The sequence below is a fragment of the Mustelus asterias genome, chromosome 1, assembly GCF_964213995.1.
Source record: "Mustelus asterias chromosome 1, sMusAst1.hap1.1, whole genome shotgun sequence".
Lineage (NCBI taxonomy): Eukaryota > Metazoa > Chordata > Chondrichthyes > Carcharhiniformes > Triakidae > Mustelus > Mustelus asterias.
This window is the reverse complement of record NC_135801.1, coordinates 35,979,507-37,132,939: the sequence shown is the minus strand read 5'-3', so window position 1 is coordinate 37,132,939 and position 1,153,433 is coordinate 35,979,507. Positions and strand designations below refer to the sequence as shown.

Sequence of the window (1,153,433 nt, the reverse complement as noted above, 5' to 3'; positions counted from 1 at the left end):
TGCCCTTCATAGGGCGCTGCCTTCTCGAACCACTGCAGTCCCTGAGGTGTAGGTACACCCACAGTGTTGTTAGAGGGGGATTTCCAGGATTTTTACCCAGTGGCAGTGAAGGAATGGCGATATATTTCCAAGTCAAGATTGTGAGTGTCTTGGAGGGCAGCCTTCAGATGGTGGTGTTCCCAGGTATCTGCCCCCTTGTCCTTCTACATGGTAGTGGTTGTGGGTTTGGAAGATGCTGCCTGAGGAAGCTTGCTGAGTTCCTGCAGTGCATCTTGTATATGGTACAATGCTGCCACTGTTCATTGTAGTGGAAGGATTGAATTTTTGTCAAAGGGGTAACATTCAAGTGGGCTGCATTGTCCTTGAATGTGTGGAGCTTCTTGTGTTGTTGGAGCTGCACTCATTCAACCACAGCATTTGTATTTTTTTGATTCGTGCAGGGGATGTCAGTGTCACTGGCTTGGTCAGCATTTATTGTTCATCCCTAATTGCCCTTGAGTGGTATGTTAAGCCATTTCAAAGAGCATTAAAAAGTCAACCACATTCCATGTGTCTGGAGTCACATGTAGGCCAGACCAGGTTTGAATCAAGACTGTGAAGAGCTGAAGTGCTGAGTGACCCTGGCGGGACTCAAACTGTCAGTGGGCAGGTTATTGCTGAGTCAATGCCACTTGGGTAGCACTGTCGATAACACCTTTCATTACTTTACTGATAGTCGAGAGAGAGCAGACTGATGGAGCAGTAATTGGCTGAGTTGGATTTATTCTGTTTCTTGTGTACAGGACAAACCTGGGCAATTTTCCATATTGCTGAGTAAATCCCTGTATAGTAAGCTGCACTGGATCAGCTTGGTGAGGGGCGTGGCAAGTCATTGGTGCAAAGATGCCATGTGCAAAAACTGTGGAAGAAAGGGCCACTGAGCATGCATGTTGGAAAAAAGAAGCAAGCTTTGGGCAAAAGTAGCTAAATGCAAGAGCCGAACAAAGCAACCGGCAAATAGAACAAATGGAAAAGTGTCTACATAATACAAAAAGAACAAGAGGAAAGCCTTGATTCACGGAGGACGAATTGTCATTGAATGTGCTATCCATTGCTGATGCTACAAATTGATACTGGACCACTCCACTGCTGGATGGACAGCTGGTAAAAATGGATGTGGATGCTGGGTGTGGTGACACAAGTGCAATTAATATTTTTTTTCGTGCCTAAGAGGAATGTTTAAAATTTCAGGTTTATTCTGCCAGCAACTGGTGTGACTAGAAAACATTTAGCTCAAGGATGTGAAAGCAAATTAATAACTCCATTTTCAGTTAGGAATTTGTTACTTAGATAGAGCTAATGTATTTTTGTTTTTACAAGAAGTTTTCCTGGGATTTCTGATTAAAGTTGATTGACAAGGTCATGTGATAAACTGGGTCTGTAGCAGAGTGAAAGGAGCTTTTGCAGTTCTAGCTGGGAGTGTGCTGAAGACGGGTATGCAAGCTGCTCTAAAACTAATTTTCTCTCTGAAAGCTTCAAGACTATTAACACAATTTATAGCATGTACATTTATGGTTGCTGGTATTTAAAGTGGCCTTCAAGTCTCTAAGAGAAATGTTGCTAATTTGGGACTGAAACAGTCATAAGCTAGAAAGTAAAATTGCTTCCTTTCAATTTTAAATATTGTTGAACCGTTAATGGTTAAGCTGCTTCATTTGTTAGAATTATACTTAAACTGTTATTTAATAAAGTTTGGTTTACTATAAAAGATCCCTAATTTGTCAGTGGAATTATTCCTGGAAGGAAGTATCCTTTCCTCACATTTATGCCAAAATAGAAAAACTGTTGGTGTTTAATCTGGCTTCCTAATGTAATTTGGGATTCTGGTCCTGCATCCTAACATAGGGTAGCAGTCTCGCTGGTGCCAGAGACTACATAGAAAAGTCCCAACATATTCCTCTGAGACCTTGAAAATTGTGTTGAAGACTTACACTGGTGAATTGGTTCCATTGAAGGGCCACATTGACGTAGCTATACAACTAAATGGACAGATGGCCGATTTGTCCTTGCACATAGACAACTATCTGGCATTTATGGGTCAAACATGGTTAGAAAAGATTCGACTAAATTGGACCAAAGCGAACTGGATGACTGATGCAGAATCAGGCCTTGCCAAAATCCTAAAGAAACAAAGTAGCAGCTGCTGAGAAAGCTCTAAAAGCAATTGTGGCCAAAGCTCAGGCTAGCAGTGCTGGGACCAAGATGACAAAGACTCATCATACTGTAACAATTGTGTCAGGATTGAGAAAAGATGAAGAGTTTATAAAGGATGCATATGAATACTTTGACAAAAATGAAGGTCAAAAGAATGCTGTAAATATGGCGAGGATTACTGGAATGCATTTATGTGCTCCCTTTGTAAATTTCGAACCCCAAAGGAACAAGAACTTGAGGCGCACCTCTAAACTCCTTACCACAAGAAAGCTCTTGAGTTCATTACAAAGAACATTCCCTTTGACAAAAGAGCTGTTGATTTCCTTCATGCATCAGTGGTCAACAAGAATAAAAAGATTGCTGCTTGTAAACAATTGCAACTATAGGAGCAAAAGCAGCCAGCACAGAAACTCACAAAAGATATTTTGATAGGAGTTGCCCCAGACCACCAAATGAAAAGAATTGAAGCTGTTAAGGGTGTAGTTAGCAATAATAATTCTTTCCTATTTCACTCTGTACAGCAACATTTGAAATCCAATGAACATATGAACAGCAAGATGAATTCCTGTGACCAGGTCAGAAGGCAAAGTCTCCTTACAGCCAGCAGCATGCTCAACAACCAACTGATATGTTCTTAAAGGGTGAGGAACCTTTTAAAAATCCTCAGGAACAGCAGCTTCAACTGGATAGTTTAGAAGTTGCATTCCAGAAACAAATCCAAAAGCGCAAGAGTGAATGACAAGAAAAATATAACCGGGCAGTAGAAAAGAAGAGACTAACCTCTCTGACATGAAAGCTCTGAAACTGCAGATTCAACAGTTGCAGTTGAGCAGTAACAAGTGTGCTGCAGTTACGACCTGGATCTTCCTGAAAATCTGACTAACAGAATCAATTGGGGAAAGCAGCATCTCAATTGCAGATCAAACACTGAGTCAACCTCGGTTAAAACAATCTTTGATGTTCACATTAAGCCAAAGACACCAGAGACTACATTAAGTGCCATGAAGCAGATGCCTGAGGTTCGCCGAAAACCATTCAGAGAATGAAGACCTCCAAATTGTCTGGCTTATTGACTCTTGTTGTTAATTAATTGTTCATGTTATACTTGTTTAATGTGCTGGGAATGTTTGACTTAAAGGGTGAGGAAATGTTGCCTATTTATAGCCATCGTAATGATTTCTTACCAGCAACATTCAAGCTGAACAGAGCACTTTAAGGTAGTGCATGCATGACACCATCGACCACTGGAGTGGGCAACTGTGCAGAGTTAGATTGTAGCTGTAGTGAATGCATTGCCTTAATAACGGTCTTAGGTTGTTGAACCTCCTAGCCTCAATCCTGCAAACACCACATAATTGTCCAACACCATTCATGACTGCATATGGCAGGACTGCAGAGCTTGGATCTGATCCATTGATTGTGGAATTTTGTTGTCTACTTGCTGCTTATGCTGTTTGCACGCAAATAGTCCTGTATTGTAGTTTTACCAGGTTGACACCTCATTTTTGTGTGCCTGATGTTGCTCCTGGTATAATCTCCTGCACTCTTCACTGAACCAGGGTTGATCCCTTGGCTTGGTGGTAATGGTAGAGTGGGGGATATGCTGGTTCATGAGGTTACAGATCGTGGTTGAGTACACATGGTGACAGTGGTTAGCACTGCTGCCTCACAGCGCCAGGGACCCAGGTTTGATTCCCGGCTTGGGTCACTGGCTGTGTGAAGTCTGCACCTTCTCCCCATGTCTGCATGGGTTTCCTCCAGATGCTCCAGTTTCCTCCCACATGTCTGAAAGACGTGCTGGTTAGTTACATTAGCCATGCTAAATTCTCCTTCAGTGTACCCGAACAGGTGTCAGAGTGTGGCAACTAGGGGATTTTCATAGTAACTTCATTGCAGTGTAAACCTTCTTGTGACACCTAATAAACAAACTAAACTAAACCCCTGCTGCTATGATGGCCCGCAGCACCTTGTGGATGCCGATTCTTTAGTTGCTGGATCTCATTTTGCGTGGTGATAGTGTTACACCACACCATGGAGGGTATCCTCAATATGAAGACGGGATTTTTGTCTCCACAAAGACTGTGCAGTAGTCACTCCTACCAATACTGTTATGGACAGATGCATCTGTGGCAGGCAGATGGGTGAGGATGAGGTCAGGTCAAGTATGTTTTCCCCTCTTGTTAGTTTCTTCATCACCTGCTGTAGTCTTAGTCTAGTAGTTATATCCTTTTGATCCGACCAACTTGGTCTGTGGTGGTACTACTGAGCCAGTCTTGATGGAAGTTGAAGTCCCCCACCTAGAGTACACTCTGCACTCTTGCCATCCTCAGTGCTTCCAAGTGGAGGGGTACTGATTCATCAGCTGAGTGGAACAATATGTGGTAATCGGCAGGAGGTATCCTTACTCATGTTTGATCTGGTGCCATGAGACTTCATGGGGTCCAGAGTCAATGTTGAGGACTCCCAGGGCAACTTCATTTCAACTGTATATCACTATGCCCCAGATGTTAGTAAGGAGAACTTTGCACGGCTGCCAGGGCTGGGTTTGCCATTATCATTTCCGATGCCAGGTCGATATTGGGTGGTCATCCGGTTTCAATCTTTTTTGTTTTCTTTGTGGTAGTTGGATACAACTGAGTAGCTGCTATGCCATTTAAGAGTCAACTGCATGTAGGTCAGACCAGGTAAGGGTGACAGATTTCCTTCCCTTAAGGGATAAGTGAACTGTATGGGTTTTCACGGCAATTGACAATCGTTTCATGGTCATCATTACACTTTTAAGTCCGGTTGTTTCACTGAATTCAAATTCCACCATCTGCCTTCCTGGATTCAAACCCGGGTCAAGAGAATTGTCCGGCAACAATACCACTGCGCCGCCATCTCCCCATTCATGGAATATGAATAGTGATGTATAGAGGTTTTTTATTTACTGAATTTCATGTCCCAGTGAAGGCCCATTCCGTGTCATTACCATTGAAAATGACAATCAGCGATAAGCTCATTTAAAAGAAAGCAGTTGGAAATAGAACCACTAGATGGCAGTCTATTTCTATTTACAACAAGAACAAGTAGCCTCAGTATTGTGTGTTAACATTAATGACCATGTCATGTTAGACTTTGTTTTGCTCTCTCCACAGGTGGTTGCAGACCTGCTGAGTTTTTACTTCAGATCTTCTGCATCCACAGTATTTTGCTTTTATTATGGACTAATGTTATTTAATTTACAAGTAATGCAGTGCTGTTAGATAAATGGACAAATGTATAGATATGTCATTTCAAAGTAATGTGTTGTGAAATGGAACTGCATGGTATTTTGTTTTTATCAAAGCAAACAATCTGCTCAGGGAAAGGATGATTTCCTGAAATTGTACATGAATTGCAGATTTTGCACCAGGTCAGCAGAAAAATATGGTCTGTAGTTTAAAGAGTAACATCAATTATGGATAAATAGTCTTAATGGATTATTATTGACAGGTACATTTCTTTTTCGATATGGAATTGCTGTCAAATGAACTGTGCACATGTAGCTGGTGAACAAGGTCAAATTCACAGTCCACAAAACTTTTTGAACACAAAACATTTTGGTTACTTTTGAAATCTCTCAGATATATATTTTGCGTAGCATGTACAAGTCTTATTTTATTCAGCAGTTTTATTCAGTTTGGGATCTATTTGTTATCTGTCCAAATGTCAGCTGCTTGTGCACTCCATGTTGCACATGATTATACTGCTACATCTATGCAGTAGTTCTCATGGATTAAATTTTCAGTTAATTGCCAAGGAAACTGCATGAATTAGAATTCTGTATGTTACTACCAGGTATGGTCTGACATCTGTTGTCCCAGATGAAGTGGAGAGTGGCCAATCTGTGAAGCTGATTTTAATTGAGACAGTGGGACTAACCGAGGAATATTAGCATGCTTGACTCTTAACTCAGTAAATAAAAGTAAACTAATCCAATTATCAATAAAAAAGCTATGAAATGACGGGAAAAAAAATCTAAATGCCTGTTTAACTTCCACCGCATTTCTCATGTCTGAGATGACAGCATAGAAAGTCATATACAAATTTGCAGTGACACAAAAACAAGTGGCATTCTAAGTAGTGTGAATTGAAACATAAGTTTACAAAGAGATATTGATAGATTAAGGGAATGGGCAAAAGTGTGGTAAATAGATTTCAGTGTAGGCAAATGTGAGGTCATTTTTTTTGACAGTATTTTTTTAATAGTGAGAAGCTAGAAATAGTAGTAGTTCAAAGAAACTTGGGGATTCACTCCATGTGATATCAAGAAACGGCTGTAGGCACTGGATACTGCAAAGGCAATATTCTAGCAATAGTACTGAAGACATGCGCTTCTGCACTCGCTGTGCCCTTCGTCAAACTGATCTAGTACAGCTTCAACTCTGGCATTTACCCAAAAATGTGGAAAATTGCCCAGGTATGTCCTGTCCATAAAAAGCAGGACATCTGATCCAACCAATTACATCCTCCTCAACCTACTCTTGATCATCAGGAAAATGATGGAAGGTGTTGTTGACAGCAAGTGGCACTTACAGCAATAACCCAGTCACTGATGTTTTGGTTGAGTCCGCCAGGAACATTCAACTCCTGACTCTAATAAAGTCTTGGTCCAAACATAGACAACAGAACTGAATTCAAGAGGTGAGGCGAGAGTGACCGCCATTAACAAGACAGCAGTTGATTATTAATGTATCAAGAAACCCTGATAAAATTGAAATCAATTGGAATTGGGGGGAAAACACACCATTGGCTGGAGTCATACCTTAACGGAGAGGAAAATGATTGCAGCTACTGGAGGTCAATCATCTCAGTTAAAGGACATCACTCAGGAGTTCGTCAGGGTAGTTTGTAGACCCAACCTTTTTCAGCTGCTTCATTAATAACCTTCCCTTCAACATAAGGTCAGAAGTGAGGATGTTTGCTGATGAGTTCACAATGCTCAGTAACATTCACAACTCTTCAGATATTGTAGTAGTTTCTGCCAGTCTGCAACAAGACCTGAACAGCAATTAGGATTGAGCTGATAAGCGACAAGTAACATTCATGCCACTCAAGTGCCAAGCAATGATCATCTCCAATAAAAGAGAATCTTATCATCTCCCCATCACATTCATGCTGAATCTCCCACTGTCAACATCCTGGGGGTTACTATTGACCAGAAACTGAACAACAATAGCAATACAATACTCTAGCTTAATGAACAGGACAAAGGCTGGTGAGTAACTCCCCACCTAACTGCCTAAAGCCTGTTAACCATCCACAAGGCACAAATCAGGAAGTGATGGAATACTGTGCACTTGCCTGGATGATTGCAGCTCTAACCATACGCCAGAAGCTCAATGCCATTCAGGACAAAGTAGTCCACTTGATTAGCACCCCATCCACCAATTTAAACATTCACTTCTTCCACCACTGGCACACAATGACACCAGCGTGTACCATATGCAAGATGTACTGCAGCAATTCACAAATGCTCCTTCAACAGCACCTTCCAAACATGTGACCTCTACCACCTAGAACAGGCTTGTCTAACCTTTTCACTCGGGGAGGGGAGCCACAGCTGCATATTTTTCTCACTTGAGGGGCTGATAAATATGTTTTTAAAAGATAAGGTTTGGCACAACAATAAACTGAATTTTAAAGAAAGTTTGAGGCTTTAAGGAAAGAAACAATTGTTGAACAAATGTAAATCAATGTCATAGCAATAAACTGTTGAGTTAAAAAAGAGTAAACAGAAAAAATGACCAGAATGTTGGAGGGTCAGTGTATGTGGTAGGAGTGTGTAGGTGCATGCATTGTAGGTGTTGGTGTGCAATGGCAGAGTGAATGACAAAACTGAGACTTGGTATATGGCAGACTTGCATTCATCCCCACCCACTCACACCCATCACTCAGTCACTCACCTCCTACACACATGCACACATGCATTCACTCACCCAGACCTGTACTCATTCACTCACGCACACCCACTTAGTCACTCCCACATACACTGTCACTCGCTCTCTTATAATATTCAGTCATTCACTCCCAAGCATCCACCAGTCAGTCACTCACTCCCACATACGCACTCAGTCACCCACACACACATCCACTTAGCCATTTGCTCCCACATACCTATTCAGCCACTCAGTCGCACACTCTTCTCCACACAGTCACTCACTTACCCCCACACTCACTCACCCCACATACCCAGTCAGTCAGTCACTTACTCATTCCCACATACTTACTCAGTCACTCATTCTCTCCCACATACCTACTCAATCACTTCCTCTCATACACACACACACATACACAGTCATCACTCACTCACTCTCTCACACACATGCGCACACACACACACACATACAGTCATCACTCACTCATTCACTTCCACATGACTACCACCCGGTGGCTCTGACATCCATCATTATGAAGTGCTTCGAAAGGCACCCTCTTTGGGCCTGTTTTGATTTGGCCTGCCAAGACCTCATCCTTTCCACCCATACCTTGGACAACCCTGACCAAGAAAGACATGGGCAGAAACCTGGCAACACCACTACCTGTAAGTTCCCCTCCATGCTACATATCTTGACATGAAACTGTATTGCTGTTCCTTCACTGTCTCTGAAAGAAATGCCATTTAGGTGCATTGGTCATGCTAAATTCTCCCTCCAGTGTACCTGAATAGGCGCCGGAGTGTGGCGACTAGGGGATTGTCACAGTAGCTTGCAGTGTTAATGTAAGCCTACTTGTGATACTAATTAGTAAACTTTTAAAAAACTGAATCAAAATCCTGGAAGTTCTTTCTTAACAGCACTGTGGGCTTACCTACACCAGACGGACTGCAGTGGTTCAAGAAGCACTTCTCTAAAGGAAAATTAGGAATGAGCAACAAATGCGTGGCTTGTAACATCCCATGAAAGAATTTTTAAAAATCATGTACTTAGGTCACTAAAATGTCATGAACGGGCACAGAAAATAATCAGAGAAGCTAATGGAATGCTAACCTTCATTTCTAGAGTTCTGGAAAATAAACGGGTAAAAGTCATTCTTAAGCTCTACAAAAGCCCTCCAATACTGAGTATTTGTGGGCAACAACCCTTTGGAAGGATAAATTGGCCTTGGAGGAACTGCAGTATAGACCCACTAGAATACTATATGTTCTCCAATGGTGAAATTATGAGATGAGACTACACAAATTGGCAATTAATTCCCTGACTTCAGAAGGTTAAAGGGTGATTTGATTTAAGATATTCAAAATATTAAGGGAAATCGAGAAGGTGGATACGAAGAAACTATTTCTACTGGTTGGGAGTTTCGGACAAGAGAGCATTCTCTAAAACTTGTAGCCGTGCTCTCCAAACTATTTTCCAATGTGACCCCATTTTACCCTTTGAAAATTAACATGACATCAGATGTCAAATATAGTTGCTTGATGTATTTATTTACCATTAAGGAGCAGAAGCTGCTGCCAGATTGGAATAGAGCAGTAAATGTATTATTTATCAGAATGACAGTGGCTTAGTAGTTAAATTCATTGTTGAATGTGCTATTCACTATTGACTAGCAAGATCCAGGATTGTACTGTTGTGCTGTCTTGGTTTCAGTGTTTAAGGAGTATTGAAGCAATCTCGCTGTGAGATTGAGAACAGCAGAAGCAGTGTAATTTTAGAGGCACATAGAGCACGTATCAGAAAAGCCATCATGGAGTGAGGACTTACTAATTCATATAAAATGGACACGAGGGCAAAAGCAGCCAACCCATTAACCAAGCACTTCAACCACCTACCTTGTCTAAAAAAAGTAACTATTTGGATATATAATCACATACTACTATCTAACCTTAAGCCTCTTTCAGAGCAGATTTGATCTCTTTCACACCCGAGCTATGACTGTAACACTACATTCTGCCCTCTCTCCTTTCCTCCTCTATGTACGGTATGTTTTGTCTGTTTAGCGCACAAGAAACCATGCTTTTCACTGCATACTAATAAATGTGACAAATCAAATCAAAGACTTATTCCTTTTTGAAGAAATTAACCAAGAGAACATGGATTATTTCTGATGGATGTGTATTTGCACAATAGGGATAATATTCTTTAAGTTATATTCTTCTAGCCTCAGTTTGATATTCTTTACTGGAAATTATATAATACTTTGTTGATGCATTGGAGTTGTGGGTGTAAGATGCAGCAAATCCATCATGTGGATGAACTCCATAGGATACACGGACATTATATTAAACCTGATACAACATAGCCAATTTCAAGTGGAGCAACGGACATTTTAAAGACAGTATTATTTTAAAAGGTTACATTCAAGCAAAATGGCTGCAAACCAGACATCGGAATATACAACACCACCAGACCGTTCAAGGAGTGAACAAAGGGGGCCATGAGTCATGGTGAAGCTATCTGACAAGAGGGATGTTGATAGCACTGACCAACTACAGGAGAAACAATGGAAATGGTAACGAGTTTTACCCCAGCTATATAAAATAATGCCTCCACTAATGGGAAAACATTTAGCAATTCCAGGAAGCTACCTTGGGACACTTAGTAGCCCATCAGATACCTCCTAAAACAAGTTGGGCTGTTTGTCATTGAAATTGATCAAATCAGTTTCATCCTGTAGGCACTTTTCACCCCATTGTTTTGAAACTGACCGATGGGAGGAGTCAGCCAATTTAATTAAGGAACTGCCTTTTAAAATAATATTGAACTCTAGCCAAGAGGACACACAAGGAGGAGAGGTTTTGACCTTTCAGCAGTTAACTCGGAAAGGAGTTCTGTGAAGTTCAGGGCAGGAGAGTTTGTAAAGTCGGGGAAGAGTGAATTCAGGTGTCCAGCCAGACAACTACTTTGTGGCAGAGGAAAGAACAAGGAAGATCCAGCAGCAAGGACCTTTTGTTTTTAAAACGATCTGAGGAGTGGTCAGTATATTCTCTCAGCCTTCAGAAATTCCCCAATTAGGTAAAGGTTGAGGAGGGGTCTAGGATTCTTCTCGTTTTTGTGTTAATCATGTAATTTACGTTGTGTTGTTAGAGTTTCCTTTCAATAGCATAGTATTGTAGTGTGTGTTTTATTGACTGAGTTTGGTTGGGGTTATTCTTGAATAAATTATTTTAAAATTAACTTTGACTAGTCTCTCTCTCTCTCATCATCCATCTTGGTGAGTCACTAAAAAGCCAGAACATAATTCTGGGGTACAGAACCGTAAAGGGGCTGGGCACTTCGAAACTGCTCACTCAAAGGGGTCTACTGGTCAGGAAAAAACAGTGGTTTCCTCTCCCTCTCTTGTGAAGCTGTCCCAGTGTAGTACTTCATAGAAACCATAGAATCCTACAGTGCAGAAAGAGGCCATTTGGCCCATCGAGTCTGCACCGACCACAATCCCACCCAGGCCCTATCCACATATCCCTACATATTTACCCACTAACCCCTCTAACCTATGCATCCCGGAACACTAGGGCAATTTAGAATGGCCAATCAACCTAGCCTGCACATCTTTGGACTGTGGGAGGAAACTGGAGCACCCGGAGGAAACCCACGCAGACACAGGGAGAATGTGCAAACTCCACACAGACAGCGACCCGAGCGGGATTCGAACCCAGGCCCCTGGAGCTGTGAAGCAGCAGTGCTAACCACTGTGCTACCGGGCTGCCCGGTTGGGTTGTATTTTACTACCTACAAGAAAGATCGACACACGGTCGTAGGTGGCAGCAAGGGTAACTCATGTGGCATAAGGGTGAGCTCACTGGTCAGGAATAAACAGTGAATCTTTCTCTCTCTTGCGAAGCTGTCCTAGCGTGACACTTCCGGGGTGTGAGTTGAACATCGGCTGGAGAGAGAAACCCACAGTTATCAATGGCACCCGAGACCAGCCTGTGTGGAGAGTAAAAGGACCTTTACATAGGGAAAGGAAATCCTGTCAAAATAGGAAGCTTTCTTGGGAAATGAATGGCATTCTGTAATCTAAACATGGACCAGTAGTGTTGTTGGAATGGGTGCTGAGGAAACTGGAGGCTCTTGGGTTTCAATGCAGCTCATGTGACATCCAGTGCTGAAAAGGGCACTCGTATGGGTCTGCCATATGTACACTGGAAGCATCCAAATTGACCAGATGGGGCTAGTTCAGCTGCAAGAAGGACTACCCCCACCAATGCTATTTAAAGGGCCAGTCTCGATCCTGCGACTGGATCCTGAACTTCCTAACCCACAGACCATAATCAGTAAGGATAGGCAACAACACATCCTCCACGATCATCCTCAACACCGGTGCCTGACAAGGCTGTGTTCTCAGCCCCTTACTATACTCCTTATACACCTATGACTGTGGGCAAATTCCCCTACAATTCAACTTTAAAGTTTGCTGATGACACCACCAAAGTGGGTCGGATCTCAAACAATGACGAGACAGAGTACAGGAATTAAATAGAGAATCTGGTGAACTGGTGTGGCAACAATAATCTCTCCCTCAATGTCAACAAAACGAAGGAGATTGTCATCGACTTCAGGAAGCGTAAAAGAGAACATGCCCCTGTCTACATCAATGGGGACGAAGTAGAAAGAGTCAAGAGCTTCAAGTTTTTAGGTGTCCGGATCATCAACCACCTGTCCTGTTCCCCCAATGCCAACACTATGGTTAAGAAAGCCCACCAGCGCCTCTACTTTCTCAGAAGACTAAGGAAATTTGGCATGTCAGCTACGACTCTCACCAACTTTTACAGATGCACCAAAGAAAGCTTTCTTTCTGGTTATATCACAGCTTGGTATGTCTCCTGCTTTGCCCAAGACCGCAAGGAACTACAAAAGGTCATGAATGTAGCCCAATCCATCATGCAAACCAGCCTCCCATCCATTGACTGTCAACACTGCCCGCTGCCTCGGCAAAGCATAATTAAGGACCCCATGCACCCCAGACATTCTCTCTTCCACCTTCTGTCGGGAAAAAGATACGAAAGTCTGAGGTCACGTATCAACCGACTCAAGAACAGCTTCTTCCCTGCTGCTGTCAGACTTTTGAATGGACTTACCTTGCATTAAGTTGATCTTTCTCTACACCCTCGTTATGACTGTAACACTACATTCCGTACTCTCTAGTTTCCTTCTCTAAGAACGGTATGCTTTGTACAGCACAAAAGAAACAATATTTTTCACTGTATGTTAATACAAGTGACAATAATAAATCAAATCAAATCAGTCATTCAGCTTGCAGGTAAGGCAGCTTTGACTAACGTTTGCTATAGTACTAATTATAGGCCGGTCACTCTGACTTGTGGTGGGAAAATGTTTCGGATCAATTTTGAGACACAGAATTGTCAACTTAGAAAGGAACAGATTAATCAGGGATAGTCAGCATGGTTTTGTTAGGAGAAAATTACTGCAGGCAAATTTTTTGAGGAAGTAACTCAGAGGATTGATAAGGGTAGTGTACTAGCTGTTGTCTACTTGGATTTTAGTAAGACATATGACAAGGTCCCATATGGCAAACTGGTCAGAAAAGTGAAAGCCTGTGGGACATTTGGGAATGCGGCGAGTTGGAACCATAATTAGCTCAGCGATAGGAAACAGTGGGTAATGGTAGATGGATTTTTTGTGAATGGAAAGTGTTTTCCAGTGGCGATCCACCGGGCTCAGTGTTGGGCCCCTTGCTGTTGGCGATATTTATTAATGATTTAGAGTTAAATATGGGAGGCATGATTGGAAAATTTGTAGATGACTCAAAAATTGGCCATGGAGTTGTTTGTGAAGAGGATATCAGTGGTTTGGTTGAGTGGGTGAAAAAGTGGCAAATGAAATTTAATTCAAAGAAGTGTGAGATAATGCATTTGGGGAGGGCAAACAAAGAACTGGGATACAGATTAAACAGGAGATATTGAAGGGAGTAATGGAAGTGATAGACCTTGGAGTGCGTGTCCACAGGCTCCTGAATATGGCAGGAGGTGGTAAAGAAAGCATATGGAATTCTTTCCTTTATTGATGAGAATTTGAATATAAAATTAAGGATGAAATGCTGGAACTGTATAAAACACTGATTAGGCCACAGCTGGAATTTTGTGTATAGTTCTGGTCGCCACATTAAAGGACAGAATTGCTCCGGATAGAGTGCAGAGAAGATTTACAAGAATGTGTCTAGGGCACGATTGGATAGGCTAGGTTTGTTTTCCTTGGGACAGAGGCTGAGGGATGATTTAACTGATGTGTACAAGATTACGAGGGACCTAGGTAGAGTACATAGGAAATACCTGTTTCTCCCAGCAGAGAGGTCAATTTACAGGAAGCACAGATTTAAGGTGATTGATAGAAGGATTGGAGGGGACATGAGGAAAAAAGTCTTCACCCAATGACTGGTGGGTGCCTGGAATTACTGCCTAGTTTGATGGAGGCAGAAATGCTCAATTCATTTAAAAGGTACCTGGATCAGCACCTGAAGTGCTGTATCCTGCAAGGCTATGGAACAGGTATTGAAAAATGGGAAAGAATGGGTCTACTTTTTTTATTTTTCAGCCACTGCAGACATGATGGGCTGAATTGCCTCTTTCTGTAATTCTGTGGTTTTATTGCAAAGTCTCTAGAAATATTATGGAATGCTTTTGGAGATGTGGTGAGTTCCTGGATTTGGCAGGAAGTGTTGCTGCCTGCTCACCGAGGGCAGAGGATTTGTTGACTATCCATACAAAGATTGCAATATGTATTGGAGGTTCTCTTCCAGGCCACACACCATCCTAACATGGAAAAAGATCACTATTCCTTCACTGTAACTGGCTCAATTTATCACCTCAGCATGGGCAGCAGCAGTCTTGGCTGTCTGGCTGACCAATTAAAACAAAGGTACTGCCAGAGTGGCATTGGCGGAGAATGGATGTTGTCATCATGAGAGAAGGTTTGTCTTCCACGGTGCCACTGTCACTGCCCCAAAGTGATACCTCAGCAGTCCAACTAATCTTTAAAAGAGCAGATTGCTGCATTGCCCTCAGAGTCTGCATGCCCCTTTCGGCACTGAAACTCACAGCTATAATGGCAGCAATCTGGGCCTGCATGGCAGCAAGGATACACCTCATGACATCCTTTTGCAGCACTGCAACATTAGGTGGCGTTTTCTTGTGCTGCAATGGAATCTGAAACTTTGACGTTGCATCAAACCTTGTTTCGAATGCTCGTAGCATTCGAAACAAGGTAAATGAGTTGCCAGCACAAATCATTGCAAACGAGTATGATTTGGTGGCCATTGCAGAGACATGGTTGCAGGATGGTCACGACTGGGAGTTGAATATCCAGGGGTATCAAACTGTTCGGAGGGACCGACAGGAAGGTAAGGGAGGTGGTGTAGCTCAGATATTTAAGGATGATATCAGGGCGGTAGTGAGAGATGATATAGGTTCTATGGAAAAAAACGTTGAATCCATTTGGGTGGAAATTAGAAATAGGAGAAAAAGTCACTCATAGGCGTAGAGTATAGGCCACCAAATAATGACATCATGGTGGAGCGAGAAATAAACAAAGAAATAACTGATGAATGTAAAAATGATACAGCAATTATTATGGGGGATTTTAATCTACACATCAATTGGTCAAACCAGGTCCGTCAAGGCAGCCTTGAGGAGGAGTTCATAGAATGTATCCGCGATAGCTTCCTTGAACAGTATGTAATGGAACCGACAAGCAAGCAAGCTATCCTAGATCTGGTCCTGTGTAATGAGATGGGAATAATTAATGATCTTGCAGTTAGGAATCCTCTTGGAAGAAGCGATCACAGTATGGTTGAATTTAAAATACAGATGGAGCATGAGAAGGTAAAATCCAATACCAGTGTCTTGTGCTTAAACAAAGTAGACTATAAAGGGATGAGAAAGGAGTTGGCTAAGGTAGACTGGGAGCAAAACCTTTATGGTGGGACAATTGAGGAACAGTGGAGGACTTTCAAAGTGATCTTTCACAGTGCTCAGCAAAAGTATATACCAGTGATAAGGAAGGACTGTAGAAAAAGAGATAATCAGCCATGGATATCTAAGGAAATAAAGGAGGGTATCAAATTGAAAGAAAATGCATACAAAGTGGCAAAGATTAGTGGGAACCTAGAGGATTGGGAAATCTTTAAAGGTCAGCAGAAAGCCACGAAAAAAGCTATAAAGAAAGGTAAGATGGATTATGAGAGTAAACCAGCTCAGAATATAAAAACAGATAGCAAAAGTTTCTACAAATATATAAAACGAAAAAGAGTGGCGAAAGTAAGCATTGGTCCTTTAGAGGACGAGAAGGGGGATATAATAACTGGAAATGCAAAAATGGCTGAGGCATTGAACAGGTATTTTGTGTTGGTCTTCACAGTGGAAGACACAAATAACATGCCAAAAATTGATGACAGGAAGGCTATGGCAGGTGAGGAGCTAGAAACTATCATTATCACGAAAGAGGTAGTGTTTGGGCAAGTTAATGGGGCTAAAGGTAGACAAGTCTCCTGGTCCTGATGGAATGCATCCCAGGGTACTAAAAGAGATGGCGGGAGAAATAGCAAATGCACCAAAATCCGCTGGACTCTGGGGTGGTTCCCACAGATTGAAAAACAGCAAATGTGACTCCACTGTTTAAAAAAGGAGGTAGACAAAAGGCTTATAGGCCGGTTAGCTTAACTTCTGTAGTTGGGAAAATGCTTGAATCTATCATCAAGGAAGAAATAGCGAGACATCTGGATATAAATTGTCCCATTGGTAAGATGCAGCATGGGTTCATGGAGGGCAGGTCATGTTTGACTAATTTGGTGGAATTCTGTGAGAATATTACATGTGCAGTGGACAATGGGGAACCTGTGGATGTGGTGTATCTGGATTTCCAGAAGGCATTTGACAAGGTGCCGCACCAAAGACTGCTACATAAGATAAAGGTGCACAGTGTTACGGGTAATGTATTAGCATGGATGGAGGATTGGTTAACTAACAGAAAGCAAAGAGTGGGGGTGAATGGGTATTTTTCTGGTTGGCGATCAGTGACTAGTGGTGTGCCTCAGGGATCAGTGTTGAGACCGCAGTTTTTTACGATTTACATAGATGATTTGGAGTTGGGGACCAAGTGTAGTGTGTCAAAATTCGCAGATGACGCTAAGATGGGTGGAAGAGCAAAGTGTGCAGAGGACGCTGGAAGTCTGCAAAGGGATATAGATAATCTAAGTGGGTGGGCGAGGGTCTGGCAGATGGAGTATAATGTTGGTAAATGTGAGGTCATCCATTTTGGTATGAATAACAGCAAAATGGACTATTATTTAAATGGTAAAAAATTGCAGCATGCTGCTGTGCAGAGGGATCTGGGTGTCCTTGTGCAGGAATCTCAAGGAGTTGGTTTGCAGGTGCAGCAGGTAATTAAGAAGGCAAATGGAATTTTGTCCTTCATTGCTAGAGGAATGGAGTTTAAAAACAGCGAGATTATGTTGCAGCTGTATAAGATGCTGGTGAGGCCACACCTGGAGTACTGTGTACAGTTTTGATCTCCTTACTTGAGAAAGGATATACTGGCACTGGAGGAGGTGCAGAGGAGATTCACTAGGTTGATTCCGGAGTTGAGAGGGTTGGCTTATGAGGAGAGACTGAGTAGACTGGGGCTATACTCATTGGAATTCAGAAGAATGAGGGGAGATCTTACAGAAACATATATGATTACGAAGGGAATAGATAAGATAGAAGCAGGGAAGTTGTTTTGTGGGGGTAGGGCCTGAGTGGGATTGTGGTCGGTGCAGACTCGATGAGCCGAATGGCCTCCTTCTGCACTGTAGGTTTTCTATGGTTTACTCCATAGTACTCCATAGAAACCCGACAGTGCAGAAAGAGGCCATTCGGCCCATCGAGTCTGCACCGACAACAATCCCACCCAGGCCCTATCCCCGTATCCCTACATATTTACCTGCTAATCCCTCTAACCCTCATATTTACCCACTAATCCCTCTAATCTACGCATCCCGGGACACTAAGGGGCAATTTAGCTTGGCCAATCAACCTAACCCGCACATCTTTGGACTGTGGGAGGAAACCGGAGCACCCGGAGGAAACCCACGCAGACACGGGGAGAATGTGCAAACTTCGCACAGACAGTGACCCGAGCTGGGAATTGAACCCAGGTCCCTGGAGCTGTGAAGCAGCAGTGCTAACCACTGTGCTACCGTGCCGCCCGTTTCTATGGTTTCCACTGGCAGGTGAAACTAGAATTAGGGGGCATAGCCTCAAAAGAAGGGGAAGCAGATTTAGAACAAAGAACAAAGAAAATTACAGCACAGGAACAGGCCTTTCAGCCCTCCAAGCCTGCACCGACCATGCTGCCTGACTTAACTAAAACCTCCTACGCTTCCGGGGACCATATCCCCCTAATCCCATTTCATTCATGTACTTGTCAAGACGCCCCTTAAAAGTCACTACCGTATCCGCTTCCACTACCTCCCCCGGCAACAAGTTCCAGGCACCCACCACTCTCTGTGTAAAAAATCTGCCTTGTACATCTCTTTTAAAACTTGCCCCTCGCACCTTAAACCTATGCCCCCGAGTAATTGACTCTTCCACCCTGGGAAAAGCTTCTGACTATCCACTCTGTCCATGCCCCTCATAATCTTGTAGACTTCTATCAGGTCTCCCCTCAACCTCCGTTGCTCCAGTGAGAACAAACCAAGTTTCTCCAACCTCTCCTCATAGCTAATGCCCTCCATACCAGGCAACATCCTGGTAAATCTTTTCTGTACCCTCTCCAAAGCCTCCACATCCTTCTGGTAGTGTGGCGACCAGAATTGAACACTATATTCCAAGTGCGGCCTCACTAAGGTTCTATAAAGCGTCAACATGACTTGCCAATTTTTAAACTCAATACCCCAGCCGATGAAGGCAAGCATGCTGTATGCCTTCTTGACTACCTTCTCCACCTGCATTGCCACTTTCAGTGACCTGTGTACCTGTACACCCAGATCCCTTTGCCTATCAATACTCCTAAGGGTTCTGCCATTTACTGTGTATTTCCTATCTGTATTAGACCTTCCAAAATGCATTACCTCACATTTGTCCGGATTAAACTCCATCTGCCATCTCTCCGCCCAATTCTCCAACTGATCTATATCCTGCTGTATCTTCTGATGGTCCTCATCGCTATCCGCAAATCCACCAACCTTTGTGTCATCCACAAACTTACTAATCAATCCAGTTACATTTTCCTCCAAATCATTTATATATATTACAAACAGCAAAGGTCCCAGCACTGATCCCTGAGGAACACCACTTGTCACAGCCCTCCATTCAGAAACGCACCCTTCCACTGCTACCCTCTGTCTTCTTTGACTGAAGACTGAGTTGAGGAGGAACTTCTTCACACAAAGGGTTGTGAATCTGTGGAATTCCCTGCCCAGTGAAGCAGTTGAGGCTACCTCATTGAATGTTTTTGAGGCAAGGATAGATACATTTTTGAACAGTAAAGGAATTAAAGGTTATAGTGAGCGGGCGGGTAAGTGGAGCTGAGTCCACAAAAAGATCAGCCATGATCTTATTGAATGGCAGAGCAGGCTCTAGGGGCCAGATGGCCTACTCCTGCTCCTAGTTCTTATGTTCTTATGACAGATGGATCTTCAAGTTCAATCATCGAGTTGGCCATCATGCTGGGAAGGATGGGCTCTAAGCTCTTCACAATGCCCTGTTCCAGTTGGAGCCGGAGTCTGCCATGTCGCTTGAAAGTGATTAGCAGCAGTCTGCCAAAGCACCAAATATATCAGTGTGCATGTTTCTCAGCGTTCTTCTGCATCAAAATCCTCAACTGAGTCAGCTACAGTAGAACTCATCTGCAACGTTTCTCTCCAGTGAGTTGGTACACAAACTATCTTTTTCCCCTGAGCCTTTGCAGCCCACTTGTGCCTGGCACCACTCTTCGTCTGTGGACCCTAATTCTGTTCTATTCTTTAAGGTACACATAGTGCTTCTTTTCCTGGGAAATGAATGAGATTCTGCAATTTAAACATGAGCTCGTATAAAGGGCTAACAATTTGGCTCAGTAGTGCTACTGGAACTGAGCTGGTAACTGAGTGTCAGAGCAAGTTACACCACTGGGCCTCCTGCTGAATGCTCAGCCAGCCGGCAAATCAAGCCTTTTTTGGCCCAATGCCACTATAATTTAAATGAGGAGACAAAATGAAATTTGTCAATGCCCCTCAATCCTTGCACCCAAAAAAGCCTAATCAAATTTTTAGCCCAAACCTTTTTCTTTTAAATTAACTGTTAATAAAATACTTTACCTGATAACAATGAAAATCCTAGACTTCACAAATACTTAATATTATTTTCCATCTTGATAGAGACTTTTGAAAGAGGAGAAAGATGAGTAAAAGATTACGCACAAAAAGAACATGTACTTTAGAGATACTTCTCAGGAATTAAAATTTTGAAAAGGTGTAATGAGTGGGTAGAAACCTTTCCATAGTAGATGCATGGAAATTTGCTCATTGGTGAGAGTTTGTGAAAAACAGTTCAGGTAGTGAAGATTTTTACACAGCTAGAAGAATGAAATGGATTCTGCTCTGTGGCCCAAATCTCAGCTCCAACATTAGGCCAATAACACCTGCCATTGGTGAATGCCGCACCGAGATGATTATTGGGTTATGCCACTCATATGATTGGAAGAGAAATTCAACATGAGTGACTCTACCCATTGTTCTTAAAAAAAATCACAATTCTCAATTTTTCAATGTCATGGTTTTCCCAGGTTAGCTGGCAGAAATAAACTGCTTCTCCGTGCAACACAGGTATGTAAGGTGATAAAAGGTATTGACAAACTCGACGTAGAGTGGATGTTTTCTCGTGTGGGGCAATCTAGAACAGGACATCATAGTTTTAGGATAAGGGGTAGCAGGTTTAAAGCAGATAAGGAGAAACTACTTCTGTCAAAGGGTTGTGAATCTGTGGCATTCACTAGCCCAAAGTATGGTGGATGCCAGGAGCTTGGATACATTTAAGGAGGAGATAGACATTTTTAATCATTAATCGATTGAAGGGTTAGGGAGGATGGGCAGTGAAGTGGAGTTGAGGCCAAGACAAGATCAGCCATGATTGTATTGAAGGTGGAGCAGGGTCGAGGAGCTGAATTGCCTACTCCGTTCTAACACTACATCTGGAGTGTTACCAGGACTTTGCAAAGACAAATATCTCATTATGTGCCCATATGAACATTCTCCATACAGTCTTAAGCTAGATAAAGGGCTGCTGGGAGAAATTAGTCATTTTCTTTGATGTTAGCTGATGTCACCAGTTGCTGCAACAATATACAAGGCAGACAAGCGTAACAGTGATGTGCATGGAAAAACCACGAGAGAGTAAAAGCATTGGGTGGAATTCTATCTGGGACTAAGTCCCATGGTGGGGATGGGAATGTTTTCCGCTGTGAAGGCTGACGGGAAGCCATGCTATATCTTCCAGCCCCTACCTCATTAATTGTGCATCTGGGGGTTTAGCACCATATTCCATGGTGGGGTGGGCTTGACTGCGCAATAAGTGGTTTGATTTTTTCTTTCGCAGATCCCTTATTCCCTTTGAAAAATCACAGCTGTCAATCAGGCTTAGAGTCTTTGTAAACATTGTGGTTAGGAACAATGCGGGTGCTTGAGATACTTTCAAGCATGAAGGGAAATGTATAGTTGACAGGGGTTGAGTAGAAATTGATCAAGCTGTGAATGGAAGTCTATTTCAAAGCACTATGAAATTGACAGAGATTGAAGGTTTTCAATGGAATAGAGAGGTTTTGAAGTTTTCAGCTTGCTAGGAAGGCTCAGCGACGTCAAATAACAAATGTGCTAATACATTGGGGCTGAGTGATCAGCTGTGGAGAGGAGAATCCACCCCCCCCCCCCCCCCCCCCCCCACCCCAAACAGTGAGATTCACATCTCCTGTCAGAGGACTTCAAAGGGGTCTCTTCACAGCTGCAGCTTCTGACAGAGAGAAATGAAAATCCCTACTGCAGAATGGCATGCTGCTGTGATTTAAAAGCCTGCCAGGAGATCAGGGGGCGCGGAGATTAAAGTGACCAGGCTACTTCAAATTTCTACAGTTGACAGGCAGGAGTGAAGATGTTAATCACAGAGCTGACTGAAATCAGCATGCCAGGGGTTATCTTCAGGTCTGCCAGGGCTAGAAGGGGCAGTCCAGCCACAAGACACCCATCCCGGCGGAGAGTGGCAAGATCAACCCCTTGCCCCCTGCCTGAGCCCATCCAACCCCAGGACCCTTGAGGGGCCTTTTCTTTGCAGCCTGGCAGTGACAGAGAGCAATGGGCACTGGACTTACCTTCTTAAATCCCACCTGACAGATGCTGCCAGCACCATCGGGAGACACTCAGTTGGTGTGGACACTTATCGAGTCATAGATTCACAGACGTTTACAGTATGGAAACAGGCCCTTCGGCCCCACTTGTCCATGCCACCCTTTTTTTTAGCCACTAAGCTAGTCCCAATTGCCCGCGTTTGGCCCATATCCCTCTATACCCATCTTACCCATGTGACTGTCTAAATGCTTTTTAAAAGACAAAATTGTACCCGCCTCTACTACTACCTCTGGCAGCTTGTTCTAGACACTCACCACCCTCTGTGTGAAAAAATTGCCCCTCTGGACCCTTTTGTATCTCTCCCCTCTCACCTTAAACCTATGCCCTCTAGTTTTAGACTCCCCTACTTTTGGGAAATTATGTTGACTATCTAACTGATCTATGCCCCTCATTTTATAGACCTTTACATGATCACCCCAAAGTCTCCTAGGCTCCAGGGAAAAAAGCCCCAATCCATCCAACCTCCCCTGATAACTCAAACCATCAAGTCCCGGTAGCATCCGAGTAAATCTTAGCCCCGATTCGGGAGAATCGCAGCTTGTATGTTTTTTCTTTCCATTTAATACTATCCTTAACTTCCTTGGTAAGCCATGGTTGATTTATTACCTTCATAGAATTCTTCTTCCTCACTGGGATATATCTTTGTTGTGAGTTATGAACAATTTTCATAAAAATCTGCCATTACTGGTCAACTGCCTTTTTTGCTAAACACCTTTCCTAATTCACTACAGCCAACTTGGTCCTCATTCCTTTGTTTAAGGGTTTGCTTAACCCTTATTTAAGCACAGTTATTTCTGACCTACGTTTCTTGTGCTCAAACTGAATGTTAAATTCTACCATGCTAGGGGATCTTTTGCTCTCAGATTGTTTATTAAACCTGCCTCATTTTGCATTAGCAGATCCAAAATGGCCTGAGCCCTGGTTGGATCCACAACATATTGTTCTCGGAACCTGTCCCAAATGCACTCTATTCTTCCTTAAGGGCCACCTTTGTCAATTTGATTTTTCCAATCCACCTGAACATTAAAGTCCCCCATGATGTGCACTGCCTTTTTTACATGCTCTCATTATCTTCTGATTTATACTCTGTCCTACAGTATGGATACTGTTAGGGCGCCTGTGGACTACTCCCACCAGTGTCTTTTCCCCTTGCTATTTTTTGCTTCCACCCATATGGATTCCACACCATCCAATCCAAGATCATTTCTGGCTATCATACTTCTTCCATCTCATACTAACAAAGCTCCCCCCACCACCCTTTCCTTCCTGCCTGTCCTTACGAAAAGTCACCTCCCCTGGATATTTAGTTTCCAGCTTTGATCTCCTTGTAACCACATCTGTGTAATGGTTAGTACCCATTAACCTCAATTTGTGCCATTAATTTATTTAATTTGTGCCAAATACTATGCACATTTAAGTAAAGAACCATCAATTTTGTTTTTTTTACAGTTTTTCTCTCCTTTGACCCTATTTGCTGCTTTTTAAAATGTTTTTACACTCTGTCCCTTTCTGTCACATTCTGGGTTTCATCACCTAAATAGCAGCCTTGCAATGCTGCCATATCCTTTTGCTTTGTAAGCCAACGTATCCCTTCTCCAGAACCATCCTTCCCTTTTATTTAGTTTAAAGCACTCTCTATTTCCTAGTTAGGTGGTTTGTAAGAACACTGGTCCCAGCAAGGTTCAGGTATAGGCCGTCTCAGCGATACAGCCCCCACTTTCTCCAGTACTGATGCCAATGCCACACGAGCCGAAACCTATTTCTCCCACAACAGTCTTTGAGCCACGTACTCATCTGTTTAATTTTATGTGCCTTATGCCAATTTGCACGCAGCTCAAGTAATAATCCAGAGATTATAACCTTGGAGTTCTGTGGTTAAATTTAGTGCCTAACTCCTCAAACTCTCCATACAGTACTTCTTTCCTCATTCTACCTATGCCATTGGTACTTACATGAACCATGACAACGGGGTCCTCCCCCTCCCACTGCAAGTTACTATCCATCCCGGAGCAGATGTCCAGAACCCTGGCAACAGGCAAGCAACACAGCTATCTGGATTCTGGCTCTTTGCTGCAGAGAATAGTGTCAATCCCTCTCACTATACTGTCCCCTACTGCCACAACATTCTTATGACTCCCCTTACTTGAATGTCACCATGGCCAGTCATTTCATCCACCTTGCAGCCCCCAAAGAAGCTGAGAGAACCTCAAACCTGTTGGACATTTGCAGGGGCTGACAGTAACTTGCCTCGGCTGCAGTTACCACCCCCCACCACCTTCCCTGATGACCTTCCAAACTAGAAGATCCTATCCTAAGGGGTGTGACCGCCTCTTGAAACAATGTGTAGGTAACTCTCTCCCTTCCTGATGTGTAGCACAGCTCAGACTCCAGTTCAATGAATTTTGAAAGAAAGCTCCTCAAGCCGCAAACACTTACTGCAGACAGGAACGCCCACATGCTACAGCCTTGACACATCACCTGTCCTGCCATCCTTAATGTGTTTTAAATAATTACTTCATTAAGTTATTTTCTTACTTATAGTAATTTTTTATATTTTATTTTATAACCACTAAGTTGTGCAGTTTTAAATCCTAGGGCGCTTCTCTTATGTTAATGCTATTCTATTTTGGACTACTTGTATCACCGTATTATCTTAGGCCCTAACTGTCCCTTCTTCCCTACACAGGTTTTTCCACACACTTCCCCTGACACTGAGCACTTACCAGCCAATCAGCTTACCAGTTTCTTGGTTGTCTTCATTTCCTTTATATTCAAGGGAATACAGGCCTTGTTTATGCAACCTGTCCTCATAATTTAGCTATTTCTTTCTTTGTGGTATCATTCTGGTGAATCTGCATTGCACTCTTTCGAGCCAAATACATCCTAACCTGAAACAAAAACAGAAAATGCTGGAAAATCTCAGCAGGTCTGACAGCATCTGTGGAGAGAGAACAGAGTTAACATTTCTAGTCTGGATGACCCTTTATCTGAGCTGACAAATTTGATTTTACATCCTAACCTGGTGTTGTCAGCAATCCTCGATATATGCTTCTCCATTCCTTTAAACAAGTAATTTATAAATATAGTGGAAAGATCAGATTCTTGATGGACACTGCTCATCAAATCCTGCCAATTGGAGTAAATACCAATTGCCCTTACTCCCTGTTAGCTACTCCCCAACCATTTCCTTACCCATGTCAAAAATTGTCTCCAATTCCAGGTGCATGTGTCCTTGCAGTATTCTATGCAACCTGATTGAAGTCCCTCATTCCTTGATGTCTCTGAAACCTATCCTTTTTATTCCATAGAATTATTCAGCATTGGAAGAGGCCATTCAGCCCATTTTGCCTGTGCAGCTTTTTGAAAGAGTTAGCCAATTGGACATACTGCCCTGATCTTTCCCAAAGTCATGCAAAATTTTCCTTTTCAAGTACGTATCATTTTGAAATTCAGCATGGAGTCTTTATTAAAGTTAGCTTTATTTGTCTTTCTAAAAATGCTTTCTGGCCTGCTGAGTATTTCCAGCTTTTCTGTTTTTTATTTTAGAGTCACACCATCTGCAATATTGTTCCTTTGAAGCATTATTGGGCATTGCTCTCATGCCATAATTGCTCATTATTCCAGGATCATCATGAAATCTGAAGATAGCCCCTAATTTCTCTTCTCCATTACCAACCATCTTCTTAACCCCCTTCCATCCTCACCTCCAACAACAAGTGCAAGGATTTTCTTTGTCACTAAGATTGAGACTATTCATTAAGACCATGCTCCACTCTTCATGATCTGCTTGCTCTGCACGTTTCTTACAGATATGAACTATGCATGCTGTGACACTAGTGTACCTTTAAATGTATTCTTTTAAATCATGTTCTCTGCAGATTGTAAGCAGGTTTTTTCATTGTTGCTGAGCTGTCTGCTTAGAAGTCCTTTTATTTAAAAGGTTTAAGTGGGGTTTTGTTTATTTTTTGCTCTGGACTTCATGCGGTGTCCAGAATTTTATGACCTTTTGCATTGTTAGGGGGAGGAATGATTGGCAGATCAAGTGACAGGAGTTCTTTCATTTTCAGTTTTGGGCTGCTGTTTTAGTTTAGGTGTTTGGATATCAGACTGAAGAGCAGTGTTTCTGTGTTTCTCTCTCCCTCTTATTGTAAATTCTGCTGCTGCTGTTGGTCCACAGCACCTCACAGATGCCCAATTTTGAACTGATATATCTGATCTGAATCTATACCATTTAACATGAGGATAGTTTCACAACATACAATGGAGGCTTCCCTCAGTCTGAAAATGGAACTTTGTCACAAGGACTGTGCAGCGTCCACTCCTAGCAATGCTTTAATAAACGGCTAGCTGGAAGCAGGTCTTCTTGCCTTCCTGGAGTGAAAATTCTGCTGTTGGTGGTTTGATAGCTTGTAACTAGAGTCTTTCTTTCTCCCTGGTGTTTTGGGAAGCTGTGCTGACTTTAAGCTTGCCTGTGTGTGTGTCAAGAATGCTGGCGAATCCATGTACACTAATACATGTGACAATAATAAATCAAAACACAGATCTTCATGGATCTCCGCCAGATTTCCCCACGCATCCTGCTAAACATTCAGGATGTTGTCTGTTGGACAACTCCAGAGGTTCATCATCTGCCTCAGACTCAGCATGGTCCTGGTCTCCAGCAGTACTTTCAATGTTGGAGCCCTGGGACTTCTTTGCCAGCTCCTCACATGAGTAGTGATGTGCCCTCACCATTGTACAACACCCATGGAGCTGACTATGTAATCCCCACTGACGTGTTAGTATCTTTGCTGGTGCCTGGTTTTAAGAGAGGGTCCGACTCTGGTGAAGGTGTAATGCCCTCTTAAAAGCTTAATGTGGGGTCCCCGGGCTCACTGGCAGCTCGTGCAGATGGTGCATCTGCAGAAGGAAGACATATCAGTAGATTCAATCTTAATTGTCATTATGCATGCTAGGTGGGCTGATGGGGTAAAGGTGTCATCTGCACTGGAGCTTCAATGGACACTCTTACTGCAACATTGGGGCGGCACGGTAGCACAGTGGTTAGCACTGCTGCTTCACAGCTCCAGGGTCCCGGGTTCGATTCCTGGCTCGGGTCACTGTCTGTGTGGTGTTTGCACATTCTCCTCGTGTCTGCATGGGTTTCCTCCGGGTGCTCCGGTTTCCTCCCACAGTCCAAGGATGTGCGGGTTAGGTTGATTGGCCAGGTTAAAAATTGCCCCTTAGAGTCCTGGGATGCGTAGATTAGAGGGATTAGCGGGTAAATATGTGGGGGTAGGGCCTGGGTGGGATTGTGGTCGGTGCAGACTCGATGGGCCGAATGGCCTCCTTCTGCACTGTAGGGTTTCTATGATTTCTATGATTGCCATTTCAGATGAGAGGACCCCATTATGTTTGCAGTTCCCACCGCACAGTCATCTGCACTCTATACTCTTATCTTCATCTGAGACCCCCGCTTCACCATGACCAGTGAAGCAAGCTGGTCGGTGGCACTCCAATCCAGTGCATTACTCTCATATCTGCTGAGGACAGTAGATTGAGTATGCACCACCCGTTCTTCAGTGCTCTGCCACATTTTAGCCTTCCTTCTCCTGAAAGGGAAAATATAATTTATCATCAGTGTTCCCTCTCCTTGAAAGTCCAGTGTAGCTTGTCCCCTTGTTCCCACAGCCAGTTAGTGGGCCGTGGCACATCTCCAATGCACAGAGGCCAACTGAAAAGACCTAGCAAGCTATTCAATTATATCAAACCGCTAAGAGGGCTAATAATAAACCCAACATCAACCTGGGCATTGTTCCAACAAAGGCACACCCAGCCCAGACAACCCTGCAAGGTCCTTTTCACTAACATCTGACAACATGTTAAGATTGGGTTAGCTGTCTCACAGATGAGTCACTCAACACTTGACATATTTATACTCAGAATCATACAGCCAATGCCCCAGACTCCAATATCATTATCCCTGGATATACCCTATCCTACCAAGGGACACGACCACCAGATATGGCAGCACAGTCATGATGGAGTGGCCCTCGGGGTCCTTAAAGTCTCATGGCATCAGGTCAAACATGAGTAAGAAAACCTCCTGCTGATTCTACTTGCACTCCTCCATCAGCTAATGAATCAGTACTCCTCCTCGTTGGTCCTGTGAAATATTCTATACAGGCACTTCAACCAGTTTATTGCTCAAAACACGTTTACCCAGGTGTCTTACTTTATGAGAGACAAAGGACTGTGTTTCAAACTTCTTTTTATTAAAACACTGGCAAGTTAAAGAAACAACTCTTACACGTTAAATTAAGTTAGCTTTTCCCCAAACTAGGCTGACTGCCTGAAAAACATATAAACTACCTACTTTGGTGAACTTGACCGGGTTTCAATTCACTGAGTTTGCATTGACGGATGAACTGCGGATCTTCTTGGTACAAAGGTGAATCTGGGACATCGTCATAGATCACAGCAGGATGCTTGGGTTTTTGCTGCGGGTTGTCTCCAGATGTCAATTTTTATCCCCCTCTCTGGGCCCTTCTGGAATGTTCACTGGCTTTCCGCCAATGGGGTCACAGGGCTGGGGTCACAGCACCCAATGAAGATGGGCCAAGTCATTCTGTATGCACATATCCCCTTTCAAGATATGGTTAATCCGAGATGCCAGGGAGCCTGGCTGAAACTGGGGGATACACAAACATAATGTATTTTTCTATTGTTCTGGCTGGGTATATCTTGATGGGCTTCGGCTCATAACGACTCTCCCATTGTTTAGGTTGAGTACCTCTGTTCAATGGACAAGACAGGCCTGGGCGGTCCTTGTTGGCTTTTGACCTGTGGTAACCTTGGCCTGTCCGCATTCCATCAGACCTTGCTTCTACAAGCTGTTTATCTGTGTTTGATTTAGAGTGTCCAATTTTATGTTGGGCCTAGTTGCTTAGGACATTGGCCACTTGGTCACACCATTGAATAGCACTTGGAAGAGGCACTGAGGGTAGCAAGGGCACAGAATATACTCTGGTTGGGGAACTTGAATGTCCATCAAAGGCTATGTAGTGCCACCAATGTGTGAGCTGGCCAAACCCTGTCGGACATATCTGTCAGATTGGGCTTGCAGCAGGTGGCGAGAGAACCTACACATGGGAAAATCTGATTGACCTCATCCTCACCAATCTACCTTTTGCAGATGCTTCCATTTATTATAGCATTGCTAGTAGTGGACACTGCGCAGTCCTTGTGACAAAGTTCCATTTTCAGACTGAGGGAAGCCTCCATTGTACGTTGTGAAACTATCCTCATGTCAAATGGTATAGATTCAGATCATACATCAGTTCAAAATTGGGCATTTGTGAGGTGCTGTGGACCAACAGCAGCAGCAGAATTGTATTCCACCACAATTTGTAACATCATGACCTGACATACCAAAGCAAATAGCAGAAGTGTGGAACAGCATTCCAGGAGCAACCAGACATCCCTAAAAATGAGGTACCAATTTTTGCAGCGTGTACGTTTCTGAATGTTTTGAAAAGCAGATTGGACTCCCCCCGGCCCCAGAACAGTGAAAATTATACTTGAGTGGTCTAACAGACTCCTTGCACATTTTATTTATCAATGGTTTGAAGTTTCATTGATGCTCCATTATACGTTTTGTAAAACCAGGGTAGTCTGACATAACATGGAAGGAGTATTCTGGAAGCCTCCAGTGAGAACGGTGCTGGCTCGGACTTATCAGTTATTTCTGATGGGCATTGGAAACTACTTGGCAACGGCACGGAAACCGACACAATTGTATTCGTACAAGTTTTCACTTTAAAAAACGAATTGAAAGCACGTTGTTTTATCAAAATATTTTTTATTTTAAAACGATTTTTTGAGATAGTAACTCAGTGAGCTCTATATTTAAATAAGTAATATTAAATATCGCAAATAAATGAAAAGCATTTTACAGAGAAAATCTGCCTAGATCTCAGATAGCTTATTCCAGAATGCATGCCAAAGCTATATTTTACATTCACTGTGCGGTGACAATAATGCAGCGTCTGCATCGTTAACAGTACCATTCCCAGTTATCCTTGTCCCCTCTTAATGATAAATCCTGATTGACAAAATACATTATTTAATTACGCCTAACAAAGGCTCTTGGAATTCAGCATTCAGGCAATTTCGATTTTGTGCCGTCCATAATGTCCATGGATTAACAAATAGTGATGAGTTAGATAAATAACCTTCATCTAACACCTTCAAATTTTACTAATTTTAGAAATACTGTGCATTGTAGAAAGCATCTAAATGTTATCTGCCGATGCGATCATGCTAAAAATAACGGGAAGTTCAACGACCGACCGCAACAGATCGGGCGGCAGGCAATGCACAAGCTCATCATCCGTGTAGAACCAAATATATGGCTGCAATCTGAAAACTGGCCAAACGATTGATGGTTTGTGGCTGGTCAGTGGGCCTGGGAAGAGCTGCTTGGTGGAAGCAGTGTCAGCCAAAATTCTCCCTTTGGCCAACGGTATGTCTACACTGGGTTCAGTCAAAAAGACATTCCTGGGGCAACCTTCACGGGACCTCCGAGGGGACTGCGAACACCAATAAATTTACTGAAATAGAACGTAACTATCGAAACTCAATTTTGATTTAGGGCGTTTTCATATATTAAAATCAAATTCTACGTAAAATAAACTTGGCATATTATTGTTTCCATTTCATCTCGACACTAACACATGTTTCCGCAAGCACAAGCGATACATTCATCGATTGCTACAAGGTCATCTGGTCCGACTTTAATGAGTTGAGGTCCAAAGTCTTGGTTACCAGCGGAGGACTTGGGCACGGCAATGTTTACATAATTACTTTGACCTTTGTTCACATCACAGTCCATAACACAAATTAGCTTAATACTTTGGCATAGCACAGTCATTGTCACAACAGGCTCAAAAAGGTAAAAGGATGCAAAGATTGTAGGAAACATTACTGCCACCTCCACCTAGTAGTTCATTAGATGCTGAAGGGGATTTTTTTGCATATTTGTTTTTTGCATGGGTTATTATGGTTGAGTTATGGAAAAAATGAGCGCAAGTCTTGATAACGCAAATTGAAGTGAAAAAAGCGTGAGATGTATTCTAATTATAAACTTTGGAAAAATACTAACATAGGGTGACGGGATACTTGTTGAAAAAGCAAGTTGCTTCCGGGCATCTTCAAAGTAACCAGTCATGACCGAGTCACGCCTAACCATCAGAGCATTCGCAACACTTCATCGACAATGTATAATAGAATCGGTTTGTTATTTTATCTATTAAGACCATCATTTGGTTTCAAAGGGTTAATGCGTCATATGTTTACAAAAAGTGGTCGCTGAAATGTAATCCACAAATCATTGCACCCTTCCACTTCAGCCCTTCTCTAGAACAGTTAAATTAAGAACTGGCAACATAGATCATGGTAGATTGACCAAAATAATAAATACATTTTCATAAGCTCCACAGATGTTCTAAAATAAATTTACCGTTGACTAGCCACCTTAATGATTTTTGTTTGCCTGAGCAGTAGTATTTTTTAAAATAAATAAATCTCTTATATTGAGAGACTAGTGTTAGGATTATAATTAACAAGTATCTGATCGTGAGAACTTAAGATGCATAAGTAACGCATATGCATTTGTCACATCCAAAGTTTGAAATGTGAATGGCCTCAAAGTCATATACAGAGTAACATGATCAGAACTCATGATGTCCATTTTGAGGTCATCCTGCCACTCACTTGCAATAAGACTTTCTTGTTGATCAAATAAGCCTGCCAAAAATAACCCAATTCAATTAATGCAGTGCATTAAATTGGTTAGGATCATTTTCACAACAATCATTAAATAGGACATAGAACAGTACCCAGTGAGGCACCAATGTCTTCTAGGCATGACTAAGTCCTGCTTGTGGAACTCTGTTAAACAACCATCTATGATGCACTGTATTAATATTCAAGACATATAATGTCTGAAAAAGTGTACAGATATATGATATCTGCTCCAAACATATTATTTACATGTTGAGTGCAGTCATTCCTTAGATAGAATGCATGGCTGGACAGTAAAAATAATATTTACATGCATGTTTTCAGAAGTACTGTGAGATGAGTTGCTATCTAAATAGCTAATAAATAATAATATATAATATTAATCATTCATGCTCCGGTGAGATTAAAACATTAATTCTTCCATTTGGAATAGGTCACAGTGGCTTAAGATGTCCAGTTCGAAATATGTGTCACTGTAAAAGACAGTCAAAATAAATTATTAGTACAATAAAAATGGCAATTATTAAAACAAATATATTGAAATCAATGTCAACTGATGTGAAAGGCAATATTGGAGCCATGCTTATTCTTCTACTGGACCTTCAAGAATAAATCCTGTTTTAATCTAAGTTGAGAGAAGAACTGTCCTGAATAGAAATAATTAAAACCAATGTTGGGTATGTAGCTAAGAATGTAGGCTTAGTTTTTGTAGCTAATATGCAGTCAGGCAGTAATGTCATTTCATGGTCCACCAGATGAAGTATTTGCACGCAAGCAAGCCAAAATGCCCTCCCATAGTACGCTACATATTTAGGCAGTAATGTTTACATAGTAAAAACATAATGTAAGCAAGAACACTGCTGGAATGAAGTTAAACTATTGATTTAAATTGTAAAAAAAAACTATTTCAGCAACCTTTTGCCTTCCAGGAATCAGCTAAAATCACTTTTTACATATCTGAAATGTTTTAGTCATTTGGGTATGACAAGGTGCCAGACAGCCACAATTATTTATCCTTTGTGTTAGAAAAGGATAGCAAAAGAAACTTTAAACATTTCACAATTAATATTCTGCAATTAAGTGATCAAATATATAATTAGCATAATAAAATGCCATATCATATTGCCAGAAAATACCAGCAAATCAGCAAAGTTCATGAAGTAATTATGCTTTTTTTTCCAGTCACTGAGGACAGGCTGGCAAATTTCCAGGTGATGGTTATAATTTTTTAAAAACTTTCATTTTTGTCTGAACTTAAGAGTGGTGCGCCATGAAACTTTAGCACATTTGCTCTTAATCTTACCTGTTGTTTACTGTTTGAACTTATTTTGTAGAGTTCTGAGCATTTGATCCAGAAATTCTTCATTGCTCATTCTTTGATTTGTATGTGCAATGCAGTTGTCCTGTGGAATAAGCAAAGGGAGTTTGAGGACCTTGTACAAACATATGATGCGTTTAAAACAAAATGATATAACAACTGGCAGACTTTTTAAACATGGCTAAATGGGTACAACTCTATGGCAACATTTAAGTTCCAGACCCACAAATGGGAAGAGGGTCAATGTTAAGAAAATTGTTTCAAAACAATTGTCACATTGGACATCTGGATATTCTAGAAGGAGCTCTAGACCCTTTTGGAATCAGCTCGAGATGCCAACTCAGGAAGCGTTGAAGAAACAGAAATATCTGTGACGGAAATCAGTGTTTCTAAATCAAGCTGCTGAGAAATAGAAGTTCTGTTTGCCCAATGTGGTTTTGTACAATCTTCCCTTTAGGAAAAACTCCACCCACCTAAATCCAGACAGTATGTTTGCTGGATACCAACAGTCAAAACTTGAGATATCCGAAGCTTGGACAGTTAGAATTTACCTAGTTAAAATCATAGCATAACTTATGGACAAAATAAATGACTTTTCTCCTTATCCAACTGGGGGCTATCTCATCTTTTAAGACTTTAACTGAGACGATGATCAGGAACAAATTGGAAAAGTTCTAGTCTCCTCCGAAATTAGCCTACTTTTTAAAAATGAAACTTACGGCTGAAATATTCATCAATGTTGTTTTTTTGATCAGTCTTCTGATGGTGTTTCGAACTTTGCTAACTTGATGTCTTTTCGAGAATTTGCCTAGTTCAGCTACAAAGCAGGAAAGGTCACCCTAAAGGAAATAAAAATATATTTCACACAACAGCTCAATAATTTTCAAGTGGTAAATGCCAGCTGTTTCCTAAAGAAGAAAATTGTGTAATATACCCAAGAAGCTTTACAATTTCTTTATGAAGCCAGAGCATTCAAAACTGATTATATAATTGGATCCCAATTTGCTGAACCAGTGTTCCAGATGGCTGTTTCTGTCACATTCTCAGAAAAAGAACGTGTTAAAATTGAAGATGGCAGGATCCAGACGAGACATGGGCAAGCAAGTTGCTTGGTTGAGGTGTTTGGGGAAAAGATTCGGGATGATTGAGGGAAGAAAACATGATAAGGCTTCAAAGGCATTATTGAAATCTTTCTGTTTTAAGTCAGCATGGAACTATGGAGTTTTATATGCCATGGAGTGTGTTGATGTAAATAAAGTGCAGGCTTATATTGTAACTTACATTTAGGTTCACATGATGCACATAAGGGAGAAATTTGCAATGATGACCTGTACATGATGCCCTCTTGTTGAACTTTATGGTCTTGCAATTTTTTTATATGCTATAAAAATATCTTTACCAATTTCAGATTGTAAATTAACAATTTTATATTCAATATTTATCCACCCTTCATGTTTTCCAATAACTACAAAATTGAAGCTTACATTAGCTAAATCATTGATTTTCTTCCAGCATTTTAGTCATTTGTTCAGTTTACTGAACAGCACAGGAAATTCTGACTAAGTGGTAATTGTATCGGTGAATACAATTACTTAGTTTATCATGTCATTGCTCTCATGTTTTGGCAGCTTATTTACGGTCTTGCAATGTGTTAGAAAGGAAAACTTTTGGCCCCGCTTGATAGGAAGTGGGGAATCCCCTGACACAAAATGTTTCCTGCTTTATTTACATAATACCAGTAATTTTCAGCTATCTAATATGTTTTGTAGAATCTAAACATATCAATAAATTTAGTGTCATGCAGCTATTATAACAGTATCAAATTATAACTCTAGATATAGCTTACATTGGGGTAGAAATTAAACTTTAACACAAAATACTGCCTACCTGAGGCCTGAGCTAAATTCAACTTAAGGCCTCTTTTCAATGCTGCTGGCAAGCTATGGGTGCCAAGCAGATGTCTTGATGCAACTTGTTGGTCTTGGAGGGTAGGTTATGCCACACAATGCCTGGTACAATTGAGGGAAGTATGTATCTGAATTTTGCACTTGGGATCCTACTTGATCCAATTGATCTTGGTTTGCAATTTTACACTTGTTTCAAGCAGGTAGCTGCTTGTCCATTTACAAGCTCACTAGACTATCGCATCAAGTGGGTTGCGAGCATCAAAGCGGGCCCCACACCTAATTTTGGCTGGTCATCCAGGCACAAATTAGGGGGATGGTAAGTGGAATTTCACCCCCATTGTTTTTGGCTTTCTCATGAAGAAGAGTCCCTAACATGGCTTGTGCTACATTTTGATCTCTAAACTGGAGGAATTAATTTGGAGGAAGGATAATCTATTTTTAGTCATTAATAATTTAGTTTTTCACTTCTAATGTTTTTCGATTATCAGTGCACTTTGTGACAGTCTTATGATTGTTTAACTAACCTAGATGGATAGAAGATTGAATTTTAATTCAAAATTGCAAATGGAACATCATTAGGCTACTGTTACCATCTTTCTAACCTTTTAGGCATGAAGTTGGTGTTTGCTGGTAGGTTTGAAACAGGGACATTGCCAGTCAGCAGTGCATTTTATATTGTGTTTGATTTTCTTTAATCTTGACTTCAGTTGGAAAGATGATTTACTTTGTTTATTTGTTCACAGGATGTGGACATTGCTGGCAGAGATAGCATCCATTGCTCATCCCTAATTGCCCTTGAGAAGCATAGTAGCAATTGAATGATTTGGTTAAACCATCTTAGGGAACAGTTAAGAATCAACCACAACAGGTTGATTCCTGGCCTACATCTCTAAAAAAGACATCGGTGAACAAGTTGAGTTTTTCCAAAATCCGTTAGTGACATGGACACCATTACTGGTACTAGCATTTCATCTCAGATTTGCTTAACTGAATTTAAATGATCATTTTGGGATCTGAATGCACTAGATTATTAGTCCATGTTTCTGAATTACTAATCCAATAACATAACCACAATACTATAACCTGATGTGCTGCCATGTAAAACAGGTTATTAATTCACGTGTCAGGTTATTTTGTGTCACTTGCCAAAGACCAATTTCAAATGCTTGGTATGATAAAGAAGGAAGTCATTAAGCCCACACGGCTCTTTGAAAGACCTAATTAATTCCATTCCTTTGCTCTTTTCCCAGAGCACTGCAAATTTGGATCCCCGACAAATATTTATTTAATTCCCTTTGAAAATTAATATTTAGCTTCCCGCTACGCTACCCTTTTAGATAGTGCATTCCAGATCATAACAATTCTCTTTGTAATTTTTCCCCCCTTGTCACCTCTGATTTTTTTGTCAGTTCTTAAATCTGCATCCTCTGGGCACCATCCCTTCTGCCACTAGAAATATTATTTACCTATAAAACCCTTCATGATCTTGAACCAATTTATGAAATCTCCCTTAACATTCTCAGTTCTAAATAGGTCAATTGTAGCTTTTCTTACCTCACCTGAAGTCCTGCATTCCTGATACCACTTTAGTAAATCTTTTCTACACCCTCTATTTTTAGTGTCACCTACTCCTCACACATATAAAACAAAATTGAAAAGGAAACTTTGGTGAGCTGTATGGCCATCTAAGATTGTTATTTTCATTAATTATATTTGTGAGGGAGCAGCGAGGTAACTTAAGGGGAGGTGATGGCCTAGTGGTATTATTGCTAGACTTTTAATCCAGAAACTCAGCTAATGTTCTGGGGACCCAGGTTCAAATCCTGCCACAATGGCTGGTGGAATTTGAATTCAATAAAAAATATCTAGAGTTAAGAATCTATTCATAACCACGAAACCATTGTTGATTGTTGGAAAAACCTATCTGGTTCACTAACTTCCTTTAGGGAAGGAAATCTGCCATCCTTATCTGGCCTGGTCTGGCCTACATGTGACTCCAGAGCCACAGCAATGTGGTTGACTCTCAACTGTCCTCTGAACGAGGGCAATTAGGGATGGGCAATAAATGCTGGCCATCCAGCGACGCCCATGTCCCACGAATGAATAAAAAAATTTGTGTTTGGGCACCTGTGAGTGCTATTCTGTAAATGACCACTGGGAGATGAGAAAGAGCATTAACTTTATCTTCATGCATTTCTTTCTTCCCAGAGTTGAAATTGAGAATTTATCATAAGGAAGCTTACATTGAAACATTGCTTTTAACTTAAAACTCCCAACCGATTCATTGCTCATGCAAAATATAACAATTTATTTCATTTGACTTGCCCTGAAATTTTCAATTTTTACTAGAACTTGTTTAACTCTATTTTATCTTGGTTTATGATACTCAAAAGTTCACATCTGCAAACACTATCCTTCACAGTCTTAACCCTTGAAACTGTAACTGCTTTTGAACATTCCCTTTTAACCTTGATACAATAGATGCCTTTGAAAAAAACTGGAACATTAACACCCATTAATGACTAGGCTAGATTTTTGTCACATTGACTATGGATGGGTAGAATTATAACAGCTGTTGACTGCAGTGTGGGACATCAAACAAAGATCGAATGATTTGCAGTTTATAGATTTTTGATGTATAAATAATTGTTTAACATTGAAATATATTTATAAGTTAATGTTCATTTGGATTAGTTGATTGATGTTGCAACAACCTTACAAGATATGAGGAGTCGATGCAAATGGATGGGTTTTGAGTAAATTAAAATCTCACCTTAAATCAAGAAACCAAAAACAACTTGAGTTTGAATACAGCCTCAAAAAGGCAGCCTATGCCAATGACTTAGTGCAACAAAGTCTAAAGTCAGGCCAAACCAAATTGAAAGGAATTAAAAATAATTTGGGACTAATTGAAATACTGAAGTGACCAGTAAAGAAAGCATTTTCTAATGCTAAGCCACTTCCCAGGGACACATTTAAAGCATGGATGATTTTAGTATTCTGGTATTTGGATTTGATCATTATCTTTCTTATTTCTTTTGTAAGGTTTATTGCTTCAAATTAAGGTTTCAATAACAATTTGAATAGATTCCTCAGTTTTTTTACAGAACATCTTTAATTGAACATCTTTTACTAGTTAATAAGAGCAAATTAAGCTAAAACCTTTAACCTTTCAATTGCAATAATTCACATATTTAATTTTATTGATTGTCAAATGATGCAAGAATTGTTTTTTTTATATGTTTTAAGTACCACCAGATGTGTATATGACCCCATCAGCAAGCATACCGGAAACACTGACTTCCTTCCTGTAATTACATTTGACTGATAAAGCAGAAAACAGCCTAGTTCAAAGAATGAGTCAACTAGTTGTAAGATAAGAAAATTATTTTGGCAAAAAAATGCTTTTTTGTATATTTGTTCATATTCCACATTAGTGACTACCCTGGGAAAAAGTTGTCCATCAAATATTGCCCATCAAATATTGCTCATCAGCCTCTACAGCTTAATATGAATTATCTTAGTCCAAAAGCTTCCACAAGTGTTCACATCTGGATTGAAGTTCATGATTTCCAACTGTTAAGTTATTTGCTTCTCCTCAGAGCCTATTTACGTTTGAATGAATTATTGTGGTTTGGCAGTACAGTGAGGGATTCTGCATTGAATTCTACAACAGACAAGTAAAAGTAAGCAAAGTAACCTCTCAAATCCTGCAAGATTCCAATTTATTCAGTATGAAGTGTAGGAGTCTAGCCGCTATCATACAAAAAAAGTGGTATAGTCCAGCAGGTTAATATTAATGATTAACTGTTTTATGTTGATTTCCCTCCTAATAATTAATTTATTAGTGAAATACAAGCAATTTTGATATTTCATTCATCACTAGATTGCAGTTGTATGTGATATATGGGGGCGAACATTCGAAGGTGCAAGGTTCTGACTCATGCACTTTCAAAATATGGATGTTGATTTTTAGCCTTTCACTTTAAACATTCGAAAGTTCAAAGTTTAGCAGACAGCATCATTTGTTTTTTGACTTCCCATAAATATAATTTATATGTTCATAATTACTATTGCATTCATTTTTGTAATAGTATGGTTATATAGAAATTATGACTAAAAGATAGAAAGTGTGTTGACAAAGCATAATGCAGTTTTCAGCACTACCTAGAAATGCACGCATCACGATTACAGCAATCAAAGAGCAAATGCAATATACGCCTACAATGCAAACTGCAAAGCTTACAATGTTGTGTTAAATTTAAAGATATTTGCCTACCGAATCATTTACTGGAGGGACAGATAACTGAGGAACATCGCCCTGGGAAAATAAGGAGGTAATTCAAACTGTTAAGTCTCATTTCAAATCGAAGTTAAAGACAGTCAAAAAGAAAATTTTAAAGTAATATCTAATCACCTTACCTGGAGTAATTTTTGCAACTGCTTTACATCTTTTATCATCTCTTGAAACTTATTTGGATGACCATGAAGACTGGTACCGAAAGCAACCAGGATGAAACTGTAGAAAATTATCCTGTTCATTGTGGCAATGATGGATCGAAGGTACACGTATATTTGTTGTAAGTGCTTCTAAAGAGAACTTGGTTGAAAAATGAATAATACCTACTACAGGTGGATGGCATATATATATTCTTGTTGGGAAAGGTAAGACCCTCCCATTTAACATGTTGGAAATGTTTTTGAAGCAACTGATGAGTAATCCTTTTCTTTTCCAGTGGCAAGGTGTACGTACGTGCGTGTATGTGTGTGCATTTTTCTGTGTGCGCGTGTGCAAGTAGGGGGTGGGGGATAGGAGGCACAAACAAATTGAAGTTGATCTCCATGTTGGTTAGGGAAACAAGTGAAAGTGGTAAATTCCCATGTCAGTAAAAACCAGTAGAGCAGAATGATAAACCAGAGAATAACATCAGTTGACTCCTATCTGGAAAATGACAACTGTGTTTTCTTTTTGATTTTCCATATCGCATTATCTGTCCCAGTGGACAGCATATAGTCATATCTTAACTAGTGTAATGAGTAATGCTGTATGCATGTCATGTGCAGATTTTTAAACTTCTATTTTATAGCAGTACAGAAACTTCTTTTTAGAGAGAAAGAGAGTGACTTCTAAACAGGTATCATAAAATATTGAAGATTTGAAAAGCAAACAGGAAATGCAATTTTGACAGTTTATTCATGTGGATTCAAAAAATGAAAAACACTTTGTAGCCAGTAAGGGAACATTGTTGGCAAAATGCAAGACACTTTGTGAAATAATTTGTTGTGAGTCATATTGAATTGCAATCTATAATTTAATGCCCAATGAGTCTTGTGAGGTCTCATCTGAATCTGAGACAGAGTGGTGAAGACCACTGATAGAAATGTAACCACTACCTGTCACTTTTATGCACCACTTCTGCCACGGTGCTAAACCCACCAAGATTTGATTGTGTGAAAACAATTAAGGTGTGCACATTTTTCCCTAACCGCTTATTCCAAGTTCTATCCAGAATTATAACATTTATGTTATTGCTGCATTAGTTCTGTATTGCAGGTTCCAATTACTTTTAAACTTGTCATATTGTTTCATCTCGTATTACCTCAGCCTTTATTCCACTATGTTATTTTCTTTCATCGAGGTGGGCCTTATAAATTGTATCTCAACTGCTGTAGCCTGGATTGTCATCAGCAGTTTTCAGACATGATGCAGGCTTTTGAGGTGTGGGATTCCGTCTGGCTATCCTCTTACCCTCAGCAATAAGGTACATAGTACATCAATTACATAGTTCTTTATTTTCAGTTACAACTTTAAACACAACGTTATTATTTTTAACTTATCCCAGTTAAAAATCAGGAGAAAAAAATGAATGTCAAATCACACATGAAACTTTGGGAGATAATTTAGTTTTTAAAAATACATACTTTTGCCTTTTAGTTTCCTCGTTATTATGAAATTGTTATATGTGTTTTATATCCTAATTTATCCTCCTAACTAATAAAACCAAAAGAAAGCTTAAGCTTGGAAAAGTCAATATTTAGGAGAAGATATAAAATGATTTTAAAATCCACAAATTTATCAGAGAAAATAAGTAAAAACTTAAAGCAAAAAACTTTAATCAGTTAAGTACCTGATATATGGAACTATGGCCAGATGCTGTACAACTTAAGCAAGAGTTATAAGAACATAAGTACTAGGAGCAGGAGTAGGCCATCTGGCCCCTCGAGCCTGCTCCGCCATTCAATAAGATCATGACTGATCTTTTTGTGGACTCAGCTCCACTTACCCGCCCGTTCATCTTAATTCCTTTACTGTTCAAAAATGTATCTATCCTTGCCTTAAAAACATTCAATGAGGTAGCCTCAACTGCTTCAGGGAATGCCACAGATTCACAACCCTTTGTGTGAAGAAGTTCCCCCTCAACTCAGTCCTAAATCTGCTTCCCCTTATTTTGAGACTATGCCCCCTAGTTCTAGTTTCACCCGCCAGTGGAAACAACTTCCCTGCTTCTATCTTATCCAATCCCTTCATAATCTTATATGTTTCTATAAGATCTCCCCTCATTCTTCTAAATTCCAATGAGTATACCCCAGTCTACTCAGTCTCTCCTCATAAGCCAACCCTCTCAACTCCGGAATCAACCTTGTGAATCTCCTCTGCATCCCCTCCAGTGTCAGTATATCCTTATCACTGCATTTAAAACTTCTATTTTAAGTGAAAAAAATGTTCAACTCATGAAAGAAGATTAGTTCAAATTAAAATATTTCGAACATGGGAGGAATAGGAGAAATAATTATTGGAGATATAGGTGTAGGAATCTGTTTATCACTAACATATATGGTAAAATCATTTCAGGTGCAGCACACACAGACCCTTTATATATAAGATAAATAAAATAAAATACTATCCATCCTTTGAAACTGTTAAAGGGAAGCATTGGTTTAGTTTCATATCTTTCTTGCATCGGTCTTTAAGCTCATTTGTATGTTGTACTGTGCCATACTGTACTGTGGATTTGGCAGGAAATTTAGGGGGCATTTCTCCCCAAAAAAAGTTCTAAGTGCAGAATTTGTGGGAAAATTGGTGTAAATCACGATTATTTTTTTAGTGGGAGTTCACACTAGAATCTCCCACACTCTGTGCAATGCAGAGGTCACAATTGTGAATATAATTACAAGCTCGGGGGGCAGGGCCTATTCACGCCAGCGTCTGACAGTTCCGGAACTCAGCGCACGCGCAGTGACCCCGAACTGTCAGCCTGCAGTTTGCTGATCAGTTCAATCGCTGGCCAGCTCGGGACCCCCGCAGTGCTGCTCCTCCCGACACCCCCATAGCCTGATCATAGCCCGCACGAGCATTCCTGGGTCAGCCCCGCCCCTCCACCTCCATCCAGGAGTACCCTGATCTCCAGCACCCCCCTGCAGCAGTGACGATCCCCCCCTCACCCCCAGCAGATCCCCCCCCCATAGGAGCAGATCCCCCGGCAGACCACCTCCCCACCCAGTCCACCCCAATTGCTGGCCTCCCTCTAGTCCCGATTGACCCCAATACTGAGTGGCAGCAGTTCCCCCAACCTCACCGATCACCCACTCGGCCCTGCCCCTTTGGCACTGCCCCATACCTGATGGGCAGTGCCAAGGTGCTCCTGGGCATGGGCACTTTGCCCCTTGGGCAGTGCTGGGGACACAAGCTGGCACTTTCAGGGTGCCCATGCCCAGGGGCACCACCACCCCCCGCCGCCTGACCCCCTTCACTCTAGCGGGGTTGTCCCACTAGTTCCCCAAAAGTGGGGAGCTAGTCTGAATTTCACCAGAGTGAACTGTACTGGCGTGATTGGAAATGCTAGCAGGCCCAGAGATTTCAGTCCCGGGCCCAATAATAACATTTAAATAAGATTAAAAATATATTTAAATGACTTACCTGTTGTTCCCGCCGGTTTCCAGTGTAGTCGTGATTGTGCCATATATCCGGTGCTGGGAGATGCGCGGCTAGATAGAACATAGAACATTACAGCGCAGTACAGGCCCTTCGACCCTCGATGTTGCGCCGACCTGTGAAACGAATCTAAAGCCCATCTAACCTACACTATTCCAATATCATCCATATGTTTATCCAATGACCCTTTAAATGCCCTTAATGTTGACAAGTCCACTACTGTTGCAGGCAGGGCATTCCACGCCCTTACTACTCTCTGAGTAAAGAACCTACCTCTGACATCTGTCCTATATCTATTACCCCTCAATTTAAAGCTATGTCCCTCGTGCTAGCCATCACCATCCGAGGAAAAAGGCTCTCACTATCCACCCTATCTAATCCTCTGATCATCTTGTATGCTTCTATTAAGTCACCTCTTAACCTTCTTCTCTCTAACAAAAACAGCCTCAAGTCACTCAGCCTTTCCTCATAAGACCTTCCCACCATACCAGGCAACATCCTGGTAAATCTCCTCTGCACCCTTTCCAATGCTTCCACATCCTTCCTATAATGCGGCGACCAGAACTGTACACAATACTCCAAATGCGGCCGCACCAGAGTTTTGTACAGTTGCAACATGACATCATGGCTCCGAAACTCAATCCCTCTACCAATAAAAGCTCACACACTGTACGCCTTCTTAACAACCCTATCAACCTGGGTGCCAACTTTCAGGGATCTATGCACATGGACACCGAGATCTCACTGTTCATCCACACTACCAAGTATCTTACCATTAGCCCAGTACTCTGTATTCTTGTTACTCCTTCCAAAGTGAATCACCTCACACTTTTCCGCATTAAACTCCATTTGCCACCTCTCAGCCCAGCTCTGCAGCTTATCTATGTCCCTCTGTAACCTGCAACATCCTTCCGCATTGTCCACAACTCCACCGACTTTAGTGTCATCCGCAAATTTACTAACCCATCCTTCTACGCCCTCATCCAGGTCATTTATAAAATGATGGGAGAATCGCCCCCTTAGTCTTTTTTTTGAGTTTACAAGTAATTTAACCTGTTAATTACCTATTTGCGGTTTCCCCCTTTTGCACCTAATGGACAATTAATAATTTTGTGCAAATGCAATTGGGTCAATTTCTGCTGCTTTTGCTATGAGCTTGGACAAAAGTTTTTAAATGAAGCTGATTACACGCTCACCCCTTAGGTGATATAACAAACAAAATACAAATCTTGAAAAATTAGTGTCTGCAAACATATTAGCTATCAGAAATAAAAATAGAAAATCCTAAAAATATACAGCAGGTCAATAAATATCTGAAAAGAGAAAAAGTGTTTAGGATATGCACCCTTCAGCAGAATTGAAGGCTAAAAGCGAAACAAGCTATTTAGTTAGTTTGGAAAAATAGAGAACAAGGGAAGGGGCAGGAAGGGGGATAAATAAATCAACAAATAGAACGTGAGATTACAGGAGATTGGGGGTAGAGTACTAGATTGGATTGAGGATTGGCTGACTGGCAGAAATCAGAGGGTCGGGATAAATGGGTTCTTCTCTAACTGGCAAAATGTAACTAGTGGGGTGCTGCAAGGGTCAGTCATAGAATCCCTACAGTGCAGAAGGAGGCCACTCAGCCTATCAAGTCTGTACCGACCACAATCCCACCCAGGCTCTATTCCCATAACTCCACATATTTACCCTGTTAATCCCCTGACCGTAGGGTCAATTTAACATAGCCAATCAACCAAACCTGCACATGTTTGGACTGGGAGGAAATTGGAGCATCCGGAGGAAACCCACGCAGACATGGGAAGAACGTGCAAACTCCGCACAGACAGTGACCCGAGGCTGGAATTGTACCCAGGTCCCTGGTGCTGTGAGGCAGCAGTGCTAACCATTGTGCCACCGTGCCGCCCTCAGACCTCAACTGTTTACAATCTATATAAATGATCTGCAAGCAGGGACAGAGCGTAACATAGCAAAATTTGCTATACTAAAAATACTAAAATAGGTGGAAAAGCAGGCAGTGAAGAGGATATAAAGATTATAGAGGGATACGGATAGGCTAGGAGGATGGGCCAAAATTTGGCAGATAGAGTTTAATGTGGATAAATGTGAGGTTATCCAAAAAATAAAAAGGCAAATTATTACCTAAATGGAAAGCAGATTCAAAATGCGTGTGGGCAGAGGGATCTAGGGTCTATGTCATGAATCGCAGAAAGTCGGTGTGCAGGTACAGCATGTAATAAAAAAGGCAAATGGGATGTTGACATTTATTGCAAAAGGACTGGAGTGTAAAAGTAGAGAAGCGCTGTTGCAATTGTATAGGGTGTTAGTGAGACTACATCTGGAGTATTGTGTCCAGTTTTGGTCTCCTTAGTTGAGGAAGGATGTGATGTCATTGGAAGCAGTTCAGAGGAGTTCGCCAGATTAATTCTGGGGATGAAGGGGTTGACGTATGAGAAGAGATTTAACAGTTTGGGCTTGCACTCGCTAGAGTTTAGAAGGATGAGTGGAGATCTGATTGAGGTATATACAATTTTAAAAGGGATTGATATAAAAGGGATAGAGTAAATGTAGACCAAATGTTTCCTCTTAGGGGACAATCTAGAATAAGAGGTCACAGGTATAGATTGGGCGCCAGTAGACTTAAAACTTAGATGAGGAGGAACTACTTCTCGTAGAAGGTGATGAATTTGTGGAACTTGCTGCCCCACAGCACAGTGGAGTCTGAATCATCTAATGGTTTCAAGAAGGAGATAGATATATTTCTAATAAAAAAAGGGATAAAGGGATATGGGGAACAGATGGGGAGTTGGATTTGAGACCAGGGAAAGATCAACCATTGAATAGTGGAGCAGGCTCAAAGGGCTGAATTTGCCTTCTCCTGCTCGTAATTCCTATGTTCCTATGATAAACCAATCAGATGTAGGGCATCAATGGATTGAGAATCATAAAGAATTACTAAATTAAATAAAGGTCATCAGTGAGGGAATGTAGAGATATAAAAAGGATACAGCTCTGTACAAATAGTGGGAATGAATTGACACAGGAGAGGTACACGTGAACAAAAATGTGAGAACATTGGACGGAGATTAAAAATAAACAAGTGGTAATACTGCAGATCAGAAATTAAAACAAAAGAGGCAAGCAAAGCATAAGCATTTACAAGAGAGAAAAATAAATATCTTAGCTAAAAGAATGTACCATAGGAAATATGACTTAGGAGCAGGAGTGGGCCACTCCGCCCTTTGAGCCTGGTCAGCCATTCAGTAAGATATGACTGGTCTGGTTGTGGTCTCAATTTCATTCTCCTGTGTGCTGGCACAACCTGTGACTCCCTTGTCTTTCAAAAATCTATCTAACTCAGCCTTGAATAAATTCAATGACCCAGCCTCCACTGCTCTCTGGGAAAGAGAATTCCTCAAACTAACGACCTCTGGAAGAAAAAAATTCTCCTAATTTCTGTCTTAAATCTCCATTATAAATCGTGCCATACAGAACTAATATTTTAAAATTATTTAATGCTAACCACACGAGCAAAATATTTGCATAACAGAGTTCACTAATAGTGCATCAACAAATGGTGAGAAAAACTCTGGAAACTGCAGCAACTTCTCTTTATGGCCAGAATTTTCCGGCTGTTCATGCTGACGGGATCTTCTGGTCTCGCTGGTGGTGCACCCCTACTGTGGGCTTTCCGGCAGCGTGGGGTGCAGTCAATGGGAAATGACACCGGCAAGACTGGAAGATGCTGCTGCCTGCAAATGACATGCCGCCTCTGCTGCAAGACAGGTGCCACGGCGAGGCCAGAAAATTCCCCCTTATATTTAAAATCACCTTAGTTTGTTCTGGCGTTAATACTAAATTAAATGTGTTCTATAGTTCTTTATAACTCATTGGCTCCAGAAGATGATGTCTGTACTCTGTGCAATGGAATGTTTGTGCGATAAATTGTGGCTCTTATTTTAGAGCCACAAGGCAACCTTCAGAATGTTAAATATTAACAACATCGCAATACCATAATTTTTCTTATGCATGGTTCCGTTAAAGAATCAAGTCAGCCAAAAATGCTTTAGTAAATATAGGTCCTCACATGGAAGATGTGATTTGCACTGAGCATTAGAGCATAAGAACATAAGAAATAGGAGCAGGAGTAGGCCATCTAGCCCCTCGAGCCTGCCCCGCCATTCAATAAGATCATGGCTGATCTGAAGTGGATCAGTTCCACTTACCCGCCTGATCCCTATAACCCCTAATTCCCTTACCGATCAGGAATCCATCTATCCGTGATTTAAACATATTCAACAAGGTAGCCTCCACCACTTCAGTGGGCAGAGAATTCCAGAGATTCACCACCCTCTGAGAGAAGAAGTTCCTCCTCAACTCTGTCCTAAACTGACCCCCCTTTATTTTGAGGCTGTGCCCTCTAGTTCTCGTTTCCTTTCTAAGTGGAAAGAATCTCTCCATCTGTACCCTATCCAACCCCTTCATTATCTTATAGGTCTCTATAAGATCCCCCCTCAGCCTTCTAAATTCCAACGAATACAAACCCAATCTGCTCAGTCTCTCCTCATAATCAACACCCCTCATCTCTGGTATCAACCTGGTGAACCTTCTCTGCACTCCCTCCAAGGCCAATATATCCTTCCGCAAATAAGGGGACCAATACTGCACACAGTATTCCAGCTGCGGCCTCACCAATGCCCTGTACAGATGCAGCAAGACAACTCTGCTTTTATATTCTATCCCCCTTGCGATATAGGCCAACATCCCATTTGCCTTCTTGATCACCTGTTGCACCTGCATACTGGGTTTTTGCGTCTCATGCACAAGGACCCCCAGGTCCTTCTGAACAGCAGCATGTTGTAATTTCTTTCCATTTAGATAATAATCCAATTTGCTATTATTTCTTCCAAAGTGAATAACGTCGCATTTGTTAACGTTATGCTCCATCTGCCAGATCCTCGCCCACTCACTCAGCCTGTCCAAATCTCTCTGCAGACCTTCTACGCCCTCCACACGATTCACTTTTCCACTTATCTTTGTGTCGTCTGCAAACTTTGTTACCCTACACTCAGTCCCCTCCTCCAGATCGTCTATATAAATGGTAAATAGTTGAAGCCCCAGTACCGATCCCTGCGGCACGCCACTAGTTACCATCTGCCAACCAGAAAAGCACCCATTTATTCCGACTCTCTGCTTCCTGTCGGATAGCCAATCCCCAATCCACGCTAACACCCTACCTCCAACTCCGTGTGACCCAATCCTCTTCAGCAACCTTTTGTGAGACACCTTATCAAACGCCTTTTGGAAATCCAAAAACACCGCATCCACCGGTTCCCCTCCATCAACCGCACTAGTCACATCTTCATAAAAATCCAACAAGTTCGTCAAGCACGACTTTCCCCTCATGAATCCATGCTACGTCTGCTTAATCGAACCATTCTTATCCAGATGGCCTGCTATTTCTTCTTTAATGATGGATTCCAGCATTTTCCCAACTACAGACGTTAAGCTAACCGGCCTGTAGTTACCCGCCTTTTGTCTATTTCCTTTTTTAAACAGCGGTGTAACATTAGCCGTTTTCCAATCCGCCGGCACTACCCCAGAATCTAACGAATTTTGAAAAATAACCACTAACGCATCCGCTATTACCTCTGACATTTCTTTCAGTACCCTGGGATGCATTCCATCCGGGCCCGGGGACTTGTCCACCTTCAGTCCCCTTAGTCTACCAAGCACTGCCTCCCTGGTAACATTAATTGTATTGAGTACCTCTCCTCCTACCAACCCTCTGTCGTTAATATTCGGTAAACTATTTGTGTCTTCCACCGTGAAGACCGACACAAAAAACTTATTTAAAGTTTCAGCCATTTCCTCATTTCCCACTATTAAATCCCCCCTCTCGTCCTCCAAGGGTCCAACATTCACTCTTGCCACTCTATTCCTTTTTATATATTTGTAAAAGCTTTTACTATCATTTTTTATATTTAGAGCTAGCCTAGCTTCATAACCTATCTTTCCTTTCTTTATCGCTTTCTTAGTCGTTCTTTGTTGTCTCTTAAAGTTTTCCCAATCTTCCGATTCTCCACTATTTTTGGCCACTCTGTACGCATCGGTCTTTAATTTAATACTCTCCTTAATTTCCTTTGTTATCCAGGGCTGGTTATCCCTTTTCTTACAGCCCTTCTTTATCACCAGAATATATTGTTGCTGAGTACTGAAAAAGATCTCCTTAAAAATCCTCCACTGTTCCTCAGCTGTCCTACCTACCAGTCTGCTCTCCCAGTCCACCTTAGCCAATTCAGCCCTCATCCTATCGTACTTCCCTCTGTTCAAACAGAGGACAGTGGTATGGGACCCTACTTTCTCCTCTTCCATTTGTGTCAGAAATTCGACCATATTGTGATCACTTGACCCAAGAGGGTCCTTCAGAAGAACATCCTTAATTCTACCTACCTCGTTACACATTACCAGATCTAAGATAACTCGTTCCCTCGTCGGTTCTGTAACATACTGTTCAAGGTAACTATCCCGACATTATTCATGTCTTAATCATTTTCCCAAAAAAAAGTAATAACAGAGGAAAAATAGTAACATTTTTTATATACATTAATTTCATTGACATTCAGATCAAGTACACAACAATCACATGATCTAAATCAATAATAACATTCATGGTATTTGCAGTGCAAATACCATTGTTCTACACTGTCAAATGTTTATGATCCATACATGATTGATTCATCCTATAAAATGATATTGCATGAGTATAGAAGTAAACCTTATACATTGAACCTATGAGTTATTTCACTGGTCTAGAACTCTCATGGAAATGTCAATTGGTGATATAATTAACTCTATGAAACCCTATGAAACTGTGTAGACTGTCAAGCACTTATTTGTAATGTGAAAACAGATTGATGTATTTGTATCCTACAGTTTAAGTAGAAAGAATAAGAGTAAGTAGTGTACTGTGCTATCTAGTTTTACGAAGAGAAGTACATCATCCAATAGATGAAGAACAAGTATGTGAGATTCATCCCTAGGTGGAGGGGCCTTATCGGAGAATTTTATGTCCTGCAAATGGTCAGAGACATTTATGGGCTGGCTTTTGCTAACCAGGCAGGAAACTCGAGTCGGGAAATTTACTGACTTGGCAGACCAATTTCGATATAAATGCACATTCACTTTTTGCTCTAGGGAGGTGGAGTGAGTTTGAGTTGGGTGTGCCAATGCCAGAGGCATTTTGGAGGTGACCAGGTAGGCAGCGAATGCCGAGGTGAGATGGTTAGAAGGTCCACCTTAGTTCTCTGTGACTTCAACCCAGTTGTGTAAAAGGCTGTTAGGCCCTCTACCCTTCATCGCTCTTAGCCCTTTTCCCCACCCGCTCTCCATGCCCCATAACACACTTCATGCCATCTCATATCTCCCATGCCCTTACATGCTCCCACAACATCTTCCATACCCACTATGTATAGAACCAATGAACTGTATGATAACAATGGCAAGTCTTGAAATGCTCATGAAAAAAATACACCAATTCAGAAAATGAGATTACTTGGTAACTGTATCAACAGTAAAAGATGGCCAGACATCCATTTTTCCAGATGGCCCCACCTGAATGCTTGGTTGTCTCCAAGCTCACTCATGGAATCAGATTGGCAGGGGTCTGTTTACACAGGCTGAAGTGGAGTGTGAGTTTTGATTAACAACTTTATGAGGTTATAATATTTTTTCTTTCTTTGATCTGCTTTTTCAACATCTGTGTGTTTATTTGGATAAGATTAAAAGGTGTGAAGTGGGGTGAAGCTTCTGTTATTGAAACTATGATTGGCAGTGTCTAAATACTTTTGTAGTCACAGTCATTTTTTGCAACGCAGATTTTTGATTGGGTGCTTTTTTCATTAGTATTTGCCATTGTTATATGGTTCCTTGGTTCTCTATATGGTGCATACTGGGTGAGTGACATGCAGAATTCTGTGGGGAAATTAAAGTGGCATGTGGTGCATGCAAGGGATAGGGGTGTAATAGAAGGCACATTGAAGGACATGGAAGGGATATGAGGGGCATGGGTAAGAGCTTTTGAACTTACCATTCTAAAGCTTCCTAAATTCAGACTCTGGCTTACATCTCCTCTGAAGGACAATAGATTACGAGTTCTTGAAAAACTGACTGGATGCCATTAAATTGTGGAAGTGGGTATGAGTATGAGATGCCTACCTTCTCAATGGAACCAACTAGGATGGGAGCAGAGGATGTGGGTCGCTACCTGTGACCTTAACTTGCACCAGTGAACATTGCCAGCACCATGAATGGGCATGGGAATCCCAGAATTGGGTCGCACCCACTATTTTTAAAGGCGTCCAGTGTCGACCCAACCCTGCAAAAATCTGGGTCTATAAATCATCTACTCAAAATCCCATCGGCTAGAATTTCCATCATGCATGCAAATGATAAACAATCACATTTTGACTAATGCTTTAATATTTCTCTCAACATTGTTTCGTATTCGTGGTTCATGATTACCTTTAGTAAATTGTGCAGGATAAACACATTCCAGTACCATATTGACATTTACAATGTTCAAGTAAACCGACAAAAATTAATAAACCTACGGGAGCATTTGTTTATTTCCAAGACAAAGCAAAAAAGCAAAAGTCATGCCAGCAGACAGCTCTGATGATACTATTCTAATAAGTAACAGCTTAGCCATTTATAAAAGATCACCAACATCAATGAGAGGTTTCAGATGTGAATGTGTAATTGACATTTTCAAAAGCTTGGAAAAATTGCAACTGCCAAAGATTATAAATATAGGTAATTTAGCCTGGCAAACGATATCAACTTTTTCTATTACCTGATTAAGCTTTGCATCCCCTGCCACTTGTTAAGCAAAAAAAAGCTAGGTTGTAAGCAACCTTATTTGCCTAGTAGGAAAGAAACAGGTTCACCTATTCATTATGCATTAAGAATCTATACCTTAGTTAGATTTAGTTCAGTGGATTACTGGAACATTTTAATGTTTTCAGATTCAGCGGTGTCTTAGCCCATCAGGTACTGAAATTCTCATTCATACAGTAATCACCTCTAGGCTCGACTATTTCATTGCACTCCTGCTGGTCTCACCATTCTTGAGGTCATCCAAAACTTTTGTTGCCAATGCCTTAACTAGCAGTAAGTCCCATTCCCTATTCCCCTTGCCTCATCCAGTCAAGAAAAGTTTTGATTTTAAAATTCTCATCTTTGTTTTCAAATCCTTCCATGATCTCACCCCTCCCCATCTCTGTAACTTCCTCCAACCCTTCAAACATCCAACATATCTGTGTTCATCCAATTCTGCCTTCTTGTGCATCTCAATTTTTATTGCTCCACCATTGATGGCCATACCTTCAATTGCCTAGGCCCAAGCTCTGGAATACCCACCCTACACCTCTCTTGCTTTCTTACTTTCATATGCTCCTTAAAAGCTACCTCTTTGGTCATCTGATCTAATATCTGTTTATGTGGCTCAGTGTCATACTTTGTTTTATAATACTCTTATTAAGTGACTTAGGATGTTTCAGAGGAGGGAACCATGCTCCTGATTTACATATGCAGATTGGGTCCAAGGATGTCGCCATAGAACCAAAGGAAAGTTGTGGCACAGAAAGAGGCTATTCAACATATTGTACCTGTGCTGGCTGCAAATGAAAAATAAAAATCTAAACTCTCATCCTAATCATATCTTCCAGCAATTTAGGTGCAAATCCAGGTAGTTTTAAAATGAGTGGAGGGTTTCTGCCTTCACCATAAACCAGGCAGTGAATTCCAGACACGCACCATCCTCTGGGTGAAGAGTTTTTCCTTGCATCTGCTCTAATCCTTCTACCAATCATCTTAAACTTGTGCCCCCCTGGTAACTGAGTTCTCCACTATGGAAACAATGTGATTTATAATATCACCCAAAGGCCTGAGTGAACATGGGTCAACGTCATCTCCCCAGTCAGCCTGATCCTTGGCCAAAAGAGGTCCAGAAGGTAAGTTTTAAGTTTATTTTTTATGTTTGCTTATGGGCAAGAATGCCTTCTAAGGCTCACTAAGAAGCTTTGGACCTACCTTGAGACACATCCGGTCCCCCTAATTATGGCAATGTTTCCCTTTTTCTCCAATTGCTACCAGGACTCCCACATGCTTCCAATTACAGTCTGCTCTTCCCCAAACATGGCCAGAGTCTCCATGAACTGCTGGCATTCCATGGTCCCCTAGCTGCAGCCTCCTACACAAAACATCTACAACCAGGCTGTCAATTTTTAATTTAAAATAATTCTGCTGTTAAGATCTTCATGCCTTGATGATCATGACCTTATTGTGATTTCTCCATGTTGCGGTGCTTCCCACAGCCTCACTGACTCTGCATTAATATCAGGGCCAAAGTGTCTAACAAAAAGTAAAAATGCACCATTTTTAAACCAGGCATGCAAATAAAGCATTATGGAAACTACTTGTTGCAAAAAAGGAATATTTGTTGTGAAATTAGAAGTAGACATAAGGGGAGAAGCTGTTCTCTGTAACTAATCATAAACATATTCTTTATGATTTTGTTATAAATAGGTCATGGAGGAAAACCCCTCCAATCAAATCTGACAAATGGAAATGCTGTCAATGAAGGGTATCTTTTGAACACAGAAAATGAAATATCTTAACTACAGCACAGGAATACTACAATAGTATAGACCTGGGTGAAATCCCTCTAAGGTTTCAGAAAAATTCTTTGAAAGCAATCCAGTGAATGTACAATTGTTATCAGGCATACTCTACTGCAGTGATGAGCAACTAGGAAAAGAAACACTTATGAATGAGTGCAATCAATGGAGAGTAAAAGAATGTGTAGGTGGGGGGAAAAGCCTCCCTTTTTTGTCGAGGGTGTCATCTGCAGGAAAAGCTCAAGCATTGTCTCCATGGTTCTGGATTGAACTGACAATACCATTGGTGCTTCTGCCTCATTTGATGAAGTCATTGTCAAAGGAACTAGCTTCAGGTGATTTGATGAGTCATATAAGTATTCTGACTTGCAATGTACAGTGATATAAGTAGGAAAAGCTGGGTTTTTCTCTTATCAGGTGGGTAAATTTGCATTTTGTTCACTGACGTATTGCATGAATGATAAAATGGCCACATCGATCCCTTTACTACGAGTTCCATGTAACTGACCACATCTTTCTATAATCAACCACATCTCATCTCTGCCCACAGACTGAGCATTAATGTCACAAACCACTGCAATCTTCATTCAGCATTCTTAGTGAGCTAGATTAAATTAGAATACAGTAGGATATTAAAAGAAAAACTTTATTTTCAGTTAGCTTTTTTGTTTGTCTTTCTCAGTTTTTTAATCTTCGTAGAATAAAGGTATGTTTTAGATTTCAAAATATGCATGTTTTTCTTTCATGTGATGGCCAACAATAAAGTTGGGGGCGATTCTCCCAGCCTGCTGAGCTGCTTATGTAGCGCAGCGGCCTGGGAGACTCGAGCGGAGGCCATTTTGCTGGCTCCCCGCTAGGCACCACAGCTCCCACGAGTCTCTGACAGCAGGAAGTGCGGATCCATCAGCTCTACGCCAGAAATCGATGCAGAGCTGCATAATTTATGCTAATGGACATTTAAATCTATTTTACATTTGGTTAGCGGGCCCGGGACTAAACTCTCCGGGCCCGCTAGCGTCTCTCCCTCTCCAGCGTGGATTACCATAGCTCCCCACTTGCGGGAGGGCTGGCCCTTGGCCATTGCCAGCCTGGGCCCCCTGGTACTGTCCAAGTGGCAAAGTGCCAATGCCCAGGGGGCACCTTAGCACTGCCCAATGGGCTTCGGGTAGTGCCAAGGGGGCACGGCCAAATGGGACGGGGCCTAATTGGGGCAAGGCGTCAAAGGGGACAGTCGGTGGGGTTGACAGAGGGAGGGAGGCCAGTGATTGGGGCTGGGCATCAGATTGCAGGGGGAGGGGGGGGGTCAGCTTGCTTATGGGGTGGGGTGGGGTGGGGGAGGTCAAAAACATGCCCTGTGGGCCCATAAAATCCAGCCTGATCTCCTCTGGTTTATATGGAGGATTTGAGATAAACATGTACCTGATCTCAATAGAATAATTATGTAATCATGGAATTTCAGGATATCAAGCCATGTTGCAATCATTCTGTATATATTTCATTCGTTACACTGATCCAAAAATAGAATTCCAAGCTGTCAATTTATTCCCCAATCATTAGCACCATATTAAATTGCTCATTTGTGCATATAATTCTGATATACCAATTGATTCTTGTTTGTTGTTGACGTACAAAGTTCCTGATTGAAGCTTTGAACTCTAGTCCATCCACTCATTTTTATCCAAAATTTCAGCTCTAAATTTATTTTGCAAAGTGTACAATTTCACTTCCTCTCAATGAATAATTCTTGAAAGTTAGCTGCTTCCCGGTTACTTTTTTATTGTTTAGACACTTTTATTTAAACAAAGAATTCCAATGTCCTGAATTACTTCACAATGACTACCTTGACAATAGAATTTCAAACAGGTTGAATTTGCTGAGGATTTCTCTTGCTCTGTCACTGTAAATTTTGCGAAGAAACCCATGTGTGCTTAGTGTCAGACTAAATTCTCAGAACAAAAAATACATATATCACATCTAACATGTAGATAAATGTATACATTAAATATATATAAATTATTTATGGATTAATTTTATATGGACAGATATGTATGAATGGTACTTGGATATTTGAAGCATGATATTTAAACCTGCAGAATAAACAAAATTAGGAAGTGGAGCTAACTGAACAGGACTGTTGGCAACTTCAGAAGTTTAATATATTGGAAATACAGATGTCAAATGAAATTTAATGCACTAACATATGGGGGCCCGTTCGCTGCTAGCGCTAGGGATCCTGATGGCCTGCCAACTAGGGCATCAGAGTAAAAACGGGATTGCCGCTGGGTGCCAAAGTGTTTCCAATTTACCCAGCTCGCCCTGCCAGTCCTGGTCAGGTTCCTGACCAGACTGGTCGCCCTTGAAGTCTATCTCTGTCCTCATCATAGCTCACAATACTTCCAAGTTTTGTGTAATCAAATTCTGAAATTGTGCCCTCCGCAACTATGTTTGCTCATCATCAAAGTTAAATTCTTCTGTAGTTGTTGGGCTTACTTCTACACTGTTTTTGGTAAAGGGGCCCCCGGTACTGTCCAAGGGGCAAAGTGCCAATGCCCAGGGGGCACCTTAGTACTCTGGTACCATCCCTGATTTTAAGGAGTAATTTAAGATTATGGCCAGAGTCTCATCAATTCCCATCCCTCCTTCCATCACTATCCTCGGATACAATTGATCCGGTCCTGGTCATTTATCAACCACTAAGCCAGCCTTTCTAATATCTCCTCTTTATCAATTTTAGCCCATCGAATGTGTCAAGTACCTTCTCCTTCATTATGATTTTGGAGGTATCTTCTTCCTTGGTAAAGACAGATGCAAAGTATTCATTTAGTACCTTAACCATGCCCTTTGCCATCATGAATTAATCTCCTTTTTGATTTTGATTTATTATTGTCACATGTATTGGAATGCAGTGAAAAGTATTGTTTCTTGTGCGTTATACAGACAAAACATACCATTTATAGAGTACAGAGGGGAGAAGGAAAGGAGAGGATGCAGAATATAGTGTGACAGGCATAGCTAGGATGTAGAGAAAAATCAATGTTTGTCTTTTTGGGTCCCCTCCCTCTATTTACTATCTTGTACTATTTATAAACCTATAGAAGACCTTTGGATTCCAATTTATGTTAGATGCTAGTCTTTACTCATTCTTTCCTTGCCTCTTATTTCTTTTTTCACTTTCCCTCTGAATTTTCTATGTTCAGCCTGGTTCTCACATCTATTAGCAACCTGACATCAGTCATCTGCTCCATTTTTCTGCCTCATTTTAGTATCTCTTTCACCATTCAGGCTCTGTTTGTCCTACCTTTCCCCTTCATACTTTGACTTTACTCAAACAATCTCCACTTTAAATTGTTTAATGACAACTTTTCCTGCCAATCTTTAATTCCAATTTACCTGGGCCCAATCCGTTCTCACCCCTTGAAATTGCATCTTTACTAATTAAATATGTTTACTCTAGATAGCTCCTTATCCTTTCTATCTCTAATATTTTTGCCTGTTCCTATTTCCATGCCAAGTTAGTTTCTATGCCCTCCCCAACAGCACTATAGCAAATTACCCCAAAAGAAAATTGGTGCCAGCTCTGTTCAGGTTCAACCTGTCTGACTTTATAGGTCATATTTCCTTTATTTGTCTCGATTTCACAGGAATCTAAAGCCTTCTCTCCTGCACCATCTCTTCAGCCATGCATTTATCTGCTTTATCCCTTCTATACTTTATACTGTGGAGCACCAGGAGTAATACTGAGAGTACTACCTTGAAGTTCTGCTTCCTAAGATTTGTGCGCAGGGCCTGCCTCATCCCTCTTCTTATTAATGTTTTTGAGCCCAATATGGATAACTACCTTTGGCTATTTACCCTCTCCCCTTATGCCTTTTCATGGGTTGGCACGGTGGCACAGTGGTTAGCACTGCTGCCTCACAGCACCAGGGACCCGGGTTCAAGTCCCAGCTTGGGTCACTGTCTGTGTGGAGTCTGCATGTTCTCCCTGTGTCTGCATGGGTTTCCTCCAGGTGCTCCGGTTTCCTACCACGCTCGGAAAGACATGCTGGGTAAGTGCATTGGCCATGCAAAATTCCCCCTCAGTGTTCCCAGAACAGGGCCCAAGTATGGCGACTAGGGGATTTTCACAGTAACTTCATTGCAATGTTAATGTAAGCCTACTTGTGACTAATAAATAAACTTTACTTTACTTAGAGTATTCTGCAGCTACTCATTTACATCTTTAACCCTAGCACTAGGGAGGCTACATACCATCCTGAATTCATATCAACAGCAGAAATGTCCATCTGTTCTCCTACCTATGGAATTCCCTATCACTGTTGTTTTTCCAATTTTTCTCTGTCTCCCTGTACAGCTGAACGAGCAGTGGCAGCATGTACTTGGCTCTGGTTGCACTCTCTGTAGAAGTCCCCTGCATTTCTTTGAAGTGCCAAAGAACTTTTACATCTACCCAAGAGGGCAGTCTGGACTTTGGTTGAAGATCAATTTCACTGTCAGTAGGGGAATGGGGTGGGGGATCTTGACTTTGTGTGGCAATGTAACATGGGTGACAGCACTGGACAATCGCTTTTATATTTGGAGAGTCAGTGACTAAATGGTATTGTCGCTGGATGAGTAATCTAGAGACCCAGGGTAATGCTCTTTGGGACTCGGGTTCAAATCCTACCAAGGCAGATGGCTGAATTTAAACTCAATTTCATAACCATGAAACCATTGTCAATTGTGGTAAAAACCTAACCGGTTCACTAATTTCTTTAGGGACGGAAACCTGCCGTCCTCACCTGGTCTGACCTACATATGATTCAAGACCCACAAAAATGTGATTGACTCTTACATGCCCTCTGACATAGCCCAGCAATGATGTGGAGATGCCGGCGTTGGACTGGGGTAAACACAGTAAGAAGTTTAACAACACCAGGTTAAAGTCCAACAGGTTTATTTGGTAGCAAAAGCCACACAAGCTTTCGGAGCTGCAAGCCCCTTCTTCAGGTGAGTGAAGAAAATACACTCACCTGAAGAAGGGGCTTGCAGCTCCGAAAGCTTGTGTGGCTTTTGCTACCAAATAAACCTGTTGGACTTTAACCTGGTGTTGTTAAACTTCTTACTGTGTATAGCCCAGCAAGCCACTCAGTTGTACTTAATCACAATAAAAGGAATGAAACTAGACTGACTACACGGCATTGACCTCAGCACCAGAAATGACAGTGGCAAAACCAGCCCTGTCAACCCCGCAAAGTCCTCCTAACTAACATCCGGGGGCTTGTGACCATCTAGAGAGGCAAGCGTAGCAGATACCTGGGACCACCACCACTTGGAGGTTCTCCTCCAAGTCATTCAGCATCCTGACTTGGAAATATATCGCCATTCCTTCACTGTCGCTGGGTCAAAATCCTGGAATTCCCTCCCTAACAGCTGTGGGTGTATCTACACCTCAGGGATTGCAGTGGTTCAAGAAGGCAACTCATCACCATCTTCTGAAAGACAACTGGGATGGGCAATAAAGGCTGGCCTAGCCAGCGATGCCCACATCCCGTAAATAATTTTTAAAAAATCTTCCAGTTTTTACTTCTAATGACTTCCATCCATAAAATCAAGATCCAAATGAGTGTATTTTCAGTGCATATCAGACTGTGCCCCCAATTGCATCCACTAAGGGACAGAAACTGCTGCCACATATCATGTATGCTTTCCCATTCTGCTGTTAGGACTGTGAATGTCAGTGATAAACTCTGATAATGGACATAGGCATTTTGTCCTGTGGACCTTTCACACCTTTAAACGATAATGCGTTTTAAAATTTTCTAATGACGCATCAAAGGACATTAATCTTCTATTGAAGTGAATGAGGGGGCTCCCCCAGAAACCGAGTGGTAAAGACAGTGTTGGTGTGATACTAAGCAGTGTATTGAATAGGAATAGATGAACATTCTGTTTTGTGTTGAGTTAATCAATCTGATTTTATCTGCTGTAGGAATATCCCAGGAAGCCTTTGACTGAATTATGAAGGAGACGGTTCATTCTAAAGTGTCAGCCCCTGATTGTTCTTCCGCTGATTCTTTGTGTAAAGTAAGAATATGTGGCTTTAAAATAAGATTCCCATCTCCCCAATCTTGATATGGTCTTGGCTAATACATAAGGGGATAGTTACTTTAATGGACTACTGGCACTCTACCATCCCTTATATGGAGCTAGACTAAGCAATAGACAATTCAGGGAAGAAGGGGATTACATTTTTTGTGATTGATAGAAAACATGAGTGTTAAAGAACAATTTATTTTAGGTTAATTAACAATTTTGTAAAAAAAAAGTTTTTGTAAAATAATACTTTATTCATAAAATCTCTGAAAGAAACATTGTTATAACAGGTAAGTTAAATTATCTTCACATTTTTTCCAGAGGTTATGATGCACTCGAAGGAGCTTCAGTTCAGTAATGAGAACATTACATACACTTCAATATTATTGAAAATATATACAAGGCAGCAATCTGGCTCCAACCCGTACAGACAACTGAAACTGTGGTGTGCATTCACATTTCTTGCAAACTTCCCCACTTAAACCTCAGCATATTTAATTTCCTTCATACATTAAATCACACAAGCCTGATTTCCATTACCTAAACCTGTGTATATAAAATCATAGAAATCCTACAGTGCTGAAGGAGGCCACTCAGCCCATCGATTCTGCACATCGCAATACTAGAAGCATTTATAGGAGACTAGCAGAAATTTCATCTTGCAAGGAATTATTTTATGATAAGTGAAAGCTGAACCAATCATAAAATTTGAAGGAAATTAGATAAATACCATGGGCTGGATTTTCCCTGTAGGTTTCTGAACTCTGCCATCAGGCCCTAATGGGGTCAGAAGCCCGCACTATGTGCAAAATACTAACTCATTGTGATTTTCCCCTGAGCAGCCAGTTAATGGCCAGAGGGTGGATGGGCTTTCAAAGCTGAAGGGATCAATCAGATGCCTTCCAGCTTAAAAGCAGCAGCAGGATGCCACAGCAGGTAAGTGAGAGAGACATCTCTCCAAAATCTAATAAAAAATTGCCTATGCTGCCAGGTCATCAATGTGCAGAGGAAGGAAAATGAGATGGGTTGGTAGAGGGCCGGGTATGCTGTTTAAGAAGGGGGAGATGCAGGTGCAGCTAAAGAGAAGGTCAGGGATAGGCTGTAGGATGGGGGAGATTAAATAAAAACAACGCAATGAAACCAAATGCAAAGGGAGTGGTAATGGCCCAGAAGGCTTTAAAGTGAATAATCTGAAGATGAGGTCCTGTCCCTCTCGCTTACTTTGGGCTTCACTGGAACATTTCAGCAAGCCAAGGACAGAAACATGAGCATGAGAGCATAATGTCAAACTGAAATGGTAAACAACGTGGGCTTGAGCTCAGCTAAGATTTGTGTGTGAAAATTTGGTATGGATTTGAAATACCAGCAGTCGTCAACAATTACATCTGTTGAATGATGTGTTAATGATTACAAGGTTGATTCATCTCTCTCATTCCGAGGCATTCTTAGTATAGCCCACCCATAGCTTAATACTGGAAGGAGCAGGAAGATTAGCTTAAAATTGGAAGTTTCTTGCTGTCAATTTCACAACCTTAAGGCATTAGACATTAACACTCTGGGCCAGGATATTTCAAGTTGAAAATGCTTTGCTGTGCAGTCTTAGGCCCTAACCCTTGCAGATCCTCCAGTAAGTGGGGTTCACGAGGAGGTAACGGAATTACTGGTTTAGAGTTCCCAGTCAGTGTACACTGATGATGTCATCAGTTATAGTTTCAGTGAGAATGGCATTTCCCTTGAAATCCATCCACATCCTTATCTGTTTTTCTTGAGTCTCGGGAACAAATCATGCATACTGGATTGACAAAGAATGAAGGCATCATGAGCATTTCCCCTTTTATCTGCATTAATATACATAGTGTTTCTTCAATGGCACTGGACCTCCTACACTCTGGGGTAGTCAGAAATTCTATCTATGGAAGCCATTGGACCTCTCTCCCCTTTCTCCATTGGAAAGTATCATACTTAATAAAGTCTGATGCCTTGTGGGATAGGATAGCAAAACAAAGGTCTTCACACTGTCTTGGATATTGGCATCACCAATATCTGCCTGAAAGGAACCTAATGCACAGAAAGTCAGGGCTGTTGACCGCTTTGTGGCTACTGACAAGGCCTTTCAGGAGTTAGACCATGGTTTCAGATTCTCTTTCAGTATCTAACAGATGTAACCAATTCCGCCTTTGCTAAAACCTATGGTGGAATTTAATAACTGTGACAGTGGGCCCATCAACTAGCTGGAGAATCATTGGCAGCTGCAGACATTTCTGAGAGCCCTGTTGGGATTTAAACCCCATCAGGCAGTCTGCTGGCTGCCATTCAGCTTCCTGACTCCTGCAGGAACAATTTCCTGCTTCCATGAGATGCCAGAAAATAAGAGACTGGCAATTCTCCAGCACCTGCAACTCCACCGAAAGTGGTGGCCGCTGCTAGTACTGCAGTAAATTCTAGAAGGAGGATTGTTACTGGAGTCCAGGAATACAAGTTTGAAGTTTATTTATTATTATCACGAGTAGGCTTACATTAACACTGCAGTGAAGTTACTGTGAAAATCCCCTGGTCGCCACACTCCAGCAGCTGTTGGGGGAGAATTTAGCATTGCCAATGCACTTAACCAGCACGTCTTTTGGACTGTGGGAGGAAACCGGAGTACCTGGAGGAAACCCATGCAGCCACGGGGAGAATGTGCAAACTCCGCACAGACAGTGACCCAAGCCGGGAATCGAACCCGGGTCCCTGGCGCTGTGAGGCAGCAGTGCTAACCACTGTGCCACTGTGCTGCCCAAGTAAGTGGATTGGGGTTGCTGGGACCGGTCTTGGAGGTACGATGAGGTGGGAGGAGAGGGATTGGTGCAAAGAACTTGAATGTCTTCCTGTAGCCTGATGGATATTTCTAAAGGCATCACAAAGTGAAGACACCAGCAAAGCCTGATGATTAAAAGAGCTAACTCTGTATCAGGCTAAGTACTGTGGGAGCAGCAAAGAACAGGATGTTCAGCCATGGAAAGTTGATTGGACAGTGGCTGTTGCTATGCCTTGAACAGACAGTGATTGAACACAGACCCCTGTGTGTTGTGTTCCTGAGAGAATTACGACCCCTGACAGAGATGCGCCTTTTCTGCTTTTGTGACCAAAAAGACAGTGATTGATTAGTGCCTGCCGTGGAAGCATGATCAGTGCCAGCAAGATCTGCATAAGAAGAAGAAACAGGAAACATTGGCAGCAGTAATCCAGGATCAATCACTGTAGAAGAAACAGTAAGACCTCAAGTCTGGGACTCGTAGACATCGGAACAAAGTCCATTGGGAGGGAATCTGATCAGTTTGCCTCGCCACAGGTAGCATCTCTAAGTCCAAGGCCGGAATTTTACCGCCCCACCCACCACGGGAATCGGAGCAGGCGAGGGGTGGACCATCGAAAGGTCCGTTGACTTCAGGCGGGATTTTACGTTTTCAGGACGAGCAAGGCTGTAAAATCCCGCCCCAAGTGTGAGTTTGGATATTTTGTGAAGTGCAATGACCTCATTGCCTGCATCCTTGCCTTCCAGTACCTTACCACCCACATTTCCTTTGAACCCCTCTTCATCGGAGGAGATATGCAGTTCTACCATCTGCTCATCATCCAGGTCCTCCCCACTTTTCATTATCAGGTTGTGTAGAATGCAGCAAGCCATGATGATGTGTGACACCCTTTGGGGAGTATACTGAAGTGCTCCGCCAGATATGTCATGAAACTGGAACCTAATTTTCAGGATGCCAATGGTGTGCTCCTCCAAACTCCAGGTTGTGGCATGAGTCTTATTGTACCTTCTCTCAATAGAAGTCTGAGGCCGTCGTACAAGTGTCATCAGCCATGTCCTTTATGAGCAGCCCTTGTCCCGGAGGAGCCAACCCTGCAGTTTGCATTGTCCCTAGAAGATGCCAGTGATATGAGAACTGCTGAGGATGTATGAGTCATGGATTTTTCTGACGTATCTAGTACAAATTTGTATGATCCATTTGTTATGGTTGCAGACTAGCTGAACATTGAGAGAGTGGAAGCCTTTGCGGTTCACACACTAGACTGCATGTTGCCAGGGAGAATTAAGAGCCATGTGAGTGCAATTAGAACATAGAACATTACAGCGCAGTACAGGCCCTTCGGCCCTCGATGTTGCGCCGACCAGTGCTACCAATCTAAAGCCCCTCTAATCTACACTATTCCAATATCATCCATATGTTTATCCAATAACCACTTGAATGCGCTCAACGTTGACGAGTCCACCACTGCTGCAGGCAGGGCATTCCACGCCCTTACCACTCTCTGAATAAAGGACCTACCTCTAACATCTGTCCTATATCTCTCACCCCTCAGTTTAAAGCTATGTCCCCTCGTGCTAGCCAACACTATCCGAGGAAATTGATAACACCCTGCACCTTTGGGAATCTGGAAATTGCAACAAATCCCAGTAGCCTTGATTCATGACTCACCTGATCTCTGTCAAAGTTGACAAAGCTGTGTGCCCTGGCCAAAATGACATATGTAACCTCCTGGATACATTTGTGTGTAGAGGCTTGCGAGCTTCTTCTCTGATCCCCAGTGGAGCCCTACTATAGAAATTGAGTGTAGCATCACTTTTGCTGCCACTGACAGTGGGTGCCCTGTAGTAAGTGTCATATGTGCATGGCTTGTTCCCTTGACATGTGCAATTATTGGCGACCATGGTTCTCTCTCATCTGCAGGTAGCACATACACTTTCTATAGACCCTGAGGCAATGAAGTGCCTACGAACGATGACTCTCTGGGGTTCATCCTCGGCATGCGGAGGAGGCCCTGTGCCCCTTGGTCTTGAGAGTTCTGCTCCTGCCTTTGCTGAGCCAAGGAGCTCCCTCACATTCTTCTCCTTCCTCTCTCCTGCTTATAAGCAATGACAGTAAGAAGTTTAACAACACCAGGTTAAAGTCCAACAGGTTTATTTGGTAGCAAAAGCCACACAAGCTTTCGGAGCTCTAAGCCCCTTCTTCAGGTGAGTGGGAATTCTGTTCACAAACAGAGCTTATAAAGACACAGACTCAATTTACATGAATAATGGTTGGAATGCGAATACTTACAACTGATCAAGTCTTTAAGAAACAAAACAATGTTTTGTTTTGTTTTGTTTCTTAAAGACTTGATTAGTTGTAAGTATTCGCATTCCAACCATTATTCATGTAAATTGAGTCTGTGTCTTTATAAGCTCTGTTTGTGAACAGAATTCCCACTCACCTGAAGAAGGGGCTTAGAGCTCCGACAGCTTGTGTGGCTTTTGCTACCAAATAAACCTGTTGGACTTTAACCTGGTGTTGTTAAACTTCTTACTGTGTTTACCCCAGTCCAACGCCGGCATCTCCACATTATAAGCAATGAAGCAGACAACAAGGTGACCAGGTTTTAAATTCCTGATGGTCTTTGACTGCATCCTCAGGCACAGGCATTCTCCTAACTTGCACTCCAAGGTTTTGCGGTTTGCTTGCACCATGAGGGTGACTTTTCAATTGCTCCTTTAAATATAATGCAAGGGATTAGGAGTGCACCTCTTTGTCAATGTTCCATGGCTACCTTTCCAAGAGGATCGTCAAGCTTGCCCAGTTCCCCAATGGTTCTGCAGCACTTTGGCACTCATTCGATTTTGAAGTCTGTGTGCAACTTCAAGCGTATCAGTTGAGCTGTATCTAAATGGTTTCAGCTGCGAAAAATTGCTCCTCTTTAATATGTTTTTCCATTTGTCTGAGCGGTTTCTTCACCTCCCCTTCCCCCTCCTCACCCTGTGACATGTTTGCATGCAACCTTCAGTCTGTGTTGCTATGATCCCCCCTTGCATTGTAGCCCTTCTTCCAAGGTTCCTTTCCCTTCTCTCCAGCACTATTGCCCTTTCCCCAAGGTTCCTTCTCTGGCACTGTTGCCCTTGCTATGATATTCCCTTCTCTCCTTTCACTCTGAAACTTTTACCCTTGCTTGAGGTTCCCTTCTCTCTCTTCTCTCCGGCACTGCTGCCCTTGCCTTGGCACCACAAGCCAGCCACGAAGAAGCCACTGTGGAGGCTTGCCTGTGACCTTCCCTGAATCTGTGGAACCACTTCCATGCATCAGGATCCTTGCAAACGCTGTGCTAAATTGTGTGCTCTCATCCCAGAGTTCCCCTTAAATTTCAGGTTGCCAGGTACACGCCTTTCAAAGGCTTTTGTGAATCACGCCGTTCTGACATTACACTGAAATGGGATTTAAATTTGACAGTGTTGGATGATTCCAATGCGTGGCCACAATAATAAGATGCAAAATTTATTAAAATTAAGTTTGTGCCATTTGATGGCAGAAGGTGCAGCTATTATGGGGGAAGGGGACGATCGTGTCCTGGATTTACATGACTGGGAAAGAGGCCCAGAGTCTTTGAAATAACTCGTCCCTTCAACACTCAGTAAGGTACTTCCTCGTACAGAATATAAACCCGGAGTGCCAGTAGCCCTGATACTCCACCTTATGTACACTTACAGGGCTCCCTGATTAGACAAGCCATTACTGCTTTAATCTGAGAGCTTATATTCAAGGAAGTCCACATCGTGGGCCTTGTTAAAATCATTCCAGTCTTTTTGTGAGATATTCAAATCTCGCCACTGAACCCCCCTCACCCTGATCAGATGCGGAAAATCCCGGCCAAAATGCACAGCTTGAGCATCTGGGATGGAAAGAGTGTCCAGATCTACTAAAGAAGGATGGAATCTCAGAAAGTTTGAAATAGCTGAAGGCTTTGGCAGCTCATGGGCAGATGTGCTTTTAAGTGGTGAGGCAAGATATTGGTCAATACATTCAGAATTTGCATCTCATTGGTTCTTTCTAATCACATACTCACAAACAAATCAATCAGGACTCAGACATAGTGATAATGTAGTATCTGGGGACCCATAACATTACTTACCAGAATGAGTGATGAAGATGCAAAATGTATGTATTTTAATTGTAATGAAATCTAATCTCAGTACGTTCCTATTAAAGAAAGCATTTGGATATTAAGATTTATGTAAAACTAAGACCTAAATTTAAAAATAGCTTTGCTAGATATTTTGCATAAATGCTTTATATTCTAGTTTATGCATAGTTCATGGTGTATGAGTATACGATTGTGTAATATAGTGTCCCAAACAAGTAAGAAAATTGCGTTGTATATAACTTTTGAGGTTTCGGTAAACATAAACAAAAGCATATGATTAAGAAAGCAATCATTTCAGAGTCTGTGTTAGTAATGCATTGAATCATCCTCAATATCAGTTTTTCCCACGTAGATGTCACATCACTATCCTTAAGCCTCTTTTTTAGATCTCATTGCTGTAAAATAATACCAGTAATAAGTCATTTCCTTATAATTTTGAGATTGCAACAAAGAAGAGAAATACTAAATGTGAATTCTAGCCAAAGCTTTTGTCCTCTTTTAGGAATCTTATTTTTTGTTACCAGTCAAGAGAGATACTGGGTAGGATTTTCCGGCTGCGTTCTTGCCGAAACCGGAAAATCCAGCCCAAGGTCAATGGACCTTTCCATGGTCCACCCCTCACCTGTTCTGATTCCCGTGGCGGGTGGAATGGGAAAATTTGCCCCTCTGTCTTTCTCAAGAGTCAAATACAAATTTACGGTTGTAGAAAATATGATCTTTCTGAGTTTCACATAAATAGAAAATTGTATACATAGTTAATGAACATTGAAATTGGAATATGTTAAAGAGATATTTGCGCATAGGAAAAGTTGGCATTATCTATAAAAATCCTCCTAGTGGCAATAGCAAAGCCGTCAAAACTAAACTGAAAATCCGTGACGTTATTAAAGAGTAAGCGTCTAGTCATATGGAACCTGAAGTAGGGGGCCCAGCTTAATAGGTATGTGGTTGTACAAAGGTTTGGGTTACTCATTTCCCATCGGTCTTATAACAATATCAAAATCTATTTTAAAGAGAGAAATAAACATACAGCATTTCAGTTCTGGTTACTATGACTACTTCTACAGTAAGCATAATCTATTGCTTCCTCATCAAGACACAAACCATTTAAAACTTGTTTTCTTTTAAAAAATCTTTTTACTTTCATAACTTTGCATAACAGGGCAACAAATAGAACGGTTGGAATCTTGTAGTCTTGCTATTGGTGAACTTGGAGACAGGAAGGGCAATTGCTTAGGTGGGAGAGTGGCGGACCCAAATCCCGCTACCTTCCTGACTCAACCAGAAATAAGTTCTGGGTGGGAGAGCCCGTGGTCAACCTTCCCACTCTAATTGATCCCCATAAATGGCCAATTAGTGACTACCTGAGGGCCTCATCCTACTGCCTTTGGTATTAAACCAGCTGCAAGCAGGATGGTCACCATGCGGTGTTCACAGCAGGTAAACTGTTAGACCAGCTTGTCACCTCAGGGGTAGGTCGGGAGTCCCTCAATCTAAGACATTCAGTGCCTCAACGGACTGGATATCAGGACGAGGGAACCACCTCCTCCTGCTGATGATGCCATCGCACCTCTCTCACTGCGACCCCACCTTGTGAGACCCCCACCCACATTACTTACCTGTGGGCTGGGTCACTCCACGATTCTGGGACTCTAGCACCTGTACTTCCGGCCATGGCCTAGCCCAGTGGTGCTGCTAAGCACAAGACCTGTGATTGGCCAGCGATTGGTAGGCAAGACTTCTGTCCTTGGTGTCTAAATTCTAGGGGAAACCATGCCATTGGCTTTGCCACTGCCTGAATGGTGAGTGGATTAGTGTACCTTCCTGAAAAGAGGCAGCATGGGTCTCTCATCGGCTCTCTAACCGGCAGACGGAATCCCCGATGCCTCAGCAAGGTTCTGCCCAATGTATGAGAAAAAAATTCCCATGCAAAGATAAAGCAAATCTATAGTCAGAATTACGTTATATAAAATATCATTGCGGACTAACCAACAAATTTGGATTCATGAATACAAATTATTTGGATGTATCACCTACTTACGAATAAACTATAAATTAACTTCAAAAAGAACATTAAACTATGGAAAGTGTATTGAATCAATAGACATTAGATAAAAACCCTTGTTAGTGTTCTTTTTCTTCTATTTTATTCTAAAATAATAATTTTAAATTTGTCCCTGCAAAACTGCTTTTTTCTAAATCAATATACAAATATTTGACATATAACATTCTTGGCACTTTATTTTAATGGAGACTTCAACTCATTTAAAATAAGCATGTTAATGATACAATTAAAGCTTTTTAAAATAATGAATATAAAATGTTATGATTGTACGAAATGCTTATCCACTAATATCTTCAAACAGTAACTTTGAGCTTGTCTTTATGGATTTGCTTTCTTTGAAATCTCACTGCTTTACCTAATCTATATTGGGAAGCCTCTGATAACAACATTATAACAGCAATATATTTGATCACATCTTTGTAATACCCAAATCTTAAAGCAAAATTAAACAAATCAAAAGTAACATCAAAGCATTATGTAAACCAGACGAGAAGTACAATGACAAGATACTAACAAGGACATTTTAAGAGAGAAAAGAAGACCTTTAGACAGTATTGAAAGGTGTGGTAAGGAAAACAGTAGTGAGCAAAACAATGAGTCATGTAATTTGCATTCATGGAAGTTCAATGCATGATTTTCAGGGCAGCAACACTTGTTTTGGTGGAGACAGGCATCACTCCACAGCAAGGAAAAAAAATCAGAATAAACTGGGAAAACCAGAGATCTTCCCAAACGTCATCAGGCAGAAACAGAGCAGCAATGTTCCCCGCTCCAAAAATCATGGCACATTGAAGTTACCATGCCTGATTTATCCACTCTCAAATTGTTTGGGACGATCATAATGATTATCTAGGTGTCCACCTATTTTAGGCAGGAGTCTACTTATAATATTCATATTGGAATTTTCATGGATCTGATGTAATCTAGGTGCTAATGGCACGCACCATGTACATTTTGCTGAGTGGTACTCACCACAGAAGGCCCTCACTCATGGTCTGTAAAGGACCATGGCAGATTGCTGAGGAAAGTTAATAAGGTAGGTTTTAAAAACATTCTTGTGGGGCCAGAGGCCACAAAATCTCACAACTGTTATCACCCCCTCTGTGCACCCTCACCAGTATCATCTCCCTCTGCACATAACACATAACTTTTGGCTTGAATCTGTGCAGAGAAAAACAGATTTCCAACTTCCTGCTCTCCCAAAGCGGTAAGATGACTGTGCTCACTGATTCATTGCTCACATATTGAAATGAAATCTAACCCCATTAAAATGACGTTGGTTTCCAAGTGAATATGTTGAACAGGTGGCATAATTGCACCTTCCATCGAACCCCCCCCTCCCTCATCCCCAAATATATTAAAATGAACCGAACATTTCTCAGCACCATATTTACTTTAAAACTTTTTTGTATGGTTCTGAGTTAGTGTTTGCAATATTTGTAGCCAAACATTGAATACATTTTTATTCTGTTTTTAGTGGAGAAATTAACTTTTCAACATAAACAAAGTAATAACTGCATTTAAATAGTGGACAAAAGAGTGATTAACAGGCGTTAGGTGCTCTTTTGTTGATATCACAAATATCAAATTCAAGGCTATCACGTACAGAGATTCTGATCTGTGTTAAATTTATCTTATTGAACTGTGATTACAAATTGCCTCATTGAGGGTTTTGATGTGTGCACTATTTTGTCACATAAACAGTATTTGTGTAAAATTGCAATGCAAAATGTTATGGATATAATGTATAAAACCCATAGAGAATAGCAGAAAGTCTATGAATCAATGAATAAGAAAATATCTTTTCATTGTTATTTAACTTAGAATGCTGTTGATCTGAAAATGATAACAAGAAAGCTGTACAAAATTCAGTAATATTTTGGTATCAGATAGCTCAGGCAGCTTATATAGTTATAAAAGCTGAAAATACTCAGCAGGTCAGGCATTGAAATTTTAATGTTTATTAGTCATAAGTAAAGCTTACATTAACACTGCAATGAAGCCACTGTGAAACTCCCCTAGTCGCCACACTCCAGCGCCTGCTCAGGTCAATGCACCTAACCAGCACGTCTTTCAGATTGTGGGAGGAAACCGGAGTACCCAGAGGAAACCCATGCAGGGGAGAACATGCAAACTCCACACAAACAGTGACCCAAGCTGGGAATTGAACCCAGGTCTCAGAAACATAAAGGGACTTGGGAGTCATTGTTCAAGTTTCTCTTAAAGTTAACGTGCAGTTCTGTCGGCAATTAGGAAGGCAATGCAATGTTAGCGTTTATGTCGAGAGGGCTCGAATGCAAGAGCACGGATGTACTGAGGCTGTATAAGGCTCTGGTCAGACCCCATTTGGAGTATTGTGAGAGCCCCATATCTAAGGAAAGATGTGCTGGCCTTGGAAAGGGTCCAGAAGAGGTTCACAAGAATGATCCCTGGAATGAAGAGCTTGTCGTATGAGGAACGGTTGAGGACTCTGGGTCTGTACTCCTTGGAGTTTAGAAGGATAAGGGGGTATCTTATTGAAACTTACAGGATACTGCGAGGCCTGGATAGAGTGGATGTGGAGAGGATGTTTCCACTAGTAGGAAAAACTAGAACCAGAGGGCACAACTTCGGGCTAAAGGGACGATCCTTTAAAACAGAGATAAGGAGGAATTTCTTCAGCCAGAGAATGGTGAATCTGTAGAACTCTTTGCTGCAGAAGGCTGTGGAGGCCAGGTCATTGAGTGTCTTTAAGACAGAGATAGATAGGTTCTTGATTAATAAGGGGATCGGCGTTGTGGGGAAAAGGCAGGAGAATGGGGATGAGAAAAGTATCAGCCATGATCGAATGGCGGAGCAGACTCGATGGGCTGAGTGGCCTAATTCTGCTCCTATGTCTTATGGTCTTATGGTCTCTGGCGCCGTGAGGCAGCAGTGCTAATCACTGCCCCCGTGCTGCCCACATTGTCCATGGAAACTGGGCAAACAATTTTAAGTAGGTGAGAGGTAGCAATGGCATATTGGTATTGTCACTGGACTAGCAATCCAGAGAACCAGGTCAATTCTCTGAGGATCTGGGTTTGATTCTTATGAAATTTGAGTTCAATAAAAATCTGGAATTAAAAGCCTACGGATGACCATGAAACCATTGTGTCAAAACCCATCTGAGTCATTAATGTCCTTTTGTACTCCAAATGACAATCAAATTTTATTTACAAAAATTGAGCATTACAAAAGTTTGCTTCTTCCAGGTGAAGACAGTAGAAAAAAGCAAAATACTGCGGATGCTAGAACTTGAAACAAAAACAAAAAACGCTGGAAAATCTCAGCAAGCCTGATGGTATCTGTGGGGTGAGAATAGAGGCAATGTTTCGAGTCGAAACGTTGGATCTATTCTCTCTCTGGCGATGCTGTCAGACCTGATGAGATTTTCCAGCATTTTCTATTTATGTTGAAGACAGTAGAAGGCTGTTCAACAAATGCTGATTTCCATTTCACACTGCATTAGAATGCATTCTTGTTCCTTTTGCAAATTAGTCCAGCTCAAAGAAGCTGATGTCTTTAGCCTATTGTCTGAAGCATTGGCGGCACATGTTGATGATGTGGAGATGCCGGCGTTGGACTGGGGTAAACACAGTAAGAAGTTTAACAACACCAGGTTAAAGTCCAACAGGTTTATTTGGTAGCAAAAGCCACACAAGCTTTCGAGGCTCTGAGCCCCTTCTTCAGGTGAGTGGGAATTCTGTTCACAAACAGAACTTATAAGACACAGACTCAATTTACATGAATAATGGTTGGAATGCGAATACTTACAACTAATCCAGTCTTTAAGAAACAAAACAATGGGAGTGGAGAGAGCATCAAGACAGGCTAAAAAGATGTGTATTGTCTCCAGACAAGACAGCCAGTGAAACTCTGCAGGTCCACGCAACTGTGGGAGTTACAAATAGTGTGACATAAATTCTGATTCTAGGATCGCATGATAAAGACTCAGGAGGAAAAAAGCAGAAATATTTATGTGAAATAGTGTGACATAAACCCAATATCCCGGTTGAGGCCGTCCTTGTGTGTGCGGAACCTGGCTATCAGTTTCTGCTCCGCGACTCTGCGCTGTCGTGTGTCGCGAAGGCCGCCTTGGAGAACGCTTACCCGAATATCAGAGGCCGAATGCCCGTGACCGCTGAAGTGCTCCCCAACAGGAAGAGAACAGTCTTGCCTGGTGATTGTCGAGCGGTGTTCATTCATCCGTTGTCGCAGCGTCTGCATAGTTTCCCCAATGTACCATGCCTCGGGACATCCTTTCTTGCAGCGTATCAGGTAGACAACGTTGGCCGAGTTGCAAGAGTATGTACCGTGTACCTGGTGGATGGTGTTCTCACGTGAGATGATGGCATCTGTGTCGATGATCCGGCACGTCTTGCAGAGGTTGCTGTGGCAGGGTTGTGTGGTGTCTTGGTCACTGTTCTCCTGAAGGCTGGGTAGTTTGCTGCGGACAATGGTCTGTTTGAGGTTGTGCGGTTGTTTGAAGGCAAGAAGTGGGGGTGTGGGGATGGCCTTGGCGAGATGTTCGTCTTCATCAATGACATGTTGAAGGCTCCGGAGGAGATGCCGTAGCTTCTCCGCTCACATTGAGGCCATGGGGGTGATTCTCCCAAAAGTGCTGAATTGGTGGGAAAACTATTCTAGATCATGGCTTTTTTTTCAGTGCAGCTTCACAATTGTGAATCTCATTAAAAACCCAGGGGGGTGGGGCCTATTCGCACCAAGTCTGACAGCTCCGGAACTCTATGCATGCGCAGTGGCCCCGATGTGTCAACCTCCCTGTTTGCTGGCCAGTTCGATCGCTGGGCAGCCAGGGACACAGTAAGAAGTTTAACAACACCAGGTTAAAGTCCAACAGGTTTATTTGGTAGCAAATGCCACTAGCTTTCGGAACAGGCTGTCCCTTCGTCAGGTGGAGTGGAGAACACTCCCACAGTGCTGTCTCTCCAACGCCCCCACGGCACGATCGCGGCCCCCACAGCAATTTCCGGGCCAGCCCTGACCCCCCCGTCCCGGAGCATCCCAATGTCCAGCCCACCCCTCTCACCCTGGCAGACCCCCCCTCTTCCCCTCCCAGGAGGCAGCCCCCCCCTATCCCCAGCAGACCACCCCCCCCCCCATGAACCCGCCCCAATCGCTGGCCTCCCTCCAGCCCAGACCGATCCTCTTGCAGAGTGGCAGCGGGATCCCCCACCCCCACCGATCACCCCTAGGCTCTGTCCACAATATGCCCCACCGCTTTGGCACTGGCCCTTGCCCATTGAGCGGTGCCAAGGTGCCCCTGGGCATGGGCCTTTTGCCCCTTGGGCAGTACCAGGGGACACAGGCTGGCACTGCCAGGGTGCCCAAGTCCAGGGGGCACCACCCTCCACCGCCCGACCCCCTGGGGGGCGGGATTGCCCCCCTTCATTCCGGCGTGGTCTCCCGCTAGTTCCCCGAACATGTGGAGCTACTCTAAACTCCGCCGGAATGAAGTACTCCTGGCGGGGTGGGAGATTCTATCGGGACTGGCAAGTTCCCGATAATGACATGCAAAACATATTTAAACTACATTAAAAAAAGATTCAAATGACATACCTCTCTTCCCGTTGGTTTCCAGCGTGGTCTGGACTCCGACTCTTCTCCGGCTCTGGGAGATACGCATGCGTTCCCAGCACATGTGCAAATCCTGGAAAAAGGCTGATGACGCGTTTCTCCCAACCGGAACCGCCAGAAAAATTGCGGGTCACGATGGGAGAATCGGGCCCTATATTTCTGAATCAGGCCATGTTAGTTTGCACACATTTGGCATGAGTGAGAGCCCTGGCCGAATTTCCTGAGGTGAGACCAATACAGCTGCTGATGACCAGTGGCGACCAGACACAGAAAGAGAGAGGCGGGGCCGCACATGCACTCTTCAGGGCAGGAAATCTGCCATCCTTTCCTGATCTGGCCTACATGCGACTCCAGATCCACAGCAATATGGATGATTCTTTTAAAAACATGCCCTCTGAAATGACTGAGCAAACCACTCAGTTGAAGGGCAGTTAGGGATGGGCAACAAATGCTGGCCTAGCCAGAGATGCCCTCATGTGCTGAATGAACAGAAAAGTGGGGGAGAGTGAAAAAAGAACCAAAGGGAGGGATTGTGATGGTTTAGCTGAAACACATATGAAGTACACATTCCAAATGGGTGTTGTGGTTTGCACTGGATTATTTAATTTTTCACATATATTTTCCCACAGGACATGTATGTTATCAATGATATTTTTCGGATGTATGTCAGTAGAAAATCTTAAAAATCCATGTACTTTCTGTGTTGGGTGAGGGTAAAGAGGAAATCAGCAGTTAGATAACAAATTTGTTCATTTTAAAATATCATTATCTCATATATTTTATCATATAGACAATTCCCAGCTATAAGGACAATTTTGAGATTTCAGTTTCCCTCCAGTCTTATTTATTTAGTATTAATATAGTGATTTCTATGACAACCAATGCTGTTTAAGTTTGCAAATTTTTGAACTCAATATTACAATATGTTCAAATATTACAATCAATAAAAAGCTGTTTAAATTAATCAGATGACTTGCCAATGAATATTCCTCTGGTCTAGGAAAGACCATTAATTCACTTGTAATAACCCATATTCCCACCCCAGCAACATTTTTAACATTGTCATAGAAACCCTGGGGTGCAATTGGAAACTACCATAGAGTTTGTTGTATTCTGTCACCAACGGACTACATCCACTTCTGCTATGTTATTAATCCACAGCAGGCATGCATACATGTATTAATGCAAAGATTTAATGACACCAATAAACTTGCAAAGTTGTGTTTGAACATAGCTGTTGTTCATTATTTGTTTGGTATTTTTAAATTTTATTATTAACACGGATGATGCATTTTATTCCATATAGCCACAAAGTCTATTCACTAGCAAGGATTACTTCCTTGCAAGCTGATAATTACAATTGCCAAATCAATGTGCTACTTGGGGTAAACAAAGAATTATCAACCACAGAAATACCTTGCTGCAACAACCTTAAGTTTAATTATTATGGAGAGCAATTAAACATCATATTATGTAACCTAAATGGGCCATTTCAAAACTATCATTGGGAAAATAATTGATTTTGTAGTTATACTTTTGAATTTAACCTTGTGGCCTGCATTTTGTTTTGAGTATTAAGAATGGCAATTGGAATTGAGTTGTTTTGACCCTTACTCAGCCTAACTGAAAGACTGAACAGAAACTAAAAAGTCACACACTATAATAGAATGAAGAAAAAAAAGCTTTCCTAAAATGGTTTGTATCCTATTTTCAAAGTTGGCAATTTGTATATATCAAGCTCATGATTCATGCAAATGGTATTTTAGAATTTTCTGCACGTTGTTGCACAGACTTCCTGTATATTGCGATGGGGTTGTCCTGACTTCCGTATGTAACTCAGACTTTACGTATGGTGATGCAATGGGATTAATAGGTAGGTAGTCTATTTTACAACAAGGGAAATGATATACTGGAGAATTATAGCATAGCCTTGCATTTATTTCTGGTTCCAGTAGTGGATTTCCACGTAAGTGGAAATACATGAAGGCGGCAAAGTACAATGCAAGCTTAGATAACTATATTTATATTTTTAAAGGAAAACAAATGCCAAAGATCTATCGATTATTTCACAGTTAATTTGTGACATGTGGAAAATGAAAAGACAGGGAATATTCATTTTCTTTTAGAACACAAATGCTTTTGGCTTGTTTAAAGCATTCTTATTTTCCCATCCTTTAAATCTGATACTTTCATACGGAAACCTGACAGTAAAACATATTTATAACGTTTCTAAGCACTAAAGCAAATTTAGAACCAGTGAGGCTGGATATGCTCAGAAATCAGTAAAATTAGGACAATTAAAGTGATCTGGTAAGTTAGACTGTAAAGTCCATAATTGACTGTAAGTGATTAGAAAAGAGAGTTTTGTGAGTGGGCGATTGTCTGGAAATGAGAGTTATCATTCTTGTCAACTATAGCATAAAAATGTGACATTGTAGTAATGTTTTTTATTTCATTTCTTTCATTGCCTAAAAGCATGCAACAACTGTGCTCTTTAAAGATAACTGAAATTGTACAAACATTTTGCCATCAGAATTTGGCGAAATGTTGGTTCTGGCGAGAAAAATTGAGTGAATCCTGCCGACGACTCCAGCATAACTTTTGACCAGATCTTGAGCCTCATTGACAAAAGTTTTATGGCCATGAGAATCACGCTGTGTCTACAGCAGCCTCCCTCTGATTCACCTGTCATGGCTCCAATTCATTGTCGGTTCACTGGGGAACTCCATATAAACGGCTCCCCAGTACTTGTTCCACAGCTACTGCAGGGGATGGCAGCCAGGAAGGCCGCACCATGATTCTCAGATGGAGCCCTCACCAGACTTCATGATGGAGTTCAGCAGAAGCAGAATGCACTCTACTCTGCTCCAGGAGAAAGCCTCCCACCAAGGTCACCATGCCTGCCTGGGATGCAGTGGCAGTCCTGGTGATTGCAAGCTTGCTGCAAAAGAGGATAGGATAGCAGTGCCACAAGAAGATGGCCGATCTGCGCTCAGCCAGGGTAAGTGAGCTGCATGCAGTTCTTTTCTGGACCCCCTTGCTACTCCACCTTCATCTCTCACCCAGCCATTTTGGGCTTTGCCAACACCTGTAAGGAGGCCCTCCTCCCCCTTTCCCCCTCCCCCAATCACCTTGTTCCTCCCTACTCTCTGCCACGCTCCTCACACTCCAGCTCCCACTCAAGACCCATGCCTGCCACACCTCATCATCATCGTAAATGTCAACACTGCCGCCTACACTCTCCCTATCTGTCATTGCAGGACAAAATAAGCCACAACAAGCATGAGCAAGTACACTCAGCCAGAGCTCAGAACCCTCATGCCCTTCAAGGAGAGGGCCCACAAGCTGCCAGGGAGGAAGAAGAGCATGCCTGCACTGATGGTGAAGTGGGGGTAGCAGACAAATGTGAGATTCTTCAAGTCATGCTGTCATTCCTCAAGCCTCAAGTAAGTAATCAATGTCCCCTCCTTTATCCCATGTGATGCACTAATGCCATCTCCCTTCTCTTGCAGGCAAAGCAGCTGAGCAGGCCAGACCATCCTCATGAACCCTGGACCCACCGGACCTGAGCAGCTCTGAGGAAGACTTCTCAGACCCCACCATTGAAGATGTGTCAGAGTTGTCACTCGCACCTGGTACCAGCGCAGGTACTCACACCTTGGTGGGATCACTAAATAGACAGGCTTCTGGATTACTCACTAGTAAACACCTCACAGCTGAAGATCCACAGCAGGTGAAGGCAGGGATGTCCCAGAGAACCAACACTTGCAGGGATGCCAGAGGCAAGGATTTTGCTGGGCTCCTGGTTGACGATGTCCCCTGTATCTGGTCATCCCAGAGCTGATGGAACTGCAGAGACACAAGCATCAGGAAGGGATGACAGCATCCATCCTCGGAGATTGCAAGGCCGACTGGAGGAATTCCGTTGCCTTCCATCCGAAGCGATGGTTTCATCACTCTAGTGCAATGAGACCAACCCTGTAAGGGTGGTGTCTACAGTAGAGACCTTGGTGTGCATTCCCTGGCAGGGGATGTCTGCACCATGGTTGACCTCATGACCTCTATGTCTGAGGGCATAAACTCCATGGTGCAGTGCTTCAACTGCATGGTACAGGCACTGGTGGAAATCCATGAATGTCTGCACCAGAAACAGTGGGGCATCTGGTCCTCACTCGTGCTGCCTCTCTATCCTATGGAGGACCACTGAGCCCATTGAGTACCTGATTGGATGAGGATTATTTGTTGCACAGCCCAGGGCCTTCCATCCAGGAGACCCTGCGGGTGTCCAACCGATCTGAGTCTATCCTTCCTGTGAGAGGCACTCCTCCAGCCTCACACACTAGTGAGGACAGCACAGAAACAACCGTGCTGCCTGAAAACAGGCTAGTACCCTCAAGGTCCAGGCCCCTGAGGAGATGCCTGCCAAGGTCATTTCAGACAATAGGGCGTGGAAGTCAACAGGTCTCCTCAACCTCAGCTGCAGATCCTAGGGACACACTTAGATGTAGTGGGAGGGTGAGGAAAATTAAGAAGTGAAAGGCACCTAGTTGACATGGGTGAAAGTAGGCACAAGAGTAGAGAGGCCACCACTGTATATAATAACAAATAATAAATCACTCCATTCATTCAAAAAGTCTCCACCCTCTCATTTCATGCCGCTAAGATCAGCGAACCCACGTGCACACCCAGCTTTTCGTTCCTCTGGGCCGTGAGAATGGCTGTGCTATGTCTCTCCCAACTAAGGAGAGGGTAAAGAAGACCTGATGCAGGCAACCCCACCCGGTCCCCAGCCACCCTTACTGAGACCCCGTTCATGGAAGGTGCAAACCTTCCCATCCATCCATCAGGACTAGAACAATTCAATTTTGCATCCCTTCATCTGAGCGGGAGAGGCCAAGGGTTTGTCGAGGTGCTGATTGCTTGCCCACTTCAGTTGTAAGATGAAAGTGAAAACCTGGCCACATACTTAGAGGGGCCTGCAGTGCCTGAGACTATCATTCCGGCTTTGATAAACCCCATAATGTGCCCATTCATTGGCAGAGCACAAGCAGCGCTCTGTTCGGCAGGAGTCAGACATACCGCTTTGTCCTGACTGAAAGTCATCATCATTCCTCTACAGAGTCAGGCCAATGGCTTTAGCCTCCTACCATTGCAAACATACAACCTAATTGTGAAATAATGCTGACACATTATCATTGGTTTGACCTTACACCCATTGTGGGAGACTGCACCACTTGCTACTTCCACTCATCCCCAGAGCGAGAGGAGGTCAAGGCATCCCTTTCTTGTCGCTCAATCAGATTTTGTCCACCGCCCTGTATTCTTCCTTCTTCTCCTCAGCATCATCAGGCCCGTTGCCCTCCCCAACATCCTCCTCATCCGAGGAGTTCTGGTACTCACCCATCTCCTCTGGGTCTAGGTTGTCTCCCTTCTGCAGTGCTACCTTGTGGAGAGCACAGTAGACCACAATAATGCGAGAGACCCTCAGGGGACTGTATTGTAGGGCAACCCCCGACCGCTCCAGGCACTGGAACCACATCTTCAACAGCCCAATTGCCTGCTTCACCAACGCTCGCGTTGAAGCGTGAGCCTCATTATATAAAGTCTCCGCTGGTGTTTGTAGCCTCCGCACTGATGTCATCAGCCACCTCCTGAATGGGTATCCCTTGTCTGTCATGGGTGCTCCCCGGGAAACTGACATACATCTGCATGATGTGCATTGTGTGGTGACAGACGGGTTGGAGTAGAATCTCTTGTAGTTCCTGAAAGGTGCCATATGGTGCCATGGTATCTTAAGAGCCACGTGGGTGCAGTCTATTAGATCTTGCACATGGGCATCCCTGCCTATGGCGCTAGCATCCTGGCTTGTCTGGTTCCGGTCACAGTTGATAAACATATCAGCCCTGACATAAAGGGCATCTATCACATGATACATTTGTGAGCGCCAGACTTGGAGATGACGCAGATGTCCTCTGCACTATCTTGGAATGAACAGCTAACATAAAAGTTCAGAGCAGCTGTAACTTTAAGGGCCACAGGCATTGGATGTCCTTCAGTTCCATGTGGTGTCAGCTCATGCAGTATATGGCAGACGTGGTCTACTGTTCGCTAGGCCAGATGCAGTCTTCTCTGGCACTGCAGCTCGGACAACTGAAGGTAGGAACATCAACGCCACAAGATTCTTGGACAGTGTTGCCTCCGACGTTGTTTATCCATGTGTGATCCTGCTCCCTAAACAGCTGCATGCCGCTAGTCCTGGCCACGTGCAGCAGCACATCGTTGTCCCTGCTGATGGTCAATCCTGATCAGTAGAAAGGCCAACTCAACAGGTTCTTTGATCCCTATTATTCCTTGGTTCCTTGATTCCTATTATTCCTATTATAACACCATTATTCCAACGAGAGCCATCTCCAAACTTCATGGCCTGGGGCTCAGCTCCTCCCTCTGCAACTGGATCCTAGATTTCCTAACCCACAGACCGCAGTCAGTCAGGATAGGCAACAACACCTCCTCCATGATCATCCTCAACACCGGTGCTCCGCAAAGCTGTGTCCTCAGTGCCTTACTAAACTCTTTATACACCTATGACTGTATGGTCAAATTCCCCTCCAACTCGATTTTCAAGTTTGTTGTTGACACCACCGTTGTCGTGCGATCAGCAAACAATGAGACACAATACAGGGAAGAGATAGAGAATTTGGTGAGCTGGGTGCGACGACAGTAATCTCTCCCTCAATGTCAACAAAATGAAGGAGATAGTCATCGACTTCAGGAAGCATAGTGGAGGGCATGCCCCTGTCTGCATCAATGGGGACAAAGTTGAAATGGTCGAGAGCTTCTGGTTTTTATGTGTCCCGCTCCCTCCATGCGGACACTATAAGAAAACCCACCAACGCCTCTACTTTCTCGGGAGACTATGAAAATTTGCCCGCTACAACTCTCACCAACTTCTACTGATGCATCATAGAAAGTATTCTTTCCGGTTGTACCACAACTTGGTGTGGCTCCTGCTCTGTCCAAGACCGCAAGAAACTACAAAGGGTCATAATGAAGCCCAACCCATCACTCAAACCAGCCTCCCATCCATTGACACTGTCTATACTTCCTGCTGCTTCAGAAAAGCAACTAGCATAATCAAGGACCCCACGCACCACGGACATACTCTCTCCCACCTTCTTCCGTTGGGAAAAAGATACAAAAATTTGAGATCATGTACCAACCGACTCAAAAACAGCTTCTTCCCTGCTGTCATCAGACTTTTAAATGGACCTACTTGCATTAAGTTGATTTTTCTCTACACCCTAGCTATGACTGTAACGCTACATTCTCCATTCTGGCCTTTCTTTCTCTACGTACATTGTGTTTTGTCTGTATAGTACTCAAGAAACATTACTTTTCTGTATATTAATACGTGTGACAATAATAAATCAAATCAAATCAAATTGATTTTCATGAATCATGCACTGAAAGAATGAGAACACCACAGTGAGTGCTGAGATGTCGTCAGAGCCCTGACCCTCATCGCTCCATGCATCTGTGAATTCCACCCAAGTGCTTCCCATTACCTGTGTGAATTTCTGCTCTCCCTTATACCACCACTTTGACTTTACAGCCATATCCCTGCATAGCTTCCTCTGTACTCCAGCAGGATAAACACAGTAAGGAGAGATCTAACAACACCAGGTTAAAGTCCAACAGGTTTATTTGGTAGCAAGCGCCACTGGCTTTCGGAGCGCTGCTCCTTCGCCAGGTGAATGGAAGATCTCCAGCAGGATAAACAGTGTTGAGCCTTCATTGTCTCATGGCATCTGATCCACACAGTCCGCTCCCCCCCACAACTCGCCACCAAAGAACATAAGTCCCAACCATGCATAGCGATAATGCTAAAATGTATCAGAGAGAATGCATGACAACAAGGTCTGCATCCTGACTGGGCACCTCAAGAATGGTGCCAGACATGATATTAAACAAGGGGAGTGTTGTCACCATTCTACCTTGCCTGGAAATTCTTCACAGTGCGAGCTGGGTACTGCTATCTTGAATTGAAAGACGCTTGTACATTTTAGGGCTTGGTGTTCCAAATGATTAACCTTTGTTCCTGGACCATGCAACTAGACCTAGGCCTAGATATTAAACTGGCATGCTGGACCCCTGAAAGAATCGCCAGTTAGTCACTCTGGAAACATTCATCTTGACGAGACAGCTGAATCCTGAGAGATCTGCAATTAGCTTTTGAAGCAATTCCCTAGAGGTCAGCATCAGTCTTCGGGGCTTTCAGTGCTCTGCAGTTAAGCAGTCCTGCATGAGAGCAATAACCGCCCTCTCACTGCTGTACCTGACAGTCAGAGTTCACTCAGAAGTGGATTTAAATTTCCTGACCAGGAAGCTCCTCTGGCCTCAGACCATTGATAGTGCTTTCACCTGCATACAACCTCCCGCAAGTGAGAGGGCCTTTATGCCTTATGAGGCAGGGTAGCCCCCCACACTGCCCTTGCAGCCTGGCCTCTCACAAAGCAGGATCTCATAGTTGCACCCAGTACTTCCCCTTTGTTGTGGACACCTCCCACCGTGTTTGCAGCTCCCAACCAGGAAAGGCACCCCCTCAATTACTGTTTGAGCACAAACCCAGCATGGAGGAACTGGGAAGAGATGGATTGCTTGGCAGCCAGCACATCCCCTTGGAGCAAGAGGTGACCATATTTGAAAAGGTAAGGCCTCTGAGCTACCCACCCACATACCCAACCCCCTCCCCCAGTGGCTATAATGACCCTTGTCACAGCCCCGAACTGAACATCCTTGCGTCCCTGGAATTCTCCCCTGTGCCCCTTGAGTGTTGGACTGCCTGGGAAATAATGGCTGTCTGAGTATTCACCTCCAATATCCCCCTCGGAGGTGACTACGCCAGGTTCACGCTTATGTAGACATGTTGTAAATGACGCCATTGTGACATCATGTCAATGCCACCTGAATATTTGGTGCGGCCTCAATATCTGGCGTGAGTGCTCGCTTAAGACATGCTGTGCATTCACAATAGGTTCCTGTCCTTCCCCGACATGTTCCACATCACTCCACTGGCGAGGTTCATTCAAAATCAGAAAAAACAATCTCGGCAGCAAGAATCACGTTTTTCCGAACTCTCTGCATTTTGAGCCCACATAGCCAGTCCCATGGACAGAGAGAGTGGGGTCAAGATCCCGCCCTATGTTTTTCTAATTTAGCTCCATGGCTGCTAAAAATGTTTGAGGATTGAAAATAAATATTTTGAAAATGGCAAAAAGCATTCGGTAGGGATAGATTCAAGCTTTTAAGAAGTATTGGTCGGTAAGTTACAATGCAGCATCTTCTCCAATCCAATCGATTTATGAGTTTTTCTGCTGGGATTGTGGCTTTATTCATAGCGTTAAACGAAATAAGCTTCATTGATATTTGTGGTACTCAGCATTACAATATTCTGCAGTTTTGACTTAAGCACTAGTCACACTCTGTAGGATTAATACAAAGAATAATGAATACCTTGGAATTATTATAAGCAGTAGTCTGATTAAAAGGAAATCAGAAGATGCACCATGTTGTAGCAGGAAAGCTCACATAATTCATGACCGTAGAATAATGGAGGTTTACAGCACAAGCACATCATTTATATCTATCCTAGCCCCGTACTAGAGCAATTTAAAAATTAACCCACAAGCCTCGCTTTTTCTTCTGATTCAAAGTCTTGTCCATTTCCCCCTAAGTATGCAATAAGATCAATCTCCAATAACTTACAGTGGTAAAACATTCTATGCTCCAACAAGTTTGTCTCAACCTCTCTCCACAATCTCTGAATAACAATATTAAACTGATGATCCCTTGTCACAGAATTCCTTGTTCAGCCTATAAAACTCCATCAAAACTTTCAAGAATTATTACATTTCCCTTTGACTTTCTCTATGGAAATATGTCAAAGTTTATCTTCAAAATGAGAGCTCTCATTCCCAGCTCTGGCTTTAATATACTTTCTATAATGGAGCATTCAGAATTGCAACTATGGCCTGATCGTAGTTTTGCAGAAATTTACCATTACTTCTTTTCTGTTTAATATATATATCCATTTCAGAGAAGAGAATCAGAGAAACCCCACAGTGCAGAAAGAAGCCATCTGGCCCATCGAGTCTGCACCGACCACTATCCCACCCAGGCCCTACCCCCATATCCCTAAACATTTACCTGCTAATCCCTTTAACCTACGCATCTCAGGACACTAAGGTGCAATTTTAGCATGGCCAATCCACCTAACCCACACACCTTTAGACTGTGGGAGGAAACCGGAGCACCCGGAGGAAACCCACGCAGACACGAGGAGAATGTGCAAACTCCACACAGACAGTGACCCAAGCCGGGAATCGAACCCGGGACCCTGGAGCTGTGAAGCAGCAGTGCTAACCACTGTGCTACTGTGCCGCTGCTACCGTGCCGCCCCTTTAGGTTATAAAACCTAAATTGCTTTTTGCGTTTTACAGATTAATTTACTATTGCACACACTTTCCAAAGATATGGATCTCTAGAGCTTTCTCTTTACAACTTTCAGCATATTTCATTGAACATGTGCTTCCATTCTTTATTTTTCTTCATAAAATTCTGAGCTTCCCATTTCTTCACAACAGTAGGTTCCGCTATTAGACTGTCCATTCCACTGACCAGATGTCTTTTCGAGTTCTTGCACACTTTTGTGTATTTAGCAATCATGTATACTTTGATTTATGCTCATGGTATTCAGCCTTTCCAGATATTTAATATTTTTAGAGATAACCTGGCGGGGATTCTCCGGGCTCGCTGTCGCCAGAATCAGGGGAGTTCAGCAGGTACTAACACAGCTCTGTACACTGCATGAACTCTGCAGTGCTCCCTACAATGGACACTCATTACAGGGAAGTTAGGAGGGCGCCTCACTACCTTCTGTCTGACCTGGACGCCATGTCTGGAAGCCACTTTGCACCAAACATCCAGGTGGGTACATGCAGATGCATACTGCAAGGTTTCCTCATTGAGGACCTCACAGCTTTTTGCTTAACGTGCGCGCCAGAACACTGAGCCCAGCCAGCCTCATGCTGCCATCACTGGCTTGTGGTATCAGGGATCCGTATCCAGGGTGTTGGTCATCTGGAGGGAGCAGCTCTGTGCCGCACACCAGCCAGCACGCCTCTGCACTGTCGGTGCAAAAGGTATTGTGTGCATAATGTGAAGGGAGGGTACAGCCATGTGAGATGCCATTGGCGACCATGAGGGGGCACTGTCCATGAGGTGGAGCATAGCACTGGGGATTGTTTTGGGCTGCTAGGGGTTAGCTGCATGGGATGCAGGTACTGGGAGGGGTTGAGGGGCCTAGGATGGATAACTTTATGGACCTCCTCTCACTCTGTCCTTCCCCTCCTCTCCTCGCCAGAACAAGAATGAATATCGGATTAGAGCTATCGTCAACCCAGGCAGGAGGCCACACCAGGCCAATAAGTAGCTGCTGGAACTAGTCAGGATCTGTCCGCAAATTGGCCGAGGGGGAGGGCAGAAGACAGCAGAGGAGGTGACCTCAGCTGTTTAGGATACACATGTCCCTCCATGAGCTCCCAGATGCCATGTGCTGCCAAAGTCCCTGCCTGAGTGCAGAGACAGTACAACACCTGTGCCATGTCTTCACAGACCTGGCACCTGGTGGCATTTAAGGTGATGGCTGCCCTTCTATGCCACCATGTCATTCCAGAGCTCTTGTGGGGACTTTTGTGGCATTTTGCAGTTATCAGCCCACAAGTATATCTGGGAGGTGATGGATGCTCTGTGCGCCTGGGCAGAGCACTACATACTGTGGGCTTTGCTGCCATCGCCGGCATGCCACGGGTTCAGGGTGCAATAGATGGCTCGCACGTCACCCTGAGGATCCCGCGGAATCAGGGATTGCTCTTTATAAACAGGAAGGGATTCCACTCCCTGGACGTGCAGATTGTTTGCGTCCACCTTGCCAATATCCTGGAGATGTGAGCACACTTCCTGGGAAGTGTGCATGAGAGCTACATCGGGAGCACTCGGACATCTCCGGGGTCTTCGAGGACAACCCTGGGCTGCTAGGATGGCTTACAGGAGACAATGGCTAATGCTGAGGTCATGGCTGATGATGCCAGTGTGATGGCCTGAGACCAAGGCAGAGACCCCTATAATGAGGCCCAAGCTGCCACCCAGTGTGTCGCGAGCAGTGCATTGGGCTCCTGAAGATGCGGTTCCTCTGCCTTGACCACTCTGGCAGGGCCGTGCAATACAACCCATAGAGCGTCCCTCGCATTGTATGCTCCACAACCTTGCGCAGCAGCGGGGCAACATTCTGGAGGACGAGGAGGAGGACAGGGCAGATGTCCCTGCAGAGGAGGCAACCTGGAAGGTATGGAGGACGAGGTTGAAGATGCCGGACCAGCGGCGGCAGCAATGGTTTGGCAGGGCTGGGGGACCAGGGAGGGCCTCATCACCGCTAGGTTCAGCCACTAGGAGGTGGCTCCAACCCTCCCTGCCCAAGAGATCTTCAACCTCCCCTCCTGAACCCTCATCCAAGCTCCCCGACAGGGCAGACAGCCCAGCGAGTGACTTGTCCGGGCAGGAAGTTCATGAAGATTCACTGTGAGGCAAGATGTGACGCCATCCGAGTGCTGCAAATTCTGAATCCTGACTGTCCTCTGACTGCACACAGACACCGTGACCTTGCAGTCCAATGCTCTGGGGTGAGGGAGGGGGGATCCTGGAGGGGCTGTTCCTCTTGGTTGGGTGGCTATCACAAGAGGACACAGTTTTAGGGGGTGTGACAAGGGTCTCAGGGGGTTCTGTGGCGACAGTCTGCACCCAGCCACATGGCTTGAAACCCATCCCCCTAATTACAGTGTCCACCTTCACACATGCCCTCTTGGTGACCCTAAAGCGTCTTCACCTTCTGTGGCCTGCCATTACGTCTAAGTGACTCCCCAGGATGCACATCAGAGGGGGAGACGGTCAGCTGTGTTCTGCGCCCTGTGGCCTTGGATGCCCTTGGTGGATGTTCTTTTGAGGGTCGGAAGCAGGGGGAGCAGGGCGGCACGGTAGCACAGTGGTTAGCAAGGGCGGCACGGTAGCGCAGTGGTTAGCACTGCTGCTTCACAGCTCCAGGGTCCCGGGTTCGATTCCCGGCTCGGGTCACTGTCTGTGTGGAGTTTGCACATTCTCCTTGTGTCTGCGTGGGTTTCCTCCGGGTGCTCCGGTTTCCTCCCACAGTCCAAAGATATGCGGGTTAGGTTGATTGGCCAGGTTAAAAATTGCCCCTTAGAATCCTAAAATGGGTAGGTTAGAGGGATTAGTAGGTAAATATGTGGGGGTAGGGCCTGGGTGGGATTGTGGTCGGTGCAGACTCGATGGGCCGAATGGCCTCTTTCTGCACTGTAGGGTTTCTATGATTCTATGAGTCTCTGGCTGACTTTCAGGTGTCATGATGCAACATGGCATCATTGCAATTCCCGCTGCCTGGGAGCTGCACCAATGTCAGGAAGTGGGGATTCGCAAGGGCTGGGATGAACAAAGAACAGTACAGCACAGGAAACAGGCCCTTCGGCCCTCCAAGCCTGTGCCGCTCCTTGGTCCAACTAGACCAATCGTTTGTATCCCTCCATTCCCAGGCTGCTCATGTGACTATCCAGGTAAGTCTTAAACGATGTCAGCGTGTCTGCCTCCACCACCCTACTTGGCAGCACATTCCAGGCCCCCACCACCCTCTGTGTAAAAAACATCCCTCTAATATCTGAGTTATACTTCGCCCCTCTCACCTTGAGCCCGTGACCCCTCGTGATCGTCACTTCTGATCTGGGAAAAAGCTTCCCACCGTTCACCCTATCTCTCCCCTTCATAATCTTGTACACCTCTGTTAGATCTCCCCTCATTCTCCGTCTTTCCAGGGAGAACAACCCCAGTTTACCCAATCTCTCCTCATAGCTAAGACCCTACATACCAGGCAACATCCTGGTAAACCTTCTCTGCACTCTCTCTAACGCCTCCACGATCTTCTGGTAGTGCGGCGACCAGAACTGGATGCAGTACTCCAAATGTGGCCTAACCAGCGTTCTATACAGCTGCAACATCAGACTCCAGCTTTTATACTCTATACCCCGTCCTATAAAGGGAAGCATACCATATGCCTTCTTCACCACCTTCTCCACCTGTGTTGCCATCTTCAAGGATTTATGGACTTGCACACCTAGGTCCCTCTGTGTTTCTATACTCTTGATGGCTCTGCCATTTATTGTATAACTCCTCCCCACATTATTTCTTCCAAAATGCATCACTTCGCATTTATCCAGATTAAATTCCATCTGCCACCTCTTCGCCCAATTTTCCAGCCTATCTATATCCTGCTGTATTGCCTGAAAATGCTCATCGCAATCCGCAAGTCCAGCCATCTTCGTGTCATCCGCAAACTTGCTGATAACACCAGTTACACCTTCTTCCAAATCATTTATATATATCACAAATAGCAGAGGTCCCAGTACAGAGCCCTGCGGAACACCACTGGTCACAGACCTCCAGCCGGAAAAAGACCCTTCGACCGCTACCCTTGTCTCCTATGGCCAAGTCAGTTCTCCACCCATCTAGCCACTTCTTGTATCCCATGAGCCTTAACCTTTTTAACCAACCTGCCATGTGGGACTTTGTCAAATGCCTTACTGAAATCCATATAGACGACATTGACGGCCCTTCCTTCGTCAACCGTTTTTGTCACTTCCTCAAAAAACTCCACCAAATTTGTAAGGCACGACCTCCCTCTTACAAAAGCACGCTGTCTGTCACTAATGAGATTGTTCCGTTCTAAATGCACATACATCCTGTCTCTAAGAATCCTCTCCAACAACTTCCCTACCATGGACGTCAAGCTCACCGGCCTATAATTTCCCGGGTTATCCCTGCTACCCTTCTTAAACAACGGGACCACATTCGTTATCCTCCAATCCTCAAGGACCTCACCTGTGTCCAAAGAAGCAACAAAAATTTCCTTCAGAGGCCCAGCAATTTCATCTCTCGTCTCCCTGAGCAGTCTAGGATAGATGCCATCAGGCCCTGGGGCTTTGTCAGTTTTAATGTTACCTTAAAAAACCTAACACTTCCTCCCTTGTAATGGAGATTTTCTCTAACGGGTCAACACGTCCCTCCGAGACACTCCCGGTTAACACGTCCCTCTCCTTCGTGAATACTGATGCAAAGTATTCATTTAGGATCTCCCCTATTCCCTTGGGTTCTAAGCATAATTCCCCTCCTTTGTCCCTGAGAGGTCCGATTTTCTCCCTGACAACTCTTTTGTTCCTAACGTATGAATAGAATGCCTTAGGATTCTCCTTAATCCTGCCTGCCAAGAACATCTCGTGACCTCTTTTTGCCCTTCTAACTCCCCGTTTGAGTTCTTTCCTACTCTCTCTGTATTCCTCCAGAGCTCCATCTGTTTTCTGTTGCCTGGACTTAACGTACGCCTCCCTTTTAATTTTAATCAGATCCTCAATTTCCCTGGTTATCCACGGCTCTCGAATCCTACCATTCCTACCTTTCCAATCTTTCCGGATGGCTGGGGTCTTCTGGGTGAAAGGCCCCAGTATGGGGTCCAAATCTTCCTCCTCTGTTGGTGTGCCAATGGGCCCGTGTGTCACTCCATTGGATGGCGGAGCAGATGGACTGAGCTTGGCCATGGTCCGCTATGACTCGGCCATGCCTTGGACTCTGCCACTCATGGAGACCATTTCCTGACACAGGCTTTCCACTGCAGACGCCATTCATGCAGTGTTGGCCTGGGTGCCACGCAATGCCGGCACCATCTCCTGCACCTGAAGGCTATGGGACTTTTCCCAACAGCCTTGCTGTTGCTGCAGTTTTGCTGACAGCCCCTCTTGCATTCCCTGGCTCTGCTGCTGCACCTCCAGCAGCTTAGGGAGAATTAATCGCAGTGGCCTGGCACCTGGCTTGGGGCCAGCTGATTCCTTACCTCCGGCAGAAGCTGTGTGCCCGCAGCCTCGGTCATTCCCGACTCCACCCGATGTACATCAACGGCTGTGTTGTGCGCACCAGAGAGTGACCCAGAAGCCTCACCACTAACTTGTCCCACATGATGATAGTCTCTGTGCTGGTGGATTATGTGGTGGAAGGCTGTAGCGACTGACTGGTGCTGGCCTCAGTAGTTTCTTCGGGCCTCCTCTGAGGTTTCCTCCAAGCTGTCGTGGGGCGTCTCGATGGGAGCAGCGGGGGTGGGGGGGGGGGGGGGGGGCGTCGACGCCAGACAGGCCAGGTGCATTGAGGTCGTTTCCTGCAACAAAGGACACAAGGCTCAGTGCAAGGGAGGGGCAAGTGTCTGGGCAGCATGCCACTCACTTGAAATATGTCATTTGAATGAGGGATTGGTGGATGCTGACTTCCAGCTCGCACATCAACCTGGTTGTCACCCATGGTCCTGTCCTACTCCTCTCCAACCAGATCCAGAGCTCTCTCCTCAAAGGGAATGATGATTCTTAGCTCGGGTACCCGATCCCCTTTTTTTCTCCCGCTCCCGACGATTATGGGACATCTCCTGTGGGGACAGATGGAGGGATTGAACGCCTGATGGCTGCAAGGATATGGGGTGTCAGTTGACGTCAATCAGGTGGGGTCTGTCAGGGCTGTGCTGCAGAAGGTATGTGACAGAGGTTGCCAGAGGGGTTGGAGGCAGGAGCTAGGGGGTCAGATGCTGGAAGGCTGTGGGCTATGTGACGTTAGTGTACCTTTAACAAAGGTTTTTTTAAATCATGATCTCTGGAGCTCTCACAGCTTCAGTGTTTCTCATTGCTGCCGAGATGTCCTTTTATTGCTCCTTAAGTGGATTAAATGTGGGCCTCAGGTACTTTCTGAGATTGGTTTTATGACCCCGCATTGTTAGGAGGAAAACTGGTTGGCAGGTCAGGTGATAGGAGCCTTTCCATTTTCAGTTCTGAGCTGCAAGTTAGTTTTTTAGAAGGGACAGCAAGCTGAAAAAAAGTGTTTCCCTCCCTGTTTTATTTGGAAATTCTGCTGGTTAAATGAAAACAAGGTCTTGCCTTCCTGTTGGTCGCTTGACCAGAGTCTACCTCGGGTTCTGGGAAGTTGTTCTGACTTCAACTTGTTCTGGATGTGTCAAGAGGACTACTAGAACTTACAAGACTGAGAGTTTTCAATTTTCCAACCAAAGAACTCAATTCCAGTATAACGTGAGCATTAGACTTTGCTATGTTGAACTTGTTTAAAGAGTTTTGTCTATGGAAGATTTTGGTTTGATTGGAACATCTTAGATATATTTGTTAAGGGTTATACATTATTGTGGTTGTTTTGTTTTTGTTTGTAATTGATAAAAGTTATAGCAAATTTTCTTTCCGTACATATTAACTATATTCTTAATTAAACTTTCTTTGATAAAAGCTCCCTAGTGGGTCATTCGAATTGTACCTGAAGTGAAACATAGCCATGCTCATCCTAGCCAAATTCAAGATGCAAAACTTATGATCCAGGCAGGCTCCATACAACACTTTGGAGTTTCTGACCTGAATTTAACAATTGGGGACTCTCTTGCAGGATTAAAATCTATCTTTCTTGATTGACTTGGGATCATTGAACTCAAAGACAGTGAGTGGTGGGCATATTTGTGTCTTCTTTTCGGATGGTGTATTCAGGTTTAAATAAGGAGTGCCTTGTGGAATAATTGCTCTTTTAGAGGTTCAGAAGTTCCTGGGGGTGGAGGAAATCACGTAAGGTGGTTTACAAAAGGTGACTAAAACAAAGCTTTTGGAATTGGCTAAAACATTGCAGTTGACATTGCCTGACACTGTAAGGAAAAGGGAGATAATTGTGGTGATAGCTCAGCATTTAAAATTGCCAGAAACACAGTTAGAATAATTGGAAATGGCGAGAATTCAATTACCAAATGAAACAGTTTGAACATGAATTAAAGCAGCTTGAATTCAAAACAAAGGAACGAGAGAGAGAGTAGTGAAAGAAAAAGAAAGGATGTCCCTCGCAGAACAAAAAGCCAAAGAAAGGGATGCAATTGCAGCAGAAAAAGCAAAATGATGCAGACCATTGCAACAGAAAAAAGCAAAAGAAAGGGAGGCCATTGCAGCAGAGAAAGCCAAAGAAAGGGAGGAACAAAAAGCACAAGAAATGAAACTGCTTGAATTGCAGGCAAGGGAAAAAGAAAAAGAGAGAGAATTTGAACTTCAGAAACTGGCAATAAAAAGTGAACGTCACTTAAAATTGACGGAGGTAAAGGGAAAAGTACAGGTTGAATATAGTGATAAGGAAGATGAAAAGGAGCAAGAGCTTCATAGTCAAAGGCTTGGTGGGGATTGATTTAAATATGTCCAAGCATTGCCAAGGTTTGATGAGAAGGATGTAGAAGCCTTTTTCATTTCATTTGAGAAAGTGGCTAAACAAATGAAGTGGCCACAGACCATGTGGATATTATTGATTCAAACAAAGTTGGTAGGTAGAGCTAGTAAAGTGTTTGCATCACTAATCAGAGGAAGGTATCTGGGAAGTATGATGAACTGAAAAAATCCATCTTAGGTGCATATAAACTAGTGCCTGAAGCCTAGAGACGAAGGTTTAGAAATTTAAGGAAAGAACGTGATCAAACGTATTTGAATTTGAAAGGATCAAACAGAATAATTTTGGTAAATGGATAAGGGCTTTGAAAATAGACCAGATGTATGAAGCTCTTTGAGAAATGATTATCTTGGAGGATTTTAAAAATTCACTTCCTTATGTAGCGAGAACTCATGTGGAAGAGCAGAGGGTTAAACCTGCAAGGTTAGTAGCAGAAAGGGCAGATTATGAATTAGTTCATAAATCAAAGTTTGGCTTCCAACATCGGTTTCAGCCTGTGAGGGATAGAAACTGGGGAAAAGAGAAATCCTCAGGTGGTAAAGGTAAATGAGATCTTGTGGGGGATAATAAAGACAGTGTATCTCAGGTTAAAAAGACAATACAGGAGGGTGGAAGAGAAATCAAAAGCCTCAGATATTTTACTGTAATAAATTAGGCCATGCAAAGTCGCAGTGTTGGTGGATTAAGAAAAGCACTGGGAAGACTGATGTGGTAAAACAGGATAAGACAGTGGGGTTTATTAAAGTGGTAAAAGAAAGCCCAGTTGAAGCGAAAGAGGTACAAAAGAATGTACAGCTTGGCCAGGAGTTGATTGATAAGCATGTGCCAGGTCTCTATAAAGAATTACCTGTGTGGGTAACATTTACTCATGTGTACCAGGAGGAGTAGGTAAAGAAATTAAAATTTTAAGATATACAGGAGTAAGTCAATCTTTGACAGTAAGAGATGAGGAGTTATGTAGTTTGGAAGGAGTATTTCCAGAAATGGTAGTTAATATGTGGAATTAAGGTGAGCTTGGAGGGTCAAGTGAAGAGTGGTGAAGTGGTAGTAGGAGTAATAGAGAAATTATCTTGTCCAGGAATACAGTTTATCTTGGGTAACGATATAGCTGATCACAGGTGGGAGTGATGCCTTCTGTGGTTGAAAAATCAGTGGAGAATCAAACAACTGAGTTGTTGAAGGACGCGTATCCTGGAATTTTTCCTGATTGTGTAGTAACAAGGTCACAAAGTCACAGGTTAAGACGAGGAGAAATCAAAGAGCGAAGCTAAGAAAGTTGAAGTTCAATTATCAGAAATGATTTTTGAACAGACAGTTGGAAAAGAACAAGAGGTGGAGGATGAGGTAGATTTTTTAGTTTGGAAAAGTTGGCAGAGTTACAACAGCAGAATATAGAAATAAAACAGTTGTATCAGAAAGCATACATGGAAGAGGAATCTGAGTGTATACCAGAATGTTATTACCTTAAAAATGATGTCTCAATGAGAAAATGGAGACCTTTACGTATTCAGGCAGATGAAAAGTGTGCAGTAGTTCATCAAGCGGTATTGCCGGTAGGGTATAGAAAGGAGGTGTTGTGAGTAGTACATGAGATAAGAGGTTATTTGGGAGTAAGGAAAACTCAAGCTAAAATACGGAAACATTTTTATTGGTTTGGACTGCATAAAGATATAGTTAAATTTTGTTGGTCATGTCACATATGTCAAGTCATAGGGAAACCTCAAGCGGTGATAAAACCAGCACACTTAATACCCATTCCAGCATTTGAGGAACCATTTACAAGGGTTTTAATTGATTGCATAGGACCCCTCCCTAAAACAAAAAGTGGGAATCAATATCTATTGACTATAATGTGTCTAGTAGGTTACCAGAGGCCATTCCATTACAAATATTACAGCTAAAAGGATTGTAGAAGAGTTACTTCAATTTTTTACTAGATATGGACTACCCACAAAAATACAGTCAGATCAACGGTTAAATTTTACATCAGTTATTCAAGGAGGTTATGGATAGCTTAGGAATAAAACAATTTAAATCAACTCGGTACCATCCAGAATTGTAGGGAGTGTTAGAGTGGTGGCATCAAACTTTAAAGACCAGTGTGAGGGCTTATTGTCAAGATTATCTGGAGGATTGGAGTAAAAGAATTCCATTTCTACTCTTTGCAATTAGGGATGCACTTAATGAGTCAACCAAATTCAGTCCATTTGAATTGATTTTTGGTCATAAGGTAAGGAGACCACTTAAATTGATTAAGGAGAAATTGATGAGTGAGCATTCTGAGACTACATTATTGTACTATGTGTCAAATTTTAGGGAAAGGTTGAATAGAGCAGGTGAATTGGCTAGACAACATTTAAAAGTGGCACTGCATGTGATGGAACAGGAAGCGGATAAGAAATCAAAAATTTGTTATTTTGCTAGTGCAGATAATGTCTTAGTATTGCTACCAGTGGTAGGTGAACCTTTACAAACAAGGCTTAGTGGGCCTAATCAAGTTGAAAGGAAATTGAGTGAGGTGAATTATTTGATAAGTACGTCAGATAGAATTAAAACTTATAAAGTGTGTCATGTGAATATGCTTAAAAGGTATTTTGATAGGGAAAGAGAGTAGAAGCAGGAGGTTTTAGTGGTTATAGCTCAGAGAGAAGAACCAAATCCAGATGACTCTGAATGTGGCATTCCTCAAATTAAGTTGGGCAACAAGGACGTTATTAAAACTTGGGATAAGTATTGAGTTACTTTCCAGAGGAAAATCGAACTGATCTGAAAGTTATTAATATCACATTTAAAGTATGTGGAAATAAGTTGGGAAGTACTAGAATGGTTATACATGATGCAGATGTGGGAAATGCTGTTCCAGTTAAACAATTTAACCCTCTAAAATTGATACAGGTTCAAAAGGAGATTGGAAGAATGCATGAAAATGACATAATTGAATTGAGTTGCAGCGAGTGGCGCTCACCCATAGTGATAGTACCGAAACTGAACAGTACCCAATGATTGTGAGTGGACTGTAGGAAAGTTAATGCAGTCACAAAATCAAATTATTATCCTATTCCACAGTTGGAGGACTGCATTGAGAAGGTGGGTCAATCAATTCTTATCTCCAAACTGGATTTACTCAAAGGTTACTGGCAGGTACCATTATCCGAAAGGGTGAAGGAGATTTTCGCTTTTTTGACACCATATGGTTTATACAAGTTTAAAGTTATGCCATTTGGAATGAAAAACGCCCCAGCCGCATTTCAACTATTAACCAACAAGGTCATTTCAGGATTACCCAATTGTGTGGTGTACAAAGACGATCTGGTGATTTTTAGTCAGACATAGAACGAACATTTGGAGCATCTAGCGAAATTATTCGATCAACTTCAGGAGGCGGGCTTGGTGGTAAACCTGGCTAAGAGTGAGTCTGGAAAGGTCCAAGTCGCGTTTCTCGGCCATACAATTGAACATGGACAGAATTTCATGATACCCAACATAACTTCAATGTTTCAAATTGAGTAGCCTAACTAATATTGTGGTAGTCAGGGTCAGTATGGCTACCATGAGTTTCAATTGATTTGTTTTGTTTATCTTATTGCCTATTGTGGGAAGAGAGGACTTTTCAATGAGAACTCATTAAAATTCTAACAATACAAAAGCTGGATTACTGTTGAATGAACGTTTATCAATTTTAAGTCAGATATTCCTTCGAACAATATTTAAGTGCTATTAAACTATTGAAAATAATTGTTTCTAATAGTTTGTGGTTGTAGATTAATTTATTATAATGCTATTATCAAAGGTTATAAAATAGTGCAGAATCTGAGGAAGGTATTTACTGTGGGTTGTTCCCAAGCAAGTTTCCTGATTGTACCATTTTGATAATGTTATATTTAATTACAAGAAATCAATCCTTGGAAGATACATATTTATTGAGTCTGGCAAGCAGGGCCTGATAATGACCGCAAGGCCAGCTCCACAGAAATCAGGGCAATTTCTTCAGAAGATGCACAGCATGCACATTCTTTCCATGCACAGCATGGAAAGTAAACACTCCAGCCCCCTCCCCACGGACATGGAGGACCCCTCTCACAAGCATATGGGACACCCCTTATCCACAGCACAAACAACATGGCTCTTTCCCCCCACCCACCCCCCTATCAAAGCACAAGCAATGGGGCTCCCCCTCAACAAACATATCAGGAAGCCACCCCCTCCCCAAAAGACAGTCTGCCCCTTGCAGTGCCCCCGGCACAGATTGGCAGTACCAAGCTATACTTACCTCTGTGTATCTGGGGGAATCCTCTCGACTGATTCACGCCCTTATATTCAGTGATGGGGGGATCATTTGGTTGCAGGCTCACTCATATTATAATATATTAAAATGTATTACAACAAGGTCCTCGCCCTTTGTGGGGGGAACTGCATTACATTACCGGCAAGGGGCATGGGAAATCGGAAAACACAATCTTGCCAGCAAGAATCTCATTTCCTGATTCTTCCGAGATTTTGCGGCTGCCTCACCGTTCACACTGATGGTGAACTCGGGCTCAAAATCACCCATCTAGTCTGTTATCATTGAAACCACCTCAATACAAACTGAACATTTATCTTCACATCAGTTTATCTGTGTGAATGAATTCCATGCATTTTCTCACCTTTGTGTTGATATTAAATTGTGGATGACCCCAAGATGCTAAAATGGTTTGCAGCAGAAGCAAGTGTCAGTGTGTCATGGTGCATGTTAAACTTCACTAATGTTACCTCAAAACTGGCAAGGATTTATTAGAGTCAGATATAATTGTTTTAATATATATTGGAGAATGAAAATACGCATACATTTTATTTTAAACACATGATGAAACAAATATAACTATACTTCATTGCCTTTTTATCATTATTTAATGTAATGTCAATATCACTGACAAGTCCAACATTTTTGTCCATCAATAATTGCCCTTGAGAAGGTGGTGCTGAGATACTTTCTTGAAGCACTGGAGTCAGTTCCTTTTTTTACTTTTCCATAGCAGTTTTGTATAACTCAGTGGTTTCCCATGCCATTTCAGAAAGCAGTTAAGAGTCAACCACATTGCTGTGGGTCTGGAGTCACATGTAGACGAGAGCAGGTGATTTCTTTCCCTTAAAAGCATAATGAACCAGATGGATTTTTACGACAATTGATGGTAGTTTCAGGGTCACCATTACTGAGATTGCTTTCAGTTCCAGATTTAGTAATTAATTGAAATTATTTTTTTCCAAAAATATACTTGATTCATAAAATTTATAAAAGTACATTACCTGGTTGTTCAAAGTTGATATTACATAAAGTTCAAACCAAATCTGTTTCTTCCAATACTGTATGTTACTATATTTACAATTACAGTTAGTATTTGCAAGATGCATTACATGTCAAACATACAGCCAAGGGTTTTTACCCAATTCCAGCTCCTTGGTGTACTATGGCTGAAAGCGCCCTTCCCTCTTTGTGTCTTTGCTGCTTCAAGCTTTAGTGCAAACTTTAGCAAGTATTCCTTGACCTTGGAATGTGCACTGGAAGACCAACAGGTTTTGGGCAGACCAAGGAACATCGGCTGGAGCTGATGTTTATCTCAGTGTTTGACCCTGGGAACATCCCGTAGAGCACAGAGTTCTGCATCACAGAGCTGCTTGGGATGAACCTTGACAAAAAACACTGCATCTTTTTCCAGATCTTCTTTGCAAAGTTATGCTCTCGAAGGAGGTGGACAATGGTCTCTTCCCTACCACAGCCCCCTTGAAAGGAACGTGAGATGGGGCAGTGAGACTCCAGGCATGCAGGAAGGATCTCTTGGGAAAGGCCCCACCATCAGCTAAATTACACCTTGTGCTTGTTTGAAAGTTCTGGTGATGAGGAATTCTGCCAAATACATTTGACAGCCTGCTCAAGGAATCACCCAACAGGAGCACCATCTCCCTTTCCCATGGGGCCTCGAGGCCGTTACGTGTGGACCACAATCTGATGAGCAGCACAATGGTTAGCACTGCTGCTTCACAGCATCAGGGACCTGGGTTCGATTCCTGGCTTGGGTCACTGTCTGTGTGGAGTCTGCCCGTTCTCCCTGTGTCTGCATGGGTTTTCTCTGAGTGCTCCCGTTTCCTCCCACATCCTCCGAAAGATGTGCTGGTTAACTGCATTGGCCATGCTAAATTCTCCCACACTGAAGTGTGATGACTAGGGGATTTTCACAGTAACTTCATTGCAGTGTTAATGTAAGCCTACTTGTGACGAATAAATAAACTTTAACTTTACTTTAAATTTATTTTTTTGCACAAACATTTCCACAGGGGAACAGCACAGCACATTATGGAACAGTTCCTGCAAATGGAGCTCTCCATGGCAATGTGGCAGACCCATCTTTCGCAATAACATGGACTGGTAGAACTTCAGTTTATGGTGGCATTTGGTGTTTGCATTCTGATGGTCTATACACAACTTGATGCAGTTGCACACAAATAACTAATTTAAATTCTAATATCTGCTATGGTGGGATTTGAGCTGGTGTCCCCAGTGACATTACCACTATGCTACAGCCTTCCTTTTTGGTATGTATTTCAAAGATCCATTAATTATATTACATCAAATTATTTATATTAGAATGGCTTAGAATTTATTTCAAAAATAACAGTGAGTTAAAGGCAGCACACAATCCATTACAAATGCCTTAAAAAATCCAAGATTTTGTGGTGAGGCAGAGATAAACCATGAATTGCAATGAGAACAGAAAGTTAAGAATGAGAGCGGGCAAAGGCGATCAGAAGCTCAGGTTCACTTTTGCAGACTGGACAGACATATTCTGAGAAATGGTTACCCAATCTCAGTTTGGTCTTCCCAGTGTAGGAGCCATAGTGAGCAATATGGATGATAAATTGAAAGAAGTGCAAGTAAATCACAATTTCACCTGCAAGGACTTTGTGGGGACTTGGATGGTGAGAGGGTAAGTATAGAAAAGGGCAGGTGTTGTATCTCCTACACTTGCATGGGAAGGTGCCGTGGAAAGGGGCAGGGGTGATTGAGAAGTGGATAAGGATGTCTCAAAGGGAAGCAATGTCCTACATGCACTTCTTTCAATTTAGTACATATCAATTATTTCTCTCTCCACTGATGCTGCCTGACCTGTTGAATATTTCTGACACTTTCTGCTTTTATTTCAGCATCTGCTGTATTTGCTCTTGTATCAGCTTGTATCCTCCTCATCCGAGCAGATCCTGTGTATACGGAGGGCTTGTCCGTAGGGAATGGCTTCTTTAATGTGTTTAGGGTGGAAGCTGGAGAAGTGGAGCATCGTGAGGTTATCCGTGGGCTTGCGGTATAGTGAGGTGCTGAGGTGACCGTCCTTGATGGAGATGCGTGTGTCCAAGAATGCAACCGATTCCGGAGAGTAGTCCATGGTGAGTCTGATGGTGGGATGGAATGATGGGTGGAAGGATGTCCCGAGGCATGGTACATTGGGGAAACCATGCAGACGCTACAACGAATGAATGAACACCGCTCGATAATCACCAGGCAAGACTGTTCTCTTCCTGTTGGGGAGCACTTCAGCAGTCACGGGCATTCGGCCTCTGATCTTCGTGTAAGTGTTCTCCAAGGCGGCCTTCACGACACGCGACAGCGCAGAGTCTCTGAGCAGTAACTGATAGCCAAGTTCCGCACACATGAGGACGGCCTCAACCGGGATCTTGGATTCATGTCACACTATCTGTAACCCCCACAGCTTGCCTGGACTTGCAGAATCTCACTGGCTGTCCTGTCTGGAGACAATACACATCTCTTTAACCTGTGCTTAATGCTCTCTCCACTCACATTGTTTGTACCTTTAAGACTTGATTATCTGTAAAGACTGCATTCCAATCATTATTCTGTAAATTGAATAATCTGTTTGTGAGCAGATCTCCACTCCACCTGACGAAGGGGCAGCGCTCCGAAAGCTAGTGGCATTTGCTACCAAATAAATCTGTTGGACTTTAATCTGGTGTTGTTAAACTTCTTACAGCAGACTGTCTCAAAGTGGAGATAGTGGAGTACCTGTTCTATGTACTGGCACTCACCTTCTGCCGGTGGCCATAAAAGTATCAACTTTTATGTTTCTTTTGCAGCAGCTCACATTCGTTTCTCACACAAGTGCATCCATTAGGTCACGGATGCCTGGACGTCCCGGCAAGTTACTACATCCATGTGTCGTGGGCCAGGCCCAACAGGATGCCTGGGCTGCAGGCTTTGTCGCAATCACCAGAATGCACCATGTGCAGCAGGTTATAGATGGCAGAGAGTGCCCTTTATAAACAGGAATGGGTTCCATTCCCTGAACATGCAGATAGTCTGTGACCACCTGCTGAACATCATGCAGGTGCGTGCATGCCACCCAGAGACCGTGCACGATAACTACATCATGTGGAGCTCAGACATCCCTGGAATTTATGAGGATCATTTCAGGCTGCTGGGATGCTTGTGGGGGCAAGGGGCTACCCACTGAGGTCATGGTTGATGACCCTAGTGCGGAGGCCTGAGACCAAGATGGTAACCTGTTATAATGGGGCCAATGCTGCCACCCTATCCGTCTTTGAGCGGTGTATTGGGCTGCTGAAGATGCGGTTCTGCTGCCTGGACTGTTCTGGCGGTGTCCTCCAGTACAGCCCCCAGAGAGTCTCCCGCATCGTCGTGGTCTGCTGTACACTCCACAACCTGGCGCAACAGTGGGGAGACATCATTGAGGAGGAGGAGGAGGGCCAGGCAGAAGCCTCTGAGGTGGAGGCAGACCAGGAAGATGTGGAGGAGGAAGTCGAGGAGGAGCGGGAGGATGAAGGGCAGGCCGTGGCAAGGATCCGGCAGGGCAGGTCAGTGAGGGAGGCCCTCATCGCTGTCAAGTTCACACACTAGGAGGCGTGGTGTCCTGCAGCTCCTACTCCCACACCTAACCTCCAGCTTCAGGAGGCCTCACCGCTTCTCCACCCCCTCCACCCCTTGTACACACACCCTGCCATGAGTCCCACTGACATCACGCCAGGGCGATGGGCCTGGGTTGGCTGCAGGCAAGAGGGTGATGACGTTTCACTATGCAGCATGCTGTGATGCTGTACTGGAGGAACAGAAGTCTGACTTCTACCTACTCTCTGACTGCACATTGGCACTCAGGTCCATGTCTCCATTGCTTCCAAGTTCTATAACCAGGCTTCCCTAAATTATTAGCCTAGTGTTGGCCTGGGACCCAGGAGGACTGGGGTGGTGGTGGCTACTCGTTATCAGGGTCACACCAGCACCACTGTGTCATGACAGTGTGAGGGGAGCTCAACCATTCAGCTGACACCCTCACAGAAAGGAGATGGAGGAGAAGCTGTCAGTGGTACCCAACCTAGATGTGAAAGATGGCAGTGCATGTTGCAATTAAATAAGAGTCGGTAGACCCGAGGAGGGTGCATAATATAACCTTTAGTACATGAAATGGTGGTTACATCAATGCTCATTATCTTATCATGCCTAACATCACCTGTGCCCACACTGACTTCTTAACCTTCCTAACCCTACCACTATGACAAGGTGTTTCCCCAGGATCCACAGCTGAGGTGGAGGTGGCCTGCTATCTGCCATGCCCTGTTGCTTCAGATGAACATGGCAGGCATCATCTGGAGGTTCGAGACAGGGTGGACCCCAGCCTGCTTTCAGGTGTTATAGTGCCAACCTCCCCTGGGGCTGGAGGTGTATCAGTTACAGGATGGACTGAACACCCCCAGGGTCTCCTTGGTGGAAGGCCCCAGGCTACACATCAGATGATCCTCCTTCCTGTGGGTGCTTAGGGGTCTCAGGGTTCTCTATTGGATAGAGGAACAGCTGGAATGAGATTCAGAAGCCCCGCTGTTCTCTAGGGCTGGGAGCTGTGCCTGTACCATGCATTGTTGCCCTGAACCATGGAATTCATGGTGCCCTCAGCCATGAAGTGTATGCCCTGAAGCATGGAGTGGACATCCGTCACCATGGAGTGCACATCATACATCAAGTCATTCACTGTGGATGCCACGCTTATAGTCTTGGCCTGGTTACGATGGAGTGCCAGCACCATTTCCCTGGACAGAAGGCAATGGGACTCCTCCAGTTGGCCCTGCAGTCTGAGGAGGGATGCTTGAGATCCCTTCCTGATATTTGTCTTTGTAGCTCCAGCAGCTGGGGGCTGACTGAGCCTAGGGTATGTCATCTGACTGGGGCTCTGCAGAGTTCTGTACTCCAGCATTCCTCTGAATCCCGGATCCCTGAGACATTCCTGCTTCCGCCTGCGGTGGATCATCAGAAGTGAGGTGCTCACCAGTGAGTGACCCAGAAGCCTGTGTACTAATGTGGCCCACCGAAGTTTAAGATCTGCGCTGGTGGAGGATGAAGGTGACAGCTGTGATGCCTCTTCCATGCTGAGTTTCGATAGCTCTTTCTCAGAGCTGCTCAATCTGTTCTCTCCAGGAATGAGAGGATGGACCGGGCTGGTTGACTGATTGTCCTGCAAGGGAAGCGAGATGGCACTAGTGCATGGCAAGGGCAGAAGGATAGGAGAGACATAATTTTGTGATTTGTTGTGGGTTCTCACATTTGTCTCTTTCCTCCACCTCACCCTCAGCACAGGGGTGGTCCTGCTCCTCTCCAACCAACTCCAGGGCTCTCTTCTTGTAGGGTGTGAGGACTTTCAGTTCAGGCATCACTCTGACTAGCTGTGCCCGCTCCCACAGATTATGCTCAAGCTTGTCCTGCAATGAGACAGATAGGGAGAGCATAGGCAGGATGTATGTCGGGTCAGATAGCAAGGAAGCTTGGCGTGTGTGGTTGGTGAGTGGGAGGGCAAGTGATGGGATCCCGTGAGTCAGCAGTGAGCGCGCTCCCAGTTGAAGTGCGATGGGTGTGTGGATGGGCAAGTGGCGATAAATGAGAAGGGTGACTTATCCTGGCTCCACAAAGGAGGTCATTCAATTTTTTCTGGCACTCGCTAGCTGTAGGCCTGTGCAGCAAGCTATCACTCAATGGTGCTGCCACCACCTCCCATGCGAGGTTGGTGACCTTGCTAGCTGGCCTTCTGCCTGTTTGTTGGTAGAATCTTACCTCTGCTTGACCCCATCAAGCATATTTGTGAGCCACCCTCTGAGAACCTTGTTTTTTTAATCTGGCAGCCATCTCTCCAATTGGATTTGGAACAAGTGCTGGTGAGTGCTGTGGAGGTGCTTAAATGGTGTGGCCCCATGATTGATGAGTTCAAGTGATGCTGGTTGGGCAGATCAGAGGCTGGCCACCACAGGTGCAACATGAAACTTGTGGTACTTTTTTTTTGAAGTGCCTGAAGATACGTGATTTCTCGCCAACAATGCCAGTAGGGTATGAGCAGCAAACATGGGAGAGGAGCAGCCTGTGATTGGAGGACAAGTCCCTTGCCAAATTGTCAACTTCACTTACCTGTATTACTGGCATTTCATTTTGAAACAATAGTTCTAGGGGCCATATAAAATGTTTTCTGGTCTGCAGGTAGGATAAGCCTGCTCTGGAGTTTAGAAGAATAAGAGGTGATTTCAATAAAATATATACTATTCTTAAAGGGCTTGCTATGGTAGATAAGGAAAGATGTTTCCCTTATTTGAGAGTCTAGAAATAAGGGCCACAGTCTCAGATTAAGGGATTGTCCATTTAGGACTGAGAGGATGATATCTTCACTCAAAGGGTGAATCAGTGGAATTCTCTACACCAGAGAGCAACCATCTAATTTCCTTCTGAAAATACTTATGGTCTCTGCATCCACAAGTGTTTGTGAAAGATTCAAACCACTACTTATGTAATAATGTTTTGGTCTCCTATTTTTGATTATCTTAAATTTGTTCGCTCTCGTTCCCATTTTATCAACTTGTAGACAATCCTATTATAATTCTTCATAATTCACAATCCTATTATAATTCTTCAATGGCGGCACGGTGGCATAGTGGTTAGCACTGCTGCCTCACAGTGCCAGGGACCTGGGTTCGATTCCCAGCTTGGGTCACTGTCTGTGTGGAGTTTGCACATTCTCCCCGCGTTTGCGTGGGTTTCCTCTGGATGCGCAAGTTTCCTCCCACAATCCAAAGATGTGCTGGTTAGGTGGATTGGCCATGCTAAATTGCTGTTTAGTGTCGGGGACTACCTAGCGTAAATGCATGGGGTTATGGGGATAGGGCCTGGGTGGGATTGAGGTCGGTGCAGACTCGATGGGCTGAATGGCCTCCTTCTGCACTGTATAATTCTATTGAACACTTTTATCAAGCCTCTTCACAATACTCTTATCTATAGTGAAAAAGATTTGATTTCTCATTTCCTTTCCTCTGATAATATCCCAGTGAATTAACAATACTTTTATATCTTCTCTCTAATGAGGTGCCCAAGACTTTGCATAATATTCCAACAGCAGCTTAATTAAGTTAATGATATAAGTTCAATATTATCTTCACAAAAAATGCTGGAAATACTCAGAAGGTCATGCAGCATCTGTGGAGACAAACAGAGTTAATTCAGTTTGATGATCCTTCATCAAATCTGATGAAGGATCTTCGACATGAACCATTAAGGCTTAGATTTTCACAATGGCGGAAGTGGGCAAAAATCATAAATCCCACCCTGGCAAGGTAGCACAATAGTTAGCACTGCTGCCTCACAGTGCCACGGACCTGGGTTTGATTCCCGGCTTGGGTCACTGTCTGTGCAGAGTTTGCACATTCTCCTCGTGTCTGCGTGGGTTTCCTCCGGATGCTTCAGTTGCCTCCCACAATCCGAAAGATGTGCTGGTTAGGTGCATTGGCCATGCTAAATTCTCCCTCAGTGTGCCCAAACAGGCGCAGGAGTGTGGTAACTAGGAGATTTTCACAGTAACTTCATTGCAGTGTCATTGTAAGCCTACTTGTAACACTAATAAATAAAATCTTTTTTAAAAACTTGGTTGCTTCCTGGAGGACCTCTGAGTGAGTTAGGAGAGTGCAACTGACAGCATCAACTGCCTCCAACATGAGGTAGATTCGACCCTCGGGTTTGCATTGAATGGATGAATTCTTACTAGGTCAGTGCCCTAGGCTGAGCTTCCCATCTCCACTGCCTTGAACTGCTCCACTCCCGCAATCTCTGATTCCTTCTCTTTGAATTCCATCAGAGACATGAAAAATGGTCGCACCACCCCTTCCCCCCCACCTCACTATCTTTTCACATTCTCTCCGACTGTGATGGAGCATCTCCTAATCAGATAAGAGAACATGTTTGAGAGGAGTTGGACGTTGCATGGATTGGAGCATTGGAATTTAGTTCATCGACCATTTCTCCTATTGTAAGATTGTCTGCTTTTGTGTGCAAATTGGACAGAAGAGTTGTGACACAGGTGCCTCCAGAGCGCTGAGCAAGGGGAAGTCTCGGATAGGTATGTGGTTTGCGGAGGTTGCTGGTTCCCTTTGCACCTACGCCCCTCTCCATGCAGTTTTCCATGTCTGTTGAAGAGTGAAGGAGGCACAGTGATCACATCAGTGTGGATGCACTGAAGTGGGGCTGTGAGGTAAGACATTGCCAGTGGGCCTTAGAGCCTGACATATTGGAGACTTTGTAGTTTATGCGACCATTAATGAGACTTATCCTGGCAGAATGAATAAGGTCATTCATTCTTTTTCAGCACTGTATGGTTAACCTCTGGTGCACCCCCTGGGCACTGATCTCAGCAGCCACCTTGCAGCATTGGTTTCCCTGCTTGGCCTCCTGCACCCATCAGGCTGGTAAAGCACATTACCATGCATCTGCACATGGTCCAGGAGCACATGCAGGGAATTGTCACTGAATTTTGGAGCTGGAGCAGTGGGTGATGTTGCAGACATTTCTTTGTATTTGGTCTGACATTGTCAGTGTCTAGGTGCCTTTTAAATATGAGGCCTAGATATGAAGTGGGATGTGTGCCAACAAGCTGGCACCACCACAGAAGACAGAGTGACCCCTCAGATGCATTATTAATAACATCAGCGCTGGAGGATATGCTGTGTTTTCCCATTGGCCTCCTCAGTGGGAAACACTCCCGTCCCCACCAAGGGAATTAGCCCCGGATGATAGAATTCCGTCCAAAATGTTTTTTTTTGTTTCCCACCTTTCTAATCTTACCATCCTGATTTTCTTAATCATTTTTAATCTTTCTACCTACTGATTTTCTACACAGGTAGAGTATTTTCCCTTGCAAGCTGCTGAGTGTGTTCCACCAGCCATCCCCCAAACTTCATCCTCCATTCCCCCACAACCCACTTCATTTCTGCTATATTCGTTTAAATTTCCCCTGGAACTCTGATTAACCAACTAAAAAGATTGTTGGTCCTAGCTGTCATCAGATATAGGCTATCCCAGTTGTTCAACTCACACCTCACGCATAGGTGATCCCAGTGTGGCAAGAATCCGTTTGCTTCTTTGTCACACCGTGATCAAGATTTCCTACCTGCTTCCCTTTTTCCCCCACTGACTACCCCATTCAGACTTTGATAGATCTGGGGTGTGAAGGAAATTTCTCTGATATGAGCACTGTCTTCTCCTTTTGCCCTCCTCCCCTATTTCCCATTCCACAGAATCAGCAATATGCCAAAAACTCTATAAATCACAACTGAAAACCAAAATTCATAATTTCACCTCACTCTCACACACCTAACACTGCAGCAAGCGTCACATTAATATCTCACAGCTTGCACATTCTGCCAGTTTTTCAAGCACGAAATATACATCAATGAAGGACATTGCACCATACACACTGACACACTTGGGTCTTTCAGGGATTCAAGGGATGTGGGAAGTGGATGGGAAAATGACATTTCAGCCATGATCTATTGAATGGCAGAGTACATTTGAGGGGCCATTTGACCTAGTCCTCTCCTATTTCTTACATTCTTATGTTCCTATCTCCCTCTCTCTTACAGGACAAGGTTGCACACAATTAGAGCAGCAGGACCTACCAGCAGAGGACAGGAGCATTTACATGGTGTCACTCCCATGGACAAGACAATGCTCAGCTTCATTGGAGTGGACATTGCTTGAGGCATTGGCCAATAATAGGGCTGGAACTATATAATGTGAGTGTATCCTCATACCTAATTCTCCTTTTCACATACCACAATTTCTTCTTGTTCATCCATTGGATGTGGGTATCATTGTTAAGGGCAACATTTACTGACCATATCTAAGTGCCAGCAGGTGATAATGATCCCTTTGAAGAAAATCATTATTAGTAGAGAAATGGTTTTAGGGAAATTGATGGGATTTATGGTGGATAAATCTTCAGGACCTGATAATCTTCATCCCAGAGTATTTAAGGAAGTGGCCCTGGAAATAGTAGATCCATTGGAGGTCATTTTCCAAAATTATTTGGACTCTGGACTGATTCCTACAGATTGGAGGGTAGCTAATATAAGCCTGCTATTCAAAAAAGGGAAGTAGAGAGAAAACAGGGAACTATAGACCAGTGAGCCTAAAATCAGTACTGGGGACGTTGCTAGAATCCATCATCAAGGATTTCTTAGCTCAGTACTTGGAAAGCAGCTGTCTAATCAGTCAAAGTCAATATGGATTTACAAAGGGGAAACCATGCTTGATTTGGAAGAGGGAGCTAAATGTATTCCTCCAAATTTGTAGATGATACAAAGTTGGTGGGAGAGTGAGCTGTGAAGAAGATGCAGAGATGCTTCAGCGTGATTTGAACAGGCTGAGTGAGTGGGCATATGCATGGCAGATGAGTATAATGAATATAAACATGAGGTTATCCACTTTGGTAGCAAAAATAGGAAGGCAGATTTTTATTTGAATGGGTGTAAGTGGAGAGAGGTGGATACTCAGCGAGACCTTGGTGTCCTCGTGCGTCAGTTGCTGAAAGTAAGCACACAGGTACAGCAGACAGTAAAGAAGGCAAATGTTATGTTGGCCTTCATAGCGAGAGGATTTGAGTATAGGGATATTTTACTGCAATTGTGCTGGATGTTGGTGAGGTCACTCCTGGAGTATTGTATGCAGTTTTGGTGTCCTTATTTTGCTATAGAGGGAGTGCAGCGAAGGTTTACCAGACTGATTCCTTGGATAGCAGGCCTGTCATATAAGGAGAGACTAGTACAACATACAGCAAACCACAACTGCCACATATTGCCGACTTCTACAGAATGGGCCAGTTAAAGGCAAAATTATTTCAGTAGTCTACTCTATCAAATTTCATGTGGCAACATGACTTTCATTCTCTGAATATGCTCACATGTATGTGGGTTGTGAACCAGGCTCCTGAGCAATGTCATCAAAGGACAAACCTTGTCTCCCAGTAGCTACCCTTTAGTTTGTCATCGTGGCTTAAATCTGGATGACACAGCTGGTTGTCACAGTCTAACTAACTTGCTGAATGAAGTTTTTTGAATATTTAACAGTGAGGATTGATGAAGGCAATGGTGTTGGTGTGGTGTACATGGACTTCCAAAAGGCATTTGATATAGTGCCACACAGCAGACCTGTGAGCAAAGTTACAGCTCATGGAATAAAAGGGCAATAAGAAAATGGAATTGGCTGAGTGACAGGAGCAGAGAATTGTGGTTAATTGTGGATGTTTTTTAGGCTGGAAGAAGGTTTGTAGTGCAGTTCCCAGGTATCAGTTTGGGGCTTTTTCTTTTCCTGATATATATTAATGACTTAGACTTTGGTGTACAGAGCATGATTTCAAACTTTGTGGATGATACAAAACTTGGAAGCATTGTGAACCATGAGGAGGATAGTATGGAAGTTTAAAAGAACATAGACAAATTGATGGAATGATCACACAAGTGGCAAATGAAATTCAATGAGGAGAAATATAAGGTGATATATTTTGATAGGAAGAACATGGAGAGGCACTGTAAAATGAAGGGTACAACTCTAAAGTTGGTGCAGGAGCAGAGCAACCTGAGTATATATGTGCATAAGGCATTGAAAGTGATAAGACAGGTTGAGGTCACAGTTATTAAACTATACAGTATCCTAGGCTTTATTAATAGGGGCATGGTGCACAAGAATGAGGAGGTTATGTTGAACTTGTATTAGACTTTGGTTTGGCCCCAGTTGGAATATTGCATCCAGCTCTGGGTGCTGAACGAAAGCATTGGAGAGAGTGCAGGAAAGATTCATGAGAATGGTTCAAGGAATCAGGAACGTCAGGTATGAGGTCAGATTGGAGAAATTAGGATTGTTTTTCTTGAAGAAAAGAAGGCTGAGAGGAGATTTGATAAAATTATTCAAAATCATGAGATGTCTAATGGAGTAGATAGGGAGAAATTGTTCCCACTCATGAATGGAGAGAGAACAAGAGGGAACAGAATTAAAGTAATTGGCAAAAGAAGGAAAAGCGATATGAGAAAAAACTGCTTCACACAGTGAGTGGTGAAGGTCTGGGATGCACTGCCTGAGAATGTGATGGAGGTAGGTTCAATTGAAGCATTCAAAAGGACTGTTATCTGAGAAGGAAGAATGTGTGCGATTAAGGAGAAAAGGCAGGAGAACGGCACTATTAATTTTGGAAAACTGGTGCAGTCACAATGGGCCATAGGTTTTCTTCTGCACTGTAACAATTCTGTGATTCTATGGGTCTCAGTTCACTTTAGTGTGAATGGGTCTTCATCTCCACAAGGACTGTGGTTGTTCTTCCTATCTTAAGGTTATAAATAACTATGGCCTCCTGAGAACCTTTCTCCCCTGATCCTGCCCCATCTTTCAGCAACTTGACCTGCTCAATGTAATCACTGTTCATTATCTCTGACCCACTGTGGTGCCTTTTTGCTGCTGATATGAGTGACTTACCAAAGTTCAAAGTTGACCTTACTGATTTTCATTTGATAAACGTCCTAAATCTGTCAAAATTGATTTTACAAAACTGTATTTCTTTTCCAGGAAATCACTGAGGTGAAATATCATATCTGTTGTAATATCTTTATGGACAGTAATTAAATATCACTCTCTGTCATTGGCTTTTTTTGAAGGTATGAAGAAAGATGACAGTTGCAGTGAAGGTCATTGTCATTTGGTCACAAAAAAGTGCTGAAACAGTGGAAAAAGTGAAACCGATGAAAATAGACTATTTACCACAGAAACTGCAGTTAACATTTGACAGGGAAAGATTAGGCTACATATTTTTACGTCAAAATTGCTTTATATGCAAAAGCTGATATATGTTGCAGAGGTAGAAAATGTAATTCTAATCGTCAAATAAAATACGATCTATAAAAATATTAAATGCTAATTTGATGTGCATCAAAATGTTGAATTGCTCTTCATAATTCACCTTCTAGTTCAGTTGTCAATGAATGGGGGAGACAAAGCCAGAAGGTGGGTGGGTCAATTTTGTCTTCCATTCGGAATGGCAGTAAATTTGGCAGCGTGATGAACACCCTGCTGCAGTCCAGTCGTGATTGTTGTATGTTGGTTACTCTAGCTTTGGAATGATTACTGAGACATAGATATGTCCAAATAATAACTGGTTCAATGTTTACAACTAAACTATGTACAGCTATCCATGACTAGGTGTTACACTGCTGAAGCCATGAACATTCTCCACTCATCATTACAGGAGATGCTGTTCATGCATTAACCTGTACAAACCCTAATACTACAGTGGGAGAAGAGAATGTGGGTTCTGGGGAGGTGGCCCGTGAGAAGGATTAAGTATGATGATGCCATCATCTTCAATGGGGGTTTCATTCTTACCTCCGGTCACAGCCTCAGGAATGAGTATCTTAATAATGACTACCACCATCTTCCTCCATATGGTTTAGAACTTGCAGGCACACCGGTCTCCCTCCTGTTACCATCTACAGCATCCAGTTGTGTGCCACCGTATCCTGAAAGAGAGAGGGAAGTGTGCCAGTAAGTGTAATTCATTTGGTTTGGGCGGTGTGACTGTCATGGTCATATAGCTGGCAGTGTGTACAAGCTGTCCATCTGGGTATGCTAAGTGCTCGGTATGTGAGGGTGAGGTGAACCATATGAATGTTATTTGTGAGGCATAACTGATAGAGATTATAGGTAGATAAATGCTGGGTGTATGGTGAATCAAAGAGTAGCCGAAGCTACTGGTGCTTTGGATTGGATATGCCATTTGAAGAGGTTTCCACTAACCTTGACTGTAGTAAAAGGATGTTCGGCACAGCAAGGGTTAATATGGGACTGAAGAACAGTACGTTCACAGTATGATGTAGAGACAAACATGACAGTAGACAGGAGACAGAACTATATGGAGAGTCATAGAGGTTTATAGCATGGAAACAGGCCCTTTGGCCCAACTTGTCCATGCCGCCCTTTTTTTTAAACCCTTAAGCTAGTCCCAATTGCCCGCATTTGGCCCATATCTGTCTATAACCAGCTTACCCATGTAACTGTCTAAACGCTGTTTAAAAGACAAAATTGTACCCGTCTCTACTACTACCTCTGGCAGCTTGTTCCAGACACTCCCCACCCTCTGTGTGAAAAAATTGCCCCTCTGGACCCTTTTGTATCTCTCCCCTGTCACCTTAAACCTATGCCCTCTAGTTTTAGACTCCCCTACCTTTGGGAAAAGATATTGACTATCTAGCTGATCTATGCCCCTCATTTTTTAATAGACCTCTATAAGATCACCCCTCAGCCTCCTACACTCCAGAGAAAGAAGTCCCAGTCTATCCAGCCTCTCCTTATAACTCAAACCATCAAGTCCCGGTAGTATCCTAGTAAATCTTTCCTGCCCTCTTTCTAGTTTAATAATATCCTTTCTATAATAGGGTGACCAGAACTGTACACAGTATTCCAAGTGTGGCCTTACCAATGTCTTGTACAACTTCAACAAGATGTCCCAACTCCTATATTCAATGTTCTGACCAATGAAACCAAGCATGCTGAATGCCTTCTTCACCACTCTGAGAGACTAGAGTAAAAGTCAAATTGGAGTTAGCTCCTAGTTTCGGCTATACTTTGTACATGTGTACATAGTTATGGGTTACCAATAAACACTACTGTTCATTCATACAGGCCTCTGAGCCTCATCATGAGACCTACTGAACAAATCCTTACAAAATGGTGGCAGCTCATGAACGAACCCAAACCAAAGAAGCTGGTAAAGGACCCAGAATCTGTAAAACTAAATGAACAGCACCCTGATCTGACTGAAGTGCACCTGAAGATATCGCGGAAGGTCGCCTAAAAAGAAACTTCATTGCAGATGTGGAGGCTGAAAGACAGAAGAGAAATCCACGTGCAGCTGGAAGACTCTACTCAAGCACGTCGAGGTCCATTGAGAGTCCCTGTCGATTGCAAAGTTGGGTGACCTCACAGGGTGAGCAGAAGATTTAGTCCAGAGATGAACTGACCTTTGAAAGCCAGTCAGTTAACCATAAGTGATTAACTAGCCAGTTAGTACTATACAAAGTGGTGACCAAGCTCCATTGAAAAGAAAAGCAACGTTTTAAAAACTCAGACAAAGTTGGGAATTGCCTTTTAATCACCCTAGCATACTCCGGACATGTTCTAAAAGGCCCAGATCTTTGATTTAAAAATTGACTGCAAGAAATCAGTCTCTCTGAGGCCAGGTCCATGATCACTTTGGGAGCCTACCAAAACCTGACAGCAGGGGAAAAAGCATTAAAAAAATTGTTACTGCTGCACCATCCTTAAAAGTGAAATAATATTTAAAGCTGTACTCCCCTGAGCTGAAAAACAACCATGACTAATAAATCAACCCGACTGGACCAATTTGGGCAGTAACAAGGGCCAAACCAGGCACAGAATTGTGGGCTCTGGTGAAAAAGATTTTCAAGATACAGAATAGCTTCAGGATTAGATAAGACAGAGGCTGGACAAATGAATGCACACTGTACTCAGTAAATCTGTTGGCCGATGACATCATTGCAAGGCAAGGAATAAATTAATCTTCAGATAAGTTTGAAGATGTTCTGAAAACATGTTCTGTCAGCATTGATGTTCAATGAGTGCAACAATCTGGAGAACCTGTTGACTCTTTCATAAACAAATTATACAGATTGAAGGCTGTGAATATAGCGATCTTAAGTCAGAGCTCAAATGAGACCAAATAGTAGTGGCTGATGATGCCCTTTCAAACATACCACTGGCAAAAGAAGGTCTGATTCTAGAAAAGGCAATTTAAATAGTCAAGCAGTCTGGAATTCGCCAACAACACCAGTCCAATTTTCATGGTGAGGTTAAGCCATGGTGGAGAGCAACCCCTCATGTCCAGCTCATGAAGCAACAGAGGACGGAGAAACTCCAGGCCAATAAAGACAAAACCCAAAGAGGCTGGGAGACCATGTCAGCCCTGTGAAGCCAAAATAGCTCACAAACAAGAATAATGTCCAGCAATCTCTGCTTCAATTGCAACTGGTTAGGACACTTTCGAAAGCCTTGCAAATCTAAGATGTCAAAAAGTGTGGAGGATCCCAAAACAATCCACAAGATTAAGCTACCACACTAGGAAGAAGTCTAACTGTGCTTGGGTGAGATCAAGGATCAAGGAGCAGACGTAATACCAAGCTGTGATACATCTGGATAGGGTGCCTTTTATGGTGCATCTGTAAAAATTGGTGAGAGTAGTAGTGGACATGCCAAATTTCCTTCTGAGAAAGTAGAGGTGTTGGTGGGCTTTCTTAACTATAGTGTTGGTGTGAAGGGACCAGGACAGAGTGTTTATGATCTGAACATCTAGAAATGTGAAGCTCTCGACCATCTCCACTTCACCACCATTGATGTAGACAGGGGCAAGTCCTCCACAATGTTTCCTGAAGTCGATGACTATCTCCTTCATTTTACTGACATTGAAGTTTTAAAGTTTATTTATTAGTGTCATAAGTAGGTTTACATTAATACTGCAATGAAGTTACTGTGAAAATCCCCTAGTCACCATACTCCGGTGACTGTTCAGGTACACTGTGGGAGAATTTAGCATGGTCAATGCACCTAATCAGCATGTTTTTCGGACTGTGGGAGGAAACCAGAGTACCTGGAAGAACCCCACGCACACACGGGTAGAACATGCAGACTCCGCACAAACAGTGACCCAAGCCAGAATCAAATCCAGGTGCCTGGCGCTGTGAGGGAGCAGTGCTAATCATTGTGCCACCCCAGGGAGAGATGATTGTCATTGCATGATTTCACCAGATTCTCTATCTCTTCCCTGTACTCCGTCTCATCATTGCTTGAGATCTCGCCAACTACAGTGCTGTCATCATCAAACTTGAAACTGGAGTTGGAGTGGAATTTGGCCAAATAATTTGGAGTACAAATAAGTGTATAAGGAGTATAGTGAAGGGCTGAGGACACAGCCTTGTAGGGCACTGGTGTTGAGGACAATCGTGGAGGAGGTGTCATTATCTGTCCTTACTGATTATGGTCTATGGATTAGGAAGTCGAGGATCTATTCGCAGAGGGAGGAGCCGAGCCTTTGTCCACGGAGTATGGAGAGTAGTTTTGTTGGAATAATGGTGTTGAAGGCTCAGCTGTAGTCAATAAATAGGAGTCTGACATAAGTGCCCTTATTATCCAGGTGTTCCAGGGTTGAGTATAGGGCCTGGGAAATGGCATCTGCTGTGGATCTGTTGTGGCAATAGGTGAATTGTCGTGGATCCAGGCAATCTGGGAGACCGGAGTTGATGCGTGCCATGACTAATCTTTCGAAGCCACTTCATAATGATGGGTGTCAGAGCCACCGGGTGAAGTCCACCCAATGCCTTCAGTGGACAACAGCTTGACCAAGGTCTTCAAAAGCTGCTGAAGTTTGATGCTAAGAGCAGCTTCTGACAACTTCCACTAGATGGGAAGTCCAGATTGCTGATTATTTTTATCACCACATTTGGCAGATTTTGTTTTAACCATTTTCCCTTAGCATCTCAGATCTTTCAGTGCATAACGTTAGCTAACTTATGATACCTGGAGGGTGTCATCTGTTTTATGGATTATGGGTAGGATTTTAAGGCCTCACCTGTCTGAAACCGTAAAATTCCACCTGAGGTCAACGGACCTTTCCACGCTCCACTTTCCATGCTCGCTCCGATTCCCGTGGCAGGCGGGACGGTAAAATTCTGGCCAATATTTTGATCCACGGTACAACCGTTGCGGAACACAGGAGGTACCCAGCTGTCATAAAACGCTTGCAGGAAGCAGGGCTGACACTGAACGAGCAAGGTGAGTTCTCTAAACCTCAGTTTGGTTTGTAGGACATATTATGAGCAGCAAAGACATTATGGGAGACCCACATAAAATGAAGGCAATTAGCAAGTTCCCAACCCCATCATGTATTCTAGACCTCCAAAGATTCCTGGATATGGTGAACCAGTTGAGAGAAATTTCTGCCTAAACTGACGCAGATATCAGATCCCCTGTGGCATCTTCTCAATAAGGGTCTGGCGTGGTGCTGGGATGTGCAACAAGAGCAAGCACTTGGTCGCATAAAAGAAATGCTGCTCTCACCCAATATTCTAGCCCACTACAATAGCAGTGGATGCCTCCTCTACAGGTCCATGGCAGTCTTATTCTAGGAGCAACTGGATGGATGCCACCAACCAGCGGGCGGCACAGTAGCACAGTGGTTAGCACTGCTGCTCCACAGCTCCAGGAACCTAGGTTCGATTCCCAGCTTGGGTCACTGTCTGTGTGGAGTTTGCACATTCTCCTCGTGTCTGCGTGGGTTTCCTCTGGGTACTCCGGTTTCCTCCCACAGTCCAAAGATGTGCGGGTTAGGTTGATTGGCCATGCTAAAAATTGCCCCTTAGTGTCCCGGGGATGCGTAGGTTAGAGAGATTAGTGGGTAAATATGTAGGGATATGGGGGTAAGGCCTGGGTGGGATTGTGGTCGGTGCAGACGCGATGGGCCAAATGGCCTCTTTCTGCACTGTAGGGATTCTATGATGTTCTATGATGATAACTAGTGTATTACACACCTAGAGGACAGCGACATAGAGATATGGTATGCTGTTATTGAAAAGGAAGCTCTTGCAGTCACAAGGGCTTGCAAGAAATTCTCTGATTGCATTTTTGGCCTGAAAGTCCCCGTCGAAGTGATCTCAATGTTAGATTAGAAGGAAGCTGCGAAGATGCCCTCCAGAATTCAGAGATTCTACTTGTATCTCATACATATGATACGGTGTATGTTCAAGGGAAACATCAAATAATTGCAGACACACTATCCAGGGACACAGTCAACCTTCTTGCAACTTATCATGTCAACCTGGTTGAAGAGCTCAAGTCATATTTCCAATTGGTAAGAAAACCACTGCCGGCGACCTCAGGGACTTTAGCGAGTATGCCAGGAGCAGTTGCAAGATGAGGAGTCTGTTGGCATCTGGTCTTACTATCAACAAGAGTGGCCACAGCAGAGGTTAGGTGGCAACATCATGAAAATGTGCTTTAAACAACAGAAACATGATGATAGATGATTGGGTAGCATAAAACGAGAGGTTGGTCATTCCAATCTCTCTTTGGCCGGAGATTCTCCAACTAATCCACCAAGGCCACCTGGGCATTACAAAGTGCAGAGTGCAGGCTCAGTCTGCAGTGTGTTGGTCATGAATATCAGTTGCAATTGAAAACATGATCTCGAACTGTCAGGTATGCACACTGCACAAAACTGTCCAGAGGGAGATCCTTATCCCCACAAAATTCCCTACCAGGCCGTGGGAACAGTTGGAACATAGAACAGTACAGCACGGGAACAGGCCCTTCGGCCCATGATGTTGTGCCGAACATAATGCCATAAAATGGATTTCTTTAACGACAGGTCCTTCCTCATCATCGTTGATTACTTTTCCTGATGGATCGAAGTGAAGCAGTTACACATGATGACCACAAAATGTCCTTGAAGGAAGTGTTTGTGAGTCATTGCATCTTGGACCAGGTGGCATCTGATAATGACACATAATTTGCAAATGACTTTAACTCAATTTACCATCAATTAAGGCTTTCAACACCGTTCCAGTTCCCCAAGGTATCCACAATCTAACAGTGAGACAGAAAGAGGTGTCCATACCAAAAAACCCCTTTTGAGAAAAAAGACTTTCCAACGATGCTCTTAACATATAGATTCACCCTGCTTCCATGTGAATTGGTCCCATCAGAGCTCCTGATAAGCAGAAAACTTCACATCCAACTCCCAATGCTGCCAAAGAAATTAAGCCCAGGGTTGGCAGTCAAGAACTACAGGAAGGTTCCAGACCAAGAACAACCTTTCAGACAGAGACAGGCTTCTGCCGACAATAGGAGGTACTGCATTGGAAATCTGTTCCAGTTACACAAAGGTGACAAGGTGTCGATCAGGGATCAGCGATGTTGAAAGAGAGGGTGTCATTGTCTATCAAACAATGATCAAACAAAGTCATACATGATACAAACCCCAGAAGGCATGATTAGGCAGAAAAGGAGAAGTCTCCTCCCCATCCATCAGGGTGATCCTCCTACTATACATTAAAGTGAATCAGAAGGAGACAACCAAGTGCCAGAAACACAGAATACTACAATTTCAACTCCAAGCCAACACAACTTGCCCAAAGCAACTAAGCCTACCACTCCTCCAGATGTGACCAGAACAAGATCTGGAAGAATTGTCAAGCGTCCAGACCATCTGAATTTATAAAGTCAGGGTGGAGGAGTGGGAGAAGAGGTAGCATGTAAAGAAAGCTTGTATTTTAAATATGTTGGATAAAGTCTTGTGGGGAGGTGTGGTAGAAGGATGTTCAGCATTGTAAGGGTTAATGTGGGACTGGAGAACAGTACCACCCACGATATGATGTAGAAAATGCATGACAGTAGACAGGACTTAGAGCTGTATGGAGAGACTCAAGTAGGAGTGAGCACCTAGTTTGGATAGTACTTTGTACATATGTATATAGTTATGTGTGCCCAATAAACACTACTGTTCAACCTTACAGGCCTCTGAACCTCTTTGTAAGACCTACTGAAGAAACCCGAACAACATTGACCACTAATGTGAGGTTATTGAATTTCTTTTGGTATATCCAAGTCCTTGGGGATTGACTCCTGGCATTGACTGTCATGACAATCTTTTCCGACTGCCTTCTGAATGCGTGCCTGGAGGGCCTCCTCCCATCCCTTCCTTATGGGGCATCACCTTTGCACACCTCCACCAAAGCTTCCAGTGGAGCCCTCAAAATCCTTGAAGCATACTGTCTCCCATGTTGAACCACTTCATCAATGCTTTCCAGATCAGTCACTTCTGAATGACTGCCAACTCCTGTTGCAGTCCTAATATATTTCCCCTATAGCTGACTAGTTTTCTGCAGTGCAGGCTAAATAAGTGTTGCTTGCACAATGTTGGTCTCTGTGATTTTTCCAGTCAGTCAGCAGTGTGGTTAGCCTTGCCTGGAAATAAGCAAGACACAGAAGTTGATGCACTGCCTGCATTGCAATCTACAGGCGCAGATTAATTACTATCACAAATAGAAACAGAAAATGCTGGAAAACCTCAGCAGTTCTGGCAGCATCTTCGAATTAACATTTTACAGAGATGAAGAGAGGTAGAAATGTGATGTTTTTTTACTGTTGAAGACAGGTAGATCAAGTGGAGCAAAATAGAAGGTCAGGGATAGGTGGGAGCTCAGGAGAGATTTGACAAAGATGTCAGGGACACAAGACAAAAGGAGCCTAATGGTAGTTAGTATTAAAGACTAAAGTAGATGTGTTAATAGCAGAACAAGTATCAGTGCGGTGAAAGCAACACATTTGAACAAGTTACAGGTGGCACAGTGGGGGAGGGGCTTAAGGATAAAATAAGATATAAAAAAGATTGAAATGGAGTTGAATGTTCATAGTTTGAAATTGTTGAACTTAATGTTAAATCCAGGAGGCTGTAAAGGGAATAACTGAAAAATGTGATGCTGTTTATCCAGATTGCTTGGGGCTTCACTGGAACATTGCCACAAGACAAGGATGGAAATGTGGGCATGAGAGCAGGATTGCTATCATGCCCCCCTCGCCTGTTTTCAGGTAATATCAAACTTATCCACTATTACTTGTTTCTCTGTATCAGGGAAATACATGGACTGATGTATGTGTTAATGTTGCTTCTCAGGGATTTATTATTATGACAAAGTATATAAATTAGTAGATATAATCTCTGTTGTTAACGTTAGCCAGCCCCTTAGTGACATCAGAAAGTTTATCCCACATTATATCAAAGATGCTGTAAATGTAAACATCACACAAACAAAATCTGGCAGCAGTTCCTAACTCTATGAACACTAAAGTGATTGCTAGTTGCATAATTAAGGAGAATATCTGCTGTATGTTCTTTTACCTTCTGAATCCCTGATGTTGGTAATGGTCACACCTTAAGCTTGGAATGATGAGAGCTCTTTATATTTAATACTTTCCATGCCCTCCTGTACCTGTGTGAACTGGTTCTGTTGCACATCCCATGACTCTAGTGCAGCTGTGAGAAGTGGTCCCTGGAACACTTACACACACTTCTTAGCTAATTAGTTCCTAGTACTTTACAGTTATCTACAGGTAATACAACAATATATAACAATATATTTTAGTTATATCCCTTTTTCAGAAAATAAGGGTAAAAATGTTGCCCGTATTTAGGTCACTTTGCTGAAAAGATTCAATAATTTTATTTCTTAATAAGCAAACCAAAACCATTTTGCAAAGAGTGGGGATAGGCAATAGATCTCCTACATTGGTTGACCTAGCAAAGTGATGAGTATTTTCCCACATAGCTTCTGGGTGCACAAATGCTGAAAACGACATTCGCAATGCTGACCACTGCCTTGCATTCCCACTGGGTTCTCTTGGAGTCTTGAGACTCTCAAGAGAGGAAACAATCTCTTAATTCACTTTGTCCAGCAAAACCTCCATAGACCCATTGGAGAAACAAGCTCCTCTTTCACTTCTCGACATTCTGCAGGAGTTTTCCTGGGGATCTTCCTTGCAGCCACCTTTGCTTTGGCAAAACTTTTGTTCACACAACTATCTATATTTTCCACTGAAGTTACAGTGGTCAATTAAGAGATCGACCTCATGGAAATCCCCAGCAATTGTTTTTGGGTAAAAGCTACTGACTTTCAACTTGAAAAAATTAACAGTCATGTCATTTCAAATTGCTGCAGAACGATAAATTATGGATGGGATTAATTCACTACAATTCAGGCAAGTAGATTCACACACAGCTTCACATGTGGCAAGTTTTCGCCCAACTGGAAATTCTACACTCCAGAATGTAAACAATCCTTTCAGTAACATATCTACTTATACATTCTGCAACAAGCTTTGTTGGATTATGCCATCTCACCCACTACATGTAAATTTTAGACTGAAATACAATTCAGCAGAATCTGCTGGATCTCATTTAGTAAAGCGATGATTTAATAAAGCATAATATGTTGTTAATATCGCAGAATTGAATCAATTATTTGAGAACAGAATGACCTTTTTAGCTTTCAGATCGGAATGTTATTCCACTTCCAATTCCAGAAATGAAATTTGGTGAAATTAAGGCTGAGGTAAACCTAATTCAGTTTACTGTTCCCACCCCTACCAATTACTTTGTCACCGCAAAAAAGAATTTGGGCAGATGTTATGGGTTATTCAGTATATTCTACAATTTGTGAAGTTGCATTTTAACAAAATTGTCATAAACATTTGTCATCGCCAGCCTGCATCCCATTGTCAAATTCTGGTCAAGGATTGCCATATTTTACTGATAAATTTGACTAATACATTTTGATATAAGGTGACTGCACAATGTCAGTTAGTTGGTAATTCGACATGCATTGTTGCTCCCAGGCAGCAAGAAACTAACAAAATGCAAGAGGGGAAAGAGAGGCAACAGGCAGTGTTTTCCTCTCCCATGTTCAGGTTTTAATTTTTTCCTAAATTACTATTAATAAGAATTGGTTGTGAAAGGAGAAATCCTGGGGTGGTTTAAGAAATAGTTAAAAGCTATGAATGAAGGGCTATATTTGTTGCTAAGTGTATTTGTTCAAAGTTTCCTCTTATCTCTGTCTAGCATGGTCTTATGAAGCAGAGCTTTCTTTAATCTATTCAAAGGACATGCCACTAGCAAGGTCAACATTTATTGCTCATGACTGCCCTTGAGAAGGTGGTGCTGGACTGACTTCTTGAACCTCTTCTGTCCTTTGGTGAAGGTACTCCCTCAGAGCTGATAGAGAGTTCCAGCATTTTGACCCAGCTGTGATGAAGGAAAGGCAATACATTTTCTCGTCAGGATGGTTTGTGACTTGGATGGGAACTTGGAGTTGGTGGAGTGCTACTGGTGAAGAGAATTCATGTTTAAGATGGCTGGGGTGCCAAACAAGCACACTGTTTTGTCCTGGATGGTATTGAGCTTCTTGAGTGCCAATGGAGCTGTAGTCATTCAGGCAAGTGAAGAGGAGCGTATTTAATCACCCATGACTTGTAGCTTATAGATGGTGTAAATGCTTGAGGAACTCAGGAAGTGAGTCATCCACTGCAGAATACCTTTGATAAGTCTCTGATCTGTTGTTGTAGCCACAGTAACTATGGCTGCTTCAATCATGTTTCTGGTCATTGATGAGGATTCAACAATGATATTGCTATTGAATATCAAGGTAAGGTAGTTAAACTCTGTCCCTTGTTAGAAATGGTCATTGCACAGCACGTGTGGCACAAATGTCACTTGCCATTTAAAGCCCAAGCCTGAATGTTAGCCAAGTTTTGCTGCATGCGAACACAGATGACACATTTACCTGAAGAATTCTGCATGGAACTGAACAATGTGTACTCAGCAGCGAACATCCCCATTTATTACCTTATGGTGGAAGGAAGGCCATTTATAAAGTAGCTGAAGATGGTTGAGTCCATGACACTGCCCTGAGGAACTCCTGCAGTGATATCCTGGGGCTGATTGACCTTCAGTAACCACAACTACTATTGTGTTTGGTATGACTCTAGCCTGTGGAAAATTTTTCCTCTAGCCCCATTGACATTGATTTTGCTAGGACTCTTTGATGTCACATGCATCCATATGCTGCCTTGATGTCACTTAAGAAATAGGAGCCCCTTAAGCCTGCTTTGATATTTAATAAGACCATGGCTGATCTTCAATCTCAACTCCATTTTCCCATCTAATCCCTCTGTTCCTTAATTGCCTTAGAATCCAAGAATCTATTGATCTCATCCTTTAATATGCTCAATGACTAAGCAGTCACAGTCCTCTGGGATAGAGAATTGTAAAAGTTCACAATTGTCTGAGTGCAGAAATGTTTCCACACCTCAGTTCTAAATGGCTGATCCTTTATTCTGAGACAATGCACCCGAGTTGTAGACTCTGCAGCCAGGGGAAACAGCCTCTTAGCTTAGATGCTATCTTAGAATTTTATTTGTTTCACCTCATATTTTTCTGAAGTCTGTAGAGTATAAACCCATTCTATTCAATTTCTCCTCGTAGAACAACCCTTATGTTCCAAACATTAATGTAACCTTCATTGCACCCTCTCTAAAACAAGCATATCCTTCCTTAGGTTCAGAGACCAAAACTGTACACAGTACTCCAGGTGTAGTCTCACCACAGCCATGTACAACTTTAGCAATAATTCCTTACTGTTGTACATTAACCCCTTTGCAAGAAAACATATGTCTTCCTCATTGTTTGCTGTACCTGCATGTTAATTTCCTGTGTTTCATGAACAAGGACATTAGGTTTCCTCTGAACACAAGCATTTAATAATTTCTCTACCCCAAATAAAAACCTCATGTTTCCCCAAATTATTTTCCATTTTGCATCCACTTGCTCACTCGCTTAATTGATCTAAAAAAAATTAGTAATGGCCTGAAAATGTCCCATTGATTCCTTCTCTGTTTTTTGTCCCTTATCAATGTTTCATATGACATCTTATTGAATACCTTCTGAAAGTTCAAATATACTACATCCACTAGTTTTAGAACATAGAACATAGAACAGTACAGCACAGAACAGGCCCTTCGGCCCACGATGTTGTGCCGAGCTTTATCTGAAACCAAGATCAAGCTATCCCACTCCCTATCATCCTGGTGTGCTCCATGTGCCTATCCAATAACCGCTTAAATGTTCCTAAAGTGTCTGACTCCACTATCACTGCAGGCAGTCCATTCCACACCCCAACCACGCTCTGCGTAAAGAACCCACCTCTGATATCCTTCCTATATCTCCCACCACGAACCCTATAGTTATGCCCCCTTGTAATAGCTCCATCCACCCGAGGTTTTACTTTATCTATCTTGCTAGCTCATCATCAAAAACTCTAATATATTTTTAAAACATTTCCTTTTCACTAAAATCATTTAGAGTTTCATTGCCTAATTAAATTATGGATGGAATTTTATGAAAAAAATTCTAAGTGCCAAACGAGCATGAAAATGGGAAGCACTCCAATTTTTTGGAGTGAACTTAGATTTGCAATCGTACAGCACTTAAGTAAAAAAAAGTGCTAGGATGCAATTCTTGCCTGTAGGAAGGCATGGAGACTCAGCTTGCCAGTGAAGCTGGTTGCTGAGTTCTAGGGGTGCCATTGTGCAGACTCTCTGATCTCCCAGTCTCCTGGGAGATCTCGTGCTGCGCCCTCCCAAAAATATTGAGACCCACCCCCGATTGCTCCCCATGCTGATCTCCCCACCCTACCCCCTGGACATCGACACCCCCCACCCCCCTGGACATCACCATCCCCCCACATCCCCCCCTCCCCCCCACCACAGACATTGCTTTCCCCCCCGATCGCTGCCCCGGACATTGCCACTCCCCCACCCCCTGATTGCTGCCCCGGACATTGACCCCCACCACTCTGAATGCAGCCCTTTATGGAGCGAAGCTGATTTCACTAGCAAATCAGCGCCAGTAAGATCGCAAAAGTCAAAATTCCGGGCGCGAACTTGATTTTTCGCCTTGCCCTATCTTACTGGCTCGCCATGCGGATTGACTGGCAGGTCGAGATGGTAAGATTGCGGCCTATGATTTTCTAATTGCCCTCCTACTATTTTCTTAATAATGGCTTGCAGCATTTTCTGGTGACTAATGTCAGGCTAACTTCCTGTTTCCTCATATGACTGTGAGTATGGCAATGTTGCTCGCATGTAATGTGAATCAGCTGTTCCAAATATGGCATTAGTTCCTAGTTTTTAGTGAGGAGGACATTGCAGAGTCGGCTAGGTTCACACACCTCTGCTCTCATCCATTCACCTCCCTTTCAGAATCACAATAATATTCCCCTTCTTCTCACCTACCAGTCCACCAGCCTCCCTATTCAATGTATCATCTCTCTCATTTCTCCCACCTCCAGCGTGCTATGTGCATTGCCAACAAAAAGGACCCACCAATGGATAGCATTAAACTCTGTAACCAAATACTTCAACAGTTTGACACACAACCATATCTGGGGGTTCATCTTAAAAACAATTTTCAATGAGGATTCTACATTCAGTGGATAACACCAAAGCAAACAGGGTTCTTGGATTTCTGATGAGGAATCTTCAGTACTTCCCGTTGGCCCAAGTGTCAGGCAGCCAAAGCGCTCTGGGAGTCTGTGGCTACAGTTGTAAGTGCCCATGCACTGGCATGTAGGACCGGCAACCAGTGCTGCAAGGAAATGAATGACCTTCTTCCGGCAGGACGGGTGAGTGTGCATCCCATTCTGAAAGCAGTCCCATGTGTCGTGTCTGCAATGTGAAACCATCCCCAGACACCCCATGGCCCTCTACCAAATGACCCCCCTGCACATGCCTCCAACCTCTGTGGCACCCCCAATCACTACCCCAGAGTGATGAGGCACTGCCCCAATACAGCCCACCTGAGTACCCCAACCCCCAACACACTTACATCCCATGGCCTTCCATACATCATTCTTTTAATCCCACTTTATGTCCCCACAGGAGAAGACTGCACATAATACGAGGGAGAATACTGTAAGCGCCTGCTTACTGACCTTGAGCAACGCGCCATGGAGCTGGCAGGGGAAGCTGAGGAGAGAATGGCCACCAACAGCCAGGGTCGGTATCCGGCATGCAAGTGAGCATTAGCTGAATCCTATTCCCAAGGACTTCTAGAAGTAAGTGCCATGCTGCATGGGCATTTGTCTCTCCCTCCCACTAATGTGTGTGGTTTCTTACAGAAGATGACCCAGGTTCTTCTGAGGTCACCATCCCCCTACTCCTCCTGCTGAGAAGCCCCAAGATACCTCAGATGACAGTTCAGAGGAAGGCCCTGAGGAATCCTCTGACGATAGCACCAGTGATTCGGCACAGGCATCTACCATACATTCCACCAGCACAGAGACTTTCACCATGGTGGAACATGTTAGTGGTGAGGCTTCTGGGTCACTTACTGGTGCACACTTCACAGCCATTGATGCACATTGAATGGAGGCGGGAATGTCTGAGGGCTCGGGCACGCGGAAATCTGCCCGAGGTAAGGATTCAGCTGGCCCAGAGCCAGGTGCCAGGCCTCTGGGATCAGTCATCCCAAAGCTGGTGGAGATGCATCAGCAGACCTGGATAATGGTGGAGGATAATGTTGTGACAGCAAGGCTGTTTTGAGGAGTCCAAGTGAGAGCTGTTGCAGGAGATGGTGCCGGCACAGCATGGTGCATAAGCTGGCATTCTGGAGGCACATCGGTTCACGGCCACGGGTGTCGGAGGCAATGGCTGGGGCTCTCGCAGGCAGTCTGGAGACTCAGCAGGCTCTTAGCTCGGGCTTATGGGGCTAATGCTGAAGGGCTTCAGAGCTAGGCTTGCTCACAGAACGCTGTAGCAGAGGAGCTCCAGAGCATGGCCCAGTCTCAGAGGGCCAAGCACCGAGGGATCACAGTCTATGAGGCAGACACATCTGGACCACCAGGATTGGCAGAGCCAGGTGACGCCGAAGCTTGTGGAGCTCAGTCCAGCTGCCCTGGCGTCCCATGGATTGGTCCCAGGGCCTATGGGCACCCCGAGAGAGGAGAAAGCCCATGCTGGAGTCTTCTACCCAAGAGACTCCAAATGTCCCCAGACCTTCTGAATCATCCCTTCCTCACACCGGGGCATCTCAGGGGCAGCTGGTTGAAAAGGGTGGCACGGATACATCAGTGTCATCCACAAGTTGGCTGAGGCCCTCCAGGTTTTGGGCTCCCCAGTGGACACCCGCCAAGGGCATCACAGGCCACAGAGTGCAGATCACAGCTGAGCACCTCCACCTCCGATGTGTATCTTGGGGGATTACCTATACATGGCCAGAGGCCACGTAAGATAAGGAAGTTGTAGGGTCACCAAGACAGCAGGGTGCAGGTCAGCACTAGTTAATCTTTTTGATCAACCAAATAAATTGATCAAATGAACTGAGGGACAAATTAACAGGGGCAGCCCCCAAAAAGAAGAGAACCACCTGAAACAAAAAAAACAAAGCAGAAAGGAAACTTATTAACATCAAACTAAAATATGATTAAAGGGGTCAATAATACACCCCAATCCCTGCGGTGCCCAATGGGCATGGAAGGCCTCGAAGGCCGCATGCTCCCTGTAAGGGACACCCGGCCACAAACGTAGCTGCGGTAGAGGGGCAGACAGTCGGGCCAGACAACTCTCTTGGTTGCCCACTATCTGGACTTGTTTATGGCAGATTTGGCCAGGCCTAAGAGCAGGTTCACAAGGAGGTCCTCTGCCCCTCTCCGCACTAGGTGTCTGTAGATCAGGAGGGTGGGACTGAAGTGCAAACAAAACATCAATAAGGAGTTTTTATGGTAACTAAAAAGGGTGTACAACCTATAACATTCAACATAGACATGGCCCACGGACTCCGCGAGATCGCAAAAAGAGCAGGTTTCTTGGGAGCACATGAACTGATACAACATACGGTTGTATGGAACTGCTGGATGAACCACCCTACATCCCAGATCCCCGAGATAGTGGAGGAGGATCCTCTTCAATGGGGATCTCCATCACCGGACGGCAACAAAGCCCACCAAGGTGCATCTGGGTGATGGGCAAGGGATCAGCAGTGGAAGGTCTGCACCAGCAGCCCATACAGGAAGCCCCTTCGTGCAGTGGCAAAGTGCACGGAGGGCATTTCCGTGAGGTAGCTCAAACTGTAGGGTGCCTGGCCCAGAACGGGAGGTCTAGGCTTGGGGCCATGTGAAATTCCTTCCAAGCAGCGGTACGCTCAGATGGGATCCCATTGCACAGTTGCGCCTCCTCGAGATGTGTGACGTCGGGACCTAGCACGATTGTTCTAAGGTCGTGGATGGCATTGGCCGCGAGCTGAACGTCCACGACCGCGCGCTCGGCTAGCTCGTGCAGTGTCATCCAGCACACTCCTCCAGCACACCTCGACCCTGGTCACCCTGGCAGCCACAGCTTTCCTCTTCGCCAGCCACCTGAAATTTTATTGGTGCAGAAGTGGATTTCTGAGCAGCAGCTCCGAATGACAGCCACTATTCCAGACGGAGAGAGCTGCAGCGCGAGAAGACCGTGTCCTAGACTTTGAGTAGGCCCTGGTAAAAGATGGGCAACGCCTGCAGGGAATTCTGAAGACTCCCCCAAGTTTATGTACAGGAGCTGCACGTCATAATTCAGGCCATGCACGTGGAAGAAATATGACGCCAGAGCTTACCATCGAGGAGGGGCTCAATGTAAAGGTATCACTGTAGGGTCTGAAGATGGAGGGTCAACACCTATATGTCATAGAATCCCTACAGTACAGAAGGAGGCCATACGGCTCATTGAGTCTGTACCGACCACAATCCCACCCAGGCCCTATTCCCGCAACTCCACATAAGAATATAAGAAATAGGAGCAGGAGTAGGCCATCTGGCCCTTCGAGCCTGCCCCGCCATTCAACAAGATCATGGCTGATCTGAAGCGAATCAGTTCCACTTACCCGCCTGCTCCCCATATCCCCTAATTCCCTTATCGATCAGAAAACTATCTACCCGTGATTTAAACATATTCAACGAGGAAGCCTCCACCACTTCAATGGGCAGAGAATTCCAGAGATTCACTACCCTCTGAGAGAAGAAGTTCCCCCTCAACTCTGTTCTGAATCGGCCCCCCCTTATTTTGAGGCTGTGCCCTCTAGTTCTGGTTTCCCTTCTAAGTGGAAAGAATCTCTCCATCTCTACCCTATCCAGCCCCTTCATTATCTTATATGTCTCTATAAGATCACCCCTCATCCTTCTAAACTCCAACGAGTACAGACCCAATCTGTTTAATCTCTCCTCATAAGCTACACCCCTCATCTCCGGTATCAACCTGGTGAACCTTCTCTGCACTCCCTCCAAGGCCAATATATCCTTTCGCAAATAAGGGGACCAAAACTGCACACAGTACTCCAGTTGCGGCCTCACCAGTGCCTTGTACAGTTGCAGCAAGACCTCCCTGCTTTTATATTCTATCCCCCTCGCGATAAAGGCCAACATTCCATTCGCCTTCTTGATCACCTGCTGCACCTGCAGACTGAGTTTTTGCGATTCGTGCACAAGGACCCCAGGCCCCTCTGCACAGTCGCACGATGTAATTTTTCTCCATTTAAATAATATTCCAATTTACTATTATTTCTTCCAAAGTGGATAACCTCACATTTGCTAACGTTATATTCCATCTGCCAGATCCTCGCCCACTCGCTCAGCCTATCCAAATCTCTCTGCAGACTTTCCGCGTCCTCCACGCAATTCGCTTTCCCACTCACCTTCGTGTCATCAGCAAACTTGAATACCCTAGATTCAGTCCCCTCCTCCAGATCATCTATGTAAATGGTAAACAATTGAGGCCCCAGCACCGATCCCTGTGGCACGCCACTGGTCACCAACTGCCAACCATTTATCCCAACTCTCTGCTTCCTGTTAGATAGCCAATCCCCAATCCGCGCCAACACCTTACCCCTAACTCCGTGTACCCCAATCTTCTGCAGCAACCTTTTGTGAGGCACCTTATCGAACGCCTTCTGGAAATCTAAAAACACCACATCCACCGGTTCCCCTCTGTCAACCGCACTAGTGACATCTTCATAAAAGTCCAGTAGATTAGTCAAACACGACTTTCTCTTCATGAATCCATGCTGCGTCTGCTTGATCGAACCATTCTTATTCAGGTGCTCTGTTATTTCCTCTTTAATAATGGACTCTAGCATCTTCCCAACTACGGACGTTAAGCTAACCGGCCTGTAGTTACCCGCCTTTTGTCTACTTCCTTTTTTAAACAGCGGCATAACAGTAGCTGTTTTCCAGTCAGCCGGCACTACCCCAGAGTCCAGCGAATTTTGATAAATTACTACTAACGCATCTGCTATTACCTCAGCCATTTCTTTCAGTACCCTGGGATGCATTCCATCCGGGCCCGGGGACTTGTCTATCTTCAGTCCTATTAGTCTACCAAGCACCACCTCCTTAGTAACAGTAATTGTATTAAGGACCTCCCCTCCCACCAACTCTCGATCTCTAATATTCGGCAAACTATTTGTGTCTTCCAGCATGAAGACCGACACAAAGAACTTATTTAAAGTCTCAGCCATTTCCTCGTTTTCCACTATTAAATCCCCCCTCTCATCTTCCAAGGGTCCAACATTCACTCTAGCCACTCTATTCCTTTTTATATACTTGTAAAAACTTTTACTATCGTTTTTTATATTTTGAGCTAGTTTAGTTTCATAATCTATCTTTCCTTTCTTAATCGTTTTCTTAGTCGTTCTTTGATTTTCTTTAAAGCTTTCCCAATCCACTAATTCTCCACTATTTTTGGCCACTCTGTACGCATCTGATTTTATTTTAATACTCTCCTTTATTTCCTTCGTTATCCACGTCCGGTTATCCTTTTTCTTACAGTCCTTCTTTATCACCGGAATATATTTTTGCTGAGTACTTAAAAAAATCTCCTTAAAAATCCTCCACTGTTCCTCAGCTGTCCTACCTACCAGTCTGCTCGCCCAGTCTACATTAGCCAATTCCACCCTCATCCTATCGTACTCCCCTCTGTTCAAGCAGAGGACACTGGTTTGGGACCCTACTTTCTCACCCTCCATCTGTATCAGAAATTCCACCATATTATGATCACTCATCCCAAGAGGATCCTTCACAAGAAGATCCTTAATCCTACCTGTCTCATTGCACAGAACCAGATCCAAGATAGCTCGCTCTCTCGTAGGTTCTGTAACATACTGTTCAATGAAACAATCCCGACAGCATTCCAAGAACTCTTCCTCAAGCCCTCCACGTCCAATTTGAGTCGACCAATCAATATGTAGGTTAAAATCCCCCATGATTATTGCCGTTCCACTTTTGCACGCATCCATTATTTGCTTGTTTATAGCCCTCCCCACCTCTAAGTTACTATTTGGGGGCCTATAGACCACGCTTACCAGTGTCTTTCTCCCTCTACTATTCCTTATCTCCACCCACAACGATTCCACACTTTGCTCCTTAGAGCCTATGTCGTCTCTCACTACCGTCCTGATATTATCCTTTATTAACAAAGCTACCCCACCTCCTTTTTCTACCTGTCTATCCTTCCTAAATGCCTGATAACCCTGTATATTCAGTTCCCAGTCCCGGTCACCCTGCAACCACGTTTCTGTGATGGACACTAGATCATATTCATTTGTATGGATTTGTGCCATCAACTCATTTACTTTGTTTCGAATGCTTCGTGCATTCAGGCAAAGTGTCTTTATGCCAGCCTTTATCTGGACCCGGTTTGTTGAAGCGCTACTAACATCTTCCAAGCCCTCTCCTCCTTTAGCTAGTTGTTTATTCACTATACTCCTGTCATTAGAGTAGACACCTCTCAATCCTATGGTCTGACCTCTCCCCTTCTCTGTTCCCAGTCCACCTGCCCTCTTGCACTGTCTATAACCCTTCTCTGTTTGCGAACTACCTTCCTCACTCTCAGTCACGTCGCTTTGATCCCCTCCCCCCAACCTATCTAGTTCAAACTCTCCCCATATTTACCCTGCTAATCCCCCTGACACTAGGGTCAGTTTACCATGGCCAATCAACCTAACCCACACATCTTTGCACTGTGGGAGGAAACCGGAGCACCCAGAGGAAACCCACGTGGACACAGGGAGAATGTGCAAACTCCACACAGACAGTGATCCGAGGCTGGAATTGGACCTGGGTCCTTGGCGCTGTGAAGCAGCAGTGCTAACCACTGTGCCACCGTGCTACCCTTGGGCGCAAAAGCACACCGGCGCCTGACCGCTGTCCCTAAGGGGGAGTTTCAGAACTTCAGCAGCGACCTACTGCAGTCTTTTGTCCCAGAAGAACTATACAAGGGTTCTCTGGATGTTTGTGACAATGTCAGGAGGAGGGGTCAAAGTGACCAGCCGATACCACAGCATGGAGACAATCAGCTGGTTTATGATGAGAACTCGCACCCTGTAAGACAGCATTTGGAGCAGTGGATGTTCAGCTCGCGGCAAATGCCATCCACAACCTTAGAACAGTCGTGCTAGGTCCCGACATCACACATCTCGAGGAGGCGCAACTGTGCAGTGGGATCCCATCTGAGCGTACCGCTGCTTGCACGGAATTTCACATTGTCCCCAAGCCTAGACCTCCCGTTCTGGGCCAGGCGCCCGACAGTTTGTACACATTAAAATCACTATGAAATGTTTATTGCACCCCACAGCTGTGATTAATTTGTCTCTGATTCTCTCCCCCACGTACCCCAACCCCATGCATCGAGGCGCAGAGCGAGATGATTGGCGATATTTGCCCCCAGGCCAAAACTAATCAACTGCCTGCCCTGATTTCCTCAGTATCCACCGGGTCCTGTGTCAAACACCACCCCCCTGGCATCTGCTCCTCTCCAAACCCCGGCCCATCAGCCGCACACTTGTGCCCACAATCCTTACTCAAATATGGGCCCAGGCGCCACTGTGTAGTCGGAAAACAGGTAGGAGTCAGAGAATTGTGTGGCACTAGGGCAGCATCCCAGTGTGCCTCATAGTGAGTCGTCAGCACCCTTATGCCTTGACCAAAGACTCGCAAGGATGACCAACCCAGACCTGTTTTGATGCGACTCGGACCCATGGGGGGGGTAAATGGGGGAGGAGAAGGGTAATGGGGGGGTTGAGGGGGCTGGTTAGGATGGGGGCGGTTGCGGCTGTAACGTTTCCCGAGGTGTGGTGGGAGGGTGGTGGTAGCACCCGCCGCACTGCACCACAGCAACTAAGTAAACCTGGCTGTGATATGTTCCTCCCTTGCCGTCCTGCCCTGCCGGACCCTCACCATCCTCGCCTATCCTCCATCTTCCGGCTCCTCATCGGCCTCCTCCTACACATCCTGTGGGTGGCGCTCCTCCTCCTCCTCCCCCTTTTCCTCCATGTGGTCTCCCCTCTGCTGTGCCAGGTTGTGGAGCATATAGCACACAATGATGATGCGGGTGACCCACATGGAGTTGCATTGGGGGGCACCCCCAGAACTGTCGAGGCACCGGAACCGCACCTTCAGCAACCCGTTTCACCGCTTCACGATGGACTGGGTGGCAGCATGTGCCTCATTAAAATGAGTGTCCTCCGTGGTCTCAGGCCTCCCCACTGGCGTCATCATGCGTGACCTTACCATGTATCCCTTGTCCCCCACGAGCCATCCTGGTAGCCCAGGCTGATCCTCAGAGCCCAGGAATGTCCAAACTCCTCAGGGTGTAACTGTCGTTCATGCTCCCTGGGTTCCATGCACACTCTTGCATAATGATTAGCCTGTGGTCGCAGACCACCTGCACATTGAGGGAGTGGAAGCCCTTCTTGTTGATAAAGCACTGTCCCTCACCTTGCGGGGACCGCAGGGTGATGTGCGCCCATCTACAGCCCCCATGGGGCATGCCAGCTACGGCGACGAAGCCTGCAGCCTGGACTTTCTGTTGGGTCTGGGCAACGTCAAGCTGGATGTACTGACCTGCCCGGGTGTACGGGGCATTCAGGACCTGGCGGATACACTTGTGCACGGATGCCTGAGAAATGCCACGTGTCCCCATTGGATGCCTGGAGCGATCCCGTGGCCTAAACGTTCAGGGTCGCCGTTACCTTTACTTCCACTGGGAGCGGGTGTTCTCTCCTGCCCTGAGGTGTCAGGTCTGTGACGACCTGACACAGTGCCACACCATCTCCGCTTAGGCAAAGCCGACACCGGCACATGGCTTCGGACATGCCCTCAAAAGACCTTCTTGTCCTGTACATCCTGGCTCTCCGCTTCCTCCTTCCCATGCCCCCCCCCCCCCCCCTCAGCGGGAGAATGCACTGCCATTTCCTGACCGGCAGTCCCCTGCCCTCAAGCGTGGCGCCCTCCCGCCCCTCCCCTCTAAAAACCCCAGCACTTAATCAACTCCCCTACCCTACCCCACAACCAAGACAATGGAACATGCCTGTGTCTGGAACAGTATCCCCAGCACTCCGTCAACTTTCCCACCTCATCCCATGGCCAGGAGAATGGAACAACCCTGTGCCTGGGAACAGCAACCCCAGCACTTAATCCTATGGTCTGAAAGGCGTGCTGGTTATGTGCATTGGCCATGCTACAATTCTCCCTCAGTGTACCCGAACAGGTGCCAGAGTGTGGTGACTAGGGGATTTTCACAGTAACTGCATTACAGTGTTAATGCAAGTCTACTTGTGACATTAAAAAATAAACTTAAACTTAATCAAATTCCCCACCCCACGCAGCAACTTTGTAGTGCCTGCCTCCACCCCACTACCACCCATCCTCCCGCACTCCGGGGGCTGTTGCTCCATTCCATTTACCTCCTTGCTTCTCTTCAGTACTGCCATGCCAGGTCCCGACTTTTATGGAGCAGCAGTAAATGTTGCTGGCGTAACATCATGCCGGAGCGGGGCGAAACGCAAGCGAGGAGGAAAATTGCCACACAGAATTCACTAATGATATTGTAAAGGCTTGAAAATCTTTTAAATTAATGTCGCGCCCATTTTTGCAAAACATAACCTGGGAAACACATGGAGGGCTGGCCACCTGGCGCGAAACCTGTTTTGTGCCTCCTGCTTATATTTCCCGGCCCGCTGCGCTACCCGAGCAGTGCAGCAGGCAGGGAAAATCGTGCCCCATTTGTTTCCAAGACACTATCAGCAATCTTCCCACAATGGAACAAGCTGCTGAAGGAAATAGTTACAGACCCACCACTTGTAATCTTCAAGACACATTTTTAGGTTATTTCCATTTTAAAAGCTGTCATTATCAAGACTAACATTTCAGCAAGTCATGCCTGCTTTAGCTGGTGCTACCCATGTAACTGGAATTTTGATTTTAGTTTTGTGCTTAATGATCATCCTTTTCACTACTTGCACTACTAAGTGCTCTGCCTCACAAGTTTGCTTCAGGCAAAACTATGGAATTAGATGGTACTTGTGTTTAGTTTAATTCTTTGCTGTGGTTATGCTACAAATTCTTTACTCACTAATTACTGACAAGAATGTTAATGAACTTCTGATTACTCATTTAAAGCGCGAGATATAACTCAGATTTTAGACTGATAATGTAGGTTTATTTAATTCGAAAATATTTTTTTAAAAGGTGGAATTGTTAACTTCTAGTGGGTGTGAGGAAAAGATGTCTGTTAGTGAACCAGTAAATGTTACCAAGCATACCATCATGGCTCTTAGATAATCTAATTGTATGCTGAGTAATTTAGTCCAATCATTACTCAAATTTAAAAATCCAAAAGTCTTCGATAGACATTAGAGTAGTAAAAGGGAAGTAAATGAAATAGGTCGATTAGGAATCAAAAAGAAGATACATGGAGGCAGAGGACATTGCTGAGTTACTAAGTAATTACTTTGCATCTGTCTTTTCCAGAGGGGGCAGCTGAGATACTGGATGGCCAGAAAGGGCGTGAAGTTGATTAACAAGAGTTAAAAGGTCATCTTCTGGCCTCCCAGAATCTTACCCCTCACCGGTGTCATTTCACACCAGCAAGAATCACTACTGGTCTCCACCAGTGGAGTCCAGGCGCTAGGACCACACTGGGGGGGGGAGGGGAGGGGGGGGGGGGAAATCAGAGTTCATTGAAGCCCCAGGGGAGGGGGCATGGCTGGGCAGTGTCCACCTGGCACCCTGGCAGTGCCTGGTTAGGCACAAGTGTGCTGGGGCAGTGCCAGGGGATGTGGCCTAAGTGGGGGTGGGGCTATGGCGGGGGGTGGTACACACAATGATGGGGGAGCTTATGTGGGGAGAGCTGTGTAAGGAGGGTGGTTGGGCAAGGTTGGTGGCTCTGTGGTGGAGCTATGTAAGAGAGGACTCTGCAAACGGGGGGTGGGGGGGGGGGGGGGGTGCGTGCAGGGGTGGTCATCGGAGGCGAGGTGTGCCGAGGGGGAGTTTGGTAGGAGTATGGTCTGGGGGGGGCATAGTGGGTCCACCAGGGAACTCATCAGGAGGGTCCCGATGCCAGTGACCCATGTTGAATTGGGGGGAGAACATGCCGCCGATGATGAGGAGGGTCCGATATCAGTGGGGCGGTGGTGAGACGAGGTCTCCTGGTTCACTAGGATATATGACGCCATGCGCACTGGCGCCTGAGTGCACTGTAGCCAGCTTCACCAGTGTCCTTAAGGCTCCAACCCCCACTGGCGCAAATCTCCCAGCTGTCAGAAAAACTGACCGAGTGTGGAAAGGTTGCAGTGCCGAACTCACCCAAAAAACCGGTGAGGAACACTCCCATTTTCAAACTTTTATGACACTTAGGGTGTGATTTTATGAAAAAAGTTCTAAGGGATGATCTTACTGAACCAGCATGATGAGTCGGTAAGATCAGGTGAGAGGTGAAACATTAGGTTCGCGCCCGGTTTTTCATCTCTTGTGATGTTACGATGGCCTCCCAGAATGGCCTCCCTGGCGAGACCATCATGTCTGATTTGCACCCAGAAAGTGACAGATCTCCCAGTGCATTGTGTGCAATGGTGAACCTAGAGCTCAGCAGCTGGCTTCCTGGCATAAATAGTCTCCACCCACTCCCTGTGCTGGCAAAAATCTCACTCGGGCTCTTCTTTTTCTATGTGCCGTACGATTGCGCCTGGGAGCTCGACCAAAAAATGGGTGCAATTCTCTCCCGTTTTCTTACTCCTTTAGCTGAACAAGTAAGAAAACAGGAGGGTTTCAGACCTGTTTTTTGGACAAGTTTGAAAATTTAATCTTATGACACCCCTTCACTCTTTTGGACATAAGTGTGATTCTAACCAGTGTGGGCGGGAGGGTGCTGAGCTGAAGCCCGCAGGTGAAGCTGGCTGCAGACTGCTTGGGGTGCCATTACTCAGGTTCTATGATCTCCCAGTGAACAGAGAGAACTCCTGCCACCCCCCCCCAACCCCCCACGGACACCAAACCCCCACCCCATCATTAGCGGCAGTGTAACCCCACCCACCATGCCCATGGCAACACAGCCCACCATCATTGGAATTACGGGACCCTACTGATGGATCCCCCACCGCGATCCCTCTGTGGCCCAACTCTTACCTGTGCTGGTCTCCCTGTCCTGCCGATCGATCCCTGTGGTGGTCTTCCTCCCTGCCGATTGCTTCCTGTGCCAGTATCACTCCCCCTGCCACTCAGCCTCCTACATATCTCCCCCAACCCTGCCGATCATCCGTCCCTTGCACACCCTCCCCCACCGCTCACCACCCCCCTGCCTCCCCCTGCATACCCCGCCTGCCAATCAACTTGAGCTCCCTCCTGCATAGCCCACCCCCTCCCCCCAGAGTTCCCCTCTTGCAGAGCTCCCTCCTCCCCGCAGAGCTCCCCGCTTGGCTCTCCCCCAATTTACAACCACCCCCCCACCCCACGCAGAGTTCCCTCCCCCAGTGCGGAGGTCTTCCCTTGCCTCCCCCACCCATCAGAACCCCACACCCACCCAGGTCCCACCCCCTTGGCACTGTCCTGGCAGAGGTATGGTGCAACAGGTTTATTTGGTAGCAAATACCATGGTATTTGCTAGCTACCAAATAAACCTGTTGGACTTTAACCTGGTGTTGTGAGACTTCTTACTGTGCTTACCCCAGTCCAACGCCGGCATCTCCACATCAGAGGTATGGTGCCCAGTGGGGTGGCATGGTGGCACAGTGGTTAGCACTGCTGCTTCACAGCACCAGAGATCTGGTTTCGATTCCCATCTTGGGTCATTGTTTGGATTCTGCACGTTCTCCCTGTGCCTGCTTGAGTTTCTTCCGGGTGCTCCGGTTTCCTGCCACAGTCCGAAAGATGTGCTGGTTAGATGCACTGGCCATGCTAAATTCTCCCTCAGCATATCTGAACAGGTGCCGAAGTGTGGCGACTAGGGGATTTTCACGGTAACTTCATTGTAGTGTTAATGTAAGCCTACTTGTGACACTGATAAATAAACAGGATGCCTGATGGGCAGTACTATGTTGGAAGTACCAGGGTGCCAATTGTGCACTGCCAGGCTGACACTGACCCATGGGCAATGCCCAGCCATGCCCCCAACAATCTGGGGGCTTCAATGGCCTCCCTGGCGAGACCATCATGTCTGGTCTCCACTGATGGAGGCCAGCTGTGATTCTCGCCAATGTGAGGACCGACCAACGAGCAGTTAAGTACAAGTGAGTACAATGCTGTCTGGAACTCACTAATGACATCAAAGCTTGTATGCCATGGCGTTTCAAGTGCTCATCTAAATGCTTCTTAAATGCAATGAATTCCAGATTCCCACCACCATCTGGGTGAATAAGTTTTTCCTCAAATCCACTCTAAATCCATTACCTGAAACTTATGCCCCTTGGTTATTGACCCCTCAACTAGGGGAAATATTTCATGCTATCTACCCTATCTATATGGAGTTTAATTTAGACAATGCGAGGTAATGCATGTTGGTAGATTGAACCAGGGCAGGATTTACTCAGTTAATGGTAGGGCGTTGGGGAGAGTTACAGAACAAAGAGATCTAGGGGTACATGTTCATAGCTCCTTGAAAGTGGAGTCACAGGTGGACAGAGTGTGAAGAAGGCATTCGGAATGCTTGGTTTCATCGGTCAGAACATTGAATACAGGAGTTGGGACGTCTTGTTGAAGTTGTACAAGACATTGGTAAGGCCACACTTGGAATACTGTGTGCAATTCTGGTCACCCTATTATAGAAAGGATATTATTAAATTAGAAAGAGTGCAGAAAAGATTTACTAGGATGCTACTGGGACTTGATGGATTGAGTTACAAGGAGAGGCTGAATAGACTGGGACTTTTTTCTCTGGAGCGTAGGAGGCTGAGGGGTGATCTTATAGAGGTCTATAAAATAATGAGGGGCATAGACAAGGTAGATAGTCAATATCTTTTCCCAAAGGTAGGGGAGCCTAAAACTAGAGGGCATAGGTTTAAGGTGAGAGGGGAGAGATACAAAAGTGTCCAGAGGGGCAATTTTTTCATACAGAGGGTGGTGAGTGTCTGGAACAAGCTGCCAGAGGTAGTAGAGGCAGGTACAATTTTATCTTTTAAAAAGCACTTAGATAATTACATGGGTACGATGGGTATAGAGGGATATGGGCCAAATGCGGGCAATTGGAATTAGCTTAGGGGTTTTTAAAAAAAAATAAGGGCGGCATGGACAATTTGGGCCGAAGGGCCTGTTTCCATGCTGTAAACTTCTAGGACTCTATATTCCTCATAATTTAGTACACCTCAGTCAGGTTTCCTCTCAGCCTTCTCTGCTGCAAGGCGAACAACCTAGTCTAACCAGCCTCTCTTCATAGCTGAAACTCTCCAGCCCAGGCAACATCCTGATGAACCTCCTCTGCACTCTTTCTAGTGCAATTACATCCTACTTGTAGAGTGATGACCAGGACTGCACACTATACTCTAGCTGTGGCCTAACAATCATTTTATACAGCTCCATCATAACCTCCCTGCTACTTAAATTTGATAAGTCATGAGAACTAGATGGGATGCATCCAAGGTTTCTAGGGGAAATAACGGTGAAAATTGCAAAGGTACTGCCCATAACCTTTCAATCCTCCTTAAATATGGGGGTAGATCTAGAGGACAGAAGAATTGCAAATGTTACACCCTTGTTCAAAAAGGGTGTAAGGAGAAACCCAGGAACTACAGGCCAGGTGGTTCACGCCCGGTTTTTCGCCTCCTCTGATCTTACCGACCCTGTTCTGGCAGGGTGGGGGGAACGACACAGGCAGTGATCAGTGGGGTAGAGAGGAAGACTGGCACAGGAAGCAATTGGTGGCCTGGGAGGAGTTGGATGATCGGCCATATAATGCGTGGCAGAGCAGTCTCAAAGGCCCAATGGCCTACTCCTACTCTATGTTTCTAAATAGGACAGGAAAGAAGTCCCCACAATAACCACTCATTTCAGGAAAGGTTTTTGTCATCTGTCTTTGTTTCTATTTGTCAATCTCCTTAAATCTGTCTGGTCTTGACCCTTCTGCCAATGGTAACAGTTTATTTCTATCTACTCTGTCTCATGATTTTTAACATCAGGATCAAATCTCTTCTCAATCTCCTCTTCTCTAAATAGAAAAACCACAACTTCTCCTGTTCATTCATGTAACTGAAGTTCCTGATTGCTTGAACTATTCTTGTAAACCATTTCTTGCCCCTCTTTCAAACATTCACAAGCTTCCTAAAGTGTAGTACTCAGAATTGGACATAAAACTCGTTTTTATAAAGGCTCATCCTAATTCTCTTGTTTTTGTACGTTATGCTTCTTTTTATAAAACCCAAGATACCATATGCCTTTTTAACTGCTCTCTCAACCTGTCCTTCCACCTTCAATGACTTATGCTCATATACCCTAAGTCTCTTTGTTCCTGCATTCCCTTTAAAATTGTACACTTTAATTTGTATTACCTTTCTACCAAAATGTATCACTTCACACTTTTCTACATTGAATTTCATCTTGGCTGTCGATTCCACCATTCCGACGTATGGCCTCTCGAGGTCTAACACTATCTGCCTCACTATTTACTGTACTTCCTAATTTTGTGTCATCCACAAATTTTCAGATTTACTCTATACACTCAAGTCCAAGGGATGATTTTACGTTAGGGTCAGACTCCCTGCTGCCCAGTGTAAAAGTTTACAGCCATGAGGCTGCTAATTGGCTTGAGTCAGGCCGTCTGCCCTCATCTGGAAGTCCCACCACTGACAGCTGTTGGCCAATCAAATGGCCAGAAAACTTGTCCCAGTAACGCCACCGGGAGCAGAGTCCTCTGCAGAAGAACAGCTATGGAGCCTGGCTCAAGACAAGTCCAGGGTCTCACCATGGCCAGGCTGGCGGGCTATGGCAATGGAGGTGGGGGCCTCGGTGGACAGTGCAGGGAGGAGGAGAAACACGGAGGGGCAATGTCTTGGGAGGGGCCTCCCATGGACATAATTGGTCCAAAAAGGAGATATATTCCCCCACCCTGCCCAACGACAAGACTCAACATTTGCTACCAGCACCCTCCAGCACTCTGTGTAAAGTCCCAAAGGCAGTGGCAGGAGACACTTAAGTGGCCATTAGTTGGCCATTTAAGGGTCTCAACTGGCTAATGGGCAAACGCATTTTACAGCTTCCCCTTTCCCCACTTGCCATCCTGCCTCCAGGTTGGGGTGGGGGCGAACGCATAGAATTTCCAGCTTAAGTCATTAATACATATCATGCACCATAGTGCCAAGTTTTCACGGCCTTACCGTGTAGTCTTGATTCACCACACCCTTTCAGTTATAGAGGTTTACAGCATGGAAACAGGCCCTCTGGCCCAATTTGTCCATGCTGCCCAGTGTTACCATTAAGCTAGTCCCAATTGCCCGTGTTTGGCCCACATCTCTCCATGCCAATCTTACCCATGTAACTGTCTAAATGCTTTTTAAAAGACAAAATTGTACCTGCCTGGACTACGAACTCTGGCAGCTTGTTCCAGACACTCACCACCATAGACATAGACATAGAACAGTACAGCACAGAACAGGCCCTTCGGCCCACGATGTTGTGCCGAGCTTTGTCTGAAACCCAGATCAAGCTATTTCCTCCCTATCATCCCGAAGTACTCCATGTGCCTATCCAATAGCTTCTTAAATGTTCCTAAAGTTTCTGACTCCACTATCCCTGCAGGCAGTCCATTCCACACCCCAACCACTCTCTGAGTAAAGAACCTACCTCGGACATCCTTCCTATATCTCCCACCATGAACCCTATAGTTATGCCCCCTAGTTACCGCTCCAGTCACCCGAGGAAATAGTCTTTGAACGTTCACTCTATCTATCCCCCTCATCATCTTATAAACCTCTATCAAGTCTCCTTTCAACCTCCTCCGCTCCAAAGAGAAAAGCCCAAGTTCCCTCAACCTTTCCTCATAAGACCTACCCTCCAAACCAGGCAGCATCCTGGTAAATCTCCTTTGCACTCTTTCCAGTGTCTCCACATCCTTCTTGTAGTGAGGTGACCAGAACTGCACACAATATTCCAAATGTGGTCTCACCAAGGTCCTGTACAGTTGCAGCATAACCCCACGGCTCTTAAACTCAAACCCCCTGTTAATGAACGCCAACACACTATAGGCCTTCTTCACGGCTCTATCAGAGATCTCTATTCAGAGATCTATGGATATGAACCTCAAGATCTCTCTGTTCCTCCACATTCTTCAGAACCCTACCTTTGACCCTGTAATCCACATTTAAATTAGTCCTACCAAAATGAATCACCTCACATTTATCAGGGTTAAACTCCATTTGCCATTTTTCAGCCCAGCTTTGCATCCTATCTATGTCTCTTTGCAGCCTACAACAGCCCTCCACCTCATCCATTACTCCACCAATCTTGGTGTCATCAGCAAATTTACTGATCCACCCTTCAGCCCCCTCCTCCAAGTCATTAATAAAAATTACAAAGAGCAGAGGACCAAGCACTGATCCCTTTGGCACTCCGCTGGTAACCGGTTTCCAGTCCGAAAATTTTCCATCCACCACCACCCTCTGTCTTCTGTTAGATAGCCAGTTACCTATCCAATCGGCCAAACTTCCCTCTATCCCACACATCCTTACTTTCTTCATAAGCCGACCGTGGGGGACTTTATCAAACGCCTTCCTAAAATCCATGTATATGACATCAACTGCACTACCTTCATCTACACACTTAGTTACCTCCTCAAAAAATTCTATCAAATTTGTGAGGCAAGACTTGCCCTTCACAAATCCGTGCTGACTATCCCGGATTAAGCTGCATCTTTCTAAATGGTCGTTAATCCTATCCCTAAGGACCTTTTCCATCAACTTTCCGACCACCGAAGTAAGACTAACCGGCCTATAATTACCAGGGTCATTTCTATTCGCTTTCTTAAACAGAGGAACCACATTCGCCACTCTCCAGTCCTCTGGCACCACCCCCGTGGACAGTGAGGACGCAAAGATCAATGCCAAAGGCTCTGCTATCTCATCCCTTGCCTCCCAAAGAATCCTAGGATATATTTCATCAGGCCCAGGGGACTTATCAACTTTCAGTTTATTCAAAATTGCTAGTACATCTTCCCTCCGAACATCTACTTCCTCCAGCCTATCAGCCTGTGACACCATCTCTTCCTCAAAAACATGGCCCCTCTCCTTGGTGAACACCGAAGAAAAGTATTCATTCATCACCTCTCCTATCTCTTCTGACTCCATGCACAAATTCCCACTACTGTCCTTGACCGGCCCCAGCCTCACCCTGGTCATTCTTTTATTCCTCACATAAGAGTAAAAAGCCTTGGGGTTTTCCTTGATCCGACCCACCAAGGACTTCTCATGCCCCCTCCTAGCTCTCCTAAGCCCCTTTTTCAGCTCATTTCTTGCTAACTTGTAACCCTCCATCGTGCCAACTGAACCTTGTTTTTTCAACCTAACATACGCTTCCTTCTTCCTCTTGACAAGACATTCCACCTCTTTTGTGAACCATGGTTCCCTCACTCGGCCATTTCCTTTCTGCCTGGCAGGGACATACCTATCAAGGACACGCAGTATTTGTTCCTTGAAAAAGTTCCACTAATCATTAGTGCCTTTGCCTGACAATTTTTGTTCCCATCCTATGCTTCCTGATTCCCGCCTGACTGCATCATAATTACCTCTCCCCTAATTGTAAACTATGCCCTGCCGTATGGCCCTCTCCCTCTCCATTGCAATAACAAAAGACACCGAATTGTGGTCACTATCTCCAAAGTGCTCTCCCACAACCAAATCCAACACTTGGCCCGGCTCATTTCCCATTACCAAATCCAATGTGGCCCCACCTCTTGTCGGCTTATCCACATATTGCGTCAGGAACCCCTCCTGCACACACTGCATCTGTGTGAAAAAGTTGCCCCTCTGAACCCTTTTGTATCTCTCACCTTAAACCCATGCCCTCTAGTTTTAGACTCCTCTACCGTGGGAAAAGATGTTGACTATCTAAAGTTGTCCTTTCAATATCCTCACAGGGGGAGGCGCTGACCGTAGCTGCAGAGATTGTGATGTCTGATTCTTTGAATTACTTGTATTGATCTTTGCTGGTCTTCTCCATGTAAATATGTGAAGTGATCATTCTGTACTGTGCTGAATCCTGGGAATCTGGTGCATATCGTACTGAATATAAAGTTGAAAATTCTTAATAAAAACATTATTTTAAAAAATGGTTTCCAGTGGCTTTAGGGTCAATAACCAGAAGGCACAGATATAAGGTGATTGGCAAAAGAACGAGTGGTGACATGAGGAACTCCTTTTTTACACAATGGGCGGAATTTTACCGGCATGTCCGCCTGAATTTCGTACGATCCCGCCCGAGGCCAACGGAGAATGCCGTTCTCCAAACTTCGCCCACCCCTGGAATCGGGCGGGCATGCCAGTAAAATTCCAGCCAACTTGCAAAATCTTCCCATCCCGTCCGCCACGCAGATTATGGTAGGTGGGACACGGACCATGCAAAGGTCTGTTGACCTCAGGCGAGATTTTCCGATTTTGGGGCGAGCGTGACCGGAAAATCCTGCCCAACAAGTAGTTAGGATTTTGAATGCACTGCCTGATACATATGTTGGATATAGATTCAATGGTAGTTTTCAAAAGAGAATTGGATAAATATTTGAATGACAAACAATTGCAGGATTGTGGGCAAAGAGGAGTGGAACTAACTGGATTGCTCTTTGAAAGAGCAGATGTAGACTCAAACAGGTGTCTGGAAAACAAAGGTATGCCACAGTATGAAAGTCCTTTGTGTTTACTGCTAATGGCATCCAGCAATGGTATCAGACAATGGCCGCGATCTTTCCAAATAAATTCAAAGGGCGCAATCTTACGAAAAAATTTCGAAGTGCCAAACAAGCGAGAAAATGGGAGTCATTCATGCCAGTTTTTTTGGCAAGCCACAGACCGCAATTTTTCGACACTTGCAATGAAAGAGCAGCCAGGCGATTCTCGCCGGAATGGACATTGAATTTGATGATCAGGCATGACATAATGAATAGTGGAGTAGGCTCGAAGGGCCAAATGGCCTACTCCTGCTTCTAGTTTCTATGATCCTCTGAGTGCATGATGAGCTCAAAGTATCTGCAGTTGTACGGCATTAACAAGAGAGAGTGATGCGCTACTCAAACACGAGGTCTGAAGCTCGGTAAATGAAAGGCTTTTATTTACTGTAATGAAGCAGCCAGTAATTATATACACTATCCCAGACTGAAGGGGTCCCGGCCAGAGCAGGGACTCTTATACCTTTCCCAGGAGGCGGAGCCCGACTGGGATGTGCCACAACACTACAGTACAAAGGTGTAACAACCCCACCCTAACCCCAACAGCAACAATAGCACAACCCAACAGTAACATATGTACATCCTTGTAGTACTGGCCAGCCCCTGGCTCAGTACTATCCAGTGGGAACCAACGATGGTTCACCACAGAGAGCTGTATATAAGCGCTAACAATGGACACACAGGCAGCCACGTCAGGAAGATGGCACACAGAAGAAGTGCTCCAAGATTCACCTGGGCCATCTGCTGGATGCTGTAGTGGAAGGGCGGGCAATATACCTCCCCCCCCAGATGGGTAACAATTCAGGAGTTGGATCGACAATGCGGCCTGGGAGGCAGTGGCTGCTGCTGTCAGTGCCCATGCATTGGCAATGGAGGGCCAGTGACCAGTGCAGGAAGAAGATGAATGATCTCCTTTGGACAGCAAGGATGGGTGTCCATCCCGACATGTCATCAGTCCCATCTGTCAAGCCTAAAATGTCGATCCACCCTCTGACACCCTGTGGCCTTCTGGCCCAAGACCCCCTCCAACTCCTCTGCCAACCCCCATCACAACCCCTGCCTGCCGAAGCCCAGCATCGACAAACCCCACCCAACCGTCAAAGCCCCATGCCCTTCCATCCAACAGGCTTTAAAGCCCTCCCCTCTCTCCGCAAGATAACAGGACCCATAACTGCTGGGAGTGGGAGAAAAGTGGAGGTGGGTCCCTGAGCTGTGTCCCCTCACTGCTTTTGAGGAGCTTGCACTGGAACTGGTGGGGGAAGTTGAGGAATGAACTGTGAATGACAGCCAGGTCAGAATGTGACCAAAAAGTAAGCATCGCAAAACCTTTATTCATATGACATATCTCAAGTAAGTGATATGCTGCTCAGCCCCTCCTTTGCACTAAACCTTGTGTCCTTTCTTGCAGGAAATGACCCTGATACACATGGCTCGTCTGGAGTCGTCGCCCCCAGCCATTGCTGTTCCCACCAAGATGCCCCGCGACAGCTCAGAGGAAACCTCGGAAGAAGGCTGCACAGAATCCTCCGAAACCAGGACAATTAATTGGACATAGGGATCCACCACAAAATCCATCAATGCAGATATGGTCACCACGGTGGGACATTATCACCTGCTGGTGCGCATGACACAGCCGTAGATGCACTTCGGTTGGAGGCAGGAACATCCAAGGCTGCAGACAGAAGGAGGTCTGCCAGAGGCAAGGAATCAGCTGGCCCCAAGCCAAGTGCCAGGCTGCTGGGATTCATCCCGAAATTACTGGAGGTGCACCAGCAGAGCTGGGGAATGGTGGAGGAGCTGTCAGCAACACTGCAGCAACTGCAAGGCTGTTTGGAGGCATCCAACAGACATTTGTAGCAGGAGATGGTGCCGGCATTGCATGGAGCCCAGGCCATCACAGCAAGGGTTGTGTCCGCAGTGAAAGCCTGGGGTAGGAAATCGTCCCCATGGGTGACAGGGTCCAGGACATCCTGGAGACACAGCGGGCCACTGGGAAGACATGGTGGGCCATGGCCAAAGGTGTCACTGACCTTCTGGAGACACAGTGGGCCATGGCCGTGGGTCTCGGAGCATTCTGGAGATACAACTGACCATGGCTGTGGGCCTCGAGAGCTTGGCTCAGTCTCAGAGGGCTAACGCTAAGGGGCTCTAGACCTTTGCCCAGTCTCAGAGGGCTATCGCAGTGGGCTTGCACACAGTGGGGCGTATGCAGTTGGGCCTCCAGGACTGGCAGAGTCAGGTGACGCCAAGGCCTCTGACGCTCACTCCAGCGGCCCTGCCATTCCATGGAGCCTCCCTGGATCCAATGGGAACCCCTAGGGAAGAGGAAGGGTGGAACCTCTGCTGAGCCTTCTAGCCAGGAGACCCTAGACGTCCCCAGACCTTCCAAATCCCCCCTTCCTGCTACCAGAGCATTTCACGGGCAGCGGGATGAACAGGATGACATGGCAACATCAATGTCATTGGAGAGTAGCCGGGGCCGTCCAGGTCTCGGCCCCCCAGGGGACCCCGCCAAGGACATCACAGGCCATAGAACACGGAAAACAGCTGACCGCCTCCACTTCTGATGTGCATCCTTGGGGGACACCTAGATGTAGCAGTAGTGCCTCATAAGATTAAGAAGTTGTAGGGTTACCAAGAGGGCACAGGTGAAATTTATTTATGAGTGTCACAAGTAGGCATAAATTAACACTGCAATGAAGTTATTGTGAAAATCCCTTAGTCGGCACACCCTGGCGGCTTTCGTGTACATTGAGGGAGAATTTAGCATGGCCAATGCACCTAACCAGCACGTTTTTTGGACTGTTGGAGGAAACCCACGCAGACAGCTGAGAACGTGCAGATTCCGCACAGACAGTGACTCAAGCCGGGAATGGAACCTGAGTTCAGAATCATGCACACATGTTTTATTGCACTGTTAAATGTCACCACTTAGTGTTATTGCACAGTAAATGTCATTGCACCCCACAGCTGTGACTAATCTGTCTGTGATTCTCCCCCCAAAGGGATGACTGTACCTGGACTGTTCACATAGAGGTGCAGAGTTTCATGATGCACAATAGAGGTCCTTCGGCCCACTGAGCATGTGCTCCCCAGTTCCCATTACCAGTGCCAGATCCCTGCCTGCCATGGAACTCCAAGCGCATTCCAAGCACTCCCAGCAGTCAGGGCCCTTTCAGCCCACAGTGACAGACAGCCTGCCCTGGCATCCCCAGGATCCACTGGACCTTGAATCGATCCCTCCCCCCCAACCCCCAGGGCATTGCACCATACACTTGTACCCCCAACCTTCACTCAGACAAGTGCCAGTGTGCAGTCGGAGAACAGGATTTGATTTGATTTATTATTGTCACATAAGAACATAAGAAATAGGAGCAGGAGTAGGCCATCTAGCCCCTCGAGCCTGCCCCGCCATTCAATAAGATCATGGCTGATCTGAAGTGGATCAGTTCCACTTACCCGCCTGATCCCCATAACCCCTGATTCCCTTACCGATCAGGAATCCATCTATCCGTGATTTAAACAGAGATTCACCACCCTCAGAGAATTTCAGAGATTCACCACCCCTCTGAGAGAAGAAGTTCCTCCTCAACTCTGTCCTAAACTGACCCCCGCTTTATTTTGTGCCTGTGCCCTCTAGATCTAGCTTCCTTTCTAAGTGGAAAGAATCTCTCCACCTCTACCCTATCCAGCCCCTTCATTATCTTATAGGTCTCTATAAGATCCCCCCTCAGCCTTCTAAATTCCAACAAGTACAAACCCAATCTGCTCAGTCTCTCCTCATAATCAACACCCCTCATCTCTGGTATCAACCTGGTGAACCTTCTCTGCACTCCCTCCAAGGCCAATATATCCTTCCGCAAATAAGGGGACCAATACTGCACACAGTATTCCAGCTGCGGCCTCACCAATGCCCTGTACAGATGCAGCAAGACATCTCTGCTTTTATATTCTATCCCCCTTGCGATATAGGCCAACATCCCATTTGCCTTCTTGATCACCTGTTGCACCTGCAGACTGGGTTTTTGCGTCTCATGCACAAGGACCCCCAGGTCCCTTTGCACAGCAGCATGTTGTAATTTTTTTCCATTTAGATAATAATCCAATTTGCTATTATTTCCTCCAAAGTGAATAACCTCACATTTGTCAACGTTATACTCCATCTGCCAGATCCTCGCCCACTCACTCAGCCTGTCCAAATCCCTCTGCAGACCTTCTACGCCCTCCACACGATTCACTTTTCCACTTATCTTTGTGTCGTCTGCAAACTTTGTTACCCTACACTCAGTCCCCTCCTCCAGATCGTCTATATAAATGGTAAATAGTTGAGGCCCCAGTACCGATCCCGGCGGCATGCCACATGTATTAGTACACAGTGAAAAATATTGTTTCTTGCGAGCTATACAAACGAAGCATACCGTACATAGGGAAGGAAAGGAGAGAGTGCAGAATATAGCATTACAGTCATAGCTAGGGTGTAAAGAAAGATCAACTTAATGCAAGGTAGGCTCATTCAAAAGTCTAATGGCAGCAGGGAAGAAGCTGTTCTTGAGTCAGTTGATCACGTCCTCAGACTTTGGATCTTTTTCCCAATGGAAGAAGGTGGAAGAGAGTTTGTCCGGGGTGCGTGGGGTCCTTGATTATGCTGGCTGCTTTTCCGAAGGCAGCAGGAAGTGTCAATGGCTGGGAGGCTGGTTTGAGTGATGGACTGGGCTTCGTTCATGACCCTTTGTAATTTCTTGCGGTCTTGGACGGAGCAAGAGCCATACTAAGCTGAGATACAACCAGAAAGAATGCTTTCTACAGTGCATCTATAGAAGTTTTTTGATTTGATTTGATTTATTATTGTCACATGTAGTGTTACAGTCATAGCTAGGGTGTAGAGAAAGATTAACTTAATGCAAGATAAATCCATTCAAAAGTCTGACAGCAGCAGGGAAGAAGCTGTTCTTGAGTCAGTTGGTACGTAACCTGACTTTTGTATCTTTTTCCCAACGGAGGAAGGTAGAAAAGAGAATGTCCGGGGTGCGTGGGGTCCTTAATTATGCTGGCTGCTTTGCCGAGACAGCAGGAAGTGTAGACAAAGTCAATGGATGGGAGGCTGGTTTGTGTGATGGATTGGGCTACATTCACAACATTTTGTAGTTCCTTGCCGTCTTGGGCAGAGCAAGAGCCATACCAAGCTGTGATACAACCAGAAAGAATGCTTTTTATGGTGCATGGCATAAAAGTTGGTGAATGCTGCAGCGGACATGCCAAATTTCCTTAGCCTCCTGAGAAAGTAGAGGCATTGGTGGGCTTTCCTAACTATAGTGTCTGCATGGAGGACCAGGACAGGTTGTTGGAGATCTGGACACCTAAAAACATGAAGCTCTTGACCATTTCTACTTCATCCCCATTGATGAAGATAGTGGCATGCCCTCCACTGTGCTTTCTGAAGTTGATGACTATCTCTTTTGTTTTGTTGACATTGAGGGAGAGATTATTGTCGTCACACCAGTTCACCAGATTCTCTGTCTCTTTCTTGTACCCTGTCTTGTCATTGTTTAAGATCCGACCCACAACGGTGGTGTCATCAGCAAACTTGAAAATCGAGTTGGAGCGGAATTTGACCATACAGTCAGACCATAAGGAGTACAGTAAGGGGCTGAGAACACAGCCTTGCGGAGCACCAGTGTTGAAGATGATCATAGAGGGGGTGTTGTTGCCTATCCTTACTGCCTGTGGTCTGTAGGTTAGGAAGTCTAGAATCCAGTTGCAGAGGGAGGAGCCGAGCCCCAGGTCACGAAGTTTGGAGATGAGTCTCGTAGGAATAATGGTGTTAAAAGCTGAGCTGTAGTCTATGAATAGGTGTCTGACATAGGTATCCTTGTTATCTAGGTGCTCCAGGGTTGAGTGCAGGTTCAGGGAGATGCGTCTGCTGTGGACCTGTTGCAGCGATAGGGGAATTGAACGCCTCAGACCTGGACTTCAGCGGGCAGTGGATATCCCTGTTCATACATGGTCATCGGTTGGGAAACACGCGGATTTGCTTCTTTGGCATACAGTCTTGTACACACTTACTAATGAAGTCAGTTACTGTGGCGGTGTACTCATTCAGCCTGGTCGCAGAGGTTTTAAATATTGACCGGTCTACTGACTCTAAGCTGTCCTGTAGATCATTTGATTCCTCAGACCAACATTGCACGACTTTCTTTGATGGGTTCTCTTGTTTCAGGAGTCAGACTTGTGTGGCACCAGTGCAGCATCACAGTGTGCCACATAGCGAGTCTTCATCACCCAGTTGCCTGGATCAATAACTCGCTAACACGGCAAACACAGACCCATCACTCTGGTGTGGTCAGCTGGACCATGGGGGGTGTTGTGGACAAGGGAGGAGGAAGGGGAAGGGGAATGTGGAGGGGAGTTGATGGGTTACGGCTCCCAGGAAGTCGTGGGTAGTTGGGGGTCGCAGCTGTTAGACTGCACACCAGCTATTAGGTGAACCTTGCTGCAATGAGGGCTCCCTTACCACTCTGCCCTGCCGGACCCTCGCCAAGAGCTGCCTGTCCTCCATCCTCCAGCTTCTCCTTGGTCTCTTCCTCCACATCCTTCTGGGCCCGCTCCTCCTCCAGGATGTCTCCCCTCTGTGACCCCAGGTTGTGGAACACACAACAGACCACAATGATGCGGAAGGCTTTCAGTGAGCTGTACTGGAGGGCCCCATCAGAGTGGTCCAGGCAGTGGAACCATATCGTCTGGAGCTCTATGCACTGCTCAATGATGGACTGGGTAGCAACATCGGCCTCATTATACTGGTCTCTGCATCAGTGTCTGGCCTCTGCACTGGCGTCATCAGCCAAGCCCTTAATTGGTACCTCTTGTCTCCCACAAGCTGTCCCAGCAGCCTGGGTTGGTCCTTGAAATGGCCAGGGATTTCCCTACTCCGGAGAATGTAGCTGTCATGAATGCTCCCTGGATGACATGCACACTTGTGCATGATGCTTATCTTGTGGTCACAGACTGCCTGCATGTTCAAGGTGTGGAACCCCTTTCTGTTGATGAAGCATACACCCTAACAATGTGGGGACTGCAGGGCAATGTGCTTACCATCTACAGCCCCTGCACATGGGGCATTGCAGCGAAGCCTGCACCCTGGGCTTCCTGTTAGGCCTGGTCCACCTCAAAGTGCAATTGAGTAATTGCTAGTTTGGGTCAACAGGGCATCTGTGACCTCGCGGGTGCACTTGTGCATGGAGAGTTGAGAGATGTCGCAATTGTCTCTGCTGGAGGCCTGGAAGGACCCGGTGGCATAGAGGTTTATGGCCGCTGTGACCTTCATTGCCACCAGGAGCAGGTGTATCCTTTTGCGAGGACCTGACACAGGTGCCACAATGTCTCCTTACTTATACGGAGCCTGCGGCAGCACATGGCCTCCATCAGTCCATCAGAGGATTCCGCCCCCCCCCTCCCCCACCCTCCCGGGAAGATGCGCAGTCATGTCCAACCAGCAGACCCTGTCCTCCTTCTGTGGCCTCTGGCCCAGTGGCCTTGTCGTGATCAGACATCTTCTTCTTCTTCCTCCTCCTCCCAATGATCACCGTTGCTGCTAATCTGAAATCCATACTTGTGGGGGATGGGGGGAGGGGGGTGGTGGGTGGAAGGTGACAGAGAGAGAGAAACAGTTAGTAAGATTATCCATGTCGGGCCCCCCCACTCCCTCCCAGCAACCAGTGTTGCCATGAATCCGGACAACCCAACACCAGTGCCATGCGTCACCTCAATAGGTTGCCTATGGTTGACACAGTCTCGCCATGGCAGGCACAGAAAGCATACGAGTGGCTCTGCAGCCAGCAGTCCCCATTTGGAACCGTTGAAGCATAGACATGGGCGCACCCACCTGGATGTATGGCGTAGTGGCTTCCAGGTATGGCTCGCAGTTCAGCCAAAAGGTAGAGAAGCACCCTCGTGATTATCGCAGGATGAGTTCCCATCAAAAGAGCGCTGCAAAGTATATGCAGTGTGAGGAGCCATGTTAACGCCTGCTGAGCTCCCTTGATTGTGGCAACAGCAGCCAGACCTGCTACTTGTCACTGTTAAAGGGGTCTAGGATGGAATGTAAACAATCAGCCACAGAGCCTGTCCAGCAGTCTGATGGCAGGATAACCGGAGTGATATTCGTGGGGTGGTAGTCGACCTCATGTGAAACCCCTCAGGGGTCAGTCATCAGCCAAGGGGAATGTGTGTAATACCAGCCCCAAGCCAGCATCGACCCCCAAGCTGAGATACTGTGGCTACCAGAGCAATCTGTCCTGGGGAATGGGAAGCCAAGAAGAAGTCAGTGATTTGAAACCAAGGATGTAAGGTAATTTAAACTTATGAGGTTTTAAATGTGACAAGGTTTAAAACAAGTCAAAACTCTGTTGATCTCTGAGAACTTTTGGCTTTCTTTTATTCATTTACAAGTTGTAAGCGTTGCTGGCTGGGGCAGCATTTATTGCCTATCCCTATTAGCCCTTTCGAAGGTGGTGGTGAGCTGCCTAATTGAACCGCTGCAGATTCTAAGGTGTCAGTACACCCACAGTGCTATTAGAGAGGGAGTTCCAGGATTTTGACCCAGTGACAGTGAAGCAATGGTCAGAAGTGGGGATATTTGCCGATGATTGCACAATGTTAAGCACCATTCATGACTCCTCAGATACTGAAACAGTCCATGTTCAAATGCAACAAGATCTGGACAATATCCAGGATTGGGCTGACAAGTGGCAAGTAACATTTACACCACACAAATGCCAGACGATGACCATCACCAATAAGAGGCACTCTAATCACCGCCCTTGATTCAGTGGTGTTACCATCACTGAATCCCCCACTGTCGACATCCTTGGGGTTACCATTGACCAGAAACTCAACTGGACTCACCACATAAACACTGTAGTTACAAGAACAGATCAGAGGCTAGGAATACTGCAGCGAGTAACTCATCTCCTGACTTCCCAAAGCCTGTCCACCATCTACAAGGCACAAGTCAGGAGTGTGATGGAATACTCCCCACTTGCCTGGATGGGTGCAGTTCCAACAACACTCAAGAAACTTGACACCATCTAGGACAAAGAAGCCCGTTTAATTGGCACCACATCCACAGACATCTACTCCCTCCACCACCGACGCCGAGTAGCAGCAGTGTGTACTATTTACAAGATGCACTGCAGCAATTCACCAAGGATCCTTAGACAGCACCTTCCAAACCCACGACCACTTCCATCTAGAAAGACAAGGGCAGCAGATACATGGGAACGTCACCACCTGCAAGTTCCCCTTCAAGCCACTCACCATCCTGACTTGGAAATATATCACCGTTCCTTCACAGTCGCTGGGTCAAAATCCTGGAATTCCCTCCCTAACGGCATTGTGGGTCAACCCACAGTCAACCCATGGACTGCAGTGATTCAAGAAAACACCTAACCACCACCTTCTCAAGGGCAACTAGGGATGGGCAATAAAAGCTGGCCAGCCAGTGACACCCATGTCCCAGGAATGAATAAAAGAAAATATTTTTCCAAGTAGGATGGTGATAATAGAGTGGAACCTCCAGGTGGTAGTGTTCCCAGATATCTGAGGCTTGTTCGCCTCAATATTAAATTACTGTGTGGTTGTGGCAAGTGGGACCTAGAGGGAATCCCATAATTTCAATTTCTAGCTCTCAGCTGCCTAAAAACCTGTCAATGAGGAAGAATAAAATTCTGGTCCATGTTGAATTTTCCATAGACCAACTATTTCTCTAATTTCCAGCTCAGATGGAGAATAAGGAAGGAAGGAAGAGGATTTTGTTAAAATCTGCAATAGCATACAACCTGCTATAGGGCAGCACGGTAGCACAGTGGTTAGCACTGCTGCTTCACAGCTCCAGGGACCTGGGTTCGATTCCCAGCTTGGGTCACTGTCTGTGTGGAGTTTGCACATTCTCCTTGTGTCTGTGTGGGTGTGCTCCGGTTTCCTCCCACAGTCCAAAGATGTGCGGATTAGGTCAATTGGCCATGCTAAAATTGCCCCTTAATGTCCTGAGATGCGTAGGTTAGAGGGATTAGCGGGTAAATGTGTAGGGATATGGGGGTAGGGCCTGGGTGGGATTGTGGTCGGTACAGACTCGATGGGCGCAGTGGCCTCTTTCTGCACTGTACGGTTTCTATGATTCTATGAACAACAACACCTGTCCTAGTCCCCCCATGCCGACACTATAGTTAAGAAAGCCCACCAACGCCTTTACTTTCTCAGAAGACTAAGGAAATTTGGCATGTCAGCTACGACTCTCACCAACTTTTACAGATGCACCATAGAAAGCATTCTTTCTCTGGTTGTATCACAGCTTGGTATGGCTCCTGCTCTGCCCAAGACCGCAAGGAACTACAAAAGGTCATGAATGTAGCCCAATCCATCACGCAAACCAGCCTCCCATCCATTGACTCTGTTTACACTTCCCACTGCCTCGGCAAAGCAGCCAGCATAATTAAGGACCTCACACACCACGGACATTCTCTCTTCCACCTTCTTCTGTCGGGAAAAAGATACAAAAGTCTGAGGTCACGTACCAACTGACTCAAGAACAGCTTCTTCCCTGCTGCTGTCAGACTTTTGAATGGGCTTACCTTGTATTAAGTTGATCTTTCTCTACACCCTAGCTATGACTGTAACACTACATTCTGCACTCTCTTGTTTCCTTCTCTATGAACAGTATGTTTTGTCTGTATAGCATGCAAGAAACAATACTTTTCACTGTATGTTAATACATGTGACAATAGTAAATCAAATCAAATCAAATCAACATCTTCTTGAACTTCCTCTTCTGTCAACTGTGGTGGTGGGTTTGGAGAAATTGGCCATCAGCTCTCTAAGACAGGACTTCCTCCGAAGTGAGGCAGGAGTCCAATGGGAGTGGAGAGAGCATCAAGACAGGCTAAAAAGATGTGTATTGTCTCCAGACAAGACAGCCAGTGAAACTCTGCAGGTCCACGCAACTGTGGGAGTTACAAATAGTGTGACATGAACCCAATATCCCGGTTGAGGCCATCCGCGTGTGTGCGGAACTTGGCTATCAGAACTTACCGGAACAGCCGACAGAGAGATCCGCAGTGCATCCGAAGAGGAAAGAGTCGAAATCTGGAGACATTACACATCTTTTTAGCCTGTCTTGATGCTCTCTCCACTCCCATTGTTTTGTTTCTTAAAGACTTGATTAGTTGTAAGTATTCGCATTCCAACCATTATTCATGTAAATTGAGTCTGTGTCTTTATAAGCTCTGTTTGTGAACAGAATTCCCACTCACCTGAAGAAGGGGCTTAGAGCTTCGAAAGCTTGTGTGGCTTTTGCTACCAAATAAACCTGTTGGACTTTAACCTGTGTTGTTAAACTTCTTACTGTGTTTACCCCAGTCCAACGCTGGCATCTCCACATTATTTCATGACTAGACATGCTTACCTGTTAAAACAAGTGCAAAAGTTTCCAATGTTTATTTCCGCCATTGGGCAAGCTTGGTGAAGGTATCAGATAAAAGTCAATTGAGGTGATTAACAGGGGTTCTGGAATTAATTATTAAGATCGTGTTGTATTTTTCACAGACCAACAATTTCTCCATTGTCCAACTCAGGTGCAACACTGATGCACATCCTATTGATGCCGCTATACGTCTTTCCAATGAAAAGTTAGGTAAAGAGAGGTTTTAAGAAATTTTGATTAGCACTTATTTATGATAAGGGAATCTCCTATGCCAAGGTGAATAACAATACCTACAACAATACCTGGCTGGTACCAGGTCACATATAGTTAGTCATCCATCAAAACAACCTAGCACCCACAGGAAACAATGCATAGTCTTGTACATTACAATAAATCAGAAGCCACATAAGTCTGTCATTCTCTTTTTGTCACATCAGGAACATTATGTAACAAAATTTTTATCCGACATTTGATCAGAAATACATAGCAAGCAAAGGTGCTGATATAAACAGTTATTTTCCCCATGGTGAGTGTGTCTATCCAGTGAGTAACTCGGGAATGTACTAGGATGTTGGGTGCTGGACAGCTACAGGGTACACTGAGGGGGGCAGGGCATAAACACGCTGGTGAGCCGGCTGCAGAGAGCTTGGATGCCATTTCATATGGGTGCCCCGATCTCACATTGCACTGGGAGACCACCTCCCTCCACTCATGGATATCGGGAACCTCCCCCTCATCGGCAGCATGTTCCCCCACCCCTCCCTGACATGGGTCACTGACATCAGGGCCCTCCTGATGGATACCCCATCATGACCACCGACATGAGGCGGCACGGTGGCACAGTGGTTAGCACTGCTGCCTTACAGCGCCTGGGACCCGGATTCGAAGTCCAGCTTGGGTCACACCAACTTGGGTCACTGTCTGTGTGGAGTTTGCACATTCTCCCTGTGTCTACGTGGGTTTCCTCTGGGTGCTCCGGTTTCCTCCCACAGTCCAAAGATGTGTGGGTTAGGTGAGTTGGCCATGCTAAATTGCCCCTTGCTGTTTATCTAGGGTAAATGCATGGGGTTAAGGGGATAGGGCCTGGGTGGGATTGTGGTCAGTGCAGACTTGATGAGCCGAATGGCCTCCTTCTGCACTGTAGGATTCTATGATGCCTTCCTTCATGATCCACCCCTGCACAACCCCACATCCACGACCACCCCCACATAGCCCCCACCATCATTGCCCTCACTCAGGCCCCATCCCTATTCTGGTCCCACCCCATTGACACTGCCTCAGCACACTTACAGTGCCCAACTGGCACTGTCAGTGTATCAAGTGGGCACTTCCCGAATGGGCACTGCCTGGCCATGCCACCAACCACCTGGGGGCTCCAATGGCCTCCAATCCCCCTGGTGTGTCATTGCGCATGGCCTCCACTGTGGAGACTAGTACTGGCATGATGTCTTGCTGGAGAGATGGCAAGCATCCAGAGGGGTGGGGGAGAAACATGCATGCCGAACTGGCTAATGATATTAAAAATAGAGTCAATCTCATGCTTTGTGCCCTTTCTGGACATGAAGTGATTTTCAGCATTGGAGCGGGGCCAGGAACATAGCAAATCATTTGGTGCTGGTCGCCAATTGGATTTATAGCGCCATTTGCTTGTTTCCCAGCTCGCTGTGCTGTTTGCCATGCAGAGCAAGGTGGTAAAATCGCACCGAATGTGTCCTGGAGACATCCCAGATCATGCCACTGACACCAGTCAGACCTCATCGGGTGGAATTCTCCTATGTCACACACCTTGTTGTCATTGCCAGTGAGAACAGAGAATTTGGTACTCAGCCAAATCTGCACTGCAGCAGGACTGGAGAATTTAAACTGGGGGCAAGGTTGGAGAATTCTGGCCATCAGCACCAGATGTCCACCCTCAGTAGTGCCCTCATCACCTGTAGTTAACACAGTGCTGACTGTGACGTTGACCACTCCCTGATGTGTAGCCAGGCTTCAGCCAAGGAAATTATACCACTACAAGAAGAAAGGTCATCCTCACGTCAACACTTACCATACCACTGACCCAGAAATAACCTAGGAGTTTCTCAAAATCCTCAATCAGGCTTTGTCAGCCAACAATGCCTAAGGTCAGAGTGCAGTGTCAAAGTGGGATCATCTGCGCAACACCATCCACAACTCTGCATTCACTGTGTATGATTTTTAAAAATTTTTGATTTTGATATGGGAAAAGAGATCAGAGAAAAGCTGACTGGTTTGAGGCTTATTGAACTGAAATGAATCTGGTTATGCAAGCAAGTGGAGAGACCTCATGAACTACAGCATATACCCAACAAACAAAACTTAGATGATTTCAGAGCTGCCAGAATCAAGTCTCAGCAGACTGCTCGGCACTGTGCCAATCAATACTGGTTGAAACTGCAACAGCATACAATCTGTTGCTGGATCCGGAGATGCTAGAGAGGGATGTATGAAGGAATCAAGAAAACAACAGACCCAATAGCAAATAAATCAGACATTTGAAGGCAAAGTCAGGGATGAATATCACTGAACCCAGAAAGCAGATGGAAAAGTAGGTGGAGCACTATCTCGAACTCTACGCAACATAGAATGTTGCCACTAAAGTAGCTTTCAGCACCATTCCAAACTTTCTTTAATGGTGGAGCGTGAAAGCAAGTCGACAAAGTAGAGCTCAACAAAGCCATTCCCCATCTTGGCAGTGGTAACCAGGAAACAATGGCATTCCACCTGAAATCAATAAATGTGCAAAACCTGCACTGCTGCAACACCTTCACAAACCTTTGTGTCTCTGCTGAAAGGAAGGATTTGTGCTACAAGACATGAGTGATGCAAATATAGTCATGTTGTATAAAAAAAGGAGGATAATAGTGACTGCAACAATTAATAAGATATCTTGTTGTTAAGTATTGTGGGGGAGGTCTTTGCTAATGTTGCTCTGACTGGATTGCAAACCGTGGTGTCACACATCTACCCTGAGTTTCAATGAGACTTCAGTGCTGACAGATCGACAGTTTACATGATTTTCTCACTTCAGCATTTGCAGGAGAAATGCTGTGAACTGTGCCCTTTACATTGTCTTCATAGACCTCACCAAGGCCTTCAATCTTGTCAACAAAGATAGGCTCTTTAAACTGATGCAGAAAATAGGCTGCTCACCTGGTCTGAATCTCATTTATTCCACGAGAAAATGCACAGTTCTGTTAGTTACAATGGAGCAAGAATGGATGCTTTCAAGATCAGCAGCAGAGTAACACTGGGCTGCAACTGGCACCTACGCTCATTGGTGTATTTTTCTCTATGCTGCTAATGTGCGCTACAGAAACTCAAACAAAGGTGTCTACCTGCATGCCAGAGTCGATGGCAAGCTGTCAACTTAGCAAGACTGTATGCAGTTTCCAAATCCATGAGTTGCTCTTACTAATGATGCCACACTAGCATCCTATACTGAGGCTCACTTACAGCAGCTTGTGGGTCAGTTTTCGTAGCCCTGCAAGGTCTGTTGGACTGATAGTTAATGTCAGGAAGACCAAAGTTATGGACCTCACTCTGGAGCTCGTTGATGGCTTTATATCCCTTGAATCAACAATTACCAGTAATCTGCTCCTGATGCCAAAACCAGCACAAGGATTGCCAAAGCCATAGCTATTATGTCAAAGCTGAGAGGTCGAACATGAGCCAACAGCAACTGACCAAAAATACAAAGTTCTGTGTGTATCAGACTTTTGTTCTCAGCACCCCCCTTTACAATATCGAGACATGCAAAACTTATGCAAGCCAAGAAGAACAGGTGAACAGTTTCCACCTCTGCCCCTTCAGACGCGAATATCCTGACAGGACAGAGTGCCAAAAATGGAAGTACACCAGTGTGCTAGGATCTCCAGCATGTTTGCTATGAGTCTGTGGTAACTCCAATGGTTGGGACACCTAAGCCAAATGGATGACAGCTGCATCCCTGAAAACATGCTCTATGGGTACTTGCTATTGGCACAAGACCAAATGCCTGCCCCACGATATAAGGATATTTGCAAGCAAGACCTCAAATTAACCAGGATTGAAGTTAATACATGGGAATCCTAGCCATTGACTGGAGTTCTGGGAGACAAGCAGTCAGGAAGGGCATGGAAAAAGCAGAGGACAAAAGAAATAACCTGACGATGGAAAAAAAAACCCTCTGGCAGGTGAAAAAAAATTAGTTGACCTCAAATCACCATCATTCATCTGTGTCAACTGTGGAAAGGACTGCAATTCACAAATTAGCCTCTATAGCCACAACAGACAATGTCCAATAAAGAAGTAATCCACACATGGCACGTGATCTTTCCAAATAAATCAAATGAGCAAGAAAACACGTTATTTGTACCGTTTCTTTTGGCGAGCAATGGACCACCATTTTTTGACACTTGGTGCAATGAAAGACCCGCCAAGCAATTCCCACCGGAATGGACCCTCCTGGCATGTAACTCACCCAAAGTAGGTGCAGCTATACGGTGTTAACAGGGGAGTGCTGCATATAAGCACCAACGATGGACTCACGGGCACCACAAGGAGCTGCACCACCTTTCACGGAGGGGGAGCTGGGCCATTTGCTGGATGCTGTGGAGGAGAGGTGGTTCATATCTTCCCTCCAGATGGGCGATAACCCAGGAGTTAAGCCAGCAATGCGGCCTGGGAGACTGTAGCAGCTGCTGTCAGTGTTCGTGCATTGACACAGAGGATCAGTGACCAGTGCAGGAAGAAGATGAACAACCTTCATCGGGCAGGAAGGGTGAGTGTCCATCCCATCTTCCAAGCCTGGAATGTCCACGTCAATCCACCACTGACACCCCAAAGCCTTCTGGCACCTAACCTCTCCCAGTACCTACCTCCAGCCCCTCTGGCCACACCCCATCACAACTCCTGCCTGCCAAGGCATGATCCTAACATACGCCACTCCACTCCCACCCCAACACCGACCCCCCCCCCCCCCCCCCCCCCCCCCCGCCGCCCCCACCGACAACCCTGGCCCTTCTAGCCATCAAGCTTTCAATTGCCCCTTCTGTCCCCGCAGGATAAGAGGGCCCATAACCAGCGGGAGCGGGAGAGAACCGGAGATGGGGTCCCCGACCTGCGTCTCCTCACTCTCTTTGATGAGTGTGCCGTGGAGCTGCTTTGGGGAGGGCGAGGAAAGAGCAGTGAACGACAGCCAAGTGGGCCTGCGGCATGGAAGTGAGCATCTTCAAAACCTTCATTCATATGACTTATCTCAAGTAAGTGGCAATCTGCCCGATTGCTCCCTTGCTGCTCCCGCTACAATGCTGGCCGACAGCAGCGATGACACCCCAGAGGCAGGCCCCAAGGGATCCTCCGATGCCGGCACAATTCACTCAACACAGGCATCCACCACAGAATCCACCAGCGCAGATACTATCACCACAGTGAGACAATTTACATTGAGGCTTCTGGGTCACTTAATGGTGCGCTAGCACATCCAAGCACGCAGAGGTCTGCCAGAGGCAAGGAATCAGCTGGCCCCAAGCCGGGTGCCAGGCCACTGTGATCCTTCATCCCCAAGCTGCTGGAGATGCATCAACAAGCCAGAGAATACAGGAGGCAGGAACTGAGACCCTATAGGTGGCTGTGCGAGGGTCTCCACTGGGAACCCTTGGAGCACAGACATGGGTGCACCCACCAGGATGTATGATGCAGTGACTTCCAGAAATGCTTTGCAGTTCAGATGGGGGAGAGGCACACTCCTGACTAGCACGGGATGGGTTCCCATCAAGGGCAGCACTGCAGAGCCCATGCAGTGTGAGGAGCCATGTTAACACCTGCGAAGCTCCCTTGACTGGAGCAACAGCTGACAGAGCTTTTGCTTGTTATTGTTTGTGGGGCCTCGGATGGAATGTCCACAAGAAACCACAAAGTCTGTCCAGCAGACAGATGGCAGGGCAACCAGAACGATATTCGTGATATTGGTAGTCGATCTCATAAGAATCTCCTTGAGGGTCAATCAGCAGCCCTGGGGAATGAGTGCAACACGGGCCCCGAGCCAGAGGCGACTCCCGACCTGAGGACTCCCAGACCATATGAGTCCCCCCAAACCCCAGCAGCTATGCAAGTCCCCCACCCCACTCTGCAACATGGCAGCAGCTGAGAACCTCACCCCTCACTCTCTTCATTACTGCTGCGCCTATGACAATCCGTGATTCGTGCCGGCGTGATGTCATGCCGGAGAGATGGGAAAGGTACAGGAGGGGGGAAATAGCTTTGCCAAACTCGCTAATGATGTCGAACTCCATTCAAATGCATGCCAATGTGCTTTGCACCAAGAAAAAGTGGCTGGGATGATACCAAACTGCTTGATACCGGGCGTGAAGCTGATTTTCCAGCTCTCGTCCTATTGTGTAGCGGGGCAGAAAGATCGTGTTGATTATCTCTCGAGACAGACAGATTCCAAAATATATCTTTCAAGCTCTAATTGTTTGGTTCTAAAGCATCCTGAGGTCATGAAAGATCCTGTATAAACACAAACCGTTTTCATCTTGTTCTTTATTTAAAAAATGATATGCTTCATTTTTGATTGCTTACTTGCAATTGGATTGAACTAAAACAATTACTTCTGACCTTGGCTGTCTTCGCTGAGTTCTCAAGTACAATTAATAAACATATACATTTAAATTTATTTTTTAATCATACTAAATCATCTAAGTTAAGGGATTTTGCAGCGTTTTACTGGGTTTATCATTTGGAGTCATGAAAAGGGAATTTAGTTTTAATCCTTAGATACAGTTAATTTTCTGTTTTCATTCCCTTTGCAGTTCAATGGCAAAATTACAATGCACTGTATAAATGAGATTTGAATTTGGGGGAGGAATGTAATGTTCATGTTTTAGTCAGGTTTGATCTAGAACCTCATGCCGTAAGCAATATATAGAAATGTGGGGATGATTCTCCCAAAGCAATTTGAAGGGCCCTATTCTCCCATCACGACTTGCTAATTTTTTGGCGCGTTGAGTTGGGAGATGCGCGCGTCGACCATTTTGCTGGATTCATGCATGCGTTCCCGAAGCATGTGAATCTCCCAACGCTGGAGAGCAGGCACAGTTGAGACTACACTGGAAACCAGCGGGAAGACCAGGTAAGTAATTTTAATCTATTTTTAATGTAATTTAAATGTGATTATTGGAACCGGGACGGAATTCTCCGGGCCCAATAGCATCTCCCACCCGCCAGGAGTATTTCACTCCGGCGGGGTTTAGCTCCCCACATTCGGGGATCTAGTGGGAGACCCCGTTGGAGTGAGGGGGGGCAATCGGGGCCCCGTAGGTGGTCGGGTGGCGGGGGTGATGCCCCATGGGCATGGGCACCCTGGCAGTGCCAGCCTGTGCCCCCAGCACTGCCCAAGGGGTAAAGTGCCCATGCCCAGGGGGCACCTTGGCACGGCCCACTGGGCATCGGGCAGTGCCAAGGCGGTGGGGCCTATTGTGGGCGGGGCTTATGGGTAATCGCTGGGAGTGGGGGACCCGCTGCCACTCTGCATCGGGATCGGTCGGGGCTGGAGGAAGGCCAGCGATGGGGGTGGGCTGGGGGGGTGGTCTGCCTCCCATGGGGGTGGTCTGCTGGGGTGGGGGAGGGGGTCTGTCGGGGTGGGGTGGATGGGGAGTGGATCATCACTCATGGGGGTGGGGTGCTGCAGATAGGGACGCTCCGGGACGGGGTGTCGGGGCAGGCCTGGGAATGGTCGTGGGGGCTGCGATCAGGCCGTGTGGGGTTTGGAGGGGCAGAAGTCTCGGGCTGGCCAGTGATCGAGCTGGCCAGCAAATGGGAGGCTGACAGATCGAGGCCAGTGCGCATGCGCAGAATTCGGAACTGTCAGACTCTGGTGTGAATAGGCCCGGCCCCCCGAGCTTTTAATGACATTCCCGATTGTGACCCCTGCAGTGCGTAGAGTCTGGGAGATTCGAGTATGAACTCCTACTGAAGAAACAATCGTGAATTACACCAGTTTTACTGCGAATTCAGCACTTAGAATTTTTTGGGGGAGAATTGGGCCCTAAATGTTGAATTTGTGGGAAAACTAGAGGAATTCATGATGGTTTCTTCAGTGGGAGATCAGACTAGAATCCCCCCCACTCTATGCGCTACAGAGACCACCAGCGTGAATATCATTAAATTTCAGGGGGTGGGGCCCATTTCCACCTGGGAAGCTGAAACCAGTAGACCTCTGCACATGCACAGTGGCCCCCAACTGTCAACCCCCAGTTTGGGGCCAGCTCAATCGCTGGCCAGCCCGGGACCCCGCAGTGCTCCCCCCCCAACCCATCCAATCTGCTTGATCGCGGCCCCCCCGACCATTCCTGGGCACAGCCCCGATCCCCCCCTCCCCTGTCCTGGACGGTCGCGATCTTCAGCACCCCCCCCCCACCCACCTGCAGCCTACCGGCTGACCACCCCGGACCACGCCGATCTCCAACCCCCACCACCCCGGCTGACCCCCCCAGCCTGCCCCAATCACTGGCCTCCCTCCTGTCCCCATCGATCCCCATGAAGAGTGGTAGCAGGACCCCCCACCCTACTGATCACCCTGCTGGGCCCCACCCCTTAGGCCCTGCTCCCCATAGGCCCTGCCCCCTTTGCACTGCCCCATGGGGAGTGCCAAGGTGCCCCCGGGCGTGGGCACTTTGCCCCTTGGTCAGTGCTGGGGGCACAGGCTGGCACTGCCAGGGTGCCAATGCCCAGAGGGCACCACCCCCTGCTGCCCGACCCTCTGGGGGGCCCCGATTGCCCCCCTTTACTCCAGTGGGGTTGTCCTCATAATTCCTTGAAAGTAGAGACCAACTGTAAACCCCGCTGGAGTGAAATACTCCTGGCAGTGGGGAGAGGCCAGCAGGCCCAGAGAATTCAGTCCTGGGCCCGCTAATCACATTGAAACAGCCTTAAAAATAGATGCAAATAACTTATCTGGTCTTCCCGCCGGTTTCCACGTGGATCTGACGGCACCAGAAATCTGGGGCTAGGAGATTTGCATGTGGCGGGAACACATGCACAAATCTCGCGCATGCCCGGACGAGCGATTCTTCCGGCCCGCTGTGCTAAAAAGATTAACACAGCGGGATGGGAGAATCGCCCCCGTGATGTTTCAAAGATTAGTGTTTTAGTGGAACATGAACCTGAAGTTGAACTTTTCCTCAGCTGTTCACAGAACATTACTGATGGAAGACCACACCTACCCATCCAGCTGAAGGAAGCTGTGTGTGGGTAGGAGGAAACAGGGGGCAGTGTTAAAACACTTTTATATATATTATACATATATGTCAACAAAGACTGCACACAGCATAATGTTGAAAATTTGATAATATATAACCAGGGCAGGATAAAATGTAGATCAGGCTAAATGTATGTAATCTTGTTAATTTACTTGCAATTATATAGCTCAGAAATAGACCACATGGCCTAACAGAACGATGCTGCTATTTATGCCCCAAATGCATCTCGGCCTATCTAACTTCATTTCACCCTATCAAGGTACTGTTTCTCCCTCTTCTACTTAAATGCATCTGCGCTGATCAGATGTTCAACCATTCCATGTGGTAGCGAGTTGAGCATTCTCACCATTTTGAGTCAACAAGGCTGGGATTTTCTGGCCCCACCATAGCATGTCCCCCCACTGCAGATGCAGTGAGCTATTCAATGTCTGGTGACTTCAGCGAAAGTAGAAGATCCAGCTGATGGGAGGAGCCAGAAAACTCCAGCCCAGGTTTCTTCTGAATTTATTAATGACTATCTTACATTTATGATTCCTTGGGCCCAATTCTCCCATCCCGATGGTTTGGGAGATGCACATGTCGGCCATTTTGCGGGATTCGCACGTGTGTTTTCGATGCATCTGCATCTCCCACAGCCGGAGAGCAGTTGGGGCCGCACTGGAAATCTGTTTTTAACCTTATTTAAATGTCATTGTCGCACCCGGCACGGAATTCTCCAGGCCCGATAGCATCTCCCACCCCGCCAGGAGTATTTCACACCAGCGGGGTTTAGAGTAGCTCCCCATATTCAGGGAACTAGCGGGAGACACCATTGGAGTGAAGGGGGGGCAATCGGAGGGTCCCGTAGGTTGTTGGGGGGTGGTGCCCCATGGGCATGGGCACCCTGGCAGTGCCAGCCTGTGCCCCCAGCATTCCCAAGGGTCCAATTACCCATGCCCAGGGAGCACCTTGGCACTGCCCACTGGGCATCGGGCAATGCCAAGGGGGTGGGGCCTATTGTGGGCAGGGCTTAGGGGTAATCGCTGGAAGTGGGGTCCCGCTGCCACTCTGCATGGGGATCGTTCGGGGCTGGAGAAATTCCAGCGATGGGGGCGGGCTGGGGTGGTGGTGGTCTGCCGGGGTGTCTGCCTCCCGGGGGGGTTCTGCCTCCCATGAGGGCGGCAGGGGGAAGTCTGCCAGGGTGGGATGGATGGGGAGTGGATCATCACTTCTGGGGGTGGGGTGCTGCAGATGGGGGGGGCCCCAGGACGAGGTGTCGGGGCATGTCTGGAAATGGTCGTGGGGGCTGCGATCGGGCCGTGAGGGGTTTGGAGGAGCAGCACTGCAGAAGTCCTGGGCTGGCCAGCAAACGGGGGGCTGACAGATCCGGGCCAGCGCGCATGTGCAGAGGCCCAGAACTGTCAGACTCTGGCCTCAATAGCTCCCCCCGCCGCCCCCCCCCCCTCCCCACCACCCCCGAGCTTTTAATGATATTCCCGATTGTGATCTCTGCAGTGCACAAAGTGTGGAAAATTTGAGTTTGCACTCCCACTGAAGAAACGATCGTGAATTACACCAGTTTTCTCACGAATTCAGCACTTACATTTATTTTTTGGGAGAATCGGGCCCTAAGTGTTGAATTTGTGAGAAAACTGGAGGAATTCATATTGGTTTTTCAGTGGGAGTTCAGACTAGAATCTCCCACACTCTGTGCGCTGAAGAGGCCACCAGCGTGAATATCATTAAATTTCAGGGAGTGGAAACTGGCGGGAAGACAGGTAAGTGATTTAAATCTGTTTTTAACCTTATTTAAATGTCATTATCGGGCCTGGCACAGAATTCTCCGGGCCCAATAGCATCTCCCACCCCACCAGGAGTATTTCACTCCGGCGGGGTTTAAAGTAGCTCCCCACATTCGGAGAACTAGTGGGAGACCCCACTGGAGTGAAGGGGGGCAATCAGGGCCCCCCAGGGGGTCAGATGGTGGGGGGGGTGATGCTCCCTGGGCATGGACACCCTGGCAGTGCCAGCCTGTGCCCCCTGGCACTGCCCAAGGGGCAAAATGCCCACTGGACGTGGGCAGTGCCAAGGGGGCAGGGCCTATTGTGGCGGGGCCTAAGGGGCGGTCAGTGGGGATGGGGATTCCCGCTGCCACTCTGCAGATAGGATTGGTTGGGGCTGGAGGGATGCCAGCAATCGGGGCGGGCCGGCGGGGGGGGTGGGTGGTCTTCCGGGGGGGGGCCTTCCTCCCGGGGGGGTGGGTCTGCCTCCCGGGGGAGGGTGGGGGGGGTCGTCACTGCTGGGGGGGGCGGGTGGAGATGGGCTGGAGATTGCGGTGCTCTGTGGCTCAAGAACGGGCGGGGGGGGGCTGCCGAGGCTTGCCCGGGAATGCTTGTGCGGGACGTAGGGGTGTCGCAAGAGGCAGCAGTGCGAGGGTCCCGGGCTGGCCAGCGATTGAACTGATCAGCAAACTGCAATCTGACAGTCTGGGGCCACTGCGCATGCGCAGAATTCCGGAACTGTCAGACTCCGGCGTGAATAGGCCCCGCCCCCCCGAGCTTTTAATGAGATTCATGACTGGGACCTCTGCATTGCACAGAGTGTGGGAGATTCGAGTCTGAACTCCCACTGAAGGAACAATCGTGAATTATGCCATTTTCTCGCCAATTAAGCGCTTAGAATTTTTTGGGGAGAATCAGGTCCTTTGTTTTAGTCATTCCACAAGTGAAAATATATCTCCTTCCATATTTGTCAAACCTTTATAATTGTAAAGATCTCTGTCAGTGCACCTACAAGTTTCTGTTTTCTAGAGCCCCCACTTAATCAGTCTTTTTTGATATGTTAATGATCTAGATCTGGGTGCGCAGTGGATAATTTCAAAGTTTGCAGATAATACAAAACTTGGAAGCATTGTAAACTATAATGTTCTGGTATCATTTTTGCAAATCCTTTTTCCATTTTCTCCAAAGCTTCTATATGCTTTTTGTAATATCGAGAACAGAAATATGCATCAATGTGGTCTAACCAAGGTTCTATATAAGTTTAACATAACTTCTTTGCTTTTGAATTCTACTCCTCCAGAAATGAAACCCAATGCGTTGCATTTATTATGGCTGTTAACCTGCGTTGCTACTTTTAATGATTTGTGAATTTGTATTGCTAGATTTCTTTATGCCTTTACTCAATTTTAGGTTCTTATTCTTCAAGGAGCAGGTGACCTCCTTATTCCTTCTGCCAAAATGTACCACCTCACATTTAATTGCATTGGAATTCATTTGTCATTTACACACTCATTCTGCAAATTTATTAATGTCTTCAGTATTCTGTTGCAATCTTCCTCAATACTAACTATACACTCAGTGCGGTATCATCCAAAAGTTTTTAAAATATACTTCCAATTCCCATGACCAAATCATTTATGTAAATGGGGAACTGATCCATTTGGAATACCATTTTTCACATTTACCCTGAATAACTACCCTTAACACCAACTCTCTGTTTTCTGGCTTGTGGCCAAATTGCTATCCATCTTCTTATCTGTCCGTTGAATCCATGTGCTCTGACCATCGACATGAGTTTATCGAAGATCTTACTGTGCACCAAATCAGGATTGAAGTTACCAGGATTCTCTGGTACATTTGTGAAGCCATCTTCAAAAGGAAGTGCAATGGCTTACCAAATATGAACTAGTTTAATTTAAGGTGTTTTAGGCCTTGTTTCTATTTTGCTATAATGTAAATGCAATAATCTGCTCATGACCATGTTGACAAACTTAGAATCTAGAATTCCTGCAATGATGTTATAACATTCCAATAGGAATGTCAACATTTCACTACAGATTACCAGCCTTCGATTTTATGGTGTAAGAGAGGAAGATTCACACACCCATTTTGATGATGGGCCTAGATTAGGATGCAATGAAAATATTTATTTGCACCAACAGCAACCCTGCACAAAAAATGTTCCAGTCCTTTCCACTGGGTGAATCATCATGGATGGACCATTTAGAGGTCCATTGACCTTGGGCAGGAATTTCCAGTCTTGGGGCAGGCATGACTGGAAAATCTCACCTATTGGCCGCGATTCTCCCATCGTAACCTGCAACTTTTCTGGCGGGTCGGGAGGTGCGTGTGTCGGCCATTTCGCGGATTCCCCGCCAGCTTTTATGACCCGCGCGCATCTCCCAGCCGGAGAAAAATGGCGCTGCCGGGAACCTGCTGAAAACAGGTGGGCCGCTGATTAGTATGAGTTTACATACCTTTACATGCCATTATCGGGATCCACACGGCAATCTCCGCCCACATCTGAGTCTCCCACCTCTTTGGCGTGATGTAACTTTGGCGCGAATCAGAGTTGGTATTTAAAAGTCTCAACCTGGCGTGACAGCCTTGAACTGGCGTGAGTAGATAAGTGCTGCTAGCGGAGCATGGGGTATGTTGCAGGCAGGCCCTGGAGATGCCTGGTGGCCTCCCTCCTGCTGCCTTCAGGTGTTGGCCCATCGACCAGTGATATCTGGGGTGGGGGGGTGAGGGTCAGGGGGGCTTCTATTTCCTCAGAGCTCTCTGGGTGAGGTTCCGTCAGGGAGTCCTGCTCAACCCCCCCCAACCCGGGCAGCGCTTTCGCGCACTGTGGAAAGCAGCTCGAGGGTTCCCGCTTCCCCCTCCCTTTCTTGGGCAGCGCTGTAGCGCACTGTGGGAAGCAACCTCGTGGACTCCCGCTCACCCTCCCCCTCCACGGCACTTTGCAGTGGCATTGTCTTGCCGCAGAGTGTGGTCAGGGACTCGACTAAATGCTGGTATTCCGGGGTGGAGGAGGAGTGTACCATGTGTTGACTGAGGCCTAACCAGATGAAGCAGCTGCTGCTCTAGGCCGGGGTGCAGAGGTTCAGACATGGGCTGCATGGTATCTGCTGTCACTGGGCACACATCTGGTGCTGATTTGCCCTGCCCTGTGACATGGACCAGCAACACATGCCTGTAACAGATGATTCAGTTGCACACATAGCACTGGCTCAAGGGTGCGCATTGCCCACGTCTGCACACCGACCTGCATAATCTGTGCCAGCATTTGTCATGATGGGAATCTCACACAACCCTAATCGGGCCACGCATGGCACCATGGATTATGTGGTGTTGCCAGCTCCCACAAGTGGGGGTCCTGGCCCAAGTGAGTGATTGGGGTGGTGCTGGGTCCATGCAGCCAATGAGTTTAATCCGTCATTCTATGCTCTTTCCAAACCCCACTGTGCAGATGGATCTCAGTTTGCTCGATCTGGAGCTGGCCATGTTGGTGGCAGCAGGGGCGGAGGAGGAGGAGGAGGCGATGGCTCAGGAGGTGGAGGGTGTGGAGAGACCACCGCAAGAACAGCCACCACCAGACCCTCAGGAAGGAGGGCAGGGGGCTGCCGCTGAGGGCCAGAAGGTGGATAGGCAGCCTCCTGAGAGGTTGCATAGAAGGCGGAGGGTGCCGAGGGCAAGGAGGTACAGGCCCCTCAATTCCTTTGAGGCCGGCTGCGCCTGTCCAAGACCACTGTGCGACACATTTGTGAAGTGCTATCACCCCTGGCACCTGAAGGGAGGGGCGGTCACCCGCTCCCTGTGGACGTGAAGGTGACGTCCGCTCTCAATTTCTATGCCTCCAGATCATTCCAGACTCTCATAGAAATCATAGAAACCCTACAGTGCAGAAGGAGGCCATTCGGCCCATCGAGTCTGCACCGACCACAATCCCAGCCAGGTCCTACCCCCACATATTTTACCCACTAATCCCTCTAACCTACCCATCCCAGGACTCTAAGGGGCAATTTTTTTAACCTGGCCAATCAACCTAACCCGCACATCTTTGGACTGTGGGAGGAAATCGGAGCACCCGGAGGTGGCGACCTAGCTGGGATCTCCCAGGCCTCCATGTGTGCAGCAGGTCACAGATGCCCTGTATGCCCGGGCAGAGCAGTTCATTAATTTCGAAGTGGGCCGCGCACAGCAGGAGGCCCAGGCTCTTGGCTTCACATCCCTCGCTGGGATTCTGAATGTGCAGGGCACAGAGGATGGCACACACTTCGTCTTGCGGGCCCCCCATGCAGGGCCGCAGCAATTTTTGAACAGGAAGTGGTTCCACTCCCTGAAGGTCCAAATTGTCTACGACCATCAAATGAAGATCATGCAGGTCGATGCACGCCACTCAGGGAGTGTCCATGACAACTTTGTGATCTGGCAGTCAGACATCCCTGGGCTCTTTGAAGATCAGCCCAGGCTCTGGGATGGCTACTGGGTGACAAGGGTTACCGCTAAGGTCATGGCTGATGACGCCTGTGCGGAGGCCCGAGACTGAGGCGGAGACCCGCTACAACGAGGCCCATGCAGCCACCCGGTCCATCGTTGAGCGGTGCATCGGCCTGCTGAAGATGCAGTTCCGCTGCTTGGACCACTCTGGGGGGCCCATCCTGAGCCCCTCAGCAGTAGCCCTCTGAGCCTTGGCTAAGTTGTCGAGGTCACAGCCACAGCCTGCTGTGTTTCCAGAATGCCAGCGAGAGTCCCAGCCATGGCCAGCAGTGTCTCCCACATGCTCCCGACACCCATGGCCATCGAACTCTGTGCCTCCTGGATGCCAGAAACTCACTCGCCCGTGGCCCGTAGTATCTCCAGGATGGCCTGGACCCTGAGCCAGACTTTCCACTGCGGTCACCTTGCAGTGTTGGCCTGGGTCTCATGCTGCAATGGCACCTTCTTTTGCAACAGCACTCTGTTTGACTCCCCTAAACAGCCTTGCAGTCGCAGCATGGTTGCTGACAGCCCTTCCACAACTCCCCAGGCTTCCTGATGCTTCTCCACCAGCCTTGGGAGGAACAAACCCAGAGGCCCAGCAGCTGGCTTGTGGACAGCTGAATCCTGGCCCCCGGCAGACCTCCCTATGCCTGAGCCCTCAGATGTGCCCGCCTCCACCTGATGTGCATCAGCGGCTGTGATGTGCTCACCAGAAGCCTCAACACTAAAGGTACCCACAGTGGTACTCGTCTCTGTGTTGGTGGGTTGTGTGGTACATTCCGGTGACGTTTAGTGGTGCTGCCCTCAGAGGATTCATCAGTGCTTCCCTCCGAGGTGACCTCCAGGGGTTCGTGTGCAGTTTGCTCCAGAGCAGCGGGGGCGGCAGCAACACCCGCAGGGCTAGGTTCCTCTGGGTCCAGAGCTGTAAAAAATAACACACATTAGGGGAGGGAGGCAAAATATTCCATGCAGCATCGCATTTACTTGGATGATGATCTAGGTTGAGGGTGCGCTTCTGCTCATTTGCATGCTGGATGCCGACCTGGCTGTCGGTGACCATTCGGGATGGCCCATCACCCCCTGCCAGCTCCAGGGCACGCTCCTCTATGTGAGTCAGCTGCCGCAGGTAAGGCACACCACCACCAGTCTATGTCATTTCCCGTGCGTTGTGGATGTTCTTTTCCTGTGGCAACATAAGGTGGATAGAAAGCATTAACATATTGCAGTGCATGGTGCGCAATGCGTGCCTGTGTCTCGGGCGTTGTGCTGACAGTTTTGGGGAAAGCCGTCACCACTGAAGGGTGCTCATTGAGGGGTGAGGGGAAGGGGTTAGGTTCTGTTCCTGGGGGGTCATTTATTGCATGCCCTTCAGGTGTCTAAGCAGGGTTGGAGATCCATGCCAGGCATGTGCGGGGTTCCAAGTGGGATGCTCACTCACCCTTGCTGCTCACTGAAGGTCATACATTTTTTTGCGACACTGCCTGCCAGAGCGCAGTGTCGGGCTCCTGGCATTCACCGCTTCTGCCACCTCCTCACACAATGCCATGGCAGATGCACCCGTTGGGCTAAGGCCCTGGCCGGGGAACAGACAATCACGCCTCTCTTCCATGGTATCTAGCAGATGCTCCTGGTTTGTCTGAAATTCTGGGAGCAGGTTTCCGCGCAGCCATCTTTGTGGCATGACTGGCTGTGTGTCCATTCCTGCAGTTTATACAGCTCTGGCTTATTAGGGGAGTGCAGGTGCAGTGAGTGTGGCCAGTCAAGGGCCCGTTGGCAACAAATACTTGTGAGAGATTTTGAAAGCTGCATTCAGTTGAGTGTCAGTCATCCCTCGGGGTGCTGATTGGCTGCCATTCAATAGGCTGCTGTGTTCGGGGGCGGGGGTGCAATACTCAGGGTTCCTAATTGATTAGCTGCTGTGTCCAAGGGGGATGCAATACTCCCATTCAAGAGAGGGAATGATCACAAGCTGGGGTTGTGCATGTCAGCACAACACTAGTTCTCTGCAGGGCAGTATGTTCAAGGGATGGAGAGATTGGGTACCCGCATTATCCAGATCCATGGAGGCATGAGGTGAGTAGGCAGCCATGTTTGGGGGGGCGGCGATGAGGCCAGCGATGTGTGTGGGGGGGGTGGGTTATGGGGGCCAGCAATGAGCAGTGATGTCTGTGTGTGGGGGTTGTGGGGCCAGCAATGAGGCCAGCGATGGCTGTGGGGGTTTGAGGACAGTGATCTGGATGCTGGGAGGTCTTTTCAACAATCTCCCAGTGATGTGCGCATGCGCGGGTTCCCACACATCCCGTCGATTTCAGGTGCGAATAGGCCCCATCCCCCGGGTTTTTAATGATATTCACGATTGTGACCTTTGCAGTGCACGGGGTGCGGAGATTCGGGTGAGAAGCTGAACTGACAAAACAGTCGGGATCTAGAACTGTTTTCCCGCTGATTTAGTGCTTTTGGGAGAATCGCGGCATTATTTCTATTCAATAATCACCTAATGCCCTCTTGAATGCCTCGATTGAACCTGCCACCACTATACTTCCAGGCAATGCATTCCGGACTCAAAGCACTTACTTTGTGAAAAATATTTTTCTCACATCGCATTTCCTCTTTTGAAAATCACTTTAAATATGTGTCCTCTCGTTCTCGATCCTTTTCTGAATGGAACAATTTTTCCCTATCTACTCTGTCCAGCCCCCTTGTGATTTTGAACACTTCTACCAAATCTCCTTTTAGTCTTCTTCTCCGCAAAGAGAACAATCCAACTTCTCCAATCTATCTTCATATCTGAAGTTTCTCATCCCTAGAACCATTCTTGAAAACTTCTCCAATGCGCTCTCTCCAATGCGTTCACATCTTTCTTAAAATATTCCACTCAGAACTATACACAGTACTCCAGCAGAGGTCCAACTAATGTCCTATGCATATTCAGCATAATCTCCTTGCTTTTGTACTCTGTGCCATGACTAATAAAGCCTAGGATACTGCATGCTTTATTAAGTGTTGTTTCCACCTATCCTGCCACCTTTAATGACTTATGCACATATGCACCCAGGTCCCTCTGCTCCTGCACCCCCTTTAGTGTTGTACCCCTTATTTTATGTTGTTTCTCTATGTTCTTCCTACCAAAATAAATCACCTCACACTTCTCCATATTGAACTTCATCAGGCATCAATCTACCCATTCTACCAACTTTCCTATACCCTTTTAAAGTTCTACACTGTCCTCCTCACAGTTTAGAATGCTTCCAAGTTTTGTATTATCTGTAAACTTTGAAATTAACCCCTGCACACTAAGATTTAGATCATTAACATATATATATATATCAGAAAATGCAAAGGTTCCAATACCGACCTGTGGAGAACTCCACCAAAAACCTTCCTCCAGCCTGAAAATAACCACTAACCATTATTCGATGTTTCCTATTACTCAGTCATTTTTGTAGCAACATTCCTACTGTCCCTTTTAATGCATGATCTATAACTTTTCTTACAAGTCTGTGGTGTGGCACTGTATCAAATGCCTTCTGGAATTCCATGTACACCACCTCAACAACATTACCTTCATCAACCCTCTCTGTCACTGCTTCAGAAAACTCCAGCAAGTTGGTTAAACATGATATTCCTTAAAAAAATCAATTTCTCTTCCTAATCAACCTATGTTTTTCCATGTGATTATTAATTCTATTGGAAATAATTATTTCTAAAAGCCTCTCCACTGCTGAAGCTAAGCTGACTGATCTGTAATTTCTGAGCTTATCCTCACCACCCTTTTTGAACAAGGACGTAATGTATGCAGTTCTCTAGTTCCCTGGTGCTTGCCCTAAGTTTAGGCAAGACTGGAAGATTATGGCCAATGCACCTGCAATTTCCACTCCACTTCCTTCAATATCCTTGGATGCATCTCATCTGATCCCAGTGCTTTGTCAACTTTAAGTATCCTGTGCCTCCTCCTTATCAGTTTTGAACTCTTCTAGTGACAGAGTTTCCTCCTCTGTTGTCATGGCCTGGGTAACATCTGATTCTTTGGTTAAAGACAAAAGCAAATAATTCATTTAACACCTCAGCCATGCTCCATGCCTCCATATGTAATTCCCCTTTTTGGTCCTTAATCAGCCCTACTCCTCATTTTACCACCCTCACTCAAGTGCATTAATTCAATTATATTGATAAATTGTGGGGTCTTGCCAAGACGCCTCATATCTCTAGATTGTTAGATGCACATCCTGTCAAACAGATGTTGACAATTTAGGAACTATGATTACTTTCACTGCCTCTCACTTCCCAAACAGCAAAAGACAATATTACGAGGCTTACAAGGAAAACTGGGGGAGAAAATGTGGTCAAATGTTTCCTTTTGAAATTATGAACTTAAATATCTATTTATTAGATGATACGTTTAAGTGAGAACTCCAAAGATATTTATGGTGTTGGATGGAGCATTTATCTAAAAACCACACTAGAGAACTGAAAATCCGATGCAATGTCCTTTAAGGTTGACTTAAAAAGTTTAGCTCTTTGTAAACCAGAAAATAAAGTTAGCTCTTGTTGATTGTAACTTTCATCTTATTCATTCAGTCATTTCTGCAGTTCTTTAGTCAAAAGCTGATTTGCATTGGGTGGTCATTTCTGGTAATAAGTACACCTACACAATCTAACAGAGGAATTGAAAACTCCATACCTGATGACTTTCAGTGGCTACATCTTAACTTGATGAGTCAGACATTATGCAGTGAAGGACGTTTTTATTACTCAATGAACTACAACTGATTCTTATCTGAAGCCTCTTTGAAACCTGAAAGTTTGCAGTTAAAAGCATTTACAAAAATGCAGTTTTTTTATTTATAGGAAATAGTTCCTCTTCGGTTCAACTGACAAGTTTTTTTTAGTTTTGTTCCATTTAAGTATGTTTTGTGTGGTTTGTTTTTCCATGTGTATAAAACAAGAATTCAGCAGAATTTCAAATTCTGAAGAAGTGTTTTTTGTTAGGGTTTTTTGTTTGTTAAATCAGCAGTAGTTACAGCAACACTAACTTGCCCAGTGATTTCAGATCACTTTTGATTATTCACTGTCCAATAAGGCCACTTAGCAGCTGGTACTGGATAGAATACAAAAATTAGATTCAAACTACTTGTAAAACTTGGAATTAAATTTGAGAACATGCATCATGAATTTCTTTGGGGGGTTGTCTCAATCAACCGCAGCAACTTTGGCGATAGACATTTAGAACCTCATTAATGCATCCATTTGCAAAGTCCTTTTTCTTTTCGAGGGCAGAAATCAATGTTAGCGGAATGTAAGTTACATGGCAATTTGCTTTGTCCATCACAAGCACACAGCTTCCATGATACTGAGACTTCGATGTATACTGTCACTCGAAATAGTGTCCTTGAAGATTAGCAGAGCCCTTTGTGCATTTTGCACTTGGGTGCTTGAGGAGGTGCCTTGTTGCATTTTTCCTGACACTGAGACAATGATAGGGAAATATTATGAAGGTTAAGGAGATAAATGAAGCTTGGTATGTAAAGTGGATTGACAGTATGGATTTACCTAGATTTACTTTGCTTCTATCCATAGTGAGATAATCAAATCTCACTCTCAGCAACCTCATTCCAAAGATCCTGAGCCATCCTATTATGGAATTACTGCTTCTAATTTGCCCTGCATTGATAATGAGAGTCCTAGCAGGAAAGTTCAGCAGGAGGTGGACCCAACCCGAAATGTAGGAAAACACTCTCTGAAATACAAGTGAATGGAAAACCATGGACAGAATGAATTGGGTGGAAAATATATGTAATGTCGTCTTCTACAGCGCCCTGCAACCATTCTGCACCCTTTTTTGAACTATATAACCAAAATAAATGACAATCATTCTGGCCAAATATCTAGACATGCTATTTACTGTTTTAAATTATTTTTCCAATGCCTATACATTTTAAAGTGATGAGTTAGCTATCATGTAAAGCTTTTTTTCTAAATCTCTCTTTATCAATTCAAAGCTGAGATCAGGGTATCTGCTAAACAGAGTGGCAATGGGAATTTGATGAGACTGTGAATTTGATGTGCTAAGTGTTTGTAATAATCTCACCAAACCCAGTCTTCCATCACCATGGGCGGCACGGTAGCACAGTGGTTAGCACTGCTGCTTCACAGCTCCAGGGACCTGGGTTCGATTCCTGGCTTGGGTCACTGTTTGTGTGGAGTTTGCACATTCTCCCCGTGTCTGCGTGGGTTTCCTCCGGGTGCTCTGGTTTCCTCCCACAGTCCAAAGATGTGCGGGTTAGGTTGATTGACATGCTAAATTGCCTCTTAGTGTCCCGGGATGCGTAGGTTAGAGGGATTAGCGGGTAAATATGTAGGGATATGGGGATAGGGCCTGGGTGGGATCGTGGTCGGTGCAGACTTGATGGGCCGAATGGCCTCTTTCTGCACTGTAGGGTTTCTATGATTCTATGATAACCCTTTATTCAGAAAAGAGCTTCATCCAAGGCTTTAGCGCACAAGTCCAAGTTCCGCCCTACAGAATAACGGTCTGGGTTGAAGCAGCGGGTTTTAAGCCACCACTGTTTGTTTCCCATTGGGTGAGCCCCTGCTCACTCAATTGGGGAGTTCATACTCCACAAAGCCCACAGACAGATCTGTTGACAATTCCCCATCTCCTTTGTGGCCACCGTAACAGTCCTATAAGCCAAGGGGCAACAGTAACTATTTAAATAACCAGTAATCAATTAGATTTAGAGGGATAAAATTTTAAAAAGTAAGCGCAGAATTTTACCTTGCAGTCCCACTCCGGCATAAAATTTGGGGGTGAATTTGCCCCTGCTCCAGTGGGTTGCCTCTTGGCCTTTGAACTCATGCTCCATGGGGCATTAATTGGCTCAGGGTGAGAATTCTGCTCCCATCTGGGGAGAACATCCACTGCTGGTCCCAGCACCACTATCGGGAGTGGTGGCCACTGCTGGAATTACACCCAGTCCCCAACACTGGAGCTGGATGGGGAGGTAAATCGGGGGTGAGTTGGTTTCAACATGACCGGTTAGCAGGCTGTGATGAGTAGGGTTGGAGGGGTGTTTGGGAGTGTGATTGGGCAGTGGTAATGCCGGTCTGGAGAGGAGAAGCCGAGCAAGGGGGTGGGAAACAAGACTCTGTGGGAAGGCTCCACCACCATGCCCTTACCCACTACCAGCCCGAGCAGTGAGATTGCCAGACTTCCCACTCTGTGCTGGCTCCTGCTTGACCTTGGAAAAGTTTTTCAGCAAGTGGAAAGAAGTCTTTAGATGTCCATTAATTGTTCTATGGGCAATCCCCTGCACATCCCATTTGTTGCTTGTAAAATTGTATCAGGTGAAGCGCAGGCTGATAGATGATGGGAACGTGCCCATGATATTACACCCCATTTTATATTCTCTGCATGCCTTCAAACCTGCCTCAGGGGAGTGTAAAACCTTGCGCTAAGTAGAGGATACCAACACTAAAGGGATTCATGTTATAGAACATAGAACATTACAGCGCAGTACAGGCCCTTCGGCCCTCGATGTTGCGCCGACCAGTTAAACCAATCTAAAGCCCATCTAACCTACACTATTCCAATATCATCCATATGTTTATCCAATGACCATTTAAATGCCCTTAAAGTTGGCAAGTCCACTACTGCTATATTACATAAGAACATATGTTCTTATGAACATATGTTCATAAGAAATAAAAATCTGATTTGCATGAATAATAAAAGGGAATATTCATATTGATAGTTTATTAATTTATATATTTATACGCAGTCTTCCAAGACAACAGGATTTCCCAAAGCACCAACCAGAGTGGACAGGTGTGATTTCAACCACCAAAATTCAATGTTGAAAGGGAGACTGGCATGGGTCAGAATGGGTCCATTCTGTAATTGTTAGAACAAAGGGAACATGGACTTATGGTCTCACCATTGGAAGGCTGCCCAACCTTTTTCTCATAGGCATCCTTGGAGGTAATGCTGATGGCTGCTTGGGTTCCCAAAGAAATATTCTCCCAGCAGACAGGAGGAAGAGGCCTGCTTCTGAGACCAAGCAGCCTGGCTGGAAGTCATTTAGGAGGAGACAGCAAGAATGTGTCATGAATACAGTGTCAAAAAGAGATTCAATGAATGTATCAGGGCTGGAAAGATAAATGACATCATAAACTGAAATGTCAAACCCATCACCTTGTTTTGCCAACTTTCTCCTCAAGGCACTCCTCAGGCCAACACATCTTGCAGTTTACTCATTCCTTTCCCTCTATGCACCTTCCTACACTCAATCTAAACAGCAATCTAAACTTGTACTGACACTCAATTTAGTGCCATTGCACACCCATCCCTCACAGTCACCCTGCAGAAATGTTGCCCTTCCATCCTTTCAAAACATTCCATTTCCAATGCACATATGTCTCTGTTTTCTCTCCTTGCAGAGGAGGCTATAGATCTCTTGGGAGAGGCAGACAAGCAAAAGTGCTTTCCAGTAATCACCCTGCTGTCGTGGAGGAGGAGGTGATGGAGGGTAATGACATGGCAAGTAGAGATGAAACATAAGTTGTCTTCCAGGTATCTGAAGCTGATTTTACGCTCCTCCATTGGCGAGTTTGAAGGTGGCAAGGGTACACCAAGCAGCTGCCTCCCTCTGTGTACCATTCCCTCTGAACTTGTTTGAAATTTTACTGGGGAGACACTAGGCACTGCGTCTGCCCATGTGTCTATCAATTAAAGGTCACCTAAGGGCCTCCCCACATTTTACCTGTGATGGGGGGAGGCCCACAACAAGCAGGAACTTGCTGCGCAGGCAGGTGTTGGGCAGGAGAATGGATCCACCTTTGCAGGTGTCCTAAGCCCATTAGAGGTATCTCCCATGAGGTTACCACCCCTCTGCCCTGCCCTCCAGCGTCCTTGACCCTCCTCACTGAGACCTCTGGCCCTGGACTTATCTGGTCATTCTCAGTGTGCTGGGACTGCCTGAATTTCCAGCAGTGGCTGGCACTCCTGGCTGGTATTGCTGGGACTAAAAAGCTTCCAACCATCTGATTGGCTGCCAGCTATAAGGCAGGACTTCCTTCTGAGATTAGCAAAGAACACTGTTCCTAGCTGCAGGGCAACCATCAGGATCGTAGGCAGGCTAGCCCAACTTTTTAACCAGGTGGAGATAGAACTGCAGCGCCCTGTAAAACCCAGTCTCTGGTAGATATCACACAGCCAAAACTAATGACTTCAACGAGGCACATGAAGTTGACCTCTTGGAGTATGAACTCCCTGATTGAGGTCTTCATTGCCTGCGCCAAAAAGATTGGTCTTCATTGCCTGCCCATACAGGGAGCCTCATCTGTGTATAAAAATGGGAGTGTCATGTCTTCTGGCACTCCTGATTCTGACTGTGTACCAGGAGCACTCGAGGAGTGAAATAGAGTTTGCAAATGAGGGAATCTGGTGAAGGGACACTGGCTTCTGAGGAGTTATTTCAGTGGCAACGAGGAAAAAGAAAGACCCTAAGGAACTAGTTCACTAACAGCCGGTTTGGCATTGGGGGTAAGCCATTATTAGGCTCTGGGAAACTGGACTCTTTTGACCTGGTTGTGGAGGACTGGGCCCAATATGTGGAACGTATGTGTTACTTTTTTAGGGCTAATGACATTGTGGCAGATGAAAAGTAACGGGTCATTCCTCTGATTGCTTGTGAACTGTCAGCATTTGCTAATATTCGCAGCTTAACCTTTCCGGAGGCACCAGGTACCAAAAGCTCCCAGGAATTGACGGACTTAGTGAGGGAATATTATGACCCTAAACCACCTCATATCCTGAGAAGGTACCGGTTTTATTCAACAATCCAGGAGACAGGGGAGTCTATAACAGGTTTCTTAACAAGATTGAGGCGACTGGTGGAAGCTTATGAATTTGGGTTGATGTTTAATGAGATGCTAAGAGACCATTTGGGATGCGGGATAAATAGTGTAAGAATCCAAAAAGGCCTGTTGGCGAAAGCCTAATTGGACTGCCAACAGGCGCTAAGCAAGCCTTACCATTGGAAAAGGCGGCATGTGGGGCACATGAGTTGCTGGGAATCCTGATGGAAATGAACACCCATGCCAGTTCGACTGTGTTTCGGGACCACCACTTGAGTGCAGGCAATTACGTAACCTCCCTCAGGAAGCATCTGAATACAAGTAAACCCAGGTCTGCCCACAGGACAGTTCCAAAACAAAGCCAAGCTTTGACCAGACAGTCAACAGTCCCTTCAGAATCCTGCCAGGCAAGGCATTGTAACTATTGCCGGGTGGAGTCAGAGCAAAGTAAATTTTTAGGACCTAGATTTAGAAAAACAAAGGCCAGTGTCCAGGAGAGTGCACATCTGATGGGGAACAATTAAACTTCATAGCAACGTCCAATTCGGAACCAATTAAGATAACCGTAAGATTAAACAGACATCCAGTATTAATGGAGGTTGAAGACGGGAACAGGTTAATGAACTTTGTAATACTTAGAGATTTGTAAAAAGCATTGTAGAACTTGTTTTTGTATCTGTAGAACTTGTTTTCATGTATCCAAAAACAGATAAGAGAAGCAGCTGTCCCTGCTGTTGTACACAAGCTTATGATTTTCCCAGCTAGCTGTGTTCAGGAATGTGGCTAACCCAGCTAGTATCTATTTTGTGTTCTTTTATATTATGGACTTCTGTTTAACACGGTGGAGCTTACATGCATGCCTTCTGTGATCATGTAATAATAGATTCATATATATTTATTATATACCATTTATCCTTACCGATATAAATTGCTATATAGGCCCCTGTACTTCAGTTAGCTTGTTTGTGCAAACTTATAATCTTGTATGCTGGATAAACAAACCACAGATGTCCGCCACATAGAGGCGACAGAACAGACAGTCGCAGCTTTGAGATGGCTACAATTACACGGACTACACGAAGGACGGAACTGCCGAGGCAGCAATAATCGTGAGAAAATGCGGACATGACCAGGGGTGAAAATATATGTATAAATATCTGCTCTTAACTTGTATTCGGGAAGAACCACTTTACGAATCGGTCTTCTCCCACAAGTTTGTGAAAATAAACCACTGTACTTTGACTCACGACTAGTCTCAGAGATATTATTTACCTACAACAAATTGGTTCCAAAACCCGGGATCTGTTTACGGGTCCGGTCGAATGGCCACGACCGGGACACCGGAATAGAATACCGAACTTAATAGGGTGGGTCAAACTACAGTAGGTGATCATCTGTGATGAGAGAGTGTGAGAGTGAAAGACGTCTGAAACTGAGCACATACGGACAAAGAGGCAATTGACTCTAACACGCAGCCTTAGACCAGTTAAGAGAGGAAATCCCCCACGCAATGGTCAGGACCATGAAGTGGGTGTAGAGTCTGGAAAAAGGTTGCCTGAGGTGTGACGTTCAGACGTGAGTGAGAAGGAGACTGTCTGGGGGGAATTTTGAGTCTAAGTGCTGGATCTGGGCGTCAAATAGATCCGCGCCTGGAATCCTCTTTCCAGCGCGCCCATACGCGTTTTGCCAGTTCGATTCACGCTGTGGGTGGGGCTTAGCACTGGCGGACCGTTCGGAGCTCTGAACTGCGCATGCGGAGTTCGAAAAAAATCTGACAGCGCGCCCGGGCGCAAAAAAAAGAGCGGAGAGCTGCTCTCTGACATTCATCCTCTGGTCGGAGGGGGGGCGGGGGGGGGGGGGGGGGTTAGTGTGACGTCTCATCCTCTGGGGAGGGAGGTGGGAGGGGAGGGGGTGTGACCGATCATCCCCTGGGGGTGGGAAGGGAGGGGGTGTGACGTCTCATCCTCTGGTCAGGTGTGTTCTGCTGCCTGTCTGCAGCCGATCCCTCCTGGCACCATCACTGGTACACTACCAGCCACAGATTACTCTTCCCTGCAGGTGCGAGAGAGCGGGAGAGATGGCTGTGGCTGGTAGTGTACCAGTGATGGTGCCAGGAGGGATCGGCCGCAGACAGGCAGCGGAACACCCCCGCCCCGCCCCCGACCAGAGGATGAGACATCACACCCCCTCCCCTCCCACCCATCCCCCCAGAGGATGAGACGTCAAACCCCCTCCCCTCCCACCCACCCCCCCCCCCCCCAGAGGATGAGACGTCACACCCCCTCTCCTCCTCCCACCCCCCTCCTGCCCCAACCAGAGGATGACCTGGGTCAGAGAGCCGTTGCAGTCTCTGACCCCACTTTCGGAAGCTGCAGCGGCGACTTCAGACTTTTATTCCGCAGGTTAGTAACAGCACGGACGCGGATCGGGCCAGAAGACGGTAAAGTGGGATTTGGCGGTAGAGTTGGGCGCGCGATTCATTAAGTCGATTTAAATGCATGTAAGTGCATTTAAATCAACGGGCCGCCCGATTCCGGCGCGCGCCGGACCCGCGCCCGAATTGGGTGTCAGTAAAGCTGTGATCTGCTCGGATTCAGGTGCAGATCGCAGTATAGGCCTGACGTCCAACTTTACCGTGATTTCACGCCCGAAAACGGGCGCGAAGTTTTGGTAAAACCAAGCCCTCTGAGTGATCGCTGGAGTAGAAGGAAAAGCCTTCATGTTAAAGCCGGCTTAATAGTATAAGCGGTGGTACGGAGGGATCTGATCACCCTTGACAGGTATCACCGGACTCTGATAAGAGCGACCTAGGAGGGGGAGAGCGAGAAGGGAGAATAGAAGACTCCAGGTGGTGAGTATAAATTTATCGATGTTATGGTGGGACAAGGACAGTGGGGACCCCCGGGATCCCTGATAAACGAATATATGACTAAGAGGGACAAATTCATTAAACAGATGAGCAAAGGGGGGTGGGACTCATCCCATCTGCTAGACCAAGAACGGAAATGGTTGGAAAAGGAAAAGAAAGACAGAACTAAGAAAATTGGCGTTCTCTTAGTTCACCAATTGGCCGGATTAACTGAACAGGTCTCAGTCTCGGGTAAGAAATGGGCTGATGACAAAGCAAAAATTAAAATGTTGGAAGCACGCAATAGAGAATTAGAAAAGAGAAACCAACTTTTAGAGGACCCCGGCTGGGGATCCTTGCCTCCCTATGGGCCGGCCGTACAACCCATGGCACCAGTGGGAGACTTCGACCCCGATGAGGAAGAGGTCCATGATCTCGCTCCCATAACTCGGGGCAGGATGTTACGACATCCCGATGCAAACCCTTTACCCCAGGAGAAAGACAACAGGTTTTGGCATCCCTGGAAAGGCTCCAGCCCCGGAGTGGCAATAGCAAATTTTGGGCAGAACTGGACATCATTTGGGTTGGACACCAATTACATTTGCGGGATATACACCAGTCGGTACGAGCCATTTGCCCACAGGACAAGTGGAGACTAATGGGTGACGGGACAGACCAGGCTGACGCCGCCAACTGTGCCCGGTTTAATTACTGAGACGGAAGGTGGACGTTCACGACAGAAACAAACGCCGAGATCGATGGAACCATTTAATCGGTTTAAGGCGGAAGTCCAGCGAGTATTGGGCAACGCACCAACCAACTGGGCCAGAATTACCAATACTGAACAACAAGGGGGGAAGGAGCCTCCGAATTCGGGGAGCGACTCTTCAATGTATATCAAGAATGTTCGGGAATGCCAGAACAGCTAGAGCCTTTCTACAAGCATTTAAGGATGGGCTGTCACCAGCTCACCAAAAAATCCTTAAACTGGGAGTCCTCAGTATTCGGGATTACGATGAATTGGTAGGATGGGCATCTGGAATTAGAGACGGACCAGACGAATACCCACGAATAAAACAGGAAAATGTTAGTGCGAACAGTGGAGGAGCTAAACCAAAGGGTGCGTGCTATAATTGTGGGAAACTGGGACACTTTGCCAGAGGCTGTAGGGCTCCGAAGACGGGTAGAAGGAAGGCCCCTACCTGCCAGTTTTGCAATAAGGATGGCCACACCGAGGCCACCTGTTGGAGCAAACACGGCAGACCAAGTCAACTCCTCCCCCCTCCCCTCGCCGAGGAGGGAGGGAACTGATGTGAGGCAGCCCCTGCAAGCCTGGCTGAAAGGAGTGTAGAATCTACGTGTCTGCACTAGGAGGGGGCAGACAATGTGAAATGCTGGTGGACACCAATCTACCCTTGCCCATCACTAATAAAATGATCTATGTAAGAGGAATTAACGGACAGAAGACCCCTGCTACTTAAGCGAAACCATCCTGGTAGAAATTAATAACCTGTATATACCTATGCGATTTTATGTATGTAAAAATAATGAAGGAACTATTGTGGGAAATGACCTGATGAAGGAGTACGAAGTCTTAATAGATTGCGGGAAGGGCGAATTGATTTGGCCCCGCCCCGATGGGAGAAAGGACAGAATAGGAACATAGGAAACTATCTAGGAACCGTCCATGCAGCATCTGCAACAGGACGTGACTGGCAGTTAGAAGGTAATGGATTTGGCGCCATCTGCGCCTCTGTCCCCGGGGTATGGGCGGAAACAAAACTAGATACTGGATTAGTCAAAATTGACCCCATAATAGTGGAAGGACCAGAACATAAACCACATCGACAATACCCGATTAAGCCCGAAGCCAAAAAAGCAGTCGAGGAAATTGTGACGGGATTGGTAAAAAGGGGGATCCTATGGGAAACCACTAGTACCACCAACTCCCCCCCCCTTGGCCGGTGCCTAAACCAGATGGGAGCTATAGATTAACCATTGATGATTCAGCTTTAAATAAAGTGACCCCCAAGCTACACCCCATCGTGGCTAGCCCCTCCACTATTTTAAATGGGTTGTCACCATCCCATGGAATCTTTACGGTATTAGATATCGCCAACGGATTTTGGTCCAAACCCCTGGACCCTAATTCACAAGATAAATTTGCATTTACTGTGGGCGATAAACAGTACACATGGACTAGGCTCCCGCAAGGCTTCCACAACAGCCCGGCTATATTTCACCGGGTAATGAGTAAGATATTAGAACAAGTAGAAGTCCCAAAAGGCAGCACAATTCTGCAGTATGTAGACGACATCTTAATAGCCTCCGAAACTAGAGCAGAACATCAGATGGCACTATACTCAGTCTTGAAGCACTTAGAAGAACAGGGACTAAAAGCAAGCCCCAGGAAGGCCCAAATAGGGAAAGCGCAAGTGTTATATTTGGGACACCTGATATCCCAGGGAACCAAAGAAATGCCAGTGAACAGGAAAACAGCTGTACAGCAAATGCCAAGACTAGTAACCGTCCGAAGGGTAAGTAAGGTTTTGGGATTGTTTAAATACAGCCGCAACTTTATACCTGAATTCGCCAGACTAGCCGAACCAATACAAAGGCTAGTAAAAGGGGGGAAACCCACTCTATAAGTTATAGAGTGGGGATCAGAACAGGAAGGGGCATATAGTAAACTAAAAGCAGAACTAATGACAGCTCTGGGACTTGGACTGCCCGACGCTAGTAAAGATTTTCACATCTATTGTAATAATGAAGGGGGGTTTTACTCGGCAGTAGTCACACAGGTCCATGGGGATAAGCAGCAACCCGTGGGTTATTATTCCACAGCAGAAGGCCCCGCAGTAACCGGGTTACCCAGATGTATAGCCGCACTGGATTGCGCGGCATGAGCAGTAAAGGTCAGCGGGCCCATCGTAATGACGGGGAATATTGTCTTGCGCACCAAACATACCTTGGTTTAAATGCTGAACACAGGAAAATTACGGTCTGTCTCAAATATGAGAAGGGCGAAGTGGGAGGCAGTGCTTCTCCCACCCATTAAGTCCATCACCATTGTACGAGACATGGGAACGAACCCCGCAGAAGGAATGTTAGGTGAAGGGAACCCACACACGGAAATATGTAGATGGGTCACCACGAACAGGTGACAATACCGGGCAATGTCCTGTCCCATTCCTTTCCACCACCATTCCTTCCCCATACTGATTGTTCAAGCAGGAAGGATAGAGGGAGGCATGTCAGCCTAAGTGGCGGAACCAGTAGCCTTAACTCAGGCTTTTACCGAGGTGGCGGGGAAAAGGATCAACATTCACACCGATAGTAGATATGCGTTCGGAATTGTGCATGACTATATGACCATTTGGGGGAGAAGGGGATTTGTCACAACGGGAGGCACTCCAATTAAACATGGCCAGATAATAGCAACCTTACTGGAAGCCAGCGAGCTCCCATCGGAAGCCGCGGTATTGAAGGTAAAGGCGCACCAAAAGGAACCAGACAAGCAAAGTCCTGAGTGGCATATCTTTAAGGGAAACCAGGCAGCCGACAAAGCGGCACGATCTGCCTTGGAAACAAGGGAAGTGCAGGCCTTGCCGGCCACCTCAGCTAAAGTTGAACCCCCGATAGACATCTCACAGCTACATGCTGATACCCCTGAAGAAGAACGTGCGAGGTGGAAACCTGATGGAGGGGGGGTATGGAGATTAAATGATAAAGTTCTAGCACCAGAATGTATCCAGCATACTCTGATGCGGTTACATCATGGGCTGTCGCATGTGGGAAGGGATGCCATGATGGCCAGTATGGGGAAGGAATGGTGGTGGAAAGGAATGGGACAGGACATTGCCCGGTATTGTCACTGGTGCATAATCTGTGCACAGCATAACCCCGAAAGACCCGTAAAAATCAAGATGGGGCACCAGCCTCGCCCTAAGGGTCCCTGGGAACATCTACAAATCGACTTTACAGGGCCTCTTCCACAATCACATGGGAGAACCTACTGCTTGGTAATAATTGACCAATTCACCAGATGGGTAGAAGCATTCCCGACGAAAAACTGTTCTGCCACTACAGTGGCAAGAATACTAGCTGAGGAAGTTATCCCAAGATGGGGGTGCCTTTGCAAATAGACTCCGATCAAGGCACACACTTTACAGGGAAGGTAGTAAAAACCATATGTCAACTGATTGGGATAAAACAGAAATTTCACATACCCTACCACCCTCAAAGCTCGGGAATGGTGGAACGTACGAATAGGACACTTAAGACCTCCCTGGCAAAGGCCATGAAGGAATCGGGGAAGAGATGGACAGAAGTATTACCCGCCATATTAATGAAACTCAGAGCCACCACAAATCGGACCACTGGGCTGACACCATATGAGCTAATGACCAGAAGGGCTATGCAACTGCCCGAGTCCATCATTACCGGAGGGGCAGATGTAGGCCCATTACGGGACAGGATTAGACGATATGTATTAGAATTAAGCTCCCAATTGAAAGATATGTAGAAAACAGTACGGGACAAACAAATAGCAGTAGATGAGCACAATGAACTAGAACAGACCCCGCAGGTACCCCCGGCGGGCAGCAAGGTTGTGGTAAAAACATTACCCGGAAAACCTGGGTTCGCCCCCAAATGGAATGGCCCCTATGAGGTTATCATCAGTGGAGACACCTGTGCCTGCATAGATATGCAAGGTAGGGGTGTCTGGAAACATTGGACTCAGTTGAAAGAATACACTGGCACCAATTGGAAAACATGTAATATGCTCAATTCACAGATACGTGAGACGGCTGACCTCCAAGCAAGCTGAATGGATTTGCGGGAAGTTGCGCACGGGCGATATAGCCTTGGAACCATTGTATAACGGTCACACGGATTATTCGTAAGTGATAGGATGCTTCTCATGCTGTTTTTCACGACCCTGGCCCTGTTAGCCATAGTGGGAAAGTATAGATGGAACTTTGAGGATTTAGGGATGAAGCACCGTGAACATCTCTGTAACGATGACTCTGCCTATTGTATGAACACCTTTGCGTATATATCTTACCTGTATGCATCACAATCAAATCTGACCAAGTGTTGGGTCTGTTCACACATTCCCACGCACGGAGGAAAGGGAGGAATTCCTTTATTCCCTACCCCTTTATCAGCTCCGGAAATGATAGAATGGATTTTAAATCAGAATGGAACCCAAGAAGGGACAAGGAAACTGACATTCAAAACCCCATCGGGTACCACCATGCAGGGTACATTTAATATCAGCAACAGTGATGTTGTTTTAGGGCTCGGGGGCGGAGGGTGCATTTTATCGACCTTTAAGAAACATTACCAACCCAGCTACGACAGATCAGATTACCCACCCCACTTCGTTGTGAAAAATCAACAAAGGGGATCTATCTGCCTGACAAGAAATGGAACCATACCTGTTGGCCGTAGCTACTGTATACAGCAGATTAATGTCACTAATGACGCTTGGGCCATGGTACAGGTCACAATCCAGTGCCCCATAGCCACTGTCCCGGTTAGCCTCTCCTCCGCTTATGTAAGTAGGATGACTAGCACATAGTGGTACCTATTTTGTCTGTGGAAACAATGCCGACCTGTGGCTTCCCTGGAATTGGGCAGGATCGTGTTATTTGGCATATGTGGTGCCCTATATTCCCCATTACACTGACTTACGGGACCACCCCGAGATACACCTGCTTAGGGCTAAGCAAGCCATTAGTGAGACAGAACGGTTCTTCATGATAGCCTATCCACTTTATGGGATGGCTAAGGCAGCACAGGAACTTATGTGGATGGCCTCGACCCTAGAGAAAATTGCAAATGAGACTAAAGACGAGTTCGAGGAGGTGAGCACGGCCGTCTCTGAAGTATCAGCAGAGGTCGTAGCTATTTGGACTGTGGCGTTACAGAACCGATTGGCACTCGATTATGTGCTAGCCTCCCAAGGAGGAACATGCGCTGTAGTTGGTTCCGAATGCTGTCCGTATATTCCAGATGCTTCGGAGAATATAACTCGCTTGGCAGATCATATTAAACACGTGGCGAAAACAACACAGGATGGGGGGAACTAATATCACAATTATAGCCCCCTGGGCTGGCTGGGGCAATGGTTCAGGTCGTGAGGTTCATACCTGATGCATGGATTGATTGTATTAATTGTAATTGTAATTGCTTGCTGTGTTTGTATGGCATTATTGAACGCCTGTTGTAAAACGGTAACAGCGCGGATTATGCCGGGTGCAAGGGTACAGGCAGAGGGGGAAGACCTCCTGACAAAGGAGCTGGGCCCATATGCTGATAACATTTGGTTCTGAATTGGTCATGGGACCATGCTTGGACCTGGCCCCGGCCAAAAGGGGGGAATGAAAACGGGAACGGGCTAATGAACTTTGTAATACTTAGAGATTTGTAAAAAGCATTGTAGAATTGTTTTTGTGTCTGTAGAACTTGTTTTCATGTATCCAAAAACAGATAAGAGAAGCAGCTGTCCCTGCTGTTGCACACAAGCTTATGATTTTCCCAGCTAGCTGTGTTCAGGAATGTGACTAACCCAGCTAGTATCTATTTTGTGTTCTTTCATATTATGTACTTCTGTTTAACACGGTGGAGCTTACATGCATGCCTTCTGTGATCGTATAACAATAGATTCATATATATTTATTATATACTATTTATCCTTACCGATATAAATTGCTATCTCGGCCCCTGTACTTCAGTTAACTTGTTTGTACAAACTTATAATCTTGTATGCTGGATAAACAAACCACAGATGTCCGCCACATAGAGGCGACAGAACAGCCAGTCGCAGCCTTGAGATGGCTACGATTACACGGACTACGTGGAGGACGGAACCGCCGAGGCAGCAATAATCGTGAGAAAATGCGGACGTGACCAGGGGCGAAAATATATGTATAAATATCTGCTCTTAACTTGTATTCGGGGAGAAGTCTAGAGAACTGCTTTAGGGATCGGACTTCTCCCACAAGCTTGTGAAAATAAACCACTGTACTTTGACTCACGACTAGTCTCAGAGGTATTATTTACCTACAACAGAGGTCAATACAGGCGTGGCCATATCGATGGTGAGAGAATCATTGTCCAGTAAAATTTGCACTGGACTCCAACCCTTAACTTTAATCAAGACTTCAGCAAGACTGAGGACTTATACAGAAGAATCTCTGAGAGTTCTGTGTACAACCGTCGTTCCTGTCTCTTACGAAAAGCAACTGGTTTGATTATCATTAGTGGTAGTGGAGGGCTCGGGCCTGAGCCTAATGGGGCTAAACTGATTGAGAGAAATCCACCTGGGTTAGGTAAACATCTTCCAGTTAGAAAATGGTCGCTTGAGTGAAGTCTTGCTGGAAGTTTTCCAAGAAGGGCTAGGAATCATTAAAAAAGCCAAAGCGACATTACATGTTGATCAGGACACAGTCCCATGATTTTGCAAGGCCCACCTGGTACCGTTTGCTTTAAGGGGAAAATTGGAAACAGAAATTAGAAGACTAGAACGAGAAGGTATCATTAAACCTGTCCAGTTTGTGGAATGGGCAGCACTGCTGTTCCTATTTTGCAGCCAGATGGTTCAGTCCATCTTTGCAGGGACTTTAAACAACCAATAAACTGCTATTAACAGCTGGACAAATACCCAATTCCCCAGATCGAGGATTTATATGCAAAGTTGTCAGGGGGACTCATATTCTCAAAATTAGATATGAGTCATGCTAATTTGCAGTTGCAGCTGGATGAGGATTCGCAGAAATATTCCACAATCAATACTCTAAAGAACCTCTAACAATACACAATGTCACCTTTTGGGGTATCGTCAGCCTGCTTGATTTTCCAGAAAACAATGGAGAACAAGGTTTACCTCAGGTTGCTAATTACTTGGATGGTGTTCTCATTACAGGTAAAACAAAGGCAGAACACCTACAGAACCTGGAGGAAGTCCTTAGTCATTTTTCAAGAGCTGGCGTGTGCTTAAGGAGGGAGAAATGTGTCTTCTGGGTACATCAAATGACCTATCTGGGTTACAAAGTGGACAAGTCAGGTTTACATAAGAACATAAGAACATAAGAAATAGGAGCAGGAGTAGGCCATCTAGCCCCTCGAGCCTGCCCCGCCATTCAATAAGATCATGGCTGATCTGAAGTGGATCAGTTCCACTTACCCGCCTGATCCCTATAACCCCTAATTCCCTTTCCGATCAGGAATGCATCTATCCGTGATTTAAACATATTCAACGGGGTAGCCTCCACCACTTCAGTGGGCAGAGAATTCCAGAGATTCACCACCCTCTGAGAGAAGAAGTTCCTCCTCAACTCTGTCCTAAACTGACCCCCCTTTATTTTGAGGCTGTGCCCTCTAGTTCTAGTTTCCTTTAGAAGTGGAAAGAATCTCTCCACCTCTACCCTATCCAGCCCCTTCATTATCTTATAGGTCTCTATAAGATCCCCCCTCAGCCTTTTAAATTCCAATGAATACAAACCCAATCTGCTCCTTTAGAGGACTGGGTGCGAACGATTAAAGATGCCCCAGCTCCCACCTCCATCCAGGAGTTTTGGTCATTTTTTTGGACTGGTGATGTACTACGGAAAATTTATACTAAACTAGGCCTCCACCTTGGTTGTGCTACATCAACGGCTAAAAAAGGATCAAGCTTGGGAATGGTCCACTCATCAAGACCTTCAAGAAAATAAAGCAACAACTGTCATCGTCGAATGTCTTGGCACATTAGGATCCCAAAAAGGAGTTAGTGCTAACCTGCGATGCAGCATCGGGACAGTGTTAGCACATAGATGGCTAAAATGGAGTGGAATGCCCAATAGCATATCAGTCCAGGATCTTGGCTATAGCAGAAAGAAAGTATGCACATATTGAAAAGGAAGGGTTGGCGGCAGTATTTGGATGAACACACGTAAGGTGCATTCGGCGAACACAACAAAAATAGTAGAGAAACTTCACACCTCATTTGCGACGCATAGGATTCCGGAGGTGCTAGTCTCTGACAATGGGCCAGTTTTCGACAGCCACAATTTCACTCGGTTCATGAAGTCGAATGGGATTTGACATATCAGGATGGCACCATACCATTCATTGTCAAATAGCTTCGCAGAGAAAGGGGTCCAGACTTTAAAAGCTGGATTAAAAAATAGCCAGCAGCATCAATGGACACCAAGGTCTCCCATGGGTTATTTGACTATAGGACAACCCCCCCAATGCCACTATGGGAATAACAACTGCAGAATTTCTCATGTGCAAATGACTCCACACCAGATTAATTTTGCTATTCTCAAACCTGGGGGTGGGAAGATGGAGAAGATAAAAGAAGCTCAACACAACAGCCATGACAATAGTAGTTAGGAGAGACAATTGAAGGCTGGTGAAAATGTTTGGGTAAAGAATTATGCAAATGGTCGCGTCTGGTTACCTCGAATGGTTGAGTCTAGGACAGGATCTGTATTCTTCAGAATACGCATGGGTGGGGGTTTGCTGTCAGTGGGACCAGAAGATCCCACTGGCGGGAAGACCCAGAAAATCTCACCCATTAACTAAATATAAGTTGTTGAAGTTGCAGGTGGCAGCAATGGCATGTTGAGAAAACCTAAGGGAGGGATTTTCTGGCCCTTCTCACTGGTGGGATCGTCCAATCCCACCAAAGTCGATCCCCTGCGGCATGTTCCTGACAGCAGTATGGGCGAGACACACAAAAAGCTGTAGATATTGATGGGACTGGAAGATCCAGCCAGCAGCCAACAATGAGCTGCCTCCTCAAAACGTACCACAGAGGGAAGGGGGGAAGGTGCAAATTCCAACCCTGAGCCTCTCGAGACACTGGTGGGCAGTCCTGATAGCTGATCCTGTGCCTGTATACGTTGTGCTGGAGTCATTATCTCATGTGAATTGGATCTCTGTAATATGCCCTCTGTCTATGGAGCTGTTAACTAGCTGAACAAAAGGCAGCAGCAACTTTGCCTATTACTGCTGGCGATGGTGGTGGTGTTGCTGCTGTTGCTCCACTTGTTCCTCATCACAGGTACAAGGTAGAGCTGCATAAGCTGCTACAGTTAGCAAAGGGATAATAAGCAGAAAGTAGTTGTCGCTTTTCAGACTGGCATTAAGAGCACTGCTCTTTTTGATAAATATTGAGCATACTGAGCATAATTCCAAAGTGTGTAGATGATAGAAAACTCAGAAAAATAGTAAACAATGAGGAGGAAACTAACAGACTTCAAGAGGATATTGATAATCGTGTGGGCAGAAGAAATTTAACACAGTGAAGTGTGAATTGATACATTTTGGTACGAAGAATGAGTAAAGGAAATATCAAATAAATGGTACAAAGGGCACGCATGAACAAAAAGACCTGGGATGTGTGCAAAAAATTTATGAAGGTAAGACAGGTTGAAAAGGCTTTTAAAAAACATATAGGGCGCAATCTTACTACCTCGCCTCGCCTGGTGATCAGCATGGTGAGCTGGGTAATAGCATGTGAAGCTAAAAATCCAATTCACGCCTGGGGCGAAATGGTTTGCTATCTTCCAAGCCCTTTCTAATGTTGCAAACTGCTTGTGGGGGTGGGGGGGGGGGGGCAGGGGCGAAGGTTTGTTGTGCCGGTCTGGGAGTCCTCAGATCAGGGTCACCGCTGACTTGGAGCTTGTGTTACACACATTACCATGGCAGCTGAACGACCCTCAAGGAATTGTATATGTGGTTGAGTCCCACTAATGTTGTTCTGGTTTCCCTGACATCCATCTGCAGGACAGGCTCTGTGGTTTATTACAGCCATTCCGTCCCGGGCCCAACTAATAGTTACAAGAACCAGGCCTGGAAGCTGTTGCCCCCCGCCCCCATTGATCCTCCAGAAGGAACTCTTCAGGTGTAGGCAGTAAAATATAACAAAGCTTACTCCAACTTATAAATCAAAGAAAAAGGTTTATTAAAGTCATTACCTCAACACTTGAGGCCTCACACTGGGCCATTCCAAGCAACTTAACAATTTCCAACGGGTTCTTATTTATATTGAGTCAGCGGATCATCACATCATTTTGTCATTGGTTACATAGGCTATTGGGTCAGCTGACCCTTACAGCTTGTTACCATTGGTCATACTACAACGGATCCAATGTTATCATCGGTTACGTTCTAACACCCATAACCCCCAGAGCAAATGTGGATTTCGCATTTGAGCCAGTAGAGCTGACAGTTATACTTTTAGCTGCTGTACCGAAGGAGGGAGACAGCCGCCTGTGGCAAGGCCAGCTCAGGCGAGAGGCCACAGCAGGAGGACCGCGGGGCCACAGGTCAGGGCCAGGATGCAATCACTCATTGGCCTGAGGGGGAGGGGGAACCAAATGATGGCAGAGACATAGACCCTGGTTCTATAGGGCCTGCATTTTCCCTGATAGTCTGCCAGACACCATGTGCCGTTCAGACTTGCAGTGCCTTGATGAAAGCTACCTGTCTGGCCTGCCCAGTCCACTTCAGCCCTGGGGGTCAAGTCGTCCCTGCTCAGCAATGGCTATGAACCCCAATCAGCTGGCTGGCTCAACATCTCACAGCTTTGTTTGCCAATTTGCCTACCCTCGCTGGCGACTCCCACCTCACCTTGCTGCTGGCTGCCTGGCTATAGCCTGCCCAGTCCTCCTCAGCCCTGGAACAAGATCAAGAAACCTGCTGCTGGCTGCATTTTCCCACAAAGTTAAGTAAAGCACAGGATATCTTAACCTTGACTGCTGCGTCTTTCCCTCCTAGTCACTTCAATGTTCAGACCAGTGTTTTCCCACTCTAAGGGGACTGAGCCAATCAGAGTCTGATGTCATTTTGCATTACATGCTGATAGGCTCAAAATTCAGAGCAAAATTTCTCACACATTGGTCAGGGGCCTCTGCCTCGGCATGGTGTGTTTCATTGTAAGTTCACCTCTGTTCTGAACTGTTTTTTCCTTCAGGGGATTAACCGAAATCATTAAGAGGCTGCTAATCACCTTAAAAGTATACTGGTATTGAGGTAGAGAAATAGCCACAACAATGTAAATGGTAGAATAGTACCATATAAAGATACAGGTAAAATCATAAAGCAATAGATTTTGTCAGAGGGTGCTGGTGATGATAGCATGCTTCTTAGAAGAGCAGCTCAAGAGCCATGCAGTGGGAGATGGCAAAAAGGGTCATCACTCCTATTTTGCCTGTTCACAGAAAATGAGGTAGGGCGGAAAATATTCCCAGTTCTCTGAAATGTTGCCAAGGTGAATATCATGACAGCTTGCCAAATATTACATTGTTACCTTACAATATATGCTCAAGGAGTTTCACTGTAAGCTAGATACATTACAGAAGGATTTGTTCACCTAATTGTCAGATGCAATGGCATGACCATGTTGTTGCTATTCATTTTGTAGTTCTGCCTTGTCCCTGATATGTGGCAAACTGTAGCAACACGTTCATGAACAACAGAAGCTACACATCTAAAGAATCATAGGATGTAGAACTTTGCTGCACAGCTGAGTGGTACACATCTTTATCAATATAAAACATGTCCCTTTTCAGTCCACTTCCAAAATTGTATGCAACAATGGTTTAAACTGAATGGGATAAACACAGTTGACATAAGACATTTCATCCTGGATGGAGGAAGAATTGTGTAGATTGTGAACGTGGATCCAATTGTTGTCTTGGCTACTTCCAAACTTGACTTTCATTATTTGTTCTCCAGTTCATTCACTCATTGGTCACAGAACACTTATGCATTGAAATAGTGAACCATTGCTGAATGACACATAATATCTTGGTATGGAAGATGTCTTTCAATTGGTGTCTTACTGATGACATTTAAACATGTATTCTTCTGATCACATAGATCTCCTTGATTAGAAGACTTCAGAGGCAAATTCCCCTTGGTCCCAGCACCTTACATCACTTTGCAACATTCCTACATTGGCAAGCACTGATGTGTGGCCAAACGGGCCACCTAAAATGGTGATTTACAAAGCACATTGGGATAATTGGACAAGCACTGAAACAGCAAACTGCAGCTTAAAAGACAGCGATAAACAGGCTGCAACTCAGACGACTGAATAAACAGGAAATAGGCCATCCCAAAGACAATGGACACTTTCTGGTCAAACATATTTGTTTACCGTAACCCCTTATTTGGGAGGGAGGTATGTGACCTATGTGCCTCCAGCACCTACAGGCATGGCCGTTGGGCTTTATTGAGATTGGTGTGGCAGCACCTGATTGGACTCTTATCGATCAGGGTGATCAAGCCCTGATCGATTGATAGACAAGAATCAGGAGACCGCCCTAAAAGGACACAAAACCAAGGAGGGATAAAAGGTGCTGTACAACAGAAGAAGCTCTCTCTCTCCCTCTCTGACCCCACGAACAAGCTACAACAACAGTGACCGTCGCCAGCAACGACCAGTATGAGGAGAGCCACCACACCCGAGAAGGAAGGAAGACCAGAGCCAGAGTGCCAGACCAGACCAAAGGACCAGACTACACAGAGGACGACCGAGACCAGTGCACAGATAAAGGCCAATATCTGCTTGGGTACTTGTCAGTCACGCAAAGTTAAGTCAAGGTCTCATATTGGAATTGAACTTTAGTATTTTCTGTAAGATAACTTATTGTTGGTTGGGTGGGTGATCATTGATTGTGTGTTTTAAATAAATATTGGTTGTACTAACAAGACGTCTACTTGCAGTTCTTTGTCCATCGTACAAGAGTTAAAACAGACTGTGTGGCAGGCACAACAATTGGCGACTCCACCGGGACATCGACAAGAAGTAACTTTGTTGCTCCGATATCGAATCCCGCAGAATGTATATTGAACGATTATTTAAAACTCAACAGGTGTAAACTCCTTGTTGGACAAGTAACTGCTTTCGGGAAATTGTTTATTGTGCATGCATTGTTATTAACAAGGAGGATAGGGTAAACTTCGTAGGTTTGCATTAGAATCCGGAAGGATTAGGACTGGAATATAGCCCAAAGCTGTACCCGCAGTCCGATCTCTACAGCCAGCCTGTAGACATTTGCATTCTAATTAGTATTCTGTAATTTGATTTCTGTGTCTGTGCACTGTTTGAGAGCAGATATCCACTCCATCTGATGAAGGAGCAGTGCTCCGAAAGCTTATGGTACTTGCTACCAAATAAACCTGTTGGACTTTAACCTGGTGTTGTGAGACTTCTTACTGTGCTTACCCCAGTCCAACACCGGCATCTCCACATCTTAAATAAATGTAGACAGAGGAAAGGGGAACATCCGACTGCCTTTGCCGGTCATTTATGGATCCACTTCATGGAAGTATATGGGAATTAGATTGGACTAGATTAAATGAAACTGATTCATCCAAATGGGCTAGGACATTAGTCTCGCACACCACAGAGGAAGGCAAGAAAGCCTGTGCTAATTTTGACCCTGCAGAGACCACACACAATGAAGCATGGGTTCTCAGACGCTTAGCCCGAGTCTGGGGACAGGAAGTTCAGGGAGCCTCAATGTCACGGTCAGAAAGGGAGGCGAGAATGCTTCCGATGAGGGCTAGCCAGGGTCCAGTATGGAGAAACGAGGGTAGAGGGGATCACCAACACCAGAGAGGTACAGCTCCACCTTACATAGCAGCCCCGGGGAGAGATAGAGGGACATTTTAATTGTGGGCAGCCAGGACACTTCACCCGAGATTGTTGGAGACCCCCACCACCACATACACGCTCCCCGAGACCACCAGGACCACCGGCTCCACCAGTTAGGCCAGCTCTAAGAGCTTCACACACTCAAGTGCGCAGCAATCCCGCCACCATGACTGAAACAGGAAAGTTGTTTGTCGGCGGCCTGAACTTCAACACAGAGGAGCAGTCCCTGGAAGAGGTTTTCTCCAAGTACGGGCAGATCTCTGAGGTGAAAGTGATTAAAGACAAAGACACCATGGTGTCCTGCGGTTTCAGCTTCATCACTTTCAAAAACCCAGAGGACGTCAGGGACGCGCTGCAGGCGATGAATGGAAAATCCCTTGATGGGCGCCAGATCCGGGTGGATCATGCCAAGAAAAGGTCTGGAGGCAGTTGCAGGTATGGTCAAGGTGGCTATAGCGGCAGCTACAGTAACAGTGGCCACAGGAGAGGAGTAGGAGGTGGCTATTGGGATAGTGACAGGAAAGGTGGCTATAGCGGCAGAGGCTAGTACAATACGGGAGACCGGGATAGCTATTCGGGTGGGTACAAGGGCCAAGGTGGATACTACTACAGTGGTGGTGGTGGTTACGGAGGCTGCTCATACAGGGACTATGACTGATCAAAGCAAGAGAAGCATTTCTGCTAGATTCAGGATCAATCTCCCACCTTGTACCTAAAATGGCTCCTGGAACCGCAGAAAGCACTATCTGATGAAATTTGTTTTGCCTGTCTTGTTAAAATGCTAGAAAACCATTTTTATCATGATTAATCTTGTTATCCAGTTGTTGATTCAGTTAACTCGTTATGAGGATTGAACATTTCATTTTTTAAAATAGGCTGTGTGGCTTTTAATGAATTTAAATGTCTTCACTTGGAAAATTGGCATGGAACGTCTGCCGTGAGATTGAGACCGCAATCTGAATATTGCCAGCAATGTACCCAGTTACTTTTGAGTCATTTTCCTTGCCACCAAAAAGTAATGAAAGATGTCCCTACATAGCAGCCTTTTCATGTAACTTATTGCAAGACTCTTTGAAAGCAAACTGATGGTCTTTTGTTTTAAAACTAATTTCTTTAAAACTGTATACTGATGTTTAAAAATTAAATGTCATTTGTTGTACTTCCATCAGCTGGCATGGTCCTTTGAACAGAACGTTGCCACTTGGGAGTCAAATCTTTTGCCAGTGGATTATCTGAATATAATGCAGCGTCAGAAAAAAACCGGCGGGGGGGTGCATGGACAGTTTAAATAGATGTACATACATCAAATATTAGACATGATAACAGCAGAAATTACATCGATCTCCTCAGGACAACGATGGACGATGACAAAGATGTAACCTAGGATCTACCTCATCGGACTCATCATCAGGGTAAGCACGCAGGACACTCTGTGGTGAACCATTGTTGGTTACCACCAGGAGTGCTGAGCCATGGTTTGGCCAGTACTATGAGTCTGTAGATATGTTACTGTTGGGGTTAGGGTTGGGCTGTTCTACCTGTTAATATAGTCCTATGGTACACCCCAGTTGGCTCCGCCTCCTGGGAGAGGTATAAAGGTCACTGCTCTACCTGGTGACCCTTTAGTCTGGGATTGTATATTGTATATAGTAGCTCCGTTATTGTTGGCAATAAAAGCCTTTATTTCCCGGGTACATCCTGCCTCCCGTGTGATTTATCGCGCATCACACTCCAAGCAAGATGAACTTTTCATGTCACGGCTATTTGTGGTTTGACATAACGACAAGATGTGGGGTTTGCCCTCAAATCACGGTCCCCTCTAATTCATTAGCAGAATGTTTACAGAGAACCCACCAGATTGCTATTTGCACTAATGGACAATAATGGACAGTTGAAAATCTTAATATCGGAATGTACCCTGGACTCGCGAATACTTATTGTAATGCTTTGTTGTTTGAATGTTGGTTTGTAATTAGCTTATTGCAATAATGGTGTTTAGAATATGTGGTTGTTTGTATTTGTGGAGTGTTGCTGTCTGTAGCTTCTGGAATGTAAATATGTTGTAGGGATGTATTATTACTGTGCATGCCAATACCTGGGCCTTGCTTGACTGTTGAGTGACTGGGGAATTCCTGACAGATACTGGTCCTGAGTTTGTGATCCATCACGCTTCGCGTTCAGGATCAAAAGGTGGACTGTGGCCAAACGGGCCGCCTAAAATGGTGATTTACAAAGCATGCTGGGATAATTGGACAAGCACTGAAACAGTAGACTGCAGCTTAAAAGACAGCGATAAACAGGCTGCAACTCAGATGACTGAATAAATAGGAAATAGGCCATCCCAAAGACAATGGACACTTTCTGGTCAAACATACTTGTTTACCTTAACCCCTTATTTGGGAGGGTGCCTCCAGCACCTACAGGCATGGTCGTTGGGCTTTATTGAGATTGGTGTGGCAGCACTTGATTGGACTCTTATCGATCAGGGTGATCAAGCCCTGATTGATTGATTGACAAGAATCAGGAGACCGCCCAAAAGGACACGAAACCAGGGAGGGATAAAAGGTGCTGTACAACAGAAGAAGCTCTTTCTCTCTCTCTCTGACCCCACGATCGAGCTACAACAACAGTGACCGTCGCCAGCAACAACCAGCACGAGGAGAGCCACCACACTCGAGAAGGAGGAAGACCAGAGCCAGAGTGCCAGATCAGACCAAAAGACCAGACTACGCAGAGGATAACCGAGACCAGTGCACAGATAAAGGCCAATATCTGCTTGGGTACTTGCCAGTCACGCAAAGTTACGTCAAGGTCTCATATTGGACTTGAACTTTAGTATTTTCTGTAAGATAACTTATTGTTGGTTGGGTGGGTGATTATTGATTGTGTGTTTTAAATAAACATTGTTTGTACTAACAAGACGTCTACTCGCAGTTTTTTGTTCATCGTATAAGGGTTAAAACAGACTGCGCAGCAGGCACAACAGGTGCATAGACTTCAAGGGGCTCAGTTCATAAGATGCAGAAGCAAGCATTCAGTGCAGCACAAAACATAAGTGAGAAGGTGAAAGTATTGGTGGAATTAGAGGAACCTCAAACTTCTGGCTGGAGAATCAACCTGAGGTCTCCAGCAATTGTTGAGATGTGGATTGGGCTTTGCTACAAAATAAAATGTAGCAACTCAACATTAGTAGTTCATGCATTCTTTTGGCAGCCTATTCATCCTGAAGGTATCTATGGTAATATTCTAAAGGGTGAAATTGTATAGACAAGCTGCACTATATTCTTTTGACTATAGAATGCTAAAGGGATGATCTAATTTTGGTACTTACGATGATTCAAGGATTTAAGGTAGAGAGAAACTATTTCCCCTGATTGGGGAGTCCAGAGCAAGAGAGGATTATCTAAAAATTCAAGCTAGGTTATTCAGGGGTAATTTAGGTAATATCAGGAAGCACTTCTTCACACAAAGAGTAGTGGAAATCTGGAATTCTCTATCCCAAAAAGCTGTTGCGATGAGGCCAATTGAAAATGTTAAAACTGAAATTGATGTGTTTTTGTTCAGTGAAGGTACTGTATTAAGATATATGAAACCAAACTGGAATTGAGAGATAGATCAATCATGATTTTAATTAAATAGTGGAATAGGTGCTGAATAGCTGACTCTGGTCTTTAAGTTCTTAGTTCACACTCTGCATCTCTGCTGTGCTACATAATGCTAGACTGAGCTATAGACAACCATGGCTACTCTAGGGCCCTCTGCAGTGAAACCAATTCTTCCCTACCTACTTCACTAAGGCAATAAGCTCAATCATAGAATCCTTAATATCTACTATGTCTGGAGCCTGAAATATTGGCCTCCAATCTACAAAAATCTTTCTCTGCATTCACTATGTTGGAGATAATACAAAGCTTCAGCATCCTCACAGCTGCTCAGTAGTTTGCTCCCATATGGATATCTGGCATTGATGAGGGAGTGCACAGGGATGTTGCTGTCATATCTCACAATAAAGCCCAATCCATTTCAACATCCTATTCAAATGTCACATAGCATAAAGGCCCAGGCTGCCAATGCACACACACCCTTACCTTGGTAATTTTATAGCAATCTACTGACCCAACACTGGGAGATAATAGCAGACACTGAAACTAATTGCAATTCACAGTGACTACAAGAGCAGATCAAAGGTTAAGAATACTGCAGCGAATAACTCACCTCCTGACTCCCCAAAGCCTGTCCAACATCTACAAGACACAAGTGAGGAGTGTGATGGAGTACTCCCCACTTGCCTGGATGGCTGCAGTTCCAAAATACTCAAGAAGCTTGACACCATCCAGGACAAAGCAGTCCACTTGATTGGTACCACATCCACAAACATCCACTCCCTCTACCACCAATACTCAGTAGCGGCAGTGTGTACTATCTACAAGATGCACTGCAGCACCTTCCAAACCCATGACGACTTCCATCGAGATGGAAAAGAATAGCAGATACGTGGGAACACCAACACCTGCAAGTTCCCCTTCAATCCACTCATCATCCTGACTTGGAAATATATCACTGTTCCTTCGCAGTTGCTGGGTCAAAATCTTGGAATTCCCTCCCTAATGGCATTCTGGGTCAACCCACAGCACGTGGGCTGCAGCGTTTCATGAAGGCAGCTCACCACCACCTTCTCAACAACTAGGGATGGGCAGTAAATGCTGATGTGGAGATGCCGGCGTTGGACTGGGGTAAACACAGTAAGAAGTTTAACAACACCAGGTTAAAGTCCAACAGGTTTATTTGGTAGCGAAAGCCACACAAGCTTTCGGAGCTCCAAGCCCCTTCTTCAGGTGAGTGGGAATTCTGTTCACAAACAGAGCTTATAAAGACACAGACTCAATTTACATGAATAATGGTTGGAATGTGAATACTTACAACTAATCAAGTCTTTAAGAAACAAAACAACGTGAGTGGAGAGAGCATCAAGACAGGCTAAAAAGATGTGTATTGTCTCCAGACAAGACAGCCAGTGAAACTCAGCCAGCGATGCCCATATCCCACGAATTAATAAAAACAAGGAACAATGGGCAATCTTTAAAGAGATGTCAGAGCTCCTGAGATGACACAAGATATACAGAATAAAAGGAAGCACAAAAAGGGTGTATATGTCAAATGGCAGGTTGATAATACAAATCAGAACCAGCCTGAATGTAGAAAGTTCAGAGAAGGTATGCAAAAGAAAATGAGAGGCAAAGAGATAATATGAGAAGAGAATAGCAGCTAACATAAAAGGGAGGTAGATAAATGTGAAAGCATAGTAAAAGGAGGGATGGCGTAGATTGGGGTTAAAAATGAAATCATACGGTATGGTTAATTACATTTGTGTTTACCAAGGAAAAATAAGCTGCCACAGTCATAGTGAATTAGGAGACGGTTGAGATACCAAATGGTTTAAAATTGATAAAGAGGAGATACTAGATAAAAGGCTGGTTGTACAGTGGAGCCCCATTGTAACGTGACGGTCGGGGTCCATAAAATGTCATCGTGAATGCTATCAGGGTTGCGCTAAACCATTAAACCGGAAATAGCAAAAGAAATCGCGTCATATCCGATTTTGCGCTAAATTGGGGCGTGTTACAACGGGGCTCCACTGTACTTAAATTTAATAAATCACCAGGAGCAGGTGGGGTGGATCTGAGGATGTTGAGGGAAATAAAAGGGTGGAAGCTTGCTTCAGGCCATAATCTTAGATATAGAGATGGTACTAGAGAACTGCAAATGTTACATACTTGTTCACAAAAAAAGGTGTAAGGATAAACTCAGCAACAATAAACCAATCAGTTTAACAGTAGTGGTGGGAAAACTTTTAAAAACAATAAAAATTAAAAGTCACTTGGACAAATGCAGATTAATTAAAGAAAGCTGGCAGAGATCTATTAAAGGCACAGGGAGCAATTCTCCCAGCCCAGTACGCTGCTTGAGTAGCGCAGCAGGCCGGGAGACATCAGCAGGCTATTTCGCGGGCTTCCGGCTGAGCGCCACACCAAATTGAAATCAACTCCGTGCTGGCAGAAATTAATATTTGCATCCACTTAGTGGGCTCGGGACTGAATTCTTCAGGCCCGCTAGCGCCTCCCCCCCCGTCAGGAAGTGGTTCACTCCAGCGGGATTTACTCCTGCTCCCCATTAACGGGAAACAGGTGGCCCGACCCCGCTGGAAGGACGATTGGCCTTTGAAGCCCCCCCATGAAGGTCGGGGGTAAGGAGAGGTGCCCCTTGGGCAGTGCCAGGCTAGCATGTGGCAGCAGATTTTCAGAGTAAATGCTGCAAGGGCACTCTGGGATGCACTGAGTGTCAGAGATTCATTCTGGAAATCATGCTAAAAAAACCAGTGGGATTTACTCCCATTTTCCCGCACATTGGGAACTTAGGATTTTTTTGGGAGAATCCTGGCCAAAATGTTTTAACTAATTCGATTGAGATTGAGGAGGGTTGATAAGGGTACTGCAGTTGATGTGGTGCATAAGAACTTCCAAAATGCATTTTATAAAGTGCCATATAACAAGCGTGCCAGCAAAGTTGAAGCTTACATTCAGGTGGAGGAAGATATGTAGCTGCATTCATAGAGGTTGGTACAGAACCAATGATTTTCTTGACAGATATATGAATGACATATTCTTGGGTGTACAGAGCATAATTTAAACAATTGCTAGTTACTCAAAAATTGAAGCATTGTGAACTATGAAGGGGATAAATTTAAGAGGATGTAGGTAGGCGGGTGGAATGAGTGGACATGTGGCAGATGAAACCTATGCAGAAAAGTGTGCAGTGATACATTTTGGTAGAAAGAACAAGCAGATACAATATAAACCAAAGGGTACAATTTTAAAGGGGTGCAATAACAGAGAGATGTGATGATTTGGAAATGCCAGTGTTGGACTGGGGTGAACAAGATGAGAGGTCACACAACACCAGGTTATAGTCCAACAGATTTATTTGAAATCACAAGCTTTCGGAGCGCTGCTCCATTGTCAGGTGAAGTAGAGCGAAGTGCACAGGCACAGAATATACAGGTCGAGTGATGATAGCCCGACACTAACAGGTAATCAAGAGTGTCAAAGGGTAACTACAGAAAGATGTGAGGTATATGTGCACAAACCATTGATGGTGACAAGGGAATTGCAAAAATAGCTCAAAAGGTATATGGGATCCTGTGCTTTATAAGTAGAGGGACAGAGTATAAATACAAGAAAGTAATGATGCACCTTTGTAAAAACTGGTTTGACCTCAACTAGATCATTGTGTCCAATTTTGGGCACTACATTTCAGAAGACATTAGAGAGGATGTAGTAAAGATTTACAAGGATAGCTTCAGGGTTGAGGGCCCAGGTTGATAGATCAGCTGGCATTGCTCTCTGTAGAGAAGAGAAAGCTGAAAGGAGATTTGATGGAGGTGCATAAAACTGTGCTGGGTTAAGATAGGGTAGATGGGGTGAAAGCAAATAAAAACAAAATACTGCAGATGCTGGAATCTGAAATTGTTTCAGAAATCGTTCTGATTGATTGAAGTATTGAGAATTAGAGGACATAGGTTCAAGGTGATTGGTAAAAGAATCAATGGTGAATTGAGGGTTTTTTAAAATACAGTCAATAGTTGGAATCTACTGCCTGAGAATATGGTGGCAGCAGATTCCACCATGGCTTTCAGATATTAGATAAGCACCTCAAAAGGAAAAATATTGTCGAGCTATGGGAAAAGGGCAGGAGCATGGGTTTGGTTAAATTGCTCTTGGACTTGACAGGTTTAATGGCCTCCTGTGCTGTAACCATTCTATTATTCTAGTAATGCAGCAGTCTTTGTTCCTCCAGTGCCAATGCACATCCAACATTGCAGACTCTGAACGTCACTCTATTCATCTGCAAATTTTCAGATGCTGAATGCCGCAAGAAATGTTCTCATGATCCTTCCACAAACTAACTGGAAATACAGGTGACAAATCGTGAATGCTACTTGTTCTGGTTCCTTTAAAAGACAAAGAGCAGAATTTTGCAGTCCCCTCTGCAGTGATTTTAATGGTGGGTGGTGGGGGAGAGGTGGAGGAGAATGTGATGGTAGCTGAAAAATAATTTTCCTGCTGGTGTAAAATGACAGCAGGATTGTATGCTCCCACCTGCCATGGGAGTGGGGGGGTGGGGTTGGGGAGTGGGGCGGGGGGGGGGGGAGGTCATGATTTCAGCCAAGGGCTGGTGTGAAACTGATTTGTATCCTGTTAATGGGAAGCACTTGAAGGCCTAACTGGAATCGCTCCCCATTAACTGATTGTCTGTGCCATGCCAGCGGGATATCACACTGGTCCAGAACACAGAGGACCAATGGAGGTGTCAGGACATACCTGAAGAAGGCCTTTGGGATGGAAGATTGGGGCTTCCAGCAACTGGACCCTGCAACACCACATACTGCAGTGGATGGGTGGACTATCAACCACATGGATCATCACTGCAGCAGTATCCAGGATCTGGATCTCCTTGTTGCAGCATCTTCCAGAAGCTTTGTCTCCAAGCTACAGGTTGAGGGCTGTGAGAGGTACTGTTGAGCCATTGATAGTCTGTGCTGGGGTGGGAGAGTGAGGGATCAGACTGGGAGGAGAGAATGAAGAGGTGAGTTGGGTATGGAGGCCTAAAGAGAACCGGGACGTTGGGGGTGGCAGGGGAAAGAGATGTTGTGGTGCCGTTGAATGGGTGAGGTGGTATGGACTGGGAGGGTGGGAAGGGTGTGCTGGAGTGCAGGCAGAGGGGGTATTGTGGAGGTGTGAATGGGCATAGGGGTGGGTTATATATTTAACCTGTTGCAGGTTGCTTTAATAGCTGATCACATGATTTGACGGTGATGTCATTAGGGTGTTGCAGGGGCGGCTGTTTTACTTTCAGCTTCTCTGCTGTACAGGCAACAGCTCCTGGAATAAATCTCTTGTTAGTTTGAATCTATGGGGGCGATTTTCCCAAAAAAATTCTGAAGCGCTGAATTCGGGGGGAAAACTGGTGTAAATCACGATTATTCTTTCAGTGGGAGTTCAGACTTGAATCTCCCACACTCTGTGCAATGCAGAGGTCACAATCATGAATCTCATTAAAAGCTTGGGGGCGGGGTCTATTCACGACAGAATCTGACAGCCCCAGAACTCAGCACATGTGCCGTGGCCTAGATCTGTCAGTCTCCCGTTTGCTGGCCAGCTCAATCGCTGGCCAGCCCAGGACCCCCGCAGTGCTGCCCCCCCCCAAATCCCCACAGCCCACACGAGCATTCCCAGGCCAGCCCCAAACCACCTGTCCCGGAGCGCTTCGATCTCCAGCCTGCAGCCCCCCAGCAGTGACGATCCCCCCCCACCCCGGCAGACCCCCCCCCCCATAGGAGGCAGACCGACCCCACCCTGGCAGACCTCCCCGCATCCCGGCAGACCCCACCCAACAGACCCACCCCCAGCCCACCCCAATCACTGGCCTCCCTCCAGTCCCGAGTGACCTTTCACCCCCACCGATCGCCCCTAGGTCTGACTTCTAGGCTAGAATGTGAGACCCTTCCTAAACTAGATCTAGTACCCACCGGAGTTGTGTGTCTCTGCGCTGGTGCAGGGTACAAGTGACTGATGTGAAGCCTAGACAGGTGCAATTTCTTCCTCTGCAATAACTTCATTGCAGTGCTAATGTAACCTTACTTGTGACTAATAAATAAATAAACTTTAAACCTCTGTGAGCTTGTGTGAGTACTAGTTCGGCCTTCTTCTTTAGGCCTTGCCATCTTCCTACTGGAACCTGCAAGTAAGAGAGGAGAAAGTGAGTGACTGCATGAGCTGCCTCCAGCATGGAGGAATGCATGACTATTAGATTTCAATGTGACATGCATGGATTCCCATTGGATGGAGGCCACCGCTGACCTCACCTTCTCTGCACACTCAGCTTTGTTCCATCCCTGCTAGCTGGGTGACCCACTCCTTGAAGTCTGTGAGGTTCTTCAAGTCTGGTCAGCCCCTCCCATGTCCTCTATTTAGGCTTAACCTTTCCTATGGAAAGAGAGAAGATGGGTTTGAGAGCAATTGGGGTTCATGTACCTTTCTCTTGTTTCCACTCCTACAAATAACCCAGTGGATTATGTGCCATGTAATTGATGCACTGCAGCTTGTTCTGGAGCAGCATCATCCAGATCAGTGAAAGGTGGAGGGCACCCCTCTTGACCTACATTTCGTTTAGCAGGACATTCAGAGAGGCATCACTGAATTTGGACTCAGGAGCTTCCTTGGATCGGCAGGCTATCTCCACCCTGAATGTTGGGTAGGTTGATGTCCTGGCACATGTTAAATATAGCATCTGGATATTATGGCAGGGTGTGTGCAATCCAATATTTAATGCTGTTGATGATGTCATACCCTGGAAAGTTTCTGTTAGTTTAATGAGTTCAAACATGTTTGGCAAATGACTGGGATTTTCCAATTTGGTAAAATCCAAACTATCACTGCAAAGCCATGTGTAATGAACCAGCTAAAAAATGAATGATAAAACATAACTGTTATTAATATTCTGAGAGACAAGATCTATAGGTTTCGAGAGGCAAGGACTGATTAGGGACAGTCAGCATGGCTTTATGCGTGGAAAATCATGTCTCACGAATTTGATTGCATTTTGTGAAGGAGTAACCAGGAAGATAGGTGAGGGCAGTGCAGTTGCATACTCTACATGGACTTAAGGTACTGCATGGTAGGTTGTTGCATAAGGTTAAATCTCACGGGATCCAGGTTGAGGTAGCCAATTGGACTCTGGCTTCTATAGGTCAGAGATGTCTGACTTGAACACATCAAATCTGGACTTCAGCAAGTAGTGGATATCCCTGTTCATCCATGGTTTCTGGTTGAGAAACACACGGATTTGCTTCTTTGGCAAGCAGTCTTCTACGCACTTACTAATGAAGTCAGTTACAACAGTAGCGTATTTGTTCAGGTTGGTTGCTGAATTTTTAAATATTGACCAGTCCACTGACTCGAAGCTATCCCATAGGAGATCATCTGATTCCTCAGACCAACATTGCACGACTTTTTGACAGATTCTCCCGTTTCAGTTTTTCCTTGTAAGCTGGGACCAGGAGCACAGCCTTGTGGTCTGATTTGTCAAAGTGTGGGCAGGCGATAAAGCGGTAAACATGTTTGATATTTTTGCAGCAGTGGTCTAGAATGTTTGGGCCTCTGGTGGAACAGGAGACATGTTGGTAGTATCTTGGTAGGGCACTCTTGAGCTTGGCCTGATTGATGTCTGCAGCCACGATGAACAAGGCCTCTGGTTGTTTTGTCTCAAGCTATTTGTGGTGGTCTATATTTCGTCCAATGTGGTCTTCACGTTCGCATGGGGTGGGGTGTAAACTGCTGTCAGAATAATAGAGGTGAACTCCTGTGGAAGGTAGTAGGAACAGCATTTCAGCATTAGGTATTCTAGGTCCGGGGAGCAGAAATTAACCAATGTTGCTACATCTAGGCACTAAGAGATGTTGATTAGAAGGCAGACCCCACCTCCCCTAGCCTTGCCTGAGGCTGCTGTACAATCCATTTAGTGGATTGAGAAACCCTACGGCACAGTCCGGTGAAGCAGGAGTGAGCCATGTCTCCGTGAAACAGAATACTCAGCAGTCTCTCAGTGGTGCGTGATAATGACAAATTTTCACCCATACAGCTACTGGTGGAATTTCTTGACTTTGAATATCACTGCCAATCCTTCTTTTTCAATGTGGGCGTATTTGCATTCCGTGATAGCTAAGGTCCTGGAAGTGTACACAATTGGGCGTTCATCTATATTTGGCCAACTATGTGCCAATACCATCCCGATTCCATACTGGGATGGATCACAGGTCGGTAGTAGTTCTCTCCTGGGATCGTAATGTGCCCGAACTTTCAATAAAGTTGTTTCTTTACTGAAAGTCAAGGATTGATGGGAAGTACATTCCCAAGGCTGATCCTTTTTTTAGGAGTTGGTGTACGGGTGCCAGGATGAAGGCAAAGTTGGGTATAAATTTCCCATAACCTGGGTTATCAAGCCCAGAAATGATCTTAGCTCCTGGATGGACGTGGGAGCCAGTGTGCTTTTGATCACCTGCAACTTGTCTTTCAAAGGGTATAGACCATAGTTGTCTACTCTGAAGCCCAGATAGGTCACTTGGGGAACTTGGAATACCCATTTCTCCCTTCTTAGGCATGTGCCTGCCTTGGAAAATAAGGTGGCCATTCTTTAGCTGAAAAATGTTGAACCAATCTAGGTGGATTTCTCGCAACCAATTTCACCCCATTAGGCTTGGGCCCGAGCCCTTCACTATGATTATTGGTAACTAAGCCAATTGCCATTCATAGGAGACAGGGACATAGGTTGTACCCACAATTCACAAAGGTTCCCCTGTATAGGTTCACAGTCTAGCTGAGATAAAAACTACTTACCTGGGGGGAGCGTCCTCATTGTTCGACCGGAGCAAGGAGGAGAGGAGCGATTGGTGTTTAAAGTAAAAAGGGTAAGGGAATCACTGTATTTACTTACTTTTCCACGGGGTTTCATTTTTCAGAGTGTAAGGGAAAAACGGAAGTAGGTCGGGTGCGGGGTGACCTGGGAAGGGATTGTGTAGTTTTTTTTCAATAAGTGCGCGGGAGGTTTAAAAGCAGGCCGCACTATTCAGCGGGCAGCGTTGTAGTGGGCAGCGGAGTGAGCAGGGAGCAGAGTGAGAGCTGAAGGGCTTTGGCTCAACGGACTTAGGAGGAAACAGGCAGAGGCAGGGTACGTTCTGTTTTTTGTTCGTCCAGTAATTTAAAGAAAGGGGTAATTATGAGTGGGAGGCCAGTTTGTTGCTGTCGGTGTCGGATGTGGGAGTTCATGGAGTCGCCTAGCCTCCTGGAAATCCATATCTGCGCCAGGTGGATCAAACTGCAGCTCCTGAGAGACCACGTTAGTGAACTGGAGCTGCGGCTCGATGACCTTAGTCTAGTCAGGGAAAATGAGAGGTTAATAGAGAGAAGTTACAGGCAGGTCGTCACACCAGGGCCACGGGAGGAAGACACGTGGGTCACGGTTAGGAAGGGTAAAGGTCATGTACCAGAGAGTACCCCGGTAGTTGTCCCCCTTAACAGTAAGGGATGGGTGACAGACAGGAGAGAGGAGGGGAGAGAGCAGTCAGTGATGGGATCCCCTGTGGTTGTCCCCCTCCAGAATAAGTATACCGTTTTGGATACTGTGGGGGGGGGGATGACCCTCCAGGGGTAAGCCACGGTGACCCGGTCACTGGCACAGAGTCGGGCTCTGTGGCTCAGAAGGGAAAGAGGGGGACTATGAGAGCAATAGTAGTCGGGGATGCAACAGTTAGAGGCACAGACAGGCAGTTCTGTGGGCCTGGAGGTCTGGAGTGCATCTGCTTCAATGCAAGGAGCGTCACGGGCAAGACAGACGGGCTTAGAGCCTTAATGCTTGCGCGGAACTTGGATGTGGTTACAGTGACGGAGACTTGGTTAAAAGAAGGACAGGACTGGCAGCTGAATATTCCGGGGTATAAGTGTTTTAGGCGAGACAGAGGAGGGGCTAGGAGAGGTGGGGGAGTAGCAATGCTGGTTAGGGAGCATATTACAGCGGTACAGAGGGTGGACAATTTGGAAGGGTCAGGTAACAAGTCACTGTGGGTGGAGCTCAGAAACAGGAAGGGCGCAGTCACTATGCTGGGGGTAGACTACAGGCCTCCCAACAGCCCATGGGAAGTTGAGGAACGGATATGTAAGGAGATTCTGGACAGGTGCAGAAAAAATAGGGTTGTTGTAGTGAGAGACTTTAATTTCCCTCACATAGACTGGAAATCGCTTAGGGCTGGGGGCCTGGACGGGAAGAATTTATAAAATGCGTACAGGAAGGTTCTTTGGAACAATATGTTGACAGTCCAACTAGAGACGGGGCTATACTGGACCTAGTACTGGGGAATGAGCCCGGTCAGGTCATCAAAGTTTCAGTGCAGGAACATGTGGCAAATAGTGACCACAATTCTGTAAATTTTAGGATAGTAATGGAAAAAGATGAGTGTTGTCCTATGGGTAAGGTGCTGAATTGGGGGAAGGCTAACTACAGCTGGATTAGGCAGGATTTGGTCGCTGTTGATTGGGAGAGGCTGTTCGAGGATAAATCCACATCTGGCATGTGGGAGTCTTTTAAGGAGCAGTTGATAGGACTGCAGGACAGGCATGTGCCTGTAAACAGGATAGGAAAGGTAGGATTCGAGAGCCAGTGGATAACCAGTGAAATTGTGGGTCTAATCAAAAAGAAAAAAGAGGCATACATGAGGTCCAGGCAGCTAAAAACAGATGGAGCACTGGAGGAATACAGAGAAAGTAGAAAAGAACTCAAACAGGGATTAGAAGGGCAAAAAGGGGTCACGAAATGTCCTTGGCAGACAGGATTAAGGAGAATCCTAAGGCATTTTATACATACGTTAGGAACAAGAGGGTTGTTAGGGAAAGAATCGGACCTCTCAGGGACAAAGGAGGGGAATTATGCTTAGAACCAAAGGAAGTAGGTGAGATCCTAAACGAATACTTTGCATCAGTATTCACAAAGGAGAGGGACATGTTGACTGGTAGTGTCTCAGAGAGATGTGTTGACCCGTTAGAAAAAATCTCAATTACAAGGGAGGAAGTGTTAGGTTTTTTAGGAAACATTAAGACAGACAAATCCCCAGGGCCGGATGGCATCTATCCTAGACTCCTCAGGGAGGCAAGAGATGAAATTGCTGGGCCTCTAACAGAAATCTTTGTCTCTTCACTGGACACAGGTGAGGTCCCAGAGGATTGGAGGATAGCAAATGTGGTCCCGTTATTTAAGAAGGGTAGCAAAGATAACCCGGGTAATTATAGGGCGGTGAGCTTGACGTCCATGGTAGGGAAATTGTTGGAGAAGATTCTTAGAGATATGCACATTTAGAATTGAATAATCTCATTAGTGATAGACAGCATGGTTTTGTACAAGGGAGGTCATGCCTCACAAATTTGGTTGAGTTTTTTGAGGAGGTGACAAAAACGATTGACGAGGGAAGGGCTGTGGATGTCGTCTATGGATTTTAGTAAAGCGTTTGACAAGGTCCCTCATAGCAGGCTGGTGCAAAAGGTTAAATCTCACGGGATAAAAGGTGAGCGAACTAGATGGGTGGAGAACTGGCTTAGCCATAGAAGACAGAGGGTAGCAGTGGAGGGGTCTTTTTCCGGTTGGAGGTCTGTGACTAGTGGAGTTCCGCAGGGCTCTGTACTGGGACTTCTGCTGTTTGTGATATATATAAATGATTTGGAGGAAGATGTAGCTGGTGTGATCAGTAAGTTTGCGGACGACACGAAGATTGGTGGAGTTGCGGATAGTGATGAACATTGTCAGAGAATACAGCAGGATATAGATAGGCTGGAACATTGGGCGGAGAAATGGCAGATGGAATTTAATCCAGATAAATGCGAAGTGATGCATTTCGGTAGATCTAATATAAGGGGGAGCTATACAATAAATGGCAGAACCATCAGGAGTACAGACACACAGAGGGACCTGGGTGTACAAGTCCACAGATCCTTAAAGGTGGCAGCACAGGTGGAGAGGGTGGTGAAGAAGGCATATGGCATGCTTGCCTTTATTGGACAGGGCATAGAATATAAAAGTTGGCATATGATGTTGCAGCTGTATAGAACATTGGTTAGGCCACATTTGGAATACTGTGTCCAGTTCTGGTCACCACACTACCAGAAGGACGTGGAGGCTTTGGAGAGAGTACAGAAAAGGTTTACCAGGATGTTGCCTGGTATGGAGGGTCTTAGCTATGAGGAGAGATTGGGTAAACTGGGGATGTTCTCCCTGGAAAGACGGAGGATGAGGGGCGACCTAATGGAGGTGTATAAAATTATGAAGGGCATAGATAGAGTGAACAGTGGGAAGCTTTTCCCCAGGTTGGAGATGACGAACACAAGGGGTCACAGGTTCAAGGTGAGGGGGGCAAAGTTCAACACAGATGTCAGGGGGACGTATTTTACACAGAGAGTGGTGGAGGCCTGGAATGCACTCCCAAGCAAGGTGATTGAGCCGGACACGCTGGGATCGTTTAAGACTTATCTAGATAGCCACATGAACAGACTGGGCATAGAGGGATACAAACGAATGGTCTACTTGGGCACATGAGTGGCGCAGGCTTGGAGGGCCGAAGGGCCTGTTCCTGTGCTGTATTGTTCTTTGTTCCCTTTGTTGAGATCTTGGTTAAATTTAAGGGTTGGAGTCCAGAGTGAAGTGTATGGAACACTGATTCTCCGACCACCGATATGACTGCACCTACATCGACTTCCATTGGTACCAGATGTCCATTTAATCATAGGTTTATCTTGATTGGGACTGATTTGGAGATCGCTCTGCAATTTAACCAAGATAAATAAGATGTAGGTAGGCCTTCCAAGGCGTGAACTCTTCTGGATGCCGGCCTACCGGTTGTTTTTCTAAATTTAGGTCGAGTAGGTCTCCACTTATCGATTAGACTCCCCATATCTGCAACAATTACAATGCACTACTGGGCAGGATTCTGAAGGATCGTATAACTGTTCGAAGTTTGGCTTTGCTTTGGGGTTATGCTGTGAGCAGACCTGGAGTTACGTATGTCTGGATATTTCCTGAATGAGGCTATTTAACCGCCTGTGCTCAAGTAGTGCTCCCTAAACTCAGTCAAACTGGCATGGGTGTCGACTTCCTCTGGGATACTTTGCAACTCATATGTTCCACTTCAGCATTCACCATGATAAGGCCAGACTCTGTTTGAAGTCTAGTTGGGCTTTCGCTAATAGGCAATTTTGAGTAGTTATGTTGTTAATCCCACATACCAGACAGTCTCTATGCATCTTGTTAAGGGTTAAAACAAATTCACATGCTTTCGTCAGGCATCTTAACCTAGTTAGGAAACCAATAACAGATTCCCCTGGCGCAAGGATAGCTGAGTAAAAATGATAACATCTCAGAATCAGAGGTGGCTTGGGGTTAGAATCATAGAAACCCTACAGTACAGAAAGAGGCCATTCGACCCATCGAGTCTGCACCGACCACAATCCCACCCAGGCCCTACTCCCATATCCCTACATATTTAACCGCTAATCCCTCTAACCTACGCATCTCAGGACACTAAGGGCAATTTTTAGCATGGCCAATCAACCTAACCCGCACATCTTTGGCCTGTGGGAGGAAACCGGAGCACCCGGAGGAAACCCATGCAGACACGAACATAAGAAATAGGAGCAGGAGTAGGCCATCTAGCCCCTCGAGCCTGCCCCGCCATTCATTAAGATCATGGCTGATCTGAGGTGGATCAGTTCCACTTACCCGCCTGATCCCCATAACCCCTAATTCCCTTACCGATCAGGAATCCATCTATCCGTGATTTAAACATATTCCACGAGGTAGCCTCCACCACTTCAGTGGGCAGAGAATTCCAGAGATTCACCACCCTCTGAGAGAAGAAGTTCCTCCTCAACTCTGTCCTAAACTGACCCCCCTTATTTTGAGCGTGTGCCCTCTAGTTCTAGTTTCCTTTAGAAGTGGAAAGAATCTCTCCACCTCTACCCTATCCAGCCCCTTCATTATCTTATAGGTCTCTATAAGATCCCCCCTCAGCCTTCTAAATTCCAACGAGTACAAACCCAATCTGCTCAGTCTCTCCTCATAATCAACACTCCTCATCTCTGGTATCAACCTGGTGAACCTTCTCTGCACTCCCTCCAAGGCCAATATATCCTTCCGCAAATAAGGGGACCAATACTGCACACAGTATTCCAGCTGCGGCCTCACCAATGCCCTGTACAGATGCAGCAAGACATCTCTGCTTTTATATTCTATCCCCCTTGCGATATAGGCCAACATCCCATTTGCCTTCTTGATCACCTGTTGCACCTGCAGACTGGGCTTTTGTGTCTCATGCACAAGGACCCCCAGGTCCCTTTGCACAGTAGCATGTTGTAATTTCTTTCCATTTAGATAATAATCCAATTTGCTATTATTTCCTCCAAAGTGAATAACCTTGCATTTGTCAACGTTATACTCCATCTGCCAGATCCTCGCCCACTCACTCAGCCTGTGCAAATCTCTCCGCAGACCTTCTACGCCCTCCACACGATTCACTTTTCTACTTATCTTTGTGTCGTCTGCAAACTTTGTTACCCTACACTCAGTCCCCTCCTCCAGATCGTCTATATAAATGGTAAATAGTTGAGGCCCCAGTACCGATCCCTGAGGCACGCCACTAGTTACCATCTGCCAACCAGAAAAGCACCCATTTATTCCGACTCTCTGCTTCCTGTCGGATAGCCAATCCCCAATCCACGCTAACACCCTACCCCCAACTCCGTGTGACCCAATCTTCTTCAGCAACCTTTTGTGAGGCACCTTATCAACCACCGGTTCCCCTCCGTCAACCGCACTAGTCACATCTTCATAAAAATCCAACAAGTTCGTCAAGCACGACTTTCCCCTCATGAATCCATGCTGCTGCGTCTGCTTAATCGAACCATTCTTATCCAGATGGCCTGCTATTTCTTCTTTAATGATGGATTCCAGCATTTTCCCAACCACAGACGTTAAGCTAACCGGCCCGTAGTTACCCGCCTTTTGTCTATTTCCTTTTTTAAACAGTGGCGTAACATTAGCCGTTTTCCAATCCGCCGGCACTACCCCAGAATCCAACGAATTTTAATAAATAACCACTAACGCATCCGCTATTACCTCCAACATTTCTTTCAGTACCCTGGGATGCATTCCATCCGGGCCCGGGGACTTGTCCACCTTCAGTCCCATTAGTCTACCAAGCACTGCCTCCCTGGTAACATTAATTGTATTGAGTACCTCTCCTCCTACCAACCCTCTATCGTTAATATTCGGTAAACTATTTGTGTCTTCCACTGTGAAGACCGACACAAAAAACTTATTTAAAGTTTCAGCCATTTCCTCATTTCCCACTATTAAAACCCCCCTGTCGTCCTCCAAGGGTCCAACATTCACTCTTGCCACTCTATTCCTTTTTATATATTTGTAAAAGCTTTTACTATCATTTTTTATATTTAGAGCTAGCCTAGCTTCATAACCTACCTTTCCTTTCTTTATCGCTTTCTTAGTCGTTCTTTGTTGTCTCTTAAAGTTTTCCCAATCTTCCGATTCTCCACTATTTTTGGCCACTCTGTACGCATCGGTCTTTAATTTAATACTCTCCTTAATTTCCTTCGTTATCCACTGCTGGTTATCCCTTTTCTTACAGTCCTTCTTTATCACCGGAATATATTGTTGCTGAGTACTTAAAAGGATCTCCTTAAAAATCCTCCACTGTTCCTCAGCTGTCCTACCTACCAGTCTGCTCTCCCAGTCCACCTCAGCCAATTCAGCCCTCATCCTATCGTACTTCCCTCTGTTCAAACAGAGGACAGTGGTATGGGACCCTACTTTCTCCTCTTCCATTTGTATCAGAAATTCGACCATATTGTGATCACTTAACCCAAGAGGGTCCTTCACAAGAACATCCTTAATTCTACCTACCTCGTTACACATTACCAGATCTAAGATAACTCGTTCCCTCATCGGTTCTGTAACATACTGTTCAAGGTAACTATCCCGACAGCATTCTAAGAACTCATCTGCCATCCCACCCCTTCCAACTTGAGTCAGCCAATCAATATGCAGGTTGAAGTCCCCCATGATTATTGCCGTTCCGTTTTTGCACGCATCCATTATTTGCTTGTTTATAGCCCTCCCCACCTCAAAATTATTATTTGGGGGCCTATAGACCACGCCTACTAGTGTCTTTCTCCCCCTACTATTCCTTATCTCTACCCATAATGATTCCATGTTTTGTTCCTTAAAGCCTATGTCATCCCTCACTACCACCCTGATATTATCTTTTATTAACAGAGCTACCCCACCACCTTCCTGTCTATTCTTCCTAAATGCCTGATACCCCTGGATATTCATCTCGCAGTCCTGGTCTCCCTGCAGCCACGTTTCTGTTATGGCCACTAGATCATACCCATTTGTGCTGATTTGCACCATCAACTCATTAACTTTGTTCCGAGAAGAATGTGCAAACTCCACACAGACAGTGACCCAAGCCGGGAATCGAACCCAGGTCCCTGGAGCTGTGAAGCAGCAGTGCTAACCACTGTGCTACTGTGCTGCCCCGGGTTGTGGTATTCTCTAACTAGTTTTCTCCAAAGTCCTGTAACATCATTAACTTAGTTAATGCCATCAAAACTATGACCCTGAAATTCTGAGGGAGCTGAACTTAAAGACTGAAAAATAATTGATTTTGCAGGACCACGCACTTACGTCCTATCCTAAAATTGGTGAAATTTGACAGATCGATTTTGTTGAGGTTCTTTGCTGCAAGCCATAAGTCAGTCACGTCGAATATTAGAAATGTGTGTATGTTTAAGGTTTCAACTTTAGGAACAGATTATGAAGAAACCAGTGGACTATGTTCATACATTGCACCCAGGTTTTATCAGCATATATTACCAATGTGAAATGCTACCAACTAACCTAAAATATTAGGACAGCCTATTAGTCACATAGGCTACAAAATGTCATCATTCAATGCAATTAGAATCATGTTTAAAATAGAATCAAACTTTATTATGCCATAACCACTGTGGGCAATCTCTGTAAATTCAAAATCATTTTAACTGCATGTGCAAAAGCTTAATCGATGAATGTGGAAGTAGCAACTATTATCTATTAACTGCAAAAACAATAGGCATTTGTAACCACCAAAACAAGGTACAACTACACCTGTTTATTAACCACACGTTTTATAAAAACTGCCTACAAATGTAGCAAGACCACAATTGTACTAAATGCTATTTGCAAATATAGTAATGCTACAAAATATTTATTGATTTGTTTTTGTACGTGCATTTTCTCCATTTCATCCTATTGTTCCTGCATCTGTACATTAGTCCACCCACGATGCATTTCTGATATGTTTGCCTCAGGATGCCAATCATAGAAAGGACGAGAGGCTTTTACTGAGCAACCAAAGTGTAAAAATGAGAGTGTTGGGCGGAAGCAGATATTCTGCTGAAGATCACGCGTAATCATTCTGCAGTGTAACATATTTATATAAATTGCTTTTTTTTAATGAGGGGGCAGACATTTCCTCTTCAGATACAAGAGGAAGAATAATACAAAACAGATAACTGCTTTTAAAAGCTCTTAATCTTCCACAGGAAATTTGAAAGTGTTTTTCTGTCCTGTAGCATCTCGAATATATGACAAATATTCAATGTGTTTCAAAATATAATCCGAATTGACTACCAAAATTCACTTTTCTGAAATGAAATAGCTTTAATATGAGATATATATATATTGATGTTATAAATATACAAAGGTGAATATTGTGTTATGAAATGGGATGGAAAATTCAAGAAAAAAATAATCAAAGCAGCTTGAGACACCCTGTTCAGAGCAGTGCTAATATCTACACTGAAAAGGTTAATGGAACTTCAAGATTTCACTTTAGATAGAGTTCATTAGTACATTATCCTAAGATTATGTTCCTCCCAAGAGCTTCATGAAAGTTGTGACCTTTAGTAAACCCTCCAACTGCAGAAACAACTTTTTCAAAACAGAAAGTAAAGTAATCGGATTCAGGATGTGCCAACTATCATAATAAAATATTTCATTATTACACCTTTAATAAAACAGAAGGCACAACAACTAATTTGATCAATGAAGAGTATGATATATTTAAGACTAATATATGTAATATACCTAGTAAAAAAAAAAGAACTTTTTTTGTTCTATGATAGGCGTCTCACTGGTAAAGTCTCATTTATTGCTGATTCCTAGTTGTGCTGAAAAGGTGGCGGGGACCATCTCCTTGGACCACTATGGGTCTTGTGGCGATGGTATGGAATTCCAGGATATTGATCCAGAAGATCCAATGTCAGGATCTAAGTGACTTGGAGGGGATCTTGGAAGTGAAAGTTTTGCTACAATAATGTTACCCTTGTCTCTTCTCAATGGTAGAGAGCACAAGGATGCAAAATACTGTTGAGGTGACAGAATCCTGCAGAGCATTAAGCATTAAGACCTGTCAATATTCTAGAAATTTAGTTGTACCCATTTTTGGGCATGCACAGGGCACAGGATGCAAAATAGGCATTTAACCTAGATAAATGTAGTGCCATGCATATTAGTAGGACCAACATTGAATACACTTATCATGTACTAGGAATAATACTGAAAGTGGCTGAGAGAGAAAAGTATCGAGGTGTTATTGTGCACAGTTCACTAAAGGCTCACGACGAATGCAGAAAAGACTAGCTAGCTAAGTGTTGCATTAATAGATACATTCAGTACAAATTAAACAACACAATTCAGGTATTATACAGGATGTTTATTAGACTGCATTTGGAGTACTGTGCTCAGTTTTCATCCTGTCACTTAATGAGTGATGTTAGTGACCTTAAAAAAGTTTCAGAGGAGAGCTACAGGAATGATTTCTAGCTTGTGAGGTTTTCAAGCCTGCTTCAATGTTTGTACAAATATGTCTGCGTGGCCATTTGTTGTCGGGTGGCATGGGGCTGTTGTAGTGATTGGTTCAACTGAGTGATTTTTCAGGCCATTTCAGAGGGCAGTTGAAAGTCAACCACATGGCTGTGGCTCTGGAGTCACATGTAGGCTAGACCAGGTAAAGACGTCAGATTTCCTTCCCTAAAGGACATTAATGAACCAAATGCATTTTCCTGACAATCAACAATGGTTTCATGGTCATCAGTAGATTCTTAATTCCAGATATTTTTTATTGAATTCAAGTTCCACCATCTGGCGTGGCAGAATTCAAACCCGGGTCCCCAGAACATTAGTTGAGTTCCTGGATTAACAGTCTAGCGATAATACCATTAGGCCATTGCCTCCTCACAATGTCACTATCTGAGATGGTGGCTACAAGTGTGAGAGTGACAGTGTTTCTTCTTCATCACTGCTTTTCTGCTCTTCCAGCTCTTACTCATTGATCATTGAAGGGAAAAAGGTACAAGAGTAGGGTTGTTGTGGCACAAAATCAAGAGGTGCATGCTTACACCATTTGCAACTTGTAAATCAGAAGAGTTTGTGGGATGAGCAGAAGTAGTATATGAGGAGGAAAAACAGGTATGAAGATACCATAATCTCCAACGCCACTGGCCATGACCTCAGTGGTTGCTGTTCCAGTGATGTGGCTACCATCTCCCCGATAGTGGTCAGGACATGCAGCCATGCCTATCTCCCAACAGTTAGCTCCTAGTGGATCGGGCTATTTGTCACATCCTGTGAGCGAGAAAGAAGTGTGTCAGTTAGTGTGGTGCATCTGTTTTGGAGATGTGGTTGTCATTGTTGAACAACTGGGTGAAAGCTGTGAGATGTGGGTGTGAGGCATGGATGTGGGTGTGTTAAGTGTGTGAAAATGAGGTGAACTTTAGATTATGAGTCATGATTAATAGAAATTGTTGGTGGTGAGTGATGGAGTTTTGGTGCATTGAGCAGTGTATAAGACTGGTGGCACAGTTGGTGGAATATGACATTTGAAGGTACATTCACTAATCTTGACCAGTTGTGTGAGTAAGTTTCTGCCGATGCTGCATCCAGGTCCTCAGGCTTGACTCATAGAATTGACAGCCAGAGCTATTTGCTCCACTGTCTTTGGAGAGTTCAATTGGAGGGCTCCTGGCCCCCTGTGGGTAGAACACATTTTCACCAACGAAGTATCCAGTGCAGCATCAGAGAACTTTGGAGCACCTCTTTCCCCATAATGTCATAATTCACTTCTCTTCCCATTCAAACTCCCTTTCATAAACAGTTCCAGCATTGTTCCAATCAGAACATAGCTCTCTTCTAAATGGTGCAGGCTGGTTTTAGGTGGTGCTAATTTTGCACAAAGTTGGGCCCCCTCCTGAGACATGCAGCCACTCAACAGCATCTTGAGTGCTAACAACATACAGCAGCCATGCAAATTAGCAGGTAGCATGAAGTTGGCCTGCAACTTACATCACAAGCAACAGGCACAAACTAATGAAGCATTGCAGGGATTGAAATCGCTGCACCCATTTTCAGGGGCTGTACAATTTAGCCCCAAGATGTTAAACTGCTATTCTGGTTTAATTTAAAGTAAAATGAAAAAAATTAAATATATAGAGCGCAATTTTCCAAAAAAAACAACTGCTTGTTTTTTGGATGAGCTTAGTAAAATGAATTTCCGGCACTCTGTGTATCACAGAGTTTGATGTGGAGATGCCAGTGTTGGACTGGGGTAAACACAGTAAGAAGTCTCACAATACCAGGTTAAAGTCCAACAGGTTTATTTGGTAGCACAAGCCACTAGCTTTCAGAGCGCTGCTCCTTCATCAGGTGAGTGGGATTCACAAACAGGGCATATGAAGACACAAACTCAATTTACGAAATAATGGTTGGAATGCGAGTCTTTACAGGTAATCAAGTCTTAAAGGTAGAGACAATGTGAGTGGAGAGAAGGTTTAGCACCAGTTAAAGAGATGTGTATTGTCTCCAGCCAAGACAGTTAGTGAGATTTTGCAAGCCCAGGCAAGTCGTGGGGGTTACAGATAGAGTAACCCACGATCCCGGGATCTTGGGTTCATGTCACACTATCTGCAACCCCCACGCCCTAGAGGCTGGCATCAGTGTGCTGAGGGGGCCAGTACGCATATACTGATCTCTGGGAGAAGCACTACCCTCACCCCCCGACATCGCTGGCCCGACACCCATCACCCCCCCACCCGATGGTCGGCCTCACGCTTGCTGGCCCCAACCAGTCGGCCTCACGCTTGCTGGCCATAAACCATCCTGTTGATGGCAGGACCTGGCCTCCTAATGACCGGACTTGGCCTCTGATCGCCTCCCGATTCCTGATGCTGAGTTTCCATTCCCTGCCATCCTACCTTCCCCTCAATCCCTGTTGGCTCTGCCCCCATCCCTTCAGGCCCCACCACCTGGACACTGCCTGGTGCCACCGGTCACTCCCCTGCTCCTGATCTCCCGGGTGACCTCAATGGCTTCTGGTCCCACCAGCGAGGCCATCACGTCTGGTCCCCGTTGGTGGGGACCATTTGCGATCCCCACTGGTGTGGACCTCCATCAGTGGGGGCAGAAACCTTAGCGAGTCTGGATGATTGAGTCCTGGGCTCACTAAATACATGGAAATCAGAATTTCTAAATGATTATCAGCTTCGTGCTGTTCCCCAGCCCAAGGTTGATTATGTCCAAAAACTGGATGGGGAAGATCGCGAGCAAATCCCGTTTTCCCTCTCCCCCTACCCCTACCCTCCCCTCGAGCAACGCAGTGGGCTGGGAAAATTGCTCCCACAAGGTCTAGAGCTCAAGGATTTAAAATAACTTTTTCAGAGAGCTGTTGTTTTATGGTTTCTTGAAATACAAGGCTCTTTGGTAGAAGCAGTTGAATCATCTCTTTTCTCATTACACAGTCCAGTTTTTCAACTTGAGAAATTACTAGTAGGCGATGTGAGGCATGCCTTCACAAAGATTAAAGACAGAACAAAGGTATCTATTCTGTGGAGTACTTTGAAACAGTCAAGATGTTAACTATCTTCACACCTTGGTGGACAAAGGTATAACAGTTTGTAACTGTCAGTTTCCTTTTCAATCCATGAAGTTTTCATTAGATCTGTTGCATCCATATACTCATTCATATTATCTCATATTCATGCTCCTTTGATGCTACTTCAGGTTCCTTTGCTCTCTGCTGTTTGCCTAGAAGTAAAGGTGTTTAAATTACAAAATTATGGAACTGAGTGGATAAAATCAGACTGTTTCCTGCCTCCGGAGGATCTAGAATCAGGGGACATAGATATAATATTAAATTCAAGAGATTTAACAACAAATAGCTGAAGAAACTTTAGGGGTGGTTTTAAACCTACCAGTTCAGCCATTGGTAAGTACCCATTGAGGTCTACTGGCTTCCCGCAGATTAGGATTTTAACCAGTCCTTCACAGCAGGTTAGGGATGCATGTCAGAAACTGAAGGGATCATTTGCAGATCAGCCTGCAAAGACATCTTCAAGGTCCAAGTCGTTGTTAACCAGAGACCTGCACAATGAAACCATTGTGGCCAAAAGAGATCCAGAAAAATAAGTGGTTTTATCTTTTATTTAACTATTCCTACCTGTAAGATCTGACATCAATTCAGTGTTTGATAAAAGCTAGCTTTCAGTATTGATTTGACATCAAATGGTGCAATTTGAAAGAGTATTGATTGTGGATCATTGAAACACTCAACAAAAAAGGCATCAAGCTTGTTAAATTTGTAGAAGTGATCATTCATATTCAAAAGTGATCATTAGGCATTATAGGTATTAAGTGTGATCATTAGACTTAAACCATTCAGGATTATGAAAGTGTAGCTTTCTACATGTTGTGATGGAGAAAATAAACAAATCTTACCAATTATTTTTGCAATTTTTTCCAAAGAACTTCCCTCACCTATTCTATTTCAGCTGACATATTACCTCTTTCTCCTGTGCATTCTCCGGTGCCTCTGCTGTGCCGACTCTACCAAGATCACCAACAGACACCAACTCTGGGGGAAAACAAGGTACATTTTGCTGAAGTGGGGAGGGGGGGGGGTAGTGAATTGGGGGAAATTAATAATTAACAGTAAAGTAAATATGGCACCATTGAGACGAAACAGTAGCCTTGAATTAAATTTAAAAATATGATCAAATAAGAAAGCCATTGGAATGTTCTAACCATGTTAGGGGTTTTGGGTTTTAAACAAAAAGAAAAAGACAGGATTTGCACATGTAGATTTAAACCAGCAATAACAAACATATTCTAGGAGCTGCAGAGTAAAAACTGAAAGTAAAACAGCAACCTGTGCAACACCCCAACGACATCACCATCAAATCATGTGATCTGTTCTTAAAGAAAGCATGCAATTACTTAAATATATAACATCCCTCCCCCTTTCCTTCTTTGGTCATGACAACAAATTACTACAATATTATACATAGGATCAATAATACTCTAGACAGTACAATGCATCATTAATCATTATACATAATAAGAACTGCGATCAGTAGGACGTTTATTATCCTTTGGTTGTATATGGCTTTTTGGAATTTGGCTGTCCATGAACCTAGAAGTATGATTTGGAACTTCATTAGACACTTCTTCTCTTGGGACTAATTCTGCATCATTCTCACATGCAATAGTAGCATAGACAATTATCAGGCAACTCAGATTCAACTATGTCTTCCGTAGTCGTGTTCACAACACTAGGGACTAAAGAAGTTGTTACCTCTGGAGATGCTTCTGAGAAATCAATTTGAGATGACAATAGTGGTTAGCACTGCTGCCCCACAGTGCCAAGGACCCAGGTTCAATTCCAGCCTTGGTGACTGTCTGTGTGGAGTTTGTATGTTCTCCCTGTGTCTGCTTGGGTTTCCTCCAGGTGCTCCAGTTTCCTCCCATAGTCCAAAGATGTGTAGGTTAGGTGGATTGGCCGTGCTAAATTGCCCCTTACTGTCCAAAGATTTGTAGGCTGGGAGGATTAGTGGGGTAAATATGTGGGGTTGTGGGGATAGGGCAGGGGATGGTAAGATGCTCTATTGGGGAGTTGATGCAGAGTTGATTGGCCAAATGGCCTCCTTCTGCATTGTACGGATTCTATGATTCTATGAATTGGTCAGCATGGCATCACCAAATTAATTCATCCTCAGTTTGAACCAAGTAAGAAATTAGACCTGCTGTTTAAAGCGCGGATGGATGGATTCCTGATCGGTAAGGGAATTAAGGGTTATGGGGATCAGGCGGGTAAGTCATAGAATCATAGAAACCCTACAGTGCAGAAGGAGGCCATTCGGCCCATCGAGTCTGCACCGACCATAATCCCACCCAGGCCCTACCCCCGCATATTTTACCCGCTAATCCCTCTCACTTACGCATCTTGGGACTCTAAGGGGCAATTTTTAACCTGGCCAATCAACCTAACCCGCACATCTTTGGACTGTGGGAGGAAACCGGAGCACCCGGAGGAAACCCACGCAGACACGAGGAGAATGTGCAAACTCCACACAGACAGTGACCCGAGCCGGGAATCGAACCCGGGACCCTGGAGCTGTGAAGCAGCAGTGCTAACCACTGTGCTACCGTGCCGCCAGTGGTACTGATCCACGTCAGATCAGCCATGATCTTATTGAATGGCGGGGTAGGCTCGAGGGGCTAGATGGCCTACTCCTGCTCCTATTTCTTATGTTCTTATGTTGCTATGTATGGCTGATACACATTTCTCACTCACGGAATAATTATGCGCTAACCCTCATTGTTTTGCTCTCATGTCTCATCTAGCAACTTAAGATCATTGGTGATGCTCCACTATATCTGAAGTTTCTGGAGGTAATAACAAATCAAATGTAGTTCTCAACTTTCTCTTTAAGAGTAGTAATGCAGGTGAACTTTAGGTATTTGCATGAGTATTGTTTCTATAAGATGCCAAAAAGCTATTCATACAATATAATAATAAACCTTGCTCTTTTAAAGCTTTTAAAGAATGTTTCAAGGATTATACAAAATTTTCAGCAAATCCATTGGTTGATAGTTGATAAGGTGCAGATTTTAGATGCTGAATACCATTTGCTTTGAGATACTCCTCAAATTCTTGTAAAGTCAACTCTGAACCATTATCGCTAATAATCTGTTCCGGTTGATCATATCTTGCAAAACTTTCTCCACCTTTTTAATGGTTCGTTCAGTTGCAGTAGATCACATGATAATAGCTTCTGGCCACTTTGAGTGTGCATCAATTATGACTAAGAACATGTAACCCTTAAATAGACCAGCAATCATCATGGCATTTTAGGCCACTCTGAAGGGTATAAAAGAGACAATGGTGGTGTATTTTTTCTTCATGCACGGGATTGACACTGACCCACTTTTCTTTCAATCTGAGCATACAGACCCAGTCACTAAAAATAACTATATGCTAATTCCTTCATCCACACCATACCAGGATATCCTTCATGTAGTTGTTCAAGAACTCTACCAAGCATACAGGAGGAATGATCACCCAGATTCCCCACAATAGACACCAGCTTTGAATGGTCAACTCAAGCTTTCATGATACATACGGATTGAAATCAGAATGTGAACAATGTATTTTGGTTATTGTTCCTTTCAATATCATATCTATCATCTTCCCCATCATGGAATAATTTATGGTATATATCTGAACTTGAGAAGCTGTCACAAGCAAATGATCTACCAATGAAAAATAAAGAATATTAACAAAACTGGGTGGTGGCATCTGCTCAGTAAGTAATGGTAAGCGTGGTAATGCATCATCATTATCAAGGTACTCTGATTGATGATACTTAAAATTTTAAGAGTGTGTCAATAAGATCACTGACCATCTTTGCGATTGGCTAGCAGCTAACAAAGGTAATGCCTTACATGCTCCAATAGGGTCGATGATCAGTCAATAATGTGAAATGACGACCATATAAATAATGATGAAATCTTTGTATGCCAAAAATTATACTCAATACTTCTTTTTCTAGCTGAGCGTATTAGATTTAGCACTAGTCTTCAAGACAAGCAAAGCAAAAGCTATTGGATGTTCTTCTCCTTAAGGCATAATATGTAGAACTACTGCCCCTATTCCATAAGGTGAAGCATCGCAAGCAAGTAATAATGGTAGACTTCTGCAAAGTATCTTTGACATTTTTGTATGCTTTCTCACATTGTTGTCCAGTCCCATGACTGTTTCACATATAGTAAATTATGCAATGACTTCAATAATGTAGCTAAGCTAGGAACAAATATGCCAAAATAATTTACTAATCCTGGAAAACCTCAATTGCATCACATTTGTCAGATGGGGTGGTTCTAAAAGAGTGTCCTTTTTAGGTGCTTTATCTAGGCCTTTGCTATCAATAACATGACTCAAATACTGGACTGATGTCTGGAAAAAGTAACACTTTTCTTTCTTGATATGCAGACCATTTGCTTGAAGACATTCCAATGTTGCTTCTAAATTATTCAAGTGCTCTTGTTCACTGGGTTCTGTAATTAGAGTATCATCCAGGTAACATTGTACGCCAGAGACTTAAAATCTAATCCATTGATCTTTGAAATAGGGCAGGTGCAGATGTTATTCCAAAAGTCAATCTTATATAATGAAAAAGACCTTTATGAGTAACAATGATGCAATGGTTGAAGTTCATCAGTAATATGTTTGTGAAAGATCAACCTTGCTAAGTTTCTGCCCACCCGATAATCCAGCAAACAAGTCTTTAATTAAAGGAAGCCAATATTGATCAGCACACACCACTGGATTTATGATAAAGGCAAAATGAATTTACATACTGCCTACTTCAAATTGGAACCAGTACAGGTAGATTGCTTTAATTATGACACCTCCATTCCCAAAAGCTGGGTCACATGAATTTCTAGCCCATTTTATCGGCATTGGATACATACATTAAAATAATCCAAAAATAAATCTTCCTAATTACTAGGTAGGCGGTTCCTTACATGCGCAGGCCATCAGCACAGAACCATTCACTGATTCTGAAGTAGTGAGTGGGTCAGAAGGGTTTTCACCAACTGAGGAACTGAACATGAATGAGAATGAAGACTTGTGATTGGAAAAGAGGAAGAGTGCCATTCCTTCATAGAAGATAGAGAAAAGACTGCATTTAGCTGAGAAGCCTGTGGACCCAAATTTCAGGGGTGTAGCTTTGGAAAGAGCTATACTTAGGGAATATGGAAGCATTGGAGAGTTTCCATGTACAAATTTGGAATGATAAAAAACAGGGAGGAATTCACACTCTGCATCTATGCAAGGCAACGAAACATTCCCCATCAGTGCTTCAGTGGAATATGGGAAGCAGGTGACCTCCACTCCTGACCCTGCCAAAGTGTTAACATATGTTGAGTTAGGCACTCACGGCACTCTGGACACCTGTCAAAAGGTGGGGTGGTGAGAAAAGTGGTGCCATCAAATTATCCCTTGGAAACCAGTGTCACTGATGAAGATTTTTGTTTGTTTTAACTTAATAAGAGGGGTCCAAAAAACGATAGAGCAGAGTGGACGTTTTAGGAGCCCAGGTCTGAACATAGGTTGAAATTGCAAGTGGGGCCCATGCAATTGTACTGCTCAGCATACATAAGTTGTGAACCCAAGTTGCTTGCAGTAGGGTAGTTGGGGTTGAGGAAATTCCAAGTGTGGGAATTCACTATCCCCAGAGGTCAGATTTATGCTGGACATCTGTTTGTCCCTGGGCTTTGCATGAATTGGCTGCAGACAGGAATCTGAATGGGTATCTAGAACCCGCAAGAAATCAGGGGAGGGGGGGGCGATTTTCCAATCTCACCAAGCCTGGAGCAGCCTGTATCGATCCTGGTCTAATTGCGTGCAGGCCTAAAAATCGGTGTCGTGCTGGTGCTGTCTAGACTTACATGAGAAGAATAAGCACTTCAGCAAGATACTTGAAGGCTATGAGTGCATCTGAAGTGAATTCCTGCAAAAATCGTCACCTTCAAGAGGAGAGGGAAATAATATAGAAATATAAAGTTCCTATTTAAATTCAAATATGAAGCAATCAAATGTTTAACAATTAATAATCAAATCTACAACAATTGCTTTTTTTCAAGAAGAAAAACTGAATCATTTGCTACATGACCACATGTACAGACTCTGCCCAGATGTGGGAAAATGTCAGGTAGTCTGGGCCACCTTCCTGGAGAATGTGACATAGCCCTTGTCACAATCCTCACAACCATCCTGCGTAGGGAAAAATAGAAACAGAAAATGCTGAAAACACTCAACAACATCTCAGGAGACAGAAACAAAAGCCGCGATTCTTCCAAAAGCGCTGAATTGGTGGGAAAACTGTTATAAATCCCGACTGTTTTGTCAGTTCAGCTTCTCACCCGAATCTCCGCACTCTGCGCTGTAGAGGTCCCAGTTGTGAGTATCATTAAAAACTCGGTGGGGGGGAGCTATTCGCGCCGAAGTCTGAAAGCTCCAGAACTCTACACATGTGCAGTGGTCCCGATCTGTCAGACTCCCTGTTTGCTGGCCAGTCCGATCGCTGGCCACCCCAGGACCCCCGCAGTGTTGCCCCTCCAGACCCCCCATGGCCGGATCGCATCCCCCACAACAATTCCCAGGCCAGCCCTGACCCTCCCCCTGTCCCGGGGTGCCCTCCCCCACCCCCCCCCCCCCCAGCAGTGGCGATGCCCCCACCCTCCTCACCCTGGCAAACCCCCCCCCCCCCACTGACTCCCCCCCCCCAGGGTCAGGCCTCCCCGGGAGGCAGGCCCTCCCCAGCAGACCCTTCCCCCCGCTCACCCAGCCCACCCCAATCGCTGTCCCCCCTGCATACCAGACCGATCCTGTCTGCAGAGTGGCAAGGGACCCCCTACCCCCACCGATCACCCCTAGGCCCCACCCACAGTAGGCCCCTCCCCTTTGGCACTGCCTGATGCCCAGTGGGCAGTGCCAATGTGTCCCCTGGGCATGGGCACTTTTCCCCTTGGGTGGTGCCGGGGGGCACAGGCTGGCACTGCCAGGGTGTCCATGCCCAGGGGGCACCACCCTCCCACCGCCCAACCTCCTGGGGGCCCTGATTGACCCCCTTCATTCCGGCAGGATCTCTTGCTAGTTCCCTGAACGTGGGGAGCTGGTCTAAACCCCGCTGGAATGAAGAACTCCTGACGGGGTGGGAGATTCAATCGGGACCCGAAAGTTTCCAATAATCACATTTAAAACATATTTAAAATACATTTTAAAAAGATTCAAATTACTTACCTGCCTTCTCGCCGGTTTCCAGCGTGGTCTGACCGGCGATTGTTCACCGGCTCTGGGAGATGCGCATGCGTTCCCGGAGCATGTGCAAATCCCGGTACAAGGCCGGCGACGCGCATCTCCCTCTGCGACCTGCCAGAAAAGTTGCGGGTCGCGATGGGAGAATCGTGGCCAAAGTTTCATCAGAACACCTGGACGCTCTCCTGGTACCAGCACATCACTTTCCACTATTGCTTCAGGAGCAGCACTTTGGTCTGCTACTGGCTGATTAACCACTTCGCTCCTTGGAAAAACAACACTACTTGGTTGCACAATTGGATCAAGCAGTAACACTATCTCTTGGGACGGCTCTCATCTCCGCAAATGATCTGCATGTTTCTTCAAAAACTTGTCCTGTAATTTCACTTCACAGGACAGTGGCTCCATTGTACTCCATCTGGGCAAGGGTTTGGCAGATGGAGTAGAATGTTGGTAAATGTGAGGTCATCCATTTTGGTAGGAATAACAGCAAAATGGACTATTATTTAAATGGTAAAAAATTGCAGCATGCGGCTGTGCAGAGGGACCTGGGTGTCCTTGTGCAAGAATTACAAGGAGTTGGTTTGCAGGTGCAGCAGGTAATTAAGAAGGCAAATGGAATTTTGTCCTTCATTGCTAGAGGGATGGAGTTTAAAAACAGTGATGTTATGTTGCAGCTGTATAAGGTGCTGGTGAGGCCACACCTGGAGTACTGTGTACAGTTTTGATCTCCTTACTTGAAAAAGGATATACTGGCACTGGAGGGGGTGCAGAGGAGATTCACTGGGTTGATTCTGGAGTTGAGAGGGTTGGCTTATGAGGAGAGACTGAGTAGACTGGGGCTATACTCATTGGAATTCAGAAGGATGAGGGGAGATCTTATAGAAACATATAAGATTATGAAGGGAATAGATAAGATAGAAGCAGGGAAGTTGTTTCTACTGGCAGGTTAAACTAGAACTAGGGGGAATGGCCTCAAAATAAGGGGGAGCAGATTTAGGACTGAGTTGAGGAGGAAAAGGGTTGTGAATCTGTGGAATTCCCTGCCCAGTGAAGCAGTTGAGGCTACCTCATTGAATGTTTTTAAGGCAAGGATAGATAAATTTTTGAACAGTAAAGGAATTAAGGGCTATGGTGAAAGGGTGGGTAAGTGGGGCTGAGTCCACGAAAAGATCAGATCTTATTGAATGGCGGAACAGGCTCGAGGAGCCAGATGGCCTACTCCTGCTCCTAGTTCTTATGTTCTTATACTGGCCAACAATTCCTGGGACCCAAATTGCTCTGCTTCCAAAATTCTTTACAAAAACTGGATCAGCTATCTCAAATGCTCTTTCAACTCTTGATGAATCATGGTTCCTTTTCTGACAGTCTGCCATGTTTCCACCTTCCCTACCAAATTTGGAACCACCAGGCTCAAGCAGGTTCTCAAGCATCGACCCATCAGCAGCTCAGCTGGAGCTAATCCAGTAGTGGTATGCGGGTGGTTCTATAGGCTAACAGGAACCATCCGATCTTTGTTTCTAGTGATCCAGGTGATTGTTTCTTCATACCTGCCTTGAAAGCCTGAACTGCAGGCGCCGCCAATCCAGTTGATGAGGGGTGATATGGTGCAGTTTGGATGTGCTTTATTCCATGAAATGTCATGGACTTCTGGAATTCAGCACTTGTGAATGCCATTCCGTTGTCTGAGACAAGTACTTCTGATACACCATGAGTGGCGAAGCAATGGCGCAGTTTCTCAACTGTGGTATATGAATTTATGGACTTCATTTTGAATAGCTCCATCCATTTTGAATGGGCATTCAGTAACAAAAGAAATATTAAGCCCATGAGTGGGCCAACATGATCAACATGAACTCTAACCCATGGCCCATTCCCAAGGGTGCAAGGGGACAGTAACAGGTAACTTCTGCGGTAGCTGGCACTGATCACATTGCTTTACAATCCTTTCTATATCAGCATCGATGCCAGATCATCAAACATAACTTGCCACTAGCATTTTCATCTTCGACACACCCAGATGGGCACAATGCAATTCTTCCAGCAGTAATTCTCATGGTGGCATGGGATAACCACTCTCGCTCCCTAAAGGAAGACACCATCCTCATAACTAAGCTCATCTTTTATGAGCTGGTAAGACAACATTTCCTCCAAAGCTCCCTCATTCTGCCACCCCTGCAGTATCATATACTTAATCTTTTATAACAATGAGTCTCTATTAGTCCAGTACTTAATTTGTTGCGCTGTCACAGGTAACATGTACAGAAAGTTTAAGGCCATTACAATCTCATGTGGGACTGAAGGGTTGGCATGCTTTTTGTTAATGGAAGGCAGCTTAAGGCATCTGCATTGGCTATGTGAGCCCTGGGCCAATGTTCAAAGGTATATTTGTAGACTGACAAGAACAGTGCCCATCGTTGTGTCCTAGCAGGAGAAATTGGTGGAATCATTTTGCCTTCCTTGAAAAGCCCTAAAAGTAGTTTCTGGTCTATGATGATAGTAAAATGTCTCCCATATATGTATTGATGCTGTAGATAATGGCTAGGCCTTCTTTTTCTACTTGGGACTATCCTCTTCCTGCATCTGATAGGGTTTTCCTGATACAGTGATGCATTTCTTCTTAGAGGTATTGAAATGCACTAATAAGCAAGTTGACTGAAGTGTCTGCTAGAAAAGATTAAAAATCTCTTTTTGTGTGCTTTCCAGTACCATCTGTGGCGCTTCTTTAACAGCACATGCAATGGCGCTAACAATGTTGATAGATTTGAAAGGAACCATCCATAATAGTTGACCATCTCAAGGAAGAATATGTGTTTAAAGTGTTTCTAGGGAACCAGTGCCTCCTTAATCATTCCAACCATTCCTCCATGGGGTTTAACCCCTGAGCGTCCACCGATCTCATTCACTTGGAAGGTGCACCATTCTCTTTTTTGGCACACTTGTGCCTCCTGAAATCTTTTCAAAACTTTGTCCAAATTGGCCAAATGCTCCTCTGCGGTGGATCCTTTATTAAAACATCATCCAAGTAAATGACAACTTTGGGCAAATACTGCAGAAAACTTTCCATAACTCGCTGGAAGATGGCGCAAGCCTACGAGGCCCAAGTAGTAGACATGTATATTGTTTAACCCCTTATGAGTATTTATGATGACGTATGCCCTTGATGCACTGCCCAGTTCTAACTGTTGGTAAGCATAGTTCATATCCAATTTGGTATATTTCAGACCCCAGCCAACTTCGCAAATAGATCATCTATTTGGGGATGGAGTTACCTATCCAGTTTTGCAGCCTGGTTTACCATCAGCTTGTATCCCTGTAGATATGGATGATCTTGTCTGGTTTAACTACAGGCACAATGGGTGCTACCCACTCTGCAAATTGTACAGGCCTGATGATGCCTAAGTTTTCCAGTCATTTTTGCTCTGTCTCTACCTTCTCTAATGCACAGGGCACAGGTCTTGCTCTAAAAAATCTCAGAGTGGCTTTGAGATCCACATGGATTTTTGCTTGCAATCCTTTGATCTTCCCTTCCCTTCTGGAACACATTATGGTATTTTCTGATGACTTTGTGCAGCCCCCGTCTTTTATTTAAAAAGTATCTAGCCAGTTCAACTTGATCTCTTGGAGCCAGTCACGTCCCATTAAACTTGGCCATGGCCGATACCACTATCAACAGCAGCTATGCTGACTGCTATCTATAGCTTACTGGAGTCATGGTTATCCCTACTATTTTGATGTCCTTTCCGGTAAATGTAGCCAGTTTAGTTGTAGTGTTCTTCAACCTCAGCTTCCCACCCTAACTGGTGGACCTCATTTCTCTCCACACTTTGTAGCACTCGGGTGCCCTTCTCAGCGCTTGCCTTTTTAGAAGTTAATTCTAATTTAGCTAACAATTTTCTCTGCATAGCTGCATTGTTTACACTGCATACCAATTTGTCCCATAACATGTCATTCAATACTGACCAAAGATCACAATGCCCCATGATTCATCTTAGTCATGCTACAAAGGCTGTAATGGTCTCCCCTGGGGTATTCCCCATGGAGTTAAATTTGTATCTTCGTAATATTACTGAGGGCTTAGGGTGGTAATGTCCCTTTGCTAGCTCAATGAGCCCAGCAAATGTTTGTATGTCGGAAGCACCTGGGGATGTTAAGCTTTTGATCAAGTTATATGTCTGGGTCCCACATGCAGTCAGAAATTTAATTTTCTTCTCATTCAACCCCTCATTAGCATGGAAAACATATTCCAAAGCATCCACATACTATATTATAGTCTTCTGTAGCAGCATGGAAAGCTTCTAATTTTCTGAAGAGAGGCATGTCTACTTTTTTCTGATCTGCAGACTGGGCTCATTTGGACTTGTTCTGAAACTCTTCCAAATGAAATTTCCTTCAATTTTTTTTTACAATCTGATATGCTGCTTTTTTCCTCATCACCATTACAGTAAATGCAATGATTGGCGACCACCAGGTAGCTAACAAACAACAACGAGCTTATCACTATTTACAACTATTTACAGAACGCTACAGTTGATGTGTTCAATCCCAGCTTGAAGATCAACTGGCTGCAAAAGCCCGCTCTCTGTCCTGAGATCGCCGTGCTTGTTCCCCATTTGATGATCAGATCACATGACCCTGCCAATGCACACCTGTTAAAGGGCTATTACTACATGGGGGAAAGAATAGCCAGCCATTCGGTCTGCATCCCTTGTCCACCCAAGACTTGAATATAACTCAGATATATAACATTGTTCAAACCTCAGGATTCGCCAAAGCTTTCTACAACCAATTCAATACTTCTGTCCTAATTGTTTCAATGTAGGAAAATTGAAGGAAAATTTAGCCAATTTTTGCACAGCAAGGTCCAACAAACAGCAATGAGATTGTAGTCAGACAATCTTTAGGGTCATTTTGGTTGAGAAGTAAATATTGGCAAGGAAATGGGGGCTGGAAATTTGGCCACAAGTACTTGTTTTATAGAGGCTAACCAGTGCACTAAAGCTCTAATATGTTGGGCAGGAAGGGCATCCATATTGCTGATCATACGTGCACCACCTGCCAAATTGGTGAAGGTGGAGTCCGTATTAGGAACATTTAATTTGCAGTGTTCAGCTAATTTCCACAACCTATCCAAGAACTCAGTGACAGGTTCCCCAGGGATTCTCCCAGCCATGTTGAAGTGATAGCCCTGGAGAATTACCGGGAGCTACGGATCATGGTGGGTTTTTTTACCAGGTCTACCAGTTTATTAAACGTTTTTATGTCAGGGGCATCCAGATTGGGCAGATTTCTTAGTACACTGAAAGTTGGGGCCCTGAATGCGTTAGCAATATCACTTTTTTTTTCGTCACTGTGGTGAACCATAGATGGTTACCACTATGGGTACTTGTACATATGTTACTGTTGTCACTGTTGGGGTTAGGGTTGGGGTGTTCTACCTGTTGGTATTGTTCTGTGGTACACTCCGGTTGGCTCCGCCTACTTGTAGGAGTATAAAGGTCACTGCTCTGCTGGGTGACCCTTTAGTCTGGGATTGTGTTGTTATATAGTATGCTCCATTCTTGTTATTAAAAAAAGCCTTTATTTCCCGGGTACGATCCAGCCTCCCGAGTGATTTAATCGCGCATCAATTTTATTAGTAACAATTTTGGTTAAAAAAAAACCATGGAGCAAATGTTAAAACCCGATCGGCTTACCTTAGATCCGCGTGCAGCTGGAGCGTCGAACACTTTCGACCACTGGTTGAAGTGTTTTCAAGACTATATCGATGCCTCAACAGCCATTCAAAACGACGCCGATAGACTGTGGGTCCTCCACGCAAGGGTAAGCGACACTGTATACTCATCAATCCGCGATGCCCAAGACTACAAAGGGGCCATCGAACTACTTAAGAAACTGTACAACAAACCGCCAAACGAGATCCATGCTCGACACCTTCTAGCCACTCGACGGCGGCAGCCCGGTGAAACGACGGGACAGTACCTGCGCGAACTTCAGCAGCTAGCCAGAGCCTGCAATTGCAAGCCAGTGTCGGCGACCCAGTATACTAACGATTTGATCCGAGATGCGTTCGTGGCGGGAATCGGCTCATCCTATATTCGCCTGCGGCTGCTAGAGCAAGGTAACTTAGACCTAGCTAAGACGGTGGAATTGGCTGACATGATGGAAACAGCCTCCAGAAGTCTAGAAACGTACCCCACCGACCACGTGGGAACATCGTGGCAAGTACAGCCACCGACTCAACTCTACCCAGCGGCTCCGAGAAACTGCGCGATCGTGCTTTCAACCTTGGACCTGATGACAGCGGCAGCTCCAGGAAGCCCGCGGTGCTATTTCTGTGGATTGGCGAAACATCCTCGGCAGCGATGTCCGGCCAGAACGGTATTTTGCTCCACGTGTGGGAAGAAAGGGCACTATGCCAAAGTGTGCCGAGCGAAACCATCTTCGAAGCCAAGCAATGCGGCGTGTGATTCTCCAGAATCTGTCTCCTTGTCTCCGGCTTCTTCGAGGTCTTCCACCACGTGCGATTCACGAGCGCTGCCATTCTTAACGACGATGACGCAAGACACGTGCGACCTGCGGGTGCCGCCACTTTTAGCGCCACCGACCACGTGCGATCCATGGGCGCAGCCATTTTGGTCGGCACCGACCGCAGACGACCAGCAGGGGTCATCATCATCAACCATCTCAGCTGCCTGCAGTTGCACTCAAGACTCAACAGTGGCGTCAATCATCCTGGACCAGGCCAAGCCTCACAGACTCGACAAATCCATGATGGGCATAGAGGTAAATGGACGCCTAATACATTGTCTGTTTGACAGCGGGAGCACGGAGAGTTTCATTCATCCTGACACCGTGAAACGGTGCGGTCTCCGAGTACAGACTGTCAGACAGACAATTTCTATGGCGTCGAGGTCCCGATCTGTTACTGTTCTTGGGAGCTGCGTGGTCAACCTAACGGTGCGGGGCACAGTTTATGAGAACTTCAGGCTCCTCGTGTTACCGCACCTTTGTGCTCCGATACTCCTGGGACTAGACTTTATGGTCCACCTGAATAGTGTGACCCTGCAGTACGATGGGCCACTCCCTCCACTTTCAGTGGGAGAACAGCAGCCTCCAAATTGCCCAGCGCGCTCCACATGCAGTCTCTCGACACCCAGAATCACCCCGCCGTCTTTATTTGAAAATCTCGTGCCAGGCTGCAAGCCCATCGCAACTAAGAGCAGGCGTTACAGCGCTGAGGATCGGATCTTTATTCGATCTGAGGTTCAGCGGCTCCTCAGGGAAGGGATCATTCAACCTAGCACTAACCCATGGAGAGCACAAGTCGTGGTGGTTAAAACTGGAGACAAACCCCGGATGGTCATAGACTATAGTCAGACCATTAATAGATACACGCAGCTGGACGCGTATCCTCTCCCGCGCATATCTGACATGGTCAACTAGATTGCGCAGTACCGGGTGTTCTCCACCATTGACTTGAAGTCAGCTTACCACCAGCTCCCCATTCGCCCAGAGGACCGAAAATATACGGCCTTTGAGGCGGATGGTCGTCTCTACCACTTCTTAAGGGTCCCCTTTGGTGTCACGAATGGGGTCTCGGTCTTCCAGCGTGCAATGGACCGAATGGTGGACCAAAACGGGCTACGGGCTACCTTCCCGTACCTGGACAACGTCACTATCTGCGGCCATGACCAGCAGGACCACGATGCCAATCTCCTAAAGCTTTTACGCACTGCGTCTCGCCTGAATCTGACCTATAACAGGGAGAAGTGTGTATTTAGCAAGCGCCGCCTAGCAATTCTCGGATACGTGGTGGAAAACGGGGTCCTTGGCCCTGATCCAGACCGTATGCGTCCCCTCCTTGAACTTCCCCTACCCACTAGTATCAAAGCACTGAGAAGATGCTTAGGCTTCTTTTCGTATTACGCACAGTGGGTTCCCAATTATGCAGACAAAGCCCATCCGCTCATAAAGTCTACCTCTTTTCCCCTGGCAGCAGAGGCTCGCTTAGCCTTTGAAGGGATAAAAGCTGACATCGCAAAAGCCACGATGCATGCTGTCGATGAGTCCATCCCCTTTCAGGTGGAGAGTGATGCATCTGATTTCGCCCTGGCCGCCACACTTAACCAGGCGGGCAGGCCCGTCGCCTTTTTCTCTCGCACCCTCCAAGGCCCTGAAATTCGGCACTCCGCGGTGGAAAAAGAGGCTCAGGCCATTGTGGAGGCCGTTCGGCATTGGCGCCATTACTTGGCGGGAAAACGGTTCACTCTGCTCACGGACCAGCGGTCCGTGGCGTTCATGTTCAACAATACGTTATGGGGTAAGATCAAAAATGATTAAATCTTATATCACCACAACTATGATATTGTGGTGATATAAACAGGGCCTAGCTTTAAGGCTGATAAAATTGGATATCCTAAATTAAAGAATTGGGCATATTGAAATCAAACACAGTCAAACCGCAGGCAGGCCAATTGTACAATACACAAATGTGTCTGGGCCTGACCCATCAACCACCCATCAAAGGTCGTTACACTCTACTTGAGACTTAGCAGGAGATCATGGCACCTCATTGAAATGCACCGGCCTATTGTCAGAAGCCCAGATCGGGCCAGACTTTCTGTCACCAAGAGATCCTGTAGAAACCTTACCGGATAACAAGTTTAACAACATGGAGATGGACACCTGGGGGGCGGACCCTGGTGTCCTGTCAGGCAGACATCAAGAAACCTGGGGGGCGGACCCTGGTGTCCTGTCAGGCAGACATCAAGAAACCCACTGGGTATTGGAACCCCCTCCTGGGACCTCATTGGCCAGAAGCCAGAGAAGTTTCTGGAAAGGCAAGCAGGCTGGGGATAAAGGAACACACTCAGAGGCACAAGGAGCGAAGACTCGACAGGGGAGACAGCCGTGTCCATTCGGAAGACTGACCAGAGAAGGAAGGAAGGAAGAAGCGGCCATCGAGACTCACCTTCGTGACAACAGACCAGAGGGACTCAGAGAATCGGGCCTGCAGTTTAACCAAGCCATCTTTACGGGTAGTATACTTGAATCTGCTGGGGTATCCTCTTGTTTTATGTGGGTAATTTAAGGGTTAATAGTGTTATTATTAATAAACTTGTTGAACCTTTACTTGTGTTTGTCCTTTGTCCACCTTGCAAATAAGGGCACCGGGGTAAAACCTTGGAGTAAGTAAACTGGTTGAAAGTATCTGAGAATTAACAGGAACAACAGTGGCGACCCAGATGGGACTTCGATAAGAAGTAATACGTTGCTCCGAAGTCGAACCTTCAATCCGGTATTCTCCAACACTCCGTCTGAGCCTGAATTAAGAGGGCAGATGCCCCACGTGACGGCCAGTCTTAAGCGAGTGAAGGACTAATACAGATTCAACCAGTAAATTGGGCCATAAACCCGGTGTCTGTAACACAAGATGGACAAACTGTGTAGTTAGAACTAGAACAGTCTAGGGAATTTGGGTAAAATCTACGGGAGGGAATTTAGTACCTTACCTATACTCAAGTGACGAATCCTAAAAGGAAATAATCATGGCCAGTCATGCTGCATGGGAGGACCTCTGGGATTGGGGTTCAAATGTCCAAATCCACCCATGGGTCCGCATTCTGTCACAACTGGCCGTAATAGGAATCCTACTTATGATAGTGTACCTAACCATTCTCACATTTAAGTGCGCCCGATGGAAGACCGCGCGCATACAACAATTGGAAGTGGAGGTAAACACACGAGAGGAAAGGAACCAAATCAATATGATACACATGAGCCAATTCCAGGCTCAATGTGATAAAGCCTGCCAAAGGGCACGGCGTGCTGTCCGTGAGAGAGAGGCTGCGCTGCAACAGGTAGAGGAAGTTAAATGTAAATGCAGCGACCTACAGGCTGCAGTAAAAGTTTTGCACCAAGCAGGAAAAGTAAATACGGCCCGTGCAACAGACCACTCCAAATGCCTGTGCGAGATTGAAGATTTAAAAGCACAACTAGCCATAAAAAGGGGTGTAATGTGTGCATACACGACTGAAACAGGGGATAGTGACCCAGGGGTAGAGTGGGGGGATTTAGAAGAGGATGCCTGCCATTATGCAACAGCTAGCGTCACTGCCGACTGGGGATCCCTACCTCCCTTCCCAGTAGTGGAACGAACGGCACCACCTAATCCGGCCCCCACCTGGGGAAACTCAGTCTCAGCTCCTAGTCCTTGTACCATCCCAAAAAGCCCAGTCACTAATCCGGTTCCTGTACCGATGAATCCGGTCACCACCCAACGACAGGACGGACAGAACCACAATGTGACTTATGTAACTCCATACACCATGACACAGCTTACTGACATAGCTAAAGTGATTGGAATATTTGAACCCTCCGGGGATCCACATGCTCTCTTTGACCAGGTTACCCAATATCGTGTTTTAAACGGTCTAGATGAGGCAGAAGAGGTTAAACTTATTCTGTTATGTTTAAGTCCTGCCATCCGTTCCGCCCTACCCGAACCCCAGAACGTGGCCGGGGGAACCCTACCAGAAATGAAGGTGGCCGTTCTGGCCACCATAGGTTACAATAGGGATGACCCGGTACAAGGCTTAAACAACTGCCAACAAAAGAGAGGGGAGCACCCGACAGCCTATGCTGGCCGACTATGGAACCAATTTGTTGCGGTTTTTGGCCAATTAAATCGAGTCCAATTAAATGCACACCACCGGCCCACATGGATCCGGACCCTGATAGCACACGCCACTGAGGGGAGTCGGAAAGCCTGTGAGAATTTTGATCCTGATGATAATACACACACAGAAGCCTGGGCCATCCGCAAAATGACTCGTGTGTGGGAACGGGAAGTCAGACAAACAGACACCCCCAAGCCCACAAAACACGGAAAGATGAACCCGATCCACACAGACCTGGCCCTGGTTTGGCATAACGAAGGGGGTGGTGGAAACAGGGGACTGGGAAACTCACCCCCATATACCCGTGCCAATCATCGATACAGAAGACCGCAGCCCCGCGCAGAACCCCGATATATTCCCAACCCCAGGTACAGGGAACAAGATAAAACCAATCCCAGATATGCACCCCCACAAGCACAGTGTTATAACTGTGGGCAACCCAACCATTTTGCCCGGGACTGTAGGGCATCACCAAATTTCAGGGGACCAGCAAACCCCGCACACCCATACACTACTGCTGATCGCCGACACAGGGAACCACAAGGCCGCGCAGGACATAGGCCCAACCCCTGACACTGAGAACGATATAGAGCTGAGCCCAGAGGCCCATGCCCACAAGCACAGTGTTATACCTGCGGGCAACCCAACCATTTCGCCCGGAACTGTAGGGCACCACCCAACTACCCCGCATGGCCATCTCAGCGGTTCCCCGACGATGGACCCCGACCCATGCCCCTTGAAGGACCGGCCCGACAAGCATCTATAACCCCCACATTCCTGGCAGACAAGATAACCTACGGCAGGGATCCCCATGAATGCCAGGTTCCGGCAATAAAAGACCCCAAGGGGCCATTTTTGCCAAAACAAAATGGGGGAGGAGCCAGGGGAATCAGCCAAACCCCGGCCCAGGGGACCCCGACGGAAAGGATGGGGAACCCACAAACCTTACCCCCTATGGCGCCCCTGGTACCGGGACTCCCAGAACCGTTTGACCCGGCGCTCACTACCAGAGGTGGTAATGCAGTGGGTACCTGGCAGCCAAAGCCCACCCATATAGGTTCCCTCCACTAAGAAAGAATCAGGACATCACAGTCCAAATTGTAAATAGATTTATCCGTCCACTCCACGCATCACCCAATTGAAAAGGGTTTCTTATCTGCCCACATTATACTGCGTCATAATCTTCCGACACACCACAGTTTGGTTGTGAGATGAAGAATCTATTGTTATACTGTGCCATAGTCCTCCAACAACAAGGACACGTGCCATATACCCAACATTTTATTTTCACGCTCTGCAAACTCCTTACCCCACTACCCTTCGTATGACACGATTGGGCCTTTATTATTCCTTTACTTATTTCTTTGGTTTTATTTTATAAAAAAAGAGGAGTCATACGACATTCTAGTAAAGAAAAGGAAAAGAGAATCAGATATTAATAAGAATTACCAGGTGCTACCTTGATCTTCCCCAGAATGAACTACATACTTCCCTGTTATCTGGGACTCCTCGTCTCAGACCGAACCACAGACACCACATCAACCAAAGACCAGAAGATCAGCCTACGATACTCCGGATATACGTGGTTCACCCCACGCCCGATGGAAGTACACTCGTCAGAGGTCAACCTTTTGGCACCCCTTTAGAAACTTTCTGGAAGGGGACTACAGAACAATATCTAAAGAACGTAAACTCTTGCAGAATAAAAGACTTGATTTAGATGCAGCAAAAGCAAGACTGAAGAAGGCAAAGGTCTCAGAGGCCCGTTCAGCAGCAGAACAGGAAATGCGAATTACACAAAGTGAATTTGATCGCCAGGCAGAGATCACAAGACTTTTGCTTGAAAGAATTAGCAGTACACATGCTCATCACCTTTGTTGCCTGCATGACTATGTTGATGCCCAGTTGACCTACTACGCTCAGTGTAACTATTGCTTTGTTTTGTATATACCCAATTGACGTATTGTTTCTTGTTGTTTTGTAAATTATTTTACTTCATTTTGTACTGTTTATTGCTTTGTTTTGTATATACCCGATTGCTTATTGTTTTTTTAAATTATTTTACTTCATTTAAATTTGTTAGTACTATTGTGGGTTAGGGATGATACTGTCAACTCCAGATTCGGGGTACTTGCTTGTTCAGATGGTTTGGTGAGAATTGTGTGATCCGGTTCGCTGACGCTCATTGGATCAAGAGGAGGGAATGTGGTGATATAAACAGGGCCTAGCTTTAAGGCTGATAAAATTGGATATCCTAAATTAAAGAATTGGGCACATTGAAATCAAACACAGTCAAACCTCAGGCAGGCCAATTGTACAATACACAAAGGTGTCTGGGCCTGACCCATCAACCACCCATCAAAGGTCGTTACACTCTACTTGAGACTTAGCAGGAGATCATGGCACCTCATTGAAATGCACCGGCCTATTGTCAGAAGCCCAGATCGGGCCAGACTTTCTGTCACCAAGAGATCCTGTAGAAACCTTACCGGATAACAAGTTTAACAACATGGAGATGGACACCTGGGGGGCGGACCCTGGTGTCCTGTCAGGCAGACATCAAGAAACCCACTGGGTATTGGAACCCCCTCCTGGGACCTCATTGGCCAGAAGCCAGAGAAGTTTCTGGAAAGGCAAGCAGGCTGGGGATAAAGGAACACACTCAGAGGCACAAGGAGCGAAGACTCGACAGGAGAGACAGCCGTGTCCATTCGGAAGACTGACCAGAGAAGGAAGGAAGGAAGAAGCGGCCATCGAGACTCATCTTCATGACGACAGACCAGAGGGGACTCAGAGAATCGGGCCTGCAGTTTAACCAAGCCATCATTACGGGTAGTATACTTGAATCTGCTGGGGTATCCTCTTGTTTTATGTGGGTAATTTAAGGGTTAATAGTGTTATTTAATAAACTTGTTGAATCTTTACTTGTGTTTGTCCTTTGTCCACCTTGCAAATAAGGGCACCGGGGTAAAACCTTGGAGTAAGTAAACTGGTTGAAAGTATCTGAGAATTAACAGGTACAACAGTTCAACAACACGTTATGGGGTAAGATCAAAAATGATAAAATCTTGAGGTGGAGAATCGAACTCTCCACCTACAACTATGATATCATGTACCGTCCGGGGAAGCTCAATGAGCCCTCAGATGCCCTGTCGCGTGGAACATGTGCCAGTGTGCAGGAGGATCGGTTACAGGCCCTCCACAATGATCTCTGCCATTCGGGGATCACTCGGCTCTTCCATTTCGTAAAGGCCCGGAATCTACCCTACTCAGTAGAGGATGTCAGGTCAATAACCCGAAGCTGTCAGGTATGTGCTGAATGCAAGCCGCACTTCTACCGACCTGACAGGGCACACCTCATTAAGGCCACTCGCCCTTTTGAAAGACTGAGTGTGGGTTTCAAGGGCCCCCTCCCTTCGACAGATCGGAATGTGTACTTTCTCAACGTGATTGACGAGTACTCCCGATTCCCTTTTGCCATTCCCTGTTCAGACATGACCGCTGCCACGGTTATCAAAGCATTGCGGGATCTTTTCACCCTGTTTGGTTACCCCAGCTATATCCACAGTGATAGGGGCTCGTCGTTTATGAGTGACGACTTGAGGCAATACCTACTCTCAAAAGGGATTGCCTCAAGTAGAACTACGAGTTACAACCCCAGGGCAGGTTGAAAGAGAAAATGCTACAGTCTGGAAGGCTGTCTTACTGGCGTTGAGGTCTAAGGGTCTTCCAGTCTCCCGTTGGCAAGAGGTACTTTCTGATGCACTCCATTCAATCCAGTCCCTCCTGTGTACGGCAACCAACGCTACCCCACATGAGCGGATGTTTACCTTCCCTAGGAAGTCTTCCTCTGGGACCTCACTGCCGTCTTGGTTGATGTACTCAGGACCTGTCCTCCTGCGGCGGCATGTTAGGACCCGCAAGTCCGACCCTTTGGTTGAACAGGTCCATCTCCTCCACGCCAACCCTCAATATGCCTATGTGGCATATCCTGACGGGCGAGAGGACACGGTCTCTATTCGAGATCTGGCACCTGCAGGGGACTTGGAAACCCCTGTCGCTCCCGCACCCCTGATTAGGGACCCCTTGACGTTTATCTCCCCTCCTGACACGGCGCGGGCAGTATCGGGACCACCACTTAATCCTCTTACTCCCGTGTACAGCTTGCCTGAGTCCAGGAGATTGTCGCCACCTCGGGGCGTGCTCGAGTCCAGGAGATTGTCGCCACCTCGTGGTCCACCTGTCCGTGAGGAACTGGAGGAGTCACTGGACACCGCCTTGGCGAGAGGGTCATCACGGTCACCAGAACCGGCGCTACCGCCAGTGCTGAGGAGGTCGCAGAGACGGTGCGGCCCTCCGATACGACTGAACTTGTGAATATATGGACAGTTCGTACTTTTTTTTTGCCCCACTGGCCTTTGTTTTAAAGGAGAGGTGAATGTGGTGAACCATAGATGGTTACCACTATGGGTACTTGTAGATATGTTACTGTTGTCACTGTTGGGGTTAGGGTTGGGGTGTTCTACCTGTTGGTATTGTTCTGTGGTACACTCCGGTTGGCTCCGCCTACTTGTAGGAGTATAAAGGTCACTGCTCTGCCGGGTGGCCCTTTAGTCTGGGATTGTATTGTTATGCAGTAAGCTCCATTCTTGTTACTAATAAAAGCCTTTATTTCCCGGGTACGATCCAGCCTCCCGAGTGATTTAATCGCGCATCAGTCACCTTCAATGTTGTTCGTACAGTAGAAATAAAGCATGCGCTCAATATATTGGGCCCAGTCTTTCCCACTGGTGTCCTAAGGCTCGAGTTTCCAGAAAAGAGGCACAATGGCTTTTCCAATCAGAGAAATTCTTGATGTTCAGAAGTTGTCCGGAGGAAAAGATGGAGGAAAGAAAGAATTCACTCTCTGACCAAAGAGTGCTGAATAACCTAATAGAATAAACTAATGAGGAAAAAATTGTTCAGTTATAGATTCTCTAAAATTCAACATTTTCTTCTCTGTGTATCTTGGAAACTGAGATTGTATGACTACTATTGATAAAGACACTAAGAACTGGACACTAAGGTCAAAGTAATTACTGAAGTGAATGAAAGGTGAGAGTCTCAGATTTAAAAAGTTTGTTTCTCTGCTAAATCTAGGAAGTGGAATTAGCTAAGAAGTCAGTTATTGGTAAGGCACTCTAAGTGTCTTTATTAAGGATACTCTGCATTCAGTTATAGATGATGACCTATTTACTTTAAATCTGTTCCACTGTCAACCGACAGATTAAGTGTTGAGCAGAGTATGTATGTGGAGTTCTTATTTGTGTGCCCTTTGGTCCATCGCATCCACGCTGGTTAAAACAACTGCCTAATTATTCTTATGATGTGGAGATGCCGGTGTTGGACTGGGGTAAGCACAGTAAGAAGTCTCACAACACCAGGTTAAAGTCCAACAGGTTTATTTGGTAGCACAAGCCACAAACATTCGGAGCAGTGCTCCGAAAGCTTGTAACTATTCTTATTCCATTTTCCAGCACTTGGTCCATAGCCTTGTATGCCTAGACATCGCAAGCGCACATCTAAGTATGACTTAAATGTTATAAAGTTCTCTGCCTCCAGTTGTGAAGATTCTTATCCACATTAAATGTTTTTCTTGGGTTTAATGGCATGGACATGGTCAAAATGCCTTCAAAAATTGCCCTTGCATCTGTGTTTTCCAGTCACTGGTGATAGCATCATTTTTTTCAATGCTTTGTAAATTTGTGATTGTTACAGTCTTAGATTTTCCCCAACTATCCACTCTAAATTGGACAAGATAACAGAAAATATGGGAAATCAGGTGGCAAGGAGGCCACTACTTTTCATTTTAATTTCCTTAGCCTGACCTAGTCCTAAAATTTGAGCATTGCATTAGGAACAGCCTTATTGGAACTCAGTGAATTCTGAAAACCATTCCATCATTTTTTATTCATTCAGGATGTGAGCATCAGGGACAAGGTCAATATTTATTGCCTATCCATAACTACCCGACTAAGTGGCTCGCTAGGCCATTTCAGAGGGCAGTTAAAACAACCATATTGCTGTGAGTCAGGATTCACATGCCAACTAGACCAGATGACCATCAGATTTCTTTCCCTGAAGGAAACCATAACATTGTCAGCATTATCAAACCTGCTGATCTGCATCCCCACCAACACCATATGCATGCACCCCCTTCCCCCACCTCAACAACAATATGGCTTCCCTTCTCATCTTTCACCTCACCAGCCTCTATATTCAATGCATCATCGTTGTTATTTCCGCTACTTCAAGTACATTGCCATCATCAAACATATCTTGCCTTCCCCTCTCCTTTCAACATTCTGAATGGGCAGTTCCTTCTGCAATGCTTAGGCCCTCTCCTCAATCACCCCCAAAACACCTCCTCCCCTTCCCATAGCACCTCCTATGCAAGCAAAGGAGATGTTACACCTGGCCTTTTTAACTCCTCCCTTCTCATCATGCAAGGTTCCAAACATGTCTTCAAGGTGAAACTGCGATTTAATTCTACTTCATTAAATTTAGTATGCTGTATTCACTGCTCACCATGTGGCCTCCTCTATAGCAAGGAAACCAAACGTAGATTGAATGACTACTCTGCGGAACACCTCTGTTCAGTTTGCCACCAAGTTTCCATTTACCTGCCATTTTAAATCTCCACACCACTCGCACAATGACCTCTCTCCCCCAGCCTCCTACACTATTCCGATGAAAGAACATAAGCTTGAGGAACACCATCTTTTATCAGAACTGGAAAAAGTTTGAAATGTAACAGGTTTAAATCAAGTACAGAGTCAGGGAAAGCAGCAGGAGAGGCCAATTAGACATCTTACAACCTTCCGGACTCAACATTGAGTTCAGCAATTTCAGAATATAGCCATTACTCCCATTTTGTTTGTTTTTGGATGGCAGCTATTGGTAATGATTCTGCATTTTCCCATTAACCTCCTCTAGGCACATCTTTTGTTCTTTACTTGTTCCATTACCGTGCACCATCATCGTTTTTGTCATTTAATTTCTCCTGTCTGCCACACGAACAAACAAATAAACTTTCCCTTTTGTTTTTTTTCTCTCTTGCTGCTTTCCTTGCCTCTGTACTTGCTTTAAACAAGTTCCATTTCTAACTTTTTTCTGTTCTGATGAAAGGCCAACAACCTTGCAACCTATTTTTACGCTGGCATGAAACTTAACATTTGGGCATTCTTCACATTTTCTTGTCCCACCTGCTATGATGTCCACTGCTGTCGGAAAAGGAAAATCCCATCCTACAATTCTTCAAGCAAATGGTCAGAAAACCTGTGCCCTTGTTCCCAAAGACCTCACACCTTGCAACACTAGTCACCATGCTCTGCCAATTGCCATCAAAGTCACTGTAGCTTTGAACTTGATGATGGTAAAGCTCTGAAAGAAGACATCTCATTTGGGAAGGAAGAGAAGGAGAAGGGAGATGTCGTTGAACACACGTGTATCCTTGCTGCAAGACAAAATTACCTAATTCTGCCACTCTCCCAAAGATGACATCCCTCCTCTCCCTCATGGACTCCAGCATTAGATCGAGATTGGCATCAATGAACCAAGGGTCTCTCGTGCCACAGGCATCAAGTCTCTGTGATATCTCACTTCTTTCTGGTGAAGTGCAAACTTTTAGCACAGTCAGCAGATCTCTCCCTCTGGACAACCAACAGCCTCAGTAATGGCTGCCATGGGTAGTCCAAATGAGTCCCCTCACTTCATCTGACTAACTTCTACCCCTACCTCCTCATTCTATAAATGCACAAGAAATGTGTCTCCATATCAATTAATGGATTACCCATATAAAACTTGCCTTTAAACAGTTTCCCCCTGCCAAGGTGAATTTCTGAGCTGATAACGAACCTGGCTCCTGTTTTCCACCTCTGTGGTGAACATTCAACCCACATATTCATAATGAGAAAAATAGTCCTTTCCAAAGCATCAGCACTACTGTTGATGATGTGACAAATGATTCTTAATAAAATGGCTTGTCATTAACTGATGATGTACAAAGGTTTCCTATGTTCTCATTCCATTATCTTTGATTTTTCACGTTTTTATTGCCGTTGTACCACATTAACAATGGAAAAACATTTTTAAAATCTGACCACATCTATACAAGTAGAAACATAGGGCGCAAAAACGTGGTGAAGTCGGGCGTGAGGCAAGTAGCGTGATCCGCGCCCGTCTCCGCGCTGGTTTCGCCTTTACCAAGGCCCGAAAATGGCCACAATCAGGACCACGTCCAAAATGGCCATGACAGCCATTTAATGTATTTGCATGCATTTCACTAGACTCAATGGGCTGCATGCCCAACTTTATTGGCACTTCCCCCTTTACCACCGTGTTCGCCAATCCGGAATCAGCATGAAACAGAAATGCTTCATAAAAGTCCAATTTGGGTGCTCCATCAGTGAGGGTTAGTGAGGAGGTAAGTGCCTAGCATCCGACAGCTCTGTGCTGCTAATAGGGATCCTTTCGTTGCGGCCATTTTGTTTCTCGGTTCGGGCGGGGGGGGGGTCTGTGAGTGTGGGGAGTGGGGGGCTGTTGCTTAGCAGTGTGTCCGACGTCCGATTTGCAGCATGGACCTGGGTCTCAGCACTGACCTCGGGTCTTGTGGATGCTGCTGGGTCCTAATAAACTCAACATTCTTCCAGCTGAAGGATGTGCACAAAACCCTTGCAAATTGCACTGCTGCAGCCTCTGAACTTTTCAATGAGCTGTGATTCTGGGGAGCATGTGGGTGGGGGAATGGGCAGTATTGACAGTGACTGTTGCTGGGCTAGGGGCAAGCAGCGTTCCTTAACCTCTACATGTGTTCCTCTCCATCTCCAACCCCTCCCCCTTCAGAGTGACAAGATGGCGATTGATCTTGCTGTTCTTTTGGTTGCTGCTGGAGCTGAGGAGGAGAAGAAGGAAGAAGAATTGCAGGCACAGGAGGCCCAGGCCTTACTACTTGCAGGAGTAGAGGGAGATGACCACCAGAGATAGGAGGTGGCCGCCATTCGCCCAGAGGGGGTAGGGGCACAGGAGAAGGAGAGAGTGGAGACCCTGACAGTTCCGTGCACGAGTGTCATTTGAACAAATGTCGGACACTGTGTGCCGTCAACGGCTCCGCCTCCGAAAGGAGACAGTGCATCACCTGTGCCACCTTTTGGGGGAGGGGGGGAGGGGGGGTGCACACGCTCTCAGTAGCTGTCAAATTGACGGCCACTCTGAACTTTTATGCAACTGGCTCCAAGCGGAGATGTATATGGCATTTCCCAGTCAGCTGTGCATACTGTGTCAAGTAGGCACAGTAGGCCCCTGCCCCCCTCAGGACCCACTCCCTTGGCACTGCCCTGTGCCCAGTGGACAGTGCCAGGGTGCCCAGTGGGCAGTGCCAGGGAGCCAGACTGACATGGCCAGGATGCCAGGTTGGTAGTGCTATCCTGGCACTGCCCAAAGGCATCCCCTCTTGCCCGCAACCTCTCGGGGGGCCACAATGGCCTCCGGTTCTACCAGCAAAGCTATGATGTCTGGTCCCGATTGGAGGGGGACCCTACATGATCCACACAGGAGAGAACCTCCCCCGGCGAGGCCGCACAAGAAAGTGAGCCCGGACAATACCATGCCGGGCTTGCTAATTCCATTTAAATATTTAAAATCAATTTACATAATTTCTTCAGCCCCATGCCAAAAATGGACGCAAGATTGATTGTGCCGGATATCGGTGCTAATAAGATCACGAGAGACAAGAAATCGGACGTGCTAGTAAGATTGCCCCTTAAGAGTAGTTGCGGGCAGGAAAGTTGGCTTTCCCACTGGGCAGCAGGGGCGGATTTTCATACAGCGGGGGTAATTTTCCCAAAAATAAACTAAGTGTCAATGGGCAGAAAAACAGGAGTTTCTCCCGTTTTTGGGCACACTTAGTCACTTGAATTTCTGGCACTCTGTGCCTCACAGAGTCTGCCAGGGGATTCACGCTGATTAGTGGGGGGGCCAGGGCCTAATCCTGCCTGAGAGGCCGGCATCTACATGTTGAGTGGGCTACTTTGCATGCGCCGATCTCCCAAGAGATCTGCGCATGTGCACTGGCCCTCCATCGCCAGCCTCGCAATTGCTGGCCCCATGATGGCTTCCCCAACCCCTCACCCTTGATCGCTGGCCTCCCCAACTGTTCCGATCACCGGCCCCGGACCCCCCGATCGCCGACCCTGACACCCCACCCCCAATTGGTGGCCCTGATACCCCACAATGGCCACCCCACATCCCGCCCCATGGCCAACCTGAACCCCCCCTCTCCTCATAGCCAGACCCAATTGCCCCCCTCCCTCCCCCACTGATCACTGTGCAGAGTGTACTGCCTTCCCCCCACCCCCACCACCACCAATCGGCCCACCCTGGTCTGGCCCCATCCCTCCAGAAGGTCCCGCCCTCTCTTCAGCCCCCACCCCCCACCTTAGCACTGCCTAGTGCCTGGTGGGAAGTGCCAGGATGCCCAGTGGGCAATGCCAGTGGCTTTGATGGGGATCAACTTTAATCCCTGCTAGTGGGAACCTCCCCCGGCAGAGTTGGAAACATTAGCGAGCCTGGACGATACTGTCCCGGGCTCGCTAATGAGATGGAAATCTCAATTTCCATATTGAAATCAGCTTTGCGCTGTTTCCCGGCGCTAGGCTGATTACGCCATAAAAAAATGGGCCAGGGAAGTCAGACGCGAATCCTGTTGCAGCCCTCCTGGTGATATACTCGAGCAGAGCAGTGGGCCAGGAAAATCGCGTCGATGATTTTCCGCTTTCCAGCTCATAACTTTTATATCAGCGCGGAGCTCATCGAATATCATGGCAGGATGTGTAGAGACTTGTCTGCTGTGTTATTGTCTCATGGGGTTGTAGGTCCAAGTGCAATATTTAAATGGCATCTGTACAGACATTTTCTTGCTGCAGGTCAGGTATGTTGTTATGTTTTGGTTCACAATGGCATCCAAAAGAATCAAGCCCTCCACTCCAAGGTTGAACGAAACCATGACGGTTTCCTCCAGACTATTCAAGAATGGTGGGAGGTCCCCTTTCTGAGGAATGAGAGTAGGAGGTGCACCCACCTCACCACGTCAGTCTGGGAGGAGGTCACCAGGAAGGTCAGTGCCCACGACACTCAAAAAAGGACCGCCATACAGTGCAGGAAGTGAATGAGTGATCTGATGTGCTCCTCGAAGGTGAGTGGACCTTTTCCCCACTCCAAACTCACATTTTCATAAGGCCATCAGGCAGTCTAAGGATTAGAGTCCACAGGGATGTCATATACTACCAGCAGATGGCATATCAGCACTGAATGTCTGCCAGAATGTCAGACATGTAAGCTCTCTATTTAATAGGATCCTACAGTGCAGAAAGAGGCCATTTGGCCCATCGAGTCTGCACCGAATACAATCCCACCCAGGCCCTATCCCCATGACCCCACATATTTACCCTACCTAGTCCCCCTGACATTAAGGGGCAATTTCGCATGGCCAATCCACCTAATCCGCACATCTTTGGATTGTGGGAGGAAACCGGAGTACCCGGAGGAAACCCACGCAGACACGGGGAGAACATACAGACTCTGCACAGATAGTGACCCAAGCCGGGCATGGAGCCTGGGTCCCTGGCGCTGTGAGGCAGCAGTGCTAACCACTGCTCCACCGTGCCACCCTATTTCGTAGAACATTCTGCACAAACGGTATTAATTCCTTCCTGGGGACGGCTTAGCAGACACACAGGTATGCATGCTTATGAAATGCTCTTTCATCCATAATGCTCACAGTCAATCCATCTACTTAATGCAAGACAAGCACACCATAATTTGCAGGAGAGAGAGCAAGCGCTCTCTGGTTGGTTGTAGGGATTCGCATTCTAATCAGGTCTGGTTGGTTGTAGGGATTCGCATTCTAATCAGTATTCTGTAACTTGATTTTGTGTCTCTGTGCCCTGTTTGAGAGCACATTTCCACTCCATCTGACGAAGGAGCAGCGCTCCGAAAGCTAATGGTATTTGCTACCAAATAAACCTGTTGGACTTTAACCTGGTGTTGTTAAAACTCTTACTGTGTTCACCCCAGTCCATCTCCACATCATTTCTTCTGGGTGCCCAGCCTGGGTATAGGTTCTGATAAAAGCACCCAAAATCTCACAGCAGTGCTCTTAAAGATAGGTGAAGTGAAACTCGTCAGATGCACGCCACTTATATAGATTCGGGAAACAAACAGTTCTCCTTATCCACTGGTGGTGGGTGCACTTAATTTGGAGGGGGAAATGTATTCTAGCAAGTCTGTCTTCTAATGAGCATTCATGAGATGGAAATGAATGTAAATATTACAGATATAGCAGGAAATCCTACCCACCTTTAACAAAATCAAAATCAGAAAAACAGAATTTCAAACTAATTTCCTGACAGGAAAGTGACATCTTCTATCATGCCAAATTTAGTGCCCCTATTCGCAACAAATCCCAGGAAGAAAATTCTGCCTTAGGCTACTCCTTGGGACATTAACCATGAAGACAGAAGAATTGTTTAACAAATATTTTAAATAGCTTTTTTAATAGTTCAGTAGCCTTTTTCAATACGAAGTGATGTGAATTAGAAGGACCTGAAAATCAGTTCTCATTTTGGTAAGGCTCTGCTAAGCTCTCCACCCAAACCATGAACCTGGTTTTCCTCTACTTGGATGATAATGGGCTTGGATAGAAACTGGAAAAGGTCATATCGTCCTTCAGATAGTTCTACCATTAACTAGATGATGGCTAATTTGTATATAAAGTCCATCACGTTTCTGTTCATTTCAAAGCAATTGCCTCGCAAAAACTGAAAATCAATTATGTTCTGTGGTCCCTTTCAGACTGCTGGCCGTGCCACTTTGATACCGGAAAACTGAAGGAAACGTGCGCAGCAGACAGTGTGAAGTGTATTTTGTTCCATTCAAGTTGTCTAGAAATTAGCTGCAAGTGTCCCAGTGTCTGCAGTTTGCTCAGCCTGAAAGCAATAGGGTGCTGGAAATAATGCTCACGAATTGGTTCCCCAGTTGCTATTTTATTGCCCAGAAACTCAAACTGGTTTCTCTCCCATAAATGGGGAGAAAGACAGACATGTGTTTTTCTTCTCATTACAACTTGATTTTGTTTTTGTGTGGAGGAAACAGTCAGGGAGTATAGAGAATGGAGCAGAACAGGAAGGATGGTAATGGGGTGTAAACAACTGGCCTCTTGCCATCACCTTATGGTAGAGTGAAAATGAGGAAGAATTGATGGACATGAGATATTTTCTCAAATATCTATACCCTTTACTCATCATGAGGAAGCTATGGATGAGCAGGGATATCCACTGCTTGCTGAAGTCTAGGTCTGAGGCATTCAAGTCAGGCGACCCTGACCTATACAAGAATGCCAAATACAATCTAAGGAGATCCATCCACAGTAGCGGACCAAGCTAGAGTCCTACGCTAGCCACACGGACCCCCACCAACTATGACAAGGTCTGCAGGACATAACAGGCTACAAGATGAAGGCATGTAAAATTGCCAGCTGCAACACACTCCTTCCTGATGAGCTCAATGCATTCTACGCCCGTTTTGAGCAAGAGGTCAGTGAGAGCACACCCTCCATCCCGGAAGCTTCGGACGAACCTGTATCTGAGGTCACCATTACAGATGTCAGAGTAGCTTTTCAAAGGTCAACCCACGGAAAGCGACTGGCCCGGATGGGGTACCTGACAAGTGCTCAGATCCTGTGCGGATCAGCTGGCGAGGGTATTCACAGACATCTTCAACCTCTCTTTACAACAATCTGAGGTCCCTATCTGCTTCAAGAAGACGACCATCATCCCAGTACCAAAGAAAAACCAAACAGCGTGCCTCAATGACTATCATTTGGTGGCTCTGACATCCATCATTATGAAGTGCTTTGAAAGGCTAGTCTTAGCACAAATTAATTCCAGCCTCCTGAACTGCCTGGATCCACTACAGTTTGCTTATCACCACAACAGGTCCCAGCAGATGCCATCTCCCTGGCCCTATACTCAACTCTGGAACACCTAGATAACAAAGACACGTATGTCAGACTCATATTTATTGACTACAGCTCAGCCATCAACACCATTATTCCTACGAAACTCATCTCCAAACTCTGTGGCCTGGGCCTCGGCTCCTCCCTCTGCGACTGGATCCTGAACTTCCTAACCCACAGCCCACAATCAGTAAGGATAGGCAGCAACACCTCCTCCATGATCATCCTCAACACTGGTGCCCCACAAGGCTGTGTTCCTTATATCTATGACTGTGTGGCCAAATTCCCCTCCAACTTGATTTTCAAGTTTGCTGACGACACCACCATAGTGGGTCGGATCTCAAACAATGAAGAGACAGAGCACAGGAATGAGATAAAGAATCTGGTGAACTGGTGTGGCAACAATAATCTCTCCCTCAATGTCAACAAAATGAAGGAGATTGTCATCGATTTCAGGAAGCGTAGTGGAGAGCATGCCCCTGTCTACATCAACGGGGATGAAGTAGAAATGGTCGAGAGCTTCAAGTTTTAAGGTGTCCAGATCGCCAACAACCTGTCCTGGTCCCCCCATGCCGACACTATAGTTAAGAAAGCTCACCAACGCCTCTACTTTCTCAAAAGACTAAGGAAATTTGGCATGTCAGTTACGACTCTCACCAACTTTTACAGATGCATCATAGAAAGCAATGTTTCTGGTTGTATCACAGCTTGGCATGGCTCCTGCTCTGTCCAAGACCGCAAGGAACTACAAAAGGTCATGAATGCAGCCCAATCCACCATGCAAACCAGCCTCCCATCCATTGACTCTGTCTACACTTCCTGCTGCCTCGACAAAGCAGCCAGCAAATTAAGGATCCCATGCAGCCCGGACATTCTCTCTTCCACCTCCTTCCGTCGGGAAAAAGATACAAAAGTCTGAGGTCACATACCAACCGGCTCAAGAATAGCTTCTTCCTGGCTGCTGTCAGACTTTTGAATGGACCTACCTCACATTAAGTTGATCTTTCTCCACACCCTACCTATGACTGTAACTCTACATTCTGCACTGTCTCCTTTCCTTCCCTATGTACGGTATGCTTTGTCTGTATAGCGCGCAAGAAACAATATTTTTCACTGTATACTAATACATGTGGTAATGATAAATCAAATCAAAATGCCATTTCATCAAACACCACCCACTCGAAAGGAAAGGAGGAAAAACCCAGAATCATCTGAAAGGCACAATTGGTGTTGGACACTTTAAATTGTGCAATATTATACTGAAATATTCTGAATCACATGCTGATACATTCAGCTTTTAGTATTCAGAAACATAATTCAGAAAACCTATTTATTTAAAAGAATGCATTAATAATTTAAAGTACCTAAAAAAAGACTTGTATTAATCAAACCCTCACTTTTCAGAAGGTGCATGTGTCTACACTTCATTGCCCTAAACTCTACACACAAAAAAAACTGTACTGAAAGAGTACCTTTAATGGAGTAGAAAGTCTCAAGGTGCTTTGCAGGAGCATGATCAAAAAACAATTGACACCAAGCCACATGGGATCCATTAGGAATGGAATCCAAAAGCTTTGCGAATGTCTTTAGAGAGAGAACAACTGGGACACGAAGCTTTAGGTAGGGAATTCCAGAGCCATCCTTTACCCCATAAACATTGTGACGATCCCCCCTTCCCCCAACACAGGGGTGTCAGGATCTCTCTCCCCACCTGCCCCCACAACCACAGAAGTGCTGGGGGCTCTCCTACCCCCCAAACCACGTAAGTATTGAGGGCTCTCCTCCCAGTGGTCAGTGCCAACCACTGTGGGGCAGTGCCAATTTGTGCCAGGGGGACATTGCCAGAGACAGTGCTAGGGCATTGCCCAGGTATGTCTCTCTCTCTCCCTGGAGGATATACTTACCTTGGCACCCCTGGCCGGTTCCCCTGAACTGAATCTCATTTTTAAATACCTGTTGTAAATGTTGGCAAGGTATGAATATTCAGTTAGTGGGGATCATGTGGCCGGGAAGCCTGTTAACATTTGAAATGTATTAAAATGTACTTAGATGAGGCTCCTGCCCTTGCTGGGTGGTAACCTTGTTATGTCGCTGTCAAGGGGCTGGGAAAATTGGGAAACAAAGTCTTGCCAGCGGGAGTCTCATTTCCAGACTCTCGCAGGATTTTGCACCCACGTCGCCGTTTCAATTCGCAGCAAATGCGGGCACAAAATACCCATGTAAATACATTAAAATCAATAAAACTGATTTTAAAATTTTGCAATTAACAGATTTACTTCAGAATGAGAATGATAATGCTATTGTAGTGGAATGTCAATATTTATTTTTATTTTATTACAGAAAAGCCCATGCACATGATTCCAAACAGCAGTAATGAAGTTCCAAAGCTTTTGTCATCCATCCAGGCTGAGAATCATGCGACAGCTTAAATCACATTAATACTGCCTGTGCCATTATCTTTCCTATGATACCGCTAAGGTTATTGGTGAAGTATTGCTAAATTCCCAACAAATTATGCCACAGCATGAATAATGGTGTCACTCACTTGCACCAGAAACAGATCCAGTGCCAAAGATGTGCTACTTTGCTGGGGGATTTTTAGAGGAAATTCTGCATTTTAAGTAGAGAAGGAGTGAGGAGCAGAAGAGAAGAGCAAGAGAGGCAGTAGAAGAAGAAAATAGTAATACAATGGGGGCAATTTTCCGACCTCACTGCACGTGACTCAAACCATTTGGCACGGGCCTAACAATCAGTTCTGCGTCCTGCACCAAATGATATGCAATTGTGCAGGTCACCTTCTACTAGCGCAAACCCATCATGCCCAGAAATGACGTGAGGCTGATTAGCATGAGATTGACCGGATTTTAATTACAGATTTACTGTGCCATCCTGTTCCGCCCATTGCCTGGGAGATGCATGGATGTCAAGAAGGGGAGATTTGGAAGGCCTGGAGACTGCCAGAGTCTCCTGGGAGGAAGGCCCTGGAATGGACTTCAGCGTTTCTGTCTCCATTGCGCTGTCTGTGGGCCCCTGGGACACCCCACGGGATGGCGGGGCAGCTGGAGTGAACTCCAAAAGCCTCTGCTTCACCTGGTGCTGCCAGTCCTGGAGGCCCAACATTGTCAGCACCTTGGTGTGCAAGCCCTCAGCGAATGCCCTCAGAGTCTGGACCAAGCTCTGGAGCCCCTCTGCAACTGCTCACTGTGTCTCGGCCATGGTCCTCAGCAACTCAGCCATGCCTTGGACCCTCCCACCCATGGCTACCATTTCCTGGCCCCAGACTTTTCACTGCGGTCGCTACCCTTGCACTGTTGGCCTGGGTGCCACGCAATGCTGGCACCATCTTCTGTGCCTGAAGGCTGTGGGACTTCTCCAAGTGGCCTTGTAGTTGCTGAAATGTTGCTGACACCCCCTCCTGCAGTCCTTGGCTCTCTTCTGCATCTCCAGCAGCTTTGTGAGAACTGTTTCCAGTGGTTTGGCATCTAGCTGGGGGCCATCGTCTCCTGGATGATTGAAAGCCTGATTGCTGGGGTTGGGGGGGAGGGGGAAGGTCAAGTGGCGTATGTCGGCACCATGCTCGACAGACAGGGGTTGTGACGGCGGGGGGTATATATTTTGGCACCAGCTCCAATTTTAGTGGTCAATTCCAGACAATTAGGCACCACAGTCTCAACAGCAAGTTTCAGTGTTATAGAGCTTTCAGTGAGCAATCATCTTTAATTGCTTCATTTTGAATTTCACAAAAGATCTGTCTCGTAGAGTGTCTTTAAGGGTCAGGCCAAACAACAACTCTTTGCTAGTTTCTGAAGTTATGGCTACAAATTGTGGAATATTTTTTTCCCATTCTTGGCTTTGTTGATGAAATCTGAATCTCTCTGCTGTGATTAAAGGTTTGGGCGAGAAGTGTTCTTCAAGGGTCTTAGTCAATTCTGTGTAAGTTTTTGTAACAGGTTTGGCAGCATTGACAAGACTTTGTAATAGCGTGAAGGTTTTCTGTACCATTATAATCAGGAAAGTTGCTACTGTAATTTCGCCCTGCTTGAGACAAAATAATATTGAAATCTCTCTTTATATGCACATGATGATTCCGCATTCTCACGAATGGCATAGTGCCATCTTTTCCTCCCATCACATTTACCAGTTCTTAAGTTGCAGTACTTTCTTTAACTTTTCCTCCCCTCTAATTTATTTTCTCTTCCAATTTAATTTGTATTATTTCTTTGTTGTTCCTTTCAAAAAATTTACTTCGTTGGACGGTTGCTTTAAGGAAAAAATTACTTTTTTGCAAACACCAATCTGTTTCAAAACTAGGAGATTTCAGCTTTATTTCTGATTAATTTTGGTTACTATTGCGTTTTTTTCCCCTTTTTAAGCAGTTGCTTTACAAAAGCAAGTTCCTCTCTCACTTTCAGAGTTCGAGGACTCGACACTGCAGCCCGCTATGTGTGAAGGTCCGCAGCTGGAAAAGATCCCGAGCTTCGGTAAGTAAACTTGTTTTTATGCAGCCTACTCCCTTATTTCCTTACTCTGTCCATTTTCTAGGAGCTTTTGAACCTATTGATTGTGTTCTTCGACTAGTATTACGGTCAATACACTGACTGAAAATGATTTTTCCTTTCCCGCCTCCAACTCTCCAAGCGCTTCCTAGGACACAGTTAAGAAAAAAAGTATGGAACGATCCAGAATACTTTTTATCAATTTTAAAATTAATGTACACCCTTAGCCAAGGATAAAAAACCCCATTTCCAATAGCCAGATTTCCCGCACTTTAATCGATGGTGGAATGGCCTCCTGAAATCAATCCTTGATTCAAGATCCAGGTCTGAATTGTTTCTACAGACCATTTTTACTGTAAAACCATTTTCATCTTTTACTGTTGTACACTAATGTGGTCAGCTCACTTTACCAGCAAAGATAAAAGAATGAAAAAGGTTGCCACACAGTTTGTGGAACTTTATTAGATACATGTTGCTTTCTTACCGCCCAGGGGAGAAGAGAAATAAAATGTCCCAAATGCCTCAGATGATGTCACCGTGTAATCATGTGGCACAATACACAGATGTGCATTAGTTTACAATACATTAACACTTCCATACAGGCTAGCTGCTTTTTCATTTGTGTGACCATTTCAACAATCTTGTTCTGGCATGTAATCTCAGTTTCTTTGTCTGAATTGCTGATCCTGCTGTCAATTTTAATGTTTTTACCTTTTCAATTAATTTCTCATTTTCAAGCCTCCTTCTTCAAGCTTTTATTCTCCTGATACAATTCTTCTCTGGACTTGTTCTTATTTTCAGATTGCTTTTTCATGGAGTTCAGCTTATTCTATATTGTCTCATTAAGTTCTCCTTCTTTACTACATTTTGTAAATTTTTTGCAACTTTTTTTGAAGTTACTGTCGGTCATTTCATCTTGTTATTTTAATATCTTCTCTAAAGCTTTAATTCTTTTTGCTGATTCCTATTTATTTTCAATAGTTAGTTCCAAGCTTCTTTTGAACTCTTTAATTCCTGTGTTTCTTCCAAGATGAATTGACCATGTTCTTATTGAACGTATACATTTCACAAATAGAATCCCCACCTCCTCCCCCTATCCCCCAAACCAGATGATCAGGTTTACATCAGGAACTTTGGTAGTAACCAGAGGTGGTTAGAGGGAATAATTTTAAACCAAGGTGATCTGGTATCTTTCAAGAGCAATCAGCTAGTATGACTATAGAATCTCTACAGTGCAGAAGGAGGCCATTCAGCCCATCGAGTCTGCACTGACCACAATCCTACCCCAGGTCCGATTCCTGTAACCGCACATATTTACCCTGCCATTCCCCCTGACCCTAGGGTCAATTTAGCATGGCCAATCAACCTAACCCGCACATCTTTGGAGTGTGGGAGGAAACTAGAGCATCCAGAGGAAACCCACGCAAACATGAGAAGAATGTGAAAACTCCACACAGACCCAAGCCAGGAATTGAACCCAGGTCCCTGGCGCTGTGAGGCAGCAGTGCTAACCGCTGTGTCACTGTGCCGCCCACTAAACCACCGCCCACTCTTGAGTTGTGAGGTTGCGAAATGAAATAATTGTTTGCAGATACCAAGATCATAATTATTTATGGTATGATCTAAGATCAGAAAGGTTTCAGAGTCAGCAACCTTTATTGATATCATGGCAGAAGATAATGCTGCTGTGGATGTTCAAGGCTTGCCTGTTGACTCTGCTGTGGGAATGGAAGAGGAACGTTCATTTACAAATTCTCAGCCTACTTTCTACACTTACGATTCCAGATCCACCAATACAAGATTCATCAATGGTATTATATAGGTCACAATGCAACTGCAAAGCTCCTATAGTTAAGATGTCAGTTTTGTTGTATTGATGGCAGATTGAAATCTAAGAGGGGAGAACGTGTTACAGCATATCATTTTGAATACAGTGTTCTTATAAGCGTTGCTCCTATGTAGTTGTTTCACTGGTGTCTATTGAGGGTTCAGAGCATGTGCGGGTTTTGGAGGGTGTTTTAGTCAGTAGGAGAGTGTTCTGCAAGCAAGACCTGTTTCACTAGTGCCCCTGTTTTACTATTATTAGTCTGGTGATTTACTATTATTGTTAAACTTTGTTTTTTATTTGGCTGAAGATCATCCTTTAAATAACGCATTCAACTACCTTATTTGTGGTCTCAAGTTACCACACATTTTTAATGTCCTTTCAGGATGGATATCTGTCATCCTCCTCTGGTTTGGCCTACATGTGACTCCGAACTCACAGCAATGCGTTTGACTCTTAAATACCCCCTGAAATGGCCAGCAAGCTACTCGGGTCTAGGGAAATTAGGGATGGGCAATAAAGCCAGTGAACCCACAATCCATGAATGAATTTTTAAAACCTACTGGCCACCCTCTTTGGGACTACACTTGTGGATCATTCCAAGACCTACAGGCTTCCCTTTTAACTTCCAGCATTCAGGTCTGGAATGTCCTATTTTGTTACAGTCAGAACACACCAGTCTCCAGGGGTCCTCTTTTCAGGCATGGGAAGGACTTCCCGCACCCTGTTTTCACCTTTTTTGGGTGTAGCCCCCTACCTATCCCATTCTCCCTTCTTATGGTACCAATGGTTTTGGGAATGGTTCTGAAAGGGTCTTTCTGAGTTGCCAGGCCTATGGATTGAGTCAAAGCTATCAATTTACAAATTCTTCCGGGACTGCTGCACCCTGGGCTGTGAGGACTTCCTGTACCTCTCAGAACATTCTGAGGTAAAAGGGTAGGGAGTTTTAAAATCCGTCTAGCAATGTCAGTTCTTGTAAACCATTTTTACGGAGTGGACCCATCAGTCTAACATGATTTGTTTTAGACTTTTCAATTCTAGGTAAGTCTGTATGGGTTTCTTACGATGTGGAGATGCCGGCGTTGAACTGGGGTAAACACAGAAAGAAGCCTAACGACACCAGGTTAAAGTCCAACAGGTTTATTTGGTAGCAAAAGCCACTAGCTTTTGGAACAGGCTGTTCCTTTGTCAGGTGGGTGGGAGTTCTGATCACAAACAGGGCACAAAGACACAAACTCAATTTGTGATTTGTGGCAGGAGTGCTGGTGAGAGATTTATTTATTTATTTAGTGTGTTTTTTGCCTTTATTTTTCGAGTAGTTTTTTCTTTTTTTAATTTTAAACTGAAAACCGGAAGTGGGCTACTAAGGAGTCTGGGAAGGGTTTTTTTTTTAAGTGCGCAAAGTATAAAAGGTAGGCTGCAGTATAAAGCAGGCAGCGTCGGGAGCAGGCAGTGGAGTGAGCAGGAAGCAGAGTGAGAGCTATAAGGGCTTTGACTCACAGGGCTTTGGCGAAAACAGACGGAGGCAAGGAAGGTTGTTTTTTTTCCAAAACTATAAAGGAAATGGCAGGTATGAGTGAGAGGCCAGTTTGCTGCATTCGGTGTGGGATGTGGGAGTTCCTGGAGACGACTTGCCTCCCGGAGGTCCATATCTGTGCCAGATGCATGGAACTGCAACTCCTGAGGGACCGTGTAAGGGAGCTGGAGCTGCGGCTCGATGACCTCAGTTTAGTCAGGGAAAATGAGAAAATAATAGATAGAAGTTATAAGCAGGTAGTCACACCGGGGCCTCAGAAGGAAGACAAGTGGGTCACAGTTAGGAAGGGTAAAAGTCATAAGGGTCATGTACCAGAAAGTACCCCAGTGGCAGTCTCCCATAATAGTAAGGGCTGGGCAACAGATGGGAGAGGGGAAGGGAGTGAGCAGTCAGTGGAGGGATCCCCTGTGGTTGCCCTCCAAAATAGATATATTGTTTTGGATTCCGTGGAGGGGGATGACCCTCCAGGGGTAAGCCACGAGGACCGGATCGCCTGCACAGAGAGAGGCTCAGAGATCCAGAAGGGAAAGAAGGGGATTAGGAGAGAAATAGTGGTGGGGGATGCGATGGTTAGAGGCACGGACAGGCGGTCCTGCGGGCGCGAGCGAGACTCCAGGATAGTAGTCTGCCTCCCTGGTGCCGGGGTACTGGATGTCTCCGAGAGGGTAGGAAGCATATTAAAAAAGGGAAGGTAATCAAACGGATGTAATTGTACACATTGGTGAAAATGACATAGGTAGAAAGAGCAGGGGGGGTCATACGAGAGCAATTCAGGGAGATGGGTGCTAGGCTAAAAAATAAGGCCTCTAGGGTAGCAATCTCTGGACTGCTCCCGGTGCCTAGTGCTAGTGAGGCCAGGAACAGGGAGATTCTACAATTGAACACGTGGCTAAAGGACTGGTGCAAGAGGGAGGGTTTCAAATTCATAGATCATTGGGAAGTCTTCAAGAGAGGATGGCACCTGTACGGAAAGGATGGGTTACACCTAAACTGGAAGGGCACAAATATCCTGGCTGGGAGTTTTGCTAGAATGTTTCGGCAGGGTTTAAACTAGTGTGGCAGGGGGGTGGGGACCAAAACAGTAGGTCAGTAAGTACTGAGGCTGGGGTCGAGCTGGGGTGAACACAGTAAAAGAGTTTTAAGGGGCCAGGGCAAGGCTAGATAAGAAGAAGAGCATTCTGGAGCAGGATGACCTGAGTGGGCCTGGAGGTCTGGAGTGCACCTGCTTCAATGCGAGGAGCGTAACAGGTAAGACAGACGAACTTAGGGCCTTAATGCTTACGCGGAATTTGGATGTGGTTGCGGTGACGGAGACATGGTTAAAAGAAGGACAGGACTGGCAGCTGAATATTCCGGGGTATAAGTGTGTTAGGCGAGGCAGAGGAGGGGCTAAAAAAGGTGGGGGAATAGCGGTGTTAGTTAGGGAGCATATTACAGCGGTGCAGAGGGTGGACAATTTAGAGGGGTCATGTAATGAGTCGCTGTGGGTGGAGCTCAGAAACAGGAAAGGTGCAATCATTACACTGGGGGTATACTACAGACCACCCAACAGCCCACGGGAAGTGGAGGAACGAATATGTCAGGAGATTCTGGATATGTGCAGAAAGAATAGGGTTGTTTTAGTGGGAGACTTCAATTTCCCTGGTATAGGCTGGAAAGTGCTTAGGGCTGGGGGTCTGGACGGGGAGGAATTTGTAAAATGCGTACTGGAAGGTTCTTTGCAACAGTATTTAGATAGCCCAACTAGAGAGGGGGCTATACTGGATCTAGTTCTGGGAAATGAGCCCGGTCAGGTCGTCAAAGTTTCGGTAGGGGAACATGTGGCAAATAGTGACCACAACTCTGTTAACTTTAGGATAGTAATGGACAAGGACGAATGTTGTCCTAAGGGTAGGGTGCTAAATTGGGGGAAGGCTAACTATAGCTGGATTAGGCAGGAATTGTAGGCCGTTGATTGGGAGAGGCTGTTCGGGGGTAAGTCCACGTCTGGCATGTGGGAGTCTTTTAAGGAACAGTTGATAAGGCTGCAGGACAGGCATGTGCCTGTAAAAAGGAAGGATAGGAAAGGTAGGATTCGAGAGCCGTGGATAACCAGGGAAATTGAGGATCTGATCAAAAAGAAAAGAGAGGCATACATTAGGTCCAGGCAACTGAAAACAGATGGAGCTCTGGAGGAATACAGAGAGAGTAGGAAAGAACTCAAACGGGGAGTTAGAAGGGCAAAAAGAGGTCATGAAATGTTCTTGGCAGACAGGATTAAGGAGAATCCTAAGGCATTTTATTCCTATGTTAGGAACAAAAGAGTTGTCAGGGAAAAAGTCCGACCTCTCTGGGACAAAGGAGGGGAATTATGCTTAGAACCCAAGGGAATAGGGGAGACCCTAAATGAATACTTTGCATCGGTATTCACAAAGGAGAGGGACTTGTTGACTGGGAGTGTCTCAGAGGGAGGTGTTGACCCGTTAGAGAGAATCTCCATTACAAGGGAGGAAGTGTTAGGTTGTTTAAGTAACATTAAAACTGACGAATCCCCAGGGCCTGATGGCATCTATCCTAGACTGTTCAGGGAGACAAGAGATGTAATTGCTGGGCCTCTGACGGAAATCTTTGTCTCTTCATTGGACACAGGTGAGGTCCCTGAGGATTGGAGGATAGCGAATGTGGTACCGTTATTTAAGAAGAGTAGCAGGGATAACCTGGGTAATTATAGGCCAGTGAGCTTGACGTCCGTGGTAGGGAAGTTGTTGGAGAGGATTCTTAGAGACAGGATGTATGCGCATTTAGAATGGAACAATCTCATTAGTGACAGACAGCATGGTTTTGTAAGAGGGAGGTCGTGCCTTACAAATTTGGTGGAGTTTTTTGAGGAAGTGACAAAAACGGTTGACAAAGGAAGGGCCGTGGATGTCGTCTATATGGATTTCAGTAAGGCATTTGACAAAGTCCCTCATGGCAGGTTGGTTAAGAAGGTTAAGGCTCATGGGATACAAGGAGAGGTGGCTAGATGGGTAGAAAACTGGCTTGGCCACAGGAGACAGAGGGTAACAGTCGAAGGGTCTTTTTCTGGCTGGAGGTCTGTGACCAGTGGTGTTCCGCAGGGCTCTGTACTGGGACCTCTGCTATTTGTGATATATATAAATGATTTGGAAGAAGGTGTAACTAGTGTTATTAGCAAGTTTGCGGATGACACGAAGATGGCTAGACTTGCAGATAGCGATGAACATTGTCGGACAATACAGCAGGATATAGATAGGCTGGAAAATTGGGCGGAGAAATGGCAGATGGAATTTAATCCAGATAAATGCGAAGTGATGCATTTTGGAAGAACTAATGTCAGGGGGAGTTATACAATAAATGGCAGAGCCATCAAGAGTATAGAAACACAGAGGGACCTAGGTGTGCAAGTCCACAAATCCTTGAAGGTGGCAGCACAGGTGGAGAAGGTGGTGAAGAAGGCATATGGTATGCTTGCCTTTATAGGACGGGGTATAGAGTATAAAAGCTGGAGTCTGATGTTGCAGCTGTATAGATCGCTGGTTAGGCCACATTTGGAGGACTGCGTCCAGTTCTGGTTGCCGCACTACCAGAAGGACATGGAGGCTTTAGAGAGAGTGCAAAGAAGGTTTACCAGGATGTTGCCTGGTATGGAGGGTCTTAGCTATGAGGAGAGATTGGGTAAACTGGGCTTGTTCTCCCTGGAAAGACAGAGAATGAGGGGAGACCTAATAGAGGTGTACAAAATTATGAAGGGTATAGATAGGGTGAACAGTGGGAAGCTTTTTCCCACGTCGGAGGTGATGATCACGAGGGGTCACGGGCTCAAGCTGAGAGGGGCGAGGTATAACTCAGATATCAGAGGGACGTTTTTTACACAGAGAGCGGTGGGGGCCTGGAATGCACTGCCAAGTAGGGTGGTGGAGGCAGACACGCTGGCATCGTTTAAGACTTACCTGGATAGTCACATGAGCAGTCTGGGAATGGAGGGATACAAACGAATGGTCTAGTTGGACCAATGAGCGGCACAGGCTTGGAGGGCCGAAGGGCCTGTTTCCTGTGCTGTACTGTTCTTTGTTCTTTGGTTCAATTTACATGAATAATGATTGGAATGTGAGTCTTTACAGCTAATCAGGCTTTTAAGTCTTGATTAGCTGTAAAGACTCACATTCCAATCATTATTCATGTAAATTGAGTTTGTGTCTTTGTGCCCTGTTTGGGTTTCTTACAAGCATTCCAGAATTGCTGGAGATGCGCCTCTAGAACTAACTCATAAGCATTAAGGATGACAGCCTTTGTACAAAGTAAATGACCTCAGATTTGCCTGCATTGAAGTCCATTTGCCACTGTTCTGCCCATTCATTTAACCCATTCCATCTGTACTGCTTGAAATGCTGCCTTAATGTGTGTCCTTGGCAGAATTATTTATGTGCTTTCTATCCCATCATGAGCAAGGCACACTGTTTTAAAGCTAATTAAAAACATTGCAGATCCTGGAAATCTAAAATAAAACAGAAAATGCTGGAAACAGTCAACAGGTCAGGCAACATCTGTGGAGAGAGAAACAAAATTAATGCTTCAGGTCAAAGGTCTTTCAGCAGAACTGGGAAAAGTTTGAACAAGGAGTGGGTTAGGCTCAATGTAAGCTTGAGGAACTGCATCTCATCTTTTGATTCGGCTTTTTCAACTTTCCACACTCAACACTGAGTTCAGCAATTTCCGGCCATAACTCCATTTTGTTTTATTTCCTTTTATCTTTTTTATTCTCTTATTTTTGTCTTTAGACAGCAGCAAACCTGCTCTTGGTGCATCTTTTGTTTCTTTCTGTTTCAGCTTTAGTCGTGCTGACATCACAGACTAAACTCCGTATTCCACCAACATTTATATGGATAGGGCCAGCTAAACCAGGCAAGACCTTCAGTTCTCTGCCCATAGTGCATGGGCAGGTCTTGCAAGAAAGCAAGTCCCAAATCCATTGCAGACAGAATGGGGATTGAATCCCATGCTGTTGGCACCGATATGATCCACACCAGCCATCCAGCCAACTGACTCCCCAAGGAGCCTGAGTTGCTGTAACAATATGCATTTTATATGCATGCAATCCAAAGCTATGAATAGTGATGGTACAGACTCCAATTTTTTTTCCATCATATGGTTGACTAAGAATCTCTGCTTCTTACTGTCTGCCACTGGTATATGTTGGAAGAATTTGTAAATTGATACTAAAACTGTTTGGCTTCATTACAAAGATATCTTCCTCGACCATCAAGTTTTGCACTGAGACTTGAACTTGAAGATTGAGGCCGGAATCTTACCACTGTTCACGCCGGCGGAATTTTCCCATCCCGCTGCAGTGAATGGTGATTTGGCTGGCCACCAAATTCTCCAACCTCGCTGCAGCGGAACTGTGGCGTGAACAGCAGGTAAGATCGCGCCCTCTGGTTCAGAGACAGGGACACTGCCACTGCCCCACAAGATCTCTGCTCAAAACCTATTACATCTCCAACTTTTCCAATCTCTGATGAAAAGTCCTTGACCTGAAATGGTAACTCTGCTTCCCTCTCCAAAGATACTGTCTGACCAACTGAATGTTTCCAGCAGTTCCTATTTTTATTACTGTTTTAAATGTCAGTGTTGAGACCATTGCTCTTCTCAAAATGTAGGAGATGAACAAATTATAAGATTGGGCAGACAAATATGATATGAAATATATTATGATAAATGAAGAACAAAATATTTTGGGGAAGAAACAGGGAAAACTTTAAAATGAGTTGTGCAGCAGAGACCTAGGCGTTCAGATACAAATATTTAAAATACTAGATTAATTTCTATTAATGCAGTGGACCATCAAGGCATGCAATGCCCTACCAAAATGACAGAGTATGCAGAATCCATTATAGCTTTTTAAAATGTTGAAATATTTGCAAGAGATAAAAATGAAAGGGTTACAAGAAAAAAAGGAAGGGAAATGCAACAAATGAGTATCTCTTTCTGAGAGAGCACTAAACCTCAATGAATCACTTCTTTCTGTGCTGTAAAATTCTATGAATCATACAGACATGCAGAAAGAACTACAGTAGACAAATAAGTATGAAAGTAGCAGAGCCACTGCCATTTTGACTAAATGTCAAGCGAAAGGTTTTACTGGTTGATCCAGCTTAATTCCGCTACATTCAGGTATGAGTGGAGCTGGGAGACCTACTTTCACCCACAGAAACTAATGACCATATTAATAACTAGAAAATAGTCAGCTGATCTGTGACAGATAATTGTTGCTGTTCCACTGTTTTTTTAAGTAACACTAAAGTTATAAGAGCATCTGTCAAAATGTTATTAATAAGAACTCAATAAAAATATAGAATAATAAAATCACTTGAGAATAAAGAAATTCATGAAGAAAGATTATTAATGCATTGCATAATTGCAGGTTAATTAGAATGTGTTTAAAAATGATTCCCAATGCCCAGACTTTTCTATCTACGCGTGTGGCAAGCTTTCCTTGCATAGAATGTGATGCTGTACCCCACCGGCAAAAGAAATATGCTTATAAATGATCGGTCCATCACTAACATATTAATAGAGACCTCTAGTGTTGTTGTGCAACATAGCAGTTTATGTGTCATCTTCCTTATTCCATTTGAAAACCTAAATATTTCAATGCTTCTAATGCAGCCACACCTTTAATGATATTTCTGCTACCTTTACCAAGATGAACAAATTGAATAAAAAGTCTGCAGCTTTGTTTTTAGAAATCTTGAGGCTAAATTTTCCCATCTGTGGCAAAGGAATAATTCAAATTGCACATATCACAAATTGGCCTCTGACTGAATTACGTCATTCTTATCAATTACTATTAACTGATTTGTTAACTATACAAGATATTGCTATTGGGTGAAGGCATTGGCAGTAAGCTTACCATAAGTGTGAATTATGTAAAGTATTTTTCTTAAAGTCTTATTTGCTATCAGTGCCACAGAGGAAAGTTAATAGCTTGTATTCCAAATGCAGTTTCATGAATCATACTACAATTTTGCTTTGATTTAAAGTAGAGTAAATTTATCATAAAATGTTGGAATGGTTTGGCTTGCATAAAAGAAGCAAATGACGCTAGTATCCGTACCTAACTTTGTCAAAGTATTTTCAGACCACAGGGGTAGCGAAGCGATGAAAGAAGCAATGACTCTAAATATTGATAAGTCTGGACCACCCAAATCTCTCAGATGAAGAAGGGACCAGGGAGCTGGAGTTATCAAGAAGGAACAGGATTACAAATAGCAATGAAAGTAATTAATTATTTCGTCATTTGACATTGGCCGGAACAAATGTTTTAAAAAGTTGAGTACAAATACTAATTCCATCTGGATTTGTCTATACAAGATGTACATCAAACCTCTTCACCCTAGAATGATTAATTTACTTTTACTTTGAACCAGAAAAACTGTGGTTGGTAGATAAGTATAATTCATAGATGAATGTAGCTGTTTATAGTTAAATGTAGTTTGTGGAGGCAGGTTGTTTGGTTCTCCCTCCCAATGAAATGAGAATAATAAAAGTAAATTCAATATACTGGTATAGCCAGTTATTTTGACTCTCAGCTCAGAAAAGAAAATGGAGAAAACAAGAGCACAAGTCAACAGAGCTGTACTCACATAGCCTAAAGTGGTTTAAAAATGCATTTAGTAGATGCTTCAAAGAATGTCGTCTGGCCAGCCTCTCAGGGAGTGAAGGCTTAAACTGCTGGATGGGGTACCAACCAGTGGGCTGCTTTATCCTGGATGTGTCAAGCTTCTTGAGTGTTTGTGGAGTGAATTGATCCAGGTAAGTGGAAGTTATTCTATCACACAATACCCATATGGCTTGCAAATGGTAAAAATACTTTGGGGAGTTAGGATGCTACAGGATACCCAACTTGCCTTGCTCTTGCAACCACAGTATTTATGTGCCTGATCATGTTAAATGTCTGGTCGATGATAACTCCCAGGATTATGGGGGGATTCAATGATTGTGATATCACTGATGGTTGAAAATTTTAGACCCTCTCTTGTTGGATATATTGCATGGCCCTTGTGTGGCATGAAAGTTACTTGCCACTTTTCAACCCAAAGCCCATTTGCTGAATTGACTTTCTACCTTTTGGAAGTTAACATAGAAACTAGAAGCAGGAGTAGGCCATTTGGCCCTTCGAGCCTGTTCCGCCATTCATTTTAATCATGGCTGATCAACGAATTTAATATCCTGATCCCCCTTCCCATGCCCCTCCGCTCCCCCATATCCCTTAATCCTTTTAGCCTCAAGAGCTATATCTAATTTCTTCTTGCTTTGTCTGTATGCTTTGTCTGTATAGCGGCACAAGAAACAATACTTTTCACTGTTTACTAATACATGTGACAATAATAAATCAAATCAAAGTTTTGGCTTCAACTATGTTCTGTGGTAGTGCATTCCACAGATTCACCACTCTTTGGGTGAAGAAGTTTCTCCTCACCTCCATTCTAAAAGGTTTACCCCTTATCCACAAACTATGATCCCTAGTTCTGGACTCCCCCACCATTGGGATCATTCTTTCTGAATCTACCCTGTCTAACCCTGTTAGAATTTTATAATTTCTATGAGATCCCATCTCACTCTTCTAAACGCAAATGTATGCAATCCTAACCAACATCTCTCCTCATCTCTCCTCATATGACAGACCTGCCATCCCAGAAATCAGCCTGGTAAACCTTCACTGTACTCCCTCTATAGCAAGGATATCCTTCCTCAGATAAGGACACCAAAACTGCAATACTCCAGGTGTCGCTTCACCAATGCCCTATACAACTGCAACAAAACATCCCTATCCTTATACTGAAATCTTCTCGCTATAAAAGCCAACATACCATTTGCCTCCCATCCATTGACTCTGTCTACACTTCCCACTGCCTCGGCAAAGCAGCCAGCATAATTAAGGACCCCACGCATCCCAGACATTCTCTCTTCCACCTTCCTTTGGGAAAAAGATACAAAAGTCTGAGGTCACATACCGACCGACTCAAGAACAGCTTCTTCTCTGCTGCTGTCAGACTTTTGAATGGACTTACCTTGCATTAAGTTGATCCTTCTCTAAACCTTAGTTATGACTGTAACACTACATTCTGCACTCTCTTGTTTCCTTCTCTATGAACGATTTGTTTTTCTGTACAGCGCGCAAGAAACAATACTTTTCACTGTATATTAATACATGTGACAATAATAAATCAAATCAAATCAAAACCAAAAATTACTGCCTGCTATACCTACATGCCTACTTTCAGCAACAAGGACTCCAAGTATCTGCCTCTCTCAATTTACAGCCATTCAAGTAATAATCTGTCTTCCTATTATTGCTACTAAAGTGGATACCCTCACATTTATCCACATTATACTGCCCACACACTCAGCCTGTTCGAATCACGCTGAAGCATCTTTGCATCCTCCTCACAGCTCACCCTCCCACCCAACTTTGTATCATCTGCAAATTTGGAGATAATACATTCAGTTCCCTCTTCCAAATCATTATATACTGTGGAGGTTAGTTCCACACTTTGGAGGTTTATTCTATCACATCAGGAGATGTGCTGAACTTTTTTGCCTCTGCATTCTACCAGGGCTTCTCCACTACGTCTTCCAGCTGGCAGTTTATCTCTGCAGCTGACTGACAGCTTGCTTGTCAAGGCCAGCAATTATGTCAATTGACCTAAAATTAGAATGAGTGAGTATTCAGGTTTGTGGCTTTGGCTGGCTTTGCATTGTGTCATTGACCGCACTCATATGGTAAATCACCCAAGATGTTCAATAGCCACAGGGGCCACCACTCTGTTTAAGGGGATCTTCATGCAGCTATAAGGGGATCTTGCACACCTGAATAAAGATCTTTTTGTGGTTCCACAGCAATTACTGTGGAACCACAAAAAGATCTTTATGCAGGTGTGCAAGATCCCCTTATAGCTGCGTGATGCTTTTGCCCTGCTGTAATCCAAGCTCCCTGATGTCCCTTATTGCCAAGCAACCGCCCCTCGGACTTGTAAACAGATCCAAGGGGTGGTTGCTTGGCAACAAGGGATACCCACTTCAGACATAGCTCATGACACCTGTCAGGAACCCAATCAATGAATCCCAAAAATACTATGAATGTCATATCACCAGATCTATAAGTGATCAGGCCTCTGTCATGTTGAAGATATGATTCAGATCTGTTGGCACCTTTCAGTAGGCCCCAGACAAGGTCTCCAGGTGGTTCGGCACTAAGCTGTGCTCTGCATAACACTTTGCTGTGCTCTGAAAAACACTGTGCCACAGCAAGGCTTGCACCCCCTGCAGAAGAAGATGAAGAGCTCAGGTCCTCCTTGTACAATTCAGAGGGGGAGGATAACAAGGGGAGGCGGAAGAGGATGATGAGGACAGTGTATCACCAGCTACTTATACTGCTGCCTGGCATTTCTTTATTAATGCAAGGTTCACTCAGGTTTCACCAGTGTACCCATATCAGAAGGAAATGTGACAGATGCTCATTCTATAACCCCAGTGGTACTGACACAAAGCAATTGTGCAAAACCAACTGACCTTCACTTAAACATCCCTCTATTGCTCCAAAATAATTCATGTCTTCCCATTTGTCAAGCCAGTTAAAAGACCACTAGCCACTCTGCACCCAAGAATGGACAAGACAGGAAAATGGCGAAATGTGGGCCAAGTAAACAACAAAAACTTAAAACACCATTTTCAAGAGACCCATTTACATTCCATGGTGTGATTACTGCAATCCTCCCAGTCGACATCCTTGGAGTTTTGGAGCCCACAAAGGCCCTATTAAAGATTCCTCCATCACTGCAGGGGCAGGTTTGGCCATCAGGGTGCAAGACAACATGGGGGCGATTCTCCCCCAAAAATTCTAAGTGCTGAATTGGCGGGTAAAATGGTGTAAATTCATGATTGTTCTTTCAGTGGGAGTTCAGTTTCGAATCTCCCACACTCTGTGCTATGTAGACGTCACAATCATTAATATCAGTAAAAGCTTGGGGGAGGTGGGGCCTATTCACGCCCGAGTCTGACAGTTGCACTGTGGCCCCGAACTGTCAGCCTCCCGATCACTGGTCAGCTCAATTGGTGGCCAGCCTGGGACTTCCCCCACAGTACTGCCCCTCGCAACACCCCCACGGCCTGATTGCAGCCTGCACAAACATTCCACAACCAGCCCGACCTCACCCCCCCATCCTGGAGCACCACAATCTCTAGCCACCACCACCCCCCCCCCCCCCCCCCCCCCCCGCCCCTCAACAGTGACCATCCTCCCCCCTAACCCCTCCCCGCCCCACCAGCAGATCCCTCCCACGGGCGGCAGACCACCCCCCACGGGAGGAGACCCCCCCACAGGAGGCAGATCTCCGTGCCCGGGAGGCAGACACCGCCCCCCCCCCCCCCAGGAGGCAGACATCCCCTGGCAGACCACCCCCCAGCCCACCCCGATTGCTGGCCTCTCTCCAGCCTCATCAATGCCAATGCAGTGGCAGCAGGACCCCCACCCCCACTGATCGTCCCTAGGCCCTGCCCACAATGATCCACTGCAGTTTGCCTACAGCCACAACAAGTGCACAGCAGATGTCATTTCCCTGGCCCTGCACTCAACCCTGGAACACCATTGGTAAGACGCGGCATGGGTTCATGAAGGGCAGGTCATGTTTGACTAATTTAGTGGAATTCTTTGGGAACATTATATGCGCAGTGGACAATGAGGAACCTGTGGATGTGGTGTATCTGGATTTCCAGAAGGCATTTGACAAGGTGCCGCACCAAAGACTGCTACATAGGATAAAGGTGCACAGTGTTACGGGTAATGTATTAGCATGGATAGAGGATTGGTTAACTAACAGAAAGCAAAGAGTGTGAGTAAATGGGTGTTTTTCTGGTTGGTGATCAGTGACTAGTGGTGTGCCTCAGGGATCAGTGTTGTTTACGGTTTACATAAATGATTTGGAGTTGGGGACCAAGTGTAGTGTGTCAAAATTCGCAGATGACACTAAGGTGGGTGGAAGAGCAAAGTGTGCAGAGGACACTGAAAGTCTGCAAAGGGATACAGATAATCTAAGTGAGTGGGTGAGGGTCTGGCAGATGGAGTACAATGTTGGTAAATGTGAGGTCATCCATTTTGGTAGGAATAACAGCAAAATGGACTATTATTTAAATGGTAATAAAAAATTGCAGCATGCTGCTGTGCAGAGGGACCTGGGTGCCCTTGTGCAGGAATCTCAAGGAGTTGGTTTGCAGGTGCAGCAGGTAATTAAGAAGGCAAATGGAATTTTGTCCTTCATTGCTAGAGGGATGGAGTTTAAAAACAGCGAGTTTTGGTCTCCTTACTTGAGAAAGGATATACTGGCACTGGATTGGGTGCAGAGGAGATTCACTAGGTTGATTCCGGAGTTGAGAGGGTTGGCTTATGAGGAGAGACTGAGTAGACTGGGGCTATACTCATTGGAATTCAGAAGAATGAGGGGAGATCTTATAGAAACATATGAGATTATGAAGGGAATAGATAAGATAGAAGCAGGGAAGTTGTTTCTACTGGCTGGTGAAACTAGAACTCTGGGGCATAGCCTCAAAATAAGGGGAAGCAGATTTAGGACTGAGTTGAGGAGGAACTTCTTCACACAAAGGGTTGTGAATCTGTGGAATTCCCTGCCCAGTGAAGCAGTTGAGGCTACCTCATTGAATGTTTTTAAGGCAAGGATAGATACATTTTTGAACAGTAAAGGAATTAAGGGTTATGGTGAGCGGGCGGGTAAGTGGAGCTGAGTCCACAAAAAGATCAGCCATGATCTTATTGAATGGCGGAGCAGGCTCGAGGAGCCAGATGGCCTACTCCTGCTCCTAGTTCTTATGTTCTTATAACAAGGACACCTATGTCAGACTCCTATTTATTGACTACAGCTCAGCCTTCAACACTATTATTCCCACGAAACACGTCTCCAAACTCCGTGGCCTGGGTCTCGGCACCTCCCTCTGCGACTGGATCCTGAACTTCCTAACTCACAGACCACAATCAGTATGGATAGGCAACATGATCATCCTCAACACAGGTGCCCTACAAGGCTGTGTTCTCAGCCTCCTACTATACTCCTTATACCTATGACTGTGTGGTCAAATTTCCCTCCAATTCGATTTTCAAGTTTGCTGGCGACACCACTGTAGTAGTGGGTCAGATCCCAAACAATGATGAGGCAGAATACAGGAATGAGATAGAGAATCTGGTGAACTGGTGCGGCAACAATAATCTCTCCCTCAATGCCAAAATGAAGGAGATTGTCATCGACTTCAGGAAATGTAAAGGAGAACATGCCCCTGTCTACATCAACGGGGATGAAGTAGAAAGGGTCAAGAGCTTCAGGTTTTAAGGTGTCCAGATCACCAACAACCTGTCCTGGTCCCCCCATGCTGACACCATAATTAAGAAATGCCACCAACGCCCCTACCTTCTCAGAAGACTAAGGAAATTTGGCATGTCAGCTTTGATTCTCACCAACTTTTACCATAGAAAGCATTCTTTCTGGCTGTATCACAGCTTGGTATGGCTCCTGCTCTGCCCAAGATCGCAAGGAACTGCAAAAGGTCGTGAATGTAACCCAATCCATCACGTAAACCAGCCTCCCACTCATTGACTCTGTTTAAACTTCTGCTGCCTCGGCAAAGCAGCCAGCATAATTAAGGACCCCACGCACCCCGGACATTCTCTCTTCCACCTTCTTCCTTCAGGAAAAAGATACAAAAGTCTGAGGTGACGCACCAACTGACTCAAGAACAGCTTCTTCCCTGCTGCTGTCAGACTTTTGAATGGACTTACCTTGCATTAAGTTGGTCTTTCTTTACACCCTAGATATAACTGTAACACTACATTCTGCACTCTCTCGTTTCCTTCTGTATGAACGGTATGATTTGTCTGTATAGCGCGCAAGAAACAATACTTTTCACTGTATATTAATATATGTGACAATAATAAATCAAATCAATTCAACTAGCCCCCAGGCCCCTCCCCCTTGGCACTGCCCCAGGTCCTGCCCCCTTGACACTGCCCAATGCCCTGTGAGTAGTGCCAAGGGCACAGGCTGGCATTGCTAAGGTGCCCATGCTTGTGGCACCACACCCCCACCACCTGACCCCTCCGGGGGGCCCCGATTAGCCCCCCCCTTCACTCCAGCAGGGTCTCCCGCTAGTTCTCTGAAAGTGGAGAGTTACTCTAAACCCCGCTGGAGTGAAATATTCCTGGCGGGGTGGGAGATGCTATCGGGCCCGGAGAATTCAGTCCCAGGCCTGATAACATTTAAATAACATTAAAAATAGATTAAAATTACTTACCTGTCTTCCCGCCGGTTTCCAGCGTGGTCTCGACCGTGCCTGCTCTCCGGCTGTGGGAGATGTGCAGGCATCGGGAACGCATGTGCGAATCCCACGAAATGGCCAACACTTGCATCTCCCAACCTGATGCGCCAAAAAACTAGCGCGTCACGATGGAAGAATTGGGCCCCATGTCTTTTTAAGCAGTTTTCTGGGATCAAGAATGGCTTGCTTCCACACTGGTTCGATGGGTTCTGAGATGGCTGATAAATCCAATGGCTGATCTTCAGACACTGCCACATGTGGGGCAAGTGGTGCTTGAAAGTTGAGGAGAAGATGAGGTGTTTGGAGGTTTGTGCACTCTGTGACTCAAATGCACCTCTGCAGGTCCATGTCTTTCAATGTGTTCCAGGATTCCGATGGGGATGTTTGACCTCTTTGGGGATGCTTTGAAGACATCCCTAAAGTGTTTTCTTGGTCGTCCTGGAAGTCTCCCCTGTAAGCTATAGACTAAAATGGGGAAATGAGTCTGAAGCAGAAGCATTTTGAATGGAGTCCCCACTTCCATCCCCTTTTTGCTATCCTCCCTCATGTAGCCCAGCCGTACTTCAATGCTTCCTCTGACTTGGAAAACTGCTTGGTTCAGATTGGTGTAGCTATAGGCAATAGTCAATCTATTTATTGTGATAGACAGATTGGCTTCCTGAGAATGCCTGGCATGGGTCAAAATACACTTGATTAGAGCATCTGGTATTCCATTCTACGCTTGGAAAACAGATAATCTCATTGGTTTGAAATACCAAATACCAAATAACTCTTGGTTAAGAGATTACTCCATTCTCTCTGCAATAATGATAAGTCTATTTGGAAGGCCTGTCACTGTCTTACACACGGTAGCGGCACGGTAGCACAGTGGTTAGCACTGCTGCTTCACAGCTCCAGGGTCCCGTGTTCGATTCCCGGCTCGGGTCACTGTCTGTGTGGAGTTTGCACATTCTCCTCGTGTCTGCGTGGGTTTCCTCCGGGTGCTCCGGTTTCCTCCCACAGTCCAAAGATGTGCGGGTTAGGTTGATTGGCCAGGTTAAAAATTGCCCCTTAGAGTCCTGGGATGCGTAGGTTAGAGGGATTAGCGGGTAAAATATGTGGGGATAGGGCCTGGGTGGGATTGTGGTCGGTGCAGACTCGATGGGCCGAATGGCCTCCTTCTGCACTGTAGGGTTTCTATGGTTTCTATGATGATGATTATCTACTACTGCTCAATGGCCCTATTTTCTATTGACAGCCTGAGCTCACATCACTCAGTAGATTTGAAGAGCAGGAGGTAGGATTGGCCGGTGAGGACCAGGACCATACTTGCGCCAAGGGTGAGATTGATGTCTTACAAACAAGTGAGGACCCATTATCAGTTCCTCATAAATTGTTGAGTGCTTTGTAATGTTGGTCATTATTCAGCCAATGACTCAATATCTCTTCTCTTTTTAATAGGCACCAGCAGAAAGAGGAAGAGGGCCACCGGCAGCCAGCCTATCAGCACCAGCCCCAGACTGGCTCAGATGAGGAGTCTGAGGACCCACAACATGTTGAGCTATCATAGCATTCATGGCACCCTAGACCAGCACAGAGATACACACCTCTGTGGGACTACGTTTTACAGCAGGCTCGGGGTCACCATCTGGTGAACACAGCACAGACTTTGGTCCACAGCAGGCAGAGGCAAGACATCTAAGATCACTGGTGCTCAGAGGACTGCTGGAGGCTGAGCTTCTGGTGAGTCCAAGTCAGATGACAAGCCTGTGGACTCAGTTCTTACAGAGATGTTGGAGTTGAAAGATAGACATGGACATATGAAGCAGTGTCACCAGATTAGAATGGAGGATAGAGGAGTCTGTCCATGTTCAGTCTCATGTCATAGTGCCGACATACCAATGCACTGAGGTTAACATTGGTAGAATGGCAACTGCCATGGAGGATTTTATGCCTGATCTGACCCAGGACCATCACTCTAAGCATAAGTTGGATCCATTAATCAGTAGGCAAGAGTGGGTTGGGCACTTCGACTTCACTCCAGGTGCTCCTTCTACACAGGGAGTCGGGAAGGACCCTCGGGGACCCATGGGGATGAGAAGGAGTGTCAGCTGGACACCCCAGGACCACCCATCCAGGTGACTCTGAGAGTATCCAGCCACTCCCAACTCCCTCTGCCTGTGACCCCCATCAGCTTCAGCTCCACAGGACAAGAGGGTGCACCTAACCCACTGTAGGAGACCCGCTGTAGGTCTCGGCTCCTCAGAGGATGACTGACATTCCCGACAACAGGGTGTAACACTCCACAGGATGTCTCTACTGTGGATGTTGGGCACAGATGTATTGGTAGGGTAAGAAAATAAATACTAAGCACAAAGGTGGCAAGGGTATTCACAATTTGTATATAATTTGCAGATATGTAAATAGAATTTGTTACTGTCAACATCTCATCTAGTATATGTCTCTTCTATCTGATGATATACTCCGTGATCAGTCAAGATGCCCCCCTGTAACAGATATACAATCGTGTGCCTCAGTATATCATGTTTCACACCATCTCATTACAGTGCCTGACTGTTCTCTGCATAGTCATGACATAAATAAAGCCTTTGGTTCTAAGAATTGGTTGTTGGGCAATGCATCTCTGAGACCTGCTCCAGAGGTTTATATGATATTGTCTCATGAGTTTAGAAGTTGCAGGCTGACTTTGTCTCCTGGAGCTTCTACACTGAGGAGTGCTTAATGTGGATGTTAGAGGATTGAATTGCAATAAGCATAGCACTCATTCACAATTGGTGCATCTTTCATTACCTTCATGTAATGTCCATCAGCTATGAGGGTGGTTGTCCATGTGTACATCTAAACATCACCCCAGTAGTAGTGTTCACTTTTCCACCTGCATGATGCAGAGTGATGGACATCATTGACACATGTTGAGCCTTTCGATTTCCGCTAGAGGGCTGAAACTATGCAAGATTGGAGTTGTGTGTAAAGGCCACAGATGTTGAACTTCAATACGGGAGGATGCTGCGCTGAGCTAGAAGGTCTGGCTAGTGTCTCTTGACATTAACCCTGTGCCAGTTCTGGGATGGTCAATCAACATGGTTATGTGCTTGTTATAATGGCACAAGTGTGACTGGTTTCTGTGTGGATATGTCAGACTGGTGGATTGAAAATATGGAGGACTCAAATAGGATCATGTACATGTTTAAGGGTTTGTCAGCTAAATTATCAAGGTCTTAAGGGTCCCCCGCTGATGTCTCTTCATCAGGGCAATGCTCTTCACTTTACCCTGCCTGAAGGTGACAGGCCCTTCTTCTCCTCCTCCTCCTCCTCAGTTGCTTGATTGCCAGCAGCAACATTGGCAGCTCCATCCATTATGCACTTGCGCCTGTCTCTGTGGAAACACTGAACATGAATACCCATACGACTGCAATGATTACCTTCCAGCAAAAAACTACGGAGTCATTAAGAAGCCCATTGGTTGCATTCAGCCTACCATTCCATAGCTACATCAACCCTTGAAGTGATATCACTGCCTTAAGCATCACTGGTACAGACCCCAACCCACCCCCAATCCCCACAAATTCCACAGGCATGACAGGGTTTTCACACAGGAGCTTGGATCTGAATGAGTTATGCCAGGCTAGCAGCCTTGATCAGGGCACTGTCAGACTGAATCCTTTGGATCACACAGCAGCCTCAACTTTCACTGGTTATGCTGGTATTTGGGTAGGGGGTGGGGGCTGTGGGGTGGGCGTGCAAATCCTGAACCCGGCAGCTGCGAGGTCTAGAGGTATTAGGAACATTTGGCACATGTATTTTGGCCATTGCCCCTTTGGTTCCTTCTGACCCTTGCTATTTCTTCAGAGAGCGTCAAAGCATATTTGGAAACCAATCCAAAACTGGCCCCAATCAGGGATAGGCTCTCGCAAGAAAGCACAACATGAGTTAAGGTGCCACTATTGACATTTGACTGACCCTAACATTTTGTAGTTGTGCCTTCTTCTCCAATTGGTAAACAAATTAGTAGGTATCCCTTCAATTGGCCCAAAACTGCAGTAGTTGATTGCTCTCACAAGCCCTTAGTGTCCTCTCTTGGCAATTCTTTACAATCTTTGTTTCTCAACTGCTTCATTGAATCAGCTTGAAAAATTGCAGTGCTGATGTTTTATTATGAGACCAGCTTCCTTGTGACTGTTGAAGTCCCTCCTGTCAGGCTAGAAGAGCAACTTGTACAGGATCCAATCACTCTCCTTCCTCCCTCTTTAATCCTTGATCCCTTTTTAAAATTAATCCATGGGATGTGGGCATCGCTGGTTAGGCCAACATTTATTGTCCCCTCCCATTTGCCGTCGCAGAGTTGGTGATGAACTGCCTTCTTGAACTGCTGCAGACCTTTTGGTATAGGTACACCCACAGTGGTGTTAGGGAGGGAGTTCCAAGATTTATACTTAGCAACACAGAAGGAATGGTGATATATTTCGAAGTCAGGATGGTGAGTCTCTTGGAGGGGAACTCCCAATGGTGGTGTTCCCATGCATCTGCTGCCCTTGTCCTTCTAGATGATAGTGGTTGTGGGTTTGGAAGGTGCTGAGGAGACTTTGGGTGTTTCTGCAGAGCATCTTGTAGATGGTACACACTGCTGCCACTGTGCATCAGTAGCGGAGGGAGGGAATGTGGATGGGGTGTCAATCAAGCAGGCTGCTTTGTCCTGGATGGTGTCAAGAGTGTTGTTGAAGCTGCACTTATCCAGGCAAGTGGAGAGTATTCCATCACACTCCTGATTTATAGATGGTGGATGGGATTTGGGGAGTCAGGAGGTGAGTTCCTTGCCATAGGATTGCAAGCCTCTGACCTGCTCTGGTAGCCACAGTATTTATATGTCTCAACCAGTTCACTTTCTTATCAGTGTTAACCCCAGGATATTGATATTGTCATTTATATCCCTGTCCTCCCCCTCGAATCCTTTGATGTTGATGTCCTGATGTCCTAAGTAGACCTGACCTTTCCTCACCTTGAGGCCCATCGCTCTGTGACTTACTGAGATCCCACTTCCTCTTTGAGATCATTAAATTACATTCCCCTTCCACTATATTACTTGTTCCCCATGTACAGCGGTGCGTCTCCTGACTGTGACTGTGCCACATGCAGCCCAGTATTAAGCCACTAATTCCCAAGGACAATGTGTGTGAGGGACTGACCACACCCCGCACACCATGTTGGGTGTGATTGATACAGGACTGACCGGTTCTCCCTAAGCACAGCCCGCTAGATTGTAGCGCAAATCCCTGAAGCGTTTATGCTTTCTGGCCTCAACTAATGCCCCCATCTCCCCCAACTCATATGCCTCTGTCCTCTCTTCCTCAGCCATTCACTCCTGTCTCCTGTCATGTATCTGTGCACCCTTTCCCCCAGGTTTCATTGCCACACCCTTCCACCCCCATGCCCCCACAACCCCTCCCAACAAGCAATTACCTTCCAACCCCCTCCCCTTCTATGTGTCTTGTATCATCACCCTCCACAGTTAAGCTTTTGCCTTCCACTCACCCATCCCCTCTTCAAGCTGGTCTCAGATGAGCTACCGTGGCAACCACAATTCAGGAAGAGATAGGCAAACCCTATGCACACACATCTCAAGGTCGCAAGTGAAGTGTAGTTTACCAGGTTCACCACATTTATATGCAGTCGTGATTCAGGCCAATATAATTAGCCACTGGTGTTGTCATTTGATCTAGAGTAGGGGCATGATTCCAACAAGCTGATTTTTAATGAATGTTCATGAGATTCAAATGCATACGAATGAGATTCCTGGTGGCAGGGAACCTACTCCACCATGAAAATCAGGAACAGAAAATTTCAAACTATTTTTATGGTGGGAAACTGGCTTTTGGCCACTCTCCACATTTTCCAGTCCCCCCAGTCATGACGCGTGTCACTGGAGGGACCAGAAAATCCTGCCTAGTGTTTGGAGTCATGAGCTCCTCCACTTGTGAGGCCACACACTGCATAAGCACCAAGGCCCAAGCAGTGTCCAGCCCTGGCCCTGCCTTGCTTGTCTCTTGTTATCTCTGTCCAAGCCATTGGCCACTTCACTGTGTCTCAAAGTCCAACCCCAACCATGAATTTAGCAACGATGTCACTGCTGATGAACTGCTTTCTATCTGAGCCCAACCCTGTCACTCTTGCTCTGTAGAATGACTCAGGCTCGAACATGAACCACTTCAAGACCCTGAAACTGTGCTCCTACTGCTGCCTGGCCAAGGTCCATGAGCTGGAGTAGCTGAGATGGACTAATGGATTGGCATGTACATAGAATAGTAACATTTTTACAAAGTACTTTAAAAATGCAGATTTTCATATCATGTATTAGATGTTGAACTATAATACTTGAACAGTAATAATTATATACTGAATGTAATGATGTTGCCTCATTGCTTTTTTGGGGCTGCGTGAATTTTTATGCATTAAAAAGGGAGAATAGTTTGGGAAACACTGAGCTGGATCGATAAAAAATTTACTGAACCTTTGGGGAAAAGCTGCAGTTATTGAGTGGCATGTCAGGACCATAAATTATGACATTAACAGGACCCATATAACATGAATTACCAGCACTGAATCACTGTGGCAGGGTTAATTTGCACTGATGGCACAATCCAGCAATTTCATGACATGCAATGGGTGAGATTTTCCAGCCATGCATGCCCCAAGACCGGAAATTCCTGCCCGAGACCAACGGACTATTAATATGGCCCATCAAATTTTCTGTCCTGCCTGCTGCAATTCCCGTGGCAGGCAGGACAGGAAAATTCCATCTAATTGTTTCAATTGGGAGACACATGGTGAGGTTGAAACTACTTAATTTTGTTGAGTAAGTAGTCTCACGACACCAGGTTAAAGTCCCAACAGGTTTATTTGGTAGCACGAACTTTTGGAGCACCGCTCCTTCATCAGGTGAGTGCAGGATTTGTTTCACAAACAGGGCATATATAGACACAAACTCAATTACAAGATAATGGTTGGAATGTGAGTCTTAACAGGTAATCAAGTCTTTACAGGTGCAGACAATGTGAGTGGAGAGAGGGTTAAGCACAGGTTAAAGAGATGTGAATTGTCTCAAGCCAAGCCGTGGTCTCGCCTCTTGTCTCATCTCTCTCCATTTACATTGTCTGCACTGTAATGGCTTGATTACCTGTTAAGACTCGCATTCTAACCATTATCTTGTAATTGAGTTTGTGTCTATATATGCCCAGTTTGTGAAACAAATCCTGCACTCACCTGATGAAGGAGTGGCGCTCTGAAAGCTCGTGCTACCAAATAAACCTGTTGGACTTTAACCTGGTGTTGTGAGACTACTCACTGTGCCTACCCCAGTCCAACGTCGGCAACTCCACACAATGGTTTTGTTGAGCCCTACAGGGAAACAACGCAAATCATCCAGCAATTTGTGGAGAATCAGAACTCCTGGCATATCTTTTCTCCATGCCAAATTACTGAATTCTTAAAAAATGAGTAATGGTGAGTGTCATGAGTTCATCATTATTTTCACAGCAACTTCTGGGTTACTAAATTTTTAAAAGGCTTTATGTCTTCACAACAGACTATTATAAAAGTGCTTTAAAATGTATTAGAATATAATATAATGGGAAGGTAAATTACAAGCCACGAAATAGGATTCACATAAGGCTTGAAGTGGGCAATAACCAGAACTCACTTGTCGAGATTATATAATTTATTCCACAGCTGATCAGGTTGATTTTCCCACATTATGAATCGTAATGGCAGTACACTCTCTATATTTAAAACTCAGCTTCAGTATAGATTAGTGGTCAAAGCCACACTGTAGAAAGCGCTATTTTAACAGTGGGTTTCTCAACCTAAAAGCAATTCTGCCCAGGTTTCCTAGAACTGGGGCAATCAGCTGGGCAAATTTTATTTTCTCTGATGCAACTTCTTTTGCGAAACCTCCATATCTACACTTCTTAATAAGACAAAGCATTTCAACTCAAAAAAAACCTGACCACAAAAAATCCCCCAACCACCCACACACAAAAAAAACTCACTAAGAAGCTGTGAACAGACCTGTGGCAGATACTTTTTTTGTTTTGTGTCATAGCAGCAATAAAATGCTTAAATTGTATTAGTCTGCAAATGTCACCATTCTTTTCTGTATTACAAAACAATCAAATGATACATATTTTGGTTAATAATTTTAGATTGCCATTTTAAAGTCCTGAACAGATTCCTCATGTTGGCTATCAGTCCAATAGAGATTATGATTTGAAATCCCAAGATACAAAATTTTTCCCCACCTTTACAAAGTAAAGGAAAATTCCATCCAAGCTGTTAATGAGATTTGTCATTGTTTCATAGACAGTTCTTTTTTCTCATTTATCTGAAGACACTGACTCAAGGTTGGGTAGATTCCCAGGGGTTCTGGCAACTCCCCATACCTCATCCAAGCCAACTTTTTGTTAGTGTCCAAGTTTAAACAAATGTCATTGACGAACTTCAGCACTGGGGAAGGAGAAATAACACAATCAATCTAGTCTTATCTGAACCTCATATCTACATACACATGTATATTCCATTATTAGTCAGTGGATCACAAACAGAAGGAGGAAACTTGGGCAATTTTTCTCTCCATAACTTAGAGTTGCTCAGGCTTCGATTGAGATCAGCTAGCTTAGAGACTGAATCTGGTCTGAATGACTCAGCATCAACCAACCGTTCTCTGAATAATCAATAATGTATTTCTAATTTAAAGAAGAAAACAAATAACATGCTAGTGGTTACTATAGCGGACTACAATGCACCCAAGATCATTTCTGCTGAACTGGATGGTACCATGAGTTAGGACATTGGGCAGGATTTTACGGCCGTGCTCACCTCAAAACTGGAAAATCCTGCTCGAGGTCAATGGACTTTTGCATGGTCTCCCCCTGCACCCCCCCCCACCCCCCCGCTACGCTTCCCATGGCGAGTGGGATGGGAAAACTCCCCCCATTATCTTTTCACCCTTGTCGTCTCACTTTGAAACCTATATAAAACGTAATTGAAGTCCTATTGGGTATGAGCTCCCTGCACAAAATGGAGTATGATATGTGGAATGTATTTATTACTCAGAGTCCTTCCTCAAGCTCTTTTTCTCATACATTGATAAATGTATTGGTGCCATTTCCTGCTCTCATCCTGAGCAGGAAAATTTAATCAACTCTGCTTTCAATTACCATCACTTCCTTATCGTCACATGGCCCATCTCTGATTCCTTCCTTGACTTTTCTGTCTCCATTTCTGGGGATAGACTGCCGACCAATATTCACTATAAGCCCACTGATTCAGACAGCTACCTGAACTAAAATCCTCACATCTCACTTACTCTGGCACAATTGTTCTAACAATGCAATGCTTCATACCAGTGCTTCTCCTCAACCAAAGATTTTCCCAAATGTGGTTGAGTGGGATCTTGACCATGTTCATTCCATTTCCCACACTTCTGATTTCACCCCACCTCCTCCCTCTCAGAACAATGATAGGGTTTTCCAGTCCTCACTTTCCAACTGGCCAACCTCCATATTCAACAGCCTCCGCCATTCTCACTACCTCCAGTATGATGTCACTGCCAAACATATCTTCCCCTTCCCTCTTTCAGCATTCCAAAGGGACACCATGGTCCCCAACTTTATCATTCCCAAAACCCACTTCCTTTCCCACAAAATGCAGGAGATACAACACTTGCTCTTTTACCTCTTCCATTCTCACCATCCAAGTCCTTCCAGGTTCAATAATGATTCACTTGTATTTCTTTCAATTTGGTATACTATATTCACTTCTCACAATCCAATCCAATGGGGCGGCGCCGTGGCACAGTGGTTAGCACTCATAGCATCAGGGACCCAGGTTTGATTCCTGGCATGGGTCATTGTTGATGCGGAGTTTGCATGTTCTCCCTGTGTGTGCGTGGGTTTCCTCCCACAGTCTGAAAGACGTGCAGGTTAGGTGCATTGGCTATGCTGAATTCTCCCTCAGTGTACCTGAACAGGTGCCGGAGTTTGGTGACCAGGGGGTTTTCACAGTAACTTCATTGCAGTGTTAATGTAATCATATTTGTGACACAAATAAATAAACTTTAAAAATCTCTATACAAAGTTCTGTGGAATATCCCCATTCAATCTGCAAGCATGACCCTAAGCCTCGGGTTGCTTGTCATTTCAATTCTTTGCTTCACTCCCACTTTGAGTTTTCTCTCCTCTGTCTGTACTGTTTCAAGCTCATTAACAGCACTTCATTTTTCATCTAGGCAATTTAAAGTCTTCAGAATCAACATAGAATTCAAAAATTTCAGATCATAACCACTGGGTCTTTTTTGGTACAGCCTTTGTTGTGAATCTATTTTCCCATTTGCAACTCCTCTCGACACATCAGGGACAATTATCTTTTAATTTTTGCCCCCTTTCACTTTCAACTATCATCCCTTTTGTCATTCAATCTCTCCTATCTTCCATCCGATCACAGACCTTCCAATCTGTTCTTTCCTCTTGTCCCCACCTTTCCCTGCCTTGCTTAAAAGATGTTACATCTCAAAGCACCCAAAGTTCTGATGGAGAATCAGTGACCTGAAACGTTTGGCAGACTTTTTCATTCCAGGACTAAGTCCCGTGGTGAGGGTGGAAACCTTGAATGCTTCCTGCCACACAAGTTGGTGAGAATTTGCATCTTATCACACAATGCCAGTCTCGTTATTTATACTGTTGGGGAGTTCCCGACATTATTTGCGGCAGGGTGGGTTGGATGGCCCGCCCAAGTTTTTTTAATAATTCATTCAAGGGATGTGGGCTTCAGTGACGGCCAGCATTTATTGCCCATCCCTAATTGCCCTTGAAAAGATGGTGGTAAGCTGCCTTTTTGAACCACTGCAGTCCATGTGGTGTAGATACACCTAGAGTGCTGTTAGGGAAGGAGTTTCAGGATTTTGACCCAGTGATAGTGGTGGAATGGTGATATATTTCCATTTCAGGATGGTAAGTGAGTGACTTGGAGGGGAATTTCCAGGTGGTGGTGTTCTCATGAGTCTGCTGCCTTTGTCCTTCTAGATGGTAGTGATTGTGGGTTTGGAAGATGCTGCCTAAAGAGTGAGTTCTTACAGTATATCTTGTAGATGGTAGACATTGTTGCCACTGTTCGTCAATGATGGAGGGAGTGAATGTTTGTGGATGGGGTGCCAATCAAGCAGGTTGCTTTGTCCTGGATGATGTCTTCAGTGTTATTGGAGCTGCACTCATCCAGGAAAGGGGAGAATATTCCATCACACTCCTGACTTGAGCTCAATGCAGTGGAAGCCAGGAGGGGCATCCTTTACCCAGAGGATGGAAGGAGGAGGCCAAGCTGTCAAACCAATCCTGCAAGGGAACAAGTCTTCAGGAAGGTCAGTGTCCAGGGATTCCACAAGAAGACTGACGCCAATGCTGACAACAGATGAATGAACTCATCTGCTCCACCATGATATGTGAACCCTCAACTGCTTACTCACCTCGCTGAATGGTACAGGGAGTAGGGCCGCAGTGGCAACAGGCACCATCCTTGCGGCCTATGTATAAAAGAGCTACTCAATGTGATAAGATGATGCCTCATACTCCCACTGCAGTCCATCTAGTCTGTAGATGGAGAAACTGCTGTGGGTTCCTGACATTCCACTCAGGCAGCTCAGATGATTGGGGGGTAGATTAGGTGTTGAGGGCACTGACAAGCATCGCTAATAACATACCTCTGGAGTCTCATCCTTCTCCCTGCATGGGCTCACCACTCTGGAGGGTGCTGCCCCAACAATCACATTCCACTCAATCCAATGAGTCCACAACCCAGAAGAAAGAAGCCCTCCTGTGCCTCACCAATCACCCCAAAATCCATGGGTGGAATTTTCCCTCCCATGACTAAGTTCCTTGGTGGGGGTGAAGATGGGGAATATTTCTTGCCACAGACGTCACCGGCACAACCCCAATCTCATTAATTATGCAATGGGGAGGTTCTCCTGACATTTTGCACAGGGTCATCACTGGGTGCCATATTTAAAAGGTGACCAAACAGCAACTTATCCACCATATGGATTGAGGAAATGGCCAGAGAATGACACGGAGCTCAGTTACCCAAGTTCAGCGATACCCCCCTGGGCATCCTCCTTAACTAAGTGGAGGCTAGGAGGGCCAACGTCTTTTCAGTGGATGGGAGGAGAAGGCCAAGTAAGGATATGAAGCCTGCTCGGGTGCAAATCTCATAGAAAGATATAAAATAGGGATATAGGCCATTCGGCCCTTCAAACCTGCCCTGCCATTCATTATGATCATCCAACTCAGTAACCTGTTCCCATTTTTCCCCCTTATCCTTTGATCTCTTTAGCCTCAAAAGCTATATCTAACTCCTTCTTGAAAATATGCAAGCTGGAATTTCATGAAAAAAAATTCTAAGTGCTGAATGAGTGAGAAAACAGGAGAGTTTCAGACTCATTTTTTGGGTGAATTTAAAAAAGCAATCTCATGGCACTTAGTCAAAAACAAATGTCAGGATGCGATTCTCAGCTGTTGGGGGGGATGGGGGGGGTGGAGTCTAATCTCACCAGTAAAGCCAGCTGCTGAGCCCTAGGGGTGCCATTGTGCAGGTGCCCCAATCTCACAGTGTACTGGGAGATTGCCTATCAAACCCCCCACGGACATTGGGACCCGCCGCTGATCATTCCTTGTGCCAGTTTCCCCCACCAACGATTTCTAACGCTGCAATGTTCTCTCCACCACCCCGATCACCACCCCCACCAATCAACACCCCCCTTGCAGAGTTCCCGCTTCCCTCTCCACCTTTCCTATGGAGCTTCCACCTACCTCCCCCATCATGGTCCCACCCCCCTCACGCCCCACCCCTTGGCATTACCAGGATGCCCAGTGGATACTGCCAGTGTGCCTGTTGGGCAGTGCCAGGCTGGCACTGTCCAAGGGGGATTGCCCAGCCCTGTCCCCAACAGCCTGGGGGGCTTCAGTGGCCTCCGGTCCCACCAGTGAGGCCATCATGACTGGTCCTGTTGGCGGGACCATACGTGATCCTCACTGGTGAGGACTTCGGCTGATGAGGAGGTAAGTTCAAGTGAGCCTGGACGATAGCGTCTGAGACTCACTAATGACATGCAAAGCATGCCATGAATATTGAAATCAGCTTGAAGCTCAAAAAGGGTGAAATCACGAGAAGCAAAAATCTAGGTGCGATCTTGATTTTTCATCTCTCGCCCAATCTTACTGGCTTGCCTCACTGATCGACCGGCAGGGTGAGCCGGTAAGATCGCGGCCACAATGTTTTGGCCTCAACTGCTTCCTGTGGTAGAGAATTCCACAGGCTCACCACTCTCTGGGTGAGATTCTCTTCATCTCAGTCCTAAATGGTTTAGCCTGTATCCTTAGACTGTGACCCCTGGTCTCGCCATCAGGAACATCCTTCCTGTTAGAATCTTATAGGTTTCTGTCAGATACCACCTCATTCTTCTCAAATCTGGTGAATATAATCCTAAACAACTCAATCTTTCCCCATTGTCAGTCCCGCCATCTCAGGAATCAAGTTGGTAAACCTTTGTTGCACTCCCTCTAAAGCAAGAACATTCTTCTTCAGATAAGGAGACCAAAACTGCACACACTATTTCAGGTGTGGTCTCACTAAGGCCCTGTATGACTGCAGCAACAGTAAGAAGTCTCACAACACCAGGTTAAAGTCCAACAGGTTTATTTGGTAACAAATACCATAAGCTTACCACAGCTTGCCCCCTGGACTTGCAGAAATCTAAGTGGATGATAAGGTCATCGCTCCTAACCCCACTGCAGCCCATCCACTCTGCAGGTGAAGAGGCCACTCTGGGTTCCTCACTAGTGAGATTCTGCAAGTCCAGGGGGCAAGCTGTGGTAAGCTTATGGTATTTGCTACCAAATAAACCTGTTGGACTTTAACCTGGTGTTGTGAGACTTCTTACTGTGTTCACCCCAGTCCAACGCTGGCATCTCCACATCATGACTGCAGCAACACCAGGTTAAAATCCAACAGGTTTATTTGGCAGCACAAGCTTTCGGAGCTTGTGCTGCCAACGCCGGCATCTCCACATCATGACTGCAGCAAGACAGCCCTGATCCTGTACTTGAATCCTCTTGCTATAAAGGCCAACATAACATTTGCCTCCTTCACTGCCTGCTGCACCTGCATGCTTACTTTCAGCAACACCTAGTCTCATTGCATATTCCCCTCTCCAGGGCAATCTGTGCCCAGGGCCTCCAGCAGAGGACTACTCTGTAATGTTGAAAAAGCATGAATGAATGACCTCATTCACACTGCCAAAGTAAATGAAGCCTCAGCTGTTCACACTCACGTCAGTGGACATGGACCTCAGCGGCAGAGTGATAAGGTCATCGCTCCTAACCCCACTGCAGCCCATCCACTCTGCAGGTGAAGAGGCCACTCTGGGTTCCTCACCCTTCCACATAGAGAGCTCACATGCTGTCTGGAAGTCGTTGGGAAGGTGGGGCTCAGGCATTGAGGGCATCAGCAAGCACTGCAAATAACACGCCTCTCTGTGCTTGATCCTTCTGCACGTGCTCACTTCTTTGGAGGGTACTGGCCATAACGATTCTGGACAACCTGCAGGGCATCAATCACATGCCACACAATCCAGTGGCTATTTGAAAGACTGGAAATATGAGAAAGATACATGAAACCCAATTGCTCTCAACCCCATCTTCTCTTTTCTGCGCAGGAAAAGTTGAGGTACAAAAGGAGAGAGAAAAGACAGGTGGCAGCCAACCTGACCTCGAGAACCTCATCGACTTTGAGGAGCAGGCAGCAGTCCAGCTGGCTGGAGAAGAACCAAACCAAGCCTGCAGAGATGGAGAGGTAGGCGGGTGACCCTCCATCAGTAAAGATCCATATACATCAAAAGAAACACAAGGGCAATGTGTTCTTCTACATTGGAAGCAGTTCATGCAGTCACTTACTTACCTCACCTCTCTCACTTACAGGTGCCAGTAATAAGAGACAAAGGGAAATAGGGGAGACCCAGTCCAGCAGTTCATCCAGTCCACAAAAGACGAAGAATATTGAGGGAGAAAAGGCACCTGTAGAGGCATTACAGCAGTCACCAGCATCCTACCATTGCAGAGACACACACGTGCTCTCTGATGAAGAGATGCCAACATGTGCACAGATCAAGGAGCCCACGGGGAGGGTGGCGGACACCATGGTGAAAACGGTCCAGCAGAACACCCAGTTTATGCCAGAGATGGGCACAAACCTGCACTTGATCACTGTAGCTATGAGTGAGCTCCTGCTGTGGCTACATGATAGGAAAGAGCGTCTCAACCTCTTCAGGTGCCAATTTCTCTCAGTCAGCAGGGGTCCTCAGACCCAAAAGGGAGAAACAGTTGGACACAGCTCCACTTACAACTTTTTGAGGAAGTCTGGCCCTTTGAACAAAGAACAGTACAGCACAGGAAACAGACCCTTCGGCCCTCCAAGCCTGTGCCGCTCGTTGGTCCAACTAGACCATTCGTTTGTATCCCTCCATTCCCAGACTGAAAGAATCCTTGGAATCCACCTTGTCTCTGACCCCTTCAGCTTTGTCCTGACTTCAAAGGAAGCAGTTGCCTCACTGCAGGGCAGCCAAAGTAAGCCAGGACCCTCAGGTCTCCAGAGGATGGTTGCCAAGGTCAGCCAAGACATCAGGGCAAACTGATCAGCAGGCTGCCTCCACCCCCGCCGCAGATGTCAGGGGTGTACCTAGAAGTGGTAGGGAATGCAAGATTAAAATGTTTTGATTTTGCATGTGGTTGCATGGGTGTATGATTGTTAATGTTATGACACTTTTGTAAATGTAAGTTTGGTGTGTTTATTTGCAATTCAGTCCTTAAGCCTCTGCCCCCACCCCCCCAGAATTCTGTATGTGCAGGGAGGTTCTTGTGAGCCATGTGCAAAAAGCCTCCCACACACAAGAGCCTTCACATGCTCATCTGTTCCAATTCCCTAGCATTGTATGCACAACATGCTGGAGTTCCCCTTCAGTTGTCCAATTGAATGGCGGCACAGTGGTTAGCACTGTTGCCTCACAGTGCTGGGGACCTAGGTTCAATTCCCAGCTTGGGTCACTGTCTGTGTGGAGTTTGCATGTTCTCCCTGTGTCTGCGTGGGTTTCCTCCCACAGTCCAAAGATGTGTAGGTTAGGTGAATTGACCATGCTAAATTGTCCCTCAGTGTACCTGAACAGGCGCCAGATTTTCACAATAACTTCATTGCGGTGCTAATGTAAGACTACTTGTGACTAATAAACTCTTACTTTACTCTTTTTAAAATGACCTGCACATTTGCCCACCAGCAATGACCCAGTTCCTGCAACATTTCCAGTTAGTTATGAGCAGCCATGGTTGTTTGTAAACTTCAGCCAAATACCTTTGCATCTCCTTCAGTGACCACTATCCCTCCCACCCACATAACCATTTATCCACTCAGATGTAACATTTGGCTTTCCAAGTGTCCCTACAACCCACTCCCATCACCGTCCATCCTGTGCAGGCGAATATCGATGTCTCTTACCTTCCCGAGGAGCCCACTGCTGTGACAGTAACGTGCACCTACACATTCTGCTGACCCCTAAGAATCCAATTTCCCTTCCATGTCTCTTCAGCACCCCTTCACCTGTCATCACTAAACCCTCACCCTCCCTGCTCCCACTATCCCCTTTAGCCTTTACCCTCCCTACCACCAATTTCGAGTATGCCTCCAAGGTGCATCAATTGACAGCACAGATTCCTCCCTCTGAACCCTTTTCCGTCTATGCCTGTTCACACCTACACAACTGTTCCCCCCAACCTACTCTCCAATGTAGCCTCTCCCACCCTCTCACTTCATATCCTCACCCATTCCACAACCCCTGCAGCATCTCTCATGCCCCTACAACCTCCCCCTTCCCTGGACCACCACACCCACCCCTTCATTCCTCTCCTCCCCATCTAATGTCACCCCCAACCCAGACCATCAGTACCTCTGCAGCCACCCACCTTCTGCAGTGAAAATATGCACACAGTTGATGCTCCACCCTCCCACTGCTGCACGTGATGTTCCAAGGCCTGTGGCTACTGGAGGCCTCCATTCCAATTTCTACTGGCTGCCCCAGGCCTTCTTCGGGTAAGTGCCAACATGTTTATACCAAGATGGTCCAGATGTGCTCTGGACTGCTGTGAAATTCCACTGGCAGTGCAAATGATTGGGTTAAGGATGCGGGGGGGGGGGTTAGAATTCCAGTCAGACACCTTTTCCATTCCATTAACAAGGTACCAAATGGATTCATGCTAGATTGTAGTGGGAATGGCGGCCTACCATGATGGGCAGGAGCTAATGTTCTGCTGTCATTTTACACCAGCAGGAAAAAGATATTTCAACTCCCAGCGCAGTATGCCCTCCCCCATTAAAGCTGCCATAGGGGAGGTGAAAATTTCACCCATTAACTCAGTTTTCTCTCTCTACTGATGCTGCCACACCTGCTGTGTATTTCCAGCATTTTCTGTAGTACTAAAGCTGAAATTTAGTTGTATTAGCAAGGAAAAACGAAGGGGACTTTATTATATCTGATCCTTTTGTATTTGAGCAAGGAAGTCATGGTATAGAGATACTGGATACCTGAAATGGAATACTTTCCTATTTTTCAGCACTAACATCCCACAACTTAAATCTGGACACAATTTGAATTTCATCGCATCTCAGTGACGGAAAATACATAAAACATATTTAACTTTGCTCAAAACTACATTGCACAAAATAAAACCAATAATTCTTTTGAAGCTTTTTTAATACAATAGCACAGGCTAATAAAATGACATGTTCAGAGTGTCAAGTCATAATTTGTCATATGTGCCATCAAAACTGGGTGGCTATTTTTTCCCCCAAAAATGAACACCTCTAAAATGTATTAATTTTCAAAATTCAAAAGTTAAAATAAAGATACATTTGTAAAAAAGCGATTACATATCTTACTTCAACTGAAAGTTCACCATTGCCCAGTGATTCCACCAGACCCCAAATAAAATATTAAACGTAGGACCTGTCCATTTATAAAAGAAAAATTAGACTAACCCACAGACAAAATGCAATAAAGATTAAAAGAGCAAGCTTGAGTGATTTGAACGGTACCGCTGGTTAGCTCACTTCAAATATTCACAAACATCTCAAATTAATATTTGACACAAGAGTACCACATAGTTTGTCAGAAGGTAACATACTTGTTTTGCACTTTTTAAAAATACAGTACTTGTTGACCATGTACTGCAATAAGTCTTAAATATGACACCTTTAGTGGAACCACACTTTTGTGGCACTTGAAAGCACATGCTCTATAAAGAGAAAGTGGTATATAATGATTGGGAATGTTACTGTAAAGTCACTGTTAACTGCTACTTCGAAATACTATAGTAAAACTGAATTATACAACACCACCTGCAGCAGCATGGCTCAAGATTCAGCAGATATATAATTTACAAAGTTTTTCACAAAAATGAGCTACCTATTAATAGATGTGAAAGGGAAGGTTGCTTGAATTTTGTATTTTCTGGCTTTATTTTAAACAAATTATATTGCATTCAAATTAACCAAAACCAAACAGATTTTCTTCATTCTTTATTAATTAAATAAAAAACAAGACACAACTAGTACTGCTTTGGAACTGTAGGACAATATTAAATTAATAGAGGCTTGTTTTTTTCATGATCCGCAAAAATTCTTGTTCATTTATCTCACCATCACCATCACGGTCAGCTTCATCAATCATTTCCTGTTTATAAATAGAAAATCAACACATGACTTGAAGTGGCATTTATTCCTATGAGCATAAAACTGTAAACCTATTTGAAAAATATATTTTAAAAAACCTTTCCCCAGAACAGTATACACCTATACTAGCAGATTGCCAGTGGCTTTGCTTACAGTGAACGTGAGGAGGGTAACCCTCTGTGGAGCCCTCTTGGCACTGACTTCTTGTCCAGCCTTTACCCTCAACCTCAGGGTCTACAAATACCTCCGTGGCCCGGCGTGGTCATCACGACTGGCTTTCACTTTTGAAAACCAGTCATGGTTTGCACCACCGCGCAACAAACCATTTAATAATATTAAAATTACGTTAATGTATTGAAATCATCACATCACCATTTCTCAGTTTGAGATCCCACTGGTGCAAATTCCATTTTTGTCTGCTCACAAGATTTAGCAAGTATTATGCTAATGGGGCCGTTAGATCGTGACCATAGTCTCAAGTCAGGATGGTGTGAGACATGGAGGGGAACTTGCAGATGATGGTGTTCTCATATTTTAGCTGGTTGAGGTTGTGGGTTTGGAAACTGGTGTAGAATTAGCCTTGGTGAGTTGCCACAGTAATCTTGTGGAGGGTTCACACTGCTGCCACTGTATTTCGGTTGATGGATGGGGTTTCGATCAAGTGAGCTGCTCTGTTCTGGATGATGTTGAGCGTCTTGAGCATTGTTGGAGCCGCATACTTCCAAGCAAATGGAGAAAATGCTATTGTCCTTTTATTGATGGTAGACAAGCTTCTGGAGTCAGGAATTGGGTTACTCATCTCAGAATTCCCAGTCTCTGGCCTGCTCTTAAGAACATAAGAACATGGAGCAGGAGTAGGCCATCTAGCCCCTCGAGCCTGTTCCGCCATTCAATAAGATCATGGCTGATCTTTTTGTGGACTCAGCTCCACTTATTCGCCTGCTCACCATAACCCTTAATTCCTTTACTGTTCAAAAATGTATCTATCCTTGCTTTAAAAACATTCAATGAGGTAGCCTCAACTGCTTCACTGGGCAGGGAATTCCACAGATTCACAACCCTTTGTGTGAAGAAGTTCCTCCTCAACTCAGTCCTAAATCTGCTTCCCCTTATTTTGAGGCTATGCCCCCTAGTTCTAGTTTCACCCGCCAGTGGAAACAACGTCCCTGCTTCTAATCTATTCCCTTCACAATCTTTTGTAACTACAATATTTATACAGCTGATCTAGTTCAGTTTCTGGTCAATGGTAAGCCCCAGAATGTTCATAGTGAGGGATTCAGCAATAGTAATGTCAAGGGGAGATGAACATTGTGTAATCACCAGAGAACATCCCCATTTTTGAAGGGATGGTCATTGCTGAAATAACTGAAGATGGCAGAACTTGTGCAGCCAATTTTTGGAGCTAAAATTGTTGGCCTCCTTCAGTAACGACCATATTTGTGATAGATAAAAGATAATTTCCCCTGATTCCCATTTACGTCAGTTTCACTTAGACTCCTTATTGCTACACACAGTCAAATGCTGCCTTTATGACAAGGGCAATCACTCTCACCTCTCCTCTTGAGTTCAGATCTTTTGTCTATGATTGGACCTTGTAATGAGGTCAGGAACCAAGTGGTCTGGGCAGAATCCAAACTGAGCAGTTGTTGTTATGCAAGTGCTGCTTGATAGCACCTTCTATCACTTTGCTGATGATCGAGGGGAGGCTAATGGGGCAGTAATTATCCTGTTGGATTAGTGCTGCTTTTTGTGGACAGGATAATAACTGGGAAATTTTCCACATTGTCAGGTACGTGCCAGTGGTGTATCAGTGAATTATTGTTGTGAGGAGAATCTGAGCGTTAGTATTAGTTATCAGTGAATTTTAGTGCGTTACTGCTGGATTAAGACCATAAGACATGGGAACGGAATTAGGCCACTCAGCCCATCGAGTCTGCTCCACCATTCAATCATGGCTGATATTTTTCTCATCCACATAACCCCTAATCCGCTTATCAATCAAGAACCTATCTCTGTCTTAAAAACACTCAATGAGCTGGCCTCCTGGATTAAGTGTTCTACTGCCTCTGGTTCCCCCCTTGGGAATCTCTCTCAACTTTTAGTTTATTCTTTTCCTGCCTATTCAGTTTCCTTTAACTGTCTGCTTTGGGATGGCCTCCTAGTTCTTGGACTTTAACTGGCACAAAATAATGAACAAAAATACTCCATTACTGAACCTGATCATTAGAAGATAAACAATCACATTTTCAGATATCATATGATTAGATCTCAAGGAATACCTCCAAACAGAATTAGCAACACTTATCAGGTGAAGCATATCTGTCCTATACATATTACTCCTGTCACAGAACTAGTCCCAATGTCCAGAAATTTGAGTTTTTCCTTGCACCATTTCTCCAGCCATGTATTTATTCCTTACTTTACTATTCCTGTACTGAATAATACATGAAACTGGGAGTAACCCTCAGATTATTAGCCTCAAGGTCCTCCTCTTAATTTTATCCCCTAATTCCTCCTTCCTAATAGCTTCATTATGAATGAATTTCTTGCTGTTTTCCCTTCTCTCGAAAATAATTTGTACTGGTTTCATTACATTCCTTACACTGTAACCTTGAGATTAACACATAATATTGGACTCTGCACTGTGGTTAAATAATAACCTGCCAATGCTCCTCATTATGAAATCCTCAATTGCTAACATTTTTGCATTTCATACCTGCTCCCTCCCTCAACAACCACTCAACAGTGTCATGGTATTGTTCATGGTCGCTTTCTTTCATGTTATCACCAGCATAATTATTCAGGATTCTCTATTTGCATGTCAGTTCAACATTCTCAAGAAATTTCTATATTACCCCCAGTTTCCACCCTTGCTTATTTTCAACAGCTCACTCAGACTACCTCTGTATATACATAATCCCAGGAACTCTTCAGCCTCACAGACAAGGTCCTATAAACACAAACACTAGGCTGCAAGGGGAAAACGACTTGAGGCTGGTTTGTGAAATTTTTGAAGGTGACAGGACAGGTTATCAATTTGTTTGTAGCAAACAAAGCAGATAGGATTCTGGGCTTTATAAAGAGAGCAAAAATGTACAAAAAGAGAGGAAAATGTACAAAAAGACAGGAAAACATTAGTTTGGTCCCAGCTGCAGGACTGTGTGCAAATCTGGTCCCCAAACTCTAGGAAGGATGTGACTACTTTGGAGAGGGTAGGGAAATGATTTAGTAAAATTGTTATATGGATAAGGGACTGCAATTAGATGGAAAGAAGCTGGAGTTGTTCTCCAGAAGAATAAAACAAATTATCTAAATAGTGCGAAATTACAGAGCTCTGAGGTACAGAGGGATGTGGGTATCCTGGTGCTTGAATGACAAAAGGCTAGTATACAGATAGAGCAAGTAATTAGGTAACCAATGGAATATTGTTGTTTATTATGAGGAAAATTGATTACGAAAGTAGGGAGGTTATGCTTCAGTTGTGCAGGACATTGTTGAGACCACATCTGGAGTATTGGTCTCCATATTTAAGGAAAGATGCAAATGCGTTATAAACAATTCAGAGAAGGTTTACTCGGAATACCAGGAATGGGAAAGTTGTCTTATGAGGAAAGGTTGGAGAGATTATGTTTGTATCCACCAGAGTTTATAAAAGTAAGAGGCAACTTGATTGAAACCTTTAAGATCCTGAGGGGTACTGACAAGGTGAATGTGAAGAGAATGTTTCTTCTTGTTGGAAAATCTAGAACTAGGGATCACTGTTTAACAACGCATTTAAGACAGAGGTGAGGAAAAATTCTCTCTCTGAAGGTTGTAAATTTCTGGAACTCTGTTCTGCAAAATGCAGTGGAAGCAGAATCTTGGAATATTTTTAACGCAGAGCCAGATAGATTCTTGATTAACAAGGGGGTGAAAAATTATTGGGCGTGGGAAGGAATGCAGGGTTGAGGTTACAATCAGATCAGTCATGATCTTATTGAATGACAGAGCAGGCTCAAGTGGCCAAATGGCCACCTTCTGCTCCTAATTTGTGTGTTCCTTAGTACAGAGAAGGCCAAGAAGAGATCTTTTAAAGATGTTTAAAATCTTGAAAGATTTACATACAGTAAACAAAATGAAAGGGTTTCTAATGGCTAAAGTGTCAATAATTGGAGATCAGAAATTTAAGGTAATTGGCAAAAAAAACAGAAGCTACGTAAGGAAAAGCTTCAATTATTAAGAGTCGTTAGGATTTGGAACGCACTGTCTGATAGGGTGGTGGACACAGATTCAACAGTAGTCTTCAAAAAGGAATTGGATAAATATATGAAGGAAAATAAAAGTTGCAAAGATATGGGAAAAAAGCGGGATTGGGATTAACTGGACTGCTCTTCAAAACAGCCAGCACAGACTGGATGGGCGAAATGGCCTTCCTCTATGCTGCGCTATTTTTTTTACGAAGACAATGATTTTGAAAAAGTGAATACAAAATACAAAGCTAAAATGGAATCATGGTGCAGTACATTGGTGCACTGTGAATAAAATGACAGGATGTGGGTTACTAACCACAATTCCCCAAAGAGTGAACTTTAGCTTACCATTAGCTAACTAAAACAAATAACGATTGCGGAACAGGTAAGCAGCAGAGTGGGGGGAGGGGAAGGATGAGGGGGGGAATTAAAGAAAGTAAATGCCGCCACCTATTAATGACTAATGCAATTACAGGAGCTGTAGTGTACAGGAGGTGCTCACATGAGAAAAAAGTCACCCCAGAGAACTCATTGCTTATCTGCTGCAACGTAATATTCATAATAAAACTGATTTAAAAACAATTGAGTGCGAGAGAAGGAACCGCAAGAACAAGCACTAAAAGAGAAAGAGTGTGAGTTTAGGATAAAAACGAGAAACAAATGGAAAGAACACGTAGTAAAAGGAAAGAGGTAAAAAAAAAAAAGGGAAGAGACATAGCAAGAGCAATCAAAGAATATCATTGGGAAAACAATGGTAAGAAAATGAATGCTGCTAGATAAACAAGGCAAGGGTGAAAGAAAGAGAGGCAAGGCAAAAAATGCAACAAAATAATGAGGGGGATAAAGAGGGGAAAGAAAAGGAGAAAAGAAAATTAATAGGAGAAAGAAACAATGGAGAGAAAGAGTGAGCAAAGGGAAAGAGAGTGACAAGAAAGAAAGTAGTGAAAAATAAGAATAAACCAAGAGTGAAGGAACGGAATTGTAAAAAGCATGCTACAGTGAGAAAAACCAAGGGAGAAGCTATGCACGAGGAAGAAACAAAACAAAAGCAGAGACTGAAAAGAGAGAAAGGGAGAATAGAGAAGTGAGGCGAGCTTGTTAGAAAGTGGAAGAAATTATGAGAAAATTGAGCAAAAAGAGAAACATGTCATATTTAGATTCATGGATGTGCTATATCTATATTCACTCAGGTTCTAGTGGTTCCTCCAGCCAAATACAATTGGTAGACATAAGCCAGCATGCTCCGTTTCTGTATTACAACTTTCTTATCCAGAGAAAAACACGCATTAAAAAAACACCTGTAATTCTTCATCAGTTAGATTTTCACCCAGTTCTTTAGCAACTCTCTTAAGGTTTTTGAATGATATCTTGCCAGTGCCATCATCGTCAAACAACCGAAAGGCTTTCAAAATTTCTTCCTTGGAGTCTTTCTCACTCTGGGACAAAAGAAGTGATTTTAGAGATCCTTAATTAACTTTTCAGTATCGTTAATATCTTGAATGCAATTCTTGGCTATTTAATGCACATGTATCTGACATCTCACCATTTTCTGAGTCATCATAGCTAGGAAGTCATTGAAATCAATGCTACCAGATCCTTCCTTGTCAATGTCTGAAATCATCTTCCTTATTTCTTCCTTTTTAGGTTCAAACCCCAATGCACGCATGGCAACCTAAAAGAAAAGGTTAACATGTCATTCCATTCAACTTCATAACATGGACACAACTTAGATATAGAAGGACAGAAGGATGATTTTAAATGAAGAACGATGATTATAAATGAACGTAAACATTTCATGTCTCCACTTTCAACATGGAAGCAATTTGGTTTTTACAGAGTCAGAGTTTTACGATACAGAAAGAGGCCTTTTGGCCTATCATGTCTGCAAGCCATCAAACACCTATATTCTAAACTTATTTTCCCACACTTGCTCCATAACCTTGTATGTCATGGTGTTTTAAGTGCTCTTAAGTATCATGAGTGTTCTAGCCTCTACTTGTATATTGTGAGGATTCTCATCTCTACCACTCTTTTCAGGCAGCAAGTTCCAGATTTCCACCAGCCTCTGGGTAAAAAGGTTTTTTCTCAAATCCTCTCTTAAATTTATGCCCCCTGGTTATTGACCCCTCTACGAAGGGAAAATATCTCTTCCTGTCCATCTTATCTATAGCCTTCATAATTTTGTACACCTCGATGAGGTCCCCCCTCAGACTTCTCTGCTCCGAGGAAACAATCCCAGCCTAACCAGCCTCTCTTTATATCTGAAACACTCCAGCGTAGGCAACATCTTGGTGTACCTCCTCTGTACCTTTCTAGTACAATAACATCTTTCCTATAGTTTGGTGACCAGAACTGCACACATTACTCCAGCTGTGACCTAATGAGCGTTTTATACAGCTCCATCATGACCTCCCTGCTCTTATATTCTATGCCTCAGCTAATAAAGGCAAGTATCCCATATGCCTTCTTAATGACCTTATCCACCTGTTCTTCATTCCTTCCGGGATCTTTGGACACGCACCCAAAGGTTCCTCTGATCCTCTGTACTTCCTAGCTTCCTATCGTTCATTGTCTATTCCCTTGCCTTGTTAGTCCTGAAGCATAGAAATCATCAAATCCTTACAGTGCAGAAGGAGGCCATTCAGCCCATTGAGTTTGCACCAACTCTCCGAAAGAGCATCTTATCCAAGCCCACCCCCCGCCCCATTCCCTTTACGCTCCACACGTACCCCACTAATCCCCCTAACCTACACATCTTAGGACACTAAGGGGCAATTTAGCATAGCCAATTTACCTAACCTGCACACTTTTGTATTGTGGGAAGAAACCCACGCAGACACTGGGAGAATGTGCAAACTCCACACCGTCACCCAAGGCCAGAGTTGAACCTGGGTTCCTGGCGCCGTGATGCAGCAATGCTAACCATTGTGCCACCATCCTCCCAAAATGTATCACGTCATACTTTTCAGGGTGAAATTCCATTTGCCATTATTCTGCCCATTTATATCATCTTGTAATCCAAGGCTTCCTCCTCACTATTTACCACACCATCAATTTTCATGTCAACTGCAAACTTACTGATCACACCCCCACATTCACATCCAAATCATTAATGTACAAATAGCAAGGGACCCAGCACTGATCCCTGTGGCATACCACTGGATATAGACATCCAGTCACAAAAACAATGAGATTCTGTCTTGTGCCACTAAGCCAATTTTGGATCCAATTTGCCAAGGTGCCCTTATGGGCATCTCCTGTGGCCAGTGGGGATTTGAAAATTAGTGTCAGAGGCCCTGCAATCTCCTCCTCTGCTTTACATAACAGCCTATGATACATCATCTGGGACGGGGGATTTATCCACTTTTAAGCCTGCTAGAACTGCTAACACCTCCTCTCCCTCAATGCTAATCTATTCAATTACATCACAGTCCCCTTCCTGCTTTCTATACCTACATCGTCCTTCTCCATAGTGAACACAGATGCAAAATACTCTTTGAATACCTCACCTACATCTTTCAGCTCCACAGAGGTTGCACTTTGGTCACTAATGGAGCTTACTCTTCCCCTGGTTATCCTCAATACACTTATATGTTGGGACTTTCCTTTATTTTGTCCACCAGTGTTTTTTCATGCTCCCTCTTCACTGTTGTAAATTATTTTTAAGTAGATCCTGCACTTCCTATACTCCTGGGACATCCACTGTTTTGACCCACTGCCACTCCCCCAATCTGCCATAAGCCTCCTTTTTTTTTTCCTTATCCAATGCTGTATATCTCCTGACATCCAGGGTTCTCTGGACTTGTTGGTCCCAACCTTTACAGGGACATGCTGGCACTGAACTCTATTTGCTTTTTGAATTACTCTCATTGCTCTGATGTGGATCTTCCCACAAGTAGTTATTCCCAGTCCACTTTGGCAAAATCCTGTCTCATGTTAGAAACATCGAAAAACTACAGCACAAAACAGGCCCTTCGGCCCCACAAGTTGTGCCGAACATATCCCTACCTCTTAGGCATAGAAAAATAGAAAAACTTAGGCATAGAAACATAGAACATGTTATTAAATTCCAATCTAGTACAGAAATGTCAGCATCCTACACATTTGCATATTTTACAGTGTTGGATGCTGAACAGGAGACACCCAAGGTAGTAAATATCAACCTTTGCTCAGTAACTAATATTAGGTTTCCCTAGTTTGGGCACCTTTCTTTACCATCCAAGCTTCCAAAAGACAGAAAAATAGAAACTTGTATTTATATAGCACCTTTCACAATGTCAGGATGCCCAAAGCATCACAATGATATATTTTGGAAATATAGGCTGCGATTCTCCTATCCCGCTGCACTAATTTTTTAGCGCAGCGGGCCCGGAGAATCGCACAGGGGGTGATGCACAGGATTCATGCAAGAGTTCACATCCTGCTCGTCTCCCAGCGTCGGATTTCTGATATTTTAAATATCATTTAAATGCCATTAGCAGGCTCGAGATTGAATTCTCTGGGCCTGCTAGCCTCTCCCACCCTGCCAGAGTATTTCACTGCAGCGGGGTTTACAGTAGCTCCCCACTTTCAGGGAACTAGTGGCCCGACTCTGTTGGAGTGAAGGGGGGGGGGGGGCAATCGGGGCCCCAGGACATTGGACAGTGGCGGGGTGGTGCCCTCTGGGCATTGACACCCTGGCAGTGCCAGCCTGTGCCCTCTGGCACTGCCCATACCCAGGGCATGGGGCATATGGGAGCGATTGGTGGAGGTTTTCTCATGAATTCTGCACTTAGAATTTTTTTGGGAGAATTTCACCCAAAGTAACTGTTGCAATGTAGGGAAAGATAACCAATCGATGCTCACTGAGGGAACATCAGTCAAAATATGTAGGTGCGGGGAGAGATTTATAGGCTTCTGTGAGCTACTTTACCTTGCAAATACAACCCTGCATACCATTGTCCATTTAGAAAAAAATAGAATTAATCACAGCTCAAGTCTGTTTTATGTCAGAGTTACAGACAGGGTTTAATTAGTTACATTTGCAGCACTGACCTAATGTGTGGCCATGAGGATCATAAAACAAGGGGCGGCACGGTAGCACAGTGGTTAGCACTGCTGCTTCGCAGCTCCAGGGTCCCAGGTTCGATTCCCGGCTCGGGTCACTGTCTGTGTGGAGTTTGCACATTCTCCTCGTGTTTGCGTGGGTTTCCTCCGGGTGCTCCGGTTTCCTCCCACAGTCCAAAGATGTGCGGGTTAGGTTGATTGGCCAGGTTAAAATTGCCCGAGATGCGTAGGTTAGAGGGATTAGCGGGTAAAATATGTGGGGGTAGGGCCTGGGTGGGATTGTGGTCGGTGCAGACTTGATGGGCCGAATGGCCTCCTTCTGCACTGTAGGGTTTCTATGATTCTATGAATACATAGATCAAGTTGTTTTATAAAGTTTTAAAACTTGAAAAAAATCCGATTTGTTTGATTTACAAAATACTGCGTGGGGCGGGGGGGAATTCTCCGACCTCCCAGCCACATGTTTCTCGACAGCGGGATGTAGTGCGCTGTTCACTGGTGGCAGGATTCTCTGGTCCCGCTGCTGTCAATGGGATTTCCCATTGATGTCACCCCATGCTGCTGCGAAATTCGCGGGACGGGTGCGCTGCCAGCGGGACCGGAGAACCCTGCTGACATGAACAGCCGGAGAATTCCCCCAAGTATTATTTTATTTAGTTATTAGAAATATTAAAATATATTAATTTACTTTTTAGCACATCAGCGTGGTTAAGGGTGGTTTTTGGTCCAAGATTAATTTCAAGAATTAAGCACATAATCTCAAATGACACTGGTCGCACATATTATCAAAATGCAGTCCTTTCCTTAACACCGTAATGGATCTTAAAAATCCATATCCATGATGGGGGGGTGGGGGGTCCCGTGGCCATAGTGGGGTTCCTTTTTTCAGATGGGGGCACCCTGTAAAAACAGTGCACCTGCCCCTTCTACTTTTTTTCTCTCAAAGCGTTCAAAGTATGACGGAAAAACCCAGCAAGGTCACTGTTGGGCTGCCCTCCACTTTTCCGGTCTGAGACAAAACTTTGAAGAAAAAACCAAAAATTCCACCCATCATTTGCCTACCGGTAATGTATTTAAAGTATTTTAAGATGCAGCAAGACACACTATAATTACAATTTTCTTTTCATGCAAACTTAAGTTTTAGATTTTTGTTTGCATGGATTTTCCAAAGAACTGCAAAGACTCTTCTAATTCTACCTCTAAGAATGGATATTTTAAAAATAAAATGTAGCATAACATTTATGTTGGTATTATTTAAAAACACCTTGATTTCCTTTACATCAATAGTTCCAGAACCATCAGTATCAAACAAATCAAAAGCCTCCCGGATTTCTTGCTTTTGTTCCTCTGTTAGATCAGGTCTTGGTCCAGATTTTTTGCGCTGTGAAGGTCCAATACCACTTTTCCTGAAGCTTGCTGCCTAAAGAAGGATTAAAAATTTCTTAAGGTGATTGACATATACATTTATATGGTTAATGTTTGTGCAAACAGTGCTTACTCCACCCTATTTAATAGAACCACAGAGGTTTATAGTACAGAAGGAGGCCATTCGGTCCATTATGTCTCTGCTGTCTCTTTCCTAGAACAATCCAAATCAGTTATTTTTCACTAGTCCCTCCCCAAAATTTCACATTTTCTCAAATTTAACCATGTGGCACAAAGCGTTCCTTGTCCCAACAATTGCTGCGAAAAAACATTTCTTTTAAAATCGCGTGCTCTGTGGTTCTTTAAATTGATGAAACCTCATAAGACTCCTCAAACAGAGGACTTCATACTTCACTTTTGATTTTATCTGAATTCTTAATCATTTTAAAACTATGTTAAATTTTCTTTTAGTCTTTGCTACTCCAGTTGAAATAGTCCCAATATCCCAAAACTCTGCTAACAACTTGGGTTTGCCAATGCTCATGTACTGTATTCTTTGGTACCGTTTTCTTAGAGTATTATTAATGGATAGAATTTTCCATTTTGGAGACTAAAGGCAGAATTCACTCATTTTGAGACCAAGTGTGGTGGCAGGCGCTTTTGCTGCTGACCAGAATATTAGATCCTGCATCAGGTTCAGCACTTCAAGGCTCATTAATTATGCATTAGAGAGTTACCGGCTGACTTTTCTGGTGGGCTCGCAGCTGACTCGCCTGCTTGCTTTCAGCTGACGGGTTCAAAGGTCCTAGCACCGTATTAACCAGTCCAGCACACTCATATCACTCTTTCCAGCCCACACATCTTCAGTGGACTGTGCAGGGTGTCAGCAATCCAGGCAGAAAAGGCTAGCAGCCTCAAGAAGAAGTCTGTTCCTCATTCAAACACCACCTCCACATGCCCCTCCCCCCACATCACCTGTGAGGTGCCCATAACCCACTTAGACCTCCACCTATCATATCTGAAGTTTTTGTTCATCCCCTTATAGTAATCAAGGTCGTATTCCTTTGACTCCCTTGTTTGTGAACTTTTCATGCAGTCTCGTCAGGGTCCAACTTCCCTCCCATCAGACCCTCCTCTGCCTTCCATTGGTCATCTTCTGCATCACCTCTTTGCTCCTGTGTGCCATTGTGAGTCCTCGTTCTTCCCCGCACCAGCTCTTAGCATAGCTCTCCTTCCACAATGCCTTAACCACACACCTTGCGGTGTAAATTTACCGATGTAAATTTCAACTGATGTGACACAAGATTGGAGGCCTGATGGGATGCTGGCAGGCAGCTCTTTTAATGTACATTCATGAGATGCAAGTGCCATTTGCACCACCCGCCAGCAAGAAGTGTGATCCGCCACTGGGAGAATTGCAACATGATTTTACATTGGCGGGTTTCTGACCTTTTGGCTCCCGCCAGATTCACCGTACCCACCTGCCACCAAACCTACCACGGATTAGATGGGAGAATTCTGCCCTCAGTCTGGTGACCATAAGAAATAGGACTGGAGTAGGCCATTCGACCATTCAAACCTGCTCTGCAATTCAATAGGATTATCACTGATCCGACCGACATTCATGTCCACTTTCCAGTCTTTATCCTATAACCCTTGATTTCCTTACTGATCAAAAATCTATCGCAGCCTTAAATATACACAAGGAGCTGGATTTTCCAGCCGCACTTGCCCCAAAACTGGAAAATCTTCCCCAAGGTCAACAGACGTTACCATAGTCCGCCCTTCGCCCACTCCGATTCCCATAGCAGACGGAACAGGAAAATTCATCACAAGGACTCTGATCTCACAGCTCTCTGCGGCAAGGAGTTCCAAACATTCACAACCATCTGAGAGAAAAAATTCCTCCTCATTTCAGTCTTAAATTGATGCCCTTTTATTCTGAGACTATGCCCTCTGGTTCTAGAATCCCCTATGAGGGGAAACATCCTCTTAGCATTTACCCAGTCAAGCCCCTTAAGAATCCTATATATTTCACTGAGATCCCCTCTCATTCTTCTAAATGCTAAAGAGTTTTGTCCCAACCTGTTTAACTTTTCTTCATAAGACAAACACTCCATTCCTGGGATCATCCTAGTGAACCTTCTCTGGACTGCTTCTAATGAAATGTCTTTCCTTAAAAAAGGGAACCAAAACTGCTCACAGTACTCCAGATGTGGGGGATTATAGGGCCTTGCTCATTCCGAAACTGTAAAATCCCACCCGAGGTCATCGGACCTTTCCATCATCCGCCCCTCACCCGCTCTGATTCCCATGGTGGGCAGGATGGTAAAATTCCAGCCGTGGTCTCACCAGTAGCTTGCACAGTGGCAGCAAGACTTCCCTCCTCTTATACTTCAGCCCCCTTGAAATAAGAGCCAACATTCCATTAGCCTTCCTGATTATTTGCTGCACCTGTGTGCCAGCTTTGTTACGTGCACTAGTACCCCCAAGTCCCTTTGTGTAGTTTTTCTCCATTTAAATAATAGTTATTTTGTTCTCCCTTTCAAAATGACCAACTTCACATTTTCCCACACTATACTCCATTTGCCAACTTTTTACCCACTTACTAAACCTAGAAATATCTCTGTAAACTGTTTGCATCCCTCTTGCAACTTGCCTTTCCACCTATTTTTGTGTAATCTGCAAATTTGGCTACAGTACATCTGCTTCCTGACTCCAAGTCATTATATATATTGTAAACAATATAGTGTGGTTCCAGCACTGATCCCTGTGGAACCCTACTTGTTACAGGTTGCCAAACTGAAAAAAACTTCTTGCCCCCACTCACCCACTCACTGTTTCCTGCGCATTAGCCAGTTCTCTATCCATGACGACACCACAGGCTCTTTATCTTATGACTTAACCTTTTGTGAGGGATCTCATCAAATGCCTTCTGGAAGACCAAATATAACACATCTACTGGTTCCCCTCTATCCACTTTGGTTGAAACTTCCTTTGAAAACCTAAATAAGGCATGATTTCCCTTTCATGAAACTATGTTGACTCTGCTCGATTAGATCATGATTTTTCAAATGTGCTGCTATTACTTCCTTAATAATTGATTCCAACATGTTTCCACCAATAGATGTTAGTCTAATCTGCTGATAGTTACCCACTTTTTGCCCCTCTCCCTTTTCGAAAAGGGGTGGCACACTGGAAGTTTTCCAATCTTTTGGTGTTCTCCAGAATCCAAGAAATTTTGGAAAATTACAATCAATGCATCCACTATCTCTGTAGCTACATCTTTTAGAATCCTGGGATGCAAGCCATCGGGGCCAGGGGATTTATCTGCCTTTAGCCCCATTTATTTGTCTAATACTATTTTTCTAGTGATGGTAATAGTACTTAATTCCTCCCCTCTATTCATTGGTGTTAATGGGATGTTTGAAGTGTCTTCCACCATAAAGACTGATGCAAAATATCTGTTTCTATAGTCTTTGCAACTATCATTGACTTTTACCTCCTTATATGCTATTTCTTTCAACTTAATACTCTCCTTAACTTCCTCGGTTAGCCACGATTGGGTTATCCCTCTCTTAGAATTTTTCCTCCTTACTGGGATATATTTTTGCTGAGAGTCATGAATTACCTCCTTAAATGTCTGTCACTGCTTGCTTACTGTCTTTCCTGCTAATCTATCTGCCCAGTCCACTTTAGCTAACTTTATCCTCATTTTATTGTAATTCCCTTTATTTATCAGTTGTTTCTGACCCAAGTTTTTCCACCCTCAAACTGAATATTAAATTTGATCATACTATGATCACTACTTTCTAAGGAACATTTTACTCCGAGGTCATTTAGTAAACCTGCTTCATTACCCATTACCAGATCCAAGATAGCCTGCTCCCTGGTTGGCTCCATGACAATGTTATAGGAAACTATTGCCAATGTACTCCAATGAATTTGTTTCATAGCCATCCTTTCCAACTCGATTAACCCAATCAACATGAAAATCAAAATCACCCCATAATTATAGATGGGATATTCAGGATAATTCCCAACAGATGGTGGGACGGTGAGCATGCACGATCTTCCACTTTTCAGTTCATTAATTAAGCATCAGCGAGGAACTTTGGCAAACTTGGCAGTGGGGTGGGTAGTATATAGTATACTACCCACCCCACTTTGCAGTGGGGTGGGTAGTATATCACCTGCCCTGCTGTTACTTCATAGGGACGAAGGTCCTAGTGCCATAGTTAAACGGTACCCAGATGGACATTCACTCATTGCAGGCTAGAAGCTCTGTATTATTCCTTTGGAGTCCTTGCATCCGCAGCTTAAGATTGGAGAAGCTTGCAGATGAGAGCATCCAGGTCCCAGGACATACAATTTTTGTTCATCTCTAAACAACAGCGCAGCTGACGATATACCCGTGCTTGGCCCAAGCTCACCGTTGCTGTGGTCCATGTTTGCCAGCTTCTGACTTTATACAGGCCTCGCTGCCTTTTACTGCTTAGACTTTCGCTTCTCCTGTCCCTGTACCAACTTGTGATGAGTCTTCCATCTCCTCATTTGGATGAGAACCATTACCAAAACAGGGTTGCCTGCAACCTGCTTCATCAGTGGCTGAATGAATGATGTGATAAATTTAGTGTGCATATCCTTCACAGGTTTCCCTCCGTCTGAAAGCCAGCAGACTAGTGCTAAGCTCTTCACCAGGTCTCTATCTAGCATTACATCCCATCCCACTCCTTCCAGGTAAAGGACATCTTGGAGGACCAGAGATGGATGTTCCACTCATTCACAAGTGGAACTTTTTCAAGGAACAAATACTGGGTGTCCTTGATAGGTGTGTCCCTGTCAGGCAGGGAGGAAATGGCCGAGTGAGGGAACCATGGTTCACGAAAGAGGTGGAATGTCTTGTGAAAAGGAAGAGGGAAGCTTATGTAGGGATGAGGAAACAAGGTTCAGATGGCTCGATTGAGGGTTACAAGTTAGCAAGGAACGAGCTGAAAAAGGGGCTTAGGGGAGCTAGGAGGGGACATGAGAAGTCCTTGGCGGGTCAGATCAAGGAAAACCCCAAGGCTTTTTACTCTTATGTGAGGAATAAAAGAATGACCAGGGTGAGGTTAGGGCCGGTCAAGGACAGTAATGGGAACTTGTGTATGGAGTCAGTAGAGATAGGCGAGGTGATGAATGAATACTTTTCTTCTGTGTTCACCAAGGAGAGGGGCCATGTTTTTGAGGAAGAGAAGGGTGTTACAGGCTAATAGGCTGGAGGAAATAGATGTTCGGAGGGAGGATGTCGTGGCAGTTTTGAATAAACTGAAGGTCGATAAGTCCCCTGGGCCTGATGAAATATATCCTAGGATTCTTTGGGAGGCAAGGGATGAGATTGCAGAGCCTTTGGCTTTGATCTTTGGGTCCTCACTGTCCACGGGGATGGTGCCAGAGGACTGGAGAGTGGCGAATGTTGTTCCTCTGTTTAAGAAAGGGAATAGAAATGACCCTGGTAATTATAGACCGGTTAGTCTTACTTCGGTGGTTGGTAAGTTGATGGAAAAGGTCCTTAGGGATGGGATTTACGACCATTTAGAAAGATGCGGATTAATCCGGGATAGTCAGCACGGATTCGTGAAGGGCAGGTTGTGCCTCACAAATTTGATTGAATTTTTTGAGGAGGTAACTAAGTGTGTTGATGAAGGTAGGGCAGTTGATGTCATACACATGGATTTTAGTAAGGCGTTTGATAAGGTCCCCCATGGTCGGTTTATGATGAAAGTGAGGAGGTGTGGGATAGAGGGAAAGTTGGCCGATTGGATAGGTAACTGGCTGTCTGATCGAAGACAGAGGGTGGTGGTGGATGGAAAATTTTTGGACTGGAGGCAGGTTGCTAGCGGAGTGCCACAGGGATCAGTGCTTGGTCCTCTGCTCTTTCTGATTTTTATTAATGACTTAGAGGAGGGGGCTGAAGGGTGGATCAGTAAATTTGCTGATGACACCAAGATTGGTGGTGTAGTGGATGAGGTGGAGGGCTGTTGTAGGCTGCAAAGAGACATAGATAGGATGCAAAGCTGGGCTGAAAAATGGCAAATGGAGTTTAACCCTGATAAATGTGAGGTGATTCATTTTGGTAGGACTAATTTAAATGTGGATTACAGGGTCAAAGGTAGGGTTCTGAAGACTGTGGAGCAACAGAGAGATCTTGGGGTCCATATCCACAGATCTCTAAAGGTTGCCACTCAAGTGGATAGAGCTGTGAAGAAGGCCTATAGTGTGTTAGCTTTTATTAACAGGGGGTTGGAGTTTAAGAGCCGTGGGGTTATGCTGCAACTGTACAGGACCTTGGTGAGACCACATTTGGAATATTGTGTGCAGTTCTGGTCACCTCACTATGAGAAGGATGTGGAAGCGCTGGAAAGAGTGCAGAGGAGATTTACCAGGATGCTGCCTGGTTTGGAGGGTAGGTTTATGAGGAAAGGTTGAGGGAGCTAGGGCTGTTCTCTCTGGAGCGGAGGAGGCTGAAGGGAGACTTAATAGAGGTTTATAAAATGATGAAGGGGATAGATAGAGTGAACGTTCAAAGACTATTTCCTCGGGTGGATGGAGCTATTACAAGGGGGCATAACTATAGGGTTCATGGTGGGAGATATAGGAAGGATATCAGAGGTAGGTTCTTTACGCAGAGAGTGGTTGGGGTGTGGAATGGACTGCCTGCAGTGATAGTGGAGTCAGATACTTTAGGAACATTTAAGCGGTTATTGGATAGGCACATGGAGCACACCAGCATGATAGGGAGTGGGATAGCTTGATCTTGGTTTCAGATAAAGCTCGGCACAACATCGTGGGCCGAAGGGCCTGTTCTGTGCTGTTCTATGTTCTATACATGAGTGTGTATGGAGATGTTGCTCTTTGATAAGGGTGATTAGATCCATGTGCAGGAAGTCTCATGTAAACATTTTCCACTTGTCTCCACTATGTTTTGAACTCTTATAGAGACCATTGCCTCGAAAGCATAGAAGACCAATAATCCTATATCAGTCATGACCATTCACCTGGGAGGATGGAAGTTTGGGAATTACAAGTTGGTTGTCCTTCATCAGCTGTGCCCCTTGAAGCTATCCACCTCCAGCCCTTCATCTGTCTCTGACTGCGGACGATGGCACAGAATGAATGGCAGCTCCACACCTTGCTGGGATCTCAATGTTATGAGACCCATGAGCCAGGAACCAACCTGCTGCAATGCAGCCTTCACCAACACAACTGAACATATTTGACATCCAGTTGCCTCAAGGCTATTAGGGTGTCACTTTAGTCAGCTGTTTGTGCTGAACTTGAAGTCCACTGGTCCCAAAAGGATCCTCCTCCCACTTCAAATTTCATATACAGAGCATCTGCGTTGTCAAGTGCAGCCATAAGAAAATGGGAGTGCAACTTTTCAAACACACTCCAAAGCCTTCTACCCTTCCATTCGCACCAACCTCCACCCATCATCATAGACCCATCCAATATCACCATTCCTCTTCTTTCTGTTACATTTGATCCTCCCCGATCCCAATAACCAGTCATCTGCACATACCATTCCTCTTCTCAGAGCCAATACCGATTACTATCCCTATACTCACCCTGCCCCTCCCATTATCCAAGTCTTGTCCCGTTCCCTGACCCACTCAATGATGACTTCACCTACCAGACTCACCCTGAACCCGCCACCTTACTGCAGCCTACTATCCCCTCTGACTTAGGGTACTGTTGGCAGGATGGAACAGTCAGAGTTCTACTCCAGGACCTCACCAATCCTGCCCTCTAAGACCAGCTCCCCCTTCCCCGGGCACCCCACCTATCTTTCCCTGTACACCTGCTTCCCTGTCTAACCTTGGAGCTGCCTGTGATACAAACACTTGAAATCTCGCAGAGACTCTTTGTTCATGTACCTAGAGATCATGTACCTAGATGCCATTGATGAACTGAAACTCTCCAGGTGCATACTAGTCCTGAAACAGACCACTAATTATCCACTGTGGGCACTAGATTTGGATTGGGAAAATATTAACTTTACTCCAAAAAGCAATTGGGAATAAACTCTTATACTAAAGCAAGCGAAATGCACAACTGAGTCCTTGTTAATGTTGTTCAGTATATTAGCAAAGAGCTCCATTTCACTAATTGGGAATCTAAATGTGCATTTTCAATTAGAAAATAAAAACTAAGAAATAGAACTGTTCTTTGGTACATAATCTCAATGCACAATTACACAGCATAAGCTTAGGTTTTGAGTAAGACAAAATGTGTGGGAGTCTTTTGATGGTTGTCTGTGCTTTACATCCTTAACAACTGTTCAGTTGTTATCTGCTAAAATGGTCTGTAACCTGGATGAAAACACTAGCACAATGGAGCACTGACTCAATCAATTGGACTAAACCGTACTACGCCAGAAGAAAGCAAGCTCAACCAATAATGAACAGCTCCAAAAGGCAATGATGGCAAACAGCAAACAACATCTAACCATGATCTGAATGGAGGACTGGGATGGATCTAGCATGTCTTATGAGAAACAACATCATCAGCCATCATTCCAATGAAGTCAATGCACCACTCCCAACTGATAGACACAAATTTAGAAGCTACATTAATGAGCGGTGTCTGAAAGATTCATGCCAGAATTCCAAAATTTGATAAAAGACAAAGGCTGGAATATTACTAGACTTTTGGCAATGTGCTGGGGCAGGGGGGGGGGGGGGGGGAAGGTTGGCAAAAACATGTGGGAAGGTGCTGTGGAGTGTGATGGAGGGGGTGTGTAACATACCAAAATCTTCCCATTTCCATGCCAATTTGCAACAACAGGAAAGGTGGCAGGTGGCACTCGCCTAGCACCCAACTGAGCCACTTAAGTGGCCAATTATGGACCACCTCCAACTTGCAGTGGCTTTTACCCCACATTGACAGGGTCCAATGCTGCGTGGAGCCTGTCCACTAAAACCTCCCAGCAGGCTCTGGGGTGGAGCGTAGACCATCTTTTTGGGCACTTCATGGCCCATAGAAGGGCCCCTTGACAGCAATGGCTGCCATCAGCAATGGTGCCAGCTGTTCCTCATGATCCCCTCCACCAACCCCCATCAACGGAGCCTACCTGCCTCCAACATCCCCCAAGAATACTTATCACTCTTCAGTGGCAATACTGCTGGCCCTTTGATTAGGCTGGCATCTTGGAGAAAAGCTGTCATCCTTAATAGGAATGGCAGCCCTGGCAGGAGCCAGTTACTTGATCACTGCCAGGAAAATGCTTCCCCAAGTCCCACTATTAGCCTACGTGGGGTCACCTCCTGCTTTCAATGCTGGACTTCGGCCAACATGGCAAAAGTTTGGCCAAAGAGTTAAAAGTCCTGTTAAGAAAACTGGTAAATGTGTGCTCAGTAAATAAATATGTGCAATACATTTTAACTACTTGCATTGTGATCCTAAGTTTGAACTTTATTTGACCCTTCTTCAATCTGACTGGGAGAAGGCTACATAATTGCTTGCGCTCTCCCCACAAATTCCAGATCCAGGACACCATGCTGAAATGGATTTCTAAATATTCAAAGTTCTAGTGCAAAAGCCCAGGGAACATCTATGGACAAATGCAAGTTTATGGACAAATGGGGCGGCACGATAGCACAGTGGTTAGCACTGCTGCTTCACAGCTCCAGGGATCTGGGTTCGATTCCCGGCTTGGGTCACTGTCTGTGTGGAGTTTGCACATTCTCCTCGTGTCTGCGTGGCTTTCCTCCGGGTGCTCATGTTTCCTTCCACAGTCCAAAGATGTGTGGGTTAGGTTGATTGGCCATGCTAAAATTGCCCTTAGTGTCCTGAGATAAGAACGATTGGCCATGCTAAAATTGCCCTTAGTGTCCTGAGATAAGAAATAGGAGCAGGAGTAGGCCATCTAGCCCCTCGAGCCTGCCCCGCCATTCAATAAGATCATGGCTGATCTGAAGTGGATCAGTTCCACTTACCCGCCTGATCCCTATAACCCCTAATTCCCTTACTGATCAGGAATCCATCTATCCGTGATTTAAATATATTCAACGAGGTAGCCTCCACCACTTCAGTGGGCAGACAATTCCAGAGATTCACCACCCTTAACTGACCCCCCTTTATTTTGAGCCTGTGCCCTCTAGTTCTAGCTTCCTTTCTAAGTGGAAAGAATCTCTCCACCTCTACCCTATCCAGCCCCTTCATTATCTTATAGGTGTCTATAAGATTCCCCCTCAGCCTTCTAAATTCCAACGAGTACAAACCCAATCTGCTCAGTCTCTCCTCATAATCAACACCCCTCATCTCTGGTATCAACCTGGTGAACCTTCTCAGCACTCCCTCCAAGGCCAATATATCCTTCCGCAAATAAGGGGACCAATACTGCACACAGTATTCCAGCTGCAGCCTCACCAATGCCCTGTACAGATGCAGCAAGACATCTCTGCTTTTATATTCTATCCCCCTTGCGATATAGGCCAACATCCCATTTGCCTTCTTGATCACCTGTTGCACCTGCAGACTGGGTTTTTGCGTCTCATGCACAAGGACCCCCAGGTCCCTCTGCACAGCAGCATGTTGTAATTTCTGTCCATTTAGATAATAATCCAATTTGCTATTATTTCTTCCAAAGTGAATAACCTCGCATTTGTTAACGTTATACTCCATCTGCCAGATCCTCGCCCACTCACTCAGCCTGTCCAAATCTCTCTGCAGACCTTCTACGCCCTCCACACGATTCACTTTTCCACTTATCTTTGTTACCCTACATTCAGTCCCCTCCTCCAGATCGTCTATATAAATGGTAAATAGTTGAGGCCCCAGTACCGATCCCTGCGGCACGCCACTAGTTACCATCTGCCAACCAGAAAAGCACCCATTTATTCCGACTCTCTGCTTCCTGTCGGATAGCCAATCCCCAATCCATGCTAACACCCTACCCCCAACTCCGTGTGACCCAATCTTCTTCAGCAACCTTTTGTGAGGCACCTTATCAAACGCCTTTTGGAAATCCAAAAACACCGCATCCACCGGTTCCCCTCCATCAACCGCACTAGTCACATCTTCATAAAAATCCAACAAGTTCGTCAAGCACGACTTTCCCCTCATGAATCCATGCTGCGTCTGCTTAATCAAACCATTCTTATCCAGATGGCCTGCTATTTCTTCTTTAATGATGGATTCCAGCATTTTCCCAACTACAGACGTTAAGCTAACCGGCCTGTAGTTACCTGCCTTTTGTCTATTTCCTTTTTTAAACAGTGGCGTAACATTAGCTGTTTTCCAATCTGCCGGCACTACCCCAGAATCCAACGAATTTTGATAAATAACCACTAACGCAACCGCTATTACCTCTGACATTTCTTTCAGTAACCTGGGATGCATTCCATCCGGGCCCGGGGACTTGTCCACCTTCAGTCCCGTTAGTCTACCAAGCGCTGCCTCCCTGGTAACATTAATTGTATTGAGTACCTCTCCTCCTACCAACCCTCTATCGTTAATATTCGGTAAACTATTTGTGTGTTCCACCGTGAAGACCGACACAAAAACATATTTAAAGTTTCAGCCATTTCCTCATTTCCCACTATTAAATCCCCCCTCTCGTCCTCCAAGGGTCCAACATTCACTCTTGCCACTCTATTCCTTTTTATATATTTGTAAAAGCTTTTACTATCATTTTTTATATTTAGAGCTAGCCTAGCTTCATAACCTATCTTTCCTTTCTTTATCGCTTTCTTAGTCGTTCTTTGTTGTTTCTTAAAGTTTTCCCAATCTTCTGATTCTCCACTATTTTTGGCCACTCTGTACGCATCGGTCTTTAATTTAATACTCTCCTTAATTTCCTTCGTTATCCACCGCTGGTTATCCCTTTTCTTACAGTCCTTCTTTATCACCTGAATATATTGTTGCTGAGTACTGAAAAGGATCTCTTTAAAAATCCTCCACTGTTCCTCAGTTGTCCTACCTACCAGTCTGCTCTCCCAGTCCACCTTAGCCAATTCAGCCTTCATCCTATCGTACTTCCCTCTGTTCAAATAGAGGACAGTGGTATGGGAACCTACTTTCTCCTCTTCCATTTGTATCAGAAATTTGACCATATTGTGATCACTTGACCCAAGAGGGTTAGAGGGATTAGTGGGTAAATATGTAGGGATATGGGGATAGGGCCTGGGTGGGATTGTGGTCGGTGCAGACTCGATGGGCCGAATGGCCTCTTTCTGTACTGTAGGGTTTCTATGATTTAACGAATGGCTTATGTCATCCGCTTGCTGTTGACCACAAAATCCAAGTCCTTATAATGGCAATCATCTTGAAGTCTACTTTTCTCTCACATGAATTCCCTCAGCTCTGTTCGCTTATCTTAATAACTAGGGTGCTTTAACCTTGGATTACATCCAATGGACCACTTCTTCACCCTTTTCAAAGCCGCAAAATCATCCACCATGATGAGAACACCAAAACCAGCACAGTATTCCAAATGTGACTTGCTCAAACTATATCTCGCGATATCAAAAACCGCTGAGAGCACTGGACAGAGCAAAAACAATGGCCCGTACCTTTCTCAGTGTGGCAATCTCGGTGCTTTGCCACTTATGACAGAAGTAACCATGTTGTAATTACAAAGCCCCTGTCTCAACCAGCCTTCCTCCCTCAGGCTGGGTGAGAAAGGAGCAACGAAGTGCACCTCTGGCCACATCAATACAGAGTAACTGGGGGCAGGAAACAAAAGAAATACCCTTTTTACAATATCAGCCGCATAAAGGGGATGTTTAAAGGGACAATTTCAAGGGAGAAGGTAAGTTTCAAAGACAAATGGTTCAGACAATCGGATGGAGAGAAGTTGGGTTGAAGTGGAGGGGGACGGTGGTGGGGGGGGGGGGGAAAGAGTGGAGAGGTGGGGGTCAGACCGAGAGGTCAGGTCGGGGGTGGGATGGTGTAGAGGATCCACTGGGGGGTCATGTGTGTGAGGGGTGTCATGTGCAAGGCTAGGTCTGAGTGTTTCATTAGTTACTCTGGAATTAGAAGTCATTTTTTCTCCTCCTGACTCAGAGAATTATAATGGTAAAACTGGCAAAACCATCTTAAGTTAGCTGTTTAAATCACTTCTATTGGATGGTTCCCAGCCATCACAATTGTCCAGGGGAAATTAGTGCTTCTGGACAATTACTGGGCAAACCCCTGCATAGGAACTACTTAGAAGGGCTCCCCAGCGTATCATTGGGGTATCCTCTAAATGCGACACTGGAGAATCAGGAAGTTATGGGCCATCAGGTTCTAAGAACATCACTGCTGTGGTGCTGAAGACATGTGCCGCAGACCTAGCCTCACCTCTGTTTTCATACAGCGACAACAATGGCATTTACCCAAAGTGGAAAATTGTCAATGTCTGTCAACAAAAAGCAGGACAATTTCGATCCAGACATTGATCACAACATGGGTCTATTCTTGATCATCAACAAATTGATGAAAAGTGTCACTGATAGTACTATCAAGCACTACTTATTCACCAATAACCTGCCAACTGATGCTCAGTTTGGGTTCTGCTGGGACCACGTCACCAGGCCCAATTACAGCCTTGGTCCAAATATGGACGAAAGGGCTGAATTCAAGAGGTGAGGTGAAAGTGGTTATAGAACATAGAACAGTACAGCACAGAACAGGCCCTTCAGCCCACGATATTGTGCCGAGCTTTATCTGAAACCAAGATCAAGCTATCCCACTCCCTATCATCATGGTGTGCTCCATGTGCCTATCCAATAACCGCTTAAATGTTCCTAAAGTGTCTGACTCCACTATCACTGCAGGCAGTCCATTCCACACCCCAACCACTCTCTGCGTAAAGAACCTACCTCTGATATCCTTCCTATATCTCCCACCATGAACCCTATAGTTATGCCCCCTTGTAATAGCTCCATCCACCCGAGGAAATAGTCTTTGAACGTTCACTCTATCTATCCCCTTCATCATTTTATAAACCTCTATTAAGTCTCCCCTCAGCCTCCTCCGCTCCAGAGAGAACAGCCCTAGCTCCCTCAACCTTTCCACATAAGACCTACCCTCCAAACCAGGCAGCATCCTGGTAAATCTCCTCTGCACTCTTTCCAGCGCTTCCACATCCTTCTTATAGTGAGGTGACCAGAACTGCACACAATATTCCAAATGTGGTCTCACCAAGGTCCTGTACAGTTGCAGCATAACCCCACGGCTCTTAAACTCCAACCCCGTTAATAAAAGCTAACACACTATAGACCTTCTTCACAGCTCTATCCACTTGAGTGGCAACCTTTAGAGATCTGTGGATATGGACCCCAAGGGATCTCTCTGTTCCTCCACAGTCTTCAGAACCCTACCTTTGACCCTGTAATCCACATTTAAATTAGTCCTACCAAAATGAATCACCTCACATTTATCAGGGTTAAACTCCATTTGCCATTTTTTAGCCCAGCTTTGCACCCTATCTATGTCCTCTTTGCAGCCTACAACAGCCCTCCACCTCATCCACTACTCCACCAATCTTGGTGTCATCAGCAAATTTACTGATTCATCCTTCAGCCCCCTCCTCCAAGTCATTAATAAAAATCACAAAGAGCAGAGGACCAAGCACTGATCTCTGTGGCACTCCGCTAGCAACCTGCCTCCAATCCGAAAATTTTCCATCCACCACCACCCTCTGTCTTCGATCAGATAGCCAGTTACCTATCCAATCGGCCAACTTTCCCTCTATCCCACACCTCCTCACTTTCATCATAAGCCGACCATGGGGGACCTTATCAAACGCCTTACTAAAATCCATGTGTATGACATCAACTGCCCTACCTTCATCAACACACTTAGTTACCTCCTCAAAAAATTCAATCAAATTTGTGAGGCACGACTTGCCCTTCACGAATCCGTGCTGACTATCCCGGATTAATCCGCATCTTTCTAAATGGTCGTAAATCCCATCCCCAAGGACCTTTTCCATCAATTTACCAACCACCGAAGAAAGACTAACCGGTCTATAATTACCAGGGTCATTTCTATTCCCTTTCTTAAACAGAGGAACAACATTCGCCACTCTCCAGTCCTCTGGCACCATCCCCGTGGACAGTGAGGACCCAAAGATCAAAGCCAAAGGCTCTGCAATCTCATCCCTTGCCTCCCAAAGAATCCTAGGATATATTTAATCAGGCCCAGGGGACTTATCGACCTTCAGTTTATTCAAAACTGTCAGTACATCCTCCCTCCGAACATCTATTTCCTCCAGCCTATTAGCCTGTAACACCTTCTTTTCCTCAAAAAGATGGCCCCTCTCCTTGACATCAAGGCAGTGTTTAACTAAGTATGGCATCAAGGAACTCAAATAAAATTGAAGTCAATGGAAATCGGGAAAACTCTCCATTGACTGCAATTACATGTAGCACAAAGGAAGGTGGCTTGGTTATTGGAGGCCAATCACCACAGCCCCAGGACATGGCTGTGTCAGCTCCTCAGGATAGTGTCCTAGGCCCAACCATCTTCAGTTGTTTCATCAATGACCTTCCTTCCACTACAAGGACAAAAGTGGGGAGATGTTCACTGATGATTCCATTTGCAACGCTTCAGATAATGAAGCACTTTGTGACTGCGTGCAGCAAGACCTGGAGAACATACAAAATAGGAGAAGTAGGCCGTATGGCCCCTGAGCCAGCTCAGCCTTTCAGCTTGTTTCAAATTCCACATGCCCATCTACCTAATAACCTCTGATTTCCTTGCCTAACATTCAGGCTTGTGCAGGTAAGTGGCAAGTAACATTCACATCACCCAAGTGCTCGGCAATAAACGCAATGGACTAACATCTCAGGGTCATCATTGACTAGAAACTTAACTGCTCCAGTCACATGAATACTATGGCTACAAGAGCAGGTGAGAAGCTGGATATTATATATGCAGAGAGTAACTCACCTCCTGATTTGTCAAAAACTTTCCAACATCTACAAGGCACAAGTCAGGACTCTGATGGGATAGTTTTCACTCTGAACGAGTACAGCTCCAACAATCAAGAAGCTCAATACCATCCAGGACAAAGCAGCTCACCTAATTGGCAGTCCAGTCCCATCTACCATCTCAAACATTCACTCCCTCTATCACTGGTGCTCCATGACTACAGTCTATATCAGAGATAGTTTTAAGTGATGTCTGGTTGTATTGTTGTATATTAGAAATAAGGTATAGGATTTAAGTGATTTTAATTTAGTGTTTTTGTGTGAGAACGTCTCTAGCTCTAGTGAGATTCATGTTAAACAAAAGTGTTTACATGTGTGGGGGCTTTCGGTTTCAGTTCAAACCATTTCTCCATTGTGCCTGGGGAGCTTACGATATGAAAGGTAAACGGGCATTGGAGCAAGAATGAGCTATTGCTTCGCAACCCTTTAGGGTAGGAAAGCTTTTTGAATTTAGCTTCAAGAGAAGTTTCCAGGGAGATTGAAGTAAAAAGGAACAAAGAGGAACTGTCATTGAAACACGGTACTGTTCATTGAAGTTGAAGTCAAAACTGAAAAGTGCAGACCTGGTGGAGTAAGCTAGTGAAATGCCAGTGATGTCTGAAGCACTCCTAAGGTTGGTGACACCTGTGAAGTAAATGTTTGAAGCAATTGGTGACTGGATTCCTGAGCGACTGCGTGGAAGTTTGAAAGCGCCTGATGATTCAAGAAGGAACACTGAATGCAGAGTTGGAAAACATGAAGGTGTATCATTGCTAGGGCCAGCTGAGAGAGGGCATTGTTTAGAAGAAGATTCTAAGGCATGTCTTTTCGAGAATGAAGTTTGGAAGCACCTGTGTGACAATCATCTGGGGGAATTTGAAAAGATATCCACAGAAGTCCGACTGGGTGACACCCACTACTTGATTTCAGAGTGGGGTGTTGTCTAACCACAGTGGGCTTGTTGAGTTACAGGGACTGTGTGTTTACTGAGAACATCATAGCATAAGATATATTTTGTAACCTATGTTATCCTTTAAATCTGTGTACATTTGTGAAGATAAGTGGGAGTGAAGGAGTATTGTACCACAGTCAAACTTCCTATGTTTAATAATTTTTTTTTGCTTTCAAAAGCTAACTGGCATTCCTGCGACTCTATTCATCCACGTTTTCCGAAAAAAAGAGAAAAGCAACGGTCTTTAGAGCCAGGGTTCCATTCTGGGATCTTCCCACCCAGTAGTCACATCAACTGGGGTCATAACAGTTATACAAATATCAGAAATTTGTATTTTGTTAAGAACAACAATAGTTTGAAAAATAACATTAGTTGATCCTCATCTTCGACTGCCCTAAGATGTTGAGAGTTAAAATGAAAACCTTTACATCTCCTACTTGCATAATCTTAAAGATCCTTCCTCAACAAACTCAGAAAAAGTGTGTGTATACACTCTACTATGATCCTTGACCAAACTCCCATGGTCTTAGTAAGATCTGATTAGGGAACAATAACATTTGTTTGAAGTAGACAAAAGTTTGAAAGTCAAAGTGCGTGTTAAGAGAATAAAACTACAAGGTGTCATGGGTTTTGAACAAAAAAAAAAATTTTACTATTTATTTACTATCTTATACTCTAACATTCAACATTAATGAGGTACATATGAATTGACCGACAAACTGTAGTTGAACACATTATACTGCACTATAAATGGCAAATGCAACCAAGGCAGATCACACAGATTTCTTAGTGACCTACCCAGATGTCAGTAAACACAGAGTCAACCAATCTAATTGAAATGCGGTCTCCCTCATGAAGGACTCCAAATTTGGCAGTTTTGAAGATCAAGCCACTAAATTCCCTCACAGCTGCTCCAACTTGGACTGCCTCAATGACTGCACACCTCCCAGGATTTCAGTCTTGTGTACCAAGACATGGTTTCACTGGTTTTCTGACTCTGCTCTCCACCTTCTACTTACTGGCACAATTTCAGCTCTTTAATAGCCATTAGCTTTACTGAGCTGGTACTGCCGCTGGATTTCACCAAGTTCCAATCTCCTCAGCTACACCAAGTTATAAATGACTTAGGGCTTATTCTCAGCCCAAACTCTTTCCAGCACAGAGCCAGTGACCTTCTGTCATCTTATCAGCTCCTCAGGACGTCTCCTGAGCCCCAACCGCAGAGTTTTAAAATGTTCTTGGGAATTCTCTTGAGTGCCAACAACACAGAACCAGCAAACAACAACACATGTACTGCCAGCAATATGCTAACAGAGCACCTTTTTGGCATGGTCTTTTGCCCTGCTGCAGAACTTTCACTCCCACAACAAACACACAGATAAACTGAAACCCTGGAACTTTCATAAACTCCATCCATCTCCTTTATAAATAGAGGTTATAGTGTACAAAAGCAAGGAAGTTATGATGAACCTTTTTGAAACAATTCTCCAGTTGAGACCAAAAAGTGTATCTAATTCATAGGCACCACATTTTAGGAAGGATGCAAAGGCTTTAGAGAGGGTGCAGAAGAGATTTACGAGAATGGTTCCAGGGATGAGTGACTGGAGAAGTTGAGGTTGTTCTTCTTTGGGAAGAGAAGGTTGCGAAGAGATTTGATAGAGGTATTCAAAATCACATGGAATCTAAATAGAGAAGATAAGTGAGCAACTGTACACATTGGCTAAAGGGTCGAGAACCAGAGGACACAGATGATTATCTGAAGAACCAATGACACACTGAGAGAAAACTTCTATTTCCCATAATGACTGGTTAGGATCGAGAATACACTGCCTAAGAATGCGATGGGAGTATGATGAATACTTTCAAAGCAGAATTAGATAACCAAAAAATTTCAGGGCCACTGGAAAAGAGCAGGGGAGTGGGACCAGCTAAATTGTCCTTACAGTGAACTAGCACAGACAGGATGGATGAATGACCTCCAGTGCTGCAACCATTCTATGATTCTACAAAAATGATGGCTTGGTATTGTCACAAAATCGAGCAACTCCACCCCATAACCACCCCTTTAAATTTGAATGGGCAGAAATCAGATCATGAGTGAGGCTCCAGCAAAAGGCAGCGGGGCCCAATTAAGATTTCAAAATTATCATTGGCACCACAACTCAAATTTAATTGGAAGTGAGCAGGAGGCCAGCATATTCCATGGCTACCTAGAAGCTGATCTTGGGCAGAAGTGGCTTGTTAGGGTGGGGCGCTGATAAAATTCAACAATATTCTAATGAGGTCCAGCGATTTGCCCCCATCTTAACCAAATTATTTGACCAGTTACAGGCTCCTGTCCACCATTCCCAACTCATTGCTAATATTGGGGCCAAAATGTCTAGAGCCCTTTTACTGTTATTGTAGCTACTTCAAGATCATTTGTGGACTTATTTTTTATTCTTACATGCACTTTATACTTGTCTATATTAAAAGCAATCTGCCATTGTTTCATATTTTATCCAATTCATTGAGCTCAATTTCATTTGGCCCTCATAGTTTGGTATCATCCATAAAAGTTGATGAATGTCTATTGAGCTTTTGAATCAAAATTATTGATGAGAGTTACAAACAGGAAAGGCCCCAAAACCAGCTCTTGGAAGTTAGCACTCAACATTTCTGACATCCTTGTTTATTAAGAAGTACAAAGTATTAAAAATCACAAATAGGAAATATGAAAAAGAGAATTGAATATCAAACAATAAATCCATATGATTGCATATATAACTTAATCCATACACTGAGGAAAAAAAGTGGCAAAGGAGATTGTGGGTCCATTAGACAAATGTCAGTTATTGGCAAGAAGGAAACAACAGACTTGCTAAATAAGTCTTCCCAGTAGGGGTAGAAGATAAAATACTAGTGATACAAAAAAATCAAATCAAGAGGAGGAACCAATTAGATATAATACAAGTAAATTGAGGAGGTGATGGAGTAGTGGTACTGTCACTGGACTAATAATCCAAAGACCCAGGGTAATGCTCGGGGGGCCAGGTTTCGAATCCTGCCAGGGCAGATGGTAAAATTTGAATCCAATGAAAATCTGGAATTAAAAGTCTATTGATGACTATGAAACCAACATCGATTGGTAAACACCCACCTGGTTCACTAAAGTCCTTTAGGGAAGGAAATCTGCTGTCCTCACCTGGTCTGCCTTATACATGACTCCAATTCCACAGCAATGTGGTTAACTCTTAAGTGCCCTTGGGGAAGGACACTAAATGCTGGCCCAGCCAGCAATGCCCACATATCATTAATGATTTTTTAAAAAATGGTAAATGGAAATATGATTGACAAATTTTCAGACCTGATGATTTCTAACCCAGACTACTTATAAACAGGTGAGGAATTGCAGGTGCATTGCCATCATTTTCCAAAGCTCTGTTGATTTGAGAATTATGCTGCTGGATCGAAGTACTCCATTATTTAAGAAGGGAGTGAGTGAGAAAACAGCAGCTACAGTCAGTTATGGGAATGTTACTAGAATCTGAGGAATGACTGAGCAATAATGGCTTGGTCAGAGAAAGTCATCATGATTTGTGAAGGTTGATCATGACTCACTAACAGTTGATTTTGTTGGGAGTACAGATATGGTGGTTAGGGAATTTCTACGGCCATTATCTATGCAGTCTTCCAAAAGATACGTTTGATAACATTCCAGAAGTATCCTGGGGCTGTCAGAATTGTCCTAATCACAACCATCAAAAACGAACAATCACAACCATCAGTTTTACTAGAGCTCCTTGGTGGCACACTCACTCAAATGCTAACTTAATGTCAAGGACAGTCACCCTCACCTAATGTTTGGAATTCAGCTCAAGTCAATGATTGTCCAAGGTCTTGAGCCTACGTTCTGCCGGATTATTCATTGTTATATTATCATTTTATTGGACCAATAATCTGGGGAATGTGTCAGTTTGAGAACTTTTAATTACTTCTAAAATATGGAAGTAAATTGTTTGATTGCACTCACCTGATGAAGGAGCAGTCCAAATAAACCTGTTGGACTTTAACCTGGTGTTGTCAGACTTCTTATTGTGCCCACCCCAATCCAACACTGGCATCTCCGCATCATGATTGCAAAAAGCCAATTTGTTCACTAGTATCCTTTTTTGGAAGGAAATTTGCCCCTGCTATCGGATCTGACCTATACATCTCTCCAAACTGCCCTTTGAAGTATTCAAACAAGTCATTCAATTCTTTCAAATCACTAGAAAGCAAAACAAGAATCAAACTAAACTGCATTGATTCACACTTGATCCTGCAAAGTTCTCTTCGCTAACATCTGGGGGCTAGTGCCAAATTGGGAGAGTGGGCAAGTTATTGATGAATACAAGCCAATTGAAAGCACTGTTGATGACTCCCTTAACTGCTTTTTTGATCATTGGACATAGTTCGATAGGGCAACAATTAACTGGGTTGGTTTTACCCTGCTTTTTTTTTTGCACAGAACATACATGGGTAAATGTTCTGCATTATCAGGAAGATTCCAGTATGATAGCTGAAATGGAACAGTTTAATTAGTAGTGCAGCGAGCTATGGTACACAGGTTTTCTGCACAATAGCTGAAATATAGCTGGGTCATGTCGCCCTTGTTGTGTCCAGTTCACACAACTGTTTCATAAAATTGAAATTAGAATTCGGCCATTCGGGGATAATGCCAGAAAGTACTTCTCACACAAAGAGCAATGGATAGCTGGAACTTTCTCCCCCAAAAAGCTGTTCAGTCTAGGTCAGTTGAACATTTCATAACAGAGGCTAATAGATTGTTGTTAGACAAAGATATTAAAAGTTCCTGAACCAAACTGGAGTTAAAATACAGATCAGTCGTGATCTAATTGAATGATGGAACTGAATGGCTTACTGTTTCAAGGTCATGCGGATTGAATCATATTGGATGAAGATTGACCTCCGTAATGGTGGACTTGTCAACAAGAGAGGCGTTCAACATGCAGGAATACTGATTCACGAGCTGTGGGAAGGCAATAGATGCGAACCAAAAGGCTTCCATGACCATGTTTGACCCGAGGCCATAAAACTACATAGAATCCTCATCATTGACTCCAGACCCCAACAGCTACTGACTACAGACTATCATGTGTCCACTTATGGTGGGTCAACATAGTCAAGTATTGTATTTGAGTTTGAGGCATTGGCTGTTTTGTGAGTATGACTACATCTCATGTTTGTATCACTCATCTATGGGACAACTCTCCCAATTTGGCACTAGCCCCCAGATGTTAGCGAAGAGAACTTTGCAGGATCAAGTGTGAATCAATGCAGTTTAGTTTGATTCTTGTTTTGCTTTCTAGTGATTTGAAAGAATTGAATGACTTGTTTGAATACTTCAAAGGGCAGTTTGGAGAGATGTATAGGTCAGATCCGATAGCAGGGGCAAATTTCCTTCCAAAAAAGGATACTAGTGAACAAATTGGCTTTTTGCAATCATGATGCGGAGATGCCAGTGTTGGATTGGGGTGGGCACAATAAGAAGTCTGACAACACCAGGTTAAAGTCCAACAGGTTTATTTGGACTGCTCCTTCATCAGGTGAGTGCAATCAAACAATTTACTTCCATATTTTAGAAGTAATTAAAAGTTCTCAAACTGACACATTCCCCAGATTATTGGTCCAATAAAATGATAATATAACAATGAATAATCCGGCAGAACGTATTACATCAAGTCGGGTCTGTAAAAGACGAAAATAGCTATTTTTCTAAAATTGAAAGTAAAAAGCATCATGCAAAAGGATTAGAGCTTTGGAGCTGGGGTTCATAACACATGGTTGCTGTGGCCTCAATCGCGAAGAAGCAAGCTATCATTCGACAGAAACAGAAATTAGGCATGTTTGTTTGATATGAATAAAGCGAATTACAGCTTGGGATTTGTGAATACATTAACTGAAAATATTATTCATTTCCCTTCAATTAAAATCCAGATTTTTAAAGCCTATCAAAATTGGCTAAATTTTGACTTTGAATCTGCTGGTCCGAAACTTGTAGTTGCAGACTTAAATATCAAATACACCGAAAACATGTGGCGGGACCACTTATCGGAGTCAAGAAATCCTTCCTGACGGACAATATTTGATGGGGTGGGGGTCTCACACACAAGCTATTTGTTTTGGAAATGTGTTTTAAGTGGAGGAAAATCAATCATTCCGTGAAGTACTCAACAAATTATTAAACTCAAGAAGAAATTATTTGTTTTAAATCTTACCATTGCCTGGAGTAAGCACGGAGAACGTCTGCAAGACAAACGGCAACGTCGAGGTCTTCCAGCGACGGTTTTACCTTTCCAGTGTAAACAAACTCTCGAGCTCCTTCACTTAGTTTCCCAGATACACAAACACACTCCACTTCTCACGAAGCGGGGGCGGGGTCAATGGCGTTACAATGATCGACAGCTCAGCCGGCCATTCACAGAGCGGGACCTGTGCCGGAGCCGTGATGACGCGCATTCACCAGCCAATGGCGCCAGGGAGTAGGCGGGGTCACAGCAATGACATCATCAGGGCGAAGGCGCGCGCTCGGTATCACGGCAACCTACTCAAACAGGCCGCAGGCGGCACGGGGCAGATCCGCGGGGTAAATTTAACCGCCACTTCGCCGATCCAACCGGGGGAGGGGGGGATTGAAAGCTATCACGCGTCATTTCCGTTCTTTTAGACTTTGGGACAAAAAAGGTTGTTTATTTATCATGTCCTGACAACGCCCCGGGGGTTAAAGAGGGGGCTGCACAACAATGGAGCAGGCGGCCGGCTATTCGCAGGTAATGTGGGGGGAGCTCGGGGCTCTGTGCAGGCTGAGGGCGCAGGTTCCTCACCCTTATCATTGACCAATACTGTCATGAATAATAAAACAAACTCCTTGTGAGCATTTTAAACATAAACGCGACTGAGGTAAAAGGAAAGCTTAACAACCTGAGGCATATTGATATGATCATCTCATACTCTGATAGTCATTGATCAGAAACGTTGGACTTGATTTTCAATCGGCTTGGGATTGAATCAGCCAATTTAGTTGCCTAAATTTACCATCTTTTCTGTTTTCCCAATCTAGAGAAACAGTGGCAGACATTTAAGGAAATGGTTCATAACTCAACAAAGGTATATTTTATTGAGAAAGGAGCTATAAAAAGGATGCCCCTATACATAGATAACTAAGGAAATTAAGTATGGTATCAAATTGAAAGCAAAGATTAATGGTAGACCAGAAGATTTGGAAAATTTTAGAAACCAGCAAAGGATGACTGAAAAAAAGTAAGAGAACACTAGCAAGAAATATAAAATCAGACAGTAAAAGCTTTTACAAGTATACAAAGTGGAAAATAACAGTTAAAGTAAGCATTGATCCTTTATTGGATGAGACTAGCGAGTTAATAATGGGAAATAAGGAAATGGCAGAAACTTCAAACAAGTATTTTGTATCTGATTTCAAAGTGAAAGACACAAAATACATCCCAAGAATAGAACAGGATCTAGAGGCAAAAGGGAGGTGGAATCACTAAAGTACTGGGGAAACTAATAGAACAAAAGGTTAGAAGTCTCCTGACCTGATGGGCTGAATTACAGACACTAAAATAACTATCTACAGATATGATGGATGCATCGGGTTTATAGGCAGAGGATCAGCATTTCAAATTGACAGAGGAACAGTGCATCAGGAAACTCGAGACTTTTTCAGCAGGTCATTACTGACATTTACAACCTCCTGAACAAGGCGCTCCAAGGTGAGCACATTGGCAGTGGCTTTTAACATCACCACAGCCCTGAATATTTTCACCTCTGGTTACTGATGATATTTGCAGGATTTCATAATTCGCTATCCACAAGTACATTTCACAGTTGACTAGTAGTATGTTTACCAGGGCTGCCATGAAATCCACTTTGTTACTGATGAGGACGATTGGAACCAAAGGGCTATCAGTTTTGCAGTGACTGGATTTTTACAAATACAGGGAGATCTAAACTGCACACGTCCATTACAAAGGTGAAAGCAATTTCAGAATTTGAGTTACAAATATTAAATGGCTTAATTTTTTCTATTGCATTTGATGCCACTACAGCAAACAGTGAGGAAATGGGTTACATTTACAAAATTATGACAAAAGTATAATAGTTATTTGAATTTCTCTTTCTTTTGCAGTCTGTTGGAATATGGGGCCTATTCCTAAACCAGAAATCTCACCTAGGCCTGGAACAGATTGCTGCAGTGGCTGCGTCAGGAAAATCATTGCTTGGCTCCAAGAAGTGCTACAAGTTCATTGTAGATGACACTACTGACGAAACAGTTGTGATTTGCTCTGCATTCAGACTTTTAGAGAATCTACAGTTGGATTGTCCAGTCGGACAGTTATTGAATGAAGCAGTGCAGGCACACTACAAACAATATAAATCCGGAACGTCCACCCTTCTTTTTCTTGCTGGAGCGTGGAGTAAAGCTGTTTTAAATTGTATCAAGCAGGAGATTCCCATCCCTACCATAGTATCTGTGATGTATGAAGGATTAGAACATTGCTTTGAGGTACTAATATCACATCAGATATCCATTGATGACATTTTGAAAAGCTCACCATGTAAACAAAATCCAGAAACGTTTAAACTTGAGAATTTACCATGTTCTTTAACTAGCTCTCCTGCCCATCTCACTAATGAAATGAAATCACTTGAAAAGGAACACATTCACTTTCAGTCAAATATATCAATAAAACGGAATTGCAGAACCAAGTACAATGTTAACAATGAGAACGGCTCCTTATTACGGTCTTTTTCAAGTAATATAATGACTCCTGCCTCTTTTGACCAAGATCAACTGAACTCTGCATACAACCGTGTAAAAACAAAAGTAAATATGAGTCGGCACTTCAGGAATCCTAATAGAAACAGACAAGAAAAAGCTTTCCCAAATTTGTTAAATGACTTTGAAGAGGATTCCTTTGCCACTCCAGCTGATTCTGCCAGTTTTACAGCCTTGGCTTTATCACTAAGCAATGGGAACCAGAGGATGATGAAGTTAGTTGTAGAAGCTTACAAAATTCAGACTCAAAGTATTTTTGCAGAAAATAGTAATAGCAAGACACTCCCAGAATTTGACATTGATAATTTGGTTACGTATTTCCTGCCAGGAATACCTGAGCATGATTCCTGTGTTAGTCCTGGTTTTATCACATTAGTCTCAGGGGAGCAGTCTGTAATTGTCAAGCATTTGGCAACTTTGCCTCTTCATACTGTATTTATAAACGGTGATTTAACTGATAAGTACATTCATCCAGGGTTCAACAGAATTTCAAATATTAAAATGGTCACTCAGACTGTTGAGGGTATTTCTAAAAGTTTAAAAGAAGAGTGGTTACGTACAACAATGGACATACTTCATAAAATTCACATCAATTTAGTTCTGATAAAGGGGATAGCATCTCCACATTTATTGGATATGTGCATGCAAGAAAATATTTTAGTAATTCAAGAAGTGAAAGACCCTGTGTTTCAAAGGCTTGCAGAAGTTATGGGAGGCATCATTGTAACTTACATTACACAAGTAAATGAGAATTATGTGGGAACTGGAGGACATCTATGTTTCTGGAAAATGGGAAATGGAGACGTTTTGAACTTAGGAGAAAAAGTTGCTGTGCAGATAAATACTTGTAAAATTGCTGTCGTCACAGTAGTCCTTTGTAGCCCCTTACATTGCAAGCTGCAGACGTTGGCAGATCAATTCTGGACTTGTGCATATCGTCTAAAACATGCACTTAGTGAGAGACGAATCTTTCCTGGTGCAGGAGCCACTGAACTTGTTTGCCTCCGCCATCTAAAACAGTTAATATTAGAAAAGCCTTACAAACCAGGAACTGATACAGCAAGTTGCATTGGTGCACATTGTTCTTCCTGGTTTGCAGACACTGCAGCATTGTACAAATCACAAGTCTTGCAAGCCTTGGCTGATGGCTTTGCTGAATATCTTGTGACTGCAATGGTTAATACTGGCACACATGAAACACCACTAGATGCTTTGTCAGAAGTGCAAAAGTGCCTTCACAAAAGTGTTGGTCTATTTCCTATCATTTCAGAGTTCTCAGAGCAACATGTAAATGTTGGTGCACCATGTAGGGCTTCCTTTCAAAGTGTGAATGAAGACTGCTTTGAAGTCTATGATAATGTAACAGTAAAGCTAGAAGCTTGGCGAAGGGCTTTGAATCTAGTGTTATTGGTATTGCGGGCAGATGCTGAAATTATCACTGGCGTCAGAGCTAAAACAACTGTACAAGGAACACTCCTATAGCATGAATAAAAAGATCAGCAAATCTGCAGTCAGCCAATATGGAAGATAGTGTTTATACACACACAAGTTAGTCTAGTCATGAAGGTGGACTGCAAAGTTGATGTCGGTGTTTACATTTGCTACCAAAGATACGTGGCCCACAACAGGAGAGTTTGGTCCTTCTGAATCCATTGCAACTTGTTTGGTTATGACACTTGACACCACCTCTGTATTTCTAATTATAGGATACTGATTAGCAAATGGCTATGATAAAAATATTGACAGCTGGAATTCATTTTGCAAAATATGTTTCTGTAAACCATTATTCTGTCGTCTATGCACACGGAGGCCAGAATTTCTCTGGCCCTTTGACATAAGGGGGCGCAGAAATCCAGACTGTGTTGGGTAGAGAACCCAACATGCAACTATGTGTTTTTGCTGGAGGAAATCTCCAGTGACACCCTAAATAGGGTGATCACAAGGGCAGTTATCCATTGTATTGAAAACTTACAAACAGAATTTTGCCCCTCAGGTTTTGTCCGCTCCTTGTCAGCTTCATATCAGAAGGATGGAATCTCGTAATTTCTAAGGTTACTGAAGAGCTCATCAGCATCAGATGGCAAAGCTGGTGTCTTCCCTAATCAGCCTTGCCACAATGTGCTAAAACTGTGGAAATGGATGTCTCTGTTGGTTATGTGCAGTGAACTTTTTATCTGCTCCACACACCCTCTGGAGTGCTCCCATTGGCCTCACAATGCTGGGGGCTGCCAAACTCCATTGGAGTAAGCCAGGATGTTCCATGCTCCAGCTCCTGGAGGTCACCCGCTGTCCTGAATTTGGCGCAGCGGTGGTCTCTCAATTGATCGTCTCCCAAAAGATTCCCCCCATCAGTGCATACCTCATTCAAGCACATTCAATATCTGCAAATAGTCATATCAATTATTTTCTTTGTCCAGAAGCTTTGGCCAAGGATATTTATTTGATAGTGTTTCCTTAAAGAAAGCAGATTCTTGCATCATTGAATGATTTGCATTTGCTGCACTGTAAAGTTTCAAGAACTCCATAGAACTGAACCCTGTAAGATTTTTTAGTGCTGGTATGTTTTAAATAAAACAATTAACAGTTTAATAAACTTGCCAAAGTTGTTTTATTTGACATTTATTTACCAGAACAGATGATAACAAACTAACATTTTATTCTTCCTTTTAAAAGTGACTATTTCCCCTCTTCTAAATGGAACAATTGATTTGGGTGTGAAATTGATTTTGTGTATTTGAAAGGCCACTTTTCCATAGATGTACATATGTGCTGTCATATAGTTGGAAGGTGAAGATGACACGAGAGAACATAATGCAGTTTTTAATCATTGCTTCAGTATTGATTGAAGATAAGATATTTAATACCAAATTGGTCATTGATTCATGTGATTAGGAACTATTAAACTAAATAACACCACTAATTTAGAAGCTTTTAATTTGTAAACACGCAGAATATTAATGTTAAAATGTTCCCAAACTGGTTATAAACTTCTGATCGAATATTATACATTCTTGGCAACAACGATTTCCATTCTCTTAGCACTTTTTAAGAACAAAGGAAGTAGCAGTAGGAGGTCATATGAATGAGGAGCAGGTTATATAGCCCCTCAAGCCTGCTGTGCTAAATAACAAGATCATAACTGATTCAGAACTTCTACTCCATTTTTCTGTTTGATACTGATATCTTTTGATTCCTTAAGAGTCCAAAAATCGATGGATTGAATGGACTTGAGTTCAGTACATTCACAGCTTTCTGGGGTAGATAATTCCAGAGATCTATCTGCAACCATCTTGAGTGTAGAAATTTCTTCTAGGTCCTAAATAGCCAATCCTTTGTCTATGCCCTACATTTCTAGACCATTCAGCTAAGGGAAATGAGTATCTCAGTATCTACCCTGTCAAACCCTCTCAGAATCTCATTTCTTTCAATGCGATCACCTCTTATTCTTCTAAATTTCAGAAAGTATCGTCTCATTTTAGCCAATCCCTCGTTATTGGACTTTTCTTTCATCCCAGGAATCAATCTACTTCAACTGCATGTTTCTCCCGCCAAGCCAAGCACAGAGGCCAAAATGGTGTCACCAAAGCCCTGCACAGTTGCAGTATGACTTCCTTACTTCAATACCTTTGTAATAAAGTCAGCATGCCTTTTGCCTTTGCGATTGTTGTTCCCTACATATTAATTTTGTGTTTCTTGTACAAGGACACCCAAATTCTCCAGTACTTCTTTGCTATTTTAATTAGTTTAATTATATTAGCAAAGAAGCATTTAACGTTTCTCAAATAACATGCAAAACCATTCCAATATACTGTCCACATGAGTAATCAGCTAAAAATTGATATTGAGCTGAAGGAGGAGTTCTTGGAATAGATGTCCGCTCTCCTTAACAGCAACCATACCATCTTAGCAATGCATTCACTGGGACGGCAGTGCATCCAGTTGTTAATGAATTTGGTTTAAAATGGAAGTTGTGGTTTTATAACATTACTAGAGCCCCAAATGCCATTTTAGGTTGGAACTGGTTGGAGCCTGTCCTACCTCCTGGTTTCAACAATAGTTTGAGCTGCTGCCACTTCAATGACTGATATTCCTTCCACTTTGGGGACCTCTCTGTTGTGAATTAACTTCCAGGTGATAGCTCTGGCTTGTTTTTATTTGCAAAATCTTACAAGCTGCTTCAAAATGCCTGTTTGGTGTCATGCAGCTAGCAAATACAGATGAGGCCACACTTCCAAATCACACAGGGGTCACCAGCTAAATCCTATTAGGAGGGGTGATCAAAACAATGGTGAAAGAGGTAGGTGTTAAAGGGTAAAAGCTAATTACTGCGGATGTTGGAATCTGAGACAAGGATGCTTTAGAGAGAGAGAGGGGGGTTTAGGGAGGAAATTCCAGAGCTTACTGTCTGGATGGCTGAATGCACCATCATGAATGGTCGGACAAATGGAATGGATGATGCATGGGAGGCCACAGTTGGAGGAAATCAGAGTCCTAGGCTGTAGGAGGTTAGAGATATTGAAGCAAGGCAGGACTGATTTGAACATGGATGAAATATTTTGATTTGAGACATTGATAGACCAGGAGTCGATTTAGGATAGATTGTTGTCGGTGTAGGCTCGATGGGCTGAATGGCCTCCTTTTGCACTATAGGAATTTTATGATTCCATTCTATGATTCTACTTCACAATTAGAAGCAAAAGTGCCTCACAATCTACCTTAAATGTTCCCCTTAATACTTTAAAAATGTCAATCAATTCATTCCCTAACATAGGGAATACAATCCTTGGAGTCCAATATCATTCATAAAATCATAGAATGGTTACAGCACAGAAGGAGGCAATTTGATCCTTTCACCAGTGGAAACAGTCCCTTTCGACTTAAACAGAAGAAACAGGAGCAGGGATAGACCTTATGGTCTGTGAAGCTTATTCTGCCATTCAATTCAATCATGGTTGATTTTGGACTTCCCCATATAGATTGATGCCCTGAGACACCAAAAGTCTGTCTATCTCACCCTTAAATGTAGTCACCGATGGAGCATCCACAAACCTCTGCAATGGAGAATTCCAATGATTCACAATCCTTTGAGTGAAACAACTTCCTCATCTCAGTCTGAAATGATTGGCCTTTATCCTGAGACTGCTCCCCCAGGTTTTAGATTCCCTGATCTGTGGGAACAATGGACCTTATTTTACCATTTTGATTTTGAGTGCTGGGTGGACTTGAAACTGGGAGTGTTTCAGATCCGACTTTTAGACCCGTTCTCAGGCGCCCCCAAATGCACTCTGCCTGCAAAAATATCAGCAATTCCGAATCACGCTGCACGAGCCTATTGGCGGGGTTTAACGCGCCCGGAATCCTGCAACTCCGATTGGCGCCTCCAACTGCACATGCACAGAAAAAAAAAGAGAGAACGCTTCTCCTCTGCCACATCACTCCCGGGCCGGACAATGCCTCCCCTGCCCCCCACAAACATTGCCCCACCGCCACAACATTACTGACCCTCTTATTCCCACCCACCCCGCCACCCTGACCGATTGTGGGCCCCTCCCCCCACCAATCTCAGGCAGAGTGGCAGTGGACCCCCCCACTTCCACCCACTGATCACAGGCAGAGTGGCAGCAGACCCCCCTTCCCCCCCCACTGATCACAGGCAGAGTGGCAGCAGATCCCCCTCCCCCCCCCCCACTGATCACATGCAGAGTGGCAGCAGACCCCCTTTCCTCTCCACTGATCTCAAGCAGAGTGGCAGTGGACCCACCATCCCCCCTCCCCATCCACCGATCTCAAGCAGAGAATCGTCGGACTCTAGGCACCTAGGATCAAATTGATTTGATGCAGTTTTGCTCATTCACATTTCCATCTACACTGCTTACAATGCTGCCCCTCTGTCATGAGCAACTGGATATGTGACTTTCTTATTCCATCATCTAAGTCATCAATAATGGATGCCCCAGTACAGATCATTGCAGGACACCACGTCATATTCTGACATTTAGATCATCTGCCCATTATGCTTACCTTGCATTATTTGCTCTGAAAATTTCCTTCCCAGAGTTTGTTTGGAGAAAAGACTGGTTGATGGATAAGTGGACTACAGAGGGCAGTGGAGAGGTCAAGAGAAAAGTGGTGGTGAGAAAGACCTGGGAGTCATCGGCATACGTGTGGCACATGATTTCATATTTCCAAATAATGTTGTTGAAGAGCAGCATGCAATTGAGGAATATGAGATAGCCGAAGATAGATCCTTGGGGAACGCCAAAAGTAATGGTGCACGTTAGGAACCACCATTGTTTTTTAGGTGATTAGATAGGAAATTTTAAAATTCATCCTTAGGGCAATAAATGTTAGGCCAGCATTTATTGTCCATCTCTAATTGCCCTTGACAGAAGTTGGTGGGGAATTGCCTTCTTGAACCATTACAGTCCATGTGGTGTGTGTACACCCACTGTGCTGTTAGGAAGGGAGTTCCAGGATTTTGACCCAGCAACAGTGAAGGAACAGCGATATATTTTCAAGTCAGGATGGCGAGTAGCTGGGCAGGGAATATCCAGGTGGTGGTGTGTCTGCTATGTGTCGGCTAATCTTGTCCTTCTGGATGGTAGTTGTATGGGTTGGGAAGGAGTTGTCTGTAGGAGACTTGGTGAGTTCCTGAAGTGCATCGTGTAGATGGTACACATTGCAGCTACTGTGCATCAGTGGTGGAACCAAGCAGCTTCACTTAGCTAGAAAGCAAGAGAAGTACTCATCCCTGATTAACTGAATTGAAGGCTGTGAACAGAAGCAGGGAGGAATCATTTGGATAAATGAGACCACTAACTTGTTAGAATTGGTTATTTCCTCTTAAAACTGAAAACTGTTTGACTACAATGGGACTCTCCACTTAGAATTAGACAGGCACTATACCCTGGACAAAACTGAATTGAAAAGAAAATTAGTGTCATGATCCCCACATGGGGTCCATAAATCAAATAAACCCAAATTTATCAACTAACCCCCAGATAAATAAATTACCGGACAAGTTTTCACTTTAATGCAAGTCAGAATCAATATAAATTAAACATAAATTAACTGCAAATCACAGTTGGTACAAAATATAATTTACACATGGAATAGCAGATAAAACAAGGATATCTTAGAGTTGCTAAGCAGTTCACTCTTCCTTTTCCTCTTTAGCTAATTCTCTGAAGGCAGCAGCTTCAACATAAACAGGGATTTGCCTATGCAGTCTTAGTGATATGGCACACTGTTTCTGGAACATTCTGAACTCTCTCCTCAAGCTCTTCTGTTTCACTGTCTGTCTGCATTAGTGAGTCACATGGCTTCCATATTTTAACATCCTTTCTGTTCCACAGGTTTATTTGGTAGCACAAGCTTTTGGAGCGCTGCTCCTTCATCACCACAGCAAAATGGTTGACTTTCAACTGCCCTCTGAAATGACCCAGCAAAAACATTCAGTTCACGATGAGCAATAGAGAAAAATTATTTAATCTCTTTACAAGAGAAAAGTCCCTTTCAAATATTTTTAACAATTGCAAATTTCCCAAACATTATAAAGTAATTACAATTTTTCCTTATTATTTTTGATTCCAGGTCAAAGGCTATCACAATAGATAATGACATAACTCTCCTAAACAAAAAAAATAGGAGCAGCAGTATTTGGCCCCTCAATCATGCTCTGCCATTTGATAAAATCATGGCTGATCTGGTGGTGTTTCAAGTTCTACATTCCCACCCACACCCAATAACCTCTGATACCCATGACTAACAAGAATCAATCAATCTCAACTTTAAAAATACCCAATGACCCTAACTCCACTGCCTTTCCAAAGTCGTGATGTGGAGATGCCGGCGTTGGACTGGGGTAAACACAGTAAGAGTTTTAACAACACCAGGTTAAAGTCCAACAGGTTTATTTGGTTGCAAATGCCATTAGCTTTCGGAGCGCTGCTCCTTCGTCAGATGGAGTGGATATCTGCTCTCAAACAGAGCATATTGTATGCCCTGTTTGAGAGCAGATATCCACTCCATCTGACGAAGGAACAGCACTCCGAAAGCTAATGGCATTTGCTACCAAATAAACCTGTTGGACTTCAACCTGGTGTTGTTAAAACACTTACTGTGTTTTTCAAAGTCACACAACCCTCAGAAAAAAATTCTCCTAATCTCTGTCCTAAAAGGGCAACCCCTAATTTTAAAAACGTGCCCCCTAGTTCTGGATTCATCCACAAGAGGAAATATCATTATCACATCCATCTTGTCAAAACCATTAAGGATCTTATACACTTTAATGAAGTCACCCTCAACTCTTCTAACCTCCAGTGGAAATGAGCCCAGTCTATCTCAAGTTTCCTCATAAAACAACCCACTCATTCCAGATGTCAATTAGTAAACCATCTCTGATGCATTTACATCCTTCCTTAATAAGGAGACCAAGCACACAATATTTGAGATGCAGGTTCACCAATATCCTGTATAACTGAAGCATAACATCCTTACTTTTATGTTCAATTCCTAGACTAGTTAGAACAGTGAAGTAAAACAAGGTGGTGGATTTGAACAATGATACAGGGAGTAAACTTGAAAGCTAAACCAAAACTAAATCAATAAGCAAGCAAACCACACCTTAAAGAAAATTGGGCAAGTTTAATAATGCAGTTGCATTGCAGGACATAATAGGATGTGGCTGTGAATTAGACTGGGATATAAACCAAATGCTTGAGGGCTGATGTATCTTTGGAGTTGATGATTCTGATGCTACTTCTGATGATCTGTAGCTGTCTGCTATTAGGCAATAGATTGATTGTTGGTGAACTGATATATTTTTGGTGATACTGCTGTATATAAGCTATCCTGATATGTGCCTAACTATGCTGAACTAAATCACCCGAAGTATGAATTTTGTATGTGGAGCCAGTTAATGCAAAATAATTATTTAATTATGTAACTGACCTATTTATTGGTGTGCTTAACCACCCTCAAGCTGAAGTCATGACTCCCTTCCTCCCTGACTAATAAATCGGTTTGGCCTGCTAAATAGTGTCCAGTATGGAGGTTCTCAGTCTTGAAACTATGGGGGCGATTTTCTGGCCTTGCTGAGTCTGGCGCAGATCGCGCTGATCCCAGAAAATAGCATGTGGGCCTAAAAATCAGTTTTGCACTTGGAGCCAAGTGGTTTGCAATTGCCCAGTCACTTTTTACTGGCGCAAATTGAATTGTGCATGGCATGAGACCGGCGAGAATCACTACTGATCTCCACCTGCAGAGACTAGGCGCGATGGCCATGGTAGGGGGCTCAGAGGCCAAAAAAGCCCCCGGTGGTCAGGGACATGGCTGGGCAATGCCCATCTGGCAGTGCCTACCTGATACCCTGGCAGTGCTCAGTTGTGCCAGGGCAGTTGCCAAAGGGATGGGCCTGAGCGTGGATGGGGCCTGAGTGGGGGCTGTGACAAGGGGCTGGCAATTCTCAAGGGGCACCCACCCCTTTCCCTCAGCCTCCCTGGGGGGCCTCTATCGCCTCTGGTTCCACCGGTGAGGCCAACTGGACTGTTCCCCGTTCGTAGGTAGCAGGTGTTTTCCTCGCCAGAGAGAACCGCTCCCAACGAGGCCATAAAGGCAAGTGAGCTCGGACGGTTGAGCGCCGTGCTCAGTAAATACATGCAAATCAAAATTTCAATATGTTCAAATAAATTATTCAGCCTCTCGCCTGTTTCTGGTGAGAGGCTAACCTCGCTGGAAATCCGGCTCTCATAAAATCATGAGAGCCAAGAAATCAGGCGTGATCCTGATTTCTCAGTTCTTGTGTGACTTTCCTGACTTGCTCTGCCAATGGATGGGCGGGGTGAGCCAGTAAAATTCCACCCATGTTCTTTGTTAGACATATTGTGGAAGATTTTACAGAATTCCTCGTCCTGAAAGCATAACATCCTGCCCAAGGTTAATGGACCTTCCTTTGTCCGCTCCTCACTCATTCTGATTCCCGTGGTGGGCTGGGCGGTAAAATTCCAGCCATTAGGTTTCCATTTTAATGAAGGGTAAAATAACGATGTGGTATGTGGAAAAGTTAATGAAGTTCAATTCAAAACAACTTTCCTACACTTAGTTGGAAAAAGAAATCTAGAAAATGTAGTTTTAGGAAGAATGGAGAGTTTTGTGTAATTTTAGTTTGACATGATGTTTATTAGTTTTATGTATTTATGATCATTGTAAATTTCACTTTTTGAGTTGTTGTCTTTCAATATATTTTAGCCAGAAGGGGGAGCTGTGAATAGAAAATAACTTTAGTCAGGAGCTCCCCAACAGGGTATCACTGTGTTTGACTATATTTAATTTTATCTGAGCAGATATGCTACATTTATTTGGAAGTATTTATCACATTACAGGATTGCATAACATGTACTTAATTTATAACTCATCAGAAGATTTCAAGATTTTAAAATAATCATGGCAGCCAGAAAAATGATGTGGAGATGCCGGTGTTGGACTGGGGTAAACACAGTAAGAAGTCTCACAACACCAGGTTAAAGTCCAACAGGTTTATTTGGTAGCAAAAGCCACTAGCTTTTGGAGCGCTGCTCCTTCGTCAGGTTAGTGGGAGTTCTGTTCACAAACAGGGCATATAAAGACACAAACTCAATTTACAAAATAATGGTTGGAATGTGAGTCTTTACAGGTAACCAAGCCTTAAAGGTACAGACAATGTGAGTGGATAGACGGTTAAGCATAGGTTAAAGAGATGTCTATTGTCTCCAGCCGGGACAGTTCAAGAGATTTTGCAAGCCCAGGCAAGTCGTGGGGGTTACAGATAGTGTGACATGACCCCAAGATCCTGGTTGAGGCCGTCCTCATGTGTGCGGAACATGGCTATCAGTTTCTGCTCAGCGATTCTGCATTGTCGTGTGTTGTGAAGGCCGCCTTGGAGAATGCTTACCCGAAGATCAGAGGCTGAATGCCCGTGACTGCTGAAGTGTTCCCCGACTGGAAGGGAACACTCCTGCCTGGTTAAGGTTGTCTACCTGATATGCTGCAGGAAAGGATGTCCCGAGGCATGGTACATTGGGGAGACCATACAAACACTATGACAACGAATGAATGAACACCGCTCAACAATCATCAGGCAGGAGTGTTCCCTTCCAGTTCCCTTCTTGTAAATTGAGTTTGTGTCTTTATATACCCTGTTTGTGAACACAAGTCCTCACTCACCTGAAGAAGGAGCTCGAGGCTCCGAAAGCTAGTGCTGCCAAATAAACCTGTTGGACTTTAACCTGGTGTAGTGAGACTTCTTACTGTGGCAGAAAAATTGGCAGAACCTGTTTTATAATATATACTGAGGCAAATGCAGAGAATAACATGCCACAGAGATTGATCACAGGCAGTTATTTCATGTTGAGGATTAAATGACATTGTAAGTTCCTGAAATTTATAATTCTTTTCTGAATCCAAGGTCAGATTAATTAGAACTGTTAATATGGAAATGTTATTAGTAAAATCTGTGGTTAAGAAAAGTTAATCCTAACAAATCCATATAATATAACTTTTAATTTTAGCAAATACATCAAATAATTTACATTTTAAACCAAAATGAGTGTGTTTCACTTCTGATGAGTGCGTCTTGATAGAATTGGATTCAGACTTAAAAGCTTTGCAATGTGTCAGAATGCTGGATTTTACAACACAGTTATGTCTTAAAATATCATCTTTAGCTTAGATGAAATGAAATGTTCTGAGAAAAAGATGGCGAGATCATGCTAGAAAGACTTCTGCCCAGAGACAGCCCATGTGGTCTAATAGATATGGAAGAGAAACGTAAAGAGAAACCCATTGAAATCAAGTGACAGGTTTAACAAATTAAAATTTTCCATTTTTCATTCTAAGTGATTTCATTCTAAGTCTTTCAGTTCATTACCTGTACATGTGTGTGAAAGTTGGCAAATTATGATGTGGGGGTGGGCAGGAAATCAATACCACTCCCGCTACCTCACAGATTCAAAGGCCTAGGTACCATATTTAAAGGGCACTGGGACAACTATTCATTGTCAAGAACCCAAGAATGCTCTGCTCATCACCAAGCACCACCTTTGGAGGTTGACCCCTCTACAGACAGATGTTTGCCACCAGATGGCATGTGGTCACATGTTCAGCGATGCCTTGCTGCAGGTTCTCCTCCTAGGGATCAGACAGATCCGATCAGATCTGAACAGAGAGAACAGCACAGATCAGCACCTGAAGGGCCCACAGGAGAACCTGACTGCAGTGTCACAAGAGGATGAATGATCTGCTGCATGGCATCATGGTAAATGCCACTGTTTACTCAATGAAAAGTCACACTCATGGGGAATGAAGCATTGTAGGTTTGCAAAGGGCTGTCAAACAAGAGGTTGGGGATAGGCCTCTCCATCTGATGGATTATGTGGCTCTGTGCCCAGTGTATTCAGAGGCTGCCCATCTCTGCTGGCCTCTCAAAGGAATATGACCATGGGGAATCACAATCACAATCTTTAGCTACATGTGTAACATTGGGGGTTTGCTAAGCATTGTGTAGGAACTTAAGTATATCTGCAAATGTAGAATACCCCTTATACAATGACATTTGAGGGATGCCTGCAAGACTTGCATTGTTCGTCAGAAAAGTCTCCTTAAATTTCACCCCTTTCACTTCTTGTCCCTCAATACCACAGGCTGCCACATCCAGTGGTACAGAAGGTCCTTCAGTATATGACTATCATCCATCTGATGAACATGGTTGAGCCAGTTCATGTTGTGGACTTATTAAATAATGCAATCTAATAGAAAAGCATGTTTCAGGACCTCCAGGTTCTGCCATGAGATGCCAAGGATACTTCAGAGGCAGCAAAAGGGTTCTGTCTTTTTCTCCTGTCAAGATTGTGTAATCAATGTCTCACTGCTATCAACATACTGGGGGTTACCATTGACCAGAAACTGAACTGGACTAGCTATATGAATATTGTGGCTACAAGAGCAGGTTATGAAACGGTGAATTCTTTGGACTCATCTCCTGAGTCACAAGTTCATAAGAGCAGAATTAGGTCATTCAGTCCATCGAGTCTGCTCCGCCATTCGATCATGGCTGATGTGCTCCTCATCCCCATTTTCCTGCCTTCTCCCCATAACCCTTCAACCCATTACCAATTAAAAATCTGTCACACTCCTCCTTAAATTTACTCACTGTCCCAGCATCCACCGCACTTTGGGGTAGCGAATTCCACAGATTCACAATCCTTTGGGAGAAGTAGTTTCTCCTCAACTCTGTTTTAAATTTGCTACCCCTTATTCTAAGACTATGACCTCTCATCCTAGAATGCACCACTAGAGGAAGCATCCATGTCTACTTTATCCATACCTTTTATCATCTTGGATACCTCAATTTGATCTCCCCTCATTCTTCTAAATTCCAGAGAGTATAGGCCTAAACTGTTCAATCTCTCTTTATACGACAAACCCCTCATCTCTGGAATCGATCTAGTGAACCTCCTCTGAACTGCCTCCAATGCCACTACATCTTTCTTCAAATAAGGGAACCAAAACTGTGCACAATACTCCAGGTGCGGCCTCACCAATGCCTTGTATAGTTGCAACAATATTTCCTTACCTTTATACTCTATTCCTTTCGCTATAAATGCCAACATTTCATTCACTTGCGTTATTATCTGCTGTACCTGCATGCTAGTTTTCTGTGACTCATGAACGGGGACACCCAGATCCCTCTGCACCAGACCATCCTGTAGTCTCACCCCATTTAGAAACATAGAAATATAGAAAAACTACAGCACAAAACAGGCCCTTCAGCCCCACAAGTTGTGCCGAACATATCCCTACCTTTTAGGCCTACCTATAACCCTCCATCCTATTAAGTCCTATTAAGTACTCATCCAGGAGTCTCTTAAAAGACCCTATTGAGTTTGCCTCCACCACCACTGACGGCAGCCGATTCCACTCGCCCACCACCCTTTGCGTGAAAAACTTCCCCCTAACATCTCCCCTGTACCTACCCCCCAGCACCTTAAACCTGTGTCCTCTCGTAGCAGCCATTTCCACCCTGGGAAAAAGCCTCTGAGAGTCCACCCGATCTATGCCCCTCAACATCTTATATACCTCTATTAGGTCTCCTCTCATCCTACGTCTCTCCAAGGAGAAAAGACCGAGCTCCCTCAGCCTATCCTCATAAGGCATGCCACTCAATCCAGGCAACATCCTTGTAAATCTCCTCTGCACCCTTTCAATCTTTTCCACATCCTTCCTGTAATGAGGCGACCAGAACTGAGCACAGTACTCCAAGTGGGGTCTGACGAGGGTCTTATATAGCTGCATCATCATCCCCGGACTCCTAAACTCAATCCCTCGATTGATAAAGGCCAGCACACCATACGCCTTCTTAACCACCTCCTCCACCTGCGGGGCCGATTTTAGAGTCCTATGGACCTGGACCCCAAGGTCCTTCTGATCCTCTACAGTACTAAGAGTCTTTCCCTTTATATTGTATTCCTTCATCCCATTTGACCTGCCAAAATGGAACACTACGCATTTATCTGGGCTGAAGTCCATCTGCCACTTCTCCGCCCAGTCTTGCATCCTATCTATGTCCCTCTGTAACTTCTGACATCCCTCCAGACTATCCACAACCCCACCAACCTTCGTGTCGTCGGCAAACTTACCAACCAATCCCTCCACTTCCTCATCAAGGTCATTTATGAAAATGACAAACAGCAAGGGTCCCAGAACAGATCCCTGGGGCACACCACTGGTGACCAACCTCCATTTAGAAAAAGACCCATCTATACACACTCTCTGCCTCCTTTGGGCAAGCCAGTTCTGGATCCACAGAGCAGCAGCCCTCTCACTTTTTCTAGAAGCCTTGCATGGGAGACCTTATCGAATGCCTTGCTAAAATCCATATAAACCACATCTACCGCTTTCCCTTCGTCAATGTGTTTAATCACATTTTCGAAGAACTCCACCAGGCTCGTAAGGCACGATCTGCCTTTGACAAAGCCGTGCTGAGTATTCTTGAACATACTAAACCTCTCTAAATGCTCATAAATCCTGTCCCCTCAGGAACTTCTCCATCAGCTTACCAACCACTGAGGTTAGACCCACCAGTCGGTAATTTCCTGGGCTATCCCTATTCCCCTTCTTGAAAATAGGAACCACATCCGCAATCCTCCAATCCTCCGGCACCTCTCCCGTCTCCATCGACGACGCAAAGATCATTGTCAGAGGCTCTGCAATCTCTTCCCTCGCCTCCCACAGTAACCTGGGGTACATCCCATCCGGACCCGGCGACTTATCTATCTTGATGCCATTCAAAGATTCCAGCACAACCTCTTTCTTAAAGTCCACATACTCAATCTTTTCAGTCCACCGCAAGCCCGCAGTACATCCACCCAGGTCCTTCTCCTCTGTGAAAACCGAGGCAACATACTCATTAAGCACCTCTGCCATTTCTACTGGTTCCGTACAGACTTTCCCGCCTTCCCCTTTTATAGGCCCTATTCCTTCACGTCTCATCCTTTCACTCTTCACATATTTATAGAATGCCTTAGGGTTCTCCTTAATCCTACCTGCCAAGGCCTTCTGGCTCTCCTAATTTCCTTCTTTAGTCCCTTCCTACAAGTCGTATACTCATCTAGATCCCTATCTTCGCCAAGCTCTCTGAACCTTTTGTATGCTTTCCTTTTCTTCTCGACTAGGTCCCGCACAGTTTTCGTGCACCATGGTTCCTTTAACCTACCAACTCCTCCCTGTCTGCTCAGAATGTTGTCCTGTAGAACCCTAGACAGACATTCCTTGAAAAACTGCCACCTCTCTTCAGTACATTTCCCCGAGAATACCTCCTTCCAATTTACTCCTCTAATTTGCTGCCTTATGTCTTCATATTTCCCCTTACTCCATATAAACGCTTTCCTAGCTTGCCTGATCCTCTCTTTTTCCAATGCAAGCATAAAGGAGATAGAGTTATGATCGCTAACCCCAAGATGTTCTCCCACTGAGAGATCTGACACCTGTCCAGGTTCATTGGTCAGTATCAGATCAAGTACACCCTCTCCTCTTGTAGGCTTGTCCACATGCTGTGTCAGGAAACCCTCCTGAACACACCGAATGAACTCCTCCTCATCCAATCCCCTTACCCACGGGATATCCCAATCTATGTTTGGGAAATTAAAGTCTCCCATCACAACAACTCTGCTATTATTGCAACTCTCCAGGATCTGTTTCCCTATCTGCTCCTCCACCTCCCTGTTACAATTGGGCAGCCTATAGAAAACTCCCAGCAAAGTGATCGACCCCTTCCCACTCTGAACTTCCACCCACAGAGACTCTGTAGACAATCCCTCCACAGCATACACCTTCTCTACAGCTGTGACACTATCCCTGATCAGCAGTGCCACTCCACCCCCTCTCTTGCCTCTCTCCCTGTCCTTCCTGAAACATCTGAATCCCAGCACCTGGAGTATCCAGTCCTGTCCCTGAGATATCCAAGTCTCCGTAATGGCCACCACATCACACTTCCAGGCATCGATCCACGCTCTGAGCTCATCCCCTTTATTCACTATACTCCTGGCATTAAAGTAAACACATCTCAATCCTTTGATCTGAGCTCTCCCCTTCTCTATCCCCCATCCATCCTCCCTCTTGCACTGTCTATAACCCTTCTCTGTTTGCGAGCTAACTTCCTCACTCCCAGTCATCTCGTCTCGATCCCCTCCCCCCATCCTATCTAGTTTAAACTAGTTTAAACATTTAGATAATAAGTCACCTTCCTATTTTTCCGACCTCACACTTATCCACGTTAAACTCCATCTGCCACATTTTGGGCCACTCTCCTAACCTATCTATATCCATTTGTAAGGTTCTTATTTCCTCATTGCAACTTACTATCCCGCCTAGCTTTCTACCTCTGTATCCAAATCGTTAATATAGATTGTAAGGAGCTGGGGCCCAAGGACCGAACCCTGTGGCACCCCACTAGTTACTTTTTGCCATCCAGAAAAACGCCATTTATCCCAATTCTCTGTCTTCTGTCCATCAACCAGTCACCTATCCAAGCTAATAAATTACCCCTAGTCCCATGTGACCTAACCTTGTGAATTAACCTTTTATGTGGCTCCTTATCAAATCCTTTCGGAAGTGCAGATATACTACATCTACAGGATCCCCATTATCCACTTTGCTTGTTACATCTTCGAAGATATTAGTCAAACATGATTTGCCCTTCATAAAACCATGCTGATTCTGATGGATAGCTTTTTCCAAATGTCCTGATATTGCTTCCTTGATAATCGATTCTAACAATTTCCCAACAACAGATGTTAAACTAACTGGTCTGTAATTTCCCACATTTTGCCTCCCTCCCTTTTTGAATAAGGACATTACATCAGCACTTTTCCAATCCACTGGAACCTTTCCTGTGCATCATGACCTTTCCTGTGTCCAGGGGATTTTGGAATATTATAACCAATGGATCCACTATCTCCGCCGCCACTTCCTTTTATACCCTAGGATGTAGGCCAGGGACTTTTCTGCCTATCAATACTCTTAAGGGTTCTGTCATTTACTGTATATTTCTATATATCTGTATTCAACCTTCCAAAATGCTTTACCTCACATTTGTCCAGATTAAACTCCATCTGCCATCTCTCCGCCCAAGTCTCCAACCAATCTATATCCTGCTGTATCCTCTGATGGTCCTCATCGCTATCCGCAAATCCACCAACCTTTGTGTCACCTGCAAACTTACTAATCAAACCAGTTACATTTTCCTCCAAATCATTTATATATATTACAAAAAGCAAAGGTCCCATCACTGATCCCTGAGGAACGCCACTTGTCACAGCCCTCCATTCAGAAACGCACCTTCCACTGCTACCCTCTGTCTCTATGACTGAGCCAGTTCTATATCCACCATGCCAGCTTACCTCTGATCCCATGCGACTTCACTTTCTGCACCAGTCTGCCATGAGGGACCTTGTCAAAGGCCTTACTGAAGTCCATGTAGACAACATCCACTGCCCTACCCTCATCAATCATCTTCGTCACTTCCTCAAAAAACTCGATCAAGTTAGTGAGACATGACCTCCCCTTCACAAAACCATGTTGCCTCTCACTAAATGTCCACTTATTTCCAAGTGGGAGTAAATCCTGTCTCGAAGAATCCTCTCCAATAATTTCCCTACCACTGACATAAGGCTCACTGGCCTGTAATTAGCTGGATTATTCTTGCTACGCTTCTTAAACAAAGGAACAACATTGGCTATTCACCAATCCTCAGGGATCTCCCTTGTAGCCAGTGAGGATACAAAGATTTCTCTCAAAGCCCCAGCAATTTCCTCCCTTGCCTCTCTCAGTATTCTGGGGTATATCCCATCAGGCCCTAGGGACTTGTCTACCTTAATGTTTCTCAAGAACCCCAATACCTCCTCCTTTTTGATCTCAACATGACTCAAACTATCTACATCTTTCCCAGATTCATCATCCACCAAGTCCTTCATTTAATACCTCGCCCATTTCCTCTGGCTCCATGCATAGATTCCCTCCCCTGTCCTTGAGTGGGCCAATCCTTTCCCTGGCTACCCTTTTGCTCTTTATATATGTATAAAAAGTCTTGGGATTTTCCTTAATCCTGCTGATCAATGATTTTCCATAACCCCTTTCAGCTCTCTTTACTCCTTGCTTAAGTTTCTTTCTGCTTTCCTTGTATTCCACACTTGCTTCATGTGTTCCCAGCCTCCTAGCTTTCACAAATGCTTCCTTTTTCCCTCACAATATCTCTTGTTATCCAAGGTTCCCGAAACTTGCCATACTTATCCTTTATCCTTACAGGAATGTGCCGGTCCTGAATTCCTATCAACTTACACTTGAAAGTCTCCCACATGCCAGATGTTGATTTGCCCTCAAACATTTGCCCCCAATCTACACTCTTCAGTTCCTGCCTAATATTGTTGCAATTAGTCTTCCCCAATTTAGCATCTTAACTTGAGAACTACACTTATCTTTATCCATCAGTACCTTAAAGCTTACTGAATTGTGGTCACTGTTCCCGAACTGCTCCCCTACTGAAACGTCAACCCACCTGGCTGGGCTCATTCCCCAATACCAGGTCTAGTATGGCCCCTTCCCTGGTTAGATTATCTTCATACTGTTTCAAGAAACTCTCCTGGATGCTCCTTACAAACTCTGCCCCATCCACGCCCCTAGAACTAAGTGAGTCCCAGTCAATATAGAGGAAGTTAAAATCTCCCACCACAACAACCCTGTTACTTTTACACCTTGCCAAATCTGCCTACATATCTGTTCCTCTATCTCCCACTGGCTCTTTGGCGGCCTATAGTAAACCCCCAACATTGTGACTACACCCTTCCTATTCCTGAGCTCTACCCATATTGCCTTGCTGTATGAGCCCTCCGAGGTGTCCTCCCGCAGTACAGCCGTGATATTCTCCTTAACCAGTAGCGCAACACCCCCACCCCTTTTACATCCCCCTCTATCCCACCTGAAACATCTGTATCCTGTAATGTTAAGCTGCCAATCCTATCCTTCCCTTAATCAAGTCTCTGTAATAGCAACAACATCATAGTTCCAAGTACTAATCCAAGGTCTAAGTTCATCTGCCTTACCTGTTAGACTTCTTGCATTGAAACAAATGCACTTCAGTCACCAGACCCTCTTTGATTAGCAACCACACCCTGCCTGCTCTTTCTCTGAGTCTTACTAGCCCTACTCTCTGGTTCCTCTTCAGTTAAATTCACATTTGCTTTGGTTCCCACGCCCCTGCCAAACTAGTTTAAATCCTCCCATGTGACACCAGCAAACCTCCCGGCCAGAATATTTATGCCCTTCCAGTTTAGATGCAATCTGTCCTTCTTGTACAGGTCCCATCTGCCCCAGAAGAGACTCCAATGGTCTAGGTATCTGAAACCCTCCCTCCTACACCAGCTATTTATCCACGTGTTGAGCTGCACTATTTCCCTATTTCTAGCCTCACTAGCATGTGGCACAGGGAGTAACCCTGAGATTACAACTCTCGAGGTCCTGCTTTTTAACTTTCTACCTAATTGCCTAAGCTGCTGCTGCAGGATCTCATCACTCTTCCTGCCTATGTCGTTACTACCAATATGTACCACGACCTCTGGCTGTTCACCCGTCAGAATGCTTTCTGCCTGTTCAGAGACATCCTGCACCCTGGCACCAGCGAGGTAACATACCATCCTGGAGTCTCTTTCACATCCACAGAAGTGCTTATCTGCACCTCTAACAATAGAGTCCCCTATAACTATTGCTCTATTGCTCTTTGTCCCTCCCTACTTAACAACAGAGCCAGCCGTGGTGCCACTGCTTTGGCTGCTGCTGCTGTTATCGCCTGATAGGCATTCCCCCCCCAACAGTATCCAAAACAATATACTTGTTAGCGAGGGGGACAGGGGATTCCTGCACTGACTGCCTGTCCCTTGTAGCGGTCACCCACCTATCTGCCTGCACCTTGGGTGTGACCATGTCTCTAAAGCTTCTATCTATGATGCATTCCGCCATCTTCGTGCTCCTAAGTGCATCCAACTGCTGCTCCAACCTATCCAGGTGGTCTGTAAGGAGCTGCAATTGGGTGCACTTCCTGCAGATGTAGTTATCCGAGATGCTGGAAGCATCACGGATCTCCCACATCTCACAAGTGCAGCACTTAACCCCACTGACTGACATTTCTAGCACCAATTAAATTATTTAAGAACATTTATAAAACTCTTACCTTCACTTTTACCTTCTCATAGTGGCCCTTTTTTTTGGTTAGAGGAGGAGGGAGGGAGGGAAACACTAATGTAGTGTTTTGGCCTTACCACTCCTTGACACCAGATCTTCTGCTTCCCACTTCTTGGTCAATGTTGTTGGTCCGACTTCTCCCAGAATGCACCAGTGAAGTCCCTCAGCGGCCTCTACCGGATGCTGTAACTCCTGTTTATCACTGGGGAGGTTCTTCTGCTTCCCACTTCTTAGGAGATGTTGCTGGGCCGACTTCTCCGAGAATGTACCAGTGAAGTCCCTCAGCCACCTCTACCAGATATACCTTAGTTTTTCTCTTTATATTGTCCTTGACCTCTTTGTTTAGCCACGGAGGTTTTTTACACCCCCCGACCATCTTTCTTTCACATTAGGATATATTTTAGTTGTGAGGAATTGAGTATCTCCTTAACCAACTGCCACTGCTTATCTGCTGTCCTACCTTTCAGCCTTCCTGCCCATTCTACGCGGGCCAAATCTCTCATCATGCCTATGTAATTTCCTTTGTTTAATTCCAGAATGCTAGTTTGGGACTCCACTTTCTCACCCCCAAACTGAATTTTGAATTCTATCATACTATGATCACTACTCCCTAGAGGATCCTTAACTATGAGGTCACCAATTAATCCCTCCTCATTACACAATACCAAATCCAGAGTAGCCTGATCTCTTGTTGGTCCCACAACATACTGTTCCAAGAAACAATCTCTAATACATTCAATGAACTCTGCCTCCAGCTACCTTTACCAATTTGATTCTTCCAATCTATGTGCATATTAAAATCACCCATGATTATTGCTGTACCTTTCTTGCAAGCCCCCAGTATTTCCCAGTTTATACTGTGCCCCACTGTGGAACTACTACTTGGGGACTTATAGATTATTCCTACCAAGTTTTTCTTCCCTTTGCTATTTCTTATTTCTACCCAGACTGATTCCACATCTTGATCTCCTGTGCTTATGTTATTTCCCATTACAGCACTGATCCCTTTCTTCACCAGCAAAGCTACACCACCTCCTTTTCCTTTCAGTCTATCTTTCCAAACTGCTGAGTACCTTTGGATATTCAATTCCCAGACCTGGTCTCCTTGTAACCATGTCTCAGTAATCGCCACCATATCATACATTTTTGTTTCTATTTGTGTCATTAACTCATTAATTTTGTTCTGAATGCTTCGTGCATTTAGATACAAAGCTTTTAAATTTATTCTACTGGTAGATTTCCCTACTCTTTTTATAATTCCTTGATGCATCAAGATATTCACCCGTTCTGTCCCTCATCTTTATTGTCTGGTAACCATCCGCCACATCGCTTACCTGCACTCTTACCTCCTCCTTTAATTTGGGTTTTCTAATTTCCCCTACAACTGAACCCTCCCCCGCCCTATTCAATTTAAAGACCTATCTACAGTCCCAGTCATGCGATTCGCTAGGACTCTGGTTCCAGCATGATTCAGATGAAGACCATCCCATCGGAACAGGTTCCTTCTTCCCCAGTACTGGTGCCAATGTCCCATGAATTCAAATCCATTTCTCCCACACCAATCTTTAAGCCACGCATTTACCTGCTTAATCTTATTGACCCTGTGCCAATTAGTTTGTGGCTCAGGTAGCAATCCAGAGGTTATTACCTTTTTGGTTCTGCTTTATAATTTAGCTCCAAGCTGTTCATACTCCCTTTGCAGAAACTCTGCCCTTGTTTTATCTATGCCATTAGTACCTATGTGGACCATGACAACTGGATCTTTACTCTCCCATTCCAAGTTTCGCTGCAGCCCAGATGAGATATCCCAAACCTGAGCACCAGGTAGGCAACACAACTTTCAGGAGTCCCCAAACCTGTCCACTATTTACAAGGCACAAGTCAGGAGTGCAATGGAATATTCCCCTCTTGCTTGTATAAGCACAGCTCCAACAACACTCAAGAAGCTTGACAGCATTCAGGACAAAGCAGCTCCCTTGATTGGCATCCCATCTACAAACATTCACTCTCTCTACCGCCGACGCACAATGGCAGAAGTGTGTACTATTTACAAGATGCACTGCTGGAACTCATCCAAGGATCCTTAGACAGCACCTTCCTAACCCATGACCACTACCACGTAGAAGGACAAAGACAGCAGATACATGGGAACAGCACCACCTGAAAGTTCTCCTCCAAACCATTCACCACCTTGACTTGGAAATATACCATTCCTTCATTGTTGTTGGGCTAACATCTTGGAACTCCCTCCCTAACAGCACTGTGGGTGTATCTGCACCACTTGGACTACAGTGATTCAAGAAGGTGGTTCACCATCACCTTCTCAAGGGAAATTAGGAATGAGAAATAAATGCTGGCCTAGCCATTGAGGCCCACATTCCAAAAATAGATTTTTTTAAAAACTGTGCGAAAGGTGCAGTTTGGGTAGTGTGATGATACTGTGTCTTTAAAAATGCATTTGTGTCATGTTTCTTGTGAAGGGAATGTTTTAAACTTCAACTCTGGTTACAGTGCCATGTTGTCTGCTCCAAGCAGTCCACCTGCTGAGAATGCAGAAGAATAATTGCTCTTAGTTATTTGAGTGTTTGTTTTAATTTGAGCTAATGCAGTTTTATTATTACTTGGGTTGCTCCCTGGGGTTTCAGAATAGTGGTTTAATTAGGTTGATTGACATGATCATGTTTTGTGCTAATGGGAGGAGCTAGGCTTACAGAGGGAAAACCAAGCAGTTTTCTGTTTGGATTTGCAAGGAGCAGCAGCTCTTCTCTCTCTCTCTCTCTCTCTGGATATTGAAAAATGTGACCTGCTAGAAAATAGGTATCTCTCTCCAGACATGTTCTGGAGGTTTAGGGACTAGCAGCCCGCATACCAGCATGTAAGCCTGTTGTTTGCTAACTGATTTTGAAGCGAAGTTTACGTCTATGAGGAACATTGCTTAAATTGGAACTAATAGAGTTCCAATCTCAAGGCAGAAGTGTGTACTAGCCTAATAGGCTAGCAGTTAAGAATTGTATCTTGTCATGTTTAAGTATTTCAATTGATAAAAGTTACGCTAATTCTTTTTGTTATAGTTAAACTGTGTTTATTAAATAAAGTTTGTTTTAATAAAAGCTTCCCAGTGGGTTAATAGAATCACACCTGGAGTGAAACACCTTATCCTCACACTAATGCCAAAATCATGAATGAATAAATGGAATGAAAAAGTAAAGTTGCAAAGTTTGATGTCAGCATCAGGCAAAGGCTGGTGTTTGCAGAGTTTGTTGTGAAAGCCTAAATTCATAGTTTTGAAAGTCATTTCAAACTTTAGATCTTTCTTTAACTAATAAAAGCGGTATCTCGGCCTTTTGGCTAAGATGCAAATGAGCTCAAGTCTTGGAGGAGGAATTGCTTTCCCTCCTCCAATCAGCTTGGCTCATGTAGATCAGGCCCAGGACAGGGTAAATGGTCGCTTGCCCTGTCTTGCCAGCCTGGATCGGAAATGTCTCAACTTGTTGGGACTCTGAATTGGACTTGATTTGATTGAATTGGAAAAGTATAAAATAAAAATTTGGAGTTTACTCATTATCATCCGGTGTTAAACCTTCACTACACATGGCAGCACCTCATGCACATTAGCTTGGATCTCTGAGAAGCAGCAACAACTGTTAATCTTTTTCTACAGCCAGCTGCCACTTCAAAATGACGGAGAGTGTTATACATATAGTTTGGGGTGTTATGCCCCTTTAAGAGAGTGGGTCAGGTGACCTGGGAACAAGCTCTACCCAAGGTGGAGTCTTGGACTGATTGTGCAACTGTTAAGATGTTAAATAAACTGTTCCTTGTTTTAGTTATACTGAACTACCTCGTGGTTTTTTACTGTTTAAAATTAGACATAATCATAATAACTGGTGACGAGGCTGAATCACAGCCCATAAACTGCATGCTACCACTGTTTTTTGGGAGAAGGGGAAGAAGATTGGATGATGCCCAGACTTTCAAAGTGGCGCAGATTGATGAGATAGCGTGGTAGACTTGCGGGGATCATGCTTAACATCGAGGAAAGTGGTCACGAGGGGACTTGGGCTGCAGTTGACACTGGACAAGAAGGGTACTCACCAGGGAAAGGACTGAAAGTGGCAGCCATGAGGGGACTTGGGCTGCAGCCAACGGCTAGAGAAAAAAGGAGGATGTACTCAACCAGAAGTATTGAAATCATCATGGAGAGCAGTCGCAAGGGGACCCGGGCTGCGGTTGACAGAAAAATTGTGAGTGGATCATTAGTACAGTTGGTGAGGGAGTGGCTGGGTGAAGAGTGCCGAATGAGGGGACTCTGGCTGCAAGCAGCTACTAAGATGCGAGTGGTGGGAAAAACTCCCACCAGCGGGAAAATAAAGTGGCGTGTCAATTCAGAGCGATGGGACCGTTTAACGAGGGAACAAAAGCATCCTGTATACTGAACATTTTAATTCCTATTTAAAAGCAAACAAGGTGGATGAAGACCTAGTGATGGTGGTTTTTTGGGCACTATCAGAAGCAAGACCTTTGCAACCCTAAGGAGTTTGGTACAACCAGAAAAACCAACAGAGAAAACCTATCGAGAACTGTGTGAGTGTTGGGAAAATAATTTTGCACCCAAACCACTAATGATTGTGGAATGCTTTCATTTTTATAAACGGATGCAACAGGAAGGAGAGTCCATCGCCCAACTTGTGGCCACTTTAAAGAGGTTGGCGGAACATTGCGACTTCAGAGGGTTCCTCCACGATGCCTTGCAGGGACCATTTAGTTTGTGGCCTCCAACATGAAGCCATTCAATGGAAGCTACTAATGAAAGACCTGGATTTCAAAGTAGCATTTGAAATCACTACTTCGATGGAGTTGGCCACCAGTGTAACAACACAGTTGGGTGTTGGTGCCTGAGTGCATAAAGTAGCGGAAACTCAGCAGAGTGCGGTAGCATCCGCAGAATGCCACTGATGTAGCAAGTCTGGTCATAAGGAGTCAACATGTTGGACTTGAAAAGCCTAGTGCCGCTGATGTAAGCAAGTAGGCCACATTGCCTGAAATTGCTGGGTACAACTCAAACTAGGGAAGGGGAGTCAAAAAGAGACAACCCACAGGACAAGGCACAAGGAAGATGCTGCCAGCCAGGGAGGAGCCAGGGAATCAGCCGGGTCTGCGGATGAAGCAGAAGATCCAGAATCAGTTGAGTATTGGCTACAATATCCTGTCAATAGGCGGGGGAAGCTGATTGTTCCTGGATACTTCCCAAAATAGAGGGAAGATAATTAAGATGGAGTTGGATATGAGCGCAGCAGTGTCTCTGATTCCCGATTCAATTAATAAGGAAAAGTTAAGGGCACTGCTGTTGAAGCTTGCCAAGATTACTCGATGTACATACACTGAAAAAGTGGTGGCTATGTGGTGGTATGAAGGGCTATGTACTGTCAAATGTACGAGACCAGTGTGCAAAATTGCCATTGTATATAATAAAAGGTGATTACCCTCCTGTTTACAAAAATTAAAGTTAAATTAGGGCGGAGTTATGAGTTGCGGACTCAAAAACAAGATGTCCTGGACAAGCATAAAGATGCTTTCAAGGGGACCCCAGGAGAAACGAAAGGGGTCGAAATTAAAATACAGCTGAAACCAGAGGTTGCCCGAGGAACCTGAAAGTGTGTCTGGTACCGTACGCCATCCGGCCTAAAGTGGAGGCAGAACTGGTGAGTCTGGGATCGCTGCAACCAGTAACCACCAGTGAATGAGCCACTCCAATCATGCCAGTCTTAAAAACAGATGGCGCCATAAGGATCTGTGGTGATTTCAAGGTCACAGTCAACCCAGCCCTGTGTGTGGATCAATACCCAATTCTCCTCATTGTGGACCTGTTTTGTGGACTGGTAAAGGGAAAGTAATTTTCAAAGGCCAATTTCACAAGCCTATTTATAGATGGGGATCGCGAAGGAGTCTCAGCTGCCACTGACGATAGTGACACCCAGGGGACTTTTCCACTACAAGTGACTTTCTTTTGGCATCACATCGGTACCGGCTCTATTCCTGAGGGCCACAAGTGGGCCAGGAGTTTAGTGTTACCTGGACGATATTTTGATTACTGGCTCCACTGAAGATGAGCATTTGAAGAACTTAGAAGAAACCCTAAAAAGGTTGCAAGGGCACAGACTATAAGTAAAAAGAGAAAAATGTGAGTTCTTTAGAGACTCCATTGAATACTTGGGCCATGTATTTGAAGACGAATGACTACACAAGACACCCAAGAAGATGGAGGCCATCACGAAGGCCCCTAGACCAGAGAATGTGTCTCAACTGCAATCATTCTTGGGGTTAGATGGAGCTATTACAAGGGGGCATAACTATAGGGTTCATGGTTTCATGGACATCAAAATTTTCTTAAATGTTAAAAGTGACCCCGCATTTACCACTTTATCTGGCAGCTCATTCCACACTCCCACCACTCTCTGCGTGAAGAAGCCCCCCCTAATATTCCCTTTAAACTTTTCTCCTTTCACCCTTAACCCATGCCCTCTGGTTTTTTTCTCCCCTAGCCTCAGCGGAAAAAGCCTGCTTGCATTCACTCTATCTATACCCATCAAAATCTTATACACCTCTATCAAATCTCCCCTCAATCTTCTACGCTCCAGGGAATAAAGTCCCAACCTATTCAATCTCTCTCTGTAACTCAGCTTCTCAAGTCCCGGCAACATCCTTGTGAACCTTCTCTGCACTCTTTCAATCTTATTTACATCCTTCCTGTAACTAGGTGACCAAAACTGTACACAATACTCCAAATTCGGCCTCACCAATGCCTTATATAACCTTACCACAACACTCCAACTTTTATACTCGATACTCTGATTTATAAAGGCCAATGTACCAAAGGCACTCTTTACGACCCTATCCACCTGTGACGTCACTTTTAGGGAATTCTGTACCTGTATTCCCAGATCCCTCTGTTCAACTACACTCTTCAGAGTCCTACCATTTACCCTGTACGTTCTACTTTGATTTGTCCTTCCAAAGTGCAATATCTCACACTTGTCTGCGTTAAATTCCATTTGCCATTTTTCAGCCCATTTTTCTAGTTGGTCCAAATCCCTCTGCAAGCTTTGAAAACCCTCCTCACTGTCCACTACACCTCCAATCTTTGTATCATCAGCAAACTTGCTGATCCAATTGACCACATTATCATCCAGATCATTGATATAGATGACAACAACAATGGACCCAACACCGATCCCTGCGGCACACCACTAGTCACAGGCCTCCACTCAGAGAAGCAATCCTCCACAACCACTCTCTGGCTTCTTCCATTGAGCCAGTGTCTTATCCAATTTACTACCTCCCCATGTATACCTAGCGACTGAACCTTCCTAACTAACCTCCCATGAGGGACCTTGTCAAAGGCCTTGCTGAAATCCAGGTAGACAACATCCACCGCCTTCCCTTCATCCACTTTCCTGGTAACCTCTTCGAAAAACTCTAATAGATTGGTCAAACATGACCTACCACGCACAAAGCCATGTTGACTCTCCCTAATAGGTCCCTGTCTATCCAAATATTTGTAGATCCTATCCCGTATCACACCTTCCAATAACTTGCCCACCACCGACGTCAAACTTACTGGCCAATAACAGTTACGGGATAAACTATTCTTTCTAACCCAAACTACAGTATCCGATCTGAGCTGCAGGCTGTCTGGCGAATTAAGCCCCGTCCATTGCCTCTAGCGGCTAGAAACGGTCTAACCCATATTTTCAAAGAGCGCCTACGATTGGGTGTGGAACTCACCCGAAAAACAGATCAGGAACTGTCCCGTTTTAACTCTAGCTGGACACTTAGAAAAAATCTCATAAAATTCTGCCCTTCCTATTTAAGTTTACCCAACTTCAAACAATCTTACCAGGACCTGGTGCCTGCTGGCTGGACAATGTCCCAGGATCAAGGAGAGAGTATCCCAGAGTGTAGGATTCCTACAGAGCTGCAGAATCGCTGACATATTGTGAGGCTTGACAATTGTTTCACTTTTGCACCAATTCTTTTCTTGCATGTGGGTTATTGAGGTTTGTATATTTATTGGTCAAACTTCAAAACCATCCTGCCACCATGTTATGTCCTTCTGTATTTGATGTAAACATACAAATCATATGACAAGGATTGGTAAAATAGTAATGTGGGTTCTCTATTTGCAGATAATACTATATACAAATAACATTATCTCGAAGGCTAGGTATATGCTTGTGCTCCTCGCAGACTGACTACAATTCATGGGACTAATACATCACATCCTGTCAAAGTGGTAGTGATTGACAGCAGTTTCAGATAGACCCTCTTAAAGATACATGTACCTCATGTCACAACACTTTTCACTTCCATTTTGATTAAATATAGCAGAGTATTTACTTCATGAAGAAATACCATTGGATTCTGCAACTAACTTTCCTTCCAATGTTGTAAACTGCAATCAGTAACTTGCTATTAGATGTGCAGAGATTGGCTGGAAAATAAGTTTGATTTTCAAAAGGTGATGTTTGTGAAGTTTCTAATGAAACATTATGCACTTGGACGAAGTGTGCATGGTCATGACAGAAGCTTCATCGGTGCTGGTTCTTAAGCTGAGCACTTCATGCCACAGTTCTACATGTAATTTGCATCTGCAATGAATGATACAATCTCGGGTAAATTGTACAAAATTCCTCATTTATGTGCGTGCTAAAATCAATCCTGGAATACTGGAGATCAACAGGACAGCTGGGAACTTTTATTAAACAGCCTTTGGATGAATGAGTGTAACTTGAGGGTTAACAGGATTGTGCATTTAAAAGTTTATGTTTTTATGTCTTGGGAATTTTGTACAGTAAACCTACATCAATTAACAACAAACTTCTGATTAAGACAATTTAATAGTGTTCGAAGGAATTTTGTACTGAATTTTCAAGCTATTAAGAATAGTTTTTCACAAAAACTCTCAACATTCTCCATGAAAATGTCTTCTTAATATATCCCAGGACTATTTAAAATCCTACAAATTCCCAGGATTCGATTTGTCTCCTTTATGTTAGGAATTGGTCTTCAATTGATAATCATTTTTGCATTTGTGCATTGGGGCTGTCAGAGCTCCTTGAGCTTTGTCTGTGGCCAGACCAGATTGTGAGGGTGCACCACAATTGATGGGATTGATGGACCATGTTTCTAATTGCAGCACTGGCGGGGTGGGGAAAGTTGCAGATGATGGTTAGGAGGAGTGAGGTGGTCATAAAGGATGTAATGGTGGGCAGGAGCAGCAGATTGTGGTTGGGTGGTGGTGGAGGGCGTGGGGCGGTGAGGGGTCATTGAGATTATTAGATGGCCAGGAAGAAGCAATTCTACTTCCTATGACCCACAAATAGCGCTGTGAAGTGATTGGTGAGGATCTTCACTGGCAAGGCTGGAAAGCTAAGTGAGCCTGGACTATTGCGTTCTGGGCTCACTAATCTCATTTAAATAAACGCCATAAATATTTAAATCAGTCTCGATTTATGTTGTCAAAAATTGCCCGGGAGGATAGTGAAGGGCCCGGTGCTGGGCGTGATTCGCATTTCTATCCTCCCATTTAAATTTCCACCCCACTTATGCTAATCGACCAGTGCAACCAGGCATAAAGATCCCACCCCATAAATGACAGATGCAACCAAAACAGATTCCATGGATTTTTCAACAACCCACTCAGATATCAGTAATATTGCAAGTCAACCAATTTCACTGAAACTCCATCTTTTTCATGAGGGTTTCCAATCTTCACCTTAGAAGATCTTGCCTTGGTATTCTCTCAAAAAGCTGCTCCAACTTGGATGGCTTCAACAATGAGCCACCTTGTAGGGTTTCAATCTTGTCTCTTTCGATTCCATTCCCCTGGATTCTTGAGTACTCAGTCAAACATAAACTCAAAAGCATAGCTTCAGCTCACTGGCTGCATCAAGCAGAACACGATCCCTCCAAATGAGTACCTTTGCTCCAGCAGCACGTGGTTTCCAACCTGCAGCTGTCTTCTTGGATCTTCAGGGCTTCTCTTAAGCCCTCTACAATTACGAAACTCAGACGAGATAATCAACGCTCCATCTCGTAGGTTTCAGTCTTGTCTTCTATGATTCCATTTCTCTTTATTCCTGGGTATACACTCAAGCACCAAATTATAGGCACAACTTTAGATCTTTGGCTGTGCCATGCAGAACACTGCTGTTAATACTTAACTGGGACCTGTTTCTGCCCCCGTCTCTGTCCATTACCTGGGACTTCCTTTTGGGAGCTCTCCTGTCCCTTCCTTTTCGGAACCTCTCCCTGTCCCCACCTGATCCAGACTTTCACACCTTTTCTTCTCTTTATGCTCAAATGCGTTGCAGCAGTCCTCTTCCCAATTAACATAAAGATGCTGCTCTGTGCACATACAGACTGCTCCAGGTTTGTGCATGCGTGGAAACTTGGAAGACTGTCAAGATTTGGAGTTCCTGACCTCTGTTCCCAGTGACCAGATAAGTGTGGCCTTCAGATCAATAGTCAGCACATTGAGGGGTCTGTAGTTACATAGAGGCCAGGAAAGGGTAAGGACAGCGGATTCCCTAAAGGACATTCGTGAACTAGATGAACTTTTACAATAATTGATGGTAGTTTCATGGCCAACACTACTGAGACTAGCTTTCAATTCTAAATTATTATTGAATTTATATTTCACTAACTGCTATAGTGGAATTTGAGTTCATGTCCCCTGAAAATTAATCTGGGTCCCTGGATTGCTAGGGCAGTGACATTATCACTATGGGACTGTCTCCCCTGGTACCATGACTTACTTAGACTTAGTTCCTCCATTCCCATGCGGGACAATGGACAGCAAAACTCTGCAACTGGCTCGGTCCATCACAATCTCTTTCACTCTAGCTCGGGTGGTGTCACACTTCTGGGGGAACTTCCATAAATGTACTTCACCAGATCTTTAGCTAGTCCTGTCTTCCTCTTCCGTCTGGTATTGTCCATTCTACTGCCACTGTGCTAGGGCATATGTCCAGGAGGTGAAATGCATGACCTGCCAACCTCATTCATCTTTCCATCATGATGTTCCACAAGTGACTAGTCATCTGAACCTGTTTGTTTTTGACGTTGTCAATTGGTGTAAGCAGCGTTGGTGAAAGACATCCAACTTACGTGACACCTTTGCAATTTTCTCACATGTCTTACTGGCATAGATTGATGTTGGTATTACTATGAGCATGTAGAGTTGTAGCTTCATGGCCATGTTGATGGTGTGGATGCCCTGACTGCGTGGAGCTGCTGGAAAACTGAATTTACTGATTTTTGTATGGATATTGATCTTTCCATCACCCTCCCTATGATGTGGAGACCCCGGCATTGGACTGAGGTGAGCACAGTAAGAAGTCTCACAACACCAGGTTAAAGTCTAACAGGTTTATTTGGTATCACAAGCTTTCGGTGTGCTGCACCTTCACAAGGTGAGTCCCCTGATGAAGGTTGACTCACCTGATGAAGGAGCAGCACTCCAAAAGCTCGTGATACCAAATAAACCTGTTGGACCTGATGTTGTGAGACTTACCCTCCCTCGATATGTTGCTTCCTAGTTATGGGAAACGGGTGACGTTCTTGTTCTGTTGCCTGATGATGATGGGAGAGCCACCCTGTTGCCATCCTGTCATCATTGTTTTGGTCTTCTCACAGCTGATGTGTAGAACAACCATGGCACCTTCACTATCAAGGCTGGTGGTCATGTCTTGGAGCACACATGATTCTTCATTGAAAATTTAGTGCAGCTTGTTCATAGAAGGAACTAAGTTGCAGAGGTTTAAATTGAGCTTGGGCCTCTAACACTCTACTTATTTATGTATCTATCAGACCATCCAAAATATAACCATTTCTATCAATCCATTATGGCTAGAGTGTTTGAATCTACTCTCTTTGGAGATTTTCCTTCCTTTTTCAACTAGTTTGCTTTGGCTGTCAGACCTAACATTCCCAATGTAGCTTGCCTGGCTGTGTTGAGGAGATTCTTTGTCTACCACCTACACCATATAAAAAAGTAACTATTTTCACTAACTATTGATATTGCCAGGAGTTGGCTAACCACTAAGCATGGGGCCAGACGCTGTTGCTGTGTGGAACATTCTCAAGACAGGGCCATACATACAGACATTACGTAACTGAAATTCATGAAATCTTTTTTAGTACTGGAATAATGTACATAGCCTAAAACTCCTTTTTGAAATTTAAAAAAGTCTTAAATAACACAGGAATAAAGTTTTTTTTAAATTAACCATCTGATGCAGATTGTTGAAGAATATGAAGGACTCACTCTATACTGGAACCTATTCCCATATATTTGGAATTTGAGAATGTGTTTTAAAAGTGGAGCAAAAGACTTGATAGCTATTCCACCACTCTCCTATTCTTAGGCGTATGTTTAACCCCAACTTTAATGCCACATTCCACATACTCCTAGACTTAAGGCTACTCCTGACACCAACAATATTTACCATATTTACAATTGATAGACTTAAGCTTAATCTTAACTCTAATGCCATATAGCATATTCACCTCTCCTATGCTTAGAGTTAACCCCAACTCGAATACAATTTACTGTGTATTCGACACTGCTAATTTTGGAGAACTCAAATGCCAGTTCACCACTTACTACTCCTCGGATTCACAATTAGTGTACAGCCAAAAACATTCTTCACGAGAAGTAAAATTGCTGCAAAAGTTAAATTCCTTGAACCAGTCAAGAAATTAAATCTATACTTTCAAAAAAGGACATAACAAATGCAGAGCTAATAAAACAAGAAAAAGCTAAATGTAGAAAATATAAGGAGAAGGAAAAAATATTGGAAAGGTGAAGAAGAGATATGATGAAAGACTTCAAGGTAATATAAAAGGAAAGTACTTTACAAGCACACAAGAAGAAGTCTTCTCATGGTGGATGAAGTAATAGCAGAGAGTACTTTGCATCAGTTTTCTCACAAGAGTGTCATAGTAGGATTTAAAGATTTAAAAAAGCAGAGGTGAAGCAATTAAATATGAATTGCTTTATTCAAGGAAATTCTCAGATGTGCCAAGGTATTTGATTCTGGGTTAAATTCAGTACAAATGTTTGAGGAATAATCTCAAAGCCCAATAATTTACCACATATTCAGTCCAAAATATGAAGCGTTCTTCAATAGCTTTAGCTGATCTGTTCAATGCGGTTAGTGTTGGTGAGGAGTCATTTGGAGGAGTTACCATGGATGGAATTTTAACCATGGCCTGCCATCCCCAATAGAGGAACAGAAAGCGCTTCCACTTCCTTACTTTTTACTTATTCCAGCAAGATTCCAATTGAAGTTTAGGTGCCAGTGTTGTACACAGGAGACATGTGCAACCAGGTGGCAGGGGAAGCTTTTCAGTGGTGAAACTTGCCATTAGGTGACAATGCTGCAGCTACAGGTGGCCTATAAAGGAGCCTCCTAGTCAACTTTCCTGACCAACTCCATTGCCATTAACATTAGACTCATTGCGAACACATTGGTGTTTTTGAGATTTAAATTTCACTTATAAATATTTCACATTATCTGTTGCAACGAACTTAGCCAGACAACTTAATATACTGGCACAACTCATGGTTGGCATGCATTGAAGGTTGCAGGAGAGTTAGGAATATTTCTTTGTTGTGGAAGAAACAATGTTCTATTTTTTGTTCACTCTACATGAATGTTCATATTAGTGTCCAGTGTTGTGCTCCCCACTGTGGGTCATATTTGAAGTTGCAGGCTCAGCTGGATCTCTATTCTATGCATTGTAAAGAACATTTTTGGAAATCAGTCTCAACAGGGACAATTGAAATGTTGCAGATGAAGTCAAATCCCTGTAAAGGCTCTGCCAGTCAACAACCTTACATGGACCCATATGTAGACAGTATTGCTATCGGCCTTTAGGCCCCTCATTTTGGGCGGTATGATGGCATAGTGGTTAGCACTGCTGCCTCACAGTGTCAAGAATCTGGATTCGATTCCTGGCTTGGGTCACTGTCTGTGTGGAGTATGCATGTTCTCCCCATGTCTGTGTGGGTTTCCTCCGGGTGCTCTAGTTTCCTCCCACCCTCCAAAATGTTGCGGGTTAGGTTAATTGCCCCTTAGTGTCAGGGTAAAAACGCGGTGTCACAGGGATAGGGCCTGAGTGGGATTGTTGTTGGTGCAGGCTCGATGGGCCGAATGGCCTCCTCTTGCAATGTAGGGATTCTATGATTACTTTGTTTTACCTTAACTACCTATCCCCACCACCTCCCACCACACCCACTTCACTCCTAACTGACTGTTCCCACCCTTTATCCTCCCATAGATTCCTCCTCCATTCTTCCATGCTCTTGACCGCTCTCCACAATCCCTCCCACTCATCCCTGATTTGACCTTACCAGTCCTGAGCCTCCAAGCAAGTTGTCATTCCCCTGCTCCCCTCTCTTGTGTCGTAGAATTCAACATGGAAAAATGCTGACCTCAGACACAATTGCACAAAGCCAACTATTGCACTCCACTTTAAATAAACATGAACTGGACGCCATGTGATTCTTGTACGCCACTGACATTATCATGAAGTAGGAAATAATTGCAAAAAGCTTTAATCTATTGCGTATTCATGGCATACAAATATATTACTAGTAAGAACCCACCATAGGACAGTGTAAGACCCAACGCCCACAAATACACCACTGGGTTAATCTCTAAATTTGAACCCACCATCTGGAAAGCAAAATTTCAGCTCCAGTCTAATCAAATCTCCCCATCTGCAATGTATCCTGCTCTTGGAGGCCCCAGAAAATCTATCCCTACCAACCCACATCTTTCCTAATATTTGAAGCTTGCTTTTCTATAGACAAACAATCCATTGCAGCACAAAATCTAGTTTCCTTTCAAAATAGGATACATTAAAAAAATATTTGCGGATGCAATACCATGAAGTGGGATGGGGGTCACAGCACAAATATTCGGCAGTTGAAAAGTCCTACCTCACTGTGCTTCACTGTCGGAACAGGACCAAAAGTCAACTCTGGGTCAATGTGACAAAAACTGTTGCACTATTCTCTTTTTTGAGGAGTAAAATAAATTACAATTTAGTTTGAAAGATGTTTGTTCCTATACATTTTTAAACAAAAAATCGTTGAAAAATTGCGAGCTCCACAGCTAATTCTGCAGTGATGCTTATTCCAAGCTGAATATGCTGGGCATGTTCCAAACTGGGCAGCACAGTGGCACAGTGGTTAGCATTGCTGCCTCACAGCGCTAGGGAACCGGGTTTGATTCCTGCTTTGGGTGACTGTGTGGAGTTTGCAAGTTCTCCCCATGTCTGTTTGGGTTTCCTTCGGGTGCTCCGGTTTCTTCCCACAGTCCAAAGATGTGCAGGTTAGATGGATTAGCCATGCTAAATTGCCCCTTAGTGTCGAAAGATGTGTAGTTAGGGGGATTAACAGGGTAGCTACATGGCATTACAGGGATAGGGCCTGGGTAAGATAAAAAGGTGGGTCAGTGCAGACTTAATTGGCCAAATGGCCTCCTTCTGCACTGTAGGGATTCTATGATTCTATGAATGTTTAAGGCTTTAATGTGGATCAATTTGCTACACATTCAGAGATATTTGGGGAACAGTAGCTGCTGAATACTACAGGGAACAAAGCCTTTCAGAGAAGCCAACTTTCCAAGTTTTTTTTCCAGATGTTGCTTTTGGCAATAGGCTGTTGAGCGTTTATGAGCAAATAAAATTGCTTTTGGAAAAATGTAAAACATCATTGTTCCCAGTTTGGATGTAAGTGTAAGAACCCTATGTCATCACTCTATTCTGTACAGGAGATGAGCAGTCCACCACATCAGTTTTTCCTTCCAAAAGTGGAACATCTCATGGTGAAGCAGTAATTGCAGAATGTTTAGAACTTGAGGCAGCCACTCCACAGATTGCAACATGGAGGCTGATAGGGGATGGGGATGCGAGGGAGGGAGATAATGGGGGTGGGAAATGGGTTCCAGGTCATTATATCCAGGGAAATTAATTACTGATTTGTATTCTATTTCAGAAACATAATTAGCTGATTTGAGATGATAATTGGGAAAGTACAGTGAGGCTCATAGCTTAGAAAAGAAGAAAAATTCCTGCCCAGATTTCTCTTTAATGACTTCAGATAGAACATGTCTCTGCGTGAATGTTGGGTGGGGGGAAAAGATCAGATTTAGTTTTGCAGCTCCCTGCAGTTGAACAGCCTGATGACATTCAATATTCACACATCTTTACACAGTTCACAGCTTCTTTGGGTGAGATCATGGAAGAATGCCGAGTTCTTTGGAAAACAGTCCAGCATGACTCAGTTCTTTGAAAGAGGAGGAAAGAGGAGAAAAATGAAAAACAAGGAAATTAGAATTGAACAATAGTAAATAAGAGCATCTATAGGGGATTATTTAATCAGGATCATTAGAGGGGATTGGCAGAGGGTGGGAGTAAACTGAGTCCTAAAAGAGACTGACTGCAGAAAGGAGCTAGCCAAAAAGCAGGTCTGTACACAATCACTCAGAGAAATATACAAAAAAGCAGTTAACCCATTTTTAAGCAGAAATTTAGAGGCCAAAAGAAAAGCCAAATTCTTGATGAGAAGTATGCTGTACGCAAAAGGAACGAAACACTTGAACTTTAAATTATTGCGGCAGAAGGAAACTACAATATAGTAGGAATTTCAGAAATACGTCGTCCCTAGAGGACGATAATGACTGGACAGACTGATTTGGAAAAGATAGGATAGACAGGAAGAGAAATGGTTTAACCCATAAGTAAAGGATACTTGGAGCATTAAAGAAATTGATTGTATCTGTGCTGCAACACTAGATCATGAACTATTCTGGTTAGGTATCTGGAGCATGAAAAGTTAATACTGCAGGTATAGAAGGTATGTGCCAACAGAAAGGTAATTTTAATTTAGAACTTTAACTAACCAATTATAAATTTTTTAAAAATGGTTTAGAATCTGCGTTGGTAAATGGTGCAGCTTGACTAGTTGATATTAATAATGCAACTCTAACAGACCCAGATATAAACAAGAAATACAACCGTTTCAATAATGCGGCTGTCCATGCCTGCATGCAGCAAGACTTGGATAACATTCAGGCCAGGGCTGATAAGTGGCAAGTAACATTTGTGCCACACAAATGCCAGGCAATGGCCATTTCCAAGGAACATTCATGCCACAAGTGCTAGACAATGACCATCTCCAACAAGAAAGAATTTAATCATTCCAATTACCGTCATTTAATCCCCCATCAACATCCTGGGGCTTACCAAATTAAATTTTAACAAGGCCAATTACAAAGGTATGAAGAGAGAGCTGGCTATGGAAAATAGGCTAAAAGGTATAGATGTAAATAAATAGTAAGAAATATTATTCAAAATCTTCAACAAAAGTACATTTAATTGAAAATCAGCAACTTGGTATAAAAGATACATCTGTGACTTATTAAGGAGGTTAAGAGTAGAGTCAGATTAAAAAAAGAGGCTTATAATGTTGCAAAGAATTGTAGTAAGTCTCAGAATTGCGAGCGTTTTAGAAACCAGCTAAGGGCCAACAAGGTTTTGATAAAAAGGGAAAGAAAGAAAATGAGAGTGAACTTGCCAGGAACATAAAAACAGATTGTAAGAGCTATTACAAGTGTCACATTGAGAAAGTATGTTCTCTCTTACTGCCTGTAATCAATATGTTTGTATGGAAAGAAGTGTGTCTTTCTTTACCGTTGGAGTATGTAACATTCATGCCACACAAATGCCAGGCAATGGCCATTTCCAAGGAACATTCATGCCACAAGTGCTAGACAATGACCATCTCCAACAAGAAAGAATTTAATCACTTCGCTTTGATATTCCAATTATCTTCACTGAATCCTGCATTAACATCCTGGGGTTTACCAAATTAAACTTCAACAAGGCCAATTACATAAGTATGAATTAAATTCCAATTAAATAATTCAGCAGCAAGCTTATGTGCGTTTAAAATAAAGGAGATTGTTTGTTCTCACATATTTACCTTGAATTAATACAATGTCGCAACTCAGTTACACAAACACACACACATACATATATATATATATACACACACACACACACACAAAGATTGGATGCAGGTGAACTTTGAAACTCGAAAACGTTAAGTACTTTGCCTGTTTGATGACTTGGAGTTTGTTTCAGAGTCTAGCTTTCATTCTGGCTGCTGATTGATGTTTTTGATGGATCTGCTGGGCCCTGGGTAATAAAGGTGCAGTCCCTGAATACAGTTTTGTCCAAATGACGACTGGGTTAATACTTCAAAGGGTCACCCAATCTAGTTTTGGATGGGAAGTGGGCATGGTGATACAATCGGAAGTTAATAGTGGTTATTGCATATTGATCTTCCCTTTTATCCAGTATGAAACAATGGGCAGGATCTTGAACCCAGACTCCTCATACACGGGATCACCAATGGGGATACAAAATGTGGAGAAAAGCAGTGAGATTGTTATTTCCACTTTTCTCACCCCTCACCGGCGCGTAATCAGGTTCATGCCCATAATGGCTGTAAATCTGATTTTAATAGATTTTAATGAATTTATATCTAATTATCTAGCCCCCTCACCACATGATCACCTCTCGCTTAATATTAAAAGCATAAACCTGTCGAGGGGATCCCTCCAGGGGTGCGAAAGTAAGTATAGACCCCAAGGGAAAGGGACATGGCGAGGCAGTGCATTCTGACAGTGCCAAACTGTGCCGGGGACAGTGTCAAGCATGCACCCTAACAGGAGCCCCATTGGGAGGGGATGTTCATTTATGTGTGGTAGGGGGCAAGAGCGGTTACTGAGCGGGGGTAGGGAATTGAGAGGCCAGTGATGATTGTATTGGGGGGAGTGGGGGATTCTGGAGGCTTGGGGAAATGTCGGCAATGATTGTTGGGGGAGGGGATCGAGGGAAATGCACCGATTATTGTCCGGGGTGTGGGGAACGGAAATAAATGTCGGTTATGACTGTTGGGAGGGGGAGTTCGGGGAAATGCCGGTGACAATTGCCCAGGTGGAGGGTTGAGAGAAATGCCAGCGATGATTGTCAGTGTTTGGGCGGGGGGAGGGGTAGAGAGAGAATGTCTCCCATACCTCTGCGATGGGGGGTCAGAGAAGTTATTTTTATTTCTAATTGGGGTGCCCTGTAAAGATGGTGCCTTGATCTCTGTGGAGCCTGTTGCTGGTTCGAAGAATCCCTGCCCTGCCAGATTGATGGCATAAATCACGCCCTCTCATTCTATTTTTCTTTAGAAAGATTCAAAATCTGGAGAGAAAACAGGTCTCTTCAACTGGAGATTTCCAGGCCAGTTTTCTGACTGAGTCTGACACTTTGCTAAATTCTGGTAAGATTGCCCCCATAGAGACAAGCAGTCTGGAAATTCCACAGTGTTTAGGTGTTGGCCCATCCTTAAACAGTGGGGTATGTGAATTTCACAGATGGCTGTGAGGTACTGTCAAATTTAATTAGGCATTCACTGGATACTTGATACTTTCTGTAGCCCAAATGCCAAACGTCACATTGTTTGCAGCCACCTTAATAGTTTGCTTGTGTCTAATTTTAAAAGTATAAATTGAAAGTTTGTAATATGACATGTCCATACTAGGCAGGGCATGAGTATATATAATTGGATGAGAGTAACTAAAGTAAGCATTGTTCCCTTAGAAGCAGAGACAGGAGAAATTATGAAGGGGAATAAGGAAATGGCAGAAATGTCTTCACTTTCACTTAACTGCTTACTTCAATTCAAAGTCGTGGGGAGTCACCGCCTCTCCTGACAGATACTGTGTGCTAGGCAGGACACACTGAAGATGGGACGCCAGTGCAGCACAGCTCACACACTTACACACAAACAAACTGAGGGCAATTTACTGTGACCAATTCATTAACTTGCATGACTGTGGGATGAAACTGGAGTACCCAGTGAAAATTAACGCAGACATGGGGAGAACATGCAAATTCCACACAGACAGAGACCTGAGGCTGGAATCAAACCTGGGTCCCTGGAGCTGTGAGGAAGCAGTGCTAACCACTGTGCCACTGTGCCACCCGGCAGAAACATTGAACAAATACCTTGTGGGCGATTATCCGGGGCCATAGCTGCAGGTGGGGTTCCTAATAGCCCATTGAATCAGGCATGTGGACCATAATGGACCATACCAGGTATCAAACGAGTTGCGAGTCTCCCAGCCCACTCCACTGGCCTCCATCATGTTCTTGCCCAGAGTAGGGGAGAGCCTGATGAATACACATAAATGATCATTATCATTTAATTGCCGGGTTTGAAGCCAGGTGCTCTGCCCTCCTTGTATGCTTGTGTCCCCTTCATCAAGATGTCCAGCGGAGGCCAAACAGTACAGGTTCTGACAAGCGTGGACCAGGCACCTTGGACTCTGAGGAGAGGGGCAAGAAGATAAGTACTGTGCCAATGTGCCCCTCTGCTGCTGCCAGGCTGCAGAGGGAGAATCACCAAGAGCCCTGTGAGTTGGGTGGGCTCAGGATAGGGGAAAGGGGTTGACCTCGCAACTCTCCCCCGGGATGGTGGGTCTCATAGCTAGACTTCCCCTTCTTGTCCTGGGAAACATGGAGATCATTCTTTGCATTGTGATTTCAGGCAGCTTTCTGTTAAAAATCGTTATTATTGTCTGTGGTCTCTAAAATCTTTGAAGTAGCCTGGTCACATTAATATCCATGCCCCCTGAACACCTTCAAATAACACCAATACTCTATTCTATAGGAGGGATTGCCCTTGATTGACTTCAGGCCCCTATGAAATACTCTAATTGACAGGAGATGTCTGTTTCACCAGTAGGTTCCCTTGCTTTATCTCAGAAGCCCTAGGTGTGAGCAGAGTCTTTTGAAGTACCCTGATTGACAAGAGATGTCAGTTTCACTAAGGGGATCCCCTTGCTTTCTCTCAGAAGTCCCAGGTGTAACCAGGCCCCTTTGAAGTTCCCAGATTGACAGGTGATGTCAATTTCATTAGAGGGATTCCTTGCTTTCTCTCAGAATCCCCAGGAGTGACTACACTTCTTTGATGACAAGAGATGTCAGTTTCCCCTATGTCGCCTGAATGAGCCGCAGGTGCTGCCTAGCTACTTTAAACTGCTTTGATTGACAGCTCCAGAGCAAATCAAACAAGGTTCATTGTTGATACAATCAGTTCAGGCTCCAGTAAGCCTCAAGAATGTCCTCTTTTCACCACATCTGTTCAGTGTGGTCCCATTTTTTAACAATGCAGTTTCTCTTCAAGTCTCTGGCCATGCTGAAAAGCCTAAATGCTTTGAAGTGCTTTGTTTACATTCAATCTCATGCTCCAGTCCCTTTATCGATCATCCTGATTGACAGGTCCAGGCTATTTCATAGCAGGCAGTAGCTTTGTTTTTGTTTCCAATCACAGTTGATTAAATCTTTACAACTACAGTTTTTAAAAAATAGGCTTTCTCTTTGATCTTGAGTGCATACTTGTGTCAATGGGTGCTGATTCTAAGCACGGTTTTTTTAAACAGGCTTGTTCTTTGTTCTGAAGATGTTGGCTGCCTTTTTTTCACAGTGGGCCTTCTTCTGCCTCTCATGTTGGAATAATTGTATGCACTGGAGGTAACTTTCAGCCATAGAATATGCTGGCACCAGTCTCCCGGTCACCCTGGCAATACCTCCTGCCATCCTATACTGTCAGTGCCAGGGTGTCAGTGCTGGCCTGTCAGTACCAGGGTGGCAGGGGGCATTGCCAGGGTGGCGCAGCTAAGCAGTGAGCTTGAAGAGGCAGGGCCTAAAATGGGGCCAGAGTGGTCGTGACCTTTGGTGACCCCCATATTGGTGTGTCTTTCTTGGGATGGGAGTGCGGCCTCTGACTGGGGGATGAGTCCTTTGACTGGGGATGGAGGTAAGGTGTTTGACTGGGGTTGAGTCACTCTCATGCCTGCAAGGTGTGGGGGGAGGTTGCCCCTCTGTGGTGAAGATTTGGGGGTCCTCAGTCTACAGGGGTCATAACTTCCATGGGGGGGGTGTTGCTGTCAGTGATCTCTAAGATTGGGATGCCCTTTAAATATGGTACCTCAATCTCTGTGAAGCTGGGCTGGCCAATGTGTTCCCCATTGGGGATTTTTCCCAACAAAAGGTGGTTGAGTCTGGTTTTTAGTCTGACCTTTAACTGTTTTCAGTAATGATGTTAATTAATTATTTAATTCCCACTGGTGGCAGCACTTCACTTTCCTTCTGGAGAATCGCAACCTTTGTATCTGTCTTCACAGTGGAAGACACAAGTTATATACCAGCCGCAAAGGGTAACTTAGGGGCTAAAGTAATTAGGGAATTAAGGTATTAATATCAGCAGAGAAAAGGTAGTGGAAAAACCTAAGGGACTAAAATCTCACAAATCCACAGGACATGGTGGTCTATGTCATGGGGTTCTAAAAGACCAAGTTTCAGTGATAATCGATGCACTGGTTATGATTTTCCAAAATTTCCTAGATTTTGGAATGGTTCCAGCAGGTTGGAAATTAGCAAATGTAACACTGCTATTCAGGAAAGGAGGGAGAGGGAAGACAGGGAATCACAGGCCTATTAGCTTGATATCAGTTGTTGGGAAAGAGCTGGAATCTTATTATTATGGAAGTCTTGATGCACATGGAAATTCATAGTATGATCCGTCCATTAACCTAAGATCACATGATCCAAACTCCAAGAGAAAGAAGCAAGTATTGTTCAGAGGCAGCACAATGATAGCTTTCTGGCCTTTGGATTTTCATGGACAGGACTTGCTGCTTGCCCCTTGCCCGAATGTTTCATCTGCAGTTGACAAATGCTGCAATGGTACCAATCAAGTTAAAATGCTATTTGTAGACAAAACATTCAACTCTTGTGTGCAAAGATATTCAATACTTCAAGTGCTTTGAAGAACAAAACTTGAAGTAATCCCAACATCTGATTGGGTGCGCAGGTATCGGAAAAAGCTCTTGATGGCTGAGCTTATAGCAAAATCAAAGAAGCCCCAGACCACTGCCAAAACCTTAATTATGCCTGCATGTAAAAACACATTGATGTTAGGAGTTTACGTTGCAAGAGAGATCAAAAAAATTCCATCCTCTGATTATACATTTAAATGGTGAATTGATGACATGTCAGCTGATATCGAGGAAGTGCTGCAAGAGACGCTAGCATCTAGTGGGTAGTTTGCTTTACAGATTAACAAGTCCACCAATATAAGCAGACACTGTCAGCTGCAGGCCAACATTTGGTATATTGATGGGGAGTCCATAGAACCATAGAATCCCTACAGTGCAGAAGGAGGCCATTTGGTCCATTGTCTTTTTTTAACCTTCCAAAAGAGCACTCAACCTAGGTTCAATCCTATCCCCGCAACCTCACACATTGTTCATGGCTAATGCACCTAACCTGAATATCTTTGGACACTGAAGGACAATTTATCTTGGTCAATCCACCTAACCTGCATATCCTTGGACTGTGGGAGGAAACAGGAGCACCCATGAGAAACATGGGGAGAACATGCAAACTCCGCTCAGACAGTTTCCCAAGGCTGGCATCAAACCTGAGTCCCTGGCTTTGTGAGGCAGCAGTGCTAACCACTGTATCATCGTGATGCAGGAGAATTGTTTATATAAGGACCTACTGAATCATGCGACCATGTAACAGACACTTACTTGACCATGTGTTGTAGCACTTGCACTAACACAGCAGCCTCCATGATGGGGAAAGTCAAAGGATTTGTCAGTAAGTTCAAAGAGCAAAATCCTGACATTCATGTCAACTATTGTATCTCCATTGTGAAGCACTAGGAGCCAAAACACTGCCACCAGATTTAGCTGCAATATTAGAGGAAGCCACGAAAATCTTGAATTACATAAATAACAGGCATTGAAATCACTTCAGTATTCTTCAGTATTTTGTGTGCAGAGATGGGCATCGAGAATCAAAGTCTACTGACCCACACCGAGGTGTGATGGTTATTGCAGGGGAAGGTTCTCTCCTATGTTCATGAACTCAACAATGCAAGAACTGCCTTCTAAAGAGGTATTATCTGATATTTACTGGTGGGATAAACTTGCATAACTCACAGTCATTTTCAGCGAACCGAATGAGCTGAATACTAAAATGCAAAGGACGAACAAGGCAATCCTGACCATCACAGACAAAATTCAAGGTTTCAGGTCAAAACTGGGCCTTTGGCAGGGGACAATGATGGGGGCTCACTTGAGATGTTTCCACTAACATCGACAGCAGCAGACACAGCTGTCAAAATGCACAGCCTATATTGCAACATATCAAAACGCTGCAAGAGAAGTTTGAGTGCTACTTCCCTTCTATAGCTGTGGAAGACTAAGACTGAGTATGTGATCCATTTAGTTCACTTTCTTCCATTTCATCACAAAAGCTGATATTAAAAGAAAATGATGAATACGCAGAGCTATGGATGGATCGCACAATGAAACTGAAGTTTGGAGAGTTGACTTTGGATGTGTTTTGGCTGACACACACAAATCCGCGATCTCTGACCATGCTATTATTGTGCTCTTGCCGTTTCTGACAAAATACCTCTGCGAGCTAGCATTTTCAACATTGGCGTATGTGAAAAAAACAGCAGGAGGAAGCTCTTGTCAGTGGAGCAAGATTTACGAGTGGCCCCCTCATCAATCCCTCCCCGGATCAAAAAGCTCTGCGCACGCCAGCAGCCCAGGCTTCCCACTAACCTGGTAAGTTGCTATTTCCTTTATTTTTTGCTCTGATCCACTGAATATCAGTTGTATGCTGCAGACTTCTCCAGTAAGACCTTAACCTTAACCATAGTAAATGTTAGTGAATGTGACGTCCATGAGCAATCAATTCAGCTGAAAAAAGATGGGTGTGCGTTGTTTGTCTCATTGAAGTGTGCTGTGGTACTGAAAAGGTTGGGAATCACTGTGCTAGGGTATTCCAAAACTCAGAAGAGAATTTTGGGATACCTGCTCTCGATTTTGGGTGGAATTTTCCCAAAAATGCAGAACGTCAAATTCTGACTGAAAACCGGCAGGTATCTCTCCAGTTGCACAGTCGAGTTTTCACTCCAGATTTCCTGGCACTCAGTGCACGGAGAATTTGGGGAAGTGATCGCACCATCACTCTGGTAGGGCCTGATAGAGCTGACAGGCCTGGCCCTACAGAGATCAGAGATCTGCACTGGAATTAAACATCCCCATGCCCCAGAGACCACCCTCACAAATATCAGGGCAACCCTCCTCCCCACCGTGCAAGCACTGGGGCACTTCAGCCCCTCCCCCCACCACACAAGCATCGGGGCACTGCCCTCCCAGGCATCGCCTTCCCACCCCCCACCACCATGCAAACATCGGGCACTCCCCCTCACCAGGCAAGCATCGGGGCTCCCCCCTCCACTACAAAAGCATTGGAGATTTTGATTTGATTTATTATTGTCACATGTATTAACATACAGTGAAAAGTATTGTTTCTTGCATGCTATACAGACAAAACATACCGTTCATAGGGAAGGAAACGAGAGAGTGCAAAATGTAGTGTTACAATCATAGTTAGGGTGTAGAGAAAGATCAACTTAATGCAAGGTAAGCCCATTCAACAGTCTGATAGCAGCAGGGAAGAAGCTGTTCTTGAGTCAGCTGGTACGTGACCTCAGACTTTTGTATCTTTTTCCTGAAGGAAGAAGGTGGAAGAGAGAATGTCCGGGGTACATGGGGTCCTTAATTATGCTGGCTGCTTTGCCGAGGCAGCGGGAAGTGTAGACAGAGTCAATGGATGGGAGGCTGGTTTGCATGATGGATTGGGCTACATTCACGACCGTTTGTAGTTCCTTGTGGTCTTGGGCAGAGCAGGAGCCATACCAAGCTGTGATACACCCAGAAAGAATGCTTTCTATGGTGTATCTGTAAAAGTTAGCAAGAGTCGTAGCTGACATGCCAAATTTCCTTAGTCTTCTGAGAAAGTAGAGGCGTTGGTGGGCTTTCTTAACTATAGTGTCGGCATGGGAGGACCAGGACAGAGGCCCCCTTCCCCCTGTATTTCAGTTTATGCAAGTGATTCTGTTAGAAACTTGGATTTCAATCATACTACATTTAGCCTGAAAATTCATTACTATTGACAATCCACTGACAAGGTAATTCTGACAGCTCAATTCAGCCGGCATTTCCCCCCCGACCCAAGCATCAGGCCTCCCCTGGGCACTGACAGGGGTCAGTGCCAGGACACTGTGCCCCTCACCACTTAGGCCATACTTAGCTGTTCTTAACTGTGCTTGATTTTGAAAACCAGTCATGATTCGCACTGGCGTGACACCTTGCCAGCTGGGTGGGATGATACATTGATGACAGAAGAATGTAAATGCGAACTACACCCCATCTTCCATTATTATCCAAAATTGCCTTTGCTAAACATTTGTTTCCAGTGTTTGTATCCTAATCAGCTTAGACAGTCTGTCTCCTAATCTGTCTTCCATCTTAAACAAAATAGCTTCTTTTCCCTTTAAACCTACAGCCACCAGAACATATTCCTAAATATTGGATTACTTACTTTTCCTGTTTCATCACAATATCCTAACAGGCTCATGGCACAAAAACCCTGCCGAGAGGCAGAAGGCACATGGAGTTGCACGATATGTGACCCTTATCTCCGCATAAACACATCTCTTCTTGTACACGACACCTTCATCTTTCAAGAATGCAGATAAGATAGGAGAACACATCTGTGTCAATTTTACACAGCCAAGAATAAACATGACATGACTCTGCAAAGCATGTGAAGGAGGTTCCTTCCACAAGCACACTTAACATTTAACATTGATGCATCACTGATGTTGAGAAGGATCTGAAAAAAGGCCACACACTGTAGTGATATGGAAACACACTACACAGATGAGGGACCCATGATAGTGGTATCTATGATAAGTGGGCAAAGGCACCTTGATATCACACCTGCTTGACAGCACCGCAGCTCACCATGAAAAGGAGGCATGCACAAGAGGAGATGTGAAATGAGTGTGATTCTATTTACATTTGTGAACATTATATACATGTTGTGAACACCTGTGCCACTGTTACGCTCCTAAATTTTTCTAACTTTCCTAATCCTGCTGCTACATCTGGTTGCATCTTCAAAATCCACAGTGGAGGTGGAGGCAGCCTGTTGACTGCTATGCCCTGTGATTACCTTGGCAGGTGTCCTCTGGATAGCCGAGACCTGGAGGGGCCTGGCCTGTTTTGAGTCTTCTGCTGTGGGGCAGATGGGTGCTACTCGACCTATGGAGCTGGGAGGTGATGGGGGGAGGGTCACAGGAAAAAGGGATTGGGATCAGCGAGCACTCCTGGAGTAACCTGGGTAGATGGCCCCAGGCCCTATCTTCTGTTCCTCCTCTCTATAAGTGGCGAAGGGCCCATGGCTGACTCTTTGAGGAGAAGGGGCAGCTGGCGTGAGATCCAGATGCTCCACCCCACTCTCGCATGGCCACTGATGGATGCCACCAATGGCTACAGTGATGCAGTGTAGCTCCTGTATCAGTACAGGACCAATATTTTGTACTAAGGCCTTCATGGTGGCCACCATCCTGTCAGTGTTGACCTCTGTGCATTGGCATGCCAGTTCTATCATTCCAGACTCAAAGCAGACGGACTCCTCCATCATCTGTTGCAATCTGAGGAATGCAACTGACATCCCTTCCTGATGTTCCCATGATTGTTGCTGCAGCTCCACCAACTGATTTAGGACGGAGTCTGGAGGCTTGTCACTGACTCAGGGTCAGCAGAATCATGGCCATCAGCTGTCCAGCAGATGCCAGTGACTTTGGATGTCCCTGCCTCCACCTGCTGTGGAACCAGATTGTGTGCTGTACTGACCAGATTGTGTCCCCGAACCTGCTCTAGAACTAGGTCCTGCCAAGATGTAGATATGTGTCTCTGCACTGGTGGAGGGTGCTGTGATGGGTCTTCTGTGGTGGTGTCCTCAGGGTCCTCATCTGTCATTGTGGCTTGAATTAAGGATCTGGTTGGGTGGAGCAGTCAGGCGTCTCGAGTCATAGAGTCATAGAGGTTTACAGCATGCAACAGGCCCTTCAGCCCAACTTGTCCATGCCACCCCTTTTTTTAAACCCTGAAGCTAGTCCCACTTGCCTGCATTTGGCCCATATCCCTCTATACCCATCTTACCCATATAACTGTCTAAACACTTTTTAAAAGACAAAATTGTACCCGCCTCTACTACTACCTCTGGCAGCTTGTTCCAGACACTCACCACCCTCTGTGTGAAACAATTGCCCCTCTGGATCCTTTTGTATCTCTCCTCTCTCACCCTAAAGGGTCTTTTTCCGGCTGGAGGTCTGTGACCAGTGGTGTTCTGCAGGGCTCTGTACTGGGACCTCTGCTATTTGTGATATATATAAATGATTTGGAAGAAGGTGTAACTGGTGTAATCAGCAAGTTTGCGGATGACACGAAGATGGCTGGAATTGCGGGTAGCGAAGAGCATTGTCGGGCAATACAGCAGGATATAGATAGGCTGGAAAATTGGGCGGAGAGGTGGCAGATGGAGTTTAATCCGGATAAATGCGAAGTGATGCATTTTGGAAGAAATAATGTAGGGAGGAGTTATACAATAAATGGCAGAGTCATCAGGAGTATAGAAACACAGAGGTGTGCAAGTCCACAAATCCTTGAAGGTGGCAACACAGGTGGAGAAGGTGGTGAAGAAGGCATATGGTATGCTTGCCTTTATAGGACGGGGTATAGAGTATAAAAGCTGGAATCTGATGATGCAGCTGTATAGAACACTGGTTAGTCCACATTTGGAGTACTGCGTCCAGTTCTGGTCGCCGCACTACCAGAAGGACGTGGAGGCATTGGAGAGAGTGCAGAGAATGTTTACCAGGATGTTGCCTGGTATGGAGGGTCGTAGCTATGAGGAGAGATTGGGTAGACTGGGGTTGTTCTCCTTGGAAAGACAGAGAATGAGGGGAGATCTAATAGAGGTGTACAAGATTATGAAGGGTATAGATAGGGTGAACAGTGGGAAGCTTTTTCCCAGGTCGGAGGTGACGATCACGAGGGGTCACGGGCTCAAGCTGAGAGGGGCGAAGTATAACTCAGACATCAGAGGGATGTTTTTTACACAGAGGGTGGTGGGGGCCTGGAATGTGCTGCCAAGTAGGGCGGTGGAGGCAGGCACGCTGACATCGTTTAAGACTTACCTGGATAGTCACATGAGCAGCCTGGGAATGGAGGGATACAAACGATTGGTCTAGTTGGACCAAGGAGCGGCACAGGCTTGGAGGGCCGAAGGGCCTGTTTCTTGTGCTGTACTGTTCTTTGTTCTTTGTTCTTTGTAAACCTATGCCCTCTAATTGTAGACTCCCCTACCTTGGGGAAAAGATGTTGACTATCTAGCTGATCTATGCCCCTCATTATTTTATAGACCCCTATAAGATTGCCCCTCAGCCCCTTACACTCCAGAGAAAAAAGTCCCAGTCTATCCAGCCTCTCCTTATAACTCAAACCATTAAGTCCCGGTAGTATCCTAGTAAATCTTTTCTGCACTCTCTCTAGTTTAATAATATCCTTTCTATAATAGGGTGACCAGAACGGTACACAGTATTCCAAGTGTGGCCTTACCAATGTCTTGTACAATTTTAACAAGACATCCCAACTCCTGTATTCAATGTTCTGACCAATGAAACCAAGCATGCTGAATGCCTTCTTCACCACTCTGTCCACCTGTGACTCCACTTTCAAGGAGCAATGAACTTGCACCCCTAGATCTCTTTGTTCTGTAACTCTCCCCAATGCCCTACCATTAACTGAGTAAGTCCTGCCCTGGTTCAATCTACCAAAATGCATCACCTCGCATTTATCTAAATTAAACTCCATCTGCCATTCGTCAGCCCACTGGCCCAATTGATCAAGATCCCGTTGCAATCCGAGATAACCTTCTTCACTGTCCACTACGCCACCAATCTTGGTGTCATCTGCAAACTTACTAACCATGCCTCCTATATTTTCATCCAAATCATTAATATAAATGACAAATAACAATGGACCCAGCACCGATCCCTGAGGCACACCGCTGGTCACAGGCCTCCAGTTTGAAAAACAACCCTCTACAACCACCCTCTGGCTTCTGTCATCAAGCTAATTTTATATCCATTTAGTTACCTCACCCTGGATCCCGTGAGATTTAACCTTATGCAACAACCTATCAACCTTGTCAAAGGCCTTGCTAAAGTCCATGTAGACAACATCAACTGCACTGCCCTCATCTACCTTCTTGGTTACCCCTTCAAAAAACTCAATCCAATTTATCTAGATGAGGTTCTTATGAAAGAAAGTAGGATACTGCACTCACAGGATGGTTGGCTGAGGAATGAGTTGGTGCAGGATCCTCGCATGGCTGTTTTTCACCGGCCTAATCGTCACCACAGGTATGGGCCATGTTCTTTGTTGTTGAACTGAGAGGACCTTGAGTTCCAGCATTCCACCTCTGGCCTAGGTCCTCTCCTTGCAATTGTCTGTGATCTTTTCCTACATAAAGACAGAGAGAGTATGAACAAGACATATGCCAGGACAAATGATAAGGATGCCAGACATGAGTGGTGTTGAGGGAGGCCAGAGGCAGGATGAAGATGCCATCGCCAGAGGAGATGAGCCAAGATGAACATGTGGGGGTATGTGTGAGAGTGTGTGGTGATGTCCCTAGAGTTGGCAGTGAGTGAGATTCCTGTGAGTGTATAATGGGTTGTGAATTAAAAGTAATGAGATGATTGCCTTACCCTGGCAGTAGAGATGAGATGATTTATCCACTTTCTGCACTGGGTGGCTATCCTCTTCTGTGTAGTATTGGTATTAACTACCACTGCCATCACCTCCCAAGTCAGACTGGTGAGCTTGTTGGACCTCCTGTGACCAGAGTGGGGATAGAGGACATTGCAGTGGGCCTCAACGGTGTCCACAAGGAATTTCAGTGAGGTGTTATTGAATTTGTGCTCTGCCATCTTCTTGGCTTTCAGGACCATGTTTTCAGTGGAGCAATCCTGGCTGCAGTCATTGAAGATACTGTGCTTTAAATGTGGTGCCCAGAGCGAGGAAGCAGTGAGCTCATGGCGGAGTGGGCAAATCGGAGGTTGGCCGCCAGCGAACTGGTGTGTTTTCCCCGCGTGCATATTTAATAAGATAGGAAGCAAACAATTTGGCACAAAAACATGCCATTGCGGCCAGGGGTGTAAATCGCTAGGTTTTCCAGCCTGTCAGTTTTATTTATTAATGAGTCCCTTTTTATTTTCCTTCAAGCACCTCTGAAGATAGTACTATCAATAAACCATGTTCATGCTTTCACTTCATTGATCCTGGCAAGTTCCACGCAGCTAAGGGAACCTGTTGGTTGTCAAAGCCAGAGTGCTGGATTAAATTGACAATGAATTACATATTTCAGCATTGAAATGATTTACCTGACCACTTCATTGGACTTTCCCACTCAGATCAAACTCACCTGGATTGAACACGCAAGGGACAGAATCATGTTGGGTTTCTGACCCACAAGCGAACCTACCTCCCCTTCGTGGTTTAAATCCTACTTCATGTCACTAGAGCATTAGTCCTGGTCTATGGATTACTAGTCTAGTGACATAACCACTATGCTATCATATCCCTCATTATATGTCTCCTAAGTGGAACTCATTTTCTCTATCAGTCAAACCAGAGTTCTGTGGTTTCACTCCTGATGAGACTTTGTACTCTTTAGGACTTAAAGGATCCTTGATCAGTTGTACAAAAGCAAAATACAGTGGATACTGGAAATTGGAAATAGGAACAGAAAAACCAACCGGTCTGGCAGCATCTGCGGATAAAGAAACAGAGTTAGCATTTCCAGTCCATGACTTACTGAAACATTCCGAAGAAAGATCATTGGCCTGATGAATATTTCCAGTATTTTCTGTTTATATCCAAACCTCTAATGTCCACTGCTTCTGTTTCCCTTCAAGCACCTCCAAAGATGGCATCATCAATAAACCATAAATCAAATTGGGCCGAAGAGCCTTTCTCCAAGCTGTAAACCTCTATGACTCTATGACCATGTTCATGCCGCAATTAACTAACTAAAATTACTTCATAACATATCATGGAATCCCTACGGTGCAGAAGGAGGCCATCTGGCCCATTGAGTCTGCACCAACTCTCTGATAGAACATCTTACTCAGGCCCTATCACCATAACCCTACATATTTACCCCGCTTTTCCCCCTAACCTACACATCTTGGGACACTAAGGTGGCAATTTTACCATTGCGTTGCACCCATTTTTGGGCGTGATGCGGTCATAAAGTGGGGCGGAAAGCACAGCGTGATTGGCGCTGGTTTTCGCGATCGGCGCCATTTTTTTGAGCGCCGGATTTCCGGCGCGGTCAGCCTCTTGCCAGAAATGGGCGAGAGGCAGGTCAATGTATGTAAATTTATTTTAATACTATTTTACATCTGCTTAGTGAGCAGATCGTCCAGGCTCGCCCCCATTTATGACCTTGCTGAGAAAGGTTCTCGCCGACGGGGAATAGACATGCTCCCTATGAATGGGGAGCCGTCGACTTGGCCTTGCCAGAACCGGAGGCCGAGGGCAAGTGGGGTGTGCCCCTTGGGCAGTGCCCCCCTGGCACCTGGGCAATGCCCACCGGGCGCCTGGGCTATGCCCAACAGGCAGTGCCAGGTGGCGGGGATAATGGGGAAGGGCCAGTGGGGGGGGGGGGGGGGGGGGCAACATTAAGGGCGGGGCTAATGGGGATAGGGCTAGTGGAGTGGGGCTAATGGAAGGGGCTAATGGGGGAGGGGCTAATGGGGGGAAGGGGCTCACTGCCACTATGCAGGGATCAGTGGGGGGAAGGAGGGAGAGGGGTCCTGCTGTCACTCTGCAGCGATCGGTGGGGAGAGGGCAGTGGGTCTGTGATTGGTGGGGGAGGGAGGGGTCCGCGATCGGTCTGGGCGTCAGGGCTGGGGGTCGGCGGGAGTTGTACCTCAGACTGTGGGCTGCCATGATTGCAGGGGGGAGCTGCTTCAGGCTGCCTGCAGTAGCAGGGGCCTGACAGCTCTCTCTTTTCTGCCAGACCCCTGCTACAGCACAAGAGTCCTGCACATGCTCAAATTTTTGCAGGCAGAGTGCGTTGGGGGGGGCCTAAAAACACGCCCAAAAGATAGATCTGAAACTCTCCCAGTTTCAAGTCCACCCAGCACTTAGAAAAAAATGGTAAAATGCAATTTAGCATAGCCAATCCACCTAACCTGCACATCTTTGAATTGTGTTAGAAAACCGGAGCACCCGGTAGAAACCCATGCAGACATAGGGAGAACATACAAACTCCACACAGTCACCCAAGGCCGGAATCAAACCCAGGTCCCTGGCACTGTGAGGCAGCAGTGCTGACCACTGTGCCGAAATTAAACTAGCAAGACATCTATAGACAGCACAAGCTCTCAAACTCTGATGTAGTCACCACAGTAAAATGCCTGGAAGCCAGAAACCTACAGTAAGAAGCAATTTGTAGCATGTTGCGCAGAGACCCCAACCAGGATCTCTGCTGTTGACCCTGCCGTACTTTGCAAGGTTAGAGGCAGAGGCAGGCCCCTTTATTGGCATGGGAACAGCAACCCTGAACCGAAAGGCCACACACAAATCATAGTTTCTTTGGCTTATTCTGAAGGCTGCAGAGTCCCCCTGGAAGGAATGTTGATTGTCCTTTTGTAAAGAGACACATAAATGTATTTATTTCACCAGTCCGGGTCACATTCCCAGCCTTGGCACTATAATGATATCCAATATTGCCGTCCACAGAGAGTATGAACCAGTTCACTTTAACAGTTGGAAGCACCAAAATCCTGCTCCCCCCTTCCACCAAGGCCGATGGAATTCCCAATATAAAGTCGAAAGCTCTGCAGTCCTGCCACATGCACTTGTGAATGGGGGTGGACAATTAAACAACGAACCAGAGTAGGAGTCTCTCCAAACATCCTCATTCTCAACGTTGGCAGAACCCAGCACATCAATGCAAAAGACAGGGCCAAAGAACTTTTAGCCAGAATTGCCAAATGCTTGACCCATCTTGGCCTCCACCTGAGGTTCTCAGTCTGATGCCAGTCTTCAGCCAATTTGATTCACACCACGTGACATCAAGAAACGGCTGAAGGCACTAGATGTTAATTGTATAAACTAAGATGAAGGGCGGAATTCTCCCCAAAAGTTCTGAGACCCTGATTTTACCGGCTCGACTGCCCTGAAATTGGGACAGGCGAGGCTCGTAGAACGGCATTCCCCATTGGCCTCGGGCAGGATCTTACGAGCCTCGGGTGGCCGTGCCGGTAAAATCAGGGTCTAAGTGTCAAATTTGCGTGAAAACTGGAGTAATTCACGCTGTTATTTTCAGTGGGAGTTCTGAGAAGCATCTCCCACACTCTGGGCACTGCAGAGGCCACCAGCATGAATATAATTCAATTTCAGAGAGCGAGGCCTATCCCCGCTAGAGTGGCTGAAATCAGCGTGCTGAGTGGGCCACAGCATTTGTGCCGATCTGTCAGTGCCGAGATCGGTGCACACGCAGTGGCCCCGCACTGATGGCCTCCTGAGACACCCACAACACCAGCTCTCTGCCCACCCACAGCATGATCACTGGCCCCCCCCCCAACCATTCCCAGGCCCAACCCCGACCTCCCGCCCCCCCCAGCCCACTGCGATTTCCAGCAAAACCACCCCCCCCCGCCCCCCCACCGATTCCCACCCCTGACAGTAATCCCTCCCCGCAGTCCCAACCCCTGCCAGCAGTGCTGACTCCCCCAGCAGACTAACCACCCCCCTGGCTGACCTGTCTGCCCCCCAGCCTACCCTGATCGCTGGCCTCCCACCTTCCCCCAGTGGCAGTGGGACCCTCCCCAACTGATTGCCGTCTTCAGGCAACACCCCTAGGCTCTGCCCCCATTTGCCTCGCCTCCTTGGCACCATTCCATGCCCAGTAGGCAGTGTCAAGGTGCCCCCTGGACATTGCCACTTTGCCCCTTGGGCAGTGCCAGGAGGCACTAGCTGGCACTGCCAGGGTGCCAATGCCCAAGGGCACCCCACCCACTGCCGCCCGACCCTCTGGGTGCCCCGATTTCCTCCCCTTCAATCGGGAGCAGAGCCGGTCCGCGAGCCCCCCAAAAGTGGGGAGCTGCTGTAATAACCGCTGGAGTGAAATACTCTGACGGGGTGGGAGATTCTGGTGGGCCCCGAGACTTCAGTCCCAGGCCCGCTAATCGTATTTAAATGATATTAAAATGACCATGTAAATTGTCTTTGTGCCTCCCCCCCCCAATTTCCAGTATGGAGCAGAATTCAGCTCTGGGAGACAAAAGCAGGGCGCGAACGCTTGCGCTAACTCCGCAAATTGGCCGACACGACAATCTCCTGGCCCGCTGAGTGAAAAGATTAGCACAGCGGGTTGGGTGAATCGCAGCCTAAATGTCTCCATGTTCAGGGCATTCTTTGGTTAATTATCGTGCACATGAGGGTGGCCTTGGAGAAGGAGCACGCAGTGTCCACATGTACGCTTCAGGCTTTCTGCGACTGATGAGCGCCACAGGGGCGGTAATGACATTTTGATTTAGTTAGTTAAGTTTCCTTTGCCATTTTGTTTTAGTTACAATGTCCCACCAGGTGCTATCATCTCCTCTCTTCATTGTTTAATTTATCGATTTTTGGTTTATGTTATTAAAAGAAGAGCCCCATCAAGGGCTGTCCCCTTTCTTCAATTTGTTTACTTTTGATCAGTTGTTTTATTCAAAAGAGCATTTCAAGTGACACTTGTGGCCCTTTAAATGGCAGTTCATTAGTTTACCTAATTGTTAGCAAAAAGAGTATAAAGAGACATTCCCTTTAATCAGTTGTTAACTTGTTAATTAGTTCATTTGTTTATCATTTACTCAGAAGGTATAAAGAGATACCTATTAACACTGGTGAAGGATTAGGAGCTAAATATTTTGTAATGTTTCACTTTGTGAATAAATCTAAAACTGAGTAAGAATTGACTTCTGATCTCTTATGTGATAAGGTCCATGGGGAATCATTGATTGATCTATCTGTATAGCTTGTTGAGTATGAGTTCCCCCAGTAACAGGCAATGGCCTGCTCACTGAAACTCATTACCTAAACCTTTTATATGGCAGGTCCAGGACTGGGCCTGCTGAACTGGAGTCCAAGGCAGGGACTAGTCCGTAGACACCACGTTAGTGGTTTTACTTTGCATTCTGTAATAAACTGTGTTCTTTTCCAGTTGGGCTTCTTGAGTCATTGCATTTTATTTCACCAATGGGTTGTAAGAAGTTTAACACTGGAGACAGCAAAGACTATGGGCCTTGACAGTATCCTTCCTACCTGTCGTTCTGAAGACTTGTTTTTCAGAAATAGCAAAGCTCCAGCCAAGCTGTTCCAGAACAACTACTATATGGGCATCTGCATGACAAAGTGAAACATTGCCCAGGTACATCCTTCCCACAAATAGCAAGACAAATCCAATCTGACTAATTACCATCCCATCAGTCTGCTCTCAATCAGAGACAGAGGGTGGTGGTAGAGAGTTGTTTTTCAGACTGGAGGCCTGTGACTAGCAGTGTGCCACAGGGATTGGTGCGGGGTCCAGTGTTGTTTGTCATTTATATAAATGATTTGGATGAGAATATAGGAAGCATGGTTAGTAAGTTTGCGGATGACACCAAAATTAGTGGTGTAGTGGACAGTGAAGAAGGTTATCTAAGACTACAATGTGATCTTGTTCAACTGAGCCAGTGGGCCAAGGAATGGCAGATGGCGTTTAATTCAGAGGTGTTGCATTTTTATAAGATAAACCAATTCGACTTTCGAGTTTGCTGGTGACACCACCGTAGTGGGTCGGATCTCAAACAATGATGAGACAGAGTACAGGAATGAGATAGAGAATCTGGTGAACTGGTGTGGCAACAATAATCTCTCCTTCAATGTCAACAAAATGAAGGAGATTGTCATTGACTTCAGGAAGCGTAAAGGAGAACATGCCCCTGTCTATATCAATGGGGACACAGTAGAAAAGGTCGAGAGCTTCACGTTTTTAGGTGCCCAGATCACCAGCAACCTGTCCTGGTCCCCCCATGCCGACACTATAGTTAAGAAAGCCCACCAACGCCTCTACTTTCTCAGAAGACTAAGGAAATTTGGCATGTCAGCTATGACTCTCACCAACTTTTACAAATGCACCATAGAAAGCATTCTTTCTGGTTGTATCACAGCTTGGTATGGCTCCTGCTCTGCCCAAGACCGCAAGAAACTACAAAAGGTCGTGAATGTAGCCCAATCCATCACGCAAACCAGCCTCCCATCCATTGACTCTGTCTACACTTCCCGCTGGCTCGGCAAAGCAGCCAGCATAGTTAAGGACCCCATGCATCCCGGACATTCTCTCTTCCACCTTCTTCCTTCGGGAAAAAGATATAAAAGTCTGAGGTCACGTACCACCCGACTCAAGAACAGCTTCTTCCCTGCTGCTGTCAGACTTTTGAATGGACTTACCTTGCATTAAGTTGATCTTTCTCTACACCCTAGCTATGACTGTAGTACTACATTCTTCACTCTCTCGTTTCCTTCTCTATGAACGGTATGTTTTGTCTGTATAGTGCGCAAGAAAAAATACTTTTCACTGTATGTTAATACATGTGACAATAATAAATCAAATCAAATCAAATCAAAAGCAGGATTTACACAGTTAATGGTAGGGCCCCGAGGAGTGTTGTGGAACAGAGAGACCTAGGGATGCAGCTACATAGTTCCTTGAAAGTGGCGTCACAGGGAGACAGGGTGGTGAAGAAGGCATTTTGCACACTTGCTTTCATCGGTCAGAGCATTGAGTACAGAAGTTGGGATGGCATGTTACAACTGTACAAGGCATTGGTAAGGCCACATTTGAAGTACTGCATACAATTCTGGCCACCCTGCTGGGATGTTATTAAACTGGAAAGGGTGCAGAAAGGATTTACAAGGATGCTACTGGGACTGGAAGGTTTGAATTATAAGGAGAGACTGGATAGGCTGGGACTTTTTTCCCTGAAGCAAAGGAGGATGAGGGGTGACCTTATTAGAGGTTTATAAAATCATGAGGGGGCATAGATAAGGTGAAGAGCCAAGGTCTTTTCCCCATGGTAGGGGACTCCAAAACTAGAGGGCATAGGTTTAAGGTGAGAGGGGAAAGATTTAAAAGGGACCTGAGGGGCAACATTTTCACACAGAGGGTGATGCATATTTGGAACAAACTGCCAGATGAGGTGGTAGAGGTGAGTACAATTACAACAGTTAAAATACATTTGGACAGGTATATGAATGGGAAAGGTTTAGAGGGACATGGGCCAAATGCAGGCAAATGGGATTAGTTCAGTTTAGGAAATCTAGTCGGTATGAATGAGTCGGGCCAAAGGGCCTGTTTCTGTGTTGTGTATCTCTGAATCAATGGGCAGGATTTTCTGGCTGTGCTCGCCCGAGAACCAGAAAATCCTGCCTGAAGTCAACGGACCTTTGCATGGGCCACACCCTGCCCACTACAATTCCCGTGGTGGGAAAGATGGGAAAGCTCCCCCCAAGACTCTATCAGCAAAATTATGGAAGGTATCATTGACAGTGCTATCAAGCAGCACTTAGTCACCAGTAACCTGCACACTGAAGTCCAGTTTGTGTTCTTCCAAGGCCATTCAGCTCAAGATTTCATTACAGCCTTGGTCCAAGCATAGACAAAAGAGCTGAATTCCATAGCTGAGATGAGAATGACTGACCTTGACATTAAGATAGCATTTGATTGAGTGGTGTCTGTGACCCCTAACAAAATTGAAGTCAGTAGAAATCAGGTGGAAAACCTAGCAACATTGTGTATGAGTTTGGATGCCAATGTGATGCCAGGTACATAGGCCGTATGTCCCAATGATTGCTGGTCGAATCAAACAGCATGTTCCTTCAGATGTTTGTAATAGGCAGAGTACAGAACATACTCAATAAGCCCAAGCTTGCAAAACACAGGACAGTCCATCTACTGTTAGATGTGATTCTGCAATTGCTTGCTGAACAATGCTGAGTGTGTTAATAGCTACATTAACAACCAATTTAAAATAATCAGTCAAGCTCATAACATGACTCATTTATGCTTGTTAGAAGGGACATACATTCATCTGAAGGTATCTATTCTCTGCAAGCAAAAGAGCGGCGTGGTGGCACAGTGGTTAGCACTGCTGCCTCACAGCAGCAGGGACTCAGATTTGATTCCAATCTTGGCTGTTTGTGTGGAGTTTGTACATTCTCCACCTGTCTTTGTCTGTTTCCTCTGGGTTCTTCGGTTTCCTCCCACAGTCCAAAGATGTGCAGGTTAGGTGGATTGGCCATGCTAAATGCACGGGGTTACAGGGATAGGGCGGAGGGGAGGGCCTGGGTAAGATGCTCTTTCATAGAGTCTTTACAGACTCAATGGGCCGAATAGCCTCCTTCTACACTGTAGGGATTCTATGAATGTTTTCAAGCCTTGTATCTAGAGAATCTAATGATCTTCCTTTGACATTCAATGGCATTGTTATCGCTGAATCATCCACTATCAACATCCTGTGGGGTTACCAATAACTAGAAAACTGAACTGAATTCGCCATATAAATAGTGTAGTTAGAAGAACAGGTCAGAGGTTTTGAATTCTGTTGCAAGTAACTCATCCCCTTTCTCCTCAAAGTCGGTCCACCATCTACAAGGCACAAGTCAGATGTGTGACGGAATGCTCTCCATTTGCCTAAACAAGTGCAGCTACAAAATCTCTCAAAATGTTTCACACCATTTAGGTGGTCAGCACCCCATCCACCACATTAAACATTCACTCCCTTCACCAATGGCAACAGTGGCAACAAATAGACCACCTTTAAGATACAATGCATCAAATCACCAAGACTCCTTTGACAGAATCTTCCAAACCTGTGACCTAAAATACCCAGAATGCATGAGAACACCACTATATTCAAATTCCCTTCCAAGTCACCATAACATCCTGACTTGGAACTATCATGTTGCTTCTTCACTGTTGCCAGGTCAAAATCCTGGAACTCCCTCCCCAGCATGCTGGATATACCTGTACTCTAGCAGTTCAAGAAAGTGGCTCACTGCCACCTTCTCAAAGGCAACTAGGGATGGGGAATATAAGCTAGCCTTACCAATGCTCACTTCCCACAAATGGAAGGAAAAGGCTGGCACTCCGTATCTTGGAATCTATGTCTAAATTCTGATCCACTTCTGGAGGTCAGCAAGAACATCAGAAGAATTCAATCAAAAGATTCTGTGGATTTCCATCCCCTAATCTGTAAAACTGAACTCTGTCTTTGACAGCAGTGTTAGTGAAGAAACTCTATACCAATTGTATGTAGCAAGCTCTAGAATTGGCTTTCGTTTTTGCTTCATCCTGGATCACTATGGTTCCCATACTTCCAGAATTCAATTTTTCTCCCTCCCAGTCTGCTCACAGGACAGTAGTGTTTGAACTGCCTGGAACCCATATGATTAACATAATACTTTCTTTAATAGTCCAGTTGAACATTAAAGCAAAGACTTATTGGTTTAATTGGTACAATAGTATTCTCCATGGAAGTGAAGCCCCAGACAATCAGAATCAGGTAGCCATTTTACCCCCCTCCCCCCACTTTAGTTTCAGCCTTACAATTATCCATTATCCAAAGTATGTAAATACAATTTATATGGAAAATAATTTCTCTCTGTTTTCAGTTACAATGCCATTGGACTGGTCACAAGCTATCTCAATCCAATAGAATCACAGTCACTTACTGAGATTAGCTTTGGATTTCAGATTTTATTAATTAATTGCATTTAAATTTCTCCAGCCTTCAGAACATTAGTTCCTCTTGATTATTTGGCCACTAACATCATCCCTATGCTACTGTACTCCTAAATACCAGTGAATGAGCTCTTGAGGTTGCAGTTTCTCCAACTTCACCTGTCTGTGCATTTTCTTACTTGCGTTCTGCACTTCAACAAGTGCTCCTTCACTGAACACATGCAAATCACTTCATTAACTAATGAATCAGTGGATAACAGCATGGCAGAATGAATATTGAGTTCTACAGGGTGAGGAATGTTTCAAGTTTGATTCCTGATCTATATTAGTTTGGTGATCTCAGTGAGAATGGAAATTTAACTCATATTGTGGCTAAAGGTAGGATAAAAAATATTCAGGATTCCCATTTCTGATTATTATCCAGTGGCATCTATTGGAAAGACAGCATTTGCTCACTTGGTTAGATGAGAGCAGGATCAATCTTGGCAACGATGCCTCATGTGGTTGAGTAGCCTGAAGACACTTAGGCACTTGGATGAGATGCTTGAGGACCTCTGCTATCAGTAAGAGAAACATGAGTAACTTCCTTCTGGGTAGAAGTAGTGAAAGTAGGCAACATAAACCACATATTTATTTGACTGGAAAATGGCATCATTTGACCTGTCGAATAAAATAACACTTTCTGGGTACTGGAACAAGAGACACCAATGTATTGCCAAGAAAACCACGAAACAAGCCAGAAACAATTCTGGCCAATTTTACAATTTTAGTTTTTCTCCATTGTTTGAAAATAAATAAATAATTCTTCCACTGGTACAAACTTTAAATGCTTGCAAAATATGTATTTTTTTCTAAGCGGCTTATTTTGATCTGTTTTGACAGTTTTTCTGTTTGTTTAATTTATCTATCTGAGACCCTCCAAGTTCATATTTACTTTATTGTATAATGAAAATGACTGAATATTTCAATTATTTACACAACCACAAATAAGTGTACTGATGGTACCTATACAGACAAGGAATCAAACTTGGGCCATTCCTCATCAGTACAACTCTTCACCATGTGGTACTCTTGCCTTATTTGCAGAAGGAGTACTGATTATAGCCTGAACCCTATAGAATTCGAACAAACACCACCTTTTATGCCCTTTATTAATATTAGCCCTTTACAGAAGATATAATTAAACATAATATTTGTACTGTGTTTTGTTCTAGGTTATAAATTTTTCACCAAAGTATTGCTAAATGGAAATCAATTGAGACGTTTAAAAAATAAAGTAAAATAATTGTGACATTCTGGAATTTATGAGAAATGAAAATGTAAAGGGATGTTTCAGAGGAAAACTGAATGTGGAAATATGTGAACCCACATCCTCAGATGAAGAGTTGTTAAATGAATGCATTTCCTCAGTCTTGTTTGAACATGCCTTTATTTAATTATGAAAAAAAATGAAGAAAACCAAAGTGTGTGATTTCGGGACTGTGAGTAATTTATATTGCAAGTAGACTCATCGTAAATAGAGATCATAGACACTTCTTTCTGCCAAAGTTAAGGCAGTCAAGAATAAATGATTGTAAAACTTTTGGAAAAGGAAAACATATTAAGGTTGAAATAATTCAGACTTGCCTTTGCTGTTTAGTCTGTATTCTACACATTGGAAATGTCTTTGACTGTCTGAAGACCATCGATAGATGTGCGGATGAAACTTAATTTGTTTGAACAATCTGTCTCATAACAGACATGACCATGTCTGAAATAGTAAGACTGAATGTGTGTCTTTCTTTTAGCTATTCACCTTCTAAGTTATTTTTCCCACCTGTTCAGACTGCTTTACTAATCCTTTCTTGCAAATGCATTTACTCCACAAGTTATTTTGTTAACAAGAGGATGAGCAAATGAGCTGTTTCTGGACTATATTGGTCTAGATTGCACTATATTGCACTATATTAGTCTCTACCTTCCTTTTCTTGAAGAACTCAGGAACGGCCTGACCCACAGTGCCACAACCTCCACCTACCTGAGGTAGGGCAAGGAGGCAGGTCAGAAATCCACCTCAGCCTGAACAGAGATTGAACGGGTGAGTTGCTGGCACCAATCCGATCCGCACTGGCCATCCAGCTGTCCAAATTGCTGTGACAACATACAATTTTACATGCATGTTGTAATCTGGGCTATGGATAGTGATGGAAAGAAATTGGAGTCTTACCATCTGCCATGTATGTATGTTTTTACAAGTGATACCTGCTTCCTTAGCCATCAAGTCCTGGAGTGGGACTTGAACCACAAGCATCTGGTTCAGAGACAGGAATGCTACCCACTGCACCACAAGATCTCCATATTGGTCTCTATGTGGCACACAAAGCATTGTAGGTTGGCTCGCCCTCATTTTCTTCTGTTTACTCCTTCCCTTTTGAGGAGCACTGAGACTCCTTTGGATGCCTCTCTTAATCGTCTGAGTAAGATCAGAAAACACCATGCAGGAATCACAAGAGAGAACTTGCATCTTAAATTAAGATGTGAATTAAAATGTATTAACTGTGAATTAAAATAAATCATCCCCCTCCCCTGATATGTAACTCCAGCAGAGGTACATTTCCACAGACATCTTGTCTGAGTGACCCTTCCTTCATGAATCATAGAATCCTTACAGTGCAGAAGGAGGCCATTCAGCCCATCGAGTCTGCACTGATTCTCTGACAGAATATCTTATCCATGGCCTTTTCCCCAACTCAATCAACCCTATTACCAAGGCTAATCCATCTAACCTACACATCTTGGGACACAAAGGGGCAATTTAGCATGGCCAATCCATTTAACCCACACATCTTTGGACTGTGGGAGGAAACTGGTGCAAGCTTCACACAGATATTCACCCAAGGCCAGAATTGAACCCGGGTCCCTGGAGCTATGAGGCAGCAGTGCTAACCACTGTACCACCTTGAAGGAACCTCGTCTGTGAGCAGACTATTTAACTATGGAGAGAATTACAACAAATCAGTATATTTATTCCCAATAGGGGTCACCGAATACTCACTGGCGACACAATCCTTTGCTGCTTTTTTTCCCCTCCTTAATGCAATATAAGATTGAAACTATAACCTCAGCTAAAATCAGTTAAGTCAACATAGAGTAGGAATCAAACCTACCTGAATGGCTAAGTGCATGGTTCCTTTCCCAATGAAACAACAGGGGAATCCATGCTTTAATCTGAATAACCACTTGTAATAGCAAACATCAAGCATTTTTTGCGTTTATGTAATTGACTACTTTAATTCCTTCATGTCATTGGCACTCACCCACATGAAGAATTAGCCACAGCTTCCAGTTACATGGGAGCATAATGCCAGCAACTAGTTATACAGTTGCACCTCTATACTTTTATAGACATAATGCACTCCACCAGCTAGAAAAGCACCACTGATTTCAGTCAAACTGAATGCCTTCCAATATGTATTTTACAGTCTTATCCGAGTCTGATCAGCAGGGGGCAAGAACATTAAATTTTCAGATATCATATGATTCAGAAAACAATATTCGAAACACTCAGTGAATTACTGATAGTTTGCATATGGCTACGTGTTTGAAAATTCATACTGTGATTTTTTTTTGTTTTTCGTTTCCTTTTCTTTCCAATGGTTCCTCTTTATAAAAAAATGTTGGAGTAAATAAGCTTTTCTATAAACTCTTCTTTAGTTTTGCATGATCCTCGGGGTTGATATTCCACAATGAACAACACTAATGGAAGGATTTTTAGTTTAAGACTGGAATATGAAGACTTTTGGGGAAGGGGCTGAAAAACTCATCTGGAAACACTTGGAGTTCACTACCTAATGTTTAGGAAGAACATATGGAGCTAATCATATAGCCTGATGCAAACAAAATGTTACGGGTTGGTAGCATGCGATTAAAATCTTTTTTTCCAACTTGAGTTTTTGTAAAAAAGGCTAACTTGCAATACGAAAAGAAAGAAAAGTTCACAAATATGTTATATTTCACTTCAAGTATTGTATCTGTTAACTTGAAACGTGAGTTTTTCAGCATACACACACACATATCCGCACACAGTGATGTTCCCACCCTTACTGCATTATTTGCACCTAAAATCAAAAGGAACGTAGAAGCCCTGATTACTACTTGGTTCCAACTACGCCTCCCTCCTCCCCACTTTCCGATTTTCAGGCATACTTCAATCTGCACAACTGGAGCTCCCACTGCAATTAAAGCAGAACCTCATGGATAAATTTTGATTGGAGTCAGATGGCATAATTGTGACCCCAGCAACGTTTTTATCTTTCAGCTTTTAATTTTGCAATCCATTGTGGGTTTGCCGTTAACTGATTTTCAAATGAATGTCCTTGTTTTGGGACTACAAAGATTTTGTCTGTTCCTCAGAACATCACAGCACTTACAACCATCTCCTTCAAGATTAACCACCCTGCTGGATTTCCTCAACTCCTGACTGGCAAGCTATCAATGAGCACTGACAGCTCATTGAATTAACGTAAGTAAAATCTTGTAATGACAATGAAATGGGTCCCACAGTGATTCCTTCAAGTGAAGTAGCGCATGCCTTCTCCACTGTCCACACGATTTATGTTAGACTGGGAAATCATCCCCTTCCCATAGCCTAATTTCCCACATAGTGAATTCCTAATTTTGGCTGAATGGTCAGGGGAAATGATGGTTTTTCCAATTAGGTGAAAAAATATTAAATGTAACTAAGCCCAAACTTATGTTTTACATCCTCCCAGAAAACGCTCAAGGTGGCAGACCTGGAAGAACAGGTCAGTTTACAATCGTATAGATTGTTTGAGCCTTGGAAAAATGTAATAGAATTAAAAGAAAATGTTTAGCACAACAGCTGTTAGGAAGGCCAACAGTCAGTATTCATTATAATATTACAATGAGAGCTCATAAATAAACTAAAAAGAAAACTGATATCAATTAGACAGTTGTTACAACCTATACAGACCAATAATCTTTAAAAGAAATTCCAACTTTCAGTGAATAACTGAAAAGATCACACAAGATTTCAAGTTTTAAGAATTTTACTGTAACAAACAAAATAAAAACAATATTGACCAAACATCAAAATAAAAGCAAAACACTGTGGATGTTAGAAATCGGAAATAAAACAGGAGATGCTGGAAAAACCCAGGTCTGTCAGTAACTCTGGAGAGGGAAACAGAGTCAGTATGACTCTTCCAAACACTATTTCAGTAGGCATTTTAAAAATTTATATCTTGTAAATTTACACTTAGCACATCAGTTATACAAGTTTCAAGTATCATTTCAAACATTATACAAGTTCAAAGGTATCCCGTTTATTACTGTAAACTACCGAAAAGGTCCCCCTTGTAACTTTTACAAATACTGAAAATCCTCCTCCACAGTTAGACTTTACCCTGTCGTTTAAGTGGATATTTCATTTTCTGGGTACCCGTCCACATTTGCATTTTTCTTTTCCAACAGGATATCTTTTACTCCCTGAATTGATTTTCATGGTGAGAGATGAATTGGAAACCCTTCTCTCCAGGCAAAGGTCAGTAAATCTTTCAGTTCCGTTTAAATACTCCTGAACATGGTCTCTTCAATACCAGCTTGATTGTTCATCTACATTCTATATAGTGAACAATAGGGACTTGCCACATTGACATCCCTCCTCTACCTCCCTCTCTCAGATTCTTGCAGACTGACCCCGTGTGTGAGGTTCAGTAATAATTTTAGGAAAACACACAACCCAATCTTACAACCCAACCCTGTGAACACTTGCCCTCTCAAAGCACATATCCGAGGCAAAGTGAATCGCACAGGCCTGGTATCCAGGTAGAAAAGTTAATTAGATATCCTCTGGACCCTCAACTTCATTCTATCTTGGAATTAAGTAGAGAGTTTAAAGTATAACTGCTTACAAACCTGACATTCCAAATGATACTTGGAGACTAAGAACAGATTTCGGCTATCAAAGTAGTTTTATTTGGGAAATGTCGTAAGTCGCAAGATCCGCCTTGGCAATGAGTACACAAAGCATGCAATTTTTGCTCCAGGCATAGGAGGTGCCGGTGCGGGATAGAGTCAGGCCCATTGGCTCTTGAGGCAGTACCTAGATAGTCACTGGATCAGGCGAATGCAAAGGCAGGCTAGTTAGAAGGCCTGCCTTGTTTCTCTGAGACTTCACCCCAGTTGTTTTAGCCGTTATTAGGCTCTTTAGCCATCACCTCTCACACCACCTCACTCCCCATTCACAAATCTTCCCATGGCCCATCATACCTCCATGTTGCCTCCAAAGCTACTCACCCAGTATCTACCATGGGCAGATCTCAAAAGCCATGTGGAGATAAGAAAAAATAAACTTCTAACATTCTAATATGGCTCCGACTGCTACACATTTGATGGCGAAAAAAACTCCCATTCCTTAATCCATTCAAAGCTTTTAAATCTTCTCAAATGATTAATCTCATATAAAAGCAAATAAACCTCTATTCAATAACCACATCAAAGACAGCTAATCCTTTAATAACCTTTTTAAGTTGTCAATAAAACTCTGAACTCAGAACCTCCTGCAGGGAAACTTTTAGCCTTTGAAACTCAGCCAAGGATACATCATGGTATAATGATAGCCCTTGGGGAAATGTCAAGAAAAGCTCTATTGTAACTGCACTTTTTTCCTAACCTACATCTGTCAATCCAAACAGTCCAGCAGAAGATGTTTTTTTTTAACTCTCACTGACAGCTGCAGTCTGTTTTTTTTACGTTTGACGAGTAGGGCATTAAAAAAAACCTTAAGATAATGGCAGTTATGCAGACCATGACCAGAGTTCTCTGGCCATTCACGTCTCGCCGCCACTGACAGCAAGGACAGAGAATTTGACACTCAGCCAAATCTCCGTTCACTGCAGCGGGATAGGAGAATCCCAGCTGCAAGTGAGGCCAGAGAATCCGAACCTTTACCAGCCCTTCAAAAGCACGAACATTTACTCCATCAATTCGTGACACATACTGCAATTTAAGGCCCTTGGAACACCAAAATAGGACCCATTTGAATTCAGCACTCAGCCCCTTTTCCTGACAAACAAAAATTGGATTTGTTGGAAATGGGGCACGACTTCTGCACCCTGGCACCAACCACAACTTTTCATGGTTCCACGAAAATCCAGCCCTGACTATCCACCTTCAGCACAGCTGCTCCGGCTATTGTGAGCATGTGCAAATATCTTGTAACTTCATCCCAGTAAAACAATCCGCAACCCCGCCCCCCACCTCACCCCCACCCACCCCCTCCCCCACCCCGTCCTGTAAGAGGAGATCTGAACATGGTGGATTTGATTGGATAGCCAGGATAACTCTTTGGAGAGGTAATGTATTCCTTTGGATATTGTCCCAGGACACATTTGGGAGAGGTAAGGCACCCTTTGGGATGATTGAAAGTAAACATGATTGTGTGTAAAAAGTGCATAACCTCATTGAAACTGTCAAAGAACATACCTTGGGCATGAGTTGGCATAGTGGGATTGACGGGCCATGGGGTGGGTGGCAGCATGAGATGGCACGGGTTGGTATGGATGGGCTTGGGGAATATGTCGGGAGTGGGAGGGCTTTTTTTTGTTTCAATCTTTTTAATAATAACTTTTTATTTGTGTTTATATCCAAGTCAATTCAATCAAAGTCCAATTCAAAGTCTCAGCAAGTGAGACATTCCAGATCCAAGCTGACAAACAGGCATCACACTTCCTGCCTTGGGCTTGGTCTATATGATCCAAGCTGATTGGAGCAGGCATTGCACCTTCTCCAAGACTTGATCTCATTTGCGTCTTAGCCAAAAGGCCGAGATGCCGCTTTAAAAAATTGCTTCAAATGAAGCCTCAGTGTAACCTCATGTCTTCAACGAAGTGCAGGATGCCAAAACTACACTTGATATTAGCCATTATATACTTTATTTATAAATATTCTGAAATAAACCATTGCAGAAACAACATTTCCAATAATTACAAACAGTGCAAAAAAAAGTCATATTTACAGTACTTTACGGTGCTCAGTTCCAAGACATTACATTCATTACAGTTCAGTTCTTCAACAAACTATATACATTCCTCACATTTTACTGTGTGCAGTTTTTACAAAGTTGCACACAGTTACACAGTCCGAGGGTTTTTTACAGTTACTGGCCCCTTGGTCTGCCTTGGTTGAAAGCCTTTAAACGGTGGCCTTTCCCCATTGTGCATTTGCGACATCTACCCCAAGCTTGAGAGCGTCCCTCAGCACGTAGTCCTGGACCTTGGAATATGCCAGTCTGCAACACTCAGTCGAGGACAAACCTTTGCACTGGAAGATCAGCAAGTTTCGGGCAGACCAAAGAACGTCCTTCACCGAGTTGATGACCTTCAAGCAGCAGTTGATTTTTGAATGGTCTATGTCCCTGGAAACAGCCACCTGGTCATCTGGTGTGAGGTATTGTCCGTTTTGTTGTACGTAGCGCAGGTCTTGAGGAAGCAATTAAACAAAGTTTTTTTTTTGTTTTTATACTTTTCCAATTCAATCAAATCAGGTCCAATTCAGAGTCTCAACAAGTTGAGACATTTCTGATCCAAGCTAAACAAGACAGGGTATGCGACCCTTTACCCTGTCTTGGGCCTGATCTACATGAGCCAAGCTGATTGGAGGAGGCGCAGGTCTTCCTTCTCCAAGGCTTGATCTCATTTGCATCTTAGCCAAAAGGCCGAGGTGCCGCTTTTAAAAATTGCTTCATATGAAAATGAAGCTTAAATGCAACCCAATGGCCACTACCAAGTGCAGCATCAGCAGACTACACTTGATCTTAGCCAAAAGGCCGAGAAGCGATTGAACAAAGTGCTGAAGCACAGAGGCAAGCCTTCTACCCAGCCCACTCCCTCACCCAGCAACCTCCGTACTCATGTTGGGAACGGTGGGCCCCACTTCCAGTGCAGCCTAACGCGCTGGGACAACAATCCCAACTGCTGATGAGCATTTTAAAGCTGGGTACACAGAGCTGGGAATTCTTCCCTTTCTGTTCACCTGACCTGAAAGTGAAAATATGGGCTTAAATGTCTAATTACTTTGTTAAATAGACTGGCAACAAAAGCAATTTACGTATGTTTACACCTGACTGCATTCCCAGGAATCATTGACTGTTCTGAATCTTTGGCGGTGTCAATGTCTGTATATAGGAAAATAAGCACATGAGTAGGCCATTCAGTCCCTCAAGTCTGCTGTGCCATTTAATTAGATTATTGCTGTCCTTCCAGGGACGGCACCCCGGCAGTGGCCTCTTAATTGGGCCACCAGTAAAGTCCCATTCCAGTCCTGCTGTTCATCTTTTGTGGGCTTGGGAGTCACAGGACCCAAGGAATGCCAGTAATGTTCTCACTACTAACTCAGCTCTGCAGCTAACTCTCCCTCTGTGACTAGATCCTAAACTTCCTAACCCACAGACCGCAATCAGTAAAGATAGGCACAACACCTCCTCCACGATTGTCTTCAACACCAGTGCCCGCAAGGCTGTGTCCTCAGCCCCTTACTATACTCCTAATATACCCATGAATGTATGGCCAAATTCCCCTCCAACTCAATTTTCAAGTTTGCTGAAGGCACACCACCGTGGTGGGTCGGATCTCAAATGACGATGAGACAGAGTATAGGAAAGTGATAGAGAATCTGGTGAATTGGTGCGATGACAGTAATCTCTCACTCAATGTCTGTAAAACGAAAGAGATAGTCATTGATCTTAGGAAGTATAGTGGAGGACATGCCCCTATCTACATCAATGAGGATGAAGTGGAAATGACCGACAGCTTCAAGTTTCTAGGTGTCAGATCACCAACAATCTATCCTGGTCCCTTCACCCGACTCTATAGTTAAGAAAACCCACCAAGACCTGTACTTTCTCAGGAGGCTGAGGAAATTCGGCTTGTCTGCTACAACTCTCGCCAACTTTTACAGATGCGCAATAGAAAGCATCCTTACTGGATGTATCACAGCTTGGTGTAGCTCCTGCTCTGCCTAAGACCGCAAGAAACTACAAAGGGTTGTGAACGAAGCCCAGTCCATTACACAAACCAGCCTCCTATCAATTGACTCTAGGGACGATTTTACCATTGCATTGCACCCGTTTTCAGGCACAAAAACATGGCAAAGTGAGGCGAATAGCACGATCTGCGTCGCGTCTGCGCCGAATCCCCCTTTACCAAGGCCCGAAAATGGCCACAATTGGCATTGCGCCCGAAATGGGCGCAATGGCGATTTAAATGCATTTGCATGCATTTAAATTGAATTAATGGGCTGCCCGCCCAACTTTACCAGCACTTCCCCCTTTACCACCGTGTTCGCCAATCCTGAATCAGCACGAAACAGACATGCTCGATAAAAATCCAACTCGGTGATGCGGAATATAACTCACGAGGCTAGAGATGCTCGAGGAAATAAAGGCTTTTATTGACTACTACAATAGAGCTACCATATATAATACACGATCCCAGACTGAGGGGTCCCAGACAGAGCAGTGACCTTTATACCTCTCCCAGGAGGCGGAGCCCGACTGGGATGTACCATAATAACTATAATACAGGTAGAACAGCCCAACCCTAACCCCAACAGTAACATGTAGAACAACCCAACCCTAACCCCAACAGCAACATATATACAGACTCATAGTACTGGCCAGACCCTGGCTCAGTACTACCTGGTGGGAACCAACGATGGTTCACCACATTCACCCCTCCTTTGAAGACAAAGGCCGGTGGGGTACAAAAAACACAGAACAATTGGTCATCAGTCTATAAGTTCAGACGGTCAGGGGGACCGCACCGTCGTTGTGACCTCCTCAACACCGGCGATGACACCGGAGTAGGCACTCGCGGTGGCGTTCTCCCCAAGGCGGTGTCCAACGGCTCCTCCAATGTCTCACGGGCCGGTTGACCCCGAGGTGGTGACAATCCGCTAAGCTCGGACACGCCTTGAAGTGGCGACCATCTCCTGGACTCAGGCAAGCTGTACACGGGAGTAAAAGGGTTAAGTGATGGTCCCGATGCTGCCCGCGCCGTGTCAGGAGGGGAAACAATAGTTGGGGGGTCTCTAACAGGAGGTATGGGAGCGACAGGGGTTTCTAAGTCCCCTGCTGGTGCCAGGTCTCGAATTGAGACCGTGTCCTCTCGCCCGTCAGGGTATGCCACATAGGCATACTGAGGGTTGGCGTGGAGGAGATGGACCTGTTCAACCAAAGGGTCGGACTTGCGGGCCCTAACATGTCGCCGCAGGAGGACAGGTCCTGAGTACGTCAACCAAGACGGTAATGAGGTCCCAGAGGAAGACTTCCGAGGGAATGAAAACAGTCTCTCATGGGGAGTAGCGTTGGTTGCCGTACACAGGAGTGAGCGTATGGAGTGGAGAGCATCAGGGAGCACCTCTTGCCAACGGGAGACTGGAAGGCTTTTTGACTTCAACGCCAGTAAGACAGCCTTCCAGACTGTAGCATTCTCACGTTCCACCTGTCCGTTACCCCTAGGGTTGTAGCTCGTGGTTCTATTAGAGGCAATCCCGTATGAGAGCAGGTATTGCCTCAAGTCATCGCTCATGAACGACGAGCCCCTATCGCTGTGGATGTAACAGGGGTAACCGAACAGGGTGAAAAGATCACGAAATGCCTTGATAACCGTGGCAGCGGTCGTATCAGAGCAGGGAATGACAAAAGGGAATTGTGAGTACTCATCAATGATATTGAGGAAGTACACATTCCGATCTGTCGAGGGAAGGGGGCCCTTAAAGTCCACACTCAGTCTTTCGAAGGGACGAGTGGCCTTAACGAGTTGTGCCCTGTCAGGTCGGTAAAAGTGCGGTTTGCATTCCGCGCATACCCGGCAGCTTCTTGTTATGGACCTGACATCCTCAATCGAGTAGGGTAGGTTCCGGGCTTTTACGAAGTGGTAGAGCCGAGTGACCCCTGGATGGCAGAGGTCATTGTGGAGAGCCTGCAAACGATTCTCCTGCATACTGGCGCATGTTCCACGCGACAGGGCATCCGAGGGCTCGTTGAGTTTCCCTGGACGATGCATGATGTCGTAATTATAGGTGGAGAGTTCGATTCTCCACCTCAAGATCTTATCGTTCTTGATCTTGCCCCATAACGTGTTATTGAACATGAACGCCACGGACCGCTGGTCCGTGAGCAGGGTGAACCGTTTTCCCGCCAAGTAATGGCGCCAATGCCGGACGGCCTCCACAATGGCCTGGGCCTCCTTTTCCACTGCTGAATGTCGAATTTCGGGGCCTTGGAGGGTGCGAGAAAAAAAGGCGACGGGCCTGCCCGCCTGGTTAAGTGTGGCGGCCAGGGCGAAATCAGATGCATCGCTCTCCATCTGGAAGGGGATGGACTCGTCGATAGCGTGCATCATGGCTTTCGCGATGTCGGCTTTTAGTTTTTCAAAGGCCAAACGAGCCTCTGGTGCTAGGGGAAAAGAGGTAGACTTGATGAGCGGACGGGCTTTGTCCGCGTAATTGGGAACCCACTGTGCGTAGTAAGAGAAGAAGCCTAAGCATCTTCTCAGTGCTTTTGCGCTAGTGGGCAGGGGAAGTTCGAGGAGGGGACGCATACGGTCTGGATCAGGGCCAATGACCCCGTTTTCCACCACGTATCCGAGGATAGCTAGGCGGCGCGTGCGAAATACACACTTCTCCCTGTTGTAGGTCAGATTCAGGCGAGATGCAGTGCGTAGGAACCTAAGAAGGTTGGTATCATGGTCCTGATGGTCATGGTCGCAGATGGTGACGTTATCCAGGTACGGGAAGGTAGCCCGCAGTCCGTTATGGTCCACCATTCGGTCCATAGCACGCTGGAAGACCGAGACCCCATTGGTGACACCAAAAGGAACCCTTAGAAAATGGTACAGGCGACCATCCGCCTCAAAAGCCGTGTATTGTCGGTCCTCTGGGCGAATGGGGAGTTGGTGGTAGGCAAACTTTAGGTCGATGGTGGAGAACACCCGGTACTGCGCAATCTGGTTGACCATGTCAGAAATGCGCGGGAGGGGATACGCGTCCAGCTGCGTGTATCTATTAATGGTCTGACTATAGTCAATGACCATCCGGGGTTTGTTCCCACTCTTGACCACCACGACCTGCGCTCTCCAAGGACTAGCACTAGGTTGTATGATCCCTTCCTTGAGGAGCCGCTGAACCTCAGATCGAATGAAGATCCGATCCTCAGCGCCGTAACGCCTACTCTTAGTCGCGATGGGCTTGCAGCCTGGCACAAGATTCTGGAATAGGGAGGGTGTGGTAATCTTAAGCGTCGAGAGGCTACAGGTGGAGCGCATTGGGCAATTTGGAGGCTTCTGTTCTCCCACTGAAAGCGGAGGGAGTGGCCCACCGTACTGTAGGGTTACACTCTTCAAGTGGACCATGAAATTTAGTCCGAGGAGTATTGGCGCGCAAAGGTGCGGTAACACCAGGAGCTTGAAGCTCTCGTAAACCGTGCCCTGCACCGTTAGATTTACCACGCAACTCCCTAGCACGGTGACAGATGATGCCATCGAAATTGTCTGCTTGACAGGCTGGATCTGGAGGCCACACCGCTTCACGGCGTCTGGGTGAATAAAGGTCTCCGTGCTCCCGCTGTCAAACAGACAATAAATCGTGCGTTTGTTTACCTGAATGTCCATCATGGACTTGTCGAGTCTGTGAGGCTTTGCCTGGTCCAGGATGATCGACTCCATCGTTGGTTCGTGAGCGCCACTGCAGGCAGCTGAGATGGATGATGACGACCCCTGCTGGTCATTCGCGGTCGGTGCCGACCAAAATGGCTGCTCCCATAGGTCGCACGTGGGCGATGGCGCCAAAATCAGCGACCCCTGGTGGTCGCGCGTCTCTTGCGACTCCGTCGTCAGGAATGGCGACGTCCTGGCCTCGCACGTGGAAGAAACCCTTGACGATGCCGACGACGAGGAACCCGGCTCCGGGGAGTCGCACGCCGCACTACTGTTCCTGGAAGTAAGTTTGGATCGACATACCTTCGAATAATGCCCCTTCTTGCCGCAGGCAGAGCACAACACCGCTTTAGCGGGACATCGCTGCCGAGTGTGCTTCACTCCCCCACAGAAGTAACACCGCGGGCCGCCTGGAGCTGCTGCTGTCGTCAGGCCCGAGGGTGGGCACGCCATCACACAGCTTTTCAGACCCGCAGGACGAAGTGGGATCTGTGACTGCTCCTGCCACGCTGTCTCCACGTGGCCTTCGGAATACATCGCCAGGCTTTTAGAGGCCGTTTCTAGCGTATCCGCTAGCTCTATAGACTTAGTGCGATCGAGATTACCTTGCTCCAACAGTCGAAGTCGGATATAAGACGATCCGATTCCCGCCACAAACGCATCTCGAGCGAGGTCGTTCATGTTCTGGTCTGCCGACACTGCTTTGCAGTTACAGCCCCTGGCTAGCTGTAGGGGCTCGCACGCATACTGTTCCGTCGTTTCGCCGGGCTGCCGTCATCGAGTGGCTGAGAGATATCGAGCATGCATCTCGTTTGGCGGTTTAATGTAGCGCTTCTTAAGAAGCTCAAGGGCCCCTTTGTAGTCAGTGGCCGCACGGATCGCTAAATATACAGCGTCGCTTACCCTCACGTGGAGGACCCGTAGTCTGTTGTCGTCCGTGGTGACCGCTGCGGAGGCTTCGAGGTAATCCTGAAAACATTTCAACCAGTGGTCAAAGGTGTTGGAGGCGCCCGCCGCACGTGGGTCCAGCGTAAGATGTTCGGGTTTAAGCATTTGCTCCATGCTCTCTGTGTCATTTTTTTTTCAACGACGAGAGTTCAATTAGTAGTCAATAAAATTGATGCGCGATATAACTCACGAGACTAGAGATGCTCGAGGAAATAAAGGCTTTTATTGACTACTACAATAGAGCTACCATATATAATACACGATCCCAGACTGAGGGGGTCCCAGACAGAGCAGTGACCTTTATACCTCTCCCAGGAGGCGGAGCCCGACTGGGATGTACCATAATAACTATAATACAGGTAGAACAGCCCAACCCTAACCCCAACAGTAACATGTAGAACAACCCTAACCCCAACAGCAACATATATACAGACTCATAGTACTGGCCAGACCCTGGCTCAGTACTACCTGGTGGGAACCAACGATGGTTCACCACACTCGGGTGCTTCATCAGTGAGGGTTAGTGAGGAGGTAAGTGCGTGGCGTCCGACAGCTCTCTGCTACTCACCGGTATCCTGTTGTTGCAGCCATTTTCTGTCTCGGGTCGGTGGCGGCTCTGCGAGTGTGTGGGAGGGTGGGGGTGCTGTTGCTCTGTAGGGTCTCCGATGTTTGTCTTGCAGCACAGACCCGGGTCTCAGCGCTGACCTCAGGTCTTGTGGTGCTGCTGTGTCCCAGCGCACTCAGCTCACTTCCAACTGAAGAATGTGCACAAAGCCGTTGAAAATTGCACTGCTGCAGCCTATCAATTTTGCAAGGAGCTGTGATTGTGGGGAGCATGTGGCTGGGGGAATTGGAGAGTGGGGGGGGGGTGCTGTGATAGTGGATGTGCTAGGGGCAAGCAGCGATGCATAACCTCCACATTTGTTCCTCTCCACCTCCCCCCACCCCCTTCAGAGTGACGAGATGGCTTTTGCGATGCAACCAATTGATCTTGCTGTTCTTTTGGTTGCTGCTGGAGCTGAGGAGGAGGAGCAGGAGGAAGAATTGCAGGCACAGGAGGCCCGGGCCTTACCACTTGCAGGAACAGAGAGAGATGACCACCAGAGGCAGGAGGTGTTCGCCGTTCACCCAGAGGGAAGGTGGGGGGGAGGGGGGGGGCGGGTGTAGGAAAAAGAGGGAGCGGAGACCCCGGCAGCTCCATGCACGAGTGTCCTTCGAGCAGATGTCGGACACCGTGTGCCGCCGACGTCTCCAACTCCGAAAGGAGACCGTGCAACACCTGTGCAACCTGTTGCAGGACCTGGTACCTAGAGGCGGGGGGGGGGGGGGGGGGGGGGGGGCGGAAGGGGGTGGGGGGGAGGGGGGGTGGGGATGACGACACACACCCACTCTCAGTGGCTGTCAAATTGACGGCCGCTCTGAACTTCTACGCAACTGGTTCTTTCCAGACCCTGAGCGAAGATGCCTGTGGCATCTCCCAATCTTCCATGCACACCTGTGTGAGGCAGCTCACTGAAACCCTGTATGCCCAGGCTGGCCAGTTCATCAATTTCAACCTGGACCAGGCCCACCAGGAAGCCTGGGCTGCAGGGTTCGCTGCCATTGCGGGGATGCTGAACATGCAGGGGGCGACCGACTGCACCCATGTCATCCTCAAGGCCCCCCTACAGAATCCACAAAGATTTGTTAATAGGAAGGGGTTCCACTCCCTGAATGTTCAGCTAGTGTGCAACCATAACATGACCATCATGCACGTCTGCGCCAGACATCCAGGCAGCGTGCATGACAGCTTCATTGACATCCCGGAGGCATTCAAGGAGGAGCCCAGGCTGCAGGGGTGGCTCCTGGGTGATATGGGTTACCCGCTTCGGACATGGCCGATGACGCCTGTGCGGAGGCTTGTGTCTGAGGCGGAGGCCCATGTAGCCACCCGTGCGACAGTGGAGAGCATTGGGTTCCTCAAGATGCGATTCCGGTGCCTGGACCGATCTGGAGGGGCCCTCCAGTACAGCCCCCTGATCTCCTCCCGCATTGTGGTGATGTGCTTTGCACAATCTGGCTCTGCAGCGAGGTGACCTCTTGGAGGAGGAAGAGGACCAGCCGGCCGTCACTGGGGAGGATGACCAGCAGGAGGAGGTGGAAGAGGAGGAGGCGGAAGAGGAGAAAGAGCATGCCTTGGAACACCAGCCAGGCGATGGAGGGCTGACAGCTCAACTGAGGGAGGCCCTGATAACCAGGTGGTTCAGTCGCTCAGGGATGGTGATTGTGGGTTCTATTTACCCCCCCACCCCAATGCCTTCTGGTCACCTGGCACTGCCAGTTCTGGAGGACCACCTGCTTCCTACCCATGGTGGTTGACCCCTCTGCGATGGTCACTTGAGTCGGGGCCATCTCTCAATGGCCGCAGCGTGCCCTCTGAGACTGGACCACAGTCTGCAAGCCCTCAAGCTGTGACCCGCTGAGACTGGGCCATGTTCTCAAGGGTTGCTGCTATAGCCCACTGTGTTTCAGTGCTGTCCTGCTGGGACTCCTGCAAGCTCTTGAGCCTCTCAGCCATGGGCCGCAGAATCTCAAGAAGCCTGTTTGGTCCCTCAGCTGTGGTCTGCTGTGACTCGGCCATCCCTTGGAGCCTGCCACTCATGGTGAGGTTCCCCTGCCCCAGGCTTTCCACTGCAGACGCCACCTTTGCAGCGTTGGTCTGGGAAGTACACAAGACAGGCAATAGCTGGTCTACCTGAAAGCTTTGGGACTCCTCCAAGCAGCCTCGCAGTTGGTCCAGTGTGGCCGTCAGCCCCTCCTGCATTCCCTGGCTCTGTTGCTGCATCTCCAGCAGCTGAGGGGGAAGTGATCTCAGAGGCCCAGCATGTAGCCTGGGGCCAGCTGTGTCCTCGCCTCCGGCAGGCCCCAGCTTGCCAGAGGCCACTGACGTTCCCTCCTTCACCCGTTGTACATCAGAAGATGTGTCATGCTCATCAGAGAGTGACCCAGAAGCCTCAGCACTAACTGGATCCACTGACGTGTCAGTATCTGGGATGGTGAGTTGTGAGGTGGAAGCTGATAAACGGTGCCACCCTCGGAGGTCCCTTCACCCATATCCTCTGAGGACCTGTCCGAGCTGTCTTGATCAGGATGGGCGGGAGGTGTAGCCAGGGCCTGTGGTCCAGAAGGCCCCAGAGCATCCGGATCCATTCCTTCAACACAGGACACAAGGTTAAGCGCAGGGGAGGGAGAGGAATCGGGATGCCAAATATATGATTCACATGTCTCCATTGAACATAGAACAAAGCACCAGTAAAATTATATCGCAGGAACAGGCCCTTCGGCCCTCCAAGCTAGTAGCGACCCGGCTGCCCATTGTCAGCCCCTACCCTTCCGGGGACCGTATGCCTCTATTCCCACCCCATTCACATAGCTGTAGAGATGCCCCTTAAAGGTCACTATCGTATCTGCATCCACGGCCTCCCCCAGCAGAGTTCCAGGCACCCACTCCCCTCTCTGTGCAAATAAACATACCTCGTACATCTCCTTTAAACCTTGCCCCTCGTACCCGAAACTCGTGCCCGCGAGAAGTTGCCTCAAAGTGACTGAAGGAATGACAGGTGCGCACGTCTGGACGGCAGCTTCACCATGCTGTCACTGACAGCCCGCATCTCCCCTTCCCTGGAGAGCTCCAGCACCCACTCCTCAAAGCCGGAGGTCTGGCTCACCACCCCCTGTCTTCGCCCTCTCACAGGTGTTGTGCTCGGTCTTCTTTTGTGGAGACAGAAGGAGCCATGAAAGAAATGGTGGCGTGACTCCTGCAGAGAATCAGGTGGTGGCCCTTGGAGGGCAAACACAGCGGGGCTCATTGGGGGGAAAGGAAGGAGGTGCTTGGGGGTCAGGAGCTGGAAGCATGCAGGATGCTGGGGATGAGATATGGGGGAACATGTTAAATGGGGTTCAGTACTCACCCTTGCTGCACGGATGAGGTCGTTGAGTTTTTTCCGGCACTGCTTCACAGTTCAGGGGGCCACTGCCCTGGCACTGACCGAGGCGGCAACTTCCTCCCAGGCCGCATTTCCATCATCCCCCCTGGGTCTGCGTCCTCCTGGGAGGAAGAGGGTGTCCCGCCTCGCCTCTGCTGCATCCAGCAGCCCTCGAGGTCACCCCCAGAAAATTGGGGAGCTGGTCGTGAGCTCATTTTTTTCCTGCTCTGCCTGCCTGCCTATCCATACTTGAGTTTTTAATGGAACTGCCCCTCGTTAGGGCAGATCAGCTGCTGGCAGTTTGGCAGAGCATTCCAGCAAGTTCCATGCAGTTAGCTTGTTAGCATCGAGGGGAAGGCAAGTGAGAACTTGCAGTTGTGGTGCTGGGTAAATGGGCGGGGAGGGGGGAGAGTGCGTGTGGGGGGCGGGGTGGTGATGGATGACTGCCTCAATGATTGGGGACAGGGGAGAGAGATGGTGGCGTCACACAGCCATCGGATTCCAGAGGACATGGGGGCCTTGTGCGGGAGGGTCCAGGGTAGGGGTGAGGGGGATCCCTCTGCCTGATATCTGTAGGGTGGAGGGGGGCAGTGTGGATCACTCTGCCTGAGATCGGTGGAGGGGAAGGGGGAAGGGGGGTCCGCTGCCACTCTGCATGAGATCGGTGGAGGGGAAGGGGGGAGGGGGCCGTGATTGGTCTGGGTGGGGAAGGGGGAGGGGCGCAATAAGTGGGTCTGTTATGTTGTGGGGTCGGGACAATGTCTGTGGGGGCCAGGAGGAGGCATTAACCGACCCGGGTGTGATGTGGCAGAGGAGCACTTCTAAATTTTGTTTACTGTGCATGCACAGTTGAAGGCTCCGATCGGAGCAGCAGTGTTTTGGCTCAATAAGCCCCGCCCACAGTGCAATTCAGACTGGCGATTTATTTTCAGGCTGAGTGCGTATGGGGGCGCCTGAGAACAGGTTTCCAAGTCGGATCTGAATTGCGCCCAGATTCAGCACTTAGAATCAAAATGGTAAAAACTCTGTCTACACTTCCTGCTGCCTCGGATAAGCAGCCAGCATAATCAAGGACCCCATACACCACGGATATACCCTCTTCCATCTTTTCTGTCAGGACAAAGATACAAAAGTCTGAGGTCAAGTACTCAAGAACTAGCTTCTTCCTTGCTGCCATTAGACCTTTGATTGGACATACCCTATATAAAGTTGATCTTTCCCTACACCCTAGCTATGACTGTAACAATACATTCTGTACTCTCTCCTTTCCTTCTCTGTGAACGGTATATTTGTTTGTACATCACGTAAGAAGCAATACTTTTCATTGTTTACTAATACATGTGACAATAATAAATCAAATCAGCTCCTGTCTGTGCTGATGCTTGTTGACTTCCTAAATATTCCCTGAATTTTCTGTTTTTATTTCTAATTTTAAGATTATTGGCTAAACTTTCTGATCAATGGTGAAGCCAGAGCCAAAAGTGGGAGATGATCCCCCTCAGTCAGCAGAGGGACCCAGGTGACATTGACAGGGGTGGCCAATTAAGGATGATGGGTCACTCCCCGCGGCCCCCCCCCCCCATCCCCCCACCCCCCCCAAAGAGCTGTTGGTCCAATCAGAGGGCTGGCAGCTCAGCACCCTTAGCAGCGCCACCACTGATGGTTGTCATTGCTGAAACTGTGGTTTCAAGGAGAGGACATCTCAATAGCAAGGCATCCTTGTAGGCGGGTTGTGCTGCATCAGTAGGGGCCATGCACCAGGAGTGGCCATTGCAACCAGATGAACTCTCTGTAGGGCATGGAGTGCCCTGAACCCACTGGGAAGCCCCAGGGTTCACCCGGAGGTCTTGCTACACAGTGGTAGGCCCCTTCCCCAACATAAAATGCTTGTGGGGTGGGACATGGTCCCTAATTAACTATTTAAGTGGTTCAATTTGCTGCCAAGTGGGCAGCTGTGCCATCACGCTTCCTTAGGCTGGCAACATGCCATGGTGGCAAGCTGCCTTCCTAATGCCTTCCATCCATAATGCAGCCTTCCCATCTCAGATGGGCTGGGAAAATTCAACTTTATGTTCTTGATTCCCCCACCAGGAAAATATGTTTTTCTGCATGTAGCCTATCAAATTTTTCACTTTTTAAATACTTCAATCTGATCATAAGACCATAAGAAATAGGAACAAGAGTCAGTCATTCAGCCCTTTGAACCTACTCTGCGATTTAAATTAAACTTTATTTATTAGTCACAAGTAAGGCCTTATATTAACACTGCAATGAAGTTACTGTGAAATTCCCCTAGTCGTCACATTCCAGTGCCTGTTTGGGTCAAAGCACCTAACCAGCACATCTTTCAGTCTGTGGGAGGAAGCCGGAGCACCCGAGGAAACCCACACAAACATGGGGAGAACGTGCAACCTCCACACAGACAGTGACCCAAGCCGGGAATCGAATCCGGGTCCTTGGAGTTGTGAGGCAGCAGTGCTAAGCACTGTGCCACCCACTTAAAAAGATCATGGCTGATCTAACACTAACTAAGTCCACTTTCCTGCCTTATCTCCATAACCCTTAATTCCCATACTGATTAAAAACCTGTTGGTCTCAGCTTTGAAAATGTTCAAGGCTTCATCCTCCACAGCTTCCTGGGGTAAAGAATTCCAAAGATTCACCACTCATTGGGAGAAGAAATACTTCCTCAAATCTCTCTTAAATAAGCACCCGCTCATTCTGTGACTATAGTCTCTGGTCCCACACTCTCCCCTGAATGGAAACACCCTCCCAACATTTACCCTGTCTATCCCCTAAGAATTTTATATGTTTCAATCATATCACTTCTCATTCTTCCGAACTCCAAGGAGTGCAGAACCAACCTGTTTAACTTTTCCTCATATGGCAACCCCTCCACACCTGGGATCATCCTGGTAAACCTCCTCTGTATTGCCTCTAGTGATGGCATATCTTTCCTTAAATAAAGGGACCAAAACTGTACACAACATTCTAAATGTGGCCTCACTAGTACCTTGTACAGTTGGAGCAACATCTCTTTACTTTCATAGTCCCGCCGCCTTGAAATAAAAGCCAGTATTCCATTTACTTTCCCTATTTCCTTCTGCACCTGTATACTAGCTTTCTGGGTTTCATGAACAAGGACCCCCCAAGTCTCTTTGTACTACAGTTTTCTGCAGTCTCCCTCTGGAGGGAATTCACCAGCCCCATCAGATGGCCTGTGGGAATCTCAATGCTCTGCTGAATGAGCATCAGACAAAAATTTCCGCTGGGCATGAAGGCTATCGGGATTCACCTGCTCTGCTCTGCCGGCCCCATCGCAGCTGGCAACTCTATTATGCAGCTGGCAACCCGATAATTATGCAAACCCGCTAATTGTAACACAAGTAACAGGTTTGATGGGCCATTCACTGGACTCCTGACGTCCAAATGTCTCTCCAGCAGGAAATGCAATGGGCAGGCTTTGGTGTTGGTAATAATCAGCATGAACCTGGCATGCTGGGCCTGGGAGGTCCAGGAGAGCACCACCAAACCTTCAGCAAAGAGGGGCATCCTTCCCCTCCCCCACCCCCAGCACTGCACAGGGATGAGGATGACCTGGCCTGAACACCCCCTCAGCCCCCTTCTGCCTTGAAAGCCCTACTCAGGCTCCCTCTCTCCTCAAACCCACTCAGGCCCCCCCCCCCCCCCCTCTGGCCACGAGCCTTAGCAGTGCCAATGGCGCACTGCCCCCTAACACCCTGACATTGACATCCTGGCCTGGTGCCTTGGGCACCGAACAGGGGGTCAAAGAGGTAAGTCAAGTGGCCATTTGCCCTCTGCCACTGCCAGGCTACAGAGGGAGTGGCCCCCAAGGGTCCTGGGGGTTGGGTGGGCATGGGCTGGGGCAAAGGGTTGACCTCACCATATTCCCCTAGGACGGGGGTCTCATGACTGACTGCCCCTGCTAGCTTTGGCAGACCTGAAGATTATCCCTGGCATGATGATTTCAGGCAGCCCTGTGAACAACATCTGCATTCCTGCCTGTCAGCTGTAAACCTTTGAAGTAGCCGGGTCACTTTAATCTCCACGCCCTTTGGACAGCTGGCAGGGTTTTAAATCACAGCAGCACTCCATTCTGCAGCAGAGATTTCCCTTTTTCTCTGTCAGAAGCTGCAGGTGTGAGCAGGCCCCTTTGAAATCCTCTGACAGAAAGGATATGTCAATTTCACTGGGGATTCTGCTTCTTCAAAGCTGTTCACTCAGCCCCAATGTATTCACATAGCTTTTATCTGAGGTCTCTAAACCTTCCTAGAAAGCTGAAACCTTTGAAACTCTATCTATTGCACTGAAAACATTTGATCTCTTTCAATTTAAAGTACAGTGCTTTGATATAGGCCTTCAATCACAGATTAATGAATTTCTACTCTAGCTTCAGTCAATTGTATTTAGTTACCTTTCCTTTCACCTTGAATGAATCTCAAATACCTCCATTGTTCCTGACATTATCTGGGAAATTATAATTCACTCAAACCCCATTCACTTGCACTGAGTTTTCTCTGAATTTAGGCAATAACAGAAGAAAATCAAGAAAATGCCTGCTACCGCACATGTCACCTATCCAATGACCCATCTAATCTGCACAGATGTATAGTAGTCCAAATGGTGGCCATGAACAAGTTGACCTCTTTAAGTTACAGCATGTGTGTAGCCATGCAAAAGGTTTGGAGGGCCCATACACTTAAATGGATCAGCTGTACTGTTATGAACCGTACTGATATTAAATGTGAGGGTATCCCAAAACCCAGAAGGGTAACTTAGAACACCAGTTTGCAGTGGTGTATGTGTTTTTTTTGGTATTATGTGAGGAACAATGTGCAGCCCAGTGAGGAAACAGTCCAGTCATTGTATGAACAATTGATAAAGAATGTTTATTAACTTAGAAGAAAAACAAAAACACACTCGACAAGAAGGACCAAAATACTCTACAACACTTAAAGATACTGATGGTTATACACACATAATTTTACATGAAACTATCCCAAAACCTCCTCTGTTTTACCTGAACTCTGAGACATCCCTTTTCCCCAAACAACATCCAACGTTAAAAACCTCTGAGATAAATACAGAAAATAATTATCACAACCAGATTAAGGTGGCTACGTCTGGGAAATAGTCTTTCGGTTCAGCGAAGGTGTAAATGGCTGCTTCTTTTGAGAGATTATAGCTGCTTGCTGTTAATTAGTCTCTCTCCCTTTCTTCTTACTGTTCTACAGTTATACCACTTCTTTCCCTTTGATATTAGTCACCTTGTGGAGTCAGCTTTTGGCAGATATGTGTCAATTTCCTTATCTCTCCATTTAGAAGTTACCACTTCTATAGCCCCATTGTTTCCTCTAATCACATATATAAGATATTTATTTTCCACTGTTAGGCTAATTTGCATCTTACCACTTCTCCAGCATCTGCTTCTAATCAACTCTCTGCTTTTACTTTGCTTTTTTTATTAATAGTACAATATAAAAAATATAGAGGGCACTTTGGTCCTGTTCAAGATTTTTCTTCCTCACGTTAGTTGCGAAGGCTGCAAAATGTCCTTTCACCATCCTGTTGAATGTAAATAATAATGTAGAGTTGGAATCAGGCAATTTGCCCAGTTTTTCTGCCTTCCACCATCAACACTGCTGACCCCAGGAGCTGCCAAGAATGGGAGGCCCTGGGGGTGCAGTGGAGGGCCAATGAAGCCATTTTTGAATGAAATGGAGCATATAGTGGACTTCACTGCCTCTCCCTGGACTTCAAACCTTCCCTGGTTTAGGCCTCAGCTCAGTCCAAGACCAAAAATAAATTAAACTTAATATTCTTTGGGATTGTGTTGCCCACCATAATGCAGCCATATTTCTTCTGATGCTGCATCAAGTGACCCACTGCAATATTGCTTTTGTTTTCTTCTCCAGCAGAAATTCGAACCAGAGCTGACTCAAGAAACAGAATGGGCCTTGATCTAGGAACCTCATGGCAGGGTCAAGGACAAGAGTCAGCCTGACCCTGCTGCCCCAGAAGGAGGAGAATTCAACTCTATTTCTGATAGCCAAGTGAAAAATTTGAATCACAAGTATAACCATTTTCTTTCTGTTATTCTGATTTGTAAAAGAAATAAGATGATACTGTGGAATAATTTACGTAGCATTTAGATAGATAGATACCCTACAGTGCAGAAAGAGGCCCATCGGCCCATCGAGTCTGCACCGACCACAATCCCACCCAGGCCCTATCCCCATATCCCTACATATTTTACCCACTAATCCCTCTAGCCTACACGTCTCAGGACACTAATGGGCAATTTTAGCATGGCCAATCAACCTAACCTGCATATCTTTGGACTGTGGAAGGAAACCGGAGCACCCGGAGGAAACCCACGCAGACACGAGGAGAATGTGCTAACTCCACACAGACAGTGACCCAAGCCAGGAATCGAACCCAGGTCCCTGGAGCTGTGAAGCAGCAGTGCTAACCACTGTGTTACTGTGCCGCCCCAAACTTTTCAAAACTTTCTAATGACCTGGCAAAGCAATTTAAATTTTAAGTATGAAGGAGGCTAAATCCAGTGCAAATGCACTCTGCATTATGATTTAATGAACATTAAGAAATTGTTGTGCGGATGTACTTCATATGTACGACTGATCAGAAGGTTGATTAACTGCTTAACATTCATGGATGATGTAGCTTACTTCCCAATTAGTGGTGGTTAAGGATCAAAGTAAGTGGAAAGGCCATATGATAGTTTAAAATTAATGAAGCATGCCCATGTGCATCTTATTGTTGCCAAGATGCAATGACTTATGGTACCAAATGGTGAGGATGTGGGTTGACTTACATTAATGATGTCTCGACACGTGGGTTTTCTGATTTCAGCACAAATGGAGGAAGAGAGAGGGAGTGTATTTATAGAGTGAGTTCTGTTGGCTACCTTTTATTTATGTCCTAGTTAAAAGCTGAAAGTTTGGATGAGGAATATGTGCACCAGTGAGACTGAAGATTGGGTGGTCTCCTTTTATTTTTATGGGGGAGAGTAAATGAAAAATACAGAAATACTTTGGAAACCTCACATTGCTGAAAGTACCTTTTTGTAATTCTTGGGAGCAATCGATAGACGATCAACAGTTTTACTGGTGTTGGTTATCACTTTCTGCCTTTAAGCACATTTTCACATTGGACAGTCAACAAAGCACCTTATTCCCATTGGCTACTTACATAAATCATTTACACAAACCATTCAAGTTGCTCTGCCAGTTAAATCCTCAAATTTACAAGGTATTGAAAGAAAGATGGAAAGAGATTTCTCTAATCTGCAGTCACGGGGCTGAATTTAACTGTGGCAGTGGTGGTTCCATTCAGACAAAAGAGCTGGAGGCAACCCCACCAGCCATTTCCAGGAGCCTTGACACAGTTCAATGATCACCAGGTGGTTAACAGCTTGGCATTGGGGCTTCCATCCTTAACATCTCAAAGAATGCTGGCCAATAAGAGGACTGACAGCTTTTCAGTCCCAGCAGCAGCATAGGAAGCAATGGACACTGCTGACATTGCAATCAGGCAGCAATAACATTGATAGTCAAGGCTCCAAACCCAATTAAGTGAATTGGGCTCACTGAGGCAAGTCAGGCAACTCCTAACAAGGGAGTGGTGTGAAGTTTGCTGAAGGCAGCGGACAATTTTGCAGTGGGCAAGACCCTGGTCACAGAAGGGAACTCTTCTTGTCCACAGAATTGCCTGATCAAGAGGGTCCCTCTTCAGTCACCGGGAGGAGACGATTGAGGAGGATTCTCGCGATGACCTCTCTCGCGATTACACTTTCTTTAAAAGCCCTCTCTTCAACCAAGTTTTTCGCGCCCTTCTAATTTTTCCATCTTGGCTCAGCATCCATTTTCCTCATATCTCTTCGAAATTCTGAGCGATATTCTTTGCACATTAAAGTACTACAATATATAGATGCACTTTTGATGTTGAAATCCAGCTTGCAACATTGCATTGATTTTCACCATCAGGAGGATATTTTTGTTTTGTGCATTGCTTTCTGGGAAGGATTATTTTGATGTGTGTTTCCTGAAATGATATTGGCCTCTTTTATCAGCATTTTTAATCAATGATTTATGCTTCAGCTTTGAAAAACAAAACTCAGATGCTGGCAAGTCCAAACTCATAAGATTAGGTTCCATGTGTGTTGATAACACACAACTTATCCTTTCTGCCTTCCCTTTTATTAATTGTTGTTCCAATATTAAATATCTGTGGCTTAATGTAGGCAAAATCTGATGCCATTATTTTTGATCCTCACCAGCTCTTACATGTCTCTGCTTTTAACTCTGTGGTGGAGAAATTCGGTTCACAGCTGCACATGAGAAGCATTATTTTCTTTTTAACTATTTCCTAATTGCTTTATTTTTTACTTCTTAAATTTCTTCTTTTTGACCCATTTTAGTCTTTTCTTATCTTCTCTCCTGCTCTGATCTACCAGTTCTATTCCATAATCTGTACATGCACTTCTCTGTGTCAAGAACCAATGGATTGTGCTGAGGATAGGTCTCATACATGGGCGGCACAGTGGTTAGCATTATTACCTCACAGCGCTAGGGACCCGGGTTTGATTCCCAGCTTGGGTCACTGTCTGTGTGGAGTTTGCACATTCTCCCCGTGTCTGCGTGGGTTTCCTCCGAGTGCTCAGGATGGTCTGCACTTGAACCAGAGGGGTACCAATATCTTGGGGGGGAAATTTGCTAATGCTCTTCGGGAGGGTTTAAACTAATTCAGCAGGGGGGTGGGTACCTGAATTGTAGCTCCGGTGTACAGGAGGTTGAGAGTAGTGAGGTCATGGATGAGGTTTCAGAGTCGCAGGAGTGTACTGGTAGGCAGGAAGGCGGTTTGAAGTGTGTATACTTCAACGCCAGGAGCATCCGGAATAAGGTGGGTGAGCTTGCAGCAAGGATTGGTACCTGGGATTTCGATGTTGTGGCCATCTCGGAGACATGGTTAGGGCAGGGACAGGAATGGTTGTTGCAGGTTCCAGGGTTTAGATGTTTCAGTAAGTGCAGGGAAGGTGGTAAAAGAGGGGGAGGTGTGGCATTGTTAGTCAAGGACAGTATTACGGTGGCAGAAAGGACATTTGATGAGGACTCGTCTACTGAGGTAGTTTGGGCTGAGGTTAGAAACAGGAAAGGAGAGGTCACCCTGTTGGGAGTTTTTTATAGACCTCCGAAAAGTTCCAGAGATGTAGAGGAAAAGATTGCAAAGATGATTCTGGATAGGAGCGAAAGTAACAGGTTAGTTGTACTGGGGGACTTTAACTTTACAAATATTGACTGGAAAAGCTATAGTTCAAGTACTTTAGAGGGGTCGGTTTTTGTCCAATGTGTGCAGGAAGGCTTCCTGACGCAGTATGTAGATAGACCAACAAGAGGCGAGGCCACATTGGATTTGGTACTGGGTAATGAACCAGGCCAGATGTTAGATTTGGAGGTAAGTGAGCACTTTGGTGACAGTGACCACAATGCGATTACGTTTACCTTAGCAATGGAAAAGGATAGGTATATACCAAAGGGCAAGAGTTATAGCTGGGGGAAAGGAAATTATGATGCGATTAGGCGAGATTTAGCTGGCATAGGTTGGGGAAGGAAACTGCAGGGGATGGGCACAATTGTAATGTGGAAGTTGTTCAAGGAACAGCTACTACGCGTCCTTGATAAATATGTACCTGTCAGGCAGGAAGGAAGCAGACGTGTGAAGGAACCGTGGTTTACTAAGGAGGTTGAATCTCTTGTGAAGAGGAAGAAGGAGACTTATGTTAAGATGAGACGTGAAGGCTCAGTTAGGGCACTTGAGAGTTACAAGTTAGCCAGGAAGGACCTAAAGGAAGAGTTAAGAAGAGCTAGGAGGGGACATGAGAAGTCTTTGGCAGGTAGGATCAAGGAAAACCCTAAAGCTTTCTATAGGTATGTCAGGAGTAAAAGAATGACTAGGGTAAGATTAGGGCCAGTCAAGGACAGTAGTGGGAAGTTGTGCGTGGAGTCTGAAGAGATAGGAGAGGCACTAAATGAATATTTTTCATCGGTATTCACACAGGAGAGGGACAGTGTTGTCGAGGGGAGTAGTGAGATGCAGGCTGTTGGACTGGATGGGATTGATGTTCATAAGGAGGAGGTGTTAGCAATTCTGGAAAGGGTAAAAATAGCTAAGTCCCCTGGGCCAGATGGGATTTATCCTAGGATTCTCTGGGAGGCTAGAGAGGAGATTGCAGAGCCTTTGGCTTTGATCTTTGTGTCGTCATTGTCTACAGGAACAGTGCCAGAAGACTGGAGGATAGCAAATGTTGTCCCCTTGTTCAAGAAGGGGAGTAGGGACAACCCTGGTAATTATAGACCGGTGAGCCTTATTTCTGTTGTGGGCAAAGTATTGGAAAGGATTATAAGAGATCGGATTTATAATCACCTAGAAAGGAATAATTTGATTAGGGATAGTCAGCACAGTTTTATGAAGGGTAGGTCGTGCCTCACAAACCTTATTGAGTTCTTTGAGAAGGTGACCAAAGAGGTGGATGAGGGTAAAGCGGTTGATGTGGTGTATATGGATTTCAGCAAAGCGTTTGATAGGTTCCCCATGGGATTGAGGGTGATTTAGTGGTTTGGATCAGGAATTAGCTAGCTGTAAGAAAACAGAGGGTGGTGGTTGATGGGAAATATTCATCCTGGAGTTCAGTTACTAGTGGTGTACCGCAAGGATCTGTTTTGGGGCCACTGCTGTTTGTCATTTTTATTAATGACCTGGATGAGGGCGTGGAAGGATGGATTAGTAAATTTGCAGATGATACTAAAGTCGGTGGAGTTGTAGACAGTGCAGAGGGAAGTGGCAGGTTACAGAGGGACATAGGTAAGCTGCAGAGCTCGGCTAAGAGGTGGCAAATGGAGTTTAATGTGGAAAAGTGTGAGGTGATTCACTTTGGAAGGAGTAACAGGAATACAGAGTACTGGGCTAATGGTAAGATACTTGGTAGTGTGGATGAACAGAGGGATCTGGGTGTCCATGTGCATAGATCCCTGAAAGTTGGCACCCAGGTTGATAGGGTTGTTAAGAAGGCGTACGGTGTGTTAGCTTTTATTGGTAGAGGGCTTGAGTTTCGGAGCTGCAACTGTACAAAACTCTGGTGCGGTCGCACTTGGAGTATTGTGTACAGTTCTGGTCGCCGTATTATAGGAAAGATGTGGAAGTGTTGGAAAGGGTGCAGAGGAGATTTACCAGGATGTTGCCTGGTATGGTGGGAAAATCGTATGAGGAAAGGCTGAGGGGCTTGAGGTTGTTTTCGTTAGAGAGAAGAAGGTTAAGAGGTGACTTAATAGAGACATACAAGATGATCAGAGGATTAGATAGGGTGGATAGAGAGAGCCTTTTTCCTCGGATGGTGATGGCTAGCACGAGGGGACATAGCTTTAAATTGAGGGGTGAGAGATATAGGACAGATGTTAGAGGTAGGTTCTTTACTCAGAGAGTAGTAAGGGCGTGGAATGCCCTGCCTGCAGCAGTAGTGGACTCGTCAACATTAAGAGCATTCAAATGGTTATTGGATAAACATATGGATGATATTGGAATAGTGTAGATTAGAGGGGCTTTAGATTGTTTCCACTGGTCGGCGCAACATCGTGGGCCGAAGGGCCTGTACTGCGCTGTTATGTTCTATGCTCCGGTTTCCTCCCACTGTCTGAAAGATGTGCTGGTTAGGTGCAATGACCTGAACAGGCGCTGGACTGTGGTGACTTGGAGAATTTCACAGTAATTTCATTGCAGCATTAATGTAAGCCTTACTTGTGACTAATAAATAAACTTTAACTTTAACTACATGCAATCGCTTATATTTTCACACGAATCACAGTGAATTGGTGCTTTTGGATCACTATAAGAAAACAATGTTCACCCATCACAATCTCCGTTATTCATTGGCTGCCAACATGTTTGAGGGTGGGGAATTGGGTTTCAATGACACCACTTGAATGTAACCTACACCACTTAAAGACAACAGGAAACAATCAGCAGCATAATCGTCGTTCCCAAGTTCCGTCCCAGCCTGACCCCAGTCCAATCACATTCTTCTGGACCCCACCTTCAGCCTAATCCAATTCCAGACACACATACCTCACAGCTCCTATGATGCTTGCAGCAGATGTTGCACAGCTGTTGTGGCCTCCAGTTGACTCTCAACTGAATTAGAAAGAGGGCTGAGGCCCACTATCTAAGATTATTGACTCCCAACGTATCACCAAACAGTCATTGAAAGCAATCTTCCAAAAAAGGCACAGAGTGTTGGATCAGGCAAGAAAAGCTGTGTGAAACTCTGGCTTCACAGTCAACTTTTTTTCACTGATTTAACAGCACTCTGTGCAATTTCAGAGTGCTGGCACAGATGATACAGCCAGCTGGAGGGGCAGCTAACCCTAACCCTAAACACACTAGTGACACCAGCAATCTGAAATTGGGGTGCCCTTTAGAAAGGGCAATCTGATCTCAAAGTTAAATTTAAGGTTCCCCCCCCCACCCCCACACCACACACACACACACACACACAAAACGGACATTGAGACCCCCTCCTCCAAGCAGAAATTGGCACACCCACCACAGACATTGAGACCCTACCACGGACATCAGGACTGTGCTCCCCCCCCCTACCCCCGAAAGGATGTCAAGACCCCCCCCCCCCCCAACACCCCTGTGGCTAAGGGGAGCTCCCCCAACCTCCACACATGGAAGGGGACCCCCACCCACATGACCCCCCATGGATAAGGGGAATCCCCCACACGCAGAGGAGGACACCCCCAATGGAGGAGGGTAACCACCTCAGCATTGCCACAAGGGGCAGAGTGCCAGGGGGCAATAACAAGGCATGTCCCTCAACTCTTGGGGCCTACAGGCACCTTCACGCCAAGGTCCATTTTGAGGCAGATGTCAATAGTGCCCACTATCTGGTGATAGCAGAGATCAAACTGAGATTGCGGGCTTCGATCTCTTGATGTGATGAAGGGTTTTATCATTGAGCTCAGGGATTGCTTTAGCACTCTAGCCAATGCAGGTGAAGAAGATCAGGACGGTTGAAAAGAAGTGCAGTAACATCAAAGTCTGTTGACAGTTCCAATGAGCTTCACAATTATTTGATTTGATTTATTATTGTCACATGTATTGTGATACAGTGAAAAGTATTGTCACTTGGGCACTATACAGACAAAACATATCATTCATAGAATACATAGGGGAGAAGGAAAGGAGAGGGTGCAGAACATAGTGTTACAGTCATAGCTGGAGTGTAGAGAAAGATCAACTTAATATAAGGTAGGTCTATTCAAAAGTCTGACGGCAGCAGGGAGAAAGCAGTTCTTGAGGTGATTGGTACGTGATCTCAGACTTTTGTGTCTTTTTCCCAACAGAAGAAGATGAAAGAGATTATGTCCGGGGTCCGTGGGGTCCTTGATTATCCTGGATGTAAGTTAATAACTTTATGCATTTTTATGCACATTCATGCCTCCTCTCAACATTTCCATAGCACAACTGAACTCCCCCGAAAGGCACCTTGACCACCCACAAATTTGTCCCAGGACTAAATCCAATGGAGTACTCATGAGGTACCCTGGCTATCCACATGTATCCACAAAGTTCAGACCTGCTCTTACCAGGTCTTATCTGCACACTTGGGTTTCACATTCCTGGTCTACCAAAATCTGACCTCAGTGCAAATAGCTAATAATTTAACTGACTCCATAAACTGTGGCTGAGATTTTCTGCCCCATTCACCACTGGGAATTTCTGGTCCTGCTGAAAGTTAATGCACAGCAAGATTTTCCCATCCCGCGAGAGTGAACAGAGATTTGGCTGGATGCCAAATTCTCTGACTTCGCTGCAGTGGAAGTATGGCATGAATGGTCTGTAAGCTCGCACCCAATGGACTTTTGGCTGGTCTGCTGCTTTCCCCACGATAGGTCCCACCATGACTTAGCCAGAAAATCCAAGCCAGTGAGTGTACAAAATGCAAACCACCCCATTCCCATGAAAATGAGAAGTGCTATGTTCAGGATCGGGACTTAGCATTTTCAAACACTTCTGCTATTTTTCCCACGATGGAAAGCCTCTCCAGCAGAAGTTTTGGTTGCCAGTGGTGGAATGATTAAAATCAGGGATGCCCAAAAGGTCACAATTGGACCAACATAGATAGCTTGGAGAGTTGTAGAACAGGACAGATTTATTCAAATAAGGAGGGACCGGACTACAGAAGAATTTAAAAACAAGAACAAATTTTGCTTAACTGTGAACTAATGCAGGTCAACGAGCTCAAAAGTGATGGATGAACAAACGTTGAACTTAGTTAGGATAGAGGTAACAACATTTTGGATGACTTCAAATTTATGGGGATAGAATGTGGGAGATCAGCCAGGAGTGCATTGGAATGGTCAATTCTAGAGGTAACAAAAACAAGGATGAATGTTTCGGCAGCACATATGTTGATGCTCACAGAGTCGGATGATAATAAGAACATAAGAACATAAGAAATAGGAGCAGGAGTAGGCCATCTAGCCCCTCGAGCCTGCCCCGCCATTCAATAAGGTCATGGCTGATCTGAAGTGGATCAGTTCCACTTACCCGCCTGATCCCTATAACCCCTAATTCCCTCACCGATCAGGAATCCATCTATTCGTGATTTAAACATATTCAACAAGGTAGCCTCCACCACTTCAGTGGGCAGAGAATTCCAGAGATTCACCACCCTCTGAGAGAAGAAGTTCCTCCTCAACTCTGTCCTAAACTGACCCCCCTTTATTTTGAGGCTGTGCCCTCTAGTTCTAGCTTCCTTTCTAAGTGGAAAGAATCTCTCCACCTCCACCCTATCCAGCCCCTTCATTATCTTATAGGTCTCTATAAGATCCCCCCTCAGCCTTCTAAATTCCAACGAGTACAAACCCAATCTGCTCAGTCTCTCCTCATAATCAACACCCCTAATCTCTGGTATCAACCTGGTGAACCTTCTCTGCACTCCCTCCAAAGCCAATATATTCTTCTGCAAATAAGGGGACCAATACTGCACACAGTATTCCAGCTGCGGCCTCACCAATGCCCTGTACAGATGCAGCAAGACATCTCTGCTTTTATATTCTAGCCCCCTTGCGATATAGGCCAACATCCCATTTGCATTCTTGATCACCTGTTCAACCTGCAGACTGGGTTTTTGCTACAGAGGTGAAAATAGGAGGTGTTTGTTATGGTGCAGTTATTTGGTCAGAGGTTTATCTCGGAATCAAAGATTGCAAACAGGCTGGTTTAGATTCAGCCAGTTATTGGTGAAAGGGATGGTGTCAGTGGCTGGGGAATTGAGTTTGTGGTGGGGTGCAAAGGCCAATGGCTTTGTTCTTCACAATATTTCACAGGAAATTTCTTCTTATTAAGTACAGTATGTCTGACAAGTAAACTGATAATTTAGAGACAGTACAAGGGTCAAGAGAAGTGGTAGCAAGGTAGAATTGGATGCTATCCACTTACATGTGGAAACCAACTCTGTTTTCAGATGATGTCGCCGAGAGGTAACATGTAAATGAAAAACAAGAGTGAGAAAAGGGTAGATCCCTTGGGGGTGAGGAAGTTACTAAAGTTAACAATGTTGAAGACAGAAGAGAAGCCATTGCAGGTGATTTTCTGGCTTTGATTCCACAGGTAAGAGTGGAAGCAAGCAAGGAAAGTTCCAACCCCAGCTAGATGATAGGGAACACAGTATAGATGATAGGGAACACAGTTGAAGGAGGATGGTGCAGTTAACTGTGTCAAAGGCTGCATTTGGTCAAGAAGGATGAAATAGGATAGATTAGCATGGTCACAGTCAAAAAAAATCTTTTGTGACTTTAATAAGGCTTGTTTCAGTGCCTTGGAGGGAGGGTGGCTGGGAATCTGATTTAAATATGGAATTGAAGGAAAGATGTGCACAGATTTGGGATGCAACAACACACTCAAGAGCTTTGGACAGGAAGGAGTGGTAAGAGAATGGGTTGTAGATTCAAAGATGGTAGTGATGGTTGTTTGAAGGAAGGGGTGATGATAGCAGACATGAAGGAGTGGGAGACATTACCTGAGGCAAAATAACTATTATGGTTATCAGTTAATATGGAGCCCATGAAGGGAAAGTGGCTGATCAATAGTTTGATTAAAGTAGATAATACTGGCTCTCATGAACAAGGTGAGCTTGGAGAAGGCATGGATAGAACATAGAGGAAGATATGAATTTATGACTAGGATTGTGGGGAACATTCAGTGAAGTTGGGTCTGGGAAGGGAGGGTAGTGGCAGAGACAGCTGAATGGATGGCCGTAATCTTTGTGACGAACATGTCCATCAGTTCCTCACACTTGCTATTGGAGATTAGGGTGGGGGAGGCAGGGAAGGGTTGCTTAAGAAGGCAGTTTATAACATAAGAGAGAATCCGGGTTATCTTTGCATTCTTTAAAGAATAATCAGTTTTAGTGATGGTGACCAGGATTCAACAGCTCATTGTGTGGTCCAGCCAGATCTGGCAATGGCTGGTGAAACTAGTTGTCCACCAAAGATGTTCATCTCTGCATCCCATGGATTTCAGTGATCTAAGATCGGGTATACCAGATAAATGGCCAGAGTGAGAAAGAGAAGTGGTCTTATTGGAGACAAGGGCATCAAAGATGGTGGAGAGGATGTGATTTAGAAAATCTGTAGCTGCAGAAATGCTAATAAATAATTCAGTCCGTGTCCCTTTTGAGAATCTGTGATAGTTTGGCTCCTGTATTCTAAATAAATAAATAATATAAGTGTTGGCCTTCCAGAGGATTTACAAGCCTACTTAGGATCTAATCAGATGCTAGTAGTGTTGAAGTGGAAACTTTCCTGCTTCTTGACTGTGATAGAAAGACTCAACAAAATTTGTTCCAACTAAATAACTTAGCCTTTATTAACGAAAGACTGCATGCAGTATTGGCTGAAACTTGAGTGCAGAGAGCAGTTGGTACAACTTGCTAATTCCTCCTCAAGTCCGCGCTTACAGAAAGAATCAGTTCAGTACTTATACATAATCATTATCAGTTTGCGTGACTAGAGCTTATTCAGGAATTCGATCAGTAATAGAATCATAAACAATGTCATTAATCATGGCACAACCTGCAGACCTCCTAGAACTCTTTGTCTCATCATTCATACCCTTATCTTGTCCTTTGACGTGACAGAAAAAGGTCGGTGACTTCTTCATCCCTGACCTTATCTTGTCTTACTCATACAGCCCTAGGTTATGAGCAGTCAATCTTATCAGGCCTTACAGAGGTCAGGCATTTTGGAATAGCCTGACCTTCTCTGGTCTTATTTATGTCTTAAGTTATGCGGAGTCAGCCTTATCAGGTCTTACAGGGGTCAGGCATTTTGAAATAGCTTGGTCAGCCGTTCTTATATTGTACCAAATAGTTGAGCAATTTTCCCATCATGCCATTGCTCAGTTCGTACAACTTCACAGTAGTAGTGAGAAAATCAGTAGATGGACTTTCAGTAAGTATTCAACAAAGTGTCAGACAGAAGTTTTGATAAGAAGATAGAAGCTGATGGAATAATGGGATGTGGCAGAATGGATATGGAATTATGACAAGAAGCAGAGCGTGCTGGTTGATGGATGTTTTCCAGACTGCCAGGTGACATGCAAGTTGATATGGTAATTAAAAAACTTTATAGGTTACTTGGGTTTATAAATAGAGGCATAGAATATAAAAGCAAAGAGATCGTGCTGGAACTTCAGGAAAGGTTGTAGAGATTTCAGAAAGGGTACAGAGGTGATTTACCAGGATGTTTTCAGGGATGAGGAACTTCAGTTATTAGGAAAGTTGAGACTATTCTCCTTGGAACAGAAAAGATTAAAAGGTGATTTAATAGTGGTTTTCATGCAACATACCCTTTCATTTTTTGGAGTGGAATTATCCCAAGTCCCTGATGGGGCAAGAATTTGGCAGGAGGCCCAAAAATTGTTTTTATGCTGGCATGAATTTCCTATAGGCACTTCCAATGGTGCCCACCATGGTGGATCAGGAAACCCACTGGAGGCTATTACAAAACTCACTTGCATCCTGTTAATGGGATGCAGATGAAGGCTTAACCACCCATGCCCGATTCTCTGCAGTGAAAATATGGCATTGCGAAACACATTTGGGATAATGTAGTCAGCATATGTCGGAACTCATCTGAATAATGCCTAGGGCTGCCTCCAGAGTGCTGGATGGAGGCCAACGGCAGCCTTAGACTCCTGAACACCACAGCAGTGGGCGGGTGGGGGAGGGGAGCACCCAGAGGTGGACCTTCTAGATGTCCTGGAGGGAGTCCATCTCAGAATGTTCCTGGGGAGCTATACAATAAATGGCAGAACCATCAGGAGCATAGACACACAGAGGGACCTGGGTGTACAAGTCCACAGATCCTTAAAGGTGTCAGTTCTGGAATATTTGCCAGATTGAACAGTGACTAGCAGATTGTATTGTGCAATACCCAACATCATTTTGGACTGACCATGATTGTACCTCTGCTTGCATGTATAGTTCAATGGTCTCAATAATTGTGCACTCATTTAACATGGTGTTGAAAAATAACCTCAAATCCTAGCCATCTAGGATGAAAAGTCAATAATAGTAATTTTGATAGTGATGTAGCAGCAGACAAGCTAGGACAGTTCAATCATATTCTGTGCCTATCTTTCTGCATACAACAGATTAAGTATCGCAGACAGATCCTATGGCACCATTCTGAAGAACAGTGTACCAGAAGAGTCCTGACAAATATTTACCCCTTAACCAATATTACTAAAACAGATTATCTGGTCCTTATCACCTTCTTATGTGTACAAAGTGGTGGCTGCATTCTACAATAGTGACTATATCATAAAAGTACTTTGTGCAGAATTTTCTGCTCTGGAGCTAAGTGCAGTGGTAGGTGGGATTGGCGGCAGGTTTCCTGCTGACTGGCAGGTCAGGCTCTCACACCTGATCTTCTGCTTAAAACCTCATAAATTATGCATAGGCTCGCTGCTCATTGAATCACATGGTGGGGCAGGCACTGACTCACTCTCCTGTCATCATCTCATGGGGCCAAAGTCCCTGGCACCATATTTAAATGTCACCCAAACACATATGTTACTGTCTGCAGCCCAGCTGTCTGGTCGGAGGTTCTGGAGATGGCCTTAATGAATGAGAATAGTGCACCAAGGTTTAGCCATGGCTCCCTGGAGAGTTTAATTTGAGATCATCTCCAGCATCAAGATGTTCTTTTTGCCCAGAATGGATCCAGGAGGTCTACCAATCTCACCTAGCCGGTCTGAGAAGCGGTTGCGAAGGAAGTCAGCTCCGCAGTCAACTGCCAGAGAAATGCCATCCGTGCAGGAAGAGGATGAATAATCTAATCCACACTGCCAGGGGAAGTTAACCTACATCTAACTCCAAATTCACCCTCTCATTATGACATTATGCACTTAAACATCACACAGTTCAGAGATCTCACACAGTATTAGCAGGGGAGGTATCAGTAATGAAAGCGAGCACCTGATCTATCATAATAAAAGCAACATACTGCAGATGCTGGAAATCTAAAATAAAAACAGCAAATGCTGGATAAACTCAGCAGGACTGTCAGCATCTGTGGAGAGAGAAACAGAATTAAAGAAGCGGAAATGGCAGTAGGGACAGAGAATTGAGGGGAAGTCCCAAAATGGCGCTCACAATATTAATATTTGATAGATTGAAGAATAGAGGGCTGTGGGAAAATGGCACATAAAAGGAGTTGAGGCCAGTACAGATCAGCCATGATTGTATTGAATGGGGGAGTAGGCTGAATGGCCTGGTCGCCCACTCCTGCTTCTATTTCCTATGATAGTCCACGCCCTCAGCCAGTGACATAATGAGGTTCCCGCCGTGCAATGATGGGAACCCCATTATAATACTCTAAGATTTACCTAGCAGGCCACCCCACTGTATCATTTCCCACATAGGGAACTCACCCCGTTAGTGTGACATTATGTCGGAGGTGTTTACAGCAGGTTTTGAAAAACGGGGAACTGGGAGCAGAACCCATAGGAAGTGCACAGGTAAGAATAGCCCCCAGCAGAGAGAGGGTCATGCCTGGGCAATACCCTGGCACTGGCTAGCCCCCCAGTCGTACCCGAAGGGAGGGGGGTCTTCCATTGGGGAGGTTTGGGTGGGGGGGTTCCCATTATGGGGGTTTCCATGTCCTTAGGGAAGGGTGGCATTCCTTTTATTATTTTCTTTACATTGGTGCTCCGTTTAAAAACAGTGCCCTGATCTCTCAGGAGCCCAGGTTGCTGGCAAGGCAGGGTAATTTAGAAACCACCCCACCACCATGTCGTCATGGGATGGCATCATCACATTTTTTTTCAAAAGTTTAAAAGTATGGCAGGAAAACCCACAAAAGCAGCTGATGAGCTGCCCTCTGCTTTTCCTGCTGGAGACAACACATTGAAAAAATTTGGAAAATTCCGCCCAATGTTTTGAGTCTGTATGACTTCTTCACCTCGCATTCTGCACAAAAAAACATCTTCAGCTCTTACTGGGGAGGGGCTCAGCACACAGAGCAGACATGCATGCTTCCCAACCTCTTCTCCATTCTGTAACATGTATCATAACTCATACCAACCCATACATTCATCCTTAGTGCAGCAATGCTTCAAATATACAATACTCATCTGTTGTTTAAATTCCCCCATGGCCTCACCTCACCCTATCTCTGTAACCTCCTCCAGTCCTGATGGTAAATATCACACTGTCTGTCTATATAATTCAGGTTAAAATTAATAATCAATACAGGCAGCAGATCTTTCATTAGAATCAGACAGAAGTCACATACGCATTGAATCAGTTAAGGCCATTTTTTGCCAAAATACATCTGATCAAGATCAAACATGGGCAGTGAGATCACGCTATGGCCACTGTCAGTGTAAATTAGAAGGATTTCCCAGCTGCAGTTAAGGGAAGCTGGATCACAGTTTGAGACATATCATTACGGTAGCCGTTTATGTGTTTTGAGTTGTAAAAGGTAAATAAATTTAATGTACATACTGCTGTGGGTTTTGCAAAATGTCATCTTGTGCTTTAAAGTGCTGCTTTTCACCACTGACATTATTTTTATCCCTCCTCTTTAAGGAGCTGCTGCAGGCTTTTCACATTCAGCTGGCCTGCCTAACTTTCTGCCTCCCAGATCAGTAGGTTTCCATTAGGGAGGGTGGTGGTGGGGATGTTGGCAGGGAAGCATTTGTGGCCCAACAACAACATTATAATGAAAACCCTGAACCAAAATGAATCAGATCCCTCACAGGCAGGTAATGTAGGTCTTCCGCACATTACAGATAACAAGATTTGCCTAAGTCACACAGAAGCGGAAGATTCACAGCAAGTAACTAAGTAAACTATGTTTAAAGTACACAATAGTTAAACCATTTCGCAGAAGAATAGAGTCAAAAATCTTGGTGCTTCTATATAATTTACAACAATATAACTGAATCTCTGATAAAGTGTTACATGTGAATGACTTCCACAGAGCTGTCTTAATAAGAAAATATACAAATAAAGGACTAAAGACCTCAGGAGAAAAACAGAGCTCTTAACACAATTTCATGGACTTCCAAAAACAGTTTCAATACCCAGGGGAAAGAATGTTATACAAAATACTGGCAAGCATACAAATGAGCAATTTGACCCACATGGTCTGTCTCACATCTGCCAAGGCCTAAGATATGGCGTAATGGAATTTTGACCAGAGTGAGGCATCCTTTCAGCTGTTAGAGATAATTCGGGCAGAATTTCCTCTTTCGAATTTGGGCATAAGGCATTGCCGGGAAGCAAAACATTCATGCACATGATTGTAGATCTGTGATGAAACCCACTGATTTTCTGTTTATTTAATTAATGGGTGAGAAATCTGGCAAACTAAACCAGCACTGAAGAAAGAAATTTGCCCCAATTGACTTTATCCTCTCTCCCAATCTCCATTTATTATCTATTCAAAAGCATGAGTTAATTTCTGATCAATTTAGACATGCAACAATGGCCTTGATATTAGTCCCAGTCCATGATAGGGTCAGCAGGAAGGCGGGGTATTAAACTTGAAATATGCAGAATGCAACCCAAACCAGCTGCTGTATGATACTGAGGCATTGGAGTATCATGTTGTGGATCGATAGGCCAGTTATTAATATATATAAATCGGGTTCCTATAGTGTGATTAGGATTCTGGTTTGAAATTAACAGCTGCTGCATATTCCCAGAGGTCAGGATTGAGCCAAAATTTATTGCAATGCTTAAAGATTCAGAATCCATACTGAATAAAGGTTTAATGTTCATATTTGCCTTTTCATTTCTATCTGGGACACTATTTGTTGTGAGAGAGTTATTTGGAGATTTTCTGCATTCAGAAAGGGAAGCTTCTAAGGATATTGAGATGTTGCTCCATTACTTTTGTTTATAACAAAGACAAAACAGTATACAAAACTGATTTAAATTCTGTTCCCAAAAAGCCTGTCTTTTCCCCGAATTATGCTGGTAATGTTAGAAAAGAATGTATTTCAGGATCAAGGATATTGTACTGTAAAAATTGGCATAGTGGAACAGTAGTATTGTCACTGTACCAGTAATTCAGAGCAAGATCCAAGGACCCATGTTCAAATCCTGCTACAGCAGATGGTGAAATTTGAAAATCTGGAATTAAAAGTCTAATGATGACCATGAAGTCATTGTCGATTGTCGTAAAAACCCATCTGAGTTTTTCGCTAATGTCAAGGACATCTGTCGTCCTTACCTGGTCTGGCCTACATGTGACTCCAGGTCAATAGTAGTGTGGTTGACTCTCAAATGCCCTCTGAAATGGAGGGCAGTTAGGCGCAGGCAATAAACGCTGGCCCAGCCAGTAATGGTCATGCTCTGTAAAATTAATTAAAATATAAATATACATAAATAAACATAATTCATAAATGGTGGAGAAATATTGAGATTAAGGAAGGACACTTACTCTTTTACAATCCAGACTGTACATCACAGCAAGGGGTAGTGTAAAACTCAGATTGCCGCAATATGTAAGGCAATATGCTGCAATGAAAACATGCATTAGTGGTTGTTTTCAATGGAAGCAATGTTTCAGGGAAACCAAAGCAAGTAACTTCATGATGTGAAAAAGTTAAGGGCTTCTCTATTTGCTAATCAGTGAAGTGGTGGTAATGCCATTGGACTAGTAATCCAGAGGCTCAGGCTAATGTTCTGGAGACATTGGTGCAAATCCCACAATTGCAGCAGGTGAAATTTGAACTCAGTTAATAAATCTGGAATTTAAAGCCAGTGTCAGTAATGGTGACCGTGGCAATGATCATCGATTGTTGTAAAAACCCAGATGGTTCCATCATGTTCTTTAGGGGAGGAAATCTGTCATCCTCACTCAGTCTGGCTGACATGTGACTCAAGACTCACAACAATGTGGTTGACTCTTAACTGCCCTCTTAAATGGCTTAGCAAACCTCTCAGTTCAAGGATAATTAGAGTTGGGGAACAAATACTGACCTTGTCAGTGATGCCCACATCCCACAAAAAATGTAAAGGGAAAAAATTGGTTTTGATCAAACGAATGGCCTAAAATTTTATGATGTGGAGATGCCGGCGTTGGACTGGGGTGAACATAGTAAGAAGTCTCACAACACCAGGTTAAAGTCCAACAGATTTATTTGGTAGCAAAAGCCACTAGCTTTTGGAGTGCTGCTCCTTTGTCAGGTAAGTGGGAGTTCTGTTCACAAACAGGGCATATAAAGACACAAACTCAATTTACAAAATAATGGTTGGAATGTGAGTCTTTACAGGTAATCAAGTCTTAAAGGTACAGACAATGTGAGTGGAGAGAGGGTTAAGCACAGCTTAAAGAGATGTGTATTGTCTCCAGCCGGGACAGTTAGTGAGATTTTGCAAGCCCAGGCAAGTCATGGGGGTTACAGATAGTGTGACATGAACCCAAGATCCTGGTTGAGGCCATCCTCATGTGTGCGGAACTTGGCTATCAGTCTCTGCTCAGCGACTCTGCGTTGTCATGTGTCATGAAGGCCACATTGGAGAATGCTTACCTGAAGATCAGAGGCCGAATGCCCGTGACCGCTGAAGTGTTCCCCAACAGGAAGAGAACACTCTTGCCTTCATCCAGACACACGGAACAGCCATGGGGACCAAATTCACACCTCAATATGCCAACATCTTCATGCACAGGTTCGAACAAGACCTCTTCACCACACAGGACCTTCAACCAATGCTATACACTAGTTACATCGATGACATTTTCTTCCTTTGGACTCACTGTGAACAATCACTGAAACAACTGTATGATGACATCAACAAGTCCCATCCCACCATCAGACTCACCATGGACTACTCTCTGGAATCGGTTGCATTCTTGGACACACGCATCTCCATCAAGGATGGTCACCTCAGCACCTCACTGTACCGCAAGCCCACGGATAACCTCATGATGCTCCACTTCTCCAGCTTCCACCCTAAACACGTTAAAGAAGCCATCCCCTACGGACAAGCCCTCCGTATACACAGGATCTGCTCAAATGATGAGGATGACAACAGACACCTCCAGATGCTGAAAGATGCCCTCAAAAAAACAGGATATGGCACTTGACTCATCGATCGACAGTTTCGACACGCCACAGCGAAAAACCGCACCGACATCCTCAGAAGACAAACACGGGACACGGCGGACAGAGTACCCTTTGTCGTCCAGTACTTCGCCGGAGTGGAGAAGCTACGACATCTTCTCTGGAGCCTTCAACATGTTATTGATGAAGACGAACATCTCGCCAAGGCCATCCACACACCCCCACTTCTTACCTTCAAACAACCGCACAACCTCAAACAGACCATTGTCCGCAGCAAACTACCCAGCTTTCAGGAGACCAGTGACCACGACACCACACAACCCTGCCACAGCAACCTCTGCAAGACGTGCCGGATCATCGACATGGATGCCATCATTTCACATGAGAATACCATCCACCAGGTACACGGTACATACTCTTGCAACTCGGCCAACGTCGTCTACCTGACACGCTGCAGGAAAGGATGTCCCGAGGCATGGTACATTGGGGAGACCATGCAGACACTACAACAACGGATGAATGAACACCGCTCGACAATCACCAGGCAAGAGTGTTCTCTTCCTGTTGGGGAATACTTCAGCGGTCACGGGTATTTGGCCTCTGATCTTCAGGTAAGCGTTCTCCAAGGTGGCCTTCACGACACACGACAACGCAGAGTCACTGAGCAGAGACTGATAGCCAAGTTCTGCACACGAGGACGGCCTTAACCGGGATCTTGGGTTCATGTCACACTATCTGTAACCCCCACGATTTGCCTGGGCTTGCAAAATCTCACTAGTTGTCCTGGCTGGAGACAATACACATCTCCTTAACCTGTGCTTAACCCTCTCTCCACTCACATTGTCTGTACCTTTAAGACTTGATTACCTGTAAAGACTCACATTCCAACCATTATTTTGTAAATTGAGTTTGTGTCTTTATATGCCCTGTTTGTGAACAGAACTCCCACTTACCTGATGAAGGAGCGGCGCTCCGAAAGCTAGTGGCTTTTGCTACCAAATAAACCTAAAATTTTAAACAGAGATACAGCTGGCAGTTTGATACTTGGACCCAATGGGTTAAATTACAAAGAGAGATTCAACAAACTGGGGTTGAATTCCATAAAATTTAAAATATTAAGGGGTTGATTTGATCAAAATGTTCCAAATATTAAGAAGAATAAAAAGGGTAGAAAGAAGGAGAAACTATTTCTGCTGATTGGGGAATCCAGAACAAGGGGGCATAGCCTAAAGGTTAGGGCAGGTCTTTCAGGAATAAAATTAGGTAACATTTCTACTTACTAAGTGAAGCAAAGTTTGGAACTTTCTTCTGAAAACAGCAATTGACACTAGATCAATTGTTAATATTAAAACTGAGATTGATAGATATTTGTTAAAATATGGACAAAGGTGGGGGTATGGAACTAGTCAGAGATAAACCATAATCCCATTGATTGTAAGAGGGGCTACATGACATATTCCTGTCCCTATGTTCCTGATGAATTCATGTCTTTGCATTTAGTATGAAAAATTAAGCACAGAATTGACACTAGCCTTTTTTGAAAGGAGAACACAGGAGAGTGATGTGAAGTAATACATTTAATGTGATGTGACAAATTAAGTCTATTAACAAATATTTGAAAACACCCATATCCATATCCATGGTGAACTAGGAAGCTTTTCTTTTTCTGTCTCTGGCATTTCTAAGTGGTCAAATTTCTGCAGCTTTCGTAGATCTGTTAGCAGGCTGCTTTGATCTTTGCTCTGACTTCTGAGGTGCTTTGGGGAAAGGATTTTCCCTGTAAGTTCTGAACCCCAACGTCTGGCACAAATGTCGGTCAGAAGCCCGCACTATGTGGAGAACATTTTCCCCAAATCAACCAATTAATGACCAAAGGACAGGCTCACTGTCCAGTTAAAGGCGGTGGGTGGGCTCTCGATGTTGGAGAGCCACTTAGAGGCCTTCAAGCTTCAAAGGAGCAGCAGGTTGTGATGGAAGGTAAATAAGGGAGAGGGTGCTTCGAAATGGAGGCACCCTCTCGCCAACCTTTCAAAATTCAAATTTAAAAATTGATTTTGCAGCCATGTCTTTACTGTTGCCGCTTGAACTACTGCTATGTGAGCAGATCTTTTGCCCCTTGTGTTAATCAAATATTTTTTCTATGAAAAAATATGATCACTTTAATCATGTGCATTTCAACATTTGTAAAATTCCAGGAACAAATCTTAGCCATCTTTACTCCCCTCTATGGCGGGGCCTGCATCTGCTGCTGATTCCAGGAAAGCAGGGAAGGCCTCTTGACCTCCGGTTTGCTGCAGGGAAGTTAACAGTAAGGGCTACCTGTTGGCAAAATCTGACAAAATAGTCTGCAGGATTGAGCCTACCTGGCTGATACGCAACATGAAACTCGTACTCTTGTAATTTGAGTATCCAATCCTCTATTCAAGTAAGTGACGTGCTGTGTGGATTGTTGAAAAGGTTTACTCATAATCTATGATTGATATGGCTTCAACTCAGTTCTCTACAAATAAAGATGAAAATGTAAGATACCCAGGTGATTGAGAGTGCTTCACTCTCTGTTTCTGAATGCAGTTGCTCCAAAGGTGTTAGCAATCTGCTTGCCAGTTCAACAATTGATGGGTTTCCTGCCTTGCCTTTTTGCATGAGAACTGCACCCAGGCCAACTGGGCTTGTGCCACAACTAGTTCAGTGGTTTTCTCAGGGTCAAAAGAGGCATTTGTGCAATTTGCTGACAACTGTTATTTGATCTGGTGTACAGCCTGTTTGTGTGATGTAGTTTGCTCCCACATGCTGGTCTCGTCAGATTGTGTAGGATGGTGTTGGGGATGGGGGGGAGGAGGGGGCAGATAGCATCATGAGGTTAGGAATGAAGCAACTACAGAATGCGATGATTCTCAATAGACTCCAGACTTCCTGCATATTTGTAGAATCTGCAGTGTTTGGCTTCAATTTTCTCTGGATCAGTTGATAGATACTCTTTTACCACTGAACAAGTGACTCAAGAGTTCAATTCTGCTTTCATTGAACAGGCACTTGTGTTTATTCAATGTGTGGTTCCATTCTCCAAAACCAACAATGTAGGCATGCATGTAGGTGTTTCTCAAATTCACTTTCAGTGCGAGCACAGATGGGGCTGTTATCATTGATATTCAGCATGCCATCAAGTCCTTCAAGTGCAGACTGAATCATGTGCTGAAATCCCTCAGCTGCTGAGCTGACTCCAAGGTTGAGCCTCTTGCATTGAAAGGTCTGGGGTGGGATTCTCCCAAAAAAATTCTACGTGTCGAATTTGCATAAAAGCTGGAGTAAATCCCACTGGGTTTTTAAGTGGGATTTTCAAAATGAATCCCCCACACTCTGTACACTGCAGAGTGCACTAGCATGAATCTCACGAAATATCAATGGGAGGGGCCTATTACCTCTGGAGAGGCAGGCAGCATAGCGCTGAGCAGGCCACTGCCCATGCGCCGATCTGTCAGCACCGGGTTCGGCGCATGCACAGTAACTCCGCACCACTGGCCTCCCGATTGCTGGCCAGCTCCATCATTGACCAACCCCGCGACCTCGCATCACTGCCCGTGTGACGCCCCCCACGGATCAATCGCTGGCCTCCCAGATTCAACCCCCTCACATCCCCCCGACCCGCCTCAACCTTCCAAACTCCCCTCCCCCCCTGCAGCCCTGATCTCCCCCCCCCCACCCTTATAGGCCCCACCTCCTTGGCACTGCCGATGCCCTGTGGACAGTGCCAAGGTGCCCCCTGGGCATTTCCGCTTTATCCTTGGGCAGTCCCAGGGGTCCAGGCTGGCAATGCGCAGGGGCAACCCCCTCATCCCGACCGTCTGGAGCTCCATGGCCTCCCTTCACTCCGTAAGAAGTCTCACAACACCAGGTTAAAGTCCAACAGGTTTATTTGGTAGCAAATACTATAAACTTTCGGAGCACTGCTCCTAACGAAGGAGCAGTGCTCCGAAAGCTTATGGCATTTGCTACCAAATAAACCTGTTGGATTTTAACCTGGTGTTGTGAGACTTCTTACTGTGTTCACCCCAGTCCAACGCCGGCATCTCCACATCATCCCTTCACTCCAGCAGGGTCGGGCTGCCAGTTCCCTGCTAGTGGGAAGCTACTGTAAATCCTGCTGGAGTGAAACACTCCTGGTGAGCAGGCTCGGCGACTTCAATCCCAGGCCTGCTAATTACATGGAAATTCTAATTTAAATATATTATACAGCTCCATGCTGTTTAGCTGGCTCCCCGGTGGGCACCACGATCTCTGCTTGAGTCTCCCGGCTGGGAGAATCACCCCCCTGATGTGAGTGCAGGAAAATGTAAGAAACCTCAATTTTTCTGCAAACTCAGTTTGAAGGTATCCTACATTGAGGTCAAGTTTGGCAAAGCGTTCTCTCTGATGTCATCAATTATTTGTGTTAAGTGTCTTTCTTGTTGTATGGCTTGGTTTGGTGATCGCATATTAAAGCAGACTCTAATCTGGTTCTCACTCTTGGGTTTCCTGACAACTTGTATGGATGAGATCCAGGAGGTAGGCTCATCCCCAACTTTCCCAATGATATCAAGGATAAGTAGATGCTGAAGTTCCTTCTTAGTCTGTTTTATGATACGAAATGATATTTGCTGTTATTGATGCTCATTGAGGGCACATTGGGCTCTGCATGCCTTTCAGTTTGCCAATGTCAGTGAAGCAGTCAGCATACAATTCAAAAATGTTACTGGTATGCGCAGGAATCGCATATAATCGCATGATGACAATCATGTGCAGATTTGATAAGTGTGTCACATTGTCCAGATATGACATATGAGTGTTTCTCTTTGTTCTGGTGGCTTTGAATGAGATTGGCATTTCAAAAGTCCCGAGAAGTTTCAGTGGTTTGCCATTGTTGTAAGGGAAAATTTTCATATTCCCTGGTTTAGAGAGAATGGGGCAATCCTGAATTTTCTTGAACATTTTGCCTCGCATTCCATTGATAGATTCTCCTGTATGAATGAGAGCATCTATGCCCGAGCAGCCAATAGTCAATGTCACATGTCTGAAAGAGAGCATAGAGGTATGTTAAGGGTAACCTGCCTGTACTTTAGTTACATTCTCTCACCGTTTAGCTGTGGTGTGCATATGTGGCACCCTTCTGTTGATATTGGTCTTGTAGTTGATTTTGCTGATGAATGGCAAACACAAGCAAGGTGGTTGCTTTTCCACAAGCTTTACACTGTTGACTGGTAACAGGACATTCTGTCCAGTGTGGGTAAGCACTGTCACAGTGGAAACATCGTTTGGACAAATTGCAGCTTTATTTGTGAGACTGCTGTTGTTGCTTTGTAGATGGTTTCCTGGCACATGAGTGATGAGTAGTGTTCACAGGAGACGAACTTGAAGTGTCGTTGTTGGCTGTCTCAACTTCCATAGTTGGGACTTGGAAAGCAACAGTGAACTTGCTAGCTCCAGAAACACTAACTGCTTTCTGTTTTTGTCAAGTGCTCTCTGGTGTAGTTGGCTGGAGAGACAACCTTTGCTGATTTGTGTTTTTATTTCCCTTGACCTGTTTGACTTCACCAGAGTCACAACTGGCTGCTAATTGACTCAGAGGTATGCAATACTGCTCAATTGTCTCGTTGATTTCTTGTTGCTTGCAAAGGGATGTTAGTTCCTTTGAAGTTGAATTATAGCAGTAACTTCTGAGGTCTCCAGCACTGGATTTGGAGAGGCACCCCAAAGATGCACTGGGAAATCACTCAAATGTTCCCAGGTAAGGGTTCATATTTGTGTTAAGATGTGCTAACTTCCGCTGGGCAATTGCACTGGACTAGTAACTATCCGATAAAACAATTTAATCGTTAACTTCAGATGGTTCTGCCATAGTTACACTAATAGTTACTGAGAAAAAGTTAGAAGAAATAAAACCTCTTCTCTTCTAACTTCTGCGTAACTAATTTAACCACCCAGACCATTCCCTGAATGGGACTCCTCCACATCTCCAATCCCGCAGGGGACTCCTGCAGCCCTCCCAACTAACCACCTCACATGGTGTTCCCCACCCCCTGAAGCTACATGGAACACCCCCTCTTGATCAATTCCCCAACCCCAGGGCCCGATTCTCATCCTGATCCGACCCCCGACCCAGCTAGACATCCCCCACCTGACTCAACCTGAACCCCTCCCCCACCCGTCCTGACCCAGGAGGACCTGCCACACCCCTCGCCACACCTCTCGCCTTGCTAACCCCACCCCCCATTCTCTCGATGTCTGACCCCCCTGCCCGCCTGTTGTATAACACCCCCATCCTCTCCCGCAATGTCCAATTCCCCCACTCCCTCCCCATGATATCCAACCCACTCGAACCCCCACCCTAATGTCCAACTCTCCCACCATTTAATGTGACTCCCCCACCTGACCTCCTCACTTAAACCTATCCACCTATCTTAGACCATCCCCCTGACCTGTCATTTTCAATGGGACCTTTAAACTTACCTGCTTTATGGCAGCTAGTGTAGCACAAAGGGATACTTCTTCCTTCACTTTGACTCTGTTACATTTTGACACTGGGCCCCAGTGAATGCTGTGCTGCCTGGGTCTCACCCAGCTTGAGTCAGAAAGATCGGTCGAGACAGACATGGAGATATTTGGTCAGTGTGTATGGTGTGGCAATCTGACAATGACTACCACTCCAAGCCCATTACCATTTTTCTCAGGTGCAAGTGCTTCAAAAATGTCTTCTAACTCTTTACCGCCATAGTGGAAAACTACAGCCTTTTTCATTTTGTACTCTGTGATGGAAAAATCAATAAACCTGTTGGACTTTAACCTGGTGTTGTTAAACTTCTTACTATGGAAAAACCTGCCATTGCCCCTTAAAAATGTTGCAACAATTCATGCCAATGTGGGAAGACAGATGATGGCTCTAAATGTACTTCAAAAGGTGGTTGATTGGGCATAGAATCATAGAATCATAGAGTCCCTACATTGCAGAAAGAGGCCATTAGGCCCATTGAGCCTGCACCAACAACAATCCCACCCAGGCCCTATCCCCGTAACTCCATGTATTTACCCTACTAATTTCCCTGACACTGAGGGGCAATGGCCAATCAACCTAACCTGCGCATCTTTGGACCGTGGGAGGAAACTGGAGCACCCGGAGGAAACCCACGCAGACATGGGGAGAACATGCAAACGCCACACAGGCAGTTGCCTGAGGCTGGAATTAAACCTTGGCCCCTGGCACTGTGAGGCAGCAGTGCTAACCACTGTGCCACCGTGCTGCCTTCTCATTGCCATTTTCAATGACAATGCCATTTTCATCAACAACACTAACTTGTCTGTGAAGCTTTCCTGCTTGTTTGCTCTGAGCTTGTGCTCCTTTAACATAGTTATGTTTTACTAAGTCTGCAACTTAAAATGCTGTTTTCTCTGCAGAGTAGACAAAACCCTCCAAAAGATTCATATCTTCTTATTTTAGGCCATTCAGTCCATTGAGTCTGCTCTGTCATTCAATCATGGCTGTCATTCAATCATGCTTCTCATCCCCAATTTCCTGCCTTCTCCCCTTCAACCCATTACCAATTAAAAGTTTGTCTAACTCCTCCTTAAATTTACTCACTGTCCCAGCATCCACCACACTTTGGGGTAGCGAATTCCACAATTCACAACCCTTTGGGAGAAGTAGTTTCTCCTCAACTCTGTTTTAAATTGTTACCCCTTATCCTAAGATTATGACCTTTCATCCTAGAATGCCCCACAAGAGGAAGCATCTGCTCCACGTCAACTTTAGCCATACCTTTAATCATCTTGTATACCTCAATTTGATCTCCTCTCAATCTTCTAAATTCCAGAGAGTATCGGCCTAAACTGTTCAATCTCTCTTCATACGACAAACCCCTCATCTCTGGAATCAATCTCGTGAACCTCCTCTGAACTGCCTCCAATGCCACATCTTTCCTCAAATAAGGGGACCAAAACTGTGCACAATACTCCAGGTGCGGCCTCACCAATGCCTTGTATAGTTGCAACAATACTTCCTTATATTTATATTCTATTCCTTTAGCTATAAATGCTAACATTCCATTCACTTTCTTTATTATCTGCTGTACCTGCATGCTAGTTTTCTGTGAGTCATGAACGAGGACACCCAGATCCTTCTACACTGTAGCACTCCGAAGTCTCTCCCCATTTAGATAATAAATCGCCTTCCCATTTTTATGACCAAAATGCATGACCTCACACTTATCCATGTTAAACTCCATCTGCCACATTTTGGCCCACTCTCCTAACCTATCTATATCCATTTGTAGGGTTCTTATTTCCTCATTGCAACTTACTGTCCCACCTATTTTTGTGTCATCTGCAAATTTTGCTATAGAGCCTTCTATTCCTGCATCCAGGTCATTAGTATAGATTGTATATAGCTGGGGCCAAGGACCGAACCCTGTGGCACCCCACTAACTACTTCTTGCCATCCAGAAAAAAAAGCATTTATCCTGATTCTCTATCTTCTGTCCATCAGCCAGTCACTATCTAAGCTAATAAATTAGCCCTAATTCCATGTGATCTAACCTTGTGAATTAACATTTTGTGCAGCACCTTATCAAACGCCTTCCAGAGATCCAGATATACTACATCTACAGGATCCTCATTATCCACTTTGCTTGTTACATCCTCAGAGAACTCTAGCAAATTAGTCAAACATGATTTATCCTTCATAAAACCATGCTGACTCTGATGGATAGTATTTTGACTTTCCAAATGTCCTGATATTGTTTCCTTGATAATTGATTCTAACACTTTCCCAACAACAGATGTTAAACTAACTGGTCTGTAATTTCCCATATTTTACTTCCCTCTCTTTTTGAATAAGGACATTACATTAGCATTTTTCCAATCCACTGGAACCTTTCCTGTGTCCAGGGGATTTTGGAATATTATAACCAATGGATCCACTATCTCCGCCGCCGCTTCCTTTAATACCCTAGGATGTAGGTCATCAGGCCCGGGGGACTTGTCTGCTCTCAATCCCATTATGCATTATATTTCATAGTATGAGGTTCTTGGGATTAGGGACAGCCAGAATTGAAAATGCGCAAGTGGCTCCTTGTATTAAACAGCTTTTTTTTGTATGGTATCTTCCAGTAAACAAAATATATATATTGCAATTCACAAAATGCTACAATACCACAGTCAGTTTTAAAAAAATCATTCAGGAATCCTTGGTTTGAGGAAAATGCGTGGAGTACTGAAGCAACACAATTATGCTAAATGTTTACACATCATTGGTTAGGCTCTAGCTTTGAGTCTTTTGTCCAATTCTGTGCACCATACTTCGAGAAAGATGTCACTGTATGAGAGAAGGTGCCAAAGAGACGTATTAACATTGTACTTGGGATGCAAGGCTTTAGTTAATCAAGAGAGCTGTGCTATTCTACTTAGAGCAGAGAAGCAAATTAAAGAGAGATTTAATGAAGGGGTTCAACGTTTTGAAAAGTTTGGTGGAGTATATTATAAAAACAAATTGTTTCCAATGGCAGAGCAGTTGATAACCCAAGGATATAGATTGCAGGTATCAAGCAAAGAATCCAAGGTGAGATGCGAAAAAAATATTTTATGTGAATGTTGTTATGATCTTGAATGCACACTGAAAGGTGTAGCAGCAGATTCAATAATAACAGTTAAAATAAAATTGGATAAATACTTGAATTGGAAAAAAATGCATGGTTATGGGGGAAAAGGCAGTGAATAGGACTAATTGGATAACTCTTTCAAAAAGCCTGCGCATGCACTGTGGTCCGAATGGCATTCTCATGTGCTCTCTCATTCTATGATTCTATAATTCTTTACTCCTGTGATTAGAATTCGTAATTTCAGTTACTCTTGTATTTTTATTTTAGGATTATTTGATTCGATTGTTGCACCATTTTAAGTTTATTTTACTTTTGATGCTCTTTCTTTAATCCAAAGTCAAACCAGCATATAAACCTGTTATTCCTATTTCTGCGTTCATATTGCTGGTCCCTCTATTATTTCCTATTTACATGGAATTATATAGAACAGCTCTTTAATTAAACTCTTTATTGTGAAGAGTCATCGCATTTGAAAGTGAAATTTGAAAAGAAAATTGAGTGGGCTTTACAGAGATACGTGCGCAAATAAAATGTTTTAACAGCACCTTGAGTGGGAATTTTTACGTGCAATTGTGCTGAGAGCCATGTTGGGGGGTTCATCCAGGAATGCTTGGGAAATCTGGGTTTCCTTGCACGCTACAGAGTATGAAGTTTTGTGGCCTGGTAGGTACTCCACCCAAGTTAGCTTGATTGACAGGCTTGGTTTCTAGTTGTGAGGGGTGTGGTGAACCATAGTTGGTTACCACTATGAGTACTGAACCATAGATGGTCAGCACTATGGGTACTTGTAGATATGTTACTGTTGTCACTGTTGGGGTTAGGGTTGGGCTGTTCCACCTGTTGATATTGTTCTGTGGTACACTCCAGTTGGCTCCGCCTACCTGGAGGAGTATAAGGGTCACTGCACTGCCTGGTGACCCTTTAGGCCGGGATTGTATTGTATATAGTATGCTCCATTCTTGTTAGTAATAAAAGCCTTTATTTCCCGGGTACGATCCAGCCTCCCGAGTGATTTAATCGCGCATCAATTTTATTACTAACAAAATTTTGGTAAAAAAATAAACCATGGAGCAAATGTTGAAACCCGATCGGCTTACTTTCGATCCACGTGCGGCGGGAGCGTCGAACACTTTCGACCATTGGTTAAAGTGTTTTCAAGACTACATCGATGCCTCAACAGCCATTCAAAACGACGCCGATAGACTGCGGGTCCTCCACGCAAGGGTAAGCGACACTGTATACTCATCAATCCGCGATGCCCAAGACTACAAAGGGGCCATCGAACTACTTAACAAACTGTACAACAAACCGCCAAATGAGATCCATGCTCGACACCTTCTAGCCACTCCACGGCGGCAGCCCGGCGAAACGACAGGACAGTACCTGCGCGAACTTCAGCAGCTAGCCAGAGCCTGCAACTGCAAGCCAGTGTTGGCGGCCCAGTATACGAACGACTTGATCCGAGATGCGTTCGTGGCGGGAATCGGCTCATCGTATATTCGCCTTCGGCTGCTAGAGCAAGTTACCCTAGACCTCGCTAAGACGGTGGAATTGGCTGACACGATGGAAACGGCCTCCAGAAGTCTAGAAACTTACCCCACCGACCACATGGGAACATCGTGGCAAGTACAGCCGCCGACTCAACTTTACCCAGCGGCTCCGAAAAACTGCGCGATTGTGTTTTCAACCTCGGACCTGACGACGGCGGCAGCTCCAGAAGGCCCGCGGTGCTATTTCTGTGGATTTGCGAAACACCCTCGGCAGCGATGTCCAGCTAGAACGGTATCTTGCTCCACGTGTGGGAAGAAAGGGCATTATGCCAAAGTCTGCAGGGCCAAACCACCCTCCAAGCATAGCAGCGCGGCGTGTGATTCTCCAGAGCCTGTCTCCTTGTCTCCAGCTTCTTCGAGGTCTTCCACCACGTGCGATTCCAGAGCGCCGCCATTCCTGACGACGAAGACGCAAGACACGTGCGACCTGCAGGGGCCGCCACTTTTAGCGCCACCGACCACGTGCGATCCATGGGCGCAGCCATTTTGGTCGGCACCAACCACAGACGACCAGCAGGGGTCATCATCATCAACCATCTCAGCTGCCTGCAGTTGCACTCAAGACCCAATGGTGGTGTCAATCATCCTGGACCAGGCCAAGCCTCACAGACTCGACAAGTCCATGATGGGCATAGAGGTAAATGGACGCCTAATTCATTGTTTGTTTGACAGCGGGAGCACGGAGAGTTTCATTCACCCTGACACCGTGAAACGGTGCGGTCTCCGAGTATGGACTGTCAGACAGACAATTTCGATGGCGTCGAGGTCCCGGTCTGTTACCGTGCTAGGGAGCTGCGTGGTCAACGTAACGGTGCGGGGCACAGTTTATGAGAACTTCAGGCTCCTCGTGTTACCGCACCTTTGCGCTCCAATACTCCTGGGACTAGACTTTATGGTCCACCTGAGGAGTGTAACCCTGCAGTACGATGGGCCACTCCCTCCACTTTCAGTGGGAGCACAGCAGCCTCCAAATTGCCCAGCACGCCCCACGTGTAGCCTCTCGACACTCAGAATCACCCCACCATCCTTATTCGAGAATCTCATGCCAGGCTGCAAGCCCATCGCAACTAAGAGCAGGCGTTACAGCGCTGAGGATCGGATCTTTATTCGATCTGAAGTTCAGCGGCTCCTCAGGGAAGGGATCATTCAACCTAGCACTAGTCCATGGAGAGCGCAAGTCGTGGTGGTTGAAACTGGAGACAAACCCCCGATGGTCATAGACTATAGTCAGACCATTAATAGATACATGCAGCTGGATGCGTATTCTCTCCCGCGCATATCTGACATGGTCAACCAGATTGCGCAGTACCGGGTGTTCTCCACCATTGACTTGAAGTCAGCTTACCACCAGCTCCCCATTCGCCCAGAGGACCGAAAATATACGGCCTTTGAGGCGGATGGTCGTCTTTACCACTTTTTAAGGGTTCCCTTTGGCGTCACGAATGGGGTCTCGGTCTTCCAGCGTGCAATGGACCGAATGGTGGACCAAAACGGGCTGCGGGCTACCTTCCCGTACCTGGATAACGTCACTATCTGCGGCCATGACCAGCAGGACCACGATGCCAACCTCCTTAGATTTTTACGCACTGCGTCTCGCCTGAATCTGACCTACAACAGGGAGAAGTGCATTTTTAGCACGCGCTGCCTAGCAATTCTCGGATACGTGGTGGAAAACGGGGTCCTTGGCCCTGATCCAGACCGTATGCATCCCCTCCTTGAACTTCCCCTGCCCACTAGTATCAAAGCACTGAGAAGATGCTTAGGTTTCTTTTCATACGATGCACAGTGGGTTCCCAATTATGCGGACAAAGCCCGTCCACTCATAAAGTCTACCTCTTTTCCCCTAGCAGCAGAGGCTCGCTTAGCCTTTGAAGGGATAAAAGCCGAAATCGCGAAAGCCACGATGCACGCTGTTGATGAGTCCATCCCCTTTCAGGTGGAGAGTGATGCACCTGATTTTGCCCTGGCCGCCACACTTAACCAGGCGGGCAGGCCCGTCACCTTTTTCTCTCGCACCCTCCAAGGCCCTGAAATTCGGTACTCCGCGGTGGAAAAAGAGGCTCAGGCCATTGTGGAGGCCGTCCGGCATTGGCGCCATGACTTGGCGGGAAAACAATTCACCCTGCTCACGGACCAGCGGTCCGTGGCGTTCATGTTCAACAACACGTTACGGGGTAAGATCAAAAATGATAAAATCTTGAGGTGGAGAATCGAACTCTCCACCTACAACTATGATATCATGTACCGTCCAGGGAAGCTCAATGAGCCCCCAGACGCCCTGTCACGTGGAACATGTGCAAGTGTGCAGGAGGATCGATTACAGGCCCTCCACAATGATCTCTGCCATCCGGGGATCACTCGGCTCTTCCATTTCGTAAAGGCCCGAAATCTACCCTACTCAGTGGATGATGTCAGGTCCATAACCCGAAGCTGCTAGGTATGTGCTGAATGCAAACCGCACTTCTACCGACCTGACAGGGCACACCTCATTAAGGCCACTCGCCCTTTTGAAAGACTGAGTGTGGACTTCAAGGGCCCCCTCCCTTCAACAGATCGGAACGTGTACTTCCTCAACGTGATTGACGAGTACTCACGATTCCCTTTTGCCATTCCCTGTTCAGACATGACGGCTGCCACGGTTATCAAAGCATTACGGGATCTTTTCACCCTGTTCAGTTACCCCAGCTATATCCACAGTGATAGGGGCTCCTCGTTTATGAGTGATGACTTGAGGCAATACCTGTTCTCAAAAGGGATTGCCTCAAGTAGAACTACGAGTTACAACCCCAGGGGTAACGGACAGGTTGAAAGAGAAAATGCTACAGTCTGGAAGGCTGTCTTACTGGCGTTGAGGTCTAAAGGTCTTCCAGTCTCCCGTTGGCAAGAGGTACTCTCTGATGCGCTCCATTCCATCCGGTCCCTCCTGTGTACGGCAACCAACGCTACTCCACATGAGAGGATGTTTTCCTTCCCTAGGAAGTCTTCCTCTGGGACCTCATTTCCGTCTTGGTTGATGTACTCAGGACCGGTCCTCCTGCGGCGGCATGTTAGGACCCGCAAGTCCGACCCTTTGGTTGAACAGGTCCATCTCCTCCACTCCAACCCTCAATATGCCTATGTGGCATATCCTGACAGGCGAGAGGACACGGTCTCTATTAGAGATCTGGCACCTGCAGGGGACTTGGAAACCCCAGTCGCTCCCACACCCCTAGTTAGGGACCCCTTGACCTTTATCTCCCCTCCTGACACGGCGCGGGCAGTATCGGGACCACCACTTAATCCTCTTACTCCCGTGTACAGCTTGCCTGAGTCCAGGAGATTGTCACCACCTCGAGGCGTGCTCGAGTCCAGCAGATTGTTGCCACCTCGTGGTCCACCTGTCCGTGAGGAACTGGAGGAGTCACTGGACACCGCCTTGGAGAGAAGGTCACCACGGTCACCAGAACCGGCGTTACCGCCAGTGTTGAGGAGGTCGCAGAGACGGTGCGGTCCTCCAATACGACTGAACTTTTGAATATATGAACAGTTGTTCTGTTTTTTTTGCCCCGCCGGCCTTTGTTTTAAAGGAGGGGTGAATGTGGTGAACCATAGTTGGTTACCACTATGAGTACTGAACCATAGATGGTCAGCACTATGGGTACTTGTAGATATGTTACTGTTGTCACTGTTGGGGTTAGGGTTGGGCTGTTCTACCTGTTGATATTGTTCTGTGGTACACTCCAGTTGGCTCTGCCTACCTGGAGGAGTATAAGGGTCACTGCACTGCATGGTGACCCTTTAGTCTGGGATTGTATTGTATATAGTATGCTCCATTCTTGTTAGTAATAAAAGCCTTAATTTCCCGGGTACGATCCAGCCTCCCGAGTGATTTAATCGCGCATCAAGGGGAACAGCGTGAAGCATATCACAGGACCACGGAGGTCTGGTTTCTTTTTCTGTCCAATCAGATGGCATCATGAGAGGATTCATGTTATTTTTTGGTATTTAGGTTTAGTTTGCCCTACTCTTGTGAGACTTCTGGCAAGAGTAAGATACAAGATAACTTCCACATCTCATCCCTCTTGGATTTTGGAAGGCATTTCGGATAATCACATCTTGAGTCCAGCACTGTTGCTATTTTTAGTGATGAGTTTGGTGATTCATTTACAGTGAAAGTTCTTAAACCAAACAACATATGCTGAGTTATCAATTGAGACAGTCATAATACAAAACAAATGGCACAATGTGGGTAAAATGATGGAGCAGGAAACTTGCATCTCTCCCTCACAGATTACAGCCCACACTAGCAGAGCTTCTGCAGTTTAGTCAAATGGAATAGGAGTGTGCACTGTTAAATTGAGCTTCCGAAGAGCAAATGGGGCTGTGATAGTAAATCTATTTCTAACCAGTTTCTGCACCATCTACAATGTGCAGTTCTATCTAGTTGAAGCATCTGGGATAAATGATCTTGTCACAGAAATTTGGTCACACTGGAAAAAGCACAGGGGACAAATCATGGACTGAACTTACTTGTGGTTGCAGAGACTGCATGAAATTGGTACTGGTAGCTTATTATACTGAGTCAGGGCAGGCAGTTGTATAAATTGGCAGTATTATAATTTTAAAGGCTAAGACAATGGATGGTGGGAATCATTTATGTTGTGTAATACCATTGTGAAGAGCAAGTCTGGGCTGATTCGGAGATCCTTGGCAGTATTTATGAAAGCCAAAATTTGTAGGCATTCTCCATTTAGCTTCTGTAATTAATGCATGTTAAAATAATGATTAGCAACATACTAATGTGTATGTACCTGTATACTAATGTTTTGTGATTCATGTACCAGGACACCAAGGTCCCTCTGTACCCCAAGAGTTTTGCAATCCCACTCCATTTAAACAAATGCTGTTTTTTTTATTCTTCTTGCCAAAGTGTACAAGTCCACATTTTCCCACATTAAAGTCCATCGACCAAATTTTTGCCCATTATATTAACCTACTATATCCCTTTGCAGATTCTTTGTGTCCTCTTCACAACATACTTTCCTACTTATCTTTATGTCGTCAGCAAATTTAGCAACCATGAGCAAGATTTTCTGGCCTCCCTGCAGTGTGTTTCTCATGGCAGGAGGTAGCGCGCCATTGGCCAGTAGAGGGATCTTCCAGTCCCACCACTGTCAATGAGATTTCCCATTGAATCCATCCCATGCCGCTCACTGTTAGTAAACCAGAAGATCCTGCTGGCGTGAACGGCTGGAAAGTTCCAGCCCATATCTTGATCCCATCATCCAAGTCCTTAATAAAGACTGTAAATAGTTGAAGCTCCAGCACTAATGCCAGTGGCATTCCACTAGTTACATCTTGCCAACCTGAAAATTACGCAATTATACTCTCCGTTAGCTAACCAATCCTCTATATATGCTAATAAATTACCCCCTATACTATGAGCTCTTATTTTGTGTAGTAATCTTTGATCTGACACCTTCCGGAAATCTAAGTATACCATAACACAAGTTTCCCTTTATCCAAGTTGCTTGTTATTTTCTCAAATAACTTTATTAAATTAGTCAAAAATTAGTTCACAAACCTGTGTTGAGTCTCTGATTGCACTGAAATTTTCCAAGTGCTTCGCTATAACCTCCATAATAATAGATTCCTGCATTTTCCTTTAACAGATTTTTAGCTAATTGGTCTGTAGTTTCCTGCTTCCTGCCTCCCTCCTATCATGAATAGAGGAGTTACATTTGCCATTTTCCAATATGATCGGACGTTTCGAGAATGTAGTGAATTTTGTAAAATTAAACCAATGCATCTACTATCTCAGCAGCTATTTCTTTTTAGACCCTAAGATGAATCCATCAAGAACTAAGACTTGTCAGCTTTTAGTTCTAATAATTTTTTTAGTGTTCCTTCCGTGGTGATTATTTTAAGTCCCTCTCTCACTTTTACCTCTTGATGCACACTTATTTCTGGAATGTTATTTATATCTCCTGCAGTGAAGACATGCAAAATATTGGTTCAATTTACCTGCTATTTCCTTATTTTTCATTATTAATTCCCCAGACTCACTCTGCAGTGTTCTCTTTCCTTTTTAAATACGTGTAGAAACTCTTACTTTCTCTTTTCATATTTCCAGATAGTTTTCTCTCAAACTCTAATCTTTCCCTCATTATCTTTTTAGTCATTTTTCCTGTTTTTTAATTCTCTCCAATCTTCTAATCTGCCAGTAATATTTGCGGAATAGTATGCTTTTTCTTTTTCTTTCAAGTTGATACTATGAGGCATAGATGATCTTAACCTTAGAAGGAGATTTGTGAAGGTCAGTGGCTTCAATCACATGTCCCAAATACTCAACGGAGCATTGATAGAATTTGCACTTGTCCTTGTGGACTCTTAGACCATAGTCTTCCAATCTCTGAAGAATGGCATCCAAGTTTCGAAGGTATTCCTCTTTGTCTCTTCCAGTGACTCGGATGTCATCCAGATAGCATTGGACTCCACTCGGTCCACTCAGGATCTGGCCCATTGCTCTTTGAAACAATGAAGGAGTGAGGTGATACCAAACAGGAATCTTCGGTACCAGAACAATCCTTTATGTGTCACGATTGTCAGAAATTTCTGTGGCTTCTTGTTCACATTCATCTGTAAGTAAGCCTGGCTCAGGTCAATTTTGCTGAAATGATGGCCTCCTGCCAATCTCTCAAACAAGTCTTCAATGTGAGGTAACAGGTACTGTTTGCACATAACACTGGATTAATGGTGACCTTGAAGTCTCCATAAATCCTTATGAATCCATCCTTCTTGATAACTGGAACTATTGGTGTAGTCCATTCATTAATGCTGACAGGTTCCAAGACTCCCATCTTCACAAGTTGTTCCAAGTCAGCTTTCACTTTTGGCTTAATGGGATGTGGTACACGCCTTGCCTTCAAGCACCTTGCTTGGCTTCCTTCTTTTATTTTCAGTTTAACTGTAATATTTTTCATGCTCCCTAATTCTTCATTAAAAATAAGTGTGTGCCTCTTTAAAGTTTTTGTGAGGCCTGATTCTCCCTTGGTCATCATGTTGACTTTGGCCCAGTTGCCTATTACTACATGTAGAGACAAATCTGCTGTTTGCTGATTAAGTTGCACAGCTACTTCGATGTGGCCCTTCAGTGGAACCACATCACCTGTGTGCATTTTCAGCGTTATCCTTGATGGCTTCGAGGGAATGTGTTTAAGTTTCTCATTGTAAATTGTCTCTGGCACCAGCGAGACTGCTGCCCCAGTGTCAATTTCCATCCTAACTGGCTGTCCATCCAGCAGTGGAGTGACCCATATCAGTGTGAGCACCATCAATGGCTAGCGCATTCAGTGATAATTCCTCTTCAGACTGTGAGTCACTACTTTCTCAACCCTTTTGTACAGCATGAACATTTCTCCTTTTGTTCTATTTAAATGCTGTTTTGGTTTGTTCTTGTTTTTTATTTTTACTTAGACTTGCTTTGTCTTCCAGCCGGGATGCTCAATGTGTTCTTTTTTCCCAAAGCTTTGACATACCATGTCTTTACACCAGCATTCAGCTGCAGAACGCCTTGGCTTTGCACACCAGTGATATGTACAAATTTTGAGTTTCTTGGGTATCGATCAACTGCTATTTTGTGTATTTGAATACACAAACTTAATTGTTGAACTAAGTCATTACCATGACCTTTATCAGAGTAAGGTTACACTCCATTAGCAAACGTATGCTTCACTGTGCAGATCACAAACAAATCTGTTCCGACTAGTGTCATTCAGCACATCTCCAAACTCACAATATTCTGCAAATCTTTTAAGCACAGTCACGAATTGTGCAATTGACTCCTCATCTTGGTTTCATTTGTTGAATCTAAATCGCTCTGCGATCACCAATGGTTTTGGCAAAAAATATGCTTGCAAAGTATCTATGATCTGTTCATATGTTTTAGTGCCTGACTTCTCAGGTTGTGCTAAATTACGGGGGAGATTAAACATTTTCCTCCTCATATCGCCCTGGGAAGTGGGTATCTTAATATCTTAAGCTATTTTATTTGCCTGTGCAAAAGAGTCAAAATGCACAGTATAAGAGCTCCACCGCTCTACACTCACCAAAAGATCCCACGACACGAAAACTCCTGCCATTTTTCTACTAACACCAGGTTAAAGTCCAACAGGTTTATTTGGTAGCAAATACCATAAGCTTTCGGAGCAGAGCTCCTTCGTCAGATGGAGTGGATATCTGTTCTCAAACAGTACACAGACACAGAAATCAAATTACAGAATACTGATTAGAATGCAAATCTCTACAGCCAGCTAGGTCTTAAATGTACAGACAATGTGGGTGGAGGGAGCATACATTGTCTGTACATTTAAGACCTGGCTGGCTGTAGAGATTTGCATTCTAATCAGTATTCTGTAATTTGATTTCTGTGTCTGTGTACTGTTTGAGAACAGATATCCACTCCATCTGACGAAGGAGCTCTGCTCCGAAAGCTTATGGTATTTGCTACCAAATCAACCTGTTGGACTTTAACCTGGTGTTGTGAGACTTCTTACTGTGCTTACCCCAGTCCAACGCCGGCATCTCCACATCATTTTTCTACTAATGCAGGTTTCCTGTTTGCACACTTCACAACACATTTCCAGCAGCTATCTTGACCTTTCTTCCACACAAGCCAACAACCCGAGCTTTAGCCTTTATTTAACACATCCATCTATATAGCTGCTGCAGAATATTATTACTCATGTCCACCTAGCCCGTCAGGTCCAGAGCACATGCAAATAGGGTTTTTTAAAACTTTTCCGTTCCTGACTTTTTCCTCAGTAAGTTCGTCTTCCTTGGTGGCTAGCAAGTTGCTGTTCATCATCCTCATTGCCAGTTTTTATGTTGTGTATTGGAGAATAATGTTGGGGAGAATAGAGGGTGTGTGTTCTCTTACATGACTGCTTCTTCTCTGCCTAGGTGTCCAAGACCTCACACAGTATATTTTTATCAAACATATAAATATCCTCATAGCTATTTTTAATATTTTTAACACTGGACAAAGTCCTTTTAAAATGGCCAAATCTATGTTTGTCTGTGACCCCCGAACAAAAGGAGCAACGTGGCATCGTTATCTCTGAAAAGACATTAACAATGCCCCCTGGACTATGCAGGCCAAATTCAAAGAGAACTGTAAAAAGTCCATCTACATTTCATCACCCAAGCTGGCCAACCGGAGTCTATTAGGACAAAGCTCTCTGCCACCTTCTGTATTCCTCTTGGTTCAAAATTAGCCTGCATCTCTGGATTACTGATCCAGTGACATTACCACTATGCCTGCACTTCCCCATGGTTACCCAGAAATTAGAAGAGATTTTAATTATTCTAACTTTTTCTGAGTAACTATTGGTGTAACCCTGTCGGAATCAGTTTGTGATTTGAATCACATTTTCGGATGGTTCCCAATACAGGGGGCAATTGTCCAGAGTAGGTTTGCACTTCTGGGCAATTGCCATGCAAACCCTTACCTGTGAAATTCTGAAAGGGGTTTCCCAGTGAATCTTTGGGCTTCCCCTAATTTGAAGCTGGTGAGCTTGGAGGTTATGGTCACGTTTCTCAAATGTTCAATTAGATTTTCAATCTAAGCTCAACTGTTGCTTGCTTGATAGCTTGATTGTTGAGATGAGGTCTTTACACATCAATGTTGCTCAGTGAAAACCATCAACATATACATTCCAATTTTATAATGTTCCATTGGCGGGCAGAGAATTGCTGGAGATGTTAGTCACTAACTTGAGTACATGTGCTGGCATTCTGAAAAAAAAGATTAATTACCTGTGGTAGAATTTTAATCTTTCTTGTTAAGAAGTTAAGATTGTTCCACACAACTTGTTTCCCAACCTTTCATTCAGTTTTTGCAAGCTGTATTCTTCTGGTGCTCATTATTTGGTAAAGGGAACGGAAAGCTCAGGATTTATATTATAGAATGGTAGAATCGTAGAAACATATAGCACAAAAAGGTGCCATTGGGCCCATTGCCTCTGTGCTGGTAAAAAAATCTAAGTCAAATCTGTCTTTTCAGCAATTAGTCCATCGCCTCATCAACAATGGCACTGTAAGTGCATATACAAGCACTTTTTAAATGTGATGGGAGGGTTCTATTGTACCACCAGGGAGGATTAAGCACATAGATTTTTGAAGATGATGGTACATATTGAGAGAGTAATTAACAAAGTGTATAATGGGCACTTGAGCAAAATAAATTTGTAGGATTACGAGAATATAATGGGTGATTGGGACTGATGGATTACTCCACAGAGAGCTGGTGTAGACTTGATGGACTGAATGGCCTCCTCCTTTGCTGTAATGACTCTATAACTATGCATTCCAGGCCCCTATCACCCTCTGGATGGAAAATGTTCTCCTCAACTCCCTCTAATCCTTCCATCATTATTTTAAATCTATACAGCTTGGTTATTGACTGCTTTGCAAAGGGAATAGGTCCTTCATATCCACAGGACCTAGGCCTCTCGTAATGTTATACATCTCAATTAAATCTCTTCTCAGCCTCATCTGTTCCAAAGAAAGCAATCACAGCCTATCCATTCTTCCGTCAAAGCTAAACTTCTGCTGTTCTGGCAACATCCTCTGTACCCTCTCTAGTGCAATCACATCCTTCCTGTAATAGGGTGACCAGAAGTATCCTAGCTGCACCCTAATCAATGTTTTATACAGTTCTTGTACAACCCCTCTGCACTTCTATTCAATGTTAATATTATTTATTTTTTATTCATTTGTGGGACATGGGTGTTGCTGGCTGGCCAGCATTTTATTGCCCATCCCTAGTTGCCCTTGAGAGGGTGGTGGTGAGCTGCCTTCTTGAATCGCTGCAGTTCATGTTCTGTGGGTTTACCCACAATGCCGCTAGGGAGGGAATTCCAGGATTTTGACCCAGTGACTGTGAACGAACGGCGATATATTTCCAAGTCTGGATGGTGAGTGGCTTGGAGGGGAATTTGCAGGTGGTGGTGTTCCCATTTATCTGCTGCCCTTGTCTTTCTATATGGAAGTGGTCGTCGGTTTGGGAGGTGCTGTCTAAAGACTTTGGTGAATTGCTGCAGTGCTTCTTGTAGATAGTACACACTGCTGCTACTGAGCATCGGTGGTGGAGGGAGTGGATGTTTGTAAATGTGGTGCCAATCAAGTAGGGCTGCTTTGACCTTATATGGAATATGAGGTCATAAGAACATAAGGACTAGGAGCAGGAGTAGGCCATCTGGCCCCTCGAGCCTGCTCCGCCATCCAATAGGATCATGGCTAATCTTTTTGTGGACTCAGCTCCACTTACCCGCCCGCTCACCATAACCCTTAATTCCTTTATTGTTCAAAAATTTATCTATCCTTGCCTTAAAAACATTCAATGAGGAGGCCTCAGCTGCTTCACTGGGCAGGGAATTCCACAGATTCACAACCCTTTGTGTGAAGAAGTTCCTCCTCAACTCAGTCCTAAATCTGCTTCCCCTTATTTTGAGGCTATGCTCCCTAGTTCTAGTTTCACCCGCCAGTGGAAACAACTTCTCTGCTTCTATCTTATCTATTCCCTTCATAATCTTATATGTTTCTATAAGGTCTCCCCTCATCCTTCTGAATTCCAATGAGTATAGCCCCAGCCTACTCAGTCTCTCCTTATAAGCCAACCCTCTCAACTCCGGAATCAACCTAGTGAATCTCCTCTGCACCCCCTCCAGTGCCAGTATATCCTTTCCCAAGTAAGGAGACCAAAACTGTACACAGTACTCCAGGTGTGGCCTCACCAGCACCTTATACAGCTGCAACATAATCTCGCTGTTTTTAAACTCCATCCCTCTAGCAATGAAGGACAAAATTCCATTTGCCTTCTTAATTACCTGCTGCACCTGCAAACCATTTTCTTGAGATTCCTGCACAAGGACACCCAGGTCCCTCTGCACAGCAGCATGCTGCAATTTTTTACCATTTAAATAATAGTCCATTTTGCTGTTATTCCTACCAAAATGGATGACCTCACATTTACCAACATTGTACTCCATCTGCCAGACCCTCACCCACTCACTTAGATTATCTATATCCCTTTGCAGACTTTCAGCGTTCTCTGCACACTTTGCTCTTCCACCCATCTTAGGGTCATCTGCGAATTTTGACGCACTACACTTGGTCCCCAACTCCAAATCATCTATGTAAATCGTAAACAATTGCGGTCCCAACACTGATCCCTGAGTCTCACCACTAGTCACTGATCGCCAACCAGAAAAACACCCATTTACCCCCACTCTTTGCTTTCTGTTAGTTAACCAATCCTCTATCCGTGCTAATACATTACCCGTAACACTGTGCACCTTTATCTTATGTAGCAGTCTTTGGTGAGGCACCTTGTCAAATGCCTTCTGGAAATCCAGATACACCACATCCACAGGTTCCCCATTGTCCACTGCACATGTAATATTCTCACAGAATTCCACCAAATTAGTCAAACATGACCTGCCCTTCATGAACCCATGCTGCGTCTTACCAATGGGACGCAGCATGTCTCGCTATTTCTTCCTTGATTCAAGCATTTTCCCTACTACAGAAGTTAAGCTAACTGGCCTATAGTTACCTGCCTTTTGACTACCTCCTTTTTTAAACAGTGGCGTCACATTTGCTGTTTTCCAATCTGCGGGAACCACCCCAGAGTCCAGCGAATTTGGTAAATTACCACCAGTGCATTTGCTATTTCTCCCGCCATCTCTTTTAGTACCCTGGGATGCATTCCATCAGGACCAGGAGACTTGTCTACCTTTAAGCCCCATTAACTTGCCCAACACTACCTCTTTCGTGATAATGATAGTTTCTAGGTTCTCACCTGCCATAGCCTTCCTGTCATCAATTTTTGGCATGTTATTTGTGTTTTCCACTGTGAAGACCGACACAAAATACCTGTTCAATGCCATTTTCTCATTTCCAGTTATTACATCCCCCTTCTCATCCTCTAAAGGACCAATGTTTACTTTCGCCACTCTTTTTCATTTTATATATTTGTAGAAACTTTTGCTATCTGTTTTCATATTCTGAGCTAGTTTACTCTCATAATCCATCTTACCTTTCTTTATAGCTTTTTTCGTGGCTTTCTGCTGACCTTTAAAGATTTCATCAGAAACTTTAAAGGTCACATCAGAACTTCTATGATATCACACTGCCGAATCATAAAGCCCTCAAAGAGAAGGCTTCCATCATAGCTTTTTTTTTTTAACCAAACAACATGACCTATTACTGGCTCAAAATATAGAAGATGTTCTTACAAGAAACATTAATTTTCTTCCACAGATATATAATCTTCTTTTCAATTATGTCATTTCTGGTACAATCATAAACTCCATAACCATGACTTATGTTCAAAAGAGAGATAAACAGATATTTAAATTTATTTAATTCACACACAGAATATTAAATGTGTCGAACAGATAGTGGAGGTGGATAGGTCAACCTATTCAATTGGGAATTGAAAACATTTTGGTAAGTGAAGCAATAGGAGGAGAGTAAGAGGCACAGAACAGAAAAGTATTTTTGAACTTTGTCAGATGGATGACAGCAAACATCTTCAGTCTTTTATATTTCATGTGTTCCTAATGTTCTTTCTGCACCAGAGCAACCATTTACTTTGGACACCTTCTGGGAGTAATGGGCTATAAGTATTTAGATTTCAAAATTCTCAGCTTTATTCTAAATACATTCATGGCCTCACTCTTCCCTATTTCTGTAATCTCCTCCAGCCCCAAAACCCTCCAAGAGTTTTGCACTCTTCCAATTCTGGCCTCTTTTAATTGCTCTGCCAATGCCACCTGTGCTTTCAGCTGCCAAGACACTGAGCTCTGGACTGCTCTCTCTGCACCTCTCTTTCTTCCTTTAAAGCACTCCTTAAAACCTACCTCTTTGACCAAGTTTTGGTCATCTCCCCTAATCCAATAACAACTTGTACTAATATAGCACCTTTCACACAGTAAAAAGACCGAGGCACTTCACATTACAAAGCAAGATTTGACACCAAACTGCATAAGGAAATATTCGGGCAGGTAATCAAAAGCTTGGTCAAATAGGTGGGTGCAGTTGTGAATGAATTGAGAGGAATTTTTTTCAGGCATAGAGAAAAAAGGCAGTAGGATTAGGAAAGAAAAGGAGGATGTGGGTAGATAGCTGTACAAGGATGTGATCAAAGATGGCTTTGTCCATGATTAATATGATAGGATTTAGCATGGCCATGTGAGATGGTGAGGTCCAAGGGGTGGCTGTGATTATGGGTTGGCGAGTTTACATGGAGCAAGATATTATGGGAGCATATAGGTTGGCAGTGAACCCAAAGGGGAAAGAGAGCAAGATGAATTGAGATGGAGGCTGAAATTATCAAGGATGCAAAGTTGTACAGTGCAAAGGCTGAGGGATGGAAGATATCGTGGTGAGAACATTTTTGCAATATTTGGTTGAGCGGTGGAGAGTTAGGACTTTAAATGAGAAGTGAGCAGAGTGGAATAAGGTGAGATACTGAAGGGAAGAGAAAGTGCCAGAGAAAGGAGAAAGATCAAGGTGTGATTTGATGGTAAGGACTACATTTCTATGGTGGAGGCTTGGGAGGGCCAAATGGTGGAAGATATAGCCAAGGAGAGAGGCTTCATATTTGGGGGAAGATATCATCACCCCTCAGCTAGGTTTCTGTCAGGGCCATGAAGTCAATACAATTATCCACAATAAACTCATGTTGGCAAGGGATTTGTTCACAACTGAATGGATATCCTGGAGAAAAACATGGAGAGGCACAGAGGCATTTATAGCTGATCTGCTACTGGCAGAGTCCACAGGAGAGAAGATTGGCAAGATTAGTCCTCAGTGGGAAGGTTGTTGAGAGTGTAGGATGGGGCAGTTGGGGTGATTCTCATTAGGAGGCAACACGATTCTTTGACAGAGAGATGTCAAGTAAAGGACAGGGGGAACTGTAGGCTTATCTAGCCTGAAATGGAGGCAGGGCAGTGGGAAGATTGTGGAGTACTGAAGGGTTAGCTGATCATTTGGGAAGGCAAAATGTCTGAGAGTGGTGAATGAAAGGAGCATGACAACAGGATAGAGAAGTCTAGGAGGAACAACAAGGAAGGAAATATAAAGAGAGGGAACAATCTCCTATGGACTCCGAGTCAAGTGTTGCTTGATAACACTCCTGTGAAGTGCCATGCAATATTTTACTGCATTAATGATGCTATATAAATACAAGTTGTTAATAACTTTACAAACATAAAATGTTTCTTATAAAACATTAACTCCTGTTTCTCTTTCCACAGATGCTGCTTGACCTGCATCTGTCTATCCAGTATCTATCCAGTATTTTCTGTTTTTTTATTTCAGATTTTCAGCATCAGCAGTATTTTGCTTTTATATAACGTCCCTTATTCCCAACTCAAGTCATGATGCATTGACATCAGTACTCCACTTTATGACAGTCACTATCATTTGTTCTGCAGAAAATAATTTCAGGATGTTAATAATAATACCTTTCCCTACTTTATCTCTGGCTAAAGTAGCAAGAATAAAGTAAAACTCGGCAGCTGTACAAGGATAACCTTTGTGGACCAACCTGCTCCCTAATTCTCTACTATTCAAGATTGGGAACAATTCCAAACCTGTCAGTGGTGCTCTTCTACTTCTAGGAATGTAGGAATAGAAATTGGTCATCAGCCGTTCAAGTCCATTCTGTCATCCAATGAGATCTTGGCTAATCTGAATCCTACTTCCTTTTACCAACCTTAGCTCCATACCTCCTAATACAATTGATTTGCAAAATTATGTTGATCCCAGATGTAAAAATATTAATCAAGCTAGTATCTACTGCCTTAGTGGGAAAGAGTCCACTTTTTTCCATCCTTTCTTGGAGTACTGTTTCTTAACTTCTCTCCTGAATGACCTGGCTCGTAAGGTTATGACCCCATATCCTGGACTTCCTCACCAGTGCAATTCCTTTTTCTCTGTCTAAAAATCCTTAAAACCTCAATCTAATAACTCCTTAACCTCAATATACCAAGAAATGCAAACCTAATTTATCTAATCCTGTCTCACATTTTACTCTTGGAGTGCTAGTTACATTTGGGTGAATCTGCGCCTCGCTTTTTTCAAGGCTAATGTATCCTTTCTAAAGTGTGGTGTCCAGAACCTTGTCCTCTTCATATAAAGGTAACTTTATTTTTAGTTGTTTTGTACTTAATTACTATTTTTAGTGATCTGTTTATAGGGTTTTCCAATTATCTTTGGATCACCACTGTCCCCACCTATTCACTATTTGCAAATACTTGGATTTTTTTTCTGGGTCCAAAATAAATGACGCAACACTTAATGACGTTGAAATCCATCCGCCAGTGTTTTTACCAGTTAATCTACAATTGTCACTTTGTAATGTTATGCTGCTGTCTACGCTTAAACGCTGGGTCATCGGCAAACTGTGATTATATGGGTTACTTCTATGAGATATTGTGTTACCTCAGTTATTAAAATAGTGATTAAGTACCACGACTGGCAAGCAACGGATGGAGTTAACATCAATTATGATGCCGTTGGCAATTGCTGTCGGTTAAAAAAATCGTATCCATGTTATTTTTCTCCGCTCCTGGCTACCTAGCACAAACCTAGCGGTGAAACTGCACAACTACAAACTGGAAGTTTTTATTATAAAATGGATGGATCTTTACAAAGTAAATCTAAAATATTTAACTAGCAATCTTAATGACTATATTTACATTGATGAGATAGTAACATTTTCAAGGATGTCGAGTAATTAAATAAAGACCCTATATCCTTTAGGATTATCCACTGGTACGTTCGCTTCTGTCATAATCATAAATCCTGCTTAAGTGAGCTAATGGGAGTTGGTTGGTGCTACAAGTTTTGGCCAGTTAACACAGATTAGCACTGAAGTAGGAATATAATGAAGGTATTGGTAGAGGCTTGGAAATAGCAGTTTACGCGGCCTCCCGATCCTATATTTTCGAGCATGACGTGTGTCAGGAACTATTTCGGAAAACCTTTTTTCTTGTTCAAAAGTACAGCATTGACTGTTCAGCTTTGAGACGTCCGGTGGTTATAAAAAGCACAATTTACTTTTAAAATGTATTTTTGCACGCTGTTTGAGTTGAGTATAAAGATTTTTTATAGTGTCTACGTTCTCACTTAATCTGATATGAATGTATTTGGGCAGTAATAAATCTGCACCTGTAGTCCTCACTATACTGAGCAAATCGCTGCCACTTAGATGAATTGTCAAACTACTTGAACTTCATTGCCACCAGAATGCACAAATAAGCGCCATTAACACATTAGGTCCAATACATGTTCAATGTATGCAGAGAATTTAAAGATGGTTTTATTTTCTTTGTCATTTATATAGCGTAGATTCCGTGGTGCTCACCATCAAGTGTATAGTAGCTTGAAATGGAGTGAGTGTACAACCCAATCACGTTCATGGGTATTGTCATTAAGTGTTGCATCATTTATTTTGGACCCAGAAAAAAAATCCAAGTATTTGCAAATAGTGATATAGTCCAGGTTTAATTTATCCTCTGTTTAACCTTGGCGTTTCTTTCCCCCCGCTTTGGCGGTTCCAGAGATACTTTACAGCTCCCTCTTTCTTCACTCTAATTTCAGGTACCTCTTCTGCTCGTCTTGAAGCTGCGAACCCAGTATATCCGAGATTAGACAAGAAGGTCTCACTTTTCGAAAAAAAGTAGCTGGAAATCACATTATTTTAGAGGGCTTGGTTATTCAGGAACTGTTTAAAAGTTTTTTTTTCGCTGACGACTAACTTAAATGTTTTGTGACAGGATGTAGGAAAATTATTTGCTAATAAAATTGTCATCGGAACCAATTTATTTTTTTGACCTAATGGACTATTTATCTTTGAAATGCCATTTTACTGTGTGGCATCTTGAAATAACAAATGGGAAAATATCCAGTTTTTGTTCATGTAGGTTAGCACTGTCATAGGGGCATGCTTGGGCTAAAATCTAAGTCAATTAACGGCGGCTTCATCCACTGTCTCCTGCTAAACCATAACCGAAGTTTGAAAATCTAATTATTGTCTCTATGGCACATGTATTCCTTGCTCCCTACATGCTATAAAATAATACCTGTTCTAATTGTACTCCGGAAGTGAGGATTTGACGGTGGTTGTCGGGTTATTTGACAGAAAATACGTAAGTGAAGAAAGGAAAGTAGGAGTTACATTTATATAACACATCGCTGGGCGCCTCACAGCGCTCTACAGCCAATGTAATACTTTGGAAGCGCAATCATTGTTGTAATGTTAGTGCTCTGACCCTGGATCCTTTTGTAATCATATATTTCTTTTATAAACTCAATCGTGTTTCAAAAACCCTTGAGAGATTAGCAACCACTTATTAGTGTAAAAAAAAACATTTTAAAGGGGAGAAAATGACCTGTCTCAATCTCCCAACTATTGAGTGAGCGAGGAAAGGTGAGAATCGAACTGAATTAAGCCCGTCAGGTAAGAGTCCCGCAATTTTCCCAATGGGGGTGGGGTGGTTTAGGCTGGGAGGAGTCCCTAGCAGTGCCCACATGGAGCTGCCATTGCCCCTTTAAATGCACTTGTATCCTGTTCCAATTTCTCCCGCGCCTCAAGGAGCTGGTCCTGGAGACACGCGTGCGCATTTGTGGCCGGCAGGCTGCGCACTTTGGGAGGGGAGTGTGGTTTTACATTCAGTCTGGGTCACAAACTAAAACATTTCCAGCAAGTGGCCTTCCCTCTTATTTACAGCAACACACGCAGTGATGTGTGCGCCCCGCCAAATACCGGGAACTGTGACGAGGAGGCTCCTGCGAAGTGATGGAATGATCCGTTATTCCTTATCATAAACTTGGTGTTGGGTTTCCTGAGTACTTCCAACAGAGAGAGAGGGGAAGAAGCAATACTTTATTCTCACGGACGAGAGGAAGAGAAGAGATTTATTTTTTTAAAAACCAAATAACTAGCTGCTTGGCACTTTCCATGAAGGACAAAGTGGAAGAAGGAGTGCCTGTCAACCTCTGAGGAAAAGGGAGAGAGAGAGAGAGGCAGAGGGAAGAAAAGTCACTCAGTCCCGCCAGCCATCCTCGGACACCGGGCAAGTGGAGGCGACCGAGCCCGGGGGGTGGTGGTGCTGGGGGGGCTGGAGGGGAGTCCAAGGCGGCCTGTGACATGGCGGCGGCGGCGGGAACAGGAGGGGTCAGCACCCTGCCTGATGCCGGCAGCAGCCCCTTCCCTCCGGGATCATTCAAGGAGCCCAAGAGACTGTACTGTAAAAACGGGGGCTACTTCCTGAGGATCTTACCGGACGGCAGGGTGGACGGAACCCGGGAGAAGAACGATGGCAACAGTGAGTGTCTTCTGAGTGTTGCAGATTTCCACAAACATTTTACTGAAAAGTTTTGTTTTTAAATGCTCTAGTTCCTTGTTTTCATTCCGCACGCAAGGCTTTATTTCCATTATTATTATTGTTATTTACTATCCCAGTTAAGTGATGCACATTCCATTTCCATTGATGTACTGCAGCCCGAATTCCCAAACCAGCAGTTAGTCATATTATTGCTATGTAATAATTAACTTAGTTTCTATCCGGCCCCAGTTGCAATTTATGATTTCGACTCTCGTCCTGACCACCAGTTCCACAAATAGTTTCTATTTATAAACTCGATTTATGCCCATCCCCAGGGGTACAATAACCTATCCACCTTGTATCTGTCTTAACGCCACAACATTTGTTTGGTCTTTAGGGGGGGCACCCTGTATAAGGGATCGTCTTCTTGCAGCGGCTTTACCATGTTGTGGGGCCGAGCTGCCTTTGCCACACCATCTGCACTTTTCTCTTTGTCTTCTTTTGCTCACAGGTCTGACAGGTAGTAATTCTTGTGGTCAATAACTATTCTTTTTAAAAAAAAAACCCCACTCGCATCATCAGCTGAAACAAAATGGTTGGGGCGTCGGGTTGCCTGGCAACTATAAATAAAACAATCTCGCCCCCACCACACACACTCCCTGATAACTTTATTGCCTTCAATAGATTTCGGAAATTCTTAATGTTTCTCTGTATATCGAAGACGTGTTAAATATTTCTTTCAACTTTTACAGACAAATCTGGCATTTTTAAATAAAATGGTCCAACTCTCACCCCCATGAGTAATTATGTACATGAAATCTAATGTAAGCCTTCAGAAATAGCATATTATTAAAATCCCAGCCGCGTTCTTGTTGCATTCTTATACACACTTATTAATGATACGAATATAAAAGCAAAATACTGCTGATGCTGAAATGTGAAACAGAAACAGAAAATGCTGGAAAATCTCCAGCAGGTCTGACTGCATCTGTGGAGAGAAAATAGAGCTAATGTTTCGAGTCTGGATGACCCTTCCTCAAGAGCTGAAGACAATAGAAAATAGGATGTGATTTATAATGTTAGGGTGAAAGGTGAGGGGGAGAGGGGTATGGACAAAGATGTCATAGACAAGAAGAAGTCTCACAATACCAGGTTAAAGTCCAACAGGTTTATTTGGAATCACGAGCCTTCGGGGCACTGATCCTTCATCAGGTGAGTCAGCTGATGAAGACTAATTAGGGTGCCGATACCGGCCTCTTCAGAGATCAGAATATGTAAACGGCAGAACAAAGATAAGTAGAGTCATAGAGTCCTACAGCGCAGAAAAGGCCTTTCAGCCCATCGAGTCTGCACCAATAATGACAACCACTAAAGTCATGCTATTCCCATTTTCCAGCATCTGTCCCATATCCTTGAATGTTATACTGTTTCAAGTGCTCATCTAAATACTTTTCAAAGGTTTCTAGCCTCCACTATCTTCCCAGGCAGTGCATTCCAGATTCCCACCACCGTCTGAGTGAGAAAAAGATTTTCATAAATCCCTTTTGAAATTCATGCCCTTTACCCTAAAACTATGCCCCTCGTGATTGACCCCTGAACCAAGGGGAACAGCTGCTTCCTATTCACCCTGTCCATACCCCTGATAATGTTATACACCTTAATCATGTCCTCCCCTCAGCCTTCTCTGCTCTGAAGAAAACAATCCAAGCCTATCCAGTCTCCTTCTAGCTCAAATGCTCCACCTGAGGTAACATCCTGGTGAACCACCTCTAGTGCAATTACATCCTTCCTATGGTGAGATGATCAGAACCGCAGTGTACTCCAGCTGTGGACTAACCACACAGCTCCAACATTACCCCCTTGCTCTTATACTGTACGCCACTACTGACAAAAGCATGTGTCCCATGTGACTTCTTAACTATCCTATTCACATGCTCTGCTTCAGGAATCTGTGAATAAGTACCCAAAATCCAACTGTTCCTCTGAGCTTCCTAGTGTCTTGTCAATCATTAAATACTCCCTTGACTTGTTACTTCTTCCAAAGTGCATTACCCTTGCTCTGCCTATCTGACCAACCCATCTATATCATCCTATAATGTACGACCACCTTCTTCACTAGTAACCACCCTACCAATCTTAGTGTCATCTGCAAACTTGCTTATCATTCCCCCCACATTATCATTTATGTTTATAAGAAACAAAGGGTCCCAGCATTGAAGCTTGTGGGATGCCACTGGACACAGTGTCACAAGGTAAGCCTGAAACAATTAATGACATGAAATGTTCTTGAAATGCAACACTCAGACAATCATCTTGTGCAATGGGATCTGTAAATGCTGTAGTCAGAGAGGGATATGCACAGGATGCAAGTGAATGATTGAATTATGTTTTTCAGCATATCATTAACCATCTTTGTGGTAGTAATGGGATTGATATGTCAATAGGTAGAGCGCTTAAACATTAAATGTCTGTTGCCGCTTATTCACCTGATCTCAATCAGTTGCGATTGGTGGGGGGGACGGGGAACAAAATTATATAAATGAGCAGTATGGATGCTTTATAAAATTTGTGTCAGAAACATCAGCTAAAACAACATATGTGCAGCTGGGTTGAGATGGATAACAGTACAACAAAAATGCAACTCAGTGAGAGCTTTTGTTCTAGTGCCAGTTACTACTAGACTCTGTTCAGGACGTGGGGGGAGGGAAATCCAAAGTTTTACGGTTTAGAGGTTTCTGTATTTTTCCGGTTTCCTTTATTGCTACAAGATGTTTGTGCGTAATTGAAATGAATTACTTCCTTGAGTTGTCAGATGCTTGCCCTACTGTAATGTAAGAGCTCTCATTGCAATGGATTTGCATCATTTTAGTGGCAGAAGTGCTATGATGTTATCTGAACTTTTAAATGTTGCGCAGGCTTTCGCAATTTTTCATTTTCCCTACTCTCTTCCTTTCTCTCTCTCTCTCTTCCCCCCCATCCCCCACCTTTCAGGCGCCTAGAGAAGGAACAACAGTTCACTCTCTCAACTATCTCGTTTTATGAAATATTGGAGTGAAATACGGATTGTATTGTTAGTGAAAACCCTGATGAGGTTTCAAATCAATTGAAGACTATTTTAAAGTGGGCCACAACATAGGTTCTCTTTAAAACGACATGTGGTTCATTGAGCATTTTGACATGTAATTGAGCTTCTTTTGCAGGCAGTATTGGGGGAAATGTTCGAGTATCATTTTAATTGCAGGACCGGCGTATTATAACTTTTTAAATTATTGAGCTGTGGTACATATCAGTGCCTGCATTCCAGGCCCTGACCAAATGGGTTTCTCTTTAGATAATATGTACCTGGTGAGAATTTCATTGAGCATTTTAGACAATGTAAACCTACATTAAAGTTGAGGTAATTTGCAACAGCCTTGTAAATCCAGAGATATATAAACACAATCCTTGAAAGGGCCTACAAGCTTTATAGAAGTAATGAAATTCACAGCTTATGATTTGTTCTTGTGTTGAATGCTGAAGGCTAGCTAAAATGTCATAGGCTGCACACAAAATGACGAACGTTTTTGGATTTACTGGGGGCAGAATGTGGTTTATACTCGAGTAGTCTCTTGGTTTAGTTTATTAGTATAAATGGCTAGAACTTGTCACATGAATTTGTGGCGTTGATTTGTCTTCTCATTCTCAAGCCATCCTTTCTGTAAAGAAAACTTTTTGTTTAATTCTGCAGGGTTAGTTTCGAAAGTAAATAGGGTAATTAGATTTTGCCAACAACCTGCCAACATTATGGCATTATATACTGTAGTAACCACAAACCAAATGAACAGCAATATATCAACCGCATTTAGAATGGGCACACCACTTATACTGCACCACATGCAGTGACGCCATCCCCTGACCTGCATTTTGTGTTTCATCGGGATGATTGTTTAATTAAGAACATATGGCTGTGCTTAAGAAAAAGTGATATCACTGGAATTTGAGCAGCTATATAGCATTGCTTTAGTTACTAATGAAATTGTAGACAATGCTATCATGTTGCATTTAATCAAAGGAAATGTAACGAGGAGCAAGGGTAAGCATATAACCTGTGATGCTGTTCCTAAATTGTTTCGGAGTCAAAAGGGAATTGAACATATATTAAAAAGATCTGAGTTTGCAATGCTTACATGGAGAGTGAAAGGGAGTGGACTTTCAAAGAGCTGGCACTGACATAATGGACCAAATGGTCACCACCTTTGCTGTATTATACTTTGCTGTGTGATTCTGTGAGCTTTGTAAAGTATAATTTAACTTGAATATGATATGAAATTGATTTATTTATTTAAGCTCACAGAATGTTTATAGCATGAAAAATGTAATGAATTTTTTCCAAAAGTGTAAAATAATCAAAATACCAAAATTATATCTGCAAATCAATTTTCCAATAAAAGGATTACATTCATGATCAATGGATATTTTCACCACCCAAGATGGCGCCAGAGCATGGCCCAACATTACCTCTAATTCTATCTTTTACTTATGCTTTTAAAACTCTCTCGCTCTTCTTTCTCTACTCCCTAGCTGTGACTGTAACACTAGATTCTGCATCCTCTCCTTTCCTTTTCAATGTACGGTATGCTTTGTACAGCATGCCAGAAACAATACTTTGTCACATGTATTAGTATACAGTGAAATCAATTTTGCTTCTAGTTAGTATATGCATTGGCCCGATTTGCTGGTCTGCATGATCTTTCATGTGAGCACTGAACATTTATACCTAAGTGTACAAACTAGATTTAGTGCGATGTGCCAAGAGTAGATTTTAGTTTTGGGCATTGCAAGTTTTGTGCCCTGTTACTGCTTAGAATTACTAGTCATGATAGATGTTCATGTAGAATCCCTAACCATTTAAATTGTTTCTGGGTTATTTCATCTGTACTGTGAGAAATCGGGAGGTAATTTTTGAAATGATCAAAGGCTACAAGTTGATAAAATAGCAAAAATAAAGATTTTGTTTTTTGTGTATTTTGCATGTTGGGCCATTCAAAACAAAATCTGATCCAATTGTGGCAATGGGAATGCGAGGTTTTGTTTAGGCGTATTTGAAACTTTGAGGACCTGAGTGGGGTAAAACTCCTTGTTGGTCAGTGGTAGCTTCGACAAGAACCCCAAATTTATCATGGAATAGAAACAAAGATGCATTTTCTAAACATGTATATAAAACCGAGGGAAAGCAAAATAAAATATAGCACCTTTCATGATTTTGGTTTGTCCAAAATGCTTAACAATCGCTGTTATTTGAGCTAACTGTACTGTGACAAATGAAGCAGAAATTTACATATATGAGAACAAAATAAGCAGCAGGATTGCTTCAGAAAAATTGCTCTTTGACAGCAATGAGAAAATTATTGTCTCATTTAGGCTGTAGTAGGACAGTAGAAAACATTTAACACCTACATTCAAAAGCTCCAGATTTACGAACAACTGGAAGATGGATGTTGCAGTAAAGTGTAATGGTACAATATATTTAATAGAAAACCTCTAAGTTCATATTGGGAAAAGGAATCTTTTTAAATGTTGTTGAATTCAACAAAAAATGCTGCATGCGGTGTTACTTAAACAAAATGTTAAGACTAATGTTTGTCTTGGGATTTGTCTTGGTTTCCCTCGCAGTAATTTTGTGCAATTTGATGGACTAAAGGGCCCTGAAAATGTAGATAAGTCCTACAAGTTCAAGCAAAAATTAAATAGATGTATGCTTTTTTACATGTTGTGGAACATTGTAAGTGCACTTTTTCTGTCCAATAAGTTCACTTACTTGTAATTAGGTAGCAGCAGGAAATTTAATTGTGCATTTCTGTAGGAAGCTTCAGTAAACACATTTTTTTTGGAAGGATTTTGTTTTAGCGTTTTTTCAGCTCCTTGTTGCAGCTGTGGTGAGGTGAGTATATGAACCAAATCGGTGTTGTATCTGACAAGATTCAGTGTCTCTTAATGAGATCTTTAATTAAATATATAATTCATTAACATGCACTTGGGAGTCTTTTCAAAAACCAATGTTAAGCTCTCTCCAATTCTCCCTCCCCGGGTGGATTTTCCACCTAAGAGTTGCCAATAAAATGTACAGTTTGCACTTGTATAAGACTGCAGGCTACTGGCAACCATTGAGAACTTTAAATTGCTCCATTCTGATTGGTTTGCAGTGAAATATGGTAGAATATTACTGAATGTGATTTCATCCGGAGGTATTGAGATGCTATAACTTTATGGTGCTTTAGTTTACTAACTTGTTTTGGAATGAGAAGTTGTTATTTTGTCCAGAACTGCTTTGCTAGCACTTTACAATTCTATCATGCAAATGAGATGAGAAAAGATGCAAAAAATGTGGAGGGAGATATTTATGCACTATATTGATTTAACTCTGATTAGTACAGTGCTTAAAAAATATCAAACAATAAAATGATTGATGATTTTCAGAAGTAACCGTTGTTCCTTTTATGACCTGAAATCAGTATCTTTTGCTCTCTGCCTTCCTGAACTAATGTAGCACAAAACTTCAAACATGGTAAATTGCTCACTGGAACTCATTCAGGATACTTGCATTTCTTGTTGGTTTAGAGGCTAAAAAGGCAAAAAATGTCTATTTAATCCATTTGATAGAAACCAAAACTACCGACTACTTTTATACATGACTAGATGATTTACAATAGATATAACTAGGCAGACTGTTTGAGTTGCTGGTTGTCCAAACATCTCCTGGAGAACTCCTGAAGAGGCAATATGTGCTTGGAACTATATACATGCTCAACTGTACAAATTAGTCCACTGCAAGACCTGTTCATTAGCGCACGTACTTCTTGAGACAGATGTGTGTTCAAGTCCCTCTCCAGAGATTTGAGTACATAATCTGGCTGACATTCAGAGGTGCCATCTTTGAATGAAATGTTAAAACAGATGGTCATTAAAAGATGCCATGACAATCTTTCAAAGAGTGAAGGGAGTTTGGGTTTAATGAGATTATTCTCTGCAAAATTATCTGCATCCTCATTTACCAGACTCATTGTACTTCTCCACCTGTTCAAGATCACATTGTTGTCTGTTTTATTCTTTTTCTCCTCTCACCTGGAATCTTGAATAATTCTTTCTCTTTTTGTTTCTTAGTATTCTGATTCATCATTTTTAGTTAGAAATTGTGTTCCTCTTGATTTCCTCAGTGGCTAAACAATATTTCTATCTGGTAATTATCAACTCCTTTTGCTGACCACTTCCATTCTATTTTGGTTTGCTCTGTGACTGTTCTATCTCACCCTAGGCTGCTACCACTGTTACCTTGATAAAAGCAGCAAAAAAAAAGTATTTTTTTTGTTTCAGACTGCTCTTGCAAGTGAATTCTAGCTTCCTTGCGTGTTCTTTGAGTGTTCTAGCTTCCTTGAGTGTTTTCCCTTCCTGATAATTTGCTAAAATGTAGAACAATGAACAAAAACCCTAATTTTAGGCCGCTGATTCTGTCTAGTTTCTCCACAGGTCCTCCTGGCATTTGGAAGCGTCTGACTAATGTAACTGCTAAATAACGTGCCACACAATAACATAACAAATGAAAAGTAGCAACAACAAAAGAGCAATTTGTATTTTGTTAGATCTTTTAATGCAGAAAAAATTTCCAAGGCACTTTAGTGAAATAATCAGAAATGAATGCATATTGAGCTAAAGGAGGAAATATTAGCAGGGGTGACCAAAAGCTTTGTGAAAAGAGGTGGGTTTTAAGGAATGCCATAAAGAAAGAGACATGGGTCAAGTCGGAGCAGCTGATTGGGGAAGCATTTACAACTTTAATCGCTTGTAGTTAGTAAGGTCTTTATTTTGTGGTTTATAGTTTGTCAAGGCTATATTCTGTAGTACTGAGGACCAGGGAAGTAGGGTCCGAGAGTAATTGGTATTTGATTTTAAGTATCCTCCATAAGGTTTAAACTAAAGGGGTAAGTCATGGCAGGAGAGCTTAAAGCCATAGTGTGCGCCACCTGCTCTACGTGGGACATCAATGTCCACGGCCAGCATGTGTGCAAGAGGTCTGCAGCTGCAATTTCTGTAAGTCTGGGTCTTGGAGCTGGAGCAGTGGCTGGGGATGGAATTCGTGGCACCATGGTTGGTTTTGCTGCACAGGAGAGGAGCAAAAGATGTGGGAATGCAATAGTTATAAGGGATTCAATTGTAAGGGGAATAGATAGGCATTTCTGTGGCTGCAAATGAGACACAAGAATGTTATGTTGCCTTGTGCTAGGGTCAAGGATGTCTCGGGACATTCTGGAGGGAAGGAGTGATCCACCAGTGGTTGTGGTACATATTGCTGCAAACAACGTAGTTTTTAAAAAAACAAGGATGAGGTTCAAAAGGAGAATATAGGGAGTTAGAAAGTAAGTTGAAAAGTAGGATTACTACCAGTGCCATATGCTAGTCAGAGCAGAAATAGCAGAATATATCTGTTGACTATGTAGCTGAAGAGATAGCGGGAGGGTTTCGGATTCCTGGGACATTGGGACCAGTTCTGGGGGAGGTGGGACCCGTACAAGCAAGACAGGTTGCGCCTGGGCAGGACTGGCACTGATGACCTAGGGGAATATTTGCTAGAGTGGTTGAGGAGGGTTTAAACTAAAATGACAGAAAGATGGAAACCTATGCAAGGATTCAGAGGAAGGGAAATGAGGGCAAGAACAAAAAACAGAATGGGGAATAAGAAAAGTGAAACCAGGGCCACAATGAAAAATAATGGAAACGGGACAAGTAATGTTAAAAAGGAAAGCCTCAAGGGTTGCGCCTTAATGTGTGGAGCATTCACAATAAAGTTGATGAATTAATTGTGCAAATAGATGTAAACAGGTATAATTTAGTTGGGATTGCGGAGCTATTGCTGCAGGGTAACCAGGGATGGGAATGGGAACTTAACATCCAGGGGTATTCAGTATTTTGGAAGGACAGGCAAAAAGGAAAAGGCGGTGGGGTTGCATTGCTGGTTAAAGAGGAAATTAACACAATAGTGAGGAAGGATATTCGTACTGATGATGTGGAATTTGTATGGGTGGAGCTGAGAAATAGCAAGGACCAATAAATGTTATTGGGGATCGTATATAGACTCTCAAACTGTAGTGGTGATGTTGGGGATGGCATTAAACAGGAAATTGGAGCTGCATACATTGAAGGAACATCTGTAATTATGGATGACTTTAATCTGCATTTGGATTGGGCAAATCAAATTAGTAACTATACCATAGAGGAGGAATTCCTGAAATGTATACAGAATTGTTTGCTGGACCAATGCATTGAGGAACTAACCAGAGAACAGGCCATTTTCGACTGGGTATTGTGTAATGAGACATCTAGATGTGCAAGGTGCCTTGGGAATGAGGGACCATAATATGATAGGATTCTTCATCAAGATGGAGTGTGGCATAGTTGATTCTGAGACTAGGGACCTGAATGTAAATAAAGGAAACTACAGTAGTATGAGGTGAGAGTTGGCTATAATGGATTGGGAAATGTTACTTAAAGGGATGATAGTGGATAGGCATTGGCAAACATTCAAAAAGCGCATGGGTGAATTGCAATCATTGTTCATTTTTGTCTAGTGCAAAAATAAAATGGAAAAGGTGGCCAAACTATGGTTTACAGTGGAAATTAGAGATAGTATTAGATCCAAGGAAGAAACATACAAATTTGTCAGAAAGACAGGAGATCTGTGGAGTGAGAGCAAATTTAGAATTCAGCAAAGGAGGACAAAGGGATTGATTGAGGAGGAAATAGGGTACGCAAGAAACATAAAGTTTTTATCGATATGTGAAGAAAAAAGATTGATGAAGCCAAATGTCTTCCAGTCAGAAACAGGTGAATTTATAAAGGGGAGCAAGGAAATGGCTGACCAACTAAATACACACTTTGGTTCTGCCTTCAAAAAGGAGGACACACAAATAACATAACATACCAGAAATGTTGGGGAACACAGGGTTTAGCAAGAGGGAGGAACTGAAGGAAATCGGTATTAGTAAGGAAATGGTGTTGAGAAAATTGATGGGATTGAAAGCTGGTAAATGGATAAGGCCTGACAATCTACATCCCAGTGTCCTTAAGGAAGAGGCCCTAGAAATAGTGGATGCACTGGTGGTCATCTTCCAAGATTTTATAGACTTTGGAACAGTTCCTACGAATTGAGGTTAGCTAATGTAACCCCACTATTTAGAAAGGGAGCCAGAGAGAAAACAGAATTATAGACCAGTCAGCCTGATATCGGTTGTGGGAAAAATGCTAGAGTCCATTACAAAACATTTAATAGCAGAGCACTTGGAAAATAGTGGCAGGTCAGACAGAGTCAGCGTGGATTCACGAAAGGGAAATCAGGTTTGACTAATCTATTGGAATTCATCAAGGATGTAACTAGTAGAGTTGATGAGGGGAGTCAGTAGATGTAGTTTATCTGGACTTTCAGAAGGCTTTTGACAAGGTTCCACATAAGAGATTAGCATGTAAAGTTAAAGCAGCTGGTATTGGGGGTAGTGTTTTGAGATGGATAGAAAACTGGTTGGCAGACAAACAAAGAGTAGGAATGAACAGGTATTTTTCAAGTGGCAGGCAGTGACTAATGGGGTATTGCAGGGATCCGTGCTAGGATCCTCGCTATTCACAATGTATGTTAATTATTTAGCTGAGGGAACTAAATGTAATATCTCCAAATTTGCAGATGACACAGAGCTGGGTGGGAGGGTGAACTGTGAGAAGGTCAGAGATGCTTCAGTATGATTTTTGACAGGTTGAGTGGTTGATTGGAACCTTTATAGGTTGAATAGTTCGGATGGGGCAGTTTTTGTACAGTGTGTGCAGGAGGGTTTCCTGACACAATATGTGGATAGGTCGACAAGAGGTGGGGCTACTTTGGATTTGGTACTGGGTAATGAACTGGGCCAAGTGTTAGATTTGTTTGTGGGAGAGCACTTTGGAGATAGTGACCACAATTCGGTGTCTTTCACTATTGCAATGGAGAGGGATAGGGCCATACGGCAGGGCAAGGTTTATAATTGGGGGAGGGGTAATTATGATGCGATTAGGCGGGATTAGGGAGCATAAGATGGGAACAGAAACTGTCAGGGAAAGGCACAAATGAAAAGTGGAACTTGTTCAAGGAACAAATACTGCGTGTCCTTGATAGGTATGTCCCTGTCAGGCAGGGAGAGAATGGATGAGTGAGGGAACCATGGTTCACAAAAGAGGTTGAATGTCTTGTCAAGAGGAAAAGGGAAGCGTATGTAAGGATGAGAAAACAAGGTTCAATTGGGTCACTTGAGGGTTACAAGGTAGCAAGGAATGAGCTAAAAAAAGGGCTTAGGAGAGCTAGGAGGGGGCATGAGAAGTCCTTGGCGGGTCGGATCAAGGAAAACCCCAAGGCTTTTTACTCTTATGTGAGAAATAAAAGAATGACCAGGGTGAGGTTAGGGCCGGTCAAGGATAGTAGTGGGAACTTGTGCATGGAGTCAGAAGAGATAGGAGAGGCGATGAATGAATACTTTTCTTCAGTGTTCACCAAGGAGAGGGGCCATGTTTTTGAGGATGTGTGTGAGATACAGGCTGATAGGCTGGAGGAGATAGATGTTCCGAAGGAAGATGTATTAGCAATTTTGAAAAATCTGAGGGTCTTTAAGTCCCCTGGGCCAGATGGGATATATCCTAGGATTCTTTGGGAGGCAAGGGATGAGATTGCAGAGCCTTTGGCTTTGATCTTTGGGTCCTCACTGTCCACGGGGATAGTAAGAAGTTTAACAACACTAGGTTAAAGTCCAACAGGTTTATTTGGTAGCAAAAGCCACACAAGCTTTCGGAGCCCCAAGCCCCTTCTTCAGGTGAGACTCACCTGAAAATTTTTATAGACTCACCTGAAGAAGGGGCTTGGGGCTCCGAAAGCTTGTGTGGCTTTTGCTACCAAATAAACCTGTTGGACTTTAACCTGGTGTTGTTAAACTTCTTACTGCGTTTACCCCAGTCCAATGCCGGCATCTCCACATCACGGGGATAGTGCCAGAGGACTGGTGAGTGGCGAATGTTGTTCCTCTGTTCAAGAAAGGAAATAGGAATGACCCTGGTAATTAAAGGCCCGTTAGTCTTACTTCAGTGGTCAGTAAGTTAATGAAAAAGATCCTGAGGGATAGGATTTATGACCATTTGGAAAGATGCAGCTTAATCCGGGATAGTCAACATGGATTTGTGAAAGGTAAGTCTTGCCTCACAAATTTGATTGAATTCTTTGAGGAGGTAACTAGGTGTGTAGATGAAGATAGAGCAGTTGATGTCGTATACATGGATTTTAGTAAGGCGTTTGATAATGTTCCCCATGGTCGGCTCATGAAGAAAGTAAGGAGGTGTGGGATAGAGGGAGATTTGGCTGATTGGATAAGTTACTGGCTATCTCATAGAACAGTAAGAAGTCTCACAACACCAGGTTAAAGTCCAACAGGTTTATTTGGTAGCAAATACCATAAGCTTTCGGAGCGCTGCCCCTTCGTCAGATGGAGTGAAAATCTGTTCTCCAACAGTGCACAGAGACACAACATCAAGTTACAGAATACTAATTAGAATGCAAATCTCTACAGCCAGCCAGGTCTGAAAGGTACAGATAATGTGGGTGGAGGGAACATTAAACACAGGTTAAAGAGATGTGTATTGTCTCCAGACAGAACAGCTACTAAGATTCTGCAAGATCAGGAGGCAAGCTGTGGGGGTTACTGGTAATGTGACATAAATCCAACATCCCGGTTTAGGCCGTCCTCATGTGTTCGGAACTTGGCTATCAGTTTCTGCTCAGCAACTCTGCGCTGTCGTGTGTCGTGAAGGCCGCCTTGGAGAACGCTTACCTGAAGATCCAAGGCTGAATGCCCGTGACTGCTGAAGTGCTCCCCCACAGGAAGAGAACAGTCTTGCCTGGTGATTGTCGAGCGGTGTGCATTCATCCGTTGTCGTAGCGTCTGCATGGTTTCCCCAATGTACCATGCCTCGGGACATCCTTTCCTGCAGCGTATCAGGTAGACAACGTTGGCCGAGTTGCAAGAGTATGTACCGTGTACCTGGTAGATGGTGTTCTCACGTGAGATGATGGCATCCGTGTCGATGATCCGGCACGTCTTGCAGAGGTTGCTGTGGCAGGGTTGTGTGGTATCATGGTCACTGTTCTCCTGAAGGCTGGGTAGTTTGCTGCGGACAATGGTCTGTTTGAGGTTGCGTGGTTGTTTGAAGGCAAGAAGTGGGGGGTGTGGGGATGGCCTTGGCGCGATGTTCGTCTTCATCAATGACATGTTGAAGGCTCCGGAGGAGATGCCGTAGCTTCTCCGCTCCGGGGAAGTACTGGACAACAAAGGGTACTCTGTCCACCGTGTCCCGTGTTTGTCTTCTGAGGAGGTCGGTGCGGTTTTTCGCTGCGGCGCGTCGGAACTGTTGATCGATGAGTCGAGCGCCATATCCTGTTCTTATGAGGGCATCTTTCAGCGTCTGGAGGTGTCTGTTGCGATCCTCCTCATCCGAGCAGATTCTGTGTATTCGGAGGGCTTGTCCGTAGGGGATGGCTTCTTTTGCATGTTTAGGGTGGAAGCTGGAGAAGTGGAGCATCATGAGGTTATCCGTGGGTTTGCGGTACAGTGAGGTGCTGAGGTGACCGTCCTTAATGGAGATGCGTGTGTCCAAGAATGCAACCGATTCCGGAGAGTAGTCCATCGTGAGTCTGATGGTGGGATGGAACTTGTTGATGTCATCATATAGTTGTTTCAGTGATTGCTCACCATGACTCCAAAGCAACCTCTGCAAGACGTGCCGGATCATCGACACGGAGGCCATCATCTCACGTGAGAACAGCATCTACCAGGTACACGGTACATACTCTTGCAACTCGGCCAACGTTGTCTACCTGATACGCTGCAGGAAAGGATGTCCCGAGGCATGGTACATTGGGGAAACCATGCAGACGCTACGACAACGGATGAATGAACACCGCTCGACAATCACCAGGCAAGACTGTTCTCTTCCTGTGGGGGAGCACTTCAGCAGTCACGGGCATTCAGCCTTGGATCTTCAGGTAAGCGTTCTCCAAGGCGGCCTTCACAACACATGACAGCGCAGAGTCGCTGAGCAGAAACTGATAGCCAAGTTCCGCACACATGAGGACGGCCTAAACCGGGATGTTGGATTTATGTCACATTATCAGTAACCCCCACAGCTTGCCTCCTGATCTTGCAGAATCTTAGTAGCTGTTCTGTCTGGAGACAATACACATCTCTTTAACCTGTGTTTAATGTTCCCTCCACCCACATTATCTGTACCTTTAAGACCTGGCTGGCTGTAGAGATTTGCATTCTAATTAGTATTCTGTAACTTGATGTTGTGTCTCTGTGCACTGTTGGAGAACAGATTTTCACTCCATCTGATGAAGGAGCAGCGCTCCGAAAGCTTATGGTATTTGCTACCAAATAAACCTGTTGGACTTTAACCTGGTGTTGTGAGACTTCTTACTGTGCTTACCCCAGTCCAACGCCGGCATCTCCACATCATATCTCATAGAAGACAGAGGGTGGTGGTGGATGGAAAATTTTCAGACTGGAGACCAGTTACCAGCAGTGTACCACAGGGATCATTGCTGGGTCCTCTGCTACTTGTGATTTTTATCAATGACTTGGAGGAGGGGTCTGAAGGGTGGGTCAGTAAATTTGCTGATGACACCAAGATTGATGGAGTAGTGGATGAGGTGGAGGGCTGTTGTAGGCTACAAAGAGACATTGATAGGATGCAGAGCTGGGCCGAAAAATGGCAGATGGAGTTTAACCCTGATAAGTGCGAGGTGATTCATTTTGGTAGGACAAATTTGAATGCGGATCATAGGGTCAATGGCAGGTTCTGAGGAATGTGGAGGAACAGAGAGATCTTGGGTTTCGTATCCACAGATCTCTGAAGGTTGCCACTCAAGTGGATAGAGCCGTGAAGAAGGCCTGTAGTGTGTTAGTGTTTATTAACAGGGGGTTTGAGTTTAAGAGCCGTGGGGTTATGCTGCAACTGTATAGGACCTTGGTGAGACCACATTTGGAATATTGTGTGCAGTTCTGGTCACCTCACTATAAGAAAGATGTGGAAGCGCTGGAAAGAGTGCAGAGGAGATTTACCAGGATGCTGCCTGGTTTGGAGGGTAGGTCTTATGAGGAAAGGTTGAGGGAGCTAGGGCGTTTCTCTTTAGAGCAGAGGAGGATGAGAGGCGACTTAATAGAGGTTTATAAGATGATGAGGGGGATAGATAGGGTGGACGTTCAGAGACTATTTCCTCGGGTGGATGTAGCTATTACTAGGGGGCATAACTATAAGGTTCATGGTGGGAGATACAGGAAAGATGTCCGAGGAAGGTTCTTTACTCAGAGAGTGGTTGGGGTGTGGAATAGACTGCCTGCTTTGATAGTGGAGTCGGACACTTTAGGAACTTTCAAGCAGTTATTGGATAGGCACATGGAGCACACCAGAATGATAGGGAGTGGAATAGCTTGATCTTGGTTTTGGACAAAGCTCGGCACAACATCGAGGGCCGAAGGGCCTGTTCTGTGCTGTACTGTTCTATGTTCTATGAACAAATATATGGCAGATGCAGTGCAATGTAGATAAATATGAGGTTATCCACTTTGTTAGCAAAAGCAGAAAGGTAAGATTAAGGAGAATCCCAAGGCTTTTTATGCATATATGAGGAGGAAGAGGGTAGCTAAGGAAAGAGTAGGTCCACTCAAGGACAGCGGAGGGAATTTGTGTGTGGAGCCAGATGAGATGGGTGAGGTCCTTAACAAGTACTTTGTATCAGTATTCGCAAAGAATAAGGATGTGATGGATGGTGAGTGTAGAAAGGAGAATGTTGACGTTCTAGGACATGTTGAGATAAAAAGGGAAGAGATATTGGAGGTTTTGAAAAACATTAAGGTGGACAAGTCCCCAGGGCCAGATGGGGTCTATCCCAGGATACTGAGAGAGGCGGGGGAAGAAATTGCTGAGGCCTTGGCCAAAATCTTAGTATCCTCTTTAACCACAGGTGAGGTACCAGAGGATTGGAGAGTAGCTAACATTGCCTCTTCTGCCCTTCTTAAACAGAGGAACAATCTAGGACATTACTGGCCATTGAGCCTTACATCAGTGGTGGGGAAATTATTGGAGAAGATTCTTAGGGACAGGATGTACTCGCATCTGGAAGAGAATAGGCTTATTAGCAATAAGCAGCATGGTTTTATGAAGGGGAAGTCTCACAGGTTTGGCTGTCAAGCTTGATTGAGTTCTTTGAGGAAGTGACAAGAAAAATTGACCAGGGCAGTGGATATTGTATACATGGACTTTAGTAAGGCCTTCAATAAGGTTCTTTATGGCAGCTTGATACTTGAGGTGCACCCGAGGTGAACTGGTAAGATGGACACAAAATTAGCTTGAGCATAGAAAGCTGAGAGTAGTAGTGGAAGGGTAGTTTTCTAACTGGAGGTCTGTGACGAGCGTTGTTCCACAAGGATCTGTGCTGGGACCTCTGTTGTTTGTCGTGTATATATATAGTGATTTGGAGGAAAATGTAGGTGGTCTGATTAGTAAACTTGCAGATGATACAAAAAATGGGGGAGTAGCAGGTAGTGAGGAGGATACAGCTGGATATAAATCGGCTGGAGACCTGGGCTGAAAGATGGCAGATGGAATTTAACCCAGACAAATGTGAAGTGATGTGATTTGGAAGGTCTACAGCAGCAGAAAAGTACACCGTAAATGGTAGACCCCTTAGGAATGTTAGCATACAGAGGAATCTAGGCATGCAGATCCACAGTTCCTTGAAGGTGGCAACTAAGGTGGTCAAGAAAGCATGCTGGCCTTCATCGGTCGGGGCGTTGAGTATAGGAATTGGAAAATTGTACTCAGCTGTGTAAGACATTGGAGTATTGTGTACAATTCTGGTCCATCACACTACTGTAGGATGTTGATACATTGGAAAGGGCGTAGAAGAGATTTACTAGAATGTGGCCTGGATTGGAGGATATGGACTATGAAGAAAAGTTGAACAAACTTGGATTGTTTTCATTGGAGCGCTGGAGGATGAGGGGGGACCTGATAGAGGTTTACAAGATTATGACAGGCTTGGATAGAGTGGATAGTCAGTTTTTTTTTCCCCAGGGTCGAACGGTCAATTACTTGGGGCATAGGTTGAAACTGAGAGGGGGAAAGTTTAAAACAGATGTGATGGGCATGTTTTTCACAGAGGGTGATGAATGCCTGGAACATGCTACCGGAGGAGGTGATGGAAGCAGATTCTAAAACAACATTCAAGAGGCATCTGGATAGATACATGAATAGAAGGATGTGGACCATGTAGAGGCAAGAAAATATTAGATTAGGGAAGCGTCTGTGTCAGCACAGATTTGGTGGGCCGAAGTGTCTGATCCTGTGCTGTACTGTTTTTTGTTCTATATGAATGGCTATAGATTGGGAAAGGGAAATGTGCATGTGATCCGGGTGACTTTGTAACTGAAAGTAAGCATGCATGTGCAGCAGGCGGTGAAGAAGGCAAATGCTATGTTGGCCTTCACAGCAAGAGGATTCAAATACAGGAGCAGGGATATCTTTCTGCAGTTATACAGGGCCTTGATGAGACGACACCTAGAATATTGTGTGCAGTTTTGGTCTCCTTACCTGGGGAAGGATGTTCTTGCTCTGGAGGGAGTGCAGCAAAGTTTTAGCAGACTGATTTCTGGGATGGCAAGACTAACATTTGAGTTGGTTCGGATTATATTTACATAGCTTAGAAAGGGGGTAGTGGGGGATCTCATAGAAACCTATAAAATTCTAACAGGATTAGAAAGGGTAGATGCACGAAGGATGTTCCCAAAGGCGGAGAAGTTCAGAACAGGGGTCACAATCTAAGGATACGGGATAAACCATTTAGGTCTTAGATGAGGAAAAACGTTTTCACCCAGAGAGTGGTGAGCCTGTACAAGTCTCTACCACAGTAAGCAGCTGAGGCCAAAACACTATGTTTTCAAAGATGGAGTTAGATGGAGCTCTTGGGCTAAAGGATCAAAGGACATGGTGGGGGGAGGGGGGTGGTGGGGTGGGAGGAGTGGGAAGCAGGAACGGGGCACTGAATTGGATGATCAGCCATGATAATGAATGGCAGAGTAGGCTTAAGGACTGAATAGCTTACCCCGTTCCTATTTTCTCTGTTTCCATCGAGAGAGAAGATGAAAGACTTAGGGAGGGAATTCCAGAGATTTGACAGGAGTGAAAGGGAGCAGGGATACATTAAAGATCATAGTGGAAAGGGATTTGTAGGAGGTTACAGAAATGTGGAGAGGCAAGCCCATAAAGGGGTTTAAACATGAGGGGATAGATTTAAAATTGGCTTCCTGTATCCCAAAGACTCCAATATGATTAGCAAGAATAAGGTTAATATTTGAACGTTTTTAAGGTGAGATAGGATACGGCAATAGAGTTTTGCATGAAGATAATTAAATATTGGGAAGACCAAATCCATTGGATGTGATTTTTGCCAGCCGTTCACGCCACACTCCCACTGCAGTGAAGTTGGAGAATTAGGCGGTAAGCCAAATCTCCATTCACAATAATGGAATGGGAAAGTCCCGCTGACCTGAACAGTCGGAAAATTCCGGCCTTTGTCTTCAGTCCCCACAGCAAATATTGTTCCCAAGCCACTGTCTCCTTCTGCTTCCATTGTCTGAGGCTGAACCAGGCTGTTCACAACCTATTTGACCCTGAGATGAGTTTCCCACAATACATCAGCACCATACCTAAGACTGCCTCCAATCTCTAAAATCTGCTGTCTCTTCCCATGTCTCAGCACATCCACGATTGAAATCCTAATGTGCTCCATGTTCCACTCACCACAAAATTATGGCTATCCAAAACCCTGCCAGAGTCTTAACTTGCACCAAGTTCCATTCACCTAACACCCCTGTGCTTTCAAATTTTTGATTCTCTATTTTAAAATCTGTCCATGGTTTCACTTCTCTCTACCTCTGTAATTGACCCCATCCCAACAATCCTCTGACTGCACACTGCAAGTTAAGATTCTGACTGACCTCTTGAGAATCCCGTTTTAAAATTTGTGATTGGTGGTGGCAATGTTTTACCTCTGGAATTCCCTGTAAACCTCTCCTTTTAAAGGATTCTCTTTAAATAAAAACCTTTTTGGCCAGGTTTTTGGTTAATTGGCCTAATAACTCAAGTGGCTTGAGGTCAAATCTTTATCACAGTATCATAGGGATTTTATGATAAATCTTTGTTTGATAATGCTCCTGTGAAACACCTTGAGATATTTTAGTGTGTTAAAAGCACCATGCAAGTCCAAGTTGTTTTTTTAAAACATAGCATGTTGTATAGGAGGGCATTGAACCAGTTCATTCTGGAGGTGACAGTTTTCTGCAGCAAATGGGCTGAGGTACAGGTGGAGAATGCCAATGTTACAGAGATAGAAATGAGGAGGATATTTTGTAATGAACAAGGTATAAAATTAGAAGCCTGTGTCAAGAACAAATAAAATGCAAAGCTCGATAATAATCTGGAAGGGCTGGAGCAGGACATGGAGTTGGTCCTAAGGGTACACGTTTGTGATTGGCTGGAAATGGTGACTTTGGTCTTAATTGGATGAAATTTTGACTCATCCTAGCAGTCTGACAACACAAAGGCAATAGTGTGGCTCAGGGAAAAAGTGGAGCGATGAAAATGGATGTTGTTGGCATACATATGGAAGCTGATCTGTAGGCTGTGGATGACCGTCTCAGGAAATGTGCAGAGTAAGAGGGAGCCAATGATGGTTCCTTGGGGGACTCCAGAAGCAATGATGCAGGGAAAGGGCAAAATGCCATTCTTGGAGATAATTTGGTTGTCTTCGAATTTGGAATCAAGCAAGGAAGTTGTACTGAGCTATAAAGCAGAGAAACATTGGAAGAGAATGGTGTAGATGATGTTGTCATAGACCACAGAGGTTGAGGAAGCAACATACCGTGGTCACGATAAGAGACAAGATGATGCATGTGCAACTTTTGTGAGGACTGTTTCAGTATTGTGATGAGGCAGATTCCCGATTGGAGATTTGAATATGGAAATGTGAGAAAGATGGGTAAAGCTTTTAAAAGCAACATGGTTATGATTTTGGTGGAGACCAGTAACTTTTAAAAAAGGAAATTGAATTCCCAGTTATTAACTAAAAAATTATGCTACAAGATTTCACATTTTAAACAAAAAACCTTGCTGTACGGTGGGCGGGATGGTGGCACAGTGGTTAGCACTGCTGCCTCATAGCACCAGGGACCCAGGTTCAATTCTGGTCTCAGTCATTGTCTGTGTGGAGTTTACACTTTCTCCCTGTGTCTGCGTGGGTTTCCTCCAGTGCTCCGGTTTTCTCCCATAGTCTAAAGATGCGCGGGTTAGGTTGATTAGCCATACTAAATTGACCCAAGTGTCAGGGGGAATGGCAGGTAAATGTGCACGGTTACAGGAATAGGGACTGGGTGGATTTGTGGTTGGTACAGACTCAATAGGCCAAATGGCCGTCTTCTGTACTGTAGGGCTTCTATGATTCTATGATACAGGAGCTAAATAAAGTAAGTACCACCAACCTAATGCTATATTTTGTAAACACTAGTTCAAAAATCTCAACAGAGCCCCTCATTCTACGTTTATTTCCACCCAAGAATTCCCCAATACTTAAAAATTTTTGAAGGTTCCTTCACTTCTCCTGGGACTAAACCAAGTTGTGCCACAGCTTTCAGGAATTCACTTTGATTTATCTCCATTTTCCTGCTATTCTGAGGTACGAGATTTCTTGTGGTCCTTTCAAAGAACAGTACAGCACAGGAACAGGCCCTTCGACCCTCCAAGCCTGCGCCAATCATGATGCCTGCCTAAATTTTTTTACATTTAAAAAATTTTATCTTTGCCAACTCTCCTTAAGCACCTCATGATTGTGGGCATCCCATCTCAAGCATTGGCCTCATTTAACTTAAACTTAAAGTTGTTATTTCACCCAAATCAGAAAACATAATTCTGATAATCCTCTGCTTTTAGATCATAACATGAGAACTGGGAGCAGGAGTTGGCAATTCAGCCCCTTGAGTCTGCTCCACCATTCAATATGATCATGGCAGGTCTTATCTTAGTCACAGCTCCACTTTCCTGCTCATTTTGCATAACCCTTCAACCCAATACAGGTTAAAAATCTGTCTATCTCCTCATTTACTCGATGCCCCGGCATCCACCGCATTCTGAGGTAGTGAATTCCATAGATTCACGACCCTTTGAGAGAAGTATTTTCTCCTATCTCTGTTTTAAATACACTCCCCCCTTATCCTAAAACTATGACCCCTTGCTCTAGATTATTCCACAAGAGGAAACATCCTCTCCATGTCTACCCTGTCAATCCCCCTTGGCATCTTATACACCTCAATTAGATCCCCTCTCATTTTTCTAAACTGTAGAGAGTTTAGGCCTAATGCTCAGCCCCTCTTCATAATGCAAACCCCTCATTTCTGGAATCAATCTAGTGAACCTCCTCTGAATTGTCTTCAATGCAGCTACATCCCTGATCAAGTAAGGGGACTAAAACTGTGCACAATACTTCTGGTGCAGTCTCACTAATGACTTGCACAGTTGTAGCAACACTTCCCTACTTTTATAATCTATTCCTTTAGCAATAAAAGCCAAAATTCAATTTGCCTTTCTTATTACTTGCTGTACCTGCATACTAATTTTCTGTGATTCATGCATGAGTGCACCCTGATCCCTCTGCACCAAAGCACTCCAGTTCCTCTCCATTTAGATAATTTTGCTCCGGTTTCCTCCCACAGTCTGAAAGACATGCTGGTTAGGTGCATTGACCCAAACAGGCACCCGAATGTGGCGACTAGGGAAATTTCACAGTAACTTCATTACAGTGTTAATGTAAGCCTTACTTGTGACTAATAAATAAAAACTTAAACTTAAAGTTGCCTTTCTATTTTTCTGACCAAAATGGATGACCTCAAACCTATCCAGGTTTAACGCCATCTGCCAACTCCCCTAACCTAACTATATCCATTTGTAAATTGTTTATTTCTTTATTGCAATTTACTACCCCACCTATTTTAATGCCATCTGACTATTTGGCTACAGTACCTTATATTCCTGCATCCAAGTCATTAATATAGATTATAAATGATTGGGGCCTGTGGACCAAACCCCTGTGGCACCCCACTAGTTACATCTTCATGAAGACGAACATCTCGCCAAGGCCATCCCCACACCCCCACTTCTTGCCTTAAAACAACCGCACATCCTCAAACAGACCATTGTCCGCAGCAAACTACCCAGCCTTCAGGAGAACAGTGACCATGGCACCACACAACCCTGCCACAGCAACCTCTGCAAGACGTGCCGGATCATCGACACGGATGCCATCATCTCACGTGAGAACACCATCCACCAGGTACATGGCACATACTCTTGCAACTCGGCCAAAGTTGTCTACCTGATACGCTGCAGGAAAGGATGTCCCGAGGCATGGTACATTGGGGAGACCATGCAGATGCTACGACAACGGATGAATGAACACCGCTCGACAATCACCAGGCAAGACTGTTCTCTTCCTGTTGGGGAATGCTTCAGTGGTCACGTGCATTCGGCCTCTGATCTTCGGGTAAGCGTTCTCCAAGGCGGCCTTCATGACACACGACAACGCAGAGTCGCTGAGCCGAGACTGATAGCCAAATTCCGCCATATGAGGACAGCCTCAACCGGGATTTTGGGTTCATGTCACTATCTGTAACCCTCACGACTTGCCTGGGCTTGCAAAATCTCACTAACTGTCCTGGCTGGAGACGAAACACATCTCTTTAACCTGTGCTTAACGCTCTCTCCACTCGCATTGTCTGTACCTTCAAGACTTGATTACCTGTAAAGATTCGCATTCCAACCATTATTTTGTAAATTGAGTTTGTGTCTTTATATGCCTTGTTTGTGGACAGAACTCCCACTTACCTGACGAAGGAGCAGCGCTCCAAAAGCTAGTGGCTTTTGCTACCAAATAAACCTGTTGGACTTTAACCTGGTGTTGTGAGACGACTTCTTCTGTTGGTTAGCCAGTCCTCTATCCAAGCTAATAAATTACCCTAACCCCATGTGACCTTACCTTGTGTATTAACCTTTGTACGACACCTTATCAAAGGCTTCCTGGAAGTCCAGATATACTACATCTACAGGATCTCCATTATCCACTTGGCTTGTTACATCGTTGAAGAACTCTAGCAAATTAATCAAACACAATTTGCCCTTCATAAAACCATTCTGACACTGATGGATTGTGTTTTGACTTTCTAACTGTTGTGTTATTACTTCCTTAATAATGGATTCTAACAATTTTCCAACAACAGATGTTAAACTAACTGGTCTGTAGTTTCCTACTTTCTAACTCCCTCCCTTTTTGATTTAAGGACGTTGAATTAGCATTTTCCCAATCCACTAGAGCCTTTCCTGCATCCAGGGAATTTTGGAATATTATAACCAAAGAATCCACTATCTTTGCTGCCACTTTCTTTAACACCTTAAGATGTGGTCCATCTGGCCCTGGGGACCTGTCTGTCTTCAATCTCAATAGGTTGCCCTGCACTTTTTCCCTATCGATGATGATTTTTCGAAGTTCCTTCCTTTCTATTACCTCAGTACTAATGTCCTCTACCATGAAAGCTGAGGCAAAATACAGATTTAGTGTCTTTGCCATTTCTGTGTTCCCACTATTAATTCCCCAGTCTCATCCTCCAAGGGTTCAACATTCACTTTAGCTACTCTCTTCCCTTTTATATACTTACAGATGCTTTTGCTTTCCTTTTTTATGTTTTGTGCTGGTTTTCATTCATGATATACCTTGGCTCTTTTTAATTTTTAGTAACCCTTTGTTAATCATTAAAAGTTTCCCAAACCTCCAAACTGCCATCGGCCTTTGCAATATGGCATGGTTAATTTTTGTCTTTGACTTCCTTGCTTAGTCATGGATGTTTCTTCCCTCTCTCAATCTTTCTTCCTCTCTGGAATGTATTTTAATTGGGAGAAATTGAATATCTCCTTAAATAACTGCTATTGCTCATCAACTGTCCTACCTTCCAGTCTTCCTGTTGAATTCACTAGGGCTAAATCTGTCCTCATGCCTATGTAATTACCTTTGTTTAACTCCAGAATGTTAGTGTGATACTCCAGTTTCATGCCCTCAAACTGAACTTGAAATTCTAGCATACTATGATTACTCTTCCCTAGAGGATCCTTAACCATGAAATCATTAATCCCTCTCCATTGCACAACACCAAATCCAGAATAGCCTGCTCCCTGGTTTGTTCCACAGCATATTGCTCCAAGAAGCAATTTCTAAATACACTCAATGAACTCTCCCTTGAGGCTACCCTTGCCAATTTGAATAACCCAGTCCAAATGCATATTAAAATCATCTATGGTTATTGCTGTACCTTTCTTACAAGCCCTCAATATTTCTTATTTTTAAACTGCAGAATTACTGTTTAGGGACCTATATATTACTCCTATCAATGACTTCTTTCCCTTGCTATTTCTTATTTCTATCCATTGTTTAGTGATTTCCGACTGCCCAACTGGGCTTTCTTTAAATGTAGCCCAAACTTGGAATTGCAATTACCTTGGGTTTGTTCAGCTGTTTTCCAAACCAGTGCTTTTGTTATCTTGCATTCAAAAAAATTCAAGTTCCAAGTTATATTCCTGAAACATGTGAATCATAAAATTACATATAACAACATGTTCAAGATTTTGGAGAGGAAAAAGAAATTGGAGATGGTGTAAGGTTGGATTTATTGACGAAGAGGATGATGTTGGCCATTGTGAAATGCAGAGGGATAAAGCCTGAGAAGAGGGAATTATTTACCATTTTAATCATGGGATTAAAGATGCAGGATTTACACCTTGCGGATAAAATGAACTTGTAGAGATGTGTGGGTTGAGGATAGAAGAGAAAGTAGACAAAATGTGTGTTTAGGGTTAGGGCATGGGGCAATCTGGGGATGTCTTTGGTGAGCAAAAGTGATGGGGAAATAGTGAAGGGTGGGTGATTGGAACAGAAGGGAATCAGCAGAGGAGCTAAGTGGAAAGTCTTAATCAATGTGGTAGAAATCGGTAACAATCTCATTTGTGAAGCAGAGGGTGGATGGACACAGAAAGAGCTTAAGGAGGTGATTGGCTTTTGAGAGATGAAGCCATGGAATAGTGAAAATTTTTACTTGGGACCATGAGCTCTGATGGCACTTTATAAGGTCCGACGAAATCAGTTGTGTGCCAGGTATACTCAGCCCCCCAGCTTTGATTGTTCAGCAGTTAAACGAGCATCACACACGCCTCCACATTTCCCTCCAGAATGTCCATTTAATCGCAAAGAAAAAAGGCCCTTAAAATGTTCAGAAGTAGTAACTTTTGGATGCTGAAGTGAAGCAGTGTAGGAATTGTGCAATCCAGTTGAGCTACCAGAAGAGATTTTGAGGCAGAATGTTACATCACACTACTTTTGCAAAAGTGACAAATATAAGAACTTGAACATACATAGTGTAATTGTCAGGTGAATGAACAGGTAGAGATTTAATGGCACACCAATTACTATGCTGTGTGAAGATCTGAGCACTGGGATAAAATATTGCCATATTTATTCGGTGAAGTATCACAAGAATCTATGGGTTTTTAAAAATACAGGTAGTGAGTGTGTGATTTGATCATAGTCAGATATGGTTGGGAAGATAAATACAGTTGTACATTTACTTAAATGAAAGGATGACCTGACTAGATTTGTTGAACATGCTTGAAAAGTGAACGGGCAGGAATTTTCTAATTTGTGATGGTAATGAATTAACCAATCAGTGCAAGAATCCAAATAGAAGAAAGGGAGTGAAAATAACAGCCCTGCAGTTTGATTTTTTTTTAACCACAGCTTTCCTTGCCATACGTTTTCTGAAGCTTGGATATGTTAGCTTTAATAGGGGCCCGATGAAGGGTCTTGTGCAGGGCTGCAGCCACGATTAGCATTGAATTTGAAAGTCAACACATTTGGTCAATTATTCCTGCAGAGGCTTGAAAACTAATTATTTGTTGTCCCAGCACCTTTGGGTATTTTGTGACATAACTAAAACAAAGGGAAAATATTCAAACACTTTTTCTAAAGAAAACATACAAAGCTGTAGTCTGAAGTGCTCCAAATAAAGTGGAACAAAGTGTAGTTTTGTAGACTCCTACTCACTGAAGTTACTGCAAGTCTGCCAAATATATAATCTGTGCCTCTTCTGACAAACGAACTAATGTGTACTGTTCTGATTGTTTGCTTTTGTGTGCGACATTGAAGTCTCCCTGGCTAAAAGGAAGTTTCCTGTTCCAGGCAATTTACTTAATTATTTGTGTATGTGCATACGTGTGTGCCTTGGCATAAGATGTGCCATATTATTAATATGTGTAACATATATTCTCGAATCAAATTTTGAATTTAGAATATAAACCAACAAAAAGATAGAACTAGAAATGAGGTTTGAGGAACAAAGGCTGAATTTTAAAATACAGAGCCTCAAGGGTAATAATCTCTGGATTGCTGCCTGACCTTACACAAACTGTTTATGGATAAACCGATTAGAAGGTTAAGTACATAGCTGTAATGTAGTGAGGGAGGCAGAGGGTTTTGATTCATGGGCCACTGGTACTAGTACCGGAGAGTGTGAGCTGTTCCATTGAGAAGGGCTCACTTAAACTGGGGGCAGTGTTCTGGTAAAACGAATAACAATGTGGTAGATCGGTCTTGAAGAAGATTTTAATGGGAGGATTCCAGCAAGCAAAAATTCAAAAGCCGTAAGAGAAATGACGAGGCTGAAGAGCAGAGTATTAGTTTGGGTTTAAAAGAAAATAAAGTGTGTGTGTAAGAAAGGACATTAGTGTGAAGGTGACATCCGGAAAATGGTAAAACTGAAGGCATTATATCTGTGCAAAGCATTTGAAACAAAATAGATGAATTAATACAGATTAGCACAAATGAATGGGTTTTATCTAATTAGAGTGACCTGGATTTGGAATTAAATATTCCAGAATATTTAGAACAGAAGGCAATAAGGAAAAGGAGAAAGCATTGCCCTGATAATATGAAGATTTAAAGGTAGGAGAGAGAAGATCTTGGCTTGAAAAATCAAGATGTAGAATCAGTTTGGTGTTGAGAAAAGTCACGGGGCATAACACATTGAGTGGAAGTAGTTTTATAGGCACTCGAGCAGTAGCCATATTGTCAGGAAGAGTATAAATTGGGAGATTAGCGGTGCATGTGATAATGGTAATACAGTAGTCATGGGCTTTAATTTTCATACAGTGGTAGACTGAGTAAACCAAATAATAAGATGGTGGATGAATTAATGAAATGTGTTCAAATGGCTTTCTAGATCAATATTAACCAGAACAGGCTATTTTTGATTTGAAATTCTGTAATGTGAAAGGGTGACTTAACTTCACAGTAAAGGAACCTCGAGAACAGAATGATCATAACATGTGGAATTTTATATTGAACGTGTGTGTGATTTTAGTTAAGTCTAAATCAAATGTCTTAAATCTCCACAAAGGAAATGATGCAGGTATGAGAGGTGAATTGGCTCATAGATTGGGAAACTAGATCTGTTTGTTCTTTCATGGGATGTGGGTGTTACTAGGAAGGTCAACATTTGTTACCCATCCCTAATTGCCCTTTGCAGTACTGTACATAAGTTTAAAAAAAATGACTGAAATTATATAGAACCTCAGACCATACCTGGAGTACTGTGTACAGATTTCTTTTCTAATGGAACATATACTTGCCTTAGAGTTCACTGGACTGATTCCTGAGATATGGGGATTCTCCTCTGAGGAGAGATTGACCAGAGCAATATTCCCAAGAGTTTAGAAGAAGCAATCTAATTGAAATATTAAAAATTGAGATGTTCATATGGACTGGGGAAAAGTAAATTTTCAGTAATATTGTGGAGGAAACGTTCATGATGGTTTCTCAAAATGCTGATTTTTAAAAAACTAACTCGGAACAGGTTATTTTGGATTTATATTGTGAAGTGAAATAGTGTTGGTTAATAACCCTGATGTAAAGGGGCCTCTAGGGAAGAGTAACTACTATGATGGAATTTTATATTGAATTTGGAAGTGATTCTGAAACTAGGGCCTTAAATCTAAATAAAGCAAACTACAATAGGTATGAGGAATGAGTTGCCTCAGGTTAATTGGGAAACTACGATGAAAGATATGATGGTAGATGAGCAACGGCTGCTATTTACAGACTGAAGTTATTTGCACCATGCACACATCATTTAAAAGCTCAAAAACCCCAAGGAAAAAGTGATCCAGTTATAACTAACTAAAGAAGTTAAGGGACTCACTATGTACCTGCACAACAAGCAAACCCTGGTGTGTTTTGTTGCCAGGTTGTGAAGAGGGACCTGGCATCAGGAAGGGGGATCAGCTGAGTGCCACCCCCTGCTCTTGCTGCTGACTTCTCTTTCCCACCCCCCCGCCCCAACCAACCCAATGAACCCCCTTCTTGTCATTCACCCGAGTCCTGGGCTTTGACTGGGTTTGTTCCGACGGCAGCACTGCTTCCCCGGTGGGATCATTGTTCAAAAGAACTGCTAGCCCCAGATTAGCTGGCAGCTCTCGGCTAGCTGACCCTCTGCCTGGGGTCCTGATCCTGAGGAAATTCCCACTGTGGGCCCATTAAGTGTTTGATTGGCACATAATACTGGCAGGCCTTCCTCAAAAGAGGCAATGTGTGGCTCCCACTGACTCTCCAGTCAGTGGCTGTTGCCGGTACAAACTTTTAATCAGAGTTTTAAACAATTGCACTAGTGCTGCAATCAACCACTGAATATGGTTTGCAACTACTGCAAAGTCCTGGTGAATAAGGAGTAATTTATTATTATTTTAATGCCATCTAAAATATACAGGATTTGACTTTCAACTTGTATAACTTCCACTGAAAAGACAATTGTAGTGAAGAGATGTGACTAACAAACCGGGCCTGAGGGAAATGCTCTGATAATCAAGAACAAACTAAACCTTTGCCTGCTTTTCTCATTTGAGCTCTGATTAGATAATTGAAAAGAGAACAAATACCATTGCCACTGCCACATCACCGTCTGAAGTAAATGTGTTCAGCAGAGTACGTGGTTGTCTTTGTTCATAAACTTTAATTCCTGATTGGAGAGTTATCCAGCTATGTTCTTTCTCTTTTTCAAGCATTATTTGAAAGAATATGAACGTTTTTTCTTGGGCATTACATAAGTATGTGTGTAAGGACATTTCTTCTAAACTCTTGGTGAATTGCCAGGAAGTTTAATCTGATATAATGTATATGTGGGGCTAGAGTTTCAGTTTGGGGTCAAGAACCCGACACTCGGATCATTTCCATGCCCCCAACAAAATATAAAGCCCCTAATTAGGCTGGAGGTGAGCTCTGAGCTTGATATTAGTGGCGCCAAGCACTGTGTAGGGATGGGAGCTCTCGGGTGTGCAGTGCTCAAAGGCACTCAGTAGCCATGATTGGGTTTGCCATTGCTTTGCAGATTGGAGCACAAGGGAGAGCAGGGAGCCAGCAGTTTCATGGTACGTACAAGTGGCCAAATGGTTAATGACAAAACATTTGACCTGCTCTGCTCAAGTGATGGCAACTTTGTGCCACTGCTTGAGCACCTCTGTTTCAATAATACTTTTTTTCAAGTTTAATGGAGGAGCAACATCACTTTGTAGCTCCCTGCAGTGTTCTCAACAAGTGTGCATGATTGTACACCAGATAGAAACATAGAAAATAGGAGAGGAAGGAGGCCATTCGGTCCCTCAAGCCTGCTCCACCATTCACTATGATCATGGCTGATCATTCAACTCAATAGCCCAATCTCTCCCCCCCCCCCCCCTCCCCCACCATATCCTTTGAACCCCTTCACCTCAAGTGCTATGTCTAACACGTTCTTGAAAGCATTCAAGGTTTTGGTCTCTACTTTTCTGTGGTAGCGAATTCCACAAGTTGACCACTTTCCGGGTGAAGAAATCCCTTATGTGGGACTTTGTTGAAAGCCTTCTGAAAGTCCAAACAAACCACACCCACTGGATTCCAGAATTTTCTCCACTAATGGCATCAGGCTTACTGGTCTATAATTACCTGTTTCCTCTCTTTTTAAATAACGGGGTTACATTAGCTACCCTCAAATCTGTAGGAACTGTTTCAGAGTCTATAGAATCTAGGAAGATGGCCACCATTGCATCCACTATTTCTCGGGCCACTTCCTCAAGTACTCTGGCATGTAAATGATCAGGTCCTGGGAATTTATTGGCCTTCAATCCCATCAGTTTCCCCAACACCATTCCCTACTAATACGGATTTCCTTCAGTTCCTTCCTCTCATTAAACCCTGTGTTTCACCAACATTTCTGATATCTGTTCTTCTTTGTGAAGACAGAACCAAAGCATGTATTCAGTTGGTCAGCCATTTCTAGTTCTGCATTATAAATCCCCCTGTTTCTGACTTTGGCATTTGTCTTCACCAATCTTTTTCTCCTCGCGTACTTATAGGAACATTTACAGTCAGTTTTTATGTTGCACGCAATCTTGCTCTTGTACTCTATTTTCCCTTTCTTTATCAGTCCCTTGATCCTCCTTTGCTGAATTCTAAATTGCTCCCAATCCTCAGGTCTGCAGTTTCTCTTGGCCAATTTGTATGCTTCTCCTTTGTATCTAGTACTATCTCTAATTTCCCTTGTAAGCCATGGTTTGGTCACCTTTCCAGTTATACTTTTGTGCCGGATAGGAATAAACAATTGTTGCAGTTCACCCATGCGCTCCTTGAATGTTTACCATTGCCTATCCACAGTCATCCCTTTAAGTAACGTTTCCCAATCTATCATTGCCAGCTCGTGCCTCATATCATCATAGTTTCCTTTAATAAGATTCAGGACCTGAGTCTCCGAATCAACTACATCACTCTCCACCTTGATTAAAATTCTAATGTGTTACGGTTGCTTATCCCCAAAGGGTATCACACAACTGAATTGCCAACTTATTCTTTCTCATTAGACAATACATAGTCTAGGATGGCCTGGTCTCTAGTTACTTCCTCAATGTATTGGTCCAGAAAACCATCCTATATATACTGCAGGAATTGCTCCTCTATGATATTGAGTAATTTGGTTTGCCCAATCTATAAGCAGATTAAAATCACCATAATTACAGAGGTCTCTAATTCCCTGTTTAATGTCATTACCAACATCACCATAAGACATAGGAGCAGAATTAGGCCACTCGGCCCATTGAGTCTGCTCCACCATTCAATCTTGGCTGATATTTTTCTCATCCCCATTCTCCTGCCTTTTCCCCATAACCGTTGACCCCCTTATTAATCAAGAACCTATCTATCTCTGTCTTAAAGACACTCCATGACCTGGCCTCCACAGCCTTCTGTGGCAAAGAGTTCCACAGATTCACCACTCTCTGGCTGAAGAAATTCCTCCTCATCTCTGTTTCAAAGGATCGTCCCTTTAGCCTGAGGTTGTGCCCTCTGATTCCTGTTTTTCCTACTAGTGGAAGCATCCTCTCCATGTCCACTCTATCCAGGCCTCACAGTATCGAGTAAGTTTCAATAAGATCCCCCCTCATCCTTCTAAACTCCAGAGTCCTCAACCGTTCCTCATACGACAAGTTCTTCATTCCAGGGATCATTCTTGTGAACCTCCTCTGGACCCTTTCCAAGGCCAGCACATCCTTCCCAAACGGGGCCCAAGAGCTCACAATACTCCAAATGGGGTCTGACCAGAGTCTTATAGAGCCTCAGGAGTACATCACTGCTCTTGTATTCTAGCCCTCTCGACATGAATGCTAATATTGCATTTGCCTTCCTAACTGCTGACTGAACCTGCACGTTAACCTTAAGAGAATCTTGAACAATGACACCCAAGTCCCTTTGTGTTTCTGATTTCCTAAGCATTTTCCCATTTAGAAAATAGTCTATGCCTCCATTCCACCTTCCAAAGTGCATAACCTCACACTTTTCCACATTGTATTCCATCTGCCACTTCTTTGCCCACTCTCCTAATCTGTCCAAGTCCCTCTGCAGCCCCCCTGCTTCCTCAATACTACCTGTCCCTTTACATATCTTTGTGTCATCTGCAAACTTAGCAACAGTGCCTTCAGTTCCTTCCTCCAAATTGTTAATGTCTATTGTGAAAAGTTGTGGTCCCAGCACTGACCCCTTGGTCACCGGCTGCCGTCTTGAAAAATACGCCTTTATCCCCACTCTCTGCCTTCTGCCAGTCGGCCAATCCTCTATCCATGCCAGGATCTCACCCTTAACACCATGGGCACTTAACTTATTTAACAGTCTCCTATGCGGCACCTTGTCAAAGGCCTTCTGGAAATCTAAATAAATCACGTCCACTGGTTCTCCTTTATCTAACTTCCTTGTTACCTCCTCAAAGAACCACAATAGTTTGGGGATCTATGTATAACCCCTACAAATATTTTTTGCCCGTTGGTGTTTCTTAGCTCTACCCATATAGATTCCATAATGTCGGAGCTAATATCCTTCCTTAGTATGGTGTTAATTTCCTCTTCTGCCTTTTCCCTTTCTCCTGTTCTTCAAGCTTGCTGTTTTTAAAAATGTCTTTCTAGCCTTCTCCAGGCTGTTCCAAAAAGCTTGATGAACAGTTAAAGTGTGTTGAGCAGGTGGCAGGCTTCCTTCATTTGAAAATTGAAGCATGTTCCAAAGGCATCAGAAAAATGAGGCACCATTGGGAGCAGGATTTTTGAAGTGTACTCGCATCACCCTGGCCACACCGGTGTTTAAAAATCTGCCTTGTGGTATTATTGTGTAGAAGAATTATTATTTTTAGTTGGCATTTTCCCAATGTGAGTAAACCTGTTTTTTGCAATAGACTATATTGTAAGATGCTTGCTGGGGTGATAGATACACACCTGGACTATAAGGAATATGGCAAACAGAGTATTACCATTAAACAAGATAAATATGGAATTGTTAATGAAATGAGCAATATTTATGGACAGAATGGCATACCTTCCTGTGTTCTCATCATCACTAAATCCCTATTTTCCCAGAAATATTTATCTTAATTTCCCGCTCAAAGCTATTTATTCTGTTCATTTCTATAGTCTCTCAGGGCAGTTTCTTCCACAACTCTGTTATCCTTGGGCGTGAAAACATTCTACTTGGCTGTTGTTCTCACTTAACCTCATTTTTTGCACTCTGGTATTTGAAACCTTTGGAATTGGAAACAATTGTGATTTTTCCTTTTATAATCCTGAAAGCAAAAACTAGGTTTCCTCTAAATCTCTTTTTTTGGCAACCTTTTCATTTCAACTTATATTCCTGTTATTCAAAAGTGCCCCCAGTGCTCATCTTTATAGATTATTAACAAAAAATGAGAGCACGCTCAACTGTAACCTTGTGACATGGTGTTGGTAATTGTTTGAAAGGTAGGCAACAGAGAGTGGGGGTTGTATGTTCTCTAATCAGCTGGATGTATCGAGTGTCATTCTCCTGGGATGTACAAGGGCCTCAGTTTTTCACCATATGTATTAATTACTTTGATGAAGCAATGGAGAGTTGGAGATGATTCTAAGTTAGATGGCACAATAAGGTAAATATGTGAGAGTGGGAAGTCACCAAGGGACAAGGGCAAAAGTAGAAGAGTAGACAAATGTCTACTCAGTAAATTCAATGTTGGGAGGTGAGAGGTTAGCAATTCTGGATCTGGTAAAGATAAACTGCAAAGTTTTCTAACTGAAAAACTGTGGTGGAGCAAAGAGATTTTGGTGTTCATGTTGGTGCAATCATGAGATTTATAACATTTTGTCTTGGGGCTGTGTCTTTAATTTATGGTTTAAAAAAGGAATCGTGACCAATTCTGAAGACTGCTTGACAGCAGATGAGGGTGACATGGCTGTTCAAGATTAAAGAGAGACCCACATTCTGTTGCTGGAAAGAAGGTATAAGGTGCTCACAGTTGGAGGCAACAACAGCACCTGTGTTTATAGTGATTAGACTGCTAATCTCCAACGTCCAAATAAGGTTTTGAGTGTCAGATTGCAAGCAGTTATGTTTTAAACAGTCCAATCATTTTCATAGAATCATATTATAAAGTTGGGGTCTCTAGGATAGCTAATCAGTGTGTCTACCTGGATACAAGACCTATGTGCTTTACATTGCCATTGAAATTGGCTTTGTGAGGGGATGGGTTTGTAAAATACCCATGAACTCTCGGATGCAGGCAATCTGCTAGGATCTGGGAAAGGGGGCAACTAGAGGGTGAGATTTACTGCACAAGTGGGAGCTGCTGGTCAGATTGGAAAGATAAAATTTGTGATGATTTAAAGTCGAGATAGAAGATTCAGCTAGCTTGTGCTAGAGGGAGAATCTCTGGGAAAAACCCTAATTGTGAGAGAGTGTTCTCGAGTTAAAAGTTATCATCCTGGGAAAGGAAAGGAATGGAAGTAAAACCTCGTGAGCTAAGCCTCTCTTTGAACTTGATCGGAGAAAATCAAATGGCTGCTTAAGAGATAGTGTAGGGTATACCAAGAAGTGGGTTTTTTGCTTGTGTTGGAGGAAAGTTCTGCTCTAAGTTCCCTACAAAAGTAGTGTTGATTCAATTGTGACTTTAATCTCTTTAAGATAAAAGTCTTAAAACATGAAATCTTGTCATCTTTTCAGTTATCAACTGGAATTTTTTAAAGTTATTGACCTCTACACTGTAAACAAATTGAGCTTATGCACATGTACAGAAAGTAATAATTGGATGAACGTTGATTTTCAAAAGTGAAAAAATTATGCTTCAAATATATAGAGTCTTGGCCAGAATCCCATCTGGAGTATTACATTTGGTTTTGGGCACCAAAAGTCAAAATATGGACCTTGGAAGGGGTACAATCCAGATTAACCTAACGTGAATTGAGTTTCATAAATTTAATTTGTTTCTGCCAACATTACTCAGTACTCCTGAATCATCCGGCATGTGTAGGAGCAACAGCTACTCATAAGAAACCCCCCCCCGACCCCGGTACCCTCCACTCCTCAGTTCCAACAAAATATGCAAAAAGTACATACACTGAGTGGGATTTTCCATGCTCCCGCGGCACATTTTGCAGAGGCGGCCCACCACTGGCCAGTGACTGTCAACGGGCTTTCCTGGGAAACTGCGGCGGTAATTTGCCATTGACAGGATCAGCCAAAAAATTCCAAATGCTGTTTTGTTACTAATATTGAAACAATCCATTCAGCTGTGTCTGCTGCAGCTTTATCTGTTCTTTGCTATTCAAACTCTGATCTCTCTAGTTTCTTTCCTGTTTTCCCTCAGGTCTTCGAGGATTTTATCATCCTTGAGACTTACTTTCTGATCTCTCAACTCTACTTCCATTAGACCACTGACCATCAATTTTCTGGTCCATAATAGCTATTATTGTAAATGCCTTCGTGTCAGGCGATCAGCAGGGTTAGTACGTGGGCTACGGGCATAGGGCCTGGGTGGGATTGTTGTCGATGCAGGCTTGAAGGGCCGAATGGCCTCCCTTCTGCACTGTAGGGATTCTATGATTCTCTTTCATCCGGTCTTGTGTCTCACCCTTTCAGATCTGCAGTCATTATCATCTCCCCTCCTCAATAAAACTGTACTCTTGACCCTTCTGTTCTTTCAAACTACTGTCTCATCTCCAACTTTCCTTTCAAAGTGCTTAAATGCTGTTGCCTCTTGATGACCCTCTTTCCCACAGCTTTTTGATAAGGTTTCAAATCCTGCCACAGTACTGAAATGGCATTAATTGTGACAAATGACATTTTCTGTGATTGGGACTGAGTTGTTCTATCTGAATGTTTGACCACAGTATCGTCCTCCAACATTTCTCCTTTGTTGAGAAAATACTGAAAAATCTCAGCAGGTCTGGCAGCATCTGTAAGGAGAGAAAAGAGCTGACATTTCGAGTCCAGATGACCCTTTGTCAAAGCTTTGACAAAGGGTCATCTGGACTCTCCACGTCAGCTCTTTTCTCTCCTTACAGATGCTGCCAGACCTGCTGAGATTTTCCAGCGTTTTCTCTTTTGGTTTCAGATTCCAGCATCCACAGTAATTTGCTTTTATTTCTCCTTTGTGTCCATTTGAGTGGACAACTCATGCCTGGTTTCATTCTTACCTAGACAGTCGTGGGCAGAGATCCTCTTTGTTCTTCCCATTATCTTTGAGTTCTTGACCCCCTCCTATCTCTTACCTGTGTACTATCCCATGGCATCATCTGACAGTGCATCAGGCTCCCTCTATGCTGATGATGCCCAGCTCTACTTTGCCACCAAATCTCTTGACCTTTTCACTGCTTCCAAGCAATCACTCACTCGCCTAACATCCAGTCTTGGATTAGCTAAGATTTCTTCCAATTGAATTCTGGGAAGAGTGAAGCCATTGCCCCTGTTTTGAATCATAATGTTTGCAACCTTGACTTCCTATTTTACCCTCAATCTGAGCTTCCCACCCTGTATTCTCTCCTCCTCAAAGACCGCCTAATTCCATCTTCATAATTTTGCCCCTGTTGCAGCTGGCAAAACCCCTTTGCCCTTTTAATTATTTGCCTTGTTTCAAGCCAAACGCATTTACTGCTAAAAGTTTAATGTGTGCTTGTGAATGCTTACAACCTTTCTTTAAAAGAACTTGGGTAAAATGTTATGAGTTAGAAATTGCTGCATGGGTCAGCTTACATAACTGGAATTTTGGATGGCTTCTCTAGTTCTAAAATCTCCAAGTATTAAATCATCTTAGAATTGCCTCCACAGGAAAATTGCAATGGGCCTTCTGTGAAGGGTGCATTTTAGTTCATGGAGAGGTTCCAAACAATTCTTCAGTGTAGATGAATAAAACCTGTGGTCTGTACATAATTCACGAATTCACAATTTCACTGAGATTAGCTGCTTTTTGAAAATGTTTTGGTACATTTTCAAGAGTATAATTAATGAAGATAAAACAAAACGAATTCATTACCTTTAGCAGAGCAGTATTTTAGTGATCCTTGTCGGTGAGGAGTGCACACCAAAGGCCTCCAGAAGGGTGGCATGGTGGCACAGTAGTTATCACTGCTGCCTCACAGCACCAGGGACATGGGTTCAATTCCAGCCTTGGGTCACTGTCTGTGTGGAGTTTGCACATTCTCCCCGTGCCTCTGTGGGTTTCCTCCAAGGCTCTGGTTTCTTCCCATGCTCCAAAGATGTGTGGGTTAGGTTGATTGGCCATGCTAAATTGACCTTTAGTGTCAGAGGGATTAGCAGGGTATATACATGGGGTTATGGGGACAAGGCCTGATAAGTTGGGATCGTTATCGGTGCAGGCTTGATGGGCTAAATAGCCTCCTTCTGCACTGTAGGGATTCTATAATATTTATGAAAATCTTCAGCAACTGCAAGCCAAATTACTGGTGTTCCTTTCTACCACCAACCTCCTCCCCTCAGCTCTACAGCCTTATCTGAACCCAGGTAGCAGCCTGGAGCTTAGTGCTGTGGTCTATCCTCATGGGTCTTGGGCTGCTGGGTCGGAGCCAAGCCAAGTTGGTAAAGTGAGATTTGTATTAGGGTAGCATCAGAAATTCTGCTTTGGAGGGAATTGAAGTTTGTATAATGCCGGATAACAGACAGTTAACTGTATTTATTCCCTTTTCTTTTCAGTAGTCTTTACCTCAGTAGCACAAGGTGAAGGTTCCCATGGCCCGATAGCTATTAGTTTAAGAAACCTTTGTCTACCTTTCCTATTTTGTTCTATCCAGTGAAAATATTTGGTCTCTGTCCCCATAGTCTCCATTCTCCCAGAAATGGAAACAAGTCTTTTACTATTTAATGACAGTAAGATTCCCAGGTTTCACTTACCCCTTTACTGACTGCTGCTCTCTTACTGCAGCTGCTGCATGGAAAATGTTGGTCCGCAAGTGCACTCCCACTTCATTTATCCACGACCCCCAATCCTAGTCTCCTTCTCTCACCCAACCTCTCAAACCCTGATCCCCCATTTGCCAGTCTCCGTCTCCCCCTGTACCCACTTTCTCCAGTTCAGCTCTATACCGATAGAAAAGAGAGATGACCTACTTAAAAGCTTCTTGAGCTGGTCCTTTCAATTCTCATTTTCTATCAAACTATGGAAAACTTTGAATAGTCCACAATAAATATGCAGAAAATGTGTCCTATCAATATAAACTCAGGATTTAATCTGATTTTGGGCACAATCTGATTTCCGTGCATGCCTTAGCATAACAACTGTGACTGTAATTTGTTCAATTGGATCAGTCCTCCTGTACATGTGATTTCAATTGTATCTCTTTGCTATTGTTGCTGTAGCTGGCACAAGTTGTCAGATGCTGACACAAGCAAATGAACTTGGTTACTGCTATTACTGTGTTACATCCACAATGGCTTATTTCATTGCTAAAACAATAGCGTTTTACATGGAGAATGATGGAAATCTGGAGGTAAAGTTATTATTGTCATTGGCTTGCAATCACTTTCATGTATGGGAGGCAACTATCAATGGCAGGTATTGTGGCGGATATTACAGCTCGGGATGTCCATACAATTCAGATGTGATCACTATTTTAAAGATTTAGGTTATTAAATTTAGGACTATAGTTGATTATTGTAATTTTGTGATTGAAAAATAATCTAAATGCAATCCAGGAAGAACTCTTTGTGAATTATAAATTTGTTTTCTATTATTGTCACAAGTAGGCTGACATTAATACTGCAATGAAGTTACTGTGAAAATCCCCTAGTCACCACATTCCGGTGCCTGTTCAGGTACACTGAGGGAGAATTTAGCACAGCCAATGCACCTAACTGGCACATCTTTCGGACTGCAGGAGGAAACCGGAGCACCCGGAGGAAACCCACACAGATACGGGGAGAACTCCACACAGTCACCCAAGGCTGGAATTGAACCCGGGTCCCTAGTGCTGTGAGGCAGCAGTGCTAACCACTGTGGCAAATCAAATGATACCACCAGAAGACAAAACATGCAATTTCTGGCAGTAAATATTTGAATTCAAACTAAGTGGCTTCAGTTTAAAAAAAATATTAATCCACTGTTTGTTTCGAACACTTCCAGTCAGTTGCAGCACAATGTACCTTGCCTCGAGTTTCTGGGCACATCAACAATATAACATTTTCCTTCGCTAGCATCAACTAGCTCTTTGGTGTCTCTGAGGAATCCGAGTAGAATTGTAGAATGGTTACAATAAAAGAGGAGGTAACTTGGCCCATTGTATCTGTACTTGTCCTCTGAAGGAGCAGTTTATCTAGTGCCATGTCCCTGCCTGTTCCCTTTCGCCCTGCAATTTGTTTTCTTTTCAGATAATGTTCCAATTTTCTTTTGAAAGCCTTAATTAACCCTGGGTCCATTATCTACCTAATTGAAGTTCCTTTATCCCTGGACCCATTCTTGTGTATCTTTTCTGCATCCTAATGTTTTTGCATACTTGCTGAAGTGTGGTGCATAGAACTGAACACAATATTATTGTTGAGGCCTAATCAATCTTCGATATTGGTTTGATATAACTTCCTTACTTCCACTTTTTTTTCAACAAGGATGTAACAATCTGAATTCTCCAGTCCTTTGGCACCACCAGCATCTAAGGAACTTCGTAAAATTACACAATTTCCACTCTCACTTCCTTCAGTATCCTGGATGCCTCCGAGTCCTTTTTTCTTTTGTGGAATGTGGGCATTGCTGGCTAGGCCAGCATTTGTTGCCCATTGCTTTATTGTCTTTGTGAATGTGGTGGGGAGCCACTTTGTTGCAGTGCCCTGTGGTGTAGCTATACCCACTGTGTTGTTAGTAGGGGAGTTCTGGGATTTTGACCCAGGGACAGTGAAAGAACTGTGATATAATTCCAAGTCCGTATGGTGTGTGGCTTTGAGGGGAACTTGCTGGTGGTGTTCCCATGCATCTGTTGCCCTTGGCCTTCCAGGTTGGTGATGGAGTGAATGAATGTTTGAGGTAGTGGATGAGGGACCAATCAAGTCGACTGTTGTGTCCTGGACAGTGTCGAGCTTCAGGAGTGTTGGTGCAGCTGCACTCATCCAGGAAAGTGGAAGGTATTCCAACATTAGTCTTGACTTGTGCCTTGATAAACAGGCTTTGTGGAGTCAGGTGGTGAATTGCTTGCCACACAATTACTTGCCTCTGACCTATTTTTGTAGCCACAGTATTTATATGGCTGGTTCAATTCAGCCCCTGGTCAATGGTAAGCCCCAGGATACGATAGTAGGGGATTCAGTGATGGTAATGCTGATGACAGTCAAGGGGAGATGGTTAAATTCTCTCTCGAGATGGTCATTTCCTGCATTTATGTGGCTTGAATGTTGCTTGGCACTTATTAGCTCAAGCTTGAATATTGTCCAGATCTTGCTGCATATGGCCACTGACTGCTTCTGTACTTGCCAGAATGGGACCCGGCTCGACAGATCCTAACTTCAATTTTTTTGTTTAGATATCGGATGAACAGAGTCACAGAACCGATGACCATTTAACCAAAGAATAATGTTTTTTTAAACAAGAAAATACACTACTTCACCCCAGCTATACCTTCACATAGATACAGAACTGTTAGAATAACAGATTACAAAATCTATTTTGTACTGTAATGTTCTCAGTAGTTCATGTAAACCAATAGGCAAAATGTGGTCACATACCACACTCTGAAACCAAGTGACCAGTGCTACCCAAACAGCTTCTGTGGATTTCTCATCAAATCCCCCCCCCCCCCCCCCCCCCAGCTGTCTGTCACACTATAAGCAAACTGGTCTCACTAGAACCCTGGTCTCCAGACTTCACTCTTGAAGAACATACTTTGAAATCTTCTCCCTTAAAAGGCTTTCCCTTCACCAAGAGTCCACATCCAGGATTTCAACTTCTCCTTTTGTTGTTCCTCAGCCCTGAGTCAACACGTGTGTTCAGGCGTCCACATGATCTCCCAGGTACTCGGCCACATCAACTGAACCTCACCAACCTTCGGACCACATCAGATGTCTGACTTCTCTCTAGCCAATGTCTCCAGGTCTGCTGCTTGCCGCTCTGCCTTTAACTGGGAGTCTCTGTCCCTTTCTTTAACTTCAGAGAACAGAACCATGTTCAGATTCCGGTTCTTTGTCCCTTTAGACTTCAGTCTTCCTGGATTTCATTTCATTCCCTGGGAACTTTCAGCTCTTTAACTTCTGGGACTTAACTTCTGCACCCCTGTACTGTCCTGCCTGCCCTAGCAGCTGTGATGATAGTGGTGCAATTGATATGAATATATATATTGTTTTTATGTTTAAGGGGAACGTTTAAAAGTTCAGCTTTATGCTACAAGTAGACAGTGAATGGAATTTTACTGGCACGTCCGCCCGAGGTTCATACGATCTCGCCCGAGGCCAACAGAGAATGCCATTCTCCGAGCCTTGCCCGCCCCCAGAATCGGGGCGGGCATGCTGGTAAAATTCCAACTAGCATGTTTGGAGGGAATGCGGCTCAGATTTTGGGAGAGGAGAATAGTTACTCATTTCAACCTTGCAAGTGGGTATGTTAAGTAGAGTTGATGGACTTCTGTTTGATTATGTTCCCCAGCTATTTCTGATTAGAGTGATTGACAGGGTCATGTAATGTTGTGGTTTATGTGCAGTCCTGGGTCTGTAGCAGAGAAAAAAGCTTTTGAAAAAAACAGTCTGGTTTTGCAGCTGAAGCTTGGTTCAAGCTCAAAGGATTTTGCAGGTTTCTCGAACGCACTTTTCACTCTGAAAGCTTCAAGATTGTCTCCACTCATTCCAGCAAGTATATTTATTGTTGCTCACTATATTTAAAGTGGCCTTTTTAGTCTGTAAAGAGGAATGTTGCTTATTTGGAACTGAAAAAGTGATTAAGTTAGAAATTAAAGTTGTTTCCTTTTCATTTTAAATATTGTTCAACTGTTAGTAGTTACATTGCTTCATTTGTTATATTTAAACTGTTATTAAAAAAAGTTCATTGTACTACAAAATATCCCTAATTTGTCAGTGGAATTACCCCTGGAGCGAAACATCCTATTTTCACATTTATGACAAAACAGAAAAATTGTTGGGATTTAGTCTAACCTTGATCTGTCTGGTACACTGCCATGTTCTTCTTGATCAACCCCTGAATTATTGAGCTACACTACTGGCATCTACTCAACAAAACTGGAAAATTGAAGGTAGGTCATATCCATGGAAAGCAGAGCAGATCCAATTTGACCGTTTCCCACCCATCAGTCTATGCTCATCAGCCAAAGGTGTTGTTGACAGTGCAATCCGATGACAACTTACACACCAATAAGCTGCTCACTTGCACAATTTGGGTTCCACAAGAGTCACTCAGTCCCTGACCCCAATACAATCTTGCTTCAAACATGAACAGAAGAGCTGAACTGTAGGGGAGATGAGAGTGACCAATCCTGCAATCTTCTGTGCTATGACGTACTTCTTTCCAAACCTCCTCTTCTCAACTCCCAGTATGGTATGGCTTAATACGACATTCAGTCACTTGGAAGTGAAGAAAACCAGTGACTTCCTGAATATTCAGGAATCCATTTCTCCGATTCTGCTTGCCCACCACCCTCTCCAGCTGTTTTATTTTCTCTGTGTGGCATGTGGTTTATGGAACTTCCTTCCTCTTGGTACTGGTTCCAGATCACATGGAACAGTATTTCTTGCTATCCAAAAATTATAATTGTACCCTTTACAATTAATACAAACTCTTAATGTTCTCTTCAAATTAATTTTCAAACAATTACAAATTCTCTGCACATCTTAAAGTAATTACAAATTTTCCTTGCCGTTACTGTTTCTGGGTCAAAGGCTGTCACTGTATTGAGTTGTTTTCTTTTCAGATGGGTTGGTAGGTGGTGTTACACGAAGGTAAATGTACTTTTCCCCAAAGGAAAGAATTGAACTGGACCACTCCATGCCTCTTTCTGTCCACTAGTAGCACTTCATTGTCTGTTCCATGCATGTTATTAAATTGGGGTGGGGGGAACAGATTATGGAATAAATATAATTAGGTTAGCTAGTTACTTAGAATGTTTATTCTGGCCAGATTTCAGTCTTGTAGCAAACAAAATGTTGGATTTAATGACTTAAGTTGTAGTTTTTTGGTCAAATATTTATGTTTTGCAAGCTTGTATTTACTGAACCATGTGGAATGAGTATTGTTAAATAAATTTACATTTCATTTGTTGAATCTGTTTTCTCGGTTATTTGTTGCCAAAATGAACAAAGCAATTCACAGCTGAACACTTAAATGTGCAACAATATTGTTACTGTAATCTCTGTAACATATGTAATGTCTGGCTGAAAACTGTAAAATGTTAAGTAAATTATCATAATCCCTTATTTGGGGCCATGATATGACTGATGTGAGGTCACATATTACAGTGACCATCTTGGCTCCCTGCTAAAGCTATCTCAGAAAATTCAAACTGCTTTTTTAGAGACGTCCTCTGATGCTGATAGAATTCCATCAGAGAGAGAACGTCAGACAGGCATGGCCATTCTCACTGCAGCTTGTTGAGCAACAAATTAACTACCTACAATATCTTTCTCTAACCTGTTCTACCTTAAAATCTACCTGTGCAAACAGTCTCAGGGCAAAACAATTTTGAGAGCCATCACAAATACTGAGAACTCTCTGCATTTTGGAGACCTTCACTTCAGCTAACGCAATAACTCAACTGTGAAACATTGCACCTGCACTGAAACAATGACTGAGTTAAATTCCATTTTTATAATTGCAGTTTTACCTTCAGCAGTATCTAGTTCTTGTGGGTTAGCTGCTGCGTTTACATTAACCTCCAGGACATGTGCGTGAGAAATAAACTAACCAGTTTAATTTTTAAAATGCAAAAGGCTTGCTGCTGGGTTATTTAAATTGACTTAATCACTCGGAGGGTAAGAAAATACACATACAAATAACATCTTAAAATTTTCCACACCAGTGATAGAGCTAGAGCTTTAGCATGAATGATCGTGGAGTGGGGGAGAGAAGAGAAATTGTACAGATTCTACATCTTCAATATCACTGCTGCCTCACAGCGCCAGGGACCCGGGATCGATTCCCGGCTTGGGTGACTGCTTGTGTGGAGTCTGCACGTTCTCGTCTCTGCCTGGGTTTCCTCCGGGTGCTCCGGTTTCCTCCGGGTGCTCTGGTTTCCTCCTACAGTCTGAAAGACGTGCTGACTAGGTGCATTGGCCATGCTAAATTCTCCCTCAGTATATCCGAACAGGCGCCAGAGTGTGGGGACTAGGGGATTTTCACAGTAACTTCATTGCAGTGTTAATGGAAGCCAACTTGTGACACTAATAAATAAACTTAGGAACTTGCTGACAAAGGAAAATAAATTTGTGGGGAGTGGGACTGACTGCATTTTACTCTGCATTGAGCTGGCATGAACTCAAGAGACCACATGGCATCTTTCTGTGCTGTAATTGCTCAGTGATTTCTGTGGAACTTTATAACCTAGTACTGCTTGAAGGAAAGCAGAAGCTCGTTGAAATCGGTTCTAAGTAGCAGCATTTGAATGTAATTATAGTTTTGTGGGATATTGGCAAGACCTCTGCAGCAACCCTTTGGCAGAAGTTTTATAAAAGCATGTTTCAAAGTCCCTACAAGTAAAGAATTCTATGTCTGTGCATTTCTGAACAACTATTCAGTATGGAAGAAATATAGTTAATAATGGGAACTCAAAGAAAACAGGTGGCAAGGTGGGGATTTAAAAAAAAAAAAATTCGCTCATGGGATGTAGGTGTTGCTGGTTGGACCAACATTGCTGTGATATAGGCCTGACCAGGTAGGAACAGCAGATTTCTTTCCCTAAGGGACATTAGTGAACCAGATGGGTTTTTATGACAATCGACACTGGTTTCACGGTTATCATTAAACTTTTAATTCCAGGTTTTTTTTGTTGAATTCAAATTTCACTATCTGGAATGGTGAGATTCGAACCCGAGTCCCCAGAGCATTACCCTGAGTCTCTGGATTACTAAAGAACAAAGAACAGTACAGACAGGAAACAGGCCCTTCGGCCCTCCAAGCCTGTGCCGCTCCTTGGTCCAACTAGACCAATCGTTTGTATCCCTCCATTCCCAGGCTGCTCATGTGACTATCCAGGTAAGTCTTAAACGATGTCAGCGTGCCTGCCTCCACCACCCTACTTGGCAGCGCATTCCAGGCCCCCACCACCCTCTGTGTAAAAAACATCCCTCTGATATCTGAGTTATACTTCGCCCCTCTCACCTTGAGCCCATGACCCCTCGTGATCGTCACCTCCGACCTGGGAAAAAGCTTCCCACTGTTCACCCTATCTATCCCCTTCATAATCTTGTACACCTCTATTAGATCTCCCCTCATTCTCCGTCTTTCCAAGGAGAACAACCCCAGTCTACCCAATCTCTCCTCATAGCTAAGACCCTCCATACCAGGCAACATCCTGGTAAACCTTCTCTGCACTCTCTCTAACGCCTCCACGTCCTTCTGGTAGTGCGGCGACCAGAACTGGACGCAGTACTCCAAATGTGGCCTAACCAGCGTTCTATACAGCTGCATCATCAGACTCCAGCTTTTATACTCTATACCCCGTCCAGTGACAATACCACTGTGTCACCACCTCCCCTGGGGAAAGTACATTTGACTTCCTGTAATACCACCCAACTCTGCACCCTTTGTTCACCTCGATCATGTTCCACCTCAGACTTCTCTGCTCTAAGGAGAATAACCCCAGCTTAACCAGCTTCTCGTCACAACTGAAAAGCTCCAGGACAGGGAACATCCTGGTGAATCTCCTCTACACCCTTTCTAGTGGAATTGCATCCTTCCTACAGTGTAGCAACCAGAATTGAACACAGTAATCTAGTTGTGGCTTAACAAGTGTTTTATACAGCTCCATCATGATCTCCTTGCTCACATGTTTTCTTAGCCACTTTATCTACCTGTCCTGCTGCTTTCAGGGATTTATAGTTATGCACCCCAAGGTTCCTCTGTACTTCCTAACATTCTACCATTCATTGTGTGTTCCCTTGCCATGTTAGTCCTTCCAGAATGCATCACCTCACATTTTTCAGGGTTAAATTCTATTTGCCACTGTTCTGCCATCCCTTCAATATCGTCGTGTAATCTAATCCTTGTTATTTACCACACCACCAATTTTCATAACTCCTACTTTCACATCTAGGTCACTAATGAAGCCAAAATGGCCGAAACTACCATGCTTGGGTAAGCCTTCTGAGCGACTCCTGGAGATGGTGAATCCAGAGTTTGATCAACATGACCTAAGCCATCATCTTCTATGAACAGGCTTTGTTTCCTTTGCATTTGGACCCGATTCCTTTGTAAACCCCAGGCATCCTTGCCTTTGTCTTTTTCCATCACTAGTTTAAACCTAATGATATTGTGATCACTTTCTCAGTTCCTTGCCCACTGAAACATGCTCCATTGTCCCCATTTCCCTGAAGCTTCCTTCCTCACTGGGCTGGAAACATACTGACCAAAGAAGTTCTCTTGTAGACATGGGCAACAACAACACCTCCACGCTCATCCGCAACATTGCTGTCCTCAGCCCTTTACTATATTCCTTGTACACCTATGACTGTGTGGCCAAATTCCACTCCAACTTGATTTTCAAGTTCGCTAATGACACCACCATAGTGGGTCAGAACTCAAACAATGATGAGACTGAGTACATGAAAGAGATCGAGAATCTGGTGCGACGACAATAATCTCTCTCTCAATGTCAGCAAATTGAAGGAGATAGTCATCAACTTCAGGAAGCATAGTGGGGGACATGCCCCTGTCTATATCAATGGGGATGAAGTGGATATGATTGAGAGCTTCAGGTTTCTAGGTGCCCAGATCACCAACAACCTGTCCTGTTCACCCTCCCCATGCCGACACTATAGTTAAGAAAGCCCATCAACGCCTCTACTTTCTCAGGAGACTAAAGAAATTTGGCATGTCCGCTATGACTCCCCAACATTTACAGATGCACCATAGAAAGCATTCTTTCGGGTTGTATCACAGCTTGATATGGCTCTTGCTCTGTTCAAGACCGCCACAAAGGCTCTTGAACAAAACCCAGTCCGTCACGCAAACCAGCCTCCCATCCATTGACTCTTTCTGTACTTCCTGCTGCCTCAGAAAAGCAGCCAGCATAATCAAAGACACCACACACGCTGGACATATGCTTTCCCAATGGAAGAAGGTGGAAGAAAGATACAAAAGTCTGAGATCACGTACCAACTGACTCAAGAACAGCTTCTTCCCTGCTGCTGTCAGACTTTTGAATGGACCTACCTTGTATTAAGCTGATCTTTCTCTACACCCTAGCTATGACTGTAACACTACATTCTGCGCACTCTCATTTCCTTCTCTATGTACAGTATGCTTTGTCTGTATAGCGCGCAAGAAACAGTACTTTTCACTGTATACTAATACATATGACAAATCAAATGAAACATTTCAGGAATTTCTTTCTCTCTCTTCCCCCATCAATAATAGGATAAGTCCCTCATTATCATTCCTCTTGGTTTAAAATCTTTATTTGCTTGGTGATTTGTTCCTCCATCTGTTTCCCACTATTTGGTCTATAGTATATAATCAGTAATATAAGAGCCCCTCTTCTGCTTAACTCTATAAGAAATAGATTCTGTCTTTGAAGACTCTAGCGCATTATCTGTTTCCCTCTTTATTTCTTCCCTATTTCTCCTAAACACAAGTTATGAAATCTGACGAGATGATTAAATAACAATTTAATGTCGGCTGCATAGTCAATTAGCTTTTAGCCATTGATTAATTTAAGTTGCAAAAACAGTTTAGATCAATGCTTGGGATTGATTATAAATGAGTGAAGTTAAATTGGGATTAGACTCCTTTGAGGCTGACAGGTTTACTGCATTGGCTAATTGGCCTACAGAACAGAAAGTTCAAATGATTTTATTTGGTGTTCTACAACTTGTACCACTTCGTACTTTGAGCAATCATTGATGGGCATGTTGTGCAGTGTTTCGAGTTAAAGGGAATGTTACAGTAGTAAGGATTTTAACTTAAATAGCACCAATTTCTCCTCTCGCCACCCACCTGTAAACAGATTTGTTACCCACTTGATAAATGATGGTGTATTCCTCAACCTTGTTTTTTTTTGTGTGATCCAATTTTCCATGAATAACCCTACAGCTAACTCGAGATAGAATGAATTAAAAAGGTTAGTTTATTGCATGCATTCAAAAATGTGAAAGGAGGGTCGCAAAGCTGCTTCCAGACTCGGACAGTAAAGAGAAGGATAGAGTAAAAGTTCTACAGTACAGAGACCATAGAGAAAATAGATTTTGGCTCACATGAGTTTCAAAGTCCAATGAGGTAGGTATTCCTTCACAAAGGTTAATGTGCAGGTTAGGTTGATTGGCCATGTTAAATTGCGCCTCAGTGTTCGGGAGATTAGCAGGAGCCTACGTGGGGTTACGGGGATGGGGCCTGGGTGGGATTGTTGTCGGTGCAGGCTCAGTGGGTTGAGTGATCTGCTTCTGCACTGTATGATTCTATGTGGTCTGAAGACAAATAGATCAGGGAGAATCTGAACTGAGAATTGGTGAACAAATTATTGGTGAGTTGATGTTTATGGTACTGTTGATGATTCTTTCATCTTGCTGACGATTTGGTTAGATTTGTCCTATTGTTTATAGATAGGATGTATAATATCTGACAGTTTTCTGCAATTGATTTGAAGTGAAATGAAGGTGCTGGAAGAGGCTAATGGATGACAAGTTTTGCTGCACATAAACTTGAGCGCTATGTTAGCATGTTGTTGGGGCCCACTTGTGTGTATTGCAGTCAACTACTGCCTAGTGTGAATTTACTGGACATCAGCATCTATGATGACAGACCCTCATGAAGATGCAAAATGGGATTGTTTGCTTGGCACTTTTGCAATTACTTGAGCCTTGTTTCACACTTGTGCTAGACTGCACTATAGTTGAGGAAGGGGATGTTTACGGAGCCTTTCTCTCAGATTAGTTGCCAGATAATACGCCTTCATTCTGACTAGAAATGGTAGAGCTACAAAAATTGCTCTAATTCTTATGTTGAGACCATTGTGCTCCAATTTATAGCTTAATGCTTTCCTGTTTAATGTACATGCTGTGTTGTGATCAGGGGAATTAGCATGGTAAATATGCGGTGCCTCATTCTAGGTTTGCATTATTTCCTTTGCACTGCAATAGTGCCACACTCACTGAAGCTATAATTTTGTCTTTGCAACAATTGTGGGATAGTTACGGCTGTTGATACATTCTGCAGACATGTCTATCCATGAAAGTAAGTTGATATGGATAAGGCCAAATAGGTTTTCTCCAATGGTGACTTAAATCCTCGATCTAGAGCATATTTTGCATTGTTTTCTTCAGTGTTTCTTCCATGTGGCGTTAAACATGGAAGAGTATTAATGAGGTAAATGAATAGGTTGGAGACTTGTGTGGAACATAAACACCAGCAAAGTCTTGTTGGGCCAAATGACCTGTTTGTGTTGTATATTCTATTGAATTTCAGTTGAGGGGGTTCGTATGTGGTAATGTGCAGGATTGTTCTTATGTCCTTGTTTGATGTGAAGCCATAAAATTTTAAAAGGTTATGGAGCCAATATTTAAGATAAATCCACCCAATTTTATGCCATTGTGCTACCCCTCTGGCAAGCTTTGCCCACAGAGGATTTGAGCTGCTAGATATTAGAATCACTACACTGCAGAAGGAGGCCATTCAAGCCTGCACCTACAACAATCCCATAAAAGCCCTATATATCCCTGTAACATCGCATATTTACCATGCTAATTCCCCTGACACTAAGGGACAATTTAGCATCGCCAATCCACCTAACCTGCACATCTTTGGAGTGTGGGAGGAAACTGGAGCACCTGGAGGAAACCCCATGTAGATACAGGGAGAACATGCAAACTCCACACCGTCATCCCAAGGCTGTAATTGAACTCGGGTCCCTGGTGCTATGAGGCAGCAGTGCTAACCACTGTGCCACCATGCTGTTTGAGGGGACACGCGGATATGATTCTATTGAACTGATATATATGGTTTTGATTAGTGAAGTTATTGCTTGATTAATCTGGGGAACAGGTCTTCTCATTTGGTTCTCGGTCTCCAGGTGCAGAGGACTTTTAAGGGTCAATTAGCTGAGTGTTAGTCTCTTCAAATGCTTTAGTTGTTGCCTTAATGTCTGACATTACTCATGATTCTTTTCTATAACTGTGTTGAGGCAACTGAGTGGTTTGCTAGGCCAATTATAAATCATTGTCAACCAGACCCGATAGAGGTGGAAGGTTTACTTCCCTGAAGAAAATTATTCCCCTGTGTCTGCGTGGGTTTCCTCTGGGTGCTCAAGTTTCCTCCCACAGTCTAAAGATGTGCAGGTTAGATGGATTAACCATGGAAACTAGGGGATAGATCAATCGAGATGCAATGTCAGACATTCAAGAGTACATTTCAGAATACTCAGAATAACTATTTTCCTGCTATAAAGAAAAATTCTAAAGGGAGGACCCGCCATCTATGGTTAACTAAATAAGTTAAGGAATGCATCAAACTTGAGGAAAAAGCAGATAATTGCGCAAAGCTGTATGGCAGGCCAAATGATTGGTCAAAATATAAAGGATAGCAGAGAATGACTCATCAGGAGAAATGAATTAGAGAATGAGTGGAAGCTAGCGAGAAATGTAAAAACAGATAGCAAGAGTTTCTGCAAGTGTATGAACAAGGACAAAGTAAAGTGAGTGGACCTCTAAAGAATGAGAATGGAGATTAATAGTAGATAATAAGGAAATGGCAGATAAAACGAACAAATATTCTGCTTTTGTCTTCACTGTATAGGGTACAAAAACAGTAATAGCTGGAAATCAAGAGGTGGAAGGGAAAATGGAACTTGGTGAAATTACAATCGCCAAGGAAGCAGCACTGAACTAACTGATGGAGCTGCGGGCTGACAAATTTCTTGGTCCTGATGGACTTCATCCTAGGGTCTTAAAAGAGGTGGCTAATGATATAGTAGGTGCATTGGTATAAATTTTCCAAAATTCTCTAGATTGTGGAAAGGTTCCATCAGACTGGAAAGGAAGGAGGCAGGAAACTATAGGCCTGTTAGCTTGACCTCTGTTGTGGGAAGGTGTTTCCAGCTCACAGTTTTCCATTTGTTTAATTTTAAAAAGCTGAAAATTTATGCTTGTGTTTTATGGGAAGAACATGGCAGACACTGACAATGGAGAAAGTAGTTTTGCCTCTTGACATGTTGGCACACGTTTGGAATCTGGTCTGCTGGTTTGAAAGAGGCCAATGATAGTTTGCATCTCATTCTCTTTGCCCACACTCCAAACACCCACCCAGGCCACTCCTGGTTGATCCTGGAGCTATCAATTCATTTACTCACACACAACTCCCACCTGCATCATGCTCAATCTCAAGATCTGTTTTTTGCCCTATCCCCAAGCATTTTCAGCATTTATTTATCCCATAACTGCTCTCTGATCCCAGGATTCCCCTCCAAGTGATCCTGGGACTTGCATCAGTGTGTTGAAAACTTGCCTGTTAATGTTCCTTAGCTGCACCCACAACACTGCCGGGCCTGGATTATATGCCACAACGGTGAGCCTTTCCCAATGTGGTGAAAATGGTGGATGAGCAAGAAACTCCTAAGCCTCAGCCCCAAACATAACACTTCTAATTATCAGTCTGAAAGTCAGTGAGACCTGTATATTCTTTCAATTATGCAGACACTATGTTCTACTGATATCTTTATTAAATATGTTTGTTTTAACTAAAATATTTATTGATATAATTATATACGTGGAGTCAATTATTGCAAATGACACCTAATCTGTGCAAATAGATTTGCTTATTGAATTTCAGTATAGAATTTGTTGACAAATTAACAAACCAAATGCAACTAACCTTTACCTTCAGTAAGTCTGTTTCATGCCAATTACCTAAAAAGTATATGTTGCATCTTGAACACATGTTTAACCTCTTGAGGTAATCCTCTGCTCCCACCCCATCCAAACATAGTTTGATAATTGTTTTAGTGGCATTTAATTCAAGTGTTTTGAAAACCAACATTTTATTCCCCCAGTTAAACTACAATTGCAGGCAGAGACTATTGGAGTGATATCAATCAAGGGAATCTGTGCTAACCGTTATCTTGCTATGAATGAAGATGGCAAGTTGTATGGATCGGTAAGTAGACTCTTTTTGAAACCTTACTGTTACTTTTCTGACCATTTGTGGGTGTGTTTTTTTTTGGACCATTCATTTATGCCTTTCTATGTGGTTGCAGATTGAATGTGCTCATGTGTGTTGTGTGTGTCTGAGTGAGTGATTACCATTCTGATTTGTATGACTTGAGTACATATAACTGAAACTAATGAAATGCAGTCTGAGTCCGAAGTATGCATTTTGTTTAAAAATTCATAAACAAGAGCTCATTTTAGTAAAAATAAAAACAGTTACTGTTTGCCATAGTGTTGCTTTATACTAAACCGTTCTATGCCATACATAAATGCCCATAGACCAGAAAGCCTATTTCCTTTCAATTTCTATGAACAAAGTGAAAACTTGGTTTTTGTCAGCTGCTGTATTAGGAGAACCGTAATAATTAATAATACATTTCAAATATTTTGTAATGAATTTATTCTGAGAATTGTAAATCCCCCGCCCCCCCCAAAAATTTCCTAACAGTCCAAAGATGTGCAGGTTAGGTTGATTGGACGTGCTAAAAAATTGCCCCTTAGTGTCCTGGGATGTGTGGATTAGCGGGTAAAATATGTGGGGATATGGGGGTAGGGCCTGGGTGGGATTCTGGTCAGTGCAGACTCGATGGGCCGAATGGCCTCTTTCTGTACTGTAGGGTTTCTATGTTTCTATGTTAATCTGCTTTTATATAGGATTGTTTTAGTGGGAAGTATTGAGCAACTTGTTAGTGATGATATCAGCACGTTCTGGGAATGTGGATAAAAACAAATTACTGCCGGAATCTGAAACCAAAAGAGAAAATGCTGGAAAATCTCAGCAGGTCTGGCAGCATCTGCAGAGATGCTGCCAGACCTGCTGAGATTTTCCAGCATTTTCTCTTTTGGTTCCTGGGAATGTAGGATCTGTTATAGGAACATGGAAACTAGAAGCAGAAATAGGCCATTTGGCCCTTCAAGCCTGCTCCACTTTCATTTTGATCATAGCTGATTATCAAATTCAATATCCTGAATTTTGCCCCCCCCTCCCCGCCCCCATATCCCTTGTTCCCTTCAGCCGTTTAGCCGCAAGAGCTATATCTAATTTCTTCTTGAAGTCAGACAACATTTTGGCCTCAACTACATTCTGTGATGGTGCATTCCACAGATTCACCACTCTCTGGGTGAAGAAATTTCTCCTCTCCTCAGTTCTAAAAGGTTTACCCTTTATCCTCAAACAATGAATCCTAGTTCTGGACTCCCCCCACCATTGGGAACATTCTTTCTGAATCTACCCTGTCTAATCCTGTTAGAATTTGATAAGTTTCTGAGATCCCCTCTCACTCTACTAAACTCCAGTGATTATAATCCTAACTGACTACCTCTCCTCATATGACAGATCTGCCATCTCCAGAATCAGCCTGATAAATCTTCGCTGTACTCCCTTTATAGCAAGGACATCCTTCCTCTGATAAGGACACCAAAACTGCACACACTACTCCAGGTGTGGCCTCACTAATGCCCTATACAATTGCAGCAAAACATCCCTATACCTATATTCAAATCCTCTTGCTTTGAAGGCCAACATACCATTTGCATTCTTTACAGTCTGCTGTACCTGCACGCTTACTTTTAGCGACTGATGCGCGAGGACACCAAATGTCTCGTTGAATATCCACCTCTCTCAATTTACACCCATTCAAGTAATAGTCTGTCTTCCTATTATTGCTACCAAAGTGTATAACCTCACATTTATCCACGTTATACTGTATCTGCCATGTACATGCCCACACACACAGCCTGTCCAAATCACGCTGAAGCATCTCTGAATCCTCCTCACAACTCACCCTCCCACCCAATTTTATATCATCTGCAAATTTGCAGATAATACACTCAGTTCCCTGTTCCAAATCATTAATACATAATGTGAACAATTGGGGTCTTAGCACATATCCCTGCGGGACACCATTAGTCACTGACTGCTGATCAGAAAAAAACCCATTTATGCCAACTTTTTGCTTTCTGTCCATCTCAAGACATTACCTGCAATTCTGTGCTTTAACTTTACATAGTAGTGTGTTACGTGAGACCTCGTCGAAAGTCTAAATAAACCATATCCAATGGTTCTCCTCAATCAACTCTACTAGTTACATCCTCAAAGAATTCCAATAGATTCATCGAGCATGATTTCCCTTTTGTAAATCCATGCTGACTTTGTCTGATTATACCACTGCCTTCCAAATGCCAAGTTATGAAATCCTTGATAATAGACTCTGGCAACTTCCCCAGTTCTGACGTTAGGCTCACTGGTCTATAGTTTCCTGTTTTCTCTCTACCTCCCTTTTTGAATAGTGGGCTTAAATTAGCTACTCTCCAATCTGTAGGAACTATTACCGAGTTCAAAGAATTTAAGAAAATAACCACCAATGGATCTACTATTTCCAACACTTCCTTAAGTACTCTGGGATGAAGATTATCAGGATCTGGAGATTTATCCACCCTCCATCCCATCAATTTCCCCAAAATCATTTCTCTACTAATGCTGATTTCCTTCAGCTCCTCACTAAAACATGTTTCTCTCTGCACTTCTGGTACATTATTCATGTCTGCCTTTGTGACGATGGAAGCAAAGTACAAATTTAATTCCTCAGCCATTTCTTTATTCTCCATTATGAATTCTCCTGATTCTGACTGTAAAGGGCCTACATTTGTTTTTGTCAATCTTTACATATCTATAGAAATTTTTTCAGTCAGTTTTTATGTTCCTCGCATTTTACTTTCAGACCCTATTTTTCCCTTCTTAATCAATCCCTTGATCTCCTTTGCTGAATTTTAAACTGCCTCCAATCCTCAGGCTTATTGCTTTTTTCTTGCCAATTTATATGCATCTTCCTTGAATCTGATACTATCTCTAATTTCCCTTGTAAGTCATGGTTTGGCCACAATTCCCTTATCACTCTTGTGCCAAACAGAACAAACAACTTCTGGAGTTCACCTATTTGTTCTTTAAATGCTTACAAACAAGTTCACATTCATATCTAAAAGTGAATATTTTTAATAGTTGGCAAATATAGTTTTCATTTACTTTTGGATGAGTATTGGCTGTTTGATTTTTATCTTTCTGGGTGCAAGGCTGATTTTACTGGAAGAATAGGGCTGGCAACATCGTGAGAGGCGAGAACCTGATTTTTCATCGCTCACCATGGTGAGCCAGTAAGATCTCGCCCTACTTGTTTTGGGTGGGAGGGTAATATCCCCAAGTGTCTCTATTTATCAAACCAAAGATCCCATCACTTATAACCTGTCCAGCCATCTCTGAAGATTTGTGTATGTTAACCTCCAGTAATCTCAGTTCCAACACACCCTTGAAAATTGTACCATTCATGTTGCCTCCTTATTTTCAAAATGCTTCACATCACATTTCTGCATTAAATTTCATTTGCCATATATCTGCCCATTTCAGCAGACATCACAAAATGTGGCTTTCCTTTTAGGATTAAATGAAACTCCAAAATAACTATATATTCCTGCAAAGTCAACAGCCAGATGATTAAGAAGCTGTAAATCTGTTATTTTTGGTTTGCCAATTTTCTTTTATTTTAACATCTTCTGTAAGTAGAAATAGTCAAATGTGCTGAATTGTTTTGAAGCAAAAGAAGTAATGTTTATTGTCATGTTGCTGGGTGTCTGCATGGTGCTTCCACAGATTTTTATTTGAATTGTAATTGTAGTGATGCTGGTGTTATCATGAGTAACACATCCTGCAGAGGCATCAAGTGTGCAGCTGGGTGGTAGCCTATTCCAAACAAATGAGCTCATTATTAAAAGCTATATTATTGGCCTTCACCAGAGGGGAAAAAAGGAGACGTTTTGGACGTGCCAATTGTTCATTGTAATGTTGCTATGTCTGCTGCAGGCAGCTAATTTTATTCTCTGTTGTCCCTATCGGTCATTTCTGAGTATGGAAAAATTGGGATTATCAGGTCATTTGTGTGGTTTCTGGGTCCTGATGCTGAGTGATGCTATGTTTATTAAAGTTGAGCCTGCAGTAGGAGAGTTTAATCATCATACAAAATGAATAATGGAAAATAGATGGGAAGTGGGAGAAAGAGACAGTGACCACTGAAATTAAAAAGGACGAGAAAATAAATTAACACAAATTTATCTAGTTTTCCTTTAAGGGGTGGACTGGATGGTGATTTGAGCTCTCGGTTATTGAAACTGGGTTTTGTTATGTATGTTGGGTGTAAGCTCTTTAAAGAGAATAGTTCAGGTGGTCTGGAACACAAGCTCCACCCTGGGTGGAGTTTGCCAAGCCAGTCTTGTACTGACTGTGCTAGAGATATGACATGTTAAACAGTTCCAGTTAGTTTACACCTATTTACCTTGTAATCTCTTTATAGCCCATAATTAGACCTCCTACATAATTTTGTTGGGACATGTGTGGCTCAGCAGTTTCTGAGGCACAAGGTTCTGGGTTAAAACCCCACTCCATGGCTTGAGTACAAAAATCACGGTTGACATTCCAGTGCAGAACTGAAGGAGCACTGCACTGTTAGCGATGCCATCTATTGGATGAGACATTAAACTGAGGTTCCATCTGCCCACTTGAGTAGCTGTAAAAGATCCCACATGATGATTTTGAAGAAGAGCATGGGGTTATTCCTGGTGTCTTGGCCAATATTCATCCCTTGATCAACATTAAAAACTGATTTTCTGGTCATGATCACATTGCTATTTGTTAAAGTTTGGTGTGGGCATATTGGCTGTCCAGTTCCTTACATTGCAACAGGGACCTCACTTCAAAAATCACTTCATTAGCTGTAAAGTACCTTGAGGCATCCAATAATCATCATAGAAATCATAGAAACCCTACAGTACAGAAAGAGGCCATTCGGCCCACCGAGTCTGCACCGACCACAATCCCACCCAGACCCTACCCCCATATCCCTACATATTTTACCCACTAATCCCTCTAATCTACGCATCCCAGGACACTAAGGGGCAATTTTAGCATGGCCAATCAACCTAACCCGCACATCTTTGGATTGTGGGAGGAAACCGGAGCACCCGGAGGAAACCCACGCAGAGACAGGGAGAATGTGCAAACTCCACACAGACAGTGACCCAAGCCGGGAATCGAACCCAGGTCCCTGGAGCTGTGAAGCAGCAGTGCTAACCACTGTGCTACAGTGCCGCCCATCAAACATCAATCATGAAAAAGTGCTCCATTTATGCAAGTCTCTTTTTTAAAAATTTGAGTTTACAACCGAGTCTGTTCCACCTTGTCAATTGTAAGAGCTCTTAAAATAATGTTAGGAGATTCTATGCCAGTCATTGAGTAGGAGTTCGAAGCACAGAATTTCCTTAATTTGTAGGTAACAGTTTTTGTTATTGGTTAAGTGCACCGCTTGTGTTACTGAGCCACATAACCCGGGAAGATGCTTGAGATTGATGGTTGGTCTATTCTGAATTAGTTGATCTGAGCTGGAGTGATTTTTAGGGGAACAGAGTGTTCCAGGCTCAGGAAAAAGATGGCAATGTTTCAGTTTCTGTTTGTGAGGCCATCGAGTCCTGTTGTAAGTCGGTATGTACAAGCAACTACTGAAGGGTCTATTTGATTTTTTTAATATATGCATTCTATCCAGTCTCTTCTATTTTCTATTCAGCTTGACCTGAGAATGTTTGATGTTCACAGTTGACTGTTAAAAGTGTGATACATCCCATTGCTATCTGTACTGGCATCACTTATGTTCTTGAATACAATATTTTCCAACAATTAATTGCAATTCAAAAAGCAAAGGAGACAGAAATGAAAAGTCAAAGGAACTTTGGGGAATACCGAGTAAGTTCTGACATTTTGAGACTAAGTGCTGTGGTGGGAATATGGAGTGTTTTCTGCTGTGGCATCCAGCAGGAAAATGTGCCAAACTTTCAGCCCCAATTTAATTAGAATCCTAGAACCCTGACAGTACAGAAGCAGGCCATTTGGCCCATTGAGTTTGCACCGACCTCCAGCACTTTTGAGACTAAAAAATGGATCTCCTGAGAACAAAGATGGATCTCCAGGAACATTGAGGCTGGAAGATGGAACCTCTCCAGGGCACCTAATGTGAAAGGTCTCCCTGCAGATGCTCCTCCAATCCACTAAATCCTGTTGGCCGCCATTATAATTTCTGGAGACAGCCCCAGGCATTGTTAAGATGAGTCCTGACATCTGCATGCCACACTGATCTGAATGTGTTTCACAGCAGCATGTTTGCCCATAAGCATCGCGGAGACTGGCGTGGAGGGGTCAGATCCTCATCTAGCAGGATGCAAATGGGGTTCACACCATCCTCTGGTGGGTTTCCTAATCTGCCATGGTGGGCACGTGGAAGATCCCACTGTAAATTCATGCCAGCATGAAACCAATTTCTGGGCCTCTCCCCACATCTGCCATTGAACCCACTGGCAATTGGGTTTAATTTGGGAGAATTAAACCCAACATTTTTATAGCACAGTTTCTTTGAGGTTAAGATTGCCTATGGGAGGTTTAATCTAACTTTAAATATTACCAAAGTTGTGCATGGCTTTCTACCACTTTGTTACTGTGGTATCTCGGGTCAGATTGAGCAGTTTAATATTTATTAATCCGTCAATGTTTACTTTTCATACTGTTAGTAGAAATGTGCCTAAACAGGTCGGTAACAAAATGTTTTCCTTGAGATTATTTGAAGGTTCATTTAAAATAATTTTGGAATGTTAATATCATTAATGATGCAAGATGGACTCATTGCATTTAAAATAATGAGTTGACTATTTGTTTTGTGACTATAAAAATGTGGGACATGTCAGACTAGTGTGCACATTTTCTTTGGACTGTTACACTGCAATTGTCTGAAACTTTTGGATTAATCATTATGGGAATCAATTCAATCAACAATGAACTTTTTGTTTCTAAGGAAATTTTTTTTTGGCAACTGAGTTTCACCTTTTGATGAACATGTTTTTGCTCTTTTAACTTCTCTCTTTACCCCCCCCATCTTGGACTATTTTCCTTTCGTCTTCAGTTACCCAGAATTACAACCAGGAACTGTTAGATACTGTGAATTTAACAGCAGGGATGCTTAAAAATATTTTTTCTTCCTTTTCCCATCTGACAGCTGATCAAATTGTCAGACTTGCCCACATCTCGGCAGGAAAAAAACAATAAGAAACTTGGGGAGGTCCTTGGCAATGTGAGTGTGGGGCTGAGGATCTGTGGAGATGAGGCAGAATGTTGGGTTGGGTCCCAGGGTAGATTGCGGATCAAAGATTGAGGGTGATGGGATTGGGGAGGGAATAGAGAGGAGGCAGATGGTTGCAGCTGGACCTGGAGCTGCTGCAATCGTCAAAAGAAAGACCAAGGGCTTTCCTGAGGGAAGCACTCTTTCCTCGGGGCAGCACTCCTTCACATGGCCTTCAAGGAGTGCTGTGAAAAGCAGGCAGTTACTGCCTGCATATTGCTGTCAGATTTCCTAAGTTTTGTCTGGCAGCAGTTAACTTTAAATTGTGTCCCTAATTGCATTTTGGGAGTCTGATTTAATAAAGTGCCTCTTGTAGGTAAGACCCAGGTTCAAAAAAAAGTCGAGATGCATAAATCATTAGCCTTGGGACTGCAGCATTGCATTTGTGGTAGGGAACCTTTTCAAGGACAGTAGTCCAGACAAATTATCATTTGGATAGGTAACAGCTAGCACAGATTTGTTAAGCAGCATGGTGGCACAGTGGTTAGCACTGCTGCCTCACAGCGCCAAGGACCCGAGTTCAATTCCAGCCTGGGATCAATATCTGTGGAATTTGCATGTTCTCCCCATGTCTGCATGGGTTTCCGCTGGGTGCTCCAGTTTCCTCCCACAGTCTAAAGATGTGCAGGTTTGGTAGATTGACCATGGTAAATTGCCCCTTAGTGTCAGGGGGACTAGCAGGGTAAATGCATGGGGTCATGGGGATAGGGCCTGGGTGGAATTGTTGTCGATGCAGACTCGATGGGCCGAATGATCTCCTTCTGCACTGTAGGGATTCAATGATTCTAGGATTCTATGAAATCCTACTTGAACTCAACTTGCTTGAGTTCTTTGAAGTAATGGAGAGCACTGATGAGAGTAGTCCAGTTGTTATATACCTGCACTTTGCCAAACATCTTTTAAAAGTACGATACAATAGAATTGTCAGCAGAATTAAAGCCCAAAGAATTAAAGGGATAGTGGAAACTTGGATACAAAACTGACTGAAGGACAGAAAGCAGAGAGTGTTGGTGAAAGGTTTTGTCCTGGCTGGACAGAAGTATATACGCTAAGTGACCTCAGGAGGCCGATTTTTGGACCACTGAAAAGAAAAATCCAAGTCCAGATTATTAATATAAAAAAGTTCTGCAAAGTCTTTTTTTTATTGGTACCTTTCGATAATTTATTACCAGCATGCAGGTACAGCAGATAATATAGAAAGCAAATGGAATGTTGGCATTTATAGCTAAAGGAATAGAATATTAAAGTAAGGAAGTATTGTTGCAACTATACAAGGCATTGGTGAGGCCGCACCTGGAGTATTGTGCACAGTTTTGATTCCCTTATTTGAAGAAAGATGTAGTGGCATTGGAGGCAGTTCAGAGGAGGTTAACTAGATTGATTCCAGAGATGAGGGGTTTGTCGTATGAAGAGCGATTGAATGGTTTAGGCCTATACTCTCTGGAATTTAGAAGAATGAGGGGAGATCAAATTGAGGTATACAAGATGATAAAAGGTATGGATAAAGTAGACGTGGTGTGGATGCTTCCTCTTGTGGGGCATTCTAGGACAAGAGGTCATAGTCTTAGGATAAGGGGTAGCAAATTTAAAACAGAGTTGAGGAGAAACTACTTTTCCCAAAGGGTTGTGAATCTGTGGAATTCGCTACCCCAAAGTGCGATGGATGCTGGGACAGTGAGTAAATTCAAGGAGGAGTTAGACAGATTTTTAATTGGTAATGGGTTGAAGAGTTATGGGGAGAAGGCAGGAAAATGGGGATGAGGAGCACATCAGCCATGATTGAATGGCAGAGCAGACTCGATGGGCCGAATAGCCTAATTCTGCTCCTATATCTTATGAACTTGTAAATTATTTATTTCTAATCAAAAGAGCCAATTTTAAATTAAGTGAAATCATAGTCCAACATGAGGGACATACCAGATCCAAGCTGATAAGATGAGATGTTGCATCCCATCTTGGGATTGATCAAACAAGATCCAAGCTGCCAGGATGAGTCATTGCACCCTCTCCTGGGCTTGATTAACGCTTCATCTTAGCCAAAAGGCCGAGATTGCTTTAAAAAATTGCATCAGGTAAAGCCTCAGTTTTACCTCATTGGCTACCCAGACCCTTTGAAAAATGCGCCCCTGTCACATCGTTTTTGAGCCGCAAAAAGCAATAAAGCGGGCTGGGAGCAATGGCCCCCACAGATATCGCCCCACCTCCACAACATAACTGTCCCCCTTATCCACCAAATCCCCCTCCCCCTCTACCCAGATCGATCGCAACCCTCTGCCACCCCCATCAGAGATCCATCTGGCCACCCCCACCAGAGAATGATCAGCCCCCCCCACCCCCACCCCCCCCCCCCCCAAACCAGAGAACGATCCCCTCCCCCCAAACCAGATAACGATCAGACCCGTCTCCCTCCTGCGCCCCCCCCCCGATCTGAGTCAGAGAGCCGTTGGAAGCTTTGAACTTACCTCTTCAGAAGCTGGAGCGCCCGAAACAGACCTTTGCTGAGCATGTCTGTTTCGCGCCGAATCTAGATGCGCAAACGCGATGGTAAAGGGGGAAATGCTGGTAAAGTTGGGCGGGCAGCCCATTAATTCAATTTAAATGCATGCAAATACATTTAAATTGCCGTTGCGCCCATTTCTGGCACGGTTTGGATCGCGGCCATTTTCGGGCCTTGGTAAAGTGGGCATCTGGGAATCGCGCTAATCACCTCATGCCCGACTTTACCAAGTTTTTCGGGCGCGACGCAATGGTAAAATCGGGCCCATTGTGTTCAGTTCTGTTGTGTTATCATCCTTGTAGAGTTTTTTTCTCCAGTACCTTGATAACTTATGGAAACTTGGAACAAAATTTTATGACCCCTCCCACTGCTGGGATTTTCCAGTCCCACCAAAGACTTTTGAACGGCTTGCCACATTTTCCAGCCCCACCGAGATGCAGCTGTAAAATCCCACACAAATATCCTTGTATGTAGCCTAATAATGATTCTATATAAAGTTAACATTTCTGTGTATTTGAATTTTGAATGATGGCTAGCCATTTCCTATCCGCTACCCCCTCTCTCAAATGCAGCCGTGTAATTTTCTGGGAAATAAAAACAAAGCGAATAATGGAAAAACAAACTACAGAGTATTCCCCTCTTGGCCACCTCAGGCAATCAAAACCTGTGCAGGAATTTAAATGGACCATGTGTTGTCTGCTAATTCACTTATCTTCTACATGAGATCTGGGTTGCAGTCAAAAAGCAGTCCATCTTCCTCGTGAAGGAATGCAGAGTCAGCACTCGTTACGCCTGCCAGCAACGTATTCCACAGCCTCACTATCTAATAACCACTATATTTTTATTTTTTGCATACTTTAAATGTGTGTCCCTTGGTCATTCTCAATGTCTCAAACTGGAGTAATCCTTATCAATAACCATGTTAAATTATTGTACTAACCTCTTCGGTTACTTTTAAGTCTATCAGGAGAGATAGAGGTAATATTTTGAGTCCAAAGACTTTTTGTCAGAAATGAAAGGAGGCAGAATGTTTGAACTATTGAAACTGCAACAAAAAGTAGCAACTTTAAGAACAAACAACAGATGGCATGGTGTGAGAAGGGGAGGGGGGTCTTTTGCATTGAGGCAATGCATATATGGAATTATTTCTTAAAAGTGGGGGTTAAGATGAAAGTTTAAAAAGTCAAAGTCTATAGTTGCCAAACTCAATGTTGAGTCCTGAGGGCTGTAACGTGCCCAATTGGAAGATGAGATGCTGTTCCTCCAGCTTGCGCCAGGCTTCACTAGCACTGCAGTGGGACAAAGATGGGCATGTGGGCTCGAGAGCAAGGTGCTGAGTTAAAATGGTATGCAGCAGGAAGGTTGGAGTCATGCTTGCAAACTGAGTGAAGGTGTTCTGCAAAGCAGTCACCCTGTCTGCATTTAGTCTCTGCTATGTAGGGGAGACTGCATTGGGAGCAGCGAATACAATAAACCAAATTGGAGGAAGTGCAAGTGAAATGATCCTTAACCTGAAAGGAGTACTTGGGCCTTGAATGGTGAGGAGGTAAGGGGGCAGGTGTTGCACATTCTACGATGGCATGAGATCTGGGCTGCAGTCAAAGATGCCATGGAAAGGGGATGAAGGGTTCGGGGCGATGGAGGTGTGGACCAGTGTGTCATGGAGGGGGCAGTCCCTGAGGAATACTGGCAGGGGGGTTTGAGGAGAAGGTGTGTTTTGTGATAGCATCATGCTGGAGCTGGTGGAACTGGCAGAGGATAATCCTTTGAATGCGAAGGCTAGTGGGGTGTAAAGTAGAGGGAAGAGGGACCCTAATCATGATTCTGGGAGAGAAGGGAAGAGAGAGCAGATGTGCAAGAGATGGGCCAAATTCAGTTGAGTGCCCTGTTAACCACAGTGGGAGGGCAACCTTCGTTAAGGGAGAAGGCACAAATGTTAGAAGCACCATTTTCGAAGGTGAAAATCATCAAAAGAGATGTAACATAGAACATAGAACATTACAGCGCAGTACAGGCCCTTCGGCCCTCGATGTTGCGCCGACCAGTGGTACCAATCTAAAGCCCCTCTAATCTACACTATTCCAATATCATTCATATGTTTATCCAATAACCACTTGAACGCTCTCAACGTTGACGAGTCCACCACTGCTGCAGGCAGGGCATTCCACGCCCTTACTACTCTCTGAGTAAAGAACCTACCTCTAACATCTGTCCTATATCTCTCACCCCTCTATTATGTCACCTCTTAACCTTCTTCTCTCTAACGAAAACAACCTCAAGCCCCTCAGTCTTTCCTCATACGATTTTCCCACCATACCAGGCAACATCCTGGTAAATCTCCTCTGCACCCTTTCCAACACTTCCACATCTTTCCTATAATACGGCAACCAGAACTGTACGCAATACTCCAAATGCGGCCGCACCAGAGTTTTGTACAGTTGCAGCATGACCTCCTGGCTCTGAAACTCAATCCCTCTACCAATAAAAGCTAACACACCGTACGCCTTCTTAACAACCCTATCAACCTGGGTGCCAACTTTCAGGGATCTATGCACATAGACACCCAGATCCCCCTGTTCATCCACACTACCAAGTATCTTACCATTAGCCCAGTACTCTGTATTCCTGTTACTCCTTCCAAAGTGAATCACCTCACACTTTTCCGCATTAAACTCCATTTGCCACCTCTCAGCCCAGCTCTGCAGCTTATCTATGTCGCTCTGTAACCTGCCACTTCCCTCCGCACTGTGACGGAGGCAAAGAAACTTGGAGAATGGGATGGAGCGGGGCGTGAGGGCATAATTTTAGATGCTTCCCTCCTGGACTGAAAAGATGGTTGTGGTGATGCTTTTTAGACTTGCACGATCATATCTTCAGCAATTAGATTCTAAACTTGATGTAAAACACAAGCCGCCCATCCTACTTCATAGACTGATCTCACTTTAGATTCAAAGCATTCTAGATTGTGCTTTAAATGCATAGTGTGAATACAAGTGAAATATTCATCATAGTTATTTGTTTTCTTCTTTACTGAAAAGTTATTTTAGAAATAACCTTGAGAGGAAACATCTGTTTGGGCTACAGCACCTGAAAATGTTATATTCTGGCTTCAATAGTAAATGCTTTGTATTTCCTGTCAGTAAACCTATAGGTAATTCAATTAATTGAATCTAGTCTGCTAGGGCCTTCCAGCTGACAGCTGTTGAAATAAGGGATCTAGTTTATTCCCGCCTGGGTTTAGATGCTAATTTTCATGCAGAATGCAATTGAAGAAGTTGATGCTGGCTGAAGCTTTAACTAATGAAACATTGATTAGCTGCATGCTAGTGCCAGGAACAGTATCCTAATTACAGATTCTCACTTGAGTTATTGATATCTAATCTAATTAGAGATCAATCAGGTGCATAATTTATTTTTGAATGGTATGAACTACATCAATGTTGGTTGCATTTGTAATTATACTTTTATTTTATTTCTTGTGAATTTTCACCCATTCTTGTATTGCAAGTATTGATGTCTTGTTGGCAAATGCTGTGTTGATACTTCATTTCCTCACCTCATGCTCAGGGCTTGATGGAAAGCCCTTTGAAGCATGATGCTTGTTTATCTTGTCCTAAAAATGAACATTGAGGTTAATTCTTGCATCTCTGTTCCAGTTCCAAAAAGTGAACTCAACAAGAACTGTAAACTGAACCTTCCTGATTCATTGGATTTCACTGGATCAATGCCTTAGAATGTTGGGAGAATCCCAATGGCTGTTTTATTTAAGGAGAATATTTCATCTGAGTCACTTTCACTTTTCATTCTGTTGCCTTCCAACCAGAGTAGTAGTTTCCATTTTCTTATGGTGAAAATGTCTAGGTGATGTCGAACCAGAAATAAATATTACTTGGGATCAATTGACTTATTTACTCTTTAGTTTGAAGCAAGGTCAGAATTACATTGTCCGTCCCCATTTGTGCTTGCGATTGTGGTGAGCTGATTTCTTGAACTACTACAGTCCACCCGGTGTAGGTACACCCATAGTTCTGCTGGAAGGTTGCCATAGTTCTGAGAATGGATAAAGGATTGGTTAGTCATCATTGACCTTTTCCCTCCAAGGTATGTTTCTATATTCCAATAAGGAGGAATTGAACTATCTGAGTTTAGCACTTAATTAATCCCAATAATTATTTTACAAAAATACCTTTAATTTCTCCAAGATTTAGTTCAAATGTTACAGACAAAATATAATCTTTTGAGTCATTCCTTGAGACTGATTTGGAAATGGTCAGCTTTTATCTCTCAAAGATTACATTGAATAAGAGATGAGCCAAATTAAATGTAATACATGTGCACCAACTTGAGTTTAAATATTGCTTTTGACATGGTAAAACATTCAAAGGAGCATTACCAGACAAAATTCAACACCAAACTGTGTAAGGAAATATTAGGACAGGTGCCCAAAAAGCTTAGTCAAAGATACTTTTAAGGAGTATCTTAAAGGAAGGGAGGTAGAAAGGCAGAGAAATCGAGGGAGGAAATCCCTCAACTTGGAGCTTAGATTCATAAAGGCATTGCTGCCAGTGGAGGGTTGAAGGAAACTGGAGTTGCAGAAGAAACCCAAATTGGAAAAACAGTGTTTCTGGAGGACTGTAGGGCAGGAGGAGGTGTCAGAGATAGGAAGGGGTAAGGCCATGGAGGATATTGCACACAAAGATAAGAAATTGAAAAATGCCATGCTGTTTGGTTGGGAGTCACTGTAAGTCAGTGAATACAGGGATGGTTGAACGTGACTTTGTGTGAGTCACCGAGTGTGGGCAGCAGGGGGATTTAAATGAGTTCAGGTTTGTGGAGTGTGAAGTTGGGAAGCTAACCAGGAGAGTAAGGAATAGGTTCTACTTTTGAGTTTCGGATTTCTTTCTTTTTTGCCAATACTGAAATTTCAGTTCGGATCATTTTGAATCCGATCAGCAGGTCCTGTTATAAAATGACAATTCTTTATTTTCTATATGCCACAATATTAGTTTCCTATGATATTTCACATCTAACGTTAGATGGGTTTCGGTTGTACTCCTCGATCCTTACAACTTGAGTGGGGAAAAAAGACATCAAAACTTGTCATCCATTGGTCCATATGGTGTTTACTTTTCGGGGGTGGACAGAAGGCATAGTCATCACAGAGGCATTCTTCAGTGTAAGTATAAAAATCAAGAATAAGAAAAAGATCATTTATTTAATTCTGTTGCACACCATACCTAGTTCAGCCTTGAAATTGCACAGAAACAATCAGAAAAACAATTCTTGACTTACAAAATACTGCGTCAAGCACAATTTTTGGAATCAAATCCTTTTTTGATTACATTACTCTCTTCAAATGGTCTTGCTGCAACAGCTGGAAACAAAGAACTGAAGGACATAAGAAATGGGAGCAGGTGTAGTGCATATTGCATCCTGCCCCAGCCCCCCCCCGCCCCCTCCACCCCCCCGAATTTAAAAAAGTGGCTCGCTGGACAGGTCATGTAAGCTTGGAGGTGAAGGATGAAAAGAACTAGGTGAAAATTAGGACACAGGCAATTGAGTGTTATAAATTGCCGTATGAATAATGAACAGCCTTTCTGGATCTTGGTAAATCAACATTTAATGATAAGTAAGTCTTTCAAAATGAGCAACTGTATCTGGAACGTAGATGTTTAGCCTTTGCTAAACCGAGCCTGCTCCACCATTTAATGGAATCATGGCTGACCCCGTCTGCCTTAACTCTGTTTACCCACCTGCTCTGCATATCCCTCTATTCCCACAGAGATCAAAAATCTATCATAGCTTTGAATATATCCAATGACGGAGTATCCACATACCTCTGGTGTGGGAGTTACAAAGATTCATAACTCTGAGTGAAGAAATTTCTTCTCATCTCATTACTGAATAATTGATCGTTTATCCTGAGGCTGTTCCCCATCTTCTATGTTCCTTAGCCAGGAAAAACAATCTCTGTATTTACCCAGTCAAGTCTCTTTAAGTCTTCTATTCTTCAATGAGATCATCTCTTATTCTTCTAAACACCAAAAAGTATCGACCCAATTTACTCAGCCTCTCATCATAGAACTACTCTCTCATCCCAGGAGGAATCTAGTGAACCATCGCTGTACTGCCTCCAATGCAAGTATATCCTTCCTTGAGACCAAAACCATGCTGGGCTGCAATATACTTGCAGTAATGCAGATACAGTACCACCAATGCCCTGGGCCTATATAATTGTAACAAGACTTCTTTGTGTTTGTACTCCCAGACCCTTTGCAATGAAAGGCAAAATTTGTCTTCCTATTTGTTTTCTCCACCTACGTGCTAACTTTTTGACTCTCTTGTATGAGTACACCCAAGTCTCTTAGAATATCAACATTTAAGAGCCTTTGAAAAAATATTATGATTATCTATTCTCATTAACAAAATAAATAGCTGAACACTTCCCCACATTTATTTGCCATCCTTGTCCTCTCATTTAACCTATCTGTAGCGTTTTGTCATGTTTGTGTCTTCCTTGTAGCTTTGCATTGTCAGTTAACTTGAATATATTGCACTCCATCTCTTCAACTAAGCCAATTAGAGGCAGCAATATCTCTGCAGTCAGCAGCACCACCTGTGAGGATGTGGTTGCTGCCGGTATGACACCCACTCCAGGCCTCAGATTGAGGAGGGACTTGGATACAAGTGTGATGGTGGGAAGTGGGGGTGTCAGCAGCAAGGGGAGTAGAATAGCTTTTAATGAGTCTCTACCCCTTGCTGATACTGGGTCCCTCAAGCTGGCACATCTCCAGGAGCTGGCAAGCAAGCATGCCAGATTAATACTGTTGGTGGTGGGGTGAGACCCTTAAATGGTCATTAATTGCCTGTATTAATAGTTTCAGTTGGCAGCTGGGTGTGAAAGCCATCCATAGGCTTTCCCACCATGAACTTAATTGGGGTGATGATCAGAAGGTGGCATAGTCTACCATATCATATCCCCACCTGCTCCTCAGATTGAACAGGAGGAGGCGATGGTATAACCACTGGACTAGCAATCCAGAGACGCCAGAGCAATGCTCTGGGAACCCGGGTTCAAATCCCACCATGGCAGATAGTGAAATTTGAATTAAATAAAAATCTGGAATTAAAAGCCTAATGAATACTATGAAACCATATTCCTGGTTAGTTTGTTCTTATTCTACGCTTTCTCTTCTGAGCAACCTTTGCTGTCATTTGCTGATTTCCAAAACACTCCCAAACCTCAGGCTTATCTTTATTCTTTGCAGTATTGTGATCTAATACCTTCCTTAAGTTCATCAGTAAGTCACAGATGCTCCAATCATTCTTGTATTTTTATTGCATGTTTTGAATTTCTTTAAAAGTTTCTCACCGTTTATTAACTGTCATACCGTTTAATTTGTTTACCCAATCAGCCTTAGCCAACTCTCTTGAAGCAGGAGTGTTACAGAATGTCAAAAACCAACCACTTTGACAACTTCAAACATACCTTTGGCATTAGGCATGTTTCTTTGAAGATGACCCAACTGGCAAGCTGGCATTTGGCATATGCATCTTTCCCCCTCTTAAAAGGGGGGAATGTGGATTGCAGCCACTTGGCTTTCTTGAGTTTTTATTTTAACTTGGATAGGCCTGAAACAAATCTTTTGAAAATTCAGAAGTAAAAAATGAAAAAGTCTCAGCAGGTCAGGCAGCATCTGCTGAGAGAGAAACTAGGGTTCTCCGAGCAAAAAGAATCACTTCATTAATGATATGCAACATCATTCTTGCATTTCCCAGAAAATAGAACCATTATACTGACCTATCTAAAATTTGATAGTAAAGGCAAAGGTTTTATGGGGGAGTGGAGAAATACTTCAGCAGCCCATGTTGTCATCAAAAGATGTTGTCGAACCTGTAACACCAAAGTAGTCAACTTGGTGTAGATATGACTAATGTCTCCACAGAAGCAAGTAGTAATGAACTCCCTGTGCCAGAAGAGTGTCAAATTATTTGAAGTTTCTGTTAATTTCGATCCAGTGGAAGCATCTCAGACTACAGAATTACGCCATTCTATGAGAAACACAAAACCCCTCAAAGACTCTATAATTGTCCAACTCGTATATGATGTTTAGTTAGAATTTGGGCTTGAGTAACTTTGTTTTGAAGATTGTATAATGCCAGAGGAGGGATGTGGTGATTGTCCCTCTAAGAGCAACACGGCAGAAGAGGGTCACCTGGTTTGAGGAATCAATTGAAACTAAGGGTGGGTAATCACCCCAGGGGGCGGAGTCCTACCTAGGTAGAAGACAGTCAAAAGACATGTAGGAACTGGGCAACCAGGGGGCTGCCGGCCTCTCTACAGTTTTTCCTTATTAATAAATACCCTTTGTGTTCCTGACAAAGTCTGTAAGCATGCATCATTACACTTTCTAAAGGAGATTGTCACAAAATATTGCCACAAAGAGCAAGCACCTTTCAGGAGTATCCCACTACATTGCTCACAACTGCCCATTAGTAATTCAACAGGTACAAGCACAAGGAACAACTGTTATTCTGGTGACCTCTTATTGAACTCGGTTTTCTAACATCCTGGCAACTATAAGGAATAGGATGCCCCATCTTGTAATTCTGGGGAATGATGTTATTGTGTATTGCATTCAAATCCTGAAGCTGTATTATTCTGGCCTTATTATTGAAAGCTAACAACTTCGTATGTTGGCCTCCCAACCTTGATACTGGACACTTTGTTTAGTTCTGATTAGAATATACATCGATAGAACTTCAGTGCCATGTGGAAAAGCTGTGCATTTGTTGCTTTCATCGTGTGATACCTTACACTTTCTGGAACATGTCCAGATTTGTTTGACATTAGCTGAAATTCCATTTAGTTATGCACCATGACTGTTTAATTCTTTCATTAGCCATCTGTTTGAATTATAAGTAGATCACCTGTTGGTGTCAGTTTGCTTTGGAAGCCTTTAGAAATGTTGTCCTGTTAGGTCCCTATGGTTCATACATTGGAGTTTAATTTAGCCTTTCACAAGCAATTGTAGTCACCATTCAAATCTCTTTACCTCTTAAATTGCTTCCATGGTGAACTGGTATTACAATTCATTCTTGCTTAATTTTTTTTTATCATTCATGTGATTGAGTGTTGGTGGCAAGGCCAGCATATACTTTTCATTGCTAATTTCTCTTGAAGGTGGGGAAGAATACTCTTTTTGAATCACTGCAGTCTAAATGGTGAATGTACCCACACGGTGCTGTTATGAAGAGAAGTCCAGGATTTTGACCAAACAGTGATATTTTTCCAAGTCATGTGACTTAAAGGCGGTGCTGCTCCCTTTGCGCCTGCTGCCCTCGTCCATCTAGGTGGTAAAGATTGTGATGCTGGGTAGTAAAGAAATGCTGTCAAGATGTCTTGACAAGTTGCTGCAGTGCATCTTGTAGATGGTATGTCAGTCAAGTGGGCTGCTTTGTCCCGCATTGTGTCAAGCTTAAGTGTTAGAGCTGCATTCATCTGGGTAAGTGGAGGGTGTTTCATCACACTCCTGACTTGTGCCTTGTCAATGGTGGAAAGGCTTAATTTGGGGAGTCAGGTGAGTTACTCACCACAAATACTCAGCCTCTGACCTACAACGTTTATATGCTGGTCTAGTTAAGGTTCTGAGTCAATGGTGACCTCAAGGTGGGGCAATGCCATTGAATGTTGATTTCATTTGATTTTTTTATTGTCGCATGTATTAGTGAAAAATATTGTTTCTTGCGTGCTATACAGACAAAGCATACCATACATAGAGAAGGAAAGGAGAGAGTGCAGACTGTAGTGTGACAGTCATAGTTAGGGTACAGAGAAAGATCAACTTAATACGAGGTCGGTGCCAAATCTGTAAGATTGTAATAGCACATTGTTAGAGAGTTTAAAAGAGTTAGAATAGAGTTTTAGAAGCATAGAACGAGAGGAAAAGATGGAATTAGAGGATATGCTGGACACCGCTTGCAAGAAGTCGCCACACACCAGTGCCACATGAGGGGAAGTAATTAGACTTTCTCATATTGGTGATGGTCATTGCCTGGCACTTGTGTGGCATTAATGTAATTTGTCACTAAACAGTCTAATCCTGAATGTTGTCTAATTCTTGCTACATAATCATGGACTGCTTCAATAGCTGTGAGGAGTTGTAAATCATATTGAACATTGTGCAATCATCAGTAAGTATTGCCACTTCTGAACTCATGATGGCGGGAAGGTTATTGATGAAGGAGCTGGAGATGGTTGGGCCCAGGACACACCCAAGGGACTCCTGTAGCAATGTCCTGGGCCAGATGATAGACCTCCACGATATCCTGGGCTAGATGATCGACTTCCAACAATTGCAACCATCTTTGTGCTAGATATGACTCCAGCCAGTGAAGAGTTTCCTTGTCTGATTCCCAAGGGCTTCAATTTTACTAAGGGTCCGTGATGCTATATTTGGTTAAGAGCTGCCTTGATGTGAAGCAATGTCATTCTCACCTCACCTATAGAATTCAGCTCTTTTATCCCTGTTTGGACCAAAGATGTAATGGGATCAGAAGATGAGTGGTCCTAGTAGATTTATTAGAGTTCTTTTAAGGAGGTAACAAGCAAAGTGGATTTATCCACCTTGTATATTGTCTGCGTTCATTTAGCATTGGTGTAGCATGCTGCTTTTGCTACTAACAGCTTTATCAGATTGGCACCTCATCTTGGGTACACCTGGCTTTGCTCCTGGTATGCTGTCCTACACATCATTCAACCTGGGTTGGACCCTGGCTAGATGATGGTAGAATGAGGATAAGCCTGGCCATAAGGTTACAGATTATTGTGGAACTGTACTACTGGTCTAGTAATGCGAGGATGATACGACTGCTCTGCTAGTGAACTGCATATTGTTGAACAGCCATATTTGATTTGGCATTGTGACTTGAGGTTTTCTTCTAGCTTTTGCTTAATTGCTTCCTAGTTTAACAAGTAAAATCCCACCATGTTTTATCTGTTGCCAAACGACTTGGAACAAGGATTTCATTTCCATGATGCAGGTGCTGCCGAGCGTTAAGCAATTATGTGCCTTGTACAGAGGAGTGTCAAATCATATAAGATGTTACCCATACTGCACATTAATATAGTACAAGGGCCCAGACATCAAATAGCTAAATGGGTGGGTGATAAAGTGAATTTAGGACTTATACTCTCATTCAGGTTAAAAGACCAGAGACTGCGCTGAAAGCCAGGTCCGCTAATATGCTGCTACTTACTGGACATCTCTTAATCAGTTCCAGTATATTATTTACATGGCTGGTCACTCAGATCCAACCCTCATAGATTTTCTGTCTTGATTTATCTTTAGAATCATAGAATCCCTACAGTGCAAAAGGAGGCTATTCGGCCCACCAAGCCTGCACTGACAACAATCTCTCCCAGGTCCTATCCCTGTAACCCCGTATTTACTCTGCTAATCCCCCTGACACTAAGGGACAATTTAGCATGGCCAATCCATCTAACCTGCACACCTTCGGACTGAGAGGAAACCAGAGCACCTGGAGGAAAACCACAGGAAGAATGTGTGAACTCCACACAATCACCCGAGGCTGGAATTAACCTGGCTCTCTGGCGCTGTGAAGCAGCAATGCTAACCACTGTGCCACCACGCCGCCCACTTTGATGTACAAGATTGTCTGTTGACAGTTCCGACCTGACGGCTGGTGCAACAAACATTCCACAGGACCTCACCATCTGTTTGATAGTACTCTGGTGTCCGCATGTACTGTATGGTGAATGTCTATTGACGACAAAAACTGCAATGTTCACTGATCAGCACCGTTCCACTACAAAGGACCCTGAAGATAGATGATTATGCAGGTCCTGAGGCCTGATACAAAACTGGAAAGGGATGTTACAAATGGCATTGCCGATAGGAAAAACATATTTTTTTGAGTGTGTGAATCCATCATAACCAAGTTTGCTTTACATCTAATTTGTGTATAGGATCTATATCTTTCAAGGAATGAAGACATTACAAGGGAGATGATCTATCTTTTAACTGAAGTATCTTCTACACAGTATAGGAGCATACCAGAATAGTATTCTGAAGGGAGGAGGCCCTGCAAAGGAGTCAGGAAACCAGCTGTATTTCATCAGCATGAAGTACAATAAACCTTTTCACCTAATAAAAAAACCATGTTGAGTTTTATTTTATTCATTGCATCTTATCTCCCTTTTTTTGTATATATAGAAGCAACATTAGTTGTTAGCTATTGCTCCTCACACTACCCTTCTTCGATGGAACTTTTTTAAGTTGGTACTTCTGTTATTTCCTTCCAAGTTTCCTTCAGCATGAGTACATATGAAGTCCTTCAAAAGGTTAGTCATGGCACACATCAACTCCCGTCGCCCAGATTGTCTGGATCCGCTACAGTTCACTATCGTCCCAACAGGTCCATAGCAGACACCATACACTCAACCCTGAAACACCTGGACGACAAGGACACTTTTATGTCAGACTTCTTTTTATTGACTACAGTTCAGTCTTCAACACCATTATCCCAACAAAATGCCACTCTAAACTCCATGGCCTAGGGCTTGACTCCTCCCTCTGCAAATTGATCCTAGACTTCCTAATCCACGTACTGCAATCAGCTTGGATTAGTAAAGACACCTTCTACACGATTATCCTCAATACAGATGCCCGCATGGCTGTGTCCTCAGCCCCTTACTATATACTTTATACACTTATGACTGTGTAGCGAAATTCCGCTCCATTTTCAATTCTGCTGATGACACCACTGTGGTGGGTTGGATCTCAAACAATGATGAGACGGAGTACAAGAAGGAGGTAGTGAATCTGGTGAAATGGTGCGATGACAGTCTCTCCATCAATGTCAGTAAAATGATAGTCAATGACTTCAGGAAATGTAGTGGAGGACATGCCTCTGTCTACATCAAAGGTGATGAAGTGGAGATAGTCGAGAGATTCAAGTTTCTAGGTGTTCAGGTCACCAATCTGTCCTGGTTCCGATGCTATTGTTAAGACCACCAATGCTTCTACCTTCTCAGAAGGCTAGGGAAATTTGGCATGGCCACTATGACTCTCCCCAATTTTTATAGATGCACCACAGAACACATCCTTTCCAGATGTATCACAGCTTGGTATGGCTCCTGCTCTGACCCAGACTGCAAGAAACTGCAAAGAGTTGTGAACACAGCCCAGTCCATCATGCAAACGAGCCTCTGATCCATTGTCTCTGTCTACACTTGCCCTACCTCAGGAAAGCAGCCAGTATAATCAAGGACCCCACACACCCCGGTTAAATTCTCTTCCATCTTCTTCTGTCGGGAAAAAGATGCAGAATTCTGAAAATTCATACCAACCGACTCGAGAACAGATCCTTCCCTGCTGCCATCAGACTTTTGAATGGGCCGACCTTGTATTACGTTGATCTTTCTTACACCCTAGCTATGACTGTAACACTACATTTTCACTCTCTCCTTTCTTCCCTATGTGCTCTATGAATGGTATGCTTTGTCTCTATAGCAGGCAAGAAACAATACTTTTCACTGTATCCCAATATATGTGACAATAATAAATTAATTCATTTCAAAACGTATGATTAAGAATATTAGTTTTGCTGCTTTGTCAATTATTTTCTTCCATTCTGTCCCAACTGCAATTTTATTCTTTAAGTTCCACCTCATCCTACAGCATCTTTGTATTTTTGTTTTTTTTTCTTTGGATTCAGTCTCTCTTGCACTTGCCCTCTCTCTCTCTCTCTCTCGCTCACCCTCTCTCTTGTGCACGCCCATTCTCTCGCCCCTGCGCTCTCCCCAAGCCCCCTCTCCTGCGCACGTGCCCTCTCTCCCTTGCTTCCTGAGGTTATGTCATGATAAACATACACAAAGGGTTATTCCCGGTGGGCAGTGCCAGGGTGACGGCAAATCAGTGCCACCTCGAGAGACAAAAACTGGGCGCAAATCCAATTTTTCGCCCCTCGCCCGATCTTACCAGCTCACACCGATTGACCATGTGCTGGTAAGATCGTGGTCAATTGCCCCCTCTGTATCTTTCATTTCAGCTTGTGGCTTTGCTTTAAATCCAAACCAAATGCCTATAGTTCAGTAATATGAAAAGTATGGTAGCAGTACTTATGAGCGGAATTAAAATGGCATTTTGAAGAACTGGTTTTAAACTTGCAAGTCTGGCTGCAAATTCTTGCCAGAATTTTACCAGCAGACTTCAAATTAGTATGAGTATGAATGTACCCTTTTATATTCCTGTTTTTTTTTAAAACCACAACAGAGGATTGATGTGAGATGAACTGCGAATTGATTAGTAAGAAACTGAGTTAGGAAATCTAGTTAATTTTGTAGGTAATGTTACACTGGATCCTTCGCTTCGCTAATAAATGCCAAATCTTGGTTGTATGTTTTTAAAAAAAGGTTTCATCTGGTAGTCTATTCAATTCATGTCCTTCAACCTTCATCTGAAGTTGCTTTACTGGATAGTGATGTTGAAATTGTTTGGAAAATGATAAATATTTACTGTGGATATAATATTTTACTCCATAGTAAAATTGGATTGTGGGTTCTATAACCCACTATCCAATTTTAAATTGGGACATTTCACATTTGACTACAAAATTTGCTCTAATACCCATCCTGCTACACTGCTACCCAAAGCCTCTTCTGCCTCAGCACAACTGCAACTCAAATCCTCATTTCATACTTTTGTTATCTCCAGACTTGACTATTCCAATTCTCTCCTGGCCAGCCTCCATCTTCCATTCTCTATAACCTCTCGCAGTACTATACAGAGGCCTGATGGCAAAAGACAACAGTATTCACTCTTTCATGCTTATAGTTTTAGATGGGGTTTTGCCTGAAGTGCTTTCTTCCAACCCAACATTTTCACTATTTTCTTTCTTTGACACTTGTCAAGATATTGGTTGAAAAAGAAATGAACATCCACCTGGGAAACAAACAGGAATACAGTGTATTTGTGGCATGGGACAAACACAAATATTGCTTGTACTCAAGCTGACCCATGGAACAAGGATAATGACTGAAATTGTGAAGAAGGTTGTAGTTCCTTCTGCGCACTCGCTTCACTACTGTATCTTGGAAGTGTAGCTATCCACAGATCCATAAGTAACAGCCACTCCAATCATTTAACAAAAGAAGCCATTTCTTTCCTTCAGGGATATAGCTAGTTGCACTAGAAGTATATGTGTGAGTAAAAAGAACAATGTGGACTGAAGCAGAGGAGAAAACAAACATTTTCCAGATGATATAGCACAATTGGCAGGAAAATTGCACATGCAAAGAAAAGGCTATATTAACAAAATTGTACAGCAACCTGTACTAAAGGGAACAAAGATCAGCATCATGTGGAGCAGGTAATAGTCATGTTGTATCTCTGAGCAGCGATACAACAGGACTGTGGGCCACTTCATCTATCCAGGAACTACAGTATGATGCAATGTTAATTGTGGATCAGTTGTTAGTTAAAGTTGGCAAAGCAGTTAGTGTTTTTAACATACTGGATAACATCTGAAGAAATCTTAATTGATGAACATTTTGCTATAATGAATGTGTTTGATCCACACAATATGATTCTGAAACCTGGCAACTAAGGTTAGAGAAGAAACTCGGCTATCAAATATTTTTGAATTTTCATTCAGTTTGTGGTGGTTGCTGGCAGGGCTGGTATTTATTAACAATCACTATCATCTGTTGAGAAGGTGGTAGAAGACCTTCTTGAACCACTGCGGTCACAAGGTAAAGGTGCTCCCACAATGCTGCTAAAAAAGGAGTTCCAGGAAATTGGCCCAGTGGTGATGCAGTTGGGATCGAAGTTGGGATGGTAAGGAACTTGAAGGAATTGGAATTCCCATGCACCTGCTGCCCTTGTCCTATTGGGAATTAGAGGTTGTGGGTTTGCAAGATGCTGCCTAAAGAGCCTTGATGAGTTCTTCCAGTCTTCAAGGTACCTGGGATTGCTGGACAGGCCAAGTAACGTGCAAACAGAAGAAAGAAAAGAGAGCAGATAGAGTGGGCCAGCCAACTTAACAAACTGCTTCAGTTAGCTAGGTCATGTGCTCAGAATGCCAGACTTCAGAAAAGAATGCCAAGATTTGGTATGACAGCCAAATGGAAGAGGAAAAGGCCAAGAATAATCTTGCAGTGGAGGACTCCTTAGACGTTGACATCACCTGGAAAAGAAACAGCACCTCACCAGAATACGAGAGTGAAAGGCTCTTGTGCTGGCATGGTGTACTTGGCTAAAAATGACTCTTAAGATACAGACTTTTCTAAAATTAAAATTAATTTAAGGAGTTATGATGGTGTTTCTTCAATGTCTGCCTGTGGAGGGAGCAGTTAGGACTATTCAAATGGTACCATTGAAGATGAAAGAAGATTCTTTTGTAAATGTAGGCACAATCTGTATTTCTGGTTTTCAAATTGCAGTGGATTTCTATAGGAAACATTTTGTGGGCTCAACTTGTGCTTCTGTATTGCATATCCACCTGATTAATGCTTCAGTTTGTCCTCCAGAGAGATGGAATTGGTGGAAGTTTTGGTGGAGGATCATCCCACCAATCTCTTTGTGACAGAGGGAAATGAGCACTAGTGCCTCCCCACCATTATATGAATTTCAGATGATAGTCAAAGAGGGGCAATACCTCTCCTTTCACCCTCCAGAATGTGAGGTATTTCTGCATGAGAAATTCGGGTTGCTAATTTGTTTTTACAGCTGCAGTACTGATATTATTGAATTAGATTTTTTTCTGACCAAGGGCAACTTGTAAGATTTAAAAAGTAACGTGTAAAGAGGTGCAGAATTGCTGTTGTCAATATATCTCTTTTACAGTGCATCATGTGAGTTTGATTTTTGCATCCAGATACTTATTTTGGAATGCTTTATCTGTGCTTTGTGGAGATGTGCATAAGCTTGTTTCTTTTCTTGTTGGTGTTGAATGTATAATTGTGCAATTTCCCTGTCCCTCTTTCCTATGAGTTAATAAAAGGGTATGAGAGAGGGATACAATGAATATCCATAACTCTGCAGCCAACTGGAAGGCTAGGTCTCATATGTTTCACATTTAATGGTATCTGCTGCTAGTCAAACTTATACATACATCCTTGAGCTCAAAAGCATTTTGCCTATGAAGCTACTGGAATCGTGAGCTGATCATGGCACAGCAAGAGAAATAGGTCATCCAGGATCCAGTTAAACAAGGCAAATCACATATCTCCTTGAACCAGTAAGTTTTAAGGATTGAGAAATGCCCAATGGAAGGACTGAGAAGGAGAGTGAGCTAAAAAAGCTGAATTCAATATCAAATCAGTACAGAAAAAGAAATTGAGAGCAGGTAATAAAGATTGGATTAAGAGGAAGAAGTGACAGTGATTGGAATGAGGTTCCACAATTACAGAGGTTAAAGTTCAGTGCCAGACAGATAGATTGACAGTAATGAACAAATATTTAATTTAAGGGCTATTTGCACTACTGAAAACTAGTCCTAAATATCTGCAGCAGTTTTAGTTCATATCTACCACGTAAACATGATAACTGTATGATATTCAATGGGTTTCAATGATGAGACGGACAGCTTTGTGAGAAGACGAACTGTATTTTGTATGTGAACTGCAAAATGCTGCAGCTCAGACAATGTTTGGATGTTTATATTTAACTCCACATCTGTTCCTCCATTTGCTGTGCCATTTATGTATAAGTTATGATGAGCATCATTAGCCTTCCTATTTGGGCAGCAAAACCTGTCCCAATGTATTTCCTATTAATTATACCTTTAGCAGTACTGAGTATAATGACTATTTGTCCTGGTATCCAGAGCTGCTAAGGCTAGTGGAGAGATTACTGAAATGTTTTAAAAGTCAGGACTCCCATCTAACTGGTTGCAAAACAATTGATCATTCAAATGTGAATGCTTTTCACATTTTATTTTAGTTTTATTTTGGGTTCTTCATGGGCAGCACTAAGGCCACCCCTGGCAGGTCTTTGAGGCGCTTCGACAGCCTAGCAGAATTACTCAATACACTTAATCCTGCACAGTCATCTGGGTTCAGAGGTGTATTTCTGTTCTGTCACACATCCATAACTCTGCAGCCAACTGGAAGGCTAGACCTCATATGTTTCACACTGACATAATGAAGGACCATTTGGCAGAGTGCCCCTTGTTGCTAGTAGCAGTGCAGCTGCATCCTAGCATAAATCATTATCTTCAGGAGGGGTAACCAGAGTAATATGGAGGAGGGTAAGTGAGGAATGTGTTGGAACTTGTAATAGGGAAACAGCATCACCTGCAGTCTTTCAGCTTTTCAAGTTTTTTTTCCAGATTTTCTTGGAATTTTCTAGACTCAGGATTCTTCTTACTTTCGACAGTCCTCAGGCGCCTTTGCAGTACCTCTTTCGTGACAGCAACAAATATACTGAAGCCTCTAGCTTCATTTCAGCGACCTGAGTATGGGTCACACCATCATAGAATTTTGTATCATAGGATACAAAACATGGTATGATATTGGGATTCATAGACAGGATTTTCAGATTCATTTCAAAACTTTATCTGGACGGTTGCAGATTCAAATCAAATTATCTGGAGTAGATTTGTACTGATTGACATATTAAAAGTATTACAAATAATGAAACATGATGGGTCAACAATACATAGTTCTGAGTTAATTCCATTCAAGTTTCTGGAATGAAAAGTGCATTTAAATGCAGATCATTCCTGTACATTTGCGGCAGGTTATACTTGAAACAGTTATATTTGAAGTAAAATCCAGCAGAACGCTAAAGAATTAACTTGGTTTTATTTTCTTAAATGAGGTTCTTAATGGAAATATTTGCAGATTGTAAACTCCACATCCATCTGCACTGAAGCGGTTTTATTTTCTCATTTTAAACATTTGGGTGGTTATTTCTGTTTGTTGATGTTGTTATGAAGTGTAGAATAAATTTAAAGAAAATGTTTCCAGAACAGCAATGTTGCTATAATCCTCTAGATTAAAATCATCACTTGTACACCTTCTGGTTAAGAAGAATCTGCCAACTGTCTAGGTGAACTATTTCAGTAATTTAGAAAATCTCCCTAATGTTCAACTTTTGTCTACTGCCATTCAGTAAGAATAGAAGTACATTTTACTGCAGGAAACTTGTTGTGTCCAGAGTTTGACACCTGAAAATATAGGACGTAAAGTGTAAACACATGGAGTTACTTATTTAAAAATTTTACACCATGCATATATAGGTGGAACAAATGGATCTGAATCTTATTTCTGGACATGATTTGAAATAGATTTTCTTTATTCAACATCACCATTACTTTTGTGCATGCAGTTATTGCAAAACTTTTGAAAATCTATTCTCTGATTTTTCTGCTATATGGAGCTCAGCCAAAACCCAATTCACTGTAACAGGACCAGAGAATCCCAACTGTGGGCAAGGTTGGAGAATTCTGGCCGTTATTGACGTATCCTTGTAAAGTGTGCTTAATGTGCTGAGACCAGATTTGCCTTTAGCTCTAGAATTACTGTCCTCTGTTTTTAAAAAAAAAATCAAATTCTAAAAGTTAAGACTTTTGGGAGGAATGAGATCTTCAAGTTGACAAAACCATTTAGTTAAGATTTTGAAGGTACTAAACAATTAAGTGTTAACACAGAAATAAAAAATACATTTGCTGAAACGAGAGACATGCTGCTGAAGATTTTTGTCTGGCACTCATCAGGAAAAATGCAAGAGGGCCAACTTTCAAATGATCACGACAATGGTTGGCAAGTCAAGTCAATCAGCAGCCTTTTTTCCTGTAGTTTAAATATTTGTGATCAATTGAAATTTGGCATTCTTGTGTTTGTCCTGATGAGTGCAAAACGTAAAGCTTCAGTAACACGTCTCTCTTTTCAGCAATATTCCAAGTTCTGTATTATAAAGCGACTTTTTATTATGTTATTGTGGAATGTGTGCTTAATTTTTAAAAATAAATCAATCAAAAACCTTATTTTGGATATTAGAAACTTCATTTATGGAGGAAGTGGCAAAGTTATATTCGGAAAGCATTTTGAGTGACTTGGTTCATGAAACTAGAGGGAAAGTTTTATATAGAGTTTTCTCAGAGTCCAACTTGTCCATGCCGCCCTTTTTTTTTTAAACCCCTAAGCTAATCCCAATTGCCTACATTTGCCCTCTATACCCATGTAACTGTCTAAATGCTTTTTAAAAGACAAAATTGTACCTGCCTCCACTACTATCTCTGGCAGCTTGTTCCAGACACTCGCCACCCTCTGTGTGAAAAAATTGCCCCTCTGGATACTTTTGTATCTCTCCCCTCTCACCTTAAACCTATGTCCTCTAGTTTTAGACTCCCCTACCTTTGGGAAAAGATGTTGACTATCTAGCTGATCTATGTCCCTCTATTTTATAGACATCTATAAGATCACCCCTCAGCCTTCTACGCTCCAGAGAAAAAAGTCCCAGTCTATCCAGCCTTCCTTATAACTCAAAACCATCAAGTCCCGGTAGCATCCTAGTAAATCTTTTCTGCACTCTTTCTAGTTTAATAATATCTTTTCTATAATAGGGTGAGCAGAACTGTACACAGTATTCCAAGTGTGGCCTTACCAATGTCTTGTACAACTTCAAACAAGATGTCCCAACTCCTGTATTCAATGTTCTGACCAATGAAACCAAGCATGCTGAATGCCTTCTTCACCACTCTGTCCACTTGTGACTCCACTTTCAAGGAACTATGAACCTGTACCCCAGATCTCTTTGTTCTGTAACTCTCCCCAACGCCCTACCATTAACTGAGTAAGTCCTGCCCTGGTTCAATCTACCAAAATGCATCGCCTCGCATTTTTCTAAATTAAACTCCATCTGCCATTCGTCAGCCCACTGGCCCAATTGATCAAGATCCCGTTGCAATCGGAGATAACTTTCTTCACTGTCCACTATGCCACCAATCTTGGTGTCATCTGCAAACTTACTAACCATGCCTCCTATATTCTCATCCAAATCATTAATATAAATGACAAATAACAGTGGACCCAACACTGATCCCTGAGGCACACCGCTGGTCACAGGCATCTAGTTTGAAAAGCAACCCTCTACAGCTACCCTCTGGCTTCTGTTAAGAAGCCAATTTTGTATCCATTTAAATAACTCGCCCTGGATCCCGTGAGATTTAACCTTATGCAACACCTACCATTGTTAAAGGCCTTGCTAAATTCCATGTAGACAACATCAACTGCACCGACCCCATCTACCTTCTTGGTTACCCCTTCAAAAAACTCAATCAAATTTGTGAGACACAATTTTCCACTCTCAAAGCCATGTTGACTGTCCCTATAATCAGTCCTTGTGTCTCTAAAAGCCTGTATATCCTGTATCTCAAAATACCTTCCAACAACTTACCCACCACAGATGTGAGGTTCACTGGCCTGTAGTTCCCAGGTTTTTCGCTGCAGCCTTTTTTAAACAAAGGCACAACATTTGCCACCCTCCAATCATCAGGCACCTCACCTGTGACTATCGATGATTCAAATATCTTTACTAGGGGACCCTCAATTTCCTCCCTAGCCTCCCACAATGTCCTGGGATACACTTCATCAGGTCCCGGGGATTTATCCACCGTGATGTGCTTTAAGACTTCCAGCATCTCTTTCTCTGTAATATGTCCACTCCTCAAGACATCACTATTTATTTCCCCAAGTTCCCTAACATCCATGCTTTTCTCAACAGTAAATACTGATGAGAAATATTCATTTAGGATCTCACCCATCTTTTGTGGATCCGCACATAGATGACCTTGTTGATCCTTAAGAGACCCTACTCTCTCCCTTGTTACTCTTTTGCCCTTTATGTATTTGTAAAAGCTCTTTGGATTCTCCTTTCCCTTATCTGCCAAAACAATCTCGTGTCCCCTTTTTGCCCTCCTGATTTCTCTCTTAACTCTACTCCTACACCTCCTATACTCTTCAAGGGATTCACTTGATCCCAGCTGCCTATGCATGTCATGTGCCTCCTCCTTCTTCTTGAATAGGGCCTCAATATCCCGAGCCATCCAGCGTTCCCTAATTCTACCAGCCTTGCCCTTCACAAAAGGAATGTGCTTACCCTGAATCCTGGTTAACACACTTTTGAAAGCCTCCCACTTACCAGACATCCCTTTGCCTTCCCACAGACTCCCCTAATTAACTTTTGAAAGTTCCTGCCTGATACCATCAAAATTGGCCTTGCCCCAATTTAGAATTTTAACTTTTGGGCCAGACCTATCATTCTTCATATCTATCTTAAAACTAATAGAATTATGGTTACTGGTCCCAAAGTGATCCCTCACTAACACTTCTGTCACCTGCCCTTCCAAAAGGTCAAGTTTTGCCCCCTCTCTAGTCGGGCCATCCACTTACTGAAAGAGAAATTCCTCCTGAATACACTCTACAAATTTCTCTCCATCCAACCCTCTAATACTATGGCTGTCCCAGTCAATGTTGGGAAAGTTAAAATCCCCTACTATTACTACCCTATTTTTCTTGGAGCTATCTGTAATATCCTTACATATTTGCTCCTCAATTTCCTGCTGACTCTTTGGGGGCCGATAGTACAATCCTATCAAAGTGATTTCCCCCTCCTTATTTCTCAATTCTACCCATATAGACTCAGTGGCCGAACCCTCGGATATAACCCCTCTCAGTACTGCCGTGATTTTTTTCCCTAATCAAAAGTGCAACTCCCCCTCCTCTCTTACCTCCTGTTCTATCTTTCCTATAGCATCTGTACCCTGGAACATTGAGCTGCCAGTCCTGTCCCTCCCTTAGCCATGTTTCAGTAATTGCAATAATTACCCATCAATGGCCTGAGTTCATCTGCCTTGCCCGTCAGGCCTCTTGCATTGAAATAAATGCAGTTTAATCTGGACTTCCTTTGCTTTCTGTCTTGCTTTTGCCTGCCATAATACAATGTTTTTGTAAATCTTTACATAAAGGATCCCATTGTAAATGTTAACTTTCTGTAATACTGACACAAGTTACAAAAAGCAACATCTGGGAGTAGAAAATGCTTGCAATTTGCAAAGTTGTTAAAGACTTTGACCTCCCATGTTGCACAGAGGAGTCTACACCAAAAGTGACTTCAAGTGAAAAAGAATTAGGTGGGGGATAATTGTCGCAGGATATGAAGATATAATTCAGTCCCCTTTTTAAAGTCATATATTGTCTCTGTTCTTATGTAATACTTTAAAATTATTCATAATTAAGTAGCAAAACGAGTAGAAATTTGTGAAATAGAATTGATAGTAACTTGAGGGTCTATCTGTGATACAGGCTTGAGTATCTACAACTGATATTACGTAGAAGGCAAAACATGGAAACAAGTCAGTCATCCTAAATGTGTCAGCATTTTTGCCCCACGTAAGCAAAAGTCCTGATTTAATTTACCCATTTTGTTCCCATTTTCCACCATCTCCTTTCCTTCATTCACCTACCCAACCTAACTTTAAATGTAGTCACATTTTCTGCCTTGGCCACTAACTCTAGAAGTGAATTCCACAGCTTCACAACTCAATTACAGGAAAATAAGTTTACTTGGGCATGTTCCATGTACTGTGCACATGAATTCTTTCTCATTATAAACATCTATGTAAAATGTGACAACGGAAAGTGGGAATAGATAAGATTTTTTAAATATTGGAGAAACGGGTAACAAACCTCCTCCCATTGTTTCCAAGGAAAAACTTATCATTTTGCTTTTCTAACTGTTTCAGAAATTGCCAACAGACGAATGTTTCTTCCACGAAAGGTTGGAGCCAAATAACTACAATACATATCGTTCAAAGAAATATGAAAGTTGGTATGTTGCTCTCAAAAGAACTGGACAGTACAAACCCGGACCAAAAACTGGACCAGGACAGAAAGCAATTCTGTTTCTGCCGATGTCTGCAAAGTGCTCATAGTCGTCTGCTTCCAGCCGCCCCCTGTTTTATTTAAAAATGATTGCATAAACACAAAATTACCATAACTGTTTTATTTCTGTGAAAGGCACCAGTATACACAGTATCTTGTCGCCATGCTGTCAAGTTGTTTTGGCGGTTTTACAAACTGCAGTAAATCAGCTGTGCAATATCACGCTATACAAAATGTGATTTCAGTAAAATATTATCACATCTTTGTTTCTTCAAATCATGCAAAGTTAAGCACCAATTTAAAAGTGTCCTGTATATAATCCAATATACTGGTTTGTGATGAATCATTAGTTAATTTTAGCTCAACCGTATAATGCAATTATTTTGACTTAGAGGTAAAGTTGATGCTGTGATACAGTATTTACTTATCAAGTGATTCAAAGGGTTACTTACACTAAAGCCGCTGTCAAATTTTATATGTGATTCCTTGAAACCATTTGATCTGGAAGTAGGTATATGGATAGAATCAGCAATGTAGATGTTTCAAGTTCCCTACTGCCAGATTAAAATATTTCAATTTTTAAAAATCTAAACTTCAATAATTCATTGGTTCGTTGTTTCATGTGGTATGTGCAAGTTCTAAATATTTAACCTGCAGGGTGTATTGATAATTATCCAAAAGATGTGGGGGAAATGTTCTTGTGTTCAGTTTAGGGATGCTGTTTTACTTTCCTTTTGAGTTACTAGCAAATTTTTCATTTTGTCTTTCACTTTGAGGACTGCAAAAAATAGAGGCTTTTCTGAATTGTTGGTTGGAATGAATGAAAGAGACCAAACAAAAGTTACAAGCAGTGTAGATGACAAATGAATATTTGTACATTATGTTGGACCTCAATCCTTCATGGCTAAGGACTTGATCAATAAGTATCGATGTAACCATTAAAATTACTAAAAGTAGTGTGGCATACAACTAATGAACCTTACAGGATTATGTGCTTTCTGTTACAAAACTTTAACACACAACACAGTAACTTTGCTTTAATAAACATTTGTTACAGTGAGGGGACAGTTTATATAACTGGCAAATGTTCCAGACTGTGTTTCTGACTGACAAGTTCAAAAGTTAACCCCCACATAAAATGCAGCATTGATTGGAAAACAAACACAGCAGCACTGTCACAAGTACAGTCTCTAATGAAGGCCTGTTACACTTTTAAGCCTGTCTCTTTCTTTCTCAGTAAGAAGTTTAACAACACCAGGTTAAAGTCCAACAGGTTTATTTGGTAGCAAAAGCCACACAAGCTTTCGGAGCTTTCGAAAGCTCCGAAAGCTTGTGTGGCTTTTGCTACCAAATAAACCTGTTGGACTTTAATCTGGTGTTGTTAAACTTCTTACTGTGTTTACCCCAGTCCAACGCCGGCATCTCCACATCTTTCTTTCTCCCCAGACCCCTCCCCTTCCAACCTACACATTATAATGAGATGGATCTGAAGTGAATCTACTGAGGTGGTTATTTTTGACTCTTCTTCCTATCTCTTTTATTATCATAAATTGGACATTCTGCATGAACCAGACTGTTTGCAACCTTGCTATTTGTCCCATTTGCCTCTAAGCTGAGCTACCAACCACATATCCTCTCTGTCACCATGACTGCCTTTTCCACCTCAATATTACCTGTTGCCGTCCCTGTATTAGCTCACCTGCTGAAACCCTCATCTATGCTTATACTTCCAAATGCAACTATTCCAACGCTTTTCTGGATAACTTTCCATCTTATACCAATTAAAATCTCTGTCAGTGCAAAACCCTGCTGCCTGCATCCTAACTCACACCAAGTCCTCTTCAGCTATTATCCCTCAGTTCACTGATGTACATTGCCTCCCAGTCCAGCCACATCATGAGTTCAAATTATCTTCCTTGCCTCACCCCCCTCCCCCAACGCTGTAGTACTCCTAAGTCCAAAACACTCTTGAGAGCTCTTCACTCCTCCCATTCTGGTCTTGTATGCATTCAAAAGGGAGATGGATATACTTCTAATAAAAAAGGGGGAAAGAGGGATACGAGTACAAGTGGAGAGATGGATTTGAGACCAGGGAAAGATCAGCTGATTAAATGGCGGACCAGGCTCGAAGGGCTGTCTACTTCTGCTCCTAATTCCTATGTTTCCTGTTTCCCTTATCCCATATCTTCAGCTGCCCAGATCCTCAACCCTGGAGTCCCTCCCCTAAACCGCTCTGCTTCCTACCTATCTCTTTTCCTCTTAAGATAGTTCTGAAACCTAGCTCTCTATGTTATTTGTTGTCAAATTGATATGTTTATGCGCAAATGCCTTGGGACATTTTACTCTGTTAAAAACATTATTAAAAAATAAGTTGTTTGATACAGCAAAACATAATCTGAAAATACAATCATGCTTGTTGTTAAGTACTTTTTCTGTACTGTTTTGTAAAGTTATAAATTGAGAAGAAGGTGAAAATATGCAGCAGGTTCCTCTGCAGATACACAATTTGAAGAAAGGGGAGAAAAAGCAGCCATTTATAGCGGTCATGAGGCATTTATATGCATCTTTAATTCAACATTGAAGTTTTGGACTATAAACCTAAGGGAATCTGTTGTCATTTTTTGGAATTGAAGCGATGTATTGAGAAGCCTGGCCTTTATGCATTTGAATAAAAATGTTGCAAAAACGTACTTTTCAACACTGAACAAAGATAGCATTTTACCCATTAAACATCAACAATTATGTAATTTGTAAAAGTTGTTTGACAACTAGAAACAATTGTATTACCTTTATAACAGCTATTTTTCATTCATAACCTATTTGATTCCATTTGTTTTCAGCTTCTCGTATTTCTCTGGTAATTCTTTGTGATAGAGTTTGTAGAAAAGGCCTGTATAAACTGCGGGAAATTCTCTCATATTTATATCAATTTTGTCAAAGCCTTCCCTGTATCCATAGAACAACAGCTTGGCTATCCTGTTGGTTATAAATGTTGTGTGTTCGCTCCTGGTCAGCTCCTCCAGATCCATCCACTCACACCGCAAGCATTCTTCTTGGCAAAAATTGATGTCAAATGAGACAGCTTTCAAACGACAAACAATGTACATGTCTGACTTCCCAAAGGCTCCTGGATGGTTATGTTGCTGCCTGATGCTCAGAAGTGATATAAATTTGGATTTTATTCCCGTCTCTTCAAATACTTCTCGAGCAGCAGTTTCTCCTAGAGTCAACATCCAGATTTAATTTTGAACACTTCTGGGAATAAAAGTCTGAAGTGGCAAATGCAAAAACCAACTTTTTGATATTTCATGCATGAATTGCAGAAGTGCATTTGGGACCTACAAATTTAGCATGAATATGGTGCAAGCTATTTTATGGCATTTCGTGTGTGCACTGTCCAAGAATAGTTTTGTTGGTCTGCTACCTGGAGACTCATTCAATTTCAATGAATTCCTATCAAGGACCAACAAAGTGCATGTGACTGCATTTTCAGGATATGTGATCTCGTTTAACACTACAGCTTTTGAGGCATATGTCAACTTCTTGCATGGGTTGTGTTTTTTGCCCCTTGAGAAACTATTAGTTCGGTTTTGGTTATCAATCTCAACCACCACTGGATATCATTGAAAAGAATGTAACCCAGACTATCATGGTCCTGTAAAATAATTACCTAATTGTAACTTCATAAGACTGTACAAATACATTTGTACAATTCTGAGTATTGCAAACAAATCATTTGCGTATCACTCTTCTTGAATAGACAAAGTACTAGTCTAAAGAAACAGATTATTTCTACAGTATTATGCAATGAATTGTTTCTGTACACCATGTTTGCTTTGGTTATTACCTTCATTAACCCACTGTTCGCTTTTCTCTTTTAAATTGTTCCAGATAGAAATGGTTTAATTTTTTGTGTAAATTACCCATAGTTGATTTAATATGTATTTATATTTTTTGTTTGCTTATTAGGAACATTACCCATGCAGTGCCTATAGCCGCTTGCTGAATCATAGCGCTTCATCTGCAGAGAGTAGCAGGGAATGAAGTTTCTGTTTTCTAACTAAATTAGTAGACTAAATGCATATTGGGGTGGCAGATTACACAAAAGTGTAAAGCGCTGGTGTTGGCTGAGATATATGGCCAATGGGCATTCTGTCACTTATTCTATAAAGTGTCACTCCCTGACGCACAGTATGCCATATTAACATTTTAATACAATACTGTAATTTGAAAGAAAACTAATTTTGTCTAAATGCATATTTTGGGAAATGAAAGTTTACTTTAAATCAAGCAGAAAAGGTTAAGCAGCTGTTTAATATGAGTGACAAAGGGCGAGGCAAATTTATTTAGGAACATAATTGATACATTAATTGCACATAATTAAGGCACCAAAAGTATGTTTTAACTTGAGGTCAATCATAATCAGTTGCTGTGAAGACATACTAAGGCAAGTAAATATAATTTCAATAGGAGAGAGTGGTATTTTTGTCAATAACATTTTATTCCATTTGATCATCCCTTCGTATTTCTTCTTAAAAACACATTTTAAAACAATTTTCAGCAGATTAGCAATAATTCCTGCTACTCTGTTCAATTTTTATAATATATCTTAAAGTGCACTGCACTTGTGTTTCCTGCCCTCGTAATAGTTACTTCACAGGAAACCGATTTGGTGAACCCAATTCTTCAGAAGCAAAACTATTTTTGCAAAGAATTGTAAACAAATCCAGAACTTTATTGTCTCAGCACAATAAAGTCCCAGCTGAAGTCAAAAGAACTGAGTAGATCCCCACTAGCAACAGCATACTGGCCTCTGCTGAACAGTAACATTAAAAATCCCTTGCCAATGTGAATATTTATTTTAATATAACAGACGTAAATCTGTAAAAAAAAAGGTTTAGCTTGATGATGATATAGCATACACACTGAGCTTTTATGCCCAAATTGTTTGAAAGCATTTTCAGGCATGAAAAACAGCACAGCTGGAATAATTAGGCTGTATGTGAACAAATTTCGGAATTATCCAAGCATTCTTCATGCAACAATATACTGATAGACAGCACCATTATATCTTTCAGTTGGAATTGAGAGTAATGTATTTTGTACAATTTTTTAGTTCTGAAATTTCTGAACAGCTTTAATTTCAATCAATTCAATATAAACTTATGATATTATGCTTAAGCCACAAGTATTTTCAAACTGACAGTAATTTTGTGCAAGGGGGAAAATGCTACAGAAAATCCATTATATTACGGCCAAGAGCAAATGGACAGGAATGGAAAGATAAGTAAATGTAAACATATTTCTTGTTTTTATGGCATCCTATAATGGAATGGTCAAGCTTTATTTCAAATGTATGTATGGATACCCATTAGTAATTCTTCCCATACTGGTAAATTCAAATCATAAAACCATCTTATCAAAACTATTTCAAAGTTGATTTAAAATTGACGCATTTAAACTAGTGATCAACATTTTTCCACTGGAGTAGTTTGCCAACAGTGGAGCTTGGACTTATACCCTTTAGAGTGCCTCCAAGCATCAAATGATTTGTTTCAGCAAAATCTGCCTTTCTTCAATATTTAGCACTTATCTAACCAGATTTATGAGATACGGGAAGTCTTAATCCGATTCTTTTTTTTTTTAGCAACATCCTAGCGTTATTTTTATTTTTTGTTTTAAATAATTTAGTTTTAGTAAATTAAGAATTAAGTTTTAAATTAATAAGAATTCAAGCACACTTTTTTAACTGTGGAACTGCTAAATCTACAATCAAAGTTCAAATACCAAATTCAAAGTTATCTTCAAAGCAATTCAAAATGGAAACAAAACTATATTTGAAAATATATGTTCATCTTACTCTTAAACATTTAAAGTACAGGAGGACAGTGGGATGGTATTATTAGTTGTTGGCTTAACACATCCAAAGCTGCTTTATTTATATATACTTACCAATATCCTCACCAAGATCAGAGAGACCTCCTGGAAACTTCCAAGCATTTAGTGTCTTTAAAATAAATAAAAGTGCAAGTCACTAAAAGTAAATTTACAACAATGTGATACAATATTACTCTATTTTAAAGTGAAGTTTTAAAACAAAAGCAAAGCTTTTGTAATGCTTTCTGTTGATTTAAATTAAAGCAGCTACAATTGGGCCTTTGTGGCATCCATTTTTTTTAAAGTATGTGAAATGATGAAAGTGATTCATTCTACTGATGCTCTAGGAACAAATGGAATAGATGTGTTGCGATTTTAAAAAAAATGAAAATGCTGCTAGTTCTTAAATGAATCGGGAGAATAGAGGAGTTGATTTTGAAAATTATCAAGCTGCTATGTTTAGAAAACTTGTACAGGCTGCAGCAAGGTTACATTAATACTGATGCATTATATTATAATTTTCAGTAGTGGCCTTTTTGAAGTGTGATGTATTTGAATCCTTTTCGATGTACTCAAGAAATGGAAGTTTGTATTATGTAGTACTGTCCTGTACTGCACTGGTTTAAAAGTTTGTCCTGTATTATCTGGTCTGTTTAAATAGATCAAAATATTTTGTATTTCAATGTCTATCCAATGAAAACATTAAAACAAGATAACTGTTCAAGATAACTGTGGATTGTAAGCATTTGTATAAAGTCTCTCCAGCAAAAATATTAAAATAACTAAATGTTTACACATTTTTGCCATCAATCCAATCTTATGACCACTGGTTTGAAATATGGAAATAATGCAACGTGATTTTAAATAATCTGTAATGATTATGAAGTGGAAGGAAAGTTATTTAATTAGGATAAATTTTGTTCAAAATATAAGACAATGGTGGTCTGGAGCACCTGCATTTAACCATGATCAAAATTTTTTTTTTGCGTCAGCACCATTCTGGGTATTAGGAAATGTCCAGTTAAATGGATATAAGCCAGATGGTGAAATATGAAACATGGTGCAGATGTTTTCCTTGGAAGCAGGTTTATTTGCAGGATGCAGCATTAAAGATCTCTATCTCCTAACTAACTACCTACTGTCCCAGTTGACTCTCCTTATGTGTTTTCAGTCTGTAATCAAACAAACAATGCTCATCACCTTTGTAACTTTAACCACACAATCAAACAACCATTAACAACCCCATTCATTTTTATAGGGGTTGTGATGTTTTTGGATATTTGTATTCTATTTGGGCTTACTCCTATAAGCAGGGTGTTAATGCTTCACTCACCCGAGTATGCCTTAACTTGTGCAACTGAGCACTGAGGGTTAAGCTGACAAATCTTCATTACTGATCTCAAGCTTATTCAAATATATTACCTTGAGCACATCACCTGTAGACAATACTAATGGGTTTATTACAAGTAGATGAACATCATGAAATATGAATACGTTTATAGTAACCAGCAACACCACTATCTCCTCAATCAAAAACAACAAAGATTCATCCCTCTCTCACTTCTGAATGACATACTACCTCCCAGTGCGATCATCTGAAAATATATGTTGAGATTTTTGTGGAGTCTGTGGGGGCCTTTATAAAATGGCCGGGGGGGGGATGGAAAACAGGACCTGGAAATTCTGTCCCCACTTCCAGCACATCCTGTTTTGCCAGCAGCAGAGGGGAATGGTGAGATTGGGGTCAGGGTGTGATTCAAGTGAGGGAAACCTGAATTCCGTTGGGAAAGTTCACCTCAATGCTAAGTTTAAACAAACCCTATTTTTGCTGGAGCAAGGCCCTTATTCCACACTGAAATTTACAAATTTTGTCATAGATGTAAATGCTGGTTACATGTGGAAAGTGGGATCGGCCTTCAGGAGCTGTCAGGAGAAAGCACCTCAAATGATGTGACATTCATTCTGGGGGAGGGAGTGTGCGCCGTAGTCAGGCTCACCACGATAGGGGCTGCTGAGTGCTAAAGCAGGCTGGTTAAAAGGCAGAATGAGGTGGTGATGCATAATAATGCTTACCTGAGAGCCCAGACTTCCATCAGTTTGCTTGAACAAATGCACACAAAGGAAGACATTGCTTTATTGTCAGTCTTTCTTAGACCTAAGTTATCAATGGTTGAATATTTATGTGAAGAAGAGATGTCGATTATAGGATGTGGTGAGCCAGTAAGGTTGCGCGTGGAACAAAAAATCAGGTTCGCGCCCGGTTTCTCGCTGCACGCACAGTGACCGGCATTGTTTTGCTTGTGGGTGCGAAGCTGATTTAAATAATGACATGCTTAGCAAGAGACCAGACATGATGGCTTTGCTGCTGGGGGGGGGGAAAATCGGAGGCCACTGAAGTCCCTGGATGATTGGGAGCATAGCCAGGCAGTGCCCATCTGGCACCCCAGCACTGCTCACTGGGCACAATAACTGTGCTAGGACAGTGCCATGGGGCCTGTGGGCTGCGACTAGTCATGATGTCCACTCCATCTGACGAAGGAGCAGTGCTCCGAAAGCTTATGGTATTTGCTACCAAATAAACCTGTTGGACTTTAACCTGGTGTTGTGAGACTTCTGGCTGCAACTATGACAGGGGAAAGATTAGGGATGGTAGATGGGGCATCAAGTTGGCCTGTGGGGTCTGGGTTAAACTTTCTGAAATTATCTTCCCACATTCAGACTATGGTTTATGACTTCTGAGGGGCCACGAACCATGGGTTATCCAGAAACTAGCCTGACTCCATGGGGAATGAGTGGGCTAGAAGATTCCTACCCTCACAATGGAGCTGGCTAGGTCAGGAATACGGGGTGCAGGCTTGCAACCCACACCCACTTCCCACGACAACAGAAATTGGAGACTGCTTGAATGCTTTCCGCAACCTATCAGCACAGTGCAGGACTGTAACTTCATAGAGTGATCGATAACTTAAAGAGGTTAGTGAAGTCTTTGAGTACACATGTTTGCTTTCATATAGGATTAAGTACTTGAGAGATTTAAAAGCACTGAATGGGTTTTCATGAATGGAAATGTTTTTGTACAGACTGAAGACTGTAATAGATGTTTTAAATTTTTTATTTTATCTCAACATTGCTTCTTTTGAAAGATAACTTCAGAAGTTTAACCTGGACCCTGCATGCCAACTTGATGTCCCCTCTACCATCCCCAATCTCTCCCTTGCCTCCCCCTGTCATAGCCCCACCCCATGGTGGGATACTGGGTGAGTTGGCATGGAGGGTGTAAGGGCAAAGGGTGGTGGGTGAGTCTAGTACCCTTCTGCATGGCAAATTGTTTGAGAAAGCTCATGAACTTTCTTCGTGTTAGCAGAGGAATGCTCTGTGGATTATCATTGAATCCCTACAGTGCAGAAGGAGGCCTTTCGGCCCATTGAGCATGCACCAACAATAATCCTATCCAGGCCTATCCCCATAATTCCACATATTTACCCTGCTAATCCCCTTGATACTAAGGTGCAATTTAGCATAGCCAATCCACCTTACCTGCATACCTTTGGAGTGTGGGAGGAAACCCGTGCAGACATGGAAGAATATGCAAGCTCCACACAGTCACCCAAGGCTGGAATTGAACCCAGGTCACTAGCGCTGCGAGGCAGCAGTGCTAACCACTGTGCCACCATGCAGTACAGTGAAAAAGCTAAAAGCACCATTTTAAATGCATGTGAGTTAGTACCTGAAGCATACTGCCAAAAATTCAGAAATACCTGAAAAAGGCCTGCCAGACCAACATTGAATTTGAGAAAGTGAATCACGTGGATTTTGATCATTGAATGAGATCTCTCCTACGAGAACTTACAGGAAATTATTAGAAGATTTTAAAAACAGTATCCTGATTAATATTAGATTCCATATTAAGGAACAATGCTCATACAGGTGAGGAATGCTGCTACAATGACAGATAACTGAGTGTACCAACAAATCCTTTAATCAAGGAAAAGCCTTTCCAAATAATCTCCAGAGGTTCAGAAAGGACAGAATCTAGAAGAATGATAGGAGAGGAGGTAATATTGAAAGAAAGTATAACCATTAGAATCACAGGGAGTCCTTTGGGTCAAGAAGGAAGGTTCAGAGCGTTGGCATAAATCCTGACACACTGTGTTTTCACTGCAATAAGAAGTTTCACAACATTAACAGGTTAAAGTACAACAGCTTTATTTGGAATCATGAGCTTTCGGAGCGCTGCTGCTTCATCGGGTGAGACTCGCTCTGAAAGCTCATGATTGCAAACAAACCTGTTGGACTTTAACTTGGTGTTAGAATCATAGAAACCCTACAGTGCAGAAGGAGGCCATTCGGCCCATCGAGTCTGCACCGACCACAATCCCACCCAGACCCTACCTCCACATATTTACCCACTAATCCCACTAACCTACGCATCTCAGGACTCTAAGGGGCAATTTTTAACCTGGCCAATCAACCTAACCCGCACATCTTTGGACTGTGGGAGGAAACCGGAGCATCCAGAGGAAACCCACGCAGACACGAGGAGAATGTGCAAACTCCACACAGACAGTGACCCAAGCCGGGAATCGAACCCAGGTCCCTGGAGCTGTGAAGCAGCAATGCTAACCACTGTGCTACCGTGCCGCCGTGTTGTGAGGCTTCTTACTGTGCCCACCCCAATCCAATGCTGGCATTCCACTTCACTGCAAAAAAGCAAGGCACATCAAAGTGGATAACAGTATGACCTTCCCACTAGAGAGTACAGTGAATACAAAGGTTCTAGTGAAGGATATTCAAGGTGCGTACATATCCACCCCTCAATATTAGGTCCACCTAGAGTGCAACCTCATTTTGGGACCTGCTACAGTAGGGATTGTCCCAGGTTTTAAGTTTATTCATTAAGTGTCACAAGTAGACTTACATTAACACTGCAATTAAGTTACTGTGAAAATCCCCTGGTTATCATACTCTGGTGCTTGTTTGGGTACACTGAGGGAGAATTTAACATGGCCAATGCACCTAACCAGCATATCTTTCGGACTGTGGGAGGAAACCGGAGGAAACCCACGCAGACATGGGGAGAACGTGCAGACCCCGCACAGTGACCCAAGCTGTGGTCTGTCTGTGTATGGAGTAGAAACAAAAACAGAAAATGCTCAAAAATCTCAGCAGGGCTGACAGCACAGTGGGGACTGAATAGAGCCAACGTTTTGAGTCAAGATGATTCTTCACCAGCTTAAGAATGGTAGCCTCCTCAGTAACTTTTGGTATACCAGATGAGATCAGAACAGTTGCAGGAAGAACGCCCTGGAATCTTCCCTGACTGTATGGCAACCCGATCTATGACTAAGCAATCTCCACTAGAGGGAGCTGAGCCAGCAGTCTGGACAGATGATCCACAGGTCAGGCTACCTGAAACTTTCTTTGGGGATTTAAGTGAACAGAAGGAGGTATCTAGAACATCCTCCTTGACTGAGGCCCAATGCACAGACCCAGATTTGAAAAGAATAGCACAGATTGCCTATTCCGAGATAAAAGAAGGAGCCCCTGAGCATTATTACTTAATATGGGGCAATGAGGAGGAAGTGGAGACCTCCTCAATGACCTGCAGAGCGGGTTTGGACAATTATCCATCAAATTGTAGTTTCTCCTGGGCATGGTAAGGAAACCTGGAGTGCTGCTCACAAAATCCCAATGGTTGGGCATTTGGGTATCCGGAAGACCCAGGCCTGGATAAATCAGCATTTTTATTGGCCCCACCTCCACAAAGATATGGTTGAACTTTGCAGAACTTACCATGCCTATCACAACCTGCAATTATGATGACCCCACTTGCCCCATATTTGCATTTGATGCACTTTAGCAGAGTTCTGGTAGATTGAGTGGACTCTTGTCAAAAATTAGGATGGGTTATCAACATCTCCTAACTATTAGGGATATTGGTCAACCTATTTCCAGAGGCCATATCTCTGAGGTAAATCTGGTGGTAGTCTGTTCTTGTCCTTTCAATGTGTTAATGCATCAATGCCTGTGTTCACTAGTGCATTCCCTGGATGTCTGCATCTGGACCAGACTCCCGTATAGTGCTGTCTGCTGTTGGCCTTGCTGTTGTTGGACAGCAAGAGCTCTTCTTTGCATTCTCTTCTCCTGCTCCCAAAGTTACAGGAAACATGGGTGAATGAGACCATGGTTACTGCAGTAATTGCACTGTGCGAAGAGGGCAAACATACATGTGACAGCATACTCGTCCATTGTTCTCATCCATTTACCTATTAGGGAATCTCTTTAATCAGGCAGTGTGCGCAACCTGAACTCCAGCCACCTAAAACAGCCCTCCTCCCATTTCAGAATAGCTGTGCTTGAAAATAATTTAAATTATGATGTGTTTCACTCCAAACTCGATCCTGTACCTACTACCCTCCTGTTACTCGCATGATTGCCCTCAACACCCATAACCCATCGAACATAGCCTTTCATTTCCCATCTCTTAACCTTGAACCTCCCCCACCAATACTCAGGACCTATTACCATTTCCCTGTACAGGCTATCATCTCTCCTTCCTGTGCCTACACTCCTGACCATCCCAATATCTACTCTGACACTGAACCGTACTGTTATCTTCCTCAAGACTTTATTCCGAGGGTAGGACTTTATTGGAAACTGTTTCAGGTTAATGAATATTCATGACATGCAAATATATTACAAGTATGAACCTGCCACAGGTTTGCGTTATGCTTGACATGTCACATACGCTGCTGACTTTATCTCTCTATCTGCTCCTGCCATCAGGCAATCAAAATTTCCCATCCTGTCCAATTAAGTCCAACTAACCCCTGGCCCCATATCTCATTTTTTGACTCAATGGGTGGTGAATTCAGAGGTAGGGTGACTGCTTGATTGAGTGAGAGGGTGCAGATTTCTCATAAAATCCCTACAATGGGAGGCCATTCGGCCCAAGAAGTCTGCAATGACTCTTGACGGAGTGCTTACCAAGACCCTATCCATGTAACCCCACGTATTAACCCTGCTAATCCCCCTAACCCACACATCTTTGGAAACTAAGGGACAATTTAGCATGGCCAATCCAACTAACCTGTATGTATTTGGACTGAAACTGGAGCACCCCGAGGAAACGCACGTAGACACAGGGAGAATGTGCAAACTCCAGAAAGCATTGACCCAAGGCTGGAATTGAACTCAGGTCCTTGGCACTTTTGACCACCTGTCTGCACCATCTCTAAGACTGCCTACCTCGAATCTCTCAAACATCATCCAACTCCACCCTTCCCTCAGGTCATCATCTGCTGAAACCCTCATCTATGCTTTAATTACCTTTAGACTTAACAATTCCACACACTTGGCCAGCCTCCCATTTTCAATGCTCCACTACAGTACTTCAGGTCATCCAAGAGTTTGCAGCCTGTGTCCATGCATGCACAAAATCTTGTTCACTCGTCATTTTTGTGCTTGCTGATCTATATAATCTCCCAGTAACTCTTGGTTTGTGTCCGAACTTGTCTCCAAACTCACTGTCATTGTTCATTTACAGTTTCCTGCCAAATGTTTGTTTGCAACCCATCTTCTGAAATCACTAAGATTTGGAAGCATTAAAAATCTTGGGAGGAGAAAAATTCGCAAGGCTATGGTAAATGGGCAAAGCTTTATAAAGAGGTATATGACTGCCAAATAAGATGCATCTGAATCCCTTGAGTAGGTCCCATGTCTTTATCCTGGGGAGAGTTCCCTGTTCCAAAACAAACTTTTTATTTTTGAAAAACGATCTCTCTGGTTGCTGGTGGGGCAGGCTCCCACATGACACCATGGGTCCCGACCCTTAATTTATTTTCCAAGTGTTTGAAAATATGGCAGGAAACCCCAGCAAAACAGTTGATGGGTTTCTCTTCACTTTTTCCGCTGGAGACAAAGAAAAAAAAATCAATAAATTCTGCCCAATGAATTCAAACTAAACTTTTTCAAATTGCTGGTTAGACCCCATCAACTGGAGTATTGCAAACAATTCTGGGTAGCACACTTTAGCATGAATACCAATGCCTTGGAGAGCACACAAGGGACGCTGACTAGAATGGTACCAATCATGAGAAGTTCAGTTGTGTGGAGAGATTGGAGAAATGGCATTATTTTCCTTAGAACAGAAAAGTTATGGGAAGACCTAATAGAGTTTTTAAATGATGAGGTGTTTTGATTGGCTAAGTAGTGAGAAACTATTTCCTCTAACAAGTTGGTCAATCAGCCTAACCCTCACATCTTTAGACTGTGGGAGGAAGCCAGAGCACCTGAAGGAAATCTACACAGACACAGGGAGAATGTGTAAACTCCACACAGACAGCGACCTGAGGCCGGAATTGAACCCAGGTCCCTTGCCTTGTGAGGCAGCAGTGCTAACCACTGTGCCACCTACTCTAATCTCCTAATCTAATTTCTGCTTCTCTTGCTAGTTAGCTACCTTAGATTCTTTATTTGCACTAGAAATGGTTTCTCTTTACTTTCTTGATCAAAACCCTTCATGATTTTGAATATGTATTAAATTTCTCCTTAACCCTTTCTCCACCAAGGGGAAGAACCCCAGCTTTTCTAGTCTCTCCACTAGCTGAAATCTCACATATTTGGGAGCATTCTAGTAAATTCCTTCAGTAAATTTAAAACATTGACGTTTTTGTTAAAGTTTAGTGCCCAGAATTGAACATAACATTGCAGCTGGGGCCTGTCATAACTTCCTTGCTTTTGTATTCCATGTCTGCATTTATAAAGGCATGATGTGGAGTTGCCGGTGTTGGACTGGGGTGGGCACAGTAGGTAGTCTCACAACACCAGGTTAAAGTCCAACAGGTTTATTTGGTAGCACAAGTTTTCGGAGCGCTGCTCCTTCATCAGGTGAGTGCAGGATTTGTTTCACAAACAGGGCTTGCAGAGACACAAACTCAGGATAATGGTTGGAATGCGAGTCTGAACAGGTAATCAAGTCTTTACAGGTGCTGACAATGTGAGTGGAGAGAGGGTTAAGCACAGGTTAAAGAGGTGTGAATTGTCTCAAGCCAGGACAGTTAGTGAGACTTTGCAATCCCAGGCAAGTCATGAGGGTTACAGAGAGTGTGACATAAACCCAAGATCCCGTTTGAGGCCGTCCTCATGTGTGCGGAATTTGGCTATCAGTTCGGCGATTCTGCGTTGTCGTGTGTCTTGAAGGCCGCCTTGGAGAACGCTTACCCGAAGATCAGAGGTTGAATGCTCTTGACTGCTGAAGTGTTCCGCGACAGGAAGGGAACACACCTGCCTGGTGATTGTCGAGCGGTGTCCATTCATCTGTTGTAGCGTCTGCATGGTCTCGCCAACGTACATGCCTGGGAAATCCTTTCCTACAGCGTATCAGGTAGACAACGTTGGCATGTACCTTGTACCTGGTGGATGGTGTTCTCACGTGAGATGATGGCATCCGTGTCAATGATCCGGTACATTTTGCAGAGGTTGCTGCGGCAGGGTTGTGTGGTGTCGTGGTCACTGTTCTCCTGAAGGCTGGGTAGTTTGCTGCTTATCTTTTCAATCCAGTCTTTTTACCCCTTATTTCGTTTTTCACATATTTTGTCATCTTGATATTTTTGATAGTCTACAATACTCCCAAGTTTTGTGTTATCCATAAACTTTGAAATCCCTTGCACACCAAGATTTAGAACATTAGCATATGTCAGGGGAAGCAAGGGTCCCAATACTGACCTCGAGGGAACAACAGTACAAACCTCCCTCCAGCCCGAAAAATATCCATTGACCATTACTCTCTGCTTCCAATTATTCATGATGTGGAGATGCCGCCGTTGGACTGGGGTGAACACAGTAAGAAGTCTAACAACACCAGGTTAAAGTCCAACAGGTTTATTTGGTAGCAAAAGCCACTAGCTTTCGGAACAGGCTGTTCCTTCGTCAGGTGGGTGGGAGTTCTGATCACAAACAGGGCACAAAGACACAAACTCAATTTACATGAATAAAGATTGGAATGTGAGTCTTTACAACTAATCAAGTCTTAAAGCTACAGACAATATGAGTGGAGGGAGCATTAAGCACAGGTTAAAGAGATGTGTATTGTCTCCAGACAGGACAGCTAGTGAGATTTTGCACATCCAGACAAGTTGTGGGGGTTACAGATAGTGTGACATTAACCCAATATCCCGGTTGAGGCCGTCCTCATGTGTGCGGAACCTGGCTATCAGTCTCTGCTCAGCGACTCTGCGCTGTTGTGTGTCGTGAAGGCCGCCTTGGAGAACGCTTACCCAAAGATCAGAGGCTGAATGCCCGTGACCGCTGAAGTGCTCCCCAACAGGAAGAGAACAGTCTTGCCTAGTGATTGTCGAGCGATGTTCATTCATCCGTTGTCGTAGCGTCTGCATGGTTTCCCCAATGTACCATGCCTCGGGACATCCTTTCCTGCAGCATAACAGGTAGACAACGTTGGCCGAGTTGCAAGAGTATGTACCGTGTACTTGGTGGATGGTGTTCTCGCGTGAGATGATGGCATCCATGTCGATGATCCGGCACGTCTTGCAGAAGTTGCTGTGGCAGGGTTGTGTGGTGCCGTGGTCACTGTCCTCCTGAAGGCTGGGTAGCTACCTGCGGACAATGATCTGTTTGAGGTTGTGTGGTTGTTTGAAGGCAAGAAGTGGGGGTGTGGGGATGGCCTTGGCGAGATGTTTGTCTTAATCAATGACATGTTGAAGGCTCCGGAGGAGATGTCGTAGCTTCTCCGCTCCGGGGAAGCACTGGACAACGAAGGGTACTCTGTCCACCGTGTCCTGTGTTTGTCTTCTGAGGAGGTCGGTGTGGTTCTTCGCTGTGGCGCGTCGGAACTGTCGATCGATGAGTCGAGCGCCATATCCTGTTTTTATGAGGACATCTTTCAGCATCTGGAGGTGTCTGTTGCAATCCTCCTCATCTGAGCAGATCCTGTGTATACGGAGGGCTTGTCCGTAGGGGATGGCTTCTTTAACGTGTTTAGGGTGGAAGCTGGAGAAGTGGAGCATCATGAGGTTATCCGTGGGCTTGCGGTCCAGTGAGGTGCTGAGGTAACCGTCCTTAATGGAGATGCGTGTGTCCAAGAATGCAACCGATTCCGGAGAGTAGTCCATGGTGAATCTGATGGTGGGATGGAACTTGTTGATGTCACCATATAGTTGTTTCAGTGATTGTTCATCCTGAAACCCATTGTACAAAGAACCCTCAGCTTTTGTCGTGACACTACAGACTTCCTACAGAAACTCAGCACACATGGAGCAGTTGAACCAGGAGCACTCCTCGTCACCATGGATGTCTCGGCACTCTACACCAGCATCCCCCACGATGATGGCATTGCTGCAACTGCCTCAGTAATCAACGCCGACAACTGCCAGTTTCCAGATGCAATTTTACAACTCATCCACTTCATCCTGGACCACAATGTCTTCACCTTCAACAACCAGTTCTTCATCCAGACACACAGAACAGCCATGGGGACCAAATTCGCACCTCAATATGCCAACATCTTCATGCACAGGTTCGAACAAGACTTCTTCACCGCACAGGACATTCAACTGATGCTATACACTAGATACATCGATGACATTTTCTTCCTTTGGACTCAAGGTGAACAATCGCTGAAACAACTATATGACGACATCAACAAGTTCCATCCTACCATCAGACTCACCATGGACTACTCTCTGGAATCGGTTGCATTCTTGGACACACGCATCTCCATTAAGGACGGTCACCTCAGCACCTCATTGTACGGCAAGCCCACGGATAACCTCACGGCGCTCCACTTCTCCAGCTTCCACCCTAAACATGTTAAAGAAGCCAACCCCTACGGACAAGCCCTCCGTATACACAGGATCTGCTCGGATGAGGAGGATCGCAACAGACACCTTCAGACGCTGAAAGATGCCCTCATAAGAACAGGATGTGGCGCTCGACTCATCGATCGACAGTTCCGATGCGCCACAGCGAAAAACCGCACCGACCTCCTCAGAAGACAAACACGGGACACAGTGGACAGAGTACCCTTCGTCATCCTGTACTTCCCCGGAGCGGAGAAGCTACGACATGTCCTCCGGAGCCTTCAACATGTCATTGATGAAGACGAACATCTCGCCAAGGCCATCCTCACACCCCCGCTTCTTGCCTTCAAACAACCGCACAACCTCAAACAGATCATTGTCCGCAGCAAACTACCCAGCCTTCAGGAGAACAGTGACCACGGCACCACACAACCCTGCCACAGCAACCACTGCAAGACGTGCTGGATCATCGACACGGATGCCATCATCTCACGCGAGAACACCATCCACCAGGTACACGATACATACTCTTGCAACTCGGCCAACGTTGTCTACCTGATACGCATGATGTGGAGATGCCGGCGTTGGACTGGGGTAAACACAGTAAGAAGTTTAACAACACCAGGTTAAAGTCCAACAGGTTTATTTGGTAGCAAAAGCCACACAAGCTTTCGAGGCTCTGAGCCCCTTCTTCAGGTGAGTGGGAATTCTGTTCACAAACAGAACTTATAAGACACAGACTCAATTTACATGAATAATGGTTGGAATGCGAATACTTACAACTAATCCAGTCTTTAAGAAACAAAACAATGGGAGTGGAGAGAGCATCAAGACAGGCTAAAAAGATGTGTATTGTCTCCAGACAAGACAGCCAGTGAAACTCTGCAGGTCCACGCAACTGTGGGAGTTACAAATAGTGTGACATAAATTCTGATTCTAGGATCGCATGATAAAGACTCAGGAGGAAAAAAGCAGAAATATTTATGTGAAATAGTGTGACATAAACCCAATATCCCGGTTGAGGCCGTCCTTGTGTGTGCGGAACCTGGCTATCAGTTTCTGCTCCGCGACTCTGCGCTGTCGTGTGTCGCGAAGGCCGCCTTGGAGAACGCTTACCCGAATATCAGAGGCCGAATGCCCGTGACCGCTGAAGTGCTCCCCAACAGGAAGAGAACAGTCTTGCCTGGTGATTGTCGAGCGGTGTTCATTCATCCGTTGTCGCAGCGTCTGCATAGTTTCCCCAATGTACCATGCCTCGGGACATCCTTTCTTGCAGCGTATCAGGTAGACAACGTTGGCCGAGTTGCAAGAGTATGTACCGTGTACCTGGTGGATGGTGTTCTCACGTGAGATGATGGCATCTGTGTCGATGATCCGGCACGTCTTGCAGAGGTTGCTGTGGCAGGGTTGTGTGGTGTCTTGGTCACTGTTCTCCTGAAGGCTGGGTAGTTTGCTGCGGACAATGGTCTGTTTGAGGTTGTGCGGTTGTTTGAAGGCAAGAAGTGGGGGTGTGGGGATGGCCTTGGCGAGATGTTCGTCTTCATCAATGACATGTTGAAGGCTCCGGAGGAGATGCCGTAGCTTCTCCGCTCCGGGGAAGTACTGGACAACGAAGGGTACTCTGTCCACTGTGTCCCGTGTTTGTCTTCTGAGGAGGTCGGTGCGGTTTTTCGCTGTGGCGCGTTGGAACTGTTGATCAATGAGTCTAGCGCCATATCCTGTTCTTATGAGGGCATCTTTCAGCGTCTGGAGGTGTCTGTTGCGATCCTCCTCATCCGAGCAGATCCTGTGTATACGGAGGGCTTGTCCGTAGGGGATGGCTTCTTTAACGTGTTTAGGGTGGAAGCTCAACTTGCGCTCAGGAATTCTTTTTAGAATAAAAAGAATTCTTTTTAGAATAAAAAGAATTCTCAACTTGCGCTCAGGACGCAGACCAGCTGCGAAACTCTGCCAAGCAGACGAGACAAAGGAACTACACCATCTACATGCACACCAAGAACAGGAAACTTGAGAAACTCGGCATCACCACCAGCAGCAACCAAGCCTCCCCCGGTACCACAGTAGGAAACAGTCCCACTGCAGGGAAGTCCATTGTCAACTTGTCCGACTACACACTTCAACCAGATGAAATCGAAGTTCTCAGCCGAGGGCTTAATTTTTGCCCCACCACCAAAATAGACCCCATCAGTCTCGCAGCAGACACAGAGGAATTCATCAGGCGAATGAGGCTGAGGGAGTTCTTCCACAAACCCCAAGAGGCTGAGGGAGTTCTTCCACAAACCCCAAGAGGCCAACAACGAACACAATGAGACAGCCAATGAACTGGAACAGCCGACAGAGAGATCCGCAGTGCATCCGAAGAGGAAAGAGTCGAATTGGACTCCTCCGGAAGGCCGCTGCCCTCGACTTGACATGTATGCCCAAGCCGTCAGGAGGTGCGTCAACACCAAATTCATCAGCCGCACTCACAAGACAGCCCCGAACATCACCCAAGCACAACGTAACGCCATCCACGCTCTCAAGACCAACCGCAACATTGTCATCAAACCAGCAGACAAAGGAGGGGCCATCGTCATACTGAACAGAACGGATTACTGCAAAGAAGTGTACCGACAACTCAACAACGAGGAACACTACAGACAGTTACCTGCAGATCCGACCAAAGAACACACCCGTCAACTCAACACTCTGATCAAGACCTTTGATCCGGACCTTCAGAACACCCTCCGTGCTCTCATCCCACGTACTCCCCGCGTTGGAGATCTCTACTGCCTCCCGAAGATACACAAGGCAAACACACCCGGCCGTCCCATCGTATCGGGCAATGGGACCCTGTGCGAGAACCTCTCCGGCAATTTCGAGGGCATCCTGAAACCCATTGTACAAAGAACCCCCAGCTTTTGTCGCGACACGACGGACTTCCTACAGAAACTCGGCACACATGGAGCAGTTGAACCAGGAGCGCTCCTCGTCACAATGGATGTCTCAGCACTCTACACCAGCATCCCCCATGACGATGGCATTGCTGCAACGGCCTCAGTGCTCAGCGCCAACAACTGCCAGTTTCCAGATGCAATTTTACATCTCATCCGCTTCATCCTGGACCACAATATCTTCACCTTCAACAACCAGTTCTTCATCCAGACACACGGAACAGCCATGGGGACCAAATTTGCACCTCAATATGCCAACATCTTCATGCACAGGTTCGAACAAGACTTCTTCACCGCACGGGACCTTCAACCGGTGCTATACACTAGATACATCGATGACATTTTCTTCCTTTGGACTCATGGTGAACAATCACTGAAACAACTCTATGATGACATCAACAAGTTCCATCCCACCATCAGGCTCACCATAGACTATTCTCCGGAATCGGTTGCATTCTTGGACACGCGCATCTCCATTAAGGACGGTCACCTCAGCACCTCACTGTACCGCAAGCCCACGGATAACCTCACGATGCTCCACTTCTCCAGCTTCCACCCTAAACACGTTAAAGAAGCCATCCCCTACGGACAAGCCCTCCGTATACACAGGATCTGCTCGGATGAGGAGGATCGCAACAGACACCTCCAGACGCTGAAAGATGCCCTCATAAGAACAGGATATGGCGCTAGACTCATTGATCAACAGTTCCAACGCGCCACAGCGAAAAACCGCACCGACCTCCTCAGAAGACAAACACGGGACACAGTGGACAGAGTACCCTTCGTTGTCCAGTACTTCCCCGGAGCGGAGAAGCTACGGCATCTCCTCCGGAGCCTTCAACATGTCATTGATGAAGACGAACATCTCGCCAAGGCCATCCCCACACCCCCACTTCTTGCCTTCAAACAACCGCACAACCTCAAACAGACCATTGTCCGCAGCAAACTACCCAGCCTTCAGGAGAACAGTGACCAAGACACCACACAACCCTGCCACAGCAACCTCTGCAAGACGTGCCGGATCATCGACACAGATGCCATCATCTCACGTGAGAACACCATCCACCAGGTACACGGTACATACTCTTGCAACTCGGCCAACGTTGTCTACCTGATACGCTGCAAGAAAGGATGTCCCGAGGCATGGTACATTGGGGAAACTATGCAGACGCTGCGACAACGGATGAATGAACACCGCTCGACAATCACCAGGCAAGACTGTTCTCTTCCTGTTGGGGAGCACTTCAGCGGTCACGGGCATTCGGCCTCTGATATTCGGGTAAGCGTTCTCCAAGGCGGCCTTCGCGACACACGACAGCGCAGAGTCGCGGAGCAGAAACTGATAGCCAGGTTCCGCACACACAAGGACGGCCTCAACCGGGATATTGGGTTTATGTCACACTATTTCACATAAATATTTCTGCTTTTTTCCTCCTGAGTCTTTATCATGCGATCCTAGAATCAGAATTTATGTCACACTATTTGTAACTCCCACAGTTGCGTGGACCTGCAGAGTTTCACTGGCTGTCTTGTCTGGAGACAATACACATCTTTTTAGCCTGTCTTGATGCTCTCTCCACTCCCATTGTTTTGTTTCTTAAAGACTGGATTAGTTGTAAGTATTCGCATTCCAACCATTATTCATGTAAATTGAGTCTGTGTCTTATAAGTTCTGTTTGTGAACAGAATTCCCACTCACCTGAAGAAGGGGCTCAGAGCCTCGAAAGCTTGTGTGGCTTTTGCTACCAAATAAACCTGTTGGACTTTAACCTGGTGTTGTTAAACTTCTTACTGTGTTTACCTGATACGCTGCAGGAAAGCATGTCCTGAGGCATGGTACATTGGGGAGACTATACAGATGCTACGACAACGGATGAATGAACACCGCTCGACAATCACCAGGCAAGAGTGTTCTCTTCCTGTTGGGGAGCACTTCAGCGGTCACTTGCATTCGGCCTCTGATCTTCGGGTAAGCGTTCTCCAAGGCGGCCTTCACGACACACGACAACGCAGAGTCGCTGAGCAGAGACTGATAGCCAAGTTCCGCATACATGAGGACGGCCTCAAACGGGATCTTGGGTTCATGTCACACTATCTGTAACCCCCACGACTTGCCTGGGCTTGCAAAATCTCACTAATTGTCCTGGCTGGAGACAATACACATCTCTTTAACCTGTGCTTAACCCTCTCTCCACTCACATTGTCTGTACCTTTAAGACTTGATTACCTGTAAAGACTTGCATTCCAACCATTATTTTGTAAATTGAGTTTGTGTCTTAATATGCCCTGTTTGTGAACTGAAATCCCACTCATCTGATGAAGGAGCAGCGCTCCGAAAGCTAGTGGCTTGTGCTACCAAATAAACCTGTTGGACTTTAACCTGGTGTTGTGAGACTTCTTACTGCATTCTCACCTGCACAGCAATGTCCTAGCTCCTTCACCTCAATAGAACCATAGAATCCGTACAGTGCAGAAAGAGGCAATTCAGCCCATTGAATCTGCGCCGACTCTCTGAAAGAGCATCCCACCCAGGCCCTTTCCTCCACACAATCCCCATAACCTCATGCATTTACTATGGCTAATCCACCTAACCTGTGTCATCCTGTGGACTCATTCAACCAGCACTTTGTATAATGCTTTTCACTCAAACACCTCTGCATATATCAGGCAAAAGGACTATGCTCACAAACCAATAGTAAATAACCAATTCGCAAATTTATTCCAAACAGTAAAAAACTTTTACAACTTTAACAATTCTCTCTTTTTCTCTAGCTAATTGATCATTTAGAAATTCATATACTATCCCGGATCCTTCCGATTCCGTCAATACGTTGAACTCTCAAATCTGTCTGTCTCTCTCTCTCTCTGGTCTGGAGGTAAGCTGCTCTTGTTGCTGTTGTGCCCTGACGCGCTTTTGGGGATGCGGTGTTTTTTTTCAAATGCTGCTAGCATAGGTTTCTTATACCTGTCTGGCTACTTCTGGAATCTTCCGAGGGTTTGGCCTATCAGTGCTTAGATCTGATTAGTTTCACATCATTGTTGATGGGTTTCAAAGGGTGTTAATGAGTTTCAATGGTGGACCCTTTGTGTTTGTGTTCTACATACCGAGATGTCTAGTTTCAACTTCTAATATGCATTGAATCTTTTGTTTCGCTGATGCATGTCTGTCCCATGTATATAGTGGTGATTTGTTTCTCAGGAAATGTATCACTGTCCTTTTACACATGCTAACGTCCTGGTGCATCTTTGGTTTTCAATTGTCAAAGCTTGAATTTGGCAAAGGGCCTGTCTCCAGGCAGACTGTTTTGGATTGAGGTAATCCCAGTATACCTTGCTTTTAGTCCAATTTGTATGTCAGTTTTTATGTCACCTTGCTGTGCACATATTTCTGGCCTGATGTTTGTCTACAACTGATTTCCTTTCAATGATTCTATTTTACTCAAACAATTACAGGCTGCTACACCTGCATGTCTTTGGACTGTGGGAGGAAATCGGAGTACCCATAGGTAACCCATGCAGAAGCGGGTAGAAAATGCAAACCCCACACAATCATTCAAGGCCGGAATTGAACCCAGGTCCCTGGCGCTATGAGGCAGCAATGCTAACCACTGTGCCACCATGCCAGCATGGATTTCAATGTCTGACCTCTCCCTCCCACTGTAATGTCCAACTAACACACCCCCCCACCCCCAACTCGCAGTCAGATTTCTCTCTCCCACCACAATGTTCAATCTCTCCCTCCCATAACGCTGTCTGATCTCTCCCTCACACCACAATGTCTTGTCTCCCTTACCATTATTTCTGATCTCCCTCTACTACCGTGATGTCCAGTCTCCTCCTCCCACCATGATGTCCAATCACACCCCCCCTTCAATGTGAGATTTACTTTTCCACCCACTTGCCACGATGTGCTCTCTCTCCTGCTACAATGGCCGATCTTACATCCTTCCGATTGCCAGAGGCCATCTCTAACAGTTTCTGGCTGTGGTCTCCTTTCACTGAGCTTTTCCTCCCAGCTGCAGTTCAGTCTATCCATTTGGCCAGCTGCTGTGCAGGAAATGGATTTTTAAAAATGATGAGTATTTCTGAACATCCTCCCCTTCGATTTCACTATTCTATTCTGAGCCCCCACCTAATTCTATACAATCTGTAAATGTGACCATATGCATTGTGTTTCTGTGTCTGGTTATGTTTGGCAGTGGCTCTATGTCCCCAGCATTGGGGGTTGCTTCGGACCTTTTAGGCCTTACCCACTGTCTCTCCACATCTCCATAAATATCAGGGCCTCGGTACTAGGAATCAGCCTTGTGGCTCTCCTCTGCAGTGCCTCAAGGTTTTGAATATCTCCCTTGTCTCTCGATGACAAAATATTCAAGGAGCTATCTGACCAACACAGTACACAATTTTAAAACAACAGTTCAGCATCCATGTGTCTTTTTTGATTGCAGTTCTATACTGTTGTTGGCACAGTGGTTAGCACTGCTGCCTCACAGCGCCAGGTGCCCAGGTTTGATTCCCAGCTTGGGTCACTGTCTTTGCACGTTCTCCCCATGTCTGCATGGGTTTCCTCCAGGTGCTCAGATTTCCTCCCACAGTCTAAAAGACATGATGGTTAGGTATATTGGCCATGCAAAATTCTCCCTCAGTATACCCGAACAGGTGCCAGAATGTGATGACTAGGGGATTTTCACAGTTACTTCATTGCAGTGTTAATGTAAGCTTACTTGTGACATTAATAAATAAACTTTAAACTTGGTAGACGTTGTTAGTGTTAGATCTCTTTCAATTTCATCTGCCATTGTTCTGATCACTTATTTAAATTATTCTGTAATGTCAGAGCTGCCCCCCCCAATTTTAATACTGCCCCCACATATACTCCTCCATTCTAAATTATACAATATGCAGACCTGACCGTCCACATTCTTTTTGAATTTGGGTTACTAACATAAATTAGAAATATTTGTGATCCCATAATTGACCCAGTCTCCAGTTATCACTTCCAAAAAGGTACAGGGACATTGGCTATATAGGATTCACTGAACCAAAATATCTTTATGCAACCTGAAAATTATCAAGCTGATCTAACTTTAAAGTAAAGTTATTGAATGCGAATCCCAAATATGTAATGATCGCTCACAGTTGAGTGCAGAGCCCTATGTATGCATGTGTCTTTCAGTACACAAGCAGTGGTGTTCCCTCATCTGCAACTCACCCAAAGCACTGTGTGCTGAAAACTGCAACTGCATGCTGTTATTTTCTTTTGGAATTTAAAAAATACTTAGGAAAGCAGCCAACAATGTAACTGAATTAGAAATCAAACTGATCAACCAAAATCTATTTTTTGAAGAGGATGAAGGAAAGGAAATAGGTGTAAGTAGTTACTGTGATTTGGATTAACAGAGTAATTCCAATCCCAAAGTTTAGACCATCAAACTATGACAATGTGATAAACAGGAGACAAAGTTATTTATTGAGGTGTAAACAAATCTTTGGATTTAATGTTGTTTAAAAAACACTCATAAGGGTTTATGATACATCAAAGCCCTTTAATTGTGTTGTAATCATATATGTTTTAACCCAGCAGTATACACACACTTGTCTCTTCCTTTTCTCTGTCAGTGCTCACACTCTATGAACAGTACAGGCACTATTCACCTTCCACAATGCACACAGACTTCATGACGCAGAGCCTAAAATAATTTTGTTTCCACTGGATCAGCAGCAGTGCTATGCACAACTTTGCATTCATTAGTTTTGGTAAAATAAAGTGTAACACACGAGCAAGTTATAATTCAGACTGGATTTGATTTTTACTTGTGGCTCTGTGTGCAACTTTTATTTTAAGCCCTCTGGCAGCAGTTCTGTTCCAGGACATTACTACAGTACTTGCAGTTGAGGGAGGGAAGGAAGAAAGATCTGGGAGTTTGGTTAAATAAGGAGAAGAAAAAGCACTGAACCAATATTCTAATTAAATAAACTCCTCAGTACAACTGTACCGAGTACTGTATGTTTCCCATAAACAAAGCCTATGCTTTGCATAGTTCTACCACAAAGTTGAGTAAAATAGTTCTGGAATCTGATTTTCTCATATTTGATTTTAATGACTTTTTGTGAGAATACGTTCAGGGGCCCCTCAGTCTGAAATTATCTTATCCGTGTCAGCACCGTTGGGTTGAACATTTTGAATGTTTTAAAAAGCACACACACTGACAATCTTGTACAGTTTTTCATAGAAGGCAGCTAGCAACTTCCAAAACCTATATTGGTGATTAGTAATCTATATATAGTCAAAATGATACATTTTTTGAGAAATATATGTTAAAAATCTTGTTAGCTGAGTACTTGTTGCATCATAAAAACACAAAATCTATCTGCAAATGAAGACTGCCTGCCAAAAGTACATTATGCTTGCCAAACTGCCCGAGACACACTGGGGCCCAACACAGTGAGGTTGGGAGCAGTTTTACTTGATACTGAAAAAAGACATTGTTAAAGTCTTACTACTTCTCGAATAGTAGATGCCTGTTCCTGTGGTGCTTTTTTCCCCCTCTCTTCATAGTGGGAACAGGAAGTAATATAATTCAGCTTGCCTGTGAATAACATCCTTTCACAATCTTCATTAACATGCATTCATAAACAGAACGGGCCTTGAGGTGTATCAGACTTCTGTTTTTACTTCAGGATAGGAATCTGGAGGTTGTTAGATTGGAAAGTTACCAGTGACAAATTACTTTCTACATTTGCCTCTAGCCAAAAGAGAAAAGACTGCACTCAATTACATTAATGATGTTGTTGACAAACTCCCAAAAATTAGTTCCACATTTTTAATCAATAAATAAAATTGACTAAGATCGCACAAACCTCTTAATGTCATTTTAATAGCTGATGGTAGGGGATTGCAAAGAAAATTATACTTTCTTTGGATAGCTATGAGAGTTGAATAGACTGGTCATAGTTCTGGGTGAAATTGAAAGGGAAACAATCTGAAAACAGTTGTTCCAGCATAAAACAGATGGCTATGTCCATCCCGGTTTCGTCAATTCCATGTTCATGGTTTTGTTTATCTTTCTAACCATGACTAATACTTTGAAAAGTAACTGGAAATATAAAGCTGACCTTCACTCTTTCAAACTGCAGTACCTTTTGCATTGTTGTCGGTCGTTCTGATTATGTTTCTTTCACCCACATATACTGTCATTTCATTACATCTTGCACAATGTTAGGAGCAGAATTTCTGCACTTCCCTGATCTCCTGATATAACTTCAGAAATAGCATTCAGGGAGGATTCCCAGCAATCATCTGCAAAAGTTATGGCGGAACATAGAACATTACAGCGCAGTACAGGCCCTTCGGCCCTCGATGTTGCGCCGACCTGTGAAACCAATCTAAAGCCCATCTAACCTACACTATTCCAATATCATCCATATGTTTATCCAATGACCATTTAAACGATCAGCAGAACACTTGCAAAGTTCCAAATATCTAACTCTAACAGCTTCCCTTATTTGTCCCTCATATATGTTCTCAATAATAACCTTGTATGTATTTTTATTAAAAGCAAAGGGTCCCAGGATTCCTCACATGCAAAAATAGACAAGGGAACAGATGCCAAGAAATACAGGGAGCGATTAGGAGGGGGTGACCAAAAGCCTAATGGAAAAGATGGGTTTAAAAAAGGTATTTTAAAAGATGGAGTGAGAACTGAATGAAAAAGAGGGAGTTAGTGAGGAAGCTCCAGAGAGAGCAGCTGAGGCAATTGAAGGCTCCGTCAAGGATTGAATAAAGGAATCAATGCACAAAAATCCTAAAGAAGAAAACTTCAGGTGTGGGGGAATATAAGTTGCTTAAGAAGGAATGAAAAGTACATGAATGAGCACTTGGAACATCAGAACACTCAAGACTATGGGCCAAGTGCTAGTAGATGGGTTTAGGTGGGAGTTCAGGTGTTTCTTGCGTGTCGGTGCAGACTTAATGGGCCGAAGGGCCTTTTCTGCACTGTATGATTCTATGATTCTAAGTTCCTGAGATGGATTGGGTGAGGCTTTGGAGGTATTTGAAGACAAAGCAGTCTGCTTAATCTGCACCCCATCTACCAACTTAAACATTCATTCCCTCCACCAACAATTCATAGCAACCTGTACCATCTACAAGACGCACTGCAGCAAATCAAGGCTCCTTTGACAGCACATTCCAAATCTCCAACCTTCACCACTTAGGACGAGAACAGCAGATGCATGGGAACATCACCACCTGCAAGTTCTCCTCCAAGCTATACACTATCTTGACTAGGAACTATATCGCTGCTTCTTCACTGTTGCTGAAAAATTCCAGAATTCCCTTCCGAATAGTGCTGTGAGAGTACCTGCACAAGATGGACTGTAGCAATAGAAGAAGGTGGCTTACCATCACCTCCTCAAGGACAATTAGGGATAGGCAACAAATGCTGGCTTTGCCAGCAACACCCACATTCTATGAAAGAATTTTTTACAAAAAACATCAATTTTAATGTAATATTTTATGTGACAGAAAGCCAACATAATTCACCAATATGCAGCTCCAGGAAAGGGCATTAGTGTCGTTTTTTATACAGATAACGAGACTGTGCTGATTAGTCTGAAGGTTCAGAAATTCCTCTGGTATGAGTCATGGTGAGTCTGGGTAAAATCCTGTCCATTTTAAAGAAATAAAAAATGACAATTTTTACAGAGTAGCTCGGTTGATGTAGATATGTATTTATTTTCCTTCCTATTTCAACTGGGACAACAAGCATGGTTAATCTTCACTTCAACTCCACTTACTTGCCCGTTCCCCATGTCCCTTGATGGTCTGAGAGATCAAAAATCTGTCCATCCAGTCTTAAATATATTCAATGATACAGCATCCACAACACTCTGGGGTAAAGAATAACTCTCCTCATTTCAGTCCAAAATGATTAGCTCCTTATCTTGAGACTAAGGCCATCTACCAGATTTCTTAGCCAGAGGAAACAACTTCTCAGGCCTGGATCTTTCGATTTTCTTATTGTCAAGAGACTAGATGTTCAACCCAAGATGCACACCGGGACTCTGCATAAGTCCTGATGTGCTGACCTCCATGGGAATTGTCTGGGAAGTTTGAACTGCAATGGACGGGCATTTCGCCTGCTTTCTAGGACCCACCATGAATGTTTCCAACTCTGAGCTAGAGTTGGAGGCTTCGAAAAGTTCCATTGCACTTACCTGAATAATTACCAGGAAATGTTAGACAGAAAAACCCTAATCTAACTCCTGAATAACTACAGAACTAACTCCCCAATCACTCACATTTACCCCCCCTTCACCAATTCACCCCTTTATCCCTGACTAACTCCCTTTACTACTCCCCTCCAAACAGCCTGACAAGCCTTCCAACCTGACTTGATCAGTCCTGACCTGACTATCCCTCCCAAACTTACCCGACTACCCCTGATTCACTTACCATCTACCATCTTACCCGCCACTGTATCCATCTACCATCTTACCCTCCTGCCAACACACCACACTACCCATCCATTACCTTACCCAAATAAAACCTCACCCACCTGCCACCCTATCCATCTATTAGCTCACCCACCTGTCACCTTACCTACCTACCACTGCACTCACCTACACCTTTTGCTGTTGCTGCGCTGATAATGCTGACTATGGTGCCTGGTCCACCCTCCCTCTGTGCCACTCCTCCACTAACTCCGGGGACCAGGTGGGCTGGGTGAATGAGTCCCATGTCTCATTCACTATAACTTTACTGGCTGCTGCTCTTGGAGGGACTTTCCTACAAGAGGCCCCTGGCCTGGCCTTGGCCTTCAGCTTTGCAGTTCTGTCTTCAACGCCTCTAAGCTGTCCCTCAATTTTGTGCGTTTGCTGGCTTCCTCTCCCCTTTCAGTAGCAGATTCCATTACAATGGAAGGAAGCTCCGCAGTGGCTGTCCTTCCCCTCTGAGTGTGAGGCCTCGCCTGGACAACACCATTTTTGAATGTCATGGGATTGGTCAAGGCAGAGAAAAAAAGCTTTGAAAAGGATATCAGGAGGGTTCAGATACAGATTGGGCATTGTGATGGTCATGGGTGTTGGCACAGAGCAGACAGATGACATATGCATGGAACTGGTAATAAGGTCCAGGGTAATGAGTGAGATTCAAAGATAATAGAGGGAAGAGAAAATATTATGTTGGGTGGATCAAGGGTGATGGGGGCAAGCATGAAGATAATGGGGGAAGGTAGAAGGTATAGGATTGGGTTTTGAATGTAAGACACACCATTGTGGCTTGCTGAAAATGCACGTTCAGTTGCAAGGATTGTAAGGAGGAGGGTTGTTTTGGGTGGCTGAATTTCGTGTTGTGCCAAATTGGCCAATTAGAGGGACTCCCTAATAATTAGTTAAATAGATGAGAACAATGGACGAGCATGCTCTCACATGTATGCCTGCCCTCTTCACACAGTGCAATTACTGCAATAACTATGGTCTCATTTGCTCAAGTTTCCTGCAACTTTGGGAGCAGGAGAAGAGAATACAAAGGAGAGCTTTTACTATCCAACAACAGAGGCTGCAAAGTCAACATCAGGCAGCACCATTGGGGGAATGTTCGTCCGGACAGACATCTAGGAAGGCATCAGCCAAGACAGGCATGGACGCGTCAACTCATTCAGAGGACAAGAACAAACTACCTCTAAAGGTCAGAAAGGAAATGCCAAAGACATCTAAGGATGCCCCAGGAAATGGTTACTGAGGTGTGTTGGATTCAAAACATTCATCAAGATCTGCAACTGCATGGATTTAGCGGTAACCCCATGCCAATGTCCCTCAAGATTAAAGCAATTTCTATGCCAGCAGTGGCTTCCAGGACACAGCAGACAACATATGACGCATTTCACAGTTGCCACACATAGATGGATAAAGCTAATAACCGATGCCCTATGGTGATTTTATCCACTTCACAACCAATGAAACCAACCAGCTTCAAGGTCAGCTGTGTTTGCTGTCATCACTGGATCATCATTGGCGGGGTTGGATGCTGCGACAGGAGGGGACTTTGGGAATTTTTCTATTCTATCGGTTGCACTATAACTTTATCTTCTTCCCTATATTAAGCTGATATTTCTCTACACCCTAGCTATGACTGTAACACTACATTCTGCACCCTCTCCTTTCCTTCTCCCCTATGTACTCTGTGAACAGTATGTTTTGCTTGTATAGCATGCAAAAAACAATACTTTTCATTGTATCCCAATGCATGTGATAATAAATCAAATCAAATCAAAATCTTCTGGATCATGGATCATACCAATGAAAATGGACAGATGGCTAAAGAGAGGTAGTGTTAAAAAATAAACAAAGTATTCGGGACGAGAAACAAAGTAATGAAATTTTTCTTAATCTTAGTGCACTTGCTTAAATCACTGCTCAGACAATAGCTACTGATTCAACATGTGAATCTCAGCCAGTGAAGCAAAACGTTGATGCCTTGTACAAAATAGGATCTTATCAAAAAGATAAAATATGACAAAAAGCACAGTGAAATGGGATTTTCTTGGACTGGAGCTGCTAAATAACCCCAGTTGCAGTGTGTGTTATATGATGAAGTCCTATCAAATAACAGCCTAAAGCTAGTTCTTCTACACTGGAAATTAAACATGAAGAACATAAGGGCAAACTGCCAGAATTTTTTAAGTTGACACAAGCGCAGCTAATGGTGAGCAAGACAGTTTTGCATTCTGCTGCTGCTGATGGCAATGTTAAGGCCCTTGAACACTCAGTGAGGTAGAGTTGCAAAGTTGGGAGATCCCCATATCATAGCAGAGGAACTAATACTACATGTGCCTGTGGGCATGGTAAGCACATGCTTGGAAAGAAGGCCTCAAAATTAATTTGTGAATGCCATTATCTCAATTCCTTAGTGCGATTATAAAACAACAGGCTGAACTAATGACTTGGCTAATAATGTCTTATTAGCAGTCAGTACTTTGATCTACAGCTGGACGAATCCACTGATGTAGCAGACTTAGCTTGCTTTGGGTACATGAGGTATATTTCCAAATGTGCAATAATGAAGTACATTTTGTTTTGCTAGACATTGTCAGAACAACAGCTGAGGCGATTCTTCTACACCGACAGAGCAAAGTCAATGACTGGTTGGGATAGTGCAGCACAGATGCTTATTAGGGCCATCGCTCCCAATATGATGTGGGCATATTGCAATATACACCAAGAAGCGCTTGCTGCCGAAAAGCATGCTTAACATCTTGAAGGAGGCTCTGGACAATGCTGGAAGATGATAAGCATAATAACAGCTCAACCCTTGAATCTTCTGCTTGATGGGCGGCACGGTGGTTAGCATTGCTGCCTCACAGCACCAGGGTCCCAGGTTCAATTCTGGTCTCGGGTCACTATCTGTGTGGAGTTGGCATGTTCTCCCTGTGTCTGCGTAGGTTTCCTCCGGGTGTTCCGGTTTCCTCCTACAGTCCAAAGATGTGTGCGTTAGGTTAATTGGCCATGCTAAATTGCTCCTTAGTATCAGGGGGATTAGCAGGGTAAATGTGTGCGGTTGCAGGAATAGGGCCTGAGTGGGATTGTAGTTGGTACAGACTCGATGGGCCGAATGGTCTCCTTCTGTACTGTAGGGATTCTATGTATTGAGATAGGAAGGAAGTATATTATTGCACTACATCGAAGTTGGTGGCTGTCACATGGCCAGATTTAGGCACATTTCTTTGAGTATTACTCTGAGCCCAAGTTATTCCTTATAGACTACCCATTCCCACTCTTCCAATTTTTTTTAATGATTCATCCTAGCTCTTATGGCTGGGCTACTTGCCAGATATATATTATTGACTAAATAAGCTACAACCAGAACTTCAAGGTTAAATGCAACCAACATCCTCAATGTCTAGGCCAAAATTGTGTCACTGATAAACATAATTTTTGGCTCGCTTGTGGAGGAAAACAACACTAAGGGCCCGATTTTACCAAAACTTGCTGGCGCGAAATGGCGGTAAAGTTGGGCGCGGGCCTATGTCGCGATCTGCATCCGATTCCTAGCGGATCGCGCCTTTACCAACGGCCGATTCGGGCGCCGTTCCGGTGCACGCCCAAATCGGCCGGCGCGACGATTTAAATGTATTTGCATGCATTTAAATCTACTTAATGAAGCGCGCGCCGAACTTTACCATCAATTCCCCCTTTACCAGCGTTCGGCCCAATTCGCGTCCGTGCCTTTACCGACCTGATAAATAAAAGTCCCCAACTTGGAGTTTTATTCGGCAGGGGAATCGCCGAGGCCCACCCTTCATGGACACCCCCTCTAACCAACCCGGCAGACCCCCCCTCCCCGGGATCGGACCCCTTTGGGAGGCAGGCCCCCCCCGGCAGAGCACACCCCTAGCCTACCTCGATCGTGGTCTCCCTCCACCATCCTTCCCGCTCACCTTCAGTCCTTCGACAGCCTGCAGCACGTTCCTGGACACTGACTTCAAGCCACAGCAGAAGTGACCGGGCTTCACACAGGTCCGCTGGCGTCTGCCGGAGAAGGGGGGTGGGCCCAGTTGGAACTCTTGGGGGGGGGATGAGGAGAGCGGGTGGGTCCACATTGCCCTCTTGAGGGGGGGGTGGGAGGGGAGGGGGAGTGACATCTCATCCTCTGGGTGATGAGGGGGTGTGACGTCTCATCCTCTGCGGGGGTGGGAGGGGAGGGGGTGTGACATCTCATCCCCTGCGGGGGTAGGGGGGAGGGGGTGTGACGTCTCATCCTCTGGGGGGGGGGGGGGGGGGGGGAGGGGGTGTGACATCTCATCCCCTGTGGGGGTAGGGGGGAGGGGGGGTGACAAAACATCCTCTTTGGGCGGGGGGGGTGGGAGGGGAGGGGGGGGTGACGTTTCATCCCCTGAGGGGGTGGGGGGGAGGGGGTGTGACGTCTCATCCTCTGGTCGGGGGGATTCCGCTGCGTGTCTGCGGCCCCCAGGGGATGAGACGTCACACCCCCTCCCCTCCCACCCCCCCAGGGGATGATAAATCACACCCCCCCTGACCAGAGGATGAATGGCAGAGAGGCTCTCTCTGCTCTCTGCTTTTTTTTTGCGCCCGGGCGCGTTCTGTCCGATTTTTTCCAAACTGCGCATGCGCATTTCGGAGCTCCTATCGTTCCGGCAGTGCTAAGCCCCGCCCACTGGACCGGCGCCGGAAAAAAGCGTATGGGCGCGCTGGAGCGCGGCCTCCGGGCTCGGATCTATTTGACGCCCGCACCCGGCACTTAGTCTCTAAATGGTAAAATCGGGCCCTAAATCTTTTTCAAACATTCATTCCTATGAGTGAATAAACTAAAGTTACAGGAGGTGGCATCAAGCAACATCTCAATTACATGGTCCCTGTCTGTCAATGGGCAATGAAAATAGCTAGTTCTGCTAACTTTCCACAAATTTTTCTGCAGTACCCATGCCACTTGTCAACAAAAGAGCAAGAGACTCTACTGGACATCTCAGCTGATGACAGACTCAAGATTCTGTTCTAGCAATGGTTTTGGGTCTAAATCAACGCATGTAATTTTTTTAGGAGTGTAGGGGCAATTTGCTTAAGTCCCTTTTCATTTTTTTGTGGCCATGCATGCATAGTGACTTGAAGGGCCAACTTGTGTTCAGCTTGTGTGGGAACTTTTGGATTGCTGTGCAGCCATGCAGCTTAAAGGGAACATTGGTCCAAATACAAAAATATTTACAATTGTCAGACTGGGTTGTCAAAGTTTTTGATACCAATTCCTGCAATTTACCTGTGTGACAATTGATTTTTAATCACTCACTGACTTTGCATAGAAAACAGCTTCGGATTTTCACTTAATATTACAGGGGGAATCTTATTTAAAAATGGCACAGTGTTTCCAGCGAGAAAACCAGAATGGTTCTCTGGTAGAATCTGGACAGAAACATGCTGGTTTTCTCTCCAGATTCTACCACACTCTGCCAAAAAACATCAAGGAGGCATGTTTTACGACATCATGCAGGGGGGCAGGGCCTCAACTGCCGGCAAACCCCGACTGCACTGAGATTGGGCACTATCTTTAAAGGGCGCTCTGATCAGAACATGAACAAACCACACCTCTCTCCCACCCCACAACGAGGTTGCAGGGATCCTGTCCCCACCCCTGATCGGAGTCAGCACTTCTCTCCCTGCCACTCCCTCCCCCCCAAAACTTTGGCCCTTCCCCAACACCCTCCGTGAATACTGGCACCTACCACACCCCCCTGATCATCACTCATTCCTCTCCCCCCTGATCATTGGTCCCCTCCCTTTCCAACTCCCCCACTCCCAATCGGAGATGGCACCCACCTACCTCAATGGCCATCAGTGGCATCCCCTGCACTTCTGTCTGCTCCCAGTCCACAACCAACTCTAAATGAATCCCCCCCCCCACCACAACAACTCCCCCATGAGGCTCCCACTGGGGTCTGCCCCTTGGCACAGTTTGACTCTACCAGGTTGGCATGGGCATGGTGTCAACCTGTGCCAAGGGGCAGTGACCGGCCACTGCTTGGCCACATCCCTGTCCCTGGGGAGATCCCCACAACAGATTCACGTCTAGCTGAACCTATTGTAAACTGTGCTGATGTGATGTCACATCGGCATGATGTCAATATACAACCCAGGTTGCGGGGGGGGGGGGGGGGGGGGGGGGGGTCAATATATGGCAGAGGGAGGCAGGCCAATCAGATTCAAAGATATAAAAATGTATTTAAGTCAGGTTCATGTCCATGATGGGCGTGAACCTGATTACATCGCCGGCGAAGCGCGACGAAAATCAGACATCACGATCTTGCTGGTGAGATTCACAACTTCTGTCCTCCACTGGATATTGAGCCCCCACCACTGATTACATGGACGGTGAACGCAGGCTCAAGACCTCACCTTATGTGCGTATACTCAAATAAATAGCAAAAACTATCAAAGTAATGGTGAGAATTACTATTGAACCATTGTTCAAGTTATATATATGTGCGGCGACCTCCTGAGAAAGGCAGGCTCTCATCCAGTAAGCCGTAATACTCTGCTATGGTGAATTGATGAAAGTGAAAGGAGCGGGCAGCAGAACCCTGACTCCAGAATTCTTCTCCCTCAAGGCAACTCCTGTCTTCTCTGTCCAGAGACCTGTGGCTCTGGGATTGGCCTGCTGAGTCATCTAAGGACAGACAAATTGTGAAGCCTGGCAAAGGTTACCCCAAGATTGAGGGACCGATGAAGCAATATATGTGAATTATAGTTTGTACATTTTGTACATTGCTTGGGCATTAAATGGTTTAACAATTTAAATCTATAAGCTGGTAGGAATAAATAACAGCTGGGGAATCTACAAGGGAATATGACAAAGTACAGTTTGGAAATCTCTGCTATTAGGAGTTCAAGCGAAGCTTCCTTATCCAGTGAGCTGTTAGAGTGTGGAAGGAATTTGCTACCACAAGGAGTGGTTTAGGTGAATGGCACTTAAGGGAAAGATAGATACATGCATAAAGGATACACTGCTAGGGTTAGGTGAAGTAGATTGGGAGGAGGCTCATGTGGAGAATAAACACTGACATAGCCCAACTGGGCAGAATGGCCAAATTCTGTGACAAAATATGATACAAAATATGATGTGAAATATGAATATGAGAAGAAAGGGGAGAAAAGGCAATTTGGCCCATCAGTCTCCACCCTATACATTAACTAGTGTTGCCTCATGCACCAACTTCCCAGCTTTTTGTGATATTTACTCCCAGGATGGGAAAAAAGCTTGCATTACAATTTATATGTTGCCTATGGTATTACAGAACATGAATACATCTGCTGTTGCCATAAACATGAGAAACAGACTCTTGGAGGACAGGGTTTTGCCTTTGCCTGGGATCTCTCTCCAGTCACTCATCTAATCTAACTTTCTAATGATCTCCTGTACATGTATCACCTATGACAACAGGAATGCAATTTGTGGAATGGACCATAGATTTGATGTGTTGCAACTTTTCTCCTACTTCAAATTCCCTTGTACATGGCTCTCTACTGGGAGTGTGGGAGCAGAGAATTCACCCTCTGTTTAAATACTGCTCTGTTGCACCTAATCACTTTAGTTAAAATTAAATGACAAAGTTTCACTAATGAGGGAATGTATCTCTACGATGTATTGAACTGTTGCAACCTGTGGTGGACTCAGTGTGCTGGGTGAGAAAAAAGATTGTTTGCAAACAGGCTTGTGGCTGTGGAACTGGTTCAAGCTGCAGCCTAGAGAACAATGGAAACTTACTGAGAGGTTGCTTAAGTTGTGAAATCTGCCCAGCAACGGAGACTACAAACAGAGTGACATGAGGAAACCATTTTTATTACGACACTATATAGCTGGACTGAACGCCATGTGCCTTTGAAATAAAAGCTTTGTGCCTCATCACTGACTCTCCAAAGAACCAGGATTTGAAGCTAAAATCTAACAGTTTGAAGCCAGGATCCAATACTAATGAGGTTGAGATGATACATAAATGCATTAATTGATATCTTTTTATACCCTATACCTCAAACAAAAATAAACCATAGTCAGGTTTTTCGCAAAAGATTCTGTGCATGACCTTTGGTTAGTACTTGAACATACAGCTGGTAATTTGTATCCTATCTGTCAAGTCCAGAGAATATTGGCTGCCCAGCATGAGGTGTTCAGATTGTGGACTGAAGGATAACAAATACTGTATGTATAAAGGCAATCTAAATTGATTTCTCTCATTCTACTGCACAGGTTTGTATCTCAGACTGCAAGATAATGTAGGTTAAGTATATATGTGCAAAGGTAAAATACAACTTTGTCTCTTCGCCATTTAAGTAACTGTATCACAGTGCATGGACATCAATTAACTGTAAGAAGTTTAACAACACCAGGTTAAAGTCCAACAGGTTTATTTGGTAGCAAAAGCCAAAATTAACTGATCAGTGTATGACTAGATGACTTATTAGATGTTTTGCCAACAGCAATCAAACAAATCTTGTCAGTAACAGGCTTTTTCTTGGAACATGGTCATGCCTACATGAAGAAATGTCAATAGATCATTAACATTCGACTTACCTTATTTTTATCTTGTACAACTAAAACTTTGCCAGTGGCTTCATTGAGCACTGCACCTGCAAGATGGACAAGAAACAAACAGTGGATAGGTGCCCTGAATGCAGTACAGATTTGTAGTTCACAGGAAATTAGCAAAAAACAGAATCCCTGAAAACCACAAAATAACAAAATGCAAAAGCTGAGTGTCCATTTTGTAAATTAATATCCTTTAGAGAACTGTTGCATTTCTGAATTTTTCTTACTCATGATGTTTGTGTTTATCCTAAGAATATTGTCTCTGTTTAATTCATCTGTCACCCCTTACAGAAATTTGAAAAGAATCTGCTGCAGAAGCTGTGCCAACTTTAAAAGCCGAAAAACAAAACCCTTTAATAGTCAAAGGGAAATCCTTTATTGGTGAAAAATAGAGGCATGCTGTTGAAGCTTTTCATCTTGCACTCATCAGGACAGATGAAAGAATGCCAAATTTCAAAGCAAGCAACAATTTATACAACATGGAAAAATGGTGCTGATTGGTTGCCAAGTTGATTCTCATTTGCCAAAGTGTTGACATGGAGAATGTACCAAGGAAACTTCTGTCCTTCATTTTTGTTTAATTCAAAAAGGTGCAATGCCTGGACATGTTATTTCTGTTTACAGAGGACAGGTCCCTGCCTATGAATATATGTAGCTTCTAGCAAGCATAAATGAACCACATTTTGAGCCTGACTAATAATCTTAGCTTGGTTGTTAGTATAATTCTTAGTACACATTGGATTTTTCAGCAAGTGTAGTCCAATTGCAGAATCAGGTCATAACATTAAACATCATCTTCTGAGTTTTGCGACAATGGGCTGGTTGAAAACAGTCAGTACTCTGCCAATTGCAAATAGCCAAAGGGACATACTGTTTGATACGATCTGCCAGTCATGGGGGTATGCAGTCTACGTACCTGGCATAGCACAGATACTGAAATTCCTTGACCACATTGATCATTTATGTGGCAGGCAGAACATCTTTTTGGTTTGATGGTAGCTTCCTTTTAGTAGAATATACCACACATGTTGTTACTCCTTTAATTGTAAACTATTAGGCAGCAGGAGCCAAGTCATATCCTGACATTACATCTAAACAAACTTTCCAGAAAGATCTACATTGTGATCATGAGTGGAAACAGTGGTTGATTTATTTTCTCCTTAATGTGGGTGCTGGTGCCACCTCTAAAATCCCATGACCTTTCTATTTAAGGTCTGATAAGTCTCTTTGGAACCTATTTTCAGTTCCACAGCAGGCTATGAACTTACAAGTTCAGCCATCAGATAAACTGAAATTTCTTTTTAATTAACCACAACTTGTTACTTGCTATGGTTATAACTAAATGGTCCCTATGACCTAAATTTGATCTTTGTTCTGAGGAATTGGTTGAAAGCCAGCTGACACTGGCCATTTTCTAACTGATACAATAGCAATGTTTTCAATCAAGGCCCACTGAATGTCTTGACAAGTTTCATCCCCAAATGTGCATCATAGTTTCCTGTTTAAGGTATACCATAGATTTTAATCTCTTGACTTCCCCTGAATAAAGCACTTACAAAATTTCAATTATATGAATCAATGAAATGAACATAAATATGGCTACAGATTATACCATTTAATAACAACATTGTCATAACAAGTGGTTTGATAGCATAGCCACATTTTAAAAGTGGAACATACATTTCACAGGCAGCTCTTGTATATTAAGCTGTTTCTCCACCAAGCTTTTTATATAATCATAGAATGATACAGGATAGAAAGATACATTTTGGTCCATTCTAATTTTGCTCTTTTCCCATTTGGTTCTTGTGTCTGTTCCAGCTCTATACTTGAGCAACTCACCTAGCCCTACTCCTCTGCCTTCCCCTCCCCAACACTGCAAATTGTTTCTTTGAAAGTCTCAAATAAATCTGCCTCCACCATACTGCAGCATTGCATGTCAGAACCTAACCATTTGCTGCATCAGAATGTTTATCCTCATAATGCCTTTTGCTATTCACTTTAAATCAGTGGGTCCAATTTTGCCAAATTTCGGTTCCGAATCACGGTAAAGTTGGGCGTCGGGCCTAAAACGCGATCTGCACCCGACTCATGGAAGATCGCGTCCTTACTGAGCCCCAATCTGGGCGCGGGACTGGCGCGCGCCCAAATCGGCCGGCGCGACAATTTAAGTGCATTTGCATGCATTTAAATCGACTTAATGAAGCTCGCGCCCAACTTTACCAACGAATCCGACTTTACCAGGTTGCGGCCCATTTCGCGTCCGCGCATTAAACGACCTGCTAAATAAAAGTCCGAATGGGACTCCAATTCAGCAGGGGAACCGCCGAAGCCAATCCCCCCCGATCATCCATCGCGGACCCCCCCTGCGAACCACCCCGGCAGCCCACCCCCCGCACCTGCCCCCGACCGGATGCCCCTGGGAGGCAGGCCCCGCCGGCAGACGCCCCCCCCCAGGATCAGACCCCTCCTGGGAGGCACACCGCCGACCTAGCTTGATCGCTGGTCTCCCTCCACCATCCTTCCGATCTGCAGTCCGTCGACAGCCTCCTGCACGTTCCTGGCCTTGCTCTGCTTTTCCCGGGGGGGGGGGCAGTGGAGAAGGGGAGTGACGTGTCTGCCCCTGGGGGGGGGGGGGGGAATGGAGAAGGGGAGTGACGTGTCTGTCCCTAGGGGGGGGGGGAATGGAGAAGGGGAGTGACGTGTCTGCCCCTGGGGGCGGGAGGGGGGGGGGGTGGCACTGCCAGTCTGCGGCCGATCCCTCCTCCCCACCGGAAGAGGGATCGGAGGAGGGATACTCCCCCCCCCCCCCCACACCCCGGGGCAGACACGTTACTCCCCTTCTCCATCCCGCCACCACCACCCCCCCCTCCCCCACCCCCACCCCAGGGAAAGGCAAAGCAGCACAGACAGCAGAGAGGATGAAAAGAATTCCCTTTGGAGGATAATGTCCAAATCACAGGAACTAAAAACCTGACAGTCCAAAATCTGGGATAATATTTCAAAATGTATATCCCCCCATCCCTGTCCTGTAATATTATCCCAGATTTTGGACTGTCAGGTTTTTAATTCCTGTGATTATAACGTGGACATTATCCTCCAAAGGGAATTCCTTTCATCCTCTCTGCTGTCTGTGCTGCTTTGCCTTTCGCGTCCGGGCGCGCTGCCTGTGGTCCGTTCCGAACTGCGCATGCGCAGTTGGAGCTCCGGCCGCTCCAACAGCGCTAAGCCCCGCCCAATAGACCGGTGCCGAAAAAAGGCGTATGGGCGCGCTGGAGTGCGGCTGCGGGCGTGGATCCGTTTGACGACCGGACCCGGCACTCAGTCCCGATTTGGTAAAATCGGACCCAGTGTCCTCTGGTTCTTGAGTCTACTGGCAATGGAGTCAGTTTTCCCCTATCTACTCTCTCCAGCCCCCTCACTCTTTTGAACACCTCTATCAAATCTCATCTCAACCTTCTCCTCTCTAAGAACAGACTCAGCATCTTCAATGCTTAAGTCACTCATCCCTGGATCCAGTCTCATAAATCTTTTCCGCAACTTTTCAGTTGCCTTCATATCCTTCTTAAAGCATGATGCCCACAATACTCCAGTTGAGGCTAAACCGGTGTTTTATAAAGGTTCATCCTTGATTTTGTACTCCATACCCATTTATAAACTGTGCTATGCCTTATGAACTTTTCCACCTGCCCTACCAATGATTTGTGCATACAGCCCCAGGTTCCTTTGCTCCTGCAACCCATTAGTATTGCACCCTTTAGTTTGTATCACCTTTCTTCATTTTTCCTACGAAAATGTATCAACTTACATTTTTCTGCATTAAATGTTATCTGCCATGTGTCCATCCATTCCACTACTTGTCTATGTCCGCTAAAGGTCTATCGTGATCCACTTCACAGTTCACAATAGTTCCAAGGTTTGCACCATTCATACATTTTGAAATTATGCCCTACACACACCCAATTCTAAGGGTAGAATTTAATGCGCACTGTCATTCTAGACAGTGAATCTCAGCAAGTTATTTAACTGCAGAGGTTTCATAACAATAATAACTTTCATTAATATTGAACATTTAAGATTGCAAAACATTCCAAAGTGCTTCAAAAACGGAGTTATAAGGGCAACTGACTAAAAGTTAGGGTATGCTTTAGGGGTAGTCCTCTTAAGCATGTCTTCACACCCACACTGCTTTTTACCTTCTGGGGAATAGTGGGGAAGTGGTAGAAGGAATCCTGAGCTGGTTATCAGACCATGGAACCATGATGAATGCTCCTTCCATGGCCAACAAGTTCTGGCGTTGGACTCAAACCCAGAGTTTCAGGTCCAGCAGTAGGGACACTTGCACTGCACCACAAGTCCTCCTTGTCTTAAAGGAGGGAAGAGAAAATGTAGAGTCAGAGAGGTTTAGGATGGAATTCCAGAGCTTACGGCCTAGATGTCTGAATACGTCATCAACAGTGGTGTACTGAATGAACTGGGGAAGACCAGCGGCCAGAGTTAGATGAATTTCGAGTTCTTAGGAGCAGGGTTGGTTGGTCCCCCAACTACCCTCCCTGCACCCTAACTGACTCCCAGACCCCAGCTACTCCCCTCTGATTAACCCAAGACTATCCTCCCAATACGCTGACTACCCTTTTGACCACCCTCCCCAATTCCCGACCGCCCAACCCATCCTAACTCCCAAACCCATCGTACCTCCCAAACCTATCCTATCCTTTAGTCCACCTCCCCCCGCCCCCCACACCTCCCCCCAACATCTCACTCATTACCTTACACACATACACACTGGCTTCTCAAAGTGACTGGGCCCTTTAAACTTATCTTATTTATAGCAACGAGTGCCATAAAAGGGGTCATGGATTACGTCCGTCCCCCCCGTTTCCCCCCCCCCCCCCCCCCCCAAACCGATGCTGCTGTGTCCTGCACTGGAAGGAATCCGTTGTTGCCATGCTGTACATTTCTTACCAGGCTCGGAACAGAAGGCTAAGCAAAAAATGTACAACTCCCAACTAAGGTAAGTAAAAAGGAGAGGAGTGGCAATTTGACTGTGGTTGCTACTCCATGGATGTTCTGGCCCATTGAGCTGAATCTTTCAAGACAGTGACAATGACTGAGATTGTCACCCACTCCTGTTTACTTACCCAGCACCGGAGCTCCTTATCTCTCGTCCTGATGTCCAACTCAGGCCACCTCAGAAATGTGGAGTATACCTGTTCCAGGAGTCCTTCTTCAGTGAAGGATCGTCAGGCCACTTTTGTGGCAGCAGCTGCCATACTCCAGTAAATTTAAATGTCCAAAAGTCAACAACATGAGAAGATATGGAGAGAAGGCAAGTGTATAAGGCAATTTGGTAAGGGGGTAAGGAGCGAGTGAAGGGAGAGGGTGGCAAATGGTTGAGGGTTACAGTGATAGGTAAGTGGATGAGGGGGTAGGTGGCAGGTGGGTGAGTGAGGATTTAGGCTGGCAGGTGGATGAGGGGGGGGCTTGGGTGGCATGTGGTGGGTGATGGGAAAGGGTGGTTCAGGGGATTGTTGGGAAGCTGGGGAGTAGTTGTTTATGGGCACAGTGGTACAGATCACGGGATTAGTCAGGGGGCAGACAAGTCGGGGGGTAGTTACCAAATTGAAGCAGACCCCCCATTGGTCTGAGGAATCTGCTGCCTCCCCTGGCCAGGAAATATTTAATTTTTCTTATGCCTCCGAGACCGCCTCTATCTGAAGTGTCTTCCCGATCATCTACTTGCTTCAGTAGCACAGCTCTCCAGTAGGGCTGCCCAGGCTTTAGAGCTGCCAGCAGTAGTGAGATACTACCCACTGTCCGTATTGGGATGGTGAGCACAGAGGGTACTAATCAGGAGGCTGCCTCCGGGAAAATAGCTGCCCCGGACTGCTTCTGGCAAATCTGGGTTCGGGATCCCCATTGAGGTCCCAAAGCCAAAGGGAAAGTCCTGCAAACTCAAAGCAAAATCCATAGGTAAAGGGACAATATAAGAAACCATGGAGCACACCTTATTTAAATTAGTGTTGCTTAGACTGCTGCAAGCTGCAGTATAGAGTGAGCCAAGTTTAACAGAATTGGCATGTTTGGTAATCATGAGAAAAAAATGAAACATTGACCTGAAATATTAAGACCAACATTCTGTATTTCCACAATTCCACACTGACTGTTATAAATACTTTCTAACAGCTTTCTTCCCATAATAACAAACTAGCGATATCCAACGTGACCTTTTGACAGTAAGGACTGAGTCATTCTGTTACCTAATATGCCTTTTCTACTAAATTTGGGGTGAGACAAGTTGCCATCTTTTTGTCTACTTTAAGCTGGAATTCTTGGCTTCCATCAGGCAACACAACTCCTTGCCAGCCTCAGCCAGCTTACTGCAAGTAACTTCAGCTGGCAGGTGTGTGTTTAGTACATATGTTTACAAAGCTGACATTGTTGGCCAAAAAATTGCATTCATCCAGAAATATTTTTCTGTAAATGTTTTCTTTTATTATTGATTTCAAGGATTACTCAATGTCTCCTGGAGGCCAATCACATCATTACAGGGCTGAAGATATTGTACAGACCTCCAGCATCATTGGCTCATTGAACTTGATAACATAGGAAAGAGTTTGGGTGAGAAATTCGATCGTGTAGTGCCGTGGCACTGCACAAACTTGCCTCAATTCTTCAGGAGCAGGCATCGCCACAGGTCCCTAACTTCACGGTGCCCATCTTTGATATGGTGCCCTCTGTTGACAGCCAAACATGCAGAAACTACACTTTCCTGAAATCATGTGACACAACTGGCTAAAGTGATACCGGAATACTAAAATTAGACAATAGAGGTCCTGGCAATGCCTGTGTACATTATTCTTCAGAAAAGAAATGTGAAACAACAAAATGGGCCCTGTGGTAGCGTTATTTAAAAGGTCAGGCAGATTAAGTAAATTTATGGAATTTCTTTCACTGGAAGGTGTCTGAAAGCACTCGGGTGTGTGTTTGGGAATGCTTGGTGCTTTTGCCAGAGAGTGTTGCTGCATACTCACATGGATAGCGAAAGAGGAGGTGAACTGTCCACACAAAGGCTGTTCCAGATATGAAGGCAGTAATGACAGTGACTGATCTGCAGCAACACAGGGAAATGTTGTCTGGCAGGTCAGCCAATGAACCCATCATATCTTGATTTGCATGTCCATTCACTGCTCTCCTGTATGCCACCCCATTGAAATCCTCATCTGAGTCCTCAGCAACAGACCTCATTTGTGACCTCAACTCCTTGAGAGCTAGCAAAATAACCATTCCTTAACACCGACATAGCTGCAGCCCACTTGTGTTCGGATGACAAACATATGCAGATGCCAACTCTACAATAACATCCAAGGTATGTGCAGTGCCAATTTCTGGAGCGTCAGATCAAGTGATGGGGTTTCTTCATTAGTTGAGCGCTCTTCCTCCTTAAGCAGGTCACAGGTATCTGAAAGTTTAAATGAGGGGAAAGATGGTGTGAGGGATGAATGGAAAGCAGATAAGTGAAAGCAAGAGGAATATCGAGAGAACATCTGCAGCTTTCTCAGCATCTCAAGTCGTAGAGTGAGGATGATCAGGGAGTTTAGAAGGGACATAATGCAGATATATACCATTATCCTCAATGTTCTCAGCGATACCGGATGCTATCACTGTCGGCTCCATGATGCAAGGAACCATCTCTTCCTAAGGACTCAGGAGATCCCGACGTCACGATTTCTGCTTTGTTCCTTCTGTTCTAGGTGACCTTTTTCCATGGGAGAAAGGGAAGAATGTCAGTGATCGTGATGATTGTGTTTTGTTGGCTATGCCTGTCATAGCTGAAAACTGGCTATAAGTGGAAGAGCAGAAATAAAATAGGCTTCGGGCATCATTGAAATGTGTATGAGCGTAAGGTGGTGTATCTTAATATTAGGCCTGAGTCCTGGTGTCTGTTGATGGGTGAAAGATGGAGGTATGGTGTATTGATCCGCATGACAAGCTGGTTGAGCAGTGAGTATAAGATTTCTTGTGAAGATGTATTCACTGATGTTGACCACCCACGCAAGATAATTGGACGTCTTGAGCATTGCTGCCAGTTCCTCGGGTCCAGACTACAGGAAGCAAACTCCTTGGCCACCTGCCCCCACTCTCTTCTGAGGGTGGCCCTTGCCAGAGCATGGTGTCTCACCTCCAGCAGCACTAATGCATAAAGCACTGTCAACAAACATCCCCACTCTGACTTGACATTGGAGAGAAGGTCATTGATGAAGCAGCTGAGGATGGCTGGGTCAAGACACTACCCTGAGGAACTCCTGCAGAGATGCCCTGGGACTGAGATGATTGGTATCCACCAACCACAACCATCTTTTTGCTAAATATGACTCCAAGCAATGGACAGTTTCCCCCCCAATTCCCATTGACGGCAATTTTGCTAGACACTCTGGGTGTCGCACCTTATGCAATGGCGCCTTGATGTCAAGGGCAGTCACTCTCACCTCACCTTTGAAATTCAGCTCTTTTGTCCATGTTTAGAACTACAATGAGGACTGGAGCTGAATGACCCTGGTGGAACCCAAACTAAACACGGATGATCCCAGGAATGGTAGGCCTGACATACGATGAACGTCTGAGGATCGTGGGATTATATTCATTGGAGTTTAGGAGGTTGAGGGGAGATCTAATAGAAACTTACAAGATAATGAACGGCTTAGATAGGATGGACGTAGGGAAGTTGTTTCCATTAACAGGGGAGACTAGGACGCGGGGGCACAGCCTTAGAATAAAAGGGAGTCACTTTAGAACAGAGATGAGGAGAAATTTCTTCAGCCAGAGAGTGGTAGGTCTGTGGAATTCATTGCCACAGAGGGCTGTGGAGGCCGAGACGTTGAGCGTCTTCAAGACAGAAATTGATAAATTCTTGATTTCTCGAGGAATTAAGGGCTATGGGGAGAGAGCGGGTAAATGGAGTTGAAATCAACCATGATTGAATGGTGGAGTGGACTCGATGGGCCGAATGGCCTTACTTCCGCTCCTATGTCTTATGGTCTTAAACATCAGTGAGCAGATTGTTGCTGAATAAGTGCCGCTTTATAGCAATGTTGATCACATCTTCTATCACATTACCACTGACTGAGAATTGACTGATGGAGTGCAAATTGATTGGATTGGATTTGGTTGCTTTTGAGAACAGGACACAGCTGAGCAATTTTCCATATCAAAAGTTAGATGCATATCTTACTGTACAGTAATTTAGCTAACTAGATAACTCTGGAGCACAAGTCTTCACTATGAAAGAACATAGAAAAAATACAGCACAAACAGGCCCTTCGGCCCACAAGTTGCACCGGTCATGTCCCTACCTACCTAGGCTTATATATAGGCTTACCTATAACCCTCAATCCTATTAAGTTCCATGTACTCATCCAGAAGTCTCTTAAAAGACTCTATCGAGTTTGCCTCCATCACCACCGACGGCAGCCGATTCCACTCACCCACCATCCTCTGAGTGAAAAACTTACCCCTGACATCTCCTCTGTACCTACTCCCCAGCACCTTAAACCCGTGTCCTCTCATAGCAGCCATTTCAGCCCTGGGAAAAAGCCTCCGAGAATCCACCCGATCTATACCTCTCAACATCTTGTACACCTCTATCAGGTCACCTCTCATCCTTCATCTCTCCAAGTAGAAAAGACCGAGCTCCCTCAACCTATCCTCATAAGGCATGCCAACCAATCCAGGCAGCATCCTTGTAAATCTTCTCTGCACCCTTTCAATCATTTCCACATCCCTCCTGTAATGAGGCGACCAGAACTGAGCACAGTACTCCAAGTGGGGTCTGACGAGGGTCTTATAAAGCGACATCATTATCTCCCGACTCCTAAACTCAATCCCTCGATTGATGAAGGCCAGCACACCATACGCCTTCTTAACCACCTCCTCTACCTGCGAGGCCGATTTAAGAGTCCTATGGACCCGGACCCTAAGGTCCTTCTGATCCTCTACACTGCTAAGAGTCTTACCCTTGATATTATACTCCTTCATCCCATTTGACCTGCCAAAATGGACCACTACACATTTATCCGGGTTGAAGTCCATCTGCCACTTCTCCGCCCAGTCTTGCATCCTATCTATGTCATGCTGCAACTTCTGACATCCCTCCAAACTATCCACCAACCATCGTGTCGTCGACAAACTTACCAACCCATCCCTCCACTTCCTCATCCAGGTCATTTATGAAAATGACAAACATCAAGGGTCCCAGAAAAGATCCCTGGGGCACTCCACTGGTGACCGACCTCCATTCAGAAAAAGGCCCATCTACAACCACTCCCTGCCTTCTGCAGGCAAGCCAGTTCTGGATCCACAAGGCAACAGCCCCTTGGGTCCCATGCCCTCTCACTTTCTCGAGAAGTCTTGCATGGGGGACCTTATCAAACGCCTTGCTGAAGCCCATGTAAACCACATCTACCGCTTTCCCTTCGTCAATGTGTTTAGTCACATTTTCAAAGAACTTCACCAGGCTCGTAAGGCACGATTTGCCTTTGACAAAGCCGAGCTGACTACTTTTGAGCATACTAAACTTCTCTAAATGTTCATAAATCCTGTCCCTCAGGATCTTCTCCATCAACTTACCAACCACTGAGGTTAGACTCACCGGTCGGTAATTTCCTGGGCTATCCCTATTCCCTTTCTTGAATATAGGAACCACATCCGCAATTCTCCAATCCTCCAGAACCTCTCCCGTCTCCATTGACGCAAAGATCATCACCAGAGGCTCTGCAATCTCTTCCCTCGCCTCCCACAGTAATCTGGGGTACATCCCATCCGGTCCCGGTGACTTATCTATCTTGCTGCTATTCAAAATTTCCAACACATCCTCTTTCTTAATGTTCACATGGTGGTGGTGATGTTAGGGCAGATATCGTTTTCTGTATCAGGTGCCTTCAGCTGCTTCCTTATTTCATGTGGAGTGAATCAAATTAGCTGAGGACTGGTCTCTACTCTATGATGATGGGGACTTCAAGGAAAGGCTGAGGTGGGTCATCCGCTCTATACTTCTGGCTGAAGATGGATGCATTTGCTCATCTTCTCTTTAGTACTGATTTGTTAGACTCCCATCATTGAGGATAGGGATGTTCATGGAGCCTTCACTTCCAATAGGTTGTTTAATAGTACACCATCATTCCCATTTTGATGTACAAAATTGCAAAGCTTCAATCTGATCCACTGGTTGTGGGATAGCTCGGCTCTGGCTATAGCATAGTGCTCCCACTGTTTAGCATGCATGTAGTCCTATGTTGTAGTTTCACCAGATTGTCAGGTAATTTTTAGGTATTCCTGGTGCTGCTTCTGGCATGCTCTCCTACCTTCCTCATCAACTCAGGGTTGTTCCCCTGCTTTACAAAAGCAAAACACTGTGTATGCTGGAAATCTGAAACAAAAACAGAAAATGCTAGAAACATTCAGCATATCTGGCAGCATTGTGGAGAGTGAAACAGAGTTATAAGGCTGCATTTTCATCTTTGAGGCAGGTCGTAAGAGTCGCAAAAATTCCTGGCTCGGCCTGTCCACCTTGGAACAAAGTGCCAAATGCTGAGGCAGGCTTTTTAAAAGCTCATGTCAGTACTATGGAACTTTGTCACAGTTATAAAGAAAGGTCTTTCAGCCCTCACCTCCCCAAACCCCATCCATGCCACCTTCGCCCAGAATGCATAATGAAGCTTGGCTGAGAGTCTAGAACTCCATTAGAGTACTGAAACGGCCACACTTCAGGGAAAATACTGCCTCATTGGCTCTCTGATCTATTCTGTCAATCGCACAATGTTTATTTACACAAAATGAAGTGGTTTCAAGTGTTTGCAGTTTCAGCTATTGACACTTTAAAATAAAACTCCTTTTTACTGCATGCCCATAAAATGTCAATTATCCAGATCCATTAAGACAGTGAAAGTTATCAACAAATGACCATTTTTTCAAAGCTATTTTTATTATACATCCTGTTGTTACTATAGGGTTCATGAGTCCATATAGTATATGGTAGATGAATAGGTTTGGGAGTACTATAGGGTTGGGTGGGGCATATCTTGGCAGGAGGGACATAAGAATTTGCCTTTCAAAAGATTCTCTCACACAGTTTATGGTTCATGACAACGCTGAGGTACCATGAATCACGACTCTGAAAAGCTAATCCAACTCCATCAAAATTGAGAAGGAGTGGGACATGCATATTGCTGCAATGAAACCAGCCTGGTCAGGACAGCAGGGTGTGGGCTCACAACCTAAATCACTATTCACCCTTAAAAGGCACCGCTGAAAATTGGAAATCCTGGGAATTCAGTTGGGAATCCTGCAATTGGGACCTGGCCACCATTTCACTACTCCACAGAGTTTCTCCAACTCTATAAATATCCATAGTTCCAGGTTTGTGATCTTGGAGTATTTCCAGCTTTTTCTGTTTTTAGATTGATCCATGGCTTGACAGTAATGGTAGAAAAGGGATATGCCGGGAATGAGGTTACAAATTGTGGCTGAATACAATTCTGTTGCTGTTGATGGCCCACAGTGCCTTATGAATGCCCAGTTTTGAGCTGCTGGATCTGTTCTGATCCTTCCTATTTAGCATGGTGACAGTGTAACACAAAACAATCGAGGGTATCCTCAATTAAAAGATAGGACTTTCTCTCCACAATGGCATGTGGTGATCAGTGCTGTTATGGACAGTTACATCTGTGACAGGGAAATTGGTGAGAGCGAGGTCAAGTAGGTGTTTGCCCCCTTGTTGTTCCCTCACCATCAGCCACAGGACTAGTCTGACAGATATGCCCTTTAGGATTCAGTCTGCTTGATCAGTTGTGGTGCTACCGAGTCACTATTGATAATGGACATTGAAGTCCCCACCCAGGTTACATTCGGTTCGCCTGCAACACTTAGTGTTTCTTCCATGTGGCTGCCAACACTGAAGAGTACCGAATCATCAGCTGATGGAGGGTGATGAGTGGCGGTGATCAACAGGAGGTTTCCTTGCCTGTGTTTAACCTGATACCATATGACGTCCCGGGGTCTGTGATCATTGTTCAGGACTCCGAAGATCAACACCCTCCTGACTATACACTATTGTGCCACCACCTCTTGTGGGTCTGTCTTGGTGGTGAGACAGAACATACCCAGGGATGGAGGAGTCTGGAACATTAGCTGGAATCATAGAATCCCTACAGTGCAGAGGGAGGCCATTTGGCCCATCGAGTCTGCACAATCCCACCCAGGCCCTATCCCCGTCTCCCCACATATTTACCCTTCTAATCTCCCTGACACTAGGGTCAAGTTAGCATGGCCAATCAACCTAACCTGCACATCTTTGACTGTGGGAGGAAACTGGAGCACCCGGAGGAAGCCCACGCTGACACGGAAAGAATGTGCAAACTCCACATTGACAGTGACCCGAGGCTGGAATTGAACCTGGGTCCCTGACGCTGTGAGGTAGCAATGCTAACCGCTGTGCCACTGTTAGGTATGATTCAATGAGTATGACTAGTCTGTGGGATAGCGCTCCCATTTCGGCACAATTCCCCAAGTCCTCGTGTGGAAGGTTTTGCAGGGTCAACTGGGCAGTGTGTGCCTGTGTTTTTTCCAGTCTCTCGGTCGATGGCAGCTAGTCCAACCAATTTTATTCTTATTCAACTTTTCTGGAGTGATTTAATACAATTGAGTGGCTTGCTAGGCCATTCCAGAGGGTAATTACAAGACAATCACATTGTTGTGGGTCTGAACTAACACACAGGTCACAGTAGGTGAGCACAGCAGATTTCCTCCCCATTAAGGATATTAGTGAGCATGATGGGTTTTTAGGACAATCTAGCAGTTTCATGATCATTACTAATGAGGCCAGCATTTTAAGGATGATTTAATTTAATTTTTCAAGATAATTGAATATCTAGAGCCCATACAAGGTTCATATTTGCCATTACTCATACTTATCCAGAGAAGTACTAATTGATGTCAGGGTTAGAAAAATATCTGCCAAACATAGTGAAAATCATTCAATATTTCATCTCAGCATCCATCTCACAGAATGAGAACAGGATAGTTTTCATCAAGAAATAATATTTTATTAACTGAAAAATCACACATTTATTTTTAATGGAACTCGGTAGAACTTATTTAAATGCCACTTGATATTTCTAATTTTCTTTTGGACAGAGCATTGGCTTTGTTTTTTTTAAATTGGTGTTTAAGTGGATATTGCATTGTAAATCAGCCTCTGCATCATTCATTTCCTATACCATTGTGCAACATTAAGTCATTCAGAAAATTCCATGTTGATGACATTGGTTTCAGATGAAAGATGAAGACGTTTAGGACAAAATTTTCTATTTTATGTTAACTAAACTGCTGCCAAATTATGTGGGAAGAGCACTTTAAAACACAGATGGGAAGGAAGCATGTCTCCTGATTGTTATGGTCTGGCGTGTAGCCTCAGTCATGTCGGGACATGTTTGACAATAATTATCAGAGCCATTAGTTTCTGAGTAAGATACTGACCTTTTATCTACTTGGAAGCCATTTACATTTGTTTAACTAAAATTGATTTTAATTAATCAGAAAATAATATTTTAAAAGATTAATAATGTATATATTTAGGAACTGTAGATCAAACATTTTTAATGTTACAGCTAGTTATAACACAAAGGGTCAGGCAAGTCATTCTGGCGAACAGGAAATTATTATAATGTATCCAATTTATTTATTTACAAATTACCCTCTGGAACCTGTGATAAGATCATATTTAGAGAGAAGAAAAATGAGATAACCTGCAAAGAAACCATTTCAACAAGAAACATTATCATTGCAATGATTTAATTAGCCCCAGTTCTAATTCCTTAGTGTTGACAGACTTTTTGACATCCAGTCTTGGTCAGCCATAGTTCGATCCAGCAGCCATTTGGAAGGGTAAAGCTATTGTCACCAGACCTCATCAAGAATTCAGCACCCTTTCCACCAATTCCATCTTTCCTAATAGCTTATCTCAATTTGCACCATTTCCAACATCAATGCCCTATTCAAACCTGAGACGATCTTTAGATCCTTTGTGTTCTCCAGCTACATCCATCCCATAAAACTGCCCTCCTCTTCCTCCATCATCTACTGATGCCCTCACCCACCCCTTGGTTACTTCCAGCTCAACCTTAATACTCAAATATAAAAGCAAAATACTGTCGATGCTGGAAATTTGAAATCAAAACAGATAATGCTGGAAATACACACGTTAGGTAGCATTTGAAGAGAAAGGAACAAAGTTCACATTTCAGATGGGGGACTTTCTTCAGAACTGAAAAATGTTAGAAATGCAACAAGTTTTAAGCATACCCACTGTTTACATTTTGCAGACAGCGTTCTGATATTCCCATTTACACCTCCTCTAGTCATACTTTGTTTCTGTTAACATCCATTACCAATTCCTTTTGCTTTGAACCATCATCCCTTTTGCCATTTAATCTCTCCTGCTTTCCACCATTATAGACCTTCCCCTTTCCCTCTCTTCCCATCCTGCCTTTTCCTGTCTCTACACTTAGTTAAAACCTGTTACATCTCTTTTTCCAGTTCTGATGAAAGCTCATTGACCTGAAACATTAACTCTGCTGCTCTCGCCACAGATGTTGCCTGACTGGAGTAATCCAGCATTTTTTTGTTAATGCTAACACCTTCCTGGCTAGCCTTCATCCTCTGTAAAGACTGGCACATGCATTTACCCCATTTCCGCACCAAGTCAATCCAGCACATCACCATTTTTTATTGGTCGACACTGGCATTATTAATACCTGAATTTAAAATTCTAATACTTAAGTATTTTAATGGCTCCATGCTTCCCTATTTTTAACCTCCTCCAGCTCTACAATTACTTCTCCCCAACCCAACTCATCCACCAAACTCTTCATTTTTTTGATTCTGGTCGCCTCCTTTTGGCACACAATTGGTAACCTTGCTTTTAAAGGTCACCAGAACTCATGCTCAATTGTTTCTGCTTCTCTAACTCACTCATCTATTTTAATCCCATCTCTTTAACCCTCCCAATATCACCTCTTTTAGCTTTGTGCCAATTTTCTTTTGTTTTTTGACAATGCCTCTGTGAAGGACATTGGAGCAAATAAATGAAAACTGTTGTAATTTAAATGTATTTTTATTTACCCAATAAATGTTATTTTCACTTCAGCAGCCAGTGAGTTCTGTGGTGTGGCTCTTAACCTTACTCTAAAATTTCACTAATTCCTTTTGGTACTTTGCTTCTTCAATTAATTCCTGCTTTGTTTCTTTTTCACCCCCTCCCCGCCCCCTGTTAATAAATGGGTTGTGTGCTGAAGAGAAACAAGTAATTGGTGCTTGTGTTGGGAACACTTGTGATAGTGAAGTTCAGCTAAAGTCAGTTTAAACTGTACATTTACTGTAAATGCATGTATGACGGCCTGTTCTTTAAGATAAGGTTGAATAAGTTTGTAAAATCCTTCTATTCAGTTTATTTGGCCTCAAATTGTGCCTTTCTCAGTAAGCAATACAGTTAACGGGATTTATCTAAGATCAGTTATCAGAGTGATTTAGAACTTTTACCTTCAAGTTTTACTTGAAACAGAAATCATGGAGCAATTCATCTCAAAGGCAAAGATACACCAGATGGAATAAAAATGTCTTGGAAATGGAAGGAGAGAAACAGATGAAAGTATAGTACAGAAACCTGAATCAAATCCAGTCTGATAATCGGACATTTGAGGTGTTTGCTGTTATTCCATTCCAATAGCACAATACAGTTTCATGCAATGGTTTTAAATGGGAGATGACTGCAAGGGATGTTGAATCCTACTAGGAAGTGACTTTAGTGTACTAACACGTAGTGATAGGACACAATATTGTAGTTTCCATGCACAGTAATTCCTAATCGCTGGCAGACAGAAACAAATAAATTTTCCACAGAGCAGAAGACAAGAAAAGGCATTAGTGAAAGAATTATCTTGTCTGAACTTGCACAGAACTTTGTGAATGGATAAAATTATCAGTGATGAAGGCTTACAAGCAAGCAACTGGCTATTCCCTATATATTCTATCTGTTCCCCTTAACATTTTTGAAACTTCAGTTAAATCAGCCCTTACCCTACTAAATTCCAGAGAATGGAACTTGTTTGTGTTATCTCCCCTCATGGTTTAACCCTTGAAGTCATCATTCTAGTAAATCTCGGCTGAATGTTTCTAAGGTCAGCAGACCCTTCAAAAAGGTCTGGGGCGGGATTTTCCGGCCATGCTCGCCCCAAAACTGGAAAATCCAGTCCGAGGTCAATGGATCTTTGCATGGTCCGTCCGTCCCTCCACCCCCCCTCCCCCTGCCCGCTGGTGGGCATAATGGGAAAATTCCCCTCTGATGCCCAGAACTGCTCACAGTGCTACTGTTGTGCTACCAGACCTTTGTATAACTGAAGCATGACTTGTACCTCTTGTATTCTACATCCTCGAGATGAAAAGGCCAGCATTCCATAAAACTCAATGAATACTTTCTGGACCTGTCCATAACATTTTGATCTATGTATCCAAGGCTGGAATTTTACACTCCTAGGGAGAGGGGCATCGGTGGGGTTGAGATTGTAGGCAGGTATAAAATTGACCTTCATGCCAGTAGCACCATATTTGTCTTCTGACCACCACCTACCCTTCCGGGTACTTTACCCATCGATCTGCTCATCAGTTGAGGACATTAAGTGCCAATTACTGGCCACTTCACAGCCTCTTCCTGCCGCTGCTAGATTTTTCCCACATCAGGACAGACCCACACCAAGTTTCCAGGCTGCCCAGCAAAAGCTGTCGGTCCTGTGGACTGGTTGTGTGTGTGTGTGTGTGTGTGTGGGGGGGGGGGGGGGAGGGAGGAGGAGGAGGAGAGAGAGAGAGAGAGAGAAGAGGTCTCCTGGTCATACACCCCTGTGCCCATATTGGACGCTGCCTTCAAGTTGTCTCATAGGGACTTTATCAATTGCCTTCAGGTAGTTTACATAAATAACATTCATAGATATTCCCCTGTCACCTCTTCAAGGAAATCAATCAGGTTTTTCAGGCATGACCTACCACTTACAATTCCTTAATAGGCTCTGGTAATTCCTTGATAGCAGACATTAGGCTAACTGGTCTATAATTCCTTAATTTTCTTCTTTCACCTTACTTAAATAGTAGATAATATGCACAATTTTCCAATATAAATAAACATTTCCTCAATCAAGAGAGCATGGCAAGATTATACTTTGGACATCTGCAACATTCCTAACTATTTCCTTTAAAACTGTCAGATGGAAGATTGGTGGAGTAGTGGATGAGGTGGAGGGCTGTTGTAGGCTGCAAAGAGACATAGATAGGATGCAAAGCTGGGCTGAAAAATGGCAAATGGAGTTTAACCCTGATAAATGTGAGGTGATTCATTTTGGTAGGACTAATTTAAATGTGGATTACAGGGTCAAAGGTAGGGTTCTGAAGACTGTGGAGTAACAGAGAGATCTTGGGGTCCATATCCACAGATCTCTAAAGGTTGCCACTCAAGTGGATAGAGCTGTGAAGAAGGCCTATAGTGTGTTAGCTTTTATTAACAGGGGGTTGGAGTTTAAGAGCCGTGGGGTTATGCTGCAACTGTACAGGACCTTGGTGAGACCACATTTGGAATATTGTGTGCAGTTCTGGTCACCTCACTATAAGAAGGATGCGGAAGCACTGGAAAGAGTGCAGAGGAGATTTACCAGGATGCTGCCTGGTTTGGAGGGTAGGTCTTATGAGGAAAGGTTGAGGGAGCTGGGGCTGTTCTCTCTGGAGCGGAGGAGGCTGAGGGGAGACTTAATAGAGGTTTATAAAATGATGAAGGGGATAGATAGAGTGAACGTTCAAAGACCATTTCCTTGGGTGGATGGAGCTATTACAAGGGGGCATAACTATAGGGTTCATGGTGGGAGATATAGGAAGGATATCAGAGGTAGGTTCTTTACGCAGAGAGTGGTTGGGGTGTGGAATGGACTGCCTGCAGTGATAGTGGAGTCAGACACTTTAGGAACATTTAAGCGGTTATTGGATAGGCACATGGAGCACACCAGGATGATAGGGAGTGGGATAGCTTGATCTTGGTTTCAGATAAAGCTCGGCACAACATCGTGGGCCGAAGGGCCTGTTCTGTGCTGTACTGTTCTATGTTCTATCTAGTGCTGAGGATTTGTTATTATTCAATGTAATTTCACTGGAAATCTTAACGACATTGTGGGTTTACCTGTACCACATGGACTGCAGCACTTCAAGAAGGTGGCAAACCACCACCTTCACAAGGGCAATTAGGAATGGCAATAAATGTTGGCCTCACCAGCGATGCCTTTACTTCATTTTGCGTATGTTAATTTTCTTCAGTCCTGAATCAATATTCATTTATTTACAATATTTGGCATGCAGGCCTCTCCCTCTACTGCAAATACTGACATAAAATAGGCTGGAGACTCTGACAAGTAACTCACTTCCTGAATCCCCAAAGCCTGTCCACCATCTACAAGGCACAAGTCAGAATATGATGGAATTCACTCCAATTGACTGGGTGAGTGCAGCTCCAACAACATTCAAAAAGCTTGACATCATCTAGGACAAAACAGCCTGCTTGATTAGCACCTCATCCATCACCTTTAACATTCACTCCCTCCATTACACAGTGGCAGGGGTGTGTACCATCTATAAGATGCATTGCACATGGACAGGATAAACATGATTTAGAGCATCCGGTAGAGGTGGCTGAGGGACTTCACTGGTGCATTCTGGGAGAAGTTGCACCAGGAACATTTACCAAGAAGTGGGAAGCGAAAGATCACCTCCAGTGATAAACAGGAGTTAGAGCATTTGGTAGAGGCGGCTGAGGGACTTCACTGGTGCATTCTAGGAGAAGTTGGACCAGCAATGTTGACCAAGAAGTGGTCCCTGGTGCTATGAGGCAGCAGTGCTAACCACTGTGTCATCTTGCCACCATTTTAAACTAACTCCACACGATCAGATAGGATACAGGTTTTACATCCCACACAATATTACTCTCCATTTAATGGGTTTAAAGTCAGGCAGGTTGCAAAATTGATGTGGTTAGCAATCTCAAAATATGTTACAGTTGCCCCCTAAGAATTTGTCCACTTTGGATATTAGACTAACTGGTCTATACTTAATCAGTTTATCCTACTCACATATTTGAATGAAAGAGTGAATTGTTTTCATGTTCAGAGACAGCTTATGCCCTCGTCTGATCTTCCCTATCATTAATATTTTATCCTGTTGGTGAGCAGAGCATTGAGTAAGTGTGCACGCATGAATTCTCAAAGTTACTTTGTCAATGCAAAAAGTACCATGAGTAACTGCAATATTACTTCTGACCATACCAGCAATATTTCAAAAAAGAGGGGAGAACATTTTACGTTTGGAGAAAGCAACTTGATGGTTCAAGTCCAACAGGTTTATTTGGCAGCACTAGCTTTCGGAGTCTCATGCTCCTTCATCAGGTGAGTGAGGACTTGTGTTCACAAACAGGTCATATACAGACACAAACTCAATTTACAAGATAATTGTTGGAATGTGAGTCTTTACAAGTAATCAAGTCTTAAAGGTACAGACAATGTGAGTGGAGAGATGTTCATGTCACACTATCTGTAACCCCACGACTTGCCTGGGCTTGCAAAATCTCACTAACTGTCCTGGCTGGAGACAATACACATCTCTTTAACCTGTGCTTGGCCCTCTCTCCACTCACATTGTCTGTACCTTTAAGGCTTGATTACCTGTAAAGACTCGCATTCCAACCATTATCTTGCAAATTGAGTTTGTGTCTGTATATGACCTGTTTGAGAACAGAAGTCCTCACTCACCTGATGAAGGAGCCCGAGACTCCGAAAGCTAGTGCTGCCAAATAAACCTGTTGGACTTTAACCTGGTGTTGTGAGACTTCTTACTGTGCTTACCCCAGTCCAATGCCGGCATCTCCACATCATACTTGATGGTTGCCATTGAAATTCACAACAAAATAAACTCTGCAATTAAATTTTATAAATTGAAGACGGGTCCCATGATGGCTGTGCAAATTTATCCAGTGATTAGCTGAGCCAAATAGAGGAGACACAGAGAAGGAAAGTTCACGGTTCTTTTGCGAGTGTATACTGAGTTAACTCAATTTCAGTTGGAGTGGTTTTGTGGATGTTATAATTGGCCAGGGAGTTGAAAAATCAGCTCACACTTAAACGCTGGTCACCATTCAGTGACAGCTTTTTACATAAGATGTTGGCGGAGGCTAAGATTAGACTCAACTGCGACACCCAGTACATTCAGGTAGCCCATTGCCACCTGCATATGGATATATGTCTATTGGGTAAATTACTAGATTATTACTGGGCCCACCCTTGGATGCAACGTTCAGGAAAGGTGGAGAGGTAAAAAATTAGTTTAAAAAAATTACCCGAGGCATAGTAAGAATACTGATGAAGATGTTTGATTTCCTTTACAAGTTTGTGCCTTCAGCTCTAAACTATCTTAAATCTAGAAAGAAAAAGAAAAACTAGGAAGCTGTCGCTTATGACTTAAATCAGTGCCTTAAAAATACAGCAGATTGATTGGTGTTGAAAAGACAAAGATTAAGATTTAATCTGATTCTGCCTTTACATTAATACCTGGGAATGAATGAGAGTGGTTTTACACCAGCTGACCTCTGGAGAACGTTAGAACAGACCTGATGGATCAAATGGCCTGCAGAGTGCTGTAACATTCCTGATTTACTTCGGTAAAATCTATAATGAACTCATGTCCTCAGTTGACTCTCGTTTTCAATTTCATGTGGCATTTGTAAAAATGTTAAAATTTGTTGAAACAATATATGTCACAAAAATAAAATTTGAGGCAAATTTCATCAAATGATTTCATGTGGATGTATTCATTAATTTTAATGCTGTGATCATATATCAGTGTATCCTTTCCATATGGGAAAACAATAAGTAGAAAATTCCAAATAGACATCAATCAATGCAGATGTCTCTGCAGGTAAAAAAAGGCTTAGAAAAATAGATAATATATCACCAATTGGAAAAAGTGTATTCATAGCACCATAAGAAAGATCAATTAGTCCAATTTTCATGACGTATTGAGATGAAATGGAAAAACAATTTGGCTTAAAGATACTGTGTGCTTCATTGTCAAACCCATTAAATGTGATTTTTCATGAAATTGCTTTCATTACACAGAAGGACATAGTGGAATGTGTGACTGTGTAAACTGTAACAGCTGCCTGTGCTCAACAAAATACTGCATAAATTCGGATGCAAAACAAATATTCCTCTGATAGTAGTCATATTGTCATCACTGAATAATTTTAACCTAATCAATTAAAAATGGTCCCGGAATGGTGCACCTAGAATTTTCACAGGAGATTCTCTGGTAAAAACAGAAAACTAGCCATTCATGCTGTTCCCTGAGGATTTCTGCCAATCGTCTACCGAAGCAACAGTGGGACACTGGGAGAATCATCTGGAATTTCTACCCCCATAACCATTATTATAAGTCAGCCAATATCTGTCTCGTAAATAGGACCTTGGTAGCAAACTTGTGACTGACATTCACACATTAATCAGTCCACTTTTTCCATTACATAAATATGGTATCCAATGTGCTGTTCATTGTTTATTCTCTTTTATAAAGTTTGTTTTCAGAAGCATGTATAAATAAGGCAAAGATCCATTTATCCCTAATTCCTGTGAATAAGATGATTCACTTCAATGGTATCTGTCGTCCTGGGCTTCATAAGTGGAGGGGCATAAATGAGCCTAACATGGCCTAGATATGACTCACCTTATGAGTTTCTTCCTTCTTTGCCACATCACCAAGCCCCTGCCTGTCAGTGGATGAGATTGGGGACTTAATGAAAGTGGCAGGTTTTCTAAGTTTTAAATAAACAAACAAGTCAGAAGTCTAATCTTTCTCATCAGAAATGAAATGAAATCCATTTATTTATACAATATATTACGCAAATCAGTCTAGGGAACATCATTGTGGAATTACCTAACTTTTTTCCTTCCCTGGTGCCTAAACCTTTAAAAACATGTTCAAACATGTTCTGGACAAACGCCGGAACAGGACAACTATCTCAAATGCTGCCATCTGCTGTCAGAATTAAAACTACACCTCTTCTTCAGTAATAGCTACATTTTATATAGCCAATAAATGTGTTGACAAAATGGTTGCAGAGTACAAATACTATAAAATCTGTAATTACGGAGAGTTTTACTTCCATCAATTTTCTATCTTTAAATAAGGGAGGATACAAGGTATGTCAACCGCTTGCACTATGCAGTGAAAGAAAACCTGTTGTCCTTGTAGTTTAAATCACAGTACTTAACACGATAGCAACTAAGGGCTGTATTTTCAGAGGCCAATATGGGCAGGGACTAAGACAAGCTGGTCGGTTTGCTGGCACCATCCCATCCCCAAGCCATTTCTGGGAAGGCCCAGTTGGCGGTGAATGGCAGTTGAGGTAGTTAGGGGGCCTATTAAGACCCCTTTTTGTGGCAAGTGAAATTTTCCAGTTGGCAAATGAAACCCCATACAATGGCTGAAACACAGCCAGTTAAACAAGACAACCTCCAAGTTGTAAGAGTGGGTAAAAGACATGTTTCATGCCACTAGAGACCTCACCCATCTTGGCCTCTAGGCAGTTGCTAGCTGGCAAGTGGAAGGGTTGCTCTTCCACCACCATAGCCAGGCAGTTGTTGACCTTTTCAAAGTTACATATTTTTATCTTTTCTTTGGAGGGTGCCTCCATTGTGAGGCAGAGCTGTCAATGTGCCAATACTGGGGGAACCTGCCATTGGCCCTCCAAGCTTTGGAGCCTCCCATTGTCCATTATTGGATGACCAGCACATTCCATGACTGTTAGGGACCATATCAGAAGCCACAAGGTATATTATGACCCTAACTTTTTATAATTTTGCCATTAGGGTGAGCACAAGGTAGTCTGTTCCAGGTATGTTTCAATTGACCCACTAGGAAGCTTTTATCAAAACAAACTTTATTTAAGAACACAGTTAGAATATAACAAAAGGAATTCGCATAACATTTACCAATTTAAATGCTTAAACATGACAAGTTATAATTCTTCATAGCTAGCTATCTCTATAATTCCAATTGTATGCAGTACTCCATAGACATAAATCCCTTCTTCAGAACCAGCAAGCACCAAAGACAGATATGATCATGTGGATGCTAGATTTTCAGACTTTTAACAGCTCTGGACAGAGATCCAGACAGACACCTACCTTCTGACTCTCATACAAACATCTTCAGAGAAAGATCCACCCCCAAACAGCAGAATCTTGGAGAAAGATTGGGCGGCACGGTAGCACAGTGGTTAGCACTGCTGCTTCACAGCTCCAGGGACCTGGGTTCGATTCCCGGCTCGGGTCACTGTCTGTGTGGAGTTTGCACATTCTCCTGGTGTCTGCATGGGTTTCCTCCGGGTGCTCCGGTTTCCTCCCACAGTCCAAAGATGTGCGGGTTAGGTTGATTGGCCATGATAAAATTGCCCCTTAGTTTCCTGAGATGCGTAGGTTAGAGGGATTAGTGAATAAAATATGTAGGGATATGAGGGTAGGGCCTGGGTGGGATTGTGGTCGGTGCAGACTCGATGGGCCGAATGGCCTCTTTCTGCACTGTAGGATTCCTATGATTTCTATGAAAGAGACTTATTTCCTGGCAGATTCCAGTCTCCAACTCCAGAGAGAGAAAGAGAGACACTGCTCTCTAATAATTCCAAGCAGCATCTGAGCTTGATTTCTCCGTATAAGTCTAGCTCCACCCACTCACTTGATTTTCCTGTCAATCAACCTAATCTAGTCTTTCTCTGTGAAACCCCATGGAAACACTAAAATAACAGAACAATATTGGTTCCATTTAAAATCAACATTCTAACAATTAGGAGCAGTTATGCTGCTGCAGTAACAGTATAAGGCTGCTGGATACAGGACCGATGTAATAAAAACAAACTGCTAAAACAGATCCTACATAAAAAAATGACCCATTACATTTCTTAAAGGCACATCGTCACATTGATCACTAATTCCCCGACTCTACAAAGATCGATGGTGTGTTACTGTTCCCGGCATGCTGAGGGCTTGGGACTGGCAACTGACCTCACCATCTAGGTCCCGACACAAATGGAAAATCCTGCCCTATGCTTAAAATTTTTTAATTACATGATTTGATTACAGTAGCCTGCTGATCTCCTATGGTGCTATGTCCTAGCCAAAAAAACGGAAAATGGAATAGAACTACCTGTACGTCCCCTTTACACAGAACAACAGAAGCTGCAGTATGTTTCAAGGATTTGATACATCTCAGCCCTGAAATAACTTTAATAAGATTTCCTAGTCTGACCATGTTATTAAAGTCTGCATGTTATCCTGCATTATCATTTCCTGCTGAGCATTGGTGTACCTAAGCTTCTCTGTGAGCTTTTCAAAATGTAATTACCTTAAAAATTGAGATATATTTCAATTATTCTGATACAGATTACCAAGAATAAAAACCAAGACATATGAGCACATGAAAATGGTAGATAGAAAAAGACCAAATCCATTCAATCTTACCATGACGGAATTGAGTACAATGACACCTTCGCTCCCCTACCCACCAGCACAGAATCATATATGGACTTTGACTATGTTAGCTCTTCGAAAGAGCTATACAGATAATCTCAATGCTCTGCTCTTCCCCATAGTCTTCCAAATTCCCCCTTTAAGTGTTAATTCGATTCCCTTTTGCGAAAAAGGGCCACATTTTCACTATCGAGGCAGTAGTGAGAGTCAGGAAATTTGCCGACTCAGTAGACTCACCTCAGTATTAAGGGCCCCCTTATACCCAATGTTTGCTCTAGTGAGGTGTGCCCGACAGAGTTGGGCCCCTGACTCTGGAGCTGATTGAAGGATGGTTAGAAAGCCCGCAATGGTTCTCTGAGACTTTGTCCCAGTTGTTTTGGAAGCTTTTAGGCTTACTAGCCCTCACCTCCCATGACTCCTCCTTGTAAACTAATGCTCCACATCCACCCCCATGCTCCTTCAACCCTTACATGCCAACTCATGTCCCTATGCCACCTCCTTAACCATTCACCCATGGGCAGACCTCAGAAGCTATGTGAAAATAAATTATAACATTCTAATACAGCTCTCACGCAAACCTGATAGTGAAAAAAACTCCTACTCATTAAACCCATTCAAAGCTTCTAAATTCCTACAAGTGTTTAATCGGTTATAAAACAAACCATTTAGTACCTGCATCAAATAGAGCTAATCCTGTAGTAGCCTCTTTAAACTGTCAAATGAACTGCGCTCAGAACCCCCTACTCAGAAAGTGATTTTGTAGGTTTTGAAACTCAGCTTAACATTTAAATTGACCTCAGCTGCAATAACAGTCTTTAGGAAATGTCAACAGAAAATGCTATTGAAACTGGAACAATGACTTTTTCCAACCAAAACCAGATGGCCTGTCAATCAAATCAGTGTATCAGATTTTATTTTTAAGAACTGTTACTGACGGCTTAGTTTTTTTAATTTATCTTTTAAAGAAACGGAGATTTAAAAAAGTCAGACCATATAATTTAAATATAAATTATTCACCCTTTAAGAGTGTTTGCATTTTTTCTAATTTATAGACCCCACTGCAGGCTCAGACTCTTGAAACAGTGAAAATGGGGATTGTTTGAACTCAGCACTCATTTCAAATGGCCTTTCTGATTTCGGATTTCCCGCCGGCGTGATTCACATCCTGCCCCCTTCCCAGTCATTTTCTCCATTTAGGAAATCTTCTGCAAAGCTTAATACCATGATGTGGAGATGCCGGCGTTGGACTGGGGTAAACACAGTAAGAAGTCTCACAACACCAGGTTAAAGTCCAACAGGTTTATTTGGTAGCAAAAGCCACTAGCTTTCAGAGCGCTTGCTGCTCCTTCGTCAGGTGAGTGGGATTTCAGTTCACAAACAGGGCATATAAAGACACAAACTCAATTTACAAAATAATGGTTGGAATGCGAGTCTTTACAGGTAATCAAGTCTTAAAGGTACAGACAATGTGAGTGGAGAGAGGGTTAAGCACAGGTTAAAGAGATGTGTATTGTCTCCAGCCGGGACAGTTAGTGAGATTTTGCAAGCCCGGGCAAGTCGTGGGGGTTACAGATAGTGTGACATGAACCCAAGATCCCGGTTGAGGCCATCCTCATGTGTGCGGAACTTGGCTATCAGTCTCTGCTCAGCGACTCTGCGCTGTCGTGTGTCGTGAAGGCCGCTTTGGAGAACGCTTACCTGAAGATCAGAGGCCGAATGCCCATGACCGCTGAAGTGTTCCCCAACAGGAAGAGAACACTCTTGCCTGGTGATTGTCGAGCGGCGTTCATTTTGTTTAATCTGCCAACCCACAGGGTTTGTTCATAATATGCTGAGGGATGAATTTGATTCTGTATGTTTTCTGGTCATGATCATTCACCTGAATACTACTGTCCATTAGGAACTTGAGATTCAACAAAATAGATGGCAGGAAAATGAAGAGTTCAAATACAGTGCTATATATAACTTCAACAACATTGTCATTCCCTTGTTCAACTAATGAATCTTTCTTATCTGCCTCCTCTTACTCATATGTGCTGAAATCCTTGTGGCTTGAGCAGAGCTACAAACAGATTGATAATTTCCCTGCTCTGACAGATTAGATGCTCATGGCAGACTCCTCTGGGTTGAGGGTTCTGCCAGCAACTGCCTCACACATACAGGGGCAGACTGGGTCACTGGGGTAGGAGGCAACGTGGGGGGCTCTGTGTCAAGGGATGGATTGGATTAGGGGCAGAGGTGCAAGGGATGAGAAGTGGGTCTGTCTTCAGAAGAGTTCCCATAACCATGTTCCTTTTCTGTCTTCTCTCTCACTTTCCTGCACTTCTTGATAGACAAAATGGGACAATACTTGGATACATTTCAATCAAGCGTCGAACCACCATTTGCTCCATCTTGCATATGGTGGCAAACTGGACATTCAGGTCATTGGTCACAGCCAGCATACATTCATTTGCCTCTCCATGTAGGTAGCTACAGTTTCCATGGAGGCGGATCATCAGTGCAAAATCTGAAACATCATGGGGCTAAAGCCAGAGATGGACTCCTTCAATCTCCCTTTGAGGGTATGCATTGCTACCAGAAATGCTGACAGAAGCACTTTCTATTGCTGCTCCAGAAATTCTCTTTTGTGGGTGCCCCTGAGGCTAGCATTTATGCCCAGCTGAGTCATGCTTGGAGCGTCTTGCATCCTCCAACAGGGTTTCCCCACTGCTATCACTGCCTCTAGCACCTCCTCTTGCTCACATTATGTGCATCTCACCATTTGATAACCAAGCAATCTCTAGGACCCAACGAGATGTGTGCATCTGCACTGGCGGAGGGTGCACGAGTCATGTGGCAGTGCATCCTCATAGTGCTCCGTCCACCACCGAAGCTTAGTAACAGCAGTGTGTACTATCTACAAGATGCACTGCAGCAATTCACCAAAGATCCTTAGACAGCACCTTCCAAACCCACTTTCACTTCCATCTAGAAGGACAAGGGCAACAGATACATGGGAACAGCACCACCTGCAAGTTCCCCTCCAAGCCACTCACCATCCTGATTTGGAAATATATCGTCGTTCCTTCGCAGTCGCTGGGTCAAAATTCTGGAATTCCCCCGCCCAACAGCATTGTGGGTAAATCCACAGCACATGGACTACCATCATCTTTAAAGGGCAACTAAGGATGGGCAATAAATGCTGGCCAGCCTGCGACGCCCATGTCCCATGAATGAATTTTTAAAAAATTGGCTACATTGGTGTTGGTTCCTTCATTCATGTCATGAATGCAGATCGTAAATAGTTGAGCCCTCAGCCCTGATATTTGTGGCCTTCCACTAGTTAGTCTGACAAACTAAAAAGGAGCCATTTATCCTGGCTCCGTTTCCTGTTAGTTAACCAATTCTCTATCCATGCTGACACATCATTCACAACACTGTGAATTCTTATCTTGTTAACGTGTTAACAAGATACGTGTTAACCATTATCGAATTTTGGAAATCCAAATATACTGGGGTCGGAATTCTCTGATGTCGAATTCGGCGCTCAGCCAAAACTCCATTCACTGGGAGCGGAGAATCTCAGCCATGGGCGAGGTTGGAGAATTCCGGCCTATATCTACTAGTTCCCCCTCATCCATCTGCTTGTTAACATCCTCAAAGAATGCCAATAAATATGTCAAACATGATTTCCCTTGCACAAAAGCATGTTTATCCTGCCTGACTCCTACAATTTTATAAATGTTCTGCTAATAGTCTCTTTAATAATGAATTCTAGCACTTTCCCAATGACAACTGTTAAACTAACTGACCTATAGTTTCCAGCTTTCTGCTTCCCTCCTTTCTTTAATAGTGGTGTTAAATTTACAATTTTCCAAACCACTGGGACCTTTTCAGAAGACCCTAAGATGCAGGCCATCAGATCTAGATCCAGAAGCTTGTCAGCATTTAGTCCCATTCGTTTTCATGGCACTTCTTCTCTAGTGATGGTGATTGTTTTAAGTTCCTCTCTCCCTTTTGTCCTCTGCTTTCCTACTATTCTTGGAATGCTTTTTGTGTCTTCTACAGTGAAGACAGATACAAAATACTTGCTCATAGTCTCTGCTATTTCCTTGTTCTCCATTATTAATTGCTCAGTCTCGCCCTCTAAGGGACCAATGGTCATGTTGCTACTCTTTTCCCTTTTTACATACTTGCTGTCTCGTCTTGCTAGTTTTTTCACATATTCCAATTTCTCCCATTTCATTTGTTCTTTTAATTACCCTTTGCTGGTTTCTAAAAAATTCCCAACCTTGTGACCCACCACTAATCTTTGCAGCATTGTACATTTTTCTTTCTATTTGATATCATCCTTAACTTCCTTAGTTATCCAAGGATGGCGCATCCTTCTGATAAAGTCTTTATTTCTTAATTAGATATATCTTTGTCCAGAATGATGAAATATCTCCTTTCACCTCTGCCAAGATTTCTCTACCGTCTTAAGCTATTTTCCCAGTCCATTTTAGCCAACTCTATCCCCATACCCTTGCAATTGCCTTTATTTAAGTTTAAGACAGTTCATGATACTCGTCTAAATCTTCCCTTCTCCAGTTGAACCACCGTCTCCATGTGCAACTGTCATGGATTTATTTGACGTGAAGTAATGTGCTGGATTTGTCTGCTCTACTCTGTCAACTGTCTTTTATCCTCTATAAAGTCCCTTTTGATTACCACCTTTTAAAGCATGAAATTGCTGCAGTTGTTCCTTTGGTAAAATTACTAACTTATCCTGTGAACCAACCTTGTGAAATTCAGTTAAAATTAATTCTCCCTGCACTAGACTCTGATCTTTCTTTGGAAATTGTAGTATTGACATCAGACTTTTATGCTGAGTCCTATATTTTTATTGATGCATTTATCCAAAAGTAGCATATAAAGATATTGGGTCAGGATCCTGGACAAATAATCTTCCTGAGATTACTTTGCAAAAAATGAAGTTGATCTTATAAGAGGGAGCCACCATCGATACTATAAAACCTTGTATACTAAAAAAACATACAACTCTTAAAAACTTTTCAATCTAAAACAATATAAACTGACAGTGGTTTATGAATCGCATTAGCAGTTTATGTAATTTCTAACAGGTTAGATCTCTTTACAAAAACTATATTGCTGCATCTGAAGATGCCTTACTGAAAATTACTTAAAAGTCCTACCTATTATCACCACGTTGCTATGCACTTCAGTTTAAGTCCATGGTGACAGTGATTGGGATGAAATCTGCTGGATTGTGGCATCTTTAGCACTTTCTGGGACGATTTCAGCTTATAGCAGACCAGACCATTTATTTTATTACAAATACAGCAAATACAACTTTGCTGAATTTTCTGGATCAGAAGATAGTTTTTTCACCAAAAGAGAAAATGCTGGAAAATCTCAGCGGGTCTGGCAGCATCTGCAAGGAGAGAAAAGAGCTGACGTTCCCTTTGACAGATGACCAGCTTTGACAAAGGGTCATCTGGACTTGAAATGTCAGCTCTTTTCTCCTCTTACAGACGCTGCCAAACCTGCTGAGATTTTCCAGCATTTTCTCTTTTGGTTTCAAATTCCAGCATCCGCAGTAATTTGCTTTTATCCAATAGTTTTTTCACATTAGGGAGAAAACACTTTCTATCTTAGCCTGATCTTAAGGAAGAATAAGAAATGTAGCAGTTGATTTGCAAAGAACTAGATAATATTTTTCTTGTGTCCCCATCATTCATCTGGTCACCTCCGACTGGAAATCAGGCATTCATAATCTACTTGACACTGATCCAAAACTGTTCTCCCATGGGAAACTTATTTTGCAATGTTTGATTTAGGAAATATTAGCTTTATGCGTTTGTGACATGATCTGCAAATGCAATCGGTGGTACAGGTTCTGAAAAGGTTGGGCAAAAATAGTACTTTGGCATTTGTAACCTTCTACCTTAAGGTTTGCTGAGTTGAGTTAAAAATACTTGTCATTCACTGTTGCATTTTCAAAGCTGCCCCAACTCACAGCAGAATGTTGCAAGGATTGGTGGTGGGGCCTCAGCTTTTCACAATCTATATTAATGACTTAGAAGAAGAGACAGAGAATAATGTATCTAAATTTGCTGATGATGCAAAACTAGATGGAAAGGTACACTGTGGGGAAGACACAGAGAGGCTGCAACAAAATACAGACAGGTTAAGTGAGTGGGCAGCAAGAGTGGGGAAATGTGAAGTTATTCACTTTGGTCGTAGGAATAGAAAAGCTGGATACTTTTTATATGATGTGAAACTTGTAAATCTTGATGTTCAAAGACTTGCATGTGCTTGTACAAGGGATGCTGAAATTTAGCATGCAGTGCAGCAAGCAATTAGGAAGGCAAATAATATGTTAGTCTTTATAGCAAGGGGTTTGAAGGGGTGCAAGAATAAAGAAGCTTAGCTACAATTGTACAGGAATTTGGTGACACCATATCTAGAGTACTGGAAGGGCTACGCCCAAAGTTCATTAAATTGGTTCCTGGGATGAGAGGGTTCTTTTATGATAATAGGCTGAGTAATTGGGCCTATATCTCTGGAATTTAGAAGAATGAGATGTGATCTCATTGAAACTAACAAGATTCCAAAGGGGTTTAATATGGTAGACACAGAGATTGTTTCTGCTGGTCAGGGAATCTAAAACATGGGGGCAAAGTCTCAGGATAAGGGGCCAATCGTTTAGGAATGAGATGAGGAGAAATTATTTTACTCAAAGGGTTGTGAATCTTTTAAATGTTCTACCCAAGAGGACTGTAGACACTTCATCACTGAATATATTTAATGCTGGGATAGACACTTATTTGGTCTCTCAGGAAATTAAGGGATATGGGGAACATACAAGGAAAATGGAGTTGAACCCCAGAATCATCCATGATCATATTGAATGGTAGAACAGACTTGATGGGCTGTATGGTCTGCTTGTTCCTAATTCGGGGTTTCCTCTACATGTTAGTATGTTTGCAGGTGCTTTTAGAGGTTGTTTGTTCCAGAATTGCCAATGTAAATATCCTAGAACAAATAGAATAAAATGCATAATAAAATAGGAAATGCTGAATAAACTCAGCAGGTCTGACAGCATCTATGGAATGAGAAACAAGGTAAATGTTTCAGGTCCACATGACAATTCCACAGAACTGAAAAGAGATGGAAATGTGAGGATTTGTATACTTGGAGAGAGGGGTAGGGCAGAATGGAAAGTCAGTGGTAGGTTGAAATTAAGGAGAGACTGACAAAGATGCCATGGAGACAACGGGCCTGTTACTGCTGCCATTAGGGACTGAAGAGTGTTAATAATGGAAAAGGTAGGAAAGCAGAATGTGTTAATAGGAGAATAGAGATCAGTGCTCAGTGGGAGAAAAACTGAATAACAAGGGACAGTGGCCATGTGGAGGAGGGATGGGACTGTGTTGAGACAAGCCAAGGGAACCGACTATGAACTTTCCCTCCTTGTTTTCTGCTATTTGGTTGCACTGAACACAAATGCTGTCAGACCTCCTGAGTTTATCCAACATTTCCTGTTTTTATAACGCATTTTGTTCTGTTTGTTCCAGAACATTTACATTGACAATTCTGGAATAAACAAACAAGCACACAGAAGTGTTGGACAGGAAAAGACCAAGTTCCCCTTGGGCTGCAGAATGACAAGGAGATACAACACAGGCAGCAGGGAGAAGTTTTGTACAGAGGGAGGTGAAGGAGGTCTCAACATAAGCTTATCCAGCTAGGATATTCAGAAAGCAGTTTCTCACCTCCAGCTGAACCATGAGCAATGTCTGAGGCCGCTATGCTTCACTAAGGAGATGGTCACTGAAATTTTCCACCTTCTCAAATCAGACCTGCTTCTGCAAAGCAGGTGAGGATGACAGTGTCCATGGCCATCAACATCATTTGAAACTTGAAGTGCTGCCAGACCAGGAACAAGCGCAAAACTGATGGGTGAATGGGACATGGTAAAAATTAAGATTTACAAGGGGTAGGCGGGAAAGTAGAGTTAAGGCAACAAACAGAGCAGCCATGATCTCATTGAATGGCAGAGCAGGCTTGAGAGGCCAAATGGGCTACCCTGCTCCTGTGCTTTATGTTTTTAATTGGGATATGGACAGCAGAGTTTTGGATGACTGCAAGTTTATGCAGAGTGGAAGAATAGAGACTGCCAGGTGATCAATGGAATAGTCAAGTCTCCAGGTAACATAGACATGGGTGAGGGTTTCAGCAACAGATGAACTGAAGAAAGCTGAGGTCGGACAATGTGATGGAGGTGGAAGTAGGCAGACTTGTCAATGGATTCGATATGTAATTGGAAGTTCACCTTAGGGTCAAAATCGATCTGGTTCAAACAGTTGCCAAGACAACAAAGGATTTGATGGCTTGGAAATAGATTTTGTAGTCAGTCCCAGGACAATGATTTCACTCTTCCAAACATTTAGCAGGAAATCTCTGCCCTTCCGGTACTGCTGTCAGAGATGAGGATAGGGGAGGCTGGGGAGAGGGGTTTAAAAAGCTGATTTACATTTTGTATCGGAAGCCAGGGGTTACTTTGCATTTCAATTATGGTCTTGGAATAGTAAGTAGTTTCAGCAGAGACGGAAAGGACTTAGCAGTGCTTTACATGGTCCCCAGCAGAGTATGGAATTTATCGTTAATCCATTTGTTCACCACAGATGTCTAAGTCTGCCTCTCTTGGATTTAAGGGAGTGGAGATAAGTGCCATACCAGGAGAATGACCAAGGTAAGAGAGACTGATGGTTTTAGTGGAGACAATGGCATCAAAAGTGAAGACTAGGATGTGATTGACCAAGATTAGTATCTGTAGAAATGTTGTGCTAAATTGAGAGCCAAGGGCATGAAAGCGGGAGTTTAAAAGTGTAGTAATAAATTACTTTGGGGAGAGTTTTTTCCTAAGATTGGAGTTCATAGGTGATATTTATTCTTTGGCATCTCACCCGAACAGATATAATTAATGTGCTATCTTTGACAGTAAGTGTAGGCGAGACCGTGGCAGCATCACAGCCAACTGATTGTGCCACATTTGACATCCAAATGCATGCATTTCCAATAGCTAGATAGTGACCAAGAGTGGGGACACTGCCTTATTTTCCACTCCCTAATCTAGGGACACTAAAACCATCTGCAGTTTTTCGACTGCAGCCCTGTTGAACTAAGAACAGATTGGGGATCAAAGCTGGGACTTCCCTTTGCTGTTGTGTCAGATAAACCTGTAAAGTTATTGGGGAGCACCATAAACTTTTAAATGCATCAAAGAGAGGATAAACATGATGTAGCTGTTTAGAATATATCGATATAGTTGTCTGGGTAGACGGCACCATCGGTCCTATTCCCAATGTACCAAAAGACAAGAGAGACATTAAAGTCCTGAAGGCAATACAAAGAAAAGTCACAAGGTTGAACCATAAGACTAGAGGACTGAGTTATGAAGAAGGCTTGTTGAAACTTGGGCTATTCAGTCTTGAAAGAAGATGATTGAGGGAACATCACAGTGCCTACAAGTCAAAAATGAATAAAATATAGAGTAGGCAAGGTAAAGTTGGAATAATATTTCAAATAAAATTTTAAGAATAGGAGGCACATGTTTAAACAGAAGGAATGTATGCCTGGAAGTGGTCTGAGGAAGCGCATTTTCACACAGTGAAATGGAATGGATTTCCAGGGAGGGTAGTGGGAACAAAAGTCCTGGAATCATTTAAGATAATGTCTGATTCTATGATAGAGCTGTAGATTGATTTTGACCTGGGAAGTGGCTTTGTTCAGCAGTGCTTATTTATGGATTTCATGATCATTATGATTTCCTAAATAAAGCAAAACTTGCATTAAATTAATAAAGATTGAAAGCTTTTGCTCACCTGCCACTCCTACTTGGTGTGTGGCATATGCAGGAAGCCTGTTTTCCCCTTTAGATAGCCACAATGCCAGTGTAGAATGGTCCTTTTCTGCATGATGAAAGGTGAAACCTTGAGCAGCTGCAGCAGCTATAAATCTGCTCTGGAGAATAGGAATATGCAGCCAGACTGCCACCTTGCCTTCTGCTTTCCAGTGCTTGATAGCATCTGTAAATTAAATAGAACATGTTATATTCTATTTAATGACATGCACTGCAGACATTCTTTCATTGTGCTATCCTGTCCAATATATTAGTTATTTTTGACAATTGGAAAGTGAGGTATAAAGATTACTTCAGAACAACTCTGAAACATCTAAGTAAACTTTCATAAATAGGAACAACTAACTTGCTGAAGAAAGCGGCCTGTTGCATTGCTGAAATGCCAGTTGAGGAAGTTTCTTTAAAAAAAATAGATTCTCGATCTGGTGTATCTGGAACCAACTATTCACTCTGGGGATGTTCATTCTGAGCAAAAATAAGTCTTAATTTAGTGTAAAAATGAGATAATATTCCAGTTGTCTTCTCCAATATTGAAGGATGTTTGATGATTGTTATCATATTAGTGCCTCTCCCTCGCACAATTGGAACAAAATGTAGAAAATACAACCAAAAGTACATTTTAGATTCTGTCTATACTGACATTTCAGAAATGTTTTATATTAGATACATTGAGCATATAAATGAAGCACGTCCACACTGGGAAAATAAACTTTTTTTCAGTTTTGTTATCCATTTTAAACATGAAACAGTCTCACCTCAGAGATACTGTAACCAGCTGCACAGGATAGCTTTCTATGCTTTGTTCAAACAATGGCCTAGGTCTTCTGGTTAGTGGCAATGTGGATTGCTGCTGCCCTCAAAATTTTTACCGACCCAATGCTATGGCCCATTTCATCCATTTCTATACCGAGCTGCAACAGAAATGGGCAGCACAGCGTCTCCTGGGTAATTCCAGTGGGAATAGTTGGGTGGAAGGAGAGGTCACGCCCCTTTTTATGGCACTGGCTGCAATATTCAGGGAAGTTTTAAAGGTCCAAGTCTTTTAATAAGTGAATGTGGATTACTGAATGGATAAATGAATGGGTGAGTGGATGGGCGAGTGGGTGAATGAATGAGTGAAAGAGTAAAGGAGTGAAGAGTAGCTGGATGAATGGATGAGATGGACAAGTAGGTGATGTGTATAGATGGATAGGAAGACAGGTGAGTAACGTGGTGAGTTGGGTGATTTGGTGAGGTGGATGAGTAAGTGAAGTGGGTAAATGGATGAGGTCGATAGGTGGGCGAGGTGTGATTGGGGGTCAGGGCATTGTCGGGTCAGGACATTGTCGGGTCAGGTTAGAGGGTAGTCAGGTGGTATTCGCGAGATTGTTGGGCAGTCAGGGTGTAGTCGGGTTGGAGAGTGCAGTCAAGTTGGGTTGTGGGTGTAGTCAGCTGGTTGGGAGTGTAGTCGGGTGGTGCTGTTAGTCAGGTGGTCAGGCGGAAGTCCAGGTTGGTTCAGAGAGGATAGTTGGATCAGAACAGTCAGGTTAGATCAGGATGGATAGTTGGGTTGGGTTAGTCAGGTGGTCGAGGATAGTCATAGAAAGTCGGGGGGGGCTAGTTGGGTGCTTGGATTGTGTTGGAGTGGAGATTAATCCAGATCTGTCAGGCGGTGGTCAAGTTGGGGGGTGTAATTTGGTAGTTGAGGTGGGTGATAGGGGGCGCGGACAGAGTCCGCTGTGGAATTACTCAGCTGTTAGACCACATTTTAAACGGTCTAACATTTCCTGGGTTTATTCATGTAAGCCCTGTGTGTATCTGGCCCAAGTTCCCACCCTGAGCTCAGGGTCAGACATTCAAGGAGGGTCCCAGATAGCAGGGAATCAGCCAATTGGAAGTTTTAATTTCCTGGGCAATTTCCATGTATGTCCACACATCAAGAATTCCTCTTTATCTTGACACACATCTCCCAATGTACATCCCATCTCCAATGATCCGGAGACAAGAGAATATGGGCCAATGTGTCTTAACTTACACACATATGTGCAATTACCCAGAAAATACAGCACATAAATAGACCATTTGCCCCAACAAGTCCATTCCAGCCTTTGTGCTCCACCCCAAATTCTTCCAATTCTTTTTTATCTTATTTGAACAGCATAATCCTTTATCCCCTTCTCCCTCATATGCTTATCTAGCTTCTCTTAAATGTATTTATATTATTTGCTCCAATTACTCCCAGTGGTAGCAAGTTCCACTATCTCTTATCACTATTTAGGTATAGAATTTCTTCTATATTCCTTACTTTATTTCTTAGTATCTATCCTATATTGATGGTTACATTCTTCCCCACAAGTGGAAACAGTCTCTCTGTACACACGCAATTGAAGCCTTTCATAATTTTAAAGATCCCTAATAGGTCTGTCCCTACTTAACCTTTTCTTTTCAAGAGATTCAGCCTCTGAAACATTTCCCTATTGCATCAGTGTAATAATACCCTTGTAGTCTCTCCAGACTCTTAGATTTGTGCTGAATTATGGGCATATCAGTACCACAAAGAAGTGGGTTAAGACTCCCCAAATTTAATCCACATAGGACTTCAAGTAGGAGAGAGAGGACACTTTAAGATGAAGAGTGAAAAGGCAGGATGCCAGCTTAATGTGCTAAGTCAATCCAGAAAAAAATGAATTTTGAGGGAAATTAACAATCAAATTCTACTAAAAATGCACTTCATTTCAAGTTGAGTTCTTCCTATTTTATCACAGAAAACATTATTACAAGTGATGAACTGACTCGCAAGTTGATTGTTAGAATCATGTCTATATAAGTGAAACCAGTAAAGTCAGTTGTAACAAATGAGTCAGAACATATATGGACCTGTATTTCTCCTCTTTTGCTGCTTGCCGCCAAACAAGTAGAAATGAGTATAATACTAGGAATGCCACTTTGATTTGACATTCAGCTCATCAAAATTAATAAATGGAAGAATATATCTCAGTAGATTCAGTGTGCGTCAGCCAGTCCCATCTGAGCCAGAAGGTAAAGATTTCAAGACTCACTCTAGGATTTAATTTAGGCTGACATTCGATTGCAGTTCTGAGAAAATGCTGCATTGTCAGAGTGCTGTTTTTTTGCACACAATTTGTCTGCCTGCTCTGGTGGATATAAAAATCCTGTCGGATTTTAACCTGGTGTTGTGAGACTTCTTACTGTGCTTACCCTAGTCCAACGCCGGTATCTCCACATCATGGATATAAAAATCCCCCGGAACTAACCCAGGATGATCAGGGGAGTTCTTCCACTGCTCTGGCTAACATTGCTCCCTTAGTCAACACAACCAAAAACAAGTTAAATAATTATTTATCTTATTTAATGTTTGTTTGATTTTGCTGTCTGCAAATTGCCCCCACAAATAGAAGCACATGCATAGCATAGAAAAGGGCCATTTTGGTCATTGAGTATCAATTTGGGCTCTTGACCAGAGCAATGGAAAACTACTACTGCCCTGTATGTTCCCACCATTGCTTCACATCTTCCTTTGCTTGAAATTTTGATATAAAGATCCTTTAAATTATGCAATAGTTTTGGCATTGACCACTTCATGGCAAAGCACTCCAGCTCAAACAATCATCTACACAAAGAAGTTGCTTCGAAATGCACTCCTCACTCTTTTAATGACAACTTTAAATTGTGGGTGCTTCGTCATTGATTTCCCAATTTGCTGAAATAGTCTTTCCTTAGTTACTGTTAAAACCTCTCATAATTTCATTTAAAAAATAATAAAATCTCCTTAAGTCTCCTCCAATCCAGTGGAAGTATCTCAAATTGCTGCTCATTGCCACTGTTTTCCAAACCTGGCATTATTTTGAATCTGCACTATACTGTTTGATTTTAATTTAGTTTTGATAATCACGTGCTTAAAACTGGAGTAAGAAGTCTCACAACACCAGGTTAAAGTCCAACAGGTTTATTTGGTAGCACAAGCCACAAGCTTTCGGAGCACTGCCCCTTCATCAGGTGAGTGGGAGTTGTGTTATTGCCTGCTCTTGCACTTTATAGCCTTATTTACCAACGCCTAAACACTGTGGGCCTTTTATTATGTCTTTACTTTTCCTCACAATTAAAATTTCAGGGAATTCTGTACTTGAACATCTGGGTTCCTCTGTTTATTCCTTCAGTGATTTTCCATTAAAGTATTCTAGGTTTTATCAACAGGGACACAGAATACAAAGCACTTGTAGAGGATATTAGTCTGGCCTCAGCTGAAATATTATGCCCAATTCTGGGCACCACACTTTTAAGAAGGATGTGAATGCATTGGAGAGAGTGCAGAAAAGATTCATGGGAATGGTTCCAGGGATGAGGAACTTAAGTTATGAATATAGATTGGTGAAATTAGGACTATTTCCCTTGAAGAAAAGAAGGCTGCGAAGAGATTTGATGGAGGTATTCAAAATCATGAGGGTTCTGGACAGAGTAGATGGGAAGAAACTGTTCCCATTCATAACAGGATCGAGGAGAGGGTACAGATTTAAAATAACTGGCAAAAGAAGCAAAAGCAATATGAGAAAAAAACTATTTTCACACAGCAAAGTGGTTAAGATCTGAAATGCACTACCTAAGAGTGTGGTGAGAGCAGGTTCAATCTAAACATTCAGTAGGGAATGAAACTGTTAGCCGAAAAGGAATAATCTGCAGGGTTATGGGGAGAAGGCAGGAGGATGGCATAAAGTGAACTGTTCCTTCAGAGAGCCGGTGCAGGCACAATGGACTTCATTCTGTGAAAACACCGACTACACTTGGAAAAAGTAACTCATTATCCATTGGCACATTGTGTATACTTACCTCAGACAATTAAGACATTAAGTTCTAGGACATGGAAGGAGATCATTCAGCTCATCATGCATGCCCTAGCTGTCTGGATGATATCCATTTAGCTCATTTCCCTGCCCTTTACCCAGATTCATTTTTCTTTTCAAATAGTTATCCACCTTTCTTTCAAACACTATTTCGAGTTTTGATTTTGCCACCATTTCTAGTGGGGTATTCAACAACTGAACAATCTTCTTTCCCTTGTTATTTTGGTGATCTTAAATTTATGCTTTGTATTTACTGGCTGGTGGAAACTGTTTTTTGTGATTTACCTTGTCAAAATGTCACAATTTTATATACATCTCAGATCTCTTCTTACTCTTTTTTAAAATGAAATATATCTCAGCTTCTTGAACTTTTTCTCCATTACCATCTTAGTAAACCTTCTCACACCCTTTCCATCCTAAATGTTACATGTGTTGCTTCACAATTTAATGAACTACAAATACACAGGAGTCATCACTGGCAACTTTAAAGGGAGCAAATGTTTAACTCTTGCAACTAATTGGAGTAGTATCCTTCTGTATTTTGTGCAATGCTTCTGTGGAAGCTCTAAATTGAACACAAGTTTGGATCAGTGAAATGGGTATTTAGAAGTAATTTGAGATCTATGTTGGTATTTAGAAGTAACTTGAAGAAGTACACTAATAAATATCTAAGAAGTAACTCATGTGTAAGTAATATTCTCACGGGAGGTATAGCTAGTCAATTTAGTAAATATTTTCAAACACTCACTATAACCTTTTAGAATTTCTATAAAGAAAAACGCTGTATCTTCATTAATAATTGTGCCTGCTGAATAATACAAAGGCAAAATACTGTGGTTGCTGGAACAAATTAAACAAAAACAGAAAAATGTTGGAAATATTCAACAGACTCGTGGAGGGAGAAACTGAGTTAATGTTTCAGGTTAATGATCTTTTGTCAGAATGACAGCTATTAGCTTGAGTAGAAACCCAACCCAATTCTAGATTCACCAAACATCCATCTTGCTGTGAGATTCTCTATTGAACTTAATGGTGATTGTTAATTTGCTGTATTTACAATGTTATCATTGATTATTCCCCCCACAGCCATTTAGGACTGGTTTTTTTTATTAATTGATGGGATGTAGACATTACCTATCCCTAATTGCTCTTGAGAAGGTGGTGGTGTGCTGCCTTTTTGAAACATGGCAGTCAATCTAGTGCCAGTACACCTACAGTGCTGTTAGAGAGTTCCAGGATGTTGATCTAACAGTGAAAGAACAGCAATATATAGAGTAGGATGGTGTGGGGCTTGAGGTGAAAATGCAGGTGATGGAACTCCCATGCATCTGCTGCCGTTATCTTACTAGGTAGTTTGGAAGAGGCTGTCAAAAGAGCACTGGTGAGTTGCTGCAGTGCATTGAGTCTGTAGTACACTGCTGTCGCTGTGTAGTGGTGGAGAAAGTGAATGTTTAAGTTGATGGATAGGGTATAGTGATCAAGCAGACTGCTTTGTCCTGGATGGTGTCGAGCTTCTTGAGTGTTGGGGCTCCGCTCATCCAGGTAAGGGGACAGTAATCCATCACATTCCTGACTTGTGCCTTAATGATGGTGGACAAAGTTTGGGAAGTCAGGAGGTGTGTCACTCTCTGCAGAATTCCCAGTCTCTAGCCTACTCCTGTGGTCACAGGCCAGAGTTTTCTGGAAAACATGGCATGCAGATGTCAGGACTCACCTGAGCAATGTCTGGGACTGCCTCTGGAGTTCAGGATGGAGGCCGCCGGCATCCCTGGACCCTGGAAGACTGTAGCAGTGGGTGGGGGGAGCATTTGCCAGTGGACCTTCCAGATTCGGTGTCCTGGAGGTGGTCCATCTTCCAGCCTCAGAATGTTCCTGCAGAGCCATCTTCTTTCTCAGGAGGTCCACCTTCTTTCTTCAATAGTGAGTCAATGATTTTGGACATCTTTTCAATATGGTATCCAGAGAGGATAGCGGACTACACACCATCAGCCCTGCCCCGTCACGAAATATGGCGAAAACCCTCACATGCATATTCAGTGAGACTGGGGTCACAAGATTTGGCCTATTTTCCTGTCAGTCTCCGCAGCAGCAAACACACCACATTCCCATCCCAGGACTTAGTCCAAGGATAGGAGAATTCCGCCAAGGTGAGGAAGAATTTCTTTGATCAGAGGGTGGTGAATCTTTTGGAATTTTCTACCTTAGAGGGCTGTGGAAGCTCAATCATTGAGCATGTTCAAGACAGAAATCGATAGATTTCCAGAGACTAATGACATCAAAGGATAGGGAGATAGTGGTAAGTGGCATTGAAGAAGATGATCAGCAAAGATCTAGTTGCATGGCGGAGCAGGCCCCATGGGCTGAATGGCCTATCCCATTCCTATGGATCATCCACTCAGCACTTCTGGTCGAAGATGATTGTAAATGCTTCAGCCTTGTCTTTTGTACTGACATGCAACGCCCCTCAATCATCGAGTATGGGGTTGCTTGTGGGGCCTCCTTCTCCTGTTGTTTAATCATCCACCACTATTCATGACTGGATGTGACAGAACTTCAGAGCTTTGGTCTGATCCATTGGTTGTGGATAATTGAAGTCTGCATATCATGCGTTCTTTCCACTGTTTGGCACACAGGGAATCCTACATTGTAGCTTCACCAAGTTGATGCCTCATTTTTAGGTATATCTGCTGCTGTCCTGGCATGTCCTCCTGCACCTTTCATTGAACCAAGGTTGATCCCTTGGCTTGATGTTAATGATAGAGTGAGGGAAATGCTAGACTGTGATGTTACAGCTTCTGGTTCAATGCAATTCTGCAGCTGCTGCTGATGGCAAACATTGATGAATGGGTGCCCAATTTTGAGCTGCTTCATCTGTTTTGAATCTCTCTTATTTGCTACAGTGATAGTGCCACACACATTACCACAAAGACAAACAATCCTGTTGAGGACCTGGCTTTCAACTTTGGAGGTGCATGAAAGGATCAAAATATAAATTGTGAGTATAAAAGTTGAAATAATGTTGTTTGTCATCATTGCAATTTTTAAAGATTACTTGCTGGTTTTGTGCAAAAATATTTTAACATGAAATTAACAATCCATCAAAACATTGGGAGTGTGAAATTCAGATCTGAAGTGCCACTAGAGATGCTCATGCAGACGTCCAAAACCTCTGAACTAGTGCTGTCCTGATGTCACTCAGCCTTCCCAGCTGATTTAATGCACTATTTGCAAACTTGGACCCCAGGTAGTTTCAGCTTGTCAAGCACCAAGGAACATGCATTCCACTGCAAGAGGAGGCCAGCACTAGTGTAAGGCATCAAACTTGCAGGTAAGGTAGTTTAGGACTTCTTCTATTGCAAAGTCTCTGGAAGTACCGTGGAGTATTTTTGGAGGTGTTGTGGCGAGTTCCTAAATTTGGCAGGCAGTCTGGTGTAACAATATCTTTTCAAAAATTACAGACAGTCTCAACAATTTGAAAAAAGGCAGCTGTAAATACTTTTGAAAGGTCAATGAGATCTAGTAAATTTAAATAACTTACATTTAAAGGGAGACGTCACTCTCGAACATATTTTTATAGTTCACACAGGGTGTTTACATTTGAATGGAATAGCTTTGTTCCTATTCCAGCATCTGCTTGACAGTAACTGAGCAATACTGTAAGCATAGGAAGATGACTTGGGACATTTTTCTGTGGGAGAAGCTGGCTTTTGAATTTTGCACCCTACCTTAGTGTTTGTCAGAAAGGGCTGGAAGTGGCCAAATGTGATGGGACCTCGCCACCTACCAAAGTCCTCTCTTCCGGGGTTTCTGAGTGATGACACGATGGAAGTGTAGCGGTCTCGGTGAAATAATGGATGGATCCTTGATGTTGTTTGGCAATCCTGTGAAAGTTTTGGCCTTTTGAAGCTCCGTGGATGGCTATAATATCCTATAGTTCATCATTAATCCTAAACTACTCCTCTTGTGATTATAATCCTGATTTTGTGATGTTGTGTTTTATCCTGACAAAGGTGTTTGATATGTAAAAACTGAGGCACATGTTGCCTGTTATCCTGTTATTCCTTGAAAATGAGGGATATACATTTATATATAATGGAATTTATCAACTGGTATGCTCTGGCGGTGGAACAAGGTAGAACCTAGTTTAAAGTGTGTAACAGTTTACATTCAATTTTGGTCTTTCCATGGGGGAGTGGGATGGGTAAGGGCGTCTGCCCACCCTGCTTGTGGCCCTGCGTCAAATATAAATTTAAGGTCTAGTATTTGTATTACAGAGATAATTTATTTGTTTGTGGACTGATATTGGGTCTCCAAAGTTCCATTGGTGACCATGCTGAGATGGCTGTACAGCATCAGAGTTGTGCGATATTTATCCAATTTTTTGTATTGCAATCCTGGCATTTACATTGAAGGATTACATTATTTGGTATCCTTTACTTTAATTATGGATAAAATGAGTAGTGCCACAACAGGCTGATGGGCAAGTGGTTTGGTATAGAGGTGGTGGCTTTGGCCTGGTAAGTCCTCATCGTGGGTGAGAAACACCTGCTTTAGAACTAATGGTATTGTACTTTTCTTATGTATTTTTGGGTTAAAGAGTCCTTGTTGGTCTCCTGTGAAGGCTCAGACAGTTCATGTATCCTGGAAAAGACTGGGTTTTATTGTTGTTGGTGTCTCTGGCATAGCTGGAGCTGGGGGGAATATTTACTAGTGCACACCTAAACGTGGTCGGGGAATTCTTGGTTGTCCAACCTTTCTTAGTTTCCTTTTTTTTAAGCTGTGTGGGTTGTGACAGTGACTACTTGGTAGTTGGCTCCTGAGAATGAACGGTGAGCACTTCAATCTGTTGGGAGGAAGAGGTTCTTATCCTTTCCTGAGATATCCCAACTGTGGATATCTGGATGATTCCTTTTCCTGTTGCTATGGCTTCCTAATAGGGGGAAAGTGGGTGGAATCCTGTTGATGGTAGGGTCTGAGTGGCATCTCCAGTGTGACTGATGATAGGGGAAACTTGCTTTGTCTGAAGCTCAGGGGTGGTGCTAATTCTGACCTGTCGGCCCTACTTTTAATTGTGTTGCTATCCTAAGCTTAACTTGGCTGGGTAGGTTAGGCCTACCCAGTCAAGATAAGCTTAGGATAGGTAGGTTATCTGTTCCTGGGTCCTGTAGCAAATATATTAGACGAAGGAGTAGGCATTCTTCCCCCAAGATGTCCCCTTTTGGCAACTTATGGACAACGCTCCTTCTTAAGGTTTAGGTTTGCCTGGTAGTATCCTGTTGTCTGGCGGGGGGGGCCTGAGTGTGAGCCCAGATACTGGAGCTCTGAATTATCCGAGTTTCTCCTATGACGTTAGATAGCTTTGTTCCTGATATCCTGCATGTGAGAGTATACACTGTCAAACCATGTCTTATGTCTATGGTCTTATCCTGGTGTTCCTCTTTCTCTGCGGTTTCCTTTTGTTATCTGGGTAAGGGGGGGGGGGGGTTACTGATATAGACTCCAACTTGTTACATTTAGCCTTCATCTTGTTGGGAGGAAGAGAATTGTACCTCCCAAAGATATTCAGTTTGTGGATGCTTTGACGATTCTCCTTCTGATTGGTGGAGTGTTGTTGGTGGAGGATGGATTAAATTTTCAGGCTGATGGTGAGGCTTGAGAGGCACCTCCGGTGTGGCTTGAAATGAGTGAGACTTGTTTTGTTGTGATCCCAAGCGTGATGGGAGAATCCTTGCCTAATTGGCTCTTCTTTTATCTGTCTCAATATCTTTTATTTTTTCAGTTGCTATCTTTGCCGACACAGCCTATTTTAAAAATTTGTATTTGAAGGGGTGGAGATTATACTCATTGTGGAAGGCATTCTGTTATCTGTTGAGCCCAAGGATGAGTTTAGATACCTGGGCTCTGTTTCAACTGCACTCTTCCTGTGAGGCTGTGTAACTATGTTCCTGTTATCCTGTATGTGAGAATATACACTGCCATGCTACATCTTGGGTTTGGGGTTGTATCCTGATGTTTCCCTCTTTCTGGGGTATCAATCAGTTCATTGTTCAGAGGTTTGGGGGTTTAAGGCTCTGATTGGATGTGCTTGGTCCCACAGGAGATCCCTTGTGCTGTGTCACTCAGTCTTTGTTATCCTGTAGGCGAATGTGTGCACCATTGTGCCACATGCCTATGGCTTTATCCTGATATCCCCCATTCTTTGTAATATACTTTAATTATCCATGCGAAGGGAGACATCAATTACAACAAACTGTAACTGATAATCTGAACCAATTGTAATGATATTTGTCAGTCTTTTCTGTCTACGTGGAATGATGATTATTCTGTGCAGTATTTAGTAAAATGGAAAATCTTCAATAATGTGGCACGGTGACACAGTGGTTAGCACTGCTGCCTCAGTGCAGAGGACCCGGGTTCAGTTCCAGCCTCGGGTGACTGTCTGTGTGGAGTTCGCACGCTCTCCCTGTGTTTGTGTGGATTTCTTCTGGGTTCTCTGCTATCCTCCCACAGTTTCTTCACTCCACCTGACGAAGGGGCAGCGCTCCGAAAGCTAGTGGCATTTGCTACCAAATAAACCTGTTGGACTTTAACCTGGTGTTGTTAAACTTCTTACTGTATCCTCCCACAGTCCAAAGATGTGCAGGTTAGGTGGATTGGCCGTGCTAAATTGTCCCTTGGGAGTCCCAAGATGTGTAAGTTAGATGGATTAGCCATGATAAATGTGTGGGGTTACAGGGATAGGGGGGGGAAAGACAATGAGTAAGGTATTCTTACAGAGAGTCGGTGCAGATTCGATGGGCTGAATGGCCTTTTTCTGCACTGTAGGGATTCTATGATTAAAAATATTTTAATATCTTTGCACCATAATGGACCTTCAATGACAAAATTGTCACCAAGTCACCCACCATGATCAATCTGAGGGTCACAATTGACCAGAAGCTGAACACGACTGGATCAGTCATAAAAAGGCCAGGAGTAAAACATCAGGGCAGACTGACGAGTATTCTGTGATGGGGAGTTCACCTCCTAAACTCTTGAACCTCTCCACCCTGACAGTTCAGGTTTTGGTTGCAATGGAATACAAAAGGAAGAGAAAAAATTGCACTTGCGTCACATCATTCATGATATCAGGACTTCCCAAAGCTATTTACAACCAATGAAATATTACTGAAGTGTAGTTACAGGAATACACAGCAGCAAATTTGCACACAGCAAGGTCCCAAAATAGCAAAGAGATAAATGACCAGATTATGTTATTTTTAAAGTGTGGTATAAATGGTGGCTAAGGTACCAGAACTTGTTCAAACAATGCAATAGGATCTTTTACATTCACCCGATAAGATAGCAGGGACCTTGGTTTAATACCTCATCTGTAAGACAATACTGCATTTAACTGCCACCCTATGTGTGGTGAACCATCGTTGGTTCCCACTGTGGGATTGTTCTAATGTTGTTGTTGGGCTAGGGTGGGATTGATACACCTGTGGTTGTTACTGTTGTGGCACATCCCGGTCGGGCTCCGCCTCCTGGGAGAGGTATAAGACCCCCTGCTCGGGCGGGACCTCTTCAGTCTGGGATAGTGTGTTAAAGTTCTGTTAGTTCCATTGTTGGTTAATAAAAGCCTTCTTTTACCGAAGCTTCGTGCCTCGTGTCCAATTGATGCGCATCAATTTTATTAACTAACATAAAACTCTCGACGGAAGAAAAAAAAGAAAGGAGAGTATGGAGCAAATCCTAAAGCCAGAACGTCTGACGCTAGATCCACGTGCGGTGGGCGCTTCTAACACCTTCGACCACTGGCTGAAGTGTTTTGAAGATTACCTGGCAGCCTCCGCAGCGGTCACCACAGATGATGACAGACTCCGGGTCCTCCATGCGAGGGTAAGCGACACAGTCTACCTCGCGATCCTTGCGGCCACCACTTACCCGAGGGCCCTCGAGCTTTTAAAAAAGCGCTATACGAAACCTCCCAACGAGATCCACGCTCATTACCTCCTCGCTACACGACGTCGGCAGTCGGGCGAAACCATGGAGGATTACGCCAATGAGCTCTTGCAGCTAGCCAGGGGCTGTGACTGCAAAGCCATGTCGGCTGAGCAGTACATGTATGACTTCGCCCGAGACGCGTTTGTGGCCAGGGTCGGGTCTTCATACATCCGTCTCAAGCTGCTAGAAAAAGGAAATCTCAACCTGACCCAAGCTATGGAATTAGCTGAAATGCTTGAGGCGGCTTCGAAGAGCTTGGTCCTGTATCCGGAGGACCACGTGGCAGGAGCAGTCGCAAATCCCTCCTCGCCCCACGGGCTCGAAGTGCAGTGTTATGGCGTGCTCCCATGTGGACCAGACGACGGCTGCAGCCCCATGCGGCCCGCGGTGCTATTTCTGCGGAGGAGCCAAGCATCCACGACAAAAGTGTCCCGCTAAAGCGGTAGTCTGTAACTTATGCGGTAAAAAGGGGCATTATGCGAAGGTGTGCAGATCGAAGCCCAAGAACGGCAGTGCGGCCTGTGACCCTTCGGAATGGGGATCATCACCATCGTCGTCGAAGTACTCACGGGGTTCGTCCACGTGCGAGTCCAGGACGACGCCATTGCGGTCGATGGAGTCGGAGGAGGATGACCACCAGGAGTCGCTACGTTTGGCGCCCTCACCCATGTGCGATTCATGGGGGCGGCCATTTTGGTCGACGATGACCATGAGCGACCAGCAGGGGTCCTCAGCATCGACCTCAGCTGCCTGCAGTGACGTTCACGGACCAACGGTGGCGTCGATCACCCTGGACCAGGCTAAGCATCACAGGCTTGATTGTTCGATGATGGATATACAGGTAAATGGTCGTGCAATTTATTGTCTGTTTGACAGCGGGAGCACTGAGAGCTTTATTCACCCTGACACTGTAAAGAGGTGTGGACTCCAGATTCAACCTGCCAAACAGACAATCTCTATGGCATCAAGGTCCCGGTCTGTCCCTGTGCTAGGACGTTGTGTGGTAACTTTGAAAGTGCAAGGCACAATTTACGAGCGATTCAGGCTCCTTGTGTTGCCGCATCTTTGCGCACCAATTCTCCTCGGACTAAACTTTATGGTCCACATGAAGAGTGTGATCCTACAGTACGGTGGGCCACTCCCTTCGCTGACAGTAGGGGAACAGCTGCAGTCTCCAAATTGTCCAAAGCGCCCCGCCTGCAATCTTTCTACATTAAAGATCACCACACCCTCTTTATTCAAGAATCTGGTACCAGGCTGCAAGCCCATCGCTACTAAAAGTAGGCGTTACAGCACTGAAGATCGGATCTTCATCAGATCTGAGGTTCAGCGACTCCTCAAAGAAGAGATCATACAGCCCAGTGTTAGTCCGTGGAGAGCACAGGTTGTGGTGGTCAAGAGCGGGAATAAACCCCGGATGGTCATTGATTACAGTCAGACCATTAGTCGATATACGCAGCTGGATGCGTATCCCCTCCCACGCATATCTGATATGGTCAATCAGATTGCGCAGTACCGGGTGTTCTCCACCATAGACCTTAAGTCCGCCTACCACCAACTCCCCATTCGCCCAGAGGACCGACACTACACGGCCTTTGAGGCGGATGGTCGTCTGTATCAGTTTCTTAGGGTTCCATTTGGTGTCACCAATGGGGTCGCGATCTTCCAGCGTGCTATGGACCGAATGGTGGACCAGAACAGGCTGCGGGCTACCTTCCCGTACCTGGATAATGTCACCATCTGCGGCCGTGATCAGCAGGACCATGACACAAATCTCCAGAACTTTTTACGCACTGCATCTCACCTGAATTTGACCTACAACAGGGAGAAGTGTGTATTCCCTACGCGCCGGTTAGCCATCCTGGGATACGTGGTGGAAAATGGGGTCATTGGCCCTGATCCAGACCGTATGCGCCCCCTTGCCGAACTTCCCTTGCCCACTAGCGCAAAAGCACTGAGAAGATGCCTAGGCTTCTTCTCCTATTATGCGCAGTGGGTCCCCAACTACGTGGACAAAGCCCGTCCGCTTATTAAGTCCATGACTTTTCCACTCACGCCAGAGGCCCAATTGGCCTTCAAGGAATTGAAACACGACATCGCGAAAGCCACGATGCACGCGGTAGACAAATCCATCCCTTTTCAGGTGGAAAGCGATGCATCTGATTTCGCCCTGGCCGCCACACTAAACCAGGCGGGCAGGTCCATCGCGTTTTTTTCTCGCACCCTCCAAGGCCCCGAAATTCGGCATTCAGCGGTGGAAAAGGAGGCCCAGGCCATTGTGGAGGCCGTCAGACACTGGCGCCATTACCTGGCGGGAAAGCGGTTCACCCTGATCACGGACCAGCGGTCCGTGGCGTTCATGTTCAACAACACGCAGAGGGGCAAGATCAAGAATGATAAGATCTTGCGGTGGAGAATTGAACTCTCCACCTATAACTACGATATCATGTATCGTCCAGGGAAACTCAATGAGCCCTCGGATGCCCTCTCGCGCGGAACATGCGCTACTACGCAGGAGGATCGCTTGAACGCCCTCCATAATGACCTGTGCCATCCTGGGGTCACTCGGCTCTACCACTTTGTCAAAGCCCGCAACCTGCCTTACTCGGTGGAGGACGTCAGGTCGGTGACAAGGAGCTGTCGGATTTGCGCGGAATGCAAACTGCACTTTTACCGACCTGACCGGGCACATTTGGTCAAGGCCACTCGCCCCTTCGAGAGGCTGAGTGCGGATTTTAAGGGCCCCCTTCCCTCAACAGATCGGAACGTGTACTTTCTGAACATAATAGATGAGTACTCCCGGTTCCCGTTTGTTGTCCCCTGCGCGGACACGTCGACTGCCACGGTGATCAAGGCATTCCGTGATCTTTTTACCCTGTTCGGGTACCCCAGCTATATCCATAGCGACAGGGGCTCGTCGTTTATGAGTACTGACTTGAGGCAATTCCTGCTCTCATACGGGATTGCCTCTAGTAGGACCACGAGTTACAACCCTAGGGGTAATGGACAGGTGGAAAGAGAGAATGCTACAGTCTGGAAGGCTGTCCTATTGGCGCTGAAGTCCAAAGGCCTTCCAGTCTCCCGTTGGCAGGAGGTCCTCCCTGATGCGCTTCACTCCATTCGCTCCCTCCTGTGTACGGCAACCAATGCTACTCCCCACGAGAGGATGTTCTCATTCCCTCGGAAGTCGTCCTCGGGGATATCTTTACCAGCCTGGTTGACGTACCCAGGACCCGTCCTTCTGCGGCGACATGTAAGGGCCCGCAAGTCCGACCCCTTGGTCGAACAGGTCCACCTCCTCCACGCCAACCCTCAGTATGCCTATGTGGCATATCCTGACGGGCGAGAGGACACAGTCTCGATCCGAGACCTGGCGCCCGCAGGGGACGTAGCAACTCCTGTCGCTCCCATACCCCCAGTGACGAATCCCTTATCCCTTATTTCTCCCCCGGACGTGGCGCGGACAGCACCGGGACCAGTGCTTAACAGTTTTACTCCAATGCACAGCTTGCCTGAGCCCCGAAGATCGGCGCCATCGCAGAATGTATCGGGATCCCCTGCACTACCGCTTCATCAGGGTCAACCGGCCTGTGAGTCCGTGGGAGAACAGCTGGACGCTGTTTTGGGGAGAACGCCACCGCAAGCACCTACTCCGGTGTCACCGCCGGCATTGAGGAGGTCACAACGACGGTGCGGTCCTCCAGACCGTCTGAACTTATAATCTGTTGACATTTTAGTCTGTTTTCGTACCCTGCCGGCCTTTGTTCTCAAAGGAGGGGTGAATGTGGTGAACCATCGTTGGTTCCCACTGTGGGATTGTTCTAATGTTGTTGTTGGGTTGTTCTAATGTTGTTGTTGGGCTAGGGTGGGATTGATACACCTGTGGTTGTTACTGTTGTGGCACATCCCGGTCGGGCTCCGCCTCCTGGGAGAGGTATAAGACCCCCTGCTCGGGCAGGACCTCTTCAGTCTGGGATAGTGTGTTAAAGTTCTGTTCGTTCCATTGTTGGTTAATAAAAGCCTTCTTTTACCGAAGCTTCGTGCCTCGTGTCCAATTGATGCGCATCACTATGTTATATGCTTAAGTCCAGAGTGGGGCTTGAACCCATGACCACGAGGTGAAATGTAATTACTGACTTGAGCTAATCACTTCCCCAAAAAAGAGATGCAGCAACAACACAGGGAACTCAATTGGATCCAGAATAGGGCAGTTAGCTTGTTGGGGTTTATGCCAATAAATTTAGTATGCTATGAGATTAAGGTGGCCATTTATTCTTTGGGAAATAAGAAACAAAATGGAGCAGAAGAGAGAAAGGATTTAGAGATACAGATCCACAAATCATTAGATACAATAATATAGGTTAACAAAGCCATAAAAAAATACAAAGAAGGCACTGGAGTTCATCTCCAGTGAAATGGAATAACTCAGTTAGACCACATGAAATAAACCTGTGCGCACTTCAGGTCTCCATTTTTAAAAAAACTGAAAGTATTGGAGGAGATGCAAAAAGGTTTACAAAGGTTCAACCAGAACGGAGAGGCTACAACTATCAGGAAAGACTGACCAGGCTGGGTCCTTTTCTCTAAAAAAGAAAAGGTTGAAAGGTAACCCAATACAAGTCTTTAAAATCATGATGGTGTTCATTAGGGTAGATGGGTGGCACAGTGGTTAGCACTTCTGCCTCTCAGCACCAGGGACCTGGGTTCAATTCCCAGCTTGGGTTAGTGTCTGTATGGAGTTTGCACATTCTCCCCGTGTTTGTGTGGGTTTCCTCCGGGTGCTCCAGTTTCCTCCCACAGTCTGAAAGACATGCTGGTTAGGTGTATTGGCTATGCTAAATTCTCCCTCAGTGTACTCAAACAGGCACTGGAGTGTGGTGACTGGGGGATTTTCACAGTAACTTTGTTGCAGTGTTAGATTTATTGGGGCGGCACGGTAGCACAGTGGTTAGCACTGCTGCTTCACAGCTCCAGGGTCCCGGGTTCGATTCCCGGCTCGGGTCACTGTCTGTGTGGAGTTTGCACATTCTCCTCGTGTCTGCATGGGTTTCCTCCGGGTGCTCCGGTTTCCTCCCACAGTCCAAAGATGTGCGGGTTAGGTTGATTGGCCAGGTTAAAAAAAAAAATTGCCCCTTAGAGTCCTGAGATGTGTAGGTTAGAGGGATTAGCGGGTAAATATGTGGGGGTAGGGCCTGGGTGGGATTGTGGTCGGTGCAGACTCGATGGGCCAAATGGCCTCCTTCTGCACTGTAGGGTTTCTTTGATTTCTATGGTAATGTAAGCCTACTTGCGATACTAATAAATAAACTTTAAATGTACACCAGATATCTTCACTTGTGGAGTTCAAAACTCAGCCATAAATAAAAGATCTTTTTCTTGAGTTCTCTGCCTGAAGGCAAGTCCTTGGTGATTATTTGCCAAATCACAGCTGTGTTGTGATTTTTTACGATGCTTAGGGTGAGGAGTCAGATCCCAAGTTGACCTTGGCTATAATGGGGATTGATCTCTGTGCTGTTGGCATTAATTTGATCCACATGTTAACAGTCTAACCAACTGAACTAACCTCCCCCCTGCCTCTCCACAAATCTATGATAACCACTAATAAATCTAATGAGGAATTAAGAATAGATTTTTTAAACTCAGAGAATGGTTAGAATATGGAATTGCTAATACATAGAGAGGTTTAGACAAATTGCACAGATGCATTTAAGGAGAAACTTCACCCATTTAAGATGGAGATGAGGCAAAAAAAAAATTCTCTCAGAAGATCGTGAGTCTCACTGGAAGAGAGAAATATGGGAAATATCCCCATCCTCAACGAAGGGGGTGCCCAGCACATCAGTGCAAAAGATAAGGCTGAAGTATTTGTTACAATCCTCAGCCAGAAGTGCTTAATGGATGATCCATCTCAGCCTCTCCAGAGGTCCTCAAAATCATAGAAGCCAGTCTTCAGCCAGTTTGATTCACCCCACATATCATGAAAACAGCTGAAGGCACTGGATACTGCAAAGGGTATGGGTCCTGACAATATACTAGCAATAACACTAAAGATGTGCTCCAGAACTTGCCGTGCTCCTAGCCAACCAAGCTACTCCAGCACAGTTACAACACAGGCATCTACCCAGCAATGTGAAATTTGCCCAGGTATGTCCAGTCCACAAGAAACAGAACAAATCCAATCTGGATTTATTGCCCCATCAGTGTAGTTTTGATCATTAGTAAAGTGATGGAAGGGGATATCAACAGTGCTATCAAGCGGTATTTGTTTGGCAATAACCTGCTCACTGAAACTCAGTTTAGATTCTGCCAGGGCTGTCAGCTCCTGACCCCATTACAGCCTTGTTTCAATCATGGACAAAAGAGCTGAATTCAAGAGGTGAAGTGAGAATGACTGCCCTTAATATCAAGGCTGCATTTGACAGAGTATGGCATCAAGAAGTCCCAGTAAAAATGGAGTCAATGGGAATTAAGGGGAAAGTTTTCCTCGGGTTGGGGTCATACCTAGCACAAAAGAAGATAGTTGTGGACATTGGAGGTAAGTCATCTCAGTCCAGGCCATCATTGCAGGAGTTCCTCAGGGTAGTGCCCTGGGCCCAACCATCTTCAGCTACTCCACCAATGACCTTCCTTCCAATCATAAGGTCATAAATGGGGATGTTCGCTGATAAGTGAACAATGTTCAGCACCATTCGTGACTCCTCAGATACTGAAGCAGTCCATGTCCAAATACAATAAGAACTGGATAACATCCTGACAAGTGGCAAGTAACATTCACACCACACAAGTGCCTTGCAATGACCATTTCCAATACGAGAGAATCTAACCATTGCCCTTTGACATTCAAAGATATTACCATTGCTGAACCTCCCACTATCAAGATCCTGGGGTTTACTATTGTTCAGAAACGGAAGTGGGCTAGCCATATAAATAGTATGGCTACAAGAGCAGGTCAGAGGCTACAAATCCTGTGGCAAGTAATTCACCTTGATGAGTTCTGTTTTTGCTCCAATTTTACCCTGATTTAATAAATAGAATGCAGTAGATTAATTAGTGCATGTTAGGCCACAATCAGTTATGGCATGGCCTACTTTTTCAAGAGGGAGTGCTTTTACCCCCACTTTTATGTAATCTCGCTTTTCCCTTCCCAACTACCATAGTTTTTATTCTGTTACACAGTAAGAACAAAACAAAATCTAAACATTCTTGAGAAATCCAAAGATGTGCGGGTTAGGTTGATTGGCCATGCTAAAATTGCCCTTAGTGTCCTGGGATGCATAGGTTAGAGGGATTATTGGGTAAATATGTAGGGATATGAGGGTAGGGCCTGGGTGGGATTGTGGTCAGTGCAGACTCGATGGGCCGAATGGCCTCTTTCTGTGCTGTAGGGATTCTAAGAAAACCTGCTGACTCCCCAAAGCTTGTTCACAATCTACAAGGCACAAGTCAGGAGTGTGATGGAATACGCTCCCCTTGCCTCGATAGGTGTAGCTCCAAGAAGGACAAAGCAGACCTACTTGTTCGGCACTCCATCCACAAACATTGACTTCCTTCACCACTGACACAAAGTAGTGAGTATTGCCACAAGATGCATTGTAGGAACTCACTAAGGCTCCTTACACAGCAAATTCCAAACCCATGATCACTACCACCCAGAAGAACAAGACAACCAGTACATAGGAAGTTCCCTCTAAGGGACTCACCATCCTGACTTGGAAATATATCGCCATTCCTTCACTGTTGCTGGGTCAAAATCCTGGAACTCCCTCCTGAACAGCATTGCGGGTGTACCTACAACACATGGACTTCTCAAGAACAATTAGGGGTGGGAAATAAATGCTGGCCCAGCCAACAAAGCCTACATTCCATGAATTAATAAAAAATATTTCTAATTTATCTTCTTTCCCTTAGTTGGCTAGCCAACATGAAATTGCATTGTTCAGACACTCATGGGCAGAAAGGGACACTGTGGTGCTTGAATGCCAATCATGCGTGTTCAATGAATGTAAAATTCAGACCCTGGAATCAGAATTAAGCAGCACTATAAAATTCAGAAAAATGTTATGTATGAACATCACTGGGAGTTGCACATATTGTAAATTTGTTTAAAGACATGTATTTATTTTACAAACTTGCACTCATATGCTGCCTTAGTACATATCGCCAAAACATTTTACATACAATGAATTACTTTGAAGGGCACTTCAGTGTTTTGTAAGTTGGAGCAAAGCTGGCACCTGAATATATTGCAATACTGAATCACATTTTAATCCTAATAATAATGAATGATCCCCGTTGGCAAAGCTAAAAAAAAACATTTATTGATGATGATGAATCACTGCCAGTCCTTCGTCTGTGACCTTGTATATTTCTACACCATTCAATCTAATGTAATACCCCTCAGGATCGGAGTGGAGGGTTGCTTATAGGAAACCCACGTAGATATGGGGTGTACGTATAGGAACTTTTATTACTTGCCCTGCAGTAGGTTTTGGAATGTGACCTCGTCCAGTGCTGGTGGGAAGTGCTCGGGCTTCAGGTGGACGGTGACCGCTCTGAAGCGGTCCACCCTGGCGATGCTTGGGAGGGAGAAGGCTGCAGAACGGGCCCCGGGGTTCAGCGCTGCTCCGAGCCCGTGCGCCTCTCCACCAGCCTGCCCCGCGCCGAGACAATGGGCCCGCGTTCCAAATACAACGGCCCGCCCTCGAGCTCCAACGGTCACCTTCCAGGCTCGCGCCACCACCTGCCCAACGCCGAGTCCCTGCAGGTAAAGCATTGCTGCAAGCGAGCACTGAGGAAAGCCCTGCTGAGAGGCCAACTGCCTGCTACCGCATACCATCAGATTAAAGCCTCACTGCCGCCACGGACGTCTTGTTGACTATATCACTCTCCCCACCCCGGTAAGGGACCAGTCTTATTGACTATATCACTCTCGTCAGCCCAGTCAGGGACCAGTCTTATGCCTATATCACTCTCCCCACCCTGGTCAGGGACAAGAATAGAACCAACATTTTGAAACGTTAACTATGTTTCTCTCTCCACAGATGCTGTCAGTCCTGCTGAAATTTCCCAGCTTTTTTTTGTACTCTCTCCTCTGTTGGCTGGCAGGCAGCTTTGTGAAAAATAGACATTTAAAAAAAAAACACAATGCTCTGCAGGCACAGAAAATGTTCTCATAAGAGGAAAGATTGAAAACAGTTTTAATGACATGAAGCTGTCGTTTATTTTTGTTTAAGGAAGATTATAACTCCTATTAAGAGAATTTGATAGCTAATCATGCATGTTAATTTGGACCAATGCTTTTGATCTTAACTGCTCTGTATATTATACCAATTTTTGATGCAGTTTAATTTATCCTGCAATAACCAATCTGAAACTGGTAGTTGTAATATGGATTACAACCAGGCAATACCCTATTTATACTGTCAGGGTTACATTGCAACTCTTCTGCCCAAGAGAGACATTGGGTACTTGTGTTTACATAATGCACAATAGCTGTACCCTAAGAATAAGATACATAAACTGATGGATCCCTTTAAAGACTAATTTGGTCCAGACTTCCACACATGCCTCATAGTGTATGTGCAAATGCAATTGATTAGCTCTGGCAAATATCACTTGTTAGAGATAATTGATATTTTCTGATTTTTAAAAAACGCTATCAAATAGAGACAGCTCCAAATAGATGTACGATAGTTGGTTATCTGTTTCATTCTTCTCAGTGGTAGTATTCTCTCCTCTGAGTCAGAAGGGCTTGGATTTCAGAGATTCCAGGTTGACACCTCAATGCAGTACTGAGGAAGTGCTGCACTGTCAAGAGATACACCATTTTTTGGATTCAATGTTAAGTCTCATGTATTCTCCCAGGTGGATGTACAAGCTTCTATGGTATTATTTGAAGAAAAGCAGGGGAAATCTCCCTACTGTCCTAGCCAATATTAATCCCTCAACCCCCTAAAAACAAATTATTTGTCATATATCTCATTGGAGATTGTGCAATTCCTTGCTGTTGGCTGTCTTGTTTTCCTATAATAATTGTGACTACACTTCAAAAGTGATTAATTGGATGTAAAACCCTTTGGGACATTCTGAGGTGGTGAAAGATGCTGCATGAATACAAGTCAGGGGCGGCACAATGGCACAGTGATTAACACTGCTGCTTCACAGTGCCAGGGACCCGGGTTTGCTTCCCAGCTTGAGTCACTGTATGGAGTCTGCACGTTCTCCCAATGTCTACGTGAGTTTCCTCCGGGTGCTCCGGTTTCCTCCCACCGTCCGAAAGACGTGCTAGGTAGGTGCATTAGACGTGCTAAATTCTCCCTCAGTGTACCCGAAAAGGTGGCGGAGTTTGGCGACTCAGGGATTTTCACAGTACTTATTTGCAGTGTTAATGTAAGCCTACTTGTGACACTAATAATAAATAAACTTCCTTTATTGCTCATAATTGTCATTCTTAATATTTCCTGGACCTGACACCTCTTGGGATTTGAGCTTGTAATTTTAATGTGTAGAACTGAAGGACTGCTGCCCTGTTGAAGGTGTCATCTTTCCAATGAGATCTTACTCTCAGGTGGATGCAAAAGATGCCATGGCACTAATCAGTGAAGAACCAGGGAGTTCTCTTTATGATGTATTGGGCATCATTTGTCCTTCAAACGATACCTAAAATAAGATGATCTATTCATTTATTTCAATGCTTTTTTGCTGTAATTTGTGTGTAAATTGGCCGACACTTCTGCTGCAACAGTGACTATGCTTACAGAGGCTGTGAGCTGTATTGGGACATTCTAGGATTGTGAAAGGTGCCATAGGGCAGCACAGTGACAAAGTGGTTGGCACTGCTGCCTTACAGTGCTAGGGACCCGGGTTCAATTCCGGCCTCAGGTGACTGTATGAAGTTTGCACGTTCTCTCCGTGTCTGCATCCTCTGGGTGCTCTGGTTTCCGCCCACACTCCATAGATGTGTGGGTTAGGTTGATTTTTTTTTGTCTTTTAGGGGTGGGTTAGGTTGATTGGCCATGCTAAATTACACTTTAGTGTCAGGGGAATTAGCAGGGTAAATACGTGGAATTATGGGGATAGGGCTTGGGTGGAATTGTTGTCGGTACAAACTCAATGAGTTGAATGGCCTCCTTCTACACTATGATACAAATGCAAATATTTTCTTGTTAGTTACCACTAATTTGCATCCCATATTATATAAGACAATTTAATTGGAACTATACTATATTCGTAAAATCAAGATATCTCGAGAATCAACAAAAATGAACAGTGGTAATGAAACATTTGTTTCGCGCGAATTAAATAAACTAAGTGCGTTTTAAACAACACCTTTATTGGGACACAGAAAGAATCAGGCGCTTCTTTGTGGTTGATTATGGTAATAGAGAGCCTGCCCTTTCCCCTTTGACAGGGAAGTTTAAACATTGCAGCTGCCGCATGGAAACAGCGTTGTGTTGCTGAGTGAGAGACGCTGCTCTCTCCAATATGCACCATGTCGTCGAAAAAGAAAAATAAGTCCAAGGCGGCCAGGAGCCAAGAGAATCAGGGAGGCTCGCCGAGGGTAAAGGCGGAATGCTGCTCACCTCCAGCCGCCTCTCCCGGGGCTCTCAGGCCAGGAGGAGAGGAGGGCAGTCTTGACACAGCCCCCCAGGCCTGTTTCTCACTGACTGTCACTGATAGCCTGGAGAAAGGTAAGGCACGCGCACCTTCCAGTTTACGGAAGAAACACAAATATGTTACCCATGATCTTTGAAGTTAACAGCTTTTGAGCTTGGTGTGAAAGTACAGACTTGGTGGATTTGTTGGGTGATTTATGTGGATGATATTTTTATGTTTTGTTTTGTGAAAAGGTTGGTATTGTTACTGAAAAGAAATTGCACAAAGTGTTCATATTGATTCTATCAGAAAGAGGTCCTTACACAGAAAAGTAGTTGCAGTTCTAATGTTCGGTTACACACATTCCATTTCACTAAAATAAATAGTGGATGAAATGAACAGATCTCGGATAATGTTTTGTTCTGCATTCGAAGGGCATCTTTGAATCTTGCAGTAGCATTACAAGTTTAAACGTAGCAAAAGTCTGTTTACATTACTGTACCTTATTTGTCCATGGGATGTGAGTGCTGGCAAGGTCAGCATTTGTGACCCAACCCTATAATTAATTGCTCTTGAGAAGATGGTGCTCGGCTGCCTTCTTGAACTGCTACAGTCCATGTGGTACAGATACATCCACACTGCTGTTGGGAAGGGAATGCCAGGATTTTGACCCAGGGATTTGTGGTTTGGAGGGAACCTGCAGGTGGTGGGATAGGGGTGGCACAGTGGTTAGCACTGCTACCTCTCAGCGCCAGGGACACGGGTTCAATTCGAGCCTCGGGTCACTGTCTGTGTGGAGTTTGCACATTCTCCCTGTGTCTGCGTGGGTTTCCTCCAGGTGCTCCGGTTTCTTTCCACAGTCCAAAGATGTGCGGGTTAGGTTAATTGGCCATGCTAAATTGGCCCTAGTATCGGGGGATTAACAGGGTAAATATGAGAGGTTACGGATTGTGGTCGGTGCAGACTCGATGGACCAAATGGCCTCCTGCACTATAGGGATTCAATGATTCTATAGTCTTTCCATGTGTCTCCTGGTGGTAGAGGTTGCATGTTTGGAAACCGCTGTTACAGGAGGCATGGCGAGTTGCTGCAGTGCATTTTGTAAATGGTACACACTGTGCAATGCGGTGGAAGGATGGAATTTTTAAGATTGTAACATCCTGGATTGTGCTGACCTTGAATCATGCTCATCTGGGAAAGTGGAGAATATTCCATCACACTCCTGACTTTGAATCATAGAGTGGAATTATTTGTTTAAATGGTGTGACGGTGGCTTCTGCAGCATGAGTCTTGCTGGTTGGAATAGTGGAAAATCACTTCTGTTTCCGTGCTTGGAAGATCATTAATTATGCACAGATGAGTAGCCCTCCAAACCACCTGGCAGATTGGGAACTGATTTGACTGCTCTGCTATTACCTGATGTGGAGATGCCGGCGTTGGACTGGGGTAAACACAGTAAGAAGTTTAACAACACCAGGTTAAAGTCCAACAGGTTTATTTGGTAGCAAAAGCCACACAAGCTTTCGGAGCTGCAAGCCCCTTCTTCAGGTGAGTGGGAATTCTGTTCACAAACAGAGCATATAAAGACACAAACTCAATTTACATGAATAATGGTTGGAATGCGAATACTTACAACTAATCAAGTCTTTAAGAAACAAAACAATGTGAGTGGAGAGAGCATCAAGACAGGCTAAAAAGATGTGTATTGTCTCCAGACAAGACAGCCAGTGAAACTCTGTGGGGGTTACAGATAGTGTGACATGAACCCAATATCCCGGTTGAGGCTGTCCTCGTGTGTGCGGAACTTGGCTATCAGTTTCTGCTCAGCGACTCTGCGCCATCGTGTGTCGCGAAGGCCGCCTTGGAGAACGCTTACCCGAATATCGCCTTCGTGACACACGAAGTGCAAACAGACACACAAATCAAATTACAGAATACTAGTAAGCTGTTCTGTCTGGAGACAATACACATCTCTTTAACTTGTGTTGAATGCTCCCTCCACCCACATTGTCTGTACATTTAAGACCTGTAGAGATTTGCATTCTAATCAGTATTCTGTAATTTGATTTCTGTGTCTGTTTGCACTGTTTGAGAACAGATGTCCACTCCATCTGACGAAGGAGCTGTGCTCCGAAAGCTTATGGTATTTGCTACCAAATAAACCTGTTGGACTTTAACCTGGTGTTGTGAGACTCCTTACTGTGCTTACCCCAGTCCAACGCCGGCATCCCCACATCTGGGAGGCCATAGCAGAGGAGATCAGTGTGGCTGGCCACTGCACCCGCAGAGGCATCCAGTGCAGGAAGAGGATGAATGATCTCATCTGCTCCATCGGGGTGTGCCATCCTTCCACCCCTTCCAATATCAAACTCATCATGGTGTCATGTACTTAAAGGACTATTGTCCTCAGGGATCACATGTAATCATTAGTGGGGAACACATATCACCACTGATTTGCTCATGGAAGCTTTCACATCACCACTATCTCATCTATCATGTTTCTCACTTTCCATCCTCTGCTCCACCAAGAGATGGCTCACCATATATGCATGTTTCCCAACCTCGGCCCTATCCCTTCTCATCACATTCCTTTTGTCTTCATCCAGAGTAAGCTGGCCCACAACAGACAGGAAAGATCCCAGCCCAGGGAAGGGATGGCTGACATTGTTCCCATCACCCAGTTCAAGGAGGATGCTGCAGAATTGGCTGGGGAGGACAGGGTCACACTTGTGGGGAAGGTAAGGTTGGCCTGTCCCAGCAACCTTGTACAGATGACACCTCCATGAGTTCATCATGTCCTGACATTCACAGTGAGTGACATGCAGTCTTGTATCCTGCCTGCTTGCAAACAAAAACTCTCAATTATAGGTACCAGCAGATACAAGGAGACAGGCTGGCCAACATAAGCCCCAGACTACCTCAGATGAGGAAGCCACTAAGGAAGAACCATCACTGTGCCCACCACTGCAGAGTCACACCTCGGTGGGGCATAGCTCTAAGTTAGGCATGGGGTCACCTACTGGAGAACACTTCACTGATGCGTCCCACCGCACTCAGAGGAAAGGACAGTCTAAGTCTCTGGCACTCGGAAAACTGCTGGAGACCAGCCAGTTGTTGAGTCCAAGTAAGATGATGAGCCTCTGTAAGCAGCCGTCAATGCAATGCTGAAGATGCAACGACAGGCAGTGGATCATCAGGCAAAGATGCAGCAGTCACTCAGCAGACTGGAGCAAACAATGGAGGAGTCCACCTGCGTTCTGTCTGAATTCATGGTTGTGACATGCCAGTGCCTCGAGATTACCATAGGAAGTTTGGCAACTGCCATGGAGGCCTTGGTCCAGCAAGTTTTGCTGGATTGGCACTTGGCCCTGGTCCCCTGGTCACACACAAGTGGGTCTCATTTAATGTCTAGGCAGGAGCAAGACGAGACATCTTGACCTCCTTTCAGGTTCCCCTTTTCCTCAAGGAGTCAGGGAGGGATCTTCGGGTACCCACAAGGAGGATCAGTGTCGGCCAAACACCCTGAATGCCTCCGCTCAGGACATTCCTAAGGGTGTCCAGTTGCTCTGAATGCCCTCTGCCTGGGATCCAATCTGCTCCAGCTCCTCATGCTGACAAGGGTACATTTCTGCAGTAGAACAGGAGACCCTTACCAGGCCGGATCCCTGCATGCCTTGTGACACCAGAAAATGTCTGCTAAGGCTACGTTCCGATGGGTGGCCATCTTCCATTGGCTTCACTTTATTTCTGGATTCTGGCACCAATTAAAGTGACTTGGGCTCGTCTTCACCCTGCTACTGGGATGGCATTATCCCATGGAAGTTGACCCTCATAACCCTCTTAAGGTTCCTGGCCTTCCTGCCCTTCCTCCGAGGAGTTCTCCCTCTGGCAAGTGTCACTCCTTTGCAGCGCTAGGTTCTGATGGAGGCGCTCCCTATCTGGAGTATACTGCAGTGCCCCACCTGAACAGTCCAAACAATGGAACCATATCTTCAGAATGCCAATGATCTGCTTGAATAGGTGTAGCACTGTGAGCAGCATGGTACCACACCTCAGGAACACACTGAGGCTGACAAACGGTGACGTGAGCCTGTGTTTCAGTGGGTATTCCTTATCCCTAAACAGTTGTCCTTGTAGATGCTCAGGACCTTCGAATAACTCCAGCACCTGCAGTAGTGACTAATGATGCATCAGTTTTTTATTATTGTTTTACGGAATGTGAGCATTACTGGTTAAGCCAGCATTCATTGTCCCTTTTTACATGTCCTTGAGGAGGTGGTGGTGAGCTGCCTTCTTGAACTGCTGCAGTCCCTGTGGTGTAGGTACACCCACAGTGTTGTTAGGTAGGGAGTTCTAGTATTTTGACCCAGCCCTAAGCCATGGTGAGTGGTCTGGAGGGGAAATTGAAGGTGGTGGTGTTCCCATGTTTTTTTTTGCCCTTGTCCTTTTCGATGGTAATGATTGTGGATTTAGAATGTGCTGTCTAAGAGACATTGGTGAGTTCTTGCAGTGCATCTTATAGATGGTACACGTTGCTACACTGTTCGTTGGTTGTGAAGGGAGTGAATGTTTGTGGATGAGGTGCCAAACAAGTAGGCTGCTTTGTCCTGGATGATATCAAGCTTCTTGAGTGTTGTTGAATCTACACTCATCCAGGCAAGTGGAGTGAATTCCATCATACTCCTGTCTTGTGACTTGTAAATGTTGGCCAGGCTTTGGGGAGTCAAGAGCCAAGTTACTCGCCACAGGATTGCTAGCCTCTGACCTTCTCTTGTAGCACAGTATTTATATGGTTGTTCCAGTTCAATTTCTGGACAATGGTGACCCCCATGCTGTTGATGGTGGGAGATTCAGTGGTGGTTTGATTCTCTATTGTTGGAGATGGTCATTGCCTGACGTTTGTGTGGTGTGAATGTTACTCGTCAATCCAAGTCTGGATATTGTCCAGGTCTTGCTGCATTTGGACATAGAACATAGAAGAGTACAGCACAGAACAGGCCCTTCGGCCCACGATGTTGTACCGAGCTTTATCTGAAACCAAGATCAAGCTATCCCACTCCCTATCATCCTCCATGTGCCTATCCAATAACCGCTTAAATGTCCTAAAGTGTCTGACTCCACTATCACTGCAGGCAGTCCATTCCACACCCTAACCACTCTCTGAGTAAAGAACCTACCTTGGACATCCTTTCTATATCTCTCACCATGAGCCCTATAGTTATGCCCCCTTGTAATAGCTCCATCCACCCGAGGAAATAGTCTTTGAACGTTCACTCTATGGACTGCTTCAATATCTGAGGAGTCACGAATGGTGCTGAACAATGCTCAATCATCAGCGAATATCCCCACTTCTGACCTTATGGAAGGAAGGTCATTGATGAAGCAGCGGAAGATGGTTGGGATTAAACACTACCCTGAGGAACTCCTGCAATTATGTCCTGGAATTCAGATGATTCGCCTCCAACCACCATCCCACCATTTTCCTCTGTGCTAGGTATTAATCTAACCAGGTTTTCCCCCCGACTCCCTTGACTCTAGTTTGACTAGGGCTCCTTGATATCACACTTGGTCAAATGCTGCCTTGATGTCAAGGGCAGTCACTCTTACCTCACCTCCTGGAATTCCATTATTTTGTCCATGTTTGAAACGAGGCTTTAATGAGGTCAGGAACTGAGTTTTTGTTTTTAGCATATCTTCACACACATGCTTTTTTTCCCTTTGGGGAACCAAGGGTAGATTATGGCAGGGCAAGTGCCATTTGATAGCACTGTTGATGATCCCTTCCATCACTTTATTGATGATCAAGAGTAGATTGATGGGGTAGTAATTGGCCGTGTGGATTTGTCCCGCTTTTTGTGGCCAGGACATACATGGACAATTTTCTCCTTTTCCAAGTAGATACCAGTGTTGTGGTTGTACTGGAACAGCTTTGCTAGAGGCATGGCATGTGTATGGACTCTGCCACGGAGGACAAGAACCACATTGGCATCTTTAAGTATGCCTAGTCTGTTTCAGGCCTGATTCTCCCTGCTCCCTGGATTCTCCAACCCTTGGGTGCAGCGGGAATCCAGCAAGAATCACTACTGGCCTCCACAAACAGAGACCAAGTGTGGTAACCATGCTAGTGGGCTCGGAGGTCAGGGATATGGCTGGGCAGTGCCAACGTGGCACCCTAGTAGTGCTAGATGTAAACTGTCAGGGTGCTGGGGGCAGTTCTGTGGGGTGAGGCCCGAGGGGAGCAGGAAGGTGATCATGATGGCGGACATGAATACTTTGCGTCGGTATTCACAAAGGAGAGGGATGTGTTGACTGGGAGTGTCTCGGAGGGGAGTGTTGACCCGTTAGAGAAAATCTCCATTACAAGGGAGGAAGTGTTAGGTTTTTTAGGGAATATAAAAACTGACAAATCCCCAGGGTCTGATGGAATCTATCCAAGGCTGCTCAGGGAGACGAGAGATGAAATCGCTGGGCCTCTGACGCAAATCTTTGTCTCGTCACTGGACGCAGGTGAGGTCCCAGAGGATTGGAGGATAGCTAATGTGGTCCCGTTATTTAAGAAGGGTAGGAAGGATAACCCGGGTAATTATAGGCCGGTGAGCTTGACGTCCGTGGTGGGGAAGTTGTTGGAGAAGATTCTTAGAGATAGGATGTATGCGCATTTAGAAAGGAATAAACTCATTAACGATAGTCAGCATGGTTTTTTGAGAGGGAGGTCATGCCTCACTAACCTGGTGGAGTTTTTTGAACTAGTGACTAGAATGGTTGACGAGGGAAGGGCGTGGATGTCGTCTATATGGACTTTAGTAAAGCGTTTGACAAAGTCCCTCGTGGTAGGTTGGTGCAAAAGGTTGGATCTCATGGGATAAAGGGGGAGGTGGCTAGATGGGTGGAGAACTGGCTTGGTCACAGAAGACAGAGGGTGGTAGTGGAAGGGTCTTTTTCCGGCTGGATGCCTGTGACTAGTGGTGTTCCGCAGGGCTCTGTATTGGGACCTCTGCTGTTTATGATTTATATAAACGATCTGGAAGAAGGTATAACTGGGGTGATCAGTAAGTTTGCGGACGACACAAAAATGGCTGGACTTGCAGATAGTGAGGAACATTGTCAGAGGCTACAGAAGGATATAGGCTGGAAATTTGGGCAAAGAAATGGCAGATGGAGTTCAATCCAGATAAATGCGAAGTGATGCATTTTGGTAGAACTAACGTAGGGGGGAGCTATACGATAAATGGCAGAACCATAAAGGGTGTAGATACACAGAGGGACCTGGGTGTGCAAGTCCACCGATCCTTGAAGGTGACGTCACAGGTGGAGAAGATAGTGAATAAGGCATATGGCATGCTTGCCTTTCTAGGACGGGGCATAGAGTATAAAAGTTGGGGTCTGATGTTGCAGTTGTATAGAACGTTGGTTCGGCCGCATTTGGAATACTGCGCCCAGTTCTGGTTGCCACACTACCAGAAGGACGTGGAGGCTTTAGAGAGAGAGTGCAGAGGAGGTTTACCAGGATGTTGCCTGGTATGGAAGGGCTTAGTTATGAGGAAAGATTGGGTAAACTGGGTTGTTCTCACTGGAAAGACGGAGGATGAGGGGTGACCTAATAGAGGTGTATAAAATTATGAAAGTCATAGATAAGGTGAACGGTGGGAAGCTTTTTCCCAGGTCAGTGGTGACGTTCACGAGGGGTCATTGGTTCAAGGTGAGGGGGGGGGGGGGGGAGGTTTAACACGGATATCAGAAGGACATATTTTACACAGAGGGTGGTGGGGGCCTGGAATGCGCTGCCGGGCAAGGTGGTGGAGGCGAACACACTGGGAACATTTAAGACTTATCTAGATAGCCACATGAACGGAGTGGGAATGGAGGGATACAAAAGAATGGTCTAGTTTGGACCAGGGAGCGGCGCGGGCTTGGAGGGCCGAAGGGCCTGTTCCTGTGCTGTAGTGTTCTTTGAAATGAAAGGGGACTCATTGGGAGGCCCCCAATGTCCCGGCGATCTACATTGTGGAAGTGGGTGTGGAAACATGCCTTCAATTGCTGAGGGGATGGTCCCGATGTTCGTCGGGGAAAGGAGGGGAGATCTTCAATTTCATTTTGATATCGGGGCACCCTAAAAAGGGTGCCTGATCTCTAAAGCCAGGCTTGCCGGAGTGGTTAGGGTGCTCTCAGAACCGGTACAAAACTCACCCCCTCCCAAAAAATGAATAAGTGTGGGAAAATTGTGATTTGTTCCACGCCGGCAGGACACTTAGTCATTTTTTGGATAAATTCTGCCCTTGAATATAAACTCACCCAGGTTAGCTCACTTTTGAGACTTCATTCTGGACACACATTTTCATCCTGATTCCTCTATTTTGTAAAATAAAGCTGTAAAAACATATTGAAAGTAAAATAAAAAATCCTCAGGCAAGCATGGTAAAGGAACTTTCCCCTTTGGCTTTCGCATTCCCCTTCTGCAATGCTTCAATTTGAAAGTGCACACTAATGGATGTTGGGTGAAAGTAAGATCACAAAGTAACATAGAACATTACAGCGCAGTACAAGCCCTTCGGCCCTCGATGTTGCACCGACCAGTGAAACCAATCTCAAGCCCCTCTAATCTACACTATTCCAATATCATCCATATGTTTATCCAATAACCACTTGAATGCTCTTAATGTTGACGAGTCCACTACTGCTGCAGGCAGGGCATTCCACGCCCTTACTACTCTCTGAGTAAAGAACCTACCTCTAACATCTGTCCTATATCTCTCACCCCTCAATTTAAAGCTATGTCCCCTCGTGTTAGCCATCACCATCCGAGAAAATAGGCTCTCACTATCCACCCTATCTAATCCTCTGATCATCTTGTATGCCTCTATTAAGTCACCTCTTAACCTTCTTCTCTCTAACGAAAACAACCTCAAGTCCCTCAGCCTTTCCTCATTCGATCTTCGCACCATACCAGGCAACATCCTGGTAAATCTCCTCTGCACCCTTTCCAACGCTTCCACATCTTTCCGATAATACGGCAACCAGAACTGTACGCAATACTCCCAAGTGCGGCCGCACCAGAGTTTTGTACAGTTGCAGCATGACCTCCTGGCTCTGAAACTCAATCCCTCTACCAATAAAAGCTAACACACTGTACGCCTTCTTAACAACCCTATCAACCTGGGTGCCAACTTTCAGGGATCTATGCACATGGACACCCAGATCCCTCTGTTCATCCACACTACCAAGTATCTTACCATTAACCCAGTACTCTGTATTCCTGTTACTCCTTCCAAAGTGAATCACCTCACACTTTTCCGCATTAAACTCCATTTGCCACCTCTCAGCCCAGCTCTGCAGCTTATCTATGTCCCTCTGTAACCTGTCACTTCCCTCCGCACTGTCTACAACTCCACCGACTTTAGTGTCATCCGCAAATTTACTAATCCATCCTTCTACGCCCTCGTCCAGGTCATTAATAAAAATGACAAACAGCAGTGGCCCCAAAACAGATCCTTGCGGTACAACACTAGTAACTGAACTCCAGGATGAATATTTCCCATCAACCACCACCCTCTGTTTTCTTACAGCTAGCCAATTCCAGATCCAAACCCCTAAATCACCCTCAATCCCATGTGTCTGTATTTTCTGCAATAGCTTACCATGGGGAACCTTATCAAACGCTTTGCTGAAATCCATATACACCACATCAACCGCTTTATCCTCATCCACCTCTTTGGTCACCTTCCCAAAGAACTCAATAAGGTTTGTGAGGCACGACCTACCCTTCACAAAACCGTGCTGACTATCCCTAATCAAATTATTCCTTTCTAGATGATTATAAATCCTATCTCTTATAATCCTTTCCAAAACTTTGCCCACAACAGACGTAAGGCTCACCGGTCTATAATTACCAGGGTTGTCCCTACTCCCCTTCTTGAACAAGGGAACAACATTTGCTAGTCTTCTGGCACTGTTCCTGTAGACAATGATGACACAAAGATCAAAGCCAAAGGCTCTGCAATCTCCTCTCTAGCCTCCCAGAGAATCCTAGGATAAATCCCATCCGGCCCAGGGGACTTATCTATTTTTACCCTTTCCAGAATTGCTAACACCTCCTTATGAACCTCAATCCCGTCCGGTCCAACAGCCTACATCTCAGTACTCCCCTCGACAACACTGTCCCTCTCCTGTGCGAATACCGACGAAAAATATTCATTTAGTGCCTCTCCTATCTCTTCAGACTCCACGCACAACTTCCCACTACTGTCCTTGACTGGCCCTAATCTTACCCTAGTCATTCTTTTACTTCTGACATACCTATCGAAAGCTTTAGGGTTTTCCTTGATCCTACCTGCCAAAGACTTCTCATGTCCCCTCCTGGCTCTTAACTCTTTCTTTAGGTCCTTCCTGGCTAACTTGTAACTCTCAAGCGCCCTAACTGAGCCTTCACATCTCATCTTAACATAAGTCTCCTTCTTCCTCTTCACAAGAGATTCAACCTCCTTAGTAAACCACGGTTCCCTCACACGACTGCTTCCTCCCTGCCTGACAGGTACATATTTATCAAGGACGCGTAGTAGCTGTTCCTTGAACAAGTTCCACATTACAATTGTGCCCATCCCCTGCAGTTTCCTTCCCCAACCTATGCCACCTAAATCTCGCCTTGATGTCACTATTGTCATGTTTTGGGAATGGCCACTTGGCTGAGCTATAGTTATAAGGATCGCCACATATAAAGGTATCGTTTTTTCATTCTTTCAACCCTCGCTTTGCGATCAATTCTAAATTTTCCAGCTTGAAAGATGACTGCGCTGAAGTACCTCAAAGGAGAAGGTGAGAAACCAAATGTTGGTATACATGGGGGAAGGAATAACAAAGGTCGAAGTAGACCAGAAGTCCGTTATGATCAACTGAGGGCATTAGAAAATAAGCTAAAGGGGAAAATCTCAAATGAAGCACTTCCTGAAAAATATCTGTTTGATGTGCTAGTGAAAAGAGATGGAGGGTAATTTGATAGAGCAATGTGTGGCTACAACTTAGGTGTATGGACTCTGATTTGATTTTTCAAATGATTGGATACCTACAGAGCAGATGGGTTCCAGCTAAGCAACATATGGGGAGGGGGATTCGGGAGCAGAATTTATAGAATGGTGGGGGATTGTTTAAATTTTGGATCAGCTGGATTTTATGGAGCATAAATGATGGCATGTTGGCTAGGAGAGCAAAAAATAGCCAAGTATACATTGCATAACTGGTTTCATTTATCCATTTTTGTGATTTTAGCTAATGAGAAGGTGCCTAAGGCTTGCCGCAAGTGTCTTGCTCAAATGGGTTTCAACAGCATAAAACTGGCAAACATCTGCATTGGTCGACCAATCCTTCTTACCAGCACTGCTGGCAGACAGGAGGTAAGTGCCGGAGAAAAGTACCATACCCCTGTGACTTCTTTTTAAGTCACATGTCATCCTGGATATATGTCACCATTTCTTTATCATTGCTGATTCAACATTCTGTGATTCCCTAACTAACATTTTTGCGAAGAAAATCATCTCAAAGATTTCAGTTCATTAAGGCACCTTCTCAGGGCAACTTGGGATGGGCAACTACACAGCCTCATTGGAGTTGCCCATAACCAAGAAGCTGCAGAGGCACTTTGAGATTATGATATTTCTGTGGCTTTGCCTTTCTTGATGGTAGAAACCAGTGCAGAAGGGGGTACTGAAGAGCTTGGTGAATTGCTGCATTTCATTCTGTAGCTATAATATATTGCAGTTACAGTGTGCCAGTGATTATAGGGATGGATAATGAATCTAATGGTAGGGTGTTGATGAAGCCAACTACTGTTTCTAGATTGTAAATTTCTTGAATAGAGTCCACATAGATGATTGGTGAGCATTCCATTACATTCCTGATCTGAGCATTATGGATGGTGGAGAGGCTTTGTTATATTCCAGGAAGCCAGGTAGTAAAAAATAGCGCATTTTTACAAGTATTTATTCATAGTCATCCACCAACCATAGATTTAGTCTGTCCATTTTTCTTTATAGAGGAACAAATGAATCCTCAGTTAATATCCAACAGCTTCACACAATTAACAGATGTCTTTAGAGTTTATATGTACAACCAAAACAAATTGTTGTTACAATGCAAGATGGCCCTCCTCTCGGATCCATACCAATTCCTTTGTATGCCTATTTCCTTTTGTAGAACCAGATCCACCCATCTAATTTCAGAGATTTCCTTTCACTCCAGCATTTGTTGGAATCCAATAAGGCTAACCCGTAATCTTTTCTCACTCATTTTTCACAGAGTATGTCATCTCAAAATGAACTACTGTTGTGGGGAAATTTCAAGAAGTGGCCAATTGTATCTTAAACTAAGACAATTCAGAACTCGCAAGGCAAATATCTCTGTATAAAAGATGTAACAAATTTACTAAACATAAAACATAAGACAATACAATACAAACTTAAAGCTGACTGGAGTCTGACAAAGAGTTAAATAGCTCTAAGGACAGAGTGACAGAACCTCTCAAAGAACTAGATTACATAGAACATAGAACATAGAAAGTCACAGCACAAACAGGCCCTTCGGCCCACAAGTTGCGCCGATCACATCCCCACCTCTAGGCCTATCTATAGCCCTCAATCCCATTAAATCCCATGTACTCATCCAGAAGTCTCTTAAAAGACCCCAACGAGTTTGCCTCCACCACCACCGACGTCAGCCGATTCCACTCACCCACCACCCTCTGAGTGAAAAACTTACCCCTGACATCCCCCCTGTACCTACCCCCCAGCACCTTAAACCTGTGTCCTCTCGTAGCAACCATTTCAGCCCTTGGAAATAGCCTCTGAGAGTCCACCCTATCCAGACCCCTCAACATCTTGTAAACCTCTATCAGGTCACCTCTCATCCTTCGTCTCTCCAGGGAGAAGAGACCAAGCTCCCTCAACCTATCCTCATAAGGCATGCCCCCCAATCCAGGCAACATCCTTGTAAATCTCCTCTGCACCCTTTCAATGGCTTCAACATCTTTCCTGTAATGAGGTGACCAGAACTGCGCGCAGTACTCCAAGTGGGGTCTAACCAGGGTCCTATAAAGCTGCAGCATTATCTCCCGACTCCTAAACTCAATCCCTCGATTAATGAAGGCTAGTACGCCATACGCCTTCTTGACCGCATCCTCCACCTGCGAGGCCGATTTAAGAGTCCTATGGACCCGGACCCCAAGGTCCTTCTGATCCTCTACACTGCTAAGAATGGTACCCTTCATTTTATACTGCTGCTCCATCCCATTGGATCTGCCAAAATGGATCACTACACACTTATCCGGGTTGAAGTCCATCTGCCACTTCTCCGCCCAGTCTTGCATTCTATCTATGTCTCGCTGCAACTTCTGACATCCCTCCAAACTATCCACAACACCACCTACCTTGGTGTCGTCAGCAAACTTACCAACCCATCCCTCCACTTCCTCATCCAGGTCATTTATGAAAATGACAAACAGCAAGGGTCCCAGAACAGATCCCTGGGGCACTCCACTGGTCACTGACCTCCATGCAGAGAAAGACCCCTCCACAGCCACTCTCTGCCTTCTGCAGGCAAGCCAGTTCTGGATCCACAAGGCAACAGCCCCTTGGATCCCATGCCCTCTCACTTTCTCAAGAAGTCTTGCATGGGGGACCTTATCGAACGCTTTGCTGAAGTCCATATAGACCACATCCACCGCTCTTCCTTCGTCAATGTGCTTGGTCACATTTTCAAAGAACTCAACCAGGCTCGTAAGGCACGACCTGCCCCTGACAGAGTCAAATACAGATAGAACATAGAACAGTACAGGCCCTTCGGCCCACGAACTTTATCTGAAACCAAGATCAACTATACTTGTTCATAATCAATAATTCTGTCTTTCATTAGCTTAAAATCAATTCCATTTGATAGTTACACATCAATACAAATTTCTGTAAGATACCTCAGCCAATCATAAGATACTTAATAGCATGGTGATATCTCATTTGTCCCACTGATTCTGGATGTAGTCTCCCCGTGGCACTAACTAATTTTCTGGTGCTCGGTAATGGTAGATGCTACAGCAATGAATGTCCCCACCGGCTCACTGCCAAGTTGAATAGAATTATTCATAATGTTGCATAATACAACATTATGCATATCTTAGGAATGCCACCAGATAAGACTCCTTTTGCTTTAAGCTATTGACTTCAACGGCCATGCCTTTTGGTATCTTTCCTTTACATTTACATTGAAATACATTTAAAATATCAGCATATATGTTTTAAAATCATAATTATTTGTTTTGATTCACTTACTGCATTCACATATGTATAAGCTGTTTGTGTTAGCTTGCCCAATAATCATTTAACTTTTTACTGATTCTTTGTCCTCTGAAAGACATTCTGCCTACAAATTTATTAGCTGATTAGAAATCCCCTTCCACAACTACTGTATACACACTAGTATGCTATCTTCAGTGCGTCAATTGTGTAGAATCTTGGTTAAAATATTTGATAAAGAATGCCATATCTACTCCCTCCACAAGAGACAGTGTTTCAGCATATAACATCCTTTTTATTTTCTTAACCGCCCAAGTTAAATGACAATGTTACTCATGAGAAATATAAACCCAGCTGCAGAACTTCACAGTTGCTCTGCATTCTCTTTACATAAAACATTATCTTTCTATGATGACTGAGTGCAATTAACTGGAATGGGAGTAACAGTGTTTATATAGAATTTTTGATTTACAATTATTCCACCTATTCTACTTAATATCTATAAAAGCCCCACAAGCCTGACTCCCAATTTTAATTTCTAGTCTAATCTTAAAAACATGTTACTCAAATTCCCTTAAGATATTACCAACATGCATCATGGAAGCTTGTTCGTATTAAAGCATTATGGGGTCTACTTTTGGTTGAACACAGCCTTTTTATAAGCAAAACAGATCTTGCTGAAAAATACCATACCTTGGAACCTTCATGCTAAACTGTCCCTTAGCGTCAGGTAAATATGATGGGTAATGCGGATAGAGCTTGAGTGGGATTGTTGCTGGTGCAGGCTTGACGGGTCGAATGGCCTCCTGTACTCTAGGGATTTTATGATTCTATAGGGAATTCTAAAGATGCACAACCCTCTGAGTAAAGAAATTTCTCTTCATCTCTGTCTTAAATGATCGGCCCCTCATCCTTAAATAGTGCCCTTGTGTTCTGTATTTCTCAGCCAGGGGAAACCACCTTTCCCTGTCTATACTGTTAAGCCCCTTTTAGAATCTTATGTGTTTCATTTGGGTCACCTCTCATTCTTAATTCTTTTAAACGATCTGTTTTACTATTCTTACTACTTTCCCATGTTATAGTCAATCTGCCACCTTGTTGCCCACTCACCTAAGCAATCTATAGCCCTGCAGCCGCTCTGTCTTCTCTTCACAGTTTACAATCCTATCCAGTACAAATCCATCTAATTCTCTTATTAGTTTATTTGCAGCCACCAACACTTCATGGTAATGAGAAATCCTGTTTCTAATTCTGTTGTAGGACTGATTTGTGGTCTTTATCTCATTGACTAATCTACTCCAAGGCTTCTACTTCTATTACTTCATCTGCCTGGGCTACTACTGCGAGATCACACTCTTACATTATTGGAGGATTTTTTTAGATATGTTTGTTTTTTGATGCAAGAGCCTCTTCTGAACAAACCATCAATATGGCACAAAATACAAATAACAATGTTTAACTCTTGACAAGTAGGCTACACAAATTATTTATGTAACTCTTAAAACTTCTTCTTTTCAAGGTCTAACTCTTATCACCTGATATCATTAATACTTGTGTGACACACTGATGAGAAACATCAGCTTTATTAAGGGTATACAATAATGTCCTGACAGGATAAACAGCAGAGCCACTGAATTTTCAAAAATAATTACCTCCTTGTGTCCCATGTCAATTTTCATTTGTCCCTTTATCATAGAAGTTTTACTCAACAGCAAAGGTATCTTGCTAGACTACACCAGTATTTATAAAATGGCTTACTGCAGCTAGTTTATTACAACTTTCGCATAACCACAATGCTTTGTTATCATCAAACCTGAAGCACATAGTATTTTCATATTTGTTAACCTTTGTATTAGTCCTCACTACCTAGTGAATCAAGATAGCATTTTAAACAATTTTGTTCTGCAAACTTTTAGGAGTAAAAGCATTATCCAGTACTCAGGAGTTAACAGGTTCATGATTAACCATATCCACAGGATTAAAACTCTTTGTGACAAGTATAATTTGTTTGGGTTCATCATTATCTTCATCCTCATAGAATTGTTGTCATCATATGTCATTTCAAAGACCCTGGGCAGGGTTAAACGGCGTCGCTCGGGTAAGACCGAAAATTCCTACCCGAGGTCAATGGAGATTTCCGTTGTCAGACCCTCGCCTGCTCTGATTCTGTGGCAGGCCAGGTGGTAGAGTTCCGGCCCCTGTCTCTCTGCTCTCGATAATTCACATCTACTAACTGTACCTTGTGCATTCCTGAGATGCACTTGCCTATTAATGCTGTTCCAACCTTTTCTTATGCTATAATAACCAGATCTATTAAAAATACTTTCACTTTCATTCTGTCTGTCTATAATCCTTCCATTGTATTGACACTTGCAGCCTATATCTGGATTAATTTGAAATCTGGCAACCAGAGTCTTCAATTCTTTGCGTTACCACAGAATATCTAATTTGTTCCTTGAAGGCTTCCCCAGGAACATTTTAAGGCAACAAATATTTGATCCACTAGGGTCTCCTGTAAACCAAACAACAGCAATAACAAATAAAAGCAAAATACTGCACATGCTGGAAATATGAAATAAAAACAGAATGTACTGGAAATACTCAGTAGGTCTGGCAGCATTTATGGAGAGAGGAATGAAGTTAACATTTCAAGTCGAATATGACCCTTCAGAACTGAAAGCAGATAGAAGGTAGGCCCCAGCATCTGCAGTATTTTGTCGTTATCTTGGGGAATTTTGGGATAAGGGTGGGGGGAGGGGAGAGATTAAATGACAAAAATGTCATGGAACAAAAGGTGGTAATTGTTGTTAATGGTAATGGTTGTAGTAAAGAAGCAAGGCATTTGTCCAGAGCGAATCTGAATGGCAGAATAATGAATAGGTTTGTCTGAAAGCAAAACATGGAAAAACAAGATTCAGACTGGTGCAGGGTAAAACCACCAGAATCAAAATGGAGGACAGAGTTCATGGTCTGAAATTGTTCAACTCAATATTGAGTCAAGAAGGTTGCAAAGTGTCTAATTGGAAGATGAGGTGCTATTCTTGCTTGCATTGAGCATCACTGGCAAGCTGAGGACAAATGTGTTGGGAGAGCAATGTAGTGAGTTAAAATGGCACGCAGTGGGAAGCTTGGGATCATGCTTGTGGACTTTGTAGAGGAGACTGCATTGTGAGCAGTGAATACAGTAGACTAAATTGAAAGGAGTACAAGTAAATTGCTGCTTCGCCTGGAAGAAGTGTTTGGGGCCTTGGATGGTGAGGAGAGAGAAGGGGTAAAAGGGCAGGTATTACACCACCTGTGGTTGCAAGGGAAGGTGTCGCGGGAAGGGGGTGAGGTGTTGGAAGTGTTGGTTGAGCAGTAAACCAGGAAGGGAACAGTCACTTTAGAATGCTAACAGCAGAAGGGAACATGTGTTCGGTGGTGGCATCATGCTGGAAGTCACCGAAATGGTGGTGGATGATCCTTTGAATGTGGAGGCTGATGGAGTAGGAAGTGAGGACAAGGGGAACCCTATCACCGTTCTGGGAGGGGGAGGAAAGGGTAAGAGCAGAAGGTTGAGACAGCAAGTTCCGTCTGAACCTATTGCACTCCATTCTCAGCTAATTATTTCCAACCTTTTCTGCTTATATAGTAGTTAGAACTGGTAACCTGTCCATGGGACACCTCAGCACAATCCAGCAATTTAAAGGCCAGCACTAATGTGGGGATCCCCAAATTGAATTTTGTCAACCTTTTAAACAATTTGTTCAAGTCCACGATCTATTCTTCCATGGATTGACATTTGTTTTCTCAAATCTATCAAATTCTGACCAGACCTTAGGGATTTAACCAGAGTCTTCAATTCTTTGCGTTACTGCAGATTATCTAATTTGTTCCTTGAAAGCTTCCCCAGGAACATTTTAAGGCAACAAATTAGGGATTTAACAGATCATCTTTCTGGTAGATTGCACAAGTCTGCTATTTTTTAGGAAAATAACTTGCATCTGTCTTCCACTGGTCCTCCCCATGTATTGCTATACTACAGAATGATATACAGTATGTGATAATGCTTGTTCTGACTCAGTAGGTACAATTGCTTCAGTAGACATATCTTCTGGCTTTCAGCTCACAATTATTCTTTTTTTGGTAGGTGTGCACAGCCTGGCCTGTACCAAGTTTCCCTGGGAGTAAGATAGGGTTAGATGAAGTCATCCAGAAGAATTTGAAGGTCAAGGTGAATGATGCAATTACTGTCCAGCCGCTGATCGGTCCAGTATTAGAGGCAGAGGAATTACATGTAGCTTTGAGGTTTGTATTTGGTAGATTTAGTGTCAGCTGCTTAAAGAAATGCACTTGGGTGTGAACTAAAAATCTTTTGCTCGTATTCTAAGATTGCATAATAGTTTTTCAATATATTTGTGAAATTGATAAATTATTGTAGAATGTGCCTTTGGGATTGTTGGTGGGGGCATTTAATGCTTGTTAAAGCACAATTTTTTATTAATTAAATTCATTTAAATTTCATACCAGGAACTCTATTCTACCCTGCAGAAATTTCAGGGATGTTTTAGGTTTAGCTGAAGGATTTAGTGCCTACAATTATTAATAAGATAGCACCTGAGCAACTAGATTAAATTATTGTAGTCAAGTAATTTAACTTATTTTTTAATGCCACTTTGTTTTGTAACTTATTAATTGAAATGGTTGCCATTTGTGCTAGCATGCTAACTCGAACCAATTAAATTGTCTTGTTGATTGTAGAGATAAAGATGATTCCTTCAAGACCGAAGAATTATCTGCCTTCTTGCTAAGGAATATGGGTATGAACAATTTTAATTGCTGGATACCACTTTTGTACTTTAAAGTTTGCACTTTGAATATTACACTTAAAACATTTATTTCAAAACTCAGAATATCACTCTTTGCCACCTAGTAAAACACTTATTTCCATTTTTCAGACCAACTAATGAGGGAGAGTACTAGATAGGACTACATTATGGGCAGTTTTATGCTGACATACATGACAGTCCACTCTAGGAACTGGATAATCAATCAGACTTCATTCTATGTTATGCCCTTAGTCAAAATTATCTGATGGCTGAGATTTGAACATGAATCCCAGAGCCACAAGAATAATATGCACAACATAGTATTCTACATAAATTAGTTTATGAACAGAACATGTTGGAAATGCACAACCAGCCCAGCAGCATCTAAACGATAAAAGAAAGATTAGTATTGTGCATGATTCTTAGTTATGTGCATTTCAAGCCCCTCATTTTTACTTCAGAATTCTTTAAATCAGTCTTCTCTCTCTCTCCAACTATTAGTGTTTTAGTCAGCGTATTTAAAAAAAAATTCACTTGCTATTACCATAGTACCTACTGGTGAGTAGGTATTATGTTAATCCTAGTACCTAGTGGTGAGTTCTCATTGAAGTCCCGTAAAATGTAACAAAAGAATGAAGTGTTTCAAAGTGTAATTATGACTAAATCAGGGATATAACAAGACTATCTGATGCCAAGGTAGTGGTTTCTTCCAATCTAATTTAGTCTCGTGTACAAAAATGATCAAATGGAAAAATACAGTTTGTACATATTTAACATAAGTTTCTGCAAGTAGAGAAGACAGTTTTGGATATTTAGTGCCAATTTTATGAGTATCTTATTTTGACTTTGTTTTTTGCATAGATGGGAAGATAGTGTTACCTGGCAACTTCCTGAACGTTATATTTTATGGTCGAACTTTTCAGTTGTTGGTGAGGAAGATAAAAGGAGTGGATGGTGTAATGTTGGAGATGCCATCCAATGTCGCATTCAGTGATATGCAAGTGAATACGGAATCGTTGCTTGACAAATCAGTACATGAGGACACTGCAGTAGATTTGTCCACACATTTCAGCAATTTGACCATAGATGTTACTCAGGACAGAGGGATCAGCACTACTTCTGATTCAATTTCTCCTCCAGTGGATTCTCAAAATGTATCCGTTCTAACCAACAGTAGTATTGTAGACAGTGAGGAATTACCAGAAGTACAGAATGGTGTAACATGTTCTTCTGTAAGCAATAGCGAAAATGTTGAAATGCCCGAATCTGCTCAGGAAAGAGAAGATAAGTGTGACCCTCCAGTGGAGGACTTCATCTTGATGTCTGACAGTTGCCTGAAAAGTAACAGAGATACATTTTACCACATTTCTTTACTCACTCAAATCAAGTTCATACAGGAACAGAGCAATGATGAGGAGAGTAAGCAAGAATATAAGCCCAAAGTCACTTACGATATGATTGGAGGACTGGACAGTCAGCTGAAGATGATTCGCGAATTTATTGAATTACCTTTGAAACAACCCCAACTGTTCAAATCTTATGGTATGACATCTCAAAACATGACTAGAGTTTAGCTGTTGGTTTGATTTGATAAATATAAGTAATTGTTTTATGTTCCTTCATTGCTGACAACTTGAATTGTGATTCTATTGAAAAGAAAAACCTGCCACTATTATATGATTCAAATGAATTAATCTTTTTATAATTCATTTGAAATTTTGTAGCTTTTACAAAGCTGTGTGAAGCGAAGTACACAATAATGTCTAACGAGTGACGAGACATACTGCAACTTTAAATCCAACCAATAATCCACAAAACATGGCACTGAACAAGAGCAATCCTTGTTTTGAAAAAAAAAGCACTAGTGAACAAGGTTCATTTAGGGCACTGAGTTGAAGTATTAAGCCTACAGAGGCCTAAAACTACTATAGGTAATCATTGATTAATTTATTTCGAGCTGAGTATCACTCTTAACCATCATCCAGTAGCCTGCTAGATAAAAGACACTTCTGATGTAGATTGAACCAAGTAGACTAGAAGATCCTATGTTTAATTTCTGGTTTGTACTTAGTTAGCTAAGTTCAATTGGTCTTGCTGCACTGGTTAGGAAGAGGATTGATAACCTACACTTGCTTGCCGTTCAGCAGGAAAATGCTGAATTCTGTCATCAGGAGATGACAGAATTGGGAATGCAATGTGCTCCATTATTGTATAGTCCATGGACACTCTCTGCCTCTCTCCACATTAGAGAATGCACACAGAGCACAATACTAGAGGGGTGAAAAAAAAAATATTTTTTACACTTCTGCAATCCGTGCTGTTGTGTTCATTCTCAGAAGCTGAGTAGATTTGCAGTTCACTGGTCCCATCCATCCCACAGCTTGATATTGTTTCATGGCTCATACCATGTCTGACCTGGAGAGTGGTAGGATTAGTTGGCATGAAAATGTGCCAGAATACCAGTTTTTTTTAAAAAAGCCCCTTTTATGATTTTGTCAGGATACCAAAGCTTCATTGAGCCAAACACGTCAGGCCTCTTTGTTTTGGAAATGTTGGATCATTCAATATTCAGTGTTACTTTATTGTCATTTAGCTTAATAACATTTTGGGAATGAGGACTAATTGATCCTTTTGTAATAAATTTGAGGTGTTGACTGTAAGCAGATAACTGTCGGGACAATATTCTCTCTTAAATAAACTAGTTTCTGAATACTACCTCAAGTTTGATTCTTGTTTAAGTACTTTTAAATTAATCTACTCATTTCAATGCAGTACTTTTAGTTATTGAAATATTTGCATTGGTACATGCTGTCTCAAACCCTGTTCACTCGTCACTCAAGTGAATCTATATTGGCTCCTAATATATCTGTTAAAATTGTCATCCTTGTTTTCAAATGTCTCCATGGCCTCCCCCCTAAACCTATCTGTCTAACCCCTTCCAGCTCAACAACTCTGACATCTAGGCCAATGATGGCATACTTATGTTGCTGCACCTATAATTCTAAGGTTTGGACTAATGATCCAGAAAAATGAGTTCAAATCTGACTTAAAGACAGCTGGGAAATTTAAACTCAAGTAATTAGATATGGAATAAAAAGCTAGCACTAATAATCGTGCCCATGAAAATACTGGATTGTTGTTAAAAACCCATCTCCCTTAGAGAAGGATATCTGCTTGAATGGCCAATATGTAATTCCCAAGCCACAGTAATGTGGGTTTACTGCCCTCTGAAATGTACTGATGGGCAATAAATGTTGGCTTTGTTGTTTACACCCACAACCCACCAACAAACCAAAAAGATATCTATGCTCCTCAAAGTTTGACCTCTTGTATGTTCATCACTCCTTCATTGGATTCATTTCTTTCGCTGCCTAGGCCCTAAGCTCTGGAATTCCTTCCCCAAACTTCTCTGCCTCTGTATCTCACTTTCCTCCTTTAAGACACTTGTTGAAACCTGCCTTTTTGGCCATCTGCCTTCATGGGGTCCAGTGTCAAGTTTCACTTAAGAATGTTTCCATAGAGATATGTATCAGCCCCAGCCTACTTATGGTTTATTAATTGATATAGGCATTGTAACTGGCATGGTCTTCATTTTGTGACACAAAGTAGTTTTAAGTTGGAAAAAATTCAACTGGTTCACTGTCCAAAGAATTAAAATTCTTATTGTTACAATAATTCTTGTAACTGTATTCAGGATGTGTAGCTACATATTATTATTGTCAAAGTGCTGCATGATATGGTAAATGACCTGGTCTAAATGGACATCAGGTACCACTAATTGTTGTCAATTTCAGTACAGTGCTGGAAAACAGAAATCTCTGCTGTCAGTAAAACTCACTGTGGAGCTCCTTGGGATGCTTTATTCTGTAAAGGGTGCTTATATAAATGTATAATTTTAAGTGCGTGCGCTGGTGTTCTTGGAATATCTACTTTGACAATTTCCAATCTTGTCTTATTATGTCTGTTTGGAGAGATATAACAGGTCAGTGAGTTTATAGAATTTATAGAAACCCTACAGTGCAGAAGGAGGCCATTCGGCCCATCGAGTCTGCACCGACCACAATCCCACCCAGGCCCTACTCCCACATATTTACCCGCTAATCCCTGTAACCTACGCATCAGGACTCTAAGGGGCAATTTTTAACCTGGCCAATCAACCTAACCCGCACATCTTTGGACTGTGGGAGGAAACCGGAGCACCCGGAGGAAACCCATGCAGACACGAGGAGAATGTGCAAACTCCACACAGACAGTGACCCGAGCCGGGAATCGAACCCGGGACCCTGGAGCTGTGAAGCAGCAGTGCTAACCACTGTGCTACCGCGCCGCCCCAGAGTTAACTCTGCTAATTGTTCTTAGGTTTGATGGTGTAACCATTTTGATAGCCATGATCGTGAAGTTTTTTTTGTTTGAACACCATCCATTAATCCAATCCGATTTGTCATTAATGATTACTACATATAAATATAACTTGAGAGTTTGAACTATTTGGGTTACCTTTTTATTAGCTTGGTTATCAAAATCTTGGATTGACGCATTTGTTAAATGGTGCTGGATAATGTAATAATGTTAAATGATGTAAATCTTTCAGTTATATTGCAAACTTTATCTCCAATTCAGTTTTATAGAATCCTACGGTAAATAATTATTCGGACGACTTTGGATTTGGATTTTATTACATAGAATTCACATGCAGAAACAGGCTATTGTTTCCAAAGATCCATGCTGGTATTAGTGTTCCAAATGACCTTCTCCCACCATGCTCTGTCTAACTTTTCAGCAGTGCCCTATTTCCCTTTTTGTAATATGAAGACTTGAACTATGCATGTTACTCAAAGTCCAGTCCACCTAACATTCTAGAACAGTTTAACATAATTTCTCTGCTTTTCAATTATACTCCTCTCAAAATGAGCTCCAGTGCTTTGTTTTGTCTGCGGGCTCTGTTAAAGATATTTACTTAGAGATGTGGATTAGCTCCAGCATACTTATGGTTTATTAATTGATATAGGCATTGTAACTGGCATGGTCTTCATTTTATGACATACAGTAATTTTTAAGTTGGAAAAAATCCAACTGGTCCACTGTCCAAAGAATTAAAATTATCATTGTTACAATAATCCTTGTAACTGTAGCTACATATATTATGAAGTATATCATTGTCAATGTTCTGTGTGATACAGTAAATGATCTGGTCTAAATGGATGTTAGGTACCACTAATTAATTGTTGCCCATTTTAATACAGTGCTGCAGAACAGAAATCTCTGCTGTCAGTCAAACCCACTGAGCAGCCCTTGGTGAATCATTTAACACAAAGGACTAAATTTGTGAGCAATTATCAAATCTGGGGAATTATTTACTGTTTAGGTTTGTCACTAGTTGAAGATCTGCTTTCGTATTTGATTTTATATTGTACTGGATTTTATATTGTACAAGTTAACTTCTGAATACAACAAAAACATTTGTAAATATTTTCACTACCACATGGTGTTCCATTGCTGTTGAATTGAATATGCAACATCAAAACAGGCCATTATTAGAACAAGAATCTGGTTAGCTTCAGAGTGCAATAGAATTCTGTGCACATTTCTGATATCCACAACAAGATAATTTTTTGATCTGTGCTATTAACATTCTGAAGTATATACAACAAAGATTGAAGTTTTCTCAGTGGGGAAGAAAAGCTTGCCCTGGCCAACCTATGCTTCCTAATGACTAACCTTGAGCAGCATTGTCAAATGTATTGGAGCAGGACACCCACTTATTGTCCTGTATATGGTTTGGTGGTAAGGCTTCCCTAAAAAGAAGGGAAATAATTTTTTTAAAGAGAACTTTCCACATATACTCTGTGGCTAAAAACATTGCCAAGTGTGCAACCAAGCCATGCAAACCAGCAAGCTTCAATTGACTTCAGCACCATGGCAAAGGCAAAACTAAAATAAAATCAGTTAGTGTTGTAGTTCCTTTAAGGTATAAATACATGACTCTGGAGAAGGGCAGAATTGAGATTTACTGTGATACTGCTACAGTTGAACAACCTGTTGACGTTCATGCTCTGTGTTCATGCACGAGAGGTGATCAGCTAAGTTTGAGTTTGGAGAATTGTCGGTAATCATAGAATTATATTTCAATAGCAGTTATTAAGTTCAGGATGGGAAAAAAAAATTATGAAGAGGAATTGTCACTTTCAGGTGCTAACTTATCAAATGGTGCATCTGGACAATGTCTGTAATTATTTGTTTTCCCGACTTGGCTGCATGATATACTCATTAAAGTTGCGAAAGGAAGGTGAATGTTACAGCAGAGGAACAGGCCATTTGATCACCGGTTTATGTCCGTGTTAATGCTCCATACGAATCTCATCTCAGATCATCCCGCACTATCAACATAGCCTTCCATTCCTATCTCCCTCATGTACCTCTCCTTAAATGCATCTGTGGTATTCACCTTAACCACTCCATGTGATAGTGAGTTCCACATTCTCATCACTTTGAGGAAATAAATTTCTCCTGAATTAAAAAAGATTTGAAGGTATAAAAAGGTTTAGTGTAAGCGCCATGTGGAGATGCTACCATTTCATTGCTTTGCGCTCTTTTTTTCTTGTTATGGTTTAGGAATTACTCCCCCTCGAGGAATTTTGCTGTTTGGTCCTCCTGGCACTGGGAAAACTTTGATTGCCAGAGCTGTGGCTAATGAAGTTGGAGCTCACATTTCTACCATCAATGGACCTGAAATTATGAGCAAGTAAGTGATGTATCATGGTGTAGTTGTATAGTACCTTTAACATAATAAAATGTCTCGACAAGAGTCTTCACAGAGGCATTATAAAATACGCCACTGAGCCCCAAGGGGAAATTCAGACAGATGATATAAAGCTTGGTCAAAGAGAGAGGTTTTAAGAGAGGAAAGGGAGACGGAGTGGCAGAGGGTGTAAGGAGCGAATTCCAGAGATTAGGGTTGAGGCAGCTGAAGGAAATGGTGGCTCAATTGAAATTAGATGCTCATAGAGGCCAGGAAAGAATGCAGATATCTTAGTTGTAGAGCTGGGTGAGATTGCAGAGATGGGGGAGGAGAATAGGGATATGAAAAAGAGAATGCAAATTGTTCAAAGTCATTGTTTAACCTGGAGCCTATGTACGTCAGCAAGAAATGGTAATGGGTAAGTGGCATTTGGTGCGAGTTAGAATGAGCAGTAGTGTTTTGGATGACCTCAGGTTTATGGAGGATAGATTGTGGGAGGCCAGCCAGGAGTGTGTTGGACTAATCAAGTCTGAAGGAAACAGCAAAGGAAGACTGAGGCGGGGTGCAGATGGGAGAAATTTCAGAAGTGAAAATGGGCAGTCTTAGTGACAGCACAGTTTTTTTGGTTGACAGGTCATCTCTGCGTCAAGTATGGTACTGAGGTTCCAAACAGTCTGACAACCTCAGACAGTTGCCAGGAAGAAGGAACTGGTGGCGATGGAATTGAGTTTGTGACGAGAATTGAAGAATTATTTTTAACACTTATTTGGAGGAAATTTATGCTCCCCGGTACTGGATAGCTGATAAGCAGTTTGACAATTTAGAAAAAATGGAAAGGTTGAGAGAGTTGTTGATGAGGTAGAGCTGGATGTGGCCAGCATACATGTGGAGATCGATATAGTGTTTTTGAAGAACGTTGTCGCAGGGCAGCATGCTAATGATAAATGGGAGAGAGCCAATGGGGTTGTGGCGGGCGGGGGGCGGGGGGGGGGGGGGGGGCGGGGGGTGTGAAATGGTACACTAGAGGTAATAATGAGAGTGGAAAGAGAAGCCATTTGGTGATTCTCTGGCTATGATTAGATAGATGAAAATGAAACCAGGCAAATGCAGTCTCACCTAGCTGGACAATGATAGAGTGGTGTTGGAGAAGCATAGTGTTTTCAATTATACCAAAGGCTGAGGACAGATCAAGAAGGATGAGAAGGGATAACTTTCCTTTATCATGGTTACATAGTACATCATTTACAACTTTATAAGAGCTGTTTTGGTACTGTGATGGGCGGAAATCTGATCGGAGGAATTCAATCATCAAATTTCAGAAAGCTGGGGAAGCGACAGCACGTTGAAAGACTTTGGACTGGAAAGGGAGGTTGAAGATGGGTTGGTAGTTTGCAAGGACAAAGAAGTCACTGGTTGGTTTTTAGTGATGGCAAATTGGAATGAATCAGAGGTAGAACCTGAAAATATAAAACTATTGACAATATTGGCTAACGGGAAAACCAAGAAGGGAAGTCCGGTAGTCAGTAATTAATAGAAATATGGCGGTGGGAGAAGGAGATGAGTCTCCTGGACAAAATGAGCTCGGACATGAGAGGAGATAGGAGGAAACTGGCGATACAGAAATCGCTCGGGAGCCTGAGAAGAAGTTTGGCCTGATGGGCTGGAGAAGAGGGGGTAATGACAGATACAGTTGATGGTCTCAATCTTGCTGAGAAAGTCCATGCTCATTGTGCACTTTATTGGAGATGAAGGTGGGGAAGATAACTTGCAGTGGAGAAAAAAAGCTAAAATCACTGTTGTGGTCCACGGTAATCTTGGAATAGTGAACAGTCTTAGTAGATGAGAGCAGAACTCAATAGTGCTTTATTTGATCCAACCAGATCTGGTGGTTTAGCCATTCAAGTTCCTGTCCCTTCAACTTTAAAGAACCAGAGGTGAAAGAGAGAGCAGTCGTTTTAATTGGAGTGAGAGCATTGAAGGTGGAGTTGAGGGTGTGGTTGAGTAGACCAGTAGATGAAGAAATGTTGGGGTATACAGAATCAAAAGTTAGATCATTGGGAATTTGAGAGGACAGTTCTTAATCAACTGAAGGAGTGTGTTGTCCAGGCATGGATATAGAAGGAAGTAGGGTTTGGAGGAGGAGGTGGGATGTGGGCGAAGAGCGATTCAAGGAAATATTTAGGATTTATCTGTGATTGATGCTATGAGTGTATTGAGGCCATGTGAAGTGGCAAGGTCGAGGGGGTAGCCATGAATATAGTTTGGCGTATTACATGGAGGGTAAGATTAATGAAGTATAGGAGGACAGTGAATTCAGAAGGCAGAGAACATGATGAATTTAGATTAAGCTTAAAATCACCTGGGACAAGAAGCCACTTGCTGCAGAGGCCGATGAGGAATTGGGGGCGGGGGGGAGGGGGGGGGGGTGAAGGTGCGCAGGATAGAATTTGAGGTCAGCAACCTTATCAAAGAAATGGGTGTGATGCAGTTGGTGATGGATTTTCAATATTGGGACAATGGCACGTTTTGAGGCAGAGTGGCGGGAACTTCACTGTTTGGATGTGCAATTTCTTTTTATTCATTTATGTGGGTGTCACTTAGTGGGGGCCAGCATTTATTGTCCATTCCTAACTGCCCTCCATTTCAGAAGGCGTTTGAGAGTCAACCACACTGTTGTGGATCTGGAGTCAAATGTATGCCAGACCAAGTAAGGATGGCAGATTTCCTTCCCTAAAGAACATTAGTGAACTAGATGGGTCTTTATGACAATTGACAATAGTTTCATGGTCATCATTAGGCTTTTAATTCCAGATTTTTATTTGAATTCAAATACCATGCCATGGTGAGATTTGAATCTGGGTCCCTAGATCCAGCCTGGGGTCTCTGGATTACTAATTCAGTGATAATACCAACTACACCACCGCCTCCCCAGATATCTGATCTGGGAGTGTTGAAATCTGACACTGGGAGAGAGACAGTGGGAAAAATTCCCCCTGCAGTAACAGCTATCAACCCTGGTGAGCATTGGTTCCTGTAATATATTTTGTCTTTGATTAAAATCATTCTGAATATTAAATAATTCAGCATGTTCAGACTAATAAGATCCCATTTTACTGCCATTGATGATAACCACAAAGTAGAAGTGCCAGCTAGTTTCCATTTCTCTGATTATTCCCCTTTCTCTTTTACTGAGATTTTAAGTGTTCATTGCTCTTTGTGATGCTGAGGTACCTGCCTTTATTGTTTTAGATATTTTGGAGAAAGTGAAGCGAGGCTGCGACAGATCTTTGCAGAAGCCACTGAACGGTAAATCAGCGAGAGAAATACTAATTATTGAATTAGCGTGAAAGATTAATAGAGCGCAGGAGCATATTTATTGAAAATGTAATTTCTTTGCTAGAACAGTCCTAAATTAATCCTATAGCTTTCACTCTTTCCCCATAGCTTGTCTATTCTGCTTCACATATTTATCCAATTTTCTCTTAAAGGATGAAATGAACTTGGTCTCATTAACTTGGTGATCAGGCATTCCATGAAATGTCATTTTAGCCTATTCTGCTCCAGTGACAATAGTCCAAAGATCACAAATTTCTGCTTGTTGCTGTAATTTTCCTATTGCTTACATCAGTCTGGTGAATCTTAGTTTAGACTCAGTGACTTTGATAAGATGCGCTAAACTGCATATGGTGATCTAACTGTTTTATACAACATTATCATCATTTTTATGGTACTCCATGCCCCTGTTTAGAAACACAAGGTAGGCACTTGACAACAGAGTCTCCCCACCAGACCTTTTGCTAATGCCTTTGAATTTATTAGTTATTGACTCACCCCCCAGAAGGAATCTTTTTTCCTATTTTCTCTATCAAAACGACATATCATCCTGAAAAGCCCTATTGGCTCACCTCTTAACTTTACCTGTTCAAAGGAGAGCAGTCCAAATTTTTTTCAACCTCTCCTCATCATTGCAACCCTTCAGCACTGGTAAATCTCCTCTGTACCCTTTCCAATGGCTTTGCATCTTTCCTGAAGTGTTGTTCCCTGAATTGTTCTTGAAGCTCCAACTGAGGTTGAACCAGTGATTTTTTGCCATCCTTCTCCAACACTGGCAAGACCCATTTACCTAATTTTGTTTCCTGCCTGCTTTGAAATTACAGCCTGAAACCTATAACTATCCTCAGCACCACTTTGCCAAGCTTTGCTTCACCATAATCTTTATAATGTTGCCTGCTACACCCAAGTCATTTTTGAAAATTGTAAAGAGCAATCAATTGTGGCCAATGCCTCTGCTTTCTTATCTTTGCTTATTTCAGTAATCGAGGATGCAAACAGTACTTGGTAGTACAGAACCTGAATATTGCTGAATACTTGCGTTTTTCTGAATGAGTGCAAGACAAAAAGTTGCAGCACATGTCTCTCTTTACAGCAGTATTCAATTCTAGGATGCCTTCTATCTGGACCAGTTGACTTACCAACTTTCAGTCATAATCTTTTTAGTATGTCTTCTCAACACCTCCTCCATGATCATTCTCAACACAGCCCCACAAGGCTGTGTTCTCAGCCCCTTAATATACTCCTTATACACCTATGACTGTGTGGCCAAATTCCTCTCCAACTCGATTTTCAAGTTTGCTGATGACACCAACGTAGTGGGTCGGATCTTAAACAATGACAAGACAGAGTACAGGAATGAGATAGAGAATCTGGTGAACTGGTGTGGCGACAATAATCTCTCCCTCAATGTCAACAAAATGAAAGAGATTGTCATTGACTTCAGGAAGCGTGGAGAACATGCCCCTGTCTACATCAATGGGGCCGAAGTAGAAAGGGTCGAGAGCTTCAAGTTTTTAGGTGTCCAGATCACCAACAACCTGTCCTGGTCCCCCCCATGCTGACACTATAGTTAAGAAAGCCCACCAATGTCTCTACTTTCTCAGAAGACTAAGGAAATTTGGCATGTCAGCTACAACTCACCAACTTTTACAGATGCACCATAGAAAGCATTCTTTCTGGTTGTATCACAGCTTGGTATGGTTCCTGCTCTGCCCAAGACCGCAAGAAACTACAAAAGGTCGTGAATGTAGCCCAATCCATCATGCAAACCAGCCTCCCATCCACTGTCTACACTTTCTGCTGCTTCGGCAAAGCAGCCAGCATAATTAAGGACCCCACATACCCCAGACATACTCTCTTCCACCTTCTTCCATCGGGAAAAAGATACAAAAGTCTGAGGTCGCGTACCAACCGACTCAAGAACAGCTTCTTCCCTGCTGTCATCAGACTTTTGAATGGACCTACCTTGTATTAAGTTGATCTTTCTCTACACCCTAGCTTTGACTATAACACTACATTCTGCACTTTTTCGTTTCCTTCTCTATGAACAGTATGCTTTGTATAGCGTGCAAGAAACAATACTTTTCACTATATACTAATAGATGTGGCAATAATAAATCAAATCAATCTATTGTAATCCTTTCTGTAACTTCCCTGTCTTTTAGTGTAACCTTGTATCATCTGTTTCCTTTTTCCCTAGCTAACTACAGTGCAGCCCCATTTTATCACGATGGTTCGGGTCCATAGAATGTTATCGCGAATGTTATCGGGGTCACGCTAAATCACTAAACCGGAAATAGCAAAAAAAAGAGTCCATCGCGTGATTGCGTCATATCCGATTTCGCGCTAAATCGGGGCGCGTAAAATCGGGGTTCCACTGTATTTATACTTTATATGTTTATAATACATGTTGAGTCTCCTCTTCTATTTTAACTTTTATTTTTGTTGTTTTCCAGAGTTCATTATCTTTGAATGCCCTCTTTCTTTTTCCTTGAAAGGAATGTCCCTAGTTTTTAGATGAACCACACCATCATCTCATGTAGTAATCTATGCCTACAGCTCACCAACCTTTTTAGTTAAACTATGGATATTGATATACAAACAATTAAGTATCTCCTTTGTTACCTTTTACTATTTTCCTCAACCTGGTCCCTGCAGTTTTTGGGATATTTCTAATTTTACTGTGTTTTTTTTCTGGTTCCTCTCTCCCTGCTAAATTAATTAAATAAGAAGTTTAACAACACCAGGTTAAAGTCCAACAGGTTTATTTGGTAGCAAAAGCCACACAAGCTTTCGGAGCTCCAAGGAAGGGGCTTGGAGCTCCGAAAGCTTGTGTGGCTTTTGCTACCAAATAAACCTGTTGGACTTTAACCTGGTGTTGTTAAACTTCTTACTGTGTTTACCCCAGTCCAACGCCGGCATCTCCACATCAAAATTAATTTAAACCATTCCCAGTTATACTTATTAACTTCCCAGTGAGAACAGTGATCTTGGCTTTGTTCAGATGCAATCTACCTATCTTGGTGAGGTGTCTCTTCTCTCAGAAACCATCAAATGCACCAAGAACCTGAAACTCCACCTCCTGCATCACTTTTCCAGCCACGCATTTACCTTCGCTTTCTTTCTGTTTCTGTGCTGACTAGCATGTGACATTATGGACGATCCTGAGATTACTATCTTTTGAGACAGCTCCTAAAACAATGCTTGAAAAACATCAACACCTTTATTACCTATATCATTGGTTCCAATATGGACTGCGACTTTTGTTTGTTCTCCTTCTCCTTGGAGGATGTCCTTCATCCGTTCAGTGATATCTTTGACATTGTCATCAGGGAGCCAACACATCACTCAGGAATCATGTTGGTGGGTTAGAGAAAAGCCTATATATGCCCCTAATTATCAAATCCTTGAGACTACTGATTCTCTACCGCTGTTGCTGAGGCAAGCTGATACTTAGCCTGAAAAAAAACTACTTTCTGCATCTCTCCGCAATTTGATTTCTAAGCACTCAAATATTTCCAAATTCATAAAAACTGTATAATCTCAGATTGTCAATTGTACAAGAATGTGTTCGGAAATGAGTCATTCTGTACATGTGAAAGATTTGGTTCCATCAGATTAGATACACTATTCGTAGCTGATTTGTAAATATTACCCTTAAAATGTGACTTGCATCTAATGACTTATCTCTTCTTCCAGTCAGCCTTCAATTATATTCATAGATGAGCTTGATGCTATATGTCCAAAGCGCGAAGGAGCTCAGCACGAAGTTGAGAAGCGAGTGGTAGCATCATTGCTCACACTAATGGATGGTATTGGCTCAGTAAGTAAATAGTAACAGAATTAAAAATAGTAAAATAATTTTGTAGAAAATAATCATGGTTCATTGTTTACGTGCTTTTGTAAAGTGCAAGTGATTGTTACAATTTTGACATTGTGCTGTTCTTTTTCCACCTAATATATATTCAGGTTCCTTGTCACTTATTACTTTTTTACCCTTGTTAGTCGATATGATTTCTTATGATCTAAGTTGTTCAGCTTCAGTAATGAATATCATAAAGACTGATCACCTCCCGTTAAATACATTCATGATTTTAAGATGTGTTACGTAAAGTAATCAGTCTCGGTTAAAGTCATTCCCCGGTGTTCTGCTGATTTTCAGAAGTCTCTGCATTATTTTTCCAATTCATGGCAACACACAACTCCGTGACTAAATTGCAAGCTGTTCTTCTGTATACCACGTATTATAGAATAGCAATTATTGGGGTGAAAGGTCTCGGTGGTATTTAATACTGACACAAAACATAAAAAAGGCTAATAAAAGCTTCTATAAATATAAGGTAAGAGAGTAGCTAAAGTGAATGCTGGTCTCTTGGAGGATGAGACCAGGGAGTTGATAGTGGGGAACATAGAAATGGTGGAGATGCTAAATCAATATTTTGCCTCAGTTTTCATGGTGGAGGACTTTAGTATCATCCCAGTAGTAACAGAAAATGCAGAGGGAACATAAAGGGAGGAACTTAGATCAATCATCTCCACAAACTATTGGGCTTGAAGGCAGACAAGTCCCCAGGGTCTGATGGCCTACATCCGAGAGTATTAAAGGAAGTGGCAGTGGAGATATTGCACCTGATTTTACCAAAACTTCGAAATGTTGGGCGTCAGGCCTATACCGCGATCTGCACCCGATTCCGAGCAGATCGCGGCTTTACCGACACCCGATTCGGGCGCGGGTCCGAAAATGCATTTGCATGTATTTAAATCGACTTAATGAACCGCGCACCCAACGCTACTGCCAAATCCCACTTTGCTGTCTTCTGGCCCGATCCGCGTCCGCGCTGTTACCGACCTGCAAAATAAAAGTCTGAAGTCGCTGCTGCAGCCTCCAAAGAGCGGGGTCAGAGACTGCAACGGCTCTCTGATCCAGGTCATCCTCTGGTCGGGGTGAGAGGAGGGGAGGGGGTGTGACGTCTCATCCCCTGGGGGGGAAAGGGGGGGGCAGGGGAGGGGGTGTGACCGATCATCCCGGGGGGGGGGGGGGGGGGGAGGGAGAGGGGGTGTGACGTCTCATCCTCTGGTCGGGGAGGTTCCGCTGCCTGTCTGCGGCTGATCCCTCCTGGCACCATCACTGGTACACTACCAGCCACAGATTACTCTTCCCTGCAGGTGTGATAGAGCGGGAGAGATGGCTGTGGCTGGTAGTGTACCAGTGATGGTGCCAGGAGGGAGCCGCTCTCTCTGCTTTCTGCTTTTTTTTTGCGCCCGGGCGCGCTGTCAGATTTTTGTCCAATCGGTCCGCCAGCGCTAAGCCCTGCACACAGCGCGGATCGGACTGGAGCCGGCAAAACGCGTTTGGCCACGCTGCAAAGAGGATTCCAGGCGCGGATCTATTTGATGCCCAGATCCGGCACTTAGACTCAAAATGGTAAAATTCCCCCCATTGGATCCATTGGTTATAATATTCCAAAATTACCTGGATGCAACAATGGTTCCAGTAGATTGAAAAAATGCTAATGTAATGCCCTTATTCAGAAAGGGAGGGAGGCAGAAAGTAGGAAACTATAGACCAGTTAGTCTAATATCTGTTGTTGGGAAATTGTAGAATTTATTATTAAGGAAGTAATAACAGAACATTTGGAAAATCAAAAAGCATTCCATCAGAGTCAGCATGGTTCTTTGAAGAGTAAATCATTTTTGACTAATTTGCTGGAGTTCTTCGAAGATGTAACAAGCCAAGTGGATAATGGGGATCCTATAGATGTAGTATATCTGGACTTCAGGAAGGCATTTGATAAGGTGCTGCACAGAAGGTTAATACACAAGGTAAGGGGGGTTAGGGATAATTTATTGGTTTGGATAGAAGACTGGTTAACTTAGAGAGTGTGGAGATGCCAGCGTTGGACTGGGGTAAACACAGTAAGAAGTTTGACAACACCAGGTTAAAGTCCAACAGGTTTATTTGGTAGCAAAAGCCACAAGCTTTCGGAGCCTTAAGCTCCTACTTCAGGTGAGTGGGAATTCTGTTCACAAACAGGGCATATAAAGACACAAACTCAATTTACAGAATAGTGGTTGGAATGCGAATACTTACAGCTAATCAAGTCTTTAAGGTACAAACAATGTGAGTGGAGAGAGCATTAAGACAGGTTAAAGAGATGTGTATTGTCTCCAGACAGGACAGCCAGTGAGACTCTGCAAGTCCAGGCAAGCTGTGGGGATTACAGACAGTGTGACATGAACCCAATATCCCGGTTGAGGCCGCCCTCATGTGTGCGGAACCTGGCCATCAGTTTCTGCTCAGCGACTCTGCTGAGTACATTGGGGAAACCATGCAGACGCTGCGACAACGGATGAATGAACACCGCTTGACAATCACCAGGCAAGACTGTTCTCTTCCTGTTAGGGAGCACTTCAGCGGTCACGGGCATTCGGCCTCTGATGTTTGGGTAAGCATTCTCCAAGGCGGCCTTCATGACACACGACAGCGCAGAGTCGCTGAGCAGAGACTGATAGCCAGGTTCCGCACACATGAGGACGGCCTCAACCGGGATATTGGGTTCATGTCACACCATCTGTAATCCCCACAGCTTGCCTGGACTTGCAGAGTCTCACTGGCTGTCCTGTCTGGAGACAATACACATCTCTTTAACCTGTCTTAATGCTCTCTCCACTCACATTGTTTGTACCTTTAAGACTTGATTAGCTGTAAGTATTTGCATTCCAACCATTATTCTGTAAATTGAGTTTGTGTCTATATATGCCCTGTTTGTGAACAAAATTCCCACTCACCTGAAGAAGGAGCTTAAGGCTCCAAATCTTGTGGCTTTTGCTACCAAATAAACCTGTTGGACTGTAACTTACAGAAGGCAGAGATTCGGGATAAATGGGTCTTTTTCTCGTTGGCAAGATGTAACTAGTGGGGTGTCACAGGGTTCAGTCCTCGGGTCCCAACACTATAATCATCTTGGGTGCAGGGATAGAAGGTACTATATCCAAATTTTCAGATGACACTAAAATAAGTAGAAAGCAAGTTGCAATGAGGAAATAAGAAATTTACAAATGGATATAGATAGGTTAAGTGAGTGGGCCAAAATGTGGCAGATGGAGTTTAACGTGGATAAGTGTGAGGATATCCATTTCAGTTGGAAAAATGGAAAGGCAACTTATTACCTAATTGGAGAGAGGTTTTGGAGTGCTTTGGGGCAGAGGGATCTGGGTGTCCTTGTGCATGAGTTGCAGAAAACCAGTATGTAGGTATAACAAGTAATAAGGAAAGCAAATGGAATTTTGGCATTTATAGCTGAAGGAATAGAATATAAAAGTAAAGAAGTGTTGCTGCAACTATATAAGGCACTGGTGAGACCGCACCTGGAATGCTGTGTACAGTTTTGTTCCCCTTTTTTTGAGAAATGATGTAGTGGCATTCGAGGCAGTTCAGAGGAGGTTCACTAAGAGTGGCATGGCTTCAGCGCCAGGGACCTGGGTTCGATTCCCAGCTGGGGCACTGTTTGTGCGGAGTCTGCACATTCTCCCTGTGTCTGTGTGGGTTTCCTCCAGGTGCTCTGGTTTTCTCCCACAGTCTGAAAGATGTGCTGGGTAGGTGCATTGGCCATGCTAAATTCTCCCTCAGTTTATCCGAACAGGTGCCAGAGTGTGGTGACTAAGGTAACTTCATTGTGCTGTTAATGTAAGCCTACTTGTGACTGACAAAATTTTAGATTGATTCCAAAGATGAGGAATTTGTCTTATGAAGAGAGATTGAGCAGTTTAGGCCTATAATCTGTAGAGTTTAGAAGAATGAAAGGAGATCTAATTGAGGTATAAAAGATATTGACAAAGTCGACGTAGAGCAGATGCTTCCTCTTGTGAGGCAACCTAGAACAAAAGATCATTATTTTAGGATAAGGGATAGCAGATACAAAACAGATGAGCAGAAACTACTTCTCGCAAAGGGTTGTGAATCTGTGGAATTCACTACCCCAAAGTGTGGTGGGCACCAGGACATTGAGTAAATTTAAGGAGGCAATAGATAAATTTATAATTAGTACATGTTCATAGAATCATAGAATCCCTACACTACAGAAATAGGCCATTTGGCCTATCGATCCTGCACCAACAATGATCTCACCCTGTAATCTTATATATTTACCCTGCTTATCCCCCTGACACTAATGGACAATTCATCATGGCCAATCCACCTAACCCACACATCTTTGGACTGTGGGAGGAAACCAGAGCACCCAGAGGAAATCCATGCAGACACAGGGAGAACGTGCAAACTCCACACAGACAGTGACCTGAGCTGGGAATCGAACCTGGGTCCCTGGCGCTGTGAAGTAGCAGTGCTAACCACTCTGCCACCGTGCCACCCTAGGTTATGGAGAATGGGCAGGAAAGTGGAGTTGAGGCTGAGACAAGATCAGCCACGATTGGCAGAGCATGTTCAAAGGGCTGACGGGGGGGGGGGCTTGTGGGGGCATCAGGGCTTGCACTGGGAGGCCAGTGATCGGGGGGTGGGGGTTCAGAGTGGCAGTGATGCAGGGTGGCGGGGCTGGCCAGCAGTTGGGTTGGCCAGCAATCGGGAGGCCGATAGTGCAGGGCCACTGCTGCTGCCAGCCTCTCCAGTAGGAATAGACAGACCCTGCCCACAGATTTTCAGCATGAATCCCGATAGGGCACTCTGCAGTGCTCAGTGTGGGAGATTCATTCTGAAAACCCCACTTAAAGCGAGAGTTACTCCAGTTTTCACGCGGATTCAGCACTTGGAATTTTTTTGGGAGCATCGCCCCCATAATTCCTCAGAAAACTTAAAATTAAGTCTGCCTCTGAGTATATGTCATGTGGCTCTAGCTATATACTGGATTCTCAGGTAATGGTGGGTATGGGCTGACCCCAGGTGCTTGGCATATCTCCTGCCTTTCTTTCTCCTTTCTCCAAATTATACAAATGATACACATGCTCAGATTTAAATTGCAGCATTTGAAAATGGCAGCGTCAAAACTCCTTACACAAATACTGAAAATAAAGTAGGTCCAAAAGAATATTGCTCCACAGACTACGGCCAGGCCAAGTGATAAAGAGCAGCTACCCTTTAAATGTCAGTATTGTCAAGTAAATGTCAAGTATAGCAACCTTTAGCATGAATGCATGCGAAATGAGCACGTGAGCTGTGAGAAATCACAAGCATTTTCATTTGCACAGCATTGGAATATTTTCATTCAGTTCTCATCTGTTTTTGGTGAGAATGGTCTGTAACATTCTTTGTGCTCTCTTACCCCCCACATCGCACTGACTGGAAGTTATTGGACAGAACTTTCTGATCTGGACATCCTGCCAATATGATATTTTCTTAGACTTTAGCGTTAGCTATTGGGAAATCACCCAATATGTTTGTTAAACCTGGGATCTCAGCTCGTGAATCTGGGATCAAGGAAAGTAATACCATTTGTGTTTTACATATATTTGGTTTTTTTCTGAAACTTTTTTCTGGTACTTCATTTTAATAGACATATAATATGGTAGGATTTTCAGGATGCCGAGCGATTGGTGTGCACCATCCCAAGAGTTGGCATGTAACACACAACTGCTGACTCTTAAACTCCCACTGCCATTTAATGCTCACTGAGTGTTGATTTGCACTGGGTGGGACTTCACTCCAGCCTTGGAAGGGAGCCCTGCCTTGAGAGCTATCAGCCAATCAAATTGGCCTGCCACAGCACTGCAGTGGCCAGAAGCAGTACTGCAGTACTCTGCCCAGAACTCGGTCCCAGGAGTCTACACGATTATTTTACTCCCTGTTACTCCTTTTATTACCTTAGTGCATTTTTTTAACCGCATAATATCTTAAGAGATGTAGGACCTGAAGTTAACAGTGAGACCACCGGTGTTTGCAGTTATTATGACATAAATTGAACAGCAAGAGGTTACTGTCTGAAATACGATCTAGACGACGGGACTGGGGGCATTCTGGCCAAGTTTGCCGATGATACAAAGATAGGTGGAGGGGCAGGTAGTATTGAGGAGGTGGGGAGGCTGCAGAAAGATTTAGACAGTTTAGGAGAGTGGTCCAAGAAGTGGCTGATGAAATTCAACGTGGGCAAGTGCGAGGTCATGCACTTTGGAAAAAAAGAATAGAGGCATGGACTATTTTCTAAACGGTGACAAAATTCATAATGCTAAAGTGCAAAGGGACTTGGGAGTCCTAGTCCAGGATTCTCTAAAGGTAAACTTGCAGGTTGAGTCCGTAATTAAGAAAGCAAATGTAATGTTGTCATTTATCTCAAGAGGCTTGGAATACAAAAGCAGGGATGTACTTCTGAGGCTTTATAAAGCACTGGTTAGGCCCTATTTGGAATACTGTGAGCAATTTTGGGCCCCACACCTCAGGAAGGACATACTGGCACTGGAGCGGGTCCAGCGGAGATTCACACGGATGATCCCAGGAATGGTAGGCCTGACATACGATGAACGTCTGAGGATCGTGGGATTATATTCATTGGAGTTTAGGAGGTTGAGGGGAGATCTGATAGAGACTTACAAGATAATGAACGGCTTAGATAGGATGGACGTAGGGAAGTTGTTTCCATTAGCAGGGGAGACTAGGACGCGGGGGCACAGCCTTAGAATAAAAGGGAGTCACTTTAGAACAGAGATGAGGAGAAATTTCTTCAGCCAGAGAGTGGTGGGTCTGTGGAATTCATTGCCACAGAGGGCTGTGGAGGCCGAGACGTTGAGCGTCTTCAAGACAGAAATTGATAAATTCTTGATTTCTCGAGGAATTAAGGGCTATGGGGAGAGAGCGGGTAAATGGAGTTGAAATCAACCATGATTGAATGGTGGAGTGGACTCGATGGGCCGAATGGCCTTACTTCCGCTCCTATGTCTTATGGTCTTATGGTCTTATAGCCAGCTCCTTCACATGTGCCTCATCGATTGATTTAACAATTAAATAATGGCAATGGTATGAATTTGCTGGACTTGTCCTTGATAGTAGACTAAAGATGACTAAAAAAGGTTAGGGCTGATGCATTCAGGAGTATGTGTGTTTTAAACGATGTGCTACATATTGATTATTGGTGAACAACCTCTCTGACCCTGAACATTAAACTCAAATTGATGGTGGCTCATTTCCTCAAAAGAATTAATATTGAAGATTTTTAAAAATCTCTTCCTGTCTGCCTGCCTCTCATATCTTTCACTGCTAATTCTATTTGCATTCCCATACCTTTACTTTGCTTTCAGTAGATAATTTAATTTTAATGTATATTTCCTGCTTTTCTTCCGAATGGTGATTGCTAATTATATAAAACTGGAAGTTTCCGTCCTCTCAATGAAGGCAAGTGGAGTATGAGTAATGATGACATACTGTTAAAAATGCAGTATGTTTCTGTTTCAATTTTAGCACACAACAAATTAGGCAATTAGATTTTAAAGCAACTTGGAGGGACTGGAGTTACGTGGGTAGATTGGAGAAGATGGGGCTGGGCTCTTTGGCGAAGAGAAGGATGAGAGAAGATTTGATAAAGTACTCAAAATCATGAGGGGTCCAGACAGAGTAGATAGAGATAAATTATTCAAATTGGCAGCAAGGTCAGGAACCAGAGGACAGCGATATAAGGGCCTTCAGAATTTACCATTTCTCCAGCAGCATAGGTTGGAGATAGACTTCGGGAGTTTATGAAAGTCCTGATGCATGCACATGCGTCTAGAAGTGCAATGCTCAATCCTCCGAGTTTTTTTTTGCTCTCAAGCTGACTGCGCTTTAAAGTGCTTCGCTTTAAATTGATTTGAAAGTGCTAACTTTGTTTAGATGCCTCAGTGACAGGCAAGTATTTACGCTGACTTCTTTAGACACTTTCATTCTTGGTCTAACTGCAGTGAAGAGATTGGAGAGATATTTTATGTGGGCAAAATGATTGGACATATGTTTAAAAGATATTGAAGTATGTGCAGAAAGTGAAAGAAAGATGGAAATTTTAATTTTTTTACAACTTTATCATGCACTTATGCAAGTGTTTTCAAAGTGGATTTGAATCATGTCATGTCTGTGATGAGCTTCAGCTAAAGTTATTTTGTAAAATTTGTTTTTACAATGCATTTTAATGCAGTGTGGCGTATTCCAGTTTTAAGAGTCTCTTTAATGCAATGTGGATTCCTAGAAATCTCAAAATAGTACATTTGATGTATGTGAAAATGAGTCCTGCATTTACTTTGACAAGTATGTGATTTGACTTTTTCAAATACTTTAGGAAAGTATGAGAGAACATATGCATGCCTCCTGTAAGCCAATGTGAACTATCTGTCTGATGGGTATTCCAGAATCCAGTGCAGATTGCAAACTTGATCTTGAGTCAACCACTGGTGCATGTCATTTTCAGCTTTGCTTATTAGAAACACTCCACTTCTGTTGAGGGCTCAGAGTAGCACAGGGAAGAAGCGCAGGTAACATGTCCGTTAACTGAGGAAGTGGATCAGTTATCCACCCCTGAGAATGTACAGGCACAAGACAATATATGAAGTTATGTCAGAGGAACAGTTTTCAGGAGACCATCCTTCAACAAGGAAACAATGGGATGCCTTTGTGAAATGTTGAAGGAAGACCTGAAGCCAAACTCGAATTGCCGCACTGCCTTAACAATAGAGATGAAACTCACAACAGCACAGAATTTCTTTGCATCCAGGTCTTTTCAACATAGCATTAGTGACTGGCGTAACATTTTGCAGAGTGCTGCGAAGACCTGCATTCATCAGGTAATGAAGGCAATTTTTCAAGGCTTTGTGGCTTATTAGTTTTGGCATATCCCTGTGATGATGAAGAAGTGGTCCCTTGCATGTCACTGGATTGCTGATTTTCTGATATTGGGGCTGTTGATGGAATGCATATTCCATTGAAAGCAGCAGTAGATGAGGTCTTTTGTTCATCAACAGGAATGTGTTCCATTTTTTAACGTGTTGGTGTACGATGTCCAAATGAGGATCCTCAATGTAAATGCTAACAATCGGGCAAGTGCCCATGACCCGTTCGTCCTGGGGAATTCAATGTTACACCGAGTCATGATAACATCACCAGGAATTACTGGATGACAAGGGATACCCACTGAGAACGTGGTTTATGATACCATTTTGGAGGACCACCAATGAAGCACATGAATGATGCAACTGTGCACATGTAATAACACACCAGGTACTGGAGAGGACAATTGGACTTTTAAAGTCAGATTTTCATGGCTGGACAGGTCAGGAGGCATGTTGAAGTATGCACCTGAGATAGTCTCAAAGGTTGTTCTAGCATTGCACAACTTTGCCCTCCAACAAGGACTCAACCTTCATCCTGAAGATGACTTGGCACCAGACAATGAGGGGATGGAGGAGGGCAACGTGGAGCCTGATGCAGATAAACCTACAGGCATCACCAGGAGGAGGCCCAGGTTCCAGCTGCTGCAAGGGCAGCTTGAGATCATCTAGTTGCTGTTTTGACAATGAGGGGCATTGAGCTTTTGAAATGAACAATATTTCCCTCCCTCTCTTCCTCCCTCTTTTCCAAAGCAAGCCAAGAGAACTGTTGTGGTAAAGTTTAAAAGAAGTTTTACTTCATTTCTAAAAAATTGAAAAGCTTGAGGCAGTTCTTATTCAAAAATGTCGTAATGCAGCTGCTTTATGGGATCAAGATTTTTTATCCCTTACATGATTTTTGAGAATAAATGTTTTTCATACAGCTTTACAGATTGCTATAAATGTGTTATTACAATATCAAAACACAACACTTAAATGGAAACTAACTATAACTGAATAATATAAGTGAAATAAACAAATCTGAACAGAAATATTTTTAAATGATGGCATAAATATACCAATACAGGCAGATTAAGGATACATTTGTCATCTGGGTCATCACCTGTATGGTTTGCAAGTTGCCTATGAGGTTGTGAAGGTGTGGGAGCATTTGTCAATGCTGCAGACTCCTAACCTGAAGGTTCCGAATGCCCTCCCTCTGACACAGTAGCCATATCATCACAGCAGACTCACCTACATTGGGCTCTGATGTGATCATGGCAAGTATAAGAGCAACAAAAGCATTATTATCTGTCATCTTAACGGTGTGATCACATAGCTTTTTTAAATCTTGGCTCAGCCCCACATCTATATCACCGCTGTTTATTATGGTGTTGGAGAGACCCATCAGCCTCCCAAATGTGTTCCTCCTGTTCAGAAAGGTACTTGATGTATGCCAAACTCTCGCCAATCAGTGAGCGCTCCTGGGTATTATGGTCCTGCTTTTCCTACAGAGGGAAATGGAAATTTATTTTATGATAATGGTAGAGCTCCAACCTTCTTTCCAACATATAGCTGACCAGGAATCTCTCCCGTTCTTAATGCTTGCCATTGGTGTGTGTTGGAAGGATTTACAAGTTGATACTTGACCCGTTTTGCCATGTTATGAAGTCATCAAATTTTGGAGTGGGTCTTGAACATGGAGTTTCTGTTCCAGAGGCAGGGATGCTACTCACTGCTCCACAAAATCAAGGGAGGGTGGGGTGGAGGGGTGTAGTAAAATATGTATTGATGAAATGTGATTTTTTTTCATTGTTAGGAGGGGAGTCAAGGACAACTCCTGGTCCTTGGTGCCACGAATCGACCTCACGCCTTGGATCCAGCACTTCGGAGACCTGGGCGATTTGATAAGGAAATAGAGATTGGTATCCCTAATGCAGCGGACCGTGCAGATATCTTGAAAAAGTTTCTGAAGAATGTTCCCACCTTGTTGATGGAGGGGGAGCTGACACAGCTTGCAGATGGGGCTCACGGCTATGTTGGAGCAGATCTGGCAGCAGTCTGCAAGGAAGCAGGTAACTTGCATTCAATTCTGGTCTGGTTTTTGTTGTTGCACCATCTTGTGGTGACTATGAGGTGGTACCACCAAAATACTAAGCAAGTTACATTTTAACTGACGCTCTTTGACCTGCTGAAGAAAAACAGAGCGAGCTCCATTCACTTTATTGATTGTATAAAAATAAATGTTTTGGATTGAAACATTGCATGCCACATTGCAAGTATTTGGCAGTCAGAGCTTCTTTGCAATGTCCAATATTGTATGTTTGGCAACAATGTGGTAGAATGTTGGTTTTCTCATTCCTTTCTGCAAATCAGGAGTTCCTATAAACACCCCCACAGAAAATGGTGGGGTTGGGAAGGGGATGGAGTGAAGTGGGTGAGGGGGGAGTGGGCATAGAACATAGAACAGTACAGCACAGAACAGGCCCTTCAGCCCACGATGTTGTGCCGAGCTTTATCTGAAACCAAGATCAAGCTATCCCACTCCCTATCACCCTGGTGTGCTCCATGTGCCTATCCAATAACCGCTTAAATGTTCCTAAAGTGTCTGACTCCACTATCGCTGCAGGCAGTCCATTCCACACCCCAACCACTCTCTGCATAAAGAACCTACCTCTGATATCCTTCCTATATCTCCCACCATGAACCCTATAGTTATGCCCCCTTGTAATAGCTCCATCCACCCGAGGAAATAGTCTTCGAACGTTCACTCTATCTATCCCCTTCATCATTTTATAAACCTCTATTAAGTCTCCCCTCAGGCTCCTCCGCTCCAGAGAGAACAGCCCTAGCTCCCTCAACCTTTCCTCATAAGACCTACCCTCCAAACCAGGCAGCATCCTGGTAAATCTCCTCTGCACTCTTTCCAGCGCTTCCACATCCTTCTTATAGTGAGGTGACCAGAACTGCACACAATATTCCAAATGTGGTCTCACCAAGGTCCTGTACAGTTGCAGCATAACCCCACGGCTCTTAAACTCCAACCCCCTGTTAATAAAAGCTAACACACTATAGGCCTTCTTCACAGCTCTATCCACTTGAGTGGCAACCTTTAGAGATCTGTGGATATGGAACCCAAGATCTCTCTGTTCCTCCACAGTCTTCAGAACCCTACCTTTGACCCTGTAATCCACATTTAAATTAGTGCTACCAAAATGAATCACCTCACATTTATCAGGGTTAAACTCCATTTGCCATTTTTCAGCCCAGCTTTGCATCCTATCTATGTCTCTTTGCAGCCTACAACAGCCCTCCACCTCATCCACTACTCCACCAATCTTGGTGTCATCGGCAAATTTACTGATCCACCCTTCAGCCCCCTCCTCTAAGTCATTAATAAAAATCACAAAGAGCAGAGGACCAAGCACTGATCTCTGTGGCACTCCGCTAGCAACCTGCCTCCAGTCCGAAAATTTTCCATCCACCACCACCCTCTGTCTTCGATCAGATAGCCAGTTACCTATCTAATCGGCCAACTTTCCCTCTATAGTTCCACTTAGTTTCATCTAGTATCACTCCAGCGACAAGGGGCCAAGTGTTGATCTCTGTCCATGTAACTGGTGAAATGCTATAATGTTCAGCTAGTTACCACTTATTCTAGTAAGTAGATATGAAGGACACCTGTTCATTTCCAAAGTTAGTGTTACAATTGTAAAAGGCAGAATAAAATGGAGATTCCAGTATTTGGGAGAGCTTAATAGTACAGAAAAGATGAATTTGACAACAAAAATGATTTGTCAAAAAAATCCCAGATGCAGTTTCCACTGCGCTCAAATCAAAGAAAATCTATTGAAACTGTTGGATTGTGTGAATGAGGTTTATTTTAAGGTGAAATTTTCAAGTTTGTTTACTTGGACACTGCATCAGCTGAGGACAGATAGATGGCCACTCAAATGCAACTTTGTTGATGCTTTCTATTGCACAGGACAGGTTAGGAAAATTACACTTAAAAAAAAAAAGACTGATTTAGGGGGAAAAATTATTTTTTGTGGTTATCAATTTATTTTCTTAGAAAATCGGTGGGTGATCTGTTCTTAGGCTGCTGCGTTGTGGTGTGTGGGCAGTGGCCCATGATCATCTCTCGGGGGTTTTTTTCACTGTTTTTGTGGAGAAATACATGACTTCTGCTGAGCCATCGCAGTATGAGTGAAGTCTACCGTCCCATGGCTTGGCGAACTGCCTCTCTGCACCTCACTGCTATACAGTAAGAAGTCTCACAACACCAGGTTAAAGTCCAACAGGTTTATTTGGTAGCAAATACCATAAGCTTTCGGAGCGCTGCTCCTTCGTCAGATGGAGTTGAAATGTGCTCTCAAACAGTGCACAGAGCCACAAAATCAAGTTACAGAATACTGATTAGAATGCGAATCCCTACAGCCAGCCAGGTCTTAAAGGTACAGACAATGTGGGTGGAGGGAACATTAAACACAGGTTAAAAAGATGTGTATTGTCTCCAGACAGAACAGCTAGTGAGATTCTGCAAGTCCAGGAGGCAAGCTGTGGGGGTTACTGATAATGTGACATAAATCCAACATCCCAGTTTAGGCCGTCCTCATGTGTGCGGAACTTGGCTATCAGTTTCTGCTCAGCGACTCTGCGCTGTCATGTGTCGTGAAGGCCGCCTTGGAGAACGCGTACCTGAAGATCCAAGGCTGATTGCCCGTGACTGCTGAAGTGCTCCCCCACAGGAAGAGAACAGTCTTGCCTGGTGATTGTCGAGCGGTGTTCATTCATTCGTTGTCGTAGCGCCTGCATGGTTTCCCCAATGTACCATGCCTCGGGACATCCTTTCCTGCAGCGTATCAGGTAGACAATGTTGGCCGAGTTGCAAGAGTAGGTACTGTGTACCTGGTATATGGTGTTCTCACGTGAGATGATGGCATCCATGTCGATGATCCGGCACGTCTTGCAGAGGTTGGTGTGGCAGGGTTGTGTGGTGTCGTGGTCACTGTTCTCCTGAAGGCTGGGTGGTTTGCTGCGGACAATGGTCTGTTTGAGGTTGCGTGGTTGTTTGAAGGCAAGAAGTGGGGATGGCCTTGGCGAGATGTTCGTCTTCATCAATGACATGTTGAAGGCTCCGGGGGAGATGCTGTAGCCTCTCCGCTCCGGGGAAGTACTGGACAACGAAGGGTACTCTGTCCACCATGTCCCGTGTTTGTCTTCTGAGGAGGTCGGTGCGGTTTTTCGCTGTGGCGCGTCGGAACTGTTGATCGATGAGTCGAGCGCCATATCCTGTTCTTATGAGGGCATCTTTCAGCGTCTGGAGGTGTCTGTTGCGATCCTCATCCGAGCAGATCCTGTGTATTCAGAGGGCTTGTCCGTAGGGGATGGCTTCTTTAACGTGTTTAGGGTGCAAGCTGGAGAAGTGGAGCATCATGAGGTTATCCGTGGGCTTGCGGTACAGTGAGGTGCTGAGGTGACCGTCCTTAATGGAGATGCGTGTGTCCAAGAATGCAACCGATTCCGGAGCGTAGTCCATGGTGAGTCTGATGGTGGGATGGAACTTGTTGATGTCATCATATAGTTGTTTCAGTGATTGCTCACCATGACTCCAAAGGAAGAAAATATCATCGATGTATCTAGTGTATAGCATCGGTTGAAGGTCCCGTGCGGTGAAGAAGTCTTGTTCGAACCTGTGCATGAAGATGTTGGCATATTGAGGTGCGAATTTGGTCCCCATGGCTGTTCCGTGTGTCTGGATGAAGAACTGGTTGTTGAAGGTGAAGACATTGTGGCCCAGGATGAAGCGGATGAGTTGTAAAATTGCATCTGGAAACTGGCAGTTGACGGCATTGAGTACTGAGGCCGTTGCAGCAATGCCATCATCGTGGGGGATGCTGGTGTAGAGTGCCGAGACATCCATTGTGACGAGGAGTGCTCCTGGTTCAACTGCTCCATGTGTGCTGAGTTTCTGTAGGAAGTCCGTAGTGTCGCGACAAAAGCTGGGGGTTCTTTGTACAATGGGTTTCAAGATGCCCTCGACATAGCCGGAGAGGTTCTCGCACAGGGTTCCATTGCCTGAAACGATGGGACGGCTGGGTGTGTTTGCCTTGTGTATCTTTGGGAGGCAGTAGAGATCTCCAACACGTGGAGTACGTGGGATGAGAGCACGGAGGGTGTTTTGAAGGTCCGGATCAAAGGTTTTGATCAGAGTGTTGAGTTGACGGGTGTGTTCTTTGGTCGGATCTGTGGGTAACTGTCTGTAGTGTTCCTCGTTCAGTTGTCGGTACACTTCTTTGCAGTAATCCGTTCTGTTCAGTATGACGATGGCCCCTCCTTTGTCTGCTGGTTTGATGACAATGTTGCGGTTGGGCTTGAGAGCGTGGATGGCGTTGCGTTGTGCTTGGGTGATGTTCGGTGCTGTCTTGTGAGTGCGGCTGATGAATTTGGTGTTGACGCACCTCCTGATGGCTTGGGCATACATGTCAAGTCGAGGGCAGCGGCCTTCCGGAGGAGTCCAATTCGACTCTTTCCTCTTCGGTTGCACTGCGGATCTCTCTGTCTGCTGTTCCGGTTCATTGGCTGTCTCATTGTGTTCGCTGTTGGCCTCTTGGGCTTTGTGGAAGAACTCCCGCAGCCTCGTTCGCCTGATGAATTCCTCTGTGTCTGCTGCGAGACTGATGGGGTCTATTTTGGTAGTGGGGCAAAAGTTGAGCCCTCGGCCGAGAACTTCGATTTCATCTGGCTGAAGTGTGTAGTCCGACAAGTTGACAATGGACTTTCCTGCAGTGGTACTGTTTTCTACTGTGGTACCGGGGGAGGCTTGGTTGCTGCTGGTGGTGATGCCGAGTTTCTCAAGTTTCCTGTTCTTGGTGTGCATGTAGATGGTGTAGTTCCTTTGTCTCGTCTGCTTGGCAGAGTTTCGCAGCTGGTCTGCGTCCTGAGCGCAAGTTGAGAATATGGATTCGATCTTGGTTTCCAGGCTGCGGCGTTTGCTGTAGAGCTGGTGTATGAGGTATTTGAGGAGGGTAAGAGAGGTGCGACGGCAAAGTCTCTCAGCGTAGTCTGTGTTATAGGTTGACCTGAGTGGGTTCGTGATCCGTAGTCCTTTCGGTATCTTGTCTTCTTTCTTGCATGTTTGTAGAAACTTGATGTCTGTGTCGATATGCGCGATCTTCGCGCATGTAAATAAACCTGTTGGACTTTAACCTGGTGTTGTGAGACTTCTTACTCTGTTCACCCCAGTCCAACGCCGGCATCTCCACATCCTCACTGCTATGGCAGCACAGAAAACTGAACTTGAACGTTTTCTCTTGAAAATACCTAGTTGCCTGTAGTACTTTGTGGCTGACACATAGAAGCAGTTACAGTGGTTTTCCTTCAGCTTTAACCTTGAGTTTAATGTCTGATGTAACAGAGTAAATTCTATGTCACCAGGCATTGTAGCTTCTGTTGAATATGTAAGTATGCAAATCGTGGTTGTTTAGAATTATGGACTGTTGCCTCATATTGTTTTAAAATTCCTCTGTTAGTGCTGCATTTTAATCTCTTTAAAGGTATTGGTTATCTGGATAGTAAATATATTTTGCAGTTACTAATTGGCAGGAAATGTGGACTAAAGTAGCTGGATTGTTTTAAAAACAAACTGTATTTTAATTTTGGGTTAATAGGTCCGTCAATATTGTACTCTATGTTCCACTTACAAACAAAACCACAAGAGGGCCTGCTTTAATACAAACAGTCAAAAATAAATATTTGGAATGAAAACATCGATTTTTCTCCTCCCCCCGCCCCCCCCCCCCCCTCCTTTTCTGGGAGATGGCTCTGTGGTTGCCAAGAACCATCCAACTTCTTGCCCAGTGTTATTTTTCACATATGAGCCTAAACAGTAAATGTTGACAGACTGTCTTATCATGGGAAAGTCCATGACTGAGTTTGATCTTCCTCTCACTGAAACCCAATATGTAGGGGGTAGGTTCCAAGACACAGTGGTGTGTGGCTTGGAGTGGAACTTGCAGGTGGTGGCATTCCCATGTGTCTGCTGCTTTGGCCTTCTGGGTGGTAGAGACTTTCTGGTTTGGACAGTGCTGTCAAAGGAGACTTGGTGAGTTGCTGCAGTGCATCTTACTGAAGGGCAAACCGCAGCCACTGCACCTGTGGTAGATGGTGAGAATGTTTTAAGGTGGTGCCAATCAAGTGAGTTGCTTTGTCTTAGATGGTATCAAGCTTAAGTGTTGTTGGAGGCGAGTGTAGATTGTTTCATCACATTCCTGATTTGTGCCTTGTAGGTATTGAAAAGACTTTGAGGAGTCTGGAATGAATTATTTACCACAGTATTTCCAGCCTCTGACCTGTTCTTGTATTCCCAGTATTTTTATATAGCTGATCCAGTAAGTTTCTGGTCAGTGGTAGGTGGGGGATTCCACAATGGTAGTGGTGTTGAATGTCAAGGGTCGATGGTTAGATTCCCTTACATTGAAGTTGGTCATTGCTTGACACTTGCATGGCATGAATGTTATTCAAGACTTCTCAGCCTAATCCTGAATGTTCCCAGGGTTTTACTGCATCCAGGGTAGACTGCTTCAGTATCTGAGGAGTCACGAATGATACTGAACATTGTGAAATCATCAGCAAACAGTCCTCCTTCTGACCTTATGGAGGGAAGGTCATTGATGAGCAGCTGAAGATAGTTGGACCTAGGACACTACTCTGAGGAACTCCTCGGCTTCAGGACATAATTACAGATGATTTACCTTCAACATCGCAACCAGCTTCCTTTGTGCTCGCTATGACTTCAACCAGTGGAGAGTATTTCCCCTGATTTCTTTTTACTTAAAATTTGCTCCTGATCCTTGATGCCACACACAGTTAAATGCTGCCTTGATGACAGGGCAAACACTCTCACATTACCTCTGCAATTCCCAAAAACAAAGAAAAGAAAGGCTTGAATTTATGTAGCACTTTTCAGCCATTACAATGTTAATGAAGTTCTGGTTGAAGTGTAGTTACTGTTATAGTGTAGGAAACACGGTAACTGATTTGTGCTAAGCAAACTTTTTCAAACGGTAATGTGACAATGATCAGATTAACTGTTTTTTGTGATATTGACTGAGGGATAAATATTGGCCAGGACACTGGGGATAATTCCCCTACTGTTCTTCAAAATAATATCACAGGATCTTTTACCTACAGATCGAGTCGGCAGATGGGGCTGTGATTTAACACCCAAAAGCCAACACCTTCAACAGTGCAGTGCTTCCTCAGTACTGCACTGGAGTGTCAGTCTTGATTTGTGTGCTCAGGCCCTGGAGTAGAATTGTCCTCTAACTGTGTGATTCAGAAACAAGTTTGTTACCAATTAAGCCACAGCTGACATACTGGCTGCGATTTTACCGGCTTGCCCTGAGCATCAATGGGCAGAGCAAGCTGGTAAAATCACGCGAGAGCGGAGAAATCAGGATTGCACCCAATTTCTTGGCTCTCACGACCTTTCGGGCACCGGATTTCCAGCGTGGTCAGCCTCTCGCCGTTTTCCGGTGAGAAGCTGGATAATTTTGTGATTTACATCGGTTTAGCGAGCCCAGCACTCAATCGTCCGGGCTTGCCTGCCTATGTGGCCTTGCCGGGAGGGGTTCTCTCCGGCGAAGAAAATACCTGCTCCCCATGAATGGGGAACAGTTGTGTTGCCCTCACTGGTAGAACCGGAGGCCATTGAGGCCCCTCAGGGAGGTCAAGGGAATAGGGGTGCCCCTTGGGCAGTGCCAGCCTGCCACTTTGACAATGCCCACAGGGCACCTTGGCACTGTTCACTGGGCAGTGATGGGGCCTGAAGGGGGCCTAAATGAGGTGGGCCCTGAATGGGTGGGGCCTGGAAGAGGGCTGTAGGGGAGGGGCCTGGAGGGGGTAGGACCAGGCCAGGGCAGCCCAATCAGGGAGAGGGGAGGACCCCCTGTGCGCTCTGCTGGCCATCGTGGGTGGGGGAGGGAGAGGGGCCGCTGCCACTCTGCATCACGATTGATGGGGAGGGAGAGATGCCTGCTGCTGTTCTACAGCTATGATCGGTGGGGATGGGGGGAGCTGCTGGTGCTGCTGCTGCCACTCTGCATCATGATCAGTGGGGGAGGGAAGGGGTGGATGCTGCTGCCGCTCTAGCTGCAATCGGGGAGGGGTTGTGATCATCTGGGAGGCGGAGGGTGGTGGCTGTGGGGCTATATGTTCAGGGGATGTGGGGCTCATGATTGGCGGGGGGGGAGGGGTGGCTGGCTTGAGGCTGGCTCCAGCAGCAGAGGCCTGACAGCTCTCTGTCAGGCCTCTGCTGTTGCAATTGAGCATGTGCAGCCACAGACATGCTTACTCTGCTGTCTGATCAGGCTGGCTGGTGAGTTTAGCATCACCCACTACCTCTAGTAGCTAGGAACAATCTAGCTCATTTTTCCATGTGCTAAGTGCATAAGATTGTACTTAACTCGCCCAAAAAACAGATCTGCAACTCTCCTGTTTTCACGCTAGCTGGACACTTAATTTTCTACCAACATTCTGTCCACTGTTTGAGGATTGTTAGATTAGCCAACAGGTACTAGCACTGCTCCCGTTCAAGTGTTCAACATGATGGTACTAAATTCTGCTGCATTTTTAATGTTTGCATTAATTTAGTACCGGTCTATTCAGGATTGGCAAATATTAATAGCAATTGATAAATCTATCTCTTCCCTCGGGTATGGTATATGATGGATTGGCTCACAATATTGCCTCTGATATTGCTTCTCCCTACAGCAGTCAATATATAAAAATTATTAACTACAATTCAACATTTTGACTGTATTAGCATTGTAGGAAATGCTGTCAGCACATTTTGGAACTGGTGACCTAAACATTTTCACACGTTTGCAACTTTATTGCTCCTGTATTGTGTGATTGGGCAAAAGTGGGAATAAGGCGTTTGGTACTATGTCGTGCTGTAAATGTGAATATGTCAAGGTCCTTTTGTTCAACTCTGCTGTCAGAAAGATAATGGGCCGGCATCATACTGTTGTCCAGAGAGTCACATGAGCTGTCTGTGGCTTCCGACGCCAACACTGTTGATGAAAACTAAACCCATCTACAGTGATAGAACCTTTTATCCATTCTATAATTAAAAGCTGGTGATGTTTGTTTTTGTCAGTGGTTGATGTGTAAACCATCACATTTTATGCAGACGGTTTCGGAGTTACATTGTCACTTAAAAGTTCAGAGCTACCTCTCCCATATTGTCAAAAAATACTTTACTTAACCCCAAAGAATGTCTTTAGTTTTGTTTTATTTCTATATGATTTGATTCACAGACTGATGCAGTAGTGATGATGTAGGTTGTGCATAGGTTGATCTTCTATGCTCCATTTAGGGACACAATAAAGTCTGATGAGGTAGACTCGATTATCCACTCTTACCATCTATAACAGAGAATGCCTCAAATAGTGGGCATGATGAGAGCTGAAAACATTCACTCCTCCCCACTCCCAATATGAAACTCAGAACAAAACTATTCATCACATTTACATGTGACTCCTTTATTTTTCTTTATTTTATATTCCATCCCTAAACTGTTCCCATTTAGGTACTGTAAAAGCAAAAAGATTCCCTGGTGGTGATTAAGAATTTGCCCAAGAGTTGTGAGGTGAGTAATAAAGAGTGTCAAAAGGAACTCATTAGGAAAGGAAAATTTATGGAGACGGGGTGGTGCATTAGGTTAACCACTGGCCTTTCACCTCCAACCCAGATTTGAATCCAACCCAGACTAATGGAATAAAAGTCTCCTTTGTTTGCTCTCTTGTGTAAAAAGCATTTGGACATTCTTATTTCTAGTTCCTCGTGGGCACATAGCACCAAACTGCTGTTAGTTTAACACTAATTGGCATGAACATTGGCAGTCTCTGAAGTCACGTGGTGACTGGTGTGGGAATTGAAAAAGTTCCCACTGGTGCTGTAGGAGATGTATTCTTGGGACTGGGGTAGAAGTGCATTGCTGGGACAGAAGAAAAGGAGCCTGTCTCTGAGGCTACATTTGATCTGGGAATGCTTAATACTAACATTAAGATGAGATTGAGATGAGCACAATTTTGAAAACCATGAAGAGAATTGATAGGGTTAATGGAGACAGGTTGGCTGGAGAATCTAGAAAATCAAACATTTTTGTAATGACAACTGTTATATTGTGGGTAGACTGCCATCTACTGAAATAATCATGTACATGGTTAACTCATTTAAGTTGCGATTTTGTCCAATTCTCACCAGGCAGCTGTCGATGATGTGTGAGTAGAGAAACTGAGGACTGAATTAGCTATTCACACTGCTATTTTTATATGCCAAACACACTGATGTGCTGCAATTTTTGAAGACTTTTTCAAAACTTTCTTGAATGCCTGAATTGTAATTGGACAATATGGCAACAGGTTTAAAATACAATAAAATCCAATTGGCTGTTAATGGATCAGTGTAGTGAATTCGTATAAGAAAACTTATGTGTAACAGAAATGTGTAGTATATAAGTATTAACAAGAAGGGGTATAAAAATGTGAATAGAAATAGAATCCTGGCATTACCATATGCTTAAAATTGCAGAAATAAACTGTAACACAGAACAGGCTGGGGTAATACAACATATTGATCATCATCCTAAAAATAGAAAAAAAATAATTTGATGCAGGGCTGAAGTGCTAGCCAGTGCTGGTTGACTTAATGTGTAGTTCTAACATTTGCTGGTTTGATTTCTGATATATAGTATTTATTGATTTTTTTAAAAAACCATCAACTTTGAATCTTGCTCAAATTGACTGGAATTTTAACTTGGAAAGATCTGCTAGAATACTTTTGTCATGATTTGAAAACATAGAAATTTAAATTCATACCTCAGCATAGTATGAACAAACTAAACAAACTCTTGACAGATTAGTTGTTAGCTATGCAGAGGCTTTCCTTAATTGGAGCAAATTACTATGAAGATAGATTAAGTGCTGTGCTTGTTAACCCTTGAACTCTTGATTGTATTCTTTCTGAGAAAGATTGTAATAATAATTATTATCTGTACTGACTGCATTCAAAAAAGTCTGCTGTGAAAGGCACCATATATATATTTGATAATATAATGAACAACATTGCAAAAACAGGAAACATGGGATAAGGGAAAGGACATGCCATTCATTAAGTCTTCTCCATTCAAAAATCCTGTACAACCTAATCTACCATGATTACTGTTACGAGACTGTTAGGAGTACTTGGGGGTATGTCCTGATAAAAGCAGGTGTGACATTTGATGATAAAGTGGCCTAGACATGTATTTCACCTTTTACAAGCTTCCAACTTACAATCTCAAATGTCAGGTGACCTGTGGCTGCCATCTTACATCAGAGTCTTTGTTTTAACAGTTGAAACTGCCATTTTAAAAAAAAGTTCCACATGTGGCTGCTCAGTGGCTAGCACTGCCAGGGACCCAAGTTCAATTCCAGCCTTGGGTCACTGCCTGTGTAGAGTTTGCACCTTCTCCCTGTGTCTCCGTGGGTTTCCTCTGGGTACCCTGGTTTCCTCCCACAGTCCAAAGATGTGCGGGTTAGGTTGACTGGTCATGCAAAATTGTAGAGTCAGGCGGACTAGCAGGGTAAATACGTGGGGTTATGGGAATAGGGCCTGGGCGGGATTGGCATTGGTGGGGCCGAATGGCTCCCTTCGACACTGTAGGGATTCTATGTGAATTAAGTAGATGAAATTGAAATTTAACATTTGACATCAACATACCTCTGTAATGCCTCATCAGTCAGCACAAAGAATAAAACGTGACGTGTTAGGAATGTTACATTACAAGATGTTTTAAAAAAACATATGCACACCCATCCACATAACCGTATTGTTAAGGCCAAACTCAGTTTAGAATAACCTGGGTACCAAAAACTAAAACAGAGTTAGCTTCGAGATAATGTGCTGTCGCATTGCTTTTTACTTTTTGGTGGTATAAACAAAACATTCCTTTATTTGAAAATATTCTGAAAAATCTTTGCTATTTTGAGGTTAGGCTTAAAGGATAATATTGTGTCAGTGTATGACTGTTCCCTTTATATTCTGATTAGGTATCATTTAAAAGTTTTGATTTTTTTTATATTGCTGTAAGCTCCCAGGTTGTTGATTACTTGTAGGGCAGGGAGATTCTGTAGCTGCCATCAGTTCTGCCCATCAGCAGCTCAGCAGAATTGCTCTTGTTTTGTTCCTGATTGTCAGCCTAGCCTGCTCTGATCAGTTTTAACCCTTCACTGTTACCTCTAAAGACACAATTACAAACCTGTTTTCTATGAAGTCAATGAGTTCAATATGATTTTGAAGCCCCAGTACATTGTCTGGACTCGCTTCCTCATCTCACTCGTAGTGGGCCTTGCTTCAACACTGCTGAGTTTGTTTAGAAGTGTGAGCTTGTTCATTTGATTTATTAGTTAATAACTCTACATGGATTTCCTTGGTATATCTCGTGTGGTCTCCACAACTGGTGTCTGTTTTGGGTTATGTTCCCTCCTTTTTCTCTTTCATCTGGGAATGGGTTTTCGGTTCACCTGTTCCATATCATCCGGAACACCACTGCCCCCACGTTGCTGGTCAGCTCCTGTCTTCTGTTTTCCAAGTGGTTTTTCTTTAGCCACTTCAATGCTCCCAGCCCTCTGTCGGGTCTTTGAACCATTTTCAGCTTTCTACACCTCCACAGAACTCAGCATCTTCCCCTTAAATATAAACTCTTGGTAGTTACATTGGCCAGTGGACATGCCTGAATACAGGCTGACCACTTTCATGCCCATTGATACTGGTTTGACTGTAAGACTATCTGGCGGTCTCTTCGCATACCAACAATTTTTTTAAAATGACCTGTTTTATCACATTGAAAACACACTGGGTGATTTCCTAGCAGTTTCTCATCTGGGATCTTTCTCCCCTCTCAGCTCAAGCTGTTTCAGTTGAAATTCCCTTTCTTCCTCCTGCCTCTCCCTTTTCCTTTTCCCTCTCTCCAGATGCTCTTTCCACTCTCTATCCTCACTTTCTGCTTTCCTTTCTTCTATCTCGCTTTCTGTAGCCTGGAATTTGAGCCCCAGCCTCTTTTGTTACAACTGTATTTTAGCTAAAGCTAGTTTGTCCTTTTCCATTGCTGCTTATCTCTATCTCTTCCAATTCAATTTCCAGATTGTTGGCTGCTGCTTTTGGATTTCAGATCTCCTAGGTTTTGGCTGGAAGTCTATTTTTGGACATCTACCCACATTCTTCAATGGCTAGGGTCTTCAAGCTGTTCCAAGTTACCTCATCCTATTTTAGAAAGGCACTAAGTTCAAAAGTGGACATGTTGTTTGTACTGTAGCACAGTACACAAAACCCGAACTGGAGTTTTTACATTTATCTCTAGGGATTAATTTAGTTCCCACTTCTAATTCCTCTCATTACATCTTTTGTTTAAATCCAGATGCTAGCTTCCAAATCTCTGTTACGATTAGGTGAGCTTGGGTACAAGAACTCCCCCTTTTGTCCCCACTCCTTGGTTGACCGTAACAGGGTTCTTTTTTTGATATTTAAAAGGATGAATATGCCAATTCAGTGTCTGTACTTAAGTATTTATACTGATTGCAAAGAAATTGGTGCAAGTTTTCTTGAGTTTAGATGAAAGAGGATTTAATTTTTAAAATATTTTTTGAAAGTCACCATACATGCACGCATACCCATAAACACACGCGCACTCACTGACAATTGATAGTCTATTTATATTAACGAAGGAGTTTCCACCTCCTATGGTTAAAATGAACCATATATAACAGAGTTCAATAGCACTTCCTTTGTGCATAATTGGTTTTGATAGTTCTCCTTTGTTATCTGGTAGCCCTTGAGACAGAAATGCTGAGGCCTGTTTTGTCCTTTCTGTTTTAAGTCTTGACAAAGGCAGGTACAGTATTCCATAAGGATATGGTCTCGGCATGTTCATTGTGATGCATCTTTTAGAATCTTCCAGAATCTTAATCAACTTGCAGTCCCAAATATCAGATGACCTGTGGTGGCCATCTTATGTTAGTGCTTTTGTTTCAAGAGTCGAAACTGCTTTTTTAAAAAAAAGTTCAATTTGTGAGTCCAGCTGATTTAAATTGAAATATGATATCTTACATCCTCTGTAACAGGATCCATCCATTTAATCTCCACAGGAAGATTTTGAATGGAATTTACTGATTTTTAAAAGTCAACTTCAGGAAATTTATCCATTCCAAATCTCCATGATTCAACCCAGGATAGCATTCTCCCATCTATCCTTATCGCTCTTGTAGCTGAGCTGTCGGAACCATTGTGTGTGTATACAATGTTTTGACCTTTGTAGGAGATAAATCATTATAAAATCCATACCATGCTCTTTCTGTCCACCTGTTATGTAACAGACCCACTCTTTGACCTATTCCACTGTTCTTTTTAACCACTACAAACTGTAGAATCATAGAATCCCTACAATGCAGAAGGAGGCCTTTTGGTCCATTGAGCCTGCACTGACAACAATCCCACCCAGGTACTATCCCCATAACCCCACCCCGTATTTACCCTGCTAATATCCCTGACACTAAGGGGGAATTTAGTTAATCATAGAATCCCTACAGTGCAGAAGGAGGCCATTCGGCCCATCGAGTCTGCACCGACCACAATCCCACCCAGGCCCTACCCCCACATATTTTGCCCACTAATCCCTCTAACCTACGCATCTCAGGACTCTAAGGGGCAATTTTTAACCTGGCCAATCAACCTAACCCGCACATCTTTGGACTGTGGGAGGAAACCGGAGCACCCGGAGGAAACCCACGCAGACACGAGGAGAATGTGCAAACTCCACACAGACAGTGACCCGAGCCGGGAATCGAACCCGGGACCCTGGAGCTGTGAAGCTGCAGTGCTAACCACTGTGCTACCGTGCCGCCCTAAGTTAAGTGACATTGGCTTAGTGTTATGGGACCAATGTTTGATTTATTCCTGGATTGAGTGTGTTGTGCCATTTTAAGCTAAATCATATTTGTGGAATAGGCTTGAGGGGCCGAATGGCCTACTTCAGTCCCCATCTTCCTATATTTTTATAGGAATCTTATGGCAGTGCTTGGACTTGTGCTTTGGCAGAATCCAGGAACAGTGGTTTCGTAAACTGGGGCTTTATGATAATTAACATAAACTAACAGAAGGAGACCTTGGAAACTTCATAGCTACAAAAATCACTGGTGAGGGTTGAATTTGAAAATTGTATACCGGTTATATGTTAGTTTTTAGGCTGGTGTGTCTGATGAGGGGTCTAGTATTTCAAATTCAACTGTAATTCAAACCTTATTTTGCAAAAGGTACTACTTCTGTTCAATTCCTGAATCATCACCACGATCAATTCAGCATAAATTTGACTAAAAGCTTTTTTTTAATGTAGTGTCTGTTGTTAAAAATTACAGACAAATTATTTGCACATTCTAACATTCATCTGGCAGGAATATCAATCAATGATAGCTTTGGGACCCGAGCACCTTTTGCTGGTAAATATGAAGTTAATCAGCAGAAGCTCCTGGGCAATTTACAAAACTCTGTATGCTGGGAAGCAATTTCCGTTACTAAAATTGATTTTTCTGTTATTGGTGGCAAGCTGCTTGTGTTTCCTATCGAGCACAAATGAACTTATTTTAATTAATGCTGATGGAAAACAAAGTGCTTGACTCTGTAATCAGATTGATTTTCCTTGCCCAAGCCTGCACCAGATGTTTTCTTGCATTAATTCAGAACAAGTCCCCCACTTATCCGGCAGTGGTTTCGGAAGAGCATTGATGTGTAGCCTGAAGGGGAAAACAGGACTGGGCCTGGAACAGTTTGACCTTGTGCTGGACTGGAGAATTAACTGTTTTTATGGAGGCTCAGTCAGGTCTTGAAAAAATAAACAGGATAGGAACATGTCTGATGGCAAATAGCTTCCTCTGCTTTGAGAGTGTCTTAACCCTTTGCGCATCTACCGTGAGGTTTGTCTGAGAAAATGACAAAACTAGGACTGCATGGATCCATGTTCTCATGTATAGCATTTAAAGTAAGGGAACTCAGCTATTCACAAATGTTTTATTCTGCGGGACAATGAGTAGAGAGCTGTGGGTTGTGTAAGAAATTCAGTATTCAAAGGGTTAAGCATCACTGCTGGCTACAGTTTTCACTGGGGAGTATTTGGAAAGACTAGCAGAGATAATGACAAGAGGAAACAGGAAGACACTTTCTTCAATTTCCAGTTTGTGGTTTTTTTTGTATTATTTTATGTTGAATGTTTTTCTTTTTTTCCACTGAACTGTTGACTGCCCAAATAATCACAAACAGATCTCTCTGAATGAGATGGGTTTGTTTCTGTAGAGTTTGACCTTTTGTCCCTGCTGTGGATCAGAAGACAGAATTTTACATTAACAGATCATAGGATTACATTTTTTTATCTTGTCATTTCCCCCCCCCCCCCTCCTCTTTCACCTCACCAGAAGCTGTTCAACAACTGCTGAGATATTATTGCCATTTCCACATGTGCTGGTTGTTATCTGGCACCTTGTCAATATGGCAATTTTTCATGTAGGAGCCCTGACAATGTGTTGGAAAGCTTTTCAACTGAAGGGAGCATCTCATCTATGCACGGCTCTGCCTCCCCTAATATCCACATTCAGACAATGATCAGAATTAGAAACCCTTACTGATTTTCCCTGTAACCACCCTCCTCTCCGCTCTGCTCCCAAATCTGCAATGTTATAGCTGATTATAGCGTTCCTACAAAGAGTAAAAATCAACTTCAGAAACAGATCCTATCCCAACTTAACTTGCCACAGTTGCTTTTACTTTGAGATTTTACTTGTTTGCCTGTACCAAGTGCTCAAGGAAGGATTCATAGTCATTCAATTTGTATGGAATTTGGTCAGAAAGGTGTTTGGCAGCTTTTTTTTATCAAGCAATTTATTTAACTCTGGACACATTCCATTATGTTGTACGGCACTGCCATCATACCAAATGCAATAAGTTTAAAAACAGATTAGAAGCTCAAAAATGGGAACCCATGAGGAACTGTGGACCAATAGCTGCAGCTGACTTGTAGACTACCATGACCCATCATACCCCCCGATCCTCCATCGCTATTAAACCTGATTCAACAAGGAATGTGGAGGGCCATGTCAGTGGCAGCTACAGACTTACTTGAAAATTTGGTGATAAGTTCATGAAGCTACAACACTAGACTACATGCATACAGATGTGATAGATGGACCCAAATGATCCCACGACTAACTGATCAGGTAACGCCATATGCACTTGTGAATGGTGGTAGCGAATTAAACAGGTTAGGCTCCATGAACATCCCCATCCTCAATGATAGCAGAGCCTAGCATGTGAATGTGTCAAACCAGGCTGAAGCATTTGCAACCATCTTCAGCTCCAAGTGGTGAATGGATGATCCTTCGCAGCTGCCTCTTGAAGTCATCACAAATGCCAGTCTTCCCCCAATTTGATTCATGCCGCATGACAGCAAGAAAATTAGCGCACTAATAGAGCAAAGACTATGGGCTCTGACCATATTCTAGTAGTAGTACTAAAAAATTGCACCCCGGAACGTGCCAACCTATTCCGGTGCAGCTGCAATGTTTTATGAGTGAATATCCATTACTGAATTAGGCAACAGAAGACATTGTGATGATTCACAACTATTTTATTGTTTTATTGACAATAGGTCAGTACAAATACTAGTTTCCACTCTTCCCTTCTGGATCCTCTCCTTGTCAGAAGCAACTCCGCTCTGGAGAAAACTCCAGCTCTTAAATACAAGCTTCAATTTACTCTGTAGCAAGGCCTGGTTAGTTCTTAAAGAAGTTTGTATTTCTAACATTGTCATACAACACACGTACTCAGCAGTGTGTGGAACTTTAATAAACCTCGCCATCTCTCTTTTCTTTTCGGGTGCTGCTTAAAATTTACCACTTGGACTAAGCTTTTAGTCACCTGCCTTAATATCTCCTAAAGTGGATATTGTCATATTTTGTTTGATAATGCTCCTGTGAAGCACCTTGGGATGATTTACAAGGTTAAAGTTGCTAGATAAATTCAAGCTGGCGATGGACAAAGCTCCACACTTGTTTCCAATCACTATCACTCTTGCTAAATTGCAATTGAGTGTTGGGTGAGAACAATAATAGTTAATTAGCCAGTCAGCACTCAGTTATACTTACCTTGAAGAAAAGCACTCTGGCTGAGCTATTGCAGATCCTTCAATCTATTGGTGTAGTGTGAATCAATACACAGCAGGTGAAAAGGAAGAATGTATGAAACTTGTTACAGAGTAAAGTCATGCTGGAGTATTGTTTTCTTGTGTTTGTCTCTGATTGGGAATGAGTCCACACCACAAAAAGCAAAATATCACAAATACAAAAGCAGGAGATTGTGGAAATACTCAGCAGGTCTGGTAGCATCTATGGAGAGAGTGAAACAGCGTCATCGGGCAGGAATTTCCTGTGGGCCTCAGGATCGATTCGGGACCAAATCCCACACTTGCTTGCAGTGCAATCTTCTGGGAGGCAGCTTCCAAATTGGCTGCCTCTACGTTCATCATCTTAAGGATAGCAGGCAGTTTCCCAATACTGCTGGTCCATCAAAGATGCCAAAAAATAGTACCGGACCAAGCTAGAGTCCCAGGCTAGCCACACTGACCCCTGCCGACTATGGCAAGGTCTGCAAGACATAACAGGCTACAAGATGAAGGCATGTAAAATCGCCGGCTCCAACGCACTGATGAGCTCAATGCATTCTACACCCATTTTGAGCACGAGGTCAGCGAGAGCATGCCCTCCACCCTGGAAGCCCTGGATGAATCTGTATCTGGGGTCACCATTGCAGATGTCAGACAGCTTTCTTGAAGGTCAACCCGCGGAAAGCAACTGGCCTGGATGGGATACCTGGATGTGCACTCGGATCCTGCGCGGATCAGCTGGCGGAGGTATTCACAGACATCTTCAACCTTTCTTTACAACAATCTGAGGTCCCGATCTGCTTCAAGAAGACGACCATCATCCCGGTATCTAAGAAAAACCAAGCAACGTGCCTTAATGACTATCGGCCGGTGGCTCTGACATCCATCATTATGAAGTGTTTCGATAGGTTAGTTATGGCATGAATCAATTCCAGCCTCCCGGACTACCTGGATCCACTACAGTTTGCCTACTGCTGCAACAGGTCCACAGCAGACGCCATTTCCCTGGCTCTGCACTCAACCCTGGAACACCTAGATAACAAGGACATCTATGTCAGACTCCTATTTATTGACTACAGCTCAGCCTTCAACACTATTATTCCCCACGAAACTCATCCCCAAACTCCGTAGCCTGGGCCTTGGCACCTCTCTCTGCGACTGGATCCTGAACTACCTAACTCTCAGACCACAATCAGTAAGGATAGGCAAAAACACCTCCTCCACGATAACCCTTAACACCGGTGCCCCACAAGGCTGTGTTCTCAGCCCCCCACTATACTCCTTGTACACCTATGACTGTGTGGCCAAATTCCCCTCCAATTCGATTTTCAAGTTTGCTGATGACATCACCGTAATGGGTCGGATCTTGAACAATGATGAGACAGAGCACAGGAATGAGAGAGAGAATCTGGTGAACTGGTGTGGCAACAATAATCTCTCCCTCAATGTCAACAAAACGAAGGAGATTATCATCAATTTTAGGAAGCATAAAGGAGAACATGCCCCTGTCTACATCAATGGGGATGAAGTAGAAAGGGTCGAGAGCTTCAAGTTTTTAGGTGTCCAGATCACCAACAACCTGTCCTGATCTGATCCCCCCCCCCCATGCCGACACTATAGTTAAGAAAGCCCTCTAACGTCTTTACTTTCTCAGAAGACTAAGGAAATTTGGCATGTCAGCTACGACTCTCTCCAACGTTTACAGATGCACCATAGAAAACATTCTTTCTGGTTGTATCACAGCTTGGTATGGCTCCTGCTCTGTCCAAGACCACAAGGAACTACAAAAGGTCGTGAATGTAGCCCAATCAATCACGCAAACCAACCTCCCATCCATTGACTCTGTCTACACTTCCAGCTGCCTCAGCAAAGCAGCCAGCATAATTAAGGATCCCACGCACCCCAGACATTCTCTGTTCCACCTCCTTCCTTCGGGAAAATGATACAAAATTCTGAGGTCACGTACCAATCGACTCAAGAACAACTTCTTCCCTGCTGCTGTCAGACTTTTGAATGAACTTACCTTGCATTAAATTGATCTTTCTCTACACCCTAGCTATGACTGTCACACTACATTCTGCACTCTCTCGTTTCCTTCTCTATGAATGGTATGTTTTGTCTGTATAGCGCGCAAGAAACAATATTTTTCACTGTATGTTAATACATGTGACAATAATAAATCAAATCAAATCAGTCAGAAGACCTACAATTCTGGAAATGTGGCAGCTCCATTGCAAGAGATGGGCACTGCTGAGGTAGATCAGAGACTGGGTGCTTGGATTGTTGGATTGAAATAAAGCATTATTGAGGTGGAGGGGAAACTCTTGCAGAAAAACCATTTGGACCAGGGGCTGGTGGCCAATAAATCACTCCTAATTGTTAACTGGCTGTCCACCCCTGTGATGTGGGCCTGTGGGTAACCAATCAGCTTTCCAAGCAACCTTGGAGAGATTTGCTGGCAGCTGGAATTCATTGGGGAGCCATCTTGAGTTACCCCTCACCCCCCCCCCCCCCCCTCCTCCACCCTTCAACTCCAAGCCCATTATCATTAGCCCAGGAAAATTCATCCCAATGTCCTTGATAACCTTTCAGCAGGAAAATATCACATTGGTTCAGTAGTGGGTGCTCTTCATGCACTTGGGCAGCATGAAGGGATCTTCAATCTGCATTTAATTGTGTTGTGACCGGATAATGAGGTTTGATGTGAATTCTTTACCTCCAGAGGGTTGTGAATACATCATTATTGAATATATTTAAGGCTGGATTTTTGGGGTCTTGAGGAATCGAGGAATATGGAGAGCAGGGGAGGGGAAAGTGCAGTTGAGACAGAAGTGCAGCCATGATTACACTGAATGGTGGAGAAGGCTCAAGGGGCTGTCTGGTTTATTCGTGCTCCTATTTCTTTCTGTTCTTGTGTCCCAAGGTTTTCAGTTTTAACGTCGCTGGCCCATTACTATGCAAGGTCTGTTGTTGGAAATGTTGAAAAAAATTGCTTTTACTATTTCTGATATTTCAGTTGAATGGAAAAGGAACATGTTAATGTTACTGTGTAATGAAAATGTCACATGAGAATAATAGTGCTGCAGTTGTGTGGGGCAGCCATACAAATAGAGTTACTGAAACTGAGCCACACACCTTTTCAGTTTCAATATTTTTAGTTTCTGTTAAAGGAAAAACAGATAGCAAGGGTTGAACTTTGACAAGCCAATTAATCTACAGAACTAATATTTAATATAGAATGTGATGATGTAGTAAGTCTTGTTCTACCCTGTAACCTGTTTTCCAGCAAAAATGTAAACGAAAAGTGAGAAACAAATTTCTTTCTCAATAATGCAATTTGAAAATCTCATCATTAATGTTATTGCGCTAGCTGTTCCAAAGTCTCAGTTACTGAATAATGTGTGACTGGGCCATATGGAGCAAGTGGGATACCAGGTAACGTTCCTGGCTTGTTTTGATGTTGTATTTGCTTATCTTACTCTGGCCTGTGCAACATTTGAACTCCCACTCTTAGCTTTAGCATCGGGGGAAAATCAGCCAGGGTTTCCACTCCTGATTTGTTTTCCAATGATCCCTGCTGAAACAATGTGGCAGGATTAAGCATGGCTAATAGTTGCTGGAGGGCAACCTTTTCCTTCTAATCAGGATAGTGGCAGACATAATAACGGAAGAAGGGCATGATAGTGCGGAGAATGCTTTAAAATAAGAAAGAACTGAGGATTCAGATTTAAAACTTTAAAGTCGCAAAAGGGTGAAATATTACCAGTTTATGCCCTAGATTTATTCAGTTAAATTCTTTATCAACAACCTGGTTAATTAATTATCTGTTTTATGGAGGGGTAGCACCAGTGATCAGAATGTAAGTAATGAAAATGTTACAAAAATTAAACCATATTATGTCAGAAACTGCTGCATGAAGGGTTTTTCCGGAGAAGCGTCAATGGCCATGAGTTATAATCATGAGTATATGGTAATACATCAGATAGTCAGTAAGTGTGCTTAATAGTATTGGGGGCAAAACTATCAAAGTAGGAGATGCATATTAACATTATTTTTTTTAAAAACTAAAAACTGTATTTTTAACTTTGTTGATTTCAGAGTAACAATTTCCTTGCTGAAAAACAGTGTTTATTTCCATTAAGAAAATATAGCCCTAAAATTTTAAAATAGGTTGTGCTACTTGGGAGAAATATGAGATGACCTTTTGCACTTGTCCAAGAAGATTGTTAATACTGGACAGTTCAACTGTAGGCTGGCATCAAGCACTCACTCGCGTGTCTGATTTGGCTTGGGTGCAGTGTAAAGCTCCCTCTATCTGTTGCAATGTTGAAGAATGCCTTTTGTGCAGCACTGAAATAATTTTGTTTTCCCAAACTAGCCAACTTTGCAACATCTTTTAGTGAGTTTATCAGTTAATGCTGAATTAGGGGTATTATTCTTGCTGTGGGTCCTTACCTGCTAGAAAGTGGCTAGATGTGGCCCAAACTCAGTAAGTAGGAGCCTCTCAGTCAAAAGGTAAAAGAAATGCTTAATTTTGCAAGGCTTAGTGTGGAAAGAATTACCTACTGCCCCGTGTGCCCACTAAACTTTGTTCTTAAAAATCATTTTGAATTCCCTGAAGTAGGGTATCTTGTGATGTGTCCAGATAGATAGACTTGAGCCGGCTCTCTTCAGCTCATAAATCCTGAAAGTTTCTGGAAGTGTAGGCTGACAGTGGATTGGAGAGGGCAACATGGCACCTGGGTCCTTACTGAGCCTGGGGTCAACAGTGTATCTGCTCAACCAATGAGATTTAAGGATTGCCAAATAAACAAAAGACTGAGAAGGAAGATCAATTAGAGTGGGTGAAATCAATGTCAAATCGATACAGAAAGTGAAATAAAGAGAGGGAAGAGTAGAGTGGACTAAGAAAGAAGGAAGACATCGAGCAAAATTTTGAAAAAATTATGTGTGGTATGTTTTCATTTTCCTACTTGCAGTATGCTTTCACCTGCCTGAGTTTATTGTCAGTTAGTGACAGTTTTGTGTTTAGGTCCATGCATACGAGGAACTGGATTGAGACTATCTTAAACTTACTGAATATCAGATCCTTACAATCAGACAAAGCAGACGTTCATCTCATCAGTCTGGTTGGATTTGAGCCAAAGTCACAGAAATATAAGACCTGTATCTAAGCCGCTGTGTTACCCAGCTGTCTTTTGCTTCCTTACTGAAGGGAAATGCCCACTCTGTGTTCAGCTGAACTGCTTAATATCAGACTGCTAACTTCAGTTTGAATCACAGATACACACCTATGAACTACCACTACATTCTATTGTTTTCAAAATTAACATGAACTTCCTACTTGAATAAAGAGTTGGTGAATTGCATTGTCTTGATATGTTGTGCATTAATTACTTAAGTGTTTACATTGAATATAATTGCACTTTGTAATAATTTGAAGTAGATATCACTGAAACACAAGATTTTTTTAGTGCATTTTTAAAATATTTTGCAAAGTTTGAGCAATATTGTGACAGTGGTTTAGAATTAACTTAAGACTACTTTGCGAGGTAAAATATAATGTTCAGCGAATCCCAGACAAAATGGGTGACCCGTAAAATTATTTTTCTTTCTGACAGGTTTGCATGCTCTGCGTCGGGCACTTGAAGAATGCGCCAATCCTTCAGACAGTGAGGTGGCTGAGTCAGTGAAGATAACTTTTAATGATTTCCTGCAAGCGATGAATGATGTCAGGCCTAGTGCCATGAGGGAGGTGACTATTGATGTGCCAAAAGTAAGTTATTACTAAAACAGCAAAATAATGTTCATATTTGTTCTTATGTTGCAAAATGCAACTTTCAACTTCCAGGTTTACATGCCAAGGAAGAAACAGATGCTTACTTTGGGAGGAAAGTTACATGTTATTGTAGGAGGAACATATGATTTTCAATATCAGTGCTTTCAAAATAGAAGGGAGGAAAGCGTTGTTAGTCTTGTGATTTCCAGAAAAGGCTGTAGTTTTATGTCAATCGTTTATTGGAAGGTAAGTTATTTGCTATGTTTCATTTATTCCAAGTCGACACTTGAAAGTGTTCTGCTTAAATTTTTAGGGAATTTCAATGCCATTCTTTTTTTTTGCTTTTGCTCAGTATTGATTCCTGTTCTGTTGCAGCTGGAATTTGGTTTGCTGGACCTTTTGGAAAGTATGCTGCAGAACATTGTACCTTAAATTGGCTGATGTGTGTCCGATTAGGTCATTGAATAAATGATGGTTTAAGTGCATCAATGGGAGTACCAGTGCAGCCTGTAATTCAAAATGTCTTTATTTGGATGGAAGCCATTTGACATTGTAAGTTATTGATTGTTAGAATATATCGTAAGGGTATTTTAATTTCCAAGTACATCTTACCACCCTTACATCAGCAGAGGAGCATGTTGGGAAGCAAGATGAAGTGTAGAGGAATGAAGGAATATTGTAGAGGACAGGAGGAGTTGGAAAAATGGGGGTGGGGTGGGAAAGGATTGAGAATGTGGGAAGGAGAGTGATGAGTCGGAACACGAGTAGGCCATTCTTCGAGACTGTTCTGGCATGCCATTAGGTCATGACTTAATTGCCTCAACCCCATTTACTTGCCTTTGCTTCTTTCCTCTTGATATATTTCTCCAACAAACCCCTGTTGAACTCAGTCTGCAAAACTTAAATTCGCTGAGTATCCAAAGGCTTTTGGGAAATGAGTCCCAGATTTCCACGTGCTTTGCATAGGGAGAGTGCTCCCTAATTCCACCCATCAATGGCCTAGCTCTCATTTTCAAATTGCTTCATCCTGTTCTGTATTAGCCTATTGAATCCTTTTGTTATTTGAAATACCTTTGTTTAGATCTTAACTATCGAAACTAAAGGGAACAAAAGCCAAGTTTATGCAACCTGGCCTCCTAATTTAACCGTTTAAGTTCTGGTATTATTCTAGTGAATCTGCATTGCTCCTCTTCTGCAAAGGGCAATATATCTTTCTTGAGGTACGCAACCTGACTCCAAGCATTTCACCCCTCCAAACGGGTCTATTTCAACTTTGGGTGGTAGTTTGGGAAAGTGATGAAATCGGTGGTGAGGGTGCAGATTTTGAGACTACAGTCTTCACAATGTTTAACTGGAGTCTCAACCAGGACATGCTGTCAGACAGCCCAATGCCAGTTGATGGGTGAAGATAGCTGGTGGGAATGCTGTGCACAAGTAGAAGCGGATCCCATATCATGCCATGAGAAGGAGGACAATGATTGATCTTTCAGGAACTCATGAGGTAATGGTGATGGTGCCAGAAGAGGGACCATTGTTGGAGATGCTCTGCCTAAGATTGGATATGTTAAGAATGGAATCATGAGAGCAGTCCTAATCAGTTGAACAGCAGACAAGTGGCTTTGGAGAGAGGTGGTGCGATTAACTGTGTTGAGAATTGCTTGGAAGACAAACAAGGAAAATACATAGCAATCACAGGGGATGCCATTTGTGACTTTGAGGGTGATTTCATTACTGTGACAGGGACAGAAAGCTAACTGGTGAGGTGCAAAAAGACTGGTGGAAAGGTGGACAGGGATTTGGGAAGGGAAAACACTTTTAAGGACTTTGGAGAGAAAATGGAAGTTGGAGATGGGGTAGCAGTTTGCAACAGCAGAGGTATTGGGTCTAAGGGCAGGGGAGGAAGATGATGGTGAAACATTTAACTAAGGCAGAAGATCAGGTCTCAGATTAAGCAACTTTCTAGATTTTAGGGCACAAAAAAGGACAATAAAATATAAGCCAAGAATTGAAGTCTCAAGGAAGGTCAATAGTTTGAGCCAACTGTTCCCTTCTTTATATTCTCATCCGGATCAAAAATCATAAAGTCCCTGTAGACAAACTGCAAGCATTTTTGAGAAATTTGGATTGTTGGTTTTGCAGGATGTTAGCTAACCTGATTTGTCTGTTTTATGATGGTTACTCAAGCTGATTGGTAATGTTTCTTACTGTCCAATGAATGAAATTACATTTTGATTTGGATTTATGCAGTGGGATATTTGAGTCAATCGGCAGTTATTATTTGAACTTTTTTTTTGTCCTTTGTTAAAATTCAGTCTGAAACATGCTCGATTAAAGAGACTTATTGATATATTTTTTTGAATGAAATTTCATCATTGATTTTGGTGTGAATGGGGGAAGTTAACTTGTCTCTTGATGAGTGAAAGAAATGAATGCCTGTGGTTAGTCTGGTGTTCAAAGTGCCAAATATATTTGACATGCTTGAGTTTTACATTGTTATTATTCTGCAGTAAATTATATAGAAGATAATAGCTATCTTGTTTGTGCTTCATAATCAAGGTACAGATGGTACAGAGTTACATTTAATCAATGCTGACAGTTGGAAAGTAGAGATATGGTCTTGATTTGTAGGATAATTGAGTAACTCTAGTTTTTATATAGAGGGTAATAGATAGCTGACATTGAGTAATATGCTGGGCATGATGGTAAATGCTTGATACTGCGTTATATATCGTATAATGGGTGTCACTGAGTTACATTTGCTCTCTGTGCAAAACATCGTGCAGATGCTCAGAGGGTTGCATATAGAACTATAATATGTGACCAAGTATATGCCAGTGCCAAAGTTTGTACTACAGTGCTGCTCAACTATAATTGATTTTCCAACTCTCTTTTCAAGCCCCTGTAATGAAGGGAAATTAACTGCATGTGTAGTATAAACAGGATCTGAATGATTGTCTGTTTGAAACTAGTTTTATTCCACAGCTATGACTAATTCGTGCAGCTCACTGTCTATTTCAAAATAAAAGTCGTATAAATCTTTGGCCCATATTTTGCTGGGGGGAGGGGGGTGCTGACAGTTGCCCTTTAAACTTATTCTTGCGATTTTAAAACAGTTGCCCACAAAATTACTAATAACAGCACAGTGAAGGGATGTGGTACCTTGATGAACAAAGGGACAGTGTAACTCCGTAACCAATGAGAAATAAATAGAGGAAGGGTGAAGGAGGGTGAATTAAAGTGAATGAATTCATTGTTAAATCAGATACAGAAAGAGAAATGCAGAGAGGGAAATAAAGACAGGATCCAGAGAGAAAGAAAAACATTTCAAAAAAAGTTAGGTAAGAAAGCAAAATATTGAAACTTGATTCTTAAATCTCCCTTTAATTAACAGCCGACAAAATAAATAGATATTTTGCATCAGTCTTTACTGTAGAGGAAACTACATGCATCCCAGAAATAATAAAATAATATGGGGGAGAGATGAAATACAGTCACCATCACCAGAGAATTAGTGTTAGGCAAAGTAGGGTTCAAGGTTGACAAGTCCCCTGGACCTGATGGTTTGCAGCCCAGGATCTTAAAGGAGGTAGCTACAGAAATGATGAATACATTGGTAGTCATTTTCCAAAAATCCTTGGATTATGGATCTGTGCCAAAGAATTGGAAAACTGCCAATACGGTATTCTTGTTCAAAAAGGGAAGGAGACAAAATGCAAGCCAGTTAGTCTAACTTCAGTTATTAGAAAAATATTGGAATCATTTATAAAGGAGAGAATAGCAGTGCATTTGGAAAGTCATAATCTGATCAAGCAGAGTCAGCTTAGTTTCTGAAGAGGAAATCATGTCTCACAAATGTGCAGGAGTTCTATGAGGAGGTATCAGATAGGGGAGAACCAATTGATGTTTTACTTTTGGATTTTCAAAAGGCATCTGATAAGGTGCCACACAAAAGACTACTATGTAAAATAAGAGCTCGTGATGTTGGAGGTAACATTCTGGCATGGATAATGGATTGGCTAACTAACAGGAAGCAGCGAGTAGTGATACAGAGCTTTCTTAGGTGGGAGGACAGTACCAGTGGAGTACCACAGGGATTCAGTGTTGGGACCACAGTTCTTCACAATATATATTAATGATTTGGAGGAAGGAACAGAGTGTACTGTGACCAAATTTGACAATGATACAAATGTGGTATAGAAGGCAGGTTGTAAGGAGGATAAAAATGCCTTACAGAGAGATATTAACAGGTGAAGTGAGTGGGCAGAAATCTGGCAAATTGAATTCATTGTGGGAAAATGAGAAGGCAAATTATTATTTAAATGCAAAGAGATGACAGAAAGCTCTAGCACGAAGGGACTTTGGAGGTCCTTGTTCATGAAACCCAGAAAGCTAACATACAGATGCAGAAGGTAATAGAGAAGGCAAATGGAATGCATGTTTTTATTTCAAGGGGGCTGGAGTTTAAAAGTACTCTTTGTAGTTCAGAAGAATGAGAGGTGATATGATTATAACATATAAGATTCTTTGGGTGTTAGGATAAATGTTGGGAGGATGTTTCCACAAGTGAGAGAGTGTAGGACCAGAGGGCATAGTCGCGGAATAAGAGATGCTTATTTCCGACATATTTGAGGAAGAATTTCTTCTTTCAAAGAGTGGTGAATTTTTGGAATTCTTTACCCCAGAAAGCTGTGGAGGCTGGGTCCTTGAAAATTTTCCAGGCTGAGGTTTTTGATCAGCAGGGTTAACTGTTACAGAGATAAGGCAAGAAAGTGAATTTAATGAGTGTTAGATCAGCCATGGTCTTATTAAATGGCAGAGCAGGCTTGAAGGACTGAATGGCCTACTCCTATTTCTAATTCTTATGGAATGGGACTCCATAAATTTAACTGTTAATTTTCTGGGCCAGAGAGGTTGGTTGATGGTCATTGACAAATATCATGTCATTAGAAGGGTACTTAATTAAAAGACTTGCCTTTCTGTAGAAAGTTTAATGAGCAATTGATATGCAACTGCAGCAAATTCTTGAAAACCTAACAGCGGCCAGCAACCTGTTGCAATTCATAATTCATGGGGTATCTGTTCCTTACTACACATTTCTGATTGATTTGTGCATTAATAAAAGTTTGTGTTATTTATGTGCCATTATTTTTCCATATCATTGTTATATATTGAATGCATCAAGTTACGTTGCATGTTTGCATTAATCAAACATATGACTTGATTCTTCATGGTAATTTGCAAAGCTAGTTCAGTGACCTCTGACCTAGTTATAGTCAATAAAGTGAATGCTGATATTGTGCATCTTGCAACAAGCAGGAAAAAAAACATCTTGGTGATCTTATTAGGTGCATATTCACATGTACCTCCAAAGTAATCAAATTAACAGATGCTTAATTTCAGGTTGCTGATATATTTTAACTGTAATTTGTATTCACAAAATACGATTATTATATTTGTGCTCCTGTAGAGTTTTGAAGTGGCAGAAAAGTATTAAGACCCAGATCTTTAAGCCAAGGAGCCACTAAATCGCTTTGTTGAAAGAGCATTGGCAAAGTTGACTGAGCTACAATGAAGGAACTGTGAGAGGGGGCCAATGAAGTTGGCCATCACTTACATGCTTTTATGCTTCATGTTAAAGGAATACCATTCTTTGAGATTTAATGCTATACCTTCGTCCTGGCTCACCACTGCAAGAACATGATGGAATTCATTAATGAGCTAAAATGGTTGCACCTATTTCTTAGTAGGAGCTATCCATCATTTCTGTGCAGTGCCAGATGTTGATGAAAGAAACTCCAAAGAGGAAACATACTCCTGTTCACTTAAAGCCAATTGTTTTTCAGGGTTGGGGTGGCAGAGTGGGCAGTGATTAAGAAGTGGGTGTAACCCGAGTAGAGTTCCCACTTCCATGTATCCTTTCATCATCATTCCTCTCCCAGGCCAGTGCAGCATCACTCCTCTTGCTCTGCTGAGGATCAGCTTGTTTTGTTTTTATTCATTAATGGGATGGAGACATCACTGGCTAGGCCAGCATTTATTGCCCATCCCTAATTACTGTCGAGAAGGTGGAGTGAGCAGCCTTCTTGCACTGCTGCAATCCAAATGGCATAGGTACACTCAAGTGCTGTTCATTAGGGAGTTTCAGGATTTTGACCCAGCGACTGTGAAGGAATGGCAATATATTTCCATGTCAGAGTGGTGAGTAGCTTGGGGGGGAACTTCCAGATGGTGGTATTCACATGCAAATACTGCCCTTGTCCTTCTAGACAGTTGTGGTTTTGAAAGGTGCTGTTGAAGGAGTCTTGGTGAGTTCCTGCAGTGCATCTTGTAGATGGTGCATACTGCTGCCACTGTACATTGGTGGTGGGGGGACTAGATGTTTGTAGATATGGTGTCAATCAAGCAGACTGCTTTGTATTGCATGGTGTCGTGCTTCTTGAGTGTTGTTGGAGCTGTACTCATCCAGGCAAGTGGAGTGTATTCCATCACACTCCTGATTTGTGCCTTGAAGATGGTGGACAGGCTTTAGAGAGACAAGAGGTGAGTTACTTATCACAGGATTTCTAGCCCCTGACCTGCTCTTGCAGCCACAGTATTTATTTGGGTAGTCCAGTTCAGTTTCTGGTCAATGGTAACTAACTCCCATAGTGGTGTTAGTGGGACATTCAGTAATGAATGTCAAGGAGAGATGGTCATTTCTCTGTTGTTGGAGATGGTTACTGCCTGCCACTTGTTTGGCATGAATATTACCTGCCATCTGTCAGCCCAAACCTGGATATTGTTTAGGTTTTGCTGCATTTGGGCATGGATTGCTTTGGTATCTGAGGAGTTGCAAATGGTGCTGAAGATTGTACAGTCCTCAGTGAACAACCCATTTCTGAAAGGAAGGTCACTGAAGCAGCTAAAGACATAACCTTGAGGAACTCCTGTAGTGATGTCCTGGAATTGAGATGATTGGCCTCCAACAATCAGAACCATCATCTTTTGTGTGGTATGACTCTAACCAATGGAGAGTTTTCCCCTTGATTTTCATTGGTTCTATTTTATTAGGGTCCCTCGATGTCACACTTGGTAAATGCTGCCTTAATGTCAAGGGCAGTCACTCTCACCTCACCTTGGTGGAGAGCAGTGGCATGTTGTAAAGCCACAAATACAGCATCCATCATCATGTTTAAGACAGCAGGTCACTCCTGCACTGCCGAGTCACAAAGGCAGCCATTCTCTCCACAGTAAACAGTTTTGCAATTCTATGGCCAGCAAACACTTGCCATTGAGTTGGACCCCTCTATCCTCTCCACAAATGTGCAGATGTGGTACTTTGGTCCGTATTTGGCTAAGTTGCTGTTGCTGTTCTAGCATTCTCCTTGGACCTGTGGTTCAACACCTTTGTCCAGCTGAGCAGAGCTTGGACAAGATTGCGCTCTCAACTCTGTATAGCTGTCTTGCCACTAGTGTCCGCCCATGCACACTGGTGTGATGTTACTGTTCAGGTAAAAATCAAGTTAACTATTTGTGGAGCCATTGAAATGAAAGTTTACTTATAGATCCTGTGACAGTACGTCATCAGATGGCGTGAATTCCCATGCGGCATCGTCATCATGGGTGCCCTGTAACATTATCTGTACATACGATGGCCCTGAAAGCCAAAAGAAAGGAATATGATTTAGTTACGGAAAAGTCTCAGTCTTGACAATTGGCACACTTGGCCCTCTCCCAGTTCAGTCATTGACAATATGAAGCCAGCATATCTCTGTCAGAGAAATTTGTAATTTTGTCACCATTTTGTGAGTTCCCTGGCTACCAGTGGTTTGGAGAGACACAGAACGTGCTGCTTACCTCCGGGGCTCCCTTCTCTGCATCAGCAAGCTGAACTATTATTGCCAAACCATCTTGCATCCTCTTGTGTTTTGCATCATCTCCTGTAAGGGGTAGAAAAACAGACCTGTGAATTAAGTTGAAACATTTACCTCACGAATGTAATGCTTACATGAGGGTAACCAAGGAATAAATGGATCATCTTGCATAAGACATGGGTGAATGGCAATGGTAGATGAATAAATGGGAAATGCACAAGATCATTACCATCTCGAAGGACAAGGGCAGTAGACCAATGGGGACACTACCCTCCAAGCCACACACCATCCTGACTTGGAAATTTATCATCTTCACTATCGCTGTGTCAAAATCCTGGAACAACCCCTCCTAACAGCACTGCGGGTGTGCCTGCATCATATGGACTGCAGTGGTTCAAGAAAGCAGCTCAGCATCACCACCTCGAGGCAATTAAGGATGGGCAATAAATACTGGCCTAGTCAGTGAAACTCAAATCGCATTAATGAATAAAAAGAAAGTGAAGGCTGGGCGCTGCAGTAAGTTAGGTGGATGTGCGGACTGATATGATAGAGTATACTTAGCAAGACAGAGTGAAACATGGGGGAAGTGACTGGGCGCTTAAAGCATAGGATGTAGCTGAATCAATAAGTATGCTCGTTAAGTTATTAAACAAATTCCTGCATCACATCCAATATTTGGGTGCAGTGCATATAAGAACATAAGAACATAAGAAATAGGAGCAGGAGTAGGCCATCTGGCCCTTCGAGCCTGCCCCGCCATTCAACAAGATCATGGCTGATCTGAAGCGAATCAGTTCCACTTACCCGCCTGCTCCCCATATCCCCTAATTCCCTTATCGATCAGAAAACTATCTACCCGTGATTTAAACATATTCAACGAGGAAGCCTCCACCACTTCAATGGGCAGAGAATTCCAGAGATTCACTACCCTCTGAGAGAAGAAGTTCCCCCTCAACTCTGTTCTGAACCACCCCCCCCCCCTTATTTTGAGGCTGTGCCCTCTAGTTCTGGTTTCCCTTCTAAGTGGAAAGAATCTCTCCACCTTTACCCTATCCAGCCCCTTCATTATCTTATATGTCTCTATAAGATCACCCCTCATCCTTCTAAACTCCGACGAGTACAGACCCAATCTGTTTAATCTCTCCTCATAAGCCACACCCCTCATCTCCGGTATCAACCTGGTGAACCTGCTCTGCACTCCCTCCAAGGCCAATATATCTTTTCGCAAATAAGGGGACCAAAACTGCACACAGTACTCCAGTTGCGGCCTCACCAGTGCCTTGTACAGTTGCAGCAAGACCTCCCTGCTTTTATATTCTATCCCCCTCGCGATAAAGGCCAACATTCCATTCGCCTTCTTGATCACCTGCTGCACCTGCAGACTGAGTTTTTGCGATTCGTGCACAAGGACCCCCAGGTCCCTCTGCACAGTCGCACAATGTAATTTTTCTCCATTTAAATAATATTCCAATTTACTATTATTTCTTCCAAAGTGGATAGCCTCACATTTGCTAACGTTATATTCCATCTGCCAGATCCTCGCCCACTCGCTCAGCCTATCCAAATCTCTCTGCAGACTTTCCGCGTCCTCCACGCAATTCGCTTTCCCACTCACCTTCGTGTCATCAGCAAACTTGAATACCCTAGATTCAGTCCCCTCCTCCAGATCATCTATGTAAATGGTAAACAATTGAGGCCCCAGCACCGATCCCTGCGGCACGCCACTGGTCACCAACTGCCAACCAGAAAAGCACCCATTTATCCCAACTCTCTGCTTCCTGTTAGATAGCCAATCCCCAATCCACGCCAACACCTTACCCCTAACTCCGTGTACCCCAATCTTCTGCAGCAACCTTTTGTGAGGCACCTTATCGAACGCCTTCTGGAAATCTAAAAACACCACATCCACCGGTTCCCCTCTGTCAACCGCACTAGTGACATCTTCATAAAAGTCCAGTAGATTTGTCAAACATGACTTCCCCTTCATGAATCCATGCTGCGTCTGCTTGATCGAACCATTCTTATTGAGGTGCTCTGTTATTTCCTCTTTAATAATGGACTCTAGCATCTTCCCAACTACGGACGTTAAGCTAACCAGCCTGTAGTTACCCGCCTTTTGTCTACTTCCTTTTTTAAACAGCGGCGTAACAGTAGCTGTTTTCCAGTCAGCCGGCACTACCCCAGAGTCCAGCGAATTTTGATAAATTACTACTAACGCATCTGCTATTACCTCAGCCATTTCTTTCAGTACCCTGGGATGCATTCCATCCAGGCCCGGGGACTTGTCTACCTTCAGTCCTATTAGTCTACCAAGCACCACCTCCTTAGTAACAGTAATTGTATTAAGGACCTCCCCTCCCACCAACTCTCGATCTCTAATATTCGGCAAACTATTTGTGTCTTCCAGCGTGAAGACTGACACAAAGAACTTGTTTAAAGTCTCAGCCATTTCCTCGTTTTCCACTATTAAATCCCCCCTCTCATCTTCCAAGGGTCCAACATTCACTCTAGCCACTCTATTCCTTTTTATATACTTGTAAAAACTTTTACTATCGTTTTTTATATTTTGAGCTAGTTTAGTTTCATAATCTATCTTTCCTTTCTTAATCGCTTTCTTAGTCGTTCTTTGTTTTTCTTTAAAGCTTTCCCAATCCACTAATTCTCCACTATTTTTGGCCACTCTGTACGCATCTGATTTTATTTTAATACTCTCCTTTATTTTCTTCGTTATCCACGTCCGGTTATCCTTTTTCTTACAGTCCTTCTTTATCACCGGAATATATTTTTGCTGAGTACTTAAAAAAATCTCCTTAAAAATCCTCCACTGTTCCTCAGCTGTCCTACCTACCAGTCTGCTCGCCCAGTCTACATTAGCCAATTCCACCCTCATCCTATCGTACTCCCCTCTGTTCAAGCAGAGGACACTGGTTTGGGACCCTACTTTCTCACCCTCCATCTGTATCAGAAATTCCACCATATTATGATCACTCATCCCAAGAGGATCCTTCACAAGAAGATCCTTAATCCTACCTGTCTCATTGCACAGAACCAGATCCAAGATAGCTCGCTCTCTCGTAGGTTCTGTAACACACTGTTCAATGAAACAATCCCGACAGCATTCCAAGAACTCTTCCTCAAGCCCTCCACGTCCAATTTGAGTCGACCAATCAATATGTAGGTTAAAATCCCCCATGATTATTGCCGTTCCACTTTTGCACGCATCCATTATTTGCTTGTTTATAGCCCTCCCCACCTCTAAGTTATTATTTGGGGGCCTATAGACCATGCCTACCAGTGTCTTTCTCCCCCTACTATTCCTTATCTCCACCCACAACGATTCCACGTTTTGCTCCTTAGAGCCTATGTCGTCTCTCACTACCGTCCTGATATTATCCTTTATTACTCACCTTCTCAGCTATCTTCAACCACATCTTTTTGATGAAAGCAGCAGGTTTCTTCCCACTTTGCTGGGGAAAAGTATGTCTGTCCTATTCCTGGCTGTGCCCAGCAGTAATTCCAATGAGGCATCTTTTAAAATTTTGCTCCCTGACCAACATTCCTTCTAAAAATCTCCAATTTCCATCTGAGCTTTGCCCCTTTAGTACTGTTGAGATCATGTCATGTGGGTGCATATCACACCCTTGGAGTTATGAAGTCCAGATGTCAAAATTAATTGATATCGTTGAATTGAAATTACAGAGTCCATCTCACCCAATTGGTTTTCAGGTTTCATGTATGCAATTCACCCACCATGCTCGGAGGCTACCTTTATTTTAATATTGAGGCTGTTCTGTTTCTCATAAGAATATATTTGTGTTCCAAATTTTAATTAAACATAGGGCAGCATGGTGGCATAGTGGTTCGCATTGCTACCTCACAGTGCCAGGGACCAGGGTTCAATTTCGGCCTCGGGTCACTGTCTGTGTGGAGTTTGCACGTTCTCCCCATGTCTGCATGGGTTTCCTCCAGGTTCTCTGGTTTCCTCCCGCAGTCCAAAGATGTGTGGGTTAAGTTGATTGGCCATGCTAAATTGCCCCTTAGTGTCAGGGTGACTAGCAGGGTAAATACATGGGGTTATGGGGATAGGGCCTGGGTGGGATTGTTGTTGTTGCAGGCTCGATGGGCCAAATGGCCTCCTTCTGCACTGTAGTCTATAGATAAATATTAGTGCTAAAAGCATTTTCTTTTTGACAATTCTATATGCTTATTTGATGTTTTTCCAAAAGAAATTATGTTTGTTTTACTGGCTATTGTTAACTTTTTCTAATTTTTTTAATGTCATTTTAATTATACTCTCTACATTTCTTGAAACTCCCAATATTAAATATTATGTTCCCCTTTTACATTTTGTGATTTTTGAGGGAACAAAATGCACAGTACATTCTCTTTCTTGACAAAGGAAGGCATTTGTTCTGAAAAGATGTTATCCTTGTCTGAAACCTTTGACGGAATACAGGCCCATCAGCTCAGTCTCTCAGTCTAGTTGTTTTAATGCTCCATGTCATCACTTCAAGCTTTACTATCTATGTCATGATATATAACTGAGCCTTCTTGACCACTTCATATTGATAAATTAAACTTCCCAACACTCTGGCAGTCAATGTTCTGTAAGAAGTCTCACAACACCAGGTTAAAGTCCAACAGGTTTATTTGGTAGCAAATACCATAAGCTTTCGGAGCTTACTGCTCCTTCGTCAGATGGAGTGGTCTCTGTTCTCCAACAGTGCACAGATACAGAAATCAAGTTACAGAATACTAATTAGAATGCAAATCTCTACAGCCAGCCAGGTCTTAAAAGGTACAGATAATGTGGTTGGAGGGAACATTAAACACAGGTTAAAGAGATGTGTATTGTCTCCAGACAGAACAGCTGGTTTCTTCAGGTAAGTGTTCTCCAAGGCGGCCTTCACGACACACGACAGCGCAGAGTCGCTGAGCAGAAACTGATAGCCAAGTTCCGCACACATGAGGACGGCCTAAACCGGGATGTTGGATTTATGTCACATTATCAGTAACCCCCACAGCTTGCCCCTGGTCTTGCATAATCTCACCAGCTGTTCTGTCTGGAGACAATACACATCTCTTGAACCTGTGTTTAATGTTCCCTCCAACCACATTATCTGTAACTTTTAAGACCTGGCTGGCTGTAGAGATTTGCATTCTAATTAGTATTCTGTAACTTGATTTCTGTGTCTGTGCACTGTTGGAGAACAGAGACCACTCCATCTGACGAAGGAGCAGCAAGCTCCGAAAGCTTATGGTATTTGCTACCAAATAAACCTGTTGGACTTTAACCTGGTGTTGTGAGACTTCTTACTGTGCTTACCCCAGTCCAACGCCGGCATCTCCACATCAGTCAATGTTCTGACATGATTGCCAAGCATGTGATAATTGCTCAGGTTGGTCAACAAATTAGTTTGTAACAGTTGTTTGTATATCCCACCCCAATCCCTGGCCATTTGTAAAACATATCGATTTTTGTCTTGCTCTTTGTTTCCCTGTAATTTTCAGGGATTGATTGCACAAGAGGAGAACTGCTTTCAGACCATTGTCAAAGTAACAGTTGAGTCAACTGCTAGAAGATGCAGAGTAGGCAATTTGTTTTATTTGTTCTTGGGATGTGATTGTCGCTGATAAGGCTAGCATTTATCGTCCATCCATAGTTTTCTTTGAGAAATTGATGGTGAGCCACCTCCTTGGACCACTGAAGTTCATGTGGTGTAGGTACATCCAAAGTGCATTTTTTCCATAGCAGTTAGATACAACTTAGTGGCTTGTTATGTTATTTCTGAGAGTAGTTAAGAGTCAAATACATTACTATGGATCTGAAATCACATGTAGGTCAGACCTGGTAAGATGGCAGATCTTTTCCTCGGAAGGGCATGAGTGAACCAGATGCTGAGATAGTCATCGACTTCAGGAAGCATAGTGGACGACATGCCCTTGTCTACATCAATGGGGATGAAGTGGAAATGGTCGAGAGCTTCAAGTTTCTAGGTGTCTAGATCACCAACAACTTGTTCTGGTCCCCCAAACCAATGCTATGGTTAAGAAAGCCCACCAGCACCTCTACTTTCTCAGGAGGCTAAGGAAGTTTAGCATGTCTGCGTCAACTCTCACCAACCTTTACAAATGCACCATAGAAAGCATCCTTTTTGGTTGTATTACAGTTTGGTATGGCTCCTGCTCTGTCTGATGCTGCAAGAAACTACAAAGGGTCGTGAACGAAGTCCAGTCCATCACAAACCAGCCTCCCATCCATTGACTCCATCAACACTTCCCGCTGCCTCGGAAAAGCAACCAGCATAATCGAGGACCCAACACACCCTGGACATACTCTCTTCCATCATCTTCCGTTAGGAAAAGGATACAAAAGTCTGAGGCCACGTACCAACCGACTTGAGAACAGCTTCTTCCCTGCTGCCATCAGACTTTTGAATGGACCTACCTTATATTAAGTTGATCTTTCTCTACAACCTAGCTATGACTGTAAATTACATTCTGCACCCTCTCTTTTCCTTCTCTATGTATGGTATGCTTTGTCTGTACAGTGCGCAAGAAACAATACTTTTCACTGTATACTAATACATGTGACAATAAATCAAATCAAAGATGCTTTTTGATGATGATCCAGTAGTTTCATTGTCATCATTGATGAGACGAGCAACTTTATTGCAGAATTATCAGTGAATTGAATTTAAATTCCCCAAGCTGCCACGGTGGGATTTGAACTCCTGTCAACGAGCATTACTCATCGAATAACATTGCCATTATGAGACAGATAGCTAGGAGTATTTTCTAAACTGTAATAAGCAGTTTGAGTTCATTTGTCACTATCGCGGGTTACAATTCAAAAGATACTTTCCTTCAAATCTCTCCAGTGTATCACAGCCTTTATGTATGCCCAATCTCTAGTGTTTGATGGATGGAATTCTTTCCACTTTGAGACTATAGCCTTGAGAATTGGTTTCTGTAACAAGAAGGAGAATTGGAAGACCTGGCAGTTAGGTCTCCCTGAATGCCTTCCTCTGAATAAATACATAATGTTATAGAAATAAATGAAATTTTAAGAACAGAAGAAGACCCTTTGACCCAAGAAGTTTGCTCTTGTTTGACTGCTCTCAACCCCATTTGGTTAACTCACTGTTAGTCTGATACCCTTCATTGGTGAATTATTCTACGTCTTTAACTCCTTTTATAAAATAGTTCCTGATTTAATTCCTGATGAATAATACAAATGCCTAATTTTTCAAATATAATTTGCATTATATTTTGTTTAATTTTGTATTTTTCATTAGCTTGAACAGTTTATCTAGCTGAATCTTATTAATTCCGCTCATGGTTTTGAAAATTTAGTGGGCCACTTTGCAATGAAAACAATAGTAACGTCATTTTGTTTCCTCAAAACTGAGATTCTAAAGATCTGCAATTACCTTTAACAAGAAAGTAACTTTGCTAAAAGCCTCAGTTTTGATTCCAATTTTGTGATGAGTTAGCTGGCAATAACAAAGGTAATGGTGGAGGTAACGGAGTGTGCATCAGAAAAGAGAGGGGAAAATAAGTTGAACTAATTTCTGTGGATTTGTACTGTTCTGTGGTATTTGTACTGTTACTATCCATAGTTGTAAAACTCCTTTTCCTATTGGATTTGGTTTATTATTGTCACATGTATTGGGTTACAACAAAAAGTATTGTTTCTTGGGCACTATACAGACAAAGCATACTGTTGATAGAGTACATAGGGAAGAGGGAAAGGAGAGAGTGCAGAATGTAATGTTACAGTCATAGCTAGGATGTAGAGAAAGGTCAGCTTAATAGATGATAGGTCCATTCAAAAGTCTGATGGCAGCAGGGAAGAAGCTGGTCTTGAGTGGGTTGGTACGTGACCTCAGACTTTTGTATCTTTTTCCTGACGGAAGAAGGTGAAGGAAACTATGTCTGGGGTGAATGGAGTCCTTTATTATGCTGGCTGCATTTCCGAGGCAACAGGAAGTGTAGACAGAGTCAATGGATGGGAGGCTGGTTTGCATGATGGACTGAGCTAAGTTCACAACCCTTTGTAGTTTCTTGTGATCTTGTCCAGAGCAGGAGCCATACCAAGCTGTGACACACCCCGAAAGGATGCTTTCTAAAGCACATCTGTAAACGTTGGTCAGAGTTGTCATGGACATGCCAAATTTCATTAGCCTCCTGAGAAAGTAGAGGTGTTGGTGAGCTTTCTTAACTGTCGCATTGGCGTGGGGGGACCAGGACAAATTATTGGTGATCTAGACACCTAGAAACTTGAAGGTGTGTGTGTGCGCGTGCGCACGTCGGTCGACATTGAAAACACTCCTCCCCTAGCTTTCGAATGTGAAATAAACTAATCTCAATTAATCATCATATGAGTTTTCTGCGGGTTATTAGTACGTTGGATCTCACAAACGGAGGGTTTGAGAAGACACATATTTTAAAAATAATTCATAACACCTTCCATTACAGACAGTTTACTTGTCTCTCTCTCTCTCTCCTGTCCATAGCAATATGAACATTATGCTGATATGGCCTCTTTGATTATTAGGGAAATTGAAGCCAGAGCTGTAATATGATTTAACAATCCATATGCCACATTGGTCTTTTTGATGTGAAGTTTGGATGCTATCCCTAAACATAAGTGATATTATATATGACATTCCTTTGTAGTGGTTTTTGTTATTATAAAAAGACAATATTTTGTTTAGATGTTATTTAATATTCAGTAGTTACATGTAAAATGAAAAGTTTGGATACATAAGGTGATCCTGCATTGATCGGTGCCTTTTTATTATTTAGGTGTCCTTGTCAGACATAGGAGGGATGGAAAATGTGAAGCTGAAACTCAAGCAGGCTGTTGAATGGCCACATAAACATCCAGAGTCCTTTACCAGAATGGGGATTCAGCCTCCGAAAGGAATTCTGCTTTATGGGCCTCCTGGTTGCTCTAAGACAATGATAGCAAAAGCTTTGGCAAATGAGAGCGGACTAAATTTCTTGGCCGTGAAGGTAATACCGTACAAATTACAAGTTTTTAACAGACTTTTTATTGTTTCAGGGAATGTCAGTGTTGCTAGCTAGGCCAGTATTTATTGCCCATCCTTAATTGCCCTTGAGAAAGTGGTGGTGAGCTGCATTTTTGACCCACTACAGTCCATTTTCTGTAAGTACACCTACAGTGCTGTTAGGGAGAGTGTTCCAGGATTTTGATACAGTGACAATGAAGAAACAGCGATATATTCCCAAGTCAGGATGGGAACTTGCAGGTGGTGGTGTTCCCATACATCAGCCTATTGCAGGAATTGCCCAGGGAGTGATAGAGGTGCTACCTGTACCGAGGCAATGTTCTTCTTCAAAGCACCATTTTTAAAAAAAGCATTAATGTCTTTAAAAACAGTACAGTTTATTTTGCTATTTATTGTAAAGAATACCCAGGGGTTATGGATTAAATATTTGTTCTTTTTTTAAACAACCCAATACATTTCACAGGAGAGTAATCCGAAAACGATTGATACTAAGCATAAGGGATTGGGACTATTTTTGCAATGTAATTCTCAGATGACAGTCATTCCTCTACAAATGCGTTTGTATTTTTGTTTATTGGACCTAAGAAAGTGTTTTATGTGCCATAAGCAGCTGTGGTGTACTATTGACAAAGAAACTGGGAGAAGTGGTAAGAGGAGACCTCAGTGGACAAAGTTGGCTGAGATTGAGTTCTGCCAAACCACTAAGCTCCTCATTTTAACCTTGGTCAAAGCATAGACATGTGCTAAATGACAGGAGAGATATCAAGGCAGCATTCAGTTGAGATCAAGGAATCCTAGCAAAACTAAGATCTGTGGAGGTTAACAGGATATCCCTTAAGTCATTGGCATCCATGGAAAGATGGTAATGATGCATATTCAGAGCAAATCATTGCAACCTTAAGACATTGTTGCAGGTGTTCTTGGGATCAGCATCCTTGGCCCAACTATTTATATCAATATTGTAGCAATGAATGTCAAGAGGCTCAGCACCTCATTCTTTATAGCTTTGCTAGTGGATGGGTACAGCTGCAGTAACATTCCAGAAACATGAATCATCCAGGAGAGAGAGACAGCAAAGGGACTGACTAACTAAAGGAGACCATTACACGAAACAGAAAGATTGAGCTAAGAATTTAGGCCAAATTTTTTAAGACTCCAGTGGATTGTTAAAAAAACAAAGGGATAAGAGTGTACTGTTTAGCTCCTCTACACTGTTCCACCATTCAATGAGACCATGGCTGATCTGCGACTTAACTCCATATGCCCATAAGAGCTTGGTGTAAAAGTGTGAAGGTTGAATGGCAGACAGAAAACAAAATGGGATTTGATGGGTTTTGCCTGACTTTGGATTGGCACACTCACTTTTATTCCCCATGTACATTTAGATGGTTTTGGACTTGGTGATAGAAAATACAATATTTAATTTTCAAATAAAAACACAAAATGCTGGAAATACTCAGCAGGTCTGGCAGCACCTGTGGAGTGAGAAACAGTTAAGAAGTTAGGCTGATGATGACCCTTCACCAAAACTGAGGAAAGATGGAAATTACATCTCTTCATAATTTTAATTGTTATTTTATGTCCAAAATTAACCTCAATGTTTAGGAAAGAAAATACATTTTTAAATGTAGGACAGCATGGTGGCACAGTGGTCAGCACTGCTGCCTCAGTGTCAGGGACCCAGGTTCAATTCTGGCCTTGGGTGACTGTGGAGTTTGCACGTTCTCCCCGCGTCTGTGTGGGTTTCCTCTGGGTGCTCCGGTTTCCTCCAACAGTCCAAAGTTGTGCAGGTTAGGTGGATTGATCATGCTAAATTGTCCCTTAGTGTCCCAAGATGTGTAGGTTTGGGGGGGTTAGTGAGGCAAATGCATGGGGCTACGGGGATAGGGCCTGGGCAAGATGCTCCGTTGGAAAGTTGGTGCAAACTCAATGGGCCGAGTGGCCTCCTCCTGCACTGTTAGGGATTCCATGATTAACTATTTTAAGCATAAGAAAATAAACAATACAGGTTACTTCATACAACAAATCATTAAATATTTTTTGTGACCTTAATGGCTGCTGCATGCAACTTGTTTGACAAACTGATTCATATTCTTGAGAGTGTTTTAATTATGTCCTTGTCTTGGTAAACTCAGTGGTTGAACTGTTGGATTGGGCGCTCCAAGGTGCCTGGCACTGCAGTAGTTAGCAGCTGGAAGCTTTAATTCTAAACACCAAGACAATAAGGCAGCTTCTTGAATCACTATTTGGTGCTCATCAGTCACGTTAATGACTGGAGAGGAAGATTCTTCCAAGAGGAAATGTCAGAAACTCTATTTTATTTATGAATAGGAAAGAATTTGGTGGGATAGAAATGATGAGAGATGCCTTTGGCTTGCCAGAAGTAAAACTTATGAGTAAAACAAGATGTCACAATTTTGGATTTTTATATGTAGATATTATTAGTAATAACACTACTGTCAAACTTTGAAGAAGGCATCATTCTCCTGTGTATTGAAATAATGTATTTTTAATACTAAAGCACTCAATGTTATATCAGTTTTTCTGAAACCCCTCAAACCGATGTAATTTTGCTAAAATGTACAAATAGTTTATAACAATCAGATAGTGTTTATAAACATATGACTTATTTTTATTCTATTACCACATATAAGTATTTATGTAATCTTCTGTTGTAACTGAACCAATAGATATGATGGGTGGTTAATCTGAGGTATTTGCATTCAGAAATTTGCCTTTCTGTTTGCCTCAGTGTACCAATTTCTCGCACGTTGTAACATTGATCTAATGACAGTGTTTACTGTACTTTTCACCACACTGCCTTAGCATGCTGCAGCCCTTATCCAATCTGTGCAGCTGCACTTTAAATCAACATCTGTTCAGCTTAATTCTGTGGAGAGCTATTTTCATCTAATATTTTGAATAGTTGCCTTTATGCTCTTATCCACATCCTAAGAGGATTGATCTTGTTTTCTTTCCGTGATTGCAGATATATTTTAAGATTAAATTGCTCTCTCCTGAAGTCCTGCAGGTGGAAAAAATGAATTGACAATGTGGGGTATCCAAGAACTGCTCCAGAAATACTTAAATATATTTTTATTTGTTAGTGTCACAAGTTGGCTTACATTCAGTAACTTTGTTGCAGTGTTAATCCCCTAGTTGCCACACTCCAGCACCTGTTCTGGTGCATTGACAGAGAATTTATCATGGTCAATGTACCTAACCAGCAAGTCTTTCGGACTGTGAGGAAACCGGAGTAAGCACGGGAAGAATGTGCAGATTCTGCACAGACAGTGACCCAAGCTGTGAATCGAATCCGGGTCCCTGGCACTGTGAGGCAGCAGTGCTAATTATTGTGCCACTGTGGTTAAGGGAGGTTAAAGGAGGTTAAATAGGGAGCTGCCTTCCATGTTTGCACTCTCAGTTTATCTTGCATTCTCCCCTGATACAAGATTAGCTTCTCTATACAGGGATGTGCAATAGGAATACTGTTACAGGACACCATCAGTGACACATTGGTTACATTGCCAAAATCCTGAACTAATTTCTTTGAGTAATACTGTTTTAAGAATACACAAGGGTATCCAAATTGTATGTAAATTCAGTTGAATCCCAATTGTCAGTGTCTGAATTTGGCTTGTTTATGGCATTCACATTTGAGTCGAAAGATCAGTGGTTCAAGTCATGCTATGGATTTTCGTACATAATGTAGTCTGCAGTGCTGTGGGTGTTCTGCATTAACAAAGCTGTAAACTTGAGAATGGACAGGAAAGTGTGTCGATGGTCTTCATGTTTACTATAGAATCATAGAATTCCTGCAGTGCAGAAGGAGGCCATGCAGCCCATCAAGTCTTCGGCAGAGCATCTTACCCAAGCCCACTCCCCCACCCTATTCCCGTAACCCCCACATTTCCCATGGCAAAGCCATCTAACCGATACATCTTGGGACATGAAGGAGCAATTTAGAATGGCCAAACCACCTAACCTGCACATCTTTATTCTGTGAGAGGAAATGCATGCTGACACTGGGAGAACATGCAAACTCCACACACAGTTGGCAAAGCAAGATCTTCATCTGTTCCCCAAAATTGTCAGAGAGACCAATGGAAGAGTTTTATAAAGATGTCAGGAATATGAAAAGGAGAATGTGCATGGGATTGGTGATGCACCTCAATGAGCACCCGGAAACAAGGCTTTAGTACTGAAGGCTTTAATACATTAACAATGAAACTACTAACACAAATTCACCCGTTCAGACTGAAGGGGTCCTGCCGGAGCAGGGGGTCTTATACCCTGCCACCGGAGGCGGGACCCCACTGGAGTGTGCCATGATAACACTTAGGACAGGTAAACACCCTATCCCAACAACATAGTACAACCCCCATAACAACAACACCCTAGCCCAACAGTAACACAATAACAACCCCAGTGGTGAACCAACGATGGTTCACCACATTCACCCCTCCTTTAGGAACCAAAGGTGGCGGGGTGGATGAAAACAGACAATGACAAAAAAAAAAATAACAGGATTCACAAGTCCAGACGGTCTGGAGGACCACACCGACGCTGCGATCTTCTCAACACCGGTTGCGAAACCGGAGCAGGTGCTTGCGGTGGCTCTCTCAAAGCAACATCTGGCTGTCCCCTCAAAGACTCCCGGGCCGGCCGGCCCTGATGAGGCGATGGTGCAGGGGATCCTGGAACGTTTGGTGGTGGTGGTGGTGATGATGGTGGCGCCGATCTCCGAGTCTCAGGCAAGCTGTACATGGGAGTAAAAGTGTTATGCACTGGTCCCGGTGCTGACCGCGCCACGTCTGGGGAAGTAATGAGGAGTAGTGGATCTGTGACTGGGGGAATAGGAGCGACAGGAGTTGCTACGTCCCCTGCGGGCGCCAGGTCTCTAATGGAGACAGTGTCCTCTCGCCCGTCAGGATATGCCACATAGGCATACTGAGGGTTGGCGTGGAGGAGTTGGACCGGTTCGACCAAGGGGTCGGACTTGCGAGCCCTCACATGGCGCCGCAGAAGGACGGGTCCTGGGTACGTCAACCAGGCTGGCAATGAGGTCCCCGAGGACGACTTCCGAGGGAATGAGAACATCCTCTCGTGGGGAGTAGCATTGGTTGCCGTACACAGGAGGGAGCGGATAGAATGGAGCGCATTTGGAAGGACCTCCTGCCACCGGGAGACTGGAAGGCCCTTGGATTTCAGTGCCAGTAGGACAGCCTTCCAGACTGTAGCATTCTCCCTTTCCACCTGTCCGTTACCCCTAGGGTTGTAGCTCGTGGTTCTACTAGAGGCAATCCCGAATGAGAGCAGGAATTGCCTCAAGTCGTTGCTCATGAACGACGAGCCCCTGTCGCTATGAATATAGCAGGGGTACCCGAACAGGGTAAAAAGCTCACTGAATGCCTTGATGACGGTGGCAGTCGACGTGTCCGCACAGGGGAAAACAAACGGAAACCGGGAAAATTCGTCTATTATGTTAAGAAAATAGACATTCCGATCCATTGAGGGAAGGGGGCCCTTAAAATCTACACTCAGCCTCTCAAAAGGGCGAGTGGCCTTGACCAAATGTGCCCGGTCTGGTCGATAAAAGTGTGGTTTGCATTCTGCGCAAATCCGACAACTTCTAGTAACTGACCTGACCTCCTCCACCGAGTAGGGTAGGTTGCGGGCTTTTATGAAGTGGTAGAGTCTGGTGACTCCAGGATGACACAGATCATTGTGGAGAGCCTTCAAGCGGTCCTCCTGCATGATGGCGCATGTTCCGCGCGAGAGGGCATCCGAGGGCTCATTGAGCTTCCCTGGACGATACATAATATCGTAATTATAGGTGGAGAGCTCAATTCTCCACCGCAAGATCTTATCGTTCTTGATCTTGCCCCTCTGCGTGTTACTAAACATAAACGCCACGGATCGTTGATCCGTGATCAGGGTGAACCGCTTACCTGCCAGGTAATGGCGCCAGTGTCTGACTGCCTCCACAATGGCCTGAGCCTCCTTCTCCACCGCTGAGTGCCGAATTTCGGGGCCTTGAAGGGTGCGGGAAAAAAACGCGACGGGCCTGCCTGCCTGGTTTAGTGTGGCGGCTAGGGCGAAATCAGATGCATCACTCTCCACCTGGAAGGGGATGGATTCATCCACCGCGTTCATCGTGGCTTTCGAAATGTCGCTTTTCAAAACCTTGAAGGCCAATTGGGCCTCCGGCGTAAGTGGGAAGGTCGTGGACTTAATGAGCGGACGAGCTTTGTCCGCATAGTTGGGGACCCACTGTGCATAGTACGAAAAGAACCCGAGGCATCTCCTGAGTGCTTTCGTGCTAGCGGGCAAGGGAAGTTCAGTGAGTGGTCGCATACGGTCTGGATCAGGGCCAATGACCCCGTTTTCCACCACGTATCCGAGGATGGCTAACTTACGCGTACGGAATACGCACTTCTCCCTGTTATAGGTCAGATTCAGGCGAGATGCAGTGCGCAGAAAGTGTTGGAGATTCGTGTCATGGTCCTGCTGGTCATGGCCGCAGATGGTGACGTTATCCAGGTACGGGAAGGTAGCCCGCAACCCGTTCTGGTCCACCATTCGGTCCATAGCACGCTGGAAGACCGAGACCCCATTGGTGACACCAAATGGAACCCTGAGGAATTGGTATAGACGACCATCCGCCTCAAAGGCCGTATATTGTCGGTCCTCTGGGCGGATGGGGAGTTGATGGTAGGCGGACTTAAGGTCTATGGTAGAAAACACTCGGTACTGCGCAATCTGATTGACCATATCAGAAATGCGCGGGAGAGGATACGCATCCAGCTGCGTGTATCTATTAATGGTCTGACTATAGTCGATGACCATCCGAGGTTTGTTCCCGCTTTTGACTACCACGACCTGCGCTCTCCACGGACTAGCACTGGCCTGTATGATCCCTTCCTTGAGGAGCCGCTGAACCTCAGATCTAATAAAGATCCGGTCCTCGGCGCTGTAACGCCTACTTTTAGTAGCGATGGGCTTGCAGCCAGGTACCAGATTTTTAAAAAGGGATGGTGTCGTGATCTTCAGGGTGGATAGATTGCACGCGGGGCGTTTTGGGCAATTTGGAGGCTGCGGCTGGTTCCCTACGGCCAGTGAAGGGAGTGGCCCACCGTACTGTAGGATCACACTCTTCATGTGGACCATAAAATTTAGTCCGAGGAGAATTGGCGCGCAAAGGTGAGGTAACACAAGGAGCCTGTATTGCTCGTAGACTGTGCCCTGTACCTCAAGAGTTACCATACATCGTCCTTGGATCGGTACAGACCGGGACTGTGATGCCATGGAAATGGTCTGCTTGGCAGGGAGAACCCGGAGTCCACACCTTTTAGCAGTTTCAGGGTGTATGAAACTTTCGGTGCTCCCACTGTCAAACAGACAATTTACAGTTCTGCCACTAACCTTTACCTCCATCATAGAATGTTCCAGTCTGAAATGCCTGGTCTGATCCAGAGAGATCGACGCCACCGTTGGCCCCTGGGCGTCACTGCATGCTGCCGATGTGGATGCTGAGGACCCCTGCTGGTCGCTCCTAGTCGTCGTGGACCATGATGGCCGCCCCCATGAATCGCACATGGGCGAGGGCGCCAAGCGCAGCGACTCCTGGTGGTCTTCCTCCTCCTCTGTTTGCCACGATGGCGCCGTCCTGAGGTCGCACGTGGTCGGACCTCGTGGGTACTGCAGCGCCGAAGGAGATGGTCTCCGTTCTGGAGGGTTACAAGCTGCACTGCCGTTTTTAGGTTTGGACCTGCAGACTTTGCTGTAGTGGCCTTTTTTACCGCACTGGCTGCAGATTGCCGTTCTTGCCGGACACTGCTGCCGTGGATGCTTAGCCCCACCGCAAAAATAGCATCGCTGGCCCCCTGGAGCTGCCGCCGTCGTCGAATCGATCTGGGAGCGCGGGTTCGCGGGGCGAGGAGGGAGCAGAGCTTGCTCCAACCACGTTGACTGCACGTGGTCCTCGGGGTACAGCGCCAAGCTCTTCGACGCCGCCTCCAACCTCACGGCCATCCCCATTGCCTGGGTCAAGTTGAGTTTCCCCTTTTCTAGTAATTTAAGTCTGATATACGAGGACCCTACCCCTGCTACGAACGCGTCTCGGGCGAGGTCGTGCATGTACTGCTCGGCGGAGACGTCCTTACAGTCACAAGCCCTGGCAAGCTGCAGGAGTTCATTGGCGTAGTCTTCTATGGTCTCGCCCGACTGCCGACGTCGTGTAGCGAGGAGATAACGAGCGTGAATCTCGTTGGGTGGCGTAATGTACCTATTCTTTAGGAGCTCGACGGCACCCTGGTAAGTGGAAGCTGCACGAATGGCTAGGTAAATCGTGTCGCTTACCCTTGCGTGGAGGACCTGGAGTCTATCACTGTCCGTAGTGATAGCTACCGAGGCTGCCAGGTAGTCCTCGAAGCACTTCCACCAATGTTCGAACGTGTTAGCTGCACCGACCGCACGTGGGTCCAGTGTCAGACGATCCGGTTTTAGGATCTGCTCCATATTCTCAGTTAATGTATTAAATTGATGCACCTCAATGAGCACCCGGAAACAAGGCTTTAGTACTGAAGGCTTTAATACATTAACAATGAAACTACTAACACAAATTCACCCGTTCAGACTGAAGGGGTCCTGCCGGAGCAGGGGGTCTTATACCCTGCCACCGGAGGCGGGACCCCACTGGAGTGTGCCATGATAACACTTAGGACACCCTATCCCAACAACATAGTACAACCCCCATAACAACAACACCCTAGCCCAACAGTAACACAATAACAACCCCAGTGGTGAACCAACGATGGTTCACCACAATTGGTGCTGAACAACAGGGTAGTAAAAGAGCTGGCCTTGTTGGTACTGTCTGAAAATTAGTGTTGTGGTCACTGTTCTCCTGAAGGCTGGGTAGTTTGCTGCGGACAATGGTCTGTTTGAGGTTGTGCGGTTGTTTGAAGGCAAGAAGTGGGGGTATGGGGATGGCCTTGGTGAGATGTTCAGGTGAAGGTCCAACAGGTTTATTTGGTAGCAAAAGCCACTAGCTTTCGGAGCGATGCTCCTTCATCAGATAAGTGGGAGTTCTGTTCACAAACAGCGCATATAAAGACACAAACTCAATTTACAAAGTAATGGTTGGAATGCAACTCTTTACAGGTAATCAAGTCTTGAAGGTACAGACAATGTGAGTGGAGAGAGCGTTAAGCACAGGTTAAAGAGATGTGTATTGTCTCCAGAGAGGACAGTTAGTGAGATTTTACAAGCCCAGGCAAGTCGTGGGGGTTACAGATAATGTGACATGAACCCAAGATCCCGGTTGAGGCCGTCCCCATGTGTGCGGAACTTGGCTATCAGTCTCTGCTCAGTGACTCTGTGTTGTTGTGTGTCGTGAAAACCGCCTTGGAGAATGTTTACCCGAAGATCAGAGGCCGAATGCCCGTGACCGCTGAAGTGTTCCCCAACAGGAAGAGAACACTCTTGCCTGGTGATTGTCGAGCGGTGTTCATTCATCCGTTGTCGTAGCATCTGCATGGTCTCCCCAATGTACTATGCCTCAGGACATCCTTTCCTGCAGCGTATCAGGTAGACAACTTTGGCCGAGTTGCAAGTGTATGTACCGTGTACCTGGTGGATGTTGTTCTCACGTGAGATGATGGCATCCGTGTCGATGATCCGGTACGCCTTGCAGAGGTTGCTGTGGCAGGGTTGTGTGGTGTTGTGGTCACTGTTCTCCTGAAGGCTGGGTAGTTTGCTGCGGACAATGGTCTGTTTGAGGTTGTGCGGTTGTTTGAGGGCAAGAAGTGGGGGTGTGGGGATGGCCTTGGCGAGATGTTCGTCTTCATCAATGACATGTTGAAGGCTCCGGAGAAGATGTCGTAGCTTCTCCGCTCCGGGGAAGTATTGGACGACGAAGGGTACTGTGTCCACCATGTCCCGTGTTTGTCTTGTGAAGAGGTCGGTGCGGTTTTTCGCTGTGGCGCATCAGAACTGTCGATCGATGAGTCGAGCGCCATATCCTGTTCTTATGAGGGCATCTTTCAGCGTCTGGAGGTGTCTGTTGCGATCCTCCTCATCTGAGCAGATCCTGTGTATACGGAGGGCTTGTCCGTAGGGGATGGCTTCTTTAATGTGTTTAGGGTGGAAGCTGGAGAAGTGGAGCATCGTTAGGTTATCCATGGGCTTGCGGTACAGTGAAGTGCTTAGGTGACCGTCCTTAATGGAGATGCGTGTGTCCAAGAATGCAACCGATTCCGGAGAGTAGTCCACAGTGAGTCTGATGGTGGGATGGAACTTGTTGATGTCATCATATTATTGTTTCAGTGATTGTTCACCATGAGTCCAAAGGAAGAAAATGTCATCGATGTATCTAGTGTATAGCACTCACATTGTCTGTACCTTCAAGACTTGATTACCTGTAAAGACTTGCATTCCAACCATTATTTTGTAAATTGAGTTTGTGTTTTTATATGCCCTGTTTGTGAACTGAAATCCCACTCACCTGATGAAGGAGCAGCGCTCCGAAAGCTAGTGGCTTTTGCTACCAAATAAACCTGTTGGACTTAACCTGGTGTTGTGAGACTTCTTACTGTGTTTACCCCAGTCCAACGCTGGCATCTCCACATCATGAAAATTAATGATCCATTGAAGTGAAACAAAGGTATAACATTTTGAGGTAGTTCAAGCTGTTAATTCAACAGTAAGAAAGATGATATCGAATGGGTAATGCTCTTACTTTTGTTTTATATGGTGTTATGTTTTACTATGATTTTGCTTGTGTGTGTGTGTTAAAATTGAAGCAAGGGTCTTGTAAAGCACTGGTTTCCTATTGTCGAATTTCAAGGAGGCTGGTTTTCAGATGAACTCAAAGTTGGAACAGTTTAGGGGAACCCTTTTTCTGTGTTTCTTATGGAAATGTCTGCAAACAGCTAGTGTTGATTTTTAAAAAGTAACATGGCTGTTTCATCATGTGACTGTACAAGTCCAAGTTTTTACTCAATCATGTTGCCTGCAGAATCCTATATTATGGTTTAACACCTTAAGGGTTTGAGCCAGTCAGTGGGGCGAATTTTCCCCGCACGGGAATTGTAGCGGGCAAGGGGCGTTCCATGGAAAGGTCCGTTGACCTCGGGTGGGATTTTCCAGTCTTGGGGCAAGCACGGCTGGAAAATCCCGCTCAGAGTCTTTGAATGACCCCATTCAATGTGATATCCTTTTGGCTGGCTTTAGGGAAGGGCATTGATTCACATCAGTCTGGAATGTTCCTTTTCTTTTATTCATTCATGGAACATGGGTGTCGCGGCTGGCCAGCGTTTATTGCCCAAGCCTAGTTGTCCTTGTATAGAGGGCAGTTCAGAGTAAACTACATTGCTGTGGCTCTGGAGTCACATGTAGGCCAAACCAGGTAAGGACAGCAGATTTCCTTCCCTAAAGGACACTAGTGAACCACATGGGATTTTGCGACATATCGACAATGGTTTCATGATCATCAGTAGATTCTTCCAGGTATTTTTTTATTGAATTCAAATTCCACCACCTGCCGTGGCGGGATTTGAACCCAGATCCCCAGAACATGAGCTGAGTTTCTGTATTAACAGTCTAGCGATAATAACACTAGGCCATCGCCACCATATACCACAAGGTCATCCCTCTTGAGACAGGAGAATGGTTTCAATCCACAAAAACGTCAAATGACCCTCATTGGCCATATTTTCAGCCCTCTGTATCCAGTTATACAATATAAAAATTAGTATGAGTTTCAGAATAAGATATGACCATTGTCTGATTTGACCTAAAAATCCAAATTTCTATGTTTCAGTATCCAAGCTGCGGACCACTTTATTCTACATCCCCTCAGTATACTGCGTTTATGAGAGGGTGGGAAGAATATATATTGGTCTTAACTCTGGGACAAGTGTTACCCATTGCTACTTAAATTATCCCTGTGTTTTGGCCTCCACTACTCAGTTCAAATGCATTTTTTATTGATCACTCTTTTTGTGTGAACAATTTCCCGACATTTCCTTGCATTCATCCTATTGATTTTTTTTGTACAAGATTATCTTCTGACATTCCTGGAGCTAAGACATGGTTACAAACTAAAATGGCATGGGCCTGAATTCTTAGGGTTGCAAGCGCTTGTTACCCATTATCTGGAGGGTTGACAGGGAATGACTCGGGTAGGCATGCTGCTATTTCACGCTCAAATTAGCATTAATTGGCAGCAGGCAGGACTTCTGTCCAAACTTGGGTACAAGTGCCACCTTGGGGAATTCTCGGCTAATCTGCTGCAGCGACTGGAAGAGGTACTGCAGCAGCGACTGGAAGAGGTACTGCAGCGCCATGCCTGAGACTTAAGTCCCTATGAATTTGGGCTGGGTGGGAAAAGACCCTAAAGTGACTGCTTAGTCTGTCTACCCCACTGTAAAATTGGTCCAGGTTGGGGCAAGCAGGATCCTAGAGGAAAACCCATGCATGCTATTTTAGCTCTACTACCTCATGCCTCAGAATTCAGCCGGGGGGTGGGGTGGTGATGGTGTTGGGGTGGGGTGCACATAAAATTCTGGCCATGGTGAATTGGGGTTACAATTTCTTCACAGCTCAACAGTGTGAAACTATTCATATTGTCGTGGAGATACTGGACAGAATTCTCTGGCTGTTTACGCCCCGCCGCTGCTGCCAATGAGAATGGCGAATTTGGTACTCGGCCAAATCTCCATTCATAGCAGTGGAACCAGAGAATCCCAGCCATGGGCGTGGTCAAAAAATGTGGCCCACTGTCTCAAATAACTTTGACCTTTTTAGAATAAATATCAAATGTAAAATCTGAAAATTAAAATTAGGCAGATTGTGCCATTAGCTGTCCACTCTGAAAAAATAAAAGTCTGAATTCATTCGCAGTCTCTTTGTTCAGATGTAAAGGGAATAAGTCTTATGATGAAAATACATATTTCTGTCCGGTGTGCAATTGAAGAAAAAGCAAGAACTTTTGTTTATATAGTATCTTTCATAGCCTCAGGTTATTCCAAAGCAATTTACGGCCAGTGAGTTACTTTTGAAGTACAGTTACTGGTACTTTGTAGGCAGCTGATTTGTACACAGCAACGCTCCACAACAAGAGAGGAATGTCCAGCAAATTTGTGTTGTTGATGACAGTTGAGGGACACATGTTGGTTATTACACTGGGTAAAACTCTTTTGAACTCCTTCAATTAGTGCCATGGGGTCTTTTACAAACACTCAAACACAGATGGGGTTTAATCTCGCAACCAAATGGAAAAAATGTTTTTCTTTAAATGTAGTTTTAAGATAGCTGAAGTAATGTGAATGAGTGCATTGTTTGGATTATCTATATTTTAATTTCTTTAAAAATGATTGTTTAAAGTGTAGTAATACAATGAAGCTCTTCTGGTTCAACTGTATATCAGTAAGAGTTTTCTGCTCTAGATACTTTTCCTTGATTAAATTCTAAATAAAAACAACTTAATGATGTTAGATTACTTGATGTCTGGGTCAGTCCTTTTTGAGATGTTATTGTACCTGAGTTTGCAGACAGTTCAAGTTGCATAAAAGTATTTTCACTTGCATTTAAGTTCAACTGTCTTTTCATGGCTGACAAAGTGATTCTTTGTAGTGGGCTGGCGTATTATCCAATCAACATCGCTCATTATCTTGTGTTTTATTGCCTTTGTTCTATTATCTTCTAAATAAATCTTTTGGTTTTAGCCTCAGTAAATCAGTCTGATAACATGGTATTTTACTGGGGCCTGAATTTTCGTAAAGACAGAGAGCCTCTGTTGTTATGAATGGCTGCAGAGGCCAGGATCTGGAATTGGCACTAAGCTAACATAGGGGCTATAAAGGGCCATGGGGGATGGGTTGGCATGGAGGGTATGCGAGACCACAGGGGGCTGGATAGAGGACCATAGGTTGGCAGGAGGTATGAAGAGCATGGGGTGTGAGGTTGCATGAGGTGGCATGGGTTTGCACGGATGGGGCATGAGTGTGAGCTTGCATTAGGGTACAAGGTTCAGTTCATTAGAGACTTAGATTGCTTATTGATTATTTTTGTTTCTGTGAAGACAAGCTTGAGGTTTTGCAAAAAGGTTCCATTTATAACAAGTGTTAAACAACACAAAAATGGAATGATTCAACAGTCAATTTGTGCAGAAGAGACGGAAAAAAATGAGTTTCTTCAAGCAGAAAACATGGATCTGTACAATTCAAGAAAGCTTGGATGCTTTTTTACTCGTTACCGATCATTCTGTGCCATCACTCCAAGTGTTCCAAAAATATTATAGGATTTAATTGGGACATCAAACACTACTTATTCAGGCACCCCCCTTCTACCACCTCTATACAAGTGCCACTTAGCTGGTTGGTTGTTGACCTATCGTGTGCATCTTCTTGACTTCCTGTAATGTGGAGACTACCAACAGTGCCCTTGAGGAGCATCAATTGGAATGCTTTGAGGACTAGCCCAGTTTGAGGAATGGCGAGTTGGCGAGAATCATTCAATCCCTCAAAATTGAAGAGTAGGAATTTGAGAAGGCTTGCTATTCATTCCAAAACTTCAGTGAGAAACTGTTTTTAGCTTGAGCATTCAGTAGGTTAAATATTGTGACAAAGTGTTGTGGGATTTGTTCTATTTCAATAGATTGTGACCTCAGCCTATTTATAATGATGTATTGGTGTATAAATACCTCTCGTAAATGTTTGCTCTATTATTCATAAGCTGTAATATCTATGTGTACTGTCTGTAAATAACTAACTTCAGTTTCTTTTTCTGATTAAGGGACCAGAACTATTGAGTAAATATGTAGGAGAATCTGAGCGTGCTGTGAGAGAGGTAGGTGGGACAAGAATGCTTGTTATGGTTTGTCACATTTTTTGTTACTTGTCATTTGGCTGTACAATGTAAAATGTTTTTTTTTAAATAAGTGCTTAAAAACATTCATTAGTAAAATGATTTGGAGTATTTCTCACGGGCAATTCAATAAAGCTGTATAAAATAATTATTTTTTGCATATATAAAAAAGTTCTAACTAAATGAACAGCAAATGCTTTGCTTTCAAATTTCCTTACTAAAATGGTTAACTTCTGTTATGTACAACTCTAAACATATATAGGCAGTCCTCTGACTTACAACACAATTGATTCCTAAAAAGCATGTAACCAGTTGAAACATCGTAAGTTGGAACCAATTTTCTCATAACAATGTTATAAATTGGGAATTGGTTCCTGAAATAGAGTAAGGCTTGTTATGCTATTTTCACCAAAATAATCCAGAATTTTGTTCTCAATCAATTATTTAAAAAGTAATACAGCAATAAATTATCATTATAAAATATAAGTTTTCAGAAAAAGTTTGGAAATACAGATTCACCAAGTAAAATTGCATCAGGATCGCAGCTGAGTATCTTGAATCAGGGAGATGGGCGGCACAGATGCACATGTCTGAATGTTGAACTTGTTCTCTGACTTCCCATTGTAAAGTTGAAATCAACGTTGTAAAGTAGACAGAGGGTGTCAATTTATAAACATCATAGGTGCCGTTCATTGTAACTCAAATGTCGTAAAGTTGAGGACTGCCTGTATCAAATAATCATGGAACCTCTACATTGCAGATGGAGGCCATTCAGCCCATTGAGCCTGCACTGACCCTCTGACAGAGCATCCACCCAGGCCCTCCTTTCCCGTAACCCCACGTATTTACTCCAGTAATCCCCCTAACCTACACACCATGGGACACTTAGGGGCAATTTAGCATGGCCATTCCACCTAACCTGCGCATCTTTGGACTGTGGGAGGAAACTGCAGCACCCAGAAGAAACCCATGCAGATACTTGGGAAACATGCAACTTGGGGTTATGCTGCAACTGTACAGGATCTTGGTGAGACCACATTTGGAACATTGCGTGCAGTTCTGGTCACCTCACTATAAGAAGGATGTGGAAGCGCTGGAAAGAGTGCAGAGGAGATTTACCAGGATGCTGCCTGGTTTGGAGGGTAGGTCTTATGAGGAAAGGTTGAGGGAGCTAGGGCTGTTCTCTCTGGAGTGGAGGAGGCTGAGGGGAGACTTAATAGAGGTTTATAAAATGATGAAGGGGATAGATAGAGTGAACGTTCAAAGACTATTTCCTCGGGTGGATGGAGCTATTACAAAGAGGCATAACTATAGGGTTCATGGTGGGAGATATAGGAAGGAGATCAGAGGTAGGTTCTTTATGCAGAGAGTGGTTGGGGTGTGGAATGGACTGCCTGCAGTGATAGTGGAGTCAGACACTTTAGGAACATTTAAGCGGTTATTGGATAGGCACATGGAGCACACCAGGATGATAGGGAGTGGGATAGCTTGATCTTGGTTTCAGATAAAGCTCGGCACAACATCGTGGGCCGAAGGGCCTGTTCTGTGCTGTACTGTTCTATGTTCTATGTTCCACACAGACAGTCACCCAAGGCCAGAATTGAACCCAGGGCCCTGTGCTGTGAGGCAGCAGTGTTAACCACTGTGCCACCTCAAATCCTTAGATCCTGCCCCTCCCTTAATTTTCCAAAGTGACAGGGTCTCAGTTAAATAAAATGATGCTATTTCCCCATCTACAGCTCACCAGCCTGCAGAATCACAAGAATGTGTCAGCAAGCTACAACTGGGAGCTATTGATGGTGTGGTATCTTGTCATGAGAGTAGGAAAGGGAGGGCCAGGCTGGGAGGAGAGGGTCAGATTTAAGGCAGACCTAAGATTTCCTCAGAGGGCAGAAGGATCACGCCCCGGCCCCGAAAACCTGAAATATCTATTTTAAACTTGGTTGTTGGGCCTATTTTGCCCCAAGAGCCCACTCCAGCAGGTTTTACCTGACTGTGAAGCCAGCAATGCCTCCCCCTGCTCTCTCTCTCGAACCCATGCTTATGCCTCAGACTGGTATTGCTGATTAGGTCCTGCTGATATCATCAATCCCAATTGCTGTAATTGGAACAGGGCCCTTCTTCCTTCATGTGAGTGTCCTGCTCACCTGCTCAAAACAGCAGCTTGATATGTGCATGAACCAGGAAAGAAGTGGGAAGCAATTGAACCCTATTATTTTAACTGCCCAACTTATCTGGCTTCTCAACATTGAGGTAGTTAAAATTGAGGCCATGATCTCTTTTATATTTTGAGCAGTGATGAAGAAAGTACAGCTATCTACTAGTAGGGTTGAGAAAGGAAGTCAGCAGATTGAAGCGTGTCTCCCACTACTGGCACTATCAGTTGGTGCTCTGATTCACAGGACAATGATGTTAAACATTGAATCTCATCAAGCTCCTCTGTTTTATCTGTTCAATTTGTGATATCAAGTAGTACACTGATAAAGAGAGAGAGAAAAAAAAGTTCAGTAAGTTAGATCTGTATTCAATTCAGCCCAGACTGTTGCAACAAGGGAGAACTTCTCTGTTAGCCTGTGTCAGTTGAGATTGTCAGTTTCTAGTCTGCATGAACCATTGCACAAAAACTGCTCTGAATTTGGTGGATGTTGTAAATCATGCTTGAGATCTCTCTCAGTATGGCTGGCCAGAAAATGGAAATTATAACCTGGGTGCCATTTCCAATGCCCTTGTAAAGTTGTGGTTTACACACATGGAGAAGTAAAATTGTAATTGTTCTATATCCAACTTGAGACTGCTTGATGTAGTCTACAGATTTTCTAATCAATGTTTTTGGAACCCAAAATTGCTGCATAAACGCAGGACTAAAATAATGCTGACTAGGAAGTGTCTGAAATGAGAAAACCTTCTATTTTTTAGTGGGAACGTCACACAAAAAAGAGGCTTGGGGAAATAACATTAAAAAAAATTGCATGCCACTGAGACTGAGTGGATTGTAATGTGCTCTTTAGAAATATTGTACTTGAAAAAATCAAGTTAGGCTCAGTGAATGGGGAAAGAAACCCTTGTCATTGTACCAGCATTCACAGCACAGACACTATTCCAAACATCTGGCATCAATCCAAGTTGGTTGCCATTGGGAAGCCACTTGATCCATACATGTATCACCCTAATGCCCTGCTGTCAAGAGCATAGAAGGTCATAGAACAACTCCTGCTAAACAGACTGAATCCCAAACTGGAAGAAGCAATATCGAGTCCAGTTATCAAAGAGCCCCAAAGCCTTTTCTGACTTATCCAGTGCCTATTACACAGGGTGGTACACAGGAATGCTGCTGAAACTCTCCAAAATGTGCTGTGTGAAAACCACCAAATACTCAACTCAATGATCAACAACTGTCAGTTCCGTGTTCACCTTGACGATCAAATCAGCTGCCCACACCCAACCAACAATGGAATCCCAAGGGGATCAGTCCTTGCACTGGCTTTCTTTGACATTATAGATCATGCAGTGATCTCCCTCCCACGACATCAGGGCTCTTCACATAGACTGACAACTTGGCCCTTGCTTTCCAGGCTAAAGAAGTTCAGGACATTGAGAAAGCACTCACTAGTAATCTATGTTCTCTGGAAGTCTACTTCAGAAAATGGACCAAACACTGCCAAGTCTGTAATTTCAGCCTTCCACCTGGATAACTTGAAGACCAGGCAAGAACTTTACATCCAGTTCTGTGGCTGACCAGTCACTCTCAACCCAAAGTCTGCACAACTTGTCTTGGCCATACTTTGAGCTATCAGCAACAACTCCAGATCACCAGAGCCAAGGTCAAGGTGACAGTGAATCTCAAACAGAAAATGGTGGATCCCATCTGGAGCAGCACCGCCAATACCCTATATACGCTGCTTCACTCATCCTGATCTGCTGAACAGTAGAGTAATAGCTGACGCTCAACTACACAAACATGGTAGGCATCCACCCCCAGGAATTCACAAGGATTATTTCTGGGATATTGAGACTCACCAACTTGAGTGACTTCCTGTGCTAGCACACATTGAACCCTGATGTCTACAGAGAAAACATCCTCCTCAAAGAACACCACCAGCTGACAGCTTATCAAACACTCCCATTGACACAGGAGCTCAAAAAAGACCCATCTGAAATCCAGTAGTCTTTATTGGTACACAATCCACATAAACTGATGATAGTTCTACCACTCAATGGAGCACCTCCTGGTTGACTATAAATGTCACCATCTGCAGCCTGGTAACTGATCTGAGTGAAGTCCTAGGTTTCAAAATTCCATCGAAAATCTGGACAACCCCCAATTGATTGAGGCTGGGCCAGGGAAAATGGGGACAATTGCTCCTCAAATGGAAATGAGGAACAGCTCAAATTGTGACTGTGGCCATCCAAGTCAAATCATTGCACACGTATTGAACTATGTATTGGACAACATATTGAACCCCAGCTATATGAATAAAAAAATTGCTAAAATTAATTCAGAACTTTTCCTTTCTCTTATTAAGTTTCCTCTACACAGGCAAAAAAATTCTTCTGGGTGCACTTTCTGCACCTCTATATTTTCCCACTTAATTAGGGTAGTTGAATCCTTACTATTATTACTCAATATATTTCTGCCCTTCTCAGCAGTTTGAGAACACATTTGCTCTTCGATCTCCCTTTGACTGGGGTCTATGGTATACTCCGTGGTGGACTACAGTTGCGCCTTTGTCCTGTCTGGACCACCGTTGTTGTGTTTGTCATGCCTGGACACATCCCCTGCCGGCTCCTCCCCTTGTCACCTAGTATAAAGGTGGCTGTTTCCTCCCCCTTGTTCAGTTCGGGTCGGTTATCTGTTAGGATATGCTCCTAGTTCTGTAATGAATAAAAGCTTACAGTTGTATTGGCACACAAGTAGTCTTTTGCCTAATTGATAGCGCTTCACTCCCCAAACACCTTTTTGCTCCTCCATTCAACCCATATATCCTATTCCCGTGCCACGCTGGTTTTAAACCCTCCCCAACAGCACTAGTAAACCTTCCCACAAGGTCATTAGTCCTGGAACTATTGAGGTGCGATGTATCCAGCTTGACCCATTACCTATCTGCCTTTACTCTGATACTCAGAGCTTGAGCTCCACTAGCTGATGACATATCTTGCATGAGTGGTTGCCCACAACACAAGAAGTGACCTGAAGTTTCCACGTGGTGCAAGATGTGCCATTGACAGGACTGAGATGCCCCCTGCCTTACTTCTATTGATTAGACAAGTATCTAAAGTTATCAAAAATATATTTAAGTCTCAAATACTTTGGGGTGGTTAGCACTGCTGTCTCACAGTGCCAGGGACCAGGGTTCATTTCTGGCCTTGGGTCACTGTCTGTGTGGAGTTTGCACATTCTCTCCGTGGGTTTCTGCGTGGGTTTCCTCCCGGTGCTCTGGTTTCCTCCCACAGTCCAAAGATGTGCTGGTTAGGTTGATTGGCCATGCTAAATTGCCCCATAATTACAGGGGGATTAGCAGGGTAAATACATAGAAACATAGAAACCCTACAGTACAGAAAGAGGCCATTCGGCCCATCGAGTCTGCACCGACCACAATCCCACCCAGGTCCTACCCCCATATCCCTACATATTTTACCCGCTAATCCCTCTAATCTACGCATCCCAGGACACTAAGGGGCAATTTTAGCATGGCCAATCAACCTAACCCGCACATCTTTGGACGTGGAGTTAGGGGATAGGGTCTGGGTAGGATTGTTGGTGCTGCAGGCTCGATGGGTCAAACGGCCTCCTTCTGCACTGCAGGTATTCTAGTCTATGATTCTATTTTAAGTTTTCGGAAGCTTGAATCAAATATCTAACCATGACTCCCCTTGCTGCTCCTCTGTGTGATGTGATGTTCTCATGCTCTCTGTTTACCGTGACATAATTTTCTCAAAATTCCTGGATGTTTCTTTCCTGTGCCCTGCTTAACTCTCAAGTCTCACTTGTGGCAACTAGCGATCTTTTCTCCTCCACTCCCTGGACTTCTAGCTCTCTATCCTGTCTGTGTGCCCCACCTGGACCCTTTCCACTCACCCAACTTCTCTCCTCTGCACCCTCCACTTAACTATCCTCTCCACTCTGCTTCCCCCAGCTCCCTCTCCTCCCTGCTCCCACTAGCCCCTTCCTCCTTCCCCACTCATGCTTTTTCAATTATGCCCTCCCCCTTGGTCCAATTATCTATTTGCTTTATAACCCTGCTGACTGAATACTGAATACTACGCTTACTCTTTACCCCTTAGGCAAGAACACAGGCAATAAACTGGTTTGTTAATGAAACTGAAGTCGTAAATTGAAGCTTCTGTGAAAAGCTCCTTGTGTTCCTGCTTTTAATCAACAGCAAGTGAACATTCCTGGAATCTTGTTTCTGTGGATATTTTGGGTGAGGAGAGGAACTTGGCGGAAGTGGTGCCCATCATTAGGTAGCCTAGGATCTCATCTGAAAAATTTCCATTTGGATGAGCTATCAAGTGTCACTTGTGGAAGTGTAGACAACCTGAACTTTTGGAGAAAATGCAAAAGGAGGAAGGAAAAGAAAGAATGCATCCATAAAATTACTGGGTTGTTAGATTTCAGAATGTAGGGACAGTACCTCACTGAAAAGTAATTTGGAAAGATTTTTTCCATTGTTTATAACCATGTAGCAAGGTAATGTCATTTGCATTGAAGTACATCACGAGAACCCATTGTATCATCCATGTGTGCCATCTCTATCATCTGAAAAATATTCTGGGCTCTTTCCAGACCTTTAATGGATTTGTCCAACATTTGCAATACATTGCTGTATGTGCTACGCTAGCTACATTTTTGTCTCGTTATTGTTCTGGAAGTTAATTGAAAGAAATGATATTTGTAATACATGCCTTTTGCATGTTATTTGCCAATTGTCTTACCCAGTGATTTTCCTTTACTTATGCAGATTTTCAGGAAGGCAAGAGCTGTGGCACCTTCAATCCTCTTCTTTGACGAAATAGATGCTTTGGCTGTTGAGAGAGGGAGGTGAGTACTGAGGTCACTAGATTTACTGTTGAGAGCACCAGCATATTTAACATTTATGTGCCATGAACAGATCAGCCAGAGCTGTTGTTTACATCTGGGGTAGCATTTGATAGCCATAATTTGTTGAATTGGTTAGCATTAACCATATATTCTAGTGACCCTGAATGTCTTCAAAGCAAGCTATTCAGTTGTGAACTACGCCACCATCTTCTCGGGGGAGCAGGGTTGGTGGGGGAGGGTGCAGGGTTGCAGGTCGGTGATCCACATCCAGAAATTATTTCTTTACAAAAATAGATTTTGTGTCTTGTGCCTAATATTGCCCTTGAAATAATTATTTTTTTATCATAAAGCAATAACCATTCAAAAAAAGTCTAGTTTTGCCTTGTTAGAATCGTTCCCTCAGTTGTGCCTGGATTGATATCTTCAGGAAAATAAGCTGGCGTATGAAGATTGTACAGAGGAAAACAACATGTTATATTTTGATTGTTTTACCTTAGTGTTTGGCTCTAATCTTTGTTCTGTGAGTTAATAGGATTTGCAAATATGCAAAGCATGACAGATATGAAATGGCCTAATGGTCCTTCCAGGCACTTCCAAACAAATGTGACGCCTTGTGCATCACAGTATATGAACTTTCCACCCCACACAGAAACCATGTAATTTCCTTGCGGGGGGGGGGAAACAGACAAAACCCAATCCAATTAGAGTAAACAACTAGAAAATACCTCTCTGGCTCCCTGATGCAATTAATTTGTTAAATAAAATAACCCACTTCTACTTTCATGGACATGTAGAATCCGACAGCACAGAAGGGCTCTTCATTGCTCTTTTCCCCTCAAGTTCTTTTGCCAATTATTTTAAATCCATGACCCCTGGTTATTGACCGACCTCTGCTTACTCTTATCAAAGTAAGAAGTTTAACAACATCAGGTTAAAGTCCAACAGGTTTATTTGGTAGTAAATGCCACTAGCTTTTTCTTTTGCTACCAAATAAACCTGTTGGACTTTAACCTGGTGTTGTTAAACTTCTTGCTGTGTTTACCCCAGTCCAACGCCGTCATCTCCACATCATGACTACTCTTATCAAAACCCTATATAATTTTGAATACCATTTACCTTCTCTGCTCTAAGGAGAAGAGTCCCAGCTTTTCCAATCTCTCCACATAACTGATGTCCCTGGTCTCTGGGCTTGTTATAATAAATCTTCCCTGTCACATCTTCAGAATCTTGACATCATCCCTAAAGCATACTGCCCAGCATTGTATACAGTAGTCCAGCTGAGACCTAACCAGTGATTTGTACATGTTTAGCATGACTTCCTTGTTTTTGTATACAGTGCGCCTTGTACAAAACCAAGAATCTTGTAGACTTTTATTGTAATTTATTTACTTCAAAACCCAGGATAGTTTATTTTCTGAAATATACAAATTAAACTTCCTGACCTTTAGAATAGATTCCAGTCTTATTACCACAACCACAACCTCCATCTGTCCCAGAGCCCCAGTGATGGCCATGCTTACTTGTCTTCTTAAACATTTTGGCCCCTTTCTTTCCCTGAAGATTTGATGTGATAACATCAACATTTATGCAGATGTGAAGTTGTTGTTCTTGGATGATTTGCTGTTGTGCAGCAAATTTGTTCTTGCCTCTTTTTTTTTATACCAGTCTCTGGAGGACAGACAGCTGACCATGAATAACCTGAACATTTTCTTTGTTGACAGCATCGTCCGGCATATTACAGATAATTGTTATTCAGCTGCACCTATTAATAAGATGTGTTCTAAACTTGGCAAGATTTCATCTTGTGTAGGTAATTTATACTTCACTGGTGTCTCAAGGTAGTAAAGATTGTACAGAGTTCTGTAGGGTTCCCTTATTTCTTATAAGCTGAAGGACCCTGAAGAACCTGTCACTCCCTCTTGTCTGCACCACACCTAAAGATGATTGCACTGAGGTGAAAAGGACCATAAACAGTGCTCTAGGCGTAGCTTACCCAGTACGTTGTGCAACTTCAGTGTGACCTCCAGGTACTTGACTGCATTAACCGTTTGCAGTTGTTAAATTATTTTGTTACATGTCCTTAAGTAGCCACTTTCTTGTCATTGGTGCACTGTATCTGTAGTGTATTCTAACTACAAGATGCCTACAGCAGCAACTTACCAATGCTTCTTCACTTGTTGCTCCCAAGCCCATGATCTCCACCACCTAGAAGGACAAGGGCAAGCCAGTGCATGGGAACACCATTGCCTCCAATCTCAGATTTTTTGCATATGATGAACAATGGGTCAACTAAGATCCCTTTTTATTTTTTAACTTTTAGCTTGGCAAGTTCTCTTGATAAGAGCTTAGATGCCATATCTGAATCCAGTGTCTCAAATATCTTGTTCTCATTTCTGAATTTAGACCGTTACTAATTGCGTCTATGTCAGAAGTGCATTTCTCTAAATAGGAATATTGGTAGCATCCAAACCGTGGTTCCATATCTGTGTTTCTGATATCTAACTTTCACTTTCTCCTGAAAGTCATTGATCTGTACTTTTGGTTCATTGCTTTTCCTGCTTATAATGAGAAAGGCATGCTACAAATAGAATAATGGAACACTTTCTACTTTTGGTGGTACCCTTTGTCATTTACAGCATGACTAAGAGGCAGATTGAAGTGTGCAAATACAGATGGAGAGAAATTGGGAAAGAAAGAATTGGAGACCAGAATCGCTTTGTGTACATTCCCATTTTTCAATAGGGAAGCCTATATATTAAAAAAAATCTCCTCTTATTCCATCAATTTGTATTTTCCACATCCCACATAGGCTGTTGCAGTCTCACTAAGTTAAGACATATCCTAGCACATTTTTTCCTGTCATGCTGGAGTGACCCTTTATCAACAACGGTCATCACTTTGGTAGCTGGGCTGTGCTGTGCAATATGAAGACGTAGAATGCACACGAACAGAATTAGCCCCTCATACTGAATTTGTGACAAGAAATGTCTTTAACTTGTTCGCAAATTTGTAGACCCACATTTGGGTTCAGTTGTTTGCATATGGGATGCAAATATCAAAAGGAGAACTCAGTCTTTGCTATTGGCTGTATTCCTGTGGAGATATACTGGAGACTAAGACCCACAGGCACAATGTTTATTGAGCTCAGTCGAAAATAAACAGTGCACCAAGTGGCTGGAATTTTTAATTTAGGAGCAATTTGCTTCTTTGCCAGCAATGCAGTTTTAGAAGTCTGCATTATATAGGATAACTGGTGAAGCTGCAGCTTGCTTCCACTAATTATATCAGCACAATCCAGGTGGAATCTGTCAAGTCAGTGATAAAGATAATGAAATTTAAAACATGTGTTATACTTAAAACCACTTTTTCCTCTAATGTTTTTCACTGGTTCAACAATCACTATGCCCGAAGCATGTCCTTCCCATACACCACCTGGTTGAAATAGTAGGGACGATGCTTTCCGCCAATTCCTTCACTTGCACCCACCTTGGGAGGAGTTTGTCAAATTGCACTTGTATTTTCTGCGCAAGCACTAACACTGCTCAGGATCAAGTGATTAAAGTTACTTGTCAATACAACGATAGTCATATCACTTTGTTTAGTTCGAAATTACTCACTACTCTTAAAGCATATGCATTAATAAATTAATTCAATCAAATCAACGCTCTTAAATACAGGGACCATGGCAGAAAGAGAGAAAAATATCCTTGCCTTTAGACCTTCAATCTCAATCTGATGGAGAGAAACATTCATTGGCTTATAAAAGGACATTACTTTGATACGTGAGGCCCAACTGACTCTGTTCCGAATCATCATTAGACAATCTGTTGCACTGTACACAGTTGGAAACTGTACATTTTGGATAACGGAAATAAGGTACAACTTCAAATTGGAAAATTGGTGCAATTTCGAGTGCCGTTTGGACAAAATATCAATCTAACAGTGAAATGTGTGTAATTTATTAAGCAAGCAATTTGAAGCCTGAACTTCTTTGTAGCTTATATGATTATGTTACCATAGTTAGCATTTGCAGGCAAAACTTTTAGTTTTAAGATCTGCTGTTATTTAAATTGACCATAAAGTTGTCTATTGTTTTAAAATTAAACGGTTTCGCTAATATCCTCTAGAGAAGAAAGCCTGCCAACCTTGGGATTTTGGTCGAGCACTTTACTGCCACCTGTAGAAGCCTAGGAAGTTTCTCAGTTTTATCAAACCACTGACATGGACTGCAGTGTTTCATGAAGACCTGCACCAGCTTCTTGGGGCAAATAAGGGCCGATAATAAACACATGCAAAATGCTAATTCTGAGAATGAATAATAAAAACATTTAATTTTCAGGGAGTTGATTCAATTTTGTGGGTGGTTGACCACTAAGTTGAATTACATAATATGTGCTCAACTGCAATTAAACCACAATTTAAGTCACGGTATTGGCCACTTTCAACCTATTGCATGTTACAAGGGAGTATGGTACTTTTTATCTTCTTAGTATCACCAGAAAGAAACAGTTATACTAGTTTTGATGCAGTACAGTTTTTCAAGACTGCAGTTTGTGAGCGCCAAAAAAAGGTGTCTTTTACAAGAACCATTAATCTAATTATATGCCAGTGTTGAGAAGCTATCTTAACCTGTCAAATGAAATTTTGCACAATGCAGATTTTTTTTTGGTTTGAATCATAAACTGCTATTTTTCATTCAGTTTTCTTATTGCTGTCTTCAAATATTTTCTCTGTTTCTGAATATCGTGCTCCAGTAATGTGTTTCAATCCAATAACATGTTGAAATTTTGCAAATAATTAACTATATGTCCTTTGCAGTCAGAGCAAAGGACATATCAGATTTCAGTATCAAATGTTCCTATATCTTTGGTATCCTGTATTTCCTGGTATTATTTAAGAAGATGGAATTGGATCTGACTGTTCCCAGATCAGTTTTAGTAATTTGATAGGGTAGAGCTTGTCAAGAGGCCCATTTAAATTAAATAGGTTATATCTATTGTAGCAGATCTCTTTTCCCTTTGCAATGCCCAGGAAACAACTAAACCTCCTTTACTGAAAATAAATGAATTATATATTTATATTTATTCCTATTGGCTCAATGGAGCTCTACTATATTAATGCATACACCAAAAGTAGTGTAATAGGTCTCACATGGGAAAAAGAGAGAAGAAGCAGCCATGGAAGAGATTGCACACTAATAACGCTTCATTTGTTTTTAACCAAAGTCTGTCCCACATATCATGTCTCAAATGCACAACAAAATCTGGTGATGAGGATGATGGATGTGCACTTGCTAGCCACCTGGAAAGAAAAAATTAATTGTGGAAATGTTGGAATTGAAAGAAAAACTGCCACACATGCCACGGCAACCAACGGGGTAGATGGATGTGACCAAACAGTACTCTAAGCAGATTATAAAGCTGGCTGTGATTAATAAGAGGCCGAAGCTCAATCAGGTACCTAATATGTAAGAAAATCAAGGTAGCTGCTGGAAGTGCAGTTGCGAAGTGTGCACACGGGAAGCCTGCTTAAGTGAAAAAATGGCAGGAGTTCTCGGCATCTTGGGACCCTTTGAAAATAAAGAGTGATGAACCAAGCATTTTGACTTTTGCACAGGCAAACAAAATAGCTGAAGATATTATGGTGCCCACTTTCCTGAGCATGATGGGGGGGAAATCTTTTAATCTTCTCCGCAGTTTAGTACAACGTGACAAACCTGGCACTGAAATGTACAAACAATTTTGAACATTCTGCAAGTGCATTTATCAACAAAACCTCTGGTGATTGCAGAGCATTTTAGATTCCATAAAAGAAACCAAGAGGAGAAGGAATCAATCGCACAATTTGTGGCATTGTTTAACAGGCTTGCAGAACATTGTGAGTTTGGAGATGTGTTGAATGACAATATTGAGGATAGATTTGTTTGTGGTCTATGCAGTGAAGCAGCACAAAAACGTATATTAACGAGAGTAATCTTACTCTACAGAAGGCTATTGAAATCGCTATTTCTAGGAACTGGCTGTAAAGGAAGCCCAACAATCGAGTTTGTGTACTTGAATACACAAATTGTCTGCTGAATTATCACCCAAAGCCACCAAAACTTGAACATGTTACCAGTGTGCAAAGTCTGCTGCTGAATGCTGGTGTAAAGACATGGAATGTTGAAGTTGTAGAAGAAAAGGGGACACAGAGTGTCTCTGCAGGAAGAAATTACAAACCATGAATAAAAGTAAAAAGCAAGAACTAACCAAGACAGCATTTAAACAAGATAAAAGAAGAAATGTCCAAGTTGTACAAAAGTTGAGGAAAGCAAAGCATCTCAGTCAGAGGAGGAGCTATCAGTACATGTGCCAGCTATTGCTGGTACTACACACTGATACTGGGTCACTCCACTGCTGGATGGAAAGCCAGTAAGGATAGAAGTTGCACTAGAGCAGCAATTACATTGGTGCCAGAGGCTATCTACAGTGAGAAGCAAACACATCCTTAAGCCCATCAAGGATGCTGCTGAATGCATACACATGAGAAGTGTTCCTCTTAAATTGAAGTCACTGTGCAACTTAATGGGCAAACAGCAGACTTGTCGCTACATGTAGAGAAGGGAAACTATCCAGCGTTGGAGGCTGGAGAAGATTCAACTAAACTGGGCTGAAGTCATCATGATGGCCAATGAAGAATCAGGCCTCACGAAAATCTTAATAATACACACTTGTTTTCGATGGAGAATAGGGGAGCATGAAGGACATTACAGTCAAACTGAAAATTAAAGAAGGAAGTCAAACACAAAATGCTTGAAGGCAAAGTCTGTACCTTATGCTATTAGGTCATAGATGGAGGCTGACTTGGAGCTAGTTCTGGAACACAAATCATAGAATCATAGAAACCCTACAGTGCAGAAGGAGGCCATTCGGCCCATCGAGTCTGCACCGACCACAATCCCACCCAGGCCCTACCCCCACATATTTTACCCGCTAATGCCTCTAATCTACGCATCCCAGGACTCTAAGGGGCAATTTTTTTTTTCAGCATCAGTGAATGGGCCATGTCTATTGTTCCGGTCATCAAGAAAGATGGATTTGTAAGGATTTGCAGAGAATTCAAGGTCACCATAAATCCAGTGTTATGTGTTGAATAATATCCATCACCTCGCATTGAAGACCCGTTTGCGGGATTGGTGGTAGGCCAAAATTTCAGCAAAATTGACTTGAACTATTTGCAGATGAATGTGGACAAAAAGTCACAGAAACTTCTGACGATTGTGATACATAAAGGCTTGTTCCAGAACCAAAGAGGTGGTTTGGTATCACATCTGCTCCTGCATTGTTTCAAAGAGCAATAGATCAGATCTGGAGAGGACTGAGTGCCATCCAGTGCTTCTTGGATGATATCTTAGTCACTAGAAGAAATGAAGAGGAAGACCGTTGAAACTTGGATGCCACTCTCTTGAGCTTGGAAGACTATATGGTCTGAGAATCCATAAAAACAAGTGAGTTTTTCCAATCCTCCATTGAGCATTTGGGACATGTGATTGACGCCACTGACCTTCACAAATCTCCTCCTAAGGTTAATGCCATTACAGAGCTGCTTGCACCTCAGAATATTAATCAGTTATGTTCCTTCCGGGATTGTTGAATTAATATGCAAGATTTGTCCCAAACTTGGCAACAGTTCTGAAACCATTACATAACCTCTTGTGTTGGAACAAGATGTGGAAGTTTTCGGATTAATGTAATAAAGCCTTCAGGCAAGCTAAAGAAGTGTTACTTAAATCTGAAGCACTCATGCTTTGACCCTACTTTATCCTTACAGTTAATTTATAACACATTCCCCTTGTGGTGTAGGAGTGGTGGTCTCTCACATCATGCCATCGGGTGAAGCAAGACCCATTGCTTTTGCTTCTTGAACCTTGAGCAAAGCTGAAACTATTGAGAAGCTAGAAGTGTCTAGTCACTTTGGATTTCCTGAACAGCTGAGAAGTGACAATGGACCTCAATTTGTCTTGCAGGAATTTGAGAGTTCCCTCCAAGAAAACGGTATTCAATAGATTAATTCCTCAGTGTATCACCCTTCTATCAATGGACTGGAAAAATGCTTCATCCAAACCTTGAAGCACAATTTGAAGACAACCAAGGTACTAGGTTCGCCTATCAAATGCCTTGACAAATTCTTGCTGGGCTACTGGAATACCAAACATTCCACAACCAAGTCTTTCTTCTCCTTACTCATGATAAAAACACTTTTGCGTTCCGCATTTGATCTTTCAAAAGCTCGGAGATTGTGCGACAGCAACAACAAGCACAAATGGAATGGTGAGAAGGCAAGATAAAACAGAGTTTTCTACCAAGGGCAAGGAGCTTTGGTTTGAAATTACTCCACAGGGGAGAAATGGGTTCCTGCCACTGTTCTTGCACAGACTGAACCTGTCTCTTACACTGTCCAGATCAGAGATGACATTGTCTGGAGGAAACATGCAGACCAGTTATTGACCGGAAGAGCAGGTCCACCAAATCTGGAGCCTATTGAAATGTCAGGATAAGACTTACAAAGTCCTGACTTGAACTTTCCTACAACCCTAATACTATCAGACACCACTGAGGAAAGCAACATTTCACCTTCTCTCAGACACAGAGACAATCTCTAGTTCCTACATCAACACAAATTAAACCAACTACCGATGACATCATTGGGAAGACAAAGTCACCAAAGGTTCTTCATTAACTGTTCCGAGAGCGACGACCTCCAGACCATCTGATTTATTAATAGTGACTGATTCAATGGCTATTGTTCATGTTGGACTTGTTTCGAACTTGTTCTGGAATGTTCAATTTAAGGGGGATGCAAATGTGATGTATTTGTTTTTCTTCCCATTGGTTCACTGGAGCTCTGCTGTATTCATGTATACACCGGAATGATGTAACGGACCTAGCACGGGGAACAGAGAGAGAAGAGTAGCCATGGAAGAGATCGCACATGATCAATAAAGCTTCATTTGTTTTTAACCCAAAGTCTGTCCTGAGTATCACGTCTCCAATACAAAACAAAATACTTCTCTCAAATCCTGCCATTTCAACTTCAAAATTGGTTACAAAAGCAAAATGTTGCAGATGCTCAAAATCTGAAATAAAAACAGAAAATGCTAAAAAAATACTCAACAGGACAGGCAGCATCTGTCGAGAGAGAAATAGTTATTGGGCTGGATTTTCATAAGAGTTATGGAGACTCCAAGAACTTTTAAAAATGGCAGCTTGGTCCTGAATTCAGAAGTTCCACCCGTCCAAAGCCGTGGAGGCTTTGGAGAGAGTGCAGAAAAGGTTTACCAGGCTGTTGCCTGGTATGGAGGGTATTAGCTATGAGGTGAGATTGAGTAAACTAGGGTTGTTCTCCCTGGAAAGACGGAGGTTGAGGGGCGACCTAATAGAAGTTTATAAAATTATGAAGGGCATAGATAGGGTGAACAGTTGGAAGCTTTTTCCCAGGTCGGAAATGACAAACACAAGGGATCACAAGTTCAAGGTAAGGAGGCAAGGTTCAATACAGATATGCAGGGGACGTATTTTCCACAGAGGGTGGTGGGGGCCTGGAATGCACTACCAAGCAAGGTGGTTGAGGCAGACACGCTAGGATCATTTAAGACTTATCTAGATAGCCACATGAACAGACTGGGAATAGAGGGATACAAACGGATGGTCTAGTTAGGAACACATGATCGGTGCAGGCTTGGAGGGCCGAAGGGCCTGTTCCTGTGCTGTATTGTTCTTTGTTATCTCTAACAACTTCCAGTTTCACAGGTAGAAGAAAAGTGGTGAGACATGAATTGCACATGAGGGAAATGCATACTCAGCAGGGCCATTTGAACTCAGTGCTCAGTTTAAATAGACCCCATTTTTGCTGTGGCAAGAGCCTTAACCTGCAGTGTTGGGAGTCACAAAATTTTAAAGTTGACATAAATGCTTGTGAAGTGTGAATTAAGCTTGTAGAACTGCCAAGCTGTGAAGTTATTTAAATCCTCAACCCTTCGAAAATGTTTTTAGAAAACAATCCTGCCTTTTGTCAGAACAGGTAAAAAGAACCCAAGCTGTAAGGTTATTTAAATCTCTCATGCTTTGAGATATAGAAACAGGCTGCCTGTGTCAGTGAGTTGAAAAGACTCTGTTCTGCAGCTACATTAGCTGTTTGTTGCTTGGCTGCTTTCCACAACCTTCCAATTATCTCAGCAGGAGATCCTAAGTTCATGATTGATTGGCACTGAGGGGTTATAAAGGATTAGCTGTCTTTGATATGGGGTTATGAATAGAGGTCTACTTGTTTTGGGTATTTGAAGGGGCTTTCATGAATGGGAATTTTTTTAATATAGTGAAGTCTGCAAAAGATATTTAGACTTTTATTTTATTTAGTCTCAACATGGGCCCTTAGGTCTGCTGATGGTGGATACTAGGTGAGTTGGCATTAAGGGTGTAAGGGCAAAGTGTGGTGTGTAGGGGAGAATGGGTTGCCATAAGTTGACTTTAAGTTAGAATTGGGATTATAAAGGTGCACAGGGCTGGCTTGGTTGGCAGGGGCATGGTTGGGCATGAGCTGGCGTGGGACACAAATGAGGGTTGAAAATGTGAGGAGTGAGTAATAGAGGGCCTAAAATAGAAAGCAATGGAGACAACGTACCAGAGAACCAAGGTGGGACTAGGCAGTCACCGTGGCCATCTCTGATCCGCTTCTATGAAAAGTGGGCATGATTCCATCTCTCAACCATTCCCTGGAGCTAAAATCGATCTGATGGGGGACCTTTACCCAAGGCAGCTGCAGCGAGCTCAGAAATTTCCCGACTTGTGCTATCCTCCTTAGGTGCGAAAATCTGACTTGTTGCTTCAGGTCAATGACCTTTCATCAGAATTCCAAATTAGTTCATTGGTGGTAAAACACTTTGGGCCAAGTTGAGGTTGTGAAAGGTGCTCCATAAATTCAAGTTCTCCTTTCTTTCAAATTGACTGTGCTGGGGACGGATGGAGGAATTCGAGCACTTATCATGACAGATTGACTGTGTTCAGTGAATGTGTCCAGAGTAGGTTGAACGACTGAGACCTATGATATTTGGAGCTAGTCTGAATGAGGTAAAAGAGGAGCAAGTTACAAAAATGAAGATAGAAATATCCTTAATTTGACTCTGATTTTGATTTTTATGATTTCTTTCTTAGCTATATAGTGTTAAAGATTTTTGAAATTAATTGATTCATATTCTAAAACTGTAATAAGATTCACCAAGCAGTTATTTTGGCGGCAGGAGAGAATATAGTCAGTACAGATGAAACATCTGTCTTCATAAGTGACAGAAGTAGGGCGACACATACAAGCATTCCTTTGTGAAATTGCTGTCAGATGGATAGTGAAATATGAGGCTCAGTTCCCATAAAATTAATCTGAAACTAAATGGGGTGAGAATTCAGACAAGACAGTCATTGGAAACCATTTGTTTTTTAAGCTGATTTCGCACAGTAGGAATGTGTGACCGCATTGAGTTTAGTTTTTAAAAAATGTACCATCTCTTGAGACTGTTGCTTCCAGGTACTGACCTTTGAGACTATCTCTTTTTTTGTGATGTATAGAGGCACCTGCTTTTATGGACACTGCAAAACTCAGTGACCCTCTGAGGCATGGACACTTGTATTCATGTTGAATTGCAGCTGACTGATTTGTAGCTCAGATTGTTGCATGCATTCAAATTGAACGTAGCTGTATGCAAGTGGTCAGTTAAACACATACATTTGTTCTGTAGTTATTCCCAATGATACCGGAAAATAGACTCAAAAGCAGACCAAAAATGTGTAATATTCACAGCTCTTGAAACTGATGGGAGTAGGGGGAATGGAGTAGCAGTTTGGTTTTGTGTGTGTGGCTGCGTTTATATGAGTGTTAGTGAACAATTTCAAAGCTTTTCATTTTTCTTAGACTTTATTTTTTCCCTTTTTTTACAAACACGATGCACACTATTTCAAAAATATAAAACAGCCAATGGTACAAAGATGGGAAGATAAAGTAATGCAGACACAATGACAATGATGAATGTTTGTACAGGGTGCGTAAAAAAGACAAGTGCTTAGTTGCACCTAGTCGAAAAATACACATAAGGAAAGTATGCATTTAGTCGCTGCTTTATAGCATCATTTATAAGACAATTATGGTGCAGTTCCTAGCTCCTCTTCTGTTTCATCTCTCTCCAAGTGCACCAGTGATGACTGCCATATTTCAGTTTTGTTATCAATGTTGTAACGGATACTTTCCATGTGCAATGTTTCTATTAATTCCATTAGCCATGGATGTTGAAGCTTGGATTATTTAGCATGTTTAATTTCTGTGGCCTGAAGTACTCATACTCGGTGGCAATTTTAAAAAACTTAAAATAATTAAGTAAATAATACTGGAATTTAGCTTGTGGTGCACCTTTATTTTTAATTATAAAATGCCATTTGTTCAAATGTATTTCCACAAAGATGTGATAATTTCCATTTAAAAGAAAATTGCATAGCAAGTGAGAGTGCGCATTCAGTTTTATTCTTTAAGATTCCTCCTTCATATGTATTAAAGTTCTACATATTTCTTTCCATTTTTACATTCATCAGCCCAGATTAGAATTGCAAAAACTTGCCTAACTGAGACAGGTGAATTGAGATAACTAGCAACCATGGGAAGGGATCACATTTAAGCACAGCTGTTTTAGCTACTCACTTCCTCCACTCTCAATCCCACACTCACACCAACCCCCATCATGGAATCATTTCAAATATGAAGTAAGTGTAACCATCTACAGTTTTAACTTCTAATTGATTCCAATAAGCACATTTTAATTTTTTGATACATTATGAATTTTTAACACTTTAAAAAATTGATCTCCCTTTAAAATAGCAAACGTTTTTATTGCCAGTCTATGGAGTTGTTCCTTTGAATGAATAATATTCAGTATGTACCCCTAATACATATGTCTAATCATGCTTACATAGAACCGTGCAATTTTTCCACTCCTTTCTGTCACTCTTCTCTCTGCTTCTGTCTCTTTTTCACTTTGTTTCTCCTCTTCTCTCTTTCTTTATCTCTCGCTCTGGCATAGATTCACATGTTTATCCATTGATTTCCTATATATTAGATAATTAATCATTTTCTTTTGAGTTTCTGGATACTATTTGGCACAGTGGTTAGCACTGTTGCCTCACACTGCCAGGGACCCGGGTTCAGTTCTGGCCTCTGGTGACTGTGTGGAGTTTGTACATTCTCCCCGTGTCTTTGTTGGTTTCCTCTAGATGCTCCAGTTTCCTCCCACAATCCAAAGATGTGTGGGTTACGTTGATTGGTCATGCTAAATTGACCCTTAGTGTCAGGGGAATTAGCAGGGTAAATACATGGTGTTACAGAGATAGGGTCTAGGTGGGATTATTGTCAGTACAGGCTCACTGGGCCAAATGGCCTCCTTCTGCACTGTCGGGATTATATGCTTCTATTCAAAATTTCAAGTCTGCATTGGATATTCTCTTAGGATCACTGTCACTGGTTCTTACTCTAAGAAGATCTTGCTGAAACCTGCTTGAGATTTCTCTACATGAAACAGGGATGCTAAAAGCTCAATGTCTGTGTGCATCTTTAGCTCTGTAGCGACAATTCACTTGCTGAACTGCTGATTAAGCTTTGGCTGCATGTATTTTTTTCAGAGATATAGGGTGAAATTTTTACCACAGAATGTGGCAGTGGGTTGGAAAAGAGGCTTTGGAGCAGCACCAATGGCAGCTTTCTCCACTGTATTGTTAGGAACATAGTGTAAAAAAGCTTCAAGGGGTTGATTTGATTTGATTTATTATTGTCACATGTATTAGTATACAGTGAAAAGTATTATTTCTTGCGCGCTATACAGACAAAGCATACCATTCATAGAGAAGGAAACAAGGGAGTGCAGAATGTAGTGTTACAGTCAAAGCAAGGGTGTAGAGAAAGATCAACTTAATGCAAGGTAGGTCCATTCAAAAGTCTGATGGCAGCAGGGAAGAAGCCATTCTTGAGTCAGTTGGTACGTGACCTCAGACTTTTATATTGTTTTCCCGATGGAAGAAGGTGGAAGAGAGAATGTCCGGGGTGAGTGGTGTCCTTAATTATGCTGGCTGCTTTGCCGAGGCAGCGGGAAGTGTAGACAGAGTCAATAGATAGGAGTCTGGTTTGCGTGATGGATTGGGCTACATTCACAACCTTTTGTAGTTTCTTGTGGTCTTGGGCAGAGCAGGAGCCATACCAAGCTGTGATACAACCAGAAAGAATGCTTTCTATGGTGCATCTGTAAAAGTTGGTGAGAGTCATAGCTGACATGCCAAATTTCCTTAGTCTTCTGAGAAAGTAGAGGCGTTGGTGGGCTTTCATAACTATAGTGTCGGCATGGGGGGACCAGGACAGGTTGTTGGTGATCTGGGCACCTAAAAACTTGAAGCTGTCAACCATTTCTACTTTGTCCCTGTTGATGTAGACAGGGGCTGTTCTCCACTACACTTCCTGCAGTCGATGACAATCTCCTTCATTTTTTGACATCGAGAGAGAGATTATTGTCGCCGCACCAGTTCACCAGATTCTCTATTTCATGGGTAGGTCCCATGACGTCACACTGACCAGCAACTTAGTTTTTTAAAGATAGGGGCATCATTTTTAAAGGCTGCCCGTGCACTGCCCCCAGGAATGACCGTCTTTCCCCCACCTGAATGATGCACTCACCTGAGCTCCATTGGAGGTCTGCCTATTGGGTACACTGTTGGGGGACCAGACCTATTTCTTGCTGGCATGTCCTCATGCCACTGTGAATGGATTATCTAATTGGGGAGGCGTAGGATCAGGCATAGAGGCCAGATAATGAGATTCAAATTTATTGTAATGGTGCTTCCGATGTTCAACACTGGGATTCCCATTATGTCAGTGGTGGGGGAGCGGGGACATTAGCGACGAGATTTCCCACTGACGTAAAATATGATTTGGGCCTCCCACGAGATTTTCCGTTCGCGTCACCAAACCTGCACGAAAATAACGGAAATGGAAAATCCAGATTATAATCTTTCTCTTAAATAATGGACCAGTATAAAATGGACAGTAATATAGTATCATCATTTAGCACATATGTCAATGCAAATCTATATTTGCTTTCAAGCAAAATACTTCTGACTTATCACATACTGTATTTTGGATCAGTAAATTAATTTACTTGATGTCTGTGCAAAGCATTTAATACGACTGCAACACATTTGTTGAGCAGCTTTAAATTTCAACAATTTTAAGCATGAAATGATGTGATGGCATAGATCAATTTACCTACTAAGCAGTAAGTGAGGTTGTCAAATCTGTCATGCAATGGTGCCGAAACTAACTGCCAACTTTACTGTTATACTAGATTGTGATCGGATAGAAAGAACATGCACTTATATGACAACCTTGAAACATCCATTTGGGCAATGAATTATACTTAAAGTGTAGTCATTGTTGTAAGAACCAAGTTGTGTACAGCAAGATCTCACAAACAGTAATGATATTCAAGTCCAGTGGCATGGTAGCACAGTGGTTCGCACTGCTGTCTCACAGCGCCAGGGACCCGGGTTCGATTCTGGCCTTGGGTGACAGTGTGTGGTTTGCATGTTCTCCCCATGTCTGCATGGGTTTCCCCCAGATGCTACAGTTTCCTGCCACTGTCCAAAGATGTGTATATGGCCATACTAAATTGCACCTTAGTGTCTAAAGATGTGCAGGTTAGGTGGATTAGCAATGGTAAATATGCAGGGTTATGGGGATGGGGTCAGTGGTCCTGAGTAAGATGCTCTTCTGAGAGTCGGTGCGGACTCGATGGTCTGAGTGGCTTCTTTCTGCACTGTAGGGATCCTATGGTTCTATAATATGTTATGGTGATGCCAAATGATTTATATTGAAAAGTCAACAGAGAGAAATCTTTTGCTCTTTTTCAACTAGTGCTATGGGATCTTCAACAGCCACCTGGGAGAACAGGAACATAGAAAGAATCATAGAAACCCTACAGTGCAGAAACAGGCCATTCGGCCCATCGAGTCTGCGCCGATCACAATCCCACCCAGGCCCTACTCCCATATCCTATACATTTTACCCGCTAATTCCGCTAACCTACGCATCTCAGGACACTAAGGGGCAATTTTATCATGGCCAATCAACCTAACCCGCACATCTTTGGACTGTGGGAGGAAACCGGAGCACCCGGAGGAAACCCACGCAGACACGAGGAGAATGTGCAAACTCCACACAGATGGTGACCCAAGCCGGGAATCGAACCCAGGTCCCTGGAGCTGTGAAGCAGCAGTGCTAACCACTGTGCTACTGTGCCGCCAACTTGGAACAGACATGGTCTTTACCATAAAATGTAAACATTAGAATATTAATGATTTGTGATATTTAGGATTTTACTTTTTGTACTTGTTGTAGATGTTGGAGATTTCATAGTTATAGTTGATGTTATAGAGTCATAGAGGTTTACAGCAAGGAAACAGGCCCTTCAGCCCAACTTGTCCATGTCGCCCCTTTTTTTTTTAAACCACTAAGCTAGTCCCAATTGCCCGCATTTGGCCCATATCCCTCTTTACCGATCTTATCCATGTAACTGTTTAAATGCTTTTGAAAATACAAAATTGCACCCGCCTCTACTACTACCTCTGGCAGCTTATTCCACACACTCACCACCCTCTGTGTGAAAAAATTGCCCCTCTGGACCCTTTTGTATCTCTCCCCCCTCACTGTAAACCTATGCCCTCTAGTTTTAGACTCCCCTAACTTTGGGAAAAGATGTTGACTATCTAGCTCATCTATGCCCCTCATTATTTTATAGACCTCTGTAAGATCACCCGAAGTCTCTTGCGCTCCAGGGAAAAAAGTCCCAGTCTATCCAGCCTCTCCTTATAACTCAAACCATCAAGTCCTGGTAACATGCTTGTAAATCTTTTCTGCACTCTTTCTAGTTTAATAATATCCTTTCTATAATAGGGTGACCAGAACTATACACACTATTCTAAGTGTGGCTTTACCAATGTCTTATTCTGGAAGTTATTCTGTGTCAACAAGTCTCATCTAGAGCGTGCATTTTTAATGTTAAACCCTTGAAATACTCTAGCCCAATGAAAGTAGAAAAACATCTAATGAAGGTTTTAGAAGATTTTTCTGTAAATCATCTGGTTTCTTGAATGTGCAACTCCAATTACTGGCTACTGGTCAATAATGAAACATGTTGAAGTAAACTGGCCACATACTGATTTGTCTCATTTTGTCAACCAGCTTTAATCTGTTATGAATTTAGGTTGTCATTACCAAGTCAAAATGTGACTTATGTTCCATAAAGATTACTTTAAAACGATGGGGTTTATTTTTCTCCATTTATTGATGTTAATTTTTTAAAAAGTCAATTAGTGTGTAAAGTGTGCTTCCTTGTTTTGCTTTTACTCGCAATGGCATTTCTGCTCAGGTTACTAAATGGAAGAATATATACCTCCTCAACATTGTAAAGACTGAACTTTAGTGACCAATATATTTTTGGAGTACAAATACAGTGAATAATTAATGATTTTACCACAAGGTGATTTTTTATGGTCTTTAACCATGCCAGAATGCTCTTGGACTGTCATTTTAGTTTGATTTAACGAATAAAAATCTATTATATGCCACCGGCTGTTGATTTGAGAGTTCTAATGCTTAAGGAAGATGTATACCACTTCCTGCTACTAATAAGAGAGCTGAAAACCATGGAAAGTTTCAAACTGCCAAGCCATATTTCACCGGAATCAGCGAAAGGAGGAAATAAAGCAGCATGACAGTTAATTACGATCATGGCAGCAGAATTGAAAAGATTGTGTTGGCAGGAGTGCCTCGCTGACAGTCTTCTGCTGTGCAACCCAACAGAAATGTCAGACTCAATAATACCTTCGAGTTTAAATGAGCAGCATGACTCTGGGCTGTGTGTGGGATTCTGCTGGAAGAACTATAGGCATTGCGGGAACCTTTGCCACACTAGATTTCTCTACTGCTGCAATTTTTGATGCTGAAGAATGGCATTTTTCAGAAGGACGGCATCCTGCCTTAATCCTTTAACGATTAATTCCGTGTCAATTTGAACAGTACTTTGCCGCAATATTAAAACCGTTTGGATTATTTCAAAAGTTTAAAAGAGCCAGGGAAGAAAATCTTGATACTTTATTAATAAAAACTTGCTATTGCGTGAAGGAAAGGTGTTCGGAAAGCAATAAAACAGAAACTGTTGGAAATACTCAACAGGGAGAGACAGATTTAACAGACAAAATTTAGTTGTTGTGTTCCCATTCACAAGTTGGAAAACTAGTGGCTACCCCATCAGGGCAATTTTCGGGAAGCTCAATTAGGGTTAGGCCCAATCAGCCATTATCTTCCCATCATTGAGTTTTTCCATTCCTAATGTAAGAAATCCTAATCTGTGACAAATATCCTGTCCCCCAAGAGCTGCAAGCCAATTAGAGACCCACCAGAGGCGATCTGCAGTGCGGCCTAGGCAGAGGATCAGGGACAGAGCCCCGGAAACAAGGTAACTTGGGCCGGTTTGCTGGAACTAGACAGATTGGCCCTGGCAAGAGGTTTATTATTTTTGAATCGTTATATACGGGATAAAAATTAACTTCATATGAAAGAAAAATTATTTTTAAAAATTGACAGGACCTACTCATTTACCAAAACCTGGGAGGCAAATCAGAGAAATCCTGACTGTAGTGGGTTAACAAAACGGAAAGAGACAAAGCAAGAGTGGAATAGAGCATGGGAAGGAAGGAAGGAGTTGAGAGAGTTATCTCTTGTCAAATGATTAGGTTTTTTTGTCACCTCTATTTGTCTTTGTCATCTTCTTGAGCAGAAACTCAATAACAATATACTCAGTATAATTAGTAACCACTGATGCTATTAAATGATGATGAATTACACCATTGCACAGGGAACATTCATCTTTCCAGGAAACGTCCTGTTATATGGTTCAGAAATACAATTGAATTAACCAGCTCAGTGCTGTCAGCATTGTAGCAAGTGTCTACTATATTATACTTATTAATATTTTGATACTGTGATTTGTGCTATTAGTACCAATACTCATTTAATATTGCAAAAATTATAATGTTTATTTTTTGTAGTTTGAACTCCTCCTCTGACTGCTGTTTTATAGTTTACTACCAGAAATAACATTAGTTTTCTGCTTAATACTTCTGTTGTCTATAAATCTCTAGGGTTGACATTAATTCTAATGTCCCTTTTAGCCACTTTTAACAAATCCTTATACCCGTTTAAAGTTCTCATCCATCTTGTTGTTTCTGTATCGTGTTTACTTCCGTTTTAATTACATTAATTTTATAGTCACCATTTATTTTTTCTTTGCTATATATACTTAGTTTGCAAACATCCCTGGCTAGCTAAAGAATTTAAGAATAGCTGTTTAAAAGAGGCTTGTAACATTACAGAGAGCAGTAAACCTGAGGATTGGAAATAGTTTCAGATACCTGCAAAGCATGGACAAAATATTAGGATGAGGAAGACAAAAAAATGAGAGTAGACAGATTGTAAGAGCTTGTACAATTATGTAAAAAGGACAGTAAGCATGGATTCCTTGGAGATTGAGACAGGAGAAATTATCATGGAGAGTAAGGAAATGACATAACTTTTTTTAAGAAGTGTCTGTCTTTATAGTAGAAGGTATGAAAACACACCAGAAATAGCAGGGAACCAGCGGTCCAATGAGGACAAGAAACGTAAAGTAATTAATACTAGTGAAGAAATTAATGGAACTGAAGGGTTCCTACTGATGGCCTACATCCTGTGGTTCTAACAGAGATGACTGCAGGGATAGTGGTGATCTTTCAAAATTCCCTAGATTCTGGAATGGTTGGAAGATAGCCAATGTAGCATTATTCACGAAAGGAGGGAGACAGAAAACAGGAAACTACAGATCAGTTAGCCTGACATTAGTCATAGAAATCATAGAATCATAGAAACCCTACAGTGCAGAAGGAGGCCATTTGGCCCATCGAGTCTGCACCGACCACAATCCCACCCAGGCCCTATCCCCACATATTTTTACCCGCTAATCCCTCTAACCTACACATCCCAGGAAACTCATCGAGAAAATGCTAGAATCTATGAAGGAAGTGGTAACGTATTACTTAGAAAATTAAAATATTATTAGGAAGAATTCAGCATGGTTCCATGAAAGGGAAATCTTTTGGGCATCACAGTGGCACAGTAGTTAGCACTGCTACCTCTCAGCGCCAGGGACCCGGATTCAATTCCCAGCTTGAATCACTGTCTGTGCGGAGTCTGCATGTTCTCTCCATGTCTGTGTGGGTTTCCTCAGAGTGGTCCAGTTTCTTCCCACAGTCCAAAAAGACGTGCTGGTTAGGTGCATTGGCCATGCTAAATTCTCCTTCAGTGTACCTGAACATGGACCAGAGTGTGGCGACTAGGGAATTTTCACAGTAACCTAATCGGAGTATTAATGTAAGCCTACTTGTGACACTAATAAATAAACTTCTAATCATGTTTGGCAAATCAAGGGGAAACCAATGAATTTGGATTTTCAAAAGGCAATTGATAAAGATCCACAAGAAAGTCTGTTGCACAAGGTAAAGGCTCATGGGGTTAGGACAGTGTATTATCTTGGGTAGAGGCTTGGTTAAATAACAGAAATCCGAGGGTTGGAGGACCATTTTTAGACTGGTGGGCCACATGGATCAGTGCCAGGGTTTCAGCTGCTTGCAATCCATTTCAATGATTTAGATGAGACCGAAAGTAATTTGTCCAAGTTTGCTGATGATACAAAACTAGGTGGGAAAGTAAACTATGAAAAGAATACAGAGGGTGGAATTTTGCCAGTTTAGTTTAGTTTCTGACTGAACACTATGCATATTATTGTCGCCGCATCAGTTCACCAAATTCTCTATTTCATTCCTGTACTCTGTCTCGTCACTATTTGAGATCTGTCCCACTATGGTGGTGTCGTCAGCAAACTTGAAAATAGAGTTGGAGGGGAATTTGGCCACACAGTCATAGGTATATAAGGAGTATAGTAGGGGGCTGAGACCACAGTCTTGTGGGACACCGGTGTTGAGGATGATTGAGGAAGAGATACTGTTGCCTATCCTTACTGATTGTGGTCTGAGAGTTAGGAAGTTCAGAATCCAGTCACAAAGGGAGAAGCCGAGGCCCAGCCCCGGAGTTTGGAGATGAGTTTCATGGGAATAACAGTGTTGAAGACTGAGCTGTAGTCAATAAATAGGGGTCTGACATAGGTGTCTTTGTTATCTAGGTGGGAGTTGAGTGCCGGATCAGGGAGATGGTGTCTGCTGGACGTGTTGTGGCGGTAGGCAAACTAGTGGACCAGGTAGTTCGGGCGGTTGGAATTGATTTGTGCCAAGACTAGCCTTTCGAAGCACTTCATAGCACTTGCAGAGCCTCTGGCGATGATCTTTGCGTCGTCGATGGAGACGGGAGAGGTGCCGGAGGATTGGAGGATTGCGGATGTGGTTCCTATTTTCAAGAAGGGGAATAGGGATAGCCCAGGTAATTACCGACCGGTGAGTCTAACCTCAGTGGTTGGTAAACTGATGGAGAAGATCCTGAGGGACAGGATATATGAGCATTTAGAGAGGTTTAGTATGCTCAAGAATACTCAGCATGGCTTTGTCAAGGGCAGACCGTGCTTTACGAGCCTGGTGGAGTTCTTCGAAAATGTGACTAAACACACTGACGAAGGGAAGGCGGTAGATGTGGTTTATATGGATTTTAGCAAGGCGTTCGATAAGGTCCCCCATGCAAGGCTTCTAGAAAAAGTGACAGGGCATGGGATCCAAGGGGCTGCTGCCCGGTGGATCCAGAACTGGCTTGCCCAAAGGAGGCAGAGAGTGGGTATAGATGGGTCTTTTTCTAAATGGAGGTCGGTCACCAGTGGTGTGCCCCAGGGATCTGTTCTGGGACCCTTGCTGTTTGTCATTTTCATAAATGACCTGGATGAGGAAGCGGAGGGATGGGTTGGTAAGTTTGCCGACGACACGAAGGTTGGTGGGGTTGTGGATAGTCTGGAGGGATGTCAGAAGTTACAGAGGGACATAGATAGGATGGACTTCAACCCAGATAAATGCATCGTGGTCCATTTTGGTAGGTCAAATGGGATGAAGGAGTGCAATATAAAGGGAAAGACTCTTCGTACTGTAGAGGATCAGAAGGACCTTGGGGTCCGGGTCCATAGGACTCTAAAATCGGCCCCGCAGGTGGAGGAGGTGGTTAAGAAGGCGTATGGTGTGCTGGCCTTTATCAATCGAGGGATTGAGTTTAGGAGTCCGGGGATAATGATGCAGCTATATAAGACCCTCGTCAGACCCCACTTGGAGTACTGTGCTCATTTCTGGTCGCCTCACTATAGGAAGGATGTGGAAAAGATTGAAAGGGTGCAGAGGAGATTTACAAGGATGTTGCCTGGATTGAGTGGCATGCCTTATGAGGATAGGCTGAGGGAGCTCGGTCTTTTCTCCTTGGAGAGACGTAGGATGAGAGGAGACCTAATAGAGGTGTATAAGATGTTGAGAGGCATAGATCGGGTGGACTCTCAGAGGCTTTTTGCCAGGGTGGAAATGTCTGCTACGAGAGGACACAGGTTTAAGGTGCTGGGGGGTAGGTACAGGGGAGATGTTAGGGGTAAGTTTTTCACACAGGGTGGTGGGCGAGTGGAATCGGCTGCCGTCAGTGGTGGTGGAGGCAAACTCAATAGGGTCTTTTAAGAGACTCCTGGATGAGTACATGGAGCTTAATAGGATGGAGGGTTATAGGTAGGTCTAGAAGGTAGGGATGTGTTCGGCACAACTTGTGGGCCGAAGGGCCTGTTTGTGCTGTAGTTTTTCTATGTTCTATGTTTCTATAATGATGGATGTCAGAGCCACCGGATGATAGTCGTTGGGGCACACTGCTTGGTTTTTCTTAAGTACCGGGATGATGGTCCTGAGAACATCCTGAGACTGGAAGATGGATTTGGTGTCAAGCCAGATAAAGGGCTGGAATTTACGCTTCCCTTACACTTGAAAGCAGCGGGTAGAGGGACATAAAATACAGTGAGTGGCTTTCCTGCCGCCTTTCTGTGCACCACCTACCTCTCTGAAATTTTATAGAAGTGTTGGACTCATTGAGATCATGGATCATAGAATCCTACAGTGCAGAAAGAGGCCATTCGGCCCATCGAGTCTGCACCTACCCAGGCACTATCCACTTATCCACCCACTAACCCCTCTAACCTATGCATCCCGGGACACTAAGGGGCAATTTAGAACGGCTAATCAACCTAGCCTGCACATCTTTGGACTGTGGGAGGAAACCGGAGCACCCGGAGGAAACCCACGCAGACACAGGGAGAATGTGCAAACTCCACACAGACAGCGACCCGAGCTGGGATTCGAACCCAGGTCCCTGGAGCTGGGTTCGCAGCAGTGCTAACCACTGTGCTACCGTGCCGCCACATTTGATGTGACTTAGGGCACAGGCAGCAGAGTTTTGGATGACCTCAAGCTTACAGAAGTTAGAATGTGAGAAGTCAGCCAGGAATCTGTTGGATAGATGTTAGGGCTTATTGAGTAAGACCCTTAACTTTTACTCATGTTGAGAGGAAGCCCACCCCATCCAAGAAGCCTAGCAGCTTTAGCTAGATGAGGGTGCTGGGAGAATCTACTTTGTGGGGAGGCCAATAGCTCCCTTAGAGGTACCCTCCTCCCAAGTCATTCCCCCTCCATTAACTCTCCCCACTATCTTCTTGGACTCAGCCACTCACTTGGGACTTAACTGAGCTCCTCGGCATGTTGGGACGTCCTGTGGTCCCAGCAGTGGCCATTGCTCCGTAGCGCTGCTGTGATCAACCAGCAGCTCACTAAGGCGGACTTCCTCTTGTGATGGGAGGGGGGGGCGGGAGAGGAAACGTCTCATCTTAAAGCAATTAACACCGCTCCCAGCATTAAATGCTGCAGGGCTGCCATCTGGATTGTGGACGTACTCACCCTTCCCAGAGCTTGGAATGGGGGAGGGATTTTAGGGCAGATGAACAGAAATCTGACAAAGACCAGGTTTTAGGGAAATTCTTAAAGGATAAAAGAAAGGTAGAGAGGCAGAAAGATTTAGGAAAGGAGTTCCAGAATTTAGGGTCTACACAACTGAAGACACAGACACCAATGGTGGATCAATTAAAATGTTAGATATTCAAGAGGCCAGAAATAGAGAAGCACAGGTATCTCAGAGGGCAGGAGGTTGTACAAAGATAAAAGAGGGACAAAGTCATGAGGAGAACAAGGAAGAAAAGTTTTCAAGTCAAGGATTTGCTTAATTAGGATCCAATGTACGCGAGTTATAGTGGGGGGAATGGGACTTGGTGTGACTTAGGGCACAGGCAGCGGAGTTTTGGATTACCTCAAGCTTACAGAAGTTAGAATGTGGGAAGTCAGCCAGGAATATGTTGGGATAGCCAAGCCTAGAGGTAACAAATAATGAGGTTTTCAGCAACAGATGAGCTGAGGCAGGGATAGAGTCTGGAAATTTTACAAAGCTGAAAATAGGTGAACTTAATCTTGGCATGGATAGGTAGTCAGAAACCCATGTCAGCTATGACACCAAGGTTGCAAACACTCTGGGTCAGTTTCAGATACTTGCCAAGGAAAAAAACGAAGTCTGTGCCAAGGAAATGTGCTTTGTGGTGAGGAATGAAGACCATTGCTTTGGTCTTCCCAATATTTAGGTGGGGTAGATTTCTGCTTATCCAGTACTGGAAAACGGCTAAGCAGTGCAACAGTTTCAAGACAGTGGAGACGTTGGGAGAGGTGGTGATGACGTGGGGTTGGGTGCTGTCAGCATGCGTATGCAAACAGATGCAGTGTTTTCAGACGATGCCGCCAAGGGGTAATATGTAGTTGAGAAACTGGAGGGGGTCAAGGATAGATGTTTAGGAGGTAATCAGAGCTAACCGTGCAGGAGTGGAAAGAGAAGCCATTGTTAGGGTTGTGATTCGCTGAATGATAATTAAATCAGGCAAGCATTGTCCCACCCAGTTGAATAATGGTGGGGAAGTGTTGGCGAAATTAGTGTGATAAAGGATGAGGAGGGATAATTTACTTTTGTCACAGTCATATTGGATGTCACTTGTGAATTATTCATGTTGGATAGATTCATGTGGATTAGATTAAGCAGAGATGCTCAGTTCAGTGTCCATGGAGTTTGTCAAATGTAACTGGAGTACAAGAAATCTTTCCATTGCTTAAAATCTAAATTTTTGTTGCCTCAAAGAAATTTAACTTTAGTTGATTTTGTCGGAGATCAATTTTTTTCTTCATAAACACACCTGAGGGTTTGCGGACTGATCTCACGATCAGCTGTTAAACTGTTGAAAATGAATGTCACCAAGCAGAACTGAATCCATGAAACGAGCAAATGAAAAATTATAATTCCTGATTATTCAAAAAACTACTATACTTTTTTAAAAAGGTAAGTTATCGTAAGAGATCTGATGTAATGAAACATCTTTCTGCCATTTATGATCAATGTATTTTACTGCAAAGCAGAAGCAGTTGCATATATTCTTTTCTTAGTAACTGATATCTTGCTGCAGAAAGCACCGTAGATAAAAGCTATGAGATGGGTGAGGATCTCAAGCTAACCAGGAAACTCAAACACCGAACTCATCTATGCTTCTTTCTTAAATAAAAACTTGTCTTTTGTTCTTCGATGAGTTTAGTGTGTTCCAATTGATGAAGATTTATTTTCACAGTTTTGTGGAAACTTTCTGATCCTGTGTTTTGGTTTAGCTCTGCAGGTGCTGGGAATGTGGCTGACCGAGTCCTTGCACAGTTGCTGACTGAAATGGATGGAATTGAACAGCTCCATAATGTGGTCATCTTGGCAGCCACCAACAGGCCAGATATGATAGACAAGGTAAAGATGACTGGTTTCTGCACTGAATGTTTATTTCTGTTACCCATTCCTAATTAGTGCAATGTGCGCATGTTGATGTCGTAATATAAGCAGTGCACTAAGTGGACCATTTTATATATGATGAATTTTTAAACCCATGAATCTTACACATGATTTGCTTCCTCAATTTTTACTGCAGCAATTGCAAGAAAAAGTCTTCAATTACAACAGCTCCTGTTTATGTTGATTTCTGAAACACCATGACTTCTAATATGAAACGTTTATTTTTCTGTCACCATTTTCCTTGTCTCCACTCATGTAGTGAACAGAACCTTATTCTCCACCTCCACCCCAAGATGGGCTGGGACATGGGGGGGTCAGTGAGAGCAGATTTCGGTTTAGTCAAGTGGGAAGTTGATGGAGATCCTGTCACTGCGCCTTACTGACTCCCCCTTATTAAGCCCAGGAAGGCTGCAGGATGGTCTTTCCATCCGGAAGACAATTGAGGCTGTTAGCTCGCCATTTGAGTATCCCAGCCTGCTGCCACACATATTCAACCACTGGCAAGCAAGGGCTATGTCTGGTGGGCAACCTGCCAGGTAAACTTTAGAGGGTTTGCCTGGTGATGGGGGCCCTCCTACCTGGGCCAGCCATACCCATCAGAGAGACCCACCAGAGGCATGGACCACCCACTGATAAAGATCTCTGCCTGCTCTTAAAATGAACCTCCCCCACACAAGTGAGCCTGCCTTACCTACCTTCACTCCAGTCTCCAGCAATGATCCTATAGCCTCGGCATCCTGCTCTACTGGCACTGATCACCACTCCTGGTGGCACTGCCAGTATTGGAGAACTGCAAGCCTGCGGTTGGCTGGCAGCTCTTGGAGACAGGAAATCCACCCTGAATGCACTGAGGAATCCATTGCCAACCAGTCAAGTACTGATTAGAACAAAGTTGAGCAGGGTTGTCAACAGCTCTGCAGCCAATGAATGGGTCCCACCATCACGAGCATTAACTTCTGTCCAGTGAATATAATTTGACCCCGTTAATTTACACATTCTGCAAAGCTGTTGAAGACATTATTATAGAAAGATTCAGTGTGTTTAATGCTAAGGTATAATAACATTTCAGTGTGTAGTTTAATTTCACAAATGCTGTAATGGTGTTTAAGTGTCATCTCTGATAAACACATTACAGTAGGAACTGGACTCTAGAATCAAATTTAACAGAGAAAGGAGCGCAGTTAACTGGTCAGAAAGAGTTACAAGAATGCCATCATTACACGTCATGTTCTGCAACAGTGATGTTGCCATTATTTTATCTTAGTCTGTTTTTACCCTATGCTGATACTGCAAGCACGTTACAATCAGTCCCAGCTGGAAAGATGAATGTTATATGTATGAGATCCAAAAACTGTGGAGATAACACCACAGATTTAAATCTGGAGTCATATCTTTGTTGGGCTTCCAGAAGAGAATTTAATCTGATTCAGGCTTTTCTCCACTTCCCCCACCTCACTAATCAGAAGTCAGGGGAGTAACATGCAAATTAAGATGGGGAGATGTGCCTTCCCCTATTAATGAGGAAATTATTCCTCGCAGATGAATATTTGGAATAATCTATCGCATGGAATTGTAGAGGCAGAAGAAAGGCAATTCGCAATGGTGTTATATGCTAAATAACAATAAACGAGTTAAGTTACTAAAGAGATAAGGTTGAATGAATAGAATGTCCTATGTTCTTTTGAACAACCTCTCTAGATCACAAGATAAAGATGATCTGGATGAATAACAGTTTCTTCACATGCCTAATCCAACTTTCTGAGTATCAACAGACCTGATCATGTTATTTTTTTAGATGCCGGAAGCAGAAAAATAAATATTTTAAATCAAATTTTAGGAAGTGTTCTGAATCTTTTGTAACATGGTACATTATTCTAGTTAACTGAATCAGTGTAATTAATATTTAACAGTTGTTTGTAATTGCAGTGTTGAAATGCAACTGTAATCCTTAGAGGGTTAAAGCAGAGTGAACTACAGAGAGTGGTGTCCATGATAAACTACATAGAATGTAATGTAGCTTGTGCATCGAAAGCAGCTAGTAGTTCATCACGTTCTCTCCTTTTTTCTTCCTATGCTTCAGGGAAGTTAAAAATAAAAAGAATGGGCTACCTACCTATATTCAGTTTTTACAAAAGTGGGTTGGGGGTAGCGACCAATGCACTTCCAGATGAAGACTATTCACTAAATTATTTTCAGGAGATTGTATTACTCCATTTTTAACATTACTTGTTAGTTTTTACATCTGGTGTCAGGGTATATGACATCTGAAAGGAAGCATGAAGAGCTCACCCATTAAATAAATGCCTTTTCACCACTGGTGTACTTGGTCCCACCTTTGCCCCCTCCGACACGATGTGCTTGGCCAGCAGCAGGCGTACGGCGGTCTGGATCTCCCGGTAGCTGATGGTCCGCCGCTTGTTGTAATGGGCCAGGTGGGAAGCCTCACCCGTGATGCACTTGAAGATGTTGCGGACTAACGTGTCTGTGATGCCCATGGCCTTGGAGGAGATGCTGGTGTCGGGGTGAACCTGCTTTATCACTTTGTAGATGGAGTAACTCCCCTTCCTGGACCACCTCCTCCTCTTGCTGCTTTTCGTTGGTGGCTTCTTCTGTGCCTTCTTGACGCCCTTCCTGGAAGCTTGTACTTCCTTTTCTTCAGGCATGGTGCATTCAGACTGCCAACAGGCTAGAAGGAATGCCACCTCCTAGACCACTCAATGTATTTCCATATGATTGGACTTTTGTGATTAGCTAACTCACATCCCACACCCAGTTTGGCTGGCTGCAGCTAGTAAACCTGTTGGAAAAGTTTAAAACCAGCCCTGCTGTTAAATTTGACAGAAATTGCTAGAAACTGAACTTCAGATTTAACTGATAAAAAATCCTCCCCTCCCTGCTCATTATCAGCATCCGAGGTCTCTGACTGGATAAGACACCCAAGTTTAAAATAGATGTGATATTAATGTTTGGTTGTACTTGATTTGAATATACTTATCACCAACAGGTTCATGAAACAGGTTCATGTAACTTTTTCTTTGCTCCTATGGTGGAAAGGGAGCCTGGCGGGTGGAGGGCAAGAGAAATGAAACATGAATATTTGAAATGCAATATAACTTTCTGGAAATAACTACCTCCAAAACTATCAACTTCAGATTGCTAGGTTCAAGTCAACTCTTAACAAATTCTACATTGTTACACAGTAAAACAGGAAAACAAGGTTCTGTTTTGTGACCTTTGTGATTTGGAAATGAGAAAATATATAATGTACTCAAACAGAGTACTGATGGATTGGTATGCCATGACCCATATTAATATTTCAACTTCTTGAACGATGGCTTAATCTTTGTTAAAGAATGCAGGCTGGCATCTAATAGGGAAATGGGAGGAAATAAACCCCTGGGATCATAGTCATTTTCAGTACTAAAAGTTACTTGAGCAGCTGAAAAATCAGATTATTTTGCCCCCTGCTGGGTCCAATTTGAGTGTCAAACACATTGACTGTGATGTACAACACAACTACTGAATGGGGTACTGGATTACAGTTTAGGTCAGCACCCGAGGGTTTTCTTTCCAAGCTGCCCTTATCACATCAGGCCTAAGGTTGCAGCACCAAGTAAATCATTTGTGTTGCAATTGATCTGTATAATTTGACAAATAAAGATTAATGAGATATATTTGGTACCAGTGTTCGATTGTGATCTGATTTATAGCACCTCTGCTTAGTCAGCAATCAATGTCAAAAACTAGTAAGCGAAGCATTCGTGGATGTACTTGCAGCTTTCTGCAAGGGAGGAGGTACATCCACCAATGACTTGTATTTGCCGAGCACCTTTAATATCAAAAAATATTCCAAGAATTGCACGTAATCAGGCAAAATTGATGTTGAGCCAAAGGAATGGCAAGACTGAAATCTTAGTTCCAGTGGTATATTTTAATGATCCAGTAGTTTAAGGATTAAATTTAATTTGGTCAGGTTGAAGAAGCACTCTGTAAGCAAGTTGGGACTCATTAGTTTCCAGCCATGAATGAGCAGCATTTGTGTTGAAGATATAAGATAAGGACTCAGATTTCGTGGTCAGTAGCACAGTGCAGTGCTCGCTGTTAACACGCAACAAATTTCTGCACAAATCTAGTGTGATCCCGGTAGTGAGAATTTCAGTTGTTATTCCTCTCAATATAGGCTGCAACGAGGCTCAGAAGTGCAAGCTGGTGGGTGAAAATGGCAGGCAGTCGTGAGCATGACTTACTGAAGCAAAAGTCTTGCAGCAGAAAAAAATTGAACCCTTGGGAGAAGCATTAGTTGCCCATCACAACTTGTTTGGATTAGCATTCTCTGGAAGTTGAGGGCCCTCTCCAACAGATGATCATTCAGTTATAAGAACTTAATAAGGAGTTAGCCTCCTCAATGGTAGAAAATAAAGAAGGAGTTTAAAAGGAATAGCCACAAGTGAACATTGAAGCTGAATGAAACACAGTATTTAATGGAGAATTAAATGAACACTTGAAGGAAATTTTGCAAAGAATTGGAATTCGTGTCGATAATTCTGATGTGTAGCTGGGCCAAGAAACAGGCCCAATTAGCTGAGTGGTTTTCTGCACCAAAAGTTGTATGATTCCAGAAAATCAAACAACGCCCTGAGCATTCTTGGCAATGGCAATATTGCAATTTTGTTCCAAACTTATTTCACCCTTTGCATGAGGAATTATTTCCTAATTTCACCCCTCAAAGAATTAGGCTGGGACTTTTCTTCCTCATGTGGTGGGACTTGACACAGGAGATTCAGCAGCCCAGTGAAAATTCCATTCGCGTTATGTTCCCTCTTAATGTATTGAAAATCTTGACCAAATCATCCCTGAACCGTTTAAATTTAGGGAATAAAACACTAGTTTATGCGATCTCTCTGAGTAATTTAACCCTTGCGGTCCAGGTATTCTTCTGGTAAATCTTTGCTGCACTCCCTCCAAGGCCACTAGCTCCTTCCTAAGGTGTGATGCCCAAACTGCTCACAGTACTCCAGGTGTTGTCTAACTAGGGCTTTGTAGAGCTGCAACATAACATCCACCCTGTTGTATTCTAGTCCTCTAGATTCCACTAACTTTTTAAATTTCTTTTTTGTATCTGTTTATAATATTTTAATAATCTATGTGCATGGGCTACCAAATCCCTTTGGCCCTTCAATATTTCTAACTTTGCATCATTTAATAAGTAATCTGTTCTATTCTTGTTAGGTCCAAAGTGGAAAACCTCATATTTACCTATTTTGAAATGCATTTGCTACAGTTTTTCCAATTTACATATTCTATCAATACCTTTGTAATTTCATGCTTTCAATTGCAACATCATCTATCTTTGCATCATTGGCAAACTTGAATATGTAACTTTGTATTACATCATATAATAATAAGTACAGTGGTTGGAGCCCCAACACACATCCTTGCGAACACATCCTGCCAATTCAAGTGCATGCCCATTATCCCTGGTCTCTGTCTCCTTCTGCTCAGCTAATTTAGAATCATAGAATAGGTTATAGCACAGAAGGTAACCGTTCTGCCCAATGAGTCTGTGCTGGCTCCCTGCAAGAGCAATCTAGCTAGATCTACTCCCTTTCCTTGTAACCTTACATTTGTTTCCTCTTAAGGACCTCTTTCAATCCCTTTCCAATTCCCTTTAGAAATCCATAATTGATTCTACCTCCAACACCCACATAGGCAGGGAATTCCAGATTCTAACCACTCATTGTTTTTCTCATGCCACCATTGGTGCTTTTGCTAATTGCCCTTACATCAGTATCCTCTGGTTTTTGATGCTTTCACGAATGGGAATTGTTTCTCCCTATCTCCTCTGTCTAGAACTGCCATAGTTTTGAACACCTCTATCAAAACTCTTCACAATCTTTCTTCTTTAAGAGGAGCAACCCCAGCTTCTCTAAACTTCCACATAATTGAAGTTTCTCATTCCTGGAACCATTCTCATAAATCTTTCCTGCACTGTCTTTAAAGCTTTTACATCCTTCCTAAAGTGTGGTGCCCAATTTGGAAACAATTTGGAGGCCAAACCTGTGTTAAAAGCTCATCAGAGTTTCCTTGTTTTGGTAATCTGGCCGGAATCCTGTGCTCTTTCTGGTAATGAGCTTGGAGGCAGGAAGGGCATTTCCTTAGGTAGGGTGGTGCTGGCTCGTCACCTTCCTGCCTCTGCCAGAATTAAGGGTCACATTCCTCTGTCTCTGGTGTTAACCCAGTTGTATTTTGGTCAGCTGCCACACAGCTGTACAACTAGCTTGTCACTTGTTGAAGGGGAGAGCCCTTCAATCAAAGGCACTCAATGCCTAATCAAAGGAATGGACATTTGGAAGGGGACCTACTGAGAGCCAAACACCTGCTTTATGCTGTTGACTCTGCTCCCCATATCCTGTGACCCCCGCCCTCTGAACACCCCTTCATTACTTACCTGTGGCCTGGGTCGCTCTGCGATTCTGGGACTCCAGTGCAACAGCCCCCCCCCGCAACCCCCCGCCATGACACTGCTGAGCATGAGCTGCCAACCTCTGATCTCCGGCATCTTGATTCCAGGAGAAAGCTCACTTCTGGAAACGCCACTGCCTGATTGGCTGTGGTTCAGCATGCCTTCCCTAAAAGAAGCTCATCAGCTGGCAGGCGAGACTTCCAATGCCTCAACAAGATTTCACCCCCTCTGTATCTACTTGTAAAGCACAGGATCCCAAATGTGTTTTTTTTAAAACATATTTTTATTGAAGGTTTTTCATTTTTAACAAACAACACAATGCACTCTCAAGGATTCGTACAGTACAGCAAAATCATTTTCAAACAAATCCATGTAGGAAAAGACAGAAAATAAAATCAACACAGTTGGTTCGAATTATTCTTTGACCATGGGGGAATATCAGGATAACAGGATAAAGCCATGAGCACATGGCACAGAGGATAACAGAGACAGAGCTACTCAACAAAATATTGATGGGTGACGGTGAGAGGGGCTGGGAGGAAGCAGTTAGTGCAGGGATCCCCTGTGGTCGTTCCCCTTAGCAACAAGTATTCCGCTTTGGATACGGGTTGAGGGGGACGACATACCAGTGGTGAGCTGCAGTGAGAGGATCTCCAGCACTGTGTCCGTCTCTGTGGCTCGGGAGGGTAAGGGGGAGAGCGGGAGGGCAATAGTTATTGGGGACTCATTAGTTAGAGGGATAGATAGGAGGTGCTGTGGCAGCAAAAGAGACTCGAGGGTGGTATGTTGCCTACCGGATGCCAGGGTCCGTGATGTCTCGGACCGTGTCTTCCGGATTCTTAAGGGGGAGGGGAAACAGTCACAAGTCGTGGTACACATTGGTACCAACGACATAGGTAAGAGAAGGGACGGGGATTTAAAACAGGAATTTCGGGAGCTGGGCTGGAAGCTGAGAGCCAAGACAAAACATGTGGTCATCTCTGGTACGTTACCGGTGCCACGTGATAGCGAGTTGAGGAACAGGGAGAGAGTGCAGTTAAACATGTGGTTGCAGGGATGGTGTAGGAGGGAGGGTTTCAGATACGTGGATAATTGGAACACATTCTGGGGAAGGTGGGACCTGTACAAACAGGACGGGGTGCACCTGAACCAGAGGGGCACCAATATCCTGGGAGGGAAATTTGATACGGCTCTTCAGGGGGGTTTAAACTAATTTGTCAGGGGAGTGGGAAAAGGAGTTGTAGTCCAGAAGTCAGTGTTGAGGGTGGTGAGGTATTGGGTAAGGTATCAAGGTCAAGGGTGGGTACCGGTAGACAGGAAGGTGGGTTGAAGTGTGTCTACTTCAATGCAAGGAGCATCCGTAACAAGGTAGATGAACTTGGGGCGTGGATTAGTACTTGGGACTACGATGTTGTGGCCAATACGGAGACGTGGGTAGAACAAGGACAGGAATGGTTGTTGGACGTTCCGGGGTATAGATGTTTCAGTAAGTGTAGGGAAGCTGGTAAAAGAGGTGGAGGAGTAGCATTGTTAATCAAGGATAGTTTAACGGCTGCGGAAAGGCACTTCGGGGGGGATCTGCACACTGAGGTAATATGGGCTGAAGTTAGAAATAGGAAAGGAGCGGTCACGTTGTTAGGACTTTACTATAGGCCCCCAAATAGTAATAGAGATGTGGAGGAAGAAATTGCTAAGCAGATTATGGATATGTGTGGGGGTCACAGGGTAGTTGTCATGGGGGACTTTAACTTTCCAAATATTGATTGGAACCTTTGTAGGTCAAATAGTTTGGATGGGGCAGTTTTTGTGCAGTGTGTGCAGGAGGGTTTCCTGACACAATATGTGGATAGGCCGACAAGAGGTGAGGCCACATTGGATTTGGTACTGGGAAATGAACCGGGCCAAGTGTTAGATTTGGTTGTGGGAGAGCACTTTGCAGATAGTGACCACAATTCGGTGTCTTTTGTTATTGCAATGGAGAGGGATAGAGCCGTACGGCAGGGCAAGGTTTATAATTGGGGGAGAGGTAATTATGATGCGATGAGGCAAGAATTAGGGGGCATAAGATGGGAACAGAAACTGTCAGGGAAAGGCACTAATGAAAAGTGGAACTTTTTCAAGGAACAAATACTGGGTGTCCTTGATAGGTATGTCCCTGTCAGGCAGGGAGGAAATGGCCGAGTGAGGGAACCATGGTTCACGAAAGAGGTGGAATGTCTTGTGAAAAGGAAGAGGGAAGCTTATGTAGGGATGAGGAAACAAGGTTCAGATGGCTCGATTGAGGGTTACAAGTTAGCAAGGAATGAGCTGAAAAAGGGGCTTAGGAGAGCTAGAGACATGAGAAGTCCTTGGCGGGTCGGATCAAGGAAAACCCCAAGGCTTTTTACTCTTATGTGAGGAATAAAAGAATGACCAGGGTGAGGTTAGGGCCGGTCAAGGACAGTAGTGGGAACTTGTGTATGGAGTCAGTAGAGATAGGCGAGGTGATGAATGAATACTTTTCTTCAGTGTTCACCAAGGAGAGGGGCCATGTTTTTGAGGAAGAGAAGGTGTTACAGGCTAATAGGCTAGAGGAAATAGATGTTCGGAGGGAGGATGTCCTGGCAGTTTTGAATAAACTGAAGGTCGATAAGTCCCCTGGGCCTGATGAAATATATCCTAGGATTCTTTGGGAGGCAAGGGATGAGATTGCAGAGCCTTTGCCTTTGATCTTTGGGTCCTCACTGTCCACGGGGATGGTGCCAGAGGACTGGAGAGTGGCGAATGTTGTTCCTCTGTTTAAGAAAGGGAATAGAAATGACCCTGGTAATTATAGACCGGTTAGTCTTACTTCGGTGGTTGGTAAATTGATGGAAAAGGTCCTTAGGGATGGGATTTACGACCATTTAGAAAGATGCGGATTAATCCGGGATAGTCAGCACGGATTCGTGAAGGGCAAGTCGTGCCTCACAAATTTGATTGAATTTTTTGAGGAGGTAACTAAGTGTGTTGATGAAGGTAGGGCAGTTGATGTCATATACATGGATTTTAGTAAGGCGTTTGATAAGGTCCCCCATGGTTGGCTTATGATGAAAGTAAGGAGGTGTGGGATAGAGGGAAAGTTGGCCGATTGGATAGGTAACTGGCTATCTGATCGAAGACAGAGGGTGGTGGTGGATGGAAAATTTTCGGACTGGAGGCAGATTGCTAGCGGAGTGCCACAGGGATCAGTGCTTGGTCCTCTGCTCTTTGTGATTTTTATTAATGACTTAGAGGAGGGGGCTGAAGGGTGGATCAGTAAATTTGCTGATGACACCAAGATTGGTGGAGTAGTGGATGAGGTGGAGGGCTGTTGTAGACTGCAAAGAGACATAGATAGGATGCAAAGCTGGGCTGAAAAATGGCAAATGGAGTTTAACCCTGATAAATGTGAGGTGATTCATTTTGGTAGGACTAATTTAAATGTGGATTACAGGGTCAAAGGTAGGGTTCTGAAGACTGTGGAGGAACAGAGAGATCTTGGGGTCCATATCCACAGATCTTTAAAGGTTGCCACTCAAGTGGATAGAGCTGTGAAGAAGGCCTATAGTGTGTTAGCTTTTATTAACAGGGGGTTGGAGTTTAAGAGCCGTGGGGTTATGCTGCAACTGTACAGGACCTTGGTGAGACCACATTTGGAATATTGTGTGCAGTTCTGGTCACCTCACTATAAGAAGGATGTGGAAGCGCTGGAAAGAGTGCAGAGGAGATTTACCAGGATGCTGCCTGGTTTGGAGGGTAGGTCTTATGAGGAAAGGTTGAGGGAGCTAGGGCTGTTCTCTCTGGAGTGGAGGAGGCTGAGGGGAGACTTAAGAGAGGTTTATAAAATGATGAAGGGGATAGATAGAGTGAACTTTCAAAGACTATTTCCTCAGGTGGATGGAGCTATTATAAGGGGGCATAACTCTTGGGTTCATGGTGGGAGATATAGGAAGGATATCAGAGGTAGTGGTTGGGGTGTGGAATGGACTGCCTGCAGTGATAGTGGAGTCAGACACTTTAGGAACATTTAAGCGGTTATTGGATAGGCACATGGAGCACACCAGGATGATAGGGAGAGGGTTAGCTTAACGTCCGTAGTTGGGAAGATGCTAGAGTCCATTATTAAAGAGGAAATAACAGAGCACCTCAATAAGAATGGTTCGATCAAGCAGACGCAGCATGGATTCATGAAGGGAAAGTCGTGTTTGACGAATCTACTGGACTTTTATGAAGATGTCACTAGTGCGGTTGACAGAGGGGAACCGGTGGATGTGGTGTTTTTAGATTTCCAGAAGGCGTTCGATAAGGTGCCTCACAAAAGGTTGCTGCAGAAGATTGGGGTACACGGAGTTAGGGGTAAGGTGTTGGCGTGGATTGGGGATTGGCTATCTAACAGGAAGCAGAGAGTTGGGATAAATGGGTGCTTTTCTGGTTGGCAGTTGGTGACCAGTGGCGTGCCGCAGGGATCGGTGCTGGGGCCTCAATTGTTTACCATTTACATAGATGATCTGGAGGAGGGGACTGAATCTAGGGTATTCAAGTTTGCTGATGAGTGGGAAAGCGAATTGCGTGGAGGACGCGGAAAGTCTGCAGAGAGATTTGGATAGGCTGAGCGTGTGGGCGAGGATCTGGCAGATGGAATATAATGTTAGCAAATGTGAGGTTATCCACTTTGGAAGAAATAATAGTAAATTGGAATATTATTTAAATGGAGAAAAATTACATTGTGCGACTGTGCAGAGGTACCTGGGGGTCCTTGTGCACGAATGGCAAAAACTCAGTCTGCAGGTGCAGCAGGTGATCAAGAAGGCAAATGGAATGTTGGCCTTTATCGCGAGGGGGATAGAATATAAAAGCAGGGAGGTCTTGCTGCAACTGTACAAGGCACTGGTGAGGCCGCAACTGGAGTACTGTGTGCAGTTTTGGTCCCCTTATTTGCGAAAGGATATATTGGCCTTGGAGGGAGTGCAGAGAAGGTTCACCAGGTTGATACCGGAGATGAGGGGTGTAGCTTATGAGGAGTGATTAAACAGATTGGGTCTGTACTCGTTGGAGTTTAGAAGGATGAGGGGTGATCTTATAGAGACATATAAGATAATGAAGGGGCTGGATAGGGTAGGGGTGGAGAGATTCTTTCAACTTAGAAGGGAAACCAGAACTAGAGGGCACAGCCTCAAAATAAGGGGGGGCTGGTTCAGAACAGAGTTGAGGGGGAACTTCTTCTCTCAGAGGGTAGTGAATCTCTGGAATTCTCTGCCATTGAAGTGGTGGAGGCTTCCTCGTTGAATATATTTAAATCACGGGTAGATAGTTTTCTGATCGATAAGGGAATTAGGGGATATGGGGAGCAGGCGGGTAAGTGGAACTGATTCGCTTCAGATCAGCCATGATCTTGTTGAATGGTGGGGCAGGCTCGAAGGGCCAGATGGCCTACTCCTGCTCCTATTTCTTATGTTCTTATGTTCTTATCTTGGTTTCAGATAAAGCTCGGCACAACATCGTGGGCTGAAGGGCCTGTTCTGTGCTGTACTGTTCTATGTTCTAAGATCCCTTATGGGGTAAGACACAACCAAACAAGACCCAAGTCAGCACTCCAAGACCCTCAACTGAGGGCACCACTCAAGCCCCACTATCAACCAAGAAAATATCTTCATATTGCCAACAATCAATCCCAAGGATTTAAATTTGACACAGGGCCAGAGGCAAGGTGGGCAAGCCCTGTTACCCACCTTGCTCCGAGAGTGCTAAACATCCAGACCAAATGTCATTGTACTCTAAACTAAGGTTTCCCTCGCTCCACCCCCAGAGCATGCTGATGGATAAATTCCATCACAAATAAATGAAATTCCCTGATTTTCAAAGGATAACAGGTGATATATGCCTCAGTGCTCATATATCATACACGCTTGTCAGGATAAAAGACAGCATCATAAAATCAGGAGTATAATTACAAAGGATAAAATTCCAGGATTAAGGACAACGACAGGATAATATAGCCATCCATAGAGCTAGAAAAGGCCAAAGTCATGAGAGGATTGTTGAGCAACATCAAAGATCCATCCAGAAATTCTATCAAACTTGATAACCCCAGCCTTCAAATGGACATCGTGAAAGCATGGCAGCCAGTTCTCAAATTCAGCCAGGAATTCATCCCCAGCTCCACTTGAGAGATCGGGTGCACGGACTCTCCTTCTCCGGCCCCATCTCGCCGATTTAACCCGATGTCCGACATTCCATGCAATAGGATTGCCAAGGACTGATGGTGAGTCGCCACCGAGGAAACTACGCCCTGGAGTGACAAGATTCTTGTCTCCGCTTCATCCATTTTCTCTCAGCAGTTCATCAATGTGGGCACCAATGATCTGTGCCAGGGAGCTGGGGCCATCGTCCATAACTTTACCCACAAAGGCAGCCATCATTTTGATGTCTATATCACTGCCAAAGCGTGAGCCTGTTCACCAGCAAAACTGCCATTGCGAACAAGGCCCCACCCCAGCTGTTTCCGACCACCCTGATCAAACAAAGATTTTCTTGACTTTGCTTGGCTTCCCATTAGCAAAAATTTAACCAGGCTCTTTCAGGAACATAGCACGGAATACACCCTCCAAACTTAATTATGAATTGTACAACAGGATAAAGTAAGAGATTAAAAGAAGCAGCTTGCAAAAATGAAGCTGTTCCTGCACTTGCATCACATGACCCCCCCTTTCCCAACTGTGTTTTTAACAACTTTCGCAACCTGCCCTACCACCTTCGCTTGTTTGTATACATGTGCCCCCAGCTTTCTCTGTTCCTGCACGCCCTTTAGAATTCTGAGGCTTTATAAAGCACTGGTTAGGCCCCATTTGGAGTACTGTGAGCAATTTTGGGCCCCACACCTCAGGAAGGACATACTGGCACTGGAGCGGGTCCAGCGGAGATTCACACGGATGATCCCAGGAATGGTAGGCCTGACATACGATGAACGTCTGAGGATCGTGGGATTATATTCATTGGAGTTTAGGAGGTTGAGGGGAGATCTGATAGAAACTTACAAGATAATGAACGGCTTAGATAGGATGGACGTAGGGAAGTTGTTTCCATTAACAGGGGAGACTAGGACGCGGGGGCACAGCCTTAGAATAAAAGGGAGTCACTTTAGAACAGAGATGAGGAGAAATTTCTTCAGCCAGAGAGTGGTGGGTCTGTGGAATTCATTGCCACAGAGGGCTGTGGAGGCCGAGACGTTGAGCGTCTTCAAGACAGAAATTGATAAATTCTTGATTTCTCGAGGAATTAAGGGCTATGGGGAGAGAGCGGGTAAATGGAGTTGAAATCAACCATGATTGAATGGTGGAGTGGACTCGATGGGCCGAATGGCCTTACTTCCGCTCCTATGTCTTATGGTCTTATGGTCTTATATCCTTTATTTTACATTGCCTTTCATTTGTCTTCCTATCAAACTAAATCACTTCAGACTTCTCTGCATTAAATTTAGACTGTGAGGTGTTTGACCATTCCATAAGCTTTTCTGGTCCTCTTGAGCTCCTCACAGTTCACAATGCTTCCAGGTTTTGGACTTCCGGGCCAGGAATCTGAGATCTGGAAACACCAGTTATCGGAGCAGGCATACACAACTCACAGACTCTGCTGTGAATTTGTAGGATTTTATGGTTACCCTAATGGTCCTGCTCCAACTGTGTATAGTATTACATCTAAATTAGATAGTGATTTCAGCATTAGATGATGGTTCAAGACAGCATGAAAGAATGGAATCAGCTGGGTGTCTAAGGAAACTCACCTGAGGAAGCAGCAGTGCTCCAAAAGCTCGTGATTCCAAATAAACCTGTTGGACTTTAACCTGGTGCTGTGAGACTTCTTACTGTGTCTAAGGAAAGGAGTCCCATAGAACATAGAACATTACAGCGCAGTACAGGCCCTTCGGCCCTCGATGTTGCGCCGACCAGTGAAACCAATCTAAAGCCCATCTAACCTACACTATTCCAATATCATCCATATGTTTATCCAATAACCATTTGAATGCTCTTAATGTTGACGAGTCCACTACTGCTACAGGCAGGGCATTCCACGCCCTTACTACTCTGAGTAAAGAACCTACCTCTAACATCTGTCCTATATCTATCACCCCTCAATTTAAAGCTATGTCCCCTAGTGTTAGCCATCACCATCCGAGGAACAAGGCTCTCACTATCCACCCTATCTAATCCTCTGATCATCTTGTATGCCTCTATTAAGTCACCTCTCAACCTTCTCTCCAACGAAAACAACCTCAAGCCCCTCAGCCTTTCCTCATACGATTTTCCCACCATACCAGGCAACATCCTGGTAAATCTCCTCTGCACCCTTTCCAACACTTCCACATCCTTCCTATAATGTGGTGACCAGAACTGTACGCAATACTCCAAGTGCGGCCGCACCAGAGTTTTGTACAGTTGCAACATGACCTCCTGGCTCCGAAACTCAATCCCTCTACCAATAAAAGCTAACACACCGTACGCCTTCTTAACAACCCTATCAACCTGGGTGCCAACTTTCAGGGATCTATGCACATGGACACCCAGATCCTCCTGTTCATCCACACTACCAAGTATCTTACCATTAGCCCAGTACTCTGTATTCCTGTTACTCCTTCCAAAGTGAATCACTTCGCACTTTTCCGCATTAAACTCCATTTGCCACCTCCCAGCCCAGCTCTGCAGCTTATCTATGTCCCTCTGTAACCTGCCACTTCCCTCCGCACTGTCTACAACTCCACTGACTTTAGTGTCATCCGCAAATTTACTAACCCATCCTTCTATGCCCCCATCCAGGTCATTAATAAAAATGACAAACAGCAGTGGCCCTAAAACAGATCCTTGCGGTACACCACTAGTAACTGAACTCCAGGATGAATATTTCCCATCAACCACCACCCTCTGTTTTCTTCCAGCTAGCCAATTCCTGATCCAAACCACTAAATCACCCTCAATCCCATGAGTCTGTATTTTCTGCAAAAGCTTACCATGGGGAACCTTATTAAACGCTTTGCTGAAATCCATATACACCACATCGACCGCTTTACCCTCATCCACCTCTTTGGTCACCTTCTCAAAGAACTCAATAAGGTTTGTGAGGCACGACCGACCCTTCACAAAACAATGCTGACTATCCCTAATCAAATTATTCCTTTCTAGATGATTATAAATCCTGTCTCTTATAATCCTTTCCAATACTTTGCCCACAACAGAAGTAAAGCTCACTGGTCTATAATTACCAGGGTTGTCCCTACTCCCCTTTTTGAACAAGGGGACAACATTTGCTATCCTCCAGTCTTCTCGCACTGTTCCAGTAGACAATGACGACCCAAAGATCAGCCAAAGGCTCTGCAATCTCCTCTCTAGCCTCCCAGAGAATCCTAGAATAAATCCCATCCGGCCCAGGGGACTTCTCTATTTTTACCCTTTCCAGAATTGCTAACACCTCCTCCTTATGAACCTCAATCCCATCCAGTCCAACAGCCTGCATCTCAGTACTCCCCTCGACACTGTCCCTCTCCAGTGTGAATACTGACGAAAAATATTCATTTAGTGCCTCTCCTATCTCTTCAGACTCCACGCACAATTTCCCACTCCTGTCCTTGACTGGCCCTAATCTTACCCTAGTCATTCTTTTACTCCTGACATACCTATAGAAAGCTTTAGGGTGTTCCTTGATCCTACCTGCCAAAGACTTCTCATGTCCCCTCCTGGCTCTTCTTAACTCTTTCTTTAGGTCCTTCCTGGCTAACTTGTAACTCTCAAGATCCCTACCTGAGCCTTCACGTCTCATCTTTACATAAGTCTCCTTCTTCCTCTTCATGGTCAACAAATGTGATAATGAAGGCAAGGACCCAGATGTGAAGGCATAATACATAAAATCCCTGTCCACACTCCTCCTCCTTGACGTGCAACTTACCATAGTAGATCCATTTATAGTACCTTAAAAGTTTTGTGCATGGTGTATTATTTTGGTAATTGCACTTATCTGATCACAATATAGCATGTTACCCGCCATGAACAATGCACAGAAAATCTGCTGGAATAATACTTTACAATCTTGTGTGTAACATGCACTGACTCATTTATTTCCTACCATTATTTTGTCAGACTGGTAGTCATGGATCTTTGTTGTGCTATAAATCACCTACTGTCAATTTGTTTTCAGGCCTGTTACTTATAAATAGGCTGACTCATTACATTTGACCTCTGATCTCCTAAGCTCCATTGCTCCATCTTCCAAGTCTAGTGGTGCTGTTCTCACCTGCCTGAGGCTCATCAATTAACTGGATTCCTGGCCCTAAGTATTTCACATATTTTGCTCGCCGGAAACTTTAAGCTAGCCTGCTCGCAGTTTAGTGGATCTTCCAACACTTCTATCAGCTGGCCAATCTGCATGTTACCAACTACTCAAAAAAAAATTGGTTTAAAAAAATGGAAGTGAAGTGGTGATAACCATGCAATTCAAGTTAAAAGATATTGGATAAAAAATTCAGTTGCCCTGAGAGTACATTGTGCTGTAGTTGGTCAGAACAGGGGTAATTTGATGAACATGCTTAAAATTATGCAGGATTGAGACAGAATAGATGGAAACAGATTGTTCCCAGTGGTTGCAAGGTCTGGAACCAGGAGAACAGATATAAGGTTAACTGTAAGATTTTGGATAGAAAGCAGGATAGAACTTTTTATAATGTGGAGATGCCGGGGTTGGACTGGGGTAAACACAGTAAGAGTTTTAACAACACCAGGTTAAAGTCCAACAGGTTTATTTGGCAGCAAATGCCATTAGCTTTCGGAGCGCTGCTCCTTTGTCAGATGGAGTGGAAATCTGCTCTCAAACAGGGCACAGAGACCTCTCTGTTTGAGAGCAGATTTCCACTCCATCTGACGAAGGAGCAGCGCTCCGAAAGCTAATGGCATTTGCTACCAAATAAACCTGTTGGACTTTAACCTGGTGTTGTTAAAACTCTTACTGTGTAGAACATTTTACACAGAGGTTTGTGAGGCTGTGGAATGCAAGAGTGAAGTTAAGCCATTGAATCAGTGACTATATCAAAATTAAATACCAGGTTTGATGGGTGGCGGAAGGAAAAGGAAGTACTGTATTTAATTTCCACACAATCTTGTGCAAACGTTTCAGCTGAATAGCTGATGATGAAAAGTATATTTGAGCAAAAATGCATTTATTTGAACAGTGGGGGAATTACAGAAACATAATTCACCTTTGGTCGGTTTGGGTGTCCACTGGAATGAATGGTATGGGCTTCAAACATTAAACAGTTTGAAGCAAGTTTATCTTTCATTTTATTAGTTTTATTTTGTTTCATGTTTACTGGTGAAATTGTGGGAATTCTAAACTTTAAGATTAAGCTAGAATGAAAAACAAGTGCAAAGTCAAATGCTGCTTTGGAGGAATGGCAAACCAAGGTAGAATGGAAATTCAATCAGCACTTGACACTGTCAGGACAGAAAACTTCGGAGAGTGTTGCATCCCAGGCCAGTGATATTTCACCCATGGTTTTATATTCTGTTCCTGCATGTGCCTTTTACAAAGTGCATATGATTATTATTTCTTCCTGTACCCAAAGGATGCGACAGTGTAGGCCACAACAGCTTTTATGAGCAGTTCTTTTAAAGAGTCACAATCAAAAGATTCACTATTTAAAAAAAAAAATCACTCTATATCTTAGGCTGGATTTATTTTGTGTTAATTGGGAATCCAACAACAAGTTGCATTTATGTAGCTCCTTAATATAGCAAAACATCTGAAGATGCTTTTTGTTTTCAAACAAAATTTGACACCAAGCCACGTAAGGAGCTATTCAGACAGATGATGGAAAACTTGGTCAGCAGGGTTTCACATCTGGGCCTTAATTATAGCCTTTTTAGTTATACTACTAATGTTATGTTGATGTGCACTCAGAACTAGTTTACGGGGCATAAAAGTGCTTATTTTCTGCATTACTACTAGAGCGACACTTCAGAAGTACTTCATTAGCTGTGGAGTGTTTTGGGATTCCTGAGGTCATGAAAGCCTCTATATAAATGCAAGACCTTTCTTATTTTATGTTTAAGCTGAACATTGCTGTTTTTCAGATGAAGTTTTGTTAGTATTTTTTATAGTAGTTATTTCGAACAGAAGAGAGTGACCTTTGACATTGCTGTCAGTTAATATTGGCAAAGCGAAGGACCTTCCTGATTGCTACAGATTGCCAGTTACATGCTGAAGGTTGTTAATGAAGTAAATGCACAACAGATGCAGATTTAAATTCAAGTTACAGATAAGTGTCATATTTCAACCTTTAAATAATGTCTTAAAGGGGTTGATTGTGGCCTTTTGAGATTAAATTGACTTCAATGGGAAGGAAAATCAGGCAAAGTAGGGGAAAATGGGCTGCTAATTCTTTAGCATCCGATTTGTGCTACTGTCCAAGATGGATTATGTCGCCAATGTTTCTCCAAAATGTCTGGACACATGAGCGAACTCTGGAGTGTTTCATGGTAGAGCCACATTGCTCAATTTGTGTGTTCATGCCTGAAATTTTAAGATTTTACAGCACAGGGCATTCCAATTAAGCGTGATATTTGCCAACCTCGCCTGCGATTGCAAGATCACCAGTGACTTGATGCACTCTCTAAATCTGAAATTACTTTTATTAAATGTTGATGTTTCCCTGTGTGTATGAACCTCCGGAAGCAGAGGTTTTATTCAAATGGCGAATGAAAGACAGAACCCCAGTTAGTGTTGATGCTGGATTCATAATCACAATTATTAGTAATGTAAATTGTCCCTATTCTTATCCACAAATAAGTTTGACAGCGACTTATAAATTTAAAAAGGCAATAATTAACTGTACACATTTAGAATACTGCACATATGCAGAAAGTTTAAAAAAAGACATGCATGCACATCTATCTACCTGCATATTGGTGTTTATCACGCATACGTATGTGTAGGTGCATTTGCAGATCAACTTCTAAGAAACTAGTATGGTGGTAAATCTTCAATGGACTTTTGCCTGGAAGTTCTGTATAGTAAAATAATGGAGAAAATTTGAGGCATTTTTGGCAACCCATTTATATTTTCTAAAAAAGCAAAGCATGTCAGGCCATGCCCTTTCCATTTGGGAAATGTACCATCAGTGTCCAAAGATAAAAATCTAGAATTTTTATTTAATTTGATCTTGCATAATTAATTGTTATGCCGAGTTCCACAATAGCTGCATTCAGAGGAAACAAAATCTGACCTTGCTCAAGGTTATTTCACTGAAACGATGACTGATTCCTTAATTCTGTATTTTCCTTTGCTTCTTGTAGCTAATGTAGATGGAAAATGTCTAAATTGCTTTTGGGAAATAAGTAAAAGATAAAGCATCATTTTTTTTTTCAATATGCTCACAGCCTGTGTCTGATGATCCGAACATTGTATAATTAACACCGAAATATGTGATTCTAATGCTAAAGCAAGTCAGAGGATGGAATCCGAGTAGGATGGGGATTGAATGGCAATCTAGTGCCAAAGCCTGTAAGTCTATTGGAAGCCTGGGAAGTGAGTGCTAGGAGGTGATTATACACTTATCTCTTTACGCTCCTATCTTTGCTGGGATAGAAGTGCAGGTTGAAGCAGCAGACAGTCAATATAGTTGTATGACAGCTGAAATGTTATTTCTTTAGCTGATTTTTCATTTTAGGAAACACTGAGCCTGTCAGAAGGCTCAGACATGAGCTGCCACTGAACTGATTAGAAAGCTGAGACAGGAATCTGCATCCACAAAAAAGGAGATAGATGGATACAATAAATTCATTTTATTTTCCCTTGCGTTTATTCCATAGTCAAGCAGTATCTGAGCCTGGCACCCATGCTGCTGAATGTTACTGATGGCATTGGAACTGAAGGGTTAGCATTGTAATATATAATCACTGCACATCCATGCAATGATGCTCAATACTTAAGTTATTAGAAAATAGAAATTTGATTTAAATGATATAATACACATTCCATGTTTTGTATAGCAGTCAGCATCTAATTTGGGTTAAACAGAAACAGCCAATTCTGGAAATAAAAGTAGAAAATGCTAGGAGACTTTCATTACAATTGTATAAGAGCTGCAATCATTAATTGGTTGAAGTCTGTATTGATAACATTTTCAGATCTGGCCTTTCAGTTTTTGTTTATTGACAAGTATTGATTCAAGTATTATAGATACAAAAATTGTCTTAAGTAGCAATATCTTTGTGCTCTGTGTGGGATTATAAATAGCATTTGGTGGAGAGAGAGGGCTGGTTAAGTGCGAAATCCAAGAAGAAGCAGAGATAGTAGAGCTTTGATTATTTTGACACAGTTATACAGGAAATCTGAACTGCATTTTAGCTCAGGATGGTAAAACAACAACTATCTCGAGGAACATTTGACAGGTGATGTGATTTAAGCTAAGCTTTTGGCTGCTTTGTACGCAAGTATGCATTAGATTCCTTTAGTAAACTCTCTGATCTATCATGTCTTCTGAGATAAAACACAGCTGTTGTACTAACCGAGAGCCCATATTAAATAGTTTTAGAATTCTTCCTGCACCCATCTTCTGCCCTTGCTTTAAAACTTCTTGCCGTTGGGTAAATACACATATTGGCCTGGGTTTTACAGTCAGCAACGAAGGAATGGTGCTCATCGTTTGCTACACTGATGGCTTCCCACAGAGTTTATGCAGACCTTTGAGTGGAACAAGCAGCAGTGAGGCTATTCAATGAACTAGGCACTTGGTAAATCACAATGTGATTAGTCAGAATCAGCATGGTTTTATGAAAGGAAAATTGTGTTTGGAAAATGTAATGAGAGCTTTTCTGAGCGTGTAACTAATGGGGTACATAAAGGGAATTGATGGATGTAGTATATTTGGATTTTCAAAAAGTATTCGATAAGGTGCCAAATGAAAGATTGTCATGCAAGATAAAGGCTCATCAGAGATGAGGAGAAATTTCTTCACTCGCGGTTGTGCACCTTTTGGAATTCTCTAGAGTGCCACGAATGCTCAGTTGTTAAATTTACTGAACCGGAGGTCAATAGATACTTGTATTTGAGGATATTGAGGGATATGGGGATTAGGTGGAAAAGTGGAATTGAGGTTGCAAATCAGCCATGATCGTATTGAATGGCAGGACAGGCTGCAGGGGATAAAGGGCATACTCCTGTTTCAATTTCTTTTCTTCATAAGCAGAGGGATCACTGTGACCTGTACCATAGTACTTGGTGCAGGCTACGGGGGGCTCATCCAATGGCTGCAGAGCTGGGGAGACCCCATACATTTGTATGTGCCTTTTGAAGCAGTTATTTGTTCTCCAGGATCAAGATCTGGTGGTAAAAATCCTGCTCCCTGGGAGCTACTGGCCAATCAAAGGCCAGTAGATGCCTATTGCAGGGATAACCAGCAAGCGTGGCAGCTGCTGACAATGCATCCAGAAAGACGCCTAGAATTCCTCAGGGAACCCATTTACAGTTGAGTGATGGCAGGATGGAGGTCGCATTGTGGGGATTGTGGCCGGGGATAGGAGGGGGGCTCACAGCAAATGCAGTGAGGTAGTACCCAATGTGCCCCCCACTTCCTGATGTTGGGACCCTCAATCAGGCACTATGTGCCTTTGAACCTATCCCCCGCAGGAAGTTTGCTTTTCAGGGTATCTGTAGCGACAGCTCCAATCACTGCTGGTTGAATGCTAGCAGCAGCAGGATAAGACCCTTAAGATGGCATTAATTTTCCAGTTGGGGCCTCCATTGGTGACAGGCCAGCCACAGGCCTTCCAGCTCCGGACGTAATCAGGATAGAGGCAGGAAAGTGACGGAAGTTCCCTCTTGGCACCCTCTCACCTGATTAAATGCCTTCTAAAATTCTACTCTGGGAAGGGCACTAAATTCCACCTTCTCTGTCTAAACTAGGAATTGTAAATTAGATTCAAATCAAAATAAAGACGGAAGGAAAGCTGGGACTAAGAGAGGGAAAGAAGAGACTGAGAGAAAAAAAAAATAGCCTCCAGCATTTAGCAAAGTGTAAAGGAATGAGCGTCTAGACTTTTAAAATTATATTTTCACTGTATGAGATTTATCACGATGTGGAGATGCCGGCGTTGGACTGGGGTGAACACAGTAAGAGTTTTAACAACACCAGGTTAAAGTCCAACAGGTTTATTTGGTAGAGTGGAAATCCATTTCCACTCCATCTGACGAAGGAGCAGCGCTCCGAAAGCTAATGGTATTTGCTACCAAATAAACCTGTTGGACTTTAACCTGGTGTTGTTAAAACTCTTACTGAGATTTATCACACCATTTGAAATTCATTTACACCTGAATAGGCAAGCTCTAACTTTTTCTGATTTGTTTCGTCATTTTGAGTATTCAAAACATGAGCACTTAAGGGGAGGCTGGGATGGAGAAGAAAGGAATGGGAAATACTGACAGGATGAAATGGGATTGGTATGGAGAAAGTGCCGGTGTAGACTGGTTGGGCCAAATGGCCTGTTTCTATGCTATTTCTATGCTATTTCAATCTACATGTATAAGTGGGAAACTGCTCGGTATGTACTGCAGCTTTATACCATTGGAGAGGATTTCAGTGTCGAGACTCTCAGGAAGGTTCTGTTATAACACAGCATGTGGAGGAGCAGGACAACTCCATTCTCAACCTCCAAATTTCTATGTTTAACTGCATGTGCATACTCTGGAAGTTGCTGTTTGATTTATTCCAGAACAACAGTGTGTGCTGTTAGCCTTGCCATTATTCTGCATGCAAAATTTGGGCATTGTTATCCGGGAAAGGGAGAGATGATTTACAGGAATTCCCTAAAATTCCAACCATAAAGTGATGTCAAACCCAATGTTGGAATTAAAACATGAAAGCTATTAATTTTAAAGATTGTTTCTTAGAACTAGTGGATAAAGAAAATTGACAAAGTAACTTAATTACTGCATGCTGTGTTAGTCCAACTGGTGGTATGTGACCACCTACAACTGAACCACAAGGTATAAGGCTAGCACATAGCTGCTGTTCGAATGTGTTGTGGTAGTGAGTGATACATCACAGGATTTCTCCCATGGTGAAAGAGGGAGAAAAGCATTTCCTACCGTCCAATGGCTTGTTGGATAAAGAGATCAAAATGGAGGCACCTCTCAGACAGGTTGCAATACTGTCAGAGATGGCGAACACCATCATGCTCCCTTACCTGGGAATGGTGTCCAAGAGGACTAACAAAAACCTGTTGAAGACCTATTGAGTAAAATCTCCACCAGTGCTTAGGTTTGAAATACTCATTTAAAACTCTAAAACTTCCAGTTCACCTACTGGCCTATGCTGAGCTAGTTGGGGCTACAATTGACCTAACTGATTTCTGTTTTTGCTGGAAAGATGTTGGCCGGAATTCTCACGTCACACCTGCCACAGGAATTGTAGCAGGCGGGGGCAGACCATGCAAAGGTCATTGACCTTGGGCAGGATTCTCCAGTTTTGAGGCGAGCGCAGCCGGAGAATCCTGCCCATTATTTCATTGGAGGCAGTTCAGAAAATGTTCACTACGATGATCCCCGGAATGGAGAGGTGTCTTGTGAGGAAGGAAGCCTAAACAGGTTGGGACTCATTTCAATTTAGAAGAATGAGATGCGATATCATTGAAACATGTAGGATTCTTAAAAGGCTAGACAGAGTAAATGCTGAGAAGATGTTTCCCCTCATGGGAGAGTCTAGGACCAGAGGGCATAGTCTCAGAATGAAGGGTCATCAATTTAAGACTGAGATGAGGAGGAATTTTTTTTCTCAGAGTTGTGAGTCTTTGGAACTCCTTGCCACAAAGAGCTGTCGGAGCAGAGTTCTTGTGTATATTTAAGGTTCAAGTAGATAGATTTTTGATCAATAAGGGAATCAAGGGTTAGGGGGAAAGAGCAGGAAAGTGGATGTGAGGAATGTCAGATCAACCACGAACCTATTGAATGGTGGAGTAGGCACAAGGAACCGAATGGTCTACTTCTGTTCCTATTTCTTAGGGTTTAATGGTCCTACTGTCAGCCAAGCTTCTACTTTAATTGGATTTCAACAAGATTCTTGTTTAAATTTGCATATGTGGATATTCGGTGAGATCTTTTTTAAAATTCATGTAAACGTAAAATACAGACTTTCTGATGAAGAATGTACACACATAACATTAAGCTGTCTATTCACTGATGTGTATTATCAAAATTTTCTCTTATAAGTCTATTTAAGAACTAGATCAGACTTTACAGTGATGTCCTCTACTGCTGACATTCACTGTGAAGGCTTACAACATTTAAAGTGAGCACTTGGGCAAGGTAATAGAGCACACATGGACACTGGACACCAGCAAAAGACATAAGAAGAGCAATTTGGAGGAATTTTTTGAAGGAGGTCCAGATATAGAATGAAACTGGTCATAAAAATAAATGGGCAAGTAATTTTGTATTACAACTATTTGATACTGATTCATGAGTAGTTTGGATGACATCATAGTCTGCAAGAGCACTTGAAATGCCTCAGCTTTTAAAAAAAAAAGTTCAAATCCCATGGAGATGGTTAGGATTTATTTTTGACTAGGAACCAGTGTTTTGGCAGATACATATTGTGAGCACTTGGTATGATGAGGTTGTCACATTAAAGGATCAATAGTTGTAGTGTAATCAGTCTGTTTATTTAATGATTCTGCACTGCTAATTACCAGGGAATATCACAATCAGTACATGTTGTCCTAAACAAGATGCATGCTAGGTCTGTGATGTGTTGGTTTTGATGTTTGCACTGGCTTGTGAACAGTCTGCATCCTGCTAATAGCAAAATACAATAAGAACCAGATCTATTAGCAAATCACAGGTCAGGAAATTGACTATTTAAATTCCAGAGATAGGTTTCCTCCATTGGCTATGGCCCAGGTTTGGTTTGTGCCGTTGGTTGTTCATTTAAAAAAAACTCACATTTGTTTCTGACCTCTAGAGGAAGACACATGGAAGATTTCTGGAGATGCTTATTTGCATATCTGTTAGTGCAAGCTTAATGTAAAATAGTGTAAGCAGCTGAACCAGTGGGAAAACATTATGCAATGTTTTAAATCCATTATTCAACCGAACAATGAGAGATAGGAAGGTAGGGCAGGAACACTGCTGGCTCTCAAGTGCCACTGCATATTCTACTAATACTTTAATTATGTATGGATGGACAGTATTATGATTATTCCAGTGTTTTCTGTGTCTAGGTACAGTGACATGCACCAAACCAGAGGTGAGGAGCACACAACTTGATCCTTCAGGAAACTCTGAAAATTGGACAAGTAGGCCACAAAACCCTCCAGAACTATGACTGCTGGAAGGAGGTGGCAATGGTAATAATTGCCAACTCTCTCACCCCAGCACTGCTGAACAGTACCTCAATAAATTCCTTATCCTCAATAGAGCAGGCAAAATAACATGTTTCTCTATTCTTATCCTTGGCCACTCTGGGCACCGGCAAGCTCTTTTCTGTCTTAAGCCAGCACCTTTACAGGTAATGCTTCCAAACGCTCAATTTAAGAATGTTTCCAGCTTCCTGTCTTGTAGCATTGCTATACAACCTTCCGACCATTCAATAACTATCTTATATAAATTCTACTTCGACTCCCCTCACAACACTGAACTTTTTTCTTACCTCTCCCACACCGCTTGCCACAACTTTCTTATCCGCCAGCCTTATCCTTATGTGCTTAACTCTTTACAGAAGACACTGGCATGCAATGATAACTGCCAAAGGTGGCTTCCCCACTTTTCAATCCCTCATCCTTTTTATAGACAAGACCAGGAAGTTCATGGAGAACAACTAATCCCTTCTTGGAAAATGCTGAGATTGGCAGCATCTTTCCGCCTGACTGAAGAACGAAACAGTTGCCTCAGTTTCCTTGTGATGGGCCACAAAGATGAAACCTAGCATCCATTGTCCTGTCACCTTCAGGGATTGATGCACATCTATTCTTGCCTTTTATCCTCCCTTGCTAAAAATCCACCACATGAAAGCAGGAGTACAGAGGAAGGAGGATTATAGTAAAAGGCATGATTAGGTCTAAGACACCCAGGAGTTGCAACTGCATGATATCCTTGTACTCAGGACAGTGTTATATATGTATCATTTTTCCAGCCAGCTCTCTTTAAACACCATGCTGGTGAAATGTGAGAAATAAGACCAGGTTTTCCCGTAGATCCTTCAGTGATGCAGCCAGCAGTGACTCTATGTCAGGAAATCCAGTGGACAGTTCAGGCAACAGCCCGAATATGGTGAGAAAAGTTTGAAAGCTCCGGAACTGGCTCCCTTATGACATTCATGGCTGGAAAATTTCCAACAGCATTTCAGTGCTGATAGAATGCTGCATGTGATGAGGAGACTTACTGTCTTTGGTTGCAACATTGTGGAGATGGTAAAAATGATTTGTGTGCACATATTTCTATTAGAATGTAAAAATGAGCTGAAAGATCTTCACTAGAAACAGCAATTGGAAGAGATCTTCTCCTATATCCTTGATATTGGTGTTAGGGACCAGATGAGAAACTCCAAGGCATATTATGAAGTTAGCCTAGACCCCCAAGATTTTTGATTTTGACATTAGTGCAAGCATAAGGTGTTTTGCTCCAGGTGTGATTCTTATTGAGCCACTAGGAAGTTTGTGTCAAAACAAACTTTATTTAATGACCCAGTTAAAATATAAAAAAGGAATGAGCATTTTTACCAATTGAAAACTTAAACATGACAAGATATAACTCTTAACTTTCTATTAATTTCAATTTAAGCAATATCTCCATAGATGTAAATTCCACTTCAGCGTCAGTTAGCAAGACACACAGGTTTGCATAACTTCCCAGTCCCCCAACCTTTTAACCCCTCTGGACAGAGATACAAAGAGGCACCCCTCTTCTGACTCTCAGACAGCAGCCTCCAGAGGAGAATCTGTCTTCACACAGCACAACTCCAATGAGAGAGAGAGAGGGAGAAAACACCTCTTAAGGCACAGTATTGTCACACTGGGAATGATCCCAGAATATCAACATCAGGTTTTAATACAATTATCCCTTATCTCAGGTGAGGTGGTGAGATGTATCCAGTCTGCTTTTGCCTGTTTCTCCATTGCTGACTTGTTGGACTGCACTTTGCCTGGCAGAAATCCCCAACATTGTCACCATGGATGTCCCGACCAGGAGCAAGGAATTCTCAATGACATCACTCAAAGGATCATGGGAGTGCACAAACCTCTCCACCACATCAAGGTGGATATCCATGAAGGGATCCTCTTCATTGCAGTCATCAACCTGACCAAAGCATTTGACTCAGTAAATCGTGACACTCTGTGGATTGTACTCCAGCGATTTGGATATTTTAACAAATTTCATCACACTCCTGCAATTGATTGATTTGATTTATTATTGTCATATGTATTAGTATACAGTGAAAAGTATTGTTTCTAGCACGCTATACAGGCAAAGGATATCATTCATAGAAAAGGAAAGGAGAAGACGCAGAATGTAGTGTTACAATCATAGCTAGGGTGTAGAGAAGGATCAACTTAAAAAAGGTAGGTCCATTCAAATGTCTGAAGTAGGGAAGAAGCTGTTCTTGAGTTGATTGGTATGACTTTTGTATCTTTTTCCTGATGGAAGTAAGTGGAAGAGAATATATCTGGGGGTGTGAGGTCCTTGATTATGCTGGCTGCTTTTCCGAAGCAGCGGGAAGTGTAGACAGAGTCAATGGATGGGAGGCTGGTTTACGTGATGGACTGCAGTCTTGGACAGAGCAGGAGCCATACCAAACTGTGATGCAACCAGACAGGATGCTTTCTATGGTGCATCTGTAAAAGTTGGTGACAGTCAAAGTGGGCATGCCGAATTTCCTTAGCCTCCTGAGAAAGAAGCATTGGTAGGCTTTCTTAACTATAGCATCAGCGTGGAGGGACCATGGCAAGTTGTTGGTTATCTGGACACCTAGAAACTTGAGGTTCTTGACCATTTCCACTTCACCTCCATTGATGTAAACAGGGGCATGTCCTGCATTATGCTTTCTGAAGTCGATGACTAGCTCCTTCATTTTACTGATACTGAGGGAGAGATCATTGTCGTCGCATTAGTTCACCAGATTCTCTATCTCTTTCCTGTATTCCGTCTCGTCATTGTTTGAGATCCGATCCACTATGGTGGGATCATCAGTAAACGTGAAAATCGAGTTGGAGGGAATTTGGCCACACAGTCATAGGTGTATAAGAAGTACAGTAAAGGGCTCAGAGCACTTGCGGGACACCAATGTTGAGGATAATCATGGAGGAGGTGTTGTTGCCTATCTTTACTGATTGCGGTCGGTGGGGTTAGGAAGTCTAGGATCCAGTTGCAGAGGGAGGAGTCGAGCCCTAGGCCACGGAGTTTGGAGATGAGTTTTGTAGGAATAATGGTGTTGAAGGGTGAGCTGTAGTCAATAAACAGGAGTCTGACATAAAGTCTTTGTTATTCAAATGTTCCAGGATTAAGTGTAGGGCCAGGGAGATTGCGTCTGCTGTGAACCTGTTGCAGCGATAGACAAACAGGTGATATGACTGCAATTGTCTTCAGTGAGAGATCTGAAACAGAGCAGTGTCAAGCAAGGCTGTGAGAGATCTGAAACAGAGCAGTGTCAAGCAAGGCTGTATGATAGCCTCCACAATATTTATCATTCTACCTGACAGTGGTTAGTCACCTAATCAAAGATGAGCTTCACTCTGGTGCGAGTATTGAACACTGCCTAGATAGAGAACTCTTTTAATCTCAGTCTCTTCTGTGCCAAAACTAAACTGACCACTATAGACATACATGACCTACAGCTTACAGATGACTGCAGTGTCATTGCCTATTCTACACTGCATCTGAAAACCACACTCAATCTCTTTAAATCTGCATACAAGAAACTTGGCCTATTCTTGACTGTTGCTAAAACAAAACTCATACATCAACCCGTTCCTGGATATTCCATCTCCCAAATATGTTGAAGAAGAGACTTTGGAAAATGTTGAACACTTCCCCTATTTTGACAGCCACCCCTCTCAAAAGCCACCATTGGCAAGGAGATCAAGCTGCACCAGCTCAGCCTTCTACCAACTACGCCAGCAAGTGTTTGGCTACAAAGATCTCCCTAAGTCAACAAAAGTCCTAGGGTGGGATTTTACAGCCTCGCTCGTCCCGAAACCATAATATCCTGCCAAGGTCAATGGACCTTTCCATGGTCTGCCCCTCGCCCGCTCCGATTCCCGTGGTGGGAGGGACGGTAAAATTTCAGCCCTAGTGTACAAAGTGTTTGTTTTGGGTGAATGTTTAAGGTGGTGGAAGTGGTGCCAATCAGATGTGCTGCATTAGCCTGAATGATGTCAAGCTTCTTGAGTGTTGTTGGACCTTCCAGGTCATTGACATAATACTTGTAGATAATGGACATTTTGGGGAGTCAGGAGATTCCAACCTCTGACCTACTCTAAAGTGAAGTTTATTTATTAGTCACAAGTAAGGCTTACATTAACACTGCAATGAAGTTACTGTGAAATTCCCCTAGTCGCCACATTCCGGCGCCTGTTCAGGCCAATGCACCTAACCAGCACGTTTTTCAGACTGTGGGAGGAAACTGCAGACACGGGGAGAATGTGCAAACTCCACATAAACAGTGACCCAAGCCGGGAATCGAACCCTGGTGCTGTGAGGCAGCAGTGCTAACCACTGTGCCACCATGTTGCTCTATTGGCCATAGTAATTATGTGGCTGGACGACTTAATTTTCTGGTCAGTTGTAACCCCCCAAGGTATTAATAGTGGGGAATTGGGGTAAATACATGGGGTTATGGGGATAGGGCTTGAGTGGGATTGTTGTTGGTGCAGGCTCAATGGGCCAAATGGCTTCCTTCTTCACTGTAAGGACTCTATGAATCCTTGATATCTAGAGGAGTGACTCTCACCTCGCCTCTGGAATCCAACTCCTCTGTGTATGTTTGGACCAAGGTGAAACATGTCCCAATAGATAGTGAGGGGATATTGAAGACTTTTCCCTGAGTTCAGAACTATATTGGCAGAGCATGGAAGATAGCGTGCCAAGTTGCCATTTTGGTTTCCAGACATCGATTATAAAGTAGTATTTAAATATCAGGAGAGAGGGATAACTAAAAATGGGAAGAACACTCTTTAAAAATTAGAAAATTCCTTATATTCACTTTCAAGCCATGAGCCAATCTTCTGTTCTCCACTAGTCTCATTCGGAGCTGTTTTAAGCATGGAGGAGCTGCCAACCTGTCCTTCCCCTGCCTTACAAGTCTATGGGTCTTTGAGGTTTCCTGCACTTGAGGTGTTTACAACACATCAGCAGTGTGAAGGAAGGCATATTTTGTGTCTTCCCTGCTCAGCTGATGGAACAGTGAAATTTTATAAAACATTCTTAACATTCTAACATATGTCAATTTAATCTTTTGATACCTGTCTATGCTGTTGAACTGTTGTATCTAACTCATCCTTAACAGTTCTTATTTGTAGACAATGTTTCACTTTGATAACCTAACTTCGAAAATAAGCTTATTTCTTCCGATTGCTTTCATCAGTTTTATTTTGAGATAGTTTTGTTCTTCCTACGATGAAGATGTCTTGACAGAGATGTCTCTGATAATGATAGCCTTTGGACTGATATTGAATCAGATGGATGAGAAGTTGCAGCACCATGTTTTTCTACCCAGCGTTAACTGTGGAAAGACACAGGTCATTGGGCTGCAAAACAAAACGGTGGGAGCTAGCTGCTTGAACACAATTGCATTTTTCCTTTGCAAAATGCTTTCTACCTTATTCATCCAGATCAATTGATGGTGTTGCCATCACAATCAATGGAAGTTATAATTTTTAGTATAGAGACAAACATCAATCTTTAAGTTTAAGTTTTAAGTTTATTTATTAGTGTCACAACTGGGCTTACATTAACACTGCGATAGAGTTAATGTGAAAATCCCCTAGTCGCCACACTCTGGTACCTGTTCGGGTACACTGAGGGAGAATTTAGCATGGCCAATGCACCTAACCAGCACTCTTTCAGACTATGGGAGGAACACCCAGGCAGACATGGGGAGATTCCACACAGACAGTGACCCAATTCGGGAATCGAACCCGGGTCCCTGGAGCTGTGAGGCAGCAGTGCTAACCATTGTGCCATCGTGTTGCCCTAGGTAAAGTGAATCGAGGTAAAGTAATTGAAAAACTAGCGCTCTTCCACTTAATAACTCATGTAAATGTACTTATCCAGGTTTACATTTAAATTTGTTATTTTAAGCATTCTTTTGAATTCAGGGATACTGATATTATTTCAAACAATAATTATCTGTATGGTAGGCTCTTGCCAACCTATAGAGGGCAGGTTTGCATTGCTAGTTTTGAGGTAAGCCACACAGATAGGGTGGGAGGTAGGGGTCATCTTAACTTCTCCTCCCCTCCCCTGTCAACACCCTTGCTCAACTCCTTCCTGCCCGCCAACCAATAGAAGCTGGTTGAGATTGTTTGTTTTGTCTCTTAGAGATGCACAGCAGAACTTCCTCATGGGAATGTGGGATTTCAGTAATAGTCCTGTCATTTGTCTGTCTCTCAATAGCATACTTACTTTGGAACCTATTCTATAAGGCAAATGAGTGGTTAGAAATATTCCAGATTATGCCCTACAATAGAAAGGTAATCAAGTCTGGAATTATTCTTTTAAAAATTGAAAATATGCCGTTCAGATATTAAGTGCTGGTCGACTCACTTCTAAGCTACTATATTGAGTTCGCTGGCCATTAAACAATATGTAAACTTCATTTCTGAATTATGCCCATTTTTTGGCCATCAGTTTATAACTCCATGCAGATGAATTCCCTCCCTCCTAATTTACCTTGCAAGAGGTGCTGATGAAGATAATTAACTGAAGAGAGTGTTTCTTAAACTGGCGAATGTGCCTGATTCAATGAGAAATTGTGCTGAATCCAGCGAAAGGGTCATTTCACTTTGAGAATCGTGGAGCCATTCTACCATTACTTTCAATGGGAAACAAAGGGCTGAATTTAATGGCAGCAGTGGTCGGGTTGGTGGGCTGGATAGCTGGTGGGGGCAACCCCACTGTGGCTACTTCCAGAAGCCCTGATCTGATTCAATGCCCATCAAGCAAGGAACTGGCTGCCATGGGGTGTCTGTCCTTCTAAGGGCGAAAGAACCCACTTCCAAGAGCTGCCAGCCAATCTGAGGGCCAGCAGCTCTTCAGTATCGGCAGCTATGGTGGGATAAGGCCTTTAAATGTCCCTTAATTGGCCACTTGGAGTGCTCAATCGGCCTCTGCATGGGAGGGCTGACCTCGACCTACCCTGCCACTAGCTGAATCACAGGAAGTCAGGAAGATGAAGTCCACTCCACACCATCCCATCTTCCCTCCCAATTCCAAGCTATCCCCCCGTCTGACCACTCCCGAGGGCCAGATTAATTTCTGCCCAATAAGTGCACGTGGCTCTATACAAGAGTGTCATTGTCAAGTGTGTACCACTTCTCAACCTTTAAGTGAGACACATGAGAAATAAGATTCAAAATGTAAATGACACAGTAAATGTAGACAAAGTAAATTCAGAGCTTAGGACTGATTTTTTCCAGTCTGACCAATACCACTTGCAGATTCCCAAACTAGAATTGAGTCCAACAAGAAAGTCCCAACAATCTCATTGAAATCCACCCCATAAATTCAAAGTATATGATTAGAGTGTCATAGGAAGCACAGGGTCAAACTAGTGACATGTGAATTGAGGATTGATGTCAGGACGTGCTGCCTCACTTGGAGAGGGATTAATGTTTGGAGCAGGATTTTTCGGACCATGGGGTTTCCCACTTGGTCGCCTGAAGAATCAGCGGTGATCACATCCCCACCTATCCCAACACTCCCTCAGCCATTTAATGCCCTGAGGTGCATTCATTGGCTGGGGATGGGGCTTGTGCCCGTCACTTGGGTGGAAGTCCCACCTCAGAGATCTGCACAGCAAGCTGGTTGGAGATGGCTGTTGCCCAGCACTTTTGTGGTGTGAACGTTAAGCCATATTTGTGCAGAGAGAGCATTTACTATGTATCTAACTGTGCTACACCTGACCTGGGATTGTTAGAAACCCTACTTTAGTATAAATATTTTTTTTAATGGAAAGTCTGAGTCACTTGACCAAGTATAATTCCAGACTGTGACTGTACAGCCTGAGCTTGTATCACTGACTTTGCACACCGGTTTCACCTAGAGAGAGAGTCTAGCTCCAGGTATGTTCTTCTGTGGGTGAATTGGAAAACCGTCTGGGAGCTTGTGAATTAAGCCAATAAAACTCCAAGATCTCTGCAGCATTATTTGTTTATTTTTGTCCAATTACATTTGTGACAGGATACCAAATCTCAATGCTGTTCTGTACCTCTGTCCTTTGTGGGGTTGTGGCTCTGCTGCAGTATAATTAATGAACAGTATCTCTTTGTTTGACCAATGTAATCTCTTTTTTCTAAATTGTTAGAAGTCAAATGTAGAGGCCCACAATGATCCCTTTATCAGGCATCTTTAAATTCCCCCAAAATATCCCTTTGATCCTTGCAAATGCAGTGATAGTTCAATTATTTTGTCATTTATTTAATACAGATTTGTGTGTCATCCTTGTAATATTATTGATCATTTTTATTTTAGTTTATCAGATACATTTTGACACTGGGGTGTTTTGATATTATTTCTGATATTAAGGTTAACCACGACAAAAGCATCTCTTCAACAATAGAGCAAACTGATGTCTGCAGATATCAGTAATAGACATTGTGATGTCACCATTTTTTTAACCCTATAGCTACATTTTTATCACCATGAGGGTTAGATTAATAGTTTGGCTTATCTCATAAGTCTGGAATACTCCACAACTAGTTATTTGTGAGATTTGTTGATTAAAGCGAGAAGCTGTAGCTCTGAAGTTTTTTTTATATTTGGGTGTAATTTGGTGTTCATCAGTGTTTTCATTGGAGCACTTCACCACTTTGAATAGCCAGTAGAACAAAGAACAATACAGCACAGGAACAGGCCCTTCGGCCCTCCAAGCCCGCGCCGCTCCCTGGTCCAAACTAGACCATTCTTTTGTATCCCTCCATTCCCACTCCGTTCATATGGCTGTCTAGATAAGTCTTAAACGTTCCCAGTGTGTCCGCCTCCACCACCTTGCCTGGCAGCGCATTCCAGGCCCCCACCACCCTCTGTGTAAAATATGTCCATCTGATATCTGTGTTAAACCTCCCCCCCCCTTCACCTTGAACCTATGACCCCTCGTGAACGTCACCACCAACCTGGGGAAAAGCTTCCCACCGTTCACCCTATCTATGCCTTTCATAATTTTATACACCTCTATTAAGTCTCCCCTCATCCTCCGTCTTTCCAGGGAGAACAACCCCAGTTCACCCAATCTCTCCTCATAACTAAGCCCCTCCATACCAGGTAACATCCTGGTAAACCTCCTCTGTACTCTCTCCAAAGCCTCCACGTCCTTCTGGTAGTGTGGCGACCAGAACTGGACGCAGTATTCCAGATGCGGCCGAACCAACGTTCTATACATCTGCAACATCAGACCCCAACTTTTATACTCTATGCCCCGTCCTATAAAGGCAAGCATGCCATATGCCTTCTTCACCACCTTCTCCACCTGTGACGTCACTTTCAAGGATCTGTGGACTTGCACACCCAGGTCCCTCTGCGTATCTACACCCTTTATGGTTCTGCCATTTATCATATAGCTTCTCCCTACATTATTTCTACCAAAATGCATCACTTCGCATTTATCAGGATTGAACTCCATCTGCCATTTCTTTGCCCAAATTTCCAGCCTATCTATATCCTTCTGTAGCTTCTGACAATGCTCCTCACTATCTGCAAGTCCTGCCAATTTTGTGTCGTCCGCAAACTTACTGATCACCCCAGTTACATCTTCTTCCAGATCATTTATATAAATCACAAACAGCAGAGGTCCCAATACAGAGCCCTGCGGAACACCACTAGTCACAGGCCTCCAGCCGGAAAAAGACCCTTCCACTACCACCCTCTGTCTTCTGTGACCAAGCCAGTTCTCCACCCATCTAGCCACCTCCCCCTTTATCCCATGAGATCCAACCTTTTTCACCAGCCTACCATGAGGGACTTTGTCAAACGCTTTACTAAAGTCCATATAGACAACATCCACGGCCCTTCCCTCGTCAACCATTTTGGTCACTTCTTCAAAAAACTCCACCAGGTTAGTGAGGCATGACCTCCCTCTCACAAAACCATGTTGACTATCGTTAATGAGTTTATTCCTCTCTAAATGCGCATACATCCTATCTCTAAGAATCTTCTCCAACAACTTCCCCACCACGGACGTCAAGCTCACCGGCCTATAATTACCCGGGTTATCCTTCCTACCCTTCTTAAATAACGGGACCACATTAGCTATCCTCCAATCCTCTGGGACCTCACCTGCGTCCAGTGACGAGACAAAGATTTGCGTCAGAGGCCCAGCGATTTCATCTCTCGTCTCCCTGAGCAGCCTTGGATAGATTCCATCAGGCCCTGGGGATTTGTCAGTCTTTAAATTCTCTAACAAACCTAACACTTCCTCCTTTGTAATGGAGATTTTCTCCAACGGTTCAACACTCCCCTCCGAGACACACCCAGTCAACACATCCCTCTCCTCTGTGAATACCGACACAAAGTATTCATTTAGGATCTCCCCTACTTCTTTGGGCTCCAAGCATAATTCCCCACTTTTGTCCCGGAGAGGTCCGATTTTTTTCCCTGACAACCCTTTTGTTCCTAACGTATGAATAAAATGCCTTGGGATTCTCCTTAATCCTGTCTGCCAAGAACATTTCGTGACCCCTTTTTGCTCTTCTAATTCCCCGTTTGAGTTCTTTCCTACTTTCTTTGTACTCCTCCCGAGCTCCCTCCGTTTTTAGTTGCCTGGACCTACCATACGCCTCTCTTTCCTTTTTGACCAGTCCCTCAATTTCCCTGGTTATCCACGGTTCTCGAATCCTACCCTTCCTATCCTTCTTTTTAACAGGCACATGCCTGTCCTGTAGCCCTAACAACTGTTCCTTAAAAGACTCCCACATGCCAGATGTGGATTTACCCTCAAACAGCCTCTCCCAATCAAGAGCTGCCAATTTCTGCCTAATCCCACTAAAGTCAGCCTTCCCCCAATCCAACACCTTACCCTTGGGACACCACTCATCCTTTTCCATCACTATCCTAAAGATAACAGAATTGTGGTCACTATTTGCCACATGTTCCCCTACCGAAACTTTGAAGACCTGACCGGGCTCATTCCCCAGTACGAGGTCCAGTATAGCCCCCTCTCTAGTCGGGCTATCTACCACCATTAGTATTCCCAGATCAGATGAGACCTAAGCCAGATGTACAGAAAAACTCACTTTCCTTAGCAAAAGGATGAATTTTACAGCACCCCACCCAAACCCCCACACGCATATTTGAAAGTGGTGGGGGGGATGTTTTTTTAATTCATTCTAGGCATTACTGGCCAGGCCAGCATTTATTGCCCATCCTTAATTTCCCTTGAACTGAGTGGCTTATTTGGCCATTTCAGAGTCAACCACATTGTTCTGCATCTGGAGTCACGTAGCCCAGACCAGGTAAGGACAGCAGATTTTCTTCCCTAAAGGACATTAGTGAGCCAGATGGATTTGTATGACAATTGACAATGGTTTCATGGTCATCATTGGACTTTTAATTCCAGATTTTTATTGAATTCAAATTTCACCATCTGCCGTAAATTGAATTGATTTGATTTATGATTTGATGTACTATTGTCGCATGTATTGGGATACAGTGAAAAGTATTGTGTCTTGCGAGCTATACAGACAAAAACATACCATTCATAGAGTGCATAGGGGAGAAGAAAAGGAGAATGTGTAGAATATAGTGTTGCAGTTACCGATAGGGTGAGAAGAGAGATCAGCTTAATATGTGATAGGACCATTCAAAAGTCTGATGGCAGCAGAGAAGAAGTTGTTCTTGAGTTGGTTGGTACGTGTTTTCAGACTTTCGTATTTTTTTCCCAATGGAAGAGAGTATGTCCGGGGTGCATGGTGTACTTGATTATGCTGGCTGCTTTCCCAAGGCAACGGGAAGTGTAGATGGAGTCAATGGATGGGAGGCTGGTTTACATGATGGACTGGACTGTGTTCACAACACTTTTTAATTTCTTGCAGTTTTGGTCAGAGCAGTAGCCATACCAAGCTGTGATGCATCCTGAAAGAATGCTTTCTATGGTGCATCTGTAAAAATTGGTAAGAGTCGTAGTGGACATGCCAAATTTTTTTAGCCTCCTGAGAAAGTAGAGGCGTTGATGTGCTTTCTTAGCTATAGCGTTGGTGTGGAGGGACCAAGACAGGTTGTTGGTGACCTGAACACCTAGAAACTTGAAGCCCTCGACCGTCTCCACTTCATCACTGTTGATGTAGACAGGGGCATGTCCTTCTCTATGTTTCCTGAAGTTGACTATCTCCTTCATTTTACTAATATTGAGGGAGAGATTATTGCCATCGCACCATCTCATCAGATTCTCTGTCTCTTTCCTTACTCTGTCTCATCATTGCTTGAGATCTGATGCACTACAGTGGTGGCATCAGCAAACTTGAAAATGGAATTGGACTGGAATTTGGCCACGCAGTCATAAGTGTATAAGGAATATAGTAAGGGCCTGAGGACGCAGCCTTGCGGGGCACTGATGTTGAGGATAACCACGGAGGAAATGTCATTACCTATCCTAACTGATTGTGTCCTTGGGTTAGGAAGTCTAGGATCCAGTCGCAGAGGGAGGAGCCGAGCTCTAGGTTATGTAGTTTGGAGATGATTTGAACCCAGATCATTACCCTGGGTCTCTGGATTAATAGTCCAGTGACAATACCACTGTGCCACCGCCTCTCCCCAACTGGTGGCCAGCCCACCATCTTTCTGCCCACCCGTATTACAGCGAGCGGAAGAAAAGTGGGTTACCTCCTTTGGTGTACCCTTACTTTGTCTCCCTCACCCAGCAATGAAATCTGAACCCCCTCCCCCAGAACTACCACCTTGCTGGGGTCTCTGAACCTCCCCTGGCTAGAAATGCCCAGATTTACCTTGAAGTCCATCAACTGTGTTCTTTCTTCCTGTGCTACTTGCTTCTGGTGTGGCTGGGACTGCTTGAGGACAGGACATTCTATCCCCGAGGAGTGCAAGTCGAGGGTGAGGAATACGTCTCCCCGTTAAATTCACCCCATTATGCCAGACTCTGTAGACCACCTCCAGCTCCAGAGGTTGACACACATTCATAAGGGCACTTTGATTAATATTCCAATTTATGGTCAACTTGTGCTGCAATTGCGGTTTTGTGAGCTGTGAGCCTTGAGGCCATTAGAAAATGATTTTGAGATTTTCCACATTCATTTTAAGTCAGATTCTTACAACAGGCAGAAAAGTGACATTCCCATGTTGGTGCAATCTGATTGTCAGGTCCCAGAGGTGAAAGGATGTTGTGCTTAATTACTATATTCTACTGTCCCAAGTCTTTTAAATTGTGAATGGGACTGTTTGGATGTTTATGAGAATAAGGAAGAGAGAAATAAGGACTGTGAAATGAGAAAATCACAGGTTAAGTTTAATTTAAGGTGAAATAACTATTATCTTATGGAATAGACTGCCATCTAGTGTAATGAATGTGGACTCCTTGAAAATGTTCAATAAAAGAAATGATGTATTAGATTGGCCCAAAAAGGTGAGTTCAAAATGGGCTTAATGGGTTCTGTACATGGCCTTAGGGCAACGTGAATGGTGTGGCCTTCCCTCAATGTGACTTTGTTACTTGACGATTTTTCCATCAAAATATTTGTCTTTCCTGTTTTATTCTCCCCATCTCCCACCAAATTCTTCCTCACTGTGTGGGACAAACTTAACACATACTAAAACTCAAGTTTTTTAAGAGACAGGGCTAGATTTTAACAGCCCTCTGTGAATGGACTGGGAGGTTCAGGGCCCATAAAATGACATGGATAGGTGTGGGGGAGGAGGGGTCTTTTACCAGCAATTGGGAAGGTCACTGATGGCCGCCAGCTGAAAGGCCACTTGAGTCACTCAGGTGGTCAGTTAAGGGTCTCCTGCCACGTAGGGAAACCACCATTTATATCCTCGCAGCTTCTCAGCTGGTTGAGTGGGGAGTCCTATTTGGGAACTATTGGCCCACGCTGATGTGGTAGTAGGGTCTGGTATATAAAGGGTTATGATGGGATTGAGCACAGTACTGCTCACACAATAATGTACGAAGAACTAGGTTCAGTCTAGAGATAGATAGAGTTGGGTAAAGCCCTAGACTAGAGTCAGCTCCATATCTGTTCCCTCCAGTGTAAATACGTACACATTTATGAATTGTCAATAAAGACTTGCTGTTAACACACTCTAAACTACAAAGTCTACTTCATGGTGTCTGAAGCAGGATTCTTCAAGAGGCATCCCCTAATGGCTGTATCCACCCTCACCAGCTCTCCTCTCTCCTTGCTAGGACCTGCCTTGACTGGTCCTGCTCCCATCACCTAGACGTCATTTAACTGGTTAGGAGGGCAGGGCTTCGCCATGATATCTTCAACTTCCTGGTGCCATCCTGGCAATGGTCATTGCTCTTGGTGGCACTGCTGAGCTGCTGGCATTCCAATGGGCTGGCAGCTACTGAATGTGGACAGCCTCCTTTTATTGGCTCTGTAAAATGCAGTCAGGGTTCCTGCAAGTAGCCCAGGTGAGATTACCCTCTCTGCCATTGAGGTCCTTGTTGCAGCAATAAAATTCTGGCCATGGTGTTGCACCAATTCTTTGTGAACTAGAATAGTGGGGAAATGTTTTGTGGCATAGTGGTTAGCCTTGCTGCCTCACAGTACCAGGGACTGGGGTTCGATTCCCGGCTGAGTCACTGTCTGTGCAGAGTCTGCACATTCTCCCCGTGTCTGTGTAGGTTTCCTCCAGGTGCTCCGGTTTCCTCCAACAGTCCAAAAAGACGTGCTGGTTAGGTGCGTTGGCCATGCTAAATTCTTCCTCGGTGTACCCGAACAAGCGCTGGAGTGTGGCGATTAGGGGATTTTCACAGTAACTTTATTGCAGTATTAATGTAAGCCTACTTGTTACACTAAAAACTTAACTTAAAATTCTCAAGAGTGACCGTAAACTCACATCTCAACTTTTGCCGTGGTATGTTACTTACACCACGTAGTGTATTTCAACACTTCTTTACAGAAATTAATGACAATATATTGACAATAGCAAAATACTGCAGCTGCTGAAATCAGGCAATATATTGACATTCCCTTAACAATTGTGTGGTGTGTCCATGAAGAGAATTAATCTTTGGATACTGTGATTAGAAGGTATCTGTCTCGGAGCGATGGATAAATAGAGTTTAAAAAAAGTAAAAAGACCCAGCAGACTTTGATTATGTTTTATGTTAAAACTTTACTAGGGTTCCTTTTCCCTATCTTTTCCCCAGTGTTTTCCCTGGAGCCACTAGTGTTACCTTTTACTAATTTGGCACATTCCCTTACCTTAGCGTCAAACAAGCTTAAACTGGCTGGTAATCAAACGTGGGAACATATGTCACATTTGTTCTTGTCAAGATATATATGTATAAATTAAGTATTATATGTTAAATTGTACATTTAATTAATAGTGAGTTGTTTGTGACTTCTCATATATGAGAAATCTAAATATTTAAGCAAATTTCAATATGTACCCAACATAAAATGAAAAAAAGTTTCTGGAAATCAGAGTAAAAGGTTCCAACCCTCAAAATGAGTCATTTTGCCTGGAAGGATTTTGGCTTCCAAAATACAATTTTTGGAATCAAGTGGAAACATTTTGGAGCCAGTATGTATGAAGTGTGTCATTTTAATGAGAGTCCAGGAGTCATTAATGACTGCACAAGCAATTTGAAGCATATTGGTGGCCAGAAGCAGATTTGAAACTGCAACTTTTAAAAATATAAAGCAATGTCTTTATTATTTTAAAACTGATACCTCAAGCCATTATAAACTTTCCTGTGTTTCCTGACAAGAACTGCTCCTTTACTAGTCTGTCAATCTTTCAGTGCTTTACTCTCTATACATTTTTCTTTGTTTAACAGTCAATGTGGGTTTATCTAATCCAAAATACAGATCATACATTTAAAGGATAGGAAGATGTCACAGATGAAGCTAATGTCTTTAGTGATCTCCATCAGGAAGCGTCAGAATTAATTACCAGTATTTCGAACATTCTTAGCACTCGTGATTAGATTGCAGGGCCATTTTATGGGAATAAACTATTTTCTGACTAAATAGGCTGTTCAGTTGTCAGAATGGGAAAAAGTGAATTGACCATTTCACTGCCATGGACCTGTATTTAGCTTTGAACAAACTGTACTTTTGTTCACATCCTCCGACACTCCAAAGATGTGCAGGTTAGGTGGATTGGTCATGCTAAGTTGCCCCTTAGTGTCAGGGAGATTAGCAGGGTAAATAGGTAGGGTTACGGGGATAGGGTCTGGATGGGAATGTTGTCGGTGCAGACTTGATGGGCCGAATGGCCTCTTTCTGCACTGTAGGAATTCTATGATCATTTATAATAAAAGCAAGAACTGTTGACGAAGATGGGATTTGGAAGGGGGTGGGGGAGTGCAGTTTGGTGGAGAAGGGGGTTCATCAAATGCAACATTTGAGTAATTTCTGTGGTATAGCATCCCCCATAAACACTTTCGGATATTTTTCAGAATCAATGGCCCTATATGTTTACGTGATATGAAAAAATGAAAATATTTCTCAAATGTCACAATCTATCCTGTTACATGAATGCAATTCTCCAAGGTCTGTGAGCAACCAAGTATATAGATCATTTAACACACAAAATCCATTTTCCAATAGCATGAAACACTGAAAGTGCCATACAGAGCTATCCTTCAGCAGACTCGGGTACTCATGATTCTGAAACTGTGCACATGCTGCCAGCCACATGTTATCCCACAGCTTACTGAATATTAAATATTCTAAATACTTTCCAAGTATCTATAACAGCCCACAGGGCTAATATATCCTGTTGCCAAAGATTCTCAATTAGTGTTTATGACACTACAATGTACATGCACAAAAATGTATATCCACATGATCAAGATCTAACAGCACACTTCAGCCTTAATATAGTGACCTAGCTACATCATAATGATTTTTCTGCTTTGAATATTACGGTTTGGACTTATTTCATTGGCAGCATTTCATACTGAATAAGTAATGGCAACAATCTTCTGAGTAGGCTAGTGGAGGCAAAAACTCTGATTTGTTAATAGGCAGATAGATTTTGTGATGGGAAGATTTTTGTGCAAGGATGAGCTAGATGAATGAGATGGTCACCCCATCTCTACTTATCTTTACAATATGGGGATATCAGCCATATTCACTTGACTCAACTTGGCAATTTATATAATTTTGATTTTAACTTTCAAAAATCTGAGCGAATACAATAAATAAATCTATCTCCTCATAGTCTTTGGTGTATTTTTTTTCTGGGGGTGGGGGGCACCTGTGAGCTTTTGTCAGAGCATTGATGGTAGCATAGTGGTTAGCACTGCTGCCTTACAGTGCCAGGGACCCGGGTTCAATTCCCGGCTTGGGTCACGATCTGTGTGGAGTCTGCACGTTCTCCCTCTGTCTGCGTGGGTTTCCTCCGGGTGCTCCAGTTTCCTCCCAAAGTCCGAAAGACATGCTGGGTAGGTGTATTGGCCATGCTAAATTCTCCCTCATTGTACCCAAACAGGTGCCGGAATGTGGCGACGAGGGGATTTTCACAGTAACTTAATTGCGGTGTTAATGTGAACCTACTTGTGACAATAATAAATAAACTTTTTTTTAAAGTATTTTCCAAACTTATTTGTTGATTTTCTCTTTCGAAGGCACACATTTAGATGTGCATGATTATGCAGTTGCCTCCATTTTATCTTTCCATTGTCAGGAGATTTTTCAGACTCTTATTGTTGCCTTGGCTGAGGTCAGCTAACTCTTTGCACACTGACGATTGTAGTTAAGATCTAACTGTATGACTCAATACTTCAACAATTGGTGTATTGTATTTTGTAAATTAAATCATCTAATCTAATCATTTTAAATATTAGCTAGGGTTATTATTTCAGATTACTGTCCATGAACTTGTACTGAAAAATGTGCATGTGTATGTTCTCTCTCTGACCTCTTCCATAGATGAACAGTCTGCTGATTTTTATTTTTTCAGCACACATTCTCAGGCTCGGTATCAGAAAGTAACCATAGCTTGAGGAGAGTTACTTGCCATTAGCAAAATATGGGAAAAATTGGGGGAGGGGAAAAGTGGTTGGCATGCAGAAAAATATTGACAGGATAACTGTTTTATGATCAGAACTGACCCCTTAATTAACTTGTGCTTCCATGCATAAGAATTGAAATCAAACAGGACTCTTAATCTTGATGGACATTCTTATCACACATTGGGTGGTGAGAGAAAATTGACAGGAAAAGGAAGTTAAGAAACAAAATGGGGTGACGAGAAAATTCCTTAACCCAGTTTCATCATCAAGTGGTATTAGATATTAGCAAGTTAGCTCTGTTTAAAAATGCAAACAGATCAGAAGGAATTGAAGAAGAAGCCAATGGCTGAAGGTGATTGGTACTTAGTAGCTTTGGTACATTTGAAACAGTAAAATTTGTTTTCATAAAATTAACGATTCATATTTCCTTTGTTTCGCAAAAATGAAAATTGTTGGTTTGCCCCCTACCTTGATCAAAGTAACACTGCAGGCGTGAATGTAAAACGAGAGTTAGATAATGGATGCACCAAATTGGCACTGTGTTCAATCACAGTAACTGTCAGGTATAGGAATTAAATTTTCTTCAGATGTAGAAAGAATGTTTGTACATCAAAGAGTCAGTGGGTGTCCCAATTTCTCATCGATTTTCATTGTAACTTTCCTATTAAGCATGAAGTGCAGTTCATGTCTCCATAAATTAAAGAGCAGTTTGGTGCATAAGGTGAACTAAGAGATTAGGCTCCCAATATTTAAAGAGGCGGGGTGGGTGGTGGTTGTGGAGAGGAGTACAGGAGATGCTTAAAATGGCTGAAGAACCCATCAAGGGAGAAGTATTTATTTATTATTGTCACAAGTAGGCTTTCATTAACACTGCAATGAAGTTACTATGAAAATCCCCTAGTCGCCACAATCCGGCGCTGTTTGGGTACACTGAGGGAGAGTTTAGCATGGCCAATGCACCTAAACAGCACACTTTTTGGACTGTGGGAGGAAATCAGAGGAAACCTATGCAGACATGGAGAGAACGTGCAAACTTCACACAGACAGTGACCCAAGCCGGGAATCAAACCCGGGTCCATGGCATTGTAAGGCAGCAGTGCTAACCACTGTGACACTGTGCTGCCCCAGTAGGCATTCGGGATTAGTGGGATGGGGGTAAGGTTGTAAATCGGGGCTTGGTGCAAGGTTGGCAATCAGGGCTGGGGGCTTGCAAAGAGGAGCAGCAATCAGAATGGAGGGAGACCAAAGACAACTTTGAGATGTTGAGGGCAACACGCTTGCTCCTTCTGGTGACAGTGTGCTGAAATCGGCACTTAACTTGAGGAGCTGACAGCTTCCCTGAATCCTCAGAAACCAGCTGCACAGCGGTAATTGCAGTTTAAGTTTAAATAACTACTGTGGGAGCTTGATTTAAATAATGAACTGCCCCACCACATCGTGGCCAACCCAAAGGCAGCAAGCATACGAACGGTTGGTTGGGCACGCTTTGCGTGCATTTCACTTTTTAACTGCACCTCCTCTCTATCAGACATCTACAAATCCCATTTCCACAGCATATCTCCTTCCTTAGCAACTGTCTATGACTTATGCCAAAAGGATGCCAACTGAAATTTCACCCTTGGTGTCTCAGATCCAAGCACAATTGCAGACATCTCCTAGACATTCAGAATTCCTTGAACTGTTATTCTTACTGCATCCTAAGATCATTCTCAATGCCATGTGCCTCCACACCCTTGACTTTTCTCTTAAACAACAGTAATTCACTGTATCTCAAAACTGTCTAGGCCCACAGTTTCATTTTGCCCTTCGCCTCATTCGGCACTTTAACAAAAACCTTCCAGAATTCCCGTTACATTATTGGCGGAGTGCAGCGACAATCGAACTGGAAAATCCTACCAGGGTAAAAGCCTATTTTGAGACTCCGGCTCGGATCTCAGCTTCCTCCGCTGTTCCTGCTCTCCAAAGATGTAAGTGGAAAATCCCCCACTTTATCTACCCTTCCGATGTGAAGTATAAAAAATAATCCTGTTGACCTGCTGAGGATTTCTAACGTTTTCTCTTATTTTAAAATTCACAGGCTGCCTTCTCTTCAAATAATAATCAGGGTGCTTTAGTAGCTGTATTTCAGCAATGGGGAAGAGAATACAGCTTCATGCAGTTGCTTACAGAATAGTTCCCAATCTTAATCAGATAGGGAGAAACAGAGAGGTTGGGGTTGAGAGAGACTGAATGAAGGCTTAAGCACTTCTATCACAAATGGATACAAAGGAAAATCAAGGGCAGATCAATTAACTCGGGCCTTCTTTGGCATAATTCTGTGAATGGGCTGACAGTCTACCTTGCCTTGGCCCACTTGCCAAAGACATCTGAAGAGGGAGTAGAAAAAAACGTAGACAGAAAATTTGCTGCTGGGCAAATATAAATACAAATTCCTAGTTTTTTCCCAGTTGCTTAATAACCGGAAAGCATTAAAGAGAAATAATTAAGCATAATGGTAAAGGAAGGAATATTGCAGGTTTCTAATCAACAGAAAAATGTCATCTGCATAAAGACGTGATTCATGAGATTTTTCTCCTGCTGGGATTCTGTAGAGGTCAGGATCTTGCCTGATCACTGTAGCTAATGGTTCTCATGCTGTAATAAATAATGGTGGAAGTGGTCATGGACAGCCTTGTAGAGTACCTCTTTGTAATATGAAATATGTGAAATAGCTCTTTAGGTGAAGAATATATTGTTCTAATCCATTTAGCAAGATTTGGATCAAATCCAATTTTTTTGTGAAGCATATTACAACAAGTAATCTTAAATCCATTCAATAGAAAAGCTTTTTCTGACATTCCGGAAAATAGATCCAACTGCAGCACCTATTATTGATTTTAGCTGCAGTCATTAAATTGTGTTTTTCAGATAACAAGCCCACATAGTCTAGAATGTGTGAATACTGGTAGTGATACCATTGACCAATAAGATTTTTTTTTAAAGAGTACTCTGCTAATGCTTAACAAAATTGAGTTGAATGGAGTCTTTGCATCTTCTGTGATAGCACTTGAGATATGAGATTATATAGAATATACGGTGCAATAGCAGGCCATTTGGTCCAACCAGACCATGCCAGCATTTATGCTCCACTTGTGCCTCCTCCCATCTTTCCTCATCTAAATCTACAATTGAAACCACCCATTCCCTCCTCCCTCAAATGCTTGTGTGACTTAAATGCATCAATACTGTTCATTTCACTCCCCGTGATAGCAAGTTCCATATTCTTACCTTACAGAAGCTTCTTCTGAATTCCCTCTTGGATATCATAGTAACTATCTTATATTGATGGCCTCTAGTTATACTCTTCCCAACAAGTAGAAGCATTCTCTCTATCCACACAATTAGACCATCATAATTTTAAAAACCTCTAATTGGTCACCACTCAGCCTTTTTTCAAGAGCAGAGATTCAACTTATTCATCTTCTCCCGGATTATGCATTTCGGGTGTCAAATAAAATGATGTTTTGCCTTTGGATGCATTTCCTGTATCATCCTTGTAAATCTTCTCCGCACCCTCTCCAGTGCCTGTGTATCCATTCTATAATATGGTGATCAGAACCGCATGCAGAACTGTATTCGGTAAGTGTGGTTTTACCAAGCTTAGATAGAAGTTTAGCATAACTTCCATACTTTTCAGTTCTATCCCTCAGGAAATAAAGCAGTGCTTGGTTTGCTTTCTTTATGACCGTGCTAACTAGTGGTGCAACTTTTAGTGATTGTTATGTTTGTATTCCCTCTGTTCCTCTACCCCATCTATACTCACGCCTTCAAGTAATAAGTGGTCTCCCTATTCTTTGTACATGAATGAAGAGCCTCACTTTTATCTTTATTGAACTTCATTTGCCAAATACTTGCCCATTTATTTATGCCCTCCTGTAGCTTGTCCTCCTCATTTGGTGTCATCTGAAAATTATTGTGTTTTTGATTCCAGAGTCCAAATCATTAATGGAAATTGTGAACGTCAATGGTCCCAGCATTAATATTTCTGGAACACTTGTTCCCACGTTCTGACACTCTAAATATCTACCCTTTACCCCTCCTCTCTGTTCCTATTTGACCATTTTGTCTCTTGGCTTTGCAGTCTCTAACTTTCTTCATCTATTATGGGGCACCTTAATGGACATTTAAATAAATGACATCTACTGCATTGCTACTGTGTGTTCTCTCTGTTTTCCCTGCAAATAATTCGATAAGGTTAGTTTGTTTATAGTTCAATTAATTTTACAACTATTTTGTAAAGTTATAAATCCTAACCTCGAAAGACAAAAACAAGTCATTTTATATGATTAAAACTTTGCCTGGTGCAGTGAAATCTGGTGCAGTGAACTATTTTTCAGAGGCTGGATTTAAAGCTACCTTTGCAGGTCCGGAATGATATTTCTGTAATTGAATACAACTACTCATTTGCAAATGTGAAATAGTTATAGAACCAAAAATTAGGGTTAATGTCTGATTTTTTTTGCTTAAGGATTGAGTGATGAGGAATCATGACTAAATAAATGTGCAACATAGGGTCCGATATTACCATTTTCATTCCAAGTGCTGAATCTGGGCGTAATGCAGATCCGACCTGGAAATCTGCTTTCAGGCGCCCCCATACGCACTCAGCCTGAAAAAAACATTGCGGTTCTGAATTGCGCTGTGGGCGGGGCTTAGCGAGGCCGAAACGATCGGAGCTCTGAACTGCGCATGCGCAGTTAGAAAAAAATTTGAAAAAGCGCGTCCATGTCAGATTACTCCCGGGCTGCAGAAAGCGGCCCGAGAGCGAAAAGCAGGAGCGATGGTGCACACACACATCACTGTCCCCCTTATCCACCCACACCCCCGTTACCCAGACACATCACTGTCCTCCTTATCCACCCCCCCACTACCCACACACATCACTGTCCCCTTTATCCACCCACTCACTACCCACACACATCACTGTCCTCCTTATCCACCCCCCAGCTACCCATCCTGCCCAGCCATCCCTGCCCCCCCAACAATCACCCGCAGAGTGGCAGCAGACCCCCTGCCCCCCCCACCGCCCCCACCAGAGATCCATCTGCCCCCCTCCCACCAGTGAGCGATCGCCCCCCCCCACCTCCCCAGAGATACATCTTACCCGCCTCCCTCCTCCCCCTCCCCCAAGACAATGATCTGTCTTCACTACCCCCTCCCCCAGAGAACAGTCTGGCCTCTCTCACCCCCCCTCCCCCCAGACAATGGTCTGGTCTCACTCATTCCCCCCCCCCCCCCAGAGAATGGTTTGGCCTCACTCATCCCCCCCCCAGAGAATGGTCTGTCCTCACTCACCTCCCTTCCCCCCCCCACCCCCCCAGAGGAACATCTGACTCACCTCCTCCTCCCTCCCCACCAGACAATGATCAGACCTTCCCCACCCCCCCCCCCCCCGCACCAGAGATACATCTGACCTGCCTCCTCCTCCTCTTCCCCCCCCCCCCCCAAACCAGACAATGATCTGGCCTCACTCCCCTTCCCCCCACCCCCCAGCCAGAGAATGATCTGACCCACCTCCCTCCCCACCCCCCACCACCGATCTGAGTCAGAGAGCCGTTGGAAGCTCTGAACGCGCTCTTCAGAAGCTGGAGCACCCGATTCAGACTTTTATTCAGCAGGTCCATTACGGCGCGGTTCCGGATCGGCGAACGGGGCGATAAAGGGGGAAATACTGATAAAGTTGGGCGGGCAGTTCATTAATTCAATTTAAATGCATGCAAATGCATTTAAATCGCCGTTGTGCCCGTTTTGGGCGCGAAGCAGATCGCCGCCATTCCCAGGTTTCGGTAAAGTGACAATCTGCGCGGACGCGGGTGCGGATCGCGTTAATGACCTCACACCCGACTTTACCATGTTTTCGCGCCCGAAAATGGGCGCGACGCAATGGTAAAATCGAGCCCATAATGTGCCAACACCCGACTTTACCATGTTTTCGCGCCCGAAAATGGGCGCGACGCAATGGTAAAATCGAGCCCATAATGTGCCAATGTATTTTTTATTAGCTAAATCCAGTCAGTGTGAAAATGTTGACCACCCAACAATTGACTGAAGACAATACACCATTGACTTTGGTGGCTTCATTAAAGGAGGAAATTGGAGAAATATGGTTCAATTGTACATATTGGCATTGTCCAGCTAAATAACATAATAAATGTGAAGGTGTAATAAAGACATCCAGATGGTAGGATCAACATTCCTTTCCCTCAGATTGTGTGGGATCCATCTGTAATGATTGGGCCTGTTGTGAAAGTGCCCTCATGAGACAACCTGAAATTATGATCATTATTTGTACTGGAGATGGATTCTACAGCCTCCGCTGGAAATTCCTGCCTCGGAAAAGATGCCATTGGTGTCCTGATGTAGGCAGCCTATGTATTGCCTGCAAAATGACTCCTATTTGTGACCTGTGCAAGTTGGCACTCTGAATTCAGAATCTCACTTAATTTAGTATAAGAGGGAGCTTGAGCTGAACATTTCCACTACGTCATAGGGAATCTGTCCAGTCATTTAAAAAAATGGAATGAGAAAATGGTATTGGCCCATGGCCATTGGGAATATGTTGCTTTTCCTTTCTACTGACTATTGAATGCTGCACTGAAGGACATTCCAGCTTTTGCATCCAGCATGTAAACGATGCAAATGGCATCTTGGTAGCAGAGTTTGCTTAATTTTCATAGTTTGCTCACCTGCTTACATTTGAACATGTGTATTTTCACACAGTCTCAGGCCTGGGAAATGAGTGCACAGATGGCCATGTGGTGGGACATATCTTTAACACCTTTACAGTCTACCACCAGTCTCTGCTGGGGAATTGGGTAGATTTGTTATTTTGAAATCTAGGAGTTTTGTAACGTCTAGACTTTGAGCTAATATAGGCTTTTGAAAATGTAATATTTTCCATTTGACTTTTATTCTGAAGATTTGATGATGGTATCAACAGTTGGCTTGAAGCAAAACCACCCAACATCTACAATTCCTAAGCAAAAATAAATGGGTACAAAAATTAACATTTCAAATGTTATTATGCATGTGCTCATGCGTGCATTTTGAAGTTTGTTTTGGGGAGAATATAAATAAACCAGTGAGCCATTGGCTATTTTCTTCAATTCTGAGTTTAATTTACTCCCTATTTCTATATAATTTATGTTGAAATATATATATTTCATATTAGTTCTGAATGGAAGGTAAAATACTGCAACAGAAAAATAAAATGCATTGCATTTTGAAGCTGAGAACTTGTGATATTAGACTTGGCATTTAACATATTCAGCCATTGCAGAACAAAAACTTGACCATTTCCTCCCTTGACATTGATAGCATCCTCTTTGTAGATTGGTGCAAAATACTAATTTAGTACCTCAGTGATGCCCTTTCTTTCGCATGCTTTCCCTTTTTGGTCCACTTGGCTCCTCATTTTTTTTGGCTATTCCTTTACTCTTTATTTTAGAAAATACTTCAGTATTTCCATTTATGCTCCCCACTTATCTTCCCTCATATAGTCTATTGCATCTTTTATTTTATGTTTCAGTTTTCTGCACTTTATAAATTTATAAATCTAAACTGTTCATTGCAGCTAAGTAACAGGTAATCTACTTAAACACTTCAAAAAACCGTGGAATGAAAAAATATCACTGGCCCATGAAGCTTGCTCATCAGACCATGTATAAATCTGATCAATCCTGTCCTCTGCCAGATTATTACAGCATCCTGAGGAAGGGCAGATTAAAAATATATGGTGTGTATCTAACCTTGCATCAAGGGTGCAATTTTTCCAAAACTGCACAGTGTTGGATCAGGCAAGAAAAGCCTGTGTGAAACTTGCCAGCTTCACCGACGTTTTTTCTCGCCTGCTTTAGCAGTACTCTGTACAATGGAATTACTAAAGTGTCTTGAGAATTGGGCCTCAATGAAAAGATTAAGTGAAGAATATGATTTGATACATTGACCATTTATGATTTGGAGAAGCAAAAGAAGTTACTTAAATTTCATGCTGACAGTGATGTGCCAAAATTAATGGATAATAGGAAAACATTCCATTAGTCAAAGGCTGCCTTTGTAGACAAAATGTTACTAGGACCCAAAATCCATAAAATCTCCAGATCTGGCATGTGTCCGGTCCCAAGCTTCCTAAATATAGAGTCTGTTACCTGGTATATAAATGCAAATTCATTCTTTCTTGACAAATGATTCCCTTGGACCTATTTTTATGCTGTATTGCTTTCTTTATCACAGTCTCAGCAGTATAATATCACCCCCTTGCCCTGTAAGTACATAATAGCTATTTAATTGTCATTTCAAACTATTATTTGGAGAAGAGTCAGAAGGACTCGAAACATTAACTGTGTATATCTCTCCACAGCTGTAGCCAAGCCCGCTGAGTCTATCCAGCATTTTCTGTTTATGCTTCCGATTTCCAGCATCTGCAGTACTGTGCTTTTATTATTTGCCACTTGTTCTGCTAACTCACATGGGCTCATTAAGCAAATGTTATATTTCCATTAATGATGAAACAATCTTCCACTGAGCTTAGGTGAACCATGATTGTGGTCTCATTGAAGGCTTCATAACTTACAAGTTATTTCTAATTGGAGGCCAGACTTCTATAAATGTCCTGGCCAATTTAAAGCTAGAAACAACTGTAAACATATCACAGAATCCCTACAGTACAGAAGGAGGCCATTTGGCCCATCAAGTCTGCACCGGCTCTCTGACAGAGCATTTTACCTCCATAACCCCACATATTTACCCCGCTAATCCCCCTAACCTTGGGACACTAAGGGACAATTTAGCATGGTCAATCCACCAAACCTGCACATCTTTGGATTGTGGGAGGAAACCACAGCACTCGGCAACCAGCACAAACACAGGGAGAACATGCAAACCCAATGCAGGCAGTCACCCAGGGCTGGAATTGAACCTGAGTTCCTGGTGCTGTGAACAGTACTGCTAATCACTGTGCTACCGTGCAGCCCTAATATTGTACGTCTGATCATTTAATGTGGTGGAATTCTTTTTAGAAGACGTAAAGTTCATTAAAGGGAAAATAATGTCCAAATCATAGAAGGTAAATATGAAGCAAGGCAGAATATAACTTTTTATAAGGAAAACACCATATTCCTTACTGGTATGGAAACTGATGAATGGGAATCTGTTGCTGCAAGACTGCTGCAGTGCCATTAATACGAGTCTGTGAACATTTCTATAATAAGTCACTAGAAGTGTGAGTGTGATATCAGACCAACCAGGAAGTTAGTGTAGACCACAGTACTGTGAAAAAGTGGTGATTTAACCCGAGGGTCACCACATCGAAGGCAAGGTTGAGAAAGTGTTGCCTTCATGAATAACCTCAACTGGTACAGGAATCGATACGCACTGTTGATGTTGCTCCGCATCAACCAGCTGTTCTGCCAACTGAGCTAACTGACGCCCTAACATGCGTTAGAAATGTAGCCCTTTTTCTAGTTTCCCTGGTCCTGTGACTCCGTGGTGACCTAGCAGGGAGAGTCTGATTAGCAGTTTTGCTTCCTACATCAAAGACAATTTCTTGGACCTTATTCAAATTACATTCCTCTTTGCTGGGTAGAATATAGATTCGGAAGTTCAAAATTCGAAAATAATAGATGGTAGTTTGACCAGGATGTTAGCTGTAGACTTCACTTAGTGTCAAAATCTGACACTTTCAACTGCATTTTAAATGTTCTTGAATAGGGAATCAGGAACATTACTGCAGATCCTGATTGCAAATGGTATTTTACAAGTAAATTGGGATTCTGTCATTCTCCATTCAGCCACTTGTTGCTGCAGTTTCACAGTCTGCAGGGAATGGTTTCGTTTATTAGGACATATTTGTGGTTAATTGATTTCCTAGCTGTTTTTGAAGCATTGAAAGATTACTACAAGTCTTGCAGTTATGTCATAACTTGCTGGTAGTTTTTCATTACCATTATTGAAATTGCATTGCAATTCCAGACTGTTAACTTTTATGAAATATATCTATTTATCCATTTGTGTGCAAATTGGAGTTTGGATCTCAATGAATATTATGTGGAGCTCTTAGAATGCGTTGAATCAGAGACCATTGCCAATAGCTAACATTTTTGATGTGATTGAATTAAGAATTTTAAGCTCAGTATTGCATATCGATCATAACAATACTAATCTATGATAATATTTAGGTATCAATGAGGAGGACGCTGAAGATATATTCCTTTCCATTACATGGGTCAAAACCTGGGATTCCACCATCTCAGCAATACTTGGGATGACACCGTGACAAAGTGGTTAGCACTGCTGCCTCACAGCGCCAGGGACCCAGGTTCCATCCCTGGCTTGGGTCACTGTCTGTGCGGAATCTGCACGTTCTCCCCGTATCTGCGTGAGTTTCCTCTGGGTGCTCTGATTTCTTCCTACAATCCGAAAGACGTGCTAGTTAGGTGCATTGGCCATGCTAAATTCTCCCTCAGTGTACCCAAACAGGTGCCAAAGTGTGGTGACTAGGGTATTTTCACAGTAACTTCATTGCAGTGTTAATGTAAGCCTACTTGTGACGCTGGTAAATAAACTTTATACTTTTACAGATTAAACGCATTGGGCAGCATTTCCCTTAGTGTAACTCCAACAGTATGCAATGGCAGATTCTGCAGGAGCTGCTCTGCTTGTTCCAAAGTGTGCCTGCCAGTCCCCAGATTTTATATTGAATGTACAATATGTACTGTGTGTGTGTATTGTCATGGCATGTGAGGTAGTAGAATTAGTCACTGACATATTTCTCATCATTTGTACCCAAGCAGTGCTGACTACTGGCACTGCCTGCTCACTTCTGGTGGCCAGGCATGGATGGGAAGATTTCGGAATTGAGTGGTCACAAAATTTGCAATAAATCACAGGGCAATCAATTGGATAGACTGATTTTTTTGGGGGTCAGTCATAGAGGCCGCCAATCACACTACATGGTAGCTGGCTTCCAGGACCTATCAAAGCAGTTCCCTGTCTTCTTGAATTATGCTAAGTTGTCTGAACTTGGCAAACCAGTTGGAGTAGGGGATGTTTTTTAGGAAAAGCCCTCTGGCCTAAATAAGTTATTCTGAAATTACACCAAAGTGAAAAAGTGACATTATGTTTAAATTCAGTAATTCTTCCTTGGTTTACCCTATTAGGAAACATGGTAGTAACTTATACTAGTCAGTTAGGAAATAATTATGTTAAATATTAGGTGTTCCACACAAGATTTCCTGATCAAAAACAGCACAAGGAAGTTGGGTGCAGTTAGTATTATGTCTCCAGTGGTGCCACACAATATTAGCGCACCCAACTGTTTTTGTTCAGGAAAGCTTGCCTACAGCATCTAACGTTTAAATAATTATTCCCTAACTGATCAGTATAAGTTATTGCCTTGTTTCCTATTTAGTGCTATATTAATATTAGTTTTCTTCCTACCTGATTTGTTTCATAATTATTTTCCATACCTCATTAACAATGTAATTTGTTGCCTTTTTAATGGTTTGAGTCCTGCTGCATGAGGGTTGAGTTGGTTATTTTAACTCTGTCTTTTGCATACACAAGGATTTCCTGATTTGCCTGGGGTTTCATTTTGAAGGAATGCCAGAACAGCCCTATACAAATTCAACTCCACTATCTGGTGCGAACTACAATTGCGAACATGAAGTCAGGAATGTCCTTGGCTGAGAGGAAGCATTTTGAGTTGCAAGCCTCCATCCAGAGTTTGTGTTGTGAGCCTGAAATGGCTGAACTGTGCTTCCCTATTTTGAGAGGGGGAGAAAAAAGTTTCTGACTTAGAATCATAGACTCTTACAGTGCAGAAGGAGGCCATTCGGCCCATTGAGTCTGCACTGACCACAGTCCCACCCAGGCCTTATCCCCACAACCCGAGCTAGTCCCCCTGACACAAAGGGGCAAATTATCATGGTCAATCCACCTAACCCACACATTTTTGGACTTGTCAACGTGCATTTAAAATGTCTTATTTAAAACTGCAAATAGCATTCAATTAGTTGTTGAGTAACATGGCTATATTTTAAGAAGTGTGAACAAGTAAATAAATATTTTTGAACAAATTCCAGACGTACCAAAAACAGCATTAGTTCTTTTGCTCAGCCACCATCTACATTGGAACATAAGAAAGTAAGAGGCCGGTAGACTATTTTGTCTCATGCCATCATTGAGGTTCTCTGTTAAGGATCAATTTTATTATGTTCCTTTCCTTCTCACTTTACTGCCGAGTTTGTACACTTGTATAAGAAGCCTGTTCAATTTAATTCCGCTAAATCTAGGCAACATTTGGCAATCTAGTCCACATTACCAAACATTACCACATTACCAAGCTCCTTTTGGGGAGCTGCCCCTTTCACTTTGTCCTTAAGTTAATTTGAGTTGGTTTATTTGTTTGCTATAAAAGAGGAGAATGATTGTACAGGATGCTCTAATGAAGAGACAGCCAGACTTGAAATGTTAGCTCTGTTCTCTCTCCACAAATGCTATCAGACCTGCTGAGATTTTCCAGCCTTTTCTGTTTTTGTTTCAGATTCCAACATCCGTAGAAATTTGCTTTTATATTATAATGCAGGTTGATTATGGTCAATATGATTTGGGATTCAGAAATTCTGATAGTGATGAACCAGGCGCATAACTTTAAAGAGTTAATTTTATCAACTGAAGTATCGATTCAAGTAAATGTGTGTCGATATTCAATGCTTCATTAGAGGATAGGTTTAAAGGAAGAATGCTGAGTTACACATTAATCACACACCGAGACCAACCAGGTGTGGCAATGAACAAATCAAAAGTGAAATGTAGAGAAAAACAAACTCCACAACCCTGCTAAGAGGAGAAAAGGATTCACTGGTATGAATATAGGAATGGACAGAAATATGTTGAAAAGATAATAGAAAGGTCAAAGAGAGGTCAGTTTAAAAAAAACAAGCTATAGAAACAAAACAACAGCACAAAATTCACTTGGTACTTTGGAATGAATCTCATTGCTGTTTATGGGAGCTTGCTGTCTGAAAATAGCTGCTGTTTTTCTGCTACAACATTACAACAGGGCTATAGACCAAGAGCTGGAAAGTGGAATTAGACTGAATAGCTCTTTTTCATCCGGGACAGACATGATGGACCGAACTGAGTCCTTCTGTGCTGTAAATTTTCTGTTTCTATGTAACACTTCAAAGCATCTTTCTTTAGCTGTGAAGCGCTTTGGCACAAAGTGAGGTCATGAAAGGTACCATATGAATGCAAGTTTTCTCCTTTTTTCTGTAAGAGGGTGGTAAGAGTAAAGGTGGGGAACCCTAAAAGACACAGTTTGGAACCGGATGGTAAGGATGGGACAGTAAACACTCTGAATGATTGCTTGCTCCAAGAGAAATTCAATAACATGCTCTCTCCAAAGATAACCAAGACAAGCGAATGACATTGATTATACACATAAGAGGGAAGCAAGCAAGCTCAAAACATAAATATCCATTAAAGACAATATTTACCTCAGAATGTTGAGAGACACTAGGGAGTAGATTTGTAAGGCACTGACAATGCAAAGCACTATGGGTGTTCCTAAACCACAGGGACTGCAGCGGTTCAATAAGCACCTCTCAAGGGCATTTAGGGATGGGCAAAAATGCTGGCCTAGCTAGCAATGCCCACATCCCCTGAATGAATAAAACAAATCATGGGGAATCACTGGACAATAGATTGGAAACAGGCCAATTTGACACCCATGTTCAAAAAGAAGACAAAACATATTTGATTGCCTTCCAAACCCATTAATTTGGTTCAATACTGAATAAAAGAATGTAACTTTAAGATTATCTGTAGAATATCAACCTAGTGAATAGAAATCTATATGGCTTCAAAAGGGAAATGTCCTATTTGAACAACTTCTTTGACTGCTTTGTGGAATTGATATTCCAAGTATATTTTGGAGACCTCAAAGTCTTAGTTTAATTAAGATGAATCAATATGACCAAGCAATGCAGAGCAGCATTCAATAAAGCCAATAGAATGTTTCATTATAAAGCCAAATCAGTAGAATACAAGTCAAAGGGCAGCTGAGATGTCCTACTGTGCTTTTATCAGACCAAACTTCAGGTTCATTTCCCATCTTTAAGACACAAGGGAGGCATTTAAAGTTTGGTGGCAGTACATAGAAAGCTACCAAGCTGATCCTGAGGGCTGGATTTTCCTGTCCTGGATTGGGATGGTTTGGCAAAGAAGTTGGCACCAGTGGCCTGCGTGCCGGTTTGCTGCCTCTGCTCCTGATTCCCTGCTGACTTTCCTGAAGTGGAGATGCCGACGTTGGACTGGGGTAAACACAGTAAGAAGTTTAACAACACCAGGTTAAAGTCCAACAGGTTTAACCTGTTGGACTTTAACCTGGTGTTGTTAAACTTCTTACTGACTTTCCTGAAGACAAGGGTTCGGGGGGGGCGGGGTGGTTGGGGGGAGCACTAGGCAGCCTGGAAAGTGAAGTAACTGGCCTTGTTAATTGGGCATGTTGAGGTCATTAGGGAGCTCGTTAAGAGTTTGCCTTCTGACTTCCTGAGACTTTCATGAGTTCAGGCAGCCATTAGGAATTCTCTGAAGCTGACCAGCTCCAACCTAGTGGGAGCAAGGGCGGCAGCACTGAAACAGTTTTATTTGATGGAAGAAAGTGCAAGTTTGGCTAAAATCCTAGTGAGCAGTAATGAAATTTTAATAACCAACATTTTCTGAGCCTATCGCACGCCCAGCTCTCCATTTGCCCTTGCCACTTTGAATGTGAAGATCCACTCATTTTTTTTAATACCATGCACACAGATGGCAGCCACAGCAATAGCTGTTGATTCAGGCCAGACACGGCCTGGTTCCTGCCTTTATTCACAATCCTCCCTGGCCACTAATTGGGCAACAAACCCATCTCTAAGGTCATTAAAGCCCTGACCCCATGAAAATCCCACCTGGTCTGGTGGCAAAGGTGGGAATGCAGGCCAGAATCAAATCCGGTTTGTGATTACTGCCTCAAATGGGGAAATCTAGCCCCTAGTGTCAGTAGTCTGAATTGTGAGGAAAGGTTGAAGAAATCTGGGCTTGAAAGACATCTAGGAGGTGATCTTATAAGAGAGCTTTTAAGTATTTAGTGATATGGGAAAAGAAAATGTAGAAAATTACTTCAAATTGTCTAAATAGTAGATGGAAACTGGCTAACTGCCTAGTGACCGGTAGCATTAACCCTGAAAGGCTGAAGCAATTGTACTAGCTCAACCTGTCCTGGCTGAACGCTAAATTGCCTTCCATAATGTACAATACTGGACAGAAATGGGTGATTTCCCTGATACTTTAGATATTTAAGAGTCTCCGGGGTGCTCAAGATGAGGTCTTGAACTTCAACACCGGGTTAGTTTGCCTTCAGCATGAGGTGCCATCATGGCAAAAGAGTTAAAGCATGCACTAGAAACGGTCGCCTTGAGGATTATTAACACTCTGTTGACCAATTAAAGTGGTTTCTAACACTCATTAAAGAGGCTGCATACCATTTTGTTGGCTAGCTCTACAATTAACGACCCCGTTTTAATAGTGACCAGCTGAGTTAGAGTAGACTAAATCCTTGATGAGGACAGAGTGTTGCTTACAGCCATGGTTTCCTTCTACAGTTGACTTGCTGCTGGATAGAAATTGACTGACTACACTGTGCTTGAAGGGGACTTCTGATGTATATTAGGAGACTTTGAGTCACCAAGGCTTCACAAACACTTATCAACATTTATTGTTGATGATCTATTTATAATAATAGAAGACTGTTTTTGAGCTATATCCTTTGCTGTCAGACTCTGGCGCACTGTTGCCACATGCTTTTCACGACTGAGGATCCATCAAGAAACTCACCATCTGTACTCAATCCTTTCAATCCTTTCCACATGAAGAAGAAAACATAAAAGACCAATGCCAGCACCACACAATTACCAAATTCATTCTTTATCCAGCTGAACAAACTCAATGAAAACATGACATGACTAAAAGTACTTAGACAAATTAAAGCTTTCACCCTTTGTGGCTCTCCTATTAGTGTTTATTTTGCTTAGTCAGCTGCTTTGACAAATGGCAGCAGAATGAGAGATAGATGGTTGCTCGTATTCTGCAGAGGGCAGCTGAGATGTCCTACTGTGCAAGTGGCTGTGGAACATAACGCCACATGTCAGATTGCACAACTTTGGCATGGGCCTGAGTGGTCAGGGCTGCCTGGCCACTGCAAGTGCAATGATGGAGTGGCAAAGAAAGAAATAGGAATGCTGGCATCCAGATGTTAGTTTTTTGCTATGTTTCTCATGCCACTACATCTGGGCCATCTGTTCAGCCAGTCTACTGATCTGCTGGAGAACAGGTCTCTGGGCAACTGAGACACTTTGCAGGTTCCTTTCAACCGAGGAGCCCAGAACAACCTTGGCAGCTGTCATTGCAGCAATTTGTCGCTCTGTGGAAACTCTGTTTAGCATTCCATGGAATCTGCAATAACTCCAAAGCTGCAATTTCAGACATTGGATGCCGCGTGATGTTGGGCTCCACAGATCACTGCATAACCAATGGTATTGGGCATCCTCTCCACACTATAGGATGAGTTCCAGTCACAGATAAGCTGGAGATGGACTATTTAATCTCCCTTGCCATGGCTCTATCTCGGTGTGCAGTGTCAGTTACTGCAAACATTGATTTTTTTAAAAACCCATTAGCTGGGGCTAGGCCTTGAGTTCCTCATCTGAATTGTCAATAGCAGAGTTGATGTTTGACCTTGCTTGCCTTCCACCCCCACAGGAAGGTGACACCTAATGTGTCCATATCAACCCATGTGGCTGGTACCCAGTCTGTCCAAATACAAGGAGCGATATTCTAGCCAGCCTGTAAGTTATGTAGGGTGCCAGTCTCTGAGCGGATGATTGACATTGATAACAAGTGAGCTAGTTCCTTATTCCTCAGTCTCCAACGCCTGCAAGTGGAAAAGTAAGTTCTTTCTCTTTTCCAGTTCCTCTAGAAAGCCTGGTGGATCATGCTGCTGGGAACCTGCAATGATTAAGTTTGAAGAGTTAGGGTGCAGTGCATGTGATCACTACAGGAGGATGTGAGAGATTAAATCATATGGAGCATTGAAGTGAGTTAGATTCGAGAGTTAAAGTATTAGGATTTGTTGTAGATGGGTAATGTAGCTAGATATCTCAAGGCAATATGTCCCCAGGTCTACCAGTGGCCATGGCATTTGCCGCCCCCCTCATGATTACTGCCAATTCTCCTTAAGTGGATTAATTTCTGGGAGTCATGCATCCTTTCTCCCTGATCCAGGTCCTGCTGAGAATTGTTATGTGCTATCTTAACCTGGATGAGAGAGAGTAGTGGTTGTAGTAATGGACAGGAGGGGGATTAGTTTAAACAGCCCTGATTTCTCCTCTCACTACTGTCCATAAACAGAAAGATCTTTTTGATTTTTGATTTTCCCCCTTTATAAGTGGTGGAATATCTTCCCCAGCCCTTCAATTTGGCTGTTCCAATCCTTCATGAATAACTTGCACAGCAAACTCGAGATAAGATTAGTTAAAAAGGTTGGTTTATTTCACACCCACAAAAAACGCGGGAAAGGGGTTTCGTAAAGTAAACCCCTTTTTTGTACTCGTATAGTAAAAGAGGGATAAAGGGAAGAAAGGGGTACAGGGCCAAGCCATGATAAAAATACAAATAATGGTTTTACATGAGTCTAGAATCAAAAGTCTAATGAAGTTGACTGTCGCAGAGTGATCCGTGTTTCCAGAAGTGAGGAGTTTCACAAAGGGAGAAGGCACATAGAGTTGAATTAGTCTTAGCCTCAAAGGCATCAGTTCAAATGACCCCATCGTTCACAGTGTAGATGAGGGCCAGGCAACTGTACTTGGACAGAGCTCCTTCTGCTGATACCTGTTCGATGATAAGGTGGTAGACAGACATGGCCTGGAATCCTGTTCTCTTTGGAGGTTAATCAGTGACTGAAGATAAGATCCAACAACTTATTAATTGAAGGAATTCAGACAGCTCCGATCTCAGTCGTGTGACAGTGTGGTTTCAGATTGACAAGGTTCCTGGTTGAAACCCATTGTGTTTTGGAGCAGGTAACGGTCAGGCCATTAACACCACATTGGATATTAGGAGTCACAGAAAGCTGCCTTTATCCTTAGACATGATGTGGAGATGCCGGCGTTGGACTGGGGTAAACACAGTAAGAAGTTTAACAACACCAGGTTAAAGTCCAACATGTTTATTTGGTAGCAAAAGCCACACAAGCTTTCGAGGCTCTGAGCCCCTTCTTCAGGTGAGTGGGAATTCTGTTCACAAACAGAACTTATAAAGACACAGACTCAATTTACATGAATAATGGTTGGAATGCGAATACTTACAATTAATCCAGTCTTTAAGAAACAAAACAATGGGAGTGGAGAGAGCATCAAGACAGGCTAAAAAGATGTGTATTGTCTCCAGACAAGACAGCCAGTGAAACTCTGCAGGTCCACGCAACTGTGGGAGTTACAAATAGTGTGACATAAATCCAATATCCCGGTTGAGGCCGTCCTTGTGTGTGCGGAACTTGGCTATCAGTTTCTGCTCAGCGACTCTGCGCTGTCGTGTGTCGCGAAGGCCGCCTTGGAGAACGCTTACCCGAATATCAGAGGCCGAATGCCCGTGACCGTTGAAGTGCTCCCCAACAGGAAGAGAACAGTCTTGCCAATCACCAGGCAAGACTGTTCTCTTCCTGTTGGGGAGCACTTCAGCGGTCACGGGCATTCGGCCTCTGATATTCGGGTAAGCGTTCTCCAAGGCGGCCTTCGCGACACACGACAGCGCAGAGTCGCTGAGCAGAAACTGATAGCCAAGTTCCGCACACACAAGGACGGCCTCAACCGGGATATTGGATTTATGTCACACTATTTGTAACTCCCACAGTTGCGTGGACCTGCAGAGTTTCACTGGCTGTCTTGTCTGGAGACAATACACATCTTTTTAGCCTGTCTTGATGCTCTCTCCACTCCCATTGTTTTGTTTCTTAAAGACTGGATTAGTTGTAAGTATTCGCATTCCAACCATTATTCATGTAAATTGAGTCTGTGTCTTTATAAGTTCTGTTTGTGAACAGAATTCCCACTCACCTGAAGAAGGGGCTCAGAGCCTCGAAAGCTTGTGTGGCTTTTGCTACCAAATAAACCTGTTGGACTTTAACCTGGTGTTGTTAAACTTCTTACTTTGTCCTTAGAGACATAGCATCTCTGTTGGCTAGAAATCTTATTTGGAAATGCAAAGAAGCTTTGTGCAGCTACAGGAAGGGACATAGGTGCTTTATTTTCAAAGATGACAAGACTCTGTTGGTTTGTCTGAAGGTTAGAAATTCCTCTGGTGTGAACCATGGCTCGCCAGGATAAAGCCATGTCCATTTTTTAAAATAAAAATGATAATTTTACAGATTAGCCCAGTTGACATAGATATGTATTTATACTGTGCTTCCTGTCTCAACCAGGACATTGTGAAAAAGTGCATTGGCAGGTTTGGTTTGTGTGTTATGCCTCACGTGGTTGAACAGTGAGTATATGTGAGATGTGAGTATAGTCTCTGAAGGAAGTAATAGTGTAGAGTATGTGAATGTCAGTATACAGGATTTTTGTGGACTCCTTTCCCCACTGTGAGCACAGGAGCATCTTTTCTCCACTAGTCCCTCCAGCACATCAGTTCTGCAGCCAAGAATCTGTGACCCCTCTTTCTCAATCCTTGAACTATTCTAATATTGGCAGGATGTGACATGTCGCATCCCACAGGAGTTTGTGTTGGTGATCAAACATTTTACAATTTATAGCAATGACTTAAAGGGGAGTGAAGGCATGGTAGATAAATTTGCAGATAACATAAAGATAGGTAGGAATTATGGCATGAAGAGAACATAAGGAGCTTGCAGACGGATAGGTACATTTAGTGAATGGGTAAAATTCTGGCAGATAGCGTATCAAGTGGAAAAATGTGAACTTCTTCACTTTGACAGGAAGAATAAAAAAGCAGAGTATTATTTAAACAGAGAACAACTGCAGAATTCTGAGGTGCAGAGGGATCTAGGTGTTCTAGTGCATGAATCACAAAAGGTTAGTATGCAAGTAATTAAGAAGGCTAATGGAATGCTATCATTATTGCCAGAGGAATTGAGCATAAAAGTAAGATATAGAATGGTGGAAAAGCTCAGGCGGTCTGGCAGCATCTATACGGAGATGCATCTTACAGATGCTGCCAGATCTGCTGAGATTTTTCAGCATCCTCTGTTCTTGTTTCAGATTCCAGCATCTGCAGTATTTTGCTTATTATAACAATAAAGGTGTTGTGCTTCATTTATACATGGAATTGGTGAGACTTCATCTCGAATATTGTGTGTGGTTTTGGTCTCATTTAAGGAAGGATGTAATTGGGGGCGGTTCAGAGGAGGTTTACGAGATTGATGCATGGAATAAGCGGGTTGTCTTATGAGGAAAGTTTAGAAAGGCTGGGCCTGTTTCCACTGGCATTTAGAAGAGTGAGGGGTGACTTGAAGTATTTAATATCTTGAATGGTCTTGACAAGGTGGACGTGGAAAGGATGTTTCCTCTTGTGGGGGGACTGTTTTAAAATGAGAGGTTACCCTATTAGGACAGAGATGAGTTTTTATTCTCTTGAGGATTGTGTGACTTTGGAACTCTGTCTCAGAAGGAGGTGGTGGCTGGGTCATTGAATATGTTCAAGGCAGAGGTAGATAGATTCTTGTTGGAGAAGTGAATCAAAGATTATTGGGGTAGATGAAACACCAAACAGATCAACCATGATCTTTTTGAATGGCGGAACAGGTTCGAGGGTCAAATGGCCTACTTCTGATCCTATTTTTGTATATTTGTATGTACCATTGTCTGTTAACCAGCGCATTTCACAACTTCAGTGGTAGAATATGCGTGGAGGCTATTTCCAGGATTTTCCCTCATTGGTGCAGGAGGTGCGGCGGCCTAGCTAAAGGTCCATTGACTTTCAACACGACTGGGCAATCCCAGTGGTGGGTGGGGCTGGAATATCCCGTCCTATATATACACTTCCATGAAAATTGCTCTGATTCAGCAGTTGAATGCCAGAAGTGCCGGTCCCTTGATTAGCACCGTAGGCATATACAAATCATGGTAATTGCCAATTCACTATAAAATTGTCAGCTAAATCCAGATTTTTAAAGAAGCACCATTGTAGCACAACATCCACTTTATGTCTGTTTTCAACCTTTCCTTAAACTAACCCACTACCTTTATTCATTAAGCCATCAGAAGAATTCCACATTGAAATTCCATTACTAGTAAAATAATTTTGAGGAAAAAAAAAATCAAGTTAAAAATTTGACGTGGTCACATTGATATTGCTGTGCCAGTATTTTAAATCTAAGCTTTTGATTGACTGAAAGATATTTTTAAAACTAGCTCAGTCAATTGAAAACATTTTTAAAAAGGCTTTTCTCATCTCCAAAATCATTGTGGTAAGAAGGGAGGTACAATAACAAAATTTTAAACTTCTAGCAGGACATAGAAAAGATTTGGAACAAGTAGTAAGTTAGAGTTCAAATATCAAAAAAGAAAGAATAGGAACAAAAAGGTGCAAAATGATTACCAAACTAGCACTATTTAATTGTAAATGTTGATGTATTATCGTAGGTGTTTTATTTAGTCATTTTAGCTAATATTGCAGTAATAAGATGTGTTTTATAATGCTACTGGTTAAATTGCTTTATTCCTGCACTATTAATGTTTCAACATCACAGTACATGAACAGAAAGTGAATACAATAAGTCAGCTCAATTTGTTGAAAGGTTAAGGACAGAGATAGTGCTGACATGTTATTACCACTTTTGCTGTGTGTAATGTAGGCCATGGGCATTACTATCCAATATTGACACAGAAAATGGATTGCAGCAGCAACAGCAAATACTAAAAATGCATAGCAAGTTGGTCACCATCTAAAAGACATTCTTATCTTATGTAATCCCTTGAAAGAACTGGAATTATATTCTAGACCAATCTGCAACTTTATCACTTGCATGTTACCTGGTTAACATCACTTACTTTTACAAATATTCTATCACAGTATTCTCATACTGTGTTTCATAAACAGAGTTATGCTATCAGCTATGATGTCAACTGTTTAAGGATTTGCAACACCGAAATACTTGCCCATGTTTACCTATTGGTAGTTTTTGGCTTTCTACAGGTTTAACTAAAGTGTTAACAAACTGAGTGGAGTAATCCAGGAAGTTAGCACCCTGAATTGCTAGGTTGGGTATTATGTGTCACGGACACTTTAAAAGATGTTCCCAAAATCATCCATGAGCAACATGTATTTGTACATGTGGGTGTATTTTCTAACCCGTGGAGTGAGAAATTCAACTTAAAATAGCCTAGCAGCAAAGGCTTTTTACTTAAAAAAGAAACAGTTAATTTATTTCACTCTATTGGTCTGGAGGTCATTTACCTCAGATAAAGTTATTAACACACACACACAAAAATATAAAGATATCAAAGATATGAATATAAATCAAGATTAGTCCATATTTGATTTTGATTTTTTTTGATTTATTATTGTCACATATATTAACATACAGTGAAAAGTATTGTTTCTTGCACGCTATACAGACAAAACATGCTGTTCATAGAGAAGGAAACGAGAGAGTGCAGAATGTAGTGTTACAGTCATAGCTAGGGTGTAGAGAAAGATCAACTTAATGTAAGGTAAGTCCATTCAAAAGTCTGACAACAGCAGGGAAGAAGCTGTTCCTCAGTCGGTTGGTACGTGACCTCAGACTTTTGTATCTTTTTCCCGAAGGAAGAAGGTGGAAGAGTGTATGTCCAGGGTGCATGGGATCCTTAATTATGCTGGCTGCTTTTCCGAGGCAGCGGGAAGTGTAGACAGTGTCAATGGATGGGAGGCTGATTTGCGTGTGGATTGGGCTACATTCACGTCCTTTTGTAGTTCCTTGTGGTCTTGGGCAGAGCAGGAGCCATACCAAGCTGTGATACAAACAGAAAGAATGCTTTCTATGGTGCATCTGTAAAAGTTGGTGAGAGCCGTAGCTGACATGCCAAATTTCCTTAGTCTTCTGAGAAAGTAGAGGCATTGGTGGGCTTTCTTAACTATAGTGTCGGCATGGGGGGGTGGCGGGACAGGTTGTTGGTGATCTGGTTGTTGGTCGATGACAATCTCCTTCATTTTGTTGTCATTGAGGGAGAGATTATTGTTGCCGCACCAGTTCACCAGATTCTCTATCTCATTCCTGTGCTCTGCCTCATCATTGTTTGAGATCCGACCCATTATGGTGGTGTCGTCAGCAAACTTGAAAATCGAATTGATACAGGCCCAATGTGCTTTGAAGTTGAGATGTTGCGTTCTTAACGTAGTAGAGTTGTCTCTGCAGCTGCGATGGCTTCCACTATTGAATTTCCAGAGGTTGTTCCGGAGGTGAGGTTAGTAGGTGGAATCAGGGTTTACAGGAAGGAGCTAAGGTTCTTCTGGTTCTGCAGGTGTGGCACTTTCAAACTGCCTCATTACCTACAGCAGAAGCTATAGCCATTTCTAGATGCCTTTCTCTGTCTCTCTCTCTCTGGGTTGCAGGTTTTTCAAGGTGACTGCTTTGGATTTGTCAGCTTCCTGCCCTTTTCAGTGTTTTTTGCAGGTAAGGCAAGGTGGCCACCATTATTATGTGACCTGTACAAGAATAGCACATAATTTTTCATTTAAGGAAAGTAGTAATTCCATTACAATTACTCGGTCTCCTTACCCCCTCTAATAATCAAAGGGGCCAAGGTTGTTCAGACCCTATAGTGGCTTAGTGTTTGGAGGAAAATCCATCGAGTCAATAAGTTTCTGTTTACTCTTGAAACTCTCATTGAATTTTAAATGTATATGTCTGAGGATATCTCTTTGTCCGGCTGAAGGGGTTCCAACCCTTATCCACAAGGAGAAAGTTAAGAGACCCACTGTGGTGGACCTCAGTTGTGCCTTTGTCCTATATGGACCACCATTGTGTGTTTGTCATGCCTGGACACATCCCCTCCCGGTTCGGTTCCTCCCCTCGGCACCTGGTATAAAGGTGGCTGTCTCCTCCCCCTTGTTCAGTCCAGGTTGGTTATCTGTTGGGATGTGCTCCTGATTCTGTTATGAATAAAAGCCTACAGTTGTATTGGCACACAAGTAGTCTTTCGCCTAATTGATAGCGCATCACCCACTGAGTCCATTTTGGAAACTGTCTTTAAACTCAATCCATGGAAGGTTTATAATGTGAGCATCAAAACCGTTTTTTTTCCAAAAGTTTGTAATATCATTACTGGGCATTTCAAAATACATGACATAACAGTTCGAATTTGCCATTACATGCAATTCAACTTCTTTGCCTTGTGACACTTCCGTTTACAGGGAATCTCTGTCAGCTCCTAGTTCCAGGCTGCAGCAATTGTAGTTTTCATCCCTTAAGAAACCAAATCACCTTTTTGGAATATTGTTACTTTCTCTTAATAGAAATAATGGGAAAAATGTTCCAAACTTTCTTTGGTGTGCTCTAGTGTCCTACGTTCATATTTGCCTTGTTATTTGCCTGTGTTTTTTTTTAATGTGGAGATGCCGGCGTTGGACTGGGGTAAACACAGTAAGAAGTTTAACAACACCAGGTTAAAGTCCAACAGGTTTATTTGGTAGCAAAAGCCACACAAGCTTTCGGAGCTCTTAGCCCCTTCTTCAGGTGAGTGGGAATTCTGTTCACAAACAGAGCTTATAAAGACACAGACTCAATTTACATGAATAATGGTTGGAATGCGAATACTTACAACTAATCAAGTCTTTAAGAAACGAAACAAGGTGAGTGGAGAGAGCATCAAGACAGGTTAAAAAGATGTGTATTGTCTCCAGACAAGACAAGTGTCTTGTCTGGAGACAATACACATCTTTTTAGCCTGTCTTGATGCTCTCTCCACTCACATTGTTTCATTTCTTAAAGACTTGATTAGTTGTAAGTATTCGCATTCCAACCATTATTCATGTAAATTGAGTCTGTGTCTTTATAAGCTCTGTTTGTGAACAGAATTCCCACTCACCTGAAGAAGGGGCTAAGAGCTCCGAAAGCTTGTGTGGCTTTTGCTACCAAATAAACCTGTTGGACTTTAACCTGGTGTTGTTAAACTTCTTACTACTTTTTTTTAAATGTCAGCCGTGGCTCAGTTGGTATCACTTTCACCTCTGAGTCACAAGGTTCTGGGTTCAAGTTTCATGCCAGAACCTGAGCACAAAAATCAAGCGGCACTGAGCACTATTGGAAGTGCTATCTTTCAGTTCAGATGTTAAACCGAGGCCCCATTTGCCTGTTGGAGTGGACGTAAAGGATCCCATGGTACGATTTTGAAGAGGAGCAGTGGTGTTATCTCTGGTATACTGACCGATATTTACTCCTCAATCAATATCACAAAACACAGATTATCCAGTCACTGTGTGTGCACATTGGCTGCTGCATTGCCTACAACATCAGAGTGGCTACACATCAAAAGTACTTCATTGGCTGTAAAATATTTTGAGACATTCAGTGGCCATGGACATGTGTGTGTGTGTATATATATATATATATATAAATAATATATATATATATATTGTATATATCTCTATATTACGTGTATGTGTGTGCACAACTAGATTAGGTAGGTTTGAAGTCAAGGCAATTGTCAATATGGATTTCATGTCGGAACAAGTTAGAAGCAAAGCTTGATCCTCAAGACAATAGTGTTCTGACATTGGAAACATGTGTATGAGGAAGATGTGAGGCCACAGGGATGGGGGAGGGGATGGTTGAGAGGGGATAGAAAGGCAGCAGATATGACTCTTAAGCTTAAGAGATTCTACTACTTCAGACTTCTAAATAGTCATGTCTTTCATCTATTAAAAACTTTGTTTGTGCCATGACAAATATGTGCCTGTAAAACCTTAGGGGATACTGCTGAAACTTCTGAGTTGCCTCTGAGCCTGGCAGCCTTCCCCTTTGCTTTCCCTTTTCCTTCCTTCCTCAATACTTCACTAATAGCTCCCTTGTTCCTGAAGAACAAAACTAGCAGTTAGTGGTCATTGAAGGAGAATCATTAAAAACAGGAATTGAGTAATTGTAAACAGGCTGCCCCATGCTCTCCAGCCCAAGGCACAGCAATCCTGTGTTCTCTGACAGACAGTAAAGGAAAAAAAGCAGCCTTTTTTAGACTTGAGATGAAGTTGTAGAATTCTGGGCCTATGTCCCAAGCTCAGAGCGTGATTGTTTGTGAGACTCCATGAGAAGTTACCGTGAATGCAAAAAGGGAAATTAGAACAGAAAAAAATGTCACTTGAGGTTGCTTGATATTTCTCGTGTGCCCTCCCGTAAGTTAAGTATCCCCTGATCATAAAGTGGTCACAGTCGTTTCAATTTCCTGCTGCTTTTTTTAACAATGTTTTCCCTCCACTTGAAAGACCTGATATTGACTGTTGCAAAATACCTAGCACCACAAAAATGTAGTTTTAAATTCCTGCTATTTAAAAAAAAAAAATTGAGGTTTCTCTTTTTGAAATGGATTTTCATTTATGCCAGGATATCCGGTGTTTTCTCCTTTTACAAACAAGCCAAGTTTGTATCCTGTTTTCTCCTCCACATGGATTTTCTATATGTTTGTTAAACAGTAAACAGTCTTGTTTGTCACTTTTATTTAAGTGTCATAGATAGATAGAAAAGCAACACTTGGGAATACAAATGTTTCAGTTGCTAAATGATATTAACATGGGCAAAGTCAGAGTACAACAAAATACAAAAAAGACTTTCAAGATTTCACAAGCCACTAAATTCTTTGGTAGTAAGATTATGCTTCCATATATATATATCCAATAAATGTAATAAGTATATAAATACTCTTCTATCTTTCAAACTTAAAGCTTTTTGTGTCTGTAATATCATTGAATCCCTGCCATCAATTGAATTGTAGAATCAGACACCATGGATAGAAATTTCAGCCCCAACTTAGGTGGTGGGTGCATAATTTTGTGCCGCTGGCCAGCGTGTCAGTTGCCGTCACCATTCCACTCCAGGTTGTTTTACCAGAGACGGAATTAGGAGCAGAATTTTCCTGTTGGCCTCTGGGCCCTCTGCGGTGCCTGCAATGGACCAGCTACCTGGAGGTGGCTTCCTTGCAGCAGATTGGGATAGAAGTGGTCGAAGCAGGCTTTGAGGCTCCCCGACCTGGTCATTGCTGCGGATTCTCCCAGTCATGATGGTCCTGTAGCTGTGGCCATTTTGAAATTCAAAGGTAGTTACAAGTTGCTCAGAGGGTGCCTCGAGATGGAAGTGCCCTCTTTTCCCCTTACCTGCAATGGCAGGTTGCAGTTGCTTCCATGCTGCAGGGCCTCCTATTGGTCCTCCAACTTTGTGAGCCCTTTTGCTGTTATTAATTGATGGTGAGCCCATCCTCCGTTTAGGGAAAAGCACTGCCAGATGACTGTTCCCAACACAGTGTTTGGGAACTGACAAATAACTGCAACTCCCTTGTCATAGGTACAATAGATTTAATTTGGGAAGAAATTGATATAACTATCAAATAGAATCATAGATTGATCATCACACAGTAATAGATAATTTGGCCCATCATATCTGTGCCAACACTTTAAGAAAGCCATCCAATTAGTTTCTTTCCCCTGCTCTGTCCCCGTAGGCCTGTACTTTTCTCTTTGTCAAGTATTTATCCAATTTCCTTTTTAAACACACTAATCTGCTTCCACCACCCTTTCAGGTAGTGCATTTCAGATGATGATAACATGCTGCAAAAATCTTTATTTTCCTCATGTCACCTCTGGCTCTTACTTAAATCTGTCTCCTTTGGATATGACCCTTCAGATTTTTCTTTATTTACTCCTACATGACCCTATAAAACCCTATATGATTTTGAACACCTCAATTCACTCTTCCCTGCTGTAAGGAGAACATTCCCAGCTTTATTCTAGTCTCCCTACAGAACTAAATGTCCCGCTTCCCTGGTACCATTTGAGTCAATCTTCTCTGCAAGCTCTGCAAGGCCTTCTTCCTAAAGTGTGCAGCCTAGAATTGGTCACAATATTCCAACTGGGACTAAACTGGTATGTAAAATAGTTCATCAAAACTTCCTTGCTTTTGCACTCTGTAGTCAGAGTCTATCTCCTCTTTATTTCTACCCATCTTCTTCTTCGTGAAGACAGGTGCAAAGTACTAATTTAGTACCTCTGTCCTGACCGCTGTCTACACAAGAAGATCTTCTTTTGGAATCTAATGAGCCCCACATTTTTTCTTTATTGCCTTTGTTACTATTTATTTGTTTGCAAAAAAACTTTTGGATTCCCTCTTGTGATAATCTAACCTCCTTCATGTCACAGTATTGTTACAGCGCAATTCAACCTGCCATGTCTGCACTAGCTCTCTGAATGAGCAATTCATCTAGTACCATTCCTCTGGCCTCTGCCTTTGCCCTGTAACCCTGCGTATTCTTCCTTTTCATATAAACGTCTGTTTCCATTTTAAGACCATAAGACCATAAGACATAGGAGCGGAAGTAAGGCCATTCGGCCCATCGAGTCCACTCCACCATTCAATCATGGTTGATTTCAACTCCATTTACCTGCTCTCTCCCCATAGCCCTTAATTCCTCGAGAAATCAAGAATTTATCAATTTCTGTCTTGAAGACGCTCAACGTCTCGGCCTCCACAGCCCTCTGTGGCAATGAATTCCACAGACCCACCACTCTCTGGCTGAAGAAATTTCTCCTCATCTCTGTTCTAAAGTGACTCCCTTTTATTCTAAGGCTGTGCCCCCACGTCCTAGTCTCCCCTGTTAATGGAAACAACTTCCCTACGTCCATCCTATCTAAGCCGTTCATTATCTTGTAAGTTTCTATCAGATCTCCCCTCAACCTCCTAAACTCCAATGAATATAATCCCACGATCCACAGACGTTCATCGTATGTCAGGCCTACCATTCCTGGGATCATCCGTGTGAATCTCCGCTGGACCCGCTCCAGTGCCAGTATGTCCTTCCTGAGGTGTGGGGCCCAAAATTGCTCACAGTACTCCAAATGGGGCCTAACCAGTGCTTTATAAAGCCTCAGAAGTACATCCCATTTTGAATGTCTGGATTGAACCTGCCTCCACCAGGTTCAAGAAGGACATTCCAGACTCCAAATACTCACTGCATGAAAAATTTCTCTTCATGTTGCTGCTGCTACTTTTGACAGTTACTGTAAATCTGTCATACCTCACTCACGATCCTTTCACGAGCAGGAACATTTTCACCCTATCTACTCAGTCCAAATCTTTTGTGATTTTTTTTTTTTAACCTCGATCAAATCTCCTCTCAACCTTCTCTTACTCAAAGGAACACAATCTCAACTTCTCCAATCTTTCTTCATAACTGAAGTTCCTCATCTTGGGAACTATTTTTATGAATCTTTTCTGCAATTTCTCTAATACCTTCACATCTTCCCTCATGTCTGGCATCCAGAACAGTATGCAGTACTCCAACAGAGGTCTAATTAGTGTTTCATACGAGTTGACATAACCTTGTTGCTCTTGCACTCATTGCCTCTATAAACAAAGCCTAGGATACGATATGCTTTATTAACCAGACTCTCAATCTGCCCTGCTACTGTTAATAACTTCTATACATGTACAACAGGTCCCTCTGCACCCCCATCCCTTTCAGAGTTGTTTATTTTACATTCCTGCTGTGTTCTTCCTACAAAAATGAATGGGGTGGCACAGTGGTTAGCACTGCTGCCTCACAGCGCCAAGGACCCGGGTTCGATTCCCGATCTGGGTCACTGTCTGTGTGGAGTTTGCACATTCTCCCCCTATCTACGTGGGTTTCCTCCGTGGTCCGGTTTCCTCCCACAGCCCAAAGATGTGTGGGTTAGGTGGATTGGCCATGCTAAATTGCCCCTTAGTGTCAGGGAGACTAGCTAGGGTAAATGCATGGGGTTATGGGGATAGGGCCTGGATGGGACTGTGATTGGTGCAGACTCAATGGGCCGAATGGCCTCCTCCTGCACTGTATGATTCTATTACTTCATATTTCTCCACATTGAACTTCATCTGCTACTTGTCTATGTCCTTTTGAAGATCTACAGTATCTTCCCCACAATTCACAATGCTTCCAAGTTTTGTATTATCTGCAAATTTTGAAATTGTGCCCGGTATACCAATGTCTAGGTCATTAATATGCAAGAGTCCAAACTCTGACCCCATAGAGAAATCCACAATAAACCTTCCTCCAGCCCGAAAGGCATCCATTAACCATTACTCTCTGTTTCCTGTCACTCAGCTAATTTCATACACCTTTCATTACATGAGCTCTAACTTTGCTTATAGATCTGCTGTGTGGCATTGAGCCAAAAGCTTTTTGGAAGTCCATGCACATCATATCATCGGCATTACCCTTGTCAACCCTCTCTATTATCTCTTTAAAAACTCCAGCAAGTTAGTTAAACATGACTTGTCTTTACCAAATTGGTATAGGCTTCCCTTAATTACCCTGCATTTGTCCATGTAATTATTGATTTTGTTCAGAATTATTGTTCCTCCACCATAGAAGTCTCCCCACCATCAAATATAAACAGATTAACCTGTGGTTGCTGGGGTTATCTTTACACCCTTTTTTGAACAAGGGGTTGTTACATTTTGCAATTCTCTGGTCTTCTGGAACCATCCCTGAGGTTAAAGAAGACTGAAAAACTATGGCCATTCCTCCACAATTTCCATTCTCTCTCAGTATCCTTTGATGCATCTCATCCAGTCCTGGTGATTTATCAACATTAAGTTTAGGTAGTGTCATGAAATCCACTTTTACCTCTCTTTCCTAAATTGGCAGTCTTTGGAGATTGTAACAGTTAAGATACAGGATGTTTCTATCCTTGTTACATTGGTTCTTGCCCAGGAACAAGGGTGGGACCCTCTTGGGGTGTTGTGATAGGTCACAAGATCAGTTCAAGGGTCAGTGAACCACAGTTCAGAGGCAGTCAGTTTCAGGGAGTCAGCCAGCAAGTGTGACAGAGAAGGGGACAGACCAAGGTCTCAATTAAATTAAAGGATGAACTGTTATTTTCCCAGCCTCTGCAGGATAATTAGGTCCCTCATTATCACTAGTCCAAAGTTCTTCCATCTTTCTGCAGTTCATCTGCACATTTGTTTCTCTATCTCTTTCCCATTATTTGGTGGCCTAGTAGCATAATAATTTGTCTATTGTTAAATGTAACTAAATCCAGTTTGCCTTTGAGCCCTCAAGTTATTCATCCCTTTCCAGTGCTGGAAACGTCTCTTTAATCAATGCTGTCATAGTCCTACGTTTTTCCTTTCCTATTTTCTTTAATAACTTGCGCCAAATCTTCTGAGGAGTGGCAATCACCATCAAATTGCCACTCCGCTCCTAATTAACCTGCACTGGAGTTCCACACTTCTCACTCAGACTTCTGAACCTGCTGAGAATGTGGAGTGTACCAGCTCCTGGAGTCCTTCCTTCCTAGTGTAGGTGTGTCACAGGAAGTCAAAAAGTAACCCTTTTTTTTAACGGCATTAGCTGTAAATGTCCCAAAACCACTTAGAGAAGCAAAGGGAGAAGGTAAATGTCTAAGGTAAGTTGGTAGGGCTGTAGTCGGGAGGGAGTGGGGGTACTTGAGGGGATGAGGGTTTTTTTTGGGGGGGGGGGTAGGAGGATGGTCAAGGGGGTGTGGAGGTTGTCCAAGGGATGGTGTGTTAGTTGGGGGTTGGGGAGGGTAGTCGGGAAATCATCAGTTTTGTTATCCAGGAGTTAGAACTGGCTTCAATCCTTCTAACTTTTCCTCGAAAGTATGTCAGAACCATCTGAAGACTCTGAATATAAATCAAGAGTTTTGGAGGGTTCCAGGCATAGGGTAATGGCCAACAGAAGTTGAAGCTTCCTGAGCAATTCCTGCAGAGTCTTTGCAATGGTAATTCTAAGGGGAAACAATCCTGATACCGGAAGCTCTGGGCCCTTTTTCTCAAATTTGATAAGACTAAACCTTGGTTATTGCTGCTGCATTATAATGCCATGTGGCTAATTGTGCCTGCACATCCCCACCCTTATTTATCTCGCACAGTACAATTTGTGCACTTGCGCACTAAACCCACCAGTTTGTTTTGCATTTCTCCTATGTTCAATCCTTCCTACTTCTAAACTAATCCATATATATATTTTACATATATATGGATATATATTATGTAAAATGACTACTGTATATATATATTCCACATGAATTCTTGTTCATTCTCATTTATCTCTGCTAGTTTTTAGTTTCAGACTTTCCCAAATGATTGTTTTGGATGGTAATTTATCTCTGATCAATTGTTAGCTCTTGTCTTATATGTTTCAAAGATCAGAAAAAATGATTTTACACCTATAAGCACTGACCTTGCAGTTTTTATGAGTTAATAATTTTTCCCAAAGAAATTGAATGATGCTGTAAAAATATTTTAGAACAGTATTTCCTGGCAAGATGATTGAATTCATTTTGCTCTTAATGGACCTCTTGGACAAAACTTCACTAGCTTTATGAAGATTTGTCACTTGTGAAGCAACAAATGCTAAGTGCAGATCATTTTTTTCTTCTTGCAAAGACATTTTCAAGGTATTTTTGAAATCTCCATTCTTATAGTGCAAAGTACATTCATGAGGAATACTGTCATGTAGATGAACAGCACATCCTAATTAGTCACGCTTATTTATAATGTCAGTGCTCTGCACCTGTTGTCTATGGGAAGTTCTGTGGGAATCTGTGCAATTCCTGGTATTACTTATTGTTGTCCTGGGAACAGGATTTACTGCAGATTTTCTGCGATTGGAAAACTGTGGAGTGCTGGAAAGAATCAAAGTGAATGACGCACTGAAGCTACGTCATGAATGAAGCTTTCTTATGAATAAGGCTGTTAACCATGATTTCAAATACCTCAGTGAATATGTGGCAGTGAATTAATTGAGTGGTGATTATAGGATGTTTAAAAGTATGAAAGGAGACTATAAAGTAGATTGAAGGGTCTCTAACGAGGGGACATAGATATGAAATTGTTATGATTAGGTGAGGAACAGAAGGACGCTTCCCTTTTCCCCCACTTCTTGTTTTACTGCAACAGCTTTGTTGTTTTAAAATGGATATGTTTTCAAATTCAGTGAGTGTTTAACTGTTTATGTGCTGTGACTGTAAAAGCCGCACATAGTCAGGTTTCCTTTGAGTTTGTTCAACAAGAAAAAAGCATACTTTTTATTGTGCTTAACCAGGTCTAACAAAAATAATAAAAATGCTCAAACTTTCATACACTCACAATGCAAAATTAATTCACATCCGCACACAGATCAGTCATAGCATGAAAGGATAGATTTAGAAATTAAACGTCTAGTAAAGTTAAAAGGGTATGGCTTGTCAGGGGTTGGTGACTTGCCTGGCTTCAGGCTGAAATCGGTGGTCTTCTGGGTTCAACATTGAGGCAGTGAAGATGTTGATGGTTCGTAGAATCATAGAATCCTACAGTGCAAAAGGAGGCCCTTCGGCCCATCGAGTCTGCACCGACCACAATCCCAACCAAGCCCTATCCACGTAACCCCATGCATTTGCCCTAGCTAGCCCCCCTGACATTAAGGGGCAATTTAGCATGAACAATCCACCTGACCCACACATCTTTGGACTCTGGGAGGAAACCGGAGCACCCAGAGGAAACCCATGCAGCCACACGGAGAATGTGCAAACTCCACACAGATAGTGACCCAAGCCGGGAATTGAACCCAGGTCCCTGGCGCTGTGATGCAGCAGTCCTAACCACTGGTTGATTTAGCTTTCCTACAAGAGACAGCAGCTGCTAGGTTGATTCTTTTCTCTCTGCCTGCAACACATGGATATTCAAATAGCTGACAGGGCTCAAAACTTGTAAGTTGGATGGAGAGGAAGGGAGAGAATACCACTCAGCGTCTTGCTTCTTCAGCATCTCATTTGCTTGTGCTACAATCTGCAGAAAACAGTTGCTTAAACACAAAAAAGGGCGAGCTGGCTTGTCGCATGGCCATCTCTCTCCAACTGCCTAGGGACCCAAATATGGCCATGGCTAATGAATTCCAGTTCCCTGGTTTATATAAATAGATTATATCTGGGTACATTCCTTTCATAACCAGAATCACATTGTCCAAGAAATTACGTTGAATGGCTTGTCTCCCACACAGTTGAGGGTCCAGGTCGAAATGCTTTGCTAATGGTGTAGTAGACCAAATTCATCACTACTTCAAGGTAATTGGTCCTTTGCAGACAGGTTGTCTCCATTTTAGTAGCTTTTGAATGTAAAAGATACAGTGATGCTGATGTTCAGTCATCTTTGAGACTACGATTTCAACTCATTGGCCTCAGTGTGGCCTTGGTTTATTAAAATTCAATTTGGGGTTTCCAGCCAGTAAATTCAGGAAATAATTTTTAATAAAAAGCATGGTTTCAGAATAAAATGTTGAACTAATTTAAGATAATGAGCAGGATTTTTTTTACATCGAGGGCTGTGAGAGGATGTGGGAAGTATCACTGAATTTACTTATTGAGATAGAGATCGTGTCAGCATTTAAGAACTGGTTTGATAAGCGGTTAATTAAAAGTAATAAAGGGATAAGGGAATAGAGTCAAGTGGAATTATGGCTACTGGTCATTTGGAAGATAACCATCACACACTATTTGGGCTGAACACTCTTGACAAAATCTTGCTGCTGTTCATACTGGTGGGATCTTATGGTCCCGCCGATCCCGAGTCCCACTAATGGTGCACCCCTCTCCGTGGTTTCCCAGCGGAGAGGTGTGCGTTCAACAGGAAACCCATTGACAATGGCGGGACCATATGATTTCACCATCAGCGGGCAGTGTGCAGGCTCCTGCTGCTGCGAAACACACCGTGGAGAGGGAGAAAAAACACCCACCCCTTGTTATCATTTTGATATAATTTTCTATGTCAAAATAGTAGTTTGGTTGTTGACTTTCTAAAACCATCAGAAGATGCCCTTTCATGATAAGTCCACAATCTATTACAAAATTGGTATCTGTCTCACACACATCAATAGTCTTGCGTGCATAGCTTTCGGCTAACTACTTTTGAGTGTTTTTGAACATGGCCCCTGAGAAGTGAACATTAACACAAGGATAGACAAAGCAGGCTGGGAAGCATCACTGATATTTAACATGGAGTCAATGACGCACTTAAAACTTGAAAGAACAGATGATATGCTGAATCCAATGCTGAAACAGATTTTAAAAATGACACTTTTATTCACAAACCATTACAGTAAAGAGGTAGAATTGAATAATCTTTGAATCAGCCTGAGCTTTATCCAGAAAACTAAAGGCAGGAGGCCAACCCTACCACCTGCTGGCAATTTCATCCCTCCAGTCAATCTGTTCAATACCTCAGTATGGTCATCTATTAAATATAATCGCTTTTGTTATTATCTGAACAATTTTTTTAATTGAGTGGAATTGAATCCATGATCAATCATTACCTTTTGTACAGTTGTTTGTGTGCTTGCAAACTTAAAACCAGTCTCACTTGATACCCATCATTTATCAATTATTTTCAGTTATTTAACTGGTCAATTAATTACTTAATTTTATTCAATGGCTTTTCTTCCCGTTCCTGCAACATTGCCACTGATGTGCCCCCCCCCCCCCCCCCCCCCCACCCTTCGCTTATCTACATACTACTCCTTGGTGATATTGACCAAACACGGCATTAGTTTTAAGGTGTGTGCTGAGGACATCCAACTTTACTTTACCAGATGTGAGTTTCTGCTTTGGTGTTCATGCTTCCACTAAGATCAGCTATTTCCACCTCTGTAATATTGCCAATCTTGCCCCTGACTCTGTCATCTGGCACTGAAACCCTCATTCCTGCCTTGATTATTTGATTTGATTTATTATTGTCATTGTATTAGTATACAGTGAAAAGTATTGCTTCTTGCATGCTATACAGACAAAGCATATTATACATAGGGAAGGAAAGGAGAGAGTGCAGAATGTAGTGTTACAGTCATAGCTAGGGTGTAGAGAAAGATCAACTTAATACAAGGCAGGTCCATTCAAAAGTCTGATGGCAGCAGGGAAGAAGCTGTTTTTGAGTCAGTTGGTGCGTGACCTCAATCTTTTGTATCTTTTTCCCGACGGAAGAAGGTGGAAGAGTGTATGGGATCCTTAATTATGCTGGCTGCTTTTCCGAGGCAGCGGGAAGTGTAGACAGTGTCAATGGATGGGAGGCTGGTTTGAATGATGGACTGGGCTTCATTCACGACCGTTTGTACTTTCTTGCGGTCTTGGACAGAGCAGGAGCCATATCAAGCTGTGATACAACCAGAAAGAATGTTTTCTATGGTACATCTGTAGAAGTTGGTGAGAGTTGTAGTGAACATACCAAATTTCCTTAGTCTCCTGAGAAAGTAGAGGGATTGGTGGGCTTACTTAACTGTAGTGTCTGCATGGATGGACCAGGGCAGGCTGTTGGTGATTTGGACACCTAAAAACTTAAAGCTTTCAACCATTTCCACTTCGTCCCCATTGATGAAGACAGGGGCATGCCCTCCACTATGCTTCCTGAAATCAATGACTATCTCCTTCATTTTGTTGACATTGAGGGAGAGATGATTATCGCCGCACCAGTTCATCAGATTCTCTATCTCTTTCCTGTACTCTGTCTCGTCTTGATTACCTCTAGGATCAACTATTTCAATGCATTTCTATCAGATCTCCCATTCTACCCTCTGTTAACAAGATGAAGTGATAGCTCATTTGGCTAGACTGTGGAGCCCTGCCTCTTGCTTGATGCAGAGTGGTGCCCCTCATGCTATATAACCACTTGACTCTCTAACAGAGAGAGATATCTGTGGTCCCTTGTGGACTTGGCTAATCACCTTATGGCTTAAACCTGAGGTCATCCAAAACTATGTCCATGCCTTAACACTAAGCAAACCATGTTTCCCTATTATCTCTGTGCTCACAGACATATGTTGGCTCCTGGTTAAGCAATGTCTTGATTTAAAAATTTGTATCCTTGTTATCAAATCCAACCCATGGCTCTCTCTATCTCTATAATTTCCTGTGAGATATTTGCACTCTTCTAATTCTGGCCTCTTTTGCATCCTCAGTTTCATTTACTCAACCATTGGTGACCCTGTGTTCAGTTGCATCAATCCCAAGCTCAGGAATATTCTCCAAAACCTCTCTACCTCTTTACTTCACTTTCCTCTTTTAAGACACTCCTTAAAACCTACCTCTTTGACCAAGCTTTCGATCATTCAACTGAATGGTTGGGATTCTCCCAAAAATATTCTAAATCCCCAATTTGCGGGAGCATGGGAGTAACTCCCACTTGTTTCTTCAGTGTGATTTCCAGAATGAATCTCTGACACTCTGTGCATCACAGAGTGCGCTCGTGTGATTTACTCTGGAAAGCTGGGGAAAGGGCCTATTCCAGCTGGAGAGGCCGGCAGTATAGTGCTGAGTGGGCCACTGCGCATGTGCCGATCTGTCAGAGCAGAGATCGGTGCATGTGCAGTGGCCCCACATTGATGGCCTCCATTTGCTGGCCAGCCCCGCAATCCAGAATTGCTGGCTTCCCGGATCTCTTAGGCCAGCCCTGATCTCCCCAACCTGGCCAGCCCCGATCTTCCGATCCCAACCCCCATACCCCCCCAATGGTCCCGACCAACCCCCACCCACCGATTGGCCCCAATATGCCCTGCCCTCAAAAGACTTGCCCCCTTGGCACTACTTGGTGCCCGGTGGGCAATGCCAGTTTTCCCCTTGGACAATGCCAGGCCAGCACTGCCCAAGGGGCACCCCCTTACCCCCGACCTCCTGGGGGGTGCCTCAATGGGCTCTATTCTCTCAAATGGGGTCGGGCCGCCTGTTCCTTCTTAGTGGGAAGCTGTTGTAAATCCCACTGGAGTGAACCACTCCTGGCGGGGGGGGGGTGGGGGGGTGGGTGGGTGGTGTGGGGAAACACTCGTGGGCCCAGAGACTTCAGTTCAGTTCAGCTCCATGCCAATTTCTAGCACAGAGCTGATTACCCTGGAAATTTTAGTTGCGGAGGCAGTGGGGCCCAGCAGGAAGCCCATGAAATGGCCTCCACTGATGTCTCCCAGCCCACTGTGCTGCTCGACCAGCAGGCTGGGATAATCATCCTCAATATCTCCTTATGTGGTTTATGCAAAGCACCTTGGAATGTTTCAATACAAAAGTGCTATATAAATATAAATTGTTATTATTGTCAGCTGCACTGTTCAAGTATCACTGTTGCCGTCACATGATGAGTGTTGACACAACGCAAAGGAGAACCTCTAGACCTTATCAAGAAGGTGCAAGAATCTAGTAATATCAAAATGAAATTGGGGAAACCAAAGCACTTATGTAAGTAAAATCAGACTAAAAAGAGAATTGTTTTTGATTATTGATTCTTACAGCTAATTGCTAGAACTCTAACTGCAATATTGGATGTGTGAATGAATAAGTGTTATGAGGCAATATTTCTCTTCCTTGTTTCTTTGTTTTTCTCTCCATTTTTGGACTTGCATTAATGCTGTCCTGGAATTCAAGAACGGCGGTTGCCCTCTTGGTTACCTCATCCTCATCGTTATTCTTCATGTATAAGCTTAGACAGTGAGCGCTGCCCAAAGATTTTAAATATGAGGGCTGTCAGCCAAGGCTCTCAAAGTCAGCCCAATTCTGCCCTCAGCTGTTGTCCACGCAAATGTATCTTTGGCAGCTGGTGCTGGACAGAAATCAACACCATGAGCCTGAATGGAGTTTCTTTTTCTTTCTTTTTCCCATCCCTATCCAGGAATAATTGAGGTCAATTGTGCAACCTCTACAGCTGAAGTTAGTTATCACAAAGGCCAAGGTTAGAACCAGGAAACTTCTGATCTGTATGTTGGGCGACACACATTTATCCATCAACATTGAGAAAGGGGACACAACCTTTTTTGTGGCAAGCCTAAATACACCTATTGTTAAGAACAGGAGAGAGAGAGACTGAAACTCCCCAATTCTTCTACCCTACTCTCCGCAATCAGTGTGGTTTAGTTTAGATAAAACTCCAGTGTCTTCCCAAATCATCCACCACACCGGTTTATGTGGGGTCAGATTTTACCTAGTCACTAGCAGCAGACTTTCATGGACTTTTAAACCAGGGGCATTGTTTATTCACACACATTTTTCCTGGATAGGTTCATCGCTACTTCACACACACCACAAACATACAAGGAAGATAGCAAAAAAGTGTTTCATTTCTCTGAATATTAAAACTTAACAGAATAGTTAACAGTTCACATGTCTGTAAGAGTGGAGTAGAGAGGGGCTTTTCCACTTGGAGGTTGAAGTTCAGACGAGTACAGATAGGTAAAGATAGGATTTTGTGGAGTTTCTTCAGAATAAGAGGTGCACGGCAAATAGAGTAAACAGCCTTGATAATCCTTGTAGCCAGAGGATTTAGTTTCCTTTTTCCAGGCAAACTTGGAATCTTTTGGCAACAGGCTTTCAAGGATGCTTTAAAACTTTAAGCCTTATGGCTTGGTAGAAGGCTAGGTGTTAGAGCCTGATTTCAACAGTGATGCTCCTTCTGACATTACTCCTGCATTTTGCAGTCTGCTGCAGAAAGCAATTAGGGCTTAGAATAAAAGGATTTCAAAAGTGGGAAGTGTTTTAGTCATGTGACAACTGGGCATTGATACATGATGGAAAATGATTGATAGTCTGTTAGTATTCACGAAGGAGTTTCCACCTCCCTGGGTGAAAAAACATTAACATATAATAGAGGCAGAAAGGCATCCTTAGCACTTCCCTTTTGCATGATCATTAGCTCTCCTTTGTTACCTGGTGGTCCTGGAGACAGAAACTCTGAGACTTTATTGCCCTTGCTGTTTTGGGGTTGGTCCTGGCACATACAGTTGCAGCAGTCCACCTTGATGTGGTCAAAAAACGATAGCAAAAGCTTCTATATGTATATAAAAAGGAAGTGAATAGCTAGAGTCAATGTTAGCCCCTTAGAGGATGAGACTGGGGAGTTAATAATGGGAAACACAGAAAAAGCAGAGGGACTAAATCAATATTTTGCTTTGGTTTTTACAGTGGAGGACTCTGGAACCATCCTGATAGTAACAGGGAAGGCGGAGGTTGGTGAAATGGAGGAGGAACTGAAAACAAATGAGAGGCCATAGTTTTAGGCTAAGGGGTGACCTATGTAAAACAGAAATGAGGAGGAATCACTTCACTCTGTTGTGAATCTGTGGAATTCTCTACCTCAGAGGACGCTGGAACACTAAACAAATTTAAGGAGGAGATAGGTAGGTTTTTAATGAGTAGAGGGATGAAGGATTATGAGGAGCGGGCAGGAAGATGGAGTTGAAGCTGAGGTAAGTTCAGGCATGATCGTATTGAATGGCGGAGTAGGGTAGAGGGGCTGCATTGCCTATTCCTGCTCCTAGTTCTTGTGCTTTTCGACATGTTCAATGTAATCCCATCTTTTAAAACTCCCAAAAGCTTGGCCAATTTGCAGTTCCAAATGTCAGGTCAACTTTTTAAAGAGGGCATACAGGTTTTTAAAGAATTGTAATGTCCTCAGCATGACACTAGTCACATTTTAAAATCTGTTAGCATGCTTACTTGCGATAGAATACAAAATAAATGTAACTTGTAATGCAAATATAAATTCTTCCTTCAGAAATGCCTGCAGTAATCTGAGGGGGAGGTAATATAAATGTCAATACATTGTATTCCTTCTACCTAATAGCATAAAATAGTTAAATCTTTAAATTTAATATAAAAAAAACACGAGATGCTGGGAAGGAGATTTAAAAAGTTAAACTATGTCAAACTAATTAAAATCAATATTACTCCAGGGACAGGATTTTCCCTGCTGGTTTCAGAACTTCACAGTCTGGCTCAAATAGGGGTCACATGCCTTCACTGTGTGGGGAAACAATTACCCATGGTGCTTTACCCCAAATTGGCCAATTAATGGCCAGAGAACCAATAGGGGGCTCTCCACCTTAGAAGCAGCAGTAGGATGCCATGGCAGGTCAGTGAGTGAGAGGGTGCTCCAAAATGGAGGTGTCTTCTGTCCAAGTTTTAAAATTTAAAATAAAAAAAATCAATGCACCAGTTCTGACGCACAGAGGCTACTTCCAGGTGGCTACACTATCCCCCACCACTAATGGGGATCTGGAGACCAACTGGAAAATCCCATTTGGCCTCTAACAATTGACCTTCAGTGCAATTAACAATGTCAATTGGCTCCCCAATTCTTATGAGCCGGTAGTCTTGCCAACCTCAACCCCCAGAAACTGGTCTGGGAACGGTTGCTTTTTGGGAACTGGCACACTGGCTGGCGGAACTGTTTTTAAGACCTGTCTTAATACCCACCTTGAAAAGACCTAAAAATTTTGTCTCAGAATATTGTAAGTAGGAAAGGGAGTAAGGCCTCCTAACCTTCGGATCCAGGGTAACTTCTTTAACGGCTCACTTGGGCCATTGCTTAGATAAGTCCCAAGATCTGCAGTGTTTATAATGCTGCTGCACTTTAATCCAGGCACACAGGTGTCTCAGATCAGCATCAGTGTAGTGGTGTCATGGCATAATGCCAACTAGTTGCCTATACTAGAGACAGTCTCCAGGTTTGAGTCTGTATTTGCAATCTGTGACATTTTTCACTAATAATAAATCTCGTTTCACGAATTGCAAATGTATGATTGTACGTTTTGCAGTAAAAAAATTTCAACATGAGTTGAATCCATGCCACATCCAGTTTGGGTTGAAACTTGTCATGTGAGCAAAGCTCCAGACAGCAGGAAGTCAAGAGATCGGTGTCTGAATCAGCAATGAATTAGTGATAAACAAGTACAGTATTGTTCCTTCACACAGAGATCTCCAAGTATCCCACACATGGTGCAGGCAATGTGTAGTCTGTTACACTGACTGTGGTAAACATGATAAACGAATGGGATAAATCTCTAAATTAAACCTGTTTAATTTTTAAGAATTTGGATTCAGATTCATTACTTCAACAATCAAGTTTCAGATATGAGTAGAAGTAAAAGTTTGTATGTTTCTGGATTGAAATGTTGCTAGTTTCTTGCTTGAAGCAATGTTCTGAGCCAGGAAGGGGAGGCAGACATTCAGCACAGAAACTTACCATATCTTGTCAGTTTACTTTTAGTTCAACTTCTTGTAAAGAGGGTTTTGAAACCGTGTTCTAATTTTGCTCCTTCGGAAGCAGCAATAACAAGAGAATGTCACTGATCCTAGTTCAGATGACGCATGAGACCTGATTCAGCTTTCCCTCGGTTTTCCACAATGAGAACACAGGATTGTGTGTTTGTGTGTGTGTGTGTGTGCATGTGTATGTGTGAATGTGCTGACAGCTGCCTTCTCTGAGGACAAGGATGTTTTGCATTACCAGAGAGATGGCGTACAAAGAACAAACTTCCCTTTCCTCTGCATCTGAACTATTAATCTCTGTGATAGAGAGCCTTCTTTCCTTTAAATAAATTTTCCCACGATATTCAATAAAGCCCGTGATTCTCAAATAACTTTGTTTAGAAAGATTTTGTTTGTGTATAAACAATACTATCAGTCTGGTTTGTCAAGAATCAGTTTGAGGCACTGACTTCCAGTGGTAGTGCCCAGTCCCTGAAAGCACTTCCCAGGACTGAGATAAGTAAAAGATATGCAGCTTTATCAGGAGGCAGAGTAGTGGAGGCAGAGAATGAAAGGACTTTGAAATAAATTATTTGCACTTAATATCTGGATGCAGTATGCACAAGCTTTTACTGAAAAGCTAAAGCTTACAATTAGCTATTAATCCTTTTGAATAGAACATTTCCTTCGCTGTACTGAGGACACAAATATATTTCCTCACTCTCCATAAGACTAAGGCTTTTTTATTGTTTCCAGATTTAACAGCTCTTTATTCCCCACTCTGTTGTCTCTTCCTGGCGTGCATTTCTTGTAAAGTATGTTTCTTTAAGTCACATGAAAATTTTAATTAATAAATTAACAGGAGAGAGGGGCGGCAAGGTGGCACAGTGGTTAGCACTGCTGCCTCACAGCGCCAGAGACCTGAATTCAATTCTGGCCTCGGGTGACTGTGCGGAGTCTGCACGTTCTCCCCGTGTCTGCGTGGGTTTCCTCCGGGTGCTCCAGTTTCCTCCCACAGTCCGAAAAACATGCTGGTTAGGTGCATTGGCCATGCTAAATTCTCCCTCAGTGTCCTCAGACAGGCGCTGGAGTCCAGTGACTAGGGGATTTTCACAGTAACCTCATTGCAGTGTTAATGTAAGCCTACTTGTGAACACTAATGAATAAATAAAAGAGATGCCCTGTAATATAATTTTTGGAATTAAGTGAGAGGTGTGTTACAGAAAAGACGTTTGGGGCAGAATTTAATGCCCTTCTCCGAAGCAGGTTTGGAGATGGACGGCACGGTAGCACAGTGGTTAGCACTGCTGCTTCACAGCTCCAGGAACCTGGGTTCGATTCCTGGCTTGGGTCACTATCTGTGTGGAGTTTGCACATTCTCCTCGTGTCTGCGTGGGTTTCCTCCGGGTGCTCCGGTTTCCTCTCACAGTACAAAGATGTGCGGGTTAGGTTGATTGGCCGTGCTAAAATTGCTCCTCAGTGTCCTGAGATGCGTAGGTTAGAGGGATTAGCGGGTAAATATGTAGGGATATGGGGGTAGAGCCTGGGTGGGATTGTAGTCAGTGCAGACTCGATGGGCCAAATGCCCTCTTTCTGCACTGTAGGGTTTCTATGATTCTATGATGGAGGGACATATAATTGAGTGGGAGGGTGGTGGGTGAGGACCCCACCATCTTCCTGCCTTCAGCCCATTTAAATACAGGGCAGGAAGGATCATTTAACCTAGTGGAGTTAAGTGAACCGTCAGGGTTGCTTGGGGGCTTCTGGGTGGGGTTCCTTGTTCAAATGCACTCAGTGCCTGATCCGAGTGACCCGGCATCAGGAAGGTAGGTGATATGGGCTTGTTTGAGCTCTCCAGTCAGTTGGTGAGAACCTTGTTGCCTATATTGAATTCTGCCCTTGGTGTGGGCTTTTTGTTTTTCACACTTTCATAAGATTTGGTCTCTGTGTTCATGCAGGAACTATAAGATGTGTTAGTGCTGACATTATTATAGATCTGAAAGAAACATTAAGGGGCCACTGCCCATTGAGGAATCTTTCTTCTTTAAAACACTCCATTTCCCTTTCTGAAGGCATTCACTTCATAGAAATCATAGAAACCCTACAGTGCAGAAAGAGGCCATTTGGCCCATCGAGTCTGCACAGTCCCACCCAGGCCCTACCCCCATATCCCTACATATTTACCCGCTAATACCTCTAACCTACGCATCTCAGGACACTAAGGAGCAATTTTAGCATGACCAATCAACCTAACCCGCACATCTTTGGACTGTGGGAGGAAACCGGAGCACCTGGAGGAAACCCACGCAGACACGAGGAGAATGTGCATACTCCACACAGACAGTGACCCAAGCCGGAAATCGAACCCAGGAGCTGTGAAGCAGCAGTGCTAACCACTGTGCTACCGTGCCGCCCAGGTGGTGACTTCTGCCATTACTACACCTGGAACTTGCGATTCCAATGTTCAGGGAAATGAGATTTAGAATCCATTTCCTACAATGCAGAAGGAGGCCATTCAGCCCATTGAGTCTGCATTGACTCTGACAGAATATCTTACCCAGGCCCTCTTCCCCCGCCCTATCCCCGTAACCCCACATATTTACTATCTAACCTACACAGCTTGGGACACTAAGGGATAATTTAGCATGGCAAGTCCACCTAACCTGTACATCTTTGGTTTGTGGGTGTAAATCAGAGCACCTGGAAGAAACCCACACAGATACGGAGAGAATGTGCAAACTCCACACATCACCTAAGGCCGGAATTGAACCCAGGTCCCTGGTGCTGTGAGGCAGCAGTGCCACCGTGCGCATTGTTTCATATTGGGATACAATTCAACTACCAATATTCCATCCAAGTGGTTTTTCTTTCCATGTGTGAGTGAGCCTATGCAATGACTGTCAATAGCCTATTTAACTATGTACGGCATTAAAGATACAAAATACCTTGTCCTTTCCTGATTTTGCATATGGCACTTACCAGCAGGAGTCATTAGTTAGTAGGCCAAAGTGGTAACAGTGGGTGATTTTATCGGCCCCCTCCACCCCATCTCCATCGCTCAAGTGCTGAGGCCAATTGTAAAACTTTATTTGCCATCATGACAAAATTCTTCTAATTGAGCATTGGTCAAACTTGGGACCTTCTGATTGGTATAGTCTCTAAAAAGAGAGGTCTCTGGCACAGTAGGTAGCATCCCTACCTCTGGGCCAGAAGCTCTGAGCTCAAGTACCACTTTGGGATTTGCTGGCCAAGGAAGGTGCATTCATAACATGGCCAAACAGGTTGATTATCAGCCTATAGATCCCATAATATGCCCAATGTCAGGCAGTAAGAGTGGGAAAGTTTCCTGGTCAACCTTACTGCAGGAAGCAATGGCAAATCACTGCAGTGCTTTGTCAAGCATAATCATGGACCAATCTAATGGAAGTCCACGGTCACCAACATTCTCTAGGTTATGATACCTGCAGGAGGTGGAGTGTCTAAAATACATAAAAACCATGATTTACAGCAGTGGCAAATTTCAATATCAATTGAAGAGGACATTATTAATATAGGCATGAGATTTATTTTCTGGTTAGGTGATCAAGGAGCATTACTCGGGTCATAATTTTTAAAAAATATATTGATATATTATCTGACACAATTGTCAATATTTTTGGCTCTGCTGTAAATTCTTTTTCAAATCATGTCTACTCCTTGGTTTAGAGACAGACCAAAAACAAAAATGTTGTATGTATTGTTTAAATATGTTCTAGAACTGGTTCCTTAATTATGTACCAGCCCATTCTAAGTTTTTTTGAAATTCTCCCTCATCTTCCTTCCCAGTTCAACAGTCTCACCAAGCGTATGTGCATTGAAACTTAAATCGTGGTGGGTGATGTGATGACTCTGTGGCTCAACACAAGCCTGGTTCTACACATTTATTTATTAATAAATCTTGTCTCTGAGTCACAATGTCATGAGTTCAACCCCCCACTCCAGAAGAAGGGCCAGAAGTTCCAGGCTGACATTTTGCCGCAGATACCAAGGGTATGTTGTACTATCAGTGGTGCTGTTTTCGGGTCATAATGTTAAATGGAAGCCCCAGGCAGTTGTAAGAGATTTCTTAGAATTATTCAATGAAGGACAGCAGAATTCTCCGGATGCCCTAGCCAACAATTTCTCCCTTAACTCACATCACCAAAACAAATTATCTAGTCATTTATCTTTTTTGCTACATGTGACAATTGAATGGCATGTTTACCAGCATTAAAATAGTGACTGCACCTCAAAATTGCATTATTGCTGTAAAGTGCTTTGAGGCGTCATGAAAGACAGTATGAATGCAAGTTTGTTTCCTTAACTCTGCTAAATTATGGATGCTGCATCCTAACACTGTCTAAAATGCAGATGGTTGGAATGCATGCCATTCTGCCTGTTCTCGGCTTATGTTAATGATGATTTGTGATCAAAAACAGGAAGTGCACTTGTATTGGATCTGAATGATCTCTAGCTCATCATCCATCAATCTTATGTTCTCTTCTAGTGCCTAAGCTCATTGTAAATAGAATAAGACAGCTATTATGCATCAGGGAATTGTCATTCGAAAGGCTGTGTCAAACTCTTCTGAACGTTAAAAGTACCTTTATTTTAGGTTCTGGAAGTTAAAGGGGCAGTGTCTTCGTAAAATCTGTTAACTGCGATGTATGCAAGCTTTCCACGTGTAAGCATTAATGTGCAATCAATAAATAGTTAATAGAATAAAAGGTGGACAAAATGTTGATTTTCAACTGAGATCTCAATCTATGACTTGAAAGAAAACTTTAATGGAACAAAGTAAATTAGTTTGAAAAATCCTGGGCCTCAGACAGCAAAGCAAGTATGTCAGTTGGGCAGAAAGACCAGATTTAGGGACAGCTGCCAGTTCCACAAAATGTCATGCCTCTTTTTTTTATATTGGGAAATTCTGAGGGACACTTCCTTGTCCCTGCCGCATTTACCTCCTCATGTCATTCAATAAAGCTGTATTTCTTGTACAAACTCAGAAGTGGGAACCTACTGCCATTTTTCTAATAGTAGAATGATCTTAGGAAAGCTACTACACAGAAACTGGCAGCATCCGTTTGACAAAGTAACTGCAACTGACATAACTGGCTGCTAGGTGCAGGTATGACATTTTTCACTCCCTTTGGGGCAGATGCCCCAGGAACAACCTTAAATGGTACTAGCAGTTGTCTCTTTACCTTAGCTGGAATGCTCCAGCTTCACTTGTGGCTGGGATTTTCCAGTGCCACTACAGTGAATGGAGATTTGGCTGAGTGCCAAATTCTCTGTTCTTGCTGGCAGCAGTAGTGGGGTGTGCGAGCCCGGAGTATTCTGGCCCATATGTTAACTCCATTGAGGTGGCTGTGGTGGTTGTAAGCTTTGCTTTAGTGGTGGACAGAGGCCTAATGTACATAATGATTACAACCAGCTTCTTACTAAGTCGTTGTCTCTCCATTACTTGTTTAATTGTGCCCTCTCTTGTCAGTTTTTCTTGCTGTTTTCCTCATAGCTTTCTTGCCAACTTAGTACAAGTGCAGACACTGACCCTAAATACTGACTGTTGTTTACCATGTGTAAGGCTTCATAAGATCACTCCACAGAATAGTATTGATTTCAATGGGTGTGGCAATATTCTAAATATGAAGCTGAGGTGCATCCCATTCAAAGCTCTTTTTCATCCATCTCTCTCTTTATCTCTCTCTTCACCGCCCTGGACTCTTCCCCTCACACACTTCTCTCTCTGTCTCTCTCTTCCTCTCTTGTATCCATTGAGGTAGAGAAGAAGTAAATCGCACTGGAGTGAACTCTTTAAATAATGCCCTCCTTGTACTTGAGGGTTGCACATTCTAAGAATAAAGCTTCCACGTGCTCCCTCAGCTATAATAAACTGCCTCTTGTGGAAATGAGTGATGCATACCAGTATCATATTGATCAGATCCATTTTGGTGCCTGGCCATTGCTGAGCCTGCCCAATGCTGACCAGAAATGAACCAAGGCATTGGTGACTTAGAGAGATTGTTCCTCGGCTGTGGAGAGTCTGTGGCAAGATTAGCCAATATATGAATGGAACTTTGCAGTAACTGAGAATTGATATAACATTAAAATCAGGTTTATGGGTAAGAAGAAACTGAATTGCAATGTTTGTCATTGCCAGATGCATCCGGTAGCACAAATGAGCAGATTCAGCTTAACATTTGTTTCCATTGATATTTATAACTTTCTAAATCATGAGATATAAGAACACATGAAATAGGGGCAGGAGCAGACCACTTGGTCTTTGCAGCTTAGTTCACCATTCGACAAGATCACAGCTGATTTTCTATTTCAACTCCACCTTCTTGCATTATCCCCGTAACCCTTAATTTACTCAATCTCCCCTCATAGGGCGATCCTCTCATCCCAGGAACAAGTTTAGTGAACCTTCATTGCACTCCATCTAAAACAAGTATGTCCATTCTTGGATAACTGCACACAGTATATCAGATGTGGACACAACAATGTCCTGTGTAATTGTAAGGAGACTTCATCTAACTCTTATACTCCAATCCTTCATAATAAAATCTAACATTCCATTTACCTTCCTATTTGCTTGTTGTACCAGCATGTCAACTTTCTGTGACCCATGTGCAAGGACATCCAGGACCCTCTGAATACAAACATTTCCTAGACTCTCGCCATTCCAAAAAAATTCCACCTTTTAAAAATATTCCCTTCCTAAGTGGATAACTTCACACTTGCTACATTGTATTCCATCTGTCATGTTTTTGATCACTTACCCAACCTGTCTATTCCCACTGCATCCTCTGTGTCCTCATCACCTCTTACTGTCCCATGTAGTTTTGTATCATCAGCTAACTTGGATGTGTTACACTCAGTCCCCTCATCCAATTTATTGATATTAGCTGCAAATTACTAAGGCCGAAGGCACTAGTTACAGCCTGCTAACCTGAAAAATTCTTGTTCATTTCTAGTTCATTTTCTTCCCATTAATAAATTCTCAATCCATGTTAATAAATTGGCCCCAAGCCCACAAGTCCCAATTTTGTTAATAACCTCTTGTGTGGCACCTTATTAAATGCTTTTTGAAAATCCAAATATGCTAATTCCACCACAAACAAAAACAGAAAATGCTGGAAAATCTCAGCAGGTTCGACAGCATCTGTGGAGAGAGGATAGAGCTAAAGAGAACTGGGAATAGGGTGAGATTAATACTGTTATAGTGGTTGGGTGGTTGAAGAAGGAGGGGCTAGATAGAGGGCCAGCGTTAGATGGAGGCTAGGGAGAGATTGACAAAGATTTCATGGACAAAAGGACAAAGGGAATGTAATGGTGGTGATTATGGCTAAGAAAGGTACTGATAGTGGCACATTAATGGCAGAACAAAGGTAAGCAATGTGTTAAAGGACAACCTGGAACAGGAAACAGATGGCCCTAGTGGAGTGGGACGGGGGGAGGAGAAAGTGGTAAGGGGAAAAAATGATGGAAAGTTGGATAAAAAAAGAGGATGGAAAAATTAATCAATGGAAGAAATGAAAATAAATTTATGTATATTAATATAAAAAACATAAAAAATGGGGTGAAAGTGGAGGTGAGAGTTCACGGTGTGAAGTTGCTGAATTCAGTGTTAAATCCAGAAGGCTGTAATGTGTCTAATTGGAAGATGAGTTGCTGTTCCTCAGTTTGCGTTGGGCTTCACTGGAACATTTCAGTAGGTTAAGTATAAACATGTGGACGTGCAAGCAGAATGATGTGTTGAAATATCAAGCGACAGGAAGGTCTAGGTCCTGCTTGCGGATGGACCAAAGGTGTTCTGCAAAGCGGTCATCCTGTCTGCGTTTAGTCTCTCCAATGTAGAATAAATGAGATTGGCAACAGTGAATGCAAGAGACCCAATTGAAGGAGGTGCACATGAAGTGCTGCTTCACCTAAAAAGAATGTTTAGACCCTTGGATAGTGAGCAGGGAGGAGGTAAAGAGACAGGTGTTGCACCTTCTGCGATTACAGGTGCCATGGAAAGGGGGTGAGGTGATGGAGCAGTGGACCGGGGTATCCCGGAGGGAATGGTTGCTGTGGCATGCTGACAAGGGAAGTGAGGGGAAGGTGTGTTTGGTGGTGGCATCATGCTGGAGTTGGTGGAAAAGGAGGAGGATTTTCCTTTTAATGTGGAGGCTGGTGGGGTGAAAAGTGAGGACAAGGGGGACCCTATCCTGGTTCTGGGAGGGAGGGAGGTGAAGGCTGAGAGCAGAGGTGCGGGAGATGGGTCAGGCACTGTTGAGAGCTCTGTCAACCATATTGAGTGGGAAACAATGATTAAAGAAGAAGGAAGACTTGTCAACAGCGCCATTTTAGAATCTGGCATCATCAGAACAGATGTGACGGAGGCAAAGGAACTGAGAGAATGGGATGGAGTCCTTAGATGATGTAGGGTGTGAAGAGCTGTAGTCGAGGTAACTGTCACTAAATTCACTGGTTTCCCCTATCCATCTTACTAGCTACATCCTCAAAAAGCTCTTTCCACTGTCTTTATCTCAAGTCGTATTAATTGAAAACTGTGGTCAGAAGGTGGACATGCTGTACCACCCTGTTATTAATACTAAAAATAAAATTGGTTAAAAAGACAAATATTTGTGCGTTGAGTAGAATTCCGTTGGAGTTGAATGAGGAATGTGAGGGACTGTTGGATCAACGAGTGCAGTAAGAATCCGAAATAATCCAGGAAACAGCCAGGTGATGAGTTTGGTTCTCATTTTCATGACTAAATATATTTTTCTCATTGGGGAATGGGAGTGTAATTTCACAGATTCATCTGGGCACGTGCAAGAAAGAAGGGAAATTGGTGTGGGAGGAAAGGTTGTCCATTCCACACTTTGCTGAATTGATTAAGTTAGAACTTCTAGCCAAAGACAATGCTGGGTGCAGTGCAATAGCGCGTAAGGGAATTTTACAGAAATTGAATAAACTCTTGAATTTGGTAATATTAGCTTTTATACTTTGCTAGTTCACAGTTATTCCTGTAAGGATGAAGGCTATCAAATGGTTACCTTAGCCATTACTAGATAACAACTGGAGCAGCAGGAGTGAAAGCACTGTGGTTTCAGCATTGATGGATATTGCAAAAATATGTTTGCTTAAGATGGTCAAACAAAAAGAGTATTCAAAAATATGGTTTGGCAGCCAGCTGGTGCCATTAAAGTGAGTCAATTGACAGAGCAATTAAAATTTATATAGTAAATTGGTTATAATGAACCTATTAAGGGCATTATATTCATGGAATATTTTTGAACATTTTTGTCTATAGATGTGATGAAATGGTGCAGGCTAAAACATGCCAATATTCATTTGATCATACCAACATGACAAAAATATCCTGATGCTTCTCACTTCAAAATAAGAAGGCCACTAAATATTATCTCTGGAATAAGATATCATTTTAAAAATCAAGGCAGAGTGGTAATGTTAATTTTCAGATGCAATGTTCTAAAGATTAAACAAACCAATATAATGATCATCTTTGTCCTTATATTTTCTAAGAATTATATGTTCTGATTTTGTACATTTTAGCAATGGACCATCATTGTGAAGCCTGAATTTACAAACTCAGCTGCTCCCTGCCCCTCACTTCTCCATTCATGCCTCTTGTGCTTCCATCGTCCTTTGCTTTCTTCCTACCACTGAACACCACTCTGAGTTTTCTTTCTTCATATTCCTTGTACAGCTTTTGCATCTTGCGTAGATGTTTCTTTCTCACTCAGCAAATTTGAATTGAATTTAAATTGATTTATTATTGTCGCATGTGTTGGGATACAGTGAAAAGTTTTGTTTGTTGTGAGCTATCCAGGCAAAACATACTGTTCATAGAATACGTAGGGAAGAAGGAAAGGAGAGAGTGCAGAATATAGTGTTGAAGTTACCAATGGGGTGAGGAGAAAGATCAGCTTAATATGTGATAGGACCATTCAAAAGTCTGATGGCAGCAGAGAAGAAGCTGTTCTTGAGTCAGTTGATACATGTTTTCGGATTTTTGCATCTTTTTTCCAATGGAAGAAAATGGAAGAGTATGTCCGGGGTGCGTGGAATCCTTGATTATGCTGGCTGCTTTTCTGAAGCAGCGGGAAGTGTAGGAGTCAATGGATGAGAGGTTGGTTTGCGTGATGGACTTGGCTGTGTTCACAACTCTTCGTAGTTTCTTGCAGTCTTGATCAGAACAGGAGCCATACCAAGCAGGGGCCATACCAATCCCAATACTGTTAAAGAAGAGTATAGTTGCAGTCATAGTTTGACAGTTCCTTCTTATGATTTTCTTCCTAGTAGGACTTCAGTCGGTGCCCTTCACCACGTTATTCTACCAAGTGTAAAAATCAGGCCATCTGTCTTGCACACAACTAGCTCATCAATATAGACATAGGTACATTAACTCAGCTATTGTTGCTATTGTTATGGATATTTAGAGCTAGTCTTGCAACTGCTTCACAATTTGTTTTACTATTTTGCTCCCTTTTATTTCCAGCTGTTCTGGAGGTTCTGGTTCATGAACAACTTGAACAATAATTTTTAAGAACTTTTAACTTAGAAAAATTTCACAGGGCATTTAACAGTCCATTACAAAACAAAATTTGACACTAAGCCATATGAGAAACTAGGACAAATGAGTAATGGTTTCGTTAAAAAGATACATGTAAAGGAAAACAACAGCAAAATAGTGTCGCTGGAAATCTGAAATAACTGAAAATGCTGAAAATACTCAACAGGTGAGGCAGCATTTGTGGAGGGAAATAAAGTTGACATTTAAGGCTGATGATGATCCTTCATCAGAACTGAGGAAGGTTCTGATGAAGGGCCATCATCAATCTGATGCATTCGCCGGAACTCTACAGTCTTGCCCGCCATGGAATCGGAGCGGGCAAGGGGCGGACAATGGAAATGTCTGTTGACTTTGGGCGGGAATTTCCAGTCTCGCTTGAGTGAGGCCGTAAAATCCCACCCATAAAGTCTGTGCAGAATTCTCCCATGTTTCCTCTGGAGAGTTCAATGGTGGTTGGGAGGTGGAGAATTTGGTGGAAGACCCAACAGTCGGTTTCATGCTGGTATGAATTTCCTGCAGGATCTCACCCCATTGCCTGCCTTCGTGGATCAGGAAATCCACCTGTGGCAGGCGTGAAACTGATTTGCATCTCACTAGTGGGATGCAGATGAAGGCCTGACTGGAAACTTCTCCCAATCCAGAATGCATCCGGAACAATATGGCAAGCAGAAGTTTGAACTTAACTGACGAATGCCTGAGGCTGCCTCCTAAATTCAGGATGGAAGTTGTCAGTGACCTGGAACGCCACAGCAGTGGGTAAGGGGGAGCATCAATCAGGTGGATCTTTCAGCTTCACTGTCTTCAAAAGTGCTCCTGAAGATCCATCTTCTTTCTTCAGGAGATCCATTTTCAATGATGGGTCAGTGATGTTGGGCGCCTTTTAAATACGCACCCAGATATGAGGACGGGATGTGCGATATCAAGCCTGGACCGCCGTGGAAAAGGGGTGCAAAACCCCCAGATGCATAATTAATTACGCTGGAGATGGAAAATATGGCATGTTTTTCCGTTGCCCTCTGGAGCAGGAAGCACACCCCTGTCCCCACCCCACCTCAGGACTTAGTCCCAGATGGGAAAATTTCACCCCTATTTTTCTCCATAGGTTTTAAGGATTTTTTTTTAAGGAGAATAAGGTAGTGAGTTAGCGAGGTTTAGGGAATGAATTCCAAAGCTTATGGTCGAGGCAGATGAAGGCACAGCTGCTAATAATGGAGTGATTTCATTCGGGGGCGCACAAGAGACTAGAATTAGAAAAGGAACACCAATATCTTGGAGGGTTGTAGGGCTGGAGGATGTTACAGAGTTAGGGAGTAGCGAAGCTATAAAGATATTTAAAAATAAGGTTGAGAATCTTAAAATTAAAGTTTTGCCAGACCAGGAGCCCCTTTAAGTTATTAGCACAGAGCTGATGGGTGAACATGTAAGTTAGGATAAGGGAAGCAGAATTTTGGATGACTTCCATTTACAGAGGGTGAAAGATGGGTGGCCGGCATTAACAAGAGCCGATGAGACTCAAGCTGGTATATGGTTCCACATTTTCCAGCCTTTCATTACTTCTCCATTCTTTATCTATGATCCAAGCCATATTTAATTGGATCAGGAAGTTCTCCCAATATCTTGATCATTGTTCACCATTCCGCGAACCAATGCTAGAAAACAGTTAGTGCTTCCTCTCTGCTCATATGCTTCTATAAGATCTTTGCAATCTCCTAGTTTTTCCGTCCTATTCCTTCCCTCACCCAGCACTGACGGGACCCCATTAATGCTGTGTGAGGGAATTTAGGGTTCTTGCCTCCAGAGTGCAACTGAAAGGCTTCTTTGATCATATTATACTTAATAAGGTCCTTTCATCTGTGCTACAGTTGCTTGGCAACCCCTTGTCCTAATAGCTTTCTCTTACATTTAATGCAAAATTAGGAGGAACAGCTCTGAGTCATAGCAGACAAAATGGAAACAGCAGAGGCAGAAAAGATGGATAAAACAGCTTGAGGGGTAGGAACTAGATGCTGAGATGGAATGGGAGCATTTTACTGACTTTTCCTCTTCTGATTTTAGCCACAAAATATTGAATACTATTGGTGGCAGATCATGCACTTTCATCCGATCAATCTTGGTTGGTTTTGAATGCTGAACTCCCAAATGTCTCAAAGGAATGTTATTCATCCCTCTGCGAATCAGTTTGCTTTCTTTTCCAAGGAGTGGCGATGGCTTAGTGGCATTATTGCTAGACTGTTAATCCAGAAACTCAGCTAATATTCTGAGGACCAGGTTCGAATAATGGAGCAAATTCTGCTTACATAACTCAATTTTATTTCTGCCCTTGAGAAATTGGAATAAATAATAAATCCCTCTCCCTGTACTTTTTGTGAACTTGCTTAATTGTGTTTGGCATTCCTTTGCTTCTAACCACAGAAACTGGCCTCTTCGATTTTATGTTCATCACCAGGGCCCAGGTCTACCACTCCAATCCTGTTGCTTTGAAACCTTACTTTTCTTTCAAGTGTCTATCTGGCCAGGGAGAGGTGTATGATGTTGGTTGGCTGTCTGCCTCACGAGTGATTCACCAGCAGGTTTCAATTAAATCTTCAACTACTCCTCCATCACTGGGGGAACATCTCCTACCAGATGTTGGCCAGGCATCACAAACCCAGAATGTGCAGCACCTGCTCAGACTTCAGAACACTTGAATTTGATGTGACAGGTCATTTATCACTCCAGTAAATGGTCTGAGCATCTTGCAAAGAGAATGTGCCTGTACTTCCAGTAGATCATTAGAAACCTCTCCAGACCTCAGAGAACAAGAATTTGGGCTGGCAGGTATTTTAAAATGAATGGGGACCATCTAAACTAATAGGCCTGGAATGAGACAGTTGCATGAGATATTACCTTCCAAAATCTGACCTGTCTGGTTTGAATACATATTTTCACTGGCTGCACCTGTGGCTTTTTAAAAGAAAAACTTAATAAATTCAATTTATTTTAAAGCAACAAAACCTGGACATAGCTCAATCCCAAAATTTGATTGAAGAAAGAAATCCTGAAAAGTGGCAATTCTTTCCTAAGAGTGTGACCAGCATCAATTCCACATTGCCTTATCACTTACTTCTGTTCGGATTCACGTGGCAATTTTAGTGTTCCAATTGTGCATGTGTATTATTTAGGGATTACCTTTTGTAGTCCTATTTTATGCAAGCTATTTCCTGATTGAGACCTTAGTCCAATTCTTCACATATGTGCGCCATTCAAGCACTGTAAACTGTGTGCATTAATGCTGAGTAGCCACAGGAGCATTTATATACTTAGTAACCACTACTGTCTAGATTTAACTGTACTGCGCCTTTAGCAGATTGGTCCTGAAAGCAAGTGCCAAGGCTCCTCCGAAGGGGCTTTCTTCACCTGAATTTAATGCAGTATAGGGAGGAGTTAGAATGAAGAAAATAATTCATTTTTTTTGATACAATAATCCTTCTTTAAATAAGATACATGCTCTGCACACCACAATTCCACTTCATATATCCCATTGGCCCAGCACAGATATTGGGCATATTTCTCAAAAAAATGACTAAAAATTACCAAAAAAATTCTAAGTGCTTAACATGCATGAAAAACGGGAGAGAATCGCACCCATTTAGTGGGCAATCTCCCAGACGCAATTGTACAGCACTTGTAAAAACAAATGAGGCAAAGTGTGATTCTCGCAAGTAGAGGGAGTGGATGGATGGAGCCTATTCAGCCCAGGGAGTCGGCTGAAGACTGCTAGGGGTGCTATTGCGTATGCTCGCTGATCTCCCAGTGTACAAGTGTACACAGGGTACCCGGGGGCCTTGCCAAGGCTCTACCCAGCCATGTCCTTGATCACCCAGGGGCTTTAATGGCCTCCGAGCCCCTCGGGTTGGTCATCGCGTCTGGTCTCTGTTCCTGAAGACCAGTAGTGATTCCCGCCGGCTTCACATCACGAGTGGGAGAATTCAAGGAGAATTCGGCTTAAAGCCAATTTTGAATATTCAAATCAATATTTATGTATACAAATCTACTTCACATCCCTGTTGGGGACGAATCAGATTATGTCACTAGCTAGGGATGGGGAGAATCTCAAAATGAGATCTCCCCTTCACAAATCTTGTTATGACCCCTCTTGCAAGAGTCAGCCATAATGGGATTTAAGTCTATATACACAGCATGGGAGAAGAGATCAAAGCAAACTGGCAAAGTGGAACTTTATACAATGCCAAACTAAGGAACCACATGTAGCATCATCTGTCTGCAATGTCATGATGACATTTTCATGTGCATGTTCAGTATGTGATTGCCTCAGATTATTGGAGAATGAAAAGTGCCCTACCAGGTAACTGATCCCAGGCATGCCACTGGGTGCTATTTCCATCAGCAACATTGGATCAGGTCTTTATTATGTCCTGATTATAGAAACAGATTGTGAACATGTGACATGTCAGCTTTGAAAAAGCTGGTTTCTGTCATCATTTTTCAGAATTGCTTAGAAAATCTTTTTGGCTTCTGTGTTGAAATGTGTTAATCACCTCTCTCTGCTTATCAAGTTGGTTCAAGCACAGGTTGAATGGTGAATGCAAACAGAAATCATTCTCGGTTTTAACTATTGAATTTCTAAATTCAACTGCTCCATTGTTATGAGGCCAGTAAAAAACTCCTATAGGGACAGCTGAGCAATGGTAGAACCTCGAGGAATTTTAGCCCCCAAGATTTTAAGAACGTTTGTGAATTATTTTTAACCATAGATCTGATTCTCAACATTTTCCTCAATGGTGACAGGTCAGCGAATCATATCAGCAAGCTTGTACCCTATTATTTCTTTAGCAAATTAACATTTCATGATCATTCATAAATTTGTCCAAAAACTCTAGCTGGAAATGTATATGTGCACATTGATGAAAACAGCATTTGATACAACTATTTGTTCTATTGATGTTGTTGCAATAATTCAGTTGCTGTAAATGTATTTTTGCTTCCTGAAGACAGTGATGCTTCTCAGTATGATTCAGGTAGCAGCAGCCCATCCTGTAATGAATCTAGTACTCACCCTAGAGTGTCTGTCTGTCTTTCATCTGTCCTCCTTCCAAGAGTTGCTTGCATTACGAACAATCTTTCTCCGTTAATTTCTATTCTCCACTGCCCTCACTGCTGAGAGAGGCCAGTTCACTCACCCTAGTCATCATACTTTGTGTTTGCACCTAATTAGTAAATGTCAGTAGACTATTCATATGTGGGGTTCTCACAGTTGTGTCAATTGCTGTTTCCAGCAATGCGCACATATATCTTTCCAGCTGGAGTTTCTGGACACGTTTATGCATGATCATGAAATGTTAATTTGCTAAAGAAATAATAGGGTACAAGCTTGCTTATATGATTCTCTGATCTGTCACCATTGGGGAAAATGTTGAGAATCAGATCTATCATTAAAAACTTGGGGATTAAAATTTGTCAAGATTCTGCCATTGCTCAGCTGTCCTATAGGAGTTTTTCACTGGCCTCATAACAATGGAGCATCACCCTGTGGGTGGCTGGGGGGCACAGTGATTAGCACATCTGCCTCTCAGCACCAGGGAACTGGGTTCAATTCCAGCCTTGGGTGACTGTGCGGAGTTTGCACATTCTCCCCATGTCTACATGGGTTTCCTCCCACACTCCAAAGATGTGTGGGTTAGATGGATTGGCCATGCTAAATTGTCCCTTAGTGTCAGGGGGGTTAGCAGGGTAAATACGTGGAGTTACAGGGTTAGGGCCTGCGTGGAATTGTTGTTGTTGCAGGCTTGATGGGCTGAATGGCCTCCTTCTGCCCTGTAGGGATTCTATGATTTAAAAAATCATGTGTAGTCTGGAGGGTGTGCAGGGCAGCAGGGGAGAGCAGCCAGACACAGGGACACCTTGCACTGGGTGTTTCTGCTCTACTGGCTCAGTCAACATAGAACATAGAATAGTACAGCACAGGAACATGCTTTTCGGCCCACGATGTTGTGCCGAACATGACACCAAATTAAACGGCCAGTCAAGGTCTGGAGAATCTGTACAGTGTATTCTTCAACAGCAAAGACCATGCGGACACCAGAGATGCATCCACAATGGCATTTGTTTTTGTTTGTTCCACACAAAAGATGTTGCCTCACGTTTGCAAATTCTGACTGGTGTAGGGCTGGAGAGCGCCAGCAGGAGCAACCTAACTACGTTCACCTCCCAAGGAAATTTAAGGTTTTAGGAGTGAGATTGATTTGAATGGGATGCATTTTAAAACCAAGATGAGTGAGTCATGTTCCAAAGGAGTGTGGTTTGATGGAACTGCTGCTTTCCCATACACAGACTCCTGACTCACTGGAGCAAAGTGCTGAATGCAAGCCAACTGAACAGGGAAGGAAGGGGTAGAGCTGTGTGTCTCCTAGTGGTTAAACTCGTGAGTAGTATAGCAGATGCCTAAGGAAATGGGTTGACTGCCCGTGAATATTTCAGTTAGCCAATGATATATGTCTGGAGAAATTTAAATTAAGTTAGTGTATAATATTAAATAAGAGTATATTCAACACAACTAGGGACCTGGAACTTAAATATGCAAAACAACCTTCAGTCCTTATCATGTGGAATATACTGAATGTATGGTGATACTTCTCCCATGAATGTCTCTGATCTCCTGCACTCTGGATCATGTGATAGCCGTACTTTGATTCTTGATGCCCTCCAGACTATGGAGAAAATTTCAGCTGGTGTGGTTAACATATTAACATATAATTATTAACTTAACATTCAACAGTTCAGAACAGGATTCTAAAGTGGCTTTAAACTGCCTATGAGTGAACTTAGCTGTTCATAATGATGAACTGGGATTAGAATCAAGTGAATTGAATGCAGGAAACCTTCATGAGCAGTGGAATTTGGATGGATGGGGAGAGGAGAGATAAGTCTGAGTATTGTTTCTATGAGCGGGATTTTCCTCTCCCTTTGCGGTGTTTGTGGCAGCGGGAGGTGGCGTACTGCTCGTGGCAGCGGGATCTTATGGTCCTGCCGTTGTCAATGGAGTTTCCCATTGAATGCACCCCTCAATGTCAGGAAATCCGTAGTGAGGGTACACCGTCGACAGGACCATAAGATACCGCCAGCGTAAACGGCAGCAAGACTTTGGCGTTTGTCTCTCTTATATACACGGCTATTAAGTAAATGTGTATGTAAGAAATCAGCAACAACTATCGCTATGATATTGTACATTTGAAAACTAGGTATGTTTGAAACACATTGAATGTCATGTGTCTACTAAATTTAAAACGTCATCAAAATGATTTATTACAGAATACCTATTTGGGTATTAAAATGGCAAGATAACAAAGTAATACATTACTGTGTTACTATTCAGAGTAAACCAGAGAGTCAGCAATTCTATTTTACTTAGTCCCTCGTGCCATTTGCCTTGCCCCTTCTCATGCCTTTTAACTGCTCTCACCTCCTCTCCTCTGCTCACCTTCTCCCCCTCACCCCCCCCCCCCCCCCCCCCCCCCACACACACAACCCACACCTCCTCTCCCCTCAACCATCCCTGTGTTCCCTTTACATTTGGAGAGTTTACCTGTGGTTTCAGTTTAAATAGTTTCCTTCTCAACCCAGTTGCTACCCACCACCTCTCTATAATTTAACCATTGGAAATCTGACCTTTTTTACCTTAGCAACCAGTTTCTGATTAGTAGCTAGGGGGAAAAAGGGGTTGAAATAGCTAATATGGAGGCCTGACTTTATAATTGTTGTGTTGTCTGTGTCTCAGGAAGAGGTGTGGTGTCTCTTGCCTGCAGTAAAACTGATGACATGATCTGATAGACAGCACTACAGAGAAAAAAAGGAATTTATAGGCACCTGAAGGCAATACAAGCTGATGATGAAAGGCATTTTAAATGTAAGACACTAATTCAAGGTGAAGTATAAACCTTAGAAGAGCTTTGTGTCTGCTTCAGATTTACATGATTAAAGGTAGCTTTAAAACTTTTGAGATTGAAAGAAAATATAATGTTGGTAGTAATGTGGTGCCAAATAGGAGTTAGAATCACAGAGAAATCCAGGTAATAAACAGACCTTAACTGTTTTCATTTAGGATGTTGTATTCTTTGACTAGGTATTCTTGTATGATATTTTAATTTTACTGTTCACCGACCCCCAGATGTACCAGTTCTGTTTATATAGGGGATAACTCCAGTTGTTTTTCATTACAGTTGGTTTGGCATCTTTTGAAATATGGTATCTTTGATTAGCCTTTATTTGCATACAGGCAACCATGTAGTGTCTTCACCTCTTCAAAATGTCTCAGCATGTCATGCAGATAATTACTTTTTGAAGTGCAGTTACTTGTTTTAAAGGGAAATGCAGCAGCCATGCTACACCAGCAACATTCCAAGGACAACAGTGAAATGAATTAAATGTTTTTTGATGGTTGAGGAAGGAATGTTTTTCAGGTCATGGGAAAAACCATTGATCTTTGGGTCACTTAAACTCCAGCTGAGCTCACACAGGTCCGATCCAAGAATGGCCAACTCTGACAATTCAGTGCTTCAGCAGTATGGCACTGGATATTATTACAGAATACATTCTTTCCTGTTGCACTCACCCTGCTGGTATAATGATGATCTGAGTCAAATGCATCCACTGACCTTCACTTCAGTTCTTGTGTGCAGTGGGACTCAATTGGTACGTCAATGCACAATTTCTTAAGTGCAGCTTCTTGTTTCCTGTGGAGAGAAACGGATTGGATTTGATAATTCTGCGAGGCTTCACATTCTGGGTCAGAGGCAAATATTGATTTCCCCAGCAAATAGCGCTTACCAATGATATCAAGAGTAACAGAGGTGTGTTGTAAGACAAATGCAGATTATGTGATAAACTGCATGAAAACATCTTTATTTTAAAGGCATTTTATAACAGATTGAATCTGTATGTGAGGGTGAGCTTCCCCATTGGAGGTTGTTGTCTATTACTGATGCTATTTTTCCTATTCATTGGTGCCAACATGGCACAAAGTGACATATAGACACTGGATCAAGATTGTAATGGTATCACTTGCCTGAGAGTTTCATTGATAAGCAACCCATTCTCTTTTTACATTTTTATGGTCATCAACAGCACAGGTTGAACTTTGTCCAACAAAGATTGTGTCAGTAGGGCTGGGGGGATTCTCCAATATGGAATAATCATTGTTGGACTTTGTCTAGATCAACTTGACAGGATAAATGGCCTGTTCTTTTTCTGTAGTTTGTGTTCCTACTTGTCTCATTTTTCTTTTGAGATGTTGCATTGTTTTATATTGTGCTTTGTGTCTTGACTGGTATTCTGCTAATGGGTCACTGGCTGCTTTGTACTTTGTGCGTATATGAAAAACGTGTAGGAGAATTTTGAATTGATTTGTCCACCTGCATTTGCCTCTCCTATGGCAAAAATGCATATGATTTAAGGTTCTGAATTCATCATGTGAGGAACTGGGTCATAGCATATTATAAAAGAGTTCATTTGGTAATCATAGAATCCCTACGATACAGAAGGAGGCTATTCAGCCCATTGCGTCTTCACTGCTTATCTGACAAAACATCTTACCCAGGCCCACTCCCTATCGCACCCTATCCCCGTATCTCTGTGCATTTTACCATGGCTAATCCACCTAACCTACACATCTTTGGGCACCAAGGGACAGTTTAACACGGCCAATCCACCTAACCTAAGCTGCACATTTTTGGAAACCAGAGCACCCGGAGGAAACCCACACAGACACGAGGAGAGTGTGCAAACTCCACATAGTCACCCAAGGCCAGGATTGAACCCGGGTCCCTGGTGTGTGAGGCAGCAGTGCTAACCTCTATGTCACCATGCCACCAGCTGTACTACAACACCTTTTTTATTGTATTTGCTATCACTGTTGTGTACATATTTGTATTTATTTCAGTGTTGATGTTTTTTTTTAAATCGGGTTCTGTCAAGCTTTTCTACATCAGCAGTCAAATTCCTGTGCTAGCATCCGACTGTGCAACAAGATTCAGAATGTATCTTTAATGTCCTGGATTTAGTGCATAATAATTTTGAAAATTATATTTTATGCAAATAGTGGCAGTGTGCCATTTGTACTCCAGTCAGAGGAAAAATATGCCGAATTGTTCCAGAGGCTATCTCCTCAATGATTCTATTTCTATTCGTTCCTTCATGTTATGCCAAACATATTATTCCAGTTGAAATAAATATTTATGCCTATATTGAAATATTAAAGATTTAAGACAAACACGTCAGACATTTGCATGCCTGCTTGTATCCAACAGCATCATTTCAGGGTTATTACTTTTCCAGTTCACAATATAGCAGAAAATGGAATGGACACTAATTAATTACATCCACAAAGGAAAATATTCTGTAAAAAAATCACGTATTACAGCACAATGTAATAAAACAGAACTCTCTTGTTGCTGTTCATCAACTCTAATTCATTCAAACTTCAAATACCTGCTTTCTTAATCCTGCCAGCAATAAATGTAATTTAGCCTTCAGGTACCTGCTTGATCTCTCGTTTGAACCATTTGTCTGTTTGCACAACCTAACTACTTGAAAAAGTTCAGTTCAACAATGATTCTCTGCATTTCTGAATCTGTAAATGTGAATCCATAAACTTGAGGTGCCTGTGTCTTAACTTGCATTCCCCCTATCACCCGTGTTCTCACTGACCTACATTGGCACTCATGATCAAGCAATGTCTGGATCTTAAAAATTCTCACCCTTGTTTTCCAACCCTCCGTAGCCTTGCCTCTCCCTAACAATGTAATCTCCTCCAACTCCATAACCCTGTGAGATATGTATGCTCCGTTAATTCTGGCCTCTTATGCATTGCCAATCATAATTGCTCCACCATTGGTGCCTTCAGTTGCCTTAGGCTCAAAATCTGGAATTCTCTCTACAGCTCTCCACCTCGCTATCGCACTTTCCTCCTTTAAGACACTTATTCAAGCCTACCTCTTTGACCAACCTTTCAGTCATATGACCTAATTGTCTCCTTGCGTATTTCTGTGTTTTTTTTTGTAATGCCCCTGTGAAGTGCCTTGGGACGTTTCATCATTTAAAGGCACTATGCAAATATAAGTTGTTGTTGTAATATGGCCAGATTCTCTCTTACAGGCACAATCTTAATCTGACAGGTTAGCCATTGCCATTGTCCAGTATGTGCCCCAAGTCGTGTGTTGTTGCAGTGAGAAACCTTCCAAGATAAATTGTAGGCTCCCGAGGACAGTAAGTCACCATTTAATGTTGCCCCACGTAATGTTATTTCACATTAATGCCAGTCATTTAATGGGGTCAATGGTCTCATTTGGCATCAAGAGTTTTATTTCAATGTTGTTTTTCCACCACTCTGACTAGCGCCATATGATTCGATTCATGCTATTTTGGAACAGCCTCTTCCACTCCAGCCTCTTGCTGCCGACCCTCCAGCTTGCAGCCTTTCCCATCCCCTGACCACTCTCTCGCCGATCTTTCCACTCGCTGACTCTCATTTGCTGCTTCCCGCTCCTGAACCTGTGTTCCCGTTCAATGTCCAGATCCAAGTCCAATCCAAAGCTGGAGCTCCAAGATTGTGCAGGTCCCGTTGGTGCAGAATGTTGAGCTGATACTATGATAATCACCTTCAGCAGTGTTCTGTATCCTTTGTACAATGTGGAAATCAGGTTATATACAACGATAATCTGGAAAAGGTTGATGCCTTTGTAAAAGGAGCAAAGAACATCAAAATGAAGGGGAGAATATTTGACTTGGAATACTGATCTGAGCAGGTTTATACAATCCAGCTCCTATATCAGGAAATATTTTAGTCCATTCTTTTCACTAGCCCACTCGGGCATATACCAAAAAAAATACTTAACTCATTTTTATAGGTTGCAATGAACGGAAGTTGTATTTGAAAATGCCATCTAAACTGAAGGAAAAGGGCTGTTGGCTTGGATTTCTTAGCATTTATTCAGGAAATGTGACATTTAACCTGTGGTAACATGGCCCTTTACGGGGGGGGCGATCCTTTGAGGGCCACGTGAGTGCACCAGATCCTATAGAGTTGCCACGGGGAGGCCAAATCAACTGGGAGCCAACACATGCATCCTGGGACGATCAGGAACTTCAGTTGGAGCCGGAGGGAGAAGAGAGTAGATGTGTATTGCACTCTTGTCAGATCAGAGGATAAGGATCTGACAAGAGTGCAATACACATCTACTCTCTTCTCCCTCCGGCTCCAACTGAAGTTCCTGATCGTCCCAGGATGCGTGTGTTGGCTCCCAGTTGATTTGGCCTCCCCGTGGCAACTCTATAAGATCTGGTGCACTCACGTGGCCCTCAAAGGATCGTCCCCCCGTGTGTATATATAATTGTTAATCGTTAATAAATCAATTATTACTTGAAGCCGCAACTAGTCGTCTTCAACTTTACTACATAACCCCTTTGTTCCTGAGAAGCGCAGGATCTTTAATATTTTTTAATGGGAATCATCTGATTTGGTTCAATGTGCAGGGAAGGGTTAAACCAGGAAATTCGCTCCGCTAATTATGTCAATTTTTTTTGTCTGAGTGTGGCAGTAATATCCTTTTAAATCCTTTCGCTAAAGAGCTTAGAACTTCTTATGGCATGAACTGAGATTAATTAGTTCAAACTGTTCTTTTAGCGGAAAGATTGTCCGGAAACAAAGGAATAAGGACTATAGGCTGAAAGATTTTTTTATTCAGAATTATGCAACACACAGTCCTTGTTGACTGTTGCAATTTTAACAGATTTCACAGTTTTCAATCTATGAAGTGAGCGCTAACTAATATAGCAGATTCAAGGATGACTTTTGATTGCTATTCTGTGCCTTTAGATCAGACTTGATTATGATGTCCTGACAGGCCACTTTAGTGAGGATGAGAGAGAACTGGGGGTTTTTGCTGAATAATTTCCCTGAATGGCTCTTCATGAGCAGAGAAGAGAAACAAAAAGCAGCTCAGTATTAAATACAAGAAAAACAAAAGTGTTATCCACAGATTGGAAGTGCTGTGAGTGAAGGATAGTGCATAACTCCACAGAATGAAAACTTTTATTTTGAAAAACCGATGTGAAGGGTATAGTCACATATTGCAGAGCACTACCAGAGCTGGAAGTTTATAAGCGATGTGCCGGGAATTTCTTTGAGGGCTCTCTTGTTTGGCCACCATAACTGGCAAAGACCCCAGCTGAAGTTACGGAAGCTGATCAGAACCCTGATGGAAATTCACAGCAGCAAGATGAATTAGGTTTGATGTCAGCTGATCGTTTAAAAAACAATTCTTTCACAGGATAATGATGATGATCATAGAATCATAGAAACCCCACAGTGCAGAAAGAGGCCATTTGGCCCATCGAGTCTGCACCGACCACGATCCCACCCAGGCCCTACCCCCATATCCCTGCATATTTTACCTGCTAACCCCTCTAACCTACGCATCTCAGGACACTAAGGGGTAATTTTAGCATGTCCAATCAACCTAACCTGCACATCTTTAGACTGTGGGAGGAAACCGGAGCACCCGGAGGAAACCCACGCAGACATGAGGAGAATGTGCAAACTCCACACAGACAGTGACCCGAGCCGGGAATTGAACCCAGGTCGCTGGAGCTGTGAAACAGCAGTGCTAACCACTGTGCTACCGTGCCGCCCATGGTGTCGCTGGCTAGGCCAGCATTTATTGCCAATCACTAATTTTCTTTGCAAAGGTGGTGATCTGACTCTTTGAACTGCTAGAGTCCAAATGTTCTAGATACACCCACAGTGCTGTTAGGAAGGGAGTTCTTGGATTTTGACCCAGTGGCAGTGAAGGAACAGCGATTATAGTTCTAATTCAGGATGGTGGGCGGGACTTACGGCCTCACTGATCCCGAAACCGTAGAATCCCATCCAAGGTCAACGGACCTTTCTGTAGTCCACTGCTTGCCCGCTCAGATTCCCATGGTGGGTGAGGCGGTAAAATTCCAGCTGGTGTGTGTCTTGGAAGGGAATTTACAAGCTGGTGTATTCCCATGCATTTACTTCCCTCGTCCTTCTAGTTTGTAGAGGTTGTGAGTTTGGAAGGTGCTGCCAAAGGAGTCTTGGTGAGTTGCTACAGGGCATCTTGTCAATGGTACACACTGCTGTCAATGTGCGTTGGTGGTGAAGGGAGTGAATGTTTAAGGTGGTGGATTGGGTGCCAATCAAGTGGGCTGCTTTTTAATGGATGGTGTCCAGCTTCTTCTTGTTGTTGGAGCTGCACTCATCCAGGCAAGAGGAGAATATTCCATCACGCTCCTGGCTGGTGCCTTTTAGATGCTGGATCGGCTTTGGGGAGTCAGGAGGTGAGTTATTTGCCACAGAATTCCTAGCCTCTGACTTGCTCTTGTAACCACAGTATTTATATGGCTAGTCCAGTTCAGTTTCTATTCAATTATAACCCTCCCGGGTGTCGATCATTAACTTCTCAACATCCTGTGGATTATAATAGGGAAGAAAGACAGACACAGGAGGGGGCTGTGGCAAAGAGGAAATTGGTGCAAAAGGTTCTGTAACGTTGAGAAGAGGGGAATAGTACACATTTGAAGTTTAGAAGGAGGAGAGGAAAGTTCAAAGGAATAATGGTTGTAGTATTTTCAAGAAAATAGAGAGCAGGCAAGTTGCAGTTCGCCTGAATAAAACTGGGGCTGAAGGAGTTAAGTTATGAAGGCAGGCTGCATCAACTTAGCAAGTGATCCAGTTGCAATGTTTAAATGCCAAAAGGATGTGATACAGAGAAATTGTTTCCTCAGGTGGGGCAACCCAAGTGCAGGACACCCAATCTTGAAATTAGAGCTAGTCCATTCAGGAGTGTAACATATTCTCACACAAAAGGCAGTGGAAAACTTGAATGCTTTGAGAGAACACTCTTCAAAATATGGGAGTGGTATTTAAATCATGATGTGGAGATGCCGGCGTTGGACTGGGGTAAACACAGTAAGAAGTTTAACAACACCAGGTTAAACTCCAACAGGTTTATTTGGTAGCAAAAGCCACACAAGCTTTCGGAGCCCCAAGCCCCTTCTTCAGGTGAGTGGGAATTCTGTTCACAAACAGGGCATATAAAGACACAAACTCAATTTACATGAATAATGGTTGGAATGTGAATACTTACAGCTAATCAAGTCTTTAAGATACAAACAATGTGAGTGGAGAGAGCATCAAGACAGGCTAAAAGATGTGTATTGTCTCCAGACAGGACAGCCAGTGAAACTCTGCAGGTCCAGGCAGGCTGTGGGGATTACAAATAGTGTGACATGAACCCAGTATCCCGGTTGAGGCCGTCCTCATGTGTGCGGAACTTGGCTATCAGTTTCTGCTCAGTGACTCTGCGCTGTCGTGTGTCGTGAAGGCCGCCTTGGAGAACGCTTACCCGAATATCAGAGGCCGAATGCCAGTGACCGCTGAAGTGCTCCCCAACAGGAAGAGAACAGTCTTGCCTGGTGATTGTCGAGCGGTGTTCATTCATCCGTTGTCGCAGCGTCTGCATGGTTTCTCCAATGTACCATGCCTCAGGACATCCTTTCCTGCAGCGTATTAGGTAGACAACGTTGGCCGAGTTGCAAGAGTATGTACCGTGTACCTGGTGGATGGTGTTCTCATGTGAGATGATGGCATCTGTGTCGATGATCCAGCAAGACGTGCCGGATCATCGACACGGATGCCATCATCTCACGTGAGAACACCATCCACCAGGTACACGGTACGTACTCTTGCAACTCAGCCAACGTTGTCTACCTGATACGCTGCAGGAAAGGATGTCCCGAGGCATGGTACATTGGGGAAACCATGCAGACGCTGCAACAACAGATGAATGAACACCGCTCGACAATCACCAGGCAAGACTGTTCTCTTCCTGTTGGGGAGCACTTCAGCGGTCACGGGCATTCGGCCTCTGATATTCGGGAAGCGTTCTCCAAGACGGCCTTCACGACAACACGACGGCGTAGAGTCGTTGAGCAGAAACTGATAGCCAAGTTCCGCACTCATGAGGACGGCCTCAACCGGGATATTGGGTTCATGTCACACTATTTGTAATCCCCACAGTCTGCCTGGAGCTGCAGAGTTTCACTGGCTGTCCTGTCTGGAGACAATACACATCTCTTTAGCCTGTCTTGATGCTCTCTCCACTCACATTGTTTGTATCTTAAAGACTTGATTAGCTGTAAGTATTCACATTCCAACCATTATTCATGTAAATTGAGTTTGTGTCTTTATATGCCCTGTTTGTGAACAGAATTCCCACTCACCTGAAGAAGGGGCTTGGGGCTCCGAAAGCTTGTGTGGCTTTTGCTACCAAATAAACCTGTTGGAGTTTAACCTGGTGTTGTTAAACTTCTTACTGTATTTAAATCATGGGCAGACCTGGGTTCTGTATAGAGTCTGTGGCCCCAGTATTTAACGGAAAGTACGGGGGGAGTGGCAAAACTCACCACCATCGGGTACATGGGGGTCCCACCAAAATTAATGGCAGAAACTCAGTTTTTGTTTCCATTTCCCCCCCAGCAGCTGGCCAAGTCCACAGGCTGCCAACCTGCGGAGGTGGGAAAACCATAGCAGAAGGTTGCAATCAGGAATGTCCCTTAGGGACAGTCCAGGGAAAACAAGAGGAGTGAGAGATTGGGCCTGGGGGAGTGGGTAGAGAGGCCATCGTTGGAAAGAGTGAACGATGTAGATGAGTGGGACGAGAGAGGCCACCATTGGAGGGTGGAAGTAGGATTTCAGGGCTAGTGGAGGAAAGAGCCAATTGCATGCACTCAAGTGTGCAAATTTCTAGTCTTCGAGATAAGTTGAAATCTACATCATGGTGCAATACTTTTTCAAGCAATCATCTTTATAATAAGGACAATTCCCTTAAAAAAGGAAGATAGTTACAACAGCAAATACTCCAATCAAGCAGACTTTTGCTTAACTCTGGCTGGTACTAATGTAGCAAATCAAAATGAGCAAACCAAATAAGATAGTAAATATATTCTAAGACTCTTTCATGTCCTTTGATTTAACATAACCATAGGAAAGATGGAAGAAGCCTAATTCCAATCCTATGAACTCATAAAATTTCTTTGTGTATCCCGGGCTTTTCAAAGTACAATATTTTTGTCGTTAGTTTATTTTCATTATTTGAAACTTCCATTTATGAAAATATTTTTACGTAGGCCAAGCTTTTCTTCAAGCTTGTTCCTTTGGGCATTTTCTATTCTAAATTCATTATAGTTAGTTCAGCTTATAATTTGACAATTCCATTATAGTTTAGCTTTCCTGAGAAAATTCTTTTGTGTTGCATCTATCGAGTTTTATCTGGTAGGAATTGGTAGATGTCCCAGTTAGGGATCTGATAGAGTGTGATAACTACATTATTGTTGATTGTTAATGGGGAGTCTGCTTACCATTAGTTCTTCTCTACACTAAATTTCTTCCCACTTCACCATCATTTGCACTATCTTCAATTTTTCAACTATTATAACTCTTCAGAAAGCACCACATTTTCAATTGGTTCTGTCTGTTTTTAGACCCTAGCATGAAATGGAAAAGAAACTATGTGCATTATCTTTACTTTTGAATATAACTAAGCAATATATTATTTTCTGAAAAGTTGTAGGTATTCAGTGTCGAAATTACTATTGGTAATATTATTGTGTGAATGCTTAACACATTTGTACTATACTCCTCTCTGTTATTGTAACTAAGACAATAAACTGTCAGCCTAGGATGACGCGGTGGCATAGTGGTTAGCACTTCTGCCTCACAGGGCCAGGGACCTGGGTTCAATTCCGGCCTTAGGTGACTGTCTATGTGGAGTTTGCACATTCTCACTGTGTCTGCGTGGGTTTCCTCCGGGTGCTCCAGTTTCCTCCCACAGTGCAAAGATGTGTGGGTTAGGTGAATTGGCCATTCTAAATTTCGTGTCATGGGTCTCGCAGGGTAATTTGTGGGGTGGGATTGTGGTCGGTGCAGGCTCGATGGGCCGAATGGCCTCCTTCTGCACTTTAGGGATTCTTTGATTCTATAAACTGTTAAAATAAATAAAGTTACAAATATGTTTTGTATAAAAACAGAACTGATGATAATTTTTACACTTTAAAATCTATGCTTCAATTTTTAACAATCCATCTTTTCTATAATTGGTGTTTCTACTTGTGGTTACAGCTTGACAATTTTAATGGGTGTGTTTAAACAAAGTGGACTTGTTATAGTGTAAAGTAGACTTGTTGGAACAATCCAGTGATCCAGTGCTTAGATTTACCCTGCTGTGGTTGTGGGATCTGACTCACAGCAATGTCTACCACACTAACCAACTAACCACTATGGGTGATGGATGAACTGTGTCACTTCCTAGGCAGGTTATATTGCCTTAGGAAAGGAAAATCCAGGCACAGCATCTGTCTTCTGCCGTGGGAAACAACAAATGCCAAGGGACTTTCCATGGGGGACGTTTGTTTTGAAAATCATGAGTGAATTTGCTCCCGTTTTATCTGTCACTTTTCAGTTCTGGGCACCGTACCTCAGGAAGGATTTATTAGCCATGGTGGAGAGGCAATGCAGGTTCACCAAAATGATACTGGGGCTAAAACAGTGAGGACAGGTTGCAGTGACTCGGATATTAAAAAAAATACTGTGGATGCTGGAGATTTGAAGTGGAAACGGAAAATGCTGGGTAAACTCAGCAGATCTGGCAGTATCTGTGTTCGAGAGAAACAGAGTTAACGTTTCAAATCCAAATGACTCTTCAAAACTTTGAAGTTATTTGAAACGGATTTGAAATATTTGCCTCGTATTTGTGTCCACGTCAGCTTCGAGCGTGAATGGTGAAGCAGGCGCAGAATTGGAAACAAGATTCTTGCAAGCAAGATTTCATTTTCTGAATTTCCTCACCTGTCACCGATGACATAACATTTCAATACATTTTAATATGATTAGTGGGCTTCCCCACCTTTGGAAATTCCCCTTCCTCGCCAATGTGATGTCACATTGGTCGGGTCTATAACTGCTTTTTTAAAACATGAAGCAGTCAAAGGGAACCCACCGGGGCATGCGGGTAAGAATAGCCCCTGGGCAGAGGAACATGCCCTGGCACTGCCGCCTGGCTCCTGGCACTGCGATAGTGCTGGAGTGACCCCTCTGGGGAGCTTCAAAGAGGCGCTGGGGTATCCCCTTGTGCATGTATGGGGGCTCCCATTTTAACATCGGAGATCAGGGCACCTTTTCCACTGGCCCTGCCCAGACAGTGTGAACCATGCCTCCAGCATTTTTTTCCAATGTTTAAAAAATGGCAGGAAAAGCCAGCAGCGCATCCAGTGAGTTACACACCGCTCTTCTTGCCTGAACCAACACTTTGAAACAAAATGGAAAATTCTGCTGGTGACAAACACAAGAAGGGAGGTGGTCAACGCAGTGCAAGGAGATGGTCTGGGGAAGGATAACCAGTTTGCGACGGGTAGGGACAGAGCGTGCAGTCAAAAGAATGCACTAACAAATCGGGTCCATATAAAGGCTAACATAAAGAAGACACTTTACCTGAATGCACGTAGCATTCAAAACAAGGTGAATGGGTTGATGGCACAAATCAGTACAAATGGGTATGATCTAGTGGCCATTACTGAAACGTGGTTGCAGGGTGACAAGGACTGGGAACTGAATATCCAGGGGTATCAGACATTTCGGAACGATAGACAGGAAGGAAAAGGAGGTGGGGTAACTCTGTTAATTAAGGATAACATCAGGGCGGTAGTGAGAGATGATATAGGCTCTAAGGAGCAGAATGTGGAATCGTTGTGGGTGGAGATAAGGAATAGTAAGGGGAGAAAGTCACTGGTGGGCGTGGTCTATAGGCCCCCAAATAATAACTTTGAGGTGGGTTGGGCTATAAACAAGCAAATAATGGATGTGTGCAAAAACGGAACAGCAATAATCATGGGGGATTTTAACCTGCATATTGATTGGTTGACTCAAGTCGGACGCGGTGGACTTGAGGAAGAGTTCTTAGAAAGCTGTAGGGATAGTTTCCTCGAACAGTATGTTACAGAACCTATGAGGGAGCGAGTTATCTTGGATCTGGTCCTGTGTAATGAGACAGGTAAAATTAATGATCTTCTTGTGAGGGATCCTCTTGGAATGAGTGATCACAATATGATTGAATTTCTAATACAAATGGAGGGTGAGAAAGTAGGGTCCCAAACCAGTGTCCTCTGCTTGAACAGAGGGGAGTACAATAGGATGAGGGCAGAATTGGCTAATGTAGACTGGGAGCGCAGACTGGTTGGTAGGACAGCTGAGCAACAGTGGCGGATTTTTAAGGAGATTTTTCTCAGTACTCAGCAAAAATATATTTCTGTGATAAAGAGGGAATGTAAGAAAAGGGATAACCAGCCGTGGATAACTAAGGAAATAAAGGAGAGTATTAAATTAAAAACCGATGCGTACAGAGTGGCCAAAACTAGTGGGGAATTAGAAGATTGGGAAAGCTTTTAAAAAACAAGGAACTATTAAGAAAGCGATAAAGAAAGGAAAGATAGATTATGAAACTAAACTAGCACAAAATATAAAAACTGATCGTAAAAGTTTTTAGCTACTCTTTTCCTTTTTATATATTTGTAAAGTAAATGTTGGACCCTTAGAAGACGAGAAGGGGAATTTAATAATGGGAAACGAGGAAATGGCCGAGGCCTTAAACAAGTTTTTTGTGTCGGTCTTCACGGTAGAGGACACAAATAGCTTACCGAAAATTGACAGTCATGGGACTGTAGGGGGTGAGGTCCTTTAAATGATTACTATTACTAAAGAGGTAGTGCTTGGTAGGCTAATGGGACTAAAGGTAGACAAGTCCCCGGGCCCGGATGGAATGCATCCCAGGGAACTGAAAGAAATGGCAGAAGTAATAGCAGATGCGTTGGTTGTAATTTATCAAAATTCGCTGGACTCTGGGGAAGTGCCGGCTGATTGGAAAACAGCTAATGCGACGCCACTGTTTAAAAAAGGAAGTAGACAAACTACAGGCCGGTTAGCTTAATGTCCGTAGTTGGGAAATTGCTGGAATCCATCATTAAAGAAGAAATAGCAGGACACCTGGAAAAAAATGGTTCGATCAAGCAGACGCAGCATGGATTCATGAAGGGAAAGTCGTGTTTGACGAATCTACTGGATTTTTATGAAGATGTAACGAGTGCAGTTGACCGAGGGGAACCGATGGATGTGGTGTTTTTAGATTTCCAGAAGGCGTTCGATAAGGTGCCTCACAAAAGGTTGCTGCAGAAGATTAAGGTACACGGAGTTGGGGGTAAAGTGTTAGCGTGGATTGAGGATTGGTTATCTAACGGGAAGCAGAGAGTTGGAATAAATGGGTGCTTTTCTGGTTGGCAGTTGGTGACTAGTAGCGTGCCGCAGGGATCGGTGCTGGGGCCTCAACTGTTTACCATATGCATAGACGATCTGGAGGAGGGGACCAAAGTTTGCGGACGGCACAAAGATGAGTGGGAAAGCGAACTGCATGGAGAATGCGGAAAGTCTGCAGAGAGATTTGGTTAGGCTAAGTGAGTGGGCGAGGATCTGGCAGATGGAGTATAACGTTAACAAGTGTGAGGTTATCCACTTTGGAAGGAATAATAGTAAAATGGACTATTATTTAAATGGTAAAAAATTACAACATGCTACTGTGCAGAGGGACCTGGGGGTCCTTGTGCATGAATCGCAAAAACTCAGTTTGCAGGTGCAGCAGGTGATGAAGAAGGCAAATGGAATGTTGGCCTTTATCGCGAAGGGGATGGAGTATAAAAGCAGGGAGGTCTTGCTGCAATTGTACAAGACACTGGTGAGGCAGCAACTAGAGTACTGTGTGCAATTTTGGTCCCCTTATTTGCGAAAGGATATATTGGCCTTGGAGGGAGTACAGAGAAGGTTCACCAGGTTGATACCGGAGATGAGGGGGTTAGCTTATGAGGAGAGATTGAGTAGATTGGGCCTGTACTCATTGGAGTTTAGAAGGCTGAGGGGAGATCTTATAGAGACATATACGATAATGAAGGGGCTAGACAGGATAGAGGCAGAGAGATTCTTTCCAGAGGACACAGCCTCAAAATAAGGGGGAGTCAGTTTAGAACAGAGTTGAGGAGGAACTTCTTCTCTCAGAGGGTAGTGAATCTCTGGAATTCTCTGCCCATTGAAGCAGTGGAGGCTACCTCGTTAAATATGTTTAAGTCACAGGTAGATAGATTTCTGATCAATAAGGGAATTAAGAGTTATGGGGAGCGGGCGGGTAAGTGGAACTAAACCACTATCAGATCAGCCATGATCTTATTGAATGGCGGGGCAGGCTCGAGCGGCTAGATGGCCTACTCCTGCTCCTATTTCTTATTCTGTTTCTCTCTCCACAAAAGCCCCTGTTTACATAATCTAAAATGCATTTTTATAGCTTAGCCTGCCTTTCCTTACACTTTCAAAGAATGAAGTGATATTTGAATTCCACTCTGTTACTTTCAGCACATTTCTTTGAGTATATGCTCCCTTTCCTTTTTTTACTTTCCTACATATTTACATTTCTACATATTAAATTGTGCCTACTATCTATCTGATTGATTGTACAGTCCCTGTATCCAGCTGGTAATCCGGGGCCTACTGCAGCCAGTCTGCAAGGGTTGGCCTGAGGTTTCTTTTGCCTTGTCTCAGTGGAGCAGTGTAGAGTTCTGCACCTTGGGAGTAAGGGGAACGGCCCGAACTAGATTAGAGTGGAAGAACGAGAACAAACGCAGAAATATCTATCAGTATGAAATGGAATCATCTTTGCTATTAGGTTAGGGCAGAATCTTACGTGTAGTCCTGTTGCAACTAGGGAGCATCGTACGGCCAAATGAGCAATGATCAGAGGTTCAGTGATATGGTTTCACTCAGAACAAAGAACAGTACAGCACAGGAAACAGGCCCTTCGGTCCTCCAAACCTGTGCCGCTCCTTGGTCCAACTAGACCAATCGTTTGTATCCCTCCATTCCCAGGCTGCTCATGTGACTATCCAGGTAAGTCTTAAACGATGTCAGCGTGCCTGCCTCCACCACCCTACTTGGCAGCGCATTCCAGGCCCCCACTACCCTCTGTGTAAAAAACGTCCCTCTGATATCTGAGTTATACTTCGCCCCTCTCAGCTTGAGTCCGTGACCCCTCGTGATCGTCACCTCCGACCTGGGAAAAAGCTTCCCACTGTTCACCCTATCTATACCCTTCATAATCTTGTATACCTCTATTAGATCTCCCCTCATTCTCCGTCTTTCCAAGGAGAACAACCCCAGTCTACCCAATCTCTCCTCATAGCTAAGACCCTCCATACCAGGCAACATCCTGGTAAACCTTCTCTGCACTCTCTCCAATGCCTCCACGTCCTTCTGGTAGTGCGGCGACCAGAACTGGACGCAGTACTCCAAATGTGGCCTAACCAGCGTTCTATACAGCTGCATCATCAGACTCCAGCTTTTATACTCTATACCCCGTCCTATAAAGGCAAGCATACCATATGCCTTCTTCACCACCTTCTCCACCTGTGTTGCCACCTTCAAGGATTTGTGGACTTGCACACCTAGGTCCCTCTGTGTTTCTATACTCCTGATGACTCTGCCATTTATTGTATAACTCCTCCCTACATTATTTCTTCCAAAATGCATCACTTCGCATTGATCCGGATTAAACTCCATCTGCCACCTCTCCGCCCAATTTTCCAGCCTATCTATATCCTGTTGTATTGCCCGACAATGCTCTTCGCTATCCGCAATTCCAGCCATCTTTGTGTCATCCGCAAACTTGCTGATTACACCAGTTACACCTTCTTCCAAATCATTTATATATATCACAAATAGCAGAGGTCCCAGTACAGAGCCCTGCGGAACACCACTGGTCACAGACCTCCAGCCGGAAAAAGACCCTTCGACCACTACCCTCTGTCTCCTATGGCCAAGCCACTTCTCCACCCATCTAGCCACTTCTCCTTGTATCCCATGAGACTTAATCTTCTTAACCAACCTGCCATGTGGGACTTTGTCAAATGCCTTACTGAAATCCATATAGACGACATCCACGGCCCTTCCTTCATCGACCGTTTTTGTCACTTCCTCAAAAAACTCCACCAAATTTGTAAGGCACGACCTCCCTCTTACAAAACCATGCTGTCTGTCACTAATGAGATTGTTTCGTTCTAAATGCACATACATCCTGTCTCTAAGAATCCTCTCCAACAACTTCCCTACCACGGACGTCAAGCTCACCGGCCTATAATTTCCTGGGTTATCCCTGCTACCCTTCTTAAACAACGGGACCACATTCGCTATCCTCCAATCCTCAGGGACCTCACCCGTGTCCAAAGAAGCGACAAAGATTTCCGTCAGAGGCCCAGCAATTTCACCTCTCGTCTCCCTGAGCAGTCGAGGATAGATGCCATCAGGCCCTGGGGCTTTGTCAGTTTTAATGTTCCCTAAAAAACCTAACATTTCCTCTCTTGTAATGGAGATTTTCTCTAATGGGTCAACACCTCCCTCCGAGACACTCCCGGTTAACACGCCCCTCTCCTTCGTGAATACCGATGCAAAGTATTCATTTAGGATCTCCCCTATTCCCTTGGGTTCTAAGCATAATTCCCCTCCTCTGTCCCTGAGAGGTCCGATTTTCTCCCTGACAACTCTTTTGTTCCTAACGTATGAATAGAATGCCTTAGGATTCTCCTTAATCCTGCCTGCCAAGAACATCTCGTGACCTCTTTTTGCCCTTCTAACTCCCCGTTTGAGATCTTTCCTACTCTCTCTGTATTCCTCCAGAGCTCCATCTGTTTTCAGTTGCCTGGACTTAACGTACGCCTCTCTTTTCATTTTAATCAGATCCTCAATTTCCCTGGTTATCCACGGCTCTCGAATCCTACCTTTCCTATCTTTCCTTTTTACAGGCACATGCCTATCCTGCAGTCTTATCAATAGTTCCTTAAAAGACTCCCACATGCCAGACGCGGACTTACCCTCGAACATCCTCTCCCAATCAACATCCACCAATTCCTGCCTAATCCGGCTATAGTCAGCCTTCCCCCAATTTAGCACCCTGCCCGTAGGACAGCACTCATCCTTGTCCATTACTATCCTAAAGTTAACAGAGTTGTGGTCACTATTTGCCACATGTTCCCCTACCGAAACTTGGACGACCTGACCGGGCTCATTTCCCAGAACTAGGTCCAGTATAGCCCCCTCTCTAGTCGGGCTATCTACATACTGTTCCAAAGAACCTTCCAGTACGCATTTTACAAATTCCTCCCCGTCCGGACCCCCAGCTCTAAGCACTTTCCAGTCTGTGCCAGGGAAATTAAAGTCCCCCACTACAACAACCCTATGTTTTTTGCACCTATCCAGAATCTCCTGACATATCCTTTCCTCCACTTCCCGTGGGCTGTTGGGTGGTCTGTAGTACACCCCCAGCATAGTGACTGCACCCTTCCTGTTTCTGAGTTCCACCCACAGCGACTCAGTACATGACCCCTCTAAGTTGTCTACCCTCTGCACCGCGGTAATATGCTCCTTAACTAATATCGCTACTCCCCCACCTTTTTTAGCCCCTCCTCTGTCTCGCGGAGTATCCATGCTGCACAATGTAACTGCTCATTAAATTGAATTATGATCTAATGAATGCCAATTCATCCCTCCTGATGTCCAGTTGAATAAACTCTGCAGTGTTATTTATTTCTGTGTTCAAAATATGTGCTTTCAAAGTAACCACTTTGAAGTCGGAATAAGTCACTCAGTGGAAAAAAAACTGGTTGGGACCCAGAGCTGATGGAGACTGGGTCTGTGACTACTGTCTGAATGAAGACTGCACTGTGCACAGGCTGAAATATTCAATTCAAAGCCTGTGTAACTTAATTGGAACTGAATAAACAAGTGTTCTGAGGGACAGGAGTTTGCGGGAATATCAGTTATTGATATAACCATTTATCTGGTTGTATCATTCAAACAAACTTCAAAAGAGTTAAACACAGGATTGATGGTTTGTTTCAAGTAGAATCATGCCTCTGTTCTTGGCAACAGTCCTGTTTCTGCACCTATTAGTTTGATGTGGAATAATGCCGTTAATAATCTCAAACACATACAATTGTCTATTTGTTCCTGTTATTGACGTACATTTACATAGTGAACAGAATTAAATATAATCCATTTGAAGGAGTGCTTGTTTTAAAAGGCTTGTTCAGTGTACAGAAAAATGTACAGAGTACAGAAAAGGTTTACCAGGATGTTGCCTGGTATGGAGGGTCTTAGCTATGAGGAGAGATTGGGTAAACTGGGGATGTTCTCCCTGGAAAGATGGAGGATAAGGGGCGACCTAATAGAGGTGTATAAAATTATGAAGGGCATACATAGGGTGAACAGTGGGAAGCTTTTTCCCAGGTCGGAGGTGACGAACACAAGGGGTCACAGGTTCAAGGTGAGGGGGGCAAGGTTCAACACAGATGTCAGGGGGACATATTTTACACAGAGGGTGGTGGGGGCCTGGAATGCACTCCCAAGCAAGGTGATTGAGGCGGACACGCTGGGATCGTTTAAGACTTATCTAGATAGCCACATGAACAGACTGGGAATAGAGGGATACAAACGAATGGTCTAGTTGGGCACATGAGCGGCGCAGGCTTGGAGGGCCGAAGGGCCTGTTCCTGTGCTGTATTGTTCTTTGTTCTTTGTTCAGTGGTCAGTGCCATGGATTGGGTTTCTGAGTTATTGATATTGGTCATGTCAATGTGTAGAAGTACCAAGCAGAAGCCAGCTATTCCATTGGTGAAGGAGGGAAAATCGGCAGGCAATTCATCCATTTGCTACAATTGTACACCTGGGAGACTGTGTGCAATTTTGATCCCCATATTTAAGAAAGCATTGCATTGGTGGCAATACAGCGAAGGTTCACCAATTGGTTCCTGGGATGAGAGATGTTGTCCTGCGAAGGGAGACTAAGAACGTTGGGTCTAAATTCTCTGAAGTTTAGAAGAATGAGAGATAATCTCATTGAAACATTCAAGATTTTGGAGGTTTTGACAGGGGAGAGACATTGTTCACCTTGGCTGAGAAATCTAGAGCAGGGCTACGGGGAGAAGGCAGTAGAATGGGAATGACAATCATATCAGCCATGATTGAATAGCAGAGCAGACTCAGTGGGCCAAATGGCCTAATTCTGCTCCTATATCTTATGGTCTTAAGGGGGCATGGTTTCAGGATAAGGCACCAATCATTTAGGACTGAGGTGAGGACAAATTTCTTTGCTCAAAGGGTTGTGAATCTTGGAATTCTCTGCCTCAGTGGGTTGTGGGTGCATCATCATTGAGCATATTTAAATCTGAGAGAGATTTTTGATCTCTCAGCGAATCAGGGAATATGGGGAACAGGTGGAGCCCAAGATCAGCCATGATCATGTTGAATAGCAGAGCAGACTTGATGGATCATATGGGCTGAAATTCTCCCGTCTCACCCACCATGGGAATTGTAGCGGGCGAGACAGAAATTTCGGCGGACCATTTAAAGGTCGGTTGAGGTCAGGTGGGAATCTCCAGTCTTGGAATGTGAACAGCCGGAGAATCCCACCCATGGTCTACCCTAACAATTCTTATATTCTTTTGCTATACATCTCTCAACAGTCACTTCCAAGAGATATAAACAGGGGCTTGAAAGCAGGCCACCCACTAATTTGGTCACAGATGGTGCATGGTCCACTCTCTCAATTTGTTGAGAACAATCGTTGCTCTTCCCAGGCCCCCAACCCACCAGTTACAAAAGTGATGATGAAGAACCTCTTATATTTTCCTTCGGCTTCAAACATATTTTAAAGTATTTTTTCTTTAAACAATGAGGCTGACTATTGAGAAGCCAACATAACATTGTTAGAAGTCATAAAGCCAAGGTGATTCAGCATTGACTGTGTGTGGTGAGTTCACTGCCTCGTACTATAGGACTTAGTAAGCTGGTAATCCTGATGATGTCATTGACAGTCACTTTCTAAACAGAAATATTCCAAAATATGTTTGAATTGAACAAAATGAGAGCATGTTAATCTTAATGCTTTGTACCTCTCATTTTTAAACAAGATCTCGAAGGTGAGATCTTTTCATGAAAAATTAAATTGCTTGATAGATATGAGTTTCGGCAATCACCTCACCGCCCCAGTCTCTGTTTCTTTCTCCACTGTATCCAAAAATTTTAATTCACCCTTGGTTCACCAGATAATGACCTTGCCCATGTATTCATACCTCGCATTTATTTTTATTTTTTTGATATGTTTATTGAAATTTTTTTTATATTTTACATAGCAAACAACACAGATACAGATTCACACAGTGCTCGCGTGTACATTCCAACGTGACTGGGGACAGGGCTCCCTGTGGCCAGGGGACAAGCCCTTGGTACTCCCGGCACCAACCCTGCCCATGTCCTGTCTGATTACACCAGTAATGACGGTAATAATATAAAAACACAAAGGCAGAGGAATGCCGCTGGAGAACCAACTGAGCACCCAAACAGCCCAAGCTATAAACCAGCGAGCAGAGAAAATAAAGAGAGACAGCAAAGGAGAGAGAAGAAAGAGAGTGAGAGGGAAAAGAGAAAAGTTCTTGTGTTGGTCCCCACACCTCGGCAGGTGGGCGGATGTACTCAGGTAAAGGGCCAGGGCGCGTCCACCAGAGGGGGCTCTGTGGGAGCACCCGGGGTCCTGGGGCCATCGGGTATCTACACACCTGGCTCCAACTGCAGCGTCCCAACGTGCGCTATAAATGGTTGCCAGGTCTTACAGAACCTAGCCATGTAGCGTGCACCTCATCTTCTCCAGTTTAATGGTACCTACCACCTCCTTCACCCACTGTGAGTGCGTCGGGAGTGCACCTGATTTCCACCTAAACAGGAGTATAGTGAAAGCTACAAAATCCATTTAGAATTTCGGCAGCAGCGGATTTAAAGGCACGACCCCAAACAGGGCAGCCAGGGGGGATGCACTTATGTCCCGATCTAACGTTGTCACAATTGTCTCAAATATCAATGTTCAGTAGTTATACAGTGATGGGCAGGCCCAGAACATATGTAAGAGAGTGGCGGAATCTTGCCGTCACCATTCACAAATGGGGCTTGTGCCTGGGTACATTCTAGAGAGTCTAACCCTAGTTAGATATGCTCTGTGAAGGAGTTTACATTGTATCACAGCCAGCTTGGCACATATTGAAGAGGAGTGTACTTGGTGCAGCACCATGTCCCAATTCTCCTCCGAGAACTCCTCCCCCAGATCTCGTTCCCATAAAGATTTAACCACTGATAGAGAGTTTTGAGAATAAAGAACAGAAATGATACCACACATAGTAATAAAAGGCAGTAAGAAGATGCCAATGGAGGCACAAGGTGGGAGCGTCGGAAATTGAGGGTTGGCCCTATGCACAAAGTCTCGAATTTGCAAATATCTGAAAAGTGCGTTGCAGGTAAAGCAAATTTATCCACCATCTGCTGGAATGACGCAAACATGACATCTACACACAAGTCCCGAAACGTTCTGATCCCGTGCTTGACCCATATGTTGAAGGCACCATCCAAAACAGTCAGGGGAAAAAAATGGCTAGCTGAAACTGGGGAGGCCAGCAACCAGGCCTGAAACCCAAAATGACGTCAAAATTGTGTCCAATTTCTAAGAGTTGACAAGTGCACCCCCAGTATACTGGGAGGAGGGAAAATTTACCGGGGAACATATCAAGGCAGCCAAGGAAGACGGAGCACAGGAGGAGGATTCTAACTGCAGCCAACAAGGAACGTCCTGTTGCCTCTTTCTCTGCACCCAACACACTACCGCTTTCATGTTGGCTGCCCAATAATAAAATAGAAAATTGGGCAATCCCAAACCTCCCTCCCGTTTAGGGCTTTGCAAAACCTGTCCTCCGCATTCTTGGGTTTTTCCTATTCCAGACAAAGCTTGAAATGAGCCGATCAAGTCTGTGAGAAAAGGATTTGGGGATGAATACTGGGATGCACTGAAAGAGATATAAAAACTTAGGTAGTATGTTCATCTTCACCACATTGATATAACCGGCTAACAATAACGGGAGGATGGACCATCGTTTGAGGTGCTGTTTTGTCCGCCCCATGAGTGAAGCAAAGTTAGCTCCAAAGAGACCACTAAATTTGCTAGTCACTTGCACTCACAAGTAAGTAAACATCCTAGTGACAATCTTGAAAGGCAGGGTGTAGAGCGGGAGGCTACGAGCCGCTGCATTCAAAGGAAAGAGCTCAGTCTTATTCAAGTTAAGCTTATACCCTGAAATACGACCAAACCTCTCTAGTATAGACAAGATTTCGGGAATCGAGTTGGACAGGTCGCCGACATACAATACTCTCTGCTCGATTCCCTCCCGACCAATCCCCACCACTCATTTGCTGTTGAAAAAAGCCGCAGCAAGAGGTTCAATAGCAACGGCAAATAACGGGGGAGAGGGGGCATCCTTGCCTTGTGCCCCGGGACAAAGGGAAAAAAGCTGAATGCACGTCATTTGTCCGGACCGAGGCTAGAGGGGCGGAGTACAGTATTTTGATCCAGGAGATGAGCTTTGGGCTAAACCCGAATCTCCCGAGAGCATAAAATAAATAATTCCATTCCACCCGATCAAACGCTTTTTCAGCATCCAGTGAGATTAACATCTCTGGTAGCTTGGAGGTGGCAGGCACATACATAATGTTAAACAGCTACCGAATATTCAAGTACATATGTCTATTTTTAATGAACCCAGTCTGGTCAGGCGAGATGATAGAGGGCAGAATGTCTTCCAAACGAATGGCCAGAATCTTAGAGATCAGTTTGAGATCCACATTCAGCAATGAGATCGGTCTATAAAAGCTGCAGATTTGCAGATCCTTTTCTTTTTAAGGATAAGCAAAATTGTTGCTTGCCTCAAAGTCTGCAGGAGAAAGCGGTTCTCGTATGATTCATTGATCATGTGCAGTAGCAGGGGAGCCAACATATCCATAAATTTTTTGCAGAATTCAATGGGGTACCCATCTGGTCCCAGACATTTCCCACTCGGCATAGTTCTGACCGCCTAAACAATTTCTTCAACGTCGATTGGTTTGTCCAGTGCCGCGGCCTCTCCCCTGTCCACCACGGGGAGATTCAGTGCCCCAAAGAACTCCTGAAAGTCCGCTTCATTGGCGGTAGACTCCGAGCTACAGAGGGTTGAGTAAAGGCCCTAAACAGTTCATCTGTTTGCTGTGGATCAGTAGAGACCCTATTGGGAGTCTGCATTTGTGGTATTAGACTTTTGGCAGAGAATTAGCGCAGCTGATGAGCTAGTAGCTTGCTTGCCTCAGGGGTCAGTGCTGGGACCACAATGTTTCACAATATATATTAACGATTTGGAGGAAGGAACTGAAGGCACTGTTGCTAGGTTTGCAGGTGATACAAAGATATGTAGATGAACAGGTAGTATTGAGGAAGTGGGGGGCTGCAGAATGACTTGGACAGGGTAAGAGAGTGGGCAAAGAAGTGGCAGATGGAATACAATGTGGAAATGTATGAGGTTATGTACTTTGGAAGAAGGAATGGAGGCATAGACTATTTTCTGAATGGGAAAATGCTTAGGAAATTAGAAACACAAATTGACTTGGGAGTCCTTGTTCAAGATTCTCTTAAGGTTAACGTGCAGGTTCAGTTGGCAGCCAGGAAGGCAAATGCAATGATAGCATTCATGTCGAGAGGGCTAGAATATAAGAGCAGGGATGTACTTCTGAGGCTGTAGAAGGCTCTGGTCAGACCCCATTAGGAATATTGTGAGCAGTTTTGGGCCCCATATCTAAGGAAGGATGTACTGGCCTTGGAAAGGATCCAGAGAAGGTTCACAAGAATGGTCCCTGGAATGAAGAGTTTGTCATATGAGGAACGGTTGAGGACACTGGGTCTGTACTTATTGGAGTTTAGAAAGATGAGGAGGGATCTTATTGAAACTTACAGGATGCTACGAGGCCTGGTTAGAGTGGCCATGGAGAGGGTGTTTCCACTAGTAAGAAAAACTAGAACCAGAGGGCACAACCTCAGGCTGAAGGAACGATTCTTTAAAACAGAGATGAGGAAGAATCTCTTCAGCCAGAGAGTGGTGAATCTGTGGAACTCTTTGCCACAGAAGGCTGTGGAGGCCAGGTCATTGCGTATCTTTAAGACAGAGATAGATTCTTGATTAATAAGGGGATCAGGGGTTATGAGGAAAAGGCAGGAGAATAGGGATGAGAAAAAATCAGCCATGATTGAATGGCAGAGCAGAGTCAATGGGCCAAGTGGCCTAATTTTGCTCCTATGTCTTATGGTCCACGTTTCAAGCTCTCTCGCTGTTCCGTCTACCAGAGTTCTTACATGGATTGCTTTTCACCTTATTTCACCCTTAACTGGGCGGACAGAGGCAGCAAAGGGTCCCAGCAGAGCTGCAAGTTGCAACTCTTCTCCCACACTTTAATTCACCCTTGGTTGGGTGAAAAAAGAAACAGCACAGTGTCCCCAGGTTGATCTGACAGTTGCAGTTTTTATGACACACGAGTTCTTCCCTGGGCTGCCCCCCACCCTAAACCAATTCACACTTGGCTGAGTGAAAAAACTACAAGATGGTTCCAGGCTGAACTGCAAGTCCCAACATGCCCCTTATAGAGCTCTAGCTGCAATGGAAAAACAATCCCAAAGTAGAAATAGCAGCTTGCAATTTGCATCAGGACCTCAGTGGCTCCTGGTTCCCACTTTGATTCACCCTTTCTTGGGTGAAAAAAGAACAGAGTTTGCAGACTGAGCTGCAATCCACAGCCCCTACTGAGCACACACAGTAAATTCCAACCGGCAGGAAGAAATCTAAAAATAACCCTTTCCAGCTAGACTTTCGAAGTTCTGTCTTTGCAACTACCCTCCAGGTATGTTTAAAGCTTGATGTACATTAACCTCTCTTCAGACCTCAACAGCTGGATTTCAAGAAGGATCTTGCCACCTGTGGATCATGCTTCCTCTCACACCAGCGCCATCCTTGATTCCCCTGTGCCTCGCATTTAAACCAAGAGAGCGAGTATCTCTGGTCTTTTCGATGGTGGAGGGCAGTTCCCATCTTATCTAAAAGAGCGAATCACCTAGCAACGCTCATTTCACTCAAAACACTAAAGACAAAACTTATTACTTTTAAGACTCAAGCTCAAGAACAACATAGCCATTGTGTAATTGGATGTTTATTTGTGATATGAAATTTATTACATCTGGTTTGTAAAGAGAACGGGGGGATGTGCGTCCCTCTCCCTCTATTGACGCAAATCGTTGAACTAAACTGTTCTTCCCTTTGGAATTATCCCAATGTTGCTATTTCTGCTCCAGTCTGAGTCATTTGAGAAATTCCTGTGTGAATGCCACAGAGCTGTGTGCCAGGATTTTCAACTGTTTCTTCTCTCTGAGCTTTTTTTAAAAATATATGCCTCACTGGGAGGAAGTACTGAACTTGGAATCCGCAGACATCCTGTTCTTCAGTGTGATTTGTTGTTTTTTATGTCGCACTGAGAGAACATTAAAGTACAACATTAAATATGTGTGGATTACTGTGAAAATGTGCAACATAGTGGAATGTTAGTCATATCCTGACAGAAATATCACCTCTGTGTAGTAACACTATCTAAATAGAGACAAAATACCCTGATATTGGGCTGGGTTGGGTTCGGTGGCATTGTATAATGTGAGAAAAATTAAAGGTGAGCTATTTTTCTACCACATTTTTACTTGTTCAGGATGGATTGTTTATAGAGGTTAAAAAAAGAGCTACATTGATGTAAGTGCAGGAATAGCTGTGTTTTCACTAGCTCTGGCACTGCTCTTTTTTAACTTCTTTTGTTTATCGTGATGCACACCCCATAATTATCTAATCCTCGAGTCTATACTCCATGCTATGTTCCTGGAAGATTCTGGTTAAGTTTGGGTGACATGGAGCTGAGCAAAATCGAGACAATCTTTGTTTGATTAAGGCGGTCGAAGACAGTGGAGGGTGGGACCTTGTTTATAGTGGGGGTTTAGCTGGTGAGCAGACTCACGTTTTGGCAATGCTGTAGGCATTGGAATGATGGCTGCCATTGTGGGTAAAGTTGTGGATGACGCTCTCGGCTCCTTGGCACAAATCATTGGTGCTTACATTGGTGAACTGCAAGATATTCAAAAGAATCATTGCCCTAGTGTTTGTAATACAGAGATATTTCCTTTGTGGACAAATAATTGGTCTCTATCTTTTTATTAGGGAGCGTGCTGGGATGGTTGTATGGCATCAGGGTTGTGTGATATTTATCCGTTTATTTTGTATTTAGTCCTGGCATAGTATCCTGTTGTTTGCGGGGCCTGAATATGAATGCAAAAAATGAGGCTTTGCATTATTTGAGTTTCTGAGGTAATGTGGATGTGGCTAAGTTCCTGATATCCTGCATGTGAGAGTGTACACTGTCAAACCACGTCTTGTGTCTATGATCTTAACCTGGTGTTCCTCTCTTTGAGGTTTCCTTTTATTATCAGGGTCAGTCGGCTGCTGACATAGGCTCCGATTTATTATATTTGATCCTGTGGGGTTTTCCTTAGCTTGTCGGGAGGGGGAGGATTGTAAATTTCCCTGAGATATCCCTCCTGTTGTTGTCTTGACAATTCTTCTTCTTCCGGTTGGTGGGGAATGGTTTAAATTTTCCGGCTGATGGTGGGGCTTGAGTGGCACTCAGAGATGAGAGAGGCTGGTTTTGTTGTGAGCTCAAGTGTGGTATGAGATTCCTTGGCTTCTTCTATCTGTGTCAACATCCCTTACTTTCTTCGGCTGTGTAGGCAAGGGTAGCTGCTGTTTTGAAATTTATACTTAGAAGGTGTGGAGATTATATTATAGGTTTAGGTCTCCCTAATGGAAGGTATCCTGTTATTCATGGGGTCTGGGGAGAAAATTTAGATACCTGGGCGCTGTTTGCATTCTTCCCATGAGGGTGTGTGGTTCTGTTCCTGTCACGCTGTGTGTGAGAGTGTACATTGTAATGCTGCGTCTTGGGTTTGGGGTTGTATCCTGATGTTCCCCTCTTTCTGCGGTATCCTTTCATTGTTTGGAGGTTTTGGGGCACTATTTTAGGCTCTGATTGGCTGTATTTGGCCCCCATAGGGACTCCCTTATGCTATGTAGTTCGATCTTTGTTATCCTGTGAGCAAGAGTGTGTGCCTTTGTGCCACATGTTCATGGCTTTATCCTGTCACCCTGATATCCCCCACTCTTTGTGAAATCCTTTCATCATCCGTACGAAGAAAGGAGTCAATTACAATGATAATAAATTGTAATTGATTATTACAATCCAATAGTAATGATATTTGCCAGTCTTTTCAATATGTACATATGGAGAAATGATTATGCCGTATTGTACCAATTCTTGAGGGTTTGCTGTGTTGTTTGTAAAAATGGGGGAAAATCTTCAATAAAAATATTTTTAAGAGAGGGATACATAAAATGTAGCAAGCCTGAAAGGGTTGTGACAAAAATGGAAACGCTTCAAAGCAGTTAATGTCTAAAGGAAAGAATTTAACTTATAATAATAACTTTTTTATTTCTTGGTACGTTCTATAAGTGCATAAGAAAATCTTCAATGATGATCATTTTAAAGACTCCAGATCCTGAATAGAGTGAAATTGCAGTAAGTCAAAATCAAATGACACAAAATTCTGGTTATGTCAGAGCTGTCAACCATTCGCGCTGGCAGAATAGCAAATACCATAAATCGACGACCATGATCATTTCATGCTCTAGTAACTCTGGGTTAGCTGAACTTGACTAAGTTTGTTATAGGACCACGCTGACCAATAAGATGGTAATAGACGGGGGCGGCACTGTGGCACAGTGGTTAGCACTGCTGCCTCACAGCGCCAGGGACTCGGGTTCGATTCCCAGCTTGGGTCATTGTGTGGAGTTTGCATGTTCTCCCCGTGTCTGCGTGGGTTTCCTCCCACAGTCCGAAAGACGTGCTGGTCAGGTGCATTGGCCATGCTAAATTATTCCTCAGTGTACCTGAACAAGCACCAGAGTGTGGTGACGAAGGGATTTTCATAGTAACTTAATTTCATAGTAACTTAATTGCAATGTAAGCCTATTTCTGACACTAATAAATAAACTTTAAACTTTAAAACTTTAACTTTACACTTTTAAACTTTAATAGACCACATAAAAGTGCCAAACCGTTGAGCGTTGGGATAGCCATCATTTGACATTGTGATCTTCCTTTGGAAGGATGTATAAAACCTGCAAGTATGTGAGAAAATTAAAAGTGTTGTCGGTCAAAGGGTAGGTTAAGTTGATATAGTTGAAAAATGGTGGCACAAAGCGGGAAGTGGACATCGTGAAGGAATGGGCAGTTCCACTATCAAGTTTGTCCACCATTGCGAAACATAAGGCAAACATTTTGGAACAATTGGACGAGCAAGCATTCTCCCCTGTAAGGACAAAGACGCGAATGGCTGCCTGTCCTGAAGTTGAAGAATTTCTGCTGAATTGGTTTAAAGCAGTCTGAGAAGAGAACATTTCCATCTCTGGTTCAATTCAGCAGGAAAGGGGAGTTATCTTAGTAAAGACGCTCAGCCACATAGAGTTCACTTGTAGTGACAGATGGCTGGACTGATTCAAGGCAAGTCATGGTAGTGTCTTCCGCACACTAAGTGGTGAGGATACAGCAGTTATGGCAGCAGTGATAGATGATTGGACCTAAAATGACCTTGCCCAGGTTTTGAGTGAGTTCGTGCCGTGAGACATTTTTAACCTGGAAGAAACCAGGCGGTTCTAACACCTTTTGCCAAATTGCTCTTTGATGTTTAAAGGTGAAACATGTAATGATGGAAAGTGGGGCAGGGAATGTGTCACTGCTATGGTCTGTACTCATGATGTGGCAATGCTGGCGTTGGACTGGGGTAAACACAGTAAGAAGTTTAACAACACCAGGTTAAAGTCCAACAGGTTTATTTGGTAGCAAATGCCACTAGCTTTCGGAGCACTGCCTCTTCATCAGGTGGAGTGGAGATCTGCTCACAAACAGGGCATACAGAGACACAAACTCAATTTACAGAATAATGATTGGAATGCAGTCTTTACAGATAATCAAGTCTTAAAGGTACAAACAATGTGAGTGGAGAGAGCATTAAGCACAGGTTAAAGAGATGTGTATTGTCTCCAGACAGGACAGCCAGTGAGATTCTGCAAGTCCAGGCAAGCTGTGGGGGTTACAGATAGTGTGACATGGATCTTGGGTTCTTGCCTGGACTTGCAGTATCTCACTGGCTGTCCTGTCTGGAGACAATACACATCTCTTTAACCTGTGCTTAATGCTCTCTCCACTCACATTGTTTGTACCTTTAAGACTTGATTATCTGTAAAGACTGCATTCCAATCATTATTCTGTAAATTGAGTTTGTGTCTCTGTATGCCCTGTTTGTGAGCAGATCTCCACTCTACCTGACAAAGGGGCAGCGCTCCGAAAGCTAGTGGCATTCGCTACCAAATACACCTGTTGGACTTTAACCTGGTGTTCTTAAACTTCTTACATGCTCTGTACCAACATGGAGGGCACCAGAAAGCTGCTGTTCGTGATAGGAAAGTGCAAGAAGCCACATATTGCGTTACATATATCAAGACCCTACCGAGGCAGAAGGAGGCTAACAAATGACATCCAACATTTTTCAGGAAAATGAACAAACGTATCAGGAAAAGAAAAGGAAGATCGTCATTATTACACTGACATCTCCAGCCTCAGGAGTGTCAAGCTGATGTTCTTGCCTCCCAGCTCCATTGCCAAGCTCCAGCTAATTGATCAGGGGGTGATTAGGAACCTGAAATCCCACTGCTTAGGGCACCATGAGGCCATCGATAAGAGGCAGGAGTATAATCCAACTCTTACCAGAGGCCATGTTCATGATGAAGAAGGCACATGGAAGAGTGGATGATGGAAGCCACAATTTCCAACTGGTTTTACTGCACTGAGTTCAAACAGGTTACAATTGCATAATACGTTAAAGCTGAGGAGGGACATAGTGAGGCCAACAAACCCAATGACAAGGCACTTTTCACTTATTTGTGGGATGCCAGCATGGAAATTCTAGCAGAGACAACCGTGGAAACTGACATAGAGGTGGTTCATGCTGTATGCTGCATAACGGATGGTGCAATCGGAGGTACAGTACATTGATCAACCGAGGAGCCTGAAGAGTACAGTGAAGGACTACATGCTCGCCCGCCTATTCTCCTAGTTGAAGGTTGTAGAGATGCTCCAAGATTTCGCACTGCAGCACAATAATACCGAAAACCTGTTTGACTGCATTGACAACATACTAGTCTGTATTGGGCACATCCAAAGACAGCACACTAAGTAGAAAAAGATTACCAGGTTTTTCTGGAGCTAACACCTGACATTTTTCAATGCATAGTTCTGGCCTTTGACAAGGTCAGGCCATTATAAGGTATGAACAAATTGATTAAAAACTTTTTCATGCATTTACTGCTTTACTGTGTTTTCTTTTGCCATTTGAATCTGTTGTTTTGACATAGACTGCGTTTGTAGGCATTTTGGGTTACATAAAGACGCATTCATATGGGAATAGGACCTCCTTGGCTATCATGAATCTCTGCTTAACTGAGGGTGGATCCAATAGGAAGGGGTTCATTGGGATTTAATGTATGTTTAATGATGCAGCCTACAGAAAAGCTGACCCATAGAGAGGACAAAGATCAGGCCTCAATTCTGGTACAATGAGAGATAGAGACCAAAACCGAGGACTAAATTTGAATTCACAAAAATGTTGTGCAACTAGTTACAGATTACATCACTGGACAGTACTGCAATCAGTATGTTGCATAATGTGCTGGTCTACAAAGTGAATGAATTAAAAACATAAATCCAATGATAGAAAATTGCCAGCGTACTGTTCCTGGAAAAATCATTTTACTTGAAGGAGTTAATTCCAGGATGCAGTGGGTTGTTATGAACCCAAATGATCTGGGATCTTTGAGAAGGATGAAGATGGTCCTATGGTGCATGCTTTACAGGGGTGGGTCTCAAAAACCTGCAGTTGACAATGGAGAAACGCGGGGCTCAGGAATTTGGATGGATGCATATTTTATGGATGACCTCTGAGACGTGGTGTTGGAACTGAGCAAAAGGAATTTTCTTTCTGTACCTGTATTTTGCTATACATGATTGAGCAATGCTTTGTATTGATAATGGATACATTAAAAAAACTCAAATTGTTTCTAAACGAAATACATAAATGTCAGTATTTACCGCAACGCATCAAAGTACGGTTTTTCAGATCAATGATTATCTGGCCAATTGCCAATTATTGTGTTATAGTGAGTTAAATGTTTTAGCAGCTGATGCGCATTATCAAACACGAGGCTAGATGCTCGGGAAATAAAGGCTTTTATTTACTGTAATGAAGCAGCCAATAATTATATACACGATCCCAGACTGAGGGGTCCCAGCCAGAGCAGGGACTTTTATACCTCTCCCAGGAGGCGGAGCCCGACTGGGATGTACCACAACACTACAGTACAAAGGTGTAACAACCCCACCCTAACCCCAACAGCAACAAGTAGCACAACCCAACAGTAACATATGTACATCCTTGTAGTACTAGCCAGACCCTGGCTCAGCACTATCCAGTGGGAACCAACGATGGTTCACCACAGCAGCAAATAAAAATCTCATATTCAATAAGGCCTTTTTGAGAAATAGTGGTGGAATGACTTTACTATTAGCTTTCACCACCCTCAAGTTTTATATTGTGTGTGATTAAACTGTAATATCTTGTGAAAACAATCCGGGGGACATATTATCCAGTGAGAAACTGAAGCAGGAGCATGCATCGAGTTTATTCAGCTTTTTGGGATTTGTACATGTGTTGATAGCACAACATGCTGCCATTATCAAAAAGTACATGAAGATTCTGTTTGTGATGTCTGACAGTAACAACCACTACAATCCTGAGAGGAAGAAAATATGTACATAAAAAGTGCCTAAATGCAGATGCACAAAGCAACTATTTTTAAAAATTCCTCAGCAAAGTCACAGGGCATTGAACTGGTTTATAAACAGATTTGTATGACTTGGCACAATGCATTTATGTAACATTCACATCCTTCCTTTGCCAGTCTAATTCTAACTTTAGCTGCAATGCCAAATGGCAAAAAGATCCTTTCAGAAATTAAACACAAGCGGTCCTTGACTGTTGATTTAACCCTTAGTATACAGGTAGCTGTTATGACATATTAGCCCTGATATTTATGGGTAGGTGGATAGATAGCGGGTGTGTGTATTTTTGACTGTGAGACTTGGAAATGCCAAGAAGGTAGAGATCCTGCTAATTTGTCAGGATGTCATTCAACATTTTTGACTCTGTGCCATGCCTGGTAGTCTGACTGACTGACTATACTGACTGACTGTTGGCTGGGGAAGCCTGAAATGAAAGGCCACAATTGGAGTTTAGGGGTTGGTGAGAAGTGTTCTGAAGATGGCGTCAGGGAGGGGTGAGCTCACTTGGGTGGGGGAATGGTGGGATGATCTGAAAATGTAGGGTGGGGAGAGATTGATGGGAGAGAGATTACGGAGGATGTCAGCTCTTCCGGGGCAGAGAGCTCATGGCAAAAGGGTTGTTTCAGTGAAAGCAACCGTCCCGTTCTTGGCCCACAAGCAGTGCTGGAAAATCACTTACCTGCTGGATGCAGCAGCTGCTGCTTCCCTTCAGCTGCCGGGTTGCCCAATCCCTAGGGACCCAGCCCACAGCCATTACCTTAAAATGACTCCCAAAATATGAGGAGTGGATCTTCATTAAAATATTAAAAGTATAAAGCTGCCTGTCCAGAGTGGATCACTTGGCTGCCCCAACACCCACTGCAGGTAAAATGGAAGTAGGTGCACGTATGATGGTTTGGAGCCGGGTCTCACAATTTCACTAATTTAAGCCCCCTACCTCACCCACACACTCATTGTGATGGGATTGAGGTGCCTTTCATTGTCCATCTGCTGGTTTCCTGTTTGTCTCACCACTTCATGTCATTTGTTGAGGCAACACATCCCAGCTGTGTGAGAGTGGTGCCAAAATGGATTTCTGCTTTTAATTTCAACATCTATCCATCCAGAATATACCACAAGTCTAGTGTGTGTTCCTGACCACATCACCCTTGCCATTTTTATTGAATACTGCACTATCAGCAAAATGATAGCACAAAAAATATATATATTTACAATACACAACCCTTTATTACCATTTCCCTGTTTTGTTGCACTCATTGGAGTCCAACCCCTGGCTGGTGGCATTGTACATCCCTCATTCCTGTCAGCTACCTCACAGAGGGGCTTGCCTCCCATTTTGAAGTATGCGTGTGGACTGCTTCAGACCTGCTCCGACTGTACCTCAGGCATTCGTCTTCTCAGCTATTTTTCTTAATTGAGATAGATTTTCCTCAACCACCCAACTTGTCTTCTTTCAATTGTACTGTTGACCAATTTATTCATCTATTTTGCCACCTGTGTGTCTGCCGGGCCATTTTAGGCTGCATTCCATGTTCTTCCCTACTCCTGAACCAGAGTCTTGCCTTATCCATGTTGACAACCTCTCCTGTCATGCAGATTCCTGACCATGAGCAAAGAGTGGTTTTCAAAATTTTACCTTCAACTAGTTACTCTGCAAATTTGATTTAGTGCAGTGAATAGAGATTATAGACAAATAGATAAGTACAGAACAAACTCAAATAGATAAAGGAAGAGCACACTTGCCTTTATAGAGAGCCATTTGAGATTTCAGAAAGCATTTTACAGTCAGTGCTTTACTCTTCAAAGTGTGATCACTATAGTTATGCAGGCAAACATGGCAGCCATATAGTACATAAGGACCCATAAGCAGCAATATGATAAAGAGCCAGTTAATTTGTTTTGATGGTATTATTTGAGAGACAACTTTTGACCAGTAACTTGAAAAGGATAGTCGCTGGTGGAGGAGCATGAAGTCCAGCCCGTTAAATCACCCTGTGATTGCTCATTCTGATCACCAGTCTTCCACTGTTCTTTAAGATCCTTTCAGAAAGGCTGATATTTCTAATATCCAAATTAAGCATGTCAAAAACTGTATCCATTCAATAGTAACATGATAATATTAATCTGTTACATGTTGTTTGTTGCTATTATTGCTTTCATTAAAGTTTGTTTTTGAAGGCATAAGATCATAAGACATAGGAGCAGAATTAGGCCACTTGGCCCATCGAGTCTGCTCTGCCATTCAATCATGGCTGATTTTTTTCTCATCCTCATTCTCCTGCCTTTTCCCCATAACCCCTGACCCCCTTATTAATCAAGAATCTATCTATCTCTGTCTTAAAGACACTCAATGACCTGGCCTCCACAGCCTTCTGCGGCAAAGAGTTCCACAGATTCACCACTCTCCGGCTGAAGAAATTCCTCCTCACCTCTGTTTTAAAGAGTCGTTCCTTCAACCTGAGGTTGTGCCCTCTGGTTCTAGTTTTTCCTACTAGTGGAAACATCCTCTCCACGGCCACTCTAACCAGGCCTCGCAGTATCCTGTAAGTTTCAATAAGATCCCCCCTCATCCTTCTAAATTCCAATGAGTACAGACCCAGTGTCCTCAACCGTTCCTCATACGACAAGCTCTTCATTCCAGAGATCATTCTTGTGAACCTCCTCTGGATCCTTTCCAAGGCCAGCACATCCTTCCTTAGATATGGGCCCAAAACTGCTCGCAATACTCCAAATGGGGTCTGACTAGAGCCTTATAGAGCCTCAGAAGAACATCCCTCCTCTTGTACTCTAACCCTCTCGACATGAATGCTAACATTGCATTTGCCTTCCTAACTGCCGACTGAACCTGAACGTTAACCTTAAGAGAATCTTGAACAATGACTCCCAAGTCCCTTTGTGTTTCTAATTTCCTAAGCATTTTCCAATTTAGAAAATTGCCTATGCCTCCATTCCTCCTTCCAAAGTGCATAACCTCACACTTTTCCACATTGTATTCCATCTGCCACTTTTTTGCCCACTCTCCTAACCTGTCCAAGTCCTTCTGCAGCCCCCCTGCTTCCTCAATACTACCTGTCCCTCTACATATCCTTGTATCATCTGCAAACATAGCAACAGTGCCTTCAGTTCCTTCCTCCAAAATGTTAATGTATATTGTGAAAAGTTGTGATCCCAGCACTGACCCCTGGGGCACACCGCTAGTCACCGGCTGCCATCCTGAGAAAGATCCCTTTATCCCCACTCTCTGCCTTCTACCAGTCGGCCAATCCTCTATCCATGTCAGGATCTTACCCTTAACACCATGGGCACTTAACTTATTTAACAGTCTCCTATGCGGCACCTTGCCAAAGTCCTTCTGGAAATCTAAATAAATCACGTCCACTGGTTCTCCTTTATCTAACTTCCTTGTTACCTCCTCAAAAAATTCTAACAGATTTGTCAGACATGACCTCCCCTTGACAAAGCCGTGCTGACTCAGTCCTACTTTATCATGCACTTCCAAGTATTCTGCGATCCTATCTTTAATAATGGACTTTAAAATCTTGCCAATGACCGAAGTTAGGCTAACCAGCCTATAATTCCTGTCTGATGCCCCCCTCCCTTCTGCCAAGCCTCTCCTAAAACGCAGTGTGGGTTTGCTTTCTTTGCTCAGAGCTATTACTCTGTTACCACTCTCCATCCTTTCGGTTGTTCATCTCATAGATTCTCCCTCAGAGTGTCCAACGTTCATCTGCTTACAGGCCTCCCTCCATTGGGACTGTTGTTTACCTACTCAGACTACCCTCCCTAGTGTCTGAAAATCACCTACTCATAAATTGCTCTCTATAGCACTGGAGCGGTAGGGGGAGTCAGATAGATTCCTGGCTTGGCCCGTCTGCTTTGGGAAGAAGTGCCTCTCAAGGCGGGATCTTCATTGCTGGGGGCAGGGTGTGGGCTTGAGATAGGCCAGTCAACCCAGGAGAAGCGTGGAGTAAGTCATTGAGGCTGCCTAGTGCTGAGGTGGGCTGTTTAAAAGGCCCACCTCGCTGCTGTGGGACTTTTGTCGCAGTGGGAAAAAAAATAAAGGTTCCTCAGCCCTCACCCCCCACACTCCCTTCACCCTCCAAACTCTCACCATGCCCCATCCATGCCACCTCATGTCCCACACCCATCCCCTTAGGTCTTTAATGCTCTCTGTACCAAGCTCTGCCTCTCCACCCACCTCCTATGTCTTTCATGCCCCCATGCCAAGTTCTAGCACTTTTGTGCCCATTGACCGACTACAATTTCGAGAACAAAAAAGCACCACAGTGTAAAGTGGGATGTGTACAAAAATGCTTTAAAACGTGTAATCCTTTGATCATTTCCCTATGCTTGGAAAAAAATGTCTGGACAAGCTAATAAAAGTGTCAATCGTCCAGGCCCTTTGAAGTTTCAAAATCACAAATTGCAAACACGAATCCACTTGAATTATGTCAACAATTGACCGCAGAGATCAGAGGGTCTGATCTGTCAATCAAACAATGTTCCCTTTGGGGACCAGGTGTTCTATTATTCTGAGAGCTGTCAGGGCTCTCGGTCAAGCATACAAAATGAGGCTAAGCAAGTGCTGCTTGATAATACTTTTAAATTCTATCACTTTACTGATGATTGAGAGTAGGTTGATGGGGCGGTAATTGACTGGGTTGGATTTGTCCTGCATTTTGTGTGCAGGATATACCTGGACAATTTTCTACATTGCTGGGCAGATACCAGTGTTGTAACTGTACTGTAACAGCTTTACAGAGGTGCGGCAAGTTCTGGATCTCAGGTGTTCAGTACTATTACCGGAATACTGTCAGGATCCATAGTCTTCACAGTTTCAAGCGCCTTTAGCCATTTCTTGATATGCAGAGTGAAACGAATTGACTGAAGATTGACTTCAGTACTGCTAGGGACCTCCAGTGGAGACCAAGATGGATCGGCCACTTGGTACATCTGGCTGAAGATTGTTGCAAATGCTTCAGCGTTATCTTTTGCGCTGCTGTTCTAGGCTGCCCTGTCATTGAGGGTGGGGCTATTTGTGGAGCCTCCTCCTCCATTGAGTTGTTTACTTGTCCACCACCATTCACAGCTAGTTGTGACAGGACTGCAGGACTTTATCCGTTGGTTGTGAAATCACTTAGCTCTGTATGTCACCTGATTACTGCGTGTCAAACAGCTTGAGTACCCTGTGTTGTAGCTTCACCAGTTTGATATCACATTTTTAGGTATACCTGGTGTTGCTCCTGGCATGCCCTCCTGCATGCTTCATTGATGTGGAGATACCGGTGTTGGACTGGGGTAAACACAGTAAGAAGTCTCACAACACCAGGTTAAAGTCCAACAGGTATATTTGGTAGCAAAAGCCACACAAGCTTTCGGAGCGCTGCATCTTCGTCAGGTAAGTGGGAGTTCACAACAGAACTCCCACTTACCTGATGAAGGAGCAGAGCTCCAAAAGCTAGTGGCTTTTGCTGCCAAATAAACCTGTTGGGCTTTAACCTGGTGTTGTGAGACTTCTTACCGTGCTTCATTGAACCAGGGTTGATCCTTTGGCTTAGTGGTAATGGTAGAGTGGGGGATATGCCAGGCGATGAGGTTATAGATTGAGGTTGAGTAAATTCTGCTGCTGCTACTGATGGCCCACAGAACCTCTTGGTCACCCAGTGTTGAGTTGTTAGATCTGTTTGAAATTTATCTTATTTAGTACAGTGGTAGTACCACAAAACATGATAGAGGGTGTGCCCAGTGTGAATACGGGAGTTTGCAGTGGTTACTCCTGCCAATGCTGTAGTGGGCAGATGCATCTACAGCAGGCAGGTTGATGAGGATGAGCTCAAGTATGTTTTTCCTCTTGTTAATCCCTCACCCCTGCCACAGACCCAGGCTAACAGCTGTGTCCTTCAGGAATTGAACAGCTTAGTCAGTAGTGGTACTACCAAGTCATTTTTGGTGATGGACATTGAAGTCCTCCAGAGTACATTCTCTGCCCTTGGCACCCTCAGTGCTTCCTCCAAGTGGTGTCCAACATAGAGGAGTACTGATTCATCAGCAGAGGAGGGAATGAGGGGATTTAGTATGTGATAATCAGCAGGAGGTTTTCTTGCCCATATTTGACCTGATGCCATGAGACTTCACGGGCATGGAATCAGTGTATACCATGCTGGTGACATAGGACAAACCCATGAATGGTGATGATGGTGTCTGGGACATTATCTGTAAGATGTGATTCAGTGAGTATGACTATATCAGGCTGTTCCTTGACTATTCTGTGAGACAAGCCCCCAGATTTAGTAAGGAGGACATTGTAGGGTCAACAGGACTGGGTTTGCCCTTGTCATTTCTGATGCTGGGTGGTTTCATTCCTTTGAGACTTTTTAGTGATACAAGCTGAGTAGCTTGCTAGACCATTTAAGAGTCAATCACATTGCTCTGAGTCTGGAGTCATATGTCGGCCAGACCACCTAAGGATGGCAGATTTCCGTCCCTAAATGGCATTAATGAACCAGATGGTTTTTTATGACAATCAATAATGATTTTGTGGTCAAGATTAGACTTTTAGTTCTAGATTTTATTAATTGCATTTAAATTCCACCACCCGGGTCCCAGAGCATTACCCTAAGTCTTTGGATTACTAGTCCAGTGACAATACCACTGTACCATCACCTCCCCCCAGGAGTCCTGTAAGCCATGTCGCCTGCCTGGTACCAGGGTTAAAGATAAGTGCACAAGGCTGGAAAAGGGCTTGGGGCATGAGGGAAAGGATCTCGTTATCATGGTCCATATAGGAACCGAAGAAATAGATAGAACCAGAAATAACATTCTATTGAGGCAGTTTGAGGAGCTAGAGTCTAGATTAATAAACTGAATCTAAAAGGCAATAATAGAAACTATAGAAAATGTTGGAAACACTCAGCAGGTCTGGCAGCATCTGTGGAGAGGGAATGAAAGGTAACGGGCTGGATTTAATGTTCCTGATGTGGGCTCCACCCACCAGTTGGACAACAGGTAGGAGACCTGAAGGTGGTTACCAGAAGATGGTTTGTAGAGGAGCTGTTGTAAAGGCACAGTTAAATCCCAAACACTACTTCAGTATTTCCCTCCCTACCTCCTCTAACCAAAATAAAAGTCACTGGGAGGACCACAGGCAGGGGAAAGGTGAGTTGAGATTATTTTATCCTTTTACCTGTGTAAGGGCAGTATGGCAGCTAGTGCAGTGGTATGCTCCTCCTGCCAGATGTGGGAAATTAGTGAGCAATCTAGTCTCCCTGACAACTTTGTCTGCAGGAAGTGTGTCCACCTGCAGCTCTTCACAGACTGAATTGTTCGGTTGGAGCAGCAGATGGACCCACTGCGGAGCATACAGGGAGCACAGAGTGTGATAGACACTAGTTACAGGAAGTTTGTCACACCACAGGTTCAGTCAGGTAGATGGATGACCAGCAGGAGAGGCAGGCAGGTAGAACAGGAGTCTCCTGTGGCCGGCATCTCAACATCATATTCCCCTTTCAAACAGATGTACCGTTTTGGATACTGTTGAGGAGGATAGCCTATCAGGGGACGATACCAGCAGCAGCAGCCAGGCCTGTGGCACCACACCTGGTTCTGCTATAGAGCAGGGTCGGGCAAAGAGCAAGTGAGCAGTAGTAATAGGGGACTCGCTAGTTAGATGCACAGAGAGGTGTTTCTGTGGCCGCAATCGAGACTGCAGGATGGTGTGTTGTCTCCCTGGTGCCAGGGTCAAGGACGTCTCTGAGCGGTTGCAGGACATTCTTAAGGGGGAGGGTGAGCAGCTAGAAGTCGTTGTACATATTGATACCAACGACATAGTTAGGAAAAGGGATGACGTCCTGAAGTGTGAATATAGAGATAGGCAGAAGCCTAAAGTGCAGGACCTCGAAGGTAATAATTTCTGGACTACTACCGGTGCCACGTGCTCGTGACGGTAGGAATAGGAAGATTAGGCAGATGAATGCGTGACTTGAGAGCTGGTGCAGGGGGCAGGGATTTCAATTTTTGGATCATTGGGATCTCTTTTGGGGAAGGGCTGACCTGTTCAAGAGGGACGGGTTATACCTGAACTGGAGGGGGACTAATATCCTGGCAGGGAGATTTGTTAGAGCCACTCTGGAGGGTTTAAACTAGTTTGGCAGGGCGTGGGTGGGACCCAAAGCAGTTGGAAGACAGAAGAGAAGGTTGAGGAGAAGGTTAAGGACAGCACAGTAGTTAAAGAGGGCACATTAAATAGTAAAGGCAGTGTCAGTAATTCTAGTACTAGACAGATCAGGCAAAAGGAAGAGAGAGAGCAAGGAAAGTCGAGATTGAACTGCATTTATTTCAATGACGGGCAAGGCAGATGAACTCAGGGCATGGATGGGTACGTGGGACTGGGATATTATAGCAATTACTGAAACATGGCTAAGGGAAGGACAGGACTGGCAGCTCAATGTTACAGGGTACAGATGCTAAAGGAAAGATAGAACAGGAGGTAAGAAAGGAGGGGGAGTTGCACTTTTGATTAAGGAAAACATCACGGCAGTACTGAGAGGGGAGATATCCGAGGGTTCGCCCACTGAGTCTATATGGTTGAAATGAGAAATAAGAAGGGGGAAATCATTTCGATAGGGTTGTACTATAGGCCCCCAGATAGTTGGTGGGAAATTGAGGAGCAAATATGTAAGGAGATTACAGATAGCTCCAAGAAAAATAGGGTGGTAATAGTAGGAGATTTTAAATTTCCCAACATTGACTGGGACAGCCATAGTATTAGAGGCTTGGATGGAGAAATTTGTTGAGTGTATCCAGGAGGAATTCCTCATTCAGTATGTGGATGGCCCAACTAGAGAGGGGGCAAAACTTGACCTCCTCTTGGGAAATAAGGAAGGGCAGGTGACAGAAGTGTTAGTGAGGGATCACTTTGGGACCAGTGACCATAATTCCATTAGTTTTAAGATAGCTATGGAGAATGATAGGTCTGGCCCAAAATTTAAAATTCTAAATTGGGGCAAGGCCAATTTTGATGCTATCAGGCAGGAACAGTTAATTGAGGGAGTCTGTGGGAAGGCAAAGGGACGTCTGGTAAATGGGAGGCTTTCAAAAGTGTGTTAACCAGGGTTCAGGGTAAGCACATTCCTCTTAGTGAAGGGCAAGGCTGGTGGAGTAGGGAACCCTGGATGACTCGGGATATTGAGGCCCCGGTCAAGAAGAAGAAGGAGGCACATGACATACATAGGCAGCTGGGATCAAGTGGATCCCTTGAAGAGTCTTGAGGGTGCAGGAGTAGAGTAGAGTTAATTAGGAGGGCAAAAAGGGGACACGCGATTGCTTTGGCAAATAAGGCAAAGGAGAATCCAAAGAGCTTCTACAAATACATAAAGGGCAAAAGAGTAACTAGGGAGAGAGTATGACCTCTTAAGGATCAACAAGGTCATCTATGTGCGGATCCACAAAAAATGGATGAGATCCTAAATGAATATTCCTCATCAGTATTCACTGTTGAGAAAAACATGGATGTTAGGGAACTTGGGGAAATAAATAGTGATGTCTTGAAGTGCATTTATAACAGAGGAGGAGGTGCTGGAAGTCTTAAAGTGCATCACGGTAGATAAATCCCAGGACCTGATGAAGTGTATCCTAGGACACTGTGGGAGGCTAGGGAGGAAATTGCGGGTCCCCTAGCAGAGATATTTGAATCATCAATAGTCACAGGTGAGATGCATGAAGATTGGAGGGTGGCAAATGTTGTGCCTTTGTTTAAGAACAGATGCAGGGAAAAGCTTGGGAACTAAAGGTTGGTGAGCCTCACATCTGTAGTGGGTAAGTTGTTGGAAGGTATTTTGAGAGACAGGATCTATAGGCATTGAGAGATGCAAGGATTGACTAGGGACAGTCAGCATGGCTTTGTGAATGAAAAATCATGTCTCACAAATTTGATTGAGTTTTTTGAAGGGATAACCAAGAAGGTAGATGAGGGGAGTTGATGTTGTCTACATGGACTTTAGCAAGGCCTTTGACAAGGTACAACATGGTAGATTGTTGCATAAGGTTAAATCTCACGGGATCCAGGGTGAGGTAGCCAAATGGCTACAAAATTGGCTTGATGACAGAAGACAGAGGCTGGTTGTAGAGGATTGTTTTTCAAACTGGAGGACTGTGACCAGTGGTGTGTCTCAGGGATCGGTACTGGGTCCACTGTTATTTGTCATTTATATTAATGATTTGGATGAGAATTTAATAGGCATGGTTAATAAGTTTGCGGATGACACCAAGATTGGTGGCATAATGGACAGTGAAGAAGGTTATCTCGGAATACAACGGGATCTTGATCAATTGGGCCAGTGGGCTGACGAATTGCAGATGGAGTTTAATTTAGATGCATTTTGGTCGATCAAACCAGGGCAGGACTTACTCAGTTAATGGTAGGGTGCTGGGGGGAGTTATAGAACAAAAGAGATCCAGGGTACAGGTTAGCAAAAGCGAAAATACTGGAAAATCTCAGCAGGTCTGGCAGCATCTGTAAGGAGAGAAAAGAGTTGAAGTTTCGAGTCCAGATGACCCTTTGTCAAATCTACACGGCATAGAAAGTGGGAGATATTTATACTGCAGGCTGAGGGACCAGACCTGATGTCAGACCTGCTGAGATTTTCCAGCATTTTCTCTTTTGGTTTCCGATTCCAGCATCGACAGTAATTTGTTTTTATCTAGGGGTACAGATTGATAGCTCCTTGAAAGTGGAGTCACAGGTGGACAGAGTGGTGAAGAAGACATTCGGCATGCTTGGTTTCATTGGCCAGAACATTGAGTACAGGTGTTGGGATGTCTTGTTGAAGTTGTACAAGACATTGGTAAGGCCACACTTGGAATACTGTGTACAGTTCTGGTCACCCTATTATAGAAAGGATATTATTAAACTAGAAAGTGTGCAGAAAAGATTTACTAGGATGCTACCAGGACTTGATGGTTTGAGTTATAAGGAGCGGCTGGATAGACTGGGACTTTTTTCTCTGGAGCGTAGGAGGTTTAGGGGTGATCTTATAGAGGTCAATAAAATAATGAGGGTCACAGATCAGGTAGATAGTCAATATCTTTTCCCAAAGGTAGGGGAGACTAAAACTAGAGGGAATAGGTTTAAGGTAAGAGGGGAGAGATACAAAAGGGTCTAGAGGGGCAATTTTTTCACACAGAGGGTGGTGTGTGTCTGAAACAAGCTGCCAGAGGTAGTAGTAGAGGCGGGTACAATTTTGTCTTTAAAAAGCGTTTAGACAGTTACATGGGTAAGATGGGTATAGAGGGATATGGGTCAAACGTGGGCAAATGGGACTAGCTTAGGGGTTCAAAAAGAGGCGGCATGGACAAGTTGGGCCGAAGGGCCTGTTTCATTGCTGTAAACCTCTATGACTTTATAAAAACAGAAAATGCTGGAACCTCTCAACAGGTCTGACAGCATCTGTGGAGAGAGAATAGAGCCAATGTTTCGAGTCCAGCTCATCCTGATTCAAAATGTTGGCGCTATTCTATCTTCACAGGTGCTGTCAGACCTGCTGAGAGTTTCCAGCATTTTCTGTTTTTGTTTCCGATTCCAGCATCCATAGTATTTTGCCTTTATCTATAGGTAGGAGACCCGTGTTGTTTCAGTGGGGAGGTCCAGCCGAAATAAGTTCCTGTCGGGCACTTGAGCGGCCAGTATTGGGTCTTGTCCAAGATTTAAGACTCCATCAGTGATAATCCTACTCCCAGAGAGCAGACAGCTCTCCATTGCCTGCAAGTGACACCAAGAACGGTTGGTGACTGTTAATGCACTCGTCAGAGGCCTAGAATCGATGAGGGATCCAGGCCACAGGTGAGTGAGGTGGGGATAGGGCTCATGCAAGTCGCTGGTGTGGGATGGAAGCATTGGATCCAAGGAAGGGTGCTAGCTCTCAGGAAGCATCCCTCTTCTTGATGCCAGGTACTTCAACCGAGAACAAAGTGCCTTTGAAAGATAGAGGTGGCCTCCCAGGACTGATGGGGTTTGATGGGCAGCCTTCAGGAGTACTTGGGGAAAAACCCTGAGTCACCACTAAATCCTGGTGAACTCAAGGATAGTGACCTTTAAGTGGCTCATTAATGAGCCGAATTAGCCAGAGGATGGTCCTCTGTGCCATCCTATTTCTGCCACTGACTTAATGAGGGTCAGTTTTCCCACTGGGAATGGAATGTGCAGCTTCCCCTATGATTATGTCCTGATAATTAATGACATAAGGACAGTAATGAGGAAAGATCTTGGCTTGAAAGATCAGGATGGGCAAAGGTAAGAAAAATTGAAGAGCAGAAAACACTGGTGGCAGTAGTTTATAATCCTTCCCCCCCCCCCCCCCCCCCCCCCCCGCAACAGTAGCTATACTATTGGACAGAGTAATGAGAACAATGCAATAATTATGAGGTCTTTAATTTCACATAGTCTGAACCAATCAGATTGACAAAAGACGTTTGGATAGTCGGTGCACAAAAGGCCTCTTTCTGCACTGGAGGGATTCTATGATTCTAAGTTCATGAAATGCATTTGAGACAGTGTCTAAGAACATTGCATTGTGTTATAAACAAGGGAAAATGCTATTTCAGATGGCGCGTTATGTAATATGACTGAGTTAATTAGTAATCGTATAGTAAGGGATCCTCGAGGGAAGAGTAATCATAATATGACACATGTCATATTGAATTTGAGAGCAATGTACATAAGTTATAACTAGAGTCTTGTATATAAAGCCAAGTACACAGGAATGAGGCACAAGTTGGTTGAAGTGGATTCAGAAATTAAATTTAAAGATGTGATGTAGATCAGCAATGGAATTCTAAAGAAATACTTCACAATAAATATTCTCTACTGAGAAATTTCAAAACTCCACAGGAAAATGACCCATCCAAGGCTACCTAAGGAAGTTAAGGACAGCACTAGATTAAAACAAGACGTGTATAATGACGCCAAGAAGTGTAGTAAGCCCAAGGATTGGAAGAGTTTTAGAAGCTAGCAAAGGGTGATTAAATATTGATTTATTGATACAATATTTTGGATCTACAAAAAAACATCAGAACTAGTGGGAAGCCTAAGGACAAATCAGAATGAGGAACGTAAAATAACTAGAGCTAGTAAATGAAAAGTACTGAAGAAATTAATGGGATGAAAAGTTGACAACCTCCCTGTACCTGACTGCCTACATCTTTGCCTTCTAAAAGAGATGACTGCAGAAATTATGGACATTTTTTTCATGATCTCCCAAAACATTAAAATTTGGAATGGTCCCAATGGATTAGGAGATAGCAAATTTTGCACCACTATTCAAGAAAGGAGGGAGAGCCAAAACAGAAACCAACATGCCGGTTAGCCTGATATCAGTGGCTGTGAAATTGCTGGAATGCATTAAGAATGAAGTGGTGATGGGACACTTAGGAAATCATGATACGATTAAGCAAAGTCAGCAAGTGAGTTGATGGAAGTGAATTCATGTTTAACAAATCTGTTATAGAGTTTTTTTTTAGGGTGTAATTAACAGGCTAAATAAGGAGGAACCAATCAATATGATACAATCCATCATCAGATAGTTCATCAATGATCTTCCCTCATCAAAAATTCAGGAATAGACTATTTGGCTATGTTTGTACAATGTCCAGCTTCATCCATAACTCCTCCAATAATGAACTAGTTAATGCCAGCTTCCAGCAAGACCTGGGAAACATCCATGCTGCAAGTGGCAAGTAACATTTGTGCTACATGAATATCAGGTAGCAGCCAGTGTGCGTCACTGCTGGAGGGACTGAATGTTTAAGGTGGTGGATCAGGTGGCAATCAAATCAAGTGGATTGCTTTCTTCTGGATGGTGTCAAGCTTCTTGAGCATTGTTGGAGCTGGATGTATCGAAACAAGAGGGGAGTATTACATAGAACAATACAGCACAGTACAGGCCCTTCAGCCCTCGATGTTGTGCTGAGCTTTGTCTCCAATGACAAAAATCTCCACCTACTTCCTCCTGACAGTCAATGGTGCCACCATTGCTGTGACCCCCCCACTGTCAACAACCTGGAGATCAGCACTGACCAGAAGCTTAACTGGAACAGTGATTTCTGTCCATGGTTCCCATGTGCCTGCTACCCACTACCCATTACACTAACATTTACTGATGTATAACTAGTGGTAAAGATCATGGGTTTAGATGGTGCTCTCAAAGCAGCCTTGATGAGATGCAGTGCATACTGTAGATGCACATACTGCAGCCAGTGTGCGCCACTGCTGGAGGGACTGAATGTTTAAGGTGGTGGATCAGGTGGCAATCAAATCAAGTGGATTGCTTTCTTCTGGCTGATGTCAAGCTTCTTGAGCGTTGTTGGAGCTGGATGTATCGAAACAAGAGGGGAGTATTCCATCAGGCTCCAGACTTGTTGATGGCGGACAGGTTTTGGGGAGTCAGAAAATGAGTCACTTACTAGGCCAAACTGAATGTTGTCCATGTGGTACAAACTCCTTTAATTTTCTGATATAATTTCCCTTCTAAGTATCAATAAAGTTAATCTAATAAAATTTGTTACTGTATTACTCCTGTCTTCATGATGGAAGGAATTTAAATTCAAAGGGCTAATAAATAAATATGTTACTATTGTGGACAAAAGAGATCATAATATATTAGGTGTAGTTGTAATTGGCAATGGTAATTCCACTAATAATATCTCTCCATTAATAATATGTAATTGGCAATGGTATTCCATTAATAATATGTATCATATCTCAATATTTCTATCAATATTGATAAAGAAATTGATAAAGAAATGAGAATCTAAGTTTTCTGAAGGAATTCATCTCATGGCTCATGAGTGTTTCCTGCAATGGATTATAGGCATTTTTATTAGGGGTAAGCTCCATACTCTTTCTCCTGATCTGTCTTTCACCTAATATTGAAACTTTTGGTTTAGAGGCCACATATAAATGCTTTTGCTTCCAGTAACCTTGGCTAATAATTTCCTTCAGAAATACTATATTCAGTCTTTCAAAGGTTTAGATTGAACACTAGAGTGCAAAAGGCTAACTCTGGTAATCAGGGTTAAATAAAGTGCAAAATTTTCAATTACATTTTACCTTGTAAAAACATTGGCAGACTATGACGTTAGTACGTCTGAATGGCTTTTTGCCATGCATTCCTTACTTTCTTAGAAACAGTTGGTGCAGGAAGTGGCTTAATTAGTACATAAACATCTTCCTGCAGTGCAACTCCAATTAGCGTATGTTGGCTCTGCTTCAGCTATAAACATGAGAGCAAGTTAGAAGCACATGTCAGATTTCTTCCAAACAGTTTATTAAACCTTTATGGCCCCTGGGACCATTGTGGAAACAGTTTAGCCCAAGAGACAAAAGCCAACAACGTTACAGTAAAATAGTCAAGAGTATACAAATGGCAGACATGTTTTATCAAGCTGAGCAAAGGACAAGGACATGAGGATTTGAAATAAAAACAGAAAATGCTGGAAATACTCAGCAAGTCTGGCAGCATATACGGAGAGAGAAACATGGGAATTGTAGCGGACAAGGGGTGGACCATGGAAAGATCCGTTGACCTCGGGCGGGACTTTCCAATTTTGGGGCGAACACAACCGGAAAATCCCGCCCATAGAGTTAACATTCCATGTCAAAAATTACCCTTTTTCAGAACAGTTCAAAACATTAACTCCGTTTCTCTCTCCACCGATGCTGCTAGACCTGATGAGTATTTCCAGCATTTTCTGTTTTCATTTCAGATGTCCAGCAGCTTTTATTGAGATGAGGATTTGCATGTTGTGTTATGGTCTAAGCTATCTATATGACTTTATAGAAAATTGCAGGTGAAACAAGTTTTAATTTTTTTTTTATTCAGTTACTTTATAGTTCAAACTTAAAATAACGCCACACAGTTCAGGAATTCAAAAGCTAAGTTATGTTGAAGAATTTTGCTGGGCAAAGATAAAGACAAGTTACCATTATAACTTAATCAACTTAATTCTCACCGATTAAAGGAAACATAAAGCCAAGTTGCCAACGCCAATTCTTTCTTTGCATTACTCCATTTTCTTTTCACTGTATTGATTTTTTTTTTCTGATTTTCATTCCTGTGACAGAGCACTCTTTAGTGTTTGACTCTGGTTCTTATGAAGCTTATTTCTTTGCTATGTATAATAGATTCAGGAACATGGGAACAGGAATAAGCCATTGAATCCCTCAAACCTGTTCAGCAATTCACTTGCTGATCCATGACCTAATTTCATATATCCACCGTTGCCCCATATCCCTTCATATCTTTGGTTAACAAAGATTTATCAGATTGTAAATTAAATTTGATCTAGCATTAATCGCTGTTTGCAGAAGAGAGTGCCAAACCTCTATCACCTTTTACATGTCAGTGTTTCCTCATTTTACTTCTGGCTCTAATTTTTAGACCTTTCTGTCTAGTCCTAGACTCCACAATCAATGGAAATCGTTTCTATCTATCTGCCCTAAATGTTTCCCATATTATCGTCAAAGCTCCAACCAAAACACCTATTACTTTTCTACATTGCAAGGAATACAAGATCAGCTTGTGTAATTGCTCCTCGTAATTTAACTCTTGGTGATTCCGTAACTAGACTGAAAGGTTTGGCAGTGAATAACCAGGGGCAACCATTGAAAGAAATTATTTTCAAAATTTTCAACAAAAATCCATTTCATATAAAAGACAAAATCTCAGGGTGATCAGGCTCTGATTGGATGCCCAGTGCACTGGCTGATGCTGAGGTCCCCCCCCAATAGTTGGTGCCCTGTGGCCAGGCATGGGATGTACCATTGTAAATCTGCCTCTCCAACCCCAGGGTCCTTCACAAAGGACTCCCACAGTGGGCAGTGCCAAGGTGCCCCCTGGGCATGGGCACTTAACTTGGGCAGTGCCAGGAGCACATGCTGGCACTGCCAGGGGGCACCACCATCCCGGGGGCCCCGATTTCCCCCCCCTTCACTCCAGCAGAGTCGTCCCGATAGTTCCCCGAAAGTGGGGACCTACTGTAAACCCACTAGAGTGAAAAGCTCTGGTGGATAGGAGAGGCTAGTGGGCCCGGAGAATTCAGTGCAGGGCCCACTAATTACATTTAAATTATATTAAAATGACTTACCTGGTCTTCCCACCAGCTTCCAGTGCAGATCTGATGACACCAAAAATTCGGCACTGGGAGATGCGCTTGTGGTGGGAACGCATGTGCAAATCCTGCGCATGCCCGCCCGCGTGATTCTCCCGCCCCGCTGCACTAGAACGTTAGTGGGCCCTACAGCTTTTGTTGCTCATGGAGATGTGTTTCAATACCACAGAATGCCCTATGAACTAAGTTCAACAGCTAGCACATTCCAGAGGATCTTTTCTTCAGTCTCGATTGATGTTGAGGAGATGCTCAACCTGCTCAATGTCATCGTCATCCATGGAAGGGACAAAGCAGAATGCGATCAGTTATCAGTTATCACTTGACTCGTGCTTTTGCCCTGTCTAATATGACAGCGTTACCATTGTTCTTCGGTCCTACCAAAATTTATCACAAATTTGTTGCGAAGCACACAGGGATCATGGAGCCTCTTCAAAAGCTACTGTGCAAAGGTGCACGATAGGACTGATCAATCAGACAGCAAATGACATTTGACACATTAAAGGCAAAGATGGCATCTTCATCAGACCTCATGCATTTTGCCTTACATGCGGAAACCTATGTCACATCAGGTACATCAAGAAATGTGATTGGAGCTGTATTCCCACTGTCCATCGAAGGAAACAAATGGACAATTGTTTATGTGTAAGTTCATTGTCAGAAATTGAATTCAAATACTGTATTGGAGAGTGAGAACAATGAGCTTGTATCATAATGGCAGAAATGCACTCTCCACACAGATCACCAAGCCTTGATTAAATTGTTAGCCATATCAAGATCTGGCCATTGACCTCTACACATCTGCACATGGTCAGATTGTCATCTTCAGTACAACTTGGAAGTCAATTATCTTGTAAGCTCATGAAATCCAGTAGCTAACATGCTTTATTGTACTACTATGGCAGACAGATTCTCATTAGACAAGGAGGTAAAAGATTATTGGGAATGGGCATGAGGTTACAATCAGATCAGCCATGAGCTTATTGAATGGTGGAGTGGACTCGAGGGACCAAGTGGCCCATTCCTGCTTCTAATTCCTATGTACATATGTATACGTACAGTATTAGTGATAGTGAAGTGACAAGGTAAAGCATATTTCAACAAGCGAACACATGGAAGGGAATCACAATTTGAAGTTGGAGATTGGCTTTGCATCAAATGGCAAAGTATGACCACAAGTTCATATCATCTCTATCAGGACCAAAGCAGATCAAGTGGTTGCTAGGTACAAACACTTGTCTGTTGGGTGACAAGACAAAGTGGAATTTGAGAATGTCCCAGATTTAATTCCTACCTAGACTGTGCCATTAATTGATCTCAGACAGTTTAATAGTAACTTAACAGCTAATTTAACTTTTGGCGATGAAGTCAGTAGAAGTAAGGTGTATGGTGGGCAGCCAATTTGCCACCACCCATATTTCATCATCACCTAAAGTTTGGTGATGATGAAGTCTTTGAACCAGAGGGAGAAAATAATCAGACAAGATAACCAATCTTCATTGCTGACAAGTGGCTACACGAGGAAGTTACTTGTGTGGACCTTAGTTTTCTCAGCAAACCAACCTGCACTCACCATCTGGTTTCACACTTTAAAAACTTCCACTTGGGCAAGATATTGCCAGATTAACGAAAGTCATGGAACTGCATCTGATCAAGTATCAAAGGCTTCAGAAAGATGGGCGGAAAATTGGGAGTAAAATCTTCTGCAGTTATTAGTGAGCTGCTGTTTCCTCTAAACAGAATCTAATTATTAGCAACTTAGTCAATTAATATCGTTTCCATTTGCTGGCCTCCACACACTGACAAACTGAACTTGCTGCAGGTGGTTCATCAAGGATTTTGAAAACACATTTAGCAGATTAAGCCTTGTGTACATGGACAAATTCCTGGGTATTGGCAATGTAGAAGGAAATTTATCTTGGCACTACAGACCACTGGTTGTAACTAGCTAAAATATTAGGTGGGTTTAATGAGAGCACCATTCCAAGCAACAGTAAATAAACAGAGCACCATGATATACAACATAATGATTAGTTCGGAGAGTTCTGGTTTTTCAATGATTTTATGCATTATGTGTTGCTTGTAGTGGGGACAAAGGCTGGGAGGGATACTCGTAATTCTGCTGCTGCCTGAACTCACCTCTGCTGGTGCTGATGAGGACCGTGTCGGCTGTAACTTGATAACACAAATGGATGGAATAATTTAAATCATCAGCTAGTAGGCTCGAGTGGTTGGTTATATATAACGAAAACTTGTGGTTTTCTATTTATAAAGTGCTTGTAGGAAGTCCAAGTAGACCCATCCATTTCTCTGAATCTATCACACACTTAACTCTGGTAGAACAGGATTGGGAATTGTATCCATTCAGTAGAACAGCTGTAATCCTGAAGTTCATCAAGGACCAATATTCTTACAGTCCAAAATGTTTTTCAAAATCCAGTGAATGCCACACCCATAATTTGGAGCAAAACTAAATAGTACATGTGGTCACTGGATGAGTCAGTGCAGCATCTCATGGTAAAAATGGAAATGTAAACTGGGTTTAACCACAAGCTAAGAGAGTAAGCTATAAAAACCACAACAATGCAACAACTTCCCCCCACCCCCAACCCCCTCCCAATCCCACATAAAGCAAATCTTTTCTAGGAGTAGTGAGTGTTAACATATTTGTTGTCCATATTGTGGAGGAGGGAATCTCCTTTAAACGCAAAAACGCATCACAGACAAATTAATTCCACAAGTCTGGAATCAACATTCCCACAGTAGAAAGGCCAATTACTAGGGGACATATATTTAAAGTAAAAGGGGGAGAGTATAAAGGGGATGTGAGAGACAAGTATTTTTACACAGACGGTGGTAAGTGCCTGGAATACACTGCCAGAGGAGGTGGTAGAAGCAGATAGAATTAAGAGGCATCTTGACAGACAAATGAATAGGCTGGGAATAGAGAGACATGGACCACGTAGAGGGAAAAGGTCTTTAGTTTAGAAAGGCGTCATGTGTCGGTACGGGCTTGGTTGACCAAGGAACCTGTTCCTGTGCTGTACTGTTCTTTGGTCTTTGTTCAAAGAGCTACCCCATCAAACTGAATTACTACCAGTATTAAATGATGCACCGCAGCAACTTGCCAAACCTTATTCAACAGCGTCTTCCAACTCCATGATGGCCTTTGGCACCCAAAAGGACAAGGGCACAAGATACATGGAAACAACACCATCTGAAAGTTCCCCTCTAATCTACGCCCCATCCTGACTCTGAACTATATCACCATTCATTTACCGTCGCTGTGTCCCTACAAGACATGGACTGTAGCTCACTACCATCTGCTCAAGGGCAATGATGGATGGGCAACAAATGCTGGCCTTGCCAGCGATGCTCACATTCCATGACCACATGTACTATTTAGTTTTGCTCCAAATTATGGGTGTGGCATTCACTGGATTTTGAAAAACATTTTGGACTGTAATGGGATCTTGGAGAAGTATTGAATTGAAATACTCATCCAATATGTTGGTGATACAACATTGCATATCAAGAACTGAGATTTGGGGGTGTTTCATTTGTGAATGGCCTGTGCAACTCACTGATGTGTGACATGTTGAATATGAATGATAAAACAATTCGCGGGATTTACTTTAAAGCTATAACATTTTGAAAATGTATTTTCGGTAACAAAAAGCTAGAACATAAAGTAATCTTTAATAAGCTTACAGGTTAGATAATGTGACGAGAGTTTAATGGACTCAATACTCAACATTCCAGGCTAACAGAGTCCGTAGTTTATTTTCTGGTCTGTTCTAAGTTAAATTACTTAATTTTGCATTCTGCAATTGACTTCAGTGACACTAGGCATCATAGGTTAAAACATCAGACTTTCTGTTCCTGATTGCTGCCCAAAACCCTACTGAAAATTGAATATGTATGGACTTTGGAAGGGCACTGCTGTTTGTTTTGGCTATGTTCCCTTCAAAATTGATATCCTGTCACCATTCACCCTTAGCTCTTACGTGAAGAATGGCCCTCTGGTAAACCTTTACCTTGTGGGTGGGATGGGGAAATCCATCAATGTAACATCTAGTTGGGCTGTGTAACCCCTGACTGAGTTGGCCAGAGTGACTTTTCAACATGAGATCATTGGTGAACCACTACTTTCACTTTGTTTTCAGTCTCTACCATGAACTCTACTTCCCTGCCACGACAACAACAACAAACTGCATTTATATAGAGCCTTTAAAGTAGAAAAGTTGCTGACCAGGACCGATATCAATACATATCCTGACACCGAGCTTCTGAAAGAGATGTCAGAACAAAAGTTAAATCAAAGGTGGATTTTAAGGAGAAGAGATTGGAGGGGGAGGGAATTACAGACCAAAGGACTCTGCAGTTAAAAGCTTAGCCATCAATGGTGGAGTGATTAAAATCAGGCAAGCTATGAAGCTAGAATTGGAGGAGTGCAGAGATTGTGAAAGCTTATCAGGCCTGAGGAGGTTACAAAGATATTCGGAAGCCATGGAATAATTTGAAAACAAGAATGAGAATTTTCCACTGGAAATGTTGTCAATTTGGGAATTCTTGTAGGCCAGCCAGCATAGGGTTGGTGGGTAAATGAGATATGGCATTGGGCAGCAGAGGTTTGCTGATTCCAACCCATATCCTGCCACTAGCTGAAGCTGAGATGGACTTCACCAAGTGTCGGCATTCTGTTTATCCCTGAGCTGAGGTTCCAGCCCCACATCACCATTCATTTAGTTGCCAATCTCTGCCCCACATCAGCCTTTTCAAGGCTGAAATTCTTATTCTTGCTTTTGTCAACTCTAGACTGATTATTCCAATGCCCTGTTTCCTGATATCCCAATATCCATAAGCTTGTCCACAACAAAGCTGTCCCCTACTAAGATCAGTTTGTCCATCATTCCGTTTCTACTGACCCACATCAACTCCCTCACCTTGTATTTGAACTCATTGGGCCCATTCTTCTGAGGAGCCACAAACACCGTCAATTTGCCACTCTGCTCCTACTTTCTTACCCAACGCCTGAGCTCGGCATTTCTGGTCCTGACTTCCAAACTGGGCTCTTTGGAAATGTGAAGCATACCTATTCCCGGAGTCCTTCCTTATAGTGCAGGATCATTAGGGGAAGCCAAGCCAAAAACCCTATTTACAGCTGCTGTGTTTTGGTAAGTTTTCATTAACGAACAAAGTGAAAAGCTTTGGGACATTTAAATAACTTTTGGTGTGTTAGTGAACGAGTGTGTGAGTGAGTGAGTGAGTTCGGTGGGCAAGGTGCCAGCTGGGCAGGGTGCCAGCTGGTTAGGATTTTAGGGTGTGCAGGGTGCTAGGTGAGAGAGTGGGTAGGGTGGCAGGGAGGGTAAAGTGCCAGTTAGGTACGGTGGTAGGTAGAGTGATAGGCAGCAGGATGGTAGCTAGCAGGATGGTTGGGGTGCCAAGTTGGTACGGTGGCAGGGTGTGTAGGATGATAGGTGGCAGGATGGTAGGGTGCCTGGTAGGTAGGGTGCCAGGTTGATAGGTGGCAACAGGGTCAGTGGCAGGATGGGTAGGGTAATGAGGTCATGGGGAGGGGATCGTGGGGTTTGAAGATCAGGGGGAATTGGAGGGGTATCGAGGGGATCAGTGGGGAGGTGGCTGGAAGAGGTGGTCATTTGTATGGTTACCTATGCAGGCATTAGACATGTTTATTTTCCAGTCTAACATTTCCTGAGTAACTATCAGGGAGCCTTTTAAAATATTCAACCGTATCTCAGAGTTGGAGTCTTTTTCAGATGGTCCCTTGGATGGGGGTGGGGAATTGTCTATCAGAAGTTGGAATTTCCCAAGCAATTCCCACAGACCCTTGTGTTGGGGTCATCCAAGGGGTCCCTGGAGTATCATCTGGGGATTGTCTGGTGTTTGACGATCTGGAGACCGGAATATCTGAGCCATTAAGAGCTGTAGTCACCTAGCCTCTACTCTCTGGAAGTCCCTCTAACACCTTTCATCTATCTACTCCCTCCCTCAGCTTTGACTGTCCTCTCAGAACCTTTCTTTTGACCAGGCTTACAGTCATCCCACCAGACCTCTCCCTTCTCAGTTTAATGTTATTTCCATTTGTGGGGCTCCTTGGGAGACTTTCTTCGAGGTTAATGAATGATCACAAGTGGGAATGTTTCTCGTATCTTGCCGTGTCTATGCATGTTCTGTTTTGAAGCTATTTAATGCTGAAAGAATACAAATGGAATAGTTTTGTTATTTTCCCTGATCCAACAAAAAACAGATATTTGTCCCCTTGGGCAGATCGTTGTATGAAAAGAATGTTCATAAAAATGACTAATGTCACTGTCGGGAATGGGAAATTATTGTTTTATATCCATGTTCATCACTGAGCATTCCCAGATCAGGAATGACTCAGGAAGATTACTGTTCTATCTCCTCTTCTCAGTATTATTGGAATACAACCTGCAACACCAACCTGATCGCTCCTTTTTCCACATCAAACGTAACCTGGATGGCGTTGACAGTATTACTGTTAAATAAACAGAAAAAACAGATTTCATGTTGGCTAACTTAATAGCTTTGCTAAAGTTGAAACTATTGTATTTGCTCCACACATTTCCTGGATCAAAACTTTCTTTTATCACCACAATGCCCCCCCTTAATTTCCTTTTTTGGTGCGCAGCTCATTTTTACACTGCATGTTCTCTTGAAGATTGCCACCCAACTGCATGAACGCACGTCTTAAAGGGTTGAGCTTTACTTGCTCACAACTTATGTGCGATCATTTCAGGGACTGCTGAGTGACCATGCACTCACGCAGCTTAGAGGAAACATTGATAAATCACTATGCAGCACGTATTGGACACACATAGTCAAGCACGTAGTGGCTTTCAGGCAGTGTCCCACATTTGTGGGTGTCACCGTTGCTATGCATAAATGACAGATGCAAAAACAATCGCAGTCAAGGGTAAAATTCATGGCATCAGTCAAGCAGTAACCTTGATGTGCCCTGGCATGCAATAACTACTGGAGAATTTTGTCAGCACTTCAGCGATTACTTGCCCATTGCCAGACTACCACCTTGTGGCAACCTTGTTCCTGCTGATGCAGTGCACACCAGTCCTGTTCCAACAGTATAGTGCAGTGTCTACACTTATCATGAAAGGTTAGGTATTACAGTATTAGTGTTGATTTATGTTTTGATTATTTTGTACCATGTGTCCAAATCCCTGAAGAACTGAACTGAGACTTCAGTTTCTTTTTCTGTGGGATCGTTACAGAGAGAAACATCTTGCATCACTTCAGAGAATAAATTGGATTTCCGCCCTATATGTGAAATCACTGGCTAAATCCCAGTTAAATCCAGTCTTTCTTTTCACACAAGTAGATTTTGTTCACATCTGGTGACTCTACACTGTCTCATCACTACAGTCATCACAAGAAGCATGATTCGCTTCATTGTATTGCCATGTTTATTCCTCACTCGTCATCCCACATGCTTCCAACTGGCAGCTTCCACTTCAGGATACACCATGTGAAGATTTGTTTTCCTTCAGTGTCTCATTGAAAGCATTCCACTGAGTTTGGTTGTGCTGGTCTGGGCAAACTCCAGAAACTGCTTCATTTCAAACTGCCAGGAGCTATACTGCTAGGCATGTGCTGAGCAGGAGAGACTGCCTTTGGAGGCCCTGGTAGATGACGATGGAATTGGCTGACTCTGAGCTGCTTCCTCTGATGAAGATTCCGGACAGCTTGGTCCCCGTTATCTGATCCACCACCACTTGTGTCGTGGTTGACATCTGACAAGGCACGAAGACTGCCGTTGGTTGAGGGCAAACGTGGGAGGTCTGCAGAATGTAGCTGGCTGGCCCACTCGATTATGGCACTCTTGGAGCATGCTGCCTAATCCCTGTGTTTTTGCCTGAGGGACAGCTCGATAGCAAGTCCCACCTGCTCTCTTTACTTCCTGTCATCTGTGTTACTTTCAGTAATTAAGCCATGTACAGAGGAAAATGCGATGTTTTCTCCCATTTAAACATTGTGTTGTTTTTCTGCAGAACAAGCAGTTAAAATACCACAGTTTTGCCTAATACAAGACTTTCTTAATGAAGAAAGGTTTATTTTCTCGTAGTACAATTTAGTACGTACCCCGAGATTGAGGATCAAGAAAGACATGGGGGGAGGGTGGGGGTGGGGGCACTGTGGCAGTGGGGGTGCATCTATAGGGAATTGGTGGACAGGTACGGGAGACAGTGATCTATAGGCTGGAGAGTTCGGATGTCAGGGGGCATTGATGGTAGGGTGGGGGGGGGGGTGTGAGAGTAAGTGGTGAGATAGGGGCCTATAGCAACCTTGAGTGGTGGGGTAGGTGGGTGAGGAGAGATTGGTAGTTATTGAATTGGTTGATGGGGGTGCCGTAGAAACCTGGTGAGGAGTGGCCATCAGTGGGAGGCTGGGGAAGTGTTGGGGCCAAATTGATGGTGTGGTGGACACTGACTGGGGAGGGTGATTGGGGGCTAGAGAGAACAGAAGGAGAAGGGGAGACAATTATGAGGGGGTTCTAGAGGACAACGTAGTAGCCACAACTGCAATGGGTTGCAATAAAGAAGAGTGGGATTGCTAAAGAGGCTATCAGGTTTGCATGGCAGGCTGTGGGAAAAATCCTGGTCTTCCTGATCCACAAGCAGTGCTGTCTAAAGCATTCTGTTTCATGGAGTAGTCCTAACTTTTCTTCAGCTGCCAGCCAGCCAGCATTAAAGCTGGAACAGAGATTGAAATGGAGGCATACAGCCTCATTAAAATACTTAACTCAGTGAGCCACCTACTGAGAGCGAGTTGAAAATCTGTCTTGTTATAGAGTCATAGAAGTTTACAGCATGGAAACAGGCCCTTCGGCCCAACTTGTCCATGCCGCCCTTTTTATTTAAACCCCTAAGCTAATCTCAATTGCCTGCATTTGGCCCATATCCCTCTATACCCATCTTACCCATGCAACTATCTAAATGCTTTTTAAAAGACAAAATTGTACCTGTCTCTACTACTACCTCTGGCAGCTTGTTTCAGATACTCACCAGCCTGTGTGTGAAAAAATTGCCCCTCTGGACACTTTTGTAATCTCCCCTCTCACCTTAAACCTATGCCCTCTAGTTTTAGACTCCCCTACCTTTGGGAAAAGATATTGACTATCTATCTGATCTGTGCCCCTCATTATTTTATAGACCTCTATAAGATCATCCCTCAGCCTCCTATGCTCCAGAGAAAAAAATCCCAGTCTATCCAGCTCTCCTTATAACTCAAACCATCAAGTCCCAGTAGCAACCTCATAAATCTTTTCTGCACTCTTTCTAATTTAATAATATCCTTTCTATAATGGGGTGACCAGAACTGTACATAGTATTCCAAGTGTGGCCTTACCAATATCTTGTACAACTTCAACAAGACGTCCCAACCCCTGTATTCAGTGTTCTGACCGATGAAACCAAGCATGCCGAATGCCTTCTTCACCACTCTGTCCACCTGTGACTCCACTTTCAAGGATCTATGAACTTGTACCCCCAGATCTCTTTGTTCTGTAACTCTCCCCAATGCTCTACTATTAACTGAGTAAGTCCTGCCCTGGTTCAATCTACCAAAATGCATCACCTCGCATTTGTCTAAATTAAACTCCATCTGCCATTCGTCAGCCCACTGGCCCAATTGATCAAGATGCTGTTGCAATCGGAGATAACTTTCTTCACTGTCCCCTATGCCACCAATCTTGGTGTCATCTGCAAACTTACTAACCATGCCTCCTATATTCTCATCCAAATCTTTAATATAAATGACAAATAACAGTGGACCCAGCACTGATCCCTGAGGCGCACCGCTGGTCACAGGCCTCCAATTTGAAAAACAACCCTCTACAACCGACAGAAGCCAATTTTGTATCCGTTTAGATACCTCACTCTGGATCTTGTGAGATTTAACCTTACGCTACCATGCGGTACCTTGTCAAAGGCCTTGCTAAAGTCCATGTAGACAACATCAACTGCACTGCCCTCATCTACCTTCTTGGTTCCCCCTTCAAAAAACTCAATCGAATTTGTGAGACATAATTTTCCACTCACAAAGCCATGTTAAATTGAATGTGGACAGATTTGGGTTCGGGTTTGAGATTTGTTTGACATTTTCCTTCTGACCTCACCCAAATTCACCTATGTTGGGGATTAAAATCTACCACCCAGCCCCACATAACAGACAATCTTTTCTACAAAAGCAATATATTGTGGATGCTGGAAATTGGAAGTAAAAATAGAAAATGCTGGAGATAATCTGCAGGTCAGACAGGATCTGTGGTGAGAAACAGACTTAATTGTCTGAATTCTGGGTCCTTTAGAGAAGGGCTTGAAGGAGGGAAGGCTGGCAAAATGATCAGCGAATGTCGCTGTTCAACAATGACACCGCTCAACAATCACCAGGCAAGAGTGTTCTCTTCCTGTTGGGGAACACTTCAGCGGTCACGGGCATTCAGCCTCTGATCTTCGGGTCAGCGTTTTCCAAGGCGGCCTTCACAACACACGACAACGTAGAATTGCTGAGCAGAAACTGATAGCCAAGTTCCGCAAACATGAGGACATAGAACAGTACAGCACAATACAGGCCCTTCGGCTCTCGATGTTGTGCCGAGCTTAGTCCGAAACCAAGATCAAGCTATCGCACTCCCTATCATTCTGGTGTGCTCCATGGGCCTATCCAATAACCGCTTGAAAGTTCCTAAAGTGTCCGACTCCACTATCACAGCAGGCAGTCCATTCCACACCCCAACCACTCTCTGACGGTTTCAACCGGGATCTTGGGTTCATGTCACACTATCTGTAACCCCCATGACTTGCCTGGGTTTGCAAAATCTCACTAACTGTCCTGGCTGCAGACAATTCACACCTCTTTAACCTGTACTTAACCCTCTCTCCACTCACATTGTCTGCACCTGTAAAGACTTGATTACCTGTACAGACTCGCATTCCAACCATTATCTTGTAATTGAGTTTGTGTCTTAATATGTCCTGTTTGCAAATTGAACTCTTCACTCACCTGATGAAGGAGCAGCGCTCCGAAAGCTCGCGCTACCAAATAGACCTGTTGGACTTTAACCTGGTGTTGTGAGACTACTTACTTGTGTGCCTACCCCAGTCCAACGCCGGCAACTCCACATCGCGAATGTCGGAAGCAATGTCCGAACTTTTCTGGCTGCCAGGCCATATTGCAAGTGAGAGCACAACTGATAGCCACTTGCTGCATCCTAATGGGTTCCGGGAAGGGCATGGGGGGGTCTCCTTCATGGTCCACAAAGTGGAGCCCAGCGGCAATGGCCACACTCACACAACAGTGGCACCTGTGCTCACCAGCAAAAGAGCAAGAGCACTTTTGATGAAAGGTTACTGGCCTGAAATGTTAACTCTGTTTTTCTGCCATCAGAGGCTGCTTTACCTGCTGAGCATTTCTGGCATTTTCTGTTCTTATAAGAATTTTCAATATGTCATTGGGTGTGTGTTGTATAACAAGCCTGATAAGAAGTTAGAAGACTGGATCCATACTTTTGATTTTCTTTAAAGATGCGATGATTGCAGGATTATTCATCTCCTTGTCTCAAACTTAGGTAATTGTCCAGTAAATGACCATCTTTTAGGCTGTGCAGGTGGAAAGGTGAAACACACCCTGTTTATCTTCAATGTAGCATAGATATTGCCCCCTATTTTTATTCCTTACTCCTTGCATCATCAGTCTTAGCATTTATTTTCTGGCTCCAAATAAAAGAGAATGACATGATGTCAATTCCCCTGCATTACGTTGCACTGCGCCCCCTCCTCATTTATATTCCTACACAGCACATTCCTCCATTAAATGATGAACAGAAGTGGGCAAAGCGACAGTTCACAAGAGCCGTGGAATATGCATCCTCATTGCGAATGTCAAATGGAAGGTCCCCATTTTTCTATTTCTTAGTGCAGTCGTGCAGCCAATGGAAGCAGCATATGAACTTTGCTGTGTAATTTTGTATTCTGAAGGCACCTTATCATGCAAAGCACTTCAAATAGAGGCTGTGCAGAGCACTCCAGAATCTTTATCACAAAGTAGACTTAAGAGCAGACTGGGCACAAATCTAATCCTGCATAAGATAAAGTTTGCAGATGTTTGGGGTCAGAATGGAGGCGTTCATTTTCTGGCTGTGGATCTTCCAACACCCCAACAGCTGCAGCTGTTTGCTTCCAGCAGTGTTGTGAATTGAGGAGGGCCTCCTAACCAGCATGCCGTGGGACTTGTTGCCTCTTTGGCCACCTATCCTTTGCTTCTGGGATCAATGTGCCCAACTCCATCCTGCACCAGCCCACCCCGAGCGAATAACATGCAATTCAGGATACTTTTTTTTACTAAGGTGGGTACAGTGAGCCAGAAATTTTCCTACTTGAACAACCCACCTCGGTAGCCAAAACCAGCCCATTATGTAGCTTGACACTTCCATACTAAAATTGAATGTATAAAAAAGGCTAGCAGCTGGCATAAAGGCTTCTCTAAGGACATGAAAAGTAAAATAATTGTTCAGTGTAGGAGTGCTTGAAAATGAAGAGGTAAATCTGGTTGTTAGAGGATTATTTTTTACAAGAATGTTGGTCTACCAGGACATTGTTAAAGATAGCTGTGGAAAATAGATTCCGAGATAAGTTACTGAACCTTGCTGACAAGAACCCTAAGTAGTTGTATAAAAACAGAAAGGAGATAGAAGAGGATCCATTGAGGTACAAATTTTCCTGGGAGAATGGAGAATAAGTAAAGTAGTTGAGCAGAGATCTTTGTGTTATTAAGGAAAACTTAGGTGAATATTTGAAGCAAAGGATGCTTCATGGCTATGAGAAAAACAGGACTTTATTGGAACATCTCGAACAAAGAGTTGGCTAAATGACCTTCTTTTGTGCTGTCCAGTTCTCTGGAACAACTACTGAAGTGAAATGACCGTGAAGCTACTGTGCAAATGATACGATCGTGATTGTATCATTTTCCACAGACTTTCCCTCAGTGCAATGCGAGGACCCGACCAGCCAACTACGGCAAAGTTGTATTTCCAGCCTGTATCAATCTCAGTTAATCTGAAGCCAGAACAAAAAGTGTTGGCTGCTGTCAGAATCTTAATGCTGACCTGAGGTAAGTGCTGCTGCTGGTATCTGTTTAACTTGATACCATTGAGCTTCTGGAGGTATAGAATGGAACTTACTCCCACAGAGGGCCCTATTGCCATCATTGGCATTTTTACTGCCTCATTTTTTGCCATGCCTGCCTCGGACAAAGCAGATTTGCCTTCATTGACTTTGACTTCTTTGACTATCTGTTCTCTGGAGCCTTTCAATCAATTACATTTTGCCTTCCACTCTCTCCCCACAGCATCATGATTCTGAGATTTAGATGGCAGTGATAAACTTTATCTTTGTAATGTCATCTTAATGCCCTGTGACCCACCAGTTTCTATAAATTCAAAATAAGTAAGATTCTAGCTAAGAATACTGTTAACTAGTTCATTACGTGAGAACATTGTGACAATGGCAAACAGGGCACTTTACAGTACAGGATCTGTACAGAATGGTTGAAACCAAGGGTGTAGGAGTCCCAATGAATGCTTAGTGAATAATCAATGCGTAGCTGAGTTGGGTACATCAGGAAGAGGACAATTCTTGATCTTTGGCCCATGCTCAGTCAGCTGATCTCAGCTGAATCAGCAATAGGGAATGATGCAATTGAATTCTTAAGGTAGAAGGGAAAATTCAGCCAGAGTTCCTGCTCCTGGTTTCTGACTAGTAACCGGTGTAAATAATTTGGTGAGACAAAGGGTGAGGTGTTATATGCAGGGAGTGGACGCATCAATGACAAAAACTTCTCTTACACCGAGGAGCTTTATAGCTTAAAAAGGTTCACAGTTCACCCAATTTTGAAAATATGTTGTCAAATGAGCAACTGAATGGCAGTATGCAGTGAATCTTTTTAAACTCAAAGCCTTGGATTCGAATGCACTTTTAAATGTTAAAAGAAAGGAATCCTGTCATGACAAAAAATTCTGAACATGAATGGCCATCACACAGGATCTTGTGATGCGTCACATGTACTTAATACCGCTTTGTGTGATACAAGGTCATTATACTTTGAGCATGCATCCAGTGTAAATAAGAAATATCTGGTTGTTCTAGCAGCATGTGGCTGCCTGCCCAGCAGTCATACAATTGTGGGTTTGCATTGTGGCAGTGACTGTCACTCCATCCAACATTCCAATAAATTTGATGAGTCAGGGCACGCATTCCATGAATGTGCTACTGATAGTGATTTAACAAGAGAAGAATGGAAAGAAGAAGTTGTTAAGGCTCGGAATGTAAAACAGGAACATGTTTATTTTCTCTTGTCAGTGAAATATGGGGAAGTTACACAGTGAAGCACACGATTGAGGTACATCTCTCCCTGACCTTAAGGCAGGATTTCATACTTTTAGGACAAGCATACTGTATTGATCCCCCGCATTTTGCTTATGTGTCAGTGACCTCAAAAGTTCAATCTCAGTCTTGCTGCAGTAGCCATGATGTGGCGATGCCGGCGTTGGACTGGGGTAAGCACAGTAAGAAGTCTCACAACACCAGGTTAAAGTCCAACAGGTTTATTTCCTATTTATTTCCTAATAAACCTGTTGGACTTTAACCTGGTGTTGCGAGACTTCTTACCGTCACTGCAGTAGACCATAGTTGGGCTCAAAATCTTTCAGTAGATTTCTTGTTGCTTCACCACTGATTTGGTCACAGGCATTTTCATACCTCAGAGCAACTTTATATCTACCTCAAAGACACTGAGGCCAACTCCAGAATCCTAACTGTTGAAATTCAGCTAGATCAGTAGAGGTGACCAAATACGGTGCAGTTAGGCATGTATCACACCCTGTCTTAACTTAGTCGTCAGTAGGGTAAAAATGTTTATTAAAAATATTTTCATGCAGTGGCTGCATCTCATTAGCTGGGAATTTCCACCAAGGTTCCCGCATGTTAATGGACTCTATGGGATTTCAGCCCATCTGCCACTGAATTTACAGTCCATGTGGTGTAGGAATACCCATAGTACTGTTAGGAAGGGAGTCCTAGGATTTTGACCCAGCAACAGTGAAAGAACAGCGATATAGTTCCAAGTCAGGATGGTGTGTGGCTTAGAGGAGAACTTGCAGGTGGCGTCGTTCCCATGAAACTGCTGTCCTAGATCTTCTAGGTAGTAGAGGTCACAGTTTAAGAAGGTGCCATTGAAGGAGATTTGGTGAGTTGCTGGTGGCACAGTGGTTAGCACTGCTGCCTCAGCGCCAGGGACCCAGGCTCAATTCCCGACTTGGGTCACTGTCTGTGAGGAGTCTGCACGTTTTCCCTGTGTCTGCATGCTTTTTCTCCGGGTGCTCCGGTTTCCTCCTACGGTCCAAAAGACGTGTTGGTTAGGTGCATTGGCCATGCTAACTTCTCCCTCAGTGTACTCAGAACAGGTACTGGAGTGTGGTGACGAGGAGATTTTCACAGTAACATCATTGAAGCCTACTTGTGACACAAATAAAGAAACTTGTAGACGGTACGCACTGCTGCCACTGTGCATCAGTGGTGGATGTTGAAGGTGGTGCATGGAGTGCCAATCAAGCAGGCTGCTTTGTTCTGGATGGTGTCAAGCTACTTGAGTGTTGTTGGAGCTGTACTCATCCAGGCAAGTGGAGACTATTCCATTGCACTCCTGACTTGTGCCTTGTCGATGATCGACAGTTTTGAGAATTTGTAGCCGCAGTATTTATATGGCTGGTCCAATTTAGTTTCTGGTCAGTGGTACCCCCCAGGATGTTGGTAGTGAGGATTCAGCAATGGTAATGCCATTGAATTTCACGAGGAGGTGATTAGATTCTCTCTTGTTAGAAATGGTCATCGCCTGATATTTGTGTGGTGCGAATGATACTTGTCACTTATCAGTCCAAGCCTGAATGTTGTCCAGATCTTACTGGATTTGGACATGGAATGCTTCATTATCTGAGGAGTTGTGAATGGTGGTGAATGTTGTGCAGTCATCAGCGAACATCCCCACCTCTGACATTATGATGGAAGGAAGCTCATTGGTGAAGCAGCTGAAGATGGCTGTCCTGAGGAACTCCTGCAGGGGTGTCCTGGGACTGTGATGATTCACCTAAACAACCACGACCATCTTTCTTTGTGCTAAGTAAGAACGCGACCAGTGGAGACTTGTTTCCCTGATTCCGATTGACTCCAGCTTTGCTTGAGTTCCTTGATGCCACACTCCATCAAATGTGGCTTTGATGTCAAGGGCAGTCACTCTCACCTCACCTCACCAAATATCAAATTAAATTTGTAAAGATATGTAGAACAACCGTAACCAGATAATCCTGGGGTGTTATAAACAATAGCTGGAATTCTCCAGTGTGATCCTCTGGTCCCCCACCCCCGCCACGGGTTTCCCATAGGCACGGGGTGCAGTCAATAGGAAATCCCATTGACAGTGGTGGAACCTGAAGATCCTGTCACTGGCAAACAGCCCATTGCCTTCCACCATGGGAAACACACCATGGGGAAACCAGAGAATTGCCCCAATGTTTTTATTCTTTCTTTATAGGAGGTTTGGTGGGTTCTTTGCAGAAGACATGTAATTTAAATCGGTTTATGAAATGAAGTCAAGTGGCATAAAACACTAATATTTATAGATGAAAAAAGCTGCCTTGCACACAGTCTGGGTAAATAAATATTTTTCAGGAAAGAAAGTGGGTATGTTTATATGTTTGTAAAGCCACTATTAGCAGCTCTGTTGTAGACATTAGCCTGCGGTGAAAAATTTCTGAGCAGTTTATGTTCTTTCAGGTTCTTCTCCTCTCTCTCTTTAATTAAGGTTAGAAGAGTAAAATTAATGCATTTTTAAAAATTAACAAGTGTTAACATCCTGTCAGATTAACTATTTCTGCACATAAATATGATGTACTCCGTTTACTACACAGCATTTTGGTAATAATGTGATCTTGAAATGTTCCAGCAACTACAGAATTGACTGTTATTGAGAAGTGCGAATTAGCAACATTAATTCATTTGAAAGGCCAGTCATACAATATTTTGTTGTTTTCAAAGATCATAGAATCCCTACAGTGCAGAAGGGGGCAATTCAGCCCATTGTGTCTGCACCGACCACAATCCCACCCAGGCCCCATTCCCGCAACCCCACATATTTATCTTGCTAATCCCCTGACACTAAGATCAATTTAGCATGGCCAATCAACCTAACCCGCACACCTTTGCACTGTGGGAGGAAACCGGAGCACCTGGAGGAAACCCACGCATACATGAGGAGAACTGGTTTTAAGATCAATCTACTAGATTGTCTGTCACAGCTTTGACAAAGGGTCATCTGGACTCGAAACGTTAGCTCTTTTCTCTCCTTACAGATGCTGCCAGACCTGCTGAGATTATCCAGCATTTTCTCTTTTGACAACTAGATTCTTTCACTTGGATGAAAGGATAAAATTGTTAAAACAAGGTATGATTAAACCTCAATAACGCAGCCCCTGAGTATTTGGAGGGAAAATAACCCAAAGCAGACCAATTTTGGCTTAATAATTTTTGGGGGGCTGAGGCATTGAAATATGACATTTCATGACCAAGTCTCAACTCCTCCAACCACGTACCCACACCCAACTTCCAAGTGAAGTCCTAATGTAAGCTCTCACATACCATTTCATGTTCCAGTAAATAACATTTCTTTAAGATTATTTCAGGAAAAGAACATTTAAAAGAAATAAACATGATTTGTTTAAAAATGACAGCAGGGTTAGTGGCAACCATGAAATATTGTTTGACAATGAGTGTTGATGGACTATTTTATGCATTATTGGTGAGTCTATTTTGTCAACCCCTCAAGCTTGTCACATGTGCAAGCATGCACACACGCACGCACACTCATTCTGGGTAGCAATCAAAGGCTGGATCATTGACTTTACTTTTTCATTAGGTTGGGGATGCTGGATTTCTTCATTGTATCTCACTTAGTGTGTCCTTACCTACATTGAACTACCACAGCCCAGATCTGACAGTGAACTTGTGAGCATCCTTGGCTGTGCATTTACTTACTGAGTTATTTTGGGTTGGGTAGCGATTATATAGTTTCTTGACGATTGGCGAGAAAACCCACTAACCTCCTTTGGCTCAGTGCATTGGCAGTATCTGTGGAGAGTCAATTGATCATAACAGAGACACCAGAAGGGCTCACAATGCCCTGGAATGGAGAAGGAAATTTGTTCCCCTTCCTGACTGATATCTGAATGTGACGATGTCAGGTGAGCACAGAGTTCGGCTCAGTTGTGTTACACCCTCTAGTAAAATAGCAAGTCAACACTTATTGCCTCCCATTCCCATCACCCACAATTGGTGGCCCAGCTTTGATTGCCTTGCCTTAACTGTCTGGAAATGTCTCACAAAATCCTTCCGCAACTGCACTTCACGCTCTTTAAAATAACAGTTAAAAATCATCTTTCTGACAATGGCCGATATTTTCCTGTCCCGTCGTAGAGGGACCCACGGCAGGAGATTCGGCAGCCAAGCCAAAAGTCAATTGACTTTCATAGAACCCTACAGTGCAGAAGGAGTCTGCACCTACTCTCCAACACAGCATCTTACCCATGCCCACCCCCTGTCCCATTCCCTTACCCACACACATTTACCCTGCTAATCCCCTTTAAGCACACACATTTACCCTGCTAATCCCCTTAACGTACATGTCTAGGAGCACAAAAGGTTAATTTAGCATGGCCACTCCACCAAACCTGCACATCTTTTAACTGTGGGAGGAAACTAGAGCACCCAGAAGAATCCCTGTGCAAACTTCACACAGTCACCCAAGCCAGGAATCAAACCCAGGTCCCTGGAACTGCTAACCACTGTGCCGCCCAGCATGAGCAGATGATTCCAGCTGGAAAATCCTGCTCAGTGTTTCCTGTTACCTTTTTTCACTGTTTCAACATGACTTAGTATTCTTTCAAGTATTTTATTGACTTTTTCTACACCCCTTGACATTGAAGCATTCCTTCATTGAAAATACTATATAAATGCAAGTTGTTAATGAAGCAACTCGTGCATGAGCAAAGTACAAAGAGGCCAACTTGCTTCTAAAGGTTAGTCATGGCACGAATCAACTCTGGCCTCCCAGATTGCCTGGATCCACTCCAGTTTGCCTACCACTGCAACGGGTCCACAGCAGATGCCATCTCCCTCATCCTGCACTCAACCCTGGAACACCTAGATAACAAAGTCACCTATGTCAGACTCCTATTTATCAACTACAGCACAGCCTTCAACACCATTATTCCTATGAAACTCAACTCCAAACTCTGTGGCTTGGGGCTTGGCTCCCCCCTCTGCGACTGGATCCTGAACTTCCTAACCCACAGTAAGCCTAGGCAACAACACCTCCTCCATGATCATCCTCAACAACGGTGCCCCACAAGGCTGTGTCCTCAGCTCCCTACTATACTCCTTATACACCTATGATTGTGTGACTAAATTCCCCTCCAATTCGATTTTCAAGTTTGCTCATGACACCACCGGAGTGGGTCAAATCTCAAACAATGACAAGACAAAGTACAGGAAAGAGATGAAGAATCTGGTGAACTGGTGCAGCAACAATAATCTCTCCCTCAATGTCAACAAAATGAAGGAAATAGCCATTGATTTCAGGAAGCGTAGTGAAGGACATGCCCCTGTCTACATCAATGGAGAGAAAGTAGAAATGGTCAAGAGCTTCAAGTTTCTAGGTGTCCAGATCACCAACAACCTGTCTTGGTCCCTCTATGCCGGTGCTGTAGTTAAGAAAGCCCATCAATGCCTCTGCTTTCTCAGAAGACTAAGGAAATTTGGCATGTCCGCTACGACTGTCACCAACTTTTACAGATGCACCATAGAAAGCATTCTTTCTGGTTGCATCACAGCTTGATATGGCTCCTGCTCTGTCCAAGACCGCAAGAAATTACAAAGAATCGTGAATGATGCCCAGTCCATCACTCAAACCAGCCTCCCATCCATTGACACTGTCTACACTTCCCGCTGCTTTGGAAAAGCAGCCAGCATAACTAAGGACCCCACGCACACCGCACCTTCAACCTTCTTCCATCGGGAAAAAGATACAAAAGTCTGAGGACACGACTCAAGAACAGCTTCTTCCCTGCTGCCATCAGACTTTTGAATGGACCTACCTTGCATTAAGTTGATCTTTCTCTACACCGAGCTTTGACTGTAACACTACATCCTGCACTCTCTTCTTTCCTTCTCTATGTACAGTATGCTTTGTCTGTGTAGCGCGCAAGAAACAATACTTTTCACCACATAATACATGTGACATACATGTGACAATAATAAATCAAATCAAGCAACTGTAATATTATCCCCACAAAACAAAGTCAACACCTTAAGGACGGGATTGTTGAAGATTTTTTAAAAAGCAAACCTGATGGAGCACTTTCGTCAGTCACTGTTGACTTCTCACCATGTGGAGATGCCGGCGTTGGACTGGGGTAAACACAGTAAGAAGTTTAACAACACCAGGTTAAAGTCCAACAGGTTTATTTGGTAGCAAAAGCCACACAACTTTTACACACACTTTTGCTACCAAATAAACCTGTTGGACTTTAACCTGGTGTTGTTAAACTTCTTACGGACTTCTCACCAAACAGTGACCACCCTGCATACTCATTCCGAGTTTTTGATTCCTTGGCTTTCAGTTGGAAATTTGCCTTGACTGTGTTTTAATTGGGTCCCTATTCAAAGCTGAAGGAAAAGGGCGGATAAGTGAAATGGGACAGTAATCAAAAACTTTAACGGAGTGCTTTTAAGATTAAAATTTAATTAAAATTAAAATTTTAAGATTAAACTTTAATTGGCTTTTGAGTGACAACTATCCTATTTATTTACTGTGTCTCATCATTTATACAAGACTTATGCAAAAAAAAGTGTTACTGGAGCAATTTCCTCCTGGCACACTAGCCAAAAGTTGTGCTGTGTGTTATCACTGTGTATTCCGGTGTCTGGGAACTATGAGAGTGTGGGGGGATGTGCAGGAGGGGCAGTGGGCCAGGCACAGCTGGTCTAATGCTGTCTGTGTGTGTGCCTGTGTCTCTTTCAGGTAGATGTGACAGCCACTTTTTGTTAGTTTCAGCATGAGGTGCGCCTGGGCACTGTGGGGTGCTTCCTGTGTTGAGCTGAATTAAACAGTTGGTTGTGAAGCAAGTGGCCGATTATTACTCACCGGGTAAAACTAAGTGACACAGGATTGTGATCAGATGTTACTCAGCAAGTGATGTCAGGATTCCCAACCCTGGGTGGGATTGTTTGATCTTTCACTAACCTGTAATGAGCTGCAGGCAAAGAAAGCTCTGAATTAACAATTTGAAGTAAGGTGCTAAATTAGCTATTTCCTTTGTTTCCTGTTGACATTCCTCATTCCTTTATTGACAACTGTTGGACAGCAAAAAAAAGCCTGCTCATTAACCCTTTAAGAGTTCTAACTGGGCTTTTACTTTTTTCCTGCTTATTTTCTCATTTGCCATCCTGAAGGCCCTGACTCCTTGCTGGGTTACGGCTTCAGGGGACCAGCAGCATACTGAATGCCTCTTCCAGATGGCCATGTGTGAACCTGGGTGGTAAGTTTTGGCAGGTTGAGACTGACTGTGGGGCATCCGACAAGCCCAACCCAATGCTGCCCTCACTCATGTCCACGCAGGCACACTCTCAGCAATGATCTCTGCTTCATTATCAAAAGCGAAAAACAGTTTGCTATTTCTTTTTTGTAGCTCAGGTTGCTGAGGCACACTGCCCTGTCACCTTTACAAACTCTCTCTGGACTGTGAAATGCAAAATAAGATGTGCGACTTAATGAAATCCTGCTGAATGCAGGTCACATACAAAACTTTATTCTAAATTGGCAGCAAATGGACTTCCCCATTCAGAAAGGCCACAAGGAATGTTGTATTTAGAACCAGGTGAGATGGGGTGCAATGACTCCTGTCTATTACCACTCCTTGTTTTGTTGTAGCAGAGGTTTTGACTTTTAAAAGGATGCTGTATTGCCAATTCGATATGTACTTACTGTGTGCAATTTGTAAGAATTAAGTGAGGCAGACCTCTTGAGTTAAACAGGCAAGGGATTAGTTTTTTTGTGCCGAGCATCAAATGCTAAACTTAGCCAAGTTAAAGTGCAGGTTAAAATAAAGTCAATAAAGATTCACTGATTGCATCTCGAGGTGTTTGTTCTTCAGCTAAGACAATTGATTAAAAGTAATGATTGGTATGTCCCTTTTCTCCTGGAAATACTGCTGGAGAAATCCAAGGGCTTTCACTCACGGGTCTCTGTTGAAGGAATGTAGACACACTTTTAACTCAGCAAAACAGGGTTCAAAGCTTAGCTGGAATGTTTTAGAGAGAGAGTGGGAGAGAGAACAAAAGACAGCCGCCCTCTCCAGCAGCTGGAATAAGTTGTATTTCTAAAGGAAGATGATCAGCTTGTGGATTGGATTTTACATGCCCCTGCTGGGCATAGTTCTGGTTGAGGTGGGGGGGCACCACTCTGTCGGGTTCTGCCCTCCATCTCCATGCTGGGGGAGTGGTGGATACCACCTTGATTGAAGGGGGATGGACAAAGATTCCAAATGCAGTGAATAGAGATCCAGGTGGGGGATGGGTGCTTTGCAGGTGATGGGATCGGCAGGAGGCTGGTTGAATCAAGGACGACTTCTTAAGGCTGTTACCCTTTTCCCTCTGGGTTGCTGACATCCTGCATGGTCTAATGAAGACAGGTTGGTTGAAGAAAGTGATTTGACTGTGCTGGGCTATGTAAATATGATGCCAGGACCTTTGAACCCACCAGGAAGTGGATGAATCAGCTGCTGGCCCTCCAGGAGATTTGAAAGGCACTCGACTGTGCATAATTAAAGAGGTTCCAAGTGCAGAATCCAGCACGGGATTCCATCATTCTGGCCAGCAAGAAAGGCAATGCCGGAGCCACCCACCACTACACTTGGTCTCAAAATGGGAGAATTCCGCCTTAAGAATAGTTTTTGAAAAACTTATTTATTCATGGTATGTTGACACGGCCAGCATTTATTATCATTTCTAATTTCCCTTGAAAAGATGGTGGTGAGTTGCCTTAAACAGTAGCAATGTAGCAACAGTAACAATGTCTCAGTTGGGATGCTGTATGACCATTATGTTGGTGATAGAGATTGTTGGCATTGCATTCATCTAGACAAGTGGAGAATATTCCATCACACTCCAGACTTGTGCCTTGTAGATGGTCGAAAAATGTTGGGAATTGAGAGATGAGTCACTTGCCAAAGAATACCCAGCCCCTGAGTTGCTCTTGTAGTCACTGTAGTTGTGTGACTATCCAGTTAAAGTTCTGGACAATGGTGATCCCCAAGGATGTTCATTCATGTTCAGGGTTTCAATAATGATGATGCCATTCAATATTGAGGGGAGGTGGTTAGACACTCTCTTGTTGGAGGTGGTCATTGCTTTTCTCTAGTACGCATAAATTTTACTTGCCAATTATTTGGCCAAGCCTGAATGTTGTTCAGATCTTGCTGCGTATGAACACAGACTATTTCACTCTCTCTGAGGAGTTGTTAACAGTACTGAACACTGTGAAATCATTAGCAAATACCTCTGTTTCTGACATAATGGAGGGAAGGGCATTGATAAAGCAGTTGCAGATGGTTGGGCCTAGGACATTACCTTGAGGAACTCCTGCAGTGATGTTCCAGAGTTGTGATGGCTACCCTCCATCAATCACAACTTACTCCAGCCAGTGGCGAGTTTCATCTAATTCCCTGTTTTACTTGGGCTCCTTGATGCTACACCCGATCTACTGCTGCCTTGATGTTAAGGCAGCCACGCTTACCTCACCTCTGGAATTCAGCTCTTCGGTCCATGTTTAATCACAGAAATATAGGGCTGAATTTTCTAGCCTTCCTTGCCGGCGGGGCAGTAATTGACTGAAATATAATTTTCTTCCTTGTGGGCAAACATATCTGGGTGAGTTCTCACTATGTTGGGTAGATGCTAGCTGTACTGGACCAGCTTGACTAGCGTCGTGGCTAGTTCTAGAGCAGTGTATCTCAAACATTTTTGGTTGAAGGGTCCCTTTTCAAGAGGATTAGTGATCAAGGACCCCCAATCCAAACTCTCATACTAAATAATACTCAGAACACAAAAGTGCTGCATGTATAGAGTACTTCAATATTGCTTTCGAGAAAGCAGATAATTACTTAGATTCGCAATTTAAGGACTATTTCACTGATGTAGACAGTGATGAGACAGTCCGGATGAACCAGAGATAAAGGATAAATGTAACTCCACTAACATCCTAGTTCATGCCAACTGAACTGCTTTAATGTGGTTAAAAATTGCCTTTTAATGTCATACTTACCCAGTCAGTTCACAGATCACATCCAATACAAACATTGGCCAATTAGCTATTGGCCAATTCACCATTAACAGCAGTCGCACCCTATTTATATGTCAAATAGACTCAAAGCAGGTTACTATTTTAATGAAAATAAAATAACTTCTCACAAACAGACAAGTTTGGTTGCCTTCAATTCTATTATGGAGTGCTCACTTGAACGTGGCATTCTTGGGAATATTTCACAGACCTGTGCAAACCCAGTTTCTAACTGTTACTTAATCATGCAAGGAATTTACATTATTGCGAGGAGTTGGTGGAAGATTTAAGTAAGTCTAACTGACAGCTTTTCCGTCAGTACGAGAATCAAAACCACAAGAGTTTAATATAAGCAGAAAATATTAAAAGTGCTCAGAAGGCTGGGAGCATTGTGATGGCACTTGTTCACTGCATGTGTCCAAATTGAATGGTTCCGAGTCTCAGCAGTAGCTGGCCTCCCACCTTCCCTCCTGCTGGAAGTAAATATAAGACTCTAATTGACTATTAATTTATACAAAATGGATTGGGCAGCTGGCCTTTATGTTCTTCCTTCCTTTTTTCTCCCTTGTTCCTTCTGCTTTTCTCTGTTGCCCCGATTAGATTATTACATCGAGCCCCTGGAAAGTTGACAAGGTTCAGTGGACCTCGGTTTGAGAATCACTGTGCTAGAGTACATGTCCTAAATACTACAGTTGGGTTATTTCCCAAATCCTTTGTTCTATCCAGTGCACCCAGCTGTTTTTAACCTCAGGAGGTCATAGGGAGATATTATACAGTCAACATGTCTGGCTGCATCTGGTTGTCTTTTGCACTTGCTATCATTGAGAGTGGGGATGTTCTTGGAGCCTTCTCCTTCTGTTGGTTGTTTACTGGTCCACCACCCTTCACAACTGGATGTGGCAGCACTATAGAACTTTGACCTACGGCCTTGCTCGTCGCAAAACTGTAAAATCCCGCCTGAGGTCAACGGGCCTTTCTATGGTCTGCCCCTCGCCTGCTCTGATTCCCGTGGTGGATGGGATGGTAAAATTCTAGCCAATGTGTTTGTTGTGGAATTGCCTAGCTCTGTCTGCAGCTTGTGGGTGCTCCTGTGTTTTGCTTCATCAGGTTGGTGATACCTCATTTTTAGGTATGCTTGGTGCTGCTCTTGGCAATCACTTTCCTGCACTCCTCACTGAACCAGGGTTAATCCCCTGGCTGATGGTACTGAGAGAGTGACAGGCTTGCTGGGTCATCAGGTTAAAGGTTTAGTGCAATAAAACTCCGCTGCCACAGATTGCCCACAGCACCTCAAAGATGCCGTGGAATGCTGTGGAAACCTGAGCAGGAGGTTTCCTTCCCGGACCTGATGCCATTTGAGACTTTGTAGGGTCCAATGTTGAGAAATTCCAGGACGACCTCCCTCTAACTTTGGTGCCTCTTCCGGTGGGCCTGACCTGCTCGTAGAGACAGACCTAGCCATGGCTGGTGATGGAGGAGTCTTGGATGCTGGTTTGATTCTGTTGGTATGACTAGTCTGTGAGACAGCTTGCACAATATTGAGACAATTTTGAGGCTAGTGAGGATGACATTTTTCAGGGCTAGTTGGGCTGGATTTGCTTTTTTGTGTCCAAATCCACATCAATCATTGCTGGGTGGCCCATCTGGTTTTATTGTTCTCTGTTTAGTGGTTTAATACAGCTGATAGCTGGCTCAGCCAATTCCAAAACCACTTAAGAGTCAATAGCACTGCTGTAGATCTGGAGTCACATATAGACCATATATGGATGGAAAATTTCCTTCCCTGAACGATCAGTTATCTTGTATGGTCACCATTACTGTTGCAAGCCTTTTTTTTCTCCCAGATTTACTTACTTAATTGCATTCAAAGTGACACCTGTCGAGGTGGGTTTTGGACACACGTTTCTGAATTATTAGTCTAGTAGCTTAACCATCACCTTCCCCCACGCGCCCCCCCCCCCCCCCCCCGCCACCCCCACCCCCCAGCTCATGATATAGAGAGCAGTGCACTTGATCCCAGTCAAGGAACTTCATAACTTTAAGATAGGCAGCAACAGACCTCACCGTGGACTGATTTGAGTCCCAACGGATTTTCTACCTTCTGCATTCTACGTTGTTTGATTAAGTTGTCACTTGTGATAGGAATCTGGCTAATTTGATTATTTAGAATTATCTGCAAACATGGGACCAATAATGTGTAGGGTCTGGTAGGAAATGAGCTTGTGTTATTGTTGTGTAAAACAAGGCAAAGCGCATTTTAATTTTGCGAAGTCTGGAAGCATTTTTAGAAAGTCAAGTTCAGGTGGACTAGTAATTCAGAGACCCAGGGTAATGCTCAGGGGACCTGGGTTCAAATCCCACCATGGTAGATGGTGAAATTTGAATGGAATTAAAAAATCTGGAATTAAAAGTCTGATGATGACCATGAAACCATTGTCGGTTGCCATAAAACCCTTCTGGTTCACTAGTATCCTTTAGGGAAGGAAATCTGCCGTTCTTACTTGGTCTGGCCTACATGTGACTCCAGACCCACAGTGATTGGTGGACTCGTAAATGCCCTCACGGATGGGCAATAAACGCTGACCCAGCCAGCGATGCCCACATCCCATGAACAAATTTTAAAAATGCTTTCCAATTGTTGAGTTCAGCTTAATGATTTCTAGACAAAGCTATGTACTTGAATCTCAAATTCAGTTACCGCTAAGAAGTCTGTATTGCCTTTCATTAGTTTCATTTTTTCTAATATCCTTGTGGGAACTTTTTCAAATAGAAACTGTATCTTGGTTTATTTGGTTGGTTGACATAGAACAATTTAGTTTAAACTTAACTGAGTGTGAGTTTTTTAAATCCCCAAAAAACAAGTGCAACTTAAATTGTTAACTTGCATTACTACACTAAGGCATTCATAGCACTAATTTTGAAATTCATCATTTGGGGAGTTTATGTGTATGGATTAGGAATTTACATGCTAAAGTCCAGCTTTTGAATTTTAAATTCAAATTCCCTTTTAGATGACAAAATGGACAATCTTCTACATGAAGATCAGGTAAACTTTGGAAAAAATTGTGACAAATGGTTCGTGAAAACTTCATTATTCAGAACAACAAATATGAGATGATTTAATCTTGCTGCTGTAGCATAATTCCCCCCCTCAACAAATAAATCTCTTTTTGGCTTTGCAAAAGCACCATCATGTTTTATAGGTATGGATTTCTATACAGGCAGTGCAGAACTGATGTGATGCTTTGATAATCCTCATATCAATGTGGTTCAGGGAATAGGTTTACATCAACATCCGGGTGTGATGAAGATCCAGTTTGTCATAAGACAAAGTCACTTTGATAAGGACAGCTTCCCACTACCTGCATCGAACTGTAAAGATGCCAAAATCCCATGCTGGTTTAAATAGATATATTTAGCATTGGTAGGATTTTCTTTCTCTCCAGTTTTATTTACAGAAAGCAATAATCCATTGTAGTTTGTATGTAATGGAACATGGTGTGAATTGTATTCATTTATCGCTAGAAGATGGCAACTTAAGTTATAATCACATTGTCTTTTAAAACAGATGTATATAATGCAAAGTATATAATTTCTCGGAAATGCGTATGAGTAGGTGAATGACCATTTATCATTGTGTGTAGGAACATAACGTGCAGCATATCCATTTCCAAGAGTGCCCTCCATGCCTGATTGTTTCCCATTGTTATTTGCGTGCATAATGTAAATGGTATCAAAAGTTTCCTATCAATATTCTGGAGCCAACTCTTCAGACACAGACTACAGCATTTGGTTGTTTCTAATTTTGTAGAAATATGAAATGCACATTTAGTAGACTCTTTCAACTAAGCCTTGACTGCTGTTGACTGGTGTTGTTTTACATATTAGAGCAGATTTTACAAATTTATGCTTCTGGTGGGGGGCTTACCAGGAATTTGGATTTGGAGGTCAGTTGGTTGTACAAGATGACAGCTTTGAGATCAACAGTCAAGAAGGAGAAAATGTATTGTAATTGAAACACTGAAATTCTTTTGAAGAAGCATAAAGAACAGAAATTATTATTTATTTCTTTCTCCCTACCTTACATTTCTGAAGGTGATGACTCATTCTGAGATATCATTCTATGGGCATTGGAGGCTCTTTGACATCACATCTATTAATGAGAGTGTTGATAGGCTATTCAACTGCAGAAGGCATTCCCCAGAGCCTGGTGCTGTTTCTGCTGAAAATCCACATGCTTACATTATCAGCAATAGACCCTGGTTTTTATTGTGAACGCTGTCTTATTTCCTCTCATCTTAGTTTGCTGGATTGAAGCCAATTGAAGTACCTTCACTGTTGCCCTGACTGAGATCAGTTAATCCAGTACAGGCCAGGGAATGAAACATGAGATCTTACTTATATGCGTTTACCCAATAAGGCATCAAGGAAACAGCAGTAATAATTTCTACCTACAATAAATGTAAGTAATATTTAGCATGTAGTAGATATGTTGCAGGGAATAACATCAAGGTTATAACTTAATATCTGTTTTCAGAGAACATGACTAGTTGTTCAATAATTATCCCAAAAAATAAGTTAGTAGAAAATAGCAACAGTAACTAACTTGATACTTATTCTCCCAGAATCAATCATTCTAAAATGTGCATGTATGGTCACATTATGTGAAAGAAATATGGGTGGAAGATTATTGATATACTCCATACAGGTGTACACCTAAACAGTGTAGAAAGGTGAGTTAGACCATCACCCAGAGAAACTGGCTAGTAACAGTAAAATGGCATGGAAAAACCATCCTCTTTTCTGCATCGGCATTATTAATGGAGCAAAATATTGACCCCTTGGATCAGACAGGGTCAACTTGCCAGCAGTATATCATGTGTAGATGTCTTGGCATAATATTTAAGATAATGGAACAATATTTGTTAACTTCTTTCTGTTTGCTCTCATCCAAAGTGCTACAATTAGGTAACATATCTATATTTTTGTTGTGGGGATCAGTAAGTGCGTATCTCTGATTAGCCATCCCCTTGATGAATGAGACTGTGTGGTAATATGAACAAGTACAAGGAGGTAATAAAAACAATTGTAATACTTAATTTTGATTTGAAGCGTTTAATTTATACCAGTACTGCACCTTGTACTTAGAAAATACATAAGATTTGTCTAAAACATCTCGTGCAGCAGTTTGTCTTTAACTTGCTGACTTATTCAGGGTGCATTACTTGGCAGCATTCAGGAAGGGTGTAAATCAAGGTGACATTCAAGGAATTTTATGTTGTGTGCCAGGTGTTCTGCATTCTTGGGCAATTCTGTTTTATAACCACAAAGTATAAGAAAGCAGAAATGAGAAAAGACCATTTGGTTCATCAGGTATACTTCCTCCGTAGACTGCATGTCTATCCACTCTGTTGCTGGCTCTATCCAATGAACATGCAGTGACTAAAGTGTGATATGATGTATCCTAGCAATACAAATGGTGGTCATGTTTAGATACGATGTGGAGTTGCCGGCTTTGGACTGGGGTAGGCACAGTAAGTAGTCTCACAACACCAGGTTAAAGTCCAACAGGTTTATTTAGTAGCACGAGCTTTCGGAGCGTTGCCCTTTACCTGATGAAGGGGCAACGCTCCGAAAGCTCGTGCTCCCAAATAAACCTGTTGGACTTTAACCTGGTGGTGTGAGACTACTTACTATGTTTAGATATAGTTGAGAAAGATTTCATCCATGGGCAATGTGTAGCAAAATCTTAGTCCAGTGCATTCTTTATGAACCCACCTGAAATTTGGATATATGAACAGAATGGTGTGAACCTGGAGCGCTTGTTTGCACTTACATTATTTTCATACCTTCAAGTTTAAAATAAGATCTGATCTGAATTCTAACTCTGAGAAGCAACTAACTGTGATTCCCTTCTCACCATCTTGTGTGTATGTGTCTGTGTGTGTGTCTCTCTGTCTGTCTGTGTGTGTATATACACTTCACACCATTGAATAATAAAACTTTCAGAAGGAAACCATTTAATCCATCATAAAAAAATCAGTGTTAACACCATGTTGGAGCTCTTTTCCTATTATCCTGCTAATTTTTTCTTTAAGCGTTTGGATATTGCCCTGTTTAATGTTATGTTGGATTTGGCTTCAGTAGCCACATGTGATAGTGCAATCTATGTTCTAATTACACTTTGTTGCCCCTTTTTGCCTTTTGTGAAAATCCTGATTTCATGCCCTCTTGTTATTCATTCAGTCATCTTTTACTATTCACTTCCTCAAACCATTTCCTAATTTCAAATATTGATAATAGCTCTTGCTTCCCCTTCTTCACCCTAGTGAATACTGTCCTTTTGTTTAACACTCTCCGCCTAAAGGTATCTCCTCATCACTGGTATTGTCTAAGCAAAATCCATGCCCTACTTCTTCCCAAAATAGTTTCCAAAACTAGTTGCTATTAAAATAAAACCTCAACCTCTTTTGTTAAAGCAACTATCTGCATTATAATTTCAATTCAATGTTTAGAATTTTTGAATCTTGAATTTCCTAATCCAAATTAAGGTACTCCTCTCTTTGTGACCCATTCCATCCCACAATAGGAAAAATATTTCAACATGGTGTTTAACACTGATTTTTTTTAAAATGATGGATCAAATGGCTTATTTCTGAAAGTTTTATTATTCTATGATGTGAAGTATATACACACACACACAAACACTCGAAGACAGAAACACACACAAGATGTTGAGTGGGAAATCCAGTTGGTGGTTTCTCAGAGAACTGAGTTGGAATTCAAATCAGATCTCTCAATATTTTCATAAGCTTCAAGCTTAAAATAGATCATAGCATAGAATCCCTACAGTGCAGAAGGAGGCCATTTGGCCCATCGAACTTGCACCGACAAAATCCCACCAGGCCCTATCCCTGTAACCCCACGTATTTACCCTGCTAATCCCCTTGACACTAGGGGGCAATTTATCATGGCCAGTCCATCTAAACTACACCTCTTTGGACTGTGCAAGATGCAACTACATGGCCAAATGGCCAAACAGCAACTCTAGCATGGTGGTGCAACAACTGTTTGACTAAATAGATGGGAATATGCATTTATAAGCTTTAAACATTGAGAGTTTCATCTTAACCTCAAATCCTTTTCATGGAATTCTGATTGATGTATTTATTTATCCCTTTTCAATTTTTTTCCTAATTTATATACAATAGTATTTTGAATTTATTTGTTTAGCCAGCAGATATTGATGATATCACTGGTAGGAGAGTTGGATAAAATGAGTTAATGAGTCTGAGGAGGGCTGGAGTAACAAGTAGCTGATGTAAACATTATTACAGAAGTACCTCAATCAAATAGCTGTACCTACTGATATTAACATTAGATTCTACAATTCCTCATGGCCAGTTCATTCCCCCACTTACTAGTCAATAAGTTGATGATGTAATTGATAGTCAATGTTTCAACAAAAATGCAATATTTTTTAAAATGAACAAAGCGGTAAATGTAACCGTAATTCATTGTAACCATTTTTGTAAGACACGTCCTCATGGTGAGAACCTTCCCCTAAGGGTTATTTGCCTCGTTAGTATATTGAATATCTTTTGTTGGTAGATTAACTTGTGGATTTTGTTTTCTGTAAGATTTTTTGTGAATAGATGGCTTATATTGGGCACTGGCACTCAGTCAACCCTGTATTTTAGCCATGGAACAACTGCGACCAGAAGACATAAGGAAAACACTTTAATTTCTTTTCCTCCCCACTCTCCCAACATATAAATTAGAGTGATGTATCTGCTCTGGTTCATAATTAATAACCTGTTGGCAGGATGCTCTGATTTATACTATGCTTGCTGTGCATTATGTACAGTGGAGTTCCTGATAAAAGATTGGCCAGTTAGGATAACAGGGTAAATGGACCATTAATGCTTCTGTTCTTTCAGTATTGAATTTCACCTGCAGCTCCCAATGTACTTGGTTTTTATTGTAATATCTGCATGAATCATGATGATGATAGATAGCAAAGAGATTGAAAATAAAACCAGGATGCCAATTATACTTTTGAGGTTTCCCCCTTTGTACAGTGTTGCAGGCGCCTAAATGTCCCACTGCGCCTTTGCTTTCCATTTTGTTGTCACTCAGAGAAAAAGAATTGTCGGATGCAATGTATCAAGTAACCTGTCTCAAACCTTTTATGATCATCTCATGCACTCAAATAAAGTCTCAAATACTCCCAGGATTTTAAGTAAAGGATGATCTTGCATCAAAATTAAACTTACTCAGCTTTTAATTGCCAAACTGATTTACCTTGTGACATACTCATTGAGGAGGTGCTTCACACCGGCTGCATTGTAACTCCAAACTTGTTGTCCTGAATTAAATGTTATTTTATTATTGCAAACAATGGGGGCTGAATTTTTGCTTTGGGGGCAGGAAACAGGATCATGGACTCTTTTCATGTCCCGAACATACCTCCAGGGGGAAACCCTCTCTGGGATGTGGCTGGGACATCCCTTTATTCACATGGAGACAGGTTCACTGTCCAAGTAAGGAGATGGGTGGCTCTCGATGCTGGAGGACCAACCATAGACTTTCCAACTTGAGAGGAGCAGCAGACTGCAGTAAAGGGTAACTAAGAAGGTGCCTGAACAAGAAGGAACCTCGCCTTTCACACCCCTCTAACCAACCATCTCACCAACTTAAACAAAAATTATAATAGGAAGAGCAGTCAGGTCACGATTGTTGGGGGAGAGGGGATAGGTAGCCCCTCTACAGGGTAGCCTTTGGCTGCATCCATACCAGCCAGGCAGGGAGGGCTGGTCCCCCAGTCTGTTGCTGGGTGTCCAACCTCCGGACAGTCGAACTGCCCAGCTATCCCGTTGGAAGTCATCTGGAAAATTCCAATCAGCCTCCTTTATCTGCCCTGAACAAGACTCTTAATGAGCATAATTGGCTGTCCAGTTTATGAGGGTTGCTAGTCCTGCGGGACCTGAACTCACCCCAGCAAAAATGGCTGGTGCAGGAAATGCAAGAAACCAGCCAAATAGCACCAGTATTTCTGGCCCTATTCCTGGCTTAGGTGGGATTAAAAATCTAGTCCTAGGTGTTTTGCGTTCTTTAATTTGTTGCTATATTTATGGTGATAATAGTGAGCAAAAATCAACAAAGCTGCAGGACCTTCATTGAAGGAAAAAAAGACAACAGGTAGCATTTTTCCAAAATCTGGCAGAATGTCAGATTCTGACAGAAATCTGCTGTGTATCTCTCCAGATGCACAGCTGAGTTTTCTCTCCAGATTCTCTGGTGCTCTGTGTGATTTGAGCCATCTGTCAGGACAGGGCCTGAAAGAGCCAGCAAGGCCAGCTCCACAGATATTTAAAGAGTGCCCCGAACTGCAATAAAAATAAACTCCCTCCCATCCCCTCGACAGACGTGAAGGACTCCCTGCCACAAGTACCGGGGTGAACCCCCTTCCCCAAAGGAAATATTAGCACATCCCTTGCCCCCTGCCAACCCCACACGCATGTAGAGGGGCACTCCCCCCACGGACATTGCCCCTAGCCCTCCATGAGCATCAAGGTGTGTGCCCCCCCCCCCCCCACCACACTTGAGAGGAACCTTTCTAATAGGACTCCCCTGCTGGCCTGGCCCAGGCACTGCCAACCTGGCCAAAACCCAAATCTCACCAGTGCACATGCTTTTTTGGCCTCTCGCAAGATTTAGCGGCCATTACGAGACTTGTGCCCTCGTCTGGTGTAGGCGCTAGATGACGGCCGACAGCTGGTGTCAACATTACAAAATACAGAAAAAATAGATGGACACTATTTTTAAAAAAACTAAAGGGTGGAGTTTTCCCATCCCACCCGCCACGGGAATCGAAGCAGGCGGGACAGGGCCATGCAGAGGTCCGTTAATCTTGGGCGGGATTTTCCAGTCTTGGGGCAAGCGCGGCTGGAAAATCGCGCCCAAAAGGTTAGTCAATAATACCAAATAATGGTAAACATTAACATTTCTTGTTTTATTAGTTTCTGAGTAAGAGAAAATTTCATGACTGTCTAAAAGGCTTTGCAGATGAATGACAGGGTAAGTTCAGTTTTTCTACACTCAAAGCACACTTGAAAAGGGTCTGGCTTGGAGAATCGCACCACATCACTCTGTACTTAGCTCCAACTCGTGCTCGCTTCAAGTGTGGAATTATTGAATTTGCCATAAAAATGTGCACACTTGTTCCAACAAGTACAGTCCTGTAGCCTGAACTGAAGCTGGTGTTTTAGAATACCCTCTGCTTCAACTAAATCAAAATGCTCAAAGACGTATAACATCTGTTACTGTTGTCATCTGTTTTCTTTGTGACTGCCTGATGCTGGAGGCTGCACATAACCAGCCTGTCCAGCTACTTGATGAACAGACTTTTTGTCATCATCTGCCTGCTGCAAAATGAAATTGAAGGCAGGAAGGCACTGATTCAAGCACTTAGATTTCATGTTGAAACAATTTCTTTGAATGTTTTTATATGTCATTAATAAACTTTGCCTTGCATGCATTAGTGATTTTTTTTAAAGGTTAAATAATAAATGGTACTCAGCTACACTGCCAGTAAAGGAAATGGCTGAAACAGAGGGATCCTATCCATTACATTGCAACCTTGAAAAAGAAGAGGCAAATGTAAAATCCTGGTATCTAAATTTCCTATCGTAAATCTGTCTCAAGTACACTTGAGTCAGTAAGACGAGAGTAAAATTTATTTGCTGAGAACAGATTGTTAAAACTTTCTTGTGAGCCTTTAGTTGAAGATGTCAGATGTGACTCATTGTAAAGGTTCAGTTAAAAACAACACCGTGCGTTTATGTAGCATGGGCCAACAGAAACAGATCAAAGGTAGCTTAGTTTATAGTGAAACATTCTTAGAGGAGGAACAAAAACTGAAGTGGACCAGGTACTAGAATAGGCCATGCAGTGGAGAATGTGTTCAATAGAAAGTGGCTGTTAAGTCAAAAGTCACAGAAAAACTGTGTGGTTTGTGGAGACATAGGCTTTAGCTCTGGAGAAAGCAAATTTCGATCCCAGGACTTTACCCAAACTATTGAAAGGCCATCCAGTGATGCAGCTATACTATCTCTCCTGCAAAAGACTTTTGCATTTACCATTGAGGCACTAGGACATTCTAATCAGTCAAACTCTGAGTGTTTCTATTTCTCTCCTTTCTTATTCATTTGTATTTGAAAGTTGATCAGGGAACTCTAGAAATCTCATCTACTTACTGCTCCTTAAAAACATCACCTCAAGTCATTGGATCAGCTTCCCACTAAATACTGACAACACCCAGCTCTACCTCTCCACCACCTGCCTCAACTCCTCCACTGCATCTCTGTTCTCAGATGCTTGCCTGACATCCAGTCTTGAATAAGCCAGAATCTTGTCACGTTAACATTGGCAGCCTGAAGCCATTATCTTTAACTCCTGTAACAAGTTTCATACCCCCTGACATAGATTCCTTTCTCCAGCTCTCAAAGATTGCATCTGATTGATCACAATATTAACATTCTGACCACACACTCTTTTTGTCACAAAGACAATCTATTTCCAAATCCATCACGTCGACAACTCCAACCCCCATCTCAGTCATCTGCGACTGAAACCCTGATCCACACCTGTGTCATCTCTGTGACTGGTCTTCCATCCTCCACCCTCTCCTTGTCAGTCTACATTAACTCCCGCTTTCTCATCACCTCAAATTTAAAACTCTGAACCTTGCGTTTAAATTCCTTTATGACTTTGTCCATCCTATTTTTACAACATCCACTAGCCCTTCGACATTCTGCCTCGCCCGAAACTCTACATTCCTCTGATTCTGGGCTCTTGTGCAAACCCACCCTCATCGGCAACCTATACTGGTTGTATTTTAGATGTCTCCTTCCCCAGCTCCGCCCACCCCTCCTTTTTTAATAGTCTCCTCATTAGCAACCTTCTTGGCTTTGTTCATATTTGACTTTTGGTGGTGGACAATTAAGCAAATGATGATGAAGGAGGCTCCATGAACATCCTCATCCTCGATGACAGGGGAGGGGGGAGGGAGGGGGGAGGGGGGAGGGAGGGAGGGGGGGGGGCAGCAAATCAGTGCAAAAAACAAGACTGAAGCATTAACAGACATCTTCAACCTGAAGTGCCAAAAGGAAGGTCCATCTTGATTTGTTCCTGAGGTCGCTACCATCCCAGAAGCTAGTTTGATTCACTTTAAGTGATATCAAGAAATAGCTGACCGCACTAGATACAGCAAAAATTATTGACCCGCCAACATCCCAGCTGCAGTGCTGAAGACTTGTGCTCCAGAACTAGCTACCTCTCCAGCCCACGTGCTCCAGTACAGCTACAACACTAGCATCTATCCAAAAAAGTGGAAAATTGCCCACTTATATCCTGTCCAGTAAAAGCAGGAAAAATCCAATCAGGCTAATAACCACCCTAATAGCCTATGCTTAATCATCAGCAAAGTGATGAAAGGTGCCATTGACAGTGCCACCATGAGGCACTGACCCTCCAACAACCTGTTCAGCAATGCTCAATTTGCATTCAATCAGGACTGCTTGGTGCTGGACCTCATTACTGCCTTGGTCCAATTATGGACAATGATGCTGAGTCCCAGAGGTGAGTTGAGAGTTCCTGCCCTTGACATCAAGGTAGCAATTCTAACTAGAACAAAAGAAAATGTTTGTGAATGCTGAAAGCCAATTATCTCAGCTCATGGACATAGCTGCAGGAATTCCTCAAGATAGTGTCCGAGGCATAAGCATCTTCATCAATGACCTTCCCTCCATCATAAAGTCAAAGTAAGGATGTTTGCAAATAATTTCACAGTGTTCAATTTCATGTACAACTCCTCAGTTAATGAAGCAGCCCATACACCAATGTAATAGAATCTGGACTACATTCAGGCTTCAGCTGACAAATTGCAAGTAACATTTGCACCACATATATGCCAGGTAATGACCATTTCAAGCAGGGGAGGGTCTAATCACCTCCCCTTGACATTCAAAGGCATTATCATTGTCAAATCCTCCATCATCAACATTCTGATGGCCACCATTGATCAGAATCTTAACTGAATTAGTCACAGAAATACTGTGGCTACAATGGCAGATCAGAAGCTGGGTATTCTGAGGCAAACAAGATCAGAAAAAGACCCATTTAAACCAACTGTTGTTTCCTATCTGCTAACCAGCTTTCTACCATCTCAAGACATTACTTGCAATCTCATGTGGTTTAACTTTACATAGTAGTCTGTTTTGTGAGACCTTGCCGAAAGCCTTCTGAAAGTCTAAATAAACCACATCCAATAGATTTGTCAAGCATGAATTCCCTTTTATAAATCGATGCTGACTTTATCTGATTATACCACCTACTGACTCCCGAAAGCCTATTTACAATCTCGGCACAAGTCAAGAATGCAATTAAATATTCTGCACTTGCCTGGATGAGTACAGTTCCAATAACACTCAAGAAGCTCAACATCATCCAGAACAAAAGAGCCACTTGATTGGCACCCCATCCGCCATCTTAAACATTCACTCTGCCCACCATCGACACAGAGTTTACCACCCACTAAATGCACCTCAGCAATTTGTCAAGGTTTATTTGGCAACGCCACTCAAACCCAGGACTCCTACACCTAGAAAGACAAAGGCAGCAGGTGTATTGGAACAGCACCACCTGCAACTTCCTCTCCAAGTCACCCACCATCCAAATTTGGGAATGTATCTGCATTCCTCTTCTGCTGGTATGAAAATCCTTGAACTCACTCCTCAACATAGAAACTAGAAGCAGGAGTAGGCCATTTGGCCCTTCAAGCCATTCATTTTGATCATGGCTGATCATCGAATTCAATATCCTGATCCCCCTTCCTCCCCATATCGCTTTGTCCCTTTAGCCCCAAAAAATGAGACAGCGTTTTGGCCTCAGCTACTTTTTGTGGTAGTGAGTTTCACACATTCACCACCCTCTGGGTGAAGAAATTTCTCCTCACCTCAGTTCTAAAAGGTTTATGTCTTATCCTCAAACTATGACCCCTAGTTCTGGACTCCCCCACCATTGGGAACATTCTTTCTGAATCTACCCTGTCTAACCCTGTTAGAATTTGATAAGTTTCTATGAGATCCCCTCTCACTCTTCTAAACTCCAGTGAATGTAATCTTAACTAACTTAATCTCTCCTCACATGGCAGACCTGCCATCCCAGGAATTAGCCTAGGAAACATTCACTCTACTCCCTCTATAGCAAGGTCATCCTTCCTCAGATAAGGACACCAAAACTGCACACAATACTCCAGGTGTGGCCTCACCAACACCCTACACAATTGCAGCAAAACATTCCTATCCCTACATTCAAATCCTCTTGCTATGAAGGCCAACAAAGCATTTGCCTTCTTTATTGCCTGCTGTTCCTGAGCGCTTGCTTTCAGTGACTGATGCACAAGGACACCAAGGTCTCGCTGAGTATCTTCTTCTCTCAATTTGAACCCATTCAAGTAATAATCTGTCTTCCCATTATTGCTACCAAAGTGGATAATCTCACATTTATCCACATTATACTGCATCCTCAATGTTTATGCCCACACACTCAGCCTGTCGAAATCACGCTGAAGCATCTCTGCATCCTCCTCACAGCTCACCCTCCCACCAAACTTTGTATCATCTGCAAATTTGGAGATAATACATTTAGTTCCCTCTTCCAAATGATCAATATACAATGTGAACAGTTAGGGTCCAAGCAAAGATCCCTGGGGAACCCCACTAGTCACTGACTGTCGATCAGAAAAAGACCCATTTAAACCAACTGTTGTTTCCTATCTGCTAACCAGCTTTCTACCATCTCAAGACATTACTTGCAATCTCATGTGGTTTAACTTTACATAGTAGTCTGTTTTGTGAGACCTTGCCGAAAGCCTTCTGAAAGTCTAAATAAACCACATCCAATAGATTTGTCAAGCATGAATTCCCTTTTATAAATCGATGCTGACTTTATCTGATTATACCACCACCTTCCAAATGCCGAGTTATGAAATCCTTGATAATGGACTCCAGCAAGTTCCCCGACAGAACTGTGGAAGTATATTCACCACATGGACTGCAGTGGTTCAAGAGGACAGCTCATCACTAGCAGTCCCCCCCAGCCCCCCACCGCATAGCTCCCCACTCATAGCCTCCACTCAGCATCGCTCCCCTCGTCATAGCCCTCATGCAGGCCCCACCCCTTGGCACTGCACCTGGCACACTGGCACTGCACAACTGGCATTGCCGGTGTGCCAAGTGGGCACTGCCAGGAAGGCACTGCTCAACTATGTCCCCAACCACCTTCAATGGCCTCAGGACCCTCCGGCATAGCCATCACATCAGGACCGCGATTCTCCCAAAAGTGCTGAATTGGTGACAAAATTGTTCTAGATCGCGCCAGTTCTGACAGGTCAGCTTCTCATCTGAATCTCCGCACTCTGTGCATTGAAGAGGTCCCAGTCGTGAATCTCATTAAAATCCAAGGGGGGGGCGGAGTGGGGCCTATTCGCCCCAGAGTTTGACAGTTCTGGAGTTCTGCGCATGCGCAATGGCCCCAAACTGTCAAACTCCCGTTTGCTGGCCAGCTCGATCTCCTTGCAGGACCCCTGCAGTGCTGCCCCTCCAGCCCTCCCCCCCCCCCCCCCCGCAGTGCTGCCCCTCCAGCCCCCCCCCCCCCCCAACAGCCCTGTCGCAGCCCCCACAACATGCCTGGGCCAGCCCTGACCCCCACTCCCCCCACTATCCCAGAGCACCCTGATGTCCAGCCCCTACCCCCAGCAATGGTGATCCACCCTCCCCCCTGTTGACCCCCCCCCCCACCTACCCCAATCATTGCCCTCCCTCCATCCCAGACTGATCCCAATGCAGAGTGGCAGCGGGACCTCCCAACCCCACTGATTGTCCCTAGGTCCTGCCCACAAAAGGTCCCACCCCTTGGCACTGCCCGATGGGCAGTGCCAAGATGCCCCCTGGGCATGGGCACCTTGCCCCTGGGGCAGTGCCAATGGGCACAGGCTGGCACTGCCAGTGTGCCCAGGGGGCACCAACCCCCCCACTGCCCGACCCCTTGGGGGGGCTCCCAATTGCCCCCCCTTCATTTTGGCGGGTCTCCTGCCAGCTCCCCGAATGTGGAAAGCTAGTCTGAACCTCGCCGGAACGAAGTACTCCTGGCAGGGTGGGAGATTCGATCAGGACCTTTCATATCTACATATTTAAAATAGATTTTTAAAAGATTTAAATTTACTTACCTATGTGGTCTGGTGGATGACTGCTCCTGATACGCTGCAGGAAAGGATGTCCCGAGGCATGGTACATTGGGGAGGCCATGCAGACGCTACGACAACGGATGAATGAACACCGCTCGACAATCACCAGGCAAGACTGTTCTCTTCCTGTGGGGGAGCACTTCAGCGGTCACGGGCATTCAGCCTCTGATCTTCGGGTAAGCGTTCTCCAAGGCGGCCTTCACGACACACGACAACGCAGAGTTGCTGAGCAGAGACTGATAGCCAAGTTCCGCACACATGAGGATGTCCTCATCCAGGATCTTGGGTTCATGTCACACTATCTGTAACCCCCATGACTTGCCTGGGCTTGCAAAATCTCACTAACTGTCCCGGCTGGAGACAATACACATCTCTTTAACCTGTGCTTAACGCTCTCTCCACTCACATTGTCTGTACCTTTAAGACTTGATTACCTGCAAAGACTCTCATTCTAACTATTATTTTGTAAATTGAGTTTGTGTCTTTATATGCCCTGTTTGTGAACAGAACTCCCACTTGCTTGACGAAGGAGCAGCGCTCCGAAAGCTAGTGGCTTTTGCTACCAAATAAACCTGTTGGATTTTAACCTGGTGTTGTGAAACTTCTTGCAGTGTTCACCCCAGTCCAACGCCGGCATCTCCACATCAAGACAACTGCTCGCCAGCTCTGGGAGAAGCGCCTGCGTTCCCCGCACATGCACAAATCCCCGTTCAAGGCCACAAACACGTGTCTCCCAGCCGGACCCGCCAGAAAAGTTGTGGCTGCGGAATGGAGAATTCCACTAGTGAAGACCAGTACTGATTCTCACTGCTCTCGCGTCACGCCCGAATGACAGAAGATCCCATGAGTTGGGAGTCGAATGGGCTATGCATATTTAAAAACGACTTTAATATGCGGATAGGCCTCACACCCAGAAATGGTGCAATCCATTTTGCGCCATTGGAAAGGAACCGGTTCAATTGCAAACTGTTTGGCGCCGGGTGCAAAACCGAGTTTTAGACCTGCACGCTATTTTCCGGGATCGATGCAGCGATGTTGGAAAATCGCCCTCCATAATATCCTGTTCTTTGGTTGCATATTCATTTTTATCTCATTATACTTCACGATATTAACAGGCATTGTATAAATGGCTAAATAAGTGGCTACAAGAGCAGATCAGAGGCTAGGAATATTGCGGCGAGTAACTCATCTCCTCACTCCCCAGAGCCTATCCACCATCTGCAAGGCACAAGTCAGGAGTGTGATGGGATAGTCCCCACTTGCCTGGATGAGTGCAGCTCCAACTACTCTCAAGAAGCTTGACATCATCCTGGACACCATCTGCAAGGCACAAGACAGGAGTGTGATGGAATACTCCCCACCTGCCTGGATGGGTGCAGCTCCAATAGTACTCAAGAAGCTTGACACCATCCAGGACAAAGCAGCTAGCTTGATTAAAACATAGAACATAGAACATTACAGCGCAGAACAGGCCCTTCGGCCCACGATGTTGCACCGACCAGTTAAAAAAAAAACTGTGACCCTCCAACCTAAACCAATTTCTTTTCGTCCATGAACCTATCTACGGATCTCTTAAACGCCCCCAAACTAGGCGCATTTACTACTGATGCTGGCAGGGCATTCCAATCCCTCACCACCCTCTGGGTAAAGAACCTACCCCTGACATCGGTTCTATAACTACCCCCCCTCAATTTAAAGCCATGCCCCCTCGTGCTGGATTTCTCCATCAGAGGAAAAAGGCTATCACTATCCACCCTATCTAAACCTCTAATCATCTTATATGTTTCAATAAGATCCCCTCTTAGCCGCCGCCTTTCCAGCGAAAACAATCCCAAATCCCTCAGCCTCTCCTCATAGGATCTCCCCTCCATACCAGGCAACATCCTGGTAAACCTCCTCTGCACCCTCTCCAAAGCCTCCACATCCTTCCTGTAATGTGGGGACCAGAACTGCACACAGTACTCCAAGTGCGGCCGCACCAGAGTTGTGTACAGTTGCAACATAACGCTACGACTCCTAAATTCAATCCCCCTACCAATAAACGCCAAGACACCATATGCCTTCTTAACAACCTTATCTACTTGATTCCCAACTTTCAGGGATCTATGCACACATACACCTAGATCCCTCTGCTCCTCCACACTATTCAAAGTCCTCCCGTTAGCCCTATACTCAACACATCTGTTATTCCTACCAAAGTGAATTACCTCACACTTCTCCGCATTAAACTCCATCCGCCACCTCTCGGCCCAACTTTGCAACCTGTCTAAGTCTTCCTGCAAACTACGACACCCTTCCTCACTGTCTACCACACCACCGACTTTGGTGTCATCAGCAAATTTGCTAATCCACCCAACTATACCCTCATCCAGATCATTAATAAATATTACAAACAGCAGTGGCCCCAAAACAGATCCCTGAGGTACACCACTTGTAACCGCACTCCATGATGAATATTTACTATCAACCACCACCCTCTGTTTCCTATCCGCTAGCCAATTCCTGATCCAATTTCCTAGATCACCCCCAATCCCATACATCTGCATTTTCTGCAGAAGCCTACCATGGTGAACCTTATCAAACGCCTTACTAAAATCCATATATACCACGTCCACTGCCTTGCCCCCATCCACCTCCTTGGTCACTTTCTCAAAAAACTCAATAAGGTTAGTAAGGCACGACCTACCTGCCACAAAACCATGCTGACTATCACCTATCAATTCATTACTCTCCAAATAACTATAAATCCTATCCCTTATAATTTTTTCCAACATCTTGCCGACAACAGAAGTGAGACTCACCGGTCTATAATTCCCGGGGAAGTCTCTGTTCCCCTTCTTAAACAATGGGACAACATTCGCTAACCTCCAATCTTCTGGTACTATACCAGAGGCCAACGACGACCTGAAGATCAGAGCCAGAGGCTCTGCAATCACTTCTCTTGCCTCCCAGAGAATCCTTGGATAAATCCCATCCGGACCAGGGGATTTATCTATTTTCAGACCCTCCAGAATATCCTGCACATCCTCCTTATCAACTGTAATACTGTCTATTCTACTCCCTTGCAACCCAGTGTCCTCCTCAGCTATATTCATGTCCCCTTGCGTGAACACCGAAGAGAAATATTGGTTCAATGCTTCACCAATCTCCTCCGGTTCCACACATAACTTCCCTCTGCCATCTATAACTGGCCCTAAACTTGCCCTAACCAACCTTCTGTTCTTGACATACCTATAGAACGCCTTAGGATTCTCTTTAACCCTATCCGCCAAAGTCTTCTCATGTCCCCTTTTAGCCCTTCTAAGCTCGCTCTTCAACTCCCTCTTAGCCAATCTAAAGCTTTCTAGTGCACTACCCGAGTGCTCACGTCTCATCCGAACATAAGCCTCCTTTTTCTTTTTAACCAACAAAGAAACTTTTTTGGTGCACCACGGTTCCCTAGCCCTACCAATTCCTCCTTGCCTGACAGGGACATACCTATCACAGACTCGCAGTAGCTGCTCCTTGAAAAAACTCCACATGTCGGACGTTCCCAGTCCCTGTAATCTCCTAGTCCAACCTATGTTTCCTAATTCTCTCCTAATAGCCTCATAATTACCCTTCCCCCAGCTAAAACCATTGGCCCGAGGTTCATGCCTATCCCTTTCCATCACTAAGGTGAACGTAACCGAATTGTGGTCACTATCACCAAAATGCACACCAACTTCCAAGTCTAGCACCTGGTCTGGCTCATTTCCCAGCACCAGATCCAATATAGCCTCACCTCTAGTTGGCCTGTCTACATACTGAGTCAAAAAACCTTCCTGCACGCTTTGAACAAAAACTGACCCCTCTAACGAGCTAGAGCTATAACAATTCCAGTCAATATTAGTCAAGTTAAAATCCCCCATAACAATTGCCCTATTACTTTCACTCCTAAGCAGGATTGACTCCGCAATCCTTTCCTCAACCTCTCTAGAACTTTTAGGAGGTCTATAAAAGACTCCCAACAGGGTGACCTCTCCTCTCCTATTTCTAATCTCCGCCCATACTACCTCAACAGATAAGTCCTCATCAAACCTCCTCTCTGACACTGTGATACAATCTCTGACCAATAATGCTACCCCTCCCCCTCTTCTACCTCCTTCCCTACTTCGACTAAAACATTTGAACCCCGGGACCTGCAGCATCCATTCCTGCCCCTGCTCTATCCATGTCTCTGAAATAGCCACAACATCGAAGTCCCAGGTACTGATCCACGCTGCAAGTTCACCCACTTTATTGCGAATACTCCTGGCATTGAAGTATACACATTTCAAACCCTGCTCCACCCCACCTCTGCAATGCCGTGCATTGCAGTCCCCATCCATGCATCCCTCACTTTCAGCCCCACTACTCAGGATCCCTCCCCCCCCCCGAATCAGTTTAAACCTCCCTGCATGGCCTTAGCAAATTTACCCCCCAGGATATTGGTCCCCTTCTGATTAAGGTGTAGACCATCCTTCTCATAGAGGTCACACCTTCCCCAGTACGAGCCCCAATTGCTTAAGTACCTGAACCCCTCCCTCCTGCACCATCCCCTCAGCCATGAATTCAAACCTTCCCTCTCCCTATTCCTCTCTAAACTATCCCGTGGTACAGGCAAGAGTCCAGAGATAACCACTCTGTCAGTCTTGGCCTTTAGTTTCCACCCCAACTCCATAAATCCCTGCCTAATATCCCCTTCCCCTATCCTCCCTATGTCGTGTGTCCCCACATGTACAATAACTTGTGGTTTATCTCCCTCCCCCCTAAGAGTCCTGAATACCCTGTCAGACACATCCCGGACCCCAGCCCCTGGTAGGCAACACACCAACCCTGAGTCCCTACCTTTAGTTCCGACCCTCCTATCTGTCTCCTTAATTGTGGAGTCCCCAATCACAAGGCCCAGTCTTTTACAGCCCCTAACCACCTGAGCTTTCTCACTCGGCTCACCCCCAGAGATCTGCTCTCTATGCTCAGTTGATTCCTCCTCAACTGTAGCCTCCAGCACCGAAAACCTATTATGGAGGGGAACCGCCCCAGGGGATTGTCTTCCCGATTGCTTCTTACCCCTCCTCCTGGCATTGACCCAAGCCTCATTTCTAGGAGTTACTATTTCTCTATAACTCCTATCAACTTCCACCTCCGCCTCCCGAATTATGCGGAGTTCCTCTACCTCCCCCTCCAGCTCCTTTACACGCTCCTCCAGAAGCTGCAATCTAATGCACTTCTTACAACTAAAATCTCCTGAAACACTACTGGATTTCCTCACCACATACATCCCACAGGAGATGCAGCATACTGCCTGAACTGCCATCCCTGAAGCCATTACCAGCAAGAAAAAAAGAAAACAAAAAAACTTCCCCACACTTCCCCAACTGTCACTCTCCACTGCAGCCCGAGCAACACTCCCTCACTGAGACACCAACTGTCACACTCTACTGCAGCCCGAGCAACACTCCCACAGTGAGACACCAACTGTCACTCTCCACTGCAGCCCGAGCAACACTCCCTCAGTGAGACACCAACTGTCACTCTCCACTGCAGCCCGAGCAACACTCCCTCACTGAGACACCAACTGTCACACTCTACTGCAGCCCGAGCAGCACTCCCTCACTGAGACACCAACTGTCACTCTCCACTGCAGCCCGAGCAGCACTCCCACAGTGAGACACCAACTGTCACTCTCCACTGCAGCCCGAGCAGCACTCCCTCACTGAGACACCAACTGTCACTCTCCACTGCAGCCCGAGCAGCACTCCCTCACTGAGACACCAACTGTCACTCTCCACTGCAGCCCGAGCAGCACTCCCTCACTGAGACACCAACTGTCACTCTCCACTGCAGCCCGAGCAGCACTCCCTCACTGAGACACCAACTGTCACACTCTACTGCAGCCCGAGCAGCACTCCCACAGTGAGACACCAACTGTCACTCTCCACTGCAGCCCGAGCAGCACTCCCTCACAAATTGGCACCACATCCACAGACAACCACTCCCTCCACCATCAACGCTCAGTAGCAGCAGTGTGTACTATCTACAAGATGCACTGCAGCAGTTCAACAAAGATCCTTAGACAGCACTTCCATCTAGAAGGTCAAGGGCAGCACTTAAATGGGAACACCACCACATGCAAGGTCCCCTCCAAGCCATTCATCATCCTGACTTGGGAATATATCGCCGTTCCTTCACAGTCGCTTCGTCAAAATCCTGGAATTCTCTTCCTAATGGCATTGTGGGTCAACCCACAGCACATGGACTGCAGCGATTCAAGAAGGCAGCTCACCACTGCCTTCTCAAGGGCAACTAGGGATGGGCAATATATGCTGGCCAGCCAGCAACACCCATGTCCCACGAATGAATAAAAAAAATGCAAGTTCTTATAGCTATCCTGGATCATCCAAACCATCTGAACCTACTGCAATCTATTTAATGCTGCATTAGCTGAGACATTTACTACTTGGGCCTATTGAAATTTATCAAAGCTTGTCCTGTTCAGATTGTAAGAGGCAACATTTGTACTGCTTTAATAAGGCTGAGGTATGGCTCAATATGTTCCAGAGCTTCCATTTACAGGGTGGCTCCTGTCAAGATTTTCTCCTGTCAGTTGTTGATAACTTATTGCAATTTGGAAACCTAATCCACTTATACCTGTAATGTTAAATAGAAATGATTTTGAGTACTTTCCCTTGGAATCTCAAATCCTATTCACTATTTATCAAGCTTACAATATCAACATTTAGCAGTGTGTATTGCTCAGCACCCGCTTCTCATACAGTATAAAGCCATTGTTCCCCCTGGCATTGACATTCTTGTGATTGTCCTGATGAGTGCAGGACAAAAAGATTCGACAAAGTGTATTTTTTCAGCAATACTCAGGTTTTGTTTCATCAAGCGACTATTTGGCAGTGTACCTGTTCAAAATATTGAAATCAATGGAGAATCTTGCAACCTGCTACTAATTTTCGTCATAAAATTCACTTGGTGAATGCTCAGTTATCCTCTGCTTCATGGTACCTTGAAAATGAAATCATTTAAAGCTAGATAATCTGGGATGTGACTTCTATTTTGCGTAGCATGTGCTCACTAAATTTGAACCTGGACACTTGCAATCTTAGTTTCTGACTTTGAGATTCTGCTCGCACTTATTCAAATGCAAATTGTTCGCGAGCTTCATGCTTCAGTTGTAGACCCGCTTTACTTAGTTTGGCATGTGGACAAGATCGTCATAAGCCCATATCTGAAAGTTGTGCCAAAGATTGTATCTGAGTTTTATTTATCTCCGGAAATAATGGTTAAAATTTTATCTGCCACTGCATGCTTCTTCCTTCACAAGAAAATATAATTTTTATTAACGTTCGCAGAGCCTTCATGTTCTCAGTCACTGGAACTAGGGACTTGTGTTGACCCAGGCAGCTGTTTGATTTGACACCACCGATAAGTGACCCGGGTTCGATTCCCTGCCTGGGTCACTGTCTGTGTGGAGTCTGCACGTTCTCCCCGTGTCTGCGTGGGTTTCCTCTGGATGCTCCAGTTTCCTCCCACAGTCCGAAAGACATGCCATGCTAAATTCTCCCTCAGTGTACCCAAACAGGTGCCGTAGTGTGGTGACTAGGGGATTTTAACAGTAACTTCACTGCAGTGTTAAAGTAAGCCTACTTGCGATGAATAAATAAATAAATAACTGAGCGTTGGCGCATATTTCACTTTGTTCCTTTGTTGGAAAAGCTGCTGGTCATTCTGGTTGCATCCGTGGTGTCAGCTAACACACAAAGGTTTCTTCCAAACATACCTGCAAAGCTGATATATGGGGTGATCTACTGTGAACTGTTGTTGTCAACCTGACAATTCAAAACAATTAGGGAGGAGTGATTTAGTGTAGTTCCTCTAAAGCTTTACTATTAAATCATGGAGATGTCTGCTTCTGCCTTTTGTACTGACATAATTTATTGCGGAGTTTGAACAAATAAGGAAGAATGTTAGATTGCCTACTTTCAGATAGTATCCCAAAATCTTTTTGAGTACTTGAGTACTTTAATTTGATCTTAAAGAAGATCAAATTCCACAAGCAGAACTTCTTCCTTGGTACAACTTGATGACTCATTTTTTTGTATGCTTCATTTTCTAATTGCGTTCTTCATACGGTTGAAGAAGTAGCTGAGCCAGGAGGATCCCAGGTTTGACATTTGTTCTATCTGTGTCACACTATTCATCTCATTCAGAGCAGAAGTAAAGATGTTGCAATTGACCTCCGTGTTTTTGGGTTAGGGGTGGGAAAGTTGAACAGCATTCCAACTCCTGATTGCTTTCTTGGAATCCTTGCACGTATGTAGACATTGGATGAGGTCAGTGTAGCTTAGTTAAGATGTCCCCAACCATTTAATTCCCTGCCCATGCTTGCGAGAAATGCTCACGCACATATACTGGCTACTAGACAGGGAACAGGAAGGGAAACTGGCAAAAAGAACTATCAAGATTTGACCTTATAATGTCCCTGAATTGTTTAGAAAGTTGTGGTTTGTAGTTTTCTGGTTTACATTTATAAGACATTACATTTAGCAGAGATTTGAGGATAAATCTTCAAGCTTTCAGCCTTTGGGATTAGCTGGTTTTAGAAAACGGACATTATAAGCTTTCAATATGTTGTCGACATTTCTTATTTTCTCATTTTTTAAACATGAGCTCTTTGACATGCTGGGTTATTTTGAACTAGTGTCTGTCACATTTAACATTACTTTAATAAGGAATTACAACATTGATTACTGAAAAAAAATCAGCAATTTTTTTATTAAAGAGAAAATAGTTCCTTAACAATTGGAGTATTATGATTAATGCTTTTTATATTTCTTGACTAATTATCTCTTTTGATGTTAATTATGTTGGTCTTTTAATTACATATGTTTAAAAAAAAACTTGCTGTGCGCATTGCATTGTTTTGGCGGAGACATGTACAAGCAAAGGTCTTGTGAAAGGAACTTCCTGGCGTGTGAAAAGCGAGACGAGGCGACGGAGGTACCTGAAAAGAATTGTTTGGCATTCCTGTGGCTGAGGGGCATTGGCTTTCAAAGAGGTTGATTGGCTAGAAGGACAATAAGAAAAAGAGGCCACATCCGTGTTTTTCCAGGTGTTTCTTTTGTGATCCCCATCTTTTTAAAGGAAGGAGTCAGCAAATCCTGTCATTATGCTGAAAAGATAAGAAATGAGCGGAGGCAACTTGTACTGTGCAGCAAGCACCATTAAACCAGCTGGAATGGAGGAGTTTTCATTGACATCTGCCACACTATATCATTCCCTGTACAGCTGGAATAAACTTCAGTTCTATCAAACATCAGGGCCTTGACATTAACCCCCCTCCCCCCCATGATGGCTAGGAGAGGGCCAGGGAAAAGTGAGGGCAAGATTAAAAACAGAAAAATAGAGAATACAACTGAAATCCGCTGTGTACAAACCTGTTGCTGCCTATTTGGCAGCGGGTAATGTGCCATGTGATTGTCCCACCATGATGGAGAGGAGGGACACTTAAATTAAAATATTTCAGCCAGATTCCCACAGTGCATTTGGAAACTTAATTTAATTATTTTACAGATAACGTGTGGGTTTCGCACCAGTTAGAAAACCTGACAAAGATAGGGAGGTGGGCGCTGTCAGCTGCACAAGATCTTGTGCTTTTTGCTGCGCTGCTTGTGGGCCAGGAGCAACCTCTGAAGTAAGCCTTCAGAGTCCACTTTGATGATCATAGCCTCTTTCTCACATCTGTTGTAATCCCTAACCTCCAAACCGCATGAGTTAATTAGGGATAGTCAGCATGGCTTTGTCAGAGGGAGGTCATGCCTAACAAATATGAAAGAAGTTTTCAAAAATGTGTGGGTAAGGGAAGCGCAGTTGATGTAATTTATGTGGATTTTAGCAAAGGCTTTGACAATGTCCCACATGGGAGACTGATTGAAGGTTAAAGCACATGGAATTCGGGGAAACTTGGCGAGATGGATCCGAAACTGGCATAATAATAGGACACAAAGGCTTGTGGTAAAAAGCTGCTTGAGTGACTGGAGGCCAGTGTCCAGGGCAATATCATAAGGTTCAATGCTAGGACCCTTATTGTTTGTTATATACTTAAATAATAATTTGGGAGGGGGGGGGGGGGGCGGGGGGGAATGATAAGCAAGTTTGCAGATGACACCAAGATTGATAGGTTGGTTAACAGTGAAGAAGGTTGTAGGTTACAGGAAGATATAGAAATATAGAAACTAGAAGCAGGAGTAGGCCATTCAGCCCTTTGAGCCTGCTCCACCATTCATTATTATCATGGCTGATCATCAAATTCAATATCCTGTTTCCCCCCCCCCCCTTCCCCCATAGTCCTTGATCCCTTTAGCCCCAAGAGCTATATCTAATTTCTTCTTGATGTCACAAACGTTTTGGCCTCAACTACATTCTGTGGTAGTGAATTCCACACATTCACCACCGTCTGGGTAAAGAAATTTCTCTTCACCTCAGTTCTGAAAGGTTTACCCCTTATCCTCAAACTATGATGCCTAGTTCTGGACTCTTCTTCTGAATCTACCCTGTCTAACCCTGTTAGAATTTTCTAAGTTTCTGTGAGATCCCCTCTCACTCTTCTAAACTCTAACAAATATAGTCCTCAACAACTTAGTCTCTCCTAATATGACAGATCTGCTATCCCAGGAATCGGCCTGGTAAATCTTCACTGTATTCCCTCTATAGCAAGGACATCCCTCCTCAGATATGGACACCAAAACTGCACACAACACTCCAGGTGTGGCCTCACCAACACCCGAGAACGCAGTTGAACATCACTATTCCTGTAAGCAAATCTTCTCGCTATGAAGACATCGCATTTGCCTTCAGAAGAGATTCACTAGTATTTTACCTGGGATAGAGCATTTGAGCTATCAGGAGAGATTGGATAGGCTTGGATTGTTCTCTTTAGAACTGAGAAGGCTAAAGGAGGGACATGATTGAGGTGTTTAAGATTATGAGGGGTATGGACAGGGTGAATTGGAAGCAGCTGTTCCCCTTGGTTGAGCAGTCAATCACAGGGTGGATAGTTTTAAGGTAAGGGGCAAGAGATTCAGAAGGGATTTGTGAAAACCTTTTTTCACTCAGGAGGTGATGAGAATCTGGAATGCACTGCCTGGGAAGGTAGTGGAGGCTGGAAACATTACAACCTTTAAAAAGGATTTGGATGAGCACTGGAAACGGTATAATATTCAAAGATATGGGACAAGTGCTGGAAAATGGAATTCGTGCGACTTTAACGGTAGTTATTGTCGGTGCAGACTTGATGGGCTGTACGACTCTATGCCTCTATGACACCCCAACTCCCCCACCCTCCAGTCTTAATTCCCCCCCCCCCCCCCCCACTTTCTGTCCAGCAATTGTAGCTGATTCTACCCATCTCCTCCTCTACCCCAACAAACCCAATCCTTGAACTTCTCCCCTTTCTTGTGATCCTGTGAGCTCCTCTCTCTCCTCTTCCTTCTCTCCCAACCATAAGTTCCGAGCACCGAACTTCTCTCCTGATTGTCAGAGACCATCCCTGAGAAGCTGAAGCCAGTCAGCCTGTCGGTCTGGTTGTTTGCCAAGCCGGAAATGGAAGAGCAAAATAATAATAATGTCCTTTTGCTACATGCAGTAAGACCCCAACATCCTTGCTCTTTCACGCTGTTCAGATATTTTCAGCCTCCTTTTTACTTGGAAACCCTATGTTTTTCTTGGTGGGGTTTGGGGGTGTGGAGAAGTTTACAGAGAGCAACTTACAGCAACCACACATACACAGTTAAATATATAGATCAGAAAGTTGCTGGCGTGATATCCTGCTCTTCCAGAATGCACATGATAGTAGTTTGCTGAGAGACATGACATTGAAACACATGGAGTAACATAAAGTTGCTGTACCTACCTGATCTATATTCACCAGTGCAATTTAGGACTTGTCCATGCCAGTGTAAATACTGTTTTAACAGCATGATACATCTTAATTACTGCCAAACAATCTCTGGTACTGAAAAATTAACTTTAACAATGTGGAATTTAATTTCTTCAAATTTTAATTACTGTTGGATGTAACAAAATTACGATATAGATTTTCTTTTACCCTTTATTGCTTTATATTTCAATCTTTCTTAATCCAGTCTTTGTTTCCCTCAATTTTACTTGCATTCTTTTATTTAACATTGAATGAAATATTCCAAATGACAATTCTTGGTGCAAACTTTGCATCTCTCATTAATGATTCTTCAATTTGATTGGTTAAAGAGAGACATAGCAGTGTGCCCAGTTCACACAGTCTCACGTGTTCTGCAGAGGGTGCTGCATTTTGCCTATAAAATGTCTCTGGGTAAGTGTAACAAATGTAGACATCCTTTACCAATTGCATTAGGTGAGTGAGTCACTGTACATTCACTTACTGTGAAATAAATCTTTTAGTTACCCTGCTTAACATCTCCATGGCATAGCAATCATTTTAGAGTCATAGGGGTCTACAGCACAGAAAAGGTCCTTTGGCCTATTACGTCTGCACTGGTCAAAAACAATCACCGAACTATTCTAATTACATTTTCCAGCATTTTGCCCATAGCCTTGTGTGCCTTGGCATCGCAAGTGCACATCTAAGTACGATTTAAATGTTATCTCCACATCCTTTCAGAAAGTGAGTTCAAGTCCCACCACCCTCAGGGTGAAAAAGGTTTTCCTCAGGTCCCCTTTAAACCTCCTGCGCTTTGACTACTTTTCTGCAAAAGGTCTTGGGATGCCTTTCTAACTTAAAGGCAATGGAAATGCAAGTTGTTGGCCTGTTTTTCCAAATATTTTCCCAACCTACCTTTGTAAAATTGAAGAAGTACACAAGTAAAAGACACAAATATGCAATTACACCCCTTGATTACATTATTGTATCAGTATTTATTGAGTAATATGGACACATTCAATGTGCAACAGACCATTTAAGGAGTGATTAACACCAATATAGCTAAGAATATTATAAGAAGTCCCCAATTTGTAATTTTGAGGCCACGACACTCTTGTCTATTGAATGTAAAAAAAATGCCATTCCATTATTGAATGGGCTACTCCTAATATACCCCTGGTATTTGATCTTTTCAGCAGCAATTGGTTTTTAAAAAATAAACAAATTTCTAGTGGTGCCATTACATATATAGGTACCTAAGGTGATAGTTATGATGACACTGTCAAGAATGCCAAGAAAATCAGTTAATGTCCTTCCCAATATTCATTCCTCAATGAGTGCAACCAAAATTCAATTAGCTGGTTATTCACTAATTTGTTATTTTGATGTTGCTGTGTGAAAATTAACTGATGTGTTTGCCTTGGTAACAACTATAACTGTACTTAAGTGTAATCTACTGATAAGAATGCATTCTGGGATGACCTGGGGGTGTGATAAAGAGCTACATACTTGCAACTTCTTCCTTCTTAGGACAGAACAGAGTGGGGGATTTGAATAAAGTGAAAATGTCATTAATGATTTGTTCTAAAACATAATTGAAATAACTCCTCAGAGGCCGGTGTCCCTTCACCTGATTCCGTTTATTTGCAAACTCTATTCTACTCCTAGAATGCTTCTGGTACACAGTCAGAATCTAGAGTGCCAGAAGATCTGACATTCCCAGTTTTATATTCAGGTGCGGCTCTCTGATTGGGCAGGCAATTAAGACCTTAATCAGGGAGCTCATACTCCGAGGCCAACCTTATGTGTCTCATTGAAGTCATTACAATGATTGTAATGTCAAATCACAAAATAAAAGTAACAAAATAACTCAGTTTATGTTTTGAGTTCTGACATACTTGGCGGGAATTTACAGCCTCGCTCGTCCCGAAACCATAAAATCCCACCCGAGGTCAAAGTACCTTTCCATGGTCCGTCCCTCGCCCGCTTTGATTCCCATAGCAGGCGGGACGGTAAAATTCTGGCCATTGCGTTGCAAAGCAGGTAAATTAACATTTATGATGAGATGAATGTATGGTAAAAGCAAATGGGAATACTAAACCTTTAAAGACGTGCAGTCTTTACAGTCAATAATTTTGAGAGAGCTGTATTTTTTTAAACATACAAAATAAATAGTATTGAAATAAATCTTTGTGTCACTTGCATCTGATCTTACAAAGGTTATCCCTGACTGTCCACCCCAAACAGTCAGGCTTTGGCCCATCAAGTCTGCACCAGCTCTCCGAAAGAGCATCTTATTCAGGCCCACCGCCCCCTTGCCCAATCCCCGAAACCCTGCACATTTACCATGGTCAATCCACTTGACCTGTATATTTTTGGACTCTCAGGGGCAATTTAACATGGCCAATTCACCTAACCTGTACATCTTTGGACTGATATAACAAAATTCCTTTTCATTTTGGGTGAGAGAATGTTTGTGCTGTCCATTAGAGAATGACCTCTTCTCCCTTTTCTGGTTCGCCCAACTAACGCTAGCTGCATGAAGATGCATTTCACTGTGGGTGAAACATCACTGAGATATTTTCCAAAGCAGAAAAGGCATGACAAGACCACAGTCCATGAAACCTTTACCAAGTGTCAATCTAAAGCTTCTTTTTAGTAATATAAAAATTACAACATGTAATTTACCTCCGGATTACCTCCCTGAAAGGGTTAGAATGGAATTATAAGCTAGCAATTTCATGTCTGTACCTCGCAAAAGATAAAAAACCAACCCTGCAGACAGTTAGAACCCTTGATATTTTCTGACACAGCTAGTCTCTAAGGACTGTCATCAAATTATTCCAAACTCAAAACTGTATTGTTTCTATTATACACATCTTGGTGACAATGCTAAATGTATTCATCTATAAGTAGTAATAAACTGTACAGTACTTCACAAACTAGACATAAGCATTTCTTCAATGATAAAAACGAATTGCAGGAAATTGTAATGCAAACTCCACTTTTCCGCAGGTGACTTTCCCTTTTCAGTTCTGCCTGTGCAGGCACAGAGAGATAAAAACCACTTTCCTTTTGGAGCAGATCTGTCTATTCAGTGTGCACGTTTGATGCGAATGCACACACAGTATAAACAAACACACGCATGTGCATGTCCTGAGTTCTGGCATTTCGTGCTTGCTCATAGTCAGATATATTGTGTATAAATCAGTAATTCAATGATACGTAATTATGGTCTGTCTCTGTAGAACTAATGCAAGTTCCAACAGTACAGAGTGGATTGCTACTGTTATTGCCAAATTTCAGTTTCCTGGTTCCATTTAAAAGAGCCATCTCCTGTTCATAGTCAGAATAGATATCAAGCATTGGAGATAAGGTCTCATCAGTATTGCTGAGAAGGAAGTTGCTGCATTTTTAGGAGGCTATTTTGGGGTACTGTTTTCTTTACTTTTCTAAGTCAGATGGGAAGGCCAAAAACACAGTTTAACTAGTGTCTCACTAATCCTTGCAGATAAAAATCTCCTCTGGGTCAATGAATTGTTAGTTTTTTTAAAAACTTTGTATTTCAGACTGCTAATATCAAAAATATTCTAAAAAAGAGAGATTGACTTTTAAATGCATTAGAGACCAGGCATACACAAGTCAATCTATGTGCACTGTGCAGGTGCAGTGCGCATGCTTAAGCTTGTTCTTGTTGCCAACAAAGCCACAGCATCCAATCAGTGAGCTGGCGCTGATCCAGTTGGTTTGGAATCAGTGCTACCGATTAAACCATTTCTTGAATCCTATTGCAAATGTGTACTTTTGCCCTCCTTCCCTAGATGATGTTGGGGATGTAAAGCAACATGGTATGATGCCTATATGCTTCCAAGTACAAAAACATTAATTATACATAGGGTTAACTGTAGTTACAACAAACATGTCTCTTCTGTACTTGCTGCCTTATTGAAGGAGGAAGAGTGGTTCTTAAGAAACGCATCATTAAATCTTTTGCTGGATTAAGAGTTCACTAATTTACAGGAACATTTCAGGAGGAAAAAGTTGCTGCACATAGCATTTTTAAAAAAACATGTTTCCGTTTTAAATCCATAATGGCCAAGAAAATGTGTCAAAGTGTACTCTCCACCTCCATTCCCTCCTGATTGCACAATGTTATGTGGATTAGCGTAGATGAATGGAACACTTTGAGATATCACATTTCGATCCAGATTTACATCTTTCCTGTGTTTGAAAGGAGCCAGCTGGAGTGTCTTGTTTGGCGAACCTACATGTTTTCTTATTCTGAAAGTGATCTAACTTCCTGTGTGTAGATTAACACTGGCAGGTTAATGCCTTTTATTCACGTGGCTGGAGGGGAGAGCGGCTGCCATTCTGAGGCAGTGGCATTCAGGTGATGTGAGAGAGACAGGTAGATCAGGTATCATGCTGACAGCAAAACAAACCTGGCTCCTAAAAAGGGCCTTCTCTATTCTATTCTTTCCACCTAATTGCTCTTCTCAGACACTTTCATGTTGCAGTGATAAGTTAGAAGATTTAACCATCTAAGATTTCTGAATCCCTCTAGTAACAGGAGGGATGAAATTTATTAAGCAACCAGTGAAAGGATGACATAGAACCTCTTCTTAAAAGAATCATTTAATAACACTGAAACATTGTTCGGTGCTATTCACTGTTGTAAAATTACAATAAAGGGTTAGTCATGGCTGAGGCAGCAGGGCAGGACAGAGAGTAAAGGAAAAACAGTGAGATCCTTCAATAGCGAACTGAAATTCTAAAAAAAAATTATAACACAATTTCTAAGTATGAGCAGAGGCCTTCTAAAAGCTCAAGAATGGAAAGGAACTATCAATTGTATTCACCTCCATTGATTTTTAAAGAAATGATTTAAATAAAAATGGCATCCAGAATGCTGGCTTGACATATTCTAGAGTTCAACAATTTAAGGATGCTACTTTGCATTGACTTTTTGCTACCACATCACAGGTTAATGACTACATCTTTTGAACTACTCTTATACTGGGCTTTGTGCAACTACCTTCATTTACACTGCAAAATCAAGTTACCTTATCCTAGTGGCTAAACATTATGTGCTTTGTGTGAGACTTGTGAGCAGCTAGCGTTTTCTGTCGGGGCATAATCAGGAAATTATATCCATTCATGCCTCCATTTAACCAGCGTCTATTTACAACCAAATTTCCTGCCGATCTCATTAACAAAGTTTGGAATGTTAAAACATGCATAGACAATAGGGGCATAAAGAAAGCACAAATCTCTCCTGTATTTTCCATTTTTAAGTTTGATTATTAACTATCATTCATTCACATAGGCATAGCATGCTTAAGAGCTTACAATGGTCAACACATTTGAATTTTTAATATGACCTGATGTCACAAAAATACATTCTAAGAAAAGTATTACACTGGGAATAAAATGAAAATTGCTTTAAAATAGGTATGAAACACCAGAAAGGTACTTGGCTTCCAAATGTGCTTAAAGTTCTGTCTTCATTTTGTACCCCTCTTGAACTAGCGTATTTACAGGAATTTCACCTACACGGCTTTATAGCCTGGAGGTGGAACCGTCATAATAAGCCAAGATACATTCGGAGCCAGGGATTGATGACAGCAATGCCCAGGGTTATTGCTTTTACTAGAATTTGCTCTGGAATTTCTTCCTACTATACTGATAACTGATGCCCGTGAAGTTTATGACTAAAGAGCTCAGCATCTCTGTGAAACTTTCTCTTTAAATTTCTGCTCTTATAAAAGACTCTTTTTCAATGACTGTAAATAATTCTTCAACTCTCAAAACCCATCAAAACATTACTTAATTGCCACTGAAAAGCTTTGGGCTGCATATTATGGGGAGTGGTCGGGGGGGGGGGGAGGGGGGATGGGGGGTGGGAGGGAGCGTGGATAGCTCGAACCTCAAACCACCAGAAGGAAAGCACCAAGCCAGTCTTCCCCACAGCTATCGCGTGCCATGGGCAGGCTAAACTGGCTGACACTGGGACTTCTGCCCTTCACTGGGAAGGAAGTCCCACCCTCAGGAGCTGCAGCAGTCCCAGCAGTGCCAATAATGCCTCAGTGGGCATTGGCGGGACTGCAAGCAGGCCCAATTAGTAGGCCCAATGAATTGAGTTGCGTCTGAGGTATTGTATCGGGAGGGTTTGGCCGGCTGAGAGAGGGGAAGACAGAGGTGTGGGGGTTGTGAGTTTTAGAGAGTTGGCGGGTAGGAAGAAAGTGGGGGGTTCTTATCTTAGGGGGGTTGCCTCCAGATGTGCAACAAGCCTCCCTGAAGATAGTACCCCCTTCCATCCCGCTCTTTTAAAAGCTTTTTTTAACTAAATCAGCCTGCACAATCCCACCCGACTTGGCATGCTATAGGTATTATAGCACAGGCAACATATTATTGAGGTCAAGCTCACTTGACTCTTGTTTATTTAAATATTGTGAATGGGCTGCAGATCTCAGCCCCCATCCACCCGTGTGTTATGAGGCTGAGCTTGGGGATTGGCGAGAAGGTACTCGGTTGGGCATTCACCCGCCCCCAGCCAAAAGTACACCTGCCGGGGGAGTATAAAATCAAGCACTTTATAAAGATGTTTGTGCACAACTTTTGAGAGCTATTCTAAAACTTACTTGCACAAGGTACTTATATATAAAAAATAAAATACTAAGAACAGTCAGTAGATCTGGCGGGATTACAGAGAGAGAAACAGAGTTGGCATTTTAGGTGGTTGACCTTTCATCAGAATTGGCAAAAGGTAGAGACATAACAAGTTTTAAGCAGGGCAGGAGGAGGAAAAGAAGGAAGGAGAAGAACAAAAGGAAAAGTCTATGGTAGGGTGAAAGGCAGGAGTCCTTAAATGACAAAACTCCCCACCAGCTATAGCGTGCCATGGGCAGGCTAAGCAAGGCAAGGGACAAGTGTAAGGATGGGTCCAGAGGAAATGTAATTGGCAACAGCAGAATCATTACCAGTAACTGCTGGTCACAAAAAATGGGTATATTGGTTATGATCTGAAATTATTAATTCAAAGTTAAATCTTGTAGGCTATAAAATGCCCAATCAAAAGGCTGTATCTCATCCCTATTATCATTTAATCATTCTTGCCTTCCATCCAATCCTTTCCTTTTGTTCTTTCTTCCCTTTTTCCCTTTCCCTGTACTTGCTTAAAGCCTGTTTTATCTCTAACCTTAGCCAGTTATAATGGGAGATGAACTGCCTAAAAGCACTGATTATCAGATGATGCCTGACCTGAGTATTTCCAGCATTTTCTGTTTTTTGTTTTGGATATCCAGCATCTGCAAGCATTTGCTTTTGGTATTTACATTTTTAAAAAATGATTTGCAAAGGCACGAAGTATATTCTGAAGCTTAAGATCTACTTTTTGCAGAAATGGGTAAGCACATTGTGCAGGCTGATTTGGTTTAAAAAAGCTTTTAAAAGAGCGGGATGGAAGGGGGTACTATCTTCAGGGAGGCTTGTTGCACATCTGGAGGCAACCCCCCTAAGATAAGAACCCCCCACTTTTTTCCTACCTGCCAACTCCCTAAAACTCACAACCCCCATACCTCTGTCTTCCCCTCTCTCAGCTGGCCAAACCCTCCCGATACAATACCTCAGACGCAACTCAATTCATTGGGCCTACTAATTGGGCCTGCTTGCAGTCCCGCCAATGCCCACTGAGGCACTATTGGCACTGCTGGGACTGCTGCAGCTCCTGAGGGTGGGACTTCCTTCCCAGTGAAGGGCAGAAGTCCCAGTGTCAGCCAGTTTAGCCTGCCCATGGCACGCTATAGCTGTGGGGCAGACTACTTTGGCATCCAGTATTTGTGAAATACTCTTTATTTGCCTTATAATTAAAGATAACGCACCAATTTAGGCTTTTTGGCCCTGAAAATACATGGTAGAGTGCAACTCAGTAAGAAACACAGCCAGACAAGAGGTGTACACCACAGCAGGTGCAAAGGGAATCATAACTAAGGATGAGCACAAGAAAGCTGAAACTCTGATCACCACCACCAAATGATACGTCGGTGATGGGGGAGATCCCAATGTGGAGGGGGCGGGGGGGGGGGAAACAATATTGCGGGGAAGCCTGCTGATGAGGTGAAAAGTATTTAAATGCCCGGGCAAGAGCCTTATTATTGTCAATGGCAGGGGATGGGAACGATCAGGCCACGAGATCACCGTCAAGATTCTCATGTTTGGCCTCTTGCGGGGCTTAATGCCCACATCACAGTTAGTGCCTGTGGCAAATGTGGGTGCAAAATTCTGTCTAGTGTTTTTAGGTGTGTCTTTGAGTTTGCTAGCTGCACAGCTACTTGGTATGTACAGCAAAATCTGTCCTAATCTGAAGTAAGTATACAATGTATTATTTTAAGATGACTGTGTTGGCAGCAGGATGTCTAACATGGTACAGTTTAGCCCCTGGAGTTTGGCTGAGGAAATTGGAAGCAGATAATTATTGAGCTTTGTTTTCACTGATAATCATCTCTAAAAATATCAAATGTATATAACAATGTCATAACATGACCCAGTTTTCTTAAAGAGCATCCAGTTTTTTTCTTATACTAAACATGTGCAAATGTTTAAAATGTACAATTTTCAAAATTTATAGTGCTAAGTTCAAAAATATTAGTATGACTGATTTGGGATGTATAATCCTCTTAGAGCTAAATATTGTGCTGATGAATTCTGACATGCTTTTCCCTACTGTGTTCCCCATCCCCCTTCCAATGTTCTCCCTTTCTTGAAGGTACTGATTCTAACTGAGGTGTAATTCCACTACCATCAGTGGCCCTCCACATTCACTATAGCCATTCTTGTGTGAGGTTTGACTTTGAACTTTGGCAAACTGCTCTGCCATGGAAGGTGAAAATCTTGGTTCATGCTAAATGTGTTACCTTAACTTGGTGCTTCGCCAACCTTTTTCTGGTATAGTCACATCTTAACACTTGAAACTTATTGCAACCCCAGACTCCAACAGCAATAAAACAGCATAGTAACATACAATCAATAAAGTTTGCTTAATATAGATCAATATATAATGCAAGATATAGATATGCAAACCTGTGTTTTTAAAGTAGTTTTTAAAATTATTATTTTGTGTACTCCCTGGTTCTTTACTTCACCTGCGCTGCTCCAGAAGCCTTGGCTCGGAAGCAGTGGGAACACAGGTTAAAGGTCATGACTGATGTTGGAGTCCAGGTTGTTGGGTAGCATCAGGCTAATAGGGTTGGGCTCGGACAGGCCACAGCTTAGCAGCAAAGACATTGCCACTGGGTTTATCGTTGGACCTGGGCTTTGAGACTCAGTGAAGCAACCAGGGATAGATACTCATGGCCCAGAGAGGCAGACTGAGCAACAATAAGGGCAGGTGCAGGCCAACCATCGTCTGGGCCTTGATGCTGGTGTGAGGTGCAGTCTTGGAGAGGGGGAGCTCACAATCCCACTCGCCATTTCCGTGATCCCCCAAATGGGGAACAGCTCACACCACAACAACTAGGAATCAAATCTGTTCCATTCTGGTATGTGCGGCTTAGTGCTACATCTGGTGTTAGTATCTATGGCTTGACCATTTGCGGGGCCACGCTCAAAACTACAATTTTAAAAATATTTCCTCAAGTCAGAAAGAAAGCTTCTTCGTAATCCGCTTTTAACAGCAATAATAATCCAATAGCATTGTATCGCACATGGGGGCTACTTTGGTACACCATCCTTGTGGCAATTCTCTCTGGGTGAGGTTGAGCAGTGAGGCACTGCTAGTATGGCAACCGCTCCGTGCACTTTAGCCTATAAAATGCCTGCTATCATTATTAGGCATGGAGACCTGAGACCTGAGCCCACCAAATTTGCCCAACCGGCCACAGTGAGCACAGAGCAGACTTGCAGCAATTGTGCAAGTTTAAGACAGGTACTGAAGGGACTGGCTATGTGAGAAAAAAAATTTTTCTGCCCTTCCCTGCTCTGTTGCCCAGTTCCCATCCACCCACACCACACAGTAGTCCAGTGAACAAGAAAGGCCTTTTCTGGTTGCTCCTGCCTGATTATCCAGGCCTGTTGTTCCTGGTATGTCAAAATGCACCAGGATACCAGAAAAATATATAATTGACCTCTGATGAAGTGAACATCATTGGCCTCTTGAGTGCAGTTGGCAATTTGACCTTGGAAGCATATAACTGAACCTATCCTGTCTTTATGCGACCACAGGATATGAGAATTGGAAGAATTGGAAACTTTAGCTAATTTTCCATCCCTCCAGTCGGTTGAGTTAAAACTGCCTGACATCAGCTTTAAAGGGAACAGGATGCTTGAATACATTGTCACTGGACCGGAGATGTTCTTGTTAAATCAGAATGATGACCTTTAAAATGCAAAGTTAATGCTTCTCTTCTGTATAAATTAAATGGAAAATCCCGTCTGGTGAGTTGTGGCGTGCAGACAACATTGTGGCATTATTGGCAGCTATGTCAGAACATTATTAAGTACAACTATTTTGGTTAGTGCTGAAAGAGGAAGTTAATCAAACATTTATTTAATGTGAGGGCAACTCATATTTATGTCTGAAAATCACAATTGTAACCTGAATGAAAAGCAATATTGTACCTGACTGCACTTTGGTGAAGTGTCAGTGGTTCGCGTTGCTGGCCTACAGCTGTTTGCTTGCAGCGGCAAGTTATTGCTCCACGCTTTTCTGGGTGAAACCCTTGGGACATAATTTCCCACCATTGGATGACATGGTGGTTTGCTGGCTTGCCATCATGCGCCTGTCTACAGGCCATTTTTGAACATACCAGTTTGAGTGTTGGTGGTGTAGGGATAAGTGTTGGGTCCACTGTTATTTGTCATTTATATTAATGATTTGGATGAGAATTTAGGAGGCATGGTTAGTAAGTTTGCAGATGACACCAAAATTGATGGCATAGTGGACAGTGAAGAAAGTTATCTCCGTTTGCAACAGGATCGTGATCAATTGGGCCAATGGGCTGATGAATGGCAGATGGAGTTTAATTTAGACAAATGCAAGGTGATGCATTTTGGTAGATTGAACCAAGGTAGGGCGTTGGGGAGAGTTACAGAACAAAGAGATCTAGGGGTACATGTTCATAGCTCCTTGAAAGTGGAGTCACAGGTGGACAGAGTGGTGAAGAAGGCATTCAGCATGCTTGGTTTCATTGGTGAGAACATTGAATACATGAGTTGGGATTTCTTGTTAAAATTGTATAAGACATTGGTAAGGCCACACTTGGAATACTGTGTTCTGTTCTGGTCACCCTATTATAGAAAGGATATTATTAAACTAGAAAGAGTGCAGAAAAGATTTACTAGGTTGCTACCGGGACTTGATGGTTTGAGTTATAAGGAGAGGCTGGATAGACTGGGACTTTTTTCTCTGGAGCGTAGGAGGCTGGGGGGTGATCTTATAGAGGTTTATAAAATAATGAGGGGCACAGTTCAGATAGATAGTCAATATCTTTTCCCAAAGGTAGGGGAGTCTAAAACTAGAGGGCATAGGTTTAAGGTGAGAGGGGAGAGATACAAAAGTATCCAGAGGGGCAATTTTTTCACACACAGGGTGGTAAGTATCTGGAACAAGCTGCCAGAGGTAGTAGTAGAGGCAGGTACAATTTTGTCTTTTAAAAAGCATTTAGATAGTTACATGGATAAGATGGGTATAGAGGGATATGGGCCAAATGTGGGGAAATGAGATTAGCTTAGGGGTTTAAAAATAAAGGGCGGCATGGACAAATTGGGCCAAAGGCCCTGTTTCCATGCTGTAAATCTCTATGACTCTACCCATCCACAAGCAGCAGATAGAGAAGATAGCCAATGGGCCATCCTTAATGATCTATTAGGGCTAATCTGCTAACATGGACTGGCGTTTGGTTGAGGCTGAAACCTAGCTGACAATTGGAGGCAGGCTCCCAGTGGCAGACTGAGGTCCAGCACTCCATCATTAAAAATATGCCCTCAGCCCATCTCCCCAACCCACAACCTCAATACCCATTGGGCCATGCTCTGTGGCGGGGTTTCTGTTGATGATTTGAAAGTTTTTAAAAATAGTCTTCAGAGGCTCCTGGAGGCTCCCTCTTTATCCTACATCGCCAATACCACCTCTGATAACGGGCTGCTGATTTTCAATGCCAGAGGGCCTTCTATTGGTCCTCGAGTGTCAGGAGCCAGCCCGAAGTCTTTAATTGCATGGGGCTCGGCCTCCTCCTCAAAAATCACTTCCACTGGCAGTTCCAGGTTCCCGGCCCAGAATTCAGCCAGGCAACGAACAGAGCCGTGCAATGAATACTAACCCCCTTGAGTCTGTTGCATGAGAAAATGTCCGATGTTTCCAGTCAGTTGCTCTTGCCTCAATCTATAAAAGCACAGAGTAGGTTCAGGATAAACTGGACACCAGGTACAGGTGTGACTCATCTGAATGACAAGGGCCAATTAGGCAACACCTGATGCGGAATGCCTGGAGGCTGCCCCATAATAACTGCTATTTAGAAAGTATAGGTCTTGTATGTGGAAGAAAACCTGAATGAGCATTTACCTACAGTGTTTCCTGTGTAACATTTTATATTCTTCTTCCTTTGTGGAAACATAAATATGACTGTCAGGTGAAACAGTTGTGAATTTACACACCCACTTATTGGCATCAATATTGGCAGTCTGTTTTCCTACACAGATTTCAAGAACCTGTTTCCAGAAGTATTTCCTTCCTGTCTCACGAGCAATTACTGTGATTTTTTTTTCCTATATGCTCTGATATGTGTATGGAGATATTTATTACCTATGGACAAAATCCTATCATCTACAATTTGAAATATGTCTAACCTTAACTTTAATTTAAAAAGCTGAGGGATATATCCCACAAGTGGACCGATAAGCTGCAAAGTATGAGTCAGTAGATGTTCAATGGTCTCCAACTGTCCCTAACTATTTATTTGTTCCACATGTAAGTAATTAAAATGATTGCTTAACTATAAATGCAAACTATAGCAATATGTTAATTGTGTAGGAATCTAATGGCAGGATTATGTTCCCATAGTATTATTTTTCTACGTCATAATATCAGCTTCACAAAACATGGAAGTACCTCAGAGAGATAATCTAGCATGTAGCTTCAATCAACATTCACTTTATTATGTAGGATTTATTACAATTGAGCACCGTGGTTAGCATTGCTGCCTCACTGTGCTTGGGACCCAGGTTCGATTCCGGCCTCGGTCTGTGTGGAGATTGCATGTTCTCCCCATGTCTGCGTGGGTTTCCTCCAGGTGCTCTGGTTTCCTCCCACAGTCCAAAGATGTGCAGGTTAGGTTGATTGGCCATGCTAAATTGCCTTTTAGTGTTGGGGGGCTCGCGGGGTAAATATGTGGGGTTAATGGAATAGGGCCTGGGTGGGATTGTTGTCAGTGCAGGCTCAATGGGCTGAATGGCCTTCTGCACTGTAGGGATTCTATTCTATTCTATAAATCAAATTTAAAATTATCCCTTCTCCTGTTTATTTATTAGGCCATTTTTTTTCTTTTAACTAATCCCATCAATTTGTTTCTGTTCTCCTATCCTTAAGCCATACTCTCCTTGCTTGGATATGAGCATTGGTTACTTCACCCAAGCAGCCTGCTGCATGTGTGAGCCTTAACCAGTATCAACAGTTAGTTCAATAATGTTGAAGGTTGCCCCTGCCATACGTGGCTTCTTTGATGCATCACAGCACTCTTGCTTGTTTCACTCATCATTGTGCAGAAACTAACTTCAGCATGTTCATGTTTTTTAAAGTTGCTGAGCCTGGAGGGTAAGTAACAGTTGCTCTCTGATTAGTAGATCGGATGTGGAAATTTTAAAGGGCTACTGCATTCCATCTCACCTAGATGTTGCTTTAGTGTTTGCCTTCACGTTAGCATTCATAACATATGATTCAGTAGTGTCAAAATGACCATCAGTTACCTATGCGATACCGTGAATGTCCTTAATGGCTGCAGCAAATCTAATTCTGTTCATGACTGAATTTTAGACATATTGAGGAGATACTATCTCGAAGAATCCTGATAAACCACTGCATTGTCAGTACAGAAAAGAGAGTGTCATGCTTTTTATTGCTATTTTTGTTGTCCTGCTCGTGAAAATGGTCTCTAATGTGAATTGATCATTTTTAATATGAGCTGGAGAGCAAACCTCTAAATTCAAAAGTAGATATGTTCTATAAATAGAGTACAACATTGGTCAGCCTTCTTGATGCAGAATAGCTTTAAGGAGTCTGCAACATTGTATATGAGTGCTTACATTACTATTTAATCAGGTATTTGCAGGTATTTGTCCCTGGTTCCTCACAGTTGGTTCTATTCCTGGGCTAGTTTACCTGCCTACATCAGAGCCAAATTCAAACTTGTCCCCGTTAAACACCCACGTCCATCCACTTCTAGCTAAAGCCACTAGATAAATATTCAGGACAGGAAGTCTGGTTCCTTTTCTTCTCAGTAAATTTGGTGTTAAAGCAATTCCAATATTCCCACAGGCACTAGACTTAAATCAGTAAATTTACACTGGCTAGGAACTAAAGCATTCTTTTTTTATTGTGTAAGACTTTGGGTGGGTTTCCCCCCCCCCCCCCCCGCAACCTCAAGCTCCAGGGCATGTTTCCCAGCAGTGGAGAAAGCTCGTTATTGGCTGCCAGTGGATCTTCTGATCCACCAATGTCTATGGCATTTTGGTTGCTCGCCAGATGGAGGGGGTCGCCTTTGGCTGCACCGAAAGATCCCGCTTGTGGGAAGGGCCAGAGAATTCCGCCTTTAGTCTCTCACTGTTAGAATCAGCAGAAAATCTGGAAGAGCCCTAATGTAATTTCCTCGTGGTGAAAAGGATCACGTACTCCAGAATCCCAGCAGCTGCAGTAGTTTGCTTTTCTATAATGCAGTTGTGGTGATTGGGTTCTGCCTGTTGATATAATTGTGGATATTATTTATTTCTTGCATATTTCTTTAACTTCCTCAATCTTCACAATATGCAAATAAGATATGGTATATTCTATTTACATGATATGTAGTCTCCAGACCAGTGTTTGACACTTAGGTCTCTGTATTAAACCCCCTAAATTAGACAGGAGAGGGCGGAGGGAAGTTCAGATTATTAAAAATAGGGAGCATGCTCCCAACCCAGTATATGTCCATTGCCAATTCTAGTGTGAGACAGGACACCACTAATATATTTAAATTAGGCTTCTGCAGTGGAATTGGAAGCCTTGATATGCCTTCATGTGGTACCGCATGAGTTTCCCGGGTTCAAAAAACTTTGCCGCAAGAAGGGACTTGCCTTTTTCATCACTCCATATGTGTCAGAAGGAGAAAGAATGCTGCCTCAGTGCACCTAGAGACCTTTTACCTTTTGTCTATCTCTATCCCTTGCCATGCTCACTCCCTCCTCTTCCAACCTCCCAGCCCCAATCTGACTCTCCCTCCATTACTATTGCACTTTCTTCTGACCCTTACCGAGACTCTGTTATGCCTATAAGAAGTTTCGCCTGCCCATCAACATCAGTAAGACAAATGTAATTGTCCAGGTTGTTGTAATATCACCATCTGTCAGCATTGACAATGTGAAACTGGAGGTTGCTGATAGCTTCACAAATTTAGGCTCCACAATCACCAGTAATCTATCACTTGATGCTGAAATCAACACACATAGAACATAGAACATAGAACATAGAAAGTCACAGCACAAACAGGCCCTTCGGCCCACAAGTTGCGCCGATCACATCCCCACCTCTAGGCCTATCTATAGCCCTCAATCCCATTAAATCCCATGTACTCATCCAGAAGTCTCTTAAAAGACCCCAACGAGTTTGCCTCCACCACCACCGACGTCAGCCGATTCCACTCACCCACCACCCTCTGAGTGAAAAACTTACCCCTGACATCCCCCCTGTACCTACCCCCCAGCACCTTAAACCTGTGTCCTCTCGTAGCAACCATTTCAGCCCTTGGAAATAGCCTCTGAGAGTCCACCCTATCCAGACCCCTCAACATCTTGTAAACCTCTATCAGGTCACCTCTCATCCTTCGTCTCTCCAGGGAGAAGAGACCAAGCTCCCTCAACCTATCCTCATAAGGCATGCCCCCCAATCCAGGCAACATCCTTGTAAATCTCCTCTGCACCCTTTCAATGGCTTCAACATCTTTCCTGTAATGAGGTGACCAGAACTGCGCGCAGTACTCCAAGTGGGGTCTAACCAGGGTCCTATAAAGCTGCAGCATTATCTCCCGACTCCTAAACTCAATCCCTCGATTAATGAAGGCTAGTACGCCATACGCCTTCTTGACCGCATCCTCCACCTGCGAGGCCGATTTAAGAGTCCTATGGACCCGGACCCCAAGGTCCTTCTGATCCTCTACACTGCTAAGAATGGTACCCTTCATTTTATACTGCTGCTCCATCCCATTGGATCTGCCAAAATGGATCACTACACACTTATCCGGGTTGAAGTCCATCTGCCACTTCTCCGCCCAGTCTTGCATTCTATCTATGTCTCGCTGCAACTTCTGACATCCCTCCAAACTATCCACAACACCACCTACCTTGGTGTCGTCAGCAAACTTACCAACCCATCCCTCCACTTCCTCATCCAGGTCATTTATGAAAATGACAAACAGCAAGGGTCCCAGAACAGATCCCTGGGGCACTCCACTGGTCACTGACCTCCATGCAGAGAAAGACCCCTCCACAGCCACTCTCTGCCTTCTGCAGGCAAGCCAGTTCTGGATCCACAAGGCAACAGCCCCTTGGATCCCATGCCCTCTCACTTTCTCAAGAAGTCTTGCATGGGGGACCTTATCGAACGCTTTGCTGAAGTCCATATAGACCACATCCACCGCTCTTCCTTCGTCAATGTGCTTGGTCACATTTTCAAAGAACTCAACCAGGCTCGTAAGGCACGACCTGCCCCTGACAAAGCCGTGCTGACTACTTTTGATCATACTAAACTTCTCTAGATGATCATAAATCCTGTCTCTCAGGATCCTCTCCATCAACTTACCAACCACTGAGGTTAGACTCACCGGTCGGTAATTTCCCGGGCTGTCCCTGTTCCCTTTCTTGAATATAGGGACCACATCCGCAATCCTCCAATCCTCCGGAACCTCTCCCGTCTCCATCGACGATGCAAAGATCATCGCCAAAGGCTCCGCAATCTCCTCCCTCGCCTCCCACAGTAACCTGGGGTACATCCCATCCGGTCCCGGCGACTTACCAACCTTGATGCCATTCAATAGTTCCAACACATCCTCTTTCTTTATGTCCACATGCTCGATCCTTTCTGTCCTCCGCAATCCAGCAGTACAACCACCCAGATCCCTTTCCACCGTGAATACCGAGGTAAAGTATTCATTAAGCACCTCCGCCATTTCTAACGGTTCCGCACAAACTTTTCCCCCTTCACCTTTTAAGGGTCCTATGCCTTCACATCTCATCCTTTTACTCTTGACATATTTGTAGAAAGCCTTGGGATTCTCCTTAATCTTACCCGCCAAGGTCTTCTCATGACCCCTTCTCGCTCTCCTAATTTCCTTCTTAAGCTCCTTCCTACATCGCGTATACTCCTCTAAATCCTTAACACCTCCTAGCTCTCTGAACCTTCTGTACGCCTCTCTTTTCTTATTTACCAGGTTCATCACAACCTTTGTGCACCACGGTTCCCGTACCCTACCAACACCCCCCTGTCTCATCGGAACGTTGTCATGCAGAGCTCCAGACAAACATTCCTTGAAAATCCTCCACTTTCCTTCGGTACTTTTCCCCAAGAATGCCTCCTTCCAATTTACCCGTCTAATTTCCTCCCTGATGACACTGTATTTCCCTTTACTCCAGAGAAACACTTTCCTAGCCTGCCTGACCCTATCTCTTTCCAATGCTATCGTGAAGGAGATAGAATTATGATCGCTATCCCCAAGATGTTCACCCACCGAGAGATCCTCCACCTGTCCAGGTTCATTAGCCAGCACCAGATCAAGAACAGCCTCTCCTCTAGTAGGCTTATCCACATACTGTGTCAGGAAACTCTCCTGGACACACCTAACAAACTCCTCTCCATCCAAACCCCTAGCCCTAGGGATATTCCAATCTATGTTTGGGAAATTAAAATCTCCCATCACGACAACTCTGTTATTCCTACATCTCTCCAGGATCTGTTTCCCCATCTGCTCCTCAACATCTCTGTTACTATTGGGCGGCCTATAGAAAACACCCAGCAAAGTTACCGACCCCTTCCTATTCCTAACCTCCACCCACAGAGATTCCGTAGTCAGTCCCTCCACGGCGTCCACCTTCTCTACAGCCGTGACACTATCCCTGATCAACAGTGCCACTCCCCCCCCTCTCTTGCCTCCCTCCCTGTCCTTCCTGAAACATCTAAAACCTGGCACCTGAAGCACCCAGTCCTGTCCCTGAGACATCCAAGTCTCCGTAATGGCCACCACATCACAATTCGAAGCAGCAATCCACGCTCCAAGCTCATCCACTTTATTCACTACACTCCTGGCATTAAAATAGACACATCTCAGACCTTCAGCCTGAGCACTTCCCTTCTCCCTCACTCGTCTAACCTCCCTCTTACCCTGTCTACATTCCTCATCTATTTGCGAGCTAACCTCCTCGCTCTCAGTCCCCTCATGTCGCAAAAGCTGCAGCTGATTTTTTTCCAAGCTGAGTAAGAAAGTGTGGAACAACAGCTATCTGACTGAAAACACCAAACTGCAAGTCTACTATGTCTGCATCCTCAGCACATTCCTCTAAGGCGTTGAGACCTTGACAACATATGTTAGGCAGGAGAAAAGGCTGAACAGTTTCCATCTTTGTTGTCTCAGATATATCTTTGGCATCTTTTGGCAGGATGAGGTCACCAACTCTGAGGTCCTGGAACTTGAGGGAGGCACGGTAGCACAGTGGTTAGCACTGCTGGTTCACAGCTCCAGGGACCCGGGTTCGATTCCCGGCTCGGGTCACTGTCTGTGTGGAGTTTGCACATTCTCCTCGTGTCTGCGTGGGTTTCCTCCGGGTGCTCCGGTTTCCTCCCACAGTCCAAAGATGTGCGCGTTAGGTTGATTGGCTAGGTTAAAAAAATTGCCCCTTAGAGTCCTGGGATGCGTAGGTTAGAGGGATTAGCGGGTAAAATATGTAGGGGTAGGGCCTGGGTGGGATTGTGGTCGGTGCAGACTCGATGGGCCGAATGGCCTCCTTCTGCACTGTAGGGTTTCTATGATTTCTATGATTGTTAATTCTATCAGCATGTGCTCATTGCTAAGTCAACGATCTCTATGCTGGCTCGGCCACATTCATCAGATGGATGACGGTGGTAAACCCAAAGACATTGTATACGGTGAACTGGCCACTAGGTCACAACTTCCTGAGTGCCCATATCTCCACTACGAGGACACCTGCAAGCGTGACATGAAAAAGACAGACATTGATACTGACAACTGGGAAACAGTTGCTGACTGCCATGACCTCGAGAGACTGACTATTTGGAAGGGCATTGCATGAGGCAAACAGAAACGAAAAGTTGAGCTGGCCAAGAAGTGGGAGGAAAGAGAACAGAGGCCAGTGAATCATTCACCTTCTCAGCCCACTGTCTTCCTCTGCAGCTCTGAGTCACACCAGGCAATGCTTAATGCAGAGTTAACCACCATGGCACAAACCACCATCAAACAAGATGGAAGACTACCACCGAGATATTGATTAGAAGCTTGCTCGGAAGAGACTTTTAAGGAAGGAATTAAAGGTGTGGGAGGCCATGAAACAAGGACATTTAGAGAGGGAATTCTAGAGCACAGGGCCTAGGCAGCACAAGACACAGCCACTGGAGGTGGGGCAGAACAAGAGAATGTAATATACATTTTCAGATGAGAGTTACATAGAAAGCAGGAGTAGACCATTAGGCCTTTCAAGTCTGCTCCGTCATTCATTTTAATCATGACTGATCATCGAATTCAATATCCTGATCTCCCCTTCCTCCCATATCCCTTGATCCCTTTGATGCGCTATCAATTAGGCAAAGACTACTTGTGTGCCAATACAACTGTAGGCTTTTATTCATAACAGAATCAGGAGCACATCCCAACAGGTAACCGACCCGAACTGAACAAGGGGGAGGAGACAGCCACCTTTATACTAGGTGACAAGGGGAGGAGCCGAGCCGGCAGGGGATGTGTCCAGGCATAACAAATACACGACTGAAGTCCACCACACCCTTTAGCCCCAAAAGCTATAGAAAATAGAATCCCTGCAGTGCAGAATGAGGCCATTCAGCCCATCGAACCTGCACTGACAACAATCCCACCCATGCACAAACCCACATATTTACCCTGCCAATCCTCTTGACACTAAGTGGCAATTTAGCATGCCAAACCTCCACCTAACCTCCACATCTTTGGACACCCGGAAGAAACCCTTGCAGACACGGGGAGAACATGCAAACTCCTCACAGATAGTCACCCAAGGCCTGAATTGAATCTGGGTCCCTGGCGCTGTGAGGCAGCTGAGCTAACCACTGTGCCACCATGCTGCCCTATTGCCCTGGTCAGTGGAACTCATGCAATCAACACCAAAAACATAAATTGATGATTCATCTTATCTTGTTCCTGTTATCTTCTAAATGGTTAAACTTTTTGACTAACAGTAATGGTCACTGCGCTTTAAAGTAATCAAAAATTTGAAGCAATGTGCAGTACATATGAAAGCTATGATTTTAACATGCAAGTCATTCCTTTGTATGGCTTAGATACTCTAATTCCAGGGAAATTACTTCAACATTTTCCTGCATCTTGTATTTTCCTTCTTGCCCTGAAATGTATTTTGATTTTTCTGTATTTTTCCATTTCAATCCACCTATTACCCAGATAACAATTAATTAATGGAGATATTCTGATCCCTTTCACTGTTTCAGCTCTCCATCCTCCCTCCCTTACCACTCAACCCAAACATTCTAACTATCTTAGTAATCATAGAAACTAGTGCAATTTTGGACCTGCTGTGACTGTGTATGTATATACATAAGTATACGTGGTCAGGACAAACTCCTTATAAGCAGAATTGCTTTAACAACAGTAGATTTGATTTGATTTGATTTATTATTGTCAAAGCATTAGTACAGTAAGAAGTCTCACAACACCAGGTTAAAGTCCAACGGGTTTATTTGACTGCACAAGCCACTAGCTTTCGGAGCGCAGCTCCTTCATCAGGTGAGTGGGATTTCAGTTCACAAACAGGACATATAAAGGCACAAACTCAATTTACCAATAATGGTTGGAATGCAAGTCTTTACAGGTAATCAAGTCTTAAAGGTACAAACAATGTGAGTGGAGAGAGGGTTAAGCACAGGTTAAAGAGATGTGTATTAACTCCAGCCAGGATAGTTAGTGAGATTTTGCAAGCCCAGGCAAGTCATGGGGGTTACAGATAGTGTGACATGAACCCAAGATCCTGGTTGAGGCCGTCCTCGTATGTGGAACTTGGCTATCTGACTCTGCTCAGCGGCTCTGCGCTGTCGTGTGACATGAAGGCCTCCTTGGAGAACGCTTACCTGAAGATCAGAGGCCGAATGCCCGTGACCGCTGAAGTGTTCCCCAACAGGAAGAGAAAACTCTTGCTTGGTGATTGTCGAGTGGTGTTCGTTCATCTGTTGTACGACAACGGGTGAACGAACACCACTCGACAATCACCAGGCAAGCGGTTTCTCTTCCTGTTGGGGAACACGTCAGCGGTCACGGGCATTCGGCCTCTGATCTTCGGGTAAGCGTTCTCCAAGGCGACCTTCACAACACACGACAGCGCAGAGTCGCTGAGCAGAGACTGATAGCCAGGTTCCGCACACATGAGGACGGCCTCAACCGGGATATTGGGTTTATGTCACACTATCTGTAACCCCCACGAGTTGCCTGGGCTTGCAAAATCTCACTAACTGTTCTGGCTGGAGACAATACACATCTCTTTAGCCTGTGCTTAACCCTCTCTCCACTCACATTGTCTGTACCTTTATGACTTGATTACCTGTAAAGACTCACATTCCAACCATTATTTTGTAAATTGAGTTTGTGTCTTTATATGCCCTGTTTGTGAACTGAAATCCCAATCACCTGATGAAGGAGCAGTGCTCCGAAAGCTAGTGGCTTGTGCTATCAAATAAACCTGTTGGACTTTAACCTGGTGTTGTGAGCCTTCTTAGTGTGTTTACCCCAGTCCAACGCCAGCATCTCCACATCAAAGCATTAGTGATAAGTATTGTTTCCTATACACTGTACAGAAAAAGCATACCGTACTTAGAGAAGGAAAGGAGAGAGTGCAGAATGTAGTGTTGCAGTCAAAGTTAGGGTGTCGAGAAAGATCAAAATGCGAGGTAGGTCCATTCAAAAGTCTGATGGCAACAGGAAAGAAGCTGTACTTGAGTCGGTTGGTACATGACCTCAGACTTTTGTATCTTTTTCCCGTGGAAGAAGGTGGAAGAGAGTATGTCCAGAGCGTGTGTGGTCCTTAATTATACTGGTTCCTTTTCCGAGGCAGCGGGAAGTATAGACAGAGTCAATGGATGGGAAGCTGGTTTGAGTGATGGACTGGGTTTCATTCACGACCCTTTGTAGTTTCTTGCGGTTTTGGACAGAGCAGGAGCCATACCAAGCTGTGTTACAACCAGAAGGAATGCTTTTTTTGGTGCATCTGTAAAAGTTGTGGAGAGTCGTAGTGGACATGCCAAATTTCTTAGTGTACTGCAAAAGTTGGTGGGCATTCTTAACTAGAGCATCGGGATAGAGGGACCTGGGACAAGTTGTTGGTGATCTGGACAGTCAAAAACATGAAGCTCTTGACCATTTCTACTTCGTCTGCTTTGATGTTGACAGGGGCATGTTCTCCATTATGCTTCCTGAAGTTGATGACTATCTCTTTCATTTTGTTGACAGTCAGGGAGAGATTATCGTCGTCGCACCAGTTCACCAGATTCTCCATCTCTTTCCTGTACTCCGTCTCATCATTGTTTGAGATCCGACCCACTACGGTGGTGTCATCAGCAAACTTGAAAATTGAATTGGAGGGGAATTTGGCCACACAGACATAGGTGTATAAGGAGTATAGTAGGGGGCTGAGAACACAGCCTTGTGGGGCACCGGTGTTGAGGATGATCATGGAGGAGATGTTGTTGCCTATCCTTACTGATTGCGGTCTGTAGGTTAGGAAGTTGAAGATCCAGTTGCAGAGGGAAGAGCCGAGCCCCAGGCCACAGAGTTTGGAGATGGATTTCATAGGAATAATGGCATTGAAGGCTGAGCAATAGTCGATAAGTAGGAATCTGACATAGGTGTCTTTGTTATTTAGCTGTTCCAGGGTTGAGTGCAGGGCCAGGAAGATGGCATTTGCTGTGGACCTGTTGCAGCGGTAGGTGAACTGTAGTGGATCTAGACAATCTGGGAGACCAGAAGTTGACTAACCTTTCGAAGCACTTCATAATGATGGATGTCAGAGCCACCAGACGATAGTCATTAAGACACGCTGTCTGGTTTTTCTTTGCTACTGGGATGATGGGGCGGCACGGTAGCACAGTGGTTAGCACTGCTGCTTCACAGCTCCAGGGACCTGGGTTCGATTCCCGGCTTGGGTCACTGTCTGTGTGGAGTTTGCACATTCTCCCCGTGTCTGCGTGGGTTTCCTCCGGGTGCTGCGGTTTCCTCCCACAGTCCAAAGATGTGCGGGTTAGGTTGATTGGCCATGCTAAAAATAGCCCTTAGTGTCCTGAGATGCGTAGGTTAGAGAGATTAGTGGGTAAAATATGTAGGGATACGGGGGTAGGGCCTGGATGGGATTGTGGTCGGTGCAGACTCGATGGGCCGAATGGCCTCTTTCTGTACTGTAGGGTTTCTATTTCTTTCTATGATGGTTGTTTTCTTGAAGCAGATAGGGACCTCAGATTGTTGTAAAGAGAGGTTGAAGATGTCTGCAAATACCCCCTCCAGCTGGTCTGCGCAGGATCTGAGTGCTCGTCCTGGTACCCCATCCGGGGCAGTTGCTTTCCACGGGTTGACCTTCGAGAAGGCTGCTTTGACATCTGCAGTGGTGACCTTGGATACGAGTTCACCCGAGGCTTCCGGGATGGAGGGCATGCTCTCGCTGACCTCTTGCCCAAAACGGGCATAGAATGCATTGAGCTCATCGGGGAGGGGTACATTGGTGCTGGCGATTTTACACGCCTTCATCTTGTAGCCTGCTCTGTCTTTCAGACCCTGCCATAGTTGGCAGGGATCCGTGTGGTTAGCCTGGGACTCTAGCTTTGTATGGTACTTGATGGTACTTAATCTGATTTGATTTGATTTATTATTGTCACATGTATTGGTATACAGTGAGAAATATTGTTTCTTGCGACAAAGCAAAAAGTACATAGAGAAGGAAAGGAGAGAGTGTAGAATGTTGTGTTACAGTCATAGCTAAGGTGTAGAGAAAAATCAACTTAATGTGAGGTAGGTCCATTCAAAAGTCTGATGGCAGCAGGGAAGAAGCTGTTTTTGAGTCAGTTGGTACGTGATCTCAGGATTTTTGTATCTTTTTCTTGACAGAAGAAGGTGGAAGAGAGTATGTCCACGCTGTGTGGGGTCCTTGATTATGCATCACTATTCTTATTATTTGATGACAACACTGGGTGGAGAGGAAGATGTTAACTTGATTGGGAGTAGCAGGTAGCGACTAGATAGTACCAGGATGAAGGAGATGGAGGCAACATAAAATGGAAGGAGAACTTGGAGAGGATTGCCAGCTTTGAACTAAAGGGAGAGAGAGGGGAGAGTGCCATATTGAATTTCACAAAGGGAGAGGTGTGCCACCAAAATCTCAGGTAGCGAGGGGAGGTAGGGGTGTTAGGAAAAAAGAAAGGATGCTGCTATCACGGATTTAGAACAAAAAATGGGAGACGAGTATCAACATGAAGTGGGTGGTGGCGAGAGAGAAAGGTTACCTCTGTGAACTGGGGAGAGAGGGAGAAGAATGCTTCATGACCACCATATTAATGATTTGACAATCAGATTTTCCAACAGAAAGAATCAATCCATTTGCACAGAATATTTCTCCACAAATAAATAAAGGAACAATCATCTGTGGTACGGTAAGTGGTGAAATTTGGGCATTTCTGCAGCTTAAGCTTTGGCAGCCCATGCTCCATTTCACCTTCACATAAACAATATTTTAGGTATGTTCAGAGCTGTTTTTCACCCGGCAGCATTTGGAGAACTGTTGATCAGCTTTTGCTAGTTTTTTCTGGTTTTGTTGAATGCTCCAGCACAGCAGAAATACTTTTTGTGCCTGAAAATCAAGTTTAGACCTTTATTGATGTTCTCCGTGTTTACCCAGCATGCCTATGCCAGCCATTGTAGATGAGTAATGGAGAGGGTATTGGGATGTAAACTGAAACTGAACCAAATGCAGGAGCAGGGATAGGAGTGGGGTGTGATGGTGAGGAGTAGCCCTTGGAGCCAAGGTGCTGTGAGGTGAAAAAATTAAATGGAAAATGTCTAGACTTCCACATGGTTACCAAATTGTGATTAGGCAATCATAGAGGCTAGCAAAAATAAAAGTTTATCACAGATCTACTAACACAAGACCCTGGCTAACCAATCAGGATATTACCATTATTATTTAACTAGGCCATTAGAAACATGGGCCAGGATTTTACAGCCCTTCCTGCGGTCCTGCCAAACTGAATGGAGATTTCAATGGTCACTGCGGGAGACGTGCTGAGGTGGAACCATAAAATCCTGGCCCATGGTATTTGAATACAGAACTGAGCTTTTGAATACTGGAATTCCAAAAGGATCCCAAGGAAACTTGGTCTTGTGGCAGTGGGTATGGGAAGAAGTTATTTATTCACTCTATTGAGTGTTAGATTGACCTCCAGTGTCAGAGCTGGAGGAATGTAAAGTGTATTGTAAATGGAGTGTGATGCCTTATTCTATTCACGACGCCCTTAATGATGCTTTACCTTTGACCTTTAGCGACCATTCTGACTTCCTGTTATGTTGTGAATTGAGTGAGTTATGAATGAAGTGTTTGCATATTTGTTGTCTGTGATTCAAAGTACTTAGTTTCCTGTGTCACAGTTCAGAAAGACTGAATGAATGTAGCCCGTTATTAGTTGTTGTAAATAATGAGTCTTCAATGGAGTAAATCATCAGAGGTTTATGGTTGGCAAGTCAGGGAAACTTCTAGCGAGAGAACATTCAGATAGAACTTTGACAAATCTATCTGCTCATCAGCACTCATGCTCTAAATGCATCCAGTTTGATGATGTGAAAACAAAATAGTCAGAATTTGCAACATGCTGACTTGTACAACTAAAGTGATTTGTGACCTTTGCAAATGTTCATACCCCACATTGAACCTTCCAAATGATGGACGATTAAGCTGCACAGGAATTAATGCCACCATTTGAATTCTGCTCTGTCTACTTTTTACTTCATGGCTACCCCTATTTTGTTTTTAGTTCATGGGATGTGTGTGTCACTGGCAGAGCCAGCATTTATTGTCTATCCCGAATTACCCTTGGGGAGATGCTGATAGGCCACCCACCTCCTCCTTGATGCAATTGCGTGGCTTGCTAGGCTTTTTCCAGAAAGCTGTAAAGAGTCAACCATACTGCTATGGTTCTGGAGTCACATGTAGGCCAAAATGGAGAAGCATGGCAAATTTAATTCCCTTGAAGGGCATTAGTAAATCCAGTTAAATCCAGCTGGTAGGTTTATGACCACTAAAACATTAGTCTTAATTCCAGATTTGTTTAATTTAACTGAATTTAAATTTCCAGCTGCCATGGGGGCAGTATGAATTTATGGGGGCGATTTTTCCCAAAATGATTCTAATTGTCATAACAGTGGCCTCCAATTCTCCCCTGTGTGGCCATGGCGCCTAGTCCCCACTACTGCAGAGCAGTAGTGATTCTCGCCGGCATGATGTCTCGCTGGCGAGGGGGGGGAAGCATCCATGTGGGCGGAAGCAGCCATGCCAGACCCAGTAAATAGATGCTTATGTCGTCAATTCCATCTTAATATGCTTCATGCCCTTTCTGTGTGCAAAGCCATTCTCGCTGGTAAAAAGGGGCTAGTAAAGTTAGCCTCTTACGGAATTTTTTCGGTTCGCCACATTGATCGATCGGCGCAGCAAGCCAGTAAGATTGATGTCTCTGGAGCATTTGTGTGGACCTCTGGACTGTTAATCCAGGAATCTACCATACCCAACTCCCAAATTGTAGATGTTATCTGGTTTGTCAGATATTATTTCATGTTGCCACTTTTGGTGTCATTCAGTTCAAGTGAGCTTGACTCTGCAAATGACATGATGAGCGGTAGCTTGAATTGTTCTGACCTGCTACTAGTTTTGGTAAAACCCTCATGCTGTGATACAGAACAATATATACAAGGAAGATCCACATAGTGTAGTCCCTGTACAAAGATGAGAGTTCTTCAGTATACTAAAATTGATTCAAACATCTCCAGAAGAGGGAAATGAAAAGATAATAATTTCTAATTACTATCTAATGATATCTGCCAATGAGAAACATTTGCATAGCGATAAGATGGGAACAGGAATAGGCTATTCAGCCCCTTGAGCTTGTTCTATCATTCAAGTAGATCTTGGCTGATCTGGAACTTAATTCCCTCAATGCACCTTGGTTCTCTAAGCCTTAACTTACTTGTCAAAAAATTATCAATTTTAATTTTCAGTCTTTAAAATGACGTCGTCCCAACAACATTTTGGGAAAAGTTCCAGATTTCCACTCCCCTTTACATGAAGAACCACTTCCTGACATCACCCTTTAATGGTTGAGCTTTGCAATGATAGACTCAACTCCCATGACCTCCATAATCTAATAACCCAGCCACATTTTCTAAGCTAGTATCTAAGACACTAGTTCAGCCTCAGTTTGAGTATTGCGTCCAATTCTCAGCGCCGCAGTTTAGGAAGGATTTGTAGGCGTCGGAGGGAGTGAAGAAAAATTCACGAGAATGGTTCCAGGAATGAGAAACCTGAGCTATGAAGATAGATTGGAGAAGTTGGGACAGTTTTGTTTTGAGAAGAAAAGGTTTTGAGGCAATTTGATAGCGGTGTTCAAAATCATGTGGGGTCGAAACAGAGCAGACAGAGAGAAAGAAAGAAACTACAAAGGGTCGTGAACGAAGCCCAGTCCATCACTCAAACCAGCCTCCCATCCATTGACTCTGTCTACACCACCGCTGCCTCAGAAAACTAGCCAGCATAATCAAGGACCCCACGCATCCAGGACATACTCTTCCACCTTCTTCCGTCAGGAAAAAGATACAAAAGTCTGAGGACATGTACCAACCGACTCAAGAATAGCTTCTTCCCTGCTGCCATCAGACTTTTGAATGGACCTACCTTGCATTAAGTTGATCTTCCTCTACATCCTAGCTATGACTGTAACACTACATTCTGCACTCTCTCCTTCTCTATGTACAGTATGTTTTGTCTGCATAGCGCATAAGAAACAATACTTTTCACTGTATACTAATACATGCAACAATAATAATTTAAATCAAATCAAACTCTTCCTACTCATGATAGGATCTACAACGAGAGGGCAGAGATTTAAAATAATTGGCAAAGCAAGCAAAAGCAATATGAACAGAACATTTTCACACAGTGGGCACGTATGTTCTAGAATGCATTTCCTGAGAATGTGGTAGAAGCAGATTCAATCAAAGCATTCAAAAAGGAATTAGACTATTATCTGAAAGGGAAGAATGTGTAGGTTACAGTCAGAAGGCTGAAGAATGGCACTAAGAGAGTTGCTCATTTAAAGAGCTGATGTGGATACGATGGGCCGAATGGCCTCCTTTTGTGCTGTAACAATTCTGTGATTCTGTAATTCAGAAACCACATCAAAGAACAGTATGTTATTACAACTTTTTGAAACTGTCATTCTTTCTCAGATGAATGGAACACCTACTGTGCTGTACTGTGCTGAAACCCATTAGCACTTGAAACTGAGTCAAGCACTTATAATGGTCACAGCTGTCCAAACAATAGGCCACTCTCTGGGAAGAATAGCAGGTGCTTGTTTCAATTCCAAGGCAGGTGCTTGTCAAACAATATAAGGGAGCAGGTGGTTAGATTGTTTCCAGTGTAGATTTTTTCAGGCGTCAAAACCAGTTTTTTTAAAAGATTAATCAAAACCATTTAAATCACATTAGAAAAGATGACAGCACAGGCTGGCAGAACAGTGTGTAATGTTTTTTACTGCATTATGGTGCTTTCTTTATTGGCAAAGCATGGTAATGCATATGAACAAAAACACAAGGCTGGTCAATGTAAAGGACAGATCCCAAGGATTAATCGCTGTGTTAAAAGCCCATCTGCATTGCAATTTTGAAGCTAATAATGACATTTGAAAATGTGAAAACACTTCATACTTACCTTTCAATTTGTTCCAGACTCCTCAACAGGTTTTCCATTTTCTTCACACACTCTCAAACCCGGCATGCTTTTGATGGGTTTCCAAAACCCCGCAGCACCAAATGAAATTGATGTTAGTGAAAAAAGATGATATCCGTGCCCCCATTTCAAATAGGGAACCCGACCTCAGCAGAGGTAAGGGTGTGATTTGTACACTGGATATTTCAAACCGGCAAAAAGAGCAGAGGAAATGGGATGGGGTTGGGACCGCAGAAGAAAATTGGATTTCCTCCAAACAAATGTAGCCATTTGCGGATCAAAATGCCTCTGCACTCGGATGAAAAGTTGGCTCGAGGAGTCTAAGGTGAAGCTGAGTAACCTTTGGCTACCATTATTGCTCTGTGAATGACCACAGATGGGGAGAGATTTACTTGTTTTCTGTCTTGAAGGCAGTATAACTGGAGCAGGGGTATTAATGAAAGAATTATAAAATTATAAATAAAACATAAAAACATAACTACATTCTTTTCTCCACCTTCTGCCCCCAAGCCCCCATGCAAGGCGACACGGCTACTTTAACTGATCCCTATAGATTAGCTTAACTACCTTCCACTATTTCAGCTACAAGGGGCACTTTGTATTCAACAAGCATGTGTACTCTTTTGACTCCTAACCTATGACTATGACCCTGCACAGCAGGACAGTCGCATGCCACATATCTGAATAGACAGATCGATTTGTGGCTGTGTCTGAAGGAAGTTCATTTTCATTAAATCAGTTGGTTACACAAGTTAATAAGAAGGAAAGAAATGAAAAGTTGTGCAAAGGACTAAAACATGTTGAATGCAAAGCAGTAGAGTTGAGTGTACAATATTAATACGATCCCCAAAATCCATGGAACAAATATAATCAACTTATTTACCACACGGATGTTAGCCAAGTAAAAAATAAACAGCCCACCAACTCATCTGAATCTTTAAACAAGTGACTACAACCATCCCAACAAGTTCATAATCAATGCATTGCCATGTGCGTACTACAAAAAATGTCATTCCAATATGCTGGCATTATTCTCCCACACAGGCTACAAAATGCTTTATGCCTCTATTTATTGTGTTCCTCCCTATCAGCACAATCATGTGAATTAGGAGCAGTGGTAGGCCATTCAGCCCCTCAAGCCCGTCAGAATACCTTCACCTTGTAGACCACAGCAGTTGAAAAAAGCAGCTCATCACCAAATTCTTGAGGACATAAGACCATAAGACATAGGAGCAGAAGTAGGCCACTCGGCCCATCGCATCTTCTCCGCCATTCAATCATGGCTGATATTTTTCTCATCTCCATTCTCCTGCCTTTTCCCCATAACCCCTGATCCCCTTATTAATCAAGAACAGATCTATCTCTGTCTTAAATGGATTGACGATTGGCTGTCAGACAGAAGGCAGAGAGTTGGGATAAAAGGTTCTTTCTCAGAATGGCAACCGGTGACAAGTGGTGTCCCGCAGGGTTCAGTGTTGGGGCCACAGCTGTTCTCTTTATATATTAACGATCTAGATGACGGGACTGGGGGCATTCTGGCCAAGTTTGCCGATGATACAAAGATAGGTGGAGGGGCAGGTAGTATTGAGGAGGTGGTGAGGCTGCAGAAAGATTTAGACAGTTTAGGAGAGTGGTCCAAGAAGTGGCTGATGAAATTCAACGTGGGCAAGTGCGAGGTCTTGCACTTTGGAAAAAAGAATAGAGGCATGGACTATTTTCTAAACGGTGACAAAATTCATAATGCTAAAGTGCAAAGGGACTTGGGAGTCCTAGTCCAGGATTCTCTAAAGGTAAACTTGCAGGTTGAGTCCGTAATTAAGAAAGCAAATGTAATGTTGTCATTTGTCTCAAGAGGCTTGGAATACAAAAGCAGGGATGTACTTCTGAGGCTTTATAAAGCACTGGTTAGGCCCCATTTGGAGTACTGTGAGCAATTTTGGGCCCCACACCTCAGGAAGGACATACTGGCACTGGAGCGGGTCCAGCGGAGATTCACACGGATGATCCCGGGAATGGTAGGCCTGACATACGATGAACGTCTGAGGATCGTGGGATTGTATTCATTGGAGTTTAGGAGGTTGAGGGGAGATCTAATAGAAACTTACAAGATAATGAACGGCTTAGATAGGATGGACGTAGGGAAGTTGTTTCCATTAGCAGGGGAGACTAGGACGCGGGGGCACAGCCTTAGAATAAAAGGGAGTCACTTTAGAACAGAGATGAGGAGAAATTTCTTCAGCCAGAGAGCGGTAGGTCTGTGGAATTCATTGCCACAGAGGGCTGTGGAGGCCGAGACGTTAAGCGTCTTCAAGACAGAAATTGATAAATTCTTGATTTCTCGAGGAATTAAGGGCTATGGGAAGAGAGCAGGTAAATGGAGTTGAAATCAACCATGATTGAATGGTGGAGTGGACTCGATGGGCCGAATGGCCTTACTTCCGCTCCTATGTCTTATGGTCTTATGGTCTTAAAGACACTCAATGAACTGGCCTCCACAGTCTTCTGCGGCAAAGAGTTCCACAGATTCACCACTCTCTGGCTGAAGTAATTCCTCCTCATCTCTGTTTTAAAGGATCGTGCCTTTAGCCTGAGGTTGTGCCCTCCAGTTCTAGTTTTTCCTACTAGTGGAAACATCCTCTCCACGTCCACTCTATCCAGGCCTTGCAGTATCCTGTAAGTTTCAATATGATCCCCTCCTCATCTTTCTAAACTCCAACGAGTACAGACCCAGAGTCCTCAACCGTTCCTCATACGAAAAGTTCTTCATTCCAGGGATTATTCTTGTGAACCTCCTCTGGACCTTTTCCAATGCCAGCACATCCTTCCTTAGATATGGGGCCCAAAACTGCTCACAATACTCCAAATGGGATCTAACCAGAGCCTTCTACAGCCTCAGAAGAACATCCCTGCACTTGTATTCTCGCCCTCTCGTCATGAATGCTAACATTGCATTTGCCTTCCTAACTGCCGACTGAACCTGCACATTAACCTTAAGAGAGTCTTGAACAATGACTCCCAAGTCCCGTTGTGTTTCTGATTTCCTAAACATTTTCCCATTTCGAAAATAGTCTATGCCTCCATTCCTCCTTCCAAAGTGCATAACCTCACACTTTTCCACATTTGGGGATGGACAATAAATTTTGGCCTTGCTAGTTCCATGAATGAATAAAAAAATAATTGCCGGCGTTGCCATTGACACACAAACATACAATCAAAGAATTATTATATCACACAAGGAAGTCATTTGGCCCCTTGTGTCTACGCAGGAATGGAGGCATACACTATTTTCGAAATGGGAAAATGCTTAGGAAATCAGTAACAAACATCATTGAAGAAGCTGAAGTCGGATGGGTCTAGGACACTGCCCTGAGGAACCACTGCAGAGATATCTTGGAGTTGAGATGATTCGATTCCAATTATTATAACCATCTTCCTTATGCTTGGTATGGAATAGGAATGTTTTCCCCACGATTCTCACGGACTTTAATTTTACTAGGATCATTTGATTCCTCATGTGGTCAAATGCTTCCTAGATGTCAAGGGCAGTAACTTTCATCTCAGTTGTTTTTTCATGTTTGGACCAAGGCTGTAATAGGGTGTGGAGCCAAGTGGTCTTGATAAAACCCAAACTAAGCATAAGTGTTTAATAACACTGTTGACGGCATCTTCCCTCAATTTGGTGACGATTAAGAATAGACTAATACAGTGGTAATGGGACGAATTGGCTTTGACCTGTTTCTTGAGGACAAGGCATTCCTATGCAACTTTCCTCATTCTTGGAGCCATTCTGCAGCCATTCTGGAACAGTTTGTCTAGGGACCCAGTTGGGGCAAGTCTTCAGTATTAAAGCCAGGGTGTTTCAGGACTCATACCTTTGCTGGATCAAGTGCCTTCAGCCATTCCCTGATATCATCTGGATCAAATTAGCTGAAGATTGGCATTTGTGATGCTGAGGACTTAGGAGGAAGTGGAAATGGATCATCCACTCGGCATTTCATTCTTGCTGAAGATGATTGCAAATTGACATGCTAGGCTCTGTCATCATTCTGGAGAGGGATATTTGTGGAGCCTCCTCCTCTGGCTAGTTGCTTATTTGTCCATCAATATTCATGACTGGATGTGATAGGCTTGCGGAGTTTGATTTGATCCATTGGTTGTGGATTGCTTAAATCTATCGAACCTAAACCTCACTACCTCCCTTCTCCTCATTCTAGACACTCCTTAAAAATTACCTCTTTAACTAAACCTTTGGTCATTGCTCTAATATCTTTTTGTGGCTCAGTGTCAAATTTTGTTTCATATTACTCCTATGAGATGCTTAGCTGTTTAATTAGATTGACTGCACTATAGTAATGTATATTGTTGTTTCATAGCAGCCGTCTATGAAAGTTGCTGGTGACATTGACCACAGCAATCTAAAAAGATCCACTATTTGTGTTCAAGATTCTTTACCACTTCCCAGGTTAGGCAGAGAATTTCTACAAACTATTCACAGTGACCAGACTCCCAGAGCAACCCGAAATGCTTGTTACAATTGGGAAAAGGTTTTGGAATAGCCAACAGCTTACTGCACCTTTGACACTGTAAGCAGATTGTATGGGTCTCACTATGACTTGATAATTAAATCACAGTCACTGGGGCAAGATTGACTTCCTCTTCAGATCTGAGCAATTCATTTACTAGCTTTAGTATTTTGGGTAAGATATTTAGAAAGTTGATGTATTCATGGGTTAGCATGGAAGGTAACCTATAAGGGAAATTCTGAAATCATAAGTTTATAGTTGGGCCTCCCCAAGTGAGGACTGCAAAGTGATGAGGCTTCTGGGTCATTTATTTTTGTATTGTTCGTAGAACAGCACCAAAATGAAATTGCAGCTTACTTGGCATTATTGTTGAGAGTGGGGCAAATGATAGAGAAAATGTAGTGTACAGTAAATTTACAAATAAACTACCCTTTTGTGCATTCATAGCTAATCATTACAGCAGTAATGAGATAACTCAAATCTTTTATTAAGATTACAAGAGATTGCAGAGTAAAAAGGATGAGGATGATCAATAGCAATGATATGGTTCTTTGCTTTGAACCACTTGGAAACATAAATTGGTCACAGCATGGGAGGATCCATCTCCAGTTCTTCCTAAGTTCTCAGTATCACAAATGCCAGTCTTCATGCCTGCTCTCTGCAAGAACAACCAACTAGTGCCACTCCATCACCTGTCCCCGCATCCCACATGTTTCTTCTCTTCAAGTGCTTATCCGGTTTTCTTTTGAAAGCTATGATGAAATCTTGCCTCCATCACACTCTTAGGTAAAGCATTCCAGATCCTAAGTGCATGCTGCATAAATAATCTTTCCTCATGTTGTCATTGGTCCTTTTGCTAATCACCTTAAGTTGGTGTCCCCAATTCACGACTCTTCCATCAGTGGTAACAGTAAACAGGAAAATCTCTGATTAATGACACGCCAGGGTTTATGAGCACCCCCATCCACTTTGGAGGCCTGCTCCTGTCAAAGATCTCTATTTTAATTTGGATGGGGAAGGTGGGCATTTAAAATGAGCGGCAAGCTTGTGTGTTGAGACTGGGAGAGATTTTAGTTCCTAGGCTTATTTAGGTATACAAGATCAAGGCTGGTGAGAATGGTTTCTCTCTATCTGCTCTGTCTAAACCACTCATGATTTTGAACATCACTATCAAATCTCCAATCAACCTTCTCTTCTCCAAGGAGAACACCCCACATCTTTTCCAATCTAGCCATGTAACTGAAGTCCCTTATCCCGCAAACCATTTTTGTGTAAATCTTGTCTGCACCCTCTCTAATGCTTCCACATCCTTCCTAAAGTGTGGTGCCCAGAATTGGACACAGTGCTCCAGCTGAAATTGAACCAGCATTTTATAAAGGTTCACCATAACTGCCTAGTATTTGTACTCAATACCTCAATTTATAAAGCTCAGGATCCAGATTTTCAACTCGCACTGTCACCTTCAACAGTTTGTACACCATATCCCAAGATCTTTCTGCTCCTGCATCTCCTCCAGAATTGTAGTCTTTATTTTATTCTCCCTACCAAAATGCATCATTTCACAACTCTCTCCATTAAACCTTATGTGCCACATATCCACCTATTTCACCTGCCTGTCTGTATCCTCTTGAAGTCTACCATTATATTGATGAATTGGTGGTTAGTTGCACAAAAGAAAAAATAGGAACAGTTAACAATTCTAATTTCAGGCCATATCAAAGTTGCAATCAGAACCTCATATCCAGTGATACGCGGACATGCCACCTAATTTATTGCTTTTATGAGTTCCATAATGTAATATATGAAAGGAATGTACAGTTAATAAAAGTTTGCTTTACATAAGGCTTGTATTAATTTGTGCATTTTAGAGCCAGTTGGCTCCCTGCCTGAAACATTGTTCAAACATTCTTGAAGTAATTGGTGTTTTGACAGTTGGCTTCATGCAGCAAATGTTAACCATGGCTGGAATGTCATGAAAAAGACCTGACCCAGGAAAAAACACATCATGTAACAAATGCATTTCTCATTTTCATTATTCAGATTTACAATGTTCTCCCCCTCGATTCATTCCAAGAAATGGAATTTGAAATAAACCTTTATATAACAGATGGTAGTACTGCCAAACATACCCCCGCGATGGGTGCTTTGAAATTTTGGCCTTGATTTTATGCACGACCGCCGCCCCCCCCCCCCCTCCCTACCCCCCGCTGCCAACCCCGCACCTTTCCCGAATTGATTAAAGCCAATTTTAAATTGCAGGGGATCGGAGAGGTAGAGAGGTTTCGGTTTGATAGACAGAATTAAGCAACTTCACAACCAACGGATCAGGTCAAACTCCACAGTCCTGCCCCATGGTGAATGTGGTTGACAAATAAACAGCTAAGAAGTTGGTGTGGCCCTCTAAGAATGTGCCCAGGCTCCAATGCCATGAAGCCAATATCTGTTATTTCAACCTAAGGCCTGAGCAGGAGAGCAGTTGTGGCTTTCATGTCAGGTTAAACCTGCTGAGAACAAATGCCTGGGTTGGAAAATGTCCAGTGAAGAAAATTATTTTGTTTCCTTGAGGGATTCTCCAGGCTCCACAAAGTAACTGTGAGGCCATGCTATACCATGCTTATACCCCGAACAGTGACAGGTCTCCCCTCCCTCTGATAAAGTTCTGTTCTCGTGATTCCCTGAAGCTGACCTTCTGCTTTCCCAATTCCCCTTTCTCACCAAGCTGCCCGGTAATGATTTCTGCTGGATTGGCAGGCCTTTGATCACATGCACATGCACATCAGCCCGGGAACAAAAATGTCTCCCAGTCTCAGCACACAAGCTTGCCGCTCATTTTGAATGCCATCCTTCCCCAATCCCACTCCAAATTAAAATCGAGGTCTTTGACAGTAACAGGACTCCAAAGTGGATGGGGAATCTTATAAACCTTGACCAGCCATTATTCAGAGACTTTGCCTTTTGCTGGAAGGAACATTGTAGTACATAACCTGACACAGATTTAACCCAGCAAATTTCCCCTTCCATTAAGTGCTCAGAAGATCGGGAGTAGGATGAGCTTGTGCAGAGTGGAAGCAAGTCAGGAGGGAAAGAGATAATTAGAAAAAAAGTCAGCACAACAGCATTGGAGTTTCTGGTGACTGTTTATAAAGCAGTACTAACCTTGGAAAGTACAACACTGAAAAGAGACATGTAAATCGTAGAATTATAGAATCCCTACAGTGCAGAAGGAGGCCATTCAGCCGAGTCTGCACCGACACCAATCCCACCCAGGTCCTATCCCCGCTTAGCTCCCCTGCTAATCCCTCTAACCTATAACATCCTGGGACACTAAGGGTTAATTTAGCATGTCCAATCAACCTAACCCCGCACGTCTTTGGACTGTGGGAGGAAACCGAAGCACCGGGAGGAAACCCACACAGACACGGGGAGAACATGCAAACTCCACACAGACAGTGACCCAAGCCAGGAATCGAACCCAGGTCCTACGTCATTGATCATTTGCTGATATTCACAAGTTTGAAACTAGTATATGGTATAGCGTTACCTAACATAAGAATAGTGGGGGGCAACGAAAGAGGGTATGTTCACGGTGGTTCATAGAGGTGCTTTAAACCCCTGTACAGTTATCTCCTCAAAATGTTCTCCCTGTAACATACTTTCTGGGGTCCAGCTCCATGGATTAATCCTACCCTTTAGTTTAATGGCAGAAGTGATCATTTGTGTAAGGAGAGGCATCAAGCCGGACAACTGTAGAAGACATCATAGCCAACCCTGATCTTACTATTACTCATTAAAACAGGCATACTTCCAGCAGGGCTCATTAGATCGCATGAGAGTAGAAATCTGAATTCACTTTTATCCTCTCCCTGGCTCAGGCGATTAGCCGGGTATGATAGTGGCTGAATATTGGGGAAGCTGAAATCATTATCTTTGGACACCCCCCCCCCCCCCCCCCGGACTGCCCTACTGTTCTTTGTGACTTTTATCTGATCTAAAAATTTGCTGCCTGTACTAGTTATTAGACTGCTATGAACCATAGGAGAACCTCCTTATGCTTGAACATGTACAGTATCACAAAACCAGTAACCTCGGGATTTCCGATCTTGCCAAATTTCTGGTCAGGCAGGTTGTACCATGGGTGATTGAGGTCAAGCTGGGTGGGATCATAGGTCACTCGGAATGCAGGAATAGACTAGTCAGATGCCACACTACACCAATCCCTCACCCGGCTGAATTCGCCAGATAAGCTTTTTTTTATTTTCCTCAATTAAAATTGATGCATGACAAATTCTAAAAATGTCCAGTTTTCAGAAAGCTCCAGTTCTTGGACAGCCAGATTTCAGACACTATACCATACTTAATTTCACTAGTCTCTTGTCACCCAGTCGTTGTACCAGCTGCCCTGTTCTGATAGATGCACCAAATATGAAAAAGTTGTGTATTAATTTTATTGATCTGCATAGTGATTAACATCGACTCTTTGTACAAAACAGCACTGCTCATAGTTTGTGGTACTCTATGGCATGTGCAGTAAAGAACAGAGAAGCAATGGCCATTTGTTGTCTGCTTAATCTGACCTGAAAAGTAAGCATTGAATGGTATCCTTGACAGGTGACGCTTCATGTGCAGCAGGCCTCCATATGGTTATACAAATGTCCTCTTATTTGGCTTAATCTGAGTGGGATGTGGGAACCAGTCCAAATCGGAGATTACTCAGTGTGTAGCAGGGAAAACCCATAAGTCTGCACAGCTGTGATTTAATATTCTGCACACTATTTCTTGGGACTTGGTATCAAATATGTTTGTTGTTATAGCACTTCCATTTTTAAAGTGAAATATAAAGTGTTTTTATCCTACAGAAAAAGGACTTTACTGTATAGGGCTTTAGGGAGATTTGTGAATGCATTTCCTGTGTAAAATAACAAAATTAAAATTCTTTAAATTTCTCTGTTCTTCGAAGCTGTGTGCCCAGCCGTTCCACCAGCTGTGGGCTCTTTAAGCTTTGTTGTCCTGTCGGAGCTCAATGGAGTATTTAAGAGGACTTTAGAAATTTGCCCTGACCATTATTTCACATGTCAGTTATCAGCACTGACAATTTTCCACTGACAAATATATACCAGAAAGAGCACTTTCACACGAACACACATGTAGATCTATAGAGAGGAATTTCACAATGATAGATTCTTAATTATGAGTATTGCCAGGTACATAATTTCATTAATTCTCAGTTTAGATTTCAGCCAGTTTCACCCCCGAATAAATGTCACAGCAATGAGAGAGCCCTGGATGCAGCCCTGACTCTGTTTTGTGGATTATTTTTCCGATCCTTAATTTCTCCCAACCCTGACCCACCTACTCCTTGCCTCAGAAAAGTGTCTAGCATTGCATTGTTGTCGTGAAACTAGCTAATTCTAATGATGAGCAGGTGACATTACAGGTGAAAAGCCACAAGGAACATCCAAAGTGAATGTAGAATTGGTTGGTGGTGACAGGAACATGAAAAGGAAAAGGGGGTTAGAAATGAGGTTAGATTTGCTAAGGAATATTAGAAATATAGGACCAGAAGTAGGCCATTTAGCCCCTTGCACTTTCTCCTCCATTCTACCCTTGCTGATCCATACCTCAACCCCATCAGAGTTTCTCTGTATCTAGCCTATTGAATTTTAAACTCATTGTTCAGATCACCCATCAAAATGGTATACTCAAGGGAATAGAAAACAAACATGTGCAACAAGACCTCATAATGTAATCCTCGAAACCATGATAAGATTCTGGTGAATCTATGCTGCCTTCTCTCAAAGCCAATACATCCTTCCTGAGTATGGTGCACAAAATTGATAGAATTACCCTAGATGAGGTCTGACCAAGACTTCATGCAACTGAAGAATAACTTCTTCCCATTTGTATTCCAACCCCCTTTAAATAAGTTCAGTATTTTCGATTGCCATTTTGTACTTGTCCACTCACTTTAAATGATTAGTAAACTTCTTGGAGTCACAGAATTGGTACAGCACAAAGGAAGGCCATTCAGCCTGTTGAGTCTGTACCAACTCTCCAAATGAGCAGCTCATCAAGTGTCATTCCCCTGCTTTCTCCCCGTAACTCTGAACATTCTTCCTTTTCAGATAATCTAGTTCCCTCTTAAATGCCTTGATTGATACTGCCTCAACCACACTCTCATGCAGCGCCTTCCAGATGTGTGAAAACGTTTCCTTTCTTGTCTCCATTGCTTCTTTTGTCAATTACTTTAAATCTGTGCCCTTTCATAGAAATCATAGAAACCCTACAGTGCAGAAGGAGGCCATTCGGCCCATCGAGTCTGCACCGACCACAATCCCACCCAGGCCCTACCCCAGTTTCCCTACATATTTACACACTAATCCCTCTAACCTACGCATCTCGGGACTCTAAGGGGCAATTTTTAGCATGGCCAATCAACCTAACCCGCACATCTTTGGACTGTGGGAGGAAACCGGAGCACCCGGAGGAAACCCACGCAGACACGAGGAGAATGTGCAAACTCCACACAGACAGTGACCCAAGCCGGGAATCGAACTGAGGTCCCTGGAGCTGTGAAGCAGCAGTGCTAACCACTGTGCTACCGTGCCGCCGTTTTTGATCCATCCACCAATTGGAATAGTTTCTCTATCTGCTCTGCCCGGATTCCTCACGATTTTGAATATCTCTGTCAAATTTCCTTTCAACTTTCCTTCTCCAAGGGAAACAATCTCAACTTTTCCAACCTATTTTTGTAACCGAAGTTCCTCATCTCTGGGACCATTCTTGCGAATCTTCTCTGCACTCTTTCAAATGCCTTCACATTTTTCCTAAAATGTGGCACTCAAAGCTGAACACAGTACACCAGTTTTTTACAAGTTCAACATAACCTTCTTAATCCTGTACTCACTGCCCTTATTTATAAATGATGTGGAGATGCCGGTGTTGGACTGGGGTAAACACAGTAAGAAGTTTAACAACACCAGGTTAAAGTCCAACAGGTTTATTTGGTAGCAAAAGCCACACAAGCTTTCGGAACAGAATTCCCACTCACCTGAAGAAGGGGCTTAGAGCTCTGAAAGCTTGTGTGGCTTTTGCTACCAAATAAACCTGTTGGACTTTAACCTGGTGTTGTTAAACTTCTTACCTTATTTATAAAGCCTAGGATACCCCGTGCTTTATTAATTGCTCTCTCAAATTGTCCTGCCACCTTCAATGATTTATGTACATATACACCCAGGTCCCTCTGCTCCTGCACCCCCTTAAGTCTCTCCATTTTCTTGCTACCAAAATGAATCATTTCACACTCCCATGCATTGAATCACATCTGCCGCTTGTTCATCCATTTCACCAACTTGTCTATATCCTTTTGAAGTTCTGCACTATCCTCCTTCACAATGCTTCCAAGTTTTGTGTCAAGTGCAAATTTTGAAATTGTGCCCTGTACACCAGGGTTTAGATGTGGAGATGCCGGAGTTGGACTGGGGTAAATACAGTAAGAGTTTTAACAACACCAGGTTAAAGTCCAACAGGTTTATTTGGTAGCAAATGCCATTAGCTTTCGGAGCCCTGCTCCTTCATCAGATGGAGTGGAAATCTGCTCACAAACAGGGCACAGAGACACAAAATCAAGTTACAGAATAATACCAAATAAACCTGTTGGACTTTAATCTGGTGTTGTTAAAACTCTTACTGTGTTCACCAGGGTTTAGGTCATTAATAAACATCAGGGAGAGCAGCAGTCCCAACACTCCTCAAGAACCCCACTACAAATCTTTCTCCAATCTGAAGAACATCCATTAACCATTACTCACTGTTTCCTGTCAATCAGCTGATTTCATATTCATGTTGTACATTCCATTTTATTCAATGAGTTGTAAATTTGCTCCTACTGTGCCGCACCATATCAAGTTCCTTTTTGAAGTCCATGCACAACAAATCAACAGTATTGCACTCATCAACTCTTTCTGTTACTTCTTCAAAAAAACTCCAGCAAGTTAGTTAAATACAATTTAACTAATAAATCCATGCTGGCTTTCTTTAATTAACCCACAATTGCTCAGGTGACTACTGATTTTGTTCTGAATTGTTGTTTCTAGAAATTTCCCATCTCTGAAATAGTCAAACAGTCGTAGGTGGAGGAGGCTCCACATGGGGACCTTGAAAAGCAACCCTTGCCAGGTTTGCTTGTGGGCTTCTGGGACGGGTGGTGGGATGTCCCTCATTCAAAGACACTCGGTGCCTAATCAAGGGAAACCAGCATCAGGTTGGGAGTAGGGGTCCTTTCTGCCAACACTGGCCCTTTCTCCACTGCACCAACCCCTGCCCTGCCAGCAAACCATTCCTCACAACTCCCATCCCTCCCTCACTACTATGTGACCTGGCTATCTCAGCAACCCTAGGCTTCTTGAGGATGCAGCAGCCAATGCTCCCAGTACCGCTGAAGACTAATGGAAAGCTGCAGGATTTCCACCCCCAGGTTACTGAATTACAGAAAAGACCTGATGCTGACCAGTTAAGTGTCTGAGGTGACAGGCACTAATTTGAGTGGTGCTTTCCCGACGGTTCTCCACTCGGTGGCTGAGACTTCCATCATCAACATTAAATTCTGCCCCACCTTCTTCAATAATTCTGACAGTAACAATTTTCCAGTCTAATAGCGCATTTACCAAATCAAGACAGTTTTTAAAGATTCTAACTATTGCATCTGCAATTTCCTCACCTATTTCTTTTAATATTCTTGGGGGGAAACCACCAGTTCCTGGAGATTTCTCGATCCTAAGACTCATTAGTTTTTCCATTACCATTGTTTTACTTACATCGAATAGAGTAAGTTCCTACACTTGGATTTATTTTCAATTTTCCGTCTATCACATGGATTTTTGCTCTTCCTATTCTTTGAAAATGAAGTATATGGATATGGAGTATTTATTTTTATCATATCTTTATCATATCACCTGCATCTGTCTTTAATTGGTCCACATCTCCCTAAGCCATTTTCTTACCCTTAAACTACTTTTTTTTTAATATTATGTTTATATTTTTGAGAGACTTTTTGCATGTTGCAGCTCCTTTTTTTGTGTCTCTTTATTGCTTTCTTTGATAGGAATTTTCCCAGCCCCTTGGAGAAGGGTTTAGACGTGGGGGGAGCTGTGTGTCGGGGCGGGAGGGGGGCTGGTCAGGAAAATGTTTAAAAAGTGCATAGGACTAGCCCACCTCTGGCGTGCCTGGACAGCAACCCGTCTCTCAGTGGCAGGAAGCCAATTACCATCATTATAGCATCAATTAAGTGGCATTTTCCCAGAGGAATGGCAGTTTGCCAAAGGCGCACAGGATCCCAGCTGTATGTGCTGCTCATCTCGTCACAGTAGGTGAGAGCACAGCAGGTGGTCAGAGCACCATGAAATTAATATGCAGAATTATCTTTAAATTAATACATAGGTTGTACTCAGCACATCCGCAGGCAAATGCTTTCAAGTGCAAGTGTTTCCCTTGAGACACATCCACCTGGGCATTAAGATTTGTCTCTGGTTCCGGCATTAGTCACACGCCTTGCAATCTTGTGGTGTCCTCTCCTTCTTTGTTCAGCTAAGCAGTGCACACCATTCTCAATGGGACTACCAGCAGCCCTTCTCTTCAACTCCTCTGATTGGCCATCCCATGTATGGCTTGCTAATTGGCTACCTCCAGAAAGATCGACCCACCGCCACTCGTTCTTTCAGAATCTATCCCAATTGCTAGCAGCAAAATTCGACGCTGTTTATCTCCGAGTCCATTTATATCCCTGACATTTTGTATAAGTCATTTCCTTTAGCTCTATACTGTGTCTTACCTCATACGTTGGCCATGGTTGTTTGACCATACAAATGAGGCTATTGTTCTTGCTACAGTATATAGAATTATCTCTTTAGTGTTGAACTAGTTTCTTGAATGTTGACACTTGAAATACTGTTCTTGAGACTTGAATTTGATGCATTCATGAGGCCCTGAATGAAGAGGTTTAAATCCCCAAAATCTTAGTTTCTCAGAGCATCTGCCATTGTTGAATGTCATATTCTCTGTGGTCTTACGGTCCCAGTCAATTTAATTTTAAGATTCTCCCAACCTTACCCACTTCTATTCTGCTCCTCAATGCCTCACTTTCTGCTGCCCCCTCATACTGACACCGCCCCCCCCCCCTCCCACCCCCAAATTCCATTCTGTAATTGGTTCCTCGATTTTCTTCACCACATCACTGCATTTGGTTTTGTGGCTCCATGATTGGAATGTAGCCACAGTAAGCAACCTAAAAAGTCCGCTCTGTTTCTCTCTCTAGAGGTGCTGCCAGACCTATTGAGTATTATGTTTTCAGCAAATTGCTTGAAAAGGAGCCACAAATTAATCCAGATAATGCAACAAAACACCACAATCATTAGCTCTACCTATTACACCACTGTAAGAAGTCTCACAACACCAGGTTAAAGTCCAACAGGTTTATTTGGAATCATGAGCTTTCGGAGCGCTGCTCCTTCATCAGGTGAGTGGAGATATGGACAAAGGCACAATTGCAAGGTAATGGTTGGAATGCGAGTCTTTACAGGTAATCGAGTCTTTATAGGTGCAGACAATGCGAGTGGAGAGAGGGATAATCACAGATTAAAGAGGTGTGAATTGTCTCAAGCCAGGACAGTTGGTAATATTTTGCAAGCCCAGGCCAAATGGTGGGGGTTACACGCAGTGTGACATGAACCCAAGATCCCGTTGAGGCAGTCCTCATGTGCGCAGAACTTGGCCATCAGTGTCTACAGTATTACACCACTGGTTACCACTGGAAAAGGCATGTTTAACAATGGGAAATACTATAGTTTAGAGGGAGTCAGAATGTTACTACCGAATACAATGGCACGAAACCACTTCCCCATTTTCCCCTGGGTTGCCCACGACAGTAGCTGCGAGACTTCTGCCATTGCCAGAGACTCAACCAAGGCCTAAAGATGGAACAAGCCTCTTGGAAGCTCAAACAACGTGCCAAAGCATTGGTGAGAGAAAATAGCTACACTGAGTCTATTGATACCTCGCTAAGGATCATTTTTCCAGTGCAGTGCCTGTTACACCCAGAGGAAAATTGGAAATAAGCAATAAATAACTCAAAAAATAAATTGGAAATAAACACTTTAACAGTTGCAGTGAGACAGTTAATTTCCAGAAGTTATCTTTCTTACTTTTTGATTGCTTTACCATTTGCCTGCATAGGCCAATACAAAAGGGATTATATAGTGTGACTTTACAATCCGATTGTGCCTTTCTAGAAACCCGAATTCTGTTTGCACTCATTGTGTTTTTGGAAAATTAGAATTGACCTTGTCAGAGTAGTGCCATGCTCAGTCATTGCTGGCTATATCAGCCGCCTAATCGACACAGGTGCAGAAGCATATTCAGATCCTGATCTCTGTCCAGATGTCGATCTGAGTTGTGGCTCAAATTTGAAGTTGTATACTGTGGGCGAGATATTATCTCTGCACTTATGGTTCTCCAGTCTCTAGGCCCAATATACGTGGAGACTGCTATGTTTCACAATGCACCTAACATTTTGGTGCTTTGAGATTTAAGCTCCATGAAACATTGTCACTGTTAACCCTTTGAGCACTGAATGATTCCTCCAGTTTTCAACCAATGCTTTCTTTACATGCATATTTCTACAAAATACCAATACCATTACAAACTGGAATGAGTGAAATACGTAATACCACTGAAATTTGTTGAAGAAATGCATAAATTTGCTAGTTTGTAGATTTAAAAAATAAGCTTGGAACAAAAGTCCCATAGAAATATAAACATTCAAGAATAACTGGCCCTGGGCGACCCTACTATTTACATCCTTAAGCTCGAAAGTCATCTGTTAAACATTACTCTGTGTTTGACTGCATAACAAAATTGACTATACTTTGAAAGTGGTTAATTGGCTGTGAGACACTTCAGAAACCCCTGGACTGTAAAAGACACTTTCTAAATGCAAGGCCTTCCTTTCGCTCTCTTTTTTTTAACCAGCACCTTATTCATGCCAACAAATTGACTTCAATACTATATACCTTAATTTTATCAATAAACCTCCTGTGTGATGACTTTAAAATCCCTATTTGCAGCATCTAGTGCATTTCTTTTATCATTACATTAGTATTTCCACAAAGAAAGGAATTAAATTTCTCAGGCATGACTTACTATTATAAACCTGTGCTGACTACACTAAATAAACCACTAAGTGACAATTAACTTTATCCAATAGTATGGCCTCGAGAAGTTTATCCATAATGTGTTATCAACAGGAGTTGATTTTTTATTTGATTTATTATTGTCACATATATTGAGATACAGTGAAAAGTATTGTTTCTTGCGAGCTATACAGACACAACATAACATTCATAGAGTATATAGGGGAGAAGGAAAGGAGAGGGTGCAGAATATAGTGTTACAGTCACAGTTAGGATGTAGAGAAAGATCAACTTAATTTATGGTAAGTACATTCAAAAGTCTGATGGCAGCAGGGAATAAGCTGTTCTTGGGTTGGAAGATGGAAGAAAGTGGAAGAGAGTATGTCCGGGGTGCGTGAGGTCCTTGATTATGCTGGCTGCTTTTCCAAGGCAGCGAGAAGTGTAGACCATATCAATGGATGGGAGGCTGGTTTGAGTGATGGACTGGGCTATGCTCACAACCCTTTGTATTTTCTTGCAGTCTTGATCAGAACAGGAGCCATACCAAGCTGTGATACATCCGGAAAGGATGCTTTCTGTGGTGCATCTGTAAAAATTGGTGAAAATCATAACAAACATGCCAAATTTCCTTAGCCTCCTGAGAAAGTTGAGGCGTTGGTAGGCTTTCTTAACTATAGCATCAGCATGGAGGGACCAGGACACGTTGTTGGTGATCTGAACTCTTGACCATTTCCACTTCACCACCATTGATGTAGACAGGGACATGTTCTCCACTACGCTTCCTAAGTCGATGACTATCTCCTTCATTTAACTGACATTGAGGGAGAGATTATTGCCGTTGCACCATTTCACCAGATTCTCTATTTGTTTCCTATACTCCGTGTCGTCATTGTTTAAGATCCGACTCACTACGGTGATGTCATCAGCAAACTTGAAAATCAAGTTGGAGCAGAATTTGGCCACACAGTCATGAGAGAATTGCTGTGTTGAAGGAATCTTAAACCTCTTTCTAATATATATTTAGCATTTAACTGTGTGTGCTGTTTAAATTCTAAGTCTCATCCGGGGACCGAAACCTGAGAGATAGAAGTAATCCATCGGCCGCAGTTGAAATAGTTAAATAAGGGCACCAGTTAGAACTGGTCTCTGGACTCTGTCACTTTGTTTCAGAACATATAAATTCAGACATTCGCAGGGTGACCAGCACTGAGTGCAACCTTAATGGAGTGTGAGAATTTGGTAGGTTGAGAGAATTTGAGTAGGTGAGAGGGAGGTACCTCCTTTGCTTTTTCTAATTTATTTCACCCTGCAGGAATTGGTTCTTGTTTGGTTAGTATCTGTTAAGTTATTCTGTCAATTCTATTCCTAATGTTCCAACTAGTACAGGAATTTGTGGTAAGATTTATCAAATACATTAAGGAAAATAAATAATTGAATAAAATAATTAAGTAATTAATTAAAGCACATGAGGATGGCAGGGCAAGTGATGTGTCTTGGCTGCAGCATCTGAGAACTCCTGGATGCTAGTGTGATCCAGAGCAAACATATCTGCAGTAAATGTCTGTGCCTTGAGGAGTTATGACTTGGAGACATTGAGCTGAAGGCTGAGCTGTGTACACTGCATCAAATCAGGGAAGGGTAACATAGAAACATGAAAATAGAAGCAGAAGTAGGCCATTTGGCCCTTCAAGCCTGCTCTGCCATTCATTTTGATCATGGCTGATAATCAAATTCAATATCCTGATCCCACCTCCCCCTATATCGATTGATCCCTTTAGCCCCTTGAGCTACATCTAATTTGTTTTTGAAATCACGCAATGTTTTGGCCTCTACTGCTTTCTGTGATATTTTTGAGCACCACCTAGCGATGTCCCTGACCACCTGGGGGCTTCAATGGCCTCTCAGCCCCCCATACCTTCCCCCCCCCCCCCCCCCCCCCCCCCCCCCCCCCGCCTCACCCCCCCACCCCACCCCCAACCCGACATGACCATTGTGCCAGGTCTCCACTAGTGGAAACCAGTAGTGATTCTCGCCGTTATCATGCCATACCTGAAAAATGCTACTTTAAATATGCTAATTGGCCTTGCAGGCACAATCCAGTTTGGGCCATTAGGAAGGGGCTGGGAGACTCGCCAATTTAGACAGTGAATTCAAGATGCCCATCACCATCTGGCTGAAGAGATTTTTCCTCATGTACCCTCTAATTCTTCTACCAATCACCTTAAATCTATGCCTCCTGGTAATAGGCCCCTCAGCTAGGGGAAATAAATCTTTCCTGTCTACCTGATTATCTCTCATAATTTTGTACACATCAATTAGATCACCCCTTAGCCTCCTTTGTTCTAAGGAAAACAACCCTAGCCTATCCAATCTCTCCTCATAGCACCAACTTTGAAGCCCTGGCAATATTCTTGTAAATCTCCTCTGCACTCTCTCCGGAGCAGTTATGTCCTTCCTGTAATGTGGTGACCAGAACTGTCAACAAAATTCCAGCTGTGGCCTAACCAGCATTTTATACAGTTCCATCATTACATCTCTGCTTTTGTATTTAATATCTCGCCCAATAAGGGAAAACATTCCTGATGCTTGTTTGACCACCTTGTCCACCTATCTTGCCACTTTTAAGGACCTGTTGATATGCACTCCAAGGTCTTCCACTTCCTCCGCTCCTCTCAATATCTCTCCATTTATTGAGTATTCCCTTGCTTTGTTTGCCCTCCCCAAATGCATTACCTCACACTTTTCCAGATTGAATTCCATTTTCCACTTCTCTACCCACTCAATCAAACCATTGATAACATTCTGGAGTTGACAGCTAATCTCTTTGCTATCAACTACATAGCCAATTTTTGTGTCATCTACAATTTTTTAAACCCTGTTTCCCACATTTAAATCTAAATCATTAATATATACAACAAACAGCAAGGTCCTCAAGACTGAGCCCTGTGGAACACCTCTGGAAACTGTTTTTCATTCTCAGAAACATTCACCGACTGCCACTCAGCCAATTTTGGATCCAACCTGCCACCTTCCCCTTGTCTAAATGTGCAAAGCAAAGATTTTTTTTTCAAATAACCTGGATGAAAGTGGTTCTTAAGCTGGCTGATTCATTACTGACATATGAATGATTTTATAGACAAGTAGATGTGTGAGCAAACTTGTGTTCTTGTCCTTTCTGAGATCTCTTCAGTTCTTTCTTATCACTTTATCATGTGAGGAACGCCATGTGAGAAACCATAGACCCTTGTGCATTTGCTGATGTGTCAGAAGTTTCAATTATACATTAAATATGTTTGCATCCTCATGAATGTGTGAACCATCCTGACTTCTGTTTCATTTTTTTATTTCTTTCTGTGTTTTTGAAACCTTTCTAGCACTCTTTCTAGGGTGGTAGAGTGGCACAGTGGTTAGAACTGCTGCCTCACAGCACCAGGACCTGAGTTTGATTCCCTGCTTGGGTCACTGTCTATGCGGAGACTGCACATTCTCCCCGTTTCTGCATAGGTTTCCTCCCACAATCTGAAAGACGTGCTGTTTATGTGCATTGGCCACGCTAAATTCTCCCTCAGTGTACCCGAACAGGCACCAGAGTGTGGTGACTAGGGGATTTTCACAATAACGCCATTGCAGTGTTGATGTAAGCCTACTTGTGACACTAATATATAATTTAAAAACTCTTTCACTGCGCTTTTCACTCTTTTTCTAATAATTTTTTGACATCTGCTTACATTTAAATTGTTTTCTTTGTAAAAATCTCTCCTCTGTTCCATATAAAGGCTGGCTATTATCATGAACTTGGTTATCAAAGATGGTACAATTAATTGCAGGGTCTTATTGTAAAGCTGAAACTTTGTGTTCATATACTGTGTAGTAGGTTTTTGTGAGTGTTAGGGGCTTGGATTTTTAGGATGGCGGGGACTCATGGGCCGCTATCTAAAGAGTCAGAAGGGAACACTTTCTTGCCGATTCCTACCGTCCCGCTGCTGTTTAACATTCTAACGAGCGTGGATTGGCATATGGTGGGACTTCTGTCCCTCACTTGGGAGAAAGTCCCTCCAGGAACAATAGTGGCCAGAAGAGGTCCTGTACAAATCTTCCTGAGCCTAGTTTCCAGGAACCAGAGAAAAAGATTTGTTCGTGGTCAGGCGGGGAGGGGAGGAAAGCCCAGGGGTGTCACAAGAAGGGCAATCAAGGTCTCAGGGTTTAGGTCATAGGGCAAGGGAGGTCCAGAGGTCACCAGACCTTAAGAAGGGGGCCCCTTCCCGCCTGAGATTGAACTCTATTAATTTCCAGGTTTGCCACCCTAAGCTGTCATCCGCCAGCTGGCCAAAAAATTGAGGCTGGGTGGGAAACAGCTATTAAGTGGCTTCGCGTTCGAAGCCTTGCCTGTCCCAGTGTAAAATGGCTGTGAGGTCTCACCGGCGATGGGGGAGTGCAAAATTCTGGCCAAGGACAATTTTCAAAAACCATTTTCAAATCTGATTTTTTAAATAATGAATATACTGATGTTGACTTCACAAACTAGTATTAGTCACAGCTGGCAGAACCAGAAAATCTTTTCCTACAGCTGTTTTAGTTGTGCACTGTTTCTCCCCTCCCCCACCCTGCACTACACCAAGATTCAGGTGGAATGAAGTGGTTATAAAAGCGTCCATCAACACTAGTGTAGCTTGCCAAGCCAAGTATTTGGGTTGGAAGTTATACCTCCCCAACTGCTTCAAAACAGGAAGTAAGTCTGTTAAGTGATGGATAGCTCTACTTTGCCTGAGGACAAAAAAAGGCCTTTACTTCTGGGCGCTGAATGAGTTCTGCAGTTGTTCACATTGTGAAAAAAACAGACTTGCACAGAAGGACGGTAACTCCCCTTCAGGAGCTGGTCCGGGCACATCTCATCCTTGCTGAAAATATTCCAAACCCGTCGTCCTGACAGAAACAGCCTGCAGCTTTCCAGAGGCTCCATGTTGATTAAATACCAGATGTGTCTGATTTGAGGCTTTTATTCCATAATATGCTCACTGCTGTTTATCTCCATTCTGGCAGGATAAACTCTCATTGTTGTGGCATATTCCTAATGAGTGCTTGATATGTTCATGGCACTGCAAATTTGTACATGGCCATGCAGATGTGTGCGCGGCCATGCAGATGTGTGCGCGGCCCCACTGATTTATATAAATATGGTTTTGAACTGTGCGTTTAATTCCCTTCATGGCCAGATTCAGGTAGCCAACTGTGACTCATTGAAGCTTGTCCAAATTTCAGATTCTTCAGGCAGAACTAATGTAAAAAATGTGTTGAAAAAAGTTTTATGCAATTTATTTTTAAAAAATCCTCGACAACCACACCCCCACCACCCACCTCTCTCTCCACCCACATACCCACCCACATTATATAGCTTGTTGCTCCCATTGGCAGCATTTGCAGAATATTCTCTCTCCTCAGTTTTGTTGCGACATTTTGAATACAGCCGCGATATTAGATAGAATTTTTGGCATGTCAGACTAACCAACACTACATTAAAAATCACATTATTGTCTAATCTTAACTATGTCAGTTCATGTTTGTCAAAGGCGGCAGCCTGAAAAAAAATTTCAAGAAATTTGGAACAGACGCTCCTGAGGAACAGAGGATCCTTTTACTCCTATTACAGCAACATGCACTTTTCGAGATCAGATTGAATGCCTGTCTCATTTAATGAATTGGAGTATTTCATGTGATTTATTAAAATTTGCAAACAACCAAGATTTGTATTTAACCCTTCAGTTACTTGGAAGTAGGGAAAATGATTTTCCTGTACGTGCTCTCTGCAGGTTTTTATGGTCTACACCACTGGAGGTCCAACATTGCCCAGAGTGTAGGATTAGAATTTTACCATTCGTTGGTGCAGAATGGAGGGAACGTTAGACTGGAATTGTCACAGTATAAGATTTCCTTTTCTCCCCTGTGAAGCAGAGGAGAGCAGGGAGTAGAGAATCTAACTGGAACCGAAAAGTCAGAAACCCGTCGGCGTAAAAACACATTAGGTGGAATTTTTCCATTTCTGAAACAGATGCTAACTGAGGCAAGAAAGCTGCATGACAGACAAGGGAATCAAAAGGATACCACATTTTTTACCGGAAGGGGATGCACGCAGACTTCAGAATAGTAGGTAGGGGTTCCTTACTGTAGCACACTAGAGATAATTCACAGCAGCGCTCAGAATTTGGGCATGGTGTGGTTTTGGAGGATCACCGTTGTCCTTTGTCTTCTTTGCAAAGCCAAAGTTTTCATTTTAGTTGAGGGCCTTGCAGAAAGTATTCACAGAGTGCCGAGATTCCTCCTGTGAAATGGAGAGGAGCCACATGATGGGTAGTCCAGGGGCTATGTGGACCTCACAGTCAGAAATCAGAAATAGGAAACAGTGCAGGGGTGCAGCAGGAGCAATCATCGGAAGCATGGTGTATTCCAGCTGCAGGGAGGGGCAAGGGTTGTGTGCTCCACAGGAACAAAGCACAGCTTGGTGTGCAGGGCTGTATTACAGTCGACGTCTCTGGGCTTCACGCACTCTGTGCTGGACTGCAGAGGGAATGTTGATGGTGACTGGGGGCATCTGCAACCTGTAGATAGGGAAGATATAATACAGGATGAGAGGATATGTGAAGCTCTCATGGGGAGATTCATCCTCTGTAGGTAACAGTGCATACATACTTCAGGTGGTTTAGGTAGAGGTCCACATAGGTCAAGGGCACTTTATAGTTGATGGGCTCAGGAGAAGGGTCAGAATATCCACCACAACAATGATGGGATCTGGTATTAGTGGTGGACGCTGGGGAATAACAGGTGGTAATTCTATCTCAACATAAGGCACTATTGTGAGGCTCCACGTGGACAATGAGGGAGAGAGGGTCAAACTCGGTTCTGAAGTATAAGTGTAGCAGCACCATTATCTTGAGGTCCAGAACAATGATATTGTGCAAAAACAAGAGTAAGATTGGTTCTGTGTGGGAGGGATATGAGGCTGTGTGGGAAGACTGCTACACTGAGCTATGGAGGTACTTCTTGAGACACACGCTCACCATTACAGTGGATAGGATCCAGGTCAGTTCATTGCCAAGGAAGCAACAGGAAGCCAATAATTTCATTCAGCACTGTTAAAGGGTTAGGAAGAACTCAATAGCCTCACATCTAAACACAACATTCTTCACACACAGTATCAGATGTTTGAATTCTTTCAAGAAAATACACATAATTTCAGTGACTGTAAGTGCAGAAAGCAACATGGAAAGAGCAAAATGGAGCAGAGAAAAAATTGTAGAGGAAATAAATGTAAAGAAATCAAATGAAAGATCCCAGAAAGGAAATTGTAATGAGACAGGAAGCCCCCAACTGGAAAGAAACATAGTTTATTACAGACTGTGAAGTGAAACCACTTCCTTGGTGTACAAAGGGGACTACAGTTCAGCAGGCCCAGAGTGCTGTTATGGAGTTCCTTGATTTAGACCCAGCAACAGTGAAGGAACGGCAATGTATTTCCAAGTCAGGATGGTGAGTGACTTGGAGGGAAACCTCCAAGTGGTGGTGTTCCCAGGTATCTGCTGCCCTTGTCCTTCTAGATGGTAGCGGCCATGGGTTTGGAATGTGTAACCTAATGAATCTTGGTGAGTTTCTGTAGCTCATCTTGTAGATGGTACACATGGCTGTCACTGTTTGTTGGTGGTGGAGGGAGTGAATGTTCATGGAAGAGATAGCAATCAAGTGAGCTGCTTTGTCCTGGATGGTGTTGAGCTACACTCATCCAGGCAAGTGGAGAGCAAAACGTTTCTCAACATTGAATCAGCATTCTGCATATGTCATAGGTCCCTGATTTGCTGATTCCAAGTAGGTTTTCATCTGAACCAATGCCATCCATAATCAAGGCCCCCCAAGATAAATGCTTGTTGGTGAATTGGGAGCAAGAATGGTGTGATTAGTTAATCACTATGGCTGAAGGCTTTCAAAATCAAGGCTAGGTCGTCTTAATAGATTTAGAAGGCAGATATTGGGTGAATTTCAATACAGAGAAATGTGAAGACACATTTTGAAAGGAGACAAAATGAGCATTGGAAGATAAAACATTGAATGGAGTGGAAAGACAGAGCGATTTGGTTGCACATGTATGTAAAGACAGATTGATGCATTTGTAAAATAACTGATTGGAGCACAGATTTTCTATATAAGGATTTAAAAGAAAAGCAAGAGGTAATAGTAAAATTACATAAATTGTTGATTGGGGCAGAGTTTTGAGTGCTCTCTGTTGAGATGTCAAGACCATGGGGAAGATACTGAAGAAAAGAAGAGAGACTAGAGTAACTGATTCTTTTCTTTTCTACCAGGAGATGGTAATGTTCAAAGTTATGAGACCTCCCTGAGTTAAATTGGGAAAAGCTCTTTCCATTGGTTGATGCTTATATATTGCATCGATATGAGATTATTATCAAAATAACAACATATGTCTGACAAGACTTTGATGAATATGGTTATTAGAGCATGGACAGTGGTGAAAGCAGAATCTGTAATAATTTTAGTAAGGGAAGTTGAAATATTCAAAATGGATATTAATAGATTTGGGGAAAAGGCAAGCGAATGGGATTAAGTGAATAGAGTTAGTGATGGGCCAAATGATCTTCCATCCTGTAAAATTCTGGACCTTGCCAATGAACGACAACAATTATCCAAAATACTTAATTTATGCTTGTCAGATCTTGCACACTGTTTTTAGAGTCACAGTTCTTGCTGTGGGCGCTTTCTTGGAGCGGATGAAAGAGATTCCTGGATATTTGTCTCAGATAATTGTGAAGCTGTATGAATAGGTTAGAAAATGCACGGAGAATTCACAACAAGCAACGATGGAATACCCACTTTTTAAAATTTTCCAGTGGAAAACGTTCCCGATAGTGGAAACAACTTGGCTTTTCCTGCTGATCATTTTTTTTGTATATCAGCTGGGTGGATTCATTGTACTAAAATAAGGCTTTCTGCTTTTTGGAAAAAAAGTTTTAATGGCTCACCACTTGCCTCTGTCAGGGTGTTTTGCCATCAGTTTACATGTTACCGTAACAGAGCTAGAGTGTTATCATCCTATTTCCTTGGCTCCAGATGCCACAACTTCTAATTCTGTGACATTGTCCGTGATTCTAAGTAAGTACAAAAGGATGGAAAGTATAACCAGTTGGCAGAAAGAAATATTAGTTTGCCTGCTTCAATTCCATCCACTGTTTTTCAGCAACTGAATAAGACAAACTCACACCAATACGCAAGAGTAGAAAAGGCCAACATTGCAATGTGATGAAACGATGTTCTAAGTAACAGATCATGCTGAACTGTGAGAACAATCTTTCACTTATTTCTTTGTTGACATTTTTTGCATAAGTATGAAGATGCCCTTGGACAATTGTATTTACAGCTAAAATTATTAGAGGCAAAGTGTTAGGCACCTCAAGGAGAAGGGGAAACCCACTGGGTGATTTGGTTGGGTCATGGGTATGGCTTTCCTGCTGGTGACCCCTCTGGAGGACATGCAGCCTCTGTCTCCATTAGCCCTCAGGCATACTGAAGAGAGACCACCTTCAACTGAGCTGGCAGCCATCATATGCAGCAGGGGACCATTCTACTGCCGCTAAAACACTGGTGCACCTGTAAAATCGGAACCAATTGGGTTCATAATCTGCTAAATTGGCTGCCCACCTTCGTGGTGCGGGCATAGTGCGGGTTCCCACCCATTTATAAAAATCTCTTCAGCAGTGGGAGTATTCAGAAGGATTTGTCTGTCCTAATGCACAAAACACAGAAAGTAGCATGCAGCTATAGCAAGCAATTGGAAAGCAAATGGTATGTTCCGAACCCACTTCCTAACCCACAGACGGCTATTAGTAAGGATAGGCAACAACACCTCCTTCACGATCATCCTCAACACTGGTGCCCCACAATGCTGTGTCCTCAGCCCCCTACTATACTCCTTATACACCTATAACTGTGTGGCCAAATTCCCCTCCAACTCAATTTTCACATTTGCTGATGACACCACCATGGTGGGTTGGATCTTAAACAATGACGAGACGGAGTACAGGAAGGAGATAGAGAATCTGGTGAACTGGTGCGACGACAATAATCTCTCCCTCAATGTCAGCAAAATGAAAGAGATAGTCATCGAATTCAGGAAGCATAGTGGAGGACATGCCCCTGTCTACAACAATGGGGACGAAGACAGCTTCAGGTTTTTAGGTGTCCAGATCACCAACAACCTGTCCTGGTCCTTCTATGCCGACACTACAGTTAAGGAAGCCCACCAACACCTCTACTTTCTCAGAACACTAAGAAAATTTGGCATGTCTGCTATGACTCTCACCAACTTCTCCAGATGCACCATAGAAAGCATTCTTTCTGGTTGTATCACAGCTTGGTATGGCTCCTGCTCTGTCCAAGACTCCAAGAAACTACAAAGGGTCATGAATGAAGCCCAGTCCAACACTCAAACCAGCCTCCCATCCATTGACTCTGTCTACACTTCCCATTGCCTCAGAAAAGCAACCAGCATAATTAAGGACCTCACGCACCCTGGACATACTCTCTTCCACCTTCTTCAATCGGGAAGGAGATACAAAAGTCTGAGGACATGTACCAACCGACTCAAGTACAGCTTCTCCCCTGCTGCCATCAGACTTTTGAATGGAGCTATCTTGCATTAAGTTGATCTTTCTCTACACTCTAGCTATGACTGTAATGCTGCATTCTGCACAGTCTCCTTTCCTTTTCTATGTACGGTATGCTTTGTCTGTATAGCGCGCAACAAAAAATATTTTTCACTGTATACTAATACATGTGACAATAATCAAATCAAATCAGTTGGCCTTTTTTGCAATGTGGATGGAGTATACAAATAAGGATGTTTTGCTGCAGTTGTGCAGTGTTCCTCGGTGAGGCCTACTGTGGAATACTGTGTACAGTTTTGTTCAAGGCAAAATATACTTGCCTTATAGGGAGTGCAACAAAAGTTCACTAGATTCATTGCAGGGATGGGAGGGTTGTCCGGGGCGGGGGAAAGGAAAATAGGCCTAAACAGTCTTGATTTTAGAAGTTAAGAAGTGATTTTATTGAAACTTATACAATTCTGTAAAGTAGAAGCAAGAGGCTGTTTCCCCTCACTGGAGATTCTGGGACTAGGGGCCAGTCTCAGGACTGAGATGAAGCCGTTTAGGGCTGAGGTGAAGAAAATGTATTGATTGTAAAGATTGTACATCTTTGGAATTCTCTACCCCAGAAATATCTGGTGCTCAGTCATTTGGAGCATATTCAAGCCTGAGACAGATATCTTGGACTCTGAGGCTATCGCGATATGAGTATCAGGAGGAGAAGTGGAATTGTAATCAAAGAACAGCCATGATCATATTGAATGGTGGAACAGGCTTGAGGGACCATATGGCCTACTCCTGTTCCTATGTCCTTAATACAAATTTGATGTTTGTTTGAGGCTTCAGAGATAAAGAACTGCTCTGTGATTGGCTCAGTAATGTGTATGATAGCCAGTTACTTTGTAATGCTGTGCCACAACATAAAGACTATTTAACTGCCTGTAACTGTTTATTAGACTATGTTAGCAGAGGAGAGTTGTGTGGAGTGCTGTGCATGAATGAGAGTATGATAGACTTTCTCATTTGTTGCAGGCTTTGATGCGTCCAGGACGAATTGATCGCATAATATACGTACCACTGCCCGATGCAGCCACTCGGGCAGAGATCTTCAAACTACAGTTTCGTTCCATGCCCATCAGTGATGATGTGAATTTGGATTACCTGGTTGCCAGGACAGAGAAGTATTCTGGAGCTGAGGTAAGCACCAAAGTCTTACCTAGAGTGCAACTTCAGTTAGATTGGAGAATCTGAGGTTGTTCTCCTCAGGGAAGAGAGATTTCATAGAAATGTTCAAAATTATGAGGGATCTAGACAGGGTAGATAGGGAGAAATTGTTCCCATTGGCAGAGGAGTCGAAAATCAGCAGAAGTTGATTTAAGCTGATTGGCAAAACAACCGATGGTGACATGAGGAAAAGATTTTAACAAAGCGAGTGGTTAGGATCTAAAATGCATTTCCTAGAAGTGTGGTGGAGGCAGATTCTATAATGCCTTTTAAAGAGAATTGGATTGACACTTGAAGAGAAAACATTTGTAGGACTACATGGGAGTGGGGGGAGGGGGGTATGGGGGGGAGGAGGAGGAAGAGGAGAGCTCTGGTGACACCAGCTGATTTGCTCTTGCAGAGATCTGGCATGGAAATGACAGCTGAATGGCCTCCTTCTCTGCTGTACCCACTCTATGATTCTATGAACTGCAAATTGAGGGATTTTTCAAATCAGGACTTCATAAATCAAATACTGTTGTGATGAATTGCATGGAAGTTTCCTCTCTCAGCTCTTAAAAGTACTTAATAAAATAAATTTGGATAGTTAAGATCAAATTCCCAGTGAGCACAAGTCCACAAACACAGAATTGCTCTTGTTTAATTTAATTGGCAGTCATTTGGCAATTTCACTAAGCAAAATTGGATAGCATGAGATGGTGACCTGTCACACACGTGCACCAGATGGTATTATTTTGAAGTTGTCAGGGAGATTTATTGCTTGGATAATATGAAAAGACAAGAGCTGTATGTTGTGTCTGACCCAGGCTGTAAACTTGGCATCAGTATGCCAGAACTGTTACTGGATATATGCCATCTCTCCTCTTAATTAGCCTGAGCATGAATTAGGACAGAGCTTGTCAACACAATTTTCCACTCTTGTCTGATGCTGTTTCGCACCATTTTCCAAGCGAACCCACCAAGCTCAGTTGAAATATACCGTGTGCCGATCACCTGTTTGTGCTGATCACCTGTTTCTTTTCACTTTGAGCCTTGTTGATTGCTGAATCCTTACGAGGGCGACCCTCAGATCAATTCATCCTTGGGAGTGTAAACAATAGCCACTCTCTCCATGAACATACACCCGGCAGTTTGTCTCAGTCTACTTAGACATACAGACACAGTGGGTGTTTAAAACTGTCTCCAAAGGAAATGGCAGCTTGACATGTCAGCGCATGTGTTCAGCAGTTACTTTGTACATCTTAGTTTGGGGCAGATGTTTAGCAAAAACACTGATCAAATTGAATTCAGTTGCAATGAATTGAACCCAGTCTGAATCTATTGTTGCTGCATCCAGGGTAATCAAATTCTGGAAGATGAGAGCTTTATGAGTAAAAGGCGACTAAATAGTTAGTGAGAGAGGATGGACAGCTTTAAGTTACAGCAGCGTAGGTCTGTAATCAGAAGAGTCCGCAGGAACGGATATTTCTTGTCACAATTTTAATCACAGCTGTTGAAAGCTATACTGCATGCAGCCAAAGTGTTCTGGTCATTTCTTTGCAATGTTTCAGCTGAGAGCCTGCAAAAGAATTTGGGTCATGCTTAAAATAACTCTTTTTACTGGTGTGAAAATGAAATTCTCAGCAAGTACTTTGCTGTAATGAATTTGAACCATATTGCAAAAGATGGCAAAATGGGTGGCTGACCATTAAAATAAAACAAGATTCAAACTATTAATTAACCTGAAAAAAAGCAAAATATTGCAGATGCTGGAAGCTTGAAATAACAGAAAATGCTGCATTCATTTTGCAGAGAGAAGTAGACTTAACATTTCAGATTGATGACCTTTCATTAGAACTCTTGAACGTTGCTTCCTTTTTTGTGGTCTATTGATTTTTCTTTGGCTGTTCTTTGTTCAACCTGAGCATGTTGATAACCTGAATGGAGCAATATGGGTGAGAGAGGCTACTGATCCCCAAAGTATTATGGATTTCAGTTAACCTGATCAGGGGTATATGAGGCCATTCACCAGTAAAAATGCCACTGAACATGTCTGATTGTCTGCTCTCATGTGGTTAGGCTCAGTATCTCTTTTAAAGCCACCCACTTTGGTCATCGGTTCAAACCAAGGCATTCCAAAAAACCCCAAAGAATATTAAAAGTTAATCATGCTTCTTTGTAATTATTTGGAAAAAAAAATTGATCCACCCAAATTATTCATTGCAATCAAGCGTTGAAGTATCAATTCGGATGGAAGTCGGGCAGGGTTATTTCAATCAAAAGAAAATGGGAAGCTAGATGGCTTCAATAGATAACTGGATTTATTTCTGAAGAGAGATGGAATGGAGGAAAATAATGAGAAGAGAAGCTATCTGAGAGTTGATACCACCTTGATGGGTCTAGCAGTGGGAAGATTAATGTGTCTTTCTCAAAGTTCATCGCAAAAACATGAAACATTGTTCAGGCTTGTTTTGCACTTTGAATAATTTAATTGTAACATTCTATTATGTTGATGTTAGGAGATGTTCCACACATTGAACATTACATTTCACCCTAAAAAGTTTATTCCTTTGATGCTTCATTTTTTTCCCCCTAAATTTTGCATCCCTTAATCCTGTCATAAATCACATGTATGTTGATGGACAGCCAAAAAAGCTCAAAAATGCTCACTCTCACTTTAGAATACCAACCTCCCACTTGAAAATTAGCAACTGAAGACACATGAGGGAGGGGGAAAATAAATTATCTGTAGATTTGTACAAAGTTACTCCTGGGTTCATCTGGGAATGATGAGTTTCTGCCAATCACAGAAGTTAAGGTGGATTGACTGAACATCATAGCAGTGTGTTTGATGTGTTTCTGATAGTTTACCTTTATCTGCCTTTGGCAGCAGGACAGGCTTTGCTGAAAGTAGCACACAGTGTTCTTTCTAAGATCAAGACATTGTTTATTTCTTTTTTGACATTTCTCTCTATTACAAAGTACCTTTGTGTTTTGACCTTCACAACAACTGGTTCTTACGGTTAATGAATTACATTTATTTATACTATAACTTGGTAAATATTGGCTGAATTACATTGTACTTCTTTTCAACCATAAATGCTCCACAAAAAAAAGCTGATTTGTTTATTGATAATCCATTTGGCACTCTGAGTAGGTGTGAAATTTGGGCAATATTTTGACATTTCACATCAATTTACTGAGTAACTTTTTTAAGGTGGGGTGGTTGAGTAAAGTTGTGTTTATAGGTACAAAGCTTTATAAAACAGTCAATTTATTTGGTTTCTGCAAGTAGATTTATCTAGGCGAGTAGATTTATCTACTACACCAGTTTTTTCTTTGATGAACTTTTTGATTTCAGGTAAATTTAATAAATTATAAATAAACCAACTCAAAAATGTTATACTTTGACAATGAATTGTTTCGATAAAATCTGAAATTTTTTAAACCCATCAAGAAGGCTTCTGCAACCCGTGACCCAAAGGCCACATTTAGCCCTGCAAAGCCCCTCTATTTTGTTTATTCCTGATGCGCGATTAAATCACTCGGGAGGCTAGATCGTACCCAGGAAATAAAGCCTTTTATTACTAACAAGAATGGAACACACTATATACAATACAATCCCAGACTAAAGGGTCACCAGGCAGTGCAGTGACCTTTATACTTCCCCAGGTAGGCGGAGCCAACTGGAGTGTACCACAGAACTATATCAACAGGTAGAACAGCCCAACCCTAACCCCAACAGTAACAACAGTAACATATCTACAAACACCCATAGTGCTGACCATCCATGGCTCAGCACTCATAGTGGTAACCAACTATGGTTCACCACAATTCCTTCACAGGATATGGGTTTTATTGGCGAGGCCAGCATTTGTTACCCATCCCTAATTGCCCTTGAACTGAATGACTTGATGCAGAGGGCATTAAGGTCAACCACGTTGCCGTGGATCTGGAGTTACACGTAGGCCAGAACTATGGGATATTATTGAACCAAATGGGTTTTTACAACAATCGACAATGGTTTCATGGTCACTATTACGAACAGTTTTTAATTCCAGATTTATTGACTGAATTTAAATTCCATTGGCTGCCATGATGGGATTCAAACCCATATTCCCACAGTATTAGCCTGGGCCTCTGGATTATTTGTCCGGTGACATTACCACAATGCAACCACCTCCCCCTCTATGTGTGGGGACCCATAATCCCCACCCAGCCCTGGAGCCACTGAGCAAAATGCAGTTAGGACCAGTCTGTGAATTTGAAGATTTTTGCAAGGGGCTGCTCCTTCAGTCACAACCTGTTTCTCTCCTCTCCCTGTTTGCTGCTGTTAGGCTCACTACTGAGCCCCATTTTCCCCCCATTTCCCCCCATTCTCCCCCTGCTTCCCTCCGTTCTCGCCATTTGCCCCAGCTCTCCCTTTCGCCCCTGCCCCTCCTCTCCCCACTTTCCCCTGCACTCTCACTGCATTCCCCCCAGCTCTTGCCGCTTTTCCCTGGCTTGCACCATTTGCCCCCGGCTCTCTCTTTCACCCCTACCCCTCTCTCGGCTTTCCCCTGCACTCTCACTGCATTCCCCTAGCTCAACAGTTTTCCCCCAGCTCTCGCCATTTGCCCCTGGTTCTCTCTTTCATCCCTGCCCCTCTCCCGACTTTCCCCTGCACACTCACTGCATTCCCCCAGCTCTCGCCATTTGCCCCGCCTCTCTCTTTCACCCCTGCCCTTCTCCCCACTTTCCCCTGCGCTCTCACTGCATTCCCCCAGCTCTCGCCGCTTTCCCCCGGCTTTCGGCATTCGTAATGTTGTGCCAAACTTTAACTTTGCAAACTTTGCTCATTGACCCCTTGAGTGAGAGAAAAATTTGGATTGTGCGCAACCCCCCAAAATGAGAAGGTTGGACAAGCCTGGGCTACACAGAAACCACTGTGCCAAATTGAGGTTGTGTTTTGAATTGTTTGTTTTTCTCATAATTTCTTCCAACTTTTTTTAAATGTTGTTGATTTGTATTTGTTTCTAATGATTTGTGGGGGTTTATTTTACACCGTACAGATGTGAACACCATTAGTAAATCACATTAGCCTTGAACGTCCTGGCTCCCCAATGTCAGATTTGGAGGTTACCCCAAAGATGTGCTGGGGAATTTCTCTGGGAAGTTCCCAAGTAAGAGTTTAGGTGGCAATTGTCCAGAAATGCTAACATCCCCTGGACAATTGTGCTGTGCTGGAAACCACCCGACAAAGCAATTTAAATCGCTAACTTCAGATGGTTATACCAATGTTACACTAACAGTTACTCTGACAGAGTTAGAAGAAATAAAAGCACTTCTAACTTCAGCATAATTATTTCAAAGACCTAGACTAGTCCCCACATGGGAATCCTTGTACTCCCGAATCCCCAGGGGAACTTTTCCTTCCCCCTCCATCTAAGCAACCCCTCCCACCACACCCACTCCCAAGTCCCAAGTATTCCCCAAACCCCTTACCTTCTATCTGGCTTGTTATTTCCAATGGGCTACTGCTGTAAAAACGGGGATTTTTCCTCCTCCATTCTGTTTTTTTTGGACTTTAATGCTGGACTCGGGAACGCCCTCCGCTGCCTGGATCTCATCCGGCCTGAGTCAGGATGGTTGGGCAAGATAAATACTTTAGAATTTTAGCGTAGGTAAGTGAGTACAGAGAGGCAATCCGACCCTAACTGCCACTCCTGAGGAAGTTATGGACTATTATTATGGCCTTGCAAAGGAAAGTTAATTTGTTCTTATCAGGGTCTCCTTATTTATTGAGGCACGAGCTTCCTTACTGACACTTAGCTTGATACCAGGGCTGAACTTTGCTTTAACAAAATAAAAACATAGAAATGCACAGCAAATAAATTAGCATCCAAAAGTGAAAGCCAAGTTAATATTTATATGGATATTATTTGATCATATTGTCACCTTTGAGTTGTTAATTATGTGTCACTCCACGTTTTGACCGTATAATTAGTGTAGGATTGCGGAAATGCTGTAGTTTGAAAAGGTGCCACCTTCTGGATGAAATGTTAAATTTGAACTCTGCCTGTTAAAGATACCATGGGATAGATTTTATGGGTTGCGATATTCTTCCCCCCCCCCCCACCAAACAGTTGGCAGGGAATCCACCCACTCAAAAGTCGGCTGCCCCACAATCATTTTATGATGGGAGCAGAACGTTAGTTGTTTAAGGTTGAGACTTTCACCGCCATCTGGGGAGGAAGTCCCACGTTAGTGAGCCAATCGGAATGGCCAGCAGTTTTGTAGTCCCAGCAGCGCCAGGTTAGAGTAGTGGCCGCTGCTGGGACTACAGACAATAGTCACTGAAGAAGAAGAAAAGGAGAATGGAGCCCACACTGAGTGTTAATTCCAGGGTATCAGTGGGGCCTGGCTGATAGACCCTAACAAAGGGTGTAAGAGTGGGGGGAGATAGATTGATTCAAGAGACAAGGGGATTGAGTCATGACCTTGTTAGAATGGGGGGGGGTGGGGGTGCGGGCAGTTGCCTGCAATGATCACAGGGCCGCCCCAAAAGGACAGCAACCTTCCCCTTCTGTAGTTAAAATAGTGACAGCAGCAGAATGAGACACTTAAGTAGCCATTAATTGACCATTTAATAGCCTCAGTAGGCTGGTGGGTTGCAGCATGACACTTTCCCCACCCACCATAAAATGGAAGACAGGTCTAGGTGGGCAAGAAGCTGGTGGGAAGGCCACACGCTGTTTTATGAGCCTCACCCCAGCCTTCAAATATGCCATTGGGAGGCCGTAAAATTCAGCCTCATGTTGTTATTCAAAGAGAAGCAAGGGGTTCTCCAAGATTCCGAGTCAAATTTCCTCCCTCAAAAACACTAACTGGTTTTTCATCTCCATAGTGTTGGTAGGAGCCTGTTTTTTGCACATTGGCAATAGTATTTATAACGAGTGGCTGAACTTTCACAGTCAGACCAGCATTTTTGAGTTGGAGAAATGCTCTTTTTGGGCCTTTGTTCAGGCTTAATCTTATAGTATTTTTAGTATTTTATCATAACATACAGCTGAAAGTGTGATTTTTGCCTATCTGTAAATTAAAACCTCAAAATTATTATGAGTTGTGCTATGACATGAATCCTTAACACATTGAATCATACGGCACAGAAGGACGTCATTTGGCGCATTGATTCTTAGAATGCTGTATCTAATTAGTATCACTCCCCTTTTCAATCTTCATTTCCCTGCAAATTATTTCAGTTCAGTTTATCCAATTCTCTTTTGAAAGTTGCCGTCACATTTGTTTCCAACAGTGCTTTCAGGTAGTACAATCTAGATCATTATGACACACTCTGTATTTCTTTCCTCATGTTCATAGATCGTAGCATTTACCGTGCAGAATGAAGTCATTTGGCCCATCAAGCCTGCACCGACAACAATCCCACCCAGGTCCTATCCCCGTAACCCCATATATATACCTTCCGAATCCCCCGACACTAAGGGGCAATTTAGCATGGCCAATCAACCTAACCCACACATCTTTGGACTGTGGGAGGAAACCGGAGCACTCGGGGGAAATGCATGCAGACACGGGGAGAACATGCAAACTCCACACAGACAGTTACCCAAGGCCGGAATTGAACCCAGGTCCCTGGTGCTGTGAGGCAGCAGTACTAACCACTGTGCCACCCATTTTGCCTTTGGTTGTTTTGTCAATTGCTTTAAACAAGTGTCATCTGACTACCAACCCTTCTGACACAAAGAAACAAGATCTTATTTACTCTATCAGAACCCTTTATTATTTTTTTCTCCCCTTAACCTTCTTTGCTTTAAAGGGAACAAGCCTAGCTTTCTCAGTCTCTCCAATCCATCTGAGGTCTTTCATCCCTGGTACCATTCTAATAAATCTCCTCTGCACCCCATTCCCTGCAACCAAGAGCTTGACATCCTTACGAAGGTACGCTGTTCAGAATTGGTCAACATTTCACCAGCTGTGTGCTAACCAGTGTTTTATAAATATTTAGTGTAGCTTCCATCCTTTATAGTCAATACCTTTATTTACAAAGTCAAGGATCCCTTATTAACAGACTTCTCAACTTGTCATGTACCTTCAAAGATTTCTATGCATACACCCCTGGGTGTCTATGTTCCTGTACCTCCTTTAAAACTGCACCACTGGTTTACATTGCCTCCCATCTTTCTTCTTACCAAAATAATCACTTCACAATTCACTAAATTAAATTTGATCTGTCATAATTCTGCCAGGTAAAGGCCTCTTTAAGAACTTCATTGTGGTTATTTCAATGGTCAGTGAAGAAATCTTGATTTTTTAATTCACAAATTTTCCTGATCTCTTCTTGCCTCTCCTTATCCCACTGAACTCCAGTTTTATCCAAATCAGCTTTGGCAGCTGTTGCCTCTTCTTTTTGAAGTTCTAATTTGCATTCAAGAACAAGCATTTTTCCTGCTACCCCTCACTGTTAACACTGGACCTACTGTTCCCAATTTCTTTCAAACCATATTTCTTCCATGTTTTGTCATTGGCTTTTCTGCAATCTGCTTTGCTACAGCTTGTTCATGTTTTTCCTACACTTTAGTTCAAGTCTTGAAGTCTTTCCAACTGCCATTACCTTTTTACTGTTTAGCTTAATGCTCCAATGTCAATTTTAAACCAAGAGTTTCTAACTCTTCTGACACATCTTTAGCAGGTACATCAATCGTAGCAGTAGATTCACAAAAAGCAATTGGTTTCTTCAAGCCACCACCACAGCACTGTTCTTCTGTTGAAAAACGGAACCTCTGAAGAATCCTGCTTGTTCTGACCACGGCTGAACTTGATTTTTTTGATCTTTTTGATCTTTTGATCTTTTGAACTTGATCTGATTTTTTTCCCCCCCCCAATCAGCTTTCAGCCTAAGCTATAGGCTGATTTCTCAGTGGTCTAATGTCACAGCCAGGACTTCTAATTAACTTCTAATTAAATTTGGACTTTGATAAAGGGTTATCTGGACTCGAAACATAAGCTCTAGTGTCTCCTTACAGATGCTGCCAAACCTGCTAAGATTTTCCAGCATTTTCTCTTTTGGTTTCTAATTAACCAGTCCTCCCAGAAACCTGAACCTGTTTCTGTTTCAGTTAAGGAGTGTTTCAAAAAACATAGGCTTTGATACCATGGTCAGTGCAGACAGAGCTTCCAACCACCAATTCCATTACATACTTCAAGGAAAAACGCAATCAAGCTAGTCAAACATGCTTTTCCTCTAAGAAGTAAAAGCTGGTTATCATTTATTAACCAATACTTTAAGCGAATAACTTTTTTGTAAGTTTTCTAACTGATCGCTAACTAAATGATTTTCTAATTTATTTTGTTCAAAATTATTGTCTTTAAAGTGCCCCTACATCTGATGTTAGGTGGTCTACCATATAGTTTTATCCCTCTTAGACAGTGGTGTAATTCAGAATCCTCCTTTAAGAGCTCCGTTTGGAACAAAGAGATCTTCTGGTGGTTTTTTTCAAAATTACAAACAGTTCAACTTTAATGAGTGAGGTTTCAGAGAGGCTATAAGGCTGTTGCCCCTTCTATCACTGTGGAAGTCTATCTTTGACTATTTGTTCAAAGTCCAGTATATTTTTACACCCAAACACTGGTTTCAATCTAGGGTTAGTGGTTAGCACCGTTGCCTCATAGTGCCAGGGACCTGGGTTTGATTCCCAGTTTGTGTGGAGTCTGCATGTTCTCCCTGTGTCTGTGTGGGTTTCCTTCGGGTGTTCTGGTTTCCTCCCACAGTCTGAAAGATGTGCTGGTTTGGTGCATTGGCCATGCTAAATTTTCCTCAGGGTACCTGAACAAGTGCCGGAGTGTGGCGACTAGGGGGTTTTCACAGTAACTTCATTGCAGTGTTAATGTAAGCCTACTTGTGGCTAACAAATAAACTTTTACTTTCTCTTAGCCACTGTCTCCGAGCTGCGAAGCAGCTTTTGTCCTTCTTAGGTGCAACAGAGTAGCTGTGTAGGCCACTGTCATATGCTTAGCAAAAGTATTATTTTCAAAAAGGTTCAATACATATCATAGAAATCATAGAAACCCTACAGTGCAGAAGGAGGCCATTCGGCCCATCGAGTCTGCACCGACCACAATCCCACCCAGGCCCTACCCCCACATATTTTACCCGCTAATCCCTCTAACCTACTCATCCCAGGACTCTAAGGGGCAATTTTTTTAACCTGGCCAATCAACCTAACCCGCCAATTGTATTATGAATTAAGTTTCTAGATACACAACTTCATAACAAAGCCTTTTGACATTCTGACACAGAATGGAAGAGATTAAATAAGTAATTCATCATAAGGAGCAAAAATCAATCTTCAGTGGGAGCGTAAAGACAATTCCACAATAAGGGCCAAGACACAATTCAAAATAATAACTGTGGTAGCAGAAAGGAGCAGACATGATCATCAGAGACTGCTGCCTCCATACTGCTGTGATCTACATGTTATCCAAAGGGGTGTTTCATTGCATAAATGCCATAATACTGAAAGATATGTGAGATTTTTTTCCTGCAATTTTTGGAAATTGCACTGTTTGAATCTGGATACTCGGACTGTTTCTGGTCCATTTAATTTATCCAGAGGTTTCTGAAATATAGTGGGCCTTGTTCTATTCTTGCTCAGAACTCAGAAGTGGAGAGTAGAAAAGAAATTCAAAGTAAGCCTTGGTTCAGGTCATTTTGGATGTGCAGGGTTTCCATATTCTCTTGTCTCAGCGGGAAGGACATCTTGCTGGTGGTCAACTCTGGTGAATACTGTTTGCTTTGGCACTAGCTGTGTTCCTGTTTTCAAGTTCATAGTGTGGTGTGACATTGCGTAAGTGTGCCAGAGGAGATGGTTGTCAGCCACATATCAAATCCCTCATTACATGAAGCTGTTTCAATGAATAGGCACCATCATAAATCTCCATCTCTGCTGACTAAGGTAGAGGAACTGTTTATGGAGCCAAGAGTCTTCACACTTCCGACTCTGCAATGAACCAGATCTAATTGAAAAGTTCACATTGTAAAAAAATGAGTTTGAACATTTGTAATTTTTTGAACTTGCAGTAATTTTTTTTCAAATAGTGGAAAAGCCTGTTTAAATCAGATAGTTGATTGTTTGCACTTCACTGAAGTACACATAAAGATTGGATGGCAGCCATTAGCAGTCACTGGAACCATTGTTTCTCTTGCACATGTTGCAGAAAAAGTAGTCTCTGTGCTGTCAAAAAAAATCAGAACTTAGTACCCATTGATTGAAAGTCAAAAAAACATCATCAACAGCAACAATGAACTTGAATGTGAGAGCTAATTGCCAATTAATCCACAACCGTATAAATGCAGTTACAAAGTGAAGTCACATGTCCAAACAAACTCTGAAATGCATTAATCATTGATTAATGAACACCTTTGTGTTTATTGTTGTCTTGATGAACTGCTTCTCAGTAATTTAATTTGTGAAAAAAATTAACAAGGCAAGATACACTGGGTTTCTGAAGATTATACGTACACTTCTCCTAGCTAGCTACTAGGGTCCTGCATGTAGTGAGATTGGATAGTTTCACTCTAATTCTTAAGAATGTCTTTTTCAATACAAAAATAGTATAAGAACTGAGAGGGTATAATTGTCAGGCTGAGGCTCTTTTCTCCAGAGAAGACTGAGAGGTTACCTGATAACCATGTTTAAATTTATGAATGAGTTCGATAGGATAAATATTTCCACTGCTGGGGGAATCCAGAACTAAGGGCCATAATTATAAGATCCTATAAGAAATTCAGCAGCAATTTCTTTACCGGCAACGTACAAGATAAACCGATTTCCTTTAGAACTGTTTTCAAAAAGTAATAAGAGTGCTAAGCACGGGTAGAACTGAGAAAGTCCACCAACGCCTCAAATTTCTCAGGAGGCTAAGGAAATTTAGCATGTCTGTTATGACGCTCACCAACATTTACAGATGCACCATAGAAAGCATTCTTTCTGATTGTATCACAACTTGGTATGGCTCCTGCTCTGTCCAAGACCGCAAGAAACTACAAAGGGTCATGAACGAAGCACAGTCCTTCACACAAACCGGTCTCCCATCCATTGACTCTGTCTACACTTACCGCTGCCTCAGAAAAGCAGCCAGCATAATCAAGGACTCCACACACCCTGGACATACTCTCTTCCACCTTCTTCCGTCAGAAAAAGGACACAAAAGTCTGAGATCACATACCCACCGACTTAAGAACAGCTTCTTCCCTGCTGCCATCAGACTTTTGAATGGACCTACCTTGTATTAATTTGATCTTTCTCTACACCCTAGCTACGACTGTAACACCAGATTCTGCACCCTCTCTTTTCCTTCTGTATGTACGGTAATGCTTTGGCTGTATAGCACACGAAACAATACTTTTCACTGTATACTAATACATGTGACAATAATAAATCAAATCAAAAAAGAGAGGCAACCCATAGCATGGGGAAAATCTCAGGGTGACTCTGATGCCATGTTTTCTGGTGGAGGAGGCAGCTTACCATTGGCTGCCGGCGTAATCTTCTGGTTCCACCGAGGTCTGTAGATTTTGTATGGCTTGCCAGACTCTGCTGCTGGGGGGGCCTTCAACGGGACCAGTAGATCCTACCTGCGTGAAAGGGCAGAAAATCCACCTTTTGTGTTTATCCCATAACTCATAAACAGTCTGAAAAAGAAAAGTGGTGAAATAATTAAGCCTGAATAATTCTGGTATATCACTATTTCAGCTAGTGGCGATTATGAATTAAAGACCAACTTTAAACATGTTTGTTTCTGGGAAATCTTTGTTAGTAATGCTAAATCCTGTTGCAAAGTAATTAGGTGAAACTGAGATGCACATTAGTTTAATCTTTTCTTAAATCTCTCATATTCTTGACAATGCTTAAAGACAACACAACCTGACCAGATGGACAATAAAAGAACTGCTCCTCCCTATTACCATATATACATCATATAAATTGACATGTATGCGAGGGAATAAATTTATTTATCTCCCTATGTGTCTGTTGAGAAAATATGATTTTACTTTCTGGAACCAATCAAAATGAAGACTTGCATTTATATAGTGCCTCGTATGAACTCAGGATGTCCCAAAGCACGTGTGTAGCTAATTGCACTTCAAATAGCAGGTTTGCATAATATTTGGCTTGCTGCGTGCTATAGGCAGAAACCTGATCAGGGCGGGTCGACTGAACCCAAATAGTCCCTATGCATGGTGAGAATCCTGCCTTTTGGCTGATGCCTCATTCAGCTGGGCATCAGGATTCCCACCGGGCATCTGCTGAGGTTGGTGCCCCCCCCCCCACCCTATATTTTCACTCTGCATAATTATGATGTAAATTGTATTATTATAATTTCCTGTTCTTTGTGTACTCAGGTACTATGACCCAGTGATCTTGGCTGGTAGTTTTGCTCCTGGAATCAGTACAATCTATAATATCAATGAAAACACTGCTTTGAAAAATTGAATCCTGTCAGTGCCGGATTTAGACTTGGTGAGGCCCTAAGCTATATAAAGCTTGGAGGCCCCTTGTTAAAAAGTTACACCAAAAGGTCTCACAAAGGTGAGTCTAAGGTTGAACTACGCTTTCTTGTCAAGTATGTCAGCAAAGCTGTTCTATGCTCTTCAGAGTTTTCATGACTTTTAATTGCAATGGGATTTCGCCAGTCATAAAACCCACCAAAAGCTAGTGCTGCATTTGATGTTGAAAAGAGCTTGCAGACAAAGCAGTAAACACAGCCAGTTGTTGGAGAGTACACTAGCCATTCCCGATTGTATATTTCACCATTAACTTTTCTGGGCTGAAAAAGACCTTTTGAACAATATCTATCTTGATTTTTGAATGACCGCTTTGAGTTTTCAAATGGGCCGTTCCAGTGTTGACACACTGAAGGACCCTTAAGGATCCAGTATGAGAGTTCATCCTCGGTTAAGACACCCCATTGACCTACATCATTGAGTTTCGTGAATTTTGTTGTTTCAACTGTGGATGTCGGCTCTGCAACGCTCACATTTGCATCACTTCCAGTGTTTTCCTCAGCTGAGATTCCATACTCTGTTGTCTCAGTAGCAGAGGCACTGGGCTGTGGTTGTTTTGGACTTTGCTGATCACCTTGGGTTTATGGATCCTTATCTGTTTCTGGAGCAAAGTAACTGTCAACTTTTGGTAATTTTTTGAGTTGCTCTTCAAGCTGGTGCTTTCTTTTTATTTTCTGGTATCCGCTCTTAAATGTTCTCTTCATTGTAAACCTTCTGAAATTTTGTGAGGCCCCTGTAGCTTGTTTAGCTTATGCCTAAATCCGGCACTGAATCCTGTCTATTTTTAAACTTCGCTCTTATCAGTTGCAAGGCAATCTTCCACTGGAAGATTGAATATTGAATATTTTGATCAAATCGACTTGGATCAACTTTGCATTTACTTGGAAATTTTGAAAAGAATACAGCTGTTTTATGACAAAGGGCAGCATCTTCGCAGGAGTGACAATCACCACTGGATCGCCGCTCTGCTCCTATTTTCCTACCTTAGATTGGACTGCACATTTCTCTCCCGGACCTCTCACCTCAGCCTGCTGTGAAATATGGAGTGTACTCGCTGCCAGATTCCTTCAGTGCAGTGTAGGAGTATTGAGGAAAATAAAGCCATGCCTCTTTTTTACAGCGCTACCTGCCACATTCCAGTAAGCTTAAATGTCACATTGGTTAAATGTCTCTTTGACAAGCTAGGGAGAGAAGGTAAAGGTGAAAAGTAAGTGAAAAGGAGGTAGAATGAGTCGGAGGTAATTGGGTAGTAATGGGGTTAGGAATCAGGTGGTTGAGGTGGAAGGTGGGTGTAGAGCGGTAGTTGGTTAAGGGATGGGGATAGTCGAGGGTTTGGTGTTAGTCGGTGGAGGGTTGGGAGGGTGGGGAGGTCGGGGTGAGGGTAGTTACGATTCCGAAGAGGTTGTGTGCATTCCAGGAGGTTCCATCATAACCTCCTGCTGATTTTGAAGGGATTTAAAGAAGGTAGCAAGAGAATTTTGTAGATTATGATGTTGGACTACTTACATGGTGCAATTGCATAACTGATTCCATTTTGACAGCAATGGTATAAGCAGTACCTATAGAGAAAGACTTATTCAAGGGCTGATTAAAGGTTAAGACACTGATAATGTCACTTGTTCTTTGACCATAAAAAATGTTAAAGGCTCAAAGTATACACTTAGTTCACACAAGATCGGAGATGTTTATGAGATATGACATTGTAAGCAGCACAACCTGAATGTACACTTATTTGCATATTATGCCTTTGGTATAAGTATGTGGAACAGCTTACAATCAATTACTAAACAATTGAAACCGCAGTGGGATATTTTGCAGTTGTTGACTTACAGATATTTAGCTTTGATCAACAGGGAGTGGTGTCTCTGTTTTCTTTTCTGATAAGAATGTAGCCCTGCGCCATTCTCAAGGGAGCCTCCCAGTGCTGGCATGCTTAGTTTCAAATCTCATACTTGTTTACTTTACAGGATTGCTTCCAATTGTGCTCTTGATATTGGAAGAAACCCTGTAAACACAGCAGTGATAGGTGGCACCGAGACTACCCTTGGGAACAGAATGTACCCTGGATGCCATATTGCCAGTCGTTAGGTTAGATTTTCCAGGTTTGATTTGAATCATAGAATCCCTACAGTGTGGAAAGAGGCCACTCGGCCCATCGAGTATGCACCAACCACAATCCCATCCAAACCCTATTCCTGTAACCCTACATATTTACCCTGCTAATCCCACTAATTGACTAGGGTCAATTTAGCATGGCCAATTAACCTAACCCGCACGTCTTTGACCACAGGCTGTTTGATTTCTTGGTCTAGCATGGAATCAAGGGATATAAGGAGCAAGTGGAATTGAGGCTGAAAATTAGCCATGATCACGTTGAATGGGGATCAGAGTCAAGGGGCACAGTCTACTCCTGTTCCTATTTCTTATATTCTTGTGACCTTTGCTGAACAATCATAGGCATTGTTTGAGGACGGAATCCCCTCTGGCCAGAATGCCTGCTGAAAGTCACTATCTAGGCTCAACCATGAAAATTGTAGAGGGTTTGCTGGCTTCAGTAAGAGTCTATTCTTACCATAGGAAGCACAAGCATAAGTATGTGAGGTAAAAGTCAATGGGCAGGATTTTTCGCTCCAGTTTTCTGGGGGTTGAGAATGGTGGCGGGGTGGAGACCCGCACGGGAGTCCCAAAATTACTTTTACATGGGAACTCCCCGATCAATTGTCCCCATCCTCCACTTCTATCTGTATACGTTTAAATATAATTGTCAGACCTTTATGCCTGATAGTCCCACCACAGTAAATTGTCCATTCATGTTGGTGTAAGAGCACACTAACATGAATCACGACAGGTCCCTCACGATGTGCACCTGGCAAGCAAAACCTGCTGGAGGAGCACAAGTCAGTACAGCCCCAGGGGGGGAGAAGGTCCTGCCTCGGCAGTAACCTGACACTTCACCTTGTGCAGTGCCATGGGTCAGTCAGGGGGCAATGTCCCCAAAAAGTGCTGGGGGTGGCTGTCTGTTGGGTGGGGGGCGGATGAGGATGAATGAGGGGTTCAATTTTTATTCTTGTGCATCAGGGCACTTTTTAAAAAGGTGCCCCAATCTTTCAAAAGCCTAAGTTGCATTGTCACATCGTGGGACCCACCCCTTACATTTTCGTTGTGCATCGGTTTAAAAATACGGCGGGAAAACCTGCTGGGCTACCATCTACCCCCCATCCCGAGATTACACTTTGCCAAAAAACAGCAAAATTCCACCCAATTCCTTTCACTAATGCCGTTAGCTCACCAATTGAAAGCAAGTGTAGATCACACGGCTTTCCGGATGCTGCATGAAAATGGAAGTGCTGTTCACCCTCTTGAAGCACTTTTAGAATGGTTCTAATACAAGCATAGTAACTCATATAAACAATGCCTTCCTGAATATTTTTCAAAAGCTTTCAGAACAAGAATATCTTTTTTGCCACCATTAATTATCTGATGATACTTGATAAAATCTGGAACCAAACAAGGACGGATGTGTCACACGACGAATAGCACGGGCAAAGGGCAGGCAATTGGAAGCAGGAACCCATGTGATGGAACCTTCTGGAATACATCCAGTCAGAGTTGGCAATCCTACTGTGTTCTACTGCAATGTAGACAATTATTAGCACCCCCTGCAAAAAGTGTTCAATTGGCCCCATGGTGACAGGTTGCTCCACACAGTAATTGTCAGTTCTTTTGGGCCTCCACCCTGAGCAAAAGTGAATCCAGTTTGCTTAAGTGTCACTAGGTTCTCCTGATGATGGAAAGAGATTCTTTTTTTTATATCAAAGGAAATGTCTTGCCTTTTGGAAACCCATAGACTAAGTTCCAAGATATATGCCACTGATCATGTTTAAGTGGTCACCCAAAGAGAACTATATTAATATGAGAGATTTATTGCCACCTAATGCTTTTGAGGAAGCACATAAAAGTCAGAGGAAGCACAGATTTTATTCCTGTGATTCATTTGAGTCTCAAATGAGAGGTTGTAGAACCATCCCTAAATTTCAGAGACTTGAAAATATTCTCAATAATGAAAGGTTCAAATTGCTGTTGTGGTCAGTTCTTCAAACCATCAGCTCAAAGTGTGGACAGGATGCGTGTGACCGCCAGAAACAGTATAACTGCACAAATATTTAATTGGTGGACTAATATTATTGGGGAAAAGTAGCAATACTTAGCCTCATGAGAGCTCTGTTTGTGTCCTTCATGGTACCTGCTAAAGGATAATCCCAACATTTCTGCCTCCTCTCCTGCTGGGACCTGCCCTTCTGGAGCTCCAAGGGGTCGAACTGAGAAAGTGTCTGCAGGTTGTGATTTTTGAGTCATTTTCACTCATTTGATAATAGAAGTCATTGAGTAATGACCTCTGCTTTACTTCTGCTCTCTTTACCCTCCCAGCCCACTGCCCCACCATCCACGTTATCCAGTATAGATTAATTGAAACCATGTGTAGCACTCAGCACTCACCTGCTCTTCACACACTGAGATTAGTTAACAGAACAACCAGGCATTGAAGCTGGAACTGTTTTGCAAAATACTGAGTTGTGTGTTTGGTTGTAAGGCCCCTGATGGAACTCTGGAATTCCTATTTGTTCAATCTTTTATGCTTATTGTGAATTTTCATTTATCTAGACCCAAAAAGTTAAGAATACATTAACTTTGATAGTGAATCCACCTTTGCTTATGTCAACTTAGTTATATTGACCAAAACTTTAAATATCCTAGTTTCTCCTGAGTTTAGGAGAGCACCAACATCACTGCCTGTATTGATATACATGGTTATTATCTCTAATGGAGAGAGATGCCTTCTTGTCCTTTGTGGCTAATTTGGATAATTACTTATTACTTACTAATAGCCCTGTCACTACAACAATAGAAATTGCAACAACTGTTCTACATGTGCACCATTTCTGTAGATTGATTCTGTGATAAGATTGGCCATTCAATATTAATGTTACAATTCCAGTTCTACCATTTTTCATGCAGCAAGTGGTTAGGATCTGGAATGCACCGCCAGAGAATGTGGTGGAGGCAGATTCAATCATGGCTATCAGAAAGGCAATTGGACTGTTATCTGAAAAGGAAGAATTTGCAGGAATTTACAGGAAGAAAGCAAGCTCATTCTGAGAGCCAGTCCAGACAATGATGGGTCAAATGGCCTCTTTCTGTGCTGTAATGATTCTGCGTTAAGAAATATAGTAAGTAAGAAACACTTTGGAACAGTTTCGAAGGAAGTGATTACGTTATGTATAAATAATGGCCGGGATTCTCCCACAAAAAGTGTCCAATGTGTGGGAAAACAGGAATTTTTCCCACCTGTTTTTTGGGCGTACTTACCAGAGCAAATCTCTGACACTCTGAACATTGCGGAGTGCCTCCGCATGATTCGCTCTGGTAAGTAGGGGATGAGGCCTATTCCCACCCGAGAGGTCAGCATCATTGTGCTGAGTGGGCCACTACACAAGCGCCAATCTGTCAGTGCAGAGATCGGCTCCCCATTGCCGGCCTCCTGATCGCTGACCAGCTCAGCAACCCTCCCCGATCACCGGCCTTCCGACCTATGTCTCCCCACCCACCCTCCCCAGCCAGCCCTGATCTCCACCACCACCCCCACACACTGATAACCAGTCCTGATCATCTCCTCCCTCCCTCCCTCTCCCAGCGATCCTGATTGCAGAGTGGGCAGCAGATTCCCCCCTTCTGATCGCTGCCCCAACAGACCCTGCCTCCCAGTATACCCTGTCCCCTTGGCACTGGGCTGGCACTGCCCAGGGGCACACCCTTTACCCCCGGCCTCCCTCCACAATGGTCTCTGTTCCCTCCAGCGGAGTCAGGGCGCCTGTTCCCCGTTAGTGGGGAGCAGTAATAAACACCACTAGAGGGAACCACTCCTAGCCGGGTGGGGAGGGATGCTAGCGGACCCAAAGAATACCGTCCGGGCCCGCCAATCATATTGAAATCCTCATTCCAATATGATAATCAGCTCTGTGCCGATTTCTGACGTGGAGATGATTACACTAAAAAAAAGTGCCTGGGTGACTCCGGTCGCGAGCCCCGCTACAGGCGAGTGTCTCCCGAACCACTGTGCTGCTCGGGCAGTGTAATGGGTCAGCAGAATCCTGTCCAATACACTGCACTCATTTGCAGTTGCAGCTTTCTATACGACATTGTAAAGTTTAAAGTTTATAAAGTTTATTTATTTATTAGTCACAAGTAAGGCTTACATTACCACTGCAATGAAGTTATTGTGAAACTCCCCTAGTCGCCACAGTCCGACGGCTGTTCGGGTCAATGCACCTAACCAGCACATCTTTCAAAATGTGGGAGCAAACCGGAGCACCCGGAGGAAACCCACGCAGACACACGGAGAACGTGCAGACTCCACACAGACAGTGACCCAAGCTGGGAATCGAACCTGGGTCCCTGGCGCTGTGAGGCAGCAGTGCTAACCACTGTGCCACCGTGCCTCCCCAAAACTTTATTTATTAGTCACAAGTAAGGCTTACATTAGCACTGCAATGAACTTACTGTGAAATTCCCCTCATCGCCACAGTCCAGCGCCTGTTCAGGTCAATGCACCTACCCAGCACGTCTTTCAGACTGTGGGAGGAAACCGGAGCACTCAGAGGAAACCCACGTAGACACGGGGAGAACGTGCAAACTCCACACAGACGGTGACCCAAGCTGGGAATCGAACCTGGGTCCCTGGCGCTGTGCCACCGTGCCTCTCATATCTAAATAAGTATTTAGATATGAGAGTTTTGTAAGAGTAAAAGGGAAAAAACTTTCAGCCACTGTTCTATGTTCTATGTTCAGTCAGTGAGTTGGTAACTAGATCATTACTAAAAGGAGGCCTGGGTTTGGACAGTGTTTCATTTTATACAGAATATTGTCAGGATGTGAAGGGTTGTGTTTATCTTCTTCCTCTCTTTCAGGGTCAATGTGGGCCCCATGCCCATTGATTTTACTGTACTATGAGCTTGATCCAGTTTCTTGGGTCAGAGGTCATTAGATATTTATGATAGGCTTATGGGAGTCAGCTCGTGATCAACAGGGAAATTCAGACAGTACTGTCCTGAGATTAGCATTTCTCCACCAGAAGAATGAAAGCCAAATTAATGAACATTTCTCACCAAAGTGTTGGAGGCAAATTGAAGAAAGAAGACAATGCCATAAAGTGGTCTTCCTCTATTGGGAGACATTGGATTATGGAGTGGGAGCAGTAGTGAGGGTGGTCTTCTCACCAGTACATTCCTTGTACCTTGGGGAATGGTGGGAACAGGGATGCACATGAATGGGAAATGGATCAGGAACCACATCCTTGTCACCTATGAGAACGGAGTGGCCCGCAGTGGCGCTGATGGCTCTCACTGTCCGGTAGCTCTTTTTTTGAGACATGACAGCATAAGAGCTTCCCCAGTCCAGTGTAATACCTGACTAGAGATAAACTCAATATAATCAATGACTGAGAATCCACAACCTTCTGCAATAGAGAATTCTAAAGATTCACAACTTTCAGTGAAGAAATGTTTCCTCCTCTCAGTCCTAAATGGCTGAGCCCTTATCCTGAGACTGTACCCTCTTGTTCTATACTTTTGAAAGAGAAGAAACAGCCTCTCAGCATCAACCCTGTCAAACCCTCTCAGAATCTTATACAGGCAGTCTTCCACTTTATGGCATTCAAGTTACAACAAATGGCATTTGTTTACGTTTCTAAATTGACATCCGGTTCCAACTTTCCCACATTAGTTTTGACCTAATGGTTTCACATCAGCTGTGACCTCACGATGCCATGTTATTGACATCCGTACTGTACTTGTGCACCAATGTTCAGTGGCTGTTCGCCACATGTTTGCAGTTAATACTTGGTGCCTTTATTTTTCCAAACCCTTTCTTGAAATTTAGTGTTTCTTGACCCATAATAATGGCAGAAAAGCGTAAATCTGGTGCAAGAGATAAACATCGAGCAATTACTATGGAAACAAAAATGGAAATAATTAAGAGGTCTGAAAAGGGCGAGTTCACACTAAAATTGGTAGAGCTTTAGATATCCCCCGGATGACTTTTGTGACCATCCTGAAAGACAGACTAAGAATTCAGGACATGTTAAGGGCTCAGCTCCTTTGCAATCAACTGTAATAACTAAGCAGTGTGCTGTACATATTGTTCAGGTTGAGAAACTGTTAATAGTTTGGCAGAAGGACCAAAATTGTGCTCCTGTGAGTTTAGGCACAATTCAGGAAAAAGCTAGGAGTCTTTATGATGATCTGAAGAAGCAACAGGGGGAAGAGTTTGAATGTTGAGCCTTTTAATGCAGGTATAGGGTGGCTAATGCATTTTAAAATCAGCACCAATTTGCATAACATCAAAGTCTCAGGTGAAGCTACAAGCTGACGAGGACGCAGCTTGTGTTTTTCCTGAGACATTGACTGAAACCATTGGTGAGCATGGATTTTGTGCTTGACAGGATTTGAATGTTGACGAAACTGAACTGGAAATCTGGAAAAAAATTGTTGAGAACCTACGTTGGCAAGGAGAAGGAATGCACGCCAGGTTACAAAGCTGCTAACGATAGGTTCATTCCTCTGCTTGGTGCCAATGCTACAGGTGAATTCAAACGTAAACCTTTGCTTGTATACCATTCGGAAAACCCCAGGGCCCTGAAGGGTATCCCAATTCATTTCTCCCAGTGATATGGAAATCTATTCGTAAGGCATTGGTCAATAAGAACATCTTTTGTGGACTGGTGCAATAATCATTTTGTGCCAAATCTCAGGGATTATTGCAGCAGAAACAATCTTGCATTTAAAGCATTGTTACTTCTCGATAATGCTTCTGATCATCTAACCATCCTTGATGACATTCATTCTGACATCAAAGTAGTCTTTCTGCCCCCCAACACCACCTCACTGTTGCAATCCATGGACCAGGAGGTAATTGTGTCCTTTAAAGCCTACAGGGCAATTGAGAAAGAAGGTGGATCAACTCTTAAGGAATCCTGGAAGGGCTTCAACATTTACCATGCAATTAAGAACATGGGTGAGGCATGGAATGAAGTCACATAATCAAATTTGTATGGTGTTTGGAGAAAATTCTGTCCTGAGTTTGTGTATGACTTCCAAGGCTTTACAGACACTGTTGACAAGCTGACCAGAAATGTTGTTGAAATGGGCAAAGAACTCAACTTAGACATTGCACTAGAGGATGTTGGTGAGTTGCTGACATCACATTTTGATGAATTAACTAATGAGGATCTCATTGAATTGAAACAGCAACAAGTGGCAGAGGAAGAAAAAGGTGCAGCCGCTGTTGAAGAGATTCCTCCTCGTAAAGTCTTAACAGCACACATGTTGTCTGAGGCATTTCGGCATTTGGGAGCTGCCTTGTCCCTGTTTTGAGGAACGTGACTCCAAAATTGAACGCAATGCATCAGTGAATAGGGGCATAGAAATCATAGAAACCCTACAGTGTAGAAAGAGGCCATTCGGCCCATCGAGTCTACACCGACCACAATCCCACCCAGGCCCTACCCCCACATCCCTACATATTTACCCGCTAATCCCTCTAACCTACCCATCTCAAGACACTAAGGGGCAATTTTAGCACAGCCAATCAACCTAACCCGCACATCTTTGGACTGTGGGAGGAAACCGGAGCACCCGGAGGAAACCCACGCAGACACGAGGAGAATGTGCAAACTCCACACAGACAGTGACCCAAGCAGGGAATTGAACCCAGGTCCCTGGAGCTGTGAAGCAGCCGCGCTAACCACTGTGCTACCGTGCCACCCTTTGGCATATTTGACCTATACAGCTACTACAGAGAAATTTACAAGGAGAAGAGGAGAACATCTGTCTAAACCTCCTTGGACACTTTAAGAAAGCAGAGAAGACTCCAGAAAAACCTGAAAGCTAAGAAGGCTCCAGCCAACGACCCTTCAAAATCTCCAACCAAGTGCAGACCCAGCCATGAGCCCAGCAATAATAAAGACAAATTACTGTAAGGTCTTAAACATTTGTCTGTGCTTTCTAGATAATTTGTAGGTGATGCACAGCAGACTGTATCGTGCAGTACTATACCGTGTACATTTCTATGATTTTTTTATGTCGATAAATATGTCTCTGTTGATATATTGCTCATCCTGTATGTGCTCAGACTCGCAGAAGTTCAAGGTTAAACAGGCAACTGACAGTGATCAATGGCTTCATTATATCTCCCTCACTAACCGAGGAACTTGTGCTAAGGTGTGTAGGCATCAACAGTTGTCTCGGCAGCTTGACAGGGCAAGGTTGAGAGCATTTAACAGTGCTGGGCGCACAATCAATGATTTCCAGCCTTGATTGAAGAACTATAAATCCCTCATTTATAGCACTGTTCCTCTGGAAAAATCAGTTACGGCTTATGACACTTTTCAGGAACCAGTTGTGTCATAAATCTGAGAACTACTGTATGTTTCAATCAGATCACCTCTCATTCTTCTCAACGTCAGAGAGTACAGGCCCATTCTATTCAACCACTCCTCATAGGACAACCTTTTCGTCCCAGGAATCTTGCTAAGTGCCTTTAACATAAGGAACAAAACCCAGTACTTTTCACAGAGATGGTAATCAGACAAAAATGGATGCTAAGATGAAGAAAAATGAGGTGGGGCAAGTATTTTGGAATAGTATTAAATGCATAGCTGTTTCACAGAGCAGGCATGATGGACTGAATGGTGCTATAAAATATATGTTTGTTATTTTTGGAAACTAGGAATGGAAAATAAGATACCTGTCTGCCTTAAATTGTACTCCTCTCCCTCCCCTCAGTACTTGACAATGTCACGAAGGTAAAGCTGAACAAACATAGCAGTTTATTTGAGCTGAAGGAGAGCTCAGCGCTCATGAAAGCAGTCTTCGGCCACCAATTGTTCCGCCCTAATCCACAAAGCACTTGCAGCCTGTGATTGTGCATGAGTGTGGAAGAGTGCATAGCGCTCTTTATTAATGTCCTTCCTCATTTCCTGTGGGTAGGCCTGCCAAATAACCCCCAACCTTTAGTTAAGACCACAGGTGGAACCAGTAGGGCTGGAAATTTTTGTGTGTGTCTGTCTGAGGCCACTTGCACATGATGTTTACACTTGTACACAATGAAGTAGAAAAGTAATATAGCGAAAGCCTCCAGATTATTCCAGTGTAGGCATGTTTAATAATTAACAGCTCTTTAGCCTATGAAAATGTGCTGCTTTCATTTCTGAGCACAATGGGTGAAGACAAACATGCCCTCATATGCAGACTGTTTTCTTCAATAATGTTATGTATAAAAAGGAAATACTGGCTCCCAGATGTTCCCTCAGATGTTAAAAGATATACTGGGCTATTGTTTGAAGGCTGTATGTATACATTCTTTTGAACCTGAAACCACAAAGCCATGCCTTTGTTACACCTGGCTCGAGCTACCTTGTTCAGGTTGCCACCCATCTGACTTTTAAGTGGGCTGTCCAGAAATTTCTAAAATGTAAACCGGGCCCATGGGGGTAGACTTTTGTCTTCATTACCTGGATGTTAATCTGCTGGAATGGATTGCCAGTCTGTTCAATAACCTACCAGACGTCCATTCTAATTGGATCAATAGAATGAAACTCAGACAGCGGCAAACTGCTCCACCAGATTAGTGATCAAATCGTGAAGAAAAAAATTGATCTCATAAAATCTGAATATTTTCACAAAAACATATCTCATTTTTAGGAAGTAGAAGCATCACTTATATATATTCTTAAGGCTTTCAAATTTTCATAATAAGCAAAGCATACAGTCAACATGCTGCTATGGGCCTTTCCCACTGCTTTATTGACCTTACCTGGTTTGGATATGAAGGAAATATATACCTTGTTGAAATTTAATTATAATGTTTTTCAAAAATTCAGCTACAATTGAGTCTTGTACCTTAGGAACAACACATATTCCGAGACACATTTTATGTGTTTCCTTAAAGCAGTCAAACAGCTTATTAACATGTCTTGCTTTCAGTAAACTAAGGCAATTAGTAGTTAGTGCTACCACCATACTCCCTGATGCAGGTGCGCACACATTTTAAAGGCTCTTGAAATGAAAAACATTTATGTATGTAAAAGGTCAGGAAAGTATGAAAAGAGGGAATCACTGCTGATAAAATTTGGAAATTGAAAGCATAACCCCAAAAGAAAATTTTTAGAAATGATGGGCTGAATTCTGAGAGTATTTTATCTTTAAACTCCCGTCGTTTTATACATCATAGAATCTCTACAGTGCAGAAGGAGGCCATTTGGCTCATCGGGCATGCACCAACAATAATCCCACCCAGACCCCATCCCTGTAACCCTATGCATTTACGCTGCTAGTCCCCTGACACAAAGGGACAATTTAGCATGGCCAATCCACCTAACCTGCATATCTTTGGGCTGTGAGAGTAAGCCGGAGCACCCAGAGAAAACCCACACAGACATGAGGAGAACATGCATACCCCACACAGTGATGCCAGGCTGGAATTGAACCTGGGTCCTGCACCCGAGGTTCACCCGAGGCCGGAATTGAATCCGGATCCCTGGTGCTGTGAGGCAGCAGCGCTAACCACTCTGCCACCTTATACACATCTGATAAGTTCATGCCCACGGAATGTGAAGGAATGCAGCATGCTGCTATGCAGAGGGACCTGGGTGCCCTTGTGCATGAATCACAAAAAGTTGGTTTGCAGATGCAGCAGGTAATTAAGAAGGCAAATGGAATTTGTCCTTCATTGCGAGAGGGATGGAGTTTAAAAACAGGGAGGTTATGTTGCGGCTGTACAAGATGCTGGTGAGGCCACACCTGGAGTACTGTGTACTGTTTTGGTCTCCTTACTTGAGAAAGAATATACTGGCACTGGAGGGGATGTAGAGGAGATTCACTAGGTTGATTCCGCAGTTGAGAGGGTTGACTTATGAGATGAGACTGAGAAGACTGGGACGATACTCATTGGAATTCAGAAGAATGAGGGGAGATCTTATAGAAACATCTAAGATTATGAAGGGAATAGGTAAGAAAGAAGCAGGGAGGTTGTTTCCACTGGCAGGTGAAACTAGAACTAGGGGGCATGGCCTCAAAATAAGAGGAGAAGATTTAAGAACATAGAACAGTACAGTGCAGTACAGGGCCTTCGGCCCTCGATGTTGTGCCGAGCTTTGTCCGAAACCAAGATCAAGCTATCCCACTCCTTATCATTCTAGTGTGCTCCATGTGCCTATCCAATAACCGCTTGAAAGTTCCTAAAGTGTCCTATTCCACTATCACAGCAGACAGTCCATTCCACACCCCAACCACTCTCTGAGTAAAGAACCTACCGCGGACATCCTTCCTATGTCTCCCACCATGAACCTTATAGTTATGCCCCCTCGTAACAGCTACATCCACCCGAGGAAATAGTCTCTGAACGTCCACTCTATCTATCCCCCTCATCATCTTATAAATCTCTATTAAGTCGCCTCTCATCCTCCTCCGCTCTAAAGAGAAAAGCCCTAGCTCCCTCAACCTTTCCTCATAAGACCTACCCTCCAAACCAGCTAGCATCCTGGTAAATTTCCTCTGCACTCTCTCCGATGCTTCCACATCCTTATAGTGAGGTGACCAGAACTGCACACAATATTCCAAATGTGGTCTCACCAAGGTCCTGTACAGTTGCAGCATAACCCCACGGCTCTTAAACTCAAGCCCCCTATTAATAAACGCAAACACATAATAGGCCTTCTTCACGTCTCTTTCCACTTGAGTGGCAACCTTCAGAGATCTGTGGATATGAACCCCAAGATCTCTCTGTTACTCCACATTCCTCAGAACCCTGCCGTTGATCCTGTAATCCGCATTCAAATTTGTCCTACTAAAATGAATCACCTCGCACTTATCAGGGTTAAACTCCATCTTCCATTTTTCAGCCCAGCTCTGCATCCTATCAATGTCTCTTTGCAGCCTACAACAGCCCTCCACCTCATCCACTATTCCACCAATCTTGGTGTCATCAGCAAATTTACTGACCCACCCTTCAGCCCCCTCCTCCAAATCATTGATAAAAATCACAAATAGCAGAGGACCGAACACTGATCCTTGTGGTACACCGCTGGTAACTAGTCTCCAGTCTGAAAATTTTCCATCCACCACCACCCTCTGTCTTCTATGAGATAGTAAGAAGTTTAACAACACCAGGTTAAAGTCCAACAGGTTTATTTGGTAGCAAAAGCCACACAAGCTTTCGAGGCTCTGAGCCCCTTCTTCAGGTGAGTGGGAATTCTGTTCACAAACAGAACTTATAAGACACAGACTCAATTTACATGAATAATGGTTGGAATGCGAATACTTACAACTAATCCAGTCTTTAAGAAACAAAACAATGGGAGTGGAGAGAGCATCAAGACAGGCTAAAAAGATGTGTATTGTCTCCAGACAAGACAGCCAGTGAAACTCTGCCAGTTTCACTGGCTGTCTTGTCTGGAGACAATACACATCTTTTTAGCCTGTCTTGATGCTCTCTCCACTCCCATTGTTTTGTTTCTTAAAGACTGGATTAGTTGTAAGTATTCGCATTCCAACCATTATTCATGTAAATTGAGTCTGTGTCTTATAAGTTCTGTTTGTGAACAGAATTCCCACTCACCTGAAGAAGGGGCTCAGAGCCTCGAAAGCTTGTGTGGCTTTTGCTACCAAATAAACCTGTTGGACTTTAACCTGGTGTTGTTAAACTTCTTACTGTGTTTACCCCAGTCCAACGCCGGCATCTCCACATCATGACTTCTATGAGATAGCCAGTTACTTATCCAATTGGCCAAATTTCCCTCTATCCCACACCTCCTTACTTTCGTCATGAGCCGACCATGGGGAACCTTATCAAACGCCTTACTAAAATCCATGTATACGACATCAACTGCTCTACCTTCATCTACACACTTAGGGCCCTATTTTACCATTTGGAGTCTAAGGGCCGGATCCGGGCGTGATAGAGATCCGAGCCCGGAATTCTCTTTGCAGCGCGCCCATACGCTTTTTGCCAGCTCCGGTCCGATCCACGCAGTGGGCAGGGCTTAGCGCTGCCGGAACGATCGGAGCTCTGAACTGCGCATGCGCAGTTCGAAAAAAAATCTGAAGCAGCGCGCCCGGGCGCGAAAGAAAAAAACAGCAGAGAGAGCAGAGAGGGGGGGAGGATGGACTTGGAAGAATCTTGCAAACTGAAAATAATGTAGCATCTTCTTTGTGCTGCCTAATTATCTATGGGAAAGGTAATTAAACTACAGTGTCCTAGTGAGCAATTAGTGACCTGTATAATACATTTGTGATCTGTAACTGGATTGTTGATGTCCCTGTAGCCATGAGCCAGGAAAAAGAAACCGTTATCCCCATTTGCTGTTTCCTGCCCATTAGCCAATTCTTTATCTATGTCAATAAACTACCTCCAAAACCATAGGCTCTTATCTTATGACTTAACCTTTTGTGGGTTACCTTGTTGAACACCTTCTGGAAGTCCAAATGCAACACATCTACTGGTTCTCCTCTATCCATTCTAGTTGAAACTACCTCAAAAACTCTAATGAATTGGTCAGACATGATTTCCCTTTCATGAAACCATCTGACTCTGCTTGATTAGATTATGATTTTCCAAATGCATTAGCATTTGTTACCCATCCCTAATCGTCCTTGAACAGACAACAATTAAGAGTCAACCACATTGCTGTTATATGTAGGCCAGACCATGTAAGGATGGAAGTTTTGTGGTCACCATTACTGAGACTATCTTTATATTCCAGATTTATGAATTATATTTAAATTCCACCAGTTGCCATGGTGGGATTTGAACCCAGAACATTAGTGAGCATCTGGATTACCAGTTTAGTGACATCATCAGTACGCCACCATCATCCCCTAGCATTTCTATTGCCAATATTTTTGAAGACAAGATGGTGGAGGCTTTTTATATATACTGAAATCAGTGGCAAAGGAATGGAACTCGCTGTTCATTACACTTGCTGTTGCCCTCAAATTCTTTTGTTGTTTTTTGAGCAGCCAGTTGATGAACTGTACTCTATAGAGGGACTTTGTAGTGTGTGTTACTGAGACACACACAGGGAAATTTTAATCCTCACAAATGGGTGGGTTCGGATCAGGTGGGCTTGAAAATTTGAATTCTCAAACTCAAACCCAGTCCTCCTTGAACTGACCTACTTCTGATATTAATGGAGGAGTTTTTGAGCAAACTCAAAAGGAAAAGCGCCCAAACCACTTCCAGCAGGCAGGTTGGTCATTTAAATATTACAGTGAAGCTGCATGCTTCTTATTTTACCTGTCTTTCAGGTTCTTGTGCAGCCCAGATACCCTTGGGAAACTTGGCATCTAAAGGGAGGTGAATGCTGCTGTGTGAAAGAGGTAAATGTCTTTCCAGCACTGCTTGTTGGCCAAGAGAAGCAGCAGTGATTCTCCCCCAATATCCCCAAGCTAACCTTCTGCCCTCCAGAATTGCCATCACCCTCTACACCTCACATCCATACTATTGCTCTTAAAGCTATAGGTTTCCGACCTGTTCTTGGACTGCAGCCTCCTCTGGAGCATTCCCAGACATTAAGGCTGACTTCCAATTTGAGAAATTCCTGGAACAAAAGGACAGATGTTGTCACAGATGTTGGACAGCCGAAGTTCCAGGATTCCTTACCCCAAACTCCTCCTCCTCCAGGTCTGCAATGTCTGAACTGTGAAATATAATTTATAATAGTAATTCGATATAAAATCATATATAGTAAGCAAAAAAGGCAGGGAAAGAAAGGTGGGATTAAGAGGGAGAGAGGTGAAAGAGGAAGAAAAAGTTAAAAGTTTCAATTTGTTTTAATAGAAATAAAGTACTTTTAAAGTTTAGTCACTGTTGCAATGATTCAAATCGGAAGCAATTAGGCTTCACACCTATAAAAGCTAATTGGCCAAGTTGGAAATAATTATGATATATCATGCTGTTAAAAATTCACCTACCACCTGAATGGCCACTTTTTCCGGTGTCTTCAGTGGGTAACTAATGGGTTCGGGTAGGATAACAAAGTTTTGAATGAGCTCAAGTTTACAGGTGGTGCTAGGTGAGAGACTGGCCAAGAAAGCACTGGAATAGTCGAGCTTGAGGCAACAAAGGTATGGATAACAAGTGCAAATATATAGTTAAAACTTACACTATGTTAACTCTGGTCATTATAATATTGCTGTTTATGGGAGCTTGTTGTGTGCAAATTGGCTGCTGCATTTTGTGTGTAAGCACAGTAGCTGCACATTTTAAAAAAGTTCTTTATTGGCTGCGATTTGATCTATTATTATTGTCACAAGTAGGCTTACATTAACACTGCAATGAAGTTACTGTGAAAATCCCCTCGTCGCCACACCTGTTCGGGTACACTGAGGGAGAACTTAGCATGGCCAATGCATCTTAACCAGCACATCTTTCAGACTGCGGGAGGAAACCGGAGCACCCGGAGGATACCCATGCAGACACGGGGAGAATGTGCAGACTCTGCACAGAGAGGAACCCAAGCCAGGTTCCTGGTGCTGTGAGGCAGCAGTGCTAACTACTGTGCCACCATGTCGCTCCAGTTCTCCTACTTATGATAATGATTCTTGACTTAATTAATTAAAAATGTGGATCCTCTGAGTTTTAGTCCAATTCTTAAATTTAATCTGATTGCACATCAGCAGCAGAGTCCACACCAGGCATCCATTGTCTTGGATAGTGCCATTAACTGACCAGGGGCTGCATCTACATCAACGGGGACAAAGTAGAAAGGGTTGAGAGCTTTAAATTTTTAGGTGTCCAGATCACCAACAACCCTGTCTTGGTCCCCCTATGCCAACACTATAATTAAGAAAGTCCACCAACACCTCTACTTTCTCAGCATGTCAGCTACAACTCTCACCAATTTTTACAGATGCACCATAGAAAGCATTCTTTCTGGTTGTACCACAGCTTGGTATGACTCCTGCTCTGCCCAAGACCACAAAGAACTACAAAAGGTTGTGAATGTAGCCCAATCCATCACGCAAACCAGCCTCCCATCCATCTGTCTACACTTCCTACTGCCTTGGAAAAGCAGCCAGCATAATTAAGGACCCCATGCACCCCTGACATTCTCTCTTCCACCTTCTTCCGTCGGGAAAAAGATACAAAAGTCTGAGGTCACGTACCAACCGACTCAAGAACAGCTTCTTCCCTGCTGCTGTCAAACTTTTAAATTGACTTACCTTGCATTAAGTTGATCTTTCTCTACACCCTAGCTATGACTGTAACACTACATTCTGCACTCTTTCGTTTCCTTCTCTATGAATGTTACGTTTTGTTTGTATAGCGTGCAAGAAACAATACTTTTCACTGTATGTTAATACATGTGACAGTAATAAATCAAATCAAATCAAATGCGTAGTCTTGTTAAGGCTTTCTCCAATATTTTTGTATTGTGTTCAAGAAAAATAGGTGGTTTTCGTATAGAATCTACTATGAAATAAAACCTCTGCAACTCTCAAATTTGCCCATGTAAGATGAATGCCAACTCTGAATCCACCTCCATCTGCCATCTATGTGCTCGAGATGTTTCAAATGTATTGTGTGAATTTCCTTATTTCATCCTAAACCATTTTCACAATTCAGGAATTTAGACCATCTTTCCATAGAATAGCAATAAATAGCTAGTAATTTTAAAATGTTGCACTTGTTTACAAGTTATACATGGCCAAAATGCTAATGAGCATTAATCTTTGCAATTCTGTAAGCCATGTCTTTTAATTTTATGTTAACTCTCATTTCAAGCTTTGAGAGACCATGCTGACTGCTATCATTAGCCCAGGTTAACTCAATTACCTTTTATAACTCAAGATACAACAGGCTCATCCAGTTGCTTTATGAAGGCCTGCAGAAAATTCATCCTCTACATGTACCAATAAGCCATTCCAGAGTTTGGTTACGCTTTACAAATATAAGCACTTCCAGGCAGCTTACATAACTGCTTTTGTAATTTGTACTGATGTTATTTAGTCCTACTCTGCCTATCAATTGTGCTGCCTTAACATAGAAAGGTAATTGTGAGTACATCAAGCAATGGGAAGACAAATAGCCCGTTGGCCTTTATTGAAAGGGGATTGGAGTACAAGAGTAAGGAAACCTTGCGGCAATTATACGGAGCTTTGATGAGACTATGCCTGGAGTACAGGGTAGAACTTTGGTTTCTGTACCTAAGGAAGGATATACTTATCAAATCTTTGAAGTTCTGTGAAGAAACAGTTGGATATTCAGTAAGAAAACTATATGTGCTGTTAAAACATAGATTCTCTTTATTTCTGGTATGCTGGTATGTGTGTGTATGGTAGCCTAAAATGCACAAAATGCACAATGCAGTTTTCTTAGTTAACAAGAGGCATAGAATGTGTTACGGTCGGGATGGAGTACACGGTTGATCTAGTCCCTCTACTCCACAAGTCGCAACATTACTGTAAATGTTTAATTCACTCACCAAAATGGCCAATTATCTACCTTCACTATTGTTAGATCCAGAATAGAAAAGATTTTGATAAGGCTTCTTTTAATAAACTCAGAATGATTGATTTATTAAATGTTATTAATTTTTAAAACAAGTTGCAAGAACTGGTTAACACGCAATTGTAATCTAGAAGTATAACTATCTATCCCTTTTAAGATTCTCTCACACACACACACACTTTGTTCGAAGATGGACTTTATTTTAGAAAAACAAGAATGTTTGTAGGGTTTTGACGCTATTGATCTGGAGACAGATTGCTAGTCCAAGTAGAGAGCTGGAGGTTCTCACCAACAGAGCTTCAGCTTGGAGGAAAATAGAGCTCGATCAATCATTTTTGGCTCAGCCTCTTGCGTTTCCAAAGACAGGATGATGATTCCTAGCTGGATCCTGTCGCACAGTTTCAGGCAAGGCAAGTAGAATACAAGCTGGATGACTTTTTAGTTTCCCAGTTCAGTCCCAACTGAATTCAAAGAACATTTGGGCGGCACGGTAACACAGTGGTTAGCACTGCTGCTTCACAGCTCCAGGGTCCCGGGTTCGATTCCCGGCTCGGGTCACTGTCTGTGTGGAGTTTGCACATTCTCGTCGTGTCTGCGAGGGTTTCCTCCGGGTGCTCTGGTTTCCTCCCACAGTCCAAAGATGTGGGGGTTAGGTTGATTGGCCAGGTTAAAAATTGCCCCTTAGTGTCCTGGGATGCGTAGGTTAGAGGGATTACCGGGTAAATATGTGGGGGTAGGGCCTGGGTGGGATTGTGGTCGGTGCAGACTCGATGGGCCGAATGGCCTCCTTCTGCACTGTAGGGTTTCTATGAATTCTATGAACAAGTTCAAAACTTAAAGCTTATTTCTGTCATGTGATTTCCAGTAACTCATTAGCCTTTGCCTTTAAACCAGTTTTTTTCCCCATCAACTAAAATAATTGCAGAGCAAGCAAGCAAATAACTCACCCTATCAAGTACCAGGCTGGTCAGGTGTTTTCTTGGGAAAGGCATACTTGCTCCTAGTCTGAAGGTGAATTTAAGACCTTCTTGTAAAAAAAACTAAACTAAGTGGCCAAATGTCCTTCCAAATTTTAAAAGAAAAATACAGTTTGTGAAGATTAGTTTTGCCAACATCTGTTTCAATGGTTTGTTTCCAAATTGTAATCAATAAATTTGAGCACATCTTGAACATTCAACTTCAGAGGCATTTGGATGGGTACACAAATAGGGAGAGAATAGAAGGATACAGACCGAGTAAGGGCGAAAGGTTTTTTTTTTAGTTTAGTTCGGTCATCATGATCGGTACAGGTTTGGAGGGTCAAAGGGCCTGTTCCAGTGCTGCACTTTTCTTTGTTCTTTGTTCACCGGTAACACTATTACATATGCAAATGTTTGTATTAGTTCAACACGGGGCTTGGTAATATACGATGAAATATTTGTTCACCAGCTGGCGAGATTTCCGAACATGATCATGCCCTCCTTCTATGACGTGATCAGTTTCACACCCAGGAGGGTCAAAGCCTGATTAGCATATTGTATAATTAATTTAAATGTCATTATAGGGCTTAACGCCGCTATTTCCACCCTCAACATATTGCCCCCCCTGGCCAGCATGATGTCACACTGTGCAGAGTGTCAGAAAATCTGGAGTGAAAACCTGGCTGTGCATCAGGTTTTCAGTCTGAACCTGATTCTCTGACAAATTTTGGGAAAATTCCACCCACGACATGTCCTCCAAACTACTTTTTCCAATTTTATTTGTCTTATTAGAATGAAGCTTAAGATACCCCACAATTATTGCATGTACTTGGTTATAGGCTCCTTTTATTTCTGGATTAGTTTTCTATCCAGCAACAAAGCCTGTGTTCGGGAACCTATTACCCACTCTCACCAGTGTTTTTGACTCCTGTTATTTGTTTTCTCCATCCACACAGACTCAACTTCCTGATCTTTCAAGCCAGGATCCTTCCTCAGTACTGTTCTTATGCAATTAACGATTATCAAAGCTATGTCCCCCTATCCCACCCATTTTCTATTTTGTCTGTCTTTTCGAAACCTGAAGTAAACTGAAATATTTTGTTTTTAACATTAGCCACAATGCAACCATGTCTCCACAATGACTATAAGTTCAAACTCATTTATTTCTCTGTGTCATTACTATGTCAAACCTGCACCTTCTCTTTACAAAATACACTGATTATGCATGGTCAAAATGCTAATAAGCTTGTTATCATTTTTACTTTCTTTGACCTTATTCACTCCTGCACTATTACTATTAGAACCTTCCTGTCACACTGCTTATCTTCACCCAAAGCACTACGCTGTTCTGTGGGCTTGACTTTTCTCTTTGGATTTATACATTTTCCTTCACTTGAACCAGCTCCCCAACTGTCCAGCTTTTTCATTTAAAGCCCTATCTGCAGTCTTGGTTAATCATTTTACCAGGGCACTGGTTCTAGCCAGGTTGAAGTTGAGCCTATTCCAAATGAGCAGCTTCCTTTCTCCCCCAGTACTGGTGCCAGTGCCCCAGGAATTGACACCCCTGTCGTCCGTGCCCCAGGAATTGACACCCCTGTCGTCCACACCACTCTTTGAGCCACACATTCAACTCTCTGATTGGGTTAACCCTTTGCCAATTTATACATGGCACAGGGAGCAATGTTACCTTTGAAGTTCTGCCTTTTAATTTTGCCGATAGTTTCTCAAACTCTCTCAGCAGAAACTCATTCCTTGTTCTAGCCCATTGGTTCCTATGTGGATCATGATAATTGGATCCTCCCTCTCCCATTTAAGCTCTTCTCTAGTCAAGACGAGATATCTTTAACTGTCTTTCACTGAGCAGGCAACACAACCTTCAGATCTCCTGGATGTGACTGCTGAAGATAGCATCTATTCCCTTGACAATACTGTCTGCTACCACTGTGACATTCCTTCCTCCCCGCCCTCCACACCTCCCCTCCGCTTTAATGGCTTCCTATACCACAATGTCATGGTCAGTTTGGTTATCCATGCTGTAGACTTTGCCTTTATCCACACAGGCAGCAAGAATCTCATTTCCCTTAGGATAAAAGCAACAGTTGAGGTCCTCCAGCACTGCACCTTGGGTCCCCTTGCCTGTGTAACCTGCAGTTAGACCCTCGTGACCCAGACCACTAACCAGACATGCACCACTTTCTTCTTGTAATGACTGTACTTGAGGCCACAGCTCAACCACTGTGAACTGAAGTTCCTTGAAATGCAGCTAGATACTTATTGCAGATGTTGTTGCCCAGGATTGCAATGCTTTCCACAAACTACCACATGCTGCAGTTGCAGCACACCACCTGCTCTGCCATATAACCGTGTTTTACTTAGTTAAATCAATAGTCTATGTATTCAATCCACTTAGCTTATAGTGTGTCGCCTTTTAACTAATTACTTGATCTCACTGAAGTTGTAGGTGACCTACTACAAATATTGGAGGAAATTTGTAGCACCACCTCCTGTGCACCGAATTCCCACTACACTGATTTTCCAACTTTGATACTCTATGATACAGTCTATATTTAATCACTCAGTACCGACCACTGCCTCTGATCCGTCGTCATACTGTTTGCCTGGCATCCAGTCCTGGATGAGCAGAATCGTCCTCCAATGAAATATTGGGAAGGCAGAAGACATTGTCTTAAATCCTCATCACAAATTCCGTACCATAGCCATCACCTCTACCCCACTCCCCGGTCACTGTCAAAAGATGAGCCAGACCATTCACAGCCTTGGCCTCTTATTTAATCCTGAATTACCACTTCAGCACATTTGCTGCTGAAACCCTCATCCATGCCATTTTTATCTCTAGAATCAATCACTCTACTGTTCTCTTGGCTGCCTTCCCACTTTGCATCCTCCATTACCTTGAGTTCATGTAAAACTCTGCTGTCTGTTTCCTAACTGGCAACATTTCCCGGTTAGTCATTTACGTTCTGACCTATTGTTGTTTCCAGTTTGACAATGCCTGAATTTTAAAATATTCATTTTTATTTTCAAATCCTTCCATGGCCTCCTCTCTATTTTTATAACCTCCCCCAACCCTGAAATCCACTGAGATATCTGCCTTTCTCTAAATAGGGCCTCAATTTTTAGCACTCCACCAGTGGTGGCTGTGCCTTCTGCTCTTTGGGCTTAAACTATGGGATTCCACCCCTAATAATGTTTAGCTCGTTTCGCCTTTAAGATACTCCTTAAACCAAGCTTTGATCTCTCCTAATACCTCTTTCTGTGGGTTGATGTCAAATTCATAGAATCATAGAATCCCGACAGTGCAGAAGGAGGCCATTTGGCCCATCAGGCCTGCACCGACAACAATGCCACCCAGGCCCTATCCCCCGTAAGCCCACATATTTACCCTATTAATCTCCCTGACATCCCCCTAACACTAAAGGGCAATTTAGCATGGCCAATCAACCTAACCACATTTTTGGACTGTGGGAGGAAACCGGAGCACCCGGAGGAAATCCACGCAGACACAGAGAGAACGTGCAGACTCCACACAGACAGTGACCCAAGCCGGGAATCGAACCCGGGTCCCTGGCACTGTGAGGTAGCAGTGCTAACCACTGTGTCACCATGCCGCCCTTAATTGTGTATGATAATTCTCCTGTGATGTGCCTTGGGATGTTTTACTACATTGAAGGCACTTTATAAATGCAATTTGTTGTTGTTGGAGTGCAGACGGAATAGTCTTGTATTATATCTTCACAGATCCTGAGGTGGTATGTGGTTTTTGTGGCATACAGCTGACTGTATTTCATGTCCCATGTGAGAGGTTACATCCACTCTTCAGTTCTTTGATGGAGCTACTTTTCAACTTTTAACCTGTGTTTTTGTCCCAGCTCCTGACCTTCTGTAATGTGGGGATAGGTTGGAACACCTTCCTGCCTGTCCCTGTACTGGATTAAAGTGGCATTTTTGCAAATATAATATAAAATGTCATTTAATAGTTTTGCTCCCTTTACCTAATAGTGTAAATGGTTGAACCAAGTTCAAAACACAAAACTGAATCACCTGGCCATTCTAGTTATATCAAAGTTCCCTACATTATAACAGAAATGATAGTTCAAAAGGCACTTCCTTGACTCTGAAGTGCTTTGGGGTGATAGTCATAGGCGCTATATAAATGCAAGATTTTTCTTTACTTTCTCTACCTAGCCACAATGCCCGTTCCTATGTGCAGTCCATTTTGATATTGATGTTACATTTCTGGGAATATTTCAACAATTCACGAGCCACACCAAAATTAATTTTTAAAATTTAATTCAGTCATCAGATAATGTGTAACATCCATCCTCGAACCCTTCCCCTTTGTGCTTGTGTGGAGAGAAGGCCATGACCTAAAGATGCTTATCTGAAGATGGCTGATGTGAAAGGCTCACTTGAAAAAAACTTTACCCCACCACAAACAGTCAAACCAGCTCCTGGCCTGCCAAAGTCAACCAGTAATAGCCACTTAGCCTGAGAGGAAAAGACAGCAACTCCAATCAGGAGGAGCATTTTCCAACAATTCTTTCAGCCAAATGAATGCCAGGAACTAAAACCAAATAAATTAATTCAACTTTCAAACCCACATTGGTACATCCATTTGAAAAAAAACACCTCAAGCACAACTTAACAATTGATATATAGCCATAAACACTTGAAAATACAATTTTTAAAGAACAAATCGAGTGACAAAGAAATCATATTTCAAATATGCTTCTGGTACACGGCTGAGAACCTTTTTTTCTCAGTGGCTATAAGCTGGATGTGAATTGTCAGATGGTAGGTGATTCCTTTCTCAATCCTATTTGCTGAACCTTTGATTATCTGAAATAGCTTTCACATTTGGCCTCAGCAAAGTTTTATTTCTCTTGGCATGTCCTTGCTGTAACAGAGACTTCCTCTTTTACTTTAGTGGAAGCAACATTTCAATCCTGGTAGGCTTGAGCCTGACAATTGATTTATACATGATTTAATTTCCTCCAGAAAATTGGAAACAGGGCTTTCAGGAATGGAATCAATATTTTTCATTTGCTTAAGAACTCTTTTAGGGCCAATATAACCAGCAGCAGTGGATGTCAACTTGATTAGGCTTTACTGAAATGAGGTAGTGCAGGAGAAAAATTATTTTACATGATGGAAGATGACAAAGTATAGAGGTAGCTCACAATATCCATAAATAATAAGCCAGCTCACAGTAATGGCTACATTTTTGCATCTAGCTTTCCTGACTGTTGTAACTTTATTTGACCCCTCAGTATCCTGTACTTCTCCCTTAAAGGATACTCTGGATATCAGTCACTTGAGGAAAGACACCCCAAGAACTGTATCACATCTGGAACCTGATATCTTTGTGAAAGGGTTACAAAAATGTTTGGCTGCACATTCCCATTCCACAGTCTAGTAGGATGAAATGTGCTGGGTCGGAAGTCTCCAGCTGCACATTGTCAAGTCTTAAAGTGCTTTATTTTAGTTTTAAAATAAACTAAAGGTGCCCAACTAGTCTTTTTCACATGCAAGTTTTGTAAGTACCTGCAGGCTATCCACCCATCGGAGGCATCTCAGCTATCTGAATTATGTCCTCATCCAGCATATAAATGCTGTTGAGGCTGAGTCAGTTGGAATGTACAAAATTGGGTTTAATAGATTTGTATTGGGCAATGTAATGAAGAGTTTCTGAATCGATGTGGACAGAGGGAATTAATATAAAGCTAAACCACAATTTCAGCAAATGGTAGAAGAAGCTTGAGGAGCTGAATGGTGAATGGTTATTTCTGATCCTGTGTTCTTGTTTTTCTTTCCCTAGCTCTGGGGGTACTAAAATCAGTTATAAGGATTTTACTGCCAGTTCAGCTGAAGTCAACCAATGTGTATCATGCTATTGTTCAAACCTGAGTCATTCATGGTTTGTATGTTTCAGTTCTACATCAACTACTACATTTAGCCATTTTCATAGAATCCCTACAGTGCAGAAGGAGGCCATTTGACCCATCGAGTCTGTACCGACCACAATGCTACCCAGGCCCTATCCCTGTAACCCCATGTATTTACCCTACTAATCCTCCTGACACAACCTAACCTGCACATCTTTGGACTGTGGGAGGAAACCGGAGTACCCAGAGGAAACCCACGCAGACACGGAGAGAACGTGCAGACTCCGCACAGACAGTGAGCCGAGGCTGGAATCGAACCCGGGTCCCTCACACTGTGAGGCAGCAGTGCTAACCACTGGATCACCATGCTGCCCTACCTTTAGGTAACCCATGTTTTTTTGTGCTTTTTCACTCTTCTGCTGTGGGCCTATGTAGCATTGTTCCAGGTACAGATTGTATGATGAGCAATTTTTTAAACCTAGCTGATAGCATTTTCCGACATGAAATTCAATGCATGTCCAGAAAGGTATTGAGTAATGACACCAATATTTAGCTGTTGCAAAATTTTATTCACATCAGTGTTTTACTCTAATGACAAATTAGGAAAAATCTATACAAAGTTAACTACCTTTTATGGTCTTAGAATGGTTTTTAAAAAATGAATCTTTGCAGATTTATATTGGGCTTGTCAACAAATGTGCAAGGTCTGTGTCAGTGATTAGTGGCACAAGCAGTACTCGAAGGCCAATGAAAAGCTGTCTTAAACATAAACTGATAATCTGCAGACTGTAAAGTAGATCAACTTTATATACATATATATGTATGTAGGTTTAATTCAAGGTTAATATATATATGAATAAATATGAAAAGTGTTAAGTACCTACCATTTTGGAAGAGGAAATCTTGTTAAAAAAACTATTATGCAATGGAACATCATATTATTTCATCAACATGCCATGAAGCAGAATGGTAGGACACAGCTATCTACCCAGTTCCCAGTATGGGTTCTTGATCGCCATTGGACCATGAAAGGCAAGCTCGTAAGTGAAGGTTGGGCATTTCTCCAAAGAGAGGGAATGAAAATCAGAAAACAAGTCAAACCAGACATGTTGTAATCTCTTATCAATTGCAGCTTGCGCAGAGATATCTTCATAGTTTTTCTCTCAACTGCGAGCTGCAAGATTAATAGAAGGGTGAAGAAAACAAACTCCTTATAGTTCAAAAAATAAAGGTCTTGGGGGCAATTCTCCCATCCTGCTGCGCTGATTTTTTAGCAGCAGACCGGGAGACTCCAACGCAGGCTGATTCATGCAGTTTGCGCTGGGCGTCCGGCCCTGAGTGAATCTCCCAGCGCCAGATTTCCAGCGCCACTAAGCTGCATTAAATATTCAGACCCTTATTTTAATATGATTTAAATATAATTAGCCTCTCCCCCCTATAATTAGCCTCTCCAGCAGGAATAGGCCCCACTCATTGATTTCTGGAGTGAATCATGCTAGTGCTGTCTGCAATGCACAGTGTGTGGGAGATTCTTTTTGAAACTCTCGCTGAAAAAAACAGTATGATTCAGTCCAGTTTTCAAACAAATTCGACAGTTAGAATTTGTTAGGGAGAATCCCCCCCCCCCCCCACTTTTCCCCAATACTTATACAAATCCAGATTCTGTCTCTCAAATGTTTAAAAGTACCTCTCATACAAAGACTTTCAGTCACTGTTTTAATTTGGCAAATATGGGAGCCATTTTGTGCTTAAGTAAATTGCCCAAAGAGGAATGAGACGGAAGAATGTTGTCCCGGTTACCAGGTGAATTTGTTCTTCTTAGAATGGGGTTCATGATGTCCACCTGAATCTTTGGGAAAGATAAGTCTGGCTTAGTTTATCATCTCATCTGACGGATATCTCCAACAGTGCAGTATTTCCTTAGTACTGACTGAGGTGTTGCCCAAATTATCTACTTAACTCCTGGAGTAGAGCTCAATATCCTGCACTATGAAATGGAACCAAAATGCAGCATTTTTGAGTTTTTTAACCATACTGACCAGCAATGGCAGGTATTCTTCCTGCGTTTGCCTGGCCATCAGCACTTGGCAAACCCCAGCAAATTATTTTCTGTGTCTGTACCCACCCTGCACATTGGGACCAAGCCATGCCATGCCAACATGCCATTTTTCGTCCTTTAATATTGAATGAGAGCATCTTCATTTGTCATCCAGGCTTGGACTGTGTGGGTGTGAAAGTGACTGGTAAGTCCTATCTTAGCATGAAAGGTTCTATTACAGTGAGGTTTAGAACAATGAGGCTACCAGATAGTCAGGGGCAATGTTCTGATGGTTTTTATATGTCTTGCACTTGTTTTGGGCTGACACTATCCATCGCCCCTTGTTTGCTGATCTGCATTTGGCAATTGCACTCCTCCAGGCTCAGCGATCCTGGGCAAGGGTCTCCCGTGATGCAGTGTCAATTTTAAAGTCCTTGAGGGAGGCTTTCAGGGTATCTTTGAAGCATTTCGGAGCAGTTTATGTTGTAATATTGTGAAAATGCTGATCATGCTGTTTCTCCCAAGGACTTCTGTGTCTGGGACTTTGTCTTGCCTCTTGATGTTGAGGAGCTTGCAGAGGCAGCAAAGGTGGAAGCGATTGATTTTCTTTGTGTGTCACTGGTAGACAGCCCAGGTCTCATTCGTGCAGAGAAGAGTGGAGAGGACAATTTCTCCGTAGACTTTGAGCTTGGTTTTTAGGCTCACCCCTCCATGTTCCCGTACTGAATAACAAAGTCTTCTAAAGAACACACTGGCCTTGGCATCGGTCTTGTCACCAAGCGTGAGAGCATGCTGCCTAGGTAGGTGAAGTTGTCCACAGTGGTCAGCTTCTGGTTATTTACTCTTACTGTCGGTTCCTGATACAGCTTTCCTGGAGCAGGCTGGAACATGACTCCTGTCTTCCTTATGCTGATGGTGAAACTAAGTTATCAAAGGATGTGGAGAATGTGTCCATAATGTGCTGCATGTCAAGCTCACTTCCTGGATTTAGTGCATAGTCATCAGCAAATAGAAAGTCACGTAGTCTATCAATGAGAACCTTGGTCTTGGCCTGTAGGTGTTGGCCTGTAGGTGTTGCAGTTTGAAGAGCTTCTGTCTATTCGGTCATTGATCTCTATGCCTGTGGCATTATCCTGGAAGACATCAGTGAGATGGCTGAGAACATGATGCTGAAGAAGGGCCGTTCCCAGTACACAGCCCTGTTTCACTCTATTGGTGACAGAAGGGGGCCCAATTCTCATTGTCACCAAGGACACAGGCCTGCATGCCACTATGAAACTGTTGAACAATCTGAATGAATTTGGCTGGGCACCCAAACTTGCTCATAATCGTCCAGAGCCTTTAACAGCTATCAGTGTCGAAGGCTTTGGTTAGGTCGACAAAGGTGGTGTGTCGGTCAGCATTTTGTTCTTGGCTCTTCTCCTGCAGATGGCAAGCAGCAAACACCATGTCGATCGTCCCCTACCTTTTCTGAAACCAAACTAGTTGTCCGGAAGTAGACTCTGCTCATGATGTAATGTGAACCGGTTTTAAATCTGGCAAGGATCTTTCCAGCAATAGACAAGAGATATTCCTCTGTGATTGTCACTGTGATTGTCTTTGCGTTTCTATATGTGAACAATGAAGGCATTTTTAAAGTCTCGTGGAAGGACCCCTTGCTCCCCCGTGGACTGGAAGATCTGGGTGAACATTTTGGGTAGTTGTGATCAACCATATTTACAGATCTCTGCTGGAATTTTCACTCCCTCATGGAAAAGGATCTTTTTTTTAAAAAAAGTTTGGTTTCCAAAGCATGTATGCATGCCTTCATAATCAAGAGATGAAAATTGAGTTTGAATTTTTCCAACAGAGCATATTAAAAATAGACAAGTCATGTACCTACAGGTTGACAAAATGTAGATGTTTAATGTTCCTGATATTGCGCCTCGAGCTGAAATTGTACAGTGGCTTTCAAGAAAAACCCTGAGGGAAGATTCTCCCCACCTATGATGCAATAAAACCACAAGTCATTGCTGTATAAATAATCAACCAAGCAGAAAGCTGCTCAATGTAAAGCATCAATTCATCAAGGTAATGATGTGGTTGTGGATGGGAATACTGTGAGCGAAGCATTTGCTGAACCGAGATTTCATTTTAGATCAGATGCATAGTTCAAAATCTGTACGCAATTTCTTAAGCTCATTTTCTTGGCCTTATAACTGCATCCTGCACAAACCTCTCCTCCAGTCACATCTAGTTTGGTTCAGCTCTAAACCCTGTTCTTGTTCATTTGCGTTGGTTCCCTGTTCCTTGACGCACTGAACTGAAAATCATCGTCCACGTTTACAAAATCTTCTATTATCTTATCCCCTCATATTTCTGAAAATGTCTCTGCCGTACATCCAGCTCACTACCTTTGGTTATCCTACTCTCATTTTCTGTAATTCCCAATTTCCCTTTTGATGCACTATTCAGACACGAGGCTTGAAACTCAGTAAATGAAAGGCTTTTATTTACTTTTAACGAAGCTACCAGAACTTATATTCACTATCCCAGACTGAAGGGGTCCCGGCCAGAGCAGGGACTCTTATACCTCTCCCAGGAGGCGGAGCCCGACTGGGATGTGCCACAACACCACAGTACAAAGATGTAACAACCCCACCCTAACCCCAACAGCGACAATAGCACAACCCAACAGTAACATATGTACATCCTTGTAGTACTGGCCAGCCCCTGGCTCAGCACTAGCCAGTGGGAACCAACGATGGTTCACCACATTCACCCCTCCTTTGAGAACAAAGGCCGGCGGGGTACAAAAAACAGAATAAAGTGTCAGCAGTCTATAAGTTCAGACTGTCAGGGGGACCGCACCGTCGTTGTGACCTCCTCAATACCGGCGGTGACACCGGAGTAGGCACTTGCGGTTGCGTTCTCCCCAAAGCGGCGTCCAGCTGTTCTTCCACGGACTCACAGGCCGGTTGACCCTGAGGTGACGGTAGTCCAGGGGATCCTGACATGCCCTGCGGTGGCGACCATCTTCTGGGCTCAGGCAAGCTGTACATGGGAGTAAAATGGTTAAGCAATGGTCCCGATGCTGCCCGCGCCGTGTCCGGGGAAGAAACAAGAGATAAAGGGTTTGTTACAGGGGGTATGGGAGCGACAGGGGTTGCTACATCCCCTGCTGGCGCCAGGTCTCGGATCGAGACCGTGTCCTCTCACCCGTCAGGGTATGCCACATAGGCATACTGAGGGTTGGCGTGGAGGAGATGGACCTGTTCGACCAACGGGTCAGACTTGCGGGCCCTTACATGTCGCCGCAGGAGGACGGGTCCTGAGTACGTCAACCAAGACGGTAATGAGGTCCCCGAGGAAGACTTCCGAGGGAATGAGAACATCCTCTCGTGGGGAGTAGCATTGGTTGCCGTACACAGGAGGGAGCGAATAGAATGGAGCGCATCAGGGAGCACCTCTTGCCAACGGGAGACTGGAAGATCTTTTGACTTCAACGCCAGTAAGACAGCCTTCCAGACTGTAGCATTCTCGCGTTCCACCTGTCCATTACTCCTAGGGTTGTAGCTCGTGGTCCTACTAGAGGCAATCCCGTATGAGAGCAGGAATTGCCTCAAGTCATCGCTCATGAACGACGAGCCCCTGTCGCTATGGATGTAGCCGGGGTACCCGAACAGGGTAAAGAGATCACGGAATGCCTTGATAACCGTGGCAGCGGATGTATCAGAGCAGGGAACAACAAAAGGGAACCGAGAGTACTCGTCAATGATATTGAGGAAGTACACATTCCGATCTGTTGAGGGAAGGGGGCCCTTAAAATCGACACTCAGTCTCTCGAAGGGACGAGTGGCCTTGACTAAATGTGCCCGGTCAGGTCGGTAAAAGTGCGGTTTGCATTCTGCGCAAACCCGACAGCTCCTTGTTACTGACCTGACGTCCTCCACCGAGTAAGGCAGGTTGCGGGCTTTTATAAACTGGTAGAGCCGAGTGACCCCAGGATGGCACAGGTCATTATGGAGGGCGTGCAAACGGTCCTCCTGTATACTAGCGCATGTTCCACGCGAGAGGGCATCCGAGGGCTCATTGAGTTTCCCTGGACGATACATGATGTCGTAGTTATAGGTGGAGAGTTCAATTCTCCACCGCAAGATCTTGTCATTCTTGATCTTGCCGCTCTGCGTGTTATTAAACATGAACGCCACGGACCGCTGGTCCGTGATCAGGGTGAACCGTTTTCCCGCCAAGTAATGGCGCCAGTGCCTGACGGCCTCCACAATGGCCTGGGCCTCCTTTTCCACCGCTGAATGCCGAATTTCGGGGCCTTGGAGGGTGCGGGAAAAAAAGGCGACGGGCCTGCCCGCCTGGTTAAGTGTGGCGGCCAGGGCGAAATCAGATGCATCGCTCTCCACCTGAAAGGGGATGGACTCGTCTACAGCGTGCATCGTAGCTTTCGCGATGTCGGCTTTCAATTTATCGAAGGCGAATCTGGCCTCTGGTGTTGAGGGAAAAGTCGTGGACTTAATGAGCGGACGGGCTTTATCTGCGTAGTTGGGAACCCACTGCGCATAATAAGAGAAGAAGCCTAAGCATCTAGCAGGCAAGGGAAGTTCAGAAAGGGGGCGCATACGGTCTGGATCAGGGCCAATGACCCCGTTTTCCACCACGTATCCTAGGATGGCTAATCGGCGCGTATGAAACACACACTTCTCCCTGTTGTAGGTCAAGTTCAGGCGAGATGCAGTGCGTAAGAAGTTCAGGAGGTTTGTGTCGTGGCCCTGCTGGTCATGGCCGCAGATGGTGACATTATCCAGGTACGGGAAGGTAGCCCGCAGCCCGTTCTGGTCCACCATTCGGTCCATAGCACGCTGGAAGACCGAGACCCCATTGGTGACACCAAAGGGAACCCTGAGAAAGTGATACAAGCGACCATCCGCCTCAAAAGCCGTGTATTGTCGGTCCTCTGGGCGAATGGGGAGTTGGTGGTAGGCAGACTTGAGGTCTATGGTGGAGAACACCCGGTACTGTGCAATCTGATTGACCATATCAGATATGCGCGGGAGGGGATACGCATCCAGCTGCGTATATCGGTTAATGGTCTGACTGTAGTCAATGACCATCCGGGGTTTGTTCCCGCTCTTGACCACCACGACCTGCGCTCTCCACGGACTAGCACTGGGTTGTATGATCCTTTCTTTGAGGAGCCGCTGAACCTCGGATCTAATGAAGATCCGATCCTCAGTGCTGTAACGCCTACTTTTAGTCGCGATGGGCTTGCAGCCTGGCACAAGATTCTGGAACAAGGAGGGTGTGGTGATCTTCAGCGTCGAGAGGCTGCAGGCGGGGCGCGTTGGGCAATTTGGAGGCTGCTGCTGTTTTCCCACTGCCAGTGAAGGGAGTGGCCCACCGTACTGTAGGATTACACTCCTCAAGTGGACCATGAAGTTTAGTCCGAGAAGTATTGGCGCGCAAAGATACGGCAACGGAGCTTGAAACGCTCGTAAACTGTGCCTTGCACCTTCAAGGTTACCACGCAACTCCCTAGCACGGCAACAGATTGGGACCTTGATGCCATAGAGATTGTCTGTTTGGCAGGTTGAATCTGGAGTCCACACCGCTTCACAGTGACTGGGTGGATAAAGCTCTCAGTGCTCCCGCTGTCAAACAGACAATAAATCACGTGGTCATTTACCTGGATATTCATCATAGATTTGTCAAGTCTATGAGGCTTGGCCTGGTCCAGGACGATCGACGCCACCGTTGGTTCATGAGCGCCACTGCAGGCAGCTGAAGTCGATGAGGAGGACCCCTGCTGGTCGTTCGTGGTCAGTGTCGACCAACATGGCTGCCCCCATGAATCGCACGTGGGTGAGGGCGCCAAACTCAGCGACCTCTGGTGGTCATACTCCTCCGACTCCGTCAACCGTAATGGCGTCGTCCTGGTCTCGCACGTGGACGAACCCCGCGACGACTTCGACGACGAAGACCCGAGCTCTGAAGAATCGCAGGCCGCACTGCCGTTCCTGGGTTTAGATCGGCACACTTTTGAATAATGCCCTTTTTTACCGCATGCGGTGCACAACACAGCTTTAGCGGGACACTTTTGCAGGGTATGCTTCGCTCCTCCACAGAAATAGCACCGCGGGCCGCCCGGGGCTGCTGCCGTCGTCTGGCCCGAATGGGAGCACGCCATTAAACAGCATTTCGAACCCGAGGGACGAGGAGGGATTTGCGATTGCTCCTGCCACGTTGTCTCCACATGGTCCTCCGGATATAAAACTAAGCTTTTGGAGGCTGTCTCGAGCATCTCTGCTAACTCGATGGCCTGGGTAAGATTAAGGTTACCCTTCTCCAACAGTTTAAGTCGAATGTACGACGATCCGACCCCGGCCACAAACGCATCTCGGGCGAGGTCGTACATGCTCTGCTCAGCCGACACAGTTTTGCAGTCACAGCCCCTGGCTAGCTGTAGGAGCTCGTTCGCATAGTCCTCCATCGTTTCGCCAGACTGCCGTCGTCGAGTGGCTAGGAGGTAACGAGCGTGTATCTCATTAGGTGGTTTGATATAGCGCTTCTTTAGAAGCTCGAGGGCCTTAGGATAATTGGTGGCCACACGGATCGCGAGGTAGACAGTGTCGCTTACCCTCGCATGGAGGACCCGGAGTCTGTCATCATCTGTGGTGACCGCTGCGGAGGCTGCCAGGTAGTCTTCGAAACACTTCAGCCAGTGGTCGAAGGTGTTAGAAGCGCCCACCGCACGTGAATCTAGCGTAAGGCGTTCCGGCTTCAGAATTTGCTCCATACTCTCTCTTTTTTTCGACGAGAGTTTAACGACAGTAAATAAAATTGATGCGCTATTCAGACACGAGGCTTGAAGCTCAGTAAATGAAAGGCTTTTATTTACTGTTAACGAAGCTACCAGAACTTATATACACTATCCCAGACTGAAGGGGTCCCGGCCAGAGCAGGGACTCTTATACCTCTCCCAGGAGGCGGAGCCCGACTGGGATGTGCCACAACACTACAGTACAAAGGTGTAACAACCCCAACCTAACCCCAACAGCAACAATAGCACAACCCAACAGTAACATATGTACATCCTTGTAGTACTGGCCAGCCCCTGGCTCAGCACTATCCAGTGGGAACCAACGATGGTTCACCACACCTTTGTTCCACAATGGATGGCATTTTAATTCATTTACAGGATGTGGGCTTTGCTGGCTAAGCCAGCGTTCATTGCCCATCCCTAATTGCCCTTCAGAATGTGGTGGTGAGCTGCCTTCTTGAACCGCTGCAGTCCATGTGATATTGGTATACCTATTGTGCTATTAAGGAGGAAGTTCCAGGTTTTTGACCCAGCGGCAACGAAAGAGCGATGATATATTTCCAAGTCAGGTTGGTGAGTGACCTGGAGAGGAATTTCCAGGTGGTGGTGTTCTCACCCGGTGGTGTTCTCACTCGATGAGAATGGGGGGAGGGGATGCAGGAGATTTCCCAGTTCCCCAGTGAACTCCGGTCCACACCCCTCCCTCCGCTGGCACTTGTTTTGCACTAAGTGCGATAAGATTGCATTTTCAAACTCACCCAAAAAACGAGTCTGAAAACTGCCTGTTTTCTCGCTTATTTGGTACTTAGACTGTTTTTCATAAGTTCGCACTCACAGTCTGTACCATCTACAAGATTCACTGCAACAACTCACCGAGGCTCCTTCGACAGTATTTTACAAACCTGCGACCGTTCCCACCTAAAAGGATGAGGGCAGCAGACTCACGGGAATAGCTGCAAGTTCCCCTCCAAGCCACACACCATCCTGACTTGGAACAATATTGCCATTCCTTCACTGTTACTGGGTCAAACTTCTGGAACTCTCTTCCTAACAACACTGTGGTTGTACCTACATCACAGGGACTGTAGCAGTTTAAGAACGTGGCTCGCGACCAGCTTCTCAAGGACAATTAGGAATGTGCCTGTATAAATAAAAAGAGTTACATCATTTTATTGCATCAGCAGAAATATCTCAAAAGCTCTTGATCTAAAATAAACAGATATACAATGTTACACTTTTTTTAGTATAATGATGCACTTTGGTATGTACAGGTTTATATCATCCCTGTATTCAGGATGTTCAGTCCCAACTTGAATTGGATTTGGGGATTTTATGGATTTTGAGTCCTGAACAATGCTCGTAAAAAAGGCTTTTATTCACTTTTGCTGTTTTTCTTTTACTTTTTATTATTTCACATCTCAACCAAAGAAGAGTCAGCTGCTGTACAGGAGCAGGCTACAAAAGTTGATGGTTCAAGCTCCGCCATACCTCCCTTAAACATGTCCTGCAGCTTAAGTGGTTTCAATTATGTGGGCCTTACAGTACTTTCTGTAATGAAACTCGTCTGCTCGCCCCCGCGAATCATTTCCTCCATAATGCTTCTACACGTGTCAATGGACACATTTCCCCATTCGTCCAACGCACCATTTTCATCTACAATATTACCACTCTCATTCTCATTATCCTTATTTATGACAATGTTGCTTATTTCACTGTTGGTGAGCTGGAAGTGAACCAAAGCATCATTCTCTATATTCAGACAATCCTTGACAGTTTCTTTGTCCAACAACTTGACTTTAGCATATGACAAACCTTTCACATATACCAAAATATCTGCAACAATCTTTTCTTCCTCAGAACATGGAAGCCACTAAAATCAGGCTCATTTGCACCATTACCGTTTAGAAACATGGTATCTGGCCACAAGGTGCAGCCACAAGTTAAAATCAGTGATAAATATTTCTCTTTGGCGCTCATGACGGCCACAGAACTTCCTGCTCGTCTCTTTGACATGATGATACAGTAAGACTTGAATTACAAAGAGAATTACTGATTCGAACTGTGTGGCATCACCAAATTGAGCAGGAGCTCAAATTGCAGAATGAAACTTGTTCGAACAGTGTTCGAGCTGTGTGGTGCCACCAAATAAAGTGGGGGCTCGAAGTAATTTGTGCGCCATTTTCAAATTGCTACACGAGGTGTCATCGCCAAGCGTAGCCAGTTTTCAGATCCTTCCGGATTTTGGGACTCCAGATAAGGAGTATTGGTGTGCAGTAGTATGCACTGCCATACTATTATATTCAGTGCAGTTCAACACACTTAGGTTTGGAAAAGGAGATTCCTCACTCTGACCCTTTTGTGCTGTGTCAGCATCTAAACATTGGGTGAGAACGGCATCAAGCTCAGTGGTAATGCCCACCCTCAGGTGCATGTTGGAGTGAAATATACTCTTTAAATCTCACACGGGCACTGGTGCACACTTTCTGAACCAGTGTTGTTATGCACAGTTTTGTCCTTTATTTCAGGAGATAAGCTGAAAAAATAGCATTAAAAGAGTTTATGGGATTTCAAAGTATGAAATTCACGATCTCATCTCTTTTTTTGAATTCCTGGCAGAACATGCAAATCATTACCTTTAGTATCATTTGTTCATTGTTTTCTTCATCATTTCTCTCTTCCCTGTGCAGATATATTGTCCTGGTGAGCCGCCTGCAGTTAGTACAAATATAAGCAAGGTTTAAAAAGTGTTTAATTTGATACTCTACAGTGAAAGATTGGGTAGTGAAATTATAAGTTCATGTTGGGTCCTTTGGCTTCGAACTTGCATCAATATACAAGGCTAACACCTTCTTGCAAATGGTTTGCCTAACCCCGACTAAGCCATGACTGTACTGATCTAGAATTCACTCCTGACCAGCCATTCTTTTCATGTCTCAAGTGGCTCACAGAGATCAGCCTATGATCTGTGATAAGCCAGGTTTGCAAATTGCAATAGAAGACAATGGGCCTATTTGTTACAAGTATAGCTTTTGTCCTACATCCTGACACTAAAAATGCCAATAATTAAAACAGTTGTCTGAAATATTAACAAGGCGGGTGGTAAACAAAGGACTTCGCTGTTCTATCAGTAATAGGAATAAAGGCCGTTTTGTACACTTCACTGTCGTACATCAGAAATGTTGATTCATCGCATTCAGGATATATTGGCAATAACAAAGTGTCACTGTCAATTCAGAATTTAAAACAATGACTGGAAACAACCAGCAGAAGATCGAAAAGATTTATTCAGATACTGTGTAAAATATATAAGCATAAAGTTAATTTATACATTATTACATTTGACTTTAACTGTTTCCCTGCTGTGGGTAATGCTGATGTGGAGATGCTGGCGTTGGACTGGGGTAAGCACAGTAAGAAGTCTCACAACACCAGGTTAAAGTCCAACAGGTTTATTTGGTAGCAAATACCATAAGCTTTCGGAGCAATGCTCCTTCGTCAAAGGACGTGACGAAGGAGCATTGCTCTGAAAGCTTATGGTATTTGCTACCAAATAAACCTGTTGGACTTTAACCTGGTGTTGTGAGACTTCTTACTGTGGGTAATGCTTCCCAGACCATTTAATCATTACTGTTTCATTTCCCCTTTTGTAAAAGCATTGTGCAAATTGAGAAACGTTGGAGATCAATACAAATGTGGCCAAATTCACATCTAGGTTATGGCTAATGGGTTTTGTGTTTGTGGAATGCACTAACATAGATTTTGCTAATATATTACGGCATTTTTATCTCCCAAGTTAAAAGAATAAATACCTGATTTAACAATCTAAAATATCAAAAATGCTCAAAGGTGTGTTTGTTCAGCAAATTGTTCACCTTCCCCAGAAATGTGGGAAAACAGACTAGTTTTGCTGCCATGTGCAATAAGAATGTGTTCATTTTTTTTATTGAGAGAAAGCTGTTTATTAAAAAGGATCAAGGCTCTCAGAGAGAAGTAATGCAGGCTCAGCACAGTTGCTGCGACAGTATTTCTTTCCATACCGCAGAAGCTTGTGATTGCTTCCTGCTGATCCACCTGAATGTGAGGCCAGCTCATTATTATAAACAAATAAATTGCCAGTGGTGTTGTCCACAATTACTTGATGAATACAAATGTATGAGCAAGATTGCAATGACATTGGCAGAGTTAAGCTTGCTCCAGCCAGTGACCAGAGCCTGCAATTGCATTGTGACAGTCGACATCACAAAATTCAATATAATGTCGCTGTAATCATTTACAATGGCAAATGCTGACAAAAAAGTAGAAGCAAAAATTGTAACAGTAGAAAGTAAAGTCAGTGACTAATAATTGTGCGTGCAATTTATGAAACTTTGCGAGTGCCATAAGTTGACGGGTAGATTATCCGGTATCAACAGCACTTTAAAAAGCTGCTGTCACCCGTAAAGATGTCCTGCAACCAAAGAGTAACATTTGCCCAAGACAGGTGCTGGATGAGAACTGTCTGCTCAGTTGTATTGTTTTGGAGGCCCGGCAGAAAGGGTAGTGAGGATCACCCTGCAATGAAGCTTACATCAGACAGCATGGTTGCAATTGACAGAGCTATTTCAAGCTTCCTTGCCTATAGCCGAAACATAGGACCGGGGAAGGAAACCATTTTCTGCACGACAAGAAGTTTCTATGGCATCTGTACTAACGTATAGTTTCAGTTTACAACATTACTTTACGATGTATCTTTACATCGCACTCTACATGGTAAACCATCAGAGAGCGTGGTGACACTGCACTTGGTCAACTGTTCATTATCCTAAATGCATGGACACCCTCATGTTCCTGGGCACTGTAATGTTGCCATTTTAGAGCATGGACCATGGGGCACATTAAGCAAGGCAAGCAATGCATACCAAGCATGAAGCCAGTGCAAAGAGCCTGAATGTTCATTTACTCAGTACCAGCACAAGCAACCTGAATATTATATATTCTCACATTCCTCTTTCTACCGTATGTTCCTTTTGTATTTGCCTGCAGGAAAAGAAAGCACATAACAAAAAGCAGCAAATGTAAATAGTTTGCGGTCACCCTTGACCCATATGGGATCCTGAGCATAGAGGTAATTGAAACTGTGGATGAGGGAGGGTATAGAGGCCTCCCCCATACAACACTGGCTCGTATCTGTGCTTTTCATTCCTTATCTCCTTATTCACTGGCTCATTAACCCCCTCACTTACAAGCAGGTACTGGAGCTTTACACACAAAAGTGTCTTGACATGGGAGCATATGTTTCAAGGGATATCCTATTGCCTGCATTGGTGTCCTACTGCTATTCTAGGTTCTCAGAGCTAAGTGGCAGAACCCAATGTACAACCACAGCTGTGCACCCCTTAAAACCCTGCAGCAGCCATTCTGACAGTGACAAGTCCCATCAATTTAACGTCTCATCTGAATTACTGTCATTCTAACAGTGTTGAACCTTCAGAATAAACATTCAATAGATCAAATAGATTTGTGGAAAGGACAAAGAGTTAACAGGCTGAATTTTCAATAGCCTGTGGCACCAGGGCTAGGGAGGAGTGGGATCTTATCAAAAGAATTCTGAATGCCAAACGAGTGTGAAAACTGGAGAGTTTCAGATCTGTTTTTTGGGCGAGTTTGAAAATGCAATCTTATGTCACTTTGTGCAAAAAATAATGCATGATCTGCTTTCTGCCAGCATGGGGAGGGACAGGGCCCAAATTCACCGGAAAGCCGGCTGCTCACACCAGAGAGTGAATTGCGCATGCGCAGATCTCTCTCTGTTCTGGGCAATAGAGCGGGGAGAGATGTGCCAGACACCCTTCCTCCGGATGTTGTGCATCCCTGCCCCCACTCCCTCCCCCCCCCACCTCCCCCTCGCCAATTGCTGGCCTCCCCAGCCAATTGCCTCCCACCTGGCTCGATCGATTACTGCCCGAACTCCCCACCCCGGCCCGAATGATCGCCAGCCGATTGCCAACCGCACCACCACCCCACCCACTTTGGGCCCGGCAGATCCCTGTTGCAGAGTCTGCAGATTCTTTCACTCCCAGCCGAACCTCATTGCAGAGTGCGCAGCTCGCCTTGGCACTTCCCCTTAGGACACCCCTCTCAGAGCATGCCTCTTTGCACAGTCCATGCTGGTGGGTAATACCAGAGTGCCCGGCTGGCACTGACCAAGGGGCATTCCCTCCGCCCCTGACCACTCAGGGGGCCCTCAATGGCGCCTGGTCCCACCAGTGAGGCCATCACGTCATCCCCATTGACGGGGGACCATACGAGATAGCCAGGATGTCATCCTGGGCTCACTAATATATTTTCTGGCGTGAGACTAATCATGCTGGATATCTGGGCCCGGTAAGATCGCGAGAGGAGAAAAATTGGTGCTAACCCAATTATTCACCTCGCGTGTGATCTTACCAGCTAACCCCCCCACACACCCCTCCCCCCTCCTACCCCCATCGATCGGCGGGACGAGAGGGTAAGATCACCCCCCAGGACATCTCCAAAAATAGGAGGGAATTCTGATCAGGCAGATCCACGGCACATTCCTGTCTCCACGTAATTAGGAAGGAGCCAAATTTACGTCAAAATGGTTACCCACCCAACCACTGAGAGTAACCAATGAAGATCCTTAGTGTTTAATTACTGGCACTGTCTTGACACCAACCAGATTTTCAATTCATCAATAAAACTGTGGCAGTCTCCCTGCGAAGCTGGAGGTGCCTGTGTATTTGGAAAACTCACCTCTGGGAATGGACTACAACTGAGCCAATACCCATCACCATCACAGGCCCCAGCTTCGACTCCTCCATACCCCGTGCACTTATCTCTTTGACTCTTTATTCCTGGCTGGTCCAGCCTTTCCATCTGCCACTGATTATGTTCCCTCCTCACAGCGATCTCCACCATCAGTGGCTGTGAGGAGCCTCAGATCTGGAACACCTTCTCCTGTGCATCGCCTCTCCCTAGAATTGTGGGTCTGTTTGCCTTGCATGTTAGCGTGCAGAATTAAGGACATGTGACACCTAACCCCCTTGTCAGCATCCATCCCCATCACACATACAGTCCTGTCATTCAAATGTTGTATACAAGCACACAAAAAGGCAAACCTCCAGATGCTCCGACCTCAATTGTCAAGTGGCATTAAAGCTGATCATACATTCATTCTTGTGGCATAGCTGCCCATTCACATATATATATTATTGATGACCATACAAGAGATTCATCTGGGAGATGCGAGACTGGCACTTAATCCTGCGATCAGAGCAGGTTGTTGAATTGTTTCTTGCACTGGACCCAGATTTGGCAGTAACCACGGTACTCACCTCCTCTGCCATCTCTATCCAGGCCACCTTGATCTGACCAGAGGGCCTTCTTATATAATCTTCAAAAACGATCACCTCCCATATTTCCTTATCAGCCTGGAGGAGAATGTGCAGGGAGGCATCGCTGGACCATGGGATTGGGCTACTGCAACATTCAGATGTTTCTGCAAAGATTATGCCATCCCTAGCCAGTGGTGGAGCATCCAGGCTCTGATACACAGCCTCCTTGTTTAAACAGAAGTCCCTTTAATAGGCCACCGATAGAACCTGCTAGCAGGTTTCATCAATGGAGAGCTTGCCCCGCAGCTGCATGAATGCTGCTGGCATTTAGAATTGTAATTATAATCATGTGGGAAAAAGTAAAAAGAGAGAAAGTGAAAGTGGAGCTCAGGTTTGGTTACAATGTCAGAAACGATGCACTATTGACCAAGATCTCAGCCCAAAAGTCTGCAGCTGTAATTTGAAAATTATTTTTTAATTAGTTGGAGAAATGTAGCCATTAATCACAGGGACGTTCGTTTGCGTTTTAATGGCTTTTCAAAGATATGTCAAGAAAGGTTATTTGCACTTGAGTTTGTCAAGACTTGTCCAGACATGAAGGTTAGCTCAGGGGTCTTGTAGTTCCATGTTTATTAGTAGGAAGGCAAAGGTCCTCTGACCTCTCAACTCCGTTTTGTTTTATAGGAAAGTATCCATTCAAGGTTTATACTTCAGAAGTTCATGTTTATGGCTCATAAGTTCGTGTGGAACCAGTGTGACAGTGACAAACATGTTTCTTGAACAAAATACCATTATTGTTATTACCATTCATTCAGATTCAAGTGAAAAATAAGGCAGTCAGCAGAAACCAGCAGAGATTGAGCATTGTGCAGTTGTTATGGCCAAGCAAGAGAGGTAAGAACTGCCTCCATCCCAAGAGGGACTTGGTGACTTTCAGCAGACAACTTTCTGACTTCCTTCTCCTGGTAGGGTAGCACCGAGAAGCAGCACCACGTTAAGCCGTAGAACAAATTCACCATGCGCAGCTTCTCTTTCATCTGTTGCACGGTGACTTCTTCTGATAAGGAAACTGTTCAGCATGTAGCATAGACATGTCCGGACAGCTGAACCTTTGCTTCAGCATACCTCTTGTATGCTGAAACACGTGAATTGTACATTTTAATTCAGCATGGTTCATGGATTTTGGACTCGTTAACCACAACTGAAGAAAGTATCCTTAGTCCACCCCATGAACCATCAGCCTAGTCTAGATGTATTCCAGTAAATAATGCTGACTGTGTAAACTGGCATTGCATAAATGGTTTATGGCAGCATGATCACATGTGATGGAATGGAACTACTTTCCGTTGATGGAAATGTCACAGCAATGAAGCCATGTGGAATCCAGAGATGATAAATGTTCAGTTTTTTTCTCCATTTGTTCATGGCCATCATTTATTGCCCATCCCCAACATGTGATAGTCATTCACAGCATCAATGATGTGGTGTATGCCTCAGATTAGCTGATTGCGGTGGCATCACTGGAGCCAACTTGAAAGGAGACATTTGAGGCTGTGTTTTCTTTCAAAGCGACGGGAAGATTTGTCCCATTCCTGCACAATCTTTGCAATTCAGATCACAGGATCTACAAAGACATGAATGAGTCTATCTCTATGGAAATGTACAGCTGTTCTTATTGAACAATTCAAAAAACTTTTAAAGTTTATTTATTAGCATCGCAAGTAGGCTTACATTAAGAAGAAAGACAAGCTTCGAAACGTTAGCTCTTTTTTCTCTCCTTACAGATGCTGCCAGACTTGCTGAGATTTTCTAGCATTTTCTCTTCAGGTTTACTTTAACACTGCAATTAAATTACTGTGAAAATCCCCTAGTCGCCACACTCTGGCGCTGAGGGAGAATTTAGCATGGCCAATGCACCTAACCAGCACGTCTCTTGGACTGTGGGAGGAAACCCGAGCACCCAGAGGAAACCCACGCAGACACTGGAAGAATGGGCAGACTCCGCATAGACAGTGACCCAAGCCGGGAATCGAACCCAGGTCCCTGACGCTGTGAGGCAGCAGTGCTAACCACTGTGCCATCATGCCACCCACCCAGCAATTGTGGTAGGGTGTATGGGCTCACCTCCTTGGGTAACTGCAGCTCAGGCAGACTACCTTAAATGCAGACAGAATGTTGATGAAATATAGGTAAATGCCATAAAAAAAGTCTAATTGGCCTCCATCTGTGCTGTAATAACTCCAATCATATTTTTAATCATCTGCAAACCTGTGGTACAATTTCCAGCCACCTGGTGTAAAAATCATGGTGCTGTATTCACAGCAACACAACCAATATGGCAGATTTTACAGCATGTTTTTGGTTTGGTAGTTTTGGTCGACTGTTTATATTTAGGCTGGCTGAGTTGAACATCCTCAAATCTATTTCTTATAGTGTACCAGAGTATGTTGGAAATTAACAAGATCAATGTATCCAATATTTTTCTTTTATGAATCTATCATTAAGAGCAATTGTGATGGGAGCAGCTGAAAGTACCATTCTAATTTTGACACAAGGAAAACATAGAATAGTGCAGCCTAAAATGATTATTCACATATGTTCAGTACAGCCAAGAATGTATCATAGTAAGTCTAATGTGGTGGAACATTCTTTATAGGAGTGTATAAGCTGTATGTACTTTACCCTGGTGAATGAAGTGGAACACCAATATTACCACATAAAGTGCAAGTGTCTGGACCACCATTTAAGAATTCAAGGCCATATTTTTCTCTGTGTTTAGCTTAATGATAATAAGCTAAACACAGCTTATTGTGTAAAATGTAGTAATAGACTGATTTTCTTTCACTGCCCTGCTCCGAAATAGCACCTGAAAAACAGAATGCAAAGCAAAAATGGTTGTTAATCTTTGTTCTCATCTTCCTCCTTTACAACAACCTTTTCGACTTTTCTGATGTCTGAAGTGGGTGCAGCAATTATAATTATAAATGAATGTCAAAAGGCCTTCAATTGTGATTTCCTCTAACAACACAGGAGGCATACCGCAAAAACTATCCCCTGTAAAACCTGATTTGTGAGCAACTCTTTGAGCACTACCTGGCTTGGGAATAGGCTGGTATTTTCATGACACTTTTCATTCCTTAAAAAGCTAATTCTTGGTCCTCTCTCTACTCCAGCTCTGGCCCATGCATATCTAGTTTTATCTTGTCTCCTTGAACATAGAATTGCCACTCAATTCCATGTCTACCTTGCCCACCATCCCCTGTGAATTCTTTACTCTGGATTTCTCCTTGCACATGGCAGGGGAGGGCGCAGTGACGTAGTGGTATTGTCACTGGACTAATAATCCAGAAATCCAGAATAATACTCTGTGGACTTAGGTTCGAATCCCACCACAGCAGATGATGAGATTTGAATTCAATTAAAAAAAAATCTGCAAGTAAAAGCCTAATAATGACCATGAAACTATTGTCAATTGCCGTAAAAACCCATCTCGTTCATTAAATGTGCCATCCTTACCTGGTATGGCCTACATGTAATTCCAGACCCATATTTGAAATGGCCCAGCAAGCCACTGAGTTCAAGGTCTAACAGGGATAGGCAACAAATGCTGGCCCAGCCAGCGACGCCCACATCCCATGAAAGAATAAAGGATAAACAGCCACAATGCAACTCTGTCTTGTTCCCCTTCACCTCTGCCAACCTGGTCACTCACCTCGGCCTCCTTTTTTCTATGGTCTACTTCCTTGCAATTCCCTTATTTGTTCCATTTCTGCCTGGTCAGTGGATTACCTCTCTTCCATGCACAACCATTCTTCATTTTCTTCTTTACATGCTGTTGTTCAGTGACACCATCCATCAACATGAAGTTAGCCTCCATGTCCGTGTGGATAGCACTCAACCTCAGGGACTATAGTTGAAAATCATGCACAGTGATTGATGTTTAATTTATTAAGAAATTCATTCTCAATGTTTTGTCATAATAAGGGAACCAAATATTTACTGTGAACTCACTGACAGACTCCTTTGGATCATCTGTTGAAAAAGCTCATTTGAATAGTAATTAGCAAGACTTCTACTCACAGTTGCACACAAAACTCATTAGCAAAATAGAAAAGCGGCTGAGTGAGCTGCTCATATCACTGTATCACTTGATAATGTTTGTGTTTTGCTCTTGTGTACTTTGATTGTAATGAGACTTCAGAGGCTTGATATCTCTCCTCGCTTTCTTGCTTCACAATATTTCTGGCTGCGCTGATGACAGAACAAAGTTGATTGAGATAAAGTTTATTGTATTTTGTTTTTATTTCATCTATCAATGGTCGCAAAGTACACAGCAAAAGCAAATCGGGAATCCAGAACTTAGAGTGAACCATAGAAAAGCTATTTGAACTAGTTTGTGGCCCTAGACCAGTCACTGCATAGTATTTCCTCCACAGCACATTGAATAAATACAACAAGATGCATTTAGTTTATTTGGAAGAATGCAGAGATTGTGTGTTTTTTTTTCAGTTCATGTGTGGGATGCATTTGCCGTGACCATTTCAAAAACCAGCCACTGCGTCACGCTCTCTGGCAGAATGCCAGTGCATTCTGTCCAGCACTGCTCAAGTTAAAATGGGAATGTAAGGAATACTAAAAATGGAGGATGTTGAGACAATGATCAGAAGAACTAATCTGAGTTGCCAGTGACTTCATTGCTGCAACTCCTGAGACCCAAATGTTGTTATTGGTAAAGTCCATCTCATTTCTATGACATCTGTTTTGCATCTGCTTCATTAGTTTGGTTTAATAATTTGATGCACTGATTCTAAAAAAGTCTCAACTCCAAAAGCCCAGGAGCCAATATTAGGTTGCCAACTCTAAGATATAGTGCATTCTGATTGATTAGCAGACGTATAATTGTTCTGAAACCATCTTATTCTACAAATGTGTTTTTGAATAAAGGTGCATTGCTTTACAGATTTGTAAGATAAATTAAGTGGTGATACTTCTCCCAGAAGCACTGAAACCTGGAAATAAATGGTTTACCCCAGTGTCTCCGAAAGTGGCAGTAGTGTAAATACTGCCACTGGTAATTCACCTTAATATTTTCTGTAATTTACATAGGCAGGAAGGAGCACCAGTCCAATTGCAGCTTCCCAGGGCGAGAAGAGATGAGAATCAGAGATAGTTCAGAGGATTAAAGGTTGCAGAAATAGGAAAAGTCAAAGTCACAAAAGGATTTCAGCACAAGGAGAGTTTAGGGACAGTGGGGTGTGTGCGCATGCGCGCGCGCGTACATATGTACGTGTGTGAGTATCACAGTGTGGCTTCAGCTTTATTTTATTGCCTGTCCCCGAAAACTCTTGATTCCCTTGTCGATCAAAATCTGCCTAACTCAGCCTCCAAAATATTCCATGACCCAGCCTCCATTGCTGTCTGTGGAAGAGAATTCCAGAAACTGAAGACCCTCTGGAAGAACAAATTCCTCTTCATCTCCATCTTAAATGAGAAGCCCCTTATTTTTAAACGGTGTCACTTAGTTCTACATTCCCCCATAAGAAGCAACATTATTCCAGCATCTCCCCTGTCATTGCCCCCTCAGAATCCTATATGTTTCAATAAGTCATCTCTTATTCTTTTAGATTACAATGAATACAAGCCCAACCTGTTCAACCATACCTCATAAGACAACCCCTTCATCCCAGGAGCCAGCCTAGTGAACCTTCTCTGAACAACTTGCAATGCAAGTACATTCGTCTTTAAGTATGGAGATCAAAACTGTACACAGTATTCTAGGTGTGGTCTCACCAATGCCCTTAGAGCTGTAGCAAGACTTCACTACTTATATACTCCACCCCTTGTAACAAAAGCCAACATTCCATTTGCCCTGCTAATTACTTGCTGTACCTGCATGCTAATGTTTTGTGATTCATGTACAAAGACACCCAGAGCCCTCTGTACTACAGCATTCAGTAGTCTCTCTATATTTAAATAGTATCCCGCCTTTCCAACACATTTTCCAACATTATGCTCCATCTGCCAATTCTTTTCTTACTCACTTAACCAATCGATATCCTTTTGCAGACTCTTTGTATCCTATCACAACCTCCTTTCTTATCTATCTTTATATAAACAGAAAGTTGCGCTGCAATACTGGCAGTCCCTTCGCCTAAGCATTAATACTGATCGTAAATAGTTGAAGCAGCAGACTGATCCCTGCAAACTTCATTGGTTACAGTTTGCTAACATGAAAGTGACCCATTTATCCTAACACTCTTTTTCCCGTTGGTTCATCAATCCTCCATCCCTGCTAATATATCACCCCCAGCATGGCGAGTTCTTAGCTTGTGCAATCACCTTTTACATGGCACCTTATCAAATGCCTTTTGGAAATCCAATACTCTGCATTTACTGGTTTCCCTTTTAATGGTTTCACCTGCATTTTACATCTCAAAGAACTTGAGTAAATTTGTGAACACACAATTTTCCTTTTGCAAAATAATGGTCACTTTGATTGTATTATGATTTTCTAAGTGTCCTGTTACTACCTCCCTAATAATATATTCTAGCATTTTTCCAATGACAGATATTAAGACTAACTAGCATATGGTTTCCTTCTTTCTGTCTCCCTTGAATAGTTTTCTGATCTGGTTGGCCCTTTCTAAAATGTAGGGGATTTTGGAAGATTACAACCAATGCATCCACTGTCTCTGCAGCTACTTTCTTTAAGACCCTAGGATTCAGGCCACTGGGTCCACGGTATCTGTCAGTCTTTAATTTTCCTTGTACTTTTTCTCTAGCAATTGTGATTGTTTTGAGTTCCTCCCTCCCTTTTGCATCTTGGTATCCTACTATTCTGAGGATGCCTTCTACTATGAGGACAGATGCAAAATACTAGTTCAAAGTCTCTGCCATTTTCTTGTTTTCCAGTATTAATACCCCAACATATTCGATGAACTTATCCCTGCTACTTTGATTCATCCCGCTTTATGAAGGTTAAAATACATTTATTTTTACTCTCCCTCACATAAATGGCCCCCTGATCAACAGTGCCATAGTTAGTTTGCTCATTCTCCCTGTAGTCCCTGCTTTCATCCACACAAGTTGCAAAAACCTCGTACCTTTTGGACAACTGCAAGGGCTGAGGCTCCTCCATTGCTACCTTCTGGATACCCATACATGCCTCATTTGTAGTCACACCCTCCTGTCCTGACTACAGACCAAATCTGAAGTACTTCGCCTAAAGTAGCTCCAGAAGTAGTGGACGCATTGAAGATAATTTTCCAGCATTCTGTAGACTCTGGAAAAGTTCCAATGGATTGGAGGGTAGCTAAATGTAACCCACTTTTTAAAAAAGGAGGGAGAGTGTAAATGGGGAATTATAGACCAGTTAGCCTGACATCGATGATGGGAAAAATGATTAAGGATGTAATAACTGAGCATTTGGAAAGTGGTGACAGGATCAGTCCAAGTCAGCATGGATTCACTGAAGGGAAATAAATTGTGCTTGACAAATCTGGATTTTTTCGAGGATGTGACCAATAGAATGGACAAGGGTGAACCAGTAGATGTTGTGTATCTGGACTTTCATATCCTAGTTTCAGCTCATAGTCCTTGGTTAGTGGAATGAGGGGAAGAGTTGGCTAGGCTTCTGTGAATGTGAGGCTGCACCTGTCTCACATAATAGTTTGCCAACACTTGCTCACATTTGAAAAATGGCTAATTGGGTGAGGTACTGGAACACATTTATCACGTCAGTACCTTCAGCAGAGAAACTGATGAAAAAAGAAGGGGAAAGTATATATAAGCTTTCAAAGTATTCTAATTGATTTTCTATCCCATGTGTCACTGTCATCAGCTTCCTTGTAAAATCTCTTTTCACTTTGAACTCTGCATATGACAAGTTGCAAAAGAAATGCAATGTGGTGAGTTTCTGTTCTTTCTGCCTTTACTTGCTTCCCTCCCCCTCAATAGCTTCCCCTCTCTTTCGCCCATCCGTCTGCGCAGGCAATTGATGAGCTGAGTTTTGGCTTAATGAAATAAGGACATTTGGCAGTTGCTACACTGTGGAACAAACAGCTAAAACTGATGACACAACAAAGTGCCTGAAGTATTCAGCTGGTTGGAATGTAGGAAGCCCTGGACTAATCTAGATAAAAGCTTGCCTTTCTCCCAGGATTCTCTGTTCCAGGAAAGAGGGAGGGAATATTTGCACACATTCTGTTCAGCATCGTCCAGTTCAACCCAATGAATGCCGCTGCCATTTACCAACATTGAATGGTAATTAGATTTATCTTCGAAAGAAGAAGCAGCAATATAATTGAGGTCAGAGTATTTGTACAAATCTCTTCCAGAAGTGCGATTTATCAATATGCAGCCGACAGCTGAATTGAAAAAACAGTCTCCCTTAATTGACACGTGTTTCTTTGTGTTGTTGGTGGTCGGCGTATCTGCAGTTTAGTGAAATTTGAAAAGCAGAAACTCAAATGTTTGTTTCTGTAGCAGTGTACTTCAACCAAAATAGACTTATTGTCATACTTAACCAAATCAAGGAAAGTCCTTCACAATTTTAACATCTAATTTGAGATCAAGCTATCTCTTCCTTTGCCCCCATCAATGTACTCTTCATTCAGAGGTGTTGATGTATGCTGGGGGGCCATTTCAAAGTCTTTTATTACCTCAGCTTTCCACTCCAGAGACATGAACACATAACGCACTTTAGTGGGTGGCACGGTAGCACGGTGGTTAGCACTGCTGCTTCACAGCTCCAGGGACCTGGGTTCGATTCCCGGCTTGGGTCACTGTCTGTGTGGAGTTTGCACATTCTCCTCGTGTCTGCATGGGTTTCCTCCGGGTGCTCCGGTTTCCTCCCACAGTCCAAAGATGTACGGGTTAGGTTGATTGGCCATGCTAAAAAAAAAATTGCCCTTAGTGTCCTGAGATGCGTAGGTTAGAGGGATTAGTGGGTAAATCTGTAGGGATATGGGGGTAGGGCCTGGGTGGGATTGTGGTCGGTGCAAACTCAATGGGCCGAATGGCCTCTTTCTGTACTGTAGGGTTTCTATGATTTCTATGATTCTAGTGCAGTACTGAGGGAGTGCCGCACTGTTAACGATATTGTCTTTCGGATCTTAGGTTAAATCTAGACCCTGCCTTTTTTCTCAGATGGGAGTAAATAACAGGGGAGTTCCACCAGTACCTTGGCCAATATTTATCCCTCAACCAATAAAGATGATCTGGTTGTTTATTTCATTGCTGTTTGTCAGACCTTGCCATCCGCAAATATACTTCTGCATTTCCTGCTTTGCAACATGTCAGAAGTATTTCATTGATGGTAAAGATCCTGAGGTAGTGAAAAGCATGACATTTCTAATCTTCCCTCCCTCCCCCAAATGACCACTCTTCATGATTAAACCTACGCAGTGAGCGACTATGTGTAGCACTGCAGTCAACGACCAAAACGCTGATCACAGGGGCAGCAATGCAAGTCAGCTCACCCAACTGTGAAAACCAAAACGGGAACAGGCCCAGTGTAGTCTGGCAACAGTCCAGCATGCTGGAATGAATGCTTGGTATAGAGGGAGCATCATAACACAAGAGTGGTTGCATCAGCTTTCACCAAAGTCTTTCATCCTATTGAATTTCCTGGCTGTGATAGTCCACTAATTTGAACAAAATCATAGTGGGGACGGAGCTGTCAAAAAACAGGAAGCTGTTGATTTTGACAGGAAAATACCACCATTATAAAATAAAATGACTTTTATTTGAAGATTTATATTTATTTGTGATAGAAAAGAAGATCCTGATGACATGGCAGAAATAATGGAACAGTAGATTGATTGCTAACGCTTACTTAGTATGATAGGAGTTTGAAATGCTGTAAGAACACTCAGCATTAGAATAGTTTTGTCATTCCCAACTTGAATTGTATTTGCAGAGAGTATCTTGAGCTATATATCAAAGTCTTATACCAGTGATGGTTATGTTAAAAACAATCTACATTGATCAATTAAAAATATCAACAGGAAATATACTGGGCAAATTCTCCCAAGACATTTCCAAGTGCTGTCCCTCGTGGGAAAACTGGTGAGATTGCCACTGGGTGCTGTACTGCGATTTAGTTCGCAATTCACCCACACTTAGATATTCTTTTGAAGCCTGGAGAGATTTTCACTGAATTCACCTATGCTTAGCATTGTTTTTAGAGTGGGGACATAAAGACGTCAGCAAGGTCAGCTCCTCAGAGAAGGGCACCAGAAAACCCAACACACTTCTCCGCTCCTACTTACTGGCTAAGACTGCCCCCGCGCCCCCCCCCCCCCCCCCCCCCCCCCCCCATTGATACCACTGATACAAGCACCAAGTGATCGACACCCACCAGAGCGCTCCCCTCCCCACATGACCTCCCTTCAGGAGCCCCTTCCCCCATCTACCCCCTTCAGGTCTCTCATTTGGCCCTGCCAGCCTGGCCCTCTGGCAGTGCCAACCAGCCTGACACCCTGGCAGTGCCAACCAGCCTGGCAGCTTGGCAGTGCAAACTATCGCTAGGTTGGCATTGCCAGGGTGTGATGGCAGGACATGACCCAGCCATTTCCCCGACCACCTTCACTTCAATGGTTTCTGAGTCTCCTGGTGTGGCCCATCACAACTGATCTCTGTTCTGAGGGTCGGTGAATTGCAGGATCCGGGAGAATCTGGCTCCAAATCGACCCTGTGTATTTAAATGATTATTTAAATATATTAATCTGGTTTACGCCCTTGCTGGGTGTGAACCAAATTAAATTAAGGTTTGGGGGCTGGGAGAATCCCAAAAGGGGTTCTTGCTGGCGCTAACTGCACTTTGGCTCTTCCCCCGCAATTATTTGGCCCTAGTGCGATTTGGGCATAAGCGCACAGGGCCAGAGAATCGCAACCATTAAGTTAAACCTTGGCTGGAATTCTCTGGTTGTTCACATGGGCAGGACTGGAAGGTGCATCCCCACCACAGGTTTCCCAGTGGCGTAGGATGCAGTCAATGGGAAATTCAACTGACAGTGGTGGGACCAGAAGATCCAACTGCCATTAAACGATGCAGGCCTCCCACCATGAGAAACACGCTGCGAGGAGACCAGAGAATCCCCTCCCCCCCATCCCGCCACCCCCAGACTGTGCAATAAATGGAAATACAAATCAGGAGAGATATGTAACAAGGTGCTTTCACCCACTTTGCACTATTACCTAAAGTGGAGTTCTACCCCATTTTGCCATATTGTTCCTATATTGTAATGCTACCAAAATGTTGAATATGTCTTCTGAAAACCCTGGAAATTGGTATTTTATATATTCAGCTTGTTTTTAAGGGATTGAATATCCATCTCGTGCTGGTTTAGAATTTACACTAACTATATCTGTAAAATGGAATGAGCACATTGACAGCAGCACATGGCGGATGAAATTGGATAGGGTCTGAAAGTGGGTGTAGGTAAAGCAATGCCTATTGCTTCCCATACAAACAGCATGCAAGTTTCGTGTTCCCTGCTGATTTGCATAATAGCTGTCTGCAACTGGTGCAAAACACACTGCTAACTGGCTGCAGGTCTTAGCAGGGGGCCCAAGTTTGTTCGATGCTACCACCACTAAAAACTAACCTGCAGTACTTAAAGTGCAGTAAGAAGTCTCACAACACCAGGTTAAAGTCCAACAGGTTTATTTGGTAGCAAATACCATAAGCTTTCGGAGCACAGCTCCTTCGTCAGATGGAGTGGTTATCTGTTCTCAAACAGTGCAAACAGACACAGAAATCAAATTACAGAATACTGATTAGAATGCAAATCTCTACAGCCAGCCAGGTCTTAAATGTACAGACAATGTGGGTGGAGGGAGCATTCAACACAGGTTAAAGAGATGTGTATTGTCTCCAGACAGAACAGCTGGTGAAATTCTGCAAGCCCAGGAGGCAAGCTGTGGGGGTTACTGATAATGTGACATAAATCCAACATCCCGGTTTAGGTCGTCCTCATGTGTGCGGAACTTGGCTATCAGTTTCTGCTCAGCGACTCTGCGCTGTCGTGTGTCGTGAAGGCCGCCTTGGAGAACGCTTACCTGAAGATCCAAGGCTGAATGCCCGTGACTGCTGAAGTGCTCCCCCACAGGAAGAGAACAGTCTTGCCTGGTGATTGTCAAGCGGTGTTCATTCATCCGTTGTCGTAGCGTCTGCATGGTTTCCCCAATGTACCATGCCTCGGGACATCCTTTCTTGCAGCGTATCAGGTAGACAACGTTGGCCGAGTTGCAAGAGTAGGTACCGTGTACCTGGTAGATGGTGTTCTCACGTGAGATGATGGCATCCGTGTCGATGATCCGGCACGTCTTGCAGAGGTTGCTGTGGCAGGGTTGTGTGGTGTCGTGATCACTGTTCTCCTGAAGGCTGGGTAGTTTACTGCGGACAATGGTCTGTTTGAGGTTGCGTGGTTGTTTGAAGGCAAGAAGTGGGGGTGTGGGGATGGCCTTGGCGAGATGTTCGTCTTCATCAATGACATGTTGAAGGCTCCGGAGAAGATGCCGTAGCTTCTCCGCTCCGGGGAAGTACTGGACGACGAAGGGTACTCTGTCCACCGTGTCCCGTGTTTGTCTTCTGAGGAGGTCGGTGCGGTTTTTCGCTGTGGCGCGTCGGAACCGTTGATCGATGAGTCGAGCGCCGTATCCTGTTCTTATGAGGGCATCTTTCAGCGTCTGGAGGTGTCTCCACATCATGACTACTTAAAGTGAACAGGCACTCTTAAGAGTTCTGACTGGAGCAGGTGCTGGAACTAGTTGCAGAAGAATATGTGAACAAAAACACTGATTTATGATGTAACAAGGCTCAGAGCATGTTCTAGGTTTTGCTGGACACCATGGAGAAGATGAACATGAGGAGTGATGTGATCTATTTTTAGGAGGGTCAGCAGACAAAGAGACAAGCACTTAAGGCAGTGGGAGGAGATAGCTACTCTCACATCCGCAGCTCCCAGCTCAGCAATCAACACTGCACCCATGTTAGAGGAAAGCTTAAAAAGACCGTTCTACCACTTCCACTCCGTCACTGCCCTTTGCTGTCAGCATACCTGCCTGGATTGCTGCCCATGTCAAGATGTCATAGTCCAAAGCTGGGTCTGATAGTGTGGCAGCTGCTCGAGGCCATCTGCAGGTTTATTAGTCAACTTTTGTATCTAATATGGCATGTTTTCATTTATAATAATTATTTTGTCATGGCTTTTATTTGTATATTCTGAACAAGAGGACATTGGCAATGCCATCCTCACCTTGTAATTGTGGTTGTAGCAGGTGGCAGAATCTGCACATGGTAAGGTGTTGGGCATGGGACAAGGATAGCGTAAGTGCCAGCTCACCTGAGGGCAAGGATACATGGGAGTTCCACTGCACTGGACTCAAATGAGGGCTTCAGTGGGGTGGCCTACATTGTGCTGGGTAAGCACAATGAAATGCTTGGTGCATTGGCAGGCCAGCTAAAAAGTTTATGGTCTCTGTCAATGAACATGTAGGAGTCTGGCACCAACTTGACATATCTTTGTGTGGATCTCAAAACCCATTTTCTCCCACATGGAAGTGGTAGCCAAATCTATTAGCAGGTTTGTGGAGCCCAACCATGATGATATATCTGATGGCAGAAGTCACCTGATGTCTGAATGCTGCAATAGAATCTCAGACTGAAGGCATGTAAGATTAGCTTGCTGTCTGAAAGGACTGTGGATATCAGTATTCAAAGGAGCTTGAAAATAATCTGTCCTGCAACGCATTACCAGGATTGCTCAGGCCTTGCCCCAGGGGAGTGATGGTGCCTCGATTGAGCACAAATTTGCTATCTTCCAGAATGACAGCATATAACCTTCTACCACTTCCACTCCGTCACTGCCCTTTGCTGTCAACATACCTGCCTGGATTGCTGCCCATGTCAAGATATCATAGTCCAAAGCTGGGTCTGATAGTGTAGCAGCTGCTTGAGGCTATCTGCAGCCTGCCTCCACTGAAAGTCAGCAACCTTCAATCAGCCATACTGCAGCCATTGGAGTCACATTGCATAGGAGAACTGAGACAGACAAAGGCAAGAAGGGAAGATAGATACTGAGGAAATGGGCAAGGTTGATTAGTTAACTTTTGCATATAATATGCCAGGTTGATACCGGAGATGAGGGGTTTGGATTATGAGGAGAGGCTGAGGAGATTGGGTTTGTACTCGTTGGAGTTTAGAAGGATGAGGGGGGATCTTATGGAGACTTATAAGATAATGCGGGGGCTGGATAGGGTGGAGGTGGAGAGATTCTTTCCACTTAGTAAGGAAGTTAAAACTAGAGGACACAGCCTCAAAATAAAGGGGGGTCGGTTTAAGACAGAGTTAAGGAGGAACTTCTTCTCCCAGAGGGTGGTGAATCTCTGGAATTCTCTGCCCACTGAGGTGGTGGAGGCTACCTCGCTGAATATGTTTAAAGCGCGGATGGATGGATTCCTGATCGGTAAGGAAATTAAGGGTTATGGGGATCAGGCGGGTAAGTGGTACTGATCCACGTCAGATCAGCCATGATCTTATTGAATGGCGGGGCAGGCTCGAGGGGCTAGATGGCCTACTCCTGCTCCTATTTCTTATGTTCTTATGTTCTTATGTTTTCATTTATAATAATTGTTTTGTCATGGCTTTTATTTGTATATTCTGATCAAGAGGACATTGGCAATGCCATCCTCACCTTGTAATTGTGGCTGCAGCAGGTGGCAGATTTCAGTGGGGATAACCTTAGTTGAAACACAGGCATTTTATACACTGTACCTCGCTGAGGTTCAGGTGGGGTGGTTCCTCCATGGATGCTCTTACAGTTATGATTGTTGAGAGGCCTCTCTCTCCTCCTCCCTCTTCCAGCAGTTTGTCCTGCTCCCTCTAGCCTCTGACCATTCTCCCCATCACTCTGTAGTCCCAGAGGGATGCAAACTACTGAACCCATCTCTGGGAACTTGAAGTCAGGACACTATCCTTCAGCACTTGTTACACCTCTCCCAGTTGTCTTCAGCAATTTTAAATGACTCCAAAAACCATTAGGTTTTCTACAATTTCAGTCAGAGTCATGGTGGCACAGTGATTAGCACTGCTGCCTCATAGCGCCAGGGACCCGGGTTCAATTCCCAGCTTGGGTCGCTGTCTGTGTGGGTTTCCTCTGAGTGCTCCGGTTTCCTCCCACACTCTAAAGATGTACAGGTTAGGTGGATTGGCCGTGCTAAATTGCCCCTTAGTGTCAGGGGATTATCGGGGTAAATACGTGGGGTGAAGGGGAGAGGGCCTGGGTGGGATTGTTGTCCATGCAGACTCTATGGGCCGAATGGCCTCCTTCTGCACTGTAGGGATTTTATGATCTATGAAATCAATTAGCAACTAATCTTAAAGTGGTTAATAATCTCTTTAAATAGTGTGGAGCGGGACCCTTCCTGCTGCTGAATGTATGGTTGGCTATGTGTGGTTAAGAGAGGACAATATGTGGAGCAGTGAGCTCCAAAATGGCAGTGCTGGTGTTAAGTCAGCGTTCCATGCTGATTGATCTCACAATATCCTCACTCTGAATACTTCCATCAGATGAGTTTTTTGAGTGACCATCAAGTGTTATCTCACGGTAGGTGAGTGCAAATAAAGTGGAGCCATCAGTTGCTCTTGACAACTGCTGCTGGTCACCTAAGTGCAACCATTGATAGTGATCTGGGAGAAGGGTACCTACTCCATTCCTTCGGTTACAAGAAGAGTGTTCAAACTCTCAAACATGTAATTTAACTAAAGAGAAAAGGCAGCGGGTAACTGCTTCCTAATGTTTTGTAACTAGCTAAAAACATATCACACAGCTCAGAATTAATTATCCATAGTTTCCTTCACTAAGCTAAAATGCCTCCCTTCTGCCTGTGACACTTAAGATCAGGAACTTGCAAGCCTATGTCCTAACTCTGTGTGTCACAATATAGTGTGTCGGTTAACTCAGTTGGCTAGATGTCTGGTTCATGATGCAGAGCGACCCCAACAGTGCAGGCTTAATTCCCATACCGGCTGAGGTTATTCATGAAGGCCCCACCTTCTCAACCTTGCCTCTCACCTGAGATGTGGTGATCCTCAGATTAAATCACCACCAGTCAGCTCTCGCTCTCAAAGGGAGAGTAGCCTATGGTCATCTGGGACTTTAGCGACTTTACCTTCACTTTACCTTATAGTGAATTGGTACAATCCCTTGAAATACCAATGAACTGGTTGCTGCTGTAGAGCAGAGCTCGCAGTTAATGCACATCTTGGTCAATGAGGGGAAATACTGCTGCCCATTAATGAAAAAGGAAGTGGACTCGCCACTCAGAGCCAGCTCCGAACAGCATTGGTACTGGCCTGGGAGCAAGCTGCCCACCATTCTTAATGATATATTCAAAGCAATATATAAAATGTAATGGATAAGGTGGCAGAAAGTTGATTGCTTGATTTGTTAGGCTTGGCTGAGGACACAATATTAAAAAGCTATTGATTTTTTGTGAAGTGCACAGGACCTTTTGGGTCTGAACACTAGTGGTTTTATTGTTTTGTACACTGAAGTGATCATTGAATTAACTTCTTCATTTACACCAATTTAATTTGGTCACCCTGGCCTTGCATTATTTTTAGTAACTGACAGATTAAAAAAATGGAAACTGAATCTGAAGACTTGAAAGAATGATCCGGCGACTGTGAGATTGTACTGTGGGAATCCTACTGCTGCTGGCAGCTTCTTATTCTCCCCTATTAAGAATCTTGCTGAAAGCCCTCGCTGAAAGAAATTTAAAACAATGTCAGTGATTATCTTAAATGCAATGAAGAATCTGCCATGTTAGTGCATGACTAACTATCTTGTAACAAGATTGAAATGTACCACCATTAGTTCATTTTTTAAACATTGTGCCCGCAACCTGCAATGCGTGAAAGACGATCAGTTCTCTCAATGTCCAGTTTATGTTGCTCTGGCTACTCGCCCAAGCTGAACCATATTGCCAATATCCTCAGTGTCTTATTCACACCATAGCAGAGTTTCAAACCTCTTGGTCCAGAATTTGCAGTCCAAATAAGTATTGTATATAAGAGACAGCTTGGTAGTCTCAGCTGGTTAAAACAATTAATAATTGTGCAAGATCAAGCCATAAAGTTCTAGATTCACTCTCTGGGCTGTGCTGAATTCACTGATCTCAGCTAGATACAAGAATCTAGAATTGGCTTCAACAAATTCGATTAACAAGTAACGTTAACCATGGTTCTTGTAATTGGTGCATCTTTAAGGACATTAGGCTAGGAACATTTGTACTGGTTAAACAGCCTGTCACCACTCATTATCCAGATCCAAACATGAAAGAATGGCTGCTTGAATGAGTGACTGGAACTGGATGGCTGAGCCTGAAACCATATCCTCAAAATATCTGGAGAGGGTGGTGGTAGGATCAGTTTGGGGGTGGGGGGGGGGGGGGCGGTGGTGGGGGGCCTTAAGCAAGTGTTTTACTCTGCTGATTCAATATACCCCCAAATACAGATGCTATAACTGTAATGTTGACATCAATTGGTAAAGAAAATTAAGTCCACAGATAGCAAGTGAGAAAATGCATTGTGCCATGTGGTATTGATCTATGCAAGCGAGGAAGGTCCCAAATGTTATCATTGGTCTGACGCAAGAACACAAGAAATAGGAGCAGGTGTATACTGTGTGGCCCATCAAGCCTGCTCCAGCATTAATATGATCATGGCAAATCATGGACTTCAACTCCACTTTCCTACCTGCATCCTCTATCCCTTGATTTCCTGAGAAACCAACAATTTGTCCATCTCAGCCTTAAGTATATTCCACCATGGAGCATCCACAACACTCAAGGCTAGAGAATTGCAAAGATTCATAACCCTTTGATTGAAGTAATTACACCTCATCCAGTCCTAAATTATTGGCCCCTTATCCTTCGACTTTGGCCCCTGTGTTTTAGATTCCGTGACCAGTGGAAACATTCTCTTAGCATCCACCCTATCAAACCCTTTCAGAATCTTGTATGTTTCGTTGAGATCACCTCTCATTCTTCCAAACTCCAGAGAACATAGATCCAATTTCCTCAATCTCTCATCACAGAACAATCGCTTCATCCCTGTGAACTTTCACTGTACTGCCTCCAATGCAAGTGTATCCCTCTTTAATAAGGAAACAAAAACTTCACACATATGTGATCTCACCAAAGCCCTGTGCAATTGTAGCAAGACTTCTTTATTCATATACTCCAGTCCCCTGCAGTTTGCCGCTTTACTAACTATTGTTCATGCTAACTTACTGTGTTCCTTGTATGAACATACCCAAGTCTCTCTGAACATCAACATGTACAAGCTTCACATCTTTTAAAAATATTCTTCTTTTCTAATGATCAGTGTGAATAACTCCACACTTGCCTGAATTATACTCCAATTGCCATCTTTATGCCAACTCATCTATCTAACGTTTTTTTGCATCACTGTGTTGTCCCTACAGCCTACCTTTCCATCCAACTTTGTATTAGCAACAAGTTTCAATAAATATTCTCTGACTTATCATCTAAGTTATTAACAAATAGCTGAGGCCTCAGCACAGATCCTGAGGTACTCCACGAGTTATTGCTTGCCAACTTCAAAATACCCTATTTATCCCCATTCTTTGCCTTCTGTTCATTAACCAATCCTCTCTTATTATTCCCACTCCAGCAGCCTTTTTCTTGCCTATTAACCTTTTGTATGGCACCTTATCAGATGTCTTTGGAAATACAGGAATACCATGTTACTGGTCCTTACATCCTCAAAAAATGAATAAATTTATCAAACAGGATTTCCCTTTTGTCAAACCCATGTTGACTTGTTCTAATCACACTATACGTTCTAAGTGCATTGTTAAGACTTCCTTAATAAACTGAGTTATCTGCTCTTATACATCTCTTGTATAATCACGGGGCGGCACGGTAGCACAGTGGTTAGCACTGCTGCTTCACAGCTCCAGGGTCCCGGGTTCGATTCCCGGCTTGGGTCACTGTCTGTGTGGAGTTTGCACATTCTCCTCGTGTCTGCGTGGGTTTCCTCCAGGTGCTCCGGTTTCCTCCCACAGTCCAAAGATGTGCGGGTTAGGTTGATTGGCCAGGTTAAAAATTGCCCCTTGGAGTCCTGAGATGCGTAGGTTAGAGGGATTAGCGGGTAAAAATGTGGGGGTAGGGCCTGGGTGGGATTGTGGTCGGTGCAGACTCGATGGGCCGAATGGCCTCCTTCTGCACTGTAGGGTTTCTATGATTTCGATGATTTCTATGATACAGGTCAGCTTTGGCTTCAGTATTCCTGAACTAGTGAGGGGAATGATTTACCAGCATTCCCATTTCTAATAGCTCTTTGTTGATCACTGATGCAGGTACACATGTAAATATTGGTTGTGGACAGGTTCAGGGTCGTGTGATATTCCAGTGGTGAAGTAGGCTGCTTTCATTTTTTTAAAATCTAAATGAAGGATAGACAATGAAGTTGAGATTATAGAAAGCAGCAGATTGCAATGGAACTTGTGCTTGAGTCAATGCTTCACAGAGAGAGGAGAAAAAGATTCATTTTCAAAATATATCAAAATGAACACAAAAATTATTTCCAGTATTTTAAAGTGTATTTTGATATGTTCTTCTTTGAATTATCTTCCTTTAAATCATTAGCTTTATTTATTGTCATTTCCTTTCAGATCACTGCGCTTTGCAGAGAAGCAGCTCTCTTGGCTCTGCAAGAAGATATCCAGGCCAAGATCATTATGAAACAACATTTTGAGCAATCATTTGAAATTGTCACTCCAAGAATCCCAAAGAAGCTTATGGACTTCTATGAAAACTATCAGCAGCAAAGTGGACTACATATGCTATAAGAATAAAATGAGATTCATTGACTGAAAACTTCACATTCATTATGGTGAGAAATGAAATAATCACATCACACTCCACATCAGTGTTAATTTTCACCAATAAAGATCCATTTTCAGATGAATATTGTTTAATTTGCATTTTGTTATAGTGGTAGCAGGTGGTAAAAGAAGTGGTATCTGCACCTTGGAACATGGTGGTAATGCTGGTGGCCTTACTATCCATTCACTGAGCATAAGAGGGCATTGGCATGAGCGCGAGTAAAGATCACATCATTGCCTTTAGCTATTTTTGCGCTGTCCTTATGATGCAACTCCATCTAGTTGCCATATTCTGGCACCTGTTTGGGTATACTGAGGGAGAATTTAGCATAGCCAATGCACCTACCCAGCACGTCTTTCAGACTGTGGGAGGAAATTAGAGCACCCGGAGGAAACCCACACAGACACAGGGAGAATGTGCAGACTCTTCACAGACAGTGACCCAAGCCGGGAATCAAACCCCGGTCCCTGGCGCTGTGAGCCATTGTGCCACCATGCCGCCCAAATTCCAAAGCTTTGGGCCAAAACAGCTGAAGGTGTGGCCACAAATGGCAGGTTCAAATCAGCAATGTTTAAGAGGCCAGTTAAGGGATATAGAGCAAATGCAGGCATGTGGAATAAGTTTTAGATCAATCATGATCTCATTGACTGGTAGAACAGGCTCTAGGCCTATTCCTGCTTTTATGGAGGAACAGTTTGTTTGCATTTCTGTACCTGTTCATGACATTTTAATGATCTGAACTGCTCTTTCTCTTTGGACTTGTACTGTTTCTAACTTTTCATCATTTAGACAGTACCCTGTTCTATCCTTTTTTAGGCCCAAGATGGATGACTTCACATTTGCCTACATTGAAATTCATTTGTCACTGTTTTGTCCATCCACTGATCAATCAAAACGTTGCAATGTTATGCTTCCATTTACAATGCTATCTATCTTTGTGTCGTTGGCAAATTTAAATATGTGGCTTTCTTTCCCATCATCTGAGTTCGTTAATACAGTGAATAGTTGAGGCCCCATCATAGATCCTATGGGACACCACTAGTTACATCCTGTCAATTGGATTACCTACTCATTATCCCTACTCCTTCGACTTCGGCCTAATATGCATCAACCTCTTTCAGTGGCTGCACAAGTCTCTCCAGTTCTCCAACCCACTTTAGTGTCCTCCTTGAAGTCTTTATGACCAAGTCGCCACCTCTCCTAAGGGCTGGAATTTTACCACCCCGCCCGCCACGAGAATCAGAGCGGGCAAGAGATGGACAATGGGAAGGTCCGTTGACCTCGGGTGGGATTTTACGGTTTCGGGATGAGCGAGGTCGTAAACTCCCGCCCAATATTTTCTTCTTGGGCTCGACATCCATTATTTTCCAATTATCGATGTAGCAGATTAGCAGATGTGACAAGTAATTAGCCATCTCCTCCTGAAGCTTCAGTGGTTAAAATCACTGCATCGTTTGATATTGAGCTGTACAAGCCAAAAGGTCTCGAGTTCAATCCCTGGCCTGTGTGAAGTTCATTGATTTTAACCAAGAATCAAGACAAGGAAGGAGTAAGATCCTCCTTTTGATTATTATCTGGTGTGGGTGCACGTGCATGTCTGTGTGCATGTCTGTGTGCATGTCTGTGGGCATGCGTGTGTGTGTAGGGTAAAGGAAATATTGCAGTCGGCTGTGATTGTCCCAAACTCAGAACAGTATTATCTGTGTACCACTTCCCCACTTTTTTGTCCAGACTGAGACGTGTTCAAACTGGGTTTGTAACACCAAATTCACAGAGTTAACTCCTCACCTTTAATTACTAAAACCATATTCTGACAATAGATCTATAGACTCCTAATTTGATGAGTCTCCACATTGGTCCTCTGCTGAGTTTATACTAGGGAGTGCAGCCAATTTTTCTGCAGTGGATGCATTCCGACAGTGTTTATGTGTACTATTGAATTTTCCATTGCTGCTACTTATTGTCGAACCTCACAAATTAATACTTGATATTTAGGAAAGGTTCTATCTTTGCTTGTTGAATGTAACTATTAGGCATTCTCATCTTCAGGAGAGGTTGAAGGTGAAAACAAAATTTTGAAATTAAAATCAGACCTTCAAATAAATTCAGTTCCTGTAGTCTCAATCCAATGTTTGGGGTCCTTCTCTAATATGACACATCTGGTCTTGCATTAAACAAGTGACTGTTGAACAATATTACTTATATATCCAAATAGATTGAAAGTGAAGAAAGTTGCAGGACCCATATTAGTGCTGGGAGGGGAATAGCGTCCTTTATTTGAGAGTTAATTTTGTAATCTTAAGGCAAAGGAATCGGAAAACACTTTGGTGTATATTTTCACTTGAGGCAGTTTTCGAGAAGACAGTTAGCAGAAAGATCAGGCTGCCCACCCAATGTCATCAGTGAGAGGCCAGAATCCTTTTGATAGTCACGCCACATTTGCATTTAGTAAGTGGGTCGCCCATGTGATTGCACTGGTGATAGGCAGTTCATTTAATTAAGAGACAAAATTGCAGACATGCACAGTGCCCAGAGTGAATGCACCTCTGAAAGCAAAGCATGTTTTCACTCTACTGAAAATTTTGCTGATATTTAGAGATTGGTACTGCGATGTTGCTCAGACAAGAGCACCCAAACCTGAGAGTGGTAAAGATACTTGGGAAAGAAAGGCAGATAGATCCCCTTTCCTTGGATGGCAAGAGGGTGGAGTGAAACTGATTCTTCAGCTGTTTTCTGCTACTACTTTCTTCTTCCAATGAGAGGAGAATGGCCAGAATGGCTACAATGATGAGCACTGTGGAGTGCCTCTCTGAGCTTGTTGAAGCTAGTCCTGAGGCATAATGATGCAGAAACACATCGATTTCTAAGGCAGAGAGTTATTGAAAATCTCCAATAGGGTGAATTGCAAATAGATTCCAATGATCTGAGGATAATACTTGCAGGTGAGTGCCCCTTTAAATAGTACTTAAAGTCATAGAGTCATCCAAAACATTTGGAACATTGTGAGCAATTTTGGACCCCATATCTAAGGAAGGCTGTGCTGGCCTTGGAGAGAGTCCAGAGGAGGTTCACGAGAATGATCCCAGGAATGTAAAGCTGGATGTATGAAGAACATTTGAGGACTCTGGGTCTGTACTCAATGGAGTTTAGAAGGATGAGGGGGGATCTCATTGAAACTTACAGAATACTGAAATGCCTGGATAGAGAGGATGTGGAGAAGATGTTTCCATTAGTAGGAGAGACTAGGTTCCGAGGGCACAGCATCAGAGTAAAGGGATGACTCTTTAGAACCAAGATGAGGAGGAATTTCTTCAGTGAGAGGGTGGTGAATCTATGGAATTCATTGCCACAGAAGGTTGTGGAGGCCAGGTCATTGAGTGTATTTAACACAGAGATAGGTAGGTTTTTGATTGCTAAGGGGATCAGAGGTTAGGGGGAAAATGGAGCAGAATGGGGTTGAGAAACCTATCAGCCATGATCGAATGATGGAGCAGACTCAATGGGCCGAATAGCCTAATTCTGCTCCGATATCTTATGCTCTAATACAGAAGAGACCCTTTGGCCCATCAAGTCTGCACTGACAAAACCACACTAAATCTAAACTAATCCCACTTTCCAGCACTTGGCCTATATCCTTGAATGATATGACATTTCCAGTGCTCTTCCACATACTTTTTAATGGTTGTGAGGTTTCCTGCCTCTACTACCAACCCAGGCAGTGTAATCCAGACTCCCACCACCCCCTGAGTGAAAACGGTGGCACAGTGGTTAGCACTGCTGTCTCACAGCACCAATGATCTGGGTTCAATTCCAGCCTGACTGTCAGGCTGTCAGGCGGGGCCAGGACCAGAGTCTAACAGTGCCGGGGCCTTTGTGCATGCACAGTGGCCCCGAACTGTCAGCCTGCAGTTTGCTGGCCAGCCTGGGACCCCTGCAGTGCTGCCCCTCCAAAGCTTCCCCCCACCTCATGGCCCAATCGCAGTCCCATGTCCATTCACGGGCCAGCCCCGACCACCCCCACCCCCCCCCCCCCGGCCTTCCCCATCCCCCCCTGTCCCGGAGCGGCCCGATCTCCAGGCCCCCCCAGCAGTAACAATTCCCCCCACTCCCCCAGCAGACCCCCGCCCGCCCCGGAAGACAGACCACCCCCACCCTGCAGACCCCCCGGCCGGCAGACCACCCCCCCACCCCACCAAGCCTGTCCCGATCATTGGCCTCCCTCCAGTCCCCACCAATCACCATGCAGAGTGGCAGCAGGAATCCCTACCCCCACCGATCGCCCCCTAAGCGTCACCCCCTAGGATCTGCCCCCAGGTCGATGCCCAGTGGGCAGTGCCAAGGTGCCCCTGGGCATGGGCATGTTGCCTCTTGGGCAGTGCCAAGGAACACAGGGCACCACCCCCCTGCCACCCGACCCCCTGAGGGGCCCCAATTGTTCCTTCACTCCAGCAGAGTCTCCCGCTAATTCCCTGAAAGTGGGGAGCTACTCTAAACTCTGCCAGAATGAAATTGTACTGGCGGGGTGGGAGATGTTATCGGGCCTGGAGACTTCAGTCCCGGGCTCGATAATGACATTTAAATTACATTCAAATAAGATTGAAATAACTTACCTGTTGTTACTGCCGGTTTCCAGCGTAGTCCCGACCGTGCCGGATATCCATCGCTGGGAGATGGGCGTGTGTCGGGCATGCATGCACGAATCCCGCAAATTGGTGCACACGTGATTGTCCCGGCCCAATCCGCCAAAAAATTAGCGGGTGGGGATGGGAGAATCGCAGCCATAATCTTTGCCACGACTGATAAAGGCAAGTGTCCCATAGGCCTTTTTAACTACCCACCAACCTATCCTGCTGCCATTAGGGATCTGTGGACAAACACCTCTTGATCCCTCTGTTCCTCTGAGCGTTCTAATGTCCTGCCATTCATTGAGTACTCCTTCCAAAATATAGCACCTTCCATTTTGCAGGGTTAAATTCCATCTGCCACTGATCTGCCCATCTGACCAACCTGTCTATATCTTCCTGCAACCTCTTCCTCACCGTTAACACCCTGCCATTTTTTGTGTCATCCCACAAACTTACTTATCATCCCCCCATGTTCCCATCTATATCGTTCATATATATTATGAAGACATTATTATGTGAACTATCCAGTAGTACAGGATAAGTCCAACTTCTGATCTGTACAATGAAAATCCTATTGACAACAGAGCATCAGAGTTTAAATACTCGAGCAACAGACAGGCAGGGGTGTCGGCTGCCTTCCTGAAGAAAATCAAATTGTAATATAACATAGCATGCGGTGCAAATGATGCAAATGTTCCATTCTTCACCAACAAACATGATCAAAAGCTAGAGAAATCACTTGGGCAGTTGTTGCATGCCATATCTCTTTAAGGGCCTTTTAGTCATCCAGTCATGAGTTTTGATTCCCAGAAGCATACAGTGACATATCTCAGCTCTCTTTCGCTCATGTTGGCATAAGTCACATTGAAGCTGTTCCCACAAGCGTGGGGGAGAAATCCTCTTGAATAGTACAGTGTCTGCTTTCTGGCCTGTGGCCAGGAGTTTCAAGTCATTTCCAATAAACTCAGTTTCTATGCTCTTAACAAAATATAGGGAATAAATGTGAAATGAAGCCAGATTCAGACTTCTAAAATGTGTCCAGAATAACGGAAGGCTTCTCTCATCAGCATCAGCTATGACTGTACCAGCAGAATCGTGCACTTACTCATGGCCTCATATTGTGCAGATTTAGTCAGATAATAACAGACCACACCATCGACTTGAGGAAATGAAGTGTAAGGTTGCTGAATCTATAACCTGTGATGCAGCCAGAGTCACCATGTGCAAATTACATTCCACTTGAGCAATTCTTCCTGCCACCACCTCCATTGGAAAAATGTTTACTGAGTCACTGGAAGGGGAAAGTAGCATTAGAACCAACATGTCTCCAAACACCCCCGACCCGGAAACGCATTTAAATACTTTCAAAAATGATCATCAGTCATTGACATCAAGGGGCAAATTTTCCCATCCTGCCCGCCTCAGGAATCATAGCAGGTGGTTGGGGGGGGGGGGTTGCAGGCCATGCAAAGGTCCGTTGACCTTGGGCGAGACTTTCTATTTTGAGGCGAGCACGGCTGGAAAATCCCACCCCAAAAGTTCTAATTTGGAATAGGTTTTGTAAGCTGTCATCAACATTTTGCCACCTTTGACATCAACTGCAATCAAATGGCAAAACGTGCTCAAAGCTATCAAATACATTCAGCAACCAGCTTTGAAAAATACAAGGAAATTGATTAAATAATATCTTAATTTATCCAGTTTTTTCATTTAGTCCAAAAAATCTTTCCACTATACAGGACATGCTTGAGAGCACCACTGGATTCTTATCAGTTCTTAATTAATTTTAATTTTGGGGACTATACAACCCACACACCTCTACCCGCTGCCCACACCAAAGTTTCAGGATCTGAACTTCCACCTTCACCGCAAAACCCCTCATCTCAGGGTCTGAACTCCACTTCTGAACTCTCAGGATCTAAACTCTGCCCCATCCCCATTCTCAGATCTAAACTCTCCACCCCACCTCCTTACTGTATCCAGACCTCAGGCCACACCACTGAACTCTGGGTCCCTAGCCCCGCTGCTGCTGAACTCGAGGCCATAAGCCTCATAGCTGCCAACTCTGGGCTCTGCCATGCCCACCAGCAACACCCCCCCCCTCCCCCCCCCCCGTCCCCAGTCATTCCAATCCCTCCTCCCCGGCCAGCCCTGCAACCTGAGCTCTTCATCTGAGAGGAGTGGGAGGGGAATGGTGAAGAGGAGAGGGGCGGAGAGGAGAGAGGAGGATGGAGAGGGGGGATCATGCAAGAATGAGAGAAAGAGGAAGAAAACTGATGCAGTTTGGGTATGGAATTGTTTGGGGAATTGGTGGGTTAGAAAATAGATCCAGCGGGGTTGGTGGGAGAGAAAACTGCTGCAGTTCAGGGGTGAGAGGAGCACAGGATTGTGCTGCATTAGCGATAAGTTGTTTGAAAAAAAGAGTTTATCAAAACTTATGTTAAAACAGAGTCTGCTTTTTCTAAAGTTAGATTCATTTTATGATGTTTGAAGCTATCAAAATTCAAAAATATAGAAAATAAACCCTATAATCGTTTTTGGTGAATGAATGCTTAAGGTTAATAATATTGCTCATCGCAAGTGTTTAAGCGCTATGATTTGGGGAAATCGATGACAATGATGTCGGTTACAGTACTTGCAATGTTAAATGATAGCTAAATAATTACTTTTGAACGTATTTGATGTCAAATGATAGCTAAATGATTGCTTTTGAGCACAACTGATGTCAAATGTTTGCAATGAACACTATTAAGCACAAATGATGTCAAATGTTTCAGGTAGGGTACATGGCTTAAAGGCTTCATAAGATTAAGAAGAACCAAAAAATGAAACTTATGATGGTCAGCTCTCATTCTCTATCCAGATTGATTCATTTTGTCATCCTGTGAAATTGATATTGTGGGAGGGACTGACATTTTGAGAGTGATACCGAGCTTTGGTGCATCTAGGCTGCTGGTAAATATGACATTATTCTATCTTGTCAGTAGTGTGATGACAATCTTATAGTTCCAAGAGAGGAACTGCACCAGGCACTCAATAGGATTATGCGGGGGCGGTATCAAAGTAGAATGAGACCATTGACTCATACATGGGCAAGGACGCTAAAGCTCTTTCATTGAATCATCAATATATCACAAGCACTTTATTCAATCAATTGCTGCTTCCTTCAAGACCTTTTCCTTCCTTAGCTTCCTAGTTTTCCTCCAAGTGCTGCATCATTCCCCAGTCACATTGGGGTAGCTGAACTTCTGTGAATACCATTCTTCTTTTGATTGCTCACAATGATGATTCATCAGTTAAACTTTTCACTTGTTCCGTCAACACTTACATGGCATTGTAACGTTGTGAAATGTCCTAGCACCCTTACAGAAACTAAAGTGGACACTGAGTGCTGATAAGTGAAGAATTAAGAGGCACTGGCCAAAGTATGGTGAGAGAGGGAATTTTTGAAGTAGAGACGAATGACAGAAAAAACAGAACGGCTTAGGGAGAAAAATCCAAAGTCTTAGGATGTGAAGACATTAAAGAATTGCTCCCAAACGTGCAGGGGAGAGAGGGAGATTGCAAAGCAGGTCAGAGTCAAAAGATTTGTTCAAACAGAAAGAGCAGAAGGCTACATGGGGAAAGAGGGACAGGGCTGAAAGGGGCTACAAGATGGATAAGCTGACTGACCATAGCACTGTGATACAAAAAGCCATTCAAGTGGTGAGAGCACAAAGAAATGTATTGGTAGGAGGGGGTAGGACAGTAAAGGGGAGAAATGTGATGTGTTTTATACTGTTTCAGAGCAGGTGGAGCAAAATAGAAGTCAGTGATAGGCGTGAGCTAGGGGATATTTGACAAAATATTTAGGGCACAAGACAAAGGGAGTGTTAAGGACTATAGAAGGTTTTGATAGTGGCTTAAAGATAAGATAGCGGAAGGTGTTAATAGGACAACAAAGGTCAGTGCTCAGTCGAATCATAACTTAAAAACAAATGACAGATGGCCCTTGGGGAGGGTTGCGTTGGGACAACTTCTTTTGGATTAAAAAAGGGGTCAAGATGGAAGGGAAAGTTCACAGATTAGGCTTGTTGAACTCAATGTTGAACTGTAACTGCCTAAATGGGGCGGCACGGTGATACAGGGTTAGTACTGCTGCCTCAATGCCAGGGACCCTGGTTCAATTCCCAGCTTTGGTCACTGTCTGTGTGGAGTTTTCACGTTCTCCCCGAGTCTGCGTGGGTTTCCTCCGGGTGCACCTGTTTCCTCCCACAGTCTGAAAGACAAGCTGGTTAGGTGCATTGGCCATGATAAAATTCTCCCTCAGTGAACCTGAACAGGCGCCAGAGTGTGGTGACTAGGGGATTTTCACAGTAACTTCATTGCAGTGTTAACGTAAGCCTACTTGTGACACTAATAAATAAACTTAAACTTAAGATGAGATGTTGTTCCTTCAGTTTGCATTGGGCTTCACTTGAACTTTGCAGCAGGCCAAGGATGGACATTTCTCTCATCTTCCACTTAGGCACTTTACAGCCTTCTGGACTCAACATTGAATTCAACTTGAGACTGTGAATTTTCTTAAAGATAGGTCGGAAAATAAATTGTAAAGAGGTCATAGGGAGGCTATGAAGGGACATTGATAGGTAAAGCGAGTTGTCAAAAATCTGGCAAATGGAGTATAATGTGAGCAAATGTGAAATAGTCCATTTTGGCAGGATGAATTAAAAAAATGTATTACCTAAATGGTGAGAGACTGCAGAGCTCTCAGATTCAGAGGGATCTGTGTGTCCTCGGCAATGAATTGCAAAAGGCTAGTATGCAGACGCAACAAGTAATTAGGAAAACTAATAGAATGTTACAGTTTATTGTGAGTGGAATTGTTTACCAAAGTAGGGAGGTTATGCTTCATTTGTACAGGACACTGGTGAGACCACATCTGGAGTACTGTATATAGTATTGGTCTCTTTATTTAACAAAATATGTCAATGCGTTAGAAGCAGCTCAGAGGTTTGCTAGACTAATACCAGAAATGGTTGAGTTGATTTGATTTGATTTGTTATTGTCACACGTATTAGTATACAATGAAAAGTATTGTTTTTTGAGCACTATACAGACAAGGCATACCATTCATAGAGAAGGAAGCGAGAGAGTGCAGAATGTAGTGTTACAGTCATAGCTAGGGTGTAGAGAAAGATTAACTTAATGCAAGGTAGGCCCATTCAAAAGTCTGATGGCAGCAGGGAAGAAGCTGTTCTTGAGTCGGTTGGTACATGACCTCAGGCTTTTGTATCTTTTTCCCGACAGAAGAAGGTGGAAGAGAGTATGTCCGGGATGTGTGGGGTCCTTAATTATGCTGGCTGCTTTGCCAAAGCAGCGGTAGTGTAGACAGAGTTAATGGATGGGAGGCTGGTTAGCGTGATGGATTGGGCTACATTCATGACCTTTTATAGTTTCTTGTGGTCTTGGGCAGAGCATGAGTCATACCAAGTTGTGATACAACCAGAAAGAATACTTTCTATGGTGTATCTGTAAAAGTTGGTGAGAGTTGTAGCTGACATGCCAAATTTCCTTAGTCTTCTGAGAAAGTAGAGGCGTTGGTGGGCTTTCTTAACTATAGTGTCGGCATGGGGGGACCAGGACAGGTTGTTGGTGATCTGGACACCTAAAAACGTGAAGCTCTTGACCATTTTGACCATGGGTGGGTTATGTTATGAGGAAATGTTGAACATTTGAACATGTTAGGCTTGTATTCATGGAGTTTAGAAGAGTATGAGTTGACTTAATTGAAACCATTAAAATCCTTTAAGATCCTAAAGAGGGTCTTAACAGGGTGGATGTGGAGAGGATATTTCATCTTGTGGGAGAATCTAGAACTAAGGGTTAATGTTTAAAATGAGGAATTGCTCATTTAAGACAAAGGAGAATCTTTTTCTCTCAGACGGTCGTGGGTCTCAGGAGCTCTCTTCCTCAAAAGGCAGTGTAAGCGGATCTTTGAATATTTTTGAAGCAGAGTTGGATCCTTGGCTAACAAGGGTATGAAAGGTTATTGGGGATAGACGGGAATGTGGGTTGAGGTTACAATCAGATCAGCCATGATCTTATTGAATGGCGGAGCAGGCTCAAAAAGCTGAGTAGCCTCCTCTTGCTCCTAATTTGCATGTTCATAATTCAGAAGCTGGGGGATGAGAAACTAATTGAGACCACATGGATAAAAGAGTGGCAAAGGATGTGGGTTTAAGGAGTTTTGGATGATTTATTGAAGTCAGGAAGCCAGCAAAAAGATAATTGTGTATTTACACTTGAAGTGACAAATTATGGACAAGACTGAAATAAGAACAAAGGTGAGTGATGTTACTGGAGTGGAAATAGCCTATTTGGAAACTGGAAATATTCATCCTCGTTTTCAAATCCCTCAGCCTTGTCACCACTCCCCTGCGCCCCCCCCCCCCCCCCCCCCCCCAACCCCGATCTCTGTAATCTCCTCCAACCCCACAACCGTACAGATACATCAACTCCTCTAATTCTGGCCTTTTATGCAATGTGCATCCTGATTTAAATCCCTCCACCATTGGTGACCGTGCCTTTAGGTGACTCAGCCCCAAACCCTGGAATATCCTTCCTATACCTTTCCTCCTCTTCACCTCATTTTCCTCCTTTAAGACACTCTTTAAAACCTACCTCTCTGATGAAGCTTATGACCATCTGATGTAAAATCTCTTTTGACTCAGTGTCATACTTTGTTTCATAATGGTTTTGTGAAACACCTTGGGAGAGTTTATTACATTAAAGGAACTATATAAATATAAACTGTTGTTAGAATCCAGTTTGACTCTCTGCTCAAGGTCAAATAGAACAGATGAGATCCTTCTGCTCTTTATGACAATATCATACCATGCAGTTTTCACTGAGCCACGAGGAGTCTTAATGACTCATCAGCTAAACGTCCCTTCAAGAAGGTAGTTGGGTACCACTCAATGCTAATGCACAGATACGACCTGGAAGTCATCATCTAGTAATTCTGAAAGCCATCCTCCAGCAAAATAGAGGTGCCAACCTCATGAAGGAAAATCATCTCTCTCCCAACTTCATTTGAGGCTGAAAAGTTCATGATTCTCCAATCTCTCCTCAAAACTCAAATTTCAGCTGATCCTAGGGATTAGCCTTGTATTAAGTAAACAGGATTATTTCACAAGTGAACATACAGAGAGGCCATTATAGTCAGATTCACAAATCTGTACAATGTGTTTCCCCATTAGAACACAAAATAACGACCATATCACACTTGCCCACGTCCATGGGTCAACTGAAACAAAAATAGCTCTTAGCTGCCGTGGCTCTTCTGAGTCTGACCAGATTCCTTTGCAGCTATTGTTTTTTAAAACTCCAGATTGCCTGTCTATATCTCTGTCTCTAGTGTTTACAAGTAGAAGAGAAGGCGCTGTGGAGAGAGCAAGGCTGGATCACTGGACAATTCTTGCCGAGCACGCAAAACTAGGAACTTCAAAGCACAACGTGTGTGAGGTCACCAATTCAGGCTACAGAATTGTTTATTGCTTACAGAAAATAGAAACAACATCAAAGCTCAGCTTATTTTAACTACTTGCACTCTCATTGCCCCATTTTGTTTAAACATGTGTGACTATATTTCCCTTAAAACTCACCATTAAAAGTAAATCTTTCCCAAATATTTTCCAGAGGAACGGTCAAAAAATCCAAAATGTGTCATCCATCAAATATTGAGAATAATGACCTTTATATTAATAAGATGAATTTTACCCTTACTATATTAAATATTATAAATTGAACTTGTCTTTGCATCACAAGCACTCATTTAAATTTAAATTAGTATCTATTTTTTCAGTCTGTCCTTTCGTGTATATATGAATATAAAGCAGTAGTGGTAAACTCCCCATCGTTCAAGCCGTATGTGATTTCAAACACTAGCATTTTTATACATAAACTTACTCAAAGGACTTTGATTATAGTGGAGGAAAGTGCGTGATCCCAGAGGCAAGGAGGATCCAAGACATCTGGATAGCTTGACAGCTACAGTGGATGACTGGTACAGAGTGGTTTTTGCTTTCACCCTTCAGTCCACAGAAGAGTTTCTAATCATGGTTTATGCCACGATTTCACCATGGGGCAAGGGGGAATTTAAATCCCAAGAACTACAACGGGCAGTCCAGTGAATGAACCTGTGTTGTTGGTATTGTTCTGCATCACACTCTTAGCCAACTGAACTAACTAGCCCCTTGAACACAAAGTAGCTCCAAGCAGATCAACTAGAAGTTGGTACTACACTATGTCATTTCACTTTCTTTCTCCTCACATTTTGCTTTCCCTCTTTGTCATTTTACATCTATTAACCCCACCACTGAAAGTGGGCAGAGGTAATGTTTTCACCCCTGTCTGTTAGTCTGTTTGTCAATATATCTGAACATAAGAACATAAGAAATAGGAGCAGGAGTAGGCCATCCAGCCCCTCGAGCCTGCCCCGCCATTCAATAAGGTCATGGCTGATCTGAAGTGGATCAGTTCCACTTACCCGCCTGATCCCTATAACCCCTAATTCCCTTACCGATCAGGAATCCATCTATCCGTGATTTAAACATATTCAATGAGGTAGCCTCCACCACTTCAGTGGGCAGAGAATTCCAGAGATTCACCACCCTCTGAGAGAAGAAGTTCCTCCTCAACTCTGTCCTAAACTGACCCCCCTTTATTTTGAGGCTGTGCCCTCTAGTTCTAGCTTCCTTTCTAAGTGGAAAGAATCTCTCCACCTCTACCCTATCCAGCCCCTTCATTATCTTATAGGTCTCTATAAGATCCCCCCTCAGCCTTCTAAATTCCAATGAGTACAAACCCAATCTGCTCAGTCTCTCCTCATAATCAACACCCCTCATCTCTGGTATCAACCTGGTGAACCTTCTTTGCACTCTCTCCAAGGCCAATATATCCTTCCGCAAATAAGGGGACCAATACTGCACACAGTATTCCAGCTGCGGCCTCACCAATGCCCTGTACAGATGCAGCAAGAAATCTCTGCTTTTATATTCTATCCCCCTTGCGATATAGGCCAACATCCCATTTGCCTTCTTGATCACCTGTTGCACCTGCAGACTGGGTTTTTGCGTCTCATGCACAAGGACCCCCAGGTCCCTCTGCACAGCAGCATGTTGTAATTTCTTTCCATTTAGATAATAATCCAATTTGCTATTATTTCCTCCAAAGTGAATAACCTTGCATTTGTCAACGTTATACTCCATCTGCCAGATCCTCGCCCACTCACTCAGCCTGTCCAAATCTCTCTGCAGACCTTCTACGCCCTCCACACGATTCACTTTTCCACTTATCTTTGTGTCGTCTGCAAACTTTGTTACCCTACACTCAGTCCCCTCCTCCAGATCATCTATATAAATGGTAAATAGTTGAGGCCCCAGTACCGATCCCTGCGGCACGCCACTAGTTACCATCTGCCAACCAGAAAAGCACCCATTTATTCCGACTCTCTGCTTCCTGTCGGATAGCCAATTCCCAATCCACGCTAACACCCTACCCCCAACTCCGTGTGACCCAATCTTCTTCAGCAACCTTTTGTGAGGCACCTTATCAAACACCTTTTGGAAATCCAAAAACACCGCATCCACCGGTTCCCCTCCGCCAACCGCACTAGTCACATCTTCATAAAAATCCAACAAGTTCGTCAAGCACGACTTTCCCCTCATGAATCCATGCTGCGTCTGCTTAATCGAACCATTCTTATCCAGATGGCCTGCTATTTCTTCTTTAATGATGGATTCCAGCATTTTCCCAACTACAGACGTTAAGCTAACCGGCCTGTAGTTACCCGCCTTTTGTCTATTTCCTTTTTTAAACAGCGGCGTAACATTAGCCGTTTTCCAATCCGCCGGCACTACCCCAGAATCCAATTAATTTTGATAAATAACCACTAACGCATCCGCTATTACCTCTGACATTTCTTTCAGTAACCTGGGATGCATTCCATCCGGGCCCGGGGACTTGTCCACCTTCAGTCCCGTTAGTCTACCAAGCACTGCCTCCCTGGTAACATTAATTGTATTGAGTACCTCTCCTCCTACCAACCCTCTATCGTTAATATTCGGTAAACTATTTGTGTCTTCCACCGTGAAGACCGACACAAAAAACGTATTTAAAGTTTCAGCCATTTCCTCATTCCCACTATTAAATCCCCCCTCTCGTCCTCCAAGGGTCCAACATTCACTCTTGCCACTCTATTTCTTTTTATATATTTGTAGAAGCTTTTACTATCATTTTTTATATTTAGAGCTAGCCTAGCTTCATAACCTATCTTTCCTTTCTTTATCGCTTTCTTAAATGTTCTTTGTTGTTTCTTAAAGTTTTCCCAATCTTCCGATTCTCCACTATTTTTGGCCACTCTGTACGCATCGGTCTTTAATTTAATACTCTCCTTAATTTCCTTCGTTATCCATGGCTGGTTATCCCTTTTCTTACAGTCTTTCTTTATCACCGGAATATATTGTTGCTGAGTACTGAAAAGGATCTCCTTAAAAATCCTCCACTGTTCCTCAGCTGTCCTACCTACCAGTCTGCTCTCCCAGTCCACCTTAGCCAATTCAGCCCCCATCCTATCGTACTTCCCTCTGTTCAAACAGAGGACACTGGTATGGGACCCTACTTTCTCCTCTTCCATTTGTATCAGAAATTCGACCATGTTGTGATCACTTGACCCAAGAAGGTCCTTCACAAGAACATCCTTAATTCTACTTACCTCGTTACACATTACCAGATCTAAGATAACTCGTTCCCTCGTCGGTTCTGTAACATACTGTTCAAGGTAACTATCCCGACAGCATTCTAAGAACTCTTCCTCCATCCCACCCCTTCCAACTTGAGTCAGCCAATCAATATGCAGGTTGAAGTCCCCCATGATTATTGCCGTTCCGTTTTTGCACCCATCCATTATTTGCTTGTTTATAGCCCTCCCCACCTCAACATTATTATTTGGGGGCCTATAGACCACGCCTACTAGTGTCTTTCTCCCCCTACTATTCCTTATCTCTACCCATAACGATTCCACGTTTTGTTCCTTAGAGCCTAGGTCATCCTTCACTACTACCCTGATATTATCTTTTATTAACAGAGATGAATAATACATCTCAAAAATTACTGGATGGATTTCACTGAAACTCGGTACACAGATAGGGTATGGTCCAAGGAAGAACTGGTTAGTTTCTGGCGAAGATGCAGATCTGGATCCTGAAGCCTTTTCAAGGATCAGTAGCATTGAGACATAAGGCAAATTGACTTTTGTTTTAAGAATAGTGTGGGTTGTTCAATTTAGAATGTCGTTGTTTTTTTTTACAATGTTGTGGATTGTCTCAGCTTCTGTGGTGCAATTTATTATGAATGTCAGAATGAGCAGAGTTTTCAGAGCAGACTGTTGGATGTGGATTAGCTTGAACCTTGAACATGTTGGACAATTGCAAGGACTAAGGGTCCATCACTTTTACCTCCTCAACACCCATACCCTATCTCATTTACAGTTACGCCTTTCAGTGCCTGACCACAGACCAAAGTAGAAGACCCTAGCTCAATGGCTATGCATGCCTTGAAAGCGTCCAGGTAACTTTCCTCCTCCCTGATTTATTGCAGTGTCCGGCGTTCGGACTCTAGCTCAAAATGCTGACACTACACATGCGGTTGCCATGGATCACACTGGCATTCACCAGTCTCCACATACTACAGCTGCAACACATCACCTGGCCTACCATCCTTATTATGTTTTAAATAACTAATTATTTTTTAAAATTACATTTTAATTAATGCCGCTAGTCCTAATTTTGCTTATATTCTTATTATTTCAATTAATGTTATATGTACCCTGATTAAAATTCCCACATTTAGATTAGATAAAAAGAGAAAATGTCTATCAATCAATGAATCACTTACGTTCTTTTCTGTTCAATGTTCTGAACCCACAGACTTATCCCCTAACTCTTCAAACTCTCACTAATGTCTGTAGATGACCTTTTATTTCTGGCAAACAACTTGTGTCTTCTACGACTACTGGAAGTCCAAGAAAGGTAGGAAAAGGAGCACCTCTTTTCCACTATGCACCGAATTTCCATGAGAACCAAATTCCCAACTCCATACTTGGTCTACATCTCACTCAGGCTTAGGCTCCTTTCCTCGTATCCCCTTACTCTGTGCCCTTCTATCCCCCTCTGATTTTTTGAGTGTCTATAATATATTCCTAGCAGTCTGATTGGCCCCTTTTGCCCCATAATTTAACCCATATGACCTAATTTGATAATCCTTCCAGCAAATTGTCCCTCTTCACAGCCGTGATTGCTTCTTCAATCAATATTGCAACTTCCCCCCTCCCCCCACCACAGCTTTGTATCCCTCTCTATTGCATCTGAAAATCCTCTTCTTTAAGCATATATTTCAGTAACAGGTTTGATATAATATTTCCAAGTGTTTATATGTGCCCTCAGCTCATCTGCTTTATTTACTAAACTCCTTGGATTAAAGTATATCCCATTAATTGCTAAACTCTTTTGTTATATATTTTCCAACTTTAGTTTCCTCCGTTTTCTGTACTTAATGACACTGTCAAATTTCTAAGAAGTGTGGGAAAAATAGGGCAATAATGGGCTGGAATTTCACATCCTAATATTAACTAGAATAATCAGTATTAAAAGTAACATGAGCGCAGAATTCTTAAAATGTACTCAAGAGGACTTTTTTGTCTGTACCTAACAAGTCCAACAAGAGGAGCAGCTCTGGACTTTGTTGTAGTGAATATATGTTTCAGAAATTGAAATTACAGAAGTGAAGGGGTTGTAGGGTTCGTATACCCCTGGGCAAATAGTAGATGTCTCTAGGGAGTACTTTTCTCTTTATTGATTTTCAGGATGAGAATATTTTTCTTACCTCTGCCTCCCCCTCTCTGTAGTCCAGGGGTTCCCAAGATCAAGTGTTTCTAGTGCTCAGGCTAATATACCGCCATTCACCTTCCTGCTGCTTGCTGCTCTTCCAAATACACATTGTTTCTCCCTCATATTTTCCGCTAATACACACACTAGTGAAATGGAGTTGTGCCTATTAGCAGGTAAGTGGGGTGGGGTGGGTGCCTTAGAATAGTTGCTGCTGAGTGAGTAAGTCAGTGGGGGATTGAGGTTGGGAAGAGGGGCTCTAGAGTGAGTGAGTTACTGGGGGAGTTAAAGTTGGGAAGATGGACTGTTGAAAGAATGAGTGGAGACAATTGAGGTTCAGAAGAGGGGCTATTGAGTGAATGAGGAGGCAATTGAGGTTGGGAATAGGGGCTGTTGAGTGAATGAAGGGAGAGGTAAGTTGCAAAGAAGGGCTGTTGAGTGAGTGGGATAAGGGGGTGGGAAAAGAGGTTTTGGGGAAAGGGACTGTTGAATGAGTGAGGGGAGTTGGGGAGAGGGTGTGCTGAGTGAGTGGGGGGAATTGGGGAGAGGGTGTGTTGAATGAATGAGGGGAGTTGGGGAGAGAGTGCGCTGAGTGAGTGAAGGGAAATGGGGAGAGGGTGTGTTGAATAAGTGAGGGGAGTTGGGGAGAGGGTGTGCTGAGTGAGTGTGTGTTAGAGGGGGGCATTGAGAAGAGTGTCTGCTGATTGGGTGATTCTTTAGTGGGGGTGGGGATGGTCCATTGATACATTTCTCCCAACTTCACATTCTTATGCCCCAACAAACAAGCTCATCCATCCATTAATGGCAAATAAAAAATATTATTGTGAAATCTACTTGTAATGTGCAATTAGAATGATTTACAAAACACGTGGTCAATAGAGGGGTAGTTGGAAAAGAAACCACCTGTAGAGGTACACAAAAGATTGGAAAATCTGAATAGGGTTACACAAACAAAAAAGTGTGGGAACCACTGGTGTCGAGATTAGTCTGAAGGAAGCTATACCCTATTTGCAACTCTGTGTAGCAAAAAATCACAGTATCTGAAGTTGCAAATTGTGGAAAATGTTCTTTTTCCGTGATTGGAACAAGTTTTAATCCCAAAATATGAATTTAACAACCATTCCCTGATCAGCATTGAATGAGGTCTTCAGTTTGTTTTCTTTCAAATACAGTCCATAAGAATGTTTGGTGAAACAGGAATAGTTTGGTGAATTTAGTAGCTGTGAACATAACTAGGTACTGTCGCCTGATTAATAACTTAGTATTGACATTTTTCCAATTACTTAAGTAATTATATTCTGTTTAAGATTTAATCCAAACTTTTTTCACATTAATTTGCTTTCAGTGACATTCCATAGAATCATGGAATCCCTACTTTGTAGAAGAGGCCATTCAGCCCATCAAATCTGCACCGACTCTAACAGATTATTTTACCCAGGCCCTCTCCCCCGCCATATCCCTGTACTCCCACACATTTACCCAATGACTAATTCCCATAACCCACATATCTTGGGACACTAAGGGGCAATTTACCAGGGCCAGTCCACTTAGCCTGCACATCTTTGGACTGTGGGAGGAGATGGGAGCACCCAGAGGAAACTGATGCAGACACGGGGCGAATGTGCAACCTCCACACAGTCACCCGAGGCCAGAATTGAACCCAGGTCCCTGGCACTGTGAGGCAGCAGTGCTAACCACTGTGCCACTGTTGTATTTAATGTATTCTGCAAATTCCAGAGCAACCTTTCAGTAAAATGCAGCAAATAATACAATCACTGATGTAGGGGACAATAATTATAAAACTAATGAGGTATGTGAAAATACAAATACTGATATATCGGTGGAATCGGAAATGAAGTTACTTATATCTAGGTGCCAATGAAGCATTTGAAATGGTCACTGAGGCTACAGAGTAATGACATAAGGAACAGATTGCTGCGATGTTATCCAACCAGTACTACAGGCTATCATACCTTTCAAGGTTGGTGATGAATTAGGGCAAATAGAAAATCTGAAATCTCAATAAATATATTTTACAAGGTTGTCAATACTACCCATTTTATTAATGATTTATTGATTTTTCACTATTGTTTTAATATATAAAAGTCATTGGGATATAAATTCTCCATCTCTCTCCCTGTCTATCATTTATCCCAATTAAATACAAAAGTGCACACTTATCAAATTGCGACCTAGATTGCCAGCAGTGGCACTACAATAAAATAGTACAGAAATTTTGGCCAGTGAGTAAATCACAAGCACGGTACAGCCTGAGGAATGCTGCAACCATTAGTACTGAGGATCTTGTGATTTTCCTGACCTTCATTTATTGTCAAACTTCGGGAGCAGGCCCATGAACCAAAGATTGAGAAGAATATCCAAATACTACTGTGTTCCTGGCCACTGCTATTAGCACCTTCTGGTTGCTGCTGGAAAGCTGCTGCGAGAAGACCCTATGACCTTAAAAAGGAGGAATCTGTAACCATTTTTATTCTTGTCTGAACAATCATTAGTCTATTCATGGGATCCCTGAAGAACTTCTGATGTGTGGGTGTTTTGGGGCAGTTCTTTGCACCTGAAAGTAACCACGGAAAAATGAAACAGCATGGAGGGTGCATCTCATCCTACTTCATCATCACCTTAATTCACTAAAACATAGGCTTACTTACAATAACTGGAGAAGTTCTTGAGTATAGAAGTGTAAGTGAACATCTAAAATAATAGTTACCTGCCCCATCTACCATCTGAAGGTGAATGCTATAAGAGCAAATGTGTCAGTTGCTTATTATTTGATTTGATTTGATTTGTTATTGTTACATGTATTGATATACAGTGAACAGTATTGTCTCTTGCATGCTATACAAAGCATACTGATTATAGAGTACATAGGGGAGAAGGAAAGAAGAGGATGCAGAATGTAGTGTTACAGTCATAAACAGGATGTAGAGAAAGATCAACTTACTATAAGGTGGGCCCATTCAAAAGTCTGATGGCAGCAGGGAAGAAGCTGTTCTTGAGGCGGCTAATACCTCAGAATTTAGTATCTTTTTTCTGACAGTAGAAGGTGGAAGAGAGAATGTCCGGGGTGCATGGCATCCTTGATTATGCTGCCTGCTTTTCCAAGGCAGCAGGAATTGTAGACAGAGTCAACTGAAACCATTTTCCTTTGTGACACTTTTTGGCAGGGGAGTCCAAGACCACAAGTCTTAGAATTATGCAATGACAAGCTTTGAATTTGTTGATGTTAATTTTCACTTTTTGTTTCTGGGTGGGATTAAAAGGGAATGGTGTTCTTGAAAAGTCTTTGACAAACCGTCACATCTTTACATGCAACTTAATACCACATTGAATCTCACCATTGTACCACAGTAACATCATTAGGGAAATTATGAACAATTATATTCCTTGTCTCACATCCCTCCGGTCCTCCCCTACCTCCACCCACCTTTTTAAGATAGTTTACACAGGAAGTCCCTCTTGTGTAACAAACTGCTTAATTCGAAGTTTAGTCTGAGTTTAATAAATAGCTCTTAAGTTGTGTCTTTATTTGATGAGAGATTCTTTTCGAAAGACTAACTTATTCTGGACAATTCCTTGGCAATACAGCACCTCAAATAATGTTGAGCATATCTTTCTGCAAATAATTGATCAATTTAACTAGAATGAAACAACACAAGGAACACCTCTGTTCAAAGAAAAAGTCCATTGTGCATGGCTGCTTGTTATACTATCTTCTGTAATCCTCTCGTGCCTTCCCTCATTCTGCAGGACCTTCTGTCTCAGTCACCCAACTAAATGCATCATTCACAAGGCATGGATTTGATATTACAAAATATTTTTCAATGGCTTAATAATGCACAGAAGCAGTAGTGGTGAGCACATTGGATCAATCACCAATTGTGAAAAGAGATGCACATTTTGTGTAAGGTTGGGGGGTGGGAGAAGAGGGAAGCATGACCCTGTTGACACTGTTCCCTTGGCCATTCTCTGTGGAAGGATTTGGGAAGTGTGCAGATGATACACAGCTGGAATGATGGACAGTTTATTTTTCAACAATTATCAACAATTCAATTCTTGCACATTAAGATGCTGACAGTCACAGGTCAACTCTAATATGCTCACTAAACTTTACAGACTTTAGGTAGCATGGAAATACTTAATGAAAAGTACACATTTGCATTTACTTATGAATGGCTTTTTGTCCACTTGCAATTTCTCCATAAAAGGCTGAAAACCTCAGATGATTGATCTTAGGAGTCTTCAAATAAAGAACAAAATCATTATAATCATATGAGAGCATGTATGTATTAGTTGTATATATATATTATGTATATATTAGTTGTATATATGGTGAACTCTGACAAAGAGTCGCCCTGACTCAAAACGTTGGCTCCATTCTCTCTCCACAGATGCTGTCAGACCTGCTGAAATTTTCCAGCATTTTCTGTTGTTGTTTCAGATTCCAGCATCCACAGTATTTTGCCTTTATGTATTAGCTGTGTTAAATAGCTTTCATTCATTACAGGCACCTCAATATTTATATAAATTCAAATCATACCAATGTTGTAGTATATTTTGTATTGTAGGGAAGGTGATGGCCTAGTGGTATTATTGCTAGACTATTCATACAGAAACTCAGCTAATGTTCTGAGAACCCAGGTTCGAATCCTGCCAAGGCAGATGGTGGAATTTGAATTCAATAAAAAAAATCTGGAATTAAGATGACCATGACACCATTGTCGATTATTGGAAAAAGCTATCTGGTTCACTAATGCCCTTTAGGGAAGGAAATCTGCCGTCCTTACCTGGTCTGGCCTACATGTGACTCCAGAGCCACAAATGTGGTTGACTCTCAACTGTCCTCTGAAATGGCCTAGCAAGCAAGGGCAACTAAAGATGGGCAATTAGTGCTGGCCAGCCAGCGACGCTCATGTCCCATGAATTAATTTTTAAAAACTCAATTATATAAAGATCATCACAACACAGGAGCCAGTTGGGCCCATCAAGCCCATGCAGCTCTCTGTAGAACAATTGAGTCAGTTCCATTCCCTGTTCTATATCCACACTGCCCTTCAGATTTATTTCGCTCAAGTGCTCATCACATTTCCTTTTGAAATTATTGATTGGCTCTGCTTCCACAGCCCTTGTAGGCAGCAAATTCCTAGTTATTATCATTCACTACATAAAAAAATTCTTCCTCACATCCCTCTTAAATTAGTCCTTGTATCATCAACTAATGGAACAAGATTTATTTGTCTGTCATATCTGAAACTGTCATAATCCTGTGCGCTGGAATCAAATCTTCCTTCAATCTCCTTTGCTGCAAGATGAACAACCGCAGGTTCTCTAGCCCAACCTCATTCCCTAATCCCTGGAACTATTCTGCTAAATCTCTGCTGCACCCTCTCACAGATCTCCACATCCTTCCTAAAATGTGGTGACCAGAATTGGATGCAACACTCTATTTGTGGACTGACCAGGGGACTTTAAGGTCTCTTACTTTAGACAACCTCAGCCAAGTGGCAGAAGAAATGCTAAAATTCTAGTCTGTATTTTAAGGTTTGGGGAAAGAAAAATGTACAGTAAGAAGTCTCACAACACCAGGTTAAAGTCCAACAGGTTTATTTGGTAGCAAATACCATAAGCTTTCGGAGCAATGCTCCTTCGTCAGATGGAGTGGTCTCTCTTCTCAAACAGGGCACAGACACAGAAATCAAATTACAGAATACTGATTAGAATGCAAATCTCTACAGCCAGCCAGGTCTTAAATGCACAGACAATGTGGGTGGAGGGAGCATTCAACACAGGTTAAAGAGATGTGTATTGTCTCCAGACAGTACAGCTTGTGAAATTGTGCAAGTCCAGGAGTCAAGCTGTGGGGGTTACTGATAATGTGACATAAATCCAACATCCCGGTTTAGACCGTCCTCATGTGTGTGGAACTTGGCTATCAGTTTCTGCTCAGTGACTCTGCGCTGTCGTGTGTCGTGAAGGCCGCCTTGGAGAACGCTTACCTGAAGAAAGAAAGAAAAATGTGCCAAGGTTTCAAGGCTTGAAAATTGCAGCTAAGAGGGGTGTTTGGATAGGTTAGGGTTGTTTTCCTTAGAACAGAAGAGGCTAATTGAGATGTACAAAATTATATGGTATCTGGATAGGGTAGACAGGAAAGACTTGTTTCCCCTAGGTAAAGGGTAGATTACCAAGTGGGCATAGATTTAATGTGATTGGTGAAAGGATTAGAAAATTCTTTTCACCCAGAGGGTGGTGAGTGCCTGGAATTCACTGCTTAACTGGGTGAGGCAGAAATGCTTAACTAATTTAAAAGCGACTTGGATCTACATCGGAAGTGCTGGAACCTACAAAACTAGGAACCAGGTGTCAGAAAATGGGATTAGAATGAGCGGCTAGTTTCTTGTTTCTCTTTTTTGAGCTGGCGCAGACACGATGGGCTGAACGGCCTCTTACTGCCCCGTAACTTTTCTATGGTTCTGTGGCTCCTGTTGCTTATCATATCACAATCCAGAGATATCCCCTGGATGTGTGGACATTCTGTGAGGACAGGATCAAGTGCCTTTACACACACATAGAATCCTAAGACTAACTGTCTAAATTTGTACATCAAAGTCGCCACTTGAATGATTGAATTATTCTTTCTGGATCCTTGCATGTGGACAGAAAAAGTTGAATATTTTAAAGACTCATATCGAACACAAGATGTATTCTGAAACACAAACTCAAATTTCCTCATCAAGTTCACAATCATTTCTGTTAGGGTGTTGGTGCCAGACTCTGGCTTCAGCAGTAGAATGACAAGATTGCAGCAAGATATAGCTGTGAGACATTGCCCAGTGCAACATTGAGTCATATAGACCCAAATGTCTCAGTTTCAATTTTCAATCTGCACTGCCTTGGCTGATCGCAATGAAAGTAATAGTTTGGGGCAACTCTTGGTTTCAGTGACCCTGAGGTATGTTTTATGAAGGGTCTTAAAGGAGGAAGAGTTCAGCGAGGAAATTAGTGGGATCTTATGGCCTTGGGAACTGAAGGAAAAACTGTCACTGGCAGAATTATTGAAATTGGGAATGTTCAAGAGGCTAGAATTGGAGAAGGACATATATTTCAGTGGGTTGTAGAGGAGATTACAGGGATAATGAGGTGTCTTACTTTTGTTTTCAAACCCCTCCATGATCTCTCATGGAGGGGTTTGAAAACAAAAGTAAGAATTTTTAAA

The 1,153,433-nt window shown here is 43.6% G+C and overlaps 5 protein-coding genes and 2 pseudogenes across 12 annotated transcripts; 4 read left to right on the top strand and 3 right to left on the bottom strand.

Annotated features, from left to right (window-relative positions):
* Nucleotides 1-72,732: 72,732 nt before the first annotated feature.
* LOC144505827 (small ribosomal subunit protein uS14 pseudogene) lies at nt 72,733-75,130 on the bottom strand (annotated as a pseudogene).
* A 124,794-nt stretch (nt 75,131-199,924) lies between these two features.
* Nucleotides 199,925-200,416, top strand: LOC144488666 (RNA-binding protein 3 pseudogene; annotated as a pseudogene).
* A 96,999-nt stretch (nt 200,417-297,415) lies between these two features.
* cetn4 (centrin 4) lies at nt 297,416-332,354 on the bottom strand. 4 transcript variants are annotated; one of them, XM_078211310.1, is made up of 6 exons: nt 332,197-332,343; nt 327,514-327,618; nt 308,943-309,098; nt 304,176-304,304; nt 303,931-304,068; nt 297,416-298,404 (listed from the first exon to the last, which is right to left on the bottom strand). In XM_078211310.1, the coding sequence occupies exons 1-6, from the start codon at nt 332,197-332,199 to the stop codon at nt 298,315-298,317; spliced, it is 621 nt and encodes a 206-aa protein (XP_078067436.1). In that variant the 5' UTR covers nt 332,200-332,343; the 3' UTR covers nt 297,416-298,314. The 4 variants fall into 4 exon arrangements, with proteins under 4 accessions (XP_078067436.1, XP_078067452.1, XP_078067444.1 ...); XM_078211326.1 differs by having other exon boundaries at nt 327,407-327,618; nt 332,197-332,341; XM_078211318.1 differs by lacking the exon at nt 327,514-327,618 and having other exon boundaries at nt 332,197-332,354.
* A 150-nt stretch (nt 332,355-332,504) lies between these two features.
* bbs12 (Bardet-Biedl syndrome 12) lies at nt 332,505-337,362 on the top strand. The gene is made up of 2 exons (XM_078206068.1): nt 332,505-332,748; nt 334,125-337,362. Exons 1-2 carry the CDS (start codon nt 332,722-332,724, stop codon nt 336,255-336,257), a joined length of 2,160 nt encoding a protein of 719 aa, XP_078062194.1. The 5' UTR covers nt 332,505-332,721; the 3' UTR covers nt 336,258-337,362.
* Nucleotides 337,363-419,971: 82,609 nt separating this feature from the next.
* Nucleotides 419,972-652,264, bottom strand: nudt6 (nudix (nucleoside diphosphate linked moiety X)-type motif 6). Of its 2 annotated transcripts, XM_078211281.1 has the most exons (7): nt 651,904-652,264; nt 630,567-630,770; nt 595,028-595,083; nt 562,275-562,329; nt 438,141-438,217; nt 437,931-438,052; nt 419,972-420,666 (listed from the first exon to the last, which is right to left on the bottom strand). In XM_078211281.1, exons 1-7 carry the CDS (start codon nt 652,262-652,264, stop codon nt 420,549-420,551), a joined length of 993 nt encoding a protein of 330 aa, XP_078067407.1. In that variant the 3' UTR covers nt 419,972-420,548. The 2 variants fall into 2 exon arrangements, with proteins under 2 accessions (XP_078067407.1, XP_078067399.1); XM_078211273.1 differs by lacking the exons at nt 419,972-420,666; nt 437,931-438,052; nt 438,141-438,217 and adding an exon at nt 559,139-559,542.
* fgf2 (fibroblast growth factor 2) lies at nt 470,130-556,437 on the top strand. The gene is made up of 3 exons (XM_078211294.1): nt 470,130-470,319; nt 522,553-522,656; nt 556,184-556,437. The coding sequence occupies exons 1-3, from the start codon at nt 470,142-470,144 to the stop codon at nt 556,370-556,372; spliced, it is 471 nt and encodes a 156-aa protein (XP_078067420.1). The 5' UTR covers nt 470,130-470,141; the 3' UTR covers nt 556,373-556,437.
* On the top strand, nt 651,956-1,128,732 carry afg2a (AAA ATPase AFG2A). 4 transcript variants are annotated; one of them, XM_078211230.1, is made up of 17 exons: nt 652,274-652,325; nt 654,839-655,118; nt 666,283-666,407; nt 673,423-673,580; nt 674,034-674,092; nt 674,963-675,643; nt 680,714-680,843; nt 684,090-684,146; nt 687,873-687,996; nt 698,764-699,019; nt 722,814-722,968; nt 739,636-739,845; nt 754,662-754,715; nt 761,693-761,772; nt 787,623-787,749; nt 1,052,386-1,052,550; nt 1,128,438-1,128,732. In XM_078211230.1, exons 2-17 carry the CDS (start codon nt 654,920-654,922, stop codon nt 1,128,612-1,128,614), a joined length of 2,757 nt encoding a protein of 918 aa, XP_078067356.1. In that variant the 5' UTR covers nt 652,274-652,325; nt 654,839-654,919; the 3' UTR covers nt 1,128,615-1,128,732. The 4 variants fall into 4 exon arrangements, with proteins under 4 accessions (XP_078067376.1, XP_078067385.1, XP_078067356.1 ...); XM_078211250.1 differs by lacking the exon at nt 654,839-655,118 and having other exon boundaries at nt 651,956-652,325; XM_078211240.1 differs by lacking the exon at nt 739,636-739,845 and having other exon boundaries at nt 1,128,438-1,128,731.
* Nucleotides 1,128,733-1,153,433: the final 24,701 nt, after the last annotated feature.

Coding starts and splice junctions, on each gene's coding strand:
- cetn4 (XM_078211310.1), bottom strand. Junction 309,099..327,513: donor TCATCCCTGGAACCATTCTC/GTAAATCTCTTC, acceptor ATCCTTCTTTAG/GCAGCAAGCTTCAGGAAAAG. Junction 304,069..304,175: donor CTATGATGACTCAGAAAATG/GTGAGATGTCAG, acceptor CTTTTGTCCCAG/AGTGAGAAAGACTCCAAGGA.
- bbs12 (XM_078206068.1), top strand. CDS start 332,722: ATGGAGCAGGCGGCCGGCTATTCGCAG. Junction 332,749..334,124: donor AGGCGGCCGGCTATTCGCAG/GTAATGTGGGGG, acceptor TTTCTTTTGCAG/TCTGTTGGAATATGGGGCCT.
- fgf2 (XM_078211294.1), top strand. CDS start 470,142: ATGGCGGCGGCGGCGGGAACAGGAGGGGTCAGCACCCTGCCTGATGCC. Junction 470,320..522,552: donor GGAGAAGAACGATGGCAACA/GTGAGTGTCTTC, acceptor TTATTCCCCCAG/TTAAACTACAATTGCAGGCA. Junction 522,657..556,183: donor ATGGCAAGTTGTATGGATCG/GTAAGTAGACTC, acceptor TAACTGTTTCAG/AAATTGCCAACAGACGAATG.
- nudt6 (XM_078211273.1), bottom strand. CDS start 652,264: ATGGTATGCGGTAGCAGGCAGTTGGCCTCTCAGCAGGGCTTTCCTCAG. Junction 630,771..651,903: donor ATTCCAAAACCTACTGCAGG/GCAAGTAATAAA, acceptor TTTAATTTACAG/ATGCTATCAAGCACTGGAAA. Junction 595,084..630,566: donor ACACCAAGTAGGAGTGGCAG/GTGAGCAAAAGC, acceptor TCCATCTTGCAG/GTGCAGTGCTCAATGAAGCC.
- afg2a (XM_078211230.1), top strand. CDS start 654,920: ATGTCGTCGAAAAAGAAAAATAAGTCCAAGGCGGCCAGGAGCCAAGAG. Junction 674,093..674,962: donor CTTCTTGCTAAGGAATATGG/GTATGAACAATT, acceptor TTTTTTGCATAG/ATGGGAAGATAGTGTTACCT. Junction 722,969..739,635: donor TGACTATTGATGTGCCAAAA/GTAAGTTATTAC, acceptor TTTATTATTTAG/GTGTCCTTGTCAGACATAGG.